At 37.8% G+C, this 1,153,433-nt stretch overlaps 2 protein-coding genes across 2 annotated transcripts; both read right to left on the bottom strand.

Moving 5' to 3' along the window:
• Nucleotides 1-39,009: 39,009 nt before the first annotated feature.
• Nucleotides 39,010-62,548, bottom strand: mnx2a (motor neuron and pancreas homeobox 2a). The gene is made up of 3 exons (XM_039754996.1): nucleotides 61,627-62,548; nucleotides 47,411-47,571; nucleotides 39,010-40,842 (listed from the first exon to the last, which is right to left on the bottom strand). Exons 1-3 carry the CDS (start codon nucleotides 62,039-62,041, stop codon nucleotides 40,531-40,533), a joined length of 888 nt encoding a protein of 295 aa, XP_039610930.1. The 5' UTR covers nucleotides 62,042-62,548; the 3' UTR covers nucleotides 39,010-40,530.
• A 441,538-nt stretch (nucleotides 62,549-504,086) lies between these two features.
• LOC120531259 (contactin-associated protein-like 5) lies at nucleotides 504,087-1,062,467 on the bottom strand. Its single transcript, XM_039756505.1, has 24 exons — nucleotides 1,062,232-1,062,467; nucleotides 879,680-879,790; nucleotides 861,650-861,843; nucleotides 721,178-721,325; nucleotides 706,032-706,235; nucleotides 702,996-703,183; nucleotides 697,165-697,308; nucleotides 654,111-654,375; nucleotides 651,845-651,988; nucleotides 632,801-632,972; nucleotides 628,811-628,917; nucleotides 624,866-624,985; nucleotides 612,386-612,586; nucleotides 608,332-608,488; nucleotides 607,516-607,643; nucleotides 601,247-601,417; nucleotides 590,372-590,590; nucleotides 578,963-579,202; nucleotides 574,786-575,010; nucleotides 535,018-535,151; nucleotides 524,141-524,225; nucleotides 521,210-521,428; nucleotides 519,350-519,424; nucleotides 504,087-504,319 (listed from the first exon to the last, which is right to left on the bottom strand). The coding sequence occupies exons 1-24, from the start codon at nucleotides 1,062,314-1,062,316 to the stop codon at nucleotides 504,129-504,131; spliced, it is 3,927 nt and encodes a 1,308-aa protein (XP_039612439.1). The 5' UTR covers nucleotides 1,062,317-1,062,467; the 3' UTR covers nucleotides 504,087-504,128.
• Between the last annotated feature and the right edge of the window lie 90,966 nt (nucleotides 1,062,468-1,153,433).

The following is a 1,153,433-nucleotide window of genomic DNA, read 5'->3' as shown; positions in this document are numbered from 1 at the left end:
AGAAGGATGCAGTTTTATTAAGTCTTTATTAGGTTAGAAAGTTGAAACTGTTTTAAGAGTAGCAATGTAAACCACAATCTTTCTCTTAAAAAAAATAAATATTAAAAATGTGCTAATTTAATCCTAACTTACTGTCCCTTCTGCATCCAAACTGTGAAAATATACAGTAACTTTTTTAATACTGTATATCAGGAAGTTTTGCTCTAGCCATGAATATATGTGTCAATTCATTTCAAGATTGTGGGAGACAAAATGCTGCAACAGGAGGAGAGAGGTGAGAACCCAGGTTTGTGGAAGGGTTTCCAAATTCTGCAGCTCTTTGCGTTCTTTAGATTTGTCTGAAAGGCTTCACCAGCCATAGCCTTCACTCCTAAAGCCACCAGTTTTCTCTGAGATACAATACTTTATTTATCACTTTTGTTTAACTGAGTTTTCTGTTATGGACTGATACTGACTTTAATTAACTGTATAACAAGTCTTACATTTACTTTTCACCTGCATTCATCCCTTGAGCCATGCATTGTCTGAGGTCATTAGCTTTGACTTTAATGGGCATGCTCACTTCTACTCACTCACTCATACCATGTTTTAAAATTTTAACTTAATTTCCAGAAAGCTGAAGGCATTTTTTAAAATGTATTTCCTGTGAACTATCCTATTTTTTATTGTAGTTTCTTGTTTAGTATTACCTTAATATTTTTTCTTTTGAATGTTTGTTTAACGTCTTCCAATTGATCGCCAGGTGCTTTCAGTTTATTCTCAAACTTGGACACATTTTCCTGAATTTGTTCCTCAATTTTTTCCAGCATGCCTTTAAAGGCTGCCTCAAATCAATTATATACACTTTTCTCCAGGTCTTTTTTATCCTGCTGCAGCTTCTCGTTTGTCTTGAGCATACCATTTATTTACAATACAATACAATACAATTTATTTTTGTATAGCCCAAAATCACACAAGGAGTGCCACAATGGGCTTTAACAGGCCCTGCCTCTTGACAGCCCCCCAGCCTTGACTTTCTAAGAAGACAAGGAAAAACTCCCAAAAAAACCCCAGCAGGGAAAAAATGGAAGAAACCTCGGGAAAGGCAGTTCAAAGAGAGACCCCTTTTCAGGTAGGTTGGGTGTGCAGTGGGTGTTAAAAAGAAGGGGGTCAATACAATACACAGAACAGAACAAAACAAAACCTCAATACAGTATAAAAATAAAAATTTTAGAAGTACATAGCATAATTTAACAATGGATGACACCACATAATATGATTTGGATTTGTTTATAATCCTGGAGACCTCATCCATCAAGCTGCCTCCCCCATTTGGCCATTTCACAGCTGAAACAGTGCTGGGCCAGCCAATCCGATGAAAGGACCTCTCTTTCCCATGATTCCAGCGATCCTCCATCAGGGATGACTTTACCATAAGCAGGCACAACAACTTGGCAGGTGGGCCATGGCACCAAGTGCCACATTTGAGTACTGAGAAGAGAAACAGAATAGGTGAGGGTTAGTATCAAATTATAACTATCATGTTACTTATGTTTTAGTGCTGTCACGCACGAGCGCATCGGGAGCAGCTGCAGGACCCGACGCACACCGCGATAAGCCCGGCCAGGGGACGAAGGCAGCGTACTAACCGCTCTCTCTCTTGTTCCATAGAAAAGACGAAACACTGCGGCTATAAACCAACCCAGAGTAAACAAAGGACTGCACTTCCGGGTTCCTTTCTTCCCTCTGGTCCCCCAATGATGATATCCAACTCCCATACACCACCATGCCTTCCCAGCATCCATCATGTCTGATTTCCAGTCCACCCCTTTAAATTGTCTATCCAAACCCTCCATTTTGTCTTTTGTTTTCATGCTGTTTTTTTGTCTGGAAAAAGAGACCCATTTTTGTTACAGTATACAGGGCTCAAAACCCCAAACCTTTATGCTGTGTTTGTGCTTGTTTCACAGTGGCGTAGTCGGCAGGATTTCGAACACCCGAGAAGATGACTGAAGGGCAGGATTTAAATACGGTGCTGAACACTTTGGCCACCGAACTTCAAGCTCACAAGGTGGATCACGCCCCCACAAAGGCAGGGCTCATGGACGCGAGGAGACGACTTGCCGTATGCAGAGATGGTAAAGCTGGGGCCGACACGCGCACGCTGCCTCTTCCTATTCTTCTGCTCTCAGAGGTGGATGACATAGAGTCATACCTTGCGATATTCGAGAGGACGGCCACTCGGAATCAGTGGCCGCATGTGGAGTGGGCCGCTATTTTAGCCCTGTACCTGAAATCATGATCTTCCCGAGGAGGAAGCCGCCTAGTACACACTCTTGAAGGCCGAGATATTTAAGGGCTATGGCGTAACCTCCGACCAGCATGCGAGGGAGTGGCGACATTGGAAGTTTGACCCCGATGGCTATTTAGGGCGCATGCCTTTGAATTCTGGGGAAAGATCGGGTGCTGGCTTCGGCCAGACGTTCACCAGGCTCGACAGGTGGTCAAGCTGGTGGTCTGTGAGGCCTTTATATACGCCATGCCAGACTATCTCGGCCAACAGGTCCGGAGACACCCATTTAAGAACATGGACGGCCTTCTCGAGGTACTCGAGCGATAGCTGGCGGTAAGCCGACTCGGGGAGGCAGAGAAGCCGGGTCGTGGGGTCCGACAGGGACGAGTGGCCATGCCAGAGGCCACCCGCCGCGGTCTGGAGGCTCCGGCTAAACCGCGCAACAGACCCCCCCCCCTCCACACAGTGCTGTTTCAAGTGTGGTGAGGTGGGGCACATCGTCAGCTACTGTCCCCTGAATCATGAGCCCATACACTGCAGCTGGATCCGGGGTGAGAGGTACTGCGCTCTGTCTAATCCCCTTTCGGTTAAAAATATGGGAGTGGTGTTAATTAATGGGCATTCGGTGGTGGCACTTTTCGACTCCAGGAGTAACATTACCATTGTTGCTCGCCGTTATGTTTTACCGCGACAGTGGACTGCTCTGAACTCAAGGATCACGTGTATACATGGGAAGACCAGGTCATATAGATCCGCCTACTGTTACATAACATGGGAAGGGGAACCTAGAAAGATGTTTGTAGCGGTGTTGCCCGAACCCCTCTTCCCAGTTATATTGGGACACTACTGGTTGGAAGCCAGGTTGGGTCTAATCATGGAAGGACAAGGTCCCCTCCCAGCTGTTCCCACATTGTGCACTTCGGTGACTGTTGATGATGCAGGAGAACCTTCCTCATCGGCGGACCTTGACCCAGAAATGCCACTGGATGAGGCTCCATTGCAAGAGGACGTTTCTCCCGATGTCCCTCACCCCTCGGAATTGATGCTCCACGCGGCCTCACTTAAGAGAGAACAGTGGAATGATGATTCCCTCAAGTTTGCCCGGAATGTGATAGTATCCGCGAACAACATATGGTTAGCTGATTCCAAGCCACCGGGACCCCACTTTGTACTTGATAATGAATTGCTGTATTGAGTTGCGGAACACGAAGGTGAGGTGCGGAAGTTGTTGCTAGTCCCGTGGACCTAACGGCGGCAAGTGTGTGAACTAGCACATGCCCACCTCTTAGGCACCCACCTCGGGGCCAAAAAAACACTGGAAAGGCTGAAACTCCGGTTCTATTGGCCCGGGATCAACGAGGAGGTCCGGCGTTTCTATCACTCCTGCCCAGTCTGCCAGTTACGCCAGATTCCCAGAAGGGACCTTGCTCCTCTCGTCCCGATCCCCCTCATTGACATGCCATTTGAAAGGATCGGGATCGATCTAATGGGACCCCTGGGACCTTCGACATGAGACCACAAGTACATATTAGTAATGGCCGATTACGCAACTCGATACCCAGAAGCAGTTCCCCTGCGAGCTGCCAATTCGAAGAACATCGCACGGGAACTAGTAGCTTCAGCTGAACTGTCGTCCGAGCGAGAGGGTCTACCACGTAAACCTGTTGAAACCCTGGAGGGACAGGGAGGAACCACCCCTCACCGTGCCGGCCCTCTCCCTTTTCTCGGGAAAAGACGACCTTAACCTCTGCCCCAATTTGAGTCTGCACCAGCGACAGGAGCTCATTGGTGCGATCCGGTCAGTCCCGGAAGTGGTCAGTGAAGCACCAGGGCGGACCTCGCTGATTCAGCTTGACATTGTGATAGACCCGGGGGTGATAATCAGGGAACAGCCCTATCGCCTTCTGGAGGCGAAATGTGTGGAGGTGGAGTTAGAGGTATAGCGGATGTTAGATCTGGATGTTATCAAGGAAAGCCATAGCCCCTGGTCCAGTCCGATTGTCCTCGTATCTAAGCCGGACGGCTCCTGGAGATTCTGTAACGATTTCAGATGCCTCAATCAGGTCTCCAAGTTTGACGCCTACCCCATGCCCCGAATAGATGAGTTACTCGAAAGGCTGGGGACGGCCCGTTATCTGACTAACCTTGACATGACCAAAGGGTACTGGCAAATTCCCTTAATGGCATCCGCAAAAGAGAAAACAGCTTTCAGCACCCCTAGTGGACACTGGCAATACAAGGTCCTCCCATTTGGTTTGCACGGGGCACCAGCGACCTTCCAGTGTCTGGTTGACAGAGTGCTACGGCCCCACCAATCCTATTGTGCCGCCTACCTGGATGACGTGGTCATTTTTTCCGGCACCTGGCAGGAGCATGTATTGCAGGTTTATGCTGTCCTCCTGACGCTAGTGAAAGCCGGCCACCGCATCAACCCCCTGAAGTGTTATTTTGGCTTGAACGAGGTCAAGTATTTAGGCTACCTGCTGTTGAAACCACAGTGTACCAAAGTCAAAGACATCCTGGAATGGCCCTGTCTGGTGGTCAAGAAGCAGGTGCAAGCCTTCCTGGGACTAGTGGGGTACTATCGCCGGTTTGTACTTCCAAGAGGGCAGCACCCTTGATGGTATTGACAAAGAAGTGGGCCCCTTTTCAAGTGGTGTGGAATAGTGAGGCGGAACGAGTATTCAGTGACTTAAAAATGGCTCTTAGCTCGGCACCTGTTTTGAAAACACCTGACTTTACTCATACTTTTATCCTCCAGACCGATGCTTCAGACACAGGTCTCTGTGCCGTGTTGAGCCAGAACATCGATGGTGTCGAACACCCCGTCATATACCTAAGCTGGAAACTGCTGGACCGGGAGACCAGATATGCAGCGGTCGAGCGGGAAGCCTTGGCCATTGAGTGGGTGGTAACGTATCTGCGGTATTACCTCTTGGGTCGGGAGTTCACCCTGGTGATGGACCATGCCGCTCTCCAGTGGATGGCTCTGCATCGGGAGTGGGGGGACTTACACCCCTACTAGTTTACTGTCACTTATCGTTGGAGTGTCCTGCAGGCCAATGCTGATGCTCTCTCACGGGTCCATGACCTCTCGGTTCGGTCTGCCCGACCCGATGGGTCTGGGCTGAGGGGGGATCATGTCATGCACGAGCGCATCGGGAGCAGCTGCAAGACCCGACACGCACCGCGATAAGCCCGGTCAGGGGATGAAGGCAGCGTACTAACACCTCTCTCTTTTGTTCCATAGAAAAGATGAAACGCTGCCACCATAAATCAACCCGGAGTAAACAAAGGACTGCACTTCCAGGTTCTTTTCTTCCCTCTGGTCCTCCAATGATGACGTTCAACTCCCATACACCACCATACCTACCCAGCATCCATCACGTCTGATTTCTGGTCCACGCCGTTATATTGTCTGTCCAAACCCTCCATTTTGTCTTTTGTTTTCGTGCTGTTTTTTTGTCTGGAAAAAGAGACCCATTTTTGTTACAGTATACGGGGCTTAAAACCCCAAACCTTTATGCTGTGTTTGTGCTTCTTTCACAGTGCTAATGACTAACAATATAGATGCAGTATGTACAGTAAATCAGCAGCTCTAGTCATGATATGCTAAACTGAAGTAGTGAGTCTTCAGCCGGGATTTAAAAGCTGAGACCGAAGGGGCATCTCTTATGGAAGCAGGAAGACCATTCCACAGTTTAGGGGCCCTGTAACTAAAAGCTCGACCTCCCACTGTTATTTTATTAATCCTTGGAATCATAAGCAGACCGGCATCTTGAGATCTTAATGTGCGCTCTGGTTTGTAAGTCATGATAAGTTCAGACAAGTAAGCCGGACCTTGGCCATTTAATGCTTTATATGTTAAAAGGAGGATTTTGAAATCTGCCCTAAACTTAACCGGGAGCCAGTGTAAGATTTAAGAACTGGAGTTATGTGTTCATATTTTCTTGTTCTTGTAATAATTCTTGCAGCGCATTTTGGATTAACTGAAGGCGGTATAGAAAACAGTTTGAACAGCCAGTGAACACCGCATTGCAGTAGTCAATCCTACTAGAGATAAATGCATGAATTAATTTCTCACAATCCTGTTTATTTAGAAAGCCTTAATTTCCTAACATTTTTAAGATGGAAGAAACATGTTTTGGACAACTTTGTAATATGTGCTTTAAATGACATGCTAGAGTCAAAGATAACTCCTAGATTGCGGGCTGATTCAGTAAAATTAATTGGGATTCCAACTGAGTTAAATGATGACAAAATATTGCTGTGATCAGCGTCATTCCCTCCAACAATTAACATCTCTGTTTTATCTGTATTTAAAGACAAGTAGTTCTCATTCATCCACCCCTTTAATTCACTAACACAACTAATTAAAGACAACATCGGAGAAACTTCATTTGATTTAAATGAAAGGTATAACTGGGTGTCATCTGCATACAGTGAAAATTAACATTATGTTTCCTAATGAGAGATCCCAGTGGAAGCATGTAAAGTGAAAACAGTAAAGGTCCCAGTACTGAGCCCTGCGGGACACCATATTGAACTTCTGTGTATAATGATGGAGTACTGTCAGCACATTTCTGTACATATTGGAATCGATTTGATAAATAAGAACTAAACCAAGCGAGAACAGGGCCTGTAAGCCCAACATCATTTTCTAGCCTGTGCAGTAAAATAGAATGGTCAATGGTGTCAAATGCTGCACTTAAGTCCAACAACATAATTACAGTGGAGTTTCCTTCATCAGAGGATATCAGAATGTCATTTACAACCCGTGTTAGTGCCGTTTCTGTACTATGACCAGTCGAAACCAGACTGGAATTTCTCAAATAAATTGTAATGCGTAAGGTGTGACTGAAGCTGACTGGCGACTACTTTTCTAGTATTTTAGAGAGAAATGGTAAATTTGAAATAGGCCTATAATTATTTAGTATGTGTGGGTCTAGGTCTGACTTTTTAAGTAAAGGTTTAATGACTGACACTTTTAGTGCATCAGGTACTGTGCCATGCAATAATGAACTATTGATAATGTTAGAATAGGCTGCAAGAACATCCATTGCACTTTTACTAGTTTTGTTGGCACTGGATCTAGGGAACAAGTAGTGGGCTTCATTTTAGAAATTAAAGTTAAGACTTCCTGCTCAGTTACAGGATTAAAATTACTAAAGTGCTGAATGCAATGTGAGCAGGGTCTGCTAAGCTAGTATTTGGTTTGTACTGTGATGCTGAGATCTGGGATCTTATATTTTTAATTTTCTCATTGAAGAAGTTCATAAAGTCTGTACTGCTAATATCTGTTGGTATTTTGCACTGTTGATCTGAATTCCCATTTGTTAATTTAGCCACTGTTCTAAAAGTACCCTAGGATTTTTATTATTGCTATCTATTAATGTAGAATAGTATTCTGAGCGAGCTTTAAAGAGGGCTTTTTTATATTTATTAACACTCTCTGTCCATGCAATTTGAAAGACATGTAGCTTTGTTGTTCTCCATCTGCGCTCCAGTTTTCGACACTCTAATTTAAGAGCTCGAGTGTTTTCATTAAACCAGGGAGAGTTTCTATGTGCTTTGATCACTTTTGTTTAAGGGGAGCCACTGTGTCCAGAGCATCTCTCAAGGTCACATTATAATGTGATGTTAGCTGATCTAAATTGTTTTCCACGTTTACATTTGATGTTAACTGATCTAAATGGTTTTCCACAATTACACTCGACTTACTCAAGGTATCTATAAATTTTGAAGCAGAATTACAATCTAGATGTCGCACTGTCTTTGTTTTAATCTGTGAGTGCGTTGGCATGGGCAGAACTAAATCAAATGTAATTAAGAAGTGATCAAATAACTACATTTAATGGAGTAATATTTAAATTTTGAAATTTCAACTTTGTAAGTTATAATTAAATCTAATGTGTGGTTATGATTATGAGTTGGACCTTTGACAATCTGACAAAATCCTACTGAATTTAACAAATAAGTAAAACATTTGCTAAAAGTGTCAGTTTCCACATCAATGTGTACATTAAAATCCCCATCAGAACTACGTGATCATAATTTATAGCCAAATCAGACAGAAGGTTGCTAAATTCAGTCATGAACAATGAATATGGCCCTGGTGGTCTGTAGACTAGCACTATAATTGTGTTGGAATCTGTTTTAATATTTAAAATGAATGCCTCAAAGGATGTAAAGTTGCCTAAATTTTTAGGAGTGATTTGCATTTTGTTACAATGAATTATTCCAAGGCCTCCTCCTCGACCAGAATCTCTAGACTTATGAAGGAACAGTATCCATCTGGTGACGCCTCAGCTAGGGAACAGTGTCACATTTACTAAGCCAGGTTTCAGTAAGAAGACACAGATCAGATTTTGTACTTAATATATATCATTTACCAAAACAGCTTTAGTGCCAAGAGAGCGAATGTTCAATAAACAGCATTTAAAACTGCATGGTTCTTTCTGAACTGCTGATATATTTTTTGTTTTAATTTGTTTTAATTTGAATTAAATTTCTATTACAAATGCCCCTGGTGGAGGGTCTGGTTTTATCCCTTGGTCAAATTATACACCTTATTTTTTGGTTATCAATTAATTTAAGGTTTGTATCAAGACTAAATTTACTGGATGCCCCACAACAGGGATTATGGGTAACAGCTTCAGGAAAATAACAGGTGGGATAAACAACAGCCTGTGATTTAAGATCACATGACTGCGGCCTGGATGGTGCTCTAATCAGTCAACCAGGCAGTTTTGCTGCCATATTTTGGGATAATACATAAGATCCCCTCCAGTTAGGATGAAGACCATCTCTTTTGAAAAATCCAGGCCTTTCCCAAAAATCATCCCAATTGTTTACAAACGCTATGCTTTTATTTGCACACCAGGTTTCTAGCCAGCAGTGAAGAGAATGCAATCTGCTATAAATTACATCCCCTCTATATAATCTTGGTAAGGGACCAGATACAATTAAATTCCGACATTTCTGCACTTTCTGTGTTCAGCTGAATCACTAAGAGACTGTCGGCTTTAAGATTCCACCACCCGCTGAGCGATCAACTTTGATTTCTCACTGCCGGTTATTTCTCCTGGTCAGCTGCTGGCTTTACTGCAGTTGAACTTACTCGGGTGTTTGCAAAGGGCTACGTGCCTGTGGGAGACGCCGCCGCTCTGTGCTGTGCTTCCGCTCACTTCTCTGCTCTGTGCTGTGCTTTCACTCGCTGCTCACAAGAGATGGGGCCACCAATACATCACATATATGGAGTCAAATTCCTTCTTTCTATTCCTATTTCTTACTTTATATCTTTCTTGAGCTCCTTTATGTCTTGAGTGGTGGCAATGGCCATTGCACTGATCATTACCTTCAGTTTGGACAGATCATTTCGGCCTTCGTGCTCCGCGGGTGAAGTGACAAGCCCTGTTACTGCCGATGCTGTCAGCTCACGAGGAATAGATGAAAACGGGTCAGACTCTGTAAGGCCATACCTTGAGGTTGGACTTGGACTTGATGCCTGTCTAGGCTTGGGTGTAGCTCTTTCAACTCATATTTATATATGCTTGCATATACTGTAATAGAACTTCCTTGAGTTGGGTAAATACAGGATACCTCGGGATGATAAAAATAAGAGAAAAATGAACACCGCTGCTAACATAGTTCCGCTTCAAACATCCGTCTCCCGTAATAGATGAGACCAACTCACAACTCGAATTGAAACAGCCAAACATCTGGCATCTACTGTGGACGGAAAAGCAACAGCTGCAGATTCTGAATGCAAAAAAAAACCCGGAGATAGACTTGCTGCACTGGAAGATGGATGCAGAAAGGAATAATATTAGAATTGAAGGTCTCCCAGAGTATCGTGAAAGTCCAAACCCAGTGAAATTCGTAGCTAAATTATTCTCTAAAATAATTGGAGAGGACTTTAAATCAGACACAGTGGCAGCAGCAGCTTACTGTATATGGGGATCAAATACCTCTAAACATAGGAGTTTTTTGGTGCGCTTCAAAAAAATTACAATTTAAATTACATATAATATCACTTCTTAGACAGAAACAAGAGATTTGAGGATAACCACATTCATATTTTCCCAGATTTCTTACCCTCAGCAGCTGCTAAATGTGCAGCTTTTTACAATATTAAACAGCGCTTACGGAAAGCCGAGATCAGATACAGCCTCTTGTACCCTGCCAAACTGAAACTACACATTCAAGACAAGCATTACATCTTTACTACTATGAAGAAAGCAGAAAAAGAGTTAAGAAAACTGATCTCAACACTTTTTTGAAATACGATCATGAGTTGCATCCTGTCATGGCATGGCAAAGAAGGTCTTGCTGTTTGATCCGCTTGCAATGATATTAGTACTGTAATTATACATTCATTTCCCTTCTCGGCCACTTTTTGTTTATGCTTTAATTACAATTATGCATGTGTAGAAAAAATTAATAATTCTTTTTTTCTTCTTCTAATGGAGTTCAATATCATATCCTTGATTTATTGTTATTGTTATTATTGTATTAGGATTTACTATGCTTATCCAGGGTGTGGCATCCGGCCGGGGCTGGAGCCCGCCAGGGCATAGGAGGACCAGAGGAGGGCTTGTGCCTCCTTCAGACCGTGAGGGGGCGACCGACCTGGTTACGTTGGGGGCCACGGGTAGAGGGCTTGGAAGCCCAGCCCTGCAGGGGCCCGTGGCCACCGCCAGGCGGCGCCCTGGTGCCTGTAGAAGTCTGGAGCCCAGCACTTCCACCACACCAGGAAGTGCTGGGGGGAAGAAGACAGGGGACACCCGGAGGGCTTCTGGGTGCGCAGCTGGCACTTCCGCCACACTGGGGCGTGTCTTCGGAGGAATGGCGGGAAGCAGCTGGAGTCCATCCGGGTTCCTATTTAAGGGGCCACCTCCCTTCAGTCGAGAGCAGAAGTTGGGTGGAAGAGAGACGGAGCTGGAGAGAGGACTGGAGGCGGCCAGAAAGGCTAAAGGACTGTGTGTGAGAGGCCCGGACTTTGGGGGAATCGGTGCAGGAAGCACTGGGGTTTGAGTGCACGTAGAACTGTAAATATTGTACATAATAAAGGGTGTTTTGGGTGAACATAAGATGTCCGTCTGTCTGTGTCCGGGTTCAAGTCCACAAGGGCCACTTTTTAACACCATTTCCTGGGTTTACTATTTTACTATCTCAAGATTGCTGAAAATTATGTTTTATGCTTATAGTAATTGGACTGTATTGGTAATAAATATCTCAATTTTATTCGTCATACACTGCTGCTAGGGTGCTTGTTTTGATTTGGACGGGCTCTATCCCTAGGTATGTCAGAGGACTAGGACTTTGGGAAGTGGGGTCCAGCTTCAGGTGTGGAGGCAAAATGGGGGACTAGGGGGGAGAGAAAGAGAGCAAGCTATTTCTAATCTATCCTTTTATTTCTTATAATTATAAGTGCCAACGCAACAATAGGCTTCATGGCAATAACTTGTGGGAAAATTGGAAATTAAGGTCAAAGCTGTCTTATTTTCAGTTAAGACTAAAAAATGACAACACAAGTTCAGAAGCAATGTCTCCAAGACTGGACAGTTAACATTGTGAGCTTTATTGTTAAACACCTGAATCACAAATTAAAGAGAAGGAAAGTATTCTCTCACTTAACATGTCTACACACTAAAATAGTATTTTTACAGGAGATCCACTTATTAAACAAGGATCAGTTTTGGCTGCACAAAGACTGGACTGGCCAAATGTTCCATTCCAGCTATACAGTACAAAGAAAACTAGAGGTGTGGGAATTCTTATAGAACAGTCTCATTTGTAGTATAAGATGTAGTATCTGATGTAGTATCTGATCCAGAAGGGAGCTATATGATTGTCATAGGTAATTTATTTAACTGTAAAGTGATTTTGATAAATATTTATGCACCCAATATCAATGATAGGAAATTCATGCAAAATGTATTTAGATAGATAGATAGATAGATAGATAGATAGATAGATAGATAGATACTTTATTAATCCCAAGGGGAAATTCACAATTTGCATCAATTTCCAATGTGAGCACTGATAAAATTATTATGGCTGGGGACTTTAATCGTATTTTACCACAGGGGTGATGATATCTAACACTGCAAAGACAATTACACAGTTTGTAACTGACCACAACTTATCAGGCTCCTGGAGATTTCTTAACCCAAACTCAAAAGCATATTAAGATGACAGATTATCTCATATGTTTTCCACAGAAATAAATTGGAAACCAAGAAGGTATCAGAGCTAATCAACGAAATTACTAGAATAGATCAAGAACATGCCAGGTGTCCAAGTGAGGCGATTCATAGGAAAAAGCGGGCTCTGCACTCAGAGCTCAACCTCTTAACAACTAAAGAAACTGAACAACTCATACTTAAATCAAGACACCATTATTATGAACATGGAGAGAAAGTTAATAATGTCTTAGATTAACAAATCCACAAGCAAGAAGTTTGCAATGCAATCCCAGCAATCACCAACACAAATGGAGACAAAAACATTGACCATAAAAATATAATGCAGACATTTAGAGACTACTATAAATCCTTATATTCTACTGAGTTTAAAGAAGAGAAGAAACAATCTAATACATTTCTGGATGCTTTACAAATGCCACAAATAGATACTCTTAGTGCAGAGGACCTGGATAAACCTAGGGCACTATCAGAATTAATAGATACTATAAACTCACTGCAGAGTGGTAAAGCAGCAGGCCCTGATGGCCACCCTGCCGAATTTTATAAGAAATTCTCAACTCAGCTAGCCTCCCTTTTATTAGAAACATTTACAGAAGCTAGATAAAATAATAATATACCTCAAACTTTTTGACAGGTATTAATTACTGTATTTCCTAAACTAAATAAGGACTTATTAAAATTTTCCATCATACAGACCAATCTCACTTCTGAATAACGATGTTAATATAATCCCCAAAGTTCCAGCTAAAAGGTAGGAGAAAGTGCTGCCTTCAGTAATATCACAAGACCAAACTGGATTTATTAAAGGCAGACACTTAGCTTCCAATCTTCAATGCCTGTTTAATATAATACCTTCACCAACAAAGTCAAACACCCTGGAAATATTATTATCATTGGAGGCAGAAAAAGCATTTGACATGGTTGAATGGAACTACCTTTTCACTACATTGGAGAAATTTGTGCATGGATCAAACTACTGTATACCAATCCCAAAGCTTCAATTTGTATTAACAACATTAATTCAGACTACTTTAAACTAGAGCATGGTACCAGACAAGGATGCCCCTTGTCACCACTGCTTTTTGCAATCAGCATTGAACCACTGGCAATTCATTGTCGAAATGCTATTGAGATAAAGGGGATTATCAGAGAAGAACTGGAACAGAAAGTTTCTCTATATACAGATGACATGGTACTGTATATATCAGATCCACAAAATACTTTGCCTGCAGTCTTAACAGCACTAACAGAATTTCAAAAGATTTCTGGTCTCAGAATCAATTTGAATACAAGTATGCTCTTCCCAGTGAATTCCCAAGCATACTATATTAGATTGGACACCTTCCCTTTTATCATCGCAGATCAGTTTAAATACCTGAGGGCTGTTCCACGAAGCGAGCTAACCTCAAAATCCAGGTTTATTTCGATAATCCCGGCTTAATTTCTCAAAATTCGGTTCCACGGCATGAGGCTAACCTGAAGCTCCGCTTAATTACTATGCCAACATATGCTCTTGGACAAGCCTGCTCCGTGGCAGGTTAGTTGTGAAGCTTATTTTAGCTTGATGAATATGATTGGACAAGCCATGTGATGTCACAGCACGACATTCTGCGGGGCTGGGATTATTCTGCTGCTGTTCACTCCCTCTTTCGCACACATCGACCCTCCAATATAAAATTATTACAGATTACATGCAGGCGATTCTAATTACTTAGAAAGTATAAAATGACAAGGAGTGCATTGAAGGCTTTTACATGAATAACCATGGCGTGCCCATTTATTCATAATCCAGTTGATGAGGGAGCGAGGCTCATACGTAGAGCTTTAAGGCAACAGGTTCCACAATTACTTCGGCCCAGGATAGATCCGTTGCATTTTGCGGATGATTATTTATCTGGCGCTATAGATTTAGTAGACACAGTATTGCATATTTGTGTCAGTTATTGGAACCTTACATTTCTAAAAACACACGTCGCTCTAAAGCCCTTACGGTTGCACAGTCTTTGTGTATCGCTTTGCGTTATTTTGCCAGTGGTTCATTTCTGTACAGTGTGGGGGATGCTGAACATTTAAGCAAAGCTACAGTGTGCCGTGAAATCAGGAAGGTTTGCGTTGCATTAAAGTCCTTTTTAAATATATTCATTACCTTTCCTGGCCACCAAGGAATTCTTGCCATTAAGGAAACTTTCTTTGGAATTAATGGTGCTTAATCTTTAAACATCTACTCATTTACAGCACATAAATCATTACCTGATAAGTAACTGAATTTAATTTGTCAGGCTTTCCTAACGTCATTGGAGCCATTGACTGTACACACGCGAGGATAAAGGCTCCAGCAGGTCCAACAGAGCCTGATTACATAAACCGCAAATCATATCACAGTATTAATGTACAGGTAAGTACTGATAATATCTCACATTTATATACAAGAGGTGAAAGTGTAGTCGTCCAACATTAGCAATGTATGTCATTACCATTTCCTAAAATGTTTCAGATGGTATGCACTGCTGAACATCTAATTTCAAACATTGTGGCAAAATGGCCAGGATCAGTACATGATGCCAGAATTTTTCGCCAGTCTTCACTGGCTCAAAGCCTCAGACAAGGCAAGTCAACTAAAATTCACAAATATACTATAGTTTATTATACTACAGTCTAATGTGTCTACTTTCCATTATAGGAATTTTTCCTGGTGTGCTGCTTGGTGACAGAGGATACCCATGTCTACCGTTTCTTCTCACACCATATACAGATCCTGCAACACAAGCAGAAAGACATTTCAACCATGCCCATTGTAAGACAAGGGCACGCATTGAAATGACATTTGGACAGTTAAAATCTAGGTTTAACTGCCTGCGGCATCTCGAGTTACACCAGACAGGGCGTGGGACATTGTAGTAGCCTGTGCAGTTTTGCATAATGTGGCAATACTGCAGCAGGAGCGTATGCCAATAATGACGCATTCTTCACTTGCTGCCAGGACCTTTTCGTTCCACTCATGTTGCTCCTGAAACCAAGCATTATTAATAATTATATTAATAATTACAATTATATATCACTTTTTATCCAAGATGAACCCATATAATTAACATGCTGTCCTGTTTATCAATGTGTTAAAATAACCTTAAAGTACCTTACAACTGGTAACAAAATGCATATGTAAAAGGAAATTTTAATGACTATACATTTTGAAGGCTTGAAACTGTTCTCATTTAGTTGTTAAATAGTTTGACATCCTTAACACAAAAGTTACTAAAATCATGTTCTTACGCATTTAACTTGTCAGCTATTTTCTGCCATGCAGCCTCACGAGCTTTGATAATACAGCTTGTGTTCCCCTTTCTAGTTATTATAGCTTTGTAGTCCTCATAGGCTTGTAATAATAATTCTTGCTCCGCCTGCGAAAAAAACGCAGCTCTTTCCTTAGTTTCCATTCTTACTTATCCAGCATCGATTAACAAGGCTGCCTTTTATATCGCATGGACGCGCACGAGCCTCGCTTATCAGGCTTGGCTTGAATTAGCGGAGATTAAATACACCTGAATTTTGTTCGTGGAACTCAATGAGCCTGAAGTGAACTGTTAGGCTAACTCAAGCGAGGCTATTACAAATAATCCTCGATTTTATAAGCTCGCTTCGTGGAACAGCCCTCTGGGGGTAAACATCACAAATAAATATAAAGCTGTTTACCAACAAAATTTTGCTGTCTTTATGGAAAAAATTAAGCAAGACTTGTGTAGATTGTCAACCCTTCATCTCACTTTAGATGGATGAATTAACATTGTTAAGATGAATATCCTTCCTAAGCTTCTCTTTTTATTTCAAAACATTTCAATATATAGTACATCAGTAGATCATTTTTTTTAAGAAATGAGATTCAACCATAACCTCATTTATTTGGAATTGAAAACATCCACGTATCCAAAGGGCGACCCTACAAAGACCTAAGGCGGATGATGGCATCAAACATACAAACTATAAAAAAACATGGACACAAATAGATGAAAATACACAGGCTTGGCCCGCAATGGAAATAAAATCCTGCAGTACTTCTTTATATTCCTTGCTATGCACTCCAATAAATACAAGTTATCGCCAATATACTAACAACCCAATTGTGCTTCACTCACTCAGAATATGGAACCAATGTAGGAAGTATTTTAAGATAGAGAAGCTTTTATATGTGGCACCTCTGCACAACAAGCACCTTTTTCCACCCTCTCAAATATATGCAGTTTTTAATGCCTGGAAAACATTTGAGATTAAATCACTTAGAGATCTGTACATAGACAACGTCTTTCCATCCTACGAACAATTACACTACAAATTTAACTCTCTAGCAACACATTTCTTTCACTACCTTCACATTTGAAACTTTATTAAGCAGAACCTGACCAATTTTCCTCACTTCCCACCTACCTCTCTGTTGTAAAAAATATTGCTCAGTCTCGAGGACTCAGACAGCATTTCCATAATATATAAAACTATTTTACAGTCCTTCCCCTTCAAAGTTTCAAGTGAACAGAGGGAAAAGGATCTCTTACTCAGCATTTCAGAAAAGGAGTGGAAAGTAGCAATGCACAGAATTCACTCGAGTTCCATATGCGCAAAGCATACAATTATTCAACTCAAAATTATATATCGAGCACATCTCTCTCGTTTAAAATTGTCCAAAATGTTTCCAGGGCAAGATCCAACCTGTGAACGCTGCAATCAAGCTCCGGCCTCACTAGGCCACATGTTTTGGGCCTGCACCAAATTAACGTAATTTAGGACCAAAATCTTTAAATGCCAGCCTTGGTGTCACAATCCCTCCTAATCCACTAATAACTGTGTTTGGTGTACTTCCAGATGAGCTTAAAGTGGAGAAGGACAAACAAACTTTAACTGCTTTTACTACACTATTGGCATGCAGACTTATCTTGCTCAATTGGAAGAATCCCAACTCAGCTATTCCAAGTCAGTGGGTAACTATTTGAAACTGGAAAAAATCAAATTCACACTTAGAGAATCTGTACAAAACCTTTTCAAAACCTGGCAGTTTCTAATCAATATCATTTTAGAATAAGCATTTAAATTAAGGAAGCAGGTTCTGTCCCCTCTTTTACTCCGTTTATCTTTATTCGTTTATTAATTTATTTATTCACTTATCTTTACTAGCATAAAGTTTTACACTGCTGACCTAGCTCTCTTTTTCAGGGGTTGGGGTTGATTTGTTTAGAACCTTTTTTTTTTGTAAAACTTGAGTTATGTTTATGAAATGTTATTTGATTTTAATAAAATAATAAAAAAAATATTTGTATTTAACTAAGCATATTGTACTAGTGACCATTTTAAAAACAAATGTGAGAAGGTATTCCCTAATGCAGATGATGTGCTACTTTACATCTTCATTGCTTTTGTATTTACTAAATTAATTTAGCAGATTTTGGAAAAATGTAATAAAAGTCACCAAATTAAATTTCTGCCTTAATTATAGTAGCAGTAAGTCTGAAACCCCTGATCTAAGCTAACTGAAATCTAAGGTGTTCAATAAATGAGGCCTGCTAGTAAGTGGCAACTGATTTGTCATTAAATGATGGTAGATAATGTTGTAAACTGTGTTCTGCAATTTTTTCCAATAAGAAAGACAGAAGTCTTGAGACAAGATAGTTATAGTCACTTTAATATCCTTGGAGATTGGTGACATGTAGCATTTCAAATGGCCTCCTTAGTGCTATGTTTACTCCTAGAAAGAATAAAAAAAAAACAAAAAAGAAAAGATAAAAAATGATATTACGTGTAAAAGAAACACATACATACCAAAATGTCAACATAAATACAGTAGAAAAAGGTATGTCTAAATGACCACGGATGCAAATTTAGTACACATACTTCATGTAATACGTTTTGAGACAGTCACCAACTCACATCCCAGCATTGCAATTGGGACAGATTAAGCATGTTTCTTTGTGCACTTTTCTTATAATATTTTTTCTGTTGCTTGAACATGAGAGGGTAGAATATCAGTGCCTTATTTACCTCAGAGTTCCCATAAAGTGGCAGAATGCATAGAATTACTCATGATTTTTTGCAGCATGATGTTATTTCATTCACTAGATTTTTTTTTGATATACCTTATTAATCCTCAAGGTTAAATTGTCTTTTCACATGACATTTGGGGGTCAGAGCGCAGGTCAGCCATTGTACAGTGCCCTTGAGCAATTTTCAGGTTAAAGGCCTTGCTCAAGTGACCAACAGAGTAGAATTTGAATGGGTAAACTTTTACATAACAATGCAGAGCCTTAGCCACAGAGCCAGCAGTGTCCCAAGAGTTATTCAGTCTTAACGCTAAATTGGATTATTACACATCAACCCGAGTCTAAACTTGGACCATGCCAAGGAGGTTGACATGTACAATTAAGCATTTAATTGCACTGTGTACATGTGAAAATAATGACTGTATGAACTCATAAGCATGTTTTTAAAGTGTTCAGTATTATTTCAGGGTTCACAATTAACTTAAGAATATATTATTTCTTGTAAACAGACTTTAAATTTGTCCTACTACAGCTGAAATACTTAGGAGTCACCTGTACATATTAACAAATAATTCTTTAAGCATCAAGCACTGGACAAAAGATCTGCGATTCTCAGCCAGCATTTCCTGTTTTCCCCTACAGGTTGCTCTTCACTGAACATGCACTTTTACTTTAGTATAAATGGTTACCTTTACATAATTCTGAAGAGACTGATCCAAGCAGCTTTTGCCCTCCTACCATCTTCCAGCTCTGGTAAAAGTAGTAGATTCATCCCAGTGACTCTCAGGCAAAATGCATTATGATTTTTATCATTAAACATTAAACATTCTTGTAGACTTTTCCAAGAATGTATCATCATCTATACATTTTATATTGATTTCTGCATTTAGAAAAACATATGTGAAATTCAATTGCTGTGCGTCCATAAGTGGGGATTATACTCCAGCAGCAGCATACTGATAAAAAAAACAATATTAAATTAAAGAGTGATAAAAATGCAGGTAAAACAAACAATAACTTTGTATAATGTTAACGTTTACCCCCCCGGGTGGAACTGAAGAGTCGCATAGTGTAACAGACATTATTAAACATCATGTCTGCATGTACTGTATATACATCCTAATTGTTAAGCAGTTTTATCTTAATTCATACTTTTTATTACTTAAACGTATTAGACAGTTGCTACTTTTAAACCTATAATTGTAATAATTGTTGTAGGTTATGAATTGTACATCTCATTATATTGAGTAAACTATGTTTGAAGCCTGTTTAGTGACAGCATCCTGTTCAGACTGTTATATTTAAGTATAAAGTGGTATCATATTCATTGTAATCAGTTCTATTAGTTTTTATTGCAGATTGATCTCTGTAGTATTGTCATATATTAGTACATTGTTATTTGTTATTATTTGCTTTATTATTATTATTATTATTATTATTATTCTTGCATGTCTCTGGATCCAGCATCTTGAATTCAATAGAATTTCTGGATTGATGAATAGCTTGCAATTGTAAAATTTTCACTTATCTGACAGATGCTTTTGGATGCCCAGCCCTCTAAAACAACCATTTAGAGATTAATTCCTTATGGAACATGACTGTGTAATTAACAATCGATTGTTGTAACTTACACTCAATTGTTGGCAGCACATCTTATCTTATTCTACTGGAAGAATCCTAATCCATCTGCCATAACACCGAGAAAAGAATGTCCAATTAAAATATGAAAAAAATCACTTTACAAGGAACTAACTTTCTTAAATGACCTTCAAATTTGTGAGACATTTATCAGTACCACCACTAATAAATTGTGATGAATCCTTGCTGAATGTTAGGATCTTACAGTATCTTTGAGTGATCACTTCATATTCAGTGTTCTAACTTTTGCTCACTAGATGAGCAGGGGAGGTCAGATTTGATTTGAATAAAACTTAAATTTAAGAAGACTTAAATCTATTAATGGTAACATAATTTCCTTATTCAATAGAAATTATAATATAAAAACTAATATCAATTATTACATAAAGTAATGCACATTAGGAAATTAAGAGGAGACATGATTCAAGTGCTTAAACATATGAAGGGAATTAGTACAGTGGGTCGAGACTGTTATTTTAAAATGAATTCATCAAAAACACAGGGACACAGTTGGAAACTTGTTAAGGGTAAATTTCATACAAACATTAAGATGTTTTTCTTCACACAGAGAACCACAGACATATGGAATAAGCTGCCAAGTAGTGTGGTAGGCAGTAGACCTTTAGGAACCTTTAAAACTCAACTTGATTTTATCCATCCATTATCCAACCCATTATATCCTAACTACAGGGTCATGGGGGTCTGCTGGAGCCAATCCCAGCCAACACAGGGCACAAGGCAGGAAACAAACCCTGGGCAGGGCGCTAGCCCACCGCAGCGACTTGATGATATTTTGGGGGAATTAAGTGGATAGGACTAGTGAGCTTTATTGGGCTGAATGACCAGTTCTCATCTTGATTGTTCTAATGTTCTAATAATATGTATAAAATAAAGACTGACTTTTGCCTCAGAAAACTTGACAAGATCATTGTAGTCCAATGAAGCAATTCCAGCCCAGCCTTGTAACCCTGAACAGTTTACTTTCCTATCTTTAATCAGTTTGAAAATCTTTTTTCCACCTTTATTCTGTGGTAATTCTGTACAATCCTGATATTTTAGCCTACAAAATTCACCTAATATTAGCACCTAGCAAGACATCCCATTTCCATCCAAAATCTAGTTTTAGGCAGTAATGTTCATCTACTGTATGCCTCTCACATGTACTTTAATGGATGATGGGTTCTTTTCCAGTTGGGAGGCCAGTGTAGTGGAGGGACCTCGGGAGCAGATATACACAGGGCACTGCCTCACCCAGAGTGCTAAATAGCAGCAACCCCTGGGTTGCAGCTGCACCGCAGATCCCCACAGGGCTCTAAGGGAGTTGGAGTCTGGCAAAGCCCTGTTGGATTCTGTAGCAGCTGCCAGAGGGAGCTGCAGAAACTTACTCACCAGGGAGTGATTTCAGATCTCCCTAACGAGCCACTGGGAGCAGTCCTAGGTGTAGCTTAAAAGGAGCTGCCTGCATTCAGTTTTGAGGGAAAGAATGACGCTTGCCTGAGGAGGAGTGGAGAGTGCTGTAACTGAGAGACAAGACAAAGTTCTGTGATTTATTGATGCTTATTCTGCTGTACATAGATGGAAAACCAAAAAGGAAGCGTTTCCCACGCTTTAATAAAGCCTTGTATGTGCTGGACTTGTGCTTGTGTTGGGTCTCAGGGAAAAGGCGTGTCCCCTGGTGGTCACAGTATGTATTTGAATCTCCTTACTCTCTTAAAAATAAGGATGCCAAAGTGGTTCTTCAGAGTAATGCCATAGGGGAACCATTTTTAGTTTCCAAAAGAAAAATCCAGAGAAAAATTCCAAAAAAATAATTAATTTATTCAGATCCTTAACAGGTTCCATAAATAATTATGAATACATGGTAACATATTTTTGAAGTACTAATGAGTTACTCTCACTGCATTAAATCGCACAGGCTAAATTCAGATTTTCTTGTTCTGTTAGGTAGCCTATTATACAGTACATTAAGGTGTCTGCTTTGTCCACATATTAGGGACATTTTCAAAGCTTAAACATCCGATTTCACGTGCAAAGAACCCATGTGCAAGTAACCCTTCACAGAATGAAATCGTTCTTTGTCAAGCAATGCTTCTACCAGAAGAAACCACATAACCCATTAAAGAGACATTTTAGAACTATTATTTTTAAGAATGTTGGAGATTCAAATGTTTGCAATACATACAGATCATTTAAAAGTCTGCTGCCCATGTGGCACTAACAATTGAAGATCTGTTGCATTTTCTGCCCCATGTCTCTGGTAGCTTAGGTTTTTCAATAGAGTGCCTTGAATTATTCCTTCACATATTTTGCATTTCTTCTTTCAGCCTGGCTGCACAGTATACCCACCAGTTAACCTTCTTCTTCTTTTAATTTATGTTTCTGTGCTCTCTGTGTGTTTTGGATGTGCCCAGTTCATTTATATGGATGCAGCATTGTTACCTATCAACTTAGTGTATGTAATTCTAATCCACTACATTAAAAGGTATTCCAAGGGGACTTACAGTAACAACAACAACAACATTTATTTATATAGCACATTTTCATACAAACAGTAGCTCAAAGTGCTTTACATAATAAAGAATAAAAAAATAAAAGACAATAAGAAAACAAAATTAATCAACATTAATTAACATTGAATAAGAGTAAGGTTCAATGGCCAGGGGGGACAGAAAAAACAAAAAAACTCCGGCTGGAGAAAAAATAAAATCTGTAGGGAACAGTACAGTAAAGTACAGTAAGTACTTTTGACAATGTACACTCGACCTTCTTCTTATTCACCTTACTAGATGAACTACGCAACAATACCCAGGGCATTCCTGTTCAACAACTTGCTTTAACCAAGTTGAAAGACTTGGCACAGATTCATGTTTGCATAATTATGCACAACACAATTGCCATAGATCAGTCAACCAGACAGCTACATGCATTAACCAATCTCATTATAATCCCTTGCATCATGTCATCTTTAATTCCTCATATTGAATAGTAATTGGCTAATTGAGTATTTTTGGTGCAAGTAACTCCTAGCGTTTTTAGAGAATGGACTCTCTTTCACTTTATTGATAGTTCTGCTGATTTCAATGTACTATTAGTTAATCGTATTTAATTACCTTAAAGCAACTGTTGGTGACAGGTACATGGGGGTGAAATGGAGGACAGTGCGTCAGTATGGAAATCAGAGACAAGGAGCTGGCAAGTGATCTGGCATGCCGCCTGGAAATCAAAGACTGCAGCATTCTGTATTGGTCATTAGCCATCCATTGTCTGTCTGTCTGTCTATCTATCAGTCATTGGCAGTGCAGATAAAGTTATCAGATTAAAAATGTTGGCGATAAAAATCTCATCTGAAAGGGATAAGGTGAAATAGAGTTACAAGCAATAATTTTCAGAAAATAAATAATAATTAAGCTGATAGAATGGCTTAGATAATAGATCAATACAAAATAAAAAAAACAACTACAGCTGACTTTTTAACTGTTTTCTTACAACAATCCCAGCATTAAATTACCTCTTGACACATTGTTCAACAATTTTTGGTTTTAAAGTTATGCTTCCTAATGAGAAATTGAGCAAAATGAAAGGCAAGATTGCAAGAAAGAAGGGGCCTGTGTTGCCTAGAAAGCTGACATATTGTAATCTTCCTAATTAGCCAATAAAAGGTATCATTTTGCTTAAATTCTCACTACATCCATAATGGCTAACACGGTACAACACCCTAGTACTACAGTTTTTCTTCCTGAAAACTTTTTGATGATAGCTTCAAGCTAGATAGAAAACAAAAATAGTTTCAGATTGACTGTATCACAGGAATTTAGGGAAACATGAATAACTTTTATTGAATTTACCCAATCACTTAATGATACTGACCTGTTACATTAGTCCACCCGTATTTTGACTCAGCATCTGATGCTCTTTGTTTAAGTGTTCAAGAATAGTCTCACAGCACTGATGGATTCTGCTTACCACTTTTCTATCATTGCAATGTCCTGATGAACTCCTTCTCCGTGTTCATCACTGACTGCACTAAGATTAGCAGAGAAAAATCCAAAACGTGAACCCATAAAATTAATTTTCAGTGACATTTTGCACTTCATGGTTTTGTATGCTTGAAGCATGTCATCAATTAGATGGACATAGTTTGATGCTTAATAGTTGCCATGAAAATTTCCAACAACAACCATAAATGCCTTCCATGCAGTTACCTCTGACCTAGCAAACAGATCTTCAAACATTGTCATTGATGATGTATCTGATTTATGGACCAACAGAAATGCCTCCCTTAAACTTGGCATCAGTTATTCATGGAAACATCTGACTCAAATATTGTAATCCTTCACCTTCCTTGTTCATCACTTACACAAAATTTGGCAGATAGCCATTTATTTTGTGCCACATTTTGCTCTTTTCAGTACATCACAGTTCAGTAGTCATTAAAAAGTCATGAATATGAAAAGAAAAGAAAAATAATGCTGACGTCAAATTGAATAAAATCAATTTTGCTTCAAAGATCTGACTTCAATTCCCAGGTCATTCGCTGTTTGTGCACAGTTTGCATGTTCTCTCAGTCAGTGCTTTTACATGCACACACATAATTAGGTTAAGGCCAATAACCCAGGCAGAAACCATGGTTTCTTAAAGATCTGCATTTCTATGCATGTGTAGTCTTCTGGAGTTCTGTTGTCAAAATGCTCTGACTTCATTAAACTATCTAAAAAAGAGTTAAACATGATCATTGGCCACTGGGAATCCAAAAATAAGCATGACACCCTTGAAAAGTTTCTTGTGTTTTATAAATATTTTATTAAAATTGACATTTTATTTATAAGTTTTGGTGACCAGATTGCATGCAACACACTCTTTTCTGCTTGGCTGTGCAATTAAGCCCTACAAAGGACCCAGTAGAGCTGCTGGGGTTACAATAACGCAGGTATTTTTACATCAGTAAGTTAAGTATTGTGTTAGGTTACTCGTCACTTTAAAAAGTAACACATCATTTTTAATATGTTACCCTACTTCTTTTGAGATTGTGTTGCCAAGTGTAACTCTGTATGCTCAGCACATCAACATACATTTCTCATTTCTGAAATATTCAGACACATTATTTCAGCCAGGAGAAGGATCAGTGCAATCATCTGAACATTTGTCTCTGGAAATGTATGTTGTGGAAGATTCTGCCCATGGCTGGGGTATGTATGGGGAAACAAATAGATGCATGGGATGCACAGACAACAAATTCCTTAAGAGTAACCTGTTTAAAGGTCAATTTAACTAATCAGTGATACCAAATTAATTCTTATTTAACTAAGTAAAACCATCTCCGGGACCTCAAATCCAGAATCTAGTGTGCCTTAGCTTAATGCTCTGGGCTCTTTTCACATTACCTAGGATTCTCATTCACTTCTCTGGCATGGGTACTTATCCTAATTTCATTCAGATAAAAGTTTTTTTCAAGTGAAAATTAATTTGGATTAATAATTTTATTTTTTAGCAGGTTGTTCTATTCAGAGCTTCACCACTATAGTCTGTAATTAATACTTTTCATATGCTTTCAAATGTGCTTGGCATAATTCAGTATCAAACAGGAGTGAAAGGTTATAATACAGCAATGACTTGTATGACACTTTGTAACAGGCTGCCTGCAAACATAATCTAACCGTTATACTGGAGAAGTGTAGAAACATCACTTGGCCTGACGAAAAATAAAGAGAATTAAAAAATTTGTAACTGGGGATTTAAATATGTGCTGTTGTCACAAGCAAGGAGAGTGTATTCAGCAGTTGTAAAGAGTACTTTGAGAGGCTTATGAATGAAGAGAATGAGAGAGAGAGAAGAGGTTAGATGATGTGGAGATAGTGAATCAGGATGTGCAATGGATTACCAAGGAGGAAGTAAGGACAGCTATGAAGAGGATAAAGAATGGAAAGGCTGTTGGTCCAGATGACGTATCTGTGGAAGCATGGAGGTGTTTAAGAGAGATGACAGTGGAGTTTTTAACCAGATTGTTTAATGTAATCTTGGAAAGTGAGAAGATGTCTGAGGAGTGGAGTAAAAGTGTACTGGTGCCAATATTTAAGAATAAGGGGAATATGCAGGACTGTAGTAACTACAGGGGGATAAAATTGATAAGCCACAGCATGATGTTATGGGAAAAAGTAGTGGAAGCTAGGTTAAAAAGTGAAGTGGTGATTAGTAAGCAGCAGTATGGTTTCATGCCAAGAAAGAGCACCACAGATGCGATGTTTGCTCTGAGGGTGTTGATGGAGAAGTATAGAGAAGGCCAGAAGGAGTTGCATTGCGTCTTTGTGGACTTGGAGAAAGCATATGACAGTGTGCCTCAAGAGGACTTGTGGTATTGTATGAGGAAGTCGGGAGTGGCAGAGAAGTATGTAAGAATTGTACAGGATATGTACAAGGGAAGTGTGACATTGGTGAGGTCTGCGGTAGGAGTGATGGATGCATTCAAGTTGGAGGTGGGATTACATCAGAACCCTTTCTTATTTGCAATGGTGATGAACAGGTTGACAGACGAGATTAGACAGGAGACCCCGTGGACTATGATGTTTGCTGATGACATTGTGATCTGTAGCGATAGTAAGGAGCAGGTTGAGGAGACCCTGGAGAGGTGGAGATATGCTCAAGAGGGGAGAGAGGAATGAAGGACAGTAGGAACAAGACAGAATACATGTGTGTGAATGAGAGGGAGGTCAGTGGAATGGTGAGGATCCAAGGAGTAGAGTTGATGAAGGTGGATGAGTTTAAATACTTGGGATCAACAGTACAGAGTAATGGGGATTGTGGAAGAGAGTGCAGGCAGGATGGAATGGGTGGAGAAGAATGTCAGCAGTGATTTGTGACAGACGGATATCAAGCAAGAGTGAAAGGGAAGGTCTACAGGATGGTGGTGAGACCAACTATGTTATATGGGTTGGTGATGGTGGCACTGACCAGAAAGCAGGAGACAGAGCTGGAGGTGGCACAGTTAAAGATGCTAAGATTTTCATTGGGTGTGATGAGGATGGATAGGATTAGAAATGAGTACATTAGAGGGTAAGCTCAAGTTGGACGTTTGGGAGACAAAGTCAGAGAGGCAAGTTTGCATTGGTTTGGACATGTGCAGAGGAGAGATGCTGAGTATATTGGGGGAAGGATACTAAGGATAGAGCTGCCAGGGAAGAGAAAAAGAGGATGGCCTAAGAGAAGGTTTATGGATGTGGTGAGAGAGGACATGCAGGTGATGAGTGTAACAGAACAAGATGCAGAGGACAGAAAGATATGGAAGAAGATGATCCACTGTGGCGACCCCTAACAGGAGCAGCCGAAAGAAGAAGAAAAAGAAGAAGAAGTCAAAACAGAAAGCAAATTCCTAAATTGTTTGTTAAAACCCTTTCACAGAAGTCATTTTGCTAGGAACATTAACTAAATAAGTACCCACTACACTCTTTGCCTTTTTCTCCATAAACTTATATGATGATGAGGAGTTTCTCCACCTGTCTTTTATGTCATCATACTGGTGACTTCATAGTCATTTACTTAACAACACAGTAGCAAGAGCTACACAAAATGGCAGTGCCTGCAATAACAAAGATGTCGTCAAAAAACATAAGCATATTTCAACTAATTTAAGCAAATTTCTTATAAGAAAACTATTAAGTAAATCAAAATCTACATATTCCAAACATGAACCCTACAAAGTTCAACAAAACACAGAAGGAGGGCAGAATAAAAATTAAATTGTAAGCATACTGAAAGAGAAACAAGAGATTTCTAACATATTTTGCAGAGCTCTTCTACATCAGGACTGGTGATAATCAGAGCAAGAAATAAAATAAAGCAGAATGAAAGGTTTGTTTTTCATCAGAGAACTCTATCTACAATAGTTTTATTTCCCAAGTGATTCTTACTACTTGATACATATAAGGCTGACAATGTCATGTAAATTTCTGCAATAAGACAAATTTTATGTTGCTGTCCAGATTATAAAAGTTGCTGTCTCAATAGCATCAATTTACAAACTACATATTATATATTAAACTATCTCAGTCTATCTCATCACTTTTCTTCATACTGTAATGTCGAAGCTTGCATTACGAAATGTGATGGCCATTGATGGACTGGCTCATCCACTGAGGTGGAGGGTCTTGCCTTACCCAGTCTGGAAGCCACCATTATGGATGGACAGCTGAAATGGATGGGTGCAGCTCCCCACCTCAGGTGCAAGGGGGTAATAATAGATGGACATAAGGAGACTGCCTCTAAAGAGCATATATTCCTCCTCTGATGTGCCTCCAGTATGGACTCATGCACTGCTGGTAGTGGACTCCCTTGTTTCCTGGCTGTTCCACCTGACCAGGAGGGGCTTCCTGGGTGTGATGATCTAACACCAGAAGTATTTCTGGGTCCACCATAAAAGCTGCCACTCTGCCTCTCTCATGTGAGTTGGTATCATGTGAGGAGGATAGACAAAGTCTGTCTTGGAGAAGTGCAGGAAGAAAAGAGAAAAACAAAATAAATTGTCTTGTACCTGTAAAAGTTAATTTTATCAAATGGAAAATGGTCATTTAATTCAAAGACTGTTGTTATATAGTTGTGTTTGTGGTTTTGGCACTCTATTATAACCCATACAGATCAGAAAGCACTAAAGGTTGTGTATTTATTAAATATTGCATGTTGAAATTCACAAATTTAAATGGTTTTTTTCCTCAGATGACCAAAAATTAAGGAATACATTTTTACTATTAAACTGCTTGGCAAATATTACTAGTCAAACTCACTAGGATTACCACTTTGTTTATTTGGTTTTGTAGGACAGAAATAGTTGGAATTACATAATAAAATATTGTCCAACCCGAATAAATAAATTCGAGTTTGTGGGCAGGCCTGTTTATATCTCAGCAGCACTCGGGCAGGGCATGTAATATTTAATGGGAAGCAGGGCCAAGACTTATAACAAATGAATTTTTTTGGAGTGAATAAGTTTAATTCATATAGTGGTAGCAAAAGAGCCACACATAGGAAGATGCACAGTCCACTGCGTTCTGGAATGGCTCAGTGGTCTAAATAATATCTCTTTACAAAGGATTTATATTATATTTTGCTATTTTGTATTGGGTTGTAACATGAGTTCATTTAGTAATTTAACAAAATGTAAGACGAATGCATAGCACATGAGTTAACAGAGGGACTTTTTCTGTATGACAAATTCTTGATTTTTAATGTAAAGTAGTAGTAGTGTTCTTGTCTGGTGTATAGCATACAGTGAAATTGTTACTTGCATAGACTGCTGCCCACTCTCCAGTGCAGGATTGTCCAGTAATTGGGTTAAAATTGGTGAGATGTCTGACTGGTCATGCTGACTTGAGACTTGATTTTCAGTAGTGCTGACTAATGTAGTCCAAAATAGTGAATGGTGAGATTAACCAATCAATTTAACCATTAGCCATTGTCACAGATTTCTGGGGTTCTTACCTGGCCGGGATGCCTGGAGGGACCGGAAAAAAGCTTCCGGGTCAGGAGGACACAACCATCCAGGAGCAGGAGAGGACCACGGGAGAGGAAGAGAGACTTTCCAACTTGTTGGGACCCGTGGCCACTGCCAGGGGGCGCCTTAAGCCTCCTAGAACCCGGGAGGACATTACTTCCGCCACACTTGGCAAGATGGCAGAGGAACCTGCCAGGGACGCCCAGAGTAAAAGGGAATATAAGGGCCTGCCTCCTAACAGTCGGAGAGCTAGAGTCGGGAGAGGGAGCAGGACGAAGCTCCCAAGAGGAGATTGGCGGCCAAGGACTGAGAGAAAGAAGGAATATTGCGGTGATTATTGATTTGTGCATTGTGTGGTGTTTGTGGACTGTGTTTATTGCTGAATAATAAACGTGTGACTTTTATAAAGATGTGGTCTCCGACTGGTGTTGTCCGGGCAAGTCTCACACCATCTATTTTCTAAACTTGCATTTTCTCAGTTTGAGATTTAGGAAGCTGGAACATATCTAAACAACACAAACTGGCATAAGACACATGCCTTCTCTGGACAGAATGACAGTCCTTCTGAGGGCACACATGTACAAACTCAATCCCATGCCTACTCAAACAAGGCTAACTAGATCAATACCTCATATTAGACTGCAGGTACAACATTTTTTTGTCTGCTTAACTGGTGTCACAAACCCGACTCAGAGTCATAGAAAGGTTTGGGGCAGCCACCCATGTAATTGGTTTCCTACTGCAAAGTTGCAAAAGTATACAGCACTGATGAGTCCAAAACAGAACTGAGGGAACAGGGAAAAGGTGGAGGCTTTTAAAGGGGAAAACAGGAAGTGAGATCAAAGGGGTCGGGCTCATGAACGTCTTCAGCAATAGGTTCGAGCCAGGACGTGACATCACAGGGGCCGGAGCGGCAAGGACTCCTTCCATAGGCTCAGTCCCGTAAGTGATGTCAAGAGGTCCAGATGGAATCTCCCGTGAATGGTCTGCAGGAAAGGGAGAAAAAGAGTCAGTGCACTCTGCCACATCCTTGTATGACTCGGAACTGCCCTTACTCAAGCCCTTTAGCTGCCTCCTATGCGCACGTGTGTGACACTGGATAATCGTTTTATTCTCTTGCTTGATTACACCATTGTGTCTTGTTGTGGGTTGTGTTTAGCTGTTCTGAATTTCCAAAAGACAGTTTTTCTCAAGTTTATTTTTATCAACACCATTTTCTGATAAAATAAATGAGTACAAAAGGTATGTAACAGTGTTGCAAAACCCTTAACGAAAAATTTCCTTTCTTTTAACCCCCACCAAAATTTCTAAAGACACCCTTTTAAGGGGCTTTCACAGTTGCAAAATCACATGCAAAACAAAATTGCACAAAACTGCATATGAAAGGAATCTGGACTGTGCTGCTCATCACTACAAATTATTTTGTGATATTTTGTTATACATAACTAACAGAGTGAGATTCGGGCTGCTAGGGAGCAACAGTGACAAGCCTGCTCCACATTGGTCAAAAGTAGATAAAAAATTTCCTTACTGTGTATACACATGACAATAACTCTGAAATGAATTGATAACACTACATATTTTATCAAAGCAAAAGTTGATGTTCTCGAAAAAGCTAACTATCATACACCAACATATTATTACTAAGTACGATATTGATAAGCCACAATAAAACAGAATGAAATGAGATTTTTAGCACATGTTGAGTCGGTGGTCAGAATATGGTAGAAAGACAATGACTGAGGATGATGCTAGCAACTTTTACTATTTCTTTGATGGCCAACATTTATTCAATTCCACTTTATGATGAGGTACTTTTTACTTTAGGCTTTGATGCCAATACACAGTGACTTATAAATCAATGTTAAATGAATCCTCTCAAACACCTAATAGTAATAATATGATGTCTGTAAACCCTAATCCCCCACCTCCCTTATCATTACTACTGTAGATGCTTTTCGTAGTCAATGGATTAATTTATTCAACAAGCCTTTCTGTTTTTTAATGTGTAATTCAACAGCAATTTATTATAACCATAGTTAACCGGGAAATAAAAAGAAGTAGCGTTCATGGTTGCAACCCAGCAAGGAGTTATGGCAATTGTGGAATCCAATTATACAACAAAACAGCAAATTCTTGACTAATAAGAGCAGAGAAATTGATAAAGGGGTAATATAAATGATGGATTTTAGCCAGCAATGACAAAAAGGTCAACTTTTAAAACACAAATATTTGCTTTACTTTAACCCATTATACAAATATACCCAGGCAGCAGTGGTTACTTTGGCAAGTACATTATGAAAATGAAAGTGGTGGGCATTGTCAGACTCATCTGAACAATAGTGACTTGAAAAATAGTCATGTGCTCAGCCTATACCTCCAAAAATGAGTATTAACTGAAGATAATAGTCACCAGCCATGCTTACCACACTCTAGAAAAGCAAGTTGGTAATGCATATTTGAATGTGCACATACAAGAAGTGGAGCCATGAAAATGCCCAATAAATAATATATCAAAATATTTTTTTTATCAATGTCCAGGGAGCAAAAAAGATATTTAAAAACAGGTGGGAAGTCAGCGCAAGGTTAAGTAAAAAGCATGGATATTTTGTTTTTAAGAGAATTATGTTTGAAATTTGAGTGGCTTTTATGGGATTTAGCAGAAGAATATTCAGTTTGATTGCAAAACGCTAGACGTTAGACCATTAACCAGAATGCAAGTGGCTAGACTAAACTCAAAGTTAAAGAAAAAAATTAAATCAAATCCTGAATTAGAACCTAAAGTCTTAGTTTTCTTACAGACAAGTCTTTTGCTAAGTCAATCCTGTGATTTCATAAAGTTTGTTTGCTCATTATTGATGATCAATGCAAGTGGCCAACCTTTACAACATGATCATCATGATGTTTTTGTGCACATTTAAAAGTGCATGATGATTATTGTCAGCAAAATTATTGCAAGGCTGACGACTTATCCTTAACTGATTCATTGTCATTTCACTAAATTCTAATGGCTGAATTTTTGCTTCTTATTTGTATAAACAAATTGGGATTGTGCATTAGGATTTACTTGCTCTGGTTGTATTAAAACAAATCTTCATTTATAAAGACTCTCCTTTGTGACACTACTTCATATCAAAGATGTTTATTTTGTAGATTTTGGAAAATGAAAGAAATTATTTGTAACTCTGAAAGCTACTTCCTCATTTTGGGCCTGGGTAAACCAAAGCCTCCCTGTTGAACTTTTCAGGTCAGATTCTATGAACAGACAGCTTGTTCTGGCTTGTAGAACTTCTAGAAGGCCTCACACTCTTTTTGCTTTTGAAGTGCAGTCAATATCACAACAGTGACGTCATCTTAATGGCAGTCGTGGCCATGTAATGAAGTAATCTTCCTTCACAAAAACAAAGAAAACCAAAAACTGTTAATGAAAATAAGCATTTTTGTTTCCAGACCAATCTTAAAAATAATATCAGGAATCAATTCTTCACATGTCAAATACCTTAAATAGACAAAAACAAAGAAATTAATCAGACTAATACTACTGACGTCATTCTAAAAATAAAGCACAATTAATGTTTCAATCAACACAGTGTCCAAAGATCCAAAATAGGCAGTGCCCATTAAAATAAATACACAAAACAACAATGAAATGATAGCAGCAAAATAATAATAAATACGTAAACAATCATTAAAATAAATAACATTTTATAGAAATAAAAAAAATGACAAAGTATTAAGATGTTTAAGATAGTGGGTGATGGTGACAAGACATTATACAGGTGAAACTGAAGAAGAATGTCATAAACATTAATCTCTTAATGTAACTATACTAAACACAACACTGAGGAGAGCAACTTCACAATGGTTATGGGCAGATTGCTAGAGCACTGTAAACATCCATTTTGCCCCTGTGTTTATGTGACCTCTACGTACAGTAATACATCCAAATGGGAAGAATTAGAAACAAACAGCATTTGAAAGGAAGGACCAGGGTGAAGCTCATGTGCCTAACTGGAATATTTCATGAGGCAAAAGAGGCTAAGTGCTAATTTACGTAGCAGTAGCATCTCCTTCTCATAACTCTTGTTTTGTCATATCTGGATTTCTTCTAACCACATTATACTGCAGTGAAACAGGTAGCAGGAGTTAGAACTCTTATTATAATTCAATGCAATTTAACTTTGTCATTTTTTGTTGTGTGCAACAAAAAGTACTTTGTGATAAACAAAAAACATCATGATGGCACCAATAATAAAACCAACATTAACATAACATTAATATAAAGATATGAAAGAGAAATTCAATAAATGTCCGGACACTAGGTGCTAGTCAACAGACAGTTCAGAGTTCCAGAGCACAAAAGTTGTTGTTGAGAATTTAATAGTCCTGGGAAAAAAGTTATTTCTGAGTCAAGGGGATCAGTGTGTAGCTGGGGTGTATAGGATCATGAGTGATACGGATTCCTGTACGTAACAAAGCTTTGTGTAGATGTTCTTCACAGCTGGAAGTGGTATGCCAGTGATATGTTCTGCAGTTTTAACAATCCTTTGCAGGGTTGCAATTGTCAAACTGCGCAGCTCTGTAACTGGCTAGGATGCTCTTTACGGTGTATCAGTAAAACTGGCAAGCAATTTAGAGGACAGATGGGCCCCTTTCAACCTCCTTAAGAAATGAAGACATTGCTGAACCTTTCTTCCCAAGGACGATGTATCAGTTGTTGATCCTTAATTCAATGTAAGTGCCAAAAAACTTAAAGTTAGACACCTATTTCATTGATGCGTATATGTTTTTTTTTGATTTTGTGAAATTCAAAATCAGTTACTTAGCCTTTGAGCTGTTTACAAGTAGATTACTGTTTGTGGCCCATGCCACTACCTGCTAAACCTCTTCATTGTGAACAATCTCATTGTTGTTTGAAATCTTATCTATTACAGTGGTGTCATCTGCAAATTTTAAACAGTGACACAGATGTGGTTGAAGAGTAAATGCAGCAGGGAGCTCTCACAGAGCCCTGTGATGCACCTTCCCTCAAAAACAAGATTGAAAATGTGTGTTTACCCATCCTATCATTATGGGACCTATTAGTTAGAATTACAGTGTCCAGTTGCATATTGGAGTATTTAGATCTAAGGAACAGAATTTGTTGACTAGCTTGGGATGATCACATTGTTCTGATATACTATAGCCATTTTGGATGTCCAGGTGAGTGAAAAGCAGAGTGAAGTGTTATAGATATGGCATTCTCTATAGACTCGCTTGAGTGATACTGATCAAGCGTGATATGGATGCTTATTTTGATATGGGACATGACGATCCTGTAATCACAAACTCCGAAAATATAGATTATTTTGGCTCCAAGAAAAAATGAATAAAATACAATAAGAGAAATACAGCACATTTTAAGTATATTAAAATGTATATAGAGCTCATGGTCAGCAATAGAGCTTTGCAGTAATATGTCTGACTCATCCCTGTGTGCTCCATGTCAATGTTTCCCCCGTCTTGTCTACTGTTCATTTTATACTGTGTGATCTGGATTTAAGTGTTATTGCTTTTTATACTGTATTACTACTATTATTACTACTACTACTACTACTAATAATAATAGTTTATTTATATAGCACCTTTCCCATGCTCAAGCTGCTTAACTGTATGTGTTTGTAACCCCATTGAACTCCAATTGTTATCAAATCATATATCAAATTATGTCAATTAACTTCACCACTATGGCAGTTATTTATCATTCCAGTGAATTTCTGGCTAAAAAGTCATTAATTCATTTGAAGGTGCTGGGGAGTACAACCAATAATCTGCTCTTAAGGTAAATGCTTCCAAAAAGATTCCAAAAAATGGCAGAGTCCTACACCAGAAATGTAACTTCTCTTCTCTTTTCTTTTTGAAAAAAGCTTACAAGAAAGAAGCTCTTATAAAGAACTTAAATCTTTTTATTCCATCTCAGACTCAACATACAAGTCCAGGTATAAAAGATGCCTCTGGTGACCAGAAATGTTTTAGTAATAGAGTCCTCAGGGAACTAATCTGATCACAGTTAACATTTTCTACTTTATACATTTATTAATAATCTCTCAAATAATTTATTAATCTGAAGACATATAACCACATAGAGCATATTTAAAGTTATCTTACTTAACCAACTGAATGTAGCTGAGGATCTAGAACAAGGTACCAAAAGTATGTTGCAAGACCTACTTATAGACCTTGTGCTGACTCTACAGGTCAGCAGCAGAATTTATTTAGAAAAAAATTGAGAGAAGAGACGCAACCAAAGCAATAGTTCTAGGTTGTAAATGGGAATTCAAAAAACAAATAACTAAGTCTTAATATATGTGACAAAAATCACATTCAAATAAAGAGGGTAGTAATTTGAAAACCAACAGACAGACACATAACTAAAGCTAAAATATTACTTATAAATCATATTTAAAAAATGGAGCAAGACTTTGTTAAACAGAAATATTTCAAAACAGCAAAGGAATTAAACTTTAAAAGGCTTAAAAAGTTTAGGTTGACTCCAATCAAGGATCATCAAGAAGTGCATAATGAGACCTTCATGCTGTTGACCTGGGTATGATACACGTCCAGTTGACCCTGCCTAGCAAAGACATAGCAACTGTCCATAAATTCTCCTTTATGTGAATTATTATTATAATTCTTATTCTCCTTATTCTCTTTTATGATGGCACTCATAAAAAAACAAAATGGTGTCAGAGGAGACACCAATCATAAAAAACATATCATAAACATCATCAAAAACATATGAACGCAAGATTCCTTGACTTAAGAAGTAAATAATTTTTACTTTTATACAAAATTCAGAAGTATTTATCATTTCACACCCACACTAATTCAATCCAGTATCTCTTATCCTAACATATGTCTTTCTTTGAAATGTGGGAGAAAATTCAGAGTTCCTAGGAAAAGCCACACAGACATAGCCTTCACGCTAACAGAATTAGCAGGCCATGATGAAAGGTTTTTATGCACACCATTCTCCTAATAAGAGTCTTCTTATGTCTATTCCTAAACTTTAAAAGGATTTTTTTTCTCACATTTTTCTCATCTTTATTTAGGCAGTAAGCATTATTAGTCACTATTGCTTTATAAATATGTGTGTCATTAAGAATTCCTTCTTGTATGAGCTTATCCACATTCAACACGTCACCATAATCCAGTGTCAGGATTACACAAAACATCTGTTTACACTTCCAATTGAGTACTAACAATCAATAAGGGACTGAAGGCCTAACATATGTATGCATTTAAAGATTCCATTTGACAAATAAAACTATTTACAAAAAAGGTATAAATGCATTTATGCAAAGTCAGAAATTCAAGGCATTGATTGCTTCACTGTGAATATCTTCTGAGGTTTTGTCAAATTCTTTATGATAAAATTACAAAGATATTTAAAACACACACTCATTACTTCTGACTTGGGCAGCACAGAGGCTTACACTTCTGCCTTATCATTTCAGAGGCCCATGTTTGATTCTGAGCCCAGCCTCAATCTGTTTTACATTTTTTCATTCCCCATTTGTTCATATGGATTTTCATAATATGACAGGACATGTGAAACAGTCTCTCATAGAAGCTTTACTAGTAAGATCTCTGAAGAACTCAATCAAAGTTATCTGAAAGCATAATTGGGATTTCTGTTCTGGTCAATGGTGGAACATGTATTGTGCTTAGACCTCTTAAATTAGGCATCAACATGTGACGCTAAATTAGGTGCAGTTTTTGCATTATTTATGGATGGGTTGATAGTGAGACGTTCAAACATTCTTTTCTGTGAGTGTTTACTGGACTAGTTATGAGACAAACATTCACCTAAGACATCCATTAAATTTGCAACAATGTACTGATGGAGTTTATTTATCAACCATAGCAGTTCAATTTGAATGATTTACCATAATAATTAAAATTAAATAGATTTTACAATACAAATAAATTAAACTATACATTAGTTAAAGAATAAAACTTTTTTAAAATTAATACAATAAAAAATCCTGTACTGCCATCTAGTGTTCAAATTTGAGGAAGATTTCACAGTTAAGCTTTAACAAATACAGCATAATGATGTAACAAAACAACACATTAAGTATTTTCTAGTAAACCACTGGCTTTAATACATTTGCATGACCTGTCCATTTCTAAGCCTTGTTAATCCAAAGTTTAGGGTCATAGAAGGCTGGAGTCTTTTCAAGGCAAGAAGCAACACTGAACAGGACACATAACACACGCACGCTCATGCAAATCAGACCAATTTTGACCATCAGTCTATAACTTGAAACTATTTGGGATACTAGAGGGAAACCTGGAGAAAAACATTTTCATGGACATGATGCATCACATCCTGAAAATTATGCGAGTTAGGTTGATTTATAACTCTAAATTGGCCTTATGTGAGAATCAGAGAAAGTTTAGCCCAACTTTTAGTTCCTGCCATACAATGATGCTAAAACAGGCTCAAACTCCCTACAACCTCATACTGGATTAAGTAGGGTCAGGAAATGATAGAATGAATAAAGTTTGTGTGACTGTTATTTTTATTGTGTTATTGTTTTGGAATTGATCAGCTTGTTAGGAAAAACTGGCTTCTCTCTGGAATTTCAGAAATATCCTAGGAGCACACCAGTTTTGCACCATTCTCAAGGGCCTTCAAATTTTCATTCTGCAATTAATATTGATTGAAAATATTCAGGTCAGGTCAAGAGCATGCACTGGTACAGTGCATTGCCACACCCACCACATGACAAAACAGCTCGGAATCCTGGTTGACAACCCCCCAGGCAAACATGCAGTCCAGTCCCACCCTCCAGAAATGACCATCTATCTGCCACAGCCAGGTGCTATGTGGGCGTCCCCTTGGTCTAAACCAGCCACTCGGGTCTTCAACAATGAGGATCCTATGATCTGGATCACCCCTGGGGAATCGCACCTCATGGCCATAGTGCCGTAAATGACTCTCCCTCACAATGCAGGTAATGTGCCTCATTCGGGACTCCATGAGCAACCGCTCATTCAACACAAAGTCAAACCAGTGGTACCCAAGGAATCTCCGAAGAGACACAGTACCAAAGGAGTCCAGTCTTCGTCTCAGGTCACGGGATAACGTCCATGTCTCGCAACCATATAGCAAGACAGGAGACATCCAGGACTCTAAAGACTGGGACCTTCATCTTTTTGCATATATATTGGGAGCACCACACACCCCTTTCCAGTGATCTCATGACCCGCCATGCTCTCCCAGTCTGTCTTCATAGGACTTTATAGGAAGAATCGCCACAGACATGAATGCCCCTGCCAAGGTAAGTAAACCTCTCAACAAGATCCAGGCCTTTAATGACCTTTTGAGCACAGCCATCAGCAGTGTGTCTGTCTGTGGAGAGAATGTTGACCTTGTTCAGAATTTTACCTTGAAAATATTATTTTTTTAAAAATTAGACATCTCTTGGAAATCGATGAGCCAATTACTCCAAAAACAAATTATGTTAAAAGAAGGGGGAAAAAGTGTGGATTGAACACAAAAGCTGTACATGTAGGGTATTAATGTCAGATTAATGGGACAACTCATTTGCTGAATTGACCACCTCTGCTATCCAAAGTTCCTCAAGTGGCCAACAGTCAGATACCGCTCTGTTGGAGTCAAGTGCAGTTAAATACAAAGCATGCATCTTCAGCTCCAGTGCCACCGCTCAAGACCAGACGTCATCACTTAAACAGCTCCACCTGTTTGCTCAATCATTCAGTTCCTAAATGGCTTTTATAAAGTTATTTTCAATACAAATATTTCATTATTGAATTCCTTGATGGGATATCCCCATGGAGATAACAGTTAGGGACATCCCAAAGTGAAGGATGACACAGAATTCTGTGGGGAGTGATAAACTAAACTTAAAAAAAAGATAAAGTAGCAATGTGAATGGAAAGAGAAAGGTATAACTGAAACAAGATGGTCCAGCGAGAAAGACTGAGTTTGGGGAAAAAAAGTGAAGCTATGAGAAAGATGTAATAGAGAAGAAAGCAGAATGTTGGTATGCTTCTAGTAATAAGGGAAATATAAAGAAAATATATTGGATCAAAGAACCTGACAGATTATTGAAGTTAGGATTTGACAAGAAGATGGAGGAATAAATTGGGTGAAGCACAAGAAGAACGTGGAGATGTGGAGAAGCACGCCATGGTTGCAGAGACAAGAAGCAGTAGGTTTATTACATTAACCTTTTGCTGTAGTTAACCTTGTCATTGAAGGCAACATTGATGAAAATGGATACTATACATGCATTAATGATGAGAAGGTGATGGAAGAGTTAAGTGGACATTTCATTTGGAGGACGTGAAAGCAACCAGAAGGCCTGAGCGGTGAAGGTGTGGCCAGGAAGAACAGTCTTATAATCTACAACATAGCCTAACTATGTCTGCTTTTTGAGGGCAAGACTAACAGTGTAGAATATAACCAGAAGAATTTCACAAACATGCAAACTTCAAGAGGCCATGAAACCATGCTGCTGAATTGCCCCCTACCGAACCCACAGTCTTCTCTTCCAGTTGATCTGCTATCTGCATCGTGTGAACATGCTTATGCAAAATTGTTTATGCTGCTGCAGCAAGTACAATAAAAGTTGTGAAAATATAAGGGCCACAGTGTCCATTACTGTTCATTTCTCCCAACATCCAGAAGGAAAAATGCAGTTCTGCAGCTTGGCCCTTCCCTGCTGTATTTGTTTAAAAACATATTAGTGCTTGCGCCACCAAACGCAGCCTGGTACTTTTGTAGCCCTGGGCCCTAATAATGAACTCACAATGTAACAATGTTCTATACATATGCACCATCCCATAAAAAGCAGTCCAAAGGTTCCACCACAGATCCCCTCTCCATCTTTGCTTCACTCACAATCCAGCTCCTATCTTCCTATCAGCTAAACTGAGCTCATCCTCAGAGCAGGAACTGTGAGCAATGTAGTTTAGATCTGAGGTATGTCGTAGGTAGTCTGTCTGATGCACACGGTCATCATCCTCTTCCTCCTCCTCTTCCTCGTCTTCTTCTTCCTCCTCCTCCATGGCCACATGGCTTTCCTCTGTGAGTAACTTGTCTGATACTTTAACTCCATGCTGCTTCTCATTTTCAGCTTGGGCTGCTTGCTCCTTTGCTTTCCGACTACGTTTCCATTTCATCCTCCTGTTCTGGAACCAGATCTTAACCTGTGAAGATAGAAGACAGCTGATGACAGTTGGCTATGCTGCGGTGGAAGGCAGCACATATAGGGTGGTCCAGACCTAATTATGCAATTTTCATTATGCTATAACTTATTAAGTTTATTACATAAAGAGTTCACAAAAATGCCCTGCAGTGGGCTGGCCCCCTGCCCGGGGTTTGTTTCCTGCCTTGCACCCTGTGTTGGCTGGGATTGGCTCCAGCAGACCCCCGTGACCCTGTGGTTAGAATATATCAGGTTGGATAATGGATGACTGGATGGAATTTACAAAAAATTCTTTTTGTTGCCGATAGATGGCAGCACCTGCCTTGCATTCCAAGATGGTTGTCAGTCAAACAGCGGGTGTGATGTGTTCACCTTTTCATAATTGCATAATTAGATCTGGACCACTCTGTAGACAAAGCTGCACACTACAACATAAGAGGCAGGAAGCTTGTCAAGGCATATTCAGGGTTTGTGATGTCTACACAGAAGCAGAAAGGAATCTGAGGGTGATAATGTAAAAGCAACAGTATCAGTCTAAGGCAATGATGTTCCAGGTAACATGAATTCCAGTGTGACTTGACTATGTGTTGGCAGACCTAAACATGAAGTGTAAATATCTAATACTGATAGGAAAACTGCCTATTACACTCTCAGATGTCATTGAGCCAGTATGTTTTATTTTGATTTGGCAGATAATCTTTATGTTGCAAACAAGGATGACTGAGGATGTTACATATACAGTACCGTTGCCAGGAAGCCTATTTTGCATCTCACGTTCAGTAGAAGGAAATCCAGATTAGCAAATGATGTGCCAAGAGAGAGCATGAATGGCGTATCTTGTGATGTTAAAAAGTCTGAATGCCTCTATGTCACATATTCAAGAGTTTAAAAAGCAGTGTATTTTTACTACATCCTTACAGGTTGTGCATAGAGTTGCAGACGACTATTGCTTCTTACACTAACGAGCCAAACACTCTATACAATTAATGTCATCTCATCTCACTTTCTAAAACCACTTTTCCTGTTGAGGATTGTGGTGGCAGCAGGCCAAGAAGGTCAACTCAGACTTCATTGGCTCAAGCTACAGATTCTAGTTCTTCCTCGGGAATTCCCAAGCTTTACCAAGCCAGCCAACAGATATAATCCCTTCAGCGTGTCCTGGGTTGGCCACAGGGTCTCCCTACAGTCAGATGCACCCAGTGCAGCTCTAGAGGGAGCCACCCCCCAGGGGACATCCTTACGACATGCTCAAACTACCTCAACTGGATCTTCTCTATTTAGAGGAGCAGCAAATCTACTCTAAGGCTCTCCCAAATTGTTGAGTTTCTTGCCTTATTGCTGAATGTCAGTTCAGCCATCCTCCAAAGAAACTTCATTTCTGCCACTTGTACTCACAATCTCATTCTGTTGATCATTACCCACACCTCATGACCGTAGGTGATGACAAGGATATAGATTGACCGGTAAACCGAGTGTTTTATCATTAGACTCAGCTCCCACTTCACCACCATGGACTGGTACAGTGCCTACGTATCATTCCTTGCACTGAAAAGTCAAAAGGTCTACGTGCTGGACACAAAGGTTAAGATTACATGTGCGGCTTAGTGAGGTTGGTTTTAATTAAATTGTTTGTGGATGTGTGAGTGAATTGTGTTTTATTTTTGGGAGGGGTTAACTAAAATGTGGGGTGGCTTTAAGTAACTCTATTTATCTAGGGTGTGGAGGTGTTGTGTGCATGTAGAATTCACTGTTGATGTTTTATTGTTTACTCACAATTGTGAAAGTGATGATATTTATAGTTTACTCTTATTAATGAGTTATGTGTGGATTATTGTATGTTCACTATGTAGTGGATCTGTGGGTTTTTTATGCATTCTTTTTAGAGAGGACCCTGTTGATATAAGGCACCCCAGCTCTTATTAGGCATTTTAAAGGGATTTGTTGTATTTGATTATTAAGGTGCACAGGTTGTTCAGATTCAAACTGGACCCAAAAGCAAAGGTCATGGTAGTGAACGCTATTGTGAGAGAGTGAATATTTGCTCATGTTTTACAATTCTGGGGCCTCATGTATAAATGGTGTGTACGCACAGAAATGTTGCGTAAGAACTTTTCCACATTCAAATCGCGATGTATAAAACCTACACTTGGCGTAAAGCCACGCACTTTTCATACCTTTTCATACCTTGTCGTACGCAAGTTCTCCGCTCGGTTTTGCAGACTGGCGGCACCCAGCGGCAAAGCAGTGCTACTGTTCCTGTGTGGTTACTCTTTATTTTCCTGACACGGATTTATAAATACACTGAAACTAACCGCATATTGTTTATTAGTGTAATGCATCTGATTCTAATTAACTTGTAACAATATAATGGTCCAGGGAATAGCTATAGTATACCAAATACCATAACTGCTTTAGCGTTGTTACTCTAACTACACCTTCTTCTTTCAGCTTGCCCCGTTAGGAGTTGCCACAGCGGATCATCTTTTTCCATATTACTCTCAGTGCAGCACTCGGAGTATTTATATCACTGTATCTTCAAACTGTATGTTTTGAAGAATCAGCGCTCTAAGCTTACAGATGGCTTAACGTCTATTACAGAGCTGATTGTGTGGGGATCGGTTACTTGGAGAAAGAAAAGCAAGGACTGCATGGGCGGCCATGCCAATACTGTATATATTGAATATAAAAAAGAAAGAGAAAATAATGACACAGCTAAAAACGCAGCGGCAAATTTCGACAAAAGTTAAACGCTTGTGTCATGAGCACGAGGCGGCTTAGCAGTGTCCGCAACGGATGTGGCCATCCACCGTGCATAAGATACCATATTGACATTGGACTTTCTCTATTGGACAGAGCCGCCCATGATTACTGCTGCAATAAATAATTTCATTGAAGGTCGCACACAATCAATAACATGCTTTAACTATCATCATGAAAATAATATCACGTATACATCTCAGTATTTTAGTTATTCAGAGAGCTGTAATATCACGAATGTAATGGATTCTGTGCCCAGTTGGAGGAAGAGAGCCAGTTTAAGAAGCAAGAAGTGATTCACACACATACAGTAGAGCACATAGAAGATCAAATACAAAACAAAGCATTTAACGTGCTACTTTAATTGCGATGTGATTTGAGAAACTGGTTAAACGATTTTAAGATGAAGTTTATTATGTTCTATTTTAATGACAAAATAAACTACGTGATTAAAGTGGAAATTTCGAGATTGAAGTTGACATTTCGTGCTTTTTCCCCACTGTTTGCCTTTTTTTCTCTGTACCCTAATAAGCTTTCATATGACACTCAGACAGTGGGCTACAACTCGCCTTTTCACGGCGACTTTGATATGTGGCTTCTTTTTTATTTCCGGCACTGTGTGATTTTGTGAACATGAGCTTTCAAGTTTCTCCAACACGCTATGTCACTTGATCAACTTCCTTTTGTTGATTATACCATGGTTTAATTAAAAAAATAACATGTTTTTGCTTTGCCCCCACTTGATATTCGCTGAAATTCTTATATTTTCCCCCGTGCTTTTCCCATTGTCTTTTCACAGAAGGCTGCGCTTAAGGGCGATTTATATTGATTTCCATATTCAAAGAGGCGTAATATGGGGAGGAGTAGGGGCGTTACATAAAGTGCGTGCACGAGCGTTAGTTTTCACACTGATCGGGATTTATGTAGCGGAAGAACGTGAAAGTTGGAGTACTCACAGATTCCTGCATCTGGATTTTTCTGTGCATAAGCACATTTCGGCTTTTGTGCTTACGCCATGTTATAGTGCGAATTCTACGCACGGCGTTATACATGAGGCCCCTGGTCATTACAATGTGATCTATTAGCAATAAATAACTTTCATTGACAAGAAACACATCAAACTTGAAGTGTAATAAAATAACTAATAATAATTCATTTCCTGACACCCAAAACGTCTGTACAAATAAACCATCACAACAAAAGTGTTAGTATAAATGGCATACACTGGCATGACAGAAAACGTGAAACATGTTGAGGTGGCACAGATTACAGATCTAATATAATAAAGTACTCCAATGGGTCCAACAATACTGCAGGTCTCACAGTGAACTGCCAAAGAGTCTGTATGCCACATACCTGAATGGTAGATAGCCTGATTCTTGTGAATTAAACTGACATACTCATAGCATATGTCATCCAACAATGTGGCTGAGAAGTGACCCAAGCCTGTACAGGTCCTTTGTGAAATTGTGCATGAGTAGCGAAGAGAAAACAACCTCTAAAATGGCAACGACATCTGGCGAGAGTCCAATGTGAATGTGCAAAGCAAAATACTCCATGGACATTTTAATTCGTAATTTCGTTGAATAGGACTCTTACTTGTTGGACTTCGAGTTTGATGCAAGTGATCTGGAGATGGATATCAAAAACGAAAGTGAGGTACCGGCATCATCTGATTGGTCCCCAGCTGATCGTGGTGTTGAACCCTTTAGTGTAGCTAATGGGCCTACAGCAGCATTTACCCGGGAAGACCACCACTTATGATGACAAGAGGTACAAACCATAGTGTGTCACACTGAGACTACTACTGCTACCCTCCTGCTGTGATGCCGAACATGCGTCAACAACAGCCACAGCACAAAGCAACAGACTTTTTATGTTGATTTATGTGTGAAACCATTACCTTGTATGCTTCACAGAAAACTTCAGTTTTTTGGAAAAATAATTAAGCCCTCAAAGAGTTAAAGAAAAAAAAAATAAGAAAACACATTTGGTTTTCTGGTAAGGCTTTTTGGCCATCATGGGAAACGCTATGTTTTTGCACAAACCCAGCACTTCACATCATTCCTAGAGCACCATCCCCACAGTGAAGCACGGTGGTGGCAGCATCATCCTGTAGGGATGTTGTGCATCAGTAGGGACAGGAAAACTGGTCAGGATTGTAGGAAAGATTGGCAGCACTAAATGCAGGGCAATTCTTGTTTCAGTCTGCCAGAGATTTGATACTGGGATGATGATTCGCCTTCCAGCAGGACAATGACCCTAAAAATGATGCTAAAGCTACACTTAAGTAATGTAAATGGAAATATTTAAATGTCTTGGAATGGCCTAGTCAAAGCCCAGACCTCAATCCAATTGAGAATCTGTGGCATGACTTGACGATTGCTATACACCAAGATAGCCCATCTAACTTGAAAGAGTTGGAGCAGTTTTGCCTTGAGGAATTGGTGAAAATCCAACTGGCTACATGAGCTAAGCTAATAGAGACATTCCCCAAGAGACCTGCAACTGTAACTGCAGCAAGAGGTGGCTCTAAAAGGTATTATGCACACTGATAATTTATATTTTCTGTCTTAATTATTGTTTATGTCACAATAAAAAAACATTTTTCACTTTCAAAGTTGTATGCATGTTGTGCAAATCAAATGATGCTAACCCCTCAAAAATCAATTTTAATTCCAGGTTATAATGTGACAAAACAGAAAACACACCGAGGGAGATCAATACTTTTGCAAGCCACTTACAAAACTTTTGACATGACAATGTGAAACATATCTCACATTGTCAAGTGAAGAGGTTTGTAAATTATACTGAAACTGCATGTTTGACAAAAGAATAACAAAAAGCCCTTCATTTTCCACTTTTCCACACTTGGAATCGTATTGAAAGGCTGAGAAGAAGTGCTGCTTTTCATGTCAATCAGTTGTCGTATTTAGCTTTTTATGGTAATAATAAAACTGTATCTCTGGTACAGAAAAGGGCTAAAGCTCAGATGGTGAACGTATAAGAGTGCTTTGTTTGAGACGAGTATAGTAAACAACGTGAAATAATTAATATTATGAACAAAATCTTTAGGTCAGGTTGTGGCTGCTGGTATCTTTTCCAACTAACTTTGTTTTCAGTGGCCAGTACCCATCTTTAAGTTTGTTCCTTGCTATAATTAGTTACCTTATTTATGATAAGTTGCGATGGACCTCTTCTCATCAAAGTTTATCTTATTTTCATATTCTCTTATGGTGTGGAATGAAATTCCATGTGTGATTACCATTTTTTAGAAATTTAGAAATATTAACACTACTATTGTTAATTTTGTTTTTAAATTGTGTCAATCCAGTTTGTAACATGCCCAGTTCAGTTCATGGCCAAAGGAAATTGAAGTATATTTTGGCAGCACGGGGTAAAATACAGGAACTAATCCTGGATGAATCATCAAGTCTATTACAGAATATATTTGGTGGATTTGTCACTAAGTATTTAAACTCTTTATTGCATCTGAGTAGTGTTTATTATTTGAACGGTGATAATAAATAAGGAAGAGATGTGCAAATGGAGTTAAACCAATGTGAACTGGAAGAGCTTCAGGTGCATTCACCCATACATTAATCATGAAACTACCAATAAACACCTACTAAAAATTCATGTAAATTAATCTTTTACATTGTATTTCATATAAATATTAAGGAAAGGAGTTAAAGTTATGATAGGTATAGAAGGAAGAAAAGGAACCAGCTACTGGATCACTCCATGTCCACAATTCAAAAACACACAAGTTGGATCTGTTGTCACACACTTTTTGATTATTTGCCAGGTACCTGAGTCTCAGTGAGCATCAGTGACGTAGCTACTTCAAAACGCTTGGGTCGTGACAGGTACTTGTTGAGCTTGAATTGATTCTCGAGCTCCAGAAGCTGTTGGCTGGTGAAGGCTGTGCGTGGCCGACGACACTTCCCCATCAGACCAGATTGTGGCGAAGCTGTAATTTAATAATGAAACAAAATGTATCAAATTAGTTTTGGCAATTAATTCATTTTTCAAACATTTACTCGTATCATTAAGTATCGTGGGAATCTAAACTTTGGTGCAAGACAAGAATGAACTCTGCATGTGATTCTTTCGCCTTGAACCTGATAGAACATTCTCATTTCATGAAAGTTACTTTCAGTTCATCCATCCATCCATCGTCTTACTCTTATCCGAGGTTGGGTCGCGGGGGCTGCAGCTTGAGCAGAGAGGCCCAGACTTTCTTCTCCCCAGGCACTTCTTCTAGCTCTTCCGGGAGAATCCCAAGGCGTTCCCAGGCCAGCCAGGAGACATAGTCCCTCCAGCGTGCCCTGGGTCTTCCCCGGGGCCTCCTCCAGTTGGACGTGCCCGGAGCACCTCACCAGGGAGGCGTCCAGGAGGCATCCTGATCAGATGCCCGAGCCACCTCATCTGACTCCTCTTGATGCGGAGGAGCAGTGGCTCTACTCTGAGCCCCTCCCAGATGACTGTGCTTCTCACCCTACTTTTAAGGGAAACCCCAGACACCCTGCGGAGGAAACTAATTTCAGCCACTTGTATTCGCGATCTCGTTCTTTCGGTCACTACCCACAGCTCATGACCATAGGTGAGGGTAGGAACGTAGATCGACTGGTAAATTGAGAGCTTTGCCGTTCGGCTCAGCTCCTTTTTCACCACGACAGACCGATGCTGAGCCCGCATCACTGTGGATGCCGCACCGATCCGCCTGTCGATCTCACGCTCCATTCTTCCCGTGAACAAGACCTTGAGATACTTGAACTCCTCCACTTGGGGCAGGAACTCGCCCCCAACCCTGAGAAGGCACTCCACCCTTTTCTGGCTGAGGACCATGGTCTCAGATTTGGAGGTGCTGATTCCCATCCCAGCCGCTTCACACTCAGCTGTGAACCGATTCAGAGAGAGCTGACGTTTCTTTCAGTTCATCAGCTATAAAATTAGTCTCTGACATCAGGACATCATGAAAAGTCTTCCAAAGGAATAAAAATGCCCTGTCTTTGTCATCATGAAAATACAGAAAAACCCTGTAAGCATGGAAGAAAAAATCTGCCATAATTTAAATATTTAAGGTAGGCAGATTTTTTTTTAACTATTAAAGAATGTGAAATCATGAGACTTTGTGCCTATGGTCCCTGATGTATGATTGTACTGGAACAGCAACATTAATGTTGTTCCAGGTAAAGCCAAAACACAGGGCTATCTGTTTAAAATAACAGAATGTCCTTTGATTGTGGGATTAAAATATAGGACCTAAAAAAGTCATGGACGAAACATGCAAACTCATGAGAAGGCAGGAAATCCAATCAATCTGTGAGGCAGCAGCACTATTTACAGCATCAACAGACTCCAACAAAATCTGTCCTTGAAACTGAATAATTGGACTAAAACTGTCATCACATTACACAACCTCTATAGTCAGAGGAGATATTAAACTGGACAATTGCAGTTGCTTATTTAGTTGTCTGAGGATATCAGATTACAGAATCATAGAGGATGACAAACTGCATTACGCTGTGATAACTTTCCAGTACAGTTCCACATTTCAAAATTATCCTGAGGTCGCACCTCTAACAGCCAATAATGTACTGCCTGACTGCACTGGTGCTGTAAGAATGATTTCCACATCAAGACAAGTTCAGCTGCAATCTTCACCTTTTTTCATTTTTCCGTAATGTTACCATATGTAAAACATGAGAAATCAGACAGATGAGCCTTTCTTCTGTTTTGTAAGGTCCAAAAAACACACTTTCCCTGTTTCCTTGTGCCTGCAGTATATACATTGTACTTTCAGGTGAGCACTCATTAGTTGTCAATTCTCACATACGCAAGATCTAAGACAGAATCAAACATGTTGGGGCGAGTAGTCAGACTGAGTCACTGAGGGTGTCTAAACTACTGGAGATCACATGAGTCCATTGTAACGCCCTGACTTGCTACCATTATGTTAGTGAAGTCTGAGACTGAAAATCACTGGAAAACAGTGTAATGTGACAGAACATTGTTATGTACTAGAATTTATTGCTGAATGATATACTATATAAACTATTCTGGAGAATACCATAAGAATCTTTAAAGAAACGTGCAAGTGTATAGACTGTATACAGTGAGTAGCTAACAGTTTTAAAAAGGAGTGCATATCAAGTCCAAATGGATGTACTTCTAGACTTACTGAAAGTATACATCACACAGAACATGCTCAGTTAAAGAACAAAGTAATTGTAACTGCTGAGCTAGCTTGTTTATAGAATAGAATCACATGCAACCAGTGTAGAGATCAGAACCAGCAAAGCTTCCAAAACTCCAAACCTAATGAATGAAATGATGGCATTGACCCCTTTCTACACTAAACTCTTCTGTCGATGAGATCTGTACATCTGCCCTACCCTAAAAACAGACCGATCTGCACAAAAATCCTAGTTGCCCCAGTGCCAATCAGAATAATCTACAGATTTGTCATAATACACACATTTCTTTCGTACAAACAGATCCTTGGAGCAAGCAAGCTAACTAGTGTTTTGTATACTGATGAACAACAATGCAAAGCCCCATCATATGAACCCTCACATCTTGAGACTCATGTCATATGTGAAACAACAAAATGCAGATTGATAAATATAAAGTGTATAACAGATAAGAAAACAGGTAGTGCATCACAAGTGCATTTTATCAAACTCTTTGTCGTACCACAGCATGCAATATAAATCAATTTGGTGTCAGTTAACAAATTGATTAAGTGAACTGTGCTACATTTAACACACTTATTTTTTTGCAGATATGTAAAATGAGAATGTTGCTTCATTTAGGTGTACACATATTTATCGGCCAGGAACATTTCTAAATTGACTTTGAAATAAAACTAGATCTTATTTTGTGAAGATATGGCAGCATCGGCTAACAATACCACATCATAGCTTCTGATGACTGGGCTTAAAACCTGAGACCAACAATTGTCTAGGTAACGCCTGCACAATTCCCTCACATCTTTCTGGGTTTGTCTCTGTATCCTACATGTTTACTGCCACAGCCCATAGACATTCATATTAGTTTAAACTGGGACTGTTTCAGTGATTGCGGATGAGTGCATTGGAGTTTCTCCCTGCAATAGGCTAATGCTTGGTCCAGGGTTGGTTCTTATTTTATGCTATCAAGGTAGACTACAGCTTCCAGAACTTAAGGGGGGTGGGGAGTAGGGGTTGGGGTTGGGATTTTGTTGCATTTTTGTGATCTTTTCTGTGGAGAAAAGTAAGTATGTCATATATTACATACCCATGACAAAAAACTTGATTTAACTTAACATGAATAAGTGAGAATAGAAAACAAATAAGTCTTGAAAAATACAGTGAAAAAATTTAATGTTAGAAAATATTTTTTCTAAAGAAGCTAAAACATCTTTTGAATTGTGTAGTAAGGAGTCTAAAAGTATACTAAGATTGTGCATGTATAAAACACAAGGGAAGAATGAACAAAGTATCAATAAAAACAGGACACAATCAAAATACAGCTGCTGCTCTGGGCATACCTGTACACCATATTGCCATGCCTGCCGAGTAAGTAGCTCCCCAGCTCTCATTGTCATAAACAAAATATTCACATTTTTGTATTTCCAGTTCCAGGAAAGGCTGTAGGGATCTGTGGTATCCGGGGTGAACTTCTCCAGGCAAATGGTAAGGCTGTCCTCCTGGCATTGCAAGCAATCTTTGCTTCCATTTGGGAGACTGGCATCATCCCAACTGACTGGAAAACGGGACTTGTCGTCCCTATCTGGAAAGGGAAGGGTGATCGCCTAGATTGCAGCAACTGCAGGGAGATAACACTGATATCGGAGCTGGGTAAGGTCCTTGCTAGGGTCGTCCTCAATAGGATCCGTGATCACTTGCTTACTTACCAGCGACTGGAACAGGCTGGTTTTACACCTAAGAAGTCTACCATCGACTGTATCCTAGCACTGAGGGTTCTCATGGAGCACAAACGCGAATATCAACAGAGTTTCTTTGCAGCCTTTGTTGATTTTCATAAAGCTTTTAACTCAGTTGATCGAGCTACCCTGTGGGATATCCTGAGGGTTCGCTGGATCCCCTCGAGGTTGCTGGATATCATGGCCAACTGATACACTGGTACTATGAGTGCTGTGCAGAGTGGAGGCAGAACCTCTGTGTTTTTCCAAGTTGAATCTGGGGTTTGTCAGGGGTGTGTTCTTGCTCCTACTCTATTCAATGCTTGTATGGACTGGGTGTTGGGCAAGGTCGTGGGGTAGAACATCTGTTGGTGAAGAAAAATTCATGGATCTTGACTTTGCTGACGATGCTGTGATCTTCGCGGAGTCAATGGAGGCTCTGATCGGGGCGCTCGAGAGACTGAGTGAGGAGTCTGAGTGTCTGGGCTTGCGAGTGTCCTGGATAAAAACCAAGATCCAGGCCTTTAATGACCTCTTGGGCACAGCCATCAGCAGTTTGTCTGTTTGCGCAGAGAGTGTTGACCTTGTCGACAGGTTTACTTACTTTGGCAGTGACATTCATTTCTCTGGTGACTCTTCCCATGAAGTCAGCAGATGGCTTGGGAGAGCATGGGGGGGGGTCATGAGGTTGCTGGAAAGGGGTGCGTGGCACTCTCGATATCTTTGCAGAAGGACATGGTTGTGAGACATGGACGCTATTCAGTGACCTGAGACGAAGACTGGACTCCTTTGGTACTGCATCTCTCCGGAAAATCCATGGGTACCATTGGTTGTGTCGAATGAGCAGTTGCTCATGGAGACCTGAATGAGGCACATTACCTGCATTGTGAAGGAGTGTCAGTTACGGCACTACGGCCTTGTGGAGCATTTCCCAGAGGGTGATCCAGCTCGTAGGATCCTCATTGTTGAGGAGCCAAGTGGCTAGACTAGGCCAAGGGGACGCCCATGGAACACCGGGCTGTGACAGATAGAGGGTTCTTTCTGGAGGGTGGGAATGGACTGCGTGTCTGCCTGGGGGGTTGAAAACTGGGATCCTGAGTTGTTTCGTTCATATAGTGGGTGCAGCAACAGACTGTACCAGTGCATACTCCTTTTCTTGACTTGACTTCACTTGTATTTCCATCTCTTTTTACCTCTAAACGTATAACTGCTCTTTATTACTTCCAGTAAATCTTCATTCCAACACCTCCCAACTCTGGCTGAACTGTTTCTGCCATTAGGTAGCTTTTATACCTATTGTCGGGGATAGCTTCCAGCAAAGCTTGCCGATCACTTCCAGGATTGGGGAAATCCTAAATTTACTACATAGAACTCCGAGCATCTTTTGATAGCCCAGTGCTTATGAAACTTCAATAGCCCTTAAAAGACTGGCTCTCTTAAAAAGCTTCTGAGCAGCCTTTCTCTAAGAGGTAACATGGATCTATTTTGTGTATATATATATATATATATATATATATATATATATATATATATATATATATATATATATATATATATAACTGCTATCCATCCAGTTCCCACCTTTTAAAATACAATAAATTGTATTTTCTTTAACCTGGGAAAACTTGCTGTTCCATGTTACTCAAGTGAATGTTGTCCTCATGCAGCCTTGCATAACCTCTCTCTCTGTCTCTCATTCCATATAGAGGATCAGACATATTTGTTTCCTGCTGGGTCAACTACACTTCAGTTTCTCTTTCTCTGTCATGGAATAGTGTCACTACCTATTGTAATGTCAAGCAACAGACCATATAGTCCCTAATACCCCCTGTCTCCTCATATCAATTTCATATCTTTCTCTGATAGTGTGCATCTTTCTCCCTCCCTCCCTCTCTCTGTTCTAATGGGTTTACCTCTTCACATACTGCCATTGTACTTTCTCCTAGATACTACTTCCCAGCCATCTAATTCTTCACAAATGTGCTTGACAGGTCCAAATAATTGTTTTTTACTAGATTGAAATATTTTCCATAAATCGTTAACTGGATTGCAGTAAAATCCAGCAGTATTAAATTTGTGAGGCATGACATCTGCTAGAAAATTATATACAAACTAGCCACGGTACTCGTCAAAGACAAGTAATTGAATGATTTAAAAATAACTTGATAGCTCTTGCCCTACATGTACCTTTAGTGCCTTTCCATCATATTCAAATGTGCTTGAACATTTCTTCACCTGTGCTCTTTGTGTTGAGCGTGTTCCCATAAAGCCTGCTTCTCAGACTCTGTCATATATACAGTATATAAGGTACATGTAGGGCAAGAGCTATCAAGTTAATTTAAATCATTCAATTACTTGTCTTTTACTAGTATCGTGGCTAGTTTGTATATAATTTTCTAACAGATGCCATGCCTATAAGGAAGGACAATGAGATTTCAGGCTTTAGGAAAAAAACAAATGGGCAGATATTGAAGCCAATTTTCTCCTCATTTGCTTTTTCCTAAAGCTGGAGTCCTCATTGTCTTTCCAGATTGGCCACAGTGGGTATTGTCTTTTGCTCCAATCAATTTCTTAATTTGAACACAATGCTTACTGTTAATGAACTTTTTTATTCAATTATTTGGCTTATTTTGTCTATTCACACTTATTTATTTGCAGTGTTTTATGGAGACTGATCCTTTATGATTTACTTACAGGTGCAAATGAGACCATGTTTATTGATTGTTATGTGTTGGTTCTTCTTATCATTTATGTATTTTTTTCCAGTAATAAGGGGAACGCTACCAGGATTACAAATGTAGTCAGAATCAGAGCAAGAGATCCACCATAGCCAATGACTGAGCATACAACCCAACCCTAGAGTACAGGTTTTATTATGCACTGCCGAAAACTATGAACGATGACTTAAAAGTAAATAAATAAATAACCCTTCATAGTATACAAAAATCTAAAAAGAAAAAGGGTAGTGCTATTAATAACAAGTTCTTGGTCACCAAGAACATTCCCCTTTGACACATCATTTCATTCATCCATGTTCTGAACCTAACAAGGGCAGGAGTCATTACAAAATCATCTAAAAATCTCTTAAATCCTGGCTCTTTAGTGGCATTTTACTGGGTTGTTTGGTTCCTTCTACGCCCATTGCTTGACAAAGAACCATTTCATTTTATGGAGGATTATTTGCCTATTACATTGGGCTTTTGAAAAGGTTCTGGATATGTGAACAAAACAGAAATCTTTAATGTCTAGGCTACTGATAAGATACTAAAAGAACAAAGAAAACCTAAAGTTAGCCTGTGTTATCATGTGCAGCAAGAGTCCTTTAAAATTAACAACCCATTAGCATTTCACAAATCAGTTATTTATTTATTTATGTGGCCTTTTATGGATCTATACAAATTAAAGTTCTTTCTGAAACCTCCATGTGGATAATTCTTTTAGGAACTAAAAATGGTTCCCATGGCAAACAGTATCGCTCTGAAGACCACTTTGGCACTGCTACTTATTAAGAGTGGGGTCTTGATATACTGTAAAGCTCAGTATATCTGTCCTTCTTAAAAATATTTGACTTTAAACAAAATAATTTTTTAAAAACTTTGTTTATTCCAAGTTAAGACATTGTAACTTCGAATAAGTACTAGGGTGTTGTACTGTGTTAGCCATTATGAATGTAGAGAAAAGCCAAGCAAAATGACACCTTTTATTGGCTAACTAAAAAGATTACAATACGCAAGCTTTCGAGGCAACTCAGGACCCTTCTTACATCTTGCCTGAAAAAGGAGCCTGATTTGCTTCGAAAGCTAGCATATTGTAATCTTTTCAGTTAGCCAATAAAAGGTGCCATTTTGCTTGGCTTTTCTCTAACTTCGAATAATAAACTAACTTTTAATCTACCAGGATTTATGTGTGTCTTTATGTTTCTATAATGTGTAGACATTTATGCCCAATTCTGATAACGGAAATTACATTATAACGACAAGCAAAACTGCGGGTGACCCTCGTGATAAACCCTTTATATTTTCAACGCAAATAGTTTTACGGTGCACTTTCAGATAGATTATATGAATCATATCACTTATTATCGTGCAATGAGGTTTTAAACTTTGGTATTTAATGATCAGCAAAACAATGCGTGGTTATCTGTTGTGATGAAAAGATATTCCTACCCGATAAATCGCTAACTTGTGTAAATGCGCCGCTTAGCTGTGCGTTATCTTTACGCTGTAAAATCCAACGTGTCAAAGTCACACAAAGAATGTTTGATAAAGGGACAGTCTAAACTAGACAGATGGCCGTTTTAATCGAAACGCTTTTAGTATTATTCTTTTAAAAGCGGATTTTTTTTCACATGAAGATACCACCAGCCCTGTAGTGTTATAGGACAGCCTACAACTTGAACAGCAATGGATTTTGTAATAAAGAGTGTATTGGACAGCGAGGCAATTCAACTGAAAGAAAAACAAAAACTTAAGTGGTTGCTACGATCGAAATAAAACAGTTTGTCAGTTCATTTAAATATTCTGCTGAATACATGAATGCTATGATACTTTAGCGTCACATCTACTTCTGACGAAATAAAAACCCCTGAACAACCTCCGGCAAACCGCATTTATTAGCGCCCGAACGAGACAAAAAATACTCTGGGAATTAAAAGTAACTTAGTTTCATTTTGATCAAATAGTGTACACGGCCATAAATCAGATAATACGTGTTAAACGTTTACGAGCTACTTGTTCTATTAACGTATTTAGTATAAAATTAGACGCTATATATCTAAAGGTAGGTTTAGACTTTATAAATTATTAATTCACACCGCAGTTTACCTGGCCTGAACCTAAACACCTCTGTATAAGGATAGGTATAGCTGTCTTGTCAAACTTATGGTGAGGATTACTTAAGATACCTTATTGACAATATGAGAAAGGTAGCATACAACGAAAATATTCAGTTAGATGTTTGAAAATGTTGTTTATATACAGTTTTGAAAGCACTTTTTTCCAGTTTGATTTGTCTGGTTTATTTGCTCCTGTTTATAACTACAGTATATACGTGACACTTGAAGGCAGATGTAACAACATTGTAGCTATGGTTAAGACTACAGAAATCTGTATTTGGTTATGCTGTGTATAGCGAAAGTGGTATATTGGATAAAATAAATATTTAATGTGCGTTAGTATAAGAACATATATATAATTGTACGTATGTATTTGATCAATTAAATTAGATTAGGTTGTTTTAATTAATCCCAAAGGGAAATTTAGATGCATACAGAAGCAGAAACATTTAAAGTGAAATAGACTCATAAAACAAATAATACAATAAATGAATGTATATCGTGCAAAAAAATATTGTAGCGACGGATGGCACTGAGTTCACACGATGAAATGATGGTTAGAGCTACATGTATAGTATTCATCAGGCGTGTAATATATGTTGTGACTATAAATATATACATGGCCAGTCATACATGAAATTATATTAAATAGATTAATAAACACAAACCATTACATAAATGCAGCATGTTGATTCATCCATTTCTAAAATGTAGTACTGTTGTATATCAAGGAGAGTAAAGCAGAATGACCCTGAATCAAAGTGTTTAAAAAGTGATGCCAACTCTATTCCAGGTGTGCCTTCTCACAGCCTGCCCACTTCCTGCAGCACACCGGTCACTGTTTCAGTTGCACGGCGCCTTTATTACCTGCACATTGTACAAATCAACTTGTTACTTTACAGTCTCGTTTCGAAGTGTCGCTAGGCCAGCACGTCGTGTGTTCACATTTTCAAATATATATTGTGAAATCACTTCGATTCTGTATGAGCTCTTACAATTCGGGCGCCTTTTTACCTCCAAAAACGAGTAGGAATTTGCACGTTCTCTAACTGCGTGCTCTGGGGTTTCTCTCTGTTCTCTGATAATACTTCCACGGTCCAAAAACTGGAGACGGATTCGGCTGCAACACTAAAAACCAAATGTGTGTGTGTGTGTGTGTGTGTTAGAGAGTGTGTCCTGGAGCCACACTGGTTCATGCTTTGAAGCGCATACTGCAAGAAAACCTCCTGCTTCGTCTCGCTCAGATTTATAATCAGGTTAAGTCGAGATAACTTGTCGTTAGGTCAGGAATATTAAAATAATGATAACGCGTTGCTTGCACATATATTCGTCTTATTCAATGAATATTCTCTTGCAGTTCAACTATCACGTCATTGTTAAGATGAAGATGGTCATTGTCATTGTTATTTTCTAACCTGCTTAATCCAGACCAGGGTTGAAGGGGGTGCTGGAGCCTACCCCAGCTAGGTTAGGGTGCAAGGCAGGAATAAACTATAGGGAAGGTGCTTGTTATTATTATTATTAGTAGCAGTAGCAGTAGTAATAGTAGCAGCGGCAGCAATAGCAGTAGTGCACCGGATGAAACGGAAGAGGACGACATCGAGTTACATTTTCCTTTCTTTACGAAATCAACAAAGTGTTCACCTTTACAGCTAGACTATTATTATTATTATTATTAAACCTAATTGTTGGTGAAAATATATTGTAATTTTTTTTTTTATTATTGTTTTAAATGTAATTTTTCGACCAGTTTTCCAGTTGGGGGTCCTAAATAAATATACATATTCTCCACTCAATATACTCGCTTGTCCCTCCAGAAAAGTAAAAAAACAAACAAAAAAAAAAACAGGTTAATAATAATAATAATAATAATAATAATACGTTTACTTTATGTGGCCTCGATAGTACTGACTCCATCCACCCTGTACCTGCGCTAGCAGCGGAGGCGGATTTCAGCAGTGCCTGGCACAACAAAGATCGGTTCTGGACAGTGCAAGTCCATTAAGAGTTCCAAATAAAGGCCAGTCTCATCCAATTTCAAACTCATGGCCAATCTGGAATGGCCTGTTGCATCTCACACAATTAAGACTGCCGATGGAAATGGAGAAAATGACGAAAACACCGAGAGAACAAATACATTCCACACAGAGGAGACTTGTAATCGAACTGGAATGTGTGGGCTGTCCTGATACTGTAAATCTTATAAATATGTATTGGTTCCTAGTTGCGGTACACATTGCACACATTTCACCTGAGGGTTTTCTAAATTATCTACTAAATTAAGAAAACATATCAAATGCATTTGTTGATATTTTGAAAAGGTTAATTTTCTACAATGCGCAAAAAGGCTTCGATAATGAAAGTTATGACTTCACTTACACGAGTCAATGCTTTTATTGGGAATATCCGAATGTGAGATATCAGGGCTTCCACAATTAGTATAGCAAATCAATTATTTCACATATAGCAACACCCTTTTTTCTTTAATGTTTGCCCTACTGGGATACTGTCAAACAACTCATATGAATCATAAAAGTTAAAAGATTTAAACTCGTATACATATTGCATGTTTATAACATGTAGTGCAAATAAAAAATACAGTTTCACATTCCCCAGAGGCATAACAACTGAGGTTCAGTACTGAGAGGACATCTTAAATATAGCCAGCATGTTCTACGGTATTCATTATAACGAACATAATCGCTTTCGTAAGAAACGCATCAGATAACTGATTTCATAGTTCAAATTCCAAGGAGTAATTGATGTGGCATTGTTCGTTTCTACAGTAATACATATACTGCTGTAACAACATATGAATGTGCCAATATACACCGTAAATAATAGCCTGCAGAGATGACTTTTAGGAAGAGGTCTTTGTGATTTTCTTTTCGTTTTTACTGGCCATTCTGTTTTATCCATCAAGTGTAATACTTAGAAAAGGGCCAGAAATCGCACGGACTTTGGTCCCGTCCGGTGATGGATTCTCGTTGTCGAAGTCCGCTGGCTGTCCTTTCGTACACGCGGACAGAATGGCATTTTCTGGAAGTGAATTACAAATCTTTATAGCGGATGTCAGAAAATAGAAACAAAGGAATCAAAATACATACCATGCATGGCTCAAACCTATTAACAAAAAACGCAATAATGCAAAGTTTTTAAAGATAATCAAGATTTAGAAAGAACACCCTGTATATGAGCAAACACGTTTAGTTTTGATTTTTTTTTTTAAAATCAGTTTTCATGAATTGGTATTTCTAAAGATGGATTGCCGGAGAATACAAATGGCTGTGCATCGTCTAATTCTTTTGTTTCCAAGTTTGCATTTAAAAAACATATATTTTATAATTTCTAACATATAGAACATATAACAAGGTATTTAGTTTTGATTGGTATACTATATGGTAAATTTCAATGACAGTCATATTAAAGATCGTTCAGTTTTCATAAAGATCACCATGTGCCAGTTTACAACTCAAACCTATAGAAAAATACTGGATGTTCATAAACTTGTATGTGTGACTTTAATGTTTATTTTCATCTCGTTTTTCCCCCCTTTTTTGCCATTAATCCACAGAGTCTTTGTGTTTATTCAAAATAATTCAACGTTTTGATGTTTCTGGTCCTCAATGAATGCAGAATTTACAGCCGTTTCTTTTTTGTTTTCCAACGTGCTCACAGTCCTGCCAAGGTACCCCCTCACATCCAGGGATCCTGGACTGGATTAAAAGGGTTTGAGAAAATTTAAGTATGTAAAGAAGACATAATTGCAAAGAAGGACGCTGTTAAGTACTGCATATACCCTACACACCTAGTAACGCAATACTTGGACATTAACCGCTTTCTAAAATTGATTTATTGATTATTTATTGATTGATTTGATTTAGTAAACGATAAGGTAACTAAAATTACAACATACGTTCTGAAATCATCTGCATATCATTATATGCAGTTTCTTATTCTGTTAAGTTTTGATATCCATTGGAAAGTGGAATGTCCCACTTTTTGCATATTTGTAGATTGTATTCCACTGGCTGCCTCTCACGCTGTATCTCTTTTTCATGACTCATAAAAATTTTTGTCTTCATTGGAATTCTTAACTTCGTTCAGTTATAGGGGGCGCTGTACAAATAAACCAATTCTACAAAGGGCACGATTTATTATTATTATTATTATTATTATTCCCAAAAACTAGGAGTACTCAACTGTGGAATATTTTCCTGAGGTTTCGGAAACTGAATAGAAAAGAATTAGAAAATCAATTTACTCGTGTTAATAAATGAACTCCATATATATCGTTTTTTCAGTTTAATTTCATTTTACTAATTTGTTTTGCACGCATTACTCGATGCTTATGGTTATATATATATATATATATATATATATATATATATATATATATATATATATATATATATATATATATATATATATATATACACATTTTGTCTTGACAAGTTTTGAGAAGCCTGGATTACCAATAAGAAGTGTCAAAACATAGTGGCCTCCGCTAGCTGTCCCAAAGTCAAAAATATTGGGATACAATTAAACTAATGCTGATATGATCCTTAGCTTGATCTAATTATATATTATAAGTTGTAGAGAAAATTCATAAATAATTACATATATGTATAAACCTATAAAACCACAAACTGCGAAGAATCCTATTCAGTAGTTAAACACAAGTATGTGGACATATCATTCAAGGACATATATATACGTAAAGCTCTCAGTACTCTCACTTATGAGGCTGTACAATTTGATTGTTTAAAAAAAAAATAACGATTAATAAAATGTATATTGGCTGTTGTTATTTTGCCATTTCTGATTTCAACATTAAGTTACTTTCAACGAAGACAAATAAATTCAAGTACAGCACCTAGCAAAACAGAGTCGTTTTCATAACCGAAAACGTATTTTTGTAACCTTTGGGGAAGAATGGAAATACGAACAAGCTGTTCTTACGTATAAGACTGATCGTGCATGAGTCCTGGTCAATCGGAATAATTGAATTAGACGCCCTGCACAGTGAGTGATTCAGTATACCTATTCCAAATACATCGCGACCCAACTGAGACATATTTCCTGTTTTACTGCATAAATTAACAATTTATTATTTACGTGAAATTAGTTAGGTCTAACACTCCACCGGTAAATGTATCCCTCCACGTTCTTACTGACACAACAATTCTTTATAAGCAAGAATTAAACTAACTTAAAAACGTTTTTAAGCTGTATTCCAACATGATCGGGTACCCCAGGCACGGTTTACGTCTGGTACTCACAGGTGTAGTCGGGCAGTCTGGGCACCATGATTCCTGCACGAATCCAATGCTCGAGGGGAAACGAGCCGGCTGCCGCCTTGAGAGTGTCAGGGTAGGACTGCGCCAAGTGTGGGAAGGCAGAGTAGCTGAAAGCCGGGTGCTGGGCCGCCAAAGCTGGGACAGGGTACATGGGAGCAGGGTAAATGGCGGGTATAGTCCCGAGTCCAGAGTGGGACAAACTGAGCAGTCCAGGTTTAGGAATGATGCCTGTTTGGAATGACATGGCCCGGGGGGAAGGTGTTTCTGTTCGGATCCCAGGCCCAGGACTTTCTTCAGGTCCATCAACACTTAGACCAGGAGATGCCGAACCCGGGGCTGCCCTTGTGGGCTCCTCAGCCAGTAATGCATCAATCCTGAAATTCTTTGATTTTTCCATATTTGCTAAGTGCTTGCGTAAAGAGAGAGAGAGGGAGAGAGAGAGAGGGATGTACACGGTAGAGGGTAAGAAAAAGAACTAGAGAATGAGAGAGAGAGAGAGAGAGAGAGAGAGAGAGAGAGAGAGAGAGAGAGAGAGAGGAGAATTCGGCACTCCTTCCACAAATTAGATATGATCCGAGTGACTTCAGAGTTTCCTGTGCTGAAGTTTTTCGATGTCACAGAAACTGGTCAGTACAACTGCTGTCGCTGTCACATTAGTGCTGCTTGATAACACCTTACGAACTGTGGAAGTTTCTAATGCTCGAAGCGATGATGATGAATATATCTTTGTCAGAAACCAGAAAACCAGCTCTTCTCTTTACTGCTGCTTGGTAAAGTGCACGTGTCTGGTTATATAACACTTTAACTACTAACTGCTTTCACTTTCCATAAGAAACAAGACGCCTTCACATGTCCGTTCAGTGCTCGAATTCTCCCTGAGACACATTTCCTCAGGTCTCTACCCTCCGCTCCCTTTCCAGTCTCCAGCCTCTTTGACAACTCGTCGACCAACATTCAATTCCGAACCTTTAACCCATCCTCCTTTTTTCTTCAACTCTCATTGGCTTTTTCCCGAGCCCCAAAGGACAACTATTTTGACAGTCGACAACTCCTAAACTGACAGCAGTCTAATTAACTAATTACACCTCAATTTAGATCCACCCATTAAATGGATCATTTCCTTTTAGATCACTGTTGTGTTCAGCACTTTTGTTCAACTCTCGCTGCTATAGTGGAGGTGCCCCTCTCGGGCCAGGGACTCGCTTTATTAGGCACATCTGTCGTGCGCTTTCGCACACTGAATGGTCTCACCAGAGATGGCATTGAGAAAAGTAAACCATTTACACAGTAGGAATTGCAACAGATTGTCAAACGCAGTGCTGACAGCTCTGAACTTGACTGGCTGTTTAACGGTGAAATATGAGAACAGAATGATGATCGTATGTTAAGCTAATCGTCGATTTCTTTGTTTTGGTTTGGCATACGTATGTGCGAGTATTCTTTGCGATTTAATAAAATTGGGTACTTATTTAACCCAGCAGGGCTCCTGATAATTGAGCCCCAATATAAAATAACACGACTTTGAAATTCCAACTCTCACGGTCTCTCATAAACGCTCCAGTTCTCCGCGAAATCTGTTCAGAAAAAAACGGGTTCAGAAAAGGAAAGAATTTATTAAGGATCATTTAATTAAAATTAATTAAATTTGGTGTTTTTTTTTACAACAGAAAACCTGTATGTTTCCTGAATGTATCATCGTTCTTTTGACAATATTTATCTTATACATTAACATGAATTTAACTTAAAATAGGGCTGCACAGTGGTGAAGTCGTTTCTTAACTGATATAATACTCTTGTAACAGTTATAACTGCGGTGGGCTGGCGCCCTGCCCAGGGATTTATTCCTGCCTTGCGCCCTGTGCTGACTAGGATTGGCCCCAGCAGACCCTGTGGTAGGATATAGCGGGTTGGAGAATGACTGACTGATTGTATCAGTTATAAAAGGTACATTTTGTTTTGACAATTGTCCATGTGTTTATTTTTCATAAGGTAAGCCAGAATGTTTGCAATGTTAAAGCTTGATATACAGTATATATATATATATATATATATATATATATATATATATATATATATATATATATGTTTTTTAAAGGTCAAATACACAGTTAATTCTACACTTTAAAAAATGAAAAGCATAGATCGTTCATTCTATAGGCTCTTTTATGGTTTAAACAAATAATACAAATATAGCATAAATTCCAATTTCAAAGCGTGGTAATAGCATAATGTTAAACTGCATGCAAATAATGTTTCTCTATGTACTTAAATCCGATCAAGCAGTTCGTAATTTGCATTCGGGACGTGTAATTATATTTCATTACATTTAGAGTCGTATCTGTGGGTTGATGATGTTGTCAGCCCGTAAATTACCTCGTTTGTGATTAACCTCCTCAGGTGTCATCCGTGAATGATGGTGGCATCGCTTGGAGGTCAGACAGTTCTCTCCGACAGTACTGTGCAGATGCTAACGTATGCTAGTTTCACAACTTATTTAAAACCCTGATAGAATTTTGTTGATAAATAGCTTATTGTTGCACCAATAATGAAACTTTCATGTTCTAATTAATAATGTGGATTTCTGTTTATTCCGCCGCGCTTTAAAACCTCGGAAGATTATAATACAGAATTTACTTAATTTATGTGCAGTTGTACCCTCATAAAAAATTAATTAAAAGGTGACACATAGCATAATATTGGTTAAATGCAAGGTAAGTTTCTTCCTTTTTGTGAAGAATCGACGGCTAAAAACAACAAAAGGGAAAAAAGTAAATAAAAGGACCAAACACATGGATACTGTCAATTGCGTCGAAAGGCAAGAATTATAGAAAGGTTATCTAAATATCAACTGATTTACATTTTAATTAGTTGCTTTTAACGACTTACTAATTTTTAAAATATCTATACTACGTTACAATTTACGAGATAAGATTTTACGACTTAGAATTGTACACAAACTGTAAAACAATGCATTACAAGACGATATTTAATTGTGTTTTGCCTGCATTTCATTTTTGTAAAACATAAAAGAACAAGTTTATCTTCTGGACTATTACTGACGGAACTAATTTACATATTTATGGCGATGATGAATTTAAAATCCCACAAATTGAAATACGACGCTGTATTATAAAGGGATATGCTCCATTAAGTAATTGCTTCACATTGACACGGAGTTTATAAAGGCTTATGTATGAGATTCACCTCTCGTAGATGTAGACACTGAAACGATTTAAAAATGAAGTATTTAAGGAAAGTAATATTTGACAGTTGCAGTTATGATACTAATGGCTATTGCTGAATAATTTGTCAGTCTTTTGCAAATTAGTATTCTGGGCTTGACGGCTCAGACAAACTGGAAAGTGGCCTGCAATAATGCTAATTAATACTTTAAAAAGACCAAAGTGAAGAAGCTTCCTGAATAAAATCACTCTTTGTGTTTTTTTATTCTTTTTAATTATTAGTGTACTCTTACGAATAAAGCTGGCCACAGCGGTCCTTCGGAGCGATGCCATAGGGGAACCATCCACACGATTCTTTAATCATTTCGATCATGAATAGATAATAGCAGATTTTCAGAATATTACTGTGTTCCGTATACTTTAAAGGGGCTATTGTTGTACATTCTGTACAACAGCATTACCTAATTTTACGTCTTTTTGATCCCTTGTATCCTGCAATATCGTACATTAAAGATCTATTGTTTTCCCGACCATTAGGACACTTTATAAAGCCCAAAGAACCAACTTCATATGCATAGAACCCTTCATAGAATAAAACGGTTCTTTATAAAGCGATGATTCCACGCAGAGCCACAACACCCATGTAAAGTGCCATTTCAGAATTTTTAAGGTTTTCCAAAGCTCTTATAGTACGATTACACGATCTAATCACACAATTTTCAGGAAAAATGTAATTTAAAAAAGTTTCAAAAAGCGCACTGGACACCTTCATTGATCATTCATTGGATTTCAGGCAGGTAGTGTGGCGCAGTAATTAGGGTTTTGGGCTTCAAACCCCGATGTTGTTGTTCAAATCCCAGATACTGTGTGACCCTGAGCAACTCACTTCACCCGCCTGCACTGTAATTGGAGAAAGAAAATAAATGTAACCAATTGAATGTTAACAGTTGTAAGTCACTTCGGATAAGGGCATCGGCCAAATAAATAAATGTCGATTTCATTAAATAACCGCGGAGATCTTGTATTTCAAATAAAAGATGAAGCAAAATGGTTTCTTGTAGTTAAAATTATGACGAAAATCATTTTCTTTTAAAATATTAATTTCTTAACGAATTCGAACGATTCGTGGCTGGTAACATTTAGTAGTCTAATAAAATAGTTACTAATATGTTAATCACTGAACAATTGAATTTCAAGTTATATTTCCCGATCTCTGCTTTTTAAAATTTTAATGTAAATGTTCGAGGCCATCCACAGTTTTAAATTATTCCCTCTGACATGAAAGCTGGGTGTTGTTGACTTGGTTTGGTAAACATTAGAATAATTAATAGACACTTTCTGACGGGGCTGGCGGTATTTCTTGTAATCGATCATACTGCATAATGAAATTTTTGATTTTCTCGTAACACATTCATCTTCATCAGAAATGAAATCACCTAAGTGACTTTAAGCATTGACTCTCGAGTGTGTCGTCAAGAGCGTTACTTGTGGCCGCTGTCGTTTGCACAAAAAATAAATAAACAAATAAGATCCATCCATCCTTGCACAAATCCCCTTTATCCATTTTTTAGGTTGCGGGAGCCACTGGTCGCAAAGCAGGAACCAGCCCTGGACGGGGTGCCTTCTCATTGCTGGGCTGGTTAACCTGACAAGCGCATCTTGCAGGTGCAGAAAGCAAAAACAAAATGATCGGTGTTCGTTGTTAGTGGTGTCAAATAAATATCTGTCTTCAGCTTTTTGAATTTTTATTGCAATGCAGTTGATTATGACGGCGCAAAAGGGACATTTTGAGAGGGAAAAATGACTTACCGTCCTACAGTTGCCCACTTGCCGTCTTACAGTTTTATCCTGTGTAATCATTGATAATAATCTACAAAGACTGTTTTAGTTTTAATCTTTTAAAAAACGTACTTACGGTCAGTTATCTTTATATCTATTGTATTCTCTGGATCGTATCACTCGGCAGTATCTATCGAATGGAACGGCAGGTTCAGGATGTCTAATAACCTTTCCGCAAACCCATTCCATATACGTTAGTTCCTTTATTATTTTTTAGATACTTCTTAATGTTTATTTCACTACTAATTATTGTGTATTTGAAATAACCTTTAATGCACTCTATTATAAAACATTATGACACGCTCACCTTCCCGCCGTAACCAATTGTTTTGTTGAACGTGTATTTTCACTCCTTTGTAAGCACTTCGTGATAACACGCTTTGCGAAGTAGATGATTTAAATAAAAACATAAATATATAGAACCGTCCAGACAGCTTTGAGAGCTTTTCACAAGAAAAGTTCAGTTAGCCTGGCAAGCTCATCAGGAGAAGCTCTCGGAATCAGGGGGCTGCGGACAGGTTCGAGTTCGTGGAGGAGGTTAACTGACTAGAAGGTCTGAATGCACGCCGGACACCAGCACGTTGACTACGGAGATTCGTGTGTTATCGTTAACTCCACTGTAACTTCGTTTTTGTTCCAGTCGCTAGCCTAATCAATCGCCGCTTTTAATTAGGGCACTTATTTAATTTCAATAAAATTTGTCTAACTAATTCCATTACTGTTTCATTTGTCGATTTAAAAATACCAATAATCTTTTAGAAAACTGCACTGTATATTTTATAGAGTAATAAATCTTTAACAAAATACCATCCAGTCAGGCTAAAATAGGTTTAACATAAGATTATTTCTCCTATATATACTCCAGTCCATAGATTGGATACAAAAATGTATAAATAAATGAGAAAAACGCTTCATAAGCTCATTCTGTTAATACAAAGACATAAACGATTGTATAATTTTCTCTCAAAGAAAATATCAATCTATGAAATTAATTAATACAGGGACTGACCTCTGTTTAAAATAGGATTGGAGAAAAACAATCAGGTTCTACTTTTGCAACTCTTGACCTACATCATTAACGTGCAAGATTTATGATATTTTTTAATAAATTAAGTTCCGTATTATGTAGGCGATTATTGATCAAATATAGAGACACTGGATGAGGTTGCGTATTTGATAATTATTCACGACAATACGGCGTTGTCATCAAATTTTTCTAAACCTTTCAAATTTTATGAAGGTATAGGATTTAAAAAGTTTAAAACATTAGCGTTTTATGTAATCTTAGGTGTCAATATTAAAATTGGGAATACTTCACAGAAGTTCTATATATACAAAAAAAAAAAATAAATAAACATTGGGGCAATACGGCAATTTTTACATAAATTATATGTGACTGTGCAAATTAGACGTTTATTGTACCAAAAAAAGGGACTTGAATTTCCCAGAATGTCCATGCAGAGACACACACACACACTCAGTTCTGTTCCAAAGATGATATGGCTGACAGAGGATTAGAGAGCTTCTATAAGAGCATTTTTTTTCCTGTCAATCAGAAAACTGCAGTTGCTTACCTAATGCCAAAAAATGGTGTTTACTGAAATTATTCATTAAATTATTGACCCACTTTTTATTTTATAAGAAAAATGCAGCACAGTTAGGTTTTTCGATAATAATATGATTATTAAAACAAAAATAAACTGTAGGAGTTTCATACATAATGACAGAGAAACAGCTGAGCAATATTGCACATACTTAAGACATGTTTTATTACTCAACACTACCTAAATGAACCACAAAAAGCAGCTTTTTGGTTTGATATAACTGAAATTAGGAACACACTACCATCAGTAATATTGTAAATTCTGCAAACACACTAAAACTGTTAAAATACACATTCCAAAATATCATAGTCCTAAATATTTGTAAATGAAAACAAGTTTTTTTGTTTTTGAATTTACCATTGTATAGTACGTGCTTCTGTAATTCAGTTAATCGTCTAAAATGGTCTCTCTTTCCTAATAACTTTCTTTCCAGTATGCTGCTTTGAATCAGACTTTTCACTAAATCCACGGAATGAGACATCAGGTTGGTTGATGGTCACAGTCATCAAAGGTGACAGACACAGCACAAGAACATTAACGGCATCTACGATTCCACTTACCGTATTGTAAAATGCCAAAGAAGTGGAAGGGCATTCAGGTGGTGTAGTTTGGACACACTTTGCTTAGTTAACAGGCAAGATTTACTTTCTCAATTTTTTCAAATGCTTTTGTTTTCATTTCCTTTATTTCTGAGAGGTGACATCTTATGTTACATTGATTTAGAATTTGTTTCTATTGGTAACAAAAGCAAAATGGATTGACTTAAAAAAGAGCCTTTTACTAGATATTAATGTATAATGTCTGTTTGTATGGTATAGATTATGTGTGCATGTATGATTTTATTATGTTCATTTTTCTCTAATATCCAGAATTAATTTACATGCATATGGTTTTATGTTTTTGTAATAAACTTTGAGTTACATTGAGTGAATTAAAGTATTACGATTTTGCCAAGAGAGGTACTGGCTTCCTGGCACCCTGAACTGGATAAGCGTGTTGGAAAATAGATGGATCATTTATTTTCACAGCATTCTTTGGATGTCAGGTGCAGAGTAGCATCACTAATGTCACATATCATCCTAGGATGCAGTGAATACATTGATTTATGAAGACTGTCGGCAATACCAAGAATTGCTGTTCATAATAATAGTAATATGCAAATTTAAGATGCATTACATATATTGTTTTAATTGTTTTACTTTATTAGCTCAGTAAGGATTATATAACTGCAACACTCCTAGATATAAATGTTTGCATTAACAGGCTAAACGAATAATAAGCATTACTGAATTTTGTGTGTATCATTAGTGAATAGCCCCTATGTTTGTTACCATCCATCCATCCATTATCCAACCTGCTATATCCTAGCACAGGGTCATCTACCATGTCTGTTTTCTTTTGTTTCCAGATAAAACTTTGATAGATTGTATAGCTACATTGCTGTGATTTCTCATTATTTTTAAAGGAAAGAAGAGCACTCTTCTAATCAGTCAATCAAAAAACAGCTTTTGACATCCTTTGCATTTACATAGTTGAGTGTTCATCTTGCAACTTGAGATTCATTCATTCTTCTAGTCAAAAGCAGAGTACCTTGAGAACTATGAAAACTCCACAAAGATGATATCCAGGGTGAGATTCAAACCCAGCAAATGAAACATATGAGGCAGCCAAGCTGGCACTAAGCCATCGACAGTTGAAGGTGACACCATTGGCAGATGATCTGAGACAATGCATGACGAGGTTTCAATTTGGTTTTATACAAAATTCTTACAAAGGGAGTGAGCCCATTAATGTTTTTACGTTTAACATGGCTTTCAAAAAAGGAACTACAATTAGTTTGGAAAAACACTTGGTGATGCGTTAACAATGGTTTGAATGACAGATGTTAATTCACATTATGTTACTGCTTGGTATTTTGCTCATTACACATTGGCTGCATTATAGGAATATTTAGAAATGAGTGGTCTGATTTAAAATAAAGAGACTAAAAAGGAGCAGACATTTAGATAAGACAGATCTGTGCTGTCAATGAATGATGTACCAGCTTTTAAGATGTTTTGCATTTACAGTGCTGAATGTTCACTTTACCATTCAAGATTCATCCAATCTTCTAGTCAAAAACACCTTGGATAAAATCCATAGCAGCTAATAATGAAACTTATATTACTGAAACATGTAAGCCCGTAGGTTTATTATAAAGTGTAAGTTTGTGTAGAATATTTAGAAATCAGAGTAATTTTACTCATCACCTGGGATTGTGAATTCCCCCTTTCCCCTTGGGATCTATCTATCTATCTATCTATCTATCTATCTATCTATCTATCTATCTATCTATCTATCTATCTATCTATCTATCTATCTATCTATCATCAGGGAGGATGATATGTTTTAGAATTTCATCTGGTAATTTTAGATATACATAAATAGGCACGTATAATTACACAAATAAACACAGATTGATGGAAAATGCAGCCCAGAACAGCATGCAGTCATACATCTATAAATACAACATGTTCATATACAATATAAAATACAATGTGCAGAACAGACCACAAAATTAGGAAACAGTGCCTTTAAGTGTTTAGTGTTCTATTGAGTTCTGATGTATTAGCACTAAATTGAAGAATACAGTAGATTTTCGTAGAAAGTAAAATACAAACTTGAATACACATTGAATTGTAAGTTGAAAGGTTCCTGGTTCACTACCCACCAGAGTAACTTGGTACTCCTTTCTTAACAAATACTATTTATGAAACTGTAGCATTTTATTGTAGTTGTAAAATGTATTAGTATATACTAAAGAATAATTCTATGAAAATGTCTAATTTCATTTCAGTCATATTTTCCATTAATGGGAAAAATTGGTTATAATTAAGGAAGGTAGTAGATACCAGGAATGAGATCAGGAACCACTGGCTTAGTGTCTAATGAGTGTGATTGACAGCCACAAGGTTGCAAATTCATTTCCCACTATTGATTTGCAGGATGACCCCCATCACACCACTTTTCAGAGATTGTTCAACAGGTCCGTTTTGACAACCTTCAAAAAGGCAAACAAGTCAATGATTGTGAATCATAAGTAGGCAAAGCGTCTCACATTGGAGTAAAAACATATGTTCAAGATTAACAAAATAATCGCACAGTAATATGTTGTTATCTGCCACTTTACTGATATTTTCTAAGGTGTCCTCTTAACACAACAAGCTTAATCTTTTACTCCTGGTTCTCTGTTTGCATGTTCAGTGTGCATCCATGTAGGCTCCCTACAGTTAATTATCTTTTCCATAAATTTTTATAATAGAGTAATTACTGTCTTTTAAAATTGGCTCCATTCTTGCATATTGTTCTGGTTTTGTGTTGGTTCTCTCCTATACACTGAAATCAGGTGGGTTAGATTGAATGTTTATTTTAAACTGGTGTGTTGTTGTTGTAAATTATTTGCAATCTGTATGAATATTTTGAATAATGTTACATATAATTATGTTTTTTGATGGTTTGATATTTTTAGAATTATTTAGGTGATGATATCATGATGTCATTTCATCTTCGCCTTTTTCGGATGGTAGCCCCCATCTTGTGACTGTTTCTGCATTGTGGTGGCCATATTGTTTGTGGTTGTTATGTCTGTTGGCGTTCTCATGACATGCTGCATCACCACTCTTCAGCGATATAAGATGGTAATGCAGAAAAATCAGAGTGAAAAACTTAAATTTTTTAGTTAGGAAAAGATTTGTTTAATTATGGATAGAACCCTTTTGCCCTCGTTTTGACAATAACTTTCATCTTATATTTTGGTTCTGTTAATCATTTCTTTTATATTGGAGTTGAACAATACTCTTTTTGGTTATGCCTCAATTTGTGCTGTCATTTTCTGGTCTAAAGCCATTGTATTCATTAAGTGCTAGCCTAAATGTCACCTTAGTAACAAGAAAATCTTCACCAGTAAACTGGAAGACCTCAAGATGAGTTGGTCTCACCTAGAGATATTGAAACAAAATGACACTCCCCTAGAAAGATGAGAGGTATTTAGGGTTATTTCTTAGTAAAAGGAGTAAAAGGAGAAATAGTTGAATTGCCTTTAAAATAACAATAAAATCTTTAACAGAAATGATGAGACAATTTAAAACATTTAAGTAAACAGCCTACAAAGAGCAAAACGCTAGGAAAAGAATGGAGCCTTGGCAAAACCAAGACAGTCGTGAGTATGTTTGTAATTGGCACATCTACTATTCAGGTTTTGCTCAAACTACCAGAAAAAACTCCATCTAGTTGGTTGTGTTACTCAAAAGCTTTATAATGCTAAGTACTTCATTATCTTGCATTTATGACCATTCATTAATTACTGAATGTTTCCTGAAACTCTTCACACTTATAATACATAGACCCATATATTATTTTTATTGTTGTTCTGTATTTGGATTTTTACCTGTGATTCTGTCTCAGAAAAACAGTAGTCGCCTTAGGGAGATCACAAAAAACACTGATGCTTTTATTTGGACAATGTAATAACAAGAAGAACATCAATGATAATAATAATAGGTTGATATTGCAATATAAACATACAATTATAATGTTTAGAAAAAATTGATAGATTGGTAATATAGGCAATATATTAGTGCAGGGGTTCTCAAAGTCGGTACCTGAGGGCCTACTGTGGCTTTAGGCATTTGTTTCAACCAGTTTCATAATCAGTGACAACAACTGATAACAATGATCTTATTTACTTAGATGTTTTTTTCTCTTCTCTTATTCTACTTTCAGAAAAGCACAACAGCATGATTTTTACTGTTATAAGACTTTTAGAAATATCTCTATTTGTTCTATATATAGAAATGCTTACCTTTCTTTTGTTGATTTCATTATATCTTGCAACTTTCTCTGTGCAGTTTGTGCCCTTCGTTGTATCTTAATAATGACAACAACGAGCAGAGCAGACACCCAGGCAAACAGCACTGGATCGTGAAAGGCTGCGACTACTTTAGCATCAGACCAACTAATCAGTAAATAATGGATTAATTAAACAATTAGAACACCTGGAAAAGCAGAATGAAAATGAAAAAAAATATATATATTATTCCCCTATAACTTCTTAGAACATTTTAATATATTGTTTTTTTAACCAAACTTAGTTTTCTAGATTCTATATTGTTCCCAAAACACAGAATCTGGGAACTAACAGTTCACTTAATTAGCCCAAGAGTCCAATTAAAAACAGAAGCTGGTTGGTACAAACGCCTGTAGCCAGAGTGGGTCCCCAGGACTGAGTTTGAGAACCCCTGGATTAATGCAGTAGAGGCTCGGTGTAGCTTTAAAAACTATAGACAATTTGAGTACTTAACGAATTAACCAATCAAACTAGCTATGCAATCAGTCACATCCTTTAAAGTCGGAATGTGAATCACCTCTTAGTACACGCAATGACAATGGCAGCTGTCCTGAGAAGTGTGCAACTCAGCCAACCATGCTGTTTGAGGCAGCACTCTCCAAAAAGTCAAGTCGCAGATCTAAATGTTCTTTAGTGGGTGAACATGATGTAACCCTTTGGACTATATCTCAGTAATCAACAAGTGAAGAAATACAGGCTGCCCTGGGGTGAAATACTAACCTTCCTTGGTCTGGTACAGGATGAATTGCAAAGTTCAACACACCAGAATTGTGCCCAAAGTCCCGCTGTGCACCTGCTGACACCTTTCTCTTTCTATACCGCAAGTCTGCAAACAAGTGATGCACATGGCCTGAGCAAGGCTGCTGTGTCCAAATCTCTGTTTGCAGAGACCAGATTACTCAACAAAACCTGATGCTGTGGGCTCAAATCCCACTCCTGACATTGTGTGACCATGAGCAAGTCACTTTACCTGTCTGTGTTCCAATGGGAAAAACAAAAGGAATGTAACCAATTTTGTATCAAATATTATAAGTCACCCTGGACTTACATCAGCCAAATTAAGATAAAAAAAATAAATAATAACAATAATATTGGTTTTCATGACATTGCAGAAATATCTGGCATTATAGGTGCAGTTGTTAGAGCGCTCATCCCTATTAATGTTCCTGGCCTCTTGAATACTTGTCAATGAATGTTCAAATGATATACAACTGACCATCAGGGACTTTTACTGACCTTGTTCTTGTAGCCAAGTGGCCTGGGAGTACGCACAATGATTAAATTTAGTTTGGCTTTGGAGTTTGTCAGATAGGAAGGGATAGTGCATTTGTTGGTGGCTGATTACAGGGAGACAGTTGATATCCTTTTTCCTATTATCTGCCAACTCCAGTGCTGATTTCCCTAAACCTTGGCTGAGGAGAGTCACTGTGCACACCGTGATTCTGGTGCCTGCACAAGCTCTTGGGGGCTTCCATGAGCCTTGGAAAAAAGCACTTCTTCATTTTTTGCCACCTCCTATGGAAGTGGATTTAACCTCTCTCTTGTGAAACGTTGGCTCCCATCTCCACTCCCCTTGCCTCTGTTTTATTTTTTTTTTGCAAGGAAACCACGTCACATTTTGAGCCCTTTCATAGATGTTCAATTAATTGATTTTTCTATTACATTTTTTTTCTGTTTTACATTTACATATTTCTGGTGTGACAATCTAATATATATTTTACAACATATTAACATTAGAACAATCTAGATAAGGCCATTCAGCCCAACAACAAAAACACTATTTATTTATATAGCACATTTTCATGGCTGGAGATAAAAAAACAGCAAAATCCGGGCCACAAAACCACTCAGCCCCCTCTAAGCATTCTACCTAAAATAAATGGTCTCAAATACTAGCCAATCCTACCCACTTAATTCTTCCAAAATAAAATGTCTAGTTTTGAAAGTCCCTAAAGTCCTACAGTCTACCACACTACATTTGTGACACATTAAAATATGTTGGATCGATGTTCCTGTTATTGAAAGTCTGACTTCCACGATAATGCTGATGAGGTGCCCAGCAAAGAAGTGCTTTAAACTTGTTTTTAAAAAGTTGAATAATAATGGGCTTTGAGACGCACTTGTAAAACTCACTTGTTCTTAACCAACATCATTCACTATCTCGTTTCATATTCATTAAAATCAATTATTTTTTGGAAATGCAGCCCTGTGATAAAAAAATAATTTCAGAAAAAATATGAATAGTGTAGATGGTACAATGGTTAGTATATATTACGTTTTTGACTGTTACTCACCCCAGTTTACATTTTTCTTTATGTTTGCAATGTTTACCTCCTTAGCCTTTCATTGGGTTTCTTTATATTTTATTTATTTGTTTATTTTACCTCTTCTGATCCTATACCCTTTGTTATGTGTTTTGTCTGTTAGTTTTCTCAGGTGCTACAGTCATTTGTGTCACAGATACCCGAGAGCAATTTAAAGACACCTATTAATACAGCTTCCCTCCTATGGCATTAGTCCTTGTAATTCTCCTGTTTTTTTTTCCAATGTTCTGACCAATTAGAAGGGGTGTCAAGCTCATGGACCTGATCCAGCCCTTGGACCTTTTTAATGCGGCCCAAGTCATCAATATTCAAAACATCCCAATATAGCCCATGATGACTGTTAGTTTTCTCAAACCAACCTCCTCCCATTAATGTCTGTTTCATACTGTATATAGATTCTATATGTCTATATAACATATTTATATGTAGCATTAAATGCCTCTCTTGTGTCAGCTCGCATTTATCTGTATGGTACAGATCATCGCAGCAACTAACCTGTAGTTTGAATAGGAAAAGAAGATAACATGGCACACTACAATAAACATCCTTAGTGTTTAACCATGCCTGATATGTCTCATAAATGAAATGCCACTCTACTGCTGCCACTCTACTCAATTTCTAAAAGCTGCACAGGTGTCAGGGCATGACTTACCTGAATGCTGCCACAGCAATACAAAATTTCTTTTGTCTTTTCAGCTGACTTGACTATTGTATGTGAATAGAAAAGTATTCATGTTTGAACTCATATTAAATGTAATTGCTATCCATTTCTGGTTTTCCGTCACCAGTTTTTAAAGCAGTCAGTGACATCCAATTGTGATGCATGTTAATACAGGTGTAAACAGTTATAGTTTGCTTTGCTACAAATTCTCACCTCACTCCACTGTATGCATTGACCAGGGCACCTACACAAGCCCTTTACGTGTGGTCTTCCAAATCTCAGGATGCATAGCACTTGACTTCACAGAGGCCCCCTTTATGATGAACATCCTTGTTTTAATTTTCTTTAGGTCCAGATTCATAGTTTTAGCCTTTGTTTTTTAACTGTTTCTCTCCTAACAAGTCTGAATTTTATCTTATGTCCTATAATTTCTGTATTGATGCAGATTTTGTATTCTTACATATATAAATTCTTTCTGTTGCTTATGTTATTTTGAAAGCAAAGTAAATTGCCTTCACAAGTAGTTTTAGAAGGATCATTTATGTGTCCATTATGAATCCTCATTATATTTAAACACATCAGATCAGGAACAAAAATACTCCAAGATTGGATTTCTGCCTAATTGCTGAAGTGGTCAGCACACACTTTACAATCCTGGTATTTCCTTAATTGTACATTTAATCTGATCATACAACATAGCATTCATGTATTTCCTTTATAATATACGAGGCATCCCCCTTGGCTCCTCCCACATAGTAGTGAACCAAGACAAACTTTGAAAATCAATAAACAAACAGCAGAGGCAAGGTATGCTCCAAAATGTGGGCAGAGTTGGACCGATTTCAACGGAGGTTGGCACGTGAGTGAGGAGTGCCCTGCCCGGCTCACCACTCCTGACGTCACGCTTCTCCCTCCCCTCAGCCTGCAGCCTCTGTCTCAGATTAGCGTGAATATATCACTCCTGCAAGCGAACTATGATAGTTAGCGCGATGAGAGAAGATGCAAAATCAACCAGAATGTTCAAGCAAATTATAGAAAAACACCTGATCTAAATAAGTTAAGTAGTTCTCTCATGAAAAGAAGACAGACAGACAGACAGGTGGACATTGGGTTTTATATATATACAGTATATAGATATACAGGGTATCTTAATGTTTCATATAACTCTGAGCAACCTCATCAGAGGAGAGTGAAACAGTGTAAGCCATGGATTTACAAGATATTGTTTCTAAGTTCACAAAGAGGAAGACAAGAGAAAGCACTTTTTTTTTTTTATATTTGTTGGGAACTTTAATTAAAACACATTATTATTTTTTATCAAAACTGATATTCTGTTTATAAAATAGAACTATCATCATGCAATTAACATATAAATTATTATATTTTTATATATGCGCTGAGGGATGTCCTGTGTTTTTTACCCTGCCAGAATGCCCTCGGAATGGAAGGACCAGGGAAGAGAGTGTACACAGGGCATTATCACCCCTGGAGCGCTAGATGTCAGCCCCCCGGGTTGCAGCAATACCTCAGTTTCCCACAGGGCAGAATGAGACATGGAGTTCTTCAACTCAACCCTGTTGGGTTCCATGGGTGCTGCAGGGACTGGGGTGCCTTGCTTCAAAGGGTTTCCATCTCACCCGGAAGTACTTTCAGATCACGTAAAGGGAAAGTCTCAAGTACTCCCAGGTGGGAGATAAAAGGAGCTGCCTGCCTCACAAGGACAAGCCAGAGTTGGTAGGAAGGTGGACAAAGCTTGCGAGGAGGAGTCAGAGATGAAGAAAGGAAGACAATGAATTGTGTGCTATACAGTGCTTTATTGTACTTGTGGCTGTAGTGAAGGAAAATGCTTGCTGAGAAGAGTTTTCCCATAATAAAAGATGTTTTGCACTTCTAACTTGTGTCCATGCCTGTTTGTGTTGGATGTCTGGGGAGCTGGAGCATTTCCACATTTTTTAAATAAAATATACCTAGTTTCAAAATAATAAATTATTATTTTACTTTGGCATCATTTACTAAAATGGTAACTTTCCCAGCCTGCACCAGTGTCCAAAAAAATTTACACTGATAAAGAGTAAAGATTACATCTTGCCTGAAGAAGGGGCCTGAGTTGCCTCGAAAGCTTGCATATTGTAATCTTTTTAGTTAGCCAATAAAAGGTGTCATTTTGCTTGGCTTTTCTCTACACCGATAAAAAGGAAAGACAATTTCAGAAGAAATGTTAGGCAGTTGTAATTAGCAGAGAGGTACCCATGTGTCTTGTTTGTAAAGCAAAAGTGGACGAATTCTTTGTTGATATATTCCTGATAACTTTGGATATATAAAGTGTTATTTTTGACACCCCTGATCTAGATTGTGGAGTTTGCATGTTCTCCCCGTGTCTGCGTGGGTTTCCTCCGGGCACTCCGGTTTCCTCCCACAGTCCAAAGACATGCAGGTTAGGTGGATTGGCGATTCTAAATTGGCCCTAGTGTGTGCTTGGTGTGTGGGTGTGGGTGTGTTTGTGTGTGTCCTGCGGTGGGTTGGCACCCTGCCCAGGATTGGTTCCTGCCTTGTGCCCTGTGTTGGCTGGGATTGGCTCCAGCAGACCCCCGTGACCCTATTCGGATTCAGCGGGTTAGAAAATGGATGGATGGATGATCTAGATTGTTTTAAATTTTTTTAGGATATTGAATTTTGAATTTGCAAACATTTTGTTTAGCAAATAATTGATTAACGGTTTTACTCTTTTCATTTCTTACTTTTGGATTTGAAAGTAGTATCTTTGCATTTTGTTTTCTTTAAACTCTTCATTTATCCATCCATCCCTTTTCCAGCCCGCTGAATCCGAACACAGGGGTCTGCTGGAGCCAATCCCAGCCAACACAGGACACAAGGCAGGAACCACTCCTGGGCAGGGTGCCAACCCACCGCAGGACAAACACAAACACACCCACACACCAAGCACACACTAGGGCCAATTTAGAATCGCCAATCCACCTACCCTGCATGTCTTTGGATTGTGGGAGGAAACCGGAGCGCCCAGAGGAAACCCACGCAGACAACATGCAAACTCCACGCAGGGAGGACCCGGGAAGCAAACCAGGGTCTCCTAACTGCAACGCAGCAGCGCTACCACTGTGCCACCGTGCCGCACTCTTCATTTAACTTAATCAAAAATAATTTAAAGGATTAAAATATTTACTTGTATAAACTGTTTTGATGGTTTTGGCATTCCTGTTTGGATCAAACCATGTCATTGCAGTTTCTTGGATCCTTGATTTGAATCTGGTACCTGGTCATTCTCAACTGTAGGTGAGTGCGCCCTGAGAAAACACACAAATGCAAACACAATCACAAGCTTAAATCACTCAGCTTGAGAGAAAAATAACACTGCTTGATTTTTTTATGCTGATTTAACTTCTTGCTAAATTATTTATTACATGAAGACAGCATATCATCAGAACAAGAGTCTCCAGCACAGTAAGATCATGGGTAGTTTTTGTGTGTGGCTGAGACTTTGGCTTTTCAGCTGTAGCCAGAAGACCCAGTTTGGAGTTCAAAGGCAAGATGGCTCAACAAATGCCAGCACGACAGTATTTGGAGGTAAACCGTTGTGAATGAACACACTACCAGTATTTTAATAGCAGGGTATGGTGGGTGCTCTTTTCATCCCCTTATTCAAAACTTTATTTATAAATTAATAACAAAATGTTATATACCTTTTCCCTTTCTTCCTCCAAGCAGTTCTTTGTTATATAAAAGACTAGCTGTCCCCTGAGGCTCTGCCCATGTAGTAGTGAAACAGGACAAACTTTAAAAATAAAAAAAAAACGAAAAAGAAATGTAATTCTTGCCAAACGGAAGGTAGGTATGCTCCAGCGTCAATTGTTGGCACTGTATCTGATTGTATTCAGCTCTGAAGGGGCAGCGTTCCCCGCGTGGGGAAAAAAGCACGTGGCCATGAAATCTCTGGCAATCAGAAGCTACCCTTTACAACACACGTAGCGCTGATCTTTCTCTCAAAAATGTTAAATGTTACTACTTATCAATCAGTAGATGATGATGCCTGGTGAACAAACAGGTATCGCTAACAAAGTGGAGGCAAAGTACGCTCCAACTTGTGGCGAGCGGTTGACCGATTCGAACAGAGGCTGGACATTGAGTGAGGATGGCCTCGCCTCCCTCCCTTTGGCCTGCAGCCGTGCTCTCGTATTTGCAGAAAATAAACCGGTACTGCAAGCAAACTATGATACATAGTGCGATGACAGAAGTCACAAAATCAACTGGAATGTTCAACCAAGTTATAGAAAAAAAACAGATCTAAATCCGTTAAGTAGTTCTCTCATGAAAAGCAGACAGACAGACAGACAGACAGACATAGATTGGATTTTATATTGTGGGGTACAGCCCGGACACAGACAGGCAGACATGTTGTTTCACCACACACATTTATTTACAGTCTTATTTATAGTGCACAAACCCAGTGCCTCAGCACCAATCACCCCTTTAAGTCCTGGCCGCACAACAATGCCTTTTCAATCTTCAGACCGCCTCCACTCCTCTCCTCCGAGCTCCGTCCACTTCCACCTGACTCTCGCCATCGAATGAAGGGAGGCGGCCCCTTTTATACACCCCTGGATGGGCTCCAGGTGCTTCCTTAGGAGCCTCCGCTGACACACCCCCGTGTGGCGGAAGTACCAGCTGTGTAGCCGGAAACCCTCTGGGTGTCACTGATCCTCTTCCCCCCAGCACTTCCTGGTGTGGCGGAAGTGCTGAGGTCCAGGGCTCCCAAGGCATTGGGGCTCCCCCAGCAGTGACCACGGGCCCCTACAGGGTTGGCCCCCATCACAACCAGGGCGGTCACCTCCTCGTGGTCTGGAGGAGGCACAAGCCCTCCCCTGGTCCTCCTGGGTGTCCTGGCTGGGTACCTGAAGTTTGTCTGCCAAAAGCATTCCAACAACTGCTAGGTTGGATGTCAGTGAACTTGTTTCAAATTATTTGTAAGTAAGGCGTGACGTGCAAAGGCCACCATCTCATTGGTTTTGCTTCCTAAGGTTGTAATGTCTAGTCTTGCGTGTTGTCAAATGAGATGATCTGGTCTCGATCACTTAGCTCAACCACTAACCCCTCGCCCCTCGGAGGTGCAGTATGCTCCTGCCACATCGCGTCTCTCCCGCTTGCGTTGTGAAGGGGGGGAGCTGAACGCATGCTAAGCAGAAGTGGACGGATCTGATGCTGGCTTTGTGCTGCTTCTGCCAAGATGCTTGTTCTGCTTGTCGCTCTGCGCATCGATCATTTAAAAGCCTGTACGGCAGCTGTCCTTCTGTCTCACTGCCTTGACTTGAGTGACTGTTAAAATGTCTCTCATGGGATGTCAAACTTTTTTTTGAGAAGATCAAGCTTCGTCTCACTGGTCTCCCTGCCAAGATTTTTTTTTTTTATAATAGAGAGATGTTACTCATATCCTTAGCCTGACATCCACATATCATGTGTTTACAAAGTGTGTTTTAATAAGTTTACATGTGTTTAAAGCGTGTGGGAGGGGTATTTTAAGGCTTAAACTGTTTATTTATATGGTCTTTCTATATCACAGGTTTTCACCTATCGCTGAATGGTCTGGAACATAACTTTCTTGATAAGCGGGGGATCACTGTATATACCAGCTGTCCCCCACGGCTCCACCCAAAGAAACAGGTAGTTTCTTTAAAAATCAATAAAAAACTAAAAAGAAGTGTAATTCTGGCCAATCATAATGCAGGTACGCTCCAAAATCAAACGTTGGCACTGTATCTGATGGTGTTCAGTATTGTCAGGAGAGCATCCTCTGCCTGGGGAGAAAAGCACGTGGCTGCGATAGCTTTAGCAATCAGCAGCTATCCTCTAAAGCACACGTAGCTCTGATCTCTCTCTCAAAAGCATCAAACATTACTCCTTAACAATCTGTAAATGGTAATGTCTGTTGAACAAATACTGTAGGTATTGATAGCTAAGCGGAGGCAAGGTATGGTCCAACATGTGGCGAGAGGTAGACCGACATGAACAGAGGCTAGTGCATGAGTATGTAGGGCCCCACCCCCTGCCTCTTTCCCTCAGATTCATGCAAATAAATCAGTGCCGCAACCGAACTATGATACTTAGCGCGATGAGAAAAGTCGTAAAATCTAACCGGAATGTTCAAGCAAATTTTAGAAAAAAACTGATCTGAATCTGTTAAGTAGTTCTCTCGTGGAAAGTGGACAAACATACAGACAGACAGACATTGGATTTTATATATATACCTGTAGATATAGATGTTGTATTTGACCTTTGTATTTAAAAGGGGATATGTTACACAGCTCTCTTAATATCTAATATTCCTAGTAGAAGTTAAATAATTTTATAAGTGTGGTGAAATGCAAGCTAAACCTAAGTGTAAAATATGTAAACATAGCATACAATTGAATACGTCTGAACACCTGTGACCCGATATTTGCGTGGTAGACATATGAGCGCCGACAAAATCGTGCCGATTAAAACGCACCGTCTAAATCGTGCCGACAAAATTGCAAAAGTTTCATTAAATATGAATTACTAGTTTAAAGCATATATAATAATGTTTATTTTAGAAGTCAATATTATGAGACGCGGCATACCATCAGCACGGCACGTAGATAGTCCTTAAGATCACGCCCTGCATATGTAGGAAGAATTGCAGCAAGACGTCTTGATAGTTGAGCGTCTTTAGACTTGCTGGCTGCCTGACTGCTGATAATTCCGCTTTGTATACGACATGTTATGCCAACCCTTGACTGAGTTATTTGTTCGCGGCATGCCATCAGCAGTTATAACAGTTATAACCTAGCACATAATGTGTACATAATGCGCACGTACGCGTCCCACTCTTTTGGCCTCTCTCGCGATTTTGTTGAAAACCAGTTAGAGGGTTTGTCGGCGCTCATTTGTCCGTCGCGGTTTTGTCGGTGAACCCTGAACACCACAGTGATATACTAATAACTGATTACATTATCAGCACACTACAGATCAATGAATTCTTCTGATTTAGACTTTAGCACTTTATCTCTTATTGTATACTACTAAAATGTATTATTAGGCATATTGACAATGATTTTCCATTGTACAGTGATTCTAACATTATCAAAAAACAACACACATTTTAGGAGATTAGATAATTTTGTGACTTGTCAATGAGATATTAAAGATTCAAATATCATGCATTTGTAATGTAATGATTTGGTCCACATATGATGAGAAACAAAAAAATTCAAAAATGAACCTAACAGTGGGCCTCACGGACTGTCAGCTCAACAGCCACATTAGGAAAAGTGGTGGTTGTAAATGGAAAAGAATCCAAATAAACAAAGGGAACCAGAAAAGATTCAGGAGAAAGAAGAAAAGGCTTCTGTTGTAATTGTTCTAAGGTTCTCTGGTTGACCCATGCTGATTAAAAGAGGGCAGTGCTGCGGGTGCCTCCTCTCTGCTCATACAGCTTGCCGCCTGTCCTTCTGATATAAAGCTAATTTGCTCAGGGGAAATCAGTCTTGAATAGCGAGTGCTTGTGCAGATTTACCCTCCACGACTTTAATGATTTAAAAGTAATTTAAATAGTCCAGCCACTGATAAATCAGTCAGCCAGAAGACCTGACAGAAATGCAGAAATTAAATCAAAGAGCTGCCACTTGCTCTGGGTGTCGACTGTTATTCAAATAGTCTAACAGGACTTGTTTCATCTCATTTCCGGCCTAAAGAGCCAGATGAAGTATGTCCTTCTGTTGCAAATAAATTGATGTCAAAATCGTTATTAACAGAGCAATCAAATGGATTGCACTGCGCTCTAATTCAGGAGAGGTGCTGGCCAGACGCAGAGGGAGGGTCCGCTGTTTAGAAAGAATTTTATTAATTTATGTTGTATTGCATTTTTTTGGGATTTTACAGGAATGCATTGCTTTTTTTTAAATTGCAGACACTGCAGTTTGAATTCTCATACTTATTTGTAGACATTTAAGACAAAAAATGTGCACAATACAAGTTAAGGTAGCACAAAGTGTTGCAGTGGTGGTCACATATAAACATATGTGCATGTTCCAGTTTATCTATGGTGAAAAGTAGATGGTAAATTAAGATATTATAGCCTATACCTATTTTCAATAAACAAGGAAGAGTCTCTCTCTTATGTTGACAGTTAATTATCATCTGCCTCATTATTAATTAATTTGTTTCTACATAACAGGTTTGAAAAGTACAGGTATATATCTTGGTTTTCTTTTATGATGCTGTTTCGACACGGTTAAGCTAATCAGTCAATGTCCTAATGTTATGAAACCTTTTTTGTAGATGCCATATGACCTCTGATAATATATATAATGTTTCACGTACAAATATACTTAGAGTAGACTTTGGACTGGTCAGCAACCATTCTAGTCGTTGATCCAAACTGTAGATACTAATGATCTAACTTTGTTTAAAGAACAAGTGTCACGGTTCTCAATAGATATCCATTGCACTTGAAGATGAGTGTGAACACAAGTGACTCAAAGTACATTTCAAATGGGTTATCTTCTGACTGAATCCCTAGACAGAGCTCAGCCTTTGAAAAGCCGTAAGACTGGATTGTAGTCTATTATGTGTTCTGCTAAAGACCAACAGCTTCTGGTCATAATGAATATGCTAACTAGGTAATTTAATATCACTCATTGATCTTTGAACCTTCTTAATCCAATTCAGTGTCACAGAGATAATTTATTATTATGATGATCTAATGTTTCAATACAGTAAGAAGTACAAACATACTAAAAACAAGTCAAATGTCCCTCCTACTTTTTCAAAAATACTGTTTTGTCCCCATTTTGATACAAATACTAACAATATGTAAAATCAAACTCATTATTTCACTGAAATCTTAGTTGAGGCTAAAAAAACTACCAGTCTATCCCCAACAAATTCATCCCCAAAAAGTGACAGTTGCCCTAAGCTACTCTGTAAGCAGCAGCCTTCAAATTGCAAGAAATCACATTTACAGCATCATCTAAGCTTCACTTTAGCTATATTACGTAGTAAACACAACACCCTTTTAAAATCAAGACTGCTAAAGCTGGCCACGTTTGTTCTAAGAAACTTTCACATAGAAACTCCAGCTAGGTTGTCACATGCCTTTTTATGCTATTTATGTATACAGATGTGTGTTTAATTCTTATTCTACATTTTTAAAAGTGGGTTGTCATAGGTTTCAAAAGACATATAGAAAGAATGTATAACAATGTCAAATAACACTGAAATATAAAAAGAGAACTAATGAAAAAAAAACTTTACCAGGCTACCATTAATCGAATTCAGCAAATTGAAACTATTTTTTGATACCAATTTTCATACTCAGAGAAAAAAAATCTAAACTGTTCAAAATGAAAGAGTAAAATACTATTTAAAAAGTTAAAAAAATGCAATAAACTTCATTACAGAATATGAATGTAAACATTACATATACAATATACACATACATATATGCACAAGTAAATATTGCATGTTATAAAGAGGGTGATTCAAAAATCTGGAGCTTTGAAATACCACATGTCCCAGTTGAAAATGAAAAGAAATTGCCAAATGTTAGTCTTTTGTGCTGTATCATGCACATGAAATGCATTCTGGCTTCCTCGTCAACCATTGGCCTTTATATTCTATAAAGGGTCTGCAATGAGTTAAGAGGGCAGCATTGACCTGTGCTCTGTGAAACAGCAGGCGTACATTACACATTTATAAGGTTAAGAGAAAACAGACTTTCTTTCCAGATTTGTTTAGACTATATGTTCGTATGCTACTTAGTTACTGGAAAATTTGAAAGTGTTCAGTTCTTTATCAATAGCCATGTACTGTATATACTGAATATACTATATATATTTATAAATACACACTTCATAGCATCTTTATGCAAAATTGATACAATTTGTTAGGCTCTAATGGTTACAAGCAGTAAACAAGTAGTTAACAAGTAGATGTACACATATTAAGCTAAGATTGCCTGGCAATTAAATAGAAGAAAGATATTTTGTAGTCTACACAGACTCTAAAGAAAATAAACCTTTGGAGCCTAAGGTAATTAGGAAAAAGCAAGTCAAAAATGTATTTCTCCACCCCTCCACTAGCATTCTTCTTTGTAGTGTTTTGAAGACTGGTGTCTGTTTTGTTCAGGATATTCATGAAGGCCCAAAAAATACCATGTATAATAATTTGCTTATATTCCTTTTGCAAACATGGTCCTTTGCTATGGCTACTGTTCACTGTGTGTCTGCTAGTTAACAGTACCGGTCACTATACTGAAAATAATTTAGAAATAAATGATAATAAATGATAAAACACAAAATAAGCTATATTCATATTTGTTTATGTTTTATATTTTTTTGGTTTATTAGTAGGACTGGATTTGCTATCAGAATTTAAAGATCTAACTCTGGCATGGTAATGAACATTAAGTGCATTTTAACAAATACTGTATGTATAAAGAGTAGAGTTTTTCATTTGGTGTCTTCCATCATCCAGCCAGACAAGTTTGATAGCCATCTCCAGCCCATTTTGTCTCAGTCAAGTCAATGTGCATTGATCAGTATGTAATTATAAATGTAATACACCCTCACCAAAAAAAACAAACACAGCCCTTATTTTTATTAGGAACAGCCATTTACACTGTGCTGATGATTACCTAATTTTGGAAAAAAAACTCCATCATTTTACAGTATTTTTTTTAATACTGCACCTTCATGAAATTCCTTTATAGCTCAAAGTTTAATACAGTCATCCCTAGCATACTAAATAATAAGCTATATTACCTACTGTAAAAGAGCAGTTGTATAACCTCCCCCTCCTTCTGCACTTAGATAAACAATTTCCTCACTGATCATCCGCAAACTGTTAGAATTGGCCTCCACAGCTCCTCCACCCTCACACTTAGCACTGGATCCCCTCAGGGCTGTGTACTGAGCCCACTTCTCTATGCCCTGTACACTTAATGACTGTATATCTAATTACTCCAGCAACACTACCATCAAGTTTGGTAATGAGTTCACCATGGTAGGGCTCATAACCAGTGACGATGAGTCAGCATACATGGACAAGGTGCAGAAGCTATCGGTGTGGTGCTCCTGGAAAAATCTCTCTCACTCAACACCGGCAAAAATAAAGAGATAAACTTGATGCACTAGGATTAAAGGTTAAGACGGAAGTAAAAAATTCAGGGGTAACCGTTGACTGTAATCTGAATTTTAAATCGCATATTCATCAGACCACTAGGACAGCATTTTTTCACTTAAGAAACATAGCTAAAGTTAGACCTCTTATATCATTGAAAGATGCGCAGAAATTAATTCACGCTTTTGTTTTCAGTAGACTAGATTACTGTAACGCACTCCTCTCAGGACTACCCAAAAAAGACATAAATCACTTGCAACGAGTGCAGAATGCAGCTGCTAGAATCCTAACTGGGAAAAGAAAATCCAAACACATTTCTCCAGTTTTGATGTCACTACACTGGTTGCCTGTGTCTTTCAGGATTGACTTTAAAATACTGCTTATGGTTTATAAAGCCTTAAATAATCTCGCTCCATCTTATATATCGGAATGCCTGACGCGTTATATTCCAAATCGTAACCTTAGATCTTCAAATGAGTGTCTCCTTATAATTCCAAAAGCTAAACTTAAAAGAAGTGGTGAGGCGGCCTTCTGCTGTTATGCACCTAAAATCTGGAATAGCCTGCCAATAGGAATTCGCCAGGCAAATACAGTAGAGCACTTTAAAACACTGCTGAAAATACATTACTTTAACATGGCCTTTTTATAACTTCACTTTAACTTAATACTGATACTCTGTATGTTCAATTCTTCATAATAACTATTCATGGTGGCTCTAAAATCCGTACTGACCCCTACTCTCTCTTCTGTTTCTTTTTCCGGTTTCTTTGTGGTGGCGGCCTGCGCCACCACCACCTACTCAAAGCATCATGATGCACCAACATTGATGGACTGAAAGCCAGAAGTCTACGTAACCATCATCATCAGGTCCTTCCATGAAAACCCTAAATACAAAGAGGACTGTTTGACTAATGTTAGGTAGATTGCCCAGAGGGGACTGGGCGGTCTGTTGGTCTAGAACCCCTACAGATTTTATTTTTTTCTCCAGCTTTTGGAGTTTTTTTTTTGTTTTTTCTGTCCACCTTGGCCATCGGACCTTACTCTTATTCTATGTTAATTAATGTTGACTTATGTTTATTTTTTATTGTGTCTTCTATTTTTCTATTCATTTTTTAAAGCACTTTGAGCTACATTTTTTTGTATGAATATGTGCTATATAAATAAATGTTGATTGATTGATTGAGATGGTCATTGATTTCAGGAGGTATAGAGCAGAGCCAGCCCCTCTATACATCAATGGGGACCTGGTGGAGTGGGTCACCTCCTTTAAGTTCCTAGCAACTTACATTTCTGATGACCTGTCTTAGACAGCAAAATGTCCCAGTAGTGACTGCACTTCCTGAGACTTCTCCGGAAAGTGGAAATGAAGGAAAAGCTGCTGATGACCTTCTACCAGTCAACCATCGAGAGTGTTTTAACTTACTGTATTTCAACATGGAATGCTGGCTGTACAGCAGCAGACATGAAAGCTCTGCAGAAGGTAATATCTTTGGCAGAGAAAATCATTGGCTGCTCTCTGCTCACCCGTAAAATAAAGTATCTCCAGTGCCCAATGCCTCCACAGAGCCAGTAAAATCATTAAAGACCCTTCCCATCCTGGCCACTCACTGTTTACACGACTGCCCTCAAGTAGGTGGTACAAGGGCATTAAAAGTACAACAAAAAGATTTTCAGATAGTTTTTATCCTTGGGCCATCAGAATTTAAAAATTTAAGAAGTCATCGAACTGTTACTTTTTTTTCCTCCAGTACTTATGATGATTACTTTAGTGAATAATAATTTCCTGTTTCTTGTTTATTTACGTATTGTATTTATTTGTCATAAGATGTGGGTTTTTTTATAATATTTGTTTGTCGTTGTTTGATGTACTTGCATCATTTACAGTTGTAGCTATTACAATGACAATAAAGGCTTCCTTCCTTCTTTCTTCTTTAATGAAATTTAATGTATGTGTTTGCACCAAACTGGCAGCATTCAGTTAGCTGTCTCTGTAAGAAAGCTTTAAAAGATATTCCAGTCCCCTGCAGACTCTCTGCTGTAAGGCAAGGCAATGAATTTTGTTTTTCTAGTATTAAAAAGTTGCTACTAACATACTTCATAAATATTACCTTGTGTTCCATTTAGATAGTGATGATACACAGTTTCACATGACGCTAACACATTAGTCTTGGCCAGTCTCTCTCCTTGTCTTAATTACATCAAAATCTGAATGCCTACTAAATTTCTACAGCTGAACTTCAACTCAATTGCTTCACATCTTTCAAACGAAGAACTTCAGGTTCTACCAATTTATCATTATTTTCTGTTCCCAGCCTTGGAGTCAAACTAGACTGTTCCCTTACCTTTGAACATTACATCTTTTCTGCAGTCAGACATTCACTTTGTCATTGACTCCTTACTGTATATCAACTACTTTAGAATTTCTCTATTCTACTTACTCTGATAGTGACTTTGATCCACCAGTTCTTTTTGAAGTTCATTCAGTTGATGTTTTAAATTTTTTTTTGATGCTGGGATATTTCTAATAGGTCTCTGTGATTTATTTTGCATACATTTTATCTTTAAATTTACTCAACCACAGAATCACATAATGGGAGTCTTACTGCTCCAGAAAACTTGCTTTGATTATCCTACACAGCCATCGTCTCTGCGGAGTCTATGTATTGCTGTTTGTGTTTTTGTATTATCCAATAATCCTAATATGAGGAATTGGCAATATTTAAACATCCTGGAATGAGTGTGACATCCATGTTTAGCTCATTAAGTTCCTGTAATAGAAATGAAAAACTAATCAAATGCCAAAATTGCTTTTATAGAGTTTTTGTTATATTTGAAAATACAAGATTAATTTGTAAATAGCTTTAAACATTCGATCTTTTAATAGCAGCCTGCTTATAATTACAAGAGCCAAGCTTAAATGAAGTGGTGAGGCAGTCTTTTGCTGTTATGCACCAAAAATCTGGCATACTTGACCAGTAGATATATGCCAGGCTAATAGTGTGGAACATTTCAAGAAACGCCTTAAATTTCACTTTTTTCATTTTGCTTTTTCGTAGCTTCAATTTATTTCTTGTCTTAATAGCGTAGATATGCAAAGAATGATCATTCTCTTCAGTGAATCTGCAATCTTCATTAAATCTGAATGAAAGCAGATATCCCAACCTGCCACGAGACGCACTGTGTTGAATTCTCTAAGACAAAGGAAAAATTACTTAAGAAAATTCATGTCAGGCAGAATTCCAAGGGTGGGGCTGACCATTTTTTTGGCTTGTTTTTTTTTTTCTATCCAGCTTAACTGGATTTTTTTTTTCTGTCCACCCTGGTCATCTGACCTTATCATCGGACTGTCATTTAGAAACTTAAAAACAAATTCTATATTTAAGAACTCCACTTCTCTTAATTTCTTATTTATGAATTCATTATTATTCTTGGGCGGCACGGTCGCGCAATGGTAGCACTGCTGCCTCGCAGTAAGGAGACCTTGGTTCCCTTCCCAGGTCCTCCCTGCATGGAGTTCTTCCCATGTCTGCTCCGGTTTCCTCCCACAGTCCAAAGACATGCAGGTTAGGTGCATTGGCGATTCTAAGTTGTGTTTGGTGTGTGTGCCCTGCAGTGGGCTGGCACCCTGCCCTGGGTTTGTTTCTTGCCTTGGCTCCAGCAGACCCCCGTGACCCTGTAGTTAGGATATAGCGTTTTGGATGATGGATGGATTATTATTCTTATCTAACTTTAATTTACTTTTCTTTGCATTAACTGCTTCTTTGGCTTGTTGTAAAGCACTTTGACCTGAATACTTTGAATGAAAATGTGCTATAGATATGTTGTTGTAGTTTTAAAGAACTGTTAGATCAAGATTCCTCCAAAAGACACTATATGTAGTAAAAAAGTAATTAAAATATATAGCCATTGTTTCACTACTTAGTGTGGAGCTTTTCTGATTAATGAAATATATTTATATTACAGAAGAGAACGCAATATGCACTGACTGCCACTTCGGAGGCTGAAATATGAAAACAATTCTACCAACTAACAAAAGTACATTCTGAGCTATAGATGTATTTGACAGACGTCATTGCTGACAGGAGGTTTAACTTACAAGTGTTTAGCAATTTCATTATTCAAGCTGACATTTCGCTGATCACAGGGATGAAATGTAATTATTTTCTTTCTGTACATTCACAGCATTGGCTTGGTGCAAAAGCCATTGTATGGAGAATGAGGTGGAAACTTCAAATAGCCATGGAAATGACTTAATATTTGCTACTTTAGGAAAGCCTTGCCACAAAAGAGCTAGTCATTACACAGATCCACTTTATTACCATGGGGCCTGCAGCTCAAGGCCCCTGGCATGCAGTACCACCTCCTATAACCCAGCCAACTCACATTCTCAGGGTTGCAATACTTTGCTTTTTACACCACATGAAAGATCTTATCTGCAATTATGGGCACATTTTTCAATCATTATCAGTGCGTTAGCATGGTCCTCAAGTTATAAATGACTTACTGTCCCACAGTTTGTGTTTCCACTAATCATTTTGAATGTCAGCAGTTTATTTGCTCAATCCCTAGCTCTAGGTCAGTTCACATGCTAACTGATAACAACTACCAAGCAGAGGTAAACTTCCCCGTTATAAAAAAGAAAAAAATCTTGAGAGTTCAAATGAAAGGGGACCTCTGTTGCTACTAAAAATAAACACACTGTGAAAAGACATGTAGTGTGAAGCAGAAAAAAAACGTGGTCCATAAGTGGTTAACATTTTGCCAGGCTCTGCCTTTCAAAACCGGGCATTCATTGAGAAGTGACACATTTTTTTTATTTATCACCATGTCCAAGAGCATTATATCAAAATAAATATTATAGCACAGATATACGTAGAGAAATGTTCAGCTTACATTAGGAGCTGCACAAGATGTAAAAGATAATGCTGGAAAGACGCTTCATATGGTCACTGTGCTTGTACGTAGTGAATGGAATTGGCCCTGATATACTTTTGACTACCTTTCCATGATAGACGGTTCTTTAAACAATGGTCTTTTTATTAAGTAGAATGCTCACTCCTAGCCCCTGTTAATTAGGCTAATTCCCACACAGTTATAGCTGACAGATAAATCATGCTGTTCCCAGCCGGACCTTGAGACCCCAATTATTGTCAACTCATTAAGGGGATAAAGGTAATTTATTATATAGTTTTTCTTATAGTTCATTAACTAATACACAACCTCATATCATATCCTCATTGCCTTCATTTTCAGGTCTGGGAGGAATTTTTGTCCATGCACTAAATTTGGCTTTCTGAAGTGGTGGGATGGGGAGCCTGGTTATCATCATCTATGCCACTAAAAGGGTAAGGTGAGTGTTTGTTATATACTTGGAAATAACTAAGTTCAGCAAGGTGGGTTTAGTGGTGTCTGTGTAACTACTGTGAAACTACAAATGCACATTTTCTAAAAAAAATAGAAGGAATGACACAGTGTGGTATGTAGTAGTAGGGTGTTGTACCATGTTAGCCATAATGGAGGCAATGAGAAGTCAAGCAAAATGACACCTTTTATTGGCTGACTGAAGAGATTACAACATGCAAACTTTAGGGGCACGTTTTTAATTACAAGTTGCCTGAAGAAAGGGCCTAAGCTGCCTCGAAACCTTGCATATTGTAATCTGTTCAGTTAGCTAATAAAATTTGTCATTTTGCTTGATTTATCATTACAGAGTGGTATCATATCATAGACTTATAAACTTGGTTTGGCTTAAGCACAATGAAACAGTACCGCTCTCCCTTTTCTGCTAAATAAATTATTAGAACACATACATTAGTAAATACATAAATTTGGCCATTATGTTATAAAGGTAAAATAAGGAAGGGATTCATTTCTTATTAAGGATAAGATTAAGCAACACATGGCAGAAACAGGAGTTTTACTGAACAGACACCATGGTTTTAAAAAAGGAGTATGTGTTTTATCAACATGCTGGAATTCTGTGAGGAAGACAACACAAGGATATGATCAAAGTGAAGCATATGATATTATTTATCTTGACTTTCAGAAAGCATTCAATAAGGTGCCACATGAGAGGTTGGGCATCAAACTAAAAGATGTGATAGTTCAGGGTGTGGTGTGTAGAGGGGTGCAGAATTGGCTCAGACACAGGAAGAAGAGGGTGATTGTACAAGGAACCTCATCAGGCTTGGCCAATGTTAAGAGTTCTGTTCCACAGGGGTCAGTGCTAGGGCCGCTGCTATTTCGTACATGCTGGTGAAGTTTGCAGGTGATACCAAGATAGGTGGATTGGCAAATAATCTTGAATCATTTGAATCATTACAGCTGGACTTTGATATCATACTGGCTTTTGCAGATTTGTGGCAGATGCAATTTAATGTAAATAAATGTAAAGTATTACATATAGGAAGTAAAAATGTTAGGCTAGAATACACAAAGAAGGATTTAGGAGTCACAGTGAACTTCCAGACAGTGTTCAGAAGCCATTAAGAAGGCAAACAGAATGCTAAGATAAACAGCACAATGTGTGAAATACAGGTTCAAAGAGGTTATGCTCAAGCTTTATAACGCACGGCTGGGGCCTCATATGGAGTACTGTGAAACGTGTTTGTCTCCAGACTACAAAACAGACACAAAAGATTAGAAAAATTCTAGAGAAGAACAAGCAGGCTAATTCTGGGGCTACAGGGGATGAGTTATGAGGAAAGATTTAAAAGAGCAGAGCCTTTTTAGTTTAAGCTAAAGGAGATTAAAAGGTGACATAAATGAAGTGTCTAAAATTATGAAGGGAAGTAGTAGAGTGGATCAAGTCAGTTACTTTAAAAGGAGGAACAATAGACATATGAGCGCCGACAAAATAGCGCCGATTAAAACGTGGCATCAAAATCGCGCCGACAAAATCGCGTCAACAAAATCGCAAAAGTTTCATTAAATATGAATTACTAGTTTAAAGTATATATAATAATGTTTATTTTAGAAGTCAATATTATGAGACGCGGCATGCCATCAGCACTGCACGCAGATAGTCCTTAAGATCACGCCCTGCATATGTAGGAAGAATTGCAGCAAGACGTCTTGATAGTTGAGCGTATTTAGACTTGCTGGCTGCCTGACTGCTGATAATTCCGCTTTGTATACGACGCATTATGCCAACCCTTGACTGAGTTATTTGTTCACGGCATGCCATCAGCAGTTATAACAGTTATAACCTAGCACATAATGTGTACATAATGCGCATGTACGCGTCCCACTCTCTTGGCCTCTCTCGCGATTTTGTCATGGCAATTTTGTCGGCGCGCATTTGTCGAAAACCAGTTAGTGGGTTTGTCGGCGCTCATTTGTCCGTCGCGGTTTTGTCGGGGCGCATATGTCTATCGCGCTTTTGTCAGTGAACCTGGGAAGGGTCTGACGAAGATCTAAATGACAAGCAGAAAGGTTGATGAGTGCTACAAGGCCATGACTTTAAGAAGATTAATGGAAAAATGTAATTTACTTTTTCTCACAATCAAGTGTTGGAGCAGATTGATGTTACATCAAAGTTGCTATAATCAAAAGATGCAAATCTTCAAAAAGATTACTTGATAGTGCAATTTTTGACCTAACTATATTGTAAGGAAAGTTCCAGGAGACAAAAACAACTGCAGAAGGCCTGACTGAAAAATGGGCAACCACACAAACTCTCATGGATGGCAAAAGGATGACAAAGTGCCATTTTGAAGAAAGCTGAGAGATGTCCATTTGTAAATGTCTTGTACTTCAGATTGAACAAGTTTAGTGCTGGCCTTGACATCATCGATATATGCTGCTGATTTATATCTTCTGGTTTATTCTTAGTGGTACATCCATGCATCCTTGCAACTAAGGGAAATGATGTATTTTCTGAAGGGATGACCTGCTACTGAACTAAAGCAATAAAGATCTCTCCCGATTGTGCTTCTACATCACATTCCATGAAGCTTTTAGCAGTTGACTACCACTGAGAACAATTAAAGTTGAAGTCTGCACTGTGTTGCACCCATCCTGTCACTGTGGTGTCAGCTCAGTAGTCATTTTCAAAGCTGAGTTAAGCTTTTAAAAATTCTTTATGCAGCACCATTTGGTCATTCTAGACTGACCTGAATGAGAACACCCGCAGCAGACAATTAAACAAAAAGAGAATAACTTGTGAGTTGAGATGAGTTTTAAAGGCCCAGCTGTAATGAATGACCATGATGTTTAGCCTATTTACATTTAGGTTTTACTTTGCCAATATTGTAGTTATGAAAATGTCAGTTAGTGGTTGTGTGCTTGTTATTAATAGGCTGCCTTGTATGTTTCTGGTTATACTGGCCTTCTATGCCCGCTCATCTGCACTAACTTGCAGTTAGTTGTTGAGGTGAGCTCCAAAAACTCTCTGAGCACTGACAGTGATATTTCATAAAGGTCTAACCTGTGGTCTGGCTTTGTGTTTAATGAGGCTGCATTGGATGTGATCATATTTGGGTAGCACTTCAAATAACACTAGGAAATGAAACCTCTGCTAATATGGTTAATACATAATCATTCACTCATACATCTTGCAAGCTATGCTGCCGATTAATGGACCCCGCACCTGAATTTTGACTGCAGGTCCAGGGTATATTATTATACCATCACTCTGTCTATTTTCAGAAAACTCTTTTTACCATTAAATGATTGCACAGATTTGAAGCTTATCATGGAAAAATCTGAATCTTCTTGAGGTATGTGGTAAAAATGAAGCAACCACAAGCTCCTTGCTGTTTCAGTTTCCTGGGCCTGACTGAATCCTTTTCAAAGCACCTGTTGTCACCTACCGTTGCAACAAAGGGTTTCTTTCAGACAGTAGGTCTGCTGGGAGATTTACTACTGTTTAATATACTTAACAACCAAACAGTTAACTTTTACAATACTGAACAATGAGATCTGTTGTTTGGAAGCACTGATATTAAGTAAACAGAGCTTATCAAAGAGTAACCAATAATTACTTTCACCTTGCTCACTTACTCATTCTTTTCTTTTATCTTTCTCTTTCTTTCAATTTTATTTTACACACTGACAGATAGGCCCATATCCAAATAACTGCATGAACTGATCTTGCATTAAAAGACTGATTACTAATAACTGTTTGGGGAAAAAAATAAAACTGTATGTATGTGATCCTCACAATATGTCCAGAGGGGTGAAAGTGTATTTCTCCTTCTTATGTGCAGCCAGAAGTGGAAAAAATCATCTTCTCACTAAGGAGTATTGCATGTGGAGCTAAAGGACTAAATAAGGAAAGGAGAGCAGAGAAATGAAAATATCCTTATTGAGTGAAAGGATACAGAGTACAGAAATACAGGCTTTACTGAAGAATACCAAATATAGATATGCTATACAAGTATGCATTCAATATGTGTAATAGAAATGTATCTTAAAGCAGGAACCTCAAAAACACATACTGTAAATAAGCCTGAGGGAAAGAGGTCTTAATTGAGGGTTTTTGTGTAGTGCAACAGTTTCATATTTTAGTGCTTCTAAAAAATTATTAAAATAAATCACTTCTTGGGAGAGACAGAGGGACAGAAACACAGGCAAATGTACAAAGCAGAAGAAAAGGAAATGTCTTTACAAAAGGGTGTGGTAGAAATACAAGTCTACATTTATGTTACATTTTTATAAATAGTTTTATGTTAACATTTTGTTTCTGATAAAATTATAGAGGGTGGCTTTTTGGAACAGGTATCCATAATGAATCCTGCTTCTGCATCAATCATATTGTTTTATTCCTGGCTGGGATGCCTTCTGTGAGCGGCTTACATATTAAGTATGTTTCCTCCTTTAACTTTAGCTTTAATACAGACCAGTGCCACTTACACCTAACATCATGGAGACCTTTGAGATGCTGGTCCTGGACTATACGAGTCCTCTTGTTGGTAGACCATCTGGATTAACTGAATTTTGCCTATTAGTCAAAGGTTGGAGAGGAGGATGCAATTATCTATCTGCTCCACAAGACTTATTTTCACCTGGACAAAGCTGGGAGCACTGTGAGGATGACGTTTTTTGATTTCTACAGTACCAGAGAAATGCAGGTGGATGAGCCTATGGTGTCCTACATAATGGACTATCTGCGTTGTTTCTGATACAGATGTGTGCAACACTGAAGCACCACAAAGAACAATCCCATCTCATTACTCTGTACACCTAAGACTATAAATATGCAGAAATTCTCAGGTGATTCTGCACTTACGGGTTGTATTGATAAAGGGGATGAGACAGAGTATAGGAGTCAGGTGGAGAACTTTGTTTCTTGGTGCAAAGAGAATTGTCTGCAACATAACATCAGTAAAACCAAGGAACTGGTTATTGACTTTTGCTGCACCAAAGAGCCTCTATGTCTGGTCACTATTCTATGACTTAATGTAGAGGCAGTCTACTCCTACAAGTACTTGGAGGTCCACATCATTGACAGGTTCGATTGGTCTCGGAAAACATATAACACTATATAAGAAAAGGCAGAGACTGAATTCCTTTAATGTGGGTAGTGACTTCCTTCACATCTTCTACAACTTTGCAATGACCAGTGTGTTTTTTTTTTTTTTACAATGTGTTGTCGTGGACTGGTAACATCACATTAAGAGAGGCACACCGAAGGCTAATTAAAAGGGCAAGCTTAATTATGGGACAAACTCTGGACTTCCTGGAGGTAGCAGTAAAGGGGAGAATAAAACAAAACTGAGTGTCATTATGAACAATGCTGCATATCCTCTCTCTGAAACACTAACACTGTGGACTTTTAGCAAACAAATTATTCAACAGAAGTGTGTCAAGAAATGTTACTGGGGTTCCTTTAAGCCAAGTGCAATATGTCTGCAGGTACCATACTTCTATCTTCTATCTGTCATCTACCCCAATAGAAGTAGTAATTTCAGCTAATGATTCAATTGCTGAGGTTTATGTGATAGTGTTTGCAACTTACACATGTTGCATTTTTTTTTTCTGTCAACTGCTCCCAGCATCCTACCCTACTCTCTGTATTAACAGACAATAATACTACTGAAATTATTTCATATCATAGACAGATGACTGGCTTCAACCTGTAGGTTCCTTGGCATTAACAGTAGAAAACACTCTTCTGGTCATTTTAATGTCTATGTACGCATTGTTGTTACATCTTTTGGTTCCTGCCCTGCATTGAAACCTGCTGGAAACGGTGCCAACTGCTGCAATCAAGAAAGTTTGATGGATAAATTATATATGAAATATTAGTGTCTAAGAACAAAAAATTTACAAACTTAATACCAGGGACTGACCCGTCTGGCACTAACATTGTGAAGGCATTGTAAGTTAGTACTTAAAGTAGAAAAGGGGGCTTGCCAAGAAAACCAGATATTACGAAATACCTGGTTTAAAAATGTCTAAATTCCCAAGATACTATATCTTTGTTTTATTTTGAACATTGTAGTTTATGCACTCATTTTTAGTCATTTACTGGGAATACCTTTCTACGTAGGTAGAGCTTGGACTAGGTTTTAAATTGTGGCTGGGGTGCCATGTGCATTGACTCTGCATGTTCTTTCATGTTTACATGGTTTTCCTCTTGGAACTAATTTCTTTCACTGACTAAAATGTGGTTCCAATTCATTTGGTATTTCTAAATTGTACACGTGTAAAAATGTTTGTGTGTGTGTCCTCCTTGACATGCAATATTACCCTTTCTGCTCTGTAAAAAATGGATGTTAATTTTGCAGTGTAAAGCTGTTAAATAGTGAAGGTAAACAACTGTAAAAGTAAAACATTAAAGCACTGTTTCAGTAACACTGAAATGAAACATACAGACCCATATAATATTTTTTACATTGTTAACCCATACAAAATATGTTCTTTTTCTTTGAAAAATGGTAACCACTGCACCAAAAACAAGATAATGTCTTCAGAAATGAAATTGTGTTATACCTTTCATTTTACTACACCAAGCTGTTGTGAGATATGCCCGGCCATTCATCTCGGCCAATACCCCCAGGCCGCTAGATGGAGCCCTCCTTACAGCATAGAGGTGCCCCGAATGCCAGCAGGGAATCATGGACAGTAGAGTCATAATACACAGCCCTGCTGGATACCATGGGGGCCACCAGGAGTCGCTGCAGGGAGGCCCAGGGATTTATATTTTCTGTACAGCCCGTACAGAAATGATATACTTCTGGGTGGAAGAAAAAGAGAAGTTTTTACCTGACCCGGAAGTGATAGAAAGTTACACGGACTGAGGGACAAACACTTCCGGGTCAAGGACTATAAAGGACTGTGGGAAATCCCAGACAGACGAGCTGAGTTGGGAGGTAGGGTGGCTAAGCGTCTGGGAGAGAAGGATTGTGTATTGTTTAATTGTTTATTGAGAATTGTGGAGAGGAGCGTGCTTTGTGCACTTTATTATTATAATAAATGCTATTATTGGACTTTTATCTGGTGTCTGACGTGGTGTCTGAGAGTACAAGGGTGCGAGAAAGCCCTTATCTGTCACACTGTTTAAAGAAAAATTATTGTATGCTGATCCCAGAGTCCAATTTTATTTTAATTTTTTTCATTTTTATTACTATTTCATTTAATATTGTTTCTTTGTATCAGTATACTGCTGCTGGATTATGTGAATTTCCCCTTGGGATTAATAAAGTATCTATCTATCTATCTATCTATCTATCTATCTATCTATCTATCTATCTATCTATCTATCTATCTATCTAATTTGCTGTAATACACTGTCACATGGTGACCAAGAATATGTGTTCTGTAAATTTAAACAGTTGCCTTACATTAATTTACCTCAAAATAATCACATGTTCTGCATGTAGCTGATTCTTCAATATTACTTTTAATTAATGTGTACCCAAGGTAAAATACGTTTGTATGGTTGCCTTGTAGAGTAGGATGCAATTTTTCAGAACCTTAAGATTTTCTGGGTTTGTCTTTCATTGTCACTGATTTCTAAATTTGCATACAGTTATGATATTTGCATAAGGAAACACCCCCTTTTACTATATTGTTTCTGGTGACCCGCACACTTTTTCACACTGTGGGGAAAAAAACCTTAGACAGAGGTGGCAAATATTATTTTTCTCCAGTGCTGGAGATTTTTTGAGGTTATGGAAGCTGATTTATGATGATTTGTTTTTGATAAACTGTCAAACCTGTAACTCAGCATACATCACAAAAGCAAACTTTCTTGTCCACCAGACAACATGCCATAACTTTATTAAACATTCAATTCTTTTCAGTGTCTAAAGTAAAAAGGCATTTCATTTTTGTTACTGATTGCTGTTATTTTGCCGATGCAGCTTGTACACTGTTCTGTGTTTCTGACAGCTTTTTTGATGGTTTAACAATTGGCAGTTTCTTTTACGGAGTGAATATCACTTTACGGTAAAACCTTAATTTCTATTGTAATGTGTGCAAACAAGCAACAATTATTTACAGTATAATATATAGCTTCAAAGAGTTATACTGCAGACCTAAAAACATTGTCACTGTATTTTTTACAGTAAAAATTTAGGCAACCACAGCTGCCAGTTTTTTACCATAAATTTTACAGTTTTTTTTACAGTGTGGTCCACTCTCTGTTTTATGTTGGAGGCTAGCGGCATCCTGCATGGAGAGCTCTCATAACAAACGCTCTTTATTTTAGAAAAGTATTTCCAAGTAAGATTCATGGTAAGTTCCAAATCTTGACTGAAAATTTCTTGGCAATCAATGAGTCACTGTGAGGTAACAAAGGCAAGATCATGACAAATTAATTTTTCATTTCCTAAAAAGCTACATTTTAGTCCTCAGCACTGTGAGTTGTGGCCTGTACAGTGTGAATTACACAAAAGCAGTCATTGAAATGCAAATGAGTTTTTCTATGGAACAGGTGCAGAAATATTAAAGTAAGCACTTGGAATAAATTAAGGTGCAAACTGTGGCCAAAAATCCAATAAACTAAAAGTAACTGTATCTGAAATGAATCTGCTTAAAATAAACAAGTACTAAAGTGACAAAGTAATCAGTTTTCATGCATCAGCATAAATATAGCTGCATCTCTGAAGATACTGCAATGAAAGCTTGGATTTAATTAAAGCCTTTAAAAGAAAATTTTTAAATCATGAACATACATATTTTATGTACTGCAAGGAAAGCAATACTTCGATGAAAGGTCACTGAGCCACTTAAAGTGTCCATTGTTTGTCCTGAGATGCTGAACTTGGTCAACAAACTTTGACATACTGTATAAAGAGAAGACTTTCAAAACTCAGGCAGTTTATAAAATTTGATCATATTTGGTATCTAATATAGACTATATTTCATGAACATGCACTGAAATGTGATAAAAAATTTGGGAAAAATGTAAAGGTGTTGTAAAGTGAGTAAGGGGTCTGTGGTAGAGTGCAGGTGTTTTAGTAAAAACAGCACGTTTAAGGCTCTGTGGGTGTGAGCGGCTGTAGAGCTGGGTGACTGTGAAGTGTTTGGTGTGAAGGCGAGTTGATTGCTGTATTAATCAGCACGATCAGCTCAATTGTTGTTCATTGGCACTCTGTGGGTTGTAGTTAGGGCACCACAGCCATATGAGTATAAGGGTGTATTCACACTAGGCACGTTTGTTCTGTACTGTGCTCAAGCGCAATTGGTCCCCTCTCCCTAATCCCCTGCTGGCCTCCTGCACTCACCCTGCACTTAACATTCTGGGCCCGGGCACGCTTTCGTCATGACCATGCAACTTCGTGTAAAGCCAAAACAAGATCCAAACATGAAGTGACAGCAAAACGATTTAACTTATTTTGTGGTTGTTTTGGAGTTGTGTAGGTCAGGATAACATTCTGACCTCTTACAGATTTATTGAGTGTGCAGCACAGCATTTTGTTGTTAATCCTGTTTCACACCCATGAAGATTTGTACGGTGACTAATGATGTTAAAGGAGTAATTTGAAGCTTTTCTTGCCAACGACAATTCACGTTCATGAGTATGGTGAGAATAAAAATCTGTTTTTAATTCAAAAGATATTCAATGAAATGAGAATTGCACTTGTCGCACCATTGATGTCATGTCCGTATTCCATGCAAAGGAAATCTATCATTTACACTGTCCCAGAATGTTACTGAACTGTGCTCGGGTCCACCTCTTCGAAGTGGGCCAAGGTGCGGTACAGTTGGCCCAGCACAGAGCAATCACACTAGTCAAAGAAACTAGACTTTGCAGGGATACATGCAGACAAATGTGCTCGGGCACAGAACAAATTGTTGTGAGTACATCCTAAGTGAGACCCAGAGGAGGATCGGAAGGAAAAGTTCAGAAAGAACAACAACAACAACAACAACAACATTTATTTATATAGCACATTTTCATACAAACAGTAGCTCAAAGTGCTTTACATAATAAAGAATAGAAAAATAAAAGACACAATAAGAAAACAAAATAAATCAACATTAATTAACATCGAATAAGAGTAAAGTTCAATGGCCAGTGGGGACAGAAAAAACAAAAAAACTCTAGACGGCTGAAGAAAAAATAAAATCTGTAGGGATTCCAGACCATGAGACCGCCCAGTCCCCTCAGGACATTCTACCATAATAAATGAAACAGTCCTCTTTGGATTTAGGGTTCTCACGGAAGGGCTTGATGAAGATGGTCACGTAGAGTTCTGAAAGAATAAGAAAGAATAAGGAGGTTGAGTTGGCTTGCAAGGCAGTGTGCGAGCAGGCGGTGCAGAGGACTGGAGGCTTGGTGGTCAGGAGTTGGCCACACAGGACAGAATAGATGGTGCTTATGGGTAGGGTTGTTCCTACTGAGCATTCAGGGGAAAGAGCAACCAACAGGCTCAGGAGATCATCCTGCAGATGCCTGAGAGGAGTGAAGGAACGATGGAGCCAGTCTTGGGACAACTCGGGGACAACTGGAGAAGGTGGCTAGGGTGGAAGCCAGTTTTTAAAGTGTTGACCGTACATGCTGGTATCTCAGCCTTGGCCAAACATACCTGTTGGGTAAGTTCAGGCTGCTAAATTTTAGAAGGACGCTGACTTTATTCTGGTTTTAACACTTGTTTTTAATCTTTTGGATTATGCATTTAATGACTGATTTAAACTTTGCTTTTATTGAAGATTATTTATTAATAAAAAGAAACTGCACCACACTTTGTTTGAACACATTATAGTTGATTAAAATGTACTGAGGGCTTTTGACGCACCTACTCTTATTTTGTGTCCTTATTCAGTCTAATCCATCACAGTCTATGACTATCAATGTCAAGGAGAAAAAGAAGATAATACCAGTTGCAGGCAACCTGGGCATCACAAAAGGACCGTATTGTAAACTCACAGGAGATCTTGCATACTGAAGGAACCGGTCTGTTAATTTTTTGAAACCACACCTAGCAAGTTATGTAGTTTTCTACTTTTTGTGTTTCACGGTTATTTGATAAAGTTTACAAGCTCTTCAGTGGAGTAAGCTCCACTGCAGTAAATAATTAAGCAATTAATTAATTACATCAATAAATCACTTTTCTAACCTACCGAAAGAGCTTTACATAGACAGCGGAGAGTCACTTCAACAACGAAATTCAGCTTCCTCCAAAGTTTAGCATCCACTTGGATGATGCAACAGTAGACATTCTTGCAGCAGTACAATCATCACATCGAAGTAAATTGCAGAAGGTGACAGCTATACCTTCGGCTTTTAAAATGTAATTCCCTAGACAGCAAGCCACACCAAGAACATACAGTAATTCTTTCCTATTTTTAATCAGAGATGCTTGTGTTGTGATTTGTGCATCATGCTATTTCTTCAGGCGGTACTTAGACCAACATCTTCCCCCTAAAGTGAACAAAACTCTCCTTTGTCACCTTTACGTTTTTTTCATTGGCAGAGAATTATAGCTTTGTTTAGGGGTTATGTTGTGTTTGTTCCTTAATATATATATATTTTATTGGGTCCATTGTATGATATTAGACTTTGTTTGAGAGAAGAGGTGTCTTTTGCTCTAAGAAATGCTACTTGGGCTCCTTCATGTCAATGGCAATACACCTGTATAATGCTTCACTGTAGCTGCTCCTTTTATCCCTTGTCAAGTCAGACATTTTCCTTTCTTTTTAGTAATTCTGGTGTGTATTTGAGGGGTTGTTGGGGTTTGTTATATTATTTATTTATTGAGCTTCCATAGAAAGCTGCATTTCTCACTCAGGAATAATAAGGTGCTATCTAATCTAATCTAAGAATCGCCTTAGGGAATTTGGTTAAATAAACTTTGCATTGTTTTCACTAGCGGTGCTTTGTATATTTTGATGATGTGTGAATTGTGGTTTTTGACTGGGGGGGGGGTTACTTGTACTCTTGGGTACAGGCATGTCTTGTGTGGAGTTTGCAAAAAGTTTTGAATTGTGAGAAAAGCATTATATAAATGTAAAGATTTATTATTATTATTATTATTACTTTCTGCAAGTTATGTGCTTTCTTGTGTCTGTGGATTTTTGTTTTCCATGTTGAAGGCTTTACTTTTTGCATTGAAACTGGGAGCTGTTGCCTGTAGTGACTAGGCACATGCGGTCTTGGTTCTAGGGAACAAGGTAGTGGTCATGGCTTATTATGCATGTTGCCAGAATGCTAAACTTTCCATTAGTGCTTGACTCACACAAGTCTACAGTATGTTACCATTTAGTCAAATAGCATATTGTGCTTAGCCACACCCCTACATTATTCTAACTACATCGCATTTTCATTTTGTAGCAGATTTTAAAAAGTCCATCTTCACGGGTTCCCCTTGGTGGTCTCTGATTAAACAGCACAGATGCACACAGTAAAGAGCAACTGGCAACGGGTGGAGAAATACAGTGGTATAAAAATGAGAAAAAGAATCCATCACCTTCTCTGTCTGAAAGAGCCTTTCAGCTGTCGGCTATTGATACACAAATAGACCTGCTGTTGTTGAGGTCTCTTGTCGAAGGTCTTCAGGGAAGTTGCTCTTGTAAGGTTAACACTAGTGTGATTAGTAAGAGAGCCACTTGGGGCCTAATGAAGGCTTGATGATTGCCCCCATGACCTTTGTACAAAGATAAGACATGCAATGAGTTTGTGCACAGGACAGCAGAACAATGCGATTAACATCTTTGGGACACAATGAGGGCTGTGATATAAATGTGCGCAAGCTGAAAACTAATAAACCAGAAGAACCTAAGGGAGGGTCTCTTGACTTAGTGAGGTAGCATGTATTTTAGTGCGTCTGTTTATTTGTGCTTTCAGCACACTTTTGGCACTAAATTGTGTAGAGAATAGAATGACACATACAGTATAGAATTACAAGAGCACACAAAAGTAATGAATATCAACAACAAGCATCCTTACAGAAATGAAATATATTGCTGCATGCCTTAAAAATGTGTAGACTTATCTTTCAATATAATTTAAAATATATTTAGTTCAAATACTAGTATATATTTAAAAAAAAATATATATATAAAACATATATTATGTACAGTTTAATAGATGAACTACAGCTTGTGCCCTGACAAATGTTTTTGACAGATCATTAATTTTTGTTCTTAATTATTTTAATGGAAGAAAATTAAACAGTCTTCCCAATCAATTTAAATTATTCTGGATTCCCTTTAAGGAGGTATCTTTAACAGCATATATGCCACAGTTATTCCACTCTGAAACAATTATGTATGTTTTTTATTGTTTCTTTGCTGGTTATAGGTACCCAAATTAGACAGTAAATTCAAAAGATTAATACCTTAAAGCCGGGGTGTCGAACTCCGGTCCTGGAGGGCCGCAGTGGCTACAGGTTTTCGTTCTAACCATCTTCTTAATTCATGACCAGTTTTTGGTGCTAATTAACTTCTTTTGCCTTAGTTTTAATTTACTTGACTCAGGCCCCTTGGTTGTTTCTTCTTCCTTAATTAGCAGCCAAACAATAATGAAACAGAAAACGAGCCAAAACATTACCAGCTAACTTGAAAATAAAGAAAGGTGAAGGGCTCAGTAAGGTTGATCTCTCAGGGTACCAAAACATTCTGAGGAGGTTCTTTAGGAAAAACAGAAATTCAACAGTTTTTGGAATGTCTTCTGTGGCAGAATGAGAGCAGCAACAAATCATGGAATTAAATAAGGGGCTTAATTAACAGCAAGAATCAGCTTCTCATTAAGAAACTGGTTGGAGTGAAATTGGCTGGAGTTTGAAGCCCTGATTTAGCTGCTCATCTGTTGCCTCGTTTCACATCTCATTTCTGTTTGGCTGTCATTTAATGAAGAAACGAATCAACTGAGAGGACTGAATCCTTAAAAACAGGGCTCCTAAAAGGAAGGGAAAATGAGTTAATTAGCAGTGAAAACTGCTCGCTGATTAGGAAAAGGGTCAGAATGAAAACCTGCAGCCAATGCGGCTCTCCAGGACTGGAGTTTGATACCCCTGCTTTAGAGGGATGCAGGGTTAGCTGCAATGGACTTAACTGCGTTCTATTGGGTGAGCATGCAATTCCTAACAGGATTATTATAAAGGAAGGCTGAACAAAGTATGGTAAGATTTTATCCTACCACATCTGTCGTTGTGTGCAGTGAGAAAGACTATTACTGATGTAAGTCAGGATTCTGTCTTCATGACTGTACCGTCAAGGCTAAATGAATACCAAAGTCTACAGTGATACCAGGGGCTGCCAGGGGAGCTGCTATGGAGACTTTTAAAGGGTGGAATTTGGTCTGAAAGTGCTATTTCAGTGCTGTTCCACAGACAAGGGAAATACTCCTGGGTCAGGCTGTTAAGATCCCCATTGTCTTCTGCTAGGTCTGCACTCCAGATTGAGTAGTGGTCTAGTTGTGTTGGTGTCAGACAGGGGCACATATATTTATAAGTGTTTGGTATGTCTTACTCCTTCTGCTGGATACAACCTTGTGTCTTTCTTTCTGCTGATAACACAGTGTTTTCCTTTATTTTGGACTCTTCTTGTCTTTTTTTAGGACCTGCACTACCCATTCTTATATTTGACTATATCACTTCCGTATATCTGTATATACAAACTTGTTTAAGAATGTTTGTTCAATTTTAATTTCTGGGGATAATTAAATCTACTATCAGACTAACAATTTTAACTTTGTGTAGGTCTGCAATATTACATCACTGCTTTTTAAATTAATGAAAATTGTATATAGAAATGCAAAGCAACAGGTTACAATTAAAATCAATATAAAAGCAAAACATGTTAATTTATTTTAAATTGCCTACTTTTAGTTACAGTTTACAAACTAATTACTATAATGAAGACAGACCATTGCAGGTTGCTAGGTTAATACTGTGTTTATAATTTGTGCTGTGTCACAATACAATGTCACCTAGAATATTTCTCAATATAAAAATCACAATGAGATATTTATTAGGTGATATTTTAAATTCCAGGTTAATATGTCTTTAAAATATACTGCAATAGCCAAAAAGGTTAACTATATACTAAAATATATAGAAATATATATTCTAAAATATTTGTATAGTATAACTAGCATTTACAGTATATTAAAATATATTGTATTTTATAAAATATATCTTACAGTATATTACTCCTAATATTTAAATATTTATTTTGGAAAATATTAGCAATATAAATAGGCAATCAACTACATATTTAAAATACACTTTATTATAGCTCAACACATTGTAATACAGTATATTTATCTATACTTTAATGAAGTATACAATAACACACTTGAAAATATACTCATATTGGTGGTGATATTTATTTAATACATTTGACATGTATTTAATTTTTGTAGGGGCATAAGAGTATTTTCTCAAATGCTTGCAGCCCGATTTAGATTTTTTATAAATAGTCATCATTTTACTCACTGCCTTTATGGAGTACAGTACTCCATTTTATAGTAAGCAGAGGAATTCCATTTATCCACCTAATATAAAACCCATTTAACCTAATTTGAGGTTACTGAGGTCTCAGAGCCGATCCTAACAGCACCAGGATAAGGCAAAAATCAGCCTCGGGTGGAGCGCCAGCCCAATGCAGGGCACACTTTACCACGCATCAACATGCACTCATAACAGGCCAGCATTGAGTTTCCCAACAATCTAACTAGTACAACTTTGGAATGTAGGAAGAAAAGTGAATTATTGAAAGAAAATCCAATGCAGATAAAGGGAGGAGGTTCAAACTCTCACAGAAGATTTAGACTTAATATGTGGGACTGTGTAGAAGCGGCTCTCTGTACTGCACAGTGATGTCACCCACAACAGACTCTACACATACAAGTCGGGGTTAGGCTGACTGCGAACGTATGTCTTATAATTAAGATTATTCCAGTCCTTAGCAGATTATTCTTTTGTTTAATTTTGACTCATGTGAGCAACAAATTATCTGAAAATTGTGCAAGCTGCTCAGTTTGTGGAGCCATGTACTAGAATGTTACATTACACTTTTATTGGGCTCATACACTGCTTTAGTAGTTCTCTGTTCTCCTGTACTCAGGTAGCCCAATTCAAATACTTTAGGGAATCCAACTGTGTAATTAGGGGGAAAAGCAAGTTCATTAAGTATGGACTATTTAGTCAAGGCTTATGTTGGCATAACATTGAGTATCTATCTATCTATCTATCTATCTATCTATCTATCTATCTATCTATCTATCTATCTATCTATCTATCTATCTATCTATCTATCATTGTGTCCATCTTACCTTAGATAGCTGACTACTGTTCTACTGTACTAGAGACATCTCAGTCAGACCTTTGTTGCGCTATCCCATCTTTTTTTTAATTAAGCTGTTGGTCCAGACAGACACAGCAGGCAAGCTGCTGCCATACCAAGTAGGTACAATGATTGTGAAGCTGCCATTTTGAGCAGCTTTCGAACAGCTGTCAGCCCTCCTTCCATTATCTAAACAGGAGGCTTTTAGAGCCATCAGAAAATCAATTGTAGCCAAGTTCTTTGTCATTAAAGTTGTTAAGCAGAAAGCAGAAATTTGTTTTAAAAATGCACTGGATAATGCTTATGAAACCTGCTTAACTGAGCACTCATTATGTAAACCAAAATTTCATTAAATATACCTGTACTTGAACTATGTTGTTGCGTATTTTGGGATAATCGATCAATTTCAAGGTGCTACATAAAATATGAATGATTTTTTTTTTGAATCAGTGAATAATTCTTATAAATATTGTGGAAGACTGCCGGCTTCCCAGGCCGGTCCGCACCCCCAGGCCGACAGGAGGAGCTCTCCCGACAGCACGATCGTGCCCCGAGGTCCAGCAGGGCCTTATGGACTCTGTAGTGTTTATACACAGCCCTGCTGGATACCTTGGGGACCACCAGGAGTCGCTGTGGGGGGACTTGTGGGATCTGTTGTGCCCTATGACCCGGGAGTACGTCACAGTCACGTGACGGGAAGGAATGGCGTGCTCCCGGGGTGATGTGAAAGACTGATTGCCCTGACCCGGAAGGAATAAGGAACTGTGGACTGCTGGGACAGGAACACCTCCGGGTCAGGGGCTATAAAAGGACGGTGCCTCAGTCCAGACACTGAGCTGAGCTGGGAGGTAGAGGAGCAAGTGTCTGGGCGAGGAGGAGTGTTTATTGTGTGTGTTTAAAGAGATTTGTTTGTAGTGTGGAAGGTGCTTGGTGCACTGTGAGAAAAATAAAAAGGTCTTGGACCGTTACCTGGTGTCAGGAGTCGTACCTGAGGGTTCGAGGGTGCACTACTGCCCCCTACTGCCACAATATTAAAACCCATTTTAAGCTGTGAGGCTAGAGGCCTAAAGGTTTTGTACACTGGGTGTTATTAATAATTATAATACAATTTATGTTTAAATGCAAGAGTTTTTGCATTCACTCAAAGGTTTTGAGAATTTAAAAATAAGCTACAGAATAATACAAATGTCATATTTCCCAACTATACCACCTAGAGACCAGTTTCCTGAAAATGTAATTTATTTAGCAATTACTCTAACCAAAAATATGTGTAAAAAAATTGTACTCACATAATGATTCAGATTAATTTTTATAGAAAACATGCTATATAAAATAAATGAAGACTGAAATAAAATCAATAGGCATAGGAAATTTCTTGTCAAGCTACTCCCCTCATGCATTATGCTTTGATTTGTCCTTGGCCCCGCCTCTCATGAGGTTGCCCGGAAACGTTAATTAAGCAGCAACTGAGTGACAAAAGGAGGCTTGTTTACTTATACAGGCTTCTTGTTTAATCGTTTACGACATTTCTTGCCTCAGTTTGTGACTTTTATTCCTGTTTCTTTATTCATTTTTTAACTATCATTTCTGCTTACTTTTGTGGTCCCTGACGACCTTTATTTACAGAACATAATGAGGCTTTTTTGAGCCCTGATTAGTCTTTAGTCACTGATTCCACTGTGCTAAATCAGATGCAATCTGAAGTGGAATTGGATGTAGGTAAACAATTATGATAAAGGTAGAATTCTTCAATAGCCTGACAATGGGTTCACAACATGTTTAATTTAATGAAAGAAATTTCCAGTTAAACAGAGGTTATATAACCGTGTTACAAAGATTAACTAAATTCAAAGCCACAATAAAATGATACTCAAAGCTAACAATTCATTTCTGAAAAATAATTTTTGCTTCCTTTGTTTGTTCGAGTGCTGAATCTTTCACTGAAGCCTTTATTTTATGTGGTTTAAGCTTTGATGTTTTGCAAATTGTGCTGCTTCTTTTGATAGCAGAATCATTCTGGCATCACACACATCACAGCAGCCTCAATTTGCTGGCACCCAGGCTGCCAACAACACAATGGCCCACATGTTAGCCAGATGTTGGTGCTCATAGTAAATGTCAGAAAGTGCAAAAAGTCACAAAAATAATACTGCTACTCTCCAGACAGTCCATTATTGGCAAGGACACATACAATTCAAGGTACAGTAAGAACACAGACAAAAGACAGCTCCTTTCTATAATGTGTACAGGCAAATATATCAATCAATCAATCAATCAACATTTATTTATATAGCACATATTCATACAAAAAAATGTAGCTCAAAGTGCTTTACAAAACGAATACAAAAATAGAAGACACAATAAAAAATAAACATAAGTCAACATTAATTAACATAGAATAAGTAAGGTCCGATGGCCAGGGTGGACAGAAAAAACAAAAAAAAAACTCCAAAAGCTGGAGAAAAAAAATAATATATACTGTATAGAGTTTGTAATTATCTATTAGATAAAAGCACTTAATCCTGCAATAGCTTTATTTACACTTAAAGACCTCCCTCTTGTTATTTTAATGTATGATCTATAACATAGGCATTAAGTAATAAGTTAAGGGAAGGATGAGGTAAGAACTAGAATATCATGTAAAGCACAAGTAATCAAAGCGTAATAGCGTAGCATGCTTTCCGCAGTAATTTTTGTATCATTTAAGGGCATCATGTCTTACATTTGGTGATTATAAGCTACAACTGGTATGTTTGCTTGTGTGTGACGATAGATTGGCTGTATTCTAGTCCCCACTACTGTGTGTGTCAGAAAGATTACAGGTGGCCTGAGCTTAAAGGGATTCGTTGGTTAACTCTAATTAAGCTTCTGATTAAATGCATTATGCTGACATCAATTCAATCACTGGAGGATATGATGTCAGCTCATAGTGGCACTGACTTCTTGTTACAAACCATCAATTTAATCTAGTGTTTGATCGACTAGCATGTTAGCATCTGTGTGTTTAATTTAAATTCTTTTGACTTTACGTTGACTTTAGAACCAAGACCAGGATGAATCTGATTTCACATTGGAAAATCACATTGATTAGTGTCCACCCACAGTAGCACAAGCGTCTACCTTAAGATCTGGCTTGGGTAAAGGGGCTGAAGCAACAAAAATCAAGATTTGCAGGATTATTCTTTGGGAATCAGGGGGAAACACAGAGAGATAATATCAACCATACACAAGTATTGCTGCCCTGAGCTTAGCTTTAGGCACAAGGACTGTGAGTCAATGGAATTGTGCATTGCATCACCTTGTTTCATGATATCAATCTAGGTGGACTACAATTGCAGTAACAAAACCGGTCCAAAATATGAAAGTGTTGTGTGTTTGTGCATCCTGTTCTGATCTGTGGATTTATTTTTAGATGGCTGATTGTTCCAATTTGATGTCTAATTAAACATTAAATTAAATGTTAATTACTGATCACTGCAAATTAGTATTGTGTTTGAAGATCTGACTCTGAATTAGAGGATCTGAAACTATTACCATGATCACAAATGGAATCACATTATGCTTGCAATTTAAACAAAGCATTTTAATGTTGAGTGTAAATGGAGAAAAACTAAACTGATAATCCACTATGAGATATTGAAGGTTAAAATAACAGAATACAACAACATACTCCACCTTGAGAGGCGCTGTTATTTCTCTAGAATTATAAATAACAATGCTAGTAATCCCAGAGTCTTATTCACTACAATTGATCGTCTACTAAACCCAAGTCACTCAATGGAATGCCTCCAAAAAACTTCCATTGAAACTTGTGAAGCTATTGCTGCATTTTTTAATCAAAAAACAAATGATATTAAAAATAATATAGTACATCTCCCCAATACTGATCCTCTTAAACCCTGGTACTCCATTATAAACAAATTAAATTCGTTCACCAGGATAGATTTACCTGATTTATATAAAATAATATCTCAACTGAGACCCTCCACCTGTATCCCTGACCCAATACCTACCAGTTTTTTCAAAGAAGTATCCAGAGTGCTAATTAATAGTATTCTTGACATAGCAAACTCATCATTAGAGACTTCCCTGACTGTCTTAAGACTACTCTAGTTAAACCCCTGCTGAAGAAAAATAATATTGACTCCTCTGCTTTTGAAAATTTTAGATCTATTTCTAACCTGCCTTTCTTAAGTAAAATCCTACAGAAGGCAGTCATTATGCAGCTAAATAACCACCTTAATAAATATGCTATTCTTGATAAGTTTCAGAACAAATCACAATATAGAAACTGCATTTGTTAAAGTAGTAAATGACTTGCAGGTAAATGAAGACAGAGGTTGTGTATCTGTTCTCATCCTCTTAGATCTGAGTGCCGCGTTTGATACCATTGATCACAATATTCTTAGAAATCGCTTTAGTCAATGGGTGGGCCTCTCTGGCAGTGTCTTCAATTGGTTTGAGTCCTACCTGGCAGGTAGAAAATTCTTTGTTAGTTGTGGTAATTATACTTCAAAGACACATGATATTCTATATGGTGTTCCACATGGCTCTATCCTGGGTCCCCTGCTCTTTTCAATCTACATGCTTCCATTAAGTCAGATTATCTCGGGGCATAACATGAGCTACCACAGCTATGCTGATGACACACAACTGTATTTATCAATAGCGCCTGATGATCCCGACACTCTTGATTCACTGTCACAATGTCTAACTTGTGTTTCTGAATGGATGAATAGTAATTTTATCAAACTAAATAAGGAGAAAACAGAAATTTTAGCGATTGGCAAAAATTGATATAATGTTATCTATACTAAATAAGGCAAAGCCCTCACTCACTCACTCACTCACTCACTCACTCACTCACTCACTCATCACTAATTCTCCACCTTCCCATGTAGGTAGAAGGCTGAAATTTGGCAGCCTTATTCCTTACAGCTTACTTACAGAAGTTAAGCAGGTTTCATTTCGAAATTCTACACGTAACGGTCATAAAGGTCGACAACGTACGCCATATTGAACTTTCTTATTTATGGCCTCATCTTCACGAAATTTGGTAGGCGGCTTCCCTGCACCAGCCGAAACCGATGTATGTACTTATTTCGGTGGTATGACGCCACTGACGGCCGCCATATTGAACTTTCCAACCTTACTAATTCTCCAACTTCCCATGTAGGTAGAAGGCTGAAATTTGGCAGGCTCATTCTTTACAGCTTACTTACAAAAGTTAAGCAGGTTTCATTTCGAAATTCTACATGTAACAGTCATAACGGTCAACAACGTCCGCCGTATTGAACTTTCTTATTTATGGCCCCATCTTCACGAAATTTGGTAGGCGGCTTCCCTGCACTAACCAAAACCGATGTACGTACTTATTTTGGTGGTATGATGCCACTGTCAGCTGCCATATTGAACTTTCCAACGTCACTAATTCTCCAACTTCCCGTGTAGTAGAAGGCTGACCCCATCTTCACTAAATTTGGTAGGCGGCTTCCCTGCGCTAACCGAAACCGATGTATGTACGTATTTCGACAACCGCCAATGCCTCTTAAACATCTTATGTTCACAGGTGACGACTTCAGTAGTGGACACTTTGATGTTTATGAATGTTTAAACTCTCAAAAGCTGGATGTGAAGTTATTGATGAAACTGGCTGTATGCTTACAATGCTTGACAGATGCCGAATGTCACTTCAACACAAGTCCTGCAAATGCTGTCATAATTGAAGCAAACCATGAAACTCAAATCAATTATGAGAGCAGCAATCCAAGCTGTGAGATTTGAAACAAGATTACTTTTCACATGGCCAACTGTATGTTGTATGCTCAAGAGTAAGCTCAGCGCACAGCTTGGTCATATTAAACCAGAGGGCCGAACTGACAATGTGGTATACAAAGAGATCCTTAACAAATAATTATTGGTATATTTTCCCTCAGTTTAAAAAGGTTTAATTTTCTTCTTAATAAAAATTTGAAGGCAGTACTTCGCCGCTGCAAAGCGCGGGTATTTTGCTAGTTAGAAATAAACTTGATGCATTAGGATTAAAAGTCAAGACGGAACTAAAGAATTTAGGGGTAACTATTGACTCTGACCTGAATTTGAAATCACATATTAATCAGATTACTAGGACAGAATTTTTTCACTTAAGAAATATAGAAAAGGTTAGACCTCTTATAACATTGCAAGATGCTGAGAAATTAGTTCACGGTTTTGTTTTCAGTCAGCTAGATTACTGTAATGCACTCATCTCAGGACTACCCAAAAATGACATTAATCGATAGCAACTAGTGCAGAATGCAGCTGCTAGAATCTTAACTAGGAAAAGAAAATCTGAGCACATCTCTCCAGTTTTGATGTCACTACATTGGTTACCTGTATTATTTAGAATTGACTTTAAAATACTGCTTTTGGTTTACAAAGCCTTAAATAATCTCGCTCCATCCTATATTTCAGAATGTCTTTCACCTTACACTCCAACTCGTAACCTTAGATCTTCAAATGAATGTCTGCTTATTATTCCAAGAGCTAAACTTAAAAGAAGTGGTGAGGCAGCCTTCTGCTGTTATGCACCTAAAATCTGGAATAGCTTGCCAATAGGAATTCACCAGGCTAAAATGTTGGAGCACTTTACAAAACTGCTAATAACACATTACTTTAACATGGCTATCTCATAGCTTCATTTTAGTTTAATCCTGATGATCTGTATATTCAATTAGTATAATTATCATTATCATTCATGGTGGCTCCGAAATCTGTAGTAACCCCTACTTTCTCTGCTGTTCTTTTTCCGGTTTCCTGTGGTGGCGATCTGTGCCACCACCACCTGATCAAAGAACTGTGATGTCCATGTCCCTACATTGATGGATTAAAGGCCAGAAGTCCACATGACCGTCATTATCAAGTTCTTCCATGTGAACCCTGAATACCATGAAGACTGATTAAGGTCATTTATGTTAGATAGAATGCCTAGAGGGGACTGGGTGGTCTCGTGGCCTTGGAAACCCTGAAGATGTTTTTTTTCTCCATTCGTCTGGAGTTTTTTTTTTTTTCTGTCCTACATCCTAACTACAGGGTCACGGGGGTCTGCTGGAGCCAATCCCAGCCAACACAGGGCGCAAGGCAGGAAACAAACCCTGGGCAGGGCGCCATCCCACCGCAGGGCACACACACACACCCACCACACACTAGGGACAATTTAGAATCGCCAATGCACCTAACCTGCATGTCTTTGGACTGTGGGAGGAAACCGGAGTACCCGGAGGAAACCTGCGCAGACACGGGGAGAACATGCAATTTGTATGAAAATGTGCTATAAAAATAAATGTTGTTGTTGTTGTTGTATTACAGTTGTTGCTGTAATGACATTAGGTTTGCACTGCTCATGCCTCCATCTTGATTTGGTACCCCTTGGGATTCAGTCTTTGTTCTTTCCCTCTCTTCATTGCTCTCATCACATTCAGATAAAGGATTATTCCTGTAGCAGAATGGATGATTTGGGCTTTTGGCTTACGGTGCTTGTTCTGCTTTCTTTAGCTCCATTATGTAATTTTGATGGGTACGGCTGTACTGGTATTCTATCATGATCAATGACACTTGACCAGGATGTAGCTTTCTAGAATGTCTGAGCAAATATTTCATAATCAAAGGATTTGTGTTCTCAAGGGTGCATCCCAAACCTTTAGGGATTAAGAAGACTGCCATTTCAACATTGTTTCAATAAAGCCACTGCTTGTCAAGCGGCTGTCCTTGTAGCTCTGATTAGCCTCATTGAGCAATTCCCATAGGTTCCACTGTCACCCACACTTACAAATAGGTAGTATGCGAATTAATCAAGACATAACACTACAAAGATTAATCATCTGCCCCCTCCACTCACCCCCCCACAAGCCACATCTCAAGCTGCAAAGATTTAATGTTTTTTATTCAGATGACCATGACTTTTGTCCTTGTAGAATTGTCCTTACAGTGATTTAAGATATTTAAAGTCTTTGATTTAATGAATGTTAATTGTGATTAAAACAAAATTATGGCCAGTTAAGTGGTGTGCACTCAACATTTTCTTTCATATGTTTATTGCCACATGGCTTTTATCCTGCTAACTTCTCTGTTGCAAATAAAACCAACCTATACTGTCAGAATACTCTATTCATCTTCCGGGAGGCCTAGTATTTTTCTTCTCTTGAAGCCTGATGAAGTCTAAATCTGCACACCACTTCATTCTTGCAGAAGCCTGATACCATTTGCATTTTATGTCCTCAGCTACACCTGTTTGGTCTCTTGAATTATTTAGAACATCTTCTACACAGAAAGCCTTAGTCTGTTCTCTTCTTAGCATGTCTGATGATTTATATATAATGTTTAGTCATTCCTGTAAAGAATATTGAATGCTGGAGACAGGAAATTCATCTCATTATTCTTGTATCTAAATATGTGTTCCCCAAATTACATGTTATGTTATGCCAGCATGCAGCACCAAGGGAAAACGTCCAGAGAATTCTCCTGTTTTGGAAGGTGTATAATAGTTCTTTTGTACTGAAGAAGAGATTGAAACCTGGCCTAGTGAATCACAGAACTTGTCACACAGATTGGTGTTAATGACTGAAAATGTGAAACCCTCCACTTACAGGATGTGCTGCTCAAGTTTGAAGGCAGGCCGACTGTTTAGCAATTCTTTAATCTGCCTTTCTACCATGCACCTTGATGCGCTAAAAGGCTGTAACTGTCGCCTGTGTATTTATCACATGAAATTTCATTTTCTAATTAGAATCAAGTCCTCACCCCTCCACCTTCCCCATCCCCTTCCCTCTGTCTCCTGTAAACTCACACACCTCTGGCATCAGGAGGCTTGAGCAGGTGATGGAGCTGCATTATGGAAATAAATAGTTCCATTAGGCACGTGAACCACCGTCAAACGGGAACACTAAGTTATTAATGGAGGAGGGTTCCTGTTTGATCAAGATGGATGATTTATTGAGAAATAGGCCAGATTGGATCATGCCTCACAGAAGACATCCTGACGAAGGTCAAACAGGATAAGGTTTTATTCTACTGTTGTTTTCTAAGCTCAGTATATTTACCAAGAGACACCAGCAAGGTGATGTGCTGGAGAGATGATCTGCCTGTCACTAAAACAATCTTTCTATTTTATGAGAACCAGGACTGGAGTTGAAGGGCAACACTACAGTACAGTGGATAGCACTTAAACCTCACAACACTGGAGAACTGGGTCCAAAACACGTATCCAAAAATTGTCCGTATAAAGCTTCTACAGTATGTTCTCTCCAGCAGCTGTCATGTCCTCGCACTTCCCAAAAATGTTGATTTGAAAATCTAAGCTGACTTGTATATTTGAGTGAGCTTTATAATGGAAAACGACTGTGTTGCTAAACTCAGTGTTCACTTTTGGCGAAGGTTAGACAATCACCATTATGAAGCACTACAATGATGACAGGTTTTAAAATCGGTATACATTTGCCCCTATAAATAGGAGTACAAAAAGGTTGTGGAGGACTTTGTCTTGTGACGCAGGGACAACAACCTGCAACTCAACATCAGCAAGACAAAAGAACTGGTGGTGGACATTCGACATGCTAAGAAGCCTCTGTGACCAGTCACCATTCATGGGGAGGACGTGTAAGTGGTGCAGAACTTCAAGTACCTGGAGGTTCACATGAACAACAAACTGGGACTGGTCTGATAACACAGTGGTGCTGTATAAGAAGAGCCAGAGCAGACTGCACTTCCTAAGTAGACTCAGGTCTTATGATATACGCAGCAAGCTGCTGGAAATGTTCTACCAGTCCATAGTAACCAGTGTGGTGTAGTATGCTGCAGTCTTCTGGGGAAGAAACTTGAATTCAAAAAAGCACAATGCCTGAACATGCCTGATTACACTCCATTACAGTAATCCTACGAAGGGTCTGTCGGCTGCTACTTCAGAAAGCAGACCTTGACCTCCAACTGATGCTGCCTACTAAACTCAATACTGCTAGGTACAGTACACAATATTGATCTCATGACAAGACTGGCTACAGATATTGACTGAGCTGTGTACTTAGCATTGAAATCAAGAACTTGCTTTGGGTTGAAGCTATCAGCCAATGAAAACTGACCGATTGACCACATTAGAAAAAAACATGGAGGGTATTTGGAACATTGTTAAAAGGAATGTCAATTATTGTTTTTTTGCAAAAGTCACCATATTTATTCAACAACAAGAATTCCATCCATATATTATCCTAAACCTCATCATTATCATCAGTTTGGCATTTATCTCTGTTCATGGTAAAATTGGCCTGTTGGCTGGCATACATTTTCAGATATTGTGATGCACAGAGTGGCATATTAATGACACTTTGTGCATGTAAGTGTTATAATAATTAATTTTTATAATTGTTTGATCAGCAGTAGAAACCCTCCAAAAAGGACATATACATGTATAACATGTGAATGAACAGCAGAGGCATGTCAGCTCAGAAATGTACTGGCTGAAAGTAAGTGCCATGCCAAACCCCTAGAATAACAGAAATATGGCAATCATAGCTATAAGGCATAATTCACACCTTTGGTTCTGCAGATACATGAGTTAACTCATTACTATTTTCTGTGTGCTTTTTCTGCACAGATGCATGTTTTTAATGTGTATTAACTTAGATTGGTTTATGATTTTTTTAATGTACTAATTATGCTCGTCTCTCTCTGTCATTTTGTGTTTAAATAAATGTCTCTACTGAAACTGGAGTCATGTTACATGCAGAGACTTATGTTATTATGGTAGTACGATGCTCACAAATTATGATGGCAATCATAGAAATTGGAATATTAAAGATGCTTCAAAGATGGATAAATATATGATGAAGGCACTTGGAGCTTACATGTGCTCAGGCTCATTTATAGGAAACAGGAAAAAGCAAAATATATTTGCTGTGGAATGGTAAGAGACACTCAGTCAAACTTCTTCCTTAGATGCTACCAGATTCTTGTAAATTCTCAGATGGAGTGTATTGATAAGGGGGTTAAGCCAGAGTATAGGAGTCAGGGGAAGAACTGTGTTTGTTGGTGCAGAAAGAATTGTAAGCAAATTAACATCAACAAAACCCAGACTTTCACTATACCAAAGAACTTCTACTGTTTGTCCAGCCACTATTCAGAGAGTGGATTTAGAGGCAGTACACTCCTACAAGTACTTGGGGATCAACATCAATGACAGGCTGCACAGGTCTCGTAACACAGAGGGACTACATAAGAAAAGGCAGAGTAGGCTCTTTTTCTAAGGAGACTGTGCTCCTTTAATGACCCAATAGTGCACATCCTCTCCTTGACATACTAACACTGAGCACATTCAGTCAATGAATTATTAGGTAGAAGTGTGTAAGTGTATCAAGAAACGCTAGTGGGTCTCCTTTATACCGACATTAATACAACTATATAATATCTCACTATGACTGACAAGTCAGACATTTTCTTTCTTTTTGATTTTCTTTCTTTTTAGTCATACTGGTATGTGTTCAGAATATAGTGCTTGTATACTGTCTGTCTATCTATCTATCTATCTATCTATCTATCTATCTATCTATCTATCTATCTATCTATCTATCTATCTATCTATCTATCTATCTATCTTTTCTGTAAAAAGCCACATTTCTAGGCTTTCTAGGAACAATAATGTTCAATCTATCTGTAAGTTTTGAACCATTTGGACTTTTCCTGAATAGATGGGTATTAGGTTATGGCGGTCTCAACTTAAAGCAGCTTCGCAGATATGAACAATTCTTTTCAACTAAATTTCAATTAAATTTGCATGTAGTGAGTTCCTTTTTTTACTTTCAAAAGAAGCAAACTTCTTTTGACACAGATGAATACACAGTAGTCATCCCTAACGGTGAGAAATAGTGTAGCACATTACAGTCTATGTCACCATTTTCAATCATTCTGTGCTTTTCTGCACACATGTTGATAAATGTAACGTGTAGCACAATACGCTTAGTCACAGGTCACAACTAGCTGTTTAACTGGAGCAGCAGAACCACCTGCTTGTAATCCCCAGTGTCCCAACTATGCATCACAGAAGTGTCATCTCAGGGAGTATTTGCTGGTGGGAGTGAGTGGTGACAATCCACGGTCCCTCAGGAAAGGATTGCATATGAGGTGCGTCAATTTCATTTTCAGAATAAACCTATAGAAAAAATATATGTGGACCTGTTCACTACCAGCTACTGTAACCTTCAAAACAATTTCATTTCACAGCTATGCATTTAGCCAGATGATTTTGCCATTTCTGGATACATACCTGGAACTCTGTTTCTAAATTACCCTTAGGCTCCTTTGTAACATGACACCGGATGTCAGAAATGTCTGAAAACTCTTTGTCCTTTCATGGCAGGTTTTATTTTTGGGAAGATCCAGAAATCATAAAGAACTCAGAGATTCAGGTGAATAGGCAGGATGATCCAATTTGGTCATTGATTTCTTAGCTAAGAAGTTATGAACACTGAGCTCGTCATGGCTTGGAGTGTTGTCACAATGGATGATCCACTTGTCCATTTTTTTTTCTTATTCTAACAGAGTATGAGTACCATGGTTGACTCTTTGTCCCTGCCCAGTGAATTCATGATGGAATGCCCCCTTTGTGATCAGATTTTTCCCACACAAGTGACACTACATGGCCATTCCAGGAATTAATTTGTCATACCTGGTACGTCACTAGATGTAACTGGCAGCACACTCATCCACATAATGAGTTCTGTCACAGGCAAGCAGCTTGACAGGCAGCTATCCATTTATCTAAGGAGAGGTAGATTAAGCCTGTAAGTCCCAGTGGCCTAAGTAAGTTTTCTTACCATACTGCTGGGGAGGGTAAGTGACACTCTTGGCAGTTATTACATGTTTGCACTGAAGGACAGAGAGCCATTTTGTAGTGGCTTTTATGCCATCATTGTGCCCTTTCCAATTCTATTGAGGTTTTGTATGATTATCAAAAACTCAAAGAAATTTAAGCAAAAGGTCAGCTTACTATACAGAGCTGCAGTTCATTTCAGTTTGAATTATTTGTGCTTTTTGATTTAAAGAACAATAATATTGCTTTACTGTCATCTTACTAACAAGTTCAAATCATTTCTCTATAAAATAACAATTAAACATTATACATTTTTGGATTATGCTTTTCATTAACAAGCATTTTCAATGCAAGTTGTGACTTCCAAACATTGGCAGAAAAAAAACACAATAATATACATGATTGTGTGTTTTTAGGATTCTACGTGCAGAAAATATATAACAATTTATATATTTTATGATATAAAAAATACTCATTTTTTTAAAAACGCACCACACTTCTTTGTGCTAATATGAATGGGAGCGATAGAATATCATTGATTTTACTGGTGTGGTGTTATGTGTCTGCCACATTATGCTCCTTCATCCTGGTTTACATTTATTTTTTATCTCTTTTGTCTAATTTAATTTATGTTTAGATTTCTGTATTATTATGCTTTTTTATATAAATCTATATTCTCTGTGTTTGTGTTTTGTGGGTGGTACCCCAAGAGGTGAGACTACTATGACATTGCTACACCTGAGTCCTCCCTCTGGCTATAGTATATTATAAACTTATTTTTTCATGTACATACAGTAATGCTTATCTCAGAAATACAATTTATTTAACTACAAATATTTAAATTAATTAAAATAATTATTCTAATTAGATAACATCACATCTTTTACAATATTACACAGCAAATATTTCTGTTTTAAGTATTATATGCTTACTGTATGCTATCTTATTTTTCAATACTTATTTGTTAATGACAAAAACACATTCTTGCTTGACTTACCACCCTATTTAATTATGTTTTTGCATTCAAAGCTATTCATCCATTTTCTGCAAGATAAATTCAATAGGGGCGGCACAGTGGCGCAGTGGTAGCGCTGCTGCTGCGCAGTTAGGAGACCCGGGTTTGCTTCTCGGGTCCTCCCTGCGTGGAGTTTGCATGTTCTCCCCATGTCTGCATGGGTTTCCTCCCACAGTCCAAAGACATGCCGGTGAGGTGGATTGGCGATTCTAAATTGGCCCTAGTGTGTGCTTGGTGTGTGGGTGTGTTTGTGTGTGTCCTGCGGTGGGTTGGCACCCTGCCCAAGATTGGGTCCTGCCTTGTGCCCTGGGATTGGCTCCAGCAGACCCCTGTGACCCTGTGTTTGGATTCAGCGGGTTGGAAAATGGATGGATGGATAGTTGTTTCCTCACTTGGGTATAGTTAAACCATTTTATACTGTACATGAATTTACCTTAACAATGTTTTTAATAACTTTCAATTAATTAATTGGCAAATTATCCTCTATAAAGATATGTTTATATTTTAGTTTCTGTTTCTTTACTAGTGTAAACAAGCGCTTTATAGCGCCCGACCCGGCATAGAATACGCAGAGGCACGTGTTCACACTCAAGGTCTTTATTTTTCTTCAGCTGTGTGACACGTCTTCCCCGTGCCACACAGCCCAAACACAGTCCAAAACACAAACACACAAAGAAACCAAACACTTTTCCTGTTCCACCACTCCTCCCAGGCAACCTCGTCCTCTTCCTCCCGATTCTGGCCTCGATTGCTGGGAGGCAGGCCCTTTTATGCCCCACCCGGGAGTGATCCAGGTGCCTGACCAGGGGCTGATAAACCGTCCTTGTGTGGTGGCTGGATCTCTGCAGCACCCCCTAGCGGCCACCCCATCTCCCAACCGGGCTGCTGTGGTGGACTCCATGTCCCATGGAGCCACGGGGGACATTGAGGAGGAATCCACTGCCAGGGAGACTGCCCCCAAGCGCCCCGGGGGAGGTATTGCAAAGTCCTTGATGGCTCCCCTGGGACGTATGCATCAGAGGCGTCCCGGCCGGGCATGGGACCCGGCTGTCCGTCACACTAGTATTTCACAATGCCTGTTTTATTTTTCATATTCTCTGGTTATCCTCCCAATCCAAAAAATGTGCACATTAGATTGACTGGTGACTCTTAAATAGCTTAATGTGAGTATTGACTTACACCTTGCTTTGCCAGAATGGCCACAACAAAAAATATTGGACTAAGTGGATTATTTAAATTGTTAGGCGCATGGAACTTATATGGGAGACTTGCACCTGAAAGGTTTAATACTTTCTAAAGAAAATTAAATGAGTGAAATTCAAGAAGAACAGTCAATTATTGGTTACTTGTATGATTGGTAACACTTCAGGGTAGGTACTGCAAAAATGCATCTATTACACATTTACTAGCATGTAACAAGACCTTAATAAAGGATTATTCTGGTCTTCATGACACTTATAAAATATCAGTAGACAGGTCATTCATCTCTGTGCAGTGTGGCATATTGACATACTGGTAAAATGACTTGTAAATATAAAGGTTTCACAGGTCTTATACTGAATATGTAATATCAAGAGAAATGCGTCTCAATGAAGGCACCTCAGACCACTCTAAAGAGATGTTTTGTTAGTCTGTCACATTGCAGAGATGAATAAACACTTAACTGATGCTTTGTAAGTGATATGAAGACCCAAATAAGTGTTTGTTAAGGTCTTGTTACATGAGAGTACTTGAATAATAGATGGATTTTTTCAGTACCTAAACTATCGTGTTACCATATGATTATAGTCAAAGCAGGGGAGGGAAAAGCTTCAAAACATCTGGCCAAACACAAAATTCGGGTAAATTGTTTTGAAAACTAGAGAGAGGTAAATTCAAATTTCTTAATTCAAAAATACAAAATTCAACATTCAAATAATATTAAATCCAAATTCAAAAATGTATAAATTAATTAATACCAAAATCATTATCTAAAAGCAATCTCAAAAAAGACAAAGCAACTTTCAAAGAAGCTAAAAAGACCTGAATTAAATGATCAACACATCACAAAATATAGAAAGGATACAAAGGACATAAAAAAGAACCGAATGCCTCTGCTCTCAAAAAGTGACTGAGAACTCTTTCTTAACTCTGGGGATTGTTATCTGATTAGGGTCCTCACTTCTCCACCACCAAAGACAATTCAATTCAATTTCTCTAATATTATAAATAACAATGCTAGTAATCCCAGAGTCTTATTTTCAACAATTGACCGTCTGTTAAACCCAGGTAACACAAAGGAATGCCCCCAGAATACTTCCAGTGAAACCTGTGAGAACATTGCTGTATTTTTCACTCAAAAAATTAATGATATTAGAGATAACATAGTATATCACACCAACACTGCAGAACCTCCAAAGCCCCGGTACTCCGTTATAAACAAATTAAATGCTTTCACCAGGATAGATTTACCTGAATTACATAGTATAATCTCTCAACTGAAATCCTCCACCTGCGTCCTTGACCCGATACCAACCAGGTTTTTCAAAGAAATATCAGGCGTTCTAATTGACAATATTCTGGACATAGTAAATTCGTCATTAGATACGGGGGTCTTTCCAGACTGTCTTAAGACTGCTGTAGTTAAACCCCTTCTTAAGAAACATAATCTTGACCCCTCTGCCTTTGAAAATTTTAGACCCATTTCTAACCTACCCTTCTTAAGTAAAATTCTAGAGAAGGCAGTCATTATGCAGTTAAATGACCACCTCAATAAACATGCTATTCTTGATACTTTTCAGTCAGGCTTCAGAACAAATCACAGTACAGAAACTGCACTCGTTAAAGTAGTAAATGACTTGCGGGTAAATGCAGACAGAGGCCATTTATCTGTTCTCATCCTCTTAGATCTGAGTGCTGCATTTGACACCATTGATCATAATATTCTTAGAAATCGCCTTAGTCAATGGGTGGGCCTCTCTGGCAGTGTCTTAAATTGGTTTGAATCCTACCTGGCAGGGAGAAAATTCTTTGTGAGTTGTGGTAATCAAATCTCAAAGACACATGATATCCGATATGGTGTTCCACAAGGCTCTATCCTGGGTCCGCTGTTATTCTCAATCTACATGCTTCCGTTAGGTCAGATTATCTCAGGTTACAACGTGAGCTACCACAGCTATGCTGATGACACACAGCTGTACTTATCAATAGCACCTGATGACACTGACTCTCTCGATTCACTAACACAATGTCTTACTGGTATTTCTGAATGGATGAATAGTAATTTTCTCAAACTAAATAAAGAGAAAACTGAAATTTTGGTAATTGGCAATAATGGATTCAGCGAGGTTATCAGAAATAAACTTAATGCACTAGGATTAAAAGTTAAGACGGAAGTAAAAAATTTAGGGGTAACCGTTGACTGTAATCTGAATTTTAAATCGCATATTCATCAGACCACTAGGACAGCATTTTTCACTTAAGAAACATAGCTAAAGTTAGACCTCTTATATCATTGAAAGATGCTGAGAAATTAATTCACGCTTTTGTTTTCAGTAGACTAGATTACTGTAACGCACTCCTCTCAGGACTACCCAAAAAGACATAAATCATTTGCAACGAGTGCAGAATGCAGCTGCTAGAATCCTAACTGGGAAAAGAAAATCCGAACACATTTCTCCAGTTTTGATGTCACTACACTGGTTGCCTGTGTCATTCAGGATTGACTTTAAAATACTGCTTATGGTTTATAAAGCCTTAAATAATCTCGCCCATCTTATATATCGGAATGCCTGACACGTTATATTCCAAATCGTAACCTTAGATCTTCAAATGAGTGTCTCCTTATAATTCCAAAAGCTAAACTTAAAAGAAGTGGTGAGGCGGCCTTCTGCTGTTATGCACCCAAAATCTGGAATAGCCTGCCAATAGGAATTCGCCAGGCAAATACAGTAGAGCACTTTAAAACACTGCTGAAAACACATTACTTTAACATGGCCTTTTATAACTTCACTTTAACTTAATACTGATACTCTGTATGTTCAATTCATCATAATAACTATTCATGGTGGCTCTAAAATCCGTACTGACCCCTACTCTCTCTTCTGTTTCTTTTCCGGTTTTTTGTGGTGGTGGCCTGCCACCACCACCTACTCAAAGCATCATGATGCACCAACATTGATGGACTGAAAGCCAGAAGTCTACGTGACCATCATCATCAGGTCCTTCCATGAAAACCCTAAATACAAAGAGGACTGTTTGATTTATGTTAGGTAGAATGCCCAGAGGGGACTGGGCGGTCTCTTGGTCTGGAACCCCTACAGATTTTATTTTTTCTCCAGCTTTGGAGTTTTTTGTTTTTCTGTCCACCCTGGCCATCGGACCTTACTCTTATTCTATGTTAATTAATGTTGACTTATGTTTATCTTTTATTGTCTCTTCTATTTCTCTATTCATTTTGTAAAGCACTTTGAGCTACATTTTTTTTGTATGAATATGTGCTATATAAATAAATGTTGATTGATTGATTGATTGATATAAAATTACACAATTAAGGAAATATGGAGAAGACATAATTAAACTAACTCAAGAGATCAACTCATGAACACAAAACAGTTAACCAGTGAAGAAAATCCATCCATCCATTATTCAACCTGCTATATCCTAACTACAGGGTCATGGGGGTCTGCTGGAGCCAATCCCAGTCAACACAGTGGACAAGGCAGGAAACAAATCCTGGGCAGGGCGCCAGCCCACAGCAGAGTGAAGAAAATAAATTGAAAAAATTCAAACCGACACATATTGACTCAGAGAGAAAAGAAAAAATAAATTACAAAAGATACAAAAAATACAAAAGTGATTCATGAACAATAACAATTTATTTCTTTAATAGCCCAAAATCATCCAAGCAATGCCACAATGGATTTTAACATGCCCTGTTTTTTTGAAAGCCGCCCAGCCTTGACTCCCTAAGAAAACAAAAAACACTTTTAGAAGGGTGAAAAAATGGATGAAATCCCGGGAAGAGCAATTCTAAGAAAGACCCCCTTCCAGGTAGCTTGGGCATGCAATGGATATCAAAAAATAGGGTGAATACAATATATAAAACAGAACACAAGTAATCCTCTTCACAGAGCTTGATGGCCAATCTATCTTTGCCACCTCAGAAATGCAACACAATAGTGCAAACTACTATGTTCTTACACAGTGTTCTTCCCAAGTGCAGGTGCAGAGTGCCACAACAACTTTCATATTACAGTACTCTCAATATAACTCTTAATTCATAACAAACTGTGATGTTCTCATTTGGAAATGTGTGCTAAAATTCTAACAATTGTGGCCATTACAGAATGAAGACTGTAGAAGGCAGTGTCCAAAAGCCATGTTTACTTTCCATTTTTTACTGTAAAAACTGTAAACAGCAGGAAGGGCCAGTCCTTGTACAACAGTCACATAGCCAGACTCTATTTTATTTTAAAACATCCATCCATCCATTATCCAACCTGCTATATCCTAACTACAGGGTCACAAGGGTCTGCTGGAGCCAATCCCAGCCAACACAGGGTGCAAGGCAGGAAACAAACCCCAGGCAGGGCGCCAGCCCACTGCAGGGCACACACACACACACCAAGCACACACTAGGGACAATTTAGAATCGCCAATGTACCTATTCTGCATGTCTTTGGACTGTGGGAGGAAACCGGAATACCCAGAGGGTACCCACGCAGACATGGGGAGAACATGCAAACTGCAAGCGAACCCAGGTCTCCTAACTGCGAGGCAGCAGTGCTACCCATTGTGTCACCGTGCCGTCATTTCAAGACATGAATGTGACAATTTTCTCTGTACTATTGCTAACAATGCTAAAGTGGGATATGCAGTCCTGAATGTCTCTCCCAAACATCTGAAAGCAGAATTGCGCTAAAGTGACTACCTTCTGTAAGTAGGCCTGTCTGCTCAGCCTAGTACAAGATTAGACATGAAGAAGGTTCACCCTCAACCGCTTTGGATAACTCTAAGGTTTACATTTAAATGATTTTTCTTTATTCTGTCTGATAAACAGCATGTACAGTGGTGTGAAAAACTATTTGCCCCCTTCCTGATTTCTTATTCTTTTGCATGTTTGTCACACAAAATGTTTCTGATCATCAAACACATTTAACCATTAGTCAAATATAACACAAGTAAACACAAAATGCAGTTTTTAAATGATGGTTTTTATTATTTAGGGAGAAAAAAAACCCAAACCTACATGGCCCTGTGTGAAAAAGTAATTGCCCCCTTGTTAAAAAATAACCTAACTGTGGTGTATCACACCTGAGTTCAATTTCCGTAGCCACCCCCAGGCCTGATTACTGCCACACCTGTTTCAATCAAGAAATCACTTAAATAGGAGCTGCCTGACACAGAGAAGTAGACCAAAAGCACCTCAAAAGCTAGACATCATGCCAAGATCCAAAGAAACTCAGGAACAAATGAGAACAGAAGTAATTGAGATCTATCAGTCTGGTAAAGGTTATAAAGCCTTTTCTAAAGCTTTGGGACTCCAGCGAACCACAGTGAGAGCCATTATCCACAAATGGCAAAAACATGGAACAGTGGTGAACCTTCCCAGGAGTGGCCAGCCGACCAAAATTACCCCAAGAGCACAGAGACGACTCATCCGAGAGGTCACAACCATGGCAATGTCTAAAGAACTGCAGGCCTCACTTGCCTCAATTAAGGTCAGTGTTCACGACTCCACCATAAGAAAGAGACTGGGCAAAAACGCCCTGCATGGCAGATTTCCAAGACGCAAACCACTGTTAAGCAAAAAGAACATTAGGGCTCGTCTCAATTTTGCTAAGAAACATCTCAATGATTGCCAAGACTTGGGAAAATACCTTGTGGACTGATGAGACAAAAGTTGAACTTTTTGGAAGGCAAATGTCCCGTTACATCTGGCGTAAAAGGAACACAGCATTTCAGAAAAAGAACATCATACCAACAGTAAAATATGGTGGTGGTAGTGTGATGGTCTGGGGTTGTTTTGCTGCTTCAGGACCTGGAAGGCTTGCTGTGATAGATGGAACCATGAATTTTACTGTCTACCAAAAAATCCTGAAGGAGAATGTCCGGCCATCTGTTCGACAACTCAAGCTGAAGCGATCTTGGGTGCTGCAACAGGACAATGACCCAAAACATACCAGCAAATCCACCTCTGAATGGCTGAAGAAAAACAAAATGAAGACTTTGGAGTGGCTTAGTCAAAGTCCTGACCTGAATCCAATTGAGATACTATGGCATGACCTTAAAAAGGCGGTTCATGCTAGAAAACCCTCAAATAAAGCTGAATTACAACAATTCTGCAAAGATGAGTGGGCCAAAATTCCTCCAGAGCGCTGTAAAAGACTCATTGCAAGTTATTGCAAACGCTTGATTGCAGTTATTGCTGCTAAGGGTGGCCCAACCAGTTATTAGGTTCAGGGGCAATTACTTTTCACACAGGGCCATGTAGGTTTGGATTTTTTTTTCTCCCTAAATAATAAAAACTATCATTTAAAAACTGCATTTTGTGTTTACTTGTGTTATATTTGACTAATGGTTAAATGTGTTTGATGATCAGAAACATTTTGTGTGACAAACATGCAAAAGAATAAGAAATCAGGAAGGGGGCAAATAGTTTTTCACACCACTGTATGTAACTATAGATAGTTTCAACATGACTTGGTTGCTGTAGTATACTGATCTCACATAGGCACATTTGAAGATTATGAGCGCACAGTTAAAATATTTTACAGGGATATTGTTTTTATTCTTGTCAAATATTGCTGTAGACTTAAGCTGAGCATGCACTCCAACAGCAGACATAAGTGTTTATTTAATTTACCTTCACGGTAACTCCCACCCAGTAATATTCTATAATTATTGACTTTTCAAATACACTAAATCTTTTTATTTGTAAGCAGGGCACTGTAAGGCTGAAGTGAAAGACTAGCAATATTTGCACTGGCATAATTCTTTTTCTCTTCTGTCTTATGGCTTGGCTTCTCTATGGGTGCTGTTTGCACACATACAGAATGTCAAATAGGACAAGACCATTAATCGTCTCCAATCTGTCAGGCATGTGGGACAAGTAGACTCCATCTCTATTTGTCTTCACAATCGTAGTTTCTGTACATATTACAGCTAAGAAGGCAACTGCTAAAAATGCCTGCTAAATATACCTGCTTACCTGAAGTAAGACTAGACCACAAAGAAAGACTCTTTAGCTGGTATTGCACCAATATACTCTCAGTGAACAGGCCTTATTTCTACCATCTTGTATTTGTCACTATAGGAAGGTGTGTATTTCTCTTTCTCTAGAACTTCATGGAGGAGAGCATTTTTTTTTTTCGTTCATTGGAACATAATCCAATTATGACTGTGAAGAATGAAATTATGTTCACTAAAGTAAAGAAAGTTTTGTTTATAATTCCATCAGTTTGCTCAAAAAAATGTGAGGTACACAAATTTTTTCACTGGTGTATTAAATTTTTATTAATTGTCACCTGGCCACTCTTTATCTAGTTTTCATGGTGCCTCTGGTGATATATAAAGATTAATTATAAAGCAGACAGAAAATGGCCAAAAACATTTTATGAGATGTGAAAGGTATACCCACTTATTTCAAAGGGAGCAATGATTAAGTTAAGGATGAAGTCATCTAGACACAGTCACGGTGGCAATTTAGGTAGCCTAGCCTTTTAAAATGGTATAAATTCTACAAACTATAACAATGAAATTGATTTATATTTTAACAGGTCGCCCTCTTGGCAGTGAAGCTGAACCCTTGACACCCTATCTTGACGTTTCTTTACAAAACACCGGGACTTTTAGATGGATCTGACCCTGACTTAACCAAGACGGGGCCTCAAATTCATTTTATTTCTTATATGGAAGGTTCCATTACAGAGAGATGCTGATATGATTAAAGATCAGGGGATATTAAACTAATAACTAAAAGCCCTTTCATATCACCTCTATTGATTGTCCTAGAAATGTGTGTCACAGGGCCCCCCAATTATAGCGATTGAAAGTCTGCAGATATGCAAGTAGCGGGCAATAAAGAGCAGGGAAAAAAACCTCGACCCATAATGTTTAATGTTCAAGAATTCATCTCAGCACATGAGTGATGTCATTTAACGACATCTGTCATACAGCGGCTGCCAATAAACACCAGGCCATTATCGTAATGAGGCAGTGAAGTGACCCTCTTTTCATTTCTTTTCAAAAATTATTTGTTATTCCAAATCGGATATATGTCCTCCTTATATATTTTTTAACAACAAACGGAAAGAAAATGCTTTCAATTGAGCCTAAGGAAAGTAAGATCGAAATAACAGTAAAGGTCATGACTATGGTAGACAAGAAATATATAAATATGAACTTAAGAAGATTAGAGAAGACATTTTCATCACTTCAGTCTTTAGGTTGAGTACCAACTGATCTGCTAACTGTCACATTTTAATAATGTAGTGAAAACATTTTTCATTTGAGAAGTAATGTTCATCTCAGACCATCTTTGTTTATTTGAAAAAGGAGTGTTTGGCAGGAAAGAAGTTGCCGGGTGAGAGGGGACAAATAAGGCGGCAGATGGAAATCCAACTTAAAACCTCCACTACAGAGAGAGAAAGAGAACCAAAGCAGAAAGGAGAAACCATATTACTATGCCAATGTGGGAAGGTAGGGACAGATAGGGAGGAGCAGACTCTTTTGTGTAAGGTGCCCCAGAAATGCAAATGTCTATGAATGACTGATAAGAAGCCACAAGATCCCCTGCCTAGTAGGTGGTGGCAGTCTCCCTGGTAGGAGAAGCTGAGACCAGGTTGCCTATTTAAAAGTAATGTCAAGGGCAACTGGAAGCACACTAGGAGAAACCACATGATTCCTCAGGAGTGTTGAGAGTAGGCCATTGTAGAAGTACTTTGGAGACTTAGCCAATCTGATATTGTAGAGGCTCACAACATTAATGGGTTCTGAGGGCTGGGGTGCACACAACCAATGGCTGCTAGAGGAGGTTCAGTTCTGGTCTAACTGTAGCAAGCAGGAATTCCACCAGTAAACCATGTAGAAATAATTTAGTTTGGTTTCAAAGGTACCTGACCACACAAGCCTTACTGACTTAGAAGGTAAGGAGGAGACGTGGGTGAAGGTTAACTGATGGGAGGAAGAGGACATGGTTGTGTAAAAAGAGAAAAAGAAGGTAAAAAAGCAGTGCTTTGCTGTGGCTTTTTGGGGATGAGCAAGTGGTCAAGCTATTCAAGGTGACAAAAGGGACAATTGCCCGAGTAGAAAGGCCCATAGACACAACAAAATGTACTATGTTGTTGTTCCCTTTCTATTTTGTTCTTTCTCTATTGATGAATTGTCATATTTATTCTTTTTTATAATATGTTGAACTCCTTCTAGTAGTTTTTGGCTTCCTGGTATTTATCTGCGTGTGGTGAATTTATAATACGCAGTTTGTTCTATTTTATTTCATTATTGCCTAGTTATCAGAATGCAATTCTAAAATCTGCTGTTAAAGTTCTTACATTTTAGAAAAAAAAAATAGCACGCTTTTAAAAACTTGTAAAGTTTAAGACATGCAAAACCTAATAAAATTGCCAATAATATTCGATACCACCCTTCTAAATAAAGAATGCTCTTAAGGGTTTCATCCATGCTGTGCACCTGCCATTGTATTTTGAACTGCTGCGAAACAAGCGTGTACAGCTGTATCAATGGCCTTTTAGATGTGCCATGAATTAAACTAAATACATACAAGATAGAAGATATGTCTTCAGATTTTTAAAAAAGTGAGATGATCTTCCTAGCAGCTTTGTACAAACATCCATCCATCCATCCATCCATTTTCCAACCCGCTGAATCCGAACACAGGGTCACGGGGGTCTGCTGGAGCCAATCCCAGCCAACACAGGGCACAAGGCAGGAACCAATCCTGGGCAGGGTGTCAACCCACCGCAGTTGTACAAACATTACATGACATTCAATTAACATAAAGTCAAATCCATTTTATTATCTTGCCAATTTCTACTTGAAGAGCAGACCTCGTTGTTCAGTGCTAAAAAAAAGCTGAGCTGTGTACCAGGCACATTTTTACAAAATGTACAGCAATACTGTCAATTTTAAATTCATTCTTAAAAATGTATTTATGGAAACGCTGTTGGCATATCTAACGAACACTTCCATGACACTGTTTTTGCTATGTTGGTTTTGTCAGCTGAAGCTGTTAAAAGTAGATCCATATGGTCAACATATAATCATTAATAAGCGATATTGACATTAGCACTGAAAACTACATCAAGGACTTTAACAGATTGAAAGCACCTTAAGTATCTGAAATCAAATTTAAATAACCGGCCTCAAGCAAGACAGCATAATTATTTTAAAATATTAGAGATGTTATGTAAAATACAGTAAAATTTACCAGGGTAGCAGTGTTGTACACTTTAATTTCAATTTCAATTCAATTTCAAATAATTTATAATGAAAGGTGAACATGCAAGTTGTTTTAAAATATAAATGTTCCTGAATATATAATTAATTTATCACATAAATTAATTAATTTAATGAATTAATCACATCTAACATTAAAACATTTGATTATGAAATCAATACATAAATCACATATTAATTTGAATGCACTGCTGAATCTCTTAAATGGGTATACATTAAAACTTGTATTAAAACTCTCTCGCTATATATATATAACATCAACAACTTACCCAATTTATACTCTACACAAGTGTTTTTAAACTGGTGCACCATGGAAATAACAGCTTAGTGCCCCTGGGTTCTGACCTGAGAAAGAGTTGATCAAGACCTGTCAAAGAAGATGGGACTACCTGGAAAAGCTGACATAAAAGCAGTTTTGCAATCACTGTTTTGCAGACACAGCACTTAGAGAGCACCTTATCAGCCAAGATACAAATTGGGGGTCCATCTCCCTAGGTGCATGCTCGCCAGTGACTCTTGCAGAGCCAATGGACAGTGAGCATACAAATTGCCTCTGACCTCTGTTCAGTGGAGTAAAGCAGAGAGTGGACTGCCTGTATGAGTGGACAAATGGACAAAGCAGCTGGTAAGTGCTAACAAAGTACTCATTATGGACTGTGCCTGCAATCTCAGAGGTTCTTTTTTTGACGACCACCTCATCCCACCACGTCAGACAGTTTAGCATGTCTTCTTCTTCTTCTTTTTTCGGCTGCTCCCGTTAGGTGACGCCACAGCAGATCATTTACCTCTATATCTTTCTGTCCTCTGCATCTTGTTCTGTTACACCCATCACCTGCATGTCCTCTCTCCCCAAATCCATGAACCTTCTCTTAGCCCTTCTTCTTTTTCTCTTGCCTGGCTGCTCTATCCTTAGCATCCTTCTCCCAATAAACTCGGCATCTCTCCTCTGCACATGTCCAAACCAACACAATCTGGCCTCTCTGACTTTGGCTCCCAACCGTCCAACTTGAGCTGACCCTCTAATGTACTCATTTCTAATCCTATCCATCCTTGTCGCACCCAATGTAAATCTTAGTATCTTTAACTCTGCTACCTCTAACTCTGTCTCCTGCTTTCTGGTCAGTGCCACCGTCTCCAACCCATATAACATAGCTGGTCTCACTACCGCCCTGTAGACCTTCCCTTTCACTCTTGCTGATATCCGTCTGTTACAAATCACTCCTGACACTCTTCTCCACCCATTCCACCCTGTCTGCACTCTCTTTTTCACCTCTCTTCCACTAACCTCCTTACTCTGTACTGCTGATCCCAAGTATTTAAACTCATCCACCTTCGCCAACTCTACTCCTAATATCCTCACCATTCCACTGACCTCCCTCTCATTCACACACATGTATTCTGTCTTGTTCCTACTGACCTTCATTCCTCTCCTCTCTAGAGCATATCTCCACCTCTCCATGGTCTCCTCAACCAGCTTTCTACTATCGCTACAGATCACAATGTCATCAGCAAACATCATAGTCCACAGGAACTCCTGTCTAATCTCATCTGTCAATCTGTCTATCACCATTGCAAATAAGAAAGGGCTCAGAGCCTCACCACAGTCACACTTCCCTCGTACATATCGTGTACAATTCTTACATACTTCTTTGCCACTTCCGACTTCCTCATACAATACCAAAACCCCTCTCGAGGCACTCTGTCATATGCTTTCTCCAGGTCCACAAAGACACAATGCAAATCCTTCTGGCCTTCTCTATACTTCTCCATCAACACCCTCAGAGCAAACATCACATCTGTGGTGCTCTTTCTTGGCATGAAACCATACTGCTGCTATAATCATAACCTCACTTCTTAACCTTGCTTCCACTACTCTTTCCCATAACTTCATGCTGTGGCTCATCAATTTTATCCCCCTGTAGTTACTACAGTCCAGCACATCCCCCTTATTCTTAAATATCGGCAACAGTACACTTCTTCTCCATTCCTCAGGCATCCTATAACTTTCCAAGATTCCATTAAACAATCTGGTTAAAAACTCCACTGCCATCTCTCCTAAACACATCCATGCTTCCACAGGTATGTCATCTGGATCACGACTTTTCTATTCTTCATCCTCTTCATAGCTTTCCTTACTTCCTCCTTGCTATTCCGTTGCACTTCCTGATTCACTATCTCCACATCATCCAACCTCTTCTTTGTCTCGTTCTCTTCATTCATCAGCCTCTCAAAGTACTCTTTCCAAATTCTCAACACACTCTCCTCTCTTGTGAATACGTTTCAATCTTTATCCTTTATTACCCTAACCTGCTGCACATTTTTCACAGCTCGGTCCCTCTGTCTAGCCAATCGGTACAGGTCCAACCTCTCATACAACTCATCGTACATCTTTTCTTTAGCCTTCACCACCTTTCTCATCACCTTGTTGCCTTATGTCCTTGTACGCTTGTCTACTTTCTGCATCTCTCTGACTATCCCACTTCTTCTTTGCGATTTTCTTCCTCTGTATACTCTCCTGTACTTTCCCATTCCACCATCAGGTTTCCTTTTCCTCCTTCCTCTGTCCAGATGTCACGCCAAGTACCCTTCCTGCTGTCACCCTTTCTAAATCTGCTATAGTTTTCTAACTGTCTGGTAATTCTTCACTACCACCCAGTGCCTGTCTCACCTTGTCCCTTAACTCAACCTTGCAGTCTTCCTTTTTCAACTTTCACCATTTGATCCTTGGCTCTGTCCTCACTCTGTTCCTCTTCTTGATCTCCAATTTCATCCTACAGACCACCATCCTATGCTGCTTAACTACACTTTCCCCTGCCACCATTTTGCAGTCTTCAATCTCCTTCAGATTGACTCATCTGCATAGGATATAATCTACCTGTGTGCATTTTCCTCCAGTCTTGTACATAACCCTATGTTCCTCCCTCTTCTTAAAATACAGTGATCCCTCGCTATATTGCGCTCCGACTTTCGCGGCTTCACTCCATTGCGGATTTTAAATGTAAGTATATCTAAATATATATCAATGATTTTTCACTGGTTCCCGGATTTCTGCGGACAATGTGTCCTTTAATTTATGGTACATGCTTACTCAGTTTGTTTGCCCAGTTGATTTCATACAAGGGACGCTATTGGCAGATGGTTTAGAAGCTACCCAATCAGAGCATGTATTACATATTAAATAAAACTCCTCAATGATATATGATGTGCTTCCCGTGCGGTGCTTGATTGTTTGCTTGTCTCTGTCTCTCTCACTCAATCTGACATTCTCTCGCCTGACGGAGGTGGTGTGAGCAGAGGGGCTGTTTGCACAGAGGCTGTTTGCCTAGAAGATACGGACGCTACTCTAAATAATGCTGAAAGACTACCTTCATATTGCTCCCTTCTTTGCATCCGCTTTATCGCGGTACACATGCTTAAAAGCCCAAAAGCACGTATTGATTTTTTGACTGTTTGCTTTTCTCTCACGCTCTTTCTTTCTCTCTCTGACATTCACTGCTCCTGACACGCATTCTTTGAAGAGGAAGATATGTTTGCATTCTTTTAATAGTGAGAAAGAACTGTCATCTCTGTCTTGTCATGGAGCACAGTTTAAACTTTTGACTAAAGGGTGTTATTTCATGTCTAGAGGGCTCTAATAATGTTACAAGTTTGGGAGAGTTTATAAGGGCTTAAAATATATAAAAATAACCATACAAACATATGGTTTCTACTTCGCGGATTTTCATCTATCGCGGGGGGTTCGGGTACACAACCCCCCCGATCGAGGAGGGATTACTGTACATATTCACCACAGCCATGTCCATCCTTTTGGCAAAATCCACTACCCTCTGACCTTCTTGATTTCTCTCCTTGACACCATACCTACCCATCATCTCCTAGTCTCCTCTGTTCCCTTCATCAACATGTCCATTGAAATCTGCTCCAATCACCATTTTCTGTCCCTTGGGTACACTGTTCATCACTTCATCTAACTCACTCCAACAATCTTCTTCCTCATCCATTGCACACCCAACTTGTGGGGCATATGAACTAACAACATTCATCATCATACCTCAAATTTCCAGCTTCATAATCATTACTCTGTCTCTTTTCACCTCCAAAACACTCTTGACATACTGTTCCTTCAGTATAACCCCTACTCCATTTCTCCTCCTATCCACACCATGATAGAACAGTTTAAATCCACCTCCGATCCACCTGGCCTTACTTTCCTTCCATTTAGTCTTTTGCACACACAATATATCAATCTTTCTTCTCTCCATCATATCTGCTAACTCTCTCCCCTTACCAGTCATACTGCCAGCATTCAAAGTTCCTACCCTCAGTTCCATTCTCTTTACCTTCCTCCTCTCCTCCTGCCTCCGGACACATCTCCCCCCCTCTTCTTCTCCTTCTTATTCCTCTTCTTCGGCCAACAGTATCCCAATTTCTGCCAGCTCCCTGTTGGCTAACAGTACTGGTGGCAGTTGTTAACCCGGGGCTTGACTGATCCGGTATGGAAATTTGTTTTTGTTATGTGCATATTGATTTGGCAAAATTTTACAACGGATGCCCTTCCTGATGTAACGCTCCCCATTTATCCCGGCTTGAGACCTGTCAAGATGACCGGCTGAAATTCAAACCGAGCATGAGAATGGGGAAGAAAGGTGATATAAATGACTTTGAATGTGGCATGGTTGTTGGTGCCAGACAGGCTGGTCTGAGTATTTCAGAGATATACTGGGATTTTCATGCACAACCATCTCTAGGGTTTAAAGAGAATGGTCCGAAAAAGAAAAAAACATCCAGTGAGCAGCAATTCCCTGGGCGAAAATGCCTTGTTGATGCCTGAAGTTAGAGGAGAATTAGCAGACTGATTTGAGTTGATAGAATGGCAGCAAATAGTCACTTTTTACAACTGAGGTATGCAGAAGAGCTTCTCTGAATCACATGTTGAACCTTGAAGCAGATGGGCTACAGTAGCAGGAGACCACACTGGGTGTCACTCCTGTCAGCTATCAACAGGCAGCTGATGCTGCAGTTTGCACAGGCTCACCAAAACTGGACAACAAAGGATTGGAAAAATGTTACCTGATCTGATGAGTCTCTATTTCTGCAGAGACATTCGGATGGTAGGATCAGAATTTGGCATGAACATCATGTAAGGATGGATACATCCTGTCTTGTATCAACAGTTCAGGCTGGTGATGGTGGTGTAATGGTGCAGGGATATTTTCTTGGCACATTTTGGGCCCCTTAGTACCAATTGAGCATCATTAAAATGACACACCCTACCTGAGTATTGTTGCTGACCATGTCCATCCCTTTTTAACTGCAATGTATCATCTTCTGATGGCTACTTCCAGCTAGATAACGCACCATGTCACAAAGCTTAGATCATCTCAAACTGGTTTCTAGAACATGACAATGAGTTGACTGCACTCAAATGGCCTCCACAGTCACCAGATCTTAATCCAACAGAGCACCTTTGGGATGTGCTGGAACGGGAGAGTCACATCATGGATGTGCAGCTGACAAATCTGCAGCAACTGCATGATGCTGTGGTGTCAATATCGACCAAAATCCCTGAGGAATGTTTCCAGCACCTTGCTGAATCTTTGCCACATAGAATTACAGCAGTTTTGAAGGCAAAATGGAGTCCAAATCTGTACTAGCAAAATGTACCTAATAAAGTGTCCAGTGCGTGAATATATGTGTATATATGTTTTAATTATATACTACTGGTCAAAATTTTTAGAACACCCCCATTTTTCCAGTTTTAGTTAAATTTATGAAGATTAATGTCTGATTGTATTCTAAAATCAAAGCATAGAAAGTGAGACTTGCTTACTTCAACCATTGTTAACTTGAGATTAAAGCTGTTGTCCTGCAAGGCGTCTGTCACACAAGCTGTTGATTTTCACAAAATTGCCTTCTGATTTCTTGTGCCTTTGGGTCTGCCAGGACTGTTCCTGTCAGCGGTTCCTCCAGTTTCCAACATTATTTTGATGATGTAGGAAACAGTAGTTACTGACACCTTGGTTGTTTTTGTAATTTCTCTAATGAAAGATCTACACTTTAAAGAGCCATAATGGTATGTCTGTCTTTATTTGTTAATTGCCCTTTTCTAACCATGATGATAGAAATATACAGTGTAATACTGTCCAAATAATGTTTAGGAGGGTGTAGCAGCACAGTCTATTCCAACAAAGCTTTCACAAAGACAGAGTTTGCAAGTAATCAACAAAAGTTTGGAAACCTGTAGAAATTGTTTGCATAAACTTTCAAGGGATATTTCACCTCCAGAGCTGCAGAAAAAACTGTAAATTATTAACCTGTTACTTGTTTGGTGAAAAGGGTCCTTTTGCATACCTTTGAAAATGACATTTTTCAAGTTTGGATAGCCTATGTTTTTTAACCCTAACTTTGTACCTTTCAAGTTATTTACCACACTTGGACTGTTTAAATAAAACATTAAAAAAAAAAAACTTTAGGATTAGTAGTGTATTTATATAAATTCTTTCTGTTTTTGAGTGGAAGTGTACTTTGTAAGAAGTTAAGAAATTAGTTACATTGAATTTTGATATGTTTTATAATCTAAGCCTTGGAGGAGTATTAAATCTGTATGTTTTCAATGTCATGTTTTACAAAAAATAGTTTACACTATTTTGGACGCTTGTAAACTTTAAGCATTTGTTCTGAAAGATGAATTAATCAATGAATGATTACAAAAAGAGAAGAGTATAGTACAAAAGATACACGAGAGGAATAATCTTATATGGTTAAAATAAATTTATTGTTTTCTAATCTATGATTTGTAATCTTGTGTTTTGAACTACAATAATGTCTTATCCATCCAGTTAACTTTTTGAAGCCAATTATTTCAATTTAGTATAACTAACTAACTCCAAGTGGTGCATATACTGTAGATGGTTTGTGATACACGGTAGATAATTCATTAGTATGACAATAATCCATCCATCCATTTTACTAATCTGCTTATCCAGGTCACAGATGCAAGAAAGCTGGAGCCTATCCCAGCAATCACAGAGCACAAGGCAGGAACGGTCAAGGGTTATACTGTAATTTCTGTCACTCTCTCCTCTTCTGCAAATTTAACATTCACTTTTCTGGTTCACCCAGCATAGCTGGTTGTCCCACTCAAAGGACGTATTGAATAATAAATTTCTACAGTTGCAGCTTATTTTAATGCCACTCTTATGTAGATAGACAGATAGATAGATAGATAGATAGATAGATAGATAGATAGATAGATAGATAGATAGATAGATAGATAGATAGATAGATAGATAGATAGATACTTTATTAATCCCCAAGGGGAAATTCACATACTCCAGCAGCAGCATACTGATAAAAACAATATTAATTAAATAAAAATGCAGTGCAAGTTCAAAAAAATGCAAGGCAGAGAGTGCAAAGGCAGGTATAACAGTCTGTAATCTTGTATGGTGTTAACGTTTACCACTTGGGTGGAATTGAAGAGTCGCATAGTGTGAGGAAAGAACGATCTCCTCTGTCTGTCAGTGGAGCAGTATGGTCTGGTGATGATACTGTTCAGTGGATTCCCTATGATTGGCAGGAGCCTGCTCAGCGCCCGTCGCTCTGCCACAGATGTATGACATACAAGAGGGATAATTACCTTATTCTAACCCGGGATCACAGGGACATTATGTTACTAACATTAACAAAACAAATCTGACCATCTTGAAGATGTGAGATGTGTCAAAATTCAGTTTCTTCATCTCTAGTTCCACTGAATTCCAGGATGAATTAATGAAAGACTAGGGCCAATATGACAGCCTGAACTTCCATATTAGTCAATTTGATAGTTTAGGCTGTCAGATCACCTAATAATCTTGGAAGAAATTACACTTGGGCAACACAGTGAAACAGTGCGTACCACTGTTGCCTTCTGTTCCTAGCCTACAACACTGCTTTTGTTGGCTTTACATGTTCTTCCTGTGTCTGTGTAGATTGGTTATTCTCTGGATACTCATGTTATCCTCCGACATCTTAAAAACCTTTAATGTTGCATTAACTGGTAACTCCAAGGTGACCCTTTATAAGTGAGTGAATCTGTATGTGTTATGCCCAAGCTCCCTGTCTAGAGTTGGTTCTTTCTTTCAGATTAGTGCTGCCAGGATAGGCTCCAGGTTCCTGTGATCCTAAACAAGCAGGTCAGAAATTTAACTGAGATTGCACTCTCAATGGTTGCTTCTGAATTGCATTTGACGTAGCTAGAGATTGCAATTTCCATATTCAGCAAATATCCTGGTAGTGTGCAGAATGGTACATGCAGCATGGAGGTTTTTTGCCGTTCTGGAATGATTGCAGATGTTTGCTGAAGGGAGTAGTTTAGCTATGTCAGTTTTCGTTCTTAAGGGCATAACTTCTCATTATCTATTAAGACTGATTTAGGCTTATATCGTGTACAAAGTTGCCGGTGAGCTCACAGTCCTGACTTTTACCTCAGTATGAGAGTCTGCACAGATGGGAGAATGTTTGAATCCAGCTGCACACTCCATAGCTTGATGACATCCTATTGACATGCTAATAGGTACAAATTGATGCAGACATCTCACTCAGTCAGTGACACAATACACAAACACTCCACCACCCACAAAGAGTCATTAATCATCCTGACCCTCTGTCTCTTTCTTTCTCACTCTCCTTCTCTTTCCACCAGCCAGCAAGCAAGCTGAGATTTAATCAGCTAATTCATCCCTCTCAAACACAACCCCCCCCCGTCCTTCATCTTTAGTGAGACCAGCTCCCCCCTAACTGAGAGCACAGTAGTGGCTAATCAAACCTATCATGCTTAATCTCCCTTAATGAAGTGCTGATCCACCAATTAGGAACAACTGTGATTTACCCTGACTCACTAGCATGTACACCCACAACAGAATGCTAAGCTGCAGCATGCCGGTGTAAATTAAGTTAGGTATGACAACAATAAAAGATAAAACATTTAGGAAGGAGAATGAACAGACAGAATGACCTTCTATTTAGAATCTTCGAGGTTTGTGTCATGGTACAGTAGTCCCTGTGCCTGGGTTGTTTTAAACTTCCTCTTAATACATCATTATGCAAATATAATTGAGTGTTATTACAGTTTATGATTTATATGCGAAACATAAAATGTTTCCAATTAGGTTAATATTACGAGATAAAGGGTGAGCATTTACTACTGTAGGGGGAAGCATTCTGTACTGTTTAAATCTTACTCTTTTGCCTCTCCTTCCTAACACTGACCTAGAAGTCTTTATTGCCGTCAGACATAAAGATCACATTCTCCTTTAACTAACTCAACAATATTTACTTACACAGCACATTTTTGTGTTGATAATTTAGATCATGAAAACAGAAATTTAATTACAAATCAAAAATAAAAATAAATTCTGTGCAAATAAAAAATGTAAGATTTCTAATGGAAATAAGCCTAAATTAAACTACTTTTGAAGACAGGCAGCTTTTAAATCTCTAATAGTTATAACAGCTAAAGTCAGGGTCCATATTGCTCCATCTGAAGGGATGCTGAAGAAAATGAACCTCCAGGCGTTCCAAGGACAAAAGGCAGCCCAGCCCCATCTGGGCATTCTACAGTATTTAAGTAGGAGAAAATTGTTCATTATGGTTATGATGTATCATCCTAGAAGATTTGATGCAGTGGGTCTTGTCAATAGCTGCAGCACCGATATTTTCCTAACATTTAGGGGGCTGCAGGGAGCATTGAACAGGTGACCGTAGTGCAGAGCACCACCATAAAACACACATCACTTTTTCCACATTTTGTTATGTTACAGCCTTATTCCAAAATGGATTAAATTCATTTTTTTCCTCAGAATTCTACACACAACACCCTATAATGACAGCGTGAAAAAAGTTTACTTGAGGTTTTTGCAAATTTATTAAAAATAAAAAAGCTGAGAAATCACATGTACATAAGTATTCACAGCCTTTGCTCAATACTTTGTCGATGTACCTTTGGCAGCAATTACAGCCTCAAGTCTTTTTGAATCTGATGCCACAAGCTTGGCACACCTATCCTTGGCCAGTTTCGCCCATTCCTCTTTGCAACACCTTTCAAGCTCCATCAGGTTGGATGGGAAGCATCGGTGCACAGCCATTTTAAGATCTCTCCAGAGATGTTCAATCGGATTCAAGTCTGGGCTCTGGCTGGGCAACTCAAGGACATTCACAAAGTTGTCCTGAAGCCACTTCTATGATATCGTGGCTGTGTGCTTAGGGTCGTTGTCATGTTGAAAGATGAACTGTCTCCCCACTCTGAGGTCAAGAGCGCCCTAGAGCACGTTTTCATCCAGGATGTCTCTGTACATTGCTGGAGTCATCTTTCCCTTTATCCTGACTAGTCTCCTAGTTCCTGCCGCTGAAAACCCCCCACAGCATGATGCTGCCACCACTATGCTTCACTGTAGATATGGTATTGGCCAGGTGATGAGCAGTGCCTGGTTTCCTCCAAACGTGACGCCTGGCATTCACACCAAAGAGTTCAATCTTTGTTCATCAGACCAGAGAATTTTGTTTCTCATGGTCTGAGAGTCCTTCAGGTGCCTTTTGGCAAACTCAAGGCGGGCTGCCATGTGCCTTTTACTAAGGAGTGGCTTCTGTCTGGCCAGTCTACCATACAGGCCTGATTGGTGGTTGCTGCAGAGATGGTTGTCCTTCTGGAAAGTTCTCCTCTCTCCACAGAGGACCTCTGAAGCTCTGACAGAGTGACCATCGGGTTCTTGGTCACCTCCCTGACTAAGGCTCTTCTCCCCCGATCGCTCAGTTTAGATGGCCGGCCAGCTCTAGGAAGAGTCCTGGTGGTTTTGAACTTCTTCCACTTACGGATGATGGAGGCCACTGTGCTCATTGGGACCTTCAAAGCAGCAGAAATTTTTCTGTAACCTTCCCCAGATTTGTGCATCGAGACAATTCCTCTGACTTCATGCTTGGTTTGTGCTCTGACATGAACTGCCAACTGTGGGACCTTATATAGACAGGTGTGTGCCTTTCCAAATCATGTCCAATCAACTGAATTTACCACAGGTGGACTCCAATTAAGCTGCAGAAACATCTCAAGGATGATCAGGGGCAACAGGATGCACCTGAGCTCAATTTTGAACTTCATGGCAAAGGCTGTGAATACTTATGTACATGTGCTTTCTCAGTTTTTTTTATTTTTAATAAATTTGCAAAAACTTCAAGTAAACTTTTTTCACGTTGTCATTATGGGGTGTTGTATGAAGAATTCTGAGGAAAAAAATGAATTTAATCCATTTTGGAATAAGGCTGTGACATAACAAAATGTGGAAAAGGTGATGTGCTTTGAATACTTTCCGGATGCACTCTATCTATCTATCTATCTATCTATCTATCTATCTATCTAACAGAGAAAGTACATGGAGGAAAGTATCACTTAATGACTGCTAGAAATCTTTTAAATACTGTATGTAACACAACACTACCTATTATAATCTATCACAAAAGAGAATTATGGAAATGCTAAATTGAAAAGTTGAGTTTTAGGCATTTTTTAAAAATGCTCCACAGTATTAGCGTACCTGTTTCAGTAAAGGGTTCCACGACCAAATTGAAGATGTAGGGCCCTAATTCCCTTTTAAGGCAGGTAGTTGAGCAAAAACTTCTACTATTACTGACGGTTCTGAGGTGTACTGTAGAGACACCAGGAGCTGTTAAGGAGAGTTCAAGAGTTTGTGTTCTTGCAGCCATGGAACTGCCATCTTTATGTTTATCCAGAGCTAATATTTTTTGTCCATGCAATCATCTTTTTTTTTTTTTATATTTATTTATTTATTAATTTTATTACAATCAATACATAGCAATCAAGTTTTTAAAAAAAAAGAATTATGCTAAGAACAGATCGATCCCCACCCTTGAGAGAGAGAGCAAGCCAAACGGTGTAAAATTTAAGGCTTTTAAAAATACCTAAATCAACAAATTCTCTGTGCTTTATTAAATCATTTCAAAATATTACTGATTAGATCCTGCCATGTTTTGAAAAAAGTCTGCACAGATCCTCTAACTGAGTATTTGATTTTTTCCAATTTTAAATAATATAACACATCAGTTTCCCACTGACTTAAAAGAGGAGAGTTTGGGTTCTTCCAGTTTATCAGAATAAGTCTGCGTGCCAACAGTGTAGTGAATGCAATCACAGTTTGTTTGTCTTTCTCCACTTTAAGACCCTCTGGAAGAACCCCAAACACAGCTGTTAATGGGTTAGGAGGGATTGTGAGTCCAAGACTGTCTGAGAGGTAATTAAAAATTTTTGTCCAGAATAATGTTAATTTGGAGCAGGCCCAGAACATGTGACCTAGTGAGGCTGGGGCTTGGTTGCAACGTTCGCAGGTTGGATCATGCCCTGGAAACATTTTGGAGAGTTTTAGTCGAGACAGATGTGCTCGATATATAATTTTGAGTTGTATAATTGTATGCTTTGCGCATATGGAGCTTGAGTGAATTGCAAGATGCAATCATCTTTTAAAGCTGTATCATTTCAGAGGCATTATTGCTTATTGAGCTGGGAGGAGAGTTGGAGTAAGTCAGGGTTGCAAGAGAGAGAGAGAAGAAAGAGATCTGCAGTGAGAGAATAATGCTTTGGTGTTGTATGTGGTGAAGTGAGCAAGTGGGCAAGCTGTCCTTCAAGACAATGAAAGGTTCAAACTTGTTTTATAAGCCGCATAGAGACAGCATGTTTCTTGTTTTGTCTTTCTTTTGTAATTTGTAGTTTGTTTATCTTTACCTATGTCTTGTTATTTTAATAAATACACAGTTTTTATATGTTAGATCATTTGCAATATTCTCTACTACTCTATAGTACAGAATAGTACTATACGACTACAGCACTCTTCAATACTGTGCTATTCTATAGTTGTTGCCAAAAATAATGGCACTGCTGCAGGTAATGCTCCATTTCTTCCACAGAATGTATGACATTACAAAAACGATTGGTGTTAACATGTATTTATTTATTTTTTCCATTGGAAGAGCACAAAAAAACCTGGGCATAATGTCACATTTAATCTAATTTCACACAGAACCTCAAACATTGCATTGAGAAAATTATCAACACTTTTTAGAAGTTGTACAAAATAATTGAATTTCAAGCAGGTAATTCTTCTGTAACTGGTATTCCAAAGAACCTGGGACAAGTTACAGATGCTGGCAATTTAAAGGTCACATAATCGACCAGTTTAAATAGAGGAGAAAGCAGGGTGAAATGACACCTTTTATTGGCTAACTAAACAGTTTAAATAGAGAAAAGGTGATCTGACTTGTGTTCTGCGTGCCTGTGTGTACCACACTGGGCATGAAGAAAAGAAATAAAGGTAAACAATTATCTGAAGAGGTGAGAAATAAAGAACCTCAAACAACTGTCAAACACATCCAAGCTGACCTCCAGGCAGAAGGTACAATAGGGCCACCTCACACTATTCATCTCTGTGAAAGGGGGCTCTATGGTATGAGAGGCAGGAGGACCCCACTTTTGACACAGAGACATAAAGGTAACACTTTAGTTTAGGTACTGCAAAAGTTAATTCAATATTCATTTACTCTTATGTAAAAAGACCTTAACAAAGGCATCTTTTGGTATCCATCCATCCATTATCCAACCCGCTATATCCTAACACAGGGTCACGGGGGTATTCATAACACATATAAAGCATCACGGTCATTCCAAGTCAAATCAACCAATGGCCCATGCATTTCAGACATGGAAAAACCCATGTTAGTCAGGAGACACTGTGTACCTTTTTTTTATTTAAGATCAATACTTTTCAAGATAAATCCAGTTTACCGAGGGGTTGTCGATTTTAATCAGCCTCATTTTTTCATCAAATTTCCCACGTCCATAGCTCAAGAACTAAACCACCGAGCAGGCTCAGACTTTGCAAGCTGTTACATTAATTGGAATAGTTTGTGACAAAATTAAAACATTTTTCCAGATGACCCTGCATGGTCAAAACAACCCCTTGAAACCGACTAAAATTGAATTTGAGTTTTTGGCTTAGCTATGTTTAGGCTTCAGAAACACATATTTACTGTAAAACGAACACAGACTTTAGATTTTTTTTTCCTTATTCAGATAACTAAATAGACTTTCTGAAAAAGCAGTAAACAGAAAAGTAACTTTTATCAGGGTTTGAACAGCCGACCTCTCATATCCAAAAAATAATTTTGTATTTAATTTTCAGAACACCCTAACAGCATGTAGGAATGTGCAGATCATTTTTAAAATATTTTTAATTTATTCTATATTGTCCTGTCTTTCTCAAAACACAAACCTTACTTTTCTTATGCAAATTTTTCTTGTTTATTTTCCATACTAAAAACGCTGAATGTGTCACATGTCAATAATGGAAATCATTGAATTTTCAATCAGTAAGTTATCAAAAATATCAAACTTGTTTTTCCATGTCAAATGACGATGTCCTATCTCATGTTGCTGAACAGAGAATGAGATTCTCCATGGCCAAATGAGTACCTGGTACTCAAAAATACAATTATTACATCTCTACAGAAGATTGCTAACAAACATAAAGTCAGCTGGGCGTCTGGTGAAGATAGTCAATTGACTGTCTGAATATTCACCACTGAAGCAGCAACTGAGATCCTGCCCTCTCACAATCACACTCCTGATGGATCAGACCAGTGTCCTATTGGAGGCTACATTGGGTGCATGTATGATAAAAAATGTTGGATTGGTGTGATTCGTGACAAGAGTGAAGCAGAATCAGACATCTGGATATGTTTCATGCATCCAAATTATCCTGCACAGTCTTTTCATTGGCCACCTAGAAACGATGTTTGTTGGGTGCCATTACAGTGTGTCATTTAACTGCTTAGTACACCTACAGTGGTCAGTGGAAGGCAGTACCATCTTGATCTCAAAGACAAAGATGTCCTACACTTTGGACTTCGATTGAAACCGAATTGAAATGGGTCACATTCCTACTGCTGCAATACCAAGGTGCAACATTTCATTATAACTAGTGTTGTATATAATGATAAATCAAGCAGCCGTTGTTCATGTATTTTGCTTAATGTGCCTTTGGTGATTTATTTTTTTCTATCAATACCCAAGTTAGTGATGAAGAACGTGGTGATTATCATTACTGACAAATGGTGAATTTAACTCTTGTTTAGAATGGAAAATAAAAATGAAAGATGCACATAAGTGAGACTTGTTTTTTGAGAAAGAATGGACCATGTAGGATACTGGAAAAATAATTTAAAGAATGTCTGGACATTCCCATACGGCACTGAGCTGGTCTGAAAATTAGACCCAAAATGATTTTTTCACATTTGAGAGGTCTGCTGGTCAAACCCTGATGCAGTTTCTTGCTTGTTTATAACCTTTTGAAAAACCCCATGTAGGTAGTTAAACATCAAAAAATGTCAGCAGGCAGTATGAGTTAGAAGTAAACATGCCAAAGCCAAAGACACAAAATATGTTTTCATTTTAGAAGGTCTGCTCTTACCAAGTGGTGTCATCTGAACCAAATATTTTGTTTTTGTTACGTAATATACCTATAAATGTACCAGATTGCAAAAACTAGATTAATTCTTGTGAAATTGATGGAAAAAGTAGTGTCAAATTTGACACCCCTCTTCCCTCACAAAATAGTCTGAATCTTGGAAAGTATTGATCTTACATCAAAAGAATTTTACAGGGTGTCTTTCTGCACACCTGGTATTTTTTCAGAATTTTGTGAGCCCGTAGAACGTGGGATTTCTGGATAACTGGCATGGAATTACCCATCAGTGAAGCTGTTATTCATCTCTGTGCGGTGTGGCATTTGATGTGCGGTAAAACTTGTAATGAATACAATGGATTCACAGACTATATACTGAGGTATGCAATATCAAGAGAAATACGTCTCACTGAAGACACTTCTGACTGTTCAAAAGTAACATTATTTTAGTGGGCCACATGGCACAGATGAATAAACACTTTACTGATGGTTTGTAACTGTTATGAAGACAAAAGAAGGTCTTGTTACATAATAGTAAATGAGTAATAGATGCATTTTTGCAGTACTTAAACTAAAGCTTCTTTAATATGTAAAGCACTTTGAGCTACTGTTTGTATGAAAATGTGCTATATAAATAAATGTTGTTGTTGTTGTTGTAAAGCGTTACCAACACAAAAAGCCAAACTGGAGTTTGCCAAAAACATACTTGATCAAACCAAAATCCTTCAGGTAGAATGTACTCTGAACAGATGAGACCAAATTAAAGTTATTTGCTAAAGCACATCCTCTTTATTTTTATGGACAAAAATGAAGCCTTTGTAAAGAGTAGATTTCCCTACTGTCAAGGTAGATCACTAATGTTTTAGGGATACTTTGCTGCCTCTATTATTGGTGTCTTGAACATATGCATGGCATCATGAAATCCGAAAATTACCAAAGAATTTTGAAGCAAAATGTAGGATTCAATGTCATAAAGCTTGATCTCCGTCAAAGGTCATGGGTATTTCAGCACGACAATGACCCAAGGCATGCTTCAAAAAGTACTCAGAAATGGTTTCAAAGCAAGCATTGGACTGTTTTAAAGTGGTCAGCAATAAGTCCTGATTCAAGTTCCAGTGAACACTTGTGGGGAGATCTGAAAACAGCAATTGGGAGAAGGCACCCATCAAATCTGGGAGAGCTGGAGCATTTTGCAAAAGAAGAGAGGCCAAAAATTCCAGTAGAGAGATGCAAGAAACTCATTCATTGTTACAGGAAGCTCTTGATTGCAGATATTCTTTCCAAAAGGAGTGCCACCAAATATTAAGTCAAGAGTGCAAAAATTTTGTCTGTACCCTTTTTGGGGTTCCATGTGAGATATTAGATTTGGCTTTTTCTACAGGTTTTGCTTTGTGTTCTTTCAATGCAAATACATGAAATACATACTGTACAATATGCCATATAAATGCATAGACACACACACACACATATACTTGTGTACATATACTGTAATTATGAATTTGGCATATATAATGTTGAAAAATGATTGTTATGTTCAAAAATGATAAAATTTGTATTACAAATTCTTCTTAAAACATCACAGAAGAAACTAAGGCTGTAGCAGCTGGTAGCTTTAGGCCAACAATGAATTTGTTTTTCCCCCCATAAGCTACCAGTTTTGCTATTCGATTTGTTAGTTCATAATAGTAGTTTGCACTTCTCTCATGATTAAACTTGTTGTAATATATTTTGTCCCTGTGACCACAGTCCACCTTTGCAACAAACTGCGGCACATACATTGGAAATGATGACCACCTTCTATTGTTAGTTTCGCAAGGAATTTAACTCATTGCAAAAATGTTTTCTGATTTTATACACTAAAGCTTACATAGTTTTAGCAGTAAAAGGGATTCAGGTCTCTGGGTTTCATTCAAAAAATTGAGTTTTGGTAAAAATCAGAATAGTAACCGATTTTACTGAGACTCCGCATCTCAATCTTTCTTCTGGACAGGCCACAATGAACAACCTAATTTAAGCATTACAGAGTGTCTGGAGTCCTTGCAGTCACTTCATTCCAGCTTGTCTTTGAGATGCCAAATGGCCTAGAAACAAACCATTTCAGCACCAAGCCTAGAGCACAGTTTCCAGCTCATCGAAAATAAAAGATATTGGTACCCTCAAAATATGATCAAGAAGCAGTTTATATAAATTTGTGGAGAGCTTAAAAAAAAAACCAAAACAGACCACACTGAGCAGTCAAGTCAGTTGGGTGTTAAAAGATCTCAATCTGCTCAATGGCAGGATCGTTTCCAACAGGCTTTATCTCTAAATCAATGCAATCAGCTAACGGCAACATTAACAAACTGGAACACCCTAATTGGAACCTCTCTGTCATTCTGCCTAACGACTCCCAGGGGCCTCGTTGTCAAATTGTGTTTATAAACCTAATTAAATTACAAAGTGCCGGACAGCACAACACTAGAAGAGCATTAATTTGGAATTGCTCCATTTAACAAAAGAACAATCGCAGAAAGAGCAAAGTCGGTAAACAAAGGGCCTCTTTTGCCAAACCATTGGCTTAAGAATTAAAGTGACAGCGTCTTTTATTCTGTAGAAGATAAATGAGAATGGCAACCCATTCTACTCAAATGTTCTACTTAAAATATTGGAGTCATTTACCATGAAGTAAGCATGGCACAGTGCTGAAATCTCTGAATGAAATGTATTCAGTTTGATGCTGTGCGTATAGTGGAGGTGGCAATACATTACCAAAATTCCAAGTATTATGTGCAATGCAAAACATTAACTATTAATTGATTTTTTACCTCTAATACCTTAAAGAACAGGAAGTATAGAAGTACTTTTAGTTTTATTTGGCCCGTGATAGACTGCTGACATGTCTCATTTAAAGTACTAACTTGTTGTCTACAGATCTGGATTTCAGCAGTGGCCCATACTCAATTATATCCAATTTTTACTTATTAATAAGAATAATGTGAAAATGGGAGAGCTTATTAATTTTGTTCTTGGTCGTGTCAAATGTGAGCAAGTAATTTTATGGCATCTAAATTGTTTTTTTTTTCCCCAATATGTCTTCCATATATATATATCTAAAAAGGGTCAAGGTAAACAAAATGTGTACCGGAAGTGTTCACATTTGAGTTTATAAGTGAAGGGATGATAGCTTTTTAAAAACATATGTTGAAATATTTTAGTTTAACTTTAATTTTCAACATCACATGAACAGCAAAGCAACTTTTTCAGTTCATTGGAAAGCACTTTCACTGCTTGTGTGATTAGTCAATCTTATTTAATCCTTCATTTGTGTTTGAACTTTCTTGTCCATCTAAGTCTTAAATCCCACCAATCTACTCTTGCCCAGTTTGTCAGATGTCTTATAAATGTCATTATGGTTCATGAAGGATATACTCCCACAAGGGGAGTCTCTGAGACATTGGACCAGCATGGTTTCATATTCTTGTGTCCAGTACTCCAATGACTTTGCACACATAAAAGGACAATTCCTTCAATTAGCCACTACATTTGCTTCAAAGTCCTGTCCTTCATCCAGCTTTTGACTATAGACAACTTTAAAAACATCTTCAATTTGATCTGCTCCAGGCTAATCTATTTTTGGCCTTCATTAAAGGAAATCTGTGGGCGAGGTTGGGGTAGACCAGAAAATTGTGTTAAGGCACTTTTCATAGCACTATGTATTTAAATTAACAGGCACAGTACTCAACATAAATGAGTATATCCCCTTTGAAAATTAAGATTTTTATTCATCTCTCAGTGAGCAGCAGAACAATTAGTAGAAATCTGACAAACCTTTATTAAAAACATTAAAACTTGGTCACCAACATCATTAGGATAAGAAAATAAGACATTTTATTCAAATGAGGTGTTGCAAAAATGAATACACCTTACAATAACTTCCATCGATTCAATCCGCAAATTGAGCTCAAGCATGTGCAGAAGGAACTCCGAGTCCAGCTCAGGGCGGCTAAGGAGCAGTACAGGAGAAAGCTGGAGCAAAAGTTGCAGAATAACAGCATGAAGGAAGTGTGGGATGAGATGAAGATCATCACTGGCTGCAGCTCGAAGTGAGGTGCCACCATCAAGAGAGATGTGGAGAGAGGAAACTTGATGAACAACTTCTTTAACAGGTTTGACAACCCTAACCCACTCTCACCTCAGAGTACTGCATCCTCCATCCATCCTTCTGCTGATACCAGCATAGGAGATAGTTTCCCCCAACCCACAATTACAGCAACCCAGGTAAACAGAGAGCTGAGGAGACTTTGTGCCAGCAAAGCAGTGGGTCCAGATGGTGTATCGCCACGACTGCTGAAGGCCTGTGCATTGGAGCTGGGGAGTCCTCTGCAGCGCATCTTCAACCTGAGCCTGGAACAGGGGAGAGTCCCGAGGCTTTGGAAAACATCTTGCATCACCCCAGTCCCAAAGGTATCACGTCCTGGTGAGCTGAATGACTTCCGGCCTGTCACTCTGATGTCACATGTGATGAAGACCATGGAGCAGCTGCTGCTTCACCACCTGAGACCACAGGTCCGCCACGCCCTCGACCCTCTGCAGTTCACATACGAAGAGAAGGTGGGAGCGGAGGATGCCATCATCTATATGCTACACCAATCCCTCTCCCACTTCAACAAAGGCAGTGGTGCTGTAAGAATTATGTTTCTGGACTTCTCTATCGCCTTCAACACCATCCAACCTCTGGCAAGCTGACAGAGATGGGAGTAGATTCATACCTGGTGGCATGGATCGTGGACTATCTTACAGACAAACCTCAGTATGTGGGTCTTGGAAACTGCAGGTCTGACATTGTGGTCAGCAACACAGGAGGGCTGCAGGGGACTGTGCTTTCTCTGGTCCTGTTCAGCCTATATACATCAGACTTCCAATACAACTCGGAGTCCTGCCACGTGCAAAAGTTCGCTGACAACACTGCTATCGTGGGCTGCATCAGGAGTGGGCAGGAGGAGGAGTATAGGAACCTAATCAAGGACTTTGTTAAATGGTGTGACTCAAACCACCTACAACTGAACACCAGCAAAACCAAGGAGCTGGTGGTGGATTTTAGGAGGCCCAGGCCCCTCCCGGACCCTGTGATTAGGTGACTGTGTGCAAAGGGTGCAGACCTATAAATACCTGGGAGTGCAGCTAGATGATAAATTGGACTAGACTGTCAATACTGATGCTATGTGCAAGAGAGGATATAGCCAACTGTACTTCCTTAGAAGGCTGGCGTCCTTCAACATCTGCAATAAGATGCTGCAGATGTTCTATCAGATGATTGTGGCGAGTGCCCTCTTCTATGTGGCGGTGCGCTGGGGAGGCAGCATAAAGAAGAGGGACGCCTCACGCCTGGACAAACTGGTGAGAAAGGCAGGCTCTAGGGGTTGGGGGTAAACGTTAACATTATACCAGAATATATGCTGTAACACCTGCCTCGCACTCCCCACCTTTCAATTTTTTACTTGCACTGCATTTTTATCACTGTTTAATTAATATTGTTTTATTGTTTTTATGCTGCTGCTGGAGTATGTGAATTTCCCCTTGGGGATTAATAAAGTATCTATCTATCTATCTATCTATCTATCTATCTATCTATCTATCTATCTATCTATCTATCTATCTATCTATCTATCTATCTATCTATCTAATATATTGTATGGTCTGCATGATTTTTAAGAAAAGTGGTAACTCATCTAGACATGGAATGAAGAAGTTGGCAACATATTGCCAAGTCTATCTTTCCGCATTCTTGAAGAATGAGTTCTTTCAGAGCTGGGATTCTGGACAGAGAATGATGGTTGACCTTTCTTTTCAGAACTCCCCACAGGTGGTCGGTTGGCATGAGGTTGGGTAACATGCTTGGTCACTAAATCATTTTCACTCTGGTCCTTCTCACAAATTCAGCAGTGGCCTTGGATGCATGTCTTGGATCATTATCATGTTAAGAGTGCCCTTTGACCTAGAGAGCAGAGGGATGGTAGCATCTTCTCCTTCAGTGTTGCACAGTACATTTGTGAATTCAGTATGCCATCAATGAAGCGCAATTCCCCAACACATGTAGAACTTACATAACTCTACACTGCCATCACTATGCTTTTAGTCATCTGCATGGCTTAGGGTATATAGCATTCAATCTCAACACCAGTAGATAGATAGATAGATAGATAGATAGATAGATAGATAGATAGATAGATAGATAGATAGATAGATAGATAGATAGATAGATAGATAGATATGTGAATGCTCCTTGTTACATGAGCCTTTTGTGATAAGAAAAGTTGAGGAAAATCATCATTAAAGTTCATCACAGTTTGGTAAAGCAGTAGAAAGTCTAATTAGCCTGTTTCCTGTGACACCATACAACATACGCTGTCTAGGAATGGCATGCAAGAGTGTCGTCCATGAAAGAAGCCACTGCCAAAATCAATGCACAGAAAATCCTGTTTATAATTCTCCAGGGCACATGTTGACAAAAGTGAAGACTACAGGGATTTTATGGTTTGGAGTGCTGAGACAATGGTAAATCTTTTTGGACAGTAGTGTCCAGACAAGGATTTGAACCCACACCTCTGGAGCTGAGTATGAATGGCACTAACCATTGGTCACCATGCTGATAATATGAATAATGTTATAATATAAATAAAACTTGTATTCTAACCAAATGCCATACTTTAAGCATTAAAGTACTGAAAAAAGTGCAGGATTCCAATTCCCACTACATGCCACATCAAGAAGCAACTTTTTTCAGTCTAGAAGATAGCAGAATTAAAAAGAGAGAAAATATGATGAGCATTCAGCTGCAAAATCCACCATTTGTAATAGGGTGTGCTAATTAAACTATAGCCTTAGATTGCTGAATGATTTATGTTGTTTATAGGCAAAGAATTCATTTTCCAGCATAAACTGCATACAGAAGAAATGAAACATGTCTAGAGTTATACTTTATATCTAGAACACTACAGAAAATAATGTTTTTTTTATCCAATAAACACACGTTATCGGCAATACACTAATAACCCAATTGTGCTCCACTCCCTTAGAATCTGGAACCAATGTAGAAAGCATTTTAAGACGGAGAAGCTTCTATCTGTGGCACCTCTGCAAGAGAACCACCTCTTTCAACCTTCACAAACATATGCAGTTTTAATATCTGGAAAAAAATTGGAATTAACTTGCTTAGAGATCTTTATATAGACAACGTCTTTGCATCCTATGAACAATTACATTCCAAATTTAATATTCCAGCTACACATTTCTTTCACTATCTTCAAATCAGGAACTTTGTTAAACAGAACCTTCCAGATTTTCCTCATCTTGCACCCTCATCCACGCTGGAAAAAATATTGCTCAATCTCAAGGAATTAGACTCCATCTCTACAATATATAAAATCATTTTACAATTCCTTCCTTTCAAAGATCCAAGAGGACACTGGGAAAAAGATCTCTCAATTAATTTATCAGAAAAGGAGTGGAAAGTAGCAATGCAGAGAATTCACTCGAGCTCCATATGAGCAAAGCATACAATTATACAACTCAAAATTATATATCGAGCACATCTGTCTCGACTAAAACTCTCCAAAATGTTTCCAGGGCATGATCCAACCTGTGAACGTTGCAACCAAGTCCCAGCCTCACTAGGTCACATGTTCTGGGCCTGCACCGAATTAACATTATTCTGGAAAAAAAATTTTAATTACCTTTCAGACAGTCTTGGACTCACAATCCCTCCTAACCCATTAACAGCTGTGTTTGGGGTTCTTCCAGAGGGGCTTAAAGTGGAGAAAGACAAACAAATTGTGATTGCATTCACTACACTGTTGGCACGCAGACTTATTCTGATAAACTGGAAGAACCCAAACTCTCCTCTTTTAAGTCAGTGGGAAACCGATGTGTTATATTATTTAAAATTGGAAAAAATCAAATACTCAGTTAGAGGATCCGTACAGACTTTTTTCAAAACATGGCAGGATCTAATCAGTAATATTTTAAAATAAGTTTATAAAGCACAGAGAATTTATTAATTTAGGTATGTTTACAAGCCTTAAATTTTACACCGTTTGGCTTGCTCTCTCTCTCAGGGGTGGGGATCGATCTGTGCTTAACATAATTCTTCTTTTTGTAAAAACTTGATTGCTATGTATAGATTGTAATAAAATTAATAAAAAAAAAAAAAGAAAATAATGTTTTAATTTCAGGTGTACGGGCCATTTTTTGCTTCTCGTGGCCACAGCTATTTTTCTTATACCAATGATGTATTACAAAAGCTAACTTTAATGTTTTATGTTTACGTGAGTTCAGTATTTTCACAGAAAGACACACAAACTGGACCTCATGAAGCTAAACGAACTGCAGGAAACCCACAGATATTTTGAGCATGTCATGGCTACACGTGGACATGACAACAAATAAACACGATGCCCTGTATTGTTTTTCTGTGGATATGTGTGTGCAATTAAATCATTGGTCAGTATTGGCACTTCAAATTACGTGGAGTCTCCAAAAAGGAAGACTCTCAAGATATGAGAAAGCTGGAAATGCAATAGACAATTGTATTTCAAAGTTATTTGGCTTTGATGAAATTACTGTTTAAAAATGGTGGAAGAATAATAGAAAGAGAAAAAGATACAGAACATGAGAAAATTAAAAATCAGGTCAGCATTTTCATTGCTTTGTATTGCTTAATGTTTTGGTTTTTTTTATTTTCACCTGTTGATGTGATGCAGGTGGCCAGGATTAAGGCCGCCACCGAAGGCTGCCCTAGTTAGCGACTCTTTTGGCCCCAGTCTGATTACAGGGCATGAAGTTTTTTTCCCTTTGCCTTTGTCCTCCTTCTGAGTGGGTTTCTATGGTCGGCATGTGAGAATTGAGCCACAGTCTTAAGGTTTGGTTTTGGAGTCCCACAGTGATTGTAGGTTTTGGTTGCAACTAACTCCATTCTCATTTTTCTGAGAGTAACATCCAAATTATTTGTGGTCTAAACAAGTTTATTAATTCTGTCATTCATTTTTGGGCTTCACTTTTTACCAAATGTTTTATTAAAATAGACACGTTATGAAGAACACACATTAGTATAAATGGGACAAAGTAAAATGATGAATTGCTGACTCTTGCTGGTAGCTGTAAGAAACGAAAAACAAAAAACAGCAAAGGTGGCTATTTAAGACTCAAAAAAGTAATTAAGGATTGGGAATCTTTAAAGGTAAATTAACTAAATTGAAGCACAAAAATGTTACTTGAAAATAAGTGATTCAACAGCAGGAATTAGCTTCTAATTAAGAAATTGGGTTGTTAACAAAAGCTTGCTGGTACTGCAGTTCTATGGAAGGGAACATGAAGATCCTGATAATGAATACCTTTAGGGTATTGTGGCAGATTAGGGCTTTCTCACACCCTTGTACCCTCAGACCACACGTCAGACATGAGGTAAAAGTCCAATAATAATATTTATTATAATAATAAAGTGCACAAAGCACGCTCCTCTCCACAATTCCCAATAAACCAATAACAACAAACAATCCTCCAATCTCCCAGATGCTTAGCCACCCTGCCTCCCAACTCAGCTCGTCCGTCTGGGATTTCCCACAGTCCTTTATAGCCTTCGACCCGGAAGTGTTTCTGAGCCCTCAGTCCATGTGATTATCCAACACTTCCGGGTCAGATAAAAATCCTTCTTTTCTTCACCCAGAAAGCATATCATTCCCTTCGTCCACGTGACTATGATGTACTTCCTGGACGTAAGGCAAATAGTCCCTGGACTCCTGGAGGCCCCCATGATATCCAGCAGGGCTGTGCATTAAAAGTCCATTGTCCATAATTCCCTGCTGGCATTCGGGGCACCTCTATGCTGCAAGGAGGGCTCCATCTGGTGGCCTGAGGGTATTGGCTGAGATGAACGGCCGGCCATGTACCACAGTATTTATATTGTAGAATGCCAGGGAGAGTTTGGCCAAGGAAATTCCTAGAAGTTTATTTTCCATCAGCATTTCGCCATTGGAGTTTCTGACATCCTGTCCACCATGACCAGCTCACTGTATCATCAGACTTTGACTTTTACCATTTCATCTAGTATGGACTTTAAAACTGTGAGCAACTTCTTTGGTACTTACATTTAGTTATTTGCATATTTGCATTATTTTTTCTTTATGTATATATGCCGGAATTGTTTACTAGTGTTTTTATTCATGATTGTAACTCTTTCTTTTACATCTTGTAGTGACAAGTTAAGGAAAATGATACCTTTTATTCGCTAACTAGAAAGATCACAATATGCAAACTTTCAAGGCAACTCAGGCCCCTTCTTTCTTGCATCCTGCCTCTAGAAGGGTCCCGAGTTGCCTTGAAAACTTGCATATTGTAATCTTTTTAGTTAACCAATTAAAGGTGTCATTTTGCTTAACTTCTCATTATATCCATAATGGCTAACACGGTGAGTTCTTTGTGCCCTATGACCCGGAAGTTTGTCATAGGAAGAGCGACGGGCTTCCGGGTTGAAAAGAAAAGGACTATTTACCCTGACCCGGAAGGAACTTGTGGACTGTTGGGCAGGAACACCTCCGGGTCAGGGAGTATAAAAGGACTGTGGGAGCTCCGAGACGGCGAGCTGAGTTGGGAGGCAGGGTGTCTAAGCGTCTGGGAGTTTGGAGGATTGGTTTATTTGAGAATTGTTGGTTTATTAGAGAATTGTGGAGAGGAGCGTGCTTTGTGCACATAATTATTATAATAAATAATAATTGGACTTGCCTCGCAGTTAGGAGACCCGGGTTCACTTCCCGGGTCCTCCCTGCATGGAGTTTGCATGTTCTTCCTGTGTCTGCGTGGGTTTCCTCCGGGCGCTCCGGTTTCCTCCCACAATCCAAAGACATGCAGGTTAGGTGGATTGGCGATTCTAACTTGGCCCTAGTGTGTGCTTGGTGTGTGGGTGTGTTTGTGTGTGTCCTGCGGTGGGTTGGCACCCTGCCCAGGATTGGTTCCTGCCTTGTGCCCTGTGTTGGCTGGGATTGGCTCCAGCAGACCCCCGTGACCCTGTATTCGGATTCAGCGGGTTAGAAAATGGATGGATGGATAATTGGACTTTTATCTGGTGTCTGACGTGTGGTCTGAGGGTACAAGGGTGCGAGCAAGCCCTTAATCTGTCACACTGTATAATTACACAATTAGAAGCAGATAAAGTTAAAGAGGAAGAGTAGATCAAGAAAGTAACATATTATACTGTACAATAAAGCAGATACAATTTGCAGAACTTATACAACACATTACTATAACATTAATCTAGAAAAAACACTGGAGAAATATAAAAAAAACAGAAAAAAACTAAATGTAATAAAAAAAAAAAAACATAAATTCAAATAATCCTGTGTTAGTTTAACTGCGGGCGGCACGGTGGCGCAGTGGTAGCGCTGCTGCCTCGCAGTTAGGAGACCACGGGTTCGCTTCCCAGATCCTTCCTGCGTGGAGTTTGCATGTTCTCCCTGTGTCTACGTGGGTTTCCTCCGGGTACTTTGGTTTCCTCCCACAGTCCAAAGACATGCAGGTTAGGTGCATTGGCGATTCTAAATTATCCCTAGTGTGTGTGCCCTGCAGTGGGTTGGCACCCTGCCCAGGGTTTGTTTCCTGCCTTGTGTCCCGTATTGGCTGGGATTGGCTCCAGCAGACCCCTGTGAACCTGTAGTAGCAGGTTGGATAATGGATGGATAGTTTAACTGCATGAACACAGGACTAATGAATTATTTGTGTGTTACCTTAGAACTACTCTGCCATTATAATTATAAACTATATACACTGTTTTTCTTTGTAAAACAAGTTGGCAATCTATCCATTATTTTCTGACTCAAGGTCATAGAGTACAGAATCGTATTGTAGCATCAACATTTAGAAGACAGAAACAAGTACTTGGTGGCAATTCAGTCTCCAGAAGAAACACACACAATCACTTGAAGAACAAATAAACACCACACAGAAGGAACCCCAGCTCAGAAATATGAAAATGCCTCATGTGTTGCAATGTGGTAGCTCTTCTACCCTAACTTTTAACCTTTAGCAAGTACTCATGTCGAATGAAAGGCTTGCTTACTGAAATCATGTGACCCGATTCTTTTAAAGCCCTGGATCAAAGTTATTTACAAAAAAAAATTCTTACAACTCACATTTTTAAATAGTCTTCAGGCTTATAAGATGTCTAAATCAGAACATGTTTCAGCTACTCTGCTTTCAATAGGTAATTTACCAGAAGCCAATAAACTGCAAAAAGCTTAGAGGCACAAATATAAATTACACTTTAATTAACACTAATCTAATAAGAGCAAAAGCTGCTTGCAAAGGGATCAGATTCATTAGGAGAGATCAGTGTTTATAAATGTCTGCAAATGCACTGGAATGCAGTTCATTACCTGAGACACATTCATTACTTTATTCTCCAGAGCGCTTTTTAATGTGGCGCAGCTCTTTCAGGCTGAGAGTTTCTTGTCATTTTTATAGTTTGATATCACAATGGCCAGTGGCATTGGGTTTGGTTTTATAAAAAGGTGAAATAAATGTCCTTGTTGCTGAGGAGGGGTAGAAATGCACACCATCTCACTGAGGAGTAATGTGGTATATGATAAATACAACTGGACCAGAAAGAAAATATACAATATTTTAATGGCTAGTGGCTCATGTGATCAGTCGTTAACGAAGCCAATAAACTGTGAAAAGCTTGAAGGCACAGATATAAATTACACTTTAATTACCCCTAAACTAATAAGAGCAAAAGCAAAGGGATCAGATTTACTGGGGGAGATCAGAATTTCTAAATATCCTAGATATGAATCCTGGTTCAAGCACTGCATGTTTGGATTTTGCTTTCCTCGTGTCAGTTTTTTTTTTCTCCCACATTCCAAACACTTCTTCGTTTGAAAAGATGGTAAATCCAAACTAACTTACAGAATTATATGACTGGAAAATTAATTTTTTTTAGGGATGAGCCTAAAGAATAGTCCATGAACAGGCTGAGGCCTTATGCACATATTTTAAGAAGTCCAAAGTACCAAAATCAAGATGCTACCTAAACTCAAAGTCAAAACAGAATACATTTCTATACTGTGTGGTGGATGGTGCTTTGTTCAGGGTTGATTCCCTTCTTCAACCCAGTGCAGCTGGGACATTCACCAGCTCCTTCCTACCCTGAACCAGATAAAGAAGATTGAAAATGTGTGGATATTCTGATTTTTATTTTTAAATAAATTGGAATCTTACTAGAGATTTGAGAGTTTTCACAAGATTACTGTTATTAACAACACCAGTGACATCAGTCCTTCCATTGCACAGCCATATGTTTATAATCAAAAACACATAGCAGGCCCAGATGGTTATCCAGCATAATTTTACAAAATGCTCTCCCCTAAACATGTACAGTTGATACTAATTATGTATGAAGAAGCAAAAAATGTCAATATTCTACCTCACACCCTATAATAGGTTTCAGTACCTGCCATTCCAAAGAAAATAGACCCTTTAGAATGTGCATCTTATAGATCAACCTCATCACTGAATAATAATGTCATGGTAGCGAAAACAATTGAGAAAGGGCTCCCTATGCAAATATTACAAGACCAAACTGCTTTCACTAAAGGCAGGCAGCTATCATCAAAAGTTCAATGTCTATTTAATATATTATAAAATCCTTCAGCAACCAAGCTCCCAGATGTTTTTGTGTGTCTAGATTCAGAAAGAGCTTTCATACGAGAAAAATGGGGATATCTCTCTACTGCTTTCACAAAGTCAGGTTTTGTTCAGATATTGCAGCCTGGATTAAATGACGTTACTCAAGACCAGACGCCTCTGTGCAGGTAAACAATATAAATTCAGAATAAATTTAGATTAGAGCATGGAACCAAGTAAGGCTGTCCTCTGTCTCCAATGCCATTTGCAATTGCTATTAAACCACTGGCCATTTGTCGACAGTAAAACTCAGAAACAAAGGGTATCAAGAGCTATGCAATTGAATGAAAAATGTCTCTATATGCAAACAATATGATTCTGTTCATCACTAACTCAAATGCATCATTGCCAGTCTTAATAATTGTATTAAATAATTTTTGCAGGATTTCCAGATTTTAAATGAATTTGGAAAAAGCCTGCTTATTCCAGTAAACTCATTTGAACATAATACTATATTAGAAGACTATTGGCTTGCAGTTTCATAACACTTTTGGTATCTGGAAGGTACAATTACAAGAAAGCTTAAAGATGTTGGATGGAATGTATAAGACAGCATGTCAATTGATGGTCTGCTTTTTACTTCTCCTTAGCAGACAGAGCTAATATAGTTAAAATAAATATCCCTCACGGGGCGGCACGGTGGTGCAGTGGTAGCGCTGCTGCCTCGCAGTTAGAAGTCCATGCATGTTCTCCCCGTGTCTGTGCGAGTTTCCTCCGGGCGCTCCCACAGTCCAAACACATGCAGGTTAGGTGGATTGGCGATTCTAAATTGGCCCTAGTGTGTGCTTGGTGTGTTTGTGTGTGTCCTGCGGTGGCTTGGCACCCTGCCTGGGATTGTTTCCTGCCCTGTGTTGGTTGGGATTGGCTCCAGCGTGACCCTGTGTTTGGATTCAGCAGGTTGGAAAATGGATGGATGGATAAATATCCTCACTAACTTTTATTCCTATTTCACTTGAAATAGGGAATAGGAAAATATTGTATTCCTATAATTATCAATAAATTCTTGTTTAAAAAGCTCAGTTATATTAACAGCATGCTTATATTGGAGGGGAAAAGACTACTGTATATTAAAAACTTAGTACTGCAAAGATCAAAAGCAAAGGGTATGGAATGGCCAGACTTTCTTCTATATTACTAGAAATACTACTACTGCAAATAATAATTTCAGACAATGGAAAGAGAAAGACAGTGCTGAATTCAAACCAGCCTAATTGGCTCTGAAAAGGAAATCTTGTAAGAAGACCCCTCTGTTGTCATAAGTTACTATTATTCCTTGTGCAGAATAACAGTTGTTCATTATGGAGAATTCATTTTGGAGGCTTTTTTATTATTTGGACAATGTTCAATTTTTATTTTGGCCATTACCATCTCTTGTTTATACAACACACAATATATGTCATGTGAACCTGATTGCAGCACATCACTGCTCTATGCAGACGTTCTGCTATAAATACGGAGGCTTCACAATGTAGCTTTATCATTTGGTTATTAAATTCTTGCAGATAAAACCTTCTAGTGTAGTTTATTTGTCAAGTAGACCTAGCGCTAGGTTTCATTTCAGTTTTGACTTTTTTCTGTCCCTGACTTCTCTTCTGAATTGCCCCTGTGTTTTATTTGGTGGGTATCTCTAACCTTTAATCAGACGGTTCTTCACGCATTCAAAATATGAAACCAATGTAGAAATCACTTTAAGCAAAAGATACTCCTGTCTGTTGCTCTGTTACAGGATAATTTTGCGTTCAAGACCTTCCTTTAACTATACAGCAATTAATTTTCAGGAGACACCAAGCATCTCCACTTTGGGAGATATTTATATTGGTATGTTTGAACCTTTTGATCAGCTTTATTGTAAACATGGAATTCCTTTAACACACCGTTAACACCATTTGTAAAAAATAATTTGTCTATCTTCCTAACCCACCTCCAATGCTCATACTAGAATTCTCGTAACTAGTAAGCAGAAAATATTGGCAGCATTTTCAGACTTTAATCAAATTTTATTACAGAGCTCATCCCTACACCACCTTTGCCAATGCTAGGCAAGAGGCTATTCTATCAATATGTTAGCCAAGAAAAAGAATTTGATTATTTTCAACAGTCATTCTTCAACTTGATCGAAAAATTATGTAATCCACCTGAAATATGTCCACTGCACACACGTTTCCAAATGAAAACTATCTAAAATGTATCAGGGATTGGGCCCTAATTGTGAATGATGCCAGGTAGCTTGCTTAGACACTGAGATATACACCACTAAGGTGGTCAGTTTAGCTCCCATCTGTTTCTCAGTATGAAAGTCTGAAGAAATCAATTAGTCTACCTGTGCTTCAAATGTAACAAATTGTGAGGAAACTAATTTTCTGAATCCTGATCTTGTAAGTATCAGCCAGATACAAAAACATAATAATTTGAACTGTTCACCTTTATTATAAGCCATGTAAAAGACACAAATTACTGTATTATTACAAAATCATGTCCAAAGTCACATGGAAATATATTTTAAATTTTGATATTATCACACACATGCGCTTAGGAGGCAGTCAACAAGCCCAAAGGTGAATGAAACATCGCGAGACAGGGGGTTGATGTGCAGTACTAACGTCTCTCTCTCATCTGACAAAAAGAAGAAAAATAAAACAGTACTTACTTCCGGGTTCCAAGATGGCCGTCGAGACGTCACTTCCGGCACCTCCCGATAACAATACCTCCAGCTCCATCAGATGACATCACTTCCGTCATTACCTCACTCCTGGCACCACTTTGATGACGTTGTATCCGTCCCACAGTTTCGATGTCATCTTCTGTCGACTCGCTTCCGTTCTCCATTTTGTATTCTGTATATAAACACCATCTTTGAATGTTTCAATTGTCAATCGCTATACTTGCTTTTTGATCAGTACAAAATCATTGCACTTTCTTTTGTCCAACGGACATTATACGGGGACAGTCCTCAAACTTTTTTCCTTTGTGGAAGTGCTTTATTTTGGGAAAAACTTATTACTATATATATATAGTAACAGCATATATATATATATATATTATATTTTGAAGCCAAAGCCATGGTAAATATTGGACTGTGAGATTTGTGTATTGCTTTAATGTGACACATTGCCTGTTGGCAGTAGGCTAACACATTTATTCTCTTCTTCCTTGGAAGAAACCAACACTAAGTATTTTTTTCCTAGGTAGAACCTCAACTTGTCCTTTTTAAGTCTTGACTAATTCTTTGCAATATTCTAATTTATCCATCTGTTAACTTCACAACTATGATTACAGAACTAAATTAGTTAGCAGCAGAGAGAAATGTGTTGGTAATATGTAGGAAAATAGTTTACATTGTTAAATGCAGCTCTTAGGCACATGCAGTTTAATATATTAATATTATGTTTGGCCTCTTCTGTGCCATGTCTTTCCTTTTTTCCCAAAGAAAGTTGCTATAGGTACACGCAACTAATGCATTTTGCAATTTGACATTGTCTGAAGTTGAGATCTAGATGCATCCAGTGCTAGACAGCAGTTGAAAAAGTTTGATAAGGAAAAGGTGGTCCACTCTGAAGAACATCTTCAAATGTAAAATTATTAAATAATGATAAAACAGGCTGACCATAGAATCTGTATTCATAGTGACCTGTTGTGTATAGAAGAGGTGAAACAAATCCCTTTGTCGCCAAACCACACCTGAATTGAAAGAAGAAAGGAATATTGTTTTATAAGTGCACATACAGTATGCTGAATAAAAACTAATGCAATTGATAGGATGGATACAATTATTTCTTTTTTCATGTGTATGATTCTGAAATGACATCCTACAGCTCCCTATGAACCTAAACAGAAGAAAGTGGATTTAGAAAAATGTGGCAAGCATTTTTTAATTTACTTTGTGCAACTTTTTAACATTTTTAAAATTTGCCATTGTCATTTTTTCCCTATTCATCACTGTTTTACATATATAAATGCAGAGTGGACTAAGGTGAATCAACCAGATTTTCTGAAAAGATGATCTGATTCATTAGTAAGAAACTACTTATGTGTGTGTGATTCATTCAGCCAAGGACCAGACAGCTAAAAGCAAAAACTTCAGAGAAGGAGAACAGCACAGAGCAAGTATGCAAGCCCACATCCACATGGACGCTCCTTTAGTAAGTTGTTAATAACACAATGAAAGTTCACTAACATGACTAGCTATCCAGTGTATATTGTTAGCATCTTATTTTAATTTCTTGCCATTTCTTTTCTCACTTGTTTACAATGCAGCTCACATTCTTTTACATATTTGTAAGTTTTAGCTCCTTGGAAATGTTACTGATAGCACTGAGAGTTAGAGGGCTATGAACATAAAGAATCCCCAAAAGATCATGGTGTAAGCCAGTGGTTCCCACACACAACACACTTAGCCTAATTAAGTGAGTTATTATTTCCCAGTTTCTGTGTTTTTGAGTCAATGTAGGAATTACAAACCAAATTTGTTAGATTTTTATTAAAATGGAATAAGAAGTTATATGGGAAATATATATTTTTAAGCCGTTAACAACATTTTCAACCTAATTTTCATTCTGTTGTTCCAGGTGTTCTAGTTATTTAATTGATTATTTATAAATTAGCGGGTCTGACACTAAAGTTGCTGCTGCTTTCATCATCCCGAGTATCTGCTGTGTTGGTTGTTAATTGTCACTATTAGGGTTAAATAAAGGGAGCAAACTACACAGGAAAAGGGGAAAATAACAAGAGAACAACATAAGAGGGTTATTTCTAATTATTTATTTATTTATACTTAAATCACATAGAAATATTTTTAAATGTCTTATAAATGTAGAAACCATACTGTAATGTTTTTCTGAATACAGAATAAGAGAAGAGTAAAAAAGACCAGCTAATTAAATGAGATCAGTTGTTATCAATTATTATCACTGATTGTAAATCTTGTTGGAACAAAAACCTGCATCTACAGTGGGTCCCCAGGATCAAGTTTGGGAACCACTGGTGTAAGCTCTCCATTGTATCAGAAAAGGATGTCGATAACAGGAACATGTTGTCTTTCTGCAGGGTTTGACTGCCCTCTTGTGGACAATGCAATAGCTCAGCATCCTTGGATTCCAATAAAAGACAAAATCCTTTCAATATAATGATTATAAACTTGTTTTTATCACTTTGAAAGTAGATATTTTCACATTGTGACCTTTATATGTATTAGTCATACAGGTTTGTCAGTTTGAATATCTGTTTATGTCCAGATAAGCAGCTTAAACTTTTAGAAGAAATGCTTAGAATGGCGTTCAGTGCACAGCATAGTATTAAGTCTATGTATCAAATGAAGCAACATGACTGAAATTACTTTTAGTGAAATCTGAGAACAAGAGAGAACATAAAAATTCTGAAAAACTAAAAGAAAATATTCTGTTAGTTTGTTTAGTTAGCTGAAAGCTAAATCCTTCCAACTTACAAGATTAACACTTAAATAGCATAAATAATACCACCATTTGAATGACATATTTCCTGGTATGTATGGGTTTTGCTATCATTTTTCTTCGGAATCGCAAAGATGTTCTTTAAACAGGCCTGGTGTACAATAAATAAGAGAATAAGTATGAGTGTGAATGTGTGCCCTGACCCTGTTCTGGCCTGATGCTACTAGAATTGGAACTGGGGTTTCATTTTTAAAACTTTGCATGGATTTTTTTTTTTCGTTCTTTATTTTGCTTTATACAATTTCTCGTATTAGGAATTTGTTAGTTTTTGCATACCCCTTGGGGTCAGCCAATGTACAGCTCCCCTGGAGCAACTGAAAGTTAAGGGCCTTATTCAAGGGCCCAGCAGAGTAGGATCTCTTTTGGCAGTGATGGGGATTCGAACTGGCAACCTTTGGGATACCAGAGCAGATCCTTAGCCTCAGAGTCACCACTCCACCTGGATTTGAGCATTAAAGTACACAAACACCAAAAACAGTAAACTGATGTATGTATATTTGTATGTGATAGATCATAGTCTTGTAAATGTGCATAAACAAATGTGCCTCAAACCCTGCCGAATTGTCACCCTGAAACAAACATATATGGACAATGTTAATCACCCTCATACATATGCAATCACAATGCTGTAGACCTTCAATGGCTGGTAGAATAGCCACCCATCTGATGTAGTCAGACTCTGACACCTGTTTTTTTGTTTTTGAGGAATCCTACTGCCTCTTATTTGAATTCTGGGGTCAGGGAAAGGCAGAAGGCACAAGCATTTGAGCAGGTAGCCACAATCACTTGCAACATGTAATGACATAATTGCTGTTACAAGTACAGGCCAAATATTGTGAGTTCAGCCAGTTATCTTGCCAACAAGCCAGCCATCACATACAGCACCTTCAACAAGTAATTTGCTACAATACTTTGCCCCAAAATAAATGAGCCAAGTAGATTTTCAATCTCATCTTAGCATCACAGATGACTTGTATGTTAATGGAATGTAACTGGTTATAGTTAACCAAAGCAGCTTCATTCCTGCTAGGTGTCCTTACTACAATATGAGTGCAGTAAAGTGGACACTGCTGTAAATTGCCATTTTTGCTCATCTGTACATCCATACCATATGGAAATTAAATGTAGCACCTTGTCAGTTGGTTAATGGCTTCCAGCACAGTGGGCATGATGGAGTTGAAGCTTTGCTGAGATATTTCTGACCTATCTGCCAGTTCCCTTTGATATATACCTGTTGCCAGAATGCCACCATGGGCAAAAAAATCCTGTCGTTCTCTAAAAGCTTGTTCCCTTTGCATATAAACATTCACATGGTTTTCAAGCAGTGTCAAACAAGCCATGTTGTGTCAAAACATTAATGAATAGGCTGTAGGACATAAGATTTAGAGATTTCTGTAAAGAAGTAGCGAATAAGACTTGTGTTTTTACTTAATGCAATTACTGGCAACATGTATTTGCATTGTCTTCTAATCCTAAGAAGTGACAACAGGTAATCTATATATACTGAGGAAAAAAACAAAAAAAGCTTTACCAAATACTCAACATATACAACTTTGTTCTAACAGTGTGGAGAATACCCTTTTCTGTTCCAATATGACTGTTCACCTGTGCAACATGGAGGAGCTCAGAGCCCTGAGCTAAATTAGAACACCAATTGCAAGCCAGGTCTTCTCATCTAACATCAGTACCTGACCTCACAAATGTTCTTCTGGATAAATGGGCATGGATTCTTGCAGATCTACAACATTTTGTAGTGTAAGTTATAGTCACTAAGGGGGGAGAGGTAATTCCATATTAATTTCCATAGTTTTTAAATGGAATGATCAAAAAGCTCATAGGTGTACAATGTGCTTTGAACTCATGCTTTTTCTGTGCTGATCTAGTCTTAGTTTATATTTATGGTAACAAGACTAACTTTAGGGATTAGCGCTGTTGCACTGTGCCCCAGAGCTGTGGACTGACAGCAGACCAAGACTAAGACTAAGTAGTGTTGCAGTAAACTTCTTGGAGTTGAAGAAGGGAAACAAAGTCACATACTAACTTAGACCACCTCATGAGCACATTTAATGGACTAATTATGGTGGGTAATGTTACAAAATGAATTCCACATTAATCAGACAGACTGTTACGGACAAAACAAATCACTAACATGCCATTCAAAATATGGAAACAATATTATGACTAAAGCATAGTGTGATACTGAATCAAACATATTTAACTCTTTGTCATAGAAAAAGGCAAGTGATGCATGGAAATATTTATATTGTGTAATATAAGAAATAGAAAATACAGAACAACATACCTTTAAGTATTAATCTTCAGCAAAGAGAAGCAGAGAGTCAGTGTCCATAATTAAGAAAATCACTCGGCTACCAGTCCTGAAATTGCACATTGAAGGATGCTGCCACGTTCCTCCATTCTTTAGAGTGTCGTGGAGATATCTTTGCAAATGCTCTCCAGATTCGATAGACGATATCTCACAATATGTATCATATAAAGCTTGTGCTCTACTGTGAAGTTCTAGATGATTTTATGAATACTGTCCAGCTGTGGACTCTGTATTTTGTTGACTATTTGATTAATTTGTTATTTATGAAAAGCTGAATGCATGATCAATGACATGTATTAGCTTTTCTGTATTACCTATACAACTGGAAAATGAGTTTCAGCAACACCATATTAAGACCTTCACAGATCAAATGGTGTCACATACATATTTAATCCCATTTTTTCACTCCTGTATGTCAAAGATCTAGTGTTATATTACAGAAACTAAATTATAACATTCTGAATCACAACATGAATTTAGGATTGCTATACTGTAATTTCACACCTGCAGAAAATCCAGACCCAAAATGTTGGGTAGAATTTGGTTTATGCAATCTCGAGTAGGCTAATACAAAATCATGCCCTTTATGATGAACTAAGCAATAAGCAGCTGGTCAGTCATGGATTACAAATCTCTGAAACAGATTGCAACAATCTTCAAGGCAACAGAGCAAGAGGTGGTCAGCATTGAGCCCTGTACTGTCCTGTAATTAGATGACAAAAAAGATCAAAGATTAATTACTTTCGCATTCAAATCTGCCACAGCAGACTTGTCACAGTACCCACTCCATGAAGAAAAGTTACCTTTTTCAAAAAGTGTTAATTTTGACAATACATTGTGATTTAATTTTAGTCTTACTCTTCTGACTAAATTGCATTTTAGTTTTAGTCACATTTTAGTAATTTAATTATTGTTAGTTTTAGTTGAGAAAAAGCAAATCGGTTTTAGTTGACTAAAAGTAAAAGTAAACTATTTAAACAGTCAAAATCAGATGTATATCTTGTTTAACATATGAATATGCACATAATATACCATACCTCTAAACTATTATACTAACATGTACACTAATGAGCCAAACCACATGTAGTGATTAATTTTCAATATGTAACATAAAATGAAGAGTACGTGTAGAAAGGATTTACTCCAAAAGATCTTAGTCATACAGTATAATAGTAGTTCTGGTCTGTCATCACAGTTTTTTGGCCTTCAGCATGCCTTAGTTATGCTGCTATAAGATTTTACAAAAAAAAATTTGATATTTAACATAAGTGCTTTTACTATTTCCTCACATTTGAGGAGTTATGCTCATAAACATTAGTCTTTTCTCAAGAATCAAATGAACAACACAAATTTAGTGTTTTCAGATTCTTATTCAGTAATGAAACAATGCTTTCTATTGCCATGACTGTTGTGTCCATATCTGTAAATAGATACTTGTGAGGGGGTTTCATAAGCAACCCTGAACCGTATCCACTAGTTTCAAAATGGATGGATACGTGGACGAACATGTGTAGATGTGCTCATTACAATCAAAAGAAGGACTGTAAAGCTTCAGCTCCTTTATCGGGACTGTGTAGGATTCTGTATTAAAAGCGATTAATCCCCCCAGTCATCTCATCTGCTGTAACAAATGCGTGACACTACAAGCGAAACAGTTACGATTCACATCTGAGGCTGAGCACATCTGATTGTGCTCTCAAAGCTGCAAAATCTGTTTTTTAAGTAACCCGTAAAAGGATAAAACTGCAAATAATAATATTCTGTGTGTTGGCTTTTTTTTATCATTAATAAACATGTTTTCCTCAAGTGCACGCTGACATTCTCGAACACACAGCATTGTCAAACATCATTTCTGCTATTTTTCTTTTCAATGTGTATTGATGCAGTGCTATATCACCACTATTGTAAGCCTTTTTTATATGTCGTTTTTACTCATATTTTTTCACACATTATTGTGCCATTCGAAGTTATTCATATATTTGAGGTCACACAAGAGTGCAGTACTGACCTTGCTATCCATGTGACATCTGTACTAGCAGCACACCTAAAATAAACCAATGCACTTGATGCATTAGTATTAGCAGGTGAATGAGAGCCACAGACAATGGTATTGACGTTGGTCAAGTTGCCACCTAAATAATGTAACATAACTTGACATGAATCTCAGGATGATGCGCCTCTAGATGCCTCTTCAGATGTGTGGTGTTCTTTCCTGAAAACTTCATTCCACATGACTTACCCTGGCTTTTAGTTTCATCAGTGTTGTAATTAAAGTTGGTCCATATGTCTAACTGCTTTTCTCTCCTGGCTGACATAGTGGAGCAGACTGGAGCAGGATTCTGGATGATGTATGAATTTCTGATGGCACCCAAACTATTGCTATCCAATTAAAAGCGTGTATACATGTTTTTAAAACTGCACCACTGTATTCATGCTCGTTAATTGTTAGCTGACCATGTCATGTGTAATAGAGATGTGCAAAGAGCTTCACATCGTTCATTGTCCATTGTCTGCTTGTAACCTTTTATCTATTTTTCATCAACAAAACTTTTAAGAGCATTTATCTTAGTTTTTGGCATTAAATGTGTATTTATATTTAGTTATTGTTCCTTTTTCATCAGAGAAAAAACGTTGACGGGTGTTTTTTCTTTTAGTTTTTATCAACAAACATTGTTTTCAAACCTGTGGTGCAAGGTTAACTCACAGAACACGTAAGTCGTGGCACCAGCATTTGTAATTACTGTATGTTCATGGCATTGTATACTATCTTAAAAACAGAGAAGAGAAATAGTGGATATTTGTAAGGACTATTTGACATATACATTTGGCTTTCATCTGTACTGCTCATTGATACTGTAAAAGGATTTCCTGACCTCATAAATGTAATATTGGAATATTCTGCTTACCAACTGTTGCGATTAGTTAAGCAGTGGAGTATAAATAATACACAAGTAACCAAGTCAGTAAATGTATGTATATTGAATGCACTAGTAATTATTATTACAGATAGTTCATACATTAATGATAAGTGAATGCAATAAAGAAAACCACTTTGACATGGATTTTGTTTGTGTTGTGCTATGTCAAAGAGAAGAACAATGCTTGGTGTTTTCATGCAGACATTTGTTCCTGCTGCTCAGCCAATAACATTGAGATATCATGTAATAAATGTCTTCATCCACCAGACCCTTCCAACCAAAGCAATTTAAAAAGGGTAAAAAATAATGAAGTAACACTGTATTGTCACACAGCACCGGTACCCGAATGAGAAAAGGCAAGAAGGGAAAGGAGAACTAACAGTTGACAGAAGAGCTACTCTTAATAGTGTAAGCAATCAACCTAATTAATTACAATTCAATACAGAAGTAATATTATTGACTTATTCTATTACAGAACCCCAAATCAAATCTGCATTACTAAGTATATAGGTATTCAGGAAAGAGGAAAGTTTTCCTTTAAAAGGTGGGTTAGAGTGAAAAGGGCCAATGGCTGCTGTTCATTGGGCGCCTGTGTCACCCTTGGCTTTGTTTTATATCCTTTGGGGAAGTACCCTTAAATATTTAACTCATTTTGTTGTTATGCAAAGTCTTCCTAGAGTTTTTGAGACTGTTGATGCTTAATTCTATTGATTACATCTAACAAGAGCACAGTTTAATAAAAGCATATTTGTTTCTTTGTTTGTGTGACTTTAAATCCATTTACATTTTTGTGATTAAATTCTGAAAATTTTTCTTACATAACTACTGAAGCAGAATGTCATTAATCTTTTTCCTGTCTTCATACAAAAGGTGGCATGATCTAAGTAGCAGGTGTTCTGTTTTTTATGTGGTCATTAAGCTGATTTTTGTAATTGTAGTCTATTTTGTAAATCTCAGCTATTGGCTGGTTTTGCATATTCATAATCAATTTTAGAGATATCAGTAATTACTGCAATTCTGATGCTATTGGCTTGTATTTTTATTTTTGTGTGAAGGACAGCAGATAATTTGTTCACCTAAGTATGTTCAAGTGTTTCCCAAAGTATTCTTATTTATAAAGAAATATTAGTTTTGACCAAAAAACTCAATGTAAATACAGTCAGTCAGTCAGTCCAACCCGCTTTATCCCAACACAGGGTCACAGGGGTCTGCTGGAGCCAATTCCAGCCAACAATGTAAATACATTTAATGAATTTTTCTTCTTCTATTAATAAAAGGTGGAGTTATTATTAAGTTGGAGTGGCAATATGTAAAATCTTAAGCAGCTTAACAAAGGGGAGCAGGTTAATACTGATAAACGAGCAGCTGGTTGAAAAATATGTGGAATGCCTATAGAAAAGAATGAATACTGTATTAAATTAGGGTAAAGAAACCTCCATGGGTCAGATACACAAGTCCCCCTTCAACAATAATCTATTGAACACTTAGCAATATAGTCAGTCATCATCCAACCCGCTATATCCTAACACAGGGTCACAGGGGTCTGCTTGAGCTAATCCCAGCAAACACAGGGCGCAAGGCAGGAACAAACCCCGGGCAGTGCGCCATCACACCACAGGACACACACACACACTAAGCACACACTAAGCACACACTAGGGACAATTTAGGATCTCCAATGCACCTCACCTGCATGTTTTTGGACTGTGGGAGGAAACTGGAGCACCTGGAGGAAACCCACGCAGACACAGGGAGAGCATACAAACTGCATGCAGGGAGGACCCGGGAAGTGAACCCAGATCCCCTTACTGCAAGGCAGCAGCACTCTCACTGTGCCTCCGTGCCACCCCATGCAGTTTTTAATGTCTGGAAAACATTTGGGATTAAATCACTTAGAGATCTGTACATAGACAACGTATTTGTATCATACAAACAATTACATTCCAAATTTAACTTTCCAGCAGCACATTTATTTCACTATCTTCAAATCAGAAACTTTGTCAAACAGAACCTGCCTGATTTTCCTCACGTCTCACCTCCCTCTAAGCTGGAAAAAATATTGCTCAGTCTCGAGGACTCAGAGAGCCTTTCCATAATATATAAAACCATTTTACAGTCGCTCCCTTTCAAAGAACCAAGAGAACAGTTTGAAAAGGATCTCTCACTCAGCATATCAGAAAAGGAGTGGAAGGTAGCAATGCAGATAATTCACTCGAGCTTCATATAAAAGCATACAATTATTCAACTCAAAATTATATATCGAGCACATCTGTCTCACTTAAAATTGTCCAAAATTTTTCCAGGGCAAGATCAAACCTGCAAACGTTGAAATCAAGTTCCAGCCTCACTGGGCCACATGTTTTGGGATGGCACCATATTAACATCGTTCTGGACCAAAATTTTTAAATGCCTTTCAGACTGCCTTAGTGTCACAATCCCTCCTAATGCACTAACAGCTGTGTTTGGTGTTCTTCCAGATAGCCATAAAGTGGAGAAGGAGAAACAAACTGTGATTGCCTTTACTACACTACTGGCACGTAGACTTATCTTACTCACCTGGAAGAATCCTAACTAACCGATTCTAAGTCAGTGAGTAAGTGAGGTTATATACTATTTGAAATTGGAAAAAAATCTAATTTGTACTTAAAGGATTCTGTGCAGAACTTTTTCAAAACCTGGTTGGATCTAATCAATAACATTTTAGAGTAAGCTTTTAAAGCACTGAGGAGGCAGATTCTCTCCCCTTTTTTTCTTCTCCATTTATCTTTCTTCACTTATTAATTAATCTATTTACTTATTTTTGCTAGCTTTAAGTTTTACTCTGTTCGCCATGCTCTCTTTCTTAGGGGTGGGGGTTGATTTGTTTTGGATCCTAGTTTTGTAAAAATTGATCTATTTGTTTGGAATGTTGTGTGATTTCAATAAAATCAATAAAATAAAAACAAAATGTTACACCCACACCAAAGGACACCTGAGTCTACTTAGGAAATACAATCGACTCTGGCCATTTTTTGTAAATGGCTTCTGTGTGTGCTGCATATTTCAGTTTTTGTCCTAGTTCATCCCTAGGTACTTATTCACATGAACCACTTCTGCTCCCACTACCTGGATGATGATCATAGTTGGGGACACCAAGCCCTTACTAAACTTACAAAATTACATTGTCAAAATTGGAGAAGTAACTGTAGCATTTTGTGCTGCTTTTCTTCATTATTGACACTATTCTGTGTGCCAGTTTCTTTACATGCTGTTTTAGAGATATCAGTAATTACTGCAATTCTGATGCTATTGGCTTGTATTTTATTTTTGTGTGAAGGACAGCAGATAATTTGTTCACCTAAGTATGTTCAAGTGTTTCCCAAAGTATTCTTATTTATAAAGAAATATTAGTTTTGACCAAAAAACTCAATGTAAATACAGTCACTCAGTCAGTCAGTCCAACCCGCTTTATCCCAACACAGGGTCACGGGGGTCTGCTGGAGCCAATTCCAGCCAACAATGTAAATACATTTAATGAATTTTTCTTCTTCTATTAATAAAAGGTGGAGTTATTATTAAGTTGGAGTGGCAATATGTAAAATCTGAATACTGTATTAAATTAGGGTAAAGAAACTTCCATGGGATACACAAGTCCCCCTTCAACAATAATCTATTGAACACTTAGCAATATAGTCAGTCATCATCCAAACCGCTATATCCTAACACAGGGTCACAGGGTTCTGCTTGAGCTAATCCCAGCAAACACAGGGCGCAAGGCAGGAACAAACCCCGGGCAGTGCGCCATCACACCACAGGACACACACACACACTAAGCACACACTAGGGACCATTTAGGATCACCAATGCACCTAACCTGTATGTCTTTGGACTGTGGGAGGAAACCGGAGTACCCAGAGGAAATCCACGCAGACACGGGGAGAATTTGCAAACTCCACGCAGGGAGGACCCGGGAAGCGAACCCATATTTTCTTATTGGATATAGAACCCAGACTTAACAAAATCATTAAAATATATTAGGCATTAAATACATATAATTACCACTGCAACTTACCAATTACATTCAGTAGTCTTAATAAATTGAATATATAAAATAACGTTTAAATATTAATCACACTTGAAACAATAACAACCTAAATTCTATTATTACTAGGACACTGATGCATGAAATTACTATTTTCATGTATCACTATTTTAGAGAAAAAATATATTTTTAATTATTTATAAATGAAACAAATTATAAATTAAACATATAATTGCTTTAAATATAATTATTACTTACAAAAAGTAGCTTTTCGTCTTATAATTCTCTGAAAGTGGTTCATAGTGGAACGACCAATAGATGTCTGCTAACATGGACTCATTCCACTTTCCTGTGTAATGCCTCTCCATTTGAGTGATGGAACTTGTCCCCATGTTTATCAGAGACCACTCCCAATGAGAATTTAGGGTTAGTTAAGACATATTACAATGTGCTGGACAGGAAGAGAGAAGCTTATTGACTAGTTCTTCGTAGTTTTCCGCCCTTGTATTCCCAAGAAAATTGTAGTATTTTTTTTAAATCATGGAAGGCAGTGTCTTCTTTTACCGTTTGCTTACCTGTTACTGGTCAAGACATGAATGGATTATTCTGACCTTGCATATTTCTGTATTAATCATTTAAACAACAGCTTTCTCTATTCTGGATAATTAAAAGGCATCTTTCTGACCTTCAACATATACATTTACTACCAATTTGGAAGGATTAAGAAGAGAATAAAAAACACGGATTGAAAATAAAAAATGTGAGGAAAATGCTTGATTTGGAGTTTTCTTACCTCCGGTAATGTTAAGTATGATGACAAATACCATTTTTCAGCTCAAAATGTACTTCAAATAACAGGGTAAGTATGAAAAATACTAAATATAAAACAAACATATTTTTCAAAAAGAAAATTGAACATTTTTTTTCAGCTTTTTTCACTGAATCTAATATCTCATGGAAATGGTTTGTGGATGAGAAATTTTAATCCATTAATATTAATGGATCCAACACACCTTAATCTATAAAGTACACCTGTTTTTTTCATACAGGATACGTTTGGTGCTGACTTGTGTTATTAAAGTGTTTATTAACAAAAATGATTGAAAAAAGAAAGGAAGACAAGAAAAAGATTCAAAAAAGTTTCCCTACAAATAAAATATAGTAACAGGAAAAATACAAAATAACAAAAATTTAAAGAAGAATATCACTTACAAAATCAGAGATCCAGAATTAGCTGAATAACACAAGCAAAGATAATGAAATGCCTCAGCACTGACTTTAACAAACACAAACAGAAAAATAATTTAATGAATATTAAAATGACTAATGTCAAAGATGAAACACTGGCAATGTCATAACGGTACTAGAGAGTTAATCTGAAAATTTAAATTTAAAAAAGTAAAAGTAGAAAAAAAAAAATGGGGCTACTGTTGGCCAAAGAAGAAGAAAAGGAGAATGGAGTGTCTGGAGGCATGGAGAGGAGATTTGAAAAGGAGTAAGGCCAGGTGGAGTTGGATTCAAATTGTTCTATTATGGTGTGGATGGGAGCCAAGGATCAAATGGTGGAAGTTGAAAAAGGAAGACTGTAAGGTTGGGTTCAGGGAGGAGGTAAGACAAGCACTGGGCCTAATGAAGAGTTACCAGATGGCTGGGCAGATACAGCAGAAGTGGTAAGGGAGACAGGTAGAAGGGTGCTTGTGTGACGTCTGAACAGAGGAAGGAGGGCAAGGAAACTTGGTGGCTGAATGGGGAAATACAGCAGAGTATACAGTGGAAGAGGTTGGCAAAGAGGAAGTGGGCTAGTCAGCAGAGATGCATAAAGTTGACAGGAGTACAAAGAAATAAAGTGTAAGGTGAAGAGAGAGGTGGTGAAGACTAAAAAAAAAGGCGTGTGATGAGTTGGACACTAAGGAAGGAGAAAAGGACATGTACAGATTGGCTTGACAGAGGGACTGAGCTGGGAAAGATGTGCAGTAGGTTAGGGTGATAAAGTATAAAGATGGAAACGTACTCACAAGAGAGGAGAGCGTGTTGAGCAGATGGAAAGACTAACTTGAGAGGCTGATGAATGAGGAGAATGAGAGAGGAGGCTGGATGATGAGGAGATAGTGAATCAGGAAGTGAAATGGATTAGTAAGGGGAAAGTAAGGACAGCTATGAAGAGGAAGATGAATGGAAAGGCTGTTGGCCCAGATGACATACCTGTGAAAGTATGGAGTTGTTTAGGAGAGATGGCAGTGGACTTTTTAACCAAATTGTTTAATGTAATATTTGAAAGTGAAAGGAGTGCCTGAGGAGTGGAGAAGAAGTATACTGGTGCAGATTTTTAAGAATAAGGGGGATGTGCAGGACTGTAGTAACTAAAGAGGGACAAAATTGGTGACCCGCAGCATTATGGGAAAGAGTAGTGGAAGCTAGGTTAAGAAGGGAGGTGATGATTAGTGAGCAGCAGTATGGGTTCATGCTGGGAAAGAGCATTACAGATGCAATGTTTGCTCTGAGGGTGTTGATGGAGAAGTATACAGAAAGACAGGAGTTGCATTGTGTCTTTGTGGACGGAGTTCCGTCAACTATGATATTTGTGGATGACATTGTGATCTGTAGTGTAACTAAGGAGCAGGAGACCCTGGCGAGGTGGAGATATGCTCTAGAGAGGAAAGTAAGGAAGGTCAAGACAAAATACATGTGTGTGAATGAGAGTGGGTCAGAGGAATGGTGAGGATGCAGGAAAGAGTGAGCAAAGGTGGATAAGTTTAAATACTTGGGATCAACCGTATAGAGTAACAGGGAGTATGGAAGAGTGGTGAAGAAGAGAGTGCAGGCAGGGTGGAATGGATGGAGAAGATTGTCAAGAGTGGTTTGTGACAGACAGGTACCAGCAAGAGTGAAAAAGAAGGACTACAAGATGGCAGTGAGACCAGCTATGTTATATGGTTTGGAGATGGTGGCACTGATCAAAAAAAAGAAAAAGGTGGCAGAGTTAAAGCTGTTAAGGTTTGCATTGGAAATGAATAAATTAGAGTGTCAGCTCAGGTTGGTCAGAGGACAAAGGACAAAGTCATAGAGGGGAGATTGTGTTGGTTTGGCATGTGCAGAGAAGAGATCCTGGGTATATCGGGAGAAGGATGTTAAGGATGGAGCTGCCAGGTAAGAAGAAAAAAGGAAGGCCTAAGAGGAGGTTTATGGATGTGGTGACAATGGACATGTAGGTGGTGCGTGAAACACAGCAAGATGCAGAAGACAAGACAATATGGACAAAGGTGATGCTGTGTGGTGACCCCTAATTGGGCAGCCGAAAGAACAAGAAGATAAGCAAATTTGAGAGTAAAATTAAAAAAGTAAAATAAAAACTGTCTGGAGGATGGCCGGACGTGAATCATAGAACTATATCCCCTCCTACATGCACCTCAAACCACTGACCGGCCAGGTATATCCTGTGTCTAGCCCAGTCAGTATTTGCACAACAATCGCTACACTGGTTGCTGTGATAATGTTGGGTGAAAAAATCGAACAGCGAATCAACATCAATTTTCTTGCAAATTTTCTCTTTTTCCATAAAGCAGTTTTTGACTGACAAAAACAGTCCTGTCCTCAATCATCCTCACTACAGCATTTGTCTGATTTAGCTCCCTGTGAATTTTACTTGTTCCCAAAAATCAATTGATGAAGTGAAGACAAAAACAGCAAGCCTGTTGAAGAGCCTCAAGCAAGAAGACTTCCATTACATTTTCAATCGATGGAAGATATGTATGGAGAGGTGTAGAGATCGGGAGGGGGAGTATATAGAAGGTGACCATGTTTAGAATGCTGTAATTCATCGATAAATATTTTTTTTTTACCAATCCGGTTATTTTTGTGTCTCATCTTGTGCATATATATATATATATATATATATACAGTGGTGTGAAAAACTTATTCTTTTGCATGTTTGTCACACAAAATGTTTCTGATCATCAAACACATTTAACCATTAGTCAAATATAACACAAGTAAACACAAAATGCAGTTTTCAAATGATGGTTTTTATTATTTAGAGTGAAAAAAAATCCAAACCTACATGGCCCTGTGTGAAAAAGTAATTGCCCCCTTGTTAAAAATAACCTAACTGTGGTGTATCACACCTGAGTTCAATTTCCGTAGCCACCCCCAGGCCTGATTACTGCCACATCTGTTTCAATCAAGAAATCACTTTAATAGGAGCTGCCTGACACAGAGAAGTAGACCAAAAGCACCTCAAAAGCTAGAGATCATGCCAAGATCCAAAGAAAATCAGGAACAAATGAGAACAGAAGTAATTGAGATCTATCAGTCTGGTAAAGGTTATAAAGCCATTTCTAAAGCTTTGGGACTCCAGTGAACCACAGTGAGAGCCATTATCCACACATGGCAAAAACATGGAACAGTGGTGAACCTTCCCTGGAGTGGCCGGCCGACCAAAATTACCCCAAGAGCGCAGAGACGACTCATCTGAGAGGTCACAAAAGACCCCAGGACAACGTCTAAACAACTGCAGGCCTCACTTGCCTCAATTAAGGTCAGTGTTCACGACTCCACCATAAGAAAGAGACTGGGCAAAAACGGCCTGCATGGCAGATTTCCAAGACGCAAACCATTGTTAAGCAAAAAGAACATTAGGGCACGTCTCAATTTTGCTAAGAAACATCTCAATGATTGCCAAGACTTTTGGGGAAATACCTTGTGGACTGATGAGACAAAAGTTGAACATTTTGGAAGGCAAATGTCCCGTTACATCTGGCGTAAAAGGAACACAGCATTTCAGAAAAAGAACATCATACCAACAGTAAAATATGGTGGTGGTAGTGTGATGGTCTGGGGTTGTTTTGCTGCTTCAGGACCTGGAAGGCTTGCTGTGATAGATGGAACCATGAATTCTACTGTCTACCAAAAAATCCTGAAGGAGAATGTCTGGCCATCTGTTCGTCAACTCAAGCTGAAGCGATCTTGGGTGCTGCAACAGGACAATGACCCAAAACACACCAGCAAATCCACCTCTGAATGGCTGAAGAAAAACGAAATGAAGACTTTGGAGTGGCCTAGTCAAAGTCCTGACCTGAATCCAATTGAGATGGTATGGCATGACCTTAAAAAGGCGTTTCATACTAGAAACCCCTCAAATAAAGCTGAATTACAACAATTCTGCAAAGATGAGTGGGCCAAAATTCCTCCAGAGCGCTGTAAAAGACTCATTGCAAGTTATCGCAAATGCTTGATTGCAGTTATTGCTGCTAAGGGTGGCCCAACCAGTTATTAGGTTCAGGGGCAATAATAGTTTTCACACCACTGTATATATATATATATATATATACATATATATATACATTGTAAGATATGGCCGGCCATGTACCCCCGCCAATACCCCCAAGCCGCCAGGTGGAGCCCTCCTTGCAGCATGGAGGTCCCCAGAAGACCAGCAGGGCATTATGGACCATGTAGTTTTTGTGCACCGCCCTGCTGGATGCCATGGGGCCACGAGAGGGAGCTGCAGGGAGGACCGAAGAATTCTTCATGCCCTATGACCCGGAAGTTCGTCATAGGAAGAGCGGCGGCTTCGGGTGAGAAACATTATTTACCCTGACCGGAAGGAATAAGGACTTGTGGACTGTTGGGAAGGAACACCTCCGGGTCAGGGAATATAAAAGGACTGTGGGGCTCCCAGGCGATGAGCTGAGTTGGGAGGCAGGGTGGCTAAGCGTCTGGGAGTGGAGGATTTGTTATTGTTATTGTTTATTGGAGTATTTGGGAGTAGAGGGTGCTTTGTGCACTTTATTATAAAATAAATATAATTATTGGACTTTTACCTAGTGTCTGGCGTGGTGTCTGAGGGTGCAAGGGTGCGAGAAGCATCTTATTCTGTTACAGTTGGCGTAGCTCGGCAGGATTCTCTGGCCGTCAGTTTGGCAGAGGACCTGGAAAAATTTTACTGTGGACAGAATACCCGGGAAGACAGCGTCACAACACACACAGGAAAATCGCCAGAAACCTCACCTTTTTTCAAGTCTGTAATGGGAAAAAAGAAGACAAAACAGGGCAACAGCACCAGCGGAAGTTCCATGTTCGTCATGGCCGACACTCGGGATGGCGACAGGCGACTACGGATCGGGAGAGGACTCGGACGAAGAAACCTACAACGAGGTATGTGCTGCAAATGTAGATAATCTATTTAAAATTTCTCATTTGTACCATGCACATACCTCGGAAAAGATCATCCGGAGGTTCTGCGGGATGCAGGAGAATCTCCGAAGATAGTGTGGCGCTTTTATGCGGGCAGGCGGACAACGAAAAGGACTTCCGCATTACGGGTGCGGCGAGGGACACGGGAAGTACCACGAAGGATTCCAGAAAGGTGGCGTTCCGTGTCCAGCTGTTTATGACTTCGCCCAAGAAAAGACGGACTTGATTTTTCCGAAGGAGAAAGGGGTGGTGAGCGAAGCACTGCTCAACCCAAAAGAAGGTAAGGAGGGCCGGGAAATGGCTGGGCGATCTGCCGACAAATTAATAAAGGCAGGTCGCAGTCGACCAAAGATGGCGGCCCGGTCCTCGTCTGTAGAGAACTCCAATTCCCAGAAACCCGTGCGGAACCCGTCAGAACACGTGCCGACAGCGGCGAGTTCATTGGCTCCGGCGGACGGTATGGCAAACCAGGAAGTAAGCCAAACCCGGCCGAATTAACTAATTATTTTGGCGTGCGGGAACTCGAAAAATTAATCGAGCCCGTGCGGAGTATTTTGCAGACTTTAGAGGCGATTAAGAAGATCGTTGGAGATCTGGGGCGGCGGCGGCGCCTTTAAGAAGAATGCGTGAGTACCTGCGGCGGTGGACCGAGAGCCTCCGTGTTATGTGATTTGGCGGTACAGACAGGTAATGTCGGTACCGTATATAATGTAATAGGGGCGCAGTGTGATCCGGGCCGCTTTTAATCCATAGCGGGTGCCAAATGGATGTGCCCTACAAGAGAGGTCGAAACGTTTACGGAGCGGCCGGGGGAAGGACCGATCGAGCCAGAGCAGCTGGTTGGTGCTGTCTCTTGGGGCGAGTCGATCCTAAAGACCCGACCCATGTTGTTTATAAATCAAAGGCGTGCAGACAGTAAAAGGGCTCTCTTTCATTAATAGAGACCCAAACTGTGGACAAGCCCCAGAGTAAACTGGAGATCCTTAGAATAAAGAAGGGGTCTCCTGACAAGGTGGAAAAAGGGCGGAGAGCAGCGAGGCGGCCAGAAAACCCTCCTTGGCGGGGGAAAGGGTGGAGCTGACCGAGTTCCCGAGATGTTTCAGGTATCGGGAAAAGAGCCAACCAGGAGGACTGCGTCGGTGCTACAATTGCCAGCGACCGGGTCACGAGTGGCGCCAATGTCCCCGGGGAGACAGGAGGTACACCGTCCCCAAGGTTTGCTCGAGGACAGGGGCAGCGCAGTCAGATCCCGGATGGCGTCCTCTTGGAGGAAGACTTCCCTCTCGGGGCAGGCGCTCCGAATCTTTATAATTCGTCGCTGGGGAGTACTGTAAGATATGGCGGCCATGTACCCGGCCAATACCCCAAGCCGCCAGGTGGAGCCCTCCTTGCAGCATGGAGGTCCCCAGAAGACCAGCAGGGCATTATGGACCATGTAGTTTTTGTGCACCGCCCTGCTGGATGCCATGGGGGCCACGAGAGGGAGCTGCAGGGAGGACCGAAGAATTCTTCATGCCCTATGACCCGGAAGTTCGTCATAGGAAGAGCGGCGGCTTCGGGGTGAGAAACATTATTTACCCTGACCCGGAAGGAATAAGGACTTGTGGACTGTTGGGAAGGAACACCTCCGGGTCAGGGAATATAAAAGGACTGTGGGGGCTCCCAGGCGATGAGCTGAGTTGGGAGGCAGGGTGGCTAAGCGTCTGGGAGTGGAGGATTTGTTATTGATTATTGTTATTGGAGTATTTGGGAGTAGAGGGTGCTTTGTGCACTTTATTATAAAATAAATATAATTATTGGACTTTTACCTAGTGTCTGACGTGGTGTCTGAGGGTGCAAGGGTGCGAGCAAGCATCTTATTCTGTTACAATATATATATATATATATATATATATATATACACCTATAAAAAGGGAGCTCTGGGAAAAATCAATATGCATGTTATTCAAAAGCCTTTACTGCATTTCCAATCCTTTTGTAACCCTGAAATAATGAGGGTTCAATTTAGCTATATAAACAAAATCTTCTATTGTATGCAGCTCTCTTTTAAAATGTATAGGAAAAAATAAATTCAGTTGCTTTTATGCATAAAATGTTCCTTCTTTTTAGCACTATACAATCCTTTTTTTTACTTCAAACTTTTCAAATTTGAAAATGAAGCCTTTAGGTGAACATTTACCAGGTAAATGGTGAGTTTTTTCAATTTGTATGTTTCTTCCAACAGCATCTCTCAGAATTGTGGCCAAGAACTCTGACGAATTAGTGTGAATTACCAGACTCAGGCCACTCTGTGACCCCCAGAAATTCTCAAATTTTTATACTTAGCTAAATCCTATTTATTACTTGATTGTTCCTGGAGTTCCATAACTTTGGTCTGTTGAGTACCAACTTTATTGTTTGTTGTGGTTGGCATCTCTTCCAGATGTTCATTATAGAATAACAGCTTGGATTCATAACACTGAACTCTGAACTGATCTTCAATTTTAGCCCCATCTTTGTAATTTTGCACTTGTTTTGTATACTTAGGTTTATTAACTTCCTGTCCTCCCTCAGTCCATTAAGTAGTCATTCAATTATTTCAGTTCCGAAGCATCATCTATTGTACATTGCATATTCATATACTGTAGATCTCATAGTGTATACCAACCAGTAGTTTCAGACAGAAAAACTATTGACCAAGATGATTGTTCTGTGTCATTACTGTCTCCTGGGGTAGATGTGTGACCAGCTATGGATAGCAAAGTAATTGGTTCTGGTTCTCATCAACTGCCACAGGCATGCCAGAGTCTATAACCACATCCTTTTGAGCCTCTGCTGATACCAGGCTTTGATTATTTTGACAGTGATACTTTTAGGATGCACAGTGTACTCTATTTCACAGGTATTCTCATCAAACATATTAAAGTTTGAAGTATCCAAAAAAAAAGTAGAGGAAATAGAATTTTTGAGTATCTCACTTTTGACAAACAGAGAACACCAATTCCATCATATGCTGCTATTTATTTTCCTATCCTTCAGTCATGGAACCATATCTTTAATAGTTGGATCTTCTGTTAGAATGACTTAATTAAAATGTAAAGAGTTAATAGATGCCTCTTGTTCGCTGCTTCTCTTTATTTGTAAAATTTCTAAGCCTGTTTTCAATGACATGCTCAATGTATTACAGCCCTGGTTTTTATTTTATTTTTTGCTTTTTTTCAGAGCTAGATTGGCACATACATGTGGCCCATCACAATACATATCTGCTATGAAATATGATAAATGTTGCTCAACATTAATATTATTTAAAACAAACAAAGAACAGTACTATTTAGCAGAGCAGCAATACTTCAAAGGTCCAGATGGTATCAGCTCTAAGGTACTCAAGCTGTTGTAAACAATTATGAGTTGCTCTTCACACATTCAGCTCAGATCTTGGCCTGAACACGGTCCCACTGCAGTAAATTACTGTACATCCTACTTCATTCAGATGACAAAGAAAGGCAACCCAAGTAAACTAAATGACTACATAAATGTAGCATCATGTGAACGCAACCTCTGATCTCAGATAAAAACAATATTACACCCTCTGCAGTGTTCCTATTAGGCACACACTGGATTGGATAACACCATCACCTAACTGGTGCATTGGGTCTTCTCCCATGATGACTGCTCTGAGAACTATGTGAGGATCATGTTTTTTGACTTCTCTCATGTGATTAACTCCATGGAGGCCTTATTGCTGGAATATAAGCTAAAATCATTGAAGTGGGCCATTTCATGCTTTGGACTACTGAATATTCAACAGGAAGATCACAATTTCTGGGGCTACAGTACTTTGGATTAGAATGGCTGGATCAGCAATACCAATGATCGCAAGGAACTGTCCCCTCTTTTTCCTTTTAATAGCCAGACTTTAATACAATTCTAAAGCATTCCATTTATATAGTTTTTCAGATGACTCTGCAATCATGGAGTGTAGAAGTGGTTGACAGGAGAAGGAATACATAGGCCTGGTGGATGATTTTGTTGAGTAGTGCAGGTTGAATCATTTGCAACCCTTTGTTAGCAAAAGACGTTTTTATTGTGATTATGAATGATCAAGTTAGAAATGAAACCTGTGCAGCAGGGGTCAAAACTCTAACAAGCGTGTTCAAACGGTACTATAAACTTCCACTTGAACTCAAAGATGATTGCTTGGTCAAAAGATAGATTTTGTGCTTTTCAAAATGATATCTAAAAGAGAGTCTTTATTATGAACAAGATTCAAATGCCCTTCAACATGCTCCTTTCACACCTTAAACAGGTACTGTATGTGCTATGACATCAGATGCCACACGGTGTGCTGCTCTTGTGAAAACAGCATGTAAAGAAACTGGCACACAGAATAGTGTCAATAATGAAGAAAAGCAGCACAAAATGCTACAGTTACTTCTCCAATTTTGACAATGTAATTTTGTAACTTTAGTAAGGGCTTGGTGTCCCCAACTATGATCATCATCCAGGTAGTGGGAGCAGAAGTGGTTCATGTGAATAAGTACCTAGGGATGAACTAGGACAAAAACTGAAATATGCAGCACACACAGAAGCCATTTACAAAAAATGGCCAGAGTCGATTGTATTTCCTAAGTAGACTCAGGTGTCCTTTGGTGTGGGTGTAACATTTTGTTTTTATTTTATTGATTTTATTGAAATCACACAACATTCCAAACAAATAGATCAATTTTTACAAAACTAGGATCCAAAACAAATCAACCCCCACCCCTGAGAAACAGAGCATGGCGAACAGAGTAAAACTTAAAGCTAGCAAAAATAAGTAATTAATTAATAAGTGAATAAAGATAAATGGAGAAGAAAAAAAGGGGAGAGAATCTGCCTCCTCAGTGCTTTAAAAGCTTACTCTAAAATGTTATTGATTAGATCCTGCCAGGTTTTGAAAAAGTTCTGCACAGAATCCTTTAAGTACAAATTTGATTTTTTTCCAATTTCAAATAGTATATAACCACACTTACTCACTGACTTAGAATAGGAGAGTTAGGATTCTTCCAGGTGACCAAGATAAGTCTACGTGCCAGTAGTGTAGTAAAGGCAATCACAGTTTGTTTCTCCTTCTCCACTTTATGGCTATCTGGAAGAACACCAAACACAGCTGTTAGTGCATTAGGAGGGATTGTGAAACCAAGGCTGTCTGAAAGGCATTTAAAAATTTTGGTCCAGAACGATGTTAATTTGGTGCCATCCCAAAACATGTGGCCCAGTGAGGCTGGAACTTGATTTCAACGTTTGCAGATTGGATCTTGCCCTGGAAACATTTTGGACAATTTTAAATGAGACAGATGTGCTCGATATATATAATTTTGAGTTGAATAATTGTATGCTTTTATATGAAGCTCAAGTGAATTATCTGCATTGCTACCTTCCACTCCTTTTCTGATATGCTGAGTGACAGATCCTTTTCCCACTCTTCTCTTGGATCTTTGAAAGGGAGCGACTGTAAAATGGTTTTATATATTATGGAAAGGCTCTCTGAGTCCTCGAGACTGAGCAATATTTTTTCCAGCATAGAGGGAGGTGAGACGTGAGGAAAATCGGGCAGGTTCTGTTTGACAAATTTTCTGATTTGAAGATAGTGAAATAAATGTGCTGCTGGAAAGTTACATTTGGAATGTAATTGTTTGTATGATACAAATACGTTGTCTATGTACAGATCTCTAAGTGATTTAATCCCAAATGTTTTCCAGACATTAAAAACTGCATGGGGTGGCACGGAGGCACAGTGAGAGTGCTGCTGCCTTGCAGTAAGGGGATCTGGGTTCACTTCCCGGGTCCTCCCTGCATGCAGTTTGTATGTTCTCCCTGTGTCTGCGTGGGTTTCCTCCAGGTGCTCCAGTTTCCTCCCACAGTCCAAAAACATGCAGGTGAGGTGCATTGGAGATTCTAAATTGTCCCTAGTGTGTGCTTGGTGTGTGTGTGTGTGTGTGACCTGTGGTGGGCTGGCGCCCTGCCCAGGGCTTCTTCCTGCCTTGCACCCTGTGCTGGCTGGGATTGGCTCCAGCAGAACCCCATGACCCTGTGTTATGATATAGCAGCTGCATATGTTTGTGAGGGTGAAAAAGGGTGGTTCTTGTGCAGATAAAAGTTTCTCTATCTTAAAATACTTTCTACATTGGTTCCATATTCTGTTTGATCGAAACACAATTGGGTTGTTAGTATATTGGCGATAACTTGCATTTGTTGGGGTACAAAGCAAAGAATATGAAGAAGTACTGCAGGATTTTATTTCTATTGCAGACCAAGCCTGTGTATGTTCATCTATTTGTGTCCATGTCCATGTTTTTATAGCTTGTATGTTTGCTGCCCAGTAATAAAATTGAAAGTTAGGCAGAGCCATGCCACCTTCTGCCTTAGGTCTTTGTAGGGTTGCTCTTTGGATATGTGGATATTTTGAATTCTAAATAAATGAGGTCATGGTTGAGTTTAATTTCTTAATAAAACTATTTAATGTATATTGGAATGTTTTGAAATAAAAAGAGAAGCTTCGGAAGGATATTCATCTTAATAATGTTCATTCTTCCAGCTAAAGTGAGATGAAGGGTTGACCATCTATGCAAGTCTTGCTTAATTTTTTCCATACAGACGGCGAAATTTTGTTGATAAAGTGCTTTATGTTTACTTGTGATGTTTACCCCTAGGTATTTAAACTGATCTGCGATGATAAAAAGGAAGGTGTCCAATCAAATATTGTGTGCTTAAGAATTCACTGGAAAGAGCACACTTTTATTCAAATTAATTCTGAGACCAGAGATCTTTTGAAATTCTGTAAGTGCTCTTAAGACTGCAGTCACAGTATTTTGTGGGTCTGATATATACAGTACCATATCATCTGCATATAGAGACATTTTCTGTTCAAGTCCTTCTCTGATAATCCCCTTTATCTCATAAGCATTTTGACAGTGAACTGCTAGTGGCTCAATGGCGATTGCGAAAAGTAGTAGTGAAAAGGGGCATCCTTGTCTGGTACCACGTTCTAGTTTAAAGTAGTCTGAATTAATGTTGTTAATACAAACTGAACTTTCTGGATTGGTATACAGTAGTTTGATCCATGCAAAAAGTTTCGGGCCAAACCCAAATTTCTCTAATGTAGTGAAAAAGTAGTTCCATTCAATCATATCAAATGCTTTTTCTGAATCCAACAATAATAATATCTCTGGGGTGTTTAACTTTACGGGTGAACATATTACATTAAACAGGCGTTGAAGATTGGAAGCTAAGTGTCAGCCTTTAATAAATCCAGTTTGATCTTGTGATATTACCGAAGGAGGAACTTCTCTATCCTTCTAGCTAGGACTTTGGAGAGTATCTTAACATCATTATTCAGAAGTGAAATGTGAATGTAACATTTCTGCTTATCCTGTATTAGGTTGTGGTTCCAAGTGTGCTACTTTACATAGTGTGAGTTTTTGGGGTAGTAGCATAAGAACAGGAGATGCCAACAGACTATTAATATTTAAGATTGGCCCTATTTTGGAGGCAATTGTTCTAATTCACTGAATGCAATAACAAAGTGAAGAATGTTAACCTGGTTGTCTGCTTAACCTGCTTATTATATATTTATGTTTTCACTTTATAATGAGTATATTCTATGTAGATTTTGTGTGTTGCTTCTGTAACTCTGCAGTTTCCCCTTTGGGATCAATAATGTGACAGTCTTTCTCTTTCTAGGGAATTTCACAAAATGGATAGCACTAATGACGGGTTCGATTGGTCAGAGTAAGGCCATACAGTGTGCTGCTACTCTTTCTGGCATCCTTTCATAGTTAGATGAGAATATTACTTGTGTCACTTATAGACCCGAACATACCTTTAAGTACTGAGACAACTTCCTATGCATATAAATCAGTAGGGCATTTCAATGATCCATTATTCAACTGACAATAATACAATTCCTATTAAAGTTTTATCTTCTTCTCTAAAGGTTACTATGATCAAACCAATACCTAATATCTTTCACTATTTCAAAATTGTTTAATAATAGACATGAACCTGTAATTTTACATCTTTGTCACCCTAATTGGAGATTTTAGCATGGATGTATTCAATTGTTTTCACTCTTTCTTAACATTTTCTCCACTTTGTCAGTGGATGGGAGTATTATGAGCTTATTTGTTACATATGTACTGACTGTACAGGGCAGCAGCAGTTTAAAGGGATGGTGGAATCAGCAGCTGGTTCTTAATTTGCAATAACAAGCCAAGGTGATAACTGGGAGAACAAAAGTCAATTAAGCAAAAGGACTGAATGAGAGACAAAATTGTAGATTAGGATACATAGCAGGAGAATCAATAACTAAAGTGTTTCATGTAGCCTAATCTAAAATATAAAACGTAAATCAAAGTCAAGGAATTCAGAACAATTTACATCGACAGAGTTCTTACACAATAAAAACACTAGTTTTTTTTTTTTGTTTGTTTGTTGTGATTTATGCACAAACTTGGACAGCCATTAACTGTACAACACTAACCTTTATACTGTCATGGAAATGATACTGTGCATTACACACTCCCAGAAATCCTATCTAGGAAAAGTCTGGCAATTCTGTATCACAGACGGTAAAATGTGGCAGCACCCATGATAAAAACAAATGGCATGCAGGAAGTAATATTTCAAAAATATCATCTTCAGAAACATCTTTGACCTCTAAACAACTGAACATGATGTCTGCATTATATTCTGAGACCAAGGAAAAGGCTGTTAAAATATAAAGTCCAGAACATGACAACATGATGAAATTCATAACAATCATGTAGACAGATTCTGTGTGGGCGAAAAGCTCTTTACTCTTAGACAAATTGAGAATTTATGCCAATTCACAAACCATACATTGTCCTATGTCTAAATAGGGTTTGCACCTCGGTGAATAAAGGCCATAAACGGTGTTAGTGACTGTGAAAAAGCAGGTATCAGTGAAGTGTTAGATTTTATTTGTCGTCTTTACCTAATTCTTGTGTTCTCCTTTAGAAATACACTTTGGATTCTTACATTCAGAGTTGGTTATTATTCAACTTAGTAATCTGTTCATTATTATCAAAATAGTTCTACTATTTCTCTGGTGGAGAATTGAAATGACATGCCGAAGACATCCTTACTTTTCTATGTCCTTGATACTTTCAACAAGAGTGTTGTTCATGCGTTCTTAGTTTTGATGTTAATATAGCAGGGGGAAAGGGGAACATAAACTATAGACTACAACAAAAATAATAACGATGCATTATAATAACTGCCTAATACCTTTATTCAATAGCCTACCACTGACAAAACTTATTGCTTAAATTTAGAGATTCGGCGTTTATATGGAAAGATTCAGAAGCAGGACAATCCTAGTAATGTCTCTATCATTGCAGTCTACTGGTTTAGGCTAGCAAGTCAAATATAGATCTGCCTTTAAAAGTTGCCTGGTGGACTTGAGCACATCCATATAGTCTTAATCAACTCCATTTTACCAGGGTGACTTTCTTATAGCTTTCCTCTGGATTGGGAGAGTAAGTGACTTAATGCAGGTCCTCGCAAAATTCAAATCATCTTCCACTTATGTGGTTGTTTTATTTGGAAAGAAAACATGTCTCCATTTACACTTCTGTTAAAAAGGTGGTCACTGTCTACTTCTGACCATCATCAAATTTTGGCTGAGTAATCCAGTTACAACTTTATTGACACCTGTTTTTTATTGTGGTCAAGTTACAGGCATCAAAGAGCAGAAATAAAGCAGAAAAAAGTTTTCAAACATGCAAAAGCAAAAAACAGTTAAATGAAGAACTGAAAGTACCTAACCAGAGTATTAATCAGAAGGTAGTCAAAAATAACAACCAGAAATTTGTCCAAATTTAGTGCAAACTTGGACTAAAATAGACACTCGATAGCAGCTTAAATATAGTCGCACTGATGGTGCCACATGGTGTATTTTCCAAAGCCATGCACCCTAATAACAACCTATCGTGTGATGGCAACAGAAAGTTGTGGCACCCACTGAAAAACAAAATAGCATAATGGTAAATTCAAATCACAAAGGAAAAACAAAATAACAAGTTCAAAAACAAAACTGAAAGTTAAAAATGAAAGTGAAAGTGTCTTCTACATTGTTAAAAATGCACAACGAAAAATAAACAGTTCAAAGGAATAATGTAATATTTACTAACATCATAACACTTTTAGCTTCTGAAATGTAGACTCACTTGAAAAGCTGGGTACAAACAATGGTGTAGCTGATTCTGCATAAGTGTTTGCATCATGGATGCTTGTATTTGTCTGAACATTTGTTTTCAATCTTTATGACTTATGGAAATTTTTAGTTTGAGAAGTTCCTTGTGGATGTTTACTGAGAAATTACGTACCTTACATTATATCAGAGAGCTATCGCTGGTTCTGTTCTCCTTGGAGTTTGAAGTGGTTAGATTCATTAAAACTTGATTGGAGATGACATGCTTTGCCTGCTTTTCCAAGGACCCACATGTAGAAATGACTATGCTAAAATACATGCTTGCCTGATTCCTGCAGACCAGCAAAAATTTCTAATAGACTGGTGCCGGTTTAGAAACACTACTGTAGAGTTTGTTGCTCTTGCAGTATCGGGCATTCATGTTAAAAATAAAGATGAGAGTATTGTGTTAAGTAAAAGGATAATGTTGGAGCTGCAGCTCCCTTTAGCTTTTGGTTCTCCAAAGATTATTTTCCAACAATCAGCGAATCTTGAAATCTGACATTGAAATTACCTAAAAGTATGTGCCTATCCACTTTTACCTTGTTGCAGGTGTAGAAATTCTCCTATATTTCAATGTTAGGGTCAAGTGTGATGGCATTTGTTCTGATTAGAATGTTACTCACCGATTCCAATATGGATGAGTCAATATATAATGAAGTTAATTCTTGGCATCAAAACCAATTATATAAAGCTATAATATTTCATTTGATGATGGCATTTTCCCTGAGCTACCGTGCTCTACCACAGTATAGTGGAAGAGCATTGCAATCTTTTAAAGAACTTCATTATAGCTTTTGTAAAATTAACTTCATGTGATGAAGCCTTTCCACATCACAACTCTGCATTGATTACTTTTCAGGGGTGCTTTGTGAGATGAGCTTGTCTTTCTTTCTAAGGTTCATTTCCTTTGAAGGGTGATATGCTGTATGTCGGTTATTCACTGTATTTTCTGTACACTTGACAGTACTACTACTACCACTACTACTACTAAAAAATCAGTTGTTTGGCAAATCGTAACAAGGCCAGTGTGAGTGAAGCTAGGTTTGCCCTGTGGGAACTGAAACCTTATCTACACTACCGGTCAAAAGCTGTAGAACACCTCAGTTTTTGTAATTAGTTGAAATGCAATGAATAACTTAAAATGGTTAGAAGATAAGCAGTAAACTGTCAGAAGTTCAAATTTGAGGTTCAGGTTAGCAAAAACTGAAAAAAGGAAATTTCAGAATATTACAAATGGGCCTTCTTCAGGGAACAACGAATAGGTTACAACCCACACATGTTCTGCAGCAATTAAAGTAAATGAAGCTTTGCAAGCTGAAGCAAACAATTTGCACAGGTATCCTAAGTTTTGTTCATTACTTAAAAGCCCTCTGTTGGTCTTAAAGCAGAGTTGGAACAGACTCCCTCTGAAATAGTACTTGGACAATATTACACCGTAGAAAGCTGTAAATTCCAGTGATAATAGCAAGAAAATGACAATTAAATGAAATGAGACACAGCATTATTACTAGTGATGAGTGAGCACCAAAGTGTTCGGGTGTTCGGTCCGTACACATTGCGATGTTCAGGCGCTCTACCGAGCACCAAAGTATAATGTAAGTCAATGGGAGACAACCAGGCACCCCCTGCTCTGAAGAGGGGAGGGTGTCTGGTCCATTGGAAAAGGTCATAAAATGACAGAAACACCACCCAAATGGACCGGGAACAGCATGGGGACGATGTCTGGATGCATCTTGGACTCCCAAGTTGCTGCTGAGAACCAGTTTGTCCGAGTTGTACGCCACTTTTACAGACTGACAAAAACACGCCCAAAACCCCCCAAAAAAATCAATTTTACAGGAAAAATGACGCTCTAAAACATTATATGCCAGTGCCTGCAGGTGAGCTGACACTCTAAAACATTGTCGGGCAACCAGTGTGCTGCGGAATTTTTTAGGGGCGCCGCAAAAACCTTTGTGAAATATTTAAAATTGCTAGTGGTTTTGAACTTTTGGTTGAATAAAAAGATAATGTTTAAAAAAAAATAATTTATGTTGGAAAAACATAACGCAACACTTACGGAAATGAAGTCTAAGAAACGCGAGAGACTTCAAATGATCGACAAGGAAATGCGCTTCTGTCTTTCGAAAATTGATCCTCGCATCAATCTCATATGTGCTGAAAAACAATCTCAACATTCACATTAATTAGATTTAAGATTTATCCTTTGATTCCTTTATTAATAAAATGTCTTTCAAACTTGTAAAATTAACTGTTTTTATTGGCGATTGTCCATAGATTGTGTTGTCACAATTTTATTTATGGGCAGTCCCACAGGTGCGCCACGAAAGAAAATTTTTGGACTTAGTGTACCGCAACTCGAAAAAGGTTGCCTTTCACTGCTCTAAAACATGATATGGGAGTGCCTGCAGGTGAGCTGACGCTCTAAAACATTATATGCGAGTGCATGCTGTTTAGCACCTGATGACATGTTCCGGCCAGCCAATCACTGTAATGCCAGCACCTGACATGGCTACTGGCATTACAGTGAGGGCAGTACATACCTTCCCCTTGATTGGCTGTCTCTAACCCGCGAAACGTGCGGGGCGGAGACTCGAGCATGGCGCACGAGGACATGCGGTGCTCGTTCGAGTAGCGCCATGCTCCGAGCATAGTGATACTCGAGCCGAACACATGTTCGGCCGAGCATGCTCGCTCATCACTAATTATTACCCTTAAAAGTGTAGGCCTTTGATTTAGAGAAATTGCAAAAACAAAACAAAAAAAATCTAACTGTCAGTAAGTATGGTGTCCTACATGATCCAAAGGCAATTGGGAACTGGAAGAAACTCTTATAGGAAGAGATCTGGTAGATCCCAACCCAATCAGAAGACAGGTTTCTGAGGCTCACCAACTTGCATGATAGGCGCCTCACAGCATAACAGCTTTAAAGAACAGCTTAACAGTGGTCGAAAAAAACAAGTCTGTTTCTACTTTGAATTGGAGACTTTGTGCTGCAGGTTTGGCAGAATGAGTGGCAGTAAGAAAGCCATTCCTTAAAGGACAAATAGGGCATTGAAATACCAGCTGTGGACTACTGCAGAATGGAAGAAAGTCTTGTGGACTGATGAATCTAAGGGTCATCATGCAGGCTGTTTGTACGCTGTCGAGTTGGTGAAAAGATGGTTCCTCAGTTTGTGACAGCAACTATCAAACATGGAGGAGGAAATGTAATGGTTTGGGGTTGTTCTGGTGGAGGCAGAATTGGTGACTTGAATAGAGTGACTGGCATTCTGAATCAAAAGGGTTACCACAGTCTGGCTGTTATATCATCAGAAGGTGGCTATTTTGATGATTCAAAAATTCAAATAACATTTTGTAAACTTAATGATTCCTTGACTTATTTTTGTTTGTCAATGTATGTTTGTTCTGTGCCCTAATTTCATGAAACATTAAGACATTAAACTGCATACATTTCCATAAAAACTGGAAATATTGAGATGTTCTAAAACATTTGACCGACAGTGTAGGGCTCGTTCACACCTTCCTCCTGTTACTGGTGACACAAACCCCTGCACCTAACCTGCACAATCTGGTTAATGAAAAGGATGCGACTATAAGCGTAAGATAATTATGAGGTGCCAGTTATTAGCTATCATTTGGTGTGTGCAAGCCTTGTAGATGATTGCTTTATGTTCATAATGTTTAACAATGAGAGTCATCAGCCTGTGATTTAATTTAAATGCTCTTAGCAACATTCTGAATACAAATGTAGAATAATGTAACCAGACATCACTATAACCTAATCAATAAGAAAAACCAGACACAGTTATGCACAAATTATCCATTATCCAGAACCAAACTTTATTGAGACAAACTGAGTTTCTGAGCCAGGTTGCCATTCTGTATCAATTCATTCTAAAGCAGTCCTTTACTGAAAATTCTGATATCTTCTTGCTACTTTAGCCGGTGTGTGATAATTTCTTATCTGTATGGTCACACACACTTTTCCTTCTGTTGTCCTAAAGATGAGTAATTTAAAGTCAATAAGGTGTGAAAAATAGCTTTTTTTTCCTGCATAAAGATTGTTCAGTGGTGAGGAATATAGTTTCTTGAAACTTGTAGCTTGTTAACTAAAAGTACAATGGCTAGAGGTGATGCTATGTCGCCTTACTTTGTTTTTATTTAGCACCACAGTAAATAGAAATGATAGCTGAATTTGTAAATGTGATGCTGTTTTTACACTTTTACACATTTCTGTGCAGATATAAAATGGATTCTTTTTTGGCTTAAAAAACATCCGTTAATTAATTTCTCTGCTGTAGAAATTTGCCTAAAACAAAACTGCACATAACAATAAATTGAGGTGGCACAACAGTTAGCATTGTTGTCTCATAGCTTCAGACACCAGTGTTCTTTGTGGAGTTTGCATGCTTTCCAGTTATGTCACACTTCCCTAATACGAGTGTCATAAGTTTATTATTAATTCTAAATTGTGTGTGCATGAATACACTCCACTAAAGACATGGATCATCTTTCCATTATTGGCTCTTGCTTTGTGCCCAATGGTCCTAGGAGTTCCCTGTGACACTGTAATAGCAAAATCAGATTCACAAAGTGAATGGATTGATAGATAATAAGAAATTCTACTATAAAGAATAAAACATCACAATGTAAAATATCGTAGCAAGATAAAATGATTATATATTTGAGAAAAACTGCTTGAGCAGGATGGCTGCCACAGCATATTTTTCCAGTGGCATTTCAACAGGTATTGATGGCTCCTTTTCTTCTTGTTCCTGGACATTTTAAGCATAGCTATGCACAACATACACCTCCAGGCTATGTAACCTTGAGTTCACAAAAATGCACATTTTAAAAATTGATATTTTATACAGAGTTATTTTGTTCTTGAGTTTTGTTTTGATTTTAATACTCCCATGTGCTTTGTATAAATGAGACATTTAAATTGGAGTGTATTATTGTAGTGTTTGTTAAGTGATAAGGAGATTCATTTTAATTTTCATTAATGACTGCCTAGGGGACTGCCAGTGCTAACTAATCTGCTAGCTGAATTGAAAATATAAGGTATTTTGAGACATGCAAGTGACAATTCTGAATTAATTATATTGGTCTTCAACCGTGTAACACACAAATGAAAGGTTTTCTAAATATGTCATCATTGTAAAAAAAAAATCAGAACAGTAGATGGTATTAGTGTTGGAGTTTCAGGAAGAGACCCCCGTCAACTGTTATGTTACATGGGAGGAAGTGGGGACACACACAGGCAGCAGACAGCAGCTATTTCAATTTGAGGGTACAAGATGGAACACAGTGTTGCTTCCACCCAAGTTGGAGAAACCCTTGTTAGCAGTCAGTGCAGCCTTCACAAATGCTGGACCACTGGGTAAGTGTCTTGCAGGTCAACAACTTTTGGACTATGGGTTAACAGACAGATATGTCACTCTGCCATCTTTAGCCACAACTCCTTCTTGTATCTCCATTTAATGGGTCCTCATAAACCAAGCAGAATAATAACATTCCTGACAATATTAATTCAGAAAAGATTTGACTATCCATCCATCCATCCATTATCCAACCTGCTAAATCCTAACTACAGGGTCATAGGGGCTAATCAGAGATAATTAAAGTGCACAATTTAACACTTCCAACCTCTGTGTTTAAAAGAAACCTTACATAAATGGTCTGTTTGCATTTTTATGGGGCAGCAAGGAGTCAGCTTGGCTCAATACAACATTTTCATATCTAACATTACGTTCTTTTAAAACAAACCAATCCATCTATTAATGAACTTGCTTAATTTAGGTCAGGGGTTTGGGATGGATTTTAAAGATATTTGTTTAAAATAACAGTTGACAGCACTGCTATGATGGTTCAGAGGGGCATCATTTATTTACAGATATGACATCTGAACACCTCAGTTCTTTGTGACAAATGGCAAACAAATGTGGGAATGCCGAACTGTTACAGACTGAGAGTAATGTGCACGCTTAAAAATAAAGGTGCTAGCGAGGTTCTTCAGAGAGATGATATAGGGAACCATATATTTTCCACAGGAGAGGAGTATCTCAGAATAGTCAGTCAATTGTTCTCACCACCATTATTGGGTACAAATAGTCTTGAGGAATTAACCATGCTTAACCATGGGGTTAAGAGAGAACCAGACATGAAAATAGAGCTTAATCAGTTATAAGGAAGGAAGGATTTTTAGACAGGACAATGAAGATTAAGCATCTGAGGTCTTTTTTCCCATTTACTACTACAGCTGTTTCTAGCAGATCAAAATGTTGTCTGCACAACAGTATTTGAGTCTATTTGCTTTTTGTGCTTTTCTAAGCTTGTCATATGGTTGTACTATCAAAGAAAAATACTTCAGCAGATGATGGGCTTATCATCAAAACATCAGCCTAAAGTGTCAAGCCAGTTGAGCTGTGAAACTTTTCGTTTAGTTATGAAAGCACTGTTTACAATAAAGCAACTTGTGTCTGAATCAAACAATTCAGAACTAAAGTTGGCATAACACTGAAGTGATGAGGCTGGGGAACCTCATGGAGGAATGCAAAGCATGAGTGAAATTAGATTCTTGAAAAAAAAAAATACAATGGAAGTAACAGCTCAATTGTTCCATTTCCAAAAGCCCAGGTGCAATTCTATGAATAGCCACATGGTGGTAGAAAAGCTACATGAACAATCTGAATGACATAAAAGCAGAATTAGGAAGATAAGAATACTTAAGTCTTTTAAGGTTTTTTTTTTTCTTTTCAGTGAGTCATATAATTATGTTGCATTTTGCCAACTTCGGCCTATTATTTTTAAACATATTAAACAAGACCCAGGTCAGAACTCTGCAATATCATATAAGCAATGAGTAATTAAAACTGCAATAACAACAAAATCAATTTATGCTTTGCCTGTAGCCACATTTGGCCAATAAATATGAAACCAGCATTTTAGATAGCCCAGTTCCATATTGTTGGAGTAGCACGTAACTTTGTGAGGTCAAATGAGACTTTAATAAGTGTGTTGCATGTTTGGGGAGGTGTGGATGTGGATATTGAAAACGTGGAGACAGATTTTACAAGGTAGACATAGAAAAGAGACTCCCACTTACATTTCTCAAAGCTCTTTATCTTCTACCTTTTACTTTGTCTGTTTCAGCTGAGACAAAAAGAGCAAAAGGAGGGAAAATGGATAGTCTCCTTTGCAAGGGGGTCCCAAGTTTCATTAATTGTTATTATTTTCTTTTTATTGCTCTAGTACATTTCTTAATTTGGTTTATCTGATGTGTGCACACAAGGAAAGGAAAGGTACATCAACCTTAAAAAAAACATCCTGTTCTAGGACAATCAAAAGCATGCATATCTCAACTCCAGTCCCAGAGGTCCACAATGGGTGCAGGTTTTCATTCCAACCAGTTTTGTAATTAGTAGCCAGGTCTAGCAGATAATGAAACTCAGTATTTAATTGTATGACTTGTTCGTGCTTTCATTCTTTCAAGACAGATATTTATCACATTTTTCATTTTCTAAAAATGTTATACAGTATGTATGTTTCATGGTCCTGAACAGATTTGTACCTCTTTGTTCTTTCCTTCTCTCAAATTTATTAGAGAAAAGCCAAGCAAAATGACACCTTTTATTGGCTAACTAAAAAGATTACAATATGCAAGCTTTCGAGGCAACTCAGGCCCCTTCTTCAGGCAAGATGTAATCTTAAAACATTTTAATAACACAGATACATCATGATGCATACACCCAGGTTTAAATGGAAAATTGGTGGTTCTTTTGTCATATGCACCTCATTATTAACCGATGGCTGATTAAGAATACAGGCAACAATTGAAACCTAAATGCAGCTTTTGAAAACTAAAATTGGCAATTAAGGGCTCTGGATTGTAAAAAATGAATTAACCAAAACTAAGCCCCAAAACAGACTGCTTTAGTAGTAAATACATGGGTTTTCATTAAAAATCTGGGTAAAGCAAAAACATGCAGCTATTCTGGACCTCCAGGACTAGACCAGAGTACTCCCGATCTAAAGTATCATTAGGCAGCTGGGTTGCTAGTGGGCATACAGTAGGTACATGCGAGTGATGCCACAGTGGTCGTGTAATAGAAGGCTAAATGTTGAATCAGTTAGTGTCAGTGCTTTCAAAGCAAATACTCATTGCATGCGGAAGACTATCCTGTGAAGCAATACCTTTTGAATATTAGTCATTCTTATTTTCAGTTTTTTAAAGGTTTATCACTATGATTTCTGCTCATTTTCCTTGGTTTTGGTTGCTTAGTGCTTTAGTATGTAGTGACTTAGCCTATCCATATTCTTTCCAACATGACTTTTTACCACTTTGTTTTTATTCAGTTGTTGTCTGCATTACCACTCTTTTCAGATGATCCTACAAGCATGACACACCGTAAGTGAGACAGGCCATCCGTGGACCTTCACATCTACAGTAAATTCACATATGTTTAAATAGAGACACATATTCTTTACCAGTGGCATAATTAGGAATAGGTGATATGGCAGCCTCCCAGAGTGGCATCTTGCCAAGGAAAGCACAGGGCACCTGCACCAAAAAATTTGTAATGATTATTATTGAGTTGTTCAATACATTAGGGGTGGCATTTATTGAAGTTAGGAGGTGCGTGTTCCAGACATCAAGAGACGTGTGCTCTATAAAGTCCACATTATGTACATAGAGGGACAACAATTATGTGAATGAAGGGATGCTCACTCTGGACACCTAGAGGAACTCTCCCGCAGGTCGCTGAAGTCTAGTAATACTGTACTGTTTGCATGCAGTTTATTAAAGCAAAGGGGCATGCGCTCTGTAATTTCCATGGTATATACTGTAAAGGACAGCCAGCAGCCCAGCCCTGCTGGGATGCCCATGAGTGGGAAGGATGGGAGAAGACAGCTTCTTTAGGGCACTGCCTTTCCCTGGAATGGTAGATGGCAGTTATGCTACATTGCAGCAGAGCCCTGGATTTCCACAGGGTATCATGGGACTTGGAGTTCTTTACCTCAGCCCTGTTGAGTACCTTGGGTGCTGCCTTGTGTGGATGAGGATCATTGCAAAGACTGAGGAGATATATGGAATGGGGTTTTTCCCTTCCCAGAAGTGCATACAGACCACGTGGACGAAAGAGCAGAAGTACTTCCAGGTTGGCCAATATAAGAGGACTTGCCGGCCTCACAGAGGTGAGCCAGACTCGGGTGGAAGGTGGACAGCCTTGCTAGGAGGAGCGGAGGAGGCAGAGACTAAGAGACAGAGAGGGAGAAGAATAAAGACATAATTGTGCTGTATTGTACTTGTGGCTGTGGAGGTGGGAACCACTTTGGAGTTTCCCACACAATAAATGGATCTTTGTGATTTTAACTTGTGCCCTTTGTCTGTCTGTGTTGGGTTTTGTGGAGCTGGAGCACCCCCTGATGACCAAAATACATAGAGGGGCATTGTTTATATAACTGAATGGGCACACACATTACTGAAATGTAATACTATGGACACCATGGTGCAATTGTCAGACTAGTGGTTCAAATGGACGTTGACTAGCAGGGAAAAATACAAAAAATACGCTCTAGGTAGCCATGTGTCACAACCAGCTGTCATGTAAAAATAAAAATAAAAAATCCAAAAAAATATTACAGTGCATATTAAACTTCGATTTTTTACCCATTATATGAGAATGGTAGACACTGCTTAACACTCAAGACCCCCACCATTAGTTGTTATCCTTCTAAAAGCCTATCCTTGAGCCAATGGCTCCATGATCTAATATGCTCTTTTCAGTCTTTGGCAAGCACTGGTATTTCCCATCCACCTTGCAGTCTTAAAAATGTCTCTTTACCATCTTACACCACTTACTTGTGGTAGATTTCTCTACACTTAAATGACTGAAATAAATAATCTCTAATTAACTTCATACCTGACATATACATATTTTAAAAGAAAGGCCATGCTGTGAGGCAATAGTGGTGTTTCAGTCTACATTCTCGGAGAACTCAGCAAAATGCCTTAATCAGTACACTAAACTGCCATATTTTCACATCTCCTAGGCTTTTTATTTCCATCAGTGATAATGGTTCAGGTAGAATGAAAGTCAGCAGACAAACAAGTCACCAAGAATTGGAGCGGGAAATGGTACTGCTTATGGACTGAACAAATAAGCCCTCTTGACACAATTAGAAAATATGAGCTGTCAACATAAGTATTTAACAAATGGAACTCAGCTTGTGTTCAGTAAATAAAAACAGCAGGACTAAATCTTCTTTTTTTCCTCTGCTGTTGGGAAGGGTACAATATGCTTTATTGATATTTTCAGTGTTGATCAGAGACCCTCTTTAAAATGTCAAGAAAATACTAGGAGGCCAAGGAAAAAAAACATACACACACACAACTACAATGCCAAATGTCTCCTTTTTTAAAATTAGTTTAAATGGTTGCAGCTTTTCACATCGTGTGAATTCAACTGGAAAGATTCATAAGAGCTCAAGGAATGCACAACACATCCAGCAAGTGTAATTGACTGGCCATTTATCATACAGTATGTTCAAGAAGCTCCTGTTTATCACTGACCTTGAAGTAAAGCAGCAATTACAAATTCTACCCATCATGCTGTTCTGCTGCCGCTCCATTCAAACATCTTTGCTGTACACATATCACCAAAGCTGCAAATTTAAGTGATGTGACCATTTTTCATGCAGCAACACAGAGAAGAAGCAGACTAATTACATTTCTGTGACTTTAACCAGCAGTCCAAAATTAAATGTATGGCTACAGTGGCTATGAGAAGTACTGGCTTCAAGGTTTGTGAGATCAAACCCTATGCTAATGCATTTGTGTAATGAATCACAAGTCTCTTTGAATTAAATGGATGATGTGAAAGGCACAAACTTTTGGTCAAATGAAATTCCAAAACTACAGAATAGCACTTTCACATTGATTATCTAATACTTGAGTATACTGCAGAAATGTGAGTATTTGTAAGAGAAGAAATCAATCAGCAGTGCAAAATCTATAATTAATAACATACCATAACCTTTACATGACAGGAAATGATGTCAGATTACGTGGCACCTTTCTGAATCTGTACGTTTAGTATATTTAAGAAGAGGGTGATTGGGCAGATCCAAGCAACTATAGGCCAGTAAGCTAATTGTGCATCACGGGTAAATTAATGGAAGGAATTATTTAGGAAAAGACTGAGCAGCACATGGCAAGAACAGGAGTTTTACTGGTTGAGATGAGGGAGGTCATGTTTTACCAACATGCTGGAATTCTATGATGAAACAACAAACGATATGATCAAAGTGAAGCATATGATATTATACTGTATATCTGGACTTTCACAAAGCATTTGACAAGGTGTCACATGAGAGGTTGGACATCAAGCTAAAAGAAAGTTTAGAGTTCAGGGTTTTGTTAGTACAGGGTGGGCCATTTATATGGATAGACCTTAATAAAATGGGAATGGTTGGTGATATTAACTTCCTGTTTGTGGCACATTAGTATATGTGAGGGGGAAACTTTTCAAGATGGGTGGTGACCATGGTGGCCATTTTGATGTCGGCCATTTTGGATCCAACTTTTGTTTTTTTCAATAGGAAGAGGGTCATGTGACACATCAAACTTATTGGGAATTTCACAAGAAAAACAATGGTGTGCTTGGTTTTAACGTAACTTTATTCTTTCATGAGTTATTTACAAGTTTCTGACCACTTATAAAATATGTTCAATGTGCTACCCATTGTGTTGGATTGTCAATGCAACCCTCTTCTCCCACTCTTCACACACAGATAGCAACACCACAGGAGAAATGCTAGCACAGGCTTCCAGTACCCGTAGTTTCAGGTGCTGCACATCTCGTATCTTCACAGCATAGACAATTGCCTTCAGATGACCCCAAAGATAAAAGTCTAAGGGGTCAGATCGGAGACCTTGGGGCCATTCAACTGGCCCGACGACCAATCCACTTTCCAGGAAACTGTTCATCTAGGAATGCTCGGACCTGACACCCATAATGTGGTGGTGCACCATCTTGCTGGAAAAACTCAGGGAACGTGCCAGCTTCAGTGCATAAAGAGGGAAACACATCATCATGTAGCAATTTCGCATATTCAGTGGCCTTGAGGTTTCCATTGATGAAGAATGGCCCCACTATCTTTGTACCCCATATACCACACCATACCATCAATTTTTTTGGTCCAACAGTCTTGGAGGGATCTATCCAATGTGGGTTAGTGTCAGACCAATAGCGGTGGTTTTGTTTGTTAACTTCACCATTCACATAAAAGTTTGCCTCATCACTGAAAAAAATCTTTTGCGTAAACTGAGGGTCCTGTTCCAATTTTTGTTTTGCCCATTCTGCAAATTCAGTGCGCCGATCTGGGTCATCCTCGTTGAGATGCTGCAGTAGCTGGAATTTGTAAGGGTGCCATTTGTGAGTAGCTAATATCTGCCGAAGGGATGTTCGACTAATGCCACTCTCCAGTGACATGCGGCGAGTGCTACGCTGTGGGCTCTTGCTGAATGAAGCTAGGACAGCCACTGATGTTTCTTCATTAGTGACAGTTTTCATGCGTCCACATTTTGGCAAATCCAACACTGAACCAGTTTCACAAAACTTAGCAAGCAGTTTGCTAACTGTAGCATCATGGGAGATAGGTGGTCTCATAGAGTGTCTTGCGTTGAAATCTGTTGCAATGACCCGATTACTGCGTTCACCAGACATCAACACAATTTCTATCCGCTCCTCACGTGTTAACCTCTGCGACATGTCAATGGCTGTAAACAAAGAGATAAATAATTCATGCAAGAATAAAGTTACGTTAAAACCAAGCACACCATTGTTTTTCTTGTGAAATTCCCAATAAGTTTGATGTGTCACATGACCCTCTTCCTATTGAAAAAACAAAAGTTGGATCCAAAATGGCCGACTTCAAAATGGCCACCATGGTCACCACCCATCTTGAAAAGTTTTCCCCCTCACATATACTAATGTGCCACAAACAGGAAGTTAATATCACCAACCATTCCCATTTTATTAAGGTGTATCCATATAAATGGCCCACCCTTTGGAAGAAAATTTTGAATCGGTTGAATTATTATAGAGAGATTTGGACAGCATACATGCCTGAGCTTGTTGCAGATGAAATTTAATGTCAGTAAATGTAAAGTATTACATGTAGCAAGTAAAAATCTTAGGTTTGAATAAACATTGGGGTGTCTGAAAATCAGAAGTAACGAGAAGAATTTAGAAGACATAGTGGACCTGTCACTTTCAAGTTCCTGACAGTGTTAAGAAACCATTAAGAAGGCTATCAGAATGTTAAGTTATATAGCATGATGTGTGGATGGGACTGGCGAGCTTTGTTGGGCTGAATGACCTGGTCTCTTCTCGATTGTTCTAATGTTCTAATGTGTAGAGTACAAGTCCAAGGAGGTTCTGCTCAAGCTTAATAACACACTGGTGGGGCCTCATCTGGAGTAGTGTGTGCAGTTTTGGTCTCCAGGCTACAAAAAGGACATAGCAGCACTGGAAAAAGTCCAGAGAAGATCGACTTGGCTGATTCCAAGGCTACAGGAAATGAATTATGAAGAAAGATTGAAAGAGTGGAGCCTTTTCAGTTTAAGCAAAAGATGATTAAGAGGTGACGTGACTAAAGTGTTTAAAATTATGAAAAGAATTAGTACAATTGATTGAGACTGTTACTTTAAAATGAGTTCAACAAGAACGGGGGACACATTTTGAAATTTGGGAAAATTTCACACAAATATAGGAAGTTTTTCTTTACATATAGAACCATGGGAGTAGTGTAGGAAGTAGGACTTTAGGAACTTTCAAAACTAGACTTGATGTTATTTTGGAAGAGGTAAGTTTGTTGGGCTGAATTGCCTGTTCTCATCTAGATTGTTCATATTTTAACTTGGATCTTTCTGATAGCTGGGTACTCAGCAGCAGTTCTTAAATTGTAATTATGCACTGACCATTCAGACAAGTCTTAATCAGTTTATTAAATTCCTTTAGATGAGCACACTGCTAGTACAGGGTGTGCCAAAATGAAGTGCCACATTTGTCAAGGTCAAGGTAGTGTTGCGTGAGGTAGTGGAGTGGGGGTCCTTTGATAGGTGATCTCTTGTAGTTTTCTGTCGGCAACATGTCTTGGTCTGGTGCTTTGCTGTCGAAGCATTCTTCAAAAACAACAAATCCATCATCACTCCGCAACATGCCTTCCGAATGCACTTCAAAATTCCTCCTAACAGTGATATACAAATCAGAAAACAATGCTTCAGTGGGTGGTTAAATTTAGACAGACGGGTACAACATTGAACAGAAAATCTTCAGGCCGTCATTGGACTGTACGAATGCCTGAAGACATCTAAGATGTAAGGGCATCAATTTTTCAGTCTCCTAGACGTTCAGCATGCAAACATGCTTCTACTTCAAGCATTTCCAAAACGTCTTTGATAAGGATTTTTCATGAGGACCTTAATTTCCATTCATACAAAATGATGGTAGTGCAGAAACTCACTGAGAGAGACTGGGAGGACCGCAGAGAGTTGTGCGCCCATCTCTAACCTGCCTTTCATAAGTAAAATTCTAGAGAAGGCAGTCATTATGCAGCTAAATGACCACCTCAATAAAAATGCTATTCTTGATAAGTTTCAGTCGGGTTTTAGAACAAATCACAGTACAGAAACTGCACACGTTAAAGTAGTAAATGACTTGTGGGTAAATGCAGACAGAGGCCATTTATCTGTTCTCATCCTCTTAGATCTGAGTGCTGCATTTGACACCATTGATCACAATATTCTTAGAAATCGCCTTAGTCAATGGTAGTGTCTTAAATTGGTTTGAATCCTACCTGGCAGGTAGAAAATTCTTTGTTAGTTGTGGTAATTATAACTCAAAGACACATGATATTCTATATGGTATTCCACAAGGCTCTATCCTGGGTCCGCTGCTCTTTTCGATCTACATGCATTGGTTAGGTCAGATTATCTCAGGGCGCAACATGAATTACCATAGTTATGCTGATGACACGCAGCTGTATTTATCAATAGCACCTGATGACCCCGACTCTGTTGTTTCACTAACACAATGTCTTACTTGTGTTTCTAAATGGATGAATAGTAATTTTCTCAAGCTAAAAAAAGAGAAAACAGAAATTTTAGTAATTAGCAATAATGGTTATAATGAAGTTATTAGAAATAAACTTGATGCATTAGGATTAAAAGTCAAGACGGAGGTAATGAATTTAGGGGTAACTGTTGACTGTAACCTGAATTTTAAATCGCCTATCAATCAGATAACTAGGACAGAATTTTTTCACTTAAGAAACATAGCAAAAGTTAGACCTCTTATATCACTGAAAGATGCTGAGAAATTAGTTCACGCTTTTGTTTTCAGTCGACTAGATTACTGTAACACACTCCTCTCAGGACTACCTAAACAAGACATAAATGGTTTGCAACGAGTGCAGAATGCAGCTGCTAGAATCCTAACTAGGAAAAGGAAATCAGAGCACATTTCTCCAGTTTTGATGTCACTACACTGGTTACCTGTGTCATTCAGAATTGACTTTAAAATACTGCTTATGGTTTACAAAGCCTTAAATAATCTGGCTCCATCTTATACTGTATATCGGAATGTCTGACACCTTATATTCCAAATCGTAACCTTAGATCCTGAAATGAGTGTCTGCTTAGAATTCCAAGAGCTAAACTTAAAAGAAGTGGTGAGGCAGCCTTCTGCTGTTATGCACCTAAAATCTGGAATAGCCTCCCAATAGGAATTCACCAGGCCAATACAGTGGACCACTTTAAAAAAAATGCTAAATACTCATTACTTTAACATGGGGCCTTCTCATAACTTCATTTTAATTTAATCCTCTCTGTATTTTCAATTAATTTAAACTATTCATGGTGGCTCTAAAATCCGTACGAACCCCTACTCTCTCTTCTGTTTCTTTCCCAGTTTTCTGTGGTGGCGACCTGCGCCACCACCACCTTATCAAAGCACCATGATGTTCCTACATTGATGGATTAAAAGCTAGAAGTCTACATGACCATCATCATGAAGTCCTTCCATGAGAACCCTAATTACAAAGAGGACTGTTTCATTTATGTTAGGTAAAATGCCCAGAGGGGGCTGGGCGGTCTCATGGTCTGGAACCCCTACAGATTTTGTTTTTTCTCTCCAGCCGTCTGGAGATTTTTTTTTTCTGTCCTCCCTGACCATCGGACCTTACTCTTATTCTATGTTAATTAATGTTGTCTGATTTTAATTCTTACTTTGTCTTTTTTTCTCTTTTCTTCATCATGTAAAGCACTTTGAGCTACATTTATGTATGAAAATGTGCTATAGAAATAAATGTTGTTGTTGCTGATGCGCGAACATTCTTCAGACTGTTCATTAAGGTGCCTTCATCATGTGCAGCAATGAGGCACGTTTCCATTTGAATGGTTGCTTAAATTAGCAAAACTGAGGGCTGAAATTATCCCTCTTGAAATTCATCACAGACACCTGCACAGTGAGCATGGTACAGTTTAGTTTGCCGTTACAGAATTTGGCATTGTAGGCCCTTACTTTTTTGAGGAGGGGGGAGCAATGGTCACTGTCACTTCAGAACATTACACTGAAATGTTAGAGAACTTTTTTTGCCCAAACTGGAAGAAATGGATGTGGTGGATGCCTGGTTTCAACAGAATGGAGCAACAGCTCATACAGTGTGGAGATCCAAGTTTTGCGGGAGATATTTCAAGGGAAGCTGATCTCCCTGTGCAGTAGTATTAGTAGTAATACTGAAATTCTTACTAGTGTGTCTGAACTTGAGTTCATTGATGTAATCAGTGATTATTTCTTAACTTAGTCAAAGTGCCAGTGAGAAAGCTGATACAAACTTATTATTCAATAGTAATAAAGACAGAACTTGGAATATGGAGATCATATAGGATCATAACATACTAAGTTTCACACTGTTTGTAGTAACAGCAGTAGCAAAGGCATTGTCACATGATTGGCTCTAGTCACACTGATAATTTCAGAAAAATTACTGTATTTATTAATTCTTCAGACTTGCTTATTCTTGTACTTGGATTGGTCAAGGCTGAAGCCAGTCCTGCAGCATCAAGTAAAAGCCATGAACTAACCCTTGACTAGGTTCAAGGTGAATAATGTGTACACTCATACACACACCCACTGTCATTTGTATTGGAGTAAATTACTATTATGGTGTGGAGGGGAGTCCCAAGTGAATCTGTCAGCCTAGGCCTTTGGAGTTTTGAAACAGTAGTGCTAATCACTGTGCCATCTGTAAGAGCTAGCCTGGCCACAGACAGACATGACACTATAATGTCCACCACACACACATTTATTATACTATTTACAAATACTATCTATCTAATTTTGCACCCAGTCCGTGGTCCTTCAGGCCGCCTCCACTCCTGCCTTGCAAGCTCCGTCCTCTTCCACCCGACTCTGGCTCTCCGAATGGAGTGAGGCGGCCCCTTGTATAATACCCCAGATGTGCTCCAGGTGACTGATGATGAACTTCTGGCAGCACTCCCCAGTGTGGCAGAAGTGCTGCCCTTGCACCCGGAAGCACTTTGGGCGTACATCATCCCTGGTCTGTCAGCACTTCCTGGTGTCCCGGAAGCGCTGTCCCCCAGGGATTAAGGTCCATCCAGGTGCCAAGGGAAGAGAAGTACCTCTCTCCAGGTCCCTCCTCTCTCCAAGTGTCCCTGCGGAGCAGGGTTCCTTGTCGTTTATCACACACCATCACAATATAGACAGTATATTTATACTTTAATTAGTAAAGCAGCAAAGCACAAACATAATGGCTATGAATTCACAGGCTATTCCGTCTGTTTTTTTGTTAGCAGAATGGTACATCTGAGTGACCTTAGACTAGGTCTTGACAAGGGAAAAGGTTAATTGACTGACACAGCATAAGAACACAGGAAATTGCACATATATTCATTTGTTTGCTAAAAACAAAACAGTTCAGCAGCTTAGAAACAGAATTCTAAGATAAAGTAGCAAATCTAGGGAGGATTTAAATGTATGCAGCTAAGGGTTCCAGCTCCTACAGTAGATTTATGTATTCTTGTAAATTTTAGAAGACTGGCATATTGTGATCACAATGAAAGCTCAGGAGTATACACTTTGAGAAGGTATGTCACATAAAGAGAGGAAAAGTCCTTTAAAACTTCATAATTAAAAAAGAAATCAGCCCTGAATCTATCTAGAAGGGAATAAAATAGCCTTAAGAACACAGCAATTTGGATGTTCTTTTTCTTAATGCTAGCTAGACATACACTGCTAAAAATAAATTAAAGGAACACTTAATCATCACAGTCTAACACCAAGTCAACTAATCTTCAGGCATATCAATCTGTCCAGCTAGGAAGTATAAGCAATTGTGAATCAACCATCTGCTTTGGTGCAAATGAAAGTGACAACAGATGCACTGCAGTGGCAACAGCAAGACAAACCCCAAAAAGGGAATGGTTTTGCAGGTGATGGCCAAAGACAATTGCTCTCTCCTTATCCTTCCTGACTGATTCTTCTGTAGTTTCCCATTTTGCTACTGTCTTTGTCACTACTGGTAGTATGAGGTAGTACCTGCAGTCGAATCAAGTTACACAGGTAGTCCACTGCCTCCATGACTGCACATCCATATTTGTCATTGCAAGGAGACATATGTGTCTTCCAGCACATTCTCAAGAGCATTGAGGAGATACCAGGAGACGAACCGTTACATGAGGAAAGCGGAACAGGGTCATATAAGGGTATCAACCCAGCAATAGGATCGGAATCTGATCCTTTGTGTTGGGAGGAACAAGATGAGCACTGATAAAGCCCTACAAAATAACCTTCAGCTGGCTACTGTTGTACATGTTTCTGACTAAACAGTCAGAAATAGACTCATTGAGGGTGGTATAAGGGCCTGACATCCTCCAGTGGGACCTATGCTCACAGCCTGTCACTGTGCAGCTCAATTGGCATTCACCAGGAAATACCACCATTGGCAGCTCTGTCATTAGCACCCTAAACAGATAAACACCTAAACAGATGAAACCAGGTTCACAATGAGCACATGTGACAGATGTGAAAGAGTCTGGAGATGCCATGGTAAACGTTATGCAGCTTGCAACATCATCCAACCTGATCGGTTTGGTGGTGGGACAGTGATGGACTGGGGAGGCATATCTTTGGAGGGTCACACAGACCTCCACGTGCTAGGCAACAGTACCCTGACTGCTGTTACCAGGATGAAATCCTCAGAGCCACTTTCAGACCTTATGCTGGTTCAGTGCCCCCTGGGTTCTTCCTCTGTGGCCAGAGTGTGTAGGCAGTGTGTAGACAACACATTATGAGTTGTCAAGATGAAATTCAAACAAGTTGGAACAGCCTGTGATTTCAATTTTTGACTTTAATTTTTGTTGTGATGTTGAATCCAGCTCTTAACGTGTTGGTAACTTTGGTTTCCATTGACTGTTGCTACATCAGTTTGTTCTCAATGAATTACACAGTATTACTCAGTAAAGATTTTCCATCTGAATATTTCATTCATCGATATCCAATTTAAATGTTCCCCTAATTTTTCTGTGCTGAACATGTACCCTATCCAGGACTGGATATTGCCTTGTGACCAGTGCTGCTGGGACAGGCTCTGGCCATGCAACTCTGAATTGGATTCAGTGGGTTTTATAAATGGTATTGTATGGTGTATCATATTTCCTAAACATAGCATATGGAGAAGAAATAAATGTTGAAATTACTGAGCTTGAAGAGATTCCATTACCGCATTTCTGTACATATAGTACTTGTATATACAGTATAAGTCAAGGAAGAGGTAAAGACTTTAGGGGTAATTACTGACCTAAACTTTAAAATAACATATTAACCAGATTACTAGGACTGCATTTTTCAGTTAAGGAATATGGCAAAAATTATAACTTAACAAGACACTGAAAAATTAGTTTACGCTTTTGTTTTTATTCGGCTAGATTACTGTTATGCACTGTTAACAGGACTACCTAAGAAAGACATCAATTGGCTGCAAACAGTGCAGAATACAGCAGCCAGAATCTTAACTAAAAAAAGAATTTTGAGCATGTCACCAGTTTTAGCATTGTTATATTGGTTACCCATGTTGATCAGAATTGACTTTAAAATACATGTAATGGTTTATAAAGCCTTAAGCAATCTTGCTCCGTCCTATAATTTGGAATGCCTATATCTCTACACTCCAAGTCATAACCTTAGATCTTCGAATGAAAGTCTGCTTATAATTCCAAGAGCCAAGCAAAAAAGAAGTGGTGAGGTGGCCTTATGCCCATTTTGCACCTAAAATCTGGAATAGTCAACCAATAGAAATTTGCCAGGCTAACACTGTGAAACATTAAAAAAATCAAACTGCCAAAAAAAACATTATTTTAATATGGCTTTTTCATAGCTACATTTTAGTTGTGTTTCTAATAGACTGTATGGGCATATTTTTTATGGATCTGCTATCTGCACTAATCTATACTGTTATCTATGGCCTTTTCTGGTTTCTTCTGTGGTGGTGATTTGGGCCAACACCACCTGATCAAGGTACCATGCAGCCCCCTGAGATGATGGAATAAAGGAGGATGTCTCAGCTGTGCACAAGACCATCATCATTAAATCCTATCATGTGAAACCTGAAAACAAAGAGCACTGATTTAAGAACATTTTTTTCAACATGTTTTACAGTATACTGAAGTGAAAATTAAGTAAAAGTGCATAAATAAAGGTATGTCAGTAGTACGCATGAATGCAAATATCGCAACAATACACAACTGATTAGAATCGTGCAGAGAAACCTCTCTAAAGAAAGGCTGTTTTCCCTACATTCTGACAAATTTAGGTCAAGGGTATATACAGAAATCCTGAAGTCTCCCTCAAAATATTCCAGGTTTTAAATTGTTTTCTTTTTTTACTTTTTTTTGACAAATAATACTTCCACCTGAGCAAGAACTATGACAAGCCAGAGTCATTAAACCTTGAAATTAAGTTTGGACATCCAAGATGAAACTGCAGTCCATGGTAGTCACACCAACACAGATGTAGATTTCTAAATCTAATGCTTTTAATTGTTTTAAAGTGCCATCAAATTGTCAAATATTTGTAGTGAAAATCTTACAATTATTGAATCCATCCAATCATTATAAGTTTAGTTTTGGACAATTTTTAGTTTTTCTGTATTGCAACTGAGTTATTTTAAAATAGTGGAGTTCACTATCAATTTCAATCATTATGTCCTTTATGGTTTTGCAACATCATTTTGATTACATTTTTCATTCATGGTCATTACTATTTTGTGGCGTTTGCTGTTGGTAATGACATCCATTGAGGATCACAGGGTTTGAAATTAGCATTGCACATGCTGTCATTGGCATTTTCTGATTTGCAGAAAAACAACTTTATATGCAATTACTTAAACCAATTCATTGTCACATTAAATTGCCAGAGCAAATATCTGACTGCTGTGCAATGGTTTTCATCAGTTTGCTTTTCTTTGCATCTATGGCATTTCTGGACAGTCCTGGGGGCCTCATGCATAATTCCATGCGTAGAATTTGCACTATAACATGACATAAGCATAAAAGCGGAAATTTACTTGCCCACAAAAAAATCCAGATGCATAAATTTGTGTGTTCGTCAACTTCCATGTTCTTCCGCTACATAAATCCCGGTCAGCGTGGAAATTAATGCACGTGCACGTGCCTGCTGTCCTGCCCCGTCTCCTCCCAGAATTCGCCTCTTTGAATATGCAAATCAATATAAATAGCCCTTAAGCTCAGTGTTCGGTGAAAAGACAATGGCAAAACCACGAGGAAAAATAGAACAATTTCAGCGAATACCAAGTGGAGGCAATGAAAAACGTACTATTTGTTGGTTTAAGCTATGGTATAAACAAGAAAAGGAAGTTGATCGAGTGATATAGCGCTCAAGTTCACAAAGTTGCACAGGGCCCGAAATAAAAAAAGAAGTCAAGAAATCAAATTCGCCCTAAAAAGCCGAGTCTTAGCCCACCATCTGAGTTTCATATGAAAGCTTATTAGGGTACAGAGAAAAAAAATAGGCACACAGTGGGAAAAAAAGCATGAAATGTCAACTTTAATCTAGAAATTTCCACTTTAACCAAATAGTTTATTTTGTCATTAAAGTAGAACATCATAAACTACATCTTAAATTCGTTTAATTTACTAGTTTCTCAAATCCCATCGTAACTAAAGTAACACGTTAAATGCTTTATTTGGTATTTGATCTTCTATGTGCTCTAAGTGTGTGAATCACTACGTGCTTCCGTGCTTTGTCTTCCTCCAACAGGACACAGAATCCATTACATTCATAATATTACAGCTCTCTGAATAATTAAAATACTGAGATGTATACTTCATATAATTTTCATGATGATAGGAGTTAAAGCATGTTATTAAACATGGGAACACGGTGGCGCAGTGATTGTGCGTGGCCTTCGATTAAATTATTTATTGCAGCAGTACTGTCTCTTTCAAACGTACTAACCTCTAATTCCTGTCCTTCCTTTTCTTTCTCCAAGTAACCAATCACCACACAATCAGCTCTGTAATAGGCATTAAGCCATCTGTAAGCTTATAACGCCGATTCTTCAAAACTTTTAAGGAACATTGAAATATCTTTGTAGTACATGTTTAATTATTCTATCCTGCTCCCCCTGAATATAGTGTGCAGGGGCGTCCCAGCTGGGTAAGGACGCCAAGCCCCTGTCACATTGCCCCCCTCTTTGCTGAGCCCCGTCCGGATCAGCGACTCGTCCTGCAAGGGCTGGTCTTCTCCAAGACGGGGAGCCAACGTCATCCGATTTGTGGACCTGCCCTGTGGAGGAAAAATGAAACTTGGGAGGAGTTGTCCTGATGTTCACGTCTTTTTGACATCCTCCAGGGACAACCCCTCCATCCATGTCCACAGCGGCCGCATTCGTAGCAGCGTTGTTCCCCTGTACTCCAAACCCTGCAGGAGTGAAAACAGGACGGGAATTCCTGCCTTGTCGTTTGCTCAGCCCCTTTGCAGCGCATCCCTCTATTACCTTTGAGCAAATAGGACCGCGCTGTGCACTGTTAGGTGTCCCCGCCTTTTCCCGGGTTCTCCTCCTACTTTGAGGCACACCGACCTGTCTTTTTTTATTTATTGATATTTATTAATGTTATTTTAACGTAGATTTTAACTGTGCTGACAGCAGGCTTTATGGAAACGAAGGACTCAGCAGTAGGGATTGAAAAGCAGCACTATCCAATACAGTGGATAGGTGATCAAAGAAAGTGTAGTATCCTGGACAGGAAAAAAGGGAAATGATCACATTTAGTATCTACTTTCAGTTATGAAATGGAGAGAGAAAGCTTCCAAAGCTCAAAGTTTAGCAAACAGTTATTAAGCTCCAGTGAGGGTGCTGTGGCTGTGAGCATTGGTGTTACTTCAAAAGCAAAAAGGGAAGGAGGGAGAAGTAGAGGCAGAAGTGGCACTCTTTGATCCAACCCAAGCCTTATTTATGTTTAAGCATAATGGGTCCCCCACAAGCTACTCCTTTGTAATATATATTCTCATCTATGGGCTTTAGATGAGACCCCAACCCCACCTTCCGAATTGTTCACATGTACATGCATGTCTGCTTAGTTTGAACAGGGATGCCCCCTCCCCAACCCGTGGTTCTCCAATATTCTAAATATACATTCACTGCGAACTTTAAAGTGGGACTCCCACTGTATATATGTGTAGCCTGTAAATGTCATTGCAGTTTGCAATGAGTTAAAGTACAACACGATTCAGTGGTAGCATTTCATTGTCTGCCTATAGCTATGGCAAAAAATAAAAAACGTATTCATACAATTGGTGAAAAAAACAAATACTCAAGTTAATGATATAAACAAGTGAAACATCTAATGATGATAATATATATCCATACCTGGGGGGCAAGCCCCCCTGGTGCCTTTGGCACCCAACCCCCAGTTGCAGCGAGAATATTAGTAAAATCTGTAAATGTACAAAAGAAAAATTATTATTTATTGGAGTCAAAATCACAAAATTCTATAAATATGCAAAATTAAAAATAATTATTATTTAACAGAGTAAAAATCATTAAACGAGAATAAAATATTTACCGATTGGAGTCTTTCCGTTAAACTGAGCTCCACTATGCTCGATGAGTATTTATAAGAGATCAAATAAATGATCTATTCATTTTAACTGACATTCTTATGGATAAAAAACTTTTTTAAAATAATGACTCATTTAAATAACTGGAAAAATCACGTGAAGACTAAAGTGGTATGCAATGGGTCATCATAACGACCTTTAGCTAACTAAATCACCTAAATACTGTACAAATATTGGTGTTATGAACAGATAATTTTTTTAATAATTTGTTCCTGTGAAAGAAAGTTTACTCGATCAAAAATTAAAACCATGACTTTCTTGATATTTTAGTTTATAATTTAAAAACAGAATAAGAATCTGAAAATCTAACAACATCACATTAAAGTTTGATAAACTCTGAAAAGATTGATACCAAACATATATATGTAGGTTTTAAAATATGCCTGATTTAAAGTGTGACAAAAACGTGACATAAAATCGTTGCACTTTTAGGCTTAGAATTATATATATACAGTGGTACCTTGGTATACGTCCTTAATCCATTCCAGATCCTTGGACTTATACCAAACAGGACTTATACCAAACACATTTTTCCCATAAGAAATAATGGGAAAATGATTAATTCGTTCCCATGAAAAAAAAAATCCTATTGTTATTGGCATATTATGCATTGATGGGGTTGTATAAAATAATTTAAACACTGCTTAATACTAAAATACATAAATACAAAAGCAATTAGATGAAATAAATGAAAATGACTTGTCCGATAACAATGAGTTTAATTTTACTGCACAACAAAGGAGAGCGTTACAGCTATTCCAAAGGAGCCTCTTCAGGCAAATGTGAAGCACTGCCGTTGTTCTTTTTCTGGCGGTCTTCAATCCAAATCCCTAAAGCAGATTCCATCCAGACTACTGCCTTATTACATTCACTTACAACTCGTTTTGCACCCTGGTTAAAAGGACACTGCGGCTGTAGATCTTATATTCCTTTCCTACTTTTTAAATAAAAAGAATCGTAGCCTTCAACAAATCCAAAACGTTTACCTTTTCGGCAATCATTAACATCTTCCGTATGCACTTGGGCACGGCACCTGAAGCAGTAGCAGATCGTTTTGGAGCCATAATGAAGAGCTTGACTATGCACAAAGATAAACACAAAAGAGCACAAAAGTTAACTCTTTACACAGCGAAACACGTTGATGCTGAATGAGTGAGACGAGACTTCCTGGTTAACACTGCATTCAGCACGCAGAAACTTAACTGTGTGCTCTGATTGGTTAGTTTCTCAATCAGGAGAACTTAACTGCGTGCTCTGATTGGTTAGCTTCTCAGTCAGGAGAACTTAACTGCGTGCTCTGAATGGTTAGCTTCTCAGTCATCCGCCAATAGCGTCCCTTGTATGAAATCAACTGGGCAAACCAACTGAGGAAGCATGTACAAGAAGTAAAAAGACACATTGTCCACAAAACCCGCGAAGCAGCGAAAAATCTGCGTTATATATTTAGTTATGCTTTCATATAAAATCCATGATAGAGTGAAGCTGCGAAAGTCGAAGCACGATATAGTGAGGGATTACTGTACAGGTTAAAACTTTTTTTTTGAAGGCGCGCGCCCGGTATACCACACGTGTTGTTTTAGCACACGAGTCGTATTCCAAAAAAAGGTCGTATACCAAGCAAAATATTTTGCCTCTAAACAGGACGTATATCAAGTTGGACTTATTCCAAAGCAGACGTATACCGAGGTACCACTGTATATATATATATTGTCACGCACATGCGAGTAGGGGGCCGCGGACGGACCTAAATGAAATCGTAAAGTCATATGCCAGGAGGGAGTGGCAGGGTACTAACCTTTCTCTCTTTGTCTCCTACAGAAAGAAAGACGCACCGCCGCCATGAGTCTACCTTCACCAGTTCCCGCACTACGTTACTTCCGCCCTTCCTCTGTCTGCTACCTATGACGTCATCAATCCCATCATCCATCTTGGTTCCTACCCAGCATACCTCTACTTCCAGCCCCTCCTACATAAATATTCCTCCGCCGCCATCTTTGGACTGTCAAATGTTACATTGATTTCATGTACTTGACCGTGGTAATAATTTGCTATTTTTCTTTGATTTTCTATAGTATACGGGGCCGGAAACCCCAAACCTTTATGAATTTTTGTCTATTTCTTTACAATATATATATATACTAGCAAAATACCCGCGCTTCGCAGCGGAGAAGTAGTGTGTTAAAGAAGTAATGAAAAATTAAAGGAAACATTTTGAAAATAACGTAACATGATTGTCAATGTAATTGTTTTGTCACTGTTATGAGTGTTGCTGTCATATATATATATATATATATATATACACATACATACATACACACACACACATTATATATACAGTATATATATCTATATCTATATATATATCTAATATCTATATATATCTATTTATATAGATAAAGATATATGTGTGTGTGTGTGTGTGTATATATATATAATATATATATATATATATATATAGATATATATATATTTATATATATATACACACACATACACACACATTATATCTTTATCTATATATATATATATATGGCGGACATTGTCGACCGTTATGACCGTTACGCGTAGAATTTCAAAATAAAACGTGCTTAACTTTTGTAAGTAAGCTGTAAGGAATAAGTCTGCCAAATTTCAGCCTTCTACCTACACTATTTTGTAAAGCACTTTGAGCTACTTTTTGTATGAATATGTGCTATATAAATAAATGTTGATTGATTGATTGATTGATACATGGGAAGTTGGAGAATTAGTGATAAGTCAGTGAGTGAGTCAGTCAGTCAGTCAGTCAGTCAGTGAGGGCTTTGCCTTTTATTAGTATATATATATATATATATATATAGAGAGAGAGAGAGAGAGAGAGAGAGTAGATTTCACAGTTTCTTGTAAAATTGTGTCTTCCAATGACCACCAACAAAAGCCAGGAAAAACAGGAACTGATCTAATGCAGTAATGTTTTACTCATGAATAATTATATTGTTGAAGATTAAGAAGCTCCAGTGACCTAATAATGTTATTTCTTATTTGGCTGACACCTTTATCTAGTGTGACTTACATTTAAGATATAATTAGTTAAATTTCTATTGTTTTTCCAATTGGAGCACAGACAGGTGAAGTGACTTACTCATGGTCACACAGTGCCAGTAGAACTCCCATCCTCATGGTTTGAAGTCCTAGGTCCAAAGCCTTAACTCTACCACACTGCATGTCAACAATACTAGCCCTTGGTATAATAAACTACAAATATCCATCCATCCATCCATTTTCCAACCCGCTGAATCCGAATACAGGGTCACGGGGGTCTGCCGGAGCAAATATTCTTTTCATTAGTTGCATAGTACTTCTGATGAACCTGATTAACCAACAGCATTATAACGAAGGCCCACTGTCTTATGAAACTTCCCCGGCAAAGCTGGGTAGCACAGCTAGGAATTAAATAAAACTCTAGATGTTTCTAAGATATCCTATCCCATAGGAAAATCTTGCTGTTCAAAGGTTGAACTTTGATAGCTCATGAGACTTCATAGAGCTTCTCATTTATATTTCATTCAAGAAATACATTTTGTCACCGATATATCTATTAAAGTTCCTTAGGAGAAAAAGCTTCAGACAAAAAGGAGACATGAGACATGACTGATGTAAAAGGAGTCAACATTGAGAACTTGGTCTTACAAAGCATGTTATATTTTGCGAGGTCTCTTTCTAATCAATGATAAATTGGACTGGACTGCCAATACTGATGCTCTGTGCAAGAGAGAACAGAGCCGACTATACTTCCTTAGAAGGCTGGCGTCCTTCAACATCTGCAGTAAGATGCCGCAGATATTTTATCAGACGGTTGTGGTGAGTGCCCTCTTCTATGCAGTGGTGTGCTGGGGAGGCAGCATAAAGAAGAGGGTTGCCTCACGCCTGGACAAACTGGGAGGCATTCTCTAGAAGCTGCACTCTTTATGTCATTTTGAGTCATGGCAGATATTCTCAATGCACCAGTGCTGCTTAAATATCATGAGGGCATGCACAATCATGGATTGCCTGAGCTAATCTTCACTAATATCTTTCATTTGAGCAACTCATTGAACCCTAATTGCAAGACGAGCCTTATTCAAGTAAGATTTTCCCAGTTTTTTCTCAGTTAGCCACAATAAGCGTGCTTCATGATATGCCTCTCTGGTCTTTTCTGTTATTTAAATTGTCATTTGGACAAGCCAGAATTTACACCTTGGCTATAATTGTATCCAACCACCCATCCATTTTTTAAACTACATCCACCTTTAGGGCTATGAGCAGACTATCCTCGCATTTGGCACAATCCAGGAGGCAACTCTAAATGGAGCATAAGTTTATAGTAGGGCATAAAATGGAACAGCTTGCTGAAAAACAGTTTAAAGTGGCTCAAGTACTTGCAAAATCTGTAGTAAGGCTGGTAAAATTCATTTCTGTTATTTAATGAGACACATGTAAACAGAGACACTTTTCTTTTAAATGTGATCTTTGGGGTGCTAAGAAATGTGTATAAATGTCACAACCTGATGTGCTGAAATTTTCAATGTTAATTGTCAGCTTCATCAACCTAATTTTTCAAAGTGTGGCAAACGCATTTTAATTTGGTAGTTTTGATAAGCCTTGATTGTACTGCTCTTTATTTATCAGGTAATGTCTGTCTTCTTTAAAAAAAAGTGATTGTGGAAATGTGCAATTTTCGCAGATCCCTTAGAAAGCAGGCATTTGCAGCTGCTTCAGTTACTGATATCCACATATTTCTAAAACGCTTCAGTGGTTTATTTGTTTTTCTCAACTCTGCAGACTTCCTTTGTGCCGATTTACATTATTCAATATACAAAGGCAAAAATGCTGATCAGGTGGTGAGGCACTGAAGCTTAAACCACAAGATTGTTAGTTCAATCCCCACCATGGACTCAGTGTGTGAACCTCAGCAAGCACTTAATCTGCCAAGACAGTAAACCACTTGGCAAAAGGCAAATGTGTTGTAACACTTGCTTTTACACTCAGTTTTCTTACTTCTAAAAATCGGCACCACCCCCGACATCTTATTTCTAATATTTGCACCACATCCAACCCATTTTGTTTGTTTCTTTCTCTCTTTTTTTGTAATCAGGGGAGTTAAAAAAATAAATTGACTAGAAACTGTATCAAGTCACTCTGACCCCATCTTGAGCAAAGCAATACAGCTCAATTATTACAGTCAGATATTGCACCAACTTCAATTCAATTCATTTAAAAAGGCGCACACAGTCTGGGCAGGAACACATCATGGCAACAAAAACAAAAGACTTTATCAGCATGCAGTCAGCTTGATACAGAAAGACTGCTGCCTGTCAGTAATGTCTCATAAATTTCCCACTCCTAAATGCTTCCATTTGCCTGTGTGCTTCCACTCATGCAGAAAAGGCAGCAGTGCTAAAAATTAAGTAATGAACATTTTGAATAAAAAAGATAAAAAGCTTACTTTCGGGATGCTCCTCAATCCTTGTGGTAGGCCTTTTCTTATGAAATGCCCAATACTTTATGAAGGGAAGTGCATTTCTCAGAATTGTAAACGAGGTTAAACAAAATACACTCTATTCTAGAGAAAATAGCTCTGCAAAGTGAAATCAGTATGTGAATAATAAAATACAGACAATCCTGTAAATCTGCTCTTTATTTATGTAGCCTTTTGTTGATTATGCAAGGGACATTCAAAATATTACCGTATTTTTTTTAATTCGATTTATCAAGAATTTCAAAAACAAATTACATCACCTTTCTACATAGTCACCTTCATTTGTGTTGAAATGTTCCCAGCGTTGCACCTACTTTTTAATGCTCAATTACTACTTCTCCCCCCTTCACCATTTCTAACGAAAATATAAAAGTGCGGAAACGTTTTGAATGTCCCTTGTGCAAATAATAAAATAACCCCCTGGAAGTTTTCATATCTTATCATTATATATTATTGAATCCCAGTGGATTTAATTTGACTTTATTGACACTGATCAACAGAAAAAGATTTTAATTAAAAATAGACCTTTGCAAAGTAAATTAGTTCTGAATATAAAACACAAAATAATTGATCGTATAAGTATTTGCGCCTTTCAAGTCAGTATTTAGTAGCACCTTTGGCAACCATGATGGCCTTGAGTCTGTGTGTGCCGGTCTTTCTCTATCAGTTTTGCACATCCAGTTGCCTTTTTTTCCTCCATTCCTCTTTTTAAATCTGGTCAGGCTCTATCAGTCAGCATGGAGGATCACAAGTGAACAACATTTTCCAGTTGGATTCAGATCTCAAGTCTGACTCAGCCACTTCAAGACATTAACATTGTTGTTTAAAAGCCTTACCTGTATAGCTGTCATCTTGCTGGAAAACAAATCTTCTTCCAAGGCGCAGGTATCTTTTAGGCTGCATTAGCTTTTCTTTCAGGATTTCCCAGTATTTTGCTGCATCCATTTTACCCTTCACCCAAATCCTTCCCCCACAGTATGATGCCTCAGGGATGGAGTATTTTTGACAATATGCTGTGTGTGGCCTTTGCCAAACATGTCACTTAGTCTGATCCACAGAGCGCTCACTTTTGGTTTCATCAGACATGGAACCTTCTTCCATCTGACTTCTCAGAGTCTTCTCATATGCCTTCTGAAAAGCTCTAGCCGAGATGTCACGTGCATTTTTTCTCTTTGCCACTCTCCCATAAAGATGTGACTGGTGAAGCATCTGGGCAACATTTATTGTATGCTCCATCTCTCCAGTCTCATCCACTGTTGCTTGTAACTTGTTCAGAGTTCTCATAGGCCTCTTGGTGGCCTCCCTCATTTGTCTTCTTGCACAATCACTCAGGTTTTGTTGAAGGCCTGCCCTAGGCCATACAATTTCCACCTATTAATGAACAATTTAACTGTAGTACAAGTGGTATTCAGTGACTTGGATATTTTCTTGTCTCCATCTCCTGATTTGTGCTTTTCAATCACCTTCTCATAGAGATGCTTGGATTGTTCTTTTGCCTTTATTGTGTAGTTTAGGTCATGATGCTGACTCAATATAAGTTAGTTCCTCTAGATAAGGGGTATTTAGACCACAATCACCTTAAACCTAAGATAGGTCATCTCCATTGAGTTAATCATGTGACTTCTAAAACCAATTGACTACACAATTATCTAGGCATGTCATATTTAAGAGGGTAAATACTTACGTGATCAATTTCTGTTTTCACTTTGATGTTAAAATTATTTTTGTATTGTACGAAAAAAGCTACATTAGATCCACAATGATTGAATGTTGTATAAGCAGGGGAATACTTTTTATATTGTATATTGAGAATAATTGGTTAATGGTTGATCTGAAGTTTTTGGTTTTTCACATATCATACAACTGCACTCATAATTAACTAGGTATAGTAGAAGCAGAATATGATTGTGCATATTGTATTGGTGATATTCATAATTCTATTTAACATAAATTCTCAAATCTGCTTATTTCAGTTAAGGATCTCAAAAGACAGCAGCAGATCCCATCAGCATCGGGCACAAGGCATGAACAAATGCTGGACACAGGGCCTATTCACATACACACTCAAACTCACAACTTAGAGGAAGAAAAAAAATAAAACAATCAGCCTAACAACATTTGGAGTACCGACAGAAAATAAGAAAACAGACATGGGGGAGAATGTGCAAATTCCATACAGACAAGGACCACGTGTGGGAAATTTCTGAATATATGCTCCATTATGGTGTGAGGCATAATGGTTCATTCTGCTACCACTGTATCTTACTTCTTCATTTCCTGCCCCATTAACTTATGGAGCTTGCATATTCTCCCTTTTCCTGTCAAATGTATGAATATAAACATGGCTCTTGGTTATAAATGCCCTTTTGTAAACTGGCACTCCACCCAGGATGGTCTTTGCTTTGTATTTGATACTACAGAGATAAACTCTAATTCTGTGAAACCCTAAAATAGAAATGTCAGAACTAAAAATAGATGGATGCTGTTTAGCGCACAGATAACATTTATATAATCAATTATCCATTTAGGTTAATTTATAGTTTGTTACCCAAAAAAAGGAACTTCAGATGGAAAATTTGCTTTCATAAAATGAAAAAAAAATCAGTCATTAATTAAACAAGGATTGGTGCCTTTAGAGTGACAGAAGAAAAATGGAGATATTGTTGGGAGCCTAGTAAACATATCTGAAACAAGAAAACCCCACACCGCAGGTATCTCAATGCTGAACTGCACTCTACAAGATTAAATATCACGTCACCGTGCTGCCACCTTTATTAATTAAAATTTCCTAAATGCAGTCAAAAGTTGATGGCAATGCAATTTATTCACAAGTAAAGGGATATTCAGTAAGTTAATGAGCTCTATCAATCAATTCTTATTTTATTTGAAGTAAAATTGTTTTGTAGCGAAACATGAAATATGAAGTTCCTTCCAATTTCTGAACCTGCTTTTGAAGCAGAGAGTTACCAACTATTGGAGTTTAATCTGGCTGGCTCCCAAGTCCTTCACACGTCATGTTCACTCATATGGCCAATTTTATGTCACTTTAGGTCTACTGGCTGCAAAAGGAAATCAGAGGCTGAGTAAGAGATCCACATCAGGCCAGGGAAAAGAAGAAATCTCCACATAAAGGAACCTCAGCCTGGAATTAAACCAGAGTCAAAGTGTTAGGTCCTGTAGGACTAGGAGGCTTGTAGCTGTTTAGTATATATGAGTTTAAGATTTATAACTAAGGCAGACGTTTAAGATTATCTCTCTATTATAATAAAAAATCTTGGGAGGGAGACTAGGGAGATGAGACGTGATCTTCTTGGAAGACAATTTGATGTCCTGCGAGACAAGGCAGTGAGACAACACTTAAAATAAGTTCACGGACATCTAACCTAGCAGTTGTTGGAATGCTTTTACCAGTCACACTTTATGTTCTCCCAGCTCTTAAAACAACAACAAGCAACAAGCAGAACATGCAGCTCGCCAGCAGATGATCCGACCTTTATCACCCTTCACAACGCGATCAGCAGAAACGTGAAGTGGGAAAAGGACAGCTGCTGTACAGGCTTTTAAATGATCGATGTGCAGCGCGACAAGCAGAACACACAGCTCACTGGCAGCAGCAGCAGAAAGACAGCACCTGATCCAATGGTATGTCCTTCGCGTGCATTCAGTTGCCCCCTCTTCACAACACGAGCAGCGTTATACATCCTGCGAGAAAGAGATTTAACCACGCCCGAGGTAGGAAATAAAGGACAAGTATTTTTTTTACAAAAGTTTTAAAGTAAAAGTGAAAATAATGCATATGTAACAATTCCCATGAATTTGTATATCCGGTAAACCAAACCCGGGGGTGGCCAAGCGAAGCGAGCTGGGGGCGAAGCCTCCTAGTATTGAAAAAATAAATGTTGTCTCAAGTTTTTTCAGTAACTTAAAGAGATAACCTGCATGGAAACCACATCTCTGGCATCCAATAGTCTGTATGCCATATTCAGAACCTACTGTTGATGTATATGAAAAATAAAAGTGAGACCACTTTCTGTGGAGGAAGTGTGTAATGACACAGGTTGCCGACAGCTTTGTACACTACAGAACAAAAGTAAGACTGCATGATCGACTTCTATAATGTACCCTGTATGCTGGCAATAACAACTCCTTTGGCCACGCCAAGGAAACTGGACAACTATCAATGGGAAGTGATATTCCCAAAAATGATATGGGTGCTTGCAGATATAGGGGAAAAAGTGTGTTCTGGTGGGAGACGTATTGCTTTTCCCCAAAAATGTCAATAAACAGTCTTTCCAGCAATTGACATAGTTGGATGACAATCAAGTATGAGGATGCCAGTAAAGAGCAACTGAAACTCACCAAGACACAGGGGACAACAAGCAAAATCCACACCAACAATAATCCAGCTGGAATTCCATACCATTTTCCAGGGGCTGTGAGCAAGAAATGCTACATCACCAGGATGCCTTATTTGTTAAATCTTTAAAATTACAATTATCATCATCATCTGCTTAATGACCATTATCTGGGTTTACCCAGGTTAGCCACTTGCCCCCAGATCTTTCATGTCCTATGTCTAACGTCTGGTACATCTTTTGTGGTGACACTAATTCTTTCATTTCATCTGCCAAAACCATCACTAAGTACACCTGCATTGGCCTCTCCCTTTACCTCATTCCCACTACCTCCACTACAGTACACCTCTTTACCAATCACCTTCAAATTTTCACACCATATGCTTGAACCACCATGGTCTGCTTCACCTTAGTGCATTTCCTTAGCATAACCTATCATCTTCACACCAATTCATTCTTTCCATCTGGCATACATCTTCTCTGTTCTCATCTCAAATGTTTCCAACTTTGTTTCATGCTATGCCTTCATCGGACATGTCTTATTCCAATATATCACGCTCTTCCTCATACAGCTTTTATAAACCTTTCACTTAATTGCCAGAGAGTCCCTGTAAAAAGTCAGAACATGGGACAGATCCCAGAATTTCTTCCATGCAACTATCATCCTCACTTTCTTTGCTGTGCCTACACCTCCATCTTTACTCAGAATGTTCCCTAAGTAGCAGCACTTTTTTACCTTCCCCAAAACAACTTTATTGATCATATCCAAATGTCTTCTTGCTCTTCTTGTACACAATCTCTACACCAAGGTGGCACTTTCCAACTTTAGAATATTCTTCAATGCACTACATCTCTTAAAACAACTAGTGCACTGGATTAAATTTGTCCGAGCACCTCTACTGCACACAGCCTTGCCTCGGCAGTGACATTTGTATCTCTGGTGAATCTTCCTAATGAAGTCAGTACGCGAATTGGGATAGCATGAGGTTGTGGGTCATGAGGTCCAAGTCTTAAGAGTCCTGGTGCTTCCTGTCTTGCTATATTGTTGCTTGCTATTCAGTGACCTGAGACAAAGACTGGACTCCTTCGGTACTGTGTCTCTTCAGAGAATCCTTGTGTACCGCTGGTTTGACTTTGTGTCGGATAAGCGATTGCTCATGGAGTTCCAAATGAGGCACATTACCTGTATTGTGAGGGAGCATCAGTTATGGCACTATGGCCTTGTGGCGCGACTCCCCTAGGGTGATCTGGCTCACAGGATCCTCATTGTTGAGAAACTGAGTGGTTGGACCAGGCCAAGGGGACGCCGACATAACACCTGGCTGTGGCAGATAGAGGGTCATTTTTGGAGAGTGTCTGCCTGGAGGAGTTACCAACCAGGATCCCAAGCTGTTTCATCATGTGGTGGGTGTGGCAACATGCTGTACCAGTTCATGCTCCCCAACCTGTCCTGACCTGAGGGATTCTCCCATCACACATAACCATGTTGAACAGATCTATTAGTCATACCACGATCTTCCACTGCCTGTAACATTCTTGCCACCATTTAAGTTGGAGCTTTTATGATATCTCTGTTTTGAAAATTTACAGCTTGGTCCTTCTGATTTCTCACAACAAACATCTTTGTCTCATTTGCTCAAAAACATCTCCATATATTTTTTTCAGTTATACTTAATCTCATTTTTATAATGTACCCTTCAGCATTTTTAAAGCAGTTCACACTTTCTTGATACTGAATACATTCATCTTTTCTTTCTCCTTCTAAAAACTCTTGTCGCTTGGTTTCCAGCACTCTCCAGACTTTTTCTTTCCAGCATTTCTCATTGCTTCGATATAGATTACCCTGTCACACTGCACCTTTCTTTTCTGTCACTCCTTATGCTATATTTTCCTCTCCTTAATTACCTTCACTAGCATTCCACCACCACATTTTCTTATGTGCCATTTTGTCCAACTGAGTACCTTCTCTGTTGTTTTCAACCATAAATTCTTTTGGTACTGTATGAATGGCTAGGGATAATCAATAATATTTCTGAAACATCACTCACTCTTGCTACTTTTCCCTCATCTAATTGACTTCTCACATTTTTTCTGTCAATGTCCATATCTTCAGTCCACAGTACAAACTATCTCTTTGTTTTCTATATGCAATATCTCTGACTTAAAGGTCTCCACAACAACTAACCAATATTGAAAGACACATTCTTCTCTAGGATTCAGCTTCACATTTTCACCATGCCCAGATGGCATTTTTTAACCAACAAATATTCTACTGTGCTCCTTAACTGTCCAGATTCAAATGTCACCAGTGTATTTTCCTCATTACTGAACATAATTCTGCACTCGGCCATTTTCATCCCATACCCAAACGCCAGAATCCTAACACCTTCAACATTCCTTATCCCAAAGTGAATGTTCCCCTTCACAACATCAGCACCGGTTCCAACATACCTATATTCACCATGCAGTACAACTGGCAACCAGATGTTATTCCCATCAACCTGTCCCAAAACTCAGCTTTCGCTTAGTCATGTCAACCAACCAATTCTTTTCCATGTTGTCTCTAGTTTGCAGCACACATTTACTCTCCCTTTGGTTAATACCTCCTCTACTTCACTTGATTTCCCCATTATACTGCCAATTATCAAAGCTGTAATCCTTACATTCTCTCATTTAGTTGCTCTTCTTCATGTACCTTGCCACCAAGATGTCCAAAATAATTTAGGTTTCCCCAGACAGTGGTTCAGCTGGATATACCAATGCATGTGTAGATGGTACAGGATACTATTGATTGTGAACCAACTTATCCAATGTATGTCTTTTCAAAGGGGGTAATGGAGCAGAAATGTTTAAGATCAGGTACCCTTTTTGATGCCAAAATCCTTTTGTCTCCTTTTACAACAAACAAAAGGGATGGTGACCTTATCCTGACAGACATCAGAGAGTTGTGTTATGAATTTAAAACAAAAAAAAGAAGAATCAGGCAAGATAATGGTTAAAGAAAAAGAAGACATAGATAGTGCAACACTATACATTTATACATGCCTCATATTTGCTCTCCTTTATTTTTCTATAAAACGAATCCTTCACTTCTCACGAAGTTTCATACAAGCATGACAAGCCTTGACAACATTTTTAAGATACACTAGCCGAGCCCCAAATGGTTTCAGCTAATTTTGCAGAATGTTTCACTGTGATCATTTGCAATTGCTTTTGGCGAGATAAAGCTGACAAAGATATTGATAGCAGTACACGAAAAATGAAAATGAAAATGCTGACCCGTCTGCAAATAGAAACAAAGCAAACTTGCAAAGGCTTCCCTGCAGCCTTTCAGCCTGACAAATAGGCAATTATCTCAGCTTTTTTTTGTCAAGTGTGTACTTGAGTTCTTTTGTTAACACAGATTTATTATGGTGTGGTGCCTTTTGGCAACAAAGTAGCAGATAGTAAATAAAATAAGCAACATAGATGGTAGTCGATTTGATATTTTAGATAACAAAAATAAAATGAGCAACCAATCTAATATGGTGCTTACCTATACAACTATTGTATCATTTAACTAAAGTTAACACACAGTATGTAGTCAGGTAGGGGTATGGCAAAGCAGAACCCAATGTAATATTCTGAGCTACCAGTTATTTACAAAAAAAAATGATAAAAGAGTTTTGTCAAGCAGTTGCCTAACCATCAGTTTACTGAATTGATCCTTACACCCATTTACTGAACAAGCTTAAACCAGTTTCAGGATTTTGGTAAGGTGGGACAATCAGTGCTAAATTCTATGGGGCTCCATGGGTGATTAGTGACAGCATTACTGAATTATAGTTACAAATCAGCAACCATCCATTATCCAATTCCTTTAATTCATCTAAGGGTAAAAGCACTTGAGGCACAGAACAGAAGCCCAATGCAAGGCTTACAACTCATACAAGGTGAATGTGGAGTTCTCTTACACACAAATCTTTCATACATGGAAAGAAAATTGGATTGCAAAAAGGAAAATCCAGAGAGATGTCAAAGTCTTGAGTTTGAACCCAGTCTCTTGAAGCTATGTAGCAGTTAACCACTGCACCACTAGGCAACATCACCTCAGTTTCAGGTAATGTAATGTAACAGATTCCTATGCCATTGACAGCATGACGTTACAGTTAACCACAACCACGTTGCTCCTCTATTCCATAAACCTAGATGAACTTCAAGATAAAGCTATTTGTGGTTAATATGACCCTCACAGCTAACAAATAGGTAACATTGATTTCACCAATTAACAGTGAAAAATGTAAAATTCACTTCCTTACTTCTTAACGTCATAAGACATTTCAAAACTAAAATGTCAGAAGATGGCTCCAGCTCTTCAGTAATGTAAGTTTTTGTCATGAATTAGCATCAATGGCTTGGTGGTGCATTGGTTATTGCTCCTGGTCACAGGTGTGGTAGCCTGGAATTGAAGTCCATGCAAGGTAGTTGTTGGTGTAGAGCATTGTTGTATAAACAACTGAACAGCCATGCTTGAGTAAAAGTAGAGATACCTGTCTGAAAAGTTACTCAAGTTAAAGCTAAATTGCCCATAAGCAAACTACTCAAGTAGAAGTTTTAAAACATTTGAAATGTATATACGTTGGACCTCTCCATCCATTCATTTTTAAAACCTGCTTATCCTGAGCAAGAACAGTGGGAAGCTGGAGCCTATACCACAAGTACTGGGCACAAGGCAGGGTGGATGCACACAAAGGCACATCGGGGCCAGTTTAGTATTGTGAATCCGCATGTCATGGAATATATGAGGAAATAACAGGACACAGCAAAATTCCATGTGAGGATGGAGAGAACATTCAAACTCTGCATATGGTGCCCCCAGGACATAAACCCCAGTCTCCTTTTTGCAAGGCAAGAGAAATGCCACTGCATCACTCTGCCACTTCCCCCACCTCCACTCATTTTATTTATAATCAAATTTCAGTTCTTACAATTTTAAAATAATTTAAACTACCTTTTATGCGTGTGATTTGTATTAGAATCACTAAACTACAGTATGAACTAAGTGACTGCAGCTTGAATGCAGTAGGGTAGGTGCTAATAGAAGAAGCTACAGGGCTTTGTCCCCTTTAAAAAGGAGCTAATCCATTCCAGCAAGCCTCTTCAGGAAGTGAATTACAATAAATGTAAAGGAAAAAACGTTTAAGTGTTTTCTGGCTTCAAAAATATCACTCCACTTTTGTTATAATATAATATTGAGTTATGTGGCACAGCAGTACAATGATAGTGCTGCTGCCCCGCAGTTAGGTGACCAGAGTTTGCATCCTAAGTTCTCCCTGTGTCTGTGTGGATTTCCTCCCACAGTCCAAAGACATGCAGGTTAGGTGGATTGGTGATACTAAATTGGCCCTAGGGTGAAGTTGGTGTGTGTGTGTGACTGTGTGTCCACCCTGTGATGGACTGACACCCCTATTCTAGATGAGAAAGGCTCCAGCATCCAGCATGACCCTGTTCAAGACTAAGCAGGTTAGGAAGGGACTGAATGACTAAACTAAAATAGAGCTATATTAAAATTGACAGAATTAGTTTAATAATAATATTAGTGTCATGTTTCAGCCAGCATTTTCCCCCGGCTACTGGTCACAATTGTGTTTCTTGTCTATTGTGTTCAGTTTTGTACAACTTATTTGTATTAATGTTTCTTTCATTTATAATGTACAATTTTTTATGCGTGTGTTGGGAAAGGGGTGCGGTCTAGGTTTTGACCCTTCTGTTTAGTGGGTGGTGCCCCAAGGGGTGGGGTCACCTGGCCATCACTGCCAGGAAAGGCCTTCCACCCTATTTAAGGGAGGGCCTAACCATAATTCTTGGAGGTTCATTGCAAATGCACTAGGGAGTGGAGTGTTTCTTGGGTTTACTGTGTCATTTGCCTTGCTTTACGATTTCCTGGATTTTCAACTATGTCTTTGATTTTCATATTTGCGACTGTGTTTATTGAATTTTTGAGCCTCTGCTCTGTTTAATGACCATGATTTTTGGATACTGTATTGGGACTTTGTTCACCATGGTTCACTTTGCCTATTAAGGCAATTCCTTGTGCTCTACGGAGCTTTGTGTATTGAAGAGACTTTTGAAAATACACCTTTTATTTTTATAAAAATTTGTTTTTGGATTTTGGGTTTCTAGTTGGAGTTTTTAATGGTGTTTCCCCCCAACTAGTGGGGAGCTTTTGAAAGTATTTTGTACCTGTGCTTTTGGAACTCCCCAGTATCGTGACAATTAATAACCAAAACAAACCCTAGACTTTATCACTTTAGTTTCAAATTCAAAGGATTCAGTTTTCTTTAGCTTATCCAATGAGTTTACAATCTGTTTTGGAGCCATGATTCACAGAACAATGTGAGAAGACAGTTGAGCAACATACATGAAAAAGTGACTGAATGAAAGCACACAAATGCACAAGTACACCCCGTAGCAGCCTGCAGATCAAGCCCCACCCCTTCAACAGGCTGCTGTATCTGAAAACACAGCAGCAGCAGCAGCTGTGGAAGTAACTGAAAACCAACCTTTAGCCCCTCCCCAAACATCCAGAACCACCCCATTTTACTTACTGGGATGAGATGTACTTGAAAAGACTGCATAGTTGATTGAGTGTCACCTCAGATTCTTCATATGAAGAACCCCTCGGGATTAATAAAGTATCTATCTATCTATCTTCTTAAAGTGGTGGAAAGTCATATTTTCTGTAATTAACTTAGTAAAACATTGTTCATACTGTACTGGCATAACCCTTTTGTTTTCTGGTTTAATATTGCTGTAATGAATGTTTCCAACAGAATATACTGCATTAAAAGGCATTAAAAGTAAGCATTTGATTAGTGAGGTAAACTTTAGTCAGAAAATTAATACTCAAGTAAGCAGAAATATTCTGTAAACATACTTAAATACAGTAATGAAGTTTTTCTGCTTTGTTACTGTACAACACTGGTGTCGAGTTTGCATGCTCTGCACAGGTCCGTGTGTATGTTTTTTATACATTCAACAGAGAAGCATACAGGTGTAGGTGTATATAGGTGTATTCATGATTGAAAACTGGATGTGTGCATGCATGGGCCTTGCAAAAGACTAGCATACCTTCTGGGTCGTGTCTGATTCTGCCCAAATAGGCTCTGACCACCACATTAAGCAGATTGGAGACTGTTTTATCAGGGAATAACTTAGCTCCTTCCTGATGTGAACAAACATCTTGCTATTGACTTCATAGCAAACTTTTCAGAAATGTCTACTTACTTAAAGAAACATGTAATATGATCTACTGTGCTTCCAAAAACTAGATGTTATTTATGACTGTACTGGCACCCACACACCAATAGATAATAACTTTCAAGTAGCAAGTTGGTTTCCCATTTGGTATTAGGACAGTCTGAATTTGTTTGGCTATTGACTAAATAAGAGATTATATGTCTGGCAAATGTCAGGTTATCCGATAGTAGAATTCATCACTGCGCTACTTGCCTACCTTGCACCTCTTTGAACTGTAAGTGCTTGAAGTTAGGGCGTTAATAGACTAAAATAAGAAAATGGTCTCCATTGCTCTTTTACTGTCTTCACTGCTGTCAATAAAAGGATTCATCACTTTCCAACAACTTCAGAGGCAGTGTCTGAGTATACTAGCAGTTATTTTTATTCCAAAACTCAATGTCTGATTCCTATACTGATTATTAAAGTTGTGAAGAGTTATTAAATACATACAATAAGGTGTTATTCCAATGCCACAGGGCATAACCAGAGATTTCAAATGCTGCACGCTAAGTGTTAATTAGGTAAAGTTATGGGAAACAAATGCATTTTTATTTAGGCATTACTACAGTAGGTTTACAAATTAAAGATGCCATGCATAATTTCTCTACACTATTGCCATAGAAGTAATTAATTAAGAAACTATTACATAATTATGCAGCAATTGGTGAATTGAAAAATATATTACTTCTAAAACTCCTTTGTGGGTCTAATGAAAGAAAACTGGTGTCTATGTTTCAAATACTGAGCACTGCCATTAACTAACACTTACCTGTGAGAGCTGCTGAAATAAGTTTCTTTCATCTTCACTGCTTTCACTGCATAACTTCACAGGCAGGAGGTGTCGCTTGAGAAATAGCACTATCCATAATCATGTAAAGTTTCATAAAAAAAGATCAAGACAAAGTGCTACTAATACAGAAAACAGCTGTTTCAAACCCACTTAATACAATTCAGAGTCATGGGGGCCTGAATTTATCCCACTAGCACTGGGTGAAAGCCAAGAACATGGACGGGGTGCTATTCCATTAGGCTAACTTAGAGCTGACAACCTAACCGACACGTTTTTGGAAATGTGGATGTAAAAAGGGAGGAAAATCCATGCAGACAGGAGGAAAATATTAAAGCTCTACATAGTCAATGGGTGAATGCAGGACTGAAACCCAGAACAATGAATCTGTGAAGCATCAGTGGTTACCATGGCACTGCTTTGCTGTCAAAGGTACGACAAATATTTCTGAAAGAAAAGCAAGGATTAACTTTTGTCCAAAAGCTTAGCAAATTATAGTTCTACAAGACATGCCAAGGCTCAAAGTATTGGTGATAGCAGTAAATAGAAAAGCATGAACGCGAGCAGTTTGTGAGTACTGCCAACCACAAACCAAATCTTCTGAGCCCACAGTTATCAAAATAAGTGAAATGTTTGACAGCTCTGAGTCAGAAGTTCACCTATCTCTTCCAAAAGGTTAAACCAAAAGTTAAAGTGGCTTCTGGGAACACTAACGTAACAGTAAGTCTAACAGACGTAACTTTGATGATAAAGAGGATGAATGAAAATACATCAGCCACCATTATAACATCAGCAACTGTATGAGCAGCAAGCAATGTGTAATAATCAAAAGCTGACAGTAAAGACTTACCTTTGGCTACCTTCAGAATTATAATGCACCCTGCTGCATACATATTAAGTTCAGTGAAGTAAGGAAATCTAAATTTATAAGTAAAAGGTTCTTGATACATAACACCTAGTCAAAGAAGTGACCAGAGCATTATGACCAGACTTCCTTCCTAGCTCCAGAATTTTATTATTTAGAAGTATCAATCCACATCAATATCCTGTTCGGGTTGTGGATTATGCCATAATGAGCTTTAACCCATCACAACATGGTGTGCAGTTGTCCAGCTCATTTGAATAGAAACAGGAGCAAAGTATGTCAGCTACAAATAAGAAGCCTTTAAGGAAAATCTTTGGGAAAAGAAGAAAAGCCTTGCAAGGATTTAATATTGAAAGCACAAATTTATCTGTGATAGGACCTTATTTTGGTTTCAGCACAAGAGATACTCAGGAAATCCACGCATTGATCAGACCATTGTGGCAACTGAAGTGATATTATATAATGTGAACCGCAAACTAGAATTTAAGTCAAAAACTGATCTCAGGCTCAGTCTCTTCTTAAAGAAGAATTTTATATTCTTACATAAAAGACATGCATACAACTAAAAAGCATTAATTAATGCTATAAACCTCTGTATCTCAAAGGACATCTTGCCGATGTTCAGTGTAACTTAATTAACCTTAAAATAATTTACCAACACTGTGCATATGGTCCCTGCCATATGTACTCAACAATTTGCAACATTCTCTCCACATCCCCACACACATGGACTGCTCAGCTTTCACAATTACCATATAATAAACAAAACCACCAGTTTTGTACTAAAGAACTAAATACCAAGTGAAAGAGAAATGAAGACTCAAAACTCAAAACAGGTTCAATGTTATGACACTGCTTTAAGTTATTGTTGCACTTACAAAAGGTTGCTTTAAACAATCCTTATTTGTCTTATCTAACTAAACATTACAATATTTCCACTTATTTTCTTTCTCTTTAGTATGTGGAGAAGTTCTAACTTTGATTTGTTGTTTTGCTTTTTTAACATTTATAAACTCTGCTATAATGATTTTGGCTAAAGGTGCTGCATAGAAACTAATAGGCGGTGTGTAACTTTGTTTTTTCATTTTATCAGATCACCTCTGACATGCACCTAACACAAAATGTACCAATATCATTTCTTAGAGTCATTCCTTAATAGAGGATAAGAAGAAATTCAAAAACTCAGCTATGTAATTAATCTCTTACCTGTCTCACTGTCCTTACTGTAACCCACATATTCAACCCTAAGCACCCCTAATGGCAGGCATGCTCACTGACCGAGACTGACTTTTATTTTCACTCTTTTACTTCAACCCAGCTTAACGAATAGAGGATTCCACAAAATATTCTTTATGCCCTTAAGGGACTGCAGCTAGACAAGGAATAAACAACTGTAGCACTCGTAACAACCTAACCTGACCTTAAAATACATTTTATTTTCATATTAACCAATGGCAGCAAATATAGGAAACACACATAGTTATACAAGTGGGGGGGATCATGCAGTCTTCATTTAGTCACAGATGACATTTTTCAGATGACCCTGTGCCTTAGTTATTGATCAAAAAGAGAAGGAAAAAAAAAAAGATTTCATACCAGAAACGGAGCTCCTTAGAAAGTATCTGGCAGCTAAGCAGATAGGAAACTCCGTTTAAATATCTGGGGCTCCTTTCAAAATGTTAGAAAGGCAGCAACCAAACACTTCATTTCGCAACAAAGCACCAGCTGAACTAAAACTAAACTAAAAACCTGAACTGAAAACTGAACTGAGACTTTTTTTAAAATTCTAATAAAACACTGCCACTCTCTCCACTTCACGCTCAAATTAAGTGCAGTATTATAGTTTCTCATTAGAATCAAAACCTGCAAGAAAGTCTGGCTGAACAGAATATTCTAAGGTACTGCTTTCCTTTTCATTTTTCCCAGAATACACTTTACTTCTGTCCACCTTAACCAGTCTTTCAAGACATCAGCTCAAAGCCATACACTATAAAGAGGTTAGGACGTTGGATGTGTATGAGTTATACCTTTTTACATTATTGACTTTTTATTTATTTATTCTAATCTTTCTGTCTTTAGGTATTTTATTGGTTTAGGCTTTACAATTTTTTAAGCAATAATAAAGTTATTTGCCATAAGGAAGACTTTGAAATATGGTCACTTTTTTGATTACACCATCATGTTATTGAATAAGTAATACCACACCTTAGAATTCCATTCTAGAAGCAAATGTATTACTAGTTCATGATGAAAAGCACAAAATGATGAGTGCTAGTAAAGAATGAAAGTCTTAATACAAAATGATAAGGTTCTTGAAGGAAGCTACCTCATTCACAGTAAGCATTAATCAACAACCTGGAAGCTAAACTTGTGAGATTTAAAAATGCAAACTTATCTTTGCCATGCTCAGGAACAAAAATGATAAAGGGCAGCTTGTCGTTCTTATATGAGGATGTGCAAATATTTCATTCAAGTGAGATCAAACAAATGGATTTTTTTTTATAAAAAACACTGCTGGGACACAAACAAAGCCAGAGGACACCGTCGTCCGACTGGTACACTCATCAGCTCTGTTCTGGTGATTTTTTATTTATTTTTCTGTTATTAACATTACATTGTTAATAATATTTATTCAGTGCCTCAGAAAAAAAGTTAACAGTGCTTCCTTTGAACTAAAAATAAAATAGATTTACTTGCACAAAGGACTCCTAATGAAACAAAATGCTTTGAAGGTTAAAACTAAAGAACACATTTTAAAAGTACAAAGTGCAATCAAAGCCCCACAGAAGAGGCAAATTTTCATGAATAAATCAAGCATTTTTTCTGTCCATTTGACCAATTAAAGGATATGTTCTGCTACAAAAGGAGATTGTGTTTGTTTCTCTGCAACATTTCACTTGGAAAGCATTTGTATTTTTACAATGAGGTGATCATTTACATCAGTGATTCTCAGGCACTGCGTCTGGGTCATGGGCATGACGCCAGTGGCTTGTAAGTTGCCATTGTTTATAATGGTAGTGGGTTGCGATGGGTCATGAAGTGGGTCGCTGCTCAGAACATTGATTCACCAATGGGGATACCCCAAAGATGGCATTCAATTCATCAAGAGGGACCCCCTTTCTCATAGTGGGTCGCAAAGGCACAACAATACAAAAAATTGGCAGTGGTCTCCCCTAGACTTTCTCATATACTCAGATATGGGGATGGATGTTTGAGGAGTAAACTGCAAGACAATGATAATATGTTTATGTTATTTACATTAAAGAACCATCAACAACAAATCAAATCAAATTAATAATATATTGAACAATTATTGTAAAAGTAAAGTTGAATAAATAGGACTCTGCAGCTGCATGAATAATAAAGTGCCACTTCCTGTTAGCAGAAAAAGCTCAAAAGTTGATAGAAATGTACAATTTATACCTAATACTTGTATGCAAAATTTGGTTGACCTAAGTGAAAGCGTACTCAAGTTATCATGTTTTCATACATATACACACACATGCAGACACAGACATAATTCCTCCTCAGGGAGATCTAAAACATCGAGATTCATCAAAATCTCAAAATGAAATTTTTGGATGATTACAATGCTTTCTCTATGAGAAAGAAAAGTGGACTCAGGGAGGTCTAAAATGTTGAGATTCATCAATATCTCGAGGATGAAGTTTTGCACGATTACAATACCTTCCCTATACTTTGTATACGAGAAAATAAAAATCCATCACAGACACCAGAAACACTTATTTGCACTATTTCTTTTCAAATAAACGTTGGATTAATCTGAGCACCTTTTTTTGTAAAGAGAACATTAAAACCTTATAGGAATTTAAGTATTAATGAATTGGAGTGTCTTAGTGTTCAGTACTGCTGCCTGAGGGGTCCAGCATCCTAGATTCAAATCAATTCTCCTCATGACTGTATGAAGTTTCCCACCATATCCATAAAGTCCTTATCCTCAAATACAGATTGTTATGAATTTAAACTTTATTTTAGTCATGTTATCATTATTATTAAAATCATCATTATTTATTGTTTATCTGCAACACTATTTTATGGCATCGTTTTATGGCTGCGGTTCCAGTTGTCAAGTATGTTACTTGACATTGCATTGCATGTGACATTAACATGTCAATCATATATAATATGGCAACCTGCATTATCCTCTATCCATGCTTTTGGATTAAAATTTCTGTACAAAGATTTTTTTTGTAGTAACAGAAGGGATATATACATTATTTGCAGTTACAACTTGTTTTTTCTTTCTTTTTGACCTTCAATTTTTGTCCGACATATTGGCTTTGTTCTCTGGCATGCCTGGCTCTTTTTGACTCTTACCCTCACCTATGACTTAATGATTTTTTTGTTTTGCTCCTAAACTCCTTCTCTTCCAGTTTTAATTTTTTTGCCCAGTTTATAGACAGACCTTTTACAAATCAGGTCACTTTACAGGTTAGGTGAATTAACAATTCTAAATCAGCCAAATGTGTGTGGTAACATGAGATTGTTTATGAGTGTGCCCTCAACTGGAAAGCTGTCAGCCTTGACAACCCTGAATTGAATTAAGAAGGTCTGAGAACACTGTGTTATGATCTATACTAATAAAAGGCAAAGCCCTCACTGACCGACTGACTGACTCACTGACTGACTGACTGACTCACTGACTCATCACTAATTCTTCAACTTCCCGTGTAGGTAGAAGGCTGAAATTTGGCAGGCTCATTCCTTACAGCTTCCTTACAAAAGTTGGGCAGGTTTCATTTCGAAATTCTACACATAATGGTCATAACTATAAGCTATTTTTCTCCATTTACTGTAATGGAGTTGAGCTTGAAAGCCGTCGGGGGCGGAGTTTCGTGTGACATCATCACGCCTCTCACGTAATCACGCAGTACGTAGAAAACCAGGAAGAGCTACAAAAAGCACTGAAGAAAACATGCATTATATAATTAAGAAGGGAGCGAAACAATTAGAAGCGAGCGAGTGACATATAAAACCATATTCAGTGGCTCACGTGAACTGACACAGTGCGCAGACAAAAAGCAACAGTTCCAAAAAGTGCTGAACAAAAAACGAATTACACTGCTACGCTCAAATAGATAAACCGCACGCCGTGGCGCAATAGTAGAAGCTTCGCCTCTAGCGCTGACTTCCGAGGTTCGATTCTGAGAGGGGATGCACTAAGTATGTACGTGCGCTTCTTGATTCATTTTCGCCTTGCATCCCCTTGGTTTGAGACGTATGAAAAAATATGCGGTTAACGCAGAAAGACAGATCAGCAATTGAAGCTTTATGAATAATGGATACTTTATTCGCGATCAATGATTGTTTTGGTAAAGCCATACTCAGTGTATTCATTAGATGAGCAGTAAAAAAGTAAGAGCGAGGGGAGGGTAGCTTATTGAGGCACACAGGCAAAACCACAATAGCACGCAGGCTCGATGTACTGTAGTGCGCGTCAACTCAATCTGAATTGCGCGATCACATTCGAAAAAATATTTCTTTTCAAGTTCTATTTAGTCCATATGTGTCAAACTCAAGGCCCGCAGGCCACATCCGGCCCGGCGTGTAATTATATCCAGCCCACGAGATCATTTTATATACTGTATTATTATTATTAATGGCCCGGGGATATGAAGGTGCTGGTAACACAATAAACTACAGATCCCATAATGCAGCGCTTCAGCTGCCTTGCCGAACACTTACGTTAATCAAGTCTAGCTTATGATGCTGCAAGTTATTGCGAAGCTAGCCCACACGATGCCGAAGAGAAAAGGTGATTCTGAACATAGAGCCTTTAAAAACCGATGGGAGGCTGAGTATATGTTTACTGACATTGCCGGTAAACCCGTGTGTCTCATTTGTGGAGCTAATGTGGCTGTAATTACAGAATTTAATCTAAGACGGCACTATGAGACAAAACATCAAGATAACCTGAAAGACCTGAATGCAATGCACAAGATACAGAAAGCAGAAGAGTTAAAGAAGAATCTGACACTTCAGCAGACGTTTTTACCGTGCAAAATCACAAAGTGATTTCAAGTGAAGCTACTTTTATGGGAGACACAAATGCACCAGTGCAACTTGCCCCACTTTCCCTTTTGCCAAGTAATCTTGAACCAAATCGGCACAACGGTGTTCCCAAATACACACTTTGCTGATAAACTGAGCGCACTGAGTTCGCACGGCACTTTGGTGACTTTGAAGAACAAAAAAAGAATTTTGAGTTGTTTCGTAACCCATTTGCCGTCGATGTGGAAACTGCGCCTGTGCAGATTCAGATGGAGGTGATTGAGCTGCAGTGTAATGGCACACTGAAGGCAAAGTACGATACTGCACGGCCCGCACAGTTTATTCACTCCATTCCCGCACAAATGCTCCAGCTCCGTCTACATGCGGCTCGAACCTTGTGCATGTTTGGTAGCACATATCTGTGTGAGAAGCTCTTCTCAGTCATGAAGACTAACAAAACAGCACACAGGAGTCGCCTCACTGATGAGCACCTGCAGTCCATCCTGAGAATCTCCACAACACAGAACCTCACACCAAACATAAACGAACTTCTTGCCAAAAAAAGATGCCACGCGTCCAAATCTGATAAAATGACTTAAGAGCAAAGACAACTGAATGATTTGATTTGTTATCGCTGAAAAGAATAAATTTTACTTATATTTCCAGGTTTTGTTATGCACCATGTTCATATTTGAATTTGTATAATTTTGACAGGATATATTTTTATGGAGAGCAAAATATTATAAGTTATTTAAGGTTTGAGTTGATTTATTCCGGAATAATATTCTGTCGACTAAATAAAAATTCCTTCTATTTAAAATTTAAATAGAACTTGAACAGATACGATAGTTCATAATATCCATGCAGACTTGCACGTAAGAGCGGGAGTCATCCGTTTTAACAAGCAGCGTATTGCACTGATACAAAATAGCCTGCCCATTTAATTATTTAGGAATGGATAAATAAATTATGATTTTGTACAAATAATGTTTTTCATTTTTCTTCCTTCATGGATTCTGGCACCCCCAGCAACAGTTGCTCACACCCCAAGGACTGTATATATGTGTATATATACACTGTGAGTGGAAAAAAAAAAACCACCAAAATGTTTTTCATCACATCTTCAACAATAGTCGGCCGATTTTGATAAAATTTGGAACATTGTATAAACTTGTGTCAAAGCCTGGTCAAAGCAGTATAAGATTTTACTTATTTATAAACAACATATTACATACACTTTGTATCAAACATTAAGTAAATCAGCCGACTATTGTTGAAGATGTGATGAAAAACATTTTGATGTGTTTTTTTTCCACTCACAGTGTGTATATATATATATATATATATATATATATATACTGTATATATATTCACACACACACACACATATAAACATATATATATATATACATACACACACATATATAAACATATATATACATACATATCTACATACACACACACACACACACACATATATATATATACTATATATATATATATACAGTGGTGTGAAAAACTATTTGCCCCCTTCCTGATTTCTTATTCTTTTGCATGTTTGTCACACAAAATGTTTCTGATCATCAAACACATTTAACCATTAGTCAAATATAACACAAGTAAACACAAAATGCAGTTTTTAAATGATGGTTTTATTATTTAGGGAGAAAAAATCCAAACATACATGGCCCTGTGTGAAAAAGTAATTGCCCCCTTGTTATAAAATCACCTAACTGTGGTGTATCACACCTGAGTTCAATTTCCATAGCCACCCCCAGGCCTGATTACTGCCACACCTGTTTCAATCAAGAAATCACTTCAGTAGGAGCTGCCTGACACAGAGAAGTAGACCAAAAGCACCTCAAAAGCTAGACATCATGCCAAGATCCAAAGAAATTCAGGAACAAATGAGAACAGAAGTAATTGAGATCTATCAGTCTGGTAAAGGTTATAAAGCATTTCTAAAGCTTTGGGACTCCAGCGAACCACAGTGAGAGCCATTATCCACAAATGGAAAAAACATGGAACAGTGGTGAACCTTCCCAGGAGTGGCCGCCAACCAAAATTACCCCAAAGCGCAGAGACGACTCATCCGAGAGGTCACAAAAGACCCCAGGACAACGTCTAAAGAACTGCAGGCCTCACTTGCCTCAATTAAGGTCAGTGTTCACGACTCCACCATAAGAAAGAGACTGGGCAAAACGGCCTGCATGGCAGATTTCCAAGACGCAAACCACTGTTAAGCAAAAGAACATTAGGGCTCATCTCAATTTTGCTAAGAAACATCTCAATGATTGCCAAGACTTTTGGGAAAATACCTTGTGGACTGATGAGACAAAAGTTGAACTTTTGGAAGGCAAATGTCCGTTACATCTGGCGTAAAAGGAACACAGCATTTCAGAAAAGAACATCATACCAACAGTAAAATATGGCGGTGGTAGTGTGATGGTCTGGGGTTGTTTTGCTGCTTCAGGACCTGGAAGGCTTGCTGTGATAGATGGAACCATGAATTCTACTGTCTACCAAAAATCCTGAAGGAGAATGTCCGCCATCTGTTCGTCAACTCAAGCTGAAGCGATCTTGGGTGCTGCAACAGGACAATGACCCAAAACACACCAGCAAATCCACCTCTGAATGGCTGAAGAAAAACAAAATGAAGACTTTGGAGTGGCCTAGTCAAAGTCCTGACCTGAATCCAATTGAGATGCTATGGCATGACCTTAAAAAGGCAGTTCATGCTAGAAAACCCTCAAATAAAGCTGAATTACAAAAATTCTGCAAAGATGAGTGGGCCAAAATTCCTCCAGAGCGCTGTAAAGACTCATTGCAAGTTATCGCAAACGCTTGATTGCAGTTATTGCTGCTAAGGGTGGCCCAACCAGTTATTAGGTTCAGGGGCAATTACTTTTTCACACAGGGCCATGTAGGTTTGGATTTTTTCTCCATAAATAATAAAACCATCATTTAAAACTGCATTTTGTGTTTACTTGTGTTATATTTGCCTAATGGTTAAATGTGTTTGATGATCAGAAACATTTTGTGTGACAAAAATGCAAAAGAATAAGAAATCAGGAAGCGGGCAAATAGTTTTTCACACCACTGTATATATATATATATATATATATATATATATATATATATATATATATATATATATATATATGACAGCAACACTCATCACTCACAACAGTGACAAAACAATTACATTGACAATCATGTTATGTTATTTTCAAAATGTTTCCTTTTCTTTTTCATTACTTCTTTAACACACTACTTCTCCGCTGCGAAGCACGGGTATTTTGCTAGTATGTTGATAAATGTAATGGCTAAATTGACACAAAGCATTTTAAAAATTGTTAGAACAAAGAATTTTATAAGCTTGTAATCTGGCAGTTAAAACACATTCAATAGAATAGACTTTGTTGGGCAAAGTCAGTCCTGGTGGGCGACAGTGGCTGCACATTTTTGTTCCAACTCAATTGCTTAATTAGAAAACAGTTCTTGCCCCTAATTTAAATTCATGGCTTCTTAGTGCTTTAACTCTGCCATGTCAGGTCCTTTTCATAACATATTTTTGTGTCCTTACTAGAGATATCATCCAAATGATTTGACGTCTAAAACGGATGAGTAATTCTCAGTCCTTCACTTTTTTCTCTTCACTTCCCTTCCAAGTATTTAATTAAACCAAATAGCGCATGATAAATACACAGGTGTAAATGATAACCAGCTAAATGGAGAAAGGCTGGTTTCTTTTGTCATTTAGATCATATTGCTAATAAGGAGCAATTAAAAACTGAGACTACAGCTGTTTAAGACTAAAATAAGCAATATGGGTTCAAAATCTTAAAGAGCGAGACAACTAAAATGAAGCAGAAGTGTTACTTGAGCAGTAAGTGCTTCTTATAAAGCAACTGGTTTGTAACAAAAACCTGCAGCCACTGTGGTCCCCCAGCAATGACTTTACCCACCCCTGAACTAGAAAGTGGTATCATGATTAAAGACACAAGTTTTGATTAAGGAGACCGCATAATCCTGAGGCATTTTGTTTAGTTCCAAAGTGCTAGGAATAAATAAAGAAGAACAGAAGAATTGACTTCTTATTTGAATATGATATTTAAAGGCACTAGGAATTTAGTATTAGAGTGAGTTGTCCAAAAGCCAATTTTATGTAAAGATGGAAAGTAAAGTCTTTAATAAACTACAACTCTAACTGTAAGATACAGAAAAAAAAAGTACCAACATAGAACTGAGGCACACTTACGTGCCCCATGGCACGAAAAGTGAACTAAAGAATTCCCCAGTATAATATATATATAGTGTTTTGTTTCATCATATTTCATTTAAATTACATTTTGGATTAATACTAGAGGTTGCCCAATATTTAAAGTATCATGTATTAATTTTACCATCTTTTGATTTTTAACTGCTTGATGATAAATTAAAACATACAAGATATATACAGTAAGAGCAAAACAATCTATTGTACTAAAGTGATCATTGATGCCCCTATAATACTGTCCATCTATTCTCTTCCAGCATGGTGCCAGCACAATTCTGTGATTCTCTCTTGACAAAATAGCATTGCTTTACTAACTTGTGTACATTCTGAAGGAAAACACTTTAGTACGCTGTGCTTGCCTTTGGCTACGGTGTTTTATGTGGAGAAGTCACACTTATTTCTAGCACAGAAATATGTCTAAATGCAAACCCTAGGATTCACTGCAGTGCAAAGCACAGTTGAGAAAAATAACAGAGCCTCTAACTGAGAATGAAAAATATCTGAAGTCTGTGTCAATCATCAGAAAATTGTTTCTGTTATGAGTCCAATATGAGCAGTAAAGTTGCTGTGCATTGCATTTTTATGGTACCAGCCAAATCCTTATGATGAACTATTTTAAACCAACCTCCCAAAGCACAAAAAGTCGGCAGACAAAGAACCACTATGAGCCACTGTCTCTAAAGTAAACTTATGTCTGTCTCATAGCTGATTTCATTTTTCAAAGTCAACATTGACAAATGGTCACTCAAAACAACTAACAACCTGGCTGGACTGCTTGTAATTTTAATTAAATCCAACCAAATAGATCAATAAAAATAATAAATGGAGAAATATGCCATGCTCATTGGGAGAATGAAGCCTCTCTGTCTAGAGCTGGTGTCACATATCACATGACTTCTAGTCAAAGGTAATGTCAAACATGACAAATGAAGTTGCTGATCTTGTTACCTGAGGGTGTCACATTAAATGAATAGCAATTGCAGAGGATGACACATTATGCATCTCTTTGACTACTTTCCAGCACAGTTTCACATCTCCAAAATGTTGTGAGCTTGACTTTTTAACTGAGAGTGAACAACATGCTGCCTGACAGAGCCGGTGCTGTATGACTTTCCAAGTAGTTCAGTTCAGTTGCAGTCTTAGGCCTTTTTTTTCTTTTTTTCATTCTGTTGTGGTACATAAAACATGAGACAACAGACACATGAGTTCTTCTCCCTCTTGTGAGGTCTAAAACATTCTTGTTTCTGGTCCTTATCGCTCGTAGCTGCACTGTATGCACTGTACTGACAGGTGAGTGTTCATTTTGTGCTAGCTCTAAACCTTTAACACAAGCCCACCCCTATGACTTAAGACAAGATCAAACAAATGAGTCTCAGTCTGGTAGGGCTGAATCAGTAGTCACAGGAGTGCGCCGTAACTGCTCCCGACTTACTGAGATAATATAAACGACTTCGGCGACTAAAAAAAGCTGTAGAAGTGCAATGTGACAGGGCCTTAAATTTTCCTACAAAACAGTTTCTTGCTCTAATCACATTTCTGATGTGTTCTATGTGATCAATACACATATTACATACTGAAAAATAAATAAGGTAGGGGTATGAATTATCAAATTAGAATGTCATAGTTTATCATATTTACAATGTTTTATATGTGAAACCATGCAAGTCTGAAGAGGAGCTGATGTTAATGCACCATTCACTTATAAGAGTTCCAGATTGTACGCTGACAAGTGATTTGCAGATACAAAGTGAAAAAGAACAATGCTTTAATTTCAAAATGGGTCCGACCCAGAATCGGATAAAGCAAGTTTGACTGACAATGTTACCTCATCTCTTTTCAAATATGGCTTTCTTCTCCGTTGTAGGTTAGATCATGTTATTTGTATGTCATCTAACTAGAACATCACTCTCAGCCTTCACCCAGAAGAAAACACCATTTTATAGCACACCTGTCCACATTTTGTAGTCTTTCACACTCTCTTGCTTATTGTCTCGTTGACATACAATATATTCACATGTTCAGTACAGACAATGAATTAGAACTATAAATAACAGGACATTATAACCATTTTAGCAAAGAAGCCCTTAGCTTAAGTTATTTTTCATTGATTGTCCAGCCCAACGGTCTGATTTCATTGCAATGCATACTGGGCACACTATATATGATATTCATTAAGATTTAGTATGTGTGAAGCTGTTAAGCTGCAGTTATGGTTAATAATGGTAAGCAGCCACAATAGCAAAGTCAGCAGTGTGCACAACTTCAAGAAATTTCTCATTATAATTGTTATTAACATTTTCATTATGGTCTATGTCATCACATTCATTTACAGTAAAAGTTCATTTTATTTTCAAGGGAAATGATAAGAATAGTTGTGAGATTGCAGTTTTTTAGATACATATCTCTTCTTTAATAATTTATGACTGCCCTGCTATATCTGCCTAATAATTAAATCCACATTATTTACAACAGAGTCACTGTATGTATTTTTGGCCCTTGAACAAAGCAGCTTTTCTTTCAACTCAGTTTCTTCAGTGTGGTTAATTAATACTCTCATTTCATTAAAAGACAAGCCTCATTCTGCAATCTCACAAATTACCAATAGTTAGAATTTCTTTTTTTTTTTTGTTTTATGAAATTTAGAAAGAGTTTTCTCTGTGGACATCGATCTATTTATTTTCCCCATTTGTCACTTCATTTTAGCTCATTCTCTTGTTAAGATTCAGACTTTTTAATTGGTTCTAGATCTCTTAACTAGTAACCAATTAACAATCAGATGCAAATTTAAAAAGTTGTCAGAAGGAGCTGAACTTGGAATCATTTGCACTTCTAAGCGTTACTCATGAAGAAGCTATTTTAAGGAATGGTGTAGAAAGACATTTTGGGAATAAGATTGAGTGAAATTAATCCACATTGACTCACTCAATATTTTGTTTATTTTCTTAAGGCAACAAAATGATAAAGTAAATGAATAAAGCAGTTAATTAGACAGCATGCAACAGTTATATGAAGAACATGCCCAGGCTGCCTACGGTTTTTAGCTTATTTTGTTTGGAATAATCAATGTGGCTTACACCAGTGGGTTTGAAAGATTTTGATATATACAGTATAATTTTATGAAAGCTATTGTTTTATGGGTATGCGACCAGGGCCAGATTAAGACCTTTAGAGTACCTAAGCACTTAAAAGATTTTGGTGCCCCCCCAACCTCTATTATTAGTATTTTTTTTATTATTGTATGTATATGTATGTAAGTTTTAAAATTTAATGGATGAGCCCCTTTTATGGGACCTGATTCAGCTGCACCATTTAAAATTTTGAACCATATGGTCCATGATAAATCTGGCAATAGAAAATTTCTGTGGTGCCACCCCCTTCGCTTGATGTCCTAAGCACATGCTTATTTGGCTTAATGGTTATTCCAACCATGTATGTGACAAATGATGGATTCCAAACATCTACATGAGCTTACTGAAATTTCAACTTGTGTTGACATAAAGGCTAAAATCAACACAAATCATATCAGCCCTGTTCACTTTAGTTAGATCTTGTAACTAACAATAATTAAGTGAAAGATGAATGAATTATTTTTAGGAAAATAATGTAAAATACATTTTCAATACTGTGCTGGCATAAATATTCATAACCTTAAATTAAGCCTCAATGGAATTACCTTTTGATATCCACTGTAAACGTACTTAAAATACTTCCTACCTGTGTCATACCTCTATGCCATACTTTCTTCTTCTTCTTTCGGCTGCTTCTGTTAGGGGTTGCCACAGCGGATCATCTTCTTTCATATTGTCCTGTCTACTGTATCGTGCTCTGTTACGCCCATCACCTGCATGTCCTCTCTACCACATCCATAAAGCTTCTCTTAGGCCTTCCTCTTTTTCTCTTACATGGGAGCTCTATCCTTAGCATCCTTCTCCCAATATACTCAGCATCTCCCCTCTTCATATGTCCAAACCAACGCAATCTCGCCTCTCTGACTTTGTCTTCCAACCGTCCAACTTGAGCTGACCCTCTAATGTACTCATTTCTAATCCTATCCACCCTCGTCACACCCAATGCAAACCTTAACATCTTTAACTCTGCCACCTCCAGCTCTGTCTCCTGCTTTCTGGTCAGTGCCACCATCTCCATCCCATATAACATAGCTGGTCTCACTACTGTCCTGTAGACCTTCCCTTTCACTCTTGCTGATACATGTCTGTCACAAATTACTCCTGACACTCTTCTCAACCCATTCCACCCTGTCTGTACTCTCTTTTTCACCTCTCTTCCACAATCCCAGTTACTCTGAATTGTTGATCCTCTATGCCATACTTTAAAGTCTTCAATCATCTAGGCTTCTTCAAATCCTGAAAATGTATGTAAATAGCTTTCAGTTGCACTGGCCACAGGTAAAAAGCAAACTTGATAATAATTACTAATGCAACATGGATAGGGGGCGGCATGGTGGCGCAGTGGTAGTGCTGCTGCCTCGCAGTTAGGAGACCCAGGTTCGCTTCCCGGGTCCTCCCTGCGTGGAGCTTGCATGTTCTCCCCGTGTCTGCGTGGGCTTCCTCCGGGTGCTCCGGTTTCCTCCCACAATCCAAAGACATGCAGGTTAGGTGGATTGGCGATTCTAAATTGGCCCTAGTGTGTGCTTGGTGTGTTTGTGTGTGTCCTGCGGTGGGTTGGCACCCTGCCCAGGATTGGTTCCTGCCTTGTGCCCTGTGTTGGCTGGGATTGGCTCCAGCAGACCCCCATGACCCTGTATTTGGATTCAGCGGGTTAGAAAATGGATGGATGGATGGACATGGATAGGCTCCCTGTAGCTATTATGAATCTAGACCTAAGTACCGAATTTGATGCAACTGACAATTCTTTTTCAAGTTGCAGTAAATAAATATTTTAGTTAATGGAAAAATAGTCTTATGTGGCGTCTTACCTAATAAAAATGCTTTTACACTGTTGTCCTGAAAAGGGGTAATTCAGTTATATGCAGCACATAATCTCTGTACATCATTTCAAAGCATCAGACGATGCACAAATATTAATTTTATGTCATAAACTGACCATAGTCTCCTTATTTTTGAAAACTAATATTTGAAGTGTAACATTTTTAGTTTGTTGATCTGTAGCAGAACTAAATCTTTATCTCCAAGTAATGGAGGTCTTCAAAGATCCTTGTGTTTTTTTATTAGTTGCACCTCCTTTAATTTGGTAAAGTCTGATCTTTCACCAATAAATAAGATGTCAGCAGCCAGTGGCAGGAGAGAATCAACTGAGAAACAAACAAAACATAGTGATGAGGACAGGCAGTTGTCAGTGGAAAATAAGAGCATGTGAGTCATTTAGCCAAGCAAGGAAGTTGAAACATCCATCCATCCATCCATTTTCTAACCCACTGAATCCGAATACAGGGTCACGGGGAAGTTGAAACATATTAAAATTAAATAAACACGTAAAATATCAATAGGACTTCACCCTTGCTTAAAGACTGAATTTATTAGAATCAATTCAAAGGCATGCTGTGAAATTATTCCTTGCGAAGAGACAATGCTGCTAGAGAAAAAGGGACATGGCCAGTTGAAAATGAAAGCAAATACCACTTGACAAAATCTTTTCCGTCAGATAAACCAGTTTGTGAAAACCATCAAACTCAGAGAAAGCACAAGTTCACTTAGTAGATAGAGCTCATGTAATTAGTAATCAGATTCTGTTAGCTCGAAATATTAAATGGTTACATGTCATATCATTTTCTAACCTGCTTAATCCAGACCAAGGATCTAAGGGTGGGCGCTGGATCCTATCCTTGCTAGAACAGGGCACAAACCCTGGACAGTGTGCCAGTCCATCATAAGTCAAACACAACCCCCCACACCCAGAGGAAACAGAGGCAGACATCGGGAGAAGATGTAAACTCCACGCAGGGATGATATGGGACGTGAAACCCAGTCTCCTTATTTTTTCTATAATTTGCTTGAACATCCCGGTTGATTTTGCGACTTCTCTCATTGCGCTATATATCATAATGTGTTTGCAGTACCAATTTATTGTGGGAATCCGAGAGACATGCAGCGGGCTGAGGGGAAGGGGGCATTCCTTACCTCTGCTTAGATAGCGAACGAGAGAACTATTTTACGGATTTAGATCGTGTTTTTTTTATATAATTTGCTTGAACATTCCGGTTGATTTTCCCACTTTTCTCATCGTGCTAAGAATCATAGTTCGCTTGCAGAAGTGATATATTCTCGCTAATCTGAGACACAGGCTGGGGGCCGAAGGCAGAAGGAAGCATAATGTCAGGAGTAGCTGGGCGGGGCCCTCCTCACTGTCCTGTTTCACTAGTATGTGGATGGAGCCACATGTATAATTGTATAGCTTTGCAATAAAAATATATTGCAATTGGCACTCATAGAAAGACTTGTGCGTCATTTTTTTTTTCTCATTGCTTTGTACCTCTTTGAGTCAGGTGTCATGGATAAATCATTTAATGTCTGTAAATGACAAGGTGCCCATGTCAATCTTAACTGCTCAGCTACTGTTTTATACTGAACAAGGTGATTAACTGGTCTGTAAACCATTTTATACTTTAAGTCATTGTGATTATTTGTTTAATAAATTAATATAAGATTTCTATGCTCTTTCTCATAACATCTTTTTTTTTATAAGAGGCATATTGTAATGACTCAGCAGTCAATAATGGAAAACTTGTAATAGCCACATGCATGCGGTCGATTGGACCCAGAAGAGGAGAGAGGGTCTGTATGGAATATGAAGCAGATGTGGCAGGTTAAGCCTCGCAGAAATAGACTGTCCAGTCAGATTCCTGAACTTGATTAGGGCAGGGCTGCTTTATGCAAATCTGTTCTTGAGATGTTTAAGGGTAGGACCCTTATTAGAGAAAATAAAAAAGATTAGATCAGAGTAGGTAATGCTGTGATTGTGAATACTGAAGACACAGGAACATTTGTGAGTGAAAACCCTGAAAAAGAGGTATCAGAACCCATGACTGGGGCCAGTCAGCTGAGAGAAGCTGGGGTGTTAACAGCAGCAACTGAGTGCCAGAGTGGCAGTTGGTGTAATCCAGGGCTGTTTGCACAAGAGCCAAGATAGCCAAAGCACAAGAGCAGGGGTGTCAAACTCCAGTCCTGGAGGGCCGCAGTGGCTGCAGGTTTTCATTCTAACCATCTTCTTAATTAGTAACCAGTTTTTGCTACTAATATAACTTCTTTTAATTAACTTAACTCAGGTCCCTCAGTTGTTTCTTTTTCCTCAATTAGCAGCCAAACAATAATGAAACACAAAACAAGCTGCCACATCACACAATATCTGAAAATAAAGAAAGGTGAATGTCTCAGTAAGGTTGATCTCTCAACTCACCAAAACACTTTGACGATGTTCTTATGAAAAACAGAAAATCAACAGTTTTAGAAATGTCAAGTGTGGCAGAACAAGAGCAACAACAAGCTGTGGAAGTAAATAACAAGTTTAATTAACAGCAAGAATTGGCTTCTCATTAAGAAACTGATTTATAGTTTGAAGCCTCAGTTTAGCTGATCATCTGTTGGCTCATTTCACATCTCATTTTTGTTTGGCTGTATTTTAATGAGGAAACAAATCAATTCAGAGGACTGAATCCTTCTAACATGGCTATTAAAATGTGAATTAGCAGTGAAAACATGTCACTGATTAGGAAAAGGGTTAGAATGAAAACCTGCAGCCACTGAGGCCCTCCAGGCCTGGAGTTCGACACCCGTGCACTTTTGATGCCAGAACACCAGAGTAGCTAATAAGGTAATTATGTGCTGTAGGGGTACAACACTAGAGAAAAATCTACATCATCTTCCATGGCCACACCGCCAGGAAAGTGTACTACTTGTTAGGTAAATAGTTTGATCTGCAACATAAATGACCAAGTGGCCTTCAGACTTCGATGAGCGAGAGTGTGTTTTTCTTTCCACTACACATTCCTGTGGGTAACCACAATATGATGCTTATTCTGTGTTGCCAGTAAAAAAAATGGCTTTATGAGGTCCAAATAATGGGAACACTTATGTTTGCAGTCTCAGATTTTATTTCAAATTCAAAACATGGATAGGAAAAAGTTTTCATTCACACCAACACAGTAAACGTGAGTGTGACTCTTTGGAAACTGGGAGTGTTCCCGCTCCGACTTCCAGGACTTATAACTCAAAGACATTCAGATGAAAACTCAGCTGGTTTCCTGTAAGGTTTTAAAAGACATAGGCCTGTCTTCTAAGCATAAACAAAGGGGCAAGCCTAAATAGAACTAACAGTTAAGCACTTTGAGCTACTGTTTGTATGAAAATGTGCTATATAAATAAATGTTATTGTTGTTGTTGTTGTTGTTTCTTAAAGGTTTTATTTTTCATGATAGCCAAAAGGTGCATTTCAAGTCATAATTAGAAGCTTTTGGCTTTGCATAAAGATGGGAGCAGCAGAACTAAGTAGGCAGAAATTGGAGTTGCTTTTAATGAGGTTGCTTTATCAGACACATTAAATGTTTTTGCAATTGTTGCATTCCAAAAAGCATGTGGCTGCCTGGTGGGATGCTGTTTGTTGAGCTGCTCAGCCTCTCCAGGAGATTCAGACACTATTCATCCTTTCGATCACAATATTCACAATAATCCAATTATAAAACATCACGTTCACAGCAGGAGACAATTTGTGTTAAAGAGTGACATGCGTTGAAATAAGTGTGATGCAGTGCCTGAGGGAGTGGTCTTCGTCTGTTCAGCTTTTGTCAATTTTTTTCTTGTTCACTTTACCTGCCTGTGCTCAGGCTGTTAAAAATGTCTGTAACCAGTTACAATTCACCCTAATCTTGTATGTTATCTTGGATAAAGGCATCAGCAAGTACATAACAGTAATAATCTGATTTCAACAGCTTTTGCTATTTGCATTTATAGTTATTTATAGATAGATTTCACTTAATTCAGACTTCTGCATTGACCTCTTGTAAAGAACAACAAGTATTCCTTTTGGCTAACTACACTAGCAGTATTTTTAGTAGGAGGCTGGGGATTTCTGTCTCTGGACTTATTCTGTACTGTATTGAAGCTGCATAAGAGTTCATCTGCAAACTAAACACAGAATCCTCCCTTGTATTGAGCTTTGTGTTGCCAACTGTTGACCCCCTAAGCCAACACTTTCTCAGCTCAGTACCCCTGTCCTAAACAGACCTTGTTCCTTTGTGACTTCTTACATCTAATGGAGCTTTTTGTTCTTAACTGGCTCACCCATGAAGCATTCCAATTACAGTAAGCTTCTTTCTCTCAGTGTACAGCTCCATCACAATAATTCATAGCTTTTTTCTTTTGCAAGCTGTTCATTGATTTTGTTAATGCCCTCAGGTATTACTCTTGTTTTTCCTTTTCAAATGCCTAAAAGTGAAAGAGAGAGAGAGATTTCCAATATTATATCTCATTACATTGCTCTATAAGACACTTTGCAGAAAGTTGTCTTCAGTTAGGTATATGCGCAGGCTGTTCTTTAAATCTCCAGTCTCAAGTTGTCTTTTTGCAAGCAGCACACAAACTGTTAAATCCTGCCTTCCTTCCACCTGCTGCTGTTATGAATGCACAATTTCCAGACATGCTTTTTCAGTTTGTTTCCAAAGAGGTCACATTCGTTCTTATTCAGCTCTGATTTCACTCGTCACCTTGTCATTTCAGGAAAACAATCAATGCATAATAACAGGCATCCATCTCACTCTGACTGAAGCGTTTCAGAAACTCTACATACACAGCAGAGGAGTCCAAATGTTAAAGCCTGGCAGCGAAAACAAATCAGGGAATGCTTTGAAAGGAATGAAGAACAGCTAAAAAATGATAATGTCTTCAGCAAGTTTCACCTTTGTGCATTCACTGAAGTGACAGATGGAAAATCAAACTGCTATAAAAGTGAGGTGAATGGGTGTCCTCTTCAGAAAAAAAAATGAGGAGAGATAATTTGGTATGAAGAACGTTTTATTAAAAAGAAAATGTAAAAAAATATACATATCAGTTTGTATGTTGTGAAACATATTCATTGATTGTAATCTTTGCAGTCCAGGTTTGCCATTCCCACTTCTTTTATTTTCAGCTTGGGCCTGTACTTAAAACATCTTGAATTTCTTCTCCTGCAGCTACTTTACACTTTTGCAGTTTCCTTACTCCTTGAATCCAAACCTGTAGCCTTCTCTTGAATTCTTGTTGCACAAAGCCTTCTCTAAAATCGTTGCTTTCCACTATTTGGTCTCACAATCTCCCTTTTGATACAACAGTATGTTGGAATTTTGTGGAATGTTAATCTAAAAAATCCAAACACCAGCACGCCCAGTTGAAATTAAACATAGATTATGTCGAAGCCCCATTTAATGGGTTTGACTCCAGACCCACTTTGTCATCTCTGTTCCTTAAACACCCCAATGCCTCCTTCCACATGCTCTGGCAGTGTTCCCCAGAGGCTTTCCTTTGATGCTACAAAATCTTTCTGTTCAATTCTTTCTGCACATGTTCCCCAGTCACCGCAGGTGTCCTTCTTTTGGATATTCTCTATACTCCAGCAAAGGATAATCGTTCAAAATTATTACGGGACTCCAGCTGGACATTCCCTGACTCTGCTTCTATTGCTCTTCTTTCTTTACCCTAAACCTATTGGAACTTCCCACATTGAGGATCAACATTTCATCAATTTCTATCTTTCAAAGATGGTTCAAAGCAGTTCAGACAATCAGGAGCTGGGAAAGGTAGCTTCTTTAATGTTATTTGATCACTTTTTCACTGCTTTTTAACTCCTCCATTTTGTGAATATTGGACTGCTGTCTCCCTTCTGCTTTCTGTTTTACTTTAATTAATATTTACCATTTGTCAAGGCTAGAAAGATTTTGTCATTTCTTCTCTTTACCTTTTGTTAATAACAACAACAACAAAAAAAAGAATTTAGGCTTGATAAAAATGTGATTGTTAAAATGAAAAACAGATTTATTTTATAATTAGCTGCAGTCACTCCATCAGCAATCGTTTCTTTTCTGAAATCTCCAAATAAGTATTTTCTATTAACCTTAAAGGCATCACATTGTTTGAATGCTCCCTGTTGAATTAACTCCTAATTTCAAGTACAATCAATTACTAGCACTAAAGCTTCAATATGAATGTGCATCAAAGGGTAAGTATGCTATTTTAAGAAAAATCCAATCATCCAATTCACTTTAGGGTCATGGAGGTTACAGTCTATCTCTGCAATATCAGGGATTAACCCTGAATGGGATGCCAGCCCCATGCAGAAAATATGCACAAATACATCTACTAAGTCATTGAGCAGAGAGTAGAGTTGCCCATTTACATGACCTTCTCATGTTTAAGATGTGGGAAGAAAAACTTTATTGAGAAAGAATATAAAAACTTCACAGAGATGATGATATTTTAAGAAAAGGCACAAATTAATTATGTACAGTACATACCGTAGAGGGGTGGTATAGCAGTTGGTGATGATGCCGTTGTGGAAGAAAACCACTGAGGAAGACAGGAATAGTTCAATCAATTAGATTTTTATTCTGTCACAGATGAGTACATGGATTCTACTGTGCAAGGCAGAAGAGCAAAATTTCCTTTTTCAATTGACTTTTTTACATTTTTTTCTCTCCCCCTTCCCTTTACATAGTCAAAAAGCATAATATCGTTTTATTTTATTGCGCTAATGGGCCATCAGTACTAACTTTTTTTTAACTTGTCAGATAGACCGTAAAGAAGGAAAGGATATCTTTCCTGTGTCAAACAGATGCGTTCCTAAAGAAACTGGAAATTGTCATCGGTCAGCTTACTGCACCTTGTCTTATGACAGACGCCTATATGAATAACCTGCCATTATAGCAAAATGGCTTTGTCAGCTGTTAATTCGAAGTAGCTTGCAAGCAGTTAATTTTTCTTTCACACCTTGTAATTATAAGTGTCTTAGATTGAATTAGATCCTAATGTAATGTGGGAAACCTTCCATGACAAGGTTGTTGAGGGTTGTGCTGGTGTTACCGGTGTTCCCAGAAGGAGGTGTTTCATCTCACAGGGCACCCTGCATATCATCGAGAGGAGTTGCAGCACATGGCTCAATGGCAACTCTGGGCTGTACCAGGAACTGAGAAGGAAGACTGTGAGGGCTCTGAGGGCAGATAAAGAAGCGTTTGGTAGAGAAATCTGTGAGCAAGTGACACACCATCTGTGGTCTAGTGACCCACGTCCTGCTTATAAAGGAATCGAAGCATTACGCACATCTAAATCTGTTCCTCGGAGAGTCACAGTCAGGGCAGCTGATGGAACGGTCCTTACGGATGACACTGCAGTTGTGACCCACTGGGCTGGCTACTTTGAGCAGTTGTTCAAAGCTGATCGACGTTCGATATCTCTGGGTTCACTGTTCTTGAGGCTGATCCTCCAATTAGCTGTGAACCACCCAATCTCACTGAGATTGCACAGGTGGTGAACCAGCTGAGGGGGGGAAAGGCTGCAGGGATCTGTGGTATCCAGGGTGAACTTCTCCAGGCTGGTGGTAAGGCTGTCCTCCTTGCATTACAAGCAATCTTTGTATCCATTTGGGAGACTGGCATCATTCCAACTGACTGGAAAATGGGACTTGTTGTCCCTATCTGGAAAAGGAAGGATGATTGCCTGGATTGCAGTAACTACAGGGGAATAACACTGCTCTCGGTGCAGGCTAAGGTCCTTGCTAGGGTCGTCCTCAACAGGTTTCATGATCACTTGCTAACCTACCAGCGACCGGAACAGTCTGGTTTTACACCTAAGAAGTCTACCATAAACCGCATCCTGGCACTGAGGGTTCTCATGGAGAGCAAATGCGAATATCAGCAGAGTTTCTTTGCAGCCTTTTTCGATTTTCACAAAGCGTTCAACTCAGTTGATCGAGCTGCCCTGTGGGACTTCCTGAGGGTTCGTGGGATCCCCTCGAGGTTGCCGGATATCATGGCTGGTCTTTACACTGGTACTGTGAGTGCTGTACAGAGTGGAGGCAGAACCTCTGTGTTTTTCCCAGTTGATTCTGGGGTTCGTCAGGAGTGTGTTCTTGCTCCTACTCTGTTCAGTGCTTGTATGGATTAGGTGTTGGGCAAGGTCATGGGGTACAGCGGCTGTGGGGCATCAGTTGGAGAAAAAAGATTCACAAATCTTGACTTTTCCGATGATGCTGTGATCTTTGCGGAGTCAATGGAGGCTCTGATCGGAGTGCTCGAGAGACTGAGCGAGGAGTCTGAGCGTCTGGGCTCGCTAATGTCCTGGATAAAAACCAAGATCCAGGCCTTAAATGACCTCTTGGGCACAGCCATCAGCAGTGTGTCTTTTTGCGGAGAGAGTATCAACCTTGTCAAGAGGTTTACCTACCTTGGCAATGACATTCATGTCTCTGGTGACTCTTCCTATGAAGTCAGTAGACGGATTGGGAGAGCATGGGGTGGTCATGAGGTTGCTGGAAAGGGGTGTGTGGTGCTCCCGATATCTATGCAAAAGGACGAAGGTCCAAGTCTTTAGAGTCCTAGTGCTTCCTGTCTTGCTACATTATATGGTTGCGAGACATGGACGCTATACAGTGACCTGAGACAAAGACTGGACTTCTTTGGTACTGTGTCTCTCCGGAAAATCTTGGGGTACCATTGGTTTGACTTTGTTTCGAATGAGCGGTTGCTCATGGAGTCCCAAATGAGGCACATTACCTGTATTGTGAGGGAGCATCAGTTACGGCACTACGGCCATGTGGCGCGTTTCCCCGAGGGTGATGCAGCTCGTAAGATCCTCATTGTTAGGGACCGGAGGGTGGGACTGGACCGTGTGTCTGTCTGGGAGGTTGCAAACCGGGATCCTGAGTTGTTTTGTCGTGTAGTGGGTGCGGCAATGCACTGTACCAGTGCATGCTCCCCAACTTGACTTGACTTTACTTGACTTAGATTTGAATCTGGGGCCAGTTCTTGTCGGTGTGGTGTTTGTATGTTTTCCTCATGTTTCCTCCTCATCCTAAAGATATCAAGATTAGATTCATTGACAACTCCGTGAGCGAATCTTGTGCTGGATTGACATATTGAATAAGGCTTGTTCCTAACTCACTGCTGGGATACGCTCAGGGCACTCCACAGTTTTATATGGGAATAAGCAGGTTTGAAAACTGAATGAATGAATACAGCTACAAGAAGACTGAAGAACTAAAATTAAAACTGTAATTTTATGGGGGGATTATGTTAACTTTCATCATTTTTGATTTGTGACTTACAAAAATCTTTAAACTGTTAAATTAAAAATAACCATGCCTTTTCCATGAATGTATGTATATGCAGACTGCTGTTTTCAAGTTCAGCTTGATCAAAAAATAGCTGACAGTCTGCCATCTGTTAGAAGGTGAATGGTTTAACAATCCTCACCATGTATAAATGCAAGACTGCAAAGCTATTACATTTTTTTAAATAATGTATGATAAATCTTACCTCTTAAAAGTGGAGGAGGGACACTCCTGTATAACTGTAACTTAAGGGGCAGCAAATGTCATAAGCCAGGCACCATTCTAAAAAGAAAGCTGTTTTTCTTAGTATTTATCCTGCAGTGTTGTGGGCAGCTGGTTGCTATATTACCTTATAATATAAGATGATAATGATCTTTTCTGTTGTTTCTTTTGGACCTAATACATTTGCAATAAACCAATAAGTCTTATATGCAGTAACTCCTTTGCACCATTTTTTATAGTTTAATGCCCTTTGCGAAACCCCAAATGGTACACGTGTGCCTTATGAAGACCCCTAGTTTTATCATGGGAATCCTTTTCTGTACCAGAGAGTAAAATACACTTCAAACATGAACCAGGAATTTCTTATGCATTACTGTTGGCAAGTCTGTATACTGAATATTTTGACTATATTCTCCTTTTTTCTATGTCCAGTTTGGATATTGCATTCAGAAACGTCTTATAGTATATTCATACAAGCTTTAACTTTACCATCACACTGACGCAGCAGCCAGCATTACTGCTTTTGAACTGCAGGGACATGAATACATTTATAATATGCAAGTTAAATTTACATTTTCTCCCCATGTCCATGTGAGGTTTCTCAAGGTTCACTAGTTACATCTCAAAAAAACCTATATGTCAGGATAACTACCAAAGTGTCCTGTGGTGTCTTGGTCTTATGTCTGGGTCCTTTATTGCATTTTTCTTGGTGCTACTATTATACCTTGTAATACAAACTAATTTAATACATAGGGATTATGTTGCCAAAAGCACTACACTGCTATATTGCTCAGTTTGTCGATGATCTTTGGTAGCTTTTCTCTCTCATCAAATCCCTGAAATTCACCTAATAATGCTTCTTACAGCAAGGCTGCCCCTTGGATTCTGCAACCTGCACACTTACATCTGCATGGGGTTTCCTCTTTCAGTGACACTAAATTGTCTAGTCTGTGGATTTCATGTAATTGTAATTTTATTGGAATATGTACACATGACAATAAACATAAATTTGAACCTGTCACATAGTGGTTTAAAGTTCATCTCTCCTTGCCACTACACCACAATGCATTGCATTGTAGAGTTTTTTTCTCTTGTAGTGTCACTAAAGAAGAAGAATGTCTGGCATGGAAAAAAACATAGCAGCTATTAAAAGCTGACAGAGTGCCTGAGGCAAGAACATGCCTCACAGCACCTCAAAAGATAACCTTTATAACGCAAATGTTACCATGTTGATCATAAAAAATTTGATGCATGTTCTAGGAGAGAAAGTATCTGTACTGTATATGTATGTATATATATATATATATATATATATATATATATATATATATAATTTATGTTGCATTTGAAATAGAAGCGAGGCAGGTTAGCTATGTGTGTAAGTCAAATTTACAGCAGCAAACAGGCACTTTTGATCATTCGAATGAACAAGATAATACAGGAACTAAATTTAAGTCTTTACTAGTATAAGGCAGCCCCGAATACATTTTTTAACATTCTGCTAGAATTGTGGGAAGAATCTGTTACATGTTGGATTACAATAAAAATATCTCCACTTGAAAAACATAGAGAATTCACAAGCATTATTTATTCATCCATCCCATGTAACCCATGAAGATGTAAATTTGTTCTCTTTAGTTTATTGCCCTCTTGCCACTCCATGAATACACCCCTGGCTATCTATAATGTCAGTTGTTAAAGTGAGAAAAGAACATTCCTTTATGTTTTCATGTGTCAGCCTTGTGAGAGATCTCTGAACAACAGTTAGAAATTACATCAGCCACTGTGGCAGTAATGGCACTATTGGACTGTACATATTCTTGGATTACAAGATGCTAAAGTTCTTGTAAATGCCTCACTTTACGCACATGGCCTTCTTAGTACTTTTTATTTTGTAACCATATTTGATTTCTAAAGCTCCTTTTGATGACACTTGCTGCTGACTTGTCAGCTAAAATTCCCTGATCCTCCTGGTATCTTCATTAATACTTAATTTTTCATTTTTACTAGCTGTGTTGCATGGCTTTACTCTGAAAATTGCCTTAGTTATAGTGCCATTAATTAACTGGGTGTATCTGAAGTATTATGTACTTTAACTATTTAAGTGCTTTTCTATACACAATATTTCTAGATTTTTCTTTTTTTTTTTGCTTTTTAAACAATAACTAATATTTTTGACAAGTAGTGTGATGTAGTGGTTAAAGCTTTGGACTTTAAACCCTGATGTTATGGGTTCAAATCTTGCTACTGACACTGTGTGACTATGAGCAAATCACTTCACCTGCCTGTTTCCCATCTGGAAAAAGAAATGAAACGTAACAAAATGTTGTATAACACTTTCAATAAACGCATCACTCAAGTAATAATAATAATAATAATATCAGGTCACAGAAGCTGCTTATTCTTGAACATGCTATGCACAATTGCCCATGAGTGAAACATTCCTGTATTAGATCAATTCCTGCTTTTCCTACTGACTTGGAGTTTGCTGATGGTTATTGCAAAACACTACTCTTGAGGAAAGTATATTCTTTTGAATTGAAACAGGTAATCAACTTTGTTCCCTCTGTGCTGCATAGGTGTGCAGCTGTGCATTTTTTTCTGGGAACTGTGCAGCTGTTATTGTGTCTTTCACATTTTAGGTAATGCATCTATGGCTCACAAAACTCCACGGGTCAATCCAAACCCTGGCCATCGTTAACTTGGCCAGGATGCGCGCTGCACCTTTAGACACGTTGTGGTGATAAGGGAGTGAGTGCCAGGTGGGGGTTCTGATTCAAGTCAATTATTTGCTGAGTTTTTTGGCGTCTTCTGTGTAGGCTTCGATTAATTAATGTTTTTGAGTATCCGTTTGAAGTGAAAAGATGGAAGAGATAGCGTCTCTCATTCATTTTTGTTTCCTTTGTATTACAATGGGTGTGGACTCTTCTGAATAGAGTTTTAACACAGCTCCGTTTATGAGATACTGGGTGGTTGCTGGTAAAGTGTAATATCTTGTCTGCATAGCATTCTTTACGGTAAACACTAGTGGTCCGGGTGGCGTTATTATTTCTTTCAATGTAAATGTCCAGGAAGCTGATATGTCAGTTCATTTCTTTTTCCATTGTGAATTCTTGTAGAATTCATTCAGCTGATCATTTTTTAGTATGACGAATGTGTCATCTACGTAGCATATCCAAATTTTACGTGTGAACTGGGATATAGCCACGTTTTCAAATCGCTGCATTACCAGTTTCGCGAGTAGTCCTGATAACTGCGATCCCATTGGCATGCCTTATTTCTGAGTGTAGTATTTGCCGTTGAAGTGAAAGTGAGTTTCTCTTTAATATATATGTAAAGTAAATGGATGCTTGAGGGCGCTGTGGCCCCGTGAAACCCAACAGATAAACGCTCTGAACACAGGTTTAAAAGCACCAAGAAGTAATTTAATTTTCTTTTTAAACAGTGCCTCTAAAGCACCACAGCCACAATAAACACGCAATGAATAATCACAATAAATTTCCTCCTCTCCTCTCAGCTGCTCAGTCACACTTCCTCCCTACTCAGGCTTACTTGCTGGGTCTCCACTAGTCCTTCATATAGTCCTTGACCCAGAAGTGCTTCTGTCCTTCCATCCATGTTGTTCACCAGCACTTCCGGGTCAGATGGAGAGTTGTATTTGTATTGTAACATGTTGAGTGTTGTATGTTGTATTGTCCGGGCTATATTGGAAACGGAAATCCCTGTGTCTTGCCGCAGTGTCACCTGACGGCACCCTGGTAGCCAGCATGGCTGTGAAGCCGAACTCCATCTCCCATAGTGCCCTGTGGGAGCCTCGGGCACCGCTAAGCTGCTGGGAAGTCGCCATCTAGCGTCCCAGGGGTTTCGTCTAGGTTGAGCTGCCGGCTGTCCCTCACAATATATATATATATATCTATACTAATAAAAGGCAAAGCCCTCACTCACTCACTCACTCACTCACTCACTCACTCACTCATCACTAATTCTCCAACTTCCCGTGTAGGTAGAAGGCTGAAATTTGGCAGGCTCATTCCTTACAGCTTACTTACAAAAGTTGGGCAGGTTTCATTTCGAAATTCTACGCCTAATGGTCATAACTGGAAGGTATTTTTCTCCATTAACTGTAATGGAGTTGAGCTGGAAGGGCGGAGTTTCGTGTGACATCATCACGCCTCCCACGTAATCACGTGAACTGATTGTCAACGCAGTGCGTAGAAAACCAGGAAGACCTCCAAAATGCACTTAAGAAAACATGCATTATATAATTGAGAAGGCAGCGAAAAACAATAAGAAGCGAGCGAGTGACATATACTACCATATTCATGAGTGTTGCTGCCTCGGAAAGAAAGCAAGGTGTAAACCTAAACTTTAAATTAAGTTCATAGACAGGCTGCCGCTGGCGTTTCACATGCCCACAGGTAATGCGGGATACAAGTTTAATGAGAGGACGCAGGATATAAACGAGAGTTTTGATCACTTTGTAACTAAGTTAAAATTGTAGGTGAAGGGGTGTGCTTATGCAAATTCCGAGACTGTGTTTGTGGGGATTGACAGTTAAGGCGGGTGGGGGAGTCACGTCATCATCTCCCCTCCCATTCATCTAATTTCGGTCTGAGCTGAGCTCCGCGGCTAATGCCGTCTTTCCGAAGCAACTTTGTCAGACTGCCACCAAATACTCACAGAAAAATCCACAAGTTAATACACACGCTGTCTCTATAGAGTTTCTCCACACTGAATCCTCCAGGCACTACTTACAAAAGGTCACATTGACAATCGTGTTACGTTATTTTTAAAATCTTTCCTTTTCTTAGCACAAGCACAGCTGAGAAGCTTCGATGCATGTGCTCCATAACGCGTTAAAAATAATGCATTTAATCACACTTTGCATTACAAGCAAAGGGAGCTTTTGTCAATGCATGATTTCCTGGTACTGTACACGATTACATTGATCAGCGCATCCCGATTCATTTTACCCTCGCACCACCTTAGTTTGAGAAGAAGTCTGAAAAAATATGAGGTTAACACAGAAAAACAGATCACCAATTCAAGCTTTATGAATAATCGATTCGCCATCAATAATTGTTTTGGTAAAGCCATCCTCCTTCCATTTTATAATTTTTCCGCCAATAGCCATGATTAAATGAACGGTAAATAAAGTAAGAGCAAAGCGAGGGTGACTTATTTAGGCAGGCATATATATGACAGCAACACTCATGACAATGTCAATCATGTTACGTTATTATTAAAATGTTTCCTTTTCTTTTCATTACTTCTTTAACACACTACTTCTCCGCTGTAGCGCGGGATTTTGCTATATATATAATATATGAATGACCTCCAAAGAGCTGAGACTTTTGATATCATGAACGTGTCTGCAAAAACTGTGGTCTCCTGCCCAGCAAAAGTCGAGCAGCCAGCGCGCGCGCATAGCTGTGCCGGCCTTTGAGACGCTGACTGCGCTTCTGCCTTAAGTCAAAGTGAGCACTTTTAATTTTTTTCATCCTCCCCCTGCGCTATAGCCCAGACAAGTGCAAACACGGGACCCCTTTTCTACACCACGGCAAAATAATATTAAGGCGATTCACACTTTCTTTTGCACGTATACGATTATGAGGTCCTCAGCTCGGATTATGAATACACGCACACGAGTGCAGGACTGACAGTGCCATCACAGCCGATTAATGGCGGGACGCCTCACCAGTCTACACAAGACCCACCACGACTGTCCCCAAAAGCCGATCATACCATCAGCGAACACATCTCTCTATACTATATAAAAGAAAAAGGCAACTTTCCTTTCTTTACACCTTTTTTCCTTTTATCCCAAACCAAAGCCTTTCTCTCTTAACACTGCAGAGGACACAAAACTAATTTTCTTTAAATGCCGGTAAGGCACATTACCACAGGCACAAATTTGAACGTTCACATAGAAAATGTAATTTCTATACCACAGCCGTCGTGTAGCGCCTTTCAAAAGGGATCTACTACCGAGAGATGATCCATATACATTTTAGCTGCTGTTAGTTACTTACCTGTTGTGTTACACAGTCTTTAAAATGTAGTTTACCCAAACCACTCCAGTAGTGCTCAATGTACCTGTACTTCTTAAAACGTTAATGTTTTACTGTTTAATAACTTATAGACTATATTTTATTATTTTTCCCTTGCACTCAGTGACCAAAGCTATACACACACATATAGACACATACAAACATACACACAATTATATCTATGTGTATATATATATATATACACACACATACATACATACATACATACATACACACATATATATAATTTGTGTGTGTATGTATGTATGTATGTATGTGTATATATGATGTAGATAGGTATGTATATATATATATATATATATATATAGATATGTAGATATGAAGATATGTATATGTATATATGTGTATATATATGTATGTATGTATGTATGTATGTATGTATGTGTGTGTGTGTGTGTGTGTGTGTGTGTGTGTATATATATGACAGCAGCAATCCAAGCTGTGAGAAAACACTAAAAAGGAGGCGTGTCAGACGTCGTGGTACATTTTCTGATGCAGCTAGACGAAAAAAACTTTGTGACGCTGCCGCCAAATACACAAAACAATTACTTTGACAATCATGTTACATTATTTTTAAAATGTTTCCTTTTCTTTTCATAACTTCTTTAACACATGACATCGCTGCTAAGCTGGTATTTTGCTATATATATATATATATATATATCACAGCGACACTCATAACAGTGACAAAACAATTACATTGACAATCATGTTACGTTATTTTCAAAATGTTTCCTTTTCTTTCTCTTTCCTTCTTTAACACACTACTTCTCCGCTGCCAAGCGGGTATATATATATATATATATATATATATATATATATATATATATATAGATAGATAGATAGATAGATAGAGATATATATATATAGATAGATATGAAAACAACATATATATATATATATAGATAGATAGATAGATAGATATGAGAACAACACTCATATCAATGACAAAACAATTACATTAACAATCAAGTTACGTTGTTTTTCAAATTTTTCCTTTTCTTTTTCGTACCTTCTTTAACACACTACTTCTCCGCTGCGAAGCGCGGGTATTCTGCTATATATATATATATGCCAGCAACACTCATGACAATGACAAAACAATTACATTGTCAATCATGTTACGTTATTATTAAAATGTTTCCTTTTCTTTTTACTTCTCCGCTGCCAATCGCAGGTATTTTGCTATATATATATATAATATAAATAGATAGATATGACAACAACACTCATATCAATGACAAAACAATTACATTAACAATCCTCTTACGTTATTTTTAAAATGTTTGCTTTTCTTTTTCATAACTTCTTTAACACACTACTTCTCGCTGAAGCGTGGGTATTCTGCTAGTATATATATATATATATATATATATATATATATATATATATATATATATATATATATATACTCACATACTAGCTGTGTAAGCCTGTGCTGTAAAAAGCACAGGGTCCTACAAATTATTGAAATTGTCATTAAAAAGATTTCATTTTGCTGATGTGCTCGCCTCGCTTGTGTATTAGCGGCAGGAGAAAAGTTAAAGGGATACTGTTTTGGCAATGTGCTTGTCTTGCTTGCGTAAGAGATTCTCTATTTTCTTGTCAGATTTACTTTGGCAACAGAGTCACTTTCTTATTCTGACTCGTTAACTTGGGGCCACCTTGTCGGCTCTCTGAGCTTCAAGCTGTAGTAGCCTCACACTACTGGGCCGGACAGAAAGACACACATACTTCCACGTTTAGTTTTCTGTTTCTTTGGAGGCGTAGCCATATATATGAGTACTAATTTTTGTAGTACTTAAACTAACGTGTTACTCACCTATTGATGGGCCAAGGATCATGAAAAGGGGTGGGAGCTTAGATGTGTTAGTTTACCTGTGCAACAGATGCCAACTGAAGCTCCCATTCTGTATTTCCTATATTTTAGAATATCTCAGGCTCATATGGCTTTAGATGTTGTTTTTGTTTTCACAGATAAGAAATTTTATCTTGTGTTTTTGTTCTTGTTCTGATCACCACTGTTATAATATTTTTATCTGTTTTGATATTTGTCTCTACAAATTTTCTTTATTAACCACTAGCAAAATACCCACGCTCCGCAGCGGAGAAGTAGTGTGTTAAAGAAGTTATGAAAAAGAAAAGGAAACATTTTAAAAATAATGTAACATGATTGTCAATGTAATTTCAGTAAACTTAATGTGTAAATATTTATATGAACACTAAAAGAGTCAACACCATAAGACATAAACTAAAAATGTTTCACAATGTGTCCCTGAATGAAGGGAGGCTCAAAATCAAAAGTACCAGTTAGTATCTGGTGTGGCCACCAGCTGCTTGAAGTACTTCAGTGCATCTCCTCCTCATGGACTGGACCAGATTTGTCAGTTCTTGCTGTGAGATGTTACCCCACTCTTCCACAAAGTCACCTGCAAGTTCCTGGACATTTCTGGGGGGAATGGCCCTAGCCCTCACCCTGCGATCCAACAGGTCCCAGACGTGCTCAATGGGATTGAGATCCGGGCTCTTCCATTGCGAGGATGATCACCTGTCCTTCCTGTCTCCCTGTAGCGCTGTCTTAGGCATCTCACAGTGCGGACATGGCAATTTATTGCCCTAGCCACATCAGCAGTCCTCATGCTTCCCTGCAGCATGCCTAATGCACGTTCACACAGATGAGCAGGGACCCTGGGCATCTTTCTTTGGGTGTTTTTCACAGTCGGTAGTCAAGTCTCTTTAGTGTCCTGCGTTTTTAGAACTGTGACCTTAAATGCCTACTTTCTGTAAGCTGTTAAGTTCTTAACGACCATTCCAGAGGTGCATGTTAATTAATTGATTATGGTTAATTGAACATTCATGGAAAACATTGTTTAAACCCTTTACAATGAAGATCTGTAAAGTTATTTGGATTTTTAAAACATTATTGTTGAAATACACAGTCCTGGAAAAAGGAACGTTTCTTTTTTTGCTGAGTATATATATATACTGCTCAAAAGAATTAAAGGAACACTTTTTAATCAGAGTATAGCATAAAGTCAATGAAACTTATGGGATATTAATCTGGTCAGTTAAGTAGCAGAGGGGGTTGTTAATCAGTTTCAGCTTCTGTGGTGTTAATGAAATTAACAACAGATGCACTAGAGGGGCAACAATGAGATGACCCCCAAAACAGGAATGGTTTAACAGGTGGAGGCCACTAACATTTTTCCCTCCTCATCTTTTCTGACTGTTTCTTCACTAGTTTTGCATTTGGCTACAGTCAGTGTCACTATTGGTAGCATGAGGCGATACCTGGACCCTACAGAGGTTGCACAGGTAGTCCAACTTCTCCAGGATGGCACATCAATACGTGTCATTGCCAGAAGGTTTGCTGTGTCTCCCTGCACAGTCTCAAGGGCATGGAGGAGATTCTAGGAGACAAGCAGTTACTCTAGGAGAGCTGGAGAGGGCTATATAATCTCCATAACCCATCAGCAGGACCAGTATCTGCTCCTTTGGGCAAGGTGGAACAGGATGAGCACTGCCAGAGCACTACAAAATGACCTCCAGCAGGCCACTGGTGTGAATGTCTCTGACCAAATAACCAGAAAGACTTCATGAGGGTTGCCTGAGGGCCCAAATGTCTACTGCGCCCTGCGCTCACTGCACAGCACCGGGGAGCTCAATTGGCATTTGCCATAGAATACCAGAATTGGCAGGTCCACCACTGGCGTCCTGTGCTTTTAACAGATGAGAGCAGGTTCACCCTGAGTATATGTGAAAGACGTGAAAGGGTCAGGAGAAGCCGTGGAGAATATTATGCTGCCTGTAACATCGTTTAGCATGACTGGTTTGGTGGTGGGTCAGTGATGATCTTGGAGGCATATCCATGGAGCGACGTTTTTAAAATTCAATATGGCGGCCGACAGTGACGTCTTACCACCGAAATAAGTACGTACATCGGTTTTGGTTAGCGCAGGGAAGCTACCTACCAAATTTCGTGAAGATGGGGTCAGCCTTCTACCTACACGGGAAGTCGGAAAATTGGTGACGTTGGAAAGTTCAATATTGCGGCTGACAGTGGCGTCATACCATCGAAATAAGTAAGTACATCAGTTTCGGTTAGCGCAGGGAAGCCGCCTACCAAATTTCGTGAAGATGGGGCCATAAATAAGAAAGTTCAACATGGCGGACGTGGTCGACCGTTATGATCGTTACGTGTAGAATTTCTACAATGAAACCTGCTTAACTTTTGTAAGTAAGCTGTAAGGAATAAGCCTGCCAAATTTCAGCTTTCTACCTACATGGGAAGTTGGAGAATTAGTGATGAGTCAGTGAGTCAGTCAGTCAGTGAGGGCTTTGCCTTTTATTAGTATAGATGCCACCAATTCAGGTATATTCTTCTGTCTGTTTATGATCAAGTTTAGTTTAGCTTTAGTAAAGCTTGTTTCAATGTCAGCTCAACCTGATCTGCACACCAATTTGTTTTAACACTGTGTGAGTGGCACCACACATCTCCAGTACAGGAACTCAGCTTTTCCTCTTATTTTGTTGGCATGTCTGGCTGGAGTGAACCTGAGACTTGTCCTTCATCAAGTTAATACATTCTTCTTTGTACTTTTTACATTATTGCACTAGTAAAATGGATGCCTTATATCCACTTGTACACTCAAAGGTACCACCCATTGCCCTAAACTTGTGGGCATTCTTAAAATATTCCACAAATATGATATTGCTTCAGTCTGACACGTGACACAATATTTAATGAATGATACCAATGTCTCACGCATTACAGCTCAACAGTGCTATAGATATGCAGGCACTAAAAATGTAAACTTTGATTCTAATACATTTCCAACAGATGTCCTCATACTAAACTAGTGGAACTCTTAATGTGCTTCATTTTTGAACATTTCCACAGTTTGACATAAAAATGGATGCCATGGTGACTTAGTCAAGGGCTTATCAGTTATTACTAATTTTATCACTGGCAAATGTTCTAACAGAGGAATTGACAGCTTAATGCCTATCACAGATTAATTAATTATTCTGAGACATTTTAAAGCCTAATCCTTGTTATTTCATAATTTGTATATCTTTAATTCAACAAGTCTCTTTAACAGATACAGATACTTCAAATAAGCTTTGTTAAAATAAAAAATGAAACTTTGTTTTTGTACAAATTGTCTTTGTGTGCATAATTGGGAATTCTATAACATATGAATATGTATTACATAAGTTTTATTTTGCAGATACTAAATTGCACATGGCGATTCTGAATTATCCCTAGTGTGTGCTTGGTGTGTGTGTGTGTGTGCGTGCCCTGCGGTGGGCTGGCGCCATGCCCGGGGTTTGTTTCCTGCCTTGCGCCCTGTGTTGGCTGAGATTGGCTCCAGCAGATCCCCGTGACTCTGTAGTTAGGATATAGCGGGTTGGATAATGGATGGATGGATGGATAAATTGCACGTGAGAACAGAGTTCAAAGCCTGGAAAAAGGAAATGAGAAATAAATTGAACTGAGATATAATATATTGTATTTGCATGATGGTTTTCAATGTGAATAATGTGTATAATGATTTATTATGTTGACTCACAAAGCTTCACTTGTATTCAAATTCAAATAAAAGAGCAGAAGTAACATTGCTTTATTGAGCTATCTTTAAAAATTTCCACAATGTCTAAATAGTAGAATATCATCTAAAGGTATATTAAAGTATGTAATAAGTATCTATCTATCTATCTATCTATCTATCTATCTATCTATCTATCTATCTATCTATCTATCTATCTATCTATCTATCTATCTATCTAATAACCTTTCTCAACTTGGATAGAAGAATGTTAGTAAATGTGCCAATGCAAACACCAAAGTATCTTTTCACAACACATGGTTGTTTTATGAAATTATCAAAATGTGTGTTTATTTCTATGAATTTGAGCTCTCAGGATGTGTGCTAATGTGTGCTAACCCTAACCCTAACCCTAATTCAAAGAAGAAGGTTAATTAACAGTTTTGTTACAACTAGATGCTCAAACAAGGTAAAACAATTATTGTTTGTTCACCTAAATAGGGATAAGCATAAAAAAGTGTTATAGGGGTTCGTGTCTGTTGTGGTTCTGCCTGTCAGTGCTGCCAGAAAATGTTTTGACTTACTGTAAGAATGTTAAAGATAAGGGGTTTCAATGAAAAGTCTACAAGGCATGAAATAAAAGAATGATTTACTAAATCTGCTACTGTGTGGGTGTTTGTATCATGAACTCAGCCATAGATTAAGTGACCTTGGTGTTCCCTTTATTAATAAACCCAGCGATTGATGCCTTCTGAATGAAAGTGTTTGGCCATCTTGTAGAAAAAGTTACAGGGGTACTGATTAATAAGGATGAAAAGAACATATGTTTTAACATTTCTTCATTTCAAATTGAATGAATTAGGCTTGTCACCTTGGCAGTACTGTTTAAAATTCCAATTACATTGTGATAGAAGTCTTTTTGTTTTTGCGCACCACTCAGTAATCACATTAGATTACTGTATATGTGTGAATTATGATGCATGGGACATTAGGATAATACAGTTGTGGGTTTGATAAGGGAAGCCTAGGAAGTATTTTGTAAGAATTTTAGAGATATATATGTTTTCAATTTGGGCAGAACATTTGTCTCTGAAAAGATCTGCAGCTTCATGTATTCACATAAACAACAACAACAATTTATTTATACAGTGGTGTGAAAAACTATTTGCCCCCTTCCTGATTTCTTATTCTTTTGCATGTTTGTCACACAAAATGTTTCTGATCATCAAACACATTTAACCATTAGTCAAATATAACACAAGTAAACAAAAAATGCAGTTTTTAAATGATGGTTTTTATTATTTAGGAAGAAAAAAAAATCCAAGCCTACATGGCGCTGTGTGAAAAAGTAATTGCTCCCTGAACCTAATAACTGGTTAGGCCACCCTTAGCAGCAATAACTGCAATCAAGCATTTGCGATAACTTGCAATGAGTCTTTTACAGCGCTCTGGAGGAATTTTGGCCCACTCATCTTTGCAGAATTGTTGTAATTCAGCTTTATTTGAGGGTTTTCTAGCATGAACCGCCTTTTTAAGGTCATGCCATAGCATCTCAATTGGATTCAGGTCAGGACTTTGACTAGGCCACTCCAAAGTCTTCATTTTGCTTTTCTTCAGCCATTCAGAGGTGGATTTGCTGGTGTGTTTTGGGTCATTGTCCTGTTGCAGCACCCAAGATCGCTTCAGCTTGAGTTGACGAACAGATGGCCGGACATTCTCCTTCAGGATTTTTTGGTAGACAGTAGAATTCATGGTTCCATCTATCACAGCAAGCCTTCCAGGTCCTGAAGCAGCAAAACAACCCCAGACCATCACACTACCACCACCATATTTTACTGTTGGTATGATGTTCTTTTCTGAAATGCTGTGTTCCTTTTACGCCAGATGTAACGGGACATTTGCTTTCCAAAAAGTTCAACTTTTGTCTCATCAGTCCACAAGGTATTTTCCCAAAAGTCTTGGCAATCATTGAGATGTTTCTTAGCAAAATTGAGACGAGCCCTAATGTTCTTTTTGCTTAACAGTGGTTTGCGTCTTGGAAATCTGCCATGCAGGCCGTTTTTGCCCAGTCTCTTTCTTATGGTGGAGTCGTGAACACTGACCTTAATTGAGGCAAGTGAGGCCTGCAGTTCTTAGACGTTGTCCTGGGGTCTTTTGTGACCTCTCGGATGAGTCGTCTCTGCGCTCTTGGGGTAATTTTGGTCGGCTGGCCACTCCTGGGAAGGTTCACCACTGTTCCATGTTTTTGCCATTTGTGGATAATAGCTCTCACTGTGGTTCGCTGGAGTCCCAAAGCTTTAGAAATGGCTTTATAACCTTTACCAGACTGATAGATCTCAATTACTTCTGTTCTCAGTTGTTCCTGAATTTCTTTGGATCTTGGCATGATGTCTAGCTTTTGAGGTGCTTTTGGTCTACTTCTCTGTGTCAGGCAGCTCCTATTTAAGTGATTTCTTGATTGAAACAGGTGTGGCAGTAATCAGGTCTGGGGGTGGCTACGGAAATTGAACTCAGGTGTGATACACCACAGTTAGGTTATTTTTTAACAAGGGGGCAATTACTTTTTCACACAGAGCCATGTAGGTTTGGATTTTTTTTCTCCCTAAATAATAAAAACCATCATTTAAAAACTGCATTTTGTGTTTACTTTAGTTATATTTGACTAATGGTTAAATGTGTTTGATGATCAGAAACATTTTGTGTGACAAACATGCAAAAGAATAAGAAATCAGAAAGGGGGCAAATAGTTTTTCACACCACTGTATAGCACATTTTCATACAAATAATGTAGCTCAAAGTGCTTTAAATGATGAAGAAAGAGAAAAAAAGACAAAGTAAGAATTAAAATAAGAGAAAACTAATTAAATAGAATAAAAGTAAGGTCCAATGGCCAGGGAGGACAGAAAACAAACAGAACTCCAGACAGTTGGAGAAAAAATAAAATCTGCAGGGGTTTCAGGCCATGAGACCGCCCAACCCCCTTCTAGGCATTCTACCTCACATAAATGATCAGTCCTCATTGTATTCAGGGTTCTCATGGAAGGACTTGATGAGGACGGTCACGTGGACTTCTGGCCTTTAATCCTTCAATGTAGGGACATCACGGTGCTTTGATTAGGTAGAAAAAGAACAGAACAGAAAAAGAACAGAAGAGAGAGTAGGGGTTAGTACGGATTTTGGAGCCACCATGAATAGTAATGATAATTAATTGAATATACAAAGCATCAGGATTAAACTAAAATGAAGTTATGAGAAAGCCATGCTAAAGTAATGTGTTTTTAGCAGTTTTTTTTGCACATAAAAGTTGAGATCCTATTTTGTTGTTCTTTAGAAAATCATCAACCAGGTTGCTCCCAAGATTAGAAATTTATTATTTTACTCTCAGAGGGTTTACGTATCTTACCATTAGTCACTTTTGAGAACAACTTGTGCTCTTTTGCATTAAAGTCAAAAGTATGAGATGTAGAATGTTCTCCATTGTCACCAGGTAGGTGAAAGGGCTCACAATCATGTGTACTGGAACGGTGTTGGTCCAGAATATCGTTTCTGGGTTTCCACTATTGGTCTGTATGACCCAGATTTATTACAAAGATTTCATTGGTTTTTCTGAAATAACTTAATCGTCATTCTCCAAGTTCACAATTTGCAGTGAGGATAGGAGGTTCTAACTTCTTTTTTTAAATATAAGCTGCAACACAGCTTCACTTCTGCTTGTTCACTTTTCATCTCAATAATTAGAGGAAATAAAAAAACGGAAGAAAAAAGAAATGGCTCCTGTGGTTCAGGAAAGACATGTTTAATGATTTAATCTCCTCTACCTTTCTACATATCTTATGGGTACCAATCTCCACCTTTCCAGTCTGCTCACATCATATTTCATTTATTGTAATCGGTTCTTAAAAGTGACATGTATTATCTAAATGCTTTCAATATACTGTAGGAAAACAAGATATGTCCAAGAATTATTGTAAGAATGGAAAAAGAACCAAGAGACGGTTTAAAAGGACAGGCAAAGGTCAAAAACAGGAGATCAAAAAATGGACTCGGTAGCCAAGAACAAAAGGGCCAACCGAAAATCAGAAGTCAGGAGGAAAGTCGTAACCATAAACACAAATCTAGCATTAGGACCTTCTTGAAATAGAAATTAGCTACACTAAAGGAAAGTTGTTTTCTTCAATGTGTATCTACTGAGAGATAATGTATACTGTGACTGTCAGATATATTTACCCTCACATTAGCGCAACCAAAACAAGAGCAAAAGTAAACAGTGCAAAATTATATCAAAATAAAAAAATAAATCACATAATCAGAATAAAAATATACAAAATATATGAATATATACTGTACATAAAGGAAATCACAAAGTAAATGCCAAATATGTACTGCAAATTATAGAATCAAAATGAAAAAGTAGGCCATAAACACAGCAAAATGTAATATGACTTGATCTGTGTAAGCATCAAAATATAAGTTAAAACTTCAATATTTATCTTAAAGTAATATGGTTCTGTATTGGCATACATCATTTGAGTTGGAATCTAATATCTGTGAAAACGCATTCAACCACCACGAGTCTTTTTGTACTTGGACTTTAATTACATGATTCTGTAAAAGGATATTAAATAATACACAGTTTATGTGCTCTGCTAATATGCGTAATTACATTCTATCATACCTGCTATTTTGGAATATGACTCACTGTTTTAAAACCATTTACTAAATAAAAATATGATGCGTCTTGGATTAAATAAATACAAAAAATTCAAAATCCTATGTCTTTATAACTAGTTAACTAAGTCCCTAAATGTGCCTGAAGGTCATGTCATTTTCTTATTTGTTACCATTCTGTTTCTAATTTGCTTTTTGATGTAAACAGCGTTTAGATTTTTGGTGTTTCATATTTTTGAATTATGCAATACAGTACCAGCCACTTTATATATAAACAAGCACTAAAATAAATTCTTTAAATTACTAAACCAACTATGAAGGATACAGTAGAACAGTGTGAAGTAGTTCATCAGACTGCAAACTTCATTAGTGAAGCATGAATCAGTTTACATAACATGTAAATTTCTGGTTATTTTTAACAGTGATTCAATTCATTCAGAATTTCTGTTAAAAATATATTAATATTCCATACTGCAATACCAAAAATAACTAAGCAGAGTACAAGAGTTCTGCTCTTTCATAATAGATCTTCTAAATTACTTTTGTGAAGAATAAGCTGTTTTCCAAATCTGAGTCATCCCCCGCCCATCTTCACACTGACACAGATGTCATGGATGTTTTGTGTTACTTTTCCTCAGATGGCTCCTCATGAGTCAGATTCAGGTGTGTGGTGATGCTAATGAGTTCTTCTTCTGCTTCTTCTTCTTCTCATTATTATTACTCCCTTTCATGAGTTCATGAAAGAAAAGCATTCTCCTGATTTCTGTGACTGCCAGCATGAGAACAAAGCTATACCAAATTTAATATAAAATGAAAATACATTTAGCAAAGAATTATGTGCATTCAGCACCTGGGGTCAAGAAACACAAATGTGTTTTTGTCTGGATGAATGAAATGGAGAGACTGATGCGATGAACCAGTTATGTCTTAATCACTGTTCTATCATCACCCAAAATTTTCTTCAGCTGTACAATGCCATAAAAATAAGATCTTCTAAATTGCCAAAGGATTTTACCAGCTTACCAAATGCCTGGAGTACTAGCCTGGTCACCGTTTTTATTGACAGGTTGGACCCTTGAGCAAGGCCCTTAGCCTGCAATTGCTCCATCCTGGGTATGACGTTAATCTGCATCCAGCCCTACAAGCATGTCCTTCAACTTGCAAGGGAAAACCTGGGGGTTGGTGGCAAGACAGGCACTCCAGCCACTGGAAAAACATCTGTTGAGGTGTCACTTGTTGCATAGCTGCACTCGGATCTCAATCGGGGAGGTTCATTGTGTGGGGGGTCGGCAACGTGCTATAATCAACGCATGCTCCCAACCTCCTCCCCCTGCTCTATTTATAGTAATCAAGAATTCTAAATATCTCTCTATTATAAAAAGAAATCCTGTACTGGGGCCTCATGTATAATGTGTGCGTAGAACTCGCACTATAACATGGCGTAAGCGCAAAAGCTGAAATGTGCTTACGCACAGAAAAAATCCAGATGCAGGAATCTGTGTGTACTCGAACTTCCACGTTCTTCTGCTACATAAATCCTGATCAGCGTGAAAACTAACGCTCGTGCACGCGCTTTATGTAACGCCCCAACTCCTCCCAGAATTACGCCTCTTAGAATATGCAAATGAATATGAATCGCCCTTAAGCTCAGCCTTCTGTGAAAAGACAATGGGAAAAGCACAGGGGAAAATATAAGAATTTCAGCGAATACCGAGTGGAGGCAAAGGAAAAACATACTATTTGTTCAAATAAACCGTGGTATAATCAACAAAAGGAAGTTGATCAAGTGACATAGCGTGTTGGAGAAACTTGAAAGCTCACGTTCACAAAATCGCACGGTGCCGGAAATAAAAAAGAAGTCACATATCAAAGTTGGCATGAAAAGGCAAGTTGTAGCCCACTGTCTGAGTGTCATATGAAAGCTTATTAGGGTGCAGAGAAAAAAAGGCACAAAAAATGTCAACTTCAATCTCGACATTTCCACTTTAATCACGTAGTTTATTTTGTCATTAAAGTAGAACATCATAAACTTCATCTTAAAATCATTTAATTAACCAGTTTCTCAAATCACATCGTAATTAAAGTAGCATGTTAAATGCTTTGTTTTGTATTTGATCTTCTATGTGCTCTATGTGTGTGAATCACTACTTGCTTCTTAAACCGACTCTCTTCCTCCAACTGGACACAGAATCCATTACATTCTTGATATTACAGTTCTCTGAATAACTAAAATACTGAGATGTATACGTGATATCATTTTTATGATGATAGGAGTTAAAGCACGTTATTAAACATGAGTTTCACGGCACAGTGATTGTGTGCGACCTTCGATGAAATAATTTATTGCAGCAGTACTCAGGGGCTGCGCTAGGCTTGTGGTGGCACTGGGCAGAGGAAGAATCGGTAGCTCATGACACAAGCATTTAATTTTTGCCAAAATTTGTCGCTGTGTTTTTAGCTGTGTTGTTATTTTCTCTTTCTGTTTTATATACAATATATATTGGCGTAGCCGCCACTGCAGTCCTTGCTTTTCTTTCCCCAAATACCCAATCACCACACAATCAGCTCTGTAATAGAAGTTAAGCCATCTATAAGCTTAGAGCGCCGATTCTTCAAAATGTTTAAGGAACATTGAAATATCTTCGTAGTACATATTTAATTATTCTATCCTTCACGACACTCCCAGTGAAGAATATAGATTATTTAAATGAAGTTAAAGTTTTATCTGTATAATATAATAAACATATTTTGCTGCATTTCACCTTAAAAATGATATCGTCATCATATGTAAATACGCGCTTTATAAAGTGGCTCAGGTTGTGCAATATTATAACTGTAGTGCAAGTTTACAGTGGGGTGATTGTACTTATAAGTACAAACAGTTCTACAAGGTGCAATTGATTAAGTGCATTTAAAGTTCTTGGGATGAAACTGTTTCTGAACCACGAGGTCCGAACAGGAAAGGCTTTGCCGTGGCTGAGACAGCATGTCCTTGAAGCCGTATACCGATAATTCTCTTTCCGATCAGCTGCTGCTGTGATTCACACTCAGATACAGTGATATAAATACTCCGAGTGGTGCAGTGAGAGTAATATGGAAAAAGATGATCCGCTGTGGCAACTCCTAACGGGAGGAGCTGAAAGAAGAAGAAGAAGAAGGTGCAGTGAAAGTAAAAACGCTAAAGCAGTTATGGTATTTGGAACACTATGGCTATTCCCTGGACCATTATATTGTTATAAGTTAATTACAATCAGATGCGTTACACTAATAAACAATATGCGGTTAGTTTCAGTGTATTTGTAAAGCCGTGTCAGGAAAATAAGGTGTAACCACACAGGAACAGTAGCACTGCTTTGATGCTGGGTAACGCCTGTCTGCAAAACCGAACGTAGAACTTGCATACGACAAGGTATGAGGTACCGTGGAAAAGTGCGTGGCTTTACGCCAAGTGTAGGTTTTATACATCGCGATTTGAATGTGGAAAAGTTCTTACGCAACATTTCTGTGCGTACGCACCGTTTATACACAAGGCCCCTGGAAAGCAAAAGCAAGGCTACGATACATGATCTTCTCGGAAGACATTTAAAAGACCCGCGAGACGAAAAAGACTACGCAAGCTGCAGAGACACAAAGTAGAAAAAAGGATAGCGGCTGTAAAGGCTTTAAAAAGATCGAAGGGCAGTGTGACAGCAGCCCCACGCCCCGACCCCCCGCACGAGCGAGCGAGCGAGCAAGCGAGCAGCGTTATATGTCCTGCAAGAAAGAGTTTAACCACACCTGGGGCCATAAATAAAGGGACAATTATTGTTTTGTGAACGTCACGCGAGACCAGCCAGTGAGCCATCATTTAAAACTAGTCCACAGACATCCAACCATAGCAGTTGTTGGATTGCATCTGTCAGACAAGCATCATGTGCCCTCAGCTCTTAAAACAATGACAAGAGACAAGCAAAACGTGCAGCTCGCTAACAACAGGAAGACAGCAGATGATGCGACGGCATATTCTTAGCGTATGCCTCCCCTTCCTTCACAACACGAGCAGCGTTATACGTCTGGCGAGGAAGAGATGTAACCACGCACGGGGCCGAAAATAAAGGACAAGTATTGTTTTTACAAAAAATTTTAAGGTAAAAGTGAAAATAATGCATATGTAACAATTCCCAAGAAAATAACAGTCTCTTTAAATTGTATATTGCCTGCCTAAGGTAAAGTCATCCGTGATGGAGGATCGCAGGAATCGTGGGAAAGAGGTGTCCTTTCATCGGATTAGCGCTATTTCAGCTGTGGAATGGCCAAATTGGGGAGGCAGCTTGATGAATGAGGTCTCCAGGACTTAAAACAAATCCAAATCATATTATGTGATATCATCTAATGTGAAATTCTAATTCGTACTTATAGAATTTTTATTTTTATACTGTATTGAGTATACACCAAATGCACGCCCAACCTACTTGAAAAGGGGTCTCTCTTTGAACTGCCTTTTCCAAGATTTCTTTGATTTTTTCCCTACAAGGGTTTTTTTTGGGAGTTTTTTCTGGTCTTCTTAGAGGGTCGAGGCTGGGGGGCTGTCAGGAGGCAGGACCTGTTAAAGCCCATTGTAGCACTTCTTGTGTGATTTGGGGCTATACAAAAAATAAATTGTATTGTACTGTATATCCGGTAAACCAAACACGGGGTGGGCGAGCAAAGCGAGCAGGGGGTGGGGCCCTCTAGTTTACAATAATAAAAATCTTGACCATCATCCATTCTGCTATTTTCAAGGAGCCAATCTCTGATATTGATACATTTGAGGATTTTGCATTAGGCCACTCAATCCAAGCCTTTGCAGCACCCATTACCTTAGAATTGCTACTGAAACTCCTCTCACGCAAGTGTTCCTTTAGATTTAGGAATGAATAGTAATTCCAACTGAGGAGAATATGGTGGGTGACCAACCAGTTGAAACTTTGTATTTTGGACAGCAGCCCCTGCATCTGGGGATGTGTGACCAGGAGCTCTACCATGGTTGAAAAAGATCCTGCAGATCAGCTTTTAGTACCTTTTAGTTTTTAACAAAGCCAAAAAAATGTAATATTCCTGTTTGGGTTTGACAATGCAGAAGAAGTATATCAGGGCAGAGCATTAAAGTCAACCCGTGCACATTTGGCCTTGTGAATGATAATGTTTGAATTGTATTGACATTTTAAAATCAGTAAAATAAAGGGGGAATATAGCATCTGGTCTGGCATTGGAACTCAAAGGCAGTCTGGGTCACCACTTCAATTGCATAGCTCTGTTAGCTAGTGGTAGTTTGTATAAACATGTTCCTTCTGGCTTCTTTCTTAAATGTACTTCCACCTAAGCTTCTAGAAGCTTGTTACTTTCATCAAGTCAATGGGCATCAGTTATAGTTATAGGGCTAATATTATTAATTCACTTGAGCTGCTTACTGTTGAACATGCTACATAAAGTCCTTGGTGGTGTTGGTGTGAAAGAGACTGCAGAACTCCATATTACAGAATACACTAATTTGATGTTCTTTAATGTTACAAAGTTGATTTAAAATAAATTAATGCAAAGCTAAAACCTGTTAAAAATTTTAACTCTCCATTAGCATGAAAACTTTAAATCACTGCCTCAGCATACACTGAATTTGAATAAATGTTGACCAACAAAAAAAAAGAAGTTACTAATTATTTTTACTCACTCAAAAGCACTGTCCTACCTTTGGTGACATTCTGCATTTGTCAATGCTCTTATTTAAACCTTATAAGCACTGATGAAATTTTCTGGAGAAGCACACTGGCTGATCAGAATTGTAGTCCCCATGTTTACATTTTTAAAAATGTTGCAGACAAGGCAGGGGGGTAATATGTACTTAAGACCTTCCTTAAATGATTGTTTGCACAGAATTGACAGTTCCACCTTCACCAAACTTTGCTCCTTTTACTTCGCTTCTGCAAACAATTAGGTCATTCGACTTGCAACAGCTTTAAAGACAAATATCAAGAAATCAAAACGCATGTTAGCTAATCTTTTTTCTATAACATTGCAATTTTAAATCATCTTCACTTGCTCTGGTGCATGTTAAAAGTAAACCTGCTCTCATCTGTGAAGAGAATGGGTTGCCAATGGTGAAGCTGCCAACTATGGTATTCTCTGGTGAATACCAATTGAGCTGCAAGGTTATAGGCTTTGTGTACAGGTCCTACTAGAAGACTTTGGGCCATCAAATCACCCTCATGGAGTCATTTCTGACAGCATACCAGTAACAAGCTGGAGGGCATTTTGTGGGGCTATGGCAAATATATATATACTAGCTGTGTAAGCCTGTGCTGTAAAAAGCCTGAGGTTCTATAAACTATTGAAATTGTCAGAAATAAAATTAAAATGTAGAGAAGTTAGGTAATTGAAAGGAACTACTCTGTGTATCTCTCTCCTAGGAGTATTCGTTTTTGCCGAAGTGCTTGCATCGCTTGTGCATTAGCGGCGGTAGGAAAAGTAAATGGGATACCGTTTTGCCAATGTTAGTGGCTAAATGACTTTGTCTTTCTTCAGAGGTTTCATTTCTGCAGATGTGCTGGCCTCACTTGTGCTATTAGCAGCTAAGTGAGTTTCCTCGGAGGTGGAGCCCTTACCCCAACATCACCTCTCACTTCTGGGCCAGACAGACACGTACACTTCCACACGTAGATGTTTATATATAAGATATATATATATATTCTCCATATATATAAAATCCTAAGCCTAAAAGTGCAACGATTTTATGTGACGTTTTTATGTCACTTTTTTGTCACGCTTTAAATCTGGCTTATTTTAAAACCTACATATATATGTTTGGTATCATTCTTTTCAGAATTTTTAAATTATAAACTAAAAAATATCAAGTACTTGCATCCCGCGAGATGAGACTTTGTGCCAAGAGAGCTACCACGCCCGGGGCCAGAAATAAAAGGCAAAAAGTAAGATAGCTGCTGTACAGGCTTTTAAATGTTCAAAGAGCCACATGAGATGCAAATCATGCGGAATGGCAGCAGCAGCAATCCAGCAGCTGAGCAAAGAGGAGGTAAAAAAAAACTGTATTTGTTTTACCATTGTATCACCGTTTAAGACGGGGTTTCAGAGGAGCAACCGCATCTCCTTGGGTTGCATTCAGCCCCTCTCCTCACAACGTGAGCGGCAGAGACGCAAAGCGGCTTGTGTGCAGCACAGGCTTTTAGTGAGCAGGGGGCGAACCCCCTAGTATATATAAATATATATATATATATATATATATACTGTGAACTTGAACCCGGACATCTTATGTTCACCCAACACACCCTTTATTTACAATATCTACAGTTCTTTATGTTACGTGCACCCCCAGTGTCTCCAGCACTAATCCCCCAAAGTCTAGGCCACACAGTCCTTCGTGCCTTTTTCCTGGCTGCCTCCAGTCCTCTCTCCAGCTCTGTCCACTTCCACCCGACCTGCGCTCTCGACAGAAGGGAGGCGGTCCCTTAAATAGGAACCCGGATGGGCTCCAGCTGCTTCCCGGCACTCCTCCGCAGACACGCCCCAGTGTGGCGGAAGTGTCTGTGTTGTTCAGGCACCGGGAGGCACCTGGCGGTGGCTACGGGTCCCTACAGGGCTGGGCTTCCAAGCCCTTTACCCGTGGCCCCCAAAATAACCAGGGTGGTCGCCCCCTCGTGGTCTGGAGGAGGTACAAGCCCTCCTCCGGTCCTCCTGGGCGTCCACAACACATACATAGAGAGAGAGAGAAAAAAGTTTAGGAAGCTTAGAATCCTAAAAAGAAAAAGTAAAAAAGTACAGCTTTCAAGTTAACTCAATAATATGGGATACTAAGGAACCAAATCTCATTTTTTATTTTTGTTGAACTAGATTTATTAATGCCAATATGCAAATCCTTTTGAAAGTTGCAAAGGTACGTTTGGCAGAAGCCGATACATAATACAAAACATAATATTATATTTTCAAACCACTTCAGAGATGTATGAGTGGGAATTGTTTCTGCATCAGTGAGTACAAGGCAGAAACCAACACTGGATAGTCAAATACGCACTTTCACTAAGGGCCAATTTGGAATTGCCATTCAGTCTACTGCACGTGTTTGGGAATTTAAGAGGAAACCCCAGAATATCTAGAGTTCAAGCCATGCAGACATAAGAACATTCAAAATCCTCACAGACAATGATTGGGTATGGCATTCAAATGTAGAACATTGGATCTATGAGATAGCAATGCTAACCATGGTGTCATTCAAATATAAAACCCGCACAGATGCAATACAAATCAAGTTTAATTTTTATGACAGCAGATTAACACATGTTTACACAGATCCATGCTTTTGCCTAAAACAAGTTAGGCTCCTGGATTTTTCTAATGAGTTTATCATTAACTAAAATTGCAATTTGTGTTTTGGAGGGCTTAAGGCTGAAAGGCTGCAACACAAACAGAATACAAGGACAGATCCACTGCTTCCTTTTTACAACAATACAGACCCACAAAAGATGTTTATGGACAAAATATAGCCCCCAACTTAAGGTTCTGAAAACCATAGGGAAGTTTTTGTGAAAATGGTAATTTTATAAGCATTGTGATAGCAGTTGGTGTTCATGGTCATTTCTCAGTGTAATAAAGAACAAAGAGATGAATAGTACTAATAATAAAAGGCTGTGATCGAATCAAGTCATGATTCTGGCCAGGATCTTAGCTGGAGGTATTGTCAAAGCTCTGCACCAAACCTAATCAGACCAAATCAAAATCATAAACACGGATAACACACACATTAGAATAAATTGGTAAGTAATTACTTGCTTTGCTTTAAATTAGAAAAAAAGACAATAAAATTGATCAATTAAGGAGGCAGACCAACAACAGCGTAGGAGCAGATCTTCCTACACATGAACTTGTGGGGGTGAAATGCGCTTCCCCTTTTTGCTATTAGAGAACTGCACAAGTGTCACAACATTGGATAACAGAATGGGATGTTGTGACAGTTCACATATGAAGGACGAGACAAGTTGACAACCTCGGATGTATGTAAGGAGTATGATGAAATGGAAACTAGAATCAAGTATCTGAACTGTTTTAAGATTTCAGATTCCCAGGAAAGAAGATATTTAAAGTACAAAGGGAGTGACATTTGCATAGTCATAAAATGAAAGTATGTCTGCTGCTTCGTATGCTGACTGTACATTTGATTGCTTTTAGTAATCAGTCCTTCTTTAGTATGAATTGCAAAGAGGCATCTTATATATAAAATGTCCACTCATTCAACTGATTCTGATGCTTTCTCTTCACTCGCCTAGCAAATTTAGTATGTTAAAAAAGGTGCTGCTTCACAACACTTTGTCAATGTTTGTATCTTTTTTGTCTGCATCATTGATTTAGAAAAAGAAATGTTTTTCTTAAGAGGTTAATTAGTTGAGGCAGATTTGCTGACCTTCTGGCAGTGTTTACACCAGACAATGACAACTCTACCTGAAAGGTACTTATTACAGGCCTATGAGCTAATCTGTAAATTTCAACTGACTGCACATATCATTTCCCCACAGCTTCATCACAAGCTCCTGGATGCATCTTACGTGCCTGGCTTATGTGAAACATAATTTTAAGTAATTTGTATTCTATTAAAAGATTTGTTGCGCCTTTTCCACTGCAGACATTATATTTGCAGGTTTCCTCCAAAATATATAAGTAACCTCTGGAAAGTGTCACATTCTAATGATTTCATAGCATATTAATTTTGACACTCTGTGGTACAGTGTCTGTCTCTTGAAGGGAGATGGCACTTATCTGGTAGCAATGACATTTTTAAGTAATTAGCTATGTTAATTAACGCCCCACACCTTAAAAGTTCAAAAAGTTGCAATGTTGACAGAATTTGTCTGAAATGAAAGGGTTATGGTTCAGATTAGTAGAAGAAAAAGGAAAATGATTTGGAAGTTTAACCCTTAATTAGTACATTATTCTAGTTTGGCATACGCCAAAAAGCAAAAAAATGCGTATGCCAAAAAAAATTTGAATTATAAATCCTGACGTATGCCCATTTCTATTCAATTTACCATTTATAAATCATAATCATCTTGTAGATGTGCTTGCAGGAGTGCTTCCCAAACCCCTCCTGGTTGCCACCCTTAAACAACCATATATGGACAATGCTAATCAACCTCCTACATATGCAATCATTATGCTGCAGAGTTTCAATGGCTGGTAGAACAGCATCATCCTTACACATCAAGACATCGCCAAATGCATTTGAAGAATCCTATGCTATGGCTGGCATCAGAACAAACATATAGCTCCACTCCTCAATATTCTGTGTGTTATGGGAAGGAGTAAGGTGACAGTATCTGTAGCCACTTAGGTTTCTACTAAGACATTCTATAGCTTTTTAAAATACTTTTGGTGTCCTTGATGTTTACTAACACATGACAACCAAGCACACCATCAAGGCTGTGAATAAAAATCATGGGCAATTCATGTTAAGTATAATTTTGGTAAGGAGATACGATCTCAGTGTTATTGAAAGGGTTCAAAGGCTGAGACCCTAATTTGCCAAATTTTCACTATCGATGAAACTGTTAGAAAAGATCATCTGAATTCAGTAGTGCATACGCTTGTATTGTAATTTTTGATTTTAAGATTAAAAACCATGCGGGCAAAGTAGTCTTTAAAACTGATTATCTTTGAGTAGGCAGGTTCCTCAAAATATAAACTGATATTTCTGCAAAATAAATCAAGTGGCAGCACAAAATAAGTACATTAAAATTGGCAATACAAGTGCAGTGATACAAAGAGTAAAGCCACAAATCAGCAGACAAAAGCAATTTGTTCAGCTAAATCATCTTTTTCATGTTGTGCTTTACAGATGTCTAAAATGCAAGACATTAAGGTTTGATCTATTTAGAAAGTAAGGCCATTGAGCTAAATTGAGGCTGTCAATATATGTTCATTTAATCATTTATTTTTCTTTATGTCTATCCTAGTGAGAGTCAAGGGAACAGTATGCAACCCTAGACTGACTAGGCCACATTAACCCTGGCAACTGTTTCCAGTTTCTCCTGGAGAATTCTCAAATACCTCTATCTCTTTTGAAATATATTTTCTCTCCAACATGTATCCTCAGAGTTTGCCTTGCATGATACCTACCCATAGAAGGGCAGCAACCAAGTTACATGCCCAAACCACCTGAGGAGTGGTCCTCTAGAATTGTGATAGTCAGCCTCACAGCCAAGCCAAGAGACTTCAATTTAGTTACTTGCACTTGTGATCTCATTCTTTAAGTCACTGTCCCGAGCTCATGGCTATAGGGGTGGATGGAGATGTATAGACATATATGCATGTATACAACAAAAATATATGGTTATTACATAAATGTGCATTATTCATAAACTAATGCATGTGCTAATTTGGCTATAAAATAAATTTGGTATTTTTCATGTTAAAGTTATTTCTTCATAATCATGGTATATATATATATATGTGTATTTTGCCCCTTAAAATTGAGTTCTAAAGTAAAGCATTTTTATAGGTTTTAAAAATACTTTGTCTGTGCTTGCAGTTTACAATGGAGCTATAGGTTACAAGGGACCAAAAGTAAATAAAATGGTTTAAGATTTACCAAACACATTTGTTTTGAAGTTGCAGAAATTTTGATTTAAGAAACTATGCCTTCTGTGTTAATTAGACATTCTTGTGATAATAGAAAGAAACCAGAACTAAATATTGTATTTCATCACAGATTTTTTGTCATGTTTTCTCGAGGTAGGGGTATGTTGCTTGTTTGTTTGTTTGCGTGCTGCAGCCATCATGGGTGGGATTATAATAACCCATTGCCAAAATCAAAGCCCTTTACATCCTGTGTGGTTATTTAATATAGCCTACAGAGTGAGATGAACGGCAAGTGGCAGCATGGTGAAAAGCGTGCATATGAGTTTTATTGTACTTTATACACGTAACAAAACATCTGAACTGAGCTGATTATACTGAATTGCATTTTCTAATAAAAGCATTAGTCAGTCAGTCATTTTCCAACTCGCTATATCCTAACACAGGGTCACGGGGGTCTGCTGGAGCCAATCCCAGCCAGCACAGGACGCAAGGCAGGAACAAGCCCCGGGCAGGGCGCCAGCCCACCTCAGATAAAAGCATTATAATTTTGAAAATGTCAAGCCCCCTTCTGCATGGCCTATCTTGTGCAATCAGAATAATAAAAAAAATAGTACTCCAAATGAAAAAGCAAAGTATGCAATGCAAAGCACACTGAAGTGCCACCAATCAATTACTGAATTTTTCAATGCATATAATAGTCATTCTTTCTGAAAATATGATAAGAAAAGCAATAAGTAGAATGGTTTTAAATTAGTAACTTCACTGACAGTGAACACTGACATGAAACTCAATCCATAAATACACAGGGAGAACATACAGACTCCATGTAGAGAAGTGTGAGGCAGGAATGGCAGTCCATTCCGTCTATATTTAAACATCTGAATTTACTAAACTTCAGCCTGATTTAACTTTGGTGAACTGGTAATGCTAAATTGTCCCTAGTGTGTGTGTTGGTCACGTGATAGACTGGTGCCATATCCCAGTTTTGTTCCTGTCCTGTGTTTGATGCTTGCTGGGATAGCCTCCTGCTGTTCTGCAACCTTGCCCTGAATAAGCGAGTTAGGAAGATGAATGGATTATTATTATTATTATGTCTATAGTGGAAAAATACATGAAAAGAGTATGGAATTAAGATATTGAGAATAATAATACTATCATTATCATAATTGTTATTATTACAACATTAAAACATTACTATTGTCAATGTTTTGCTCCTGCCTTGCACCCTATGCTGGGAAAGGCTCCAGCTGTCCCATAACCCTTTCCTAAATAAGCTGGTTAGTAAGATGGATAAATAGATGGATGGATAGATTATTATTATTATTTTGTCTATAACAGAGAAAAACATATCAATAGATTCATGGATGGAAGATATTGAGGACAGCAATAATAATGATTATTATTATTTGTAAGAGCCAAATCATTTAAGTTAATGTTCATGGTAAAATTTATTTAATTTACTTAGTTTTGAACTTGAATATAACATAGATAACAAAGAAAACAGACAATGGAAGATTCAGTTTAACCCCTTCTAGAAGTTAAAGATAATGAAGTGTCCGTAATGTTAGTTCTGTGTGACAATAAAATAGCCCTTAGATTGAACATAGACAGCTAGGGAGAAATATGTTAGACAAACAAGCTTTAAGGGCATACAGTTTTCCGATCATTATGCATGTTATGTACTATATGTACCTTGATGTACTGAATGAAAATCTGTAAGAAATGCTACTTAACTACCTACTTAACTATTACTTAATCTTCAAGCAGAATGCCATAAGTTTCGTTTTTCCCCCATTTCTGTGTGTATTATGAACCTTTTTCCCTTATTTTTTGTATGAACTGTTTTCTTTGAATTTCACTAAAATTTTTAAAAAGCATATACTTGGACTGAATTTTTTTTTTTTTTATGTATGGCATGTCAAACTTGTGCTTGAATGCTTTTCTGGTACCTGCATTTGAACAATTTTGAACTATTTGGAAACCCTTGACAAACAGAGCCACATTATTACTACTATTGGGAGGCAAAGTGGTAGTGCTACTGTCTTGCAGTAAAGAAGAATGGGTGTTGCGTTCCGGATATTCCCTGTATGGAGTTTGTTTCTCTCGAGGTGGTCTGGTTTCATCCCACAACCCACAGTCCAAACACATACAAGTTAAGTAGATTGCCATAGCTAATGTGGCCCTATAGTGTGTGTGTGTTCATCCGGTGGTGGACCAGCACCCTGTCTAGGGATTACTCCTGTCTTCCTATTATTATTATTATAGTATTATTATTATTATTCCTGTTATTCCTATTGCTGGGATACGCTCCTGCTATATCCCAGGCCTGCCCTGAATAAGCGGGATGGATGCCTATAATGTAAGTTAATTTCTTGTCACTTGATTATATACAACATGCAGTGATCACAGTGAGAACAAATAATTACTGGCACTCCCTGTTTCTGTAGGCTGCTTGCTCTTCCTTGCGATGTGTCAAAATTTTGCACAATTTCTTAATCATGTTGGTGGGGAGTGTTGATGTGCTATTAGAAGTATATTATATCGAGGGGTGGGGGTTCTCCTTTAGAGTTTCAAGTGGGCTAATATACATATTTTCCTTCACACTTGGGGGGTCAAATGTGCATTCACTCTGCTTTAACACAGACAGGGACCTTATGTAATCAACAGAAGTTGGGACACCCATGCAAATTGTTTGCTTCAACTTGCAAGGCTTAATTTACTTTAATAGATACACAACATCTGTCGGTTGTAACCTATTAGTTGCTCCCTGAAGAGTGGGCTAGTTATTTTTTCACATTTATAAAACATTAACCATGTTGCCTGACAAAAGTAACAGAATAAATTTTAAAATATTTGATACTTGATATTTCTTTAACATTTCTCATATGCCTTTTCCTTGGTATGCTCATATGTTAAATACGTCTAATGCCTAGTACATTATCTCTCATTTTTGTAAAGTCTTCTTCAGTCATTTTGAGGTGCCTTGTTCGATCCCTGTCTGGTTTCTGACTACAGTGATCCCTCGCCTATCGCTGAAGTTACGTTTCAGACCCATCAGCGCTAGGTGAAAATCCGTGATATAGAAAAACCATATAAATAAACATTTTTTTTATAGTTTAAGCCTTAAAACACACTTTGTAAACACATATGATATGTGGATGTCGGGCTAAAGATATGAGTAACATCTCTCTATTATAAAAAAAAATCTTGGCAGGGAGACCAGGGAGATAAGACATGATCTTCTTGGAAGACAATTTGACGTCCAACGAGAGACATTTTAACATCATGTGAGACAGAAGGACAGCTGCTGTGCAGGCTTTTAAACGATCGACGCGCAGAGTGACAAGCAGAACACGCACCTTGGCAGAAGCAGCACAAAGCCAGTAGCTAATCCGTCTGTTTCTCCTTAGCATGTGTTCAGCCACCCGCTTCACAACGAGAGACGCGAAGTGGCAGGAACGTAGCGCACCTCCGGGAGGGTTGAGCGAAGCGATCGAGACCAGATCATCTTGGAGAGACACTTTGACGACATGCGAGACTAGACATTACAACCTTAGGAAGCAAAACCCGTGAGACGGTGACTTTTGCACGTCACGACCTACTCACAAACAATTTAAAACAAGTTCACGGACATCTAACCTAGCAGTTGTTAGAATGCTTTTGGCAGACACACTTCAGGTGCTCCCAACTCTTAAAACAACAAGCAGAACACGCAGCTTGCCAGCAGCAGCTGCAGCAAGCCGGCAGATGATCCTAGTGCATCTCCTTAACATGCATTCAGCCCTCACCCCGTCCCCCCCTTTAGAATGCTTGCGGCAGCGACGCGAAGTAGCAATAGGACAGATGCTGTACAGGCTTTTAAATGACTGACGCAAAGCACAATAAGCAGAACACACAACTGGACAGCAGCTGAACCGATCGCATCTCTTTAGCGTGCGTTCAGACCCCCCTTCACAACGCAAGCAGCATATAAGTCCCACAAGAAAAAGACTTAACCATTCCTGGGGCAGGAAATAAAGGAAAACTATTGTTTTTACAAAAGTTTTAAAGTAAACATGAAAATAATGCATATGTAACAATTCCCATGAAAATAACAATCTCTTTCAATTGTTTATCCGGTAAATCATACCTGGGGTGGGCAAGTGAAGTGAGCAGGGGGCAGAGCCCCCTAGTAATAATAATAATAATAATAAATCTGTGATATACTGGGGGGTGCAATAGCTGAACCGCGATATAGTGAGGGATCACTGTACCACCAAAAGCCATATACCAAAAGCAGATATATCATCACTTGTATTCTTGCAAATGCTTACCATCTTTGAAAGTGACTCTCAGCATGACTCCTACCCCTTCTTCTTCTTCCTCAGGTGTCTCAACCTCTCTTTCCCGGCACTTATTCTTTTTATCGTGTCACCATGGCTAAACCGATCAATCAGATTGTTCAGAAAGGCCCAACACACACACGCCCCACACCCACACACTTGGAGAATGGAGTTTTATTAAACAGTAGATTCTTCACTTTAGGACACAATTACATGGGGCAAGCTAATATATACCACCAGTAATAGCACACTGCACGATAACGTGCAATGAATAAATTTGACTTGAGCATTCATAGATTTCATCCTCTTTCTCTGTAGTTTTAGCATTCGTTTGCTCAGAGGTTGACGTGCTTGCTGCTTCCTGAGCAGCTCTTCTTTTCTCCACCCTAGCGGCCCGCTTCTTCTCTTCTTTCGTTAGCATCTTTTCGCGTTAAAACTGATTAAGTCAGTGTTTATGTTGCAATTACTTGGTACGTTTTCCTTAATTTTTCACTTAAGCTGGCACTTAAGTCTTCAATCTGCCTCAAGAATGATTTAAGATATGAAGAGGTAGAGGAAGTGACGGCGAAGGTGGTAGGAATGAGAACAGCGCCCATACACATGCACCACATGGCCCCCCTGCTGGCTGCTGCAGAGAGTTGATTCTACAATAAAATAAAATAAAACTAAAATCAGGAATAACCTTGGAGGTCAATCATCACCCTGAAAGCGATAGTAGACATCACGTTGTATATGTGTACCAAATTTCAGGTCAATAGGTCAAATGGTGATTTAAAATTCTGGACAGACAAACAGACAGCCACGGTAGCATATTATATAAGAAGATGATTGTGAAGAAATAACTTTGATTTGAAAAATACCAAAAACTTAATCCTTTTACTACATCAAGCTGCATAATTAATCACTTAGACCTGGCAAACATAATTGTAACTATTTACTTTCTATTCAAAATTGCTATTTCTACACAATTTTAACTCTGTCTTCTCTAGCTAATCATATTTGTTATTTAACATCTGAGATGGCTTTCACCTCATGTTGAAGCTTTTCATCCATACTGAAAGGATTATCTTCAAAGATTGCAATGCAAATATCCATAATGCATGTGGTCACTTCACAGTTTGGTAAGCATTAATTTAGGATAAATAGAGAACAGATAAAACCCTAACTGAGCATTCATGGATGACTGTAGAACAACATCTAACACAGATTTGCCCACTTACATCTTCAAGACTACATGTTTAGTACGGCTGATGACACAGTGTAAAAAACAGGCTTTTTAATGCATAAAATGTGCAGAGTGCTCTTTTAATCCAGACACGGTGATTAGGTGATCAGACCCTGAAGTTAATACACTCAGCAAAGAGGAAACTGGCTTAGATTAATTAAAAGCTTAGAAAGCAATAATTAAAGCGCCAAATTTAGAAACTGCTTCCAATTGTCTTTTTTCCAATTTCCAGCAGTTTCTCAATTGTTATTTTTTAAACCCTTGAACAGTAATAGTCAAAACAAATTAAAGAATTTGTAGCTCTTAGTGTCTACCTCCCCCCCAAAAATGGGATACTAATTAAGAGCGGTACTGTAATATGCATGTTTATCTTTTTCACATGCAGTCTTGCCAAACTAATAATAGTCTAGTCATGTTAAAAATGCTTGCATTAAAATCTTTAAAATAAGCAAAAGATTCTGAAAAACTGGGCAAACAAACATAACCTTGCTGTACGAATACATTACTGGAATCAATAGCTTTGTAAATGTACACTGACTTTTGCATGGTACATATATGTGCATATAAAATATAATGCAATATGAGAGGAGGGGGGGGCAACATTTTGATTAATATATCTTCATAATATTCAGCATAGTTCACTACATCCAAAGGTCATGAATGTATTAGTAGGTTTGCTTTAAATTCATCACAGGCGTTTCACTTCAGTATTTACAATGTAGTAAAGGCATTACATGCACCTCAAAAAGGTTTTCTTTATATGCTCTAATATTCCAATCAATGCCAAGTATGTGATAGGCATCAGATTTAATTGTATATTGACCTATTTTATTCACTTTTTAGGAAACATTTGCCTCAAGGGTTTTTCAAACTCTAATTTCTTATGAATGAACCAGGCTCAGTTCACTCACACTTTTACATTATGAAAGAATGCAGCTCTCTAGATGAGAACATTTTTTTTAAACTGATCCACTTAAGCATTTCTGTAAACTAACTTCCATCTGGCTTACTGATAGTGAAGTAATTACCATTTACAGCACATATTGTCATAGGTATCAAACATTCACACAAAATATTGAGAGATTCTTTTAAATTCACATAAAAGAAATATTATTGATTAAATTGTGATATAATCTCATTGTCATTTCGATGACATGTCCTCTTTCATAATGTAAAACTTATCACTGTCTCTTTGAAACCATAAAATGTTATCTTCTACTGCAAGACTGTCTATGTCATTTCTTTAGATCTTTCTGTGTGACTTGCTTTTATGAATTCTGGATAATAGGGTTTCTCCATGTACAACATGTAAACATTACACTACATTTACATTTTTAGAGTTTTTGTATTTTTTATGTTAAAAATTGAAAGAGCATACAAATAATTGAATTAGTCTCTATTCAATCATTAATTTATTCATTGAATTAATCGGAGCTTGGCACTGATTGAATGGACTGATGTATTTTGTTATTATAATATTTATGGATGTGAGCACAGCAAAGTTGTCATTCTAGGACCATAGTTTCCTGGACCATTCAATTTCAACCAGCATTAAAGTCAGCCTTTGACATCATAAAGTAGGAACTGCAAAAAAAAAGACATGCAAAATACCATTAATTAAATAACTTCTCATTAACATTCACAGAAAAGTCTTCAAAATTCCATGAACTTGGTGGAAAATAATCTGTCATCATTTAAATTCCAAGATGAGGAGATTTTCATTAGCCATTATTAAGGCATGTGACATTTTGCACTTTCACACGTAGAGTTCCAGCTGTGTAATGTCAGAGACTAATGTTGAAACAGATAAGTTGTTGGTGAATGGATATCCATGAACAACAAACTTGCTACGCTTCTTGGAAAAGACACCAAACAAACTGACATCCACCTAATCAGAGCCAACATTATTGCCCATGATCAAGCCCTGTTACATATTTTTAGGACAAGGGCAGGGATTTAAAGCAGAATTGACTAGTGGTGTGTACAATATCATGCCTACAATCTTGCAAAGTAAATGACCCACATATGATTTTTAGTAAAATTTGTAAGTTTTGTGAGTACCAAATTTAACTTGAATTATGTACAGTACAGTTTTCCTTTTCACTTACATTTTTTATATATGTAGAATGTACTACATACAGTAATGTGAGCTTCAAGGCTCACAAATTAAACTTGGGTGATTATTCACTCTGCAGCCCTGAGAATGACCTAATTATCTATCCATATGTTTCTGAGTAATCTACACATTTATTGGCTGGCCACCACCATGTAACTCTGAGGAATAACCAATGAAGTAATAAATGATTAAAACTCTAGAACAGAGTCCACAAAAATTAACATCATTATTCAGTCTTCAAATATGTGTATTTTCAGAATTTTAAAAGAAGCTGTCAGCCTTGATTCATCACGGTTTCTTCTTAATTTGAAAAAATTGCTCCTTTAGATTATCGTCATCTTGCTTCCATCTGTATCTGCAGCTTCAGCTGAATTGTACTGCAGCTTAAATACGGAGGGCAAAAAAGAGAATTTTTAATAAAAGAGAAAAGCATTTCTGAGGCAAAATGAAAAATTTACAATGTATTAAAATCTCCTTCAATTTAAGAATAAATCTTAACACTGGACGGATTTTTCTGCTTACAGGAAGATTGATAGGTGGTACACAGAGCAGTATGTTGATCTCCAATTTGTTCCTTTTAAATAAAATGATGAGAGTTTTTAAAACATTGCATCTAAAATGGAAGCATTGGTGCTCATACTATTTTCTCTTTCTCTTTATTCCTCAAACAGCTGTGGCAGGATAGCATTTGTCTGACTGTAAGTGATCAGAAGCCCATGAGTGCTTTTTGTGCTAAGTAATCTCTTCTTTTATAGAATAACATGAATCTGTACTGCACTTAATGTGATTGCATTTAAAACTTCAGCATTCTTCTTACTTACTTAAGGCTTTAGTATTATATTTCGGGTAGCAGTTTAGGAAAAGTATATGAAGTGACTCATTTTGTTTCATAGGTTTGGTTTAGCATCCTGTGTTTCCAAAGGGTTCCCCTTGTTTATTGTTCCTCAGCTTTTGTGTAAAGTATTTATTTTTTATGCCATTATGTGTTTTTGTTCCCATATTAAATAAGCACATTTTGCATTTGGGGTCTGAGCATTCTTTCTCTCTCTGGACTAGTATTTGAGTGAAAATATTTGTTAACATCACCCATGCTGACACTTTCATGATTAGAGTTGAATTTTGGGGTCCTTATAATGTTAGATGTCCTGCGTTTCTTGGGATGTGATCTCCAGGTTTGTGACCTCAAATTCAGCAGCAGAGGGGAGAAAAAGTCAACGTTTCCAATGAGCTTTATCCAATCCTTCTAAACCTTTACTGTATTCTCTTTGTGGTTTATTTTCATGTCTTGCCTGGTTTTCTACTTCTTGCCTGAATTTTGACTGTGATTTTTACCCCTGGGTTATCTGAGGTATCTAATTTAATGAAATTTATCTCAAACCCCTGGTGAAATTCCTTTTTACTTTATTCCCTTTTGTAATGAGTTGAAAGGAGGCATAAGTGTCATAAATAAACAAACTGAAAGAATTTGAAAGGAGTCACTACCCAACACTTTATGTTTTCAGTGCTATTGCCTTCTGACATGAAGTGAGTAAGCAGAGAGAGAGAAAGCCTACCTAATAACAAAGAGCAGAACACATTCTGCACATTTGAAACCCTACCTCCCACAGTTTAAATATCAACCAGGTACGTAAGCATAGAAAATTAAATAATTGGTAAACCCTTCCACTATTCAGCATAATATGTAAAAGCAACTTGAGAGTTAAATCTGAAAATTCTGAGCTGCTGTAATTTGACATAAAGTTCAGAATTCTGTGTAAACATGTACACTTTTTTATTCCTTACACTACAGTATAGATATGCCAAATCTCTTGGATTTTAACATCCCTAGTACATACAAGAAATACGCTTATTGAAAAAAGTAGTTTCTCTGTTCTTATCTAGGTTGGTGAGATGTATATTTAGTGCACAGGAAACATCCCATCATTTTATATACCCAGCTTCTTTAGTACGGGGTCTCATGGAATGATGTCAGTTCTCCCTGTAATAAAGGGACTGGGTATTCTTGATGTAAACAGTATCTTTGAAAGACTAGGGTCAGATAATTGAAATACCACAGCACTGCTTAATAAAAGAGTAGGAACAGAGTCAGATTTGGGGAAATGGTAACAGCAGACACTAGTAGCTCTTATGGAGAATATACAAGCTTGAATGAAACAAATGGACTGAGAAAGAGTTTAAAAGGAAGATATGATGGGATTTATTGCTGAAAAAATGTGATTTATTTAATTAGTCAAATGGCGAGACTAGTTAAGAAAAACAATACTGCAGGATCTAATTTATCTAATTTAATCAGTTTTGCTCATTTTCTTTCTATACTGAACGCTATTCCAAAGTACTTTATGTGTGAAAATGAATTTTCATTGGCTACCAATGAAAATTCTTTGGCTAATTTGCAATGTTATCATGTTTATGGTGATGCGAAAAACAATTAAATGTATGTATGTGTTGCGACCTTAAAGTATCTGATGTGCAGGCTATAATAAGCAGTGAACATTAGATGGTATGTGGTGGGCACAAGTTAGTACCCCTGAAAAAATAAATAACAACATCCCCATATTATTTTGGTAAAAAATAAAATGTTGTTCGGTGGAACATTGTCTGACTTTCAAATAAAGCTGCTTTGATCAAAGATTATACTAAGCACAGTATCTGATCTCTATTTTCTTACTGAGATTTAACTTAGCAAACAATAGTATTCCTTTAACTGAGACAGAAGCAAATGGTTTTAAATTCCTTCATAAATCAAAAGATACCACTTGAGGAGTTGGCCCAGGAATAATTTGGTGTGAATAACTGCATACTGTTTCATACAAATGACTGCTTTAAAATATGATCATGAAGTACTGATTGGGAATTTAAATATTCACACAATTTAAATGTGGAAGCTGACATCTTTTACGAATGATTTACTTACTTGGTAAACACCTTAGAGTTTTGCAAGACTGTTAAAGGTCCAACTCATTGTCATAATCAAGCACTAGATTTAAATAGTAGGTACTGAATTGAGATCTATAATTTAACAATTATTTCAGCAGATGAAATCTTCTGATACAATGTAATTAACTGTGATTAGTTCCTGTTTGTATTAAGTACAATCTTAGATTGAAACAAGGACAGTATGACATTTAGATTGCAACTGTACAGCAATATTTGTAAATATTTTGAGAAGTTCAAAATAGTGGAGAATAATATAGATCAGCTGACATATAACTGTAATGTAAACAGCTCCCCTTAAAACAAATGTGACTAGAGTATGTACAGTAGAAACTCACCTTAGTTTAATAAGGAAAATTAGAATACAAGATGGACAGGAGCAGAGGTATAGGTCATCCAAAACGCAGGGCAGAACTAAAAGGTGCTCTTTCTTATATCAAGTTTATTGTTATGTTAACATAGTACAATGAAATTCTTACTTGCATATAATCCCAGAGCAGTTGACAAAAATACAAAATAAATAAAAGGTATACATAGCATTCAACACGTATATAGAGTCACTAGTGAGCCATTATCACAAGTGTCAAAATGTGTTCCATTCCTTTTATTTCATCAGTAATGGTCACTACAGGAAGCTTAAACCTGCCAAACCTTTCAAAAACATCCCACCAAGTATAAATTGAATTGTTTTCTTTCTCCTGCTTTCTAATGTCTATATTCAAAACCATTGTTTTGCTTATACTGTATTAAGACATAGATTATTGTCCTGGCATAACTGAGTCAGCAGGTAGATTTCTTCCCTATAAGCTGTCTCATCCCCCGTTGGTGATCAGGCCTATGATGGTGGTGTCATCAGCAAATTTAATGATGGAGTTGAAGTTTAGTCTGTCACACAGTCAAAAGGTAAACAAAGAGTACAAAAGGGGTCTCAGGACACTACCTTGTTGATGGACTTCTGTAAAGGGTCATCATGGAAGATGTGATGCTGCCAGTCCATTTCCAAGGTGAGATCTTTGGTTAGGACAGGACTCTTACATAACAGTTTTTATTATCCAGATGTGCCAGGATGGTATGAAGTGTGAGGGATATGGCATGATCTGTGGACTGGTTGTGATAATTTGCTGAAGGTGAATATTCTATTTAATGTTTTCCAGCACCAGTGTCTCAAAGTACTTCAATGTGATAGGAGTGAATGCCAATAGTCTGTGGTCTTTCAGACAGTACAGTTTTGTTGTTCTTAGGCACATCAACAGTTGTTGCCCTTTTGAACAGGCGGGGTCTACAGATGCTTTCAGTTAAATATTAAAGATATCACTGATGACACAAGCTAATTGGTTGCTACCGGCTTTTAAAACATGCCCTAAAATTTTATCTGGACCAGATTTCTTGTGGATATTAAATCATTTAAAATTACTCCTTAAATCATATACAGAAACAAAGAAGGGGGAATAAATAATATGGTGCAGCAGTTAATCAAATGGCAGGGTGCTTGTTGTTACAATCATATTGGGCAAGAATAATGTTATGTTGATCTGTAAAGTAATATGAAGATATTTTATTAGGTTTTACTTTGTAGTCTGTAAGCATCCATAATCCCTGCCAACGTTTATACAAATTGTCATAGATGCTAAATTACATCTGTAGTTTACTCACATACTAACGTTTACCCATTTTGTTTTCTATTCTGGATTGGTGTCTTTATTTCTTGTATATTGCCATATCACAAGTTTAAAATGAATTGCTGAATATACCTTCAGAAAATTCCTGATACCAGAGGTGATCTACAATTTCTTATTAGGAAATATACAGATTGGATAGGATATTGGATAGAAACACAATTATTCACACATTTTTGATTAATCTTTAGTTCAGCACTGAAGTACTTTTCTTGCTTGCTTTTCAGGTTTCATTCTTTGCTTGTAAGCTGGTAGTAGGAGTACTAACAGGTGATCTGACTGTCTATGGTGGGGACATGATAGCAAGAGGTAAAAGTATTTTATTGGGATATAGCAGTGATGTAGAATATTAGAACCCCCTCATAGGTTCTGTAGTGACATGTAAATTCTTTAAATGTGCTTTGATGAAGTTCCCAGGAGCAATAAATAATCCCTTGGGATGTAAAAGTGCATATTCTGTAATCACGTTGCACAAATTATTCAGCACGTTATTCATCTTATATAGGAATATAAACAGCAGCTAGGAAAAAAATACTATGTAAATATTAAAGATCAGGGGTCTCATGTATAATGCCATGCGTAGAACTCGCACTATAACATGCGTAAGCACAAAAGCCGAAATGTGCTTACACATAGAAAAATCCAGATGCAGGAATCTGTGTGTACTCCAACTTCCATGTTCTTCTGCTACATAAATCCCGATCAGCATGAAAAGTAACGCTTGTGCACGCGCTTTATGTAACGCCCCAACTCCTCCCAGAATTACGCCTCTTTGAATATGCAAATCAATATAAATCGCCCTTACGCTCAGCCTTCTGTGAAAAGACAATAGGAAAAGCACGGGGGGGAAATATAAGAATTTCAGCGAATACCAAGTGGAGGCAAAGGAAAAACATACTATTTGTTCAAATAAACCGTGGTATAATCAACAAAAGGAAGCTGATCGAGTGACATAGCATGTTGGAGAAACTTGAAAGCTCACGTTCACAAAATCACACAGTGCCGGAAATAAAAAAGAAGTCACATATCAAAGTCGCCGTGAAAAGCCGAGTTGTAGTCCACTGTCTGAGTGTCATATGAAAGCTTATTAGGGTACAGAGAAAAAAAGGCACACAGTGGGGAAAAAGCACGAAATGTCAACTTCAATCTCAACATTTCCACTTTAATCACGTAGTTTATTTTGTCATTAAAGTAGAACATCATAAACTTCATCTTAAAATCATTTAATTAACCAGTTTCTCAAATCACATCGTAATTAAAGTAGCACGTTAAATGCTTTTTTTTTTGTATTTGATCTTCTATGTGCTCTATGTGTGTGAATCATTACTTGCTTCTTAAACCGGCTCTCTTCCTACAACTGGACACAGAGTCCATTACATTCGTGATATTACAGCTCTCTGAATAACTAAAATACTGAGATGTATACGTGATATCATTTTCATGATGATAGGAGTTAAAGCACATTATTAAACATGAGTTTCACGGTGCAGTGATTGTGTGCGACCTTCGATGAAATAATTTATTGCAGCAGTACTCAGGGGCGGCTCTAGGCTTGTGGTGGCACTGGGCAGAGGAAGGATCGGTGGCTCCTTCGCCTGCCAATGTCAATATGGTATCTTATGCACGGTGGATGGCCACGTCTGATGCAGACACTGCATAGCCGCCTCGTGCTCATGACACAAGCATTTAACTTTTGCCGAAATTTGTCGCTGCGTTTTTAGCTGTGTTGTTATTTTCTCTTTCTGTTTTATATACAATATATATTGACGTAGCCGCCACTGCAGTCCTTGCTTTTCTTTCCCCAAATACCCAATCACCACACAATCAGCTCTGTAATAGAAAGGAAAGGCTTTGAAACGTTTTGCCGTGGCTGAGGTAGCGTGTGCTTGAAGCTGTGTACCGATAATTCTCTTTCTGATCAGCTGCTGCTGTGATTCACACTCAGATACAGTGATATAAATACTCCGAGTGGTGCAGTGAGAGTGATATGGAAAAAGATGATCCGCTGTGGCAACTCCTAACGGGAGGAGCTGAAAGAAGAAGAAGAAGAAGAAGGTGCATTGAGAGTAACAACGCTATAGCAGTTATAGTATTTGGAATACTATGGTTATTCCCTGGACCATTATATTGTTACAAGTTAATTACAATCAGATGCGTTACAATAATAAACAATATGCGGTTAGTTTCGGTGTATTTATAAAGCCGCGTCAGGAAAATAAGGTGTAACCACACAGGAACAGTAGCACTGCTTTGACGCTGGGTGCCGCCAGTCTGCAAAACCGAGTGGAGAACTTACGTACGATAAGGCATGAGGTACCGTGGAAAAGTGCGTGACTTTACGCCAAGTGTAGGTTTTATGCATCGTGATTTGAACGTGGAAAAGTTCTTACGCAACATTTCTGTGCATACGCACCGTTTATACATGAGGCCCCAGGTTAGCAAATTTCAAGACAATTTTAACATTTGTATTGATCACCATAAAACATTTGCCTCTTCCTTTACTTTTATCTGACAGTTCAGCTCAATCCCCTCGAAAGATAATAAATCAATCTAGTTGTATTACTCTGTCTGGTGTCTCAGCAGTTAGCCTAATTTTCTAAGAAACAAAAGACTAAAGCTTTTTCTGATATCTCTCCATGTAGTCAGTCTTGCCTTTAGGCCGACAAGTTTATTATCCTTGGATTGCATGTTTTTCCAGAAAAATGCTATGCAGAGAAGGTTGTTTGCCACAGTGCTTTGCTCTTAAATGGATGCCTTTTCTCCTTTGTCTCCTTTCCTAGCTGTCTTTGTCTGGTTATTTTGAGAATGGTTGATGGCAGCCTTGTATCTTTTAGACTAAAAGACAGAATTCTGAACACTATGATTAAAAGGGTTTGTTGATTATACTTAACAAACATTGTAGCTAACTCTGCAAACAACAAAAATAAAAGCAAAATCACACAAAAAGACACAAACATTGCTAGTTTCTGGATTACTCCTATTAACATTCCAGATTAATAGATTAAAACAGAAGTAATCCTTGTGCAACTGTTCAGAACAGATGCTAACAAATGGGAATTCTGAACTGTCATGGAAAATATGTACAAAAATTATCATCTCAGCCTTTTTAGTTACTTTAATAATAAAATTGTTAAGATCCCAGATTTTAATATCCTGTTGCAAACTAAACATGTCAAAACCCTGTCTCTCCACCTTAACAATTTTAACTTGATAACAGTACATGAAATACTGTTTCATTTCTAAAATGAAATCAAATACCTCTCCCTTTAACCCTGTTCCAAAAAGTATTGCAGTATTAATTTGTTTTGTACAGAACATTGTAATACAACTGTAGTTTTGTTGTTAGACTTAAGCTCAGCCATCAACAGCACTGACCACTTTGTTCTATATGCTGAAAAGTTATTTTGGGCCCTCAGTCACCGTCTTTGTGTGGTTTAGGTCATATTAATCGAATCAATTTCACTATATATAGAAATTTGTTGACAGTACTCTATTATTATATGCAGAAGTGAAATATGGCATCCCATACTGACCGTCACCATGTACATGTTACTTACTTCCCCAGGAAAATATTAAACGACGTCACTTTCAGTTTTACGTGGCTGTAACTTTCTTTCAGGCCAAAGTAGGATTCTACTTTAGTGGCCTTATTTAATTCTGTCAATGAATTAAAAGAGTGAACAGATGATGACTACATGTCTTTGAATATAGAAAAAAATACATTTTGTTAAATCAGGGGAATAATGAAGACTTCAGCAGTATTCTGTCACTGTTTAATTTAATAAGGCTAAATATTAGTTTTACTGAATTGACATGAAACTTGAATGATATCGGGGTGTTATCTGACACCAGTCTTCCTTTCAGAGCAGACTTACAGCACTGTCTAAAACCAAGTTTTCCCAGCTAAAAAATATTAGTAACTTAAGATGGTGTTGTGATGTGAAATTTTGTATACATGCTGATAAATATTTTGTATGTCTTTATTTGTAACTAAGACAAAGCAATGTAATATTAGTGTTACATTATAGATAATAACAACAATGGTTTGATGGTTTAAGAACCCCTTCCCCCCTTTAGGATGGAGTCTCTTTGAATTTTATGACAGAGTTCGGGGAAGTGCCTTAAACAAGTTTGGTAAGTGTTTCTCTGAAGTCTTTCAGTCAACCCCCATAGGAAAGTCAGGTTACCTAACTGTCAAACTTTAGCACAACAAATGGTTTTGGGGGCAGGTGTGAAGGTGTTCTATTCCCCCATTGATCTGAAGTATGGCTGTTTGGAACTGGCTTGTATCAGAAGCTTTTAAGTACCATGACATCGTATTGTCTCTATGGGTTAGGGTTAGGATTAACCTAACAGAAGGACAGAAAACCTATAAATTTGCTCACTCCCTCACTTTCTCTCTCTTTCTCACCAAACTGATGCATGAACTGAAAAGGACAACACAATGAAGAGCACAGCTCGGCAGCCATATTTTGACAGGCAACGCGGCCTGTTCTGAAGAAAGCTGACTACAAATGATACCTTAACTAGACACATTTTAAGTAACTAACAAGTCTGTGTGCTGCCTAAAACTACACATCACCATTTATCAGGTTGTGTGGTTGCCAATATTCAAATGTACTTTGCATATCTATATATATAATTCACTAAGGGCACACAAGACAGTGAATGCAAGCAAGACACAGAGCCCTGCCCACCAACTCACAGAGCCCCATCCGCCAACTGTAAGACCATGGGATATCATGGGATAAACACGACAGGGCCACGCCCACCAACTCACAGAGCCCCGTCCACCAACTCTAAGACCATGGGATATGCTCGACAGAGCCCCGCCCGCCAACTCTAACCCTCCTTCTGCGTCATGGGATACACACAACAGAGCCCCGCCTGCCAACTGTAACCCTCCTCTTGCGTCCACCGTCGCTCTCGAGGCATGTGCACTGCCTGGTCATGTGCCCGCACACAACAACTCACCAAACACAGCCTCAGTCGGTTTCGTCTGTGCTACAGTCCACATGAGAGACACACACACAGACGCGCGAAAGAGAGACATAAAAACAGACACACACAGGTGAACGAGACAGACACACACACACACAGGTGCACGAGAGAGACACACACACACACAGGCGCGCGAGAGAGAGACACACACACAGGCACACGAGAGAGAGACACACACACAGGCGCGCGAGAGAGAGACACACACACACACAGGCACGCGAGATAGATACACACACATACAGGCGTGCGAGAGAGACACACACACACACAGGCGCGCGAGAGAGACACACACACACAGGCCCGTGAGTGAATTGTTGCAATGTTACTTTTCTTGGTTGTTTATTAAATTACGGATTTTTCAAATGTTTATTTTTTTCCCTGTGCTTAAAACTCATTAAAAAAAGTGTTTTTAGTGAGTGGTTCGTAGCGTTATAGTGCAAACTCTTGCAGTGTTAGTTTTCTCTGTTGTTCAAGGTTTTCTCAGTGTTATTCAATGTTTTTACATTTAGTTTACTATTACGCTGTGCATTCTATGGTATAATTAACTATATTTGTGCTTAAAAAATTAAAAAAATATATATTTACATACACTTTCTACTGTGTGGAACGGATTAATTGTATTTACGTACAATCCTATGGGGGAAATAACTTCAGTTCACGACCAAATCAGTTTACGACCAGAGTTTTGGAATGCATTATGGTCATTCACCGAGGTTCCAGTGTATACATAATCGACCAAGTCGCCCGACCATGGGGTACGCACGACAGAGCCCCGACCGCCCAGTCTAACCCTCATTCTGCGTTATGGGGAACGCACGACAGAGTCCCGCCCGCCATTTCTAATCCTACTTCTGTGTCCACCATTGCTCTCGATCAAACAGCAATAATTAGCAAACAAACAAAGATAACTGGCAGTAAAATTGCAAAATTCACAATTAGTATGCCAGCTTGAAAATATAAGTTTTGAGGGTAGTTTTAAAATGTGTTATTGAATCGAGCTGATATATATAAGAGAGAAGAGAATTCCCGAGTTGAGGAGCACTATGAGAGACGCTCGAGCTCCCATAGCACAGAGTTTGATGTGTGGTACAGAAAGTACTGCTGTAGATGAGAATCAGAGTGAGTGAGACGAGTGTCAGTCTGTAGGAGATCAGTGAGGTTGTGGGGAGGTTTAAATGTTAAGTGCGTTATTTAGTATTGTATTCTGTAGTTAACAGGGAGCCAGTGAAGTTGAGAGAGAATAGGTGTAGTATGTTCAGTGGATTTAGAACAGCAGGTTATTATCCTGGCAGCAAAATTTTGAATAAATTTTAACCGATAGATACGTTTTTGTGGGATGACAGATAGAATACCATTATAGTAATCTATACGTGAGGTGACTCAGGCATTAACCAATACTTTAGTACTGTGTTGCGTAAGAACAGAACGAAGTCTAGAAATGTTTCAAAAATGGAAGAAAGCAGTCCGAGAAACGTTACTTATATGGGAGGAATTATTTAATAATAATAATTATTATTATTATTTAATAATTGCCATTATTAGTGTATAAATGTATATAAATAATTGCATGCAAACGATTCGCCAAAATCTGTTGTATGTAAACGATACTGTTTAAAACGTGCGAACGTTACCCGGGCACAGACAGGCAGACATGTTGTTTTCCACCACCACACGTTTATTTACAGCTATTTACAATGTTCAATAGTGCACACACAAACCCCCAAAGTCCTGGCCACACACAATGCCTTTCTTCGGGCCGCCGCCACACTCTCTTCCCCTGCTTAGTCCTTTTTCCACCCGACTCCAGTTTCGAATGAAGGGAGGCGGCCCCTTTTATCCTCACCCGGATATGCTCCAGGTGCTCCCCAGCAATAACCAGCCAACACGCCCCTGTGTGGCAGAAGTGCCGGATGTACTCCCGGAAGTCCTCCGGGTGTCCCTGCTTTTCTTCCCCCCAGCACTTCCTGGTATGGCAAAAGTACTGAGGTCCAGGGTTCCCAAGGCATTGGAGCACCCCCTGGCGGTGACCGCGGGCCCCTACAGGGTTGGGCTTCCATGCCTTTCAACCTGTGGCCCCCAAAGCAACCAGGGTGGTGGCCCCCAAGTGATCCAAGGTGGACGCACGCCCTCTTCCGGTCCCTCAAGGCGTCCTGGCCGGGTCGTTGCCCCTGGCATCCCTGACAAACATTATTGTTTTTTCATCAGAAAACCCGGTTTCCACGTTTACCTGTATTATATTATTATTTAATAATTGCCATTATTAGTGTCTAAATGGATATAAATAATTGCATGTAAACAATTCGCCAAAATCTGTTGTATGTAAACGATACTGTTTAAAATGTTATTGTTTTTTCATCAGAAAACCCGGTTTCCACGTCTACTTGTATTAGTTTAAATGGCACTTTTACCACTCGCAATAGGGTGGACACTGACTTATCGTGTCGACTGGGCAACACAGTGAATGCTGCGTCTATCTATATATGTCTATGTTTTCCATAGCCTGCTACAGTAAGGTACTCTCTCGACCATTGGCATTGGTTTTGCTCCTTGCTATTTTCTTTATACTGCGATGGTGCTTTCTGAATTCCTTTCTCACCGTTTTCCATTCCTATTCGTACACCGCCGTATGCTACAGCGGGTTTCGCTAATTATAATTACACCCCTATATGAACAATGCATTAAAACTATACAAACAGATTATAGATTAAATAAAAAATATGCACAGAGCGGCGCTAATAAAAATAACTTAATTTCCATCTCAAATACCCATAACGCACATACAATTCAGTTCTGCTCTTCCGAAACATTAAATATGGCTCTCTTAAATGTCAGAGTATTAACCAACAAGACGTTTTCCATCAACAATCTTATTAGTGATAGGAAAATTTATTTTATTGCACTAAAGTGAAACGTGGCTTAGCTCAGATGGTGCGGCTCTTTCAATCGACTCTGCGCCTCCGAATTACAGATTCATGCGGATTGCCAAGGTAAGAAATGCGGCGGTTTAGCAACCATTTACTCGAGCCAGTTAAAGTGTAAAGATGTCGGCTTTGGCAAATTCAAGTTCTTTGAGTATCTTGCTGTTGTTATTCATGGAGTTTTTCAGTTTCTAGTATTATCCGTGTATAGACCTCCTAAATACAATGCGTCTTTCTTTGAGGAATAATTACGAACTATGACACGTTCCTAATAGTCAGTGACTTTAACTTTCATAACAATAATCAGTGTGATCCAAAAGTAAAATAATTCATGAACCTCTTGGACTCTTGATTTGAGCCAGCACATTATTCAGTCTACACATAAAGCAGTTCATATGTTAGACTTAGTAATTACTAAAGGACTAAAAGTTAATGTGAAGCAGATCATTGATATTGGTCTATCAGACCATTTTCTGTTACTATTTAATACAGAAATAATGATAGAAAATATTCACGAGAAGCATATTGTTAAAAAACGCTTCTTTAATTCATCAGTAGCTTCAAAATTTACAAACATTCTAAGCAACCAGTCCGTTTGTAGTGCTTATTACAGTAGTGAGAATAATGTAAATAGTAAGGTCGAAAATTTTAATATTAAGGTGAGACTGAGAGCTGCTGCTGACATAGTCACACCTGAAAAGATAGTTAAAAAATCTTCTAGTACTGTTATACCGTGGAAGACCCAAAGAGTGTCTGATCTTAAGAGAACATGCCGGAGAACTGAGCGTAAATAGAGAAAAACTAAACTGACTGTCCATTATGAAATATTGAAGGTTAAAATAACAGAATACAACAACATAGTCCATCTTGAGAGGCACTGTTATTTCTCTAGAATTATAAATAACAATGCTAGTAATCCCAGAGTCTTTTTCTCTATGATTGATCGTCTGCTAAATCCAGGTCACTCAATGGAATGTCTCCAAAAAACTTCCAGTGAAACTTGTGAGGCTTTTGCTGTATTTTATAATCAAAAAATTAATGATATTAGAAATAATATAGTACATCTCTTCAATATTGAACCACTTAAACCCCGGTACTCCATTTTAAACAAATTAAATTCTTTCACCAGGATAGATTTACCTGATGTATATAAAATAATTTCTCAACTGAGACCCTCCACCTGCGTCCTCGACCCAATACCAGCAAGTTTTTTCAAAAAAGTATCGGGTGTACTAATTGATAGTATTCTTGACATAGTAAACTCATCATTAGATACAGGGGTCTTCCCAGACTGTTTTAAGAATGCTGTAGTTAAAACCCTGCTCAAGAAAAATGATCTTGATTCATCTGCTTTTGAAAATTTTAGACCTATTCCTAACCTGTGTTTCTTAAGTAAAATTCTAGAGAAGGCAGGCATTATGCAGCTTAATGACCACCTCAATAAACATGCTATTCCTGATAAGTTTCAGTCAGGTTTCACAACAAATCACAGTGCAGAAACTGCACTCGTTAAAGTAGTAAATGACATGCGGGTAAATGTAGACAGAGGCTATTTATCTGTTCTCATCCTCTTAGATCTGGGTGCCGCATTCGATACCATTGATCACAATATTCTTAGAAATCGCCTTAGTCAATGGGTGGGCCTCTCTGGCAGTGTCTTAAATTGGTTTGAATCCTACCTGGCAGGTAGAAATTCTTTGTAAGTTGTGGTAATTATACTTCAAAGACCCATGATATTCTATATGGTGTTCCATAAGGCTGTATCCTTGGTCCACTGCTCTTTTCAATTTACATGCTTCCGTTAGGTCAGATTATGTCGGGGCATAACGTGAGCTACCATAACTATGCTGATGACACACAACTGTACTTATCAATAGCGTCTGATGACCCCGACTCTCTTGATTCACTGACACAATGTCTTACTTGTGTTTCTAAATGGATGAGTAGTAATTTTCTTAAACTAAATAAAGAGAAAATAGAAATTTTAGTGATTTGCAATAATTGATATACTTAGGTTATTAGAAATAAACTTGATGCATTAGGATTAAAAGTCGAGACGGAGGTAAAGAATTTAGGGGTAACTATTGACTCTGACCTGAATTTGAAATTACATATTAATCAGATTACTAGGACAGCATTTTTCCTCTAAAGAAATATAGCAAAAGTTAGACCCCTTATTGCAAGAGGCTGAGATATTAATCCACGCTTTTGTTTTCTACTCGACTAGATTACTGTAATGCTCTCCTCTCAGGACTACCTAAAAAAGACATAAATCGATTGCAACTAGTGCAGAATGCAGCTGCTAGAATCTTAACTAGGAAAAGAAAATCCGAGCACATCTCTCCAGTTTTGATGTCACTACATTGGTTACCTGTATCATTTAGAATTGACTTTAAAATCCGGTTTATAGTTTACAAAGCCTTAAATAATCTCACTCCATCTTATATTTCAGAATGTCTTACATCTTATAATCCAGATTGTAACCTTAGCTCTTGAAATGAGTGTCTGCTGAGAATTCCAAGAGCTAAACTTAAAAGAAGTGGTAAGGCGGCTTTCTGCTGTTATGCACCTAAAATCTGGAATAGCTTGCTGATAGGAATTCGACAGGCTAATACGGTGGAGCACTTTAAAACACTGCTGAAAACACATTACTTTAACATGTTTTTCTCATAGCTTCATCTTAGTTTAATCCTAATGCTCTGTATATTCAATTAATTATCATTATTATTCATGGTATTCATGTTCATAATCTGTACTAACCCCTACTTTCTCTTTTGTTCTTTTTCCGGTTTTCTGGGGTGGTGACCTACGCCACCACCACCTGATCAAAGTACAGAAGTCCACATAACCGTCATCATCAAGTTCTTCCATGAGAACCCTGATTACCATGAGGACTGATTGATGTCATTTATGTTAGGTAGAATGCTTAGAGGGGGCTGGGTGGTCTCGTGGCCTGGAACCCCTGCAGATTTTTTTTTTTCTCCAGCTGTCTGGAGTTTTTTTGTTTTTTCTGTCCTCCCTGGCCATCGGACCTTACTTTTATTCTATATTAATTAGTGTTCCTTTATTTTAATTCTTATTTATTTTGTCTTTTTTTCTCTTTCTTCATCATGTAAAGCACTTTGAGCTGAATTATTTGTATGAAAATGTGCTATATAAATAAATGTTGTTGTAAAGTGTATTCTGCTTCGATATGTATATTAATTTGTTATGTATTGGAATCAAAGGTGAATACTTCTGTTATTTGGCAGCATGTTTTTCTAGATTTTCATTCTAAATTAATAGCTAAGAAGAATACTTGGATTACTGTGATGGGTAACTTTTAATCAACACAGAAAATGAGGTATGAAGATAAAGATTGCTCTAATGAAGCCTAATATACAAAGAAAAAGAACAACGTCCGATTAGTAATCTCAAATAAATGATGGGGTTGTTAGAGCAGAGGCAAGGGTTGGGCCTGATCAGGAAAAAGGATGGACACTAACAGTGAGTCATGGAATACAATTTTCCATGGAAAAGGCTGATATCAATCTATGAAATATTTTAGCGAACAGGCTGTGGGAGAAAGTTCCAATGCCCTCTTTGACTTTAGCATGGCATATGATTTTAAAGGTACATTTAACATCATGTCATCATTGAAAATGTGCATTAGATAAAATAAGCCATCACCTAAAATGTACATTTGATAAAATACATTAATTACTTAATTAATTAATACACAGTCTTGAAAAGGAAAAGGATGATAAGGCAAAATTTGTGGCCAAAATTAATCACAGTCCCTAAACCAAAACAAGTATGAGAAGAGATTCATTTCAAGTGTTTTAAAACTAGAATGCAGACATGATTGCACCAAACTCTTTTATAGGAGGTAGGGCTGATGTAGTATGACGCGCCATTCCACCAACCCCCTGACCACAAGGCAACGGCAACTATAGGCAATATGTCAACCCCACATCCAAACCACACAAAATGACAGTACCTGCAAAAAAACAAAATGGCAATGTGATTAAATTACATCTTCAGACAAAAGTAAAATTATTTAGGCAAATAAAATATGACTTTAGGCAGTAGAGGACACCCTGTAATGTCATTTGGCTAAAGGAAAGTGAGGCACTAAATTAAGAGAGAGACCACCTGTAAAAGTATGTGTTAGCTCATTAAAGTTAAGGAGAAATGGGACTGGTTTGTTCAAAAAGGCTAAATTTTAATAAATTGGCTGGATATTTCTAAACAAAATGGTCAAAGAAAACATGCCGGGTCTTAAACAGAAAGTAACATTAAAAATCACCAAAACCAAAGGCGATATGATAAGAATCAGGAGTCAAGAAAATAAAGCAAAAGCATTGACTACTTTATGACCATTTCCTTAATAAGTTAAGTACTTTAAGAGGCTTATTCAAATACTTGGATGACAGCAATTCCATGTCACCAACTTAAGAAGTAAGTTCTGCAATTATGACAAGACATGCAATGCTGCCATTGAAACAGGTGACTGGCAGTGAGTGCTGTTGCTATAAACAACATGGCTGATGTGGCAGCAATTTCTGAAAAAAGGATCTGTAAATGTGCTAGTGAACAAATAGTAAAATAAACAACAATGTGTAATAAAAACAGCATGTAAACAATAATTAAAGTCATTATGCCTAACAGAATAGTGCTCAGACAGCCAAAGCAAAAGTTAACAGATACTTACCCAGAACAAAAATAATTTATGCTAGCAAAAGAGAGTGTTGCTGTATGAAACCTCACATAGACTGTACCTGTAGCTCTAGTGCACATGGACATTGCAAGCCTGAAAGATACAACTAAATTGAGAGACCCTGACAAATGAACACACAGCAATCTCTATCTCAAGACTCTTGGAGATCTCAGTATAAAGCATCACCTCTACCCATTGATGACCATTTACTATTTATGATGTTAAGTTGTTCTGTCACTCACGGCATCCAAGAAAATCTGTTGGACCACAGCAGAAATGGCCAACCAACCCACGGGGACATTGCACACTAACACACTCAGTGGCTAAATCTGGGAGAAGGAGGTCCCATCTACATTCAAAGTTCACAGACACTGAGAAACTTGCAAATTATAAAAGATTTGCCCATTGGTGTACCCAAGTGGTTAAGAGACTAAACAATTTTGAAAATGAATTTTAAATTGGGAAAACAATAAATAAGGTTCCTTAGAATAATTATTTGAGCAAGAGTTAGAAGTCAACATATAATTCACCCTGTTTATGGAAAAAAGAGTGAAAAAGTCCAGTTAGTTTACATTTATGGTTTCTGGTTGTTTGTTTTTTTTTGTATTGTGCGATGTCTGTGCAATACATAAGGAAAACTTCTCAGGCTGAGCCTGAAAGTGGTATTTTTTTGTTCAAACTTTCTATGTGACTGACAATTGGGCGCTTTGTAGTAAAATTTTAGAATTACAGGTTTCTAGTAATGTGCCTTTCTTGCTAAAGAAGCAAAACAACATAGGAAGACAAAAGGTACAAAATCAAGTATTCTGCTTCCATTAGGTTTCTAAAGATAAAGAATAATAGGCCTTAGCAAATTCATTGTCACCTAATTGAAGTGTAACATGAGAAATTACCTTCATATTCTGCACTTAATAGAGAGGTTGCAAAATCCTATAATGGCAGGAAGGATCTCAAAGATGACCCAAGGTTTGGCCATTGACAGCAACAACAGAAAATGTTGACATCATGGAGTGAGTAACAGTGTATGAGGTGGCAGATGCTATATGGATTAGTCACTGGTCAGTTGAATCCATTCTTCATGATCATATTGGGGGCCCAGAATGATGAATCCTGATTAATTCTGACTACCACAACTTTAAAAAGCATTTCAAAACTGAGGGTAAATCTCAGACACCCTACTATAATCCAGGGCCCAAACAGCAATCACAACAATAGAAGAATACTGATTCTCCATCACTAAAGATCTAAAGCTCCAAGACAGTGAAAGCAAGATAAAGTACATACTTTTTTATGCTACTGTGAATGTAGTCCATATTAATTAAGATGTCACAAAAGGGTCAAAGAACTGGTTAGTATTATGGTGGTTAACATTGGTGTCTGCAGCAATCAGTCATTGATGAACTAGAGGGAATGCTGTTGGCCATCCTCTTCTGATTCATAGTTGTGCTCCTGTTCTTACTTCATGGGTTACAATGGCTTTCCTAACAAAATTGAATTCAATGAAATGACTTACTCACCTTTTCTCCACATCTGACCCTGTGTGATTACCACCTATTTTCTCAGTGCCAATGATAAAGACATCAAAGCAGGTATTGAAGAGTGACTGCACAAATTCTTCTGAATATTACAAGTGTATTACTGTTCATGGTGATTATGTTGAAAAATACAATTTCTTCTTTGGTGAATTCAAAACTTTCTGATTGTCCCCTTGGACTGTATGTGATTATATCTGTGTTCTGTGTATTATAAGATGTTCACTTTAAAATGTATTTTTCTAAGAAATAAAAAATATGGATTTCTTTATTTCATTTCTGTGAAGTTACTTCTGTATTATAATATTTCCTGATCAGCGTGATTATCTCACAGTGCCGTAATGTTATTTTGTTTTGTGTATGGGCACTGACTTGATGCAAAGGAACATGGTATTGGATAGTGCCTCATCTTACGTTAAAGTGTGACCCCTTTAATCACTGATGGTTCATTTGTATCCGTGATATGAGTTATATACAGATTCAAATGTAATGTAAATTTCATGTCATGCCATTTTCTTTATCCATCTCAGGGTTACGGGGGGCACTGGAGGGACCAATAGGATGCAAAGCAGGAATAAACCCTAGACAGGGCACCAGTCCATCGCAGGGCAAACACACACACACACTCAAACAGGCAAAACACACTGTACACTAAGGCCAATTTAATGTTGCCAATTCACCTAACTTGTGTGTCTTTAAACATTAGGAGGAAACTGGAGCACCTGGAGCAAACCCACACAAACACAAGGAGAACATGCATGCTCCACCCAAGCAGGACCAGGGACATGAACCCTGCTCTCCTTACTGCGATGGAGCAGCACTACCACTGCACCACCATGTCATCCACTAGTGCAAATTTCTGATTACTGATTAGCAATTAGACTTAGGTGCAAAAGGTTTTATTTTGTTTCTGGTTTCATCTTCTGCTCCTCATCCAGCCTTCAGGAAAAATACTGCAGTTTTGTGTTATGAATAAATTGTGTTATTTTATTAGTTAATGCAAGCATGTCTGCTGAAAAAAATTCTTATCACCATTCTGGCTCATAAGACAAAGAAATAGAAAGTTTATATGACACTTTGAACTTTGCTCATATATCGAAATTAATCTCATTTTCCACAATGCTACTTGTCTGTCCAGGATTTTAAATCACCTGTAGCTTGGAAACCGTTTGATCTATTGACCTGAAATTTGGTACACATATATTACGTGACCTCTACTGTCTGCTTTCGGGGTGATGATTTTTATTACTCTTTTTACTTTTATTTTATTTTATTGTAGAATCAACTCTCGGCAACGTGCAGTAGGGCGGCCGTCTGGCACATGTGTATGGGTGCCGTTCTCATCCTTACCACCTTCGCCGTCACTTCCTCTACCTCTTCATATGTTAAATCATTCTTGAGGCAGATTTAACACTTAAGTGACGGCTAAAGTGAAAAATAAAGAAAAACGTGCCAAGTAATTGCAACACGAAAACTGACTTAATTAGTTTTAACGTGAAAAGATGCCGATGGAAGAAGAGAAGAAGCAGACTGCTAGGGTGGAGAAAAGAAGAGCTGCTCAGGAAGCAGCAAGCGCATCAACCTCTAAGCAAATGAATGCTAAATGTACAGAGAAAGAGTATGAAAACTATAAGTCTAGTGTATTCACGGCACGTTATCATGCAGTATGCCGTTACTGGTATATCTATATATCTATATATATATATCTATACTAATAAAAGGCAAAGCCCTCACTCACTGACTCACTCACTGACTCATCACTAATTCTCCAACTTCCCGTGTAGGTAGAAGGCTGAAATTTGGCAGGCTTATTCCTTACAGCTTACTTACAAAAGTTGGGCAGGTTTCATTTCGAAATTCTACGCATAAGGGTCATAACTGGAAGCTATTTTTCCCCATATAATGTAATGGAGTCTTGAGTTGGAGATGGCCGCGGGGGGGGGAGTTTCGTGTGACATCATCACGCCTCCTACGTAAGTACGTAGAGCACAAGGAAGAACTCCAAACAGCGATCAGCACAAAACGCCATTTCACAATTGAGAAGGCAGAAAAACATTATGAAGCAAATGATGCATACAAGCATATTCATAAGTACAGCTACTGCGGAAACAAAGCACGGCGTGAACCGTAAGTTTATATTAAATTAAGTTCATAGGCTACCACTAGCGTTTGTAATTTAGTGCCTGCCCATATAAGGCCGTCCATCAGCGGCAATCCAATACAAACACTGCCGGTAAATATTCACGTGTGAAGGACTGTGCTTATGCAGAGGAAGATGAGATGGTCAGGGTGGTGTTTGGCACAAACTCATTGAAACTGCGAGAGAAAGTTTTAAGTGCGGGTCTTAGCTGACATTACGAGATGGCACCAGTACAGCTGGGAACCTTCGATGCAAGAACACCAAGCGGCTCACGTGAACTGACGCAGTGCACAGACAAAAAGCAACAGTTCCAAAGAGTGCTGAACAAAAACCGAATTACACAATTGAGAAGGCAGCAAAAAAATATGAAGCGTCTTATACATAGAATCATATTCATAAGTGCAGCTACTGCGGAAACAAAGCACACGGTGGAAAAAGTGAATGTCCTGCTAAAGGAAGACAGTGTAAAAAAACCGTGCATGCAGTTTGTCACATCACAGATAAAAGGAAGACGAGCTGTTTATTGATGCAGTAAGGAACTAATCGATGAATGAAACCTCTTATCTTTACAACGATTGACAAACACGGAATGTAACTTGAACACATCCTACAAATACGAGCCTGATTGAAAGAAATAATGATAATCAAATCCTTGATGACAGCAACATTCAATAACACTCACAAAACAATTACTGTATATTGACAATCATGTTACGTTATTTTTAAAATGTTCCCTTTTCTTTTTCATAACTTCTACTTCTCCACTGCGATACACGGGTATATATATAAATGTATATATATACCCCGATCTACAATATATACTTTAGCATAGACAAGCCACACGCTGTGGGCAATTGTAGAGTCTTAAGCCTCTAACGCCGACATTCGAGGTTCGATTCCCGAGAGGGTATGTACGTGTGCTACCCGATTCATTTTACCTTCGCATCTCCTTGGTTTGGGACGTATGAAAAATATTAGGTTAACGCAGAATCATGTTACGTTATTTTTAAAATTTTCCCTTTCTTAGCACAAGCACAGCTGAGAAGCTTCGATGCATGTACTCCATAACGCGTTAAAAATAACGCATTTAATCACACTTTCAATTCCAAGCAAGCGGGAACTTTTGTCAATGCATGATTTCCTGGTACATCCATTACACTGATGCACACATCACAGCTACAAAAATGTTAGAGTCGGAATAAAGCGCGTTCCTACGACTGATCATTTCGACTTCCGCGAAGCCTTGATAAAAGCATGGTTTTGTGCACACTGAAAAGCAAGCAAAATTAGATGCATTACAGAAAGCGGACTTTGTGGCTCTTACTGGGGATCATTGGACTTCCGTGACCGTTAGTAATTCTAAATACATCTAATTACAAAATGTTCAATGATCACACTGTTTTAGCCTAATGTACAAAATAATTTTGGCTAATGTTACTCAGAGTTTAAAGAGTAAGCTGGTCAAATTACCTTTTATGTTTCTGACTTATTTTTTAAGAAGAAAACTGCACTTTATGGTGAAATTTTGGTTATTATTATTTAAAGACAATACTATTCTGAAAATGTACTTAAAGTACTTAAACTACCACTTTATTTTTAAGTCTGCCCAATTTTAACCAGGGATGATATTTTTGTTTCTGTTTTGAATTCAAATGCAGTTTAAAGGCTTTTTTTCAGAAATTAAAACAGCTTCAGTTTACAATATTCATGTCCATGTCTATTATTTGATTCTGTAAGCCCACTAAAACCGTTTTAAATAAAAAAAAACATTTGCGATTTGGGGCAAATTTACGTGTCGATTACATACGATTAATCAAGATTAATTCTTACACAGCCTCTAATTAATTGGATTAATTTTTTAATCGAGTCCCACCTAATATATATATATATGTAGATATATATATGTAGATTTGTATATATATGTGTATATACAGTATATATGTAGATATGTATATGTTGTATATACAGTATGTATATATATGTGTATAGATGTGTATATATATATATATATATATATATTTATATATATGTTTATATGTATATATATGTTTATATATGCCAGCAACACTCATATCAATGACAAAACAATTACATTAACAATCATCTTACGTTATTTTTAAAATGTTTGCTTTTCTTTTTCATAACTTCTTTAACACACTACTTCTCCGCTGCGAAGCGCGGGTATTCTGCTAGTATACTAATAAAAGGCAAAGCCCTCACTGACTGACTCACTCACTCACTGACTCATCACTAATTCTCCAACTTCCCATGTAGGTAGAAAGCTGAAATTTGGCAGGCTTATTCCTTACAGCTTACTTACAAAAGTTAAGCAGGTTTCATTTCGAAATTCTACGTAACGGTCATAACGGTCGATAACGGTCGACAACGTCCGCCATGTTGAACTTTCTTATTTATGGCCCCATCTTCACGAAATTTGGTAGGCGGCTTCCCTGCACTAACCGAAACCGATGTACTTACTTATTTCGATGGTATGACGCCACTGTTGGCCGCCATATTGAATTTTCCAAACATCACTAATTCTACAACTTCCCGTGAAGGTAGAAGGCTGAAATTTGGCAGGCCCATTCCTTACAGCTTACTTACAAAAGTTAAGCAGGTTTCATTTCGAAATTCTACGCGTAATGGTCATAACAGTCAACAACGTCCGCCATATTGAACTTTCTTATTCATGGCCCCATCTTCACGAAATTTGGTAGGCGTCTTCTCTGCGCTAACCGAAACCAATGTACATACTTATTTCGGTGGTATGACGCCACTGTCAGCTGCCATATTGAACTTTCCAACGTCATAAATTCTCCAACTTCTTGTTTAGATAGAAGATGAAATTTGGTACTTATATCGGTGGTATGATGCCACTGTCGGCCGCCATATTGAACTTTCCAACGTCACCAATTTTCCAACTTCACGTGTAGGTAGAAGGCTGACCCCATCTTCACGAAATTTGGTAGGTGGCTTCCCTGCGCTAACCAAAACCGATGTACATACTTATTTCAGTGGTATGACGCCACTGTTGGCCGCCATATTGAATTTTCCAAACGTCACTAATTCTACAACTTCCCGTGAAGGTAGAAGGCTGAAATTTGGCAGGCTCATTCCTTACAGCTTACTTACAAAAGTTAAGCAGGTTTCATTTCGAAATTCTACGCGTAATGGTCATAACGGTTAACAACGTCCGCCATATTGAACTTTCTTATTCATGGCCCCATCTTCACGAAATTTGGTAGGCAGCTTCTCTGCGGTAACCGAAACCAATGTACATACTTATTTCGGTGGTATGACGTCACTGTCAGCTGCCATATTGAACTTTCCAACGTCATTAATTCTCCAACTTCTTGTTTAGATAGAAGATGAAATTTGGTACTTATATCTGTGGTATGATGCCACTGTCGGCCGCCATATTGAACTTTTAACGGAAACCAATGTACGTACTTATTTCGTTGGTATGACACCACTGTTGGCCGCCATATTGAACTTTCCAATGTCACTAATTCTCCAACTTCCCGTGTAGGTAGAAGGCTGAAATTTGGCAGGCTCATTCCTTACAGGTTACTTACAAAAGTTAAGCAGGTTTCATTTCGAAATTCCATGCGTAATGGTCATAACGGTCAACAACGTCCACCATGTTGAACTTTCTTATTTATGGCCAGATCTTCTCGAAATTTGGTAGGCGGCTTCCCTGCACTAACTGAAACCAATGTACGTACTTATTTCGGTGGTATGATGCCACTGTCAACCAGCATATCGAACTTTTCAACAGTCTTTGTTACTTATGGGCCCATCTTCAAGAAATTTGGTACACGGGTTCCCAACGCTAACTGAATCCTACTTACGTACATATATACGTCCATAGCCTGCAGCTCGGTCACTGTGTGAGGATGTTTTAGGTTCCCCATCCAAACGCCTCCCACGTTGTTGGCTGCCTGCCTATATAAGACCGTCCGTCGCTCTGGTCTCTACATTCCCTTCCTTGCTTTGCCTCGGGATTCACGTCTCCCTACTGATAACTACAGCCTTTTTGTTTTATCTACGGCTTCTCCGCTGTTTTATTGTTTGTTTATTACAATTATAGTTATTGTATAGGTATTTTAGAGTTACTTTACATTGCTCAGGTACCCATTTCCTTTATCATTCCAACCCCCAAAAAGGTGATCACTATCGATCAAGGAACTGTCACTTACCGAGTGGTTTCCATGCCCGGAGATGGCACCTACCTTTTCCATTCTCTTTGTTACATATTGCACGGCCATATCAGGCTCACTCTTGATATCCGGAGGAACATTGTGTCTTATGTATTGAATGACTGGGATAGGTTGCCGCTGAATTGTTCGGTTGTCGCTTTCAAGTGTACCGAAATGGCCAAATATTTTACACCTTTCGACAACTGCCAATGCCTCTTAAACATCTTAGATTCAAAGGTGACGATTTCAGTAGTGGACACTTTGATGTTTATGAATGTTTAAAATCTCAAAAGCTGGATATGATTCAGTCGATGAAACCGGTTGTGTGCTTACAACGCTTGACAGATGCCGAATGTCACTTCAACACAACAAATCCTGCAAATACTGTCATAATTGAAACAAACCATGAAACTCAAACCGATTATGACAGCAGCAATCTAAGCTGTGAGATTTGAGACAAGATTACTGTTCACATGGCCAACTGTAAATTGCATGCTCAAGAGTAAGCTCAGCGCACAGCTTGGTCATGTTACAACCGGAGGGCCGAACTAACAACATGGTATACAAAGAGATCCTTAACAAATAATTATTGGCATATTTTCCCTCAGTTTAAAAAGGTTTAATTTTCTTCTTAATAAAAATTTTAATGCAGTACTTTGCCGCTGCGAAGCGCGGGTATTTTGCTAGTATATATATATATATATACAGTATATATTATACTTTTGATACAGTAGACAAGTTTTTTCTTTAATGTTTTATTCTGAAACCTATAACTGTCTTTCAAAAATTTGTAACCATCCACCCATGTTGCTTTATCACTCAGATCTGGGATTTTTTAATTTTTTCATCCCAACACTAAATTAGGTTACTGTTTCTCTTAAAAGTACATTTTATGAAGTCATACTGATTCATGATAGTAAAGTAATAATAACCAATTGCACAGCCTCCAAAAAACACATATGTCAAGAGAATACATGCCTGATGTGCTTTATAAATTCATTCATTCATTCATTTTCCACCAATTATCTGAAGGCAGGTTGCCATCACAATAGTCTTAGCAGTGAGGCCCAGTAGTCCTTTTCCACTGCCAGCTCATACTGTGGGATCTCAAGATGTTCCCTGGCCAACTGGGAGATATAATCCTCCCAGTGAGCCCTGGGTCTCCCCCCCAGCTGGTTGTACCCATAAAACCTCCACAGAGAGACGTCCAGGAAGCATCCATATCAGATGCCCAGACCACCTTAATTTGCTCCTCTCGATGTGGAGGTTCAGCGGCTCTACTTTGAGCCTCTCCTGGATGTCTCTCTAAGGGAACACTCAACAACCCTGCAGAGAAAACTCATTTTGGCTGCTTAAAACAATTAGGGAAGGGCAGTGCTCCAGTTTATTAAAAAAAAAAGGTTTTCAGGGTCCATTGTAGTCCCCACCATAACATTGAAGTGGAATAAGTGGGCTCGATAATGGATTAAAGGATTCTGCATAGGAACACCAAGGTAACACTCAATCTGTTTAATGTGTTTGACCAATCTCATGTGACTTTGCAATATTAGTTTTTCCCACAGCCACACTGTGTATAACAGGCAGAAAGAACCACATAGTACAGAGTACATGCTCATTGTTGATCTTCAGAGAAAAATGGAAAATGTCTCACAATGAAATACAAATAAGCACTGAAGTCTGTCTATCAGTAGGAGTTTAGATATTGTGGGAACATCAAACTGAAAGTGGAGTACTCTGCATTTGAACAGGATAAAAGTACTCTTTGTCATTGAGTAAATGATTTCACATTGCACTGTTAAAAGTGTCTTGTCAAAAGTGACCTTTTAATAGAAGTGACGTACAAATAAATACACAATGTCAGTATCTACATTTCTAGAATAATATTTAGGAATATCTGAAGTTAAGCTATGCTGATTGGAGGCAACATTTAGAATCTTAGATTTTAATATTTAAATTATAACATATATTTAAATGCATTTAAAGTTTCAGTTATAATAGAATAACCCTGTCTGGTTCTGCCTTCTTCCACCCCAGTTAGGCAAATTTAGAAAGTTTTTTATTTTATCATAATAAATAAACTATAGTACATGTCTGAAGACGTGATTTTGTGTGTTAGTTAATATCTTAAAATCTGCACCTCCCACCTCTTCACCTTACTTGCTATTAACTTTAAAATCTTTAACTTTTTTTAAATTAGAAAAGGAAGTACAAAGTTAAATGCATATTCATTTCTTTTAAGAACACATTCCTGATCTCTCACCTTTAATATTAAGCATTGTCTAGCTTAATTGACAGAAAGAAATTGGTGCCACATTGATAAACAGGCACATTTAAATGACAAATGAGAAGTGGAAAGAATAGATGAAGGTTATTTTTATAGCTGGACTGTTCAGCCTTTGCCGTGTCCTGCTATAATTGGTTTTCCTGAACCAATGTTTTATATGAATAATAATCAGGATAAAAGTTATGCTTTTCCACATTTTAATCTTCATTTCTTAGTAACCCTTTGGGTATATTCATCAGCTTGAAGGAGACTTGTATGCAAAAGGTACAGGGTACAATTCTCAATCTGCTATATAAAGTCTTCATTTCAATCAAAATTTTTGTTTTACACTTAATTGAAATGAGAAAACGTCTTGTTACAGTTTGTTGAACACCACCATTCAGGTGAACCAAGGTATTAGACAAGAAATTGATGTACTTAGAAATATAAAGTATGTGGTTCTCAGCCCAGATAAAAATGTATAAGAGAAATCATAAATGCCGCTATCTGCACTGTAATTGTGACAAGGGAAGATACGCAAGGCACATTTATTCATCTTGTCTTTGTGCTTTTGTCTTCTAACTTTCTTCACAAGTAAATCTGGCACAGTAAAGAAACTAGAAGTCCCAAGAATAAACTGTTAATTAATGTGTTCTTAAAAGAAATTAATATGCATTTATGTTTGTTCATCCTTTTCTAATTTAAAAAAGTTAAACATGTTTATTTAATTAGGAAGTTAGGCTAATAAGTTGATATTGCAGATTTTCTGTTTTGTTTCGCACAAAACCACACTTTCAGACACTAACAGGCAGAGCCCGCACTTTTGTTTTGTATATTGTAGCAGTGGAAATTTTGATGTCGCAGATGTACATTACTACCAGCTAGTCATGACGTTTAGTTATGCCATTGAACATTTAATGTTTTAAGCTTTTTCTGTAATAGTTGTGTAATTTATTATAATTTGGTTCAACTTTTTGTAAACTTGTGCACAATCAATATAAAAATACACATTTAACATTGTGTCAGTATCAATGCTCCATATTGTACAATAGCCATGTTAAGATAAACTCATTTACCTTTGCCTATTCAGCATTGTTTAAATTGCACATGAAAATGATAGCATGCCTGTGAATTGTCCATGTATTTTGATTTCATTCATTTAATTATGTCTGTGATGCATAGGTTGGTATTTTGACAGATACGCTGTGTGTGTTATTTTTTCCAGTGTTTTCCCAGGTTCAGTAGCATTCAGGCTTTCAATTTCATTATAAAACTGACAGCCAACCCTATAATGTGCATGTGGGTTTACAGGATATAACTATAACACAAGCATAACCATCCATCCATCCATCCATCCTCTTCCGCTTATCCAGGATCAGGTCGCGGGGGCAGCAGCTTGAGCAGAGAGGCCCAGACTTCCCTCTCCCCAGCTACTTCTTCCAGCTCTTCCGGGAGAATCCCAAGGCATTCTCAGGCCAGCCGGGAGACATAGTCCCTCCAGCGTGTCCTGGGTCTTCCCCGGGGCCTCCTCCCGGTTCGACGTGCCCGGAACACCTCACCAGGGAGACGTCCAGGAGGCATCCTGATCAGATGCCCGAGCCACCTCATCTGACTCCTCTCGATGCGGAGGAGTAGCGGCTCTACTCTGAGCCCCTCCCGGATTACTGAGCTTCTCACCCTATCTTTAAGGGAAAAGCATAACCAAGCATAACCTTTCTAAGTAAGTCCAGAGAGGGGCTGGGGGATGACCACCATAAATGCTTGTGTGCTGGGTCCTCACAAGTACAGTACATGATTCTTCCTGGTCATGAGGAAAATGTACATAATAGCATCACAAAAGGTGAGGTTGGGAGTATGCACTGATAATTCGTTGCTGCACCCACCACATGACAGACCACTTGGACTGGGACCCGAGTGCAGCGGATGACACCTCAGCACCACAATGGAATAGTGAGGTTTTTTTTGGTAGCTGAAGTGCTAATCATCGAGTTTTCCCTTGGAAGTTGGAGGACCTACTTGCATGGTTGGATGGATTTAATGTCATACCCAGGACAAAGCAATTGCAGCTTAAAGGCCCTACAGAGTAGAGTCACTTCAGTCGTTTATGGGATTCGAATCAGCTGTCGCAGATCCCTAGCTTCAGAGCCACCACTCCACCCATACAAAAGCAAAGGCTATAATGATTAATATAAGTAACATGCAACACCCTATTTTATTTTAACTATTAACATTTCTGCCATTTATGTTAATTATCATGTGAGCTGTGTTGTTGTATCACCACTTTTTGTACTGCACTATTTTTCACCTTAATGACAGTTAGTATCAAGGCTTAATATGTCTTTTATTTATTTTTTACTCTTTATTTGTTCTCTTGTCCCCTTCTTTTATAATAAGAGTAAATATACAGTATCTAAATTTTTATGATGAAAGTGCATGTTTAGTTCAGCTCCAAATAAGCCATTCAGTTCCTTTTTGCCTTTTTTCCCTTTTCTATTTATTTTATTCTTAATGTTTTCTTTGATTATTTTATTTTTATCATTTGACCATCTTACTGAGAGTACTCGTGGTAATTAGTATGTGTCATTATTTTTGGCAACTTACTAGTCAGTACTGTCAGGGGGAAAGTGTGTTTTTCAGGCATACCATGTTTCCAGGCATGTCAGGGGACAAGGACTCCGAAGTGTTTGATCTTAGACTCCTTTGGGAAGGGGGCTTAGCAAGTTATACACATCTTATTCTACACTCCCTTTGTCAATGTGTATTTATGCTAAACGCATTATTTGTGGCAGTGCTCGGCAGTGGAAAATGCAGAATTTTGTTGAAAGTAAAATAAAAAAAATTAAGAGGTGTACCTTTTTCGATCTTGAAAGAGAAATTCTGAAATGCAAAAGTCATATAATGCTTAATATGCAATAAAGTTTATAATCTGGAACATAAAAGTCCTGATCATGAAATCAAGAGGAAAAATTATTTTCATGTCTTAACTCCCAGTGGTCAGGTATAATAATATTTTTCTGATGACCTATTTAAATAGTAAAGATTAATTTCTATTCAAAAGAGATTGGATTGTTGAAGTGTTTCATTTCAGTAAGAAAAAAAGAGGAATGGGAATTCTGACTCACAATGCAATCCTTCTTGTAGCTACTGAGATAATATCAAACCCTGAAGGACACTATATTATAGTGGTGAGGAAACTAGACAAAATTTAAATAATTCTGGTTAATATATTTGTGCCAAATTTGAATAATAAAGAATTCATAACTAAGGCTTTTTTGTTATTTCTCAATTTGATTTCTCATAAAGTAATAATGGAAAGAGATTTTAAATGTTTATTGTATTTCTATTGAGATAGGTCAACAACAGCCTAGACTGCAGCATCTAAAACTGCTGCAATAATCTCATATTTTATTAAGGATCATTACCTTTCAGTCCCATTGAGATTTCTCTGCTTATATTCAAAACATTATTCATGTTTTGTTTTTTTGCCAGTACAACACAGCTATTTACAAATTGATTTTTTGTATTGTATTTCTGCTTAAATCTCATAAATATAATGCAATCTTGATCTTGAACTATACTCCTTCTATTGTGGAACTTAAGCCATGAGCTCTGCTATTACTGTAATGCCTGATGCAGAGCTGGTAAGCCACCAGGGCAATTGGGAGTGAAAATGGATAAAATTGGACTTTGTGGAAATTGTAGTCAAGAAACAGGCAGGGGACTAAACAAGGAGAAAAACAAACAAAGCTAAGGTCCTGAGCCTTATCTTCAGTTCCGACCACTAATTATCTACAAAACCAAAGATGCTTTTTATTGTTATCATACCCAGAGATCTGCACGTGTGGCAATGAGCGGTGCAGGCTTAAATAATGATGGCAAAATAATGTCATATGCCGTGTCAGCATGACGGCAATAGGTGTCTTCTTACCTAAAACTGTGTGGCTTTGATTACATAATTGACACTTGAGTTCATCAAACATGTACTAAATTTGCTTTGTTTTTGTAATTATCTCATATTCTGACCCATAGCTTATGAGCATGACTTTAAGAGATGGGACTCTTGACCAACAAATGAGTGGTAGAGGTGGGTTCAATTCAAGAGTCAGTTCCATGAATGTTTTGGTTTCCTATTTATGTGTTTGCTGATAATCTGGGGTGTAACTAATGTTACAAGCATGCACAATGCAGGCAGCTTAAAGGATCAGATAATAGTAATATCTTACCTGAACAACACAGGGCACTGTTAATTGACACCTTTTCTCTTCCTCTCTCTGCAGACCAGAAGATTGACAACCTTAACACCTCTGACACCACTTCAGGTGTCTGCCTGCCTGGACCCGCCTCTTCCTACCAGGAGTCCTTAATTCCAGAAGCTCTGCTGATATCTCCCTGATATTTTCTTTTCCTTTTAACATGTTGATAAACCCGCATTTTGTTTACATTATATGGGGTTTGCCTTCAGGTGCCCCAATTCTTTATATAGTATTTGTCTGTGTCTGTTTTACACTATATAACAATATTTTAGCACAATAGCATGTGTTTTGCAAGTTTTAAAGATAATGATTGGATAACGGACACATGGAACATGTGCAACATAAGAAATCTGAGATTTTTTTTTTTTTTTTTCATGGACATTTTTCTTTTCATTTCCCATTGTACAACACTGATTACTGTTGCCTTCTAGTATGTCATGTAGTTCTGCCTATTTTTCATGTAATCATGAGATTAAAACATTTTCCCACCAGCACTACAAGGTACATAAGGTAAGTAACATATTAAAAAAATATAATTTTTGCATGTGTCAGAGGGGGACATTTTTTGTACACTGGGTGGTTTTGTTTCTCTCTTAGGCAAAGGAACATGCAAATTTTACATTTAAAACACAGTAGATGAAGAGGCAATAGGCATCCATTGTTGAGACTAGGGTGAGAAGTTAAAAGCCAAATTTCCTGGGTAATCCTGTTATTGATTATTGTGATGGCTGTCTAAAGAATATAGGTATTTGTTGTCTTGCAAAAGAATCACCGCTTTGAAGTTTTAACTGCTTAAATATGCAAACAATACAACATTGTGATAAAAGAACTGCTCCTTATTTGGAAAATGTTTGTATTTACCTGACTTAGAAATTAACATGTCTAAGAATATTGGTTTCTAATCAGCATATGTGTACTCATTGATAGTTGGTAACAATACATTTTGTTAACCTGTGCTTACATTATTTGTTAAACCCAGGAAATCTGGTATGTGCTATTGTCTAATCCATCGTCCTGTTGATCTAGGCAGGCACTGTAGCAGATTTAAACTTGTGGGCAGGAGAAGGCAGAGGTGAGGGACAGTCCACTGAGAACACTGCCAAGACACTCGCACAGAGTACAGGGGCTTGCAGGCAGTCAAGGGTACGTGGTTGGTACGACGTGAGGTACAAGGACGACAACAATTACCTCCAGGAGGTAAGAAGATGCTGGTTGTGGGTCCAGCGAGAGAGGGAAGCCACATGAAAGGACCGAACAAGGCTGGCGGACAAGAAGTGAGGCGTGCGTAGGTCGCAGCAACACAAGGAGCCCAGAGTGGAAAAAAGCACAACAAAGAGACATTGACAGGGATTCAATGATTTGACAAAACGTCTGTTGCGAAATGAGTGTCCGGTGAACTATGTGCATCCATGAACAGTTGGACAATTAATTGTTGGGGTAACACAGTGCGCAAACTGGACTCTGCACTACTAAAGGTTGTGTCGTCCAGTTCATGTTTTTAATGGACTTTTAGAGTGTGGACTGTGTGCTTTCCTTTTAAAAAAAAGGAATTTTATTCCTGATATTGTTAGATTTTTTTAGGTTCGTTTATCTTTTAACGTACTTTATATTGTCATGGGTAATAGAAGTTACTGTTGCTTTTCCTGAAAGTACTTTTGTCTTTCATTGTGTGTTTACTCACCACCCAATTTAAAGAATCCTGTATGCTATTTTCTTTAAATCTCAAGAGTTCCCAGTCTCTTAATAAAACTGGGTGGCATAGTCGGATATATTAACAGTGTCTAGGTTAGTATACCTGTATGTGTGACCAGACACCTGTTACACATGTAATATTCCTTTTAGAAAATAAACAAAATGGCAACTCAGCAGTGATGCCACATTAAAATAATAATAGTTGCAATTAAAAATGGCACAAAATTATAACTTCAGTATAAGCTATTCTCAGACATGCAGTCCCAACAAATACAACTTAACGTGGATATATAAACACATTAATATTAACAGCTGAAGATGTTATTTGATTTAATTTTACAGTGCTTTTAGAACAAATGAACAAACTTCCGAATCTCATCAAAATCAAAGATACTATATATTTTTCAACTTCAGCTGGGCATCCTGAAGAATGCTAGTTAGGTTTGAGGGGACTATAGATCATAATATGTTATGCAAAACTCTACACCAAGAAGGTTATGGTTGTCTAGAAAGAAAGAAGACTGAAAAGAGAAAGCTACGTATCGAGACAGACAGAACTAAGGGAGAGCTTAGTACAGATAGATACTGTCTGCAGGCATCTTAAAAGTGTGTAGGAAGCAGTGGAAAGAAGACATGCAAAAGTATTTTAACAGAAAAGATACTAATAGAAATTGAACAGGCAATTAAACAACTACTTTAATTCCTTTACATTTATATTTCAAAACTTATATTTAACTCATATTCACATTTTAAGAGGTTAGCAGTCACAAAAAAATTTACGAGATATTAGGCCAATACAATGCATGTCTTCTGTGATGTCAGAATTTTCAAAAGCTTGCTTCAACAAGGCCTAATTTCAAGAACAAAACACATGCATGGGATGCCAGCTAATTTACCACGAGCTCAGGATTACTGAACTTGAAGTGCACACTGTCCAGAGGCATCAACGCAGAGTCTGAGGTTTCCAACAATTTTTAGGAGCTTAGAGAGATTGCTGGTGACTCTTGATAACTCTGAAGTGGTAGGAAGGGATGCAACCCTATGTATCACCTCAAAACCGGTTCACAAAAGGAGTTATGAGATGGGGGAACTCAGTTATTAAGGGGAATGAGACTCAGGCTTGTTCAAGGGACAGAGAGTCTTGTACGGGACAGGACACATGGGAGACTTTGAAGTCAGCTGGAGGAAGGTTATAAGGTCTGATAAGACCTACATTAAAATTTTGGCTATCAGAGTAAAAATTATAGTTAATATAAGTCAAACATTACAGATTCAAAAACACCCTATTCTCACCATGAAGCTTGGTGGTAGCAACATCATGACATGGGGATGCTTCTCTGCAGCAGGCACTGGATGGCTTGTGAGGGTAGAGTGTATTAGGAAGAGATCAGATATAGGGAAATCATAGAGGAAAACCTACTGCAGTCTGCAAGAAACCTGCAACTTGGAAGTTTTGTTCTCCTTTAAGAAAATGACCCATGCATAAAGCCAAACCTACACAGGCACTGCTTAAAAACAACAATGTTATTGTCCTGGAGTAGCCAAGCTAGAGGGCAGATATCAGTCCATCTGAGAATTTTTGGATGGAAAAAGGCTGTTCACTCACAATCCTTATGCATCCTAGCAGAGCTTGAGCAGTTGGCAAAGACAAATGGGGAGAAATTGCAGTGTCTACTGTAGATGTTGATAGAGACCCGAGCACATAAACAACAAGGCTGTCATGGCTGCCAAAGGTGCATCTACTAAATACTGACTTGAAGGGGGTGAACACTTATGTGATCAATTATTTTGTGTTTTATATTTGTAATTAATTAGATTATTCACTTTGCAGAGATCTGTTTTCACTTTGACATTAAAGGGTCTTTTTCTGTTGATCACTGTGAAAAAAAAAACTTAAACCCACTGTAATTTAACGTTGCATAATAATAACATGTAAAAACTTGAAAGGGGATGAATATTTTATATCGGCATTGTACAAGTAGTAGAATGCTCTGTGTTTTTTATTTTTCTGAAGTATTCACATGAGAAGAAGCTAAGAACCTTCCAGCAGTTACAGCTACTTTAGAATTCTGCACTGATTCATTAATGTCCTAAAATAAGCCTGGCAGGACTCGGCTTTGGTTATATTTTTTTAAGATATTTTAATATAAATGAGAAATTATTTTATAATGGGTCTTTCATTCACATAGCTCCCCAAACTGATTAGGAGTGGATCTTTTACAATGTAATGCATTTCATGTTTAATTGCATTGTATTTTACATATTATATTGTGGTCTTTAAGCTCAATAAAATAAAATCTTTAACTGAAATGATCAAATAGCATATAAGAAACTTCCCAAGCTAGAAAAGAACTGCTAGTCCATGTTTCATGAATAGTTTGTTCACCATTTAACTTCAATCTCTCTCTCTCTCTGTGGGTATCTGGCTGGTCAAGCAGCCAGCTGTATCTTGGTGAGAGAGAAGAAACATTAGCAATACAGAATGTCTCAGGTCTGTCCTGGCAAAGCTCTAATAGGAAGCAAAAGCATCCGCTTTGGAACAATGCCAGTCAGTTCGGAATGGGTGAAATTAATTAAATTATCCAGGCCTTCAAAAGCACATATGGGAGACGGCTTTCAAGTCTGATTAAATGCGGGAAAACATGTGCTGGCCTTCATGAATAATGTATTTAGATTTATGTGATTCTCCACAAATGGACTGCTTGACAGTTTTACAGTAAGGTCTAGCGGAGGTTAAAGCCTTTGAAATGATTGTTTCAGGCGACGCGGCTGCTGCTGCACGTGAATAGTGGAAACAAAACTAAGTTCATACTACTGATTGAATAGTAAGAGATGTAAAGGTGATGGATTGGTTACAGTTGAACCTTGGCTTGCTTTCTTGCCTATATCAGCATGTAAATTGATTTTTTGCATTTCTCAACCTTGATTGTTGGCTTCACAAAGCCGGAGGTTGTAAAAGTATGTCTGTCTTTGCACCTTTTATATATGTTCTTGTGAGCCTGTATACTTAAGTCAGTCTATATAAATGAAGTTTAATCTAAATGCAACAATTTGTCTTAAAACGCAAGATTTTAATATTGTGAATATGTCTATTGTATTAGACAGTATTATAAAAAAATCTAGAGCTAAATTCAAATTTCCATGATGCTTATTTACATTGCACATTTTGAGATGGTGTAATATTAGCAAGGTTTTAATTTGCAGTCATTTCATCAGGTAAAATGGTGGGTTTTTATCTACCTTCTTCACCTTATTTGAACATTTTCATTTGTAAGTCATGAAATGCGTAGGTTTTTATATCAACGTCTATTTGACATCATTAGATATTCATAACAATTACATATAAAACAAAAAAATGAGAGTTCAATATTGAAACTATTTCATATCCCCAAGTGGCTCAAAAACACTACATACAAATAAAACATTCCATTTGAAAGTTTTATTAAATCTATCTGAAGTACAAGAACTATTTATTATCACACTGAAATATCCTTGTGGCTGTTTATTTTCTGTCCTGGAGGTCCATTTTTCAAATCAATAGAATGACTTCTTGGTTTTGCCTTGAAAAGTAATGAAAATGGTAAAGTTTAACTGAAAGCGCACCATCGCAATAAAGGTTGATGTAATCAGCATTCCCTGTGTTATGATGATTTCAATGAGAGAGAAAGACAGAGTGAGAGTATTATAACTAAACACAGGCAGATCCCGGGTCAGAATATAAAACCAGGGCTCTGGAGCTCTGCAGAGACAATGCTAATTACTGCGCTAACACAACACCATATCAAAAGTCCTTAAAACACAGTTTTGTGTAATATAACCTGAAGTCTTGAGACAAACCTAATCTATGCTGCCATGGTCTTTGGTGAAACTGGCCTTTCTCTTGGTCAGCCTTCTACTTGTTTCATTTTTTTCTGATGAGCCTTTCATTGTAACACTGACCTTGATGACTGAGGTCTTAAGGAACCTTGATAAACTTTTGAGTTCTTTGTTATTTCTTGGAGCATTCATAGTTATAAAATTTCTTAATCTCTTTGTAGTTAACCCTGAGCATGACTTGGCATTTGAATTCTAAGTAAAAACTTGTTTTGATGACATATTCAGCATTGACATTCCATTTTGTGAATGAAATAACAGTCCATCCATCCATCCATACTCTTCCGCTTATCCGGGGTCGGGTCGCGAGGGCAGCAGCTTGAGCAGAGAGGCCCAGACTTCCCTCTCCCCGGCCACTTCTTCCAGCTCTTCCAGGAGAATCCTAAGGCGTTCCCAGGCCAGCCGGGAGACATAGTCTCTCCAGCGTGTCCTGGGTCTTCCCTGGGGCCTCCTCCCAGTTGGACGTACCCAGAACACCTCACCAGGGAGGCGTCCAGGAGGCATCCAAATCAGATCAGATCCCCTCTTTGAACCATCACCTTATCATGGTGGAGGGGTTTGCGTGTCCCAATGATCCTAGGAGCTATGTTGTCCGGGTCTTTATGCCCCTGGTAGGGCCACCCAAGGCAAACTGGTCCTAGGTGAGGGATGAGACAAAGAGCGGTTCAACAAACCTCCAATGATGAGCGAAACCTTTGGACGACGCTTTCCCTTGCCCGGACGCGGGTCACTGGGGCCCCCCTCTGGAACCAGGCCTGGAGGTGGGGCTCGATGGCGAGCGCCTGGTGGCCGGGCCTGCACCCATGGGGCTCGGCCGGGCACAGCCCGAAGAGGTAACATGGGTCCTCCTTCCTATGGGCTCACCACCTATAGGAGGGGCCAAGGAGGTTGGGTGCAGTGTGAGTTGGGAGGTGGCTGAAGGCGGGGACCTTGGCGGTCTGATCCTCGGCTACAGAAACTGAAATTACAGTATGCTGCAAAAAAAAAAAATCAATAATTTTTCTATGCATTCTCCCACTCTAAGACAACTCATCAATATTTATGAATCGGGTGGAGCCTTCTACCTAAAAACACAATGACATGTAAATGGAAAGCTGTAAAGCCAGTTTTAGTACAAACAGAAACCAAACCATTAGCTGAATCATGTGACAGTGATGACAATATGTATTGGTTTAAAAGATCTTGACATGGATAGTGAAACAGATGCATATGGCACAGTGTCACCATGCCATCGTAATATGCCTGATGCTTTCTTGCATGAAGATTAAGTGTGGTGCAAGAAGGTGTGTGGCAAAAAGGCTAAATGATTGTGATTAAGTGGAAGGACACATTAGCCCTGTAAGCACTGTTCACAATGCAGCAACTGTCAATGTTTGTGTACACAGAAATGTGGAGGTCACTTAGCCTTGAGCTGTGGTAACATACAATAGCATAATGGGCATATTCATCATGCGGCTGAGGTGGTGACGTTCTACCTCATGCTGAAGCAACACGAAAAAAAAAGTGTGCAAAGAAAAATATGTTTCAAATGTCCTGACAGCGACAATGGTCTGTGTGTTGATGACTGTTTCAAAACAATATCACATGAAGGACGTGTACTAAATCTGCATTAGCACAGCAGTGGACACTCGAGATACATTTCCTTCTGTAATTATGTTGACATTTTTGTATTTACACATTTATGTTACATATAACAATGTTTTTACTTGTTGAAATTAGCTCAATATTACTCTCTAATTATTCTGATTGTAAATATAGCATCATTACTTACATGAAAAAATGCTGTCATGGAAACAGCCTTGATATGAGACTGGAATTTGAGATGAGTATTAATGATAAATCCAAGATTTCTGATGGACGAACTTTCAGAAATAAACCAGCCATCAATATTAGCATTCAAGTTCTCGCACAATTGTCCATATTTGGATGGCCTAACAATCAATAAGACAGTTTTATCAACATTTAAGTATTGATACTCATCCATTTTTTAATTTCTGACAGGCACGCTTATAAATTTAGGAGTTGGGAAAGGTCACTTGGCTTTACAGGTGTATATATAGCTGTGTATCATCAGCATAACAGTGAAAAGTAACACCATATTTACAAATTATGTCACCAAGCAGAAACATATATATAGAAATAAAGCATAAGGCCAAGGAGTGATCCCTGGGGTATACCAATCTTTACTTCAGAAAATTCTGAGATTGTATTGTTGTAGCTTACACGTTGAGTTCTGTTTGATAAATGAGAGTGAAACCATGACAGTACCATCCGCTGGATGCCAATATGCTTCTCCAAGTGGCTTAAAATTATGCTGTGGTCTACAATGTCAAAAGCTGCACTTAAGTCAAGATGTAGCATCACTGACATCAAATTAGAATCAATAGAGATTAGTAGATCATTACTTACACTGGTCAAAGCAGAGTCTGCTGAATGTCAGACCTGAAAGCAGGACTGAAATTTGTCAAAAAAGTATTGTCAGACAAAAAGGCATTAAGTTGATCAAAGACAGCCCTTTCAAGTAATTTCAATATAAAAGAAATATTGGGAACGGGTTGATAATTTTCCAGAATTTGTGGATGCAGGATTTTTAAAGAAATTACTTAATAATGGCAGTTTTAAAAGCTGATGGCACAGAGCCAATGGAAAGTCACTTATTGATAATATTAAGAGTAGGACTATTTCAAAGAGAAGATAATTCCTTAAAAAGATAAGACGGTAGAGGGTCTAATATGCAAGTTGTAAGTTTGGAAGCCATTATATCAGGCTGGAGAAAGCCTCAGGGGAAACTATTTCAAATTGTGAAAAATTGTAAAAGGTCTGAGCCTCTGTGTCTGTATCCATGAAAGTACTTGGGAGTTCATAGCCATCTGAGAGGAATGTAGAACATTGATTTTATCTCTAATCAAGTGAATCTTATTTATGAAAAATCTCTAAAATTCATCAGCATTGAATGAAGAGTTATTGGCAGGAGCATTCTCTGAAAGCTTGATAACAGTATCAAACAAAAATCGCAGATTATTTCTAGTAGTGTTAACCAAATTAAAGAACTACTCTGTGCTCACAGCTGAAAGTGCATGTTTATAATTTTTAAAACTTTCTACCCAGGCAAGATGAAAATCTTTATTTTATCATTCACCACCTGCGCTCAAGTTTTCTATATGTCTGTTTGAGTACATGGATGTCATCTGAAAAACATGGTGCGATTTCATCTGCGTAAGTTTTCTTGTTATTCATGGAACAACAGAATCAAATTTAAGCAGTATACTATTCAGATCATCTGTGAGATTATTAAGGGAATCACGATTTGTATTACATGCATCACAAATATCAGGTAGATGGTCATTCAGTACTGACTTAGCACTGTTTTCAATACAGAGATAAGCATATGTACAAGGCTTGGGACAATTAATTGGAGTACAGAGAGGTGCACTGATAAAGACATAGAAATAATCAGAAACTGGAATCTGTAAAACTGGTAAAACATCAATGTTAATACTCTTTGTGAAGATTAGGTCCAGTGTAATTGCACGGCTGTGAGTAGCGTCCTTCGCATGTCAGGTAATTGAACTTTAAGTTCTAAATTTGTTTATCTTGAATCCAATGAGTAGATAATAAACTACTGAGTTCTGTCATGTTATATAGGTAGATTGTCTTGACATAGTGCATCACAAGATGGTTGCATCCATGAATCTGCCCCACAGAAAAGCAGAGTCATAATAAGAAAATACTCACAAAATGGTATCATGCTGATGTCACTATCATAAGGAAAGTAAAAATAAATAACAGAAAAAATGTTGAAGTAGTAAAGAAAAAACAATCCAATATGTGTCCAAACCAAAGATTTACAACACCCAGACTTCAATGAGCTGCAACGGATAAGCTTACAAAATTTAAATCTTAACCCCGTAAAATAACAATATGTTTTAAAGAAATTAATCTATTTTCTATACTAGTCTTTCCTGGTAATAAAAATGAAATATTTCAGAAACTAATGCAAATATTAAAAGTCAAAATTAATCACATTGAACCAACTTAGAGCTACCTAATAACATGTAGAAAAAAGGTGGAGTAATCACAGAAAATTCATGTGGAGGCAGATGAACAAACTGCAAATTGAACCCTGCAAAAGCTCTAACCATTACACTACCCTCAGATCTTTCTTTTATATACAGTGGACCCTTGACTTACGAACTCAATTCGGGCTGGTTGTAACTCAAGTTGGTTGTAAGTCAAGACTATTTTTCCCATAAGAAATAATGGAAATACCCATAATGCGCTCCGAACCTCCCACAGCAACACTTACTTAAAGTAAAAAAGGGTTGTATAATGTGCATAATTTACCAAAACACCAATAATGTTTCTAATGTACTAACCAATAAGTTATAAAAAGTGCCTAGCCTACCAGAAACAACAATTTCATACTGTACTCACCATTTAATTTGACATCTTTGGGCTGCAGGAAGGGAGGAGGAGGAGAATGAAATGGAAGGTGGTTATTGTTTAGAAGGAGCCTCCTTATGCAAATCTTTTCTTTGTAAAATTGTCGAGATGGTGGATTTCGACACGCTGTACAAATTAGCGAGATCGGTCACAGACTGCAATCTCATATTTCCGCACAATTTCCTTCTTCATTTTGATTGTGATCGCTGTTTCTCAAGTTAATAATGACAGTAGTCGAGCACTCAGTTCAAAGCTGGTCGCGTTGTGAACTGCTGTAATAATACACTCCAAAGCAAGCCGGTGCTGACATCATCATGTGCTGCGCCAGCCCGCTAGCTAACATCCCTTAACAATCGCTTTCTTTACCTTTGTTACCTTCTCTTCCTTCCTTAGCAATTATGCGTCTTGCTTGCCATGGTCTTAGGGAACTATATATTGTGGAGGACTGCCGGCTTCCCATGCCGGTCCGCACTCCCAGGCCGCCAGGAGGAGCTCTCCCGACAGCAGGATCATGCCCCGAGTTCCAGCAGGGCCTTATGGACTATGTAGTGTTTTTACACAGCCCTGCTGGATACCTTGGGGACCACCAGGAGTCGCTGTAGGGGGGCTCATGGGCTCTTGTGTGCCCTATAACCCGGGAGTACGTTACGGTCATGTGACAGGAAAGAACGACGTGCTCCCGGGTTGAAGAAAAGGACTGTTTGCCCTGACCCGGAAGGAATAAGGAACTGTGGACTGTTGGGACAGGAACACCTCCGGGTCAGAGACTATAAAAGGACGGTGCCTCACTCCAGACACTGAGCTGCGCTGGGTGGGAGAGGAGCAAAGTGTCTGGGCGAGGAGGAGAGTTTATTGTGGTTGTTATAGTTAATGAGTAGTGTGGAAGGTGCTTGGTGCACTCTGTGGATAAAAATAAACAATCGTGGACTTTTACCTGGTGTCTGGAATTGTTCCTGAGGGTTCCAGGGTGCACTACTGCCCCCTACTGCCACAATATATAGATAAATCATGCACTGACCAAAATTACGTCCACAAACACATGTATCTGGGCTCCGACTGACGCTTACGAATGCTCTTGGCTGTTTGTTTACAATAGCACAAGCGGATACACGTGACCGCATTCGGGTTGTAACGCAAGATGCTGGCGGTAAATCAAAACAAAAATTTTGGTCGTAAATCAAGTTGTTCGCATGTCAGGCTGATTGTATATCAAGGGTCAACTGTATATAGAAAATATATTCACAAAATTCTTTGTTGTTAAAATGAAACTGTCAATGAAAACATAGGTTGATTCCTGTTATTTTTATAATTAAATGAATACAGACAGCAGCTGTTTGCTAAAGGGAAAAAATGTAAGTTTGGAAGTAAAACATTCTATCTCATTAGTTTACTTTAGTTGAAAAATAATACATCAAATATAATTATTCATCTTATAGTCAAATTGTAAAGTCCCAGTGTTTGGATTAAGATTTAAACTGTATAAATTCAATTCTCTTCATTATATGTTTAAAGAACTATTAAAAAAGGTTTTATCATTTAATAGCATTCATTAACACATGGAGCAGATACCAGAGCTTACGTGCATTGCCTGAAATTAAACTTCACTGTTAATTACTTTTGGTTTCTGTAAATTCCCTGTTCAAGCTAAACATTTTCATCAAAGTCATTATGGTGTTTTGCCTATATGAAAGAGCTTATGAGTATCTCTGGAAAACAAAATGAACACATCTGAACTGCAGTGTGCTGTGTTTGATGGGAACCTAATTGTGAAGATGACCCCAGAAACTTTTGAAGTATGAAATAATAATTCATTTACTGTTACATTTGTATTATGTCATAATTCACTGATTAATATTAATAGGTAGGTTGAGTGAAGATTAGCAGAGATTAGTTTTTAAGATAGATGTCCTTTCTCTACCCCCAAACTGTTTCACTTCCTTTTAGGGTGATCATTTTTGTGTTAATTACGTATTCTGTACTTCTCCGAATAATGAACAGACAGACTTCCTGGTTAAAGTCCACATCAACTTATTTAGCTAATAACGAGAATATCAGGAAAGAACAACTCAATGCACATTTTCACGTATCAAGGCAGAGTCTGATATATTATTTAAAATTAAAATGCAGTTTTCAATATAATTATATTATTTTGAGAGACGCAATATCTCTTCTAGGCTCCATATATGTTGTTGTACTGCATAAGATAATAGTGTTTAAAATTTAGTCCTTTACACCCAGTAATATGAAATCACAAAATATTCAAGCACATTACCAAAAAATTCTCCTAATGATTTGTCATTGGTCTTTCCAGTATATTGAACGCTAGCAAAATACCCACACTTCGCATCGGAGTAGTGTGTTAAAGAAGTTAAAGAAGTTATGAAAAAGAAAAGGAAAGGGAACATTTTAAAGATAAAGTAACATGATTGTCAATGTAATTGGCGTAGGCTTATTTTAGTATTAAGAGTGAATTTGATGATTGTAAAGAGTTTAATTTATGATTGTAAATGTTGTGTATGAGAAATGCACATTTTTAGGATGTAAGGATCTCTTTGTAAATGGGGTTTGTAGTTCTGCCCTCAGGCTGTAAACTGAACAAGCTGTCTGCTGAGCTTACTCTTGTGCATGCAACGTACAGTTGGCCATATGAGAAGCAATCTTGTGTCAAGTCAATGCCGACCTTTTTTAGAGTTTGGCCCTGTGATTTATTTATTGTCATAGTGAAGCAGACCCTTACTGGAAATTGGAGGCGTTTGAATTGGAATGGGAGGTCAGATGGTATGAGAGGGATCTAAGAATAAATGCAGTCTTCCCCTGAGTCAGTTCCAGTGAAGACAGCTGCATCAATGAGGTTCTTGTGCAGAGACTTGATCTGAAGCCTGGTGCCGTTACAAAGTTTTGGTGATTGTAAGTTTCGTAGTAACATAATTGGTGCACCGACCTTCAAAAGTAGAGTATGCGGAAGCATGCCCGGAGGATTAAGAGATTGTGCACCACATCTTCTAGATCTACATCAGAGTTGACAGACTTATATGTTCTTGTTTTGGAAGTTAGTTGGTTTGGGGTAAATATTTTCAATAAGGGTTTGTAAGGTATTCACCAGGAGACAGATTGTTAGGAACATTGATTTTACAGTTCTATTCAATTAAATTGCCATCACCTATTTTGATGAGGAGAGCAGCGAACTCTCCGGCTTTTTTTGTCGCAGTTCAAGTAAACTCTCATGTTTATTCTTAAGGTAAGAACATTGGTCTTAGGCCATATGTATGAAGACTTCAGACATGCTTTAATTTCGTTGGCGCCTGTTCCTCTTGGGACAACTGGTAAGGTCTGCCGGAAGTCCCCTGCCAGCAAAACTGTCAAGCCGCCCATCATTTTTGTTGTGTTTCTGTAGTCTTGTAGTGTCCTGTCTAAAGCCTCAACACCTGGTCTGTGTGCCATAGTGCATTAATCCCATATAATGAGCTTACAATCATGCAGCACATGCGCGATGGTGCTCTGCTCAGATATGTTACACATGGAGGAATCATTATGGGTGAGGTTTAGAGGTAGCCTGAAAGAAGAATGAGCAGCCCTTCCACCCTTGAAGCAATGGAGTAAAGAAGAAGGGAGCTGTGAGCATGATGAACAACTAAGGAAAGTAAGGAAGCAAGTGAGGAGGCAAATGAGCGCGTGACATTTTTAATGTATATAGGCAGGGAGCCAACCATGTAGTAGGTGTGGAAAAAGGAAGGGGGACCGGGGGAGGCCCTTGTGTGTCTCTGCCGTGAAATAAATCCTCTGTTAACAGAAATAAGGAATGAAATCACCAAAAGTAGAGGTCAGTTTCGAAACTTCCTTACAGCATAATGGTGAGAACCACCAAAAAGAAGACGTTATTTTTGAAAGTTCGTTACAGGGCATGGTGCAAAATGAAACTTAACGTTTATAAGTACATGTAAAGGATGAGAATGGGAAATTTGGGCTTCCTACATATATTGGAATGATCTGCCTGCTTATGTAGAAAACATCTGAAGCTCTGTTAGAGTGAGTAGTGGGTTCCTGGACACTTCACTGACAAAGGCCCTTCTTGCCGGTTACTCAGTTTAGGAAGAGACCAGGTGGGTCAAGTCTTCTTCAATTTCACATTTATTGAGGTCACTGTGTTCCTGGGGACATTCAACGCTTTAGAAATGGTTTTATACACTTGTACTAATCTGTACCTAACCACATTTTAATCAGTAAGGTCTATAGAGAGCTTATGACGGTGCGTGTCCTGCTCTACACTCCCTCCTTCCAGATTTGGGAGCCCTCAAAACCAACACTTTTACTAGAAATACACAAACAAACAGTGTCCAAAAAGTGCAGTGCTCAAGAAATCCATCAATAAATAATCCATAAAAGCAGGGTGAATAAAAGTGGAGGTTAAAATAATCCAAATAAGTAAATCCATTAAAATTAGGTTAAAATCAACACGCTGGTACCTTCATCCTTCTACTTTGCAGATCCTCTGATTCTCCCATTGGGCTTTGCAACAGGGGAGTCACCCTACCTGCAGCTGCAGCTGACCTTTACCTCCTCTGGTAGCCTTCCATCCCCTGGCTATGTAGAGCTATCGTGACCAGGACACTCACACTGGGGCTCACTCTCCCAAGCCTCCTTGACTCCCGCGGTAACCCAACCTCTTTCTGGGACACTCTAGCTCCTGAGCTCACTCAGCTGGAGCAACCACTTAATACAGCCCTCACCGAGTGTCGGCCTAACACTCCTCCTGAGGAGCTCTCCTCCCAGCTGCCTGCATTTATCAGCAAGCTTGCTCGCTCCCACACCGGTTCTTCACTTCTCCAGCCTTCTCCCTTAACCTCTGTCCTTCTCTCCTTTTTTTTCTTCTCCCTCTGCACTCATGCTCCTCCTACTTATAATAGGGATGTGGCAATCAGCAGCTCCCAGCATCAATTACGGACACAGTCGATCCCACACCTGTGCACTTCAGTGTGGAAACACCCACGGCCATATTGTACTGTATTGTATTGTATTGGAACTGCTCTGCCACATTACCACTCCCCCTCTTTAAGACGTGAGTGCTGCGATTATTAATTTAAAAACTGTCCATTCTTTCTGAGCCACGGACCAGTTATATCACAGAGCTTATTCCAATTCATGGCTTGGTTTTTGTTCTGGCATTTAGTGTGTATTGTGGGACCTTATATCTTTCTAAACTATGTCCAATCAATTCAGTTTGCCACAGGTAGGCTCCAGTCAAGTTCAGGTAAAATTAAATCAATAAGGATACACCTGACCGCAATTTGAAATCCCACAGCAGAGTCTTAATACTTATTTGAATGAGATATTTCAGTATTAGAATTTATATTAAAATGATCTTTGATCTATCTAGAAACATTCAAAAGAGTTATTTACTGTATGTGTGTTCGGAAATGATTAATTTACATTACAAAGAGTCATTGCAAATGCAAAGATTGCTATAACATCTTGTTTCCAAATTATAATCTGACAATTAGTAGTTATTACCATCAGTATGACCACCATGGGTGGAGTGGTGGCTCTGAGGCTAAGGATCAGTGCTGGTATCCAGGAGGTTGCTGGTTCGCATCCCCGTCACTGCCAAAAAGAGATCCTACTCTTCTGGGCTTTAGAGCAAGACCCCTGACCTGTAATTGCTCCAGGGGTGCTGTACAGTGGCTGACCCTGCGCTGTGACCCCAAGGGGTATGCGAAAACTATCAAATTCCTTATACAAGAAATTGTATAAGGTGAAATAAAGAACAAAAAAAAAAAAAACACAGAGCAGGTTATGTAAGGTATTTTTTTACAAGCTCTGAAAACCTAGTCTTTATCAGACAATAATAAAAATGAATGAATGAATTTAAAAAATATGCTATAGTGAGACTTCATGACTTTTCAAATCACAGTGCACTGCAATGTGCTTTATTGCTTATACAAATAAACAGCAGTACAAGAATACAGAAATAAATACATCAATCTGTAATAACAGGAAAAAGATTTTAATTTCTAAGCTAAGCAGGAGCCAAACTTTTTAAATGCATGACTTTTGTAAATGTTTTTTTTTAAATCACTTGGCATTCAGAGCTGGCAGTTTTCCATCATGTTAGTAGCTTTTAGTATGGCATGAAAAGGGTAATAATGAAAGTTCAGTTTATCATGCTGCTGACAATGTAATTTGGATAGCATCACCTGGCACTTCTCCACATTTGGACAAAAGCCAGTAGAGTCATAAAAAGTTTGAAAGTAGCATGTCTAGAGGTTCAAAACACACAACAAGTGCATGCGTGATGTTAAGGAAGCAATCTTATTTAACAGTAATCCACATGCAACACAATACATTACAATTCCAACGCTTGTCACCTACAGAAATTTTCAGATTACTCCTCTAACATAGGCTGCATCAATAATGCAGATGAATCAGGGTACAGGAAGATTTAGTAGACTTCGTCTTGTGGTGCAGGGACAACAAAATGCTACTCAACATCAGCAACACAAAAAAACTTGTGGTGCACTTCTGACATGCCAAGAAGCCTCTGAGACCAGTCACAATTCCAAAGGAGAATGTGGAAGTGGTGCAGAGCTACAAGTACCCAGGGGTTCACATAAACAGCAAACTGGACTGGACAAGAAGAGTCAGAGCAGACTGTACTACCTAACGAGATTCTGCTGAAAATGATCTATTAGTACATAGTAGCCAGTGTGGTATTCTGTGTTGTGGTCTTCTGGGGAAGCAACTTGAACTCAAAAGATGTACAATGCCCAAACAAACTTATCAGGAAAGCCTGCTCCATTACAGGGCTAACCCTGGACACACTGGGAACTGTTTTGGAAAAGCAGATGGTGGCAAAATTGGATGCCATCATGAAAAATCCCCTCCATCTTCTTCTGGAAGCACTGTGTTGGAGTTAGCCACTGGCTAATTCCACCACTGTGTGCTAAGAATTGGTTCTGGGTTTTTTTTCTGCCTGCTGCTATCATGAAATTCAATCCTGCCTCCCAATTCCCCAAACAAAATACTTATTCTCTAAGTTAATTTTGCAATATAGGCACAATATATTTTATTTATTGATTGTTTTTTTTTTTATTGTATTACAGCATTTCTCAACCTTTAAGTATTTGCGACCCGAGTTTTCATAACAGTTTTAATCGCCCCCCCCCAACATTTTTTTGAAATGTAGATACATATTTTATTATACCTACTTAACTTTTATCGACATTTATCTAACTCTATATTTATTGTTCTAGTATCAGAATGTAGTTTAAGTCAATTTGTTTTGGTTTCAACAGATGTTTTTTTTTCATATTTTTGATTCTTGTTTTCTTTTTTTCAAATCTTCAAGCCCCCCTTTTTGTTTCTTCGCACCCCCCTAGGGGGGCCCGCCCCACAGGTTGAGAACCACTCTTGTATTATTTGTCCTATGAATCTGTACCCACTTTTATATTTCTGCTTAATAAAGGTTATCTAATCTGATGTAATGCTCAGTAATTATCTGAACTCTGTTTCATTAAACTGGTTTCACTAGCAAATTTTTCATACAATTTGTTTCGACTTAAGGGTACTGATCAAGGCTTTTTGTTTATTTATTGTATTTAATTTGATTACTGATTCCTTTGACTTTTTATTTTGAGGCTTGCCTTGTCTAGACTACAGAATTTGTTTTTGCCCATAAAATACCTCTGTCTCACTCTATTAATGACATCAACCATTTTAGTCTGCTTCTTATGAAAGGATAAATGCTGTTAAAACAATGTTTTACTTAAATCAGTTGGACTGAAAATACAAAAATCCTAAAAGAACAGAAAAACATTTTTGGGAAAGTATTCATCCATCTATATATTTTCTGAATGAAATAGATAAATAAATAAATGAAAGGAGCTAAAGTCTATTCCAGCAGCAACAGGGATGTGCACTAAGTTATTTCTCTGAGTACTTATAGTCATTATTTTAATATATGCATTTTTAGAATATGGAATGATGGAAAAATACTAACAAATAACATGATTCAGAAACTGAAAGAATCTGGAAATTTCACTTGAATGTTGAACACAGTGGAAATGAAATCCTGAAACTGATGTAACAGCATTAACCACTATGCCTCTGTGGTTATTAAGACAAGTTAGCCAAAAAAAAAAACAAAGAAATCTACACAGGATTTGTGCCTTAATTCTAAAACAATAAACATATTTTTCATACTTATCGTGAAACCTTTGTTTTCACTGTAACTTTCTAACCTTTCAATATTTTCGTTCTAAAATGCGTTGAGTACTTAAATGCCTAAAACCAGGGGCCTCATGTATAAACTATGCGTACGCCCGTTTCCACGCTCACATTACAATGTATAAAAACTAAAATTTTGCAAACGTTTTCATTTACAAGTTTAATTCACTTGATTGTAATCATCCTGTAACAAAATAATGGTGCACAGAATGATCAAACCTTTACCTTTGTTACTGTCAGTGCACTACTCTATTATTTTGACCCATTGTATGTGTGTACGGAAAGCTGTTTGGCGGATTGTGTTGAGAGAGCAGTGGATTATCAGGATACAGCTTCCATGCCTGGAGGACATTTATAGCACGTGCTGCCTAAGGACAGCCACCGCAATCTGCATGGATTCCACTCAGGCAGGCCACAGTCTATTTGAACTTCTTCAATTTGGCAAATGAGTCAGACTTTTCCTGCACAGACCTCGAGCGTCAGAAACAGTTTTATCCCAAGAGCACTCAATCAGTCCATCAAGTGCTCCTGGTAGAATTGCTTGTACTTATATTTACCTCACTGTAAACTTGCACTACACCTGTAATATTGCACAACCTGATCTACATTATCAACCATTTTCACTATCTGCACAATATGTACATGTATATTGTACTTATTCTTTCATATTGTATATTTTTAATTATTTTTTATCATATATTTGTTATGTTCTTTACTTTGGCCACTAGGTGGATATAGTGAAGAGGGATAAAGGGAGTGTTACGAAAACGAGAGATTTCGTAGGACTAATTGTTTTTCCTGTTGTTGCTTCCAGTTCTTGAATTAAAGCTTTAACTTTTGGCACTCTGTCTCTTCATTTTATCCTCTGACAACTTAACAAATTGGTGATGAGATACTTAGTTGCTTCTACTGGTCTACAAAGGCAGTTGCTGCTACACATTTCCTCTGCCATTTCTGCCATGTGAACCTGCTATACCGTTCGAAATTTGGCTGAAAATCTTCAGTAACTACATGCTGGTTCTTGGTGGATCAGGAGATGAATGTCCGGAAGCATGCAAGAAGGCACTTCTCTTTCATTGCCTGAGAACAGAAAGCCAGAGATTGTTTTACACGCTTCCAAATCAAGGAATGTCAATAGAGGACGCCATTACAGCTTTACGTGCTCACTTTGCTCCACAGAGAAATGTTGTTGCTGAGCTGCATGATTTTAGAAAACGCGCTCAGGCTACTAATGAAACTATTTCACAGTATGTAGCCGCACTACATGACTTGGCAGTTAAATGTGAGTTTGGCACTAAACTGAATGAAATGTTATGAGATCAGTTGGTGGAACATGTGATTAGTCATCGCATACGCAAACGCTTACTTTTAGAACCTGACTTGACTTTGGATAAAGCTATTACGATTGCTACGCAAATTGAAGCTGCTGGTGAGCAGGCAAAGTTTATTTTGGGAGACGGACCAGTGCCGGTACAAACTTTACACACTAAACCTGCGTCTGCTGCTGGCCACCACTGCAATAGACGTTTCAAGCCACTGCGAGTTTCACAACCTAAAGCTGCTGCTCCTCCTGCAGTCTCTGTTCGTACTTGCTATCGCTGTAAATTTGAAAAGCATCTTGCAAATGATAAAAACTGTTCTGCTGCTTCTGCTAAATGTAAAAACTGTCAAAAGACTGGTCATTTTTGCACAGGTTTGCTGTTCTCCGCAAACATGCTCTGTGCAAGAAGTTGCCTTACCTGAGCTTCAGATCCTTTACTTTGGTGACCATTCAGCAGCCGATAGACTCCGTTGCAGTGTCACATTGAATACTTCAACTGCTACTGCTCTCCTGGATCTAACTGTGGATTCTGGTATCCATTTTGCCTAAATGTATATATGATACAAACTTTCAAGGAGAACCTTTGCTGCCACCTTCAGTTAAGCTAGTAACTTAATCACGTTCTCCACTCCCTGTGCTTTGTTGCTTACCTGTTACTATGTCCAAAGGTGATGTTACATGCTCTACATCAGTCTTCATAGTGGAGTCTGGGACTGCTTTGTTGGGAATGGATTTAATAAAGGGTCTACATTTGTGCTTTAATGGCAGTACTGTCTTACCATGTGCTACCACAAACTCTATTCCTGTCATGTGTCTTTCTACAGCTCCATCACCTCCGTTTGCCCTTGGTTGTGCAAAAGGCTTCATACACAAAGTTAAAGTATTAGACTCTGTTACTCCAGTATGACAAAAATTACTTTGTTTACCACTGTCAGTTCGGCATGATGTCAGTGCAGAGCTAAATCGCCTTCTTCAATGGATTGTTGAAAGCATTGATGCCTCTCCCTGGGTCTCGCCCATTGTGGTGGTCCAAAAGAGGACTGGAGGTATCCGTATGTGTGTTGACTTGTGAGAACCAAATAAAGCTATTATTACAGACAGCTTTCCTCTTCCTCACATTGATGAAATGCTCTCATTGCTGAGAGGAGCAACAGTGTTCTCCACTATTGATTTAGAAAATGCATACTTTCAGCTTTTGCTTCACGAAGACAGCCGTGATCTGACTGCCTTTATTACTCATGAAGGACTGTTCAGGTTCTGCTGGGTCCCATATGGGTTAACATCTGCTCCATCTGCTTTTCAAAAGATGCTCGCTACAATCTTGCAGGGGTTGCCAAATGTTGCAGACTACTTAGATGATATAATTTTGTGGGGACAAACACAAGCCAATCATGATCAGACACTTCAAGCAGTTCTTGAACGCATAAAAGATGCAGGATTGCAGTTAAACAAGTCAAAATGTAATTTTAATCAGTCCAGTCTGCGTTTTCTGGGTCATACTGTTACAGCAAAAGGGATAAAAACTGATCAAGAGCATCTTGCTGCGCTTCTGCATGCTCCAACTCCAACTGATGTTACGTTCATTCCTTGGATTTGCATCTTGGTATAATAAGTTTATCCCAAATTTTGCCACTATTGTAGAACCCTTGTGCGCCTGCCTCCACCAAGATACGCAGTTTTCCTGGTCTGAGGAAGCTCAACACAGCTTTCTGTCAGTGAAACAGTTGCTAATTGACAGTTCAGCTCTGGTCTTATTTGACCCTGATTTGCCAACTATAGTTTCTACTGACTCGTCTCATTATGGGGTCTAAGCTGTCCTAGCTGAAGTCCAACCTGACCATACGGACCGGACTGTTGCCTTTGCGTCTAGGACTCTTACTGCTGCTGAAAGGAAATATTCTACAGTTGAAAAAGAAACTCTTGGATGTGTGTGGGCTGTTGAAAAATGGAGGACTTACTTGTGGGGTCGTAAATTTATCCTCTGTACTCATCAAGCGTTGACCACTCTACTGTCCTCAAAAGGGTCTGATCATGCAGGCATGCGGATTGCACGCTGGGCAGCACGACTGTTGTGTTTCAACTATACTGTTCCTTACCGTCCTGGGTCACAGAATTACATTACTGATTGTCTCTCTCGCTTGCCCTCACCTGCTGCTGCTGAGGACATTTCTGCAACTGAACCTGAGTTTGTGGCAATGTTGTCTCCTGCTCTGACTGCCCTTTCACCTGGTGAGTTTTCTTCTGCCTCTGCCTCTTGCAGGGAGTTGTCTGCTCTGCGAAATCAAATTACCTGTGGACGGTCTTCTTCTCTTAATGCAGTTGACACTGTTCTGTGTCCATATTTCAGAGTGTTCCGTGGTGCCCGTCTCATTGCTCCTGTTTCTCTGCGCCATACCTTGGTAGTTCTTGCTCATGAAGGTCACCAAGGCATTGTGAGAACTAAGCAGAGTCTGCGTGAGCTATACTGGTGGGCAGGTGTAGATGATATGGTCGCTGCTCAAGTTAAAAATTGTCAACTGTGTCAGTCATCTGACAAGACAGCTAATCCTTCTCCAGCACCTTTACAACCTGTTCCATTTCCATTTGAACCCTGGCAAAAATTGGCCATAGATATAGTGCGTCCATTTGAAACAGCTGTCTGGAATTGTCATTATGCTATAATCCTTATTGATTATCATAGCAAGTGGCCAGAAGTCGCCTTCACTGCTTCTGCCACTGCTCAGAATGTTATAGATTTCCTCACTTGGAAATCCACATTCCATAGTGTCAGATAATGGATGTCAATTCACATCAACAGACTTTGCAGCATTTCTGAAAGAAAGAAATATACAACACATACGCACTTCAGTATACCAACCAGCTGCAAATGGTGCCATTGAAAGATTTCAACATGTTCTCAAAGGCTGCATCCAATCTGCTATCTTACAAACCAAACCCTGGAAACCTGTCATCTCAGAATTCCTTCAGGTATATCATGCAACACCACATGCTACTACTGGAGTTTCTGCTTTTGAATTGCTTCATGGCCGTAAAATGCGAACACGCCTCACTGTCCTTCCTCCTTCTATTGCTTGTAAGGCCGATAATGACACTGTTGGTAAGAGAGTTTCTTCCCTTCAACAGAAAATGAAAAACTATATAGATACCAGACATGGTGCATGGATTCCTGTTTTTCAAAAAGGGGACAAGGTGCGTATTTGGAATCCAATACATGTTCCAAAAGCACACCCAAGATTTTCACAGCCTGTGGAAATTAAAAAAGAAATTGGTCCATGTACTTACCTGTTGGCATATGGGAAAAATGGCATTCTTCCCATTTATCTAAGTCAAATACATCTGTGCCAAGTGATGTTTCAGGGAATGCTACAGTGGAATTACCACCCTAGTCTACATCAACATCAATACCTGTGGTTTCTGACATTCCTCCAGCTCGTATGAGAATATCCCCTCGTTGGCTTGAGGGCTTTGTTACATAATTTGAATGTTTGATGTAACTCAGTGATCATTAGAATGCTAGTGATGTTTACCTACTGTAATTGTACTATTTTTAAGTAAAGGGGGAATATATTGTGCTCTTTACTTTGGCCACTAGGTGGAGATAGTGAAGAGGGATAAAGGGAGTGTTACAAAAACGAGAGAGTTCGGAGGACTAATTGTTTTTCGTGTTGCTGCTTCCAGTTCTTGAATTAAAGCTTTAACTTTTGGCACTGAGTCTCTTCATTTTATCCTCTGAAAACTTAACAATATTATTGTTATTTTAGCAATAATATTATTTTTTATATGAAAATAAGTTTATGGAGGATATGCATATTGAATCTATTTATACCATACAATGACAATTAAGGAATTCAGTTCAATTCAACAGATGAGAGCGCATATTTACAGATGAGGATGACTGGCTTCTAAGTTGATTAGATTTCCAAGAGCTATCCTCTTGGAGTTGTGTGCTGTTAGAATACGAGGATATATACTTGATATCATTTTTATGATGAAATCCATTAAAGTATGCATATTACATTTTACAAATAAATCGTTAAAATCATTTAAATAATGTAAACTGTTAATAATTAAACTGATCAGGGCGCGGTGGTGTAGCGTTAGCTATGAGCTGGCACCCCATCCAAGGATTGTTCCTGCCTCGTGCTTGATGTTTCCTGTGATTGGTGTGACCCTGGATAGAAGGAATAATTAAATATGTATAACGAAGATTTTTCAATGTTCCATAAAAGTTTTGAAGAATTGGCTTTTTAAGCTTACAGCTGGTTTTACATTTATTACAGATCTCATTTGGTAATTGGTTACATGGAGAAAGAAAATGTGCCCCCACATATTTAATATATGCTTTAATACATTTCATCATGAAAATGATATCAAGTATACATCTTACTATTCTAAAATGTTGTGAGAGTTGTAATATCATTAATGTAATGTATTTTGTGTGACAATCAGCTCCTGTGTGCTCCTGTCTGCGAAAGAGAAAGCCTGTCTAACAAGTACGTAGTGATTCACACACATTGAACACAAAGCTTTTAATGTGCTACTTTAGTTACAATGAGATTTGAGAAACTAATAAATTAAGCATTGATTTTAAGATAAAGTTTACAATGTTCTATTTTAATAACAAAATAAACTGAAAGATTAATGTGGAAATATCGAGATTAAAGCCAATATTTTGACCTTTTTGTTCTTCACTGTGTCCCTATTTTTTTTTCTGTGTCCTAAAACACATCCATATGACATTCAGACAAAGGGCTATGACTCACATTTTCATGTAGACTTTGACATCTGACCACTTTTTTTTATTTCGGGCACTGTGAGACTTTCTGAACATGAACTTTTAAGTGTCCATCAAGTTCCTTCTGATCCTCTTACTACTGCCTAAGCCACCAAGTATCTTGCCTCCACTTCACTGAGTAGGACCTCCACTTCATATTTGAAGTTCTTTTTAATACTTGCTTTTGCCATTGCCTTTTAACAAAATAGGCAACTAAAAGGACTATATATATATATATATTTAAATATGCAAAATTCTGGGAGGAGTCAGAGTGGGGCAGCAGGTGCGTACATGTGCATTACATTTCATGCTGATGGGGATTTATGGAGTGGAAATGAGTGGAACTTGGCTTACGCACAGTTCTGCACACCTGATTTTTTTTGCGTACGTACATTTACACCTTTGTCCGTACACCATGTTTTAGTGTGAATTCTACACATGGCATTATACATAAGGTCCCAGGTCTGCACAACTATGTGCATCCAAGTTTAGCAGGGTAAACACATGTGACTAAAATTTACTTTGTATATAAAGTTTGTTTGAGAATCTAGCCATGAATTGTTTTAGTTTGCTGTGGTATGAATTATCAGGCAGCTCTGAAGGGGCAGAAACGAAGACAGCAACAAAGGGATAGTTAGGAGAAATCAGACTTGTGAAAATCGATCCTAAACAGGGCATGTCCACACTACAGAGGGACTTGTAGACTGGATCCTTAGCCACCTAAGGACATACAAAGTGAGATGTTCAGCACTCTGGCTTTAAACAAATCATCATAAGAGAGAGAAGAATGCTCAACAGAAAGATTTGGCAGTAAAGAAACATGAATGAAGAATGAAGCTGCATGTGGAAAACTGAAAATAATTCAACTCAATTTGCTGAATTAAATAGGTCACAAATACATATAAGTGGGGCAAAAAGTAAACTGAGTAAAAGGAACGCAGTTTTGAAGAAATAGAAGTGAGGACTGCAACAGCCTGAAGGGCTTGAGAATACGAAAGAGGTTTTGAATGTTGAAGGAACAATTATTGTTGTGAAGACACAGCTGTGCCCAAAACAGTTTGTGGACTTGTATTTTAACATTAAAATAAAATTTGTATTAAATAAAGTTGGGGGGAGTTGGGGCTTGAGGCTTTACACTAGAGTTCTCCTGAAAGCCTGATAATGCTTGCAGCCTTGAACAGATATTGAGAATGGTTTCACTAGATTCCTTTTATTTAGGCACTAAGAAAAGAGGATTTGGCAGCACACCGATACTATGAAGCATACGTGTATGTTGGAAATGAAGACCATTGACTAATCCTCTCCCTTTTGAAAATCAAACCATTTTATTATTTATTAAAATATTTCAGTTTCACTACTGTCAGGATAATGAAAGTCATTGATTTCACTCTACTCAGGAGACTGCTCCTGACTCTGTAATAATTGCCCTCTAAAAATAACTTTTAAACATTCACGTTATGCTTAAATGACATTTTTTAAGTTTTCTTAGAAAAACAAAAGCATGATGCATTCAGCCTAAATAATTCTAGCTGAATAAATACCTGCATGTTATCTTTGTATTCTCCAACGTAAGGCAACATTTTGCTCACAAAAGAAACATTCTGTCACATCTTTGCCCAGAATAAAACACAACATCACTCTGCTCACTTGCTAAATCCTTTAAAAAAGGTCAGATGCATACATTTTTCTTTCAGAAAAAGGAATAACATTTTTGAAAGCTCACTTCATTGATTCTTGATAATTGTTTCTGTGACAAACTCCAATTATCTTGAATTCATTCTCAAGTAGTCTTAAGCCTGCTTGTCAAGTGTTTGACAGCTTTAAGGTCAGATGTAAAATCGATCTTGTCTCACACAGGGTGAGCTGACACCTCAGGAGTCAGCTGAACAATTGACTCTGTTATTGCTGAGGAAGCCAAGGAAAGGATCATGCTGACAAAAGCGTTGTATATGTACAAGCTGCTTGTGGGCAAAACTCTAATTATAAATAAGGCATAGCCATTATCAAGGTGTATTAAAAATAATACACTTAAAGGAGCGACACGGTGGCGCAGTAGGTAGCGTTGCTGCCTCACAGTTAGGAGACCCGGGTTCGCTTCCCTTGTCCTCCCTGCGTGGAGTTTGCATGTTCTCCCTGTGTTGGCGTGGGTTTCCTCCCACAGACCAAAGACATGCAGGTTAGGTGCTTTGGCGATTCTAAATTGTCCCGTGTGTGTGTGTGCCCTGCAGTGGGCTGGCACCCTGCCCAGGGTTTATTTCCTGCCTTGCACCCTGTGTTGGCTGGGATTGGCTCCAGCAGACCCCCGTGACCCTGTAGTTAGGATATAGCAGGATAGATAATGGATGGATACATTTAAAATGTCATGTAGATTCTAAGCAAACAGGACTATCAATTAAATTGTGGTCATCTAAAGTATCAACATGTGCCATATTCTACTAGCAACTAGGTGTAACAAATCATTTAAAAAGTTTTCTGATTATGTAATGAATTTCTTTTTTGAGCAGTGACCTAATCAATGAATAGTATAAATATAGCGCAGATGACACTTTTTTCTTTGCAAAAACACTAGCAAGTTTTTGAGATATAGATAAAGAATAATGATTGACACTTTCTCCTCCCTGTGTTTTATTACTTAAATCGGGGCATTCCAGTGGGGTTGGGTTTCTGTATTAATAATTTTCTTCCACAGTGTATTTTTAGACAGATGTTTTTCTGTCATAACATCTGTCTATAACTATGCATATTATTTAAGTGTCAGGGGTAAAGTTGTGGGTCTTATGCCATACAATGTGTCAACCGGTTTCCTCCCTCTTTGTATTTCTAATAACAAATGGAAAAGATGTTAACTGTTTTGAAGATTTTATAGCTACACATTGTCCCATTTGGATGGGATTTGATTTCTGACTAACTTTAGGTTCTCAATGTATAGGAAGCATATGTTTGGTTGTGTAAAGGGAAGATAAGTAATTCTGCCTTCCTGAATGCATGCTCTTGCATTACTAGTATTTTTTATTTCACCATTTTTCTAACTTTGTTCTATTCTGTTTTTGTATGTAATTTTGAGTTTGCCATAATTAAATTGTGAGTTGTTGTACGGATTATTTGCCTGTTACCATTGTGATAAATACTAGAAAGTTCTAGCCCTTTATCTTTGTACCCAAACTGGAACTAAGCCCCTGAGGTTTACAGTCTGAGTATTTTTTAATTGTTACATTGTGAATTACATGTAACACATTTTAAGTTAAGCTGTCTAGCCTCTGAGGTTTGATTCGAACACACATGCTAAGAAATGGAACTTAGCCATGCATATGAATTATTTTATTTATGTAACACACGTTAAACAAAAGTTACTAAGCCCCAGAGGTTTTATTACACACACTAGTTAAACAGCACTTAACTTCTTTTTTTGGATATATCCCAAAGCTTTAAAAGTTAGATTAACTCAGATATTTTAGTAAGTTATAACTAATTCATCTCACAAAGACAAAATTGGTCTTTTAGACTAAAAGCAACAATTTGGACTCTGATTAATGGTCCACATTCCTATGATATGGTTGTGTAGGAGTTTAAACTTAACGTCTGTCTAAACTCATGACCAGGTAAAAATGCCTGCAAAAATGCCCATTCCATGCAATTTAGGAATATTTTCAAATAATATCAAGATATTATAAATTATTAAGAGATATCTTTATAAGGTTTAAAGTGGTAAATGATATGCAGAGCATTATAATATTATTATTAAAATATCTTAAAATTATATACTTATATCATAACTGCATGGAGACATCTGTAAATGATTTAGATATACAGCTAAATATTTCAAGAAGGTTTTTAAATCTGTGTACAGATACGATATCCCTAAATGATAATGTTGCTTAGCATAGTTATGATCCAGGCCTACAAACTTTAATAAAACTATAACAACTATACTTTTAGAGGTCAGCTGTTCAGACTATATTTGTTTTTTTCCTGTGCTGCCGTCACAATATATCATCCAGGAACAGAACATTAATTTGTACTTCTTACAGATGGTATTATATTAAAAAAAAAAAAAAGATTGATAATGTTTTTCTGATTGAGGCTTTAATTGATTTCTTCTAGGTGTAGGACAAAGTGTGTCCAAAGATTATTGTGAGAGAGCAAAAATGACCAGGAAACGGTTGGCCAAAAAATATAATGTAGTCAGGCAAAGCAGGAGGTAAAAGGTACGAAATTAGGAAAAGACAGGAACCAAAAAAAAGGGCTAGACATTAATCATTAGTCAAGAGCACAGCAAAAGTCTAAACCAAAGAAACAAATCTAATCGCTAGAGTCTTCTAACTACAATAAGGAGGCATTAACAGTGAATGGTTAAACACCAACACTTCAAAGTCAGATAGCCATACCCACCCATACCATACCATTCTTCAATACAACACGAGTATTTTAGAGAAACTGAACCTCTAAGGAGACTCCTAACCATCCGCTCCCCTCTGTTATAGATGTATAACTATTGTCGAGGATGCCAGGGGCCACGACCCGGCCGGGATGCCTTGGAGGACCGGAAGTGGGCGTGTACCCATCTAGGATCACGTGGGGGCCACCTTCATGGTTGCTTTGGGGGCCACGGGTTCAGGGCATGGAAGCCCCACCCTGTAGGGGCCCGTGGTCACTGCCAGGAGGTGCCCCAATGCCTTGGGGACCCAGGACCTCAACACTTCCGCCACACCAGGAAGTGCTGGGGGGAAGAGAAGCAGGGACACCCGGAGAGCTTCCGGGAGAACAACCAGCACTTCCGCCACACTGGGGCGTGTCAGCGGGAGATTGCCAGGGAGCACCTGGAGCTCATCCGGGTGCAGATAAAAGGGGCCACCTCCCTTCATTCAGGGCGAGAGTCGGGAGCGCAGAGGACTGAGCTGGAGAAGGCAAGGAGGCGGCCTGTGTGGCCAGGACTTTGGGGGTTTGTGGTGCACTTTTTACTGTAAATATTGTAAATAAACGTGTTTGTGGGTGACATGAACGTGTCTGCCTGTCTGTGTCCGGGTCAACTTCCACACTACGTGCTTAAAAATCCACATTGCAAGGAGAACGCAGAAACAACAAAAACAGAGTGAAACTTATAAGGTGTCCTCTTTTATGTTTTTGCTAATTGCTGTGTCTTCCCTTGGCTACTCAAGTATCTGGAAACCATATGTGAGGATGCCCTCCTACACTGGCCATGATTTTTATCCTCCTGCATGTTTGTTACAGTGTTGACAAATATTCTTGTTTTTTAACTTACATTTATTAACAAAAGATAACTCGCTAGTGATGGATTTTAAAGAAAAGTAGAAAATTAATAGGCCATTAGAAACAATCAGCTTGTATTTTTTTTAATTAAATAAATGTTGTTTTTACTGTGGTCTGAATTCCTTAATTGTAACATAACATCAGTAGGTATTTTTAGGTATCTATACTAATAAAAGGCAAAGCCCTCACTGACTCACTCACTCACTCACTGAGTCATCACTAATTCTCCCACTTCCCATGTAGGTAGAAGGCTGAAATTTGGCAGGCTTATTCCTTACAGCTTATTTACAAAACTTAAGCAGGTTTAATTTCGAAATTCTACATGTAACGGTTATAACGGTCGATAACGTCCGCCATGTTGAACTTTCTTATTTATGGCCCCATCTTCACGGAAATTGGTAGGCGGCTTCCCTGCGCTAACCGAAACCGATGTACGTACTTATTTCGATGGTATGACGCCACTGTCGGCCGCCATATTGAACTTTCCAACGTCACTAATGTCACTTTCCAACCTACCGTGTAGGTAGAAGGCTGAAATTTGGCAGGCTCATTCTTTACAGTTTACTTACAAAACTTAAGCAGGTTTAATTTCGAAATTCTACATGTAACGGTTATAACGGTCGATAACGTCCGCCATGTTGAACTTTCTTATTCATGGCCCCATCTTCACGAAATTTGGTAGGCGGTTTCCCTGCGCTAACCGAAACCGATGTACGTACTTATTTCGGTGGTGTGATGCCACTGTCAACCACCATATTGAACTTTCCAACGTCACTAATTCTCCAACTTCCCGTGTAGGTAGAAGGCTGAAATTAGGTACTTATTTCGGTGGTATGATGCCACTGTCAGCCGCCATATTGAACTTTTCAACGGTCTTTGTTACTTATGGGCCCATCTTCAAGAAATTTGGTACGCGGGTTCCCAACACTAACTGAATCCTACTTACGTACATATATACATCCATAGCCTGCAGCTCGGTCACCGTGTGAGGCGGCGTTGGGTCCCCCATCCCAACGCTTCCCATGTTATTGGCTGCCTGCCTATATATGGCCGTCTGTCGCTCCAGTCTCTACATTCCCTTCCTTGCTTCGCCACGGGATTCACGTCTCCCTGCTGATAACTACAGGCTTTTTATTTAATCCACAGCTTCTCTGCTGTTTTATTGTTCATTTATTACGATTATAGTTATTGTGTTGGTATTTTAGACTTACTTTACATTGTTCAGATACCCATTTCCTTTATCATTCCAACCGTATCGATCAAAGAACTGTCATTTACCGAGTGGTTTCCATGCCCGGAGATGGCACCTGCCTTTTCCATTCTCTTTGTTACATATTGCACGGCCATATCAGGCTCACTCTTGATATCTGGAGAAACATTGTGTCTTATGTATTGTATGACTGGGACAGGTTCAAGGTGTGGACTGATGACGATACAGGAGATAATTATACTACACAGGAGCACTATAAGAGTGAAATGTTTAAGCCCTTCACCTATGGTTCTGCATGTGAGTTGATGGCTGCCGCTGAATTGTTCGGTTGTCGCTTTCAAGTGTACCGAAATGGCCAATTTTACACCTTTGGACAACCGCCAATGCCTCTTAAACATCTTAGATTCACAAGTGACGATTTCAGTAGTGGACACTTTGATGTTTATAAATGTTTAAACTCTCAAAAACTGGATGTGAAGTTATCAATGAAACTGGTTGTATACTTACAACGCTTGACAGATGCCGAATGTCTCTTCAACACAAGTCCTACAAATACTGTCATAATTGAAACAAACCATGGAACTCAAACCGATTATGACAGCAGCAATCCAAGCTGTGAGATTTGAAACAAGATTACTGTTCACATGGCCAACTGTACGTTGCATGCTTAAGAGTAAGCTCAGCGCACAGCTTGGTCAAATTACAACTGGAGGGCCGAACTCACAATGTGGTTTACAAAGAGATCCTTAACAAATAATTATTGGTATATTTTCCCTCAGTTTAAAAAGGTTTAATTTTCTTCTTAATAAAAATTTTAAGGCAGTACTTCGCCGCTGCGAAGTGCAGGTATTTTGCTAGTAAGTAATAATTGGTAATTACCAAAATTAAGAATTTTTCATTGGAGATATTTTATGATCAGAAAAGCTTCCCACTAGTCATGTGATTTATGCACTGCTTTTTATATTAAGCATGATAGGATTACATATTTCTGAAAATGAAAAAAAAATAAAGTGCAAAATTAGTTGGGGCAGGCATTTTTTTAAATAAATTTAAACAGAGGCTACTTGTTATCCTGTGGACGCAGCACTTGAGCATTTCCATCAGCTACAGCCACAGTTAACAGGAGTGGAAATGCAAACAAATTTTCTGTCCACACAAAATTCAGTTGAAAGAATAAAAGAATCAATTGGGGCTGTTGCAGATGTTAGGTAACCCACAGAAGAGTGGCCCGCATTGATGCCTACGCAACTTTAAAAGGCTGAGCAGGGTAGCTGAAATGGTGTGCGAATCTATGAAAAGTCTGTCAGATATTTGCCATCGTGTTAAACAGTAAAATTCTTCATGGCAATGTGGTTTGTCACTTTCTTTTCAGTTTTTCTTGCTGGGTCATTATGAGCCGTCCCTTCCCATACTAATTTAGTAGCTTTAATGCACTGTGTTCTGCAAATCAACATGAGTGACCACTAAATCCAGAATTACTGTGTGTATGCAGGATGTCTCTGTGATCTCTATATGGACTGAAGATGCATTTTAATGCCAAAGCACACCATTTCTTCTGTACTTTTCTTGGACTCAGACACACCATTTACTCTCACTTTGTATTTTAGTTCGTGGTGAAGCAACACCTGTGCTCACAGCTGTTGCAGCTGGCACTTGCTCTCAACCACTGTATAGCACTCTTGTTTACCACCATCTTCCTTTGGATTCTGCATCCTTTCCTCTTTCCACTCCACAGCTTATTGCCCTGCCACACATGGTCCCCCTATTTTTTCTGCTCTGGAGGCCACCTCAGTTCACTTGTCCATCCACCCTATTGGTTAATGCCAAGCTTGTATTCTCCTGCTGGCAGTCTATAGTTAAATCACCAGCAAAACCCAAGCTAAGCACCATCACAGCACAACACTCTGTTATGGGGACAGTGTACGCAGCGCACAGTAGAATCACCAAAACACTACAATTTAATAAAATCTTTGAGATAACTGACAGACATTGCATAATGTATGTTACTTTTGAATATTAGTAAAACCATCCACTTTAAAAAGTATGGAACCCCTGCTGTAGCTGGATACTTAGTAATTTAAGCTGTTTGCTGTTTTAATTATTTTATTATTATAATTATTTTCAGATATCCTGTGGTAAGTTTGTTGTGGCCCCCAGTTAAGAAGCACTGTATTAAAGTATATCTTAATTTTTTAGAATGCTCCTTGCCCATGTGCAAGGTATGCCTGCACAGTATGAAATGGTTTATGTGTAGAAACCACACAAGTACTGTTTATTTGTGTATTTTAAGATGAGGTAGTTTTCTTATTGTGTATATAGCCCTGTTATTTGCAGTTAATTTAATGTCCGGTATGAACTGCGCTTATCAGAGTATATATTCTGCTTATGGTGTGTTCTGCTCTCCATTTATGCCTAACAGTTTATGAATCTGCAGATGTTTGCGTGTTTTGTTCTATGACAGTTCTGATTGCAATTTGATTTGATTTATATTTTAGTTTAGGTTAAATAATACTGTGATGGACTGGTGCCCTGTGCAGAGAATTGTTCTTGCTTTGCACCCTGTGCTTGCAGAGATAGGGTCCAGGGGGATCCTGCTCAGGATTAATCAGGCTTTGAAAATGGTATGGTAATGTATGGTTACTTTATACTCCTACTTTTTGTATTTTAGCGTTTAGTCCATTTTCCAACTACACTTTTTACTTACTCCTAAAATCTGTGACATTTCTCCATTGATATTGCTATTTGTTCAAGTCCTATTGGACCTATCATCATTCCAATCAAACTTCACTATTGTAATGTTTTATTTAGTGGTTGTTTACATTATTTTACTTCCAGCCTGCAGTTGATCCATAATTGTTGTAAATGCAATTTGGATGCATTCTCTTTATTGTATGTTTTTTTTGTGTCTAGTTTGCTTGGACTACACGCCTTGTCACCACTGGCTACAACAGGCTCCCTTTATCTTCTTGTTATCTTATTATGGCACATAGCGTAACTTCTACTTCAATTAAGTTGCCGGCAAAATGTTTGACACAGTACTAGATCATCATATTATTATTTTATAGTTATGGACCAGAGTATGTGCCATACAATCTTGTATTGATGGCTGTTGGAAGGAGTATGATCAATTAAACTACCTCAATCAGACTGAGGATATGCTTTATTCGAAGGGACTATTATCCAGGAGTTCATTGTTTCCAGGAGGCTTTATTCTCCTTGCTTCTATTGTCATGTGGCCAACTCTCCTGTTAGCATGATTTCTGTTGCATGTATTGAACAGAATATCAGTCAAAGCAACAAAGATGGATTTACATATAAAAGTCTGCCATGTGTCATGTTGAGATCCGATGCAGTTTTAATGTTTAGTTCTTTAAAGTATATAGCAGCGTGTGCTTTTCTTCATGATTTTTCTGAGACAGTTGCCAGCTCATAGTACTTTGATACACCCCTTAGGTGCTTTATATGAGGAGCTTACTTGCTCTTCCTCTGCTCATATAGGCTTCCTCTGGGGTCTACTTGTTCCTCTTTTTGACATGATGCTTTGCGTCATTATATAATGGCGTGGCTGGATGTTGGCTTGTGCTGATTATTGTTAAGATATGCTACAGCCCCTAATGTCTTTAGTCAAGAAATACAAGTAGAAAAAACATTATACATGGATTTGTGAGTTTTTTCAGTAAATAAAGTGCAAACAGTTCACCAGATGATTGTGTGCTAATGCATGCCAAATAAATGAACATATTTTTTATTCTACAGTATATAACTCTTTTCTACAGAGAGACCCATGTACAAAACTTACTTTGTTACATACAGTTATTCCATTAATAATGCAACATGTAAGCTAGACAAGTACAAAGAAGTTGTATCACAGCACAGGCTCTTCAACCCAGCAACTTCAAATGGCGTCAGCATGTGAATACAATTCTCAGTAGGATGCATGGTGTTGTGCAGGTAGTGTGCAGGGATGAGGAAGAAGACCAGTAGGTTTAGACAGAATGTTACAAGAGTGCAGAGACAATCTGTAAGTTATGGGCAAGAACAGGCTGAAGCAAGAGTATATGTTATGATTGGGACATTGTTTTATATTTTTACAGCCTTTTCCGTGGCATGTACAAATAACGACAATATCATTTTGGGGATTTTACTGGTCAAGGAATTGAATGAACAGATCGGCTCTTTTTTTCAATCAAATGCTGAAACAATGAGAGCTGGAGAGAGACTAAATATCTGTGAAATGGTGGGAGGCTACAGCAGGGTATGCCCACACATTAGATTAGATTAAATCAATTTTATTAATCCCTTGGGGAAATTCAGGTGCATACTAAATTTCAGAGCAGAAAATGACCATCTATTATCCATTCTGATTATACTTGGAAAAGCGGATGTTGCTCTAAATTCCGCTTTGATGTTTGCCTGTTCAACCATAGTGTCAGGAAATCTTAGAGTATATCTGGATGACAAGTGGATAATACCATCCCATAAAGCTGATATGGCACGACTCAGTGACGACTGAGAAATATCCGATCGTTCAGCCAGTTCACATTGAAAAGCTTCTATGGCGAACAAAATGTATAAAGGAGCAGGAAAATCACAATTCCTCAAAGTCTGCCTTTGTAAAGCTGGCCCCAGTTCAGCACATACTTTCAAGAGGATAGTTCTTGGAAATCTAAATTGACTTAGAAGCCAGTCATTATCATGGGACAGAAAATCAGTATACTCTGTAAATACGCTCTCTCTTCTGCAATACATATTGTGGACTATGACCCGGACACAGACAGGCAGACATCATGTTGTCACCCAACACACGTTTATTTTCCCTAATATTTACACAGTTCAGTGCTCACAAACCCTTAGAGTCCCCAAAGTCCTGGCTAACACCACACAATGCCTTCACTCTTCAAGCTGCCTCCACATCTCCTTCCCTCCCGACTCCAACCCCGAATGAAGGGAGACGGACCCTTTTATTCACACCCAGATGTGCTGCAGGTGCTTCCCAGCAATCCCGTGGGGCAGAAGTGCCGGCTGTATCCCAGGAAGCACTCTGGGTGTCTCTGCTCCTCTTCCCCCCAGCACTTCCTATACTGGGCCTCTGTGGAAAAACAAAGTAACAAACAAACACAAATTGTGAATTAAAGAAACAGAAATGTGCAATTGATGCATAGGCAACTTGCTAAGGATGACATATGCAAAAGTGGAAATTGAATTGCTAGCTTAGTGGTTTAAAGTTTAATATCTTAGTCACTAGACGACAATAATCCAGATGATCTCCACTTTTGACTAAAAACCTATAAAATAGTAACGGTGTACTACATTAATGCCACACATGAATCATCCATATTCTAAATTCCACCAAATATTAAACATACATAATAGTACATTCTGCATAAAAAATAGAGTAAGGAACAGACTTTCAAGTTTACAGCCTTTGGATATTCATAAATATCTCCCACATAAACATAATTACTAGTCAATATTGATTAATACAGATAATAAAAAATGATGATTGTTCATTTTAAATATGAATGTAATACTGTATCTGGCGGGTATTTCATTAGCTTTCACCCATCAATGCAAGCACTTTACGCTGAGGCAAATTAAATTGATTTGTGAAATGATCATTTTTCTTTATCAAAAATAATATTGTGGTAAAAAAAAAAATACAACAATTCTGTAGACATCTGAATTTCTGGAAGAATTAATCAAATCAGAAGCATAAATGGCATTAACTTACTTAGCTGGTAAAAATTCTGATAAAATGTATATGCTACTAATACAAAAGCAGAGTCTTTCAAATGTTGCATTCACTAAATTCATACTTGGTCTGTGTCAAGGAATATTACTGTTTTGAGGATCTGAAAAGTGATAAATTAGAAAAGATGCAGGCCATTACACTTGCGTTTTTAAAACACATTTCACAAAATGCTTACTCCAGCTGTAAGTGCACATATCATTCTTCTCAAAAACATGGATCATGCTTTTGATACAATTTCTCATTTATCTCTCTGTCCAGATGAAGGTTTCTTTCAATGATGCATGTCATTTTTAATGCAGTCATCCCTTCACTTAGCAGACCTTATCCAATCCAAGTTGTGTCCTAATTTCAGGCAAAAACTACGGCTTCTGCTTGAACAATGAAGAGCTGACATTTTAGAAATGACAGCAGTGCAGCACACAGCTTAGTGTTCAATGCACCCTAACTGCAGGTAAATGCAAAACACAGGTTTTAGCTGCTACCTGATACACTCTTTGATTTGGTAAGAGAGAAATGCTGAGAAAGTATTGTAATGCAAAAGCTACATAAAACAATTGTTATTGGACATATCGTTTTTGTGTCTCTTTGCAGTAATGCAACAATTACCAAATATTTATTTAAAACATGTACTCGTAACCTGAAAGATCATATTAAGGATCATCAAATATAGGGACAAGAAAAAGTACAAAAGGATACCAAATAATGCATAGTAAAGCCTGCTATTCCCATGTTTCCTTCTTCATAGATCCTAATCTACTGGATCAACCAGCTTTCTAAATTTGAAGCATGCAAGACAGCTTCTGGACTCCAAAAATGGAGGCAGACGGATTACATTTAACACAGCTGGTGAATCTTTATTACTCCTGACCAATCTGGAGGATCTGTGCTTCTGCTTCTAGTAGAACATTAGCTTCTCTGTGTATTTGGCTTCTGAGCATACATTGCATTTTCTTTTCAAGAGTAATTTGAAGAAATGTCTTACAAGCTTTCTCCCAGGGCAGCACCTTCTTCTTCCCTTCTCTATCTATGGGATATATGAGGTGAGATACAAAAATAACAGGATTGGTAAAAAAAAAATATATTTATTGATGAATTACAGCATTCTAAACATTGTCACCTTCTATATACTCCCCCTCCTGCTCTCTACACCGCTTTATATATATCTTCCATTGACTGAAACAGTGCTGGCCGTCTTCTTGCTTGAGGCTCTTCAACAGGCTTGCTGTTTTTGTGTTCACTTCATCTATTGAAGAAAAATGTGTTCCCTTCAGGTCACTTTTGGTTTTTGGGAACAAGTAAAAATCACAGGAAGCTAAATCGGGCGAATAGGGAGGATGATCAAGGAGAGGAATGTTTTTGTTAGCCAAAAACTGCTTTAAGAAAAAAAAAATTCACGAGAAATTTGATGTTGATTCGCTGTTCAATTTTTTCACCTGACATTATCACGGCAACTCGTGCAGCGATTGTTGTGCAAATATTGATTGGGTTATTCAATTATAAAAACAACAGAGAAGTGAAAATGTCCTTTGTCCAACATGAAAAATAACTTGCTCTCTTTCTCTCTCTCCCTCCCAGGCATCTCCAATTTTACTTCCCCAAGTGAGTCCCAGTTCACTGACATGCAAACATCTCAGGCATCCATCTCTCCTTACTTTCTTTTATAACTCTGTTTAGCTGTTAATATTTATTAAGCACTTTGGGTTACTTTCATGTATGAAAATGTATTATAAAAAAATTGCTGTTGGTAGAGATGAAATTGAGAAAGAAATTGTGTTGCAGAATAGAGCTAGTTATTGGATTCTTTATATGATCGTATACATTATTTGTATTCATTTAACTAAAATATTTTTAAGTATATGTGGCACTGCTCCATTTCAGAATCTTGACAAATTTCTGGTACACTAAGTATAATAAATAAAACTTACTGTACTTTTTATGTAACACAAGTTGTAAAAATAAAATAATGTCTAAAGAGCATTATCATGATTAGACTGCAAATCATGAAAGACAGTGGACAATAAACAGATAAATGAATGAGTGTCTCACTGCCAGAAGTAAATAAGAGAGTTGAAACCTGGCAGCATTACTAGAACAGAAAGAGAAAGACCTTAAACAAAGCGTTACAGAGATCCTACAAACAAACAAAAAAATAATAATTAAATAAAAAGCATGCGATTTTGCTTGCAATTCAAAGTAATTACTTGGGTTCTGGCTTCCTCCCACAATCCAAAGAAATTATATCAGGTTTCTCAGGTGTATGTAGATATTTAAATGTGTTTTTGTGGAGACCTATGCAGAAGGAGTCTATGTTATTGCCAGACAATGCTCTGGTCTAGGCAAACCTTAAAAAGGTTTATGAAAATCATTTTATGAACAGTTACAGGGTCCAACATAGTCGACAGACAGCGCTGAAGAAGGTGAGGTGTGTGAATAACAGGATGATTCTGGTACTAGGACAGACAGAACCAATATAATTAGAGCAAAGGCAAACGGAAACATCATGTATTAACAAAGGATAACAGCTTGATTAACACTAAGAATTTATGTATAAAACAAGTGTAGCTGTGTGAACAACTAGCAAGGAAAGAAAAAAAGCACAATTATATTTCTGGTAGCACAACAAAGAGTGATGCTTTGCCCATTGGATTCAGGAGGTAGTAAGTTTTATGAAAAGTAAGAAGCCATTTACTGCATTAAGTGATACTTTAAGAACAGTGCTAAACGAACTGGACAACTTTTAAAAATGGGGAGAGACTTTCAAGACTGCTGAAGCTGGCACGAGTGTTGATCAGTGAATTTTGCCAAAGCATTATTCACAGCAAATTTGTTGCATTCTAATTTGTCCTTGTTCGGCCAATTATTTACTGATAATTTGGCCGGCTTAGGAGAACTTTTTAACCCCAGTGACCAATAATCATTTGCGAGGCAGGAGTGATACCCCCGGAGCTGTAACAGCCATTAGATGGGGCTGCCCCTGGTTATATGATCATTTGCATTACAGACTCTATGGAACTTAGTTAGTAGTAGAACAGTAAGTAAAGGATACAGGTTCTCAAAATTTTACTTTTATGAAACATATAAAGTATAGGAGACTCTTTGAAATAATAGTAATAATGAAAGATTTATTACTATTTACAAGATGTTTCTATCAGCGTGCAGCTTCAATCATGACACCCCACTTTGAATTTTCTGTTTTTAGAAGACAAACACATTTTTTTCTGAGTTTTCACTACAATCTTGGCATTTCTGCTTTGTTTTGACAAATATATGATTGTCCGTCTCTGACTGCGTTCTTTCTTCTTTGCTCTCATGGAGGCACGGTGATGCAGTAGTTGGGATCTTTTTGGCCACAAAAATCGTCCAGAATAGACTGCAGACATTTCCCTATCCCTCAGGGATACTTTAAAGTACAACCCTGCATTGTGCCAACCTCACCCCCGCGTCTCGTAGGAGCGACGCCGCTGATGACCTCGGTGGATTTCAGCTATGCAGGCAGGGGTTCAAGGCCAGAGCACCTCCATCGGCACAGGTGAGCATCCTATCTCAGAACCGGTTTGACCCTCTCCGCGTCCCCATTTCGCCTTCAGCCCCTGGTGATGTAATAGTGGTAGGTGATTCTATCGTTAGAAACCTTAATGTCGCATGCCCTAATGCAAAATCGTTTGTTTCTTGTTTTCCCGGTGCTCGTGTCCGAGATGTGATGAGACGTGCGCCAGCAGTCTACGAGAAACACAAGGAGAGGTTAGTTGGAGCAATCGTTTTGCATGCCGGCGTAAACGATATAAGGCACAGACAATCAGAAATCCTGAAGGCTGACTTCGCAGCTTTGACTAAAGACATGAAGGAGAGGACCCAATCGGCAAAGATCTTCGTTTTGGGTCCACTACCTCTCGTCAGACGATCTACAGTCAAACGAGTACTACAGTCGTCTGCTAGGATTGAACAACTGGCTACAGGGTTTCTGCAAGAAGAAGGATGTCGATTTCATCAACAATTGGAATCTCTTTTTGGAAAGGCTGTGTTTCTTCAAGTGTGATGGCCTGCATCCGAACAGTTTCGGTGCCCGGGTCCTCTCTGAAAACATATTGAAGGTAATTCGTTTATCTTGACTATCTGTCTCTGCTCTTAACCCCTTCCGAAATAATACTGTTGTGCTAGGACATGATAAGTGTTTAATAGAATCTTCCGTTAAAGTGCACAACATTAATACTGTAATAAGCAATCTCAATGCACGTAGAAAATCTAGGCAATACGGCATAAACTCCAATAATCTAATTAAAATTACTATTTTTGAGGAACAATGTATTAAAACTATAAAAACAGTTCACAGATTAAACAAAAAATACACACAGAGTGGCGCTAATAAAAATAATTTAGTTCCTATTCCAAATATCAATAACGTACATAGTATTCATCTCTGCACCTCCGAAACATTAAATATGGCACTATTGAATGTTAGAGCTTTAACTAACAAAACATTTTTTATCAACTATCTTATTAGTGATAAAAAAATAGATTTTATTGCACTAAGTGAAACGTGGCTTAACTCAGATTTAATCGAATCTGCGACTCCGGATTACAGTTTTACTCGTGCAGACCACCAGGGAAAAAGGGGAGGCGGTTTGGCAAACATTTACTCGAGCCGTTTAAAATGTAAAGATGTCAGTTTTGGTAAGTTCAAGTCCTTTGAGTATTGTTATCCATGGAGATTCTCAAGTTCTAGTATTATCCGTGTATAGACCTCCAAAATTCAACGCGTCTTTTTTTGAGGAATTGTCTGACTTAATGTCAATTTTAATTACTAACTATGACACACTCCTAATAGTTGGCGACTTTAATTTTCATATATATAATCAGTGTGATCTAAAAGTAAAAGAATTTATAAACCTCCTGGATTCTTTTGATTTGAGGCAGTTCGTAAGTCAGCCTACGTACACATAAAGCAGGTCATATGTTAGACTTAGTGATTACTAAAAGACTGAAAGTTGATATAAAGCAGATCACTGATATTGGTCTATCAGACCATTTTCTTCTACTTTTTAATATAGAAATAATGATAAAAAACACCCATGAGAAGCATATTGTTAAAAAACGCTTTTTTGACTCAGCAGCAGCTTTAAAACTTACAAACATTCTAAGCAATCAGTCCCTTTATAGTGCCAACTATAAGAGCGAGGATAATGTAAATAGTAAGGTGGAAAGATTTAATACTAAAGTGAGAGCTGCTGTTCACAGAGTTGCACCTGAAAAGACAGTGAAAAAATCTTCTAGCATTGTTATACCATGGAAGACCCAAAGAGTGTCGGATTTAAAGAGAACATGCCGTAGAGCTGAGCGTAAATGGAGGAAGACTAAACTTACTATCCACTATGAAATATTAAAAGTTAAAATAACAGAATACAATAACATTGTCCGTCGCTGTATTTTTCAATCAAAAAATTAATGATATTAGAAATAACATAATATATCCCTCCAACACTAAGGATCCTCCTAAACCCCAGCATCTTGTTATAAACAAATTAAACTCTTTCACTAGGATAGATTTGTCTGATTTACAAAAAATAATATCTCAATTAAAATCCTCCACCTGCGTCCTTGACCCAATACCAACAAGGTTTTTCAAAGAAGTATCAGGCGTGCTAATTGATAATGTTCTGGACATAGTAAATTCGTCATTAGATACGGGGGTCTTCCCAGACTGTCTTAAGACTACTGTAGTTAAACCCCTTCTTAAGAAACATAATCTTGACCCCTCGGCTCTTGAAAATTTTAGACCCATCTCTAACCTGCCTTTCTTAAGTAAAGTTCTGGAGAAGGCAGCCATTATGCAGTTAAATGACCACCTAAATAAACATGCTATTCTTGATAAATTTCAGTCGGACTTTAGAACAAATCACAGCACAGAAACTGCACTCGTTAAAGTAGTAAATGATTTGCGAGTGAACGCAGACAGAGGCCATTTATCTGTTCTCATCCTCTTAGATCTGAGTGCTGCATTTGACACCATTGATCATAACATTGTTAGAAATCGCCTTAGTCAATGGGTGGGCATCTCTGGCACAGTCTTAAATTGGTTTGAATCCTACCTGACAGGGCGAAAATATTTTGTTAGTTGTGGTAATTACAACTCGAAGACACATGATATCCGATATGGTGTTCCACAAGGCTCTATCCTGGGTCCGCTGTTATTCTCAATCTACATGCTTCCGTTAGGTCAGATTATCTCAGGGCACAACGTGAGATACCACAGCTATGCTGATGACACACAGCTGTACTTATCAATAGCACCTGATGACTCCGACTCTCTTGATTCACTAACGCGATGTCTGACTTGTATCTCATGTATGAATAGTAACTTTCTCAAGTTAAATAAAGAGAAAACTGAAATCTTAGTGATTAGCAATAATGGATACAATGAGGCTATTAGAAATAAACTGAATACATTAGGATTAAAAGTCGACGGAGGTAAAAAGCTTAGGGGTGATTGTTGACTGTAATCTGAATTTTAAATCACATATTAATCAGATCATTAGGACAGCATTTTTTCACTTAAGAAACATAAGTAAAGTTAGACCGCTTATATCACTGAAAGATGCTGAGAAATTAGTTCACGCGTTTGTTTTCAGTCGACTAGATTACTGTAACGCACTCCTCTCAGGACTACCCAAGAAAGATATAAATCGTTTGCAACGAGTGCAGAATGCAGCTGCTAGAATCCTAACTAGGAAAAGAAAATCTGAACACATTACTCCAGTTTTGATGTGTCATTCAGGATTGACTTTAAAATTCTGCTTATGGTTTATAAAGCCTTAAGTAATCTCGCCCCATCTTACATATCGGAATGTCTGACACCTTATATTCCAAATCGTAACCTTAGATCCTCAAATGAGTGTCTCCTTAGAATTCCAAGAACAAAACTTAAAAGAAGTGGTGAGGCGGCCTTCTGCTGTTATGCACCTAAAATCTGGAATAGCCTGCCAATAGGAATTTGCCAAGCTAGTACAGTAGAGCAGTTTAAAACACTGCTGAAAACACATTACTTTAACATGGCCTTTTTATAACTTCAATTTAACTTAATTTAACTTAATCCTGATACTCTGTATGTTCAATTTCCTCATAATATTTACTAATGGTGGCTCTAAAATCTGTACTGACCCCTACTCTCTTTTTTTGTTTCTTTTTCCGGTTTCTTTGTGGTGGTGGCCTGCGCCACCTCCACCTACTCAAAGTTTCATGATGCTCCAACAATGATGGATGGATTAAAAGGCAGAAGTCTACGTGACAATCATCATCAAGTCCTTCCATGAGAACCCTAAATCCAAAGAGGACTGTTTCATTTATGTTAGGTAGAATGCCCAGAGGGGACTGGGTGGTCTCATGGTCTGGAATCCCTACAGATTTTATTTTTTTCTCCAGCCGTCTGGAGATTTGTTTTGTTTTTTCTGTCCCCCCTGGCCATTGGACCTTACTCGTATTCGATGTTAATGTTGATTTATTTTGTTTTTCTTATTGTATCTTTTATTTTTCTATTCTTTTATTATGTAAAGCACTTTGAACTACTGTTTGTATGAAAATGTGCTATATAAATAAATGTTTGTTGTTGTTAAAGATGATTGCACTATTATAATCTAGTCAAATCAAGTTCAGCTAGTGTGACAGTTAGGTTCAGCTCCTGGCTCCCTCTTCTATTATGGGAGCCTCTCGTGCCGTTCAAGAGGCTCTCCTTCTCAGCTGCCTGCCTTCTCTTCCTTGAGCCTTGCTCACACTGGCTCCTTTGGCCTCCTGTTCTCTCTCTTTCTTTCTCACTTTAATCTATGTCCTTATTTTTCTCAATTAAAGATTCTCCTCTCTTGCACTCATGCCTCACTTTCATAACAGGGATGTGGTATAGCTGGGCAATCAGCAGCTCGCAGCGTCAATTAGGGTCATGGGTAATCCTACACTTGTTCACTAAGTGCAAGGCCGTCCACTCTCGTATTGCACCCTGGAACCGCTTGCCATGCTACCACTCCCCCAAACAGCATCAGACCCCACTTTGCCACACACCTCCTCCCTAAAAGTCACTAATTGCACAGGAAGGCCCCATGCCACAACCAACCTGGTAAAGTTAGTGGCACAGGTCCATGACTTGGGCCCACATTGCACTAAAGCCATATCAATAAATAATAGAAATACTAAAACAAACCCTTCTTAAAACAACCCAAGCACCTTTGTAATACCAGGACATTAAAAAAATAAAAACATTTAAAATGACAATAAAACAATGATTCAATAAATGTCTATTGAAAAAGTTCAATTCTTAAAAGTCCTCCTACAGCTCGAGTTCATGTTTTTTTTTTAAACAGTCCAACACCTATCCCACTTGCCGTTCAGTCTCCAATTCTTCGGTCCCCATCGCTGTCACCATTTGTGACGGTACAGTTCCTGGCTCCCTCTTCTATCATGGAAGCCTCTTAGAAGATGGTAAGTTTGTGATGCTGATACCAGCCTACTGCCTGTTATAATAATAATAAAAAAAGAATCTCTCTTGTTAAAGTTCTTGCATGCAAACTTTACAATCGATCATGACAAACACAAATTACTCACTTTAATATTTCCAACCATACTTAATGCCTCGAAAGTCACACAGATGCTATTAAAGAAATGGCAGTCGCCTGCTCAATGTCTGTCTCAACAATTTAACTGCAGCGTTTAACATTAACACCTGAAAAAGTAAAATGCCTCTCAATGCTGATTGTGCACAGTCAGTGTTAAAAAAAGTTAGTACTGTGATTGTAACACTGCCATTTTTAATATGTAGCTGATCCAAAAACCTGTACATCACCATCATTATTGAGAGGTTGCTACCTCAAACAGCAAGTCTAGCAGTGAACGGGAGCAGCTGGAGAGAGACTCAGGAACACCTCCAGAAGCACCAGCAGCACCAGATGAGAGCTCCTCAACATTATCTTGGCGAGACCGGTCCAGTTTTGTTTGCCAAAGATTGTGCAGGTTTCACCATCTCGACCTACTTTGCTAGTCCATAATGCATTAAAAATGTCTCAACAGTTAATATGAAAACTGGGACTGTCTATATTATCTTTTTAAGTAAAATGTTTGAAAGTAAAAGGAAATAAAATACATTTTAAATGGTTGATCATGGTTGAGTTTAATGTGGTGTGGGATGGAAGCTGTATGAGAGCATTTCATGGTTCAGATCACCCATTTAACCAAATGCATTATTTCAGAATTAGCACTGGAATCTTGATTTTTCCCAATAAACCTAAGGACAAAAAGGACTGCAACAAAATTCTTTCATATGGAAGCTCTGCTGATTCAATCTATACTTTTCAAAAGTGTTTTCCTGCAGCAGAACTGACTTGCTCTATCTGTCCTCAACAAAGATTTGAAAAACTGAGAACTCTGATCATGGAAGACCGTTTGCATTAGAGAAAAATTAGCACTTGTAAAAATATTGTAGCTATGCACACAGACATCTTGTGTGTGTATGTCTGAATAAGAGAGTCATGGAGCTGCAATTTTAAGAACTAGACATTAGATGGCAGCAGAGCGGCTGATCAGGACAGGAATAGAATACAGGGGGGGAACTCTGTTTTTGGGGGTGGCGGAGACGGACGGAAAACGGACTTGGAGAGTGAGGGGGCGGAGGAAATAGACTTTTGCGGAGAGGGATAGACTTTTGCGGAGAGGAATAGACTTTTGCGGAGGAGAGAGAGAATCGACCTGGAGGAACCGGTGAGTGGAGTGATTTTATCGAAGCTTCGAGGGGGCCGTTGGGGATTATTGGATCCCTGAGGAGCGTCTGCAGCCCGCGTCTTCCAGAACCCAGGAGTGGTGAGCTGTATATCGCACAATTATCCCTATCTTTACTTTACTCTATTGTGGCCACCTATTTGGAGAGTCCAGTTGGAGGACAGATATCTTTTCGGTGGATTACAAATGCTCCATTTGGAGATAGAGCGCTCCAACGATAGAAACAAAGGGCCCCAACGCCGTTTTCTTTTTGTTTGTTTTCCTGGTATCACTGGCCAGTGAGGTGGGAGGGGAAGGTGGTTTCCTGAGGGACTGGGAGCATAAAGGGAGCTTTTATTAAATACTGCTTGCTTAGAGGCACAGGTTAAAAGATTGTATATATTATATTTGCATAAGATACTTATTACTGTTTATTAAGTTTCACTGCACTATTGTTAAACTTTTATTCTATTTTCTTTGTTTGGGACACCATTCAATTGAGGGTGGCTCCTTTGAATAAAATTGTTGTTGTTGAAACTTTCCCTGTTGGTGTGTTGGACTGGGGACCTGGTGGAGTGTGCCACTGAGACGGAAGGAGAAGACCTGAGAAATTATAATATATCAGCAGCACCCTAGGGTGTCATTGCTACATTTGGGGGCTCGTCCGGGATTCTTTTTCTCTCAGTCAGAGGTGGTAAAAAGAAAAAAAAAGGGGAATGACATCGCCCGGGAATCCCAGTCAAGTTGAGGTGATGGACCTGACCAGTGCCGTCCAGTGGTGCCGGAATCAAAATGGCCGACCAGAGCAGAGCGTGGTGATAGATATTCCTCAGCTGGAGTGGTCAGAGGATAGAATAAGACAGACCATCTCCACCCTAGTAACAGATCAACGTGTAATCGTGCTTGACATCCAGGTTGACCAAAACACCTCTCACACCTATGCATTAGTTGAATGGAGAAGAGATCTCCCTGGTGGGTTCGGGGTCAGACTGTAATGTTGACGACTGAGATAGAGGCTAGACTGATACAGTTAGGCTCGCAGAGCCTTTTAACGGGAGGACTTACCCAGGCGGGGCAGAACTCTAACACTCTCTCTCCTGAACCCAGTACAGCCATACCAGGGTATCCTCCTGCATCGTTCTTCACTGATATAGGAAGACTGGTAGAGACCTTTGTGCGCAGTTCTTCTTCACCTATTAATTATGGATACCAAAAACTGCGATTTTTCAGTGGAAGCCTACCTGTGCCGAGTGGATAAGAAGCATTTGAGACCTGGATTGATCAAGCCACACAAGCTCTGGGTGAGTGGGAAGCTCCTGATCCCATAAAGAGACAGAGAATTGTGGAAAGTCTTCGGGCCCCTGCGTCTGATATTATCCGAAACTTGAAACGAGACAAGCCTGATTGCACGCGCAGAATACCTAGAAGCTTTGAGGGAGATTTATGGGTGTGTCGAGAGCAGTGAGGAGTTGAAGTATTTGTTTGAACATACTTACCAAAAGGAAGGGAAAAGCTATCCACATTTGTCACCCGTTTAGACAAGATCTTACACCAAGTGATCCTGAAAGATGGACTGACACCTGAAACCGCCAGCCAAACGCTGTTACGCCAGATCCTCAGAGGAGCTCTACCTCTGGACCCTATCTTGCTGAAGCTGAGAGTGAGGGGCCAAGATGAACCATTGACCTACTCTAGGTTGATGAAAACTATTTGGGAGGAAGAAGTTTCGGTAGTAGCCAAGTGTCAGCCTGCCACCACTTTGAATTCACTGAACATTGGGACCTCTGCATATTCTGCATTGACCACTCTGAACGTGTCAGCCGATGACGAGCAGCAGCAGATAAAACCCCCGACTCAGGGTCCCCTTGGCTCAACGGGTGAAGTATCGACTCTTGACATTTTGATGCAGGCAGTGACTCAAGTGGCCAAATCCCACTCTACCTTGCAGCAAGCATTCAACGATTCACAGAGATCGGTTACACAGGTCATACAGACTCAAGAGGAATTACGACAGTCTATTGGAGATATCCAGAAAGCTGTAGTATCCCTGGCCTTTGAGAAGACAGCATCGGGGGCTCAACACGCGAACAAGAAGCCCTTAGATCGGAGACGATGTTTTCACTGCGGGAAAACTGGACATTTACAGGCACAGTGTACAGAGGATAGAGTTACTTTCGACCCACTAGAAGAGATATTGAGTGCTCTCCAAGAGAGACTACAAAGTCAAAAGTCGTCGGAAAAACTCCAAAGGGCCCCGGTGAAGGAGCCAACTGGGTGCCTAAAGACTTCGGCTAGCTCCAATTTAGTTCCTCCAAAAAGAAAAGAAGAGGCCCAGAGGGCAGAATGGCAATGTCTCCGTAACAATTTCCGGACCATCAGGGCCACATTCTCCGACTTTCAAGCCTGAGTCTGTCTCCTTACTACAGGAGAGACACGCACATAAGTCTTCTACCTATTCTCAAGGGAGAGAGAGGGCCACTGTCCAGAACTCAAGGGCTGCTAGTTTCGAAAGTTCTTTAAAAGTTCCCAAGGACTTAATTGGGCCTTCTCCAGTGGTCCCTATTCAAGTCGAGGGGATCTACACCAGAGCTGTCCTGGATTCTGGGGCTCAGGTCACTCTGCTATGTCGGGACTTCTATGATAAGCACCTTAAACACCTACCTTTACGCAAGATAGAGAATTTGGAGATTCGAGGTGTCGGCGATCAGAATCTCCCATATGATGGTTATGTGGAAGTTAGACTGACTGCAGGTCCCCAGTTGGCTGCATCCGAAGGTACTTATGACACCCTTGCGATCGTGTGTTCCCGTCCCTCTGGGTTCACCGGAAGCTCATTGATCATAGGAACAAACTCCAACCTGGTGAGAAGGATGCTCACTCCAATAGTGGAACAAAGAGGCTGTTCGGAAGAGAACATACATCCATCTTTGAGAGCTGTGTACCAGAGTATTGTCGAAGAGGAGGACGTCCGTCAGAAGGAGTGGGAAAACTCTGGTTTCTGAGCAAAAGAGAAAGAGTCTTGCAACCAGGGGAGGTTGTCTCTTTAAAAGCCGAAGTACGACTGACCTGGAAGCAACTGGGACCCTATGTGATGCTGGAAGGTGCCTCCGCTGGAGACTCAGTATCCATGGTGGACCTGATACCAGAGGCCATATCCACTCGGGCCTTACAGCGCAATGGAGGGAAAGTTACTGTAAGTGTCAGGAATACCACTGACTTTCCGGTGAGACTTAAAACCCGGATGTTATTGGGCGAAGCGAAACCAGTCACCCTGGTCGCACCTCTTTTCTCAGTGGGGGAAGCAGCCACTGAACTTTGTGAGGAACGGTTTTATCCAGAGAACTCTCCAGCTCCAACTGAGTGGAAGAAAAGGAATCAGGCGATATTGTTGGAAAGAAAGGATATGTTTTCCCGAGATGAGTTTGATGTGGGCTGTGCGAAAAGTGTCCAACACCGCATCCAACTCATGGATAACAGACCATTCCGGGAGAGGTCTCGGAGAATTCCTCTGGCCGACTTTGACGACCTCCGGGAACATATTGGCGAGCTGAAGCGGACTGGGGTAATCAGTGACTCAAGAGCCCCTACGCTTCTCCAATTGTGGTGGTCCGGAAGAAGAATGGGTCTCTCCGTCTGTGCATCGACTACCGCACTTTGAATAGGAGGACTATACCTGATCAATATACCACTCCCAGAATTGAAGACGCTCTCCAGTGTCTCGCAGGGGCTAAGTGGTTCAGTGTGCTGGATTTGAGGAGCGGGTATCATCAGATTCCCATGCATTCAGATGACCAAGAGAAGACGGCTTTTATTTGTCCTGTTGGCTTCTATCAGTTCAATAGGATGCCCCAGGGTCTTACTGGAGCTCCAGCGACTTTCCAGCGATTGATGGAAAAGACAGTAGGGGACATGCATCTTCTAGAAGTACTGGTATACCTAGATGATCTAATCGTCTTCGGGAGGACACTTGAAGAGCACGAGCAATGTCTGATTAAGGTGCTGGACCATCTGAAAGGCGAGGGTTTGAAGCTGTCTCTAGACAAGTGCCAATTCTGTCTGCCGTCAGTCACTTACCTGGGACATGTGGTCCCAGCAGAGGGAGTTGCTACTGACCCAGCAAAATTGGAAGCTGTGACCTCTTGGCCACCTCCTCACACTGTGGAAGAGCTCAGATCGTTCCTCGGGTTCTGCTCTTATTATAGAAGATTTGTGGAAGGGTTTGCCAAGATTGCTAGGCCTTTGAATGAGCTCTTAAAGAATGAGATGGGAGAAGGTGACCTTTTTTCTGATGTTTCAAAGAACTCTATGAAAGGGCCTCGGGGGTCGAAAGAGAATATTCAGAGCGAATGGACCTCTGCTTGTGAGCAGGCTTTCAACCAATTGAAGTGGAGTCTTACTCATGCCCCAGTGCTGGCCTATGCGGATCCAACAAAACCATATGAGTTGCATGTTGATGCTTGTCGAGAAGGAATTGGCGGAGTACTGTATCAGAAGTTTGATGGGAAGTTGAGACCTGTCGCTTATGTGAGCAGGAGTCTGTTGCCGACTGAAACGAATTACCCTACTCACAAATTGGAGTTTCTTGCCTTGAAGTGGTCGGTGGTGGACAAGTTGCAGGACTACCTCTATGGCGCAAGCTTTGAGGTAAAGACAGACAATAATCCGCTCACTTACATCCTCACTACAGGTAAGTTGGATGCCACAGGACACCGATGGTTGGCTGCATTATCTGAATTTAACTTCAGTCTGAAGTATCGGCCAGGAACAGTTAATCGCGATGCAGATGCCCTATCCCGCAGACCCTACGCCACAGATGGCCGGTGGGCTCAATTAGGCCCGGAGGAAGTTCAGACCATATACCAAGGAGTGGATTGGCAGGCAAAGGGCACAGTGGGAGCTCAAGTAGTCGGAGTCATGGCTGCCGGGGTCCCAGAATTTTATTGTGATTTGGTGCAATTGAGGAAGGACAGTCTACCCACTTTAAATCGTCAGGACTTGAAGAAGGACCAACAGGAAGATCCTCTTTGTCGGTTGGTCTCACAAGCATTGGAGTCTGACAACCAAGAATTGCTGTGGATGGATAAAGTTGAAAAGGCAAAACTGGTGCATAAAGAATGGCCCAGATTGCAGTTAAATGAGGGTCTGGTCTATAGTAGAGCCCCCTCTGGGGACTCTCAAGAGAAATTACAGTTGTTTCTGCCTGAGAAGCACCGTCACATTGCTCTGACAGCTTTGCATGATGATCATGGTCACATGGGAACAGAGAGAACTTTCCAACTAGTTTGAGATCGGTTTTACTGGCCCTGCATGCATGCTGAAGTAGAGAACTATTGCCGTTCCTGTTTGAGATGTATTCAACGGAAGGTTCTACCTTTAAGGGCCGCCACAATGGGCCATCTGCAGAGTCAAAGCCCAATGGAATTGGTGTGCATGGATTTTTTGTGCTTGGAACCAGATACTAGTGGTCAGGGAAACATCCTTGTCATCACAGATCACTTCACTCGTTATGCCCAGGCATTTCCCACAAAAGACCAAAAGGCCTCCACCGTTGCCAAAGTTCTAGTCGAGAAGTACTTTGTCCATTATGGTTTGCCCCAGAGGATCCACTCAGATCAGGGAAGAGACTTTGAAAGCAAGTTCATTAAAGAGCTGATGAGAACGTTGGGGTGTCGAAGTCCAGGACCACTCCATATCACCCCCAAGGTGACCCTCAGCCAGAGAGGTTCAATCGAACATTGTTGGATATGTTGGGAACATTAACTTCAGAGAATAAACAGCATTGGAGTCGGTTTGTGTCTGCTTTAGTGCATGCTTATAACAGTATCAGACATGACTCCACTGGGTATTCACCTTAACGTTTGATGTTTGGACGGGAAGCTAGACTGCCTATCGATCTGGCTTTTGGCATCTCATTGGATGGGACATCTGCTACCACTCATCAGAATTATATCAAGAGATTGCGGAAGAACCTCAAAGTGGCTTATGAAAAGGCGCGAGAAGCTTCGGAGAATAGAGGGTCCCAAAATAAAAAACGTTATGACTTGAGGGTCCGGATTCATGATTTAAAACCCGGAGATCGAGTACTGTTGTGAAATTTAAATCAGCGGGGTCTCCAAAAACTTGCGGATCGATGGAGTTCTCAACCATACATCATCTGCTCTCAGCTACCAGGCCTCCCGGTATTCCGGATTCGTCCTGAGGGACAGACTGGTCCCCTAAAGACTTGGCACCGAAATCACCTGCTACCATTAAGTGAAGCCGTACGAGTACCACCTACTGAGGAGCCAAAGCCTCAGAGACGACGCCCTATCACCCGATCTCAGTTGAGTGTTCAGACTAATCAGTCCAGTGAGATCGCAGTGGAAGATGATGATTCTGATGAAGAGTTCGCTTCTGACTGGTTATGGTTTCAGGCGCCCAGGAATGACCATCCCTCTGAGTTCGAATTTCCCTCTGGTACACTAAGGGCAGAAGCTCCTGAGTTTGTACCTCAAGCTGTCATTGAATCTGAGGATTTAGAAACTTTCATCAGGCCACCTGAAGAACCCTGGGTCGAACCTTCTTCGCTGGTGACAGGACCTTCCGTAGAGCCCTCAGAAGCACTTACTAAACATACCTCGATTCCACAGTCAGAACCTGCAGAAGCAAGGGAAAAACGCACCATTCGGCCTCCTAAAAGACTGACCTATGACTCTTCTGGAAACAGCACAGAGGAGGTCGTCACCACTGTGCACCGTCGAGCAGAAGCTAAGGAGAAGCCTGTGAGGGACAACAAAGTCTACTCTTCTGGTTCCTGGTCTGACACACCATGGTGGGCAGTCCCTTTGCGAGACGATTTTCTTATTCCTTGTAGGGGTTAAATTGTGATTTACTCCCTTTGGGGACAAAGGGTTCCTCAGTGGGGGAAGAGTGTAGCTTTTTAAGAACTAGACATTAGATGGCAGCAGAGCGGCTGATCAGGACAGGAATAGAATACAGGGGGGGAACTCTGTTTTTGGGGGTGGCGGAGACGGACGGAAAACAGACTTGGAGAGTGAGGGGGCGGAGGAGATAGACTTTTGCGGAGACGGATAGACTTTTGCGGAGACGGATAGACTTTTGCGGAGAGGAATAGACTTTTGCGGAGGAGAGAGAGAATCGACCTGGAGGAACCGGTGAGAGGAGTGATTTTATCGAAGCTTCGAGGGGGCCGTTGGGGATTATCGGATCCCTGAGGAGCGTCTGCAGCCCGCGTCTTCCAGAACCCAGGAGTGGTGAGCTGTATATCGCACAATTATCCCTATCTTTACTTTACTCTATTGTGGCCACCTATTTGGAGAGTCCAGTTGGAGATATCCAGATATCTTTTCGGTGGATTACAAATGCTCCATTTGGAGATAGAGCGCTCCAATGATAGAAACAAAGGGCCCCAACGCCGTTTTCTTTTTGTTTGTTTTCCTGGTATCACTGGCCAGTGAGGTGGGAGGGGAAGGTGGTTTCCTGAGGGTCTGGGAGCATAAAGGGAGCTTTTATTAAATACTGCTTGCTTAGAGGCACAGGTTATAGGATTGTATATATTATATTTGCATAAGAGCGCACTGTTGTTAAGCTTTTATTCTATTTTCTTTGTTTGGGACACCATTCAATTGAGGGTGGCTCCTTTGAATAAAATTGTTGTTGTTGAAACTTTCCCTGTTGGTGTGTTGGACTGGGGACCTGGTGGAGTGTGCCACTGAGATGGAAGGAGAAGACCTGAGTAATTATAATATATCAGCAGCACCCTAGGGTGTCATTGCTACAATATTCATGGACACGAGAGGTGAAGCTTGTAGCAGGATCAGCATAGGTGAAGTTTCAGCGGCAAAGATAATTTAAAAACAGTTTTAAAGGTGTACTGTAAATGTGTTTTCTTGCTGCAACAACATCCCACAAAAATGTGTAGTGTTTTATTTTACTGTACTTTACTGCTGCTATAATAATAAAATAATTTATTTCAAATTGCCATTTGCTTGAATTTGATTTTGTAAAGCTAATACAAAAAGTTGCTAGGAAATTACATGTTAAGGAAAGAGCAGTATTCCCCAATCAATTCAACATAACTAACATGTATATTTGACCAAATTATCATATTAATGTACAATAAATTCATTATAAAAACATGCAAAGTTGAAAATGAACTCATACTAGCAATAGTCTCCAAATATTGATTTAATAGTCCATGCTGTGCTCACCTTTGTATTTTGCCTATGTTTTGCAAATGGCAAACACTACAACTGTGCTTTTGATGGAGAGGCTGCATATTTGCCAGAAAGTTTCATTTAATGGCTTCCACTTTATCAACGGGTGTATGCATTTTGTTTTATGTAGTGTTTTTTTCCCATATGCACATTACAAGGTGCTTCATAAAGCAAAAAAGATTACTGAATAATACATGTGAAGCAATTCCCAGCTCTGCCTTTTCGGCAGCCATGATTAAAATACAGTTCAGCGTTCATGACTAATCTCTGTTTAACAGAGAGGCCCTGCTGAGGATTCACTGATGTCTGAAAGAGAAAGGAGAGAGCAACATAATGACTCTAGCCACATATGAGAACATGAGCAACATAAAGTAGGAAATGTACAGTAGACATAGTGAGGAACACGGAGCTGGCAAACTGAGAAAATTACATGGTAGCAGATAAGTCTTAGAAATGCTGAAAGTCATACACATCTCATAACGGTATAAACTAGAAATGACACACTCACACAAAAAGTAAAAGCTACAAAGACTCAGAAGATATTGTGACATAAGCGATGAGCCTGTTTATATACACATATGAAAACATGACAAAACTACAGTAACCTGGATTTAAGATTTCCAATCAACTCTTAAGTGAAGGGCAAGAAGCAGGAGGACTTTGGACAAATGTATAAAGCACAACGTGAAATGGACATGACTGATGGTGGGCTATGACAAATGTGGAAGAATGTATAAGGTTACTGAGGAGGATAATCTAAAAAACATATTAAATGAGTAGAAATTTCAAAAAATATTACTAGAGACAGCAAATGTCTTGGCATGTATTTAGAATACACAACAATGTGCACAATTCAAGAACAACTCTTTTTATAAAGAAAGCTTTGCCCAGTCCTGTGTTATTATTAAAAGACATCAATATAAATAAACCTTTCAAAATAGTTGAAAACACTCAAAATCCATCATATGCAACATTTCAGCAGTGGTGTATATTTTCCATTACAAATAATCATCAGTTCACCAAGGCTGCAATATGTTAGTCTACATGGGAAGATTTAACAAGGTGACAAACACCAAGATTCAAAACAGTTATATTGTGTTTATAAAAATTACTTTTGTATTCATAACAATTACTTTTAAATGAACGCTTTGAAGTCACTTCAGTTTTTTTTGTCCATCGCATTCTGACTCACCGGTGCAAGAAAACCACCACATCTAATATTCCATTCAACTTGTCTTGATGTCTGGTTATGCAAGATGTTGAGCATTTTTGAGTTCACCCTTATTTTTCTCTCAACCTGAAAAGCCCATATTTTAGGCCATTTTTGGATAATATCTTGGGCAGGAAATTACACCCTTATGGTGAAAGTTAAATCAATAGTTGTGTTAAGCAAAAATGATCAGGGGCCTCATGTATAAATGGTGCCTACGCACAGAAATGTTGCGTAAGAACTTTTCCACGTTCAAATCGCGATGTATAAAACCTACACTTGGCGTAAAGCCACACACTTCTCCACAGTACCTCATACCTTGTTGTACACAAGTTCTCCGCTCGGTTCTGCAGACTGGCGGCACCCAGCGTTAAAGCATTGCTACTGTTCCTGTGTGGTTACTCTTTAATTTTCCTGGCGCAGCTTTATAAATACACTGAAACTAACTGCATATTGTTTATTAGTGTAATGCATCTGATTGTAATTAACTTGTAACAATATAATGTTCCAGGGAATAGCCATAGTATTCCAAATACCATAACTGCTTTAACGTTGTTACTCTCACTGCACCTTCTTCTTCTTCTTTCAGCTGCTTCCGTTAGGAGTTGCCACAGCAGATCAACTTTTTCCATATTACTCTCACTGCACCACTCGGAGTATTTATATCGCTGTATCTAAGTGGAGAATCACAGCAGCAGCTGATCAGAAAGAGAATTATCGGTATACAGCTTCAAGCACACGCTACCTCAGCCATGGCAAAACGTGTCAAAGCCTTTTCTGTACTGACCTTGCGGTTCAGAAACAGTTTCATCCCAAGAACTTTAAACGCACTCAATCAATTGCTCCTTATAGAACTATCTGTACTTATAAGTAGAATTAACTTGCTGCAGACTTGCACTACAGTTAGAATATTGCACAACCTGAGCCACTTTATAAAGCACGTATTTACATATGATGACGATATCATTTTTAAGATGAAAGGCAGCAAAATATGTTTATTATATTATACAGGTAAAACTTTAACTTCATTTAAATAATCTATATTCTTCACTGGGACTGGCGTGAAGGATAGAATAATTAAACATGTACTACGAAGATTGTTCAATGTTCCTTAAACGTTTTGAAGAATCGGCGCTCTAAGCTTACAGACGGCTTAACATCTATTACAGAGCTGATTGTGTGGCGATCGGTTACTTGGAGAAAGAAAAGCAAGGGCCACGCCAATATATATTGAATATAAAACAGAAAGAGAAAATAACGACACAGCTAAAAATGCAGCGGAAAATTTCGACAAAAGTTAAACGCTTGTGTCATGAGCATGAGGCGGCTATGCAGTGTCCGCAACGGACGTGGCCATCCACCGTGCATAAGATACCATATTGACATTGGCGGGAGAAGGAGCCACCAATTCTTTCTCTGCCCAGGGCCTCCACAAGCCTAGAGACGCCCCTGAGTACTGCTGCAATAAATAATTTCATCGAAGGTCGCGCACAATCACTGCGTTGTGAAACCCATGTTTAATAACGTGCTTTAACTCCTATCATCATGGAAATTATATCACGTATACATCTCAGTACAGTATTTTAGTTATTCAGAGAGCTGTAATATCACGAATGTAATGGCTTCTGTGTCCAGTTGGAGGAAGAGAGCCGGTTTAAGAAGCAAGTAGTGATTCACACACATAGAGCATGTAGAAGATCACATACAAAACAAAGCATTTAATGTGCTACTTTAATTACGATGTGATTTGAGAAACTGGTTAATTAAACGATTTTAAGATGAAGTTTATGATGTTCTACTTTAATGACAAAATAAACTACATGATTAAAGTGGAAATTTTGAGATTGAAGTTGACAGTTTGTGTTTTTCCCCACTGTGTGCCTTTTTTTTCTCTGTATTCAAATAAGCTTTCATATGACACTCAGACGGTGGGCTGCAACTCGCCTTTTCACGGCGACTGATATCTGAGCTATCAAGTTTCTTCAACACGCTATGTCACTTGGTCAACTTCATTTTGTTGATTATACTACGGTTTAATTAAACAAATAGTATGTTTTTCCTTTGCCTCCACTTGGTATTCTCTGAAATTCTTATATTTTCCCCCATGCTTTTCCCATTGTCTTTTCACAGAAGGCTGAGCTTAAGGCTGATTTATATTGATTTGTATATTCAAAGAGGCATAATTCTGGGAGGAGTTGGGGCGGGACATAAGGCGCGTGCATGAGCGTTACTTTTCACGCTGACCAGGATTTATGTAGTGGAAGAACGCGGAAGTTGGAGTACGCACAGATTCCTGCATCTGGATTTTTCTGTGCGTAAGCACATTTCGGTTTTTGTGCTTATGCCATGTTATAGTGCAAATTCTACGCATAGCGTTATACATGAGGCCCCAGGACTTGAAGTTATACATGCCACATAATGAAGGGTCAAAGTTAATTCCTTTCACAAAACATTATAAAAATGGGGATTAGAAATATAGGCACAAGGAGTGTCATTTTATGCTATTTCAAGGTTGCTGATTTCAAATATGATATAAATTTTCATATTTGATTCTTTGCTAGAGGTCTTGCCCACAAAACACCTTGAGCATGGGAAAGCTGCTATATAAATGTGTTATTATTATTATTAATAATAAGTGCCACTCCCAGAAGGTTAAAATAAGAAATTTCAAACATAAGCATGTAAGGTACCGTTTTACACTATTGCAGTGTCAGTAATTGAGCATAGAATGTTATTTTTGATCCTTTACTAGGTGTTATGGGGTACAAAATCTGTAAATTTTGTTCTGTAATTTCATTATATTTTGCTCAGAACAACAACAGATGAACTAAATTCAGGGCACATCAAAGCATGTCCTCTTCCCAGGTTTACCTCGCTTTTAAAACAGCTGTTCCAAGAAAGAAAGGAAGAAATTGTGCCTAAGGCTATTGATTAGATTATAAACTGGGCATCTGGAACAACAAGTTGCTAAATTGGTTTACAGCCTGGGAAAGGAATACATGACGATACCTCAGGCAAATTTTAAAAAGTTTTATTGTTTGGGAAAACGGACGAGTAAATTCATTCATAATATTGACAGCCAGCCAATAAGAATATATAACAATCACATCTTGCAACCACAGGTAGAATTTTACAATATATATGTCTGGTCTAAAGAGCGACATAGGAGGGAGGAAGAAGAAGGGACGAAGGCGTCAGGAGATGGGAACAGAGTAACATCAGAAGAGGGCGCCAGCAACATGTGGCCGTTTCCATCTGATCATCAGAAAAGCATATAATGAACAACTACGAGTGCTAGATCACAAGCTGCCTGCTACATTCATCCTTGTCATCTTTACTTTTTTGTAAACTTTTTCTAAAGACTTTATATATCCACACTTTACTATCAGTCTTATCTTCTGTTATTCTTTGTTCTACTGGTATTATTATTTTTGTAATAAATACCACACTGCCCTGCAGTGGGCTGGTGCCGTGCCCAGTGTTTATTTCCTGCCTTATTCCCAGTGTTGGCTGGGATTGGCTCTGGCAGACCCCTGTGACCCTGTAGTTAGGATATAGCGGGATGATTAATGGATTAATAAATACCACACTGCTTTTAACTTTCTATGTTTTCTCTTCAAGTCTAGAGTGATTGAAGTAATAAGGTAGATTTCTTTGAGCACCTGGTGCAGCTGGAGGTTTGCCATAAACTCTGTGCTACGAGGTTTAGTAAGGCTGAGGGTGAGAGCTACACCCAAAAGTAGGGGACAGTGCATAAAGTAAGGCATTCTTGGATAATACAGTGGATCCGGAAAGTATTCACAGCGCATCACTTTTTCCACATTTTGTTATGTTACAGCCTTATTCCAAAATTGATTAAATTCATTTTTTTCCTCAGAATTCTACACACAACACCCCATAATGACAACGTGAAAAAAGTTTGCTTGAGGTTTTTGCAAATTTATTAAAAATAAAAAAATTGAGAAATCACATGTACGTAAGTATTCACAGCCTTTGCCATGAAGCTCAAAATTAAGCTGAGGTGCATCCTGTTTTCCCTGATCATCTTTGAGATGTTTCTGCAGCTTAATTGGAGTCCACCTGTGGTAAATTCAGTTGATTGGACATGATTTGGAGAGGCACACACCTGTCTATATTTGGTCCCACAGTTAACAGTTCATGTTAGAGCACAAACCAAGCATGAAGTCAAAGGAATTATCTGTAGACCTCCGAGACAGGATTGTCTCGAGGCACAAATCTGGGGAAGGTTACAGAAAAATTTCGGTCGATTTGAAGATCCCAGTGAGCACAGTGGCCTCCATCATCTGTAAGCGGAAGAAGTTCTAAACCACCAGGACACTTCCTAGAGCTGGCAGGCCATCTAAACTGAGCTATCGGGGGAGAAGGGCCTTAGTCAGGGAGGTGACCAAGAACCCGATGGTCACTCTGTCAGAGTTCCAGAGGTCCTCTGTGGAGAGAGGAGAACCTTCCAGAAGGACAACCATCTCTACAGCAATCCACCAATCAGGCCTGTATGGCAGAGTGGCCAGACAGAAGACACTCCTTAGTAAAAGGAACATTGCAGACCACCAGGAGTTTGCCAAAAGGTACCTGAAGGACTCTCAGACCATGAGAAAGAAAATTCTCTTGGCTGATGAGACAAAGATTGAACTCTTTGGTGTGAATGCCAGGCATCACGTTTGGAGGAAACCAGGCACCGCTCATCACCAGGCCAATACCATCCCTACAGTGAAGCATGGTGGTGGCAGCAACATGCTGTGGGGATGTTTTTCAGCGGCAGGAACTGGAAGACTAGTCAGGATAAAGGGAAAGATGACTGCAGCAATGTACAGAGACATCCTGGATGAAAACCTGCTCCAGAGCGCTCTTGACCTCAGACTGGGGCGATGGTTTATCTTACAGCAGGACAACAACCCTAAGCACACAGCCAAGATATCAAAGGAGTGGCTTCAGGACAACTCTGTGAATGTCCTTGAGTGGCCCAGCCAGAGCCCAGACTTGAATCCGATTGAACATCTCTGGAGAGATCTTAAAATGGCTGCGCACCAACGCTTCCCATCCAACCTGATGGAGCGTGAGAGGTGCTGCAAAAAGGAATGGGTGAAACTAGCCAAGGATAGGTGTGCCAAGCTTGTGTCATCATATTCAAAAAGACTTGAGACTGTAATTGCTGCCAAAGGTGCATCGACAAAGTATTGAGCAAAGGCTGTGAATACTTATGTACATGTGATTTCTCAGTTTTTTTATTTTAATAAATTTGCAAAAACCTCAAGTAAACTTTTTTCACATTGTCATTATGGGATGTTGTGTGTAGAATTCTGAGGAAAAAATGAATTTAATCCATTTTGGAATAAGGCTGTAACATACCAAAATGTGGAAAAAGTGATGCGCTGTGAATACTTTCCGGATGCCCTGTAAATGGCCTATAGTCAAGGATGCTGAGCCTTTGTATGTTTAAATGTATTCTTGGAGACCAAAAGTAATATTTAGGTCTGAGATATCTTTAAAATATTGTATGTTGTTTGTGCCAATAATAAGTAAGTCTCTTGAAGTGCTGAGAGTGTGACAGGTTGTGTTATTTCTAGGGCACTTGTGTGGTTTAAAGTGCTAGAGATTAACTAGCTGTTTGTTTGTCATTCATAGGGCACTGTTTAGTTTTTGTGTGTATGTGTATATACAGTATATGTATGCATATGTTAATCTTAAGGTCCAACAGTAGACCAACCGGTAATGAATATGATGAGTACAATTACCCCTAGGTAAATTGTACGTAGAGGGAAATACCACGATAATACACTAAGGATCTATCACTCTGTTATTTCTCACCTTCTGATAGAAGTCCATAAAGTTCTGTTACAATTAAGAACATTTAGACATTTAAACATTTAAATTAAAGGACACATTTTCAAATATCTGATGCAACTCTTCTTGTCTAATCTATATCTTTACCTCATAAAGTACATCAGTATATTTCTTATGAACACAGTGAATTAGGGTGGCTTATGCACATTCAGATATTTCCAGGTCATATCATCAATCGAAAAGTTAAGTATTATCAATCTAGCATATTCTTGCATTCACTTTTCAGGGGGAATCTTTTTCGGTCTGCCAGAGTATTAGATATGTACCCTTGTCTCTGTGACCAAGTAGCCACTTATCTCTTCAAATGCTAAGCAGGAGGTTCTTGTCAACAATTGCTCTGGTAAAAATTTACTATGAGAAACCCTTTTTGCCACTTTCAGTAAAATACGGTCTCCCATCAGCAACCAGCCAGTCTACAATAATAGTTGGAAGAAAAACTCCCTATTATCCCTTATTCCAATGCTGATGAAATGCTAATTATCTAAGCCCTTCATTCATTCCGAAAGGCAAAGAAAAAAATGTAATTTAGCTGATAACAATTAAAATCAGACTCATTCTTGCCTTTAAAGTGAAGTTGACTACAGACTTAATCTTACTGCAATGTAATTGCTAAAGGGAAAGTTTGAAAACAGTGCAAGGCTTCTAGCTAGAAAAGGTCTGCTTTAGCTGAAATCTTTTTTTTTTTAGTAGCTAATTTTATATTATTTTACAGAAAGCTATGAAAAACTAATAAAGGAAAGAGAAAGATTAGGCTAGAAGCCAACGCTTTCATAGATCAATGATGCTTCAAGAAAATGTAGAAGCACAGGACCCGAGGTGGATGATCAGCTATGTGGTGCCTTCTCTCTGACTGTGGCAGTAACTCAAATTTAAACAACACTACTATAGCAATATTTTTATGACTTTTGCCTTATCTAATTTACTCATAGTTTATTCTGACAATGTACATGGCGGCCCAGCATAGAATACTAATAAAACTCAACTTTGCCTTCATTTTCAATACATTGGCATGCATGCATATTGTATACTCAGATGACATTCACAAACAACCCAATGCCTTCCTTGATTTATTTTTTATGACCCTGAGCCAAGATTTGTTATCCTCAATGTGATGTGACTCTTACTCTTCCTGTATCTCAGCACTCACATTTCATGCAGCCCATTTCTCAGCAGTGCGGCATTTTTGTTTTCTTCATTTGACAGAATTATTAACAGAAATTAAGAAACTTTCTCTGTCCTTATTAACAAAACATTGGAGTTGAACTTCAAGTGAAAACACTTTAACAACAAGTCAGCTTTAATTAATGGTGCCTGAATTAATTTTGAAAGTTTAATTTGTGGTTACTGAATGAAAAATGGAAACATTAGGCCAAGAAATTTGTTTCCTCTCAGTGCTGAAGTTTGCTGTCAAAAACAAGATGCATTTTTTTTTGGTTTGTTTGTTTGTGTGATGTGAACCTTAAACATAAAACTTTATTGGGCTTAGTTGTGTTGGAAATCATGTTTGACAGTGTTTGAAATTCAGTCTCTTATTTGTCAGGGTTTCCTACAGGATGATATTAGATTAGATTGGATTAATTGTATTAATCCCAAGTGGAATACAGTGGCAGAAACATAAAAACAAGGACAAATAATAGTCAATCAATCAAGTAAACAATATGTAAATAATAAATACATAAATAAATAAATACATATTGTTCGGTTATGTCAAAATGGTATTTCAAAATAAACCTAATGATTGCCCCGGAAGGAAGCACTGAAATGTCAGAGAGCAGTGAGCAAAAAAGACTTCAACAAGCACTTCTTAGCACAACGTGGTGGAATGAGCCTGTGGCTAAAAGTGCTTCAAGAGAGGGTCTCCTTGAGGGAATGGAGGGATTTTTCATGATGGCACCCAATTTTGCCATCATTTTCTTTTCCACAATAGTTCAGGCATTGTGCTTCTTTTGAGCCCAAGTTGCTGCCCCAGGAGGCCACAGCACAGAACACCACACTGGCTACTATGGACTGATAGAACATTTACAGTTGTTTTCTGCCCATATCAAAAGACTTGAGTTAATGCCAGGACATAGGATGCTAGTAATAAGGCAGATAGCACTAAACAGATTTTAAGAAGGCTTTTCATAGAGAAAGAGAGAGGGAGATAAAAACACTTGTCATCAGAGAGCACCTCAATGAGGGAAGGCCAGGCCCACTGATAAAGGTGTCTTGGAGCTGGTCAGTATTAACACCATGACAAAACTAAAACTTGTGAAGATGGCACAATGGGATAAAGATCTTGGTAGTCGTGGAGTGAAACTGAAGAGATTGCAACTAAAAGGCAGTCTGGACAGAAGCCTATACAAGAGCATTGACCAAACATATGCTCACACTGCCACCCTATCAGATTGGGACAAGAGGTTCTTTGATGGTTGGCTGTAGGTCACCACAAATCTGGATCGGTAGGTGAAGGAATAGACATTTTGGCCAAAATTAAATACCCTCATAAATAGCTCCTACAAATACTAATCCAGTCTCAGTGAGTGGTGCAGTAATACCAGGGCTACGAGAAATACTGTAGCTCCAGTCAAGTGTCCATATTGTTAAGCAAGCACTTTCATCAACCCCAGAAGTGATCCAAGTGCTGGAAATGCGATTGACCCCTGAATGTTTTATGATTCCTTTAGCATGCATGAATTTGATACATGTTCATACACCGATGGCATTAAAATGCTTAACACCATGACGGGAACTAAATGCCTTTCTTTTTGTATGTGTTATGATTTAGGTTTTTTTTTTTCCCTGTCTTATGCTGATTGTTTTTTTTTATTTCTTTTCTGTTTATTTTCAAGTATTTCTAATGTGTTTATACAATTGTTATTAATATTGTTATTTTTTTTTGGTATAAAAAAAAATTTGGTAATGTTGTCTCGTGTTCCTTGCGCTTTGTGGATGGAACTCCTTATGCTACTGCTCAGTGAATACCCTCAGACTTCATATTCAAGCTGATGAGAGAGTTCCGAGGCAATTCATTAAGTTTAAGGGTCTTCCTTATTAATTTAGATTTTTAAGTACTACTTTTCTGGTTACATAATTTTTGCTGCTATTCTCTTTTTTTTTTAATTTTATTAATTTTATTGCAATCATTCCATACAAATCAATCAGTTTTTACAAAAAGTAGATTGAGAACAAGTCGACCCCCACCCTCGAGAGAGAGAGCAAGGCCAACGGAGTAAAATTTAAGGCTTGTCAACATACCTAAATTGATAAGTTTGATAAGCCAATAGAGATGAATGGAGAAGAAAAAGAAATACAGAAATAATTTCTTCCTCTGTGCTTTAAGAGCCTATTCTAAGATATTACTGATTAGATCCTGCCATGTTTTGAAAAAAATCTGTACAGATCCTCTAACTGAGTATTTGATTTTTCCAATTTCAAATAGTATAAAACATCGGTTTCCCACTGACTTAAAAGAGGAGAGTTTGGATTCTTCCAGTTTAGCAAAATAAGTCTGCGTGCCAAAAGTGTAGTGAATGCAATCACAGTTTGTCCTTCTCCACTTTAAACCCATCTGGAAGAACCCCAAACACAGCTGTTAATGGGTTAGGAGGGATTGTGAGACCAAGGCTGTCTGAAAGGTAATTAAAAATTTTGGTCCAGAATGATGTTAATTTGGTGCAGGCCCAGAACATGTGACCCAGTGAGGCTGGGACTTGATTGCAAAGTTTGCAGGTTGGATCTTGCCCTGGAAACATTTTGGAGAGTTTTAGATGAGACAGATGTGCTCGATATATAATTTTGAGTTGAATAATTGTATGCTTTGCATATGGAGCTCGAGTGAATTCTCTGCATTGCTACTTTCCACTCCTTTTCTGATATATTAATTGAGAGATCTTTTTCCCAGTGTCCTCTTGGATCTTTGAAAGGGAGGGACTGTAAAATGATTTTATATATTGCAGAGATGGTGTCTGAGTCCTTGAAATTGAGCAATATTTTTCCAGCATGGATGAGGGTGCAAGATGAGGAAAATCGGAAGGTTCTGTTTAACAAAGTTCCTAATTTGAAGATAGTGAAAGAAATGTGTAGCTGGAATGTTAAATTTGGAATGTAATTGTTCATAGGATGCAAAGACGTTGTCTATATAAAGATCTCTAAGCAAGTTAATCCCAAATTTTTCCAGATATTAAAACTGCATATGTTTGTGAAGGTTGAAAGAGGTGGTTCTCTTGCAGAGGTGCCACAGATAAAAGCTTCTCCATCTTAAAATGCTTTCTACATTGGTTCCATATTCTAAGTGAGTGAAGCACAATTGGGTTATTAGTATATTGCCGATAACTTTCATTTATTGGGCACAGAGCAGGAATATAAAGAAGTACTGCAGGATTTTACTTCTATTGTGGTCCAGCCTGTGTATGTTCTTCTATTTGTGTCCAGGTTTTATAGCTTGTATGTTTGCTGCCCAGTAATAAAACTGGAAGTTAGGTAGAGCCATGCCACCTTCTGCCTTTTGTCTTTGTAGGGTCGCTCTTTGGATCCGTGGATGTTTTGAGTTCCAAATAAATGAGGTTATTGTTGAATCTAATTGCTTAAAAAATTATTTATTGATGTATATTGGATGTTTTGAAATAAAAAGGGAGCTTAGGAAGAATATTCATCTTAACAGTGTTAATTCTTCCAGCTAGAGTGAGATGAAGGGTTGACCATCTATGCAAGTCTTGCTTAATTTTTCCATGCAGGTGAAATTTTGTTGATAAAGAGCTTTATGTTTACTTGTGATGTTTACCCTAGGTATTTAAACTGTTCTGCAATGATAAAAGGTAGGGTGTCTAATCTAATATTATATGCTTGAGAATTCACTGGAAAGAGTACACTTTTATTCAGATTAATTCTGAGACCAGAGATCTTTTGAAATTCTGTGAGTGCTGTTAAGACTGCAGGCACAGAATTTTGTGGGTCTGATATATACAGTACCATATCATCTGCATATAGAGAAATTTTCTGTTCCAGTCCTTCTCTGATAATCCCCTTTATCTGATCAGTATTTCGACAGTGTATTGCCAGTGGTTCAATGGCAATTGCAAACAGTAGCGTGACAAGGGCATCCTTGTCTGGTACCACGTTCTAGTTTAAAGTAGTCTGAACAAATGTTGATACAAACTGAAGCTTCTGGATTGGTATACAGTAATTTGAGCCAAGCACAAATGTTGGGCCAAACCCAAATTTCTCCAATGTAGTAAAAGGTATTTCCATTCAATCATGTCAAATGCTTTTCTGCATCCAATGATAATAATATTTCTGGGGTGTTTGATTTAGTTGGTGAGTATATTACATTAAACAGGCGTCGAAGATTTGAAGATAAGTGTACCCTGATAAATCCAGTTTGATCTTGTGATATTACCGAGGGAGCACTTTCTCCATCCTTCTAGCTATGATTTTGAGAGTATTTTAACGTCATTATTCAAAGTGAAATTGGTCTGTATGATGCACATTGTAATAAGTCCTTATTTTGTTTTGGAAAACGTGATTAATGCTTGGCGAAAAGTTTGAGGAAGAGTTTGATTGTCTCTGGCTTCTGTAAATGTTGCTAATAGGAGGGGAGCTAGCTGAGCGGAGAATTTCTTATAAAATTCTGCAGGGTAGCCATCAGGGCCTGCTGCTTTCCCACCTTGAAGTGACTTTATAGAATCTAGTAATTCTGATAACGCCAGAGGTTTATCAGTTCCTCCACACTAAAAGTCTATTTGTGGTATCTGTAATGTATCCAGAAATGCATTAGATTGTGTATTGTCTTCTTTAAACTCAGTAGAATATAAGGATTTATAGTAGTCTCTAAATGTGTGCATTATATTTTTGTGGTCGATGATTTTGTCTCCGTTCGTGTTGGTGATTACTGGGATTGCGTTGCGGACTTCTTGCTTGTGAATTTGTTGAGCTAAAAGCTTATTAGCTTTCTCTCCATGTTCATAGTAATGATGTCTGGATTTATAAATTAGTTGTTCAGTTTCTTTAGTTGTCAAGAGGTTTAGTTCTGAATGCAGAGCCTGCCTTTTCCTATGTAGAGTCTGCTTGGTAGTCTGGCATGTTCTTCATCTATTCTAGTAATTTGCTTTTTAGCTCTGCTACTTTCTTGGTTTCTAATTTATTTCTGTGGGAAAGATATGAGATAATCTGTCCTCTTAAGAAGGCCTTAAGAGTTTCCCAGAGTATTCCTGCAGAAATCTCTGAGGATGTATTTGTCTCTAGGAAGAACTGATTTGTTTGGATATAAATTCTGTACAATTCTCGTCTGCTAATAGAAGCGGGTTGAGGCGCCATCTGCGGGGTGAATGTGTGGGGCATAGTAACTTTAGCTCCAAGATCAGAGGTGCATGGTCAGAAATAACAATAGCATCGTATTTGAAAGATTTAATCAGGCAAGAAATTATTATCTATAAAGAAATAATCAATTCTTGAGTAGCAATGATGTACTGGTGAGTAGAAAGAATATGTTCTTGAGTTTGGGTTTAAAACCTCCAGGGGTCTGATAAGTTGTGATCAGTTATAAAAATTATCTTTGCATTGTTTGTTGTCATTCCCCCTGTGATAGAAGTCCTATCCAAGAGTGGATTTAAAACACAATTAAAGTCCCCAGCCATTATAATTTTATGAGTGTTCAGATTGGGAATGGATGCAAATAAATTTTGTATAAATTCCTTATCATCAACATTAGGTGCATAAACATTTATCAAAATCATTTTACAGTTAGATAAGTCTCCCATGACCATCACATATCTCCCTTCAGGATCCAATACTACATCTGATGCTACAAATGAGACTGTTCTATGTATGAGAATTCCCACACCTCTAGTTTTCTTTGTAAAGCTAGAATGGAACATTTGGCCAGTCCAGTCCTTTTGCAGCTGGAACTGATCCTTGCTTAGTAAGTGGGTCTCCTGTAAAAATACTATTTTAGCATTTAAACCTGTTAGGTGAGAGAGTACTTTCTTTCTCTTTAATTCGTGATTCAGGCCTTTAACATTCCAGCTCACGAAGTTAACTGTCCCATCATGGAGACATTGATTCTGAATTTTTGATGTCATTTTATAGTCTTAACTGGAAGTGAGACAGCTTTAACCTTAATTTCCTATTTTCCCAAGAGTTATTGCCATGCAGCCTATTGTTACATTGGTAGTTATAATTATAAAGATTAAATGGATAGATTAGGTATACAGTAGATATAGCCTGCTCTCTTTCTCTCCCCCCCTTAACCCCCCACTCTCCCATTTTGCCTCCACATGTGAGGCTAGACCCCACTTCACACAGTCTTGGTCCTCTGACATACCCAGAGACAGAGCACGTCCAAAGCAAAACAAGTCCTCACGCAGCAGCGTTTTAGGAATGAAAAATAGAGATATCTATTACCAATATAGTCTAAGTACTATATGCTATTCTCTTTTTTTCTCTAGGTTGCCTTTTTAGGCAATTCCTTTTTCTTTTTGCCTTTGACTTATTTCTTTTCTTTTTTATTTAATTAATTTATTATTGACTAGCAAAATACCCGCGCTACGCAGCAGAGAAGTAGTGTGTTAAAGAAGTTATGAAAAAGAAAAGGAAACATTTAAAAAATAACGTAACATGATTGTCAATGTAATATATATATATACACACACACACATACATATAAACATATATACATATACATATATACATATCTATATATATATACATATACACATCTACATATATACACATACATATACACACATACATACACACACATATACATACATATATATACAGATCTACATATATACACATATATATATATATATATATATATATATATATATATATATATATATATATACATATCCACATATATATACACATATACACTGCTCACAAAAATTAAAGAAACACATTAGATACATCAGATCTCAATATGAAGTTGGATATCTATACAAATAACGACAGGGCAATGTCTTAGGAACAAAAGGATGCCAAGTCTTTTAATGGAAATAAAAGTTTTCTGCCTACAGAGGGCTCGATTGTGTAGACACCCTAAAATCAGAGTGAAATGAAGATGTGGCAGGCTAGTCCATTTTTTCAAAAACTTAATTTCTGCTACTCAAAATACTTTTCAGTATCTTGTGTGGCCCCCACGAGCTTGTATGCATGCTTGACAACGTCGGGCAATGCTCCTAATGAGACGACGGATGGTGTCTTGTGGCATTTCCTCCCAGATCTGTATGAGGGCATCCCTGAGCTGTTGTACAGTCTGAGGAGCAACCTGGCGGCGCCTTATGGACCGAAACATAATGTCCCACAGATGTTCTATTGGGTTTAAGTCAGGGGATCGTGAAGGCCATTCAAGTGTTTCAATTCCTTCATCCTCCAGGTACTGCCTGCATACTCTTGCCACATGAGGCCGGGCATTGTCATGCATTAGGAGGAAACCAGAACCTACTGCACCAGCGTAGGGTCTGACAATGGGTCCAAGGATTTCATCCTGATACCTAATGGCAGTCAAGGTGTCTTTGTCTAGCTTGTAGAAGTCTGTGCGTCCCTCCATGGATATGCCTCCCCAGACCATCACTGACCCACCACCAAAGTGGTCATGTCGAATGATGTTACAGACAGCATAACATTCTCCATGGCTTCTGCAGACCCTTTAACGTCGGTCACATGTGTTTAGGGTGAACCTGCTCTCATCTGTGAAAAACACAGGGTGCCATTGGTGGACCTGACAATTCTTGTATTCTATGGTAAATGCCGATCGAGCTCCACTGCGCTGGGTTGTGAGCACAAGGCCCACTAGAGGATGTTGGGCCCTCAGATCACCCTCAAGAAGTCTGTTTCTGATTGTTTGGTCAGAGACATTCACACCAGTGGCCTGCTGGAGGTCATTTTGTAGAGCTCTGGAAATGCTCATCCTGTTTGTCCTTGTCCAAAGGAGTAGATACCAGTCCTGCTGATGGGTTAAGGACCTTCTATGGTCCTGTCCAGCTCCCCTAAACTAACTGCCTGTCTCCTGGAATCTCCTCCATGCCCTTGAGACAGTGCTGGGAGACACTGCAAACCTTCTGGCAATGACACACATTGATGTGCCATCCTGGAGAAGTTGGATTTCCTGTGCAACCTCTGTAGGGTCCAGGTTTCGCCTCATGCTACCAGTAGTTACACTGACCATAGCGAAATGCAAAACTAGTGAAAAAAACAGTCAGAAAAGATGAGGAGGGAAAAATGTCAGTGGCTTCCACCTGTTAAACCATTCCTGTTTTGGGGGACATCTCATTGTTGCCCCTCTAGTGCACCTGTTGTTAATTTCATTAACAGCAAAGCAGCTGAAACTGATTAACAACCCCCTGTGCTACTTAACTGACCAAATCAATATCCTAGAAGTTTCATTGACTTGATGCTATACTCTGATTAAAAAGTGCTCCTTTAATTTTTTTGAGCAGTATATATACATATCTACATATACATATACTGTATATAGCAAAATACCTGCGCTTTGCAGCGACAAATTACTGCTTTTAAATTTTTATTAAGAAGAAAAGAAAACCTTTTTAAACTAAGGGAAAATATACAAATAACTATCTGTTAAGGATCTCTTTGTATACCACGTTGTCAGTTCAGCACTCCGGTTGTAATATGACCAAGTTGCGCACTGAGCTTGCTTTTGAGAATGCAACGTATAGTTGTCCAGGAGAAAAGCAATGTTGCCTCAAGTCAATGGCAACCTTTTGTAGGGTCTGTCCCTGAGAAATTTGAGGCATTTGAAATGAAATGGGAGATCAGAGGGTATAACGGTGATGCGAGAGATGCATGCGCGAGCGAGAGAGATAAGGAGAGAGAGACGCGCACAAGAGAGAAGAACCATCAGCTCAGTTATGATCACATGACGCTCAGCAGACAAAGTGTATCCATACTACTCGTATTGCAAGACATCGCTCATTTTATCAAGTCAAAATTAATTAAAAAATTTAGCTTGTCTTGCAAAACACTCGTAAATCAAGTTACTCGCAAACTGAGGTTCCACTTGTATATATTATTTATCAGTGTTATTTGTTAGGAAAATTGATTTTTATGTTGATATTTTTGGGGGTGCGGAATGGATTAACTGGATTTCCATTACTTTCAATGGGGAAGTTTGTTCTAGATATGAGAAATTCGCTATACAAGCTCAGTGCTGGAACGAATTAAACTCATATCTTGAGGTTCCACTGTATACTGTAAATCTAAGGATTCTATAAATGTGCAGAGAGTTGGAATATCATAAATTTAATGTGTTCTGTATGTTGATCTATTGATGTTTGCCGCTTCTGTCCGATCAGGAGGAAGACCCAGAAAAAAAAGACAGCACAAAAGATGGTATGTGAGACTTTTAAAATGTATAGGGTTATTATGATAGGGAATATGCGACGCTTGAATATAAAAGCACCACGAATGCATCTGTATGTTGGCATTTTGCTTCACTACATCGAACCATTCATTAAATATCGAAGCACGCACATCGATCTAGTAGGACTCGCGTAGTGGCTTTCTGTCACATGTAGATAGTAAACAGAGACTGTGACATCACATTCCAACTTTTATCACACTGCGCCCCCCGACTTTTTGCTGGTACTGCAACGCACACACACGTCGCGTTAATTTCTGAGGACCTGCTCAGAGGACGTGTCAAATGCTGGGAATGTGTGGCAGCCATGATGCATGCGCATACACGTTCTGTGCATGAAGTATAAATGAGCCCTAAGAAGACCTTTTCACTGTTTGAGTTTTCTTTGTGATCCAAGTATATGGGGTGCTGGGTTGGACCACAAATCTTTTTCAGTGTCTTGTCATTCTCTTAAACCATATCCAGATGTAGTAGTAGTAGTAGTGAGTTTAAGATAACCACAATAATAGTCATCCAGGAGCAACATTTTTGTCCACCGATATGTCTTAAAGGGACAGTGGAACCTGAGACAGGGCAATCCTATCTATATCCACCAGTTATCTATTTGGTGATAATACATTTATTGCTGGATGCATAAATGCACAATCCCCTGTATCCCATCATACTTGGGGGGTACTAGTCTAAAAACAAAACAATCTTATGCATTCCTCACCTGAGTAGATGTCATTGCGTCTACTTATGACATATCTATGGATGCATTGGAAGAGACATCACAGCCAATAACTCTACCATGGGATGTCATGTTGGATCCTCTCTCTGACCTGCATTTTCAATTTCGCCATTTACTGGCATCATTTAAAATGAAGCTGTGGAACGAAGATTCCCTGAAATTTGCAAAGAATACAATCATTATGATAGATGAACAATGAACCGCACATCCCTTGTCACAGCAGTCACATTTTTCAATTAATAATGACTTACTTTATTGAGTTTCGGACATTGCTACTAGTAAGGAAAGACTACTGCCAGCAGGTTTGTGAACTAGCACACACTCATGTTCCAGGAGCCCATCTCAGCTCCGAAAAAATGCAGAAGAAGATAAAGATCCATTTCTATTGTCCGATAATAAATTGGAAGGTCTGCCAGTTTTATAGTTCCTGCCCTGAATTTTAACTGTGGCAGATTACTTGCAAGGTCCCTGCTCCTCTCATTCCCTTGTTCTGGTTGGCTTTCCATTTGAACAGACTGGAGTATATATAGTTGGGCCACTCAAACCTACGACATTAGGACATAAATATATGCTGGTTCTTGTGGATTATGCAACTCAATGTCCCAAGGCTATTCCCAAGAGAGGCATACCCTTGACAGTCCTGGCAAAAAGGCGAGCTGCCAAGATGGTGGTAAGGGATATTAAAGCAGAAGCTGCATTATGTGACCTTAAATAGGCATAAGGAGGGAGGGTTGGTGGAATAGGGTGGTTGGGGGATTAATGAGTTGGGGCTCAGAGGGTGTTCTGTAATAAAATCTTATTTATTTTGAGCATGTTCTTTTCAAGCCTGTATATGCCAAATGTCTGTTAATGCCATTTTCATTGGAGAGCAACGTTTCAGCCAGTTCTCTGGCACTTTTAGAATTAGCTTTGAATTTTACTTGCACTAAGTCTCATTTAAATGTGTGTCCAGTCAAATCTGCATGTGTGCAAATCAGGGTCCTTTCTTCTGATGTGATGTTCCTGTATACGTGTTGCTAGTGTTTTTTGATATTCGTCCCACATATACATTTGGGCATGAATGACATGGTATGCTGTAAACTGCATTCCATGTCTCTGCTGCTGATTTATGACCAACACCATGCGAACCCCATCTAATCAACCCCCCCATCCCCACATCCAGCTACTCTCCCCTCCTTATTTGCTATATATTGCCTTGGATTCCTGTAAGTCTAATCGTTTTTCTCTGGTAATGATTCCTGGTAGGAGTCAAAACCTTAGGAATACAAAAAGTATTTTAAGATGCCACTGTCTCCCTTTGCGTATTTCCAGCTACATAGAGCACTATATATGTCCCCCTCCTTCAGGAGAATAAAATTTGATTTTCCTCCCACTTTCCAAAGATTTGCCATTTATTGTTTCTGCCTTGGAAATTAAGATAGGGGTGCCCACACTTTTTCGACTTGCGAGCTACTTTTAAAATGACCAGGTTGAAATGATCTAGATAAAATAAAAATTATATATATAAATACATATATATATACATATATATATATATATATATATATATATATATATATATATATATATATACACTGAGTATACTTTATACATAAAATATGTTGTTGTACCTTGCATAACTGAATAACCTTTATGGCACAATAACAATTCAATACATTTATGGTCACTACAATATTTGGATTTAATAATCTTCATGTGGGAAAAGGCTGACTCGCATAAATAAGTAGAGCCGAATAATACAGTCAAGGAGCTTTTGAATTCAGCCGAGTGAAAAATGACGGCTGTCTGATTAACTGCGATTTTAGTTCCCTCTCCTTTCTCTTTCTCAGATCGCTTTTCTGAAGGAAGTTTCATAGTTTTTATGAACAGTTCAAAAGCGCCTTTCCACATTTTCCTTCTTTGGAATAGCAATGATAGATTGACAGATCAGACAAACGCACTTCGATTGTGACATTGTGAGAAAAAAAATCCTCTTCCAATTCCACATCCAGCCCATACCCTCCCCAAACAATTTTTTTTAAAATCCCTTCTTTAGTCGATATAAATTGGAAGGCTAACTAGATCACAGCCGGAGTTTTGCAGTAGCTTGCGCATTTGATCGTGCGTGTGGGATGACCAGTGTCTTAGAAGAAAAATGATCTCAGACTGGCCGCCCTGTATGTCAATCAAGTGTCAAATTCCATAGGGAGGATATATAGACTAACGTTTTAAAAAATTTTTTGGAATGGAATGCAACGCGATCTACCTGCACTACCTTTGTGATCTTGGTTGATCGCAATCGATGCATTGGGCACCCCTGACTTAAGGTGTAAGGACTGAAGCACCCACAGAAACAGCCCAGTAACAGGCTACACTATACTCTAAGAGCCCAATTAGACTGACTTTTTAGTTTTCTTGTTGTTAATGGTAATAGGAAACAATCCCAAATAACAAATACAAACTAGTAGTAAGATGTGGATAGTTTTATACTGTTCCTCTGCAATGTGATCTTTGCTGGTATTATGGTATCAGCGATCATTTTTACACAGTTCAGCATCACTGAGACCAAAGCAAGCACTAATGCCTGCATAGGGCTTTTATTTATTACTTTACCATTGCCATTCCCAAGTCTCTATTTTCTTCATGAATCTTTCACAGGCTTGTTGAAAGATGCACTTCCTCTTCCTTTCTGGACAGACTAATGTCACTCAATCATCTACTCCCACCCAGACAGTGCAATACTCGCAGAGCAGAGAGCTGCCTTCCTGCCCAGACTGTAAAAAGCTGTCTGCCAGCTGCAGTCCCAATAATAGGCACTAAATGATTTAGAATGTCATTATTATGCTGATAAATTTTTGATTTTCAGGAATTCAAGTGCTCCAAAGGGTTAATTATGGGCCAGAGGACTCTCTTGTATTTTGCACCCTATTAATAGGATATAGGATTATTACATAAACTCTTAATATAGATTTCACCCTTAAAATAAATAATTATTACAATTGAAAAATGGGCACTGAAAGATGTTTTTCTTTTTTTCTCTCTAAAATTCTTAATTTATGGGTTCTAAAAATGTTCTGGAACATTAACATCAGCCCAACTTGAGCTGACAAGGGGATGAATGTTTTGTGAAAATGTGTCTCATTAACCAGTTCCTACATTCATAACAGCAAGTTTGGCAAGAACAGGACATTCAGCCTTACCTCTCAATTTTGTGCTGTAGTGCAGTAAGATTCTGTCAGTCTAGTAAACATGTTTTCCAATGTGCTAACACTCTCTGTGGATCTGCTCAGAAGCCTACCAAAGCAAAACAGAAAACAAATAAAATGTAGCTTCAAGTCCTTGTTATTCTGCAGATTGATCCCCAAGGTAGATGTCAAAGACAAAGAAACTCAAAAGCTTTACCCTGCTGATTTCAATTGTTTTGTGGCTTTTGAACAAATTGTTTTAAATAAAAATACTTCTAAGTCTTTTGTCTGAGATTTTTCCTTTTCCAGTCTTTTTATGTAATTTTTTTTAAAACTCAGCTTGGTCAACATTTTCTCTGTGATATTCATTGTTTTTGGGCCTCAGTGAATGGTAAATTACAGTCTTATTTTGTTTTAATCATCTTAGTTCTGTACCTGTTCCAGTATTTCAGTTGTGTCGACAAGATTGATCTTTTGCTGACTAAAACACAGCAAGTAGTTTAAAAAGTTTGCCACTTTTTTTTGCTTATGCAACTCAGTATGAAACAATGAGCAGGTCTATCATTGAAAATCAAAGTGCTTAGTGTTAATTCTGAGACTATTTCTGGGGTGGTGGAGGGAGATCTGGTGATAATCTAAAATACATTAATGTGTATTCACTCTCAAAGTTTACTATTATTTGTCAAAATTAACAAAATTACAGAATGTAGTGAGAAGTCAAGCAAAATGACACCTTTTATTGGCTAACTAAAAAGATTACAATATGCAAGCTTTCATTTCTTGCAGTTCTGGATAAGATATAACAAAAAGATGCATAATGTTATTAATCAAAACAGAAATGTACAAATTAGTCATCCAACATCTTGCTTGAAGAAAGGGCCTGAGTTGCTTCGAAAGCTTGAATATTGTAATCTTTTTAGTTACCCAATAAAAGGTGTCGTTTAGCTTGACTTCTCACTACATTCATAATGTCTAACACGGTACAACACCCTAGTACTACAAAATTACAGAAGCAAATTTAACAAATTCATAAGCAATTCACTACTACCTTGAGATTCCTTTTGCAGACTGTAGAAGAATGCCTTATCAAGACCAGAAGTGCAATGCAAAGGGACTGCCACAAGACCTTATGAGTAGGACTTGGTGATTGATGTTTTATACCTTCAGGGGCCCATATAATATGTGCAAATACCCAGACAGGAGTTATTCCATGGGAATGACAGTGGAGGACAATTTATAATTTAATAGAAGTCATCGAGATAGCTGGAGGGCAACAAGGGGGTCCTTTGAATTATATCTGGAACTCCGCTGTATTTCAGAGATTAGATTATTTTTAACTGAGAGCTGGAGCTCAGGTTTGCAGTAGTGCCTGGTGCAGCTACCAACACAGTTAAATTAGAAATTATTTAAGGGATTCGCCCTGGAGGTGCTCCACGACTGGGACTTTAAAGCCATTTTTGGCCAGACATCCAGTGTGTTTAGAGTAAGGTATATCAGGGCAGTGGCTTGACTGGCAGCAGTGAGAGAGGCCAGGATTTTGTACAGTGGGGAGAGTGGAGTGTTACTCTAGGCACCTAAAAAGGTTCACAAATTTTTCCCTTGTGTTCATTTCTTGACATGTTTGCTTCTTGTATTCTTTCATCCCCCTTATTATTTCCTCTAACACATCTTTTATTTTGATATTTTAGCCTTGTTGGCACAGTATTAGGTTTGGGGCTGCTGAAGAGGGTATTTTACCTTTCACAAAATGAACAAATGACAGTTGAGATGAAAAGGGAGGGAAAGATTTGGTTATGCAAAGCATTTTAAGATTACTAAGTATAGTAACTCCTTCACATTCACAAGAAGTTGGGGCAGAGAGAATATTGTATAATTAGGTAAGTGGACCAATTTAAACAAGTTGAGCTTTAACACAGTTTTAATTTATTGTACTGGAAATAACATTCACAGTTATTAATATTGTGATGGCATTGCATCGAGCAAGAAAGAATCACTCATTGTATGAGCCTATACAAACAACAAGCCTCCAACAGCAAGTGGTCATTTAAGGATAGTGAGCCTCCTAACAGAGCCACAAGAGAATTCATTCTGGCACTACATGTTAGGAGTGGGAAAACCTAAGTTCCAAATTAGCAAAGCACCAAGTGCCATGAATCCCTATAATAGACTTATCTGGCTCTACCGTGAAGTTGCTCAAGGGTGCTGAAGCTGAGTTCTGGGATCTTTAGTGCCATTTGCAGCATTATTATGGCACGGTCGAAGGTATGGAGTGGGTGGTATGAGAGACCAACAGCAAAGCTTCAGGTTCATGGAGCTTGGAAAAGTGTAGCAGATTGAGTTGCCACCAACTTGAAATAAGCCTTGCGAAGCAAGCAAAGGATTAAGGCACATCAGGGGCACTATGGAGCAGCCATGGAGAGAGAATTTCAAAACTGAGATCCACTTCTGGAGCAGCAATTGCAGCATTCAGTTAAGGAAAACAGCTGATAAACAGGTACATTTGCAGCTCATAAAAAGGCTGCTCACCTGCTAATTTAGAACTGACTCACTTAAAATCTTTGCTGCACCACCTTAGAATTCTTCATTGATTTTTCATCAAAAATAACTTTAATATTAAACATATAATATGCACTTACACTCACAAATATAAAATAACTTTTATATCTTTTATGATTGTCGTGTGGTGGGTGCAGCAATGCGCTAAAGCCACATGCTCCTAACCTAACCTATGTGATTTGATTCATTTCCAGCATTGTTTATATTTTTGGGCTCTTTCAGCAAGCTCCAAGAATGTTCTCACTTAGTGGTTGTTGACCAACTCACAAATTACCAAAAACCACAAATGGCACCTTATTGTACTTTTATCCAGTTTGATTCATGGTATCGACTTAAATAAATTGTCTAAATAATTTGTTGCCACACCTCTGTTTCTAAAAAACATCCATTTTCATTTTAATCCAGAATACTTTTTGTCTCATTTTCTACCGATATTCATCAGTATGTGTTATCTGGCCAGCACATGTATGTTATGAATTTTGGGGATGTCAACTCTTATCAAGTTGATTCACAGCGATTTTCTTCATTTACTTTATGGGCACCGCCAATTCTGTGTTTCTTTTTAAATGGACACCACAATTTTGAAGTTTTGTCTTGCTATATTACTGCATTTTACCAGACATGTGATGCATAGTAAGAACTAGTTACTTTGTCATACAGCCTGAAATCAAAAACCATGCTCAAAAGAATTTTTACCAGCTTTATTTACAAATGTTGCCTTGCAACATCAAACTACCGAAATAATAGTGACCAGCTCAGAAAATTATTTTACTGTAATTACAGCCATCAGTCTTTTTGGATATGTCTCTACTAGCTTTGCACATCTAGATTGGGGAATGTTGGCCCATTCTTCCTTGCAGAATTGTTCAAGTTCAGTCAAATTTTATGGAGGGTGGCAATGGACAGCTCTCTTCAAGTCCATCCACAGACTTGGCCACTCAAGGACTTTCACCTTCCTATCCTTAAGCCACTGTGTTCTTCTTTTGGTGGTATGTTTAGGATCGTTGCCATGTTGGAAGGTGAATGACCTACCCATCTTTAACAGTCTAGCATATGGATGTAGGTGTTCCTCAAGAGTTTGGATGTACTTCGCAGTATCCATTTTCTGACCAATTGTCCAGTCTCTGCTGAAAAGAAACACCCCCTCATCCACCCCCATGCTCCACAGTGGTTATGGTGTGTTTTAGATGGTGTGCTGTGTTTGCTTTTCGTCAAACATTGTGCTTGGAGTTCAATCCGAAAAAGTCAATTTTTGACTCATCTGACCATAGCACCTTTTTCCACATGGCAGCAGAATCTCCAAGGTGTGGTTTTGCATACAGTAAATGAGATTGAATGCAACATCTTTTCAGAAATGGTGTCTTTGTTGCCACCATGCCATACAGACCAGTTTTGTGTAAATCTTGAGAGACTGTTGTTACATGCAGTAATCGATCAGTCCCAGTCATGAAACCTTGTAAGTCCTTCAAAGTTGCCTTTGGCCTCATGGTAGCCTCTGATCAATGCCCTTCTAGCTTGGTCATCCGGTTTGGACAAACGGCCTGATCTAGGCAACGTTTTGCTGATGCCATACACGTTCCACTTCTTAATGATGCTCTGAACAGTACTAAGAGGGATAGATAAAGCTTTTGAAATCTTTTTTTAGTCTTCTCCTAACTTGTGCCTTTCTACAACTTTGTCTGGGACCCCTTTGTGAGCACTTTCCCAACCATGTTGGTTTCTTTTCCAGAACCTTGCACTATTTTGTGAATTTCCCCTTGGGATTAATAAAGTATCTATCTATCTATCTATCTATCTATCTATCTATCTATCTATCTATCTATCTATCTATCTATCTATCTATCTATCTATCTATCTATCTATCTATCTATCTATCTACTAGTAGTGAAAACTTCAAGAGACAGCTAGTTTTATTGGGAGATCAACAACAGAGATACAACTAATGTCAGGTGGGGTTTGATCTGGCAGCTGATTGTTTGCAACTGATTAAGTTAAGAATGGTACATTCTAAGGGTATAATCACTTCACCAAGCCAGGTATTTCACTAACTAAGTTTTAATAATTGCCCAAAATGTTTTAGAATGTTATTTTCACATTGACAGAGGGTTATAATGTGTACATACAGCTAAAAAAAGTGGACTTTATTTTCCAGGGTGTAATCTGAGAAAAGGTATAGATTTTTACAAGGTATGATGACTTTCTGTAGGCAAAATCATGTAAATGCTATCATGTGAATGCCATTATTAAAGAATAACTGCACAATATTAAATGTTTACGAAAAATAAAGATAAAAAGCTAGGATCTCATGACAAAGAAAAAAGTGAATGCCAATTGTGCTGTCATTGTATCATAGCTTTTTTGAAGCGTAAGATCTGTGCAGAAATCTCACTTTACACAGTTTTATGATAACCAATGAATACAGAAGACTGTACATTTAAAAAAATATATAGGTCTTTCCTAAAATTATTTTCTATATTAACTTTATCGACTGTTTTTCATTGTCTGTCTTTTCAGCACAGAGTCTCAATGAGCCAAAGGGCACTCTAGAAGGTATAAGGCAAGTGTTTGTTTCAAATTGGCATCCATGAAAGCAAGGCACTGTAGAAAGGCTTGACTATAGAGCTCATGTCCCCTTGGAGAAAAAGACTGCTGCATTTTTAGTACTTCTTTTCTGTTTAATGTTTTCATCAAATAATTTATGTGCAAACTATGCTTGCATCAACGCGTTAGAAATAGTCTACTGAGATAAAATGTTGTACTTTTATTTCTTATTAGATGCATAAGTCATAAATGAGTAAATCTCACAGAGATACAGATGACCCATGAAATGGAATCAGACACAGACTTGCTCATAACCAAAGCTGACTCAATGACAGCCCAATTATTCAGTCAACTAGTTCCTTCATGTTTGTGTTCTTAAAAGGTATCATGGGAGCTCCAGGATTATTTACATTTTGATGGCATCTGCTTGACTTAAATAATTTACTTTGTGTCAAGAATTGAAGCAAGAAGCCTGAACGAACGACAGTCTTCAAAGCACTAGTGCATAATTTTTCTTCTGAATAAATAAACTAGGGTCGCACAGTGGTTTTTGCTTCTGTCACAGTGCTACAAGGTTCAGTTGTTGGCCCAGCCATTTTCAATGGCATTTGCATATTCTTTCCATGTACATGTCACTATTCTAAAGATCTACAGGTCTCTTTCTTCATCCCAAAGACATGCACATTATTTTACTTTAACAGGAAACTGTAATATTTTATTAGTCGTATAATGTGTCCTCAGTAGACTGGCACATTTCTTTTCTTGTGTTTCATAATTCTGGGAAAGGCTTTGGGCCTAAAAATTACCACCCTGGAAAACCAAGCTAAAGTTTTTCTGCAGTATTGCAATCTTTGTGCTAAAAGATTCGGACTGGAACGCAGTGCTAAAACTATTAATTATTTTGTACTTTCAACTTTTCTGTTATTCTAAAAATGTTCCAAGCTCCGTGTGTTCATACACAAGTTACATTGCAGGCTTTTACTACTATTTTTACTACAGGCTTCAACTGAACACCAATCTTTTAATGTTTGTAATGCCTTTATCTGAAAACTTGTCATTATGACCATTGAAAGTGTTTATCCAAAATTCATTAGATAATATTTTGAATCTGCATCATGAAAAATTTCAGAGCAAAGGTATTTAAATTACCCACCAGTACAGGGAAAAGGATGGAGAATTTGCCACAGCCATTTTTCATTTGTTGGAATGTATTCTGTCTTTTCCCTGTTTAAAAAGGGTTGCTATTATTTTTGCCTTATTATTTAGTAGAAAATCTGTACAAGAGAGCAAATAATATAACAGCATATTGATTAAAAAAAACCTATTTATCCCGTAAATAAATGTACTAAATGTAATATGACCATTTGAAGTAAAGAAGAATTTTTTAGGGTTAGGACTGCTGTTAGATTAAAAAATGTAATCACGATTAATCAAACCATTAAAATTTTCAATTGCAATTAACTGTACATTAATCACAATTTATCATATTTCCTTCAAGCACATTCATTTTTCTATATATCAGAAATAACTCTGTGATTAATTTCTAATAAAAACAGTTTTATTAATCACTTGCCTATGCATATTAAATTATTTCAATTAGTTTATTGAACAGTTTTGTGTAACAGAAACAACGCCCATTGCCCAGCAACCACCAAACATCCCCATACCCCCACCCTACCATGGTTGCTATAATATTTGGGAAAACCAAAACATATGCTTTTGACTGGTTTATTACAAGACAGCATACCAAAAGCACTAACAATTAAACAAAAAATGTAATATTATAAACAGAAACATAAAACCGAGGTTTAGATTTTGTGCACAATCAGAAGAGCTAGAGCTCAGGTTGTGATTACCACTGTAATCCACATTAGTCAACTCCGCAGCTGTTACCTGGAGAAAAGCAGTCATTAATTAGACTGAAAAATAACTTATAAATATATACTGTCATAGAATTTGTCATTTATGCATAACTAGCATGGCTTCGCCAGCGTAGTAGTGAAACAGGACAAACTTTAAAAAATCAATAAAATTTGTTTTTAAATGTAATTTGTATTGAGAACAATTTATACTGATAGGTTTCCTATCCGAGGGCCTCTTGATATACAATATTTTTGGTTTGGCTATCGGTGGGGAGGGGGACATAGATTTTTTGGGGAACTAACCTGGGAGAAAGCGACATAAAGCTGACCATGCAAAAAGCATAGTGAGCTAAGATCGACCCCTGTCAACTTGAGTGTCTGTCCCTGGGCCTTGTTAAATGACATTGCTATACAATGCTTCACCAGGAACATTAATCTCTTGAAATGAAAGGGCATGTCTGTCACAATTAGAGGAATGCAAGGGATTAAAATCCTCTCATCAATGCCAAATTCTGCAATGATTATCACCTCTATGATGTTTTTCTGAAGCTGACAGACCTGCAGACGGGTACCATTACAAAATTTGGGTGGGCTCAGGTTTTTGAAATGGATAATTTGTGCTCTTACATTCAGTGCTATGTTGTGGGACAGCATGCCAGGAGGATTAATGGAATTTAAAAATTCTCTAGGATAATGCACTGAATGGTTGTCTTCTAAAACAGTATTTATTGAAGTGTGTGTCCGAGACAGCGTGTCAAAATATTTGAGCACCAATTGATCAATTTTATGTCCTCCCTCTCCCCTCGGCCTACAGCCTCTCTCTTCACTTCGCTCTTATAAATCGCTGCCACAAGCAAACTATGATATTTTGGGTGATGAGAGAAGTCGCAAAATCAACCGGAATGTTCAAGCAAATTATAGAAAAAAACCCAATCTAAATCTGTTAAGTAGTTATCTCGTGAAAAGTCGACAGATATAAAGACCCGACTCGAAAAGATGCTGGCGAGTGAGTGAGGATGGCCCCACCCAGCTCCCTACTCCTGATGTCCTGCCTCCCCCTCCCCTCAGCCCGCAGCCTCTCTCTTCTATTAAAGCCTATTAATCGCTGCCACAAGTGAACTATGATACCTAGCATGATGACATAAGTTTAAAATCAACTGGAATGTTCAAGCAAAGTATAGAAAAAAACCTGATCTAAATTCATTCTCATGAAAAAAGGACAGACATACAGATGTTAGATTTTATATATACAGTATACTAGCAAAATACCCGCGCTTCGCAGCAGCGAAGTACTGCCTTAAAATTTTTATTAAGAAGAAAATTAAACCTTTTTAAACTGAGGGAAAATATACCAATAATTATTTGTTAAGGAACTCTTTGTATACCACATTGTCAGTTTGGCCCTCCGGTTGTAATATGACCAAGCTGTGCGCTGAGCTTTCTCTTGAGCATGCAATGTACAGTTGGCCATGTGAACAGTAATCTTGTCTCAAATCTCACAGCTTGGATTGCTGCTGTCATAATCGGTTTTGAGTCTGTCAAACATTGTAAGCATACAACCGGTTTCATCGATAACTTCACATCCAGCTTTTGAGAGTTTAAACATTCATTAACATCAAAATGTCCACTACTGAAATCGTCACCTGTGAATCTAAGATGTTTAAGAGGCATTGGCGGTTGTCGAAAGGTGTAAAATATTTGGCCATTTCGGTACACTTGAAAGCAACAACCGAACAATTCAGCAGAAGCCATCAACTCACATGCAGAACCATAGGTGAAGGGCTTAAGCATTTCACTCTTATAGTCCTCCTGTGTAGTATAATTATCTCCTGTACTGTCATCAGTCCACACCTTGAACCTTTCCCAGTCATTCAATACATAAGACAGAATGTTCCTCCGGATATCAAGAGTGAGCCTGATATGGCCGTGCAATATGTAACAAAGAGAATGAAAAAGGCAGGTGCCATCTCCGGGCATGGAAACCACTCGGTAACTGACAGTTCTTTGATCGATGGTGATCGCCTCGATAGACATGTTAATGCGGGTACGGTTGGAATGATAAAGGAAATGGGTACCTGAACAATGTAAAGTAAGTCTAAAATACCTACACAATAACTATAATCGTAATAAACGAACAATAAAACAGCAGAGAAGCCATGGATTAAATAAAAAGGCTGTAGTTATCAGCAGGGAGACGTAAATCCCGTGGCAAAGCAAGGAAGGGAATGTAGAGACCGGAGCGACGGACAGCCTTATATAGGCAGGGAGCCAACAACGTGGGAGGCGTTGGGATGGGGGGCCCAACTCTGCCTCACACGTTGACCAAGCTGCAGGCTATGGACGTATATATGTACGTAAGTAGGATTCAGTTAGCGTTGGGAACCCGCGTACCAAATTTCTTGAAGATGGGCCCATAAGTAAAAAAAAAACATTGAAAAATTAAATATGGCGGCCGACAGTGGCATCATATCACTAAAATAAGTACGTACATTGGTTTCGGTTAGCGCAGGGAAGCCGCCTACCAAATTTCGTGAAGATGGGGCCATAAATAAGAAAGTTCAACATGGCAAACGTTGTCAACCATTATGACCATTCGAAATGAAACCTGCTTAACTTTTGTAAGTAAGCTGTAAGGAATGAACCTGCCAAATTTCAGCCTTCTACCTACACGGGAAGTTGGAGAATTAGTGATGAGTGAGTCAGTCAGTGAGGGCTTTGCCCTTTATTAGTGTGTATATATATATTTATATATATATATATATATATATAGATAGATATATAGATAGATAGATAGATAAAACAAGTCTAACTATCTTAACCTTCAGCCCAAATGCATGGAAATATTTGAGTAATCAAGTTGCACTGAATATTCTGCAGTTTTATTGGTTCTAGTACAATGCAGGCTAATTAGTAATTAAGTAAGCAAAACCCTCCAACATTCTGTCTCAAACTTGGACGTATACCATCACAGCTTCTCACAATTGACAGGCAGACTTGTATTACCAGACATCACTGCGTGTAGCATCTTGTTTTGGATGTTCTGCTATACTGTGTAATTGTTTTTTTACTATAAATATGTGAATGCAGGATAATGCCAAGCATGATGCAAATGCTCAACCTCACTCAGCACGCATTGCATGTCTCTCTGCAACATTAGCACAACACAAAAATGATACTCATTTATTCTGCTTGTATATCTGATTTGATTTTAGTTGTTTTCATAGTATTCTCTGTACTTTGAAGAGTTAGTGTATATGTGAAATGATGTGTATGAAAGTATGGGTCAAATCGTGCCCCTTATCTGATTTAATATGGTACTCTACATTTTATGTTCCAATACGAGACAATCCCATTTTACAAAGGGATTATTATTTATTATTTATCTGGCTTCTACAATGCTACATACTGTATACCCTGCCATTCTTTCTTATATTCTATAAGTGCATTGAGCATGGGAAAGGCACTATATAAATAAAATGTATTATTATTAAAGGGACAAGTTGTGACTCTACTGGTGTGTGTAGATAAAAAACATTGTCAAGAAACACAGGAAATGATCAAAGGCTATTAATAGACATGGATTAATTTGGCGGTGTTTCATTAAACGTGAAGCTCTGTCAAATTTGCCAGATTAAATTAACGGATATAAGTTGTGTTAAAAAATGTATATGCAGAAATTTTTAACACATTGATCGCACAGGTTAACAACAATTAATGAGAAGATCTAGTTAGGATGTGTCTTAGTTTAATAGCTTGTTTATTCAAATAGTCTCTTTCACAATATTAGAAGCGTGGAAGCAATATAATTCTATCTATTTTATGTAGAAATGTGGATAAAAACATGTTTATCTGGTCAAATAGTTTCTTTGCATTATAAATGTCCCACCTTTTGGAAAAGGTTTTTTTGATTAAGGTAGGACAATGCACTAGGGTACAGTGTTGCCTGCTCACAGAATATACTGATTAAAATATAAAGTTAGTCCAAGTGAGTGTCATAGTTACTTCCTTTAAATAACCTCAAGATCCCCAATTTACTTGGATTCCACACAGAGAAGAGTACGTATAATTGCCCCTCAAAAATCCCCCCTCTCAACACCCAAACAAAGTTCAGCTTTTCAAATCAGTAGACACCCATTCTTTTAAATTAGCCATGTCAGTCAGGTAACTGATGTTTTAAATGTTTCATATTATGCAGAAAATTGGATAGTTATACTTGAGAATGTCTGTATGATATTTGGAAAAACTGTTTCAACAATCTTTGGATATAATGGGAATTCATTTTTTTTCCCAAATGAAAATAGTGGAAAAAAGGCCTGTGGAAAATTGTTATCAGACCTGTTTTCAGCAAATATTAGGAACAGATAGCTTCATGAAGGTGGTGTGAAATCACCTGACTTTGAAAGCAGGTCAGTTGGTAAATCTTTGTGCTTTTTGTTTTACTGAGCATTGTAATCCAACATTGCTCCTTCTGTTTAAGCATTTAGGAATTCTGTGCCAATCAAGGTACTGTCACAGAAGCTTGCGTCAGAAGTTTGACTATTATCATTCTAAGAATAACATTGACCGCCATTCCACTATCACTACTGGACTGTCTCCTGCTGTGAATTTTGAGAACTTGAAAAGTCATTAAAGCGTCAAATACCAGAATCTTCTAGCTATATGCAAAATGATAAAATTTCCCTATTCAATGTTCGTTCTCTAAATAGCAAATCAGTCTTTATTGCAGACTTCATTGTGGAGCATAATATTGATGTTTTGTGTTTGACAGAAACCTGACAACAACCTAATGACTATTTTGAACTAAATATGTCTGTCACCTCACTATTGTTATCTTGAAAAGCCATGTACAACTGGCCATAGGGGTGATGTGGCAGTTATATATACTTCTAAGTTTAGAATTGAGCCAGTTTCTTCTCACAATGTTCCATCATTTGAGCATGTAGCATTACTGCTGTCTGGTGCACAGCCTCTTGATATTGCTTCTTTATTGTCCTCCTGTCTCCTTGGCAGAACTCACTAAGTTGTTCACTTCTCTGTGTTCTTTGTATCCTGCTGTGTTATTGCTTTGGCAATTTAAATTTACATATAGACTCTGTAAATTGTCTACAAGTGGCTGATTTTCTTAATGTACTTTGGTGCTTTGATTTTACTCGAACATGTCAATTTTCCTACTCATGCTCAATGACACACACACTTGATCTTGTATGTACCTTTGGTATTCCTCCTGCTAATTTGTATGGTGTTGATTTATCTATCTCTGACCATGAGGTTATATTGTTTGATATGCTTATCTTTGGTCAGTTGCATTGACAACTTTCACCTCATAATATCACCTTTTGGAAACACAAAAAAATATCAGTGCCACTGCGCTTATGGGTACATTGAAGCAGTTTCCTCCGCCAGCTGGTTCCTTTATCACTTGCTAACTTAGATCATTATTATGACTATATACTTTCAACTAGTCTGGATCATCTTGCTCTACTTAAAACATGTATTGTGACATTTAAGCACTCTGCTCCTTGGTTTTCTCCAGAGCTGCTTAACATGAAAGCTTGTGGGCAAAGGATTGAATGCGTTAGTAGAAAATCAAGTTTGGTTACCCATGCAACTGGATGCAAGGAATATGTTGCCCTCTATAAGCAGGCACTACAGAAAGCTACAGTATGACTGCTTACTATACTAATAGCATTCTTTGTGGTAGTCAGCATAATACCCAAACACTTTTTGTTACTGTGAATAAAGATATTTAAACCTGCAAAAATCTTTCAATTGGGTACTTTTTCTGACCTTTGCGAGAAATTTATGGCCATTTTTTAATAAGACTGATCCGATTTATTCTGAATTTCAAAAAAGTCCACGTTTTCAGTCAAAACTGTGTCCATCCCCTATCTTAACTGGCAGCTGTTTATCTAGCTTCCCACTGTTGGACGATCCTGTGGTCCATAAGCTTGTCATTCTTGATATAATATATATTAATAATATTATATAATATATATTAATAATATTACTAAGGTTGCCTTTTTCTACCTTAAGCAGATTTCAAGGCTGCCAACATTGCTCTCTGATACTGCAACTAAGACACTTATTCATGCTTTTGTAACCTTGCAACTGGATTATTGTAATACAGTGTTGTTTGACATCCCTGCTTGCAGTATAAATAAATTACAATATGTAAAAAATTCAGTGGCAAGAGTGGTTACCCTGTTAAAACCTTGGGTGCACATTACTCCTACACTTCTAAAATTGCATTGGCGACCCATTTCCTTCTGTATTCAACAAAAACTTCTTTCAGCTTTTAAGGTGCTTCCTGGTCTAGCCTCACCTTACTTGTCTTCTTTAATTTGTCCATATACTCCATCATGTCAATGTCAACTTTATTTAGATAGCACATTTAAAACAACACCAGCCGAAGCTAGTGTAAGAATAGGAACGGAAACGTCAAAAAATTCAGTATAACAAAGGCTTAGGAAACCACTGTCGCAGTATAACGAAAATAGCAAAGAGCGAAACCAATGCCAATGGTCGAGAGAGTACCTTCCTGTAGCAGGCCAAGGAAAACATAGACATATATAGATAGACGCCGCATTCACTGTGTTGCCCATCGACACGATAAGCCAGCGCATCCGCCATATTGTGAGTGGTAAAAGTGCCATTTAAACTAATACAGGTAGATGTGGAAACCAGGTTTTCTGATGAAAAATCAATAATATTTTAAACTGTATCGTTTACATACAACAGATTTTGGCGAATCATTTACATGCAATTATTTATATCCATTTATACACTAATAATGGCAATTATTAAATAATAAAAATAATAATTATTATTATTAAATAATTCCTCCTGTATAAGTAACATTTCTTGAACTGCTTTCTTCCATCTCCAAAACATTTCTAGACTTTGTCCTGTTCTTACGCAACACAGTACTAAAGTATTGGTTAATGCCCGAGTCACCTCACGAATAGATTACTGTAATGCTATTCTATCTGTCATCCCACAAAAACGTATCCATCGCTTACAATTTATTCAAAATAAATAATAACCTGCTATTCTAAATTCACTGAACATATTATACCTATTCTCTCTCAACTTCACTGGCTCCCTGTTAACTACAGAATACAATACTAAATACCACTCTTAACATTTAAAGCTCTCCACAACCTCACTGATCTCCTACAGGCTGACACTCCTCTCGCTCACTCAGATTCTCATCTGCAGCTGTACTTTCTGTACCACACATCAAACTCTGTGCTATGGGAGCTCGAGCGTCTCTCATAGTGCTCCTCAACTCGGGAATTCTCTTCTCTCTTATATATATCAGCTCGATTCAATAACACATTTTAAAACTACCCTCAAAACTTATCTTTTCAAGCTGGCATACTAATTGTCAATTTTGCAATTTTACTGCCAGTTATCTTTGTTTGTTTGCTAATTATTGCTGTTTGATCGAGAGCGACGGTGGACGCGGAAGAAGGATTAAAAATGGAGGGCGGGGCTCTGTCGTGCATATCCCATGGTCTTAGAGTCGGTGGGCAGGGCTCTGTGAGTTTGCGGGCGTGGCTCTCCGTCTTGCGTGCGCTCTCTGTCTTGTGTGCACTCTCTGTCTTGCTTGCCCTTAGTTAGAGTTGGGGGGCGGGGGTCTGTCGAGCATATCTCATGGTCTTAGAGTTGGTGGACGGGGCTCTGTGAGATGCCGGGCGTGGCTCTCTGTCTTGTGTGCGCTCTCTGTCTGGCGCTCACTGTCTTGCGTGCCCTTAGTGAATTATATATATATATAGAGAGAGGAATGCTGTGGCCAAAGTGCTTTACAATAATAGAATTAAAGAAAAACATACAATTAACATGAATAACATAAATAGAAATAAAATAAATAAATGAACATAAATAAAAGAAATAATAAATAGAAGTAATGTTACATAATCACAATGAGGAAAACCATCAGTAATACTTAAGGTCACAGAATGCAAGTGAATAAAAATGAGTCTTTAATCTTGTTTTGAACAGTTCAATTGTAGACGACTCCTTTATGTAATGAGGTAAAGAGTTCCACAGGCGAGGGGCAGCAGCTGCAAAAGCCCTCTCCCCCTTAGTTTTGAACTTGGTATGAGGGCCAATAAGAGACAACTGACCAGAAGATCTAAGCACTCTGGATGGCTGGTGTAAAAGACACAATTCGGATAAATAGGCAGGAGCAAGCCCATGTAAAGATTTAAAAACTAGCAACAAGATTTTAAAATCAATTCAAAAACTGACAGGCAGCCAGTGTAAAGAAGCTAATATTGGAGAAACAGAGTCATATATTCTTGCCCCAACCAGAAAGCAAGCGGCAGTATTCTGGACCAACTGTAACCTGTGTATCAGGTATTTGCTAATCCCAGAATACAGTGAGTTGCAGTAATCAAGGCAAGAAAAGATAAAAGCATGAGTAACTTTCTCAAGATCCCTAGAAGATAAAAAAGGCTTGATCTTACCTAATAGACGAAGCTGGAAAAAGCAACTCTTGATTACAGAATTAACCTGTTTCTCAAAAGAGAGGTTACTGTCAAAGATAACACCAAGATTGCAGACTTGAGGTTTGCAAAAGACAGAGAAAGAGTCGAGAAGTCCAAGACCAATTCGGGCTTTAGCTGATGGACCCACTATAAGCACCTCTGTTTTATTTTGAATCAGATCAGGAAAATCATCACTTTGTTCTTCTGACTCCTTGCTACTAACCATTCCACTATGCAGAATGCATACTATGGGTGACTGGGCTTTTAGTGTATCAGGACCACAGCTATGGAATGACCCGCCTTTGGAGCTCTGTGCATATATCTTATTATCTGTTTTGAAATCTAGACTTAAAATCTATTTTTGTAATATTGCCTTTTGTTGTTCTCATTAATTTTGTTTGTATATTGGACTGTCTGATTTTGTGTGTATTGTTGTACAGTGGCCTTGGGTAGCTTGAAAGGCACTTTTAAATAAAATGTATCCTCATTATTATTATTATTATTATCATCATCTTCATCTTGTCATCTCAGATTATGTCAGTCAGATTCTAAGACTAGGAGTTTCAGGGAATGCTGGATTACAGCAGTCCCTTATGACTTTTCAGCACAGTTTCAAATAGACTTTTGTTACAATGGAAACGGCAGCCAAAAGCAGTGTATTATAACTTCATGTTTTTGCTACAGTGGCACACCATGCAGTTTTTTACATCACTTAACTTTGCCTAAACCTAGCCAGGCTGATGTGGTCAGATTTGTAGAGCAGGAGTTTAAAGACAAATTGCTCTAAGTTTTTATTTGAATAAGTTATTTTAACTAGTGGTAAGAAAAATGCAATTGTCAGTTCATACATCCAACATGCATCATTGCAATGTTAGCAAGTGTGTGTTAAGTTTTAAACACTGTAAGTGCCTGGCGATTTAGTTAAATTAGTGAGATGGTTAACATTTCTGCTTGCAAAGCCCCATTCAGAAATGCAAGTTTATTTACAAATAATTTACTTGTAAGAACTATAATTATACAGGTCTATGAGTCAAAATGTTGATTAAGTTATTCTGATGCTGCCATTGGACAGCAAATATGAAAGGGTGAATTTGCCAGAAATGCTGGAAAATGTATTTTGATAATGTTTCGATATTTATATGTGGAAGAGGCTTTCTTAGAAACCATGTGCAGGGACATTTTATTAGCCCAATCCATAACTAACTTCTAAATTAATCTAGGTAAAAATACATAGAATGGTTACAGTATTCAATTGTTTTTGACATTGTAAATGTCAGAATGAATTTGCCAAAGTAAATGGAGCTTTTTCATGCTATTCAACAAGCCACTTTTACTAATCTAACATTACCTGTAAAAGCTTGAGGAATGGAAAAATCATTTGGCACAATAAGAAATGTGAAAACCTGGCGGAGGAAAATTATTTGGGATGCATGTTTATCTGAAGAGTGAATAATGAGTGTTCACCAAATTGAGATTCTTGAGCATAAAAATTAATTAAGTTACAGTTATTAACAAGTTCAGTCAACTACAACTCCTGCCCAGGCAACAAAAATGTAACTCATAGTTTTCTCTATTCAACCTCACAATCTTGGACTCTTATCAGTATGTTGGTGAATGATGCTACTAATTGACATGCATATTATAAAAAATGCATTTAGGTTCAAGAAATTAGATATTAGTTAAATTTAAATCATTTTCCTATTAGTACTATTGGTGTCTACAAATGTTGCTTAAGTGCATAGTTCACAGAAAACGTCTTATGTATACCCATGACTGTAATGCATGAGCTATGAACAAATACTAAATAAGATGAATCTTTTCAGTTCAAGCAAGCCAAGATTAAACAGGTGATGTGATAGAAATGTTTAAATGTATGAAGGAAATAGGTGTGGTAGATGCCAGGCTGTTACTTTATAAGAAATTCTTCAACAAGAGCTTAAAGTCATCGAAGGATACTGGTTGAGTGTGTCACACAAGTGTGCATATGGGGCAGCTGAAGGGCTCAAGTGACTGTACTTGCACCCTCAAACCAGGGATTGATGCTGTGGCCTAATGTCTGTCTCTCTTCTTCTTTTTCAGAAGACCAAATGATTGACAGTTATAATACCTTTGATGTCACATTTGGTCCTGAGAAGACTTAATACTAGAAGCTCCGCCATCTTTGTCATTTCTATCCTGAACTTGCAACTGTCTCCACAATTACTGAGTGTTTGCAATCTAATTATACGGGGTTACCAGGCTGGTACAGCAACACTTTAATATTGTCCTCTTGTATATATAACAAGGATAAATTTATTAGAATCATTTTCAGATGGAAACAATAGATAAATGGAATAGGTTAAAAGTGTACAAGTTTCACCCAAAGAATCACAGATACGAGGAATTAACTACCAAGCATTACTTCTAAAAATGTGGATAAGAGTACAACTTTCGGGATGTTCAGATCTAGACTTAATGTTATTTTGGACAAGCTTGGTGATTAGGGACTACAAGTACAATGGGAATGTTAACACCTCAACTAGAAAAATATGAACTGACAAGATTATATTGGGCTGAATGACTGTTCATTCACAGTAGAAGTGTTAATTTACTCTTACATTCTAAGTGGAAGGATGAAAAGGATGAAAGTTAAAAGTTTAGGGAAAGAAAATTATATAACCTGATGAGTCCTGACTTTGTTATTTATGGCGGAATTTTTGTTAAGCCCAAAGCACTACGAAGCATAGCAACTGAGTTAAAGTAACAGATAGCAAAATGAAAAACTATGCTCAACAAACATTATAAATAGTCAACAAAGCAGGATAATATAAAAGAAAAAAAGACAGAGCAAAAGATGGTGCAAATAAAAGAAAAGCAAGCCTTACATTTTATTAAAATCCTTAACCACTATATTGAATAATTGTGATTTAAGTAACTTCTTAAAGCAATCATAGGTTGGGGCATTTCACTTGGCTACTGGAAGGGCATTCTAATACTACAGGAAAAAGCTCTGTCCTCCATGGACCTGACTTTGCAGAATTGCTACTGAAAGGTCAAAGAGCCAGAAAAGATGCAGAAAACTCAAAGGAACATAGGGACTGAGAAGGTTATGGCAATGGCAATGAGGGGTTGTGCCATAAACCATTTTATATTTGAGCATAAGAGATTTGAATGTATTACATGCATGGGCAGGGAGCCAGTTTGGCTGTGAGAGTATAGGGGTGATATGTAAAGATATTTGGGTAAGAATCTGAACAGCACAGTTTTGCACATATTGGAACTTCTTAAAGGAATTGGCAAATAAACCAAAGAAGAGCATTATAGTAACAGTTTTCTAAGGCAAAATCCTGCCATGCAGAGAAAAAAAAATCAATGTACTTTATGCAGTTTGGTATGGTGAATCCTTTTCTAAAATTGTAATTTTTCTACCATGAACTGTTTCTGCAAGAAATGTGATTCAGTGAAAAATTGTTGACTGTATTAAAAATGGCACTTGGGTGCAACAGGTCTTTAAAAATCCATTTCTTACACTCTTATTTTGACTTTTTTCCTGAGCGGTCTCTGATGAAGATAGGGAGTGGTTCCAACGGGAAATTGCTTAAAAAAGGAAACATTATAGTGGAAAGTGGAGCGACTTTGTTAGCAGACTACTGTGGGTGATTCCGCCATGAAACACATTAGGAGGGTTATAAGAGGAACTACTGGATGACTACATTTTGTAAGTAACAATTATATGTAGTACAGTATTTAATATAGTAATCCATCCACCCATTATCCAATGGCTATATCCTAACTACTCACAGGGGTCTGCTGGAGCCAATCCCAGCCAACACAGGGTGCAAGGCAGGAAACAAACTCCACACAGGGAGGACCCAGGAAGTGAACCCTGGTCTCCTTACTGCGAAGCAGCAGCACTACCCACTGCGCCACCGTGCCGCCCTTTTATAGTAACATATAATACGTTTTTCGATTTATATGATTATGTTAAAAAAATGTATTACATATTTTCTCTAAAATACAGTTATGTCTTTTTAAATCTTCATTTTTGAAAAACTTTGCATGATAGAGTAAATCTGTTGCCAGAATCTAAAAGGAACATCTAAGGTTTTTGCAAACCGCAGTAATCTAATGAAGAGGTGTTAAAGACATGAATAAGCCTTTCAGATGTAGTTTGTGACAGAAATGGTCATAGTCTGGGCTTAAGTGGTATGTGATCCCTGAATACTATCAATAGATAAACTAAAATGATTAATTTTATACATTTAATAGCAGCAGATAAACTAAAATTAGAACATTAGAACAATCTAGACGAGAACAGGTCATTCAGCCCAAAGTCCACCAGTCATATCCTTTTAATTCTTCTAAAATAACATTAAGTCTAGTTTTGAAAGCCCTAAAGTCCTACTGTCTACCACACTACTTGGTATTTTACTCCATATATCTATGATTCTCTCATAATTCATTCCCTGAAATCAGCCAAGTTGCTCTTCTCTGGACTCTTTCCAATGCTGCCATGTCCTTTTTGTAGCCTGGAGACCAAAACTGTACACAATACTAGGGATGAGGCCTTAGTTTGATGCCCAACCTCTCATGCAATATCTTATCAAATCCTTTCTGAAATTCCAGATAAATAATGTTACATGCTCCACTTTGATAATATGCTTTTATTGATTCCTCATAGAATTCCAGCATATTGGACTATTACAGACTATTCAGTAAAACTCCTGTTCTTGCCATGTGTTCCTCAATCTTACCCTTAATAATTCCTTCCAGTAAGAAGATGCATGTTAAGGTTACTGGCCTTTAGTTGCTTGGATCTGCCCAGTCACCCATTTTATGTAAGAGGGTAATATTTGCCATTTTCCAGTCCTTCAGAATTTCGCCAGTGCACAGTGACTTCCTAAAAATGTGTGAAAGGTTTACGTATGTACTCGGTAACCTTCTTAAGAACTTGAGGATAAATATTATTCAGTCTTGGTGATTTGTTTGATTTCAGCCTATTTAATCTGAGCAGCACTTCTCTCTCTACAATTTTCTAACCGCTCAGTACCTCCTTAATAGTTCCTTTTACCGCTGGGAGGTTATCTACTTCCTCACATGCGAAGACCTCAGAAAAATGCAAGTTTAGAGCATTCACTATTTCACTGTCTGTATTTTTTACTTCCCCTTTACTATTTCTGATGCACTGCACCTCCTCCTTTACTGTTCTTTTATTAATAAAATGCTGAACAGATTTCTTTGGGTCATCTTTCGCCTTATCTGCTATATTCCTCTCTAACTTTTATCCTACCTAATATCCTTCTTAATGGCTGTACTCATGTTCTAATATGCCCTACAATTCACAGTTATTAATCGTATAAACCTTATGTAGCTGTTTTTTTTTCCTATGCAGCTACTTTTTCAACTCTTTATTAACTGACTGCTGAGATTTTTTTTATTTCTAAGTAATTCCAAATTTAGGTATGTACCTCTCTTTCATTACATCTAAAACATTTTTAAACCTGTGTCACTGCTCCTCGCCTGTCTCCACACTTAAAAGCTTATCCCAGACCATCCTCCTTAGACTTTTCCACATCTCCTGAAAATTTGCCCTACCAAAGTTAAACAAAGTCATAGCTTCTCCACTCTTCTAAAACTCTGAGAACTGTATTATATTATGGTCACTTGACCCTAATGATTCAATCATCTCTACAATCTCAATTTTATCCTGATTATTACAAAATCTAGACAGGCTTCAAACTGCTTGGTGCTTTAACATACTGTGCTAAAAAATGGTCATTGATTACTTCTAAAAATGTACTTACTGCTCTTCTTCCAGTTAATATTTGGGTTGTTAAAGTCCCCCATGACTATAATATCCTGTAAATCCATCCAACCATCCATCCATTACCCAACGCGCTACATCCTAACTACAGGGTCACAGGGGTCTGCTGGAGCTAATCCCAGCCAACACAGGGCGCAAGGCAGGAAACAAACCCTGTGCAGGGTGCCAGCCCACCGCAGGGTGCACACACACACATACTCACACACCAAGCACATACTAGGGACAATTTAGGATCGCCAATGCACCTAACCTGCATGTCTTTGGACTGTGGGAGGAAACCGGAGTACCCAGAGGAAACCCACGTTCCTGTAAATCTGCGTTCCAAATATTACTAAAAAGATGAGCATTTAAATCACTGTCTTCGTTGACCAGTGAAAATTAATTTTATACTTGTATATTTAATAGGAATACCTATTAAATACCTCAGTCTTTTAACAGTTTAGTTGAAGAAAATAACGTTGCATCCATGACAATTGGCAACGAGAGTAGAAGTATAAATACATGTAGGTTTTACACTAATATAGGTTCAAGTGTCATCTATATAAAAATGATAATCCACACCATATTTTCTTATCATTTGTGCTAGGGGTAATATATACAGTAATGCTAAACAGAATAGGCCCCAGAACTGAACCCTGGAAAACAGCATGACATAATGGAGTAACATGAAATTTACTACTACCCATGAGGACAAACTGAGAACTCGATAAATAGGAAACAAACCATACAAGCACCAGATAGCCTGAGCCACTTCCCATTGCAGTCAAATAAAGGGGTGTGGCCAAACATGTTATAGGCAGCACTGAGGACGGTTGCAATGCTGTGTTCAGTTCTAAAGTTCAATTGAAATGGGTTCATTAAATTGTGAAATAGTTGAGCAGAAAGAATACTTTCAATTATTTTAGCAAAAAATGCAATGTTAGAACTTGGATTACATCACCTGCATCATATTCTTGCTTCTTGGAATAAAGGAAAAAAAAAATGTGTTAATGATACAATCAACTATATCATTTTTAAACCAAGCATTTATCTCTTACCTCATCCAAAACTAATTCTGAACGATCTCTTAACCAGGTGTGGCCTTTAAACTTCTCCACAGAGTCTCTTCTGTACCTGTCCTTGGAATCACGTCTTCTGTCAGAGTGATCCTCTCTTTATAGAATGAAATGAATAGTGGCCACATGATCTCTATTGTAACCAGGGTTTAATTTCTTTAACACTTGGTGAATAATTTTTAGTGTTAAACTGTGTGATGAAAGCACACATAAGGGTTTGAACAAAAGGGTAATCAATGATACAGGTGTTGATCATATCAACAATGTCAAAAATCCACAACAAAAACCAAAATGACAGACAGAAAACATAAAATCATGAAAGCGAGAGACCTTTAACTTAAGTAAGAAGCTTTTCCCCAACTATAATAGGCACAGCTCTTCACAAACCATTATTTTTTATCCAATGGGTAGACACAGAAAGCAGCATGCCTCCATTTTGTATAGGCAGGGAACTATGCCTGACCAGGAATAGGCATATTGACTGCAAACATGAGGCACAGAGGTCACATGACATATTGAGTCATTACTCCCCACTCATTCAAGATGGCAGAATACTATATTTGGTACCAAACATTAGTTCAGATTACAAAAAGACAAACCATGAATGTTAGTGATAGTTAGAAGAAACAAATACTGATTAGCTTTAAGACATTTTGCTACAAACTTTGTAACTAATTTGGTTTAGATAGGTGGTTCTCAATCTTGATCCTGGGAGCCCAAGTGGCTGCAGGTTTTTATTCCAACCAGCTTCTGTTTTTAATTGGACTGCTAGCTTAATGAAGTAATCTGTTATTAAACAATTTCTGTGTTTTGGAGTCTATGTAAAATTACGAAACTTGTGAATTTCCCCTTGGGATTAATAAAGTATCTATCTATCTATCTATCTATCTATCTATCTATCTATCTATCTATCTATCTATCTATCTATCTATCTATCTATCTATCTATCTAGTGCAAGGGAGCAGTGACAAGATGTTCATCCTTCATTAACCTGGAAGAAATAATTAAGTATGCTTGTCAAGGAGAAGCAGGGGTTAACCAACAAGTCTTATATCTTCTTGGTAATACTGTTTTCTTTTTCTTTTCTTTCTTTCTGACTTCAAATAGTTCCATAGGTTAACTTTGAGGTGCACAAGAAATGAAAAACGATTCCTGTGAAATGATGAATAGACATCCAGTTAGTAAGAGTATAAAATCATAAAGACGAGGAGAACACAGATGAGTTATTTTCTTACAGTATGTGTTTATTTAAAAGTCTTATGTTTGTTTTAACATCAGTTTCACTAAATTTGCACCTTTTATTTGTCAGGACAATGGGAAATTGCACATTTCTTTGTATGCCGTAAGCCTTGACATTCAATACTTTGGACTTGTTTTTTTTTTTTCTAAAGTAGTTTTATTTTTTTGTCCAGGGGTTGTGGCACTAAAGATGGCCAAAGTGACCTTATCAGCGTGGCATCCATTCTTAAAAAATGTATATTCTTCAAACCATTCTCAGCAGCATGTGGTATGCCCCACGTTGGAGGCTTAGCAAACTCAAAATTTTGAGACACTTTTAATGTTCTAAGGCTTTCAATGAATACTTGATATCCTTAATCGAGCAAGTCGAGAGCTGTGAAACAAAAACAGAGTGGAAATGCCATATGTTTATGGGGTTAAATGAAATCTCAGTATTTGGAATCTTATTTCTTTATTTAATATACAGTACTTGTGCACCATGAGAAGTGATGTTTAATTATCCACTGCACACAAGCAAGCTAACACAAGCAGTATACATTGTCCAGGTCTTGATTGGTCCTTATAATAAATTTCAGACAACAGCAAAATGTCTTACACAGAACAGGCCAATAATAAACACAAAATATAAATAAAATAAAATAAAAATGCTTACATCAGTGTATTTCAATTAAAACAAAAACAATATATTTTGGTAAATCAGTATGCTAAAAGTAAATGCATGTATTCAATGAACAACACTGATGTTCATAGTTTAGGGTTAGTTTTAGAGTTGTATATGAATCAAAACCAAATACTGTTTGAAAGCTACTATTATGATACCCAGCCATACTTGTCTTATTATACCAATCCAATGGCAGGTGTAAATTGAGATAATGTATGTAAAGACAGGTGTGAAGATGCGAATAACTTGTGAGGTCCCTGCTGAATCAAGAAATATTTTATTAGCTTACCGTCCTGAGGATATCAAAAGTGAAACCACAGATCATCAAAATGACAAATTAAAAGCCTCACACATTATAACAGATCTTATTATTATTTACTGTATGTCTGAATTAATGATGGAATTAAACCTTTAAAACAAGTCATTTTAAAATTTGTAAGGAATAGAGGGGACAAAAAAACAGTCAATAGAATTCAGAGTTGTCCTCAGTAACAACAAAATGGAATACTTGTCATTTTCAGTTCCAAAAATAGGCAGGAAAACAGAGAAGAGCACATTCTTTGTAAAATTAACTTCTTTTGGAGGAAAAGAAAGAAACTTTTTTTTCTAAATATGCGTATTTCTCTTTGTTGGAAAACCATTTAGACAAAGAGGAAGTGTTTAAGCCCTAAAAGATACTCTGAGTTACGTACAATGGCATGAACTGGGACAATAAATAAATGCTGAACAACCACCAGACAAATTCCTCTAGTAAGTCTATATCATTTTAGTTACTGTAGCCCTGATGGATCATTCTAAAAAACTTTGAAAAGACAAGACACTAAATATCTGTCACAACATTTGATATTTATCCCTGCCATATTGTAATATACACACACTTCTTTGTTTGTGTTCCTGTGCTATTTAAGCTTTTTTACATATATAATCTTATTTTAATGTCAGCTTTGTGTTTTGAATTTAAAAAGTTACTGTTACTGTCTTGATTTTCATTATTTACATGACACTATGAGGCTCATGTTATGTTAGTGATAACATAACTTCACTATTGAGCTTCTGACATCAAGAAACATGGCATATAAACTTTACACCAGTGGTTCTCAAACTGTAGGGCGGGCCCCCCCAGGGGGGCGCGAAGTAACAAAAAGGGGGGTGTGAAGATGTAAAATAAAAGAAAACAGGAATCAAAAATATGAAAAATATATCTATTGAAACCAAAACAAATTAACTTAAACTACATTCTGATACTAGAAAAATAAATACAGAGTTAGATAAATGTCGATAAAAGTTAAGTAGGTATAATAAAATACTGATATATCATTAATTAAAAAAGAACAAGTTGGTATTAGTGGGCTCCTTTCAAAAAAACATTAGGGGGGGCGTGATTAAAACTGTTAAGAAAACTCGGGTCGCAAATACTTAAAGATTGAGAAACGTTGCTTTACACGATTTGTATTTTCAGGTGATCCTGGGGTGGATGAAAGAACTTTCTGCTTTCTGCTAGTTAGCTTCATTTTCACATAGGCCCTAGTGTTACATTTTGGTATTCTGGTTTTGACCTCCTTTCAGTATTTTTGGAATATACATATGGAATATAAAATGTAGCAAATACATTGTTGTTCTGATTGGCACACTGTAGATCCGATCAGGAAGGAATACTGTATATGTGCATTTTCCCGCAAATTCTCTTGGTCAATGCTATCACTTTTAATTTTTAAAATGTACAATGCAAAAGCACACTTCTCCTGTATTTAATTTAACATAAATTCTCCGCTTACAGGGAAAAAATTAATTTCAGTCTATGAACAAAGTTCTTAAACTGGCAAAGAAGCACATAAATACCATCACTTGCTTTTTTTTAGTTGGATATCGCCGTGATAGATTACTTTTCAATAAATAATCCAAACATGCTTGCATTAACAAAAATGTGTTCATACCTCAAGGATTGCAGAAATAGGATATGTACATGTACAGTAAATACAGATATGGGACAATAAATATGCAACACAAAGCATAAATCAAAGCCGACTTGCTCTCTTTTTCATATAAAGACAAAAAGTTGTGAATTATATTTTGCTGTTTTAATTCATCTGTCCATGAAGGTGTATGTGTACATCTGGAATCACACACAGTTTGCAATTGCTACATACCTGGGCTTGAGCAGCTGCATCTGTAATAGAAGCCACCAAGTGTTTAGCTTTTCTATTAAGTACAACTGCACACATACATATTTTGATATATTTGCTGCTTTATTCTATAGAGTTAGCCCTGGTAGCAAACATACAATGGTGTTTTGCTACTTAGGCTTTGCTTGGTTTCTGTTGTTTTAAGGTCTGAAAGTAATGACTAGTCTTCAGGGTCCACAGAATTTAATGGCACACATGGTGGAAGAGTCCACTTTGTGTTTCCTTGGCCAGGTGTTTGTCTGTTCATTTAGCTGCACCTTGAAATGGCTTGCAGTGTAGCAGTTGCAGTCATCAAAATTTCATATGGTCATTCTCTCTTGCTAGAATCAAATACCTCTGCATTGTGGCTAGGTAACATTTTTTAATGAGAAAAATGCATATGCTTTTACACATGGTCTCTTTTTCTTATGTACCTTGCTAGATTCTGTACAGTAGTGTTTCTTACACTATGGGCCACAACCCGAATTGGGTCACAGACAGATTTATGATGGGTCACCATTTGATTCTATTTAGTGTATTTTTTTATTTCTTTAGTCTGCCATCTGAAATGTAGCCTATAAACAATACTGTTGATTCACCACAAGAATTTTTCTTTTCTATGGTACCTTAATATAATTAATATTCCCCATAAATATTATACACACACAAACTCAAAGCCCCCAAAAAACCACACACGTACAATTGTTCATTGCTGTCATAATATTGGAGTTTATCCCAAGGTGAAAATGTATGAGGCCTCCAAAAAAAGCTTGCAAGCAGGCCAGAATCTTAGGTAGGTCAGCCCACCAAAGGCTCACCAGACTTCAGCCAGGCTTCTAGCTGGAGCAGGCCCCAAAATAAGGAGCTGGCAAAACAACAGCTAAGCCTTGCCAGGTTTGCTGATGCAGAAATATAGCAGGAAGCAATTACTGACATTTGATTATAAAGGAAGTGGATATTTCACCCACTGGCTTCTTGGGATGATAGCACTGGTTTGTACAATCTTTATTCTCCCAGATTGAAACTTTTAAGTGTTCCTTTTAGATTTGATTGTGCTGAATAAAAATCTGGCAGTGCAATAAATTACTGTTATAATTATTTTAACCACAGTATAATCATTAGATAGAAAAAGTATTCACTTGGTAATTTTTTTTTCTCTGACAATCCTCTGAAGGTGTGCCATGGTGGAGTATGCAAGAGACCTCTGCTAACACAGTCAGTCCACTTTCCACTATTATGTTTCTCTATTTAAACATTGTCCTTGTGGAATTTCTCCCCATGTGCTCTATAACCGTTTGCTTACTTGTTACCTGGTCAAGACAATAGATCAACCCAATCTTACATCCATCCATCCATTTTCCAACCCACTGAATCCGAACACTGGGTCATGGGGGTCTGCTGGAGCCAATCCCAGCCAACACAAGGCACAAGGCAGGAAACAATCCTGGGCAGGGTGCAACCCACTGCAGGACACACACAAACACCAAGCACACACTAGGGCCAATTTAGAATCGCCAGTCCACCTAACTTGCATGTCTTTGGACTGTGAGAGGAAACCCACGCAGACACAGGGAGAACATGCAAACTCCACGCAGGGAGGACCCGGGAAGCGAACCCAGGTCTCTTAACTATGAGGCAGCAGTGCTACCACTGCACCACTGTGCCACCCCCAATCTTACATATTTCTGTTGTCACAGATGACCGGGGACACTGCCCGCACAGGACACCTGGATAGTCCCCGACTTGGACAATGCTACTCCTCGGCCACGAGAGGGCAGCCGCCCGGGCCTATTTGGGGGCCACAGGGACGGAGCTGGGACGCTCTTTATGAGAGGACGTGGCCACCGCCAGGGGGCGTCCGGACAGTTAGAGAAGCCTGGATGGCAGCACTTCCACCACAACAGGAAGTGCTGCCGGAAGTAATTCCGAGGACACCCAGAGTGCTTCCAGGTGCTTTCCTGACACTTCCACCACACCAGGAAGTGACGTCAAGGGGAGCACCTGGGACTCATCCGGGTCATAATAAAAGGGGAAGCCTCCCTCCAGTAGACGAGCCAGAGTTGGAAGGAAGGAGACGATGCTTGTGAGGAGGAGAGAGGAGGTCAAAAGAGAAAAAGAGAGGAAGAAGAAGAAGAAGACGACAGTGGAGAGAGTTGGTGATTAAAGGCATTGTGGTGCAGAAAAATATAAATAAAGAAGTGTGTTTTGGACATTCTGGTGTCGGTCTGTCTGTGTCTGGGTGTACGCTTTCCACACTGTAAAAACTGTTTAAACAACAACACTCTTTCTTCTGGACAATAAAAGGGCATCTTTACAACCTTCTAAATATAAATTCCTGGCTACTTCAAATGAATAAGAAGAGAGAAAAAAACTGTTAGACAACATAAAATGCATAGCAAATAGTTGATTTTGGGTTATATCAACATCAAGAAAGATGAAGACTGCAATTTGTCAACTCAAAATATACTTCATATAATATTCTGGCATGAAAAATACTTAGGTCATAAAGTAATTTTGTAATTACTTTGTAATTTTTTTCCTAAGTCAACCATTTTTTTTAGATAAACACTGTATTTTTCAGTGAATGGGATATCTCACAGAAATTATTTGCATTAGTCAGGCAGTCATTGTACAACCCACTATATCCTAACACATAGTCACGGGGGTCTGATGGAGCCAATCACAGCACGCAAGGCAGGAACAAACCCCGGGCAGGGTGCCAGCCCACACACTAGGGACAAATTACGTGCATGTCTTTAGACTGTGGGAGGAAACCGGAGCAAATCCACACAGACATGGGGAGAACTTGCAAACTCCACACAGGGAGGACCCAGGAAATGAACCCAGGTCTCCTTGCTGCCAGGCAGCAGCACTACCACTGCACCACCATGCCGCCTTGTTTGCATTAGGGATTTAATAAATCAGCACACCTAAATCTATTACAAAAATCAGATTTTTGTTTTGAGCCGGAGGTGCAAACCAGTGTAATCAGTGCATATGTTTGTCCATGAAAGTTTACAGTGGTGAGCTCTGGTCAATCTCCTCAATGCCCACTGATGCTTTATAGAGTGTCATTTGACTGTTCTGAATCCTACTTTATCTGACCCAGAGACGTGTGATAGATGTAGATACCAAGGAATTTAGTTTTACTTGAGGAGGGATTTTGGTGCAAATGTGCAGTCAGGTCTGGAGGTGCAGTGCAATTCTGATGCACTTTTCCCAAAGTAAAAGAGGGCATGTCATTTATTCATACACTGTTTTGGAAGAGAACTGCTCCTTTACAGCTGAAGTGAAGTTTCCTTGGGCTCTGTGCAGTCAAAAGGCATTCAGTCAATAACTGGAATTTAATTCCGATTTGAAGTTTGTTGGTTTTCTTGGGCTCCTGCCTTTTATCCTCTTTTTTTTAGCTGAATATTGCCCCTAGCACCTTTTATCAGTGTTTTGTCTTGTATAACTTTAATCTAGTGGCAGAAACATGATGGAAGGGTCAGGGGAAATGTAAGAGGGAGCATAAATGAAGCTCTTCACTCAAACAATCTGTGTCTTGCCTCAATGAAAGCCTCTTGTCATGCTTCTTCAGTATTTTATTTTTTAGTCTGGGGGATTCTTGTGGTTTTTGATCTTTTTACTTTACCTTCATTTGTTCCTGCCTAACATGTTTATGCATGATTATCTACCTCTGACCACTTTTATGGATAACTAATAGTACTAAGGTGTTGTACCATGTTAGCCATTATGGATGTAGTGAAAAGTCAGGCAAGTTAACACCTTTTATTGGCTAACTAAAAAGATTACAATATCGAGGCAACTCAGGCCCCTTCTTTAGGCAAGATGTTGGATAACTAATTTATACATTTCCATCTATCATCCAACCTGCTATATCCTAACTACGGGGTCTGCTGGAGCCAATCCCGGCCAACACAGGGCACAAGGCATGAAACAAACCCGGGCAGGGTGCCAGCCCAGCACAGGGCACACAAACTCACACACCAGGGACAATTTAGGATCGGCAGTCCACCTAACCTGCATGTCCTTGGACTGTGGGAGGAAACCGGAGCACCCAGAGGAAACCCACACAGACACGGGGAGAACATGCAAACTCCACGCAGGGAGGACCCGGGAAGCGAACCCAGGTCTCCTAACTGCGAGGCAGCAAGCTACCCACTGTGCCACCATTTCGCCGCTTTATACATTTCTGTTTTGATTAATAATGTTATACATCTTTTTGTTATATCTTATCCAGAACTGCAAAACAAGAAATGTGCATCTGGGCAGCTTCTTTGGTGCAATTGGGAAGTGTGCACATATCAGTAAGCTCTTGCAATGTTCAAATCCCTATTAGGTCAACTTGCTCTTCCTGTAGAATTCACACTGAGCACAAAAAGAAAATGAATACTATTAGTCTTTCTCAATTAATCTGAATAATAGCAAAGATTAAAACTCCAAAGCTCTCACAAGGATTTGATCTGTCTCTAACAGCTCTTAATTAAAGGGAGAAAGCAAGTGGTGGGCCATTCTTTTCTGACACTGCTTTCGTTCCAGTTCTTAAATAATTTCTAGGCACCTCACACACTCAAGACATCGTTTACACACTAATTTGGGAACTCATTTCAATGAAGCTTTTAGCATTCATTAATGAATATAATAAATGGCGTATGGCAACTGAGAGGAAATACTGTGTTGCGAGTCATTTTTATCCCCCCCAAGAAGTTGAGTGCATCAGGGAATATGCATTAGAAGCTGTAGGAGTGAAATGGAGTTTTTAGTTTCCCAAAATACCCTCATGACGGATAAAAAGTTGAAGAAATAATTGAATGTGCCACATTTCATTAGGTGGTATATTTTTGAGTTAGCTTGTCCACAGACTCACATCCTAACACACTGGCATGCATTACTCAAAAGTGTGGTCACATTCTGTTTAAAGACAATAATAAAAGACAATAATTTCCCTGTGTTTTATATATGTTTGTTTCAGGTGGATTTAACCTTCCTGTTTGGGAATTGTTCATTAACAACATTAAGGTAAAACATCTGCCTTATTAACTTCCTATAACTTTGATGAATTTTAAGTAGGGTATTAAACAACAGAGAGTATGTTTCGTTTCGCATGTCTGGTATTGTGCATATAATATAGTGTTCACTCAGTTTGTGGAAAGTGGGATATGTACATAACAACAACAACAACAACGTTTATTTATATAGCACATTTTCGGAGTGAAGCCTTATGAAGCATCAAAACGTTTGAAGCAATTGTGTCAGAAATCGTATCGAAGCTTCGAAGCATTTGACACTCACCTCTCTTGTGACCCCTCCTGGCCATTTTCATTAACATTACACAAACTCATGATCCACTTCAATGACGTCTGTTATAACTCTTACTGCTTTTATTTTTTCGCTGCTACAGACTGACAACGAAGAGAAGGGTTCGTCCGCAACTTGTAGTGTCTGATGTCTAAAAAATATAAATATAACTAACGCCGACAAGCTGAATGCACTATACGATAGCAAGAGTTAAACAAAATAAGATGCCTCACTCATGGATTCCCGACTCTTTCAATTAGTATTTACTTTTGCACTGTATCATTATAATCGGTCCTGTTATTAGTATTATAATTAACCTTCATCTTTTCTTGAGATCACATTTAATAGCCTTAAATGTTTTCTTTGGTTTGACTTAATTAAAATGGAGTAGACGGAAAATAAAGGTTTATCCCTGTACTTTGCCATGATATAGGTAAGCACATTTGAGAAAGAAAAGGTGAAATCCTTAAATCAGTTGTTATTATTCGATCAAGTATTGAAATATTTCATTTATTAATACTTTAAAATATTTTGTGGAACATGAAAGTAACGAATTAGCTACAAAGAAATGACGCCGTCAATGGCTCAACTAACTAAGGTGGTTGCTTTTCAAATTCTGAGCGTAGTGCTAGCCCGAGTTCGATCCGACTTAAAGACTCATCAAAATTAACAATAATAAAAAAATGATCAGAATTGAAATCTTTATAACCAATTTGAACTAAATAATTTTGAGAGATACTGTGGAAGGATCGCATAAGAGATCTGTTCGGGAATCACCAAAATCGCATCAAAATGCGATGTCTAATTGCGGATGGCAGCTCACGTATTTACATTAATCCATTTCTATTCATTGCCATTTGACGTCCATGAACCCCTCCATTGAATAAGGCAGTGGTTCTCAACCTGTGGGGCACGAAGTAACAAAAAGGGGGGCGCAAAGATGTGAAAAAAAGAAAACATCTGTTGGAACCAAAACAAATTAACTTAAACTACATTCTGATAATAGAACAATAAATACTGTATAGAGTTAGATAAATGTCGATAAAAGTTAAGTAGGTATAATCAAATATGCATCTACATTTCAAAAAATGTTAGGGGGGGCGCGATTAAAACTGTTATGAAAACTCGGTCGCAAATACTTAAAGGTTGAGAAAAGCTGGAATAAGGTGATAACAAACCCACTGTGGTAGATCAGGTTGAATTTGCTCTGCTGCACCAAACATTCAAAGGTGTCAATCCGGAGCACATCAGAGAGGCTGAGAGACACGGCGCAGATCAGTCACCGACACACAGGGGACACTCCAATGTGAGCAGTGCACATATCAAGGTCGGCATTAAAGATTGAGTGCTAAGGCAACAAAAGCAGCGGGATAAACACATCTGGACCTGCTGTTGAAAAAACATTTGCTTTTAACAACAGCATCCCTCCCTCGTGAACACATCTTCAAGGTCCGGACAGGTGATCAGTAAAAAGTTTTTTAGTCACAGCACAGTGCAATAATAAAACATTTCCTAAAACATATAGTTGTCCAGTCTGTATCATTCCTAAGCAATCTTCCAGTAATAGAGGCGCAATCCCAGTTACTAACACATTAACACTCAAAGTAAGAACACATTCCACCTTATCAATTTAATATTTAAAAATTTAAACCGCTAAACCCGCCATCAACAACTACAAAAACAGTTGAAATCGTTACTCAAATATTTTTTTGTTATAGACATAAAACAAGATGCACATTTCCATTTGATATATCTTTACTAGTGATCTCGCCTACTCGCTCCCGGTCCACGTTGGAATTTGCTGTTTAATAAAAAAAAAAAGAAAATCAGACTCTTTTGGGTCATAATTCACAAGGGTGGACGTGGGACCCGAACCCACGTATGCTTTATTATGAAGCGGTAACGCTACCGCTGCACCACTACTATTTTCAGGAAGGTGGTATATAATGTATGTTTTTTAATGTATGCATGTATGTATGTACTGAAGACGAAAACAATTATATATAGATGTATACTATATGACATACCTTCAGTGTTGCATGAAAACGTTGCATGAGGCGAAGAATGGATATTTATGAGAGTATTATAGTGAGAGATGTGTCGTCACCCGTATTGCTAAAGCTCTTCTTTGCAGCATTATGCATTCAACAAGTTGGCGTTTGTATGATGTATAATTTATAATTTTATTTTTTGCCACAACGTATTATCGGGCACAATCATTTAACATGTATTGATCATCTACAAACTTTCATTTCAATGGGAATTCTGTTGAGTTTTTTAACTCTGTTGATGCCATATGTACTTCAAACGGGAGCTCTATGAATAAATAATGAGTCGAAGCTTTGCGCAGAGTACTGAGATTGCATCATGATGGGCTTTGAACGGGGCTCCGAAGCCTCAGACATGCGTACTACTGAGATCATGACGGGGCTACTGAAGCCTCAGACATGCGTACTACTGAGATCGTGACGGGGCTACTGAAGCCTCAGAAATGCGTAGTACTGAGATCATGACGAGGCTATTGAAGCCTCAGACATGAGTAGTACTGAGATTGCGTCATGACGGGCTTCGAACGGGGCGCCGAAGCCTCAGACATGCGTACTACTGAGATCATGACAGGGCTCCGAAGCCTCAGACATGCGTAGTACTGAGATTGGATCATGACAGGGCTTCGAGCAGACATGGTCACTGGTTACTGAATCTTTGTGAAGCCTCAGCACACTGAAAGGCATTGACCTCTATATTTTGAGAGTCTATCTGACACTTAACACTCTAGTTATATTTTGTAATTCGTATTGACATTACACATTTCAGTTGATATGGTTAAGCTACAATTCAGGTAGTTGCCGAGAATTAATTATTGTTCTTGTGGATTGCTGTGATTTCCTTTGTCTGATACATAGTGTCAAAGATATATTGTCATATATCAACTTAATACAGTATATATATGAAAAGATAAGGTAAATCATTCAACCTTTTTATGGAACACTTAACTTTGTTCAAAACCATACGTCATATAGTATACATCTATAAATATAATTTTTTCGTCTTCATTAGGAGAATACAACAATAATACTCTCGTATCAATTAAACCATTTTAACGTGCATATGTCAAACAACATATTTCATCTGCCGCAGTAAGAACAGTAGTAGTAGTAGTTCTGTGGTGCAGAGCTCGTTAATTATCCGGATTAGGTGGCTCAGTGGTGTTGTCGCTCAGGTTCATGTCACTGATCCTCCTCTTGTGAAAGTTTTTTTTTCTATTCCTCCATTTAACAAGCTTGGACGGATAGCGAGCGAATCGAGCTATCGAGGGAAGGTTGGGCCACCGTAGTCGGGCGGGGGCACACGCCCCTAATTATATTGTGTATGTAAAGAGTTTCACTGTAAAACGTAATAAACTTCATATTTGTGTGTTTGGAGACCCTGGTGTTGCACTGAATTTGTATTGTAGAAAAACAAACTACTGTCCAGTATCTCTAAATGTGTCTTTTCGTGTCTGATCGCTATACGGCACTTCCAACTTTGGACAATTCGCTATAAACAGTTTCAGCCAACCAGCGCCTTCTAAACATGCAGAATGACAGTGTGAACCTTAATTGTTGCGGCGCAGCATCTTCATTTCAGTCAGTCATTGTCCTGTTAGATTATTTACTGTTAAGTGCTGCTTCAGCTACCGTTTATAGTACAATAGGTGGCCTACGTAGTTCTTAAATTGATTTTGAAATGCACACACAAGTCTCCTAAATAATTTATTGAAATACCTACACTTACAGTGTCCGTTTAAGGAAGTCGTAGTTTTTACTTCCCGTTATTAGGAATTATAATTTGTCAGTGTCACATATTATTCGTTACTACTCGCGAGTCCCGTATCATTGAGATTCTGTTTTATATTCTGTATAAGTAAACTTTTTAAAAAGAGTGTTGATTATACTTACTATAGCAGACTTGTCATCTTCTTAAAATGACTTTATTGATTTGATATTGACAATTAATCATAAGGTCAAACATCAAGGAGGATTTGAGTTTGCATGGACTGAGCTGTTTCTTTTTTTTCGTGACATCGTGTCAGTAGAGAGTGCATCACGTTAACAATGCATTCTGTCCTAAATGACAGCGCACACGCTTTTTTATATTTCCTAAAGGCCAATCTGTCTTAATTTGCTCATTAATATATTTTGACAGTGTATTTTAGTGAGAATGATTATAAACATATTACCCATGTTCATTTCGTAGATATGTAATGTTTGGTGAGTATAAATAAAAAGTAGCAACACATATAATAGTTATGTTGCATTGTTTGTGATTAACAAAATTTATCGTTTATCGGAAATGTTCTACTTATACAGTCGATTTATTCCACTTCTGAAGGTGTACATTGTCGGTATTCTCATTTGCATTTGTCCCCGAGTGTAACGTGTGCCAGTGTAACCGAGGCATGGCAGATGAGCTCACGTAATGGGTGACAAGGAACATTCTCATCCTGATGCCCAGGCTCTTGTCATAAATATTCCCATCTTGTGCTTTTTCTCGTTCCTGCAAGTTTACTATTATTATTGGACATGTAGAGGAAATGTGTTTTATTTTATGTCTATGAAAGGAAGGACAGTAAAGCCTTGAATGAAACTGAGTGTTGATGCTTTGGGTAACAAGACAGGTTAAGGAGCAGGGAACATTGAATGTGACATTGACTGCGGGGGATTGTGTAACTGGAAGATGGTTTAAGAATACAGAAACGACAAAAGCTTAGTGTTTCAGTTATTCTATTTACGTCAATTATTTACTCTGTTGTGCTGCACAGGGTGGTCCAGATCTAATTATGGAAGATTACTTATTTACCCCCCCAAGTGCAGCCTTTGATAAGATGAATTCACAAGTAAAGGATGTTGCTGACAAAGTCAGATGCTTTTTTGAAAGTTTGGCTCCAGATGTGCTTAACCAGCTGCTCCTTCTTCTCAGTAATTGAGCGATCTTTTCGTTCACCTCTGGATGAATTTGCAAAGTTTCTTTACAACTTTTTTGTCTCATTAACGCAGAAATCCCGAGGCTTTCATAAAACTGCGGAAGACACTGTTGATGGCGCTGATTCTGTTTAAAAGACAGTTGTGATTAGTTATGCAGAACACGCTTTTACTCACATTGCTTTTTGGAAATCAATAATACAAATAAGCAACAGATCTGGGAATCACTGAATAGTAAAAACGTTTAATGAGGAATGTCTTGCACATATACTGGTTTAATGACCACTTTAGTGAAGCATTTCTTAGCCTCTGTGATATGATCGACATGGGGTAGAATAGATTCTGGAATGTTATGATACGTGCTACCTTACGCAAAATATACTCATCAATTTGTTACAAATTCTTGGTGGACACGATTCCACACCAAGGAAAAAGGTGCCCCATGTAAATCGTTCATAATGTCTCCAAAATATATTTGTTAACTTTCAGACAAGAACTACTTAACTGTTTTATACAAAATCCTTATTTCAACATATGTGAGCCCCAACTAGGATTTGAACTCGGGTTAGCGTATTTTATCAATATAGTACAGACAACTGCTTTTACGATTTGAGCCAAAGCACTTCAGCAGACTAGTTACTGACCAAATCGACTGCTGACTGCGCAGATATCAATGACGTCATTACACTAGCGTGCTCAAAATCACGTGACGGGCACATTTGAAGCAAACCTCGAAGCGGTGCTTCGATCTCCAGTGCTTCGATAGCTCGACACAGTGTTGAAACCTGAGTATCGAGTGGTCCATCACTAGTTTAAACTGTCAGTTTCAACTGTAAGGAATGTAATCAGGAAATGGAAGGGCACAGGCACAGTTGCTATTAAACCCAGGTCTGCCAGGCCAAGAAAAATACAGGAGCGGCATATGTGCAGGATTGTGAGAATGGTTACAGACAACCCGCAGATCACCTCCAAAGACTTGCAAGAACATCTTTCTGCAGATGGTGTATCTGTACATCGTTCTACAATTCAGCACAATTTGCACAAAGAACATCTGTAAGGCAGGGTAATGAGAAAGAAGCCCTCTCTGTACTCAAGCCACAAACAGAGTCGCTTGGTGTATGCAAATGCTCATTTAGACAAGCCAGATTCATGTTGGAGAAAAGTGCTTTGGACTGATGAAACAAAAAATGAGTTATATGGTCATAACAAAAAGCGCTTTGCATAGCAGAAGAACACCACATTCCAAGAAAAACACCTGCTACCTACTGTCAAATTTGGTGGAGGTTCAATCATGCTGCCGGGCTGTGTGGCTAGTTCAGGGATTGGGACCCTTGTTAAAGTTGAGGGTCGGATGAATTCAACCCAATATCAACAAATTCTTTAGGATAATGTTCAAGCATCAGTCACAAAGTTGAAGTTACGCAGGGGTTGGATATTCCAACAAGACAATGACCCAAAACACAGTTCAAAATCTACAAAGTCATTCATATGCAGGATGTTCTGGAATGGCTGTCACAATCTCCTGACTTGAATATCATCGAAAATCTATGGGATGATTTGAAACAGGCTGTCCATGCTTGGCAGCCATCAAATTTAACTGAACTGGAGAGATTTTGTATGGAAGAATGGTCAAAAATACCTCCATCCAGAATCCAGACACTCATCAAAGGCTATAGCAGGCGTCTAGAGGCTGTTATATTTGCAAAAGGAGGCTCAACTACCTGTAAGTATTGATGTAATATCTCTGTTGGGGTGCCCAAATTTATGCACCTGTCTAATTTTGTTATGATGCATATTGCATATTTTCTGTTAATCCAATAAATTTAATGTCACTGCTGAAATACTACTGTTTCCATAAGGCATGTAATATATTAAAAGGAAGTTGCTATTTTGAAAGCTCAGCCAATGATGAACAAAAATCCAAAGAATTAAGAGAATATATAATTAAGAATTAATTATATGACTGCATAAAGAGCAGAGGATCCATTATACCCTTGGTGCTGACGCAAATTTTTTTTTTCTACTTTGTTTTATGCTGTGTGTGATCACTTATACAAGACAGTAATTTTTTAATAAACTACTCATCCATGTACAAGTTTTGAACTAGCCTATTCAAACAGGTTTTTAGGGAGGCTGATCTTAGGGTCATGGCAGGTCGGGAGGAACCAACTATGGATGGAACAGTAGTCTGTCCAAGTCATATTTACAGCCACCCATAATTTAATCCAAATTATTGTGTTCAAGTCACAAAGAGCAGTAAATGTATAAATACAGTGGAACCTCGGTTAACGAATGCACTACTTAACGAACAAATTGGTTACAAACTTTTATTTTGAACAATTTTTGTCTTGGTTAACGACAATAATTTGGATAACGAACGCAAGCACAGACCGTTTTTTGTGCGTTCGTGCTCATTTATGCTTTGACGAGCTTGCTGTAAACATTGCTTTTCTGAATGTTGCGTTCACTAACATTACTTTTTTTGTTATTTGTTCAGTTTCAGCGTTATTTTTTATTTACATATTTATTCGTTATGACACCAAAGAAAGAGAAACGTGTTAGTGATAGTGGCAGTAGTAAACGTGTTAGTGTAGCAGTAAAGAAAGAAATTATAGCAAAACACAAGAACGGCATTTGTGTTTCTGACATCGCAAAGGAATATAATAGAGCGAAATCGACTGTCAGTACAATTCTAAAGAACAAAGAGGCATTTAAGGCGGCTGAAGTGGCAAAAGGAATGACTGTGTTAACAAAACCAAGGTCTAAAGTGCTAGATGAAGTGGAAATACTGCTGTTAATTTGGATAAATGAAAAGCAGCTGGCTGGAGATAGTGTTAGCGAAGCAATAATTTGTGAAGAGGCTAAGCAGTTACATAGTAATTTATTGACCAAAACAACCAGTGCAAGTGCAGACGAGCGAGACTTTAAAGGTAGTAAAGCGAGTAAAGGGTGGTTCGATCATTTTCGCCGGCGAAGTGGAATTCATAATGTTATAAGGCACGGGGAGGCTGCAAGTTCAAATGAAACAGCAGCAAAAGCATTTGTGGATAAATTTGTGGAGTTTTTTGAAAGTGAAGGCTACGTCTCGCATCAAGTGTTAAATTGCGACGAGACAGGGTTATTCTGGAAAAAAATACCCAGAAGAACCTACATCACCCAAGAGGAGAAGGCACTACCCGGACACAAGCCTATGAAAGACAGGCTTACAGTTTTATTTTGCGCTAATGCAAGTAGCGACTTTAAGGTTTTGATGTGCAGGATTTTATTGAGAAGCACCACCCTAACAAAGTTAATTGAATGACAATGCAATATTGCATTTTAGAAAAATTCTGCAGCAAAGAAAAATACAAATCTTATTAGATTGCTTTTTTGTGCCCAAAGAAAGGAATCGCGACATGAAAAAAACCCTGAATCAGTGTTACCCAATGTTTTTATGGAGGGAGATTCCCCTTCAAAACAGTAGCTTCCTTCTCCTCTTCCTCTGCCATCCACCTATGCCACCAACTACAACAAACAAGGTAAATACAGTGCTGTTTTATGATATACATTGTTTTCTATATTTTTCATCACAGAAAAACCATTAAAAAAATAAAATTACAAAATTTCTGAGGCTGGAATGGATTAATTGTATTTACATTAATTTCAACGGGAAAAATTGTTTTGGTTAGCGAACAGAGTCGCAGAACGGATTGAGTTCGTTAACCAAGGTTCCACTGTAGAACCTTTCTCAGAGGTCCTCTCCATACTTCGTTACATTCCAAAATGAAAAGAATCATGGTAGCACCATTTGAATGAAAAATTTAAATGTACTACTATAAAGGGAACCTATGAATGGACCACAGATGAAAAAACAAATTAAAAAATTTCAGATGCAATTGTTATCTTTTTGAAAATGAAAGCTAGACATTAATTTACTAGATAGCCTAGCCATAGCATATGGCGGTGTAAGAATAGGAACGAAAAACAGTGCATTGCCTTTGTCAACCGTTTGTGTCAAAAAATAACCCATTGATATGAGCAGGCAGTTGCCGGATCCCGGATGATGTTGTACAAAAACCCGTTGACAGAAAAGATACTGTTGTTCATTTTATAACAAAGGCTTAGGAAACAACCGTTGCAGCGTAACGAAAATAGCAAGGTGTATGGGAGACCGCAGGCAGCGTGGGGAAGGGTTTGGAAGAGGATGAATAGGAATCGAGAAATGCTGTGTCGCCTGCTTGTGGGCGGGATCGGTTTTGAAGTGGAAGCAGGACGAACCAGAAGAGAAATATATATATAAGAGATGGCCTTTAATGTACTGGACAACGGCAACTAAAATTATGTAAATCGCCAGATCTATAGCTATTTGTAAAACTGTTTTTTATGTCTTTGAGCAGTTCTGACCTGCCACAAAAGCCAAAATAGTTCATACAGAAGGTCAATGCCGTTGGGCAATAACCTATCTCTCTATTATATAAAAAATCTTGGGATGACTTTTTCAGAGAGACAAGACATTTTCAGAGAGATCATTTCAAGTCACACGAGACAAGACTTCGTGCCAAGAGATGAATTGAAAACCTAACTGGTCCCAGCGGGGGCAGACATAAAAGAGAAACAGTAGAAGAAGAAAAGACAAAGAGTAGAAGACAAAGTAGTATGTCGTAAAGAGGTTCAAAAACATTGCTGCGATACACATGCAGAGCAGGTTAGAGTTGATGAAAGTACTAAAATTCAAAAGTCTCAAAAAACTGATTGTAAAGACTGCATTAGCGTTAACAAACGAAAATTATTACTCGGTGAAATAACAGAACAGCAAAAAGAGATTGAATAGATGGACATAGGTGATATGACAAAAATATGAATATTGTTCGGCTTTAAAGTTTAAGTCGGAGACTTGTAGATTGTCAAATTTATGTTGCCATTAGGGAAAAGTAGTGTTTCTTCCCAATGAAGAGGTGTACCCGCGAGAAATAAAAGATTTGTTATTTGGTGAAAGTGAAATCCACAAACACTACAGGCAAAATATCCGAATCTACAATAATCTTTTCGCGTTTGCATCATTCAATACTAAAAACATAGATTTACATGATTCGGGACCATACGCAATGAGAATCTGTGGTCCCACAACAATTAAAGCTACTACAAGTTTAATTTCAAAGAAACCACAATTTGGTCAGGTTTATATTAATGATCACGAAGAAGCAATGCAACACAGAATCGAAAGAGTTAAACGATCAGACGTATTAGAAATTTTACAGCCAATAATGGATACAAATCCATACGTCCAAAAGTATCACACAAAATTTATCTGAAAAACACAGACAAAGAAGTTTTCTTGGATTTCTATAAGAATCCGAAAGATCATGCTCGCATATATAATAAACCAACATTAGACAAATTGTTAGCGATAATAGTTTCGAAAGGCAGAGATATCAAAGACAGAGTTGATATTCATGTTTATCCAAACGCACATCATGATTCGTCGCAGGAAATGACTAGCATGTAGGGCCTGCACGGGGGTTTGCAAGTGAAGTGAGCAGGGGGCAGAGACCCCTAGTAATTTATAAAAAAAAAGTCGTAGGTCAAATTGGGAAGAATATCCCACAGAACAATTTATATCGATGCTACATTACTCATTGCATTCTTTGTGGCTTCGAGGCCCTTCACTGGGCATGGTACTTCAAGAGTTTGCTTAACTCACTTATGCCAGGAAATGTTTTTCCAAAGAAGAAATAAAATGACAACTATTTTGTTGCTGATATTTGAACTGCATTTATAGTAATGAAAATAACTGAAAATAATCATGCAGACTGTGCAACGATCAAGTTAAAGATACTATGTTATTTGAAAACCTTACCATCTGAAATCATGCAGAAAAGCGTTGGGACTTAAAAATAATACACTGCAAACAATACTTTAACACCCACATCCACACTGTAAAAAATAAAATTATGACCGCGAAGGAAGGTCCACTCCAGAACAAATTTAGTGGGAGGCACTGAATTCACATGTTGGTGTGGGGTATGGGGCTGATGCATGATTACAATACAAAAATACAAAAATGAAACCCACATTGCTTTTGATTCACAACAAATATATCTATGAGTTCATAAGCACTCATTGTACTATAGCAAGACAAACAGTGGTTGTATCGATCAAACCCTTGTAAAGTGGCACCAGTAGTTTTTGCTTTTCAGTTGTTTTTTTCATATTTTTTGCAATTTTATTTTTAAAATTTCATTTCCTCTATTGAAACAAACACAAACTTTAACAAATACTTTCCTGTGTTTCATTTTGAGCTGCCTTTTTTGACAATATTTTTTATATTGTTGGGCAAACTTGACCGCAGGTATTATGATACTGAAGAGATTGTTGAAGCAAGAAACTCTCACTGGGTTCACACTAGTATTTTGAAATAATCTAGTGCTATGTCCTTTCTTCTAACATTTTGGAAGAAGTTGGTAAAAAAAGAAAAAAATCTTCAGTTATACTGTTTTGCATTAACAGTTAAATGTGTGTGTCAGTATGTAAACAATCCACTAAATAATAAAATGCTAAAGTCTGTGTACTTGTCCAGTTCCTCAAAGAAATCTGATTGGTCAGTTTGGATTTGATGATGAAATCAAACAAAGAGTGCAAGTGTGACACAAATGAGGAGGAGTAAAGGCATAGGAAACACACTGAGACTTAGCTTCAAAGATGAAGAGTATAAAAGCAGAGAGGAGGCAAACAAGATTCTCCAAAATGACAGGGATGGGCTCGAGTGGAGTGGCAGACAAGATAGGTTCAGATACTTGACAATACAGCAGAAAGCTATTTAATGTACTTGTAGAGCAAGAGATATGAGTTTTTTAAAATGTATACTATTACCTGTCTTCAACATGTAACATGGCTAATATAATATAACTTCCATCAAAAATCCAGTTTTCCACAATTCCCTCTGTGGATAAGGATAATGAGCAAAAGATGATATAAGTTTTGCAGCAGAGATAGAAGGGAGAGTCTGGAAAGTAAAGGTGCACCCGAATTGAAGTCAATTGCAGGGGATTTGTTGCCAGGTCCATGATGGGGCTACTGAAGGAGGTTGGAATCACAAGGCAGGTCCTCTGAAAGGCAGCTAAATCACTCTGACACAGATAAAAAGACCAGCCATTGGTTGTGGTTAAAAAGAAAGGATACCATCTGGGCTCATAAATGACCTCTAACATAAATCAAACAAGGCTCTAAGGTTAGAGTTAAGGCTGTAGGACACACACCCAGGTCTGATCAGCCTGCGGTGGGCCTGCCTCAGCAGAGAGCGTATTGTATTTAAAAGGAACACCCAATGACATCTAGGTACAAAAATGAAGATGTGTCATAAACCAAGCAAACTTCTTAAAGAAAGTGAACCAAACTGTATGGTCAGTGCAGTGTTGAAACCTTAGGGATGGTAAAACCTAGTTCTAAATCAATTTTTTCATTTATTAATTCATCCATTTTCCATTCCCTTCATTGTATGAAAGTTAAATAGAATTTTTGAGGGAAATGTTGAAAAATTAGTTTACCTATTTCTACAGATCTATTGAATTTACAGGGTTTCATTAAGATGTGTAAATTGTTGATAAGACGTACAGAAGTACATCTTATTCAAATCACATATCCTTTCCCCTACTCTTTTGAGCAGCAGAGAAAGATGGACATTTAATATACAGCAATTCCGATAGCAGCAGATACCGAAATAGTCAAAAGGTTAATGATAGCACAGGATGCTTAATTTACAGCAATATTAATAAATGCCAGTCAGATTCTAAAGAACGTTTGACGTGTACCTCATGTCAGTTTCCCATTACGTTATAATAGGTAAGTTAAGCAAAATAAGAAAACGTGCTACCAGTGCTGTGTAAGTTAAAACAATAGATTGTTCATTAAACAGTAACGCCCCATATCTGATCTGATAACACTACTCATACTTTGGATCTTTAACTAAATGTATTTTGGATAGTCTGAGTAGATCCCTCTTATTCATATTAGTGCATATTTGCCATAAATTTACAGTGTATTTTATTAAGGGATGACTTTTACTCATCTCTCTATTATAAAAAAAAATCTTGAAGGGAGACTAGGGAGACGTAATCTTCTCGGAAGACAATTTGACGCCCCGCAAGGGACACTTTAACGTCACGTGAGACAACATTTAAAACAAGTTCACAGACATCTAACCTAGCAGTTGTTGGAATGCTCCCAGCTCGTAAAACAACGGCATATGGCAAGCAGAACACGCACCTCGCCAGCAGATGATCCGACCGCTTCTCCTTAGCGTGTGTTTAGCCGCGCCCCCTTCACAATGCGCATAGCGTTATACGTCCTGCAAGAAAGAGATTTAACCACGCCCAGGGTTGGAAATAAAGGACAAGTATTGTTTTTACAAAACTTTTAAAGTAAAGGTGAAAATAATGCACATGTAACAATTCCCATGAAAATACCAATATCTTTAAATTGCATATCCGGTAAACCAAAGCTGGGGGTGGGAGAGTGAAGCAACCAGGGGGCAGTGCCCCTTACTTATCTAAAAATATAACTGAAAGCTCTTGTTCACAATTCGGTCCAATATTATCCACCAGTGTATGTTCTGAAGGCACTGGTACCCTGCGTTTTTCCCAGTTGATTCTGAAGTTTGTCAGTAGTGTGTTCTTGGTCCTTCTCTGTTCAGTGCTTACATGAACTGGGTGTTGGGCAGGGTCGTGGGGTCCAGCGTCTGTGGGGCATCTGTTGGCAAAGAAAGGTTCACTAATGTTGAATTTGCTAGTGATGCTTTGATCTTTGCGGAGTCAATGGAGGCTCTGATTGAGACTCTTGAGAGACTAACCGAGGAGTCTGAGTGTCTGAGCTGGTAAAAAAAAAAAAAACAAGATTCAGGCCTTTAATGACCTCTTGGACACAACTTACCTTAGCAGCAACATTCATGCCTCTGGTGACTCTCCTATGAAGTTAGTAGATGGATTGGGAGACCATGGGGGATCATGTGGTCGCTAGAAAAGGGTGTGTGGCACTACTGATATGTTTGCAAAAGAACAAAGGTCCAAGTCTTTACAGTCCAGGTGCTTCCTGTTTTGCTATAGTTTCATATACTACTTTTATCTTTTTTGCAGGTAGACAGTGGAACAGGAAATTCAACAGGTAGTTTGCAAAATGTTTCTTACTTTCATGTAAATAAATGTTTTGATAAAAGTTATATTGTATGTACAACTGTTGTATTCTATAACTTTTCAAATAATCCAAAAATAAACATTAAAAAATGCCAAAAGATTACACTTTGAGTGAATTCCAAATATTAAATATTTTGCATTTAAGCTATGGGAAATGTATGATTATAAAGAAGCAGTTAGCAACAATGCCTTTACCTTCTAGTGTCTCCTGCACTGAGGCCATAATTAAAGTGTGTGTGGAACCAGTGGATATCTACTTAGTTTCTATTAATTAATGGCAAATGGTGTGCAGAGCAAAGAATACATAGAGGAATTTGTGTAGGATTACCCATTCATGGATGACCAAACTGGTACAAGTTTATTTCTTTCTGATTCCTTGTATATTCTCATAAAGCAAATGTTTGCACCCCAGTAGTAGAAATATAAGTTAGGCAGTGCTTTGCTCTGATCTGCAATCATTTGTTCATCTATGGCTTATTTCTTTTATTTCAAATGAAAGAGGCCACAATTGAGTTTAGTTTCTTGAAAATGGTTAACTTCATCAGTGTTAAAATAAGTTTGAATACATTTTTGTACTGTTGTGTAATTACAATTGCTAGTTGTGTTAACTGCTAGATTAGATAATTTAACTAACATGCAGAGCTATTCACACAAAAAATATACAGTACTTGCATTCAGATGAGTCAACCCTGCATATCTGTAGAACTCTTCCAATGAATGTAGTACATAGGGAAAAGATGAATAAGGGTCAGTAACATAAATTATTTCAGATGTCCTCTCCATCTTATAATTACTTAAATCTCCCTAAATGGAAGGGGAAGGGTTCTATAATAATTCAGAAAAAAGTGACAAAGGACATCTTCTCATTAACCCCTGCAAGTTTGATAACACATGATATCATAATGATTATCTTGGCTTAAAAATACAAATTCTATGATTATATTGGTTTGAAAAATGCAAATTCTTAGGGTTGTTACATTTTTCAGTTCAGCCAAACAAGGTAGCACATTTTTCCGTGTTGCATTTTGGTACAGTTCACTTTATCTTATAATTTAAACCTATAAGTGTTCAGAAATCTCAGCTGCGTACAAATTCCATATAAAACAACTGTGAATGGTCTTTGCTGATCTTGTCAAATCATACTTTTTTTAGTAATCTTGTCCTATAAGCATCTTGTTCCATTGCAACAAAAATCGACTTTGGCTTCCTTCAGACTACACCCAGATGATTTAAAACTCTTCTTTTTGTATAAATGGACTAACCTTTCTTTGTGCCATTGTTGGCATTTTTAGCTCACCATACCCTGCTAGGCTGTGATTCTCTCTGCCCACAATCAATGGGCACCATCTGTTTCTGAAGCATCTAGTAGTTCATGAACTGTGATGAACCAGTGGCAAGTGAAGAGACAGACAGTTGCTTAGTATCCAAACCATGACATTTTTATTAAAGTGCAGAAGTATAGTGCAAATGAATAAGTCATTTTAAAGTCAAATAAACTCCCATTAGAGGATTTAGAGTACAAGGACAGCATCATAGGGAGTCACCACTACAAAGTTTTATTGTTCAAGTTAGTACATCTGAAAGAGCTTTTTTCCCTCAACAAGCACCATGTAACAGACTTGCACACAGCATTGTTACAACACTTCTATCATCCAGGTTCTATGCAAGATAATGGGCAAAGGCCCCAACAATTTTCATATACAACTTCTGTTCCCGCACTGCCTCCAACGCATATCCTTTCCTGGACTAATTCTTGCTCCTTCAAGCCATACCTTCAATCTTTCACTGATCCCCCATTGGCAGATACACAGGTCTGTATCTTCACTATAAGCACGGCTCCTCTGCTCCAGGACACCAACTCCATTCCTTGCACTCACACACCATCTGTCCATGCTCTCCTCCTGTTTACTGCTCTACCTGTTCCTCTCCTCTGACACCTCTCAGCCTACCTTTTAAATGATACTGCTAATTAGAGTTTGCTCCTCCATCAACTACTCAGACATGCTGGGTTTTGCATGAATTGGCCCTACGTAAATAACTGCAGCTGTCTTACATTGTTTAGTCTGAGGTCATGGGTAACATAGACCCTGGAAACAAATCCATACTTTAAGCTCAACCAACAATGCATATAGGCTGCTTTAAATAGAAAAGCAAAATACACAGGGCTAAACTGCAGATTTTCTGACTGTTATCCCATCTACTATATCTTTTAGGCTCAATCATGTACAAATATCCTGTCTGTGTTTAAGTATAACTGGCCATCCCAAAACAAAAATACTGAATACTAGAACATTCTCTCTAAAGATCTGTGGGTGGTAACTAGAAGCACTGAAAACAAGTGCTACAATCTGTATGCCTGTGACACAAGTTAAAAACAAAGCTATCAAGCTCAAACGATATGTTGTCATTATTAGAACTGTAATTAAGGGTGAAAATTAAATTAACTTACAAACCATAAGGATATCATAAAAAAGTCTGTCCCTGAAAACAAAAATGTATCTGTCTATGCCATGTTTAAAGAAGGAATGTTTGAACTGGCCAGCATAGAGCATAGAGAATTTCTGCCAGTGTTACATGCAAAATACTGAATACTAAATTTAATTATTTTATTAACTTTAGTAGAAAATTAAAATTCAGTTAAATAAATAGATGCTTTAGAGGATAAAAATAACGAAATGTTTACAAATAAGGACTTTGTACACTGCTTGCCTGTCACCAATTTATCTCTGTATCTCCTGTGAAAGGGATTAAGCCATCCATGTCATACTGAATATTAATGGAACTTTCATACTCTATAAAATAAAAAGTTAGTCTGAAAAGGATATTACTCTAATGCAGCCATTAAATAGGACTTTAGAAAGATTTTTGTTGCCTTTTGGTATTTGTGTGGTAATGTACGACTCCGTGCATTACCAATTTAAGTTAAAAGTAACACTAAACCGAACATTACTTTTTACAAGTGTAAAAGTACGCCCGCTTAAAGGAACGGCACTTACCATTTATATATTATAAGTGCTGCCGCGGGAACGCGGAGCCGTCTCAGTGGATGCGCACTATGAGGCAATGCGGGTCAGGGCACATGAGAAGCCGGTATCATGGCCAGTACACCACAGGTGTTCAGTTTTACACTCCGGTGTCCTTGCAACTTGCCCATCGCAGGTGGTTTATGGTGCATCGCGCTGGGTGGGGGTAACAGCATTTGCGTATGTAACCGAGGCTGAGTCAGAGATGGGGACCCGTATGCTAAATAAATGAGGTTTACTTACTGGCGAGTCAGCAGATGGTGTGCTTTGAGATCAGAATAGCCATTGGCCATCTGAGGGGCAAGGCTTATTCACGTGTGAATAGCAAGGGTTCAGTTTTAAATAGAAACTTGCTCTGGGTGTGTCATGGAGAGTGGCATGAGCATGCCAGCGTTTACCTGGATAGATGCATGGGGCAGACGGGAGAGGCAGATTTCCTGGATAATCTTACCGGTTAAATTTAAGGAGAAACAGGCAAACAAGGGTCGGCAGTGGACCAAAACCTGAGGTAGTATTAAACACTGCTGAGCTATTGAAGGAGCAGTTATGTTACTTGAGATATATATAATCTATAATCTATCTATCTGTAACTCTGAGTGATAATAATTATAATCGATCTATATTTCTGAGTGTAGAGGTGTGTGTGATATATATATCTATACTAATAAAAGGCAAAGCCCTCACTGACTCACTCACTCACTCACTCACTCACTCACTCATCACTAATTCTCCAACTTCCCGTGTTGGTAGAAGGCTGAAATTTGGCAGGCTAATTCCTTACAGCTTACTTACAAAAGTTGGGCAGGTTTCATTTCGAAATTTTACGCATAATGGTCATAACTGGAACCTATTTTTCTCCATATACTGTAATGGACGTTAGCTCGATGGCCGTGGGGGGCGGAGCTGCGTGTGACATCATCACGCCTCCTACGTAATCACGTGAACTGACTGTGACCGCGATGCGTAGAAAGAAGGAAGAGCTTCGCGATGAGAAGTAATAAGTCTCAGGGACTGACCCTACAAAAGGTTGCCATTAATTTCAGGCAGGATTGCTTTTCTCCTGGACAACTATACGTTGCATTCTCAAGAGTGAGCTTGCGCAGCTTCGTCATATTACAACCAGAGTGCTGAACTGACAACGTTATATATAAAGAGAACTATAATAATTGTAATAAACGAACAATAAAACAGCGGCGAACCCATGGATTAAATAAAAAGGCAGCATCCTTGGTAAAGCAAGGAAAAAGGATGGTTTCATATGTCGTTTGTTTATAAAACAGCGGAGAAGCTGTGTAAAAACTGCTTCACAAAAAACCAGCGGAGCGCCTTATATGGGCAGGCAGTCAGCTAAAGAAGGGAATCGATAAATATCTATAATCGTGAAAAACGAACAAAAATAGCGTACAAGCCGCAGATTAAATAAAGGAGATGGGTACCTGAACAGTAAAGTAAGTCTCGAATAGCTACACAATAACTATAACAATCGTAATAAACGAATAATAAAACAGTACAGAACCGCGAATCAAGGAGAAACAATGGCCTTATATGGCGTTCGTTTATAAAGCAGCGGAGAAGCTGTGTGAAGGCAGCTACACAAAAACCAGCAGAGCGCCACACTCTGAATGTATTCCTCGCATCACCGTTATACCCTCTGATCTCCCATTTCAATTCAAATGCCTCAAATTTCCAGTAAGGCTCTGCTTCGCGATGACAATTTTCTGGCAGCCCCAGCAACAGCTGCTCTCATCCCAAGGGATATATATATATATATATATATATATATATATATATATATATATATATATATATAGATATATATATATATATATATAGATATAGATATATATATATATATATATATAGATAGATATAGATATATATTTATATATATCTATAGATATAGATATAGGTTGTTTGTCGCTGCGAAAGGCTGGGATTTTGCTATATACAGCATTATATATATATGTATATATGTAGATATGTATATATGTGTATATATATGGATATGTATATATATGTGTGTATATATGTAGATCTGTATATATATATATGTATATATATGTGTCTGGCTGTATATATATATATATATATATATGTATGTATATGTGTGCGTGTATGTATGTATGTATATGTATGTGTATATATACAGTATATGTTGATATGCGTATATATGTATATATGTTTATATGTGTGTGTGTCTGTGTGTGTGTATATATAAATATATATATAACAGCAACACTCATAACAGTGACAAAACAATTACATTGACAATCATCTTACGTTATTTTTAAAATGTTTTCTTTTTTAATAACTTCTTTAACACACTACTTCTCTGCTGCGAAGCGCGGGTATTTTGCTAGTATATATATATACAGAGTGAGAGGGAGAGAGAGAGAGAGAGATACAGTGGTACCTCGGTATACGTCCTTAATCCATTCCAGATCCTTTGACTTATACCAAACAGGACGTATACCAAACTAATTTTTCCCATAAGAAATAATGGGAAAATGATTAATCCGTTCCCACAACAAAAAATCCTATTGTTATTGGCATATTATACATTGATGGGGTTGTATAAAATAATTTAAAACACTGCTTAATACTAAAATACATAAATATAAAAGCAATTAGATGAAATAAATAAAAATTTTACCTCACTTTACTTTTTAATAACATCTTTGTTTTTCACAATCGTAGATACCGTCGTTCTCGGCAAACGGTATGCAACAGCCATGTCCTGGATATGCATGCCACCTTCATACTTTTCAACAATCAATTCAAATTTATGTGAAAAAACACAAAATCACGTTGTGACGATGCGAGTTTGCTGTATGCTCCCATCTGTTGTTGGGGAGCCCTTGAACCCTACACCGTCGGTAATATGCCTCACTGCTAAGCTCATTGGTAACAACAAAGCAAGGGGATGGTGAAAAAGTGCAAAGTGCTTTTATTAAAACAATCAACAAAACAAGGTGTTCAAATTAAAGTGCAGTCTCCAAAGTTCCAATAAATAATCTGTAAAATCATAAGTAAAACTTGGAGGTTAAAAACAATAGAATAAAAGTCTTCTTAAAAACAACAAGGTTAAAATAGAGCAGGAAGCATTCTTTAAAAAAAAAAAAAACAAGAAGAAGCCCAGTGCCTTTTTACCTGGCGGCCCCCCTGCTTCCCAACAGGGGAGTCGCCCTACTTGCAGCTGACCTTCACTCTGCCTACTTCAGCTACTTCATGCGTGCGATCTCGCGTGCAACCTCCCATCCGTTCTATATATATATATAAACACTGGGGGCTCCGCCTCCTGCTCGCTTCGCTTGCCCACCCCCGGGCTTGGTTTACCGGATAATTTAAAGAGATTGCTATTTTCATGGGAATTGTTACATATGCATTATTTTCACTTTTATTTAAAAACTTTTGTAAAAACAATACTTCTCCTTTATTTCTGGCCCCAGGCGTGGTTAAATCTCTTTCTCGCAGGACATATAACGCTGCTCACGTTGTGAAGGGGGGGCGGCTGAACGCATGCTAAGGAGAAGCGGTCGGATCATCTGCTGGCTTGTTGCTGCTGCTGCTGGCACGTTGCGTGTTCTGCTTCTCGCACTGCACGTCGATCATTTAAAGGCCTGTATAGCAGTTGTCCTTTTGCCACTTCGTGTCTCTGTTGCTGGCGTTGTGAAGGGAGGGTTGGTGTGACTGAACACACGCTAAGGAGAAGCGGTCGGATCATTTGCTGGCTTGCTGCTGCTGGCAAGCTGCATGTTCTGCTTGTCGTTTGTTGTTGTTTTATGGGAGCATATGAAGCGTGTCTGCCAAAAGCATTCCAACAATTGCTAGGTTAGATGTATGTGAACTTGTTTTAAATGTTGCCTCACTGCCTTGTCTCGCGTGACGTTAATGTGTCTCTCGCGTCTTCCGAGAAGATCACGTCTCGTCTCACTAGTCTCCCTCAATAGAGAGATATATGATTTTGAGAGTATTACGATTTTTTTTCTTTTTGTATATACACATTTTCTTGTACATTATTTTTCCCCCTTTTGAGTTTTCCTGAGCTAGAGATAAAAGAGGGAGACTGCCTTGATTTTTGGAGGGGAGGGGGACATGTAGTTTTTGTATAGAGAACTGTGGAAGTGTACTGGACAAATTGTAAATAGACAATTTTTTTTCTTCTTTCTTTTTTGGTTTTATATTACTTTTGATGGAGTGTCAATGTTTAAGGACTGTGAAATAAATCCCACCAGACACTGCTGAGTTTTTCTTGTACAGCACTTTGTGTAAATAAAATCGCACATTTCACAGTTTTGGACTGTGTCTGTTCTCTTCGCTGATCCTGTTCGGGTCATGATCTAATCATATGTTCAGAATGTAGATTGGGGTAACTTTCCCTATACACAACGGTTGTTGTTCTCTGGTCCTGGAGGGCCGCAGTGGCTGCAGGTTTTCATTTTAATCATCTTAATTAATGACCAGTTTTTGCTGCTAATTAACTTCTTTTGCCTTAATTTGAATTAACTTGACTCAGGCCCCTTTGTTGTTTCTTTTTCCTTAATTTTCAGCCCAATAATAGTGAGACACAAAACAAGCCTCCACATGAGGCCACCACAGCTCACCTGTGCCCATCACACAAAGTATGAAAATAAAGAAAGGTGAAGGTCTCAGTAAGGTTGATCTCTCAGGTCACCAAAACATTTTGACGGTGTTTTTAGAAAAAAACAGAAAAGCAACAGTTTTGGAAATGTCTGCTGTGGCAGAATGAGAGCAGCAACAAGCCATGGAATTAAATAATGAGTTTAATTAAGAGCAAGAATCACCTTCTCATTAAGAAAGTGGTTGGAGTGAAACTGTTTGGAGTTTGAAGCCCCAATTTAGCTGGCCATCTGTTGGCTTGTTTCATGTCTCATTTCTGTTTGGAAGTCATTTAATGAAGAAAAGAAAAGAATCGATTCAGAGCACTGAATCCTTAAAAACAGGGCTAATAAAATGAACGGCAAACTTAATTAGCAGTGAAAACTGGTCACTGGTTAGGAAAAGGGTTAGAATGAAAACCTGCAGCCACTGTAGCCCTCCAGGCCCAGAGTTTGACACCCCTGCCCTACGCAGTATATCACAGCTTGTAATCACAAGGGGCTCACTAGAGTACTGCTTTAGACTTCTCAAATGTTATTGGTTTAAACCAGCTTTAAGTTAAGTGGCCTTTACTAGCGTCTCCTCATATAACGGGAATACCACGTTCTCGGTGTTAATTTCCAAAGAGGTACAACTACTGTGCTTAACTGTTCAGCTCAGTACAGTATTGGCTTAGCAGCTGTTCAGTAATGGCAGCAGTTAGACATTCCAAAGCTGGAGTCAAAGTACTTGCTGCTTAAAATTAAAAATGGCTTCTAAAAAAGTTATAATTATCTTTTCACGGAAACCTCAAAACGTGTTATCATGAATATGGATGCCCAGATCCTGCTATTAGGCGGAAAATCAGTCAAAGAAATGAGCAGAGAACAATTTATTGAAATGAATTTGTGTTAATAATGGAAACTGTTAAATGCTGATGCATCATCACAACAGACGCTTGAAAGGGCTTCAGTACTAAAAGAGTTCATAAAAGCTGGCAGCAAAAGCATTGTTAGGATTTATTAGGCAGAAATTGCTTTTAATAGGCCACAAAAAGATACACTGCTCTTTCTATGCCTAATATATTCTTGTAAAACTCTATTTAACTTAAACCACTGTAATCTCAGCTCCTCAACTTCTTAACATCTTGACAAATTTAATTTGAGCACCAATCTCAAAGGGCTGGGAACTGCAGTGTCTCTTTGCTGCTCCACTACAGAAGTGCTGATTGCATTTTAATGAGATTTACAGTTACATTATTCATCAAACAATACGTGCAAAGAAGACAGAACAGATCGACATCCACTCCAGTGGATCTGGCAAGTGCTACCATCTGTTAAGAAATTCTGGAGCAGAAGTGACCGCCGGTGCGTAATTGGAAATTGTTGACAGGCAGATTATTAATTAGGATAATTAGTCTTGGAATGTATTCTTGTAATTAGAATTGTATTAGTTTTAAATATTTAAATTTTAAGTACTTAATTAAAACTGCCCCTTTAATGAGGTTCAATTGTGTGTATAAACAAAAAAATATCAAGTGGCTTTATTCAGTTTGGATTACTCACAGGATGGGGATTACCTTGTAGCAAATGAGCAGATGCTATTTCAAGAAGCTGCAATAATGTGCAGCTGTGCAACATCGGAAAAAGCCTTTGACATCATCAGTTCATATGTAAGGATGATTGACAGATGGGAGTTACATTTTATAACCCACCCACTAGTACACTGAGGTTCCGGCCTTCATTCAGAACAGTTTATTCTTTCAATAACCCAAAAGGGAAATGTGTTGTTTGAGATAACCCTTTGCATGACAACATAATCTGCTCAGGAAACTTTGATTTATTTTGAGACAACTGTTTTTTTGAGGCTCTGTGAATACCACTATTGTTTAAATTGTTGTACACATGTTAGTCATTTGTTGTATTAGGCTGCTGTACTCAGATGTTTGTCTTTTCGTTAAGATAGCATTACAATAATTCTCAAAGACTCCATTTGAATCCATTGTAAATAATAAGTTGACCTGGGGTCTCATGTATAAAACCTTGTGTAGAATTAACACTGAAACATTGTGTATAGATAACTAGAAATGTGTATATTCACAAACAAATTCACATGCATAAAACTGTGCACAAGCAGTTCTATGCACTTTTCCTTTATACATCCCAATCAACATGAATTTTAATGCACATGCATGTGGCTACAGCCCCACCCAAACTCCTTCCAGAATTGCCCATTTGAATATGTAAATCAATATATAAATAGCCCTATCTGTTCAATATTTGGTTAAAAGACAATGACAGGAGCACATGTAAAAATGAAGAATTTCAGTGAATGCAAAATGGAGGTCCTGCTCAGTGAAATGGAGGCAACAAAAAACATACTATTTGGTAGCATTAGCAGTGACATAAGCAACAAAAGGAAGTTTAAGGAGTGGCACAGCAAGGCGGAGGCAATAGAAAGTTCAAGCACAGAAAGTCGCACAGTGCCCAAATAAAAATAGAAGTAGTTGGATATTAAGGTCGATGTGAAATGTCACAGCCCACCGTCTTTGTGTCAGCACTGTTGGAAGAGGTACCAGAATTCCGGGGCTCATAGCATTTGAGCAGCAAGCCGTTGCAGTTATTGGTGGTGAGGGTGAGTTTTAATAGTTTTTTTCCCACTTACTATTATCAATATTCATATAAATAATTTGCATGTTTAATAAGACAAACAAGCAGGCAGCAGATGCAATATTACTGTTTATTCTGTTTCAAACAATATTAAAAAAGATGATCCCAGGTGGTGATGGTGCTGCTGTTCCAAGAACATCTTCAGGCACCAGCTATACACACACCCCTGCCTCAGAAACCGCTGAGCGACCATTTGGGCAACCAAAAGCACACATATATAAAGTGCTTAGTACTACACTTTGTAGTTATGGTCCATGAATAATTCAATAAACAAAGAGCGTTTTACATCCCATTATCAACTGCATTATTGGACATAAATATGGTAATTGCATTAATCCCCTTACAAATGTTACAATACCCTTGACTTACTCTCCTTATAAATGTTACGATACCCTGGACTTGCCAGAAACATTTCCCAATCTGAGTTCCTGGACAACAGCAGTGTAATCGCAGTTAGTAAACCTACAGTATACAAGCTTAAATTGTATTGTTTAGCCTTCGTCTCTTCTCCAGTTCTTATACTTATTAAGAATTTAAACTTAATTTGATGTTGGCCAATTACACCAAATCACGAAGGATAGCAAATACTAAAAATATAAGAAAAATATTCCTAGAATATTTAGGGCAATACTCATTAAGTACAGTTCAATGTAGGTAAATGTAAAGTCCTATACTGAGGAATAAAAAAATATATATAAATTAGCGACTGGAAGCCAGATTGAATCGACTACAAATTCTACGTTTGTGAAATCCATACTTTCTCTGCAAAGAATTATTTGTTTTTTTAACTCCTTGAAATGATTTTGTTATAATGGCACTGATTTGTGCTTAAAATAGACCTTTTCGGCAGATGTAATGAAGAGCTTCCTGTTTAAACTAGGCTGCGAGACGTGAACTCAGCTCTGCACCCCATTTGATTTTTTCCGGCAAACAAATTTTGAAAAACAAACCGTATTTTACGACTCTAATCATAGTCGGAGTAATAATTATGTTGGCGTAGTCATTTTAGATCTGAGATCGGCTAAAATTTAAACAATGACCGTTGTTAATACCCAGTCGTCATTACTCATTTTGCCAATAGATGTCAGAAGGACGGATACCAAAACCGAACTGCCCAAAGGTAGATTTTGACATACCAAGCAAATGGTGATACGTTCTAAATTACTTACGGTTCCAGAGCTGTCGAATGGTTTAAGTCAGTCGACGATGTTAGTCTTGGAAAATACGCCCCACCAAACCAACGTTCCAAAAACCAACCAAACCTATAGTTATCTGCTTGAACCAACAGTGACTTACTATACTAGGCCGTCCAGCGGCGTCACTGAAGCATTCAAACATTCTTAGCCAATCATGCAATACTGCATCCGTGTTTGCCACGTTATGTTCTAACTACAGAGGCAGAGTCCCATTGCATGATTCTAACTTGTATTGAGTCGAGGTATTGACGCAAAAACCATACATACGGGGTACCGATGCGAACACCATACATACAGATAGTATCAAATTATATATAAGGATATTCTGAACTCTCTTTACAGGATGGTCAGGATACAACACTTATTACTTTCAGACTGAGCATAAGGTATAAAGTTCTCTGGATAGGATGCCAGACGAGCACAGGCTACACACAAACACCATGCCAATTAACATTTGAAAATCAGATTAACTTTCGGAAGAAGGAAACCCCAAACATCTGGAAAAAATACACCTGTACATGGGTAAAATGTGTAAATTTTACACTGACCATCACCCAGCTTTCCTTCTGAAGGCAAGAAGGTAAACTTTTAAATAACAAAAAGAAAAAAGCTGAAGAAGCTAGCCTTACTGTTCCATTGATTATTTTTGTTTGAGATATCACTTGCATGTTGGTCTTTCAAACATGAACACCATGACATTGTACTGTATGTATGGACACTGATACCGCACATGTATAATCCATCACAGCAATGTGTGGTGCTGCAACAGAAAAAGCATAAAATTTGTGACATCACCAATCATGCAATTTCTAAAAACATTAAAAATCAAAGTAGCAAAATTACATCTTTCCTGACATAGTGTGGTTAATATATGTGGGACATATGGCATACTCAGTTGGGCACTCCTGCTATTACTCCTGTTTTGGTCATATGGCCACAAAGTTCAGGGCTTCTTTCCAAAGACACTTTACATTAGGCACTAAGAACAATAATCTCAACAGAGGCATCTTGGGATGGCCTGTAGGACTTATTGTTGCCCTTTCCCTACAATTCTCAAGCAAGTTTCTCTCTTAACTGAGTTTTGAAAACAACACCTGCAGTCCAATGACTTGTCCAATGTAATAATATGAATTGTACTTCAAAATTGCACCAAATGAATGAGCAGGGTATGTTGATGATATTATATGATATGTCCCTCCTACTTTCACAGCTGTTCAAAAAAATCAAAATACAAGAAAATGATTCATTCTTGATGTCATGAAAATTACAGTTGCAAATATATTTCAGCATTGACATTGTCATTTTGGGACGGTTCACTTCCACAACATTCTGCACATCTTGGTCCATAACTTTCACGTCCTTACTAGGAGTCCAAAGAAAACAGGTCTGCTAGATGCATATTAAGAGCTTGGTGATAAAAGATTTAGAATTTTGTGAAGATAGATGTATAGCAAATCCTGACACTGTCAGGCAATTACTAGGAGCTTGCTGATAACAAAATGTAGAGACATTAATTTATATCAGAGGGCTTGTTGTGAGCAGAGGGCAGATTTATTGATACAGTCATGCAGCTGGGTTTCAGATTACAACAGCAGAGACAAGCTGCTGTGTCTTTTCCTGTCACTAGTCAAAACGAGCCAAGATGACTGAAAACAGGCCACAAATATCTATCTAAAGTATCCATGTAATGAAGAATATCCACATTGCATTTCACAGGGTTTATACTTGTATGAATAAAGGAGAATCAAACTCATGCCCTTAGCCAGGGAGTGCCCACACTTTTTTGGCTTGCGAGCTACTTTTAAAATGACCAGGTCAAAATGATCTACCTACATTAAAAATGCTATATTATATATATAAACTGCTCAAAAAAATTAAAGGAACACTTTGAAAACACATCAGATCTCAATGGGAAAAAGAAATCCTCCTGGATATCTATACTGATATACACTGGGTAATGTGTTAGGAACGAAAGGATGCCACATTGTTTGATGGAAATGAAAATGATCAACCTATAGAGCCCTGAATTCAAAGATGCCCCAAAAATCTGAGTGAAAAAATTATGTGGCAGGCTAGTCCATTTTGCCAAAATTTAATTGCAGCAACTCAAAATTGTACGCAGCACTTTGTATGGCCCCTGTGTTCTTGTATACATGCCTGACAATATCGGTGCATGCTTCTAATGAGATGACAGATGGTGTTGTGGGGGATTTCCTCCCAGATCTGGACCAGGGCATCACTGAGCTCCTGGACAGTCTGAGGTGCAACCTGGTGGCATTGGATGGACCAAAACATAATGTCCCAGAGGTGTTCTATTGGATTTAGGTCAGGAAAGTGTGGTGGCCAGTCAATGGTATCAATTCCTTCATCCTCCAGGAACTGCCTGCATACTCTCACCACATGAGGCCAGGAATTGTCGTGCACCAGGAGCCACTGTACCAGCATAGGGTCTGACAATGGGTCCAAGGATTTCATCCTGATACCTAATGGCAGCCAAGGTGCCTTTGTCAAGCCTGTAGCGGTCTGTGTGACCCTCCATGGATATGCCTCCCCAGACAATCATTAACCCACCACCAAACTGCTCATGCTGAATGATGTTACAGGCAGCATAATGTTCTCCATGGCTTCTCCAGACCCTTTCACTTCTGTCACGTGCTCAGGGTGAACCTGCTCTCATCTGTAAAAAGCACAGGGCACCAGTGGTGCATCTGCCAATTCTGGTATTCTATGGCGAATGCCAATCAAGCTGCATGCTGCTGGGCAGTGAGCTCAGGGCCCATTAGAGGACATGGGGCCCTTGGGTCACCCTCATGAAGTCTTTCTGGTTGTTTGGTCAGAGACATTCACACTAGTGGCCTGCTGGAGGTCAGTTTTTATGGGGTTTGGCAGTGCTCATCCTGCTCCTCCTTGCCCAAAGGAGCAGATACTGGTTATGGACCTTCTATGGCCCTCTCCAGCTCTTCTAGAGTAACTGCTTGTCTCCTAGAATCTCCTCCATGCCCTTGAGACTGTGCAGGGAGACACAGTAAACCTTCTGGCAATGACACGTATTGATGTACCATCCTGGAGAAGCCTGTGCAACCTCTGTAGGGTCCAGGTATCCAATACTATAATATACCCCTGTAAACTTGCCTTTTTGATATTACTAAAAAGATGTGCATTGAAATTACTGTCTACATTGGACAGTGTACAGTATAACGCACTCCTAAAAAAGACCTGTTTCCCTAATGCTTTCCAGACAAAGTCAAGCCAGATGTCCTCACTAAGATGGGGCTCATCGTCCAACTGAAGAGGACTTTTTTTTTTCAATTCTGTTTGACATAAACTGCATACCCTCCACATTTCTGTTCTGGCTATTCTTCCTAAAAAATATGTATCGCTCTGTTATAATTGTTGACATCTTTGTAATTTAGCCAGGTTTCTGATATTGCTATAACATCATAATTTTGCTCCTCTACACAACTCCTAACTCACATGTTTTATATTTGAGACTTCTAGCATAAAGGCAACCTATTTTTAATGTGTTAATCATTTTAATTTACATATGCTGTATTAGAATTTACATTACTATGCATTTTTATTTTTACACTACTGTTTGTTCCTTCATGTACAATTCTAAACCTGGCTTGTCCTAAACTCCCTACCCTAATTACAATGATTTCAGACAAATAATCAGTAAAATCTTACAATAATTGATTAATATCAAATTCTAATTTTTGCACAGTAGCATTCAATGAATAAAAGTTATATGAAATGTTTAAGAATACTAGAAATTAGGGATGATACAAGAATTTTTGTATTCGAATTACAATACGGGGCGGCACGGTGGCGCAGTGGTAGTGCTGCTGCCTTGCAGTTAGGAGACCCGGGTTCGCTTCCCAGGTCCTCCCTGCGTGGAGTTTGCATGTTCTCTCCGTGTCTGCGTGGGTTTCCTCCTACAGTCCAAAGACATGCAGGTTAGGTGGATTGGTGATTCTAAATTGGCCCTAGTGTGTGCTTGGTGTGTTTGTGTGTGTCCTGTGGTGGGTTGGCACCCTGCCCAGGATTGGTTCCTGCCATGTGCCCTGTGTTGGCTGGGATTGGCTCCGGCAGACCCCTGTGACCCTATTCGGATTCAGCGGGTTAGACAATGGATGGATGGATGAATTACAATACCAGTGAAATTTCATGATACTCAAAACCTATTCAGTACTACTGCAAAAACAGAAATCCTTTTCTCTGGATTTTTAATTTAAAGAACCTCCATTATTCAGATTTACAATATTGTGTCTTTTTCAGTAAAAGAGTACAAAATATACTGTATAAATTAATAGTAACAGCAGATTTAAAATAACAGTAAATCAATCAAGTCTTTATCCAGCTTTAAGTAAACTATTATTGGCATTCAAAAATCTCAAATTAAGACTTAAATTTTAATGTGAGATGGACTTTGGGATTTTTCCATGTGTAACAGCAAATTGTTACAATTGGGGTTATTTCTAAATAGGGCTTATAAAGAATGATCTCATCATGGACTCCCTGATTTCTCTTACAACAGGCACATTCTAATTTTATTCTCTGACATTTTCTCTCCTGTAATTGTATGATAATGCATAAAATACTAAAAATGAAAATACAAATATTTTTGAATTTGTGAAATTCAAGATATATCAGGGCATTCATTTAAAAATATTCTTTAAAGCTGTTTTTATAACAACATACTTTTTTAAAATCTGTTTTTTATCACCTAATGATGCAAATATAAATTTACAATAACAAATTTTCCAAACCTACAAATTGATTCAAATGTCACTAACACCTGAAACAGTCAGTCAGTCATTATCCAACCTGCTATATCCTAACACAGGGTCACGGGTGTCTGCTGGAGCCAATCCTAGCCAGCACAGGGCGCAAGGCAGAAACAATTTCCGGGCAGGGCACCAGCCCACCGCAGGGCACACACACACACACACACACCAAGCGCACACTAGGGACAATTTAGGATCCCCAATGTGCCTAACCTGCATATCTTTGGACTGTGGGAGGAAACCGGATCACCCAGAGGAAACCCACACAGACACGGGGAGAACATGCAAACTCCAGAAGTGAACCCAGGTCTCCTTACTGCGAGGCAGCAGCGCCATCATGCCGCCCTCACCTGAAACATTAGTTGTTTAGTTGTCTAAATCTGTCCCTTTCTTACATTTGCCCAAACATTGAGGCTTCCTGAATTAAATCAGACTTGTCAGTTTTACATTAATCCATTATTTCAGAACTTTTGTACCAACAGCCTTTGTTTTTCTGTGTTTAAAGTATCTTTCATGAGTGATCAGACTTTGTTATTCTCCAGCATGTGTACAAATCCAGAATTCGAAAATGAATGCACTGATGTTACTTGTGATCCATTAATTGTAACTGAGAGAAGGCATTACGTTTGTCAAATCTACCATTCAAATACATGACATACTGTATACAGTATGTTTTCACTATATTTATCACGTGTTAGGTTATACTCATGAATATTAGTTTGACTTTAAAATCCAAAGTAACTGACACAAATTTAGCATTTGTAGATTCACATTCATTATGAAGTTTTGCCTACATTGCTGTAATTGCGTGTCAATGTGATGCATTTCTGTTAACTGAGGGTTGTATTACCAGAGAGATGTGCTTTGAAGCATCAAAACATTAAATACATTTTATTTTGTTATTAATAAATGGGACAACATATTCCTCGGTGGTGTGCAAAAAGCTACTTAACTTGAAACTTCTCGATATTTACTTGCAACAACTGTTGTGAACACTTGACGCAGGTCAAGTTTCCTTGCACATTTCACAGTCCTATATAAGTGTGTGATTCTGGATATGTGGGACAGTTATAAAATGGGTAGTTGTCTTGAACAGACATTGGTAGCTGTCCAATCAGAGAATAAATGCAAAGCCTCCATTTCTTTTTCCGGACTGTGGACATGGTGTTGAAAAGTAATTAATCTCAGCATCTGCAAGTTGAGCAATTAAAATTCACTTGTCCATAATGGGATAAAAGTGGCAAAGCCAAAAGACTACGTGTGGGTGGTTTGCCTATTTTTTTTTTTTATTAATGATTAGCACAAATCCAGCAACCATGCTCTGAAGTTCTCCTGTCTTGAGCATAAAGCTTTTTTCAAACATGACTTTTGCTGGTTTTCTTTTTAAAATGTGGTGCAGTAGCACTGTGACCCATTTTCATATGTTGTTTTTGCTCACACTTGTCACATGCATTATATTGCTTTCCAAAGTAATACGTCCAATTCCATTCATGCAATAGTGCTGATACTACTCATGCTGTGCAAAGCATGTACAGTTACATTTTCACCATTTTGGTACAGACATGCCATCCAAGTATCGTTTCCTGTGATATCCCAACTAAAAATGCACAGACGTGACTTGCTGAATACTTCAGCACAGTCAAACATATTCCTTTGATATAGTATGAGGGCTTGAAACCAATACTTTAAATCAAAAATCAAAACTCCAGTTTGTTCAGTGTGGCTGTATAAAATTTTGAGAGAGAGCACCATGTCAGATTGGTACCAAGAAACGTGCTGACAAAGGTACTTTGTAGATCTTGAAACTCCCTTCACCCCAAGAACACGTACAGTACCTACATGGTATGGTCTGCTTCTTTTATATGCACATTTGGAGAATTTATAACAAATACATAACCTTTTTAAAATACAGTAACTGTAAAATATTCACTAGAGCATAAGCATTAATTTAACACCAAACTTGCCTTTGAAAATATTACAAATGTCGAAGAAACTGTTAATTGAACACAAATATTCAGAAGACATAAAAGTAGGGGGCTGTCCATTTGAGTCGAGGTGACCATATGGCAGCTGTGTTGTTATCAGATCCCTTTTTCCATGTTTAAATAGAAATTTGTACCTGAGGCAAATGTAATATCTTTATCTCATGTGGCTCTATTTTCCTACAGGCCCTTAAAAGCATCTTCACACTTAAAAAGAAATTCTCCATTTTACCACAGTACAAGCACAACAACTGATATAAACAAAACTACACAAAAACACAAAAAGTGCAGCCCAGCCATGCAGACAGCTTCTTTTTCAATGAAGGTTAAATGCCACTATAACATATATTAATCAACCAAAGTTATTTGTTAAATTGTTCACTGTTGCTTTGCTCTGCCTCAGCCATGGATGTCTAATATAAACAGCATCAGATGTTCATATTCGTCTTTTTCAAAACAGGGCAGCTTTCCACTTTGTGTGGCTCCTTGACTTGTTAACTGATGCCATCACTAAAAAACAGACATTCAACCTTCTCTTAGCCTTTTCGTTTTTTTTTTTTCTCCTTAAATCCTGTATGCCTGTATGGCATCTTGGTGACTACATAATGTAAGTTTAATGAATGCTTACTTGCAGAGAGAATTAGATTGGTGATAAGGCTACTTGAGTTTTGGTTCCATGCATGGAATGAGGCATAATGCAGCCTTTTAATCCCCAGCAGCTGCATGCTGTTTGAAATAACTACAACTCTGAGCAAGAAGCGGAAATAAAACATATTAGAGCAGCTCTGAACTCATTATTGAAGCTACATTTATTAACCTGCTGTGATAGGATGACGTCTGGTAGTCACACTGACCCAGAGATAATGTGGCTTAAAAAGAGGAAAATTGATGCTTTTATTTTCAACAAATGAGGCACAAACATCAAAAGGGAGAAATCACAATAACAATAAACAAAAAAAGAAAAAAATTACAGTCCCACCAGGACCTAATTATGCAGGGTTAATTTTCCTGTCTATACTGGTGAAAGATCTTGGGCACATTTACACTTTAATAGTTGAAAAACCAAGTGCGGCAGTGTTCCTTCTCTCTGTTACTGTATCTTTGTGTCACCAAATCAGTAGCTCACCTCCACACTTCACACAATAGTTGTTGTTGTGGGTGGCCATTTAAGCTCTGTGGTGCAATTGCTCTACAAAAACCCTCATTCCTATATTCAGACCCAATCACTATCTGTACACTTTATTGTGCTGTAGATTTAATAATAAACTGAAAAATTTGCCATTTTTGCCCACCAATCCACAATCAATAACCTGTCACAAAACTGAAAACATGTTTTCAGAAAGGTTTGCAGATTTATTTAAAATTAAAAAAAAATTGAATTAATACAGGTAGTCAGACTCTTATTTCAGTACTTTGTCGAAGCTCTTTTGGGAGCAATTACAGCCTAAAGTATTTCTGTGTAAATATCTGCAAGCTTTGCACACCTGTGGCCTCATAACATTGTGAGTAGAATTCACACTAAAACATGGCGTATGGACAAAAATAGAAATGTGCGTATGCACAAAAAAAATCCAGTTGCATAAATCTGTGTGTATATCAACTTACACATTACACAACTTCAGCATGAAATGTAACGCATGTGCACGCACCTGCTGCCCAACCCTGACTCCTCCCAGAATTACACCTCTTTGAATATGTAAGTCAATATAAATAGCCCCTTAAGTTCAGCATTCTGTGAAAAGACAATGGCAAAAGCACAGGGAAAAAAAGAAGAATTTCAGCAAATACCAAGTGGAAGTAAGTGTGAAGGATGGCCGGCCATTTATCCTGGCCAATACCCCCAAGCCGCCAGGTGGAGCCCTCCTTGCAGCATGGAGGTCCCCAGAAGACTAGCAGGGCATCATAGACAATGGAGTTTTTATGCAAAGCCCTGCTGGATGCCGTGGGGGCCACAGGAGGGAGCTGCAGGGAGGACCGAGGGCTTCTTCGTGCCCTTTGACCCGAAGGTTCGTCATAGGAAGAGCGACGGACTTCCGGGTTGAAGAAAAGGACTATTTACCTTGACCCAGAAGGAATAAGGACTTGTGGACTGTTGGGCAGAAACACCTCCGGGTCAGGGAGTATAAAAGGACTATGGGAACTCCCAGACAATGAGCTGAGCTGGGTGGAAGGGTGGCAATGCGTCTGGGAGCTGGAGGATTGGTTTATTGATAATTATTGTGATTTATATGAGTATTGTGGAGGAGAGTGTGCTTTGTACACTGTGGCGACAAAATAAAGTCAACGAGGACTTTTACCTGGTGTCTGGAGTCGTGGACAGGGGTTCAAGGGAGCGAGAGCGCCCCCTATCGTTCACAGTGGCATAGTCGACAGGAAACTCTAGCATCAGTTGCAGAGGACCTGAAAAAAAAAATTTCTGTGGGAAACGAACCCTGAACAGACGACGGAGTCACAGCATCGCCTGAACCCGAAAATTCCAAGTCCAAAATGGGGAAGAAGAAGGGCAAGCAGAGCAATATCGCCAGCGGGAGTGACCTGTATGTAATGGCCGACGCTCGGGAGTAGTTAAGGAGCGGCCTTTCAAGTCCGGAGAAACCTCCAGGAAGCAACAATCACTCTAAGGTACGTGCCGGGAACGACATTACAAATCCTTTTATTGTTACTCACTTTGTCCCGTGCATGTATCTTGGAGATGATCACTTGGAGGCTCTGAGAGAAAAAGGAGACTACCTTGGAGACGACGGCACGCTCCTGTCGGAACCTGAGCACAGGGGAAAAGACTTCCGCATGATGGCAGCCGACGAGGGACACGGCAGCAAACCCGGTGCATTCTGGGAAGGAGGAGCTCCGTGTCCTGCTGTGTGCGCCTTCGAGCCCGAGCGAACGGACTTGGCCTTTGAGCCAAGTGAGCTGGGTGGAAGGGTGGCAACGCGTCTGGAAGCTGGAGGATTGGTTTATTGATAATTATTGTGATTTATATGAGTATTGTGGAGGAGAGTGTGCTTTGTACACTGTGGCGACAAAATAAAGTCAACTTGAGGACTTTTATCTGGTGTCTGGAGTTGTGGACAGGGGTTCAAGGGAGCGAGAGCGCCCCCTATCGTTCACACAAGGAAAATGTACTATTTGTTGGTTTAAGTAGTGGTATAAACAACACAAGGAAGCTGCTCAAGTGACATAAGAATGGCGGATAAACTCAAAAATTCAAGTTCAGAAAGTCACACAGTGGCTGAAATAAAAAAGAAGTGGTCAGATATCAAAGTCACAGTGAAAAGGCGAGTTGTAGCACACCGTCTGAGTGTCATATGAAAGCGTAAGGGTACAGAGAAAAGAAAACAAAATAGGGACACAGTGGAAAAAAAAGTTCAAAAGGTCAACTGTAATCTTGAAATTTCCACTTTAATCACATAGTTTATTTTGTCATTAAAGCAGAACGTCATAAACTTCATCTTACTATCGTTTAATTTACTAGTTTATCAGATCCCATTAAAACTAAAGTAGCACATGAAATGCTTCATATTCTATGTGTTCTTCTATGTACTCTATGTGTGTGAATCAGAAGGTGCTTCTTAAACAGGCTTTCTCTTACAGGACACATAATACATTACATTCATGATATTACAGCTCTCTGAACACTTTAAATACTAAGATGTATACTTGATATCATTTTAATGATGATAGGAATTAAAGCATGTATTAAACATGGGGGAACAGTGGTGCAGTGGTAGCAATGAGCTGCTGCCCCGTCTACAGATTGTTTCTGCAAGATGCTTGATGCACCATGCGTGACCCTTGATGATATTATTTACTACAGCAGTACCGTCTCTTTCAAAACATACTAACCCCCAATTCATGTCCTTCCTATAACCAATCGCCACACAATAAGCTCTGTAATAAATGTCAAGCCATCTGTAAGCTTAGAACCAAGATTCTTCAAAATTTTAACGAACATTAAAATATCTTCGTAGTACATGTTTAATTATTCCATCCATCTATCCACCAGTCCCAGTAGGCATACAGCGTGAGAAAGGAACAATCCCTGAACGGGGCGCCAGCTCATTCCTACAGCTGTGCCACTGTGCCCACACGTTTAATTATTAACAGTATACATTATTTAAATGAAGTTAAAAATTAATCTTTATAATGTAATATACATTACTGCATTTCAGCTTAAAAATAATATCAAGAGCTCCAAGAAGATGGCGCTTTGAAATCTAAATTGACTTAGAAGCCAGTCATCATCATATGTAAATACGTGCTTTCTTCTATTGAATTGAATTTTTTTCAACATGCAAATCCTTCATAACCTTATTTTCCCATAAAATGATCAAATAAATAATAATAAGATTAAAAAATGAAACATACAATATGAAAGCACAAGTACAATGTACATGTACATATAGTGCAAATAGTCCATAAAGTGGCTCATGTTGTACAATATTACAACTGTAGTGCAAGTTTACAGTAAGGTAATTGTACTTTTAACCAGGAGCACTTGATGGATTGATTGAGTGTGTTTATAGCTCTTCGGATGAAACTGTTTATGAACTGTGAGGTCTCTAAGGATAGGCTCTGAAATGTTTGCCATTTGGGAACAGTTCAAATAGACTGTGCGCATGGCTGAGGCAGCGTGTGCTAGATGCTGTATCCCAATAACAATCCTCTTTTTGATCAGTTGCTGTAGAGCTGTGATTCCACACTCAGATACAATGGGTTAAAATACTCTGTGTGGTGCACTGAGAGTAACAACACTAAAGCAGCTATGGTATTTGGAATAGTTTGGCCATTCCGTGGACCATTATTTTGTTACAGGTTGATTACAATCAGATGCCTTAAACTAATAAACGATATGCGGTTAATTTCAGTGTATTTGATAAAGCCGTGTCAGGGATGTGAATCTAAAAAATAAAGAGAAAACACATAAGAATGGTAGCTCAGCTTTGACGCTGGGTGCTGCCAGTTTACAAAACCGACCTGAAAACTTACATGCACAATGGATTGAGCTGGCGTGAGAATGTGCATGGCTTTACACAAAGTTTAGTTATAATACATTGCGATGTGAGCATGGAATCGGGCGTCCACAAAATTATTGTGTATACACACTATTTATACATGAGGCCTCTGGATTTGAGCAGTTTATCCCATTGTTAATGGCAGATCCCAAAGCTCTTCAAGAACTTCTCTGTATTTGGCTACATTCTCCCTTCCCTTAGTTCTATCCATTTTGGAGACCTTTAAATTGTTATAAGCCTTTTTCCCAAGAGTGTTTTCTGTCTAGCTACTCAACCATATACACCTGATTGATGTAGTGCTGCTGAGATGGTCATTCTTCTGACAGAAGACTTCTCAAGTTCTAATAGTGTGACCACTGGGTTCTTGGTCACCTCCCTGACCAAGGAACTTCCTTCCCAGTTATTCAGTTTGGCCAGGCAGTGAACTCTAGGAAGAGTCCTGGTTTGGGTTGGAATGGTACTAAAATTTTGACTTTGGTATTGATACCAGGTTGCAGACCTCAGTTTCAGTGCCAAAATGGTACATAAATAACAGATAATTCCAAAACCCAGAGTCTCCCTGGTACATCGCATTAAACACCACTTCTCTTGATAGCTATGAAGTCCAAATTGTGTTGAAGAAAAGAAATAAAGGGGTCCCCTTGTGAAGTCCAGATCATATCGAAGAAATAACGGGGAGGGGGACTGCAAATCTCATCAAGGCCTGTAGACCTCCTGTGGTAGGGAGGTATAAAGAGTGGAAGGACACAGAGTAACAAAAAGAGTTCCCTTCAGCCAGTGCTCCTTTGAATCAAACTATCACTATAACATATTCAGAAAACAATAGAGACTTCTACCCATAGTGCTCTTTAAATAAAAACAAAATATATATTTTTATAAATCATAAATATTACAATATTATATATGAATTATTAATTTTGATAAAATATAGTAAAGTGTGTATTTTAACATTTTATGGCTTTCAGACATTCATTTGTATATTATTAGTGTGTTAAGGGTGGTGGAGCACGAGTAAAGTATTCTGGTCACCTGGATTTCAACTTCTCTGCTGCTTATCCTAGCAGATTCCTCAGTTCTTGGTCGAAATGAAATCCAAGTATTTAAGGGGTTAATGATCAAGCATGTAATTGATCGATCACATAATGGATGAAGGTGCATTCATGGTGAAATACCCGGGGAAGCCCTGAGATGATGCGATTGCAAGCTGGGGACAAATAATGTAATAATCTGCCTCAGCCGTTCTTTCTTCATGTAAATTGCCTTTTTTGAACCGGCGATCTTCTCTGTCTAGAATGTGAACATCCTTATCTTCAAAGGAATGGCTTACTGCCTTTATGTGAGTGAAGACTACAGAATACTGTCATGATATATCTGCTTGCTGATGTTGTGCCATACGTTAAGCCGGTGGCTGCAGGCGTTCCTTTGAAGAGAAGGACGTTCACACTCTATGCAGAGAAGATCACTGGTTCAAAAGAGTTGTAAAAGAGGCAATTTATGCAAAGAAGATGGATTTAGACACCATCAGTCCTCAGCTTACAGTAGTGTCATCTTGGGGCTTCCCAGTTATTTCACCACAAATGAGTTTCATCCATGATTTGATTCATCAATTACGAGCTTGATCATGGACTTGATTAATCATTAACACCTTAAATACTCTGGAGATATGCAATTTCAAAAAAGAACTGTGGAACCTCCTTAGATAAGCAGATTTTTTTTTTAAAAGAGAAATTGATGTTGAGGTTACCAGAATAAATTTAACTCTTGATGTTGTACCACCCTGAAGAACTAAGCATCTTCACAGACATATAAAGGGTGGCGCACCATGGCACAGTGCTAGGGTCTAAAGTGGTTAGTGCTACCACTTCACACCTCTGGTGATCTGGGTTCACTTCCAGCTCTGGTCAGTGCGGGGACCACCCCTTCTTCAGGTGTTCTGATTTCCTCCCACATATATAATACTGGCCTATCATAAATGACAATGGGCATATAGAGTATGCCCCTACCCTCCCAGGGTTGGTTCCTGACTTGTTTCTGATGCTGCCACCTTGGAATTTAAGGCAGCAAGTTCAGATAATTGATAGATACAGTATCTGAGTTTCTGTTTTCTATGCCTAACACATTTTTAATATTTTATTAATAACTGACACCAGCTAACCCAGGATTCTTAATAGAAAAAACAGGTTTGAAAATGGATGGATATGTAATATTGCAATAGAGAACTTTTCAAACACACGAGTCTAGTGTACATCATTAAAAAAAAAAAAAAACTCAAGTTAATTAAACCTTTCTTGAGTGATCAACCTACATTGACTCTATCATAATGAGTCCTTCGGAATAAATGAACAGTGCATGGAGTGCACATCACCGTCTCCCAGGCAGTTGCTCTGTGGAGCGTTAGTGAGTAAGCAGTTCATCAAGTTGGCAGTTTTCCTTTTTTTATTAATGTACACATTTTTACTTTAATTATATCTCGGAGCGGAGCACAACCTGAATGACAAGTGGAGCTATCTCTCAGTGGTTAGCACCTCAAGGCACACACACAGTTTAGTTTCAGTTTCTAAATATTAATTAAAATGAAATTATTTACTGACAATTTCCCATCAGGAAAGCTTTTATTATCTTTTTCATTTTCTTTTTTGTAGACAGAGGGTAGTGCAATTATGATGTCTTACTGAAACCAGGCCATTGCTCCTTGTTTAGCACCAGAAATACCTGGACAAAAGTTGGTATTACAGAAACAGTGTAAATTGTGCTGGATATAGATGGAATGGCTTAAAGATAAAATAAAAAAATGCTTTTTGTAATTGGTACTTATAAAGCATTAGGTTGAGAACAAAGCTACAGTATAAATAGCTCACTACCTACCTCTAGGCCACTCTCTTCTCCACCAGCTGACATTTGCACTTGTTTCCCAGCAAAGACCTGGCCATAGATGCCCCATAATGGATCAAATGTCACCCTAAATACTATTCATCACCAGCAACATTTTCCCCTGGTAGTTCTAGATACACTACACTGTAGATCAGGAGTCATGAAATTCAGTTCTTGCTATCTGTAGTGACTGTCGGATTTCCTTCCAGCAAGGTTTTATCAATAAAAGCCAGTTATTACTGGTAAAGCACTAATTTCAACATTTTCTGCTACATGTTAGTTAACTTGCTCTTTAAGGCCCCTAACCTTTAATTGCCGCTTTTAGTCTTAAACAGCTTCATTCTCTGCTTTTAATTGCCTCTCATTTTCTTAACCAGCTGCCAACTAACAATGAGGTGCAAACAACAAAGGAGCCAGCACCTCATTTGGTTCCATTTACACCTGTGTGTTTGTCATGTAGTTTTTCTTAAAACACTTGGAATGAAATGAATGGAAAAATGTGAAAGACTAAGAATTACTTATATGTTCCTGTCCACAAGTAATTTGGATGGGAAAAATCTACAACAAAAGATCTACAAGAATGATCTGATGTGGTGTCATGAAAACCATAGAATTAAATGGCATGTTCTGCTATCAGCAATTATTAAGAAATTGGACTGGAACAAAAATCTGCAGCCAGTGCGGCCCTCCAATTCTAAAATTGAGGACCCCTGACCTAGATCATCTAACTACACCTCCCTTCCCAGTTAGGGTATTATTACCTAGGTGATTCACTTTTCTGGGATACTGGCTATAGATAATGAGGCTTATATCTCCTAGTGCAGTGGTTCCCAAACTCAGTCCTGGGAATCTCCTTGGGCTGCAAATTTTCAATATGAGCTCAGTGCCAACAGGGGTTTTGGTCATGTCATCTGTACAGATACGTTCAGCCATATTTACTCTTCTTCTTCTATTTCCTCTTTGTCTTTTTCCACTTCTGTGGGGAAAATGTGCTTGTTCAACCTTCTCCTAATTCCACAATCATACACCTCCTTACCAGTCAAGTCATTTTTCCTCAGATCTTCTTTTATTTTATCCATCCACCTCCACTTTGGCCTCCCTCACTTTTTCTTCCCCTATACTTTCATTCCCATCACTCTTTTGCCAACATTGCCATCTGAACATTCTTATTTCTGCCATATGTAACTTCTCCTGCACTCCCTTCACTTCCCATGTCTCAGTGCCATACATCATTGCTGGTATTATGACTGTGTTAAAAACCGTACCTTTAACTTTCACCTTAATTCTTTGATCACATAATACTCCTGATACTTTCTTCTAATTGTTTCATCCACACTGTAATCATGGCTTATCTATGCATCTAGTTTTCCATCTTCGGCTACCACTGATCGTAGATATTTAAATTTATCTACTCTTTTCAATAGCTCTCCATGTAGGCTAACTTATGAATCCTGATCATCATTAAACCTCAGATATTCTGTCTTCTTCCTATTTATTTTCAACCCTCTATCTCCCAAAGTCTATCTAAATTCTTCCAACTTCCTCTTTTCTGATGTTACACAACACAATGTCATCAGCAAAAAGCATGTACCAAGGGGATTGATTGCTCTTTCATCCCATGAATCAGCACATCCATAATCTGACCATTTAGTTTTCATTTTTCTTTTTTTTTACTTTGTAATTACAGATAATAATTTTGGAATGTGAATTTTGGCTTAGTCTCTTGGATATTTATGTCAATTTTTAAATGTCTTTAGTTATAGATCCTTTGATTTTTGGATTTTATTCTTGTATGTATTTGTATGTTGTATTTTGAATTGAGTATTTTGAATGTTGCTATATATTTTCATTTTTCTTAATTCATTATTTTTTATTTTCAAATATTGTTTTCTTTCAAAATTGAATTACGTTTTATTAAATTTAATTATGGCCAGAGCTTTTCATGTCTTCACTCCCTTTTTGGCATTAATTTAGGCAATATGCACAACAGTCATTCCCACTGTTGAGTACAGTCCACTAGCATATAGGACTTTACACCACATAGAAGGTTTGTAAGAGACTCTTGGCCTGTAATGCCAGCTTTAGAGAATGCCATCACTTTTAGGCTGGGGTGCTGTTGGACCATTCTTTAATGTCACCAAACCTTCAAAATAGAGTTGACAAAGTGAGGCCTTTCAGGAAGGTACACTTGGCAAAGTCCATCTCTGTGAAAAAGGAAAAATGAAAATAAGTACCGGGAACTAAACCTCAGCAGTTAGAACTCCAAAACTGTCTGCTGAACTCCACATTATTACATTCAGCTATGGCAGCCTTCCCATCGCTGACTCATTCCACCCACTGCATCATTTATCCATCTTTTCTGCAAGGTGTTGTAGTGGGAAATACTGCCTGTGTGACAAAGCAAAAGGGCTGTGATCAGCTTTCAAAAACTGGAGTCTAATGGTAGAAGGAGATTTACAAGAGGCAAAATTACCCATAACCAGCCTGTAAGAAGATGGGGAGATTAAACATTGAAGTAATTAAGCAGTAGAAGACAGTATGTAACCCACAACAGCTGACTCAGTATGATCTGGAACTAAATTAACTTGATTCATCACACTTGCTGTACTGAAGTATGCCTTGAGAGGGAAATGAATGATGGGTAAGGAAACTTGTTTGGCATACTATAGACTTGTACCAACAGGCAGCATAGGTTTAAATGAGAGACTTTTTTCTTTTTTCCAAAAACTTCAAATTCTAATATAAAACTTAACAGTTCCTCAGTTTCACTGTTGGTTGTTTCACTTCAGAGTTTTTACATAAAACTACTAAAAAACTGTTTGTCTCCTTTTTTGATTTATTGAAAGTAATACAACTAAAGGCTCAGGGGTACAGGAAGCCACTACAATGAGTTCTAGCCTTGTGTCTCTGAAGCAATTGCAGGGCTGCCTGTGATGTCGAAAATGATTCCATTGCTTGACTGAAAGTAAACTCAGCATGCATTTTACAGGCAATCCACAATCAGAAACTCACTGAGAAAAAGAAGCAATACTCATATTCAAGAGAGAGAGTGAAAAATGGAGGAGGAAGAGGAGGAAGGGAATATGTTGTCTGGCATTTTGTGGTGAGCAACTGAAAAAGCTACTGCACTAGATTGACCCGGGTTGAAGACATTTGCTGAGGCAGGCCCGTAGAGCCAGCAGAGTTTTGTTTGTTCTTCTCTTTATCCATCAGTGGTGAGGTGTCATAAGCATTACGGGGTGAAAAAATGATTTCTATAACATTTTTTCTACAACATCCAGCAACAAAAACAACAACGAGAATACTAATAATCCTTAAAGTGGCATAGCATAGGAAACACGTGCTTTAAAATAAACTTAAACAATCAAGATGGCAACAGAACAGCAACTCTTGACATTGAACCAAAGAGCTGTGAAAGCAGTGTGATACAGTGGGTCTGTAGTTAAGAAAGAAAGGCCCGTTTTTAAATAAATATTCCCCGCACTAGCAGCTTAAAGAGGAGACGTGGTATTGTGGCCGGAGCAGTTCCCAGCAACATGGACTTGGGCGTTTCCGCACTGAAGTGCACAGGTTTGGGGTTGCCAATGTCCATAATTGATGCCAGGAGCTGCTAATCGTCACACCTGTGCCACGTCCCCATTACATATAGTAGGAGCACAAGTGTGGAGGAGGAGGAAGAGTGGAGAAAACACGAAAGAAAAGAATGGAGGTTAAGGGAGAAGAAAGCAGGAGGCGAAGGCGCCGGTGCATACAGGAGTGAGTGATTAAAAGTAGGCTTGCTGTAAGGAGAGGCAGCTGGGAAGTGAGCCCTAGCATGGTGTTTGGCCAGCAACCGGGGGGCAGATGGATTTGGTCACTCTTGCTGAGTTTTGCTGAGGAGCAGGAGTGACCACGATCGAGGACAGCTTGTCGCATATGGCCAAGGAAGGCAGCCGGCGTCGGATGCTTAGGAAGTGGAAGCCCCAGTGTGAGTGCCCTGGTTGCTGGGAAACCCGAGTCTCAGTCTGGCAAGAGCCCTACGGAGCCTGGGACTGAAAGGCGACCAGACCAGAAGGAAAAGATCAGCTGCAGGTATGGTGACTCCCCTGATGCAGGGCCTGAATGGGAAAAACATGGGAGCCACCAGTTAAAGAAGAAAACACTGGGTCTTTAAAGAGATTGCTTCCCTTCAGTGTTTTTAACCTTGTTTTAAAGGAATTATTTATTTGAATTTTAACAGCCATATTTTACAATGGTTTTATGGATTATTTATTTATTGAAACATTTGTGGAGCACTGCACTTTATTTGGACACTGTTTTGATTTGGACTGTTTTAAATAAAAGCACTTCTGCACTTTGCGCCTTCCTCTTGCTTCATTTGCTGTTGTCATTGTCCAGCGCATCTGATTACATTACCGACAGTGTCGGGTTCAAGGGATTCCAAAAGTAAAGTGGGAGCGTGAAGCAGAACCTGCCTCATCACAAGCAACACATCTACAGCATCAAACAAGACGCTCCAGAACAACGAGAATCCAAAGCCTTCTGTCTCTTTATCTGTGGCTAAGTGGATTGTTCCAGAGATATGGTGCAAGGGTTAGATGGCTCAACATATTCCAACAAGACGGTGCTCAAAGTGATAGACCACCAGTATGCAACAGGGTATGTTAGCTGCTCTTTTCATCATCATATCTGAATATTATGTAATAAATTTAGTGCAATAAATGATACATCACCAGGCAATAAAGTCCTGACTATGCAACCCAGTGGACTTTTGGGCAACCCAAGAGACTACATTTCTTTGTTATCATTTGTAATGTTTTGGTTTTATTGACACAATTGTCCCCTTTCTTATTCTTCATCTGGGAAACAGAAACAGACACACGCAATGACTCAAAGAGCAGACTTAACAAGCCCCTTTACCATCAAATTTATTTAAAACATTAAAATCTTTAAAGCACTTCCCATGTAATGTTTACAGTCCATAAATAACAGTAAACATCCTCACAGTTTTTAATCGCTCGTTCAGCTGGCAAAGAGTCCAACTCGAGTTGGGAGGAGGATCAGTTTTCCAGGTATACTTTTAAGCCATCTGTCATCCACCTAATAGCTGCATATGTGGAGGAGTGGAGGCTGTGAGAAACAACAAGACTATAAAGGAAGAAAGTTTAAATAACAATGTGCCACAGTGGATAGATTCTGTGCTCTTTACATGGCTCTTTGAGGTGTCTTGCTATCCTTAAAAGGACTGCTTTTGTCACACTCTTTGGAAAAAAGCACCTGTTACTGTGTGAAGTTGCCATTTTTTACAAGCTCTCCTGGTATAGATGATGCAATGCCAGCTCATTCTTTTGGTGATTCATCCTAACTGATGTAACTAGTCCAGCATCATTGCAATAGCTATGTAGGTGAAGTTGACTCCTCTGATGACATTTGGAAAACTTGATGTTTTCTAGTTCAACCACAGTGTAAGGAAATCTTATATATTTGGATGACAATCGGATAATACCGTCCCATATATCTGGCAAGGTACGAGTCAGTGATGATTGTGAAATACCTGATTGGTCAGCAAGTTCACATTAAAAAGCTTCTGTGGCTAAAACCTGAGGGTGGACAGGAACAAGAACTTGCAAAGGAACAGGTAAAGCACAATTCTACAGTCTGTCTTTATATTTGTTTGTAGTTGTTTTGTTGTATTAGCACGGTTAACTCTAACAATTTAATTGTACCGGTACAATGACAATAAAGGCTTTCTAATTTCTAATAAATGCAATGTAGAAATATGCAAATATAAAAAAAAACAAACAAAAAAAAAACCATATATCTGCATAACCATTTAAAGCATAAATCACAGTAATGAACTAATTAACGATGATGTCTGTTGGGTGCTACAATCCCTGTATTCAACCCTCGCTTGAGATTGTTTTTTAATACAGGCACCATTTTTAATTTCTTTTTTCCTTCTTGTTATTGTTTCTGGGTGCTGAGGGTTACCACAGGGGCCCTTTTCTCTCGCTTAGCATATTAGATTACAGTTTTCAGTTTAATTGCATTGTGTTTTGTGTTTTAACTATATTGTACGTAAATGTGCACAGTGCCTGGTCTTGTGGATGGGAAATGTGCTAAATAAAAATGAATTGAGCATTTATAGACAGCCGTAACCCATCTGGAGGTCATTTTCATTAAAAACAATTCTGCACACCTGATTTACATCCACTGTAGCAATTTTTCCTTAATGAAAGATTTACAAACTTTCTTTGTGATATTGAGAAACTTTTAATTAGCAAATAAGCTCCAAAAGCACTTAAGAAGTTCAGCAGTTCCAATATATTTTTTACTTTTGCAGAGGCAAGCTGACTGACTTGGTCAAGGTCTGAAGTTGAATTGGAGGTGGGATGTGAATCAGCGGCCTTGTCGTTTTCAGCCCAACAGCTTACTCACACCAATTTGTCTTTTAAATGACTGATGTCTCGTCAGTTGAAGAAGTGGTAACCATGGCCCTCCACTATATCTTCTAGAATTTTGACTCTCCAGGTACTTATGCCAGGATCTTATTTGTGGATTTTAGTTTTTCATTTAACACCATCATACCAGAGCTTCTCCATGGCAAACCTCTCAATATGAGCCTGGACTGTGCCACATGTTTCTGGATCTCTGACTTTCTCATAAACAGATATTACACAGTGAAGCTGGGCAAATAACAGTCAGGGTCCCTGACTCTGAGCACAGGATCCCCTCATAGGGTTATTCTGTTTCTTCTTCTTTTCTCTCTCTCTGTAGCAATGACTGCACTTCTAGTGACAAATCAGTAAAAGAGCTGAAGTTTACCAATGACCATAAAAGAGATAAGGTGGCATGTTAAAGGAAGCTGCCAGTTTTTGCATCCTCAACAATCTTAGCCTGAATACTCTAAAACTGGTGGAAATGTTTGTGGTATTTAGGAGACACTCCAAAACCCTGGTTATAAATGGTTTCACTATCTACGGGGTGGAATTGTTTAAATCCATTGACACCATAATCACTTGAAGTTTAAAGTGGGATGAAAGAGCTCCAAGGAGAAATGAGAATCTTTCTTTCCCTAAGCTTAAAAAGTTTAATCTGTCCCAATCAACACAAGTTCAGTTTTGTAGAGAGGTATCATTTTCTTCATAACTGTTTGGTATGGCAGTGAGTGTGCTTATTCAGAACACAAACTGTAGTGTAGTATTTATTTTTTATCTATGGATGTATTCCAGTGGAAAATTCCTAACAGCCACATTGCCTATCTGTTTAAGTTTTTCATGAATGTTTCTAGGGCTGCACATGTTCTATTTGGCTCTCCAGTTGTTTCATAAACTGTCCACATGAAAGGCTGACACAGTTTATGTTCTCTGTGACTGTTAAACTCACTCTGTTTCAAACACAAGATCATTCAAACACTTTCTTCTGGGTTTTAAGAAGATTTAGATTTTAGATTTAAAATTAACATGTAATTACAGGAGCTGACTCAAATGTGGTGTGGTGGAACTTGTAGCTACTGGCATCACCTGAAAGATTAATTTGAACAGACACTGACATGGAAAATTAACTTATGGTCATTGTTTTGTCATTTCCCCTTTCATAGCCATAATGTTTAACCCAAAGATAACATCTTCAAACTTCTCAAAGTGAAGTTTTGCTAACTCCATAACAATTTTTGTCTTAAAGTATTGTTAAGTTAAGAAGATGATTTTCAACTAGGTCATACTATTTTTTAAGCATTTTATTGATTTTATTAAAATCAAATAATATTCCATACAAGCAAGTCAGGTTTAACAAAACTTGGTTTGAAACAAATCAACTCCCACCCATGAGAAAGAGAGAGAGGCCAACAGAGTAAAACTTTAAACTAATACAAATAAGTAAATAGATAAATTAATAAATGAATAAAAATAAAAAAGAGGGGAGAGAATCCACTTTCTCAATTTAAATGCTTATTCTAAAATGCAATTGATTATATCCTGACAAGTTTTGAAAGAGTTTTGTACAGATCCTATAAGTGACAGTTTGATTTTTTCCAATTTCAGATAACATCAGTTACCTACAGGAAGCTAATCAAAGACTTTGTTAAATGGTGCGACTCAAACCACTTACATCTTAACACCAGCAAAACCAAGGAGCTGGTGGTGGATTTTAGGAGGCCCAGGCCCCTCATGGACCCTGTGATCATCAGAGGTGACTGTGTGCAGAGGGTGCAGACCTATAAATATCTGGGAGTGCAGCTGGATGACAAATTGGACTGGACTGCCAATACTGATGCTCTATGTAAGAAAGGTCAGAGCAGACTATACTTTCTGAGAAGGTTGGCATCCTTCAACATCTGCAGTAAGATGCTGCAGATGTTCTACCAGACGGTTGTGGCGAGTGCCCTCTTCTACGCGGTGGTGTGCTGGGGAGGCAGCATAAAGTTGAAAGACGCCTCACATCTGAACAAACTTGTTAAGAAGGCAGGCTCTATTGTAGGAGTAAAGTTGGACAGTTTAACATCTGTGGCAGAGCGACGGGCACTAAGCAAACTCCTGTCAATTATGAATAATCCACTGCATCTACTGAACAGTGTCATCTCCAGGCAGAGGAGTAGCTTCAGTGACAGACTTTTGTCACTGTCCTGCTCCACTGACAGACTGAGGAGATCGTTCCTCCCCCACAGTATGCGACTCTTCAATTCCACCCGGGGGAGTAAATGCTAACATTACTCAGTTATTGTCTGCTTTTTTTATTTTTATTTTTTTCATTATTTCATTTTTATTACTATTTGATTTAATATTGTTTCTTTGTATCAGTATACTGCTGCTGAATTATGTGAATTTCCCCTTGGGATTAATAAAGTATCTATCTATCTATCTATCTATCTATCTATCTATCTATCTATCTATCTATCTACTGACTTAAAAGAACTAAGTCAGGATTTTTTCAGTTGAACAAGATAAGTCTACGTGCCAATAGTGTAGTAAAGGCAATTAGTTTGTTTGTCCTTCTCCACTTTAAGCCCATCTGGGAGTACACCAAACACAGTTGTTAATGGGTAAGGAGAGATTGTGATACCAAGGCTGTCTGAAAGGCATTTACATGATTTTGGTCCAAAATTATGTTAATTTGGTGCACCCCCAAAACATGTGACCCAATAAGGCTAGAGCTTCATTAAAGCATTCACAAGTTGGATCTTGCCCTAGAAACATTTTGGACAATTTTAAATGAGACAGATGTGCTCGATATATGATTTTTAAGTTGAATGATTGTGTGCTTTGCACATATGGAGCTCGAGTCAATTCTATGCATTGCTACTTTCCTTTTCTTTTCTGAAATGTTAAGTAGATATCTTTTTCCCACTGTACTCTGGGATCTTTGAAAGGGAGGGACTTCAAAATGTTTTTATATATTACAGAGATGCTTAAGACTAATCAATATTTTTTCCGGAATAAAGATAGGTGGGAGGTGAGGAATATTGGGCATGATTTGTTTAACAAAGTTTGTAATTTGAAGGTAGTGAAAGAAATGTGTTGCTGGAAAGTAAAATTTGGAGTGTAGTTCGTAAGATGTGAAGATGTTGTCTATGTACAGATATTTAAGGGATTTAATCCCGAATGTTTTCCAGATATTAAAAATTGTGTATATTTCAGAGTGTGGAAAAAGGTGGTTCTCGTGCAGAGGTGCCACAGATAAAAGCTTGTCTACCTTAAAATTCTTCCTACATTGGTTCCATAATCAGAGCGACTGAAGCACAATTGGGTTGTTAGCATATTGGCAATGACTTGTACTTATTGGGGTATCTAATTTCTTAAAAAATTATGTATTGATGTATATTGGAATGTTTTGAAATAGAAAAGAAAGCTTAGGAAGGATATTCATCTTGACAATGTTAATTCTTCCAGCTAACATGAGATGAAGGGTAGACTATCTATGCAAGTCTTGCTTAATGCTTTCCATGCAGACAGCAAGAATTTGTTCATAAAGAGCTTTATGTTTACGTGTGATGTTTACCCCTAGGTATTTAAACTGATCTGCGATGATAAAAGGGAAGGTGTCCAATATAATATTGTGTGCTTGAGAATTCACTAGAAAGAGCACACTTTTATTCAGATGAATTCTGAGACCAGAAATCTTTTGAAATTCTGTTAGTGTTGTTAGGACTGCAGGCACAGTATTTTGTGGATCTGATATATACAGTACCATATCAGACGCAGAGAAAATTTCTTTTCAAGTCCTTCTCTGATAATTCCCTTTTATCTCATAAGCATTTCAACATTGAACTGTCAGTGGCTCAATGGTGATTGCAAAAAGCAGTGGTGGCAAGGGGCATTCTTGTCTACTACCACGATCTACTTTTAAGTAGTCTGAATTAATGTTGCTAATAGAAATTGAAGCTTCTGGACTGGTATACAGTACAGTAGTTTGATCCATGGGCAAATGTTTGGGCCAAACCCAAATTTCTCCAATGTAGTGAAAAGGTAGTTCCATTCAGTCATATCATTTCTTTTTCTGCATCCAACGATATCTTAGACTTTGTGGGTACATAAATTACATTAAACAGGTGTTGAAGATTGGAAGCTAAGTGTCTGCCTTTAATAAATTCAGTTTGGTCTTGTGATATTACCAAAGAAAGCACTGTCTGAGTCCTTCTAGCTAGGACTTTAGAGAGTATCTTAACATCATTAGGCAGAAGTGAAATTGGTCTGTATGGTGCATATTGTAATAAGTCTTTATTTTGCATAGGAAAAACGATAATTAATGCTTAGTGAAGAGTTTGAGGTATAATTTTACTGTCTCTAACTTCTGTAAATGTTGCTAATAAAAAGGGAACTAGCTTAATTGAGATTTGTTTATAAAATTAGGCAGGGTAGCCATCCGGGCCTGCTGCTTTCCCACTCTAAAGTGAGTTTATAGTATCTAGTAATTCTGATACTGCCAGAGGTTTATCCAATTCCTGTACACTGAGAGTATCTAGTTGTGGTATCTGTAATACAAAAATGATGTCATACTAAGCAGAACTGGATCACCAAGCTTGAGGTTCATTGACTCTTGATTTAGTAAATGGGTGCCAGGACTGTAGATGATTTATGGTTTTCCTTGTTTTTCTTTCATTTTCCTTTGCTACTTTACTATTATCTAATTCATGCCTTGTATTGTGTTTATAATTTGTTCCCAATCCCTCGTGTTCATTACTGTTTTGACTTTGTAGGAGTGGTGTCACCACCAGAATCGGTCCTCTCAGGTGCAACAAGACAACAGTTGCCACAATCTCCTTGCCATGGTGTTAACTAGCCTGCTTAAAGCTGTGCTTTCAGCCTCCTTTACTCTTTTTCATCTTGCTAAATATTTTGATCAACTGTTGTAATTTTGGAGACTTTGTATAAAAATTAAAGCACTCTTGTTTGTAAGTTTTATAATACTGTTTTAGGGATTATGCATTAGCTTTATAGTATTTGGATGTAAAATTTTGGATAAACTTTATTTTCCTTTCCATACTGTTGCATTATATTTATGAATTGTATTTTTTAGATTACTGTGCACTTATGGGGTCTTGAAGGTCCTATTCGGGAATAATGGATTTGAGAGTGATGGGAAATTATTGTTGACAGCCCTAATTTCCCTTTTCACCTTTAGAGCAGAGAAAGAAAAATATGATATGACTTCTACCACAACACCAGTGAACTGTCTCAGAAGAAACAGTTAAAGAAAAATGAAAATGACCAGGAGGTTTGTAATAAGTCAAAGAAAACTAGGAATCAAAGAGATCTTTTGTCAAAACCAATATGTGTTCAAATCTGAAAACCAGAAAGGACAAAATAAAAACTCTTATTAATGTAATGAAACAATTGTTATTTTAGAAGCTTAGATATTCTGGAAATGTCTGAGTTGATCTTAATATTGTTGCTAAAATGACATCATAAACAAGTGTACCCTGAGGGCTACTGGGAAGTTATCAACAATGAAATGACTGAAACCATTGGCTAAAATGTCAGTGCCCATATGGAAAACAAAATAGCGTTATGAAGAGACCTTATTAAATATTAAACTTTGTCAAGGTGTATTCTACAAAAAATGAAACATCAGAATCCATTCCTTTTGTCTCAAAACTTTACAAAACATATACAGTTTGTCAGAAACCCAACAGGAATTTGCACAAAAAATGTATGAAAGTTGTGATTATAACATCTGGGAGCCCAGCTCCTTCCAATTCCTGTGCTATTTAAGAAGGATGCCTTGAAGTTCAGTATGGAACCATTGTCCAAGAAAGATAGAGCCGAGTCCTCTGAAGCACCAAATCAAGGCTAATTAGGCCACTGCTTAGGCCTTGCAGCCATTTTGTTTTGTTTTTTCTTATGAGAGAACTCCACCGTGGACTCCAGAACCTCATCTGTGTAACCTTGTTTTATTTTACATTTGTTTATTAGTTTTCAAACTTAATTAGCAATATAATTATTCATTTATGTGTATATATTAATATATTAATAATAATATTAATTCATTATTTTATAAATTTGCTTTCATTATTGTTTTCAATGTAATTAGTTTGTCAATTAATTCTTAATTATTTGCTTACAATTAATTATCTGCTACTGGAGCTCTTAATTTGGTGTAATAAACTAATTATAAGTTTATCTTTATTTGTTTTGTTAGGGTATTCCAAGGCCAGTCTCCTTGTTAAAATACTGGTCTTAGTTTAACAATAAAATTTTGAAATTTGAAAGGACAGCCAATGTGTGTAGCAGATTTTGCTATACAAATGAAAAATTTCAATGTGTGAAGTGACTAAAATATAATGTTCTACCTGCAGAGTAGATCATGAGTAGTTTAAACTGATTCCCTTCAGACTAATTCATTTGGGTGTAAAGATAATGACAGCAAACTACTTCCCTTTTATTAAAAAGTAAAAGAAAACCTGGCAACATCACCTTAGCTTAAGTAAATGCCATGAAGATTACCATTAGTTCCCAAATCAATTGAAAAGTCTGTCTTCTCCCTTCATCAATAAAGCTGTCTGTACATTCTTGCAGCCAAGAAACATGTTTTAATAAAACTGAGGTATAGGCTTCCCCCATGGACTGTACAGACTCGTCTCTGTGTTGTTGTAAGATGTTTTATATGAGCAGGTGCTTGCTTGGCCTAATAGAGAAAAATAGTTCACAGATGTCTCCTCCACTTCCATTACCCAAGTGGGCAGGCAGAATCAATTTAAAAATCCAAATGTGGAGAAAATGTCATTAAGAAAAGTGACAGATATGTCCACTACTCCATTCAAGGAGTCATTTGACTCATTACTGTAATTAAAATCACATTCTATGAACAAAGCGTTTATTAAATGAAAGATAAAATATGTTTATGGACTTTTGCATTGTAAGCTGATTGACAAAATGTCTGCGCAAGACATACTTAAAAATAGATTTACAAGTGATACTGTATGTTGATGGGCTTGGCTGCCATCTGCTCTTTTTATTGATGGAGCTGTGTGTATTTCTAATTTATCAATGCCTGTCATAAATTGAGCGGATACATTATTTGAATCAGGCAGTACTCACTAATGCAGCAGCACATTGCCTTCCTTGTATTTACTAAGTATTTGACTAAGACTAGCAGTAGGGTTATGGTTCTGGGAGAAACAGCAATCCCTTTGAGATCCCCCAGAGGGAATTTGATTGGTAGAGCCAGTTCCAGAGGTTTTGAAAGGCAATTTTAGACTCTCTGTGCTCCTGGTCTCCTTCCTTGGCCATGTCATGGACGGTGCTCTTCCAGGACCTTCCAGCTGAGTTGATCATCCATCAGCTGTAAGTACCCAACTTGAAAGGCAGTGAATTTAATATCGGGAAAAAACACAACTGTTGGATGGCGAATGTATTGCAAATCTTCAACCAATTTGTCATCTCAAGAGGGGTTTGATACTGCATTTGACATCTGCAAGTGAAGTGTTTCACCTTTGTCATGCACTTCTGTTCTGGAGAATCACTTGCTGGTGTGTTGACTGCAATGAATGTATCTCACAACTGCCACCAAGAATTGTGATACTTTATCATAAGGTTCCTACAATTTTCTATCAACATTCTGCAAACAATATAAAACATTCAAAAAGATGACAATAACAAATTCATTTTTTATTTATTTAAGTTTTTTGCAAACGTATCTTCCCTAATAATATCTTACAAAAATAATACAATTATAAACATTATTAAATAATAATTGATGTGATATTTTTGTATAAAACTCCTCATATGAAAAAGTTATCTCATTCTGATGCTCTGGCAACACATCAGTACACCGGAAACTGTAAACCTATACAGTTCATTAGAAACACCTGTGACTTACATAAGTTACACATTCAAAGAATATTCTAGATAAAACATTTCCTTCATTAATTCACTTTAAATCTGTGGGTTTGTCAAAAAGAATGCCATATTGAAGGATGATTTCAAACCATTATAATTAATAATTGGCTTGTGGACACTGTTGCCAAACAGAAAAAGTGAAGATTTCATCAGGTGGTTGCATTCAATGCATTTAACAAAGATCCATATCTGAAAGTGTAGCCTCTAGGCTTAAGCTTTGCCACTAATAGAGGTTTTTTCGGTTATGCTTTAGGATTATTACACATGAGCTCTTCATTATGATCAAAATGCTGTCTTGTTGTGGTTTATGCCAAATTTTAGAAAGAAATTTCAGTATGTGGAGGTTAACATCTCAGCTTAAAATGCAGCATTCCACAGCACTCTGGCATTGACCAGTGGATGAAGATGATAACCATCATTCATACACTGAGCATTTTAATTATTATGCCAATCAATTCTGCTGTACCTAAACATGTCAGTGCATTTCCATAATACAGGGGCAAGGATGCTCAAAAACAAAACAGAATCACATAACACCAGTGCTAACATCCTTGCATTGGTTACTGGATATTTTCAGTTTTTCCATGGTAGTTAATTATAAATATAGTACATGGTCCTGCTACAGCCTTCATAAAAGAGTGGTTCACTTATTAGGAGACTAAGTTAGATATTTAGGATTGAAAAGGTTGGTTACAAGATAATGCATTATGGAATAAAGACACAAACATTACAGTACTGTCCTAGGATAATATGTTAAGAGAAAACAATTTACAGTTATGGGTGAAAATATATCTAGCATTTTGACAAAACAAAAAATGTTTAATACTAGCAAAATGAAAATGCCAATTTATTAACAGCAAATAATAAAAAAAAAAAGCCAGTTCATAATTTGGTAACGCATTTCAGGATTAGGTAGGAATACAAGTCACGCCAAGGTAAAAGAACAATCAGAAATGCAGAAGCTGCATTCTAGTGGCACTAAATGCCTTTATAACTAGGTATATGACACAGGGATGTGTATTGTATTGCATTATAATGGTAATTTAATCCCATGTTTGAAGCCACTAATTTAAATAATATAGGCCGCTACATTGTTGTGTATGTTTTGGACCAGATTAACCTGCTTGTACACATCTGGCTATTCTAACTTGTCCTTAGTATCACAGTCATATTATGAAGGGATCATTTCCATCTCAGCAGTGCAAACTCTACTGCCCCATGACTTATGCAGTGAGGTTCACAGACTCTAACATGAAGAGCTTGTAGACGCTTTCATGAGAGATTTGATACCTTATAGCAGCACAGACATATAAATGCTTTTTACAGGTCAACGCATTGTTCACAAAATTAAAAGCAAATCAAGCCATTGAGGCTTTGAGGTATGAATTGTACATCACATACTGTAATTAGTCAATTTAGTGGCATGTTGAATCTTTATTCAGAGGCAATTTCTGTCTCATCCTTCTACCTGTCATGTTTATCCCCTATGGAACTGAAATACAGTATAGCTGCGTAGAATGTAAAACATCTTAATGCCTTTAAATGGTATTTTAAAATGAGTAGTTTTACACCATCTGAGAATTAGTGTTAGCATTCCTAATACTTTTGTTTCTCTAATTTCTTCCAAATCGCACTGCCGACATGATCCCCAGCAGTTCAACTTCTATTCTTCTAGCCATCTGTTTTCCAATCCTATCTAATATGGAGTTGCATGAAGCCATACACTATTAAAGTAGAACTAAACAAAGGACTTGACTCCATTACAAACTATGCATGAATGTTCACATCTACATTCAAAGGAAAAAAATTCAGGTCAGGAATGAACCCGACAACATAAACCTGTCAGAGGAAACCCATAGTAAAGAAAATATGATTGCATGATTTTATTTCTTTTCAGTGTATAGAAGAGCTATAATGATAGATTTACTGATCTTCTTATGATTTGTGTATAATTACTCTCTTCAAACTACACAAAAATTTACTTCAGCAACACAAGATAAGTAACAGAGTGCCAGTATTTTGAAACATGAACATCTTAAAAGTAAAAATGACAATCAATTGGGCGATATCAGCAAGAACAGAGATTGGTTGTGTTATCTCTCCTGGTATTCTAATTTTCTTCTCAAACCCAATAGATATGCAGAATAAATTAACTTGGACTTTAAGTTATTTCACTGTGACAGAATGAATACTGTATAATTGTGCTCTGATAGAATCTGGTATTCCATACAAGATAGTTTATTAATTTGTCTTGCCATGAACCTGCAATTGAATTAAACATGATCTGAAAATGTGAGGAAGGATGTATGTATGTATTTATTTATTTGTGTGAAAAATGTACCATGACTAATTAATTACAGTTATACACACACCTACAGTATTATGACCTGAGGTGAAAATGGTCAGACCAAGATTTATTAAAACAAACAGAAATGAAGACATTTTTAAGGGGCTTAGAAAAAGAAAAGCTAGGAACCAGGCAGGGCTCAGAGCTAAGAGTTTCGGAATATCAAGCAAACAAAACCAAAATGCAGAGCAAAATCAAAAGAGAGAAAAACGCATCCTAGGAGTAATAAAAAATCATTTCCCCTAAGTGATATAATAATGCAATTATTAGTGAAGAGTTTTTGTTATCCAAAATTTTACAAACAAAAGTATGCATTTTAGCCTTTTTTATATGACTTATCACTGTGTTGCCATATGCAATGCAATGGTGGTCACCTGCTGAGCTGTCCTCAAATTCAAAATGGCTGCAACCATAGAAAGACAGCACAAAATGGCATTGCAGTAAAAAAGAAATACAGCATTAAAGAACAATTAAAAACATGATAAATAGTAACAAAATTATATTATTATAGCCAAAATTCATAACTACACTAAAATATATGTGTAGTATATATTTGAACAGTATGAGTCTGTCTTAAATTTACCTATTTCCTTTCACAGAGATATAAGAGCAATACGCATTTATAAAAAAGAACACTAATTTGCAAAATATTAGCACTCAAACAGTCAAGGTCAACTCCTGAAATAAAAGAAGTTTCACTGTAAAACATAAACTGCTAAAATTGGAAATTTTAACCATATATATACAAAATTAAAAGTAAATTGAGGGGAGCAATTATAAAAAATATTGAAATGTAGCTATCCTCAAGATGTGCATTACAAGATACTGTATTAAGCACAGGCTCAGACAGATAACTCATATGATGATTATCTATGATAGAAAAAACAGTTTAGTTTTGTAATAATATCATCTTTAAAGCTAGCTAGCCTAGCTCTGACTTCCAAAAATGTTAATCAGGTACCCAAAGTGAGACTGATCATTAAACAGAAAGCTGTAGAAATTCAAACTGAAGGGTGAAGTACTGGCCTAAATAAAGACAAAAACTGATTACATGCAAAGACTTTTTTGTAACAGGTTAGAATGGTACTAGGGAGGCTGCTCTTTTGAATTTATATAAATGACTTGGAAAAGTTGTAATAATTTGGTTTCATTGAGAGAGGACAGAATTTAGGTGATTTTGTACAGATCATAAGAATGTACATCGTGTATGGTGTATTTATAAAATGTTGGGGCCTGCACTAATGATTACCGAACCCTGCAGAGTTTGCTTCACCATGAGTTAGGTGAAATCATGAAATTTTCATTTTGGTATTTTTAAGAAAGACAATGAGTTTTGACTTTTTCAAAGGCTGTAGGGTGTGACCTATGAGAAAAGATTAAGAAACTGAAACCTTTCAGTCTGAATAGACACAAAAAGACAAGCTAGAAGTTAGTTCAGGTTATGATGAAAAGAAATGAGGGTTGATGACAACTGTTAAAATTTTGTGAAGTACACCAGGGATAGGTGAAAGCTGGTACAATGCTTATATCAAGGAAGTGTTAAATAAAAATTAAAAAACACAGAAAAATGTAAATAAGAAAGAATAAGAATAAGTGGCAATACACTGGAGACCCATGAAATCTAACTTAGCACTAGGATTAGTCTAAATCATTACTCCTTTTTTTCTCTTAACTGGGGTCTGCTTTCTTTTTATTTGGTTGACTAATTATTTGTGTGATGAATATTTATATAAATAGTTTGTCCACAAAGTAGTAGCAATGTAAACTATGCTTATAGACCAAAGTATAAGGTTTTGTTAAATAAATTTAACAGGGAGACGCATGGCATCTGTGTGATGCCAGGGTTTTTCTTTTATTGTTTTATAAGAATTCATCTAGCAGATCTCAATTCGCTTTTCATGTTATTAACCATTTAACCCAATGTAAGGAATGGGTGAATACTTTGGCAACAGATACAATTTTATCATCTTTCATTTAGGAAAAAATAGATATATAATCTTATTTAACAAAAGCAAATTTTAATCTACTCTTTAAGTGTGCTTTTTGGCAAAGCTGTTGTAGATAATCTGTTTTACTTGGTTATTTCTCATTAAACTAATTTCATTACCATGATGCTATTTGAAAAAGTCAGAGCAAACTAATGAACGCACAACAATGACTAAAAATAATGAAACACTCTAACTCTAAAACACTGTCTGTGTAATGAACACTTTAAGTCTAGGCAGAGTGGCATAGGACTAATGGCGGACACTGCATGTAATTTGGTAGGGGTTTGATGTAGCTGTTTTGTACATTTCTCTTTTTGTGCAGGCTTTTCTCTTTATTTACTTAATTATTCACATTATTATGTGTTTTTTTCATCTACATTTCTGTTTTCCACCAAAAAGGAGTGCAGTGAAAATATGTTGTGTAGGCTTTTGTAGTTTATTTCAACATTTGTCTCAGCTAAGTCATATAGAATGCTTATGTGACCACTATATGTTTTTGTCTTTTCTTTAAAGATATATCCACATAATTTGGATTATATGCTCCATAGAATGTGCTGGAAAAGATGACAGGACAGTTATGTTGAGAAACAAAAAAAAGTAAAGAAATGGGGCAATGAATCTAAATTGCAAAGTCCTAATGTACAGCAAAAGTTCCAAAAGAGAGAAAGTTGGAGCAAGTACATTATTGTCAAAGTTGTAAATAGCATTTTCTTTGCATAATGGAAATAAGCTTTTCATTAAAAAAAAATAATTTGATATTAAAAAAATATATTGTCACACTTATCATGGCTTGCTTAAAATACCAATGACTTAAAAGAATGGTGATACAAATGAGTATTGCTAAGGAAAACAGTATGGGTGAAGAATAGCACACGGCCCTTGCATTAAAAATATGTTTGTGATGTTAGAAATAAATTCATTATAAAGTTTTTCCCTAATTTTAGACATATGCTCTAAGCTTTTTATTTAACAGTCACATAGTATTAAGAAATCTTAATTATGAATTACATTAATATAGTGTTATGAACTGTCCAGAAGACTGCATTTTGAAACTAGTCACACAGCTACAACAATAAAAGCAACACCTGGTTGAAATATGATGATTGATAAAATTAAAGATTGTACTTCTCTTTCTTAATCATGTATTCTGAAGCAATATTCTCACATTTATTGTGAACGTTAGAATCAGTAACACAGCTTTTATAATTTTTATCATTTTTTTTATTACACTGAATGTGCTCTGTCTGCTGAATGGTACAAAGTAAGAGCACTTGATCATCTAAGCAGCTTCAATTTCTAGTCTGCAAAAAATAAGCTCGGCAGCTCAATTTTAATACTATCTAAGCAAGTAAATGTTTTTGCTATTTAAAAATGGAGTATATATTGTAGTAAGCACATGTGAACAAAAAAGAAGGCTAAAATGAGAGTTTTCTTCTGAAAATAAATACAGGTATTGAATTGGAGAAAAGTGTACAAAGCAAGATAAATTCATGTACTAAGCTGACGAGTTTCTGTATGGGTTATTGGCTTAATCCATGATTTGTGCAGCATATATTCTGGCTTTCAGGAAGCACTAAATCCTTCTAGTATATTTATTTGCTTTTTCAGTAAAAGAATTAAATGCTTAAGTGCACCGGAAGAAATCAAATACTGGCCCACAGGCATTGCAGTCATCAATGCTGCCACTTGCCACAGGCAATTCTCTTATAGGAAGGGCCATGTTATATGCTGACTCAGAACATTCCATCCATATTTATTTGTTTTCATGATATTTCATACCATCCACAATACATTCTACATTTTTCTTCTATTTTTGTGGCTTACTGAATGCCAAGATATGTCCCGCAAGGCCATGAAATGAATGTGTGTGGTGGCAAAAATCGAAAACAATCTCAAGTTACAAAACTATAAAGAGAAAAATTGATGCCTTCATCTTTTGTGTTAATATTAATCATAATACAATATTTGATTAACCAAGAAGAAACCAACATGCATGTGCACCAGTACTGCTCAAATGTGCACAGTGCTCTTAGCTTGTCAATGGGAAGTGAGGAAATGCACGTAACGATAAAAATAAACTTTATAAAGAAAAAATAATCAACAGCCAATGTAATGTATTGCATTGCTAAATCACTGGTAGACACTAACTTATTTTCAAATAATTAAAACACTTTCACTCGTAATAAGAATTCCAGTGTCTGTGAAGGTCTCACTACACTAAGCAATTATAATGAAGCCCATAGTCAGTAGAAGCAAGCAAAAATAGGCCATACACCACAACTAAAGGATATAAAAACAATTCATTATCAAACAGCAGAAAATAACCTGCCAGCTAAAGGTATTCCTAGCCACCTCTACACTGTGAATCCAAGATTTTATTAACTGCTACTTATGTGCTAAACTGTAAAACATCTGACCCTGGAATGCCCAGTTTACTCAATGGCAGAAGGTTTTCAACCAATTTAACTAATGGTCGTTTTTCAATTATTTTGCATAGTTGGACATTTTATTCCTTTGCACCGAGTCTCTAACTTCAGAAGTCACCTATAAAATGAAACTTTGGCTGCATTCAAGTTCTTTGTGATTTAATAGTAGAAGTAACTATTTTGTTTCTAAACTGCAGGGGAATCTGCACTGAACCAGAAACAGTGAATGATTGATGTCTATGCAGACCTTGCACAAGTCAAATTCAACACATCCACTATAAAACTGCATTCTCTAAATACAAATTGTTAGCTGGAACTCAGATTTACCAAATATGAATGAAAAGGTACGTGCAAGATGGTGAGAGAATGAAGGCAGAGAGGGAAAAAATGGAAATAGGTGTGAGATCTGTTTAACATTTAAAAGGCCACTGTTAATGTTTAGTGCAGACACATGGGCAATAGGAAGTATGCAGAAAAGAAAGCTGGAAGTACTGAAATTAGAATGCTGTAGTAGGCCCTGGGAATCTTATGGATTGAGGAACAGGAAGGATAAGAGATAGGTGGAACAGTAATGATTAGTGAGAAATATGTGGTTAGAAGAAATAGTTTTCTATGAGGGAGTCTAGAGAAGACCTGTCAAAGGGAGAAAGTTGGCTCAAGTGAGGAACTGTGTGGGGAAGTGTTATAAGGTAAAAAGTGTGGAGGGATGAGGACGTGAAAGATAGGCATGGATACAGTAGATGGAGATTCATCAAGGCAGCCAAATCCCAACAAAGGGAATGTGGTAGGGAAGAAAAATTACAGGATCATTTTGTGTCCTCTGTCTGCACCAAACATTATTTTTTTTACAACACTTCTCCAAAGTGAACACCATTCCAGGGTGCTGTACAGACATAAAATATTTGTTTTTGTATTTTTATACTCGAAGCATGAGACAGTTACAATAACTTGCTTAAAGTTACTCAGGTTTTTTCCTACTGTTGCATCAAACCAGTTGTAAATCACATTGCTACTTTTAACTGCCTCTACTTGTAAATCTCAGCTGGAGAAAAAGTCTGCTGTCTATGCTCGACATTAAAACCAAGACCAGTACAGTAAATGATAGCCATGGGAAATGAGGCAACAGTCCACTCTGCACTATTTACTGTACATAGAAATAGTGGAGAAACTGCCTATTGCTCTGCGCCTTATGTAGAAATATCAACACATCAAAGCTTCTAAAAAATTATCCACTTTTACCATTTATGTATATTATCTTTGATTTTTTTGTTTTATGCTGTTTTATGCACAGTACATTACTGTTTGTGACCAGTGACATCTACCTTGATGACTGTACTGTTGTACGTATTTATGTTGTTTTGTATACTGTCGTTCATAGAATTAAACATATTTGCAGCATGTTGACAATAAATACAAATGAATCAATTATTTACTATGCTAAACTGACTACACTTCTTAAATTCCACAACCTTCCTTACTGTGGCATCTCCAAAGACAGCAGATTCACCTGCAAGTACCAATTCTGAATGAGCTCAAGACATGCACTATGCATTGGGTTTCCTCTCAGATTGTGAATATATTGCTGTGTATTATAAGCGGTCCTCCATCAGTGCATTTACACAATCGCCACTTTGTCCATGTTAAGTTTTTTGCCATTCATATCACTCATTATTGATGTATCTGTGCCGCACATGCAAAGGGTCAGATGAAGTGTTACCTGTAACTATCAGGCTCTCATACAAAAAACTAAGTCTTAAAGGATGCCAAGTTTTATAGCAAAGAGGGGATATGGAGACCTCTTTTATCAAAGAATATTTTGAACATAATAAATATGCAAATAAATAAATTATGAAATATGACAATAAATATAATAAGAGTATACATGTTTAATGTGTAATGAAATTTTGTTGTTTATTTCTTTAAAAACTTATTTATTCCATCATTTATTTCAGTGACATGAAAATACACCTTGAAATGAAAACTATCATTTTCACCCATCATATTTTTGTCTGGTGAATCTCCGATGACAGATGGTTTATGTTCAAGTGCCACCTTTACAGCAGACACTTCATATTCTCACTTCTTGTAGCCAGTTTGTGAAGCAATTCACAGAAACTTCTTCTTGTTCTCATGTCTACCACTTAGGCTCACAGTCACAACCTTGAGCATGCACTTTGCTTGGGCAGACTCATAGCTCAACTGCTTTAAACTGCGGCCCCTTACAGATGGATCTCTTAGAACAGCTCAACCAACCACCAAGACCAAGAATGTTGATGGGTAAAAATTAGTTTTCTTTTCAGGGCTTATGTCATGCTACCTTCACTGTCACTGGAATAATTAAATAATCACATGCATGAACAAATAATCAACAAAATACAGATATTTCATACAACATTTAATTATTTGTACACAAATAATTTTGCTGTTATTAATATATTGTCACATTTAACAATACATTTATTTGCATATTTATTTATTTTATTTTGGCCAAAATATCCCTCCATATCCTTTGTCAGAATTTTAATTAAGTAAAAGAAAAACCATATTTTGAATACAGTACATATTTCATATTACCTCAACCACAATTCTTATCTTACCCATTTTAATGTTCATAATATCCTGACCTTATCTTCTCTTTTGGTTTTTAACCTCCTTCCTAAACAAATAGAAACTAATTGCCAATTAAATAATACAATTTTCTCATAAATATTCTCTCAAATCACAGTAACAATGCTGGGACAAGAAGTACCTAACAAAGCAGCAAGGCCTAGATTTTCAGGTTGGCCTTACTATCACAAGGTTGTTAGATAAGTTGTCAATGTATCATTCTGAGCAAACCACCTAATCTGCCTGTCCTCAAACTGTAAGTAATCGTACTTTGATAGTGTACTTGCTAAACACCTTATTATAGCATTCACTATGGAAAGGCACTATAGAAAATAAATGATGTTTGTTCATTGCCTAGAACAGGAGCTGGCAACCTTTCAGCGGTGTCGTGCCGAACCTATGTTGCAATGTTTTTCCGATGACATAATTCTACTAATTTTGTTATATGTAGTATCAAAATTGGTGCAGTTATAATAGGCTTTTATATACTTTTGAAGCCCATTATAACTGGATCTTATATTATTGGTTATTCAGTATTTTAAAATACATAGGATCATATGTGAAAACAATGTTTTGTCAAATTTTAATTTTCAACACATTTATTAAAAATTACAAGTTTTTTCAATATAAAATATATGGCTTGAATAAGAAAAAATGATCAAGAATTCTAATATGATTAATCATTCTTAATTATTAATCAGAGCTATTAATCAATTAATTTGACGCAATTGTATAACTACATTCGGTGACTTTATTTTTGGTTACAATTATTTGACTAAAATAAGTAGTTTGTTTCTTAAAGCCAGAAACAGCCCTTTTTATAGCTTTACTTTTCTCAACGTTAATGAGAACGTTTTTAAACATGGACTGATGTTTAGTTTGATAATGTCTTTGACACTTGAGGTACGATGCACAACACTTTTACAGCAGAATGCACACATAGCACGATCCTTTTGTTGTACAAATACATATTCATTCGTCCAAGTGTCTTGAAAAGAGTGAACATCAAGTTTTTGTCTTTTATGAGTAATTTTAGGGCCATATATTACTTAATAATAACAAGAGGTTTGTTTTAACATACCACAGCCTGCACTGAACACATGGTTTCCTTTTACATTTGAGTCATATGCGCAAAACGTAGGTGGGGACATGGAATGCGAACACATGAGCTGTAATTAAAATATAATAACAAGAGGTTTGTTTTAATGTACCATGGCCTGCACTGAACACATGGTTTCCATTTACATGTGAATCGCATACACAAAACGTAGGTGAGGGCGTGAACACATGCGCTGTAATTAAAATCATTTTTTTACTATATTTAAATTCAATCAGAGTGCCACTGAAAATCGTGCTGTAGGTTGCCGACCCCTGGCCTAGAAGAAAGTAATAAGTATAGGTCAGCTTAATAGTCAAGTGAGTCAGTGGTGGGGACTGACCTATAAGTCTTGGAATTTATAGTCCAGCAGCTTCAACCACTTGGTCACACTACCCATAAGGTTCAGCTAAACAAAGAGTCAAATTTCAAACTCAAATAAGCATTTGAATAAGGGATTGATTATAATATCAATGTGCAATAACCCTGACCCCATAAGCTCTGAGCTTTGTAGCCCCTAAATATCGCCCAGGAGCTTGAATCGTATACATCCATCCATCCATTATCGAACCCGCTATATCCTAACTACAGGGTCACGGGGATCTGCTGGAGCCAATCCCAGCCAACACAGGGCGCAAGGCAGGAAACAATCCCCAGGCAGGGTGCCAACCCACCGCAGATTGTATGCATTACTTATATATTACTTTGTTCTGTTTCTTTCTATAACAGTATATTTGCAAATTAATTGACTAGGTTTCCTCAGTTTTATACTTATTCTAGTCAGCCTTTTATACCTTGCCTTACTTTCGGAGACTTGTGGTTACATAAATATAAAATAATTAAAAGAAAAGAATATATAGAAAATATATCCAAACCAATTACCTTTTAAAGATGACTACAGAATGATGTGATGGTGACTAATGAATGGACATTACTGAGACTGGTTCTCATTTTTCTTCCTCATAACTCCACATAAAAAAAAATGATAAAACGCTGTTAAGCCTGTCAAATTCAATTACAGAGAACTGTGGATGACTTGCCTTCGCGCTACTGTTTTATTGCAGGAAAATGAAAATATTCATGTCTTTTAGACATAGTTCTTTTCTGCAATTATTGTAGAATGCACTGGACTCCTAAGTGTAACCCTGCTTAATAAGAATAAATTGAATTGAAGTTCGGTGGTTAAGAAGCAAGACAGAGGCAGACATCTTTTTCGCCAAGCCATGAAACTCTGAAGCCTACCTTCTTGCCTTACATTACTGTTAGTGACAGAGTAATTAAAAACATTCAATCACAACAGGCTCACAAAAATCAAGAAATACATTTGAAAAACAAACAAATTCATGTCCTCCATGTTTAGATTCATGCCAAGAGCTTTGTCAGTAAAGTTGGCTTTGGTTTGGTGAAGCTGTAGCACACCATATGATAAAAGAAACCTTGCATATCATCTGCTGTGATGCTTGCGCATACATTTCCCAATCCAGGGGTTAAAGCAGGTTTAAAATGGGGTGAAGGGGCCATTCTTGTGGAAGCACAGAAACGGATAACACTGTTGGTTACCAATGGCAAAACAGACTTCCTCCATTGTCTGCATCATACATTTTACCTTTTTTCCTCATTTAAGCATACCAAATTGAGACTGGGTTCTCATAAAGACCACTATTTGTGCCAATTTGATGCACTCATTTGTATGTGAACCATCGAATAAATGTGAAGGCTTTGTAGCCCCAAGCTGAGATTCACTTTACTTTTATTTACTCTGACTTCTCCAGCCTGTTTTTCCTCTGTCCACCTCTAATAACAGAATTAACCCAGTGGACATGTGGTATGCTCCGCCACTCTTTAAATATACCCTCCAAAAGAAAATAAACAGGGGTAATCCCTGAATATCTTGTTTGGGTGAAAAGCTGAGACTTTTCTCCCTGGACTTTGCTTGTTACGAGGGGCAGACAGACACACAGAAAATTAATAAAGAAACAAGGATCAGATGAAGTACTCCATTTTTCTGTCACTGACAGCACTCTGGAGGTCAATGTTGTTGCCCATGCAGTGATTAAATCCACTATCATGACGTTCCTTCACATTTGTAGACTGGTGACTTCTATACTGATGGATGAAGCAAGCTGTTGTTGCCATGACACAGACAACGATGATAATCACCAAAATAATAATGCCTGCAACAAGAGAAAACAAAGTAAGTAATTTTAAAGGAAGAAAGAACTGCAGATGATGGATATCCATGGTAATGATGGGCATGATAGAAAAATATGCCCACATTATGTATAAAGCTTATAGTCTTAAATATACTAATACCCAAATTAAAAACAAGTTCAAACCTAACCACAGAGGGAAAGCTACATACTTTCTAGTCTAGAACTAAACACCTGATTTATGATTCAGTAGTAGTATTTTGAACATGAAAACATTATTCATCCACCCATTCTCTGTATCCACATTCCCAGGTTTTATCCTACCAAGAATGGCTGCAAAGGGACAAAAAGGCTTTCCAATGGATTTGAATCAATTTAAGGGCACATTTGTACCCAAGTACATGTACACATTTAGCTATCAGAATCATGTCTTTTGAATGCAAGCTCATATATTGGTCACAGTCAGTATTAATATGAGGAGAACATGCAATCTCCACACAGAGGACAGACCAGCTTGTGTTAGCTAACCCTAACTTTATCCACTGTTCAAATGTACAATATGGAGGGAAACCAGATGCTTAAAATAACACTTTTACACTCAAATACAATGGAATTTATTAAGATTAATTATTAATAAATGTAAAACAAGTATAGCAAAATCAAAAAGATTAGAATTACTAAAACAGAACCAAATTAATACCACCAAGCTATGTGTGTTCACATAATTTACCTTGCACTTTATTAAAAAATAGTCATGTAAGCCCATGCTGTAAAAAGCCTGGGGTCCTAGAAACCATCGTCAGAAGAAAAACTAAAATGTAGAGATGTCATGTAATTGAAAGTAACTACTCTGGGCATCTCTCTCCTAGAAGGATTTGTTTTGCCAATGTGCTTACATCACTTGTGCATTAGCGGTAGGAGGAAAAGTAAAAGGGATACCATTTTGCCGATGTTAGCGGCTAAGCGACTTTGTCTTCGGAGGTTTCATATTTACTGACGTGCTGGCCCCGCTTGTGTTATTAGCGGCTAAGCAAGTTTTCTGTTTCCTCGGAGGTGGAGCCCTTACCCCGACTCGACCTCTCACTTCCAGGCTAGACTGGCAGACACACACACTTTCACGCATAGACGTTTATATATAATGTCACACACGTGAATAGGGGGTAGCTGAAGGGCTTGGAAAATGACTGTAACACATCTGCCCAGGGTGTGGTGGGGTGCATTAATGCTCATTCTAAGTTCCCTGCAGACTTTTCCCAGGAAATCCCACCAGGAGCCACTGCCTCGACTTGGGACACGCCACTTCTGTCCCCGGCCCCGAGGAAAACATTATTTCCAGTCCCGGCCCCGAGGATGACATCACTTCCCCCAGACTTCCTATAAAGTCTCACTCCCTTCCTCTGGAATTCAGTTCTGTTTTGGACTCTGTCTTGTAAACATTACTCGCTACCAAACCTTTTACTTTTGCAGCCAGGAACACATTATACGGGTGGCTGCCCTAAACCATTGCAATGTCTGGTGTACTTCCTTGTCACAATAAGGCAATGAAATTATTTTGGCTTATACTAATGTATAGGGGACACTTTAAACTTTTCAGATGTCAGGTGATAGGCCTTTTTGCCTGAGTTTGTTCAATTTGATGAGGAGTACAGTGTATGCTTGGAGATCTGGAATACAGAGAGGAATTTTGGAATGCTCTGCATACTAAGGTTGTATATGAGCTTTGTGTTGCAGGGAGCTAATCTTGAGCTAGGTGTGGGATGAGTTTGGTGCTTATGAGGATGAGAGATAATGATGTTTTGAAACATTTCCTTCATTTTGTTTTTGAAAAAACATTCAATTTACCTGCAAAATGCCAGCATACCCGGCTAGCAGAGATGAGAACACAATGCCAAGTAAGCCATATTTCTTGTGTCTTGCTGTTGCTAATGAGACTGCATGAAGTTTTAACCCACCAAGGTTGTAAGATTCTATATATCACTTTATAGTTGCTTTCATTGGTTTTAATGCAAATAAATATAGTCTGGGAATTAAACCTTAAAGCCAGTTTCTCTCTATGTAAATGCTACTACAGTGCCAGAAAGTTAATTTGCTAATTCCTTGTCTAAATGTGCTCCATTAAGGGTCTATTAAGGAGATGCCTTTATGAAGTCATCCAAAGGTGGTAAACTGGGCTGAAATAAAGGTTTGAAAGTAAAGACACCCCCAATCACTAAGCAGCCTGCCTCTGGGGTTGCAGCACTGACAGTGTTACAGTTAAGCAAGTAACAGCTATACAGCTGGTTTTGACACTTATTTCATTCCCAATTTAAAAAAAAACCTAAGATGTTAGTTGTTACATTTTATGTTAGCTGTATGCCATAGGTGATCTGATAGCACAATTAAACAAGGAAGAAAAACAATTTGCTTAATGCACATTGAACAGGGATAATCTTTAATCTATAAACAAGTCTGTTTCAAATGTAAAAAACAAGACAGAGCTGAAATTTACATACAAGACCTTCTATAAAACCAAGATCTCTTTGGGTTATTCTAGTTACTGAGAGAAAGAAAGGGAAAAGGGGGTATCTAGGGCAACTTTCTCAATCCTGGGGCTGCTTGTTTTCTCTCATATCTGAATAATGTGATAAAAGAGTCTCTTCTGCACCCTGTTGCTCATTGACTGTTTGCCTTGATTTTTTAACATTGGACTGCTATTGTAAAAATTCCATCTAGACTTTGGATTTCTGTTCCTCAGATCAAGCCAACTGGGCTTTGCCCCTTTTGATAGGCTTTCAGTGTACAAAAAGCTTTAGTGGCTAAAAGAACACACATTACTGTAAATGGAGGTCCAACTTGAGCTTAGTGCTGCAAAGTTCATAGGCACCTTTTCCTAATGACAACAGACTGGTTAAAATGGTAAGACAGTTAATGGATGGACTATAATACAATTATTCATAGTGTGGCTGTGGTCTACTGGTTTAACGCATGTGGCCAGAAAAACACTGAAACATTTGATATTTTCTTTTCGTAATGTATTCTTTCAATATTTATTTAATCAACTCTCTGAATCTTCTATAATAGATTGCATTTTTACTCAGTGCCCTCTTTGGAAGATGTTTTAAACTACGTAGTTGAAATGTACTCCAACACTGATTGAAAAAGAATCATGAAAATGACTTAGTGAACAGTCCATCAGTCTCTTAACATAAAGAGTGCACCTGAAACAGCAGCAATTGGGTTTAAATTAGAAAGAAGCTTATGTGCATATGTGTTTACGCTAATTTTCTATCTAACAGAGCCTTCTAATCAGTATTTGAAGGCCATTAGTATGAACAATTCTAGCAAAGAGGGAAGTATGATGATCACCTTGAGACTTTTAAATGTAGTCCTACTTTTTTAATAAAATATACTAATCTGCCAAGGCTGATTTGGTCAAACATGAGTTTTTCTAAGAATGGCAGGGCTAAAATGATATATTTATAGTTTTTACCAACAAGGACCAAATGCAAGGTGAAGGGAAATGGGGCTCATTGAAGTCTAATAGTGCAGAGATGTGTGTTATTAGTGGGTGGGCATTAAAGAGGGTAGCAAAACACCTGAGGGTCAAGATAGAAAATACCCTGCTATCAGAATGTCAGAGAAGAGGGAGACATTAGGAGTTGTTCTCTGTGTTGGCATGGCTTACGCTAGTGTGGAAGAGGACAGTAATATCACTGTAAGTAGCATGATGTCATTTTGCTGGACTGAACCTGGACAATTTACCACTTTTTTCTATGCATAAGCATAGTTGGAGGTTCTTAGCAATTACATTAGCTGTTGACCTGGAAATTTACTCAACACGCTAGACTGCATCATTATTCATAATCTGGGGACATCCTGCATATGTGAAAAGTGAAATAGTACTCAGTCTGAAGGAAACCAAAACACAAGTGACTCTTTAAAGGAGTGTATATGTAATATGCATTTCTGAGTAGAGATGCTTTTAATACCTGATTATCATCTTTCTGTTTTCTGAACATGCTTATTCTAATTTAGGGTAATGTGGAACCAGCAGCAGAAGGCATTGACACCAATGTTAATGGTACAGTGCTTATTTAGAACAGTAAACAGAGTAATAAGTATAATACGCTTTGGGCCCCAAAATATTTGAGGAAATAGTGGGGAGAATTAAAAGAATAATTAAGGACATAGACAAAGATGCAAAATCTGAAAAGAACAAAATCTACCAAAAATCATACCTTAAAAAGCAAGCAAAAACATCCTTAAATAATCGGTATTCTAAAGCTTGTAATTCATTTTGGAATATCTATATACTTGGATGAAGAGTATACTTTTCTGTACACCACATAGCCATGGTAATAAAAATTAAGCACAAAATGGCAGCAATCACAACAAATATTGATGTAATGACATCAAAATCATAATGATAATATTGAATGAGAGTTGAAAAATGCTGGCACAAAAAAATTATTCAGTAACAACTAAATGTGAGAAAAAAGAGAAAATCATTCAAGATAAGGGAGAAAACCCCAGCAGAAAAGTCTTGTGGGAGCAAGGAAAACATATAGATTGCACACATTAAAATGTGAAGGTAGCCTAACCAGGATCTACAGAGATTGATGAACCCCAAGTGAGACCACCCTCAGTCACTACATTTTTAAACAAATTCTGATCAAAATGAAGATTACAATTGAGTGCTTTTTAGATTTACCTTTCTGTTATAACAAATACGCTCTGAGATTTCTCAGATATGAAATAAATTCATTTCAAAGTAAAATAGTTATACTCACTAAAAACAGTGCCAGTGAACGGCAACATGTTGTATGTTGATTAGTCCATGTAATTAAGAATTTCACTATACCATGTACATGTTACAATAATGACCCTATAAAACTATAATCAGTTAAAATTAATATATTTAACCTACCAGATACAGTAAGTTCCCTTTTCATTTTATATTATATTCTCACAACTTACTTAAACTCTCATATTGGAAGACGAATGTGGAATCAGGGAGAAGATAATAAATTTGTTATTGTAATATTTCCTCAGCTTAAAAGTGAGCACATTTTGTGGTAAAAAAGTACATCAACCATGATCATAAACAAAAGAACTATCTTTCATTTCTCTAACCCATTTTCAAAAATCACACTATCCTTGTCAGTGTAGAAATGCAGCCAGGGCCTATCCTACACTGAGTTTGTTTTAATGAAGCTTAAACTAAAACCATTTCTCCTTTGTCTCCTGTGACCACTGAATCCATCTTTTTTTTCTCACCTTTCTCCAATAGTTTGGCTACCTTGGCTTTTTTGCTTCCCTGGTGTAGACATTCATCCAATTCATATCCTGCTCTGCTATCTCTAACCATCTTTTTATAATCCATTTGTGCAATATTTTGCCTGCTGGCTTCAGCTTAAGGATCTGCTTTCTGATGTGATCCTTTGCTTGCCTGAGGACACTTCTAAACCCTAATAGTCTATAGTCGGCCTTTCCTAAAATTCCTAGGCTCTTCCATATCATTTTACAGTATTTTCTATCTAGAATATATCGAGTATCTCCACTGACAGACTGAGGAGATTGTTCCTCCCCCACACTATGCGACTCTTCAATTCCACCCGGGAGAGTAAATGCTAACATTAATTTTATTTTTATTTTTTTCATTTTTATTACTATTTAATTTAATATTGTTTCTTTGTATCAGTATACTGCTGCTGGATTATGTGAATTTCCCCTTGGGATTAATAAAGTATCTATCTATCTATCTATCTATCTATCTATCTATCTATCTATCTATCTATCTATCTATTTCAGTTTCGCACAGCCAATGTTCCTGCCTTTTACTGAGGGGTCAGTTTTTGCTTCCATACAACAGAACTGCATGTATCATTAATTTTAATCTTGAGTAAGTTAGTCGTTATGTGCTTATCAACTACTTCTTCAGATTTTTTTCCACTTCACACTTGCTGCTGCAATTCTAGTTTTTATGTTCATGTTTAAAGAAGATGCTTTTTCCACAATTGAAATCGTGTACTTGAAAACATCCATTCTAATGATGTTTAAGTTTTATTCATTCAGTTTTTCTTTGTTCCTGACCTGACAGTCAAGTTAAAAAATCTGAAATAATTCAACTGATTTTGCTTCTTTTTGAAATAAAAAATTAAGTGAATGACCTTTTCATTTTTCAGTTTCCCTATCCATTCTTTATAAAATGATCTTGATTGCATTTTTAGTTGCTGCATGTTCAATGACTGTTAACAGCAAACTGTTCCTAACAATCAACTTAGAAAACCAAATGTCCACATACACAACGACAAGAAGATAAATAGAGGCAAAATTCAAAAAACATTAATATCTTCTTAGTAGAAATTACAAATACACATCCAACAGAATACTATAAATGAGCAAAGTCACATAAATGTGATTTTGATTCTTTATTATTTTACATGCATTCATAAATAAATGTTGCTTTTTGGCCAAATCTTCCAAAAAACATTTATACTATACTGTATGAGTGTCCCTATTAGGTAAGAAAGTGAGTAAAATAAACCTTGATTAAACAGGATGTTTCAAGAAAAAATACTTTCTTTTCCATTTTTCTTGCTACAAGAGGATATTTCTCACATATAACTGTAAAAAATATTATTTGGATCCATTACCTTGGTCCTATCTGTAATATGTCTGATGTCACTTATGACAACATTCATCTTAATGATGCAATATCAAATATTTTATCAAACAGGATATTACAGTATTTTATCATCCAACCTTTAATGCAAGTGACATTTTTTCAGTTCAACAAATCATAAAACACTGTGACATTTAGTTATTCACTGGCAAGCAAAATGAATTGGTTGTTTTTTTGCGGAGAAAAAAAGACAAAGCCGTTCTGGTAGCATGCTACTTTGCATCTATGAGTTTTTGTGCTTATCTGAAAATATTATATTCTATATATCAAATGTGTCTGAGCACAAATTTACTGTTTCAAGATTCAAACATATACTACTTTATTAAAACCCAAAGTTGTTTATATGTAAGATTAAACAACATAGATAAAATAACAGTTTAATAGAAAGGATTTGATGTGTTTTATGTTACCATCAGTTATTTTTATTATAATTATTTACTACATAAGCTCATATGAAGTTAAGTAAAAGTCTGCTTATTTAGTCACTAACACAAAATTCAAGTATAAACATTCAGCATTACTACACGAGCCTACATTCATTTTTGACTAATATAGTGACTGATGCCATCTGCTTTTTAAAGTGTTATCTGTAGGGAATCATTTGGTCATCATTCCAGAAACAACTAATTATAAAAATAGGGGTTTAAGGATCTAAGGGAAAATAATTGTTACAGCCAAAATTTCAAGGCACATACTGCACAGCATCCACTAGAACAATAGTACATCACATGGTGATAGACTAATTTTGTAAAAATTAACCTAATATATCAATGGATCCATCTTAGGTTAATTTTCCTGAAATGGCCAAGTTTTCATAAATAGTTATCATTTATGAAAAGACAGCAAAGTATCTGACTATTTTAATTATAATTAAGGAAAAAATGTGAATTAGTGTAAGTTGCTCTAATTCGGGATGTTCATAAGAATTGTAATGATTACTTGTTGAGTACATAAAACAAGAGCGGCTGCATCATATATATGAAATATTAAAATGTGGGCTTCAACTTAAATGTTTACAGTCCAAAAATCCTTAATTGTAACAGAAATTTGTAATTTTCCAGCCTCTGACAAAGATCCACAGAGGGCTAGAAAATTAGTAAAGAATCAAAAATAACATTATATTCATGATAGCTGACCTTGAAATAGGCTAACACACCACAAAAACTCCACATACTTATGCTTGAAATTTACCAGTTTTAACCTTCAGGGATACTTGAGAGGTCTAGGACCTCCAGTATAGTATCAACTATCAAAAATATAATCATACATCATCAGCAACCTTGAAATAGCATAAAATGACACTCCAAATGCTCAAATTACCAATCCCAATTTTTCCAAAGTTTTGTGAAAAGGAGAAATTTTGACCTCATGTATCCCATTAAGGGAGAACCCCAAGGATCAGTTCATGTGGTATACACAATTTTAAATCCATCAGATAATTTCTGCTGAAGACACCGATTGATTTAGTCTTTATCATAAGGGTATAATTTTCTGCATAAAACATGATCAAAAAATGGCCTAAAATGGGGATTTTCATGTCTAGGGGGTGAAGATTCTTAATGTCTTGCTTAACTAGACATCGAACAGGTCAAAAGGTCTCCTTCTATGTCTTACCCCCGAGTACTGCTGTCTTTGAATGTGGAGAAGACATTTGTCAGAATGATCTTGCCACTTCTCTACAGGATGTTAGAAATAATGGACTTTGGCCCTTGTTTTATTAATATGACTAAAACCATGTATTCTTCTCTGTCTTTATTCCTAATTATACCCCCCACTTTCGTACTAGCAAAGAAACCAGAAAGGGATGCACCCTATTCCCACTTTTATTCAACCTCTCTCTTGAACCTCTTGCTGTTGCTATTCACTCCTCCAAAAAACATTTCCCCAATTTATATTAATAATTCTTCTCATAAGATCTCCTTGCATGTATATGATATACAGTGGTGTGAAAAACTATTTGCCCCCTTCCTGATTTCTTATTCTTTTGCATGTTTGTCACACAAAATGTTTCTGATCATCAAACACATTTAACCATTAGTCAAATATAACACAAGTAAACACAAAATGCAGTTTTTAAATGATGGTTTTTATTATTTAGGGAGAAAAAAAACCCCAAACCTACATGGCCCTGTGTGAAAAAGTAATTACCCCCTAAACCTAATAACTGGTTGGGCCACCCTTAGCAGCAATAACTGCAATCAAGCATTTGCGATAACTTGCAATGAGTCTTTTACAGCGCTCTGGAGGAATTTTGGCCCACTCATCTTTGCAGAATTGTTGTAATTCAGCTTTATTTGAGGGTTTTCTAGCATGAACCGCCTTTTTAAGGTCATGTCATAGCATCTCAATTGGATTCAGGTCAGGACTTTGACTAGGCCACTCCAAAGTCTTCATTTTGTTCTTCTTCAGCCATTCAGAGGTGGATTTGCTGGTGTGTTTTGGGTCATTGTCCTGTTGCAGCACCCAAGATCGCTTCAGCTTGAGTTGACGAACAGATGGCCAGACATTCTCCTTCAGGATTTTTTGGTAGACAGTAGAATTCATGGTTCCATCTATCACAGCAAGCCTTCCAGGTCCTGAAGCAGCAAAACAACCCCAGACCATCACACTACCACCACCATATTTTACTGTTGGTATGATGTTCTTTTTCTGAAATGCTGTGTTCCTTTTACGCCAGATGTAACGGGACATTTGCCTTCCAAAAGTTCAACTTTTGTCTCATCAGTCCACAAGGTATTTTCCCAAAAGTCTTGGCAATCATTGAGATGTTTCTTAGCAAAATTGAGACGAGCCCTAATGTTCTTTTGCTTAACAGTGGTTTGCGTCTTGGAAATCTGCCATGCAGGCCGTTTTTGCCCAGTCTCTTTCTTATGGTGGAGTCGTGAACACTGACCTTAATTGAGGCAAGTGAGGCCTGCAGTTCTTTAGACGTTGTCCTGGGGTCTTTGTGACCTCTCGGATGAGTCGTCTCTGCGCTCTTGGGGTAATTTTGGTCGGCCGGCCACTCCTGGGAAGGTTCACCACTGTTCCATGTTTTTGCCATTTGTGGATAATGGCTCTCACTGTGGTTCACTGGAGTCCCAAAGCTTTAGAAATGGCTTTATAACCTTTACCAGACTGATAGATCTCAATTACTTCTGTTCTCATTTGTTCCTGAATTTCTTTGGATCTTGGCATGATGTCTAGCTTTTGAGGTGCTTTTGGTCTACTTCTCTGTGTCAGGCAGCTCCTATTTAAGTGATTTCTTGATTGAAACAGGCAGGTGTGGCAGTAATCAGGCCTGCAGGTGGCTACGGAAATTGAATTCAGGTGTGATACACCACAGTTAGGTTATTTTTTAACAAGGGGGCAATTACTTTTTCACACAGGGCCATGTAAGTTTGGATTTTTTTTCTCCCTAAATAATAAAAACCATCATTTAAAAACTGCATTTTGTGTTTACTTGTGTTATATTTGACTAATGGTTAAATGTGTTTGATGATCAGAAACATTTTGTGTGACAAACATGCAAAAGAATAAGAAATCAGGAAGGGGGCAAATAGTTTTTCACACCACTGTATTATTCTTTTTAGTTAATGCTACCTAAGGCATGTCCTTAATAGTTCTAACAATTTTGAAACCCTGTCTGGTTATAAAATTAATTAGAGTAAATCTTCTCTTCCCCTCATAATCCTCTACATCATCCCTTTGCCATCTTTGTCTCGATTCCTTGGACTTATTTGTTTCAATAACTGGGCTTAGATGTATCTGCCGCTCTCCAAGACCTAACCCCTCAAAACTTTTGCATGTCTTTAGGGATGGTAAAGATTATATTTCCCTTGGTCACACCTTCCTTTACCCTTTTAAGCCAGGCTTTCAATTATAAAGATGATTGTCCTTCCCTGTTTTAATTTTGATTCCCCTGCCTCTCCCACCCAGATTTTGGACTGAGGTCTATGTTATCCCCATTTTTGTGGAATGGAAAACATCCCTCAGTCATACACACTACACTGATTCATTCAAGGTCAGATGTAGGGGTCTCTCTCCTGCAGACCTAGAATTGTATTACTTGGCATTCACCCACAGACAAATCTGAAATTGGATTAATTTACCCACATATCCTCCAATGTGGGGTGGCACGGTGGCGCAGTGGGTAGCTCTGCTGCCTTGCAGTTAGGAGACCTGGGTTCGCTTCCCGGGTCCTCCCTGCGTGGAGTTTGCATGTTCTCCTCGTGTCTGTGTGGGTTTCCTCCGGGCGCTCTGGTTTCCTCCCACACTCCAAAGACATGCAGGTTAGGTGGATTGGTGATTCTACATTGGCCCTAGTGTGTGCTTGATGTTTGTGTGTGTCCTGCGGTGGGTTGGCACCCTGCCCAGGATTGGTTCCTGCCTTGTGCCCTGTGTTGGCTGGGATTGGCTCCAGCAGACCCCGTGACCCTGTAGTTGGGATTCAGCGGGTTGGAAAATGGATGGATGGATGGATCCTCCAATGTGGCCTCCATTAGAAATCGATTACACTGTTTTCTAGTCCCTTTCCAGTGTCTAATTTACTTCTTATAAGATTAAAGCATTGCCCACCACATTTGGTCCCATTGTATCTTATGCCCTTCATGTGTGGCACTGAGTTAAAAAAACTTTTAGGCATAGTCTCACTTAGTTATTTTAAAACATTAATAATATTGGAGGTTGTCCTATCTACTTTCCCCAATAGGCTGCATAGGGTATTTGCATACTGCATGATATCTTTAGTGATGGAGGAATCTAGACATTCCACTCTCTTAGGCTCAGATATTCAATTCCTCCTAATTCATTCTTCTTATTTCAGCTACAGTTAGTATTTAGGACATGTGAAGTGCCATTAAGTTCCCCCATATCTACCCATGCCCTTTTCACTTTTGACCTCCTTCCTCTCATCTAAATCCAAACTGATATGCCTTGTACATGCACTGTTTATTATCTCTGAAATCACTCCCAAATGTTTTAATTGTCTCCATGATCTCCCTAAAAGCCAACCATTGTACATTAAAAAATATTGATAAAATCCTGATCACCACCACACACAGTTTAAAATTGTACATTGTTTATATACTATTCCACAAATCAATCACCTAATAGGCCTAGCCCCTGATTCTCTATGCTACCTGTGCTCCCACTCTGTTTTTGGAACCTTTCTCCACATGTTCTGGGACTGTCACCCCATGGCTTCTTGTTGTGGTGTGAAATTTGGCATATAAGTTGATAAATATTTTGTATGTCTTTATTTGTATGGTTAAGTACCTCTTCCCCCTTTTAGGACTGTCTTTTTTTAATTTTACAACTGGTTTGGGGGAAGTGCCTCAGACAAGTTTGGCAAGTGATTTTCTGCAGGACTCTCTGTTAACCCCCGCATGGAGGTCAACTAACTAGCTGGCAAGCTTCTCCTTAATAAATGGTTTTGGGGGCAGGTGTAAAGGTATTCTGTGTCCCATTGGTCTGAAGTATGGCTGTTTGGAATTGGCTAGTATCAGAAGCCTTTAAGTACTATGACGCCCTATTGGCTGTAGAGTTTGGACAGAGAATTTATAAATTTGCTTGCTTTAAACCCCCATCCCCCAACCCCTTTCTCTTACCAACTGATGTAGGAGCATCTCACACTGAACTGAAAAGGACAACACAATGAAAAGTATAGCTCGGTCGCCATATTGAGACAGGCATGTGGCCTGTTCTGAAGAAAGCTGACCAAAAATGAAGACTTAACTACATTTTAAGTAACTAACTAGTTTGTGTGCTGCCTGAAACTACACATCAGCATTTATCAAGTTGTTTGGTTGCCAATATTCAAATGTACTTTGCACATTGTTATTATTTATAAATATTATCAATAATAGATTATTTAAGTTGTAACTTAACTCCTGCTTGTCTTTTACTACACCTAAGTGCTTGAGGTTATAAATGTAGAAGGGAAGGTGGGGAGAAGTTATATGGTACAATACCTTATAAACAGTGGTAAGTAAGTCTGGGAGATTTGAGGCATTTTGACAAAGGCTACATATTAATAATACAATAGGGGAAAGTAGAGCAATACTGTATATTACTCTACTAAGACAAAACACTTCGCTTTGGTCTTATGTTGATCACTCCCTCTCTTTAATTCTTTCATACTATATCCCCCTGTCTCCTCATGTGTTGTTGCTACTGCATTTTTCCTCCTTATCTTTCTTTTCTCTCCAGCAATGAATTATAATATTGACTCTGTTGAAAGGAACAATAGCTTCATGCTGGAAACATACTGAACTGTGCCGTCCCCTCATCTGGGAATCTTTTTCCATAATCTGTTACATTTAGAACTTTAAGCTGCCTGGATGAACCACTTGCCCAGCTCCACTACTCAGACTTGGACTATTGAAACTCAGTTAGTTAAGGAGTGGGTAGTGGTTGGTCCACAAATCATGCTTATTTCACTTTCCTTTTCTGCCTCTGTTCTTGTTTTTGTTTATATTGCTAAAAGGTACCACATGTTACCTAGGTCTCCATTTCCTATGTGACTCCTGATTTGAGAAACATACTTTCAGTTTGTCACTTTTCAGAGCAGATGGGAGGGTGCAGTTTCACTGGTGGATGGGTGCTTTAATTATTATTGTTTCTGCTTATTATATTATTATGTTCTATTGTTTTCTTTCTTGGGCAAATGCTTTATGTGCATTTAAATGTATATTATATTATCTTGTCTTATTCTGGACAAAAAAAATGTAATAATAATAAAAAAAAGAGATAGATAGATAGATAGATAGATAGATAGATAGATAGATAGATAGATAGATAGATAGATAGATACTTTATTAATCCCAAGGGGAAATTCACATAATCCAGCAGCGTATACTGATACAAAGAAACAATATTAAATTAAATAGTAATAAAAATGAAAAAAAATTAAAATAAAATTAATGTTCGCATTTACTCCCCCGGGTGGAATTGAAGAGTCGCATAGTGTGGGGAGGAACGATCTCCTCAGTCTGTCATTGGAGCAGGACAGTGACAAAAGTCTGTCACTGAAGCTACTCCTCTGCCTGGAGATGACACTGTTAAGTGGATGTAGTGGATATATCAGATGTGGGAGTTTTTTTTGCTCTGGTGAAACAGGAAGCACTGAACAAAAAATCTTTCAATGCTTTCACAAGAAATTCTTATGAACACAGTATCATACACTAGACTTTTTAATGAATTATCTTTATTACTGTTTCTCCATTACTTATTAGAACCATATGGGTGTAAAATGTTTATTAACTAGGCTTAGAAATGCTATTTTAGGTTTTCAAAAAGAATATTTTCTTCCTATGTTTTATAACACACAATCACCATCAATGGGGAGAAACCTTGTAATAAGTATTCCAAGGTGTTTGACTGAGTAGCTGAGGACTAGAGGCAACTAAATAAGTAATATTTTGAGTTTAGTTGTATACAGACTTTAGTGCCTATAACCCCCAGCACAGTATAAAATTCAAAGATTTGTAATAATCAGAGTCCCTAGTACATTTGAGGGATGTGTAGAGCAGTAAAGACATAAATCTAAAGAGTATAAAAAAAATGCTGTGAGAAGTCAAATTATGGTGTCAGTAGTTTACAACAAAGACTCTATTCTTTCTTAAGTCTGTAGTCAAAATATAAATTACTCCCTAGCTATTAATACAAAACACTCTTCTTTGAAACAGCCTTTATGCTGTCAGGTGGGAATTATACTAAGAAAGAAAGTATTCCTCTCTCCAATAGTATCTACAACACACACGATATTAATATGTACTCTTTGAGTTTTTGTTTCCATCTACTTGTTAGTGTTTGTTGAGGAACATGTAAACTAATTTCTTCCAATCCCTTTAGGATCTCCATAGAAATTGTAATATTCTGAGGGAATTCACATTGGTATGAAAGATTAAAGTTTATTAGACTAAAGAATATCATTATGTTATCCTCAACATTTATAAATTACTTTATAACCTTCTAGCACAAATTTCTTAACATACCAACACTTTAAAAGCATTTCAAACATGCATTTTTTGCACCTTACTCATACTCAGTATAACTTATTGCATGTTATGGAGTGACACTGTGCTTATTTTAACATTCAGCTATTGATTCTCTGGGAAAAAAACTACCAAACCAAACATTTTGCCATTATTTTGCAAGTAATATTTTAATAACCCTTTTATCCATCCATCCATCATCCAACCCGTTACATCCTAACACAGGGTCACGGGGGTTTGCTGAAGTCAATCCCAGCCAGCACAGGGCGCAAGGCAGGAACAAATCTCGGGCAGGGTGCCAGGCCACCAAAAATACTATTTTATACACTTCATAAATGTTCTCAAAGCTTAATTCTTTATTCCATAATTGTTCTGATAATGCAGACACAAGGGGTTCATATGCTGTACACTTACCTCCAATGAGAAATGGGTCACTGTCTACTGCATTAGCAAGTGGCTTCTTTCCATTATCAACTTTTCCTGCATGATCTAAAATTTCAAAAAGAAATGATGAGTCTCTTTTCCAGAAATGCTGTTTAAGCACATTATTTTTCTCTATTTCTGTGTGATTAAAATAACAAGAGCTGTTTTCTCTTTTCTACTATTATTTTACACTGCAGCTTGACAAGTTGCTTGAGATGATGAGCAAAGACAACAAATAAATTAAAGTCAGCACTTTTAATCAGTGTATACTAGTCAGTGTATACTGACTCATGACACAATGCAAATTCCCCAAAAAACATTAAACCATGTGAAGAATAAGAGCTACAGATTAAAGAATCCCCTGCCATTGCAGAGTATGAAATAAGCACAATCTCATTAAAATGTAATTAAAAATACAGACATCTCTATTATTATGGTCACACTGGTACTAATTCTTTTTCTTTAAGTGCTTTTATTTTGCTTATTATGTGAGTTGATATTAATAAATAAATACCCCTTAAATTAAGTGTTTAAATATGACATCATTTAAAAAATTATCATTTCTGTAGGCTGTGAGACTGAAAACAATGAGGGTGCAGAAGTAATACAACTAAATAAAATTTGGAACAGATGTTCAAAGCAACTTTTGAAATCGGTGGAAAATTAAAATATTTCATGTAGTGCCTTTCACATGGAATATCATGCTATTTGCATTAGTAGAAAAATTAAATTTTTTTGAGATAAAAAATCTATGGAAGATTAAATGGAAAATAGAAGCATAAGTGGCCTCCCTTAGGATAATGTTTCAAAAATGTCACAATTGGCATTAATACAGTGTTACAATCAACATTTTAAGGTACTAGAGCTTTAGAAATACAAGAGCCATTCTGAACGTTATATACTATTCCAGCAAAGAAATAACAGGCAAGTCAAACTATGCCTTTAAAATAAATATTTAAGGGATATGGAACTGCTAGATGGTATAAATGCCAATCAAATATTTTAATATTATTACTTACTTTTGATATATAATGGGCTTTAAAAATAAAAGATCTATTGATTATCCTTTGATTTAATATCTGACACTGTCTGACCTGTATAGAATCTTGGGAAGCTAGAGTCTGTCTTTAATGCAAGGGACACAAGGTAACCGCTGGCAGAATGTCAGGGCTCCATAGGAGACTGCATTCTGCACTGCCTGATTAGATAAATAACTCACAAAAAAGCTCAGAATGAAATAAGTTATTTTAAAAGCATGTAAGGATTATGCACTGAGTAATTTCTTAAAAGGAGGTTTAGATGCTTAGTCTTTAAGTAATGGTGAGACTCTGGGACTAGGAAGTCTTCCCTATGAAACACTACGGATAACAGAACCTTAAATTCTAAAGTGCTTAACTTTTGGATTACATTCAGTAGTTCTGCAAACTTGTTATTGTATCATGATCTTATTTGTGGTGTAAAACTAACTCTGATGATAAATGTTATCACATAAACCAAAGACTGATTGATTGACAATTTTTTTATATTTATACAGTGGATAGGTCTATTGCCTTACAGTTTCCAAAGACTAGAAGGGAGTTCTTTGCCTGGGTTGTTTCCTGTTTCAAATCCAAAGATATACTTGTTAGGTAGCTATGATAAGCTTAAGTCCCTGCATCCATGAACCAGACTAAGAGGGTACAAATAATGAATGGAGAGATGACTGACTAATTTTCAAATTGCTTGTTTTCTCATAAAAAAAAATATTGAAAAGTTTTTGGAGCAAGTTATTAATAAGGTAAACACAATAGCTAAAATAAATTCTTAAGTTATAATTATGAGTGAGACGGCAGACATGCATAGGAATATTACCTGATACAGAGTGGACTGTTGAAATCGTTTTCAGATCATCCAGACTGGTAGAAGCACAGCTTGACTGGCGCAATCGGCCTGACACTGAAACCCGTGTGCTGCCACTTTGATAAAGAACTTCCTTTAATGGTGTCATTTGATTAATCTGGACTGAAGATAGGCATCCACTAAAACCCCGTGCTCCTGCAGTCATGACCTGAGAATCCAGACCTGGTCTATCTGAGAATATAATAGAAAGAAAGACTTTTTTATCACCATATCATTCGTGCTTTACATCATAGAGATGGCCTTGTTTTAAATGTTGAAGCAAAGCTTTTCCAATGTCAACTTTTTTCAGACTTTTTCATAAGTACAGTAGTGACAACCTGTGAGCTTCTTCATCTATTTGGTGTGTGAGTGTATGTGTTTTTGGTGTTAGGGTTATATTGATTCTGAGAAGAAATAAAACTTCTATTTTTTGTACATGTTTCACATATTTACTTACTTGATCATATGTTCCAAAGTTATTGTTATATTTCTATATACTATATTCACTGTAATACTGCAGAGATGTGACCTGAAATTGTTGAGCTAAAAATTCTAAAACTACATTTCAGTCTAGCTGATGAACTTCATGTTGTATACATTCATCCATTTGCCTCAGCCTGCTTGTACAAATATAGGGGTGACTTCACCCACAGTCTGTCCCAGAAAATGTCAATATACGATTGAAAATTAGTTCTACACAAGACATATTCTCACCAAGCCAATTTAGATTGATTAATTAACAGATAAAAAATATACATCTTGAGCATCTGTAGAAAATTCACCTGGATATTCATATTAATTTGTAAGCTGAGATCAACCTTGTCTAGACTCCAAACTGAACTTTGAGTCAGTGAGGTTGCAGCACTCAATGGTGTGTCTCTGTTGTTATATAACAAGGACATGAACATTCATAGTTGCAACTTACAATCACAGCAAATTTTCATTTGGGAGTAAAAATTGATGATGAACCTGCTCCTCTGGGAAAAGCCAACATGGCATTTTTTTTTACCAAATTAGACCTATAAAAACAGTTCATTTTTAAATTGGTAGGTCTCAATCATTATCATGACAGTGTCTGGTGTACACTTCTTAAACTAGTGGTAGATTTCATATTATGATTTTTCATCTGTCAGATGTCACAATCCACTGAATGACCTTTCTGTCAAGCGTATTTGTGTTATCATAACAAAACATGATGCTGCCCTTTTTAAAGCAGGGTGATATAAATTTCAGCATATCCTTTTGGTGCCAGAGAAAGTAATGCATTCCAACATAACCACCTCATACTGTCAGGTTTTAGTTATCAATATTTTCCCTTTATTTGTATTATCTATCCATCCATTATCCAACCCGCTATATCCTAACTACAGGGTCACGGGGGTCTGCCGGAGCCAAACCCAGCCAACACAGGGCACAAGGCAGGAAACAACTCTGGGCAGGGCACCAACCCACCGCAGTATTTGTATTATTTGTCCATATTACCAGTTTTATTTTGTTCACTGATGATGTAAGTGAAGGAAACAAGCGAACATTCTGACAAAACGTAATTTAGTATCTCCTGTGTATTGGTCTCAGGAATGTATGCCCATTCTTATTCATTTGCTCTTTGATGATGTGCCATTATTAACAAAACAGTACCAGATAATTATCACAAGAATGTCTGGGCATCTTTCTAAGAGCTGAAGGTAAAGTTGAGGCGGGTCATCCAGAAAGATAATATTCCAAAACACACAAACAATGCTGCATCACAATGGTTAATTATAAAGTAAATTAGAGTATTAAAATGGCTTAGTTAAGGCCCAAACACCAGTGAGATAATGCAACAGAACTTGAAACAAACACTTCATGCCTGGAAATCCATGAATCAAACAAAGTATACTAGTAAAAATAGGCCAAAATTCCTCCACAGCATTGATTCAGTCAGGATCTTAGAAAATGTCTAATTTTCACTATGTGCTGCTTTAAAGGTGGGACTAGACTAAAAGGAAAATGTATTTTCAAACAGGGCATTGGCTGTTACATAACTTTAAATAAAGTTAGTGTCAAAATGATGCATTGCTCGTTTGCATATTTTCTGTTTTATCTAATATTGGACTTTGAGGCATATTTAATAACAGTTATGTAGAAATAATGTAGAAAACCATCCTCCATCAATTATTAGCCCTGCTCAATACAGTTTAGGACTGCAGAATTCCCCGCATTCTTTTGAAAGGTCTCTATACCACATGGCACAATTACTCACTCACCCACACTGGTCTAACTTAGAAACACCAATTAACCGAAGGATGGAGACAAAAACTGGAATGCCAGATGAAAAACTTAGACAGACACAAGGATGACATTTAGATTTGACACAGACAGTACCAAGTCCAAATAACAGAGTATATGTTTCACAAATAAGCACTACTTTATGACCTCTAAAATGGAAAATTGATGAATATAATCATTATTGATTAATTATTATTAATTTTGTTGTTAATTATTATTGATTAATTTTTAATGTAAATTAACTTTTTTAACTTCAAAACAATTTTAACTTATCAGTAATATGTGCTATAAAATATTGTTTCTGTTAAAGAACATGTTCTATTCTATTGTCACAACTGCTGGAATAATGGCATATAACCTTCTAGCACTTAGTGGCTAAAGAAATATTTGAAACAGGTTAATCTTACTTTCATTCAACAATACACATAAAATATACTTTTGATAATATTATAAGCTCTGCTATAATTTCAGCTTTGAAGATAACACATATTGAATCAAGAATCTTGAGTTTGAGGTATTGGGAAACATCAAGGGTTATATTTGCTGCAGTAAAAAATAAGTCAAGGGAACATGTTTCTGATGAAAGTAAAAGGTCCTTATTCAAGTAAATTGGACAAACAGAAGCAGATCGATCACCTGCGAGTCTTCCAAGTGTGAGAGTTTTCATTGTGCTGAACTCTTCAGAGGCAAGGGTGTAATTTTGACTTGCGTTGTCATCAATCTGATAAAGTCAAAGGATACAGACAAAAAAAAAACAATGAAGAAATATCTTATTTTTGGCATGTGTACAGTATTTAATTCTCAATTAATACATTTTACATTATAATTAAATGTCTTTCAAAACTGCATACAATGTTAATACAGGTCCTTTGCAAAGAAAATAAAAATAGTGAAAAAAATTTAAGTACAGTCCTTAAAATTACTGTTTTCAAAACGTTTAGAAAACTGTGCTCAACTTTAGCAAGCAGTGAAAATTTATTATACATAGCACTTAATATCTGCAACATTAAAGTGCAATTGCAAGGATGCAAGATTATTCCATTTAAAAAGTATAAATATTGGAAACTACACATTGTACAACCTACTGTAGTAAAAAACAGTGAACGAAGAGACTAACATACCAAGTAGCTGCCACTTAAGACACATCTACATAATAACAAGATGACAGACCTTTGTCTCTTAAAGGAGTCTGAATTTACAAGGTACCAAAGGAGTTGGCAGGTCAGCTTGTCGCTTCTCTTGACTGAGATTGGACCTGTGAATTCTTTGCTTTAACATTAATTTCTTTCTCATGAATCACTCCAAGGCTTTTCAACATTTTTTTATAATTATAAGGAAAAGACCCATTTTAGCATGGTAGCCATATAGAAGATAAGCTAATCAAAAATGAAGTATTAGGTTAAACAGAAACACCAAGCACTGTGAGGTTCTAAAAGTCAGAACGACAAAAGATGTGTGTGTGTCAAACGCAAAACAAGTGTGAAAATCAGTGGTCAAAAATATTGAAAACAAACAGGACCTAGCTGTTACTAATAGTTCAAAGTATTTAACAAACTCAAAATCGTCAAATGCATAAGATGTATTATTTGATTTTTATAAAAAAAAACTTTGACACCCATTAACAACATATGCTACTCTCTTTAACGACTTTGTCTTATAAAACAATATATCTGTGCCAAGATAAATAACTGTAAATAACCAGAAAAAGGCCAGCCTATTCCATATTATATGTTTGTCTGTCTGCATCCTTTCTTATATATCAATATATATATACTGCATATATGTATATATGCATATATAACTGCATAACTGTATATGCAGTTATCATATTTTTATAAAGCTTGTTCATCCATCCATCCATTGTCCACTGCTTATCCGAGGTCGGGTCGCAGGGGCAGCAGCCTAAGCAGGGAAGCCCAGACCTCCCTCTCCCCAGCCAACTCCTCCAGCTCCTCTGGGGGGACCCCGAGGCATTTTCCAGGCCAGCCGGGAGATATAATCCCTCCAGCTTGTCCTGGGTCTGCCCCATGGCCTTCTCCCAGTGGGACATGCCTGGAACACCCTCCTCCCAGGGAGGCGTCCAGGAACCACCTCAACTGACTCCTCTCAATTCGTAGGAGCAGTGACTCTACTCCGAGTCTCTCCTGGATAACTGAACTCCTCACCCTATCTCTAAGTGAAAGTCTAGCCACCCTGCGGAGAAAACAAATTTTGGCTGATTGTATCTGCGATCTTTCTCTTTTGGTCACTACCCAAAGCTCGTGGCCATAAGTGAGGGTAGGAACATAGATCGACTTGTAAATCGACAGCCTCACCTTTTGCCCAGGGTGTAGAGCTGGTCCAGTGTTCCACGGCCGGGACAGAATCTGCATTATTCCTCTTGAATCTAAGATTCAATCATTGACCAAACTCTCTTCTCCAGCACCCCTGAATAGACCATACCGGGGAGGCTGAGGAGTGTGATCCCCCTATAGTTGGAGGACATCCTCCGGTCACCCTTCTTGAAAAGGGGGACCACTACCCCGGTTTTCCAATCCAGAGGTACTGCCCCCGATGACCATGCAATGTTGCAGAGACGTGTCAACCAGGACAGCCCCACAACATTCAGAGCCTTGAGGAATCCAGGGTGAACCTTGTCCACCCCAGGGGCCCTGCCATCTCGGAGCTTTTTAACTACCTCGGTGACCTCGGCCCCTGATACGGATGGGCCCACCAGGAGTTCTCCTGCTTTGCTTCCTCTAAGGAAGATATGCTGGTGGGATTGAGAAGATCCTCAAAGTATTCCTTCCACCGATCAATAACATCTGCAGTTGAAGTCAGCTGGGCCCTAGCTCCACTGTATACAGTGTTGGTGGAGCACCAGTTTCCCATCCTGATGCGCTTCGGTGCTGACCGAAAGTCGTTTTCCATGGCTTCCCCAAACTCCTCCCATGCCCGAGTTTTTGCCTCTGGAACAACCGATGCCACCACACGCTTGGCCTGCCATTACCCCTCAGCTGCCTCTGGAGTCCCACTGGTCAACCAGACCTGACAGGACTCTTTCTTCAACTTGACAGCCTCTCAAACCTTAGATGTCCACCACCGGGTTCGTGGATTGCCTTGTGGCCACAGCTCCGTTTTGCTGCTTTGACAATGGAGGCTCGGAACATGGCCCATTCAGACTCGATGTCCTTTGCCTCTCTCAGAAGGAGGTTGAAGTTCTACCGGAGGTGGCAGTTAAAGATCTTTCTGACCGGTTCCTCTCCCAGATGTTCCCAGCAGACCCTCATTATATGTTTGGGTCTGCCTGATCTGTCCGGCAGCATCTCCCACCATCTGATCCAACTTACCACCGGGTGGTAATCAGTTGACAGCTCAGCCCCTCTTTTCACCTGAGTGTCCAAGACATAAGGTCGCAGATCCGATGACACAACTACAAAGTCGATCATCAAGCTGCGACCTCGGGCATCCTGTCACCAAGAGCACTTATGGACACCCTTATGCTCGAACATGGTGTTCGTTATGGACAATCCATGGCCAGCACAGAAGTCCAACAACTGAACACCACTCGAGTTTAGATCATGGAGGCCGATCCTCTCCAGGTTTCATTGTTATTGCCGACATGAGCGCTTAAGTCTCCCAGCAGGACGATAGAGTACCCAGGAGCCGAGCCTCGCAGCACTTCTTCCAGGGACTCCAAAAAGGCTGGGTACTCTGAACTCCCATTCGGCGCATAAGCGCAAACAACAGTCAGCGTCCTTCCCCCAACTCGAAGGCGCAGGGAAGCAACCCTCTCGTCTAAAGGGGAGAACCCCAACGTGCAGGCCTTCAGTCGGGGGGCCATAAGCAAGCCTACCCCTGCCTGACGCCTTTCAACCACAGCAACTCCAGAGTGGAACAAAGTCCAGCCTCTCTCAAGAGGAATGGTTCCAGAGTCCAGACCGTGCGTAGAGGTGAGCCCGACTATATCTAGCTGGTACCTCTCAACCTCTCGCACCAGTTCAGGCTCCTTCCCCGCCAGAGAGGTAACATTCAATGTTCCAGGAGCCAGTTTCGGCAACCGAGGATCGGAACGCCAGAGTTCCTGCCTTTGGCCACCACCAATATCACATTGCACCCAACCCCTATGGCCTCTCTTGCAGGTAGTGGGCCCACAAGAGAGCGGAACCCCTTTGCTCCTTCAGGCTGAGCCCAGCTGGGCCCCATGGTGAAAGGTCCAGCCATCAGGTGCTCGCCAGCAAGGCCCTCCCCCAGGCCTGGCTCCAGGGTGGGGCCCCGGGTACCCTTTCCTGGGCAAGGGAAATGCAATCCTTGGTTTAAATCCAATATGGGGTCTCAGGATTGAGTTAGTCTGGATGTTCACCTCAGATATGTTTGCCTTGGGAAGGAAGCCCTACCAGGAGCACGTAGCTCCCGACAACATAGCTCCGAGGATCACTAGACCGCGCAAGCCCTTCTGCCATGGCAAGGGCTGGATCCAAGAAGGGGGCAAGGCCTCGATCCAAGAAGGGTATATAAAGCTTGTGTTTATCAACACATTGCATTACTCTGTTTGTTAAAATGAGTATACTTCAATTAACTTGATATAAGTCTACAGGTCTACAACATAGAAATGTAAGGAAAGTAAAGCAGAAGCCCTACTAAATTATGTAATTAATTACTGGTAATTGATGGAGTGAAATCTCTCCTCACTTCCTACACTAAACCAAAATAACAGGCAAAATGGCATCTCATGGTGACAGTAAAAAAAATCATAATATAATAAAGAAAATAATGTAATAATACAAAAAAAGGTTTTAAAAGCAGTTTTCTTGATATTTGGAAAACTGACTAGAAAGCAGTAATCGCTTGATGCAAGGTTATTATAGTTTTGCCTTTTTAAATTAGTTTTTATTTCTATATTTGTTCTGACCTTACTTGGAAATTTAGTTTAGTTTTAGTTTTCCTTCATCATGTATTTTTAGTTTTAGTTTAGTTTTTATTTTACAAAGACATTTCTATTTCATTTTTATATATATTAGTTTCAGTTTTAGTTTTAGTAATTATAGTATGGTTAAAAAGCTACAGTACTATGGAGTTTAGTTTTTGTGTCACAATAAAGCAGAACTGTACACTTACCAGGTTTGGATATAATATTAGTTTATTGTTAGTGGACGCTTACTACGCTACATGACACAGTTTATTATTTGGTTTTGTTTTTGTCTGATAAAAAGCATAATCAAAACCAGGTACTGAATATAAACAATTTTACACAATTTTATAATTTTTAACGTATTTTCGATGTCATTTGTGCTGAACAAATCTGCACTGACTGTTGGAACTTTTTTTCTTTTCCCTTTATTGCCAGGAATGGGCCAGTATGTAATGAACTTTAGGTGAATTTTAAGATGTGAGGGTTTTTTACTCTAAATGTCTACAGCACACCACATATCCTGCTCCAATGGCAATGTGCTTATGATGAATGCCTTCAATATTTCATTCAAAAATCTCCAACACAGGACTTTGTTATTTTCTATCAGCCATATTGGTTTCAGATTCCATCTCAGGCACACACAATTTAAAGACAGAATTTTGCACCTGCAGGTCTGGAAAGATATCAAAAAATAAGAAAAGAGATTCTACTGTGTTCTGTCAGATGTGACCTTAAAAATTGCGGGGGTTAAGGAAGAACAAGGCTCTTAGGCTTGAATAAGTGTGCAGAACCCACTTAGCTGTATTGAGGGAAACAAAGAAAAACAAGCATGTAGTGTGAAGGTTAGGGGCAGTGAAACTTGAATAGCCCACCATAAGAAAATTAAACCCTTAATGAGCAAAGCAAGAGTAGGTGATAGGTATATGGAGGGGCACAAAATGACAGAGACAGCATCTGAGATTAAGAACAATATACTGTATACATTATCTAAACCTGTTTATCCAGAGAAGGATCACAGGAACCTGGAGCCTACCCAAGCAGTTTTGGATGCAAGGCAGGAAAAGTCCCTGGTATACCTGTACAATATGTATGATATGGCTGATGTTAAGAACAAAAAGAATATGATATTTCAACTATCTGATTTGAGAGCGAGAGAAACATTGAAAAAATGGGGACAGATATTTTAAAACATAATTCTGCTACTGGATTATTTTCACAATATCAGGTATTGTGAGCTGTGAATATGAACTAAATAAGATAAATTAATAAATATAGAATAAATTCAAAAACACATTAGTATGTTTAGCTTTTCATCACTTGGCAGACTCTCTTCGCCTACCTACCTGTAGTTCAGTAGAGACATTGCCAACTCAGGAATTTTACAAAGTTTGTATTGCTTCATTTTTAAAGCAAAAGTGATTGGTCAGCAACAATATGCTGATCTTGTATGTTGACATTGTCAGTCTCTCGATCAGTGCTGTTTTATTTTCAAAAATCGGGAGTGGTCTCCCCTAGACTTTCTCGTGTACTCAGATATGGAGATGGATATTTGAAGAGTAAACCACAAGATGAGGATTATATTATGTATATTAAAGAACCATCAACAACAAATCAAATGAAATTAATAATATATTGAACAATTATTATAAAGGTAAACTTGAATAAATTGGACTCTGCAGCTGCATGAATAAAAAAAAATCGAGTATGTGTTCAGGTAAAGTACCACTTAATACAGATCTACAATTGTGGTGTAACAACCACATGCCGAATTTCATCCATCTACCTAGTTGCATTTTTGAGGTATCGTGTTTATACACGCACACACACCCGCACACACACACACACAGACATAATTCAAAATAATTGTATTTTTGGACTCAAGGAGTTCTAAAACATCAAGATTCATCAAAATGTCGAGGTCAAATTTTTTTGATGATTAGTATACTTTCTCTATACTTTGTGTACTTTGAGACTTACGCCTCCTCCAGACCACAAGGGGGCGACTGCCCTGGTTGCACTGGGGACCACGGGTGCAGAGCTTGGAAGCTCAACCCTGTAGGGGCCCTGAACCTCAGCACTTGCGCCACACCAGGAAGTGCTGGGGGGAAGAAGACTGGGGACACCCGGAGGGCTTCCGGGTGCGCAGCTGGCACTTCCGCCACACAGGGGAGTGTCCGCGGAGGAGTGTCGGGAAGCACCTGGACCCCATCCGGGCTTGTATAAAAGGGGCATTCGATGAATGGAGTCGAACAAGCAGAGGACAAAGTCTTGCGAGAGAGGAGTGGAGGCGGCCTGAAGAAAGGCACTGGAGAAAGAGGCCTGGGCTTTGGGGAATCGATGCTGGAGCACTGGGTTGTGTACCCTTGTAAATATAGTAACTGCAAATATGTGTGTGTTGGGTGAGAAAACGTTGTTCGTCTGGCTGTGTCCAGGGCTCGTTCCACAATACCTTTAAGCATTACTAGTATACTTACACACTTGTAACTTGATAATGGAAGAGGTAGGCTGTGAGGTTCTCTAAGGAGACATTAAAAATAGCCAGAGAGAGAAGAAAAGCCAAGAGCTCTATTAAAGAGCACTATAAATATTTTCAATTAAATGTTATCACAAAATGATAAAGTTAAAGATATATTGTACTGACAAAAATATTTATATATATATATATATAGTTTTCAGTGCAATGCAGTTTTTATGCATTAATGTGTATATATATATATAAATATATACTATATATATATATACAGTATATATATATATATATATATATATATATATATATATATATATAGTCTTCTCTGCAGTGCAGTTACTTTTTATGCATTAATGTAAGTCTGGTTATACAAGATATGTTGTATTGTTAATATTAATTTTTAACCATTTTAAGTATAATCCTGTTGCATTGCTGGACCCGAGGTTCTATTTGGGTCACATATTCAGACTATGTAATAGTCCAGCATGGCTTTTGGGCAACACCTAGTGGTAATGAATGTTAAAAACACATTTTTTGTGTCTGTTTTTAATTGTAAACCATTTATTTCCCTTTCATGAGTATATAAACAGCCTTTGTCTAATTATATTCTGAATTTAAAAGGCACACAAGAAGAAAACAAGATGTTATCTAAACCAGAACCAGAAAACAGAGGTGAGGATTTTTTTAAGAAAGCATCATGGTTAAGGTAACTTCAAAGAAATGTCCTTTGAAAGATAAAGAAGATGAAGGAAAAACAATGCAGGAACAAAACAATGTTCCATTAAAAAGTAGACAGAAAGAGTCTAAAAGATAAATAACAGTTTTAATCAAAAGCACAACTGACCAACAGCCAATAAAATTTAACAAGTGAAAAAAATCAACCTAAAATACACCTAGGGCTTAAAAAGCATGGAATCTGAAAACTAGACAAAGATATATAATGAAAAGAATTTCAGCTACTGAAAAAATGGAAAAGAATTTCAGCTACTGAAAAAATTGTGACACTTTTTGAAAATAGACATTAGCTCAGGTAATAATTGTTGTTGCCTTGGATCTAAAAGTGGGATGCTGATGCAAACTGAAAAACAATAAATATAAGACTGGCTGAGATCACATGACATGTGTTGCTAATGGCTGCTTAGTTCTGCTTTTGCTCGTATCCTCCCAATATTTATCTTGATACTAATCGCTCTTGCCACTTAACTGTGTTAACAGCACATGAGCTATGACTTACTCTGCTTCTTCAGAATATGACTACTTAATAATGAAGATACCTTTTCTCTGTATGTAGTCCCTGTAAGAAGTCTCACCTTATAGCTCATTTTCTTCAGTAGATGAAAAATTTTGCTATAGAGGTTTGTGAATGCCATGGCATCATCCATAAGATTCACAACAAGCACTTGGCTGATATGAACGCAATGATGTCTGACCTCAAGATGTTGCAAAAGATGTCTCACAGGGATGCGACTGTCATTTAGCTGGAAGATTAGCTGACAAGGAGACAATATGCTGGGCTTTCTCCATTATTACTGGATGGTTATCTATCCAAGTCTCACAACTTTTCATCTATCTATTCAGAGAACACTATAGTGGTATGGCAGGTGGGGTATGTGTCTTCTTAAATTGTGATGCATGTAATTCTAATACAGCTCCTTTGAAAGATATAATATTTATTTTAGTACAACGTTACTGTTAAAATGACCACTGCCAAATTAGGAGAGGAAAACATGCAAGATTATCAAAAACATATAATTATGTGGAGAAGTTGGGTATGCAGAAGGATAGAAAAGGACTGTGTATTAGTGAGTAACAATGCATGATGGAGTGATGCATGTATTGGAAGAGAGAACTCATAATGGATACTCCAGTGAGAATGAATGACAGTGTTAGGTAGAACTGATTATGAGGGAATGTTGTTGGGAATTTATCATTTTATGTTTTGTTTAAGTCATGAAGTGGTTTGCTTTTCATTTGTCAGAAGGATTGTGACTGTGCAGGTCATCCCCACGTTACTGGTTCCTTACAGGAGCCTCTTGAACCCATCACTGTCGATAGTGCAACTAAGGGAATAGTCAGGCAAATGAAGACACCTGCACATAGCAAGGGGTAGATGCAAAGGTGAAATAGTGCTTTAAATAAAACAATCCAGACAATCAGTGTCCAAACAAATATTGCAGTACTCCATTCATAAATAAATAATCCATAAAAATAAACGGTGTCCTTGGGAGGTTAAAAACAAATCCAATAAATAACTCCTTAAAATCAAGGTTAAAAGCCTGGGCCGGAGTCTGTCCTTTAAAATCAAGTCCCCAGTGCTTCCTTTTAAAATGGTTGTCTCCCTGGCTTACCCAGATTGGGTCTCACATCCTAGAGAGTTGTCAAACCAACAGGCGCAGGGAGTTTCTTCCATGGGTCCAGTTCGCTACTGTCCCATTGCTCCCAGCAGAACAACCGATCCAAACCCATGCTTGGGTCTCTACTGTCCATAGCTCCAGCTGCATTCCTGGACTTACATTGAGAGTCGGACCATCCAGCAGTGCATCCCTCCAGCTCCCTCAAAAGCTCAGCCAGAGTGATTCACTTCAGAAGCACCTGAGCGTCAGCCACATGCTCCCCCGAGGGCTCTCCTCATAGCTACATGCTTCCTCTCTCTCTCTCTCTCTCTCCTGTATACTTCACTCCACTTTTTAACCTCCATTCTTTCTTTCTTACTTCTTCCTTTTGTCTTTTTATTCCCCTTTCTGTCCCATGCAGGCTCCATTTATTCAGCTGTGTAATTAGGCCCGAGTGCAAGGAGCTGCACCCTCCTCTTCATCATTGAGGTGCCTGACTGATCTGTCCACCTCTGCATGTTTACGCGGTGCGGTCAGCCAGTACCTCAATTTATTGTGGAGTGAATTGCACTCATACACACCTGCGCCCAAATGGCACCTGCACTTTTCTGGGATGCAATCATTTATTTATAAATGTACTTCTAATTTCCTAGCCGTGGATATGCTATACCACAGGGACCACTAATCCTGAGCCATTATTAAGTTAATATTACAGTTAAGTACATTTCACCTATATTTATATACAGTAATCCCTCGCTATATCGCGCTTCGACTTTCGCGGCTTCACTCTATCGCGGATTTTAAATGTAAGCACATCTAAATATATATCACAGATTTTTTGCTGGTTCGCCGCTTTCTGCGGACAATAGGTCTTTTAATTTAGGTTACATGCTTCCTCAGTTTGATTGCCCAGTTGATTTCATACAAGGGACGCTATTGGCGGATGGCTTAGAAGCTACCCAATCAGAGCATGTATTACATATTAACTAAAACTCCTCAATGCTATAAGATATGCTTCCCGCGCTGTGCTTGTTTGCTTCTCTCTATCTTTCTCGCTCTCTCTGCCTGACGGAGGGGGTGTGAGCAGAGGGGCTGTTTGCACAGAGGACACGGACGCTCTTCTACAAAATGCCGCTTTATCGCGGTGCTTCTGTATACTTAAAAGCATGTATTGATTTTTTGATTGTTTGCTTTTCTTTTGAGCCTCTCTGACATTCTCTGCTCCTGACGCGCTCGTTTATGACGGCGCTCCTTTGAAGATAAGATATGTTTGCTTTCTTTTAATTGTGAGAAAGAACTGTCATCTCTGTCTTGTCATGGAGCACAGTTTAAACGTTTGACTAAAGGGTGTTATTTCATGTCTAGAGGGCTCTAATAATGTTAACAGGGTGGGAGAGTTTATAAGGGCTTAAAATATATAAAAATAACCACACAAACATATGGTTTCTACTTCGGATTTTTCACCTATCGCGGGGGGGTCTGGAACGCAACCCCCGCGATCGAGGAGGGATTACTGTATACTGTATATATATATATATATATATACATATACAATATGTGCGTATATCTAAGTTTCATTACTCACAGGCCTGTACATTTGATGAAGATGGTGTAATATGGCAAATACAGAAAATAAAAAAGGACTACAACCTAACTGGGGACCAATGTAACTAAATACAGCTATAAAACAATTACATTATGGCTTATAGTCTATAATTCATATGTACATTAGATCTCTTGACAGTATTAAAGATCAATCACCTCGGCAATCTTAGAAGATACTTTAGATGGAAAACAAAGGGTTATCTGCATTATTTACCTGAACATACAGATGCTTGCCTTTCACCTTTATTTTGATTCGGTGAAGCTGCCCGTTAGCTAAATTGATTGAGCCAGCTGAAAGGACACCTGTCTCTTTCTGCTTCTTTAGTCGATACCAGATTTGCAGATAACCTGTTGTGAAAAAGAAAGAAGTTCACGTCAGCGTTTTTCTTTTAATTTCAGCAAGACTGGTGGTCTATCAGAAGTTCGACGTAGTGATACATTTCATTTCCTGACCTTCAAAAACTGAAGATGTGATCAATTGGGACTGTTGTAAATCATGTCTTGCAAAAACATTTGTAATAATGTGAAAACTTTGTTTTTTTTCCTTTCAATTGCGTTTAGGTTTTCTTATTTGCTTAGTTACTTAACACTTATGCAAATTAACAATCTTGAACACATCCAAAGGCATTATTATATGGGAATACTATTAGATTTTTTGCATTACATCTATTGTCAGAATACAGTAATCATTACTTCACTTCTTCATTAATGTAATTTCAAAAAATTTGGATATAGTAAGTATAGTAAATATTCTTGACTGGTTGTGTTTCTCTTTGTCACAGATTCTTCATGCAATGATATCATGCAATATAGCAATAATATACAGATCATCATTTATTTGGAGAATAAATGCACTTAAAAAATACTCAGTACTGAATAAAAGTGATTTGAATGGTAATGTTCCAAATACTGCTATCTAATTTTAGATGAGATAATGTAAATGTATACAGCCTCAGAAACATAAAAAAACAAGAATAGAGACTCACAGAACAGATAATACAGCCAATCAATCAATTAATAAATAAATAACAAGTACTTCAGGTGAAAGCATTGAATTGTGTGATACCATGGAGGAATGAGATTGTGGCTAAAAGTGCTCCAAGAGAGCGCCTCCTGAAGGAGGGGATTTTTCATGATGGCATCCAATTTTGCCACCATCTTCTTTTCCACAATAGCTTCCACTGTTTCCAGGGTTCACCCAATGATAGAGCTGCTTTCCTGATATGTTTGTTCAGGCATTGCGCTTTTGTGCTCAGTTCGCTTCCCCAGGAGACCACAGTGTAGAACACCACACTGGCTACTATGAACATTTCCAGCAGCTTGCTGCAAACATCAAAGATCTGAGTCTCTTTAGCAAGTACAGTCTGCTCTGGCCCTTTAAGAAAATGCTAAAGTACTTTATAATTTAGTGTGTAAAGCAGTTCTGCTCCTGTTGCAAAAATCTGATTAAAATTAAGATCTTCAGTTATTCTGTAACATTTTAAATAAATTAAGATTTTGACAGGAGAGCTGGCCAATGTTCATTTTACTATTTATGAAACCGTGACAGGTTGGTTATTTGGTTAAACTCTTCAATCAATATAATTTACTGCTAATTCTGTGTCTCACTGGATACGTTGGAAGTATAGCATCCTTACTCTGTGAAGATTACAAATGACAGGTTAGAATTTTTCAGGCAGGGGATTTTTTTAGGTGTGTGATTTACTGCATTAATCCAAAAATAAGAAGTAGTAGGGTAAGTAATGCATCTTCACAATGAAGGAACAAGACATTATGGAGAAACACATTAGAGAAAAGGAAACTATATAATATTAAAAGTAATGGCAGCATTTCTAGCTGCAGGTGTTATTAATTATTGAGATCACAATAAAATCAACAATGACAAAGGGAATTGCGGGAAAATATTAATAATGAAAAACAAAACCATAAGGAAATGTTTCGTCTTCAATATCAACGGGTAGTTAAAGATCATTGGAAGAGAATCAAAACTGAATGGGAGAAAAAAATAGTGCAAAGACAATAAATAGCAGAAAAATAAAATTAATTTTAAAATATTTTGCCGGCTTATTTCACCATTGAAGATGTCATAAATATGCCAGTCATGTGCAATCACTACATAGCTTTTCATCATATTACATCAGTTTGACAATACCATATACAACAAAGGTTAAGGATCCAATCCATCAATATGGCCAAAGAACATTTATCTTAGAGTCCTGGCAAGACAATATGAATTATATTTAAAGCCATTTAATCTATATTTTTTCAGATGAAAGAAAGGGCACATTGCTGAAAATAGGTGCCTAGATAACAAATTTTCTTCAAGTAATTTTTAAGAATTTTGGACTACAAAGTTCACTGAGTAGCACAGAGTTTATAATGAATGTTTATTCTAAGGAAATGTGAGTAACTTTGAGAGTTGATGCATTGAGATAAAATTGGAAGGAACATTTTAAAACAATTTTCATATTCATTACTATTTCTAATATTGCAAATTCAGAAATCACTGCCCTAACTATGCCTCTGGTAATGAACAAGGAAATTACCATTAAGTTAGTCATACGTTTAAGGCAGCAAACACAGAAATACATGCATCCAGTTCATGTGTGGTAAATGTTAAGCAAGCTGCAGACTTTGCCGAGTGTGCTTGCTCATTTACACACTAATTCATTGTAGCATTTAAGATTGCAGGAATACACAACAAAGATATTACTCTGACACAGACAGCAGGAAAAAAGAGATGGATCAGGATATTACATATAATCGAAAACAATGCTTGGTTTCTGTGGTGGGCTGGTTCCCTGCCCGGAATTTGTTTCCTGCCTTGCGCCCTGTGTTAGCTGGGATTGGCTCCAGCAGACCCCCGTGACCCTGTAGTTAGGATATGGCGGGTTGGGTGGTGGATGAATGGATGGATGCTTGGTTTCATTATGAGAATGGATTAACAATTGTGCATATAAGTGAGAACAAACTTCACACAGTACTAAGCAAAATACTCAATGTTTATTCATAGCAAAGAGTTCTTAAAATGGCAGTGACTACTTAAAGTAAAATGGTGTCACTGCTATATTCAGGAGTTTATTGGGTCAACTATTTCTAGCTTGCACATTCTTCAATTGTCCCTTAGACATGCAGGTAAGATTAACTTGTCTGGTACAGAGGAGATTTGGCATGTATGAGTGATCATGTCCTGCAATGGACAGGCAACCCATTCAGGGATAGGTCCTGTTTTGCACTCAGGAGTAGGCTTAGGCTCCTGTAACCTTAAATTATATTGGAATGACTTTGAAAACAGAGGGGATAAATACATAATTAGATCATCCATGCTTTTCTAACTAAAGTGTTACCTATTAGCTTATATGTGTCATCAGCTTTTACTACTTTCTTTGTATTTCTGTGTTTTGTATAGCAATGAATGTTGCTGTTATATATAAACTGTATACAAGCAGCTATGTCTATCAATAATTTCATAGTACTCCAAGAACATCTTGCCTGAAGAAGAGGCCTGAGTTGCCTCGAAAGCTTGCATATTGTAATCTTTTTAGTCATTTTTTTAGTCATTGGCTCTTCTCTATAGTACTCCAAGTGAATTTATTTTAGTAAACGATTGATTCCTTTCATAACTGCTGTGTCATTTATATTTCTATTCTTCACACCAAGAAAGCAGACAAATTCCACTCATTTCTGCCTATGGAATCACCAGAATTCCATTCTGGTCTGATAAAAGTTATAGTAAATACCTGCTGATCTTTTGTGTATAAAATGGAGCATGTAAGTAAGCCTTTCATTGCACAATTTTTTAGATAACAATATGCTAAATGTTAAACTTGTAAGAATACACCAAATTAAACTCTTAGTTTTACACAAAAACTTTTTTCTGGATTACGAAGGTTAGGAAAACCAGAAAATATTAAAGTTTACATTTATCAAAGTACCTCACAAGTAGAAATAATGTACTAAATAATAGAATTTGTTTTAAATTATAATGTTTTAGTATATGGGCGGCACGGTGGCGCAGTGTAGTGCTGCTGCCTCGCAGTTAGGAGACCTGGGTTCGCTTCCTGTGTCCTCCCTGCGTGGAGTTTGCATGCTCTCCCCGTGTCTGCATGGGTTTCCTCTGGGCACTCTGGTTTCCTTCCACAGTCCAAAGACATGTGGGTAAGGTGGATTGGCGATTCAAAATTGGCCCTAGTGTGTGTTTGTGTGTGTCCTGTGGTGGGTTGGCACCCTGCCCAGGATTGGTCCCTGCCTTGTGCCCTGTGTTGGCTGGGATTGGCTCCAGCAGACCCCCGTGACCCTGTGTTTGGATTCAGCGGGTTGGAAAATGGATGGATGGATGGTTTAGTATATACAACAAAAAATTAAGAATTCCATTAGATATTAAATAACAAAAATTTTTTATTTTTTTCTTCAATTTCATTCTCATCATATCACTATCAATTGCTATATGACGGTCTGCAGCAATGTACAGTAAGAGAGATCAGTGTCTAAAGGACAGAATGTGAATGAACACTAAAAAATGAAATCAAATGCAACTTTACAAATGGTGAGACACCACCCAAGGATGACAGCACTTCTGGACTGGGTGATTTGTCTAATGTGGGAAGGTTCTGTGTCTAAGAAAATGCAGGCCTCCTAGTAACAAAAAGAAATCTACAAGTAAAGGATGACAAACCCAGAAAGGGAGCTGCTTGCTTTTGATTAGAATGAACACAAGCTGTGTCAAGATGACTTCCAGTAAACAAGATAATTTATATGGCTGAACCTTGCCATCCACGTGAAACTGCATTGCGAGAGACTAAAGTAGGATATGGTAAAAATGGTATTTTAGAATTTTTGCACAGTATATATATTTTTGAACATGGTTAAAAAAAGAAACAGAAGGGTTTTTTGTTATAGTAAACTTAAGTTTTCATCATTGAAATAACAGTAAACAAATGAGAATAACAGGAAGATAAAATGGCACAATGTCAAAGACAATTATAAATACAGTATTAACAACAGTCATCTTGTAGCCTTTCAGTACCATGTGTGGCCACCTCTTTCAGCTGCAACTCTTAAACACCTCTGTAGCAAGGAGCCAATTAACTTTAAATATACAATTCTGGGATGATATCCCATTCTTGCAGAAGGGCCTTAAAAACGCTGCTGAGCAGGATATCCTAAAGATGCTCTATGTGATTTGGGTCAGAGGGAAGGCATGCCAAGGCAGCATTTGACCACAGCAGCTTTGTGTGGCCTGGCAATGTCCTACTATAGGGAAAAGTCGTGTAGGAAGGTGTAAGCAGACGGTTGCAACCTATGGTTAACAGAAAAGAACATATCCCTTTACTTTCCTGTCACTGATATAGCCATTGTATCTCTCAGCAGTTTCTGCAGCAGCATAGGTGGCAGATCTCACACAATTTCTCAGATGGAACAGTCTGGTGTGGGTCAAGTTCTGGTTTGGTCCCTTGAGAGAGGCCAGATCTTGCTATCTTTCTTGGTTCTAGTGTCATTCTAGGCATTGTGGAATGCACAAAAACTGACTAGGTGGGCTTTTGTGTGTTTGTTAAATTGGAATGCCATAGCCGGTTTGATGGCTTTTTTGTCAAAATAAGTTTTCTCTTTCCTGGAAATTATATGTTTATTTAAATTTTTCCATCAAAAAAATAAATATATATAATAGGGTTGATATAGGGTTAAAACCGCCATGTTCACAAACCTCAGGCAGTTTATGTCTGGACTCCAACAAAGACACTTCTGTCTTCAAAACCAAACCCATTGCAGCCAGGAATAATATACGGGTGGCTGCCCCAAACCTTTTTAAGTGTTTCGAGTCTGATCATTTTACTATATATATATATATATGGGAGGCAGCTAAAGGCCTTGAGTAAGGGCAATTCCGAATCAGGCCGGGATGTGGCAGAGTGCACTGATTCTTTTTCTCCTTGGCCTGTAGACCAGTGGTTCTCAAAGTGTGGGGCGGGCCCCCCTAGATGGGTGCGAAGAAACAAAAAGGGGGGCGCAAAGATGTGAAAAAAAGAAAACATGAATCAAAAATATGAAAAAAACATCTGTTGAAACCAAAACAAATTAACTTAAACTACATTCTGATACTAGAACAATAAATATAGAGTTAGATAAATGTCAATAAAAGTTAAGTAGGTATAATAAAATATGCATCTACATTTCAAAAAAATGTTAGGGGGGGTGCGAAACTGTTCTGAAAACTCGGGTCACAAATACTTAAAGGTTGAGAAACGCTGCTGTAGACAATCCACGGGATATTCCACCTGGCCATTTTGATGGAGGAAGACCTTGTCGGCTCTGGCCCCTTTGATGTCACATCCGGGCTCGAGCCTATGGCTGAAGACCCTTATGAGCTCGACCCCTTTGACTTCACTTCCTGTCTTCCTCTTTAAAAACATCCACCTTTACCTTATTCCCTCAGTTCTGTTTTGGACTCGGTTTTGTGCATGTTAGTGCTGTATAATATTTTTGCGATTTTGCAGCCAGGATACCAAATATACGGGTGGCTGCCAAAAATCTTGCTATGGCTCTGTGTTGTGTTTCTGAAAAAAAGTTATGTGAGAGAGAGAACAACACTATTACTTTAGTTTCTATGATAAAGCTTGGTTACAGAGTACATTAAAGGACAGGTTTTCCCCCAAATTAATCACTAAAAGTTAATTTCTGAATACTGATAGAGATTTACCAGTTCTATAAGCATATCTGCCTGTGCCATCCTGAATACAGGCTGTTGAAATACTTAGTCAGCTGTTTATATGAAAGGAATGCAGACTAGATTTTCAAATCCCTTACTGTATTTCAAATAGATCTGTTACTCCACTACTGCAACAAAAGTATTTTAAAATCTGTTAACCATTAATATTTAAAACTAGCTAATGATATATTAATGAAACTATTTACAGAAAATGAAAACACATTTTAAAAATGACACAACATGACAGGATAATTTATTTTTTATTAAGTGGAATTACTACATGAGTGTTTTCAAATGCTGAGCTAGTGAGTGGTGCTTTTAGACAAACATGTAGTAGTTAATATCCAAACCAAGCAAATGTACAAAGCTCAGTGATAAAATGATTGCTTTATAGCTAAACGACTGCTTTATGAAAGGAGTATTGTCAAAATAGCCAGGTGTTAATTTGCTTGAAATTTCAGCTAGGGGAATAGTAGTTTTCAATAACAACATTTTTATATAATGGCTTGTAGATAGTCATATTATAGGAAGGTTTTTGTGTCACCTAAAAACTTTTAAAATCTTAGTAATGTTATGATTTCTCAATATATTATATTGGTCTCCTGAATGAGAAAAACTGCATTTAAATGGAATGACAAAGAGGCTCTGAAGGATCCACAACGAATCCACAAGAAACACCTGTGTGAAGGAAAGGAAGCTTACAAAGCTAAACTGAAAACAAACTCATTTAGAATAGCATGAAGGATGTCTGGAATGGGCTTGGCATAATTACTGGACTTAAGCAATCCAGGGTTTAGGTGTGAGAATGGAATATGGACAAAGATAATGCCCCGAACAAATTTTTAATAGATTTTCCCACCAACTGCATCCTTCTTCCAATGACCAGTCTCCCCACACTATGCCTACAACGTCAATTGGAATGGCTAGTGATCAGTCCACCTCAGACCATCAGCATAGGCTGTCCATAACTGAAGACGCAAGTAAGGAAGCTACACACAGGAAAAGTTCCTCGAGTTCCTAAGGCCTGTGCTGACCAAATTTCATCTATTTAGTTTGCCCCTGCAGAACTGTTCATAATGTCATTCAGTTTTGGTTTAATTCTCTCCTTCACTACTACCTGAATTGTGTCCTGAGTACGTCTTATAACTGCAATAATATGCAATATTGTTATTACAGTGTCAGATCAGCTGTAAATACATGGTGTTTCTAAAAGTTAGCTTTGTTTTCAGTTTTATTGTCTCAGTCACGTTCACGCTCTCCCTCGCCCCCTCCCTTCTGATCTGACTCTAACTAACGGCGCCAGTATAAATTCACACCCGATCTGATGCTGGTCATTTTCAAATAATATTGGATTAGTGCAGCGATATTTTCTGATTGGTACTATTGAGGTCATAAAATTATTTCTTCAAAATGTCACATATATTTGTCTCTTTCTTTTATGCCAGGTGCTGCATTGACATCGTGCACCAAAAGGCGTGAGCTTATTCAGTACAAGCAGAAGCATGCGGGTGGCCAGCTGCTGTGCGCTATAACACGCTTGCCTTGACGGTGATCAATGCACATGTACTGTACAACACATGCGCGGGGACCACTGAGAAAAGAAGAGTGTTCTTTGCTCACCTTACAGAAGAACTTCGTCATCGCTTCTTACAAGCAAAGGCGATGGCTAAAGCAAAAGAAGATGCTACATTGACAAGCTTCTGTTTTAAGACAGCCGTTTTCCCCAGCCCCTTCAGTGTAATAGGAACCACAGCACAGAGAGAAGTGTGTACATTGCAACAGGTACACATGTCATAAATGTAGAAAGGACGGTCCTTGGGTGTGTGGGAACTGCTAACATTTGAATCTGATGATTGTATATAGCGCAAAACTGACCTCTCTGTACTATTCTTTCCTCTGCATGTCCTGGAGTACAAAAGAAACAGCACCATGCACCCAAAAGTGGACACTGGCAAGATTGAAAAAAAAAATGCGGTCACTGGATTACAAGAGCAAGAAGGCATGCAAATTAATATGAATAATATGAATAATGTTGCATCAGTGCCACAGTGTTTTCGGAAATGTACTATACAGGTCATAAAATGAGTTATTCCAAATATCATATATACCTATGTCTCTTTTTTTGTCAGTGTGGCTTTGACATTATGGACCATAAGGTGCATACTAATTCAGCATGAGCAGAAACACTCGAGAATAAAACCGAATAAAAAAAAATTCAAGTGATGGTGAGATACGAAGAAGGCAGATTCACCAGCGTTTGTGTGTCCAGATCAGAGAATTTTCAGTTCCATTGTCTCAAAACACCACTCACATCTACAGTTATTCCCAGTTTCAGATAAAAAGTAACCACGTCAGATCTCCTGGTTGTTGTATCATGATTGTGACTGAGATAATAAAAGTGAAAAAAAAAATGCTAACTTTTACAAGTGCTATAAATTTACACCGGCTTTTACAGACACAAATCAAATGTATGTTTTATTGTATAATATTAACAATAAGAGTAGCTCATTACTCAAAACGGTAAATTTGCCAGGGAGATGGTTTCAAACTCACGACCTCTTGATTATAAGTCGACAGTTCTAACCATTGCACCACGGAAGCTGTTGTATTGTCTGTGTACCTTTTGTGAAAGCATTTATTTGATATATGGCCATTAGCGTTCACATATTATACAGTTTATGTCTACAATTTGTCATCTATACTAATAAAAGGCAAAGCCCTCACTGACTGACTGACTGACTGACTCACTCACTCACTGACTGACTGACTGACTCATCACTAATTCTCCAACTTCCCGTGTAGGTAGAAGGCTGAAATTTGGCAAGCTCATTCCTTACAGCTTACTTACAAAAGTTAGGCATTTCAAAATTCTGCGTGTAACGGTCATAACTGGAACCTACTTATGTACATATATACCGAACATAGCCTGCAGCTCGGTCACTGTGTGAGGCGGAGTTTCGTCCCTCATTGTCACGCCTTCCACGTAATTGAGTACCTGCCCATATAAGGCCGTCCGTCAGCGGCAATCCAATAGAAACACTCTGCCGCTAAATATTCGCAGGTGAAGGACTGCGCTTATGCAGACGAAGATGAGATAGTCTGGGTGGTGTTTGGCACAAACTCAGCAAAACTGCGAGAGAAACTTTTAAGTGCCGGGTCTTGTTGAACCTTCTTATTTATGACCCCATCTTCACGAAATTTGGTAGGCGGCTTCCCTGCGCTAACCGAAGCCAATGTACGTACTTATTTTGGTGGTATGACACTACTGTCAGCCGCCACATTGAACTTTCCAATTCTCCAACTTCCCATGTAGGTAGAAGGCTGAAATTTGGCAGGCTCATTCCTTACAGCTTACTTACAAAAGTTAAGCAGGTTTCATTTTGAAATTCTACGCGTAACGGTCAAAACGGTCAACAACGTCTGCCATGTTGAACTTTCTTATTTATGGCCCCATCTTCATGAAATTTGGTAGGCGGCTTCCCTGCACTAACCGAAACTGATGTACGTACTTATTTCAGTGGTATGACGCCATTGTCGGTCGCCATATTGAACTTTCCAATGGTCTTTGTTAGTTATGGGCCCATCTTCAAGAAATTTGGTATGTGAATTCCCAACGCTAACTGAATCCTACTTATGTACATATATACGTCCATAGCCTGCAGCTCGGTCGCCGTGTGAGGCGGTGTTGGGTCCCCCATCCCAACGCCTCCCACGTTGTTGGCTGCCTGCCTATATGAGTCCGTCCGTTGCTCCGGTCTCTTCATTCCCTTCCTTGCTTTGCCACGGGATTCACGTCTCCCTGCTAAAAACTGCTGCCTTTTTATTTAATCCATGGCTTCTCCACTGTTTTATTGTTCGTTTATTACGATTATAGTTATTGTGTAGGTATTTTAGACTTACTTTACATTGTTCAGGTACCCATTTCCTTTATCGTTCCAACCGTACCCCCATTAACATGTCTATCGAGGTGGTCACCATCGATCAAAGAACTGTCACTTACAGAGTGGTTTCCATGCCCAGAGATGCCGCCTACCTTTTCCATTCTCTTTGTTACATATTGCATGGCCATATCAGGCTCACTCTTGATATCCGGAGGAACATTGTGTCTTATGCATTGAATGACTGGGCCAGGTTCAAGGTCTGATGACGGTACAGGAGATACTTATACTACACAGGAGCAATGCTTAAGCCCTTCTCCTATGGTTCTGCATGTGAGTTGATGGCTGCCGCTGAATTGTTCGGTTGTCACTTTCAAGTGTACCAAAATGGCCAAATATTTTACACCTTTGGAGAACCGCCAATGCCTCTTAAACATCTTAGATTCACAGGTGACAATTTCAGTAGTGGACACTTTGATGTTTATGAATGTTTAAACTCTCAAAAGCTGGATGCAAAGTTATATATATGTGGATGTATATGTATATATATATATATATATTGTCAGGGATGACAGGGGCAATGACACGTCCGGGATGCCTTGAAGGACCGGAAGAGGGCGTGCGCCCATCTGGGATCACGTGGGGGCTGCCACCATGGTTGCTTTGGGGGCCACGGGTTGAGGGCTTGGAAGCCCAACCCTGTAGGGGCCCGTGGTCACCACCAGGGGTTGCCCCGGTGCCTTGGGAGCCCTGGACCTCAGCACTTCCGCCACACCAGGAAGTGTTTGGGTAGAAGAGAAGCAGGGACACCTGGAATGCTTCCGGGAGTACAGCCGGCACTTCCACCACACAGGGGCGTGTCGATGGGTAATTGCCGGGGAGCACCTGGAGCATATCCGGGTGAGGATAAAAGGGGCCGCCTCCCTCCAGTCGATGGCAAGAGTAGGGTGGAAGTGGATGGAGCTCGAAGGAGAGGAGTGGAGGCGGTCTTAGGACTGAGCAAGGTATTGTGTTGGCCAGGACTTGAAGGGGTGATTGGTGCTGTGGCACAGGGTTGTGCACTGTACATAGTATTGTAAATAAACGTGTGTGGTGAACCAACATGTTTACCTGTGTCCGGGCTGTACCCCACAATATGTATATATGTATGTGTATATATATATATATATGTGTATATGTATATATGTAGATATATGTATATATGTATATGTTTATGTGTATATGTATATATGTTTATATGTGTGTGTGTGTGTATATATATATATATATATATATATGACAGTAACACTCTTAACAGTGACAAAACAATTACATTGACAATCATGTAACGTTATTTTTAAAATGTTTCCTTTTCTTTTTCATTACTTCTTTAACACACTACTTCTCCGCTGCGAAGCACGGGTATTTTGCTAGTTTATTACTAAAACATGAAAAACGTTTCTGTTTTAACGATGTGTTTACATAGTTTGTTATTGTTGTAGACACAGAACACACATCAAATTATTTGCCCTTACAATTCTGGGTAGCACACTCTCAGATAATCAATCAAGGCAGGAACTGGGAGTACTTCTTGCCCGTTCTGAGGTGGTGGGGGGATGGTATAGCAGGCTGCATGCTGCATGCTGCTTGGGCTTATCAACACATTTAGAAGACACTGACGGAGAGGTGCGAAGGTATTTAAGATGGGCCGGATTTACGAGTTTTTTCGTTGGTTCTGGTAATTCTAGTGTTAAAAGGCAACATCCTGTTCTTTTTGTATCACATTCTGAAAAACAGTATCTCAATCAGCTATAGAAAAAAAAAACACACTTCACTCTATCCCATTGTGACTTGGCTCCAGTGGTTATTATTATTTTTTTTATTTCCTCTTTGTTTTTTATTGTTGATTGGTATTGCAGACTTAATGATAATATACATGTGTACAACAGTGCTGTAGTTTTCAAAAAAACAACCATTGATTAAAAACAAATGTGGTGCAATCTGTTCATTTCAGATTTATTGCTACGTGTCGTGTATAAATTAAAATTAACGGTATGCTTGGCATTATGCTGCATCTGTCCAGATGTAAGAATCTCATTTTGTTTTTTGTGTTCCTAATTTGTTTTTGTACTTTCTAATTCGGTTTTACTTATTAATTTGTTTTTGTGTTTTCTGATTTGTTTTTTAATGATTTTGGTTGTTTTTACGCATTACACTTCAGGACCACCATAGTAGAGTGAATGAAAGAGACTAATTCAAACTAAAAGAAGTGTCAAGTTGAGGTTTTTTTTTTTGAAGTTTTATTAATTTTATTGCAATCCATACAAATCAATCAATTTTTACAAAAAGTAAAATTGAGTTAAGAACAAATCGATCCCCACCCCTGAGAGAGAGAGTAAGGCAAACGGCGTGAAATTTAAGGCTTGTAAACATACCTAAATTAATATATTTGATAAGCCAATAGAGATGAATGCAGAAGACAAAGAAATACGGAAATAATTGCTTCCTCTGTGCTTTAAGAGCTTATTTTAAAATATTACTGATTAGATCCTGCCATGTTTTGAAAAAAGTCTGTACGGATCCTCTAACTGAGTATTTGATTTTTTCCAATTTCAAATAGTATAACACATCAGTTTCCCACTGACTTAAAAGAGGAGAGTTTGGATTCTTCCAGTTTAGCAGAATAAGTCTGCGTGCCAAAAGTGTACCAGTATGGATGAGGGTGCAAGATGAGGAAAATCGGAAAGGTTCTGTTTAACAAAGTACCTGATTTGAAGATAGTGAAAGAAATGTGTAGCTGGAATGTTAAATTTGGAATGTAATTTTTCATAGGATGCAAAGACGTTGTCTATATATAGATCTCTAAGCAAGTTAATTCCAAATTTTTTCCAGATATTAAAAACTGCATATGTTCGCGAAGGTTGAAAGAGGTGGTTCTCAAGTTGAGGTTTAACGGTTTTATGAAACTTTTTCAGAGCATACTGTTTTATTTGCTATGTTATTTTTATTTGCTTCATTGCATGGCATTCTGCCACTGTCTTATTTCCTAAAAAAAGGAATGAAAACACTTTTTCCTGTTTCAATACCTTAAATTCATTCTTCAAACCAAGTTCTGTTAAATAGAATATATATATATATATATATATATAGAGAGAGAGAGAGAGAGAGAGAGAGAGAGAGAGAGAGAGAGCGAGAGAAAGAGAATTATTGTTTGTTTTCATTAGATTCATGAGAAAAAACTAAAATAGAATGAACAATATACAAACAAAACAATAGAGGATGCACCTTGTGTGACTCTGTAATTAGTCATTATAAATAAGTAGAATCATTCTGCTTCATAATATAAATATAAGGTTTCTATAAACCTGCATATTTCTTTATAGTGTATTGTGGTGCTTCATGTTACCAATTAGCACACAAAACGTTAAATTAGACCTAAAGCATCAAGAATTCAAAATCTTTTTCACAAGGTAATTTTTTATGTTGTCGAATAAGTCGATATGCAGCATGATACATTTACAGTACTTTTACTTTTGCTCAAAAGTCGTTTTAGCATTATGATGACATGGTAAGAGACACTTAAAAAGTGACTTTCATCTGCTGAGCAAGTGTTTTGCAGGGTCAAAATTCAGAGTTTGAATTAAAGGAAAAGAACCACGTAAAATACAAAAAGACAATTGTTCCTCTTTTTATTGATAATGCCAGCTTAATGTGAGCAAGTCTGTATTTATTGTCAGCACAACTCATTTATTAAATGCCCTTACAAGACATATGCCAAACAGAATTAGAATTACTTCACAGCAACACATCTTGAATGATTGAAGCAAAGGGAATTGAAAACGTAATGAAAGCAATGAATTAAAATTGATGAAGGGCGCACCCAGCCTAGAGACTGTATGGGTTCACACTGAGAAGCAGCGGAGTATATGAGCTTATTGGTTCTAAGCTGAAAGCCCTCAGGAAATGAGCCCTTCACGTTTTATGCAATATGATCTTCTTAACCTATACAAATTACAGGCACCTGGTTATAATTACAGTAAGAACTTTACTGAAAATGCATCAGCTTCCCAACGGAGTAAGCTGTAATTATAAATTAAAGATACAGACGGTATAATTTGCTCAAAAGCTTACATTATTGATTGCTTTGAATATGAACAGAGTGCATAAATGAGTTATTTTCTAGTACCAAATGCTTAGGAGACCAATTATCAGACTTATGCTATTTTCAACAATTGCCTTACAAATTGTTCGGTAAAGTTTGCTAAACAATTTTCACCAGGACCGAAATGGACAAATTATGATTCAGCGATAAGTTCATTATTATGGAGGCACATACACTTGCGTTTGCTTTTTGCAAAGGCTAAACTATAAGCTGTCTCTCATCTGCCACAGATACAATTGTCAATGTGGAAATTGTCATTTGAACATGAATGCTACAGTTTTGATCCTACACAGTGAAGGTTGCATCTGAGTGTAACATCTTAGAAAACTTTATTTTCAATTGTTAATGCCACTCTACTGATTTTGATATGCAAATCAAGGGATAATAACGAAACATATACAGTACACATCATAAGGGACTACTGTAGATCCTAAATATGTAGTTACTTTGTCAGGCTGTTCTTACAGCATGGTTAGTAATCTATAATCTGTTATTCCAATAGACTATAACTACAAATCATGCAAAACTGACCTTCAATAAGTAATGCATTCGGACACATATTGTATATGAAAACATAAACAACAGTCACACAATAAATCACTGTCCCCTGCTCAATATACACATGACAAGAACATACTTTATAGTGTTATGTGTATAATAATTTGAATTATTGCATTTTCACAGTCCTATTTGTCAGATCATTCTGCAGGTTGTGTGTAGAAATATATCTGGGGAAAAAAACAAAAACATACAAAAAACTTTGGTGCCACAGGTATGAAAATATTATTACCCACACACTAAACGCAGCCCAAATATATAGTAAATAGCCCATCACTAAATAAATATAATCAAATTTGTCCTTTGAGAAAATAATTAAATTATTCAAAACCTTGAAAAGAAGTTGACATCTCTAAGTCTGGAAAATATTGTAAAATGTACCGAGGAGTACTAAGACATACTAACAAAATCTCTTCAAAAGTAAAGACTTGCAAAGAAAACTAAATCATCCAGGGACTGGCTAGCCTTTATCACCTTGGTAAGTTAGTGCCCCTGTCAATATTAAGATCGATTGTAGATTAGAAAAGAAGAATATCCTGCTCACTAACACAAACACAAGTGCTCACCACTGGTTTACAACTGGATGATCCACAAATAACAGTGTTGTATGGACAGATGAATGGACCTTTTTGACTGAAATGAGCCCAACTGTCTCTGAAGGAAATTGAATATTACATTCCATATGAGGACTTCTTAATAAAGATTAATCATCCTGTTAGTGTTGATTACGGTTTGCATATATTTTGTTGTATTTGAACCTGAACAATTTGTTATCCATGAATGAACTATAGTCTATATATATATATATATATATATATATATATATATATATATATATATATATATATATATATATATATATAAGCCAATGCATGTGTTTGTGTACTTATGTATGTTCCACTAAAAATACTGTAGGGTGAAATCAACTCTAACCCACCCCCTTCTGGGTAGGGTAGGGGTTGATCTTGCGGCCTTGTATGCATGTTATCATCCAGTTGACACTTGGAACGACCACCAGAGGGTAAAATGGAGGTGACTGCCAGCATTCTTTATGTTTGACCACCACCGCGCCACTGTTGCTTTTGAAATTAAATAGAGTTCTTTTGCAAGTGCGTGTGTCTGTCTGGCCCAGAAGTGAGACGCAGAGTCGGGGTGAGGTCTCCAGCTCCGAGGATACATAAGCGAGGCCAGAACACTGGCAAAAGGAAACCTCCTAAGAAAGACAGTTGCTTAGCTGCTAATGCACAAATAATGCGAGCACGTCGGCAACACAAATCCTCATAGCAGAGAGATGCCCAGACTAGTTCTTATGATTTCAATCCTTTCTAGGATCCTTAAACAGTTAGTATATAGCAGGCGACTGCCAGCATTCTTTATGTTTAAGCAGCACCGCGCCCCTGTTGCTTTTGAAATTAAATAGATTTGGCTGGTTCCGGGAGTCAACTGGATGATAGCATACATACAAGACTGTAAGCCAAACACATTAGTGAGTCTTCATTGTTTGTTAATTTATTTTTATTTTTAATGTTGCGTTTTATTATAAATTATATTTTTCTCAAATAATAAAAAAAAAAACGCTTATTTTCCTCCTGGGCGACACCGGGTATTTCAGCTATGTTAGCTAATTTAGTTATAGTTTTATAATGTAATTATTGTCATATGTGCCAAATAAAGTGAATATCTTACTTGCATGCGCTTATCAACATACAACATGTTGTTGCTCTCCAGCGCCATTAATGAGGATAATTACCTTACTTCAAACTACTATCGGTAGGTGTGGTCTTTATTAGAGTGTTAGGTCATTGACCAAAAGGCGTCTGCAGCATATTACAGATTTGAAACAGGCAAGACAAGTGAGTCAAATTGTGTTTATTTTTCTTAGTTTCACTTTCATTGTTCATTCACTGCATATTTTATGAACTTGATGAAAGCTGCTGTAGAATAATCCAGCAACCTCACACTCTATTGAAGAAGGCTATTTAAAGTCTTTGTAATTTCAATTGCCAGCTATAGTGCATAGTAGGAATAGTACACTATGCTGAATGTTACCTCTTTCCTCAAAACCCATCTTCCTTTTAACTTTTCTTTTATCTTAACTCAGTAATTTCGCTTAGAAAATGTGGATTTTTCAATATGCCTTGGCTGTATTTTGCAGCTTGGAATTCATTGTCCCAAAGAAATTAATTAAATGGCACTGTACTTTATAACTTTTTCAATAAAATAATTTTTTTTCGTGTTTCATATTCTTGCAGTAAACTTGAAACAATACACACTTTCTTTGACTTGCATTGGAAATTAATTGTTTTCTTAGGCTCGCCTCATAACTCTACCCTGAGATCAAGCAAAGAGCATTTCTAAACAGATGTTAGTTTGCTGTTTTCAGTCCCCAACTGAAAATACATAATTTTAAAAAGTAGATGCACTGCATTTGATATGGTAATTAAAAATTATTTAAAATAAAGCATCCTTTGCAATATTTTATATTTCTAGAATCACTAATTTTTGTAGGGAGAGTCATGTGCCAGACATATCAGATATTTTCTTTTACATACACACAACAGTGGTTGTATGTACAGTATGAAAAACATAAATAATAATTTCTTAAAATGTTATGTCCTGCTGAGATTAGCTATAACCACTAAATAAGGCAGCAAAATAAGTGCTGCATCGTCAGCACCATGAATTACCACTTTTTGACTTATCAACTTGTCATGAGAACAGACATTAAGAGGATATGAAATTATACAAATCATCAGTTTCGTATTCTCGGGTCATCAGATGGTATATATTATTTTTAAGTTCTTAATACAGTATACAGTGAAGTGTCTATAAGAAGTAGTCACCCCCCTGGAAGCTCTCACATTTAATTATTATATAACATAGGCCTTTTAGACAATAATCAATAGAAAAAGACTCTTTAATGTCAAAGTGAGAACAAACCTCTGTGAAATGGTGTAAACATTATTTACAAATATAAAACACAAAATAATGGATCACATAAGCATTCATTCCCTTCATGTCAGTATGTAGTAGTACTAGGGTGTTGTACCGTGTTAGCCATTATGAATGTAGAAAAAAGCCAAGCAAAATGACACCTTTTATTGGCTAACTAAAAAGATTACAATATGCAAGCTTTCCAGGCAACTGAGGCCCCTTCTTCAGGCAAGATGTTGCCTGAAGAAGGGGCCTGAGTTACCTTGAAAGCTTGCATACAAAAACATCCTAGTATGGAACCTTCTCAGTTTAGGATTATGAAGCACTGCAGAGGGTGGTGAAGGCGGCACAGAATATTACCAGCACTAAACTGCATTCTCTTGAGGACATTTACAACACATAGTATGCCTCTAATGCATGTTCTTGTTAAAAACAGGTATACCTGTAGATGATATCTTTTGAACATATTAGTTTTATATACAACTAGCAAAATACCCGCGCTTTGCAGCAGAGAAGTAGTGTGTTAAAGTAGTTATGAAAAATAAAAGGAAACATTTTAAAAATAACGTAACATGATTGTCAGTGTAATTGTTTTGTCACTGTTATGAGTGTTGCTGTCATCAAGGATTTGATTATCATTATTTCTTTCAATCAGGTTCGTATGTGGAGGATGTGTTGTGTTCAAGTTACATTCCGTGTTTGTCGACCGTTGTAAATATAACAGGTTTCATTCATTGAAGTGTTCACTACCCAAATCGCTACTCATGAATCTAAGATGTTTAACAGGCATTCCCGGTATTAACTTATGAATTTGCCTGTGAATATTTAGCGGCAGCGTATCTATGAACTTGTGGAATTGCCTGTGAGTATTTAGCGGCAGCGTCTCTATTAACTTGTGGATTTGCCTGCGAGTATTTAGCAACAGCGTCTCTATGAACTTGTGGATTTTTCTGCGAGTATTTAGCGACAGCATCTCTATGAACTTGTGGATTTGCCTGCGAGTATTTAGCAGCAGCATCTCTAAGTTGTGGATTTGCCTGCGAGTATTTAGCGACAGCGTGTCTATTAACTTGTGGATTTTTCTGCGAGTATTTAGCGACAGCATGTCTATGAACTTGTGGATTTGCCTGCGAGGATTTAGCGACAGCGTGTCTATTAACTTGTGGATTTTTCTGCGAGTATTTAGCGGGAGCATAACAAAGTTGTTTCCATCTAGCTGCATCAGAAAATGTACCACGACATCTGACACACCTCCTTTTTACTGTTTTCTCACAGCTTGGATTGCTGCTGTCATAATCGGTTTGAGTTTCATGGTTTGTTTCAATTACGTTAATATTTGCAGGACTTGTGTGGAAGTGATATTCGGCATCTGTCAAGCATTGTAAGCATACAACTGGCTTCATCGATAACTTCGCATCCAGCTTTTGAGAGTTGAAACATTCATAAACATCAAAGTGTCCACTACTCAAATCATCACCAACAAGATGTTGCCTGAAGAGACCTGAGTTGCCTCGAAAGCTTGCATATTGTAATCTTTTTAGTTAGCCAATAAAAGGTGTAATTTTGCTTGGCTTGTCAGTATGTAGTAAATGCACCATGACAGCCTGTGGTCTGTGTGCACAGCTCTCTATCAGCTTTGCACATCTGGGCACTGTAATTTTTCCCATTGTTCTTTGCAAACTGCTCCACCTCTGTCAGGCTGCACAATAATAATGTTTGAATGACATTTTCAAGTCTACCCACAAATGTTTAATTGTATTGAGATCTGGATGATGATTTGGCCACTCCAGTGCATTAGCATTGCTGTTTTTACGTCATTCCAGTACAGCTTTGGCTTTTTGCTTGGGGTCATTGTCTTGCTGAAAAACAAATCTTCATCAGTGGTACCTGTTTCTTGAAAGCTGCTTTTATATTTTTTTTAAAGAATCAGCTAACTTGAGCTAAAGCCTGCATGTGCCCCCTCTTGTGAATGCACCCGTAGCACAACTTGTATGCGAGCATACATCATAACAGAACAGGAATGCTACATGTCCCAGAACACCACTGCTACCCTTTCACCTAAGAGAGCCTGACTTGTGGATCTTGTTGTGGATCTTCTTACCAGCTGACACATCCACTGTCACACACGCGTGAGTAGGGAGCAGCCAACTGGCTCAACGGAACAAGATAATTCACAGGAAATGGGTTTGGAACAGAGTACTAACACCTCTCTCTTTTATTCAGCAGGAAAACACACGAACAAACAAACCTGTCAGAAGACACGCACTCGAGTTCCCTTTCGTGTTTACAACAACCACACCCCCATCCCATTGTGATGACATCACTTCCAGTTCCAAGTTTCCACATCACCCTGACGTTTCCGAGATCTTCCCATCATACCCGTTGTATATAATTTCCTGTCCATCCCTTATATAAATCCGCCTGTTTCACTAGTACAGTGTCCTGGCTGTAATTCATTTGTATGAATGCAAGAGTCTATACAAGATGAGTGGACCTTTCTGTATACGGGGAAGGCAAAACCCCAAACCTTCGCAAGAGTGTTGTCTCTTTTTTGTGTTTTCACACAACCTTTGACAAAGACAGACCAGCATATTACCAGCCCTACACCATCCACACCTGTATGTCCAAGTTGTAGGCCTCCAAACTGAATGAAGACTCAGCCACTGATCTTTTCCAAAGATGTGTATCCATCCAGTTGCTATGTCTCTGTCATTCCAACAGATGGCACATCACAAACATTTGTAATAATAAAATGCTTTACTACAAATGTTTGTGATGAAAAACCTGTTGGAATAACAAATGCAATGCATTTTATTACACCATACATTACAAAACACATACCAATAGATGATGCTTTGCAAACATTAATGCTGATGTCTACGTTGATTACTTAGATTTTAGCCTGTGCATAGTTAGCAGAATTGCATTTGGGAACAATGATTCGTGCTATTAAAGAGACATGGATAAGGTGGAGTTAAAAGAAATAAACTAACAAAGCTAGAAGGGCAAGGACTAAAAGGGCAACTTTAGATCAGTACAGCAAGCAAACTTTTCAATTAAAAAGCCAACCATATGCTTGAGTTAAGTGCTAATTTTAAAGACAATAGATCAAATGCCCTAATGTAGGTAAAAATTGTGGAAGAAATCATTTCTGATGTTAATTTTTTTCAAATTTTGAAAAAATGAGTCCTGATAATATAGTATGCCCTAGAAATATGGGATTCTTTGTTAGGAATACAAAGAAAAATATTTTAATGTTCGTATGCTTTGAAAATCTTTTTTTTTTTGTATTGCAGAGAAATCCCAGCAATAAATGCACTTAATAAACATTGTTTTTCACATTAGACTAAGCTGCTCTTTTTAAGCAATGCATTATTCATCTATATTTGCTACCTACTGTTTACCATTAAGACAAATTATTTTCAGATTTGTATTTTCAGAGACAACTGTATGAGAGCCTTGAGGCTTTTTTGTGAGATAATGCACTAATTATATTTAACAATAACATGCTTTTGTTTATTTATAAACGTATCTTAAAAGCATTTTGATAACTCACATTCTGTTTCAGAATAAAAAACAAAAGGAAAAATATTATTAAAAAAATATATTAAATTACACTTTACAGTATCTCTACCTGTTTCTCTATCTGTTGTCAAGAACCCCTAAAGATGCATGGGGAGTCCTTCCTTAATGACTGCATCATATCCTAGTATGGAACCTTCTCAGTTTAGGATTATGAAGCACTGCAGACGGTGGTGAAGGCGGCACAGAATATTATCAGCACTAAACTGCATTCTCTTGAGGACATTTACAACACATAGTATGCCTTTAATGCATGTTCTTGTTAAAAACAGGTATAGATGATATCTTTTGAACATATTAGTTTTATATACAACTAGCAAAATACCTGCGCTTCGCAGCGGAGAAGGAGTGTGTTAAAGAAGTTATGAAAAAGATAAGGAAACATTTTAAAAATAATGTAACATGATTGTCAATGTAATTGTTTTGTGACTGTTATGAGTGTTGCTGTCATCAAGGATTTGATTATCATTATTTCTTTCAATCAGGTTCGTATTTGGAGGATGTGTTTTGTTCAAGTTACATTCTGTGTTTGTCAACCATTGTAAAGATAACAGGATTCATTCATCAAAGTGTTCACTACCCAAATCGCTACTCATGAATCTAAGATGTTTAACAGGCATTCCCGGTATTAACTTGTGGATTTGCCTGTGAATATTTAGCAGCAGCGTGTCTATGAACTTGTGGAATTGCCTGTGAGTATTTAGCGACAGCGTCTCTATTAACTTGTGGATTTGCCTGCGAGTATTTAGCGATAGCGTGTCTATTAACTTGTGGATTTTTCTGCGAGTATTTAGCGACAGAGTCTCTATGAACTTGTGGATTTGCCTGCGAGTATTTAGCAACAGTATGTCTATTAATGTGTGCATTTTTCTGCAAGTATTTTGCGGCAGCGTCACAAAAGTTGTTTCCGTCTAGCTGCATCAGAAAATGTACCACGACATCTGACACGCCTCCTTTTGACTGTTTTCTCACAGCTTGGATTGCTGCTGTCATAATCAGTTTGAGTTTCATGGTTTGTTTCAATTGCGTTAGTATTTGCAGGACTTGTGTGGAATTGATATTCGGCATCTGTCAAGCGTTGTAAGCATACAACCGGTTTCATCGATGACTTCGTATCCAGCTTTTGAGAGTTGAAACATTCATAAACATCAAAGTGTCCACTACTGAAATCGTCACCTGTGAATTTAAGATGTTTAAGAGGCACTGGCGGTTCTCCAAAGGTGTAAAATATTTGGCCATTTCGGTACACTTGAAAGCAACAACCCGAACAATTCAGTGGCAGCCATCAACTCACATGCAGATCCATAGGTGAAGGGCTTAAGCATTTCACTCTTCTAGTGCTCCTGTGTAGTATAATTATCACCTGTACCGTCATCAGTCCACTCCTTGAACCTGTCCCAGTCATTCAATACATAAGACACAATGTTCCTCCGGATATCAAGAGTGAGCCTGATATGGCCGTGCAATATGTAACACAGAGAATGTAAAAGGTAGGCGTCATCTCTGGGTTATGGAAACCATTTGGTAAGTGACAGTTCTTTGATCGATGGTGATCACCTCGATAGACATGTTAATGGGGGTACAATTGGAATGGTAAAAGAAATGGGTACCTGAACTATGTAAACTAAGTCTAAAATACATACACAATAACTATAAGCGTAATAAACGAACAATAAAACAGCGGAGAAGCCATGGATTAAATAAACAGGCTGCTGTTATCAGCACAATAAAGCAGCGGAGAAGCCGTGGATTAAATAAAAAGACTGCAGTTATTAGCAAGGAGACATTAATACCGTGGCGAAGTAAGGAAGGGAATGAACAGACCATAGCGACGGACGGCCTTATATGGGCAGGCAGCCAAATACGTGGGAGGTGTGGGGATGGGGGATGCAACGCCGCCTCACATGGCGACCAAGCTGCAGGTTATGGACATATATATGTACGTAAGTAGGATTCAGTTATGACCGTTACGCATAGAATTTCGAAATGAAACCTGCTTAACTTTTGTAAGTAACCTGTAAGGAATGAGCCTGCCAAAGTTCAGCCTTCTACAATACAATAATACAATACAGTTTATTTTTGTATAGCCCAAAATCACACAGGAAGTGCCGCAATGGGCTTTAACAGGCCCTGCCTTTTGACAGCCCCCCAGCCTTGACTCTCTGAGAAGACAAGGAAAAACTCCCAATAAAAACCTTGTAGGGAAAAATGGAAGAAACCTCGGGAAAGGCAGTTCAAAGAGACCCCTTTCCAGGTAGGTTGGGCGTGCAGTGGGTGTCAAAAGTAGGGGGTCAATACAATACAATATACAGAACAGAACAATTCCTTAAGACAGCATAATAATAAAAATTTTAGAAGTACGGTTTAACAGTAGCTGATATGACATATTTAGGTTTGGATATTTTTTGAGTCCTGGAGACCTCATCCATCTAGCTGCCTCCCCATTTGGCCATGCCACGGCTGAAACGTTGCTCCGATGAAAGGACCCCTCTTTCCCATGATTCCTGTGATCCTCTATCAGGGATGACTTTACCATAGGCAGGCAAACAACTTGGCAGGTGGGCCGTGGCACCAATTGCCACATTTGGGTACCGAGAAAAGAAACAGAATAGGTGAGGGTTAGTATTCAAATATAATTATCATGTTACTTATGTTATAGTGCTAATGACTAACAACAGAGATGCAGTCTGTACAGTTAATTAGCAGCTCTAGTCAGGATATGCTAAACTGAAGTAGTGAGTCTTCAGCCGGGATTTAAAGGCTGAGACTGAAGGAGCATCTCTTATGGAAGCAGGAAGACCATTCCACAGTTTAGGGGCCCTGTAACTAAAAGCTCGACCTCCCACTGTTATTTTATTAATCCTTGGAATCCTAAGCAGACCAGCATCTTGAGATCTTAATGTGCGCTCAGGTTTGTAAGTCATGATAAGTTCAGACAAGTAAGCCGGACCTTGGCCATTTAATGCTTTATATGTTAAAAGGAGGATTTTGAAATCTGCCCTGAACTTAACTGGGAGCCAGTGTAAAGATTTAAGAACTGGGGTTATGTGTTCATATTTTCTTGTTCTTGTAATAATTCTTGCAGCGGCATTTTGGATTAACTGGAGGCTGTATAGAGAACAGTTTGAACAGCCAGTGAACACCGCATTGCAGTAGTCAATCCTACTAGAGATAAATGCATGAATTAATTTCTCACAATCCTGTTTATTTAGAAAGCGCCTTAATTTCCTAACATTTTTAAGATGGAAAAAACATGTTTTGGACGACTTTGTAATATGCGCTTTAAATGACATGCTAGAGTCAAAGATAACCCTTAGATTGCGGGCTGATTCAGTAAAATTAATTGGGATTCCAACTGAGTTAAATGACGACAAAATATTGCTGTGATCAGCGTCATTCCCTCCAACAATTAACATCTCTGTTTTATCTGTATTTAAAGACAAGTAGTTCTCATTCATCCATTCCTTAAATTCACTAACACAACTAATTAAAGACAACATCGGAGAAACTTCATTTGATTTAAATGAAAGGTATAACTGGGTGTCATCTGCATACGAGTGAAAATTAACATTATGTTTCCTAATGAGAGATCCCAGTGGAAGCATGTAAAGTGAAAACAGTACCTACATGGGAAGTTGAAGAATTAGTGATGGGTGAGTCAGTGAGGGCTTTGCCTTTTATTAGTATAGATATACAGGAGGGACTATAGTGTAAACAAGCTAGGATACTATGTTATTGCAAACAAAAATATCCATGTCCAGACTAACATGGAATGGCATTCATTAAAAGAGGCTCTGCACTTTCAATAGAAATACTCTGTAAATACTGTAATTATCCCATGGCCACTAAGTTGACAGAAATAAGTCAGGAGTACAAGAACATCCAGTGCTACCAATGACAGCTCTGGAAGTAGGGTCACAGGACATTCTGTAGGGCATTCCTGACCACTGTAATGCAGGGCGCTGAGGTGCAGGTATCCAAAAAATATTGTAAAAACTCTACTTAAATTAATTAAGTAATGAGAAATAATCATGAAATAGATTTGTTTATTTGTATAGGATGCCTGGTGTCAACCCATGTCAAGATAAATTGAAAACTGGTTCTGACTTGTATTTGTTTAGTTTCTGTGTGAATAAATACCTATATTTCCAGAGTGAAGTACACTGGCCAAATGACAGTCTATGTAAGTCCTTGATATTTTGGGAAGCAGGTGACCTGAGGCTCCCCTTTAATTGGTTGCTTTCAGATTTTTCTGAGGATGCAGAAACATTTTTGTTCCTCAAACACTCTCACAAAATCTGATCTGTGTCTTCTTACTGAAACCTGGCTTAGTAAATATGGCACTGTTTCCCTAGCAGAGGCGTCACCAGATGGATACTCGTTCCTTCAAAAGTCTAGAGATTCTGGTCGAGGAGGCGGCCTTGGAATAATTCATTGTAACAAATTGCAAATCACTCCTAAAAATTTAGGCAACTTTACATCCTTTGAAGCATTAATTTTATATATTAAAACAGACTGCAATACAATTATAGTGCTAGTCTACAGACCACCAGGGCCATATTCATTGTTCATGACTGAATTTAGCAACCTTCTGTCTGATTTGGCTATAAATTATGATCACGTAGTTCTGATGGGGGATTTTAATGTACACATTGATGTGGAAACTGACACTTTTAGCAAATGTTTTACTTATTTTTTAAATTTAGTAGGATTTTGTCAGATTGTCAAAGGTCCAACTCATAATCATAACCATACATTAGATTTAATTATAACTTACAAAGTTGAAATTCAAAATTTAAATATTACTCCATTAAATGTAGTTATTTCCGATCACTTCTTAATTACATTTGATTTAGTTCTGCCCATGCCAGCGCACTCGCAGATTAAAACAAAGACAGTGCGACATCTAGATTGTAAATTTGCTTCAAAATTTATAGATACCTCGAGTAAGTTGAGTGTAATTGTGGAAAACCATTTAGATCAGTTAACATCAAATGTAAACATGGAAAACAATTTAGATCAGCTGATATCACATTATAATGTGACCTTGAGAGATGCTCTGGACACAGTGGCTCCCCTAAAAACAAAAGTGATCAAAGCACATAGAAACTCTCCCTGGTTTAATGAAAATACTCGAGCTCTTAAATTAGAGTGTCAAAAACTGGAGCAGATGGAGAACAACAAAGCTACATGTCTTTCAAATTGCATGGACAGAGAGTGTAATAAATATAAAAAGCCCTCTTTAAAGCTCGCTCAGAATACTATTCTACATTAATAGATAGCAATAATAAAAATCCTAGGGTACTTTTTAGAGCAGTGGCTAAATTAACAAATGGGAATTCAGATCAACAGTGCAAAATACCAACAGATATTAGCAGTACAGACTTTATGAACTTCTTCAATGAGAAAATTAAAAATATAAGATCCCAGATCTCAGCATCACAGTACAAACCAAATACTAGCTTAGCAGACCCTGTCACATTGCATTCAGCACTTTAATAATTTTAATCCTGTAACTCACCAGGAAGTCTTAACTTTAATTACTAAAATGAAGCCCACTACTTGTTCCCTAGATCCAGTGCCAACAAAACTAGTAAAAGTGCAATGGATGTTCTTGCAGCCTATTCTAACCATTATCAATAGTTCATTACTGCATGGCACAGTACCTGATGCACTAAAAGTGTCAGTCATTAAACCTTTACTTAAAAAGTCAGACCTAGACCCACACATACTAAATAACTATAGGCCTATTTCAAATTTACCATTTCTCTCTAAAATACTAGAGAAAGTAGTCGCCAGTCAGCTTCAGTCACACCTTACGCATTACAATTTATTTGAGAAATTCCAGTCTGGCTTTCGACTGGTCATAGTACAGAAACGGCACTAACACGGGTTGTAAATGACATTCTGATATCCTCTGATGAAGGAAATTCCACTGTAATTATGTTGTTGGACTTAAGTGCAGCATTTGACACCATTGACCATTCTATTTTACTGCACAGGCTAGAAAACGATATTGGGCTTACAGGCCCGTGCTCGCTTGGTTCAGTTCTTATTTATCAAATCGATTCCAGTATGTACAGAAATGTGCAGACAGTACTCCATCATTATACACAGAAGTTCAATATGGTGTCCCAGGGCTCAGTACTGGGACCTTTACTGTTTTCACTTTACATGCTTCCACTGGGATCTCTCATTAGGAAACATAATGTTAATTTTCACTGTATGCAGATGACACCCAGTTATACCTTTCATTTAAATCAAATGAAGTTTCTCCGATGTTGTCTTTAATTAGTTGTGTTAGTGAATTAAAGGAATGGATGAATGAGAACTACTTGTCTTTAAATACAGATAAAACAGAGATGTTAATTGTTGGAGGGAATGACGCTGATCACAGCAATATTTTGTCGTCATTTAACTCAGTTGGAATCCCAATTAATTTTACTGAATCAGCCCGCAATCTAGGAGTTATCTTTGACTCTAGCATGTCATTTAAAGCATATTACAAAGTCGTCCAAAACATGTTTTTCCATCTTAAAAATGTTAGGAAATTAAGGCGCTTTCTAAATAAACAGGATTGTGAGAAATTAATTCATGCATTTATCTCTAGTAGGATTGACTACTGCAATGCGGTGTTCACTGGCTGTTCAAACTGTTCTCTATACAGCCTCCAGTTAATCCAAAATGCGCTGCAAGAATTATTACAAGAACAAGAAAATATGAACACATAACCCCAGTTCTTAAATCTTTACACTGGCTCCCAGTTAAGTTTAGGGCAGATTTCAAAATCCTCCTTTTAACATATAAAGCATTAAATGGCCAAGGTCCGCTTACTTGTCTGAACTTATCATGACTTACAAACCTGAGCACATTAAGATCTCAAGATGCCGGTCTGCTTAGGATTCCAAGGATTAATAAAATAACAGTGGGAGGTCGAGCTTTTAGTTACAGGGCCCCTAAACTGTGGAATGGTCTTCCTGCTTCCATAAGAGATGCCCCTTCAGTCTCAGCCTTTAAATCCCGGCTGAAGACTCACTACTTCAGTTTAGCATATCCTGACTAGAGCTGCTGATTAACTGTACATACTGCATCTCTGTTGTTAGTCATTAGCACTATAACATAAGTAACATGATAATTATATTTGAATACTAACCCTCACCTATTCTGTTTCTTTTCTCGGTACCCAAATGTGGCAATTGGTGCCACGGCCCACCTGTCAAGTTGTTTGCCTGCCTATGGTAAAGTCATAACCTGATGGAGGATCACAGGAATCATGGGAAAGAGGGGTCTTTTCATCGGAGCAACGTTTCAGCCGTGGCATGGCCAAATGGGGAGGCAGCTAGATGGATGAGGTCTCCAGGACTCTAAAAATATCCAAACCTAATTATGTCATATCATCTACTGTTAAACCGTACTTCTAAAATTTTTATTATTATGCTGTCTTAAGGAATTGTTCTGTTCTGTATATTGTATTGTATTGACCCCCTACTTTTGACACCCACTGCACGCCCAACCTACCTGGAAAGGGGTCTCTTTGAACTGCCTTTCCCGAGGTTTCTTCCATTTTTCCCTACAAGGTTTTTATTGGGAGTTTTTCCTTGTCTTCTCAGAGAGTCAAGGCTGGGGGGCTGTCAAAAGGCAGGGCCTGTTAAAGCCCATTGCGGCACTTCCTGTGTGATTTTGGGCTATACAAAAATAAACTGTATTGTATTGTATTGTATTTATTAGCAGTGAATTAGTATTGTTTTAGGTTTTTTTAATCTAATGTGATTGGACAATTGTTGACACACTATTTCATGTTCAAGTCCATGGTTCACAGTTCACATCCACAATTAAGATAACTACAGATGAGTGAGTGTGATTTTAGAGAGATGGCAACTTCAAGTTGAACTTTAGAAATCAAAGATTTCTGTTATTTAAATTCAATTATTTTTTTTAATTAAACACTGTGGTATAGTGGGTCCACGGCTCTGAATGAATGGCCATGCTGCTGCCACCATTGGTGACAGTGTGGGTCCTGCTCCATGTTCCCACCACTCTTCTGGGAGCCTCTGAACCAAACACCGTCGGTAGTGTAACCAGATGTGCTTGGCAAATTGGAACAATTCACACTCAGAGAAAAGGGATGGAGGAAAAGGTGCAAGTGATTTTAATAAATAAAAATCAAACAAAACAGTGTCCAACTAAACTGCAGCACTCACAAATGTCCATAAATAAATAATCCATAAAAAGGTAAAAAATGTTTAAAACAAGGCTAAAACAAGAATTAAAACCTGCAGCTGTTATTGGGACCACACCAGCCAAGCACAGCTCCTGCCCAGTATCTCCAGGTCACCCAAGGCTTGCTCAGCTGGAGCCGCTATGGTCCTCATGCTATTGACCACTCAGGGTCAGTTGTCCTCCCGTCTTCCTTCTTGCACATGCAATCGTTCCTCAGATCCCTAGGGAGGACTCTGTTTCGATCAAACCCACTCCTCTGAATAATCAATGGGCGCGATCCATCCTTTGAGCGCTAACCCTTCGCTCTGATCCGGGACCCCTGACTGCGATGACCTCTCTTCCAGCTGGCTGACTCGTCCACTTTCTTTCACCCTGATACTGCTCTCGCTCTCTGAGCCTCTTTCGTTCTCTCTTTTTCTTCTTTTTTTCCGTTTGTTTTTTTTTCTCTTACTTTTGTTTTCCTTTCTTCTGTCCCCATTGCCAGCTCATCCCACTGCTGCCACCATTTGTGATGGTGCGGGTCCTACTCCAAGCGCCCTCCTTACTTCTGGGAGCCTCTCAACCCAGCACCATTGGTAATGCAATGGGCAAGGGGATGGTGCAAAAAGTGAACAAGTGCTTTTATTAAAAATACTCAAACAGTGTCCAAAAAGTGCAGTACTTCAAAAACAGTACATAAATAAATAATCCATAAAAACAGGTTGAATAAAAGCCGAGGTTAAAATAATCCAAATAAATAGATTCAATTAAAACAAGGTTAAAAACAACAGACTGGAAACAGTCCTTTAAAAGTACAGTGCCTTCTTTTAGCTGCCGGCTCCCCTGCTTCTCCCATATGGGCCCTGAAACAGGGGAGTCGCCCAACCTGCAGGTACAGCTGCCATATAAACTGGTCCGGTAGCTTTCCAACCCCTTGCCCCGTACAGCTCCCACTGGCCTGAGACTCGGTTCCCCAACGGCCAGGGCACTCACGTTGGGGTTGTCCCTTTCAAGCCTCCCTGACTCCCTCTGCCTTCTCGGACTTACGTGGTGAGTCATCCATACTGTCGGTCATTCCAGCTACTCTGAAGCGCTCAGCTGGGGCAACCGCTTCCTACTACCCCAACTGAGTGTCAGCCAAACACTCCTGCAGAGGGGCTCTCCTCCCAGTTGCCTACTTTTTCTCAAAAGAGCCTGCTTTTGCTCACTCACACCGGCTCTCCTTCTCTAGCCTTAACCTCTGTCCTTCTTTTTTTTCTTATTTCTTCTCCCCTCCACACTTGCACTATTTATAATGGGGACATGGCACAGGTGTGGCGATCAGCAGCTCCCAACATCAACTGTGGACACAAGCGATCCCGCACCTATGCACTTTAGTGTGGAAAAGCACACACAAATGTCACACCTGGGAACCGCTCCACCCATACTACCACATCCCTCCTTAAGCCGCAAATTCGGCGATTATTCATTTAAAAAACTGGCCATTCATTCAGAGCCGCGGACCTGCTATACCACAAACACCCCTACATAAATAGTTCATTTGAAGTAAAAAAGAAGACAAGCTTACACATGGACTTTTTCTTGGTCTTGTTATGACAAATGAAGTTGGCTACATGGATGTGCTCTAAGTAATATCTTTTTCTTTTCCCTGTTTGCTGCTTCAAAGTGTTGGTACCAAAGCGATGTGGACAATGACAGAAGGATGAGACCTAAAACATCTTAATGAAAAATACAAGTGGCATGAAAGAAGCGGCAGTCATCTATAGCAGTGTTCTTCAACCAGTGTGCCATGGAACAGTGGTGCACTTTGAGAGTTACCCAGGTGTGCCATACTGTGGAAATAATAGTGTAGCTTACCTGGGTCTGAATTTGCGAGAGACAAGCTCCGTAGGTGGTTGAGACCTGTCTGAGGAAGATATGATGTTATGACTAAATGGAGAAGCAGGCCTAAAAGCAGCTTCATGATCACCATATTAGAGCACCTCAGATGTGTCTCCTGGCTGCTAGAATCCATCTACTTTGGGTGTGTGGTTGTCAGTGAGTCTCACAGGGCTGGTGGATAATGGGCATATGGGTTACCTCTGAGGCAGGCAGGGGTGGGCAAAGCAGCTTGGAGATACCACCAAAGTGCTCTCTAAGTGCTGTGTATGCGAACACTGAGCTTGGAGCTCCTTTCTTTACTGGTTTCTGGGGTGGTCCCGCCCCTTTGGGCTGTTGAGCAGTGTATGAGATATACTGTATATGTGTTTGTGTTTAGTAAGATAGTAGAGGGAAAATTTTGGTTACAAAAGGTGTGCCACTGCAGGAGAAAAAGGTTTGGAAACACTGAGTTAGACAATAGCATACGGCTATTATAGTCAGGCTTAGTGAAATGACTCAATTTAGGCAGAAAGAAACTGAGAAATTTTCAGGCCTGAAGGAAAGGAGGCTAAAATTTATGTTCAAGGAAATATATGTATACTGTCCATAAAGGAAGAATAAGATTTAGGTTGGACTTGTCCTGTGGGTGAAGTACAAGACAGGTCTGGGGTGAGTTATGTTTTAACATGTGGGTGTTTGTGGATCTTAAAATGTGAATTTGTGCCCAGGTGAGGTAAGCCAGGCTACCTTGCATTGGACTGTGCAGACTGGCAGCAAGTAGAATAAAATTAAGATAATAATGACTCTGTGGGTATGCTAAATGATAAACTGGGATGTAAGATTTGAGAAAAATCAGAGAACTACTGATTGTAAGCTGTGGATTTCAAGTTCAAGTTCCAGCACATTACTGTCATTGTGTAACACAATGAAATTACTTTTTGTGACAGCCCCAAGGTGCATTTAAAGAAAAGTCAAATAATTCCAAATATGTCGTATACAGTGGTAAGTGATCAAGTAACCAGAGCAAATTATTATTGCTCAAAGTACAGCAGCATAAATTGTTATTGCACCTGTTAATGAATAGTACATTACATATTATATATTGTATTACATTAGTATATTGCACATTACCAATATAGCTTATTGCACATGTTCAATTAAAAATGATCCCAGACTGAGGAGATTCAGAGTTCAGAAAGATTATGGCAGATGGGAAAAAGCTCTTTTTTAGTTTGTTTGTGCGTACATGGATTGACCTAAAGCGTCTTTCTGATGGGAGGAGCTCAAACAAAGAATTTCCAGGATGAGTTTTGTCCTTGAGAATGTTTTTGGCCCTTCTCACACAGCGAGTCTTATTCAAGAGTTCAAGTGATGGCAGTTTAGTCCCAATAATGCCCTCTGCTGTTTTTATGACCCACTGCAGGGCTTCTTTATCAGCCTTGATGCAGCTGTTATACCAGGCCATCATGCAGTTAGTTAAGATGCTCTCTATAGTGCAGCTTTAGAAATTAACAAGCAGCTTCTGGGGGAGGTCAGCTCTCCTTAGATTCCATTGTCACAGGAGGCTAGGGGACAGACCCAGCCAGGATGCCTGGAAGGACCAATAGGTGGCTTATACGTCCCCCAGGCCACGAGGGGTAACCGCCCTGGATGAGGAGGGGACCACGGGAAAAGAGCAAGGAGCCTCAAGCCCATTGGGGCCTGTGGCCATCACCAGGGGGTGCCCCAAGCCTCGTCGAGCCCTGGTAACATGCCCTTCCGCCACACCTGGGAAGGTGGAGGATGATCCTTCCAGCAACGCCCAGAGAACTTCCGGGTGCAAGGGCAGCACTTCTGCTACACCAGGAAGTGCTAGATGCTAGAAGCTGTTGTGGTATATGGCCGGCCGTTCATCCCGGCCAATACCCCCAGGCCACCAGATGGAGCCCTCCCTGCAGCATGGAGGTGCCCCGAATTCCAGCAGAGAATCATGGACAATGGAGTCTTTATTTACAGCCCTGCTGGATACCATGGGTGCCACCAGAGGACTCCGCAGGGAGGCTCAAGGATTATTTTCCATACAACCCGGAAGTACGTCCCAGTCATGAAGACAGAAGAAATAACGTACTTCCGGTTGAAGAAAAAGGAGTTTTCATCTGACTCAGAAGTGTTGCCAGTCACATGGACAGAGAGAGAGAAACACTTCCGGGTCAGGGACTATAAAAGGACTGTGGGAGATCCCAGCAGTGAGCCGAGTTGGGAGGAAGGGTGACTGAGCTGCTGGGAGTGGAGGATTATTGTATTTGTGATAATTATGGTGATTTATTTGAATATAGTGGAGGTGGAGGTGCTTGTGCACATTATTATAATTAATGTCAACATTTGGACTTTTATCTGGCCTCTGGTCCGAGGGTTGAAGGGGACGACAGTGCCCCCTATCTGTCACACTGTGTAATGTGATCTATACTAATAAAAGGCAAAGCCCTCACTGACTCACTCACTCACTCATCACTAATTCTCCAACTTCCCGTGTAGGTAGAAGGCTGAAATTTGGCAGGCTCATTCCTTACAGCTTACTTACAAAAGTTGGGCAGGTTTCATTTCGAATTTCTCACGCAATGGTCATAACTGGAACTTATTTTTCTCCATATACTGTAATGGACGTTAGCGCGATGGCCGTGGGGGGCGGAGCTGCGTGTCACATCATCACGCCTCCCACGTAATCACGTGAACTGACTGTGACCGCAGTACATAGAAAAGAAGGAAGAGCTCCCAAAGAGCGCTAAAGAAAAACGCAGAATACTTTATTTGTGAGATACAAGTTTAATGAGAAGACACGAGGTATAAACGAGACTTTGGATCACTTTGTAAAGGAGTTAAAATTGCTGTAGCGAGAAACTTTTAAGTGCCGGGTCTTAGCTAACATTAAATAAAGCTGTGGACATCACAACATCACACAAGAGAGCAGCTCACATGAACTGACTGAACGCAGTACGAGTGATCACTTCCATGCATCAAACCTGTTCAAAAAACGCATTACACAATTGACAAGGTAGGAAAAGAATATGCTCCGAGTTGAGCTCCACAGCTAACGCGGTCTTGCGGAAGCAACTTTGTCATGCTGCCACCAAATACTCACAGAAAAATCCACAAGTTAATACACATGCTGTCTCTAGAGTTTCTCCACACTCAATGTATTCCTTGAATCCCCTTTATACCCTCTGATCTCCCATTTCAATTCAGATGCCTCCAATTTCCAGTAAGGCTCTGCTGCACGATGACAAGTAATAAGTCTCATTAACAGACCCTACAAAAGGATGCCATTGATTTCAGGCAAGATTGCTTTTCTACTGGACAACTATACGTTGCTTTCTCAAGAGTGAGCTCGCACAGCTTCGTCATATTACAACCGGAGTGCAGCCAGAAACTTTTAAGTGCCGGGTCTTAGCTAACATTAAATAAAGCCATGGACATCGCAACATCACACAAGAGAGCAGCTCACGTGAACTGACTGAAAACAGTACGAGTGATCACTTCCATGCATCAGACCTGTTCAAACAACGCATTACACAATTGACAAGGTGATGGCTTTATATGTCGTTTGTTTATAAAACAGCGGAGAAGCAGTGTAAAGGCTGTTTCACAAAAAAACAGCGGAGCGTCTTATATGAGCAGGCAGTCAGCTAAAGAAGGGAATCGATAAATATCTATAATCATAATAAACGAACAAAAAATAGCGTACAAGCCGCGGATTAAATAAAGGAAATGGGTACCTGAACAGTACAGTAAGTCTCAAATAGCTACACAATAACTATAAGAATCGTAATAAACGAACAATAAAACAGTACAGAACCGCAAAGCAAGGAGAAACAATGGCCTTATATGGCGCTTGTTTATAAAGCAGCGGAGAAGCTGTGTGAAGGCAGCTACACAAAAAAACAGCAGAGCGCCACACTCTGAATGTATTCCTCACATCACCGTTATACCCTCTGATCTCCCATTTTAATTCAAATGTCTCAAATTTCCAGTAAGGCTCTGCTTCGCGATGACAATTAATAAGTCTCAGGGACACACCCCACAAAAGGTTGCCATTGATTTGCATTCTCAAACGTAATTTCAGTGCACAGCTTGGTCATATTACAACCGGACTGCTGAACTGACAACGTGGTATACAAAGAGATCCTTAACAGATAGTTATTGGTATATTTTCCCTCAGTTTAAAAAAGTTTTCTTTTCTTCTTAATAAAAATTTAAAAGCAGTTCTTCATCTGCAAGCTGGGATTTTGCTATATACAGTATATATATATGTAGATATATATGTATGTATGTATGTATGTGTATATATATATGCATGTGTATGTGTGTATATATATGTTTATTTATCTGTATGTATGTATGTATGTATGTATATATGTGTGTGTGTATGTATGTATGTCTATGTATGTCTGCATATATGTTGATATGTCTATATATATGTATATATATGTAGATGTGTATATGTATATATATATATATATAGATATGTGTATGTGTACATATGTGTATGTGTAAATATGTGTATATGTACATATGTTTATATGTACAGTGGTGTGAAAAACTATTTGCCCCCTTCCTGATTTCTTATTCTTTTGCATGTTTGTCACACAAAATGTTTCTGATCATCAAACACATTTAACCATTAGTCAAATATAACACAAGTAAACACAAAATGCAGTTTTAAATGATGGTTTTTATTATTTAGGGAGAAAAAAAATCCAAACCTACATGGCCCTGTGTGAAAAAGTAATTGCCCCCTTGTTAAAAAATAACCTAACTGTGGTGTATCACACCTGAGTTCAATTTCCGTAGCCACCCCCAGGCCTGATTACTGCCACACCTGTTTCAATCAAAAAATCACTTAAATAGGAGTTGCCTGACACAGAGAAGTAGACCAAAAGCACCTCAAAAGCTAGACATCATGCCAAGATCCAAAGAAATTCAGGAACAAATGAGAACAGAAGTAATTGAGATCTATCCGTCTGGTAAAGGTTATAAAGCCATTTCTAAAGCTTTGGGACTCCAGCAAACCACAGTGAGAGCCATTATCCACAAATGGCAAAAACATGGAACAGTGGTGAACCTTCCCAGAAGTGGCCGGCCGACCAATATTACCCCAAGAGCGCAGAGACGACTCATCCGAGAGGTCACAAAAGACCCCAGGACAATGTCTAAAGAACTGCAGGCCTCACTTGCCTCAATTAAGGTCAGTGTTCACGACTCCACCATAAGAAAGAGACTGGGCAAAAACGGCCTGCATGACAGATTTCCAAGACGCAAACCACTGTTAAGCAAAGGAACATTAGGGCTCGTCTCAATTTTGCTAAGAAACATCTCAATGATTGCCAAGACTTTTGGGAAAATACCTTGTGGACTGATGAGACAAAAGTTGAACTTTTTGGAAGGCAAATGTCCCGTTACATCTGGCGTAAAAGGAACACAGCATTTCAGAAAAAGAACATCATACCAACAGTAAAATATGGTGGTGGTAGTGTGATGGTCTGGGGTTGTTTTGCTGCTTCAGGACCTGGAAGGCTTGCTGTGATAGATGGAACCATGAATTCTACTGTCTACCAAAAAATCCTGAAGGAGAATGTCCGCCATCTGTTCGTCAACTCAAGCTGAAGCGATCTTGGGTGCTGCAACAGGACAATGACCCAAAACACACCAGCAAATCCACCTCTGAATGGCTGAAGAAAAACAAAATGAAGACTTTGGAGTGGCCTAGTCAAAGTCCTGACCTGAATCCAATTGAGATGCTATGGCATGACCTTAAAAAGGCGGTTCATGCTAGAAAACCCTCAAATAAAGCTGAATTACAACAATTCTGCAAAGATGAGTGGGCCAAAATTCCTCCAGAGCTGTAAAGACTCATTGCAAGTTATCGCAAACGCTTGATTGCAGTTATTGCTGCTAAGGGTGGCCCAACCAGTTATTAGGTTCAGGGGGCAATTACTTTTTCACACAGGGCCATGTAGGTTTGGATTTTTTTCTCCCTAAATAATAAAACCATCATTTAAAAACTGCATTTTGTGTTTACTTGTGTTATATTTGACTAATGGTTAAATGTGTTTGATGATCAGAAACATTTTGTGTGACAAACATGCAAAAGAATAAGAAATCAGGAAGGGGGCAAATAGTTTTTCACACCACTGTATATGTATATATGTTTATATGTGTGTGTGTGTGTGTATATATACATATATATATATGACAGCAACACTCATAACAGTGACAAAACAATTACATTGACAATCATGTTACGTTATTTTTAAAATGTTTCCTTTTCTTTTTCATAATTTCTTTAACACACTACTTCTCCGCTGCGAAACACGGGTATTTTGCTAGTCTTAAATAAATGGAATGAAATGATATCTGTGTTGTGTTATTAGCAACAGTAAAAACATGACTGTGGCAAAAATAGTGGAATTCATAACTAGAGACCACACAGAATGGTCCTTGTGGTGATTTTACTGTCAAAACAATAAAAATAAAAAACAGGGAGAAAAACAAGTCCAAATTTTTAAAAAAATGCATTATAGAGGGACAAATACCACAGCAATTACTCGTTTCTTCCAAAACAATCATGCTCATATGCTCTTCAAGTTTAATTAGTTTACTCAGAGTTCTTTGCAAAGCTGCATAAAGCAAAATTTTTCAAATGTTTGAATTGAGTATTACATGTATATTTTGCCTGATAGTCATTACCAAAAATTAGTAATCATTTAAAATTTCCAGCTAACTCAAAAAGAATGATAGTACAATGTAAACAAAACAATAGCAACTAAGTAGTAAATAAGCATTGCATAAGTATTTGCAAAGTCTTTTAACTCAAGCAGTTTGAAATTAAGATGAAGAAGGGAGGATGTTACAGAAATCACATAATTTTACCTTTCTGTGATTTATTGTATTTCTACCTATAGTATATGGCTCATTGTTTGAAAAGCTCACCACTTTATTTTTTATATTTTATCAGTTCAGGCCAATTTAAGTATTACGACAATTGGCTGCCAGGCAGATGTTTTTATTGGGACTGAATAGGAAAAGATGAAGGAACTGTGACTATGTAGTGTTAGACTTAACCTTTGAATATCAAGTCAGTAGCTCTAAACCAAAATGTGGATTTGTTTGTGAAAGAAAAGCAAAATGGATGATGAAAGAAAAAGAAATTCTTTGAGAAATATAGCACAGAAACAAAGCATGGCAAAATCAATAATCTGAAATATCTTGAGAAAGAAAGGCCTCATTTGTGTACTAAGCAATGGTCAACTTATCCGAGGAAGGCATTAGCAGATGATGATTTTAGAAATGATCAAGGCACTCTGAAAAAATATTTTAAAGCAATCATCACCAAATACACCTACAAAAGACAAGCCACACCACAAAACTAAAATCTCTCATCAGAAACAAAAAAGGCCAGATTAAACTTTGCAGTTAAAGAAAACCCCAAACCTTCAAGTTTCTGAAATATAGTATTAGTAAAGAAATGGTAAATTGAAAGGAATAAATGTCATGTGGTCAAAATCAAACCAATCCATCTTCGAAGCATAATATAGGTAGCTTCTTGCTTTGGTGTGCATGGCTACCTCAGGAACAGGTACACTCATCTTTATTGATGCCGTAAATTGTTATTTTAGCTGTTGAGGACTTCAGACATATAGAGCAAAAAAAAAACCCTTCTTATGTTCAAGAAATGCTTCCAGATTTATTCAATTGTGATACATCACTCAGTAAAACATCATACTATTGCAAGGTAGTAATAAATCAGTGTGAAAAAGTGGAAAGTCTTTTATGTGGACAAATCGGTCTCCTAATTAAAATCAGTATGATCAAGATACACAACAATAAACACAATCATTATTTTAAATAACACTGTTAATACCAAGCATCATAACAGGAAACTTTACAGAGCAAATGTCATTATAATAGATTATCATTATTAGAGTCAGACCTGAAGTGAACTAAATAAAATAAGCTTAAAAGGTTGTCTTAATAGCTTCCACAAGCTTCTTTCAAGCTTATTTATTTCTGTTTGCTGGGCTTTTCTAATGGATCCTTTGAATGAAAACTAATGAATCATCAGCTTTATATCTGTAAGAGAGTACTCACCACTCTTTGAGAGAATAATGGCCATGTACTCTTGAAGGTCCATAGTCGCAAAAAACAACATTGCTGGTGTGTGTGTTGTGAGAAAACTGAAGGTGATGTTATTTCTTGGCTTGTTTTTTTCAGTAAAAATTGCAGAAAACTGTTCACTTTCATTCTGACTGCTTAACAACGACTCCTGAAAAGTATAGGTCATTGAAGATCCAGCTTCAAAAATTACTGAGACTTCTGCAATCAATAAAAACATTAAATGCATAACATGTTGAAAATATTTCAGAAATTGGCTTGTAATTAGACACATTTTCAGACAGTTAAAAAACTTAAGCCCTATTTGATAGGTAAGGTCTTAATTCATTGTATTCTCAAGAAAAAAATGCCAGTTCAAAAAAAGAATTAAGACAGATTTAAGACTCATTCAGTTAGTCATTTCAGCTATCTTCTGATATGCTCAGTCATTAATATGCATCAAAACTCTGGAACTCTTTAACACAGTATAAATCCAAGACATTTAACAATGATAAAAAATCTCCCCAACATGATATTGTCACCTTTTAAGATAAATGATGATGTATTCAAGATACAAATGTTGAATGGAGACATCCTCACAAAAGATCAAAAAGTAATGGTCAAATGATATTAGGCCACGGCTTAATGAAAATTAAAAAGCAACTGAATGTCATATTCAACCTATAAACAAGGTCATTATCAAGTTCCATTTCTTTCTGAAATACACACGTAATGAACAATTATTACACAACTGCTTGCAGAAATTCTGGTGGATATTTGAAAGCACTTCAGAAATGTTCCCTTTAATGAACCCCTCATGTTTACTAAATGTGTTTTGCAAAATGAATGATTGTATGATTAATTTGATTGATTTATTTGCTAATTATTATTATAAACATATTTTCTCTGTACAAAATATGTTTTTTTCTGATCTCATTCAATTTTAGTAGGCATAATTCTCAAACTTGGTCCTATAGTTACATTGGAGCTGCTGGGTTTTGCTCCAGATAATTCTTTAATGTGGTAACGATTCCTGTCTGTAACTGGTCTTCCAGCTTACTTTGATCAATGTTTTATACAGTGAATGTGATTTAGAGCTCTACACTAGATTGTGGTCAAATCCAGGACTATGTCTGATGCTGCCTCCACAAGTCTGAACTGAAGTAAAGGGTTTGAAAATGTACATATGTCATGTCATTTTCTAACCTACCTAATGTAGACTAGGGTGCCGGGAATACATGTGCGTATGCAAATATAACTTTATATTATGTCATGTGACTCATGTTCTCTACTATGTGTTTTCCTTATTTTTCAAAGAAAACTAGCCAACCCGCGGCGTACCATACGCTGCATAATCAGGCCGGTTTTTTAATAATTTTTAAGCACAGGGAGAAAATGTAACATTTGCAAAATCGGTAATGTAATAAATCAGCAAGAAAAGCAACATTGTAACAATGCACGGAACGAACCAACACACAATCGTTCGTGCGGTGTAGCGAGGTAGGAGGGGTGTGTGTACAAAGTGCAGGAGCATCTAAGAAGACGCATGTTTGTCGCGGATGCGAATTGCTGTATGTAGCGTGTACAACACTTTGCTATGCTGCACGCGGTCGTGCGTCAAAACCGAAAACTCGTTTTTTAAAGACTGCTCACTTCATTGTTTTTTTAACCTCAGTTGTAAAGGAATGTTTTAATGATCCCATGGGATACCCCTCGCAAACAGTTTTACACGCTGCATATGGCGATTCACCTCCGCGAGAAACATGTCTCTATTAACAGTCAACGTGTGGGAGGGGGGTGTGTACAAAGGGTAGGGACAAAAACAGTGGGAGCGTATGAGACGCACTTAATGGCAATTCCACGGTTTGCAGCCCGAATGGGGTTCAACGGCTTACCCACGCCTAGACACACGCTCAATCTCATGCATAAATATTTATTGAATGGTAAACACATCTGAAAAGACACGGTTGTCTAAAACAGGTTAGTGTGAGAATACAACAGTAAGTGAATGAAAAGATGGAACTCTGGAGAGAGCAAAATACAACACATTAGTGAACCCGCGGCATAACAAACGCCGCATAATTATTTATTGATGGTTGAACACTTCTGGAAAGACACCCCTCGCAAACTGTTCTACACGCCGCATACAGCGATTCACATCTGCGACAAACAAACTGTTTTACACACAGCATACAGCGAATCACATCCGCGACATGATTTTTCTTAGATGATCCTGTCGCGTCCACCCTCGCACTCGAAGCATACACACTGCCTGCTCATGTGCCCGGTCGCAAGCCGCGTCCAGCCTTGTTCTCGAAGCATACACACCGCCTGGTCATGTGTCCGCTTGCAAGAGAAACTCACGGAGAGCCACCCACCAGCTGCCTGTGCCTCTGTCTGTCTCTGGCGCGGCTTTCTCTTGCGCTGCCTCTGTGTGAACCAGTGAGGCACAGAGAAGGTCAGCTGCTGACAGAGCGTCTCGACTGTTGCAGGGCCTGCATTGGTGAAGCAGGTGAGACGGTAATGAAACAGAGGCACAGGGCTTATTGGTTTTTAAAGACTGATTCCTTCATTGTGCTTTAACCTCAGTTTTAAAGGATTGTTTTAAGGATCCTATGGGATACCCCTCGCAAACCGTTTCACATGCTGCATATGGCGATTCACCTCCGCGAGAAACATGCCTCTATGAACAGTCAATGTAGCTCGGAGGTACATGACATTAACCTGACCTGCACTGCATGTGGCCTCTACGACAGACGCACATGAATGATGCCATTTTTTCTGTGTCGTCACATCCGAGTTGGTGGGCGTGGCCCTGCAAGTTGTCGTCGTATCCAATGGTCTGGGAGTTGGTGGGCGTGGCTCCTTCCTGTTTGCGCCATAGGTGTCTCACTTGTCGGCGGCTTAGTGAATCCACACCCCTTCCGGCGTGCTTTAGTGAATTATATATATAGATTTTGAAGATTGAGTTTTTGCCTCTTTCCTTATTAATGCATTGTAATAGTCCATTTTAAATACCCCCTGGTGACAAAACTAAATTTACTCTTGGAATAATGCACATTTCAACGGAAATGAATATCTGTTAATATTTTACTCTCTTGTTTCTCTTACTCTCTCAGTATCTTCTGTTGAAAGTAGCGATCTACTAATGAGCACCGTAATGTGAATTACTGTGAATGAAAAGCATAAATGGAGACAGCTTCTATTTTGAAATGCCCTGTGGATTAAACTAGTATTTTGAAATTTTCTGAGATGGGTGAGTAGTGTGTTACTTTGGGTGAAAAACAGTGTGTCTGTTTAGTTATCTTGGTAGTCTTGCTACTCTGTGAGTGATACAATAAACTTTGACCTCCTTTTCCATCCTCCATTACTTAACTAAATTACTGATTAACCTTTAGTATCGCTCTCTTCTTAAAATGTTATGACACCAAAATGCATAATTTGTGATATGCAGGGATTTCCAGATTCATTCCTGGAATATCACTAAGGCTGCTGGATTTTTTATATATGGGCAGATACAGATAAAGAATTGATTGATAAACTGTTCTTAACTTGCATTGCATAATGAAAAGACTTCCATTATGTATTTTATTCATTTTGAGTTATTTTTTCATGTTAACAGGTATCCTTTTTTAATTTAATTACATATTTTCTTTTCCCATGAAAGTAACACTGTGTCCTAAAGAGGATCTGTTCATTCATATTCTTCCACATCTGTCTACTCATCATGTGGCTATTTGAAATGAGAGTAAAGTATTAGTAAAATAAATTAGAAAACATAAAAACCTGCTGTGAATAAAACACAAATTAATGTAGTACATTGTGTATACCGTGCAATAGATACACCATCCAACTCAGGTCTCAAGAAGGATTTAGACATTTCTAGCAAGCATCTGCTTAAAAAAACAGACATTCTACAACAAGTAACATGGAACATCATTTTTCTATTCTCTATGGTAAGCTCCTTTTTTAACCACTAAATGACAGGCATATTTAATGAAACATGAGACATTGCTCAGTTGGATTTTTTTTTTTAGAAATTACCATTTTCCATTATTTATCCATCTTGTAGAATGGAGTAGCAGACTCTGGTCTTGAGCATAGTAAATTCTTGAATGTTACAGAAAAAAGTCCAACTTTTTGTCTATGTTAACCACATGCCTTTAATAACTACCTTTTGTGCAGAAGGGACCCATGTAAGCAGAGTTGCTGCAATCACAAGTATAGCCATTATACTTCTCAGTACATTTTCCTCCATTGTGGCACAGGCTGCCATAACTGCTGCAGTGACCAGGGCAGCCAGGCTGAACACCAGATGTTAATTTTGCCTGCTCTTCCAAGTCAAGGGTAACACCATTCAGTGTTAGAGAGCGAATGCAACCCAGAAACCCCTTTTTTCTTGATGCAGTACCTCCTGTAGGAAAGTAATAATACATTTTATATCTTTCATTCAGGATAATTACAATTTTCTGATACAAAAAAGATAGATTTTTGTGTGTCTTGTAAGCATGCTATGTTTTCTTTATTAAATATAGAAATAAGGTGGTGTAAATGACAAAATGTTTTGGAATTTCATTCATAGCAAAGCACTGGACTGTAAAAATTCATATTGGTTTAACCTTAAGCACATCTTACCATTTCATCATACACCAAGTCTTAATTTGAGTTCAGGTTGTGGAAAGTTGTAAATATTTACACTTTTGCTATGCTTTCACAGTGTCCTAGAATAGTGTATGTGCAAGAAAGGTGTTACATAAAAAGAAAAGTACAAATAAAATACAGTGCTTGTTTCTATACAAATTCATTCTGCCATTTTAATGTTAATATTAGAAAAACTGTAAATACAATCAAAGAAGTATTGATTATGGCAGTTGCAGAAACAGATAACATTTCCTTTTGGGGATCAAAATGAGCATTTTCATTACTAGGGTTTGACACAGAGAATAGTAATGTCTGCCCCCCCAACAAAAGATCACAATTAAAAACTGTAAGTTAAAGCCAGAAGTGTTTCCCTAAATGTATTTCAATTTTTGTAGTTGCTAGCATCACATTGTTTATTTTCTTAGAGGTTTTTAAAGTTCTAAAAACTTTTACTTTGCACTGCTATTTTTTTTTATAACTGAGGAGTCATGACGTCGCACATTAAGCTGCAATAGTTGTACATTCTGTAACTGCAAAGGAGTATCTTAACAACAATATAGGAGTGGCCATGAAAAACAACGATGGCAACCTAGTAATATAATATTTCGTATATGAAAACAAAAATCAATAATGCTCAGGAAACAATAACAATAAAAACAGACTTCCACCTGGTATAAAACAATCATAAAACCAATTAAATAAGCCAACCTACTTTATTTATGTTCAGCAGCACTCTGCACAAGACACAAACCAACTCTGAACGGAGCACCAGTTCATCACATTTCCAGGCTAATACAAGGACTGCTAATTAGAAACTAGTAACATGTCAAAATTTGCAGTCCTTAAAACTGCCATACTTTACATAGAAGCCTCATTATTGACTTTCATTTTGGCACAATGGTAGCGTTGCTGCCTCGCAGTGAGGAGACCATGGGTTCGCAACCTAGGTCCTCCCTGCATGGAGCGCAAAGAGCTTTGAGTAATGAAAAAAGTGCAATATAACCTAAATGTAAATAATTCTTCTTCTTATTAATTGTTATTACTTTGATGGAAAAACTTTCAAGCAACCAAAAAAAAAAAAATTACACAGGGTCAGTCCAAGAATATTAGTGATAGTGCTTCACAAGACTTAATATGAATCCTGAACTGTTAGGTTATGTTTGCATTTTCGCCCTTTATAAGCTTTTCTGTAGGGACAGAGACAGACTATTATTATTATACAATATATTATCACCTAAAAAATGTATGTAAATAGTCACCATGAAAAATCTTGGATCTCTACTTTAACTTTCAAACTCGAGCATTAGTTAAAAAGAAGCATTAATGCTATAGTAGTAATAGTACTAGGATGTTTTACCATGTTAGCCATTATGGATGTAGTGAGAAGTCAAGCAAAATTACACCTTTTATTGGCTAACTGGAAAGAATACAATATGCCAGCTTTTGAGGCAACTCAAGCCTCTTCTTCAGGCTAGATGTAAATGATTAAAAACGTAGTTAACAAAATGTGCATTTATTTTTTGAACAAAAGACTAAGGTGCTTTACTGTATAAAGCTGCTGATTTTAGCTCCACCTGTAACTAACTGTGTGACCCTTCATGCGTCACTTGTATTCGCAGATATCTTATAGCAGGGATACGTACACAACTGAACTTTTCATTTGTAATTTGTAATTCATATTTGGATTAAAAAATACAGTTAAATGACCAAATGCACGAATATATAATTCAAGTTTCTTCAGTGATGGAATGACACTTTCTCCTTTGGTGTTTCCCACCTTGCTTGCAGTGCTGCAGAGATGGACTATAATTACAATTATAAAGTGAAAACATAAATAGAGAAATGCCATGCTGTAGGTTGTGAAGCATTTTATATGAATATTTTTATTCTATAATTAGTCTTTTGAGTCAGAAATTGCATTATTTATGTTTTTTTTACTGTAACTTATTTTTGTAACGTTAAAATTTAACAATGTCTTTTTTTAATTTTATTTATTGTTCTGAATTAAATCACGTTATCCCTTAGTGCAGGGGTCCTCAATCCCAGTCCTGGAGAGCCGCAGTGGCTGCAGGTTTTTGTTCTGACCTGGTTGCTTAATTAGAAAGCAATTCTTGCCAACAAGCTATGAAATTAAATTAACTTTGCTATGTCAGGTCATTCTCATATCCTAGATTTTCTTTCCCTTTCTATCATGCAAATGATTTGAAGGCTAAAATGGACGAGTAATTCTCAGTCCTTCACTTTTTTCTCTTCATTTTTCTTCCAAGTATTTAATTAAACCCAATAGTGCAGATAAATACACACAGGTGTAAATGTAAATAAGCTAAATGGAGAAATGCTGCTCTCTCTTGTCATTTGCATGTTATTGATAATAAGGAGCAATTAAAATAGCTGTTTAAAGACAAAATTAATCAATAAGAGCTCAAAATCACTAAAGTGAAGCAGAAGTGTTACTTTAGCAATAAGTGCTTTTTATTAAGCAACTGGGTTGGAGCAAAAACCTGCAGCCACTGCGGCTCTCCAGGACCGTGATTGAGGACCCCTGCCTTAGTGGATACTGCTTGAAAAAACTCTCAAGACTCATAGTGTTGGTTGGCTTTTTTACAAGTAGGCCCTAGCAGAAGGTTTTTGAACTCCAAAATTAATCTTTGACTCTACTTTGGCTTTACTCTGTGGTTTTGGTTGTGCTTTCATTAGTCTTCAGGGTTAGGACCTCTGTATACTTTTCTGACTTTGTGTTTTCTCATGCTTTCATCTTCCAGTCAATTCTTATTTTCAAAGACTATGTGTCTTCTAACACAAGCAATATCTATAAAAATACACACACTTATCTATATTGTATATACACATATATACATAAATATTCAGTGTTCTCTGTACATGCGACAATACTACCACTACTACTACTACATATACAGTACATAATGGATAGCTTTTAAATCCAAATTATAACTCCTTGTTTAAGCAAAATCTGAGAAGGATTCTGCAACTAAATATTAACAGCTTCTTTCAGACAGGAGATGTCTCAAAACAGGTCCATCATATGTTTGTAAATAAATAACTAAACAGTAACATATTAATACTTAATTTCAAGGGAATGTCTAAATCTGCCACTGTAGAAACATCACTTAGTCCTGCATGTATAATGTACAGTCTTTTAGGTATATGTCAGTGCCAATTCACTGTAGTTTGAATAGTTTACTTTTTATCATTTATTTGCTTTCCATTTAGGTATTATTTGTCCTTGCATTGTATTAAAGATTCAAAATGGCCACTATGTAATGATGTCATGCGTATATTGTCACATATGTAACATGCACAAGAACCAAGTCAGTGTGCTTCACAGCCATTTTTCCCCTTATAAGTGCATGCATGCTCAATGGCAAGAATGTCAATTCTTAATTTCTTTTTTTAACTTCTGCTCTTTTTTTAAACTCTTTTTTAAGTTTCATTTTGTCATTTTGGTATGTCACCTGCTATATTTACATGTTAACAGATTTGTCTTTTATGAGGTTTTTGGTACTTCTGGCCATTTATTCTTTGCTTAAATTTGTTTTGCCCCCAAAACCCCCCAGTTCTCCTCCCACCCAGTTCTTCGGTGTATTTTCATGGATGTTTAGCTAGTTAATGTTAGTTAGGTAATCACATTAGAGCATGGAGTGATAAGTGGATGACATGTTTCAATCATGTGGTTATTTGTAATTAAGCTCAATCTTCAGACTTGTCAGTGTCAGTAACATTATGTGGTGTTATTATTTTTTTTCTCCTGTTGGTGCAAAAATTACTGCTGAAACAATGAAACATTTCATACACATTATCTTTTAATTTGATATGGTAGATGAGCTATATTTTAGTGAAGATATACAATATCAATCCTCTAATAAATCCAAGTTACAATGTTGAACATTTGATGTGATAACAAGGACAGACTTTGTGATTTCAATATCCACAAAAAAAAAATAAACTGTTGGAATCTTCCTTATCTTGAATAAAACAGACATGATAAATAGTAGCTTGTAAAAACGAATATAGGAAAGAATCCCTGTAGAAAAGAGTTTTTGATCACAGCAATTACCAGAAGAAACATCACCAGACTTGAATAGCTAGTTACTATTAGACAGAGACAGAAAGGCTATTTTGCAAAAGCCAGGATCATTTTGATTGTATTAGTATGCTAATATTAAGGGATATCAATGACTTGACACCCATGTTCCTACAGTGAAGCAAAGGATGCTTTTGAAAGTGCAGTATTTGCACTAAATCATTTTGAGGGTATATGCTAGTGCCTTTGAAGATATGAATATGTTTAGACTAAAGTACCAAAGCAATAAAGGGCTAATAAAATGGCCTTGGATTTGTGTCAGACTGCAAATATACTAATGCTTTCTTCAAAAAACATCAGCATCAGTTTTCATTTTTCTTTCTCACCTGCATTTGTTTAATAAAGTAGGTTACCTTTTCAAAACAGCTTAATTAACATCACAATGATGTAATTAACATATAGCCATCTTTTGTACCCAAAATAAAATGTTGCTGAACAATTCCACACTAATTACTCTGTTTTTGCTTACAAGGCCTATATACTGTAATTCTTATTAAGCCAGCAAATTGCACTGCTGACTTTGATTTACCAAAAATCAATTTGCTACTAACTGATTTCTTTATCAGAGGCACATTACCAGGACTTGGTTTACATGCAATAGGAAAGTTATATTGCTTACAATAATAACTTAAAGATGAAATATTTAAAGGAAAGTTTCTATCTATACTAACAGCTGCAGAGAATCTGACAGCAATTTTTCAGTTGTTAAGTTTGTGGATGACACAGCATTGATTGACACCTCTAACAATATGGTGTCACACACGAGTGCATTGAACTTAACTAAACTAATATGCCAGAGCAGGGTTTGACAAAGTGTTCTAACATCTGTTCTCCCTCTTCTACAGATCAATCAAAGGAAGGCCTACTTAAAGCCAACACCCAATCAGACCATACATCCAGTTCAGATCCTGACCTCACTTCCTATTATAATCCTCTGGACACCCCTATTCCTCACCTCTCTACCTATAAAACAAACACATTCCCTTTCTCAGTCAGTCATGTTTGAACTCAGTCTTTGATGATTACTCTTTTCATTCAGTTTTTAAGTCAAAACTTTGTGATTATATGGGGTGGATCCTCAAAAATTTCTTTTGTCTATTTTGATATTTTACAATGGCACATTTTGAGAAAGTGGCCAAGAGGATGCAGAGCTAGTGCCAGGATCAGAACCTCCAATTAAATATGAAGAAGGCAAAAGATCTGCTACTGTGTTTCCCCGAAAATAAGACCGGGTCTTATATTAATTTTTGCTCCAAAAGATGCAATAGGGCTTATTTTCAGGGGATATCTTACATTTATTCATGTACAACAATATACATTTATCCAAATACAGTCATGTCATCTTCTTCTGGAATATCGTCATAACTGTCCACATTCAAACCCTGAATTCCAGCCTGAATTTCTTATTACTCCAGCTGCTTTTAGGATCCTCCAGGATCGATGTGCCTGCTTTGATGTTTGATGAATAGTTCGATGTGGTGAAGCAAAATGCCGATATACAAATGCATTCGTGGTGCTTTGATATTCAAGCGTTGCATATTCCCCAAAGTAATGGCACAATATATTTTAAAAGTCTCACATACCATCTTCTGTGCCATCTTTATTTTTTGAACCTTCACAATACCATCAGAATGTACAGCGGCGTACTTGAGCCACAGAGAAAAAAAATAAGGACATAATGAAAATGTCTATTTTGTTATTACAGTAAAAATTTCGGCTTTAAACTCGAAATGTCCACTTTAACCTCGTAGTTTACTTCATCATTAAAGCAGACTGTTGTAAATGTCACCTTAAAAAAAACCCAGCTGTTAATCGCTACGGGCTTCTGGGGCTTCCTCCTGACCTGACAGCAGCGGCAAGCAGCATCGCCACACAGAACACATTAAATTTATAATATTCCAGCTCTCTGCACATTTAGAATTCTTAGATTTATACTTGATATCACTTTCATGACGAAATGCATTAAAATATTTATGTTACATTTTACAGGTAAATCTTTAACTTTGTTTAAATAATGAATACTATTAATAGTTACACATATAGGGTGGCATGGTGACAGAGCAGTTGTACTGCTGTCTCGCAGGGAGTCATGTCCCTTGTGATCCCTGCCTGGAGTTAGCATGTTTCCTGTTGGGTTTCCACAGTGTTCTTAGTTTTTCATCCAAAGACACAAAGGTTTGGGGATTTGGTAAAGCTACAATGACGCCAGTGTATGTGTGTGCTTGTGTTCACCTTGCGATGAGCTGATGCCCCATCCAGGGATTTTGTTTCTATCTTGCGCTGATGCTTCCTGGAATGGGAGCATACCCGAAATGATGGATGTAATCATTAAACATCCTTTTCAGAGATATTGTGGCAAGGTGTCCTCAGAATTTAATGGATGTTTCGGGCACATGCGTCACATCCCGTGAAGTATAAACCTGATCTTATTTTGAGAGAAACACAGTAATTGATTTTAAGAAGAATGCTGAAACAGTAAAACCACTGGTCCTCAAAGGAGAAAATGTTGAGAGAGTTAGTAGCTTTAAGTATTTTGGAACCATGTTATATCACAGCTTGAACTTTAACAATAGCACTCAATACATCTACAACCAGAATTTTCTCAACTAGAATCATACGGATCTACTGTACATGTTATATTGTGAGCCTACTGACCTCTTCATTTCTGGCATGGGGGACTGTCTGTGACTAACAAAAATAAACTTCTGAAAATAACCCAGCTACTCTCTTGGCAGCAATCACAACCAGGGCTTCAAGAATTATATGACAAAAGAGGAAAAAAAGTAAAATGAAAAAGAATGTAAGGAATTAGACAAACTGATTAAATAATTTTCTTCCAAATTTTTGACACTAGCTACCAAAATCTAAACACATAGAAGTAGAAATAGTTTTCTGCTGATGGTACTAAAACTTTCACATGTATACTAAATTCAATTCTAGAATTTATTTTTTAAATTTAATTTGTATTTTATTGCATTTCTTGTATGTTGCTGAATAGATCACAGCAAATTTCTACTTGTGGACAATAAATGTAAAGTGAGTAACAGTAGTTTTAAAAATCTGTTTTTCTTGAACAGAGTAAAATGGGTAAAAACAAGATAATACTCAAAAGCTGTCCATGTTATGTATGTTCATCTGTGTATGATGAGTGCATAGAGGATTAAATTACACAACTGATTACAAAAACAAAGACTTATAATTGCAAATAGGATTTCTGGTAAATTTCTCTTAACCAACAAAAATAATACACATAAGATACTGTTCTGCAATATTTGTCTGGACTGTTTTAACCCTCCATATTTACTATCGGGTGTGTCTTTACCAGCCCATTACAACTCTTCTTGTGCTCTTCTTCTTCAATGACATTGATGCCTCTATAAAAAGGCAATTTTCTGATAATGCTAATGTTTGGCTTAATTATTTGTGGAGTTTTCATGTCTTTATTTTGATTTTATTTCTTTTCCTAATAAAAAATAATTTTCCTGTTAGCTTTTCATAGTGTTGTCCCTGACTGCTTAATTACACTTTTGAAAGCCATTCTTAGATCCGCCCTACAGTACCTTTACAGAGGAAATCAGAAGGTTTCTCACATGCACTTTAGTACAGAGGGTTATACAATACTATCCTTAAATGCCCTTTTGAATTTGCCTTGCCTTTGAATAGGGAACTTTAAAGATAATGGAAAAATAACAGCCATCAAAAGATGATTAGAACAGGACTCCCAAAAAGGCAAGTATGGCATTCACATCACTCACACAAAGTGTTATCTGCTGCATCAGTTTAATCTATTTTATGCATTAGCTGCTTGCAGTAAATGGGATGCTCTAAAGAAGCATTTGGTTTAAACAGAAAATAATACTTTTAATTAATTTCTAAGATTACAGTGGGAATTATATATAATTAATTCATCAAAGAAGTATGATAAAATTTTAAAAATAGATATTAAATATTGCCTTAGATGAAGAACAAATGCCTTTATTATTCTCCTTGTATAACGGAATAGAAAAAAAATCCTTAAGCATTTTTCTTAATTAACAAATCCTGTTTTTAGGACTGCAAACATAACTAAAGACAGAAAGTCTTGTCTATTAAAATAACAATTCTGTATTTAATTTCACATTCTGCTGCATTGTAATGGTAATATTGCCATTATTTTTGATTTTGAACTACTTAAAATATGCAGTTTTGTTTTTTCAAATTAAGCAAAAATACAAAGGAAAAATCAAGTATGTAACATATCATCATTAGTAAATATTTCTAGGGGGAGCAGGTTTGCAATCATAGTTTTTTTTTCCTGTGATGTGAATTAACATAGTGAAGACATTAGCATATCTTATCATGCTTAACTTCATCCATTATTTCGTTGCTATACTGTACACAGTAAATAAAAAAAAAGTATGTGAAAAATAACAGAATTGTGTACTATAGTAGCACCAGCTAATTACATGCCAGATGAACTGATATTTCTTATTAAAATATGTATTAATTTTTGAAGTCATCCTGAGAAATGGTTTCAAATAACATAAAGTTGCCTTATGCTTCAAGAAATGCATATGTAACGCTTTTTTGAGTAAATGAGTAAACATTTTTCTTAATGGAAGATGCAAACGAGCAGGTGTTACATGTAAAGACATAAGATTATTTGTTAAAACCAAAAGACTAACTAGAATTTGAAAGCAAAAACAAAAAAATTAATGAAAACATTTTATTTTTATAGTCACAAATCATCAGGAAAAGTGGTCTTAAAGTTTAGACCCTTGCTTAATGTGAGCAGCCATTTTTATATCATGGTGGCCATGTCCTTACAGGTCACATGGTACATGCATCACATGCCTAGCAACAACACCAAACAGTGGTGTCCATAAAGTCTAGGCATACAATATGGTAGCACCCAATAAAAGCCAAATACAATGTAACAACCAAAATTAAGATTAAAAATATAAAAAATGAAACAGTGCAGAGAAACAAAAACAAAGGACATAAACAAATCACTGATACATTCCTGGCAGTCTGGCCATGGCAGTTACTTTCACAAAGAAGAAGTGCAATGTTATTTAAATAAAAATGACTGAAGGTGCTTTTGGATCATTTATGTAATGCATTTCAAGGATTTGTGTCCATATTTATCAAGCATCTCAGAGTAGGAAAATAGTCCTACGACTGGTTTGTCTTACTCTTAGAAATAGAAGTAAAAGCATTTTATTTTTGTTCCGAATTTAGGAAACTAGTCCTAACTTCACCAGGATTTAGGAGAACTTGAGAGCTGTCCTAACTTACTAGGAGATATTAGAAGATAGTGCCCAGGCAGAGATCATCATGCACATCCTGGGAAAGGCAGAATGTTTTGCAAATGCTGGACAACAATGAACTCATTGCTGTCTATGACCCCAGGAAGGGGTATATCTGGGTTTTTGCATGTGACCCCAGGAGGGTGTGCCTTCAATTTATGTCCAAGAACTTCAGAGACACTCGAAGTGAGTATAAAGAATAAAACCTCACCTCTTAGTTTATATGCTTTAATCCTGTTATTTCTGCCGGAAGGTGCCCAGATGTCACTTTTGCACAGTTGTCCCTGACTAAAGGTGGACAGTTCTCTGCTGTCCAGGTGGATTACCAAGTGGTGGTCTCATCTGTCTTGCAGAAACAACCAGGAGGTGGTCTGCCTATCTTGTCTGTCCTGCAGAAACTGCCTGTAGGTGGTCTACCTTCCTCATCTGTCCTACTAAGACCCCATGCCTTTCTTATCTGTCTTGTGGTTGTCTGACATTAGGTGATTCACCAAGCTAGTCTGCTGTGCCAGGCTCAAGTCTCTTTTCCTGGTTCCCATGGAGGATGGTGTCATTTTTCAACATTATGTAGAGGGTTTGGGTGTCTGGAAGCAACCTCTTGGCAGTTTATGTTGCATTTAAGTCAGGGTTCCTGTTTTACGTATTTTTTGTTGATTGTTGAATCTTTGGTTAATGTTATTTTTGTTTATTATTTCCTTTATTCATTATGCTTGTATTATGTTCCTTAAGTTTTGTAGGTAGCTACCCAATAGGTAGAGCTACCTGCCTATCACTGTAAAGGTGGGAGCAACCTATACTTCCTTGCAGTTCATTTAAATCCACTTGGGAGGTGAATCCAAGCTGGCTGCAAAATTGTGATTTTTATTTCAATTGAGCATGGCTTAAAGATACAGTGGGGGTGGCTACTTGAGTTTGTATGATTTCACAGCTAACCTGGATGCATAGTAACATTCATTAATGGCTCTTCTGATTCATTTGGAAAAGCCATGATTATATTTGATTGATGCAACCTTTTAGGTTTTGTTGTACCTTGTGTGATTAGGAACACTGTACATTGACATCTTTTAGCACTTTACTTTGAGCTTCATTTTTGTCTCTTTTACAATACTTTAGTTTATACCTTTTTGTCTCCCTTTCACTTAATCTACCCAGTCACACACAGGAATATTTTATGCTTCCCCAAAAAATAAAAAAAAATTGTGCCAGCCGAGTAATGTCTTTCACTCTGATTCACTGCTTGGCAGCTACATACTGGAACTTTTATTATTATAACACCTTTTATTTAATTGTTATGTTTGTACTGTTTCAGGAATTGATATTTTAAAAACAGGATGGATTATTATCCCTTTCATAGAAATAATTCACCCTCATGTAAATTTCTTTTTCTAGCTCATTAAAGGTTGGTATACTTTCATTTGCCATTACATTCATGGTAAGGGATTCTGCTCAGGATATAAGTACCATAGAGTAACTAAAGAGATTATGTAGTAATTGCTGTATTAATAATACATTCTTAGAGTGGTTAATATAAACCCCCGTCATAAGCCCCTACCTACAAACAGTTGGCTGTTGAGCTGTAGGCGGATGTGTCCCTCTCCTGAGGCATCCTGGAAAACTATAGGCAGCTTGTCAACTTGCAAAGAAGCCTGTTTAACATTGCGCTCGACTTTCACAAAGTGCCACTGCTTGTCATTGAAAGGGACTGGAGACTTCACTGACAGATTGACAGGTCCATTTCCCACATCAAAAGAGAACATCACTTCTTGGGATGCTGAAATTAAAGAATGATTGAGAAGAAAGCAACAAAACATGAATCTTAATAGTTTTAAAAAGCACAACCATTGAAATCAAAGACAATTAATACCAATTTTAGAGTCTGTTTTACTGCAATATACCATGTGTTCAAGATCTTCATAATGAACACCCAGTACACTTTAATTTAGATTTCTTTCTAGATTCTTTATTAATAATAAAATGTCTGCTCTATTTATATGAACATGACTTGTAGGTTTTTCCTTGCCAGGTATTCATTGATGGTGCAATATCATCCAGATCACTGCTACCCTGAAATTGGATGGGAGGCTCAGAAAATAGACAGATGGATGTCAGCATGATGTCCCTTTATCACTCCCATGAACTCCCAGAATGCAAAAATATTATATGTTAAAGGATTTTGATTTAGTGCTTGCCCTGAAAAGTAATAATATTCCTTTAAAGGAACAATCCTATTTTTTTACCTGTTTCTTCCACTAAATTAATTTTCAATTGCTATGCTTCGGTCTGTGAATCTTTTATCAGGCAGTGTTCTGGAATTGACTGGTTTTGTCTAAGAAATGGACAATAAAACTATTACAGTTACTTGTATTTAAATTTATTATTCTTGAAATATCTACTGTTCTTTCAAAATATTAAATCCATTATTAATAATAAATATGTGTGTTTATGTTTGCAGATGTTGTACATTTTAGCTATTCCTTGTCATTCTGAGCCTGTAGACATTGAAAAGTGCTATACAAATATAAACTGACATTGATTACTGAATACATTTTTTATAACTTTCTTTTTCAGGTCATTATTATGAGAACCTCAACCTAATCTAACAACAGCTAGCTACTGCAAGGCATAAACTACTCTTGGGTTTTTCTCCATTGCAATACAGGGTACACTTAGGCACACTCTTACACACTACCTAACACTGTGCCATTTAAAAATGGACAATGAATTAGAAAACATATGTTTGATTTATAACAGAACGAAAATGAACACTACAGAAGAGCATAGGAGACAGTATTTGAATCACTGTGTTGTCTATTAGATAATACTGTGAGCATAAGGCAATTATTACATTAAACTCAGATGTATAAGTCATAAAAACAAATGATACCAGTGGGCTTTGTCTGTTCACACTTATTATCCAAGATTTAATACAATTCATTAAAAATTAAAGGTCAAGTAAAGTTATATGTTACTACTCTAAGGCATTATAAGTTTAGGAAACTGTAAGTAAATATTAATTAAACTGATTTCTTGTAATATAAAAATTGGCCCATTCATCTAATAGCCACTAAATCACAGACCACCACCAATCCCAGGAAACCCAAGAAATGAATCTAAGTATGAGGATTTCCCCGATTAAGGATTAAAAAAAGTATATATATATATCTTCTTCTTCTTCTTTCGGCTACTCCCGTTAGGGGTTGCCACAGCGAATCATCTTTTTCTATATCTTTCTTAAAAAATACTTAAATCAAAATCATTATCCAAGAAATACAAAGAAAGAAAACAAGAACCTACTTAAATTTTAATACGGTAAAAATGAATAAAAAAAAAAATCCTCAATTAAATTCAAAATCCAAATAGTTAATAGAATGCTAAAATAAGCAGCTAATGATAATAATGATGATGATGAAGGCTATACATCTGTCTTTAACCATTTATCCTTTTCAGCATGGAAATAACCTTTAACTTTTTTTCCTTTGCAACTTCTGTAAATAACTGAAGATATGGATAACATAATTTAATTAAAAAGAACCCATAAAAGATTCTTTCTTTCTTCTTTTTTTTGGCTGCTCCCATTAGGGGTTGCCACAACGGATCATCTTCTTCCATATCTTTCTGTTCTCTGCATCTTGCTCTGTTACACCCACCAACTGCATGTCCTCTCTCACCACATCCATAAACCTCCTCTTAAGCCTTCCACTTTTCCTCTTACCTGGCAGCTCTATCCTTAACATCTTTCTCCCAATATACTCAGCATCTCTTCTCTGCACATGTCCAAACCAGCGCAATCTTGCCTCTCTGACTTTGTCTCTCAACCATCAAACCTGAGCTGACCCTCTAATGTACTCATCTCTAATCCTGTCCATCCTGTTTACTGCTCAAACTTACAGATTTACTGATCAATATGTGCCATTGCCAGAAGGTTTGCTGTGTATCCTAGCACACTCAAGGGCATGGAAATATTTCAAGAGACAGGCAGTTACTCTAGGACAGCTGGACAGGGCCGTAGAAGGTCCTTAACCCATCAGCAGAACCAGTATCTGTTCCTTTGGGCAAGGCGGAACAGGATGAGCATTGCCAGAGCCCTACAAAATGACCTTCAGCAGCCCACTGGTGTGAATGTCTTTAACCAAACAATCAGAAACAGACTTCATGAGGGTGGCCTGAGGGTCTGACTTTCTCTTGTGGGCCCTGTGCTCACTGCCCAAACCACGGAACTTGATTGCTGTTTGCCATAGAACACCAGAATTGGCAGATCCACCACTGGCGCTCTGTGCTTTTCACAGATGAGAGCAGGATCACCCTAAGCGCATGTGACAGACGTGAAAGGGTCAGGAGAAGCCGTTGAGAATGTTATACTTCCTGTAACATCATTCAGCATGACCGGTTTGGTGGTGAGTCAGTGATGGTCTGGGGAGGCATATCCTTGGAGGGACACACAGGCCTCTACAGGCTAGACAATGGCACCTTGACTGCCATTAGGTATCAGGATGAAATCCTTGGACCCATTGTCAGACCCTATACTAGTTCAATGGGTCCTGGGTTCCTCCTGGTGCAGGACAATGCCCAGCATCATGTGGCAAGAGTATGCAGGCAGTTCCTTGAGAATGAAGGAATTGATACCGTCGATTGGCTTCCACGCTTGCCTGACCTAAATCCAATAAAACACCTCTGGGACATTATGTTTCAGTCCACCCGACGCCACAAGGTTGCACCTCAGATTGTCCAGGAGATTAGTGATGCCCTTGTCCAAATCTGGGAGGAGATCCCCAGGACAACATCCATCATCTCATTAGCAGCAGGTTCCCCAGACGTTGTCAGGCATGCATACAAGCACATGGGGGCCATACAAACTACTGAGTACGATTTTAAATTGCTGCAATGAAATTTCAGACAAAATGGACTAGCCTGCCGCATCATTTTTTTACTTTGATTTTCAGGGTGTCTTTAAATTTAGCTCTCTGTAGGTTGATAATTTTCATTCCCATCAAACGATGAGGCATCCTTTTTTTATTAATAACACATTACCCAGACCATATCAGTATAGATATCAAGCAGGATTTTTTTTCCCACTGACATCTGATGTGTTTTTAAAGTGTTTCTTTAATTTTTTTTGAGCAGTTTTTATATGTTTATATGTATATGTGTGTATATATATACACACACACACATAGATACAAAGATTTATATTTAACAAAACTACTTGGGTGTATTGCAGCAAGGAAAGCTTAAATTTAGATAATCATGGACAGGGTTAAAAATTTTGTTTTTGATTTTTCATCATCCAAATCAATTAACAAATTAATAATCTTAGACCAATGAAAAATGGTAGAAACCATTATTGTTATTTTTCATTTTTTAAAATATTGCTTAATACTCTTCACTGTAACTAACATTTACTTTCAGAAAGCATTGAATATTGGACCATTATTTTAAATGCTAAGTTTTATGTAAATAAATAATGCATCTGCTTGTGGCTGAATATTTTTCACTTAAAAAAACTAGTTCTATTTTCTTTCAGGGCTGCATAATATCTCAAGAATAAATGCCTCCTGCATATCCTCAAGGGTCTTGGCTGTTAAACTTGCAACTTTAATTTAATGTGGTATACAAGTTATTTAAGCAAGGCTCTTTTTATACAGAACATGTTCAGTAATCTTGCTTTTGGAAAAATGCAATGGAAAATGAAGGACAAATGTGTGTAAAAAAAAAAAAGATAAAAACAGTTTAAGTATATTACGATAGATATACATGATCCTTTTTCTAATTGTGTTGTCTGTTGTGGTGTCTAGCTTCGAAAGTGTGAGGCTAAACATTATAATAGGAGGTTATGTGGATACAGAAAATCAATTATTGAGTGCACCAATTATTAAACCAGAAGAGATTTTTCCATCTTTGTATCTTGTGGAGGATGGCCAGTTGTTTATCCCGGCCAATACCCCCAAGCCGCCAGGTGGAGCCCTCCTTGCAGTATGGAGGTCCCCAGAAGACCAGCAGGGCATCATGGACAATGTAGTTTTTATTCACAGCCCTGCTGGATGCCATGGGGGCCACTAGGGGACACTGCAGGGAGGAATAATGGATATTTTCCCTACGCCCCGGAAGCACACGTGGATGGGGTGAAGAAAAGAACTTGTACCTGACCCGGAAGTGATTGAGAGTCACATGGACTGGGGATTAGGAACACTTCCGGGTCAGGAGATATAAAAGGACTGTGGGAGCTCCCAGACGGCGAGTTGAGCTGGTTTGGAAGGGTGGCAACGCGTCTGGGAGCTGGAGGATTGTTTATTATTGTATTTAGTGATTTGTTTATGAGTATTGTGGAGGAGAGGGTGCTTTGTGCACTGTGGAAGTTTAATAAAGTCAATCTGAGGACTTTTACCTGGTGTTTGGAGTCGTGGACAGGGGTTCAAGGGAGCGAGAGTGCTCCCTATCTACCACAATCTTATCTGTGGGTTTAATAATTCAAAATGTAACACAGATTAAACCTGTATGAGAAGAAACTTTAAAATATACCATCTAGTAGTATGCGTTGCATGAAGTGATCAGCATCATTTGCTTTTATGTTCAGTGGCAAGCTGGTGAAAATAACAACTAGGACCTGTGTGTGTAAACTTTACTACTATTATCTCCTTTCTTATTATTGCACATGTTAGTCTAAGCCATAGTAGTGGACCATGGAAGTAGAACATTACAATTGCCGTCATTCACTACTACGAAGTAGACATTCATCATCTTGCACTGAATGCCTACGAGGTAGGTACAAAAAGCCTTACTGTCCATTTGAGATACTGTAAACCTTAGAGTCACAGTTCTACAATGAGTAGACTACATGCTGGAGATTCTCTTGCTTCTGAAAGAATACCTGTTAATGCCCGATTTGACTGAATAATATAAAAGCTAGTTAGGCATGGACACTGGGTTACATTTCATACTGGTTCTGAAATAACTGATAACAAGAACAGCTGTCAAAATGTTAGTTTCCCATAATATTTTTGGTGAGATGATGCAAGATCTATGGTGTAGGCTGATAAGGACATAAAAGAGTACAGGATGAACTAATGTCATTAATGAAGCACTTTGTTCACCTGGGATGTTGGAAATTGGAAAACCAAAACTCCTGTGAAATTGGATAGGGTTGATTGGTCAGATATTACTGTTAAAAAGGTACATATCCAGGGGCACCTGACAAAATATCATGCTGTTTTTCCAGAACACAAAATCAGAACAAGTCATGCACAACATTGGGAACACTTGCAGTCACCCAAGCTATTTGTGATTTCCCATGTATGCAACATCAAAGTGCTATTGTGACAGCCTGGAGATTTCTGTTGACGTCCAGACATAACCGGATTTGTTAACAAAGTCAATGAGATTTTAGGAACATAATAAAATAATGAGTCTAAAATTGTAACATTAAAGGCCAATAGATCAGTTGTCAAGTTCTGAGTAAGAATATTAAGTTCAAAGTCACTAACAAAGCCAGTTTTCATAGCCAAAACACTGTATACCAGAAGCTGTGCTCAGAAGCAAAGTTGCCTATAATTAGAATGGAACAGACCAAGAATGATAATGTCTAAGGCCAAAATTTTTCTGAGGATGGGGCTTCTGAGGGTACAAAGCATGGCTGTCACATTATTGCATGCTAAGCGCTACCCAAAATATTTTAAGTGACTCTACAACACTCATCAGCAAATGCATTAGAAGAAAAATCCATAATAATGGAAGAATGACTGTCAATCACTAAAGAATAAATTTATATTAATAATATTGGGAAGCAAAGAATGATGAGACCTGGAGAAAATTAAAAAGGTCAAAAATTACCAGACAGGCAGGGCTGTAAGTTTAAATATAGACCAAAAACCATTTAAAAGGGAAGGTGCAAAAACAATGACATTTAAAGTATATTGTAGTATACTAAATGCACATGAAATACACAAGAAAATGAAAATGCAGTCACTAAACGCAAATCTTAACAGCATCAAAAAAAAACATTTTATGTAATTGAATTGTTGATGGCAATAGTGGGTAAAAATTGCAGATTAGTCATTGTGGCAGAATACTTAATTTGTATTAGAGAAAAAAATGGACCAACTATGGCAGTGCCGTTACATTTTCTCTAAGAATGTTGTATATTTTCAAATTAAGGGAAGTAAATCAAGGCATTCATTTTCTAAACCCCAGAACGGGGTCATGGGGAAACTGATGTCTAACTCAAGAAACATTTGGCACAAGGCAGAAACCGTCGGTGAGCATGAAGGAAGTCCTGTTTTAAATGCATAGAATCATGTTTAGTCAGTGAGCGATTCAATGCCAGTTTGTGTGTCGTCAATCAGACCAATCATACGATACTTAAAAACCCATAGTACAATTTCTAGTGTTAAAGTAACTGTTGAGTTAAAAGATATTTGCAATTAAAATGTTTATTTAACATTTTCTGCTGTGCATGAAAACCTTTTTTGACGGAGGGTCATGTTATAAAGTACTATAAAAAGCTGAATTTGCTTGATACAGGTTAGAGGGACAGATGCAAGCAGAAGGTACCCTCAGCAGTTTATTACTGCATCTGCACATTTGCCTTACCGCCCCAAAATTCTCTTTTTCATTTTCGATCTCCCCATTTTTCCTGCATCCCTCACACAGCATTTGTCACGATATAGAAAGGGCCACAGTTTAAGATAAATGTAGCTGCAACCTAAACACACAAAGAACAGTTTATCTGTAAAATATGATCTTACTCTATGGTGCCTCAGCTGGCAGGGCATTGCAAAGGCTGGTGAGTGAGTAACATATTGAGAAAGTATTAATTCCTAGTGTATCTCTCATAATATTGAGAAAAGAACAGGACAGGACTCACTGCCCTCTGGTTTACCTTTTGGCAGAAGGATAGAATATAAAAGTATTATTTTTAAAAAAAAATCAGTTTACTATTTCTTTTTTACTACTTTGAAAATATATTTTATTACTCCTTTGCCTTTCATATGCTTCTGTAGTGTGTTTCTGTCTCTGTTGAGGAATATTATCGTGTCCTAATCTACCGGCGAGGATTAAAATAGCAGTTTTCTGTTTGCCAACACAATAAGAAGCATGTTGTGGGTGTGTGTGCCCTGTGGTGGGCTGATGCCCTGCCCGGGGTTTGTTTCCTGCCTTGCGCCCTGTGTTGGCTGGGATTGGCTCCAGCAGACCCCCGTGAGCCTGTAGTTAGGATATAGCGGGTTGGATAATGGATGGATGAATTCAACCATTCAAAAGCTTTTCAACATCTCCTCAGCCTGTGACAGCTCACGCTGATTGCTACACATGTTTGCTAGTGTCACCCATTTCAAGAAAGCAACGGAGAGTCTCACACACTCTTTTCACCAGGTTAAGTCCCTTCTCACTGGTGAAAGGCAATTGAGAAACCTGCCCTAATTCCTTTAGTATAGCATTTATTGTTTGTAAAGTGTAGGGTGTTCTTTAGGCTAATTGCTCATTATTTACATTAAAAATAGCTCCAAAGCAGATGTAACAAGTTTACAATTAAGTACAAAATGGAAAATGGTTCATAAAGGGCCTATTATAATACAGCCCTGTTATAGTACCTAAATACCTATGTCAATTTAATACGTTTTCATGCCCAGAAGGGAAGCTTCTGTAAGATGGGCACATGTGATAGGGGGCTGCCAAGCATGCATGGGCTTTGAATTGAGAACTGGTCCTCAGGAGTGCTGAAGTACCTGCCAAACCGGGAAGGAGGTGTGGGGGGACAACCTCAATAATTCAGAGGACTTTAATGACCCCAGAGGTATTTCCTACAGTGACACCGGAAAAAGTCCTGGGCTTTGTATTAAAAGGAGCTCAGCACCACTACCCAGTTGTTTGTAAAGGCGTGGATTGATGGCGAACAACTAACTGGCAGGAGAAAGAGAGACTAGAAAGGAAGGCAAGTGGGAGGTGAAATATGGAATAAGGGTGTTTTGGTGTGATACTTTAAGGTTGGGGTAAGTCGGGAGCCATTCCCTACAAAGACTTGTACAGTCATGCCAGGAAGAGCAGTAGGCTTATTGTATTCAATGAATCATTTTTCTGCGTTGTTGTCCTCCCATTCTTCATCCATCCCTTTTTGTTTACTTCGAATTAATAAATGTACCCTTTTAAAATATTTTAGATTCCTTTGAATTTATTCTGGGTTCATTGCCACTTCATGAGCTGCACCCAATTTTACTTTCTGTTTGAAAGGTTTATTTCAAATTACACATTTGTCTTTCTCTGTTTACATAACAAACATGTAATGTGCACATTATGCTTTTTCAGTACTACTTAAATTTGTTCTGTTTTAAATGGAGTGCCATTTTTTCATTTTTATTAACATTTACCCAGAAGCACTGTGTAACAATTTGGCTTCGTTTCAGCAAATGTCATTAAAGTTTTTGATGTTTTTGGCTTTTACTTCAGCAGAAAGAAAATAATGTAATTTTAAAAACTTCTAGTTTTAAACCCATTTAAACATGTACAAATATAAAATTACATCATTTGTGAAATGCAAGTCACCTGTAGACTACAAGAATGTTATACACATAGTTAAGTGGCCTCCTCTATGTGTTATTAAATGTTTAAACGAACATCCTGTCTACTTACTTATATTGCAGATTGTGTAACGTACTTTTTAATGCACTTGGAAAACTGGTATTTTTTTGCAATGCCTTACTTTCGCCTGGCCTGTTTTGTCAAAACAAGTGTATTTCAATGAAACGTCATTGCATGCTCTCATTCACAACATGTTAATGTCATAAATTAAATATCATGTACATTGCTTTCACTTACCAACAAAAAGTGCATTCTTCCATTATTTAGCATGCAACTTTAGGGTATGATTTATTTTTTTCTCTTGAGCAAGGCCCTTAACCTGCAATTGCTCCATCCTGGGTATGACGTTAATCTGCATCCATCCCTGCATGTAGGCCCTCCAACCTGCAGGGGAAAACTTGGGGGTTGGTGGCAGAATTGGCACTCCAGCCACCAAAAAAAACCTCACACTGTTCCACTCCATCTGAACCAGTGTGGTGCTGAGGTGTCAACCATTGCATGACTGCACTCGGGTCCTAATCTGGGATCCTGTGTTGGTTTGCCATGTGGTGGGTGAGGCAATGCGCTGTAGCGCAGCACTTGCTCCTAACCTCTATCTATCTTTCTCTCTATTAATTCTATAAAATATTTTATTTTCCAAATTCTGTTTAAAACTTACAGTAGCAGAAAATATTTCCTCTGAAAAATGTAAGGATCTTCTCTATTAAAAGAAGTAGGCTAATCTGGGCAAGTACTGTAGTCAGGGTGCCTACTATATAGAGGTGTTTCTATGATTTGCAGGTATCAGGGTCATAGCCACTCTGTGATTGTCGTACGCAGACTTACACATAAAATCAAAGAGCAGCATGCTGTGCCCCCAGGTGTTGTGCAGGTGTCTTACATATTTATCAAGACGAAGAGATTCTGGGAGCGGAGTCTCTCTTTGGGTTGTGCACATGTTCATTTAGTGATATGGCAATCATTGATTAGGTGCTAACTAGATTGTATATGACGGACAAAAAGATCAGGGGCTTACCACTATTGAGGATGTATATTATAGACTAAAAGATCAGTTATTGGCACAATAGATCAGGGGCTTAAACCTCTGAACCCCCCGAAAAATTCACTGATTCTGGGCACGCCTTTATATACATTTAATCATTTGCAACTCCACTGGAAGAAATCCCAGAACACACTGTACGGCTTATATTTCTAGACTGCTCTGGAGTGTCTGGGAAATGTGCAGCAGCTGAGAACTGCTGTTGTGGAAGGATGGCCTAGCCTGTCCTGTTTGCTACCATGACCCTCACTTGATTCAACCTGAAAATCCCCTGTCAGTTACACTTTATTTTCATTTGATCAGTTTTGAGGAAAAATTATGTTTATTATTTGAACCTGGCCAGGTTCAAATATGCAGGCAATCAGTGGCAACCCCTAACAGAAACAGCCAAAAGAAGAAGAAGAAGAAGAAGAAGAAGAAAACCAGTTATTCTGGGGTTTATCAATAACTGGCAAATTATTTTTTATACCAATTAGAATACCAGTATTGCTGCTCTTCACATAATGTTTGCAAGTTTAGGAGCATAGTGTCTAGTGCTGTATTGTTCAGTATTTAACTGCACCTTTGGGACAGGCCCTGCTTCCTCATAGTGTACATTTCTAAATCTTGTACCGCAGTTTTCTATTTTTAATTAACAAGCCTTTTTGTTTCAATCTACACATGTGTATCCTTATTTCAAAAATTGCTAGTATACAATTTAAATTCAAAAGTCTTACGAAATAAAAAGGAAATTGATTTTTCCTAATATTTAAAAATTAAAAACACAAGATGTGAAAACAAGAATTAAGTTTCAGTACTTTACTATTGCTAGATGGTACTCACAAATCAGTTCAATCCTAATAAAATCTTTAACTCCAAGGTTTTCCAAGAAGACTCCAGATCCCACTGTGGTTTTAAAGTAGAAGGAAATGTGGGCACTTAGCTCTGCTTGGAAGGTCGAGAAGTGAAGATACGTTGTGTCTTTGTTAAATGAAGCTGCATTCCAGAAGTTTCCTGAAAAATCAAACCCATATATAAGCATTACCATAAAATGTTTAGACAGTATAGAAAACAGCTGATCATAATAAAGTATTTTAAATTTGTCTTTGAGTCCCACAAAGTAGTGTACCTTGTTTAATAGACACATTTTTCTGTCTTTAAGCCCTTCTCATTGCGCTTCTATGATATTTGACAATTTTTTTACTAAAAATCCTTTTTGAAAGTGTGTTTTGACTTTGTGTTTTCCGCCAGAATAAAATCACGGATAGTGGGCTCCTAATATCCACAAGATACAGTGACTACAGACTTAATGTTGCTTATTCATTTGAAATATGAATTTCTGCAGCATGTGCATTCATGGCCTCTGAGGGCTATATTGTGCATTCAGTAGCACAGCTAATTTGAATAAAAAACACTTCGTTGGAATTTATTTGATGTTATTTGATAAAAGCAACATGTTAGTAAAGCTACAGTAATTAATCATCAGATCCCCTTGAAGTCTGTGTAATGAGATTTGTTGTAAAATTGTACCTGTATATCAAATTTGCTACAAAGCTGAATATTATAGTAAAGCACCTCCCATCAACTCACTTTCCCATAAAAAACAAAATCTGCTTTGCTGTATTTATATTGCAAAAATACTCCATCTGCAAAATCTCTGAAGATCTTGATTTTGGTCATTTATATGATAACACACAACAATTCTTAAAAATGGTAAAAGGGATTCTTAGCTTAGTGGTAAAATGATTCATCACTTCCCTACTAATAATCCAATATTGATTAATTATAGATTTTTTATACATTATTTATTGTATAAATCATACATTATAATACTGGAAGGATAAAATACTATACTTACGTATTGTGAAATAACTGTGACGTATATAATATACCATCTATCAACACAGCTCTATACTTGCCTGATGAATTCTGAGTCATGACTGGTTACAGTACAAGGCAAGGCAAACACCAGCATCAAATGGGAGTGCCAGTCATTTTCAGGGCACAGTTTAAAGTCACCAGTACATTCCACATAGGTGGCTTTAAATTGTGGGAGAAAAAACATACACAGACACTAAGGGAAAGTGCAAACTCCACAGTTAGTGACCTGGCCAGGATTCAAACCTAATCTCCTGGGCAGCAGGACTAATTATCACAGTCCCATGCTGGGAATTATGTTATATTAAATATTATTTATAATAGGAGACATGAATTTGAAAATAAGTAATCCCTTTGGAGTTTTCTTCAGGACATATTGCATTTGTTACTTTTCTAATGGATTGTGTTGGGTGATTCTGTTTTACTCTTTAAATAAATAAATATAGCATATAAATAAAACAAACAACCCCTCAGTTTTGTATTCCAATGAAAGCAAATTCAAGGCTTAGGGAGCTGGGGATTAAAATTTTAAAAAATGAAGCAAACTGTACATCATTCTTGATGATATGAACAATGACTAATAACAACCTAATGGATTTATTTAGGATGGTTGGTCTGTTGTGGGCCTTGACCTGTTATTTATTTACTCGTTTTGTATGCCGTTTTATTTTAGTCTTGTTGTAAATTTTTTTGTAATTATTAATTATTATTATTGCCGAAGGTAGATGAGTTTAAATACTTGGGATCAACAGTACAGAGTAATGGGGATTGTGGAAGAAAGGTGAAAATGAGAGTGCAGGCAGGGTATAATGGGTGGAGATGAGTGTTAGGAGTAATTTGTGACAGACGGGTATTAGCAAGAGTAAAAGGGAAGGTCTACAAGACGGTAGTGAGACCAGCTATGTTATATGGGTTGCAAATGGTGGCACTGACCAGAAAGCAGGAGACAGAGCTGGAGGTGGCAGAGTTAAAGATGCTAAGATTTGCATTGGGCATCACATCCTCGTCACGAGGATGAACAGGATTAGAAATGAGAGGGTCAGCTCAAGTTGGATGGTTGGGAGACAAAGAGAGAGAGGCGAGATTCTGTTGGTTTGGACATGTGCAGAGAAGAGATGCTGAGTATATTGGGAGAAGGATAGAGCTGCCAGGGAAGAAAAAAAGAGGAAGGCCTAAGAGGAGGTTTATGGATGTGGTGAGAAATGACATTCAGGTCATGGGTGTAACAGAACAAGATGCAGAGGACAGAAAGATATGGAAGAAGATGATCCGTTGTGGCAACCCCTAATGGGAGCATCCAAAAAAAGAAGAAAGAAAGAATCTTTTATGGGTTCTTTTTAATTAAATTATGTTATCCATATCTTCAGTTAATTACAGAATTTGCAAAGGAAAAAACGTTAAAGGTTATTTCCATGCTGAAAAGGATAAATGGTTAAGGGCAGCTGTATACCCCTCATCATCATCATTATTATCATTAGCTGCTTATTTTAGCATTCTATTAACTATTTGGATTTTGAATTTAATTGAGGATTTTTGTTTTTTTTTGGTTCATTTTTACCGTATTAAAATTTAAGTAGGTTCTTGTTTTCTTTCTTTGTATTTCTTGGATTATGATTTTGATTTAAGTATTTTGGTTTGTGTGTTAAAATTTTGGAATTTTCTAAAACCCCAGTTCCAATGAAGTTGGGACGTTGTGTAAAACGTAAATAAAAACAGAATACAGTAATCCCTCCTCAATCGCAGGGGTTGCGTTCCAGAACCCCCCGCGATAGATGAAAATCCGCGAAGTAGAAACCATATGTTTGTATGGTTATTTTTATATATTTTAAGCCCTTGTAAACTCCCTCACACTGCTAACATTATTAGAGCCCTCTAGACATGAAATAACACCCTTTAGTCAAAAGTTTAAACTGCTCCATGACAAGACAGAGATGACAGTTCTTTCTTACAATTTAAAGAATGCAAACATATCTTCCTCTCCAAAGAATGTGTGTCAGGAGCAGAGAATGTCAGAGAGAGAGAGAGAGAAAAGCAAACAATCAAAGAATCAATACGTGCTTTTGGGCTTTTAAGTATGCCGAAGCACCGCGATAAAGCGGCATTTTTTAGAGGTGCGTCCACATCCTCTAGGCAAACAGCTTCTGTGCAAACAGCCCCTCTGCTCACACCCCCTCTGTCAGGCGCAGAGAATGTCAGAAAGAGTGAGAGAGACAGAGAAAAGCAAACAATCAAGCACCGCGCGGGAAGCATATCGTATATCATTGAGGAGTTTTATTTAATACGTAATACATGCTCTGACTGGGTAGCTTCTAAGCCATCCGCCAATAGCGTCACTTGTATGAAATCAACTGGGCAAACAAACTGAGGAAGCATGTACCATAAATTAAAAGACCCATTGTCCGCAGAAATCCACAAACCAGCGAATAATCTATGATATATATTTAGATATGCTTACATTTAAAATCCACGATGGAGTGAAGCTGCGAAAGTCGAAGCGCGATATAGCGAGGGATCATTGTACAATGATTTGCAAATCCATTTCAACCTATATTTAATTGAATACACTACAAAGACAAGATATTGAATGTTCAAACTGATAAACTTTATTGTTTTGCAAATCTTCACTCATTTTGAATTTTTGAAAAAAATATGGATTTTTTTTTAATTTAAGCAGAATCGGATGCTATTTTCTTTATGTGTTGTGGGTGGGTTTGTCTATTTGTTTTGGTCTGTTTTGTCTTTTTATTCCTGTTCCCTTAGTCTAACCTTTGTTATTTAGAGCTCATTGTTGTTGTCCTGTACTGACAGATTTGTTGAACTGGCAAGCCACAAGGGTAAGCACCACATACAAGAAAACAAAGAAACTGGTGAGGACCAAAACCAGGAATTCAGATCAATAAAGTAACCTAGCCCAAAAGTTACTAGCCAAGAAGCCATTAACCAAAAAAAAATCTTAAAGAAGAGCACATGCAAAATGGTTTAGAATGTATCCATAATCAGGGATAAATATCTCCATATGGTGTTGGCTTAAACAGTGTTGCATCAATGACTTCATGTACTGCAGCCTCTATAAGCATAGCTATAGCAATGGACCCTATTATTATAGCAGCTGTTGTCGGAAATGGCAGGGCGCCCACTAAAATGAAAATGGCGCTGAGATAGTAAACAAATAATGACCTTAAAATTAAATAACAAATCCCAAATCAAATCAGAAAAATTAGGTGAAAGTGAAATTAAACTGAACATATATACAGCACTTTGGTCCTGTGCTGGTTGTTTTAAAGTGCTTTATAAAAAAAATTGGATTGGAAAAATAACAGAGCTAAAAAAAAAAAATCTTTCTTAGGAAAGAAATGAACAAAACCGAACACATTTATGACACTTTCCATGCCAAACATTGGCTTTCTAACTCATGTGCATTGGCACTGGCAAATGTAAGAGAGGTCTACAGTTCCGCAACTGCTACCATATGGATTTTGAGAACTTCTGGACCTGCTTACAGTATCTGCTTCACTCTTACAGTGAATGTTGTTGAATGACTACTCCAGAGTAAAGCAGTAAAGGCACTAAGCTCTTTCTAAAAAAATATCTGCCTGACCATGGAATTATGAACATGACAGTCATTAAAATAGTTCTGTAACCTTTTACAACCCCATGTACATTGACAACTTTCTATATTATGTCTTGACATATTTTATCTGCTTAACAATAACTGCTAAACATTATTTTATCTTTGCATTCTAAAAGCAGAAACACTTTTGCCAACCTGTCAACAAGTAATTACAATGCTTGTGTGATAAGCTAGCACAATAGACTGAGAATGTTTCAGTTCTAGTAGGCTCAATAGGACTAAGGTCTGTGCAAACCCAGTGCATTAAGGCAAAGCAAAGGTTAATAGGTGTAGGAAGACAAATTACACAGTGGGTTCATTTGTCACATTTGAAAATTGAAGCAACTTGAAAGACATTTTGAAATTGTTGAGAAAAGTCTGTATAAGCTTGGGGCTGTACTTTAAATTTCAGACCAAGACTGACTCATGAAAGCTTAAGTTTGCCTGTTAGAATCCACTGTTCTAATGCATATAGTCAGCCTATTAAATAAAATTAATAGATTAACTTTCGGCCTTTCAGAGCATTTTTATATTTACAGTGAAATGTACATCATGTCCCTACAATGGACCGGTGCCCTGTCTAGGGATTGTTCTTGCATTCCACCCTGTGCTTGCTGGGCTAGGCTCCAGCCCCCCAGTTATTCTGCTCAGGATTAAGCAGGCTTTGGCAATGATACAGTGTTTTTATATTTTTTTTTTTTAAGAGAGGAAAAATCAAACTCATAATTGACTACTGTTATACCATTATGTTAAATATAACAATGTAGATAGTAAATTATTTTGATCTATTGTTAGTAATTAAAATCAGGTAATGTTATAGGTCTAATAAATTCAGTAATACAAATAATTCACATGTGCTCACAGAGTTTTTCACGCAATACTGAACACCTGTGAGGCAACTGATACATTGTGAAGCCAGCTGTCTCAGAATTTTCAATTCTTGCTGAATATTTCTTAGTAAACCCTGATTAACAGATACACATTCACAGATTCAATAGAATAGGCTAGATAGAATAGCCTTGTGAAAGGATATTCATACATTAAAGCAAGGAAGCTGTCTTTTCCTTTTCGGTAATACTGTATTGCTAATTCTGTTTTGTAATGCGGGCAGCACGGTTGCGCAGTGGTAGCGCTGCTGCCTCGCAGTTAGGAGACCAGGGTTCGCTTCCCAGGTCCTCCCTGCGTGGAGCTTGCATGTTCTCCCCGTGTCTGCGTGGGTTTCCTCCGGGTGCTCCAGTTTCCTCCCACAGTCCAAAGACATGGTGGATTGGTGATTCTAAATTGTCCCTAATGTGTGCTTGGTGTGTGTGTGTGTGCCCTGCAGTGGGCTGGTGCCCTGCCTGGGATAGGTTCCTGCCTTCCACCCTGTGTTGACTGGGATTGGCTCCAGCAGACCCCCGTGACTCTGTGTTCAGATTCAACGGTTTGGAAAATGGATGGATGTTTTGTAATGTAAACTGTACATGGAGTCTGTTATTTCTTTATATGATAAAATTGCTTTACGACATCTGAAATGACATGTTTCATTAATTATCATTTTTTTCATTACTTATCAGCAAACTTGACAAAATTCAGTCACCAAAACAATTGTTTATTTAGTGAAACAGAATGTTCTTCCACTTACTGTCTCCATGGCACTTTAAAGGACCAACTCTATAAACTGCTTCTGAATTGGTTCGGTTTGTGTCTCCAATTATAATTTGATTTACAGGCAGGTGATCCTTGTAAGACAGAAGACCAGTGTCATTAACCCTGCAAACAGAGCAGAATCATTTGCTAAGACCTAGAAGATACAGTGTGCATTTGTTAACTTTATAGCTTCTGTAGGTACTGAAAAACTGAACACTGTTACATTTTGAAAGAAGACTTACATTAATTTGGCCTACCTAGTCAACATGTTTTCCCTGACTTCCTTAAGTAACTGATGTTTTTCTGTCCTAAATCAACCCTATAATTATATTCAAGGTTTTCATTACTTTGGTTTGGTGCCATGATGCCCAACTGAAATGCCTTTTAATCGACTAAAAAACAGAACAAATGAGACAATGGCATACATTTTATATACTTTGGAATCAGATTCAAATATCTGTTACTTAAAGCCTTTGCAAAACGGTAATCTAGACTACAATTTCTTAAAAACTTTGGTAGAAAAGTGATCCCAGAAGAAACAAAGACTAAAATATTATGACTGATTTACTTTTTTAATTTGAAAGTAACTGTTTTTATAGTAATTTTGTTTTGTTTTTTTCTTTAACATGCTCTAAAAAGATGTTTAGCCTCACTCTAACTAGCTCCTCTTCATGATGGTCATTACATATGATTATTCATGACTTATGCGTGCTTATTAAGTATGGAACCCAAAGTATTTCCAAATAAATCAAGTTGAAGACTGGAATCCTAATCAGTCAAAATTCAGTGTGCACTGTCAGCTGAATATTACCATTGCTCTTTGTCTGCATCACAGTTGCAGAAGTAATTCATATCAATGCAGTTTTCATCAAGGCCACATGCACATTGCAACACTCCTGGTAATGAACCACTCCAGTAGGTCTGTCTCTCTCCAGTCCTGCCTATCCACCATGAAAAGGGTGTCCCATCTGGAAGACAGCAGGGGGAGTAGTTAGTGCAACAAGTGGCCTTTCACCTGTACACACCAATAAAAGTATAGGAAGCTGAAAACAAAAAGATACACCCTGTTATTTCATTGATCCACGAAAGAGAGATTAATCACAACACTAATGTCTGTAAACAGACTAGTACATTTTTATTACAGAGTTGTTACCCATTTGATTAAATTGTTTAGAAATATGACTTTCCTAACAAGATTGTTTTAGACTTTTGTAGTCTAAATAGATTTAAGGTACTGAATGGTGGAAATTATTTAAAGGAAAATTGCAAAAGGATAGTGAAATGTTGCAGAGAGATCATACATTGAAATGGAAAAGGCCAAAATGAACTTGCAACCTGAGCAGGGTATTTATTTATGAAATACATTTCAGACAATCACTAAAGATAGATCTCAACTTTAAATACAATGGATATTGATGTGATGTGATGTGACATTATATAACTAAGTGCATCTCAATGACATGTGCCATCTTCAATTCCAAAGTTAATGATGTCAACATTTAAGAAATCATAATTCATAACACAAGAGAGTGGAAAATAAGCCAAAAATATAAAACAATAAAATTTCTTTATGAAATCTGAAATCTTCTACATAAAAATGGTTTTGCTTTTCTTATCTTAGAATGAGCTAAAGAATTTACTACAGGCTAAGCAAGCACCACTGGGCACAGGGACCTTACAAAACTGAAACAAAAGAGAAAGTGTATGTGCAAAGACTGGAGACATGGCACAAAGTATAGAAGTATAAAGTATTGAGAGATGATTATGTTCATATTTCCTTTGAAACTGGATTATTATTGTCTTACATCATTGAAGAGTTTTATTTTTTTCAGATAGTATGATGTAGTCACTGAACAAGGCTGCAAGCGCAGTTCTTTACTCTATCTTACTCTAAACAAGTCGGTTAACCTACCTGTACTTCGATTATAAAAGTTATTTGTAATCATTTGTAATGTATTCGGAACTTGTAAGTTGCCTTTGCTGAAAAAATTAGTCAAATGTGGAATCAAAATTTCTTGATAATGTTCTGTAAATTAGTATGTATCTGAAGACTGTGTAAATTAGTATGTACCCGAGTATCTGAGTAATAGCCATGTCAGAACATTGCTAGATAGAACCATTCTTGGCTTTGTCACACACGTTACCTCTGTTAAGATGACAGAAAAAATCCATGAGCTCATCAGAGATAAATGACCAATGACAGCCTGTCCAAATAGCAGTGCATTACTTTTTACACAAATTAATTCCATGCAATGTGTCTCTCAAACTTGAAGAATGGTTACAAAAATATATTATTGAGCATAGGGATTTTGTAGAGAAATAAACAAAGATACATTGGTTAAATGTAGTGATTTCCTACAGAAATCTTATTTGATCGAACAATTAACATTTTCAGTACTTTGGGTATCCCTCTCATTTAAAAGTTCAATGGATAATTTACTACTGATTTTATGAAACATCACTGAGTGTGTTGGGCAGGCCCATCTATTTCCTCTAAACCATTATGTGGCAACAAGAGAAAGAAAGAATCTACTGGGAATCTACTTCCTCCTAACAAGGACACATTTCCCAAGTTCATTCCTGAATGTGTGGACTTTTAAAATAATAAGAGCATATTATGACATTGTGGTCCTATGGCCTAGAAGAGTTATCCTTGACCATTAAAGTGTTTCCAGGGAGAGAGTCATATTTGAAGTCTGAACTGGCCAAAATATGCAAGGGCTAGTTGATCACAGAAATGGAAAAAAGAGGACAGCAGCTCTGAAGCAGAAAAGTGGGAAAGGGTACACCTTGGAACATGAAAGAGGAAAAGTTGAGTTGATTAGAAAAGTACCTGGGATATGAGGAATTAAATCTGGGAGAACAAAAGGAAATGGACTCCATGCACCAGTTTGGGTAGGTCCATACAAAGCATATTAGAATTGGTTTTGGTTTTTTTCAGTTATTTCCCAAATTTCCCTTATTCTGTTTTGCCTAATAAAAAAGCACAAAGCTTCAAAAAGTAATTTAGTCATTTTCCAGTTCATAGATTTAACACATGTATAATATACAAAATCTTGGAAAGGCAGTATTTAAAGGCATATGTTTGAAAACTGTTCTAATTATTTGATTTGTTTTTTTCAGCTGTTCTTAAGAGCCTAATCATGCACAGCTTCTTACTAGCATGTATGTGCTAATTTGCAAACTGAACACATAAAGGTAAAAAAATGTGAGACCGTATCAGAAAACAGCTGTCTTTCACTCAAAGTGTGTTCTAGGACTCACAAGCACAATATTAAAAGATGTGTGCTGCCAGCGTCAGTTAAGGTGCTGTTTGCATCATAGATTATACCGTTTGCTGTTATTGAGTTTCTGATATGGGAAAAGTGGATGAATGTATGGGTAATATAAAGACTAAGTAAAAGCACTGCAAATGATACAGTTTAGGTAAAAGATTCCAAAGAACAACAAACATATTTCACAGAAAAGTTGACATTAATGATTTTTCATAAACGGTGATATATGTTTAAATTGTATATAACAGTTAAGGTGTCAGCGACCAGAATCTGTTAGCTAGGCAGCCACACACTGGAGGTTAAATGGGCAATGAAAACCAATTAAGGGAAATATGTATAAGATTAAATATGTTGCTTTGTATATAATAATATTCTATTTTATCAGATTGCTGGAGTTGGTTTATTTTAAATATTTCCATTATTTTTCTGTAGAAATGTAATTGTAATTATAAAAATATGTGTGTGCTTTTGAGTTTTCATGGTCACTTTAAAAAAAAAAAAGTAACGAGAAAATAATTTTAAGTAGCTAGCCTTTGATATTCAAATGGATATAGATATTTGCATTTTCTGCTTCATATTTGTATTATTCATTAAAACTGAATATATTTCCATATATACATTTTAGCCTGATTCTGGTCAATTTAAGAGTAATTTAAGGGTATTGTGATATATTGCCTTCTATTTGCTGGACTTTGGGTATCAAGGAAAAGAAGATGGTTTACTTGTGGGCTCAGGCGAGGACAATATTGTCCTTTTGTAGGATGTACAACCTCGTTGGATTATGTGTAACCTGGAGGAAGATGTAAAGAAGAGATCTGGGGGTCTTGCAAGGGTCATGGGTGATATGAGTCTTTAGACAGTGAGAGAGAGAGTAAGTCAGGACAAGGCAAAATTACAAGAAGAAGCAGGTTCAGGGATGGAGAGGAAGACAGACTGATGTAGGTGAGAGAAGTCACGTTGAAATTGGTTATCATATTTTTGAAGGTGTGCTGTATATTCCATGTGAAGATGTGAAGGACTTGTGGTAGGGAGATGCTTGTCACAAGAAGGCTGAATAATTAATGTGTGACAACATTTGGCATGTTACTGCAATACTTCAAAAAATTGTCAGAGAAAAGATTCATCCTCTTTCTACATTTTATAACCCTCCTAACTGTGCTTTATCTGTGTTTTTTTAAATCGCCTGTGGTTTGAGTTTTTATAAAGTCATTAGTGCATATGCTGCCATTTGGGATCTTCCAAAGAAAAAAAAATAGCTGTGAGTCTCAGCGGCTCCTGATTTGAACAACAATAAAGAATTGGACAACAGAGGAAGTTACTTTTCTTATTTTCTTTTCATGTTTGTTTTCTTCATTCTGTTTATTTGTTTCTAATGACATTTGAATCCTGATTATGCATCTCTGGGGTATTTCACATATAAAAACTTGAAACAAATAACATTAAAAGTTAGAGTTCCTTGTAGAATACACCAGCTGCAAAGATCAGAAAAGTCTGTGTCAGCTCTATTGGGATGAAACCACTTTTTGAAGTTAATAAAAACAGTCTTAGGTTACCTTCAAAATGGACACCCATACCTCAGTGATTTGTTACCTCGTGCATTGAGTAATCGAGACCTCCAGCATCGATAGATGATTTCTTGTTCACAATGCTCCGCTCTGGCCACCAGGGCCTGCAGCTGCTCTTGAGACAAACTATAGCTGAACTGCATGGAATATGGATTTTCCAGACTTGAGCCCTGAACCCAAGTCATCTCTGTGTTATTGTGGTTCAGTATGGTCCATACTTTGTCTTCTGTAAATTAAACAGTAAAAAGAAATTAGAAAGAAAAATAAGACACACAAAATCGTTAAAAGAAAGCTCAGATGTGTGATAAATATGTAAGTGGTCCACCACCAAATCTTAGGGTTCACACAAATTTGCAATATGTACACTGAGGTAATTTGGAGATGTCAACTGACCCGATGGAATGGCAGTTATGTGTGTGAGTACTGTAAGTTTGTTTTCATTAAAACAAAACATAATCCAACCTCTACAGACAGGACATTACTAGCAGTGCTGGCCAGCCAGATTCACTCAAAAAAGACAGGAACAAAAACAATATCAGAGGAACAAGGATGAGTGATTTGAAAGAAGAGCATTTTATTTTAACACACAGATAAACATACTCCTTGCATAAGTTCTCTGCTTCAGCCTCTCTCTGTTTTCACTATTGGCGCTTTTCAACTGCATATTACAGCACGACACGGTTCAGTTCAGCTCACTTTTGGGGGGTTTTCCACTGGGAACAGTACCTGGTACCTGGTCCTTTTTTTAGTACCACCTCAGCCGAGGTTCCAAGCGCGCCGAACCGTTACCAAAACGTGACGTGTAAACTCTGCTGGTCACTGATTGGCCGGAGAAAATCGTCATTACTGCGTCACTGGCTACTCTTTTCTTTAAAGGTACACACACGCGGAAGTTTGTGTCCCGTCTCTCCATCGCTGGACGCAGTTTGTTGCATAAGTGGATGAATGTTTCTTCAGACATTCGAAAGTTCTCCAGCCACTGAGTGTTTGTAAAACCGGGAACAATCACATCCCACCACTCTGAGGCACGGTTAAATGTCCAAACAGATGGTCTGTTGCGGCGACTTTTTTGCAAAATGTGGAAGATCTGTAATATACAGAATCAGCATTTTAATGTTACACTGGCAGTTAAGTTCATTTTATGCTTTGCAACAGTGATAAAAGTTAGCTAGTGATGTGCTTTTTTTAGATGCTTACCCTTGCGCGTCGTCGAGCTAAAGTGTTGTCGTTGTCTGCGTGTTGTTGTAAAAGTTCCACGGTGTCACGGCAGTAGAGGCGGCGCAACTATAACGACACATGAATAATCCCGCCCACTCTAAAGCGGTACTAAACTGCAGTCAAACGCAAACCGAGCCGAACTGAGCCGAACCAAGGTGAGCTGTACTGAACCGTGCTGTGCCGTACTATGCAGTGGAAAAGCGCCTATTGTCTCTTTAAACTGAGCAACTATTTTTGCACCACATGTCCTAAGTAATTGCAAAAAAGGCAACATTGTCCTAACTTTTACTCTGATACATTCATATATACATATATTCAATACCAACAGGAAAAAAATGAATAATAATCACATCTTATTTACAATTAGCATAAAGCCAGAGCTATTTCTTCTAAAAATTGTTTAAGTGGACAATATCCTATCCAAATTCACCAATATCTACAGAAAAGGTATTTTAATAAAAAACAGTCCTAACCCATACACCCTGCTCCTCAGTGTCATAGAATAAATTGTGTAGTGTTTTAAAAATATTTCTACTGGAAGTCACAGTGATATTAGGGACAGAATCCCATTAGCAGGGACTGCAAATATAGTTTACAATATCAACAAGTTGAAAATTCAGCTGCCTCAAGTGTTGGGATATGCTTGTAATATTTGTTCTATTTTTGGCCAAGAAGTCTGAACCCACATCCATTTCTGTTTAATTAAAATCTCTACTTTATCTACATCTGGCAAATGAAAGAGAAGCTGCATCCAGTCACAGTACAAGATATAGGGTATATTTAGTGTCCCTCTAAAATAAGATTGAATCTGTGGTAACATTGTTGATGAGAGTGAAAATAGATGCCAAGAACAATTCTCTGTATTGGATTAAATGGGGTATGAAATTGCTAACTTGGTTTGCTAGTTTATAGAACTGTAAGCATTACCACAGCTATATATGGAATCATAAGACTGCTTTAATTAAGAAATCTTCATCAGAACAAATTCTCATTCTTGGGAATAAAAATAAATTGATTTCTGGGCAATAAGTGATAAAATTAATAAATTCAGAAAATAGACTCATGACTTCAAAACCATGGGAACATTTTTATCACTGACTGCAGGATTTTCAATAAATGAGACAAATTATGGATTTTTTTTCAAGCTTTACTTGCAATACAATTATATGGTTTTGTGTAGTTTTGTTCATTAGATCCTCCCATATTATTTACAAACTAGAAAAAAGTACACTTCTCTAAAGAAATGCAGCCATCAACCAAGTAAAATGGATAAAATTAAAAAGTATAACACATTCCCTTGAGGGTTTATATGTTCCCAGATACCTCCCCTGGAAACTGCAAACACATAATCTACCAGTATAAGAAAGATATTGAGTTGACACTCTTGAAAGAATAATGGGAAACAAAATGCTTATCAATTGATAAATATCAATCCCCTCAGAAAAAAATACATGACAAAACTGAGGCCAGAAAAAAGAGACATTGTTGTCATGTAAAAAACAACAGCAAAAGGATCATGGTTAAGGTATCAGCCCTCACATACTACTCATTTATAATGTGTACTAAGAGAGAGAGAAAGAAGTTAGGAGTACGCGCTGATACAGTGCATTGCCGCACCCACCACATGACACACCAACTCAGGACCCCAGTGTAGCCATGCAATCAATCAATCAATCAACATTTATTTATATAGCACATATTCATACAAAAAAATGTAGCTCAAAGTGCTTTACAAAATGAATAGAGAAATAGAAGACACAATAAAAGATAAACATAAGTCAACATTAATTAACATAGAATAAGAGTAAGGTCCGATGGCCAGGGTGGACAGAAAAACAAAAAAACTCCAAAGGCTGGAGAAAAAATAAAATCTGTAGGGTTCCAGACCAAGAGACCGCCCAGTCCCCTCTGGGCAATCTACCTAACATAAGTCAAACAGTCCTCTTTGTATTTAGGGTTTTCATGGAAGGACCTGATGATGATGGTCACGTAGACTTCTGGCTTTCAGTCCATCAATGTTGGTGCATCATGATGCTTTGAGTAGGTGGTGGTGGCGCAGGCCGCCACCACAAAGAAACCGGAAAACGGGTGACACCTCAGCACCACACTATTTCAGATGGAATGGAACCAGTGTGAGGATTGTTATGGTGGCTGGAGTGCTAATTAGGGTTAGGGTTAGGGCCACCACCCCCCACTTTTTTTCTTGCAGGTTGGAGGGCCTACCTACAAGGCTAGATGCAGATTAATGTCATACCCAGGACGGAATGTGTACTGCGACAAAAAAAAAAAAATAGCAAAAGATTCAATCTTAGTATTTTTGTTAAGTCATATGTTGAACAAATCAAAACAAATTTTTCTCGAGTGTTATTGTATCCACAGGAATTATTAAGAGAAACTTGCAAGTCCATCTGGCCATCCTGCTACTGTAGTTACCATCACTCCTGAAGAAATTACTGGAAACAACGCAGGTCCTATGGAGATTCTTTAAATCAAATTTTTAAGAAAACAGAAGAAACAACAATAAAACCTCAAGTTAGGTTCATTCCTGTTAATACAGCATACAAACAAATCCATATAAGGGAATGAATGTTGAAAGAAAGAAAGAAAGAAAGAAAGAAAGAAAGAAAGAAAGAAAGAAAGAAAGAACACAAAGTGGCTGACTTGTGGGAGGTATGAGGACCTAAAAATGGACTGGGAATGAAAAACATGACAGATACACATAAAGAGAGCCACAGTCTACATAGGATCATTGAACACAGAACTTGTAGGATGGGGCAAAGAAACAGGCAATTATGTCAAAAAGCTTTCTGAGAATTTAATTATATATGTGTGCAGTGATTGTAAATGTGGGGGTTGTAGTTGCACGACAGATGTCAGTGGTAATTACTCTCAAACTTCTACTCATATACTGTACAGCCTATCATACTCCATTGAAGCCATGACAATGGCACGGTTTCACCAAGGGCACCTAAAGCAGAGAGACAGCAGCACTAGTCACTGTGCTGCCTCTGGAGTGTTCTTTGAGACAACTTAAACATAACATTGTAAGGTTTTCTGGTTTCATGCCTGTTTAAAGATGAGGAATAGACTGTCTATTAAGGAAAAGAAGTCAACTTCTTTCAACTTACTGTGTCAAGAAATGTGTTAGCAACAACACCACATCTGTAACCAGTATCAACTCCATTCCGAGTGTAGTAATCTAATATTAAAGTTCTCGTAAGTCATTTATATTTTACCATGTGAGCACCTTGTCCTTAATGACAGATAAATGCAGAAATAAAAATATAAAATCAAAGTGAGAAGACACAGACAATATTTGTCAGGATTGAGATCATCAGCTGCAGGCTTGTTTGCTAGACATGTGATTCCATTTCTAGCTGTGCTCTGCAGACATATAGAAGTTCCAGCAAAGCAGCAGAAGGCTAGCAGCCAGCTATGTGAGACTCAGATACTATAACATATAGTCAAATGCTTAAAAAAAATAAAAGCATCCAAAACTTCATACATTCTGAATCTGGGTATCCACACTCTAAAATCCAATAAAATATTTATGGAAGCAAAGATTTCAAAAAATCTATTTAAAACGTTGTTTGGAATGGGAGCACAAAAAACAGAAAATTACATTCAGCCAATTTACCATTCTGTGTTAGCTGCATTATGCTTTCCTGAAATTTTAAAGCTTAGACAAATTTCATACTAAAGGTTTTCATTTCCAGGCTTTAAAATGAGGCCATGCTATCTGTGTTGGCCAATCTGTAATATCAAAATAAGTAATATGGTGGTGACAGCCCTACTAAGCCTTTGCATTCAATTCTAATTATCTGCATTTTCTCTGCCTTTCTTTATGCTGAAATATACAAGCTCATTTGCTGAATATTAGCCTGGGGGTCTGCTAAGTACAGTACATATGAATTTGCTAACTGCTTACACCCAGGCAATGTTCTAAATAGGATAATAGTTTAGCTTTATTTGACATTTTCCCAGGTGACCTGAAATTCACCCTATTTTAATATTTTACAGTATATTTAATTTATAGTACTTCCTACTGCTATGGCAGTATATGATGAGGGAATTTAAAATATAAACACTGAATTCTATTTATTGGTAATTAATTCAAAAGTTTTTAAACTTTATTTATCTTGTCCCTTTTTAAACTGTTATTCTAAATACCAAAACTCACTAGCAAAATATAAAAAAATAGTCTTTTCCTGTTTTTTTTTTCTTTTGGGGATTAATAAAGTGTTATCTATCCATCTAGTTAGGCAGTTTACATGGAGCCTGCCAGCCCATTTACCACACAATTGTGTGAAAAGCACAGTCCTCTGAGGAATTCCTTATAAGCAAATGTAGATCTGAATCTGTTTTTCTTTTTTTTGTTATAGGGCCACAGGAGTCTATAATTGCTACACACCAAACATTCTTGGACAGGAAGTCTGTCTTTTGCAGTAGAAAATATACACATATGTAAACCCATGTGTACTGGGTCAATTCAGAGTTCATCTAACCTGCGGGTCAAAACTTGAATACCTGGAGAAAAATACAAGGAGAATATGCAGGGTAACACAGACAGTGGCATCCCAGGGTCTGTGAGCATGCAGTCCTAACCACTGTGTCATCTCATTTAAAAACATCAAGGTGATATTCACAACCATAGGAACAGTTTTGCTGTCATAGTCATTTACAAAAATAAAGGTCCCTGCGCTTTTGGTAATTCATTCTGCCACTTTACCTCAATGCAGACATTATTTGGAAAGTTTATATACATAGTAACTAAAGTATGGCTCGTAATGGACTGCTGAATTCACCATTTGTTCCGCAGTTTTATTATGTAATCTAAGAATTTGTTACATTATTAAAATAAACTTAGTCAGCAGTTTCTTTTGTTCTGTTTCCATCATAGGTTATGAGTATTTACAGCATATTGTGGCACAGGGGTCTCCAACTCTGGCCCTGGAGTGCTGCTGTGGTTGTAGATTATCATTCTAACCATTTTCTTAATTCGTGACTAGTTTTGCTGCTAATTAACTGCTTTGCCATAATTTTAATTGACTTACTATTTAAGACCACTTATTTATTTTTTCCTTAATTCGCAGCCAACAAATAATGAGATCCAAAATGAATCAACACTTGGCCAGTAACCTTTCAAACAATATCTAAAAATAAAGAAAGCTGAATGGCTCAGTAATATTGATCTGCTCAGGCCCACAACATAGGTTGGTGCTGTTCTTAGAAAAACATTTTTGGAAATGTCTACCGTGGCAGATTGAGAGCATCAACAAGCCATGGAATTAAATAACAATTTTAATTAACAACTAAAATTAGATTCCAATTAAGAAACTTGTTGGAGTTTGAGGCCCTGACTTAGCTGGTCTTCTGTTCGCTCACTTCACGTCTCATTTCTGTTTGGGTGCCATTTTAGGAAAAAAAAATTAAGCAATTCAGGGGAATGAATCTTAACTAGTGAGTCAATTACAATGAAGGGAAAATAAGTTAATAAGCACCAAAAACTGGTCATTAACTAAGAAAAAGGTTGAATGGAAGCCTGCAACCACAGTAGCACTCCAGGACTAGAGTTGGAGACCCCTACTGTACTAGATTGTATTAGTCATTTATCTAGATGTTTTTACCTTATTGAAGAGTGCAGAGTATTAACATAACAGAGAAAGAAATTCCATTTGAAATGACCTGAAACATTTTTCCACCCTGGAGGGGGTGATAGTCTATAGCAGAGGGAGAATAATGCTCTACTTTATTTCAATAAGATGTTTTTCCTTTTTATTTTATCTTCTCCAACTCAAAAGAAGTTAATGTAAATGTGATACCAAACATATATCCTTGAAGAGTTGTATTATAAACAGTTCATTTGTTTTCATAGTGTAGGCTGTTGGAGGTGCTCTGTTTTTCTCCCACCTCCTAAAATCATGAATAATTGGGTTGCTAATGCTAAATTAGCAATACATGTGTGAGTTTAGGTGTGTGTTTGAATCCGCCCTGTGAAAGTCTGGTTCCTCATTTCTGGTTAACATCTGCCTTGCACTCAATGCTTCTGGGATAGGTTTAACGCTCTGTATCCTATATTGGAATAAACTGGTTTAGAAAATGGATGTATGGACATTTATGGTTTACGTCAGAAGCCAAGGACTGGCATTAATATGTTTAATATCCATGTATACTTGCTTATGTATACTACCAGCCTTCCCTCATGTCTTGCCCCACGTAGTAATGAAACAGGACAGCTAGGAGGGACCTGCAAAGCTCCCTACTCCTGACGTCATGCTTCCTCCTCCCCTTGGTCCGCAGTCTCTGTCTCGGATTAGCACGAATATATCACTCCTACAAGCGAACTATGATTCTTAGCGAAATCAACCGGAATGTTCAAACAAATTCTAGAAAGAAAACAATGTAAATCCATTAAGTAGTTATCTCGTTCACTAGCTAAGTGGCGGTAAGGAACACCCCAAGGCTGGTGTGTGAGTGAGGCAGTCCTCGCCCCCCTCTCCCCTCGGCCCGCTGCATTTCTCTCAGATTCACGCTAATAAATCGGTACTGCAAGTTAACTATGATACATAGCACAATGAGAGAAGTCACAAAATCAACCAGAATGTTCAAGCAAATAATAGAAAAAAACCTGATCTAAATCCATTTTCTCGTGAAAAGCAGACAGACATACTGACAGACAAACATTGGATTTTATAATAGAGAAATGTATAGTTGCTTTTCCTTTCCAGGAGAACAATCTGTAATCAGAATAAGCCTGGAACCAAGACATCCAGTCCATTACAGAAAAACATTCATGCATACTGACACAATTTTGACTTACCAATGAGAATATGCAAATTCAACAAACAAGAAAAGAAACAGGTAATAAACCCAAGTCCATGTTTTATGTTGCAGCAATAAGACCTACTGCAGCATATGCTTCAGGTCTTCAAACTTACCTACAATGAACTTATGACATAGCATTTTTCTAAAGTATATAATTCTATAGAATATTCTGCTTCTGAATATTAATGTATCTTGTTCTTCAGTCACATTATTTGCCTTGTAAAGTCCATTATGATAGGGCATACTTTGAGATGTCATATTAAAATTTCATTCCTTGACTGATGGGAAACAACATTGATTTTTGAGTATGCCACAAGTAAAAATTCACGTTTATATCATTAGCATTGATTTTCTTTAGCTAGCTGTGTAAAACTCTACACTAAAATCATTTTCAATCAAGTGGTTCTGATATTTTCCAAATCCCAACAAGCCTAAAGTGATGCAGAATATTTAGTATGTAGTCTTGTAATGTGTACAGAGGTATCATAGGATCTGGGGAGTTTTTTCAAATCTACACAGAATATCTTACAGGCAGTGGGGCCGACAACAAATGGGCTTTAAGACACCATTGTTTATTTTTGATACAAACTGATTGATTGTTAGTTATATAAGCCTATGAACTGAAGTCTGGGAAAAATTATCAGCAAGCTGGATAATGCCTCAGATACAGTATTCATACAAACATGCTGATTCTAAGCAAATGTTCGAGTTTGTATTATTAATACAAATAATGTTTCCACATATGTAAAAGATATAAATGAAGGAGAATACCCAAAAGTAAATGACAGTCTCCTTTGCTGTGTTTAGCTATCATGTTTTTATTTTTAATGACCTAAGTTTTATTATTAACTAGCAGAATACCCGCGCTTCGCAGCGGAGTAGTGTGTTAAAGAAGTTATGAAAAAGAAAAGCAAACATTTTAAAAATAACGTAAGATGATTGTTAATGTAATTGTTTTGTCATTGATATGAGTGTTGCTGGCATATATATATATATATATACACACACACACAGACACATATATAAACATATATATAAATATATATATATACACATCTATACACATATATATATACAGTTATATATATATACACATATACACATATACATATACATATATATACACATACTGTATATATACACACACATATATATACATACTGTATATACAACATATACATATCTACATATAAACTGTATATACACATATATATACAAATCTACATATATATATCTACATATATATATATATATTAGGGGTGGGACTCGATTAAAAAAATTAATCCAATTAATTAGAGGCTGTGTAAGAATTAATCTTGATTAATGTATGTAATCGCACGTAAATTTGCCCCAAATCGCAAATGTTTTTTTTTTATTTAAAACGGTTTTAGTGGGCTTACAGAATCAAATAATAGACATGGACATGAATATTGTAAACTGAAGCTGTTTTAATTTCTGAAAAAAAGCCTTTAAACTGCATTTGAATTCAAAACAGAAACAAAAATATCATCCCTGGTTAAAATTGGGCAGACTTAAAAATAAAGTGGTAGTTTAAGTACTTTAAGTACATTTGCAGAATAGTATTGTCTTTAAATAATAATAACCAAAATTTCACCATAAAGTGCAGTTTTTCTTCTTAAAAAAATAAGTCAGAAACATAAAAGGTAATTTGACCAGCTTACTCTTTAAACTCTGAGTAACATTAGCCAAAATTATTTTGTACATTAGGCTAAAACAGTGTGATCATTGAACATTTTGTAATTAGATGTATTTAGAATTACTAACGGTCACGGAAGTCCAATGATCCCCAGTAAGAGCCACAAAGTCCGCTTTCTGTAATGCATCTAATTTTGCTTGCTTTTCAGTGTGCACAAAACCATGCTTTTATCAAGGCTTCGCTCGGAAGTCGAAATGATCAGTCGTAGGAACGCGCTTTATTCCGACTCTAACATTTTTGTAGCTGTGATGTGTGCATCAGTGTAATGGATGTACCAGGAAATCATGCATTGACAAAAGTTCCCGCTTGCTTGGAATTGAAAGTGTGATTAAATGCGTTATTTTTAACGCGTTATGGAGTACATGCATCGAAGCTTCTCAGCTGTGCTTGTGCTAAGAAAGGAAATTTTAAAAATAACGTAACATGATTCTGCGTTAACCTAATATTTTTTCATACGTCCCAAACCAAGGAGATGCGAAGGTAAAATGAATCAGGTAGCGCGCGTACATAATCAGTACATCCCCTCTCGGGAATCGAACCTCGGCGTTAGAGGCGAAGACTCTACAATTGAGCCACAGCATGTGGCTTGTCTATGCTAAAGTATGTATTGTAGATCAGGGTATATATATACATTTATATATATACCCGTGTATCGCAGTGGAGAAGTAGAAGTTATGAAAAGAAAAGGGAACATTTTAAAAATAACGTAACATGATTGTCAATATACAGTAATTGTTTTGTGAGTGTTATTGAATGTTGCTGTCATCAAGGATTTGATTATCATTATTTCTTTCAATCAGGCTCGTATTTGTAGGATGTGTTCAAGTTACATTCCGTGTTTGTCAATCGTTGTAAAGATAAGAGGTTTCATTCATCGATTAGTTCCTTACTGCATCAATAAACAGCTCGTCTTCCTCTTTATCTGAGATGTGACAAACTGCATGCACGGGTTTTTTTTACACTGTCTTCCTTTAGCAGGACATTCACTTTTTCCACCGTGTGCTTTGTTTCCGCAGTAGCTGCACTTATGAATATGATTCTATGTATAAGACGCTTCATATTTTTTTGCTGCCTTCTCAATTGTGTAATTCGGTTTTTGTTCAGCACTCTTTGGAACTGTTGCTTTTTGTCTGCGCATTGCGTCAGTTCACGTGAGCCGCTTGGTGTTCTTGCATCGAAGGTTCCCAGCTGTACTGGTGCCATCTCGTAATGTCAGCTAAGACCCGGCACTTAAAACTTTCTCTCGCAGTTTCAATGAGTTTGTGCCAAACACCACCCTGACCATCTCATCTTCCTCTGCATAAGCACAGTCCTTCACACGTGAATATTTACCGGCAGTGTTTGTATTGGATTGCCGCTGATGGACGGCCTTATATGGGCAGGCACTAAATTACAAACGCTAGTGGTAGCCTATGAACTTAATTTAATATAAACTTACGGTTCACGCCGTGCTTTGTTTCCGCAGTAGCTGTACTTATGAATATGCTTATATGCATCATTTGCTTCATAATGGTTTTCTGCCTTCTCAATTGTGAAATGGCGTTTTGTGCTGATCGCTGTTTGGAGTTCTTCCTTGTGCTCTACGTACTTACGTAGGAGGCGTGATGATGTCACACGAAACTCCGCCCCCCGCGGCCATCTCCAACTCAAGACTCCATTACATTATATGGGGAAAAATAGCTTCCAGTTATGACCCTTATGCGTAGAATTTCGAAATGAAACCTGCCCAACTTTTGTAAGTAAGCTGTAAGGAATAAGCCTGCCAAATTTCAGCCTTCTACCTACACGGGAAGTTGGAGAATTAGTGATGAGTCAGTCAGTGAGTGAGTGAGGGCTTTGCCTTTTATTAGTATAGATGAGTAGTAGAGTTAACCCTTAAGATATTTATTTTATGTTCATGTTGTGCAAACTACCTGACATTTGCTAGATGGTGGTACTAAAGTAAGCTCACTGCATGGGGTTTTGTGAAATAATCCCTAATGCTTTTGACTTAATCAGAGACTGATGCCAGGAGAAGGAGTATGTGAAGAAGTATTTTTCTAATTTGATGTGGCTAACAACAACAGAACACCACTGCTGAAATATTCATCTTTTTGAATCCATCAATGCTATCTAAATATGCTGTGGTGGTTGTAGTTCTACTATGTAAACCTTCTACATTTAGTCAGATTACATTTGTATCCTCTGGCAAGTCAAGTGAGTAGTGCTTGCTATTAAAATAAAGGTGATCAATCCATTCATCCATACTTACCACTAAATCCATTTCTATCTCAACAGTACCAGGCACAAAGCAGGAACCAAACATTGATAAATCTTTGAACTTTTGTCACGTGTTAGCAAGAGGGGCACATGGAGAAATTTTATTTGTTGGAAGATATGGTTAGGAGCAACACATTGCCCCTACTGCAATACCCATCTTTTGGAGTGTGGCAGCTCCATTTAAACATGTAGTTTTACCACCTCAACCTTCAGCTTCACGGACTAAGCTTTTGGTTTAACATAAATTAAAATAATATACCTTGAATTGAAAGATGGATACAAATTGATTATAAATATCATACTTCCATCTATCCATATATATTTTTAAACCTACTAATTTCTGTACATGGTCACAGGGGGCCAAAGCCTATCTCAACAATAACATTTGATGCTAGTCAAGAACCTGCATTGGAAGGGGTGCCCGTCCATCACAGGGCATCCCAAATAAATGCAATATTAATCCACTACAGTACACTTTATCCTTACCTGTCATATCGCAATAAACCAAGGTGGGTCCCAGTGGTCCACTTCCGTCTGAATCAATTAAAAAGTGACCTGATGTGGTCTCTGAATGGCTATAGGCTTCACAGGATGGCTCATAAACAGCTATGGGTAAAAAAGAAAATAAAATAGTGAAGGTTCAATAGGGAAAAAGCATCCAATTAAATTGAGAATGTTTTTATTTAGAATTTATGAAAGGCTATCTATCAAATGGAAATGCCCATGGAATATTTCTGGGCTGGGATCCAGATTATAAAGCAACCCAACAATATTTTTTACCAAGCTTTCTATGACAAGGTACTTTATTAAACAAATCTCAAACCAGTAAATGGAGATGTTTAAATAGGTTTAGCGTGACTAATAAAAGAAGGAAGTGTGTGCTGTAAGACACTAGGAAAAAAAATATTTTTTTTCATCTCTTGGGAATAAGCAGGTTCCAATTTAAGATTTAGGACAGGGTTGCCAGAGTTATCCAGTCATAAATCATTTTTGTATTACAGCTTTTAATTATGTCGTTCAAAAGCTGGTTTTCTATTAGGCATTTGAAACAGGAATAAAAGTTTTAAAGCAGATTTAAAAATGATCAAAGTTATGGTTGAGAATTCATTTTTAATGTGTTATTCTAATTTCATTTACACCCTCTAGGAAATCAATTTTTCTAAATTAAATATCCATCAATTTACTTCTAAATCCATTTAATCCACTTTCAGTGTCCAGTGGACAGCATGATTTGCGAGACAGGAACCAACCCTGTTATTTGCAGGGTATACTTATCTCGAGCACTCGCATTTGCTCATACCAGATCATTTAAGAATACCCAATTAACCTAACATGTTACATACAAGAAACAGTGATAGTATTTAGTGTTTAGTACTTACATGAACCAAAAAAGTACAGATAATACTCATTTGGAATGGAAGTATTTTAAAAATAAATTAATACAATTTTTTGAGTCACTTTGAGGTTAACATCTATATATATATAATTCACTAAGGCAAGACACCCATGGAAAGCACGCCGGAAGGGGCGTGGATTCACTAAGCCGCAGACAAGTAAGACACCCATGGCGCACACAGGAAGGAGCCACGCCCACCAACTCTAAGACCATTGGATACGACGACAACTCACAGAACCACCCCCACCAACTCGGACGTGATGACACAGGAAAAACGGTGTCATTTATGTTCGTCTGTCTTAGAGTCCACATGCACCTCTGTGCCACGTTGACTGTTCATAGAGGCATGTTTCTCGCGGAAGTGAATTGCTATATGCAGCATGTAAAACAGTTTGCGAGGGGTAACCCATGGGATCCTTAAAACAATCCTTTAAAACTGAGGTTAAAACACAATGAAGGAAGCAGTCTTTAAAAACCAATAAGCCCTGTGCCTCTGTTTCATTACCGTCTGACCTGCTTCACCAATGCAGGCCCTGCAACAGTCGAGACACTCTCTCAGCAGCTGACCTTCTCTGTGCCTGACCGGTTCACACAGAGGCAGCGCGAGACAGAGCCGCGCACACACACAGGCAGTGCCAGAGACAGACAGAGGCACACACACAGGCAGTTGGTGGGCGGTCTCCGTGAGTTTCTCTTGCAAGCGGGCATATGACCAGGCGGTGTGTATGCTTCTAGAACGAGGGTGGACATGGCAGGACTGTCTAAGAACAGGCATGTTTGTCACTGATGTAAATCGCTGTATGCGGCGTGTTAAACAGTTTGTCGCGAATGTGAATTGCTGTATGCAGCGTATAAAACAGTTTCCGAGGGGTTTCCCATGGTCTGTCTTACAGTTGGTGGGCGGGTCTCTGTCAGTTGCTCTTGTGACCGGGCACATGACCAGGCAGTGTGTATGCTTCGAGTGTGAGGGTGGACGCGACAGGGCCATCTAGGAAAAATCATGTCGCGGATGTGAATCACTGTATGCAGTGTGTAAAACAGTTTGTTTGTTGCAGATGTGAATCGCTGTATGCGGCGTGTAGAACAGTTTGCGAGGGGTGTCCCATGGTCTTATAGTTGGTGGGCGGGTCTCTGTTGGTTGCTCTTGCGAATGGGAACATGACCAGGAGGTGTGTATGCCTCAAGAGCGTGGGTGGACGCGACAGCACCATCTAAGAAGAATCATATTTGTCGCGGATGTGAATCGCTGTATGTGGCGTGTAAAACAGTTTGTCGCGAATGTGAATCGCTGTGTTGAGCGTGTAAAACACTGTATTGTATGTTGCCCTCTCCAGAGTTACATCCATTCATTCACCTACAGTCGTATCCTCAACACCAACCCCATTTGGACAACTGTGTCTTTCAGGAAGTATTCACCCATCAATACATAATTATGCGGCGTATGCTACGCCGCGGGTTGGCTAGTTTATATTAATGCATTAAATACAAAATGGTTGCTACAACAGGATGGATCAAGCAGTGGAACGCTGACTCAAAATGTAAGAATCAGACCATTATTGAAGGGAACAATTGTATTTTTTTAGGTCTGTGCCAATTTTCTTTTAATCTTCTTTTGTTCTAAATTATCATTATCTGCTCTTGCTCATTAAACTGTTACTCGGATTTATTTGTTATGAAGCATTTTAATCAACTTCTAGTTGTTTATATGTGCTAAATAAATAAACAACTTGATTTGTATTAGGCATTGTGGGGTTATCTGGTACAGGTAGCCCTTTTGAAAACAGTGCCTTATGTAGTTCAATTTAAGCATACAGTAACTCCTTTGCTTTTCCTATATTCATCCTGCTTAATGTGATTTTATAGCTGGAGTAGCTGAACCCTAATACAGAAGCATTTTGAACAAGTCAGTATCCAACCTGAGATGAAATGCCAGCCCATTATTGGTGACATACACATTCACACTCACTCATTAAGGGACAGTACAGAGTGAATCATCAATCTGAGCTTTATATACTTAGTTAGATTAAAGATTAGTACGTAGATAAAAATACACTCAAACGGCAGAAAATCCACACAGGCATGGGGAGCTTGAACCCTGTTTAATCCAACTGAAGGGTTACAAGCTAGTGAGTGCCTATTCTGAAAACATTTGGTAGAAGGCAGGAATCAGTACATAATTGTTGATTTTGCATTAATAGTGTTACTATGCTATATACTGTATTGATTTAAGACCTGTTAAGAAAAATTATCTTTTTTGTTTTTTTGGAGAATGCTAGCAAAATAAACTTTTACGAGTTTATTAAAACTATATTGAAACATTTTATATTTTTAAAATAATTTGATAAAATATTATTTTTCAGAAAACAGTTACTTTTCCAAAGTTTTTTGCAAGACGAAATATATCCATTGAACAGGGTAGGCAAAAGCAGGTTTACAGTTGTTCGTATAGTAAAAGACATGGAGGTTATGATTATTATAATAGCTTAATGAAATTTATTAACTCAATAGCCTGTCGCAATGGTACAGTGCACTTAAGTACGTAAGTGCACAAATTGCTAGACTTGCATACTCACAATTATATATATTTGTAGCTGTATAAATGCTAAATATTACATAAGCAATGAAATTAAAAAATAATTTAATAAAACACATTAAAATATAAACAAGTAATAATAAAAAAACTAATAGGGATGATTTTAAAAATTCAAATATGGCATTTACGTCAATCATTAATTTAGCATTTTTACATAACTTCTAAATAAAAACAAAATACAATTGTTGCCTGTTGTTATAACTTAATTTGCAATGACCAAAATAATATCAGGTGCAAAATCACATACCTTTAGTTTAATCAATTAAAGAAAGGACTCAGTTTCAGTTTGAGAAATTATTGAAATAAAAAATAGGTTCTAATTGGGGTCTGCAAGTGGCTGAAGTTGTTGAAATTCTGAAGGAAGTTAATCTTTAGTTTTATAATTTTTGGTTCACTTGCTAATTTCACCAAAAGAGAATATTTAAGAGTCAAAGCTACTTACAGTTGTGACAGGTAACTCCTGTGTAACCAGTACCAGAACAATCACAGTAAAAGGTGTTCCAAGACTGAGAACACTGGCCTCCATGTTCACAGAAGTTTGGTTGGCATCTAATGGAGAGGGACAGATATTATAAACACTGCTTGGTAACTTTCTCTATATATTTAGGTCTCTCTGTAACAGCTTCCAATGTGTATTCTTTCTGGTTAATTCTTTTTAAAGGAACTACTGGTATTCTCCTTATTTCCCCTTCATAATTTTTGATTTTTTTAATCAACTTTTACTTATAAGCTTCTTCAATCTTCCCTCATAGCCTGCAATGTTTAAATAATTTTTGGAATAGTTCTCTAAAATTTGTATAGTGTGGTTATTTATTTTTTGTAATCTGGAGACCCCAGAGACAAAGTCCATTGTGTGTATTAAGAATAATCTTCCTTGAATTTTTATCTCTGTACAGCATGCTATTTAACCTAACATCCTATTAGTCCTCTTAATTGCTTCAGCACACTCTCTAATTTAGAACAGACATCAGTTCACTAAGAAACTTAAATTCTTCTACTAAGAATTTTCAAGTATCAGACCCAAGTTAAGGCATCTATTAGTTAAGAAAGATTCACTGATCTTGATGATGCAGTGATCTTCGCAGAGTCAATGGAGGCTCTGATAAGGGTGGTCGAGAGACTGAGCGAGGAGTCTGTGTTTGGGCTTGTGAGTGTCCTGGATAAAAACTAAGATCTACGCTTTTAATGACCTCTTGGGCACAGCCATCAGCAGTGCTTCTGTCTGCAGAGAGAGTGTTGACCTTTTTGAGAAGTTTACTTATCTCGGCAGTGACATTCGTGTCTCTGGTGACTCTTCTTATGAAGTCAGTAGATGGACTGGGAGAGCATCTGGGGGTCATGAGGTTGCTGGAAAAGAGTGTGTGGGGCTCCTGATATCTATGAAAAAGGAAGAAGGTCCAAGTCTTTAGAGTCCTGGTGCTTCTTGTCTTGCTGTATGGAAGCGAGACATGGACGCTATCCAGTCACCTGAGATGAAGACTGGACTCCTTCGGTACTGTGTCTCTTAGGAGAATCCTTGGGAAACGCTGGTTTAACTTTGTGTCGAATTTGTGGTTGCTCATGGAATTCCGAATGAGGCACATTACCAGCATTGTGAGGGAGCGTCAGTTACGGCTCTACAGTCACATGGTACAATTTCCCAAGGGTGATCTGTCTTGCAAGTTCCTCCTTGTTGAGGATCCGAGTGGCTGAACAAGGCCAATGGGACACTCACATAATACCTGGGTGTGGCAAATAGATGGTCATTTCCAAATGGTGGGACTGCACTGCGTGTCTCCCTGGGGGGTTGCAAGCCAGGATCCCTAGCTGTTTCGTCACACTGTACCAGTCCATGCTCCTTAACCTGACCTGACCTGTGACCCCAAATTATGTATCATGTATATTACTTTTTACTTCCTTGTGTTAATTCTTCACATTTATGTTTCTACTCATGTCTAGCTTATTCAGACCACTTCACTTTTTTCACAGTTTGTCATGTTTGTCAGGCAGCCGTTTGCTAAAATCATTTTTTCCCACATTAACATTCTATACCCCATAATGACAAAGTGAAAACAGGATATTAGAAATTTTTGCACATTTATTAAAAATAAAAAAAAAACTGAAATATAATATTGACACATATAATCAAACCCTTTACTCAGTACATAGTTGAAGCACCTTTGGTAGTGATTACAGCCTGGAGTATTCTTCGGTTTGACGTGACAAGCTTTGCATAGCTATATTTGGGAATTTTCTTAATTTTTTTTTTCTGCAGAAGTTCTATAAGACTGAATACAGACCATCAGTGGACAGCTATCAGCTACAGTATGTTAAGGTCTCTTCAATGATGTTTAATTGAGTTTAAGTTCCGCTTCTGGCTGGGCCACTCAGAGTTGTCCCTAAACTACTGCTAGGTTATCTTTACTTTATACTTAAAGTCACTGTCATGTTGGAAGATGAATCTGTGACCCAGTATTGAGGTCACACTCTGGATCTGGTTTTTATTAAGAATCTCTTTGTACCTTCCCTCGCTCAGCTTGCCCTCAACCATGTCTAGTTTCCTAGACCCTGCCAACGAAAAACATCCCCACAGCATAACACTGCCACCACCATACTTCAGTGTTGGAATGGTATTTTACAGGTGATGAACAGTTTTTTCTCAGTCTATGAGTCCTTTAGATTTTTTTTTCAAGCTCGAAGTGGGCTCCCATGTGTTTTTTTAACCTAGGAAAGGCTTCTGCCTGGCCTCTCTGTGATAAAGTCCAGATTGGTAGAGTGTTATATTGATCTCTGTCCTTATGGAACTTTTTCCATTCTCTATACAGGTTCTCTGGAGTGGCCATCAGGATCTTGGTCACATCTGTTATCATGACCCTTTTCCCTCTATTCTTTAAGTTTGGCAAGGTGACCACCTCTAGGAAGAGTTGTGGTTGTTCCAAATGTCTTCCTTTTAAGAATTATGGAGCCCACTGTAATCTTTGGAACCTTGAAAACTGCAGAATTTTTTTGCAGTCTTCCTCAGACAAAATTATGTCTGTATGCTCTGCAGGCAATTCCTTTTAACCCATGGCATGGTTTTTGCTCTGATAGACATTTCCAATTAATTAAATCTCAATGATAAACATCTCAATGATAGTCAATAGAATGGAGTGAACCGTAGCCAAATTTGAACTTTCAAAGCAAAGGGTCAGAATACTTTTGACATTGGGACATTTCAGGTTTTTTATTTTTAATTAATTTGTAAAAAAAAAAAAATCAGAAATCATGGTGTTCACAGCATGGATCCCTGAGGGACACCACTTTTAAAATCACTTACTTCTGAGAAAATGTCTTGCACGATCCTCCAATGCTTACTGCATTTGAGCTGTTGTTACACTCATAGGCAGGCAGCATCTTAAACTTCCAGTTTCTTTAATTTTTTTTCAATAACCTTTTATAATGTATTTTGAAGAGCTTTTCAAAAGTCAAATTGAAGAAAAGCCATTTGCCTCTTTGTTTAAATGCTTTTGTTCTTTCCTAATAGTACTGTTAGTATGTGGGAGAAACAGTTTCCCCCACATACCCTGTGAAACTCTCTCATGAAAATAATTACATTTCTATTCTAAATTACCCACAATTATTCTACACATATTATTTGTTACTGATATTTTCAATTTATACTTTGCTATTTCTGAAAGGCATTTTATAAACTGAATAATTATCATGACTAATCTTCAACAATCAATCAATCATTATTGCACATTGTTATGTATTAACATAACATACAATCACAAGGCACTTTACAAAGCACAAAATAATACAAATACAATACCAGATTATTTACACTTTGGATAAATAAATGGAAATAACAAAAGCAAGGGAACATTCCTGAAATAAAAAAGGGAGTTGATTACCTGGGGTTTGCATCACAGTTCCAAATTTAATTGCTAGGCCATTTTTTGGCTGTGTGGAGTTGAAAAATACTTTCTATATCCCTGTGAATTTTCGGTGGATATTTACTTTCCTATATTTACTTTTATTACTTTATTAATGCAAGAAACATAATGAGAATATTTAAAATTGCCCTATTGAAGGACTGTGAATGTTTGGATGAGATAATTAACAGTAAATGAAACGTAACATTGTATGTATTTTAGTATCCTAACATTTTGTTATCACAGGCTCTTTGTCATTTAGATGGCAACTCTTAACAGAAATACTATTTTTGTGAACAAGGTTAATTTGTGCCTGCATATTAAATCAGCTACTTTCTCAGTTAACACTCTTGGTTTCTTGATACATTAAAGCCAATGAAATGTATAAACACACTCTGAGTACTCTTCAAAATAATAGGAGGCCTAAGTTTAAGCCTGTGTTAGGAGCTTTTGAAAGACAACAGTCTTCATCTGTTCTGTGTATTCAAGCTTTTTCGTTGGTTAAAACAATAGTTGTAATGAACAAAGAAGGAGATTACCTATCTTGGATGGCACACAGGTCAATTTGTAAATCACTGAAATTGCCGATAAGACCTTGCTGCACAAGGATTAGATTCACTGGTTGGTTGACAATGAATATCAGTCGCATGCAACCTTGAAAAGCAAGAGTTGGATTTTTGCATTTGAGGTCTTTTATATTGGAGGGACACCCTAGAAGGAAAGGAAGAGAAAAGACACTATGACACACAGAAACTAAGACCTCACAGTAGTAAGCAAACTGCATTCTGAAGAGCAGCCTGAAAATAGAGAGCAATTCCACCCTATGGGCTTTCATTAACAATTAAAAATTAATGCTTTTCTGTAAAATCTGTTCATTTTGTTTGATAATCTGTTTAACTTCTACTTGTGAGACAGAAGGAGATACTTACTGCTGTGTTTCCATCTGTATAGTAAAACACTTCCAAACTGTAATAGGTTATTATTAAATTTTCCGGTAGCATAGTTTAGAGAGTGGAGGTGGAGGGGGGAGAATTGGCAATGTTGAGAAATGAGGCAGCATGGCAAATAATTTGTTTTCCATGGAACAGTAAAATACCCTTGCTCTAAATGCTTCTTGGCATTGCTAATAATAAGAAGTTTTTGGAAAAAAAATGTGCATAAAAACTATGGAGAGAAAAGAAACAAAATCTTGGTATTGAAGATATTATAGTGATGGGAAAATAGAGCATTGCTAAACATCTAAAGATAAATCATCCCAAAATAAATGAAAAAGCTTAATAAATGCCCTACAAAGTGGCATGTGGGTTCAAATTACCAGTTTATCTTCAGTCTTTGCTCTTAGGACTTCACCAGCGTGCACTGGCGTAGCAATGGATTGTGCAGATTGTGCAAAGCACAAGGGCCTATGAGCTTGGGGGGGCCCACTCAGGGCTATATAGATTTAAAAAAATGTTTGAATAACTTAACTAAAACAGAGGTTTCACAGCCTTGATGCAGTGGCTTCAACATTCAATGTCTTGTTACCATCAACTCTGACCTCGATAGATGACGACGAATTGTATGCTGCTGCCTATCTTCTCTTTGGATGCAATAGCACTGACATTTCATTGCCGTTTTGCACTCAACTGTTGTCATTTCGTGTATGTTTTCAATCCATCCTGTCAAACAAGTCGACTGTTTTCGAAGTAGCTGAACTATTGCTGATTGATTACTGTGCATCGTCGTTTACTTTCAATGACGTTTGCACGACTTTCATGTTACTGCTGACTATGCCAGTGACTGTTGCGGCATGTGAAAGATTGTTCTTCAAGTTAAAACCAATCAAAAATTACCTCAGAGGCACCACGTCACAAGACAGATTTAATGGCTTAGCTATGCTGTCAATTGAAGATGAGTGTGCCAGACAACCTGACGTGTCAAACATTGTTAAGACTTTTGTGCAAAAGAAGGCATGCAAGTGAGTATTTTAAGGTACTAGTGATATTAGAAGTAATATGATTTGTGACTTATCAGTCAGTTCCACTTTTGTAAGCTTTAACGCTTGATTGTGTAGTAATATCCTGTCAGCCGGTGTTGTTGTTTTAATTTGTTACAACTTGAAATTGCTTCATTTTATAGCACAGAGCAGTTTCTACTTTGTAGCTTACGTTATATTTTAATCATCTTCTTTCACAAAGTTGTTTTGGAAAAGTAAACAGGTCCACATTTTAAATATATGGTTGTACTAGTACTACTACCCACACCTCCCACATTCCATTCCCACAATTTAATTTTATTTTTGCTAACTTACAGTGACTGTAAAGAAGCAATTGAAAAAAATTATTACAAATTTCATTCAGAGAGCTGGATTGTTTGTCACCGTGTGTGATAGTGACGCGGTCGCAGACGCCACTGCACAGCTGGCCCCTAGGATCTAGCTGCGAATAAATTACTAAGAGTTATGCTAGACAGGAGGTGCTCACCTCAGGGCGCTGAATAGAGGCCTTCAGCAAGCTGGCTACGCCTGCCAGTGCAAAGTGTTACTTAACATAAATCTGCTTTAAGAGACTGGCAAAATTACTGTGGATAGCTAAAAGTCCCATCTCCAAATTAACAGAAACACATTGCATCAATGACCTTTAATATTGGCAATTCAGGATTTATTATATTTTACATCAATTTATTTTATGAACCTACAGATCTGTCAAATGCAGATTTCAACCACATGTATGCATTTCAGACCAGTTCAAAGCTGCCAATTTACTTCCATGAACATTTTTCAAGTAAAAATATAACAGTATTAACGTTTTGTTAAGAATAGGCCATCCTGCTCAAATTTGCTATCCACTTAATCATTTCCTAAAACTATCGAACAAGATTTAAAAATCTGCAAACTACTGCTATCTACTCCATTACTTGCTAACTTGTATCATTTATCTATTGTTATTTGTGTAAAGAAATAAATTCTAATGTTAAAGCAAAATTTTGGGAAATGAAGTCACACTACCCCAAAAATACATAAACAAATATAGTGAGTAAGCCATCTTAAAAGTAAAAGCAGGGAACTAACACACTTATCTTGTAGCATGTTCAAAAGTTAAAGTTAAAGCTGTTCTATTAATAGTACCACTATCTCGGGGTCCTAGCTAACTGGAGCCTGTTCTAGTAAAGAGGAATGATGCATTTGACACAAAGACAACTGGTCTCTTGCCATTTGTCCACATTGGGAAAGTTTACAGTTGGCAAACTGCTAACACCTCACACACGCATGTTTATCATATGTCAGATAAAAATTCCAAAAGATATTGGTTGAGATCCAGTAACCTGTGTGTAAAAGATGCCAGCAATTGTCATCTAAGCTAGAGGAAGGTTCCTTCATCTTAGTAAGCAGTTACAATGGCCTGGTGGATTCACCCACAAGCAGATTACATAATCTGAATTTAAGATTGTGCTTGTACATTGCTCTAGTATTAACAAGCTGATTTGCTCTAATAAAAAATAACTCTTTAAGGAATGTGAACATTGTTTGTTGCAAAGATTTTTCAAAAAGTATTTCCCAATGGCAATCAAACATGTTAGTAGTTGTAGTTCTGGTATCAGTAATAGAAATAGTTGTACCATCACATGTACAGAATAAAGTACAGTAAAATATAATTCCTATAATAAGTCTCCTCAGAGCTGGTCATATCCGTTCCTCCTGGATATGAAGTTCCACGATGGGGTGGCATCTCCTTTATAATATCCTGGCATATCACAGGAAGGCTGAGAAGTGCAATTTCCACTGGGACATGTCTGGAAGGCATCCATATCAGATGCCCAAATCACCTCAATTGGCTCTTCTTGATGTGGAGAGTCAGCAGTTCTACTAGCCTCTCTTGGATGTCTGTGCTTATCATTCAAGAAAGACGGTTAATTTTGGCTGCTTGTACCCATGATGTTATCCTTTTAGTCATTACCCAAACCTTATGATGATAGGTGAGTGAGTGATGCAGACTGACTGGTAAATCAAGAGCTTTGCCTTCTGGCTCAGCTCCTTCTTCACCACTAGATACTGATATAGTTGGTGCATAACTGCACTTACCGCTTTGATCCATCTCATCATCCCTTTTCCCATCACTCATTAGCAAGCCCCTGAGGTACTTAAACTTGTCCATTTGAAGCAGTAGCTCACCTCCCATTTGGAGAGGACAGTCCATGTCCCAGTACACACTGCAGTGCACAACCCAAAGAAGCCAACAGGACCACGAAAAAAGTAGTGACGCAATTCTAAGGCTGCCGAACTGAACATCCTACCCTCACCAGCTGCACCTTGAAATTCTGTTCTTGAAAATCAAAAATAGAATAGGAGATGAAGCACTGCCCTGACAGAGTCTCATACCCACTGAGAATGTTGCTGATGTTTTCCAGTTCTGTGGACACAAATCTTACTGTGGCTATATAGGGACTGAATAGCCCTTATTAACCATGTGCTCTCCCAGCACCCTCCACAGAATCCCTTGAGGGACATGATCACACACTTTCTCTAAGTCCTTAAAACACATGTAGACTAATTGGGTGTACTCCGATGATCCCTCCAGGATCCTTATGAAAGCTGGTCTACTGTTCAATGACCTGGACAAAATCCACTTTGTTCCTCCTGGATTTGAAGTTCCACGATCAGGTGGCATCTACTTTCCAGTACCTTGGCATAAGCTATCTCAGGAAGGCTGAGGACTGTGTGATCCCTCTGTAGTTGGAACACACTCTCCAGTCCCCCTTCTTAAAGAGGGGGACCACCACCCCGGTCTGCCAATCCAGAGGTACTGTCCCCAATGTCCATGCAATGTTGCAGAGACGTGTCAACAAAGACAGTCCTACAACATCCAGAGCCTTGAGGAACTCCAGGCGTATTTCATCCACCCCCAGGGCCCTGCCACCATCAATGATCCTAGGAGCTCTGTTATCTGGGGCTTTATGTCCCTGGTAGGGTTACCCAAAGCAAACTGGTCCTAGGTGAGGGATGAGACAAAGAGCGGTTCAACCGAACCTCCTATGAAGAACAAAAACCTTGGACGACGTTTTCCATTACCCCGGACGTGGGTCACCGGGGCCCCCCTCTGGAGCCAGGCCTAGAGTCGGGGCTCGATGGTGAGCACTTGGTGGCTGGGCCTGCACCCATGGGGCTTGGCCGGGCACAGCCAGAAGAGGCAACGTAGGTCCCCCTTCCCATGGGCTCACCACCTGTAGGAGGGGCCAAGGAGGTCGGTTGCAATGTGAGTTGGGTGGTGGCCATAGGTGGGGACCTTGGCGGTCCGATCCTTGGCTACAGAAGCTGGCTCTTGGGATGTGGAATGTCACCTTTCTGAAGGGGAAGGAGCCTGAGCTGGTGCGCGAGGTCGAGAGGTTCTAGTTAGATATAGTTGGGCTCACCTCGACACACAGCTTGGATTCTAGAACCAATCTCCTTGAAAGGGGCTAGACTCACTACCTCTCTGGAGTTGCCCCTGGTGAGAGGCACTGAGCGGGTGTGGGCATACTTATTGCCCCCCAACTTGGAGCCTGTACATTGGGGTTTACCCTGGTGGACAAGAGGGTGGCCTCCCTCTGCCTTCGGGTGGGGGGACGGTTCCTAACTGTTGTTTGTGTGTATGCGCCGAACAGCAGTTTGGAGTACCCACCCTTTTTGGAGTCCCTAAAGGGGTGCTAGAGGGCATACCTTCTGGGGACTCCCTCGTACTGCTGGGAGACTTCAATGCTCACATGGGCAATGACAGTTTAACCTGGAAGGGTGTGATTGGGAGGAATGGCCCCCCCATCTGAACCCGAGCGATGTTTTGTTATTGGACTTCTGTGCTTGTCACATTCATATGTGCACTTGGCACCAGGACCCCCTAGGCCTCAGTTCGATGATCGACTTTGTTGTTGTGTCGTCGGACTTGCAGCCACATGTCTTGGACACTCGGGTGAAGAGAGGGGCAGAGCTGTCAACTGATCACCACATGGTGGTGAAAAGGCTTCGATGGTGGGGGAGGATGCCAGTCAGGCCTGGTAGGCCCAAACGTGTTGTGAGGGTCTGCTGGGAACGTCTGGAAGAGTCCTCTGTCAGAAGTACTGTAGCTTCAACTCACACCTCCGGCAGAACTTTGACCACATCCTGAGGGAGGTAGGAGACATCGAGTCTGAATGGGCCACGTTCCATGCCTCTATTGTTGAGGTGGCTGACTGGAGCTGTGGCCATAAGGTGGTCAGTGCTTGTCGTGGCGGCAATCCCTGAACCCGCTGGAGAACACCGGCAGTGAGGGATTCCGTCAAGCTAAAGAAGGTGTCCCACTGAACCTTTTTGTCCTGTGAGACTCTACAGACAGTTAATAGGTACCGGCCGGCCAAGCAGAATGTGGCTTTGGTGGTTGCTGAGGCAAAAACTCGGTGAGTGGGAGGAGTTTGGGGAGGCCATGGAGAACGACTTTCGGATGGCTTCGAGGAGATTCTGGTCCACTGTCCTGCGTCTCAGAAGGGGGAAGCAGTGCAGTGTCAACGCTGTATATGATGGGGACGGTACACTACTGACCTCAACTCGGGATGTTGTGAGTCGGTGGGGGGAGTACGTCGAAGACCTCCTCAATTCCACTAACAATGTGTGTTCCATTTCTACAATAATCTGTGTAAACACATTGTTAAAACAGAAATGTTTTTCATATTTTAGTAATAAATGACAAAATGTAGGCATAAACTATATAATGTCTTAAGCCTGAAGTCCAAAGATCAAATACACACTCACAAAAGGTACAAGGACAATATATCAACTACCGTGGCATAGCAGTAAGATTTGCTGACTTGTAAGTAAGAATCCCCGGTTCGATCCTGGCTGCCTCGTATATTTACTGTGTTCAGTAGTGCGTTGCTCTTATTGTTAATATTATACAATACGCACATACATTTGGTTTGCGTTTGTTACAGCCGATTTACATTTATAGTACTTGGTAAAACTTACCGATTTTTTTCACTTTTATTCACTGAGTCACAATCACGATACATACAGTACTACCGCCGCCCCCCCCACCTAGGGATCTGACGCTGTTATGTTTTATCTGAGGGAATGGGCAGCACGGTGGCACAGTGGGTAGCACTACTGCCTCGTAGTTAGGAGACCCGGGTTCGCCTTCTTGGGTCCTCCCTGCTTGGAGTGTGCATGTTCCCCCCGTGTCTGCGTGGGTTTCCTCCCACAGTCCAAAGACATGCAGGTTAGGTGCATTGGCGATTCTAAATTATCCCTAGTGCGTGCTTGGTGTGTGTGCCTGTGTGTGCACGCCCTGCGGTGGGCTGGTGCCTTGCCCACCGTTTGTTTGCTGCCTTGCGCCCTGTGTTGGCTGGGATTGGCTCCAGCAGACCCCCATGACCCAGTAGTTAGGATATAGCGGGTTGGATAATGGATGAATAACTGTAGATGTGTGTGGTGTTTTAAGGCAATGGAACAGGACATTCTCTGATCTGGATGGATGAAAGCTGACACACAAACACTGGTGAATCTGCCTTCTTTGTATCTCACCATCACTTGATTTTTTTATTCAGTTTTATTGAGTGTTCCTGCTCACGCTGAATTAGTATGCACCTTATTGTCTATGATGTCAAAGCTGCACTGACAAAAAAAAAACAGAGAGACATAGGTATATATGATATTTGGAATTATTCATTTTATGACCTGTATAATACATTTTGGAAAATATTGTGGTACAGATGCAACATTATTCATATTATTCATTCTCATAACATCTTGCAGTTGTAATCAGTGACTGCGTGTTTTTTTTTTTTCCCTCCGATCTTGCCAGTCCCCACATGTTGCTATATGGTAGTGTTTCTTTTGTACTCCAGGACATCCAGAGGAAAGGATAGTACAGAGAGGTCAGTTCAGCGCTATATGCTATCATCAAATTCAAATGTTAACAGTTCCCACACACCCAAGGACCGTCCTTTCTACATTTACAACATGTGTACCTGTACAAAAGCTTTAAATGAGCTCATGCCAGACTACATCAGTGACCTTATGCATCACCATGCTGATTAAAAACACACACAAATCTTGTTGTGCCCCACACTAACCTGCACTCTACGGGTGACAGGACTTTCAGCTGTATAGCACCCAGACTTTGGAATGACCTACCTAAATTAATTAGATCAGCTGACTCCATGACTTCATACTCATCTGTTCAGGAAGGATTTTAACTTAACTTGACATTCTGCCCATTCTTTCACTTAACCTCTTTGTCCAGATTCACAGGATAATTTGTGTGTGTGTATTATATCACAAATGATGTTATTTGTTCAGGTTTTTCTTTTAGTATTGAATGTAATATTTTACTCTGGTTTATTGTCTTTCATTCTATTTACTGCTTTGTATATCTTGTATTCATCTGTTTAGTGTTCTATGCAGAAATATTTGTACCCAATGTTACATACAGTATACTCTGCTGTTTAAATAAGCACCAAGAGCATGGGAAATGTGCTATATAAATAAAATGTATTATTATTATTATTATAATTATTATGTGTTTTACTAGTACCACCGTAACCTGATTTACTATAGTTTTGGTTTGCTTCTGTAATGTGTAAGCAGTGGATGCCTATAAAATCCAATTTTAGGTTGAATAGCAAATTTAAATAAATCATTCTTTAAATTGTCTATTGTCCAGCCTGGAAAATTATGATTTGGATCAATAATATTCAGATGTAACAGTATGAATTTCACTCTACTCTAAATAAGTGACACTACTACCCAGAAAAATAGAATATGGCTTCAAATGGAACAAACAACCCCTTCTTCTTCAAAATAATTTGTCTCACAATTTTTAGTCTAATCTTCAATTGCTCCATGATCAAATTATTGCATTTTTATTGATTTCTGAATGTATATGATTTTTATAGAAACGTTTCACTAATTTTCCCTCTCCCTCCTTTTTCTTTAAGTCTGTTTTGCTTAAAAAAAAAATTAAGGTTATCACTTTAGTTGGCACTACTTCTCACTCCATATTCAGTGCCACATGTTTATATTTATCTAAAAGACAAGTAAAATCTTCATGTCATAGTTCTTTGCTTTAAAAAAATGTGTTTTTTTTTTTTCCTTTCTAACATATGGTCACATGACCTTCCGCCTCCTCCTTTCTGTGTTCTGTGCTCTTACATCAGAATTACATATAAATAAATCTCTTGTACATATGCTGAACATTAAAATTCAACTAGCTTCCAAAAGGTGTTGTCAAATCTGGCATATCCTCACAATTGACTTTGCTATCGATTAATTCACTAGAAGCTCTCTTGAGAAAATATCAACAAAGTCTCCAGCAACACTATCCAACTCTTCATGAAAGCTGCACACCAGACGATATTTGACTCAATCTCCATGTTGAGGTTAGAGTAATATTTATGCAAGGCATTCAGTTTCTAATTTAATTCTTCCCACTGTTAAATTACTACTCCACCTTTTCTAAATAAAATGCAGCACTTTCAATATCCTCCAAACAGACAATTCTTGTCCATGCCCTGTTTCCTCTCCTTCTATCTGATAAAATGCTGAGGTCAATCAAGGCAGGACTACCAGTTTAAAAAAAAAATCTTTCTCAAGCTGTACACTTAATGAATTTAAATTGATGAGTTTTCAACATTACTGTACTTTGAATAACATTTCTATGTGTGTTTGTGCTAAATTAATTGTTTTTGGGCTGTTGGGAAATTAATATTTCTATCACCCTTATTTTGCTCATTTGTATTGATATTTAATTTGTATTATCTTTACCACACAATTGGTATTGTTATGACAGTTAGTTATGTATTTACATTCCCTCCCATTTAACACTAGAATTACCAAAGCCTACGAAAAAACTCGTAAATCCAGCCCACCTTAAATCTGTTCGCACCGCTCCATCAGCGTCTTTTGTCCTGTAAATGTGCCAATAAAGAAAAGCAGCAAGCAACCTGCTATTCCATCCCCGACTACCGCAGAACATGCACAAAGTTCTCCCAGCTCATGCCTTGGTTATCTGAGAGTGAAGTGCAGGAGTTTTAGAGTGGAAATAATAGATCATTATTTGGAACACATGCCTTTCATGTGTGTTCCATTTCTACAATAATCTATGTAAACACATTGTTGAAACAGACATTTTCAAACAGACAGATTTTAGTAATAAATGACAAAATGTAGGCATAAACTATATAATGTGTGAAGCCTGAAGACCAAAGATCAAATAAACACTTTCACAAAAGGTTCAAGGACAATACAACAGCTTCCATAGTGTAGCAGTAAGATTGGCTGTTCGATCCTGACTGCCTTGTATATTTACATCATTTCATTTTTCACAATTTGTGAAAACACGACATTGTGTCAGAATAGAGGACAGTCATGGATTTTGTTGGAGTTCCCTCACCACAAATTGACTGGGATTCTCTTAACCTGCCGGGAGAATGGAAAAAGTTCCAACAGCACGTGGAGCTGATGTTTTCTGGCCTGCTAAAAGGCAAAGACGAGAATGAGAAATGCAGCTACCTGCTCCTGTGGACTGGGGAAAAAAGAAGAGACATTTTTAACACATGGACTCTCACCCAGGAGGAAGCCAAGGTACTGAAAACTTATTATTAACCATTTTGAGGCATTTGTCATGCCTAAGATGAATACGATATTCGCGAGATACAAGTTTAATGAGAAGACGCGGGGTATAAACGAGACTTTTGATTACTTTGTAATGAAGTTAAAATTGCTGGTGAAGGACTGTGCTTATGCAAATGAAGATGAAATGGTCAGGGATAGACTAGTGTTTGGCACAAACTCAGCGAAAGTGCAAGAAAAACGTTTAAGTGTCGGGTCTTAGCAAAAAAATGCATTACACAATTGAGAAGGCAGCAAAAGAATATTAGGCAAGTGACGCATACAAGCATATTCAAAAGTGCAGCTACTGTGGAAACAAAGCACACGGTGGAAAAAGTCAGTGTCCAGCTAAAGGAAGACAATGTAAAAAATATGGTAAATTGAACCACTTCGCTAAAGTTTGCAGGACTGGGAAAGGTAAACCTGTGCATGCAGTGTGTGATGTCTCAGATAAAGAGGAAGATGAGCTGTTTATTGATGCAGTAAGAAAGGAACAACCCTCTGAATCTGAACAGGCCTTTGTAGACATATCAATAGGAAAGCAAGGTGTAAAGCTTAAGTTTAAATTAAGTTCTTAGACACGCTGCCGCTAAATATTCACAGGGAAATCCACAACTTAATACCGGGAATGCCTGTTAAACATCTTAGATTCACGAGTACCGATTTGGGTAGTGAACACTTTGATGAATGAAACCTGTTATCTTTACAATGGTTGACAAACACAGAATGTAACTTGAACACAACACATCCTCCAAATACGAACCTGATTGAAAGAAATAATGATAATCAAATCCTTGATGACAGCAACACTCATAACAGTCACAAAACAATTACATTGACAATCATGTACGTTATTTTTAAAATGTTTCCTTTTCTTTTTCATAAATTCTTTAACACACTACTTCTCTGCTGCGAAGCGCGGGTATTTTGCTAGTTATTTAAATAAAGAACAAATAAACTTACTGAAAAAAACTGCTTTGAAAACACCTGCTAAATAAAACTCATAATGAAGACTAACCATGTACAAAGCATTACAATGTAACATTTAGTGCATTCAGTTACTTCATTTGGGAGACTTAAACACAGACATCATATTATTCAATTGAGTCACAGAGAGAGACCATCTTCTGCCCTCAAGGAGGAAAAAGGCACTTAGCTGGGGAAAAATAATATAATGATAGCATTTAACTTTAGGTAAGCAATCCTAGGTGATTTATTTTGAGCTTCATATGTGGATTATAGTCAGTAATGCACATATGCATATTTATTTTTGATTTTGTTACTGAGTAGACACAGGCGTTTTCAAGCTTCTCTTACATTTGAAGGTTGCAGTATCCCCCAGAACAGTGTCATAAGCACTTCATGCTTTGCAGATGTACCCCAAGTTAAAAAAAGGTCAGATTATGAGTAATAGTGCAGGGATGTGCAGTGCCAGTGCGTATGACTCATAAGGATTTAGGTTCCTGTTTTTGGCTGATTTTATGGCTTACTATCCTAAAAAAGTTCTTGTTCACCCAGCCATCAGTTCAAGACTGAAGATAATATGGCTATGAATTCCTAATCCAGAAATATAGACTATTAATTGCAAAATAGAAAAGAAACATAATATGAATTATATATAAAATATTTAATATAATTTTTACAAAGGCTGAAGCAAAAGGAATGCCTTGGGCAGAAACAAAAACATATTTAAGAATTTTAATATTGAACTCAGCTTCAGGCACAAGAGACATTCAAAAACATGTACTAGACATGATGGAATTCTGCAAATACTGCTAAAGGAAATTAAAAACTTTATTTCTGAGATAGTAATAAATCATTGTAATCAATTTTTTCAGACTGGAAGAAGTACCAATTACTAGAAAGAAGCAAACGTGCTTGAAGTCCACAAACAGAGAAATATAACTGAACCTCTGTTGTGTAAAATTTCTTATGGTCATATAGGTTGCATTTTGGGAAGATTTTCTAATCACTCATGCTCTCTGATTCTTGGAATATTTTTTTGTCAACTGAGTAATTCCTAAAGTACAACTTATTCCAGCAATTTGTTGATAATCTAAACTCTGTTTACCATATCGGAAAACAACCATTTGTTTTAATATTATAGTATAATATTAATGGGTAAAATATGTAAACCATTTATACTAAAACAAGAATAGTGAAAGTCGTGGGATATGTTCAAGCTAAAAGCTATAAGAAATCAGTCTGTGTTATCTGTCAGTTTTTTTCTTTTTAATTTTCTTTAAATCAAATTATAATATATATAGTGTTTAAAATGTGACAGCTTACATCTTTTTGGAGGTGAAAATGGAAATGGAATAAAAAAGCACTGGAAAGAATAAGAAAAAAGAATATTGTATTGTAAAACACTGAAAAAAATGCTATAAGATAGACATGGTAAATGTATACAAATTACATTGCATTTTTAGTGTGTTTAAGAGGTCGAGACTTAGCTTAGAATGCCCTGGTTGAATAAACCGATCGTTGATGAACTTGTGTTTCTTGTTAACTCAAGGCTCGATTCAGCAATACATGATTATGCGCACACTTGTGAGATTTAAGCAGCCCAGAGATCGTTTGTGACATCTATCTAGGTTCAAAAAGCACAGAGTGGGGTGCAATATCGGCAGATTCCACCAGAGTGTAATTGTGGACTGCAGTATCTATGAGGTCAAGCGTGAAACTGTTAGAATATATGATGTATTACTGAAAAGTAAATTTCATTTAGTTGTCATTAAATAGAAGAACATGTAACATGAGACAATGTCGGTTATTTCAGCAGTTGATCTAGAAATAATAGTTGATCAATAAAAACACAAAATAGAAATGTGTCTGCTATTAAGAAAGACTAAGCCTAAGTACATTATGGTAATGAATTTGTGCATTGCATAATTAAATATAACTTGTATTATTCACATTCAAAAAAAGTAAACATATTTTTTGTGAACTTCATACCTGAAACAAACAAGTATTTAGTAGCTATATCAGGTAGATTTGGTAGTAATTGAAAATTATATACAAGAACATACTTAAGAAGTCCAAGAATACATTATATGCAAATATAATTTGCACATTTAACAATCAAAGAAAGTTGCAACTTCTGCCAATGATACAATGTCCCAATGTCCCTCTTGCTGAAGGTGTTTTCCCTCATTATAATTTCAGATTGGACAATACGACTGTGCATACATGTCATTGTGGTTTAAAACGACTGACATGTGCATTAATCTATGGAATACTTTGTATTTTACATATTCAGTCTCTAATTAGATTGGCAGCACAGTTATTTGCACAAGTGCATTGCTCTTACATTTTAGAAGCTTAAATAACATTATCTAGTGTCACTTATATATCTTTGGATAAATATTGTAACACCAGAACTCTGAGGAAACCAGATTGAGTTCTGTGCAGCAGAAGAGGAAGGGGGCGGAGCTGTGACCGATGAGTGACATAAAAAAAGGACCAGGACAGCTACCTAGAGACCACCTTGAAGAGCGTCTGGAAAGAGAAAATACATGATTGGTACTGCACTGCTGGACAGCGACTGATGCCTGAAACCTTTTGATCACTAGCAGCGGCATCACTTGTGGTCGTACAACAGGAGTTTGCGACGGTGAAAAAGCATTTAATAATCACTGGTGTGTGTTCAGCAATCTTCCTTGCCATTGGGCCATTACTATATTTTTTGCACAGACTCACCAACTAGCATTTTCTCCTGTGAGTTGCCTTTGCAATTTCTGGCTCCAACTAATTGCATATAAATAGTCATCAGGAAATGCCAAGGGGGGTGTGATGTGCTGTCCTTTTAACTATTTGTTACAGACAGTCCAGATTTCTGCTTCATTCACCAGATTTTCAAGGAAAAGACAATGCCATGCCTGATCCCACAGGGTTTTAAAATGCATTATGTAACTACAAACATCTGTATTAAAATCATAATCGTGAGTACCACATAGACTTGACAAATTTTGTAATGAATTTTTACTGGAATATCCTCAACGACTGTACATAACATTTTATAAACTGCTCAAAAAAAATTAATGGAACACTTTGAAAACATATCAGACAGATCAGATAGCAAAGTCATCAAAGACACCTGAAAAATCAAAGGGAAAAAATGATGTGGCAGGCTAGTCTATTTTGCCAAAATTTCATTGCAGCAACTCAAAATCGTACTCTGTAGTTTGTATGGCCCCCACGTTCTTGTATGTATGCCTGACAACGTTGGGTGGGGCATGCTCCTAATGAGATGACGGACAATGTCCTAGGGGATCTCCTCCCAGATCTGGACCAGGGCATCACTGAGCTCCTGGACAGTCTGAGATGCAACTTGGTGGCATCGGATGGACCGAAACATAATGTCCTAGAGGTGTTCTATTGGATTGGCATGGCGTAGGGACCAGTCAATTCCTTCATCCCCCAGGAACTGCCTGCATACTCTCACCATGTGAGGCCGGGCATTGTCGTGCACCAGGAGGAACCCAGGACAAACTGAATCAGCATAGGATCTGAAAATGGGTCCAAGGATTTTATCCCGATACCTAGTGATAGTCAAGGTGCCATTGTCTTGCCTATAGAGGTCTGTGTGTCCCTGCATGGATATGCCTCCCCATACCATCACTGACCCACCACCAAACCAGTCATGCTGAATGATGTTACAGGCAGCATAATGTTCTCCATGGCTTCTCCAGACACTTTCACTTCTGTCACGTGCTCAGGGTGAACCTGCTCTCATCTGTGACAAGCACAAGGCACCAGTGGTGGACTTGCCAATTCTGGTATTCTATGGCAAATGCCAATAAAGCTCCATGGTGCCGGGCAGTGAGCACAGTGCTCACTAGAGGACGTCGGACCCTCAGGCCGCCCTCATGAAGTCTGTTTCTGATTGTTTGGTCAGAGAAATTCACACCAGTGGCCTGCTGGAGGTCATTTTGTAAGGCTCTGGCAGTGCTAATCCTGTTCTTACTTGCCCAAAGGCGCAGATACTGGTCCTGCTGATGGGTTAAGGACCTTCTTCAGCCCTATCCAGCTCTCTTAGAGTAACTACCTTTCTCCTGGAATCTCCTCCATGCCCTTGAGACTGTGCTGGGAGACACAGCAAACGTTCTGTGGAGAAGTTGGGCTACCTGTGCAACCTCTGTAGGGTCCAGGTATCATCTCATACTACTAGTAGTGACGCTTACCATAGCCAAATGCACAACTATTGAAAAAACAGTCAGAAAAGATTTAGAGGGAAAATGGCCTCCACCTGTTAAACCATTCCTGTTTTTTGGGGTTGTCTCATTGTTGCCCCTCTAGTGCACCTGTTGTTAATTTTATTAACACTAAAGAAGCTGAAACTGATTAACAACCCCCTCTGCTACTTAACTGACTCAATCAATATCCCAGAAATGTAGTTGACCTGATGCTATACTCTGATTAAAAAATGTTCCTTACATTTTTTGAGCAGTATATTTTTAACATATTACTAATGGAAAAAACACAATATGTATCAGAAAAGGACAAATGAATTTAATTATTGAGGTATGCAAGAAAATCTATTAATATATGTCACTCTATTATTTTACAATGTACATGCAAATATTATAAAGACTTGTATCCAGAATGACAGTGGGCTTTCTTTCTAATCCTGATTTGTGCTGGTGGTTTAAAAGCTGTAATACATGATGGCAGGAGCACACCATGATTGATCCTGGAAGGTTTTTAAGTGAGGCATTTTTCGTTGCACATTACATATCACTGGAGTACTTTAGTGTTTAGTTTATTGCCTTAAAATTGATATTTTTTATAACTGATAAATTTAATATGAAACACGCCTTTTTTATTATTACTATATCATTTGGTGCTTAGTTGCCATGTATAACTAGCCCAAATTTACTTTGTTGGAACTGAAACTGGCCCAGCATCTCTGTTTAAGCAAGGATAATGTCCTATGCATGCTTCATGTAATACCCCTACCCATACCCCAGGAATGCTAATCTTTTGCTTCAATAAAGAGTAAAAAACTAAAACTTCTTGAAAATAATTACCAAATTAAATGTATAACTACAATACACTAAAATCACTAAACCTAATACATTAATACACTAAAATCATGCACTGCAAACTTACCATTAGTTCCTTTCAATATAGAAATCCAACAAAGACCTACAAGGAACCTAAACAAATATTTTAACACTTCCTGCATTCATGTTTTTAAAACTTTGCTTATTGTATTGGGAGGCATACCTCCTATAGTAGAAAGTGTTTTTTAAACTAAACATTATCAGTCAATGAGGCAGAAGTTCCATTCATATATACAATAACATTTCTGTTCACAAGGCAGAACCTGAACAAATCCTTGACACTTCAGTGTACACTTAAGTGTTCTTTGTGCAGAACCTACCCATTTGTGAGCTCAAGGAATTATTTGCAAATTGTCAATCCTATAGGGATATAGGAACGGAAACTTTTTCCACTATACCAGGTTTCACCTGCCTTTGCCAGGACTTAAATACTGCTGCTGCTGACCTTTAACAGAGATTTTTGTTCTCCATCTTTTGCTTTTCAATATTTTAGTATTCCTTTTTTACTTTATAGCCTAAAAAATATTAAGCTCCATATTCCCACCCTGACATTCATCTAGTCATTTGGCACCTTATGGTTTAATAACTTAAAATTTCTATATAGATAGATATATATTTCTTAAAATTTACAGTGTGGATATAAAAGTACAGAATGATTTTCACCCTCGGCAATTAATTATAAAAATCTCCTGCATATATCAATGGACACCTGGTATTCACAATTGTCTGAAAAATGTAATGAACAAAATAAGATCTGACAGCTAATCAAAAGATTACTTATTATAAGTCAGTCAAAATGGATGGTGGAGTCCCAGAATTTGTTTATCTTCCCCATTACATACAGTCGATTTTCTTTATTTGAACATAAAATGAATGCATCTTGAGTCAAAAAAGATAAGGAAAAATGCGCCTTTAAAGGAGCTTTCATTAAAAGTGTCAGGATTTACATAACTGATGTAATCAGACATCTGCTCTGAGATATGCAAATTAAATACTTTCTCTATTCCAGAAATAAGAAATAGACTTTGGAAATAACAAATTTTTGCTCAACATAGACCACTGTTCAGTCATTTAGAAAATAACAAAAATATCCATCAATTTACAAACGCTCTTAATCTAATTCAAGTTCTGTATTATCAAAAATGAACTGTGACCCCAGCTAAGGGGCTCCAACTTTCTCGGAATGCCTTGTATTGATAAAAATAAAAAAAAATATTTCTGCTATACCATCAGTAGTTAGTTAGTGCAGAGATTCTAGCCCAGCCACTTACAGTACGAAGTGTGCATATTATGCCTGTGTCTGTTCAGAGTTTTCACAAGGTACTCTGGTTTTCTGTCTCATCCCAAAGACAGGCATAGCAGGTTAATAAGCTCTTGGTGAGTGAGAATGAGAATAAATGCACCTGATCAGATAACAATGACAGTATTTTTTTTCATTTTAATTAAAGGTATGCATACATCCAGAGTGAATACCTAGAAGCATATTCACACATATACTGGCCACACGGACATGGCGTGACATATAATGTTCTTAAAAAAATCCTCAGAAACATTTCTTGTAAAAGGTTCTTCTACTTACCACATACTAAGTCAGACAGTTAACTATTGTTAACTATTATAAGATCTTGATAGGAGGTCAGCTAGATTAACATCTTGTTAACCATTAAATAGTCTTGAGAATGACCTGTTCTAGTATGTGTGTCTGTTTTACTCAAAGGGTACCAGATCTGAACCAAACTAAAACTGCAGGGAGAAGAGTAGATTTTACCCAGGCCACATTTTTAAAAGTTTTCAAGGCGTAATGCCATGTTTGAATAGGATTGGTCAAACAACATGAGGCCTGAATCAGGGAATGTCGGCCCTACATTGCAATGTACCATTGGTACTTCAGAGAAGCACAGGACTGGCATAAATTCAGTCTAATAGAGAAACTTTGAGTCTCTGCCATTCCATCTATCCAGAGGCTATGCTGGATCAGAGACCTGAAGTCTCCGTTATTCCATTCGTCCAGAGACCATGCCAGATCAGAAATCTATCAGCTCACTAACATCAAGAGCCCCTGGCAGTGTAGGCATATTGGATGCCCAAACTCCTAGTAAGATGATCATGTGCTGTTTGTCCAGGTTGTATTGGTATAATATTGTTACACCCATTTTACTTTGTTTCTATTAGGAATCTTTAGTAAACTGTAATGTGTGAATAAAAGTGTTAAACCTTCTCTCCTGCTTGTTTTGGTTTGTAAGTGCTACATACGGGAAATTCTGTTTAGGTCTATGTAATAAAGAGTCTGAAAGTGAGAACAGGGTCCTAGCATGATAAAACACACACACAAAAACACAATTTCAAGTCTGTAGCAGTATTTTGGAATAATTTTGGTCAGTGTCGTTATGCTTAATTTGTGATAGTGTAAAACACGTCATAATATTATTCTCCCTGTTCTTTTTAAAATAACCCTTGGATAAATATTAATAAGTAGTGTAAGGAATGCTTAATTTTTAAAATTATATAAAATCTGCTGCTTTAGATTTCATCAGTTGGCATGCAAGCTGTTTATTTTGAAAAAACATTCTTTCTGTTTTTGAATTATAAAAGACAATGCACTGTAAAAATATTCGTATTGGTTATGCTGATTTGTAAATATCTATTTTCGTAGGACTACTTTTGTTGTCTCTGTAACAAAGTGCCTTGTGATGGGATGCTTTATAAAGGTCACTAGATATTGATAACAACTTCAAATACTACAGAGAATAGTAACACTTCCAAATAGGAAATATTTAAATTGCATTTCATTCTCATATGTTATCAAACAAATATGTTAAAATGTGGTTATCCCGAGAAGTATTTTGTCATTTTTGAAGAACACTGCACACTGTTTTCATTGCACCTCTTGATATTGATATATATTTAAATTTCAGAATAACTTTTACCTCCAAAATAGCAGCTGTCCACAGAGATGAGCTGAGTCTTTGTCACCATGGTGGAGGGCACATCATTATTCAGCTGCAAAGTGACCTGAAGGCCTTGTGTGCTGAGGCTTACTGTGTGCCACAACCCATCATTGAGATTAGAACCTAAAATAAAAATAATGGCAGCTGTTTATGTGATTTGACATGCATAGGGAAGGAAAGCCACATGCTTCTATGAGTTAAGGTATGTCAAATGAATTAGGAAAGGTGTTCATAAACCAGCAGATATAAGAAAGGAAAACACTCAAGGGCAAAGAAAAGACAGCAACTTCAAATTGCCAAAATAACACTAAAGATTAATTCAGATAAAAAAGGAGCTTTGTACATAGAAGAATGCGTTAAGGCAAAATAATCATGTTTTTCTATCTTTTAACATTGAATAATACTTTTATTTTGTTACTTTGAGAATATCGTGGTGTAAAAATAGCATACTATTTACATCACTGGTTTAGTATTGACAAGGGGGAAGAACTTAAACACCCAACACAGAGGTGTGGGCTATGCCATGCAAGGCCAGCTTGTCCCCTAACTGCCACAGTGATTTTTGGGATTTGAGTTTTTCCACAAGCTCAATACTACAGGTTTGATGTGACTGGTTCACTCTTATCGGCTCCAGCAGCTTATTTGAATCTCTGTAATGTCACCTAAGTTGTCCCGCTGTTTGAAGTCATACCAGGTTAGTTAATAAATAGTCTTCATAATAAAATAGGTTATAAATACAATGAAGGAAAATTAAGAATCACTTAACTTATGTAGATGTTACACTGATAATCATTCCCACTAAGCTTTTTACAATATGTCAGTATTCTGCAAATGCACTGATTTTAGACAGAACTTTTATTAAAGTAGAAGGGCCATTCTACTGAAAAAAAATGTGGTTTTATACAATGCATTTGCTGCCTGGAACAAACACCAATATTCTGCAGGATTTACCACACCATTTATTAGCTTATTTTTCAAAGAGTGAAACAGTCCAAAAGATTTTAAGCTTTAGTTTTCATCCATTATATAATGATGAACAGGGAAGTTACTTTGCCTGCATACTCTCGCCACATGAGGCCAGGCATTGTCATGCACCAGGAGGAACGCAGGACCCACTGCACCAGCATAGGGTCTGAAAATGGGTCCAAGGATTTAATCCCGATACCTAATGGCAGTCAAGGTGCCGTTGTCTAACCTGTAGATGTCTGTGCGTTACTCCTCACCAGACCATCACTGACCCACCACCAAACCGGTCATGTTGAACAATGTTACAGGAAGCATAACGTTCCTCACGGCTTCTCCAGACCCTTTCACATCTGTCACATGTGTTCAGGGTGAACCTGCTCTCATCTGTGAAAAGGACAGGGTACTAGTGGTGGACCTGCCAATTTTGGTATTCTATGGCAAATACCAGTCAAGCTCCATGGTGCTATGCAGCCACCTAGAGGATTTCGGGCCCTCGGACCACCCTAATGAAGTCTGCTTCTGATTGTTTGGTCAGAGACATTTACACCAGTGGCCTGCTGGAGGTCATTTTGTTGGGCTCTGGCAGTGCTCATCCTGTTCCTCCTTGCCCAAAGGAGCAGATACTGGTCCTGCTGATGGGTTAAGGACCTTCCACAGCCCTGATCAGCTCTCCTAGAGTAACTTTCTGTCTCCTAGAATCTCCTCCATGCCCTTGAGACTGTGCTGGGAGACACAGCAAACCTTCTGGCAATGGCACGTATTGATGTGCCATCCTGGAGAAGTTGGACTACCTGTGCAACCTCTGTAGGGTCCAGGTATTGCCTCATGCTACCAGTAGTAACACTGACCGTGGCCAAATGCAACACTGGAGAAAAAACAGTCAGAAAAGATGAAGAGGGAAAAATGTCAGTGGCCTCCATCTGTTTTTGGGGTCATCTCATTGTTGCCCCACTAGTGCACCTGTTATTAATTTTATTAACAGCAAAGCAGCTGAAACTGATTAATAGCCCCCTCTGCTACTTACCTGACCAGATCAATATCCCAGAAGTTTAATTGACTTGATGCTTTACTCTGATTAAAAAGTGTTTCTTTAATTTTTTTGAGTAGTATATACAGTATATATATATACACTAAAAAAATCTATATATAAGATTGCTATATTGTAACTAGCAGGTAATGATGTGAGTATTAATCATGTGTTTGTTAAAACACATGATTACATTCTGATTTTTATTTTTCTAAACAGTTTTGCAAGAAAATGTTACTTATTGCTACTCACCTGTTGTCATTTCTGTTTTCTCAAATAGTGACTTCTGGTAAGTCAGCTTTAATTTCCCATGGCTGAGGAAAAGTAATAAATGTTCTGATTCTTTGTATAGCTGTGTGTAAAACAAAAATCCGTCCCGGTTCCAGGTGCGAATTTGGAAACGAATTGAGAAGCCATCTGCCTGAGACTCGATGGGTAATAACAGATAGCTGCTAGTGGAGCTGGTGAAAGTTACAGGTGTAATCTGTGGGTCTGTGCAGGAAAATGTGACATTACCCTACAGAAATAATAAAAAAACAAACAATGAGGTTAATAGTAGTCTTATTTATTCTTATTTCTAGGTTATTCATCTCTTTTTTTTTTAGTAACATTTTCCTACACCTACAACCCTGAGAAAGAAAAAGCATGGTTACGTTGAACACACATTAACTAATGGATGGTGCCCACTATCCACCCCTCTTGAACTTCACATAATTGACATTTGAGATAATGTTACCAATCTGCTGCATTTACCCAGATGCTATCAACTGCAAGCTGTGTTTTTCGTTAGTGATCATTTCTAGTGTAGTTCTATGCTTCTCCTGCTCTACCTTAGATTGTACTCTAATTTTCCTTGTAATATTGCACTTTTTTCTGTGACCCATTGAAGTTTATTACGTAAGTAACCATTTTTGAAAGACACCTAAGGTAAGCACATCTGACAAATAAAGAAAAATCATTAATTGTAAACCCACGTTAGAAGTTCAGGGTCAAGGCTGGCTGCAGCCTTTAAAGGTAGCCTAATGAACAAGGTAGAAAGCAACCCTGCAGGTTATGCAGATCCATCATGTAGCACATATTAACCACTACATCACCCAGGAAAAATGGCAATCATTAACCAATACTCCAGTAATCAAAGTGTAATTTTTATCATTCTCGTATTAAAAAGTGCCACTGTATATTTTCCCCCTGAAATATTTAAAATAAAAGTAACGCTTTAATAGACACTAAGTGCACATCATGAAAATTAATAAAAATAGGACTTTCTAATTTTATGATAGCCACCTTTGGTACATGTTTTTATATGTTTAGTACAATGATGCTGTATGGTATTAATTCAAAAAAGGATTCTTAATAATACAGATCTAAACATTCCTCATAAACAAGCGAAACATTTGCAGTGATAAGGCATATATTCTAAAATGTACAAAAAGAGCATTCTTCTATTCTTTTTGTAACTCAGCATTATAATATTCAGCAAAAAAATTACTGCAATGCACTCTATTTTTAGCAGAAGGGTTTTTTCAATATTTAAGTCACAGGCTCGAATAACTCCGGTTTATTATTTCTGATCAGTATTTTATTTATATTGTTAATTCTGAGTAGATCAAGCATGAAAGGATCAGAGATTGTATGAGGAGATTGGTAGAACTGTTCATTGTGGCCATGGGATAATTTATTTCAGTCTTAACAAAAATTTTCAGTCCATTTTTAAATTATTCTTCTAGCATATCCTTTATGGAACAATCATTTACCTGAAATAGACAACTGATATTTACAGCATTTACAATTGGACCATACTGTGCATCAATTTGGATGTGCATACCTAATAATAATAATACATTTTATTTATGAAGCACCTTTCAAAGGGCCACAACTGTACATTACAAATTAACTACAACATTCATACATAAAATGAAACCCAGACATTAGGTCATATATTGATAAATATCTAATACATGACTTTTTCTAGATGCACATTGTAGGGATGTCGTCACTATAAAATGTAATGAGCAACCCTCAAAAAAGTCTTAATGAAGAGAGATCTTGGTAATACTCTCAAAAAACAAGAATAACACAGAACTAGACAAATATTTCAATACCTTTCTGAGAAGTTTTAGAGCTGTTACATAGCTTAAGAATTCAAGAGAAGCTCTAAATAATATACAATGTTCTCATTACATCTGGGATATGAGGCTCTAAGCCTACTTTCTGCATTACAACTTGAGTAGCATGCAGTGGGACTGCATAATTTGACACACCAACAGTTGAGACAACTAGGCACTGCATAACTTTGCAGAGAAGCCTTTTAGTTAAATAGTGTGAGTGATAACACCTTGGTTAAATTATTCTGCTGTTTTAACCTCACTTGTGCATGACTTGGATTCCTTCCCATTGCTTGTAACTACTAGAATCATTATGGGTGCTGAAAGTGTTCACCTCAGTCATGTGGCAGATAGATTTTAATTTCCCTAATTAAATCTTAGTTAACAATTGTCCAGTATTTAAAAAAAAATGGAACTTAAACTAAGAACCTCCATATTTACATATTTACATTATATAAAAAAATTTGTTGTGCCTATATGAAAATACAAATTAAAAAGTTTTCACAAAGGCAATATTACAGATGCCCACAGCTATTCATTTAAAGTACAGCTATACTTTAAACAACAGAACTATTTCAAGATCTCATATATATGCAAGCTCAAATACTGAGCAATGTTAGACTGCTTAGTAAATATCTGCTAATGAAGGATAGTAAAATTAAAAAATACTAGTCATAGCCGCATAATTAGGTATTAATGGGTGAACACTTCCTGAAAGACACAGTTGTCCAAATGGGGTGGGTTTGAGGATACAACTGTAAGTGAATGAAAAGATGGAAGTTTGGAGAGAGCAACATACAATTGTCCGTGACTGAAAACTGGAGGACCGCCACCACGCCCCCACCTCCCAGAGCGAGGGACGGGGCTGGATGGCAGCCCTCTAAGAAGTTGGATGCCGACCGTTCGGGGGGTCACGTAACTATTTCGCTGGAGGGAGTCTTGCTCGTTATCGGAATTAATCAGACAAATCGCTCCACCAACTAAGAACGGCCATGCACCACCACCCACAGAATTGAGATAAAGCTATCAATCGGTCAATCCTCTCCGTGTCCGGCCCGGGTGAGGTTTCCTGTGCTGAGTCAAATTAAGCTGCAGGCTCCTCTCCTGGTGGTGCCCTTCCGTCAGTTCCTTTAAGTTTCAGCTTTGCAACTATACTCCCCCCGGAACCCACAGACTTTGGTTTCCCAGTTGGCTGCCCGGCGGGTCATGGGAATAACGCCTCCGGATCGCCAGTCGGCATCGTTTATGGTCGGAACCATAACGGTATCTGATTGTCTTCGAACCTCCGACTTTTGTTTTTGATTAATGAAAACATTCTTGGCAAATGCTTTTGCTCTCGCTCGAATTGTTGGTGGGCGGGGCTCTGTCGTGCATATCCCATGGTCTGTCTTGCATGCCATGGTCAACTGCTTAGTGAATTGTTGGTGGGTGGGGCTCTGTCATCCGTATCACATGGTCTGCCTTGCGTGCTGCTTCTTGCGTGCCCTGGTCGGCCGCTTAGTGAATTATATATTCTTGATTAATGAAAACATTCTTGGCAAATGCTTTTGCTCTCGCTTGAATTGTTGGTCGGCGGGGCTCTGTCGTGCATATCCCATGGTCTGTCTTGCATGCCATGGTTGGCCGCTTAGTGAATTGTTGGCGGGCGTGGCTCTGTCTTGCGTGTGTCTTGCTTGCCATAGAATACCAAGGCTTCAGCGGAGAAGTAGTGTGTTAAAGAAGTTATGAAAAGAAAAGCAAACATTTTAAAAATAACGTAAGATGATTGTTAATGTAATTGTTTTGTCATTGATATGAGTGTTGCTGGCATATATATATATATATATATATATATATATATATATATATATATATATATATATATATATAAACATATATATACATATATATACATATATATATATATATATACTGTATATATACACACACATATATATACATACTGTATATACAACATATACATATCTACATATATACTGTATATACACATATATATACAAATCTACATATATATATCTACATATATATATATATTAGGTGGGACTCGATTAAAAAATTAATCCAATTAATTAGAGGCTGTGTAAGAATTAATCTTGATTAATCGTATGTAATCGACACGAATTTGCCCCAAATCGCAAATGTTTTTTTTTATTTAAAACGGTTTTAGTGGGCTTACAGAATCAAATAATAGACATGGACATGAATATTGTAAACTGAAGCTGTTTTAATTTCTGAAAAAAAGCCTTTAAACTGCATTTGAATTCAAAACAAAAACAAAAATATCATCCCTGGTTAAAATTGGGCAGACTTAAAAATAAAGTGGTAGTTTAAGTACTTTAAGTACATTTTCAGAATAGTATTGTCTTTAAATAATAATAACCAAAATTTCACCATAAAGTGCAGTTTTTCTTCTTAAAAAATAAGTCAGAAACATAAAAGGTAATTTGACCAGCTTACTCTTTAAACTCTGAGTAACATTAGCCAAAATTATTTTGTACATTAGGCTAAAACAGTGTGATCATTGAACATTTTGTAATTAGATGTATTTAGAATTACTAACGGTCACGGAAGTCCAATGATCCCCAGTAAGAGCCACAAAGTCCGCTTTCTGTAATGCATCTAATTTTGCTTGCTTTTCAGTGTGCACAAAACCATGCTTTTATCAAGGCTTCGCCGGAAGTCGAAATGATCAGTCGAGGAACGCGCTTTATTCCGACTCTAACATTTTTGTAGCTGTGATGTGTGCATCAGTGTAATGGATGTACCAGGAAATCATGCATTGACAAAAGTTCCCGCTTGCTTGGAATTGAAAGTGTGATTAAATGCTATTTTTAACGCTATGGAGTACATGCATCAAGCTTCTCAGCTGTGCTTGTGCTAAGAAAGGGAAAATTTTAAAATAACGTAACATGATTCTGCTAACCTAATATTTTTTCATACGCCCCAAACCAAGGAGATGCTAAGGTAAAATGAATCGGTAGCGCTGCACATAGTCAGTACATCCCTCTCGAATCAACCTCAATGTCGGCGTTAGAGGCTTAAGACTCTACAATTAGCCACAGCGTGGCTTGTCTATGCTAAAGTATGTATTGTAGATCGGGTATATATATACATTTATATATATACCCGTATCGCAGTGGAGAAGTAGAAGTTATGAAAAGAAAAGGGAACATTTTAAAAATAACGTAACATGATTGTCAATATACAGTAATTGTTTTGTGAGTGTTATTGAATGTTGCTGTCATCAAGGATTTGATTATCATTATTTCTTTCAATCAGGCTCGTATTTGTAGGATGTGTTCGTTACATTCCGTGTTTGTCAATCGCTGTAAAGATAAGAGGTTTCATTCATCGATTAGTTCCTTACTGCATCAATAAACAGCTCGCCTTCCTTTTATCTGTGATGTGACAAACTGCATGCACGGGTTTTTTTTACACTGTCTTCCTTTAGCAGGACATTCACTTTTTCCACCGTGTGCTTTGTTTCCGCAGTAGCTGCACTTATGAATATGATTCTATGTATAAGACGCTTCATATTTTTTTGCTGCCTTCTCAATTGTGTAATTCGGTTTTGTTCAGCACTCTTTGGAACTGTTGCTTTTGTCTGTGCACGCGCCAGTTCACGGAGCCGCTTGGTGTTCTTGCATCGAAGGTTCCCAGCTGTACTGGTGCCATCTCGTAATGTCAGCTAAGACCCGCACTTAAAACTTTCTCTCGCAGTTTCAATGAGTTTGTGCCAAACACCACCCTGACCATCTCATCTTCCTCTGCATAAGCACAGTCCTTCACACGTGAATATTTACCGCAGTGTTTGTATTGGATTGCCGCTGATGGACGGCCTTATATGGGCAGGCACTAAATTACAAACGCTAGTGGTAGCCTATGAACTTAATTTAATATAAACTTACGGTTCACGCCTGCTTTGTTTCCGCAGTAGCTGTACTTATGAATATGCTTGTATGCATCATTTGCTTCATAATGTTTTTCTGCCTTCTCAATTGTGAAATGGCGCTTTGTGCTGATCGCTGTTTGGAGTTCTTCCTTGTGCTCTACGCACTTACGTAGGAGGCGTGATGATGTCACACTAAACTCCCCCCGCCATCTCCAACTCAAGACTCCATTACATTATATGGGGAAAAATAGCTTCCAGTTATGACCCTTATGCGTAGAATTTCGAAATGAAACCTGCCCAACTTTTGTAAGTAAGCTGTAAGGAATAAGCCTGCCAAATTTCAGCCTTCTACCTACACGGAAGTTGGAGAATTAGTGATGAGTCAGTCAGTGAGTGAGTGAGGGCTTTGCCTTTTATTAGTATAGATATATAGATATAGTTCTCTTCTACCAATGTTTCTCAGTGTATAATCCTTTGGTTTGTTTTGTTGCTTTAATTTTGAATTGTTCTAATTAACTTTGACATCTTGTGTAATGCCCTGGACCTGGGCAGTCTAACTGCTGAATCTCTTTATCAATTTGATCCAAAGTGCCTTAGTTCTTTAGTGACTAGTAGTCTTAAAATACATTTGGGGAATAGTTCCACCATGGAGAGCTAAATTCAAAATCCGAATTTGTCCAATTGGTGACGAACAAACACAAAAAAATGTGTGTAAAGGAAATTACATTAATCCATGCAAGTGATAAATGAGGAAAAATTATTTAGTTTGTTTCGAAATTTTTTTTCACAATGTTTTGCCCTAGAAATCCTTTGTTAGTTGAATGATATTTTGTCACTATAGCAAAACAATTCTCACAATTCAGAATGCATTTCTTTGCAGCATTTCCTGAAGGTTTCTGTTAAACATCTGTTCAGAAACCATTAGGGACATGCCCTGTGCGAGAGCAATATAAGCAGACTGTCTGACTTAATGTAGTTAGGAAAACCATTTGTTAGGATGTGTCATTGTTTTGCTTACTTAAAACGTGTCTTTCTTTATTGTAAACACTTCCTTTCTGAAAGTGATTTTTAATTTTTTTTTCACTGATGAACTTGACACCAGGGTGCAAAATACCTTGTGGTAATCTGGGAGTGCTTTTAATGCTCCAGTATTGGGTGCACACTGAAATATCACTTTGGTACTATATCTAAATTAAATTCATTTTAGATATGTCCATCTTAAGTAGGCAAATCAAATCGTATATAGACATACACCCTGCAAATATGCTGTTGTGAGTTTGTGGTTTATCTATCTATTGTATTTGTTCTATACAGTAGATTTTCTTTGCTGATTGTTCTCTATGATTGTTTTTTAGCTATGTATAATTATTTTTTACTATTTTTTTTTCAGTTTTGGAATAATTTAGACAATTTGAATTTTCGTGATTTTTTTTTATAACAATGCCATTATTTCTTTTGTATTTCTAACCTCACCATGTGATCGTGAACCCAGAAAAAAAATCCTGCACTCCTCTGACAATTCTTTTTTTGAGTCCTTTTGGTTTTCATCTCCCAATCCTTCTATTAAAGCTCACAAATATCCTTGTGCTCTTCTTATTTGCCCATAACATATCAAAAGATCTTGAGTGAGGCCAAGATGATTCAATTTTGTCACTGAGATGACTCATCTTAAAGAAGAATCTAAGGTCATTTTTGGCCCTTAATAGAAAAAAAAGTTGATGAAAACCAAAATGACTAAAAAAAGAATCATCAAAGAGGAGTCTGGTCTTTTTCATAGCTACCTAAATGTCTTAAAATGGAATGGCAAAAGAGGTGTAAGAAGATGAGAGCAAAGGGAAGACCAATACCTAAATAAAAACTACAAATAGTCTTAGAAGCTAACTTTGCCAGAAAACATTTTAAAAAGAGTTGTATGCACCAAGGGACAAAGAATCAGGTCAATTGCCACCATACTTATATTAGAAGGGTACTGACGGCTGTTGGCCTTCCCCTCTTTCTCATGGGATGGGATTGATTTGAATTTAGTTTTAAGCTTTGACTTGATTGTATGAAATGTTATATGTTTTAATAAATTCAATAAAAGATAAAAAAAATTAGAAGGGTACTGACATTACTGACAGCAGCGATCACAATCATATGGTAAGGTCAGAAATGCAAAGAAAATAGCAATAAATAAAATGGTGTGATGATTAAAAAAGAGAGACAATAAAAAAAGAAACACATTGTCTAAATGGATCGAAAGTCTAAAGCCAATAGAAAAAGTGAATTCTACATATTTAAAATGGGGAAACATCAACAAAATGAATCTATAACTACAAAAAAAGAACCCACAAAACCACAACGCATGCCATCATATGCTTCAGACCAGCATCAGGAAAAACAGCAAGTTTTCCCAAAAGATTATGCACTTGGAGGCTGTGTGTGTGATAGACTGCCAAAACTCTGCTCTGACTCCCTTTAAAGTGCATAGCAATCTTGACCATCTCCTGTTAGCCACTGCACACTCCTGCTGACTGCCGAGAACTGAAGTCTTCTTGGTTGCACTTCCACAGGTTCAGCTGCTAATGTGCTTGTTTATTGAGAAACAATAAACAGCAACACCATAACCTAAGATCCTAATAATGAAGATTTTACTATTCCATTTTTATAACAAATACCAAATGGGAGCATTTTAATTATCATTATCACTAAGATGATACACTAAACATGTAAACACTAATGTCTGTGTGGAGCTTGAATTTATTAATTCCCTAGGAGGATCTGGCTACAACTCTAGATAACAGAATATTTTAGTATGAAAGCTTGCAGCATCACATAGGAAGCACATCCCTTACAAAGATGCCCCTCTCTTTCCTTAAACTGGTTCTTCATCATGCCAGAGAAGTGGGCTTTTCTCTGAACAACTTAGTAGATCAGGTTACAGATCAGGCCCTGAGACAACCATGGATTACTAGAAGGTTAGAAGATAAGACTGTATTCTGCTGACTGTTCTTCTAACCTAAGGGGCCACTGTGAGCAAATGATCTGACTATTTGGGCTTGTACTTGGTTATAACCTTGAAATTGCTGGTCTAGATATTGAATTTGCCAAAGAATATTTCTTTCCTCCTCACTCATTTCATTTTGAATTTAAAAATAACCTCAAAACGTAACAAGTGAATGCCTCTCACTCAGAGGTGTTGTTAAGCAACACATAGTCCATTCTAGTTACACCTTTAAAAGGTTGAAGTGTGTTTTCTACAGTGAGCTAGATCACAGAAAATGGCTAAGCGATTAAGAAGAATGTGATGGTGAGAAGCTGTCACTAACTACGTAGGGATCAAGAACACCAATACATATTATAAGGAACACAAGCCTGGCGTCACTGTTGTCAAAGCAGGTCAACACCCAGCCTACGAATTCACCTTCTGAAGGAGGGTGAGTGATTATGTTGTGTCTAAAGCTCATTGGATGGAGAAGGAAGCCATGATCAAGGTTGAGAAAAATACAGAAAAAAGGGGGGTGACAGGTGGCAAGTGGGTCATTCACTTCACTGGACAAAATGGCAATTACTTTGAAAGGCAGACCATGTTTTCATTTGTATTTGATTTAAGTTATACTTTGAATTCTCCATATGGGTGACCCAACTTTGACATGCTTAAAGCAAATTGAATGAACAGCGTTTTGAAATATTTACTATGATTTCTACAGTAGTGAAGCTCCAGGAGGGCACTTTCAATCTATAAGTTCACTTACAGACATATGCTTAAATGCAACTTGTTTTTTTTTTTTTATACCACAGCAGATTTGTTTTAAACTTAGTAACTTAGCAACAGCACAAAGATGTCTACAGATGTAGACCTTAATGTGTCAGAATTACAGAAGAGATGTCTGGCATAGTAAAGTATCATTGGACACACACAAGCTTACAGAAGCAGGACATAATTGTAGTTACCTTAAATGAGGAAAAAAAATCCAAAGAAAATTTTAGATTTAGATCTAGAGTTCATTTAAGCCAGTGTTTCCTAACCTCAGTCCTGGGGGCACACGGTGGCTGCAGGTTTTTGTTCCAACCAGCTTCCTAATAAGTGACAACACCTGATAGCACTGATCTCATTTAATTAGCTGGTATTATTTTTCTTTTATTCTGCATTCAGAAAAGCACAGCAAGATGATTTTTACATTTATAAGACATTTACAAATGTTTTTGCTTTTGCTATAGATTTAAATTGTTAAATCTCTTTTGTTGATTTCATTATATTTTGCCCTTTCTCTGTGCAGTTTTCCTCCTTTGTTGTATCTTCCATCCATCCATCCATTTTCTAACCCGCTGAATCCGAATACAGGGTCACGGGGGTCTGCTGGAGCCAATCCCAGCCAACACAGGGCACAAGGCAGGAACCAATCCTGGGCAGGGTGCCAACCCACCACAGTTGTTGTATCTTATTAATGACAATTAAAAATGAGCAGAGCAGACACACTGGGAAACAACACTGAATAATCAAAGGCTGCAAGTACTTTAGCATCAGACCCACTAATTAGTAAATAATGGATTGATTAAACAATTAGTACACCTAGAAAAGCAGAATGAAAATCAAGATGAAAATATTGTTAAAAAAAATACATTATTCCCATATAACTGCTTGGTACATTTTAATATATATATTGTTCCCAAAACACAGAACTTGGGAAACAACACATCACTTAATTAGCTCAGGAGTCCAATTAAAAATAGAAGTTGGTTGGAACAAAAACCTGCAGCCACAGTGTGCCCCCAGGACCGAGGCTGGGAAACACTGGTTTAAGCTACATGGGATTTTTTAATTACTCCAGTTTTCATCTGAAAACCTTGTGTTAATTTCACTTTTGCTAATGTTAAATAAACATACAGTTGTATATTTTTTTGTGTAACAAATTGCTATCTATCAGTCTCATCTAAGAAAAATAATTTAACTTTGCATACATTACCTTCTCTTTCCACAAAGAAAAAGAAACTGTGCTTTTGACCATATAAGAGTAGAGGTGTTATATTAAAAATAATGCTGCAAATATGGAGAATAGCTGAGAGGCCCATAACTATGTCAGATTTTCTTCAAAACAAAGCAAGTGATGCTCTGTGATACACTGTCTAAATCAGGGGTCCTCAATCACAGTCCTGGAGGGCCGCAGTGGCTGCAGGTTTTTGTTATTACCCGATTCCTTAATTAGAAAGCAATTCTTGCCAATAATTTCATTTCATAGCTTGTTAGTGCTTTAATTCTGCTATGTCAGGCCATTCTCATATCCTAGATTTTCTTCTCCTTTCTAAGGATATCTTCCAAATGATTCGAAGGCTAAAATGGACAAGTAATTCTCAGTCCTTCACTTTTTTCTCTTCATTTTCCTTCCAAGTATTTAATTAAACCAATAGTGTATGATAAATACACACAGGTGGAAATGGTAACAAGCTAAATTGAGAAATGCTGGTCTCTTTTATCATTTGCATGTTATTGCTAATTAGGAGCAATTAAAAAACAGGAATACAGCTGTTTAAGACTAAAATAAGCAATAATGGTTCAAAATCTTAATGAGTGAGACAACTGAAGTGAAGCAGAAGTGTTACTTGAGCAATAAGTGCTTCTTATTAAGCAATTGGGTTGGAGTAAAAACCAGCAGCCACAGCAGCCGTCCAGGACCGTGATTGAGGACCCCTGGCCTAACTACTTGCTTAGGGACAAAGACCATAACTCAATGATGGATAACTTTGATGGATAAAACTTTGCACCAAATGTAAACCAAAAGGTTGGCCTTATGTGCAGTTCAGAAACCAATGGAAAAATATATACCCATACCTTTAAAAATTTTTGCAAGCACTATGTCTTTGCTTTCTCTACTGTATATGCTCACTGTGGCCATAACAAAGTCCAGAGTGATCCATTTTACTCCATAGGGCAACTTGGTCATGGATGTTAGGAGTGAAAGAATTGTCTGTTTTGGAGTTAGACAAGAGTGCCATTAGTCCAAACCTTGCTAAGGAATATCAAGTGCATAAGCAAGGGAGAGACCTACATAAAAGCCACACATTCATCTTGCTAAGGACAGTGGTTAACCACCCAGCAAGCATAACTTTGCTTGCAATTGAGGACACTGTATGTAAAAACTTTCATAAGAAAGCTGCAGTACTGTCCCCAGCCAGAAGGTGTAAACAAGGTTATAAAGAAGAAGGGCTCCTGAACAAAAAAGAAAAAGTACACTTAACTTCCTTTCACATTATCTGGAGAAAGACCACACAGATGAAACAAAGCATTGCATACACTAAACCGTAAGTACACCTACTTTGATTCCGAGTACCATTAATTAGAACATGGTAGTTAGGATAAAGCCAGTTAAGCCATCTTTAAAACTGAAAAGTAATAACCGTTGTGAAAGAAAAATTTTTAGCTGTTTACAAGTTCTCTAACTAAATCCAGTAGGACATTCAGAACAGCATGTGGAAAGAAGTACAGACAAGCTGTGAACAAATCAATGCTGCCTTCACAGTGTTGGCAACTAGGAACTTTTTAATTAGGTAAAGAACTTATCTATCAAGACCACATGAATCAAAGAATTCATAAATTATGTGCATTTTCTATAGCAACACTGTCATAAGTATATGTTTTGTATTGTTTGTTACTGTCTGTTTTCTCATATCTATATATATTTATAAGTGTATTTGCATATATCCATATTTTATTATCCTTGTGTTATGAATAAACTGTATTATTTGGTTTATTGCAGCAAATGTGTTTGGGTTATTTGTTAAAAATTATTCTAGACCACAACTGAAAAAATGAAAGTTATTTAATGTAGACTTTAGCTGAATTACAAATTTTGTTCATAAATTGTTCACATCTCTTTTTTTTATGATTTCTGGTGTCCTGGCTAGAAGGTGAAATACAGATCCTTGGGTGGTCAGATGTAAGGATCCTCCACACGCTACATTTATTTGGTATCCCTGGGTGGGCATCTTACTTTTTTTTTAAAATGAATTACTGGAATTGCCAAAGACAACACTAATAATCTGTCAATTATTTTCACACAATCCACAAAACAGCAGTTCCTCTGTAAGAGTGTCTGGGCATAACTTATAGGTGCTATAGAAAAAAAAATCATTTATGAAGTTCAAAGTGAATGTATAACAGCTTAGCAAAAAGAGAACCCCCCACTCCCTATAGCCATTGTAGACGTCTGGTGATGGACACCTCTACAGTGTCAAAAGGTTGCTGAAAGAAGTTGTGAGGAGCGTTTCAGGAGGTGAACTGAACCCATAATGGATTAAATGTACTCTTGATAAATACAGTAATTCAGTATTGGTACAATAGTTATTAACTACATTCTTTCTTAATTATTAGAAAGTGGTGAGAAATCATAGAACATATATTCTGAATGACTACCTGACAAAAAAATTCTGCTGAGTGGGTAATGTATTCAGGTTTCTTGTCATTTTAGTGGAAAAATCGGAGTTTCAGATTCAATGATAGTTAATAAAATTCTAAGAAATTTGGTGGTCTCCAGACATCTTATGCAGCTACTGACTCCAAATCATGCCACTCACTCACTAAATCACTAGCACGTCTAGAGTCTAGAGGTGATCCGGGGAAAGTAATCAATGACAAGTTATTGTGTGGCCTAGAGGGATGGAAGATATTTATAGGTGTAAAGTTGATTAACTGATGCACGACTAGACAAGGCTTGCAGAGCTAAACAGACATTTGACCTGTTTCAGAAGGCAGAGAAAGCAATTCGTTTTTTTATCTGTTTTCTTTTCTGAGGGAGCTGACGTGGCACAGTGATTAAAGCTCCTGCTTCAGGAAATTTAATTCAGAGTCCAGCCTAATTACTGTCTGGTTGGCACTGGCATGTTCTCTTGATGTCTGCATGGGGTTTTCTCCCTGTACTCAGGTTTTCCTTCCCATCTTAAAGTCTGATTGGAAATTCTAAATTTTTATGGGGCGTGTGATTTTATGAATATGCCCTGCCATGACAACCTTGAAAAATGTGAATTCAGCAAATGTGCCTAATTTATCTACTTATTGGTTAACATTACAATTAAATAAACCTGTACACTAAGACAGACTAATGTGATAGATAGATAGATAGATAGATAGATAGATAGATAGATAGATAGATAGATAGATAGATAGATACTTTATTAATCCCAAGGGGAAATTCACATACTCCAGCAGCAGCATACTGATAAAAAAATATTAAAAATGTAATTTAATTTAATTTGTTTTGAAGATTGCCACAGCTTTGGCTCCTTCCATGTGACACCATGCACTCTTGTCAGCCTCATGCACTACCTGTCTGCATGTTCTTGTTACCTGTTCCCACTCACACCTTTGTTTTTGGGTCAAGTGTAACACCATCTGCGTTCACTTTCTCCATCTAATCCAAGTCAGGATCCTTTTGGAGGCTCAATGGCAGCCATGTATCCAGGCCAATTGATGTTAGTAGTGCATGCAGTTAAGTGCTTTCTAATTTGGCTCCCTCTTTCCTCACTCTGCATCAGAATAAACCAGGTACCATGCTTTTCACATGGAGGAAAGGGTTGAGATGAGACGTGCTAATGGTGTGAATGTTACTTGTGATAGACAAATTGGTTTTTTTTCACAAAATTAATTTTATGTGAAATATTTTGCTCATTACTTCTTATGAGCATTTCTGCCACTGTATAGTAGGTTTACCTCTGTTGACTGGCATACTTAACTTACTCCATTTCACTTGTTCAAAAAATAAAATAAAGCTGCTTGAATACAAAATAATTTACTACAGGTCATCTATTGGTAGTAAAACATATACGAGTATTATACAAATGTTAGTATTATTCTATTCAATTGAGTACTGTCTGTGATCAGATTCTTTAGAGGTAACCCACACAAACTTTATGCCAAAGTTCAATATACAGTGGCATGAATAGCTAAAAATTATAATGTTTTGCAAATGCTGTAACATTTAAACAAGGTAGATATTTTTCAAAATATTTCTGCTGATCCCTATACTGTATTAGTAAAGCTTTTTGGAAATGATAAAGTGATTTTTACTAAATACAAATGTTACTTTATATAGCACAGTTTCTCTATTAAAACATGAAGGTTAAGATGACAAAAACAACAAAAACTAAATTGGCCTTTTATGTGAGTGGTGGCTGAAGTCCCATGTCTGATTTGTTTAAATCAGACTAATTCTAATGGAACAACCTCTTTTGCATCACACAACTAAAATATGTTTAAAAAATGAGTACATTGTGAAAAGTATTAGTGTGCAATGGTGTCAGAAATTGGCTGAAAAAGAAGCTGACCACTAATGTTGAATGAGAATTTTTCCTTTCCTCTTCACTGTTGTCAGCTGGCCAAATCCCAAGTACACGGTGACACAGGAAGTAGAAATCCCTGTACACAATGCTTTATTGTTATTTTTGTTATCGGTGTGTGCCCAAGATAATATAATCATCATGTAACTGCATGTTTCTACAGGTCCCTTCAGTTGGACACGTGAGAGATTCTTTGAACAATATCCCATTGCGAATGTTTATGTGAAATTCACAATTTAGCAACTGCCGAAAAGTGGCATACAACTGGTTATGAGAATGAATTGAAACCATGGAACCCTCCAGAAGGTGCTACTGACATTGCAATTCATATGGAAAGAAGTCCTTATAGGTCGACAGCAGATCAGCAAAGGTCATATTAGCATGAACATGGTATGGAATGCTAAACATTGCACCTGTCCTAGTGGAGACCATATTCAGCTTTTATAATAGTAACATTCTTTAAAGACTTTTTTTTAATAAAAATAAAATAAAGTAACAACTTTGCAAGTTTAATATGACATTTATGAAAACCAGACCCTGCAATAAATTGCTTTTTTATGTTGGCAACAACAGGTCATGTCAAATGTAAGTGCACCCATGTCACACAAAAACCAGTATAAACAACACTCAGGCAGAGAAGGTAGACAGTTTCAGATACCATCATGTCCATATCACAGAGGATCTGACTTGTTCCATTCACATTCATACCTTGGTGAAGATGGCACAGCAATGTCTAAATCACCTCAGGGATTTCAGGCTGCCATTCTAGATACTAAAGAACTTCTATATATTCACCATCAAAATGAATTCTGACAGGAAGTATCATTGCCTCATTTGGGAACAGCATGCAGCAATACCGCAAGGTTCTACAGAGAATGCTACAGTCAACTGAATGCATCACAAAGTGTGCAGTCACTAACTTCCTCCAGAACATCTACACCAAGCAATGTCAAACCAGGTCAAAGAAAATAATCTGTGACACCAGCCATCTTAACAATGGCCTCTTTTCTGTGCTGCGGTCAGGTAAACACTATCGCTGCCTAAACACCAGTTCCTAGAGACTGAGGAGGAGTTTTTTCCCCACTGTCTACCTGCATGTTAAACAAGAAACGTGTTTAGAAATGCGTGATGCCCTATTGTGAACTCTATCACATTTAAGTCATCTATTATTTTTATTATTATTATTATTATTAATTTATTACATACTGTGAAATTAAGAGACTCAATACACTTAAAAAGGTTTGGGGCAGCCCCCCGTATAATCACCCTGGCTGCAAAAGGGCTTGAAAAATAGCACTAATGTGCATTGGTTGAAGTCTGAAACTGAACTGACTTAGTTAAGTAAAGATGGTGGCTTTAAAGGTCTTTGCAGGAAGTGACATCATTTAGGTCGTAACAGGAGTGATGTCTTTTTTGGTGCCGGAACAGGAAGTGACATCTTTCTTGGCACCAGAACAGGAAGTGATGTCATCAAGGCTGAATCAGGCAGACTTTTCCATATTTGGTCTACATAAATAACAGAGGAAGGTTTACTGCACCCCAACACCCCCTGGCCTGGTGTGGAATTACCTTCATTAGGTCCATTCAGGTTCCTCCTAAGCTTATGTGTGTGACAATACTAATAATTAATGATTTTTTAATATATAAAGTTATGTATTGTAGTTGTCCCTTTATATTCATCTTAAGGTACAGTCATTGGAGTTGAGCAACTAAGTATTTCACTGCAAATTGTGCTGTATGTATAATTCTTTTGTGACCAATACAATTTTGTTTGATTTGATTGTTTTCTTTACAAGTTAAGAACAAAGGCTTGACGTTTTCCAGCTCTGCTTTTCAACATATCAAAAGTTTATAATTATGTTGACCTTTTTACAGTGTATCACTGTGAGAAACCGATGCTAGTTTTATTATGAAATGCAGGATTCCAAAGTTAAGCATGCTTATAAAAAAGCATATTGAAGTAATTATGTTTGAGGTGACATGTAATTGCTCATTGTTTTATAATACAGCATTTCATTGCAGTGAAATGCTTTTTAGTTTTTGGGATACCACTCCTGAAAACATAAGCCTCTTTTCAAATGCACAGATTCTTTTCTGTGTGGACCCATAGTCTAATGTTTAATTCTCTGTCACTGTTTTAATTTGCCTACACTTATCAACCTTTGGGAATATACACTTCACAGCTACAATGCACCTGCACTCAGTACTACAGTGCACTGTTTTACTGTAAGTAGTCTCTTCAGATTTCACCCACTGTAACTTTTCTATTCAAGTGTTCTCTCTCTCACCCCTGATTGGTTCTCATTCCCTGAAAGTGAAATAGAGCACATTGGAAGCAGGAAGGCAGCCTTTAATAATTTTTAATATTTAAGCATTATTTAAATAGGTAGTACCATAAACGAAAGCAAAATAAAGTGTGGCAATACACACCATACAACCTCGTAGTGCTTGATATTAGGTCTTTCCAGGTGGCTATATTATTGGGTTGTTTGAAGTTTTGGCAATGTCAAAAAGCAGTTTCAGTCTGACTACCCCGTTTCCTCCTCTTGTCTTCTTTCCTGACTCTTTTTATTAGCTCATCTTACATAGTTATACTTTTCTGAAATCATCAGAGAAAATTAATATACTTTTTCTAAAATCATCTGCTTTAGCTTATGCTTCTAATATCATAAATGGCAGCCAACAGCACACCTTGCATATATAACTTTAAAGTAGAGTGGCATTGTGGTATGACTTATAAACACCTTATAAAAAACATGCATGCATTTTAGCAACAGTTCTGCATTACACACCTGACTTAGTCGTATCTGTTTTTAACACATGCATAGTCAAGTAACATTCTACAGCAGCATTCCTAATACTTTAGACATACAATGTGGAAGAGATTGTTGCACTTTCTACCTAAATTAATTATCAAATAACAAGTTGTTTTAAACATTAAAACAACCTGCACTTCCTCCTGCACTCATTATGTCAGAATGTTACCTGGAAACTTGAAGAGCGAACAATAATCTGTGCTTTGCTTATGTGTTCTCTCTTTGTTCAAGTTATTTTCACGTAAGTAATTTGATTTAGGCCCATATCTCAAAGATTCTCCTTAATTAATAATTCTTAGTTAATCTACATTAAATCAATATGAATAACATGTTTATCTATTATTGCTAGAATAAGATTTGCCACCCACACCCCTGCATAGAAAAAGGGGATCCAGAAAACTGAAGACTGAATACATGCAGCTGAGTCCCATCACTCACAATTTCCTTCCTATTTCACCCTAATTATAGATTTGTATGGTGCAAATTCCTTTGACTACAGGTGTGAAGCAGCCCATCATGAATTTAATCTTGTATGCAATTCTTATTTATTTTCACCCTTAATATAAAACTTAAACAAACATGCTGGGCCTTTTTGATCAATGCTTGTGAAGATTTTAAATATTTCAATCTGATTTTCTTTTTTGTGCATTTTAGTGGCTTAGCATCCTCGGCCTACTTGAGTGGAACTGTGATATGAGGTTCTTGGCTCAGTGCAGGTTTTAAATAAATAATCAAATAAAAAATAAGAGTGCACAGTTTCAGAACAGTTGCTGATGTTCACATTACGGTGCCACTCCTGTGTTGATTGCAGTGCTTGGCTGATCACGCACTCACGTGAAAATGCGAGCAGATCAGTCAGGTGCCTCATTCACACCTGAGTGGGCTGAAGGTCACATCTGCACCCAATCAGGCTATATATAGGAGCGTGCATGACAGCAGGAAGGGAGGAAAATAAAGGAGAAAGAGAAAAAGAACAGAGCCAAAAAGAAGGAATTTGAGGTTAAAACGAAAGAAAGAAACAGAGAGCAAAAGGCAGGATTGGGAGAGCATATGATACAAAGGAATGGAGGCAGGTGGTTGGGAACAAGCCTCAGGGAGTGGAGCCTGGAGCTGAAGAAAGGGCCCTTGTATTGAGTGATATCAGGGAGTAGGAGCAGCCAATTATGTGGTGTTTCCCACAGACACCAAAGAACTAGAGACTGGAGACATGTTATGTGCCTGGGTGTGGCGCTCCAGGAATGCCAAAGGAACGGCAATGGGGATCTGAGCCTGCTATTTAGTGTTGACTACACCTGTTGGAAGTACGTCTCCTCTGGCCACAGGATCCTGTACGGGGTAGGCAGGGGAAACGTGTTGGGTGTATGTGCTTTTAAGGGACTTCCTCCTGCCTGTGATTTTAACCTTGATTTTATGGATTATTTATTGGACTTATTAACCTTCACTTCAGCCCTTGTTTTATAGATTTATTTATTGGTCTGAACCACTGCACTATTTTCACTTTGTTCTGGATTAATTTTAAAAAAAGCATTGACACTTTTTGCACCAACCACTTGCTGTATATATGCATCCTCATTTGCCTAGCTCATCTCGGTCTATGACTATGGATTGTTTTGGGGTTGAAGAGGCTCCAGGAAGAGAGACAAAGGAGCATGAAACTAATGCGGACCATCACAGGAACTAGCTCATTATTCAAGAGAAGCACCTCCTTACTGTTCCCTATTACGACATTACATCTTTGAATGTTGGTGACTAGTAGGGTACATGGTACTTCTAATGCATTTTGAACACAATGTTAATTGATTCTTGGATTCAACAGTTTTGCATTTTATTAGCGTTTGTAATTCTTTCTGCAGAATGCCTGGAGGTTGAGAATGCTGTGTTAACATAAACTCACAAGAAAGTGAATTTCAAACAAAAAAAATCAATTTCTGCCAAATAAATTTCACATGTACCCCTTTATGCAGGTCAGGCTCTTAATGCCTAGAGAGTTGGAGTGATATTCTTTCAACATTGTTGCTCATTAGAATTGACCTTTATCAACTTCCGCAGCTCTTCTAGCAATCACAATGTTTTTGTACATATATTCTATCCTCCCAAGATAATGGACACTTTTTCTGAGGCTTTCCAATTTAACAAAGGTCTTTGATGTCAAATTAAATTTTCCTTTGCTATCAATATTACAAATACATAGGCATAAAATACTGCCTCATTATTTTAATCACTCAAATGATAAACATTAATTTATATTTCACCCAAAAAAAAATTTATCAGCTTGACTTTTAGAAAAAATTTGAATTCAATAATACATATTGTGGCCCAAAAAATGTCAGAGCTTGAATGCATTATTAACCATTTCTAAACAAAGCTAAAGTAATTAAAACCTGCACACATTTTATCTTTATATTCATTTGTTTCTTGAAATATGTACCTTTTTATGATGATTTACAGGCAGGCATCAACCATTTGATATCAGCTAGCTTGCAGAAATATCATGGACAGAAATGTCAGACTTCTTAAAATAAATATTCTTGCTTTTAAAGACATTATCAAAAAAGAAGTGATCATATATAATTAATTGTAGCAAATTGGCCATCTCTAAGTTTATGCTACATGCTTTCCAGAATATTGTGGTTTTGTGTTATTAAAAAGCATACAAGTGAAGTAATCACATTCTACTAAAATGATTTTGCTCAAGATAGGATAAAATATAAGACATAGTAAAAAGTATGTAACTTTGTGCTGCACCCTACAGGCTCTATGCCGGATTCTGAATAATAAAAGAAATAACCATTGCTTTTTAGTATTTTCTCTTTAATTCTAAGGTTTGAGTGTTTAAGATACACCGATGCTCAAAACAATACCATTCCTTTTTTCTTATTCCTGATTTTCCAATACAGCTTTATTAGGAGAAGATGCCTCTTCCAGAAAACTCAACTGCCCGGCAGGAGTGAACCCTAGATTCACTCACACAGGACAAGTTCAGAGACATTATTTCACCTAGTATGAAATCATGTGGTATATGGCAGGAAACCACAGTATTTGGTTGAGGTGCAATAGTGAGAAAATGGGATTACCTGAAGAAAACCCAAGTGAAAAATAAAACAAACTGCATGTAGACAATGGCTGGGATAGAAGAACAGGTTCCTGAAGTTTTGAATCAGAAGTGCTAACCCATGGTGCCATTAAGTAGCATGAACTCAAAAAATAAATACATTCTGTATTTCAGCCTGGGTGACAACTGTTATACAGCTAGTACTAGGTACAAATCCCAAAGAAGGCATGGCCTGGGTGAAGTATATACATTATGTCTGTATTAACATGATCTTCCTCCTAGTACTTCAATTGCTTTCCTAAAACAATAGGTTAATGGTCAAATGGTGTGAGTAAGTGTTTTCTCTCTGTGATACACTGTTATTCCATCCAAACAAACATTTAAATTTTATATAGCACTCTTCTATAGCAAACACTATCTCAAGGCTTTTTAAATGTACATATCAACAACAAAACAGTTTTCACTGTATACTTTACTCCCTTCAACCTTTATATGCACAAATGAACGGAGTGTTTTGCAGCTGGAGAAGAGAATATATATGTGATAAAATACAAGTAGTGGAAAACTAATGGAAGCCAAATGAAAAACAACAGTAAAAAGCCAGTTGGAATTAAAGCTGACACCCAACTAGAAAAAGAATCGAGCAAACCAAAACTGATCATCTAGCCAGCAGTGAAAGCCTGAACATGAGTATCTTACAGCCAACCAGCCAATTTCTCTGGCAAGAGTGGCATTTCTGAAGGCATTGTAGTTACTGACTACACAAAGATAAAGATGAGCTCAGCAGTAAACATGAGTTTTCTTGTTTCTGCCTGTAAAGGGCACATTTACAGTGTATATTGTGGATTCTGCAGTATATACAGCTTATGTTTTCCAGCTTCTCTACCAAAAATGCACAGTTAATTTAGAGTTAGTTGAAAAATAAGCACTTTGGAGGACCACATTTGGAACTGGATAGCAAATAGGCAAACCAAAAATTCTTTGAATTGAATGGAACAGTTGTTCCTTAAACTCTTAAACTTAAGTCACGGACATGTCTGCAATGGATCACCATACAATTGTGTAGTAAAATTAGTTGAGTTCATCCAATGGAAAATTTTGTGCTGAGTTACAGTGGGTATGGAAAGTATTCAGACCCCCTTCAATTTTTCACTCTTTGTTATATTGCAGCCATTTGCTAAAATCATTTAAATTAATTTTTTTCCTCATTAATGTACACACAGCACCCCATATTGACAGACAAAAAAATAATTTTTGAAATTGTTGCAGATTTATTAAAAAAGAAAAACTGAAATATCACATGGTCCTAAGTATTCAGACCCTTTGCTCAGTATTTAATAGAAGCACCCTTTTGAGCTAATACAGCCATGAGTCTTCTTGGGAAAGATGCAACAAGTTTTTCACACCTGGATTTGGGGATCCTCTGCCATTCCTCATTGCAGATCCTCTCCAGTTCTGTCAGTTTGGATGGTAAACGTTGGTGGACAGCCATTTTTAGGTCTCTCCAGAAATGCTCAATTGGGTTTAAGTCAGGGCTCTGGCTGGGCCATTCAAGAACAGTCACAGAGTTGTTGTGAAGCCACTTCTTCGTTATTTTAGCTGTGTGCTTAGGGTCATTGTCTTGTTGGAAGGTAAACCTTCGGCCCAGTCTGAGGTCCTTAGCACTCTGGAGAAGGTTTTTGTCCAGGATATCCCTGTACTTGGCCGCATTCATCTTTCCCTCGATTGCAACCAGTCGTCCTGTCCCTGCAGCTGAAAAACACCACCACAGCATGATACTGCCACCGCCATGCTTCACTGTGGGGACTGTATTGGACAAGTGATGAGCAGTGCCTGGTTGTCTATTTTCTGTTTTATATTCAATATATATTGGCGCAGCCGCCCCTGCAGTCCTTGCTTTTCTTTTTCCAAGTAACAGATCGCCACACAATCAGCTCTGTAATAGATGTTAAGCCATCTGTAAGCTTAGAGCGCCGATTCTTCAAAACGTTTAAGGAACATTGAAATATCTTCGTAGTACATGTTTAATTATTCTATCCTTCACTCCAGTCCCAGTGAAGAATATAGATTATTTAAATGAAGTTAAAGTTTTATCTGTATAATATAATAAAAATATTTTGCTGCATTTCATCTTAAAAATGATATCGTCATCATATGTAAATACGCGCTTTATAAAGTGGCGCAGGTTGTGCAATATTATAACTGTAGTGCAAGTTTACAGTGGGGTAATTGTAATTATAAGTACAAACAGTTCTACAAGGAGCACTTGATGAACTGATTGACCATTTAAAGTCCTTGGGATGAAACTGTTTCTGAACCGCGAGGTCCGTACAGGAAAGGCTTTAAAACGTTTTGCAGTGGCTGAGGCAGGGTGGCCTTGATGCTGTATACTGATATTTCTCTTTCCGATCAGCTGCTGCTCTAATTCCCCACTCAGATACAGTGATATAAATACTCTGAGTGGTGCAGTCAGAGTAATATGAAAAAAGATGAACCGCTGTGGCAACCCTTAACGGAAGCAGCTGAAATAAGAAAAAAGAGGTGCAGTGAGAGTAAGAACGCTAAAGCAGTTATGGTATTTGGAATACTATGACTATTCCCTGGACCATTATATTGTTACAGGTTAATTACAATCAGATGCATTATACTAATAAACAATATGTGACTAATTTCAGTGTATTTATAAAGCCGCATCAGGAAAATAAAGGATAACCACACAGGAACAGTAGCACTGCTTTGACGCTGGGTGCTGCCAGTCTGCAAAACTGAGCGGAGAACTTGCGTACGACATGGTATGAGGTACCATGGAAAAGTGCGTAGCTTTACGCCAAGTGTAGGTTTTATACATCGCGATTTGAATGTGGAACCGTTCTTATGCAACATTTCTGTGCGTATGTACTGTTTATGCATGAGGCCCCAGGTCACCAATTCAGATCCAGAACAGACAGTCAGCACTCAGCGGCACATCTATCGAGAATAAGCACAAAAAAGTGCCCATAATTGGCAACTTCATATTACAGAATGTTACAATTTGAAGCTATAACCCAGCAGTTAAAGTAAAAGGCCTCCGGGGGCAAATGTAACAAAACTGAGGTTAAATTGGACTTCGTGGCTATTTTCTGCAGAGGCATTAGCTCTCTTGGAAATGTGTTCTTTTAATATTGTGGCTTATTAAATAATTAAACAATATCATAATATACCAGAAAAGGCGATATCCCTCCCATAGTGATTACGGCGGTACAAGAATCACATGAGACAAAATATCTTTTAGCTTACATTTACTGACGTTTTACGCAGTTACAGACGGGGAGGCATATGGACAGACTTTATCCAGGTGGGAATCTGGATCAACACAGTCAGCCATTTTCTCCGTCCCTACGCTGGGAGGTTTTTCGACAACTCTTTGTGTCGACGCAGCCTCGAAGGGTCTGGCCACTGTCCAGACCTTTTATATGGTTCTTGCTTCATTTGCTGGTCTTCTCCGTCTCCAAACAAGGGCTGAATTCCTCTCCCACAAAATACAGAAATATCATAGTGCTTACATGTCGATTCTCATTCTCCCAAGAAGGAAAGAAGGTTTGTGCTGATAGAGGACAGAAATACCCTAACCTGTGTTTAAGCTGACTATACAAGCCTCCAGTTGTCTTTGGCTATCTAATCCAATGCTTGGTCAGCAATTCTAACTGCTGAGCCCGTGTGTGCCACAGTTAACATGCACATGTGAATAAAACTCATAACAGTACTGTCCAGATACAGTGACATAAAGAAAAATGTAGTATTACAGTGGCCAACAATGAAGTGTCCATCTTATTGCTATATTAAAGAGGACCTTCATTTTATTATGCACCAAAGCAATAAGAAAATCTTGGAACTTAATTGTGTCTGGCCCTTTACCAAGATTATAAACAGAGGAAGTAATCTATAGCAGAATGCACTGCCTTAACTGCTGGTTAGAAAAATAGTGTGTACAAAATAAAAGCATGGCATTTGTTAATAATAGAGGTAATCTTTGGAAAAAGCTTTCTTTTTGAGAAAGAAGGTCTTCGACCTAACTGAGGAGGATCTTTTATTTTATCATAAAATCTGGCAGGAAAATGGTCTGACTGACTATTCAGAGCATCATTCATGCTGCAGCCTTCTTATCTTAAATCACCGGATGTTGTTTATCACACCTTTTATTATCCTATACCTGCTACCTAGAATCACTATAGGGGGATTCTTTTAAATGTATTCCTGTGTCCAAATTTAATTCAATTGATAACCAGAGGACAGAAAGCATAATTAGACCAAAGATTAAAATCAGATCCTCCACTGCAGGAGCTGTATTAGTAACTTTATTCAAAATAAAACAAAAACTATAATACCAGCTCAGCAACATCTTTGCATTTTTTGCAAAAAATGGATTTGTTTCTTCTTACTGAAATTTGGCTTAGTAAATCTGACACTATTGCTTCATCTGAGACAGCACTAAATGATTTTAAATTTCTTCATACACCATACATCTAAAGATACTGATTGAAGAGGTGGACTACAGATAATTCTGTATGATGAACTGCAAACCATTTCTAAACATTTAACTGAATTTACATCCTTTGAAGCTCTCATATTATTTTAGCACAGTTGTGGTACTAGTCCATAGACCACCAGAACCATATGCATTGTTCATGACTGAATCTGGTAGCCTTTCTTCTGATTTAGCTATCAATTTTGATCATGTAGCATTGATGATCATTTTAATATACACATAGATATGTAAAATGACATGTTTTACTAATCTGTTACACACGTTATGAGGTTTACTTCTGGCTTGATTGTGGGCCCTTCCACAATATGTGAAAGGTATACTCTATCAATTAAGAAAATAATTCTAAGGACTTTATTATAAAAGTTAGCCTCATCACAGCAGGGTGGCAGAATCTAAGGAACTGTAAAAGAAGTAGAGTTTTTAGCATGCCAGGAATTGAAGTATCTGTAGAGAAGGTAAATGTATGAGTCATCTGGCTTGAGACAGACAGAAGTATTAAGTCCTGGAAAACTGATTGAAAGACTTATCTAAAAATAGTAGAAATATGGTGGAAACTGTAAACCTCAGAGATGGATGGAAACTAGTAAAAGCATTAATGAATGCCTGTAGTTTGCTTCTGAAGAAAAAGGTAGCACCAATACAATCAACCTTTTGTTCAGGTTCAGTACAAAGCCTAGGTAGGAAGAAAAAAAACGCTTTTCTACTTGGCCGACAAAGATGTTGGCATAGCTGGCTCCCATTCTAGTACCCATTGCAACTCCACTGATGTGATGAAAAAAGTTATTATTAAAAGAGAAAGCATTGAGAGTAGGAACCAGTTCTGAAAGTCTGATGAGGGTGTTTGTGGGATGATCCTAGTCTGGATGTCTGTTGAATGCCTGTTTGAGAGACCTTCACTGTGAGGAATGACCATCTACAGAGAGGTGATGTCCACAGTAAAAATAAAGTGTTCAGGAAAGTGAAACCTGAAGCTGTCAAACAACTGGATAACGTGATTAGTATCTTTTAAGAATAAAGGAAGACCTTCAACCAGTGGTCTCATAAGACTATCAAAGAAAGCTGAAATATAAGCAATGAGACAGTTACATGCACAAACAATAGGGTGTCCAGGATTATTCAGTAAATTTGTGGTAGAATGTGAAAACTGTGATACCTGTGGGTTTTCAGCAATGAGGAAGTTAGCATTGGGAAGGAATTCCTTTCTACTGATAGGAAAAGAAATGGTAGAACTTACCTCTTGTTAGTAATCGTCTGTAGGATCTTGTTTGAGAAGAAAATTTTCTTACAGTTGGATTACTCTGTATATTTTTTAGAATTCACACAGTTTGTTAGAACAGAGGTAGATTAAGTGGCTTACCCAGGGCCAAACATTGATCCAGAGGCAGGTATTGACCAGCAATCTTTAGGTTTAGAGTTCAGTTCCCTGACCATTAGACTACATTTTTGCCACTAGGCACTGACTTTCTCAAATCCTGTACTAGCAAAGCAGGTTAGAAAATGGATTGGGGCAAACACACCTTACTATAAGCTTCTGCGGCCTCTCTTGTAGCTAAAATTAACCAAGGTGTTCATGTTAATATAAACCAGTCATAAAGGTCAACCTTTATACCATCTTCAGCACAGTAACTACACTACTACAAATATACTCCTTGACTTCAGTGAACTCAGCTTTCAAGATTTCAAACTCCATGTTAATTCTAATTCTGAGAAGATTTGTCACAAAGTGCTGTACCCATTTTAGCAGAGTATCCTTGTAAATACATTTTTCCTATCTTTACTTGTCATGGCTGACTCTAATGATCTAACTATATAAATGGTCAAAATAGTTATCATTTTAAAAACCTTTCCTATTGTACTTGATCCCGATTTTTCCTTATTAAAACTACTCATGATGTTAGGCCAGATCAGCTATATTTATCATATTGACAAACATACATACAATTATTTAAAACACTTATAATATAAAAAAGCATCATCTCAATCAATACACAAGATAGTCCTTAGCCTTGTGAGTGACAGTCAGCCTATGTTTCGAAATCAAACTATTTTGTTATAAAAAGGTCTTATGGAAATTTTTATGGAACATACAAATGGAAAGTGAGAGCTCATCCGAGGTCTGTCACTTTCTAAGGCTTACCTTGCAATGCAAAGGGCCCCGCAACGCTTTCCCCTGCCAGTCAGATGGCGGAACATGCCTTCCAGCTGCGACCTTCTAAACCATTTTCCTCTAGAATTTTTCTCTTGGATTCCACATTTCTTTCCCTTCAGCAGGTCCTAGATGTGGCCATTAAATCCCTTAGGATGACTGCTCGATCACTCTCATCCTCTTTTTGGTCTTTCTTTTCAGAGGTTGAATTTTACATATTTCAGAAGTCTCTTTAGCTACTCTATGGTGGCCTTCTCCAACCAAATTAAGGGTCCTCTGCCATAAGGGACTGGACTTTCTTTTGCAGTGTCCAAAATGAATACCAGTACTCACAGAAAATAATAGGAAAAGGGACTACTCTATACAATAAACATACTACAAACCCCAATTCCAGAAAGGTTGGGGTATAAACTCACTTGAATTAACATATTTTTGTTTTTATTGCATTTTGGAAAATATCACAAGTTTCTGGAAATGTGATATATATAGTACACAGTATATACACACCCCCATATATTGCCCCTTTTCCCATACTTATGTAGCTTGGTTACATCTTTAAATCTTATTTAAAGGGTGTTGCACAATGATCTCTAATGTCACCCAAAAGCAAGTAAAATGTGTATCTTTCTCTGTCCTCTGGTACTTGTGTGGAAATATGACTTATACATTATGATGTCTCAGGATTTTCCCCGAAAACTACAAAGTCTCAATTTAAAAACTTGCTTCATATTCTGGTTGGGTCACATTATTGTAACATGTTAGCACAATCATTGTCACCAAATACTATAAAATATGATTGTTTTAATGTTAATTGTAAATGTTCAGTTACTTTTAGTTACATAAAACCTATTGATAATAGTTGATGGTCCCTGACAGTGCACATTTTCACCTAAATTTATTGTAGTCTATGCCATATGAAAATAATGCAAGTAAACATTTAAGGCCTATTTAAATAGCAAGGAATATTTAGATTGAGAAATCCTAGTACATCATCCAGCCCTCATTTAATCACAATCTTGGGAGATTCAATAAAATAACAGATATCTTTACAAAACAAAAAAGATCAAGGCTCAAGAGAAAATCTGTCAGTATATAGAGTGCAGCCAAAAATTCCTTAGAGAATTTTTTTTGGTTGTTGTTGTTGATCCATTCACCCTCAAAATCTAGTTTTGTACAAATGACTGCACAGAGTTTAGTAAAAAATTCAACAGTATGAGCATAGATGGTTACTGAATTATTCAGAAATAATAAATAAAAAACACCAACATGCACCAGCATGCCCAAGATATGAACTAGTGTGTCTGTTCTACTTACACATTCGGTTTAAAAAAATAAAAAGTAAAAATGTTTCTTGTAAATCTTATTAAAAAGACACCCGTTATGTATCTTGCCAAATCACTCACTGCAATTATAATTTGCATATTGTGTGAAATAAATACTCTCTTTTAATAACAGAAAAAAAATGTCATTTCAGATTTAAAATTAAAGGACTGTTTGAGAAAATGAACACAACTTATATAGAGGGTAATATAATAAAAGGGTGCACTCTCAACGTGTCCCTAAAAACACAATGACTGTATATATAAAAAATGGGGGGGTGGGGGGGGACTTGATTATAAATGAAACTTGAAAGTGAAGGGGGAACAGTCAGAGTGACAGTAATAAACAAATAGATATAAGAAATATATCTTGAAACCTGGGTTAGCCTATGTAATATTGTTGCCCCATCTATCTAATGTGGAGTTTGGTCACCACAACAATATTTACCAAAGCACTCCTTTTTCTCTCTCTTGCTTTCATTCACCTCCCAACTCCACGTTCAATGACCAGAAAGATTACTTCCAGTGTAAATCTCCTAAACGTTTCCTAGGACTGGCCTGCTGGCTCCTGGTATTTCTACAGTGCGGAACCCTGTTTAAACTTTAAAAGGTTACCCCTTTCACAGCGGACTACTACTGTTCTACTTACCTGAAATACATATTTCACCATAATACTTTTGTTCCCATACAACACAACTGTGGCCAATACAGTTTTTAAAACAGCACTTTGCTACTACCTCATGAACTTCAATTCTCCTGATCTGGCTCCCCTTGAGTAATTATTTATGAGGTTTTCTTATAAAATATAGCACCTCCATGACTGTGGTGGCATTTGTAACTTCTACCAGAGCTGAATTTGTCCCTTTGCAACTATACTACATGTCTTATAATGTTCCCTTTAGGCCAAAATCTCGTTCCCTGCTGGACATCCTTCTACAGCACCGTCAGCTATTTTGAATACAATATTAATATATTCTGCAATGGTAAGGTTACCTTTATCTGCACTCCCAGCACGTTTTTTAATTTTTTATGCTCTCGCCATTTTGAAATCACAAACTGGATGCTCTCTTCAAGCATTCCAGTTACCACTGTTTTTTTATCTGTAATTGCTTGCTGCGATTGTACAGCCACTTCCCTCTCCTACTGACTCTATTCATCTTCCTTTGAATCCCGGATGTGACTCACTGCTGAACTTAAAATACTATATAGTAAAATAAATCACTTTTCATGCTGCTTTAGGAAAAAATAAAAAAGGGCTTGAAAAGAAAAATGGTCTTAAGAAATCTTTTTTTTTTTAACACAATAATGAAATGAAATATAAAAAAGAGTCCCCTGTGTGCTCAAATGGTTCAACCAGCTGCTTCACTTCACTGTTAAACTTCACTTCTACCATAAGAAAGAGCTATAAAGACATCAGACATGCCACTGGAGTGAAATAAAACATTATGGATTTTATGAAACAAATGCATGTGTAACGAGTAATGTATCTAGCATGTCTTAATCATGGTTAAAATGAGTGTTACTCAGCAGCTTACCTGATTATTGCCCCAGTGTTAAAGATCATACACATTTAACCCACTGCTTATATTTGCAGTCAAGCCATAACTCAGAACCCTTCTCCTTAGAAATTTGTTCTGCAGCAAGGGGGGACTACACTTGACACTTTTTCATTTAACTTTGTTCATTCATTTCCTCTACCTACTTTTTTCATTGTACTCTCCTGGGATGCTAAGGGCCTGTTCCTGAAGAATCAGGAGCAAATCTGTAAACTAATCCTGGACAGCCAATCACAGGACATCCTCACAGAGACACTAATACTTATACCAGGTCAGTTTCAAGTTGACAATTAACAAAACACGGAGAGATTCGGGATATGAATGAAAACCAACAGATTTTGTGAAAAAGCTTGAAAACATCATAGGAATTTTCAAACTTCACAGAGAAGGTTGATTGTGTTGGAAATATAACATAAAGAAACTTAAGAAAGTTGGTTTAGAAACAGTATTCAATTCCTATATACAAGTAAATCTTATTAATTTTCTAAGTAGAATGAGGAACATTTGATCAATGTCAAAGCACAGTTAATGACAATATGGTTCATTTTGATCAAACTGGTTGGATGGAAAGTGCAGAGATGCACTATGACTCAAATTGAAAAGTACAAAAGCCAATTCTGTTTGTCTAGTATCTCACATCCAAAATTGTGAAATCAAATCCTGACATGGTCATCCACGTGCAGAGATTGATTGCTTGCTCCTGTCTGTGCAAGTATTTCTCAGGGTAGTCTTATTTTTCTCCCACATCATGCTCTCACGTGACCCTGTGTGAATGTTCATACCAGTGCACCTAGTGATGGACTGGCCAGTTTTCCAAGACAGTGAACTGCACTAGGTAGATCTGAATGGATGGATATGTGGATTGATGGCAGATGGAGGTCCTTTTGCAATACAGTCTTTAGCCTCAGAATTTGTTGCGAATAAGCATACCTTAGAGACTAACATCATATGAAACATCTTCTCTTTTCAAGGTTTCTGCCAGTATAACGTACTGGTAACAAAGAATTCAATAATCAGTTTCCTTAACTCCTAAGTACTCCCGTAAACTACCGTATATACTTGCATATAAGTCGGGTCTTGAAACCTGAAAAATCGATCATAAAATGAAACCCCGACTTGTATGCCCATTCAAAAATACACACACACACACATATATATATTTTTGTTTATATCTTCTTGCTTCTTCCAATCTCGCACCAGTTTCTCAGACACATCAAATTTGTTGCAGCAGCACAGTTACCAATTTCTTTCGCCACTTCAATGACTTTTGATTTAAAACCAGCTTCACATTTTCTTCCAATCAAGCACTCTAATGATAAGGGTGTATGAGGGTGTGAGACACACAAAACAGTGTAAACGTCACTTCGGAATAGTTTGGGTATTACCATGTGGTCACGTAGGCACAATAGATAGGAAAAAAAGGCAATGTGCTCCGTGGTTACTCTCTCAGTTGGGAGTTAGCATATAATAATCTCTTGGACCAATAGTGCGAGTTTTCCACATTCAACTTATACGACCGGTATTATGAAATACCAGAAATTATACGGTAAAATCAAGCCAAGACTTATCTGCAGGAGAACTTAAACATGAGTATATACGATACAACATTGAATCACTTTCATAACTCCAAAGCATTGTGATTTAGTAGCCCAGTCAAGAGCCAATTGGACTGCATGGATATGTCACATGATTTAAACAGCGAAAACTGTAAGAAGAGCCTGGCTGTGGTTAACATACCTACTCAACAATATTATTACTCCTGAGCAAGACAACCTTGGCCAACCCTAATCTTAACCACAGAATACAGATGTTTTATGAAAGTGGCGTGCAAGGTACATCTTGAAATGGTGATGTAGAAAAAGACACAGATGACTGGGTATGTCACACAACAAGATTGACATTTAATGTAAAATCAGCTAAATGTGACTAGATGTGCAATTTGATTAGCCCGAAAATGGATTCTGGATTCTCTATAAAATTATTTCTTTGGTGAATGCATTGCCCTTTAATCTCTAAATTTTGGATAATCAAGCAGAAATGGATATATCCCTCCATGATTACAGCCCAGTTAAGTCAGTCACTAGAGCTCTATTTTTCTTCTCTGTCTAGAGACCCATTGGCACAGAGTTATCCACCTGGTTTGACCCCCTTAGTTTTACACTATTATAGCTTATTCTTATAAGTTATTCTTATTATAAGAACTAGCAAAATCTCTGCGCTTTGCAGCGGCGAAGTACTGCCTTCAAATTTTTATTAAGAAGAAAATTAAACCTTTTTAAACTGAGGGAAAATATACCAATAATTATTTGTTAAGGATCTCTTTGTATACCACATTGTGAGTTCGGCCCTCCGGTTATAATATGACCAAGTTTTGCACTGAGCTTACTCTTGAGCATGCAACATACAGTTGGCCATGTGAACAGTAATCTTGTTTCAAATCTCACAGCTTGGATTGCTGCTGTCATAATCGGTTTGAGTTTGATGGTTTGTTTCAATTACGACAGTATTTGTAGGACTTGTATTGAAGAGACATTCGGCATCTGTCAAGCGTTGTAAGCATACAACTGGCTTCATCAATAACTTCGCATCCAGCTTTTGAGAGTTGAAACATTCATAAACATCAAAGTGTCCACTACTGAAATCGTCACCTGTAAATCTAAGACATCTACAATGTTCCTCCGGATATCAAGAGTGAGCCTGATATGGCCGTGCAAAATGTAACAAAGAGAATGGAAAAGGCAGGTGCCATCTCTGGGCATGGAAACCACTCAGTAAGTGACAGTTCTTTGATCGATGGTGATCACCTTGATAGACATGTTAATGGGGGTACGGTTGGAATGATAAAGGAAATGGGTACCTGAACAATGTAAAGTAAGTCTAAAATACCTAAACAATAACTATAATCGTAATAAATGAATAATAAAACAGCAGAGAAGCCGTGGATTAAATAAAAAGGCTGTAGTTATCAGCAGGGAGACGTGAATCTTGTGGCGAAGCAAGGAAGGGAATGTAGAGACTGGAGCGACAGACGGCCTTATATAGGCAGGCAGCCAACAACGTGGGAGGTGTTGGGATGGGGGACCCAACGCCGCCTCACACAGTGACCGAGCTACAAGCTATGGACGTATTTATGTACGTAAGTAGGATTCAGTTAGCGTTGGGAACCCGCGTACCAAATTTCTTGAAGATGGGCCAATAAGTAACAAAGAAAAGAAGAAAAGTTCATCATGTGGCATCATACCACCGAAATAAGTACAAAATTTAAGCCTTCTACCTACACGGGCAGTTGGAGAATTAGTGACATTGGAAACTTTAAAATGGCGGCCGACAGTGGCATCATACCACTGAAATAAGTACGTACATCGGTTTTGGTTAGCGCAGGGAAGCCACCAACCAAATTTCGTGAAGATGGGGCCATAAATAAGAAAGTTCAACATGGCGAACGTTGTCAACTGTTATGACCATTATGCGTAGAATTTCAAAATGAAACCTGCTTAAAATTTGTAAGTAAGCTGTAAGGAATAAGCCTGCCAAATTTCAGCCTTCTACCTACACGGGAAGTTGGAGAATTAGTGATGAGTGAGTGAGTAAGTGAGTGAGGGCTTTGCCTTTTATTAGTATAGACTAGCAAAATACCCACGCTTCGCAGCGGAGAAGTAGTGTGTTAAAGAAGTAATGAAAAAGAAAAGGAAACATTTTAATGACGTAACATGATTGACATTGTCATTGTCATGAGTGTTGCTGTCATATACAGTATATATATATATATATTCTGATCATCAAACACATTTAACCATTAGTCAAATATAACACAAGTAAACACAAAATGCAGTTTTTAAATGATGGTTTTTATTATTTAGGGAGAAAAAATCCAAACCTACATGGCCCTGTGTGAAAAAGTAATTGCCCCTTGTTAAAAATAACCTCTGTGGTGTATCACACCGAGTTCAATTTCCGTAGCCACCCCCAGGCCTGATTACTGCCACACCTGTTTCAATCAAGAAATCACTTAAATAGGAGCTGCCTGACACAGAGAAGTAGACCAAAAGCACCTCAAAAGCTAGACATCATGCCAAGATCCAAAGATATTCAGGAACAAATGAGAACAGAAGTAATTGAGATCTATCAGTCTGGTAAAGGTTATAAAGCCATTTCTAAAGCTTTGGGACTCCAGCGAACCACAGTGAGAGCCATTATCCACAAATGGCAAAAACAAGGAACAGTGGTGAACCTTCCCAGGAGTGGCCGGCCGACCAAAATTACCCCAAGAGCGCAGAGACGACTCATCCGAGAGGTCACAAAAGACCCCAGGACAACGTCTAAAGAACTGCAGGTCTCACTTGCCTCAATTAAGGTCAGTGTTCACGACTCCACCATAAAAAAGAGACTGGGCAAAAACGCCCTGCATGGCAGATTTCCAAGACGCAAACCACTGCTAAGCAAAAAGAACATTAGGGCTCGTCTCAATTTTGCTAAGAAACATCTCAATGATTGCCAAGACCTTTGGGAAAATACCTTGTGGACTGATGAGACAAAAGTTGAACTTTTTGGAAGGCAAATGTCCCGTTACATCTGGCATAAAAGGAACACAGCATTTCAGAAAAAGAACATCATACCAACAGTAAAACATGGTGATGGTAGTGTGATGGTCTGGGGTTGTTTTGCTGCTTCAGGACCTGGAAGGCTTGCTGTGATAGATGGAACCATGAATTCTACTGTCTACCAAAAAATCCTGAAGGAGAATGTCCGGCCATCTGTTCGTCAACTCAAGCTGAAGCGATTTTGGGTGCTGCAACTGGACAATGACCCAAAACACACCAGCAAATCCACCTCTGAATGGCTGAAGAAAAACAAAATGAAGACTTTGGAGTGGCCTAGTCAAAGTCCTGACCTGAATCCAATTGAGATGCTATGGCATGACCTTAAAAAGGCGGTTCATGCTAGAAAACCCTGAAATAAAGCTGAATTACAACAATTCTGCAAAGATGAGTGGGCCAAAATTCCTCTAGAGTGCTGTAGAAGACTCATTGCAAGTTATCGCAAACGCTTGTTTGCAGTTATTGCTGATAAGGGTGGCCAAACCAGTTATTAGGTTCAGGGGGCAATTACTTTTTCACACAGGGCCATGTAGATTTGAATTTTTTTTTCTCCCTAAATAATAAAAAACATCATTTAAAAACTGCATTTTGTGTTTACTTGTGTTATATTTGACTAATGGTTAAATGTGTTTGATGATCAGAAACATTTTGTGTGACAAACATGCAAAAGAATAAGAAATCAGGAAGGGGGCAAATAGTTTTTCACAACACTGTATATACATATATATACAGTATACACACACATAAACATATATATATACATATACACACATATATACAGTATATACACATATACATCCACATATATATACATATATATATATATATATGTGCACAAAACCACGCTTTTATCAAGGCTTCCGTCGGATAGTCTTTTGAAATGAAATCAGTCGTAGCAATGCGCTTTCTTCCGACTGTTACATTTTTGTAGCTCTGATGTGTGCATGAATGTAATCGGTGTACCAGGAAATCATGCATTGACAGAAGTTCCCCTTTGCTTGGAATGCAAAGTGTGATTAAATGCGTTATTTTTTAACGCGTTATGGAGCACATGCATCGAAGCTTCTCAGTTGTGCTTGTGCTAAGAAAAGGAAACATTTTAAAAATAATGTAAAACGATTGTCAATGTAACCTTTTGTAAGTAGTGCCTGGAGGAGTTAGAGTGTGGAGAAACTCGAGAGACAGCGTGTGTATTAACTTGTGGATTTTTCTGTGAGTATTTGGTGGCAGTGTCACAAAGTTGGTTCCGCAAGACTGCGTTAGCTGAGGAGCTCAGCTCAGAGCGAAATGAGGTGAATGGGAGGGGAGATGATGACGTGACTCCCCACCCTTAACTGTCAATCCCTCCACAAAGACAGTCTCTCGGAATTTGCATAAGCACAGCCCTTCAATAGCAATTTGAACTTAGTTACAAAGTGATCAAAACTCTCGTTTATATCCTGCGTCCTCTCATTAAACTTGTATCCCGCATTAGCCGTGGGCATGACAAACGCCAGCGGCAGCCTGTCTGTGAACTTAATTTAAACTTTAGGTTTACACCGTGCTTTGTTTCCAAAGTAGCTGCACTCATGAATGGGTTGTATGTGTCACTCGCTCGCTTCTTATTGTTTTTCTGCCTTCTCAATTGTATAATGCATGTTTTCTTCAGTGCTTTTTGGAGCTCCTCCTGGTTTTCTACGCACTGCGTTTACAGTCAGTTCACGTAATTACATGGGAGGTGTGATGATGTCACACGAAACTCCGCCCCCCCACGGCCATCGAGCTCAACTCCATTACAGTATATGGAGAAAAATAGCTTCCAGTTATGACCATTACGCGTAGAATTTCGAAATGAAACCTGCCCAACTTTTGTAAGTAAACTGTAAGGAATGAGCCTGCCAAATTTCAGCCTTCCACCTACACGGGAAGTTGGAGAATTAGTGATGAGTGAGTGAGTCAGTGAGTGAGTCAGTGAGGGCTTTGCCTTTTATTAGTATAGATAGGGGGATGTGCAGGACTGTAGTAACTACAGGGGGATAAAATTGATGAGCCACAGTATGAAGTTATGCTATAGGAAGCTAAGTTAAGAATTGAGGTGATGATTAGTCAGCAGCAGTATGGTTTCATGCTAAGAAAGAGCACCACAGATGCAATGTTTGCTCATAGGGTGTTGATGGAGAAGTATAGAGAAGGCCAGAAAGAGTTGCATTGCGTCTTTGTGTACCTGGAGAAAGCATATGACAGGGTGCCTTCAGAGGAGTTGTGGTATTGTATGAGGAAGTCCGGAATGGCAGAGAAGTACATAAGAGTTGTACAGGATATGTACGAGGGAAGTGTGACCGTGGTGAGGTCTGCGATGGGAGTGATGGATGCATTCAACGTGGAGGTGGGATTACATCAGGAATTGGCTCTGAGCCCATTCTTATTTCCAATGGTGATGGGCAGTTTGACAGAGGAGATTAGACAGGAGTCCTCGTGGACTATGATATTTGCTGATGATATTGTGATCTGTAGCGATTGTAGGGAGCAGGTTGAGAAGACCCTGGAGAGGTGGAGATATGCTCTAGAGAGGAGAGGAATTAAGGTCAGTAGGAACAAGACAGATTACATGTGTGTAAAAGATGGAGGTCAGTGGAATGGTTAGGATGCAAGGAGTTGAGTTGGCAAAGGTGGATTAATTTAAATACTTGGGATCAACAGTACAGAGTAATGGGGATTGTGGAAGAGAGGTGAAAAAGAGTGCAGGCAGGGTGGAATGGGTGGAGAAGAGTGTCAAAAGTGATTTGTGACAGATGAATATGAGCAAGAGTGAAAAGGGAAGGTCTACAGGACGGTAGCGAGACCAGCTATGTTATATGGGCTGGAGACGGTGGCACTGACCAGAAAGCAGGAGACATAGCTGGAGGTAGCAGAGTTAAAAATACAAAGATTTGCATTGGATGTGATGAGGATGGATAGGATTAGAAATGAGTACATTAGAGGTTCAGCTCAAGTTGGACACTTGAAAGACAAAGTCAGGGAGGCAAGATTGCGCTGGCTTGGACATGTGCAGAGGAGAGATGCTGAGTATATTGGAAGAAAGATGCTAAGGATAGAGCTGCCAGACAAGAGAAAAAGAGGAAAGCCTAAGAGAAGGTTTATGGATGTGGTGAGAGAGCACATGCAGGTGATGGGTGTAACAGATAAAATACAGAGGACAGAAAGATATGGGAGAAGATGATCCACTGTGGTGAACCCTAGCGGGTCCAGCCGAAAGAAGAAAAAAGAGTTTCACACTATTATAACACTGCCCCCACTTCTGGACTGAAACTTCATCTCATGATTAAAATCAGGGTTATACCTCTTGACAAGAAATAACTTGTTTCAATGAGTCTTCTTGTCTTGTTGGCTAATGCTGTACGTGCTACAACATCTCATATCTAAACATATCTTCATCCTCGATTCTAAATTCAACTGAAAACCCATAGTTACTTATGTAGCTTTAATTTCAGATAGAATGGGCCACAACTATTCCTATGATAAAACTAGCACATCTACAGTATAAAACTCTTAAACACCCTTCTTTAGAGTGCCTGCCTTAAGATAAACACATACTTTGAAAATGGACCCTAATTGGACAATAAACATTTATTTTACTGAGGCAGTGACTGAGCAGCCAGTGCTCGGTTTCAGTTGTTTGTTTTTTTTTTGCTTTTCATACAATATCAGCAATCTGTTTATAAGTGGAAAATCAGCTCATAAGTATGCTCAGGAGCCTACTCGCTTGGTTTTAATGGTTAGTACTTTTAAAAGAGCAGAGCACTTGAGGAAGGACTTGATAGCTGTGCATTATTTTACCCTTATAATACAGAAAGCTGTAGTCTTTTCGTGGTAGCTTATTGTGCTGCTGTGTTCTTTTTAGATATTGTTATTACATTAACTTTTAATGACCTAGTTAGAGATTAGCATGGATGCACATCTAAAAACATAAATGTGGACAGCATAACTAAATAACATAACTAAATAACATATCATAAAATCATTATTTATTAAAACAAGGTTTATTAACATTTACTTGTACCTTTGTATTTTATGAAATATTGTATGCTAAACAGAGTGCATTGCTTCATTATAAAGGGATTATGTAAAAGTTTCACATATCCAGTTTTCCAGAATGTAATAATCACAACGCATTTTTTTTACTTCCCATTCCCTTTCACCCTGTGACACATGTATCAGCCACACAAATACGGGACCACAGTTGAATGAATTGGTGTAAGCAGCTAATTTTGTATGTTGCAGTTTGTTTTCAGGTGAACTATACTCAGTTACAATAGTGTTCATCTCCTAATGATTACTTGATACCTTGTAAACAGCAACCCAAAGTAGTTTGTAGTATACTGTTCATTTTTTTAGTTTCAGTTTACCTTTAGTCTTTGTGTGGTCTTTATGAAGAAGAAATTAAGAAAATGAAATTAGAATTCTGAACAATGTGGAGTACACTACTTAAAACCTGAAATCACATGCTCTTTACTACTTAATGCTAGGATGTTACACAAAGGTTACACTTGCATGAGCAAGAAAAACTTTGGTTAGAAAACAGCCAATGTAAAAGACAACAATAAAAACTCAAAGCTGCAAGCACAGCAGGATTCAAATCCATGTAATTGGGTGTGAAAGTTCCCTGACGTGCTAAGGGAGGTGGTCTGCTGTGGCCTTTTCAGCTTGCCATTTGAAGTGAAAAAGCCAGCTTCTAACAACGGCTGGAGGCAAATTAAAGAAAGTGAACATCTCAACCTTGCATTAGAGAAAGTGGAAATGAAGTAATAAATGATGGCTTGTGTTTATAAAATGAACTTAAATCTAAATGAACAATGCATCTGTGACCCATCTTGATATAGGATTTTTGCAAATGTCCCTTGATTTGTGCTAATGTTACCAAAATTCTTTCTGTCACACTGAGACCATAGATTGGACTAAGCAGGCAAGAAAATGAATAGAAGGAAAACTACAGTTTACAGTTTGGCACTTTTGGAATGGTGTGGCATGATGGTGCACACTGTTGCCTAGCAGTAAGGAGACCTGGGTTCGCATTCCAGGTCCTAACTGTGTGGAGTTTACTTGTTCTCTCCTTGTGTGGGTTTCCTTCCACTATCCCAAGACATGCAGATTAGGTGAACTGGCAATGCTAAATTGGTGTTCAGGTGTGTGTGTTTGGTGCCTTGTCTGGTGTTTTTGTTTTGTACCCTATGCTAGTTGGAATAGCTCCCTCCACATCCCTGGTCTGGATTAAGTGGGTTAGAATATTATATGACTTTGGAACTGCATATAGCTTTTAATGTTTTAAATATTGCCTAAAATGACCACTTTTGTGTAGCTTTATAACTCCAAATCATCCGTATGAGACCTGCAGACGGTATAGTGCCAAAAAATCAGAGTTAAAAATCACAGTTATCACCACTAATTACTCTCTAGTGGGTCATAATTATTTTTTGGCTTATGATTGTTCCTGAAAAGAGGTTCTCAGATTAAGTCCTGGAGGGCTTCAATGGCCAAAGGCTTTTGTTCTACCATTGTTTCTTAATCAGAAGTCATTAATTGCTGGTGAAGCAACATTTTTGTGCTTCATTTTAATTAACTTGCTTGTTATGATTCCTGAACCATAATTGCTTCTTTAATCTTAAACAGCTATCTTCAATGTTTCAAATGGTTTTTGTTTTCTTAGACATTTGGCAGTTAACAATGAGGTAAAAATGAATGAAGAACCAGTAGTCCACCATGTAAATGTGTCTCATGTACACCTGTGTGTGTTAAAGTACCTGTTTCAATAAAACATTTGGAAAGAAATGGAAGCCCAACAAATAAAAGGACAGTGTTATGATGCCAAAGCACAAAAATGACAAAAGGGTGAGCAGCCCTTGAAATAAAAAAAATCCAGACTGGGACTGTGCTAGGTCTGAGCCACAGAAACAGGCCTCATCTCAGGCAGCCTGGACCCTAACTCAAATAGAAGGCTTTCCAGCCAGCACAGGCCCAACATGAGGTTCAGGCTCTGAAAGCACAAAAACCTCAAAAGAGGATCAAATGACCAACCTCTGGCCTTTTAGATAAAATGAAATAATATACTTTACTATTAACAGTATTAAAAAAAGCAAAAACAAAAACCGTTTCACCAACCGATCCTGGGAAAAGAAACCACAAATGACTCAAAATAAATTACTTATTGTCAAAATAAACAACCCAAAGCAAATAAGTCTGGTCTCAAACTCAAAAAAGAAAAAAAGAAATCCAAACAATAAACTCACAATAAAGATCCTTATTCCTCAACAATTAATGACACTCTGCCAGACCTCTCTGCCTTCAGCTAGAATAAACAGGCTGAGGGATGTACTTCAACAATGACATCACTTTAACCCACCATTCATTAAAACCAACAGGAGAGCAATATCTAAGAAATATATTATACAATACATACATATTAAATAATAAAAAAAAATTAAATGCAAAAACACATGTAAAATGATAATTCAAAAAACAATGGAAACGGCAAATAAACAAAAACCGTATTTAAGGCAGATCTGACCCTGTTTGCAGTACAATAGACACAGAACTACTAAATTGCTCTGGGCAGCAACTTAGATGATATCCTTATGAAGGAAATTCTGAAATATGAGAATGATCTGATATGGCATGAAAATACTAGCAAGCGATAAAATTAAATACATTCTGTTATTGGTAAGGATTGGCTTATAATTAAGCAATTAGGTTTGAATAAAAAGATGAGCTTCTGTGATTATCCAGGACCAAAAGTGAAATTAGAAAAACGGGAGTGACTTCATCTTTATAAAATAATGACATCTTATCACACATGGTTGTTCTCTTTCAAATCACATTTGCTTCTTACCTGGCTTCATTAAAATAAGCTGTTTTCCATAAATTGATATACTGATTTGCGTAATTCATTTGCTTTTCACTTATATAAAATAATGAAAGTTTGCAAAGCATAGATGCAGCAACTGCTTTTCCATTACAGAGGAGTAAGAACTCAGAGTATACCTCACTAGTAACAATAACCAATGCCTGCACATTTCAGGGACCACTTAATTAAGTTGAGACATTTTAGAGTTTCCAATGAATATAACCGCACATCCTTGAGGTGTGAGTGGAAACCAGATAACCACAAAATCCATACAGATGTGAATAACGTGTGTAAAACAGGTGATCTAAAACAAAAACTGGGAAAAAAAGTGCAGTGCTAAAAACTATGCTTCCATTGATAAATTATAAAAATATTATAGCATTTCATATTGATTGTCATGTATTGCAAACAAAGGGACTGATAGTAGTAGAATTAGGAGAGTCAGTTAATTGGAATATATGCAGTTCAATGTGCATTTAGATCCTAAAGTCTTATATAATGTTGCCCCCTGCCAACCAGTGTATAAAACATAAAAAATTGGGTTGACAACCACCTTGGCAGAGCCTGAAGAGATTTAATTATCACAGTGCATACTAGCACATACTAGCTGAGACAACATGGCAAGATACAGTTGAGGTGTTCTGTGTTGCATATTTGAAAACCTAGGGAACAATCTGACAAGAAGAACACATAATGTGTTATTCTCTGGATTATTCTTAGAGCATGTGCAATTACAAGGAAACATACTTGCTGAGAGTTTAGATATAATCACTTTGAACACTTGAAAGGCTCAAATAGATTTTAACATAGACGAGGAATCCTAGAGAAATCATTCATAAGTAAAAAGGACTTTTTAACAATAGTCAGTCAGTCAGTTTCATACCCACTATATCCTAACACAGGGTCACGGGGGTCTGCTGGAGCCAATCCCAGCCAGTACAGGGTGCATGGCAGGAAGAAATCCTGTGCAGGGCACCAGACCACCACATTGTTTTAACAGTATGTTTTAGAAAATGATTTAGTATACTGTTGACCTTCATAGAATTAAACAAACAATAAGGACATGTTTTTTGGATACTAAAAGCACTAAACAAAATGACAGATATCTTACCACTGTGTAGATCTGTGGCTTGCGTCGTTTTGCCAGGTCAATGATGTTCACACCATTGTAGTAGAGATTTTCAATACATCCATGAAAGTTTTTTCTCAAGAAAGTTCCTGGTTTGCCTGGTAAAGGGATTCCTCCAAAGCTTAGCTTAAAAAAACAAATAAATACATATTTTGGATAGTAATAAAGGAAAAAAAATGTCATTAAAACAAGCTCATTTTATCATAAAATCTGTAATGCATGTGTATGGTCAAAAATACGGTAATTATGAACTTCCATATCCACCTTCAAAGGTTGCAGTTAAAAACATTGTTTTGTCCACCTCAAAAGTGGCCATTTTACCCATTATTTCACTAAAGAAAACATTTTGATTGTTGCCTTATTCATTTGATTGTTGCCATGTCTGTCTCTTCTATGTTACAGTTTTGATTTAAAACAACATAACAGGTGTGTCAGGATTCGTCCACCTTATAAAGAAAAGGTATTGCTAATGGTGGTCTTGTGGCCAGAAAAATCCCACTGATGAAGCTGACTGAAAGAGAGTGGCCAGATTCATTAAAAAAACAAGGTGCAGTGTAGTGATCACAACACAAACAGTGAATGCAGTAGTATTGAAAAAGCAGGATCTTGTCTTTTGTTCCTAAATTCCATTGATTCATGCAGAAACAGAATATAAAATAGAACTATAGGTTCATCATCCTCATTGTCAACAATGCAAGATGGTGATGTTGGATTGGTAGTGGTGTGTTTTTACAGTATTTTCTGAATATCATAGGATATCTGAAACTTTAGTCAACTGGGCACATATTATAAACTTATTGAGTCCAGAAGCAGTTACAGTATATAATTGTTACAGTGAACACAGCTTAATGCATTAGCATCGGCAGTTAGCAGATATCATTCAAACGGAGTATGTGAGTGCAAAAAAATATCTTTTACATTTGATTGAATTTAGAAAATTACAGATATGGATAGTCAATTTAGCCACCGGGGCAAACCAGCCCAGCTCAGTGCCAGTCCCAAGACCAGATAAATACAGAGGGGTAGTGTCAGGAAGGGCATAAACTTGTAAAAGCTTAGCCATAATCTTAATGGTAGAATAAATCCAATCAGCTTCAGAAAATGCTACGGCTTATCCTGTAGGCGATGTGCAGGGGCCCTGCCTGACCCTTGTAGGAAGTGAGCAAGGTTTACTGTGCCAAGAGCAGGCTCAACTAAAGAAGTTAGTCCAGAAGAAGTAGAAAAAGAAGAAGACAGTGGAGGGGAAAGAAGTTAAAGGTAAGAGTGGAGACACTGAATATTGGGATACTAGATGGAAGTGCAATGTGGCAACAGAATTGGAAGGAGGCTTTAAGTTTTCATACAGTGGAGCAAATGAGAAAGACAGAATTGATGCTGGTATAGTAGTATTAAAAGAGCTAAAAGATAGTCTTGTCACTGTAAATAGGAGGAGTGCTAGGGTGATGAGTATCAATTTGCGCCTTGGTGAGACTGCAGTAATGTCATTTGGGCATATGTTTCTCCTTCTTGTGAGGAAGAGCAGAAGGACATTTTTTAGGCACAAATAGATGAAGAGTTTATACCAGAACAATAGGGAGACAAAGTGATTGTTGGTGGTGATATAAATGGGTATGTGGAAAAGAGTACAGAGATGATGGAAAGGATACATGGAGGTTGGAGTTAAGGGAGAGGATAGTAGATTTTTGCATGGCATCTGATTTGGTAATAGTCAATACATTTTTTGAAATTAAAGTAAATCAGCTGGTGATGTACAGTAACGGGGGAAAGAGAACCCAAGAAACTTTCTAATGTATAGGAAATCTAATTTGAAGAGAAAGAATTGGTCATAAATGAGGAAACTTTGACCATGCAGCATAAAATGGTAGCAATTGACCGGGAGATCAGAATCAGCAGGAGAATAAAACTAGGGCAAGCAGCAGCAAGGATAAAGTAAAGTGCAAGAATTTGAGAGTGTGGAGGAATAGTTTGAGAAAAATAGTAAAGTTTTATTAAGAGCAGGTGAATAGGTGTAGGGAAGGACAACAGGTAGGAACCCACCTGGGGACAAGGAGACGTGGTGGTGGAACAGTGAGGTGCAGGATGTGATAAAGAGTAAGAAGGAGGTAAAGAAAAAATGGTATCAATCAGGGAGTGAAGAACACAGAGAAATGTATAGACAGACAAACAAAGAGGCAAAGAGGGCAGTGGCATGAGGCCGAGGCACAAGCTTTGACAGAGATGCATGAACAATTGGAGACAAAAGAGGGAGAGAGAATAATTTTTAAAATAGTGAAGGCTAGGAACAAAGCTGGAAATGATTTTAGTCAAATAAAGTGTGGTCTTAAAAAAGCATGATAGGATCAAGAAATAGATGGAAGAGGTACTCTGAAAAGCTGTTAAATGAAGAAAATTCAAGTGGGATGGTACTTGGGGATGGAGTCACAAAAGAAGGGCTAGTACCAAGAATAAGGATGGATGAAGTAAAGGAGGCACAGAAAAGAATGTAAAATTGGATATAAGCAAAAGTGTGGAAGAGAGTATTAGAAGAGGGAATAGATGTATTGTGAGATCTAAGGAAGAATATCTATGAACAGGACAGAATGGCAGAGGTGTGGAGGAACAATGTGATTATACCCATTTAAAAGGAGAAGGGGGATATTCAGAACTTTAGAAATTATAGAGGGATAAAGTTGATATCTCACACAATGGAAATTTGGGAAAGGGTTATAAAGAAAAGGCTTAGGAAAGAGACCGCTATAGGGGAGGAGCAGTTTGGTTTTATACCAGGGAGAGGAACAACTGATGCAGACTTTTTATCAAGACAGCTCATTAGGGAATCATTTAGAAAAACAAAAGGGTTTGCATATAGTGTTTATTGATTTGAAGAAGGTTTTTGATAGTGTATCACATAAAGAGGGCTGAAATTACATGAAAGAGAAAGGAGTACCTGAGAAGTATGTGAAGATTGTCCATGATATGTACGAGGGAGTGAGGACTTGGGTTAAAAGCAGTGTCAGGTTAACAGTCAAGATCCTAGTTAGATTAAATCTGCACCAGGGATCTTCTTTAAGTTCTTACCTGTTTAATCTAGTTATGGATGTGTTGAGTCATGGGATAAAAGACAAATCCTCTTGGAGCATGCTTTTTGCTGATGACATTGTGTTGTGTAGCAACAGAAAAGGGGATATTTAGAGTAAGATGGAAAAATGAAGAAGATACAAGGCTGAAGGTAAATAGAAAGAAGAAAGAATATATGAAGTGTGATGATGATCAGGATTCAGAAGTTAGTCTGTAGGAACAGCTACTGAAAAGAGTGTGTACATTTAAATATCTACGATTAGTGGTAGCAACAAAAGTGAGAGAGAAATCCAAGAAAGTACAGGAAAGTAGATTGAAGTGGTATGGACATATGATGAGGAGGGACAATAAATATGAGGGCAAAAGAGTAATGGGAATGAAAGTACAAGGAAAGAGAAAGCAAGGGAAGCCAAAGCAGAGGTGGATGGATAAAGTAAAAGAAGATCTGAAACAAAAGAGTCTAACTGGGGAGGAGGTGCAAGACAGAGCTGAGAAAGTTGATCAAGCACATCAACTCCACATAGAAGTGGGAAAATATAAAAGGAAAGAAGAAGAAGAGCAAATACTGATAGCTAAAAAGTGCACTAAAAAGATTAAAATAAATGAAATATGACATTTTAAATGATATTCACTGAAAAAATATAATATTAGATTAAAACAATTTAGGATGTTTTTTGCAATAGCACTGGTTATTTTGACTAAAAGATGACAGGTCACATTTCAAAAGTTGTTTGAAGCTACAAATAAATACATGTTGGGGTATAGAATCATTCATCTGACTTTCCAGACGCATTTCTCATATGGTAATTATAGTAAATTAGGAGGGAACATCTTCTACGTTGTCCTGATAAAATAGTCAAGAGATACTGAAGTTACTGTATATTGACTTACAGCTTGTTACCTTTCTGCATAATTTGGATATGTTTTGAAAAAAGTATACCCTCACTGATGATTCTGGAACTTAATGAATGAGTGAGGCCACCCTTGAATGTCAGTAACTTTCCTAAAGTACTCTTCTTTGTGAACTTTCGTTCCCATTTGTATTCCATGCCCTCAGCTCTGTATGTCACCATTGATTTGTCTGTGCAAATGCCTCCTCTTCAGACAGACTAAATATGACCTCAAGGTTATTCTAATGCTTCCTGCTTGATTCATTTTCTTTAAAGCTCATGTATTGTCAAATATAGTATGTGCCATCACTGCTTGCGTGTGGTAGATGTTCTGCTAAGACTGTGCAGTTAATCAGTTTGTTGTTGACAGGCTAAAAATTTAAGAATTAAATTTTTTTTTTTCTGTCGTCTGTGTTTCATTTTCTTAAATTGCTGGTATAGTTTCTCGCAGCAAAAACATGTAACATTTCTATTTCACATGTGCACATAGGCTTTTGCATAATCAACTCTACAGGGCAATGTGGAAATGTAACTACAGTACATCCAGCTAAATGAATAATTATGTCAACAAGTGAATGAAATGGGAGTTAATTTGGCGGTTGAACAATTGCCCTGAGAGCCAAAGTGTGTATTCAGGATACCGTGGACACAGTAGGAGAATATGAAAAAATGAAGCTGTAATAAAGATCACAGTAAAGAGCTGCAAATCCTTGTTGGTTAATTAAATTTTGTCTTTGATTAACCATTGTGTAAGATGAAATGTCAAATATAGCATTTGGAAATAACTAATATTAAGATGATAACGTATTGGCCTGCAAATGGTATAAATGCATACAAATTGTGCTGGGGTATTCTCTGTTCTGCAGAATACATAACATGCTTGCCACAACCAAGGTGAGCTATATTTGGATTAGAGTTGATTTCCATTTTTTACATAAAGAAAGAAATAATGTGGCCATTCGTCCATTGTAAATATCAAACATAGCTTCACTAATTATATTGGCAATTGAAATGCAGTTACTGTAAATCTTGGTGTAGTGTCCTGGTGGTTATAATCTGAACTCTTGCTTTGTGTTTTTTTTTTTTGTGTGTTGTTAGTTCTGTATTGTTATACAATATGTTGGTCATATGTGGAATTGTAGTTCATTTAAAGATATTAATGATCCTTTAATTACCATTGGATGATGCAAATAAGCAACTTTTATGAAGAAGCATGGTTGTGTTTATCTACTTAATCCTCTTCCATATGTTTACTGTTCAAGCCCATTAATTTATCTTTGGTACATTTAATACTCTTTACATCTGTGTTTATTGTAAGGTGTAATATTTCTTATAAAATAGTAGTATAGGTTATATAATTACAGTTGTAATTTTAGCATGACTCTGACATGTACTATATGATACCTAACAGTAAAAGATTCTGTCAATAGTAATATTCATCTATTTTAGGATTATCTTTATTTTCATTGGATTAATACTTAAATATTATTTTCTCCAGTGTGGTAAAAGGGTAATGAGTTTAAGCTTAATGTCAAATCATACACAGAGCATAACCAGGACAGAACAATCACCTCTGACTTTTTCAGTGACACATACAAAGAAAATTGATCAGCTTGAGCTTCCATGGTGAAGTCATCTTCAGTACTTTGTATTGATGTTTACCGTGACAAATGACACACACTGTAAGGTAATAGTGGATGTGTTACAACAGTACAAGAGTATGTTACAGAATTGTATATGAAAACATGACAAACAAATAGAAATAGTAAATAATAAAACAACAATTTGATATACAATTTACTTGATTCATCAAACAAAATCGTATGTCAAAGTTCAAGCAGCAATGTCCCTAGCAGAAGAACCCACCTCATAATCAACATCCAGCGAGTCACAGTCTCCCTTGATTCGAAAGTGTTGGGTATATTTGTCTATGGTGAAGTTCACCTGCTTGTTGAAACGTTCAATCAGAACAGAGTGCCAGTGCTGGTCATCTAGAAGGCTGCCTAATGTTACCAGTGTATGACTACTGGCACTGGACTGGAGCTTGGAATCATCTGTAGGAGGAAACAGATCCAAATAAAACACATATATTTTCTTTTGTCAGTGGAAGTAGTTAGGAACAAAACTAGAGACCTTGCATCAACATTTACCTTCTACAAATAATTCAATGGAATAAATGTACTACATTAATATAAAATTAAAAAGCCCCTCCAGATGAAATTGTGGAGGTAAACCATACCATGGTGGCATGATTAAAAAGAAAAAATGTTATTTTGCATTGGCCAGAATATAAATCAGGTGATCTTGGGAGTTATGTATGAGTACAAGATTGTGATGCAATGCAATGCTGCATAATAATATCTGAAGTCAATATCTGATTACTGGAGACATTCAAAAGGAGAACAACATCTGCATCACATAACAATGGATACTACAACTGAAGGCCTGAAACATTCACATGAAGTTGGGAAGTTGGATCAACCACATGTACATGCATGAGGACAGAGTCAGGCAGTTATAAAAATAATACAGAGTACATCCATTTGTTTTCTACACCCTTAGTGTTCATACATAAGCTATGTGAGTAAAGACCATACTGTATATAATCTGTTACCAAAAGATACCTGATCATAAACTCCAGATTCCAGCTGTAAAAAATGTAGCTGTTTATTTCTACAGAATTTGTTTACTTAATATCTTACTTGTTTTCAACTAAACTATGGTGCTACAAATTAATATACTGTATTTAGTATGTTATTAAATTATTAAAAATAGTAACCATTGAACTTTAATAAGTCCTTGTGGCATTTAGAGTACATAAAAAAAACTGCAAATAATAAAGCAACCCTAAATAGGATTAGTAAATTCAAAATGGATGGGTGGATACACTTTAAAATATGTACATTGAAATGACAGTTAAAAATGCAATTTTAGATTTTAAAACCAATAATTATTATTTCAAAAATAAAAAATAATGTGAAACAAAAAAGAAACAATCATGTAAATGAAACTAAACAAATAAAACATAATCAGTGTTAAATTTGAATGGTAGAGAATGTCAAACAATAACATTTTCTCTAGATGTAAGATTTGGGCTGCAAATGCAGTGCAGTGGTTAATGAAGAAAGCAAACTAGATTTCTCATTATATTACAGATCAGTGCACATTAAACTGGAAGATGGTGTCACATGATGTGAAAGTCATGTTACAGGAACCCCACGAGTGGTTACTAGAACTAGTAAGTAGGACGACATAATTCCTGTTCTGAAGACTTTGCACTTGTTTCCAGTTGAGTTTAGAGTTGATTATTTTTTCTTCTTACTTATAAGGCCATTAATGGCCTAGGCCCTACTCTGAACTTATGAATACATACAAACCGGCATTTTATTAATCACTATATGGTAACATATCATAGATACAGAGCTCCAATGCCTTGGAATGTTCTGGCTGCTTGTATTCGAGTTGCTCTGTCAACCTGAAGACCCATTATTTTAGTCAAGCATGTTCTGACTGTAACAGCTATTCATATTGAAATTCTATTTGTCACTCGTATGTACAAAAATACAAACGTGGGAGTGGCCATACACTTTACTGGACCACCTCTTCTGGGTAACCTTGGGTGGCATATTATGCCATTGCTACATTGCAAGTTATGACCCTTACCCATGTGAATTGACACCAGAGGTATTGTATATAATCCAAAGATGAATGGAATTAATTCTCTTTTATGATGATCCATCACATAGCTATAATATTGTGTAATGCTCAGGGGTAGTGGACAATCGTGTAGCCTAGGTCATTGTCTGTGACTTTGTCTGAAATGAACTCTATGAAATCAATTTTGGACCCCCAGAGGTTTATTTTCTCCAGGAATACTGTTGCTTTGTTTTCCTCTCTTCATTGTCTACTGACTACATCTTGCCAATGTACTTATATTGTCATGATTTGTGTATGTTAATCAAATTGAAATTGCTTTGTTTAAGGCTTAACGTTTGTGTACATACAATATGTGTAAATGATGTATGTTTTAAGAATTTCTATCACTGCTTTATAGCTGCAGTATAAACTTGTACAAGTGCTCAGAGCCTGTGCTTATACAAAAATAAATTGAAACTGAGCTGAAAAATTAATATCACAGTGGCAATTTTCCCTTATAAAAGCAGGCCTGGGAGCATGGTAGGATCATGAGCTCTTTTCATCTTTTTGGAATTGCCTGACTCCTTCTTTTTGCACATTCAATTGCTTACATTTTAAAGCATTTTTTTTTCTATTTGATCCAGTTTGCATATACGTTTCCTTCTTGTTTTTGAGCATGTTTTTTTTTTAGTAGACATTAAGCAAAACAAAATTCTATATAAATCCGAATGCTGGAGAGAGAAAACTCTTATTTGCATGGTGTGCATAACAATTGCAGACAGTATGTAAAGTTTTACTGAGTTGGTACCACATTTGTCATTTGAAAAAAATAACTGCTCACTACATGAAGAATGCCTTGAAAAAGTCCACCAAAACCTAAGTGCTACCCTTTTTTTGGCATTAGTATATTTTAATTGTATTCTGCAGCAACTTATCAAAAAGAAACATAGAGAAATTTTAGACTTGATTGACTTCATGCATCCTACAGTAATTTGAGACCAAATTTCATTTCTGTAGTCTTACAAATGTAGAAGTGCTTATCTAACATCCTCTAAGCAACAGAGCCCCCGCCTAAACACTTTTAGTCCAATTAAAAAGACAGCTGTGCTAGAAATAGCATTATACTGTACATGATGCAGCCTTCAGGATAATAGGATTAGTTTTTCCCTTCTGGGGATTTTTTTTTTTTCATTTTACAGTTTGTCACCATTTACTCTCTTTTCAACACTGCAAAAACATAGAGACACAAGGAATTACTTCACAGACCAAGGTTAATATGAAGGGCAAGTGTGCCTTGATTCAGCTCCAAGGTGATGTAGTCGCCTCGTTGACCCTCTCCATGCACCAAAACACCGTCACTGTGTAAACTCTTAAACTTCAGGGAGATGACATCCTTTACAGTGCTCATGGACTTCTGGTTAAAGCGATAGAGCAGAGAACTCCTTCCATCAAAATCGGCAACATCTGACTCTGGGGAAAGAAAGGCAAAAATCATTGGAGAAAGGCTGGATTAGGAACATTAATTGATCACTGCTGAAAGAAAACTAGAATAGAAACTAATTTAAATCTGTTCAATGCATTAACTTATGGTGGTGAGATTTTAGAAATAATTATAATTTACACAAAGTTATTAATGAGCATAAAACCTCATCGAGACAGCTCATAAGAAAAGACAGTGAGAACAAATTTATATAATTTAAAGACCTATAAAAATATCACAAATAGTGTATAAATTACTGAAGTAATAACAAAAATAATAAAGGGTGGAGCAAGAACAAGTCCTTCACGTGGGATGGAGTCTCATCCTAGTTTAAACAGCAGCAAACACAGTCAGGCGATGAGTACAGAAAGTCCCTGTGCAAGTTTTGCTCTGTTCTGTTATCTGTTTGTCTGCTGGAGAGAAGACATGCTATATTAATGGGAATAATGTATTTTATTGTGTTTATGCAGGCTACATTGAGAGGTTTGTGGAACAATATCCCTTTATAAGTGCTCCTAGGAAATACACAATTTAGCAATTTGTGAAAAATGGTGTACTACTGGCTCTATAAGAACAGTACTCAAACCATTCTGCCTGTAATCTAGAGGTTGTTGCCAACTTTGTCAGTGACAGAAAGAGGTCCTTGAAAATCAACATGGCAATTATCACAACAGATAATTGTGTGATGAAGGTAATTTCAGCATGTACTTTTGGCTGCTCCCATTTAGCGGTCGCCAAAGCAGATTATCTGTCTCTATCTATCCCTGTCTTTTACATCTTTTTCTGCTACACTGACTGCCTTCATGCTCCCTCTCACCACATTCATAAACCTCCTCTTTTCCTCTTGTCTGGTGATTTCATCCTCAAAATTCTTTTCCCAATGTACCCCTCATCTCTCCTCTGCACCATTTCAATCTAGCCCCTCTCACTTGGTCACCAAACTATTGTGCCTGTGTTTCCCTGTGATATACTCATCTCTAATCCTGCCTACTATTGTTACTCTGAGCGAAAATTGTAGCATCTTCAACTCTGACACCTCCAGTTCTGCCTCCTGTCTTTTTGTCAGTGTCACCATCTCCAAACCATGCAACATAGCTGGTCTCAATACCGTTTTATAGACCTTCGCTTTCACTCTTGCAGTTACTCTACTGTCACAAATCACTCCTATCACCCTACTCTACCCAGTCCACCCTGCCTACACCCTTTTCTTCACCCTTTTCATTGCTTTGGACTGTTGAACCCAAGTCCTCCATCTTATTCCTACTGACTCTCATTCTCCTTGTCTCCAGTGCATACCTTTACCTCTCCAGGTTCACCTCAACCTGCTGTCTATTCTCACTACAGATCACAATGTAATTTGTGAACATCAGAGTGCACGGAGACACCTGTCTAGCCTCATCTGTCAACCTGTCCATCACCACGCTAAACTAGAAAGGGCTCAGAGCAAATCCTTGATGAAATCCCATTCTCACCTTGAGCCAGGCTGTCATTCCAACCAAATACCTCATACTGTCATACACACTGTCCTCATACATATCCTGTACTACCATCACATACTTTTCTGCTACTCCTGACCATAACTCCTCCGTTGACAGTCTGATACACTTTCTCTAAATCCACAAACACGTAATGCAATTCCTTCTGATCTTTTCCATCAAAACTCCTAAAGCAAACATAGCATCTGCAGCACTCTTTCCTGGCATGAAACCATACTACTGCTCATAGATCGCTACCTCTTCTCTCAGCCTAGTATCCATCACTCTTTTCCAATATTTTCATGGTGTAGCTAATCAACTTTATACCCTTTTTGTTACTGAAGCTCTGCACATCTCCCTTATTCTTGAAAATTGGTATTAATATACTTCTTCTCCACCCCTCTGACATCTTCTCACTCTTCAAGATTTTGTTAAACAATCTAATGAGAAACTCTTTTGCCATCTCACCTAAATATCTCCATGCCTGCACTGGTATATATCATGGCCAACTGCTTTTCCATTTTTCATTCTCTTCATAGCTTCCCTCACTTCAGCTTTATTGATCTCCAGTACTTTGTGATTTGTTATCCACTTCATCCAACCTACACTCTCTCTCATTTTCCATATTCATAAGTCCTTCAAAGTACTCCTCCACCATTTCAACACACTCTCCCCGCTTGTCAGCAAATTTCCATTTGCATTCTTTTTTCACACTGACATGTAATCGTGTCCTTCCCTCCTCGGTCCCTCTGTCTGGCCAATCGATACGAGTACTTTTCTCCTTCCTTTTTGTCCAGCTTCTCATATAGCTCAGCATACTCCTTTTCCTTAGACTTCACCACCTCTCTCTTCACCTTGTGCTGCACCTCTTTTTGTACATGTCTGCTTTCATCATCTCTCTTGTTATACCAACTCGCAGCATGTATTACTTTGCCTTTTCCACATGGCTTCAGTGTGGTAAAATGGGATCAATAGGCTTATTGTGCTCAAGGGTAACTTCAGGGAGTTCAGACAGTTTGAATCCATGTTAGAATTTATGCTAAAAAGCTTTTATTTTTGTGACTGTCATAACAGACCTGAAGCCCACATGTTATGTCAACGCAGGGCCTTTATGGTCAAAAGCCTATCCCATGAAAAATGCCTGATGGCTAATAACAGAAAACTAATAATGATGAAGATGATGTTGAGGATGTTAAATGCAGTACCGTGTACCATTTGTATAATGTACTCTGTATAACCAATACACTGAGTACAATATATGAAGAATGAGCCACTTTGTTGCCAGGTTCTGTTTTCAAAGCCATTTCCTTCTGTTTACCCCTATCTTTGTACAATTTGCTGCTTCAGAAATTTTAACATTGATAAAATGCAGCATGTGGAGTACAGGTCAAAGTAAAATGTGTATCCTTCTGCATAACGTTCATCCTCTTACACACAAGGAGAATAATCAAACACAAATAGTTCAACTAGCTCTATGGGGCTAGGACGCTGAGTCAACCCCTTCTTGGGCATTCTTATTACGTTTTACAATACATCATTTTACAAAAGACTGTATGTTAGGGCAAGGGTAGTAATAAATCTCTTTTTTGAATTCAATAAATTATTTAATGTTATAGAGCTATAAATTTTATAATGCACAGCAGATGTAGTCAGTTATTACTAATAATTATCACTAACATACCGTAGAAGAATCTGATATGCAAGCTGTACACAGTTCAGTACCCTGGCATGGTGCCACTGCTGACCTTGGAAGACCCTTAAACATATTCTCACAAATTATCAAAGGGAAGGAAGATAAGCTTTCCGTGTATGTGTCAGTCTATTTTTAAAGCAAGGTTTATGCATTCACAATGTGAACTGACACAAGAAAATTAAGTTTAAGCATGCAAAAAGAAATACCTCCCACAAGGTCAAAAATATCTTTGAAAATATATATAGATCATACTGAAGTGTCTGTTTAGAGTAATTAAATAGCATGTTGTAGAAATAATAATAATAATAATATTTCAGTTAAATTAGTTGTCACCTTTGTCTTCATGATAGAAGTTTCAAGGAAAACTGAGTTGTTCCTAAAGCTCACTTCACCTTAAAGTGTACTCCCTAGAACTGTACTTTAAAAATGACTGATTAACTTCTGTAGAGTACAGTTAATAGATAGATATAGCAGAAACAAGAAATAAGTTGAAGCCCATACAAATGACAGAGCTAAATGGCATCAAGGATGGTGGTTATTCTAGGTATTTCTGAGACACTCAGTGGCCACTTTATTAAGTCCATCTGATTGTTAAATTGAATAGCCTGCTCCTCCAAACAGGCAACCATATTTGACACAATTCCATTTATATAGCATGCAGACAATTATGCCCATTTCTTAGTATTCTCAGTGGCTAACCTGGACAGCGGCATGGAGAAGCTCCACCTTCCTTTTTGGTCCAGTTGACCTCATTGAATTGCCAGCTGGCGACAGGGTTAGTAAGCAACTGTGTGGATGGTGTTAAATGGAACAGTAGTTGTGTGAGTATTCAAGAAAATGTGATGAAAGTCATCATCTAAAAATATGAAACGCCACTGTACCATCTTGCCTCTGGGAGCCCTTGAACCCGTCACCGTCGGTAATGTTACCTATGAGCTAAGCAGTGAGGCAACAGCATAGCAAGGGGATGGTGAAAAGTGCAAAGAGCTTTTATTAAAACAACAAAAAAAACAATGTTTAAATTAAATAGAGTGCAGTGTCCAAAGTTCCAATAAATAATCCATAAAAACAATGGTGCAACATGGAGGTTAAAAAACAAAAGATAAAAAGTCTTCTTAAAAACAACGAGGTTAAAATAGCAAGAAGCATTCTTTTACAATAACGACAACAAGCCCGGTGCCTTTTTACTTGGCAGCTCTCCTTTTTCCTCCATCTGGGCTTCTCAACAGGGGAGTCGCCCTTCCTGCAGCTGGCCTTCTCTTCACGCTGCTGTTGTTCGTTCACCTCTCCGATCCCTGGCTCCAATAGGCATCACCAAACAGCGACCTGGGATTCCCCAACGACCAGGGCTCTCATGCTGGGGACACCATGTCCCAAGTCCCAACTCCCGCAGCCTTCTCGGCCATACGCGGCCAGTCACCCACCTTCCGGTCATTCCCGCCCTTCATAATTAACTCTGCAGGAGTGACCACTACTGCTACTCCTCGGGTGTCGGCCTAACACCCAAGCTCCCTACTCAGCTGCCATGAGCCCGCACTCGCTCGCTCATTCTCCTGCACCGACTTTCTCTCACTCTCTCTCTCCACTGCTTCCTGTCTTCTCCTCCTGCAACATCCCGTTCGTTCTTTCTTTTTCTTTTTTCCCCTTAACCGCCTCGGGCTTCTCTTTGTAATGGATGTGGCAGTTGTGGCAATCAGCAGCTCCCGGGAACAATTATGGAGCGGTCCGTCTGCCACCTGTGTACTTAGGCGAGAAACGTCCACAGCACGAATCCAACCGGGAACCGCTTCGGCCACACACCACCATGTCCCCTCGCCAAACCACGGGCACGGTGATTATTTATTTAAAAGTGGCCCTTTTGTCGTGTGCTATGGACCCACTACACCACATTCCACCCCCCATAAGCCACCAGTTGCATTGGAAGGCTCCATGCCACTGCCAATCCTGTGCAACTGGCAGCCCAGGTCCACAGCTCTGCCGCTCTATAAACCACACTGCACTTAAAACAATAAAAGCACTAAAAATAACCCCATAATAAAACCAACCCAAGCCCCACTTCATAAAAATAGGACATTAAAAGAATAACAACTTTTAAAAGACAAATAGAACAATCAATAAATAAATGTCCATAAAAAAGCTCTGTCTATTAAAATGTCCTCCTCCGGCTTGGGTCTGTGGGTTCTTTAAACAGCTTTCACCAATCCCACTTGCTGCACTGTCTCCTCTTCTGTCCCCACTGCCAGCTCATCCCACCGCTGCCACCAAATGTGATGATGCGGGTTCGTTGCATGCTCCCATCTTCTGTCTGAGAGCCCTTGAACCCGTCACCGTCGGTAATGTCACCAATGAGCTTAGCATTGAGGCAACAACATAGCAAGGGGATGGTGCAAAAGTGTCAAGTGCTTTTATTAAAACAACAACAAAAACAAAGTGTTCAAAATTCCAATAAATAAATAATCAATAAAAACAGATGTGAAACGTGGAGGTTAAAACCAATAAATTGAAAAACAATCCTTTAAAAACGACGAGGTTAAAATACTGTAGGCAGCAGACTTTTAAAAACAACAATAAGCCTGGTTATTTATTTATTGGAACTTTGGACACTGCGCTTATTTTGAACACTTTGTTTTTGTTGTTGTTTTAATAAAAGCACTTGACACTTTTGCACCATCCACTTGCTATGTTGTTGCCTCACTGCAATGGCTCCTAGACAGAAGATGGGAGCATGCAACGAACCCGAATCGTCACAGTTTACCACAGGAACCCAGAACTAAGAAGCTGAAACTGTAAACCAAGCTGCAAATTGGAATGCTGTGAGTCTTTAACCAGAAAGCTTTAAACACTGCAGGCAAGATTATTTGAGGTTATTAGACACTGTACTTAGCTCTATCCTGGGTTTATGAAGCAGAGCATTGTAATACTGCACTAGTGCCATTTGGGAGACAGTCCCTAGCAGCATTGCCATACATCCTAGCAACCAGTCACAAACTGCTGAAGATACAAAATGGCATACTTTAAAATTAAATTGCAAAAATATTTATCCAAAACTAAATAATTAAAAAAACACAAATGTAGAGCCATTACTTTGGTGAAAACTCTCAAATTGATCTATAAAAGGGGAATGTAAGGATTAGTAACACATCTAGTGAAGCACATCTGGACACATCTTCAGTGATGTTCTTGTAATCATTGGGTGTTTTGGGTCTTTCGGTATTATACACCCTCCTCTAGATGACCCAAATGGGGCTGATCAGACCCTAGCTTGTGTGCAGCTGGCCAGTTAGCTACTTTGCCTCACATGCATCTCATCCCATTCTTTTCTGGTCTAATCTAGCACTGATGGTTTCTGCGATTACCTTCAGTATTTGATCATGTCACCAGCAGTATCTCCCCTCCCCTATGGTCTTGGAGCAGCAACTGAGTACATGCTCTAGAGTTTCATGTTTTGAACATACAGTAACTGCTGGTCTTTCTGCTTTACCCCAGAGACAGAGGTTTGTAGAGATTTATTGGACTGGGTAAAACATTGTAGACTGCTAGAACAAAAAACTGCATCCGGGCTGACTCAGCTTTCCAAAACTCTTCCCATGTCGCCATCTTCTACAGTATAGAGCCCCACCTTATTCAGGCTCCCTATTGTTTCATTGTTACCATCCTGAAAATCCTCACCTCTTCTAAAGCCTTTTCACCTCCCTTTGTACAGGCCATGCCATTTGAAATGATGCCCATTGCACTCTGCCTCGTGTAATCACTTCCCACAGGGTACTGTGGTGCAGTCTTGATTCTGCTCACTATACTGCCTTATCTGCACGCCAAACCTGGAAGTGCTGAGGGGAAGAGGACTGGGGACACCCGGAGTGCTTCCGGGTACGCAGCCGGCACTTCCGCCACACTGGGGAGTGCTGGTGGAAGGTTGCCAGAGCATACCTGGAGCACATCCAGGTGCTGATAAAAGGGGCCGCCTCCCTTCAGACAATGGCTGGAGTCGGGAGTGCGGAGGACAAGGTCTCTGGAGGAGGCAAGGAGGCGGCCTGAAGAGTGAAGGCTTTGTGTTGTGCGGCCAGGACTTTGGGGACTGGGGAACTGTTGAACACTATTTTAAATATGCACTTTGTAAATAAACGTGTGTGGGGTGATTTGGACGTGTCTTCCTGTCTGTGTCCGGGTCATGTTCCACAGCTCATAACTAGCTTCTCTGATGTAGTTGGTTCATTTTCACCTGTTGAAACTGTAGGAGTAGGAGTCTTACCTTCCCTCTCCACATAACCAATGTGTGTAATTTGGCTGATTAGAAGCTCATCCAAGCCCACTCCACCAGTCTCTTGAGTCTCTTCAAAATTCACTGTTTAAGATTCTGTGGTAACTATAAGGTCATCCATGAATGTCCTATCGGGAGGATGGTGTGTGGCGTACTTTGTCTTGGGCCCCCGACAATCTGTCTCTGAAGCCTTTATAATCATGTTCATCAACAACAAAAACATGGTTACAGAGATGGTACACCCTGTCATTATTCATCATCTCTATCTTGTGCCAACCGGACACCACTGCCCCAGAGGTGACTCTCATCCTGAAGATGATGCAGTAATCAGCAATGAATCCTTGTGTTCTGAACATGATGTTTGGTTAGCATGAGATCTACATCATTATGTGGTATGTAACCATACGCATTAGCTAGGTTAACCACAATACTGACAGATTACCTTTATTCTGCCTGACTGCTATAATGAGCTGGGTTACCATCTTCGTATGATTGACGCAGCCTGAATTATGATATGTCACCTTCCTGGACTGAGATATCTAAGTAGTTGTTTATTCTAAGGAAGCTGGAAAGCTGGTTAGAGACTATGCTGAAAAGACCTTTTCTTAAACACTCAGTAGGAAAATTGTGCAGAATGCTAAATGTTTCAGACACAAAAAATTGTAGCATGGCATCCCAATTCTTAATACAGACATTTTCAAGAGGTTTAGTTGTTACTGGATGCAAAATTAGAATAAGTAGAATGTATGATGTAAGTGTTTTTGATCATGGTTTGATGGTTGATGCTGGACATGGTGGTTCCTGCAGTTTGAAAACACCTCTGTTGCTGGCATTTTCATTCACTCTGATCTTACAGTCTACAGAAAATAGGGCTACAAACAAGAAGCATCCAGTGAGAGGCATTTCTGTGGATGAAAACAACTTGTCCTTGAGAAAAGATGGGTAACAGTGACCAGACTCATTCAAGCTACTAGAAATGCCACAAATACTCTTTAGCTTAGCTTTTTAGAACCGAAGGCCATCTCTGAGTGCAAGATCTTAAAATGGGAGGACAACAGCAGCAAAAAAAATAATCACACTGGGTTTCAGTCACTAAAAATAAAAAATTGCAATGTGCAAGTGACCATAAAAAGGGAAAGATTATAAAAAAGTTTCTCTTTCTTGTTGTCAGTGTTATAGGATGTTGGTGGTATTGTATTATATGTGTGGGTAATGTTTTTTTGGCAAATATTAGGCTTCTTAATATCAATTGAGCATCATTTGAATTCCACAACACAGCTAAGCCTTGTTGTTGACCATGTCCATCCCTTCCTGGTCACAGATTATCCTTTTTTTCAAATTGATTCTTCCAGCATGATGATGCTTCATATCTCAAAAAAGTGTAATCTCAGGCTGGTTTCAACAGCTTCTTATTGATGTCAGTTTGCTCCAGTGTTCTCCCCAGTCCTTAGTTCTCAATCTAATAGAGCATATAGAGTGATGATAAATGCAAGGTTTGCAGTATTAATATATGGCCAATAAATCGGTAGGAACTTTGGGATACTATTGAATTAGCAGGAATCAAAGTCATTAAAGAGTGGTTTCAACAATTAAATACATGTCTCAAACCATTTACACTGTTCTGGAGTTAAAACAAGATTTTACCAAATATTAAATTGGCATGCCTAATAAAGTGGCCACTACTGGGTGCATACTCACAACACAAATTTATTCTGTACTAGTAAAAAGTTAGTATCTACCTGATCTATAGTAGCTGCAAAATCTGTCCATCCATTTTATCAATTTTTAGTCCACTCTATGGACATAGAAAACATACAGAGACTGGCATAAGGCAGGAGATTACCCTAGATGGGATGGCAGTCCTTTACAGAGCACATTCATATACATACAAATGGCATAACAATTGAGACACAGATTAGCCTAAAATGTACTTCTTTGAGATGTAAAAGGAAAAAGTGACACCTAATTTCTTTAAGTGTAAAAAATATTGGCATTTCTTTATGTGTAATACATGTGACAAAAGCACAAGACAAGTACCTTTTATTTAAAGAGTCAAGAAACCACTGCTGTCACAGCACTTACAAATAATGGTGAAGTGAAGTAGAATTAAGTGTTTTGCATTGTAATACCTGAAGGGGTCACCCAAGGGCAGCAATACACCATGGGCCATATTTTTTATGGTTACTGTATATTGCAAAAAGTTTAATCATATTTCTCACAGAAAAACAAAGACCATCATGCCCCTGAAAAGGCATAGGGACTTCTCAAACTTCAAAATCCTGTGGCTGTGCAGACACATTTTGTATGAATGTTCTCTTTCTTACTGAAAGTCCTGACCTTCGTTTTCCAATCCCTCACATTCCCTTTACTGTCCAATATACATATTATATTGCTATTGCAACCAATTCAGGAAAGAACTTCCTCTCTGGCCCTTGACACACTCGAAAGGGAAGTGTGAGCTTCATTCAACTCCAACTGCTTTAGATTATTGATCTCTGTTTCCTCGTCTGCAATGTCTTTGGTTTTTTTTCAATGCTAGAATTAAAGAAACCGTAACCCTAACCCTAATTTTTTTTATAGTTTTTCTAACCTGTCTATTGCTTACTCTGTATTATTTCATCTGAATACATTGTGGTAAACAGATTTAGATTTAGTACAATTATACACATTAGCCTAAATACTGTAAGTTGGAAAAATTCCGAAAACACAGTTTTACTAATGTACAGGACTAATTTTCAACAACAGAACCAGTCTGCATTTGTTTTATAAAAAATGATCTAATGCTCTCAGGCGACACTTTTCCTTGCCATAGTATTTTAAAAATAAATAGGTAATACAAGCACTAACCCACGCACTGGCACAAATCTCACTTACCATTTCCTGACAAAAAAAAATAAAATTTGTTGATGTTACTAATCTATATGTACAGTATAAATTATTGTTAGCTTTCTCCATCATAGCTTTTGGATTCTAAGACCATAATTACCATTTTTTGGTAAGCACGTTGCATTATGGGTATACACACGATTAACAGATTTAGTTTTTTGGCTGTTTAATTATGAGAATAAAAAATTGAAACATCTACGCTAATAATTGCGTTTTGGTTATAAGAACATGCTGAGGAATAAAATGCAGTGCTTCTTAAACTTAACAGACCTTAAGTGCTTGAAGGCAAGCTAAGCATACAAAGTAATATCATTTTTAAGTCTCAGGGAGTGAAAACTGTTCTGGCAAAGCTACATTCTTTTCTTTCTCAGCCTGCAGAGTGCATACAATTTTAAACAAGCAGACCACAAATGGCAGAGGAGGTGTATTGGTGTATTTCATTTTTAATTATTTTTATTTATTTAAAATGTATTTTTTATTTATCAATAAATTTATCTCACAGCAATTCACATTAGGTGAAATATGCATGTTCTCCAGAGACAATAGGGTTCTCCGTTCAATACAGTCATAAAGAAAGCGATTTTATTCAAGGAGTTCCAGCATAAAGGTTATGCTTTACTCCTGCTTTATGCATCAAAGATTCACACCATTTATAAGATGTTAAATAATTTTTGTTGTTTTTTTATTATTAAAGGCACATATACGTATGGGGATAGTAAACCATAAGTACCTAACACACAAAACAGCTCTACATATAAAACCTTTGCTGGTAAGTGAGAATGTTCCTCCTCAAGTTCCATCTTCAAGCTTACAGGCTAGGATGTAGAAGAGACCTTTAACTCCAACCCTTGGCATATTTTTAAAGCAAACCATAAACCATCTTCTTGCCTTATGTTGTTTATTTGGGGTTTTTTTGCAATTGTATGTCATAACATAGCCACTGTTAACTTGAAAAGACCTTCTACTTCAGGTTAGACTAACTGTACATGAAAAATGATACTTCAAAGAAACTAACTTTAATGTCTACAATAATATGCTCTACTTATTCTTTGTGAGCATATAACTAAGAATTAAAGAAGCAACAGAAATATTAAGGTAATATGTGAGACAGGCTGCTATTTAAAGAAACTGCTGGGAATACATTTATTATATGAAATAAATTACAACGGGTATATTTATAAAGAAAATGTTGGCAATATTTAGCAGTAAATTAAAAGAATTCATATAACTGGTGCTAATTAATTAGGAAATTTTTCGATCATAATTTAATTATATATGAAACAGACTGTAGAAAATGTTAGCATGAACACATCTATTTTAGAGATGAAATGTCTCCAGAGATCTCTAGTATTAATTATTTTTTATAATAATGCTGAAGAATAGTTACTCTCATTGACCGTGAAGTTTGTTTCAGAAGAATGTTATAAATAGATGAGTAAATAATACTTTCCAGAAAACTAGGTGAGGAAATAATCATAATTACAGTAATGTTTAAATATTACTTTCATACCTTTGAGTGAGTGTTAAATGATATAGGGTTTTTAAGTAATTTTTTACAATAACGTGATATAATTAATGGTAGGTCTTGGGAATATTCTTTAATATTCAAGTTTTTCCAGTTATATAAACCATTAAGATCAGGTTCATCCTCATGACTTGCTGTGACTCTTGTAACTAGTGAGGCTAACATCACTATTGTCTGCAAGGAAGTGCAGTAACTGTAAGAGGCATGTTACAGAATTAATTTTAGACAACTAGGGTATTGATTAATCTATAAAATCACTTATTCTGCTTTTTCTTAACCTTTCACCATGTAATAATGATATTGTACAATGACTGGAGAGGCTTCCCAATTGGGGTAGATCATGAGAAGCATGACGTCTATGGTCTTTGATGAAAGTACTCAGCAGCTGCCTGTGATGTTGGAAGGAATGAGAACCCTTCAACTTTCAATCTTTTAGTACATGAGCACAATAATCACCTAATTTAGTACACTTATTTTTTAGTAGAATTGCTAGTGGGAGCTGGAACCACTACAAGTTTTTTTTCTTGAGCATCAACCTGGCTAGAGTTTTTACTTTCCGGACCATCTAACCATAGCATTAAAATAATCATTAGAGACCTATAAAATGAGTTTATCAATATAATCAGTACCTGCTATTCTACTGTTATTATTACTGACTTGTTTATTTTATTACTTTATTTATTAAATATTTTTGTACCTCATTTATTTTTTTGGTTATTTATTATTTGTAATTTTTTTTACTTCTTATAAAGTACATTTTTTTATGAAAATATAGAATAAAATGTTGTGGTTGTTATAATTTTCTATAAGGATACTGTTAGCTGAAGTATTTGTGTTCCTCTCATCCTTTGTCAATGACCATTATATTGACATATTGCTTTGTTAATCATTTAGATTACTTCTGTTTTACTGTGTTTAACATAATGTATGTTTTTAACTATACAAATATTGTGTGGATTAATATCTTACTGTTAATGCATTATAGCTGCAAAAATGTATAAGCACTCTGAGCCTGTACTCAGTGTGAAGCACTAAACAAAAATGATGTGAACTGAACTGAATTTGAAGCAATACACTATATCACATGCAGAGGAAAAAGGACTGCTGAGAATTCCCATGTTGGTATTATTAAGAATTAATTCAAGATATAAGATTTTTACTGTCTTTTTGTCAGGAATGTGTGGTTTTTACCTTTTTATGTTAAATCCAATTTTTTACTTATTGGCTTTCGTAATCTTTTCAGTGAAACTATTGTCAGAAGCTCATTAATACTTAATTGCTAATGTTTTTGTTTTGTTCTTATATATTATTCATTTTACATCTTGTTGCTTTGATATTTTTTTACCATTTTCAATCAGAGCTACCAGTTTGTGGCTATTGATTTGATGCATTGCCAGGCAACATAGTATTGTTACAACCAGATTAAATAATACAATAAGGAAAGATGCACAGTTAGTTCCAGAGACTTTGACTAATCAATGGAAAGTCACTGTTATAGACTATTGCTTAAACAATAGCAAGAAAAAATCATTTATGAAAAGAAAAATCTTGCTTTGATTTGTGTTTTCTTTCATAATGTTGAATTGGTTTCAGTCCTAATAAGTTGAAGACAGATAGAGTAAAAAAAGTATTTGCTCCCTTCCTGATTTTGATTTTTCCCAATCTTAATTATGATATCAGGCCTTCTACCAAAATCTAATATTAGATAAATTACATCTGAGTTAACAAATCATACTTTTTTGTTGCTTATGTCATTAAATGAAAGAACAGTGTGCTTTTTATTTTAAGTAATCGTTGAAAATTTAAATGTCTGCCTCTGACAAATCCATTTGATCTTAAGATTATATAGTGGAGCTCTTTTTCGATAAAGTTAACACCAGGATATTAACTGCATTACTTAGAACAAGGATTTGGTCTGTAGAATGAGGTTTTTATTTTTCGGTGGACATAGTATTTTACATCATTTAAGATAGAATGTTATGTTCTATCTTAATGGCTTGGTCATATTTGTGTAGCTTCCACAAACATGACCAAGCCATTGCTAATTCTTAGCCATTTTTTCTCTTCCCAGCATCAACTGAAGTAGTCATTATGTATATATGTAAGTAATTGTTTGATTTGTGTACATTGCCTAGTGCTTCTCCATTTACTTTTTAAAAATGTTTTTTTTAATGTTTTTTATGTTTACAATTAAGATTGACAACAAATACACTTACATGTGTCTTGAATTTTATAGGGACATACAGCCTCTCTCAATTCTCCTCTTAATGCCCAAATAGAATTTTTACATTTTTGCAAAAACCAGTGAGATATCATCAGTTATTTCTTAATTAGCAGCTGCTTAAAACATCTTTATGTGTTGCTGTACTATACTATTGTTCTAAAAGACATTTGCAAGTAAAGATACATTATTAGAAATAAAGATGTATTATTAATGCAAAAAGCTAATATGATACAAGCTCAAAGACAGAAGCTGTACTGCTGCCAAAGGCTTCTGATTATGCAGAAGATAAGAAATCGTTCACTTATCAATGTAATATTAAGTATTGTTTTAGCCCAGATGTCAGAGTAATGTAGTTTTTTGGATTATGATCTATTCATTTTGTCAGGCCAAGTTTATTTTGGGCAATGAGTGAGGTTATGTGAACATTTTAACATCATTTCAGAGAATGAAAACCAAATGAGTAATCTTTTTTATCAGAGAGTTCAATGCACAATGAAACAGAACAGTAATCCATACATACATCATATACCAAAATTACTTTTTTTCCCATACACTCATAGATATGAATCTGTGCCAGCCACAATGAATCATTTATAAGCAGTATATTCTAAATAAAAAGCTACCATTACATAAGAAAACTAAGAAAGCTGTAAATGATTAAATGTGAGAAAACTAGCACTTCCCTATTCTGCAAGTTGCCCCAAACTGGGTTTCTGTCACTAGCATTTTTATTTCAGATATCTCAGATTTATTTATAACAGAAATGCACTTTTAAATAATCTTATTTAAAAGCAGTATTTATATTAGCATTTACATCATTCAAAAATGCATTTTGTTCTATATCCAAAAGCCATCACTCCAAGACACTCACTGTATGTGCAGCCGTAGACTTCTACTCTCATTCCAATTCGCCCCTCAGAATTCCAGTCAATGGGCACAAATCTTAGGAATCTTGTCCTGATGGTGTGCAGCAGCTTATAGTGTACAATATTGTCTGCATTGCTGTTTCCTGGGATAGTCTATAAAGAAAACCAACAAACTTGTTAAACATTGATTGAGATCAAGTAAAAATAAGCCCATGTTCATAAAAACAGTACAAGACTAAAATTATGCTAATACAATACATGGCCTAAAATCAATTTATTTTACAGAGAAGATACTTTTAAATATTAACTAACTGCACAATTTTACATTTTCATATAAGTACCTTTAGCAGGAATAAAAACACTCAATATTTTAAACTTTTCAGTAAAGAACATTTTAAAATATTTAACCTGTTAAAAATTTTTCAATAATGGTACACACACAAAATCACTAGAATATTCTGATTGGTTGGATCGATCAGGGATCTAAAAGCATGGCCTTCTAGGTGGAACACCTTCAAGAAGTATAAGGATTGATGCATACCATGTAATTTTAGCCCAACATCAGTAGATTTTCAAATCAGCACAAAGTTGCAAGAAAATCCATCCATCCATCCATTATCCAGCCCACTATATCCTAACTACAGGGTCACGGGGGTCTGCCGGAGCCAATCCCAGCCAACACAGGATGCAAGACAGGAAACAAACCCTGGGCAGTGCACCAGCCCACCACAGGGCACTGCAAGAAAATCATTGAAAGTCATACGATTATTACTGAAAGGTTTTTAAATTGTTCCAACACAATTCAAGGGCCTTATGGACTCTACAATAGCTTTTTGACGTGTCAAAAAATTCAAGAACTGTCGGCTTAATTTTGTCAGGTGTGTGAGCATATAGGAAGGAGGATATATTGATCAATTTGTGTCAAGAGAACTACTAACTTTATGATATTTCTTTAGAGAAGTACCATGATCATATCTTCAAAAATAGTCCTGGTGGACATTATCCAGCATGTAAACATCTGTGGCAGCGATGCATGATTGTAGTATTTTACACTTCTTTTTCTTCTTTCAGCTGCTCCCTTTTGTGGTTGCTGCAGCGGATCATCTTCTTCCATATCTTTCTGTCCTCTGCATCTTGTTATGTTATACTCATCACCTGCATGACCTCTCTCATCACATCCATAAACCTTTGCTTAGGTCTTCTTCTTTTCCTCTTCCCTGGCAGCTCTATCCTTAGCATCCTTCTCCCAATATACTCAGCATCTCTCCTCTGCACATGTCCAAACCAGCGCAATCTCACCTCTCTGACTTAGTCTCCCAACCTTCCAACCTGAGCTGACCCTCTAATATACTCATTTCTAATCCTGTCCATCCTTGCCACATCCAATGTAAATCTTAGCATCTTTAACTCTGCTATCTCCAGCTCTGTCTCCTGCTTTCTGGTCAGTACCACCGTCTCCAGCCCATATAACATAATCGGTCTCACTACTGTCCTGTAGACCTTCCCTCTTACTCTTGCTGATACCCGTCTGTCACAAATTACTCCTGACACTCTTCTCCACCCATTCCATCCTGCCTGCACTCTCTTTTTCACTTCTGTTCCACAATCCCCATTACTCTGTACTGTTGATCCCAAGTATTTAAACTCATCCATCTTCGCCAACTCTACTCCCTGCATCCTCACCATTCCACTGACCTCCCTCTCATTCACACAATTATTCTGTCTTGTTCCTACTGACCTTCATTCCTCACCTGTCCACAGTATATCTCCACCTCTCCAGGGTTTCCTCAACCTATTCCCTACTATTGCTACAGATCACAATGTCATCAGCAGCTATCAGTACCTGATATCCAATTATTGAAAGAGTGAAAAAAAAAAATCACAATAATGTATCGTTCCCCCTAAGAGTAAAAAGTGATTAAGGATGTCCTTCTTCTTCCTCTTAGTCTGTTCCTGCTTCTAAGTGGGGTCAATGTTGTTGATCAACCTTCTCCATACAGCTCGGTCCTGTACCTCCTTCCCGGTCAGATCCTTTTCCTTCAAATCTTCTTTTATTTTACCCATATACTCCACTTTGGCTTTCCTTGGTTTCTCTTCCACTGTACTTTCATTCCCATCACTCTTTTGCCCACATATGCATGGTCTCTCCTCATCACCATTTAAACCTAATTTCCTGTACTTTCTTAGATATTACTCCCACCTTTCTTGCACTTATGATTGTCTCTGATTTCTTCTTCTGTCATTTTTGTAACTCCACACATTCATCTTAAACTTTTCATTTCTGTCACATCTAACTTCTCCTGTGCTCCATTTACTGTCTATTTCTCAGCTTCATACATCATTCCTGGTCTTACAACTGTCTTAAAAACCTTACCTTCAACCTTCAGCTTCATTTTTTGTTCACACAATACTCCTGATACCTTCTTCCAACTGTTTCATCCACATTTCACTCAATGACTTATCTCTGCATTTAATTTTCCATCTTGGGCTACTACTACTGATACTAGACATTTAAATTTATTCACTCTTTTCAATAGCTCAATTTTTACTTATCTTTAAATACAATATTACAATTATACATATCAGGACAGTGATTTAATTTTTAAAACCTTTGCATTGGCACTCTTTCAGAGACTTGTTCCTGCTTTACATCCATTGCTATCTTCCAATCTGTTGTTTCTTTGTATGGCCTTTCTAAATTATTTGCAATTATGACATAATATTCTCAGCCCTGCTTACTCCAATTTTGGGCCATGGGATGCTGGAGTTCCACTGTTTTTCTCAATCTACATACATCTTCCATTAGGTCAGATTATCTCGGGGCACAACGTGAGCTACCACAGCTATGCTGATGACACACAACTGTGCTTATCAATAGCACCTGATGACCCCAATTCTCTTGATTCACTAACACAATGTCTGACTTGTATCTCAGAATGGATGAATAGTAACTTTCTCAAGTTAAATAAAGAGAAAACTGAAATCTTAGTGATTCGCAATAATGGATACAATGAGGCTATTAGAAATAAACTGGATACATTAGGATTAAAAGTCAAGACGGAGGTAAAAAGCTTAGGGGTAAATGTTGACTGTAATCTGAATTTTAAATCACATATTAATCAGATCACTAGGACAGGATTTTTTCACCTAAGAAACATAGCAAAAGTTAGACCTCTTATATCTTTGAAAGATGCTGAGAAATTAGTTCACGCGTTTGTTTTCAGTCGACTAGATTACTGTAACGCACTCCTCTCGGGACTACCCAAAAAACACATAAATCGTTTGCAACTAGTGCAGAATGCAGCTGCTAGAATCCTAACTAGGAAAAGAAAATCCGAACACATTTCTCCAGTTTTAATGTCACTACACTGGTTACCTGTGTCATTCAGGATTGACTTTAAAATTCTGCTTATGGTTTATAAAGCCTTAAATAATCTCGTCCCACCTTATATATCGGAATGTCTGACACCTTACATTCCAAATCGTAACCTTAGATCCTCAAATGAGTGTCTCCTTAGAATTCCAAGAACAAAGCTTAAAAGAAGTGGTGAGGCGGCCTTCTGCTGCTATGCACAAAAATCTGGAATAGCCTGCCAATAGGAATTCGCGAGCACTTTAAACACTGCTGAAAACATATTACTTTAACATGGACTTTTTATAACTTCAATTTAACTTAATTTAACTTAATCCTGATACTCTGTATGTTCAATTCTTCATAATAACTATTCATGGTGGCTCTAAAATCCGTACTGACCCCTACTCTCTCTTCTGTTTGTTTTTCCAGTTTCTTTGTGGTGGTGGCTTGCGCCACCTCCACCTACTCAAAGCTTCATGATGCTCCAACAATGATGGATGGATTAAAAGGCAGAAGTCTACATGACCATCATCATCAAGTCTTTCCGTGTGAACCCTAAATCCAAAGAGGACTGTTTCATTTATGTTAAGTAGAATGCCCAGAGGGGACTGGGCAGTCTAATGGTCTGGAATCCCTACAGATTTTATTTTTTTCTCCAGCTGTCTGGAGTTTTTTTCTGTCCCCCTGGCCATTGGACCTTACTCTTATTCTATGTTAATTAATGTTGACTTATTTTGTTTTCTTAGTGTGTCTTTTAGTGTGTCTTTTTGTTTTCTTAGTGTGTGTTTTTCTATTCTTTATTATGTAAAGCACTTTGAGCTACTGTTTGTATGAAAATGTGCTATATAAATAAATGTTGTTGTTGTTATATCCTGGTAGTAGTCGGCACAAAACATGAAGAAGCCTTGCATATGGTTGAGTGAAAAGATAAACATGTAAATAGTGTAATACAAAAACATGTTCATGATTTTTATGTTTCTCGTTTCCTTGTGAAGTAATACCATCTATTTGATCTTTCATTTTTTTAAGCACTGAAGAGGGAAAGGTGAACACCAAAAATGAGAAACATTTAAAATTCCTGGCTCCAATAATAGTGCTTTTGGATGTCACTAGCAAAAATACTCATATTCATCCTCAACTGAACTAGCCATCAAATTCTGCCATCTAAAAACAACCTACCTCATGGGATGTGTGAAGCTGGTGCTAAACTGGATGAACAGGACTACAAGAATCCCTACTGAAAGTACTAATCTCGAGGGGAATACATAGAATAAATAATGACACTTGGTAACACCTCCCTGAAGGCCAGATCTGCCAACAATAATTACTGAAGAAAATGAGAGGTGAAAATGACTCTGGTCACAGCCCTAACAAGGTGATGGAAAAGAGTAAATAGTGCTTTTCAGTATTAATGAAGTGTATTCCCAAGATTTTCTTTCACTTATATCTTTAGGAAGGAAACCTTGATATCTATTATATGTGAAACAAGCAGATGATCTATTTTCAGAATGCTCAGCCACTTGAGAAGTGGGAGAGGTTTAACAGATGGAAGAAGAGTCAATAAGACAGCAGTTTGCAGACAGCAATGTAAGGCTATCAGAAAAGTTTGTTTCATCTCACATACATATTTCTGAACTCTGTTGTTCACAGTGTTTATGCTAATTAGATAAATGATTTTTTGCCTAGACTAAGTTTCAGTTTCAAAAGGCACCCTGTTGCTAGGATATTATCTGAAACTATACCAAAGAAACAAGTGGCAGAGCTCTGAAGTTGTTAAAACCAAAATCAAAAACATAAAATAGATTGGCATCAAAGAGACATTGTGAATTTTAATGAAGAGAACTACTCTCAGTAAAAGTCAGTCTTGCAGAATCTCCTTTAAAATCCTTCATGGACCTTCATTTTAGGTTTGTAGCCTCTAACTCAGGGGTGCCCAATGCGTTGATCGTGATCGACTGGTAGATCGCAAAGGTAGTGCAGGTAGATCGCGTTGCATTCAAAAAAAAATTTTTTTAATCGTTAGTTTATCATATATCCTCCCTATGCCATTTGCCACTTGATTGACATACAGCAGGCCCGCTGCCAGAAATATTTGGGCCCCAGAAAACTCTGCCTTACCCCGGGTCCCCACATGCCAAAACCTTCAAATACGTATACAAAATGATCGAAATGTAGTTTATCCAACAGCGACAGTGCTGCATTTATGAATACCATACTTGATGAGTCAAGACTTCTTGTACATCAAAGTTTGATTGTGAGAAGGAAAGCCAGTGCTAATGGAAGCTCATAGCAGAATTGAAACAATACATTAATGAGATAGGCCTATGTATTATCTAACGTGTAGTGGTACAATTATACCAATGCAATGAATAGGAGTAACATCTGAACATTTTAATATATACTAACAGTTAGGGTTATCTACATGGTCTACAATCAGTATGGTAACTTGCTGTATCAAACTTCAAAGTTTTCAAAAAATTCAGGTGATCCAGAATCTTTAGTGATACACACAAAACCAACGCACACCCGTCACTGCTTTAAAAGCAACAATAAACACCCAAGCGAATGAATTATCAAACTGAGACGGACTTCTGCTACACCATACACGTCAACATCCACGATAGTGCACAACAATATCACTGTTGTCTGAGACAGAACAGCGCCTGTGTGTGTGAAACGGAAGTATTCAATTACAGTGGCGAAGTCAATGCATTATCCATGTACCCTGTACGACAAACATACTACTCAACGTCAAGCTCAAGGACGTCGGCATCGGCTCTCCTATGTCTTTGAGAAGCAGGCCGCTGCTGGCCCCCTTTGACAAGCGTGCTTCACACGACATGAGCACGATATCTACTTGCGTGGAGCATGCGGCTATTAAAACACTCACTTGTATTGTTGTAAGCTAAATGATTTAACTTTTCTATTACACGTAATTTGAATAATTGTCTGAATATATATATATAGCAAAATACCCGCGCTTCGCAGCGGAGAAGTAGTGTGTTAAAGAAGCAATGAAAAGAAAAGGAAACATTTTGAAAATAACGTAACATGATTGTCAATGTAATTGTTTTGTCACTGTTGTGAGTGACGAGTATTGCTGTCATATATATTTACACACACACACAAACATATATATATACATATCTATACATATACACATATATATACACACACACACATATACATACATATCTACATATATACATATACATACACACATACACACACATATATACACACACAGCTATTTCGTATCAGTGCAATACGCTGCTTGTTAAAACGGATAACTCCCGCTCTTACGTGCAAGTCTGCGTGGATATTATGAACTATCGTATTTGTTCAAGTTCTATTTAAATTTTAAATAGAAGGAATTTTTATTTAGTCGACAGAAATATCTTTGGTAGGAATGGTAAAAACAGACAGGAATATTATTCGTGAATAAATCAACTCAAACCTTAAACAACTTATAATATTTTGCTCTCCATAAAAATATATCCTGTCTAAATTATACAAGTTAGAAATACAGTAAACGTTAAAAGAACAAACATTCAAATTTCTTTACTCTTATGTAATTTTATATAAAAAATAAACTTAGATTTTAAATATCCCAAAAGATTTTGCTCTCCATAAAAATATATCCTGTCAAAATTATACAAATTCAAATATGAACATGCTGCATAACAAAACCTGGAAATATAAATAAAATGTGTTCCTTTCAGCAATAACAAATCAAATCATTCAGTTGTCTTTGCTCATATGTCATTTTAGAGCTGGACGCCTGGCATCTTTTTGGCAACAAGTTCGTTTCTGTTTGGTGTGAGGTTCTGTGTTGTGGAGATTCTCAGGATGGATTGCAGGTGCTCATCAGTGAGGCGACTCCTGTATGCTGTTTTGTTAGTCTTTATCACTGAGAAGAGCTTCTCACACAGATATGTGCTACCAAACATGCACAAGGTTTGAGCGCATGTAGACGGACTTTTTTTGTTCTTCAAAGTCACCAAAGCGCCGTGCAAACTCAGTGCACTCAGTTTATCAGCAAAGTGCGTATTTGGGAACACCGTAGTGACGACTTGGTTTAACATTACTTGGCAACAGGGAAAGTGGGGCAAGTTGCACTGGTGCATTTGTGTCTCCCATAAAAGCAGCTTCACTTGAAATCACTTTGTGATTGTGCACGGGTAAAGCGTCCGCTGAAGTGTCAGATTCTTATTTAATTCTTCTGCTTTCTGTATCTTCTGCATTGCATTCAGGTCTTTCAGGTTACCCTGATGTTTTGTGTCATAGTGCCGTCTTAGATTAAATTCTGTAATTACAGCCACATTAGCTCCACAAATGAGACACACGGGTTCAGTAAACATATACTCAGCCTCCCATCGGTTTTTAAAGGCTCTATTTTCAGAATCAACTTTTCTCTTCAGCATCGTGTGAGCTAGCCGCAATAACTTGCAGCATCATAAGCTAGACTTGATTAACGCGGTAAGTGTTCGCAAGGCAGCTGAAGCGCTGCATTATGGGATCTGTAGTTTATTGTGTTACCAGCGCTTCATATACCGGGCATTAATAACAATAATACAGTATATAAAATGATCTCGGGCGGATATAATTACGCCGGGCGGATGTGGCCCGCGCCCTTGAGTTTGACACATATGGACTAAATAGAACTTGAAAATATATATTTTTTAAATGTGATCGCAATTCAGATAGAGTTGACGCACTACAGCCTGCATGCCTCAATAAGTCATCCTCCCTCGCTCTTACTTTTTACCGTTCATCTAATGAATACACTGAGTATGGCTTTACCAAAACAATCATTGATGGCGAATAAAGCATCCATTATTCGAGTATGTAGATGGGATATATATATACATATATATATATACCCGTGTATCGCATAGAGAAGTAGTGTGTTAAAAAGCTAGAAAAAGAAAAGGGAACATTTTAAAAATAACGTAACATGACTGTCAATATACAGTATTTGTTTTGTGAGTGTTACTGAGTGTTGCTGTCATCAAGGATTTGATTATCATTATTTCTTTCAATCAGGTTCGTATTTGTAGGATGTGTTGTGTTCAAGTTACATTCCGTGTTTGTCAATCGTTGTAAAGATGACAGGTTTCATTCATCGATTCGTTTCTTACTGCATCAATAAACAGCTCGTCTTCTTCTTTATCTGAGACCTGACACACTGCATGCACGGGTTTTTTTTACACTGTCTTCCTTTAGCGGGTCATTGACTTTTTCCACCGTGTGCTTTGTTTCCGCAGTAGCTGGATTTATGAATATGCTTGTATGTATCAGGCGCTTCATATTTTTGCTGCCTTTTCAATTGTGTAATTCGGTTTTGTTCAGCTCTTTGGAACTGTTGCTTTTATCTGTGCACTGCGTCAGTTCACGTGAGCCTTCGGTGTACATGCATCGAAGGTTCCCAGCTGTGCTGGTGCCATCTCGTGCTATGTCCATGGCTGTATTTAATGTTACCTTAGTCCTGGCACTTAAAACTTTCTCTCGCAGTTTCGCTGAGTTTGTACCAAACACCACCCTGACCATCTCATCTTCCTCTGCATAAGCACAGTCCTTCACCCGTGAATATTTAGTGGAGTTTGCTATTGGATTGCGCTGACGGACGGCCTTATATGGGCAGGCACTAAATTACAAACGCCAGCGCAGCCTGTCTATGAACTTAATTTAAAGTGTAGGTTTACATCGTGCTTTGTTTCCGAAGTAGCAGAAGTCATGAACATGGTTGTATATGTCACTTCGCTCGCTTCTTATTGTTTCGCTGCCTTCTCAATTATATAATGCATGTTTTCTTCAACGCTTTTTGGAGGTCTTCCTGGTTTTCTATGTACTGCGTGATTACGTGAAGGCGTGATGATGTCACACGAAACTCCGCCCCCACGGCGTTCAAGCTCATCTCCATTACAGTAAATGGAGAAAAACAGCTTCCAGTTATGACCATTACGCGTAGAATTTCGATATAAAACCTGCCCAACTTTTGTAAGGAAGCTGTAAGGAATGAACCTGCCAAATTTCAGCCTTCCACCCACACGGGAAGTTGGAGAATTAGTGATGAGTCAGTGAGTGAGTGAGTGAGGGCTTTGCCTTTTATTAGTATAGATATCTACAACATCAGCATAAAAAAAATCAAGCGTGAAGGGTCCCCCTTCCGTTAGGGCCCCGGACCAGAGTTCCGTTTGTCCCCCCCCGGCAGCGGGCCTGCTTACAAGCCAGTCTGAGATCTCTCTTCTTCTCACACACTGGTCATCCCACACGCACGATCAAATGCGCAAGCTACTGCAAAACTCCAGCTGTGATCTAGTTAGCCTTCCAATTTATATCGACTAAAGAAGGGATTTAAAAAAAAATTGTTTAGGGAGGATATGGGCTGGATGTGGAATTGGAAGAGGATTTTTTTTTCTCACAATGTCACAATCGAAGTGCGTTTGCCTGACATCTGAGGATCGATTCCTGATGAGGGGTGCAGTGGAGTGTGTACGCCTGATGAGCCCAAAATAGGGCGAAACACGTGTTTCGTGTACTCTTTGCATTATTTGACAGTTAACTATGTAACATTCTATGATCTGCTTCTGCTTCTTTCTATGATCTGCTGATTTGCAGACCAATCACACGCGTTACCTGGTAGATAACCACCCATACAATCAGATTGTGATTCAGACTTTATTAATAAAGCACAGTACAAAAAGTATTCTCCTCCCCACTATATTCATAAATCACAATACAAATCACTAATTAACAATAATCCTCCACACCCAGACGCGTTGCCATCCTTCCACCCTGCTCAGCTCAACGTCTGGGGATTTCCCACAGTCCTTTATAGTCCTCAACCTGAAAGTGTTTCGCCCTCTCTGTTCACGTGACTAGGAACACTTCCGGGTCAGATAAAAATTCTTTTTCTTCACCCCGGAAGCATGTCATTCCCCTTGTCCATGTGACTCGGATATACTTCCGAGTCAAATAATATATATACTTTTTTTTTTTTTTTTTTAATGTAGGTAGATCATTTTGAACTGGTCATTTTAAAAGTAGCTTGCAAGCTGAAAAGGTGTGGGCACCCCTGCTCTAACTGAACTCTGGCTGGATGTGAACGACAAAATAAGGTACCTATAAGCAGGCATTGGACTTTAATAGGGCATTCATCCAATCACCAGGGATTGCACCATCCTTCAAAACTAACTGCATTCATATCTTCTATTCTCTTTGGGGGAGCTGAAAGCTTACAAACCATTCTCTTCGGTGTGAGAAGCCACAACTATCTGCTGACCGAAAAGCTCACAAAATTTCTTTGGTGTTGAAGCTACTTTCCATAGCTCTTTGGAGCTGGGTGCCCTGAACTAGCTCTAACAGCCACCCTGATAGGCCAAGCTCTGTACCTGTGACTAAGCCCAGTCTGAGAAGACTGAAAAGCAGCCATTACATCAAGAATTTGCCAGAAATAGTAATACTTTTCCCTATGAAGTACAGAGGACACAGCAGAGAGCCTATCACACCACACTATAGACCAAGGACCATTTAGCAAAAACTGAGAGTACACTACAATGCAAGAGGAGTTCTCTACTTGTATCTGGAACAACATCACTCAACTCCTCAATTCATTGGACATCATTCTTAAAGACTTAGTATCGTAAAACTGTTTAGATAAACTTCATTTAGAACTGTCAAGATACATTAGAACTCTAAATAGCCAGTAAACAGCCTTCTGTGTTATATTTTTGTCTCGTTTGTTTGCTTCGTGTAAATATGTTGATATATTTGAAATTATCATATCTCATCATATTTCTGTAATCCTTGTGTTAATCAATAAATTGCATTTTTCTGTTTTTTATTTTTAAACAAGTGTGCTTAAGATATAAATCTAATGGCCAGAAACTCCACCTGAAGAGTTAAGCAAAGAAAGTAAACTGTTTAATTAATTGTTGTCATTGCCAAAGTCAAAACAAATTAATTGATTGACTAATACCAATTAAGAAATTATATCTTACATCATAGACAATTTCCTACATTTATTTGGTATCCTTGGGTTAGACAATTGAAAAAGAAAACCCTCACTCAATTTACTACACCCTGCTGTTACTTTAAAATAAATTCTTCAACAATAACATGAGGCCACAGTTGAAAACTTTCTAAGGGATAATTTCACATAAATATTAAAAAGTTTTTCTTCGCCCAAAGAACCTCAGACACTTGGAATAAATATGAGTAGGGCTTTAGGGGCCTTGAAATCTTGACTCGATGTTATTTTGGATAATTTAGGTGAATAGGATGGTCAAGTAGGAGTTGAGAGACCTTCAAATATTGACTCAATGTTATTTTAGAAAACCTGGGAGAATATGATTGGCGTGTTTGTGGGGCTCAAAGGCCTATCCTTGTCAAAATTGTTGTAATGTTCTAAAATTATAAAGTTCAGGTGGGATTTTGGCCTGCTATCAATCCTAACATAACATACTGCTTATGAAGGTACAAATTCACAAAAGGTTCACAGCCCCAGTGCAATGGAAGGATACTTCCAGCAACCTGAGTTACCTCACAGTGAAATGTGATATCATACATTTGAAAGAAAACAGGGAGAATAAAAAAATATAAAAAAATTTAAATTTCAAAGAAACAGAACAGTGGAAATATTTTAAACAATACACCAAGAAGGCAAACAGAATCTGGTATTTCTTCATGTTTCTCTGTAAAATTACTTCTGTTACTGTTCAGTAATTATTTTTGGAAATAATAAAACTAAAGAAAGACTTTCATATCATTTTCTTTATAAGAAAATGACATTTTTCAGAAGAAGACGTTTGTTATGCTCCTTATCATATTTTAGAATTTTTGGACCAATTAAGAAGGGTCAAAAAGAAAATTCAGAAAACATTGCCCAGGTCACCTGTATTTAACATGGCACACTCATGTCCGCACCCATAACAGAACAACTCAGAATTACTGACTATCTTAACATGTATGTATATGGAATGTTTAAGGAATCTTGAATACCAAAAGAAAACCCAAGGAGGCAATGTGGAAAGACTGCACAGACGCGGCTTGCACAGAAAAGACTGCAGATTGGCATTTGTAAATGTTATGATGGAACAGTGGAAAAATATCAAGTTTAATGTTCTGTAAGTGTCTTGGAAGAGAGACATGCATCCCAGATGGACAAGAGAACAATTTCTTACCCAGCCAAAAGGATATAATAGACGGACCAGCAGAAGCCGGAGGCCAGAATCAGTTCCATCCCTCTCATGACAGATGGCCGGTGGTCCTCTTGAGTCATCCCAGTTTGGATAACCACAGGCATGAATTGGAGCTGTAGTCCAGAAGTGCAGTCTTGTTGGTGTCCATGGGTGCCATTAGAGGGCACTGTTTTGGGTGGAGGGGGGCACTGGTTCTCGCATGACCAGGGGCCTCATGCATAATGCTGTGCGTAGAATTCGCACTATAACATGACGTAAGCACAAAAGCCGAAATGTGCTTACGTACAGAAAAATCTAGATGCAGGAATCCCGGTCAGTGTGAAAAGTAACACTAGTGCACGTGCCTTCTGTCCCGCCCCAACTCCTCCCAGAATTACGCCTCTTTGAATATGCAAATCAATATAAATAGCCCTTAAGCTCAGCCTTCTGTGAAAAGACAATGGGAAAAACAAGATGGAAAATGGAAGAATTTCAGCGAATACCAAGTGAAGGCAAAGAAAAACGTACTATTTGTTGGTTTAAACAGTGGTATAAACAACAAAAGGAAGCTGATCACCTGACATAGCCGCAAAGTGCCCAAAATAAAAAAGAAGTTGTCACATATCAAAGTCGCCGTGAAAAGGCGAGTTGTAGCCCACCGACTGAGTGTCATATGAAAGCATATTAGGGTACAGAGGAAAAAAAAGGCACACAGTAGGAAAAAAGCACGAAATGTCAACTTCAATCTCGAAATTTCCACTTTAATTATGTAGTTTATTTTGTCATTAAAGTAGAACATCATAAACTTAATCTTGAAATCGTTTAATTAACCAGTTTCTCAAATCACATTGTAATTAAAGTAGCACGTTAAATGCTTTGTTTTGTATTTGATCTTCTATGTGCCTATGTGTGAGAATCACTACGTGCTTCCACTTTCTCATTCTCCGACTGGACACAGAATTCTTTACATTTGTGATATTACATCTCTCTGAATAATTAAAATACTGAGATGTATACGTGATATCTTTTTCATGATGATAGGAGTTAAAGTATGCTATTAAACAGGGGAATACGGTGCGTGACAGTGCACAACCTTTGATGAAATTATTGTAGCAGTACTGTCTCTTTCAAATGTATTAACCTCCATTTCCCGTGCTTACTTTTCATTCTCCAAATACCCAATCGCCACACAATCAGCTCTGTAATAGCCGTTAAGCCATATGTAAACTTACAACGACGATTCTTCAAAACTTTTAAGGAATATTGAAATATCTTTGTAGTACATGTTTAATTATTCTATCCATCTACCCTTCCAGTGTCAAATCAGCCCCAGAAAGAATACAGCACAAGGTAGGATCAATCACATATTTAATTATTAACAATACAAATTATTTAAATACAGTAAAAGTTTATCTATATAATATATTCAACATATTTTGCTGCATTTCATCTTAAAAATGATATCATCATCATATGTAAATAAACACTTTATAAAGTGGCGCAGATTGTGCAATATTATAACTGTAGTGCAAGTTTACAGTGGGTAGTTGTACTTATATAAGTACAAACAGTTCTACAAGGAGAACGTAATGGACTGATTGACTGTTTAAAGTTCTTGGGATGAAACTGTTTCTGAACCACTAGGTTCGTACAGGAAAGGCTTTGAAACGTTTTGCCGTGGCTGAGGCTGGGTGTGCTTGATACTGTATACCGATAATTCTCTTTCCATTCAGCTGCTGCTGTGATTCCCCACTCAGATACAATGATATAAATACTCCGAGTGGTGCAGTGAGAGTAATATGGAAAAAGATGATCCGCTGTGGCAGCCCTTAACGGGAGCAGCTGAAAGAAGAAAAAAAGGTGCAGTGAGAGTAACAACGCTAAAGCAGATACGGTATTTGGCATACTATGGTCATTCCCTGGACCATTATATTGTTATAAGTTAATTACAATCAGATGCATTACATTAATAAACAATATACGGTTAGTTTCAGTGCATTTATAAAGCCACGGCATGAATGTGGTTCTAAGAAATAAAGCGTAACCACACAGGAACAGTAGCACTGCTTTGACGCTGGGCGCTGCCAGTCTGCAAAACTGAGTGGAGAACTTGTGTACGACAGGGTATGAGGTACCGTGGAAAAGTACGTGGCTTTACGCCAAGTGTAAGCTTTATACATCGTGATTTGAACGTGGAAATGTTCTTACGCAACTTTTCTGTGCATACACACCGCTTATGCATGAGGCCCCAGGAGATGTTCATGGACACACCATAGTACAAGAATCATTCCTGGTTTCTGCTAAAAAGTGGCACATCTACTCACCTTGAGGAATCAGAGTTGGGAAGCAGCAGGCAGCACTCACCAAGAGGGCGAAAGGAGATTAAAGAATCAACGTATCTTCTAATTTTATGTATGTGGCTGTGTTCATTTTGGAAAAGTATTGGTAATCAATAAAGATCATCTATTTGAACACAAGACATTGCTGTGTCTGGGATTTGGGTGTCAGTGAAGCCACCCCTACTAGTTACAGTTCCATTATTTTTAGTTTGTATGTTAAGAGAACAAAAAAGTTGCAACTCTTCGTCCATAATCTGTATTCTAATTCAGACCAGAAAAAAGGACAAACGACAGTGTTTTTCTATGATTCAATATTTTGTTTGAAAATGAAAATCAAATGACTAAAACATACACAACAATCTGAACAAATAACATCTTATATTTCCCAAGTACAACCATGAACTTGTGTAGCATTGTAATGGATGCTGAAGAATTCAGGATTACTATTTTATGACAGAAATGTATAAATGCACATTACCTAAAAAAGAAATATATTAGACAGTAGAAACTAAATTAATTAGAAGAATTGTTATGTAGCAGATACCATACTAAATTCTTTTAAAAATTAAGTTTATGCAATTTGAACATTTTAAGTGAGTTGTAATGCTTAATATGCTAACATTGGTAAGGTTTATCTTTATAGCCTATTTGTTGTTAATTACCAGCATTATAATGTTACTAGAAAGATGATGTGACTCTGTGTAGTGTGTTAGAATTAAATGTGATGTTGAGTAGTCTATGAAAATGGCATTTCAGTTTAGCTTAATCCCACTTTTACTTCAGTGTAGCATAGCAGCCTTCATGAGGATGTGAGCTATTATTATGTTTTTCAGGGAGTGTCAAGTGTAAGTGAAAAGACACACATTAAATAATAATATGGCATAATTTGATCCTACATTGTTTTGAGCGAGAGAGAGCGCGAGCCAGAGAGAGAGAGAGCGCGAGCGAGTGAGCCCAAGCAGAAGAAGTAAACATTACAGAATTACATTTCCTTGTGTATGACGTGCACCTGATTTTCTAATGCAAGTTTTCGGGAAAAAATATGCGTGTGGTACACAAACATAAATACAGTATATAAAAATAGAATGTCTGTCTATCTATATGTTACCTTTACAATCTTACACCCTTTGACCCATCCAGACCAGATTTTGTATAGTTGCACTTAGGACCATATGGACAAGACAGGCTACTTTGAAGCCCAAAATTTTAATCCTGGTGGTCCCAGTGTTTTTGTTTTTCCTTGTGTGCTGCAGTTTGCACACCAGTTGGTCCAGAGCAAGTGAAATATTCGAACAGACTAAGCCAGTCTGGCAGACAAAATGACCAGAGGTTTAACACTACTTTCCCAGGTAAAATCTGCATGCTGCTTCTATCTACGGAAATATAAAAAGGAGTATTATGTGCTTTTGTAGGGAGATACTGAGTGAGGCATGATCAAGGGTGGAATTGCAGCACAACACTAAGGGGAGTCAAAGGGTTGTTGTTTCATTCGTGCTTTGTCATCTTCTCTTCATAATTTAAGCAAAACAAATGATCCACCTTAAACTAAGAGGATGAGTCAGACATGACAGCATTAATTGTTACAACCCAAGCAAGGAGTTACCTCAGTTCTGGAATCCAATCAAACCCAAAAAGAACAAAAAAGAATAAATTGTCGATTCACAAGAGATTTTGAAAAAGAGGCAGTGTGGATAACAGACGAGACAGCTAGCAATAACAACAGGGTCAACATTTAAACACATAAACATTTGGTTTCTTTCTGTAACCCATTCTAAAAATATACCTGGGCAAGGCTGGATACTTTAGTCTTGCTATTATTTGGACTCGGTCTTGACAACAGCACTGCCCCTTTATGAATACGTGTTGTTGGGAGTGTATAGACACTGCATGGCAGTGGGATGCCATTTAGGTTTGGTTCCAGGTGAAATGAGAAAAAATCCTTCTTAGCTGTAGCCCTGTGTTGGAATATGTGGGTTTTAAAATGGAATGGTTGGTTGTGAAATTTAAGTTTTCTGAGTAGTCCAATTACTTATGGAAAATTTATTTTGAACTATAAAATTTTTGATTCCTGATCAAGTTTCTGTAAACTTCACCCAGACAAAAATAGTATGGTCTTTCCATTGTTTTTGCTGCCTTTGTATTGTACTGCTCACTCTGTTTATTTGTATTGCTCTGTAAAGTACCGTGTAATAATGCATGCTATACAAATAAATATGAATTGATTAATACAAAGTAAATAGTAGAGTTAAAGTGTCAGAGTTTACCTATGAATATTTTGATATTGTTATTAGTTTGCATTTTTTCACATTTTTTTAATTAGTTTGTTTTTTATTGAGGTTATTGTGCTTTCAAGGACATCCCTGTATTATTTACTGTTCATTCAGATTCAGTTGCTAATCATGTACTGCTCGTTGTGTTATTCATGGCATTGACATGCTGATTGTATAAAGATGACAGGGTTTAGCCCACTGAATTTCAGTTTGCGAAGAACTATTTAAAATATAGGTTTTCTTTCATGCAAGAGGGAAAATTTAAAAAAATACTGGTGTGAACAGCTATAGCTTTGACTTCTTGACTACCTCTTTCACCTTTTGTTTCTAGCGATTTTACTTGGAGCTCTCTGAATTACATTATCGACTTTTCCCTATTCACTTTTTTGCCCCATGCACCTCTTCATTTTCAGTCCATTTTATTTATTCCCTTGGGATGTGCCAGTCTTTTAATCCTGGAATGATGGAAGAAGCTTTTGTTCTTCTGTGAAAGTTGCTTAGAAAGCTCATATAAATAGCAAAATTGTAATTGGTAATATAAAGAAAAGAGGATATGATACTGAATTAGAATACAAATGGTCAAAGGTCTGTCTATTAATAATATCTTTAAAGAATTAAAATGCATATCTTTAAGTGAAATATGTGCAAATAAAGTTGAATGCACAAAAATGTAAACAGTTTTGGGAACAAAAATATCAAGCTCTTCAAATACATATAATTATATATATATATATATATATATATATATATATATATATATATATATATATATATATATATATATATATATATATACTACAAAATACCAGCTTACTGACAACGTACTACCTTAAAATTTTTATTATGAAGAAAATTAAACCTTTTTAAACTGAGGGAAAATATACCAATAATTATTTGTTAAGGATCTCTTTGTATGCCACATTGTCAGTTCAGCCCTCCGGTTGTAATATGACCAAGCTGTGTGCTGAGCTTACTCTTGAGCATGCAACGTACAGTTGACCATGTGAAAAGTAATCTTATCTGAAATCTCACAGCTTGGATTGCTGCTGTCATAATCGGTTTGAGTTTCATGGTTTGCTTCAATTACGACAGAATTTGGAGGACGTGTGTTGAAGTGACATTTGGCATCTGTCAAGCGTTGTAAGAATACAACTGGTTTCATCGATAACTTCGCATTCAGCTTTTGAGAGTTTAAACATTCATAAACATCAAAGCGTCCACTACTGAAATCGTCACCTGTAAATCTAAGATGTTTAAGAGGCATTGGCAGTTGTTGAAAGGTGTAAAATATTTGGCCATTTCGGTACACTTGAAATTGACAGCTGAACAATTCAGCGGCAGCCATCAACTCACATGCAGAACCATAGGTGAAGGGCTTAAGCATTTCACTCTTATAGTGCTTCTGTGTAGTATAATTATCTCCTGTACCATCATCAGTCCACACCTTGAAACTGTCCCAGTCATTCAATACATAAGACACAATGCCATCCATCCATTCTCTAACCCGCCGAATCCGAATACAGGGTCACGGGGGTCTGCTGGAGCCAATCCCAGCCAACACAGGGCACAAGGCAGGAACCAATCCTGGGCAGGGTGCCAACCCACCGCAGGACACACACAAACACACCCACACACCAAGCACACACTAGGGCCAATTTAGAATCGCCAATCCACCTAACCTGCATGTCTTTGGATTGTGGGAGGAAACCGGAGTGCCCGGAGGAAACCCACGCAGACACAGGGAGAACATGCAAACTCCATGCAGGGAGGACCTAAGACACAATGTTCCTCCGGATATCAAGAGTGAGCCTGATATGGCCGTGCAATATGTAACAAAGGCAGGTGCCATCTCCGGGCATGGAAACCACTCGGTAAGTGACAGTTCTTTGATCGATGGTGATCACCTCGATAGACATGTTAATGGGGGTATGGTTGGAACGATAAAGGAAATGGATACCTGAACAATGTAAAGTAAGTCTACAATACCTACACAATAACTATAATTGTAATAAACGAACAATAAAACAGTGGAGAAGCCGTGGATTAAATAAAAGGCTGTAGTTATCAGCAGGGAGACGTGAATCCCGTGGCGAAGCAAGGAAGGGAATGTAGAGACTGGAGCGACGGATGGTCTTATATAGGCAGGCAGCCAACAACGTGGTAGGCATTGGGATGGGGGAACCCAGCGCCGTCTCACACGGTGACCGAGCTGCAGACTATGGACATATATATGTACGTAAGTAGGATTCAGTTAGCGTTGGGAACCCGCGTACCAAATTTCTTGAAGATGGGCCCATAAGTAACAAAGACAGTTGAAAAGTTCAATATGGTGGCCAACAGTGACATCATACCACCGAAATAAGTACGTACATTGGTCTTGGTTAGTGCAGGGAAGCCGCCTACCAAATTTTGTGAAGATGGGGCCATAAATAAGAAAGTTCAACATGGCGGACGTTGTCAATCGTTAAGACCGTTATGCATAGAATTTTGAAATGAAACCTGCTTAACTTTTGTAAGTAAGTTGTAAGGAATGAGCCTGCCAAATTACAGCCTACTACCTACACGGGAAGTTGGAGAATTAGTGACGTTGGAAAGTTCAATATAGCGGCCGACAGTGGCGTCATACCACTGAAATAAGTATGTACATCGGTTTCGGTTAGTGCAGGCAAGCCGCCTACCAAATTTCATGAAGATGGGGCCATAAATAAGAAAGTTCAACATGGCGGACATTGTCGACCGTTATGACTGTTACACATAGAATTTCAAAATGAAACCTGCTTAACTGTTGTAAGTAAGCTGTAAGGAATGAGTCTGTCAAATTTCAGCCTTCTACCTACACGGGAAGTTGGAGAATTAGTGACATTGGAAAGTTCAATATGGCGGCCGACAGTGGCATCATACCACCGAAATAAGTATGTATATTGGTTTCGGTTAGCGCAGGGAAGCCTCCTACCAAATTTCGTGAAGATGGGTCCATAAATAAGAAAGTTCAACATGGTGGACGTTGTCGACCGTTATGACCATTACGTGTAGAATTTTGAAATGAAACCTGCTTAACGTTTGTAAGTAAGCTGTAAGGAATGAGCGTGACAAATTTCAGCCTTCTACCTACAGGGGAAGTTGGAGAATTAGTGATGAGTGAGTGAGTCAGTCAGTCAGTCAGAATGACTGCACGCATACGGCATTCAGACCCATTGATTGGATAGAAGCCGCAGGTTCAACTTTCAGCATTAGCTTCGATGGTGATAGAAAGGGACTTTTTGATGGAACTGAGGCGCACGGATAATCCGTACGACAGAGTGATTGAACTGTTTTTGAGGAAAGAGAGGAGGATGGATTTTGTTTACAAATAATCCGAATTTTTGGTGAGTAAAATGTTGCGATTTTTTCCTAAATAATATTGAAAGTTTATGAGTTATTATTGATGTTTTTTGTGTGTGTCGCGGCTGTGGCTGCAGTAGAAAGGAACTTGTTCACCCCTGGTTTGTCTATTCAATAAAGGCATTTATTGATGCTACAAGAGTTATCTATCTGCAATGCATCGGCTCTTTATACTGTATTTCTGCATATTAAGCTGGTTTTTATAACCATAAATTAGTTTTTGAGGGGAAGGTTGATTCAGACGGAGCAGTACTGAAGGCCTAGGTGTGAGATGCACGGTCCGCCAATCTACCAGATGATACGTAAATTTAATGAACATTACAACCCGAAAATAAACAAAACTGTAGAGAGGCCCATGATTAAATGAACGGTAAAAAAGTAAGAGCGAAGCGACAGTGACTTATTGAGGCAGGCAGCCAAGACCACAATAGCACGGAGCTCGATGTAGTGCATGTTAAGTCGATCTAAAATGCTCAGATCCTCAGATTTGAAAAAATATATCTTTTCAAGTTCTGTTTGGATATAAGTAGGTTCTATTTAGTCGACAGAAATATCTTTGGTAGGAATATAAGTTGAATTTAGTCTTTACATTTCTATGGTGAAGAAAAATTTATACAATGATGACTAAATTTAATTTATATTCCTACCAAAGATATTTCTGTCGACTAAATAAAAATTACTTATATTTAAAATTTAAAAAGAACTTGAACAGATACGATAGTTCATAATTCCCACGCAGCACTACGTGCATGTAAGAGCGGAAATCATCCGTTTTAACAAGCACCATATTGCACTGATACGAAATAGCCTGCCCATTTAATTATTTAGGAATGGATAGATAAATTAAGAATTTGTACAAATAATGTTTTTCATTTTTCTTCCTCGATGGATTCTGGCACCCCCAGCAACAGCTGCTCGCACCCCAAAGGAGATATATATATATATATATATATATACAGTAATCCCTCGCTATATCAAGCGCTTTGACTTTCGCGGTTTCACTCTATCTGGATTTTAAATGTAAGCACATCTAAATATATATCACAGATTTTTCGCTGGACCGTGGATTTCTGCAGACAGTGCGTCTTTTAATTTATGCTACACGCTTCCTCAGTTTGTTTGCCCTGTTGATTTCATACAAGGGACGCTATTGGCAGATGGCTTAGAAGCTACCCAATCAGAGCATGTAATACATATTAACTAAAACTCCTCAATGCTATAAGATATGCATCCCGCGTGGAGCTTGATTGTTTGCTTGTCTCTGCCTCTCTCTCACCCTCTCTGACATTCTCTGCGCCTGACGGAGGGGGTGTGAGCAGAGGTGCTGTTTGTTTAAAAGATACTGACACTCCTCTAAAAAAATGCTGCTTTATTGCGGTGCTCGGCATATTTAAAAGCACAAAAGCACACGTATTGATTTTTGATTGTTGCTTTAATCTCGCTCTCTCTCTCTGACGTTCTCTGCGCCTGACGGAGGAGATGTGAGCAGAGAGGCTGTTTGCACAGAGGCTGTTTGCTTAGAAGATACTGACGCTCCTCTAAAAAATGCCGTGGCAAACTTAAAAGCACACGTATTGATTTTTTGATTGTTTGCTTTTCTTTGCGAGCTCTCTCTCTCCCTCTGAAATTCTCTGCTCCTGAAGAGAAGATCTATTTGCATTCTTTTAATTGTGAGAAAGAACTGTCATCTCTGTCTTGTCATAGAGGACAGTTTAAACTTTTGACTAAAGGGTGTTATTTCATGTCTAGAGGGCTCTAATAATGTTAACAGTGTGGGAGAGTTTATAAGGGCTTAAAATATATAAAAATAACTACACAAACATATGGTTTCTACTTCGCGGATTTTTGTCTATCGCGGGGGGTTCTGGAAAGCAACCCCCGCGATCGAGGAGGGATTACTGTATATACAGTGGTGTGAAAAACTATTTGCCCCCTTCCTGATTTCTTATTCTTTTGCATGTTTGTCACACAAAATGTTTCTGATCATCAAACACATTTAACCATTAGTCAAATATAACATAAGTAAACACAAAATGCAGTTTTTAAATGATGGTTTTTATTATTTAGGGAGAAAAAAAATCCAAACCTACATGGCCCTGTGTGAAAAAGTAATTGCCCCCTTGTTAAAAAATAACGTAACTGTGGTGTATCACACTTGAGTTCAATTTCCGTAGCCACCCCCAGGCCTGATTACTGCCACACCTGTTTCAATCAAGAAATCACTTAAATAGGAGCTGCCTGACACAGAGAAGTAGACCAAAAGCACCTCAAAAGCTAGACATCATGCCAAGATCCAAAGAAATTCAGGAACAAATGAGAACAGAAGTAATTGAGATCTATCCGTCTGGTAAAGGTTATAAAGCCATTTCTAAAGCTTTGGGACTCCAGTGAACCACAGTGAGAGCCATTATCCACAAATGGCAAAAACATGGAACAGTGGTGAACCTTCCCAGGAGTGGCTGGCCGACCAAAATTACCCCAAGAGCGCAGAGCGACTCATCCGAGAGGTCACAAAAGACCCCAGGACAATGTCTAAAGAACTGCAGGCCTCACTTGCCTCAATTAAGGTCAGTGTTCACGACTCGACCATAAAAAGGAGACTGGGCAAAAACGGCCAGCATGGCAGATTTCCAAGACGCAAACCACTGTTAAGCAAAAAGAACATTAGGGCTCGTCTCAATTTTGCTAAGAAACATCTCAATGATTGCCAAGACTTTTGAGAAAATACCTTGTGGACTGATGAGACAAAAGTTGAACTTTTTGGAAGGCAAATGTCCAGTTACATCTGGCGTAAAAGGAATACAGCATTTCAGAAAAAGAATATCATAGCAACAGTAAAATATGGTGGTGGTAGTGTGATGGTCTGGGGTTGTTTTGCTGCTTCAGGACCTGGAAGGCTTGCTGTGATAGATGGAACCATGAATTCTACTGTCTACCAAAAAATCCTGAAGGAGAATGTCCGGCCATCTGTTCGTCAACTCAAGCTGAAGCGATCTTGGGTGCTGCAACAGGACAATGACAATAACACACCAGCAAATCCACCTCTGAATGGCTGAAGAAAAACAAAATGAAGACTTTGGAGTGGCCTAGTCAAAGTCCTGACCTGAATCCAATTGAGATGCTCTGGCATGACCTTAAAAAGGTGGTTCATGCTAGAAAACCCTCAAATAAAGCTGAATTACAACAATTCTGCAAAGATGAGTGGGCCAAAATTCCTCCAGAGCTGTAAAGACTCATTGCAAGTCATCATGGCAGCTTGATTGCAGTTATTGCTGCTAAGGGTTGCCCAACCAGTTATTAGGTTCAGGGGGCAATTACTTTTTCACACAGGGTCATGTAGGTTTGGATTTTTTTTTCTCCCTAAATAATAAAAACCATTATTTAAAAACTGCATTTTGTGTTTACTTGTGTTATATTTGACTAATGGTTAAATGTGTTTGATGATCAGAAACATTTTGTGTGACAAACATGCAAAAGAATAAGAAATCAGGAAGGGGGCAAATAATTTTTCACACCACTGTAGATATAGATATAGATATATAGATAGATAGATATAGATATATAGATTATATAGATATATACATATAGATAGATATATAGATATAGATAGATATATATATATAGATAGATATATATATGTGTATGTATATGTGTGTGTGTATATATGTAGATATGTATGTATATATATATACAGCAATCCCTCCTCGATCGCGGGGGTTGCATTCCAGACCCACCCGCGATAAGTGAAAATCCGCGAAATAGAAACCATATGTTTGTATGGTTATTTTTATATATTTTAAGCCCTTATAAACTCTCCCACACTGTTTATAAATATTCCCCACAGAGTTATACAGCATAATCCCTTTGTATTCTCTTAGATATTAGGTAAGATTCATTGAAATTATGTATATAAACACACTGTTTATATACAGTAAAACCTAAATATTATTTTAAAGATATTGAGTGTCTCCGATATCACATATGTTACAGCCATTACGATAGACAGGCCACCAGCAATAAATACGTACAATGCAAGAAAAATAGTATACAGTAAATGTGTGTACAGTGACACTAAACATATATACATGTACTAAGTACTGTAAGTAGAAAATTAATTATGGTTACTCACCAACAATGACACGATGACTTGTCCGATAACAATGAGTTTAATTTTACTGCACAACAAAGGAGAGCATTACAGCTCTTCCAAAGGAGCCAATTCAGGCAATTGTGTAGCACTGCCGTTCTTCTTCAGGCAGTCTTCAATCCAAATCCCTAAAGCAGATTCCATCCAGACTACTGCCTTATTACATCCACTTACAACTCGTTTTGCACCCTGGTTAAAAGGACACTGCGGCCGTAGATCTTATATCCCTTTCCTACTTTTTAAATAAAAAGAATCGTAGCCTTCAACAAATCCAAAACGTTTACCTTTTCGGCAATCGTTAACATCTTCCGTTTGCGCTTGGGCACGGCCCCTGAAGCAGTAGCAGATCATTTTGGAGCCATAATGAAGGGCTTGACTATGCACAAAGATAAACACAAAAGAGCACAACTCTTTACACAGCGAAACACGTTGATGCTGAATGAGCGAGACGAGACTTCCTGGTTAACACTGCATTCTGCACGCAGGAACTTAACTGCATGCTCTGATTGGTTAGCTTCTCAGTCAGGAGAACTTAACTGCATGCTCTGATTGGTTAGCGTCTCAGTCATCCGCCAATAGCGTCCCTTGTATGAAATCAACTGGGCAAACCAACTGAGGAAGCATGTACAGGAAGTAAAAAGACATTGTCCGCAGAAACCGCGAAGCAGCGAAAAATCCGCGTTATATATTTAATTATGCTTTCATATAAAATCTGCGATAGAGTGAAGCCGCGAAAGTCGAAGCGCGATATAGCGAGGGATTACTGTACATATATATATATGCCAGCAACACTCATGACAATGACAAAACAATTACATTGTCAATCATTTTATGTTATTATTAAAATGTTTCCTTTTCTTTTTCATTACTTCTTTAACACACTACTTCTCCGCTGCAAAGCGTGGGTATTTTGCTATATATGTATATGTGTATATGTATATATGTGTATATGTATATATATATGTATATGTACAGTATATATATGCATATATATGTATATGTATATATATGTGTGTATGTATATGTATATATATATATGTTTATATGCGTGTGTGTGTGTGTGTGAATATATATATATATATATTGTCACACATGTGCGATTAGGAGGCAGTCAAAGAGCCTAAAGGTGAGTGAAACATCGCGAGATAGAGGGTTATCACGTGGTACTTACCCAAATCTCTTTTGGTCAACAGAACACCTGAAGAAAAATAGTTCCTCCACTTCCAGGTTCCAAAATGGCCGCGACAGCGTCACTTTCGGCCAACCATGATGACGTCACTTCCGGCTCCATCAATCCACCTCACTTCCGTCCAATCATGATGACGTTGTTTCCGGTTCCTGTTTCCAACGTCAGTTCCTGCCAACCATTTCCTGTACCATAATCCTGTTCTGTATAAAGCCGGCATTTTTGTCAAAGAAAGTTGTTCACTGTTTTACTTTTGGAAACTCTGAATCATTTACATTCTTTATTGTCTGGACGACAATATATGGGGACGGTCCCCAAAACTTTGTTTTGTTTGTGCTGTCTTCTTTGGGAAGAATAAACACCACTATATATATATATATATATATATATATATATATATATATATATATATATATATATATATATATATATATATATATACGTATATTGTCAGGGATGCGAGGGGCAACGACCGGCTGGGATGCCATGAGGGACCGGATGTGGGTCTGCGCCCACCCTGGATCACGTGGGGATCGCCATCCTGGTTGCTTTGGGGGCCACTGGTTGGAAGTGCTGGGGGGAAGAATTAAAAGGGCGCCCGGAGAGCTGCCAGGAGAACAGCCGGCACTTCCGCCACGCTGGGGCGTGGCCAACGGGGGAGTGTCGGGAATCACCTGGAGCTCATCCGGGAGCATATAAAAGGGGCCGTCTCCCTTTATTCAAGGCTGGAGTCGGGTGGAAGAAGGACAAGGCACGAAAGGTGTGTGGAGGCGGCCCGAAAAAAGGCATTGTGAGGCCAGGACTGTGTGTTTGGGGTTTGTGCACTTTATTCTGTGTCTGAGTGACACTGGACTTTTGTAAATATTGTAAATAATAAATGTGTGGTGGTGATTAAGAACATGTCCGCCTGTCTGTGTCCGGGTCGGCTCCACAATATATATGCCAGCAACATTAATGATAATGACAAAACAATTACATTGTCAATCATGTTACGTTATTATTTAAATGTTTCCTTTTCTTTTTCATTACTTCTTTAACACACTACTTATCCGCTGCGAAGCTCGGGTATTTTGCTAGGTGGAAAAGTAGTGTGTTAAAGAAGTAATGAAAAAGAAAAGGAAAATTTTCAAAAATAACGTAACATGAGTGTTAATGTAATTGTTTTGTCATTGATATGAGTGTTGTTGTCATACCTATACAGTATATATCTATATATATATATATATATATATATATATTATCACGCTTGGGTCACAGATTTGCACAGAGACACAGGAGGTCGTAGAAACAAGAAGGATTTTTATTCAAACACCGCAAACACATGAGCTTAAACGTGCTCCATGACAAGTCAGAGATGACAGTTCCGCTAGGAGCAGAGAGAGATAAAAGCAAACAATCAATTCCAAAACTGACAGGCGCTGCGCAAGGCTTATAAGTCGGCAGAGTACCGCGCAAGGCTTGTATTACGCGTTATAGTGCAAGGATAAGGAGCAATGTGAGGGTAGTCAGTGTTTCAGGGTTTGTGGTTTTCCCAGGGGCGTCTGTATCTATTTAAGGGTGCGATCAGCCCTCCAGCTCACACCCTCCCCATCAGCTTTATTCACATTCCTGTGAATCAAGCGACTCTCTGTACTAGGTTCATTTAGTCGTGATAACACGTCTGCGTTGACGTGTTCACAACCTGGTTGGTGCTTTACTGTGAAACTGTAAGGTTGTAAACCCAGAAACCATCTCATTAGGCGAGTTTGTATCTTTCTGTCGGTACAACCACTGAAGTGGAGCATGATCAGTTACCAAAGTGAAGTTTCGTCCCCACAAGTAATAGCGAAGCGCTTCCACAGCCCACCTAACTGCAAGCATTCTTTCTCAATTGTAGAATAATTACGTTCCCTAGGAAGTAATTTCCTACTCAAATATGTAATTGGATGTTCTTCTCCATGAAAAATTTGTGACAGGACTGCGCCCACACCAAATACACTTGCGTCTGTTTGCAAGATAAAATCTTTTGTGAAATCCGGGTTCCTTAGAACTGGGTAAGAAGACAATGCTTTTTTTAAATCGTTGAAAAACGTTGCAATTTTCTGTCCACAAGATAGGTCGGTTTTTCTGCCTCTAGTAAGTTCTGTAAGAGGAGCAGCTCTATGTGCTAAATTTGGAATGAATTTTCTGTAGTAACCAGCGAGCTCAGAAAAGTGCATACTTGTTTCTGTGTTTCAGGTCTTGGGTAAACAAGCATTTCTTCTATTTTCTTTAACTGTGGTCTAAGTAAACCCTTACCCATAGAATAGCCTAAGTAATGAGTCTCGGACATGCCCAGTTTACATTTCTTAGGGTTAGCAGTAAGGCCAGCCTGTCTCAAGCTTTCAAGAACGGCTTGAAGCAGCTCTAAGTGTGTTTTCCAATCATTGCTAAAAATCACGACATCGTCAAGGTATGCCCCGGAATATTCAGAATGAGGACGTAGGATCTGATCCATCATACGCTGAAAAGTTAGAGGTGCCCGTGAAGACCAAAGGGAGTCTTGTAAATTCATAGAGTCCGTCAGGAGTCGCAAATGCCGTTTTCTCACAACTGCTAGCCTCTAAAGGCACGTGCCAATAGCCTTTCGTGAGATCTAGCATGGAGATATAGCTCGCCTGACCCAGTTTTTCCAACAGCATCGACAAGGGGCAGGGGATAAGCATCGAATTTAGAGACCTTATTCAAGCGTCTGAAATCGATACAGAACCGAACTGAACCATCTTACTTTGGGACTAATACGACTGGGCTGCACCAGTCGCTTCTACTTTCACGAATTACACCCAGTGTCAGCATCTTTTTTACCTCTACCTCCGCACAATATTCTTTCTATGTGCTTCGGGTATCCGGAACGGCTGCATCTGTACGCGAACATCAGGTTCAGTGGTAATTTTATGTTTTGTAATGTTAGTCTTGCCTGGTAAATCTGAAAAGACATCAGTGTTCCATTCTATCAAAGATAACAGTTCTGTCTTTTGAGTGTCAGTAAGATCGTTACCAATGGTAACATCGGTCTGAGAAACAGCAGCCAAGGAAGTGTTAACCTCTTGTCGGTCGTGCCATTCCTTCAAGAGGTTAATGTGTAAAATCTGGAATGGTCTCGCCGCCTGGTATTCTAACCTTGTAATTTACGGACTCATACGCTCCTCAATAATGGTGGGGCCCTGCCATTTAGCTAAGAATTTGTGCGGATCTGAGGGAACCAGTACCAAAACACGATCACCAGGTTTGAACTCACGGAGCTAGCTGTGCCTGTCGTAAAGACGTTTCTGAGTTTCCTGTTCTCGTTGTTTGTGTTCCACAGCAATAGAGGAAAGCATAGAAATTCTGTCTTGCAACGAAATTAGTCGATCTGCAAAGCTTCGACCTTGAGCTGCTCTCTCGTTTCCTAACCATTCCTCACGTACCACATACAGGATGCCTCGCGGCCGCCTGCCGAATAACAACTCGAAGGGACTCAAGCCAGTGGATGCCTGTGGTGATTCTCGCACCGCGTACAAAACAAAAGGTAGGACAGTGTTCCATGTTGTAGGATCATTATGAGCAACTCGCCTGATCATCTGTTTCAATGTTTTGTTAAATTGCTCGGTTAAACCATTCGTTTGAGGATGGTAAACAGTAGTACCCAGTTTCTTAATAGCAAAGATGTCACACAATTGGTGGTATTGGTACCCATCCTTAGTCTTAGGTAAAGGTCCCACAATATCTAAACAATATCTATTTAAACAGTTAGAGCATTGAAAACCTGTTTACGACCTTCTAAATACATTTTTTAACATTATTAGAGTCCTCTAGACATGAAATATCACCCTTTAGTAAAAACTTTAAACTGTTCTCCATGACAAGACAGATGACAGTTCTTTCTCACAATTAAAAGAATGTAAAGATATCTTCCTCTTCAAAGAAGTGCGCGTAGCAGAGAATGTCAGAGAGAGAGAGAAAAATAAACAATCAAAAATCAATAGGGCTGTTGCACTTTTAAGTATGCAAGCACCGTGATAAAGCGGCTGCAATGAAGGGATCAATGTGAAGGTAGTCTTTTAGAATTTTTTAGTGGAGCGTCCGTATCTTCTAAGCAAACAGTCTCTGTGCAAACAGCCCCTCTGCTCACACTCCCTCCGTCAGGAGCAGAGAATGTCAGAGAGAGTGAGAAAGGCAGAGAAAAGCAAACAATCAAAAATCAATATGGGCTGTTAGAGCTTTGAAGTGTGCGAAGCACCACGTGGGAAGTATATCGTATATCATTGAGGAGCTTTATTTAATACGTAATATGTGCTCTGATTGGGTAGCTTCTCAGCCATCGGCCAATAGCATCCCTTGTATAAAATCAACTGGGCAAACAAACTGAGGAAGCATGTACCATAAATTAAAAGACCCATTGTCTGCAGAAATCCGCAAACCAGTGAAAAATCCGTGATATATATTTAGATATGCTTACATTTAAAATCTGCGATGGAGTGAAGCCTCGAAAGCCGAAGCGCGATATAGCGAGGGATCACTACATATATACACATACATATATATACACACACACACACATACATCCACATATATATACATATATATACATACATATCTACACACATATGTATGCACACACATACATATATATATATATATGTGTTTATATGTGTGTATGTATATATATATATATATGTATGTGTGTGCATACATATGTGTGTAGATATGTATGTATATATATGTATATATATGTGGATGTGTGTGTGTGTGTGTGTATATATATATATATGTGTATATGTATATATGTATGTATATGTGTAAATGTATATGTGTATATGTTGTGGTCCCCGGCCGGGGCTGGAGCCCAGCCGGGACGCCCAGGAGGACCGGAGGAGGGCGTGTGCCTCCTCCAGACCGCGAGGAGGCGTCTGTCCTGGTTATGTTGGGAGCCTCAGGTAAAGGGCTTGGAAGCCCAGCCCTGTAGGGATATATATCCATCCATCCATTACCCAACCCACTATATCCTAACTACAGTGTCACACAGGTCGCAAGGCAGGAAATAAACCCCGGGCAGGGCGCCAGCGCCCTGCAGGGCACACGGACACACACACACACACCAAGCACACACTAGGGACAATATAGAATCACCAATGCACCTAACCTGCATGTCTTTGGACTGTGGGAAGGACCCGGAGTACCTGGGAGAAATCCACACAGACACGGGGAGGACATGCAAACTTCATGCAGGGAGGACTGCCCTATACTGCATATATATGCCCCGGCATATACAGGCAGATAGGCATCCCGGGCAGGAAGGAAAAGGAGATCAGACCTGGAAGGAAAGACCAGAAAAGATGGAAGGACAGTCCACTGAAAAGGGAAGATGTCATTTGGGGCTTTTTACGCCCCCAGCAAGCTAGGTGGCAGCAGCCCCAGATATCAGTGCCCAGTAGGAAATCAGCAGGGCATACCGGGAGATGTAGTCTGACAGAGCAGCCCTGCTGGGGTCACTGGGTGCCACAAGAGGGTGCTGCAGGGAGACAAGGTCCCTGTTATAATGGACTTTCACATGATTCAGAAGTACTTCCATTGGGAAGTGGCCCTGACACTGAAAGTACTCCCAGGTCCTTAATAAAAGGGGCTGCACTCCCTTACCCATGTGAGTTGGAGCTGGGAGGGCAGTGCGGTGGTGGTGAGAAGTATTGGTGGGAGAGAGAAACAGAGAATCTTGGGCTTATGTTAACTTTGTGTTACATTTTGTTAATTTTCATAAGAGTGTGTGTAATATATGCAGTTATTTGAATCTGGGACTCTTAGTGTGTTCGTGTAGGGGTTTAGGGCTTGCTGACAATCTGCTTTGTATATTAATATACAGCATAAGCTATGTAAAAGATAAATTTGGGCAACAAGCATATTGTAAGGAAGGAACTGTTTTTTTATGATAAAACAACTGGGTAATAAGATTTTAATATTGACAGACATCAGAGTTTAGGAGAACAGACAGGGTGAGAGAAGCTAAGCAAAAATGCCTACAAGTAATGCCACAGCACTGCTATTTACAGCACTTTTAGAAAACAGGATAATGATAGTTATGAAATTCTGAAAGGACTGTTTTGCTTCTATTTGTACTTAATACACATTGCAATTTTGCTATTTAAATGAATCACAAAGTTGAATTTGTGGTTTCCATTGCCATAGACATAAAACTGAATGACTAACATAAAGAACGACATTCTGCAGTCCTTTTTACAGATCTTTACAGTAGGTACAGTAGAACATTTAAAAGACAGGATGAGTGAACTTGCTATAGTGTCTCTGCTCAAGCCCTAAATCCCATTTCTTCTGCTGCTTTCTTAAGAAGGATAAGTGCATAAGAAGAGTGTGTCAGACTGAATATATGGACTGCTGATAATTATGAACTTTTAATTTTAAAACTTCAGGTCTGTCTTAATCTCTACTAGATGAAAATGCTTAAAAATGTAGATAATCTAAGAATGACTAATGAAAGGACATTAACAGTGCCCTGAATTGCTGACATACCTGACACATTCAGGTTACTAAAGACAATCTTGGGCAATTATTTAATTCATAATGAAAAAATACTTAGTGTTTGTGACACTAAAAATTCTTTTCAAAAGCTCAACTAAAAAAATTACAGTATGCCTGATGATACACTAATTGGAGAGTGAAAATTTAACATGTACTACAATGAACACCCCATATGTCTTCTCAGGAACCTATTTTCACTCGCTCTCTCTCTCAGTGTAACTCCATTGTCATATTCTTCCCTATCCCCATCCCATCAATAATAAAATATTGATCTTTTCCATCCAAATATGTCAAATAAATATTGCTGTTGGTCTTGTGGCGCACCTCACCCTAGATGCCTGCCCCCTTAATTAGACAGAAATGAAGGAGTAAGGCGACCTTGGCTCATCATAAATTTAAAATATATGTGGCCTTTCACCTCACATCAAATCATGAGGGCATTTTGTTGGCACAGATAATGTAAGACTTCAATTAAAAACAAAAAGATATGTCATGACTGACACTAGTGTACCCATTGATTTTGGAGTGGGCCTTAATGGCCTGAGGAGCAAAGGATAAAATGAATTACATATTTCAGGTTTTTTTTCCCTCAAAAACATATAGGTTAAGAAATAGTGCTGAACAATGTATATCTATAAAGATCACATTGTTACTAAAATGTCTTAACTAACGTTTCTAGGAGTATTAGTCATACATTTCTTAATGTCATTCTTATTTTGACATCTACTACACGATATAACGCTAGTAAATATTGTGCCTTATAACTGTTTATATTTAGTGCCAATTGTTTTGCCAACTCCACTTTTTGTTTACACTCACAAGACACAGTATATTTAAACTTGCCATTTTATCCACTGATTAATCTTTAAAATAATCCACAGTTTGTCTTTTATTATTGTCCTCTAATTTCTTATGAATAATGAAACGTTTAGTAACAGTTTTTCACTTTGACCAATCTTTAAAAGAATCCACAGTTTGTCTTTTTTCATTGTCCTCTAATTTCTTTTGAATAATGAAATGTTTAGTAACAATTTTTCACTTTGCCCTGTTATTACTGGCTTCCAGTCAATTATTACGAAATCTTCTTGTACCGTAAACAGCGCAATAACTGAGTTTTGCTACCTTGCACATTCATCAAACATCCACAAAATTGTATTGGCAATGGTATTGGAAAGCTGTTCCTGATGGAAGAGTTGATGTACAGAAGAGATCAGCCTAACACAGAATATATGATAGCTTACAAACCCTTTGAGTGTAATAATGGAAACTATTAGAGGCTTTCATAATGCAACAGCTACAAGAGAGGCCATACTTGGCAATTACATGACACAAAGACCTTCAGTTCGGGCTTCCTTTTCTGAACTTTAATAAGCTTAAAATGTCCCTCATTTACTATGCCGGTCTTCTAATCACCACTTATATCAGCATTCAAGCTGTTATTAGAACACATTCTTCAAAAGACACCTCAGAATATAGGCTGGTCATCTGGGAAACGAGCCTCTGCTATGAAAACTAAAGTGCTATAACCCATCTTGGGAGATGTTATTGCATTTTATTGTGAAGTGACAGAGCCAAAGTGATAAACACATAAAATCACACAGTTTTACACTGTCTTTGTCCTTTAATGTCCCTCTGAAAAGGTACTTAATACCATATCTTAAAAATAGGACCATTTTAGTATCTCTCTCTCTCCCTTAAACTAGCTGTAGTCTGAATAGTGTATTATTTTAGTTAATAAAATCAACGTATTAGTAAAGTGCAAAGCATGTATTGTCACTTACTACTTTCTTTTAGAACTATTTAAAAGCAAATGTGTCTGCTTGTCTGTGTGGGATCACTTCTACATAAGCCACATCATTATATTCTGGAAAAGCTGGTTTCTTCAGGGTCAGTCCAACTTTGTTAGTTGAGTGTCACCTCTACTTTAAAGAATTAAATGTTACTTTTGATGTACTGTATGAACAGTCCCAAAAGGGATTACTGTGCATAAAAAAAGAGTTTATCTGCTAAGAGATATTCCACATGCTCTTTTTTTTTAATTTTGTATTGTGATTTCGGCATTAATTGAGATTTAGCCTGTGAGAATTATTTGTGACTGGAAATACTGAGGGCACGGTTCCCTGAGGATATGTATCTGAGCATTGCTGAAATGCTTGGCTCTTCTTAAGCATCCACATATTGGGTGTACGGACATGTTTTTCAGTGGTGCTATCCAGAATTAATATACAGTTATGCTCCATGCACAATTACATTTCATGCTTGTCAAAAGCCATTTTCTAAGGCTACATACTACAGGCTGGAATGTACCAGCAGCATTAACTCTGAACCAGACATTATGAAGCTCTTTTTCATACTTGCTTTATAAAATTTGTCAGTTATACTTACAAACTCCCTCAAGTATAAATAAGGACCAGAGTTATTGTTTTTCTGTTCACAGTATTTATTTTTGTCCTGAGCAGTTTGTGTATTAGGTAATATTATTGTAATCTAGTTTGCCGTGCAAGGTGCCTTTGATGGTACAGGCTATGTATAAAATAAAAATGAAGGGTCTGAATAATAGCATACAAACCTAAGCCTGCTGGTCAATTTAAATTTATTTTTTTGAAAAACATATAGTATCGTAAGATCTTTTGATGCATACGAGCTGCTTGTGCTTGTATGGTGAAGGTGAGCTATTGCATTAACTAACTTTGTAAATGAATGGTGTGCTTCTGTACTACACGGCAGATATTCACAAATGTTTTTCACCTTTTGTTACCCAAAAAAGATAAAAATATTTGAGCTGAAAAACAATCAATCTAATGAATAGTCTTTAATGATATTAAAGTTTAATGAACTTACTGCATATAAATCTCTCATAGGAAACACCACTGTAAATATGTACCGAAAGTGTTCTGTTCTCTGAACAGTTTCATTTTAAAATGTAATAACTCAAGATAGTTTTTATCCCAAAATATATAATTAGATTTTACTTTTTTTATCCCCAAAGGAAAATTAATATTTTACAGTTGCTCCTAAAAATTCATAAATACAATAAAAACAACCAACAACCAACCCCATCTGCAACAAACAACCGCCCCTGGCCCTCCAACACAAATAAAAACGTCTGATTTTGATAATAGATAGCTGCTGCTTTCAATAACAGGATTGATGATGGCAATAAAATTAGGTCAGGCCTCCTCAGAGTGTACCCCAGGTTTATATTTAAAGTCGATGAATTGACCCATGGTGGTAGGAGTTATGGACACCTGTTTCCATAGGAAGGTAATTTACATTAAACAATTCCCACTATTTTTAAGAAATCATCACAATGTTATATTTTCATGTCCCCATATTTCCCCCACATGGCCTTGATTTCCACCCCCTGACGCTATAGTCCTGGACTCAAGTCCTCATCTTCCAAGTGCCCTTTTGTCCCATAATGAATATGTGCCTTTTCCATCGTAAGAAAGAGAGAAAGTGCAGCAATAAGCAATATTTCTTTTTAAAATCTATGTAGGCTGTTTTTCAATATCCCATATGAAAACAAAGTGTGGTCTTTAACGAGGGCATCAATACAGTGCTGCACTTTTTTTTGTAACAAGCACACCACCAGTCGAACTCGTGGCATAGAAAAGAAGCTGGAACTTGCTTATCTGCTATAGTCAGACACAGCCAGAGAAGCATGGAGACCTCAACTTAAAAGTTATTTGTATGGAGAAAATTGTCCATGGTTTACTTAATACAACTAGATTGCCACCATTCATTGGTTTCAGTAATGTTATGATGCATATGTATGTGTTATATCTTTGATTTCGTTTTTATTTTTTAGATGCCACACTAATATATACATTATATTAATAAAATATGTTACGTCTGTTTCGATTCGACATAACTGTTTATTTGCAAATAAGAATACATTTATACAACTATTATCCTCAAAAAAAAAAAAATGTCAGCAGTTTACAATGTACTGGTGGCCCATCCAGGGTTAGTTTTAGCTTTGCTAACAGGAGAATACCGACATCCCTTAACCATAAAATGAATCAGTAATGGCAGCTCGATCTACTGTATGTGAAAGAAGCAGATGATGGGCCTTCAAAGTCAACATTGTATCATGGAATAGTAGGTTTTCTCCAAGGGTTTCTGGGATTTCTCAGTCTTATATGTTCTGGTTGTGTGAAGGTATGTTATTAGTTCTCTTTCCAGCAAAAAATCTCTACTATTTGGGTATTTAAAGCACACTATTCTCTAGGGTCTCATTGGCAAATTTTGATACAACCAGTTTTAGATGCCAATTCCTGCTGTTAGCCATGTGTTTTATTCAATATAACTACTCTCATTTACTTTTTTTTGTACTTTTTTCTATTTATTTATTTGTTTGTTATCCTTGTTTTTATTTTCTATTTTAGGTGCCTGACTTTCGTTGAGTGCATGAATAAAGTATTTATATATTGATTATTGTCTATCTGTCTTTAAAAATTGTATGTTTTGCATTTATATAAACATCACATGTAGACTGAAAAAGATTATCATTTTTCAAAATATTTCTTAAAATAGATACTATATGAGGAACACACATGTGTAAATGGAACCAAACTAGCTGGAGTGTTGTCAGATGGCTAATAAATCAAAAATAAATTCAAAATTGTAATGAAATATGTACTTTATAATTGTTATTAGTATTAATGAAACAATTAAGTGTTCCGAATCTAACAAAACAACTAACATGCAGAAAAATGTTGCATTTCCGTTACTAAACTTGGACCAAACTTGAAGATTTCAATGAAGGAATTACAATTTGACAACAGAATGTGGTGACAACGTTGGTGAATGTGATATTGTCAGGTTCTGAGTGATTGATGCTCAGAAAGAGACAATTTCTCATTTTTTATTAATGAATTAAAAAAGTCTTAGTTAATTTGTAATAGAATTTTTACATGTAAGCTTTGGAGATTTTTGTATATATTTTTCTGCATGAGAAAAGAAGGATATTTTCTTAATTCTAATAGGAATTTGCCTGTGTTTTGTGCAAAAAAACCTGATTGGTTTAGATAAATTAATGTCATTCTGACTAAGATTCAACTTGGAATAAGCATACAGTACATACTATATACAAAGGTCTATGGTGATGTAAAGCTGAGCGAAATTTGTAAATAGTCAATTTGCTTTTATGGTATAAATTGGTTGGCCATCCTAAATGACAGACATAGCATGCGTTGGTGTAATTAAGAAATAAATTCTCTTTTTAGTATATTGAAGAAAATTCTATGCATGGTCTTTTCACCCCAGCAATGTAAACTATGAGCATAAAAGAAGACTTGGCTTTTAGTAATACTTTGCAAAATGGTCGTTTTCAAAGAAAATTATTTGGTTGTGAAAAGATCAGGAAAAGATCTCATCATTTAATAAGGACAGTATGTGCAGGTATGTTAACTCACTATGTTAGGTACAGGGCACAACAGAAACATGTTTTTAATTGAAAAATGCATTTGTGTCCAATTGATTCAGACCACTTTTAACTCTGCTTCATGGATTGCAATGCAAGAATCTTTGTAGAACAATTTACAGTCACAAATCCCAGTGGGCAGCAAAGCTTATGTATTTGTAGGGCATTCCACCGAAAACCCCTTGCTTTGCAAAAACATATGTGCACATGCACGGTTTTTCCCTTGGGTTTTCCAAGTTTAAATAATAGTTTGCTCTTGAATTTAGTACATATTGGCAGAAATGTTGAACATAAATAATGAAAGCGCTAGATGGAGCCACAAGCCTGTGAATGTCACTTCATATACCACTACTTGGTAAGAAGAGTAGTGTTTTTAACACAAGTAAAAAGTCTAAATGTTTCTGGGGGAAAAAAACATGCAGTTTCATTTTTTCATTTAGATAAACGTACCTCTGATGATATACAGTAAGCAGTGTTGCTTAGTCGCTGTACTACAGAACCAAAAATTTGACACAAAAATAAATTGATGACGAGTTTTTCTTGGTGATTACACTCACAATTAAAGAATGTAACGTGAGAGATGGATGGGGTGGCAACCCGGCCGGGACTCCCAAGAGGACCTTCCCCAGACTATGTGGGGGCGACTGCCCTGGTATCTTTGGGGGCCACGGGTACAGAGCTTTGAAGCTCCACCCTATAGGGGCTCGTGGTCACCGCCAGGGGGCGCCCCTATGCCTTTGGAGCCCTGGACGTCAGCACTTCCACCACATTGGGGCGTGTCGGTGGAAGATTGCCGGGAAACACCAGGAGCATATCCGGGTGATTATAAAAGGGGCCACCCCCCTCCATTCGATAGCTGGAGTCGGGGGAGGAGAAGGACAGAGCTCGGGTGGAGAGGGAAAGAGGCGGTCTGAAGAGAAGAGAAAGGCATTCATGTTGGTCAGGACTTTGGGGGAGTATTTGGGGTTGTTGTGGTGCACTTTATGACTTGTAAATAATAGAAATGTATACTAATAAAAGGCAAAGCCCTCACTCACTCACTCACTCACTCACTGACTCATCACTAATTCTCCAACTTCCCGTGTGGGTGGAAGGCTGAAATTTGGCAGGTTCATTCCTTACAGCTTCCTTACAAAAGTTGGGCAGGTTTCATTTCGAAATTCTATGCGTAATGGTCATAACTGGAAGCTGTTTTCTCCATTTACTGTAATGGAGATGAGCTTGAACGCCGTGGGGACGGAGTTTCATGTGACATCATCACGCCTCCCCGTAATCACGCAGTACATAGAAAACCAGGAAGACCTCCAAAAAGCGCTGAAGAAAACATGCATTATATAATTGAGAAGGCAGCGAAACAATAAGAAGCGAGCGAGTGACATATACAACCATATTCATGAGTTCTGCTACTTCGGAAACAAAGCACGATGTAAACCTACACTTTAAATTAAGTTCATAGACAGGCTGCCGCTGGCGTTTGTAATTTAGTGCCTGCCCATATAAGGCCGTCCGTCAGCGGCAATCAATAGCAAACTCCACTAAATATTCACGGGTGAAGGACTGTGCTTATGCAGAGGAAGATGAGATGGTCAGGGTGGTGTTTGACACAAACTCAGCGAAACTGCGAGAGAAAGTTTTAAGTGCCAGGACTAAGGTAACATTAAATACAGCCATGGACATAACACAAGATGGCACCAGCACAGCTGGGAACCTTCGATGCATGTACACGGCGGCTCACGTGAACTGGCGCAGTGCACAGATAAAGAGCAAAAGTTCCAAAAGCGCGCTGAACAAAACCGAATTACACAATTGAAAAGGCAGCAAAAAATATGAAGCGTCTGATACATACAAGCATATTCATAAATCCAGCTACTGCGGAAACAAAGCACACGGTGGAAAAAGTCAATGTCCGCTAAAGGAAGACAGTGTAAAAAAACCGTGCATGCAGTGTGTCAGGTCTCAGATAAAGAAGAAGGCGAGCTGTTTATTGATGCAGTAAGAAACGAATCGATGAATGAAACCTGTCATCTTTACAGCGATTGACAAACACGGAATGTAACTTGAACACAACACATCCTACAAATACGAACCTGATTGAAAGAAATAATGATAATCAAATCCTTGATGACAGCAACACTCAGTAACACTCACAAAACAAATACTGTATATTGACAGTCATGTTACGTTATTTTTAAAATGTTCCCTTTTCTTTTCTAGCTTTTTAACACACTACTTCTCGCTGCGATGCGGGTATATATATATGTATATATATATCCCGATCTACATACTCGAATAATGGATACTTTATTAGCCATCAATGATTGTTTTGGTAAAGCCATACTCAGTGTATTCATTAGATGGTAAAAAGTAAGAGCGAGGGAGGATGACTTATTGAGGCATGCAGGCTGTAGTCGCGTCAACTCTATCTGAATTGCGATCACATTTGAAAAATATATCTTTTCAAGTTCTATTTAGTCCATATGTGTCAAACTCAAGGGGCGGGCCACATCCGCCCGGCGTGTAATTATATCCGCCCCGAGATCATTTTATATACTGTATTATTGTTATTAATGGCCGGGTATATGAAGCGCTGGTAACACAATAAACTACAGATCCCATAATGCAGCGCTTCAGCTGCCTTGCAACACTTACGCGTTAATCAAGTCTAGCTTATGATGCTGCAAGTTATTGCGAAGCTAGCTCACACGATGCTGAAGAGAAAAGTTGATTCTGAAAATAGAGCCTTTAAAACCGATGGGAGGCTGAGAATATGTTTACTGAACCCGTGTGTCTCATTTGTGGAGCTAATGTGGCTGTAATTACAGAATTTAATCTAAGGCGGCACTATGAGACAAAACATCAGGGTAACCTGAAAGACCTGAATGCAATGCAGAAGATACAGAAAGCAGAAGAATTAAATAAGAATCTGACACTTCAGCGGACGTTTTTACCGTGCACAATCACAAAGTGATTTCAAGTGAAGCTGCTTTTATGGGAGACACAAATGCACCAGTGCAACTTGCCCCACTTTCCCTGTTGCCAAGTAATGTTAAACCAAGTCGTCACTACGGTGTTCCCAAATCGCACTTTGCTGATAAACTGGCGCACTGAGTTTGCACGGCGCTTTGGTGACTTTGAAGAACAAAAAGTCCGTCTACATGCGGCTCGAACCTTGTGCATGTTTGGTAGCACATATCTGTGTGAGAAGCTCTTCTCAGTGATAAAGACTAACAAAACAGCACACAGGAGTCGCCTCACTGATGAGCACCTGCAATCCATCCTGAGAATCTCCACAACACAGAACCTCACACCAAACATAAACGAACTTGTTGCCAAAAAAAGATGCCAGGCGTCCAGCTCTAAAATGACATATGAGCAAAGACAACTGAATGATTTGATTTGTTATTGCTGAAAGGAACACATTTTATTTATATTTCCAGGTTTTGTTATGCAGCATGTTCATATTTGAATTTGTATAATTTTGACAGGATATATTTTTATGGAGAGCAAAATCTTTTGGGATATTTAAAATCTAAGTTTATTTTTATATAAAATTACATAAGAGTAAAGAAATTTGAATGTTTGTTCTTTTAACGTTTACTTTATTTCTAACTTGTATAATTTAGACAGGATATATTTTTATGGAGAGCAAAATATTATAAGTTGTTTAAGGTTTGAGTTGATTTATTCAGGAATAATATTCCTGTCTGTTTTACCATTCCTACCAAAGATATTTCTGTCGACTAAATAAAAATTCCTTCTATTTAAAATTTAAATAGAACTTGAACAAATCGATAGTTCATAATATCCACGCAGACTTGCGTAAGAGCGGGAGTTATCCGTTTTAACAAGCAGCGTATTGCACTGATCTGAAATAGCTGTGTGTGTATATATGTAGATATGTATGTATATGTATATATATGTTTATATATGTGTGTGTGTATATATATATATATATATATATGTATTTGTGTGTATATATGTATGTGTATGTATGTATGTGTGTATGTATATGTATGTGTATATATGTAGATATATATATATGTATATATATGTGTGTGTGTATATATATGTGTATATGTATAGATATGTATATATATATATGACAGCAACACTCATCACTCACAACAGTGACAAAACAGTTACATTGACAATCATGTTATGTTATTTTCAAAATGTTTCCTTTTCTTTTTCATTGCTCCTTTAACACACTACTTCTCCGCTGCGAAGCGCGGGTATTTTGCTATTATGTATAATAAACGTATTGTGGGTGACGTCAACGTGTCTGCCTGTCTGTGTCCGGGCTGGCTTCCACACTGGCATCCTAGATGGGACTCTGCACCTGTTTCAAGGCGGGGACCCTTCACAAATAATTTTGTGGACAGTCCAGCGCAGCAGGGGCACCCACACACGTGTCACGGGGGCGGCGTGCACCCAGCCCCGTTGGAGAGACTTAACCCACGGAACGCCACCGGTACACAGAATGCTTGGTTTTCCTTGGTGCAGGAGAACAACGACGGGCAATACCGGAGTGCAGCAGGCTCCTACAAGACTAGAAAGGCCATGCCGAGGCAGCTGCCTTGAACAGACGGGACTTGGGAGGTTAAGTTCCCTGCTTGCCAGCAGCCGACCCTGGGAGGCTGAGCGTGTTTTGTGTTTTGCAGGCAGGGGCTGCCCGGGTCCGTGTCGATGGCAGGCAGCGTGTGTTGTTGACGGACAGGTAAGCTCACCGTCGGCTAACTTCCTGTTCTTGCCAGCTGCTCTGTGTGCGCTGGAGGCCTGCCTTCAGCCCACAGACCAGCAGCTTTTGCAGGTGCTGTGTGTCCTCTGTGCAGAGTTGCAGAAGCTGGAGGGGATGGTGGTCACGTCACTACAGATGCTGCATACATCGGCAGAATGGCGCAACGCTGGATCCTTCGGCTGGAGAGGTACCGCGGGGACGGTAAGTATGGCCAACCCCATAAAGCATAAGGGAAATCCCACCAAAAAGGCCTGTGATATTTGTAAACAGAATCAAGTAGGGGGCTCTCCGACAGTGGACGCGGTGGTGAGTGCTGTGCGCGAGGTGAGGGGAGGAAGGCCGAAGGGGCTGGCAGGACGAGAGCTGATGAGTGCCCTGGGTCCTAGCGCCCTACACCCCGAGCCCGCGGCGCTCTCCCATCGCTCTGTATGGATGCAGACGGGATTGGATCTGAGCTTTTCCCATGCTCAGACCCAGACCGTCATTGCGTCCAAGAGGAAAAGGAGGAATCGAGGGGAGAATGCCGGTTCCTCCAATAAGGGAGGATGGGAAGCAGGGTGCTCACATCCGGTTGCTGGCCGCCCTCTGCAGGGACAGAGAGAACCTGTAAAGTCAGCGGAGAGAACAAGAATGCAGGCGGTCGCGTCTGTTGAAGCAGCAGGAGGGACACAGAACCCGCACAGGGGGTGCCGAAAAGGAAAGTTCCGGGGTGCATGTCAGAGGGGGGCGCGCTGCTAGTGCGTGGCACGATGGGACTTCAGGAAAGGGTGTCCAGGCAGTGGCTCTGCCCTCTTTTTTCTATGTGTTGCAGGAGCGGACCCTGGACGAGCAATAGGACCCACTTCGCTGGGGACCTGCCCTCATCGGATGGACCGTCTGGCCAGAGGACTCTTCGCTGGCAAGGGGGTGCTGCCACAGCTGGCAGAGGCTACAAGGTGCGAGTGGCTCCAACCAAAGGGGCACGACAACCTCGGAGGGGGTGCCGAAAGAGTAGGCCCCGGGGTGCCGAAATAGACCTTTGCGCCTCAGGAGTAGGACCCAGTTTGGGGGTAAGCTGCCCTCGCGAGACATGCCGCTCCACCCGATGGGTATTTGCTGGTGGTGGGGCACTGTCAGAGATGGCTGGGGTGGCGACCCGGCCGGGACGCCCAGGAGGACCAGAGGAGGGCTTGCGCCTTCCCCAGACTATGTCGGGGCGACCGCCCTGGTACCTTTGGGGGCCATGGGTACAGAGCTTTGAAGTTCCACCCTGTAGGGGCACGTGGTTACCGCCAGGGGTCGTCCCTATGCCGTTGGAGCCCTGGACCTCAGTACTTCCGTCACACCCGGAAGTGCTGGGGGGAAGAGGAGCAGGGACACCCGGAGTGCTTCCAGGGATGTAGCCGGCACTTCCGCCACACTGGGGTGTGTCGGTGGAAGATTGCTGGGAAACACCTGGAGCACATCCAGGTGATTATAAAAGGGGCCGCCTCCCTCCATTCGATAGTTGGAGTCTGGTGAGGAGAAGGACAGAGCTCGGGTGGAAAGGGAAAGAGGCGGCCTGAAGAGAAGAGAAGAGAAAGGCATTCGTGTTGGCCAGGACTTTGGGGGAGTATTTGGGGTTGTTGTGGTGCACTTATTGACTTGTAAATAATAGAACTATGTATAATAAACGTGTTGTGGGTGACATTAATGTGTCCGCCTGTCTGTGTCCAGGCCGGCTTCCACAGTAGTTAACTGGGTTTCTGTTTACCAAAAACATAGCAAGAACCATGTTGGTTCTTTTATGGAATTGCCATTTATATGAATGGTTTAACAAGTGAAAGTAATATCGCCTTGTGTTTCATTTGCAAGTAACAGTCCTCCTTACAGTAACAAATTAGAAACGTCTAAAAAATAATTTGAACATTTTTATATACTTCAGTACATACTTATTATTAATTTGACTAAAAATCTAAACTTGTAGAACAATACCTTCTAGTTGCATTTAATATATACTCATATTTTCAGCATTTATAGTTAATTGAATGTTTATCTTGCTATTTTATTCATGGACACTGTTAATGACATGCAATTAATTATTATATATATTGTCAAATGTGTGCATCACAGGCTGAACTTCAAAGCTCAGAGGTGGTATATAATACTACTTCAGGGCAAGAGTTGGGTGTATCACTAATGGTGTCATCTCTTTTTTCATCCATAGCACCAAAAAGAGGGCAACCAAAACACCCCTTCTGGTCGGAGTCATATAAAAATTGGAAATCCCCAGAACAAAGTATCTCATTTGGACCTGAGCTGGCTGCATTTGTTTGTGTTGTTTTTGCATCATTATGTGTTTTCTTTATTATTACTTGAATAGGATTAAATGGGGCAACCCATCTGGCACCCCAGCAATTCTTTGTATCTTCCCTCAACCACTATATATATATATATATATATATATATGTGTGTGTATATATATATATATATATATATATATATATATATATATATGTATATATATGTTATTAATTAAATTTTGCTATATTTGCTATAATAGATAATCTGAGTGAGAATTTGATGTTTTCCAATTTCAAATATTATAGGATGTAAGTTACCCCCTGACTTAAAAGTGGTGGGGTGGGATTCTTCCAGTTGAGCAAGATAAGTCTGCCAGTGAGGCTGGAGCTAAATTACAACATTAACGGGTTGAATCTTGCCCTTGAAACACTTTAGATAGTTTTATTAGAGATAAATGCGCTCAATAGAAGATTTTAAGCTGGATAATTGAGTTCTTTGCACATATGGAGCTAGAGTGTATTCTATGCATGGCTGCCTTTCACTCATTTTCTGAAATATTAAGTGAAAGATACTTTCCCCATTGTACCCTGGGTTCTTTGAAAGGAAGGGACTTTAAAATATTTTAATAAATTGTACTATAGAGATGCTATCTGACTCTTCAAGATTGATCAATATTTCTTCTGGAACAGAAATAGGTGTAAGGTGAGGAAAATTGGGGAGGTTCCATTTAGCAAAGTTTCTAGCTTGAAAGAAGTGGAATACGTGTGTTGATGAGAAGTTAAATTTGAAGCCTAATTGCTCGTAGGATGCAAAACCATTATTGATTTACAAGTCTCCAAATGTTTTAATCTCAGCTGCAATGTAATAAAATTGAAAGTAAGGTAGTGCCATGGACCCTTCTTCTGAAGGGCATTGTAGATTTGCCCTTTGGATGTGTGGATGTTTTAAATTCCAAATAAATGAGATCATGATTGAATCTAATTTCTTTTAGAAAGATTTGTTAATGTATACAGGGATGGTTTGAAATAGAAAAAATAGCTTGGGAAGGATGTTCATCTTAACAGTGTTGATTCTCCCTGCTAATGTGAGATGGAGGGTGGACCATCTATTCACATCTTGTTTAATTTTTTTAACACAGAGCGCAAAATTTTGTGATATTTACCTTTAGATATTTAAACTGATCTGCTAAGATAAACAGGAAGGTAGTCAGTCTTATATTGTGTGCTACTAGAGATCATTGGAAAAAGCACACTTTTATTCAAATTAATTTTGAGCCCAGATATAATTTTTGAAAATCTGCTACTACATTTAGGACTGTCGGCACGAAATTTATTCTACATGTAGGTATAACAATGAACATGGTCTTTTTAAATAACTGAATTTTAACTTTGATAATGATTGGCCCTGCAGTCAGGGTTTGTTTTGGTTAGATTCAGGAGCGTTTAACCGGCTTGGATTTATCTACCACATGCACTTATCCATAGTGTCAAATTACACTTTCAGCAAAGGTCTGCTCATATGGACACCTCAGATGTTTCCTTGTTTAATTTATCAAGTGATCTTACAATGCATTTAAAATTTGTGAAATGCACAGAAAGTCAAACTTCAGTGGGTTGTTAATCCAGCTCATAATGAGATTAATTTATCTGCTTTCTCAGCACATTCAAAACTTTAGACATCTTTATGGATAAGTTGGTTTAGAAAATGGATGGGTGGATGCATGTTTCTCATTTGTTTTACAAATAAGATATCGGAGAATCTGCTTAAACTTTAAGAGAAGTGTAGCCTTTACTTAAAGAATGAAGGAAAGCAGTTTTTGTAGAATTGTTCTGTGTCATTGAATCCTTCAATGCTCCTTTTTGAATGTAATACTTTATTTCATTAAAATGTGAAAATACATAAAATGTTAGTGCTGACAGAAACAACCTAAGGGTACAATTTCAGCCCTAGGGGTCACTGTGCTACAGTTATACAGTATGCGGCCTTCTCTGCCTGACTTTCCCCATAGCAATGACTTATGATGAGTCATTCTTGGAGCTTAACTAAAGAGAACACTCTTATATGTCATGTCAAAAGCTAATACTATATAAGCAAAAAGATGTTTTTGGATTGAAATTCTCTCTCTGAAACATTCTGATGAATTTCCATCAACACTGGATTAACTTCCCACGCTCTACATGACTTGGTAATTAAGCATCCATAAAATTATCTTAATGCAATGTGAATCATTTTATATAATTAACTTGTTGACTACTCAACCCTTATATTTGAATTAGTGACAATAGTTGTACATAGCAGTGGGCACATTGAAAAATATAACCATATGGTAGCAGAGTGGTGAGCATTAACCTCACAGCTCTAAGGACTAGGCTTCAACTGCTGAGACAGTCATTGTCCATGTGTTGTTAAATATTCGGCCTGTGCACAAGTGGCTTTTCTCAAAGCACTTTAGTATCCCACATACATCTGACAAGCAAATGTATGTCACTCAGTGGAAGGGGGCAAGATGAGTATGTACTACAATGAAATGGCTTCTTGTCATTGGTAGGTTCTTGCTTTGCAGCAATTGCTAAATAAATTGCTTCAACTCCAGTAAACTGATGGATAAAGCAAACACACACAAATAATGGTATTCCTGCAAAATGATTTCATTACCAAAATATCCAATTTTGGTAGTAAGCTGTGACATAACGTGAAATGTATTGTCGTAAATGACAGGAAGAAGATCATAGAAAGTGAAAAAGAAAACAAGAGACAAGGCTATAGAGGGGAGAAAAGGGAAACACTGAGGGGCTACAAGTGAAAAACAGATGTGTGCATAGGTATCAAATAAATTGAATGAAATTTCAGGGTCTATATTTCTTAGCTAAATTATTCTTTGTTTTTATTTTGTAAATTATTTATTGTCAAGTTATGAATTTGTTGCCTTCATGAAACATCACCACCCTGTTCTAAATTATCTTTGTTAGGAAAGCCTTTGATTTTTTTTTTCATTTTACTTTGCAAGTCTTATAGTTGTATATTGAGTTTCTTGTTTTATATAAAGTATATTACATCTTTTTTTATTTGACATTCATAGACATTAGAACAACTAACTGAATTATTAATAACATGTCGTAAAATTCAGTGTATGTTTTAAGCTCTGAACAGGGAGATAACCTTTAAACATGGCCTTCTGCAGTTACCACTGAGCAGTATTTTGTGTGGGTGTGACAGCACAATTCATCACATTCCTGCCAGACACTTGCCGAGCTGCAACTCAGAATTAATCCTAATTTTCTTTATTTTCATACACACTTGGGCAAGCAGAGCAAATATAGGAAAATCATACTGTGTGTGGACATTAAATATTTTTACACTGCTTTAAAATGAAGAGAATCTCTGGATTTTCAAATCATATACCATACATGACAAGTCACAGAAAGAAAGAAAGAAAGAAAGAAAGAAAGAAAGAAAGAAAGAAAGAAAGAAATCGGTCAACCAATCAATTAAAAGCAAGTGCATTTAGATTACTAATTTATATTTGCTACTGGAATTTATTTCCACATATTTCCATAGCGTTTCAAGTTAATGAGAGCATAGTAACAGGAGAAAGGATTATGTTAGGTATTTTCTGTATTTTCTATTAATTAATTAATTATGTTTTATTCCATTTTTTTATCATGACGATGGAGAGTGGTGAAATGATGCATGCTGGTTGGACATGCAAATAGGAATTTCATAGTACTTTATACACATCACAATATTACTACAACTACTAATTCCTTATTAATAGATGTATGAAACTCTGTTAATTTACACAAAAATCCATATGATTAGCAAGGGAAATCATAACAGCTGTTTTGTTTTTTGAGTGCTTCAGTCCACTATTTGATTCCTCCCTCTGTTAAGGACTTTATGAAGTACAATGCAGTGAAAGTCATAGTAAAGGTACTGATTAATTGCATTACCACCTCATAGCAATTTTGAGCTGAAAGTTTGACTCCAGGCTCAGCCTGCCATCTGTGCTAAATATTTTCTTCCCTGTGGGTTCACCTGGTTGTCTTTCAAGAACTTTTATTCTCCACATTCCAAATACATATTAACTACTGTAATCTATTACTTTTGTTTTGTTTTGTGTATCCCATTTAGGTCAGGTCTGTCTTGAGCATTGAGCTCTGCCAAATCACACTAACCAAATGAAGTACATTTTGTACATGGAAACGTTTAAAAATTGACTGGTAATATTTTCTTTGCAAACAGAGGACATATTATTAATTAGCTATGTTACCTATTTAAGAAAGGCAATAGAATACATTTTAAAATATTAAATATCTCCTTCTTTACATGCACCCTCAGCATTCATTTTTCATCTTTCTGTGGTATCATAATGTGTCTCAAGCTGTGTTGGCTAGTGCTTGCTCTTTCAGTTACATTCCCATAAAGCCTGCTTCTCAGACTCATCTTTTGTTTGCTTTTTGACAACCAACAACAGTAGACAGGCCCCCATTACCTGCTGTGAACATATCATTAGTATTCTTAAGAATGCTTCCATTGTTTGAAAGCAACTCTCAGTGATCGTCCTGTCGTCCCTTGTCATGAATTTCCTGTCTTGATTGCATTTCACTGAGAAACCACAGTGAAACTGACCAATGAGATTGCACTGAGCGACCGGACACACACACACACACACACACACACATTAGCGTTTTATTATATCAATAGATTATTTGGAATAAAGAGACGTCCTCCTAATTGCCAGTTGCACATGGTCCCAACATGTGAGAAAGGGGACTATATTGCAATTTTAAACATCACAACTAGCAAGGAGGTAGTTTTCTCTACAAAGTTCATTGAAGACAGCATGCAAAAGAACTGCAGCTTCTTACCATTTTGAAAAATGACATTAAGAGACTTCCATCCATCCATTATCCAACCCGCTGAATCTGAACACAGGGGTCTGCTGGAGCCAATCCCAGCCAACACAGGGCAGGAACCAATCCTGGGCAGGGTGCCAACCCACCGCAGGACACACACTAACACACCCAGCACACACTAGGGCCAATTTAGAATCACCAATCCACCTAACCAGCATGTCTTTGGACAGTGGGAGGAAACCCACGCAGACACAGGAAGAACATGCAAACTCCACGCAGGGAGAACCCAGGAAGCGAACCCGGGTCTCTTAACTGCGAGGCAACAGCGCTACCACTGCACCACCGTGCTGCCCGTACATTAAGAGATTTGGCCCTTTCAATATTAAGAAATACAAACTCATAAAGTTTGCTTACAGACCATTAGAAGGCACTGTGGTCGCAATGGTCATAAGATTTTAGGGTCTTTTCCTTAATCTTGGAACTAAATCTAGGTATGACCAAAACTGTCCCAATAAAGGGATTGTAAATCTCATTAAACCAAGAGTTAAGAGGTGAGCTGTGTAGGAAGAAGAAAGATCAACATAAAGAAAGGGATATGGGCAATAAAGAAAGTGATTGGTGTGGCACATTGTGGTGGGGAAGGAGGCAAGTCACTCCACTTGACTGTCTTTCAAACACATATGATAGATAAAAAGCTAAGAGAGGAAGCAGATTTTATTTGTATTTTCTGTATTTGTACTTGTATTCTTCCTTTGATAGTCTCTGTCTTATATCATTTATTTGTGAAACAAACACACCTCATTGCATATTTTCACCCATTTGGAATTATTCAGGCTATGCAAGAGCCCATATAAAAATGTTACAAAGAACAGATTGCAAAAAGATGAAGAAATGTTAGCTCTCAACAAAGTCAAACACCAAAACCTGACTGTGGCTTAACTGAATTTAAAAATGTCATTTTCAGAATCCGTGTCAAGAATCTCCAAAAATTAGTTCCAACAATAATCCACTGTATCCTGAAAGAGAAAAGCCTGGAAAGATGAATACTGCTTGTTAGAGCAACAGAAAGAGAGATAGAGTCCGGAATATGTGGAAACGTCTCTTAAGGCAGTGTTTCCTAAAGTGGGGGCCTTGGACCCCTGGGTTTCTGTGATACCTGGCAAGAGGGTCTGCAAAATAACTGGTAAAACTGGTAAGTAATTCATACATACTTAGTGTACCAACAGTATATTCTGTTCTTCTTAATGCTCCATTTCACCTATTTTAAACAATGGTCATGAGTCTTCTGATTAGGAAGTAAAAAAATAATGTACTTTATTAAACAAAACAAAGAAATATTAAACAACGTACAAACTTTCCAGAAAGTGTGTCCACATATCTCACAAACACTGTTTTCTAATAGCCAATCAAAATGCGACTGGCTTTCACCCTGCGCTGCTTTAACTTGCATGTCAGATTTAATGAAGAATACAGTAGAACCCTAGAAGCCTGACCTTTGTAGCACATGCTGAGTGAGACCCCTTGCATCAAGCATGAGCATATGAACACAAGCTTCCATTTGTGTTACTTACTTCTATAATGTTCTGAGCCTTGGGAAGCCTTGCATCACTCATTTTATATATACTGATGTCAATCATGAGTGTCAATCACTTATTACTCTGCTTTCCTCCCTCACTCTGAAGCTAGTTAGCTATTTTGGGGAAAAAATCAAATGAGTAGATTCTTTTGTCAAATGTCTATATCATGAAGTAAAAATAAGCCAACTTCATTTAAAAAAGTAAAATATATTAACAATTATATAGAGTTTGGCTGTGCGAGTCTTCATTCTCAGCAATGACTACTATCAAGACAAATACAGGGCATGTTTGCATGTGTGAGGATGATATCAGAGTCTGCCTATCATCCATCACTCCCAGAACTGAAAAACTATGCAGTCAGAGACAAGCAGGCCCATCTCACTAATTTACGAGGTACATGATCATTGAAAATTTGTGCAAAAATGTGATATAGTCATGTCACATTATTTCTAACCCAGTCCAGAGTCGTGGAAGGGCTGGAGCCTATCCCTGCCAGCATAGTGCAAGGCAGGAACAAACAATATGATGTAATTCAGTTCTAAATCTAAACAATCTGAAAAGGTTTACTTTAAAGAGTTCTATGCATTTTGTGATAATAAATGATTTGTTTGGCATTTCCTTATAGTGGGGGTCTTCTAAAGGAACACTGGTCTGAAAAGGTTTTAGAAGCCCTGTCTTATATAAGGGTTTACCTATCATTGTCAGGATGGTAGTCCAGAACTTTGACTTTGAAGAAACTAAGTGCAGGGCTATGTTAACAGAAGCTGTAGCTGCTTTAATAGAAATTGCATTGGCACATGTGCTTTTCTTTCTGTCAAGGGGCTATAGGTTGCAATGCTTGACACATGTTTGCCATTTCAGTCAAAATATAGCAAAACCAACCCACCTATCAAAAACATGACAATTACTATTAAAATAAAAGTAATCATTAGCACAACCTCAGCATACAGTATGCAATTTCATGAGCTTTCAAAAGACTGGACTGACAAGCCATGCAAAATATTTTACTTATGGGCTGAAAGTTTTCACAATATCAATTTTCTGAATTCAGGTCATTTTTACATAATAGTCTTCTCCAAAGATAGGCTTGGAGCACATCAGTTAAGAGCTTAACTGATGGGATTCACAATGAACAGCTTTGCATCCTGCATGTGTGGGTTATACAGGCGTCAACCATGAAGCACATGTTTGGACACTTGAGCAGAGGATGACTAGAAAAATGCAAAAGTAATGTTCTTAATCAGCTACTTGCTTGTCTGGGTGGGGTATAAAACCAGTATACTGTGGATAATTTCAAATGAACAGTTAGCATTCATTTGAAAAATCACCATAAGCCTGTAAGGCTTTTGACATAATGTATAGTAACTATAAATGCAAGGTAACTTCAGTCATCGCCTTTCCTTCCTGTCAGGATGGGCCCGCTTTATCATTCCACTAAGAATCCACTGTGCTTTAACCAAGTTCCAGGTGCTAATTCTAATTATCCATTTGTCCATTTTCTGAATCTGTTTTGTCCTGTGAGGGACAAACCGGCATCTCATTTGGGATGGACCCTGCTCTGTTGACTGACCAGGAGACCATTATAATGGAAGGTTAGCGAGGGAGCTGTGATATTCCCCTTTAGCACCCATGGATGCTGCAGCAGCAATCACAGCCCTGGAGGGACACCCTGGTTGGGCCTGTGAGGCTCGTAGGACAGAACAGTGGATGACTTCCCTCTATGAGCAGAGCATCCCACAGTACACTCAGTGCCAACATTCCATCTGGCAAGCCCAAGGCCTGCCGGACAGCATTGGAGTTGTGATCCCATGGGGCTGGTTTGTCAGGTTCTCAAGGGGGAGCTATCGGAAATTGACTGAACAAGGACCAGTTTGGTCCTGGCAAGCCCAGAACTGCTTCCTGAAGGCAATTGATTGAGCACCAAATGTATTTCTGGGAAGAGGGTTAAAAGAAAGCCCTCTACTTGGACCAGGGAGTTGGAGTTGGAGGAGGAGTTGGATAAAAATCACCTGTGAGAAGTAGAGGAGAGACAAAGAGAAGGATTAGGTTGAATGATGTTCTACTGAGGAAAAGAAGCCAGTCAGAGGTTCTGTTTGAAAATAATAATAACCTTTAGTTGAACCTGGGATTGTCCTTGTATAGTTGTGTCTGAGCTTTGGGGCTCAGTTGTGCCCCCTACTGGTCATAGTCCACTATACAGTTCTTGAGAGCTAAAGCCTATCTGGTCTTTAAGGCAGAAAAATAAGCACTGGACAAGACTTTAGAAAAAATTAATGGAGAATGTGCAGACTTCACACAGACAGTGAACAGGTCAAAAATGAAACAAAATTCCTGGAACTCTGAAGCAGAAGTCCCATGCATCCTGCTACTTGCCCATAAAGTAAAACAACTGCACAAAGTTAAACATTTTGTCCATCCCCACTCTGTGAGCTTTTCTTCTTGCAATCAGAAACCTGTACACTGCATTTACAAGGCACACAACAGCATCTGAAAAATGTAAGGTCACTTTAAACACTAAGTGTTTGTGACTTGACTGAGGTGGGAGTGATGCTGACCTCATTCTTATGAAATTATTATGGGATGGCGGTGCAATTTTGCTTGTTTGGGTGTCAAGGAGAGGATAGTGATTGGTTGTTTACTTCTCTGCTATAATACCAGTATTAAAACACATCTCTGTATATCTTTCACTAATTTTAACACTGCACATGCAACAACTCCAGAAAAGTAGAGCACAATGCCATACAAATCATTTAAGCTATGTTTTTAAAGCATGGTAGATGCTCACCTCTCTGAATTTGTCTCCAAACCGTCCTACCTGAGCTGATCCTCTAATGTACTCGTTTCGATTCAGTTGCAGCACTTTCATTCAAAATGACCTGAGCAAATTTGCCAAAAAGTCTTCTTGTTGCACGATAAAGCCAGACCGCACATTTACAAACCCTGTTAGTGACTTGTTACAGTGCTTTTCATGAGACATGCTGAACCTCTAATCTCACGGTCTAGATCTCACCATCTCTTTGGAACTGATTGTGACATACCGAAAGCTATAATCTCCTGGCTATAGTTCCTTGACAGCAGTTTCTTTCAGGCTGGGATGAAAACCTTAGTGTTACTATGGAATCAAAGCTTGGGAAATTTTAGAGATGACTCAGAAACTAATACTTAATCACATTTTGTTTTGTTTATAAATGCATGAGCATTCAAATAAACATATAAGCATTCAAGTTTGTGTTACTTTTTTTTTTCCTAATTCATCACTATGACATCAGTGCCCCCAGCTCATTGTGCTCTCAAAGCTATGAGGCCGTGTCATAATGAACACCTTTTGTCTCACTCAAAATGTACTTTCATACCCTATGTCAGACATGTGTAATTGGGAGAAAACTTGAGGGCTCATCCAGTTGTAATTCCACCTTGAGTTGAGGGTTTGGCAGTGTTACCTAATGCCTCTCCTCCTTTTCTCACTACAACAACAACAACAACAACATTTATTTATATAGCACATTTTCAACAGATCGGACAACTGCCAGTCCTCGTGACGCCACTTCTGGCTTGTCTTCTCCTGGTCCCACCCTTTCCTGTCTGTCTTCCTCTTAAGTAGCAGGGCCGCTGTCTTTGCCTCAGTCAACAATCTGACTCCCATCTGAAAAGACTTTTTTGTGTCTCCTTTCCTTGATTTTTGCCATCAAATATACAAGGTTTGCCTTCAAGGGGCCCTAATTCTTTCTAACTGTCCTTTGTTTTTGTTTTTTAAACCTAATATGTGATATATTTTATCTAACATATTTCATTAGTATTGTGACTAAGAAGCAGTGTCCTTTGACCAGGCTGAGCATTAATTATGGTGTTTGCCTTGTGCAGGGAGGTCACTGTGTTGAACAATCTTTTATTATTTCCTTTACTGGACTCACTGTAGGCATGCAGTATGATAATAAAATGGTGGATGCACAGCATTGGAAATTCTTAATGTTGTTAGCAAGTGCCTTTGGCTGCAAAAAAAAAAAATAACAATTTGCAGTTGATGGCAAATTCATCCCTTCAATTTGGTTACAATATATAGAACCTTTCCTAGTGTACAATTTTGCCCATTTCCTTATATAAGAGCAAGAACACACTTGGATACATTTTTGCTCAGCTACATTTTGAGTTTAAATTTATGGTCGTTTCATTTTTTACTCAAGGATGCGGAGTTGCTGCAATGCACAAAATCAACATTCACTCATAAACCAGCAAATATACATTTTACTTAATTAACAATAAAAAAAATAGTGAACCTTACCCATAGTCCACAAATACAGTAACAATTCTTATCCCTTGTGAAGGGTAGGAGTTTTTTACACATAAGCATCTATGTGTGGAAGTATGTGTGTCTGTCTGTTCGGCCCGGAAGTGAAAGGTGGAGTCAGGGTAAGGGCTCCACCTCTGAGGTTACACAAGCGAGGCCAGCACGTTGGCAAAACGAAACCTCTGAAGAAAGAGTCACTCAATTAGTAGCTAATACAGAAGCGAGGCGAGCACATCGGCAAAACGGTATCCCTTTTACTTTTCCTCCCACTGCTAATACACAAGTAAGGGGAGCACATCAGCAAAACGAAAACTTTGAAGACAGACAGTCGCTTAGCCGCTAATGCACAAATGATGCGAGCATGTTGGCAAAACAAAACCACCTAAGAGAGAGATGCCCAGAGTAGTTCCTTTCAATTACCTGACATCTCTACATTTCAATTTTTTTTCTGACAATTTCAATTTTTTCTGGAACCCCGGGCTTACACAGCAAGTTATGTATAAAGTAAATAGGCGCTTGATGGCGCTGGAATAAACAAAAATGGCTATTGCAGTTAATGCAGTCAAAACATTTGTGGAGCTCTGTCTTTCTCAGATATTCAGGTCCAAATGAGATGCTGACATTTAGGGGTATTGCATATCTAGGTTGAGTCTTTGAAGTATCCCTCAGATGCAAATGCGCAACAAATGAAAAACCAACGTTGCACTTCCACTGATTACATACCAATATTAGTAGAAAAACACCACAATATTTATAGACTCTATTAACAACCATATTGCTCCACATTTGAATGTTCAAGATAGTGTTCATTCACAGTTTTAGTTAAGCTTTTCCCTAGGGCCAGGAAAAAAACATACAGGACAGAAGATTAGACCCTCTAAATAGTACCACTTTTCTCTTCCCTTGTGATTGGCTCCAATTTGTGTAGGCCTGAAAATTGTTCCATTTTATACTTGACAATTTAAGATACAAGGTCTCAAATGCCTAAATCCAGAGCAGGCTGGTGTTACTTGACGATGTACTGTATAAACATACAGGCAGTCTATCTGACATTATAGTGATGCTTCCTCCGTTTATCTTTGATGGCAGAAGTGGGCAAACACAACATCAGTAGCACTGATAATTAAATAAAGAGATTTTCACTTAAGTTGTCCAGCTGCCCATTTGGCCATCTCAACCAGGTAACATGATATAACAATGTTCCAGTTGCAGTCTTTTGATAGTGCATTGAAGGCAGTGTCTCCTAAAGTGACAATGAAGCTGGCTGCTCAGGTTTCCAAATTATCCTGGTCACTTTGGGGCTGTGAGCATATGCCCAAGACACCCATAATGGTGATCGTTATCCTGGTTTTACTAATTTAAAAGTCTTTAACAATGGTTGATAAAATTAAGTATTACCACTTCCTGAGTTTTATCTTTAGTATGCCTCAAGGTTGGCATGTGATTCTGCAAAACATGCTGACAAAACTTCAAGGTTTGAAATAAAGTCCCTGTCTATGTAGCGATTCTGTCAATCTGAGCAAAAGTCATGTGAAGTCATGCACATCTACAACAGCCCAATGTGACATAGTAAGCAAAAAATAAATAAATAGTGGATTTAAAAGTTAAAGGCATGTGACTGTGACTGTGATCCTCAGCATATATTGTGACAACTGAAGTAGGTGGCAGAATCTCTTTTGGCCCACAGATTCCTTCCCTCATTTAAATTGCAAAGGCAAAAGTCTTTAAAGTAAAAACACCCCCAGGCTGCATATGGTATAGTGAAGAAAGCAACTCTGCAAAAATGTAATCTCCTTTAAAGGCAGTGAAAGATAAAGAATGTGATGAACTGTTTTCTTTACTGATTTTTTTATTTTATTTATTTTTTCCTAGGGGCATTTTTAGATGAAATACCTTAAGATTATGCATTATAATTCAAGTTACAGCCAAATACAAAAAAAAAATCCTTGTTTTGTCAAAAACTCATTTAAGAAAGGGAAAGAATTGAAGGTTAAAGAGGAAAGAAGAAAAAAGAAAGAAAAATGTGCTGCAGATATTCTCCAGGCTGCAGTTTGAAATTCTTCTTCCACCCTTATCACATGGAAGAAATTACTGCAATTTGCTTGGCTCATTGTGTGGTGGAAGGTCATAGCAACTGAAATCTGCCTGTCAGCCATAAAATAGAAGCGATATAAGTTAAGGATAAAGGTCATCTATACTTTTTATAATATTTCTGGACTTTTTCAATACTTCTACAGCAGTCACTTGACAATGGACACCTAGTTCAAGTTGGGAAATTGACTTTCATGTCATTTGGGCATTCATCCATGACTGTTATGAGAAAGGTATACTGTGGACGGATGTTGTTGTTGCACAGTCTTTTAACTGTTTCTTTTTTCCATTTACTCTGTGGAGAAAGCAAAACCAGAAGATCACTCATGACTGGGTTTCTAGCTCCATTTCTAAAGCTACAATGACTGCAAAAAGCCCATCCAGAAAGCTGTCATTTAAGACCAGAGAGCACAAGAGGCAAATCAAAGGCTGGCAGACAGTCTCTCTCTTCATGTCTCAAAAAGGAATTAATTTTCTTTTAGCCTGTTTGTTCAGAAACAGAGTGAGACTGTGTGGTGCACTAATCCTGATTTTCTTTCATTAACTTTATATTGGCATATTGCATTCATCAAAGCACTCTAGTTATCCTATCAAACAGGTACACATGTTTTTCAGTACCTCTATTATTGACAACTAACCTAAGCTTAATGTACTTTATGTTAGCATTTATTAAAATACAAATTAAAAGAAAAAAATATACACAATACATGTTTAAGAACATATATTGTGATGTGTGGGTGACAGACTTGCACAAGACAAAATGAGTTGAGTCCATGTTTCTGAAAAATATCAGCCTTATTGTTGTGAATCTTAAGCATTTAACCAAACAGGAGCTGTCACATCAGCACTCGAACACATAGCAGGCAAGCAGTGACAATGAGAGTTGTTCTGCATTAGCTCCCTTCTTCAGATTAAAAGAACAGTTAGCCTCCTTCATCACACAGGTTCATTATGGAGGAGAAACTACAGAAAGTGAGCACACGCCCAATTTAGTAGCCGGTTTTAAATGTTCACTGTATAAACCATTAGGCGACAGACACATTACGTGGTGAGCCTGCAAACTTACAGTTGAATCGTCATGGAAAAAACAAATTCCTGCTGTTGGAGAGTGCTGGAGGTGGCGAAGTCTATCAATATACAAATTGCTGAGAACAATTGATGTCCCAAAGCACATTCCACTCTCTTTTCAGTGCATTATAAGGGACATGCCCTGGGAAAATGGCAGAAACTTCATGCCAAGGAAAAAGAAACTACCCTTTCTCATCATGTGATTACTGGAGACCTACAGTATAAAGGTAATGGCAGTTCTGTAAATACCTCAGTGAAGTTAAGAAGTCTGCCTGTGATGGGTGCCCAGGCAACTTCAATTGGAAAATGTAAGGACTCTTCTCTCCTGACTAGGGCCACAAACACTAAACCACATAATGTTAAGGGTCTTTTGGACTGGTGTTTAAGTAAGGTCTACCCTGATAACTTAAAATAATAACAATAATAAAGCAGTGATTATAATGTTCCTTTGTAAAGAAGAATATTTCATTATAAAAAAGAGGTCAATGGACTTGAAAATATTACTAACTAGCAAAATTACCCGCGCTTCGCAGTGGAGAAGTAGTGTGTTAAAGAAAGTAATGAAAAAGAAAAGGAAACATTTTGAAAATAACATAACATGATTGTCAATGTAATTGTGTTGTCATTGTCATGAGTGTTACTGGCATATATATATATATATATATATATATATATATATATATATATATATATATATATATATATATATATATACAAATTTAGACATATATATATATATACACACATACATATACACACACACACACACACACATATATATATACATATACATATCTACATATACAGTAATCCCTCCTCGATCGCGGGGGTTATTTATAAATCTAATATTTTCGCAGTTAGAGCATTGAAAACCTGTTTACGACCTTCTAAATACGTTTTTTAACATTATTAGAGCCCTCTAGACATGAAGTAACACCCTTTTCCTCTTCAAGGTGCGCCTTCTTGAACAGAGAATGTCAGAGAGAGTAAAGTAAACAATCAAAAATCAATAGGGCTGGTGCACTTTTAAGTATGCATGGTATTGCATGATGGATAAGTATCTGCCTGTATTTCTCAGAGAGAGTGAGACACAGAGAAAAGCTGTTAGAGCTTTTAAGTGTGCGAAGCAGCACGCTGGAAGCATATCGTATATCATTGAGGAGTTTTATTTAATACGTAATATGTGCTCTGATTGGGTAGCTTCTCAGCCATCTGCCAATAGCGTCCCTTGTATGAAATCAACTGGGCAAACAAACTGAGGAAGCATGTACCATAAATTAAAAGATGCATTGTCCGCAGAAATCCGCGAACCAGCGAAAAATCTGTGATATATATTTAGATATGCTTACATTTAAAATCCGCGATGGAGTGAAGCCGCGAAAGTCGAAGCGCGATATAGCGAGGGATTACTGTATACTGTATATACACATATATACAAATCTACACATATATATATCTACATATATATATTAGGGGTGGGACTCGATTAAAAAAAATTATCTAATTAATTAGAGGCTGTGTAATAATTAATCTTGATTAATCGTATGTAATCACACATGAAAATTTGCCCCAAATCGCAATTTTTTTTTTAATTTAAAAGGGTTTTAGTGGGTGACAGAATCAAATAATAGACATGGACATGAATATTGTAAACTCAAGCTCTTTTAATTTCTGAAAAAAAATGCTTTTAAACTGCATTTCAATTCAAAACAGAAACAAAAATATCATCCCTGGCTAAAATTGGGCAGACTTAAAAATAAAGTGGTATTTTAATTACTTTAAGTACATTTTCAGAATGGTATTGTCTTTAAATAATAATAACCAAAATTTCAACATAAAGTGCAGTTTTTCTTCTTAAAAAATAATTCAGAAATATAAAAGGTAATATGACCAGCTTAATCTTTAAACTCTGATTAACCTTAGCCAAAATTATTTTGTACATTAGGCTAAAACAGTGTGATCATTAAACATTTTGTAATTAGATGTAATTAGAATTACTAATGGTCACGGAAGTCCAATGATCCCCAGTAAGAGCCACAAAGTCCGCTTTCTGTAATGCATCTAATTTTGCTTGCTTTTCAGTGTGCACAAAACCATGCTTTTATCAAGGCTTACGTCGGGTAGTCTTTTGAAATGAAATTTTCCTCTGATCAGTCATAGGAACACGCTTTATTCCGACTCTAACATTTTTGTAGCTCTAATGTGTGCATCAATGTAATCGATGTACCAGGAAATCATGCATTGACAAAAGTTCCCCTTTGCTTGGAATTAAAAGTGTGATTAAATGCGTTATTTTTTTTAGCGTGTTATGGAGTACATGCATCGAAGCTTCTCAGCTGTGCTTGTGCTAAGAAAAGGAAACATTTTAAAAATAACGTAACATGATTCTGCGTTAACCGCATATTTTTTCATACGTCTCAACCCAAGGGGATGCGAGGGTAAAAGGAATCGAGAAGCGCGCGTACATACTCAGTGCACCCGCTGTCGGGAATCAAACCTCGGATGTTGGCGCCAGAGGCGAAGCCTCTACAATTGCACCACAGCATGTGGCTTGTCTATTTGAGAGTATGTAGATCGGGGTATATATATACTAATATATATATACCCGCGTATCGCAGCAGAGAAGTAGTGTGTTAAAGAAGTTATGAAAAAGAAAAGGGAACATTTTAAAAATAACGTAACATGACTGTCAATATACAGTATTTGTTTTGTGAGTGTTACTGAGTGTTGCTGTCATCAAGGATTTGATTATCATTATTTCTTTCAATCAGGTTTGTATTTGTAGGATGTGTTGTGTTCAAGTTACATTCCGTGTTTGTCAATCGTTGTAAAGATGACAGGTTTCATTCATCGATTCGTTTCTTACTGCATCAATAAACAGCTCGTCTTCTTCTTTATCTGAGACCTGACACACTGCATGCACGGGTTTTTTTTACACTGTCTTCTTTTAGCGGGACATTGACTTTTTCCACCGTGTGCTTTGTTTCCGCAGTAGCTGCACTTATGAATATGCTTGTATGTATCAGACGCTTCATATTTTGATGCGAGGGTAAAATGAATCGAGAAGCACACGTATATACTCAGTGCATCCCCTCTCGGTAATCGAACCTCGGATGCGCTAGAGGCGAAGCTTCTACAAGTGCGCCACGGCGTGTGGCTTGTCTATTTGAGAGTATGTAGATCGGGTATATATATACATATATATACATATACCCGCGTATTGCAGTGTAGAAGTAGTGTGTTAAAGAAGTTATGAAAAAGAAAAGGGAACATTTTAAAAATAACGTAACATGATTGTCAATATACAGTAATTGTTTTGTGAGTGTTATTGAGTGTTGCTGTCATCAAGGATTTGATTATCATTATTTCTTTCAATCAGGTTCGTATTTGTACGATGTGTTGTGTTCAAGTTACATTCCATGTTTGTCAATCGTTGTAAAGATAACAGGTTTCATTCATCGATTCGTTTCTTACTGCATCAATAAACAGCTCATCTTCCTCTTTATCTGAGATGTGACACACTGCATGCACGGGGTTTTGTTTACACTGTCTTACTTTAGCGGGACATTGACTTTTTCCACCGTGTGCTTTGTTTCCGCAGTAGCTGCACTTATGAATATGCTTGTATGTATCAGACGCTTCATATTTTTTTGCTGCCTTCTCAATTGTGTAATTCGTTTTTTGTTCAGCACTCTTTGGAACTGTTGCTTTTTGTCTGTGCACTGCGTCAGTTCACGTGAGCCGCTTGGTGTTCATACATCGAAGGTTCCCAGCTGTGCTGGTGCCATCTCATGTGATGTCCACGGCTGTAAGATGTCCACGACTGTATGTAATGTTAACTAACACCCGGCACTTAAAAGTTTTTCTCACAGTTTCGCTGAGTTATGTGCCAAACACCACCCTGACCATCTCATCTTCCTCTGCATAAGCACAGTCCTTCACCGGTGAATATTTAGCGGCAGTGTTTCTATTGGATTGCCACTGACGGACGGCCTTATATGGGCAGGCACTAAATTACAAACGCCAGTGGCAGCCTGTCTATGAACTTAATTTAAACTTTAGATTTACACCGTGCTTTGTTTCCGAAGTAGCAGCACTCATGAATATGGCTGTATATGTCAGTCACTCGCTTATTATTGTTTCGCTGCCTTCTCAATTATACTGTATAATGCATGTTTTCTTCAGCGCTTTTTTTAGCTCTTCCTGGTTTTCTACGTACTGCGTTGATAGTCAGTTCACGTGATTACGTGGGCGGCGTGATGATGTCACACGAAACTCCGCCCCCCACAGCCATGCAGCTCAACTCCATTACAGTATATGGAGATAAATAGGCTTCCAGTTATGACCATTACACATAGAATTTCGAAATGAAACCTTCCCAACTTTTGTAAGTAAGCTGTAAGGAATGAGCCTGCCAAATTTCAGCCTTCTACCTACACGGGAACTTGGAGAATTAGTGATGAGTGAGTGAATGAGTGAGTCAGTCAGTCAGTGAGTGAGTGAGTCAGTGAGGGCTTTGCCTTTTATTAGTATAGATGAAAGGTTCTAAGGAGGCACAGGAGTGAGCAGTGTTTCAGATAAGAATGGTGTTGTATTTGTATGCCATTTCTACAGAACCAACTCCCTTTTGTTACATAAACTAATTTTTTTCTTTTCACTTCTGTATTTCTTTTTGTATTTTTTTGGTTTATTTTGTGTGGAAGAGGATCTCTTTACAGGCTAAGATGCGAGGGCCACAATCATTAAGAAGACTATCGTCTTCTTCTGTCTCTCCTCAGTGCTGAGAAACTGCCCAGTAAGGGCAACTGACTCTGCCCCTTCTGGTTCACACTCAATGAAAGCCAGACCATCCCAGAAGGAGGTGTAATTTTTTGCAAGAACAAGACAGAAAGCTATCATAGCAGACAGAGATACTCTTCTCAAAAATGTGGAGCACAGTACCTCTGCTGGTTTATGTTTACGTGTGTCTGTCTGTCTCTGCTGTTGCAGTACTTATTACAATGTGCAAATTAATTATTAAGCTGAATGGATAGCAGAGATTTTAGCTTTCCATTTACTCTAAGCATCAAGTGTTTTGTTAAGTACCTTTTGCTCTCTCCCTGAAACCTCGGCAGCAGCTTAAAATGCATGGACTGGAGAATTTGGGGGCAGGTATTTTGGGAAGCAACCCTGTGGGTGTAGCCTTTGCAGCACAGGATTCACTACACACTATTTAAGAGGCTGTCTCTAAATGTGTTTTCTTGTTTCAGAATGGCATCTGGCATTTCTCCAAAGGTTGAATGCAAAACCTCCAGTCATTTAACAGGGCACTGTAGGAGATACAGTAAATCTGGACATCCCTTCAACCCCATTATTCAAATATGTGATATTACAGGTTAAAACTACTGCAAAAAGTAGTTAATTGGTCATTTCAACATGCAAGCACAAATCAGGTATTCTTTTTATTTCAGAACAATTTCTATAAAACAGATTTTTTTTTGCCATGAAGACAGTACAATTTTTATGCTTCTTGAGGTGTACCTGCAACTTGAACAGATTTGCTCTCCATCACCCTTACCTCTTCAGCTTATTTATTTGTGTGTTTGTATGTTACTATGTGAATCTTGGCTTACCTCCAGTGGTACGTGTAACACAGGATAAAAAACACCGGTCTAATGTATTTTGCAGTGTTGTAAGGCTCTCCTGTACTTCATTGTTCTGACTGTAGTAGTTTTCCCAACTTTTCCTTCCTTGCAATTTCTCAGGCCATTGCTTCTCAAAATGAGTTTTCACCTGCGCACAACATCCAGCAAGTGGTATGCACAGTATACATCTACTGGATGTGCCTTCTGTATTGACTGCTGTTATTTGTCTTTCATTTTAATGTTATTTTTGTATTCACTAAAACATTTTTGGTTTTTAATTCAACCATATTATATTTGTAGGAGTTGATAGTACCCTAGTCAATGGGAAAAGCATTTTTGTACATTGTGCACTGAAATACTGTATCTGTTAAATGCTTATTTTTATGAACTGTACAAATCCTGGTTATAGTACATGTTTATATTAATTTAATTGCTATTAGAGGCAGGCACTGGCAGCTAATTTTTGTGACAGTTTAGATTGTTTAAAATAACTGAAGAAGCAATTTTAATCAAAGCACTAATACAGAATGGAGAAGCCAGAGCCAAATGACACCACACAAAAAATATAAGCATAATACAAACTAAAAAAAATATTTTCTTGGTAGCAAATTAATAGAAAACATTCACATTCTAGAAATATTTCATAAAATTTCAATAACCACCATAATAGCTGGAGAGAAACATAAAGATATACTGCAGCAGTGTATCTTGTTAAAGATAGTGTGGCCGCTAAGGGTTGCTATTGCCCTGTGAAACCCACTAGACAGATGTCCAAGACACACTTGTAAAAAGCACTAAGAAGAATTTTAATGTTTTTCTTCAAATACAGTGCACAAAGCACCACACTCGCCACAATTCTCCACTAATTATACAATAAACAATAATCAATAATCACAATCCTCAACTCCTCCCAGCAGTACCGTCACTCTAAAACCCAACTCTGGCTCTCCCTGCTGAGTTTTCACCAGTCCTTTAAATAGTCCATGACCTGGAAGTGTTCCTTCTCTTCTTCCGGGTCAAACGCCACATCATCCTTCCTCAGTTATCCCAGAAGTACTCCACAGTTCCATCCTCATGACTCAGAAGTCCTTCCGGGTTGTTGTAACAATACAAGTCCCCAGGTTCTTTGCGAGCTCCCCTGGCGGCACCCACGGCACCCAACAGGGCTGAGGAAACAAACTTCCATGTCCCATGATGCCCTGAGGGAATCCGGGAAACCGTTGCCATCCAGGGGAGCTGCCACCTAGAGTCCCTGGGGAGGCAGTGTCCTGAAAAGGCTACCTTCTTCCATTTTTTTTTTCAGGAACGTCCCGGCTGCAGTGAACCACTGGCCGTCCCTCACAATAGATAGATAGATAGATAGATAGATAGATAGATAGATAGATAGATAGATAGATAGATAGATAGATAGATAACTTATGCATAGTGTTCTGGCTTTGAACTGAACAGATGGAGAATATATAAATAACATCTGCTAACTTCCTTACACTGTGTGAAGGAGAATACTTTATAAGTCTACTTTAAATTCAGGCACTGCAATAGTTGTTCAAATTATCCGGTACTGTACTTTCTACAACCCTCCAAACATGTCCTGTATATTTATTTTTTGTCTGATTCTTTCCAGTGCAAAGTAAACACTTCACTTTCATGTTTACAGCTTTCACTTGCCCTTGGTGCTTTTATAATCCTCATGTTTTAGTGGTTATGATGTTTCTTCCAAAATTCTTGCAAACCACACATTGATGCTCAGTAGTTTTCAGTGAGCAAATTGCACTGTGTTATATTTCACATTAGTATTGCATACAAAGCATTTTATATCTTATTTCTATTTCCATTTGCTAAACAAGGTAATGCTTAACTTTTAAATAGCCTGAATTTCCAAATAGCAATGTTCATTATCATACAGCATGCTAGAAAACAGTATGTCTATTTGAAAGTCAGACTCAAACTATCTTACCAGAAGACTAATCCATCAGCATCATAAGCACCTGTGGGGTAAATGTTAAAACACTATAGCAAGCTGGGTCCTCTGAGCTTTGCACCACAAAAAATAAAATTAGAATCTTATTCAAGAACCAAAGCATTAAGTACTTTTTGCGTTAAGATCTCGCTTAACACTTTGACGTTAGTCTATCCAGGATATGCCATACATTTTCCTTTCAGCTGCTCCTTTTGAGATCTCACTCTATACCTCGATCTTATCACATTTTTCATCTTTTGAGCCTCACATTATATATTTTACATATTTATATTCATCTGTGTTCTCACTTCCAATTTATTTTTGCACCTTGTAAAAATCGCCTTCACTACTTTTCAACCAACACTGAGTTTTGTGTGGCTTGTTTTTATCATACATGATCATTTTTCAAGTTTTTGTTTACAGATCATTAGAAATATCAACCAAAATATACCAAATTGGTATATTTCGTCTGGGCCTGGGCTCTTTTATTGAATTTGGTGGTTTGAAGAGTAATTCTCGTATATCAGTGCCAAATACAATTTGATTGGAGCAAATGCAAATAATGTATACTTACTGTAACTGTTCAGATCTGTCCTTTGTTAAGGGTACCACCTTCATGACTGAATACTTTTAAATTTAATTTAGTATGAAATACAACTTGCAGCAAAATGGTGCAGTAGTTAGCGCTGCTGTATCACAGATCAATAAAATAAAACTTGTCACTGTGGGAGTGATCATGTTCTGTTTAAATCTTGTTAAATTATAAATTAGGATTAAAATATTGTTTTTAGCACATTAGATGGTAATATTACTTTCAACCTAGTGGTGACTAGACATCAATAGAACAATCGTTCCTACCAATGACTGAAAAACTTTGATGACAACTTTCTCTTGCTAAGCCATTACATCTTGCCTGAAGAAGGGGCCTGAGTTCCCTGGAAAGCTTGCATATTGTAATCTTTTTAGTTAGCCAATAAAAGGTGTCATTTTGCTTGACTTCTCACAGCACCCTAGTACTAAGCCATTACATCAAGTCTGCAGAATGAAAAAGCAAACAACACACACAATGTACTGTAGGACAATGAATTAACTTTATCAGATTGTAAACTGAAACAATTGTTATCAGTTGTTCTTTAAATTTCTTTAAATAAGGCTCTTTTAAATAGTATTGAAATGGAACAAAGCAGAAGTTGAGGTAAGCACTAGTTTCTTAAAAAGGTAGACGACCATAGAGCTACAGATTTCTTTCAGCTTTTTACAACTATTTCAAATGTCACTCATGAAAGGTGGCAAAGTTTGAGAGAAATCTTTTATAAAAAAAACATTCTCATTTCTATCTCTGTTCCTCAGCCACTGTGTATCAACAACATATGGTGACTCTATACTTTGAAAGAAATGTTTGTATTTGTATTGTAAGCCTGTAAGAGTAGAACAGGAATGAAAAAATGGTAACTGTACATGTTTATACTGGCAACAGCCACACCTGTCACCATAGCACCTGCTGTTACAGTAAATGTCTTCAAAGACACTAATTATTCTGACAAAATGCCAAGTATTAATGGTACTTTGGCAATCAGAGCTCCAGTGGGTGAACTACATTTTAGCAGGTTTACGAAATGTTTAAATTGGACAAGACTACTAAGTACACAGGCCTAATAGAACACATACCTAAGAATAACCTCAGGGTGTTTAGGTTCCTAGGATCCTGTGAGATACCAGTTGACCTAATAAGAAAAGAAGAAGGCACACAAACCAGCATTATTTATACACCAGGAGAGAGTACTGCATGCTTATTACAAGCTATTCTGCATGCTCCTCTCTTGCCGTGGTACTTTGGGCTTAGTTTCTAAGATACACTTTTCTTAAAGAAAAAATAAAAAGATGCCGCATTGTATGCACCTTCTACAACTACTCAAAGAGGATGTTTACTGTGCTCCTACGACACAAAGCCCAATATGTCTGGTCTGTTCCAACTAATCTATAATAATTTTTAGACACCTCTGTTCTCAGAGATAAAAAGGGATTGCAGTCCTGCTGAATTTCTGTAAGAAGGTAGCATCACAGAGATTGCTAATAATGCAATGCACCAGAAAGAGACAGTACAAAGAGATGAGGCCACCAAATGAAGACTGCCAAGCAGAGTTCAATACAGATCTTTTATATTTCTCTCTCTAAAGTTACAAAATATGGAAAAATCACCAAATATCTAGAAATGGACATACACTTTTTTACATATGAGCACATGCTTACATGCATTTCTCAAACGTGCTTAATCTGAGTAAAAGCTATTGCCAGCCAGTGCCTGTTCTGGTGAGAACTGGACATACTATGTGAAAAAAACCCACAAATCTAGTACATTGTGGGACACACACCCACAATCATTTACACTGTTGCCATATTAGAGTCATCAAATAGCCTACCCTGCACATGTTTGGGGAAGTTGGAGAAAACCCACACAGACAAAGGAAAAACATGCAAAGTCTACACAGACAATGATGGATTCAAACCCAGGGCACTGGATCCATGAAGCAGCAGCATTCTCACAGTGCAGCTTAGTAAAGGTTTACATTGCTTCTCACCATAAATCTGTTCTTATATCCATTGTTTCTATAAAATACACATTTTTTAATATCAAAACGTTTTAATGTTTAAAAACATTCAACTCTTTCCTTCTTTCAACTCTATTGTTTCCCTTCAGATCTTCTTTTACTTTATCCATCCACCTCCACTTTAGTGTCCATCACTTTCTCTTCTCCTGTACTTCCATTCCTATCACGCTCTATCCCAAGTATTCATTGCTTCTCCTCATCACGTCCATACCACTTCAAACTACTTTCCTGTACTTTCTTAAATACAAATGATGGCAAAACACTCTGACAATACATTAAAAATTAATTATCATCAACAGCTGCCGTGAATCTGAAAACAAGCATAAAACCTGAGATTGTACATTTGGCTCATCAACATAAATGTAGCGATTTCTAAAATATTGAGAAAGATTATTTCAGGTAGGAAAAGGAATGATGCAATTGCCCAAGCACTGGTCTCAGGAAATGCATCTTTGTGGATGCTTCTGCAGTTTTTACCCTTTTGCTGCTGGGCGAATGTGTGAAGTAAAGATGCGTGGGCTAACAGAGTGCAATGGACATGTGCAGACTACGAACTCCTTAAACTGCAACCTAGATAAGAGTTTACATAGCACATAACTGGGTTACTTATGGAGAAATCTACGAGAGACCCATGTACTCAATAATAATCATATAAACCTTTAAACCTATAAAAACAGAAAACAAATGGGAATAGAGTAAGTGGAATTCTGTTTGTTTAAATATTTTTATTATTTTTCTGCCTTGAAGATAAATAGTAAAAGACACTGTTTCCTGTCAGCATTAAAGATGATAACTAAAGAACATCAAGCAAACTGGCAATACATAGTGTGGAAAACCAGGGTGCGTACAGCTGTCCTAACCCCAACACAGACAGGCAGAGACACAGATGCAACACACAACACTCTTTATTTTGAGCTGGAAAGCACTTTTCTTCAATCCCCAGAGCACAGCACAATACAGCCCCAAAATAAACTAAGACAGTTCTTTTCTTTCTTTCCTTTTGTCAGTTGTTCCACCTCCACTCCTCCTCGCAAGCTTCGTCCTTCTTCCTCCTGACTCTGACCTCTGAGTAGTAGTAGCTGTTCCCTTTTACAGGAAACCCGGAAGGACTCCAGGTGTCCAACAACCTTCTTCTGGCAGCTCTTCCGGGTGTGGCGGGAAGTGCTGCAAAATGAGGCTCAGTAATCACCCAGGCGCCCCCTCGAGGTGGCCACAAGTACCAGCAGGGTTGAGAATCCATGCTCCAAACCCGTGGCCCCCGGCCCTTCCATTGTCGAGATGTCCTGGCCAGGTAAGGGCCCCGTCATCCGTCACAAGAGTTAATTGTTTGTTTTACTAAATGTGATTTTAGCATTGAATACACTGATCCGTTGATAAATTTTCAGGCAATTTCAAACATGAATATTTTACAGGAAAAATACAAATGATTAAAAAAATACAAACAAATCCAAGACCTACTGGCTGAATCCCTGGTACGCATTAAATCAACAAGAGTGAACTTCTCTTTGCAACAGTTTAAGCACGGAAGCTGATCACCAAGTATAAAGTTACACATCCCTGAACAACTCACTGACTGACTTAAGAGAAATTCTTGGTAATTTGCTGACAACCTTAGAAAAAATAGTTTTGTTATTAACAGATCAAGGTCATAGCCCTGAGACCCACAAAGATCTAGTCTCTTCAAAAAGTTAAATACCTCGGGGTAAACATCACAAGTAAACATAAAGTTCTATATCAACAAAATTTCGTCGTCTGCATGGAAAAAATGAAACAAGACTTGCATAGATGGTCAACCCTTCATCTCACACTAGCTGGAAGAATTAACACTGTTAAGATGAATATTCTTCCTAAGCTTATTTTTTTATTTCAAAACATACCAATATACATTAATAAATCGTTCTTTAAGCAATTAGATTCAACAATAACCTCATTTATTTGGAATTCTAAACATCCACGCATCAAAAGAGCGACCCTACAAAGACAAAAGGCAGAAGGCGGCATGGCTCTACCTAACTTCCAGTTTTATTACTGGGCGGCAAATATACAGGCGATAAGAACCTGGACACAAATAGAAGAACATATACAGGCATGGACCGCAATAGAAGTAAAATCCTGCAGTACTTCTTTGTATTCCTTGCTTTGTGCTCCAATAAACACACGTTATCGGCAATACACTAATAACCCAATTGTGCTCCACTCACTTAGAATCTGGAACCAATGTAGAAAGCATTTTAAGACGGAGAAGCTTCTTTCTGTGGCACCCCTGCAAAAGAACCACCTCTTTCAACCCTCACAAACATATGCAGTTTTAATATCTGGAAAAATTTGGAATTAACTTGCTTAGAGATCTTTATATAGACAACGTCTTTGCATCCTATGAACAATTACATTCCAAATTTAACATTCCAACTACAAATTTCTTTCACTATCTTCAAATCAGGAACTTTGTTAAACAGAACCTTCCAGATTTTCCTCATCTTGCACCCTCATCCACGCTGGAAAAATTATTGCTCAATTTCAAGGAGTTAGACTCCATCTCTACAATATATAAAATCCTTTTACAATCCCTTCCTTTCAAAGATCCAAGAGGACACTGGGAAAATGACCTCTCAATTAATATATCAGAAAAGGAGTGGAAAGTAGCAATGCAGAGAATTCACTCAAGCTCCATATGCGCAAAGCATACAATTATACAACTCAAAATTATATATCGAGCACATCTGTCTCGACTAAAACTCTCCAAAATGTTTCCAGGGCATGATCCAACCTGCGAACGTTGCAACCAAGCCCCAGCCTCACTAGGTCACATGTTCTGGGCCTGCTCCAAATTAACATTATTCTGGACAAAAATTTTTAATTACCTCTCAGACAGTCTTGGACTCACAATCCCTCCTAACCCATTAACAGCTGTGTTTGGGGTTTTTCCAGAGGGTCTTAAGGTGGAGAAAGACAAACAAATTGTGATTGCATTCACTACACTGTTGGCACACAGACTTATTCTGATAAACTGGAAGAACCCAAACTCTCCTCTTTTAAGTCAGTGGGAAACTGATGTGTTATATTATTTAAAATTGGAAAAAATCAAATACTCAGTTAGAGGATCTGTACAGACTTTTTTCAAAACATGGCAGGATCTAATCAGTAATATTTTGAAATGATTTTATAAAGCACAGAGAATTTGTTGATTTAGGTATTTTTACAAGCCTTAAATTTTACACCGTTTGGCTTGCTCTCTCTCTCGGGTGGGGATCGATCTGTTCTTAGCATAATTCTTTTTTTTTGTAAAAACTTGATTGCTATGTATTGATTGTAATAAAATTAATAAATAAAAAAAAAAAAAAAAAGTTAATTTAACTGTGAATAAAAAGGGAAAACAGATGACACTTTGCATTTGATAGCTTTCAATCCTTATAATGATAAGTGCCAATGTAACAATAGGCTTCATGGCAATAACTCCTGGGAAAACTGGAAATTTAGGTCAAAGCTTTCTCATTTTCGAGTTAGCAGTTAAGATACCTGGGTTGACTTCCTGGGTCCTCCCTGCGTGGAGTTTGCATATTCTCCCTGTGTTTGCGTGGATTTCCTCCGAGTGCTCCGGTTTCCTTCCACAGTCCAAAGACCTGCAGGTTAGGTGCATTGGCGATCCAAAGTTGTCCCTGGTGTGTGCTTGGTGTGTGTGTGTGTGTGCCCTGCGGTGGGCTGGCACCCTGCCTGGAGGTTTTTTCCTGCCTTGCGCCCTGTGTTGGCTGGGATTGGCTCCAGCAGACCCCCGTGACCTTGTAGTTAGGATATAGTGGGTTGGATAATGGATGGATGTCTCATTTTCAGTTAAGACTACAAAACAACATCAAAAATTCAGAATCAATGTCTCCATGACCAGGCAGTTAACTTTGTAAGCTGGAATGTTAAAGGCCTGAATCACGAATTAAAGAGAAAAAAAGTATTCTCTCACCAGGGGCCTCATGCATAATGCTGTGTGTAGAATTCACACTATAACATGACGTAAGCACAAAAGCCGAAATGTGCTTATGCAGAGAAAAATCTAGATGCAGGAATCTGTGCGTACTCCAACTTCCACGTTCTTCCGCTCCATAAATCCCAGTCAGCGTGAAAAGTAACACTCGTGCACGCGCCTTCTGTCCTGCCCCCAACTCCTCCCAAAATTACACCTTTATGAATATGTAAATCAATATAAATCGCCTTTAAGCTCAGCCTTCTGTGAAAAGGCCATGGAAAAAGCAAGAGGGAAAATGGAAGAATTTCAGCAAATACCAAATGGAGACAAGGAAAAACGTACTATTTGTTGGTTTAAACAGTGGTATAAACAACAAAAGGAAGCTGATCACCTGACATAGTGGCACAGTGCCCAAAATAAAAAAGAAGTTGTCACATATCAAAGTAGCCATGAAAAGGCGAGTTCTAGCCCACCGTCTGAGTGTTATATGAAAGCTTATTAGGGTACAGAGAAAAAAAAAGGCACACAGTAGGAAAAAAGCATGAAATGTCAACTTCAATCTTGAAATTTCCACTTTAATTACGTAGTTTATTTTGTCACTAAAGTAGAACATCGTAAACTTCATCTTAAAATCGTTTAATTAACCAGTTTCTCAAATCATATCGTAATTAAAGTAGCACGTTAAATGCTTTGTTTTGTTTTTGATCTTTTGCTCTATGTGTGTGAATCACTACGCACTTCCGCTTTCTCTTTCTCCGACAGGACACAGAATCCATTACATTGATGATATTACAGCTCTCTGAATAATTAAAATACTGAGATGTATACATGATATCTTTGTCATGATGATAGGAGTTAAAGCATGTTATTAAACAGGGGAATACGGTGCGTGATTGTGCGCGACCTTCGATGAAATTATTGTAGCAGTACTGTCTTTTCAAACGTACTAATCTCCAATTCCTGTCCTTACTTTTCTTTCTCCACATACCCAATTGCCACACAATCACCTCTGTAATAGACGTTAAGCCATCTGTAAGCTTACAACGACGATTCTTGAAAAATTTTAAGGAACATTGAAATGTCTTTGTAGTAAAAGTTTAATTATTCTGTCCATTTATCCTTCCAGTGTCGCGTCAGCCCCAGAAAGAATACAGCACAAGGTAGGATCAATCCGTGAACTAGCTAGCACTGCAGAACCGTGTCCTCACATGTTTAATTATTAACAATACAGATTATTTAAATTAAGTTAAAGTTTTATCTATATAATATAATCAACATATTTTGCTGCATTTCATCTTAAAAATAATATTGTTATCATATGTAAATACGCGCTTTATAAAGTGGTGCAGGTTGTGCAATATTATAACTGTAGTGTAAGTTTACAGTGGGTAGTTGTACTTATAAGTACAAACAGTTCTACAAGGAGCACTTGATGAACTGATTGACTGTTTAAAATTCTTGGGATGAAACTGTTTCTGAACCGCGAGGTCCGTACAGGAAATGCTTTGAAACGTTTTGCCGTGGCTGTGGCAGGGTGGGCTTGATGCTGAACACCAATATTTCTCTTTCCGATCAGCTGCTGCTGTGATTCCCCACTCAGATACAGTGATATAAATACTCCGAGTGGTGCAGTGAGAGTAATATGGAAAAAGATGATCCGCTGTGGCAACACTTAACAGAAGCCGCTGAAAGAAGAAAAAAGGAGCAGTGAGAGTAACAACGCTAAAGCAGTTATGGTATTTGGAATACTATGGCTATTCCCTGGACCATTATATTGTTACAAGTTAATTACAATCAGATGCATTATACTAATAAACAATATGCGGTCAGTTTTTAGTGTATTTATAAAGCTGCGGCAGGAATGTGGCTCTAAGAAATAAAGGGTAACCACACTGGAACAGTAGCACTGCTTTCATGCTGGGTGCCGCCAGTCTGCAAAACCGAGTGGAGAACTTGCGTATGACATGGTATGAGGTACCATGGAAAAGTGCGTGGCTTTACGCCAAGTTTAGGTTTTATACATCGCGATTTGAACATGGAAACGTTCTTACGCAACATTTCTGTGCATTCGCACCTTTTATGCATGAGGCCCCAGGTCTAAACGCTAAAATAGTATTTTTACAGGAGACCCATTTATTAAGCAAGGATCAGTTCTGGCCACAAAAAAACTGGACTAGACAAATATTCCATTCCAGCTTTACAAAGAAAACTAGAGGTGTGGGAATTCTTATACATAGAACAGTCTCATTTGTAGTGTCAGATGCAATATCTAATTCTGAAGGGATATGTGATTGTCATGGGTAATTTATTTAACTGTAAAGTGATTTTGATAAATGTTTATACACCCCATGTGAATGATAGGGAATTCGTGCAAAATGTATTTTCATCCATTCCCAATTTGAACACTCATAAAATTATAATGGCTGGGGACTTTAATTGTGCTTTAAATCCAGACCTAGATAGGTCTCCTGTCACAGAGGTGAGGATATCTAACACTGCAATTACACAGTTTGTAGCAGACCACAACTTATCAGACACCTGGAGATTTCTAAACCCAAACTCAAGAGCATATTCCTTCTACTCACCAGTGCATCATTGCTACTCAAGAATTGATTATTTCTTTGTAGATAACAATTTCTTGCCTACGATTAAATCTTGCAAGTTCAACACTATTGTTATTTCCGACCATGCCCCTTTGATCTTGGAGCTAAAATCATTATGCCCCCCATACTCATCTTGCAGATGGTGTCTTAACCCACTTTTATTAGCAGAAGAAAACTATACAGAATTTATATCCAAACAAATCAGCTTTTTTCTAGAGAGAAATACATCCTCAGAGAAAAGTACTGACAGATTTCCAAATGCTACTTATCAGCATCTTGATTCAAATCCTGCTTTGATCCCTTTTTTATCTTATTTATGTATTACAGTGGAACCTCAGTTCACGAACATCTTGGTACACGTACAACTCGGTTTACGACCAAAAAGTTTGCCAAACTTTTGCCTTCGGTTCACGACCACACAGTCGGTATACGAACAAGCCAGTTTCCCTTTCGGTTTGTGCGTGCTGATGATTTCCGCACATGTTGCATTGTTCTTGGTCAGATGTGCGTGCATGCTTTCGCTGTGAACTATTTCATTTCCCTTCTGGTTCGTACATGCCAATTACTGTATTTAAGCACATGTTGAGCCGCTCCCTGTTCATTGCTCTCAGTCAGACGTGCATGTTTTATCTGTGATCTCTTTGTGATCTACAGTATTTCGTGTGCTTTTGCAGTTGGAAGAGTGGTGAGAAGAAAGTTTTGCAGAAAATTGAAATCGAAGTAAAGAAAGAAATTATTGAAAAGTATTGAGCATGGCATTCGTGTTACTGATCTTGCCGCCGAGTACAAGAAGTCAAAACCTACGATTTTGACTATTTCAAAGCAGAAAGAATCTATTAAAGCAGCTGATGTTGCAAAAGGAGTTACAACGTTAACCAGCCAGAGACCTCAAGTGTTGGAAGAGGTAGAAAAACTGTTTACCAGTTTACTCATTTACCAATTTGAGAACCCTCATGCTTTCAAGCAGCACAATGTAAACAAAGCCAGACTGACAGTGATGTGGAGGGCAAACACGAAGGGTTGGGTCACAAGGACTTTGTTTTTGGAATGGCTGCATGAGGCTTTCGCTCCCACCAGCTAAACAGCTAAAAACACCAGAAACCCAAGAAATCACACAAGAGAAAACACCTTAAGGAAAACATCCCTCCATTGCGGAGCCAGACTCTCCCTCAAAACTGTAACCTCCTCTCCACCCAGTTCCTCCTCACTTCATGCCAGAACTCAACTCATGCAAGGTTAGTTTTCTTGGTGATTTATGATTAGTTTTTGTATTATGTATTTTTCAAATATTCATTTTTAGGTTCGTAGTGTGAATTTTTGCAGTGTTACTTTTCACTTTTTCAAATGTTCATTTTTTCCCCCCGTGCTTAAAACTCATTAAAAAAAGTGTTTATACAGCGATCGGTTCCAAGGCTATAGCGCGAACTCCTGTAATTTTATTTTCTTGGTTGCTTGTGGTTGGTTTTTAAATAAAGTTCAGATTTGTTCAAATGTTCCTTCCCACTCCCATGTGCTTAAAATTAATTAAAATAAGGTGTTTATACAGCGATCAGCTTGCAAGGCTATAGCACGAACTGCTGTAATGGTACAGAGAGCGAGAGAGCGTGTGCTGCTGAGAGAGAGAGAGAGAGAGAGTGCGTGCTGCTGAGAGAGAGAGAGAGAGAGTGCGTGCTGCTGAGAGAGAGAGAGAGAGAGAGAGAGAGAGCGCCTGCTGCTGAGAGAGAGAGGGCGCCTGCTGCTGAGAGAGAGCGAGCCTGTGCGTGCAGCTGAGCAGGGAGCCGGGGTGTTTTGTGTATGTGTTATTCAATGTTTTTACATTAGTTTACTATTACACTGTGCATTCTATGGTGTAATTAACTATATTTGTGCTTAAAAAATATATATATCAACATACAGTTCGTATGGTCTGGAACGGATTAATTGTATTTACATACAATCCTATGGGGGAAATTGATTCGGTTCACAACCAAATCGGTTTACGACCAGAGGTTTGGAACAAATTATGTTCGTGAACCGAGGTTCCACTGTATATGTAAAAATACTGTAAATGCAGAAGATTATCAACACTACATAAATGATATCAAAATTAAAAATTACTTATTACTATAATATCTCATCATAAGCCATTTCCACTATTTAGCCTTTACTTCTTCTGTTTCTTATGTATTAAGACAAGCACTTATTTTAGCTTCCTTTGCTATTCCTATGTTTTGTAATTTAAATTGATTACGTTACTAATGTCCTTTAAATTTTGGAACCATCACTGTCAATATCTGTCCAACATCGTCTTTTATTATCTATATAACTTTCTGTAGTCCTATATGTACTATCATGGTAACTGAGTTGTCCTTTCCACAAGAAAATGGCGGCTATTACAGTAGCAGTATAAACTATAAACTGAAACCAAGTAAATTGTGCGCCCATAACCAGAAATATCTATAATTTTCTATCCATAATTCTGTGTTTGCTTTTATTTTGAGGATTAAATATTTGAAAGTTCCTTCTAACCTAGCTCTATATGAAGGTCAAAATGTTTAAAATTAGGACTCAGCTCTGCATATGCTTATTCAGTTTGAAATCATTCTCTTTCTTATCCTTCACTTAGGTTAATGCTCACATCAGGTGACAACGACTTTGCCTTAGGTGTTGTTCTAATAGAAATTTACAGACGAGTCAAAAATGGTATTTTTGTACCTATTTTTATTTGTACATTGCAGATAAAAATCCTAAGCTTCACAAATGTCTATGGCAACAACAGTTTTTTTTTTCCACTGATGATGTAAAGTACTCTCTTATATTTTTCATAAATTAAGTGAATGCAAACACAAGAACATTTCTTGGTTATTTCTTTTTTTAAGAACCTAAGTGCATTCAGCACCCTCAAAAAAATCTGTTTATTGAACTGATATATGACGTACTACAGTCATTTCCTTGTGGTATATTAATATCTAAGATCAGTAAAAGGTCGAAGCAGAATGGCTTTCTTAGCTTACCTGCTACACAATACATTAAAATAATCCCAATGAGTTTGAAAATGGAAAGGACTTTATTCAGTTCCTTCAGGACTCTTTACTTATACACTAGTTAATATAATATCACTTTATTTGGCCAATTATTTTGCTCAGTTAACTGCAATATGTGGGTTTAAAAATAACTTCATAAATTTTGTGATATAATACAAATTAGATAAAATTTATATTTCATAAATGGTTCACTGTACACAAAGAATAGAGGTGAGTTACAAAGCAAATTACAACAAACAGAAGGTACCATTGTCACATTGCCCTTCTCACAGGATAAGTGGCTCACCCACTTCAAAGCCATTCTCATTTTATCCCTGATCTTGCCTCCAACTCACCTTTTTCCCTTTTAACTGATTCACCCTATTTCCTCCATGCCAGGAGCTGTCATTATGTTTTTCCTAGCAAGAAGAGGTTATCAACCTTTTGGCTTTTGAAATCTTTAACGGCACCCTGCGGGATTAAATTAATTAGTCACATGCAACATGTGATTTGGGAGAGGGCTTATACTAAAAGGTATGTGGTGACCTTTGCAGTCCTAGTTATCACTTATTGCTGACAATGGCACTTATTTAATAGGACAGGTACAGGAATATAACAGCAGCACTGACTATTTTGTTCTTTTATGGGATATTATTTAATGATTTAGAATTGCTGATGACCAAACAATTAAAGAGTGCAAAATTAAATAATAAAAATAGTAGTGCAAACATGTAATTTTCTAACCTGCTTGTGTCATTCATTTGCAGCAACGTGGTGCTCCACATTTAAAAAGTGAACCAATATAAAAATATTTAAAGTCAATAAATTTCAAAATTATATAATGGTAAAACACATAAATAATGCATTGGGGCACAATGGTTAACACTATTGATTCATGGCTTCAGAAAACTGAGTTCAAATACAAGGTTACTGTTTCTCCGTTAGCTTCCACATTCCACACATAGATAGATAGATAGATAGATAGATAGATAGATAGATAGATAGATAGATAGATAGGTTTTCCTTTTAATTTGCTAAGATGGGTAGGTTAGGTTATTTGGAGAATTCATACTAGCTTGGTATCAGTGATGGACTAAGATTAAATCTTGCTGTGTGCCCACTAATGCCAGGATAGACACCAGCTTGTTGTCATATTGAATTTAGTAAGTTAAGTCACCTACGGCATAATTCCCTTTATCTTCACTTGTGTAGAGGACCTCAAGGTTTGTAAACCCTTCCACAAAATACTAAGAGATCTTTGCCTGGAGCAGAGATTCCAGGACTTAACCCTGTAGCTTGTTCTGTTTACTGTTCAATGGTGAGAGACTAGTCACAAAGTAATCCAGGCTGCTTAGTTGGTTTGAGGTTGAAGAAGTTGTATAAAAACACTATACAGTATGTGTGAACCACCGTAAAGCAAGTGCAACATGAGCCAGCTGACAAATTCTGACAATACTTTTAGGACTTGAGTGAAAATCTAAAGATGATGTTTTAGGTCATATTTATGCAGAAATATGGAAAATTCTTAAGGGTTCACAAACTTTCAAGCACAACTGTATGTTAAATTCTCATAATAAAGGTCTTCATCATATTGATTGCAGCAGATTAAATGCCTAAAGAGCAGCAACTCCAAAATTTCTTTGCACATTTCATATTTGAAACGTGAAAGTGCTGACCTCTCAGGCTGTGAGGTGATGGGATTTTTCTTACCATTTAGGTAATGAATCTTAATGTTCTAGAGAATAAACTTGCATGGCCTAGTTACATGTATAACCTTTAAGTTTTGAATATCTATTATGTGACATTTATTCATTATAAATTAATTGGTCTATAATGTTATGATTAAAATGGAATAGAAGGCCTTTGTGACTGCTACCTGAATTTTTCATCACTGCTGGGTATGGCTCTGCATATACTTTGCATTATCTGCGCAATGAATGCAGCATAGTTATGAAAGCAATTTATCTAAAATTCGCAATCTTTAGCTGATATGTCTGAATCAATAAATAATACATGGGAATTTGTGAAAAAAGGCAGTGGTATTACTTTACTTAATGTGGCATTTAATATATCTTTTTTATAGCTGCAGTATATGTATGACCTCCAGAAGTAGGAAATATGGCTTATTTTCTCAGTGTTAGCTAGCAGGCGTCAAACAAGCTCCTATCAGTCAATATTTCAGAAGTCAGAAGGATTAAAAAAATGCTGAGAGTTCACAGTAAGCAAAATTTGTACTTCACATGTCTCCATGAACTCAAAGCAAAGAACATCTTAGCATTTTTCCTACCTTGCAGCAAGTTCTGCTTCTGCTGAATGCTGCTGAATTCTGAGCTTTGCCTCATAATTCATAAGGTGACTGTATATTTTGGTTCAGTTCATCTCTCTCTCCTGTCCGTGTAATCTGTTTATCTGTATCAGTCAGACACATGCATACATGGCAGTGCCTGTGTTTGTGTGTTTCTGGGCTTATAAAGCTATAGCTCAGATTTATTTTCACCTGTGTTAACTCTGGAATTTAGTTTTAAAAGTGGCAGTGTTGCTTTAAATGTTGGAAAGGCAAGTAACCTTCTACCTAAAAAACATGTTCCTACTCTCTCTGGACAAAATCCCACTATCATATGATATTTCATACAATAAGAGAATTTGGTCCCTGCAGAATCTTCCAGGCTGCATTGTACACTGGTGATGATTCCTGCTCTGCACAGAAACAGAAATTTGAATCCTTTAAATCCATCAGTACTTTCAGGTACATGTTTTTACATCCTACCCATTGACTATATATCCTTCATTATACTCAAGGCCTATTTGGTGACTATTAACCCTGAATGCCCATACTATCTGAATTTTAAAACATTGCATTTCAGTTTATTTTTTTGAGCATAATTTTCTTACTGCAGTATTTAGGATGTTCTCTCTGGTATATAAGGATTTAAACAATGGTCATAAAGAAACCAGACATTTATGGTATACTGGGCTTGCTTTTGCATGACCTAGTTCTTCAGCTCCAAATTAAAAGGCCACAACAGCATACACTTTAATGGAAAATATTTCGCTCAGTAAGATAATAACTTTCCTTTCTTTTGGTTAAGTTAACTACTTTAGGATAATTTTTTATATTTTTTTAACCTGTCTTCAATGATAGTTCCTAAGGTTAGGTTTGGCATCAGGAGTGTCCCTTTAATACCCCAAGTATGTGTGTCAACAGTGTAATTATACTTAAATAAAGAACATTTGTGATAACATGAGCCAGCAGGTAAAGCTCACCATGACTTTACTGCCTATTAGCAAGCTCATTTAAACTTGCGTTTTAACATGCTGACATACAGTATCATTTACTATAGAACTCTACCACACTTTTTTGGACAGAGCATCTTTTCAAATCCCATTATTGGCTAATGGCAAATATAAAAAAAAATATTATATATATTTTTATTTAATATTAGTGCAATTTTGCCTTGTAAGACTTCTTGGGGTAAATTAGTTTTGAGAAGGGCAGGGTTTCAAGAATGATGGGTTCAGTTGTTTTGAAATTGTCAGTGTCAGGAATTGGACACCATCTCTACAATATATAAAATCATTTTACAATCCCTCCCTTTCAAAGATCCAAGAGGTCATTGGGAAAAAGATCTCTCAATTAATATGTCAGAAAAGGAGTGGAAAGTAGCAATGCAGAGAATTCACTCGAGCTCCATATACAATACAATACAAAAGCATACAATTATACAACTCAAAATTATATATCAAGCACATCTGTCTCATCTAAAACTCTCCAAAATGTTTCCAGGGCATGATCCAACCTGCGAACGCTGCAATCAAATCCCAGCCTCACTGGGTCACATGTTCTGGGCCTGCACCAAATTAACATCATTCTGGACAAACATTTTTAATTACCTTTCAGACAGCCTTGGACTCACAATCCCTCCTAACCCATTAACTGCTGTGTTTGGGGTTCTTCCAGATGGGTTTAAGGTGGAGAAAGACAAACAAATTGTGATTGCATTCACTACACTTTTGGCACGCAGACTTATTCTGATAAACTGGAAGAACCCATACTCTCCTCTTTTAAGTCAGTGGGAAACCAATGTGTTATACTATTTGAAATTGGAAAAAATCAAATATTCAGAGGATCCGTACAGACTTTTTTCAAAACATGGCAGGATCTAATCAGTAATATTTTAAAATAATCTCATAAAGCACAGTGAATTTATTAATTTAGGTATGTTTACAGGTCTTAAATTTCATGCCGTTTGGCTTGCTCTCTCTCTCTCAGGGGTGGGGATCAATCTGTTCTTAACTCAATTTTTCTTTTTGTAAAAACTTGATTGATTTGTATGGAATGCAATAAAATTAATAAAAAGGAAAAAAAAAAAAAGAAATTGTCAGTGTCATTAACACCATGGATATATTTGAAAGTAATGTGTGAAATGTATCTGAGTCCTGCTGCGTTGCCAGTTCCTCTGCTGTGTTTTTAGATGTGTTGATGTCTACAGCAAGATCTAACTTTCATAATGTGTGTTATGGAGTCTGTCTTGCTCTCATCAATCACGTTTTTTGATTGATGTGGAGGTTCTGTCCAGCCTTAATTCTTCTGATCTTTCCACAAAGGTAGCTGTAGTCCCATTATGATCTTTAATTTCATCACATCAAAGACACTGACAAATTTTTACCTATGAATGATTAGGCAGAGCTTAGGTAAAGAAAAAGGAAATGATTAGACAAATTTCCTCTAGGTTATTTCTAAAATTCATTTTCACAGGATGTTAAGTGGTATATTTACCATGATGCTTCACATGAGACAGCCTGGCTTCATTGACAACTATCATTGACACATTTGGCGGAATGCGCTAGGAACTAAATTCCAGTCACTACCATTTTTTATACCTTTGTTCTTGCTGGGTCTTGAGTTCTGATGTTGAGTCTCGTGGTAGTGTAAGGCTCTGTTTGAGTCATGTGGAAAACTTTAGATGGATCAATGAAACTTTACTCATGTGGCATAACTGTTGGGTTGGTTCTAATTTCCATGCAGAGCTTGATCACAATGGTCTAAATCTTGAAATGCCCAAAAATAATGTTCATTTCTGTAAACCTAAAAATTGTCATTTTCAAACTTTGACAGAAGCCCCATTACTCTAAATCCACCTGTCATTTTTGTTTGACTCATCAGAATAGAAATGTAATGAAATCAAGGTTAATATTTTAACTACAGCTGAATACTAAACATTTTTGTGGAAATGGATGAAGGCTGTATTTTTTCTGCTTAGCTTTAAGATTTAAACATTTTATGGAAACACACAAAAAGTGAATAATAAACTTTGCATATTTTATTTTGCTCTGTATTGTCTCAAAATGTACAGTAAGAGTTTTGATTGGACATAATTACTTATTCAGGAGGCTTCCAAATAAATGCCAAAAACAGTAAGAAGTTGTTTATGGGGATGAACATTTGTATCACAAGCAAGCAGCATCAAGATGTATAGCTACTATATCTACAGCAGAATACAACAACATAGCAAAATATGTATTAAGTGCTTATTATTTAGTTTCACACACATGCACTTGGGGAACAAACTAAAGGCTTGTGTGATTGTAATTTATCGCCGAGAAATGAGGGTGCACTATCTAACAATGTTCTCTCTTCTCCTTCCCCTTCCACAGAAAGACAGATTGACACTTTACCAGCCATGATGTTATTTTCGGGGTAATGAAAGGTAATGGTGGGGCTGCTCAGTACATAATGTTTTCTTTCACTACAGCATATTTTTAAGTGCTATTTGTTTATAGTCATGGGATAGCACACATTATGCCATTTTGTTTTCCTTTAACACTAGAATTACCAAAGCCTACAAAAAAACTTGCAGATCCGTCCCACCTTAAATCGCTTCTCACCTCTTTGCCAGCGTCTTTTGTCCTTTATTTATTTATTAATTTTATTACAATCAATACATAGCAATCAAGTTTTTACAAAAAAAGAATTATGCTAAGAACAGATCGATCCCCACCCTTGAGAGAGAGAGCAAGCCAAACGGTGTAAAATTTAAGGCTTGTAAAAATACCTAAATCAACAAATTCTCTGTGCTTTATAAACTCATTTCAAAATATTACTGATTAGATCCTGCCATGTTTTGAAAAAAGTCTGTACAGATCCTCTAACTGAGTATTTGATTTTTTCCAATTTTAAATAATATAACACATCAGTTTCCCACTGACTTAAAGAGGAGAGTTTGGGTTCTTCCAGTTTATCAGAATAAGTCTGCGTGCCAACAGTGTAGTGAATGCAATCACAATTTGTTTGTCCTTCTCCACTTTAAGACCCTCTGGAAGAACCCCAAACACAGCTGTTAATGGGTTAGGAGGGATTGTGAGTCCAAGGCTGTCTGAGAGGTAATTAAAACTTTTGTCCAGAATAATGTTAATTTGGTGCAGGCCCAGAACATGTGACCTAGTGAGGCTGGGCCTTGGTTGCAACGTCGCAGGTTGGATCATGCCCTGGAAACATTTTGGAGAGTTTTAGTCGAGACAGATGTGCTCGATATATAATTTTGAGTTGTATAATTGTATGCTTTGCGCATATGGAGCTTGAGTGAATTCTCTGCATTGCTACTTTCCACTCCTTTTCTGATATATTAATTGAGAGGTCATTTTCCCAGTGTCCTCTTGGATCTTTGAAAGGAAGGGATTGTAAAATGATTTTATATATTGTAGAGATGGAGTCTAATTCCTCAAAATTGAGCAATATTTTTTCCAGCGTGGATGAGGGTGCAAGATGAGGAAAATCTGGAAGGTTCTGTTTAACAAAGTTCCTGATTTGAAGATAGTGAAAGAAATTTGTAGCTGGAATGTTAAATTTGGAATGTAATTGTTCATAGGATGCAAAGACGTTGTCTATATAAAGATCTCTAAGCAAGTTAATTCCAAATTTTTTCCAGATATTAAAAACTGCATATGTTTGTGAAGGTTAAAAAAGATGGTTCTTTTGCAGGGGTGCCACAGAAAGAAGCTTCTCTGTCTTAAAATGCTTTCTACATTGGTTCCAGATTCTAAGTGAGTGGAGCACAATTGGGTTATTAGTGTATTGCCGATAACGTGTGTTTATTGGAGCGCAGAGCAGGGAATACAAAGAAGTACTGCAGGATTTTACTTCTATTGCGGTCCATGCCTGTATACAGTATGTTCTTCTATTTGTGTCCAGGTTCTTATCGACTGTAATAAAACTGGAAGTTAGGTAGAGCCATGCCGTCTTTTGTCCTTTAAATGTGTTGATAAGCAGAAAGCGGCAAGCAGTCTGCTATCTCATCCCCCCAGCCCGCACAGTTTTCTCAGCTCAAGTCTGCTTACCTGCTTGTCAGTTGCTTGGAGTTGAATAGAGTGAGAAGTCAAGCAAAATCACACCTTTTATAAATACTATATCGTTATTTGGAACACATGCATTTCATGTGTGTTCCGTGTGCACAACGATCTATGTAAACAAAATTGTTAAAAAAGAAACATTTTTCATGTTTTAATAATAATTGACAAAATGTAGACATGAACATTATAATGGGTGAAGCCTTAAGTCCAAATATCAAAGAAACACTTTCACAAAAGGTACAAATATAACAAAACAAGTGCACTGTTATTCAAAAAAAGAACCCGCGTTAGGGTGCGACATTAACACACATTTACTATGACTGCTTTGGTGGCACAACGGTATCAGCTGTTGACTGGTAATCAAAACTTCAGGGGTTCAATCCCTGATGACTCTGTTTTGAGAAATGAGCTGCTTTTATTCTTACTATTTCAGAATAAAAACAATCATTTGATTTCAGTCTGTAACAGCCGGTGTAAATTTATGATACTAGTAAAGGTTAGCTTTGTTTTTTTTTTTTATTCAGTTTCATTCTCTTAGTCGCATCCACGATCCTACCCAACCCCCATCTGACACTGCTGTTTTCACAAAAAGACGCGCTATAGCTCTGCACTCTAATAAATAACATTCGATCTGGCTTAAATGTAAGTAACATATAAATGTTGATGTACAAGTATAACAAAACAAGTGCATTTTTATTAAGACTATAACTGAAGGAAAAAAGTCACAAGTACATTGCAGAGCTTCCTGTGTTTGAGCGACACTGGCATGCCCAAAAAATACACGTGTAATGCCACGAAAAGTTCGTGCAGACACTTCAGTTCTACGAGTTTTTTCATAGGCTCTGGTAATTCTAGTGTTAATTACATTTCGAAATTGATAAAATGAAAAGAAAATGATGTTGGATATACGAGAGGAATGGCGTATATGCTGGTTTGTAATATACAACGTGAAATACAATAAAGTTCAACATCTTTTCATTCATTTCCTAAACCCACTTGTTCCATTAGTTTCCCAGTGGGTATAAAGCAGGACGTAATCACTACTGAAAATGTGTCTTAAGAGAATATGTTCTCAACATCGTAAAGTCCAAAGGATGTTATTTAAAAAGGGTAAAAAGGCATGCACCCAGGACACAAAAATAACAGCTCTATTGCCACTCTGGGCTTTCCTTCATGGGCCTTGAGCCCCTAAATACCAATAATGTTGTATATCTATTTGCCTACTCCAATACTATTGTCCAAAGATACTGATAATTTTACCCACCTAATCACTTTCATGCTCCTCTGCCCTTTTTTCCTCTCACCAGTCAAGTCCTTGTTTAGGAGACACTTACTCCATACTGTGTTCATTATATGAAACATATGAAAAGCTGTGTTTTAAGGTCACAAATCAGAATTCTTGAGCCAGTATTTTCAGACATTTTGCCATATGGTAAATTACTTTAAGGAACACAATTATTTTAACTTAACCTTGAGTTTGTGCAAAGTATAACAAGCTTTAAAATCTCCACAACTAGCTGTTGGACTGGTTTACAGATTAAGCATTGTAAACTGTAAATGAAATGGTTTCTGGGATTTCTTTGTAGAGATGGTTTTTAGTGGAGACTGAAACACAGATTATTAATTTTGAGCATACCTGAAAATGATGAGATTATCTTAATTCTTATGTCCTGAGGTTAGAACCAACCATATTGATGTCAAGATAACAATAACAAAATCCTTGCTCTTGTGTAACTGCATAATCTGATCATTAATAAAGTGTAAGTCAGTTTCAAATCCTAATGATTAATGTTAGCTTTAGCTCACTTAATATTAGATCTTTGCCCAGCAACATACTTATTACCCTGAGATTCTTATTTAATTCCTTACATAGCAAACAAAAGACCACAATAGTCACTTGTTGAAGAAGTTCCCTCTTTTATGTTTTCCTAGAGTAAACTCCCACAGAAAATGGTAATAGTCACTGACAAATTAGTAGCCCACAAAAATACACTTTAAATGCACTCCTATGCTCTTTGGCAATTTTTCAATGTTTGACACATTGGCATTTGTCTTGCACAGAGATTTGCCAATTTTAAATGTATCTTTCTATCACTCCGAAATGAGTTAATGGTTTTATCTTGGAACTCTATGATATTCTGCCAGCATTTGTCAGCTCCAACGGATTCACTCCATCCTCTGACCCTGTAAAGCAGATAATTAACTTTAATAGCTTATGCCATTCAGCACTAGTTGATGTTGCTCTATTTTAAAATTAGTAAGTAACCAGGTGTTAAAAATTCCAGTAGCTGGATGATAACAATATAAAGACTGAATGAATATAGTCTAAAAAAACGTGCATGGAGACTAAGCTAGCAGCTTATGTTAAATTTGCAGCAATCAAACTGGAGATGCTTCATTCAATGATAATAATCCATATTTGTACAGAATACTACTCATAACAATGTGAACCCTCTTAAAATGTTATTTCTGAATTGTGTGTTGCTGAATATGATAGTTACCTGCTTTTAACAACATTGTCCTAATTATGCCTTTCAGGATCTTAAATAATGTCAATGTCAATTTATTTATATAACACATTTAAAAAAACATAGTAATGCTGCAGCCAAAGTGCTTTACAATAATAGAATAAAAGAAAAAACAAAAACAATAAACAATAAAACATAAATAGTAATAAAATATATGAACATAAACTAAGATAGATAATAAATAGAAATAATGTTATATGATCACAAAGAGGAAACCATCAGTATTACTGAAGGTCACTGAATGCAAGTGAAAAGAAGTGAGTTTTTAATCTTGCTTTGAACAGTTCAATTGTAGACGACTCCTTAATATGATGAGATAGAGAGTTCCACAGGTGAGGGGCAGCAGCTGCAAAGGTCCTATCCCCCTTGGTTTTACATTTGGTACGAGGGACAACAAGAGACAACTGACCAGAAGATCTAAGCACTCTGGATGGCTGGTGTAAAACACACAGTTCAGATAAATAGGCAGGAGCAAGCCCATGTAAAGATTTAAAAACTAGCAGCAAGATTTTAAAATCAATTCGAAAACTGACAGGCAGCCAGTGTAAAGAAGCTAAAATAGGAGAAACAGAGTCATACTTCCTTGCCCCAACCAGAAAGCGAGTGGCAGCATTTTGGACCAGCTGTAACCTGTGTATCAGAGATTTGCTAATCCCATAATACAGTGAACTGCAATAATCGAGGCGATAAAAAATAAAAGCATGAGTAGCTTTCTCAACATCTTTAGAAGATAAAAAGGCTTTATCTTACCTAATAGACAAAGTTGGAAAAAGCAACTCTTGACTACAGAATTTACTTGTTTCTCAAAAGAGAGGTTACTATCAAAGGTAACATCAAGATTGTGGACTTGAGGTTTGGAAAAGACAGAGAAAGAGCCGAGAAGTCCAAGACCAATTTGGGCTTTAGCTGGTGGACCCACTATAAGCACCTCCGTTTTATTTTGATTTAGATCAAGAAAATATTAGCCAGCCAGGATCTTAGTTCAGAAAGACAGTTGTGCAGTTGATTTATTGCAGAGTTGCAGATGGGAATATAAACCTGAGTATCATCAGCATAGCAGTGAAAAGAAATGTTAAATTTCCTAAAAATCGCTCCAATAGGGTAAAGGTATATAGAGAATAAAATAGGACCCAAAATGGATCCCTGAGGAACACAATATTTAAGAGGAGCAGTAGATGAAATGGAGGAATTTAAAGTCACTGAAAAGTGTCTACCAGTTAAATATGACCTGAACCATTTAAGAGCAGCCCCTTTAATCCCAACAAGATGTTCGAGCCGCATCAGCAATATTTCATGGTCAATGGTGTCAAAGGCAGTGGACAGGTCAAGGAGGGCAAGGACTGCTGCATCACCTGAGTCAGTAATAAGAGAGATGTCGTTGAACACTTTCAGGAGTGCCGTTTCAACACCTTGATAACGACTAAAACCAGATTGGTAGGTCTCAAATAAATTATTGGAGTTAAGGTGATTGACCAATTGATTATAAATAATTTTTTCTAGAATTTTAGCCAGAAATGGCAGCTGGGAAATTGGACGAAAGTTGGTTTAATCCTGCCTTTCTTAGATGGGGACAGATTGCAGCATGTTTAAAAAAGGAGGGCACAACCCCCAAACTAATAGAATCATTTATAATGGCTAGTAAAGATGGGCCGAACACATCAAAGGCTTCCACTAAGAGACGTGGTGGTACAATATCTTTTGGAGCTGGTTTAAGGGTGTCAATAGTTCTTTTTAGCATTGAAAGTGAGACTTGATCAAAGGAATCTAGAACAATGTCATGATTAACAGTAGGAAGTTCATAGACTGAACAATGCTACGGCGGATAGTATCAATTTTGCTGACAAAGAATGATAGAAACTGCTCACATGAATGAACAGTGCTATTTAATCCCATCATAGAATGAGGGTGAATGGCCGCATTAATTGAATTAAATAAAACCCTAGGATTGTTTGAATGGTGGGATACTAAATCGGCAAAGAAGTCATGTTTCAATTTCTTAACTTCAGCCTGGAAATTTAAAAGAGAAGTCCTGAAAATCTGTTTAGAGATAGTCAGTCCATCTTTTTTCCAACGCCGTTCAGCAATTCGACATGCGCGGCTCAGTGACCGCGTAGTTTCATTTAGCCAGGGAGCAGGTCTTACCTTATTACTGCATATCTTGGGCGGAGCAATTGCGTCTAAAAACATTTCACAGGAGGAATTAAATTTTACAACAGAGTCATCGATATCATTATTTTGGTCATGCATATACAGACTAGAGAAAATGGTTTTAAAATCAGATATAATGGAAGAATTTAAAAGGCGCGAGCAGTGTGGTGGACAGCTATTAGTCGGGAGTTTAACAGTAATATGCAGATCCATCATTACAGAAAAGTGATCAGTGAAAGAAACATCACATAAATCAAAACTATTCACTGAAATATCACAAGTAAGAACAAGATCAAGGGTGTGACCGAGAGAGTGAGTTGGCGTATTAATATGCTGTATAAAATCTAATGAGTCCAATAGTGATAAAAAGTCTTTGACCAAAGGTTTCGATTGACAACAAACGTAAATGTTGAAATTACCAACAATAAAAATTTTGTCATGGGAGAGGGTGATATCAGCCAGGAGATCAGAGAATTCAGAAATGAAAGTATCATTAATTACAGGAGGTCTATAAACCACGGCAAACAACAAAGAAGGGGAGCTGCACACTTCGAAAAGTTGAAGTTCAAAGCTGCTAAACGGACCCCTTGTAAGGCTCTGACACAAGAACATACTTTTAAAAACAGTGGCAAAGCCCCCCCCCACTAGGAGTCAAACGATGAGAGTTTAAAAATGAATAACCTGATGAAACCAAGTCAGTAAAACATAAAGAGTCACCATTTAAAATCCAAGTCTCAGTGATGAAGAAGAAATCCAGATTTTTTGATGTAATAAAGTCGTGCAGAATAGAAGTTTTATTAGACACTGATCTCACGTTCCGGAGAGCAGCCTTGATAGAAGTAGAAGAGCTCGTTGCAGGATGAGCACGGGTGAGTGTGCGAAGATTAGCAGCGTTTACTGGCCGATTGCACACCAAGGAAAAGTGATGCTGTCTTGAAATGGACAAATTGAATCCGGTGTCCAGCGCCCATAAATCAGTGATGGATTCCTTATATTGCACATTCCTCTCATTTCCCATCGTTTGGAAGGTGATTTTAAATCGGTGCTTGTAAACTAGGCTAGTATAAGTGAATGTGTTTCAATATGTCTAACAATGAACTTACACCCTTCTCTAGGTTGGTGCCTGCTCCACGCTCAAAGCTGTCAGGATAAGCTTTGACTTTACAATAGAAAATGTAGCTTCAAAAGATGGATGGACAAATGGCACTGAAAAGTGCAACATAAATGAATTTACAAACGTTGCATGCTACGTTAACTCACCAGAAAAATTTCAACAGCAATGACCAATGTTCATTAAAAAATCTTTTTTTAATAGCACTCCAAAGTATGGAATATTCATCGAAACATTTTTGTTGCCTAAAAATGCTATTTGAGATATGAGCAATATTTAGATTACATGAAATGCATAGGCTATACCAAATCACCCTAATAACAGTGCAAAGTAAAAAGATTAATTAAATGTGTTATTTAGCTGTCAATTGCAGAAAGAAGGCTTAACAGTAACAAGCTCTTTTTATAGTACATTTACATTTAGACTTGTTAGCACCCTTTATGTGTTCAGTATTTGCTCGCACTACCATTTTAATACTTTAATACTTTTATGGTTCTTTCGCAAGACTGAAGTGTGGATGGAAAGGGACAAAAGTGTTGGAAGAAAGTTTCTTTTATCAAAAAAGTAATTTTCTAAGGCATAGCGAGGAAAACAGAAGCATTTGTCAAGTTGTTGTTTTGTTGTATATGTGCAATGATAATAAAGACATATGACTATTATGACTAAATCAAATTCTGATTAATGTTGTGGATATAAGTGAAGTATTTAACCCTTAGGACTTTTTTTTTAAATTTTGTGTTACATTATATAATCACAATATATTGGGATTTTTACTTGTTCAAAAATGTCAAATGTGAAAACAAAATTCTGTATAATGTATTACTGCAAATGAATTATACACAAACAAACAAACAAACAAACTGAACCCATTGCTTCTGGGATTGGGACCACTCTCCACTCTAAAGTGGTTTATTTAAATATGGGTGGTTGCTCTGTTGCCTCCCTGTATTTGAAGTCATAAATTATTCATAATCAGTAAAAATAAAAATAATATATAACATAACAGCTATTTTTGCCATCTTTGAGCCTAATTAAATCTGGTCTTCGGGTGTATACACATGTAGATGGGTGCTTTAAAAAATCTGAAAAATGTTTCTTTGTTGCAGAATCCTTAAAGGCAACGGACACTGTGCACTCAGGGATGACAGGCTGTACACTTGGGATGAACTAATACATTAGACTACACTGTGTAAAGTAAATTTACCATAATATGTTGGATACATATCCAAAGTAAATGTAGAATGGTTTGTTGTAAAATTAAATTTTGTGTGTGTGTACATAGGAACAAACAAAATACTTAAGAACTGGAATAATAATTTTAAAGTGCCTTCCAAATAATTGTGCAGGAGCAAGACAGACATGTAAAATTATAAGAAACATTACACTGAGAAAGCGACTGCTCTGATTTCTTAAGGGAAATTCATAAAGTAATAAATTTAAATTACAGAATATAAGAGATAACAATCAAAAATTAAAAAGAACATCTTTTGATTTCCTTTTAATTTTATTATGGTTTAAAGCATTAGAATAATGACAAAAACAAATACATAAGAATAAATAAAATGAATACATAAGAAATGGAGAGAACTGGGTGAATATCTTACCTTTTTACAACAATATACAACAATTTTTGTTCTGTGATAACAGATAATTTAATAGTACTATTAGTTGGTTATTCTTCTGCATATGTTTTCATATATTAAACATAAATAAGACTTGAAACACAACACTACTGACTTGTACTCTGACATGTTACCATTTGCACTGTTCTGTAACCACTGCAGACCACATGTAAGATTATTTTTCCAGATTATTTAAATGGAAATATCACCATGGTTTTAACTAACGCTTTCACGTGTCACATGTGTGCAGATGGTAATTCTCCCCCACTCCAGTGGATGGCGTTGTGTGATAACCTCCCTCTGAAGACCAAAAGATTGATAGTTTTTCGACCACCGACACCATTTTAGGTGTCCTTCCAACTGGACCCACCAAGTCCACATAACCAGAACCTCTGCCATCTTCTGATTAGTCAGAACCAGACTCGCTTCTGAAAAGATGTCCTCATTTAATGCTATTAATCACATTGTGTTTTCTTTCTTGAAAATCAATTATATGGGTGCCCCAACACTCCTTATTGTGTCTTCTTGCTCTTGCACATAATTAAATTAACTTTTCAGTAAGGATGATTTTTTCTGGGTATAAAGGCCATGAGAATCATTCCTCAACACAAACTGTTTTCACTTAGTTTGTCTGCAAATAGCCAAGAATTCCTTGTCAGTTAGTCAGTCACTGAGTCAAGCAGAGATTTTTATTTCGATACAAAATGTACAGATATTCAGACTACAAATTTAAAATGTGTAATTTCACAGCTATATCTTTGTGGCACATAGTGGTAAAAAAGCAAACTTTAAAAAGTAAGGGAGAGTAAAAATTACAGAAAATTTACAAAGAGATATTGTCCACAAGCAACACTAATAGGTATAATGTTACTGATTTTTTCAATAACAAATGCACATAATATAAGGCTGCATATGTGGTCATTTAGCTTACAAATATGGCACCAAAAATTCTCAGTAGATTTCCTCTTGCAGGAAATCTTCAACTGATTAATGAACGGGAAACTTTAACTTTCCATTAAAAACCAACAATTTGTCCCTTTGGTATCATTCCAAGGAAATTAAATAAACAAAACTTAGGCGATGTTTACTGTTTTCAGCAGAAATGTGTCACGAAAGGTTACTGGGGCTCCTTTAAACCAATGGCAATACACCTTTATAATGTCTCACTGTGACTACGACTGTTTTTCTTATCTTTAGCCAAGTTTTCTTTCTTTTGTAGAAGAGAAAAATTTTTATATTAGCATAAAATAGCAGATTAACATAAATAGCCATAAAAAGTAATTAAAAGCTTCTAAAACATTAGTTTAAGCATAAATTAGAATATTAAGCAAATAATATAGGTTAAGCAAATAGTTCACTAAAAAATCAGTCATATTGCATTATTTTTTAAGCTTAAAGCAGAATTGCTAGTGTGAGAAAAGGAACAGAACAAGAACAAGAAATGATGTACAGAAACCAGCTTAGGATAGGAAAAAGAGAAGAACACCAATGTTCAAGGCTGGGAAGCTAAGGAAATGATACCACAGGGAGAAAATGGCTCTGGTAGGCATGTAAGAGACCAGCTGGATTGGCAAATCAGCAAAAATGTAACAAAAGGCTTTTTCTGCAAGCAAGGTCACAATGATGTAATGCATGAAAGAAACATTAGTAAATTCAGGCATTAGCAATAAATATAGAAGAATGTATTAGAAATTAACTTTAGCGTAGAAATTAAGGCAAGTCAGGACTGCCACGCAATGATTAAATAAAAGCACATACCATATTTCTTTTTAGTTAAAAGCTTAGCTTTGAGCATCAGACAAACCAGCTTAAAAGTTCGAGAAAGAGGAAGTGATGAGAGGAAAGCCCATATAAGGAAGATGAATGTCTGTACTGGCCTTGGCCAGTCAAAGAAATAAGAAAAAACAGAAACTAGAAATGAACAATAGACAGTGAAATACCAGGGGCCCAGCTGCAGGGAGATGAGAAATTGGGCAGACAGGAGTAGAAGGGAGTCAGAAAAAAAACAGCAAATGAGCTAAATGAACTAGGTCGGAGTGATAAGAAATTGTTATATAAACTTTGATTGCTGAACTGTTCGGGGCTCAGCTCAATTTGGCTGTATTGGGTTGAGTCTGTGTTGTTATTTGTGTTGTTTTATTGCAGTAAAGTTTTAAAACTCTGTCTGTCTATCTTGAGTCCTAATAGCCGTCATTTTCAGGTAAAAAGCCTTCTGGTGATTACTTTTTCGCCACAACACTTTTTAGTCATTCATGGTGTGCATTTGAAAGGGGGAGTGCTGTCTGTTTTATATAACAGTATTCATTTATTTAAAGAACCTCAGTACAATGCAGAATTTCCTCATAGGGACAAATAAAGTGGCATCTATTTATGTATTTACTGTACCTATATGAGCCTATTATTAACTCACCTCATTAGCAGTAATGCACTTCACCGATTCTCCAAAGACAGCAGTAGTTAAACCCCTGCTCAAGAAAAATCATCTTGATGCCCTTTGTCTTTGACAACTGTAGATCTACTTCTAACCTGCATTTTTAAGTAAAATTCTAGAAAAAGCAGTTTTTAACTAGTTAAATAATTACTTGAATAGGCATGCCATTCTTGATAAGTTTTATTTAGGTTTTAGACCAAATCACAGCACAGAAACAGAACTGGTTAAAGTAGTTAATGACCTGCGGGTTAATGCTGATGCAGGTAGTATATCTGTTCTCATTCTTTTAAGCCTGAGTGCAGCATTCAACGCTATAGACCACAGCATTGCTATTAATAGGCAGATCTCTCCAGTAATGTCCTAAGTTGGTTTCAGTCTTATTTGAAACACAGGAAAATGTTTGTTAGTTATGGTGATAGTAGCTTTTATATAGAATACCTCATGGATCTATTCTGGGCCCACTATTATTTTCAATTTACTTGCTCCTGTTAGACCAGATTATCTCAAAACACAAAATGAGCTGCCACAGTTATGCAGACAACACACAGATTTACTTATCTATAGCAGCCAATGACCCTGTCTCTCTGTGCCCTTTGATCCAAAGTCTGTCTTGCATTACTAAATGGATGAATAGTAATTTTATCAAGCTAAATAAGGAAAAAAACTGAAATTTTAGTTGCTGGGGAAAAATGGAAATAGTGAAGATCTTGGAAACAAACTTGACCACTTGACACTCAAAGTCAAGGTAGAAGTTAAGAACTGAGGTGTGATCACAGACTCTGATCTAATACACATATTAACTATATTATTAGGAATGCATTTTTCACTTACGAAATATTGCAAAAGGTAGACCTCTCATAACATTGCATTAGTCAACTAGATTACTGTAATGCTCTCCTAACAGGACTACCTAAGAAAGACATCAACCAGTTGCAGTTAATTCAAAATGCAGCAGCCAGGATCTTAACCAACAAAAGAAAATCTGAGCACATCTCACCACTAATCATAATCTCAAATACTGGTTTGTTTATTATACTGATAACTAAGTATAAAAGAGAGGTCACCTTTTGCTGTTATGCACCAAAAATGTGAAACACTTTACCGATAGAGATTCACCAGGTTAATACCAGGAATCAATTTTAAAAACTATTTATAAAAAAAAAAAAAAACACTTTTCCAATTTGGCCTTTTCTTAATTCACTTCTGTCCTGCTTCGTAGTGGTGGATCTGAGGCTAGGGATCTGCAGTGGCAATTGGAAGGTTGCTGGTTTGAATCCTATAAATGCCAGAAGTGATTCCATTCCGTTGGGCCCTTGAACAAGGTCCCTGAACCTGATCCTGCAGTTGCTCCATTCCAGATATGACATTAACCTGCATCCAGCTCTGCAAGCATGTCCTCCAAGTTGGTGGGAGGACTTGGGGGTTGGTAGCAGGACTGGCACTCCAGCCACTTAAAAAAAAGAACCTCACACTTTTCCATTCAAACTAGTGTGGTGCTGAGGTGTCACCCATTGCGCTCGAGTCCTAATTTGGGATCCTGTGGTAGATATGGCAATGCGCTGTATCAGTGCATGCTCCAAGTGTCTCTCTTTCCTACTTCTAATAGATTATATATGCATTGTGATGTCGATACTTCAAGGATATGCTATCATTATTAATCCCTACTTTTCTTGGTTTTTGTTTCCAGTTTCTCTGTGGTGGCGTTTTATGCTACCACCACCTGATCACAGTACTATGCAGCCACTTGTGATGATGGAATGAAAGTAGATGTTCGAACTGTTTACAAGACCAACTGCATTGAATTGACTAATATGAAGATTAAAAAATAAGAAGACTGGTTTTAGCACCTTAATGTTAAGTACAGTAGAATGCCCAGTGGGGGTTGGGTGGTCAATTGGTCTGGAACCCCCTGCAGAATTTTTTTTTTCTCTCCACCCTGGCCATCTGACTGTAGGATCGGACTTATCTTAATGGACTTAAAAAAACTAATCTTTAAATTAGGATTCTACTGCTATATGCGTGATATGCAAGTAAATAAATGTAAGTAATATATATCTATTTCTAACTTGCTGTTTTTTCTCTTGTATGTCTTTTCATATTGTGTAAAGCACTTTGAGTTACATTCCTTGAATTAAAATGTGCTATAGAAATAAAAATGTTGCTGTTGTAATATTAGTCATGCCTTACTTTTCCTCAGGTCACAGCACAGGAAACAGCATTAAACATAGTTGTTTATACAGGGCTATTCAAAATGAAGGAGCAGATTTTAAAAATTTATTTCAAACAAACTGTATAAGACAGAAACACATTACGCACATCACTGGACAGAGGAAAGTTCAAAGCTTAAAAGCCTACCTAAAAGTACCAGTGAATGCCACCAAGCTCAAGACTTCATTTTCTTGCAAGATGGTGCCTCGCCTCATTTCCACTTGGAGGTCCAGCATTACCTGAACGACACCATTCCAGGACGATGGATTGAAAGAGGTGGACAACAAGATCATCTATGGTCTCCCAGGTCTCCAGACCTTACCCCCTGAGATTTTTATCTATGGGGGTACATTAAAGAAACAGTGTTTGTTCCACCTATGCCCGTTACTCTTTAAGATTTGCAATATCAAAATGAGGAATCTGTGAATTCAATAACTAGGAACCAGTTAAGTTATGTGTGACAAGAAATGGTCTACCATTTTGATGTTTTTTCACGCTACACATGGTGCTTATGTTGAGTGCATGCAACCTCAAGGACCACAGGACCAAACTTTGAACTTTCCTCTATCCAGTGATGTGCAGAATGTTTTTCTGTCTTATACAGTGTGGTCCCCGGCCGGGGCTGGAGCCCGGCCGGGACGCCCAGGAGGAGGAGAGGAGGGCTTGTGCCTCCTCCAGACCGTCCGTCTTGGTTGTGTAGGGGACCCGTCTTGGCTGTGTAGCCCTGTAGGGACCCGTGGACACCGCTGGGCGGCGCCCCGATGCCGGTTTACCCTGTGTGGTCTTTGGCCGGGGATGGAGCCTGGCCGGGACGCCTTGGAAGACCGGAGGAGGGCGTGTAGGGACCCGTGGCCACCGCCAGGCGGCACCCGGTGCCTAATTATCCCGGGAGCCCGGCACTTCCGCCACACCAGGAAGTGCCGGGGGGAAGACTTTGTGTGGCGCCCGGAGAGCCGCCAGGAAAGCAGCCGACACTTCCGCCATGCTGGGGCGTGGCTAAAGAGAAGAGGCCGGAAACACCTGGGGCTCATCCGGGGCATTATTTAAGGGGCCGCCTCCATCCAGTCAGTTGGTGGAAGTCGGGAGGAAGCAGACGGAGCAGGAGAGAGGACAGGAGGCGGCCAGAGGAAAGGCACAGTGACTGTGGGCCCTGGACTTTTGGGCATTCGGTGCTGAAGGCACTGGGGTATCGTGAGTGCACGTAACTTGAGAACTTGTATATATATTGTAAATAAACAGTGTGTGGAGCAAAATATGTCGTCCGTCTGTCTGTGCTGGGGCCAGCGTTCACAACAGTTTGTTTGAAATACATTTTTGAAATCTGCTCTTTCATTTTGAATAACCCTGTATTTTATTGTTATCAATTTATTATAAACATAAATTTAAGCTCTTAGTGTGGTGTAATTGATCATTTCCTTTTTAGACTATAAAAATAAGAACTTTTTGACAATTAAGTTACTGCCCTTAGGTAGTGTTAATTCTTATCAGTTATTTCAGATATATGCAAAAGCCTGTTGACAGTGGGGTTTCATTTGAATCTTCAGGTTAAATAAACTAGATACTGTAATACATGTTCCATTACATCACCCGTTATTTTGTTTAATAAGATACCGAAAAACATTAGAAGAATTTAAAGTAAAAGAAAACAGATGTTGTTTCAAAGAGAGGAAAAAAAAACTATACAGGAAGTAAGCACTTCTGTCATGAAGTTACAGGTCTCAGATGTTACTTTTCGTAGAAATTCAAGTGTCACATCTTTCATTACCCAAATGAACAATTTATTTTCTTCTGTCTTGTTTCAAAACTAAGTCAATTCCTTGCTGTGCTGGAATGAGAAAAGATAATTGATGCATTCAAATCTGGCTGAAATGATTGCTGTCGTGTGCTACTTTCTGGCAGTGCACATTGTTCTCTATCAGATCTACAATGCCTATGTTCATAACAAGAATTAGGAAATGTGACCGTATCGCTTCTACTCTTAAATCTCTTCAATTGAATTCTGTATAGAATTCAGGACTGAATTGAAAACATTGTTTCCAATATAATTACTGTGAATGGTTAAGCAAACCCACACAAGAATGTACTATAGTATAAAATGCAGAAGTGAACCTAACAATTTACAAATACATTTTAAATGGCAGTACAACACCTTCAGCACAAAATCTATGGAAAAACAAATTTATGAGTATAAATATCAATCAAATGTTTCATCACATTTATGGTCAGCTCAACACTATTATTGGCATTGTGGGTAGACTTGTGGACATCAAATTTTTCCATTCACAAAGATCTTTACTATATAAAATGAGAGAAAAAAGTAAATATTCATACAGTCATCCCTCAGTATCCACAGGCTATTGGTTCCAGGACCCCCAGTGAATACTAAAATCTGCAGATGCTCAAGTCTTTTATTTGAAATGGCGTAGTATTTGTACATAACCTATACACATCCTCCTGTATACTTTAAATCATCTCCAGATTACTTACATTAGCACTGGCAGCACTTACACTTCCAAGAATTTCAGCTTCTGTCTGCTTTATTGTGCGAATGCTCGATTTGTACTTACCAACCTGACAGCCCAAATCAGTAAGTTGACATGAAACCTTATAAAAGATGTAAGCGTCTTACTTTCTCATTAAGAAATAGCAATTTATGCTCCATCTTAGAGCCCGTTTATACTCGGGCAGAGGCAGCTGCAGACACAGTCGTGCACAGAGGATGTGCACACTAGTGTTTCTATAGTTCAGTGTGTGGCCCTGTGCAACACTGCATGACACTACACAGTCAGAGCTTTTCACCCCAAACTTTTCTCTTTGCTTTTACATATTAATCTCACAGATATTTCTGCCTGCATAAACTTTCATCTTTGCTCTGAGTCTGGGTGATTTCTTGTTATAGGCATTTGTGTGCTTTTAATGTTGGAATTGTGTTGGTGTGGATAGCAAAATTTCAGACAACTGTTTCTTCAATGTTTTCCCCCAGTGCATGTGCAGTCAACATGCACAGGACTGCATGGTTATAAAATTCTGGAAGTACATGGTCGTAGATGCATGGCTCCATGTACCAGAACTGATGACAAAATTTATGTCATGCATACTTTAGTGGATCCTCAAAGCTACACCAATGCACCAAGTATAAATGGGCCTTTAGTCTTTGAGTTTGCACTGAATAAGACTGCAGTTTGTACACATCACTCATCAATACTTCCGATTGCATGGTTCAGTGAAGTCCTCAAACTGACCCTGCCACAATCACTTATGGCCTCTAGGGGAGTGCTTAGACGACAATCAAACGTAACTATAGAGGAAGTAAAAATCACAAGGTTTATGTGGGTGAAACAGTGGAAAGAACATTACTGAGCCTCTATGGGTGAGAGCGGAGGTCCTTCAACCCTGTCTCCTCTCGACAGTTCTCTCCTTGAGCCCACAGGTTATACCTACACAACACTTCATTTGTGTGGATTCAGTATAGGGCCCAGGTATAGAAACTTCAAGTTTTGCTTTTTGGAACTTTCTGAATTTTTGTTTTTTGAATATTTTCAATATATGGTTGGTTAAATCTATGGATGCAGAACCTGTAGATACAGAGATTTGATTGGAATAACTACTTACTAATCCAATTTGCCAGGCCATAGTGAATGAATGAGTGTCATTCCTTTATTTTAAAGTATTTTTGTTCATCTTTAGTCTTTTTCTAGTCTTCTTTAGGAATTTGATCTACTATACCAACAATGCACTGTATTTTGACTAAATTATATAAACTTGTTTACCAATATAAAAAGAACCTTAAAGTTGAAAGTACTTGTACTTATACTACAAAGTCAATCAGTTTGATTTGAAAAAATACCTGAGAAAAAGGAGAAAATAGAACAATGATAGGAAACATATTTATGATGCAATGTTCATACAATAATGCGTGCTAAATCAAGTACATAGTGGTTTAAGTATAAGTATGCTGCTCAGCAAAATTCTCCAAAGCTTTTTTCACAGTGAATATGCTGTGTTCACTGGTGATCTTGTTTGCTGAATATTTGCCTAGAAATTCACAGTGTAGTTGGCTTAGGCAAACATTTTTTTTTCCAAGCACTCTATGATGCTTTGTAAGGCCAGTGTAACATCACAGAGCTGTAGTACCCATGCACAAAACTTTCATGCATGCCTACTATAAGATTGTTGCCAACATGGCTACAGCTGGGCTGCAATCAGACAAATAAAAAGCCACTTTAGCTAGTGAGATGTACTAACCCATTCTTCCCGATGTACTAACCTTCTCAACCAGTGAAGCACTTAACAGTTTTGTGTGATTTTTTTTGAGGTCTCTAACCATACTAACCTTTCCACTTGTGGTCATTTCATCCCCAGGACTCTTTGAATACTGTGAACTTAAAGTAAAATTGGGTCTCAAAACCCCAAAGGTTGAGAAACACTGACAGAGCTGCAAATTACCCATGTGCTATGCAAAACCCTCCCTGTATCAGAAAACATAGGACACACTGTGAAATACCTTTTTACAAGATGTTCTTTCTTCTTGTGGAATAACAAAGTGTGAAGCATCTGCACAGGTGCATGGGAAACAGAAAAAACTTTCCTGCTGTGCCCAGAGCCGTAACTTCAAACAATGGAACTAATCAGTCTCTACCGGCCACTTTACGGCATAGTCAATGTGTGCCCCAAGATTGGAACTTTCTGAGTGTAATGATCTATACCTTATTTACTTACTGCTAGCTTGTGGTCCTTGTTCTGTCTGCATCCTTTGATGTTTCAGGCACAGTGATGTAGTGTCTCACAGCTCAGATGACATATTTGGATGTAATAATCGGTCCAGCATAGTTGGCAAACTTTTCATTAACCCTCAAGGCCAATTAAAAGACCATTGCACCATTATAATCCACTCAAAAGTAGTTCAGTTCCTCCTTCCCAATTAACTAAGAGGAATTTGGTGAAGTTCGATAACATTTCCATGATTTTGCCAAACTTGAGGTGAAGTGAATTCAAAGTCTCTATTCATGAAATGTGTCGTACAAATGCATACCTCATTCTCGGCATTTTCTTTCTTGTGAAAAAGTTTCTAAGTGTTCATAAAAAAGAAATCATGCTGACTATTGATAAATTAATTGCACCTGCAGTGTTATCTAATAAAAAAGACAACTTCTCTATTAACAATAATACTGTAACTACATTATTTTTCCACAGACTTATACATTTGGAGAATTTTTACACTTACCAACACAGGAAAAAAAGTAGCCGAACAAACACCTTGTTGATGTTATGGTAACCAAGAAAAGTAGAGGTCATTAATACAACTACACCATGAGAGTATTTTAGAGGGTGTTAACACATATGAGTTAAAAAAAAATGACACTTTACCTGTGTAGCATATGGCCGGGGCCCTTGCCCATCCGGGACGACTCCACGCTGGGAGGACTGGGGGAGCAAGTGTGGCCAGAGCGTTATCTCCCCCGGGACACTAGATGGCAACCCCCCTGGGTTGCAGCGGTACCTCGGACTCCCGCAGGGCTTCATGGGAGTTGGAGTGTGGTGAAGCCCTGTTGGGACCCACAGGTGCTGCCAGAGGGTGCTGCAGCAGGAGTTGCTGAGCCCTTAAGGGCAGTTCTTCTGCTACACCCAGAAGTGCTGCCAGAAATGAGCAATCAAGCACCTAGAGCACTTCCGGGTGCTTTATAAATGGAGCCAGAAGCCACTTCTTGGTGAGCCAGAGTCAGGAGGAGGAGCAACAAAGCTTGACCCAAGGAGTGAAGGAGGAGAAGGAAAAGAGTGAAGAAAGAGACTTTTTGTATTGTGCTGTGCTTGTGCTGGGACTGTGTTATACTTTTGGGGAATAGGGAAGGCATTTCCCACAAGGGAAAAAGAAAATAAAAATCAGAGTGTACCTTGAACTTGTGTCCCATGCTTGTCTGTGTCGGGTTAAGCTGGTAGTGCCAGCCTGGTGGGCCACAACCTGTAAGAGTTCCCTATTCATTTTAGAGATAGAGAAAAAAGGAAAGAAAACTGGACCTTTTACGGTGTTGTAACTTTTTTTCTCCCCCTCAGCATACAGTACAGAGCTTGTTAGAAATGATGACAGGCTTTTTTCTCTCTCTGTCTGATCCACTCACCACGTAGAGTATGATTCCGGTTTGTAACCCAGAATATGATTTCAATCAGTGTCACTGACTTAGCATGGCTGTCCATGGTCCTGTTTGCACTACACAGCTGCTACCCACATGGACTGTGCAATTTATTCTCAGAAAAGAGCAGTTATTTTTCAGGTTTATAATGAAAAGCAGCAACCTCTTCATCTTAATTATGAGAAAAATTATCACAAGCAATTATGTTACTAAGGCACAATGAATGTATTGATTGCTTTACATGGCTAGTAAAAGTAAATTGAACTGACAGAACCATTTTTCATAATGGTCATAGATGATGGGAACCATTAACATGTGCGTAAAATATGCATGCTGAGATTTAGCATGTTTTTTTTTTCTTTGTGCAGGCTACAAGCAATAAGAACACATTAAAGAAAGCAACACAATTTGTACATTGTTGAAAACATTATCATCTCCTGCTGGAGCTCTTCAGGGGTAAGGTAAAAGAATGGCATCAGTGCTTCTTAGAATATCTTAAGAAAAAGGAAGAGGTAGGCAAAGAAGGACTCGTGCTGTGAGAAGAATTTATCAGACCATTGTGTTCTTCTTCATTCAGCCAAATATATATACTGTATATATGGAGCAGAGATAATAGCTTCACATACTGTATGTGTGCAATACAGTAAGGCAGCATGGACTATAATGTGGGTTTAATTAGGCTATAGTGTTAGTTTTTATAAAACAGAAGCACCTTTTATCAATATAAAACAATAACATAAATGTAACATTATAACAATGTCTTTTTTACTCAACAAAAACAGTAATATATCATTAAATGTGCAGAAAAAATATTTAAGAAAGGAATACTAAAATGTAAATGAAATTTGGGCTTGAATTATTTTTAATATATGTTTAGAGAGCTACAGTTATAATATGCTTTACATTTTTCCAGCGTAGTGTTTTCCAAAAGGCTACTCTCATAAACATACAGTAGATAGCTATATGAAATGCATACACATACATAGGAAAGTAATAGTAAAATGCAGAACTAAAAATAAACTACATCACTTTAACCCATTGAATCTGAACTAATAATTAAGGCATTCTAACCACAGCTGGTGGTATTCATTTTACTTAAAATATATATTAAAATATTTCCCTTAGTTGTCTAATGTCTTCTTAATGTTTTGGCCAAATACTTCCTTACAAACACCCTTCCTCTGTGACCTCTAATGCTGTGGGACTGGACTGTGAAGAGCTGAGAGCATAAGACTGCTGTCATTGATTATATGACACAATCTTAAGTCAGTGTGTCAGAACAACCTGAGAATTACAGACCCCTGTCACTCAGTGTGTAATTTCTCAAAATAGATATGTTCCTTTCACAAACTGAAAATGTGAGGAAATATTCAAAAGCAATAGGGGCACCTTTGACAATAATCAAGAAAATGCAGAATTGCTGCCTGTGTGTACTTCTTTCATTGTGACAATGAAACAGAGTCAGGATGTGGTCCAGATTTGCCAAGGAAAAAAAAAAAAACAATTCAAAGTAAAACATAAGAGCAATAAAATTGAACTCAGAATCAATGCAAATCACTGAGAAATATGAATGGGAAGAGCAAACAAATTAATAGTGAATGTATATATGAGCTGTCACACACGTGCACATGGGAAGCAGCTAAAGAGCTCAAAAGAAGTTAAGTCCATGCTGGGCCAGGGGGTGGCAGAGTGCACCAATCCTTTTTCTTTTATCCCTGTAGACCAAACACTGGAAATTCTGCCTGGACCCAATTATGCCCCTTCCGATTCTGATGATGTCATTTTCAACTCTGAGAACATCACTTCCCCTCAACAACCTTAAAAACTGCCATATTCCTTCTGTTTGTCTGTTTATGTATTGGACTCTTGTCTGTAAAGACCTATTACTCATATTTGTGCCTATTTTTAGACTAAACTTCAAGTATTTAGGAAGGCTGCCCAAATCTTTTTGTGGTGTCCAGGGGCCTCATGTATAAACAGTGCGTACGCACAGAAATGTTGCATAAGAACGTTTCCACATTCAAATTGCGATGTATAAAACCTGAACTTGCCGTAAAGCCACGCACATTTTCATGGTACCTCATACCCTGTTGTACGCAAGTTCTCCGCTCGGTTTTGCAGACTGGCGGCACCCAGCGTCAAAGCAGTGCTACTGTTCCTGTGTGATTATCCTTTCTTTTCCTGACGCGGCTTTATAAATACATTGAAATTAACCGCATATTGATTATTAGTTTAATGCATCTGATTGTCATTAACCAACAACAATATAATGGTCCACGGAATGGTCAAACTATTCTAAATACCATAGCTGCTTTAACGTTGTTACTCTCACTGTACTTTCTTTTTATTCTTTCAGCTGCTCCCGTTAGGGGTTGCCACAGCGGATCATCTTTTTCCATATTACTCTCATTGCACCACTCGGAGCAGCTGATCGGAAAGAGAATTATCGGTATACAGCATCAAGCACATGCTGCCGCAGCCATGCCTTTCCTGTACGCACCTCATGGTTCAGAAACAGTTTCATCCCAAGAACTATAAACGCACTCAATCAACTGCTCCTTGTAGAACTGTTTGTACTTATAAGTACAATCACCTCACTGTAAACTTGCACTACAGTTATAATATTGCACAACCTGAGCCACTTTATAAAGCGTGTATTTACATATGATGACAATATCATTTTTAAGATGAAATTCAGCAAATATGTTTATTATATTATACAGATAAAACTTTAACTTCATTTAAATAATCTATATTGTTAACAATTAAAGGACACGATGTTGCTACGCTAGCAAGGATCTGGCGCTCCGCTCACGTTCCTGCATGCCTTGCACTGTATGCTTCACTGGGACTGGCATGAAGGATAGAATAATTAAACATGTACTACGAAGATATTTCAATGTTCCTTAAAAGTTTTGAAGAATCTGCGTTATAAGCTTACAGATGGCTTAACGTCCATTACAGAGCTGATTGTGTGGCGATCGGTTACATGGAGAAAGAAAAGGAAGGACAGGAATTGGAGGTTAGTATGTTTGAAAGAGACAGTACTGCAGGGGTGGCCTTAGGCATGTGCAAATTGTGCACCTGCACAGGGCCGTCAAATCCCAGGGACCGCCACACCAATATATATTGAATAAAAAACAGAAAGAGAAAATAACGACACAGCTAAAAATGCAGCGGCAAATTTTGGCAAAAGTTAAAGGTTTGTGACATGAGCACGAGGCGGCTATGCAGTGTCCGCAACAGATGTGGCCATCCACAGTGCATAAGATACCATATTGACATTGGCGGGTGAAGGAGCCACCGATTCTTCCTCTGCCCAGGGCCGCCACGAGCCTAGAGCTGCCCCTGAGTACTGCTGCAATAAATTATTTCATCGAAGGTCACGCACAATCACTGGGCCACCGTGTTCCCATGTTTAATAACGTGCTTTAACTCCCATCATCATGAAAATGATATCACGTATACATTTCAGTAATTTAGTTATTCAGAGAGCTGTAATATCAGAAATGTAATGGATTCTGTGTCCTGTCGGAGGTAGAAAAAAACGGTTTAAGAAGCACTAGTGATTCACACACATAGAGCACATAGAAGAATGTGACGATGTGATTTGAGAAACTAGTTAATTACATGATTTTAAGGTGAAGTTTATGATGTTCTACTTTAATGACAAAATAAACTACGTGATTAAAGTGGAAATTTCGAGATTGAAGTTGACATTTCGTGCTTTTTCCCCTGTACCCTAATAAGCTTTCACATGACACTCAGACAGTGGGCTACGACTCGCCTTTTCACGGCGACTTTGATATCTGACAACTTCTTTTTTATTTTGGGCACTTTGTGACTTTGTGAACTTGAGCTTTCGAGTTTCTCTGACACGTTATGTCACCTGATCAGCTTCCTTTTGTTGTTTATACCACTGTTTAAACCAACAATGAGTATGTTTTTCCTTGCCTCCACTTGGTATTTGCTGAAATTCTTCCATTTTCCCACTTGCATTTGTCATTGTCATTTCACAGAACGCTGAGCTTAAGGGCTATTTATATTGATTTGCATATTCAGAGAGACGTAATTTTGGGAGGGATTGGGGCGGGACAGCAGGCACGTGCACGAGCATTACATTTCACGCTGACTGGGATTTATAAAGAGGAAGAACACGGAAGTTGGCAAATGCACAGATTCCTGCGTCTGGATTTTTTCTGTGCATAAGCACATTTTGACTTTTGTGCTTACGTCATGTTATAGTGTGAGTTCTACGCACGGCATGATGCCCCAGGTGTTTCATTTCACAGAGTAGATTAACAGTAAACAGTAAATATCACAAGGTCGTAAGAATTATTAGATTAGGCATAGATGCTTTAGTTAAAAATTGAAAATGAAAACTGTAATAGCTAAAAAAGAGAGGACAGAGATGTTTTCAGGTGTATTCTGAATGTTAACATTGATACAAGTCTCACTGATAGATTTAAGGAGACAACTTAGTTTAGAAATCTAAATAAATGCCCATCAAGTGAAGCTTTGGAAAAAGTAAGAAGGTTGGTGTCAAATTATCCCATTTGTCTGACTGGTTGATATGGGAAAAGAAGTGACAGGTAATCTGAAGTGTAGCAATCTGTAGTTTTTACAGGAGATTAAAGAAATACAAGTGTTGTGCTGAGGCTTGCTTTAAAAAAGAGCATTTAATTTCTGTTCCTTTTATAAATATGTCTGCATTTAGATTTTCAAATTTCATATCTAAACTGAACAGGATCCTGGTTTATAAAAGTTTGCTTGATTTTGAGCATGAAAATGCACATACACCAAAAATCAGGAAAATACATATGCCAAAAAAAAAATCAGATGTATAAAACTTGGCATACGCACGGTTTTATGCAATTTACCCTTTGTAAATCACAATCATCCTGTAAATGTGTGTTTGTGAATGCGCCTCCATCCTGGTTACACCCTGCAGCAACCATATATAGACTATGCTAATCAACCCCTTATGGAATCATGATGCTGAAGACCTTCATTAGCTGCTAGAACATGATGGATCCAGTAGCACAAGACAAAAGTTCTCATCTCCTTTATTTGTTGCCCTAAGCGAGGGTGTCAGCAACAAGCACAAATATGTTGAATGGCAAAATGTTACTGCCGCTGTAAATTCTGTGAGGTCTAGCTGCACCATGACTGAATTAAACAAAAAAAAAAGTTGATCATTGGTAACAAAGCATATTGTTGATCACCAGCAGGGTGTGTATGTAATGGGAGGAGATAAAAACACACTAACATCTGTAATTAGAGATGCCTTTTTACGTGTCATTAAACCAGAACAGTCTCATCTTGGCATCACAGATGACTTGTGACGGCGCAGGTCAGCCCCACACTGCCAGGTACTTCCGGGAAGCCTGTTGAACCCGCTACCGCCAATAATGTACCCAAGGGATGAGCCTAGCAAATGAAGACACTTACTTAAAGCAAGGTGTGGTTGCAAAAGTGAACATAGTGCTTTTATTGAAACCAGCAAAAACAAACAGTGTCTAAAAAGTACAGTGTTCTCTTCAATAAATAAATAATCCTTAAAAAACAGGTGGCAGTGTAAGATTAAAAATCAGAAATAAAAAAGGGAGCAAACCACCAGTCATTGGGTCCTTCATGCACTGTCAGACAAGCCCAGCACAACTCTTCCATAGTCGCCCAAGCACACCCATTGCTCACTCAGCTGGTGGGGATGCTAGCAGCCGTGGTCCACACCTTCCGACCCCTGTCTTAGCTGCCTCGAGTGGCTGCTAAGGGGGTTGGTTGTCCTCCTGTCTTATCCTTCTCAAACCCTCTCCTCACCAATATTCAGTGGGGACAATCCACTGCTACAGCGCCAATCCGTCACTGCTTTGAGGAGCTGAAGCCCACACTGTCCCCTCTTACTGTCTGACTCGTCCCATCTCCCCCCAGGTTGCTGTTCTCATGGCTATGTTATTTCTTTCCTTTCTCATTCTTTTCTTTTTTGCGCAAGCATGCACAACCATGGAGACTGAGGCGACCATTCAATTATTTATTTAAAAACGAGTGACACTGAGGATCTGCTATACCAGACTTGCATGTTTATAGAATGTAACTGATTTCCGTTAACAAAACCAGCGTCATTCTTGCTAGGTGCTCTTACTGCAATATGAGTGCATTAAAGTGCTCTAGATATCTTAAAAAACTGGACACTGCTGCATATTGCCTTATGATGTTGGTAAGAACATGTTATGATATACGTATGTACAATTTGTGCAACCACACCATACAAAAAACTGTCAGCTGGTTAAAGGCCTCCAGCAGAAGCAGGCATGACGAAGTAAAGCTTGGCTAAGATATTCCGGACCTGTAAGTCAATTTCCTGAGAAGGGAAAGCATGGAGCTTATAAAAACTGATGAAAAGCCGAAAAGCTTCTTCAGTGCATATATGTATCATTGGTCCTCATAAAAAGGAACTAATATAAAGTCTGTACTAATATGTTGTCACAACTGTTGAAAAGGCAATATAGTATTTATGTGTTGTTTCCCTTTAATTAGTTGTCGTCCACCTTGAATTACTAGTTATTGTGATTGGAACCTGGCCAATCACAGGGCTTCACTTTGAACCTTATAGATTAGTTTGGTGGCGTCTTAACAGTAGAGTAGGAGCTTCATTTGTTAAATGTGAAGGTTTGCGTAATTATGTATAAAGTAAGTGGAATTTAATACTTTGTCCTTAAAGTATATTGTTTATGTGTTTAAGCTTGTAATTCGTATATATATAATATTTAGTACAGTTTCTAAAATATAGACATTTTGAGGAATCTAAAGCATAGTTGAACAGATGCTATTTGGAGTTTCACACATATTTTTTTTTTATAGAATTAGAGTATTACAGTTTCCTCAAGTATAATATGTATACATGTTAAGAATAATTTACTTATTAAAGTTGAGTAAATACTTTATGGTTTAACGTTCTAGCAATTTCCTGATATCGATGTTATCTTGAGTGTAGTACACCATCTAATGGATAAATAAAGTACCTGTTAATAGCTAATGCTATCATCGACAAATTTAAGAGAAAGGAACTGTGATAGGTAATTTATATTTATTATTTTATTTAGACCATACCTTCACATTTATATAACTTTGAAAGAAATTAATAAATAGAATTTGGACATCTTCATCCATCCCTGACTGGATGTGTGTAGTGGTTGTAATTTAATCCTGAGCCAACTTAATGCTTCGCTACAACAACAATACACATTGTAATAATGGCTCCATGATACGTATTATTATATGTATGAATCATCATTTAGCTGGTTTGGCTGCATTTTCCTACTTGACCAAGGGCCTCATCACTTCCCATTTTCTCTGAAAGGTTGTGTACACATGTGTTGAAATTACTGTTAAAAAATACACACATTTCATCCAACACTTTTTCTTTTATAAATCCTAACATTCACATTGGAAGTTGCACACACACATTTTGAGCCTGTTTTTCTGCATAGGCAAGTTGCATAAATGAGGCCCGTGGATTGAACTATTGTCATTTTGTGAATATGGGTGTTATTCAGCAATTACTCCTGTATCATACTACATTGGTATGAATTACTGCACACCACTCCATTCGAAAATTTAACTCCTGTTCTAGCTATTGTTTCTGAGAAAACCTGACATTTTAAAATCATGTGCCGGTTTGTAATATACAGAACACATAACAGTTTGATTTTCTTTAACTACTTTTCAGTTTAACATCTGTGGCAGAGCGACAGGCACTAAGCAAACTCCTGTCAATCATGAAGAATCCACTGCATCCACTTAACAGGATCATCTCCAGGCAGAGGAGTAGCTTCAGTGACAGACTTTTGTCACTGTCCTGCTCCACTGACAGACTGAGGAGATCATTCCTCCACAACACTATGCGACTCTTCAATTCCACCCGGGGGAGTAAATGCGAACATTAATTTTATTTTAATTCTTTTCGTTTTTATTACTATTTAATTTAATATTGTTTCTTTGTATCAGTATACTGCTGCTGGATTATGTGAATTTCCCCTTGGGATTAATAAAGTATCTATCTATCTATCTATCTATCTATCTATCTATCTATCTATCTATCTATCTATCTATCTATCTATCTATCTATCTATCTATCTATCTATCTATCTATCTATCTATCTATCTATCTATCTAAATTTGTAAGAAAAATGCATGGCAGCAGTTGGCTTTTTAAAAAAAACAGCGCCATCATTATAAACCTCCAATAGTTCTGACAAGTTCTTTGAATTACTCTATATTAACAAGGCATACAGTGAAAATATATCTAATGTAGGAATTTACACTGGCATGAAAAATATTTTGTCTTTCTTTTTTTCTACATAGTATACTGATCAAATGAATGCTATAAGATCTTCAGCCGAAAAGTAACATTAAATATACAGTACAGGCCAAAAGTTTGGACACACCTCCTCATTCAATGTGTTTTCTTTATTTTCATGACCATTTACATTGGTAGATTCTCACTAAAGGCATCAAAACTATGAATGAACACATGTGGAGTTATGTACTTAACAAAAAAAGGTGAAATAACTGAAAACATGTTTTATATTCTAGTTTCTTCAAAATATCCACACTTTGCTCTGATTACTGCTTTGCACACTCTTGGCATTCTCTCGATGAGCTTCAACAGGTAGTCACCTGAAATGGTTTTATTTCAGGTGACTACCTGTTGAAGCTCATTTGATGCCTTCAGTGAGAATCTACCAATGTAAATGGTCATGAAAATAAAGAAAACACATTGAATGAGGAGGTGTGTCCAAACTTTTGGCCTGTACTGTATGGAACATGAGTGAACCATTGCTTTGTAATAACTGCATCCAGATGTTTTCTGTAGTTATGGACAGCTGTGGAAAAAATTGTTCCCAATTCACATCATGTATAGTCAGTCAGGAAACAAAAATGTTTCATAGGCATGAGACAGCTTCTTATTGTTTATTAAATAACAACTTTTTAGTGTCTAGAATCCAGACAAACTAAATTCCAAAACAAAGTCAGTGCAACAGCAAAAATAATTTACTATACATGGGAGGAAACAAAAAGGTCAGAGCAGATGAAACTTTCTAGAGCAAGGAATCTGTGAGCAGGAGAATCAAATCTTGGCATGCCAGGATCCAGGCTAAACAATCAACCCCAAGTGCAATTTTTGTTTTGCTCAACTGATTTTTAACAAATACTTATAAATAAAAATTTCAGTCCTTCTCCCTCATCTTCCCACACCTTATCTTAACATTAGAGATATTTTGACAAGAATATGCCTTTTCTGCCTCACTCTGTGCTGTCTGTGCAACATGACCACAGAGAATTTAAACAACTCGGCACATCCACATAAAAATGACAAGGGGTGAGCTTTCTTGAAGGCTTTAACTGGACGTACCTCGTTGTAAACTGAAATATATACAAAAGAAACATACAGGTATATACAGGTGTACAACCAAAGACAATAAAGAATGATTTACAAAGCAATACATAGAAAACAGTGTATATTAAACAATACAGCTTTAGACACCTACAAGGTGAGTGATTTCCACAGTTGGATCAAGACAAAGAGAAGCGTGTAGACAGAGGTTCAAATTGCTGTGTACCACAACTAACCAGACCCAGGGGTTTATATACCCTAAAGATATGTTTCAGATGTGACTGAAACAAGAGATAATGGGGTGCCTACGTGAAATACATGGGGTGTATTGTATTCAAATGTTTATTATGGGACCTATGTGCTTTATGTGAGTTTCATAGACTTTTATAGCACCACTGTGAGTGTGGGGCGTGACTGACTGGTGTGTTAATAAATAACAAGATGAAGGGGGAGCACAGCTCAACAAATAATAGCTAACAGCTAACAACATGTGAGGCAGAACAATGCCATTCAACCCAATAAAGCTCACCTACTTTTCTCCATAATGTAAGCATTACAATTCTGTGCAATTATTGCACAACTTTTCATGAAATTGTTGCAGCGGTAATTACAAATAAAAAGACCAGAAGTGTATGACACATACCAAAGCTATAAAGATTAAATTAACACCAGCTTCTTTGTTCTTGTTGTAATCTGTACTAGTATCATAATTATCATAAATATCATAATATTATCACTTGTACTGTTATTATAATTAGTCATTGATGTCTTGGCAAACTGTATGGTTCTTCCTTTTTTCTTTTTACTAGAATTTCCAATTTTCTTGGGTTGATTGTTCTTTCCTTATCTCTTCTAAATTCATCATATTAACCAGTTTTTACTGTGTTTATATAGCATATAATTGCACAACATATACTGCATACTTTTTGTGCTAGGCTTCCTTGGTGCTTAACATTCCCTAGTTTTTGTAACACACTCCCTATGATATGATTCTGTACATCTCAGACGTGAGTGTCTCTAAGGTTAACACACTCAAGTTTACCAGTGCTTTACAGTTTTTGACTGTTTTACTCACTTAAGTCTCCTATTGCCACACAATTCTTGTTTTCCTTTTTAATCACGGGCTACTTGTCATTCCTGTGTTTTTTCAGGATGCAGTGGCACTGGCAAACCATTTTTGTCTATGTCCTGCTTAATATCAGTCTATTCTGCCATAAAGAAACCATTTTTGTTATTATCTCCTTGAGATCAAAGAAAGTAGTGCCATCAGGAGATGACAACATGTGGGACAAAAAATAATTAGCCTCAAAGAGGCAGGTAGGAGGCAGCAGGCAGGGGAATATGAGCTGATTATTCAGAAAAATGTACTTAAGTCGTAGTTATTTTGCCAATGGATAGAAACATGACAGGCAGCAAGGACAAGCAAATAAGGGACTTTTGATGAAAAAGTCACCAAAAATAACAGATAAAGGGGTCTGAACCGGGAGATCAAATAAACAAAGGATCACGGCCAAACCTAAATTATTGCCAAAAATGCTTAGAGCAATTTTCTAGGCTAGAAAAATCAAGCATGACCATACACAAGAAGGTTATAAGAAGTATCTACTGTTACATAAAGTCAGAAACATGACAAAAGTGGGCTAGAGATCTCCAACATAACCATGAAACGAACCAGGACTTTCACATGGCCAGCCCAGAAGATTCTCAAATCATTTGTCCCGGATAACTACCTGCAGACTTCAAGTCCAGCAGGCTCCAAAATGGGAAGCTGACTTTAAAAATTGAAAGAAACTATTAAAGTCCTAGAATATAAAAAATGGCTTACAAGGGAGATAAAACCAAGAAATGTTTAGCTTGAAAGACAACCCTAAACTATAATTGTTATAAACTAAGAGATTTATTAACAGACATAGAAAAACAGAGTGAAAACTAATCTAAAAAGGCATTCCGAGGCAAACATGTCCCAATATGCATCACATTAGTAAAAAACTAAAGACAGAGCAGAAAATAATCAGAAAAGCTAGTAAATAAACACAAAAACAGTACATAGTATAAATTCCTTCAAAGTTCCACTGCTGACTCCTTTTCTCTTGGCTACTTAAAAAACCTGAAGGATGACCCAGTAGCAGTGTTGTTAGGGTGGCCCTGCCTCCTAGGGGCTCAAACGACAAAGAATGAGAAGTGGATGCACATTTTAAAAGGCAGTGCATAACAACAAACTTTATAGACAAAAACAACAAAAGCACCAATGAAACAACAAATAAATATTCACACACTTCTGGTCATCAACGTATAATATCAAGATGGAAACTGTAAATAATTTAACCACAGAATGTCTTGCAGTATAACAAAAAAAATATGAAAAATATTTAACAGACTTAAAACAAAAGTGCATAATTCATATCCCCCAAAGGGAAATAGGACACCTGCTAACAAACAAGAAAAGAAGCAAAAACAGAACTACAGCCTGCTATTCGATCCAAGAGGCGTGGACTGCTGTCTCAAGGAGTCCCTTTGCTGCAAGACAATGCCCGCCCACACACTGCTAAAGACACCAATGCTTCTATGGAGAAACTGAAGTTTGAGGTATTGCCATATTCTCCTTATTCACCAGATGTGGCACCACGTGATTTTCAGACAGCTAAAAAAGTGGTCATCAATTCAAGACAGATAACAATGTGAAGAAAGCGATGCATGAGTCGTTGCGAGGACAAGACAAAACTTTTTATTCTGCTGGAATCCAGGCAATTCCGGGCAGGTTGTGCAAGTGCACTGAGAAGGGTGGAGACTACATTGAGAAATGACATTAATAGTTTAGTTGAGGTTCGTTCCGTCCCATTTTCTAACTTTAGCTTGACTCCCCCTTGTATGTTGTATATACTGTATATATACAGTATATATATGTAATAACTGTACTATTAATGAAACATGATAGTGAGAAGGCCCTGCCCAGCTTCCCACTCCTTACATCACGCTTCCCCCTCCCCTCGGCCCACAGCCGCTGTCTCAGATTAGTGTGAATATATTGCTCCTGCAAGCAAACTATGATACTTAGCACAATGAGAGACGTCACAAAATCAACTGGAATGTTCAAGCAAATTATAGAAAAAACTCAATCTAAATCAGTTAAGTAGTTCTCTCGTGAAAAGTCAACAGACATACATACATACAGACAGACAGACAGACATTGGATTTTTCTATATATATATATATGTGTGTGTGTATATACACACATATACATACATATATATATATATACAGTATATATCTCCATTATGGAAAAAAATCTTGGGGAGGCAGACTAGGGAGATGAGACGTAATCTTCTCAGAAGACAATTTGAAGTCCCACAAGAGACACTTTAACTTGCTCCAAGCTCTCAAAACAATGACAAGCGACAAGCAAAACACGCAGCTCTCAGCAGATGATCTGACCATTTCTCTTTGCATGCGTTCAGCCACCCTAACCCCACCTCTTCACAAAAAGGACAGCGCCTGTACAGGCTTTAAAATGATCAATGGGCAGCATGACAGCAGCTAAACCCCCACACCTTCACAATGTGAGCAGCGTTATACGTCTGGAGAGAAAGAGATTTAACCACGCCCGGGGCCGGAAATAAAGGACAAGTGTTGTTTTTACAACGTCACACGAGACAAGGCAGTAAGTCATCATTTAAAACAAGTCCACGGACATCTAACCTAGCAGTTGTGGATTGCTTTTGGCAGACACGCATCATGTGCTCCCAGCTCTTAAAACAACGACATGCGGCAAGCAGAACAGGCGGCTCACCAGCAGGAGAAAGACAGCAGATTATCCGATGGCATCTCCTTAGAGTGCGTTTAGCTGCCCCCCCTTCACAACGCGAGCAGCGTTATACGTCCTGTGAAAAAGAGATGTAACCATGCCCGGGGCTGGAAATAAAGAACAAGTATTGTTTTTACAAACGTTTTTAAAGTAAAAGTGAAAATAATGCATATGTAATAATTCCCATGAAAATAACAATCTCTTTAAATTGTATATCCGGTAAACCAAACACGGGGGTGGGCGAGCGAAGCGAGCAGGGAGCAGAGCCCCCTATATATATACTGTATATATATATCCCTCATGCCACCAAAACAGCTCTGACCCATTGAGGCATGGACTCCACAAGATACAGTATCTTAAGGTGTCGTGTGATATCTGGACCCAAGATGTTAGCAGAATATCCTTTAAGTCCTGTAGGTTGTGAGTTGGGTTTTCATCACATCCCTCAGATGTTTGGTGGCCAACACAATACCTTGAATTCTTTGTCATGTTCTCCAAACTATTCCTAAACACTTTTTGCAGTGTGGCAGGGTGGATTATTATGCCGAAACAGGCCAGTGCCATCAGGGACTATGGTTGCCACAAAGAGGTGTACACATTCTACAACAATGTTTTGGTATTGGGTACGTGTCATAGATAAACATCCACATAAATGCCAGGGCCCTGGGGTTTCCAACAGAACATTGCCCAGAGTATGACATTGTCTACATCCCATAGTGCACCCTTCTGCCATTTCTTCCCCAGGTAAACAATGCACACACACTCAGCTGCCCATATGATCTAAAATAAAACATGACTCATCAGACCTGGCCACCTTCTTCCATTCTTCCATGGTCCAGTCCTAGTGCTCAGGTGCTTTTGGCAATTGACAGGGGTTGGCATGGTCACGACATGACTTTGTGTCATGTAAATGTGCATTATTTATTTATCTCTTTTATTGTTTATTTGTTATTATTCTTATCTAAATTCAATTTGTGTTTCTTTGCATGCAACTACTGCTTTGCAATGTTGTAAAGCACGTTGAACTACATCCTTTGTATAAAAATTTGCTATAGAAATAAATGTTGTTGTCTGTGGCTATGCACCAAGCTGTGATGCACTGTGTGTACTGAAACCTTTCTCTCATGACCAGCATTAAGTTTTTCAGAAATTTGTGCTATAGTAGCTCTTCTGTGGGAAAGGACCAGATGATCATAATGATAAAATGTCATGAGGGGTACATAAATAATTCATAAATTTGGAGCAATTGCAAACATTAGAACCAGGGATACCAAATTTCAATTTACAACAATTGACTAACAAACATCTTGGAAAGCATAAGGTAAATTGTTGGGGTCTTCCGTTCAGCACACTAAAGTTGAAATGATCATTAACAGGGGCCAATTATTTTTTCAAATTAGTAAAGGGGTACCCAGGATGAAGATTTATACACTGAAAAGGAAAAACTCTGCTCACCAACTCTTGCTTCATTACTGTACCCCAAAATCTAAATTTTGCCAGTGACTTTCAAGAATGCATCATATAATCAAACCCCAGTTTTTAACTTCATTCACTCTAAGGGTTATTAAGGTGAGATTTGACACCATAAGATTTTTCAAAAAGACTCTTTTCACACATCTTTTTCAGCTGTCAGTTCTCTACCCCATTGGATCCTTGTATCATGACTTGAATCAGGCTTTTTTAAAACAGAACAGAGCAGATGTGATTTGATCTGCAACACAGGAAAATTGTAAGAGCGATAAAAAAAAAAAAAATTAAAAAATATCAAAAGCACACCTGTTCAATACTATGCAGAGAAGAAGCAGATGCAGTCTTTCTAAAAAAAAGAAAGAAGGAGGGAATCATATAAACAGGGGGTGTGCTTATAATGGAGCACCTTACGAACTCTTCCTTATTGCTCTCATTTTTTTTTGCAACTGCCCTTGTTTCAGACTCCCTGTGTGGCACAAATGAAACCAGAGTTTGCTCTCTAATGTTGTCTCAGTTCACTGCTCCTTTGGCCTTTCATATATTTAATTTGGTCATTAGTATGGCAAATGCGATGATCTCTGTGGCCTCATGACAGCCTGCACTTTCATTAGGCTTCTGCTGGTGTGTTTTACTCAGAGAATATTAACATTTGCAAATGATTCAACTCTAAAATAGACTGCATCTTGTCCTTAATTAGTTTTGCTCACGATGGAGTTTGTACTGGAGTGCTTTATGAGCTTGCTGAGGATATATCAATGTATTCTGCCTTAAAAAAAGCAAGATATTTATATTGAGCATCCCCCTGGAGAATAATGTAATATAAATAACAATAAAAAATCTTGGCCTTGTCACAAAAGAAATGTATTTCTACTTCTGCCGAAGACAAAAAGCAAACACGTCTCTTTTTGTATTAAAATGTAGAAAACTGCCAGAGAACACAATGTAAAACCACACAACTAAAAAGAAGATAAAACATCTTTTGTTTAAGTCATTAATAATGTTGATAGGACCCAATTCCTTACCCTAGGAAAACCTCCCAAGAGAAGCAGCATGACAAGGAAGCATTTTAAGCCACTTTAAAACAGAGCATTGATGTATCTGAGTGGGAGAGCCTTCTATTCTACCTGACTATTACTTTCATTTCACACTCATTCACTCTTCCACATATTTCATTATGCTACACTAAGGCTGATAAGCTTTTCCTCTTAGCATCTGGGAGATTTATTCTTTTAAAATGGTAGGTCTGTAACACTGAAAGGTAGGCACATACAAGATTTTGATAGCAGCAAATGTTTATTTTTCTTACTGAATTTCAGATAATGTTCTTAATGTAGTCCTGAGCCTACCCAAATACTTGCGCAATCCAAATAACCCCCATTCTTTACACCAATCATTGTAACATAAATAAAAATAGTTAACTTGTCACTTTTTTAAACCATTTATTTTTTGAATGTGCTTAATTAACAGGTTACTCATAGCCAGATACTATCCTAGCAGCATTGGGTGCAAGATATGAACTGACCTGGATGGGGCACCATTTAGTAGCAAGCCCCAGTCACAGATTCCTGGCCAATTTGTATATTCCAATCAATCTAAAACTTGTGAATTAGGGGTTTATGAGGAAAATCTTCACAGAAACGATGACAATGTGTAAGCTCCAGGTACAAAGTGACTTGGCTAGGATTCAAGTTCAAACTTCTGGAACTGTGAAACACCAACATTAAGCACTGTGTCACATTTCTGCCAAATTTTCTCATTATTTATGGCTACTGTTTATCAAACAGAATTTATAAATCACAATTGTTACAATTTGTTTACAACTGGATAACACCAATGATTACTGATGGTATTTTGACATAAACACACACATAAGTACTTTGGTGACTTTCATTTACCTGAAACCATGTGTTCTGTTTTGTCATAATTTTGTATCTAAATCCTTGCATGTGTTCTTCCATATTTCTTATATATTGTGAGTGGAACTCCATGGGTGGATCACTGCTAAGGGAGTGCCTTATTCTATACAGACAGGCTGGGAAGCGAGTCACTTAGTGGTTCATAGAGTGAGTTTTCAGTCTTTTCTGAGTATTGACAATTCTTTGATTTTCTGTTTTTTTAATTATTGTTCAATTTCTAGACAGTGTTTTGGGACTTAGGATTGCCTTTCAGACAACTCCTTTTTGCTCCTTTGAACATTTTCTTGTACTTTCCTTTTATAAAACAAATCCTAATTTTTTTATAAAGTTTCTTTTGGGACATGTCTCTATCTATACTAATAAAACGCAAAGCCCTCACTGACTCACTCACTCACTCACTCACTCACTGACTCACTGACTCATCACTAATTCTCCAACTTCCCGTGTAGGTAGAAGGCTGAAATTTGGCAGGCTCATTCCTTACAGCTTACTTACAAAAGTTAAGCAGGTTTCATTTTGAAATTCTACACATAACGGTCATAACGGTCGACAACGTCTGCCATGTTGAACTTTCTTATTTATGGCCCCATCTTCACGAAATTTGGTAGGCGGCTTCCCTGCGCTAACCGAAACCGATGTATGTACTTATTTCGATGGTATGACGCCACTGTCGGCCACCATATTGAACTTTCCAACGTCACTAATTCTCCAACTTCCTGTGGAGGTAGAAGGCTGAAATTTGGCAGGCTCATTCCTTACAGCTTACTTACAAAAGTTAAGCAGGTTTCATTTAGAAATTCTACGCATAACGGTCAACAACGTCCGCCATGTTGAACTTTCTTATTCATGGCCCCATCCTCACGAAATTTGGTAGGCGGCTTCCCTGCGTTAACCGAAACCAATGTACGTACTTATTTCGGTGGTATGACGCCACTGTCAGCCGCCATATTGAACTTTCCAACGTCACTAATTCTCCAAATTCCCATGTAGGTAGAAGGCTGAAATTTGGTACTTATTTCGGTGCCACTGTCGGTCACCATATTGAACTTTTCAAAGGTCTTTGTTACTTATGGGCCCATCTTCAAGAAATTTGGTACGCGGGTTCCCAATGCTAACTGAATCCTACTTACGTACATATAAACGTCCATAGCCTGCAGCTCAGTCACCGTGTGAAGCGGCATTGTGTCCCCCATCCCAACGCCTCCCACGTTGTTGGCTGCCTGCCTATATAAGGCCGTCCGTCGCTTTAGTCTCTACATTCCCTTCCTTGCTTCGCCACAAGATTCACGTCTCCCTGCTGATAACTACAGCCTTTTTATTTAATCCACGGCTTCTCCGCTGTTTTATTGTTCATTTATTATAATTATAGTTATTGTGTAGGTATTTTAGACTTACTTTACATTGTTCAGGTACCCATTTCCTTTATCATTCCAACCGTACCCGCATTAACATGTCTATCGAGGTGATCACCATTGATCAAAGAACTGTCACTTACCGAGTGGCTTCCATGCCCCGAGATGGCACCTATCTTTTCCATTCTCTTTGTTACATATTGCACGGCCATATCAGGCTCACTCTTGATATCTGGAGAAACATTGTGTCTTATGTATTGAATGACTGGGACAGGTTCAAGAAGTGAACTGATGACGGTACAGGAGATAATTATACTACATAGGAGCACTATAAGAGTGAAATGCTTAAGTCCTTCACCTATACATCTGCATGTGAATTGATGGCTGGCGCTGAATTGTTCGGTTGTCACTTTCAAGTGTACCGAAATGGCCAAATATTTTACACCTTTGGACAACCGCCAATGCCTCTTAAACATCTTAAATTCACAGGTCACGATTTCAGTAGTGGACACTTTGATGTTTATGAATGTTTAAACTCTCAAAAGCTGGATGTGAAGTTATCGATGAAACTGGTTGTATACTTAAAACGCTTGACAGATGCTGAATGTCACTTCAACACAAGTCCTACAAATACTGTCGTAATTGAAACAAACCATGAAACTCAAACCGATTATGACAGCAGCAATCCAAGCTGTGAGATTTGAAACAAGATTACTGTTCACATGGCCAACTGTACTTGCATGCTTAAGAGTAAGCTCAGCGCACAGCTTGGTCATATTACAACCGGAGGGCCAAACTCACAATGTGGTATACAAAGAGATCCTTAACAAATAATTATTGGTATATTTTCCCTCAGTTTAAAAAGGTTTAGTTTTCTTCTTAATAAAACTTTTAAGGTAGTACTTTTGCTCAAGCTTAGGTATTTTGCTATATATATATATATATATATATAGATAGATATAGATACAGATATAATGTGTGTGTGTATGTGTGTATATATATTTATATATATATAGATTGTGACAGATTAGGGTTTGCTCGCACCCTTGCGCCCTCAGACACCACGTCAGACACCAGGTAAAAGTCCAATAGTGATATTTATTATAACAATAATGTGCACAAAGTACTCTCCACTCCCAAATACTCCAATAACAATACAATAAACCAATAATAATCCTCCACTCTCCCAGACACTTAGCCACCCTGCCTCCCAACTCAGCTCGCCGTCTGGGAGCTCCCACAGTCCTTTTATATTCCCCGACCCGGAAGTGTTCCCAATCCAACAGTCCACAAGTCCTCATTCCTTCCGGGTCAGGGTAAACAATACTTTTTCTCACCCCGGAAGCCCGTCGCTCTTCCTTCGGTCCTCCCTGCAGCTCCCTCTCGTGGCCCCCATGGCATCCAGCAGAGCGGTGCATAAAAATTCCATTGTCCATGATGCCCTGCTGGTCTTCTGGGGACCTCCATGCTGCAAAGAGGGCTCCACCTGGCAGCTTGGGGGTATTGGCCGGGGTACATGGCCGGCCATATCTTACAAGATATAGATATATATATACTGTATATATATATAATGTGTGTGTATATATATATAGAGAGAGGGATATAGATATAGATATATATATAGATATATATAGATATTAGATATATATATAGATATAGATATATATACTGTATATATAATGTGTGTGTATGTATGTATGTGTATATATATATATATATATATATATATATATATATATATATATATATATGACAGCAACACTCATAACAGTGACAAAACAATTACATTGACGATCATGTTACGTTATTTTCAAGATGTTTCCTTTTCTTTTTCATTACTTCTTTAACACACTACTTCTCCGCTGCGAAGCACGGGTATTTTGCTAGTATATCATAAGCCACAAGTTTACAGTTATCTCTCTTTTGATCTATTTGAGACTGTTATTCTTGAACATCAAAAGTCAGTTTGTCATTTTGGGACCAGGACAGGCCAGAAGCCTCTGATTTGCTTAGGGTCTGGTTAGCCTGGGTGAGACCTATATTGAAGCAGGCCAGGTGGATTTCCAACTTGTTTATGTAGGTCTTTTTGAAGGCCTTATCGGTTTTGCTATTTTTTGGTGCTAGAATCAGGAGCAATGTGTGGGATATGTGAGTGTGTTCAATTATTAAGAGGACAGCCTTTTGTATAATATTATTAATAGCAACGAAAGTGACAATAATATTAATAAAATGTTGGATAATGGATGGATGGATGAATATCACATATTCATTTAATGTACCGGTGAGGAGGTGGAGCCTAGGGGCACTGCAGGTACTGCATGATATGAGTACAACACAATATGTGCCACACTCAGGCACTCACCTGTTATCACATCTGGACAGTTTTGAGTTGTCCTTTAATGTAACCAGTATATATTTGAGATATGGCTGGTGCACACTGAGAAAATTCACTTGGTCAGGAAAAGAACATGCATAGTACACTCTACATAGACAGTTGCAAGGCTGAGAGCTGAACTCCTTCTTATTGAGATATGAGGCAGTTTCTCTATAAACTGTGCTGTCCATGATTTACTCATTTTCTGGTGTCTAAAACTGAATTATAAATACTGGTATGCATGCCTTGCATTATAGTGACTGTCAAAACCGACAACTGAGAGTGCAATGTTTAACTGAATACCTGTCAGTCCTTGGACTAGATGACAAACTAGTGTAATACCCAAAAAACAGAATACTTTGAAAAGCATTCAGATAGGCATGAGAACACTTGGAGGCTCAGTTCATACCTTTAAGAAAGCAATTATTTTATTGCTATAGCAACATCACTTACATAGAATACGATTTGGTGAATAATAAACTATTATTACAAACACAACATAAGGAAAACATATATAATCATCTAATTTCATGCTAAATAGCTAATGCAATACAAACATGTATGCTTATTCATTAAATTACTGTAGCTGGCTCTTAACGTCAAGATGTTAAGAAAGACACGAGGAACAACATGAGGGTTGCCACAGCAGAGACTTCTTGGTGAATCTTTTGGAAACATGAAATATTGAAAGGACAAATGTTTTCACCTGACTCTTACCAACAATGATGAAGACTTTGCAGAGAATAAAGTAGAGTGGTATGAATGAACCAAAAGGAAAGAAAGCAACAGTCAGGCAGCAGCATTCTAGGTGAGATTTTGAATTTAAATAGCAGTTAAGTTTCAAGGGTTGGACATTATGGATGCAGAGACCAAGGCCTGTATCAAAAGCCTCTTCAGATAAAAAGTGAGATGTGAGATTCTGCTCAAAACAGGATGTTAAATTTGATTAAGGGGTATAGAAAACAGGTAAAGCTGTGACTGAAAAAGACCAAGCAGTAATGTCAAATCAATACTTATCATCTACCAGAAATTGTTTGCAGCCAATTTAAAAGGCAAACTGAATGTCAGGACACGCATCATTGATCAAATTGGAGATGAGCAGTCATATTAAACTTGTGGTAAAACAAACAGTGCTCAAAATAGTGTCTTCAGTTTTCACCCTCAAACCACAAAGGAAGGAGGGGGCAGCCTGTGACAATGCAGGGAAAACTTTGCCACCAGAGAGCACTAATGTGCTATTTAAAGAACATATAGTTTGATTAATCATTATTGAGGTTTTGATTCTAAAATTATTTCTTTGCTTCACTTGAAATAACTGATCAAAGAATAACATGATACCAAAATATTAAAAAAGAAATAAGGGATTGGCTTGAAGTACACCTTAGTACTTTAATTGCTAGTTTTGGATCACTTTATTAATTTGTTTGTTTGTTTTACTCATCCAGCATAGCTAGTATACTTGCTGAGATGGCTACTGCACTAGTAAATTAAATGTAATGACTGATTTGTCAAGTCAGTAATTTGATTGCGTGTTTTTGCTTGCATGAGGCTTACTACTCACTTAACCTCAAGCTCTGGTCTTTGCTGCCTAGCTATTAGCATCTGGAATGCTGGTATCCCTGAGACACTGATCTTAATGCAGGACCATTTAAATTTAAGATAGAGTGCAACTGTCTTCTGCCTAATTGCAACAAGGTTAAGTCCCAATTTCAGCATAGTTAAGCTATGGTCTGGCTCCATTAGTTATTGCCTGAAATTCCTCATTTGTGTTGCCCTCATTTTGTCAGGTGAAGTTGCACCCCTGCCAGACAATAAATGCACATATTCCTTGGACTCATTGAGCTCTCGTTCCTCTCCAATCACAAAGTACAACCTGCAGAGTTAGCGGGAGTGGAATGGGCTGCCTTCCAATTTTATGTAGAGAAGATCAATGTAACTTTATGCTAATTTTATGTTGACTGAAGCTTTGTGTCACTTTCTAGGTACTTATTTCATGCCATAAACTAGGCATCCTGCTGTTAACTGGCAGTGCAAATAGCTGGGTTCTCACCAAAGGGCAGCCATAAGCTGGCACAGAAATCTTTCACTGAGTCATTACATTTTTCTGCTTAGTTCCTTCTTAGTGTCTAGTTATTGTTTTGTTATCTCTGCTTCTTTTTGTTTTACACTTTTCAGTTATATTTTGTCAGATTTATTTTTTTATCTGTTTATGGAAAAACTATGCTTTCTGATGGTATCTCCTATATGCACTTCATCAATAGATTGCTTTTTACATCTGAATGTGGTGTTATATCTTTCAGATTTGTACTTTGAAATTTCAAATCCATACTTAGATAATGTAACTATGATCTGCTTATAGTCAGTAACAGTGGCACCTCTCCATTAAGGGCAGGTGTGACATTGCCCTCCCCTCTAGAAGATGGCACTATTGTGCAAAAATTAAGTAAATAGTGAATTCCCCTCAAAGCATATTGTTAAAATTTTTATTTTAAACTCATAATTACATTTTTCAATTTTACTATGAGATGCTGATTGCAATTTCTTAAATAGAAAACATTACTTTTTGGAGGATTTAAAATTTTCTTTGCGTGGTTCCAGTAACCTGTTTCCAGTTTGCTTGGGTAAGCCTTTTGACCTTGCAATTTGCTAGGTACCTATAAAAAGTGTTCTTCTCCTTAGAAGTTTTCACATTTTATTGTTTTACAATGTGGAATCACAATGGATTTAATTTGGCTTTTTAAACATTTATTAACAGAAAAAATCTCTTTAATGCCAAATTGAAAGCAGACCACTGCAAAGTGGTCTAAATTATTTACAAATACAAACAAATGGACACATAAATCTTCACACCATACAAGTCAGTATTTAGTAGATGCACCATTGGTAGAAATTCCAGCCATAAGTCCTCTTTGCAAAACTGAAAAAGTTCTGTTAGCCTGCATCAGGATTCGGAGTAAAAAGCCTTTTTGGAAACCAGACGCAAATTCTGAATTGGATTGACAGCAGGACTTTGATTTGGCCACTCCAGTACATTAGATTTAGTTTTATGCTTGGAGTGGTTGTTTAACTGGAAAACAAAACTTCTTCCAATGCAAGGGACTCTTGCGGACTACATCATGATGGTATATTTTTGATAATGGTGTTTATTCTGATGCCTTAAAGCTCAATTTTGATCTCATTAGACCATTATACATTCTTCCAGCTGACTGTAAATTTTCCCATGTGCCTTCTGCCTGAGAGGTGTTGTGCATTTGTTTAAAAGGTAGCTTTCTCTTTGCCACTATCCCACAAAGTTGTGACAGTTGTTCTATGCACAGTTTCTCCAATCTCATCTACAGTAGCTTGCATTTCATTTAGAGTTATCATTTGCCTCTTGTTGTCTTCCCTGACTAATTTTCTTCTTGCATGATTACTCAGTCCTTATGGACGGCTGGTTATAGGAATATTTGCTGCTGTGTCATGCTGTTTATGTTTCTTAACGATTGATATAACTAGTGATGTTTTTTCACTTTGACATTTGAGTCTTTTCTATTGATCAATTAAGCCAAATTAAATTCACTGTTATTCAATGTTTAACACTACAATGTGACAACTTTCATGCAGATACCTTTTTATAGACACTGTACCTTTGGCGATGTGTGTGCACATGTACAGTGAGCATTTCAACTCCACCTTGCAGTTGAAGGATGGAATTCTTTAAAGGCACCCATTGATTGATTGTTTTGTGATGCAATTTATCTCTCTGTTATGGGGTAGTTGCTATCATTATCATTAATCAGATCAATTACTTATGTACAATACGATTTAGGACTTTGAACAAAACCTGGAAATACTGTATGTGAGTATCATTTCAATTTCTGCTTTTGGTGGTGAGTTTTTGATGTTGATATATCATATAAATACTGCAATTTGGAGGTTGTACTGTACAGGAAAATAAAATGTTAATAGATGTTCATTTTGTCGGATTTTAATATGCCATTATTTAACTTACATTTTATTGTTGCTGGTGCTGGCAGTCTAATACATTGTAATACTCAGTATCTGTTCTTCCAGGGGCCTTTTCTTGGCTGTGTCCACTGCCAGAAAATGAATACCACCATCTTCACTCACTCTGCTCACTCAGGGTCAGAAGGAACACTTTTTCAATTCACTTAACTAAGCTCTGTGAGATGCTACAAGCTAGGATCTTCCCCAAGACTCACCATTGGCCAAGTTTTAAGTAGAAGAGAATGTGTCGTAAATCCTGCTCTTTAGGTGGTCTCTCTGTCTCTCTCTCACACACATACACACTCTGCCACATTAGAATTTTTATTCCAAAAAAGCTACCCGATCCTCAGGAAGTTAACTTCAGGTGATCAAGCAAAGGGGAAGAATGGACGTGGAATGACCTCAGTGTGTAAAAGCTTGACCACTTAGTGACTAAGAGTTTTGTGTATCTTTGAAATAAAATTGAGAGTGAGGACTTCTACATGTTTAACAATTATTTCTGTCACACTTTGCTTTATCTCCTTTAATGGAATCCAACCTTAAACATGTAACCTATACCTTACTGTATAGAATTTCATAACATTTGGGTCCAAACATTCAGACTGTTACCTTTTATTGTTCAGTTTTTAATATACTTTTTTAAAGCCATTTAGTGTTTACACTTTTACATGTTAAATACTGCATTTGAGGTTATGCATTTTCTTTTTTCCTCTCTTCAGATTTAGTGGGTGTGAAAAATTATAGTAATTACATTATTTTTGATGTGTTTATTAAATCTTGGATTGTTGTACTAGGTGACAGATGAAAAAGTAGCCTGAAAATCATGGAGTATACGCTTACATGACCTTCATGACAACTTCATGTGTTTAACTGCCAGTACTTCTTTACTTATGATCTGCAATGTCCCAGATAACCTCTGGTGTATGGAAGAAAAGGTCTCTTAGTTGTGGTGCATTGATCTCAGCAATAGAACACCGATTTTTCACCATTTTCTAAATTGTGCATTTTCCAGGAGCACTTACAATAGTCTATTTTATAGCATAAATCCCTTACATCTGAACATGAACATGAACATACAGCTCTAGAATCAAAATATACTGTTACAATGAATAAAGTGTGTCTTCTCACCAGTATGCACACAGAAAACAAAATGTGCAAGGGAGTGTCATGCTAGGTTCTCGTGACTAAGCTTTCTGCTGCTGCTGCTAAATCCAGGATGGGAATCCTTATCGCGTGTGGGGCTACTTTTTCCTTTCACTTCCCTGTATTTTGTTATCTTAGGTAAATAAAAAGTGGGTGCGGCACGGTGGCACAGTGGTTAGAGCTGCTGCCTCGCAGTTAGGAGACCCTGGTTCGCTTCCTGGGTCCACCCTGCGTGGAGTTTGCATGTTCTCCCTGTGTCTGCGTGGGTTTCCTCTGGGTGTTCTGGTTTCCTCCCACAGTCCAAAGACATGCAGGTTAGGTGCACTGGCGATTCTAAATTGTCCCTAGTATGTGCTGCGTGTGTGTGCGCCCTGCGATGGGTTGGCACGCCATCTGGGGTTTGTTTCCTGCCTTGCACCCTATATTGGCTGGGATTGGCTCCAGCAGACCCCTGTGACCCTGTAGTTAGGATAAAGCAGGTTGGATAATGGATGGATGAATAAAAAGTGAGTGAGATAGTGGCACCAGAATTAAAAATATTACCATGCTGAGTATGTGTCCTAATTCTAAATCTTGAATCTGATTGTAGCTTTTTAATTTTCTCCACCGTTTCAAATAGGTGTGTGTTAGGTTAAATGATGATTATAAATTTTTCCTACATGAGTGTAAGTGAAAGTGCCTATCTGAGCTGACCCCATTCAGGGCTGGGACAGGCTGTGGCCCTTTACTATGCAAAGTCAAATTTAAGAATACTATGTTAATCAGAAAATCTGCATCCATCCATTCATTTTCTTAACTTGCTTTTTCTAATAAAGAATCCAAGGATGGCAGAATCTACTGTAGCAGTACTGGGTGCAAGTGCAAGACAGAATATAGTCCCGAAATAGATGTCAATATACTGCAGATGAAGTAAAGAAGCAAGGTTTGATTATTTTTCCTTGCTATTTTACTAATATAAGAGTTGTATTTGATCCATACTTTCAAAAAAAAAAGAGAAAAAGCCGGAAGAAAGTCTAGACAAATCATGGGGAAGCATACAAGTGCTAAAATGTTAGACATCTGGCACACTGTAGCATGTAATCAGAGCACTTTTTTATCTACTTGTACTCCTCTTATTTTGCAGCTGACATATTATGGGCATCAAAATGTTAACCAGTCCAGCCTAATATTATGTCATTTAAGTCCAAGACAAAAGACATAAAAAATAGCAGCTGTTAATCCAGAACAACGTAATAATCCTAAAAAAGGTGTATTTTGCTAGAAGTGTCTAAATTACAGATGCCAGTTAAAAAGTTCAAATCCCAGTGAGACATAAAGCATTTCAGAAAAAAAACACACACAAAATTCAAAAGTTACAAATGAAGAAGTTTGTCTGTCATTACTGGTATACCTTTAGTGACTACACAAATGCAGGTACCTTCTTTAGAGATGTTTCTTTTCCAGTTTCCTATACCACTGTTGTTGAGCTATACCAGTATACTCCTTAAACATCAAATTAAAGTAATTGTTCTGTGGGTGATTCTACTCTGTTGATTTCCACTCCATTAGATTTGATTTGTTTAAAAGCTGTTAATGCATTTGTTTATTATGCACTATTTGAATCAGAAATGTAGGACTCAGTTTTAAAGACCAGTCCAGGAAAGTCCAGACATTACGTAGTCTGGCTAGCAAAGAAACACAAAAAACAAAGATAGTGAGACGAGAACGAATATAAGGAGTCTGCTTCTTTACAAGTCTTGCATAAGAAGAAAATTAAGTTTTTCACATTACTTACAAATAGTTCACAAAAAAAGGTGACCTAAGACATATAGTTTTAATTATTACATCAAAAGCTATTTGGAGAAGAAAGTTCAGCTTAATAGGTGATGCTCCTTACTGACAACATGCACTTTTCCTCAGATATTGCCTTTTTATATAGTGCATGCATTCTGCCTCATCTGACTCTTCAAAGATCTGGCTCACATTAGTTTATTTTGAGAGCCCACATTTCAAAAATGAGATTTTCTTGACACCTGGAAGCTTTCTGTAGCCAACCACCCTTTTAAAAGTAAACATTGTCTATACAGTGTTTTAAGCGTTTGCTAGTGGACCAGAGTGGCTTGGTCTTACAACATCTATGAGATAGTGACTTTAACAATACCTTTCCTTCTAAAAAAAAAAAAGACAATTTAATTTGCAAGTCCAACAGCTGCTGTCCATCATGTTTGAAAAGCTAAATGACCCTGGAAAGTAAACTTTAAATGTAATGGAGCTCGATCACCTTTTTGTGGTCCTAAATATCTAGTCATATCTTTGCAGCACAACATAGTGCTACAAATTTCTTTGTTTCTGGTACTGTTTTCTTTGTTTCTGGTGTTGTTTACTGCAGTTCTTTATTGATCTAATGCTCATACATGTAGTATAATATTAATTCGAGTCTGCATTGTTTTCTGCAGATATCCTATTGTTTAAAATTAAAGTTCATTTTTATTGAACTGGTTAGCTGTTGGATACATTTCGTCTTTTGTTATGTTTTATTTTTTCTGCGCTAATCTGCTTCGACAATTGCAGAAAAAGTTTTCTTGAAATGCATCATTATTTTGATTAAATCAATTATGTGATAGCAACACCTGGGGGTCACATCTTTTCTTCATTTGTCTGCTTATTTTTCCATTGTGGAAGAAGTGCTCAACCAGTGGTCACATCCCAACATCTTTTCTCTACTCATTTTTACATTTTAGAGTAATCACTTCATGTACTCTAGTTTACAAATCGGAACAATACCCCACACCAGAAAGGGTTTTCTATATTGTGAACAAATGGCCAGGACAGCTACCTATGTAAACATTTAGTTCAGGTTGTTCATACCATTTATGAGTAGTATCAGTGTGATATAATAGGCCATATTAGTTTTAATTTTACATAGACATTATTTCAAAAACATTCCTATTATGTATGCCTGCTATTATGGTTAGTTGCACTTTTATGCAATTTCTGTTTAATGGTATTGCATTTTCATTTTGGTATGTAGTATTTGGTACACTGTGCAGTTATTATGTGCATTTCGACTTTACCCAGGAAATCCTTTTCTTATTAATTAACTTTGTGTTTTGTTTATTTTTACACTTTATTAGATATAAATAAAGATTGATATTTATATGTAAATATCAATATTTATTTATATCTAAAATATTTTTAATATTATTTTACACATTTTTTTCTGATTCTGGCATATGCCTTCCATTGTATTACTTTAACAACAAGCGGAGTCTACAAAGCTATCCATGAGGTGAAAGCATAAAAAATAACTTGGAAAAGGAACGGAACTCATTTGGATGGCACCAAATTATTTTATCTATTGGACCATTTATCTCAATGCTGCAACATTTAGTCTTCGTCACTTTAATGACTTTTTGAAATGAGCACAGGGTAATAGAGAGGTCACTTGGCTGTCAAGATTGAGAAGATGAAATGTCTTCCTTTAAATTTCTCATAGAGTGCTTATGTTTGAACTTCATTGATGCCGACTTGTGCTCATCAAGAGAACTAAAGCAGCAAAATTAAAGAGCTGATTGAGTGTGCCTAAAACAAATAGATCAATGTGCGGAAATGTCAATGGTCAGGGGAGGGGTGAAGGTAATTCGAAAGTTAATCAAACAAAGCAGAACAAGCAAAACGGCACTGAATTAATGTTCCGGAAACATGAGTATATTTATATTGGAGTGGAATTAGATAAATGATAAGGTATTTGTCTACAAGGCTGTAGATTTCTCCTCTAGCTGCATAACAGTTGTTAATTCCCTGGTCTGGCCAATGATTAAAGATGACCATGTCAGACTTCTCTCCACTGCTATTTTGTATGATGATTATAATTCAAGATCAGTGTGACTAAGAATTACAATAGCCATACAAAATTGCAAGCTCATTCAGCATTACATCATGCCCTGAAGTGTAGTAATTCTTCAACATTTACATTGTTATGGTAGCATTTGCATCTATTAGTATACTGTATATTACTTAAAAATGTTGATTTTTTTCACAAATTAAAAGCTAAGTTAAAAAAAAAACTTAACAAAGGCAGAATAATGTAATACATCAGTGAAGAAGCAAGTCATACTGTCATTTTATACAAAAAAATGGAAACAGATTGCACATTATGCATGTTTTGTTTCAAAAGAAATAATTAACATGAGTTGCACTTGCCGAGGAACACAAAATCTGCCACATATGTCCGTTTTCAAAAAGAAGCACAGAGGTCTGTTAGAGAATCAAACTTTTATAGCTCTAATGTTAGAGGAACAGACTGTGACACACACAAAACACTAAACTAAACCTCTAAATCCATTTCCCAGAAGTTTACTTAACAAGAAGAGACAACATATCTACAAATGCATTTGTAGAACCCTTAAAACAGGGAACACTGCACCTAAAACATCTCATTAATATTTAACAGAAAGTATGTAAGGATAAAATAAAATGAAACACTAAATTTAAAACTCACGTAGAAAGTAAGAAAGTGCAAACATATAAAAGGATAGGTCTGTGCTAATTCGGTAAGCCGCAGTGACTTCAGTTTTTTATTTATACAACGTTACCACGAAAACCTAAATTATGCTGCTAGATGAATTCATGTCTCTAATGGGACTTGCAAAGATGCAAAGAGTTTAGACTTAAAAGTCTAGTCTTGAAAAGGACAGGATTAGTTTCTGCCTTATATTTGCTATCCTCAGGACATGCTCCGGCTCCTCTTATGTTCTGAAAATGAAAGGAAGTATAGATTTAAAAGTCAGGTCATCAGTATCATGTCAAGGGTTCAACAGAGTAGGAGAAACAAATCTGAAGCAATGTCTAGTGGAGTGATAGATTGGGACTGAGGCTGCAAGTAACAGGGAGCACCTACAGGAAAATGACAAGAAGGTTAAAAAAATGGTTGAAGGGAGTAGTGTTCATCTTTATTCCAGTAAAATGGAAGCACTACTCCTCCTTGGTGGTGGAATGTATATTATTTAGAGAAGTATGAAAGAACAAGACATTATTGGCCATTACCTAATGGGTTAGAACTCCCCCAGTTTGTTAGGTGGCAGTAAGGATATCCTGTGTATTATTCCTGGTTCACTGGTGTAGGCTTTTATGAACAGCCTAAATGGTGGTTGCCTAGCCTTATATGGGTAAGCTGGGGCTCAAAGTAGTAAGAAGATCTAAGGTTGGCAGTTGAAGCTCTTTAGGGGTTTATGAGGGTAACCCTTACTTAATAATTAGAGCATTTCTTTGACTTGGACTTTGAAAACCCTCACAGTTAGTGCTTCATTGGACTTAGATAGGAAGATAGGAGTTGGCATGAACTCAAATAGGCAGAAAAAATGTGCTAGACTACCATTGAGAGAGGTATGGGAGAAAAGGGAATGAGGACTGCTTGGCATTGGTAATGAGACTGAGAATTCACACCACTACCTATATTGGGATTGAACTAAAGTACAGAAAGTCTCCAACATGAATTTTGTAATATTGTCCCATTTTATACCTATGTTCTTCTCTAATTTGGGATTTTTAACATGGAGATTTAATTTTTGACTTAAATGTTCACTCTGGTATATATTTTAAAGGCATTGATTTTGGTTTCAATTGTTATTTCATTATTTACTAGACACCATTTTGTCATCAGGCTCCCATTCTTGCTATCGTGAAACTCAGATTTGTGTCATTGCTAGCACTTCTGATATAAATGAGAAGGCACACAGCGTGCCTGCCATTCCTCAGTGGATATTCCTTACAAATAATTATGCAGTGTTAGCCTATTTTGCAAGTATGCCCTAGCGTAAATTTTCACTTTTGCTTTAATTTCTGTTTTGTTCTATTGTACTTCGTTCTTGATATTTTCCCTTTGGTTTTGTTTGTTATTGACTCCTCCATTATGACCTATGACTAATTCTTGACGTATACACTAAACTCATTGATCTTCTCCCAGTTCTACTTTATAGAAGGTAACTTATTTTTTTCCACAAACAGCAAACATATTAATGATTAATTGTATACACATCCATGCCTTTTATGCTTCAAAATACTTGTTACTTAAACAAAATTCTTGTTACTTCAATGGATTTGACAGCAAGTATTCACAGTCCCCGCTTGAACCGATTAAAGAGCAGATTCTGTCTCATTCACTCACTTAACTCACGCCACTGCTAAGTAAACAAAGGACAAGGCACAGCTTTTCCTGTCCTTGCTTTCTGTTTCAAACTATCACATTTAACTATCCATACATTGTCAAAATTGTTTAGTCCAATGCAGAGTCACTGTTGAGGGCACAAGCCAACATTGACTCACCAATCAAACTGAACAACATATCACTTTGGGCAACATTTCTAAAGGAGTAGGTTCACATATTACATAGAGTTCACATACAAGTCCATACACATCTTAAAACTTTACCTTTAAGGCACTAATGTACAATAAAAACACATTTATTGTATCTTTCTTTATGCACAGATTTGCATGTTTTGAGATAGGACCTGTTTTAAGTTTAAATGTGTTCACAAGTATTCCATTAATCTTTACCATTCCAAACATTTTTTTCAAAATCCATACTACAAAAAGAATTTCATCCAGAATACTGGATCAACCAGTATATCACCCACTCCTAATTCAAATATCAATTACAAAACTAGACCAAGGATGACACAATCATTTTAAGGAAGAATTAAAATCAGCACAAAAATGCATATCCTCCATTGGGACTCACCCACCAACAGATCCAGCCATGTTAGCATAAACCTACATAATTGTCCTTATGGTTTGTGATTTTCTGAGCTATTCACAAAAAGGGGACCCTCCACATGCAGGCTCAGCAAGAGAGAAATAAAGGAAAACTTTAAAAAAAAAAGGATCAAATGTTAAGAGCAAGTTCAAAGCAGAGAGTAACAGGCCATCTAATCATGAAAAAGCTTGACCACTAACATCAACCTTTAAAAATTAGGACTAGCTGCTGCAGAAAGTTCAAGTAAAAGTAAATTGTACAAGGAGTAATTCTGTTAATTATTAGGAGACTCAGAGGATTTTTTCAAAGAGAAGCCATCCCTGTTTTTGCATCAATTGTACCTAAAGAAAATAACCACTACTGGATAGCAGTAAAAGGGTGAGAAGACAGACCTAACAGAAGAAATATTTAAGGCACTACAAGTCCTGTACAGTAATAGAAAGAATGGAGGACAGAAAATTATCAATTATTTTGTAATGGTGTTTCTTCTTGTGTTATATTCTGTCTTTGTGTTTCTTATTAATATATATATATATATATATATATATATATATATATATATATATATATATATATATATATATATATATATATATAAATTTAGCCTCCCTGGAAGTAATTTTGGGTTATGGGGTGCTTCAAGAGTGTCCCTATCTTGTACAAATAAATTAGGATTTTTAGTAGCTTAATAGTCAACAAGGACTAGACACATTAAGAAACACACACTAGGTCCATAGACTGAATGGACACTGACTTATAAAAAGCTTCAACATAGGTATTGTGGTGTAAAAACATGCACACTGATAAATAGTAAAGTGAAAGAAAGAAAGAAAGAAAGAGTGTGCTTATTTAGTTGTGCGAGAGGACAATATGAATGTGATTTGAAACTGTTATTAGAATTTATTTTAAAAAAAGATTTACAAATGCATAGAGTCAAGCAGCAGAGCCAAGGCCATTAATTTCATCTCATCTACTGGCTGTCAGCAGGCCTACCTACATACTGTGCATTTAAGCATTTTCTCAGCAGCTCTCTTTCTAGGTGTTAAAGCACTCTGCTTGTCAGTAGTTCTAGGCAGTTTCTTCAAATCAACACAGAAGGAATTTTTTTTACACAGCATTGACAATACATAGACTGTTCTTTTTATGATTTGAGCATTATACATCCCCAGCCATTTGCCCATTATATCTGGAAATTAAATTTAAGCACTGTGTATCCCTGGCTTTTCATACTAGTGGCTTTTCATTTGAAATCTTCTGTGTTTTTTTGATTCTATGCAACATTCTGAAATCACCCAATATTACCTTTTCAATAACACAAAGTAATGAGTTGAACCAACTAAACCTAATTAAGCATTTTTTTTTGTTGTTGAGCCTTAAGTGAAATTTTAAGGTTCTGTTAGTTGCTTTTCTTATTGTGAAACTAATGGGCTAACATTGGAATAAATGACCGAGTCCTCCACATGCTTTCATGCAGCTGACAAGACTATATTCAAAGTACTGTTGGTTTATGAGACATAATAAGCACTCATTTAAGTTGCATAAGTTAGTTCTGTGCAAAATAGAGTCACATATGAAGTGTAAGCAGTGCAAGTTAGAAAATACAAAGTATAAAGACAAGTATAAGTCAGTAACAAAGAACAGTTGTACAACAATGGTACCGCATAGCTTCCAAGCAGGCAAGAATACAAATATGCATCACATCTTAAATAATCAATGTAAAAGTGTTCATGATGGTAGTGGAAAAAATCTGGACCCAGGCTATCAGGGAAATTCTGGTTCCTGATGTAACTGTAAAAGTAACATAAATTGAACATCTGGAAAACTTAGTCCAGTTCTGGACAAAAAGTCACCTAAGGAAAATCAGAATTATTTGGTCTAAATCCATCAGTGTTTTAAGTTATTTTTTTGCTGTTGTCTGTATTTATCTTTGAACAGAGCTGAAAAGAAATTTTATGTCAGCATTTCTGGCATACTAAAGCTTCTAGTGAATGGATATGGATAAATTGATAATCATTATTTAAATACTTATGAATCAATAACCTTCCAATAAATAATGTAATTTTGTTAAGTAATTAATTTTAAAGAAATAGTGAATATGTTGATGTAATGGTTAGAGACGCTGCCTCACTACAGAAGGATCACTCTATGCATTTTGTTTGTGCTTGCTATGTCTAATTCTATGGATATTTTGATTTCCTACAAAATCCTATAGGAGTACCTTTAAGGTGACTGGTAAATCTTAAATGGTACGGTGAGCACAAGCATGGATTAAAGAATAACAGCATGCCTTATGGTTGACTATGGCACATTTTATCCCTGGCTTGCACCCAATGCAGTGCCTCTAGATTAAGGACCGGCTTCCCATAAGTCTTCTACTGGAGTAAGCAAGTCTGCCCAGCAGGGGCACATGCTCCCTGGGAATGTGTTCTTTTAAAATTGTAGTCAAACTCAAGAGAATATACTCCTCCCTGTAACTGACAAGGACATTATGAAGGGATATACTTAACTTGCTTTCAAATGCTGTATTTATTCCCAGAAAGAAAACAACAGAGGCTACAGGACGGTACAATTGTCCTACAATGTTTCAGTGGGGTCTTTTCCGTTAGACACATTTTTGTAGGTATGGACAGGAGGGAATGTCTTCCATCTATCAATCGTGAATGTTTTAAAATATGGGACTGAACTAAGCTACTGTATACACTATATGTTCAAAATTGCCCAATCACATATGATTACCTACTGACATTACATCATTTTCAGGCATTGTCTCTTACAAATAGCTCTTACTATTCAATAATAGACTTTTTTTTTAACAATTAATATATTATTATTAGCAATCTCCATTAGGTATACTGACCATTAGCTTTCGCACTGCTTTCTATACAAAGAGATATTTAGGTATTAACAGAAAAAAATCAGACTAAAATTAAATGATTATTGGTGCAGTTGGTTGCAATTTCATAAGCAATTGTTGAGGAAAAAAACCCCAATAATTTTACAAAGTTTCCAAAATGCTTGATTACTTAATGCCTGCGCCTTCAGTTCAGTTGAATGTGATATCTTGCATGCATGAATAGCAATGAAAACAGCCGATTGTTACATTGCCTTGAAACTTGAAAAGTTTAATCGAACTATGCCTGAAAAATCTTTAATAGAATTTTGACTTGTAACTGCCAGTAAATATAGCCAGCAGCCTTGGAGTTGTTTCCATTACCATGCTTAAAGAGTACTGAAAAAAATATAAAATAAGAATCATTCAGTGCATCACTATACTTGTACATGTATATAAATTTCAGCTCAATAAAATTGAACTGTTTTTTCAATGACCATTCCTGTAATTAAACTTCTGTAACTGCAAACACAATGACTGATGAGTCCTATAGGACAATCTGTTAATTAAGGGTAGCAGAGATCAGTTAAGGTATTTCTTTATGGGCTGTTTCAAATTCAGTTGAGGACATTCAAGGTTGATACAAAAGTCATCAAAGTTCAAGCAAAAGTCAAAATGAAACTCTTTTTTTAATAAAATATTTGCATGAGGAAGCAAGTAAATAATTCAAGTCAGTTCTTTGATTTTTTAAAGTTCATGAAATAGCCAAATGAACATTTTTGCCATGTGCCTAAATGGGGCCATTTTGTATATAAACAGGTAAACAACATGATTTAAAATTTCTGTTCAATATTTTCTGATTTTAATTGTAGGAGAAAAACAAAGATAAACATTTTTAAAATAAAATTTATCATTCATCCGTTTATTTGATTACATTTCAGGCTTTTGTGAATTGCAGGAGTCTATTCCAGCAGAACAGGACATCAAGCAGAAGCCAGTCCTGCAAAGGGTGCCTGTCCATTATAGACTATACCTATATTCACATATGAGATGATGGAATACAAAATGCAACCCATATGTGCAGATCAGATACAAAAATCGTGTGCCACCTGCCTGAAATGTAACTTCAAAAAAATGGTATGTGGTAATGCCAACCAGTCCCATGATGATTATTGCTACTTTGTGGCCATTTGATGGATGCAGTACCAGTACAGGAGGGAAGACATCAGTGACAGACTGCTACCTCTGCAGCTCCACCACTGCTATTATGCAGAGTTTACCATTCTACGGCTGGCAGTGATCCTGCAAGTACAAGATAACAAAACGGTGTACAACCTCTAGTGGCTGGTTTTGGCAGTTTCTAGAACCATATTACCCTATTGTTTTTGTATTGCCCTCAGCTATAACTATGAATGGCATTAACTCAGTCAGCTGTAAATCAGTGCAGAACTGTTTAAAGGTGGAAGTGTGCCTCATAAAAAATAACTGAATACTTAAGTCTTACCGAAATACCATCTTCTTGGTGATATTGTTTCCATCCACTGCCTGTGTCACTGAACATCAAGAGGTAGTTGGTGACCCAGTCTGGACTACCATGAATTCCCTGTGTGGCAATCCCAGATATTTCCATCCTGTCTCGCAGATCAATCTGTAGCCACTGGTGCTGGTCAGAGTTTAGAGGTGACCAGCCACCTTCTCCTAAATAAAAGATCACAGAGAACAGAAAGATTGAGTTCATATCACATATTAGCATTCAATATCTATCTATTTTCTGACTTCTTCAATTGCAGGCTCACAGGGATTTCAATCCTAAGCCAGCAGTATCAGCAACAAGACAGGAATTAACCCTGGACTAGATGGCAAACCATCAGAGGACACATTCACTTTCATGTCTTTGAAATGTGGGTGGTAACTGCACACAGAGACTGGTAATCAAACCAGCCTCTATTATTAATGTTTTCATTTTGTAAGATTTTTTTTCATGTGTTTCTCTTGACAAGTCATCAATCTAAATGGTCACTCATGCATAACAAAAGATACATTTAAATAGAGAAATTCCTAATTCTGCATGCATACTTATATAAAGGATAACACCTGCAGCTCTGTTCTGTCAAAAAATTATGAAGTGAATAGGAAACTGACAAGCAGTGACTGGACTGAATGACCTGCTGTCATCATCTAATATTCTTGTGAAACATGACAGGAGAGAGAAAGACACCTTGAATGCAATGTGCTTACTAAAAGCTGTTTATCCTTTCAATTTCACTATAAAAGTCACATTCATCTCTGCTATGCCATCAATTAGGCAATTGCTGTTTCTTCCCTGGGCAAAGAGCACACATTTTAGAACATGGCATACAAGAAGTCAGATCAATTGAGCAACTAAGCGTTTTATTTTGTTCTTTCCCAGTAGCAGTTTATTTCTTCAAGTAAAAATTCTATATTCACTAAGAAAATGTGGATTACTTGAGCATCATTTTTTTTTCATTCTTGTGTGCTACATTGCCTCATGGATGGAGTATCCAGAGTTCAAATCCGATGTGCAGCCATTGTCTGTGTGTTTTGGTGAAGTGGGTTAAGGGTGTCTGCCCTATGTGAGTCTGAGTATATACCGTATGTGTAAGTGAGTGGGTCCAGTGACAGACTGGCTTCCCATTCAGGGTTGTTTCCAGTCATGAGCATAGTGCCGGTGGGGAAAAGTTGGTTCCTGTTAGAAAATCGCTGTTGAGATCATGTCTTTACTGAATCACTACATACATGACTAAGCATACTGTACTGCACTGTCTAGTGGATCTGCAGCCTGTACATGAAGGTTTGTTATATTTCAATTTTTATCAAAGCCCTGTACTAAATTAGAAAAATGTTTAATGAGTATGATTTATATTATGTTAATGCTGTACTTTTTAGACTAAATTAAGGAGGTAGCAAATTGGTTAGCAAAAAAGCTGGGTTCATTTGTGATTCTGTCACTTTGTTCATATTCTGTGTCTACATGTGTTTTCTCTAGTTTTTTTTCCCAGTACATGAGTTATTTTATTTAGCCGTGTAGGAGAGAGAAGGTGTGAGGATGTCAGGCATCTCACACAGAATTGACTTTTCCCTTGGACCCAGTGCTCATGAGATTAGCTCCAGCTTCTTGAAACATTGTAATGAGTAAAGCAGGCTGGGAATATGGTTATATAGATGGTATGCAGTGCTTTTCTCAAGATGCTCAAAAGGCTTGTGTTATTGTGTGGGGTTTCTGGGGATTTTCAGTTATTACAGCCTGGACCAATGGTTCTTAACCAGTGGTGTGCATAGGAGTTACAGGGTGGGTATGGAAGGGAGAATAGAAAAGAAAAGTAAGAAGCACTAAGTGCAAGTGAAGGCAAAGAGGTGGTAGATAAAGAGATTGAGAGAGATACACATGCAAGCAGAAGCTTTTGCAGTTGCAGTTACACATTATGAAGCATAAAACCTGCTGCATTTTCAGGGCAAAAAAATAACAATTACTGTATTAACACTTTTATCAGTTTGTGGAATTGTTTTAGATTTAAAAAACTACCTGATTCATGTCTGATAGCATTATAATGGGACTAAGCAGTTGTAAGTTGCAGTCATTTTAACTAGTAGTGTTGTATATTTGAATGTGGGAGTTGAAATGATGGCTAGATTATTTGCAGTTTAATGCAGCATCATACATACCTTAGATAAACGAAAGGACGCTCAGGAAAGGTGCTATATAAATTTATTATTATTATTATTATTATAGGCTATTCATTCATTCTCTGATTGTAAAGAACATGGCTACAGTTGTGCGTCCAACCACTCATCCATTTTATAACCAACTACATTAAATACATACTTTTTAACACTGCTTTGTAATGTCTTGCAGTTGAAAATGGAGCACAAATCTTGTGGTGTCTCATTAGCTTTCATACACAGTATATTTCAATTCAAGTGTTGTAAAAATAGCAACAATTCTTGTCCTATTGTTAATTGGTGATTGTGAGGGATTTGTGACTAATTGTAGCTCAAATTACTTAAACATAATATTTTTAAAAGAAGTACCTGATGGACAGTTATGTTTGAAATGTCAGAGTACAATTATTGAACCATGATGAAGAGCAGTCTGGATATTGAATCATTTTAATATGTAGATAATGCTACCTAGAGAAGAGAACTTTTTTTGCTGTTAAAAACAACTGTCAGATGAGTAAAATGCAAAGATATACAAAATATACAAATTGAAGTAGACTCTCTCTAGTTAAGTTTAAAACTGTAATCTGTAATTAAATATTCACTGAGTGTTTCTCTCTTTTAAGATAGTGTAGCGAAGGATGGCACTGACTTCCCAGGAGGCTCTGCGGCGCTGCAGCTAAATTAAATAGTTAATTATAATTTAATATATGCCGTATTTTAAAATAGTTCTTGTGTTTAATGTTGGGTTATTGCTTTTGGTAACGGGAGTGTTTTATTAAAGTTTAAAAGGGAGGTTGGAGTTTGCCTACCACTACTAACCGATGCTGCCTGGTGTATGAGTCCAGGACTAGAGAGGTGTGCTGAAGTTGAGTATTGCCATTTTGTAGAGATTGCGTTACTTGAATGTACAACTCTACCAGTATTAAAAGAAAAAGTGTTATTTTATACATTGAGTGTGTCTATTTGTCACAATAGAGAAGTTTAGAAATTCACTAATACTCTTCAATTGGAGGATTTGAAATTTAATAACTATGCATGATGTCTCCATTAAAATGTAAGATATCTAACAACTTTTTTTTAAAGAATAAATATGTCCAGTTTTAACAAAATGATTCACTGGAAGCAGACATGGAGAAAAGTGGTAGGTGATTGTCACAAACAAAAGAAGAATGCAAATTAATACCACAAATATATCAAAGCATAAGACATAACACTGAATAGATTAGGGCTCAGCTGCATCTTAATTTTCACTCTTCATTGAGGAGCATGATGGCCCAATATCACTAACTTTGAAAAAGCCAGCAAGGAAGCCTTATGTGTGCTTCTTCCACTTTGTGGGGTAGAATCCAGCAGTATGATACTCCTGTATCAAACAAACTTTAAATCCTTAAGCAGAAAGAAGAGTTATGCATGTAGAAAATCATATTTTCAATTGCTTTCCAGCCTCTCACTGTCCTGTAAACAGCACAGTACTTAGCACTGCTACCAGACGTCACTAGAAACTTGTGTCAGTGTCTTTCAGTGTGTATATTCATTCATGTTATTGCAGATTGTCCTCTTCTAATAATACCCTCTTGAATCTAAACTTCAGGTGGTGCTCGTTCAGTTTAGTCATTCCACAGACTTGCAGGAGATGTTTTGGGAAGTCAAATTTAAATCTATACTGCTGTATGTCAGAGGGTGTCACGATAATCTAATGCCAATTGAGACATCAGCATTCTATCGTTTTATAAATTTTTGTGTGACATGAATGACGCATAAATTTGCATGACTCACTAGACATTGGCAAATGACCGACGAATATTGCTAGCTAGATTAATTAATGTTAACATTAGAGAAGTCAGCACATATAAATGAAAATTCTGGTATGGAACCAGAAGAGAGAGAGAATTAGTGAGTGACTGAAAAACAAAAAAATCACTCAGGGCAGGGGGAACTATTGTTGCTACCAGGTGTGTGCCAGCACAATTTCTTGCTTGTGATTGGACAACAGTATAAACAGGGATGCAGTTCATAACCCAAAACATATTTTTTGATTTCCTTAGAATGGAAAGCTTCAGCCTGCAAGACTGATCTGAAGTGGCAAAAGAACTTGCTTAACCTTTTGAGGTTCCATCTATCTATCTGTCTAGCACTTTGAACTACATTATTTGTTTGAAAATGTGCTAAATAAATAAATGTTGTTGTTATTGTATCCATTCTTCATAACAGATCTTTCTGCTCATGGTCACTCTTAAGATGTCAAGAGCTGTAAGGCATAAATCTGATCTAAACAGGATATTTATCTATCTCATGGTAATCTCAAGTACAGGACCACAAAGGTCCAGTTTCCTGTCAACTAAAACTGCATGCATTTGTACCAGGAGAAGGCAAACTCATGAAACTGACTCATATGATAGAAAAATGTAAAATCACTCCTATGGCGTCTGATGGAGCATTAGGCTGGCAATCATTTATCAATTGTTTCATGACTGAATTATTCTAAATTCTCTTTTGCAAAATAATAAATCCTGTTTGCATTTCATAATGCTTCAGAATATTCCAAAAATTTGCAGATATATATGACATAGTTTATACACCATACATACTCGCGGATAAGTCCTCCTGTGGACGGGACTTGATTTTACTCTATAATTTCTGGTATTTTATAATGTCGGTAGTATAAGTCGAATGCGGAAAATTCACGCTATTGGTCCAAGAGATTATGATATGCTAACGCCCACCTGAGGGAGTAACCATGCAGCACACTGCCTTTTTATTCTATGTGGGTGCGGCAATGCATTGTATCAGCGCGTACTCCTAACTTCTCTCTCTCTCTCTTTCTATTGCGCCTGCATGACCACATGGTAATACCCAAACTATTCCGAAGCAACGTTTGCACTGTTTTGTGTTTTTAGTATCACCCTCATACACCTTTATCGTAACAGCATCCCTTATCTATGATGGAGTGTTCTATCAGGAGAAAATCTGAAGCTAGTTTTAAATTAAACGTCGTTGAAGTAGCAAAATAAATTGGTAATTGCGCTGCTGCAACAAAATTCGAAGTGTCTGAGAAACTTATGTGAGATCGGAGGAGGCAAGTAGATGTAAAAAAAAATAATTTAAGTGTTGCATTTTTGGACAGGCGTATAAGTCAGGGTCTGATTTTATGATCAATTTTTTGGGTTTCAAGACCTGACTTATACATGTGTATATACGGTATTCACACTGACTTGTGTACTTCAAAAAGTAACTGTTTTGCAGACAGAAGGGTTAGTATTATAATTATCAGTTTTCACCTCATTAGCACTCCAGAACATGACTAAACATGCATGACTTAGAATAAACAAGCAACTAAACTTCAGAAAGCATTTAGTGTCAATGACACTGTGTTGCTTTTGACTCAGTGATTTCAAATAAATTATGAAGTTGAATCCATAGCAAACTTGTCTCTTTTTTCAATGCATTACTTTCTGTATACATCTAGAGTGATTAAACTGCACAACAGTGTTAATATACAGAAAATCTGGTTACTTCCAACATTGTATAAAAAAGTTACCTTTGGGTCCAGAGATTTTTAAGTGTTTGAAACTTCAAAGATAAGAGAATAATAAACAACGCAATTAAATGACTAGAAATAGTAGCTTAAGTATGATAGGCATGAATTTCTTTTTTTTTTTTTTGGAACGAATTTTAACTTTTTTAAACAAAAATAATTAAAAGATGCAACAAGGCAAAATGTAAACTGGCAGCCAGACAGAGAGATCCATCTGTCTAATTCTGGTATTGACTGTTCAGCCTACTGTTCACTATGCTGTTACAAGTCAAACAGTCAATAATAATTTTGACTCAGGTGCTTTTATAACATGACTCATAACCTACTTGAGCAGCAGAAAACATATAACTGTTTGCTAGACCATATTCATCACTCTCCATTCCTGCTATTCATTTGCAAAGAATATGAAAAACTTAAAAGTCATTCAGTCTGTTCTTTATTTCCCTGAAGCCACATATCATTCACTCAAATGAAACTTTCAGAGAGATCCACTCATTTTCTGAAACCTCATTATGTTTGAGGGATGTGGAAAGGTGAAGTTTATCTGACCTGAATTTAGTGTAAGAGAGAAATCATCCTGAAATTTTGTAATTTATATTTTAGCAGTAAACTTGTTAGGGTGATACAAGCCTGTACTAAGTGAATAGCGCTATAAAAAATATATTGACTTGACACCAGTTTATCTCAGGGCACACACCCAAACTCATTCAAGATGCGCCAATGCAGAGTTACCAACAGATGCATGAAAAGATGTTTTAAGAAGATAGTAAGATAGCGCTGCCAGAAATAAGCAGATGTGTGTTATCATTACATGTGTTGCAGAAATAAACTACTAATTACTGTATGTCTATATAAATGATTTATGGAGTTTTATATGTACTTTTATACTTACATACTATACATGAGGAGAAAGAATTCACTAAAATGTCAGCTTCACAACTAGATTATACAAATATTTGCAAAAAAGTCAAACTACCAAATCTTCGAACTTCATGTTGGCTTAGAAATTATCCCAAAACATTGGAAAAATAATTTGGAGAACTTACAGATGAATGTGTTGGCTACACTCTTCATAAATAAACATTTTGAGGCTTAACTATGGAAAAATGTTCTGCATGGCAGTGAACAAATTAAAAATAAGTGAAATATAATTTAAAATACGCACAGATGTGCCAGCAGTACTCCTGAATTACATCATTTGCAGATGATCGGTTCCACATTGGCTTTGGCCAATTTACCGTAGTTTTTTGTGGTCTTCCGATAGTGTTGTGTTCAGAGTATATTCCAGCATTGTGTCTGATGTGTCAAGAGAGACTGAGGCGCCTACCACTCTAAAAAGGATAGAGTGAATTCAATAATGAACATATAAATGGATATTTATAAAGCAATTGGTGATACATTTCTGGCCTGTTACCATTATTTCACTTCTATGTAAGTGATGTAACTCCCGGTCATGAAAAAAAGACCTGATAACTTCTCAAATATATCCAATTTGAACCAGAAAAAAATTCAGATTTAAAAAAACATCCATTCCATGTTTCTAATGCTTATGACAACAAAAGGGAATCGGAAGTAATACATTTTATCTTTGATTCTTGGCTCTATTTTTCCTGAGCTAAGCGTGCATTCCTGTTCACAGCAACTGTCATGGGTACAACATCATGCATGCATCTTAAGTTATTTAGTGCAACATTGCCTTCCTACCAAAATGCTTCAAAAATATATGTTTCCAGGATGTGAAAATTAAATAATGCAAATTGACAAGGGAGTTTTGTGGAATAGTATAAGCAATGGCACCAATGGAGGATTCATGAAATCATTCATGCTAATGTCTAAAATTTTTTCAAAATCTTTAAAGTGTAGTTTGATTAGTCAGTGATGCCCAGTATCATAACTAAAAAGAGTTGTGACCATACCTGCAATATAAAGCTATTTTTTTTACGATTGACCCTGGCAAGAAGATAGCAGAATCTGTCTCAGTAATCTGAATCCAAAGCAATGGTTTTAAACTGCAAGTTTCGAGGCAAATGAATGATTACACCACTTGGGTAAGATGTACTGTACTGTTGGGGCACATCTTTACTTAGCATTCAAGAATTTTATAAAAAAAAGCAATGTCTATTTTATTATGCCAAGGAAAATCCAGCCCTTGATTTTGTATTCATTTTGTCAATTTGATCTTCTATTATCTTATCTGGTAATAGCATCTTTAGGAATATCATTCTGTATACTAGGAAACCCAATCATCAGCATACTCAGTTTTATTTCACCCACTGCTAATATATTAACCTCATAAGCATTTTTCATTGGGTTTATCAATTGACCACCTTTTCACTTCTTCTTCTTAAATGTTCCCTGAACTTTCATTCACATATTTTGGGAATGTTCCTCTTGTCAAACATACATGCTTAGAAGGCATCTTAAGGACTCCTGTGAGGAAAGCAATAACACTCTGTAGTGTGAGGTGGTACTCGGGTTAATTTCTTCTCCTTTTCAACTTATAGAACACAAAGGGGTCAACTGGACGACTTCTGTTGTCATTTCCTCCCCTAGTTCGGAAGTATGGCCTCTTTCTCCTGGGTAATATTTAAGACCTTGTGGAGCCAGAAATCAATATTTGGTCTTGAAACTGTATCTGACAGTGACACAGCTATGCTACAGAAGCTCCATCTCATTGATGAAGATTGTTCTCATTGTTTTATTTTGATTTATGTTAGGCCTTTTGATTTCATTATTAAATGTGGTTTACTGTTTATACAACCTTTTATCCTGTTTTTCTTGGTTATGTTACACTCTGTCACACCCTATTAGATTTTTGTCCCAAATTTTCTCTCATTGATCCTCTCTGTCGAAACTCCTCTTTCACTCTACAATTTCCTTCTCCTGGACCTTTCCACACTTTTTCTCTTAATCTAGTCCATCTTAAGCCATTTTTCTGGGTACCACTGCTGCCAAGCTGGTACTGGCCTCTTACCGGAAATCCCTTGTTTTTCTCTAAAGACTCAGAAATCTTTTTTCTAAAATTTATATCTTCTGAAGCTCTCAGTGTTGAGAATCAATAGATTTCCTGGTCCCAATATCTGGAAAAGGCCTTTTAGTCACTAGTGGGTGGCTCGATTTCTGGTGGTCAGTGATGAGAGAAGGCTAGCTTCTTCATTGCCTTTCTTGTTTGCTCTGTGGACTATTAACCTTTTTGATTTGTCACTGAGGGTCCATGCAATCATTTCTTCTGCTTATGTATATTGTTCCTCACAGGGTATTGGTTAGGGTAGGCAAAAATGTGTTTGTGTGTTTAAATGCATATTTCCTGTTTCTGTTTTTAATTTATTTTCTTCAGTAAAAAAATACTATGTACAAGAGACAATATTAGTACTACGTTATACAAAGATTCATGCAAAGTTTCAAAAACTGTGGGATGCAAACTATATAAATCATCTTCAGAATCATCACAATTTAAAAATTAATTAATTAGTTAATCAATATCAAATTACACAAATAAGAATGCAATAAAAAATTCCAGTAGTCACACAAATTTTCTAAAAAAGATGTGGGTCATAATTCAGTCTGTTTTATTCAAACATTTCACTAATTAAAATTAATACTTTAAGTGAATAATTTAAATTAGTTGATTCAAAGATAACCTAAATAAAATTAGTTGATCCAATTCAACGCCCATCATTATTAGCTGCAAAAATGCAGCTTAGAAAGGATGACCACTAATTAGGTGGTTTAATGTGAATTAAATAATAGATAAAATTTTTATCACAGACAAAACACTCAGCATGGAGAACAAGGAACTAAAAAGGAAAAAAAAAACACTGTATAGATATGAGAGTTTTGCTTGGCTGACAAAAGTTTGTTGGGAATACGTGTACCACCAGAATGGCATGGGGCAGGAGTTCTTCCAACTGATAACCTCCATGGGAAAAATCCCCACTCTTACAACAACAGAATACTGACGTTTCACAGTAAATAGAACTCTTTATATGTTTATTTTGTGTTCCATAATGGCAATAGACAGGGGTAGCATACAGTTGTGCTTGAAAGTTTGTGAACCCTTTAGAATTTTCTATATTTCTGTATAAATATGACCTAAAATATCATCAGATTTTCACTCACAAATATGTAATATTCGATCATTTTCCTCAATAAATAAATGACCAAGTATAATATTTTTGTCTCATTTGCTTGACTGGTTTCTCTTTATCTACTTTTAGTACTTGAGTGAAAATCTGATGATATTTTAGGTCATATTTATGCAGAAATATAGAAAATTCTAAAGGGTTCACAAACTTTATGTAAAATAGATGTTCTGCTAGGACACAGGTAATCTATCAGTGGACAAGCATGGTTGGCTCTGGATGGAACGAGTACATGAAGACTAGGTTGGGAAAACCCACCCTGGCAATACCCACTCACTGCTAGAAGCCACACCAACTTACAAGGAAATATATAGCCCTGTGCTTTCTCCACAGCAATGAAGGCAAGTTAATGGGTTTATCTAGGCTGTAGGTATAACAGAAACTGCAAGAGAAATTGTAGCCTGTAGTCCTCTGAACAAAATTGGAAGAATATCTGGTCTGTTACATAAATATAGGAGAAATATTAAATCCCTATACACTCCTGATGATGCAGTCGTGAGGTCCTTTTTAGGGTAATGGAAATAATGAAAACGCATTTAGTCACTGAAGCATAAACTGTCATTGAGTCATCTTTCATTCATTAGTGCATAAGTTAAGCTGCTGGACATTTTTTAATTTTTCAGACATGAATATCATGTCACTTACCCACACTGACTTCATGGAGCAAAAGAAGTTAGCTGCTGCAACTATGAGACTTGTGCAAGACACAGCTACACAGCCACAGAGACGAGTACAGGATGATGTAGAGACAGAAGCCAGACTCTGAGCTATAAAGAGACTCACCCCAGCATCCCCAGCATAAAGGGATGGTACTTACTTGGTACTATGCTGAACACATTAAGTATATCAATAATAGTTAAAATGCATATCTAATGTTACACTTTTCTAATGTGGTATTACTCAGTCATCCAACCCTACCCCATCTTGTGCCCTGCAGTAATGTGTACTTGCTTCAGTACATGAGTACAGGTGTTTCACTGTTTCACTGACAGGCGCAGCTATTGAATAAATAAAAGAAAAAACAAATACTCAAGCTGAAGTAACAACTGTCAAGGTAAAATTGAATAGTAAACTAATTCATTGTTAAAGTCCAAAAATGTTTCTCTGTTTTAAGATATGAGTGCTTTTCCATAGGAGATTTTGAAATATTACAAATGTGTACAGCATGCTACAGTCAAGATATCTCATGGAAAATTGAAAAATCCCAAATTTCCTATAAGAATGATTGTGAACAATTTCAACAAAATCGGTCCACTGGGAGCTGAGTTGTTTCATGTGAACAGACATAGATGGTTAGAACAGTAGGTGCCTTTCATATTACATGCAATGCACATAATAAAATGGTCTGCATGCTACACCCTTTCCCTTTATTATAATACAGTATTTGGCTGTGTCTTTTCAAATTAAATGTGGCCTCAGTATATTGAGTCCCAGGTACAAAGTCATTCCAAAAGGTGCATCTAAAGTGTAAGAAAAAATGAAATTATAAATTATAATAAGTATGGTGGGTGTACTGCAGGCAAATCATAATCAATTTACAGTGTGCAAGGCATGGTTCATCTCTTGGCCTAAGCCAGACTGCTTGCTTGCACACCCTGCTGCTGCTATCGTGATAGGCCAACTGAGCTGACGAATGCCCTTTCATCTACAACATAACATGATTACAACTCGTTTTGTATTTTCAAGTATGCACAGATATGGAGACCATAATCACTCCTGTGGGATGTCAGAGCTAGTGACAGCACAAGGGATGACACTACCAAAGTAACTTCCGAACCCCTTGGCAAGGTAGATGTTAGATGGGCTCTTGCACATAGGCAGCTCCAGTTTTAGTTTTTCCTCTTTATGGAATAACTATCAACACAAGAACAAGAAATACAACAGTGAATTGCCTCAAAAGCTTGCATATTGTAATCTTTTTAGTGAGCCAGTGAAAGGTGTAATTTTGCTTGACTTCTGTTTAAATAAAAACATAATACAGCTCACCTTTTAAATCAAATTTTTTTTATCCTTTCCATGGAAAATAAAGATTAACTGGGATTGGACACAAGGTTGCCTGTTCACGGTATTATATGAAGTTGTCCTAGTATATAGAGTATATGATTATCTCTTGGTTAAGAGATGTTCCTACCTCTGTACCTAATTAAAGCACACAGCAGCATTTCATTTGTGCAACCACAGCATCTTGCTAATCCAGAAAGGGGCCATACAGAATTATCCCCCCAAAACACAGTTTCCTTCCTGTCATACCCAGTGCTATAAGTTATTGGATACAATAAAACTAAATGAACATGATTTTTGTCCCAGAATTTATGCAATATATGAGTGTGACTTTAGTGCTATTAGAAAACTGGAAAATTTTGTTCATATTCCGTTATGTTATTTTTGGACAGGAAAAACAACATTCTAATATGTACAGTATATTTAGGAGGTACTGCATACTGTATATGCCAGTACACCATGATTTTGAACCAGGCTAGCAAGTCAGTACTTTTTGAAAGGAACAACAGACGCCACTCCTGAAGAGGAGTTCCTTAGTAAGATATTCCAAATTAAATATTTTTTTTGTTTTAATTTGTGCAATTTTAAAAGAAATCAAATAATTTTTCACATAAATCACACTCATGACTCTGATTCAGGCTAAACTGTAGACTCTTGACAATCTGATTTTTTCAAGTGCATGAATGCTGGGAAAATGTTGTGAAAAGATCTCAAAGAGTCTTGACAAGTTAGCATCTGCTTTAAGCAAAGCCTTTAATGTCAAGTTTTTCATTTAGAATAAAAAATGCTAATTACATTCATTTCTTTTTAGCTTTTTATTGTGCAAGAGTATTTTCTTCATATTTGTGGAAATTCAGACTGCACTGAACACTGCCTACAAAACATTCAATGTTTGATTTAAAATATCTCAAATATTACAAGCCTTTATGGTTAAGGTATTTCTGCTATAAAACACAAAGACAATAGATCAATATCCTCCACAGAATCTTTGTTGAGGCTCTGAGTGAAGTACTTCATCAACCAGTGTTTACTGAATAGGAGTATGGAAAATAGCTATATGGAATCAGTAAAACACCTTGTTGGTGACATTCACTATAAAAATAATTTGTTATACAGGCAGTATGGTTTAATGGCAAGGGGTTTGGACTATAAAACATAATAATTATATAAATAATAATTAATTCATTACATTTATATAGCACTTTTCTCACTACTCAAACTTTTTTACATAGAGAGTGGGCAGCCACTTCAACCACAACCAATGTGTAGCACCTACCTAGATGATGCGAAGGCAACCATTTTGCAGCAGTTTCCTCACCACATATCAGCTCTTAAGTGGTGAAGGGGTGACAGAGATAGCTGATTAGGGACAGGGGATGATTAGGGAGCCAGAACGACTAGGCCATGATGTGCAATTTATCAGTGTAGACAGAATTCTTTACAAAGAATGAAGAGGGATCCTTTTTGACCACTGAGAGTTTTACGTCTTTCCTGAAGAGTAAGTACAAGGTTAAATCCCCAGTTCTTACTTGCTCCAGAAACATGACCAAGCCTGTCAACTTACCCATGCCTCAGTCATAAAATATTGTGTACCCTTGGATGAAGTAATACATAAATAAATAAAAAATTAGCCAATAAAATGCCATCCATCTCTCCACATCTGGGAAAGCTTCAAAACACATTGTGCAGATTCCACAAAGAAGACACATCAGTCCAGAATCAAATTAGATTCTACATGATATGAGGTAACAACAATAAGTAACTCGTCTCTTTTGTAGTACCAATACATATAACTAATAGAAACAAGAAAAGCAAGCTTATTTTGCCATCAGTTTACTACTTGTTATGTAACACTTTTTAGGATTTTAAAAATGGTTTGGATCCCAAAGTTGAAGTGTTTCTGAAACCTCAAATGGAAGAAGACATTCAAGGGACACAGAGGTCAGTAAACTCGTCATACAGAAGCATATTACAACGAGCAGGAATGAGGATGCATTATTAACTTGGAGGGCTATGTCTTATGATGCTATGCCAGTTATGAAAACAGAAAATAGCCCAGCAGCTCCACAGCTCAGGCTTTTCGCCAAATCAACACATTGACAGTGATTGTTTAAGAGTAACTGCTATGAGATTTAAAGCAGCTAATCAGGAGATGCTCATTTCTTATGAGAATAAAATCAAAAAGAAAGACAGATAATACAAGAGAAAATGGAAAGAACATTTTTCTAAGGGTTGTGATTTCTTTTTAAAAGCCAGAAGGTTTAACCACAATAATAGTATGACAAGAAATGCAAACAGTCGTTCAGCAAAATCATAAAATGATGTTATATTAGGAGAGCCAAAACACTAAGACAAAAACTGAGCCAAGACAAAAGAGCTACATGTCGACATCGGATGCAAGATCCCCTAGCAACCCATTTCCCAACATCAGCTTCTAAATTTATGATGTGATGCACTTACATGAAAAAATATTAAAATCCTTCTCAAAGAAACTCAAACTCTCATATAAAAACAAAGCTTGAAAATTAAGCTTTTGCAATATAAAAAAAAATTGTGGATCAAAAAAAATGTCTTATCTGCAAAACGGGTTTCCCTGTTTGTAAACTGAATTTACATTAAAACAGCCCATAGTCTCTCTACATCTCTCAGGAAAAGTTATCCAAAATGTATTTACTTGCATCGACTAGATCTACATTTGTGGTGGGAAAAGTTTTATCACTCCTTCAAAGAAGCAAAGTGGATGAGTGACTAAACGTTTCACAAAAAAAAAAATGCTGACCTGAAGAAAGAAATGTTTGATTAGTCCTCAGTGTTTCAAATCAAAGGGACTAACTAAGCAGGTGCAGAGATCCTTTGCTTATAATTGTGCTTTGAACATGCATATACCTGATGTATTCTACCTCTCAAGTTTCCTATAATCTATTAGGTGCCAAAAAGGAAGGAGGCCTCAATGGAAGGATCGGGTGAACGGACTCACCAGGAACAGTTCATTCCCTGTATGGAAGGTGGCAGTGTTCCTCAAGGCTGGACCAGTTTAAGGAACCCGCAGGGTAGCATGGGAGTTGGAGTCCAGAAATGTAGCCCTGAAGGGGTCTTTCGGATCTGCCTTAGGGCGCTGCTGGGGAAAGACTGCCCTGGTTTTTCAAATGATCCAGGGGTGCTTCAAAGGACTTGGACAGCAGACCGAAAGCTGTTCCCAGGTATAGCTTAAAAGAAAGCCTGCTTTCTCACTTAAATTGAATTAGAGATGAGAGGCAGTTGGCAACATTCTTTGGAAGGAGTAAGGAAGAATTGTGAAATGTTTACTTTGCTGTTAATTGGACTTTGTCAAATAAAAATCCTTTATTTAAGCCTGGGATTGTGTTGGGTATTGATGTGTCTGTGGTTTGGGACTTAGTGGTACTCCCTAGTGGTTACACTATGTATCTCATTTAAAATGCTGCCTTCAGAATACTGTTGCTCCTGCTTGTTGCTTATTCTCCAAAAATTAAACCAAAAAGCCCAATACACCTTGGCAACAAAAAAAAACCTGAATAATTCTTTTAAATCTATTTAATAATTCAAGATCAGAAAACCAAAGCACAAAATTCAGAATCCTCAAAAGATACTTTCGATATCATGTCATGTTTCAGCCCAGGGTTTCCTCCTGGCTGGGTTTCACATTCTTCTTTAATGTTTTTTTTTTTTGTAATTTTTTGATTTTTCTTTATGTTAATATTGATGATCATTTAGTTTCTGCCTGAATTACTACCTCTCTAAGATGGGTTGAATTCTAAGTAATTAAAGTGTCACTATCATATGCCATTTGGTTTTGAATTCGTAAAACAATTGTTCATGTTTCTGATGCTGCATCTTTTGGAATGACAAATGCAATGAATTTTATTACTATAAATGTTTGTGATGTCCCATATTTTGGAATGACAGAGACATAGCAACTGGATGGGCACACAGTCAGACACACAGACACTTATTATTTTATTAAGATGGTGTAGCTATGTATCTTCTACAACGTTCCATGTATTTTGTGGGTGGTTCCTCAGAATGTGTGGCCACCTGCCAATCACCATTAAGGGGGTGCTCTCAGTCCTATATAGGTTGTGGAAAAACTCACATCTCTTTGTGGTACATTGTATGCACTGGCTTTGGAGAGTTCTTGTGATTAATGTTATTGCTTTGCTAGTACATTTAATGGATTGTTTACATACTTCCTCTGTTTTTCGACCTTTCATTGGATTTGTGAATTGGGACTTGTTTGCCACTGGTCTGCCTATTTTTACAAAGGCATCTCCGTCTTTGCTTCTTGAGCTTTTTAAAGTTTTTGTGCAAAAGACATCTTTTTTATTTTTATAAAGACTCTTCATCTGTGCTTTATGTTTTTACAAGCCAAAGACTGATAGATCCTTCTCTTTGTAGGGTGTTTAGATACTGACTTCAGGATGTTATACTCAGATACTCCCAAGTTCATGAAATTTAATTTTTTAAAAAGGAAGTTATTTGTTCATAATTGGGGTATGTATGAATTTGTCAAATGAACTTTCCACCACCAGTGAATGACAAATTATAGCCCATCCTGCTACTGATTTCCAAGTCGAGGATCATACCATAGTACAAGTGACTATAAGGGAGGCTACTGTCCCATTTCCCTACGATATTGTGCATCTTTGGCAAATTCAGAGAAAGTTCCAGGGCTCTCTGTCTTCCAATCTGTCCAGTAAGACATAAATATTTTAGTTGGAATCCAATAGTGAAGGTGGGAAGCAGACTTCTTAAAAGTAAATGAAAGTAAAGATATACTCCATGCAATACCTCTGTTTTTACCTCTGTTCCTCTAAATGTCAGCACTCTCTGAAGGCTCCATGTGTCCTGCAGCTGAAGTACATCATTATAATATGAACTTGAGGTTGATTTCAGACTGTAAACTGAATGTGTTATGGTTCAGCCTAGTTTATTTCTTTTTATTTGGTTATAAATATTATTTTGTAAAAAAAACAAACTGTCAATGATTGGGTTTTATTCTTCCTTATTATGCATTTTTTAATATGTATTTTGTTTAAGGTATTGTATGCAGCTGGGTAACAGCCACAGGATTATTTAAGAAGAAGCTGCCATTTTGATTTTTTTGGTGTTTGTGTTTGATCTCCTAGTTTTTTGACTTCTGGCTTAAGTAGTGTTTTTGGCTTTTGGATTGGTTTCTGATTAATCCTGCCTTTGCTTTCTTTAAATATTAAAAGTACTTTATTTTTTGTGTTTAAAGTTTTATATTTTTTCTGTTTCCCTGATTTTTGCAAATCTTTTTCATTTTAAAGGCTTTGCCCTATATTTGAGGCTGTATAGCCTGTAAGCCACCATCTAGAAGCTGGGGCTAGGCTGCCTTAGTAGGTATGGCCTACTGTTTTGGTTCAGAGCTGTATGGCAGTGCAAGGCTGGGTTTTGTGTTTGAGGCCTGCACCTTTTTTGTGATTTGCAATTGGCAGATCACAATAATGTTGCCATACACTGTAATTGACTGGCATCCCATTTTGTGTTGGTTCCTATGTAACAGCCAGTAGAAAAGTCGGTAGTTATTGATATGGAAAAATCTTGATCCTGATTCTACTGACATAAAATGGTTCTTCAGACATTAGCAATATGTAACTATTGGAAATTTATTTAAAAAAAAAGACGGTTCTGGAGTACACTATACTAAGTATCACATTTGCATTGCAATAACGGTTGTGTTGACAATCCTTTGATAGACAAAGGCTTTATAGAGCATGAATATACAAGAGACAATTTAGCAAATAACTGATACAATGTTAATCTAGTATAAATAGGTCCATATATGTTCCATAATAAATCATCCTGTATTAGGTTAAATAGAAAGATACATGATATTACATTTCAAGTCTGGAGTGAACTTTCAGGAGAGCAGAGTAGAATGAACTCATCCAACTTAGAGCAGTTGGGCAAAAAGTAATATAACTGAAAACCTTAACGAATTAAACAATTTACCTAAAGGTTTTCGGCTGCACTATCATGGACACAAGACTAGGATTAAGGAGCTGTAGTACCCTATATTGAGGATAAGAAAACATAAATGGATGAATGTTCTTAGCATATTAACTAGCCTCTTATGGCCTCAGAAAGCAGCAGTTAATTTTTTAATGATATAATTCTTAGTAAATGTGTGGCTTACCTTCCCTTTTGTTCAACCTTGCAAATTTTGCTGAATGTCTGTTAGAGAATTCAGAAGAGCTTTCAAATGATGTTGTGGGCAACAGAGACAACAGAGGATCATCACAATTATCTGTATGAATAAGATAATGAAGAAAAAGAAAAAAACAAATATCATCAATTGCATATATTGCATATTGCTCAAAGTATGTGACTCCATACTGCCAGGTCCCAAGGTACCATTATAGATATTTTGTAGAATAACAATTTTATGTAGCATTATTGAAATAGTACATTTATAAAAATTCAGATACATGACACAGGATGTAAAGTGTGTTTATCCAACCCCTCTATATAAATTATAAAAATGATACCAAAATGACATTTCTAATTAATATTGTCCATACAGTTGGTGGAGGTAAACATTACTGTAATCTCCTAACATTTCATTCATAAACCTTCAACACTGCTTTCAGATTTTTACCCTTGGCAGTACTGATGACTGAAAATTGAAAATCTGCACTTTGTCCCCCAGAACTGACAGATAATTGCATGAAAACCAGTTGTGGAGAATGTCATTGCCAGATATGCAAAGTATTACATTTTGGAATCTTTTCTCATTTACTTGTAACCAATTCTAAATGTCCATTTTTCATGTAACTTGGTCACCTCCTTCTATGTTTAGCCATATTTGGTCATATAGTGTCACATTATTTCATGAAGAAACAAGAAAGCATGTATGTATTCAAAAGGCCTTAATAACCAAAATCAGAAAGAGGGTAAATGCCAAAAACACAAAACATTAAGTACCTAGTAATTCAATAGTTGTATGACGTGTAAAGTATTGTGCATATTTGTGAAAACAAAAAAGTGCACGTTAGATGATTTGACGTTTAAAACTAAATGTGTTTAAGGAAACAAGCATAACTGTAATCTTTCAGTTAAGGGTATAGGATCCAGTTCTTGTCTTGAGCTATATTTTGCTGAACCATTCTACTACTCAATATCTCCAGTTCTTGGTTCTCTGGAGTTTTTTTGTTTTTTCTGTCCCCCCTGGCCATTGAACCTTACTCTTATTCGATGTTAATGTTGATTTATTTTTTATAATTATGTCTTTCATTTTTCTATTCTTTAATATGTAAAGCACTTTGAGCTACTGTTTGTATGAAAATGTGCTATATAAATAAATGTTGTTGTTGTTGTTGTTGTTGGTCTATCCTTATGTCCTTTAAAGAAGTTTTTGATCTGTCACTGTCTGTCTGCTGACCATCCCTCCTCTTGTTAGTCATGCCAAGACTGGACAATGCTTCTCAGTTCTTGCTCCAAGGCTGTGGGTGATCTCTCATAAGTATTTGGATAGTGACACAATTAACATCATTTTGGCTCTGTATGCCACCACAGCGGATTTGAAATTAAGAAACAATTACATGACTGAAGTGTAGGCTTTCAGCAGTAATTCAAAAGGGTTTAACAGATATATTGTACAAGCCATTTAGGAGTGACAGCAATTTCTATACACGGTCCCCTCATTTTCAAGAGCTCTAAAGTATTTGGACAATTGATTGACAATCTGTTTTAGCCAGGTGTGAGCATGTCCCTCATTAATTCATTATCTATTAAGCAGGTAGAAGGTCTAGAGTTGATTCCAAGTGTGGAATTTGCATTTGGAAGCTGTCACTTTGAATTCTCAAAATGAGGTTCAATGAGTTGCCTACACAAGTAAAAATAGGCTATCATTAGGCAGAGAAAACATAATAAACCCATCTAAGAAACAGCAGAAACACCAGGGGCCTCATGTATAAACGGTGCATACGCACAGCAGGTGATCAGAAAGCTCTTTCACTGATTGTGTCAAGAGCAGAGAGAATTATTGGGGTACAGCTTTTAGCACATGCTGTCTCAGCCATGGGCACAGTCTGTTTGAACTTCTTCAATTCGACAAACACTTTAGAGCCTTTCCTGCACAAACCTTGCAGTTCAAAAACATTTTCATCCCAAGAGATATAAACACACTCAATCAGTCTACCAAGTGCTCCCGGTATGAACTGCTTGTACTTATAAGTACAATTACCTCACTGTAAACTTGCATTACAGTTGTATTATTGCACAAACTGAGCCACTTATGCTTTCATATTCTATATTTTTCATTTTATTTTATCACATTATTATTATTAGTAGTAGTAGTATTGTTTTTGTTATTTTACCATTTTATAGGAAAATAAGTTTATAGAGGATTTGCATAATGAATCTTATTGTTCCATACAATAACAATAAAGGAATTTAATTCAATTCAATAGAAGAGAGTGCGTATTTACAGATGATGACGACTGGCTTCTAAGTTGATTTAGATTTCCAGGCACTATCTTCTTGGAGCTCTTAATATCATTTTTCAGATGAAATATATATATACAGATACATTTTTAAATTTAAATAATGTATACTGTTATTAAACATGTGGACATGGTGGACAGCGGTAGCAATGAACTGATGCCCAGTTCAGGGATTGTTCCTGCCTCGCGCCATGTGCTTGCTGGAACTGATACGACCCTGGATGGACAGATGGATGGAATAATTAAACATGTACTATGAAGATATTTCAATGTTCCTTACATGTTTTGAAGAATCTGTATTCTAGGCTTACAGATGGCTTGACATTTATTAAAGAGCTGATTGTGTGGCAATTGGTTACTTGGAGAAAGTAAAGGAAGGACAGGAAATGGGGGTTAGTACGTTTGAAAGAGACAGTACTGATGCAATAAATTATTTCATCGAGGGTCGCGCAGCAAGCATCTTGTGGGAGGCCAGCTCATTGCTACCATTTTAATACCATATTTAATAAATGCTTTCATTCATTTCATCATGAAAATGATATCAAGTATACATCTTAGTATTAAATTGTTCAGAGAGCTGTAGTATCATGAATATAATATATTCTGTGTCCTGTCGGCATAAGAGAAAGCTCAGTTAAGAAGCAAATAGTGATTCATACACATAGAGTACATAGAAGAACACACAGAATATTCAGCATTTAATATGCTACTTTAGTTAGATGGTATTTGAGAAACTACTAAACTAAAAGATTTTAAGATTAAGTTTATGACGTTCTACTTTATTGTCAATAATAACTAAGTGATTAAAGTGCAAATTTCAAAATTAAAGTTTCCAAATTTCCAGTGTCCCTATTTTTTTTATTTTCTCTGTACCCTAATAAGCTTGCAAATGACACTCAGACGGTGGGCTGAGACTCTCCTTCTCATGGCAACTTTGATATCTGACAACTTCTTTTTACACTGTGGGACTTTCTGAACTTGAACTTTGATCAACTTCCTTTTGTTGTTTATACAACTGCTTAAACCAACAAATAGTAAATTTTTCCTTGCCTCCACTTGGCATTCGCTGATATACTTCTTTTTTCCTCATGCTTTTGCCATTGTCTTTTCATAGAATGCTGAACTTAAGGGAATATTTATATTGATTGTATATTTGAAGAGGCGTAATTCTGGGAGGAATCCGGGAGGGGCGGCAGGTGCGTGCACGGGCGTTACATTTCATCCAGACTTACGTAGATTTTTGTAGCGGAAGTGCGTGGAAGTTGGCTTACGTACAGTTTTCTGCATCTGAATATTTTTGTGCATATTCACATTTCAACTTTTGTCTGTACACCAAGTTTTAGTGTGAATTCCACCCAATCCGTTATGCATGAGGCCCCAGGAGTGGTCAAATCAACCATCTGGCACATTCTAAAAGAGAAGGAACACACTGGTGAGATCAGCAGCACCAGAAGAGCTGGAAGACAACTGTGCTAAATTATCGCAGAATTCTTTCCTTGGTGAAGAAAAACCAATTCACAACATTTAGCCAAACCAACTCTCTGGGAGGTAGGCCTATCATTGCCAAAGTCTACAAATAGGAGAAGGTATAAAAGTTAATACAGAGGGTTTACCCGAAAGTGCAAACCATTGCTAATCCTCAAGCATAGGAAGGACAGGTTAGACTTTGCCAGAAAATATTTAAAATAACAGTCCAGTTTTGGAACAGTTTTCTTTGGACAAATGGAATTAAGATTAATATATACCAGAATGATGGATAGAGTATGGAGAAGAGAAGGAATGGCTCATGATCCAATGAATACCACATCATCTGAGGAAAATGGTGGAGTCAGTGTTTTGGCATAGGCATGCTTGACTGCCAATGGAAGTGGGTCAGTGGTGTTTATTGATGAAAAGAAGTAGCAAGATGAATTCTGAAGTGTTCAGGGCTATACTGTCTGTTCAGATTCAGATAAATGCTACAAAACCGACAGGACAACGGTTCAGAGTACAGATGGACAATGAGCCAAAACATACTGTGAAAGCAAACCAAATGTTTCTCAATGCAAGAAGTAAACTATTCTTCAGTGACCTGAACCCAATTTGACATATATTTCATTTAAAAACAAAACTGATGGCAGAAAGTTAAACAAACAAACAGTACTTGAAGACAGTTGTAGTAAAGGCCTGGCAAAGCCTCAGTAGGGTGGAAACCCAGCACTTGGAGAAGGCCATGGGTTAAAGACTTCAGGCAGACAATGACCGCAAAGGATTTTCAACCAAGTATTGAAAACAATTGTTTTATTCATGATTATGTTAGTTTGTCCAAAACTTGTGAGGCCCTGAAAATGGGGCAACCATCTATAAAAATGTCTTTCTTTTCTAAATGTCTCAATGTTTTTGTTTTAAATTAGAAGTACTTCAATCATATCTTGATTGCTTCATTTCAAATCCATTGTGGTGGCTCACAGAGCCAAAATTATGAAAATTGTATCTCTGTCTAAATACTTACCTAAAGACCTAACTGTAAAAGTTCTGTTCCCCTGTGCTTGCTTTTTTATCTTGTATTCTGTTGTTTTTCATGCTTGCACCTTCATGCTTGTGAGTATTATAACTTGCACTATAAGTTGGCTTTGATTACAGTAACGCATCTGCTAAATAACAACATCAATAATAATAATAATAATAATAATAATAATAATAATAATAATAATAATAATAATAATAATAATAATAAATGAAAATAAGTCATAAACAATACCAAAAAAAAAAGTTTGAAGATTGAAAGTGGTTTGTTTTGAATTATTCAAACCCTTGGATGCTTGCATTAACATTGTGATGTTTTACACTGATTACACAATTATGTCATGTTTTACTATTTAAGAATGGTTGCAGTCATCTAAAAAAAACATGAAATGGCAGAGCACCAGTAACAATCCTTATAATAACAATAAAAATAACAAACAGAAAATAAAATAATAGTTTTGTCTAAAAAAATGACAAAAATGAATCCTAGAACTCTAAAATTTAAAATCTTAACACAAAGCTTTTAAACTGTAGTCCAGTAAAACTTCCACCACTTCTTAATCATACTTTGGAACATGTTACCTTGCATTTTATTATGTATTGCTGTCATGGCTTTACTCAGTGCTGAAACAGGAAGCAAATTCCTGGCTGTGTTTATGGCCATACAGTGACTTTTGATCAAACATTTGAGTAGCACTTTCCCTTGTGAAGATTCATAAAGAGGTACTCACAGGTAATGTAAAAAAATGTATCATTAAAGTGAAATTTATATCGTTGCATCATTACAATATAGCGTAATGACAGTCAATTGAAGAGCAGATGGGTGGTCCCTGTGAAGATTTCTGAAGAGGTGCCTATTCTCACCGGTACACCAAGAAAAGGTGCTCTATTTTGAAATTGGAAGAGGTGAATTCTGGCCCATTTCAAGCACTGTTTAGCTACAATTATAGTGACAGTAAATTTTTTAAATTGTAGTACAGTATGTTATTTAATTAAAAAAACTTAAAATTGTTTAAGATTAGCAAATATGGTTTTCCAACTACCATAGCATCTGATCATGGTCTCCATTTTACTGTATTTCACACATCAGTTGAAGGTTTTGTTCAAAATTTGGAATTTGACATCCAAGTGCAATTGGGACTCTAAAAGTGAAACAAAGGGAGTGAATTATAAATTACAGAAATATTTATGATGTAATGCTGACAGTTTCCAATTCAACTAGAAAGATAATTTTTCCAGTAATTGATAACACACAAGTCACAGTCAACAGGAATTTCACTTTTAAAGTGTCTATATTGGTACAAACACTCTATTCTCTCTGTAGCTTTCTTCAGCATAAGGACAAATAATTTTGAAACAAAAGATGTGCAAGGTATTGATCTATCTATCTAGGTGTGAAAGGTATCTAGTATCAAATAAATTATATCGGACTGTTGACTTATTTTAAAGCTGTGTCTGATCCATTCAAAATTCCAATTCCATTTCCCTGTTTCTCATTTAAAACCTTATTTTTTTCATGGTTATAGTTGACAAAGTAATGAAGCACAAAATCTAAAAAATTATTGGTTCTTGTCACCTGGGTATTAGTGTTCAGTGCACTCTTTTGGATACAGGCCTAGGGAACATTCAGTTAGTTGCTCTGTCAATGATAGATAGATAGATAGATAGATAGATAGATAGATAGATAGATAGATAGATAGATAGATAGATAGATAGATAGATAGATAGATAGATAGCCAAGAACTGATTATACCAGGTGTGAAAGCTAAGTCAGCCCCAATCCCCAAACACAAAACCCACATTACAGGAAGTACATCTCCCTGCAGCGCCCTCTTGCAGCACCTACGGATGCCAGCAGGGCTATGCTGCCACACTACAATTCCCGGCATTTCCTGGGATGAGACATAAGGTCTTCCACAGTGTGAAGACCATTCCCAGACACAGTTTCAGGTTGCAAATGTGATGAAAGGTTTTTTTAAGTTCAGCAGCACAGACCCTTAGAAGTCCTGGACACATCTTATCTGGCCAGCTGCCTTCCTAGGGCACAGTCTCCTCAGTTCTACTCTAACCTGGTCAGCAGTGATGGTGTGAGAAACAGGGGGCAGAGAATCAGGGGGGTTGTTAGCACCTTCTGATGTGCAGCTATGATGGTAGGCGAAGAGGGTTACATGATCTGTGCTGGTGGTTTGGGAGTGGGGTGGAAGAGCAGCTGTGAAGGAGGGGGTAGTGGAAAGTGAGTCTGTGACAGGTAAAGCAGGAGCTAGACAGTCAAAATGGTTGCAAAAGATATTGAACTCATTCAATCTCTCCACGTGTTACTCTGCTGTACAGCTATTCCTTTGCTTATAGCTTCCCTGATGTTATTTGCTGCAATTTATATTCTGCGTTCTTCCTGTAGGACTTTCTAGCCTCTCTTAGTCTTTCTGTACACTCCTCAGCTCTGCCTGGTCCTTGTTTTCGAAGCCTCGCTTTTTCTTGTTAAGAAGGTCCTTAACATCACTAGTAATTTAGGGCTTATTAATTGCCAAACATCAGACAGTTTTGACAGGGACAACAGTGCCCAATCAGAAGTTCAGGTAGTCTGTCACACAGTTTGTAATTCCCTTAATATCCTGTCCATGCAGTTCCTGCAGTACACTTTTGTCAGTAGACTCAAATCAGTCTCTAAGGGCATTCCCAGCTTCAGGAGACCATTTCCTGAAGGATTGTATAGTTGTGGGTTGTCTTTGAGCTACAGGCATGTACTGAGGCTGTAGGTAAACTAGATTATGGTTAGATTTACCTGTATAAGTACAGTGTAACTACGAGTTATTACTCCATGCTTACTGTGTAATACAAAGTAATGCTATAGTTAATTACTCAGTTGTCATTGTTATTCCACAGTTTATATAATTACAATGTAACAATTTAACACTGATTCAGAAACAGATGTACTTACATAGTTACATTGTATCTGTACTTTCAAGATGTAATAAAAACATACAGGTGATTACATAGTAGTTACAGTGTAATTATGGACACAATGTAAAGTGTTACCGAAGGAAGTCAGAGTCGAGTCCAGTGTAGTATTATTGAAATTGCCAGAGATTGCAATGAAAGCCTCTGGGTGTTGCGTCTCGCAATGGTACCAAGTACAATGTCACACAACTTCTCTGCATCCACATGTGGAGGAACATAAACAACAATTACAATGGCATGAGAAAACTCCTTGGGCATGTAATATGGACATACACCCACTGCTAATAGTTCAATTTCCTGACAACAGATTGTTTCCTTAATCTTAACTGCATGACATTACATAGTTTGTTGTCACAAATACAGAATGATTGAACAACAGGAGGAGTGTGTTACAGTCTAACATACCTTCTAGGTAATAAGATCATGATGTCCTAATGTCATGTTTTGGCAACAAGATCACATTGCTGTGCACAAAATGACAACTGATGCCAAAACACAATAAAATTACGATCACAAATTATTACAATAACTATCAGCAAGTACAAAATCGGAAAAAATGCAAAAAAAAAAGGTGAAAAATCATTACAGTGAACTGTGGTTGCCAATCTTTCTTCCTAGTGTCTTGATTTCTTCTTCACCTGTTTTTCCCACTGATACACTCTTAAAACGCAGACCACACAATCCCTGCCACATTCCTTAAAAGTCGACTGTGAAGACTATTAAGGAAAAACAGGCAATTAAGAGTAGGCTTCATGGGAACCTAACCCTGCTCTTTAAAATTCTTAAAGGCATTGATAAAGCAGATGCAGCAGAATTCTTTCAGGAACTGCATTCAGTAATTAGTTCTTCATAAAAAGGTCATGAGTAGTGATGAGCTAGTAATTTGCACAAAATTGAATTACAGTAGCAATGAAACAGGGGTTTGCTTAACAAAAATTTTTCAAAACTATACAGTTTAATGACTAGTGAGATTTGTGCCATTGACACCTATTAGCACTGCACAAAACATAAAACTGACTAACAATAACACTAGAACTTTTCTGTTAGCCATGTCACATTTCTAAAGCACACCAAAACCCACTTGTATGCTAAATATTAGTATAAAAAACTTCCAAGAACATTTACACATGAAACATGTTCTATTACAAAATACGAAAAAAGAAAGGAAATGTGATTTTATGTTAGTGTATTAGTGTCTTAAAGGTAACATCTTTGAATATGGACTGTGAACCATGTGTAATAAGTGAGCCTACACCTTTAAGAATATTACCCAGAGGGACGTGCAGTTCTGTCTGACTGATAAATCAATGCTGGCTTCAGCCCCTTGTGACTGCATTGAATTGGGTGGGTTTTACAGTTTATGAATGTTTAAAGCAAGTGTATTTAAAATGGGGAAAGAATATGAAGAAAACATGTTTCAAACTGTGATTACTTGGTGGTGCCATGCTAGGAAGAAGCTGCATTTTTGCGCACTGTTTCTTGTCTTCCAAAAAAATACCCAAAACATTTTTCAGTGAATTTTGTGCTTCGCTATTACAAAATCAGATGCAAAACAAAACTCATCTGTTTCACTCATTACTGGTAATGTGAATTTAGAACAAACTTTCAATTCATGTGTTTCATTCTTAAAAAATATGTAGATGGGATAACAGGTTAACTTAGATACCAAGTTAACCAAGGAACTTTATGGATTGCATAATGCCCCCTAGTTTGTCAAACTTCTTATATTCTTGTGACAAAGAAGTACTGGCAATGTCCTAGAAAAGGTATAGAAACACTAAAGACTCTGGCATTGTCTATGAAGTAGAACCCTGTCTGCAGTTATAGAAAAGATGTGGGCACCTTTCCCAACATATAGGGCCTTTAAAATGTCCAGTCACACTATGTGGACCCCTACAAAGGTTCCAAACACTTTTCTGTTACATGTACAATTGGTGTTATTCTTATGTACATAAAGGGTCTGCAGTGTCTAAAATATAATGAATACATTTCATTACATTTAATTAAAGCAATGGCATAATTAAAATATTGTAAATGAGATTTATTCTAAACTTACAGCTGTTGACAGTGTATCAATGTTCAGATACTCATGATTTCTTTAGAGATACCAGGTTTGGCCCACATGATGAATCCAGCAAGTGAAAGATATAAGAGAAAGTGAATTTTAATCAGTCATGCTTATCCTTTACAATCTTCTCTTTTGTAATCAATCAATAGTATGTTATAATCTTTTCCATTATAAAGATGAAAAAATCACTTTTGAAAAATCTAACATTAAAGTCTTACTCATATTCATTCAACTAAGAGTCTCTCTTAAGTTTCCTGTAGTTTTAATTAAACTATATTTAATTTGTTTTTCTATCCGGGAGTTGGCTTTTTCATTAGAATATACTGTAGCTGCTTTGGGTCCAAGACAGACTTTTTGCAGGACATGATCACACACTCTGGGTCAAGTTCTAGATTTCAATTAAAAATAAAAACAAAACAACATTCCAGCAGAGGGAGAACATTCATAACTCACAGAGATAGTGTCCAGGCTAGAAATAAAGTATTTGCAAACATCTTCTGGTGACATGTAAAGTATAAAGTGAAGATATGGTTTGGTTTTCTTACATTTTTGTTTGATCTAGTTATAAATGCAGACTTAATCTTTTTTATTTAATATACAAAAATCACTTGCCTTTCATTTGACTGCTTTCTCGCATATGAAATATTTATTGTACTACTTAAATTTTGTTCATGTATTTTTTCTTCATTTGAATGTTGATAAATGCATACTCAAGATTTAATTATATTATATAAATGTATAATTTATAGTTATGGTTGAGTATCTTTAATTCATGACTAAATAAATAGTTTAATTTCTGTTGCTTGGATTAAATAATGTATAGAATACTGCCCTTTCAGACATATGCAAGGAAACACTTTAAAAGTCTAATTTAGCTGCAGGGTTGACTCATAACACATGATTACTGAATTGATAATATACTGTACAATCACAGAAATGAATGACAAATAAATTAATTCATGAATAAACATAAATAAACACACACTGAATGTTTAATTGCTTAAAAGAAAAAGAAAACTTCTGCAGTGGACTGGCACCCTGCCCAGGGTTTGTTTCCTGCCTTGCGCCCTGTGTTGGCTGGGATTGGCTCCAGCAGACCCTCGAGGCCCTGTAGTTAGGATATAGTGGGTTGGATAATGGATGGATGAAAAAGAAATCTTTGCTAAAAGAAGACATTGCAGTTAAAAATAAATATTTTTAGCAACTTACCATTACCTGAAAATGCTGCTATACTTCTGATAAAAGTGTAACTAAAATGGCTTAGGCTAAGGAAAAGTGGGTGTCAATATTTTTTTTTCCAAAATTAAACTTTGCCAGAAACATGACTGACATATGTAGCAAAAGTACTTCATAGCTGAGAAAAACTGAATGTAAAATGTTTTGCTGAAATAAGAATGCCCTGCAAAAGAATTTATCTACATTTATTTTATACATCATTTATTTTCATGATGTAAAAATATTTAACTGATTAGTAAAGTACTGTATTTTACTGATACTAAAAACATTATAATGTCAAAGTGAATCCAAAATACTTTATCCAAACATCTACCTATTCAATATTTAAAGATTTCAAGGAACAATGTAATGGTTACTGCTGCTGCATCAACATTTTCTGGAAGATTAAATCCTGGCCTGTTCACTTTCTGTATGAAGTCTGCAGATTGTTTTCCCTTTCATCTAAGTATGTTTTCTTATGCTATTCTTTATGTTAAGTATAAATTAGCTCATATAGCCCACAGTCTTGTTCCTCCTAGTTTTAAAGTCTCTTACATGCCTTCTAGCAAGAATGTATGTCCATTTGTCACTCCTTATGAAGTAAATTACCCACACCAATTAGAGCAACCACAGTCTTTGTCAAGCCCAGCTCTGTAACTATTGACTAGTTCCCTTTTCACCTTGATAGTCAGTTTTGGGGACACTCCATGAGTTTTTTTGTCTTTTATAATGGATTTTAATTTGTTGTGGGGAATTTTCTATACTTTCAATCCCCTAATTGGTGCTGTTTAATAATCTCACTCTGGAAATGGATTAAATGTTAACTGAACATTCACTGAATTCTGTGACCTTTTTATCATATACAATTTCTAGAGAATAATTGTACAGAATTTTGTTCTACTTTTATACTTTCTGATTTTAATGTTGTTGATCAGTTGCACATATTCTGACTGAATAAATAAAAGTTCAATAATATAAAAGAGTAAAGGTGAAAAAAAACATTTTGTAGGCATGGTATATGTAGCAAGTGCTTTCAAATCTATATATACATTACTGAAAGCTGAATTCAATCCAGTAAAATGTGAAAAAGATAATAGCTGCTATACTGCATGTGCCAGTGCTTCAAAGAGATGGAACAATGATTAATGCTGATGCCTCATAGTCAGTGGGAGGAGGATGAGAGAGGGAAGTTGGGAGCATGCACTGATTATAGTGCGTTGCCGCGGCCACCACACAACAAACTATCTGGATTGGGATCCAAGGGCAACCGTGCAACAGGTGACATCTCAGCACCGCACTGAACAGTGTGAGAGTTTTCACAGTGGTTGGAGTGCTAATCCTGCCATCAACCCCCAGGTTTTCCTTGAAGTCATACCCTGGATGGAACAATTGCAGGTTAAGGGCCTTGTTCAATGGCATAGTCAGTGGGACCAAGGATTAATTCCTTTCCTTGTCAACATCTCTGTGGATTTTGCATATTTTGCAGTGCTCTCTTCCCAGCTCGGTGACTAACTGGCTCTCCATTACCCTCACATGGAGCTAAATTTGCAATACGACAGAATGGTCTCCCATCTATATTTGATTGCAACATTAATTCTGGGCTCCAAGTTCTTAATACTCTAATATGTAAATGACCAGTTCAAAATAATAAACAAAATTCTTTGTGTCCTTAAAATATGATAGCAATAATTAAACAATTATTTCCACATTCTTGATTAAAAGAGATTCTTGGCAAGGTTGTTCATTATCACCTTTTTTATTTGTGCCATCACTAGAGCCTCTGGCTATTGGAGTCATAGTTCAGATCTTTCTCCCTTATCATTTTTCATTGTATGTGTGGGATTATTGATCAGGCAGTTAAGCAGGCAGAGCAGACTGCAAGGGACCTGGGGCCTCATGTATAACGGCATGCGTAGAATTTGCACTATAACATGGCGTAAGCACAAAAGCAGAAATGTGCTTACGCACAGAAAAATCCAGATGCAGGAATCTGTGCGTACTCTAACTTCTACGTTCTTCCGCTACATAAATCCCGGTCAGCGTGAAAAGTAACGCTCGTGCACACGCTTCATGTAACGCCCCAACTCCTCCCAGAATTACGCCTCTTTGAATATGCAAATAAATATAAATTGCCCTCAAGCTCAGCCTTCTGTGAAAAGACAATGGGAAAAGCACGGGGGAAAATATAAGAATTTCAGCAAATACCAAGTGGAGGCAAAGGAAAAACATACTATTTGTTTAATTAAACCATGGTATAATCAACAAAAGGAAGATGATCGAGTGACATAGCGTGTTGGAGAAACTTGAAAGCTCACGTTCACAAAGTCGCACAGTGCTGGAAATAAAAAAGAAGTCACATATCAAAGTCGCCGTGAAAAGGCGAGTTGTAGTCCACTATCTGAGTGTCATATGAAAGCTTATTAGGGTACAGAGAAAAAAAAAGGCACACAGTGGGGAAAAAGCACGAAATGTCAACTTCAATCTCAAAATTTCCACTTTAATCACGTAGTTTTTACTTTGTCATCAAAGTAGAACATCATAAACTTCATCTTAAAATCATTTAACTAACCAGTTTCTCAAATCACATCGTAATTAAAGTATAGCACGTTAAATGCTTTGTTTTGTATGTGATCTTCTATGTGCTCTATGTGTGTGAATCACTACTTGCTTCTTAAACCGACTCTCTTCCTCCAACTGGACACAGAATCCATTACATTCATGATATTACAGCTCTCTGAATAACTAAAATACAGAGATGTATACGTAATAGAGTTAAAGCACATTATTAAACATGGGTTTCACGACGCAGTGATTGTGAGCGACCTTCGATGAAATGATTTATTGCAGCAGTACTCACGGGAGGCTCTAGGCTTGTGGCGGCCCTGGGCAGAGAAAGAATCGGTGGCCCTTTCGCCTGCCAATGTCAATATGGTATCTTATGCACGGTGGATGGCCACGTCCGTTGCGGACACTGCATAGCCGCCTCGTGCTCATGACACAAGCGTTTAACTTTTATCGAAATTTCCCGCTATTTGGAATACTATGGCTATTCCCTGGACCATTATATTGTTACAAGTCAATTACAATCAGATGCATTACACTAATAAACAATATGCGGTTAGTTTCAGTGTATTTATAAAGCCGCGTCAGTAAAATAAGGAGTAACCACATAGGAACAGTAGCATTGCTTTGACGCTGGGTGCTGCCAGTCTGCAAAACCTAGCGGAGAACTTGTGTATGACAAGGTATGAGGTACCGTGGAAAAATGCGCGGCTTTACGCCAAGTGTAGGTTTTATACATCGCGATTTGAACGTGGAAAACTTCTTATGCAACATTTCTGTGCATAGGCACCGTTTATACATGAGGCCCCTGGTGGTTAGGTGCAGGAAAGTTCCCGGGGTCGACTCAGGAGTTGCAGGAGTAGCTATATGTAAGACTTGTTTCAAATAGGTTTGAAATAAATTCACAACTTAGAAATTATTCCGACTGGTTATTGGAATACTACAGCATGCTCCCAATATTCCCTTATATATGGGTAAAGTTAATTTAGATCTTCCTGGTATCTTGAAACTTTTTGCTGAATTTGAAGAGGTGTTTAGAGATGAAATTAATTGGGCCAATTCATTGCTTTTGACTTTAAATCTTCCTTGTAAAAAACACAATTTTATAGAAAAAAAGCTACATTTTACAGTATTTTCATGTTATTTCAAATAACTGATGTCTTCACAGATACATGTATTCTCAAGGTAAATGTATGTTAAAAATGGTTTTCGCATATTAAAGGGTTTTAAATATTATAAATCAGTATTAAAACTCTGACAGAATGCAGATATATCGTACTAATATCACTTAAATGATCTCATCGTCACTAAATTAATCACTTTTGCCAGACTAGAGGGAGTATAAAAGGCTTGGTTTTACTAGTGACTTTGTGTGTACAGAATTTTCATATTAAATTCGTCCTCACCTCCACTAATTCTCAACCAGTTCTACAAGATTCCAAATCAATGATTAGAATGCATTTTATATACCAAACGCTCCAGCAATGGAAAATGTAAGACTTGCACATCTTACAAATCTGTGCGTCACTATAATTGTTAAAAAAAAAGTTTTAAATAAACACGTATCATTTTTAATTAAGAATATATAGAATTTGGCTTGGAAAAATAATAAAAAATAATATTTATATCGTTAAAACTTGTTTGTTCTTCTTCTTTAACAAAAAACATACGTATTTCAAAAATGAAAAAAATGCAACATGGAGACTAGGGTTTGTGTCCCATGAGCTCCCTGCACAGAGTTTGGGGTTCCTCCAAATGGTCTCCCTTGTTGGGATAGGCTCCAGGTTTCCTGCCCAGAGTGACTAGGTCTGGAAAATGGAAGGACAGAAAGAATAAGGAGCATTCTAGAATAATGTTTTACAATTTTTGATAATAATGTTACATGTTTAAAACCTCTTTGTATCTAATAAATACACACAATCATAAACAGGCTCTCTAAATATAAATTTATTTTAATATATTTACATAAATGTATTATAAATTTATATTAGTAGATTGACATTCCTCAGTACTTTTTAATATGTGAAAAAGTGTTTTTTAACAAACATTTAACTTGTGAAAAAAGGAGTATCTGTGAAAATAGTGTTTTGCAACTTTATGACGCAAAAGAAATTACTATAATTTTAGGGGTCTATTTTTTTTTAAATACGGCAAATAAATATCATTTTAAGGTTTTTGGTTGGCACCCAATATTGATGTATTTTTTACCATATGTTTACATTTTTTTAAAGTGTACTAACAAATTTTGACATCTCAGCACTGAATTAGTTTATTCTCTCACTTGATTACTGTTGTGAATCTCACTATTACATAAAGTTTTATTTTTTTTTTTAAAAATTCCAGACATAAATCAATTCATATATTTTATTATTTTCCCATACTGCCTTATGTTCCTTACACCATCACGTCTTTATTATTAAAATCATAAATAAATAAATCTTCCTAAAAATTCATTTTATCCTATTTATCTCCATGTGGTGGAGAAGCACAATTATGAACCTTTCAGCTTACACATTCATTTAATCCCTCTGAGAAGATCATTTCCTATTCTTGCATCCATTTCTTTATCGTCCTTCTCCTTTCTAAGTCTAATCAAAATATTTTTTCTTTTTCTTCTTGTTAGTTGGCATTCCCATTTTAAATAGCATAATCAGTGCTGCAAAATATTTTTTGCAATTTTATTTAACCAGTGTATCCTCTCACTCCCAACTTTAAAATCCATTAAATTTAACTTTGGGATTGATCTACAGCTATCTTTAAAAACAGAATTAATATATTGTAATATTTCTTTCTGTTCATCATCCAAGCCAGACTGAAATTGATTTATAGAAAAATGATGTCTGCTCTTGGGAATGTTCTTTTTGAACTTCTATATATTGCCTGGAGATCTTTCTTTATTGTATTTTTCAGTCTGCATGTCTCTATTATTGAGGCCTATAATGCTATATAAAAAGAGGTAAGTGTGGTTTGGTTTGAACTACACACCAGTAAATGACTAATAGATGAACTATAGTGTGACATTAATACTCCTATTCAAATATATTACTTTATTAGGAAAACATATTTTTTTGCATATCATCATAGTATACTTTACACTTTGATCTAGATTTTTATATTCAGTACATATATAGTACTCAAAACATTTGTTGAATCTATATCTCATTGTTTTATAATTTAGGTCTAATTTTTTTTGCAATATGCAAAATCAACACAATGCTATTTTTTTATTGATTCATAATTATGATATGAAGAAAATGAAGCAACAACACATAATTCAATTTATTTAATTGCCTATTGCTTTCATTTGCCTCTTAAAACAACTGGGAAAGTTAATTAATGTGTACATGCATAATAAACTGTATGCTTGTTCTTCAACTTATCCTAAAACACATTTCTGTCAATATCAGCATTTTGCATTTATTTTGCAATTCTTCATTCTTTACGAATTTTAGCAGTATGATGAATTCTTATTCAGATACTGTGTGCCATTGCTCATTGCAATCAATGTTTATGACTTCCTGTTGAACCTAAGCTTTAATTTAGTACAGTTCTTTTAGATGTGAATCGCTTTCTTAAGAACTTCAGATGATTATCTCAAGGCATACCGTGAGCTATCACAGCTATGCTGACGACACACATTTGTATTTATCAGTATCACCTGATGACCCTGACTCTCTTGGTTCACTGACCTAATGTCTTACTTGTGTTTCTCAGTGGATGAGTAGTTATTTTCTCAAACTAAATAAAAAGAAAACAGAAATCTTAGTGATTGGCAAAAATGGATATAAAGAGGATATTAGAAATAAATGTGATCCATTAGGCTTAAAAGTCAAGACAGAGGTAAAGAATTTAGGGGTGACTATTGATTCTGACCTAAATTTTAAATCACATACCTGTATTAATCAGCTCAATAGGACAGCATTTTTTCAATTAGGAAATATAGCAAGAATCAGAACCCTTATAACTTTGCAAGATGCTGAAAAGTTAGCTCACGCTTTTTGTTTTTAGTTGACTAGATTACTGTAACACACTCCTGTCAGGACTACTCAAAAAAGACATCAATCGATTGCAACTAGCACATAATGCAGCTACCAGAATCTTAACTAGGAAAAGGAAATCCAAGCACATCTCTCCAGTTTTGATGTCACTACATTGGTTACCTATGCCATTTAGAATTGACTTTAAAATACTGCTTAGGGTTTACAAAGCCTTAAATAAGCTCGCTCCATCCTATATTTCAGAATACCTTTGCCACCTCACACTACAAATCACACCCTTAGATTTTCAAATAAGTGTCTACTTATAATTCCAAGAGCTAAACTTAAAAGAATTGGGGAGGCAGCCTTCTGCTGTTATGCACTTAAAATCTGGAATAGCTTACCGACAGAAATTCTCCAGGCTAACAGTGGAGCACTTTAAAAAACTGCTAAAAAACATTTTAATATGGCTTTCTTATAGCTTCATTTTAGCATAACCCTGATATTCTGAATAAGCACTGAATTATTGTTTTCAACATGGCTCTGCAACCCGTACTAATCCCTGCTTCCTCTGTCGTTCTTTTTTCGGCTTTCTGTGGTGGCGATCTGAGCCACCACCACCTGATCAAGGCACCCTGCAGTCCCTACACTGATGGATTGAAGGCCAAAGGTCCACATGACCATTATCATTTAATTCTTCCATGTGAAACCTGAAAACCATGAGGAGTGTTTAGATCATTTATGTTAGGTAGAATGCCCCGTAGGGGTTGGGTGGTCTCGTGGCCTCCTGCAGATTTTTTTTTCCTCCATCCCTTTGGAGCTTTTTTCTTTTTTTGCTTGTTTTTTCTGTCCTCCTGGCCATCAGACCTTATTTTATTTTTTTTTTACTTAGTATTACCTAATCTTACTTTTTTATTTTTCTTTCTTCATCTTGTAAAGCACTTTGAGCTACATCATTTGTATGAAAACGTGCTATATAAATAAATGTTGTTGTTGTTTAAAAAGTAAAGTCACTAACCACTTACAATTATTAACACTGTTTGTTGTACAAATGTCAAGGAGGATGAATGAATATTGTAGTGTCTCCCTCAAAACACACACCCGATAGTGACTGTTATATGTAAACAATAACAAGTGTTTAGCTACTTATGTCTCAGGGAATTAACTTTTTTTTTTCAATCAAAGAAGACTGAACTCCTTTGGTACTAGTTCTCTTCGGAGAATCCTTGGGTAATGCTGGTTTGACTTTATGTCGAATGAGTGGTTGCTCATGGAGTCCCGAATGAGGCACATTACCTGCATTGTGAGGCAGTGTCAGTTACAGCACGATGGCCACGTTTTGCGACTCCCCGAGGATAATCCAGCTCACAGGATCCTCATTGTTGAAGACCCGAGTGGCTAGACCAGGCCAAGGGGACGCTCACGTAACACCTGGCTGCGGCAGATAGAGGGTCATTTCCAGATTGTGGGACTGGACTGCATGTCTGCCTGGGGGTTGCCAACCAGGATCTCAAGCTGTTTTGTTGTGTGGTGGATGCGGCAGCACTCCGCACCAGTGCATGCTCCCCAACCTGACGTGACCTGAACTGATATAAATCTTCCTAAGCTGTAGGTCGGCAACTTTCAATGTAAACTGGTATATGTACAGTAAATGAACCTTAAGAAAACTGAGATTAAATATGCCTTGGCACCATTTATTGTTATTCAATAGACCTATAATGAAATATTCAGGCTGTTACTGGCTCTAGTGTCCTGTGATTAGTTTAAGTTAACTAAGATACGAATGAATGAAAATGTTGCTATTGCCAGGAATTTGTCATTTTACCTTTTTTTGGTTTATTCTTTGACACTTTGATGGTTTCCTTTAGTAAAACCTTCACCGTGCCATTTTGTGTATTTGATGCTCAAAAGGTTGAATGTTGCTAGAGAATCTTTGTGTGGTTGCGTGTTTCATCTCTACATCTTTTTTCAAAAGACTAGACCAATCGTTTAGTGTCTGCACTTTGAAATTCAAAAACAAGATTTATCAGCCCAAGAAGACACGCTTTTTGAGCAATTGATTTGTTTTTAAGGTTTTGTTTCCTCATTTTTAAACCTTTGATTTCTTTGTTTGTGAGGCAAGTATTGATTACAATATGTTAGGTAGAATGCCCAGTGGGGGCTGTGTGGTCTTTCGACCTTGGAACCCCTGCAGATTTTATATTTTTCTCTAGCATCTTGTCCCTGAAGTTCTTTTTCCTTTCCTCTTTAACCATCAGACTATAACATCAGACATATCATCAGAGACTTAAAAAACAAACCTATAAATAAGAACTCTGCTTTGTTTTTGACTTATGTAACAGCAAATTGATTTATTCCCCCCTACTATTTTTAATATGTCATGTCATTCTTATTCTTGTCTATTTGTATTTATTTTTCTTTACTTGCAATGTTTTCTTTGACATCTTGTATAGTACTTTCAGCTACGTTCTTTGTATGAAAATGTGCAATAGAAATAAGTGTTGTTGTTATTGTTTTTCCAATTTGCAAGTACAACAGCCATGCTTTCTCTATTAGAAATTCAGTGAGTGAAGACAACCCCAAAAAAGCTTACCTATAAATAGGCAGTAAATGATCAATGGAAAACAATATTTGAACGTTAACAGCATCGTTTGTCATTCTTAGTTTCTAAGTCAACCATGCAAGACAAGGCAGTATTTAACAAACCTTATGCATCTCTTTAAAAAAATAACATTCTGAAACCACTTAATCCAGTTCAGAGTTGGCAGACGACACTGGAACACCTTGTTGAAAAAATATTTCTTCCAATTTAAAAATTTCATTAGGATTATTCTTACATTCTAAACAATCTTCTGCATTTTTTATCCATGAAAGGGTTTTTTAAACATGCTGCATATGACATTTAACTATTATTTCTAATACAGTATAATGTGCTTCCACAAAACTGTATTTGATCTCCCGGCCCAGAGCTCTGCCTGTGTGAAGTTTGCATATTATCACCATTCCTGCACAGGTATTGCTCTTATATAACAAAGATTTCAGAATTATGTTCACTGTCAGCTCTATACCAGCCCCATTAAAGCATGCAAATGTGTGAGTGAGTTTGCTCTATGATGAATTGTAGTGTCATCCTGGGTTGATTTTGTCCCTAAAACAAATGGTTCCGTGACCCCGAACTATACAATATACAGTACCTAATGGATAAACTTTAACTGTGCTGTACAATTATCAACATGAATTTTAAAATTAATATTATTAAAAATCATGGATTCCAAAAGGAGCACAACTCATCTAGTTCTATTTCATTAGTGAAGTATAAATGCTGCTATACTCTCTTGCAGTTAAATTACATAAAATTACAAAATGATTAGCAATAGCAATAAAGATTGATTTCAGTTGTGTCTGGTGTAAGTTATTTAAATTCTGTTAGCATGGTTAAGCAGTACATTTACTTTGATTCATTGTATGTGGTCAGTCAACTCAGGAAGGTCTACTTACACTCCGACATTACCTCTTCTGTCTCTGTGGTTCTCTTGATTCCTGGACACAAAACAACAGAGTGTGTGGGGAGAGTCTCTATCTACTTTAAACCTTGACAATGCTTGAAAAATGATAAATATTCCTCATATAAAAGGTCTGTTTGTGAATAAGGCATTGAAACAAGCTCCTTTACACTTAAATATGTCATACTTAAAACTGTTCTTACATTTGACTTAGAAATCATTAGTTCAATTCTAGTTATAATAATAAAGCAAAAAAGAAATTAAAATAATGGTAAAAATGTTAACTATAAACATAATATGATTATATCCTTTTGTTTTTTATTTGACACTCTGCTCAGCATTATCTCTTAAATATTTATTTCTGCAGGCCCACAGCTAACAGTGATGTACAGTATATGTCAGTTATTTTTGAGGAAATCTGTCATGGAGAAATCATGTCTGGAAATGGATGGATGGATAGTTTATTGTGTTCATATGACAGGCTACAAGCTAGTATTCTAATAGTTGGTATTGAATTTTCTGCTTTGTTTTTGACAATGCCAAATCCCCGAATATAAACCTAAAAGGGGAAATTTAAGTACAAAGCTTAGAAAACTATATTGACATTGTTTAAATGTATATAAATGGTCTTGCTTGGATTATAGAGTTCAGCATTTTATAATACGTTTACTTAAACTGAAATGTAATAGTGCATTAAAAAACTAAATCTGTAAATCATTACTCTACACACAGGCAGGCACAATGAGTACTTGAATAAGTTGTTTTAAAAACCAAATATAAATACAACAAACCAGATCGCTGTTGTTTAGGATAATGGTGTGAACCCATTCTGTTTCCATTGCTTCTAAAATTATAATTTAAATAATATTTTTTGTGGTGTGGTTCAGTCAGTTGGATCTTTTGGAAATGTAGGCATACTCCGCCTAAAATAAAGTCCCATTGTGCAGGCTGAAGGATTTGCCCACATCTACAGCCACCTCCATTCCCCTCCAAGTCCTGCAGCGATGGGAAAGGGGCAAAAACAGCAGGTGGAAGACACCACTGGGAGCCACAGCTCCTAACCTATATGTCACTGGGTCAGAGCATTGGTAGTCTGGTGTCAACTTTGGAAAACAGCAACATCATTCGGAAAGCACCTTGATCGACCAAGCAGCCTTTTTTTAGGGATAGCACTGCTTGCTCCATATGGAGTGGGGCCTTTAAAAGGTGGCTTAACCAAAGCTTGTTTCCATCCAAAGTTGACTAGCTTCAGTCAATGAGCATCTTTTGACACAGTCAAAAAATAACAAAGAAGAAAAGGTATGCACTGCCCCTACAATGAGTCAAGCTTACATGCTAGAATATCAGAACTACGCATACAATAGCAGAGAGTGCTGGCTCTCTGCTCTCTGCTAGTCAGGCAAACAAGAGACTGAGAGATGTCTCTTTGGTGTAGGCTTCATGGTCAGAAACTCTATTGCCTCTAACTTTGAAAACCTGGGAATGGGGCACTCAGATCGAATCATCTCTATACACCTCCTACTTCGCAACAAGCAGCATGCCACATTTATCACATTTATGTGTATGATCCAACTCTCCAAGCAGATCCTGCTGAAAAGAACAATCTTGTACAGAACATCCCTGTAGACGATAAGGTCTTTATCCTAGGCGACATCAACACCAAAGCTGGCCAAGATTCAGTAGCCTAGAGGTGAGCACTTGGCTAACATGGTGTTGGGAATTGCAATGTCAACGGGTGCCTCCTGTTAGAGTTTTCCATGACGCAGCATTTAACCATCACAAACACCATTTTCCAACAGAAAGACTGTCCTCTGAAAACAGCCTGAATGCATCCTTGGTCAAAACACTGGCACCTCTTTGATTGCATTTTGGTGAACCTGAGAGATCTTTGTGTCTTACACACTTGAATGATGCCCAATAAAGTTTGTCATACTGATCATTGCCTTGTTCGCTACAAACTTAGTCTTGAACTTCCACTTCAAACCTAAGCCAAAGGGTGAGGCACCCCTAGGAAAAACTACTGTGTCAGCAACTTTCAGTTGGCCAAAGTGAAAGCTGACTTCCAGGCAAACCTCCAGTTGCATTATGAGGACCCTAGTTGTTGTATGGATCCTTCTCCTGCCTTATAACTGCCATTCTACAGACCTCAGATGAAGTCCTTGGGTTTTCTACAAACAAGCCCCACCATCTTGTCCAGAAAAGAAAGCAGCCTTCAGCCTCATACGCAGCAACCTTCAGAGTAAGCTTTGAGAGAATCAAAATGAGTGGTAGAACAGCCTTGCAGGGAGAACTCAGCTCTGAGCTGACACAGGTGACTACAGAGGGTTTTGTAAAGACCTAAATGTGGTTTACAGCCCTACTTATCGGGTACAGAGTCTTCTGCATAGTCTTATCTCACTGATAAGACATTCATCCTAAAACAGTGACCCAAGCATTTTCAGTTTCTCTTTAGTGCCAACCGGTTGGGCTATGACTCTGGAATTCTCCACATCCCACAACAGCCGCCAGAGAAAACTAAGCTGAACGATATCCTTACATTCAGTAAGATTATCAAAGCCATCAAGTAGATAAAAAGTGGGAAGGCAGTGAAAGTAGATGGAATACCACCAGAAATCTGGAAACACTGTGGCCCAGTGTTGCATGCCAGATTGCACAAGCTTTTTATCTGCTGCTGGGAACATGGAATATTACAAGACCGCCATGTCATCATCACCTTGCACAAGAATGAAGGAGAAATGTCTGACAAGAATTCTTCTAAACAGGCTGATACCAACCATTGCAGAATCATACCTCCCAGAGAGTCAATGCGGATTTAGAGCCAACAGGAGTATAACTGACCAGGGTTTTTGTTCTCAGGGAGCACCAGGAGAAATGTCAGAAACAAAACAAGGGACTATACGTGACATTTGTAGACCTTACTATGGCCTTCGACACTGAGAGCAGGAAAGGTCTGTGGCAAGTCATGCAGCATCAAGGGTGTCTCTCAAAGTTCCTTAGCATGATCATCCAGCTTCATGAAGAACAGTGCGGACAAGTCAGACGTAACAGAGCCCTTTTTAATTGAGAACGGAGTGATGCAAGGCTGCATCCTTATACCTACTTTTTTTACCATCTTCTTTAGCATCATGCTCCAACAAGCCACTTAAAACCTTGACAACGATGATGGCGTCTACATTCATTACCGCACTGATGGATGCTTGTTCAATATGACATGTCTGAAGGCTCACACTAAAACCTTGCAGCAATTCATCTGAGAGCTTCTCCTTGCTGATGATGTAGCCCTGCAGTATATAATCACAGAGGCTTTGCAAATTTTTGTACTTGAGGTTAGACTGAAGAAGACCACGATCTTCCATCTGTCCATGCCTCATGAGGATACCAGCATAGGAGAGACATCCCTACCCACAATTACAGCAGCACAGGTGAGCAGAGAGCTGAGCCAGCATATGGAGTATCGCCACCCACGACTGCTGAAGGCCTGTGCGTTGAAACTATGGGAGTCCTTTGCAGCATATCTTCAACCTGAGCCTGGAACAGGGGAGGGTCCCGAGGCTTTGGAAAACATCTTGTATCACTCCAGTCCCAAAGGTATCACGTCCTAGTGAGCTGAATGACTTCCAGTCTGTTGCTCTGATGTCACATGTGATGAAGACCATGGAGCGGCTGCTGCTTCACCACCTGAGGCCACAGGTCTGCCATGCCCTCGACCCTATGCAGTTCGCATACCAGGAGAAGGTGGGAGCGGAGGATGCTATCATCTATATGCTACACTGATCCCTCTCCCACTTGGACAGAGGCAGTGATGCAGTAAAAATTATGTTTTTGGACTTCTCTAACGCCTTCAACACCATCCAACCTCTGCTCCTTAGGGACAAGCTGACAGAGATGGGAGTAGATTCACACCTGGTGGCATGAATCGTGGACACTCTTACAGACAGACCTCAGTAAGTGCGTCTCGGGAACTGCAGGTCTGACATTGTGGTCAGCAACCCAGGAGTGCCGCAGGGGACTGTATTTTCTCCAGTCCTGTTCAGCCTATATATATTAGACTTCCAATACGAGTCCTGACACGTGCAAAAGTTTGCTGCTGACACTGCTATTGTGGGCTGCATCAGGAGTGGGCAGGAGGAGTATAGGAAGCTGATCAAAGACTTTGTTAAATGGTGCGACTCAAACCACTTGCACCTGAACACCAGCAAGACCAAGGAACTGGTGGTGGATTTCAGGAGGCCCAGGCCCCTCATAGACCCTGTGATCAACAGAGGAGACTGTGTGCAGAGGGTACAGACCTATAAATACCTGGGAGTGCAGCTGGATGATAAATTCGACTGGACTGCCAATACTGATGCTCTGTGTAAGAAAGGTCATAGCTGACTATACTTCTTTATAAAGTTGGCGTCCTTCAACATCTGCAATAAGATGCTGCAGATGTTCTACCAGACGGTTGTGGCAAGTGCCCTCTTCTACGTGGTGGTGCGCTGGGGAGGCAGCATAAAGAAGAAGGATGCCTCACACCTGGACAAACTTGTTAGGAAGGCAGGCTCTATTGTAGGAATGAAGCTGGACAGTTTAACATCTGTGGCAGAGCGACGGGCGCTAAGCAAGCTACTGTCAATCATGGAGAATCTACTGCATCCACTGAACAGTATTATCTCCAGACAGAGGAGCAGCTTCAGCGACAGACTGCTGTCACTGTCCTGCTCCACTGATAGACTGAGGAGATCGTTCCTCCCACACACTATGCGACTCTTCAGTTCCACCCGGGGTGGGGTGAATGCTAACATTATTCAAAGTTATTGTCTATTTTTACCTGCATTTTTATTACTCTTTAATTTAATATTGATAAGTAGATCGATATTCGACAAGCAAAGGCAAACAACACCTTCGGTTAACTGTACAAAAGAGTCTGGAACAACAAGCACTTGAAGAAAGGCACCATAATTAGTGTGTACAGTGCCAATGTGCTTACCATGCTGTTATACGGCTGTGAGTCATGGGTCTTTTACCGTCACCATTTGCATCTCAATACTGTCATACTTCTCAACTTCCTTTGGAGTGACCTCATTGCCAATGTTGACTTCCTTGAGTAGGCAAAAGTTACCAGTATTGAGACCATGCTGTTGAAAATGCAGTTACTCTGGGCAGGGCATGTCTCCAGGATGAAGGATCACCACAGGCTCAAGATTGTGCTGTATGGCAAACTGTTCACTGGGCACCAGGACAGAGGAGCACAGAAGAAAACATTTAAAGACTCTGTGAATAAATCTCTTGGAGCCTGTCACATTGACCCAGTGGTCCATATTAGCTGCTAATAGTAAAGTCTGGTGACATACTGTTCACCAGGAGGTCTTCTCCATTGAGATTGTCCGCCGGAACAGCCTTGAAGTGAAAAGGAATAGCAGGAAAAACCGCAATACTGCAGTATCTAATCCAGGGCAGACATTTCCCTGTACCTGCTGTGGCTAGGCCTATCTATCTCGAATTTGCCTCTTCAGCCATCAGCAAGCCTGCAGTAGATGTGGACAGCACCCTTCATAGATTTTTGTATGCAAAGCCTTGCTATGATGATGATTCTTTAACCCACTTTATTCAATTCAGCAACATGGGTGACTGAAGACTATCCTGGCAGAACAGGGCATTGAGCAGGGACCAGATCTTGGCAGGGTGCTGATCCATTGTAATGTTCAGTTACACACAGACACATTTAAAATTGCCAATTAACCTTACAGGGGCATAAAGGAAAAACAAATATCCTGATAAAAACCCACACAGGCTATGGGAGGAGATGCAATCTTCTTAGAAAAATAGTAATATTTGAAGAATTACTAGTGTGGGCTAATGCATGATTGCATAAGAGGACATTTTTTGTTCATTAAATAAATTCCATACATTTGTCGTAACAATTTGTTTTCCCCTAAGCTGGTGATATTAAGAAAAAAGGACCCTGTGATTTTTCCAAAAAGACAAAACATCTAATTTCAGACTGCCAAATCACCATGCTCAGCAAATCATCTTTATGCTATTCCTCGTCCTTGTATTTAACACTGGCATAAATATGAGAGCAACAAATTAACATTACCAATATATTCTTTGACTTTCAAAATCCAAATAACTAAACGTAAATAATTTTTAATGGCCAAGGAACAGTTGAAATAAATAAATAAATCATAAGCCTAATCATGGTAGGCCCGAAATGGGGATATAGTAAAAAAAAAGTAAAAAAATATTATTTTAATGTCTCAAATACACAAAAATGTTTTTCAGGTTAGAGGAAATGGTAAAGGACTAACAAACAATCTTTATGAATTAAAATTGAATTTATTATAAAAATGAAAATCAAACAAAGGCAAGAGGCAAAAAGGTATGGCTAACGAGGATGCCCAAGGCAAACACGTTGCAATCCACAAAAAAGGGCAAAATCCAATAAAAATAAACAAAAACCTACAATAATTCTAAAATCTAATACAGTACTCACTGCAGCAACTCACAATGAACCACTGACAGACCTACAACCTAACTTGAAATATTAAGGCTGTAGGTGGACCCTCAGCAGTGAAATAATAGTGGCACTGATTCTTAGTTCCACCCACAGAAATACAATAAATGTAAACAATGTATAAAAGTAAACAAGTAAACCTAACAATATTAACAAAATGTACAAAAAAAACACATGAAAAATAATAATTCAAAAACAATAGAAATGACCAAAAATGTAAAAGAAGATCCTGACTGAAACCAAACATGACTTCACTTACTGTCCTGAAATAGGACGATTAATGAACTTCATGTTAGTTTACAGATCACAAGTTCTCATACTGTATATTTCACATCACACAGGTCCGTCGAGCAACTGATTAAAAACCAGATTGCTGTTTTCACTTAAGAAATAAAATGTCACTGTTTTAACTGGAATTACTTATTTTCCTATGCTCTGTTTGACTCTTTGAAATTCACATAATTACTTCATATAACCTCAGTATTTAAACAGCATTTTATGTTGTTAGGAGGAATGAATTATAGTCAGCATGAAATGCAGTTCATTGATGATTCAGCCTTTGGTGTTAGTTGACAACTGAGATTTTTAATATCTTTTTCAATATGAAGAAAACCACTTTAGCATAACAAAAATAAAAATAGCTTTGCTTCTCCACTGAAGCAAGAGTAGGAATACACAATGGATAACTGCCAGTCTGCTTCTATAAATACATTTAATGATGTTTTAAATATAGAGGAGTTTTTGCACTTTCCGAAACATTAAAGCAATATTGACTAAGAGGGATAAAAATAAAATAGTCCATCATATAACTAGTTTTCCATATAATTATTTAATAGAAGTAATTTACAATAAATTGGAATCTTGTAGATATTAAAAAAATGCTCCATAAACAGTTAGAGCATTAATAATTTATAATCAAACCAGTAATGAATATGCTTAAAATTCAAATCTCATACAAATGTTTTGTACAGCTGCACATATCTTCTTTTTGAAACTTAAGCTTCATAAAGGAGATATATAACAATACATGTAAAGAAATAAACACATGAAAAGTTATTAATATAATATGACTAAACATTGTACTGGGGTGCTATGTGACAGAACATAGCTTAGAAATAGGGCATCAGATTTAGCAATGCTAGAAGACAAGCTGCAATATTGTCAGGTGCTGGCATGGTTGATGGAAATAGAAAGCAAGAGCTCCAGAAGAACAGAGAAGGGATCAAGGCAATAGGGATATTTGTTAATTTTGCAGTTTTCCATTCTGCCATGTAACAGCAGAGCGACACATTATAGTATATGTAGAGGCCTGCTAAGAGTTCTAGAATAGGTGACTTGAAGATTACCTAATCCTTTACGTAAGAGCAAGGAAGAATTGTAGGGACACCGGGCACCATTCTTCTAGACCTCCTTCCAGAGGACACCCAGACCTCTTTCAATCAGTCTTTCAATGAACTAGGAATCATCAGGATTGTTGGTGGCATCCACTCAACTAGAAGAGGGTAGAGGTATTGTTAGAATGCCACAGGTGGCGAGAAAAAGGGTGGAGTGGTACCTTTGGGTGAGCAAGTACACTAGACAATCCTGTTAGACCTGAGTGAAAATCATGTTTAGATAGACCCAGAGGGACAGCAGGATATTTGTTTACCTTTATTTTGTACGCTGTGGCTCTGTCATGACCTGCACATTTTTTTCAAAACCTATGTTTCACACCATTTTGAAATTTCTTTACAATATTATTATTATGTATTTATGCATACAATTGGTGCCATTTCCTGATGATCCTGTATTGCTGCAGCTATTTTGTTTACTTTTGCTATGAATGTTGTGTGTCACATGACACAGCATCACCACACCACCTATTTAAAAATAGTTGTGCACATTACTCAGTGTCCAAGCTTTGGACCCGTTTCGTTAAAAACAAAAGATTGTAATGAATTACCCAGAAAATCTACATGTTCACATGAGGGATATGAGACTTTTTTTTAACCAATCAATGAAAAAGTGCACACGGTCTGATAAAACTAAATCATGACATAAGAATGGATCAGAGGACCTGGAAGTCAAAAAGCACAAGCTAGAAAAATTAACCAAGGAAATCAAAAAGAAAGATAAAAAGTACACAGCAAAAGGTATGAGCCAAACTAGAGCAAACTGCATAAACTAAAGATTTTTTAAACAAAAGCTACTGCAAAAGATCTTTTTAGAAATATCGCAAATCTTGGATGCCAGAAGTTGCGCTCTGCTATCTTATGTAGTAGTCGTAAACAACAGCACCTATATAAGAAAACTAATAAAATGGTGACCACAGAGACTGATGGAAAAACAAAATGGAAGTGTGAAAAATTAAATAAAAATATACTGAAGCACAGTACAAGCACAGAACAATTCTGTTTTCCTTGTACATACCTGGCCCAGAAGGTGGCACCTCGTGCAGCCACAATGCTCTCGACTATGGGACTGGCTTTACCCAGAACACAATAACTGTGCTTCACTGTCCCTATTGGAGGACGTCTCCTCTTGTTCTCTGTACCCCAGACAGCAAGACAGCAACAAGCCAAGCGGTGGAAAGGTACAGATATTTTATTTAGTCATTATAGTCTATAACATTTTTATACCCCTAATGTGCCAAAAGCAGAGGCAAAATGCAAATAGATGTGACAAATCACCATACAACTTGGAGGTTACCACCACAGAAGATGCTGGCTGACACATATCACGGCATGGACTGTCTGGTCCTCTTTATTTCCTCTTCCTGCTTCTCTTTTTTCCTGCTTGAAACTGCTAACTTTTAAAGCTTGTCATGGCCAAGGTGAACATCCCTAGCCCTTCTCTGTCAGCACATGTAACAGTTAAGCGTCTCACTTTTATGCACGTGGAAATTCTAACAAAAATGACCATTTTGCTATGTTTAAAATTTTGACCTTTCTCTAAATCCTACTTGTTTACAAAAGTCATTGCTAGCCTGTCATTGGCTAGCCAGAGGTCAGAAGTTCAAGTGAAAAGTAATCTAAAAAGAGAAGAACTGACAGTTTAACATTATGAAATACTGTATAATCTATAATGGTTTTATCTACTTCTACTTTAATATTCTTGACCAAGTACCATTACATTCCCCAACAGCTTTTGACTTTGAATTTTGGTTCATATGTCTGGTTTTGGCCATTCATTTCTTGTTTGTTGCCCCAGCTATTCAGACCCTGTACTTTAAACAATTACAATTTAGCAAGCTGAGGTAAAGGGTAAAGGTAAGGTTTTTAAGACAGATGCAAGACCAGCAACGATTCATTTAGCTGAGACATGTGCAGAAAATGGAGCACAGGAGAAGAAGTTAGATGTGGCAGAAAAGGAAAATGTTGAGATATATCTGTGGAATTACAAAAAAAGGACAAAATAAAAAATGAGACAATCAGATGTACAGCAAAAATGGGAGAGATATCTAAGAAAGTACATAAAGTAGACTGAAGTGGTATGGACATGTGATGAGGAGATACAATGAATATGTGGGCAAAAGAGTGATGGGAGCAGAAGTACAGGGGAAGACGAAGTGAAGGTAGATGAATAAAGTAAAAGAAGAAGGAAAAGGTCTTGATTGGCAAGGAGATGCAGGACCAAGCTATTTGGAGAAAGCTGATCAAGCACATCGACTCCACACAGATGTGGGAAAAGACGTTTGAGGAGGAGGAAGAAGAAGTGCCCCTTTGCCAATTTCCTGGTGTTTAATCCCATACTGTCTTCTGGGACTTGCTCTCTTTCCTTTGTAAGTCAGTCTTTTTGTTGTTCCCTCCCTTCGGTAAAATTAAAATTTATAAACATTTTTAGGATCTTTGGTGCTGTTTGGGTTTCAGGATGGCTTGAAAGCACACTCTACCTTCCACAACATGCAAATAAGCAAATCATTTTTTTTTTATTTAACTAGGAGGCTCTGCCCCTTATTCGATTCATTCACCAATCGCTTGGGTTGGGCGCTAGGCACCTGCTATCTTGAGGCTGAGCCGCACAAAGTGCATCAGGGCATTTCTCTGTTAGAGAAAGCAATTGTATCTAAAGAGATGATATATAGAAGAATATGCGGACAGCGGGAGCAAGACGGTTTTGTGCTTAGTTATAAATAGAAAATCAGTTACTTGAGTATTTCACTACAGTTGTCTATTTTAAATAGTAAGGAATAATAAAAAGTTGTAAAAGGTAAAAGTAAAAAAGTAAAATATAATAAGACATAATAAAAAGTAAATAAAATTAGTTTAACTCCTCCTCAAAAACATTATTAATTATTTTATCCTCTAACTTAGATTCTATAAACATTGCGTTTTTGCATTTATTTCCATATTGTTCTGGTTTTTTTTTCTTTTTTTAATTTATTGGACAATTCTCTTCATTCTTGATTTTTATTATATGCAGCTGGTTTTGTTCATTTTATTTTTTTCAATGTTCTTTGTCAGTTCTTGCCACTATTTTTCTATCGCAATTGAAAATTTGATGTTCATGAGCAGATAATTTTCTTTCTGCCTTGCCATTATAACCAGCTGTGTTGCTGGGTGAGTCAGCAGCACTAAGAGTGTCAAAGAGAGAGGATGTGCGGAGTAAGAGTAATGACTTGGTGAGCACTTTGGAGGGGAGTGGTCAAGGCTGAATATCGCAGAAATTACTGAAAAACTTATTTAATATTATAGAACGACAATATACAGCAAACTTAAACACATGCACAAAAATTTGGTAATATGGGTAAGACTTTCAGAATAAATACTCTAAAACAAATAAAACTGCTAAACAACAACTTTTATTTCTATAGAATATTTTCATGCAAAGGATATAGCTCAACATGACAAAGAAAAAGTAACAAGAACAGAAAAACAAATTAGAACTAGATAAAGAAAAATAACTACAATATTACATACTGAAAATATAGGATAAAGAATAAATTAGCATATATATACCTAACATAGATATGCAAGTAATAGAAATTTTTTTATATTTTTTTCATTTTTAAATCTGTAAAGATTCATTTTAAGTTTCTAAGGATAAGTCCAATGGTATGGTCAGATGGCCATAGAAGACAGAACAAAAAAAAATCTAGAATTAAACTAGATATAAACATTCTGCATTAGCGTAAGTCACCCTAATTTAGGATGTTCATAAGAAATAATGATTTAGATAAGAAATTAGATTTACTTCTTGTAGAAAAAGTACATAATAAACAATAATAGTTGTGTCATGTATTTGAAATATTAAAAGGAGTGATTTTGTTTGAATGTTTAAAGTCTAAATATTCTCAATTATAATATAAATTTGTCATTTTTCACCTTCTGATAGAGTTGCATTAAGGGCTAGATCACTGGCAAAGGAGCAAAAATAAAAAATAATATCATATTTGTAAACTTGTAAATCCTTTGAAATAGTTCAAATGATACTGCACATGCTTACATTTGAAATTTGTCATTTTTAACATTCAGGGAGTGGCTCTTAGAGGGCTTGGCCTACCAGTACAGAATTACATTTTCAAAAATGATAATCATATTTGTGATCTGCAACCTTGAAATAGCATAGAAGGACACACCACATACCTGTATTACTGCCCTCCATTTTTTTTTGAAGTTTTGTGAAAAGGAGTACTTTTTACCCCTGGTATCCCATTAGAGGGTGTACTCCTGGAGTTGGCTGACGTGCCCTTCACCACCTCTAGTCCATCTGATCATTTTTGCTGAAGACAATAATTGGTTTATTCTTTAACAGAAGGGTATAATTTCCAGCACAATATATGATCTAAAAATGGCCTAAAATGTAGGTTTATGGGTCAAAAATAAGGGGGAACCCCAATACGCTTGATGTCTCAAATACAGTAACTAGACATCATGGCGAGTTGAACACTGTATCATATGTGGGAGTTTTCTTGTACCGGTGAGTCAGGTGAGGAGGTGCTGGCTAAAAAAAAAAACTAAAGTGATTTTGAAGTGTTCATACATAATTCTTATGAAAACATAGAACAAACAAAAAAAGACATTTCAGAAAGAAGAATTATTTGGATAGCTAAAAGGATGTAGGCCTAAGAGTACAGTTATTGCAGAACTGGTATACAACTGAGGTAAGGAAATGAGCCAGTAACAGAATCTAAGGATACACTTACCCTAGTAATCTTCGCTCTCAGTTATTACCATCTTTATATTGGTACAGTTCACTCAAAGCAAGACCAACTCAGCATGTGTTTCTTTCCAGCTAAAGTCCATCCAGCCAAACCTTCTTATCTAGAGCAGGGTCAAAGCTGGAGCCTAGTCCAGCATACATCGGGCACAAGGCAGGAACAATCCCTGCACAGGGCATCAGTCCATTGCAAGGTGGACACACACACACAGATACACATAAGCAAACACCCACCAGGGCCAAGTTAGCCAGTTAACCTGACCTGCATGTCATTGAACTGTGAGTGGAAACTGGAGCATTTGGAGGAAACCCACTGCAGCTAAAGTAACTTTGTTTCATCATAAATGTGCTAATGTCTACCCCAAATCCTCAATCAGCTCCATCCCACCTATATTAAATTTCCTTTTTTGTAGAATATGGGATATAAGTTTAATTCTATGCCCAGTTGTACTTAAATTTCAAATTTACTGTGTAATGTGCACTATGATATCACTTTCTGGTGTTACATAAAATCTTACGGTGATGTCACATATTCCACATTGTTCTGTCCATTGTATGATACATTTATGGCTGTGAAACCAGGATAGATTATTAGAAAAATGCATTACCAGTCAGTTAAGCTTTATTTAGTTATTATGAAGCAAACTACCTTCTCACTAAAACAAAAATGGAATTGGGGAATTTAGCATTCAGAAGAAAAGTTATCATTAATGAATAAGTATGGGTAATATTTCTGCTAGATACACAATCTGACATTTTTTCAGTATATAGGGTATTTTACCTCTCCCCTGTTTAAAGAGCATAAATCTTTCTTATTTTAAACTAACAAACAAATGTGTTACATTAACTGAAGTGGATGCATGCATTCATGGACTGGAAAGGTCTGTTCTTGTAATTCATTTTCAACAGGCTCATTAGTTTGATATGTCTACTATTATAACTGAATGAAATAAAGGAAATAATTTGGGATAGTCCTATAAATCAAACTGTACTCAGAATATGCAATACTGTGGGCACAAAAATCATAGAATACTAATAGTATGCAGGATTATTACTTGTTATTATGATATCAGGACTTTTTTTTAATACAGTCTTTCTTTCCGAGATCCCAACTAAGAAGCACAAAGCAATGGAAAGTGAAATCATGTCAGGAAGGACAATACTTTATTATACATAAGGCTTAATTATTCATAGCATACCTTTTATTGCATTAAGGATTAATTGATTGCATAAGAACTCTCTAATCCACTGAAAATTTGCTCAGTTAATTGATGCAGCATGTTCAAATTGTGTGGCACAGAAAATGAGGATTTGTAGGCATCTAAATGCTGCTTGCTAAATTGAAAAACACTGAACTACATCTACAGAATAATTAAAATGTGCTGTTTAAGGTATTTTAAATCGCTATTAATGTATTAAAAGCTCTTTGTTACTTGTTGTCCTATTGTCCATACAAGATTGTTTATTGCTTTGAACCAATGTATTCATTTCTTAGATTTTTGTGGCTGACTTTTATAAATTATAACCTTCAGGAATTGACAGAAGCTTTCTAGTTTTATAAGCAAATGAACAGAAATCCACACTTTTTTTGACCTGGAACTGAAAATATAGAGCAAAGCATATCTGGTAGTGCATTGAAGAGGATCCAGAGAGTGGTATTAAGGGCAACATCTGCGTTTTGTTGCCTTTGGCTTATGATAGTAGTGATTGGGAGTCTCTCCAAAGAAGTTAGAGCCCGAAAAGCTTGCTGGAAGTTCCTCAGGGTTTGTGTTGTGTGAATTTCATTTTTGAAAAACCACTCTAAGCTGTTCATAGTAAATTATTAGTCTGGGAATAAAACTGAACATTAAAAAATACTATATGTACTGTGATAGGAGAGTCTGAAGAAGGATTATGAAGTAAGAAGTTGATGGTGTTGCACCCCTTAATAGTAGAATTGGTTTTGGGGTCAAGAGTGCATGTCCTCAAATTTTTTAACAAGAAAACTTATATTTTTTTTTGTTTTCATCTTGACAAATGTGGACTAATGATGAAATGTCTGCAGGCATATGTCTGTCTTACTGCAGAATAACAGAGAATTCCACTGTTATATCCTAATATCAAGGGAAAGATTCATATGCCACAATGATGACATTTTAATCAACACATTCACATTTGAGGAAACATAGTAAAGAAGTACACCCTTTAACCACATAATCATTACTGTTTCTGAAGCCAATATTGTTCTGAATATTGTCACTGGGTAACTTTTTGCACTACACTCTCAAGCACCCATGTTATGTAGACGTATTTGTGTGGTTATTGTTATTTTGCACTTGATAATCCAGGTATCCAGTACATGAATAGTTTATGACTTTAAATTCAGTTAGCCATTTGAGTCATGACAAAAGATTTTAAGTTCAAATGTTCTGGTTCCCGGTTCATTTTAAGCTGTGAATATAACAAAGAGAAACAATAAATAAACATCTCACCAGTTTTAGCACCATTACATTGGTTACCTGTATCCTTTGGAATTAATTTTATACTAATAATAGTATATAAAGCTTTAAACAATCTTACTCCTTCCTAAAATTTGAGTTGCCTGTCCATCTGCATTCCAAATCATAACCTTAGGTCTTCTAATGGTGGTATGTTTATTATTCCAAGAGCTAAGCATAAAAGAAGTGGTGACACAGCCTTTTGCTGCAAGACACCAAAGTCTGGAATACTATTGGTAAACACCGTAGAACATTTAAAAAAAACCTTTAAATTCCACTTCTTAATTTGGCGTTTTAGTAGCTACATTTTAGTTATACTCCTAATAGATTATACTTGCAAAGAATTACTTTTTCGTTGATTTGTAGTCATTATTAGTCTTTACTTTTCTCTACCTTCTTTTCTGTTTTTTCTGTGGTGACATTTTGTGCCACCATTGCCTGATCAAAGGACAGTGCCTATGATGCATGAAGGAAGGAGGATACTCACTGCCCATGGGTCGCACTGCAACAAATCCTCTCAGGCAAAGCCTAAAAAACAGTAAGGGACTTCTTAAGAACATTCACATTAGGTAGAATGCCCAGTGAGGGGCTGAAGGGTCTTTAGGCCTTGCAACTCCTGCAATTCATTGTTTGTCATACATGGTTTCTAAGATGACCAAGCAGGACAATGTAGTATTTAACTAGCCTTATAACCTTAGTATACAATACTATATATAAGGACTCTTACCTTTCTGCTAATTATATGTCCTTTTTATGTACTGTAAGTCTGTATTGGTTTCTTTTTTGTTATTTAATCATTATTATTCTCACCTAATTGGATTTGCTTTTTTTTTTTTCTTACTTTTATTCCTTTGACATTTTATAAAACACAGTGAGCTTGTCATAGGTGGCCTGTGGCGCAAGGCACTTCTTAAATAAATAATCAGGTCCCAGGTAGCGTGCAGGCACAGAATCGGGTATGAGTGTGCACAAGCGCATTTCATGCGGTAGTTAAGTGGGTGTTTGTCCGCAACGCATGCACGTCTCGAGGCAGGCGAAATGCTGGGGCACCTCAGTTGCGACTCAGTGTAGTGGTTTGTCATGCCTGAGCCCAATTGGAGAGGATAGATAAAAAAAAAACCTACATGGCAGAGAGTGGGAACAGACGAACAAAGAGGTACAAGAGAGAACGGAGGTTAAAGAATAGAAAAAACACCAAGAGTATGAGAGAGCCAGTGCAAAAGGAAAGGAAGCAGGCAGATGGGAATGTAAGCCCCGGAAGAGAAGCATGTGGCCGGCGCTTGAGGAAGCTGAGGGTTGTCCTGCTAAGCATGGGAGCAGGAGCAACATTACTCTGGAGGAAAAGCCCCACAAGGCCAAGGAATAGCAACAGGAGTCCTAAGGGGATGAGATTAGGCAGCGCCTTATAAAACGCCATGGGATGGGCAGTGGAGACATGAGCAGATCAAAAGGTTGCCTGCACCTGTTGGTTGACGTCACTCCATGCTGCAAGAGTTGAGCAGGATAAGCCAGAAAGACGTCAGTTTTAAAGGGAATCACCAGGGACTGTGATTTTAAAGAGAAGATTTCTGCCATGTTTTAACCTCGTTTTATGGATTGATTTATTGTATTGTAACCTCCTCATTCACTTTGACTTTTTATGGATTTTTTATTGATGAAGAGAGCATTGCATTATCTATTTGAACACTTTCATCTGTGTTTGTTTGACTTTGTTTTAAATAAAAATCATTGTGTCATTTATGCACCTACCCCTTGTCTGGATGCATGTGTCCTCATCTGCCCAGCTCATCTCAGTAACACTAAAGATGGTGGGGAGTTCAGGAGGTGACCAGAAGAACTCGTATAATTGAGCTAGCCCACACTGTCACAGAGCTACATCTTGTGTATGAAATTGTGCTGTAGAAATAAATGTTGCTGTTGTTCTAAACCACACATAAACACTACTTAGACAGACATTGTGATCCTTTACTGACTGATCAATCCTAAATCTCTCTATGCCACTGACTCCATGTTTTCTTTCTAAATTCCCATTTTTATTTCACAAGAATGGAGAGCAGCAAGAAGTAAATTCAGTCTTTATTATATTTGTTCTGGTTTTGTCCCTATCAATTAGTTGAGGTACAGTTTTAACAATACTAAAACAGTCAGAGAAAATCTATTCACTCTATATTGAAATGACTTCAATTCTAGATATTAATCAAGAAATTTTGAAAACATTCTGTTATTTCTTGGTACATTTTATATTGTCAGTTTTTCAACTTGTTGGAGAAATTTTAAATTAAACTTCAATAGGTTAATTAAAAAATAAAGTCATTCTTAATAACTATGTATGAAAGAAGTCAGTATGAGACAAGATTGACTGGTAGCAGAGGGAACAAAGAAAGAGTAAGAAATGCCTGGTGAAAAACACCAATGGAAATACAAACACATTAACCAGATGTTTTGCTTTACAAATTTAATTTGTGAATTTAACCCTATAATTCACACTATGCTGTCTTTCTATTAACGGTCTGCTACAAACTCTGTTAAAGAATTTATTTTGTAACTCTTCTCAGATGTTGCAGGAGCATGAAAACCTTTGTCAGATGCACTCATGCATTAAAGACATGAAACAATAACCCAGTAACAAAAATAAATCATTGTTCTTTCACTTTGCCTAATTACTATATCTGCTAGTCTAATGACCCAGAATTTAATCTAAACTGATTTGCCAGCTTCATCTTAGAAGTTGTTGTGCGTCAGGTTCAACACAAGTGAGTTGAGCAAAGTAAAGCAAACTCTCATGGACTTTATAAGGAAAGCTCTGAAATGGGTTCTTTCTTTTAATCCAGTGTTAGGGAATGCTGTGGGTTCTGCACAATAGAATGTTTTCTTTTTGACTTTCCTTCTTGCTGCTAAAGTAACCAAGGTCAGTGCTTCGATCTTATGCTTCATAATGGTATATGTGTATTTTAATTTAGACTCTCTTATAATCAAACCACCATTTTGCCCCATATTTATTTCATGTTTTGCAATCTGCTTAAAGTTTTTGTTATAACAAACTTAATTAGTTCCAAAAAAACAAAAATGGAGAAGAAAAACTTGTGATCTAAGTAATTTACTCTTTTATTGTAAAATGTTGATGATGCCTTGTTACTTCATCTGAAACAACTTCCCAAGTAAATACATATAAATGGATTTCTATCATTTGTCTTAAAGTATGTAGTTCAAAATGAATATCAGCCTTAATTCAGATAAATAAATCATCAGCAAAACGATATTCCTAAAACTTGACAAAAACATAATTGTTCCACCATTTTGCACAGTATTATTGTTCTTTTCCAGTATATATATACAGTGGAACCTCAGTTTACGAGTAACTTGGTTTATGAGTGTTTTGCAAGACGAGCAAAATTTTTTAATACATTTTGACTTGAAAAACGAGCCATGTCTTGCAATATGAGTAGTATGGATACACTTTTTCTGCTGAGCGTCATGTGATCACAAATGAGCTGATGGTTCTCTCTCTTGCGCGTGCGTCTCTCTCTCTCTCTCTCTCTCGCGCGCAGCGCGTCTCTCTCTCTCTCTTTATCTCTCTCGCTCGCGCGCGAGTGTCTCTCTCTCTCTCTCTCTCTCCCTCTCTCTCTCCTTATCTTTCTCACTCGTGCGCAGCGTGTCTCTCTCTCTCTCTCCTTATCTCTCTCGCTTGCCCGCATCTCTCTCTCCTTATCTCGCTCGCGCGTGTGTCTCTCTCTCTCTTTTCTTGAGGGCAATCGTCTCCTATTCTCTGCCTGAGTCTGTGTGCCTCCCTCATATAGTCAACATCCGTATGAGCGTATACTGTTTACTACAGCAATGTGACTGTGTGTGTGTGTGCGCGCGCGCACGTGTGTGCTGTGAAGTGCGAGTCCCCATCTTGCGCCCCAAAACACGAAGCTGAGTCTCAGTACTTTAACAACACCAGCTTTATTCAGCTTGAAACAGCAACAGCACTGTTATTTATTGTAGCAAGATCTTTAGAATGTTCCTTGTATCACCCATTGACGGCAGGCACTTACAGCATGTCTGCGATCTTTTTGGATGCGCTTATATGGCGAACTGCTACAGCGCTGAGTGTCGTGCCGTTGGATGGAATCCCACATGAGTTTAAAAATTCACTTACACCAGCCGTGATTCTTTTTAAAGGTAAAGTGCAGGTTAATTTGTTTTATGTATTTTTACTTTATATTGTGTATTAATCATTTTTATATGAATAGTTTCGCTTTGATATACGAGTGCTTTGGATTGCAAGCACATTTCCGAAACGAATTATGCCCGCAAATAAAAGGCAAAGCCCTCACTGACTCACTCACTCACTCCATCACTAATTCTCCAACTTCCCATGTAGGTGGCAGGCTGAAATTAGGCAGGCTCATTCGTGACAGCTTACTTACAAAAGTTGGGCAGGTTTCATTTCTGCTGTTTCAAATTCTACACATCACGGTGTAACCTATTTTTTCTCCATATACTGTAATAGACTGCAGCGTGATGGTCGTGGGAGGCAGAGTTGTGTGTCGCGTCATCACACCTCCCACGTAATCACGTGAACTGACTGTGAAGGCAGTACGTTGAAAACAAGGAGGAGCTCCAAAGAGCGCTGAAGAAAACATGCATTATACAATTGAGAAGGCAGCGAAACAATAAGAAGCGAGCGAGTGACACATACAAGCATATGCAGCTACTGTGGAAACAAAGCACGGTGTAAACCGTAAGTTTAAATTAAGTTTATAGACAGGCTGCCGCTGGCGTTTGCCATGCCCACTACTAATATGATATTTGCGAGATACAAGTTTAATGAGAGGACACAGGGTATAAACGAGAGTTTTGATCACTTTGTAACTAAGTTAAAATTGCTGGTGAAGGACTGTGCTTATGCATCTCCCCTCCCATTCACCTCATTTCATTCACTTCATTTCGCTCTGAGCTGAGCTCCGCAGCTAACGCGGTCTTGCGGAAGCAACTTTGTGATGCTGCCACCGAATACTCACAGAAAAATCCACAAATTAAAACACACGCTGTCTCTAGGGTTTCTCTACACTGCAAGCTTGCATATTGTAATCTTTTTAGTTAGCCAATAAAATGTGTCATTTTGCTTGGCTTTTCTCTACATTCATAATGGCTAACACGGTACAACACCCTAGTACTCCTCTTGAGGGCAATCGTCTCCTATTCTCCGTCTGCATGTCCGCAATATTTTTGGATACGCTTATACGGTGAACTGCTACAGTGAAACAATGAAATCACAAGCGCACAAACTCGTAGATCCTCACGCTACGGGAGAACAAGGAACACTAAGTGAGCTGACGGGCTGGCAGCGTCAGCTTGGGTGAATCCCCGAGTCGAGGCGAATTGGGAAACGCATCACGCATAACACAGCCTGGCTCGTGGCTCGTTACGCGAGCCAATGCTCGTATTTAGATCCAAATGTTTCGCTCATACTTTCCTCTTATCTTGAATTTCATATCTAGAGGTTTCACTGTATATATATATATATATATATATAACCATATATTTTCACATATATTTGCATTTTCATTAATGCCAGCTGACTTTACTGATGTTAAGTATGAATAAGACGTATACTGAGATATGTGATGGAAAAAATCAATTAAACACAGTACATAAAAATAAAGAGAAACTACCAGGCATCTCTATTGTCATTAACATCTGTATTTTTCCATAAAATAATGACAGGCTAGCTTTAATTAAAACAAGTAACAGATTTTTGCAATTTCATAGAAGGATTTTCAAATGCTGCCTTCATCTAATAGCAAAAGTCAATACTGATTGTCAAGTTTTAAGGGAGTTCAATAAATTTATGGTCAGTAACAAAATTAGAAAATTCTACACCAGAATATCATGTCTCAGAAACAGACATTTCCTTCAAAGCCTTTCCTGTATTTTCCAACAAGTTTGGAAACTAATTTAACTGTGTAATCATTTTATACATTAATACTGTTATGTCATGAATTACATGGCATGTTCATCACATTCCTAGAACCAAATTGCCAATGCAACCATACACACAAAATGGCTGTGCCAATGAAACCAGACACTAAAAATGATAGTACACATAAAAAGAAGAATACAAATTGATGACTGTGACACGCTATTACACAAAATGACAACATGGTATCACAAAAATAACAGTAATAAATATAAATAAATTAAAGAAAAGTGGAACATTATTTACTTAATCCTGACAATCTATGTTAGACTGGGGTTACATATACAAATACAGTATATGAAAAATAGAATGTCTGTTTTTTGTTCATTTAAATAAATTTAGTTTACTTTTATCATTGTAAGTCCATAATAGCCTTTACCTTGAATACTCCGTTTCTACCTTTCTGTCCCCTTGTTTCTTTACCTTTAGTACTGTAAGTGAATTAGTCTAAGCTTCGCTGTGGCCATTTTTCATGGGAAGCAGACATTGTCCCTGATAAGAAATGCCTAAGCATGATGAGCCTGTCTTTCTGTCAGCTTCAGCGCTGCTGGATGCACATAGATTCCCATTTGCTTTGTTTCATTATTATCTTGTAAGCTTCTATGTGTCTTCTAAATTTCTCTCACTAGGTTGAAGTAGATTACCTGCAGGCACTGCTGCAGGCATACTTGTTTGTCTGAGCTACATTTTTTCTGCATTCACCAGCCGTTTCTGGTAGGAAGAGAAATGAAAACTATTCTGCCATACATCATGTAATTAATAGTATTGGCTTCCAGTCACCATGACAGTGGGGCACACTGGCCATCACTGTAGTACAAGAACAGACTCCTGCAGCAAAAATGATCTGACCTAAAATATCTGTGCAAAACTCCAGGAGGCCAGAAAACAGCAAGAATTAATGTGATGGCCTTGTTTCTTTCAGTGTGCAAATACACCACCATGTGCTTCTTTTAAAGGCATTTTATTTCTTTTCCGTCCAGGGCCCCCAAAGCTTCTATAGCACTTCTCTTCCGCTAAACAGATTATCTAGCCAATTAACCTTTACAAAGCAGAGCAAAAGATCCTGACATCAAAAGCATCCGCTTTGTGCTACTTTTAGAAGTGATTTTTTAAAATTAAATACAGGGCAGAAGTCAACACATGAGTAAGATGAGGACAGCTTTCAAACAAAGTTCACAAAATAGTGTTTTTATCTGTTTATGTTAACCAATAATTAGTTAAGGATGAAATTAAAAAAAGCTATGTCATTGATAAAAATTATATGAGGTATCAGAAACAAAAGGAAGCGACATTGAATTTTCTATGAGAATATCTTTTTTATGATGTGTAAACATACAAACACAATCACTAATTTCTGATGGGAAGGAAAAGCTTTCAAAAACAACTGCCGTCAATATGTAACTCAGCTCAAAAATGCTCCATTCAGAAGGTGTGAGTTCACAGATCACATGCAGATAGTTCAGTCTACAGTATTTATATATATAGAATGGAACCCTTATCAAGAAGGAGAACATTACAGTTAAGTGAATGATAAGGAAGGTGGTCCATTATCCATCCATACATCAATTTTTCTAATCCACTTACCACAGCCTGGTTTACGAGGCAGTGATCATTGACCACATGCTCCACCTGGTGAACACCTGGGACACAAACCATAGTCTGCTTGTTGCGAGACAGCAGCACTACCACTGTTCTACCGTGCTGCAAAGTACTTCATATAATATACAAGGGTGAGAAAAAAAAGGAGCAAAATACAACAAAAGGGAACCATAATAACAACTGTTATATCCCTTTTGGCCTTTCTAAACTCTTAAGAGATAATGTGAAGAATGTACTGCTCCTTCCTACTGTACTGACTCCAAGGAGATACTAGAATAATTGAATGAAAAGTACTGGGAGATAAGAAATAGTAAAGATATCAGCCAAGGTCAAAATACCAAAAGTTAAGAATAACTTTTGCCAACTTTAATCAAAACCCTTAAATTGAACTTCTTAAGCCAGGAAGTCTTTTTCAAAAAGGATTCAGAAATAAATGCATAGAATATCCACAATTTCAGTTAGAGATGAGATGCTAGTGCTGATCTTTCATCACGTTGCACTGGTAACGTCATGCACCCTGCATCTCCACTGCATTTTCTAGGTGATGCTACAACAAACATTTCTAAAATGTGGGAACGTATAAAAAATCACCTGTTCCCTCAGCTTTCATCTTACTCCATATACTGGCTTCCTCTTCCATCTTGCCAGGGCTCTGTAGAGGCCTTTATAAGGCTGCTCTCGGGAGAACTTCTGGTGTTGGTCCCAACTACCCTAAAGCACTTCTAGGTCATATCTGCTCCTACAGAGACTGCTGCAATCCTATTCCAATGAGTCTCTGGGTAAACCTTAACCTTTGTAGTAGAGTAATACTGCTTCCAACTATTGGCCTGAGGAGCTATTGTTCCGATAGAATTCAACTCCAGCTAGGAAGCTGTTGGCATGGCTTTCCAGTTGGGTAAGGCCACTTTGTCCAAGGTGTGTATTGCCTTGCTGTACCCTCTATTCTCCTTCTCTGTGTTGCCATCTACTGGCCAGCTCAGGAACTACTAGCCTTCTCCCAGTTTTCCCCTAACCTCAATATCTTCTTACTTTGGGACATCTGCAGGCACCAATGTGCCTTTGATATCTATCTGGCGTCCTGCAAAGCCTCCATAGTTTTACTCTATTCTGCACTTTTAGTATGAAGAAAGTACTGTTTAGGTTCTACTGCTATACTGCAATAACAAAATGGAAAACACAAGAACACTCAGCTGGAGTTGCATCACAGGGCAGCAATCAATCAGCAGCAAGGAGAAATGAATAACGCTCTCAGATTGTCTACTTTCATCATCCCAAACCACGTTTCCCTCAGCGGTTGCTTCCTGTTCTCTTTACAGCGCAGTATTGCCATGAGAAAAGCCATAAAAAACTGCAGGGGATATTTGCGCTTTCCACTAACAATTAATAGTTAAGTTCTAAGGAAAAATAAACAAAGGACTAAGTCCGCAAACCCTGAACCGTGACTTCATGGGGGTCTACTTTATTAGAAAAAATGACCAATACTAGAATAAAATTAGGATCAATATTACACTGTGAAAAGAGAAAATGATTTGAAATAAGTTCCCCAGTTATTGTATAACTGGAATATGAATATTACACAATAGGAAAGAAAATCAGAGGCCTGCAGTGACTGTTCATTTTTATCTGGAACTGAAAGATTAGGGACTAAACTCCAGAGATCAGGGACTTAAGCCACTTAGGCCTCCCACCTCCCAATGCTAATGTTCATTTTTATGCACATTCTATGTTTATATCAGTTAGGACAGCTGCACCTTTCCCATGTTATTAAGTAGTTCAAACACAATTTAGCTGCATGTCAATAACATTGGTTCTTTACAATAATAATCTACAGATAATATTGTTCAATCAATTCAGTCTTACATATGCTTACATAATTATTTTCCATCCCCTTCCATCAATTTCCAGAGAAGTATTTTTTTGCACTCTATTAGTTATCTTACCTAAAGCAGCAGGAGCTGCTGTATGAGCTGTTTGCTGGCATTTAGCTCACCTGCACTTGGCATCCATGTGGCTGTTAGACAAGTATAAGAAGAAAACATACAAAATAGAGAAGTTCAAGCAACAGGTCACAAGTTAAAACTGAAACAGTAAACTAATTCCTAGTTGAAGTCACACAGAACGTTTCATTTTAAGATGGACAAGTTCACAAATTTTCCAGTGCTTTTCAATAGGAAATTTTGAAATTTCGTACATGCAATCTGAGATACCTGAATGAAAATTAAAATGACTGTGAAGTATAAGTATGCCACATCTCAACAAAACTGGTCTATAGGGAGCAGACATGGGCTTTCACAGTAAGTGCTTTGTGCACTATATGCAAACACACCTAAAAACAGTTTTGTCTGGTAAACACGTCTGGAAAACAAGTACAGATTAACCTTGTAGTTAGTACAAAATGCTTGGAATTCCATAAGTAAATATTGTACCATAATAGAATACCTCTTATGTCTCTATTTTGACATTTTTGTGAGGCCTTGTAATTACTCAGATATACTTCATAAGACACATAAAATAATAAATTACTGCATGCCTGGTAAATCTCTATATAGAGAAGTATCGTATATACTCATGTATAACTCGAAAAATCAATCATAAAATCAGACCCCGACTTATACGCTCGTTCATAAATGCGACACTTATATATATATATATTTTTTTACATCTTCTTGCCTACTCCAAACTCGCATCAGTTTCTTAGATGCATCAAAATTTGTTACCAATTTCTTTTGCTACTTCAACAACGTTTCATTTAAAACCAGCTTCATATTTTCTTCTGATCGAATGGACCATCATAGGTAAGGGATGCTCTTACGATAAAGGTGAGATTGTAAGATACAAAAAACACAAATCAATGCAAACATTGCTTAGGAATAGTTGGGGTGTTATCGTGTGGTCACGCAGGCACAATAGAGAGAGAGAGAGAGAGAGAGGTTGGGAGCACGCGCTGATACAGCTCATTGCCGCACACACATAGAAATAAACGTTAGTGTACTCCGTGGATACTCTCTAAGACAAGCATTAGCATATTATAATCTGTTGGACCAATAACATGAGTTTTACGCATTCGACTTATATGACTGACATTATAAAATACCAGAAATTATACTGTAACATCAAGTTTCGACTTATCTGTGGGAGAACTTATATATACAAGTATATACGTTAAACAAGACTTTCTTCTTTGAACAAGCTTGACTATTCTGAGGGCAGTATAAACTGCCTTAACTAGCACAAACAAATGAATGCTTATAGACATGAGCAAAGACTGAGCACCCATAATATTCAGTCAGCACAGTGGAGTTAAAATCACTACTGTAAGCAGATTCATGAACTGGCAGGAAAATGTCACCTGACTTTTAGCCATTAATTAGCTGTTTAAACTGTCAATTTAGCATATTCAATGAATTCATAAATGTTTTTAGCTTTATATGACAAACTGTTACTCAAGAACTTTACATACTAGTTTACGCAAGTAAAGGAAGTTTTTATATGTTTAAAAAGTGAGTTATGGCTTATGGAATGCCAAATAAGCATACATGGCAGTTGTTCTTGTATATCTTTACAATTTTTGTTATAAAACACATTTTCATATGTAAGTGTATAAATGATGCCTCTGTTACCCTCATGGGGTTGTTTCTCAATGCTGTGAGGGGAAAAAGGAGACAAGACTGTCCACAACAGTGCCCCCCACTCATCCCGGAATGGTACTTTGGGTGAGCCCAGAAGGCAATCCTCTGGCGTGCACATGACAGTATATCTTCAGTATGTACAAATATATTTGCATTATGTTCAGTGGTGTTTCCAAATTGGTTCTTTAATAGTGTGACTGTGGGTATATGCTTGAGTAGGACAGAGTTGAGTATGGATTAAGCAGCTTTCAGAATGTTACATTGTTTGTTAAAAGGCAGGTACGTTATGGTAAGTAACTTTTCAAAAGAATAAGACATTAGGAAACCTTTACACTAAATGAATTTTACTCAAAGTTGATAGAATAATGCTAGGTCAAAAGCAAGAAAACCAAAAACAACCAAGGCCTCAAAACAGAAGAAGGATTAGAGTTAATAAGTATTAGACAGAAATCATGCAGGCTAAACACACAGTTTCTATGTTCTGGAAGCCAAATTAATCTTCCTTTGGCTATTAACTCCCTATCTAATTGGGAGCCCAAACTAATCTGCAGCTGAGCAAGGACAGTTGGAAATCAGACTTAAAAACACCCTGTATGTACTTTATGCATATATTGTATGATGTTCTCTGTTTATGGATCATTTGTTTCATACTGTATTTGTAATTATTGTGTAGTATATTGCACTCAGAAATAGAACTGTGCTTAATGCAAATTAAATATTCTAAGTAATATATTTCTTCCAGCTGCCTTGACTTTTTTCTAAGAATTAGACAAACTAAATGAAAGATAAGGAAAATTTATTTTACCTTAGGACATTTTTTGATCCAGCAGAGGAAATATATTGACCTACAGGAGCACCACATCACAAAGTACAGTTAATTGGAAAACAGATGGACTTTTGTCACAGAGCAGGGCTTCAGTAATCTACTGCCATTGGCTTCAACACAATTCAGTAGGTGCAAATAAAAGAAAAAAAATACTTTCATCTTGAAAAGCTTTTCAAAAATTACAGCATTAGCATTTCTCTCTTTTTTTAAACAAAAGAAAGGAAGTAGCAGCATATGGCTCAAATGTCACAATCACAGCAATGAATATCAGGGTTTCATTCTGAAATGTTCTTGCACAAATTCAGTACTTTTAAAAGAGTTTGTACTGAGAAAACGAAATGCATTAGTTTCTTAGGAAAGCCATTACCTCGAAAGCAATCATGAACTGTTGAACTTCAATTCAGATATCAGAACATTGAGTTTCACTTTTAATCACTCTGGGATTATTAGTATATTCTGCATGTCCTGTATGTGTGCTGAAACAAGTCTCTAGCTAAAGTATTTTTAAAGTTAATAGATTACCAGTATATACGCTAAAGGTATATGAAATAAAAACATCTTTGCATAGCTATATTGTTTATTATATGGTGTACTGTATTGAATTTTTTGTGCCAGATCTCTCGGTTGCATATTAAGTTGCTTCAAGACTTCAGTAAGTATAACTCTTATAAGACGGATAATCAAGTGTTATTAAATCTGTTTTTTCCAAATTGAAGTGGTAACTATTTGTGAATTTACAAATTTAATAATTTTATGAGGTATCTTTTTGCTTAACTGCAAACCATTGTCTGAGTGAACTCAATGGGGAAGAAGTCCCCTCCTTCTGACTTTTACTTTATCATCCATCCAGACGGATAACTGTAAGAAGATCCCTAAAGAACTTACCTCTTAAAATGAAATACAAAAATTCAAAGAAGATATTGCAGTACTATTAGAATTAATATCTGCCTAAATTAATTAATTAGCTTGCAGAATGGTCAGCAAGATTTTAGAGGTGACATTCCAGCAGAATAGAAAATGACACAATTAATTCTAAGCTAGAAGATGTAAGCAATTTAGAAGCAAAGAGTTATAGACTTGCAGGTTTTAAATATACTTTTGCTAAAAATGACACTGAAAAACCATTTGTTCAATTAAAACATAAGAGACAATAGCCTTCCTGAACTCTTTGAGGCATTATTCAGATTATATGACTGTCTCTTTGTAACTCAGTCTCTATAAAAACTAGTCACCCCTTGCAATTTTTCACATTAGATTATTATACAACAATCACTTTGAATCATACTGGATTTTTTGGCACTGATCAACAGAAAAATAGTCTTTAATGTCAATGTGAAAGTAGATCTCTGCAAAGTGATCTAAATTAATTACAAATATGAAACACAAAATAATTGATTGCGTAACAGAAATAGTAGATGCGCTGTTGGCAGCCATGACAACCTTGAGTGCACGGGTGTCCATCAGCTTTGCACAAGTGAATACTGCATTTTTCCCCATTCCTCTTTGCAAACCTGATAAAGCTGTGTCATATTGTATGGGCACACTATTGCAAGTCCAACCACAAATTCTCAATTGGACTGAGGTCTGGATGTTAACATTGTTTTTCAGCCATTCCTGTGTGACTTTATCTTTATGCTTGGGGTTGTTGTCTTACTGGAAAATAACAGGATATCCTCCAGGATTTTCTTGTACTTTGCTGCATTCATTTTAATCCCTCTACCCTCACAAGCCTGGAGAGGACCATGCCAACAGCATGATGATGCCACCACCATGCCTTAAGGTAGGGATGGTGTGTTTTTGATAATGTCCAGTGTTTTGTTAATGCTACACATGGCATTTAGTCTAATAGCAAAAGAGCTAAATTTTGGTGTCATAGTACCACAGAAACCTCTTCTTCTTTTTCTCTTTTTCTTCTTTTTCTTCTTCGTCTAGATTGTTGTAATGCACTCCTCTCAGGACTACCCAAAAAAGACATAAATCGTTTGCAACGAGTGCAGAATGCAGCGGCTAGAATCCTAACTAGGAAAAGAAAATCCGAACACAATTCTCCAGTTTTGATGTCACTACACTGGTTACCTGTGTCTTTCAGAATTGACTTTAAAATTCTGCTTATGGTTTATAAAGCATTAAATAATCTCACTCCATCTTATATATTGGAATTGGAATAGGCTGCCAATAGGAATTCGCCAGGCTAATACAGTGGAGCACTTTAAAACACTGCTGAAAACACATTACTTTAACATGGCCTTTTTATAACTTCACTTTAACTTAATCCTGATACTCTGTATGTTCAATTCATCATAATAACTATTCATGGTGGCTCTAAAATCCGTACTGACCACTACTCTCTCTTCTGTTTCTTTTCCCGGTTTCTTTGTGGTGGCGGCCTGCACCACCACCACCTACTCAAAGCATCATGATGCTCCAACATTGATGGACTAAAAGCCAGAAGTCTACGTGACCATCATCATCAGGTCCTTCCGTGAGAATCCTAAATACAAAGAGGACTGTTTCATTTATATTAGGTAGAATGCCCAGAGAGGACTGGGCGGTCTCATTGTCTGGAATCCCTGCAGATTTTATTTTTTTCTCCAGCCGTCTGGAGTTTTTTTTTGTTGTTGTTTTTTCTGTCCTCCCTGGCCATCGGACCTTACTCTTATTCTATGTTAACTAATGTTGCCTTATTTTATTTTCTTACTGTGTCTTTTATTTTTCTATTCTTCATCATGTAAAGCACTTTGAGCTAAATTTTTTGTATGAAAATGTGCTATATAAATAAATGTTGTTGCTGTTGTTCTAGTTGACTTCAGTGTCTCCAAAGTGCTTTCTGCAGACTCTATCCGACATGTCATGTATGTTTTTTCCTCTTTGACACTCCTATAAAGCTGCAGCTGGTGAAGCACCCAGGCAACTGTTGTAGTATGTACAGTCTCTCCAGTCTTAGCTATCACAACTCCTTCAGAGTTCTCACTGGTCTCTTGGTGGCCTCCCTCACTATTCTTCATTTTGAACAATCACTCAGCTTTCATGGAAGGGTCAACTCTAGCCAGATTTATGCCTGTGCCATATTCTTTACATTTCTTACTGACTGATTCAACTGAACTCCAAGGAGTATTCAGTGACTTAAATATTTTTCTGTATCCAATCCCTGACTTGTGCTTTTCAATCACCTTTTCACAGAGCTGCTTGGAGCGTTGTTTTGTTTTCTTTGGGCAGGTTGGGCCACCATAGTGGCTCACCATAAGTTGGTCCTTCTAGATAAGTTTCATTTATACTATAATCAATTGACACTCCATACAGGCAATCTCCATTTAACTAATTATGTAACTTCTGGAACCAATCAGCTGCACCAGTGATGATTTAGTTGTGTCAGATTAAAGTGGTAATTACTTATGTGAACAATATTGTTTTAAATTTCTAATTAATTTAGACAAGTTTGCAAAGATTTGTTAACTTTTTCTGTTGATCAGGGTCAAAAAATGCAAATTAAATCCATTGTGATTCAACAGTATTTAATATTAAAATGTAATCTTTACAAATGTGAATACTTTTTATTGACATTGTATAGTGTGAGCAAATGGGTTGTGCTTTCACTTCTTAGAGCTGATTCAATTACAAAGAAAACACACTTTCAGACAGATAGCATATTAGGAAATGCGGGTGCGGCTACAGCTTTGCACAGGTCTCATATTTCATGGTAACAAAAACCTTTAAAGTTAGCTAGTTCCCTACATGAGTTCACTACATGCCTGAGTTCTCCCTCTTTTCAGCTCTGGGTGGTGCTTATGGCTCCGCCCCTTTGTAGTTTGATAGTGCTAATGGAGACACCTTTGAATTCTTTTAATTTTGAGGAACAGACGGCAGATGTCAAATGAATGAAGAAGTTTATCATATTTTCTTTGTGCCTTTAAAAGACTACATTATTGTTCCTTCAGGTTCAAGAAAAAAGCAAGTTTAAAAGGACATTCTTGAGTGTTGTTGGTATAGCTCTGGACCCAATACATGACAATCCTTATATTATTTTGCTTATGTCCATCTGTGGTCAATGTAAACACAACTAATATCCATCCACAACAATAATGAGGAATCCGTGTTCCTGGCAGAGTTTTGGTCTTAGGCTTATCTTCAAGTCTTCAGCTCTTCAATGTGACTAATTATCGACTGTGGTATTTGACTTTTTATTCAGTGTATACTTTGTTACTCACTGAAACTGCATTATGACGCACCATTTTGCACCTCCTTTTTCCATCACTTCAATGTAAGCCTCTCTCGATAAAGTGAAAAGGCACATACAGTCTACCTGCAACAAACCGGCAGCCTACATACTTACACCAACGCACAGAAGCAGAAACATCTACATCATGCCAGACCAACCATCACAGGCAAGATGCCTTAGAACAGGCCTTTTTATAACTTCACTTTAACTTAATACTGATACTCTGTATGTTCAATTCTTCATAATAACTATTCACAGTGGCTCCAAAATCCGTTCTGACCCCTACTCTCTCTTCTGTTTCTTTTTCCGGTTTCTTTGTGGTGGCGGCCTGCACCACCACCACCTACTCAAAGTATCATGATGCACCAACATTGATGGACTGAAAACCAGAAGTCTACGTGACCATCATCATCAGGTCCTTCCATGAAAACCCTAAATACAAAGAGGACTGTTTGATTTATGTTAGGTAGATTGCCCAGAGGGGACTGGGCGGTCTCTTGGTCTGGAACCCCTACAGATTTTATTTTTTTTCTCCAGCCTTTGGAGTTTTTTTTTTGTTTTTTCTGTCCACCCTGGCCATAAGACCTTACTTATTCTATGTTAATTAATGTTGACTTATGTTTATTTTTTATTGTGTCTTCTATTTTTCTATTCATTTTGTAATGAACTTTGAGCTACATTTTTTTTGTATGAAAATGTGCTATATAAATAAATGTTGATTGATTGATTGATTGAACAAAGACAACATATGACAAACCACAGAGCGATGTTATCCGAAGATCAGTGGCAGCAAGTCTTGCACCTAGACAGTGAACGAAAAATGAATTACACACACAACCTTTCTGAAGGGCAGCGGCATATTTCCAGACAACAAGATACATTACAACAAAAAAACTACAGAGATTCCCTAATACTGAAAACTCAAAACAAGGTATTCCCTTTATATTACGGCGTAGACAGTTCCCCATTCATTTAGCATATTGTATGACTATCACCAAGTCACAATGACAAACATTTAATAATGTTGGAGTTTATTTGCCAGGCCCTGTTTTTACCCATGGCCAGTTTTACAGTAAATTTTCCAGAGTTACAAATTACAGGTACTTGTGGATTACACAGAGGAGAATATTTTCACTGACAATAATGTTTATGCAACAAATTGCATTTTCCGACAATTATTATAGACGTCGGTATACTACATTACCTGCCAGCCACACTTCACACATAGTGACTTACATGAGCCCTGCATTTCCCTTCTTATCCAATGTGTTCTTTTAACCTGTTCATGTTACACTTTGTATTGTAAATATTCATGCTGTTGTAAGTGACTATAATAACATCCCATACTATTCATATGACTATTCTAATAGTCCTCTCACAGGTCACTACTCATTAAAATAATCTCCTTTCTTATGGTAACGTGTGATAATCTATTTATATATAAATACATATATGCATATCATCACATTCTAAAATTCAATTCAAGCTTGTAAGGGAACTGGAACCGATCAAGGAGCACTGGGTACAAGGCTGGAAGCAGCTCCGGACAGGACAAACTTAGAAACACCTCCACATAGGGGCCAATTTGGAGTCATAAGTTAATCCAGCCTGTATGCCCTTGAGATGTGGAAGGAAAATTACACTACCTTGAAGAAAACTTCCTGTCACAAGGGGAGAACATGCATGTTCCACATGCAGGATAATGTCCAGACACGGGATTCAAACCCAGAACTCTGTAACTGAAACAGCAGCTTCACCCACTTTACCAGTGAAACACCCATATGTACAGTATTTAGTATTATTTGAAAATCAGTACCATTCCAATAGTTCCCATTGTCACCATGAGCTGATATTCAGCCGTATATGAACATATATATATATATATATACTAGCTGAAATACCTTGGTGTTGCCCAGGAGGAAAATAAAGTTTTTTTTTTTTAATTCCATCCATCCATCCATTATCCAACCCGCTATATCCTAACTACGGGGTCACGGAGGTCTGCTGGAGCCAGTCCCAGCTTAAATTGTTTGAGAAAAATATAATTAAAAAAACACAACTCTAAAAATAAAAATAAATGAACAATGAAGACTCACTATTGTGCTTGTATTGTTTACTGAAGTGCCTTGTTATATACAATGTTTTTAGTTTTTCCATCTTTAGCCAATATATAAAATTTCTTAGGACTTTGTACCCTTGAACATACCATATAAAGTTGTCCATGTGAGAAACAGGCTGTGTCCAAATTGATTCCAGCAATTTGCAATGATTGTCCTTGAGATTTATTTATCAATACCGAGCACAAAATATGTGTTCTCTACCTTCGATTTTGATAACTTAATTAAATTAGTTTTTTGATTATAAACGTATTAAAGAAAAACTTCCAATTACTTTTTTACGAAAATTGTTAGCTACGATGCTGCAAAACAAATGACATTTCATTAATGAATAAAAGAAAGCCACTGAATCCACAAAATAAATATATGATGTTTATGGTAGATAAAAAATAAAATTGCTTACTTCTTTTATATATAATAGATAGCCTATATTCATCAAAATATAATCGCAGAATACGTTCAAGGTAATGTAAAAACGACGGGAAAAGTGACGCCTTTTTTAAGGTTTTTTGGCAGATTATTTTTTGTATTGTGGTGTAGTAATACGTTTTTACATACAGAATTTCTGACGACAAAAAAAACATCAATTAAATTAATATTATTATTAGGTTGATTTACAGTAATCCCTCACTTTATCGCACCTCGACTTTTGCGGCTTCACTCTATTGCGGATTTTATATGTAAGCATATCTAAATATGTAACGCAGATTTTTCGCTGCTTTGTGGGTTCTGCGGACAATGGGTCTTTTTACTTCCGGTACATGCTTCCTCAATTGGTTTACCCAGTTGATTTCATACAAGGGATGCTATTGGCAGATGGCTGAGAAGCTAACCAATAAGAGCATGCAGTTAAGTTCCTGTGTGCTGACTGGCTCAGCGACGGAGCGCCAAATTCGATTCCGCGGCATTAACCAGGAAGTCTCGTCTCGCTCATTCAGCATCAACGTGTTTCGCTGTGTAAAGAGTTAACTTTTGTGCTATTCTGTGTTTATCTTTGTGCGTAGTCAAGCCCTTCGTTATGGCTCCAAAACGATATGCTCCTGCTACTGCTTCAGTGGCTGTGCCCAAGCGCCAACGGAAAATACTAGCGATTGCCGAAAAGGTAAAAGTTTTGGATATGTTGAAGGAAGGGAAAAGCTACGGCATCAATGAGTCCACAATTCTTTTTATTTAAAAAGGAGGAAAAGAATATAAGATCTACGGCCGCAGTGTCCTTTTAACCAGGGCAAAATGAGTTGTAAGTGGATGTAATAAGGCAGTAGTCCGGATGGAATCTGCTTTAGGGATTTGGATTGAAGACTGCCGGAAGAAGAACAATGGCGGTGCTGCACAGTCGCCTGAAGAGGCTCCTTTAGAAGGGCTGTAACACTCTCCTTTATTGTGCTTCCATCCATCCATCCATTTTCCAACCCGCTGAATCCAAACACAGGGTCACGGGGGTGCAGTAAAATTAAACATCGTTATCGGACAAGTCGTCGTGTCATTTTTGGTGAGTAACCATAATTAATTTTCTACTTACAGTACTTTGTACATGTACATATTTTTAGTGTCACTGTACACACATTTACTGTATACAATTTTTCTTGCATTGTACATATATATTGCTGGTGGCCTGTTTATCGTAATGTCTATAACATATGTGATATCGGAGACGCTTGATATCTTTAAAATATTATTAAGGTTTTACTGTATATAAACAGTGTGTTTACATACATAATTTCAATGAATCTTACCTAATATCTAAGAGAATACAAAGGGTTTATGCTGTATAACTGTGCTGGGAATATTTATAAACAGTGTGGCAGAGTTTATAAGGGCTTAAAATATATAAAAATAACCATACATGTTTTCTACTTCGCGGATTTTTACCTATATGGGGGTTTGAGCTGAAACTGTCGGTTGCTTTTGCGGAGCACACCAGAAACATTCCACGCGTCAACTGGATGATAATATCCAGTTGACGGGCTCCTCCCTCTCCTTGCTTCGCTCGCCCACCCCTGGGTTTGTTTTACCAGATATACAATTTAAAGAGATTGTTATTTTCTTGGGAATTGTTACATATGCATTATTTTCACTTTTACTTTAAATCTTTTGTAAAAACAATACTTGTACTTTATTTCCAGCCCTGGGCGTGGCTAAGGTTAATTCTCTTTCTCACAGGACATATAACGCTGCTCGCGTTGTGAAGGGGGGGCGGAGGCTGAATGCATGCTAAGGAGATGCCGTCAGATCATGTTGTCTTGTTGCTGGTGAGCTGCGTGTTCCGTTTGTCACATTGTGTGTCTATCATTTAAAAGCCTGTACAGCAGCTTTCCCTTTGCCACTTCGTGTCCCTGCCGCTCATGTTGTGGAGGGCTGGGGGCTAAATGCACACTAAGGAGAAGCAGGCGGATCATCTGCTGGCTTGCAGCTGCTGCTGGTGAGCTCTGTGTTCTGTTTGTCATGCTGTGCATCTATCATTTAAAAGCCTGTACAGCAGCTGTCCTTTTGCCAATTCGCTTCTCTGCCAATCGCGTTGTGAAAGGCTTGGGGGAGGTGGGGGGGAATTGAACACACGCTAAGGAGAAGCGGTCAGAAGGAGATGATGCCATCGGATCATGTTGTCTTGGTGCTGCTGCTGGTGAGCTGTGTGTTGCTTGTCGTTGTTTCAAGAACTAGGAGCGCATGAAGTGTGTCTGCCAAACGCATTCCAACAACTGCTAGGTTAGATGTCCCTGAACTTGTTTTAAAAGTTGTCTCACTGCCTTGTCTTGTAGGACGCTTAAAGTGTCTCTTGAGGGACGTCAAATTGTCTTTTGAGAAGATCACGTCTCGTCTCCCTCCCAAGATTTTAGAGAGACAAGGTAGGACAATGAGGAGAACAGGCACGCACCATCACCGCTCATCCACACCCCGCGGTGAGGGACCATTACTTCATCAATATAAATCCTTTCTTCCTCGGTCATAGTTTTACAGGTTTATTTAAAGAAGTATAAATTTAATAGAAGAATTCATGAAGAAAGTATGAAAAAGAGTAAAATAAAAAAAAGTATGAAAATCAAAATCCTCAAAAAAAAATTTGCGTTAATATACCTTGGAATAACCTAACTAAATTATTTTAAAAAGATAAGTAAATGGCAAATTATAAACGCTTTCTGGAAACTTGAAGATATCAAAACAAAACTTGTACTCTTCAGAAAAATGAAAGTGTTTTTAAATTACTTTAAAGAAATTTATTTTAGACAGAAATGGAGTGAATGGGTCTAAAAAACTATAAGAAATTTCGCGCTTGGAACAAAATTTTTAAAACCATTTCTTAGTGGGCACCGACGGGCCAAGGGTAACCTACACTCCAAGTCCTCGTGGTTTGGAAGATTTCGTGATGAGTGAGTCAGAGGTATTTGGCTTTTTTATATATATATATATATATATATATATATATATATATATATATATATATATATATATATATATATATATATATATATACACTCACCTAAAGGATTATTAGGAACACCATACTAATACGGTGTTTGACCCCCTTTCTCCTTCAGAACTGCCTTAATTCTACGTGGCATTGATTCAACAAGGTGCTGAAAGCATTCTTTACAAATGTTGGCCCATATTGATAGGATAGCATTTTGCAGTTGATGGAGATTTGTGGGATGCACATCCAGGGCACGAAGCTCCGTTCCACCACATCCCAAAGATGCTCTATTGGGTTGAGATCTGGTGACTGTGGGGGCCATTTTAGTACAGTGAACTCATTGTCATGTTCAAGAAACCAATTTGAAATGATTCGAGCTTTGTGACATGGTGCATTATCCTGCTGGAAGTAGCCATCAGAGGATGGGTACATGGTGGTCATGAAGGGATGGACATGGTCAGAAACAATGCTCAGGTAGCCCGTGGCATTTAAACGATGCCCAATTGCCACAAAGGGGCCTAAAGTGTGCCAAGAAAACATCCCCCACACCTTTTACACCACCACCACCAGCCTGAACAGTGGCAACAAGGCATGATGGATCCATGTTCTCATTCTGTTTACGCCAAATTCTGACTCTACCATTTGAATGTCTGAACAGAAATCGAGACTCATCAGACCAGGCAACATTTTTCCAGTCTTCAACTGTCCAATTTTGGTGAGCTCGTGCAAATTGTAGCCTCTTTTTCCTATTTGTAGTGGAGATGAGTGGTACCCGGTGGGGTCTCCTGCTGTTGTAGCCCATCCGCCTCAAGGTTGTGCGTGTTGTGGCTTCACAAATGCTTTGCTGCATACCTCGGTTGTAACGAGTGGTTATTTCAGTCAAAGTTGCTCTTCTATCAGCTTGAATCAGTTGGCCCATTCTCCTCTGACCTCTAGCATCAACAAGGCATTTTCGCCCACAGGACTGCCGCATACTGGATGTTTTTCCCTTTTCACACCATTCTTTGTAAACCCTAGAAATTGTTGTGCGTGAAAATCCCAGTAACTGAGCAGATTGTGAAATACACAGACTGGCCCGTCTGGCACCAACAACCATGCCACGCTCAGAATTGCTTAAATCACCTTTCTTTCCCATTCTGACATTCTGTTTGGAGTTCAGGAGATTGTCTTGACCAGGACCACACCTCTAAATGCATTGAAGCAACTGCCATGTGATTGGTTGATTAGGTAATTGCATTAATGAGAAATTGAACAGGTGTTCCTAATAATCCTTTAGGTGAGTGTATATATATATATATATATATATATATATATATATATATATATATATATATATATATATATATATATATATATATATATATATATATATATATATATATTTTTAGATGGTAACTGTTTGCATGAGAATTTGTTCCAGACTGTGACAACTGTGTCTTTAAAGGTTTTCCACCAGTTAGCTTAAGAGTTTCAGTAATTCAGTAAGAGTCTTTTTAATAGGAAAGTTAACATTCAATATGTTGCCCAAGCAGAAATGTGATATGCACAATGTCATGCATTGTGAGTTTAATCCTCCTAAATGATGATTTTTTGAGAAATAACACTTTTGGTGGTAGACTTTCCACTATACGTTCTGCCAAATTCAATACAGAGTTCTCTCACTTAAAGTCATTGAACGTGCTGGTTTATCCTGTGAAAGAACTTGTAATTTTTAAGAAGTTCCCTTTCACTAAACATCTGTTTTGATCATTATCTTCATAAAGTTAAGTGTGAAACAGCTACTGTGATCAAGAGTTTCCTTCAAAAGTAAAATAAGTAAATCTTCAATCACATAGATTCTTTATGCTATCATCTCACAAAGCTAGACACTAGTTTCTAATTCCATCAAATTGAGTTCTGAGCATGAAAGTAATAAAAAACCTTTTAATAGAAATTGTATTAATTTGAGTCTTTGTACAGATAAATATAATCTCTTTGTATCTGATTGAAAAACACACAGAGGATATGCCTGCTTTCAACTGCAAATTACTTTAGACTAGTGAAGTCCACAATTTTCTTGTCTGAATACTTTACAGTACGTCCATTGTTGCAAGCATCACTTGAATGCAGACCTCCTTTCAAGAATTCACAGTGTTCAGGAGTGATTGCAACAGAGACTTCAAAGGAAGAAGGAAGAAGAGGCTCGTTTAAAAGGCAGTCCAGATAGGGACACCACATGTTAAAGGGATATTTTACTCAGTTCCATTCCAAGTTTCTAATGAATGTGCGACTTGAGTGCAAATGATAAATGGTCTCATCCTGCTTCTAAGTACTATTATTACTTTTACTGTAATAATTAAAATGTTTCCCCTGCTATGGGTCTTTAAATAAATACATTAATTTTTATTTTAATTTAAGAACAATTAGACAATAATAGGTTTGTTAATTTCTGAATTACAAAAGAAAAAGATTAGGATGCCCCTTCATAGTAGGTATCATTAATGACCATCCTTATTCTTGGTGGCTTACTGCTGTATCTTAACACATCTGCATTGCATGCAAGGCACTTGCTAAATAGCCCTAAACCAGTTCTTTAACAAAAGGTAATTACACAGCAGGGTATTACACATTTCAAGGACTTTCTAAGCACTTATTTGTTCAAATCTAAAAATAAACATACTGTAAGTGATAAGACATGGTCATTTTGTTCCAGTCAGAAAATACATCATTCCTCACAAAATAAAAGTAGCTTTTATATAAGAGATGTGCCTTTGTAGAACAATAAATTAGCCCAACATGTGTCTCACTGACATTTTTTTAATGTCAGACTGCAAGGGTACAAAGCAAAGATCCAGCTTTTAGCTTTTTTATTTTTCTTACATTGTTTTTATAGCAATGCACACAATGAATTTTTCTCAAAGAACAAAATATTTAAATTATTCTGAATATATCATTATCTTCACTACATGTCTGTGCATAATGGTACTTCAGTAAGAATAATTTTGTTTCTTTAAAGTGGTGTGTGCTGTTTCCTTACAATGTGACTAAATAAATCATAACTAGAATTTTCACATTTGCCTCACTTTAATTATGCACTCTGTATGTAGCAAGTGCAAATCGCCAACTTAATGCAATCTTTAATAATCATCACCCTCTATAAACTTGCGAGAACGTACAATTACATATGATCACAGTCTGTTGTTAAGAAAACAATGTATATTTACAGCTCTAAACAAAATGTTGCAAGTAGTATAAGCTTTAGACTGGTATTTTCAAAATGTAAACTACACATATAATTGTCCTACTCTAACATCTCAAATATGGGGAATTGTAGCTTAACATAAAAGAAGTGACTAATGGACAACATTAATTTTATTTCCCATTGGTATAAGACCATGACGGCAGCACGTATGCATTATGACACCCTGTGTCTTCCCAGTTTTTGTGAATTAGTAGTATCATAGTTACTATTTTTGTTTATTTTTTTGCCCTATACAGTTGCATGAATACATCGTATAGCTGACCAGAACTTTTGAATATTGACTCCCTTTGCAAAGATGCAGCACTAGACAAGTTCTACTGCCTCTAAAGATAGCCAGGACTCCGCGGTTTAGTGAATCAGCTCTACCGATAAGAGGAGCCCAGCAGCAGCGTCAAGATCATAAACAAATGAGAGGGAAGTATGGAGGAATTCTGGTGAGACTTCAGTAAAACCCCCTCCATCTAAATCTGCCGAACATTTTTTTCACCAATGTTCGGTCTCTGGCCAGCAAGCTAAAGAAACAAGAACTCTGTATCACCTCCCATACTGCAACATCATGATTTTCACAGAAATTTAGTTAAATCCTGGACATCACTATTGAGCTGGAGGGGCATACCATCTTCAGAGCTGACAGAACAGCAGAGAATACCGGTAAGATCAAAGACAGAGGTCTGTGTATTTATATGAACAATGCTTTGTGTGCGGCACGAAAAGTCATCGCTCTGTTGAGCTGATGATTAAGTGTAGACCTTTTTACTTCTAATCACTGCCGTGTATGTAGCATTAATGAAATCACAATGCACAAACAGATCAAGACCTTCCCTAACCAGAAGGCTTGGTTAAATACAGAGGTCAGATTCCTTCTAAAATCTCATAATGCCATTTTCAGATCTGGTGACGCTAAGAGCTACAGTACATCCACGGCCAACTTGAAAAAGAGCATCAGGAGAGCCAAACAGAAATAACAGCAACAAATTGAGGATCATTTCAAAAACTCTGACCCCAGACATATGTGGCAAGGCATTGAGACCATCACAGAATACAGGAAGACAATTACAACTTCAACATCAAGTAGTGTGTCCCCTTCCTGACAAACTAAACAACTTTTATGCTCATTTTGATTGGGGCAATAAAACACTTGTAACCAAAACTGCCCAACAAGTAATCCCCCCAAGACCAGCCCCTCAGACTTACTACCTCCACTATACAATCTGCACTAAGCAAAGTGAATGCATGCAAGGCCGCTGGTTCTGATGGCCATACCTGGATGGACGCTTAAGGTCTTTGCTAGGCAACTGTTTTTGGCCCAGGCTTTTGTTCCTGCATGACTTAAGTCCACAACAATTGTCCCATTGCCTTTCCTCTCCAGGGATCTTGAAAGACTTTCGCCCTGTTGTACTCATGCCTATCATCACCAAGTGTTCTTAGAGACTGGTTCTGGCCCCTCTCAAATCCAGTCTACCTTCCACAGTAGATCCATACTTGTTTGTCTGTTGTCCCAATAGGTCAACGGAGGATGCCATATCCTTAGCTCTTCAGTCTACCCTGAATCACTTGGATAACAACAACTCCAATGTCAAGATGTTATTTGTTCATTTTAACTCCGCAATTTAATACAATCACCCCTCCAATCTGGCAAATAAAATTAGCTACATCTACATCTGCCTCAGCAACACTCTATTTAATTAGACAATGGACTTTGTAACTAAAAGAGGTCAGTCTGTCAGGCTAAAGAATCAGATATCCTCCACCCTGATCCTGAAAACTGGCATTCCACAGGGCTGTATACTCAGCACACTCCTCTACTCTGTCTTCACCCATGACTGTGTCCCTTTATATGGCTCTAACTCCATCATAAAGTTTGGGGATGACACCACGGTAAGACGACTGATCAGTGAAAATGACAAACCAGCCTACAGTGAAGAGATTCAGCACCTGGCAACATGGTGTGCTGACAATAACCTCGCCCTCAACACCAATAAAACTAAAGAGCTCATTGTGCATTACCAGAAAACTAAAGTCAGCTGACACACCCCCATCCATATAAATGGTGCTGAGATGGAGTTTGTTTCCAGCTCCAAATTCCTGGGTGTCCACAGCTCCGAGGACCTTTCTTGGGCAAAAAAACACTTCCAGTCTGTTCAAAAAAGTGCAATAGCAACTTTCCATTCTGATGAGGCTAAAGAAAGCCTGCCTGTCTCCTCAGATTCTATTAAACTTTTACCACTACACTGTTGATAGCATTTAGTCAAACTGCTTTACAGTGTAGTATGGCAACTGCTCTGTAGCTGACAGGAAGGCCCTGCAACAGGTGGTGAAAATTGCCTAGCACATCATTGGCATCCTGCTGCCAACTGTTGCTGACCTGTAGCATAAACAGGTGTCTGCGAAGGGCTTGCAGCATTATCAAGGATGCCTCACACCCCAAACATGGACTGTTTACCCTCCTCCCATCAGGAAGGCACTATAGGAGCCTTTAGTTCCACACCAGCAGGCTCAGGAACAGTTTCTTTCATAACACCATCATGATTCTGGACTCTCAACCCTTAGCACTCAATAGCTGACCTTTCTAAATATCAATAATGTCCAACTGTACATTAGGGGTTGCCACAGCGGATCATCTTCTTCCATATCTTTCTGTCCTCTGCATCTTGTTCTGTTACACCCATCACCTGCATGTACTCTCTCACCAGATCCATAAACCTTCTCTTAGGCCTTCCTCTTTTCCTCTTGCCTGGCAGCTCTATCTATCTTTAACATCCTTCTCCCAATATACTCAGCATCTCTCCTCTGCACATGTCCAAACCAATGCAATCTCGCCTCTCAATCTAATTTAATCTAATCTAGGTGCCTCACTCTTTGGGCCCTTATGGACGTCAGGATGTTTTATTGTTTCTTTTCTCAGACCTTTTATTCACCTTTTGATAATTTTTTTAAACACTGGATGGGTTTCATTTGATCTTTTTTTTTTTGGAATCACTCCTTCCTACTTGCCTACCAAACACACCAAATTACCCCTTTGTTCTTCTTTCTAAAAGCAGCAACGTTTTTCTTATTTTTTGTTTCTCTAAACACTTCTTATAACCTCCACAGGCAATAGCAAATGTGCCATTGAAGTAAAGGCTATGTCAACCTCTTTCAGCTCCCAAACTAGTGAGAAGACCATCCTTAAACTTTTTTTTTTTTTACCAAACTAAACAAATTCTGTTTTTTTTTTTTTTCTAAACTAATTGATTACTCTGATAGGCAGTTTTCCTCTAGAAGTTGAAATGTTCTGAAGACTATACTTTCTTTAGTACAAGCTTAAAATAAAATGGTATTTGCAATGTCCCTTATCAGTACATAAGAATGCCAATGTCATAGCAAAATACTGTTATTAACATTATGATGTCACCATTAACCTCTTATCGTTATTTACCCTAGAAAAACAAGTCATAAACACTGATTTTTTTTTCAACAATCAAAAATGTTATTACATGTATCAGAAACATTTTAATACCAAAACATCAACACAAATACAGTAGGAAAGGTATGTATGTCTTGTGTGCTGGATTGACGCATATTTAGTACACGTCCTTCATGTGACAGGTTTTGAAAGAGTCATCAATGCATATCAACACTTTTCTTATAATATTTATTCTGATGCTTGAACATGAGAGGGTAGGATGTCAGTGCCTGATCCTCATGATTGTTGCCCCCCTTCCCTGTAGTGTGTTATTGTAGGCTAACACAACATAAGGCTTATTGACTTCAACATTTCCTTTGACATGAACAACAGTTGCTGCACCATACTGAACCTTCAGGTAATTGAATTCACTAGACATGTCATGGCGATTTGGCCACACAATGCATCAGTTTCACTATCCATGTCAATATCTGATGACCTGTTCACATTGTCATCACTATCGCTTGATTCAACTAATGGTTCTGTTTCAGTTTCCTATTTATACACCCTTGTGTTTTAGTTGAAGGCTACCTCTCACTCGTGAATATTGAGATGCTGCTTTAGAGTGGCAAATCTCACTGAAAATTGTCATGATTTTTTGAAGCATGATGTTATTTCATCCACTAGTTTGTAGCAGAATAGTTATTCGGGACTAACAATGTAAAGTGGATCATTAAATGTCACCCCGAGATTTACTTGGGAATTGCCATATTTGAATAGAACTACAAGTTTAATGCATGCATGAGATTAACACCAAGGAGGTAAATGTAAAGTTAATCCAAAACACAAAAATGGCAAAATAATTAAACAGCAAGAAAACATTTCCAAGTATCTTTAGATCCTGATACATAGCAGATTAGCAGTAACTTGTAGTTTAATTAAAAATATATATAAAGCCTGTCATTAGTGAGTTTATTAAATAAACACTTGGTAATGTATGTGATGCATTTATGATTGGTTAGATTAGATTAGATAAACTTTAATAATCCCAAGTGGAAATTTGCCTGCATATACAGTAGCTACAGAAACACAAAAACAAAGATTCAGACTCAAAGCACAAGTAATACAATCAATCAATAGATAGATAAATAAATGTATATTGTGAAGGTATAGCACAATAGCACAAGCTTAAAGAGTATAAATATTTAGTCTCGGACATCAGGAGGAAGCATTTAATTACCTAATAGCAATGAACAGAAAAGACCCCCAGTTGTGCTTAGCACCTTGTGGAGGAATAAGCCTGTGGTTAAAAGTGTTCCAAGAGAGCACCTCCTGGAGGGGATGGAGTGGATTTTACATGACAGCATTTTATTTTGCCACCATTCTCTTTTCCACAGCAGCTTCCAGTGTGTCCCAGTTTAGCCATGTGATGGAGCAGGCTTTCTAATACGTTTCTGGCTACTACAAACTGGTAAAACTTTTACAGCAGCTTGTTGCATAAATCAAAAGATGCGAGCATCCTCTGTCTGCTCTGGCTCTTCTTCTACTGCACCACTGAACAGTGCCATTGTATGGTTATTTGCAGTTGTGCACCACTTCCATTTTAACATTGTACTGGTAGTTGATACTGCTACATGCTAACAACAACAGAAACATACAAAATAGGAGCACCTGCAAAAAACAAAATGAAAACAAATTCAAATAATGGTAATAATTTGTTACAAATAGAAAAAGCACAAAAAGACAAAAAATAGTGCAGCACTGAATTCAAGCAAGCTTAAAACTTTAAAATTCATAACACATACACAAAGGAACATTAAAAACTCCACACAAGAAGGGACCGAGCTAGCAATGATACCTTATGAGCCACCATCCTCAAATATATATATGGGGTTTTAAAGTCATATTGTGGACTGCAATGATTTAACAATTTAATTATGTATTCTGAAAAAGGTTGATGTGGTCTCACACAGTGTAAAAATCTCCAGGAAGAGATAACGTGACTCCTGATGTGATGTTCCAAATATGTTAGATGGCCCAGTAATATTGGCATCTGTTCAGTTAAAATATTCTTCCAGACCTTGTTTGCGTTCTACAAAGTTCTACAAAGTTCTACAAACTGATTTCACCTAAAGCCAGCTTTTTCAATTTTTCAAGCATTACAAAACTACTCATGGAAAAAACAGTCATTATGGTTTTCAATACTCATCTTTTTGGAACTCTTTGTCAATGACTGTCCATGAAGTTTTTTAAGTTTAGTATCTTAAAACGTTTCTTTTCTTTGCCTTGAAAATTCTGTCATCCTTACTTCAAAATTCTTTCTGTCTAAAATTATTACCTTTTTTTGAAATTGGAATTGGACTTTCTTTCTGTGTCTCGAAGATGTGCAGGTTACATTGAATGTCACCTCAAAAGTGTCCTAATATCAGTGTCAATAATGCAACTGACACAAAGGATTTAAACTGCCTCATGCAATTGCTGGAAAATCTTATTTACTGTATAGTCATACTAACTCTTATAAGGCCAATTGCTATAGATTTATAGCTTTATTGGGTAATTATTGCCATGTGCAGCATTCAAAAACTCCACTTGTGGCTGCCTGTTGACTAGGATTGTGTTGGATGTTCAAGGCCGGGTTGCATGTTGATGATGTGCAATCTCCTGTCTTAGTTATTAACTATGCGGTAATTTCAGCAGTCATTTAAACTGACATCCTAACACTGAACTGACTTTGTGTCCTAAATCTGCACTGACATCATGCCACTACAGCTCTGTAAATATATAATTATTAGGGCAATGTGAGGACAGAGGGTAGATACACAGACTGCAGTGAGGTGTGCTTGTGTGTTCATGTGCTATGTGTCACTCATCTTGTCACGAGTGTTGCACACGTGTCTTCTCGCAATATCCTGTGCATTACGGCTCCCAAACATTCCATGAACTAGTTTAAAAAGCCCAAAAAAACCCAAATGTAATTCCTTTGAATGTAAAACTAGATATGATAAAGTCTAGGTAAAGAGCTTTATTAAATAAAGGAGAATGTCTTGTTAGGGTTTGTTTTAAATGTTAATGTTATTATTAAAGTAATTACTGATATTTCCCTGTAGCTCTGGGTGTTATTCAAAAATTTTCCTCTTTGACTTAATCATAATTAGTTTTTCATGCTATGAAAATTCACTTTAAGAAGGGTTTTAGCTTCCTCCCAACTGAGTTAGGATACAGTGATTAAAATGGCTGCTCATGCTGGATGTTACTGTTTCAAGCTGCATGTACCTTTGTTATTGCTTTATGGAAAGTAGTACAATTTATAAAGCAAGAAAAAGTTAGCCTGGATTTTTTTAGTTTGCAATAACTTTTTTCACTATATATAAAACAGAAAGAAATCCTAAATTTACTTGTAGTTTTGATACTTAAAGAACAATTAATATCAGATATTTTAAATTTCCTAATGGAATAGTGGGTTCATTGTCAAATTTAACTTTTACTCAACTATGACCATTGGAAAATTTATAGAAAACCGTTCACATTTTAGTCAATTAAACTGCACTGCCTCACTAAAACATCTTTTCAAATCTGTTACAAAGGTCTACATTTCACTTGTACGTTTATATTTACTATATATATATATATACATATATATATATATATACACACTCACCCAAAGGATTATTAGGAACACCATACTAATACGGTGTTTGACCCCCTTTCGCCTTCAGAACTGCCTTAATTCTACATGGCATTGATTCAACAAGATGCTGAAAGCATTCTTTAGAAATGTTGGCCCATATTGATAGGATAGCATCTTGCAGTTGATGGAGATTTGTGGGATGCACATCCAGGGCACGAAGCTCCCGTTCCACCACATCCCAAAGATGCTCTATTGGGTTGAGATCTGGTGACTGTGGGGGCCATTTTAGTACAGTGAACTCATTGTCATGTTCAAGAAACCAAATTGAAATTATTCAAGCTTTGTGACTTGGTGCATTATCCTGCGGAAGTAGTCATCAGAGGATGGGTACATGGTGGTCATGAAGGGATGGACATGGTCAGAAACAATGCTCAGGTAGCCCGTGGCATTTAAATGATGCCCAATTGGCACTAAGGGGCCTAAAGTGTGCCAAGAAAACATCCCCCACACCATTACACCACCACCAGCCTGCACAGTGGTAACAAGGCATAATGGATCCATGTTCTCATTCTGTTTACGCCAAATTTTGACTCTACCATTTGAATGTCTCAACAGAAATCGAGACTCATCAGACCAGGCAACATTTTTCCAGTCTTCAACGGTCCAATTTTGGTGAGCTCGTGCAAATCGTAGCCTCTTTTTCCTATTTGTATTGGAGATGAGTGGTACCCGGTAGGGTCTGCTGTTGTAGCCCATCCGCCTCAAGGTTGTTCGTGTTGTAGCTTCACAAATGCTTTGCTGCATACCTCGGTTGTAACGAGTGGTTATTTCAGTCAAAGTTGCTCTTCTATCAGCTTGAATCAGTCGGCCCATTCTCCTCTGACCTCTAGCATCAACAAGGCATTTTCGCCCACAGGACTGCCGCATACTGGATGTTTTTCCCTTTTCACACCATTCTTTCTAAACCCTAGAAATGGTTGTGCGTGAAAATCCCAGTAACTGAGCAGATTGTGAAATACTCAGACCGGCCCGTCTGGCACCAACAACCATGCCACGGTCAAAATTGCTTAAATCACCTTTCTTTCCCATTCTGACATTCAGTTTGGAGTTCAGGAGATTGTCTTGACCAGGACCACACCCCTAAATGCATTGAAGCAACTGCCATCTGATTGGTTGATTAGATAATTGCATTAATGAGAAATTGAACAGGTTTTCCTAATAATCCTTTAGGTGAGTGTATATATATATATATAAACTTTGGAATAGGGCAGGAGAAATGGAGCACCTAGAAAAAAATCCACAAACAAAATGAAGCAAAACTGAAAACTCTACATAGACAGTGACCAGGTTGGTATTCAAACCCAATTTCCTAGAGCTGTGATGCAGGCGTATTAAACACTGCAATATCATGCCAATTGAAGATTGATTGATTGATTGCTTGATTGATTAAATGACTGAGTTGTTTGCCACACCTCCAATATGTGTGTGTTAGATAACTGGCCAAGAGAGAGAGAGAATGGTTGTGGGTGTGTGCAGTAAAGTGCTCTGCAATGGACTGACCATCTCTTCAGCTATCGCCCTCTTTCCCAGTGCTGACGGTGTAACATTGGGATAAGCACTTTAAAAAATAAATAAGCAGCTGGATGAATGAACTAACAGCCAGATGGAAGAAGAGTGCTTATAATATGTGAAAGGAACAGAGCAATAAACAGTAATTTTATATATCTTAAGAGTACAAAATAATAGAAGACCACTATAGGGAGAAATAAGGGAAATGTTTTAAGTATTGAATTATTAATAAAATAAAAAAAAGTTTAGTACCTAAATGTATCTTCTGGTTTATATAAGTGATGACAAGGTATAAACTGACAATAAAAGTAGAAATGAAGTGTTGATTCAGCTGAAAAAAACACACATTGTGACAGAAGCGGTTTAGAAAAAGATATCTATCATTGTAGTATATATAATTTATTGACTTTTTTAACAACAAACAAAATTACAGATACATGACAACATAAGGGATTTTCTTAATGAAATGTAACTTAAAGTTTATGGATTTTGCCACTTTCTTGAAGCATTACTTCAGATTGATGTTAAACTTATAAAGTGTTCACAGCTAAATTCCAGTGAATGGAATCTATTAGAAATAGTTTTGGACTTGTTTAATCTATATTAGCAAATGCCTGTAAGAACTGACAATAAATGAAATATAGCCAGACCAATCTGCATGTTAAAGAAAGATCGCTGATAATGCAGATTAAGAACACATTTTTAAGAAGATTCAAAAACTGAGTAATGCTATATAAACTATAAAGGCATTTACAATTACATGCACAAGATATTTGAGGTCCATAATAGACAAGTCTCTAGAACGGGGTTCCCAAACTTTTACCCTGTGGCCAGGGCCATCTTAACAGCATTATAGGCCCCTGGGCAAAGCAGTGCACTGGGGCCCCTATCGACACAACCACTCAGCAAGTCACAACATACATAAATTAGACAACTGCCCAGTGGGCCCATGCTTTAAGACGGCCTTACCCATGGCAGATTTTCGAAAGTAAATTTCACCCCACCCTGTTTTGTTCAGTAATTTGAGTTTATTCTTCTACCATAGTAAAGCAATCGACAAAGGGGGAATTTTAAGATACTATCTTTAACATTATTTTGTTATATTTTTATTTTAAGTTACATTTTTATTTTACATTTACATAATAATAACAATATCACCTAATAATGCTATTTAACTTTATTTTCTGTAGCTAACAAAGCATTTATTTTAAACGATTTCTTCACCTCACGAGATGTGACTGAAACTTGCTTAACTGTTAGTGAGTTAATGCTTTTAATAAATTGATCCCCTCAGTTGTAAGTTTTTTTTTTTAGTTTATCAAGCTCTGCTAGTCAGGGTGATATAATTGTGACAAAAAATATAAGCCATTATTACCCTCTGCAACTGACAACTGACAATTACTTCACCTTTGAATTATAGCTGTTTAAAATGGACCATTCCCATCTTGTGTTCTGTGCAGTGATGTAACAACCACCAAAATTTAACAAGGATTTTATTCATGCATTCTCAGAATTTCTGGCAGGAATTACACCGAATTATGACAGACTTTTAATACTTGAGGATTCGAATATTTATGTGTGGTATCCGAGTAAATCTTTGGTTTAAGTCTTTTTAAGTCAGATTTATTGTTTTAATCTTGCTCAGTTTGTGAGAGGCTCAACACATAAGTATGGGCAACAATTTGATCTTGTTTTGTCATATGGTTTACCTGTCTGTAACAGTGAAATTGATGATGCTTGCCTTCTGATCACATGCATGTTATAACTCAGGCTTCCTTACCCTGCCAAACTGTCAATATTTGTAGTCAGACTCACTGCTCTCGCAAAATAAACTCTAACACTACTAGAAAGTTCTCTTTAGTTTTTAAGGATGCTATACGATTCCTTCCACCTCAGCTGAGCTCTGATGGTCTAATCACTTTGTTGAATGATACTTGTTCTATCATTTTAAACTCTCTTGCTCCATTTAAGTTCAAGCATTCAAAACTTAAACCTAAGCCATGGTTAAATGATCCCACTTACAGTATACCCTCAGGCAGACATGTAGACAAGCAGAGTGTAAGTGGAGAAAAGACAAGCTGCATGTGGCTTTTCATATTTTAAGGTAGTTTGTCTAATTACCAGAAAGTTGTGAAATCTGCTACAATAAAGTAGTTTTCAGATATTATTGTGAATAACTGTCATAGACCAAGAGTTTTATTTAACACTATAAATACTACTCTTAACCTGCTTGTTCAGACATGACATTAACAGTTTGCAAGGATTTTCTCTCTTTTTATTCAAAAAATTGCTGAAATGAGATCCCATGTTTTCACTGTCTGTTGATGGCCCATCTGTCCCTGCTACATCTGCAACTGTTTTTCACCACTTTGAGCCTGTATCTCTAGTATTTTTTGGCAGAAGTGATTAGTTACCTTAAACCCCCAACTTGTCAGCTAGAAATTGTTCCCTCTCATTTTCTTAAAGATGGTTTTGAAGTGTTCAGGCCTAGCATTTTAGACATAATAAATAGGTATCTTGAGACTGGTTCAGTCCCAGCCTGTTTTAAGCAGGTGTAGCCTTTAATGAAAAATATAAAATAAAATCGTGTTTTTAAACTTCATTGCCATTTCTAAGTTGCATTTTCTTTCTAAAATTCTGGAGAAGGTTGTTTTTCTACAACTGAAAATGTTTTTTAAATGAAAATGACATTATGGAAGTGCAGTGTTTCAGTCTGGTTGCAAGGCACACCACTGCGCAGAGTCTGCTCTTTTAAGGGCTCTAAAAGATATTTTATTAATAAGTGACTCTGGAAATACTGCTGTTACTTTAAGATCTACAGTAACTGCAGCATTTGATTCAGATGACCATGACATCCTTAATCGCTCATCTCGAGCAGTATGTGGGTATTCAAGGAACTGCTTTGGAAAGGTCCATGTCATACCTAACAGACAGAAGCTTGTCAGTCAGCCTTGGACAATTTCTGCTCTTCCTCAGCCCTTCTCACCTGTGGGGTACCCTAAGCTTTGGAATAGTCTACCCTTTTAAATTAGGTCAGCACCAACTTTGGGCACTTATAAAGCCAGTCTGAAAACCCATCTATTTCTCTTAGCTTTTTAAACTTGCTTCAGTACACCATTTTTTTTTTTTATTTACTAGGAGGCTCAGCCGCTCGCGTATGGGTAAGTGGATGTACAATTTAAACATATTGTTATTTTCATGGGAACTGTTATATATGCATAATAGAACTATCGATGCAATGTTTTTGCATAAGTATTTGCAATAATGGACTAAACACTTATACAGAAATGTTTTACCTGTGCTGCCAGGTCCATCTGTCATGAAGAATAACCACTGATGAATTTCACAGAGAATACAGTTTTGAATTGTGTCAAAAACTGCTCTTTGGTCATCATTTAATTGTGAGTACATTTCCGATATAATTTTCTATGGCCTTCCACAGTTAAATCTTCGTCTGCTGTTATCTCTTTCTTTACCTCAGATTCGTCTATTTCTTCAGGAAGACCAAATTGCTGCATCGTTAAATCTTCTGCTTCTAACAATTTGTTCATTAGACTTTTCGGATAATGGTCCTTTGAATGCTTCCCATAATTTTAAAGCATCAACTTCATCCGTCATAATTAAGTACACAAAGAAGTGTCTTAATTTGTCAGGCATCATTACAGAAGCAGCATCAGACATCATTTCGAACATATAGTCATCCAATTTACATAATTCAGCTACTTGTGCTGCTTCTTGAAAAGTACCGTATGTAGTTCCATCTATAGTTAGAACCTCTTTATGATGTTCTACTTTGTCTTCTACTCTTTGTCTTTTATTTCTGACCCCGCTTGGACCTGCTAGATTTTAAATTCCACTTGGTCTGGGCTGATTATTACTTTCCTTATATCATTGTTCTTTTTGAATTTTTTTCTCTAAAATACTTATGGGCCTCTTTTCGACACGGTTCCCTTTCTTCTTCGCTTAGTCGTTGACGTGTCATCTAGAATGTATAAAATTATTGTCCAGAAAAGAACTACAGTGTAGGAAACAAATAGATTGTATGTATAAAAGTACTGTACAGAAAAGCTTCTTTAAAGGATGAAACTGAGGACTTTACATAAACGACTTAAAATGAGGAAAACATAAAAAATAGGAACTCAGAGCGAAGGAAGTGTGTCTGAAAAAAGCATTTACACAAATTTGAGGTGACAAAATCATTCACACAAATGAGAGGTGAGAGCGCAGAAAGTGTGTCTGACAAAATCATTCACATGAATGAGAGGTAAGAGGACTGTGGCCATCAACTGGAAATGGTTGAGACCAGCTTGAAAAAATCTCTTGGCAATAGTCTTAAAATGCTTAAGACCAAATTGAAAAAATCTATTGGCAATAATCTTGCCCATCTAAAGATTTTCTTTTATAATAGAGAGATTTATATAGTTTGGTGTATTTGCTTACTGTATCTATATATTAACTGGTGTATTTGTGAAACTGTACAGCATCAGGGTCAACTACTGTTGCTTAAAATGTGCTCTACAAACAAAATTAACTTTACTTATTTAAAAACAACTAATGGTGAGCAGATACCAGTATGCCAGAAAGAAACACACTGATGAAAGCACATTTATCAGTAAGACGCTTTTAAATATTCTTGGCACAGTTGTTAAAAGAACAAATCTTATGTCCTCTTTGGAAACTATTTGAGATCTTCGCAACTTCAGCTTTTTTAAGCCAATTTACAACTCCACATACCCTCCATAAAAGCTCATTATTCCAGTAAAAAAGTGGGCAATAAAAGGACTGCAATAGACATAATGAACAAACCTAGTAATTGGTGCCAAGCTTTGTGTTTAAATAACTTGGAATTCTATATCTGAAAAATCTTTGCACTGCCTTCATATCTAAATACAGCTTAGGGTATTAATTGTGAATGAAAAAATTATTATAACCTGGATGAATATACAAATGAAGAAAACACCCCATTGGACATTATGCAGTTAAACAGAGGAGAGGTGAAAATGAAAGTGCGTGAAAGGAACTGTGTCACATTGCTAGTGAAGAAAAAGAAACTTAATGAAATGTTACACTTGCAAAATTAGAATCAGAATGCCATTCACAAGGTAGCTGTCATTATCAACCTAAATTCTGAATAAGAGCAAATCAGCATTTAAAATAGATACTGGTTGTACTGTGACTGAAGCAGCATATGCTAAAGTGCTACAACTACAAACATGTGACCAGAAAGATAAAACTGTTCCAGGCAGCAGTAAGTGCAAGGCAAGAAACAAGCCTAGCTAGTGTAAAAGCACATAGACATCCACACACACTCGGTCGCACTGAGTCTACATAGCTTGTACGTCTTCTTCCTGTAGGAGGAAAGTACTCATTGAAAACCCATGCAGGGAATTTGATGGCACATCACTGACATAATTGCCTGAGTAAACAGAAACGAATCTACCAGTTGAACATTGCACAAAAGACATTAAAAGGAAGAGGTTACCCTTATACGAAATGATGTTAAAGAGGATATATTATTAGGTGTGTCTTGTCCATCCAAATGAAAGAAGTATCTATAAAAGAGCTAGGTAAAGAAAAATTAATACCCTAAGCTGCATTTAGATATGAAGTTAGTGCAAAGATTTTTCAGGTATAGAAAAAGTTATTTAAACACAAAGCTTGGCACCGATGAGCTTAAGAATCATAGAACCTACAAAAATCTTGAGTAAGTCATTCTTGTAGTACCAATGTTAAAAAAATGATCATTTAAACTATTCGGAGACCATTCATAGGGTGTAATTTGTAAAGCTATGCTATTACTATGCTATGTTCCTGAAACAGTGGCTTTCTTTGCAAGTTCATCAGTAATGCAAAGAATCAGGTACAGCATAATTCATACATTAGACTGGGTTGCTTTCTGCAAGAAGACTATGACATATGACTGCAAATATCTATTAAATGTTAGAACCCTTTCAATTTTTGCTAGTCCTAAAATTTTTCAGAGAGTAACAAAGGTATGACTTCTCATATCATTTCCTCACACATCTTCAGTACTGAGGTAGTTTTGAAGAATGCCTGGAATGTCCATAATTGAAAGAGTGAATCACATACTCTGGAAGATGACTAGAAATTAAGCTAAAATGCATTTAAAACTGAAGCCGGGAAGCACTACTTTACGCAAACAGTTATGGGACTCTAGTACAAACTACCAAGCATTTAGTTGAAGCAGAAACTTTGACAACCTTTAAGAAGAATCTGGACGAGATATTGGGACAGCTTAGCTATTATCTAAACAAATGGGCTTGATGGTCTCTTCTTGTTTATTAAATTTCTTGCTTTCTTAAGTATAGACAAATGGGCATCTTTATATCTACAAAGGTCTGTCCTGTTTTATTATAAGCTGGTTCCACAACATGTTTGTTTACTCCAATGACTAAGTGGGTTCAAAAAAATAAGTGGATAGTTGGTCTTAAGACACTGGATATTTGTAATATTAGTATATGTTAATTTAATTAATGCCAGATGGCAATTGTTTTTTTTTTTTACTTAGCCTAATGCTTCTTAGCATTTGCTTCCTGGGGAATTTCCTATATGTTTGTCTGTGCTACCTCTTATTGATGCCATATTTTCCATACACTAACTTAATAGTGTATGTCAATAAATAAGAGCTTGCTGAATATATATTTTATCTTGGCATCCCTTTGCTAGCGTGGGTACCCATTGAAATACAGTACATATTCATGAATATTTGTTAAAGCAATGTGGAATTATTTATAATACATTTGAATGTATAATTCAGAAATGTATGCATTCTTACATGTATATATTTATATCAGTTCTTTTTAAGGCAGATTCTGAATGGCATGATATGATAGAGATTTACATATTTTTCCATAGGGCTAAGAAATAATTATATGACAGTTTCAGATAAGTAAGAACATTTCTTTCTATATGTGAATACTGAGTGGAAAAATAATTTCCCAGTTCAATCAAGAAAGTAACTTTTTGGTAGGGACATTCAGAATTTACTCCATTTAGGGTTTGCAAATGAGACACAAGACACATAGCGAGAATGGAAGAAAACTTTTTTTTTTCTTATTCTCCTAAGTAATTTTCAGTTCAAGGAATTCTTAAAGTGTTTTTTAAGATTTTAGAAAAAACTACAAAAAATAAGTCTGGATTAGAAGAATGATTCATTTTAGTATCATCACTTTGTTCTCAGACAAGTTCAGTAAGAGTTGTATAATTTGGTAGATGACTTGTAATCTGAAGCAAAGCTTTTAAAAGTTAATCATATGTTTCCAGTAAAATCCCTGGGTTTTTTAGACTGTTAACTTTTTAGCCATACCTTTATAGCACCTTCCCAATAACAAATGCATGCACACACAGAGTTTTCCAGACACTTTGCAGTAAGCTCAAAATGAAACCCTTCAAAGTTCTCTTATTGCATTTGGTAAAGGAACTTGGAAATTGAAAAACTATAGGTATAATACATTCAGCCTTAATGTCTTTGGCTCAATATATATGAAATCTGGTATCACTGAACCAGTAAAAAGCTAATAGCTACTGTGCAGTTACAGTAATTAAAAAAAGTTGCTTGGTTAGTTCAAACAAGGTCAGATCTCTGCAGAGAAGAGAAAAGATGTAATGTCCAGGTTTTAACTAGAAGTTGAAGATATGCTCATTTCATACAATGCCAAAAATAAAAATATTGAAAAATACATGTCCATCCATGTATTTGCCTCATCTCCTTGTTAGGTTCCCTAAGAATGCTCATTTATGATGTGATTTCCCTTTATAATATCTGTTTTTTCCACTTGACAGTATCCTTTTTCCCTTGGGCCCTTCTGCTCTCTCTTTACCCTTTTCTGGCCTATGCATTGAACTTATCTGACATCAGTATGAGGAATTAGTCCAATTTTAGCTTTGATGTACTGTAATTCAAGAGAACCGCAGTATAAGTTGAATTATATTCCAAACATCTGTCCAATAAAAATTCAAATCTTCACTATATTTGGAAAAAACCTAATCCTTACCTTAGCCCATCTCTGTGTGTACCTCTGCCACCAAAGCTAAGTCTAAGGATAATTAACCTTACTTTTTTACTTCAGATTTCAGGTTTCTTGTAGTTTAGAAATTAATATTTTTTGTTGTTTTGCTTAAATTTTGCTCTTCAAATTTAATGTTTTTAAACTCCTTGGCCTTAGCCCCGAGCATGATTCAGATTCAGATTTCCATGTAATTCGGGCTCTCGATGATGTGTAATGATCCACTTTACAGTATTAAGCCCAAATAACTCTTGAGACAATATTCTTTTGCCATCGTGTGGATGAATTAAAGTCATGCTGCAAAAAATCATGAATATTTCAATGTGTTCTGACACTTCATGGCAACTGTATGTTAACTCATCAATATTCATGAGTGAGGAGGAGCCTTCAATAAAAAACACATAGGAAAACAAAAAGCTGTAAAGCTAGTTTTAGAACAGAACTGAAATTAGACCATTGCTTGAATCAAGTGATAGTGATGATGATGTGAATTGGTCATCAGATTTTGACAGTGTCACCTATTCAGTAGATGATCTGCCAAGTTTCAGTAATATTCATGTTTGCTGTCAGCTTCATACTGCTGCTGACAATCCTGTACCTCTTCATTGCCTATTTATGACTAACCTAGGTCTAACAGATGATATGCACATGCTATGATTTATTGATGATTGTTTGGTGGACAAAATAGTTGTTGAAATGGACAGCTGTGCTGGTTAGTATTGAAAAGACACAGTAAACCATTTTCTCATTGCAGTCTCCGGCAGCCTGTAGCTTCATTGAACATGTGTGTATTTTTCAGTCTCATGATACTGCAGGACGTGGTCGGTAAACCAGTCCAAAGATAGTACTTGTCCACAACCCAGTTGTTTCAGACACCCACTTCCAGCAAAGTTATTAGTGAGTTTCAATGTTTACTCATTATGAAATATCTGCATTTCGCTAAAAATGAAGAATCTGATGAAGCCAATTACCCAGCACTGATATAGTACAAAGAATGGGATGTGCATCAGGCAATCATCAAAAATATGCAAAAGGCAGAAGTTGTATGTTCCTGATCGTGGCAAGTGTATTGACAAAAGTCTTATGGGTTACAAGGGAAAGCTGTCAAAGATACAGTACATCACATCCAAATGGCACAATTCAGAATGAAGTTCTACATGCTGCATGAAGCAAGCTAATAATCTAAAACCCGATATCTTACACCAGCACAGGGACCATGTCAGATGGCAAGTACAGTCAATAAGGCATGGCTGCATCATCTGTGCTGTCACTGCTGGGCCCTTTGCTCCACCAAGATTACTGTGTAATGACGGACAGTTTCTATACCTCACCTGAACTAATTGAGATTTTACAAGCGGGAGATGTTTAAATAAAACTGACACATGTGGCACTATATGACCAAACTGCTGTGATATGCCTCATGACCCCGACTGCATGAATGTACTAAGCTACAGTGTGCAGAAGGTACATGGCAAAATGGCAAAATAACTGTGATCAAGTGGAAGGACAAGAAGATGTCTGCCTCTTAAGCACCATTCACAATGCAAAACTTTAAATTTTCATATCAAGTGAAATGTGAAACTCAATAAGCATTACTCTGTGATACCATAACACAACAGGCAGTGTTGATAGTGCAGGTCAAGCACTGACATTCTATCCTGCCATATGCAAGTAACAGAAAAAAATACAACAAAAACCATTCAGCATCTGATGGAACAGTGCCTATACGTGTTGGTGACTGTTTCAAAACATATCACATGAAGAACGTACTGCATACTAAATCTGCAATAGTGCAGCAGTGGACACTAAACATACCCTTCCTACTGTGGTTACGCTGACATTTCAGCATTGATATGTTTTACATGTTACACAGTGGCAGCACTGCTGTTTTGCATTGAGAGGATGTAGGTTTGTGTCCCTGGTCCCCCCTGCGTGGCGTTTGCATGTTTTTTCCATGTCTGAGCGGGTTTCATTTGTGTGCTCTGGTTTTCCACAGTCCAAAGATGTGCAGGTTAGGTGGATTGGCATTACTAAATTGGCCTTATTATGTAGCTGGGGTATGTATGTGTGTTTGCCATGCTATAGACTGGTGCCTTTTCCAGGGTTTGTTCCTGTCTTGTGCCCTTGCTAGGCTCCAGCACCCACTGTGACTTTGTTCAGGACTGAGTGGGTTAGAAAATGACTAACTGTCAGTCAGACTGACTGAGAAGTTGTACATAATAACATTTTTTCTTGTTGAAAAAAAATCCAACAATTTTGGCTTGTTATTTTGATGTAGATAGATAGATAGATAGATAGATAGATAGATAGATAAATAGATAGATAGATAGATAGATAGATAGATAGATAGATAGATAGATAGATAGATAGATAGATACTTTATTAATCCCAAGGGGAAATTCACATACTCCAGCAGCAGCATACTGATACAAAAAAATACAAAAACAATATTAAATTAAAGAGTGATAAAAAAGCAGGTAAAACATACAATAACTTTGTATAATGTTAACGTGAACCCCCGGGTGGAATTGAACAGTCACATAGTGTGGGGGAGGAATGATCTCCACAGTCTGCCCGTGGAGCAGGACAGTGACAGCAGTCTGTCGCTGAAGCTGCTCCCTGTCTGGAGATGACACTGTTCAGTGGATGCAGTGGATTCTCCATGATTGACAGGAGCCTTCTCAGTGCCCGTCGCTCTGCCACAGATGTCAAACTGTCCAGCTCCCTGCCTACAATAGAGCCTGCCTTCCTCACCAGTTTGTCCAGGCATGAGGCGTCCTTCTTCTTTATGCTGCCTCCCCATTTTGTAAACAAAATGCTAAAGAAGCTGCTGAGGGCTTACTTTTGCTGCAGCTGTAAGTTATTCAACCATTGTTGCTGGGTGCATGACTGAGCATCTGTTTCATATTTTGGCAGCCATATTATTTTAAGTGCTAGATTTGCTGTAGAAGCTTGCCAGAGCTTATTTTTTTTTTCAAAAGGTAGGTTAAAAATTGGTAGGAATTTCCTTCAAAAATATATATAAGTTTCAGTAAATCAAAAAAAAATATATCATCTTGCTGATCTACTGCGGTGGGTTGGCACCCTGCCCAGGATTGGTTCCTGCCTTGTGCCCTGTGTTGGCTGGGATTGGCTCCAGCAGACCCCCGTGACCCTGTATTCGGATTCAGCGGGTTAGAAAATGGATGGATGGATCTTGCTGATCCATTGTTTTGGGTTTACCCGTTTTTTTCCTGTGTGCTGTTTGCATGTTTTTGCCTTTGTCTGAGTGGGGTACTCTGGATTTCCTTCCATAAACCAAACGCTAATGTCTTTAAATTGGTCCCAAACTGAGTAAGTGTCAGCATGTTCTGCAACAGATTGGCATTACACCCAGGGTTACCAGGTCAGGCTTTGACTCCCCACAATGATAAACCCTAATAAAGTGAGTTTTAGTATTCATATTCTCTATGTAAGTATACTGTAAATCAAAATAAACATTGTAGTACTGTTAGTTTTATTTTTCTTACTATGCTGATGAATAATATACAGTAATGTGCTTAACAACCCTTGCTTACTTTCTGTCATCTTTACCTAGTGTCTTAAACATCATCTCTGCAGCTTGGTATAAATAATAGACACTGCTATATTCCTTTCATATCATGAAAATATCTACACAGTCGTGTCAGGTAGAAGGGACAGGTCCCACAGATGAACAGAAAAAGAGAAAGAGAGTGAAAACTCTGCTGCTCTTTCATTTATTTATGGAAAAAGGTAAAAGTTTATATTGTCTTATAACCTGAACTTACTAATAAACTGGGACATTGGCATAGACAGTATATAAACTGCTGAGACCCTGAATCTTAAAACCACAAGGTTAACACTCACCTCAGACTAGCTGTGTGACTCCGAGCAAATCGCTTAACCTGCCCTTGTTGTAATAGTAAAAGGCATATGCTGCAAGTAAACAATAGTATTATGAGTCAATACTAGCAAAATGCCTTAAGATATTCTGTACCGTAGAAAGGCACTATATCAAACAAATACTCATTTATCTTTTTATTTTCCATTTTTTTCTCATCTTTCCATCACTGTTACACGGAAGGCAGTCTCTTATTCTTACAATTCAGAAAAGACAAATCACAGCTCATTGATGAGAACACTCATTTGCAGAAAAAAAACATTTTGTACTGACTAAAGACACATTACTATATCAAATCCATATTGCTAATCAAAGAAAGACCTAGTGTTTTTTTCCACACATTTGTCAGTTCTTCTTACTAACAACAATGTTTCCGGTTAGCCTTAGTCTACAAAAATCTTAGTGGTGCCTGAGGCCTGTGTGGCACAGTTAGGAGTACCAGTAGCTTACACCTATAATACACTTCTTCTAACCTGATGTCAAATCTCCAAAACAAAAGAAAATCCCTCTGTTCTCAATAATTGGGAATAACAGTCTCAGTAAATGTGACAGAAATTAAATGTGAAGTTAAAGCAAACACAGTCATAAAACAGACTCCATGCTTTTCATATGTAACAATATCAAGCACTGACTATTTCGTAAGGAGCCAAGAAAGAGATGGAGTCTAGCTTTATCATATAAACACCTTTATATAAGTGGTTTCCTTTTAAGATCACTTAACCCTACCATAAAATCAATCTTAAAATAGCTCTGTGCTGATCAAGTTTCTGTAACACTATTCCATTTTCCATTCAGCTTTGGTGCTACTTCAAGTGACACAACATAATGAAAATGTGTGCAACCAACTGGTTGGTTCGGAAGTGCCTAGTTCTTGTGATTGCTTTATTATTTATTGGGAAATGTCTTTTACCAACCATAATATGCAAAACAAAACAAAAAAGCAAGCATTAATTAATACATTCACATATGGATTTGTTCCTTTGGTTGAATGGTACACTTATGAGAAACTTTGTTTTCCAGTCCAATACAATTATGTTCTAATTACTCACAATTTAGGTTAATTTTGATATACTATCTAAGATTAATATTTCATTGAATAAATACTACAAATACTCATTGTCACATGTGTGGGAGACGGTTCGTTTGCAGGCTCAAAAGTGCTTCTCCTGCTGAACTAGGGGTTGGTGTTGTCCTCTAATGTTTCTCATTTTTCTCCCTCTACAGACCATCAGAAGAACCAACAACACAACAATGAAATTTCAATCTCCGAAGAAGTCACAGCCCGATGATGTAATTTCCAGTCCTGGTCCCAAGACCCCTCCTCTCTCTGTTTCTTTACTATAAATCCACCATGTTTGCTGACCTACTCAATTCTGTTTTGGCATTCCAGCCTTTAAAGACCATTATCAATCTCTCACAATTCCTCAAGTATAGGGGATGGTGTCCCCAAACCTTAATTCTTGTTTTTGTCTCTTATTACACCATACGCATAACATACAGACACTCAGACATTTCACTGAAAGCAAAAAAGTGGCATTCTTTTGAGAATACATAAATAATATTAACTGCACCTTACTCCAGGTAAATATCCAATATAAAAGATAATGAAAACTGAGCATTTTATTACTTGTATCATTGTATGAACCCACCCAAGAGACCAAGTAATATTTGAAACGAGCTCTCCAATTAAGAAGAGATGGGAATATGAGAATTGAGCAAAATGCAGGATAAGGAGAAAAATGTATTGCAGCTACTAATATACTTTAACGAGGTGCAGGGTAGCATAGCCAAATAATGGCTATAGTTTTATGGCTTCTTTCTTATAATAATGTCTGCAAAGACACTCACTAATAAATTGCCATTTCTTTTCGTCTTTCTATCTGTCAGGCAACTATCTCACTCACCAACTCGTTTCTACAGGCTGTACAAAACACACCAAGTATCACACCAAATACCCATTTCTTGCAACGCCTCAAGGTGTGCTTTCTCCTGTCAATAACAGTAATAGACACCTTCTTTGGAACATCTACTACATAAATAAAATATTCACAGGGCACATTTTACACAGATTTGGACTTTAGGTTGCATTTTGAATTAAAAACACAGGGATAAGGTTTATTACAACAAAAGGTGAGTGGGGTTATTCTAATTTTAAAATGAAAAAACTGAAATATAGGTGTAAACATGATGAATAGATAGATTTTCTAATCCCAAGAAGATTTAAGTCAAACAATGCTTCTGCCTAAAGATACAAATGTATATCAAAGACTGTGAAAAACAATGTCATGTGGCAGAGGGCCAACACCCTGAGCCAGCCAGAATGACAGAACACAATAAAAGATAGCTCTAAACAATGTCTTTCTTTCAAAATCTAGTTAAATGATAAGAAAGGATCTACTTCAAAACATAGAAGTCCAACATATAGTATATGTTCTGGAATAGATCATTATCCAAGGAATAATCTCTTAAACGACAGATGAGAAAACAGCAGCATTAGACTATATGCAACATCTGACTGGACACTTTTAGGGATACAATATTAATAGGACACTGAACAACAACAACAACATTTATTTATATAGCACATTTTCATACAAACAATGTAGCTCAAAGTGCTTTACATGATGAAAAAAGACAAAATAAATAATTAAATTAGGATAATTTTGAAGGATAATGTCTGAGGAGCCACCAAAAAACATGTATATTTTTCTTCAAGCAGTCAATCCAAATAAAGATCTAAGACGATAGCTAAATTGTGCCCATCATTCTGCCTGTTTCATTCCAAGAGCTCTAAACGCACTCAATCAGTCCATAAACTGCTCCTTGTAGAACTGTTTGTACTTATAAGTGCAATCACCTCCCTGTAAACTTGCACCACAGTTATAATATTGCACAACCTGAGCCACTTTATAAAGCGCGTATTTACATATGATAACAATATAATTTTTAAGATGAAATTCAGCAAATATGTTTATTATATTATACAGATAAAACTATAACTTCATTTAAATAATCTATATTGTTAACAATTAATGGACACGGTGTTGCTACGCTAGCAAGGATCTGGCGCTCCGCTCACAATTGTCCCTGCATGCCTCGCACTGTATGCTTTATTGGGACTGCCATGAAGGATAGAATAATTAATGTACTATGAAGATATTTCAATGTTCCTTAAAAGTTTTGAAGATTCGGTGTTATAAGCTTACAGATGGCTTAATGTCCATTACAGAGCTGATTGTATGGCGATCAGTTACTTGGAGAAAGAAGAGGAAGGACAGGAATTGGAGGTTAGTACGTTTGAAAGAGACAGTACTGCAGAGGCGGCCTTAGGCATGTGCAAACTGTGCACCTGCACAGGGCCGCCAAATCCCAGGGACCGCCACACCAATATATATTGAATAATAAAGCTAAAAATGCAGCGGCAAATTTCGGCAAAAGTTAAATGCTTGTGTCATGAGCACAAGGCAGCTATGCAGTGTCCGCAACGGACGTGGCCATCCGCCGTGCATAAGATACCTTATTGATGTTGGCGGGTGAAGGGGCCACCGATTCTTTCTCTGCCCAGGGCCAAGAGCCTAGAGCCGCCCCTGAGTACTACTGCAATAAATTATTTCATTGAATGTCGCGCACAATCACTGCGCGACCATGAAAACCATGTTTAATAACATGCTTTAACTCCTATCATCATGAAAATGACATCACATATACATCTCAGTATTTTAGTTATTCAGAGAGCTGTAATATCACGAGTGTAATGGATTCTGTGTCCTGTCGGAGGAAGAGAGACGGTTTAAGAAGCACGTAGTGATTCACACACATAGAGCACATAGAAGAACACATACAAAACAAAGCATTTAACGTGCTACTTTACTTACGATATTTGAGAAACTAGTTAATTAAACGATTTTAAGATGAAATTTATGATGTTCTACTTTAATGACAAAATAAACTACGTGATTAAAGTGGAAATTTCGAGATTGAAGTTGACATTTCGTGCTTTTTCCCCACTGTGTGTCTTTTTTTTTCTCTGTAGGCCTACCCTAATAAGCTTTCATATGACACTCACGGCGACTCACCTTTTCACGGCGACTTTGATATCTGACAGCTTCTTTTTTATTTCAGACACTGTGCGACTTTGTGAACTTGAGCTTTCACGTTTCTCCAACACGCTATGTCACTCGATCAACTTCCTTTTGTAGATTATACCACGGTTTAATTAAACAAATAGTATGTTTTTCCTTTGCCTCCACTTGGTATTCGCTGAAATTCTTATATTTTCCCCCGTGCTTTTCCCATTGTCTTTTCACAGAAGGCTGAGCTTAAGGGCTATTTATATTGATTTGCATATTCAAAGAGGCGTAATTCTGGAAAGGAGTTGGGGCGTTACATAAAGCGCGTGCACGAGCGTTACTTTTCACGCTGATTAGCAGAACAACATGGAAGTTGGAATACGCACAGATTCCTGAATCTGGATTTTTCTGTGTGTAAGCACATTCCGGCTGTTGTGCTTACGTCATGTCATAGTGCGAATTCTATGCACGGTGTTATGCATGAGGCCCCAGGACCCCAAATTGGCTTAGTCAAAAGTAACCCCGCTATGGCCTAAAGCTAGTGGAGTGTGCCATCTGGTGGGTGGAAGATAAACTAAAGTCTTTAAACGGAGAAAAAAAAAGGCAAAGGGATTATTTGGTACTAGAGGCACGGTTCTTTGAGTTGTTCAAGTGAATGAGCTAAACTGCTGGGAACCCCCTGGGGTCACATGTGTTTGTTGTTTTATTTGTGTTTGCTCTGTATCTTGTCCCTTGTTGATTCTTTCTTTATACTCTCTTACAGTACATAACTGACTGTAGGCTTTTATTTTTGATACAGCTCCTTTAGCCTACTTCACTTTTTGTAGATTAGATGCTATTTTGATGAAGTAATGCCAACTAAAAACTAAGTTCTAAAATGATTACTCTTATATGAAACTGTTATCTATGCATTTGGAATACAAATCAAATTTAACTAATCTTACTGATTACCCTTAACTTTATACATTTCATTTTCTAAAACAGCATAACAATGCACTTCATTTAATGTAGCAAAAACTTGCATTTAAACACAGCAGCATCAAGACATGATAATAAACTGTTTTAAGCTTTCCTGCATTTTAAAATGTTCCATAGGTGTACAGGCAACATTCTTATTTCTTTTTTTTTTTGAATTTCAGAAAACACACCCAAGTAAGAGTCCATTGCATATTCCCTGTACATGGATTAAACTATCCATTAAATAATTCAAAAGCAGCACATTACATGAAATGAAAGATTTATGATGTTCAAATGGAATCATACTTTAGGTTAGTCATCATCTTCCTCCCTCTGACTCACTGCACATTCCCCTGCTGCACAGTGAAGCTAAAGGTCTCAGTCTTTTCATGGCTTTCATCTAAACAGCTGCTTCTTTTACGAGATTTCCTCTCATCAGATTTACAGTGTGCTGCTCCCTGGATATGTTAAGCACCTGCAAAAATTATGAATTTAATTTTGCTTGCTGTACCAATATGGCATTGTTCTGTATTTTCCTTTATCTTGTCCATTTTTCTATTCACTTTTCATTTGTGCTGGATTATAACTTAATTATCATGAATGCTGCTCTCTGTTATGATTGCATTTAATTATTACTTACTGCATCTTAAGGGGTTACTTATACTGGTTCACAACACTTCAAGAAATATTTTGGTGAAACACTCACAAAGTGTTAATAAATCCAAAAAGCGTCTCTGCATGTAAGTTCAGACATGTCAGCTTTCCTCCGACAATATTGCACATAAAAAGTCCTATAAATTATAATAGAGTAACACTAATTTTGACAGAACAGCTCTGAACTGGGATTCCACTCCCACGCCCAAACACTGCAGTACTTCTCTGAAGCCAATGTCTAACTAAACTAATGAATCTTACCATACATGTTTTTATGATGTAGCTATTTTTTGGTTGGCAATAGCCATAAATTGCTTTTTACCCCACTAAAAATTGATTGACTGATAGAATGGCTCTGAATCTACAAGCTAGGCGTTAGCAGCACATATACGCAATTATACTGTCTCGCTATATAAGTGAATTACCTTCCAGATCACTAAATCACACAAGCAAAATGCAGTTTGTGTCATTTTTCATCCTGCTGCCCTCAGCCAAAAATAAATAAAAATATATCACCCCTATATACATCATTATTGAAACTCTGAAGGCAAACTGACTATTGGACACTCTGCCAAATTAGAAAATGACACCTTAACATATAATACCATATACCACAGATTTCAAACACTTTCCTAGATTGAATTTTTCCAAGTGCTAATGTCAAAAGATGTGGATAAAATGCACATCTTATTCTCCCTAGTGAGTACTTCTGCTATTTCCCTTTCAAAAAAAGTCTAAAATTGTTCTTTTCCAGAGAGACACATTCCCATCTGTTCATGAGATTAGATGCCCGGTTGGATAATGCAGATACTCAGTGTTTGATGGAAAAAACAGCTTAAGTCACATGGCAGTGACCTCAAATATAAGAAAGCAGTGGATTTTGTTTTTAATAATCACTCAAAAGACAGTGTGCCAGATCTTCCATTTATTAAATAACGGCTGCTCTGCTTTTTCATATCCTCTGATTTCAGCATTTTACCCAGCAAAGAACGGCAGCTCACTCTCTGGTTCAAACCCTGCTACTTGCTTTATGCACTATGATGTAATTTGGTGTCCTAAGATACTAACCTAATCCTTCCTAAAAACAAGTCTGACTTCACATGTTTTATGTGAAAACAATTCAGCTGTTCTACTCCTTAATAATGCAATTTTAAGCCAGCTTCACAGATGGCAACCCAGCCAAGAAGTATACCAGGGAATCCACATGCAACTTTCAGCATTAAAATGAAGAGATAGGGTAGCTCAGTGGAACTTCCTCTGAAACTCAGCTTCAGTGCACATTTTTTCAAAATAAACACTGCAACTGTTTTTGTCGGTATGATAGCTGGATAGAATGAACTGAAAACAAAAGTGTTATCTTTTTGAATAAATTTGAACATCTTTGTCTTGTGCCCAATTTTGCTGAGAAAGACTCTGTACTCCCACAAACATGAATTTCAATTAATTGAGATAGAAGATGGATGGATTTTAATGCAGAAGATCGATCAACAGCAAGTCAACTCTAAAGCATTGTATTAACAGTAATTCATTCAGATTGAAAATAAAAATATATATATATATACATGCATAGTGTACATAAACAAATAGAAGACGTGTAAGGAGCAGGGCACTAATAAATTCCCCTTTGTATTGTGTTAAAAAACAGTATTATGTTACTTCAGAAATAAAAAGTATGCGTATTCAGGAGAAATGGTCCTGGGAATGGCATAAGAAAACACAATTGACATAGTGGTCACTGCAGATACTAAAGTTGTTTCATGCTAAAAAATAGGACTGCTGATAATAAAAGAGAACTAAAGCCATATTTATCCCCAGATTTAAAAACTGAATTTAAATTTCATGCAAAGCTGGAACAAACTGTAAATGTAATTAGTTCAAAATGTAAATCTGCTGCTTGAGGATTATGAATATAATCAACTACAATTACTTTGCATAAGGTACCAATCTTTCTCTCACACGCATATGCGCTATCCATCCATCTTTTAATCTCAGGAGTTCAATGCTGAAGGGAGCAAATCCCAATGCTGAGCGCACTTGAGGTAGAAGTAGATTTGGAAATAATGCCAAGTTATCAGAGGGCACACTCAATCAGACACAAATATTACTTAAACTCAGGGAAAACCATGGGATAAGGATGAAACAATTCAGATATCTCAAAGCCTTATCTCTCTCAGGGGTAGTCCTGAACCATCATATAAAGATGGACATGACCAAAGAGTAAGGAACTGGAAGACAGTAGAAGACAAACATAATACAGGACTAGCATAAATCGGGGACTCTCTGAGAGGTGACTGCAGTCTATTTCCAGCACAAAAAGTGGCTCATAGTTCACCAGAGATGAGCTCAGGGCTTGATACTGACCAAAAAGAGGAGCCCTATTCTGATAACTGATGCTTGCTTTAAAAGGTGAAGCAATATTAAGGACCAGAGTATACATTTCTTTGCCTGACTAGAGTCTAGCTCTGATAACAAGAGAAGACTAGAGATGTGGAATAATTTATTTATTGTTTAATATGTTTTTAATAATGATGGCTTTTGGATAGGGAAATACTGTATACTATGAGATCTCCTATTCTGGTGGCTTCAGCACCTTTCAACGGTCACTGCATATATATATATATATATATATATATATATATATATATATATATATATTGTGAAGGATGGCTGGCCATTTATCGCCAATACCCCAAGCGCCAGGTGGAGCCCTCCTTGCAGCATGGAGGTCCCCAGAAGACCAGCAGGGCATCATGGACAATGGAGTTTTTATGCAAAGCCCTGCTGGATGCCGTGGGGGCCACAGGAGGGAGCTGCAGGGAGGACCGAGGGCTTCTTCGTGCCCTGTGACCCGGAGGTTCGTCATAGGAAGAGCGACGGACTTCCGGGTTGAAGAAAAGGACTATTTACCCTGACCCGGGAGGAATAAGGACTTGTGGACTGTTGGGCAGAAAACCTCCGGGTCAGGGAGTATAAAAGGTCTATGGGAACTCCCAGACAATGAGCTGAGCTGGGTGGAAGGGTGGCAACACGTCTGGGAGCTGGAGGATTGATTTATTGGTGATTTAATGAGTATTGTGGAGGAGAGTGTGCTTTGTACACTGTGGCATAAAAATAAAGTCAACTTGAGGACTTTTACCTGGTGTCTGGAGTCGTGGACAGGGGTTCAAGGGAGCGAGAGCACCCCCTATCGTTATATATATTAGGGTAGGGGTCGGCAAGCTACGGCCCACGGGCCACATTCGGCCCATTGGGCTTTTTAATCCGGCCCGCTGAAGATTGGTACAAAATTGCCCAAATCAAATCATATCATAATTATGACTGCATTCATTTGACCTTGTCCTGTAATGCCTGCCGTTCCACCAGGTGGCACATTAGGCGCAGTGATACATTGACTTGATTTTGCAGAGCCTGGGTTACTCTCTGTTACTACTCTGCTACTGCTCTGAACCCATTTGCAACAATGAGTGGGCCAAAGAAAAGAAAAGTCGACAGTGAGTGCCGAGTGTTTAATAAGGAATGGACAACTAAAAACTTTTTCACTGAAATCCGGTCAAAGGCTGTATGTCTTATTTGCCATGAAACCGTTGTGGCTTTAAAGGAATACAACATCAGCCGTCATTTTTCCACCAAGCATGCGAATTACGCTAACAACCAGCCAACGCAAGAATGGACGGCTACTGCTCAGAGATTGGCAGCTAGTTTGCAGGCTCAGCAAAACACCTTTATCCAACAAACTGCCATCCAAGAATCAAGCACGAAGGCAAGTTATGAGCTGGCATTCAAATTAGCAAAGACCAGCAAGCCTTTCTCTGAAGGGGAGTTTCTCAAAGAGTGCATGGTAAAGACAGGAGGTATCTTGTGCCCTGAGAGCAAGAACAAATTTGAAAAATGAGCTTATCATGCAGGACAGTGACTCGTCATGTTGAGCTAATTGACAAAGACAGCGGAGTCATTTACATTATATTCCTTGGCACGGACGAAAGTAATGACATAAAGGACACCACTCAGCTTTTAATTTTTATCCGAGGGATTAATGACAATTTTGAGATAATGAGGAGTTTTTGGCCATGGAATTCCTAAAGGAGAAAATGCGGGGAGATGACTTGTATGGCAGCGTGTCGGGGGTCATCAATAGGCACACAAGCTACCTTGGAGTACGCTCTCCAACGTTACCACAGATCACCAAATCTGACTGGAAAAAACATCGGGTTGCTCAAAAGAATCCAGGAGAGGGTGAAGGAGGACAACCCTGAGCAGGAGATAATTTTCTTACACTGCCTAATCCACCAGGAAGTACTGTATAAATCCGTATTGCAGCTTGACTACATAGTTAAGTCAGTTGTAAAACTCATTAACTTTATTCGAGTGATGGGACTTCAGCATCGTCAGTTTATTAAGTTTCTTGAAGAAATTGACGCTGATCACCAGGACTTGCTTTACCATTCCAACGTCGGCTGGTTAAGTTTGGGGAAAGTATGTCAACGAGTGTAGGAGCTCATACAGGAGATTATCTCGTTTTTGGAGCTACTTGAAAAGCTGATTTTCCTGAGTTAAGTGACACAGATTGGTGATTTAGCTTTCGCTGTGGACATACTGACACACATGAATGAGCTGAACGTGAAGCTACAAAGGAAAGACCAGTTTGGGCATGAAATGTACAAAAACGTCAAAGCCTTCAAAACCAAGCTAGCTTTATTCTCAAAGCAAATGTGAAACAACTCATTCGTTCATTTTCCCACACTGGCTACGCTGAAAGGGGCCCTCGACTTGTGAAAAAATACAGGAAATCACAAACCTGCATGGAGAATTCTGCCGTCGGTTCTCTGATTTTGGAAAAATTTACAAGTCACTTCAGCTAGTGTCATGTTCCCTCACACAAGACCCTGAAACGGTGCCACAGGAGTTACAGTTGGAACTGATTGATCTCCAATGTGACACTGTCTTAAAGGAGATGTTCAACTCTGGATGAGTTTTATGCTTCATTAAACGTAGCCAAATTTCCAAACATCCAGAAGATGGCACAGAGGATGCTGGTGTTGTTTGGCTCTACGTATGTGTGTGAACAGACTTTTAGTGTGATGAACACCAACAAAGCACCCCACAGATCCCAGCTGAGCGATGAACACCTCAGATCTGTTCTGAGAATTGCCACAACAAAACTAACACCAGACTTCGATGCACTGGCAAAAAAGGGTGATCAACAACACTGTTCCCACTAAAAGTGAATGTAAATATTAACACTGTAATGCCTTTTTTATGTTTATGTTTGATATGTATGGATGTAGTGCTGACCCGGCCCGTCTGTCAAATTTTAAAAGTCAATGTGGCCCCTGTGCCAAAAGATTTGCTCACCCCTGTACTAGGGGGCTCTGCCGCTTGCTCGCGTCGCTTGCCAACCCCCAGGCAGGCACTACATGTTACCCATTTTGCAGCTCTGCCACTCGCATATGGGGAAGCGGATGTACAATTTAAACAGATTGTTATTTTCATGGGTATTGTTACATGTGTATAATAAATACACCAAACTATTTTACACTACAGTGAGTAATGAACCATTGTAAAAAATAGTAAAACATAATAAATTGAAAGAAAATTATGTTTCATGTTGCGTTAGAGCAAAGGTGCCCACACTTTTTCGGCTTGTGAGCTACTTTTAAAATGAACAGGTCGAAATGATCTACAGAAATCCCTTGCTATATCGCACTTCGACTTTCGTGGCTTCACTCTATCGCAGATTTTAAATGTAAGCATATCTAAATATATATCACAGATTTTTTGCTGGTTCGCGGAGTTCTGTGGACAATGGGTCTTTTAATTTATTGTACATGCTTCCTCAGTTTATTTGCCTAGTTGATTTCATACAAGGGACGCTGTTGGTGGATGGCTTAGAAGCTACCCAATCAGAGCATGTATTACATATTAACTAAAACTCCTCAATGATATAAGATATGCTTCCTGTGCGGTGCTTGATTGTTTGCTTTTCTCTCTCTCTCACCCTCTCTGACATTCTCTGCACCTGACAGAGGGGGTGTGAACAGAGGGGCTGTTTGCACAGAGGCTGTTTGCCTAGAGGAAGGGTGTTATTTCATGTCTAGAGGGTTCTAATAATGTTAACAGTGTGGGAGAGTTTATAAGGGCTTAAAATATATAAAAATAACCATACAAACATATGGTTTCAATTTCGCGGATTTTCATCTATCGCGGAGGGTTCTGGAATGCAACCCCCGCGATCGAGGGGGGATTACTGTACCTACATTAAAAATTATATATATATACAGTAATCCCTCCTCGATCGCGAGGTTGCTTCAGAACCCACCGCGATAGACAAAAATCGCGCAAGTAGAAACCATATGTTTTGTAGTTATTTTATATATTTTAAGCCCTTATAAACTCTCCCACACTGTTAACATTAAAGCCCCTAGACATGAAATAACACCCTTTAGTCAAAAGTTTAAACTGTCCTCCATGACAAGACAGAGATGACAGTTCTTTCTCACAATTAAAAGAATGCAAATAGATCTTCTTCTCTTCAGGAGCAGAGAATTTCAGAGGGAGAGAGAGAGAGAGAGAGCGCTCACAAAGAAAAGCAAACAATCAAAAAATCAATACTTGTGCTTTTAAGTTTGCCGCGGCATTTTTAGAGGAGCATTAGTATCTATCTTCTAAGCAAACAGCCCCTCTGCTCACATCTCCTCCGTCAGGCGCAGAGAACGTCAGAGAGAGAGAGCGAGATTAAAGCAACAATCAAAAATCAATACGTGTGCTTTTGTGCTTTTAAATATGCCGAGCACCGCAATAAAGCGGCATTTTTTTAGAGGAGCGTCAGTATCTTTTAAGCACACAGCCCCTCCGTCAGGCGCACAGAATGTCAGAGAGGGTGAGAGAGAGGCAGAGACAAGAGAACAATCAAGCTCGCGGGATGCATATCTTATAGCATTGAGGAGTTTTAGTTAATATGTAATACATGCTCTGATTGGGTAGCTTCTAAGCCATCCGCCAATAGCGTCCCTTGTATGAAATCAACAGGGCAAACAAACTGAGGAAGCGTGTAGCATAAATTAAAAGACCCACTGTCTGCAGAAATCCGCAAACCAGCGAAAAATCTGTGATATATATTTAGATGTGCTTACATTTAAAATCATGATAGAGTGAAACCTGAAAGTCAAAGCGATATAGCGAGGATTACTGTACTGTATATATATATATATATATATATATATATATATATACAGATATACATACAAACTGAGTATACTTTATACATAAAATATATGTTGTTGTACCTTGCATAACTGAATAACGATTAAGGCACAATAACAATTCAATACATTTATGGTCACTACAGTATTTGGACTGAATATTCTTCATGTGGGAATAGGCTGACTCGCATAAATAAGCAGAGCCGAATAATGCAGTAAAGGAGCTTTTGAATTCAGCCGAGTGAAAAATGACGGCTGTTCGATTAACTGCGATTTTGCACGTTTGATCGTGTGTGCGGGGTGACCAGTGTTTTAGAAGAAAAGAGATCTCAGACTGGCCTCCCTGTATGTCAATCAAGTGGCAAATGCCATAGGGAGGATAAATTTTTTTTTTAATGCAACACGATCTATCTGCACTACCTTTGTGATCAACCAGTCGATTGTGATCGATGCATTGGGCACCCCTGCGTTAGAGGTATTTGTTGCGTTATACGTTTTCGTTCTGTTTGGCTTTGAAATTAACAGGCAAATACTTTTTAAATTTACACTTTTACTGTAAAACTTCAGTAAAAACAATATTTGGAATTAACTTTTCATCAATATTGCTTTGAATTTTGATTGCATGTTTGGAGTTACATTGTGATAATACAACATATAACTTTTCTTTCTCTCTAATAAATAAACCAACTTTTTCGAATGTTTGTCCCTGTGATTTTTAAATTGTCATAGCAAAAGTTATTCTAACGGGAAACTGTAAATGTTTTAATATAAATGGCATATCAACATCTCCTTTGGTGTCTAATGTTTTCCGTGGAAGATGTACTACATTACCTTTTTTGTCGCCTGTTAAAATTTGACAGAATTGTTCATCCAATTTTGAATACAACTAATTTTGTCCTACTGCATAGCCCATCACTCGTACATAAACTACGCAATAATATTACGATACATACTTCTTTCAACAGTAATTCGACTGGTGGAAGACTGGACGGTGCTAACGGTTGTAGATATTCCAAGAGACATTGTAAGTTGAAGTTTTCATCTTCCGCACAATTACTACCAACTGTTTCAGCATAGTCTATTGATATGCATTTAATCAATTTGCCGTCTAACCGATCAACAATTTTCATGTACATTTTTTTGACATTGTTTCTTGGTGCTAGGATTGCCCATGTACTCATTTCTCATTACTCATTTGGGATTAAATTCTTCATTAAGATTTAGACATAATAAGTCTTGTTTTATTGGGAACTTAAAGTGAGGAAAACGTAAAAATTTATAAGAGCTGAGAGCGCAGGAACTGTGTCTGACAAAAGCATTCACACGAATGGGAGGTGAGAGGACCTTGGGTGTGGCCTGTTAACCGTAAATGGTTGAGAGGAGGGCGAGACTTGATAAAATTTCTTGGCAGTAGTCTCGTCTTGCTGGACTTGAAAAAATGTCTTAGAAATAGTCTCGTTTCGCGGGACTTGAAAAAATCTCTTGGAAAGTCTCATCTGATGATTTTTTTTTAATAATATATATATATTGTGAGACTAGCCCGGACACCACCAGTCGGAAACCACATCTTTATAAAAATGCACACGTTTATTAAATAAAAAAAGCACAGTCCCAACAACACACAGTGCACTCTTAGACTTCTCTTTCTCAGTCCTTGGCCGGCTTTTGTCTCCTCCTGGGAGCTTTGTCCTGCTCCATCTCCCGACTCAAGCTCCCAGACTGTGGAAGGTGGCCCCTTTTATTCCCGCCCGGATGTGCTCCAGGTGTTCAATGATGTCCTTCCGGCAGCATTTCCTAGTGTGGCGGAAGTGCTGCCCTTTGCACCGGAAGCACTCCGGCATCCCTGGCAGGCTCTTCCGCCATCTTGCCAAGTGTGGCAGAAGTAACTATTTCAGGGTCCATCAAGGCTTAAGGCACCCCCACTGGCGGTGGCCACGGGTCCCAATGGGTTAAAATCTCTTTACTCCTCTCCTGTGGTCCTCTCCTGATCCAGGGCGGTTGCCCCCTAGTGGCCCAGAGGATAAAAGAGCACCATCCCGGTCCTTCCAGACGTCCCAGCTGGGTAAGGGCCCCATATACTTATATATATACTTTGTATATATATTGTGGTCCCCGGCCGGGACGCCCAGGAGGACGTGAGGAGGGCTTGTGCCTCCTCCAGACCGTGAGGGGGCGTCCGTCCTGGTTCTGTTGGGGGCCGCGGGTAGAGGGCTTGGAAGCCCAGCCCTGTAGGGACCCGTGGCCACTGCCAGGCAGCGCCCCGATGCCGGTTTATCCCGTGTGGTCGCCGGCCGGGGCTGGAGCCCAGCCGGGACGCCTTGGAGGACCAGAGGAGGCGTGCCTCCTCCAGACCGAGAGGCGTCCGTCCTGGTTATGCAAGAGGCCTCGGGTAGGGGGCTTAGAAGCCCAGCCCTGTGGGGACCCGTGGCCACCGCCAGGCGGCGCCCCAGTGCCTAATTATCCCGGGAGCCCGGCACTTCCGCCACACCAGGAAGTGCCGGGGGCGACAGGGGACACCGGGCGGCTTCTGGGTGCGCCGGCACTTCTGCCACACAGGGTGTGGCTAGTGCTAATTGCCGGGGAGCAGCTGGAGCCCATCCGGGTTCCCATAAAAGGGGCCGCCTCCCTCCAGTCATTGGTGGATGTCGGGAGGTAGCAGGACTGAGCTGGAGAGAGAGGACGGGAGGCGGCCAGGAAGGCACAAAGACTGTGGGCCCTGGACTTTGGGGAATCGGTGCTGGAAGCACTGGGGTTGTGAGTGCACTTTGAAACTGTGTAAATATTGTAAATAAACGGTGTGTTGGGAACAAATTATGTTGTCCGTCTGTCTGTGCCGGGGCCAGCCTTCACAATATATATATATTTTTTTTTCATAGGTCTGAATCTCAATCTCATCAGTTGGATAGTTAATTACCAGGTAACACTTGTAGTTGGTAGGCCAGTCGGCAAACATCAGCCACGTCTTCTCAGTTGTGAGAAGCAGGTCCTAGATATGCACTACAGTACCTGCCAAATAATACAAAGAGTACACAACACGCATTTTGTCCTAATTGTGGCTTATCAGGTGTACGCACCTTTGCTTTTGCTTGGGATCAAACCGTGGCTTCATACAACTGAGAGGACGTGGCAGATTTTACCCTGTTGGAACTTGGGGAAGGGTGAGATAAAGGACTACAGGGAGTTTTTTCCTAATACCCCCAGAGTCCCAAGATTCATATCTGTCTACCAGCATCCATTTTCATTTGATTTTAGTTAGTTTTCAAGTATGCAATTTTAATGTTAGTTTGGTTTTCATTTTCAACTTCCCTTTAATTTTATTTTTATTTTTAATGCCTGTGCGTTCCTTACCAACGTCCCCAGATATGTGTGGAAGTTAGATTTGTTGGTGTATTTAAATTGGCTCAGTATGTGACAGTCAGCTAGTGTAGAAGCTGTGATGGACTGATGCCTGTAAAGGGATCGTTTCTCTATTGCCATAATAGACTCCGTCTTCCAGTGACTCTTAACTACATTTAATAGGTTGTAGATGTAGTGATGCTTGTTAGGCAGTGTGAGAGTTTTGAGTATACAAAACAGTGCAACAACTCAGATTTGTGGGTGTGGGAGCAGTCTGCTGAGAGGTGATGGTGTTTTGTGATGTTCAATGAGGAGGCAAGTTGATTGCTTGTTAAGTACAGGTGTGGTCACCTGCAACCACAGGTTTCATAAAGGAGCCTGAGGGGGAAAAAAGGCAAGAATGAAAAGAGGAAGTAATGGTAAGAAAACAAGGGAAAACAGAATTGATTGAAAAGCCAGTGCTGAGAGAAAGTGGTTAAGTGGTCAGGGGAAACCCCACAGTGAAGTGGCATGAGGGGCATTCCCGGGGTGGACTGAATTATTCCTGCTCTTCTGTGGAGAGTAGGAGTGATCACAGTTGCTACAGATCCCGTGGATGCCAACATAGGTATAAGGAAGATGAAGCCTGAGGCTCCTAGGGATCTAATAAATGCCATGGCATAGGGAAGATAGAGTTGGGATCAGTGCATCCTGGCAAATGCCGAGGGGTGGTAGACAGGATGGGATTTGGAGGACTTTGTCCAGGGTCTTAGCCCCACTGAGCAAACCTGAAAGAAGAGTGAGTAGGGTAAGACAACAATGAGAAAGACAACTTTATACTGATTTTAAAGACAATTCTGACTTTTGATTATTGCAGGTTATTTATTGACCCTTTTAACTTCCTCACAGAACACTGTTTTGTGGATTATTTATGTATTTCATGGATTTTGCACTGAACGTTTTTTACACTTTGTTGATTAATAAAATACAGTGAGCATCTGTGGATGCACCTACTCTTGCTGTGATGTATTCCCATTCTCCCCAATCCATCTCGGTATATGACTGTCAATGTGCTGGGTTCAAGGAGGAGTATGCCAGCTGTAGGCATCACAGTAAAATGTTATGTTAAGATGTCTGGGTGCCACAACAACTACATTTCAGGCCTTAAGACAGTATGATTGCTGACCATTGCAAATTCAATGATGTCTTAGAGATTAATTTTCTTTTTGCTTAGTGTTTACTCTGCCCTACAAAAATAATGTGCCCTTTAACCTTTTTTTCCCCATCAAAATAATGTAATAGGAAATGAATGCAATGACAAATGAAATAAAAAGCAGCTGGAATTATAAAGTATACATGTATGTAAGAAAATTCTTGAAGTTGAACATGTTTAAATTGTGACCTCTTGCAAAATTTATTAAAATTCCCAATAAAACACTTTCTGATCCATCAAAAAAAAAAAAACATCTTTTCCTTCCTTCAGATCTGCTTTTTCTTGGATTTTCAAGGAAATAGCCTGTCACTAATCAGGTCCAAATCCATTTAATCCCCCCAGAGGAGAGCATATGTTTCAGTTCACTCTGAAAGGCTCAAAAAAAAGAGTGCTTATATCATGTAAAATATGCAGCAACACCTGGTCTTAAGTATTGGCAGTGACATGAAAATATATTCTCACATCATAGTGTTAAATTTAAAAGTGTCATTTCACGGAATGGCTGTTTGTCTGTCCAATGATGGCTAAGGTGCAATGTAAACCACAAAGATGTCAGGTTTGTTTATACCTGTTATTCACGGTATGGGCTCTGGGGAGTCACTGAAACTTCCTTTACTGTAATTATATAAAAATTCAGAAAAACTTTTCCAATATGCCATGGAAAATATGTTGAGGAAAACATCAGCTAAATAAATATTAAGTGTGTGCCTTCTTCATTTACATAAAGCCAGTTTCCTCAACTCCAATCTCTTTGATGAAGACCTGTCAATGAACATTTCATCCTGTTTGGTATCTGCTCCTATCTCCTTTGTGCTCTGCATTCAAATACAAATTCAAGACATATGTCTCTCTTTTTTTAGTTCTTACTCGATTATTTCCACCTATGTGATTTACATTGTCTTTGCTTCTTTTTATGGATACTATGCTGGCTGTGTTTGCATTTACTGTATATTTTACATGTATTGAAATATTCATTTGAAACATATTATAAATGCACCCATTATCCTGAGCTGCATTAATCCAGTTTGAGAATGTTATAATTTGTTATAATTTACCTAATCTAATTTGGGATCATGCCGGGGCTAGCAGGAACCAATCCTGAACATACATTGTGAAAGTGCATCTGGGGTCCACTCATGCCCACACCTATATACACTGGGACATTTCTGAGATGCCCATTAATCTAACATGCCAATCCTTTTGAATGTGGAAAAAAAGTGAAATGTGAAGAATCTGCAGATGCTACATGGGCAATGACTAGTTGCAGGATTCATATCCAAGATACTGTGTCCATGAAGCAGCAGTGCCAGTCACTGCTCTAACATGCTACCTGATATTGTGTTACATTATGTGATAGATGCTATATACTATAAGTTAAAGATCAAGTGAACAGTTCTAATCATCCAGCTTCAAAGATTTGAAAATTTAGAAGAAATGCTGGGATAGTTTTATCAAACAGCACATATAATTTGAACACCACTCAATCACTACATAAATAGAAAAGTGTAGCTTAAATGCATTCAGTGAAATGAAGAAGACAGTACAAAAAAAGGATCTTATTCAGTGAAAAAAAATAAGCAATACGTTTTATCTTAAAGAAGACTGACTTTACAGTGTAACAAACAGTGTGTTACTGAGTAATAGAGGATAACTATTTGTGAAGAGAATCAATCGAAAACAGCAGGAAGAAAAATTAATAAGGAAAAGGGTATTATTGGTTTGGTCAATTTACATAAGAGGACAGGCTGTTTCTGAGGTGCTTTGCATAGAATATGATTATGAAACACTTGAAAATATAATATTGATTACACTGGCATTACAAATTGAATATGTTTAACTGTACTTATTTCTTTAGTGTGAAGAACTTTGGAAAGACAATTTCAGTAAATTAACCACAAAGTGATCAAGACTAGCCAAGCATTTACTGTGTGTTTCAGACCGACTCTGAAGATGTTATACGTATGATAAATTAGAGTTGTAAATGAACCCGAGATGTAACAATTGTACCATAGAATCACACTCACGGATGTCAATGCAACATCCACATTCCAAAGCAAAAAAGACAAGATTCATCCATTTAAGGATATTCAGTTATAACAAATATTTACTAGTGCTGATGTCCATTAAAACTGTCCAGATGCCACTTGGACTTCTACCTTTTCTTATTAATAGAAATGGAAAGGTTAAAGGGAATAATAATCAACAATTTGCAGAATGCAGAGATCTCAAAAGTATTCTACATCAGTCATCTCTTCAACAATAACCATAATGAAATATGTAATCCATATTTCTACAGCTTAAGCTTCTGCAACAGCATATTCAAATAATTCCATGCTGTAGGCACTTGAAAATCTAATAGTGAAATTCATGTTTGACAGAAATAGAAAGAAAATGTAAAGACATTAAGACAAGATGCTCAAATTATATTCAAATTTATTTAACCTTTGAAGACCATTTCATAACTAAAGTGAGAGATCATTGAGGCTCCCTTCCAGAAGAGCTCTTCCCACAAGTCAATGACAAACACATCCCACACAGCTCTGTTTTGGGAGCTGAATGGGGGCAGAGCATAAGAGCACTGAAATTGTTTTTGCCTCTAATGGTTACTAGGAAACATGAATATTTTAATAAACTTTTTAACATAATGCGCTTTTCCAGTTAAAATGTTTTTATCGTGCACTTTTAAAAGTCTCATAAACAATGAGATGAGTAACACAAATTTTGCAACCCCTCCCTCCCCTATCAGCCATCATAACCAATATGCTTTCACAAAGACAATTTTGTCCATCTATATTTATTTATTGCTGACTCACATCAGTTCACATTCATCTTTTGTTTTCCTCTAGAGCATCGTAATGACCTATGACCTGTGTGTGTTTATATATAATACTATTTAAATAAATAAGCACAGTACATAAGTATATATGCAAATAATATATATGTATATTTTATATATCTATAAAATGGTAAAAGTAAACTTTAAATATTTACATTAAAATTATATTTAAGTGAATAATATTTATATTTATCAATTTTCCAGACACAATTATTGCAGTGCGAGGGCACTGAGGGCTGAAACTATCTCAGTAACATTAGAAGAAAGACAAGAACCAGCTGTGGGGAGATGACTCCTTATTTAGGGACAAATTATAGTAGCCAGATAAGCTGACATGTAACTCTTTGGGATATGGAAGAAAACTAGTGAATCCAGATAAAATCTAGGTAAACTAGGAAACAGGGAAAACTCCACAGGAGTCTGGCAAGTCAGTTCTCCGTAAGTGATTTCTTTTACACATAAGGGTTTCAACAAGCATCAGCTAATCTCTGTATATAATACTTGGTAGTTCCACAGTGGATTTACCAAATCTAATTCAAACCATTCTTTGCACCTTCCAACTTTTGCTACTTATATAAGGCAACTCTGTATTCCTCTTTATTATTTACTGTATATAAACAATATGAACGGCTAATTAATCTAGGCAATGTAGACAACAAGCATTTATGAGGAAATGCTGAAGAATTAAACAGTAACCTCCTCTGTTTATAGGAAGCAAAGCTGTAAAAGGAGTTGTAAATCACTTATCTCGGTAAGTTAATGTCAGGTGGAAAAAGAGCATAAATCACAGTTCAAATTAAAATTTCAAATCCTGTCTTAGTTGGGTTCGATGTTTTAGACTATGTTTCAATCTTAAGGTTTACTCAGGATGTTTTTTTTTACCTTTATAACAAGGCAAATTGTGTGGGCGAGTGGGGTTGGTATAGTATTTTTAAGGCTATTACTATCTTTAAAATTTCTCTTTTGAGTGTTTTTTATGAGAAACCTGTTGGAAATTATTTCTATTTGTCATTAATGTTACTTATACTTTAATAAATATTTGATTGCAAACATAAAATATATAATGTTAGTTACATTTTTGTTGAGTCTAGTTTTGTGGTAAAGTAAGGTTCGCAGCTGATCAGCATCTTTTTAAATAAATAATCGCCACACTCGTGTCTTGTTAGTAGGAGGTGTGGTAGCTTGGCAAGAGCAGGAACACATGGCCCTACACTAAGTGCACAGGTGTAGGATCATCAGTGACCCTAAGTGCCACGAGAACCTGCTAATCATCACAGCTGTGCCACGCCCCCTCTTTAAAGGAAGCGCAAGTGCGAGGAGGAAGGTTGAGAAAGGAAAATGAGAGAATGAACAGAGGTTAAAAAAGAAGAAGACACAAGGCGGAAGGAGCCACTGCAGGAGTGAGCGAGCTGAGAAGAGCAGGCTCTTTGGTGAGAAAGTAAGCAGCTGGGAAGTGAGCCCCAAAGAAGAGTGTGAGGCTGGCACTCGGGGGGAGGTTGGAATGGGTCACTCCAGCTGAGCTACAATGAGGAGCAGGAGTGACCAGCAATTTAGACAGCTCGCTGCGGAAGACCGGAAAGGCAGCAAGGGTCGAGGAGGCTTGTGGAGAAGATCCCCCGTATGAGTGCCCTGGCCACTGGGGGCCTAAGCCAATGTCCAGAGAGCCTTTTCTGTAGTCATGGAACAGCAGGGACCCAGACCTGCCAAAGGTCAACTGCGTCTGCTGTTAATGCGACTCCTCTGCTACAAGGCCCGCACAGGATAAGCAGAGGAGCCACAAATTAAAAGGCACTGGTATTTTATAAAGGATAGTTTCCAGCTTGTTGGTTTTAACCTCGTTTTAATGGACATATTTATTCTGGTTTTAACCTCCACCTCATCTTTGTTTTTATGGATTATGTATTTATTGATCGCTTAGTGTGGGCGCCACCACAAGTGTCAGCCTTTCCAGCAGCTCCATGTACAACTTTATCTTTTTACCTGTTTCTCTATCTCTCTGATCACTCCTACCACTTTTTTATGTGGACTCATTTCCTGGAGACTTTTTACTACTTTGACATGGATTTTTACATGCAGAGACTCATCTATTCAGGTAGCCAACTTCTAGCACTGAGAACAAAGGCCTGTGCCGATGTGGTTCCCTATTTACCTGATGAGGTAAGAAGGCCGTATCATGGTAGCAGAGCCGGCACTAAACTAAAGGCTAAGCGGCTAGCGAGGAAGTGGCGATATAAACCTTTGGTGCCTTCTGTGATCATGGGAAATGTGAACTCACTACCAAATAAGATCGACGAACTGGCTGCACTGGTGAAAAATGTCATGACTACAGGGAATGCAGTTTGTTGTGTTTTTTGTGAAACAGGGCTAACGAATAGCATCCCAGATACTAAAATGGAGCTACCCAAGTTTAGCACAGTTAGAGTGGACAAAGATGCAAATACCTGCTGGAAGCGGAAAGGCAGAAGCCTCACTCTCTATGTGAACACAAGGTGGTGCAACATTGCACATGTAAACGTCAAAATCTCCATCTGCTTCAGGGACATCAAACTGTTGGCTGTAAGTCTGCGTCCCTATTACTTGCCCAGAGAGTTTGGATACACCATTGTTGTTATTGTTTACATCCCTCCTCGCACAGACATGGAGATAGCGTGTGACATCATCCGCTCCACTGTTGCTAAACTATGAACACATCACCCCCAAGGCACTTGTGCTAATCTCTGTAGATTTTAACCATGTGACTCTGGACAAAACATTACCTGCCTTCTCCCAGTATGTGGATTGTAACATCCAGGGAAATAGGATTATTGACCTACTATATGCAAAAGTTAAAGATGCATACAGCGCCACCCCGCTGCCTGCGATTGGGAAAGCAGATTATAACCTGGTTCTGCTTCAGCCTCACTACAAACCAAGAGTGAGGGAGCTACCTACAACCACGTGTGTTCCGTGTCTGCAATGATCTGTGTAAGTGTAGGATGACAGGAAATGTTGAACACATACCTAAAAGAGCTTTGGAGTAATACCTTCTATTACCCTAGTCCCAAAGGTATCACGTCTTGGTGAGGCCACAGGTCCGCCACATCTTCGACCCTCTGCAATTTGCATACCAGGAGAAGGTGGAAATGGAGGATACGATCATCTATATGCTATACCGATCCCTCACCCACTTGATCAGAGGCAGTGGTGCTGTAAGAATTATGTTTCTGGACTTCTCTAGTGCCTTCAACACCATCCAAACTTGGCTCCTTAGTGACAAGCTGAAAGAGATGGGAGTAGATCCATACATGGTGGCATGGATCGTGGACTAGCTTATGGACAGACCTCAGTATGTGCATCTTGGGAACTGCAGGTCTGACATTGTGGTCAGCAGCACAGGAGTGCCGCAGGGGACTGTGCTTTCTCTGGTCCTGTTCAGCCTATATACATCAGACTTCCAATACAACTCGGAGTCCTGCCATGTGAAAAAGTTTGCTGACGACACTGCTATTGTGGGCTGCATCAGGAGTGGGCAGGAGGAGTATAGGAACCTAATCAAGGACTTTATTAAATGGTGCGACTCAAACCTCATACACCTGAACACCAGCAAAACCAAAGAGCTGGTGGTGGATTTTAGGAGGCCCAGGCCCCTCACGGACCCTGTGATCATCAGAGGTGACTGTGTACAGAGGTTGTAGACCTATAAATACCTGGGAGTGCAGCTGGATGAGAAATTGGACTGGACTGCCGATACTGATGTTCTGTGCAAGAGAGGGCAGAGCCAACTATACTTCCTTAAATGGCTGGCGTCCTTCAACATCTGCAATAAGATGCTACAGATATTCTATCAGACAGTTGTGGCGAGAGCACTCTTCTACATGTTGGTGTGCTGGCGAGGCAGCATAAAGAAGAGGGATGCCTCCCACCCGGACAAACTGGTGAGGAAGGCAAGCTCTATTGTAGGCACGGAGCTGGACAGTTTGACATCTCTGGCGGAATGACAGGTGTTGAGCAGGCTCCTGTCAACCATAGAGAATCCACTGCATCCACTGAACCGTATCATCACCAGATAGAGGAGCAGACTGCTGTCACTGTCCAGCTCCACTGACAGACTGAGGAGATTGTTCCTCCCCCACACTATGCGACTCTTCAATTCTACCCGGAGTGGGGTGGGGAGGGGGTAAACGTTAACACTATACAAGATTATTGTCTATTATACCTGCCTCTCACTCTCCATCTTGCAATTTTTAACTTGCACTGCACTTTTATTGCTCTTTAATTAATACTGTTTTTATCAGTATGCTGCTTCTGGAGTTTGTGAATTTCCCCTTGGGGATTAATAAAGTATCTATCTATCAATATCTATCCATCTATTGAATTTTGGACTACTGCTCTTTTTTGTTGCTTGGTTTTTAATAAAAGTACTGAACTTTTTTGTGCCTCCCACTTGCTTCATGTGGTGTCCTCATTTGTACAGCTCATCCCAGTCATGACTATTGATGGTGTCAGGTTCAAGATGCTCCCTAAATGAGAAGAGGGAGAATAGAGCTGGACCCGCACCGTCACAAGTTTTTAATGTATTTTCTATGTTGTATTGTCCTATCACCAACATCAAGATAAAGAATAGCCTCCCAGAATCTACACAGACACAAAAATGGTAATGCATAGCAGAAAATCAATCCTAATATATTCTTCAGTACCAAAAATGTATAAAAAGAGAAAGAAAATTGTGAAAATCTCAACTTTTTAAAAACAAAAGATGAAAAGATTTAATAAATATAAAAACAGAAATATATAAATATAAAAAGGAGTATGTCTAAAAGGCAACTGAAAATCAAACAAAAATCCAGTCAGCTATCCAGTAATCAAGAAGCCACAAAACCAGAAGTAAAAAAACAAAACAAAAAACAGGAGACTCAATAAATAAAAAAGGTTTACCAAACAATAACCATTGCTGGAAAATATAGGCCAAGGACTGATTAGCAGCTGTATGTCATTGGTGACCCCACCCCTTGAAACTCTTTCTTAAGGGGGCAAGACACTTAACTAATCACATTACCTCAGAACTGAAAATACGCAAACAACAAATAATTAATAAGAAAAACAATACCCAGAAGAACAGAAAATATAATATGCATAATGAATAAATAGTAACAGATAATATAAAATAAATTAAACAATATTTAAGGCAGGATTCACACCCTGGCTAAAACATAACACCTGTATATTACTTGATGTCGCAGCCAGAAGACCACTCTCGGGGGTATTTAAGAAGAAGCTACAGATGAAATGACATCTTTGGCATTATGTTTTCCCGTCTCCTGTAACTTCTGATGTGTGTTTTTGTTATTGGATCCCAGTGTTTTCAATGTCTTGCTTTTGTATAAGGTACTGTTTTTAGTGGCTGCTTTTGGATTTGTTTGCTCTTGCATTTTGCCTTTTTATTTTCCTTTTTGTTGCGTTTGTATTTTTTGATCACTTAAGTAAATCTTTAAAAATACTAAAGGAACTTTGTTTGTTTTTGTTGGGTTAGAGATTTTATAGTTTTTCCTCTTTCTTTTTTGTGGACTTTCAGAATGTTAAAAGCCTTAACGCTACACAGCCTGTGCAATCCAGAAGTCTGCCATTTGAGTTTGGGGCTGGTGAGGATTATTCTATACAACAAGCCATGGGTGAAAAACTTATCGTTTTTTGAGGTCTGCATCATTTTTGTTGATTATTAAGTGGTATTATCACAACATGAACAAGGTTTACTTAATCTCATTCCCCACCTTCTTGTCTTCGTTTTGGTTGACAAGATTATGTGAACACTGGTAAAAGTGAAATCTGGAAGCAATACCATTAATATGTGCCAACATTGTTTTCTTTGCCTGCATTTCAATGCAATTCTTTGAATACATGTTTGTTTAATGATTTGCTTGTATTTTAGTTTTGCTATGTATTTTATCTGCATTTTATGGCTTATGTCTCTTTCGTTCCTGTATTTAATTACTTTTACTAATAAGCTGCTGGTATTTTTCTGCTTAAGTTACACGTCCAGATTATCTGGAAACGTTTATATTATTGTAAGCAGCTTTAAATTGTTTGATCAGTGCCTCTGTGCTGACAAAATGTCCCTCTCTGAATGGTGTTTCTTAATCCATTAATGCTAACAAATGAGGATCTAAAAGAAAAAATCTCCACACAAATTTATATCTTCTTAGAGATAACTGTAGGAATATTTGTATTTTCAGACACAAATAAACTGAAATATAGATGGACCTCATTGACAAAATTTATGTAACTAATAAAGAATATACCAGATAACGAAATGAGGCATTCTGTAGGAAAAGGATGGATCTACAATCTGAATTTATACCATAACAAACACACAAGTAAGGAGTTCAGTAAATCATATTCCTTGCAGTGTAAAGAAGACAATGATCAAACGAAGGATTTCCTTGATTAAATACAAATACCACAGTTGGAAACCCTGTATGAGGAAGAGATGGATAAATCCAAACTGACTCCCAGCTCTTTTTCCAAACCAAACACTCTACCTTTTCTACTGGTATAGTTGTTTAACAAGCTCAAAAGGAGAAGAGTGTATTATTTCAGAAAGAAAACAAAAAATTTGCGGCATAAGTGTTTTGAGCTTTTAGTGGTTCTGTAGTAATAAGGAATTATGGGTATTGGGAAGTTAATAAGCAATTAATGAAAAGACAATGTAACATGATGTTACAGGCACTCATTAATGACCTCAATGAAAAAAGAAACCTGTAGCCTACAGTTATCACTAAAAACCTGCGTCTATTTTTCTCTTTTTTGTGAGCACAGTATTATTGCCTTTATATAACAAAACTAGCAACATGGAAGCGACAGACTTACTGTGCACCTCTATTGCTTAAACACAACTTTTTTTTTTTTTTGGGAAAGTGACTTCACCATTCAGTAAAGTTAAACAGAAGAGACAAAATGGCAATGATAATGGGACATTTTGGGCCATTTCATGATACAGTTGAGCAATGGGGCGCATATATGGAACGATTTGAGTTTTTTTGGGATAGCAAATGCCATTGACGATGACCTGAAAGTGCCAACATTTCTTAGTGTTATCAGGGCAAAGACATTTAGTCTGGTGACGAGTTTGGTACAGCCAGAAAAACCTGTTGACAAGTCATTTAATGATATTTTAAAGATTCTGGAATTGCATTCTTCACCAAAACTATTAATAATTGCTGAAAGATTTAGGTTTCACAAACACAACCAGGAAAAAGGTGAGTCTATTGCTCAAAACATAGCTGTGCTCAAGAAACTTAAAGAACATTGTGAATTTTGTGCTAATTTCAATGATGCCTTATGTGACAGGCTAGTGTGTAGATTAAGAAGTGAGGACATTCAGAAGCAGTTACTAACTGAGGTCATCCTCACATTGCAGAAAGCTATTGAGATAGAAGTGTCTATGGATCTGACTGCTAAAGAAGCAGAGCAGTTAGGGGCAGCTGCTAGAGTACACACAGTGCAAGCTGACCCAAGCAAACAAAAAAGGGGCACCAAACAGTGTTACACATGTGGAAATATTGATCAATATACAGAGGAGTGCTGGACAAAAGAACTCATATGTTATAGCTGTAAGAAAAAAGGACAGGTGGAGCGTGCATGTAAACCAAAGAAAAGCAAAGGTGCAAACAAGTGGGAAACAAGGAAAGATAAAAAAAAGCATCCTGGCCTTGTAAAAAGAAACATTTTCATGTGTTACAGGAACAAAATAAAACTGACAGTAAAACTGATTTGGAGGCTGACATACTAATTAAAACACTAAATAAAAAAGACATTCAGCAGCATATAATATTACTGCCAGGCTGGAAGGGCACCTGGAGAAAACAGAGGCAGATGTTGGATCAACTGTCTCCCTAATATCAGAGAGACTGCTGAGGGAAAAACTAAACCACCTCTCACTGAAATACCCTAAAATTGTACCTGCACTGGGGATTTTGTACCCATGTTAGCTAAAACAAAGGTTCATGTTGAACTAAATGGACAAAGAACTCACTTGTCCATATGTATGTGTATATATATATATATATATATATATATATATATATATATATATATATATATATATATAGTAAAATTCATTTATTCAGCTCTGATGGGAAAGTTGAAAAAGTACAGCTAGATTGGACCAAGGTGAATGCTGTGTCTGTTGGAGAGTCTTGGTGTTGACAAAGTACCAAGCTGTCCTCCGAGAGGACCCGGGGAGTATGAAAGGGATTTAAGTGACACTCAGAGTACAACCAAATTGTCAACCAATGTTTTTGAAGGCAAGGAATGTTCCCTGCGCTTTAAGACCTATGGTGGAAACAGACATTGACTGGCTTGTAAAACAAGGAGTCCTAGAACCTGTTTTCTCATTCTGAGTGGCCCACGCCTGTGGTTCCAGTGGTCAAACATGATGTGTCTGTACAATTAAGTAGGGATTTCAACCCTAAAAACATAGCTGAGCAAGACCCCCTTCCTGTGATTAAAGAGCCTTTTGCTGGTTTACCTGGGAGGAAAACCTTTAGTAAAATAGACTTTAGCCAAGAACATTTGAAAATGCATGGGGATGAGGGCTCACAAAAGTGCTTCACCATGACAACAAATAAAAGGCTATATCGTAATCGTTGCTTACCTTTTGGAATTATTTCAGTGCTGACTTTATTCCAGCATGCCATGGACCAGATCCTTAGTGGATTACCAGGTGTACAGTGTTACCTGGATGACATCCTGGTTACAGACCTAGATAATAAGGATCACATGGCCAATTTGGGTTGTACATGCATGCAAGGACAAATGTGACATTTTCGAAACACCTAGGGCATGTAACTTATGTGGATGGTTTGCTCATAGCTCCTTCAAAAGTGAATGCAAAAGTGAATGCCCCTGCTCAAGGCAAAATCAACAAATTGAGTTCATTCTTGGGTCTCCTGAACTATTATAGGTGTTTCATGCTACAGTTGGCATCACTGCTGAAAACACTGCATGAGTTACTGTGTGAGAGTTGACTCTGGACATGGTCACAGGAGTGTGAAATGTCATTCAGCAAAGCCAGGGCTACACTGGCCGATAAGATAGTTTTAATACATTTTAACCCACCCTTACCAATTCAGCTAGTTTGTGATGTCTCCCCTTATGGTGTTGGGTCTGTTGTATCGTATATTATATCTTCACGTGAGGAGCCACCAATTACATTTGCCTTAAGAACATTGAGTAAAATTGAAACAAAATATCCTCTGATTGAAAATGCGGTTTTAAGATTCAGTTTTGAAATAAAAAAATTCCACACTTACCTCTTTGGATGAAAATTTACCTTGCTAACAGACCACCGACCACCAACATCTATTTTTGGCTCATATATTCATGTGCCATCGATGGCAACAAGCATACTTCAGCACTAGCTGTTGCTCCTTGTGACTCACAATTATGAGATCAAATACAGGTGTGGAAATGCAGATGGCCTGTCAAGACTCCCTCTACCAGAACAACTCAGGAAACAAGGGCCAAAGATTTTCTACTTTCAGATGGTGGACAATACACGTCTAACTGCCAGCTAGATCAGGCAGGAAACTAAGGGCAATTTAACTTTCAAAAGTACTAGATTATATTGTCAGAGGGCAGGACCATAGCATCCGTCATGCACTGCCTGATGTACAGTCTTACCTTTCATGGGGGAAGCAGCTATCCATGACATGAGGGTATCTCATGCGGGCATACATTTAATTATACCACCAAGGCTGAGGAAACCATTCTGGATGAGTCGCACCTCGAACACTGTGGCATAGTCTGAATGAAAAAGCTAACCCAGGGTTGCTTTTGGTGTTCGTGATATTGAGGAAGGGCAACTTCATCTGCATCATGCCAAGGCCTCAGAAATATGCCAAGTTCCGTACCATTACATCTATAGGAATGGCCAACCAGTCCTAAACAACATGTTCATTTAGATTTAGCAGGACTTGTAGAAGATGTTATGCTTCTGTAATGGTGGGCATTATCATGCCCACCATTACTTCAGAAAAGACGATCCAAACCTTTAAAAAGATACTGTATTTGCAAGTTTTGGACATCCAGGGAGATTGTTACAGATAATTGGCCTTCTTTTGTGTCCAAAGAAATGGAAGTATTCCTAAAAAGTAATGGTATTAAACATCTCCTATCCAGCCCTTATACATCTATCTACTAATGGCCTGGCTGAAAGAATGGTGCAAACCTTTAAACATGCTCCTAAAGCATCCAAAAGTGAAGCACCTTTCAGCCATTTCTTCTTAAATATCGTAACACACCATGTGAAACAACAGGCATGCCACCAGCTGATGTGCTTCTAAAAAGGGGGCTTAGAGCAATTCTTGATTTGTTGAGACAAGCTACCACTCAGGTGCCAGATTACGATAAGCAGCTAGATGGAAATAAATTAATGTGCCTACTGGGCTAAAAATTGTGTGTTTTCCAATGGAGATGCTTTCCTTGCTTGTACCTACTCCACCACTGAGAAATGGATACCAGCAACCATTCTTCAAAAGAGTGGACCTGTCTCTTATAAGGAAAGAACACAAGACTGCCAGACATGGAGGCGACATGTTGAACAGTTGCTACCCAGTATACCTGCAGCACAGAAACATCTGAGGATCCAAGTTCTATTGAGCGTATCCAAAGCCAGATGGGTATACCAACTGTCTCTCCTTTTTCAATTCCTGCTGTTGCTGTTATGTCAGAGCTACGTGAGGCTGCTTTAGAGGATGAGCACACACCAGTTGTATGACGTAACCCTCTCAGAAGTAGGAAGCCTCTTGACCACCTTAACTTATAGTTAACCAGTATATATAAATATACTGTCACGCACTAGTGCATCAGGAGCAGTCGAAGGACCTGACACACAGCGCGATGAGACCAGTCAGGGGACGAAGACTAACCTCTCTCTCCCTTTTTCCTCAAAAAAGACGACGCGACGCCGCCATAACGCCACCCGGAGTAAACGACAATCTCCACTTCTGGGTTCCTTTCTTTCCTCTGGTCCCCCAAAGATGACATCACACTCCCATCCATCATCACGCCTTTCCAGCAGCCTTCACGTTTGATTTCCGGTCCACCCTTTATATTGTCCCTCCAAATCCGCCATCTTTGTCTTTCTTTGAGTTTACACAAGTGTTTGTTTGAGCAGAAGACCTGTTTTTGCTATTTTGTTACAGTATACGGGGCATAAAAACCCCAAACCGTGACACGATTCTGTCTCTTATTTTACTATATATATATACTGTATATATATTGTGGTCCCGGCCGGGACGCCCAGGAGGACCAGAGGAGGGCTTGCCTCCTCCAGACGCATGGCGTCCGTCCTGGTTAGGATGGGGGCCCCTACAGGGTTGGGCTTCCAAGCCCTCTACCCGTGGCCCCCAACATAACCAGGACGGATGCCCTCATGTCTGGAGGAGGCACAAGCCTCCTCTGGTCTCCCTGCCCCGCCGGCTCCTGCCCCAGCCAGGGACCACAATATATATATATATATATATATATATATATATATATATATATATATATATATATGTGAAGAGCAGGTGCACACCTGCAGCCCCAATGTGACACAAACAAGCAACAACACCAGTTCAGTCCAACACAAAGCCCATTATTCAGGGAAAGGCACCCAACCGGGAGCAGTCTCCAAGGACTGATATCAGCAGTCACAAGCACAGTAGACACTATCCCTTTCCTCCAGAGCCTTGCAGCCTCCTTCCTTCTCCACAGGCAAGCTACACAAGCATTGCCCTCCGACTCTAGCTTACCTCTGTGAGGAAGCTGACACCTTTTTAAGCCTCACCCAGGAGCACACCAGGTGGTTCATTAGGGAGGTCTGGAATTTCTCCCAGGTGTAGCTGAAGTCCAAAACAGGGCTCTGCAGCTCCCACAGTTCCCACAGCTCACCCTGGCAGCATCCACGGTACCCAACAGGGCTGTGCCAGCAAATAGTAATTCCCATACAGCCCTGTGGGAATCCGAAGAGCTGTTGCAACCCAGGGGGGCTGCCAAGTAACAGTCGGGGAAGATATAAGGAAATAATAAGGGGAAGAACAATTCCTTTTGTTAGTGGGGTGTAGAGGTAGTTTAGTTTACCCTTTTTCCTTTTTTAGAATGTAAGCTGCACTGCCAACAATGTGTGTTCTGTCTCATTTTCATTTTCCTGTTTTCAGATAGCAGATACTGTTTGTTTATTGTTAACCACATCCACAATTTAAGGTGGGGAGAGAATATGTAGTATACTGTAAGCATTTTGAAATATTGGGGGTTCCACAGTAATAAGGAATTACAGGTATTGGTAGCTAATAGGAAATAGATTGTAATAAAAAGAAGACGTAACATGATATAACATGCACTCAGCAATCACCTCAGTAAAAAAAACAGCTATAGTCAAAACCAAAATACTAAGCATTCTATGAGTGCTAGTTCACCAGCTGAATCTGTAGCTTGGACAAAGCAGCAGATTCTGCAGCATTGTAATTTATCAGCTTGTATCATAATTTTTCAGCTAGCAACCACACAAGGTCCCATAGCAACATGTTGCTTGCTTGCAAAGCCTTTAAATTGAGGATGTGACGCAGTTAGAAATAAAACAAAAGAGTTAAACTTTTTCAGACATCCATCCATCCATCCATCCATCCATTTTCCAACCCACTATATCCTAACTACAGGGTCACGGGGGTCTGCTGGAGCCAATCCCAGCCAACACAGGGCACAAGGCAGGAAAAAAACCCCGGGCAGGACGCCAGCAGCAAACATAGAACATGGAAATATAAAACTCTCTTAAACAAAAAAAATATGGAGTGAAAAAAATATTTAAGCAGGCAGTAAAAGGTTTCCCAGTCCTTACAATTGAGCAAAATTATAGTACATTTTCCCTATGTAATATGGCAAGATCAAACCAGATTAAAGACTGATGCATAATATCCAATCTTTGGCACATGTTTACTGCAATATATCCTACATCTGGCCATAAAAATCATGCCAAAACATTTATTGAAGAAGTCTTGTCAGAAAAAACAATGTTCCGCTATAAAAATGGGAATAGTTACAGAAGAAGAAGTAGAATCAGAATTTCTAGACATTTTTACGTTTTTAAATGCTGAAAAAAAAGATGATACAGTTGAATAGGAACATCTATGGGCTTTGCCTCAGTATATTTCCAGAACTAAACTGCTTAAAATTGGTCAAAGAATCTCAGTCTGTATAAATAAAATAAAGGACATAGAACCAGGCAGGGATGTCCATTATCATTGATGTTTTTTGTGTTTGCTATTGAACCTATATCAATCCATTTTTTAAAGTAGTCAGATTTAAAATGAATAATAAGGGAAGAACATGAACATAAAATAGCTTCCTGTTCTGATGATATGTTGCTGTGTATCTCAGACCCATAATACCTTTGGTCTTAATAATACAGTATATTTGTTAAACAATTTCTTAAGGTCTCCAGATTCAAATTGGATTTAAATAAAAGGGTGCTCCAGTGAAAACTATGTGTCATCAATTTATAAGCAATATAGTGGTTCACCATTTGTTAAAGATTTGGAACAAATGCAGGACACGTTTTAAAGAAGAAAGTTTGTTATCTGTTGCTCCAATATATGGTATTTAACTATTTTAGCATTCTGTAACCTATGCAGCATTTAACCTATGGAACTCACTACTGATTGCGACATTCAAAGATCTCTGTGTTGCAAAAGTGTAGGCATGTTTGAGCTATTATTCTCTGAATATAATCTTGCAGTGACACAATTTTTATATATACAATATAGTAACTTTGTGAAAAGTGACATACTCAGCTACCCTTATCTTTCCCCTATATCCATCCATGAAGCAATATTAATGAGTTTGAATGAAGACTCATACAGCGTTATTCAGCAGAGTACACCATAAAGTTTCAAGGAACACAACCCTTGATGATCTTAGAGAACAACGTGAAATGGATCTTTAAAATAAAATTTCAGTAAAGGATCCAAGTTTAGCCACTCCTAAAACATGTGCTAGTTCAATATGCTATAAGCACACCACAGTTCAAATGAGAAATTATCTTTGTTCACATTTTTTCAGTCTAAAAATGTGCCCAGAGCAAAAATGGGAATGCCCAGAACTTGCACAAAAGTTTTTGCCCAAATTGTTTATCTCTCAGACAGCCTTGGATAAAATATCACTTCTAACACCTTAGCAGAAATATTTCTAGAAATGCCAGATGGGATAAAAGTGTGCTAAGGACAACTGAGTGTTGTAAAGACTGATTTTGCTCAACTGTTGAATCCACCTTCCATAACTCAGCGAGAAAGTGATGTTTTATTATGACCTCAAATTGGAAAAAACTCTCATTGCAAAAATTGTTTAGAATTTTTTTTTTTAATTTAGCAAAAACTCATTAATGTAATCCTAAAGTACATGCAAGGCTTGTGGTATGAGAAACATTTTTTTTTTATTTTATTTGCTGTTTCATCCTTTATGAAGAGCCATTTCAGATGGGACTCTCTTGTCATAAACCTCTCATTCAGTTTGAGCTGAGTGCCGAGTTTAATAGATTGTCTTTGAAACATAATGTTGTACCTACCCTGATATTCTGTTTTAATTTGATTTGACTGTGATTTGTTTTTATGTTAAGTAAATAATGTGTGTTTCATGACTTATGACTACAATCATAAGGGAGTCAAGAGTTGATACAGACATTATTTGGATGAGTTAGTGGCACTGGGCCTAGCAGGCAGCAAGAAAGGGGCTATGAAAGTATTGTTCTCTGTATGTATTTTTGTTTCAATGACGTTATGTATTTGTGGATGATCTAAACATCAGGAATTGTCTCTGTGTGACCAGTTTCATTATGATTGTCCACTGAAACTAGATAAACATTATTATTAGTAATTTTTTTGCTTGCTGCAGCAGCATTTTGATTTTATTGTGGTCACTGCTATCCTCTGGAGCCGTCAAAGCAACATGTTGCTAGGGGCATAGTTTCCAAAGGTCAAAGCGGGCAACATACTCCACGGGACTGTTTAAAAGCTAGTACCGCAAGCTTCACAACATCCATTATTAAGGATTGCTTTTTGAAAGTGTACAGTATAGTAGTTCAAGATATAAATCTTAGTCAGTATATACTGTACAACAATTATACAACAATATACTGTGCAACAATTCATAGGTTATAAACAAACTGTGACCTATTTTGACTTATAAACCGTATAGCATTTTTGCTTTGCTTCTGAGTTTCTAATCTTCTGATAACAAGTTTTGTTACTGATAAAATACACATTCCATCATTTGAAATAATATTCCTTCCCTTATTACAAGCAAATCTGGTAGTAACACTAACCACTGTAAAGAGTTTTTTATGTCCCTTGTGCCTTTCGTGCACTCAGGCTATTATCCTTCAACAATTCAGATTTTAAATACTTTAGATCCTTTTTCACTCCTGAAGTCAAACTATATGGATAAATAGATAAAGTAAAAACACCACCAATTTAATAAGACATATACACAAATCAGGATGTACTATTGCCGGTGGCAATCACAGTCCTCAACAGGAAGACAATCTAACAGCAAAGATGGTATGAGTGTGGATTAAGAGGGACTTTTTCCCAAAGCAGTGGAGCCAATGATTGTAAGAAAACAGAATGTCTCAATCAAGCAAGAGATGTTTAAAAGACCCAAGCAGCAAAGCCAGCACACAGGTTGCAAAAGAAACCAACTGCAGGTTTAAAAAAAAGCTAATTCTGGAAAATTGGAAGAGTCATCCATCCATCCATTTTCCAACCCACTGAATCCGAACACAGGGTCATGGGGGTCTGCTGGAGTCAATCCCAGCCAACACAGGGCACAAGGCAGGAACCAATCCTGGGCAGGGTGCCAACCCACCGCAGGACACACACAAACACACCCAGCACACACTAGGGCCAATTTAGAATCAACAATCCACCTAACCGGCATGTCTTTGGACTGTGGGAGGAAACCCACGCAGACACAGGGAGAACATGCAAACTCCACGCAGGGAGGACCCGGGAAGCGAACCCAGGTCTCCTAACTGCGAGGCAGCAGTGCTACCACTGCGCCACCGTGCCACCCCCTTGGAAGAGTCATTTAGTTTCAATTTCAAACAAAACTCCAAATACATTGTGTGTAAACTATAACACTCTGTCACAGAACAATTTCATGATAATCAGGAACTAAACACATACAATGCACTCAAAGATTGACAAAATAGGACTTTAAACTTGAATGAAGAATTGGAAATCCAAATGTGCCAGCAAAATGTCATTCAAAGTTACAAAAGTCAATATAGTAAGCACAGTTTTCAGTGCTATAAAGGAAAACTGCTAAATCCAGCTTTAAGTAATTGATCAAAATGTTGGTAAGAAGACGTTGCTATAGTTCTGCTAGTTGTATGAGAACTATAATGCTGAATATGGCAACAAAAGTTTTTACCACATTTGTACAGCTACCATAGAGACAGCTATGCACATAACACAGCTTGTAGGTACCTTACATACATTTACCTGTCCATATTGCTATGCCACATCTCTTTCTCTCTTTTGTTCTGGAATATGTTATTGCCATACTGTACTGTATATCCTGCATCACAAAAGCAACCTGATTTACTGACTTGGATAACTGATTCTATTTTATTGTTAGATTAAACGTTGGCATCCCATAAAAATACCTTCTGGTACAAGAAGACGGGCATTAAGATAGCCTTTGATACTGCTCTGGCCCTGATGTCTCTTCATGCCAAGCTTAGCTGTACAAAATTCAGGATTTCTTTGTTGAATGTACAAAGAACAGGCAGAACAGATGGGCAGACTATCACAGATAAACTAGAGCTCCTTTCAGCATAAAACGAGAATCATTTCCAGAGAGAACAAACTAGATATTCATGCAGACTTTGGCTGCACAAGACTTCAGATTGCTTTATATAAGTTAAAACAATACACAGAAGTTGTGTGGATAACAATAGTTTTCTGGGCTCACAAAACAGCATAACACTATAGATTGTGTATGTATTCCCACAGCACCAGCACCCACCTTGATGCAGTGGTCTATGCTTAAACTCAGTTACTGGATAGGGACTGAGAATTGCTACATTGCCTGAAAGATTACTCCTACACAGCCATTAAATGCGCACAAAAGACTCTGAAATAAATGGATGAATGCCCCCATAGTTTTAAATTAAAACTTTAAAAATCCTTCTTTTTAATCCTTCACATGCGTTTTCTAATGTCTAAACTACTTGATTTTCATTATACATAAGAACGGGTTGAGTGTGACATTTCTGCATGAAGGGCCAGTGGGGTACAGTCCCACCAGGTGTTGTGCAAAATAAGAAATAAGCTTCCCTCACTAATTAACTTAACATGTTTAAAACAAACCCTCAGCTTTGTGTTCTTAAGCAATTTTCCAATTATTCATCATATGCTCAATGTAATTTCTTAGCTCGAAAGATATTGCTTCTTGCAGTATGTGAAATAATTTTTGTGCAGGGGCTATGAGCATCTCTCTGGCTGAGAGGCTGGACCTAATTCCAGATTTTCCTAGTTAAGGATATGCAGTACACATAAGTGGAGAGGTACAAAAAGTTCAGGATCATTTGCTCCTTTATAGGTAGTCACCGTAATTTGGAAAAAAGAAAGAAGATCAATATCAGGAATGTATCTTCATAAGAATAGTGCACTCCATCTTTTAGGCCACACTAAATTTGAAAAAGCCACCAAGGATGCCTAGATGTGCTCCTTCCACTTCATGAAGTGCAGACCCCTGATGCAAATAGAACAAGTGCAAGTATGTATGTATTGTAATTTTTTAAGTTGTTTGCTGGCCTTGAGATACCCAGCAAAAGTCTGGGCACATAGTAGTTAGCACTGCTACGAGACGTACAGTATTTTGCGGTCTGCATATTTTTTAGATGTTAGTGTGGCTTGCTGTTTTCTTCCTCAAAGACGTTCAAGTCTAAACTTGAGGTGTTACCATTTCAGTTAACGCTGTTGAAAGCCAATAGATTTTGCTAAACAGTGACTGGCTGCGAGGCTCTCTTTATGTAATCGTTACGTCAACATGGATTTTTTTTGTCAGATGCTGCCAATATTATAGGGTTTCACAATAATCAAATGCCAACTGAGACAAACCGTTCACCGGTATTGCTTTTCTTAATTTCTTTTTTTTGTCACGTTAGTAATGTTTACCTTAGAAAAATCGACATAAATATCAGAAAAGTATTGGTATTGCCCCACAGACCACAAAATGGCTTCACCAGAATAACAATACAATAATTTAGAATTTTCATGCCAGTGATGTGACTCCTATTTCAAGGTGTGCCTTACACAATTATATCCACAGTGGAGAATGTGAATGCAAAATCTTAAAAATATACTTGTTTGAGATTTTCCTGCCCTTATACTTTCTAATGAGGCATATTACAATAATGCATTATCTCATTTAAAATCCTTTCATCCTGTTCTTGTGTCTGGAACATGTTTAACAATCTTTTCACCAACAGCAGTCTCAATTTCCTCCTGAGGAAATTCCATACCAGCTTTGAGATATAATTCCTCCAATGTGTAATTCATTGGCTATAAATGCTTCCTACCTGTTTGTCATGTCTGATAACAACTGAAGAAAATTCCAGAGAAAAACTTTTATAAGTGATCAATGCATCTCAACTAGTTTCTCTCAGTCCAGAGCAGGAGTGGCTGTAATCTGCCATACAATGTGGGCCCCACAAACCTGCACTGCAGCTCCATTTCCAGTGTTTTACCTGAAATCTTATTTTTTTGGCCACCACACATAGTTTGTGACCATAGGAGAGTATACAGAGGTAAAATAGTTAATCAATAGGAAACAAATCAGATTGTTAGCAGGCAGTGGAGAAGGCAACAACCAAGAAATGGGCAGAAAAAGGATATGCAGGGACAAAGTCAAAAGACAGACGGATCAGAAACCAGGAAAGTGAACAAGAGCCAACTCTTGTTTTATTAAACAGAAGTTACAGTCAAAGAAGTATTAAGCATCCTATCCTAATGGTAAACATCTTTTAGCTTCCACTAAAACTAAGGAGAAAATATCTGAAAAATGTAAGGCTGAAGATCCAGTACACAAATGCCAGAAGCTGTGCACCATAACCTTATATAGATTTGGGACATGTTGACACCAAATGCCATGTGACCTCTGTGTCATGTCATTGGCAATGAACATTGTGACTGCAAATATTGTCCGTAAATGGCAGTGAGCATTAAATAACAGAACACAAAATGGCTTCACCGGAATAACAATATAATAATTCAGCAAGTGCCAAAGCAATGTACATGTACACAAAAGATATCAAAATTAGCATCTGAGATTTCCATAATTTTGCAATAGAATAGCTCTCCAACTACATACAGTAACTACTTTTATATAAATGCCCACTGTACAGATCCATTAGTTACTTTCATGATTTCACCAACCTCCTAGGTGTTCAAATTGGATTTTTCCAGGAAGCAAACTATACAACTCCAGGCAACACCAATAATCTGATTTGACAGTGACAATTCTTACTTCTGAACCACTCCAGTACCTGGCAAAAATCAAAACCAGTGGAGCCCAAAATTACAAAATTTGCATTAGAAAGTCGAGACAAAACCATCCGGTCTCCTAGATGACTACACACCAAACTTCAGTGATGATTTTATGTCAGAGGAATCTGGAATAAAATACTGAGTCATGAAGTTAAAGTATGAATCTTGACATCTTTAATAAAAGTATCTGATTGAGATAATGGGGCGACTTAATTCAACCTTAACTACTTGCATGGGTGTATTTTGTGCACCAATCTCAGTTATTTTTGTCCAACATACTTTTACTTGAATCTGCCGGCAGCATCTGCCATCTATCCTCAGTATGAATCACTTCAAGCACAGTGTTGCAATGGTTTCCTTCCAGTGTGCCCCCAGCCGGTTTTATGTCACAAGTTCCATATGGTGCATTTGGTACACTGTGCGGGTACTTACATACAGTATATATGACAACGATGAGATATTCTTCTTGCAATGACTTTGTCTACAAAGAACCATCAACAACTGAAGTGAAATGCAATACATGTGCAAATCATACAGTGGATAAAAGTGTGACTTGTGACAAATGAGCATTGGAGAAGTGGATAAGGTTTATTTTCTGAAAGTTCTAGACTTTGTCATACTATTTAGCAATATGGTATTAAATTACATTAAAAACAAGTACAATTTAAAATGATTGCAATATTTTACATTACAACCTCACACCATGCATATAAATAGCCAATTTAACACTGGTGCATAAAGTATACCGCGTGAGTACTTATAAGATGAGAAATAGTGTGAGTAGTGAAGGGTTAATCAAATGAGCCTGATGGGCTGATTAGTCACCACTCTACTCGTGATTGTCAGATTCTTCGTGTTCTTATCACACGTCCCATTTTAAATTTATTTAAATTTACACTAAGAATGGAAGTAAAATTTCCCAAATGCAGAGATTTAATGAAATGTAACAGCAACCTCAAAATTGCATACTTTTCAAGTAATCCCTATAATTTATGTCAGAGTATGTGTCATTCATGAGTCTTTTTGGCATGCTATGGAAAGGAATTGTAAATTCTCACAGACCCTCAGACAGCTGTGCAGAAAGGTCCACATTGCTGTTTTTGAACCTGAAATCTGATTTGGCTGAAGTCTTTTTTTTTGGAACCTTGGCATTGGTATATATGGAAGGGCAAATGTGTCCTGTGAAATGTTTACATTTTTTTGCAGCTATAGCTAAAAAGCACACTTTTTGGCCATTCCTGAAAACTGTGACTAGCACTAGATAAACAAATTGCATTTAGCTCGACTTCTTATGCTGGTTAAACTTTACTGCAAACAGTTCTAGAAAGAACAGAAATCAATTTTCTTCATGGCAAAAAAATATAAAGTAATCCTATTTATAAATAGGAACTACTCACATATATAAAATGGAACTACTCTGGTATATGCTCCTCATGCATTTTACCTAACCACTTTCAGTTAACCAAATTAGAATATTTTACTCTTTGCCATGTTGGAGAAAAAAAAAAAAAAAAAGTGGAGAAAGTTCAGACTCCACACAGGCATGAGAGCAATGAGGCAACAGTAATAACATACTGCCTTGAAAAGTTACTCAGTAAGTTACAGTCACATGGGGGGTTGCAGGGGGCAAAGAGTATCCTGCCAGCTCTTGACAGTGTGCCAATCCATCCCACTCATGTATATACCTACAAAGATTAATTTGGAACTAGCAATTCAACTAACCTGCATGTCTTTGGAAATGTCGGATCAAACACCTTGGGGAAAACGAACAGACGTGGGATACAAACCTAGGATGACAGGTCTCTGAGATGGCAGTGCTGCCAAATGCACTACTGTGATGTTCTACTATAAAGCTATTTCACCAATTTGCCAGAACATTTTTAGAGACTACTGTAATTATTTCAGTTCCTGTCATAATTACATTTTTTTATATTAGGTGTTTTATTATCTGGAATCAGTTAATTTACTTTTTATTTCTTGTTTTCACTCATCCTTCATCCACTATTTTTCTAAACAAAATGTTTAACAAAAACAGAAATACTTTTCTTCCCAGAAAAATAATTTTAATTTATGTAGCTTTTTTTGTAAAGAGATCTGAAGTACATAAAAAGCAACCATTTTCAAAGTCACACATCTGTTACATATCTCTGTTCCAGGTATGAACATAGTGAAATGAAAGGCTGCATTGTAAGAACTGAAAAAAGAGAGAGAAAAAAAATGAAATACATACAGTAATAGTAGTACTGAGCATTGGATTGAAATTAACTCTGCAAGCTTATTTCTTTTCTCTCTTGGATAGCTGAATGATAATTTAACTTTTCCATGGATTTTAGAGTAGTGCAAAGCCAGGAAAACAGGATACAAATACCAAACAATTAATCAAATCTGTGTTTATCACTAACAAAACAATTTTTGACAGCTCTGTGAAATCCCATGCAAAGAAAGGATTCCCTCTTGTCTATGCCATTAAATGGCATTCCACTCAAGCAGATAGGGTTGGATATCCTTGGTGACCTCAATACCTCTGCTCGGGGACACAAGTAGATTTGGGCGCCCATTGATTATACTACCTTCTATCCAGTGGTCATTACCATTAGAATTTCTAAGAATATTGCCCAGGAGCTTGTTGGGATCCCTAAATAAGTCTTAACAGAGTAAAGGACTGTGTTTACTTTGGACACAGTCAGTAATAAAAAACGATCTAACTGTTTTTGTCTTATGTACTTGTGTTCAATCTTTTTCTCTACACATTAACAAAGAGATGATTCTATTGTTTAGAGAGTTCAAGTCACAAGGGCCCAAAGACTACCCTGGCAGCGCTAGACAGAGTGCCATTCCATCCCACTCATGTACATACCCACAAACATTCCATTACTTTCCATTCAAAAGCTAACTGGGGCGGATATCCTAGGTCTTCTTGATGCCTCTGCTTGGGGACATAGGTACATTGTGGCACTCATTGATTATGCTAACCACAATCCAGAGCTGTTCCCATGAGACAGGCTAATTCTAAAAATGTTTCCCAGGTAATTTTGGGAGCCGTTGCTAAGGTTTGGATCTCTAAAGAAGTCTTAACAGACCAAGAGGCTCTGATACATTCGGTGAGGCTGCTAAATAGCTTAGAAATAAACACTTAAAAACGTCTGTTGATCACCCAGAAACTTATGGGTTGGTGGAGTGTATCAATCAATGATAAAAAAAGATGTAGAGAAAGTCATGTGACAGGAGAAATTGGGACCAGCTAATTCCCCCTGTTTTGCAAGCATACTGGGAGGTCCCAAAAGCACACCTGGGATTTCCTCCTTTCAAATGGCTTTATAGGAGCTAGCCACGTGGACTCCTCTATATATTAAAAGAAGGTTGGGAATCCAAGTTCCTTCCTTCAGTTAATTTAACTGAGTGTATATCATACAATTGTGAGAAAGATTCTCAAATATATGAACCTTTATGAAAGAAGATACTGGACATGCGCAAAGAGAGCAAGCTAAAGTATATATCAGGGGGTGCGGCTTTACTACAAAAATTTCAGCCAGGAGAAAAAGTGTAAAAAACTGGAGGGAACCTCTGGTAGACTCCAGTATGGGTACATCCCTCTTTGCAAGTTCAATATGACTAAATTTGGGACATAATCTAATTCCCTCACAAAAATGAAAAATGTTGTTAATAGTAAACCTTGTCTAACCTTCGCTCATTGTGCATGACTTTGTGTTAGAGCTAAGGGTAATGGTTTGCCTAATAGAGGCAAAGAAGGCAGATCTCAGGTTGGAAATCTAAAGAAATGCTAGAGTTCTGAGTTATTCAAGAGAGTTTGAGCCTCTGATTAAGCCCTGTTATATTAGTGTCAAACCCAACAGTAGCTGGCACTTTTGTAATGATTTTTGCCAATCAAAATGCCTCACATGGGTGACCTCCTCAAGCAGTTAGGTAAGGCTCAATGCTTGACTACTCTAGATATGACTAGAGGTTATTGGAAAATTCCATTAATGGAATCAACAAAGGAAAAGACTGTGTTCAGTACTCCTAGTGGACATTGACTTTATCATGTCCTTCCATTTAGGCTGCACAGAGTTCTGGCTACATTCTATTATCTGGAGGACAAACTGTTAAGGGCCTATAGCGCTGTATACCTTGATGATGTAATTATCTATTCCAGCACTTGGAAGTAACTTGTGTGCCTCGTTTTGGCTGTGCTCAAGACCATCCAACAGTGCCAGCCTTCACATTAATCCTTCAAAATGTTACTTTTGCTTGATGGAGGCCAAATATTTTGGCTATGTGGTGGGTAGGGACAATATTAAAATACAGTTTTCTAGGGTTGTAGCCATTCAGGATTTGCCACAAACACAAGGGCAGATGTAGGTCGAGTGGTGGCTCTGAGGCTAGGGATCTGCACTGGCAATTGGAAGGTTGCCGATTCGAATTCCGTAAATGCCAAAAGGGACTCTGTTCTGTTGGGCCCTTGAGCAAGGCCCTTAACCTGCAATTGCTGAGCGCTTTGAGTAGTGAGAAAAGTGTTATATAAATGCAAAGAATTATTATTATTATAAGCCTTCCATGAGTTTCCAGGTTACTATTGACACTTTGTGCCTTATTTCTCCAAATTGGCTACACCTTTAACTTAACTGACTCGGATACAGGCTATGAATCTGGTGATATGGAATCACAGTGCTGAAACAGCTTTCCATGACCTAAAAGCAGACCCTCATGTTTGCACCTATTCTTTCTATTCCCATTTTTCTCCTGATCACCTCATCTGACACCGATGATCATCAGATGGTCAATGATCACCCAGTGTTTTTGGACCTCCAATACTACAAGCTTGATATTCTTCACTTACTGTACATGGTGCACTCCACGCTAATGTGAATGTCCTTACTTGTATCCATTACCACTCGATAAGGCCCACTTGTCCAACTATGGACAAGCAGAAGGGGAGGCATGTCACACAAGCGCATGTAGGGAACATATTCAGGGCTCTATAAAGGTAAGCAATGGCACCCCAAGCTGAGACGGGGAGCTCTCACTAACTTCATCACCTGTTTCATCCAGGGTTCAGACTCTCACCAACCCAAGAACTTATGACCCAACTTCCATCTATGCCACAAAGCCCATTGTTGTGTATTTGTGTGTATTTAATGCATGGAGGTTTCTATTCAGCAATGTGTTTTTGTGTTTTGCTGCATGTGTGGGTGTACATTCTCCCATATCTGTGAAGGCTTTTTCTGGTATGGCAGTTTTCCTTCTACATTTCAAAGTGTATTAGGTAGATTAAAGTCAGTAATTAAGTCAACTGTATTTTTCTTTGTTACATCAATAGTGAGTGGTAAGAATATGAGCAGCAGTAAACCTGTCAAGTGAATCTATTAGCCAGCAGTGCTATATGCATTTTTTAAATGCAAATAATGAAGAAATAAAAACTCAAGTTCTTTATAAAACCACCTCAACTTTAACCATAAAATTAATTATTCATTCATCGTCTTATGCATATGTTCAACTCACTGGACACTCCAGAATAGGATAGATGGTGTTGACATGGGTTTTTGAATGAATGGTTGGGTTATAATATCTAGAACAGTGTTCTCAACCCCTAGGTTGTCACTCAACTTTGGATCACATGCTCTAAATGGGTACTCAGCTTAAGCAAAAAATCAATCAATCAACCAATTATCATTTTATTGTTTTAGGGGGCTACTAATTACAACTTAAATGTTTTACCCTGTTAAAAAGAATTTAGAATGCATACTCAGCAATTGAAATGACTGGCATAAGTCCAGTCATGAGTAGATGAAAACCTATTATACACTAAACACTTCAGTTAAGATAGCAAATGAACATGGACAACTTCCTCAAAAGTCCTACAGCATCACCTACTCCAGTCTCTTTCTATTTCATACCAACCTCAGTAGAGTTATCCCAAAAACTTGAACCAACCAGAAGAGTAAAAAGAATATAAGACACACATTTTCTGAGGTATGGATTTACTATTACTTGGAAGCAGGGTGAGCAAATGTTGTGTTTTGTCTGCAGTGTGGTAATACAAATCAAAAGCAGAAAGACTTTCAAATTATTAAGGTACTAGCATAATGGACTTATTGGCACAATGGGAAGCTCATCTGTTTTAAACGCACTATGCATTTCAGAAACCTTTATTTACTGGCTATGCCTTATATGCCTCTTTCTTTGTGCTTCTTAATTCCTTTCTTCATTTTACATTCCAGCCCTGCTGTGGACACCTGATGATGTGACACAAGGATTTATGCTGCATGGTTTACTATCTTACGCAGGCAACTTGCCTTGTTCAACAGACATTCCCGTCCTTTTATGGACAACAAACAACATTGCACTCGGACACAGATGCTGGAGAAACAGACATCTTATTGCTTTATATACAGTATTTAGATTTACAGATATACAGATTTGGAAACAAAGCACACTATTTACATGATTTACAAGTAAAACACTGGAATTTTTTAAATGAAACAATTGAATTTTTTAGGCTTCACAAAACATTTAAGCATGCTTGAACAACAAACCAGGAGACACTGTTTTGGTATGACTTCAGAGTAGTCAGTATTTGAGAGTGACAAGTAGAGGAATCAGGCACAGAGTCAAAAACAGAAAGATCAGAAAAAGCTGTGTGATAAGCCAAAATAAAAGATTAACCCAGAGGCAAAAAGTGATAGCAAAGGTCGGTACTCTGGAGATTTAACATACACAAAGAATTTTCTGTAGCATGATTCAAAAAGGGTTTTTTCCACAACTTGGATGGTGAAGGATCGCCACAGAAGACCTTTTATGCTGTAACAGTAAAATCAGGGTCATGACCTTTAAGGACACGCCCATTACAACTACATGTGCCCTAACGATGGGTGCCAAGAATGACAGCTAATATATGTGACACTAAGCAATGGTAAAAAATAAGAAATTATTCCAAATATTGACATAAAATATCTTTAAAATTACCAGAAGTAAGAATGCACCTAACGTATGCACGGTATCTTATTTCACTTTGAATAGTCAAAAATAAAAAAACTCACACAATTGTAGAACAGCACATCTTGCCATGTGAAATACTCATGTGCACCAAAATTCTATGTCAGTCAGCTACCAAAAAACAAAAAAAACAAAAAAAATACTGCTCTCTACACTCTCTTTACCAGAGGCTCTTTACTAAGACTACAAGGGAAGCTCTGTCACCTTTAAAGTGTCATGAAAAAAATTGTCAAATATTTACTGTTGTATTTGCATTGTTATTACAAAGTTTGTAATTAAACATGTTCATCTTCAGGGATTTCTTGCAGGTCATCTAACATGATTTGTTTTCTCATACATTACCGTGGCAGCATGATCCATTAAAACCCATTGAAATGAAGCTTCACCGGACTTCAATGCCACTTCAGAATATACTTTATTTTCAGTTCAGCAAAGCTCGATGTTGATTGGAGAAATCCTTCAAAACGTCATTTTTAGGGAAGCTCATCATCTCTGAGAGTAAATGAAGCAGAGGGATGGCCAGGATACTGGGCTGTTGAATGATGACTGGAGGAACTTTCAAAGTGGCTGGACCTTTTTTTGATTGACAGTATTTTGGGATCAGAGCATTTCAAGCACCATGCAGATTTTCTCAAGTGCAGACAGTGGGCCCTCGGCACCATGGAGTTCGATTGGCATTTGCCACAGAATACCAGAATTGGCAGGTCCACCACTGGCGCCCTGTGCTTTTCACAGATGAGAGCAGGTTCACCCTGAGCACATGTAACAGACGTGAAAGGGTCTGGAGAATTCATGGAGAACATTATGCTGTCTGTAACATTGTTCAGCATGACCGGTTTGGTGGTGGGTGATGGTCTGGGGAGGCATATCCATGTAGGGACACACAGACCTCTACAGGCTCCTTGACTGCCGTTAGGTATCGGGTTGAAATCCTTGGACCCATTGATGATGAAGGAATTTATAAAATTGACTGGCCCCCACGCTCGCCTGACCTAAATCCTTGTTTTAGTTTAGTAAAGTTTGTTTATTTCAAACTTGGTGATGGGGAGGGGGATGTTGGAGTGGGTGGATAGCTAGTTATCTGTGCATAATTGCAAACAGAGCTAATATTGTTAGCCTCATTTTGGTGAATCCATTTGATAGTCTTCCTTATGAGGAGAGGATCAGAATTAAACACCAGGCCAGATCAATGCCTAACACTGATTTCATTCAAGAGTCAGGGAAAAATAGACATTCTTTTCAACTCTCCTGTTATGACAAGGTGAACTGGCTGACTGGAACTGTTGTGACAAAGAGAATATACTATTGGCTATACCTCTTAATGAAACCGTCTCAGATTGTTTAGCCAAAACTTTTTTTGGGGAACTTTTACAGAACATACAAAAGACATTAGAAAAGCAATGAACAGGTGAGCTCATGTGCATGATTAATTTGTCTTGGCAGGGTCAGAGTAGAACAGGTTATTAATGATGTTGTTCATATTCAAAATACAATGATGCAGTGAAAAAAAACAGGGCCTTTCTTAAGAGCATAATTGACGTCACTTCACTTCTTGGCTGTCAAGAGCTGCCATTCAGAGGGCATGATGAGGATAGTGAATCTGCTAACAAGAGGAATAGCAGAGAATTCACTGAAACATTATCCAAATATGATTCTATCTTGGCCACATACTTTCAGTCATCTTCTGTGATTTCTGGCATGTCCCATTCCATTCAAAATGATTTGATTTCTGCTATTGGAGCCACTGTTGTTGATGAAATCAAAGGTCAAGTTCAAACTGCTCCCTTTTAGTATGGCAACTAAATGAGACAATTGACATTTCATGTCATGCACAACTGTCTGTCATAGTTCAATATGTCGATACTGCAGGTCAAATTCAGAAGCGATTTGTTGGATTGTTGTATTTATTTATGTTCGGGGGGTGAGATGCCCAGTCTGTCTTTAATGTTTTACATGAAAACATGCAGGGTTACAATTACAAAGAAAAACTTGTGGCTCAAACTTATGGTGGAGTTGCTGTCATAGCATCCTCTCTGAATGGACTTCAGGCTAAAATTAAAGTAATAGCCACCAATGCAGTATCTGTACACTGCTATGCACACAGACGGAACGTGGTGGTGTCTCAGGAGGCAAAATGTTGGTCTGAATTCAGAACGTTTTTGCAACTTTCTTTGTGTTTGCTACATTTTTCTAAATCGACCAAAAGGATGTATTTTGTCAAGTCTGCAGGGTGTTCAAAGTTGCCCAGAAACACTCCTACTCAGTGGAAGTTTACATCATGAATAGTGAGCACTGTGGCAAACAACTATGATGGGATCCTGTATACTTTTGAAAAGATTATTGAGGATGAGACCATAGTAGATAAGGAAACACTCAGTACTGCCAATTGGTTCTTAAGGACACTGAAGTATTTTGAGTTTGCTTTCATGTTGAACACAAAAACTGATGTGGTCTTTGACATTATGCAGCAGAGAGCAATGGATGCTCTTATCTGCAAACAAAGAATTGAGAGTCTCCTCATTTTTGCAAAGGAGAACAGGTCAAGGCTTTCAAAGCCTTGTATGCAAAAGCGGCAAGTCTCATGTCGGACTCTCAAAATCAGCCTAGGCAAAAGCATTGCAGAATTGCAGAATCATGAGGTGTGTTACAGAAATCCGTACATGGCTATCGTAGACAATCTTATGGACCAGTTTTCTCAGTGTTTTTTAAATTTGGAAAGTATGCACTTCCTAGAATTAATCAATCCAAGAAAATTTGATGAAATGAGACAGGTGTTTCCTGTTTTTCTTCCAAAGTATCCTGAAAACCTGGCCATTTCTTCAATTTCTTGGTGTTTTTTAAAGACATGAAATTGGATGCAATGCCTCAGCTCTATGTTATTGACTTTAGTGGAAACAATTGGTGTTACATCAGCAGGTGTAAAGAGGTGCTTCTCCTGGTTCAAACAAGTCAAGTTGTACAGCCCCAACACAATGGGACAAAGCTGTTTATGCAATTTTGTTTTGCTGGCCATTGAGTGGAAACTGGTCAAGTCTGTGAGAAAGACTCTCAGTTTGAATGACAGGGTCACAGACCATTTTCTGTAAAATGAAAGTGGGACAGAATTTACATATAAATAAAATAATGCAGTAATTGACTAATGTTATGATGTAGGCCTAAAATGTGCTTCCCATTTGAAAGACCACCAGCCGCCACTACTCATTACGTACCCCTGATTTCTTCAAACATATGAAAACCAGACAATCCAGGTTTCCAATTAAAGACACAAATGGACACAATTTAATCCAGTATTAAAATGTCTGTGCTGAGTTATTTCTGGGAGGAGTACCATGTATACTTCTTCCATTATGTGCAGTGTATTTAAATGTTGAATTTGTAGTTGTAATGTGTGCCAATTTGGTGGAAAATGCTGGGTAGTGTATTATAAAAGAAACACTAATAAAAGGTCATTACTGAACAAAAATAGATAAAAATGTGCATAAAGAGCTACCGAGTGAGTAAATATGGCTGAAGGCTGGACTTGGAGTGTGGATTCGATGAAGGGTATATATGACTTGCTAGTAATGTTTCCTTGTTTTGTTTGCTATTATGAAAATAAATAAACACAACAAAAGCATGAGATTAGTTCTAAAACAAAGAACACATCAAAAAAGAACATCACAATAAATCAAATCAGGTTTAGGCAGCTTTAAAACATTATTGCCTTATAAAGTTTCCTTTTATTTTTTGGTCCCAATTATATCCTCCTCATTTTTACAGGGTTGCCAGATTAGGAAGAATTATTTTGTTTTGGGAGGAGTTAAAACATTTGGAGGAAAAGAAAAGAAAAATGTCCCACTAAATATATGTATTTTTTTGAATGTAGATGTTCAGTATTCAATGGTAAAATGAATACATAGAAAAACACATTACAGCTTTAAATCACAGCACTCAAACTTCATTTAATGATCACTTCAATCATAACGACAGTGCCTTTGTTTTCCTTTTAGCCTCTTTTCCCTTTGTAAATTGTTGCATTCTGGCTCATCAATATGTGAAATTTGATCTCAAGGACTATGCAGTTTACCATATGCCACAATTTCACTCACAATTGTGAAAAGACGGATATGCCGTTTGCACAGCTTTAAATAAAAGAGTACTGTGGAGGATGCCATTTTGTACAGTAAAACAGTGCACTTGATTCTGCTTCATCAATATTTTGTCCAAATGCATTATTATTCTACGCAAACATTGTTTGTTCCCCAACAGGGAAACGATTCACCTGTCATCACTATTACATTTTATCCCCTCTCAAGGATTACTACAGAATCACCTTCAAGCACAGTTAGGCTCTCTCTCTCCCAAGGTAAAGTGACTTTTTTGTCAGCAGTCTCAATTCTCTCTGACAGTCGATGCATTTTCCCCCCACAACAAACACATTAAGTTCCTCTCATTTTGTTTGTGCTGTGATCTAAAACCTAGAAAATCTCCATCAGCCATAACATTACTTGTATATTTATTTTTCTGTTTGTTTCTTTGCTGTTCTACCAGTCGGTAACTGGCCTGCGTCATTTAGCATAGTGGTTAATGAAACAGTGTACATGAGTCAAGGCAAAACTATACAAATATCAGCTCAATTATTTCACACATTAAAAGAGTTCATAAAAAGAGCAAAGTTATTTTAAAATGTTAGAATATTTTTGTGATAAAAACCATAAGTGGAATAAACTACAGTTTTAATGTCCTTTGGTGTGGGCTAGAATTCACTTTATAGTCAGTCAGGGTTTCCCCACTGCATGAAAGTAAATTATTCACTTTGGTTGTCCAATACTTATCAACAATCAAATAAAATTATAATATTACATATACTGTATATAAAAGAATATACATTATAAAGCATATATCAAATGTATACTTTAGCATTATATGTACATACATAATAAAAATTATAATAATTCTTCATATATCATGGCCGGCACGGAGACACTGTGTTTAGAACTACTGCTTCACTGGACCTGCTTTAAGCTTTCGGTTATGGCCACTGTCTCTCCCTTGTTCCCTCCGCCACTCTAAAGATGTACATGTTAGTTTTATTGGTAGCAATTATTTGGTCAGATATGAGTGACTGTTCTCTGGGAACGCTTTTCTGATTTGGACTGGAGGTATTATGGGCCTCATGGTGACCCTATATTGAAAAAATCTGATTTAGAAAATGGATGAATTCATCCATTCAAGTAGTACCTGCATATTCTCATAGGGCAAATTTAAAACGTAATCAAATGGATTTCAGCATGCAAACAATTGAATGGGACTAGAATCCAGCTTAATACTAAAGCATTGCAGGCATTGACAGAGCTGCTTACTGAATGTCTCGCTGCTTTGGGGTTCAATGTTGATGACACCTGCATATTTAAAGAAACTGATGAGATCCGAGTGCTTTCTCTGTTTGCTTTGTACAAACAAAACATGAATTATTGGAAATCTGTGTCTGTCTCCCTCTGCTCTTAAACAAGCCCTGGATCAATTCACCATGCCCAAGAAAAAAAATGAATGCACTGTAAACCTTCAAAATGTCAACACAAATAAAACAAATTAGCCTGCATGTATAGAAACATATTTTACATCTCTGCATTATCATGTCTTTAAAGAACTGTCAGTGACATACTATGCACTTTACTGGTTGAAAAGTGGAAAGTAATGACGTGATGATGCATTCTCTACCTGCTTTTCAAGGTCACTGAACTAAAGATTTGTAAGTAAAGAAGAAGGGCATTCATTTACTCCCTAAATGATTACAGATATTTATCTGTAAATACTGTGCATTGGAGGGCCATAGCTGTTAGACACTTCTAAAGCACCTTTAGTGATTGTGTATAAATAAAACTAATTTTAACATCTTGTCTTATTATTGAAGGCCCCAGGAACATTAGGTTTAAGAAATCACAAGTAAAATGTGCAGAATGACGACTCGGAGACCTCATAGTTACAGAATCCTGCATGGTTCAGTATCAAATACCAGTGCCCTTAACCAATCCAGGAGCAGATTTCTCAAAATCAACCCAAAAATCAACATGACAAATGAAATCTGCAACCCAGTTGTCCTGAATTTCCAATGACCATCTAACGTAAAAGTCTTTTATGATGTGCTCTACATAAAAAGATGCCACCTTGCCAATTCTGTTGTAAGAGCAGCCCCTATATCACTTGTAAATGTCTCGCCAATAATACCATTATATTCTCTGAAAAATGTTATATTAAATAATAGGCCTCTTGTCAGTCCAACTACATTTCTTGTAGATAGCGTCCAGCCATCAACATAAGTAAAACAGGAAGAGAACTTGCAGATGGTTTCAGGGAGCATATTCAAGCAGTTAAGATCAAACAACTTACAAATCCTACTGTAGAATATTTCACATCCCCTGATCACAGCCATACTGGTCTGCCTGTTTGTTTTCTTTTATAAGGATTCAAAGACAGCTTTCAAAGAAAATAAAAGAAGCTAAACTCATTGTCAGTCTGGATTTACACATTTCTCAGGAATTAAATGACCAACTAACTTTGTAATCTCTTCTTTCATCTTCTCTCTTGGCTGCTTTCACTTCTTTCATCTCCCATATACATGTAACCCATTTTCTTTTTCCTTTTCTGTCACATACCAGATGAAGGCTACACAGCCAAAACCTGTCTCTCTAACCTTCTTTCCTTTTGCAGCTCAATGATAATCTTTTCCTCATTTTGCAGTTTTATGATGATACCGCCCTTCATTAATTTCATCCTGTTGATTTTACACAACCTGCTGTTCAGACACAGAAAGAATTGAAGCAGATGTTTAATGAGAATGAAACAGGTGATGAAACATGCCTTGCAAAGTTCGTAACCATAAATGTCTGAACTGATCTGCTGTCAATAATACTACAAATCAAAGGCAAAAGAAAACAACACCCAAGTCATAACCAGAAAAACAATTTAAAAAATGCACTCCCACAGTCCAAAGACATGCAGGTTAGGTGCATTGGTGATTCTAAATTGTCCCTAGTGTGTGCTTGGTATGTGTGTGCCCTGCGGTGGGCTGGCGCCCTGCTTGGGGTTTGTTTCCTGCCATGCGCCTTGTGTTGGCTGGGATTGGCTCCAGCAGAGCCCCGTGACCCTGTGTTAGAATATAACGGGTTGGATAATGGATGGATGGATGGATGCACTCACCGCAAAAGATTTTAATCCAGAACCATGAAGTCTTTGAGTTGAGGGCTTATACACTCTAACCCATGATAGGACAGGTTGTGATCTGTACAGTAGTATGGCCAGCAACAGTACACAAAATGGTGGCACCCATGGAAAACAAAAGAGTGCCATGGAAAAAGTGTTAAAAAAATTATAATGGAATCAAAATCATAACATCTGAAAAATGTCCCATGGTAATCAGGTTGTCCTGTTTGTTGTCCAGTGTTTGCTAAACACTGAAATTAGCAATACATTGCTTTGTCATTAGCGTATGGATATCTTAGGTAGAAGAATAGTGTTATAGACAGACAGGCCATATGCAAATAAAATCTACATTTCCTTGTGTTTATGACCAGCAACATAAAAAGAAGCCACATTTCATGACATGTACCCCTCTTAGACACTGTGTCTACAATGGTAAAATGGCTATTCCCTAAAGCAGATTACAGTAATTGAATGAACTGTGCTGCAGTCTAGCACTATAGCTTTTATTTGTTAAGAGCACAGAAGGCACAGAAGCACCATATCGAGGGTAAAGCAGTGGGAGCATGACAACTGTTAGAACTGCAATATCTGCAATCACCATCACACACTTTAACATTATTGGTTGTGTGGGGCTCCGATTACTACTTTTTATTTTTATAGTCTCCACCCTCTTTCTCGAGTCTCAACCAGGCTTGTCAGGGGATGTACTTCCTTTCCTAACTGGAAAGACAGCGGCCCCTGAAACCTCCAGCCCCACCCAGCCTGTAAAATGCTCACAGACAAAGAAACGGCTGCTACAATACATTCTTGAAAACCCAGTAATGTGCACTGAGGCATTTGTTACGCCATATCATGCTTGTAAAATTTATTTTCATGCACCCTAACCCACCCCTTTTTTGATTTTCAGGTTTTTCATGGTATTCAAAACATTCATTCGGGGGTCACATCTTCCTTCTGCTCCATCCCCTGCAAATCTATATTGGAATAAGGGTTTTGGAAAATGAATGAATGAGTGAATGAAACAACATATTGATTTTTCCAACAGCCCAAGAATCTTGCTGTGTGACAGACGCCTATCAGCTTGCAGCATGTCCATAGTGTAAATAAAGGTCAAACTGTAACACTTAGAGAATGTAAGTGTAAAAAGCAAGGTTTTATGATTAAAACTTACTATATACATTTTAATAAGAATGCAGGATATGTTGTTAAAGGGCTTATACAATAGATTGAAAAAATAGACAGCTGGTATTTGTTTGACATGTAGTGAATTCTACATTAATGAATAAATGAATAAACAAAATATGTAAAGGGATATATGTTATTCATTTCAGCATTTAATATTAAAATATTCAGTAAATATAATGCAGGCCTTTGCATAACAGTCACCTATGGGGGTAGGGTTGTAAGAGATGACCTTACAGTTTAGTTTGTGTTCAGTTGTATTTGTGTTGTGTTTGCTTCAGGATGGCCTCTTGCTCTACCAGAGGAGTCGGACAGTGGTCTAATAATTTTTGGTCCTTTTCAGAACATAGTCTTGCGTTTTTGTCCAAACAATCACATTCAATCTTATCAAACTATGGCATTTATTTTTGAAAAGGATTTTTTTGCTATATAACAAATGGCTATGTAGCCCAAGCAGGAAATCAATAGGGCATGAATTGAATGAGACAGCTTTTTCAGACAGGTTTTTCGCTGGAGTGCCTTGTCGCACTTCACCAGCTCAACCGCGTAAATTCACATTTGCCAATAATCACTTTCAGGCTTACATGAGGTGAAAACTGAAAAGCAATTACAACATTCTGATCATCCAGATTCTGAGGTCAGTTGTGTTTTACAAAGCAAAATTGGAATTTTCAGGAATTCAGGGGTTGGGTTGTTTTAAAATTAAATAGAATTGTGTTTAATTCAATATAAGCCATTGCAGATCTTTGTAATTGAAGTTTTTAAAAATTATAAAAGGTGAAATATCTTGGAATAGCTAAGAATGTTTTGTTCAGCAAACAATTGCTAAACAAGTCAAAGCATCATTCTAATATACCTTATGTATTTCATTAAGACAATGTGATTATGTTTAGTAAATACTTCAGTTAGTCAATATAGTATTCAGAAAATACTTTGTCAGCATAGAATATAGAAGAAGTGTCTATACTTTGTGTTTTGGGTGAGAAACCTTTATGTTTGCACCCTAGTTGTTTAGCTGAAGACTTAAAAATGCATGACCAAGACTTACTCTGACCTGGAGGCTTCCTGAAGCTTTACCAATTACCTCAATCTAGAAGGCCACACAAGCTGAAGCTGCATGGAGCTCAGTGATGGTTAATCCTTAAAATACAGGGGTGAGGAAAATTAGGCTTACAATTGTGCATATGGAAAAAGACATGCAGGTTATGATTACTACAATAGCTTTATTAACTGTATTAACTCAAAAGAAGGTCACAATAGCACAGTGCACTTAGGTTCAATCTCCAAAAGTGCTTAAATTGCCAGCCTCAAGTACTCACCACTGCAAACCTACCTTTGCCCAATTTTCAGTATTTTTGCAAGGATGCACTTTAATGTGACCCCTTATTATTCATTGTTGGTATTTTAATGTTTTAATCTTTTTGGAAAAAGAGAAGGTATATAGTCATCAGGACATTCCACTTACTAGCAGGAAGGGATCTTGGTGATGCAGAAGACAAAAACTACTCAACAGAAGTATAAAACTGCTCTAATTATTAATTATTACCTTGATAATCTGCATTTACTTTTTACATTTTTTTTATAATCCTTCAATTTTTATTTGTGCTCATTTCAATACTTTGAATACTGTAAGTGAGGATACATACAGTTAATTGTGAATATTCTGAGCAAATTGAGTGTGTGTTGTGATGGACTGGCTTCAGGCCCTGGGTTGGTTCCTGCCTGCTGTGTCTTATGGGTGTGATGGGTGCATCACACCCATCTCAATAAAGTGGATCTGATACTGGATGGTTGGTTGGATTAAAGTCACATTGACAAATTACTCTATAATCATCACTAACATAAACTGTCCTCTTTGTCATTGTATGTTTCCATTAAGATAATCTGCCTAGGATTATTTATTAATTAAAAAAGCAAATGTGTGATGTGAACAGTTGTGGACATTAGCCTGAAAGGTTTGCCATTTAATGCCTACACGTACTGTACATGTGAGATAGTCCTCCTATAGTAACTACTCATGATCGGCATGCATGATCCAATACAGGCTGCACTCGCGTTTCCATTTAGAAGCTTTAATTATTCTATCTGACACTTTATGCCTGCAGCAAATTTGTGCAGAATCGGAATGCAGGTCAAGTGACAGCACAGTTAAAATGAAATATTAATTAATGAAGGTCAGTGCAATGTTTTGTTTACAGGGTTTATTTTTTAAGTTGAATTGGGTAAAAAAAAAAGCTTATTTATTATCGTGATGGGAAGACAGGCTGTCAATCCAATGCATTTTTGTATAGCACTTTTTAATGAGAAAAGGTATAGTACTTTAACAAATTTGCAGGTAAATTGCACATTTTAGAAAATACATAATGTACACACATAGAAATATAGGTTTGGTTAAATGCACAGTAAATTAGTGCAATTTCAAACTGATTACCATAAATTGATCCTACAATACAGAGCCATTCATGTTTCTATTGTGATATGGATAACAGGGGAGAGAAAAAGAAAACCTCCAGTAACATGTTAGTTTAGGTGTTGCAAAAATGCATCTGTTGCTCATATACTGTTATGAACTTAAAGGCTTCTTTTGCTTTTAACAACACTTACAAAGCATCAGTAAAGAGGTTATTCATCTCTGCAATGTGGCCTACTTAAATAAATTAACTTTGGAATTGTCAGAGGTGGCTTAGGTGAGACATATTTCTCTTGATATTGCATGCTTCAGTATAAGAGCTGTGAATCCTTCATATTCACAAGTAATTTTACCAGCGTGACAAAGGCCATACTACATGAAGATGAATAACCACTCTACTGATGCTTTTTAAGTGTTATTAAGATTAAAAGAAGCCTTTGTTAAGGCCTTGTTACATGAAAGTATATAAGTAATAGATTAATTTTTACAGTACATAACCTAAACCATCACCAAAACTCCAACCAGCAGCATTTCTGTGGAAAATAAACCTCTGATGGAGGCCCACAGTTGGTTATAATGCAGCAGATTTCCTAAAGCAAGCACACCCACTATGTTGGCATGTGACTAATATCCCTAAGTAGATTTCCAAAGAAGAGATCATGCAGATGTCAGTGTGAAGGTATAGGGTCTTCTTGGGATGGGTAAACACACTATATATGTTTAGGGTGCCCTATATGAGAGAAAGTTAACAGTTAGAGTCAGTGACAATGGGAAAGAAAGGCAGAGATTTTTAGCCTGGTTGGAAATATCTAATGTTTTCTAGGGAAACCAGTGAACAAGCTACACAATAAAGCCAGCAGGGGAAGACAAAACTATCTGGAAGCTGGAGGATCATGGTCTGAGTTAGGAACTTATGAGTCCATGCCATCCTGTTAACAGAGAAGATGGCACACAAGCTGTCTGAGAAACTGGACCACTTTATAGGAAACAAAAAGTTGAAATGTGGAAAAACACCAGATACTTCTAAACTGACTATTAGCCTGATGTCTCTGAAGCAAAAATAGGATGCCAGCCACTGAAAGCAGAAGCAATTCTGGTGAATGACCAAAAGTGACATTGGCTGAAAATTTAAAATGGCCTCAAGGTTGTAGAAAGAATGGTTCAAAAGTTAGGAGGTAAAATAGAAGTCAAAGGAGTAAAGGAGAAACTGGAGTTGAGGACGTGTGTACCTGTTGGGACTTTTTTGAGGAAATTGGTGTGCTTCAGCATGTAGACAGAGAACAGCAAGTAGAAGCAGACTCAGAGAGACAGTAAGATTGTTATTTTGCTCCCTTTGATTTAATACTTTGGCTTTCTGCCTTTAATCATATTTCCCTTGTGTTAAATTTGGCAATTAAAATTGCTATTTTTGTTTACTTTTGGCCTTCTTAGACTTTTGGGAGCAAAGAACTACAACTGCCCCCAAATCACAAAATGATGCAAAGTTTTACTGCAAGAGAAATTCCTTTGATCATCTATGACTGCTTTTGTGTTTACAAGGCAGAGCATAATGTGGGCTGTGTGTATGCAAATGGTTTCTCTTCAAGGAACAAAATCTGCTTAAATGTGTTAAAACATTTTTAGATTCATCTTTGATAATATGTTGAGCATATAATGATTATCTGTGTGAAGCTGAGATTAAGATTAATATGTTAAAATGCTATGATATATTTTAACATGCAAATCAGATCCATTCAAAACTTGACAGTTTGCTTGAGAACATTTGAAGCTTAAATTTTACCTTTCACTAAGAACGGTAAACAGAAATAAGTATATTTGAAAAGACAGTAAAGGCCTGTGTTGTAAACATAGCCTGCTATTATTGAAAAGAAGGACACCTCTTTCTGTATTAATCTAGTAAATACCTTCTCGAGTCAATACTTGACGGGTCAGAGAGATTGTTCCTTCCCAACACTATTTAATCAATACAGCATATGCTCAAGCATATCTTCTGTTGTTGTATTTTTAACCATTTGAGGCATAGTTTCAGAATTCTCATCACTCAATATCATTCATTCATTTTCTAAACCTAGTTATTCTGTAATAGAGTCTTAAATAGGTGAGCGTCTAACTTAGGAGCATTAATTTCAATGAAGTACCAAGGCCTTAATGGATTGAAAGTTACAAGGACAAACTCTGACATACACCCACATACGCTCATATCAAACCAACATATAGTCGACAATTACCCAAAAAACCCATGCAGAAACAGAGAAAGTGCATGACCTAGATATGCTCAACCCTGTAGTGTTCCAGCAGCTTTAAGTAAGCTTTACGTATAACCTGTACGTAGAAGGTAGCAGTAATGGTGCCAAGGCAAGGCAAGGCAACACACCTTAAAGAAATTCATACAGTTCAGAGATGATGGATTACTTAAAATATGTTTGCAGGGAACTTGTGAGTGCAGTAAACTTAGGAACCACCAGAAGATAGTATTTTAGGGAAAGGGCGGTACTTTGGATATTACCCCACTGGTACTTGGTGATGAGAAACAGAAAAAAACAAAATACTTTTGTTAGGACTACATTTAAATGACTTTGTTTTAAAGCAAGACTGTTTTTTGGATTAACAGAAGAATATAAGAGGTGGTAGTGGCTGAAGGGTAATTAGAATACTCCACCCTAGCAGTAAGAGATCTTTTGTTATGAATTCCAGGCCCATTCAATTCACAAAAAGCCTGAATTCTAACTATAGACCTCAAAGTTCTAGACACGCGTCAGAAACTCCAAATATGCCCCAAAACACTATGTAGGTCAGGCATGGAGCCTTAAAGCAGATCTTAAATGCAACCACAAAGGGCCAAGCTTATTAATCTCAAAAAAGTGACATAAAACCATGAAACCCTGACAAGAAGAAAAAAAAACATAGTTACTTGATATAATAGTAAAATGTATTCAAAAGTGTTTAAACAACAAGTGAAATAAATCAATGTAAATAACATTCAAATCTGGCTTTTATATGATTACAAAACACAGAACGAGATGTTGCTATCCTTGTGCAAGCACGTACAATAGGTTCAGTTACGCTTGTCAGTGAATGGTGAATGGTGGACTTAGATAAGTTTTCCAGAATATTGGGACGCATCATCAGTAGTGTTCCTCTGGCTCATGGGGTGATTCAGCCTTTCACAATAATATTGGGATGCATCATCAGGAGTGTTCCTCTGGCTCATGGGGTGTTTCAGCCTTTCACACTATACACCCTCACCAGAGTGATCAGCCCTAAGCTTGCGTCCCACTCTCAATTAGTCATGACAGTCGCTTTGGTGCCAAATGACTGACATCTCATGAACCTATGTATGGCAGCCTAAGTTTGTTAATTGGGGGCCCAATAGGGGATATTCCTCTTCATCCAAAGCCACTGACTACTTCTCTCCACTGCCTCTGATGCACCTTTGATGGCTGCGCGCTGTCTCTGGCCCCTAATTCCCAGGTCTCTAAGCAGTTTGACGGTAGATGTTGCCACAAACCCTCTGCATTCAACTTCCACTAGGTGAACCTCCATGGTCCAGCCGCGATGTTGCGCTTCAGCAGCCAACTCAGCATAGTGTAGATATTTCCACTCATATGCCTCATCCACGAAATCCTCCCAGGGTACGGTGAGCTCGATAATGTAACCCTTCCTTAAGGAAGGGGACCAGAGCACCATGTCAGGTCTCAAAGTAGTAGAGGCAATCTCCAGAGGAAACACCAACTGTATTTATGTGTTTATATAAAGACCATCACAAAACATAATCACAAACTGTGCTTTGCACGATACCTTGGCGTGCTCTGTAAGCCGTGCTTTTTGTCTTTGAAGGACAGGTGTGGGGGAGACCGACTGGGAGGATGATGCCAGACCTCATTCTTCATCCAAACGGTGCCATCTTTTGCCTTTACACCTGGTGCAGGTGCGTTGTTTTTATATGTGAGTGGATGTTTCTTGTGGGGAGGGCTTCTGTTCTCTTTCTCCAATGTAGGACCCTCATCCTCATCTGAGTTCACCTCTGTTATAGTACGTCATTATTTGAAAACAGCAGTGTCAGAACGGGGCGAGCATGAACGCAATTGAGAGAATAAAACTGAATAAAAAAAACGCTAATCTTTACAAGTACCATACATTTACACCGGCTGTTACAGACTCAAATCAAATGTATGTTTTCATTGTATAATAGTAATAAAAAGAGCAGCTCACTACTCAAAATGTTTATTTGGGATATGGGAAGGCTCGAACCCACGACCTTTATGCTGTACTACCAAAGAAGCTGTGATGACAACCCACACTAACCCGATTTCTTTTACTTCGGTTATAGTATTGAATAAAAGCGCACTTGATCTATTATACTTGTACCTTTTGTGAAAGTGCTTATTTGATATTTGGACTTCAGTCTTCACACATTATACACTTCTTGTAAAAATTTTGTCATTAGTACTAAAACATGAAAAAAGTTTGCATTTCTTGTCATCCTACACTTACATAGATCTTTGTAGACACGGGCACACATGAAATACATGTGTTACAAATAACGATATATTATTTACCCTATACACCTCCATTTACCTCACTCCCTGATAAACAAGACTTGAGCTGGGAGAGGTTTTTGCTGTTTCTGCGGCAGTGGGAGGATGGGATAGCAGGCTGCTTGGGCTTATTGATACATTTACAACACAAAAGACGCTGACGGAGAGGTGTGAATGGATTTAAGGTGGGCCGGGTTTACAACTTTTTTCGTAAGCTTTGGTAATTCTAGTGTTAAGCAGTGAAGTTGGCCATTTAATTCTTACAGCAAGTGTATAGATATTGTAATATAGGCAAGTATGGTAGGTTTTTTACAGGTTTCATAGTAAAGGCACAAAATGGGAGAACAAAGAGAAAAAGACACAGTCATTAACAAACCTCCCATTTTCATTCTTAGAATGGATAACAACGCATCAGAGTAAGAAGTGTAACATCACATCCACCTTGCCACAAGTCCCACCCCTCAGAGGCTCAGCATAAAAAAACAGCACTGACCAGAAATGATTCATCTTTTTTTAGTCTTTTTGATGAAAAGAACCCATCACTGTGGAGTAAGGCAACAAACCTGACTTTAGAATTTAACCTGTTATTTTTTTCCCTTGCCAATTAAACAACTAGGACCTCAACTCTCAAATTTGTTAAACAGTGCTTTACAAGTCTTGTTAAACCTAAACACGTTCTTTAAGGTCTTGTTAAACAAAAGTAACTGACTAGATGAAAACAGGTAGCCCTTAAAATGTTACCAAAAAGATTTTAGGCACAACAATAAATTTTTTTCTTAAAAATGTACTTCAAAAAAATTCAAGACTCAGCTGTAAACGTTAAACTAATTTTAAGAGACAAACATCATATGAGCCAAAGTCAGTTGAAAAGAACGAGCATTTTATGCTTAAAAAAACAGCAAACAAACCTGAAAAAATGAATATGGCCTCAGTAATTACAATTTTATTTCCAAGAGTTAGGCAGATAAGGAGGAAATAATATTTTGGCTTATGAAGCAGGCCACATTGTGCAAGTACTTTCGTTATAGTAGTTACAGAAATAGAAGAAGAAAGAAGTAAATTATACATTAAAGGTTAATGAGAGTTATTTAGAGTGTCTGTATAAAAGCAGCAGGTTCAGTCAGCTTAGTAAAACTAAGTGAACAATGAGGCGTTGAAGGCATATTTAGCACCATGATGACTTTTTAAATAATAAAGCATTTCATTTATTTTGAAATTGTTCTCCTGTGAATTTTAAATGAAACCAAAGAAACAAAGAAAATCAAACCTATTAGTTTAGCAACACCATTTGCAGAGAGCTGCATCTTTCAGAACAAAGTGAGTAAGTGCTGGTTTCAAATTAAAGGCAAATAACATGAATTTGATTGCAAATAAGTATAAAAACTTGTTAATTTTATTCTGTTAGTTCAGTACACCCCAACTCATAAAGGGGTCGGTGTCATCAGGGTATGTGCTCTGTTAAAAATGTTAGATACAATTCTGTATAATTTACTATATGGAAAATAATAAATAATTGAAAAAAAAAAAGTTTTAGAATTACATAACGATGAAATGGGTCCGTTCCCTACAATTAAGCTCATCAACTCCTGTTCAAAACAGTACTGAGTCAAGATGTGCAAGTCTTTGAAGTGACATTTTCAAAATAATTAAAAGGCTGATTTGTTCCATTTTTTTTGCAAAGAATTGATTTCTAACACTCATTCCTTTAAACTCTTCTACTCTAATTCAGGATCATAGAATGTTTTCAAATACTTAAACAACATTTACTTACCAACAAACTTAATCTGCATCCCTGTATCATTGTTAAAGTAGCGGTTAGCAGAACTGTGACCGGAAGCATCATCCTTTCTGACAAGTCATTTTTTAATATTCATTTGCCTAAATGGATTGAAGGCATCAATGTCTCTTCAAATCATACACTCTATGGTCTTGTAAGTCCAGGTGCAGTAATAGGGGTGAGCTCTTTACCCCTGAGCCAATACAATATGGAAGGGTGGAGCAAGGGAGGTGACAATGTGTGTAAGCTCAGTTTATGCCATCGACTTACTGGATGTCTTAAAAATAAGTCATTCATCTTTTTTCTTATGTTCAAATTATTTTATATAACTTTAGTATTTTAACACACACCTATTACCAACTAGCAAAATACCCGCACTTCGCAGCGGCGAAGTACTGCCTTACAATTTTATTAAGAAGAAAATTAAACCTTTTTAAACTGAGGGAAAATATACCAATAATTATTTGTTAAGGATCTCTTTGTATACCACATTGTCAGTTCGGCCCTCCGGTTGTAATATGACCAAGCTGTGCGCTGAGCTTACTCTTGAGCATGCAACGTACAGTTGGCCATGTGAAAAGTAATCTTGTCTCAAATCTCACAGCTTGGATTGCTGCTGTCATAATCGGTTTGAGTTTCATGGTTTGTTTCAATTACGACAGTATTTGCAGGACTTGTGTTGAAGTGACATTCGGCATCTGTCAAGCATTCTAAGCACACAACCGGTTTCATCGATAACTTCACATCCAGCTTTTGAGAGTTTAAACATTCATAAATATCAAAGTGTCCACTACTGAAATCGTCACCTGTGAATCTAAGATGTTTAAGAGGCATTGGCAGTTGTCAAAAGGTGTAAAATATTTAGCTATTTCGGTACACTTGAAAGCGACAACCGAACAATTCATCGGCAGCAATCAACTCACATGCAGAACCATAGATGAAGGGCTTAAGCATTTCACTCTTATAGTGCTCCTGTGTAGTATAATTATCTCCTGTACCGTCATCAGTCCACACCTTGAACCTGTCCCAGTCATTCAATACATAAGACACAATGTTCATCCGGATATCAAGAGTGAGTCTGACATGCAATATGCAACAAAGAGAATGGAAAAGGTAAGTGCCATCTCCGCGCATGGAAACCACTCAGTAAGTGACAGTTCTTTGATCGACGGTGATCGACTTGATAGACATGTTAATGGGGGTATGGTTGGAACGATAAAGGAAATGGGTACCTAAACAATGTAAAGTAAGTCTAAAATACCTACACAATAACTACAATCATAATAAACGAACAATAAAACAGCGGAGAATCCGTGGATTAAATAAAAAGGCTGTAGTTATCAGCTGGGAGACGTGAATCCCGTGGCGAAGCAAGGAAGGGAATGTAGAGACTGGAGTGACAGATGGCCTTATATAGGCAGGCAGCCAACAACGTCGGAGGCGTTGGGATAGGGGACCCAACGCCGCCTCACACGATGACTGAGCTGCAGGCTATGGACATATATATAAACGTAAGTAGGATTCAGTTAGCGTTGGGAACCCGCGTACCAAATTTCTTGAAGATGGGCCCATAAGTAACAAAGACCATTGGAAAGTTCAATATGGCGGCCAACAGTGGCGTCATACCACCAAAATAAGTATGTACATCGGTTTCGGTTAGCGCAGGGAAGCCGCCTACCAAATTTCATGAAGATGGGGCCATAAATAAGAAAGTTCAACATGGCGGACGTTGTCAATTGTTATGACCGTTACGTGTAGAATTTCGAAATGAAACCTGCTTAACTTTTCTAAGTAAGCTGTAAGGAATGAGCCTGCCAAATTTCAGCCTTCCACCTACATGGGAAGTTGGAGAATTAGTGATGAGTGAGTGAGTGAGTGAGTCAGTCAGTCAGTAAGGGCTTTGCGTTTTATTAGTATAGATTTTAATACATACGATGATGCTGGAGAACTATAAGGAGACCCTACACGGTGTAAGGGTGATCAGAGAAGCAGACAACTGGATGAGTCAAAGAAAGGCTGGGGTACCACCCTGGTAATCCTTTATAAGACAGCCAACAATGGCTCAAACAAAAAAGAAACCATACAAGGTTTTAGCACATGAATAGGGGTGCAGGAGCTCTGTCCTTTGCTAGAGTCAGTTTGGTATCTGACCCCACCTTCCAGAAACAGCCCATCTTTATAAGGCAGAGCCCAGAAGGTCAGGGTTTTCTCTGGGCAGTGGGGTCGGGTTAGTTGTCCTTCGTGGTTACGGAGGAGAAAGCAGAAGACATTTTTAGTGTTAGTGCCCCCCTCTCGTCCTGGGGTGGAACTTTTTACCTTACCAGTGCCAGGAAAGTGGTCCCTAGGCACGCATGCATGACAATGGTCATACTGATTATATAGGATATGTTAATTAGTGTATTATGGACAAGATATAAAGCATAAAAAAAGAGACCACCCCATGGTACATGAACTACCATTCATAAACTCTGACTTCACTATACTCTGTATACAGTATGTGACAATATACACTTATAGAAATTACTGACAGCTGCACAACAATTTCCAAAAACAGTATTAAAAGTTGTCTTTCTTAGTTGGAGGTGCTGGGCTATTGACCTTCTATTGGAAGGCCGTCTGAACATCACAAATGGTCATGGTATACTGGTGGTCACATACCATAGTGATATATGCCTAGTAAGACTTCATTGAGCCTGGGTTAATGAACAAAGTGTCGGGAAGCCTTGGGAGGTTAAGATGTTGGGGAGTTAGCCTGTAGGGTGCCAGCTGAATAGCCATTTACTGATCACATGACTTGAATCAGTTTGATTTCTAGCACCCTCAACCTCCTCTTCCAAATTCAACTAAACTATACTGAAGTTTCTGCCTGGTTTTGTTAACTCAGTGCATAACTAAACATTACATTAGTTGATCTGTGGTTTTATTCAATAAAATGAAGTTTATTATGGCACCAAAGAGTGGGGATGTGTTGCATGATGAATTTCATTGTACCCTATACACTTAACAATACTACCACCTCCACTACTACTACTACTACTACTACTACAATCGTAGTAAATTGCTCTTTAAGTCTGTTTATTGTCAGATTTACATTGCAATGATGTGATTGGTGCACCAGTTTACAGCTAACAATGTGCTGTATGAAATGCCTGCGTAAGATACTGCACTGAGAAATTAGTCAAGGCTAAAACAAGGGAGAAATGACATTATTGTGTTGTTTAATATTAGGCGGGGCTGACACATGGAGCTGTCCTGGCAAATATCAGATGATGGGTCACCCTATAGAGATATACCTTGCAATTTTAATATATGGATTATGTTTATCTTTTGTTTACTTTCATACAGCGAGATATATAACTTAGCACAACATTTCTCAACCTTTAAGTATTTGTGACCCGAGTTTTCATAACAGTTTTAATGGGGCCCCCCCTAACATTTTTTTGAAATGTAGATGCATATTTTATTATACTTTAATCGAAATTTATCTATATTTATTGCTCTAGTATCAGAATGTAGTTTAAGTTAATTTGTTTTGGTTTCAACAGATGGCTTTTTTCATATTTTTGATACTTGTTTTCTTTTTTCACATCTTCGCGCCCCCCCTTTTTGTTGCTTCATGCCCCCCTAGGGGGGCCCGCCCCACAGGTTGAGAACCACTGACTTAGCATGCTATTAGCTATTGGAAGTAAGCCAATCAGAAGGCTTAGGTAGTTCTAAGCTCAGTTTCTCATTATTGAATTTTTAAAGGTGCTGGTATGCACATTTATGCAATTATTTTTATATTACCAAAACACAATAAAAATGCATCATCATAGATCATTTCAGGGACTACAAAAAAATAAATAAATAAATAAATTGAAATTATGGCTACCATACGAGTTTCACCACAATTCACTTTTTTGCTGTTTTTTTTTTTTTTACTTTTTTTCCCTGACTTGTAATTTTCTTTCCTTATTTTAATTTTCACGGTGTAATTTGTTTTTGCGAAGTGAATGAAGCCCGCTACTTGTGCGAAGAGGATTCAGATATTCATTTTTCTGTATAATTTTTTTTTTTTTTTTGCCACACAGCAAGGCTAGATTCATCAATCACTTTGCTATTTAATTACTTCTCATCTGTCTTCTAGATGGGGGTGAATGTCATCAGACTTGTTTTGCTTGCAAATTTTAGTCTCTCTTCTTTTGTCTCGATGACCCCTCAGACACAAAGGGCTCCTGTTTAATTCAATTTGTGTCCTTAATGAGCCTTACTAAACTTAAACTTGCACTTCCCAACGTTAATCAGGTTTTATAGATGAGGTAATCTGAGAAAGAAAAAAAAACCTCTTATGAGCTGTTAATCGCATGCATGAATAAAACAACCTAATATTAAAATACTATTGTGTGCTGCATGATGAAGGAGATATCATTGATCTTAATTTTCACTTCGTCTTTTATTGCTGTCCAAAGATAAGGTGTATGATTGTGTGCATTTTCTGAAGGTAAACTAGGAAACATTTGACAATAGAGTTCTGGTTCAGGCACAATATTAGCTTGATGGTGTTATCTCTGGTTTTTATAAATCCTGTGACGTAGATTAGTTATCCATCCATCCATTATCCAACCCGCTATATCCTAACTACAGGGTCACGGGGGTCTGCTGGAGCCAATCCCAGCCAACACAGGGCGCAAGGCAGGAAACAAACCCCGGGCAGGGCGCACACACACACATACACACACAGGCCAAGCACACACTAGGGACAATTTAAGATCACCAATGCACCTAACCTGCATGTCTTTGGACTGTGGGAGGAAAGCGGAGCACATGAAGGAAACCCACATATACACGGGGAGAAAATGCAAACTCCACACAGGGAGGACCTGGGAAGCGAACCCAGGTCGCCTAGCTGCGAGGCAGCAGCGCTACCCACTGCGCCACCGTGCCATCCTTGATTTGTTATGTCATATTATAAAATTGCCTTTAGCTTCAATCTTTATTACTTAATTTCAGACACTTACAATAAAGCTGAAGGCTCCGTGCTTAACCTCAACTACTTCTTTTACAGCTACCTGTGAGGCAGTCCATTTATCATTATTGCTTATAACATTTTTATGTTTAGTTTATCATTATGATATTTAATAGCTCTTAACTATTGCTTAACTATTTAATTACTCTCTCTTGTGGGCAAAATTTGACCAAACAGATTTTCTTAGCTGTATCTTAAGGTGTTCACAGCAGGTAACTGGAACAAGATGGTTACAGATTAATTCTATAATTAAATTTTACTTCATTACTTCCTAAATAACTACTATAGTTTTGAACAAATAGGTTTGTTAATTTATTTACTCATTCCCACTTATTTAAAATGCAGTATTGCAGGAGCCAGGGCTTATCCAAGTAGCAATGGAACTGAGGCAGGAACCAAGCCCAGACAGAAAACTCCATTCAACTAATGTAATGGGATGTGCACTCCTGCAGCCACACTTACTTATTAATAGCCAGATCAGAGACACCCATTAAAGTTAAGTGAAAGGGTTTAGGATATGGCAAGAAACCAGAGTGAGCAGAGTGTGATCATCTGTAATGTTCACACAGGCCAGGACTTTGGTGCTATGAGGAGGCAGCACTAACTCATGACACCAACATGCCACTCCAATTCTGTGTGTGTTTGCAAGCATAGAGAAAAAGTCCCTGAAACATGGCTGCCCTTGTCCTAAATGGTTTTCACTTCTTTTAACAACAATGGAATTGTTTTTGTTCATGATTCAGATCAGGGTGGACTGTTTCTCTCAATTTTTGCCATTCTCATTAAACTTTGGGTCTTCAGCATTGATGCATGCTTATAATTTTCTACTGTGGAATTAACAGATGGCCTTTACAAAACTCTGTGGCAGACATTTTTGAACAGTGATCTATTAAAGATTTAAAACTGTTGATAAATACCTAAAACGTCTGAAAAATTCAATTCATTATTTCTGTATTTTTAAAATTAATAGCTATATGAAACAGCATAATTGCTCACTTTGTTAGCCAAGGTAGCTTACACGATCAAGATCTATTACAGTATTTACAGCAGATTCAGAAAGTATTCAGACCTGTTTACTTTCTGCACACTTAACTGGGTTATGGTCTCTATGTCTCTGCCACTGAGAAGCACCCCATAGCATGAGGCTGCCACTACCATGCTTTTAATGAGCACTGCCAGACATAGTGCTTGGAGTTCTGACAAAAGAGTTCAATTTTTGTCTCATTACACCAGATAAGCTTTTTCCTCATGTTCTAAGAGTCATTTAAAGGCTCCCTGGAAAATTCCAAGCTTGCTGTCATATGCCTTCTACTCAAGAGTGGGCTCTATCCAGCCAGTCAGGTCAGATTGGGGAGTATGCACTGGTACAGCACATTGCTGCACCCATCACATGACAAAACAGCTTGTTTTGCCGCAGATAGATGTTACGTGGACATCCCCTTGGCCTAGTCCAGCCACTTGGGTCTTCAACAATGAGGATCCTGTGAGATGGATCTTCCTCTGGGAATCGTGCTACATGGTCGTAGTGCCATATCTGAAGCCCCTCACAATGCAGGTAATGTGACCTCTTTGGGACTCCATGAGCAACCGTTCATTCGACACAAAGTGATACCAGCAGTACCTGAGGATTCTCCGAAGAGACCCAGTACCAAAGGAGTCCTTTCTTCATCTCAGGTCACTGGATAGCATCCATGTCTCACAAGTATATAGCAAGACAGGAAGCACCAGGACTCTAAAGACTTGGACCTTTATCCTTTTGCATAGATATTGAGAATGCCAAACACCCCTTTCCAGTGAACTCATGACCCACCATGCTCTCCTTATCCATCTACTGACTTCATAGGAAGAATCACCAGAGACATGAATGTCACTGCCAAGGTAAGTAAACCTCTTGGCAAGGTCAGCACTCTCTCTGTAGACAGACACACTGTTGATGGCTGTGCCTAAGTGGTCATTAAAGGCCTGGATCTTGGTTTTTATCCAGGACACTCACAAGCCCAGACACTCAGACTCCTCGATGTGAGCCTCTGTTGACTCCACAAAAATCACAGCATCATTGGCAAAGTCAAGATTAGTGAATGTTGGCAAGGTCGTGGGGTCTGTCTAGCCACTCTACCATAAATGCCTGATTGATGAAGTGCTGCTGAGAAGGTCTTCCTCCCAAAAGATTTTCCCATTTCAACAGAAACTCTTTTTGTGTGACCTTACAGTTCGTGGTCACCTTCCTAATCAAGGCCCTTTTTGCCCTGCCAACTCTGGGAAGAATCTTGGTAATTATAAATCCATTTCACTATTATTTAGGCCATTGTACTTCTGGGATTTTATGCCCTGATCTATGCCTCACTACAGTTTTTGATTTCTAATACATTTTCAAACATTTCTGTGAATATGTTTTCACTTTGTCATTATGGGTTATTGAATGCAGATTGATGGCCAAAAGTGGGAAATGTATCCATTTTAACATTAAATCTACAGTACCACGCAATAATGTGTGCAAAAAAGTGAAGGTTCTGAATTCCTTGTATTTTTTTGTAATTGGACCACAGGCAGTTTAAGGGACCTGCTCAGGGTTGCAAAGTCAAGACTGAACCAACAACTTTTTCATTAAAGACCAGTACACAACACTTTCTGCAAAGTTTCTCACAAGAAACATCTGAAAATAAAAAGAAATTAATGTATGTGTCAATTAGAATGAATATTTGATTGCATTAATTATTATTGTTTAATGACCTTTAACAGCTCCTGAAAGCTGGATTTGAACCTGGGCATGGACTCTATCAGGGCAGAGTTTCAAACAGATTCCACCATGTCTGGATGAGTTTTTCTGTGAGTACTCCCACAACTCAAAGACATACATGTTAGTTTAATTAATGATTGTATATGAGTGTATATTTGTGTGTTGGCGCGAGTGTGAATATGCCCTGTGATGGACTGGAACCCTGTCCAAGATTGGTTCCTACCTTGCATCATGATAATGCTGGACAAGTGGGTTAAGGGATGGTTGGATGCATTATATGAACACATTATAAATAAAATATTCATTTTAAACTAGTAAGCTATTAGAATTGTTTGTAGAATAAAATTATACATACTTCTAATATGATTTTCATATTTTTTAATAAATCTGATGACATTTTAAAATGGACAAAATTTCTAACTGTTTTGTGTTTACTTGGACTACTGATAAAGAAATGTCACCTATTATGTATTTACCATGTTAAGGATCTAACAGCCATTAAAAAATGAAAGAAGCCAAGTGACCTGAACCTGAATTACTGATCAAAATGCCAAATGGCTTCATGTGAGTTTACCATGTAAACAGCACGCTTCTGAAATTGTTGAGTCCATCTGTAATCATTTGTTATTTGTCATTCTTTAATTGCTTATTTTACGTTAGTTAGTATTTGTATCCTCCTGAGGAGTAACAAAAATAGTAACACTGGAGCAATGGTTAAATACACTAATTCAAAATCAAGTCAAAATTCAGAAACTTTCAGAAAAGAGTGTGAACTATTTCATTAGAGGTAGTTGCATTTAGAGGTAGTTGCAAAGAGCACTTCAAGCTTTCTTGGTATATAAGTAATGTCAGATCTATATTGTCTAGCTTCAGATACATTAGTGAAGTGTTGAATGATATTCATTAAAAATAATATAATGCATTGACCCATTTTAGTTGGGGTTAGTTAGGTGTTGCGCAATTATTCTGCTATAAGTGTTTTGTCTTAATAATAAAAACTTTTTTCTCTAAATGGATTGGGTAAAAAATGGAAACTATAAAGGACATTATACATCCTGCCACATTACAATGAACCTAATATGATGTCTAAAAAGAAACATGTACTTGATTTACTTGAAGCAAACACATATAAACACAAAATTTAAACCATGACACCAGAATGGGTTTTTTTAAGTACGTTTTTTTATCATCCTAATTATGGTATTGTAATAAGTTTTGAACGTGAGGAAAATTGAAATAATAAAAGAAGTAGTTGTTTCAGTTAGACAAAATATAACTACTTGACATTTACTGGATAGAATGCCAGCGGAATTAAATCTGCATGATCATTACATCATAATAAATTATTGTCTTGTTACCACAAAAGTCATTGGGATGCACAAAATAAGCTTTGGAATACTCATCCAAAACGTAGCTAAAATCTCTAAACAGCAGGCCATTGCACAGAGCTCTTGTCAGCATCAAAGAAGGATAACACATAGATTTAAAACATAAAAAGGATGTTTTAGAACAAGAGCTTGAAACTTAATAGAAAATCACAGATACCCAGTGGTAAGTGCTACTGCCTTAAAGATCCAGAAGACCAGGTTTGACCTGAAATACAGTTACTGTTTGTCTGAAGTTGACCATCCTCCATTTGCATATGTGGTTATTCTAGTTTTTCTCCTGCAGTCCAAAGGAACTGAGTATATAAGTCTGTATATGCTATGCAATGAAATGTCATACTTCAGGGTAGATTTACTATATAAATATAGTGGCCAACAGGGGGCGTTCCAGCTCCCCAAACACCTAACACAGACAGGCTCTGACACAGGTCACAGCAAACATTAGGATTCTTATTGCATTTTCTATGGGAAACTCTTTCCCAAGAGTTTCCCACAGAACCAACACAGGTACAGCAATAAGCAGAGCAAAGCAACTCTTTCTTTACTTCTTTACTCTTTGTCTCTCTCTCTGCCTCCCTCCTCCTGGCTGTGGCTCCTGGAGCAGTGGCAAGCAGCTCCTTTTATGTGAAACCCGGGAGTACTTTCTGTGTTCCAAAGGCTTGGCCCAAGAGCACTTCCAGGTAATGCTGGAACCCCAAGTAATAGGACACCCCAGTCCATACAGCACCCACTAGTGGCACCCACTTTACCCAACAAGACTGAGTCATAGAACTCCAGTTCCCAAGATGCCCTGTGGGGGGTGCCACCTGCAGTTTGGGCAGGGGGGGGTGATGTCCTGTACACGCTGTGTACCCTTGCCCTGTGAAGCTGAGGAGGACATCCCAGCCGTCGCTTACTATATATATATATATATACAGTATATATACAGTATATATATATATATATTGTCACACACGTGCGCTTAGGAGATCGGTAAGCTCAAAGGTGAGTGAAACAAATGTGAGACAAGGGGTGGATATACAGTAACAATGCCCTTCTCTTTCTTCCCGTCAGAAAAAAAGTAGAGAAGTAAACACACGGATGGACTGTAAAGATGGCCGCCTAAAGCATCACATACGTCCAACCCAGATGACGTATCTTCTGGCTCCTCCTGATGACATCACTTCCTCCCCAAAAACTTATTATTTTGATACATTACAATGTGTTTTTGTCTTTCTTTGTCCTTTGGACGGTCCCCAAACCAAACCTTTATGCTTTGTGAAGACTCTTAACACTAGAATTACCAGAGCTTCCCAGTAAGCAGCTAATTCTATTACGCCATGAAGGCGGTCTCAATAAACAATTGTCAATGTCGCATGTTAAGGCAGCTTTTTTTTGTGAAAGTGATCCTTTGATATTTGGACTTCAGGTTTCATACATTATATAGTTTATGCCTACATTTTGTCATCTACTACTAGAATATAAAAAACGTTTCTGTTTTAACAATGTGTTTACACAGATTACTGTAGAAACGGAACACACAAGAAATGCGTGTGTTCCAAATAATGATCTGTTATTTCCACTCCATAACTCCACTTCACTCCCAGATAATCAATCAAGGCATGAGCTTGGAGAAGTTCATGCATGTTCTGCAGCTGTTGGGGGATGGAACAGCCGGCTACATGCTGCTTGTCTTTATCAGCACATTTAGATGAGACAAAAGACCCTGGCAGAGAGGTGTGAACAGATTTAAGAAGCGATTTAAGGTGGGATGGATCTACGAGTTTTTTCGTAGGCTCTGGTAATTCTAGTGTTAAGATTTATATATATATATATTTATATAAGATATATATATGAAATGGTCTTTTTAGCAGTGTTGGTAGGACTGTTGTAGCATCCAGTAAAGACTTCCACTATGAAAACTAAGCTTTGACTTTCACGGCTTCACTCCATCGTGGGTTTTAAATGTAAGCATATCTAAATATATATCAGGGATTTTTCGCTGGTTCGCGGATTTCTGTGGACAATGGGTCTTTTAATTTATGGTACATGCTTCCTCAGTTTGTTTGCCCAGTTGATTTCATACAAGGGACACTATTGGCCGATGGCTGAGAAGCTACCCAATCAGAGCCTGTATTACGTATTAAATAAAACTCCTCAATGATATACGATATGCTTCCCGCGTAGTGCTTCACACACTTAAAAGCTCTAACAGCCCGTATTGATTTTTGATTGTTTGCTTTTCTCTGTCTCTCTCACTCGCTCTGACATTCTCTGCTCCTGACGGAGGGGGTGTGAGCAGAGGGGCTGTTTGCACAGTGTCTGTTTGCGTAGAAGATACGGACACTCCTCTAAAAATGCTGAAAAGACTACCTTCACATTGATCCCTTCATTGCAGCTGATTTATTGCGGTGCTTCGCATACATAAAAGCCCAATAGCCCTATTGATTTTTGATTGTTTACTTTTCTCTCTCTCTCTGACATTCTCTGCTCCTGACGCGCACACTAATAATGTTAAAAAACGTATTTAGAAGGTTGTAAATAGATTTTCAATGCTCTAACTGCGAAAATATTAGATTTATAAATAAAGAATCCTGCCTCGTGGAAATTCATTTATCTGTCTGGAGCGGATTAACCGCGATAAACAAGGGTTTACTGTATAACTGTGCAGAGAATATTTATAAACAGTGTGGGAGAGTTTCTAAGGGCTTAAAATATATAAAAATAGCAATACAAACATATGGTTTTTACTTCGTGGATTTTCACCTATCGCAGGGGGTTCTGCAACGCAACCCTCGCGATCGAGGAGGGATTACTGTATAGTAGTTCTATCCAGTTGCTGCCAGTACTGACCCAATGAATTATTGCTCATTTTACTGCTGTTTTAGTTAGCTTGTTACTGTGGCACACTCACCCTTTTTGTAAGCTCTCCTGTGGATGACACTGAAGCTGCTCATTTGAAAAATAGTGTACAATTCTCACACTGCTTTCTGTTGGTGACTCTGTGGTGATGTCATTCTTTTTCTTGCCTTTCCTGTCTGATGCAGATATACAGTAAGTATAAGTGCTGTAATAATGTAAATAAACCGTGGATTTCAAAAGTATTCAGATCCTTGACTTTTTTCACACTTTGCTATGTTACAGTCTTGTACTAAAATCTTTTAAATTAGTTTTTTCCTTAACAAGCAACTCAACCCAGAATGACAAAGTAAAACCAGGAGGCCAAAGTAATAAAGGAACCAGGGGAGAAACAGTTTGGCAAGACTACATTCGCCCTTGATACACTAGATGCCAGCATCCCTGGGCTTCGGTATCCATATGGACACCCACAGGACATGCTGGGAAGTGTAGTGCCATTGAGTAGCCCTGTTGGGTTCCATGGGTTCCACCAGAGAGTGCTCCAAGGAATCATGCTCCATACTTTTCAGGACTTCTGCTTGACTTGGAAATGCTAACAATGGGCTATGCTCTGGCGCCAAAAGTACTACCATGTAGTATGTTGACAAAATTAATTTCTTTATATTTATAATTTTCTAAATGGCTAATTTCAAAAGGAGGGAAATGCTTAAGGTAGCTAGTTTAACTTGTATCCTTTACTGTGCCTATATTGCAAATTATAACCGAGGAGAGATTTTTTTTTTTTTTTTTAATTTTATTTTAATCATTCCATACAAATAGATCAATTTTTTACAAAAAATAGGATTGAAAATTAATCGAACCCCACCCCTGAGAAAGAGAGCATGGCCAACGGAGTAATACTTAAAGCTTGTAAAAATACCTATATTGATGAGTTTAATAGTAATAATAATTAATGAATGGAGAAGAAAAAGAAATGCAGAGAGAATTACTCCTTATTTTAAAATGTTATTGATTAGATCCTGCCAGGTTTTGAAAAAGTTCTGTACAGGTCCTCTAACTGAGAATTCGATTTTTTCCAGTTTCAAATAGTATAAAACATTGGTTTCCCACTGACTTAAAAGAGGAGAGTTAGGATGCTTTGAATTTAGCAAAATATTTAGCAAAAAATTTAGGAAAATTTAGAAAAATAAGTCTGCTTGCCAAAAGTGTAGTGAATGCAGTCACAGTTTGTTTTTCCTTCTCCATTTTAAACCCATCTGGAAGAACACCAAACACAGCGGTTAATGGGTTAGCAGGGATTGTGACACAGTACATTTTTATTCAAATTAATTGTGAGACCAGAGATCTTTTGAAATTCTGTAAGTGTTGTTAAGACTGCAGGCACAGAATTTTGTGGGCCTGATATGTACAGTACCATATCATCTTTATATAGAGAAATGTTCTGTTCTAGTCCTTCTCTGATTCTTCATTATGTAAAGCACTTTACGCTACATTTTTTGTATGAAAATGTGCTTTATAAATAAATGTTGTTGTTGTTGTTACCAGGTCTGCTTTTAAAGGAGCCACTCTGCTTTACTTAGGCGAGTTGGGTGGAAGAGGACAAAGCTTGACTGGAAGGAGTAGCGGAAGAGAGAGAGACAAAGACTTTACTGAATTAATTGTTTATCAAGAAGTCTGTTTTGTAATGTTTTTAGGCTCATGTATAAACAGTTGCATACGCCTGTTTCTACACTCACTTCAAGATGTATAAAAGCTAGACTTGGCGTAAAGCCACACATATTTTCATAGCAGCCTCACACCTTATGCACGTTTCTGCTTGGTTTTGCAAACTGGCGGCGCACAGAGTCAAAACAGTGACACTATTTCTGTGTTGTTTTCCTTCTTTTTTATATTTGTATGCATGATGCGAGATTTATCAGATACACCAAAATTAATTGCATATTGTTACAAATTTAATTCACTTGATTGATAATCATTCTATAACAAAATAATGGTGTACAGAATGGCCAAACTATTCCAACTACCATAGATGCTTTAGCATTGTTAGATGAAATTGCAGATGGAAGAATTAGAAGAGAGCACAAATTTCTAGAAAATGATGACTGGCTTTTAAGTCGATTTTGAATTCCAAGAGGTGTCCTCTTGGAACTCTGTGCTGAACTGGCATTGACTTTACAATGTCAGACTTTGAGGAATGGTGCTCTACCTACTCCTTTGCAAGTTCTTGTTTGAAAGTAATTAACAGAATGTAAAAACAGGTAATCAGAAACAGTATTTATTTTTAACCAATTCATTTAATTTGTGGCCAGTATCACATAGTATAGCCCTTATATTCCCTAGTTCATTGGGGACATCTCTTACAACATCCACTATTGTATTTTGTTACCCAAGAACAGCACACAGTCAGAAGGTCACCAGCAGTTTCCAAGGCAGAGGTGTGTGTGCACCAGTGCCCGAAGATGTCACCTCCTTGGCACGGGGGTCAACATTTATAATATTGTCTGAAACAGAATAAACAGATGGTGTGGTGCAACTTGCCTTTTCAGAGCAACTTTGATATTTGACCAGTTTTTTTATTTCAGGCACTGTGCGACTTTCTGAACTTGAACTTTTGAGTGTTTCCACCAAGCTGTATCACTCTATCAACTTGCTTTTGTTGTTTATACCACCGCTTAAGCCAAGAAATAGTACATTTTTCGCTGCCTCCACTTTGCATTTGCCAAAATTCTTTTTTCCCCAGGTGCTTTTGTCATTGTCTTTTAACATAAAGCTGAATGGAAGGGGCTATTTATATTGATTTGCTTATTCAAATATGCAAAATTCTGGGAGGAGCTGGGGTGGGGCTGTAGGCATGTGTATATACATTAAATTTCATGTTCACTGGCATTTATAAAGGGGAAGTGCATGGAAATTAACATACGCACTGTTTTATGCATCTGTATTTTTCTGTGTGTTCACACGTTTTCAGTTTTGACTGTATGCCATGTTTTAGTGTGAATTCTACACACTGCATTATACATGAGGCCCCTTGTGTTAATAAAACTATTATTTGAACCTGGGACTTGTGTCTGTGAAGTTGTGTCTGTGGTTTAGAGTTCTGAAACGCCCCCTACAGGTCACAACATGTACATGCACATCCACACACACACACAGACACAGGCATGTTTACATATTTATTACACATATACATATGTGAATAAATTATATGTGTATGAGCAATCATTAATGTTAGATATTAATATTACATTTTAAATGTCCTCACTAGTAATAAAATAAGTACATCTAAATATCTGAATGTATGTAAAGATAAGGTTAAAGCTAAAACTTTTGATATTTGCACATTTTTGCCACAATTTCAATTGAATTAGTAAAACTCAAAAAATAATGCCTTGTGAACTACAACAGTATCGGGAGGGTTGTGAATAAATATGTAATTTTATATTTTTATAATAAAGTTCTTATTTAATCAAATCTAGTCATTCATTTTTAACGGAAGGCTTATTCTCGATATCTGTGTTATATTTACTGTTCAGAAAAACTGACACTCACAGTGAAAAATCACATATAAAGCTACATGAACCACAACAATTATTTTCTCAGTCAACGAGGTAAATAAACCAAATCATAAATTAATTGGACAACAGGTTAACCAATCTAGGAGCCTTTCATTTAAGAAAGTCTGTCAAATCCTATACTATATATTTGTAAGAAATTTGTTCTTATCTATACTGTCTAATGTAATATATACACTAAGTTACAATGTTAAGAGACCTCAGATGAATGTTGTAATTGATTCTCATTCTGGCCAAAGTTAGTGTTCTGAAGCTCATTTCTCTAAGATAACCAGTCAACCAATGGAGAAAATAAGACCTCATGGACTGTTCCTAAATGCTTTGGGAAAGTATTAAATGACCCCAGAAAGAAAGGCAGAGGATTATACCTGAGCAGTGCAGCCAAGTGTAAACCTTTGCAGTAGCTTTTGTGCTAACTTTTCAAAATAGAAACAAAGTAAAAAACACCTTTTCTCTAATATTGAGTGATCATTCTGCAGGTTTTTTTTTTGGTCTCTGTGAAGTCAAGTCTAAAATTGATCTTTTTGACCACAAAATAAACTTTACATTTTTGCCTTCCTAGGATGGAAGCAGTCCGGCATCTTTGAAAGGTCACCTACATATATGATGATATAATGTATTAGTTTGGACTTTTTTTAATTACAGACAGTAATTATAGTAGAGTTGTAAAAATAACCAACACAGAGCCTGTGACACAAATGCATTAGGAGCTGTTTATGAAGTAAGGCTTGACCTTTGTACTATAAACCCACAAGAGAGCCTTGTCAGGGATGAGGAATTGTGGTAGAAAGCCAGAAAGTGACTGCCAAGTTGGAAAGCTGCCAGCCTTCTGTGAGATGTTGGGGAAGAAAAAACTGTCTTTTTATGCTACATACAATGCCATAGCACAGTACTTTATGCCCTGGAGGTTACAAATAAATTATCAGTCTTGGTTTGTCAACAATTCTTTGCAGTTTGGTTCCCTCCCGTCAAATTAATCAGTTTAGCTGAGTTCAATTTGCCAGGATAAGTAAAAAGTTTGGCAGTATGCAAGCTGATGAAAGTTAGCCTTTTGCAGTAATATTTATATATTCTAATGAGACCATTTGAATTTCAAACGTTTTCTGCAGAATAAAACATAACAAGCCTGAAGCATTCCCTATCCTAGTCCTAATTAATAGGGTTTCAAAAATATATTTTGGGTGGTCTGATGTCACAGTGGTTAGCGCTGCTGCCTCACAGCTTCAGAGGCCTGGGTTATAATTACAACTGGGGTACACTCTCTGTTTAGTTCTCTTTACCCCTGCTTTGCATTTGTTACGTTTTTCCTCACTTTCATTCAGTTTTCACTTTATCATTAATTTAGATAATTGCAAGACATTTAGTGAATTAAGAATAAAGCTAGTCCACTAAGTGCCTATCAGAATAGAATTTTACAGTGAATTTCATTTGCAGACTTCATTTACATAATTTTGGGGAGTTGAAGACAGTTGAAGTGCACTCCTGTGATTATCATCCATGTAGTCTGACATATCGAGTAACTCCATTTAAACAGTCTGCATTTAACCTAACAAAATCAAACAGGTTTGATGTGAGAGCTGACAAATAATGAGCACATACCTGGACCTTAACTTCATATTATACAGCTTCAAAGAAAAAAGAACGTTAGTGTTTGGGACCTCACAGACGCAAAAGAGGATTGTCTGTCTGATGTTGTTTGTTTTACATAACACAACAGAAACAAATTAAAGATGGCTGATATTACAGCCAAACTCTCTGTATCTGCAAAGTATCCAAATAGCAATGGCAATGTCAAGCAGGATATTATTGGCTGTAAGAAAAAGGTGCAAGATCATGATACTTGTGAAACTGTGCTGGAAAGTTGTCATAGAGTCACATAATTTGTCATGCCCTTTAAACATCATAACATAATCAGATGTACTCGGGCAACGAGATTAGCAACTTCAGTTGTCCGACTAGAAGTCAGGTAATGCAATACCAATATCAGACAATCAACCTCCAGGTACAACCACTAATTATAGTGCAGTCACCCAAAAGCATTTAAGAAAATAAAAGGCAGAGTGCTGCATTTAGTCAGCTCACTTTTTACCACCTCCACCACAGTTTCATGAAACAGAATGTCTGTACATTACATAGGATGTGTGAAAGTGGCTTTTATTGCTGCTTCAAATCATGACAGTCAGATGTTTTGCATTGTGTTGGTTTACAATGATTTATCAATGATTAAAAAAAACAATAAAAATTCCAAGTTTTCTATTTTATTTATTTACCTTCAAGAAAAGATGTTTTTACTCAAACTTAAACTCTAAATCTATCTATAAACCCCAGCTCCTTTCCTTGGCCTAGTCCAGCAATAGATCAGTTTTGGTGATCCATATGTATTCAGTTCCAAAGGTCTTAGATGGGCCCATTTAACCCTGTTCTCTTACAGCTAGCTTTGGTGTTCCTCAAATGTCTATTTGATCTAGTACTCAGTTAAACATCCTGGCTTTTGTCACTTTGTTGGCAAGACTCTTCATTCTGATGCACTGAAAGCAACCTGTTGCTCCTGCTTTTTTAACAGGGTGAGAGATGTGATGTATTTCCTTTTCAGACCACAGGAACTGATTTAACAAGAACAGGCCTTCAGTCTAACATAACTCATCTTTACCAATGTTAATAGTGGCTCCAAAATATTCACATGTTAGGATTTGAAATTTTGCAAGGAACAATTGCCAGCTACACTGCAGAGGAAATTGTTTAATGTTTATAGTTCTGTCATTGAAGAAATTCTTTACCTTTGTAATAAGGACTAGTTGAATAATTCAGTCAATATAAAAACAAACAAATTATATCAATATTATATATTGAGAGTTGGACTCCGTCAGGGCTGCCCTTTGTCACTGATTCTGTTCATAACTTTTATGGACAGAATTTCTAGGCGCAGCCAGGGTGTTGAAGGGGTCCGGTTTGGTGGACTCAGGATTAGGTCACTGCTTTTTGCAGATGATGTTGTCCTGTTTGCTTCATCAGGCTGTGATCTTCAGCTCTCTCTGGATCGGTTCGCAGCTGAGTGTGAAGCGGCTGGGATGAGAATCAGCACCTCCAAATCCGAGAGCATGGTCCTCAGCCAGAAAAGGGTGGAGTGCCCTCTCAGGGTTGGGGGAGAGATCCTGCCCCAAGTGGAGGAGTTCAAGTATCTCGGGGTCTTGTTCACGAGTGAGGGAAGAATGGAGCGTGAGATCGATAGGCGGATCAGTGCGGCATCCGCAGTGATGCGAGCTCTGCATCGGTCTGTCGTGGTGAAAAAGGAGCTGAGCAGTAAGGCAAAGCTCTCAATTTACCAGTCGATCTACGCTCCTACCCTCACCTATGGTCATGAGCTATGGGTAGTGACCGAAAGAACGAGATCGCGAATACAAGCGGCTGAAATGAGTTTCCTCCGCAGGGTGTCTGGGCTTTCCCTTAAAGATCGGGTGAGAAGCTCAGTCATCCGGGAGGGGCTCAGAGTAGAGCCGCTGCTCCTCCGCATCGAGAGGAGTCAGATGAGGTGGCTCGGGCATCTGATCAGGATGCCTCCTGGACGCCTCCCTGGTGAGGTGTTCCGGGCACGTCCAACCGGGAGGAGGCCCCGGGGAAGACCCAGGACACGCTGGAGGGACTATGTCTCTCGGCTGGCCTGGGAACGCCTTGGGATTCTCCCGGAAGAGCTGGAAGAAGTGGCGGGAGAGGGAAGTCTGGGCCTCTCTGCTTAAGCTGCTGCCCCCGCGACCCGACCTCGGATAAGCGGAAGAGGATGGATGGATGGATGGACAAATTATATCAAAGACAGGTTATAGATTAACAATACCTTAAATGTAAGCAGGGAGTGGGAAAAAAATGGCACTATAAAAATAAGGGCTTAGATCTGGGCTTTGAACCCCCTGATGAAACCTGAGGAAATGTTTTTGGTCAAATATAACCCTCATCTAGATGTGTCATGCTGGGCACAATACAATTTAAAATAGTCCACCTGCAGTCCACCACCCCACCACCATTTTGGCTAAAATCTTTCAAGTCATTAATCTCAAATGTGATAAGTGCATGCAAACCTTGTCTACTCTCCTTCACATGTATTTGTCCTGTCTAACAATAGCTCAATTTTGGAGATCAATACTGAAATGAGTATCAATGGTCCTAGATGTGTCCCTTTCACTCTGTCCTTTTATATCTATCTTTGATGTTCCTCAGCTTTATATTTTATCGAATCAAATTGGCTTTTGTCACCTTGTTGGCAAGACAACCTTTTTTCATGGGTTGAGAGATATGATGCATTTTCTACATTATTGTTTTCCATCATTGGTTGAACTGCATTGTTTTACTCTATCTGGTAGCCCTTTCCAAACTTCTTTAAAAGTTTACAGATTGATCCTATTACTTGATAGACTGTGGAGACAGTGGCTCACTTTGCCTTTCTTTTGGTAGTCATCTGCCCTCCTTCTCTTTCCATTCCCTTTTCTCACATCTTTTTACTTTTGCTCCTCTTCCTTCTGTTTAACAGTCAGATCTTTTGGGCACAAGTCTAGGTACACTATTATGAATGTGTACATGTCAGTATTATTGTATATGTGTATTTGGAACCACTTAATATTCTTGTTTTGTTTTGATTTCCAAAATAAAAATCAATAAACAAATTTAACCTAAAAGAATTAAAGGCTTATTATTTGGAAGTGCAGAGAAAAGTATATGATATGTTCCTGGAATATAATGAGCCAGAGCTAATCAAACCAGGGTTCTTTATACCCTCGGCCTGATTTATCCACCAGTCACAAAAAGGTGAACCATATTATTAACATAATCCACCCATCCATTTTCTAACCCGCTGAATCCGAATACAGGGTCACGGGGGTCCGCTGGAGCCAATCCCAGCCAACACAGGGCACAAGGCAGGAACCAATCCTGGGCAGGGTGCCAACCCTCCGCAGGACACACACAAACACACCCACACACCAAGCACACACTAGGGCCAATTTAGAATCACCAACCCACCTAACCTGCATGTCTTTGGATTGTGGGAGGAAACCGGAGCGCCTTATTAACATAATGTAAATGTTAATTAACTATATATTTCTGAAGAAACAAAAAAGTATGAGTTAAACCACAAATGAACATATTTCATCTATATACTTGTATATATTTCTTTTAGCCTAATTCAAATGACATGATACTCACCTTTAGAATTCCATGCATTAAACCTGACTGATTATTCTGAATGAATACTATTACTGCTACTCTTCTGTTAATGTACCACAAAGTGGCATAGTTATGGCATGCATTATGGTATCTTAACATTTTAAGGTGTTAAAGTTTGCTTACTTTTATTCTCACATTAGTTTTTTTTAATGTGCTGCCAACTTGCCCTTGAGGGTGTTCTTTTCTAAATTTGTTATTTCTGAAGATTGTAATATAGTTTGCTGCAGCTTGCTTTTAAATAACGAACAGAATAGCTGTTCTAATCCTGCCACTCAAAAGTAACAAAAAAAAAAAATGAGATGCAGGCTCCAAAATAGAACAAAATGTCAGACAACAGGTCTGAAACCACTGAGTAGGCCTCACCACCACATGCAGCCTCAACCCAAACTCAAAAGGCAGGCTTACAGCCCATGCAGACCCACTATGGAGCCAAAATATCCACAAAAAGAGGAGAGGATGTCCTGAAGGACAGGACAATCATTATCTTTCAGCTCATCACGTGCCATCTTACAATCAGTTTACAAAATGTGACTGCATGGTCCTTTCAATTAAAGCAGACTTTAAGCTGCCTAACAGGCTTGGCTCTGCATGGGCTTCAGAAGTCTGCCAGAGGGTACTGAGGTTTTCTGGTCCTGAGACTTTATAAACCAGTCCTGGACCTTAGAACTGATTTTCAGCCTGACTAAACATGGCCCAGGGAGGAAAATTAAAGACTTCTCAGGACAGTGGCCTTTGAAACTTAAAGTCCTATGGTGAGACTCACTGACAGAAAGGAGAGCAGCAGAAAGAGAGTGAAAGATAGTAATAAAATGGGTACTCTGTGGCAGATAGGTTTTGATGGTCATTCTTTTATTAACTTTGCAATTCAGTGTACTGCCTGTGTTCATCCCTCCTATATGTTTAATTCCATAATAATCAAGCTAGTTTTGTGCATGTTAGTTCCTTATGAAGAGCTGTAAGTGCTAGTAGTTGTGCTTAAAAGCTGCCAAACATACCTTATGTGATTCTGGAATGGTACTACACTTTCTAAGAGCCTCTGGAGGAATCTAAATGATTTAAGCAGAACAACGAGCGTACATCTCCTGCTGATAGGTAATAATATTCTGTCCAGGATGTGTTCTGACTTGCTATGGTCTCCATCCTGCTGCTCTCCATTACACCTACTAACAGCATAACTGTGCAATATTAGTGAATTATGTTCGTCGGACAGGCAAAATTTTCAGTGTACTCTGTACACGTCAGTATTATTATTACTACTACTATTAGTGCATTTCCAGGTAAAGTAATATACATTTTTGAAACATGAGGAACCTGAAAATTAAAATTTACTTAAGATTTAATGGACAAATTGACTTATTCCATTAGGCAGTCAGTGGAAGTGCTAATCTGTTTCTTCATTATAAAATATAATGTATTCACTCCTAAAATAGACAGAAACCAAAAATCACAGGGCAAAGGACAAGACTCAATGAGGGACAATCAAATAGCCATGTAAATTGAAAGAGAATGATAACGACAAGGTCAAAGCATTATCAGCTTGACGGGAGGGAGCGCATAGATATTTTTTCACTGATTGTCCTTAGGGATTTACTTCTCTCTCAGTACGAGTTGATTTTCCTCAAATTTACATATGCTGTAGCAATTTTGTATAGGATTCTAAATTAGCTACTGAGTGCTTCTGGCAAACTCCTAGTAGGTACAAGTGCATGGCTGTTTATAGAGTCATAATTAATTGTCTGATGATGCTGTTACTGAGGAGAGTAAATCTCCACTGCACGGCCATGGTCCTGTAGTGATGGAAAAGCCTCTCGATCTCATTTACAACTACAGATTGTATAGTGTTCAAGAAAGACTCTTTTGTTACTTATGCCTTCTTTATTCCAGCATCATTGGACACTTACTAAAGACAGCAAAATCTTTCAATAAAACCTCCATATTACAATGGACAATTAAAAGCTGTACTAGCTAAGATGATCCACCTACCAGTAAAGTTTTGAGTACCCAAAAGTTTTTCTGTTTTCTTATATTACACAGTATAAATATTGCCACGCATCTTTTTTTCTATAGCATTGAGTTAAATATATTTGATACAGTATCGCTCTATACTTCAAATATAAATGCAAAATACAGTTTTCAATATTTTTTTAATAGCATACATTGCTTGTTCATGTCTGCAGCAGCTTGTCTGATGCGTGCAAAATTTATTTTGCAACATTAACTAAACCTGCTCACAAGGTGGTCTAAGTTCCTGAACAACTTTGGCTTCCATCTCCACCAAGAAACTCACTGCAATTAAACATAGTCTTGGTTTTAATGTTCTGCTATTCCACAGCACTGAGGCACACTGCAACGACGCAGGTTCCCAAAGGTGGTCTTGTAAGTATGCATTAAGATAAGATGAGCACTGTGTCATCAGAGCACACTGCAAATGACTCTCACAGTTCAGAAAGAAATACATCCTCTCAAAAACATCATGAAAAATTGATTTATAAACAAGTAAATGAAAAATCTTTGATGAACACAATATATTTCACCACTAGTTATTTACAAATGTCTGAAAATCTTGGTGTCCGGATATCAACTTGGGATTTCTGACACTATCCCAGTGGTGGACTCCTTTTTTCATTTATTTTTTTATTTTATTCATTTTATTGTAATCATTCCATACAGAACAATTTTAACAAAAAATAGGATTGAAAACAAAACCCCCACACCTGAGAAAGAGAGCATGGCCAACGGAGTAAAACTTAAATCTTGCAAAAATACATAAACTGATGAGTTTCCTTTAAATGTACTGTAACAGTGTTGACAGGAATTTCTTATACTTGTCCACAATATAAGTCACAGCTGTCACATCATTTGAACTGTGTTTTACCCATAGTTTTAAATAACTTGTAAAATACGGTACTGTACACTGTTGTCCAGCACTTATGATATAGTAAAAACTAATATAGCATTCAATTGGCTCAACACTTTCTTGCATATTAATTTGTATTTCTTTGATTTTCACAGAGCACTATACAGCTGCCAGTTCTTTGACATGTTCTCCTTTTGTCTGTGCATTTTTGTTTTTGAAGAATTACCCATTTTCCTTCCTTAAACACCCACAGACATACCTCTTATGTGACTCTAAATGTGGCCAACTTCATGAGCATACCCTGTAGTACACTGACACCCTTGTCCAAGATTGGCTCCCTCTTTGTCCCTGATACTGTCAGGAAAAGCCCAGACCCCTGTGACCCTCAGCTGGATTACACAGGTTCAATAATGCATCAATGATCATTTGTGAAGATTCTGAATAAAGCTCTCATCTAAATAATTGTAAATGCAATCATTTTCTCAGCAGGATTGCTTTCAAATTACAAACGCAACTAAATCTTTTAGTAGAAAATAAGGAGGCAGCTCTGACCGGTGAGTCCTGGCAGGCTTAAAATCTCTTCATGTTCCAAATACTTCTTTGAAAAATGAAGATCTTGCACTTGGTGTAGTTTTAATAATTCACAATTTTAATGAACAAAGAAATCTAAATGTTGCTTTGTCGATTATCTGAGAATGTGTCATGAATCTGTTTCAAGACACCACAGAGAGACAAAAAATAGAATTATTCCTCATGGGAGGCAAAGGAATGGAGCTCAGCACATTTTAAAGCTGAGTTCTTTTTTATTGAAGAATAAAAAAAAATTGGATCAGAATTGATGATTAAAGTCTCTCTATGAGATAACCTAAAATTAGCAAGGCTCAGTTACCACATTTTTGAAAAACCACTTGTTTTCTTAAAAAAAAAAAAATCTCCTGATTATTGTTTTGTCCATATTGCTTCAGAACTTTCAAACAAAATCAATCCCTAACAAGTTCTTATTCATACCTCAGGAAGAAAAAAAATCCAACTTCTCAACCCCTTGGGCCGAGAAAAGGAAAGCTAATGTAGTCCCCAATAGGCTGACTATTTCTAGTACCAAAGTTATAAAATATACAGCTCAACTTTTACCTTTCTTTATATAATTCCCAAGCTTTTATTTTACTTTTTTCAATCACTTCACAAGTAGCAACATTACTCCATTATTTATAAGGGTTTTAATTGCTTACTGCAATTAGGCCGTGAGATTAAGTGCTCCCACATTTAATAAGTCCGTATTATTGAAATATATTGATTTTATTATCGTTTTAGCTTTGGGGGAAAAAAAACTCTTTCTGAATATTGTTTAACTGCTTTTCAATGCATGCATTGTTTACACAATATATTGATGAAAAATAAAAGCATTATGTCCTGTTAATAAGTGCAGAGTGCACATTATGATAATTCAAGTTGAAAACCTGAAATTGCTGTATTCAATTATGCCAATGTAAAACCCTGATCATTTCAGTTTTTCCATTTTTGTCTGCTTGCAATATACTTGACACATGGCATTTTATTTATTTAAATATCTTTGCTTTAAATGCAAAGTTTAAGGAAATTGTCTGCATTGGTATTCACTGTCAGCCATGAAAACACATTTACTGCTCAAGGTGAGATAGTATAAGTATATAGTTTGTGGCTCATTTCAAATACATACTGACACAAAAATGGTAGTCAAGAGATGTAAACACAAGAGAAAAGAGATACAAAATAAAGTAAACTCATTTTGCCTTGCAGTATGTTTAAGACAGCCATTAACACAACATTCATGTCTTTAGAGTATACCTTAGATATGACATAACCTACCTGACAATTGGGAGAACGTACAAACTCTACAGAGACAGTGACTGATCTGGGAACTGAAATGATGTGTTTTGATGATGTAACGGAATATTAGCCACTGGACGACTGTGTTTCCATCTTGTGAGCTATATTGGAGCGAAAAATAAAAGACTCATAATATGAAAATGTATGGTGAGTTAATAAGGGATTATTTAGACAAGATACAGTTTTTAAATAAAATGTAAGACAAGAATGCAGAGCTATTAAGGTAAAGCTAATAATACTGCGTTGCACCGACAAATGGCATCCGCCCGGGGATGAAAAGCTAACAGAATGAGCGGGCATTCCATTATACAAATGATCAGCTTTAGAGCCATCAGTAGGGGCGCCTATAAAAAAAAAAACTGCAAGCCTGCAATGTTACAAACAGAATTCCATCCAGTGCAAGCTACCCAAAAGAGCAATTTAAAGAGCAAGAGTCCATTGACACTTGGCGCCAGTGAGTGCTGCATTGGCACAGCACAGCACTACAATATTTAATTGTGCATTTAAGAGTTTATCAAGACTGGGCAAGTGTTTTTAAGCAGAAATGATTAGGCAGTAAGCAATGAGAATATAAAGAATAAACTGAGAGCTGATGGGAGATATAAAATTGTCATGAATATCAGAATAATATCATAATATCAGTATAGCTTTACACTCAGCTAAAATAACTAGAGTGTGCATGTGTGTACTTTTAAGAAAATGTCAAATAAGTGATTAGAACTTTAATAGTTTGCATGACTATAATCTTTATTGTACTTAGCTATATGGTAATGTTCAGAGTGACCTCTGGACCATATAGTATGAGTAACAAGATCAGTGACATGGTATCAGCTGCCTGCTTTTAGTTGAAGCCTCGTGACACGTCGTATCCTACGATTTATCACTAATTTTAAAATAGAATTACCTCACAATGGTACTGTATAAAAGAAAAGGATATGACGGTACTCAGTGATATTGTTTTGGAGAAAAGAGAGGGGGGACAGTGTTGGATATGCAATGGAGACAGGATAAAAGACAGGGAGAGACAGCGTTTAGTAGGCTTGGAAACTGTGTTTAATTAAACTTGTCACCTACAAAATACACATCAACAGACACGAATATTAGGAAGAAAAACACTGCGCAGTTTACAGGAATGACTTAAAAAGAAAACACTGGGCAGATAATGGCACACAAAGCTTGTAATCAACACAAGTATTTCAACCAGCTTATGATTTACCACTTGTGAACTAACTGAGATGAACCCTGTTGGGTACATTCTTTTGAATCATTCAAGTTGTATTGTTAGCATTTATTAACTCCTAGTGTTTGAGATGTCCGATTTCTATATTTTTAATTTTAATAAAGTCTGTTAATTATCTCACTGAAATGACCATATCTTAACTGACATTATCAATAATTGAAGGTGTTGGGGGTCTTTTTCCTGTGTTATCGAGGTCCAGTAGGGACTCAGAGAGGTGCTTTGGTGCCTTCCACTCAGTGGTGGAAAACTGGGTTAAGATGAAGGAAAGTCCCAGAAGCATAAAGTCTCACTGCTGTGGTTTCCAGGGTTCACTGACACAAGGTTAATAGACTAAGGTATTGTTTAGGGGCATTACTTGTCCACCAATTGCAAAAGAACATAAGAGGCTTACATAGGGCCTTTCATGAAAAAGTAACACACACACCAACAGCGTTAAAGTATTTCATGATAAAACTGGGGAAACGGTTGCATCTACCAAGACGAAAAATATTTGTTCAAAATCACAATTACAGTAATCCCTCCTCGATTGCGGGGGTTGCGTTCCAGAACCCCAACGCAATAGGTGAAAATCCGCGAAGTAGAAACCACATGTTTGTATGGTTATTTTTATATATTTTAAGCTCTTAGAAACTCTCCCACACTGTTTATAAATATTCTCTGCACAGTTATACAGTAAACCCTCATTTATAGCGGTTGATCCGCTCCAGACAGATAAATGACTTTCCAAGAAGTAGGATTCTTTATTTATAAATCTAATATTTTCGCAGTTAGAGCATTGAAACCCTGTTTACGACCTTCTAAATAAGATTTTTTTAACATTATTAGAGCCCTCTAGACATGAAATAACACCCTTTAGTCAAAAGTTTAAACTGTGCTCCATGACAAGACAGAGATGACAGTTCTTTCTCACAATTAAAATAATCCAAACATATCTTCCTCTTCAAGGTGCGTGTCAGGAGCGGAGAATGTCAGAGAGAGAGTAAAGTAAACAATCAAAAATCAATAGGGCTGTTGCACTTTTAAGTATGCAAGCACCGCGATATAGCGGCGCAATGAAAGGATCAATGTGAAGGTAGCCTTTCAGCATATTTTTACAAGCGCGTCTGTATCTTCTAAGCAAACAGCCACTGTGCAAACAGCCTCTCTGCTCACACCCCCTCCGTCAGGAGCAGATAATGGGGCCAATCATACGCCTCCCTGATGGTATTGCATGATGGATAAGTATCTGCCTGTATTTCTCAGAGAGAGTGAGTGACAGAGAAAAGCAAACAATGAAAAATCAATACGGGCTGTTAGAGCTTTTACGTGTGCGAAGCAGCGCGTGGGAAGCATATCGTATATCACTGAGGAGTTTTATTTAATATGTAATACATGCTCTGATTGGGTAGCTTGTCAGCCATCCGCCAATAGGATCCCTTGTATGAAATCAACTGGGCAAACAAACTGAGGAAGCATGTAACATAAATTGAAAGACCCATTGTCCGCAGAAATCTGCGAACCAGCGAAAAATCTGTGATATATATTTAGATATGCTTACATTTAAAATCCGCGATGGAGTGAAGCCACGAAAGTCGAAGTGCGATATAGCGAGGGATCACTGTATTTGGATTGTAGATAGTCTAATATTGTTTAATGGTTGAGTTACTTTTGGGGGAAAGCAATAATGTGGTCACTGAAAGAGCAAAGACTGAATAACAGAGGAGAAAAAACAGAAAAATCAAGTCAAAATGACAGGAGCATAAATTGAATATACAGTGGTACCTCGGTATACGTCCTTAATCCATTCCAGATCCTTTGAATTATACCAAACACCCAACATTTTTCCCATAAGAAATAAAGGGAAAATGATTAATCCATTCTCATGAAAAAAAATCCTATTGTTATTGGCATATTATACATTGATGGGGTTGTATAAAATAATTTAAACACTGCTTAATACTAAAATACATACAGTAAATACAAAAGCAATTAGGTGAAATAAATGAAAATTTAACCTCACTTTACTTTTTAATAACGTTTTTGTTTTTCACAATCATAGATACCATCGTTCTCGGCATACGGTATGCAGCAGCCAAGATATGCATGCAACCTTCATACTTTTCAACAATCAATTCAAATTTACGCAAAAAAACACAAAATCACGTGAAAATTCACAGAGAGTTATAGCACGTACTGACGCTCATGGGCAGTTGTGGCTTTGTTTCGAGGTAAACAAGGGTAGCGTGCAGTGTTCTAGCATGCGAGTTGTATTCCAAACAAAGGTCGCATACCAAGCAAAATTTTTCACATCCAAACAGGACGTATACCAATTTGGACTTATTCCAAAGCAGACGTATACCAAGGTACCACTGTATTTGTTATTCTTTTTTTGCCTTTATTTTCACAAAGAAGCCATCTTGAAATGTCCTCCTGCCTTTAGGCAGCAGTGACACAGGCTATCAACATATTTAAAAGAACTCCTCAAAATAATCCTCAGAAACCAAAATAAATTTGGAAATACATTATGCAACCAGAACAAATGGTAAAAAATATGAACACTATTATTAAAGTTAAAAATTGCATCGCATGTCACCCTGCTTGTGTGATTGAATGCTGCTAATGTACTGTAAGGGTCCCTCCACTTCTTAGTTTGTGTGCACCCTGCATCTCACTGAAGGTTAATTCATGTATTGGTCTCATTCTAGTTAGTCTCTGGCTCCCTGTAACGCTTAACAGACTTAACAGTGGATCAGTGTTATGTCTTGAGTGGCTGCTTACTGATTCAGTCACTATGTGCTCTCAGAACCTCTCATTAAACATCAACAGCACTGAAGAAACAAACAAATAAGTTCAACTTACCCATACAAGTATGCTTTTATAAGATGACCCGCAATAGACCTTGTCATGCTTTAAATTGAACCCATAATATCTGTTTTCAGGTAAATTATTGAGTAATTGATCAGTTTTCATTACACTATACCTGTTTGTTGCAATGTGTAATAGTCAGAGTGAGAACTAAATAAAAACATTCAGAATTCCAAATAAATCTACTTTGGCAAAAAAACAACATCAGAAGAATTCAACATTACTCAATTTACAAAATGTCCTACTTTTAGAAAATAACTTGGCAACCAAATTACTGAAATAAATTTCCAAGTACACGTTCACTGTTTGTTACTTTTTTAATTAAGGATTTAAAAAGTTTCTTCATACAGAATGACTTCTGGTCACACTATCTATGCCTGAGTTTTTGTCTGTGCAGTCTTTAGAAACTTCTCTATGAATTAGGAAAAAAGGCACACACACTGAGTAAATAAGAAAGGTTCACACATATTGCTTAAGCTATATCTTAATTAATCTTTTATACAGAGACAGATGCCAATGACAGGTGTTTTTTAAACCTCAAGGCATTCATTTCCTACATTCCTTAAGAGTAATGATAACATGCAAAAAAATCCATCCACCATCTACACCCCCCAAAAAAAAGCTTTAACTGACATGGAACCCATGGTATATTTTATCTGCTGAGATGTAACAGTTGTCTCCTCACTTGTCCAGGCTATCAGTTATTTCTAGACCTTGTACACATGAGCTGCCATTACTGACAGGATGGAAAAGGCACTCTTACTCAGCTGGGAGGCCAGTACAATGGAAAGACTGGGGGAGGAACAATGGCACTTGAATACTTTCTCCCCCAATAACACAGATGGCAAGGTCCCTGTGATACCCACAGGGCCTGCTGGGAACTGGAGTGCAGGAATACAGCCCAGTTGGGTTCTGTGGATGCTGTCAGGAGGTGCTATAGGGATGGACAATCCTTACTATATGAGACTTCCACCTGACCAGGAAATGTTATCCTCGGAGCCTGTCCTAGTATTGGAAGTAATGCCAGGTCTGATATAAAAGGAGTCTCTCTGCCTCATCCAGGAGAGTTGGAGGCAGATAGAAGAACAAAGTTCATCCAGGAGAAGTGGTGAAGAAAAAGAAGAGAATGATGCTTCTATGTGGATTATTGTTACAATGAAGCATTTGTTAATGTATTTTATTGTAATAAACCTTTTATGTAAACCTTGGATTTGTGTCACAGTGGTCGAGGCTGGAATTTGGAGTGCTGGAAAGTTCCCTAAAGTAAACAACCTTTAGGGTTATTCCTGATGGGCTGCTATTGGACTTCAACTTAGTAAACACAGATTAAGAGATTCTATTATTGAAATTTGTATAAATATGAAATGAAATACAGTAGTACTATGGATCACATGTTAAGGGTAAATTTTACACATTAGAATCTCTTCTCACAGAGAGAACCATAGACACTTGGAATGAATTACCAAGTAGTGCAGTAGGCAGTATGATTTTTGGAACTATCAAATCTCAACTTGATGTTATTTTGGAGCACGAATGAGTGCTTGGTTCAGTTGAGTTCTCTTGAAAATTGTTCTGTCCTAATATTCTAAAGTGGGTGGCATACTGGGGTTTGCATCTCACGTATTCCATTTTTGAAGTTTGCATGCTTTCTTCATGTCCATGTGGGTTTTCTCTGGGTACTCTGGCTTCCTCCCACAGTCCAAAAACATACAGGTTAGGTGAACTGGTGTTGCAAAATTGGCCCTAATGTGTGTGTGTCTGTGTGTTTATGCATGTGTAATTACCCTACGATGGGCTGACACCCAGTCCAGGTTTTGTTCCTACCTGGCTGCCCTTCACCATTGTACAAGGATAAGGGGTATGTACATTTACACACAGGCTGTGTGGAGGCTTATGCTGATAAATCAAATGCAGCAGACATAAAAGCAAGCGTAAGAAACTTAAAAATGAAATATTAAAATTATACTTTCATTCTAAATACAAATAATATTTAATAAAAAAAAATTTTAGTAATACTTTTTATATAATATGGGTTGCTAGAAATAGTTCAAGGGTTAATAAAATTCAAGAGGAGAAGGGCGAGCACCATATAATGCTTTTTCAGTGTTGTTAGGTTACTTTCTTGACCTTGTTTGTTTTATTTTAATTGAAATTTGGTAGATAATTCATCACACAAAGAACTATAATCAAAAATAGAATATAAAAAACTCTCAGAATCAACTTGATTATCTTTACTTAGTAAATACTATCTTAAAAGGTTTTAGCACATATTTCTCATACTGTCTTAATATTTTACACATAATTTCTCCAGTTAAGTAAACTGATTTGGTCAAGATTATGCAGTGCGTCTGTGATGGACACTGAACTCACAGTTTTAAGGTTTATCATTCAATTTTCTAACTAAAGGCCACACTGCTTGCCAAGACTGCTTTCAAATGTACAGTAATTGCAGCATTTCCAGCGATTTAGACCTGACTTATTCATCCCAAGAGATGCATTCACTGCTTCTTTCACATAGCCTTTAGTTTACATAATATGTTATATCTACAATCACTTCAGAATAATTAGAGTCCTGCATGTTTGTGTGATGCCCTAACACTTCTTAAAAAGGTGAGATAAGCAATAGGTAGAAAATAAGCATGCAGAAAGGGAAGGCCAATTTCCTTTTAAATTAGGGTTAGAGCTTTAGGCATTTACTTTAACTTTTCTTTCTACATTGCTGATGCAGAGCCAAATACTAAATGCATTTTTACGTTTTAATGGACCAGTTTGAAAATATGATGCGACTTCTCAAAAATGAAGTGTACTAAATAAGTGAATATACATGGGAACAGAAGAGAGTGCAGAGTACAAACAAGATTAAAAAGGTTATTACTGCTAGATTTACTGTTAGTCCAACCATCTAAGATTAAAAGGTTGATACATGTATGGCAAACTTTTTTACATTTTTTTAGTGTTGCTTATTTCCTAGGTGTAAAAGAATTGCTTCTGCTTAGCATTTTTTATGTTAGGAGTCATTTCTAGGCTTATCCATAATTTATTGCCAGATGGTGGCATGGCAACAGAATCGGCCTAATTGATGGTCTGTGTGCAACCCAGCATATCTGTAACAGTGTCTTGTGTTTGTGTTGTCTCCCTATAAAGGTATGGCACCCAAACAAAATCTAATGTGGTGATTTCAAAGTAATAATGACTGTTGTCATATTGTATACTGTAATCAGTCAATCCATATTTATTTTATAGAGTGCTGCTCACAGTGTGCGCAATCACAAATTGCTTTGCAAATAAGATTAAAATATAGCATGAAACTGACACAGATCATTTTTACTAAAGGAAATAATTAAAACAATAGCACAAGTCAAATTGATGATAGGTACTTTGATAGAACAATTTGGGGACGGACTTTGTATAAAGAAAATGAAATATTGGACTGTGAAAAGAGGGGGATTTAAATGATCATGGAATCGAAGGTGTGTTTCAGTAAAAAATGGTAGACACTCTGTTAGAGAGTTTATAAACCGACAGAAGAATGCTCTTAGAAAAAAAGTGGGCTAAAGTCATTGGATCTGATTTTAATTTTATAGCTCATATAGTCTGGTCAACAGGCTTCAGTAGAGAGTTGTACAAGCAAAAACTGCCAATGTTCAGCAAGATTTTTAATAGTGTGGCTTTCAGAGAATTTGGAGAGCAATGTCAGTAATCGTTGTTGTTTCACAGGTTAAAATGGGATAAGCAGCTCAAAGCGGTCCCCCAGAGTATTGATACTAACACTTTCTAAGGTCACAGTACGGTTTCATAAACAGTTGTCTAACAGTAGGGAAGTTTAGTTTAAACATCAAGTAAACATGACTTCAGCACAGATGTGGTTACAAAAAAAACTTTCAGTAACACTTTAGTTTAAGTAACGTGAAAATGCATGTATTACTCATTTATTCTTATACAACAAAACCTGTACAGTATCCGTACAGTGGTTATTCATCTCTGTGCAGTGTGCCATTTGATATGCTGTTGGAATTACTCATGAATATGAAGGGCTCACGGGGCTTATAATGAAGTATTCAAAATCAAGAAAATATGTCTCACTTAAGACACTCTAGACCCTTCAAAAGTGATGTTATTTTAGTAGGTCATACTGCACAAATGAATAAGCACTTTATTGATGCTTTGAAAGTGTTATTATTACCAAAAGCAGCCTTTGTAAAGGTCTTGTTACATTAAAGTATATAAGTAATAGAGGTACTGTTGCAGTACCTAAACTAGAGAGTTACCAAACTTTCAAAGATGAAAATGATTGTGAAATAACACAAAAATGTCGGGGAGAAGGGTATTCCCTTATTTTAAAGTGAATGCTAAATTGAAAATTTGCCAGTCTTCAGTTCATTGCATTCTGGCTTCAGTATTCAAATTAGAGGTCTGCAGTATGTATATAAGCATGGCTGAACTGATTACTGCAACATCCATTCATCCCTCATCCAAACCGATTACTTAGAAACAACCATCCATCATCCAAATCTGCTTAATTGTGAGCAGGGTTGTTTGAAAGCCGGAGTCTATCCCAGCAAGCACTGAGCACAAGGCAGGAACAACCTATGAGCAGCGGGGCTGAATTACTACATTTTATGATTTATTATTGAATGTTTTCCTGACATCATTCTTAAAGTCTTGGATTATTTGAAACTCTAAGTGGTTTTACCTGAAATAAACAGCCTTCTCACCATCAATAATCAAACTATTTAACATTCATAACATTTCATTCAAAAATGTTTGTAGCTCCTCTTAAAAAGTTCTTACGCCTACATAATGCAGCAGTTATCTTTAAAACTAAAGCCAGTTTTACTACACAGACGGGTGCAACATAAAATCACAGTTAAGTATAACTTCGGGGGAGTTGTCATTCTACAATTTCAACAAACCTAGAACAAACCAAAAAAACACAGAATATCAAAACCCTACATCAATCAAGACAAAATTCTACAAAACAAATATCTCTATATGAGCAATACCTGACTGCTACAGTGACCTGGATTTCCTTACTGTATATATGGAGCGAGAGGTTTATATTGTTGTTCCCCATAATAGGTAATTTTCATTTGTTGGGTATTTAAACTGGAATGGTCTGAGTTTGATTGTTGGCTTCATCTGTGTGCCAATCTGGAATGAACAAAACTGGTTGAGCAAATGGATTATATACTTTACATGTAAAATATACATACACACACACATACATACACACATACACATTGTGTATATATATATATATATATATATATATATTTATTATATATAGGATACCTCCAATGCCTGCCTCTAATGGGAAATACATTGTTCTCACCTACCAAATGATGTAGCTATTTTATTTGACTTGGAAAATGAATAACAGAATATGTTTGATGATTTTTCATTCCCTATTCTCAGCTACAGTATAATCAGTTATACAGTCTTATTTTCAACAAATGACTTTACAGACATGCATAAAGAATGTAAATGGAATATAACATATTCTCATACAATTTAAGGTATGTAGTGTAGGCATACTTGCTATTGTGATTACTGATTTAACCTTGCAAAATAAAAATTAATTAATTATGCTTGTTCAGTACTTGTCATTGGTGCTTTTAAGTACAAGCAGTTAGCAACACAAATGGTAAGGCAAGTTTCAGGGTTGACATGTTATGTTGTAAACTCTAATAAATGTCTTAGATGAAAATGTATTAATGACAACATATGAGAAGAAAGCCAGTCACTGTCATAGGCTTAGACATTTTAAGGCAACTTTTTTTTCTTCCCATTACATAGGAATAATATAATTCTGTATGAATAATTTACATGTTAAGACGATATGTGATGATCGGGCATGATGTGTGACACTAACTATGCTGCAACTGCACACTTTTCCGTCTAAATATTGAGAACTAAATTAAGCTTTATACATATTAATGCGCTTGCTTGATAATGCACATTTTCTATTTGAGGTTTATGCATGGCTTAGTTTTGCTTGTAGACTGAAGGTCCTGCAGAAATCTCATTGCATATCGTCCCTCATTCTGTCCTGACGGTCTCTAAAATATACAGCAGTTCCTTAAACAAGAGGTGTCTCTCAAAAATTTCATTCCAACAATGAATAAAATAATGTCATATATAGCAAAAGACCGACCTCTAGTGACAATGATATCATGACTAGCTGAGTGTTTCGGCATTTCTATGTCGTGGCCATTTCATTGTGAAAATCTGAAACAGTGGACGCGAATTCAAGTTTAACTAATTTAAGGGTTTTGCGTTATATATTATTTTGTATTCTGACTAGGGAACCTGTACACTCACAAAAAATAATTCATATCTGTATGAGGCCATCGTGATTGTATTTTTTTATATACTGTAAATACTATATGTACTCCTTATAAAAGACTCTTTTTTAAATCGCATAATTGTGTCTTAATCATTATAATAAAGCAGAAGCTTTTCTTGACCATCGATCGCGACTATCAAAAATGAGCACTTCAGTAAAATAGCCTGTTTTGTATTAAAAAGAAAGTCTTTTCACCTTCCGGATTAACATTTGCCAGCCGATTTTCGAGGACTGGCAGCTCTCTGCTCATTTGCCATTTTACTATCAGCCTAGAATGCTTTAATAATTCTGAAAGGAATACCAGCTTAAATACAGATTCATATCGCGGAACTGCACAAGGCTGAAGCTTTCAGAAAAGTCGCAAAACGCTTCCTGTAAATCTGTTGCATTTTACTCTCTCCATTCCTCATGTAGATTTAACACTTCATAGCGCATAGTGAAAGTGTACGTTTAAAAGGAGCTTGCAAAACTCCGTGCAGCTCAGAACTAGATTGACTGAATACTCCATGTCTCACGCGTGAATTTCTGTACCATAAAAAAACAGGTTGAAATTTTAAATACCAAATGCTACACAACTTTACATTTAGTCGATTAAGCATACCATATTATAAAGGGTCACTGTATGTGTTTAGCCAATCACAACAGTGACATCAAAACTTATTATCCAACAGATATGAGTATTGAAATTAAAAATCAGACGGCTGGTATATAACACATATGTAGTAACATACGGCTCGGGGGTTTCTAAAGCTTGCTCAGGAAACGATGTCAAAACAACCAGCAGTCGGCAATGTCCAATGCAATTTTCGATGCTGTATTAATTGAAAAAAAGAAGGAAAACTATTGAAAGAACCGTCTAATCTAATGCAATACTTGCATGAGAATGCACTTGTATGTACTGTCCTGGCGGCTTTAAAAAGTTAGGCAATATGGTGATGTTACCCATTACCCCAGTGTTATATTGAGGTAGAAATACAGTAGCAAAACTTCATTGAATGTCACAGACACAGTGCGCCCCGTTTTCGTGTATAGCTCAGTTCTACTTACAGTTATTGGCTGCCAGAACAAGTCTGCAAGCCATCACCACGACTAAGCCGAATACATCAGACCGAGGAGAGCGTTGGCATCCCATCTTCGAAGCCGGAGGGTCAGGGTATGTTGGCTTGTTTAATCCTTGGTCTGTGAAGAAATAGTTCCACTCTGTTTGCTGTTTGATTCGTTAACACCCAGGGAATCTCTGTTTTAATTTCGTCTCCCCGAAAGCTACTGGTGAAACGGTAAAGACTCACCGCCACCTCGCGCAGCCCCCCTTCCTGCACCACCAGCGCAGAGCTTCTTAAAGAGGCAGCCCCTCCCAAATTCCGCGCCGGCGGCTGCCACTGGTAGCCGAGGGTTGTTTTCAGCACCACGCTTGTAGACAGCTCCAGCCAGCCATACGCCGCTACACCAGGCAGTGCAGGTGAGGCGTTTAACTGCACGTAGGCATGTGAAATGTTATTTTTACTAACATCAACACTTTTCAACAAAACACATTCTTTCCACAGGACTCGCTGCAGCACGTATGAAACTGTGGTTGGAGGTTTGCATACGAGTGTGTCTTTCACAAATGTATATTCATCTTCAACACAGCATTTTCTCTTTTTAAATTTTCGGCATATACAAAAGCATCTGTTAAACACGAAATATATACAAAAGCATCTGTTAAACACGAAATATTTCCACTTACACCTGTGTGTGTGTTTTCTATACAATAGTTCATATATCCCCTTAAAAGTTATGCATTTCTGTTAATTAACACTACCATTGAAATATATGGAGTAAAAGCATACTTTTAAGCTGTTTTTTTATTAACTACATGAAATGTTATATTTTTTCATAATCTTATATTAACTAACTTAAAAGCCTTTTCAACTTAACACGCTGTTTTCTCCATTTGAAATACTTAAATATTAATATTAATATAATGCTGATTATGTAAAAGGAATGTGGACATACAGTGTGTGCAACTGATGTACTTTAAAAGAGATGGCTACTAAGATATTTATATTCTTGTCTTTCTTCTGGACTGCCAGTGAGTAGGACCTCCTCCATTTTCATAATGAATTTAATTCTTTCCACCTCAACATAAAACTGAAACTGAATTTCTCAAAAACAGAAGTCAGCTTCCTTGACACTACCGTTCAACTGAAAGATAACTTCCTTGTAACCTCTGTTTTTCACAAACCAACAGACAGACAGACGGACCTTCCTGAGAAGTGATAGCTTCCACCCCAAGCATATAAGGCACTCCATTATTTTCAGCCAAGCAATGCATTACAACTGTATTTGCTCAGACCCGACAGACGAGGATAAACAACTGCAGGAGCTTAGGCAAGATTTCATCAGACAAGATTATACCCCCAAAACAACAGACACTCAAATAAGAAGAGCTACTGCCATACCCAGAGACAACCTTCCGGTATATAAAAACAAAGACAAGAACCACATCCCCCTTGTTGTCTCCTATAACACACATCTTGAAGCATTTCAAAAAATTATAAAAGAACTTCAGCCAATGCTACATAATGATGAAACGCTGAAAAATGTATTTCCAGAACCTCCCCTCCTGACATACTGACAACCATCAAACCTGCAGCAACTAATTGTCCAAAACTTTCTAAGTGGACCAATAGAAAATGGCAAATTTCCCTGCCTGCAGAAAAGATGTAAAACATGTTCTCACATTTATAATACAGAACATGTAATTATATCACACTGCCGACTAGAACATCAAATAAAGGGATAATTTTCCTGCAGATCATCTAATGTGTCTACCTCATTCTCTGTATGAAATGTCCTGACACTGCACTCTATATGGGAGAAACTGGAGAAACACTCTGCCAAAGAATGAATTTACACAGGTTCCACATTAAACATGGCAACAGAGATGTTTCTGTTGCAGCTCACTTCAACATCCATGGACACTGTGAGAGGGACTTTAACCTCACAGTGCTTATGGGCAACTTCAGAACACAGCATGAGAGAAAAGAAAGGGAACTGAAGCTCATACTAAAATGTAATACATTACAACATGGTTTGAATAGAGACAAGAGTTTTATGGCCAGATATAAAGACTGTTTGCATTTCTCAGACTGACACAGACAAACTGTCTATAAACCCACATTGTTTTAAAAAACTCATCTTAAACTTCAAAAGACTTTGTTGGACAGTTATCTTATCAAATGATCTTGACTACACATTGTTCTGCTGTCTTGCTAAATGAATCTTAGCCTGAAGAGGTCTACTAATTTTTTACATTTAAGATGACCCACTTAAAGGTTCTCCAAAGTTGTTATTTGTCCTAGTGTGTATATAAACACAGGGAACTCCAGTTTCTGTATTTTATCTTGCCTGAGGAAGGGGCCTGAGTTGAATCAAAAGCCTGCAAATTGTAATCTTTTTAGTTAGCCAATAAAAGGTGTCATTTTGCTTGACTTCTCACTATATTCATAATGGCTAACACAGCACAACAACCTAGTACTTCAAGCTGCACAAAAATCTCAAATTTTATTATCCATTAATTCAATCAGTTTCTCTGGCGGAAGCCTCTCTTACCAGCAGTGGACTTAAGACAGGAAGGTGAAGATTATCATGATGATTATAACATTTTAACTCCTGCCTATTTGTATTCAAAGTGATATAGATCCTATCCTGGCAGCATTGGCTGTAAGGCAGAAAACATCCATGGACAAGACATCATTCTATTCCACCTTCAAAAATAACTGCTGTTTAATAGCACATTACTGGGTTGTGTGGTTTCTTATAGAATCACTGCCTGAGAAAGAACCTTTTCATTCTAGGAACAGTTCTTTGCATATAAAATTGGTTCTTTGGGCTTTGAAAAGCTTCCTAATATGTGGAAAAAAACATAAATCTTTAATGTCTAGTAGGCACAAGATTCAGCCAGGGTTATTATATGCAGCAAAAGTCCTGTTAAAATCACAAATCCATTGTTATTTGACAAATGTGTTACCAGATACTCAGGGCTATTTTTGGAGCCTGGCAATGATCTAAACAAATAAAGGTTCTTTCTGGAACTATGATGTGGGTAGTTCTTTTGGAAACCTAAAATGGTTTCCTTATGGTATTGCTTTGAATAACCATTCTGGCACCTTTATTTTTAAGAGTGGCCGACACACAACACCATTGCAGAATGGTGAATTCACCTGTGGTTTATGTCTTTCGCCATGTGGAAGAAACGTCTGGAGGAAAATCCATACAGACATGCAGAGAATATGTACACTCCACACAGACAATAACCAGAAGTGGGACTCAAACCCAGGATACTGGATCTGTTATGAGACACATTGTTGTTGTTATATAATTTAACTTCACTGGGAGAAGGTTTGCAGTGTAAGTTCAACACTTTCTTACAATAAAATAAAATGTCTACAGATGAACACATATAATGATTGCTTTTTTCAGATCTCTCGGTGTTGCCTGGGAGAAAAATAAAGTGTTTTTTTTTTAATTGTTTGAGAAAAATGCAATTAAAAAACAACTTTAAAAATAAAAATAAATTAACAAACAATGAAGACTCACTAATGTGCTTGTCTTGCGGTCTTGTATGTACGTTATCATCCAGTTGACACCCTGAACTGGCTAATACTATTTAATTTCGAAAGCAGCAGGAGTGCGGTTGTGCTCAAACATAAAGAATGCTGCAGTCACTTCCATTTCGCCCTCTGGTGGTCACTCCGAGTATCAACTGGATGATAACATGCACAAGACCGCAGAATCATCTCCCAACCGTGGGTTAGGGCTGATTTCACCCTACAGTAATTTTTAGTCGACCAATGAGAAACGTGTACCAAGTTTCCTGAAAATCGTTTCAGCTGTTCGAAAGTGATGCTGGAACATATATACTCATACACACAAACATACACTGACTTATATATATATATATACATATATATATATATACATATATATATATATACATATATATATATGTATATATATATATATATATATATATATATATATATATATATATATATATATATATATATATATATATATATATATATATATATATATATATATATATATAAATTAATCCTCTCAGTCACTGCTTGACTTTTAATAATGCTAGCTGTATTATTTATAATGTAAAGTTCCCAATATGCCAAAGTTTTTTTCACACATTACATGTACATTGCCCACACTCTGATACATTGCACTTCAACCTACAAGAGTCTTCTGTGGTGGAAGTAGCTCTCTTACCATTAGCCAAGCTAGAACTTTCTCTGTGTATTTATGGGTTATTATTTTTTATGAGTTTCTCTAAAGCCTTAATATATCATTGGGGACAAATGAAGTACTATCTACCCATTTAGAACTCATTCCCAATGGCTTTCTGTAAAGCTGCTTGAGACAATACATTGGCTGAACTTGTGGTGTGGCATGTATTTATACCTGTCTCTGCTCAGTGTTAGTCATCACTATTAGGAAAAAAATTAGTCACAAAAACGAGTGTATAGTCCGGAATTAATTTTGCTGGGGGTGAGGGTAGGGAAAAGAAAGCAAATGAATCCTAATTCCATTTTTGAGCAATTGGTCAAAAGCGTCATAAAATATATTTCAGGGAGAGTTCAAACCCAAACCTTCAGCCTCAATCACATTCACTAGCTATGCTTATGGAGGAGACTGCAGGAAAAGTTCTTTTGAAAATAAAATCAAATATTTTCACTTTTATCAAAAGCAGTGACAGAAAAAACACATTATTCTTACAAAGGTAAATCACGCTATATGGAGACTTTCTGACATCAGACTGCAAGGTGAACAGGGTCAACTGATTAGACAATGAATACTTTTAAAAGTAGATAGTGATCAATGATTATTAAATTGGCTGTGATGAAAACTGTTGTTACAGCAGTGCCCCAAGACCACATTTAAGAATATGAAGATGAACCCCTTATCAACTCCCATATACAAAGTCATTTTTCTGTCTTTTGTTTGCATTTTGATGACACCTCTTTTTTACTTTCTGTGCATATTTTAATTTTCTTTACAAATATTATGCTGCTAAAGGTTAATATAACTCCAGCAGTTTCAAACTTTGTTCTCTTAGCCTTTAAAATTACAGTCAAACTACTTGAAACCTGATTGATTTCATTGCACCATTCCTTAAACATGTTTATTTACATAACATAATATTCTTAAATCTGCTTCATTCAATTTAGGGTCACCACCAGTCAATCACTGGGCCCACTTACCATTCACAAGGTCAAGATGTAAGAGGAAAACTGAGGAAATAGGAGAAAAGCTGTGCAGACATGTGGAAAAACATGAAATGTGCAAATCCCACATTGACAGTAATTTGAACCCAGAAGGCTGGGTCCTTGAGGCAGCATCACTAACCAATGCCACCCCTTGTCTATTTACCTCTGTTGAAAATAGTGCTGTACAGATCATGAATAGTAACAGCATCCTCCAATACGTGATTACAATCTGCAAATAAGATAAGGCGCACATGTCAAATACTTAGGGGAAAAAGTATTAAAAATGCATCAACAGTTCTTGTATGAAGTAAACAGCCAAAAGAAAAAAAAAATGCCATCTGGCTACTAAGTACCTCCTTTGTCATTCTAACATTACACAGATAAAACTGCACAAGATTATGGCACTGACATGTGAAATGACAGAGCAGGTCCTGCTATGTGATCAGAAAGTGATAACAGTGAATCTCCCATCTCCTGGTAATGAAAGCCCCGTAGTAAGGAGAAGACCCTTGACAGAAATTTACAGTGGTGCCCAGGAGATCAAGAAAAGAATGAAAAATGTTTTTTTTTAAAAAAAGTGTTCATGCTATACTATGACAAAGTAATACCTGCAATAACTAAGCATACACAAATCTATGTTAAGTTTTCATTTACATTCAGTCCAATTCAGTTTACTCTTTTTAAATACACTTAACCTTGACAGATCAGCATGCTGAATAATAATTACAAATAAAGTATGAAAAGAGTGCAGTATAAACACAAAGCATAATGTTGAAGCATATATTGTACATACATACAACAACAACAACAACATTTATTTATATAGCACATTTTCATACGAACAGTAGCTCAAAGTGCTTTACATATTAAAGAATAGAAAAATGAAAGACACAATTATAAAACAAAATAAATCAACATTAATTAACATCGAATAAGAGTAAGGTTCAATGGCCAGGGGGGACAGAAAAAACAAAAAAAACTCCAGACGGCTGGAGAAAAATAAAATCTGTAGGGATTCCAGACCATGAGACCGCCCAGTCCCCTCTGGGCATTCTACCTAACATAAATGAAACAGTCCTCTTTGGATTTAGGGTTCTCACGGAAGGGCTTGATGATGATGATGGTCACGTAGACCTGCCTTTTAATCTGTCCATCATTGTTAGAGCATCATGAAGCTTTGAGTAGGTGGTGGGGGCGCAGGCCACCACCACAAAGAAACCGGAAAAAGAAACAGAAAAGAGAGTAGGGGTCAGTACCGATTTTAGAGCCACCATGAATAGTTATTTTGAGGAGATTGAACATACAGAGTATCAGGATTAAGTTAAATTACGATTAAAATGAAGTTATGAAAAGGCCACGTTAAAGTAATGTGTTTTCAGCAGTGTTTTAAAGTGCTCTACTGTATCAGCCTGGCGAATTCCTATTGGCAGGCTATTCCAGATTTTAGGTGCATAGCAGCAGAAGGCCGCCTCACCACTTCTTTTAAGTTTTGTTCTTGGAATTCTAAGGAGACACTCATTTGAGGATCTGAGGTTACGATTTGGAATATAAGGTGTCAGACATTCCGATATATAAGATGGGGCGAGATTATTTAAGGCTTTATAAACCATAAGCAGAATTTTAAAGTCAATTCTGAATGACACAGGTAACCAGTGTAGTGACATCAAAACTGGAGAAATGTGTTCAGATTTTCTTTTCCTAGTTAGGATTCTAGCAGCTGCATTCTGCACTAGTTGCAAACGATCTATATCTTTTTTGGGTAGTCCTGAGAGGAGTGCGTTACAGTAATCTAGTCGACTGAAAACAAACGCGTGAACTAATTTCTCAGCATCTTTCAGTGATATAAGCGGTCTAACTTTACTTATGTTTCTTAAGTGAAAAAATGCTGTCCTAATGATCTGATTAATATGTGATTTAAAATTCAGATTACAGTCAACAATCACCCCTAAGCTTTTTACCTCCGTCTTGACTTTTAATCCTAATGTATCCAGTTTATTTCTAATAGCCTCATTGTATCCATTATTGCTGATCACTAAAATTTCAGTTTTCTCTTTATTTAACTTGAGAAAATTACTATTCATCCATTCTGAGATACAAGTCAGACATTGTGTTAGTGAATCAAGAGAATCAGGGTCATCAGGAGCTATTGATAAGTACAGCTGTGTGTCATCAGCATAGCTGTGGTAGCTCACGTTGTGCCCTGAGATAATCTGACCTAACGGAAGCATGTAGATTGAGAATAGCAGGGGACCCAGGATAGAGCCTTGTGGAACACCATATTGGATATCATGGGTCTTCGAGTTGTAATTCCCACAACTAACAAAATATTTTCTCCCTGTCAGGTAGGATTCAAACCAATTTAGGACCGTGCCAGAGAGGCCCACCCATTGACTAAGGCGATTTCTAAGAATGTTGTGATCAATGGTGTCAAATGCAGCACTCAGATCTAAGAGGATGAGAACAGATAAATGGCCTCTGTCTGCATTTACCCGCAAGTCATTTACATATATATATATATATAAAATTTGTTTTAGGTCAGCTGCATTCTGGAAAATATCCTATCAGAGACAAATAATTTCATTTGGACAAACATGTCTAAAACAACTGCATTATATGTGATGATACATCCACACCACATCACATGAATGTCACCATGGACACACCGAAAGACAAAAAATGACAATAACTACAATCAAAACTCACAAAAGAGAGAAACAATCTCAGTAGCAGTTCCCACAGGTCTATGCCATGTTAAACTCTGTCACTTTGATTTAAATTTTGAGTCCAAGGAGGCTATTAATATTGGTAGGCAGATCATTCCAGAAAGTGGGTATGCTAAAGCTAAAGGTTCTGCCACCTACACTCATTTATATACACTTGGAATTTAAGGAAGACTGGAGCACTGAAAATATTACAGTACGTTTAGGGAGGTAAAGGAAGACTAAACCATTTATGACTTTATAATTGAGAAGAAGGATTTTAAAAATCTCTTCTAAACTTCATTAAAAGCATATACAATCACTTCACATCTGGTATTAAATAGTCATATTTTCTAGTTCCAGTTATGGTCCACAATAACATATAATGATTATTTTCAAGTGTTTAAACAATATAAGAAAAAACTTTAGGAACTTTATAACATTTTTAATCATAGAGTATACTGTATGATGAAATCACTAAGTCTTTGTTCTGGAGGGCAACTGATGACTTACTCAAATGATTTAAAATCCAATTAAATGCTTGCTAAGTAACTTTTCTTTTTAAATTTTCTTTTTACCTATTTATGTACTGAAATAAATATAATACTTTGATTTAATCATTTTGAAATGTATTTTATTGTCTGGTATATTAAACAATCAAATTCAATTAAATCAGTTTAATGTGAGCATCTGTCTGATGGTAATGCTAGCAAAATGAGGAAATAATAACAGAAAAGTTATCTCATAACTGAATATAAAGTGATTAGTCAGGAATCAAAGTGGCTAAATAAAATTCTGCAATTGAAGATACTAAGAATTAATAAACCTACTCAATAAAATTAACCCTGTTGCAAAGCTGACCTTGCTCCCTAAAATATTATGACTAGCACTAAGTGAACTTTCGGCGACTTTATTAAGGTTAAAAGTAAATAAAATCAAAATGTGGCACTCAGATGGCGATTCTAAATTGTCCCTAGTGTGTGGGTGTGTTGGTGTGTGTCCAGCAGTGGGTTGGCACCCTGACCAGGATTGTTTCCTGCCTTGTGCCCTGTGTTGGCTGGGATTGGCTCCCGTGACCCTGTGTTCGGATTCAGCGGGTTGGAAAATGGATGGATGGCACTCAGAAGGTTGACACTGTAACTCCAGTCTGACTATTGCAAAAGATGAAGAGTAGAAAATCCTGGGTGTTAGTTTAGAAAATTATTAAAATGGGAAATGTTCAACAAGGAACATTTGTGGATTATTAAAGTAGGCATTATGGGTCACATAATGTGCTTCTCCTTAGTAGGATGTTTTAAGTTTAATCCTTTTTTATCAGAGACAGAATTCTTACCACAAATGATGTTAATGCACAACAGCCTCATTAGGTCATACTGCATACTCTGGGAACTTCCCACAGTATAATTATTTTGGGGAAAATATTTAGTTATTTGTCAGATACTGGTGAACTCACAATTGCTCCCAAATCCCTAATTACATTATCTGGAGCAACATTAGATGGAAAAAGACTGTGCATAAATAAATATAATGTGATCTTAATTCCTTATTGTAGGTGCCGCTTCTAATTTTCTATCAACACTCCAATTGAGTCAAAAGCTGCTGCAAGAGTCCTTATTGAACCAGCAACTGCAAGCACATAACACCCATCATGTTTTACCTTCACTGGCTCCAAATTGTCTAACAGGGTTGCAAATAAAATTCTGTTAATAACCTACCAAGCTTTAAATGGCTTTGCACCGGACTACATCAGTGAACTTCTGCATCACTGTGCTCCTGTTTGCTTACTAAGGTCCTCTGATTCTGGTAATCCTCTTGTGCCTCACACTAACCTGCACTCTATCATCAAGCCCTTCCGTGAGAACCCTAAATCCAAAGAGGACTGTTTCATTTATGTTAGGTAGAATGCCCAGAGGGGACTGGGCGGTCTCATGGTCTGGAATCCCTACAGATTTTATTTTTTCTCCAGCCGTCTGGAGTTTTTGTTTTTTCTGTCCCCCCTGGCCATTGAACCTTACTCTTATTCGATGTTAATTAATGTTGATTTATTTTGTTTTATAATTGTGTCTTTCATTTTTCTATTCTTTAATATGTAAAGCACTTTGAGCTACTGTTTGTATGAAAATGTGCTATATAAATAAATGTTGTTGTTGTTGTTGTTGTATGGGTGACTGGACTTTCAGCTGTATAGCAACCAGACTTTGGAATGACTTCCCTAAATGAATTAGATCAGCTGACTCCATTCATTCTTTTAAAAAACAAATGAAAACTCATCTGTACAAGAAGGCATTTAACTTAACCTAAAATTCTGACCCTTCTTTCAGTTAACCTCTTTGATCAGATGCTCAGGATAATTTTTGTGGGTTTGTTATGTCACGAATTTTGTTATTTGCTCAGGCTTTTCTTCTGGTATTGAATTTAGTATTTCACTTTGATTTATTGTCTATACCCTGCTGTTCTTTCTGAGACTTTGTGAAGCACCTTGAGCATGGGAAAGGTGCTATATAAATAAAATGTATTATTATCTTTAATACTACACTGCTCACATGAATACTTATCTTGATTAATTGAAAGAATTATAACGTATCCCATATAACTCAACAGGAAAGCAATGGTTTACATTATTTAAAACTAGAAAAAGAAATGAAAGGCACACAGCTTCTTTAGAATTTGGCCAGAACTTTTTTTAATGCAGGACTGAAATAGCCTGTCTCTATTTCATGACCTTTTGATGTCTTAATATACAGAACACTCTCATGCTGTAATGGGTTTCTGGTTTCTGTGGCTCTCTGAACTGGATAGGGTGTTAAATGTGGACTAGACTTTCAGAGTGTGTTCATTTTTTGGAATGCTGTACTTTGTACTCTGGATTAAATTGGGGCTTACTTGTTGTGGTGTAATTGTATACCTTAAAAATGAATTCTAATTTTAATTAATCTATAATTGAACATTGTTGTTACCGTAGTTCAGTCACAGTTTGACGTAACTGTTCTTGACTTAGGAACTGTCTGGATTACATCTAACTGAAAAGACCCGTAAGCTGTTCTTTTTAAGGTCATTTTTCATTGCCTGCCCTTTTTATATGGAGTCTTTAACAAATATAACTTGAAACAACACAAATCATGCAACAGTACCCCAGGAGGATGGTTTTCAGAAGATGGTCTGTCATTTGTCATGGTGATGTGCAAAGATCTCTATTTGAGATTTAATGTATTATTGTTATGAACTATAACCCTAAGATTTCCAGTTTAATGTTTGTCTCTGACTTACTGTGTGGCTCTGAGCATGTCACTTAACCTTTCCGGGCTCCATTTTTTAAACAAAAATAAATGAATTTTATAAAGCCTTTGGAGAATGTGCATCTCTGTTGAAATAAAATAAAGGTTGCTGGTGTGTTTGCTGTCATGTTTTAAATTTATTTTAGATTAGTAACTTGATCATTTTGATAAAACTGTTCATAAAGCATTAAAACAGTCATTTTTGCATGAGTCAAATGAATGAACCAGATTTTCAGAATCCTTGTTGTGCCATTTCCAAACTGGAGAAAGCAGGTTATACAAAACAGAGGTAATGTGTCAGTTGAAGTTCAAATCTGTGCTAACAGCTGATTTGGTTGATACAAAAACTGAACATGCCTTCTGCAATTTTCAGATTCAAACAAAATGAGTAAGTGGATCTCGATCATTGAACACCTGAACTTTGTCATTCCAGCCATAAAGCACGGGACTATTGTGTAAACTAGGAGGATCTAATCTAAACAAATCTAACAAAGTTACTGCCAATTGAATAATTGATGTCTCCCGTGTCCCTGCCAACAAAAAATACACAATAAGCACAATAAAAGTGCCAGAGGATCTCAAAGCTTGATCTCCACCCACATCAGAATATTCTTTCAACTTTTCAATAGAAGAGCTGAATAAGGCCTTGAAAGCAGCCAAAAACGAAAAAGAGTAAGGTTTTGATGGAGTCCACCCAGAGTTCCTTACTAATAGTGGTGTAAAAAATGGCAGTGCTTTGACTTTTTTAATGGTATCCATACAGCTGGAACTTTTCCAGCAGAATTTAAAAAAATAAAAATAATAGCTATATATATTAAAACATAAGAAAGCAATATACCTGAAAATTATCGTCCCATTCCACTCCTTAATTTGTGTGGTGATCCAGTTATTTCTCATACAACTTATATCAAAGCTGGTTTTGAAGAGAGACAAAAAACAGCAGTCATATTCATACACCTCAGTTATATGACACCATATGGACAGAAGGATTAATGTATAAATTATTTAAATGTAATTCCTTGTCTCATAACATAGCAATAAATTAACAACCTTCTAACAAACAGACTATACAAAGTATATATCAATGATGATAAAAGCAGTGTTTGGAAATGAAATAATAGCCTATACCGCAGAGATCAGTACTTGACCCCCATACAGTTTAACATTTTTATTGCTTGGATATCCATCTGAAACAGGTTTCAAAATTTGCTTCTGCAGATGACTTGGCGATTGCTTACCAAATAAACTAAAAACATCCACAAAATACAAATGGCCACTGTTACTAATAATCTAATAATAGTATTGGTCTAGAGCAATTTATAGATTTTCCTACTCACTTGTTGCTCTGGTGTTACTCCTTATTATTATACAGCATCTAACCTGTTGATACCTGATCTCAAACTGGTGCCTTTAATGTCAACTTAATATTATCTAAATCAAATCTTTTTCATTCTATCTTATTTCACAACGTTAAGAATATTAATTTAATTGCTTTCTTCAATGGAGCTGAAAGACTGCCCAGTAGTGACAATTTATTTACTCCAGATGAACTAGTTTCTTGCTATAATGATGAACTACGTAGCCTTTTAGATAATCTTGCTCCTCTGGAAGCCCACAATGCTGCCAACTTAAAGCTAAAGGCCGACGCTTGGAACACGTTTATAAAAAGATGGGCTTTGTTGTCCATAAGAATATGTATAATGTACACATGTGTGACTATAGGATGATTTGTCTGCACAACACAACACTATTTGGATCTGCTGAAGGGAATACTAGGGCTTTAATTTCAACTGTAAACAACATCCTATGGCCACCCGACAATCTTCCACCTCAATGTTACTGCACTGATTAATGTAACTCTTTTATGACCTAATATAAAGAGTGGAAATACCCACCAGCAGTTGACTTCTTTTGGAAATTCCTTGCATGGAACATTTTATGATCCCCCTTCTTCTTTTCTTACTAGTTTTAAACTCCCAACTCTGGAGGAAATATTTGGTATTATTAGAAAATCCAAGCCCTCTACCTGTCAGCTTGATCCAGTTCCTACTTATTTGGTTAAAATTCTGTTTATCTTCTCTTTTCTCTTTAATAACTGACTTAAATAAATTATTCCCTTATCTCTGGTCTTGTTCCTTTATCTTTCAAAATGGTTGTAATAACTCCAATTCTCAAAAAATATGGTGCGGATCCCTATACCCTAAATAATTATCGTCCAATCTCAAATTTACCTTTCCTTTCAAAAACACGAGAAAAAACAGTTGCTGTGCAGGTTCACTCTTAACTTACTGACAATCATTTGTTTGAACAACTTCAGTCTGGCTTTCATTTATTTCACAGTACAGAGAGAGCCCAGGTCAAAATCACTAGTGATTTGCTAATGCCAGCTGACTCTGGGCTGCTAAACATACTTATGCTCCTTGATCTGAACTCTGCCTTGGACACAATCTCTCACAATATTCCCCTTGAGAGATTAAAATCAATTAGTATTATTGGCACTCCACATGCCTGGTTTAAATCATATCTCTTGGATTGTACACAGTTTGTACAACTAAAAAATTTCAGATCACAAATTTGCCCAGATGTTAGTGGTGTTCCTCAGGGCCCCCTTCTATTTATTATTTTCTTCTGCCTCTTGGTCATATCTTTAGGAAATTTGATATTCATTTTCACTGTTATGCTGACGACACCCAGCTCTATCTGTCTATTAAGCCAGATTCAACTCTTCCACATTCTTCCCTCTCTGACTGTCTGCAGAAAGTAAAAGAATGGCTGTCTGCTAATTTTCTTAAATTAAATAGCGATAAAACAGAGGTTCTTCTAGTAGGAACTAAATCTGTTTTGGAAAAAATGTGATAATATTTCATAAACTATTGATAATTCTCTAATCACTTCTTCCTCCTAGGTTAAGAGCTTAGGTGTTATTCTTGATAGTAACTTAAAATTTGAGGTGCATATTAATAGTATTACTCAGTCTGCATATTTACATCTACATAATATCAGCCATTTACGTCCATCTTCTTCAGCTACCTGCACTGCTATTCTTGTTCATGCTCTGGTTACATCTCGTATTGATTATTGTAATTCTATACTTTCTGGTCTTCCTCACAAATTCCTTTACAAACTTCAGTTAGTTCAGAATGCTGTATTATTACCAGAACTGCTTCCATTGAACACATTACTCCTGTCTTTCAGCAGCTTCACTGGCTTCCTATTAAATATTGCATTGATTTTAAGATTCTGCTTATTACATACAAGACCCTCCATAATCTGGCATCTCCTTACCTTTCTGATCTTCTTCATATCTCCATTCCTTCCAATGTCCTTTGATTTTCTTCCTCTGTTAATCTTATTATACCTCCTATTTGCTTGACTTCCATGGGGTTTAGAGCTTTCAGTCAAGTAGCCCCTCACCTCTGGAACGCTCACCCACAAGATATTCGTAATATTGACTCTCTTCCTACGTTTAAGTCTCAACTTAAAACACTTCTTTTTAAGCGGGCTTATTCTGTTTTTTTATAAATTTTAGTTGATACATTTAAATCCAATTTTATTCTTGCATTTATTCTGGTTTTATTGTACTGTAAAATTCTATTAATTTAAATTAAAATAAATTATTACTACATTTTACAGCGCATGCTCTAAATACAAATCTTGTTGTACATAGCAAATATTTTACGAAGTGGAGATGATGTCCTAAGATCACTAAAACTAAGATCTACTGGTTTCATCTGTCACAAACTATGCCCTTGAAGTAACACTCAATGGCAAGGGTCTAAAATAAAATAATAATCCCAAGTACCTAGGTGTGATACTTCATAGATCTTTAACTTTTAAATAACATCTTACAAACTTGGGTGGGAAATTCAGAGCATGCAACAATATCACAATGAAACTTAACAAGACATCATGGGGTGTGAAAGCAGCAACTCTCCAAGCCACAGCACTGGCCTTGGCTTACTCAAATGTTTGGACAAATAAGCACACATTAGGCAGACTGATGTTAAGTCTCACCCAACCATGAGACTAATAACAGAAACTTTACAAAAAAACACCAATCTCATTGCTTCCAGAATATCATTTACAATATGGGTTAAAGGTGTTTCTGTGCTGTGACCTGAGTAAAATCCAAAACTATAATTTTTCATAAAAATGGCATATCTAAAAATAAAACCCCAGTATGTACATACACTGCATGTTTATACTTTTTATTAAACTTTAGAGGAAAAAGGTAAATTGGAAATTGCTATATAACTCTAAGAAATATTCAAATCTGAATATAATTTCTATATTCCAGATGTAACAATGGCTAGTTAGATAGATAGATAGATAGTTAAAGAGAATTAGGTGCAATGCTTACTGTTTGTAAGATGTAAGACCTCTTGTTCTGTTATCAGTTAACTTAATAAGATGTTTGCTGGGAGGGGGAACATGATATGATACAATTTCACTTGATTTGGAAGATAACTGCTCAGACTGTATGTAACCTTGTGTTATCTGGTTTATTGCTTTTATTCATAAAGAAATTCATTAAGTCATAGCAACTGATATTACAAGAAATTATGTCCATTATTTCAGATTTTTTTATTTGTTAAACAATATTCTCATTAAGCTGAATGTTAATTTTCATTGATTCATCTGAATGAATAGTACTTGAGTAGTGCTTTCTTATAAACGTTAATGGTTTCTGCCATGTGTTTTCTTTTATTTTAATATGATTTGTGTTCTTACTAAAACAAGATCAGATTTTTTTAACACTGATTGCCTTTGTCTTAAGATGTGCCATTGTATCAGACACTTCATTCCTAGGTGAGAAGCAGTTTTTTGACAGGTCACTTACTGTATTATTTTTCAAGCTCACGTGTGAAATTATAACAATGTCAATAAATCTTACAAAACTGTAATTGTTTGAATACCTCATACTTTTGGTTCTAAGAATAGAGCATTTATTAGCATAAGAAGAATCAAATCAAAGATCTTCAAATAATGATCTTAAAAGTGTTTATTAACATTAAATGTCACTTTGAATAATAACATTGTCCCATTAAGGTTGGTTAACTCTAAACAAACACATGGGCTTTAAACATGGATTTTACAGCACAAATATGACCTTAACTGAAAGGAGAGTGAAAAGGGCAGGCTTTGCTCATATCAAAAGTTTATCAAAATAAACTGACAAGCAAAACTAAAAGAGAAGATATAAATAAGTTAAAATGGCTTCATGAACTTGGGAATAAAGTTGCAAAAGGCTTTTTGTTTCCTACAAGTGGAAAGATCAGTCAACCTTTGGTTTGTAAATATTACGGGCAGACAAAGATTCCTTTTAAATAAAATATTTGTTACAAAAATTCTCTTTTTAACAAAAAGCTCCAAGGGGCACAAAATGGATAGCAGGAGAGGCATGAAAGGAATTCCAAAAGCAAGAAAAAAACAAAAATACAAATCAAACAAGAAACAAAGCATGGGGTCCAAAAATCCAGGATTCACAAAAAAGAAAATAGCAATAATCGACAGAACTCACCAAAACCGTCAAGTTCATTTGAATGATCCGCATTAAACCACTGGGTCTTCTCAACATTTATTGTCCTGGGGTTGCTCCACAAAGAAACAGACAGAAGAACCTGCCCACAAAGCACAAGGAAAGTAACAGAACCTGTGACCACACAAAGTAACTAAAATACAAAACAATGAAGTATTATAAAAAAAAAGCATAAATGAAAAATATAAATATAAGAGGCCATAAATATAAGATGTGACAGTAGGGTGCGCTGTCGCTCCTCCAAACCCACAGACAACACGTTCAGACACCAGGTAAAAGTCCCAGAAATGATTTTAATCTCTTCAATAATGTGCACAAAGCACCTTCACCTCAACAATACACAACAATTATCAATAATAAATACAATAATAAATCCTCCTCTCCACCCAGCAGCTCTGTCACACTCCCTCCCAACTCCGGCTCAGTCTGCTAGGTTTCCCACAGTCCTTTAAATAGTCCTTGACCCGGAAGTGCTTCTGTCCCTCAGTCCATGTGATTCCATAGCACTTCCAGGTCAGATGAAAACTCTTTTTTTTCTTCAGCCTGGAAGTACTTAATTTCTTCTGTCCCCATGACTAGGGAATACTTCCAGGCTATAAGGAAAATATAAATCCCTGCGCTTCCCTGCAGCATCCCCTGGCGATCCCCACGGTATCCAGCAGGGCTGTGAAGCCGAACTCCATTGTCAATGATGCCCTGTGGGAATTCGGGGCACCTCTATGTTTCAGGGAGGACTCCATCTAGTGGCCTGTGGGTGTTGGCCGGGATAAACTGCCGGCCATCTCTCACAAAGAGAACTTTAATGGAGAACAAAGGACAAAATCAGACAGAACCCTGACAAACAAAAGCAAAAAGTTCCTAAATGAAACTAAACAATCCTTTCCTTAACCAAAAGAAACTGCACTTCACCATCAGATAACTTTTTTCTATACCCAAAAGTAGCTGGTGGGGGACATCCATCATGCAAAGAAGCCTCTGAGATCAGTCACTATTCAGGATGAGGACGGGAAGTGGTGCAAAGCTACAGGTACCTGGGCGTTCATATAAACAACAAACTAGACTAGTCTGTCAACATAGTAGCACCATACAAGAAGGGGCCAGAACAGACTGTACTTGTTAAGGAGACTTAGGTCATTTGATGTATGCAGCAAGCTGATGGAAATGTTCTACAAGTCCATAATAGCCACTGTGGTGTTCACCACTCAAGTCTCTTAAAGAACCATCCATTGATTCAGCACCTTAACTAAAAGGAGTGATTTGCATGATTAACAATCCCCTGAACGATACCGTCGTGAGTCATGTACTCCTGGTAGGGCCACCCATGGCGGTAAGGCCAGAGGTGAGGTCCTGACTAAAACTGACTCAACCACCCACATCCCATGCCACCAAGGGTTCATCCAAAGTGGTGTAACTTCCTGTCATACCTCATCGTCTTGCACATGGCTTGTCACGTGGATTCCTGACAAGAAGTGAAGTGGTGTGATCGAGGATTGTGCACCCACTATTATCAACAACTCCTTTGCGCAGGTACTTCCTTCCATCTAGCTTCCTCTTCCTCCTGGAGAAGCAACCTGACCTCAAAAGAAGCACAATGCCTGAAGAAACATCAGGAAAACCTGCTCTATCACAGAGTGAACTCTGGACACACTGGAAGCTGTCATGACAATGAGGATGGGGGCAAAACTGGATGCTATCCTGAAAATTCCCCAGCATTTCCTAAAAAAGGCAAGCTTTTGGATCAATTTTAGCCACAGGCTCATTCCACCACAGTGTGTTAAGAAGCACCTCTGGGGGTCTTTTCTGCCCATTTCTATCAGGTAAGTCAATGCTTCTACCCGATGTACTTGTTAAGTTTATTACTGTTTATTTATAGATTGATTGACTGGTTGTATTATCTATCCTGTTAGTCTCTATCCTTGTTGTTTATGTTTCTGATGCTGAATGCATCTAAATTTCCCCGTGGGATTAATAAAGTTTATCTAATCTACAAGTTTAGATACCATGTGCTGCATCTTACACAGCAGTGATGATGTCACACAGTGCAGCCTCTACTTTCATGGGGTAACAATAACTGCATGGCCATTTATTAGAAATAGTCAAAATCAAAGTAATATTAAAAGTAAATAATTTTATGGAATATTACACAAAAATATTCCTACTGATTGCAAACGAATTATAATTGTTAAAATTATGAGTGATAATTAAATGTAAAAAATCATGATGAACCTGTTTGAGGACAATTCATAGTTTGGACAAAACCCACAGGGTTTTAATCAGGGAGAGAAACCCTTTACCAATGCTGTTGGTTATTCAATATTCAAATTATGAAATGAGATTACTTAAACTAAGCAACGAAAACTTAAGAATGTGGAATAAAGACCAGAAGGTTTGTACAATAAACTTAGTTACACTTAAATTAAGATTTAATGTATAACATTAAGACCTTAAAGGATTTAATATTACGTAGACGTTTTGATGATACACAAAATACTTCAATAGAAATGACTATAGGTCATCCTCCTCCGCATGATTTACAGGGATTTACAGAGACGGGTAAAACAAGATTCTGACGAGTGCGTTCCTTAAACGTTTGAGAATGTAATTTAAAAAATAACGGCCTCTATCTTTAAAGATTCCTTAACATTAAAATATATAAATTTTATATTTATATATTTATAAAATATATATACTGTATATTTATATATACAGTATATATGCGCCCATGTAGCATACAGTAAATGTATACTGTTTGTACTATTAAATATCTGGTGTTTCTAAAATCCAAACTATTTTAAGGACTTTGATCTTACCACTTTTTTAAAGCTTTTTTGTGGTATGGTTTCATATTGTTGCATGTCACAGTTCTGCTTATAAATATGAACATTGGCTTTTAAAATGATTTGTATTGGAAATAAAAAGTGCAATAAATCATCAGTCATACCGTTTTCTTCCTGATATCATACCCTGACCTTCACTTTCTCATTCTATTGGAGCACACCTGCTTTTTTATTGATCTTTATGCACAGAGCATGTGTTTAATGGCGCAGATCTTGCTACCCTGGAAAGTCTGCATTTCTATTCATTTGTAATGTAAAACAAAATGCTTGGAAGGTTGCAAATAGCCTCAATAAATGATTTCAATTTTGCTATTGAAAGAAAGAAAGAAAGAAAGAAAGAAAGAAAGAAAGTTTTTTTTGCTTATCCTAATAGAGGGAAAGACAAAAAATAATAAAGATGCATTCATGATGCTTTCTTAATTTGCACTATTTGTTATCAGGCAGGAAGGGAAATTTGCAAAAGCACCCTATGGATAATAAAATAATTTCCTTTTTCCAGTTTTTCACTATTTAATTAGAGCCTGTGGTGACCTACAAAAGTTATAAATGTCATGATTTAGCCAGCCAAAAAATAATTATTCTTTTCCTCCTTCAGCACTGTGTCTCTTCTAAGAATCCTTGGGTACCGTTGCTTTGACTTTGTGTCGAATGAGCGGTTCCTCAAGGAAGTCCCGAATGAGGCACATTACCTGCATTGTGAGGGTGCATTAGTTACAGCACTATGGCCATGTGACGCAATTCCCCAAGGGTGAACTGGCTCAAAAGATCCTCATTGGTGAGAATCTGAGAGGCTGGAACAGGCCAAAGAGACGCCCACGTAACTCCTGGCCGCGGCAGATAGATGGTCATTTCCAGAGGGAGGGACTGGACCGTGTGTCTGCCTGAGCAGATGCCAACCAGGGTCCCGAGCTGTTTCATCATGTGGTGGCTGCGGCAATGCGCTATACCAGTGCATGCTCCCCAACCTGACCTGACCTTAACTAAGTCCACTGGGTCACTAATACTTTATGCAAGTGCCAGATGTCAAGACACTCAACAGGATTATACTCAGAATGCATAACTATGAGTTGTAACAAGAAAATCCATCAAAATTCTAACTGTTATACGAGGAGTAACCAGGACTACAGCACTGTAAATCCAATAAATATAAATACAAGTTAGAATTTTTACTATGGGGTGGTTAGAATCTCAGATAAGGAACTTATCAAACCCAAAACATGAAATTAAAGTATTATTCCTTGTAGCCACAGGAATACAGTACTAGTTCAGGACTACTCTGATTGATAATCTTCACTCAAAAGAAGAAACAGTAAGAGGGAAAAAATAGCTGCCAGTAGACCAGGGTTAGCAGGGAAAAAAAAACTCTTGCCATATGAATAAGCAGACAAACTGGCAGCTGAAAATAGGCAGAATTGACCAGCTGCAAAGATAAAAAGGAATGGGACAGGGGTCAGTTAGCTAGCAGCACAGCCAAATGTACAGACAAGACAAAAACAAACAGTGCAACTCATTGCACACTTAGAACAAAGCAGTAGCTGATAGGATGACGGATGGCAGAGGGTGCAGACAGACAGTGAAGAGGGAGCAGGTACCTGGTGGATGCAACAGCCCTTTCAGACAATTGAGGTAAAAGTATTTGGTGGTCATGCTGCTCACAAGCAAATGTACAAATATTTAAAAAAACAAAAAAACTGTTCAGTTAACTTAATGAATTGCACAACCACGGCATTAAAAATATAAATGGATCAACACATATTAGATAGTAGCTAATCATTGAGGTAGAATTATCTCTAGAAACAGGCTATCCTCTTATGATTTTTTTAAAACCATAAACCACCATCTCAAGGTGACAGCTATTTGAAAAAAATACCAACCATAAGATAAACATAGTCAAACAATGTCAGGCAATGTTCTAAACCATAAACTGTATCCAATCTAAACTCAATACGTTATCCAAAATCGTAAGCTATGTTCACATTACCAAGCTGAAGTGACTCAAATCCAATTTTTTGCCTTAATGTGCAACAAATCTGATGTCTTCAGTGCTTGTTGGGCACAGAAATTAGAAGTTTTAGAATCAGGTGCCAGTCACTTTTATATATGGCCCTAGATTGGATACATATCCTATTTATACCCATGTGGCATGAATAACAATGGTCAGATTGGAATTCATGTGTTTTTTTTTATCTGTACTGCATTCATGTTATCAGCCAGCAAATGGCAGCGTGTCAAAACAACAATTGGAGGAGAGCTACAGCTGTGACAACAGTCACAGTCCCACCACTGCTGGCTCCTTTCTCATACCCACACATCTCTTGATGCAGCAATGCCAGCAACAGCTAGCCATCTGGGTTTTTGTCTCCTTCTTGATTTAATCATGTACAGATAACAAATACTTTGCTATCCTCCACAGCAAAATGTGATGCATACACTAGCTAATAGTGTATTTATTATGTTGGTTTTAATACCATTGAGTTGTCTCTCAAATATGACATTTTTTGTTGTTGGTGACGCAGATGGCTTGTATACAAACATATTAATGTGTGCTGTTTAGGAGGACAGAGGAGTTCACATTACAGTTAGATACAGGTCAGTTGTACTTATGAATGTGAACACACACAAATAAGATTTAGTTTAGTTGTTATCTTGGATACATGCATATAGAGAAAATGTGAATGTTATAAGCTTAAAAGGTGACATCACTTCTGTGTAGAAAAACAATGGCAATCATAAACAAACATAGTGACAGCCGAAATTAAAAAATAACGGCATCACAATTTAAACATTCATAAAAAGACTTTGGATGAATGTACAGTATAAACAAAAGACATTCATTCTTCATAAATAAGAACCCATAAAGGGAGGACTTACAGTCAAGGAATACAAAAAAGGTCAGAAAAAATTAAAAATAATCAGATCATAACAACAACATTAAGGGAAAACACCAAGGGGTTATTTTCCATATGTCGCTTAAATCATCCGAGATCAGATGCCTCATCTTGGATGAGTTAATGCCAGTGAAACTGATCCGTGATAACTCAGTTTTTGAAACGCAGCGGTGTAGTAAATTAGTTTAGCTGGATGTAACCATCCGAGATGATTGCACGTGCTAGCTCTGATTGAAAAGCCCATATACTGTATATTGAGTCTAGAAAACATGATCAGCAAGTCTTTGACAACTGTAACAAAATAACGAAAGAACGGGAGCATTTTTTTTTCACACAAGCGGAGCAAGACCTTTTATTCGAAGGACATTAAAAGAATTTCAAGATTTAATATGCACAAGGGGTAACACTGCAAAAGCAGCCCAAACCAGAAAAGACGGCTGGCAAAAAGTTGCTGACAAATTAAACGCTAAGTAGTGTGCATTGTACTTACTGAATGCAGCGTTTCATTTCCTATGTGTCAGATTAATTATTATTTAATATTTCATAATTCCAGATCAAACGTGAGCACAAGGAGAACATGGGAACAGGTTAAAGTGAAGTACAAGAATATACTTCAAACTGGTATATATTGGTATATAAGTATTTAAAGAATTGTTGACATAAAGAATCATATATAATATTAAAAAAAACATTAATTCTAAAGCTAATAAGAAGGCAGACAACCAAAAAACATGTGGAGGTCCACGCGGTCCAGACCTAACCCCTGCAGAAGAGTTGGCTCTCCAGCAAAATGCTCATTGCCCTGTTTCCGAGGGCATTCCAGGGGGAAGGTCCTCCTCAGAACCAGTGGCAGGATGCAGTGGTCACTTCATTTCAGGTAAAGGATGATAATTGCATATATTTGTCCTCAATGTGTGCCATAGGTATATTCCATATAGCCCTCTTTTTTGTTGGGTCAGTTGCAGGGAATGTCATATCCCTAAAAACTGTGTCTGACCAACGAGATATTGACAAAGGTCAAATATTTGATGAAGACACTGCGTCTGATTATTTGGATTTGCGTACAATCCAGTGCCCCAATCACATTTGGAAAACCTAGGTAATGAGAATGTTAGGCTGATTGTGAGATTCTTTATGGAACTGTGGGTGTTTTTGCCTGTGTATTACCTACCTGCAATGGCATTAAATGCCTCTTTTATTGTCTGCACACGCAGGTGTCCAGGAAACACTATGAAAACCCGAAGGAAATATTTCAGAGCTAAACAGACTTTACGAATTGCCTGGCAAACTGCACTTTTAGATAGATTTACCGCATCGCCTACAGTATATAAAAAAGTGCCACTTGCAAAAAACCTCAAAGCAATGCATACTGTCTGTGTGGTTGTAAGAGCCCGACTTCGCCTAGTTTGACTTCGAATATAAGGTGCGAATAAATCTTTGAGGTACAATATTCCCACCCGGCTAAAGCGGTATCTTTCGAAAAGAATTTCCTCCGGGAGCAATAAAGGATCTTGCTGATCGTGCAAAACCCTCTCTATATGAAATTATCTTCTTATAAGTTGCACACCGATATCAATTGGTCGCTCATTCATGAACGGTGTAGCCATGACTGAATGAATTCCAAGCACGGACACTGATTAAGTGTGTAAGCTAATCCTTGTTTACATCGAACAAACCTACTCCGAGCAGGTTTGCGGATTTGGATGTGCTGCTATGACAACACATCCAGCAAGAGTTTCGAAAAACCAACAGATCCAGGATCATGCCAAATCGTCAACAATTACATCCGGCTAAACGAGTAATCCACGTACAAAAAATACCCCCCTGTTCTACTGCCAGTGTTTGTCAATAGAGATTGCATGGCTACAGCATGTGCTTGACTTCATGCATCTGTTAACAATGGGTGCATCTGAAAGACCTGAACTCAATTTCCAGGGATGTCCATGTAGTGTTATCTAGTGTAGTGTATCTCTATAGTATTGGACTCTTGCCTAGACAGCTTTGTATTGACAATATGCCCACACTGAGGTAGCCAGCAGTCTGTCTGATTTTTATGTTAGGAACTGTGGGTCCACAGGATTTTATTGATGTATAGTCTAAGCCAGGCGTCCCCAACTCCAGTCATGGAGGACCCCAGTGGCTGCAGGTTTCCATTCAAATCCTTTTTTTAATTAGTGACTTGTTTTTGCTGCTAATTATCTTCTTTTGAATTAATTTTAATTGACTTATTTTTTAAGATATGTTTCTCTGAATTGCTTCATTTCTTTCTTTAAATGGCACCCAAACTGAAATGAAATATGAAGCAAGTGAGCCAACAGAAGAACAACTAAGTCAGGACCTCAAATTCCAAACAATTTCACTCCAACCAGTTGTCGAATTAGGTACCAATTGTTGTTAATTAAACCAGTTCTTTAATTCCATGGCTTGTCCTACTCTCATTGTGCAATAGCAAAAAATTCTGAAATTGTTGATTTTCGCTTTTCTAAGAGCACTGTTAAAATGTTGTGGGGACCTGAGCGGATCAGCATTCCTGAGACCTTCATCTTTCTTTATTTTCAGATATTGTATAATCGACAATGTTGTTCATGTTTTCGTTAATTTTATATCTCACTATTGTTTGGCTGCTATTTAAGGAAAAAGAAACAATTAAGGTGTCTGAGTCTTCAAGAGCAAGTCAAATAAAATTAATTCGAAAGAAGTTAATTAAGAGCAAAAACAGGTCACTAATTAATAAAGGATTAGAATGAGATCCTGCAGCCACTGCGACCCTCTAGGACTGGAGTTGGGGACCCCTGATCTAAGTGTTTGGTGTTCGGAAAATGTATTGAAAGATTTGCATACAGAATCCCTCTTTTACAAAAATCCTTGGCCAATTGTGAGATGACGATGATCATCATTTTCACTCCATTTACCCTAATGAGTATCACAGTAGCAACAAGTTGAGCTGGGCATTTCAGACCACTCTAAAGAGGTTAATTAATAAATGCTTTGCAGTTTTCTTGATATATTCTATTTATGTGTATTTTGTATTGCATGCCCTATTTTTGTAAAGCACAATTTTATTTTTTAAGAAAAACATCATTTTTTTCTGTAGATTGGAACACAACCCAGTGTTGTCTGAATATTTTGTGTGAGTGTACACAAGTATGGGTAGAGGGAGTTGCTGTTGTTGTTATATTTCTGTATTTCTTGAGCTTCTATAAAAGCTTTATTTTTTCTTGAGATAAATAAAATTCTGTCTGCCTCTCTTGTCTACCAGGCAGCTTGCATTTTGTGCACATTTTTTACAGAGTTTTATAAAGTACTATTTGGAAACTACTTATTCCAAAAGTTCCTATTAGGTCAATTTTTTAAAATAATCAAAAAAGAGTCAGAATGGCTTACTTGGTATGGCAGCCACTTTGAAATATGTCAAAATTGACTAAGCAATGTACCTTGTTGGATGATTAGCTCAGCAAATTTGTCACTTTGCTGCCATTGGAATGTATTGCATTTAACTTGCTTTTTTCAAAGCTGTACTTTATGTGACACTAGTTTATATTCACTAAGAAAGAAACATGCTCAATCTATAATATAAGGTAAAAGTGGCAAGGTTAAAAAAAATCATTTTCATTTTTTAGAGCTTTCTAGATGTGAAATCTTGAATTTGTATTTGGGTGGGGCGAAATTTATTTTGTATATCGAAGACAATAATGAATGTAATTAGTGGTACCTAGGGATGGCACGGTGCAATAATCACTTGCTGATTCACAGAATCTTCCATCCAACAAAATGTGGTCATGCTATGAGGAGCCATTCAGGAAAAAAAGATTGGTTCGTAAATATATAAATTGGTTCAGATACGCACATTGGTTCAGATACATTGGTTTGAATATGTACTTTGGTTTTAATAAATCCGTTCAGATATATATTTCTATTCAGATATATACATTAGTTTAGATATACATGTACATATTGGTTGAAATACATTGGGTTAGATATATATATATTGGCTTAAATAGATTAGATACATACAACAGTTCAGATACATCTGTGAAGATATATACATATTGGTTAAGAGACAGCTCTTTGGATATATATGTTGGTTCAGATATATACATCGGTTTGAAAAGAACAGTTGGGATTTAAAGACAGGCATAGTATGGCCTAAGTTTAGCATTGCCATTTCGCTTCATCACTGCTTCAATATTGTTGTCATTATTGTACATATCTTATACAAGAAGCATATGCATGTCGGTCGCATGTCTTGGTTGGGGGTTGTCGATTATAAAACTTTTTTTCTTTCATTATGTAAAACACTTGCACAGATACCCACTCTATCCTGTCCTGGCTTGGTGTGCCAGCCTCACTTGCTCCTTCTTGTTCTTTCCATGACAGATTCTTCTCAAAAGTCAAGTTATTATAAAGCATTGATCGCAGCCTCAGTACACCCCATTTGTGCACTTCATGAAACATTTGTTTATCAATGACTGAAAGCCACACGGTGATTCTGGTATTTCTTATTGGTAGTGTTTCATTAAAGGGCGACCTACATTGGGAAGGATATGAGTCCCATCTGCGGAAAGGATGAGCCTCTTTATGAAGAAAAACACTGGAGTTGTGCTGTTTCTTCTTAATATTGATCAGTGATCAGAATGATCAGAAATGTCTTGCTTCACAAATAGCTGATGTTTAACTTTTTTTTACAATTAAACTGCCCCCAAAAACACACACAATTAGACGCACACACTATTGATTAAGCGTGCAATCTCCTTAGCTTTAAAAAGGACTAATACATACCCAGGGTTTTTACTGTTGTTTACTTGCAAGACATGAAATTGCAAGAGAATTCAGTCTCAGGAGAAAGTTAGCCTTAGTCCTTGGATTTTACATACAGGAAAATACATCTTTCCTTAAGAACAAATTTGATAAGAAAAAATATAAAAGGTATTACCCTTTTTGAGCGTGCCATACAATGGATGCATGAGACAAATTTTATTAATTTCAGTTTACAGTTGAAAACTCCTTAATGACCTGGTTTATTCTTAAATGAAATGCTGCCCATAAGGAATAACAGCAATCACTGTGCTGCTTTTCTATCGATGATGAACAAACGTTTTATGGGGTAGAAAAATGATCATCCCTGACAGATACGCTTGGTCAGTAGTGAGTGCCTCTGATGATGTGTAAATTTGAGTGTGTGTGGTTTTTGTCAGTTTTATTATAAAAAGAATTAAACATCAATTATTTGTGAAGCAGAAATATTTTGATCATTGTGTATTTCTTATCACTGATTATCATTCAGAAACAACCACGTAACTCCAGTTTTCCCTACCATTCCTTATCTGTATTGTTCTTAACTGAAAAACTACCAATTAGGAATAACAGAAATAATTGTTAGATGATCTGAATGCACCAGTTCAGCAGCTGACCTTCCAAATGTCATGATAGCAGTCTCATTTTTTTCTTTCTTCCAACGTTCTGTATTTTTCCTGTGATATTTGTTTCATTGACAATAACCCGAACAATGATTTCTGTTACTCCTTATAAGCAGTGTTTCATTTAAGAGTAATCCATATCATGAAGGAGTGTAGGATAGACCCTCCAGTGTTTTCCTCAATAAAGAGGCTAATCCTTTCAGCAGATGGGACTCATATCCTTCCTGATGTAGATCACCAAATAAAGAATACCAGAATCATATGAATGAATATATTAAAACCAATGTATATAATCAAACCAATGGTTCTGGACCAATATATACATATCTGAACCAATTCATATATTTACGAGCTGTTTCCCACGGCTACACCAGCGTAGTAGTGAACCAGTACAAACTTTAAAATCATTAAACAAACAGGTATCACTAGCTAAGCAGAGGCAAGGTACACTCCAACACGTGATGACAGGTAGACCGATTCAAATGGAGGTTGGCGCATGAGTAAGGAGGGCCCTTCCTGGCTCCCCACTCCTGATGTCATGCTTCCCCCTCCCTGGACCTGAGGACTCTGTGTCAGATTAGCATGCATATATCACTGATGCAAGCAAACTATGATTCTTAGTGTGATGAAAGAAGTCTCAAAATCAACCGGAATATTCAAGCAAATTATAGAAAATACCCAATTTAAATCCGTTAAGTAGTTCTATCAATTTGCTAGCAAAGTTGAGGTAAGGTACACGCCCCACTCCCCTCATCCCACCACGTGTCTCTTGGATGCGCACAAATAAATTGGTACCTCAAGTGAACTATGATACTTAGCACGATGAGGGGAGTTGCAAAATCAACCAGAATGTTCAAGTAAATTATAGAAAAACACACAATCTAAAGCTGTTCACTAGAATTACCAGAGCCTAAGAAAAAACTCGTAGATCCGGCCCACCTTAAATTCGTTTGCACCTCTCTACCAGCATCTTTTGTCCTGTAAATATGTCGATAAAGACAAGCAGCAAGCAGCCTGCTATTCCATCCCCCCACCGCTGCAGAACGTATACAAAGTTCTCCCAGGCCTAGAGTGGAAATAATAGATTGTTATTTGGAACACATGCATTTCATGTGTGTTCCGTTTCTACAATAATCTGTGTAATCACATTTTTAAAACAGAAATGTTTTTCATATTTTAGTAGTAAAAGACAAAACGAAGGCATAAACTATATAATATATGAAGCCTGAAGTCCAAAGATCAAATAAACACTTTCACAAAAGGTTCAAGGAAAAGACAACAGTTTGTTTTACTGACTTGTAATCAAGAGTCCCTGGTTCGATCCCGACTGCCTCCTATATTTGCCATTTCAGCAGTGAGCTGCTCTTATTGTTAATATTATACAGTACACACATACATTTGGTTTGCATCTGTAACAGACGGTGTACATTTATAGGACTTATATAGAACTTTTATTCTCTCAGTCACGATCACAATACATATTACCGCCCTAGGGATCTGACGCTGTTAGTTTTTATTTGAAACTGGGAATAACTGTACATGTGAGTGGTGTTTTGAGGCAATGGAACTGGACATTCTCTGATCTGGAAGGATAAAAGCTGGCACACAAACGCTGGTGAATCTGCCTTCTTCGTATCTCACCGTCACTTGATTTTTTTTATTCAGTTTTATTGAGTGTTCCTGCTCACGCTGAATTAGTATGCACCTTATGGTCCATGATGTCAAAAAAACAGACATTTTATCACCTGTATAGTACATTTCGGAAAACATTGTGGCAAAGATGCAACATTATTCATATTCATTCACATAACATCTTGCAGTTTGTTTAGCGTTTGTGTGTCAGCTTTTATCCCTCCAGATCAGAGAATGTTGAAGTTAACCACACCTTATAAACACCTACTATTTTATTTAGTATATGCAGTAAATTAACTTGCCATTCTCAAACCCACATTTACTAATTCAGGCTTATGATGTGCCAAATCCTATCCTGGCAGCTTTTGACCCAAGGCACCCTAGAGCTGGCTGCCTGACCATCACAGGGTTCATCCTCACTCACTCCTACTCTCACAAATCAATTATTAAATCACTGATATGATCGAATGGACAAATAAAAGGAGTCTGTGAAATCTATTATCAAAACAACAAACATTCAAAAATTATGAAACCACCATCTGTAAAATTAAAATCTTCAAGATGCATTCATTTTGTATAAATATAAACTTTCATTAAAATATCATTTACAGTATCATGAAAATTATAATAGAGAATTCCCAAGCTACAAAGTTGTGAGACGAATCTAATTTAGGAAAAAATAAAATCACAACAGCTTTTATATCTATTCTTTCTATCTGTAATCTTTATGCTTGACAAACATATTTTATAGTGCTTCTGTTCAGATGCCAACATGAAAGGCGTCAACAGTCTGAATCAGCCATTTTTACAATTCCACAACCTTGACTTTCACAGAACATATTCATTTATTGAGGACAATAGCGCTAATGCAGTTTCTTTCACCTCACTAGCTTCTCAAATGTGTGTACAAAACTTGCTACCAAATGCACTCAATCTAATATAATTTAAGTCACAATTATGAATCACTTTCATTTTTTTTATATATCTTTAGTCCAATACAGGTTTTTGTTTGACATGTAATGCAAAAGCCACACTTTGAAAAACTGCTTGGAATTTATCCGAGGCAATATATGTATTTAAGGGCAGTGGTTACTACAGCTACCTCAAAGATCCATGACCCGAAATCAAATCTTAAGTCTATTATTGTCAGTATGTCATGCTTCCGACATTTGTGAGGTTCCATCGTGTGGAACAGATGTTTTTTGGGAATGCCATAACGGAGGGACTGGCATCCCCAAAGTGATGGATGGTGATTCCTTGCCTGGAGAGGATTCCAAGTTGGAAAGACGTGGAAGGGCAGGAATCCCAGCTGGGTTGATTGCTGGTACTATTCCTGGCTGGCAGTCCTGAATGGAAGGAGGGAGACTGCTTCCTGAGGCCATATATTACCCCTATGCACAGGATGGCAGCATTCTGGTGGAACTCTCATTTGTACACCCACAGGACATATCGGGAGCCATAGACTTGAGGGGCAACCCTGTTGTGTTACTTGTGTGTCACCAGAGGAAACTGCAGGGGAACACTACCAGAACTTTATGGGATTTTTGCCTAGCCTGGAAGTATTCCCAACATCTAGTGCTGTGGCACAGAAAGAACTCCTGGGGAGTCAGAGCCGGAAGGCAGCTGACAACACTAGAGGAGAAAGAAGAGGAAAGTGAACAATTGTGTGTTATTATTGTGCTGGACTGATTGAACCTGGTTAAGAAAGCATTGTACATTAAACTATGTTTTCTTATTCCAAAAATTATTTATTGGGTCTGAACTGATTGCATTTATTCATCAGGGAAATTACCTTTTCCTATAGTACAAGTCTGAATCTGAATGCTCAAGTAACTTTCTTAATAATGCTGCATTTCTCTTCCTGACACATTGTTCATTAGAATAGGTAAACAGTTATCTTTTTCATTATTTATTGTAGCAATCTTTCACATTTTGAGGTGTTAATTTTTCTTTTTAATACTTCACACTAATGATGTCTCAACATAGATATCAACATGCAAGCACCATTCCTGCAGAGCAAAGTATAAAAAAATTTTAAAAAATCACTTGCATGAAGATTTTTAATTTGCTTAAAATATTCCCAAAATGCTTCATCATTTCTCCTTTTTAAAAAATGTAACTGAAATTTTTAATATACATATTTGTTCACCAATCAGTCTATACAACTCATCACACTTCACTATAGGCAATTACTTGGGCTTGGGCTATACAGATGCAGGAGTAGCCTGTAGCATTCGCTGGCTATAAAATCACATCCATCTTCTTAGTGAACTCTGAAGGTGGGAGTTCCCCAGCAGGAGCTCTTAAACCTGAGGTCAGGTCTTAGCATATGGAGAGAGTCACCTACGATGACAGTTATGCTTGGGCTGACTCTGGGCTTAAATTAGTGCATACACTAAATCTGTCCAGCCTTCTGTCACATTCTGTTTCTTAAAATCTTACTGAGAGAAATGTTAAATGGAGAAATGCAATTTTTTTAAACAACTTCAAAACAATAATGGTCTTTTTACTGTTCCCAGAAATAGACACATTTTTATTTATCTGGTCTTTAGCATAAGCTTAAGTATAGCTGGGTTATTGAAGACAGCAGCTATGCACACTTGCGAATGAAAAGTGTCTCTGTGTGACTGGATAGAAAGCACCTTGGTTAGAGAATGTCTCAGTAGTACACACGGTGCATCAGCTTTTTATATTAGGGCTCTTTTCTGATGGAGTGCACTGACCTGTAGTGGTTCATAGCCATTGCTTGTGCGTCTGTGTCGTTAGGTACAACAGTATATCTTTTTTAGTCATTGTCCCATTCTCTTGCAACTTTTTTTTATACAATGTATGATGCATTTCAATGGCAAATGCTTGAGGTCTCCAAGTACACTTTTACAGATGTTCAACAGAGAGGAGACAAAAGTGTTCTATGATGTTTTTAATTATTATGGTTTAGTTTTTAGCATTTATACTGTTTTTAAAAAATCTTAGGGTGGAATGGCAAAATTGACTGATCCTGTTTAAATTCTGTATAGAGCAAAATTTGATTTACCATTTCAAGAACATAACATAAGTTTCATATACAAAATAGTTTCTATATACACTGAAAAACATGTGTAAGGTGCTGGAGCACCAGCCAAACTCAGTCTCAAATGAAGTGGAAACAAAAAGATTTTTCGATGCACCTTAAAGTGACTTAATCTCTTGGTGAGGTTTTAAGCAATCAAGAGTTCTCTTGTGAGGTGTTCACAGGTCCAAATGATGATCCACTGCCAGCAGGTTGTCTGTTTATATAGAACAGAGACGGGAAGGGGCAAGGCTTGATGCATGCATCAGGGGCTGGGCCAGGCATTATCCCCAGGGAAACATTCAAAGCTATGGAGGAAAAAGGAACTATTGTTAGCATCAGTGCCCCTCCTGCCCCAAGGTGGTATTGTTTGTTTTACCTGAGTCCTTCAGGTGGTCCCATACCCCCATACCATACCATTTTTATTTGTTGAGCGCTTAAAAACACAGCATTACAACTGACCGAAGCACTGTACAGTTAAAAAGAAGCAAGACTAAAAACAAAATATTAAACACAAACATTAAGAGAGAAATTAAAACAGAGATACTAAAAACAGGCCAGAGGACCCAATAAAATAGGGAAATAGGAAGAAACAAGTGGAAATGAGACAGGTTAAGAAGTAAAAGCCAATGTGAAGAAGTGTGTTTTTAGGCGTGATTTAAATGAGGTGACTGAGGTGGCTTTTCTAACCACTAAAGGTAGGGAGTTCCAGAGCCTGGGTGCACAGACGGAAAAAGCCCTTTCACCACGAGCTTTAAAACGTGCCTTGGGAACAGTTAGGAGCAACTGATCTGCGGATCTAAAAACACGAAGAGGATTGTGAGGATGGAGCAAGACACCCAAATATGCGGGGGCTAGACTGTTTAGTGCCTTATAGGTTAAGAGGAGTATCTTAAAATAAATTCTGAATCTAATCGGCAGCCAGTGTAGGGTTTTTAAAATTGGTGTAATGTGTTGGCTTCTGCTGCTTCCAGTTAGAAGCCTTGCAGCCGCATTTTGAGCCAGTTGGAGTCTAGAAAGAGTGGCCTTATTGATACCATATAGGCAGGAATTTGAGTAGTCGAGCCGGGATGTAATGAATGCATGAATTACTGATTCCAGGAGATGGTTAGACAGAAGAGGCTTGAGTTTGGCGATTCGCCTAAGATGGAAAAAGCCGGATTTTACTGTGCTATTGACTTGAGCATCCATTTTCAGGACTGTATCCATTTTGATTCCAAGATTGGAGACAGAAGAAGTTACTGGAATGGGAAGAGAGTCGAGGCCAAGGGGTGGAGTCTGTTTGCAGTCGGGACTAAAAACAATGACCTCGGTTTTTGAATCGTTCAGGTGAAGAAAGTTTACAGCCAACCAGTCCTTAATGTCAGATAGACAGTCGAGGAGAGGTTTGGTGGAGTCAGTTGGCTTGAGGGAAAAATAAATTTGGCAGTCGTCAGCATATAGGTGATATGAAATTGCATGTTTTCTAAAAATTGCACCTAAAGGCAGGATATAAATTGAAAAAAGTAGTGGCCCTAAAATGGAACCCTGAGGGACCCCACATGGGAGTGGGACTGATTCAGATGAAAAATCGTCTAGCATGACGATTCGAGGGCTAAGCCAGATACACCAGCCCAGGATCCGAGTCGGGAGATCATGATGTCGTGGTCGATTGTGTCGAAAGCAGGTGGTCTGTATACACACATGTGACAACACATGGTAAATATTTCTTGTGACTACTCTCTTAAAGATAATTTTATTGACCTCTAGCTTGTTAACTTTTTCTTACTCGAATCACTGTGATTACATTAGCAAACTCTTCTCTAGAACTCTAAATAAAAATATTATTCGCTCACCCTTAAATGTTCAGGTAATGTATGCCTGAATTATAATCTCTTCTTTCCCTACAACCTTTTAATCTGTGAAAGTCCTGTGCCTCATTCTTACTTATCATTAAATTGGGCCTAGTTCATATCCTATATTCTTACTATTCTGTCAAGAAAGAAGTTGACAGAATTTTTTTTAAATTAGGAACCTGAGAAAGACATGTGAGCCAAAGACAAACAAGCTTGCTCAGTAAAATATACACCTATCATCAAACCAAAAAATGAAACCCAAAATCATTGTTAAAAATACATACAGCAGAGGTTATTTTACCAGAACAAAATAAACACATGCTAATTAATTTGTTATATTTCTGCAAGACATATCATGATCATTCTTATAACCCCATGATGTCACTGTTAGCCTTACACAGGAAAGGCTAGGGATGATCAAGAGAGGAAACAGAAAGTTGAAAAACAAAAATCCGAAATCTTAATAGCACAACTAATCCCCATGTAAGGATAGTTTTTTGTTGATATTCACAATCTCTGATAGTGTACCATCCAATTCTCTGTTTCTTGTAGCAACACATTGTTGACATCCACCATGTTACTACAGGGACCATATACTATAAAAACTGCCATTACATCATCATGACAACTGCAACACATCAAATAGAAAGCCAAGATAAAACAAAATGGCAATGAAACCAATTAAATTTTATATACAGTAAATGCTAATAATTTCTATAATAAAAATAAATGTAAAAATTAAATTAATTGTCTCATTGCAGGGTAGTGAGCATTAATAAAAAAAAGGATTAGGCACACATACAAAAATATGTCAACCAATCATAATAATCTCCATTCATTACTTATTTACATTACTTAAAAGAAGGTAATTAAATTCAGCTTTTAAAAACACTTTTTAGATGGAAAACAAAGTCAAATTCAGAATCCTTGGGTCAAAAAAAGCTATACAGAAAAATATTAAGAATATACCTCAGGAAAGGCATACAATGTAAAGAAAAATGCAAATCATGAAATATACAGGCTAATTCTCCAGCCACAATTCAAGTATTCTAAATGCCATACTCAATGACATTGAATCTCTTTTCATGATTAGCACACAACTCCTTATAGCATATTCCTGTCTCCGGTCTCTAAGTCTTATTTTTCCTGCAAATTCAATTTCCATTTGCACAGCCAATGATTCTGAGAAGTGCCACCTTTCACTTCCAACTCATTATTCTTCCTGGGATTGGGCAAGTCAGTGGAGCAGGGCTTGTCTATCCTTCGACATGCAAGACTGACCAGTATGCAGCAAAAAGCAATTTTTCTTTAAGAACAACAAAAAAAAAATCTGCTGTTTGTAGATGTTAGGTAAAAACTCTGCAAAACCCCATTGTGTTTGGCCTTCTTTCTCATTAGTTGTAAATGGTAGTTCCAGTACATAATCAATTTCTCTCTCATCTATATTTCAGGTCCTTCTCATTAAGTTCCAATATGTTTTAAGATGTCAGTTTTTAGACATATTTTCACAGCCTCCTCTATCTCTTTTCCAACTGTGTTTTTAGAGCATCTTTCATGGTCTTCTTCTGACTTGACACATTGATGTCACCAATATGTAGATCATAACAAACCTCCAGGTCTCTGAATAGCAGATCATTTCAAAGGCCGTGGCTTTGTAATTTAAACAATCTGAGGTTCATAGTGTCATTACTGTCAGATACTCAGAACTGTAATACACTTACCTCAAAACTTTGTCTTGGTTACTTTGAATCTTCTGTCTTTCTTATCAGCACATACACACTCGTTTCGGCTTTGACATGCAATAGAAATAGTAAAACAATGCATACCACTCTACTAAAATAGCCATACCATACTCCTTGATATTGATTTTATCTCAACTTGTAGTACCCAATTTTGAAATTTAGACTAGAACCATTCAGTATCTAAGTGACCAGAAAGGGCAGTTAAAAGGACTGATGGCACACTGAACAATTCCTACTTGCAGTGGCTCTTCTACTGTCTCCCATATTTCTTCATGTTCCTCTAATAATGTTTAAAATTCACATACAGTGGTGTGAAAAACTATTTGCCCCCTTCCTGATTTCTTATTCTTTTGCATGTTTGTCACACAAAATGTTTCTGATCATCAAACACATTTAACCATTAGTCAAATATAACACAAGTAAACACAAAATGCAGTTTTTAAATGATGGTTTTTTATTATTTAGGGAGAAAAAAAAATCCAAACCTACATGGCCCTGTGTGAAAAAGTAATTGCCCCTTGTTAAAAATAACCTAACTGTGGTGTATCACACCTGAGTTCAATTTCCGTAGCCACCCCCAGGCCTGATTACTGCCGCACCTGTTTCAATCAAGAAATCACTTAAATAGGAGCTGCCTGACACAGAGAAGTAGACCAAAAGCACCTCAAAAGCTAGACATCATGCCAAGATCCAAAGAAATTCAGGAACAAATGAGAACAGAAGTAATTGAGATCTATCCGTCTGGTAAAGGTTATAAAGCCATTTCTAAAGCTTTGGGACTCCAGCAAACCACAGTGAGAGCCATTATCCACAAATGGCAAAACATGGAACAGTGGTGAACCTTCCCAGAAGTGGCCGGCCGACCAATATTACCCCAAGAGCGCAGAGACGACTCATCCGAGAGGTCACAAAAGACCCCAGGACAATGTCTAAAGAACTGCAGGCCTCACTTGCCTCAATTAAGGTCAGTGTTCACGACTCCACCATAAGAAAGAGACTGGGCAAAAACGGCCTGCATGACAGATTTCCAAGACGCAAACCACTGTTAAGCAAAGGGCTCGTCTCAATTTTGCTAAGAAACATCTCAATGATTGCCAAGACTTTTGGGAAAATACCTTGTGGACTGATGAACTTTTTGGAAGGCAAATGTCCCGTTACATCTGGCGTAAAAGGAACACAGCATTTCAGAAAAAGAACATCATACCAACAGTAAAATATGGTGGTGGTAGTGTGATGGTCTGGGGTTGTTTTGCTGCTTCAGGACCTGGAAGGCTTGCTGTGATAGATGGAACCATGAATTCTACTGTCTACCAAAAAATCCTGAAGGAGAATGTCCGGCCATCTGTTCGTCAACTCAAGCTGAAGCGATCTTGGGTGCTGCAACAGGACAATGACCCAAAACACACCAGCAAATCCACCTCTGAATGGCTGAAGAAAAACAAAATGAAGACTTTGGAGTGGCCTAGTCAAAGTCCTGACCTGAATCCAATTGAGATGCTATGGCATGACCTTAAAAAGGCGGTTCATGCTAGAAAACCCTCAAATAAAGCTGAATTACAACAATTCTGCAAAGATGAGTGGGCCAAAATTCCTCCAGAGCGCTGTAAAAGACTCATTGCAAGTTATCAACGCTTGATTGCAGTTATTGCTGCTAAGGGTGGCCCAACCAGTTATTAGGTTCAGGGGCAATTACTTTTCACACAGGGCCATGTAGGTTTGGATTTTTTCTCCTAAATAATAAAACCATCATTTAAAAACTGCATTTTGTGTTTACTTGTGTTATATTTGACTAATGGTTAAATGTGTTTGATGATCAGAAACATTTTGTGTGACAAACATGCAAAAGAATAAGAAATCAGGAAGGGGGCAAATAGTTTTTCACACCACTGTATGTGTTACAGTATATGCCACACTCACTAAAAGTGCCCATTTAATGTCTGCTAGCACTATTTTACTACTGTACACTTTACATATTACAATCTATAAACTCTGAAACCATCTCTAAAATGGTGTAGCTTTGCTACCACTGTGCCTTGTAGTAACTTTAACTGCAATATCCAATATTCCATCATTATTCACAGTTACTAAAGCTCTGTAAAACTTTCCAAACTCCTACATTTTCTTTCTTTCCTCCCAAAGGCACGGCCTCCTGCAAGAATAGCCCACAGTACCACGCTAGTAATAGACCTGCCACTCCGTCCATCTACATTTTCCTAATCTGAGCATAATATGTTCTTTGAACTAGATAGATAGATAGATAGATAGATAGATAGATAGATAGATAGATAGATAGATAGATAGATAGATAGATAGATAGATAGATAGATAGATACTTTAGACTGCTACTGTACTTCGTCTCAGCAATTTTATCTCCATTTAATTTCTTTGTTGGTTTCCCCTGCTTTTAGGAGCATACTGAATGCTGTACTTTTATTTTCTTCTTTTCAATTGCTCTTACTCTTACTCTCTTTTACACTATGCTTATTGATGAGGCAGTTTACAACACTCATAATTTTATTGCCTGCTAACACCAAAATCAAAGATCCTTTTAAATCATTTCAATGCAGGGATGATCCATCAATACAGTATGCCAATCACCATCAGGACCTGTAAACATTCTGCCTTGTTAAGCATTATAAATAGATGCCTGCATTCCCATTTCTGTCACCTGTTGGATCACTTCAGCTGTAGTATGGCACATTTATCAAGTGAAGTTTATTGTCAGGTGTTCATAGTATAATGAAATGAACATTTGTGCTTGCATATCTCCTCAGTACAGTTGACAAAATACCAATATCAAAATATAAATAAATACATAAATAAAAGTAGCTAATTAAATAAAAAATATTCATATACAGTGTATATATGTATTTACAAGTATACACATTACAGATGTGGACAGATTTGTTGGTACCTTTACATCTCAATGTAAAGCGATTTAATGAAAGCTATTGTCCCATGTATTCCTGCATGCATTTGATATGCAATCAAGTATTTGCTTATTCTACAAAGATATTCTAAAATGGCCTGGGCACATTTGCTAATACTCTTAGAAAATATTATAAATAATTAGATTTGAGAGATTGTTCAAAGTAGATGTTTTCTGTAAGTAGTATCACATGGGACTACAATTGTGCATAATTAAATGGAGACAAGTAGTCACTCTGCTGTTTGGTATCATCGTGTGTCTCATACTAAACTAGAACACAGAAAGAAAATTATAGACAATCATGTTAAAGGCAAAGACCATCTCCATGAAGCTTGAGGTTCCTGTGACAACAGCTGCAAATAATATTGAGGTTTAAGACCCATGGGACTGCAGACAGCTTCCCTGGACTGGGCCGCAAAAGGAAAATCGGCTCCAGAATGTGCAGAAGAATAGTGAGAATGGTTGACAAAAACCCAATGACAGCTTCCAACAAGATACAAGGTACGAAAAGATATGTCAAATATCCACTGCTGTACTGATATAGATTTAGTGTATGTCCTTTGAGCGATATGTTTAGAAACAGTCACCAAAACACAACCGAGTGTTGCAATTGAGGCAGCAGACTGCTGTTTCTTTCCACACTTTTCTTATGATATTTTTTCTGTTACTCAAGTATGACAGGGTGAAATGTCAATACCTGATCTGTGAGATCGACAAGCAAATTGTGTAACTACCACAGCGCAAGGCTTAGTGACTTCCACATTTCATTTGCCTTAAACACTGACATTTGCTGCATTGTGAACGGTGCTTACGAGGCTAATGTCTTCCTTTCATCACAATCATTTTGACTTTTTGTCATGCAGCTACTTGCACCATGTTAAGGCTTCACGTGAACAAAGTTGCCTGGCGTATCATAGCAGTTCAGTCATACAGTGCTGTATGTATCACCATCTGTATCTGATGACCAATTCATATTGTTATCACTGTCACTTGATTTAACTAATTTGTTCAGTTTCAGTTTTGTTCTGTAACTGGCTTTAGAACTTCTTCTTTAACTGCTTTTATGTTTTTTTATTTGAAAGCTCCATCCCACTCCTGAATACTGAATGTATAGAAATATTAATGATTTTTTGCAGTATGATATTTTATCCACTAGAAGTCAGCAGAATGCTGTCCTGAGTGTTATTTGGGCTTAACACTGATATATCAGATCATAACACTTTCCCCTAAGACATACTCTCAGTTAACCATTTTTACATAGAATTCTGAGCCTGAGAGTCGTTTAGGGTTAATGCCAAGGAGATTACTACTGTTGCAGTAGCAAAGCTGACCAAGAAACTCCTCAGTTTAGGTTTTGACACCACTCTCTATAACTGGATTTTGGACTTCCTCAACAAAACACCTCATTAGAACAATCTAGACGAGAACAGGCTATTCAGCCCAGCGGAGCTTGGCACTCCTTTCCACTTAATTCTTTAAAAAAAACCCATCAAGTCTAGTTTAGAAAGTCCATGAAGTCCTACTGGCTACCGCACTACTTGGTAGCTTATTCTAAGTGGCTGTTTCTCTATGTAAAGAAAAACTTCCTAATGTTTGTGCAAAATGTACCCTTAACAAGTTTCCAACTGGGTCCCTGTGTTCTTGATGAAATCATTTTCAAATAACAGTCTCAGTCCACTGTACTAATTCCCTTCATGATTTTAAAAACTTCAATCATGTCATATCTTAATCTTCTTTTGCTTAAACAGAAAGGACTCAACTCTTTTAATTTTTCTTCATAATTCATCCCCTGTAGCCCTGGAATGAGCCTAGTCGCTCTTCTCTGGACTTTTTCTAGTGCTGCTATGTCCTTTTTGTAGCCTGGAGGCCAAAACTGTACACAGTACTCTATAAATGAAACCTCACCAGTACATTAAAAAGACTGAGCATAACCTCCTTGGACTTATACTCTACACATCATGCTATATAACCTAACATTCTGTTTGCCTTCTTAATGGCTTCTGAACACTGTCGGGAAGGTGATAGCATAGAGTCCATTACGACTCTTAAATCCTTCTCATAAGGTGTACTCCCGATTTTCAGATCTCCCATTGTGTATTCAGACCTACCATTTTTACTTCCTATTTGTAATAATTTACATTAACTTACATTAAAACTTCATATGCCTCTGTAATGATTTAACAGATTCCAGATTATCTGACAATCTACCTATCTTGGGATCATCTGCAAACTAAACCAGCTTGTTACTTATATTCAAATCATTTATATATATTAAAAATAACAGCAACCCTAGCACTGACCGCAGCCTCTCATGTGGCACTTTATTAAATGCCTTCTGAAAGTCCAGATAAATAATATCATAAGCTCCACATTGATCAAACCGATTTGTTGTTTCCTCATAGAATTCTAGCAAGTCAGTAAAACATGACCTCCCTCTTCTAAACCCATGCTGACTGTTCAGAAAAACTCCTGTACTTGCCATGTGCTGCTCAATTCTATCCTTAATAATTCCTTACATTAATTTTCATGTGATGTACGTTAAGCTTACTGGACTATAGTTGCTTGGATCTGCACAGTCACCCTTTTTATATAACAGGGTAATATCTGCCATTTTCCAGTCCTTTGGAATTTCCCCAGTGTGCAGTGACTTCCTAAAAATATGTGTTAAGGGTTTATATATGTGCTCAGTAACCTCCTTAAGAACTTGAGGGTAAATATTATTTGGTCCTGGAGATTTGTTTGGTTTCAGCCTATTTAATCTGAACAGCACTTCTCCCTCTACAATTTCCAAATCAATCAGTACCTACTTAGTAGTCCCATTTACTGCTGGGAGGTTATCTATTTCCTCACTTGTGAAGACTTCAAAAAATGCTTATTTAGAGAATCCGCTATATCACTGTCTGTATTTTTTAATTCCCCTTTACTATTACTGATGCACTTCACTTCCACCTTGACTGATCTTTTACTACTAAAATACTGAAAGAATCTCTTTGGGTCATCTTTCACCTTACCTATTATGTTCCTCTTAAACTTTTAGCCTCCTTAATATCCTTTTTAAAGGTTGTTCTCATATGCCCTACAATTCGCATTGGCGTTATTAGTCTTACACACCTTATACAGCTGTTTTTTCCTGTGTAGCTTCTTTTTTAACTCTTTATTAAGCCACTCCAGAGTTTTTAAAATTTTCTATCAATTCCAAATTTAGTTATGTACCTGTCCTGCATTACATGTCCTACATGCATGTAAGAACTGGCAGTATCACATTTTTCATGCTGATCCCCAACAAAGGCACAATGCAGGGTAGTATGCCGAGCCCTGCTACTGTGCTCATTCTTTCACATCTGACTGTGTAGCCAGACACAACTACAACTTCATCATTAAATTTCCTGAAGATGGCAATTTGGATCACCAACAATGATACAATGGCTCATAGAGAAGAGGTCTACCTGCCAACTAGCTGGGCTATTCTTTTCCCTGTAATGTTTACCCATTTCTGTTAATTCAACTTTAGTGCAGTGCAGTTTCATATTATGCTATTCACCCCATCTCTGCCTTTACTTTGAATGATGTGTCCAGCTTTCACAGTTGCAACAATGAAGCTGCTCATAAATCTCCCTCCTTGCTGGCAATCAAGCTCCATCCCTCTAACCAGTTACCCAATTCATTTGTGAGGTATAACTCACAATTCCACATTTCAAAATGCAATCAATTTATTACTTTTGCACACGCACTTTAAATTAATCAAGGTGCTTTTTTTTCCATTATCTGTAGCTTTGTGTCTGATAAACTACGAACACTGTGCATTTGCCTTCTAATTCACTTCTTTTCGATCTTACATTTTCAACACACTCATACAAAAGCACACATTTATCCTTTAATTCTTTGATCGCTTTTTTCAATTCTTTGTTTTCTTTACTCATTTCTTGGAATCTGGTGTCTGTTTCACACAATATTTTTGAATAAACCCACCAAGCTCTCCTGCAGATCTTTCTTCTTGTTTACTTATATTTTCTAAACCTAGTTCTAGTTTTGCCATGTTGGCAATATACTATAACATCTCCTGTCAGTTTTGGCCATCAGCATTATTATTATCTATACTAATAAAAGGCAAAGCCCTCACTGACTGACTCACTCACTCATCACTAATTCTCCAACTTCCCTTGTAGGTAGAAGGCTGAAATTGGGCAGGCTCATTCCTTTTAGCTTACTTACAAAAGTTAAGCAGGTTTCATTTTGAAATTTTACGCGTAACGGTCATAACGGTCGACAACGTCCGCCATGTTGAACTTTCTTATTTATGGCCCCATCTTCACAAAATTTGGTAGGCGGCTTCCCTGTGGTAACCGAAACCGATGTACGTACTTATTTCGGTGGTATGACGCCACTGTCGGCTGCCATATTGAACTTTCCAACGGTCTTTGTTACTTATGGGCCCATCTTCAAGAAATTTGGTATACAGGTTCCTAACGCTAACTGAATCCTACTTATGTACATATATATGTCCATAGCCTGCAGCTCGGTCGCCGTGTGAGGCGGCGTTGGGTCCCCCATCCACACATCCCACGTTGTTGGCTGCCTGCCTATATAAGGCCATCCGTCACTCCGGCCTCTTCATTCCCTTCCTTGCTTCACCACGGGATTCATGTCTCCCTGCTGATAACTGCAGCCATTTTATTTAATCCATGGCTTGTCCTCTGTTTTATTGTTCGTTTATTACAATTATAGTTATTGTGTAGATATTTTAGACTTACTTTACATTGTTCAGGTACCCATTTCCTTTATCGTTCCAACCGTACCCCTATTAACATGTCTATCGAGGTGATCACCATCGATCAAAGAACTATCACTTACTGAGTGGTTTCCATGCCCGGAGATGGCACCTGCCTTTTCCATTCTCTGTGTTACATATTGCACGGCCATATTGGGCTCACTCTTGATATCTAGAGGAACATTGTGTCTTATGTATTGAATGACTGGGACAGGTTCAAGGTGTGGACTGAAGACCGACACCAGAATGTCCAAAACACACTTCTTTATTAACTGTTTGAGCACCACAATGTCTGCAAGCACCAACTCTCTTCCTTTGTCTTCTTCCTCCTCTTTCTCTTTCTCTTTCTTTGACCTCCTGTCCTCCTCACAAGCTTTGTCTTCTTCCTCCCAACTCTGGCTCGTCTACTGGAGGGAGGCTTCCCCTTTTATTATGACCCGGATGAGCCCCAGGTGCTCCCCTTGACGTCACTTCCTGATGTGGCGGAAGTGCCAGGAAAGCACCTGGAAGCACTCCGGGTGTCCTCGTAATTACTTCCGGCAGCACTTCCTGGTGTGGCGGAAGTGCTGCCATCCAGGCTTCTCTAATTGTCCGGGCGCTCCCTGGCACTGGCCACATCCTCTCATACAGGCCCCCAAATAGCCCTGGGCGGCTGCCCTCTTGTGGCCGAGGAGAAGTATCGTCCAACTCGGGGACTATCCAGGCGTCCTGGCCAGGCAGTGTCCCAGGTCATCTGTGAAAGAGTGAAATGCTTAAGCCCTTCACCTATGGTTCTGCATGTGAGTTGATGGCTGCCTCTGAATTATTCAGTTGTCGCTTTCAAGTGTACTGAAATATCCAAATATTTTACACCTTTGGACAACCGCCAATGCCTCTTAAACATCTTAGATTCACAGGTCACGATTTCAGTAGTGGACACTTTGATGTTTATGAATGTTTAAACACTCAAAAGCTGGGTGCGAAGTTATCGATGAAGCCAGTTGTATGCTTACAACGCTTGACAAGATGCCGAATGTCACTTCAACACAACAAGTCCTGCAAATACTGTCATAATTGAAACAAACCATGAAACTCAAACCGATTATGACAGCAGCAATCCAAGCTGTGAGATCTGAGGCAAGATTGCTTTTCACATGGCCAACTGTATGTTACATGCTCAAGAGTAAGCTCAGCACATAGCTTGGTCATATTACAACCGGAGGGCCGAACTGACGTGGTATACAAAGAGATCCTTAACAAATAATTATTGGTATATTTTCCCTCAGTTTAAAAAGGTTTACTTTTCTTCTTAATAAAAATTTTAAGGCAGTACTTCGCTGCTGCAAAGCGCGGGTATTTTGCTAGTTATTTATAAAATACATTGAGAAACAGTAGCCACTATACTATAACTTTCCCATCTTTGAAGTGTATTTTCCCAACATCAACCATTGGTAACCTTTTTTAACCTCCTTATTTTTATTGAAAACAAAACGTAAAAAGCATTGCATTTTTTTAGCATTAAAAAATAAATTTTCATTAAATCTCAAAGTATGATAATGATACAAATAATATGTCATGAAAAAATAATTTTTCATTATATCTGAAAGTATGATAATGATACAAATAATAATAGTAATGAACAATAATAACAAAAATAATAATAACTGTAATAATACTACTACTAATGATGCCAAAACAATATATAATCTCAAAATGAGTCCTTTGTGTGGTAAATTGTAATGCACGGTGAAAGACACAACCAATGCCACAGTCGGGACAATAATAGCATTCTTTTTTTGATTTTCTTTCCAGATTTTTCAGTTTTTGAACAGCCTACTGAGTTGGATTCTGTTTTTTTTTCTGTTGGAGGTATATAATCAATAAAATGTTTACCAATAAGACTCTCTGGATTGATCCATGATGTGCTGGGTCAACCGTGTCTCTTTAGCAGTAGTCTTGCAATGATTTGTTCTACAAGCTGGCATGTAAAGTTTGTATGAGATACAGTTTTGCCAGCTTTTTATTTGTATAAAACTAATGCATGCCAGATGTACTGTTCCACCAGATCACAAAATATCTTTTTGTAGTATTTCTTTTGTTGCCTCTGCATAATGGAATAGAATGTCAATTCTTGATCCACAAGATTGTAGTTAACTACAGCACAAGACTTCATAACCTGCTTGTTACCTTTAACCTGTACAATGACTGTAACTGCATTATGTACAGTGCTAAGAAGACAAACATCTTTCTTAGCCTTCCATTTCAGTGCACGCAATTTACCCTTTTGCCAAGCTACTAGCATACCTCGCTGTCATTTAGCTCTGCCAAAGTCTTTAATTTTTTATAATTTAATTGTAATCATTCCATACTAATAGATCAATTTTTACAAAAAAAAATAGGATTGAAAACAAATCCAGCCCCAATCCTGAGAAAGAGAGCATGGCCAACGGACTAAACCTTAAAAATAGTAAAAATGAATAAATTGATGAGTTTATTACGCAGATACAGATACATGGAGAAGAAAAAGCAATGGGACGAGAATCTACTTCCTCAGTGCTTTAAGAGCTTATTCTCTAAGTAAGAATTAGATTTTTTCCAATTTCAAATAATATAAAACATCAGTTACCCACTGACTGAAAAGAGGAGATTTAGGATTCTTCTAGTTTAGCAAAATACGTCTGCGTGTCAATAGTGCAGTGAAGGCAATCACAGTTTGTTTGTCCTTCTCCACTTTAAGCCCATCTGGAAGAACACCAAACACAACTGTTAGTGGATTAGGAGGGATTGTGAAACCAAGGCTGTTTGAAAGGCACTTAAAAAATTTTCTCCAGAATGATTTTAATTTGGTGCAGGCCCAAAACATGTGACCCAGTGAGGCTGGAGCTTGATTTCCAGCGTTCACAAGTAGGATCTTGCTCTGGAAACATTTTGGATAATTTTAAGCGAGACAGATGTGCTCGATATATAATTTTGAGTTGAATAATTGTATGCTTTGCGCTTATGGAGCTTGAATGAATTATCTGCATTGCTACCTTCCATTCCTTTTCTGATATGGTGAGTGAGAGATCCTTTTCCCATTGTCCTCTTGGATCTTTGAAAGGGAGGGACTGTAAAATATTTTTATATATTGAAGAAATGCTGTCTGAGTCCTCGAGACTGATCAATATTTTTTTCCAGCATAGAGGAAGGTGGGAGATGGAGAAAATCAGGCAGGTTCTGTTTGACAAAGTTTCTGATTTGAAGATAGTGAAAGAAATGTGCTGCTGGAAAATTAAATTTGGAATGTAATTGTTTATAGGATGCAAAGATGTTGTCTATATAAAGATCTCTAACAATTTAATCCCAAATGTTTTCTAAAATGCTTTCTACATTGGTTTCATTTTCTGAGTGAGAGAAACACAATTGGATTATTAGTATATTGCTGATAACTTGCATTTATTGGGGCACAAAGCAGGGAATATAGAGAAGTACTGCAGGATTTTATTTCTATTGTGGACCAAGCCTGTGTATGTTCATCTATTTCTGTCCAGGTTTTCATAGCTTGTATGTTTGCTGCCCAGTAATAAAACAGAAAGTTAGGTAGAGCCATGCCACCTTCTGTCTTAGGTCTTTGTAGAGTCGCTCTTTGGATATGTGGATGTTTTAGGTTCCAAATAAATCAGGTTATGGTTGAATCTAATTTCTTAAAGAATGATTTATTGATGTAAATTGGAATGTTTTGAAACAAAAAAAAAACTTAGGAAGGATATTCATCTTAACAACGTTAATTCTTCCGGCTAGAGTGAGATGGAGGGTTGACCATCTATGCAAGTCTTGCTTAAATTTTTCCATACAGATGGCAAAATTTTGTTGATAAAGGAGCTTTATGTTTACTTGTGATATTTACCCCTAGGTATTTAAACTGATCTGCAATAATAAAAGGGAAGGTGTCCAATCAAATATTGTATGCTTGAGAATTCACTGGAAAAAGCACACTTTTATTCAGATTAATTCTAAGGCCAGAGATCTTTTAAAATTCTGTAAGTGCTGTTAAGACTGCAAGCACAGTATTTTGTGGGTCTGATATATACAAAACAAAATCATCTGCATATATAGAAAATTTCTGTTCCACTGATAATCCCCTTTATCTGATAAGCATTTTGACAGTGGACTGCCAGTGGTTCAACAGCGATTGCAAATAGCAGTGGTGACAAAGGGCATCCTTTGTCTGGTACCACTTTCCAGCTAGGACTTTGGAGAGTATCTTAACATCATTATTCAGAAGTGAAATTGGTCTGTATGATGCATTGTAATAAGTCCCTGTTTTGTTTAGGAAAGATGGTGATTAATGCTTGGCGAAGAGTTTGAGGTAGAATTTGATTGTCTCCATCTTCTATAAATGTTGCTAATAAGAGGGGAGCTAGTTGAGTGGAAAATTTCTTATAAAATTCGACAGGGTAGCCATCAGGGCCTGCTGCTTTCCTGCTCTCAAGTGACTTTACAGCATCTAGTAATTCTGATGGCACCAGAGATTTATCCAATTCCTCTGTAATATAAGAATCTATTTGTGGTATCTGTAATGTATCCAGAAATGCATTAGATTGTGTTTTGTCTTCTTTGAACTCAGTAGGATATAAGGATTTATAGTAGTCTCCAAATGTGTGCATTATATTTTTATGGTCAATGATTTTATCTCTGTTCGTGTTGGTGATTGCTGGGATTGTATTACTAACTTCTTGCTTGTGGATTTGTTGAGCTAAGAGCTTATTAGCTTTCTCTCATAGTAATGATGTCTTGATTTAATTAAAAAGGAGTTGTTCAGTTTATTTGGTTGTTAAGAGGTTGAGCTGTGAATGCAGAGCCTGCCTTTTCTTGTGAAGAGCTTCACTTGGATACCTGGAATGTTCTTGATCTATTCTTGTAATTTCGCTGGTTAGCTCTGATACCTTCTTGGTTTCTAATTTATTTCTGTGGGAAAGATATGAAATAATCTGTCCACTTAAGAAGGCCTTTAGAGTTTCCAGAGTATTCCTGCAGGGACCTCTGAGGATGTATTTGTCTCTAGGAAGAAACTAATTTGTTTTGATATAAATTCTGTACAGTTCTCATCTGCTAATAGAAGTGGGTTAAGGCGCCATCTGCAAAATGAGTATGTGGGGCATAATGATTTCAGCTCCAAGGTCAGATGGGCATGGTCAGAAATAACAATAGCATCGTACTTGCAAGATTTAATTGCAGGCAGAAAATTATCTATAAAGAAAAAATTAATTCTTGAGTAACAATAATACACTGGTGAGTAGAAGGAATATATTCTTGAGATTGGTTTTAGAAACCTCCAGAGGTCTGCGATGTTGTGGTCAGTTAAAAACTGTGTAATTGTCTTTGTAGTGTTAGATGTTGGATGTTAGATCCCCCTTGTGACAGAAGACCTATCTAAGAGTGGCTTTAAAACACAATTAAAGTCCCTAGCCATTATAATTTTATATGAGTGTTCACATTGGGAATAGATGCAAATACATTTTGCATGAATTGCCTAACATCGACATTGGGTACATAAACATTTATCAAAATCACTTTACAGTTAAGTACGTTGCCCATGACAATCAATTATCTCTCTCCAGGATCAGATACTACATCTGATGCTACAAATGAGACTGTTCTATGTATAAGAATTCCCAAACCTCTAGTTTTCTTTGTAAAGCTGGAATGGAATATTTGGCCAGTCCAGTCTTTTTGCAGCCGGAACTGATCTTTGCTTAATAAGTGGGTCTCCTGTAAAAATACTATTTTAGCGTTTAGACCTATTAGGTGAGGGAATACTTTCTTTCTCTTTAATTCGTGATTCAGGCCTTTAACATTCCAGCTCACAAAGTTAACTGTCCCATCATGGAGACATTGATTCTGAATTTTTTATGTCATTTTGTAGTCTTAACTGGAAGTGAGACAGCTTTAACCTTAATTTCCAATTTTCCCACGAGTTATTGCCATGCAGCCTATTGTTACGTTGGAAGTTATAATTACAAAGATTAAAAGGATAGATTATATATAGCTTGCTGTCTTTCTCTCCCCTTATCCCCTATCCCCCATTTTGCCTCCCCACGTGAGGCTAGACCCCACTTCACAGTCCCGGTCCTCTGACATACCTAGGGACAGAGCACGTCCAAAACAAAACAAGCCCCCCAGCAGCAGCATTTGAGGATTAAAAAGTAGAGATATCTATTACCGATAAAATCTAAATATTATAAGCATAAAATATAATTATCAACAGACTATAAACATAAAATATCATCAACAGTCTTGAAATATCAAGACTGTAAACCACAGGGAATGGTGTTAAAAAGTGGCCCTGAATAAGCATAGTAAATCCTAATGCAATAATAACAATAACAATAAACCAAGGGTATGATGTTAAACAGTGTCATTTAGAATACATAAAAACCAAAATAAAAAAAGAAAGAACTTCTTTAATTTCTTCCACACATAAGCATGTAATTATAATTAAAACATAAACAAAAACTGGCCAAGAAGAAAAAAGGATGTATAATTATGGTACCCGTATTATTGCAAGCAGATCAGACAGCAGGTAATATCTTCTTGCCATACCGTGACAAGATGCGGCTCACTTTCAAATTTCAAAAAAGCCATGGGATCAGCTTTCTTAACTCCTTTTCTGCTTCCTCCTTGGAGGAGAAGATGTGATATTTGTCTTGAATATCCACTTTCAATTTGGCAGGATACAAGAGGATGTATCTGATATTGGATTTCTACAACCGCTGTTTAATGTTGTAAAAAGCTGCACGTTCTGCAGCTGTCGAGGGTGAGAAATTAGGGAAAATACGAATGTGGCTATTTTCAAATATAATCTCTTGTTTGTGTCTGAGAAGTGCCATTACATTAAGCTTAAATTGTAATCACTCAAAGCGGACAATTAAAGACCTAGGTTTAGAAGTATTTGATCCATGTATGTGATAAGCTGCCGCTATCTCGGTATCTGATTTAAAGTCCTCTCCAATTATATTTGAGAATAATTCAGCCACGAAATTCACTGGGTTTGGACTTTCACGGTTCTCAGGTAGACCTTCGACTGTAATATTATTCCTTCTGCATCCATCTTTCAGAGCTGCAAGTCTGTCTCCGATTTTTTTGCATTTGGAATTCGCAGCTGTAGCTTTTCCATTGGCGTTAGAAGCCAATTGTTCTGCTTTTTCAATTCGAGCCGTGAATGTCTGCTTCTCTCAGTTTAGACGTATTTTCCTGAATGTGTTCCTCAATTTTTCTCAACATACAGTATCTTTAAAGACTGTCAAAACGATTATATATACGTTTTTCCAGGTCTTTATATTCCTGCTGCATCTCTTGCAGCTCCAGCTGCAGCTTCTCGTTTGTCTTCTCGATTGTCTTGAGCAAGCCATTTATTTCTTTCTTCATATTTTTCTGAATGTCTTTCTTGAGCTCACTTATGGCCGTGGCTGTGACCAATGTTGTGATCATTTCCTTCAGTTCAGATAAATCGTTTCAGCTTTTGTGCTTTGTGGGTGAAGTGGCAAGTCCAGTTACAGCTGTTTCAAGTGATCTTCTGGAATCGGCGAGCTATCGTGACCTGCATCGTTTGTACCTTTGCTCCCATTTTCGCTCTCGACTGGAGATGTTGCAGTGGAGCGGGGTCCTGGGAAGTCTGTGCTTTCGCCTGCCAGTTCCAGGTCAGTCTCTGAAAGGCCGTCCCCTGCACTTCGGCCTGATGTCTGTCTAGACTTGGGTGTAGTTTTAGGCTTATTTTCTGTTTGTTTCTGAACCCCTTTCTTGTTACTCATGTTTATATACTGTAGTTGAAACTCCCTAGGTTAGGTAAATACCGGATATCTCGGGATAATAAGAAATAAGAGAAAAAATAAAGCCACTGCAATGGAACTCCGCTTCAGACGTCCATCTCCTGTAACGGACGGCACCAAAATTTGCATCAGTCTTTGTTTGGAGCAAGATGTCAAATAACTCTGGCGAAGTATAAAAATTGCCCATGGTTACACAGTAAACTTGATCCAGCAGAGCACCTATCAAAGTCGGCACAGATGATGTAGCAACGTCATACTAATTGTATTTCAGATCAAACATTGTCCCTTTCCCTGTGAACAGAACCAAATTCCAAATGTATCCCGTTTTAGATTCACAAAGCTTGTAAAACTTTATGCCAAATCTTGCTCTTTTTGGTGCGATGTACTGTATCCATGACAGTCTGCACTTATAAACCACAAGACTTTCATTGATGATGACAATGTGGTTCATAATGTAAATGCTCCGAAATTTTACTACAATCGCCTGGTATATCTCCCAAATTTTCTTCATTTTGGGTGTTGGATAGTTATTCTCATCAAAGTCTTCATTGTTGGTAAAGTGCAGATATTTCATAATTAGTGAAAACCTAAACTCACACATAATTTCTCAAACGAATGGCAGCATTGACCACATGTTTACAGCCGAAATGATTCTTGGTTCTAATGCTTACGCAAGACACATCTGTATAGTTCCCTGAGTGACTCCTGGGACTAATGCTTTTAGCATGGCTTTCACAGCCCAAGCAAGGAGGCTACATAAACAATTTACAGTGGACTTAGGAAGTGTTCAGACCCCTTCACTTACTGCACACTTTATTGTTTTGTAGATTTTATTTTTTATATACTATATATATATATATATATATATTGTAAGATATGGGCCATTCATCCCAGCCAATACCCCCAAGCCGCCAGGTGGAGCCCTCCTTGCAGCATGGAGGTCCCCAGAAGACCAGCAGGGCATCATGGACAATGTGGTTTTTATGCACAGCCCTGCTGGATGCCATGGGGGCCACAGGAGGGAGCTGCAGGGAGGACCGAGGGCTTCTTCGTGCCCTGTGACCCGGAGGTTCGTCATAGGAAGAGCGACGGACTTCCGGGTTGAAGAAAAGGACTATTTACCTTGACCCAGAAGGAATAAAGACTTGTGGACTGTTGGGCAGAAACACCTCCGGGTCAGGGAGTATAAAAGGATCATGGGAACTCCCAGACAATGAGCTGAGTTGGGAGGTAGGGTGGCTGAGCATCTGGGAGTGGAGGATTGGTTTATTGTTTGTTATTGAGTATTGTGGAGAGGAGCATGCTTTGTGCACATTGTTATAAATAATAAATAATAATTGGACTTTTACCTGGTGTCTGACGTGTGGTCTGAGGGTACAAGGGTGCGAGGAATGGATATCACTGATGGGCTGGCATCCCACCCAGGCAAAACATTTAGAAATACCGTATACACAAAGAAATAAAACGTAAAATTACAGCCAAAACACACAGAATGACTACAGTATGACATAAAAAACAGTGTAATACTCTAAGTTATTCTGTACTAAATACACACGTACGAGCGTTTAGGGAGCAGCTTAAAGACCCAAAGAGCAGTGCGAAATCGCACATCAAGTGATGACGGCAATGTACTAACCGCTCTCTCTTTGTTCTGACAGGAAAGACGAGAAAATGCAGCCCTGAATTCACCCAAAAACCCTAGCCAGCAGAAAAATCCACTTCCGGGTTCCTTCCTTCCCTCTGGTCCCCCATTGATGATGTCACCACATCCCATCTACCTCAGCGGTTCATTTCCTAGTACTCCCTTTCTATTTCCATCCCCACTGCATAAAATGTCCTCCGATCATCATGTATTTGTCTGTTGTTGTATTTCATGAATGACCAGATTCCAAATCAAAACCGGTTCTTACAGTATATGGGGACGGATTCCCCAACACTTAAAGACCGTGTTTTGTGTTTCTTTTACAACATGTATGTATTCTTTGTAAATCAGATTTTTAAAAACCCACATATTAACACATATATAGGAAAATATCAATGCATCAAAGCAAAGATGAAGAAAGAAAAATCAAAATCTCTATCATAGAATTTCCTATTCTGCCATTAGCTTCAATTCACTAAAGAGGTAAAGGAGTGTTTTAAAATATGTTAATCTAACAATTTGTAATAGTACTTGAAGTGGATCATGTAGACGTCTTTCTTGTACTGTTTAATATACTCAGTCCGTGCAGACCAACTAACTTGATATATGGTTGGCCCTGCTGCCTCATGAATTCACCAACTTTAGTTTAAATCCTTTGCCCAATTGTTACCTGTGAGGAAATGGTACATTCTTCCACAGTGATCCCTGGTAGTCCAGTTTTCCTCCCAAATCCCTAAGACCTACATGTTAGTTTGATTGGCCCCATGTCGGTGTGTGCATCAGTGGGACATATAATGGATGGTTGCCCTGTCCAAGTGTTGCTCATGCCTTGAACCCCAATACCATCAGAATAAGCTATGGTAGCCTGTGGACCTGAACTGAATTAAGAACGCTACACTATGTGGCATCATTAATTTCTTTAGTTCAAATACTTCTGTATTTTATTCAAATACAAGCTGTAGGTGTTTATTTCTTGGTCTTTAGTAGCTAAAAAGTTTAAGTTGGAGGATGTCAGAGTATCGGTAAGTCTCCAGGTATTTTTACTACTTATGCATTCTTTAGTTATGGTTCTCACCTGCTTAGTTATTAATTTAAAATGTTTCAGTTAACCCGAGCCATATTTACATTTTCAGTGTTAATACTGTGAATGATAATTAGGGCTGATTATGTTCATTCCATTTCACCATTTGGCAAAACACTACAGAATCAACTAGAGATGGAAAACCTTTTCTGACTGCTATTATTTCTTTGTGAATGCTACAGGAACTTATCACAATAAAAATGGCCAATTTTGACAGAAGGCTGATAAAGGAGGAATATAGTCAATCAATCTTTAAATTATTATTCAAACATTATTAAATTTGCTCTAGCATTTGCAATGGATGTAATGTCACCTAAAGATTGGATAAATATTAGAAACTAGCATAGCAAATAGCCTGTTTATTAAAACGTGCTTAATAGTACAATAGTAAGTGTGTCTGTTTTGATTGCATTCTGCATTTATAAACACCTGTTCAATGGATATGCCAACAGTTACATCCCTCTTTCTTTATGCTTTTTATTGCCTTTCTTTGTCAGACATTGCAGCCCCGTTGTGGACGGCATGATGCCATGACACACAAATGTATACCGTACGGTTCGCTGTGTTACACCAGGTACTTGCCTTTGTTCAATGGACATTCCTGCCCTCTTGTGGATGTCACATAACATTATTGCCAGCAAGGGACTGGATGCCAACTGGCCGGACAGATGTCTCATTGGTTTATATACATGAGAGTGAGAGGTATTTTAAACCCAGAATTGAAAATCAATACAAGTTACACTATGAAATAGTTTTTCTCATGCAGTTAGCTTGTTTCTAAAGGCTTTTGTTCTCTTGCTTGTCATTTGTATTTGTGTCCCTAAAGTGTTTTCATCGAGGCACAATAGTACAGAATTAGCTGTTTAAGAAAATATGTTAAAATCTTCCACCGTGATGAAGTCATTTCTGAAATGCTTTTGGAAGCTCTATTGTAATGTAAAAGTAAATGCCTGCTTATGTTAAATCAAAAACACCAACCCTCTTTCTTTGTGAATAATAATTTATCTGCTCAGAATTTCCACTAGAAAATTGCATTTTTCAACATATGGCAGGTTTTTTTTCTTCAGCTCCCTTTAGTAGTGCTACACTCATAATTCATTTGGTCTAGACATTCAAAGGTCTGCTGCCCAAGTCTGTTAAGGATGGTGACAGGTGCAGGTTTGTATAAAATGTAAAGTATAAAAAAAAAAGAGTACAATGTCTGCTCACAACCTCTTCAAATGTCTTATGAATGTAGATATCTTTTTCTTGAGATACATTATAACAAAGTCTCTGGATTATGTATCTGTGGCTAAAATAGAGTATTTTTGCTGTTTTTCATTCATTCTTGTTTGCCAGCCTTGCTTTAACATATATGGAGAATCACAGTGTTTTAAGACTACATTATACCTTACATTGCTTGAATCTGTAGCAATACACTTCCCAGGTAGTATGTACTCTACCGAAGAAAAACAAAAAGGATAATAAAAAGTAACAACAAAGGAGAACAACAAAACATGTCTTTGATTTTTCTATGTTAATGTGTTCAACATTAACCAGAAAATTCAAAACTAATTAAATAAAACTGTAATAAAATGTTCTGAACTGCATTTTTCAGCAATCCATCTAATATCTATCCATCTTAATCCAGCGAACTGCATTAAGCATATCTAATTATGGATGGATTAATGTAAAATGCAGTCCAGAATATTTATTTAATCAGCTTCTTAATAATAAATATTTTAGGATTGCGGAGTTCTTAAAATTTATACAAATTCAATAACTAGTAAAAAGAGCTTAGAAAATAGATTCTCTTACCGGCATCAGATGATCGTTGGCTTTGAATTACTGACTGGAGAGTAATAAAGAAAACTCTGTCTTACTGACAAGAAAAAGTGAGATACAGAGGGAAAACAAGCCAGCCACGGTTAAGGGAGACATTACAGCTGTTAAAAAAAAGCTTAATTCACTTTAATGTCCTTAATTTTTATAACATTCGAGTCAGCTCATGATTATAAAAACGCTCTTTCAATTTGTAAACTCTTTACTCTGTAGTCTGAGTCGTAGGGAACCAAACCCAGCAGCTTTAAGAACAAGATAACAGCGATCCCTGAACAGGCTGCCAGTGAATGCTTACACACCAACGACTCTCAGGCCGAGATAATTTAGGGATTCAAACCAAAGTAACTTGCAGATGTTTGAGTTGTGTGAATGACCCTGGTTATTGATTAATTCATTTTACATGAACATTCAATATTTATATCTTCACTATATGCATTGTTGTCGCAGCTGCATTGGGCACCAGCCAGGAAACAGCCTTCAGCAGGGTACAAGTCCACCACAGGGAACCCTTACTCATACACTCATTCCTCTTAAGTGGTTAATTAAACTAATATACAGTATGTCTGTGGGATGGAGAGAAGGTCAACATACCCATAGAAAAACTACAAGTATTGCTGAAAGTCCAATTAGGTCCCTAGGAGCTGTGAGGTGGCAGCACTAATGACTGTCTTGCTATGTTGCACAACATTTTTTTTTTTTCATTGCTAAACTAAACCTATGTCGAAACTACTTTGAGTCTACTACTGGGTCATGTACAAATTTCAACCTCTTGTTATTTTATAACAGTAAAGAAAATAAAAAATGCAACAGTTACACTATAAACCTATGAGACCTCCAGTAAATATCTTACATCACAATACATTTTCTTACATATTTAATCTATGTTTTGTTTCCTAATAATTCCTGAAAGGTACAGTTTTACTAAAACTGCAGGAACATCATAAAACAGAAAAAAACACCACAAACAACATAATTGTACCTTGTGTAGATTCTGAAAGTGCCTGGAACCATTATTGGAGTGAACCACTTTCACATGAGAAATTCCATCATTTGGTATTTTGATGGTGGGAAGAAACACCATCTTATGTGTTACTTCAGAATTTCCCCAAAGTTGAAATGTAGGGACTATGGCTATAATCTTTCATTCACTTGCTCTTCTACCATTTAGAGGATTACAGTACAATCAGGGTAGAACTGTTTAAAAGAGGAAGCCCTTGATCCTTCAGAACTGCTTTATATTTGTTGTCATGTATAGAGTCTTCTAAAGAAATATGTGGACTTCAGCTTTCATATAAAAAAACATTAGAGACGCAAGAAAGCGTCTCAGTGAGAATCAAGCATTTGGGCATTTATTCTTCTTCTTTTCTACCACACCTCGTAGGTGATATGACAGTAGTGTGCTGTGCGAGATGCAGATCATACAGCATGGCAGCAGCAAACCAGCAGCTGATCGAGCAAAGAGGGAGTAAAAAAAAAACTGTATTCGCTTCCCATTGTATCACCGTTTAAGAGGGTTTCAGAGGAACAACCATGTCTCCTTGGGGTGTGTTTAGCCCCCCTCTTAACAATGTGAGCGGCAGCGATGCAAAATGGCTGGTGCGTAGTGTAGGCCAGGATTGGGTTAGCGAATGAAGCGAGTAGGGGGCAAAGCCCCCTAGTATCCTTTAAAATAAACCAAAACAAAGAGCACACCTTTTATAGATTCAGACTGTCAGTGAGATACATAATAAAGTCTGTCCATCTGTGCTCTACATTTAATCAAAGTATAGCAGCTTTATTTAAATGAATGGCATTTAAATGAAACAATGGTAATTACATCATCAATAAAACAAGGTGTTTTTATACATTTTTTTTTCTAGCTCATTCAACTCAGAACTCAATTATGTAAAAAAAACAAGTTTGCTTTAAGTTTGTTTAAAATAAGTTAAATAGACTGTTTTTCACCCTCTTGGTCTCCTTTCAAAATTCAAATATTAGAAGTCACAGAAATTTGCTTTCCTGTATTCACTTTTACAGTTTATTTTTGACTATATTCTAACTTCTTGTACACAAAATAAAGGTAATATATTTTCATTACACTTTTTGTGGATTAAATATACATTTGTAACTTCTCTGCCATCAGGTGCAGTACCTCTGCCATTCAGTTTGCCTTCTGCAAGAGCTTTGCTAATGGCTTTGAGATAACATCCTTCATTTCAGTAAGCATTTCACATAAAATCCCATCAGGGTTTGTTTTTTCTTTAATGCTCCCAGAGCCTTATAATTTTCTTCTGCTGAAAATAAGGAAAAAAACATGCTTTTCCACTTCACTGCATCCCTCAGTGTGGAGAGACTATTTCTAATTCTCTGTTGTCGTTCATGAAAAGAGAGTGTTGTACAAAAGAAAAAGAGAAGGACTACATTTTTAAATCCTAATCTTCCTTCTGTTAGGAGGGTTGTATTTTTTCTTCTCTGTCCATTTCATAAGGAATCCTGTATTTCCATTTTGTAACCCTCATTAGGAAGGCTTGTGCTTCTACCCCTCAATGAGAACCCCACTAATTCCATTCTGTGTTGCTCCGTGGGATGGCATGGATTTCTGTTCCTCTATACTTCTTGAGTAGCCCTGTATTTCTGCCTTCGAATAGCATATTGCTAATAGCATTTAATTCTGTATAAAGTATCGGTGACATCATTATGTAGAGCCACCACCAATCACATGGTAGCAACAGAGCTATTTCTATTATAGATACAGCTTCTGCTACAAATTACAACACAAAGTTGTGGCACCTGTGATACAAGTAATAAAGAAAAATAATAACTAACTTGGTGTCACTGCCAAAAAGACAAACAAGAAATAAATAAATAAAACATTAGAACATAACAATAAACACACATCCAAAACTCTGACACTATGTTGAGTAGCTTGAATACAACATTACCCCTCTCACTTTTGTTAAATGATCTCACTTTTAAGCTTGGAACAAATCACAGTAATTTAAGACTTTTGTAAGCCTGCTGTGCCTTTAATGTTGATGTCTCACTCTCACAGATGAAAAGATCCACAGGATCTATCACAGAAACTCTATTGAGATACTTCATGACTGTATCATTAACAATATACTTTTCAATAAAAATGACACATGCCAAAGATATACATTTAGGGTACACACTGTATCTAGTATTAAAACTCCAAATGTTTTTTTTCTGAAAACTATCATGAAAAGAAAATGTGTCTCTTCACTTTCAGAATTATAAGAAAACATAGTATATATCGAAATGGTGCATTTTTATTTTTGCAAATAAACAGTAAGATTGAAACATAATCAGGCTACATATCTGGACCTTCATTGTAGAGATTCTAAGTGTGATGCTCCTTAACCAGCACCTTTATCTTGCTTTCTACAGTTTGTGACTGTTTCTCCCAACTCTCCTTCTTGCTCAAGAGTCAGTTTAAGTCTGGGTAGTCATCAGGGCTCAAGACAAGTGTATATATATATATATATATATATATATATACACACACATATATACAGTATATATATATACACATATACTGTATATATCTATACATACATATATACGTATACATATACATATACATATACATAAATATACATATATATACACATATACATATATACATATACAGTACATGTATATACTTATATATACAGTAAACCCTCGTTTATTAGAGTTGATCCATTCCAGACTCTACTGTGATAAATGAATTTCCAAGAAGTAGGATTCTTTATTTATAAATCTAATATTTTCGCAGTTAGAGCATATCAAACCTATTTACGACCTTCTAGATACTTTTTTTAACATTATTAGAGCCCTCTAGACATGAAATTACACCCTTTAGTCAAAAGTTTAAACTGTGCTCCATGACAAGACAGAGATGGCAGTTCTTTCTCACAATTAAAAGGATGTAAGCATATCTTCCTCTTCAAAGAAGTGCGTGTCAGGAGCAGAGAATGTCAGAGAGAGAGAGAAACGTAAACAATCAAAAATCAATAGGGCTGTTGGGCTTTTAAGGGGAAGCATCGCGATAAAGCGGCTGCAAGGAAGGGATCAATGTGAAGGTAGCCTTTCAGCATTTTTTAGAGGAGCGTCTGTATCTTCTAAGTAAACAGCCTCTGTGCAAACAGCCCCTCTGATTACACCCCCTCTGTCAGGAGCAGAGAATGTAAGAGAGAGTGAGAGAGGCAGAGAAAAGCAAACAATCAAAAATCAATATGTGCTGCTAGAGCTTTTAAGTGTGCAAAACGCAGCAAGGGAAGCATATCGTATATCATTGAGGAGTTTTATTTAATACTCCTGATTGAGTAGCTTCTCAGCCATCCGCCAATAGCGTCCCTTGTATGAAATCAACTGGGCAAACAAACTGAGGAAGCATGTACCATAAATTAAAAGACCCATTGTCCGCAGAAATCCGCGCACCAGCGAAAAATCTGTGATATATATTTAGATATGCTTACATTAAAAATTCGCGATGGAGTGAAGCGCGATATAGCGAGGGATCACCGTATATACATATATATATATATATATATACACTAGCAGAATACCTGCACTTCGCAGCGGAGAAGTAGTGTGTTAAAGAAGTTATGAAAAAGAAAAGGAAAAATTTTTAAAATAATGTAACATGATTGTTAATGTAATTGTTTTGTCTTTGATATGAGTGTTGTTGTCATATCTATCTATTTATATATATATATATATATATATATATCTATACTAATAAAAGGCAAAGCCCTCACTCACTCACTCACTCACTCACTCACTGACTCATCACTAATTCTCCAACTTCCGTGTGGGTGGAAGGCTGAAATTTGCCAGGTTCATTCCTTACAGCTTCCTTACAAAAGTTGGGCAGGTTTTATATCGAAATTCTACGCGTAATGGTCATAACTGGAAGCAGTTTTTCTCCATTTACATGCATTATATAATTGAGAAGGCAGCGAAACAATAAGAAGCGAGCGAGTGACATATACAACCATATTCATGAGTTCTGCTACTTCGGAAACAAAGCACGATGTAAACCTACACTTTAAATTAAGTTCATAGACAGGCTGCTGCTGGCGTTTGTAATTTAGTGCCTGCCCATATAAGGCCGTCCGTCAGCGGCAATCCAATAGCAAACTGCCACGGGTAAATATTCACGGGTGAAGGACTGTGCTTATGGAGAGGAAGATGAGATGGTCAGGGTGGTGTTTGACACAAACTCAGCGAAACTGCGAGAGAAAGTTTTAAGTGCCAGGACTAAGGTAACATTAAATACAGCCATGGACATAGCACGAGATGGCACCAGCACAGCTGGGAACCTTCGATGCATGTACACCGAGGCTCACGTGAACTGGCGCAGTGCACAGATAAAAGCAACAGTTCCAAAGAGCTGAACAAAACCGAATTACACAATTGAAAAGGCAGCAAAAAATATGAAGCGTCTGATACATACAAGCATATTCATAAATCCAACTACTGCGGAAACAAAGCACACGTTGGAAAAAGTCAATGTCCGCTAAAGGAAGACAGTGTAAAAAACCCGTGCATGCAGTGTGTCAGGTCTCAGATAAAGAAGAAGACGAGCTGTTTATTGATGCAGTAAGAAACGAATCGATGAATGAAACCTGTCATCTTTACAGCGATTGACAAACACGGAATGTAACTTGAACACAACACATCCTACAAATACGAACCTGATTGAAAGAAATAATGATAATCAAATCCTTGATGACAGCAACACTCAGTAACACTCACAAAACAAATACTGTATATTGACAGTCATGTTACGTTATTTTTAAAATGTTCCCTTTTCTTTTCTAGCTTTTTAACACACTACTTCTCCGCTGCGATGGTATATATATATATGTATATATATATATCCCGATCTACATACTCGAATAATGGATACTTTATTCGCCATCAATGATTGTTTTGGTAAAGCCATACTCAGTGTATTCATTAGATGAGCGGTAAAAAGTAAGAGCGAGGGAGGATGACTTATTGAGGCATGCAGGCTGTAGTGCGTCAACTCTATCTGAATTGCGCGATCACATTTGAAAAAATATATCTTTTCAAGTTCTATTTAGTCCATATGTGTCAAACTCAAGGGCGGGCCACATCCGCCCGGTGTAATTATATCCGCCCGAGATCATTTTATATACTGTATTATTGTTATTAAAGCCGGGTATATGAAGCGCTGGTAACACAATAAACTACAGATCCCATAATGCAGCGCTTCAGCTGCCTTGCCAACACTTACCGCGTTAATCAAGTCTACCTTATGATGCTGCAAGTTATTGCGAAGCTAGCTCACACGATGCTGAAGAGAAAAGTTGATTCTGAAAATAGAGCCTTTAAAACCGATGGGAGGCTGAGTATATGTTTACTGAACCCGTGTGTCTCATTTGTGGAGCTAATGTGGCTGTAATCACAGAATTTAATCTAAGACGGCACTATGAGACAAAACATCAGGGGAACCTGAATGCAATGCAGAAGATACAGAAAGCAGAATAATTAAATAAGAATCTGACACTTCAGCGGACGTTTTACCCGTGCACAATCACAAAGTGATTTCAAGTGAAGCTGCTTTTATGGGAGACACAAATGCACCAGTGCACCTTGCCCCACTTTCCCTGTTGCCAAGTAATGTTAAACCAAGTCGTCACTACGGTGTTCCCAAATCGCACTTTGCTGATAAACTGGCGCACTGCGCACTGAGTTTGCACGGCGCTTTGGTGACTTTGAAGAACAAAAAGTCCGTCTACATGCGGCTCGAACCTTGTGCATGTTTGGTAGCACATATCTGTGTGAGAAGCTCTTCTCAGTGATAAAGACTAACAAAACAGCACACAGGAGTCGCCTCACTGATGAGCACCTGCAATCCATCCTGAGAATCTCCACAACACAGAACCTCACACCAAACAGAAACGAACCTGTGGCCAAAAAAAGATGCCAGGCGTCCAGCTCTAAAATGACATATGAGCAAAGACAACTGAATGATTTGATTTGTTATTGCTGAAAGGAACACATTTTATTTATTTTTCCAGGTTTTGTTATGCAGCATGTTCATATTTGAATTTGTATAATTTTGACAGGATATATTTTTATGGAGAGCAAAATCTTTTGGGATATTTAAAATCTAAGTTTATTTTTATATAAAATTACATAAGAGTAAAGAAATTTGAATGTTTGTTCTTTTAACATTTACTTTATTTCTAACTTGTATAATTTAGACAGGATATATTTTTATGGAGAGCAAAATATTATAAGTTATTTAAGGTTTGAGTTGATTTATTCCGGAATAATATTCTGTCGACTAAATAAAAATTCCTTCTATTTAAAATTTAAATAGAACTTGAACAGAAACGATAGTTCATAATATCCACGCAAACTTGCACGTAAGAGCGAGACTCATCCGTTTTAACAAGCAGCGTATTGCACTGATACGATATAGCCTGCCCATTTCATTATTTAGGAATGGACAAATAAATTAAGATTTTGTACAAATAATGTTTTTCATTTTTCTTCCTTCATGGATTCTGGCACACCCAGCAACAGTTGCTTGCACCCCAAAGACTGTATATATGTGTGTGTGTGTGTGTGTATATGTATATATGTAGATATGTATGTATATATGTTTATATATATATATGTGTGTGTGTATGTACTGTATATGTATGTGTGTATATGTAGATATGTATATATATATATGTATGTATATATGTGTGTCTGTATATATAGGTGTATATATGTATAGATATGTATACAGTATATATATGTTTATATGTGTGTGTGTGTATATATACTGTATGTATATATATAATATATATATATGACAGCAACACTCATCACTCACAACAATGACAAAACAATTACGTTGACAATCATGTAACGTTATTTTCAAAATGTTTCCTTTTCTTTTTCATTACTTCTTTAACACACTACTTCCCTGCTGCAAAGCGCGGGTATTTTGCTAGTATATATATATATATACATCTATATCTATATATATATATATATTGTGGTCCTTGGCCGGGACGCCCAGGAGGACGAGAGGAGGGCTTGTGCCTCCTCCAGACCGCGAGGGGCGTCCGTCCTGGTTATGTTGGGGGCCTCGGGTAAAGGGCTTGGAAGCCCAGCCCTGTAGGGACCCGTGGCGACCACCAGGTGGCGCCCCGATGCCGGTATATCCCGTGTGGTCCCCGGCCGGGACGCCCAGGAGAACTAGAGGATTGCTTGTGCCTCCTCCAGACCAAGAGGGGGCGTCCGTCCTGGTTATGCTGGAGGCCTCGGGTAGAGGGCTTGGAAGCCCAGCCCTGTAGGGGCCCGTGGCGACCACCAGGTGGCACCCCGATGCCGGTATATCCCGTGTGGTCCCCGGCCGAGACGCCCAGGAGAACTAGAGGATTGCTTGTGCCTCCTCCAGACCAAGAGGGGGCGTCCGTCCTGGTTATGCTGGAGGCCTCGGGTAGAGGGCTTGGAAGCCCAGCCCTGTAGGGGCCCATGGCCACCGCCAGGCGGCACCCCAGTGCCTTATTATCCCGGGAGTCCTGGTGTGGCGGAAGTGCCGGGGTGCTTCCGGGTGCGCAGCCAGCACTTCCGCCACACGGGGGTGTGTCCGCGGGAGATTGCCGGGAAGCAGCTGGAGCCCATTCGGGTTACTATAAAAGGGGCCGCCTTCCTCCAGTCATGAGTGGATGTCGGGTGGAAGTGGACAGAGCTGGAGAGAGGACTGGAGGCGGCCAGGAAAGAAAGGCACAGGAACTGTGAGCCCTGGACTTTGGGGAATCGGTGCAGAAGGCACTGGGGTTTGTGGTGCACGTGATCCTTGTATATATTGTAAATAAACGGTGTGTTGGGTGAAACAAAGATGTCCGTCTGTCTGTGTCCGGGTCCAAGTTCACAATATATATATAGCAAAATACCCGCGCTTGGCAGCGGAGAAGTAAAAAGAAAAGGAAACATTTTAATAATAACGTAACATGATTGACAATGTAATTGTTTTGTGATTGTTATGAGTGTTGCTGGCATCTATACTAATAAAAGGCAAAGCCCTCACTGACTCACTCACTCACTCACTGACTCACTTATCACTAATTCTCCAAGTTCCCGTGTAGGTAAAAGGCTGAAATTTGGCAGGCTCATTCCTTACAACTTACTTACAAAAGTTAAGCAGGTTTCATTTCGAAATTCTACACGTAACGGTCATAACGGTCGATAACGGTCAACAACGTCCGCCATGTTGAACTTTCGTAGTTATGGCCCCATCTTCACGAAATTTGGTAGGCGGCTTCCCTGCGCTAACCAAAACCGATGTACGTACTTATAGGTGGTATGACGCCTTGTCGGCCGCCATATTGAATTTTCCAACGTCAGCAATTTTCAAACTTCCCGTGTAGGTAGAAGGCTAACCCCATCTTCACGAAATGGGGTAGGTGGCTTCCCGGCGCTAGCCAAAACCGATGTTATGCACTTATTTGTGGTATGGCGCCATTGTCGGCTGCCATATTGAATTTTCCACACATCACTAATTCTCCAACTTCCCGTGTAGGTAGATGGCTGAAATTTGGCAGGCCCATTCCTTACATCTTACTTAAAAAAGTTAAGCAGGTTTCATTTCGAAATTCTACGCGTAACGGTCATAACGGTCGACAACGTCCGCCATATTGAACTTTCTTATTCATGGCCCTATCTTCACGAAATTTGGTAGGCGCTTCCCTGCGCTAACCAAAACCAATGTTCATACTTATTTCGGTGGTATGACGCCACTGTCAGCCGCCATATTGAACTTTCCAACATCACTAATTCTCCAACTTCCCGTGTAGGTAGAAGGCTGACATTTGGCAGGCTCATTCTTTACAGCTTACTTACAACAATTAAGCAGGTTTCATTTCGAAAATGTCCGCGTAACGGTCATAACGGTCGACAACGTCCGCCATATTGAACTTTCTTATTCATGGCCCTATCTTCACGAAATTTGGTAGGCGGCTTCCCTGCGCTAACTAAAACCAATGTACATACTTATTTCGGTGGTATGACGCCACTGTCAGCCGCCATATTGAACTTTCCAACATCACTAATTCTCCAACTTCCCGTGTAGGTAGAAAGCTGAAATTTGGCAGGCTCATTCTTTACAGCTTACTTACAACAATTAAGCAGGTTTCATTTCGAAATTGTCCGCGTAACGGTCATAACGGTCAACAATGTCCGCCATGTTGAACTTTCTTATTTACGGGCCCATCTTCACGAAATTTGGTAGGTGGCTTCCCTTAGCTAACCGAAACCAATGTACGTGCTTATTTCGGTGGTATGACGCCACTGTCAGCCGCCATATTGAATTTTCCAACATCACTAATTCTCCAATTTCCCGTATAGGTAGAAGGCTGAAATTTGCAAGGCTCATTCCTTACAGCTTACTTACAAAAGTTAAGCAGGTTTCATTTTGAAATTCTACGCGTAATGGTCATAACGGTCAACAACGTCCGCCCTGTTGAACTTTCTTATTTATGGCCCCATCTTCTCGAAATTTGGTAGGCGGCTTCCCTCCACTAACTGAAACCAATGTACGTACTTATTTCGGTAGTATGATGCCACTGTCGGCCACCATATTGAACTTTTCAACAGTCTTTGTTACTTATGGGCCCATCTTCAAGAAATTCTATCGATCAAAGAACTGTCACTTTCCGAGTGGTTTCCATGCCCGGAGATACCACCTACCTTTTCCATTCACTTTGTTACATATTGCACGGCCATATCAGGCTCACTCTTGATATCCGGAGGAACATTCTGTCTTATGTATTGAATGACTGAAGCAGGTTCAAGGTGTGGACTGATGACAGTACAGGAGATAATTATACTACACAGGAGCACTAGAAGAGTGAAATGCTTAAGCCCTTCACCTATGGTTCTGCATGTGAGTTGATGGCTGCCGCTGAATTGTTCGGTTGTCGCTTTCAAGTGTACCGAAATTGCCAAATATTTTACACCTTTCGACAGCCGCCAATGCCTCTTAAACATCTTAGATTCACAGGTGACGATTTCAGTAGTGGACACTTTGATGTTTATGAATGTTTAAACTCTCAAAAGCTGGATGTGATTTTATCGATGAAACCGTTTGTGTGCTTACAACGCTTGACAGATGTCAAATGTCACTTCAACAAAACAAATCCTCCAAATACTGTCGTAATTGAAACAAACCATGAAACTCAAACCGATTATGACAGCAGCAATCCAAGCTGTGAAATTTGAGACAAGATTACTGTTCACATGGCCAACTGTAAGTTACATGCTCAAGAGTAAGCTCAGCGCACAGCTTGGTCATGTTACAACCGGAGGGCAGAACTGACAACATGGTATACAAAGAGATCCTTAACAAATAATTATTGGCATATTGTCCCACAGTTTAAAACGGTTTAATTTTCTTCTTAATAAAAATTTGAATGCAGTACTTCACCGCTGCGAAGCGCGGGTATTTTGCTAGTATATATATATATATACATATATACACACACACATATACTATGGGGTGCCAAACAGGCAAATAAATTGATTTTGTGAATATATAAAGTCGGCCTCAGAATATATAAAGTCAAAACTTGAATATATAAAGTCACTGTTGGAATATATAAAGTCAAAACTTGAATATATAAAGTCAGCGTCGGTATACATAAAGTCATTCCTGATTATATAAAGTCAACATCGGAGTATATAAACTCACTCCTGAATATATAAAGTGAAAGTCAAAATCTATTGATTGAAATGACTCTGAACTGAACTAAGTTAACAAAAACGTATTCAGAAAAATACATTTAAAAAACACTGTTCGGTTAATGTTTTGAAAATGATGCATGTGCCCTGCCCAGGATTGGTTCCTGCCCTTCGCCCAGTGTTGGCTGGGATTATCTCCAGCAGACCCCCATGACCCTGTGGTCAGATTCAATGTGTTGGAAAATGGATGGATATTCCAGCGCTGACTTTGTATATTCCGACGCTGACTTTATATATTGAAGTTTTGACTTTATATATCGCAGCGCTTACTTTATAGCCTGTATTCCGACGCTGACTTTATATATTCAGGATTTGAGTTTATAGATTCCAGCGCTGACTTTATATATTTTACGACGCTGACTTTATATATTCCGAAATATTCCAACGCCGTCTTTATATACTCAGGTTTTGACTTTATATATTTGGGAATGACTTTAGGTTATATATTCAAGTTTTGACTTTATATATTCCAGCAGTGACTTTATATAATCAAGTTTTGACTTTATATATTCGCGAATGACTTTATATATACAAGTTTTGACTTTATATAGTTAAATGTAGTCATCATTGCATAACTTTTTCTTTACCATAGAAATTTAAAGACTTAATTCAACTTCCATTCCTAACAAAGATATTTCTGGTGACTAAATAGAAGCTACTTATATCCAAATTCGAGCTATTGAGCTGTCGCCTGCCTGCCTGAATAAATCACCCTCGCTTTGCTCTTACTTTTTTACCGTTCATTTAATCATGTCTAGTGGCGGAAAAATTATAAAATGGAAGGAGGATTACACTGAGTATGGCTTTACCAAAACAATTATTGATGGCGAATCGATTATTCATAAAGCTTCAATTGGTGATCTGTTTTTCTGTGTTAACCTCATATTTTTTCATACTTCTTCTCAAACCAAGGGGGTGCGAGGCTAAAATGAATCGGGAAGCGCTGATCAATGTAATCGGTGTACCAGGAAATCATGCATTGACAGAAGTTCCCCTTTGCTTGTGATTAAATGCGTGATTTTTTAACGCGTTATGGAGCACATGCATCGAAGCTTCTCAGCTGTGCTTGTGCTAATAAAAGGAAACATTTTAAAAATAACACAATTGTCAATGTAACCTTTTGGAAGTAGTGCCTGGAGGATTCAGTGTGGAGAAACTCTAGACACAGCGTGTGTATTAACTTGTGGATTTTTCTCTGAGTATTTGGTGGCAGCGTCACAAAGTCGTAACACTGCGTTAGCTGCGGAGTACAGCTCTGAGCGAAATGAGGTGAATGGGAGGGGAGATGATGACGTGACTCCCCCACCCGCCTTAACTGTCAATCCCCCACAAACACAGTCATTAGTAATTTTAACTTAGTTACAAAGTGATCAAAACTCTCGTTTATATCCTGCGTCCTCTCATTAAACTTGTATCCCGCATTACCCGCGGGCATGACAAACGCCAGCGCCAGCCTGTCTATGAACTTAATTTAAAGTTTAGGTTTACACCGTGCTTTTTTTCCGAAGTAGCAGCACTCATGAATATGGTAGTATATGTCACTCGCTCGCTTCTTATTGTTTCACTGCCTTCTGAATTATATAATGCATGTTTTCTTCAGCGCTTTTTGGAGCTCTTCCTGGTTTTCTACGTACTGCGTTGACAGTCAGTTCACGTGATTACGTGGGAGGCATGATGATGTCACACAAAACTCCGCCCCCCCACGGCTTTCGAGCTCAACTCCTTTACAGTATATGTAGAAAAATAGCTTCCAGTTATGACCATTATGCGTAGAATTTCGAAATGAAACCTGCCCAACTTTTGTAAGAAAGCTGTAAGCTGTAAGGAATGAGCCTGCCAAATTTCAGCCTTCTATCTACACGGGAAGTTGGAGAATTAGTGATGAGTCAGTCGGTCAGTGAGGGCTTTGCCTTTTATTAGTATAGATTTATTATAACAAAAGTGAGAATCTACGAAATGCTATTAAAACTGAAGGCACGCAAATGACCCTGTGATTTCAAAATGCAGTATGACACGTGGTGCTGGGGAAGAACACTACCTGCTAGCACAAGGGAAAGTTGTTCCAGTGTGCAGAGCTTGCAGCGTAGTAGTAGTACAGTAATAGTTGGGCGTTGGCATGAGCAATTTATTTTTTTGGTCCCGAAGGTTAACGGAGGCAAACGGTTAATTAAATGACAGATAATCAAGGTTTTACTGTGTATGTATATATATAATTTGGTACTATCCGTATGTATGGTGTTCGCGTCAATACCCCATATGTATGGTGTTCGCATCAATACCTGTATGAATGGTGTTTGCATCAATACCTTGACTCAGTACAAGTTAGAACCATGCAATGGGACTCTGCCTCTGTAGTTAGAACATAACGTGGCAAACGCGGACGCAGTATTGCATGATTGGCTAAGAATGTTTGAATGCTTCAGTGACGCTGCTGGACGGCCGAGTATAGTAAGTCGGTGTTGGTTCAAGCAGATAACAGTACGTTCGGTTGGTTTTTGGAATGTTGGTTTGGTGGGGCATACATTTCAGGACTAACATCGTCGACTGACTTAAACCCTTCGACAGCTCCAGAACCATAAGTAATTTAAAAACGTATCGCTATTTGCTAAGTACGTCGAAATCTATCTTTGGGCAGTTCGGTTTAGGCATCCATCCTTCTGACATCTATTGGGAAACTGAGTAATGATGGCTGGGTATTAACAACGGTCATTGTTTAAATTTTTGCTGACCTCAGACCTAAAATGACCATGCCAACATAATTATTACTTTGACTGTGATTAGAGTCGTAAAATGCGGATTGTTTTGAAAATTTGTTTGCCAGAAAAAATCAAATGAGGTGCGCCGAAGAGCTGAGTTCACATCTAGCAACCCTGTTTAAACAGGCAGCTCAACTTGTAGGAAGACAAGTAAATAAATCAAGATAAGTAACATTCGATCTGGTTTTTATATAAGTAACATATAAATGCTTCTTATGTAAAGACCATCACAAAACATAATCACAAACAGGAGTTTGCACGATATGTTGGCAAGCTCTGTAAACCGTGCTGTTTCTTTGAAGGACAGGTGATTGGCAGGATGACACTGGACCTCGTCCTGTATCCAAATGTTGCCATCTTTCGCCTTTATGCCTGGTGCAACTGTGTTGTTCTTATATGTGAGTGGACATTTCTTGCGCGGAGGGCTTCTGTTCTCTTTATTCGATCTGAGTTCACCTCTGTTATAGCTCACCTTTATTTGAAAACAGCAGTGTCAGATCATGGCGAGCGTGAACGTGATTGAGAGCATAACACTGAATTAAAAAAATGCTAACCTTTACAAGTACCATACATTTACAGCAGTGGTTACAGACTCAAATCAGATGTATGTTTTTATTGTGTAGTGGTAACAATAAGAACAGCTCACTACTCAAACCGTTTAATTTGGGACACGTTAAGACTCGAAACCAGGACCTGATTATCTGATTTCTTTTTCTTCGGTTATAGTCTGGGTGTTGGGGAGGGGTTGCATTTTTTCTGTTATACTGTATCTTTTGTGAAAGTGCTTATTTGATATTTGGACTTCAGTCTTTGCACATTATACACTTCATGTGTACATTTTGTTGTTGGTACTAAACCATGGAAAAAGTTTGTCTTTTAGGTATGTGTTCAACATTTCCCGTCATTCTACACTTTCACACATTTTTGTAGACACGGAACACACGTGAAATGCATGTTTTCCGAATAACAATATTTTTTTTAGCCTAGGTACCTGACTCCCTGACAAACAAGGCTTCAGTTGGGATAGGTTTTTTCAGCTTCTCTGGTGGTTGGGGGAATGGTATAGCAGGCTGCTTGCTGCTTGGGATTATTGACACATTTACATGACAAAAGACGCTGACAGAGAGGTGCGAGTGGATTTAAGGTGGGCCAGATTTACGAGTTTTCTCGTAAGATTTGGTAATTCTTGTGTAAAAAAAAAGTTGTCCTGGGTGTGTTGCATTTATATGCTTCTAAATCACTCACTGTGGCAAGAGTGACTGTATCTTCTATTTATTAGAGTTCTGTGGCACATCTCATACTCAGACATTTATTTCTTTGCAGATATTCATTAAAATCACTTTTTACTTCATCATGTGAACTATTAAACCTTGCCTGTCCTAAGCTACTGTATATACCTCGCTACCCTATAGTTTAAATTGTCCTGTGATAACCATTCATACTAAATCAGTATAACTGTTGTTTTAATACAAAACATCCTAGTAGTATATGTCCCTTTTATTTAGATACTCTGCAACCCCAATGACCCCCTTTCCTATAATAAAAACCATGCATTTACAGTAACAGGCCTATCCCATAAGTGTTTTCTAGGCTTGCACATGTTAGCTGTTAGTTAGAAAAGGCAGAATTTCTGACAAAACCACCATACTAGGTCTTACTCTAAGAATAAACAACCTAAATTCATGTATGTCTCTTGTTTAAGTTAGGCCAATGACAGTTAGATTCATTCTAACTCTGGCCAAAAGCCTATCTACTCTCCTAGAGAGGGTCCCTGCCTGTGCAAATTATATATCTTATGAGACCATAGTTACTAGGCTAACTCTTCATAACAGTTAAACTGAGAAATCAATGTAGATGGCTTCTCCTGGGAGTTCTCTGTCCTACTTAGAATACTAACACAGACACATAAATCTTGCTGTCCATATCCAAAAGGATGAAGTAATGGTTTAATACAAATTAACTTGTGATATTATTGTGCACCTCCTGCCCTTTCTTAAAGCTCAGCAGTGAGGCACTTACTTTTACCTGTCTCTGGCCTTTTCTCTTCTTGGTGTGTATTTGTGTGGTGGAAAAAAAAAAATAGAAAATATTATTATAAATATTATTATAAAACAGTTCCTTCATTCTACTCCATAAATATGAAAAAAGAATTCCACCAATAGTTCTTATTTAAAAAAATAATGCAAACTAAGCATAACATTACACACATGAATGTCCTTTTGAGAAATATTCATTTTATGTGCTAAAATCACTGCTAAGGGCTGACAGGCCAAAGATCATTGTCTTTTATGTGTTCCTGGAATTTAATTTGAGCTTCACAAAAAAGCTGGTGCTAATATCATACAAGCAGAACCTTGAAATCTTCTTAAAGTTAAAAAAAAAAAAGTTATATATTCACTTGAGACTATATCAAGGTAGGCAGATACAGAGAGACGATGGACAGGATTACATTACCAAATAAATGGAGAAATTACATGTGGTATAAAAATGTTAATGAAAATCAGCTTATCTTTAATTGGCTGAACATTTTTTAAGAAGCGGTATCAGCAGTAGTATTATCTCATGTACAGAATACAGTGAACTTCTAACCTGCACGTCTGACCAAAATGTCACACTACCTCTGTCTCCATGGCAAAATCTGTAGTAATGGAGGAAAGGTTTAATTGGTAGTTGGAAAATATAGTGTCTTTTTACAGGCGAACCCTGAGAAAACTGTCCAGAAGTGACAAACACATAACCAAAGTGGTAATAATTGAATTAAATATAATGAACATTTATCATAAGATGGGTTTTTACCAAACATAAAGAGGGATATACATTTTTATAAATAAAACTGAATTTAATACAAAAATGAGAGAAAGACCCACAAGCTCTCCTTTTGACACTCAAAGGGACACGTTTTTAAATATTGTTTATAATTATAGAAAAAAGGCTACAGTTGTTAAAGTCTAATCTAAATTATTTTACCATTTGTTTCATAATGTATACCATTCATATAAAAAAACAGTGCATTTGTACATATGCAATAATCACTTGGGAGATATTTGAAAAAAATGAAGTGCTGAATATTTAAGTAAGAGTATTTTTAAGAATTAAGACTGGTAATGTTGAATATTTTGGGAGTTTCAACTGAGGACAGGTGCTGGAGGTAATGAGCTGAGGAAAGTTCAATTCACACTAGGGATTTTTACAGGGTATCAGAGGCTGACAAGAGCCAGTCCTGGTTTATCTCTCCCATAAGTACAATTTCTGATTCATTGAGCTTCACCAATTTATACAATAATAGGAAAGAAGATTTATCATTAGTGGAGAGAATTTTGTAAGATCCATTTATTACAATGTTTGTTTATCAGAGAAATTGCGCTTAACTTCTGCAAACACATACAGCCTTTCAGAGCAATTTCTTCACCTGAATTTATATTAAGCATAGACAACGACTATACAGCCTGTGCTGAGCTGCAAAGCAAGTCAAATCAAGCTTTTGTAAATTAAACATTTCAACTAAGTTTCACACAAAACATTAACCACAGAATCAGAGATTAATATTTTTACTCAAATCAGGTAAATTTTCTAAAATAATTTTCCTATGTTAATTCAAAAAGTGTAAAAAAAAAAAGAATTGTTATGGTGTGTCTAAAAGTTATTACCATCTAACACCAAAGTCTTTAAGTTGCACAAATACCTGTTAAACATTTAAGGTCCAGCCCTGTAAAGTCTAATAGATGGCTCCATGAAGCTGGTAGAAGGAAATATGGGAGAAAACTTAATCTAAAATTTCCACGTTAATAGATAATCAGATGACACACATTAGAAAATCAACTCATACAAAATTCAAAATTAGTATAGGACATATTGTATTGTGATACTTCAAAAAGAAAGTAGAAGGGAGGTGTACCCATGTTATTAGCTAAATATGTGAATATATTATAAATATTACTTTCTTTTTACCCAAAGTTTAAAAGTTTAAATATGCTCAGCGCATTCAGACCTGAATATCCTGTGTTGGTTTGGGTCCAAGACACATATATTATGAACTCTCAGTGTTAAAAATTGGGTACTACTGTATATGGTCACTTTATTAGGTGCATCTAGCAAATTGCAAGCTGGACCCCAAAGCTGGAAAGTGCAGTCCAGAGATGCCAGCTTATGTTAACTTCAATTTTGTATATATCTGTTGCAAATTAGCTGTTAGATCTTTACTTATTTCATCTCATTCCCACACATGCAACATTGCATAGAGATCTAGTAACCGGAAAGATTATAGCTTGGTTCACAGTTACATTTCATGATTTACCGTAGGATCTCAATAGTGCTTTCTCATGAACAAAGATCAGTTAGATCACTTCAAACAGACATAAATCGAATTAGGTAAATGTTTTCCAGTGCTCTGTGTTTGTGTTGCTTAGCTCATCCTAGAGCTGGCACTTGGGTTGCAGTGACTAGACACAAGCCTCAATCAGCATTTTAGCAATTTTCATACAAGAATATTTTCCATACTATGAAATAATAATATAAAAATAAAAGATACATACTTAATTTATATAATGCCTTTAAAAATTGTAAGAAATATCTTCATTTCAAAGTTTCTCAGAACTAAATTTGCGAGGGTTGCATAAGGAAGGGCATCCAGCATAAAACCTGTGCCAAATCAAATATGCAGATGAGAAACAGAATGGGGATTGATGATCTGCTTTGGTGACCACTAAATGGGAGCAGCTGAAAGAAGAAGTGGAAGCAAAATATGCCTTGCCTCAGGTAGCATTATTTAATGCACTTGCCATTGTTTACTCTATTATGTTTCACTGAAAAGAGTGGCACTTAGTTGGATAATTGACTACCATACCCAGTTCTTAAAAAGGATACAATGAACTGTGCATTCTGAAATGCCTGTGCTCCGTGGTGAGCTAACTGACTGTAGCTCTTTTGTTCCTCTGTGTAACTCAGGCTAGTTTCCCTCAGTACCTTTCACTGATCGTCTGAATTACTGGATGCTTTTAGAAAGGTGACCCATTCTAAATTATCTTTGACATAGTAGTGTATGAAAATCCCAGCAGGGTTGCTTTCCTGATACAATCATGCTATCATGCTTGGTACCCACGACCAAACTGTGTTAAAAGCCATTTAACCTTACATCCCCAGCAACTTTTAAGAGCACTGTCTACACATTAGATACTTTATTATTTTATTTATTTATTTATTTTTTTATTTTAATTTTTTTTTTTTATTACTATTTAATTTAATATTGTTTCTTTGTATCAGTATACTGCTGCTGTATTATGTGAATTTCCCCTTGGGATTAATAAAGTATCTTTCTATCTATCTATCTATCTATCTATCTATCTATCTATCTATCTATCTATCTATCTATCTATCTATCTACTTTTTCTTATGTCATGGGCCAGTATATTTAATAAACTGGCCAGTTACTGCATGTTTTGCCATAATTATTCCATGATACTTTCACATTTTACAACTATCATATGTGCCTCTTTGGCATTATTAAAAATCCACCTTATTAGCACTTGACTACAAAATAAGCCTTTAATTCCATTAACACTACAGTATTCATGTGCTGATATCGTGTTGCTGCAGTTGCAACATGGCAAACCACCTGGATTGGGACCCGAGTGTAGCAGGTGACACTTCTATTTATTTGTATTTATTTCTATTATTCCTGGATCAGAAAATATAGAACATTTCACAATTCAAAATGTCCCTGGACTACTGTTAAACAAGGTTTTGGCATATAATAAACTGTGGTAAATTAAAAAATGTAAAGCATCCTATGTCTAGAATAACCCCTCATGTTAAATGATGTCCTTTATTTTAACAGATTGTGTTAAATAATGTAAAGTTTGCTCAATAGATTAGTACTATTAAAATACTCTAGAGAAAAACACACTATAAAATATTTTACAAGCATCACAACATTATATACAAGTAAGACTGACAATTAGTATTTTTATCTGAACTTGAATTCCAGATATATTCAATGTTACATTATGAGAAGTGTCACTCATGTGTGTGATCTCCTCACGGGCTTGATCAAGGTATGTGATAACCACCTGGCCGGGGCAAGAGGGAGCTTTGTCACTAATATTCTCCTTCTCTCCTTGCAGCACCGAGACACCACCCAAAAAGGCACTTAGTCCTGCCCTCTCTGGTTTGTACGATAAATAGAGCACTGGCTTCCCTGAAAGAGGCATATTTTCTAAACACAGCAACTTCCTGGACAGAGCTCCTTTAGTTGACTCTTGTTTCCTCTGCAAAGAGCCAAATACCTTTTGTTAAGGTATTTGCCCAAGGAGTTTGCTTTATAGAAACCAACAGTGTATTTTTGTTGGACTTCCTTTAATTAAATGGGAAAAATAGGTGTAAATAACATACATGCTTCCCTGACCATGCATTAGCAAAATTATGATTCGCAATTATGACAGCCAAATATATATTATATGTTAATGCACAGTGCTGCAAATTTTGAACATCTAATAAAATCTGTTTGTTCATCCCATTTTCTTGAACTAGGGTTATAGAGAGACGGGTCCTATTCTGACAGCACTGGGCAGAAAGCAGGAAAACCCCAGAAGACACCTAAAGACCTTACTCGCTCAAGTGATTTACCCTTTCACTGGTTTAGTTCTATTCTTACCCACACCATGTCAGATAAATTGACAGACTGCTAGGTTTTCTGACTTGTATATTAATTCAACAAAAAATAATTACTCTTAAGTAGAGAGAAAGGGACCAGAGAAATTACTGTTAGTGTAAATGTGGTCATATATGTGACATTTGGGAGCATTTTGTGTGATTTACCCAGGTAAGAACATCAAAGGATGGATGACAGGTTAACACAGTCAGTAACTGCAGATCTTGATTTAATTTAAACTGGAGGAGGAGGCCACCAAAGACCATTGACTATCATGTTACCAAAAACTGCATTCACTAAGCTAAGTTAGTAGAAAAAACAGTATGCACTTTAGAACTACTGCAATCTAAACATCAAAGCTTCCTAAGAAGCACTGAGTTCCTACAAAGGCACTACAACCTTATTTATCATACAACATTCTCTTTGTGGTTCATTTTGTTTTTCAAAAGCAGGAAAGTGGAACAGTGTCAGTTAAAATGGATAAACCAGTAAAACTCAGTGTCCAAAATACTACCATTTGTTGATGCTACATTATTGCTAATATTACCTTCCACACCATAAAAAATTTAGACCATACTGTATATCAAATAGAAGAATTTGAAATTGCACATATATATTTAAACACTAATAATAAACCCTCTGGATGATATAAAATTATTTTTAAAAAGGCAAAATGAATTACCCTTGCTTTGTTGGAATTTGTGGTCCACATGTCATAGCAGGAGTAAAGATACATGAATGTGCTCATAATTGCTTAAAGGGAGAAAACAAGGGAGCTCTAGTCAGGAGAAAAAAACAATTAGAGAGATTAGATGGTCTTAAAAGTCATAACTTTGATGTTACAAAGTTAAGCGGGGCCATATGGAGTAATGGAGTAATAAACTGTGTGTTAGCATAAGCCACAATAATAAGTGGCTGTTCTTATACATTTACTTCCATGCTGTATCGTCAGCAAATATATACTTTTCCATTCATTTGCACTACTGAACATGCTATGACACTCTTACCACAAGAAATAACCAAGTATAGAAATTACTCACAAATTTAGCGAGGTTTGGGAATGTGGTGTTTTTAAATTATTTGTGTTATGTATGCTTTTAAATCAGCATTACACATATATCCTTAAATTGTTTTGTCATTATTGGATGTTGGTGATTGGTGCTGATAGTTTATGTTCTTTTTGCATGTTGTGCAGTTGTTTAATTTTTCCAAAGTATAATTGTTCCACTTTTAGTTACTGATTTTGAATTTTCATTCAGGCAGCTGTGATTCGTGCTCAAGTTGTTAAACATGTTTTTAGATTCCCCCATCTTACTTGTTTGCAAATTATGCTTGCCTGATTTTCTGCTCCATTTTCCTTCTCTGACCCTATCCTCAACTTACAGTATATGTCATAAGATGTATGCTAATATTCTACCTTGCATTCCTTTAAAATGTCTAATTCACATTTTCAGTTTAAGGTGGAAATTTGTGGTGCCATAAAAGTAAATCCTGCAGAAACTTTAACGTGAAGGCTCAGATCAGTAATAAGAATTGATTCTATAGGAAAGTGCATGCTTCACAAAACTGCAGTACAGAAGAGACAATGGATCAACAATAGCAGTTAATGTCAAGTGCAACTTTTTTAATTTTATAATTTCATTTTTTATGTTTATATATATATATATATATATATATATATATATATATATATATATATTGTCGCAAGTGGCTGGGGGTGGTCAGCCACCTACTTAAGGAGCCGCCGCCCTGCAATCAAGGCTGGAGTCGGGTGAGGAGGAGGACGAGGTCAAGGCAGAGGAGGCGAGGTGATGGCTAAATCGGTGTCCGCCTGTGTGTGTCCAGGCTGCTTGGTTTCACAATATATATATATATATTGTGACAGATGGGGGGCGCTGTCGTCCCCTTGAACCCTCGGACCAGAGGCAAGACACCAGATAAAAGTCCATCCATCCATCCATCCATTCTCTTCCGCTTATCCGAGGTCGGTCGGGGCAGCAGCAAGCAGAGAGGCCCAGACTTCCCTCTCCCCGGCCACTTCTTCCAGCTCTTCCGGGAGAATCCCAAGGCGTTCCCAGGCCAGCCGGGAGACATAGTCCCTCCAGCGTGTCCTGGGTCTTCCCCGGGGCCTCCTCCCGGTTGGGCGTGCCGAACACCTCACCAGGAGGCGTCCAGGAGGCATCCTGATCAGATGCCGAGCCACCTCATCTGACTCCTCTCGATGCGGAGGAGCATCGGCTCTACTCTGAGCCCCTCCCGGATGACTGAGCTTCTCACCCTATCTTTAAGGGAAAGCCCAGACACCCTGCGGAGGAAACTCATTTCAGCCGCTTGTATTCGCGATCTCGTTCTTTCGGTCACTACCCATAGCTCATGACCATAGGTGAGGGTAGGAGCTTTACGGCTCAGCTCCTTTTTCACCACGACAGACCGATGCAGAGCCTGCATCACTGCGGATGCCGCACCGATCCGCCTGTCGATCTCACGCTCCATTCTTTCCTCACTCGTGAACAAGACCCCGAGATACTTGAACTCCTCCAATTGGGGCAGGATCTCTCCCCCAACCCTGAGAGGGCACTCCACCCTTTTCCGGCTGAGGACCATGCTCTCGGATTTGGAGGTGCTGATTCTCATCCCAGCCGCTTCACACTCAGCTGCGAACCGATCCAGAGAGAGCTGAAGATCACGGCCTGATGAAGCAAACAGGACAACATCATCTGCAAAAAGCAGTGACCCAATCCTGAGTCCACCAAACCGGACCCCTTCAACACCCTGGCTGCGCCTAGAAATTCTGTCCATAAAAGTTATGAACAGAATCGGTGACAAAGGGCAGCCCTGGCGGAGTCCAACTCTCACTGGAAACGGGCTCGACTTACTGCCGGCAATGCGGACCAAGCTCTGACACCGGTTGTACAGAGACCGAACAGCTCTTATCAGGGGTCCGTACCCCATACTCGAGCACCCCCACAGGATTCCCCGAGGGACACGGTCGAATGCCTTTTCCAAGTCCACAAAACACATGTAGACTGGTCGGGCAAACTCCCATGCACCCTCCAGAACTCTGCTAAGGGTGAAGAGCTGGTCCACTGTTCCGCGACCAGGACGAAAACCACACTGTTTCTCCTGAATCCGAGGTTCGACTATCGGACGGACCCTCCTCTCCAGAACCCCCGAATAGACTTTTCCAGGGAGGCTGAGGAGTGTGATCCCTCTATAGTTGGAACACACCCTCCGGTCCCCCTTTTTAAAGAGGGGATAAAAGTCCAAATAATTAATTTATTTGTACAATACAGTGCACAAAGCACCCTCCACTCCACAATACTCATAAACACTACAATAATCAAATCCTCCACTCCCAGACGCATTGTCAGCCTTCCTCACAACTCAGCTCGACGCTCTGGGTTTACCACAATCCTTTATAGTCCTTGACCCGGAAGTGTTTCTCTTCTCACTGTCCATGTGACTGGCAACACTTCCGGGTTGGATGAAAACTCCTTTTTTCTTCAACCCAGACATACGTCATTTCTTCTGTCCATGTGAATGTGACATACTTCCGGGCTGTAGGGAAAATAGTCCTTGATCCTCCCTGCAGCGTCCTCTGGCGGCCCTCATGGTATCCAGCACGGCTATGAATATACACTCCATTGTCCATGACAAGGCATTCAGGGCACCTCCATGCTGCAGGGAGGGCACCATCTAGCGGCCTGGGAGTATTGGCCAGGATGAATGGCCGGCCATATACTACGATATATATATATAGTGACAGATAGGGGGTGCTATCGCTCCCTTGAACCCCTGTCCACAACTCCAAACACGAGGTAAAAGTCCAGTAAGTGACTTTGTTAATCTTCCACAGTGCACAAAGCACCCTCTCCTCCACTATACTCATACAATAAGAATAATACAAACAATCCTCCAACTCCCAGACGCGTTGCCACCCTTCCACCCAGCTCAGCTCACTGTCTGGGAGCTCCCACAATCCTTTTATATCCCCTGACCTGGAAGTGTTCCTAATCCCCAGTCCATGTGATCCTGTATCACTTCCGGGTCAGGTAAAAAGTTGTTTTCTTCACCCCGGAAGCCCGTCGCTCTTCCTTTGACGAACTTCCAGGTTAAAGGGCACAAATAAGTCTTCGGTCCTCCCTGCAGCTCCCTCTTGCGGCCCCTGTGGTATCCAGCAGGGTCTTGTATAAAAACTACATGTTCCATGACTCCCTGCTGGTCTTCGGGGCACCTCCATACTGCAGGGAGGGCTCCATCTGGCGGCCTGGGGGTATAGGCCGGGATGACAAGCCGGCCATATATCACAATATATACACACATTCATACATACATATATACATATAAATATAGTGTGTCGTCCTCTGTGGTATTATATTGTTGCTATTTTTGATTTCTGTATAGTTCCATTCCTAACTTACAGCATAAAATCTGTTAGGAATATCTGCAAATGCCTCCTGGCATCTGTAATTCAGAAATGTTGTGTTTGCTCTGGTGGTTTTTGTACAACTTCTTCTGTTTACCCTACTGCTACTTGGAGAGAACAAAGTTACTGTTCCGCTGATCTATAGTAAGGCAACTGGCCACCCTCTTTAATTCAGGCATTCTACAATATTATGTATCACACTCTATATTGAAAACTAAATTTCTACCAGATTTCTAATCAACTTGACCGCTTATGCTTAAGGCTCCTAATCACTTTAATGTCTTATTTCATAGCCAAAAATAGTAGAATGGTTAAAGTACAACTAACACAAAGTAAAAGAGCGGTATACTGGGTAGGAAAATATAACGGAAGAGTGTCAGTAATAGCTACCAATAATTGCCAAGGCTTTTTTTTTAATAATCACTAACAGACATAATTGCAATGTGAATAGCATAATCAGACGCTCTAACAGAGGCACAGTCATCTAAATTACTGAGTCTACACCGAGGATTTAAATGTTGAGTCCAATGGGATTTCCCTTATAATAGCAGGCTGCTATTATTATTGGGGAGCGTTAGCTAAAAGCTCAGCTTTCTGCAAAATTCTAGAATATCCTTGGAATATTTGGAAGACCAGCATCTTGCAGTTTTAAAGCTCTGAGATGAATGTGTTAATATGTTTTGCTATGGTATTGGGGTGATTTATCCTTTTCTCATCTTTTTTATCTATTTATTTTATTTTATTTGTTTTGTTTCTTGTGCCATAGGGCTTTAGATTTCCTCTCTCCATTTGTTGACATTTTGATTTTAAAGCTTTTGTGTCAGTATCGGGCTTATGTAGGTCATGAGCATGCATTCTGAGTTTGGTGCTCGTCTGCTCCAGAGTACTGCATTCTGCTTTTTTGGGAGTTTACGTCTTGCTTTAATTTTTTGAGGTCTTCACCTTTTTCAGATTTTGGAGAACAGGCAAATCATAAGATGTTCCATTACCTCAAGAAGCAAAAGCCATTTACAGCTTTATCCAGTATATTATTAAGGGGATTTGGAAATTACTTTTAAAACCTACTAGTAGGCCTGTGTAGAGAAATAGGTTGTACTTCATTTAACTGACTTTAGGAGGGTTACAGAATGATTTGAAAAAATGAAAAACAAAGTTTTATAACTTTGGCTTAAGTAAATACAAAAATGCCCTTAATTTATGTTTTTTTTTTCTAAATTTCTTAAATGAAAAAAAGATAGTAGCACAATAACAAAAATATATAGTTGTGATGATTAAGCAAAATTAATATTCATCTCCTACAAGTAAAATATTTTGTCAGGATAATTTCATCAACTTATTATAATTCTGTACATGTTGAAAGATAAGTAGGTATTGTGACTTTAATGTTTTAACTCATTGAAAAAATTAAATATATACACAACTGGAAAAACATGGTTATGTTTGACTATAAACAACAACAACAACATTTATTTATATAGCACATTTTCATACAAAAAATGTAGCTCAAAGTGCTTTACATAATGAAGAATAGAAAAATTAAAGACACAGTAAGAAAATAAAATAAATCAACATTAATTAACATAGAATAAGAGTAAAGTCCAATGGCCAGGGAGGACAGAAAAAAAAAACTCCAGATGGCTGGAGAAAAAAATAAAATCTGCAGGGATTCCAGACCATTAGACTGCCCAGTCCCCTCTGGGCATTCTACCTCACATAAATGAAACAGTCCTCTTTGGATTTAGGGTTCTCATGGAAGGACTTAATGATGATGGTCATGTAGACTTCTAGCTTTTAGTCTATCAATGTTGGAGCATCATGTTGCTTTGAGTAGGTGGTGCTGGCGCAATCCGCCACCTCAAAGAAACCGGAAAAAGAAACAGAACAGAGAGTAGGTGTCAGTACGGAATTTAGAGCCACCATGAATAGTTATTATAATGAATTGAACATACAGAGTATCAGCATTAAGTTAAAGTGAGGTTATGAGAAGGCCATGTTAAAGTAATGTGTTTTCAGCAGTGTTTTAAAGTGCTCTACTGTATTAGCCTGGCGAATTCCTATTGGCAGGCTATTCCAGATTTTAGGTGCATAACAGCAGAAGGCCGTCTCACCACTTCTTTTAAGTTTTGCTTTTGGAATTCTAAGGAGACACTCATTTGAAGATCTAAGGTTACGATTTAGAATATAGGGTATCAGACATTCTGATATATAAGATGGAGCGAGATTATTTAAGGCTTTATAAACCATAAGCAGAATTTTAAAGTCAATTCTAAATGACACAGGTAACCAGTGTAGTGACATCAAAACTGGAGAAATGTGTTCGGATTTTCTTTTCCTAGTTAGGATTCTAGCAACTGCATTCTGCACTTGTTACAAACGGTTTATGTCTTTTTTGGGTAGTTCTGAGAGGAGTGCATTCTAGTAATCTAGTCGACTGAAAAAAAAAGCGTGAATTAATTTCTCAGCATCTGTCAATATGATATAAGAGGTCTAACTTTTGCTATGTTTCTTAAGAGAAAAAATGCTGTCCTAGTGTCTGATGAATATACAATTTAAAATTCTGTTTACAGTCAACAGTTACCCCTAAGTTTTTTACTTCCGTCTTGACTTTTAATCCTAATGCATCAAGGTTATTTCTGACAACCTCATTGAATCCATTATTGCCAGTTTTCTCTTTATTTAGCTTGAGAAAATTACTATTCATCCATTCAGAAATACAAGTAAGACATTGTGTTAGTGAATCGAGAGAGTCGGTGTCATCAGATACTATTAATAAGTACAACTGTGTATCATCAGCATAGCTGTGGTAGCTCACGTTGTGCCCTGAGAGTATCTGACCTAACAGAAGCATATAGGTTGAGAAGAGCAGCGGACACAGGATAGAGCCTTGTGGAACACTGTATAAAATATAATGCGTCTTTGAGTTATAATTACCACAACTAACAACGATTTTTCTACCTGCCAGGTAGGATTCAAACCAATTAAGGACCCTGCCAGAGAGGCCCACCCATTGACCAAGGCAATTTATAAGAATATTGTGATCAATGGTGTCAAATGTGGCACTCAGATCTAGGAGGATGAGAACAGATAAATGGTCTCTGTCTGCATTTACCCGCAAGTCATTTACTTCTTTAATGAGTACAGTTTTAGTGCTGTGCTTTGTTCTAAAACCTGACTGAAATTTATCAAGAATAGCATGTTTATTTAGGTGGTCATTTAACTGCATAATGACTGCCTTCTCTAGAATTTTACTTAAGAAAGACAGAGGGGTCAAAATTATTTTTCTTGAGTAGGGGTTTAACTACAGCAGTCTTAAGACAGTCTGGGAAGACCCCCGTATCTAATGACGAGTTTACAATGTCAAGAATATTATCAATTAGCACGCCTGATACTTCCTTGAAAAAACCTGTTGGTATTGGGTCAAGGACGCAGACGGAGGGTTTCAGTTGAGAGATTATTTTATATTAATCAGGTAAATCTATCCTGTTGAAAGAATTTAATTTGTTTATAACGGAGTACTGGGGCTTAGGAGGATCTGCAGTGTTGGAGAGCTATACTATGTTATTTCTAATATCATTAATTTTTTGATTGAAAAATACAGCAATGTTCTTACAGGATTCACTGGAAGTATTTTAGAGGCATTCCTTTGTGTTACCTGGGTTTAACAGATGATCAATTGTAGAAAATAAGACTCTGGGATTATTAACATTGTTATTTATAATCTTAGAGAAATAGCAGCGCCTCTCAAGATGGACTATGTTATTGTATTCTGTTATTTTAGCCTTCAATATCTCATAGTGGACAATCAGTTTAGTTTTTCTACATTTACGCACAGCTCTACGACACGTTCTTTTTAAATCAGACACTCTTTGGGTCTTCCATAGTATAACAGTGCTAGAAGATTTTTTAGATTCTTTTCAGGTGCAACTATGTCAACAGCAGCTCTCACTTTAGAATTAAAATTTTCCACCTTTACATTATCCTCGCTATTAAAGTTGGCACTATAAACAGACTGATTGCTTAGAATGTTTGTCATTTGTAAAGCTGCTGATGAGTCAAAGAAGCATTTTTTTAACAATATGCTTCTCATGAATGTTTTCTTTCATTATTTCTATATTAAATAGTAGAAGAAAATGGTCTGATAGACCACTATCAATGATCTGCTTCACATCAACTTTTAGTCCTTTGGTAATTACCAAGTCTAATGTATGACCTGCTTTATGTGTAGGCTGATTAACGAGCTGTCTCAAATCAAAAGAGTCCAGGAGGTTCATAAATTCCTTTACTTTTAGGTCACACTGATTATCAATATGAAAGTTAAAGTCGCCAACTATAAAGAGTGTGTCATAGTTCGTAATTAAAATTAGCATTAGGTCTGAGAATTCCTCAAAGAAAGATGTGTTAAATTTAGGAGGTCTATACATGGATAATACTAGAACGAGAACACCTAGGTATCATCCAGATACTGTAAAAATTGAAATATTATGTTATTGAATGATATCCCTAGAATAACAGTGTCAGGTTTTACAGATATAAAACAGTGTTTTCATGTGGTTATGATTACTTTCCATCCATTATCCAACCCACTATATCCTAACGATAGGGTCATAGAGGTCTGCTGGAGCCAATCCCAGCCAACACAGGGCACAAGGCAGGAAACAAACCCTGAGCAGGGCGCCAGCCCACCGCAATGATTACTTTCCATTTGATATTTATTAGAAAATTAAATGCTTCACTTCCATCTTTCTAGAGCTGCCGTGGTTCCATGAGATGTGGTGGCCATTAGCAGAGGTACATTCATGGATTTACTAGCATGTGATCTTATCATGGCCATTTTATAAAATTGTGAGGTTTAAATACACAGGTAATCGGAACTTGGTTAAAATAATATACTTTTTTTTTGCTCATTTAAGAGAGACATTTTAATCTAACCTAAGGAAAAAAAAATTAAAAGACATAACACAAGAAGATGCTCACAAAGCAGTCAAAGAAATATATATTCCTTCACATTGAACATTAATACCCAGAGAAACTTGCCTGCAGCAGAAATACATGTACCACACAACAAGCATATTAGGCCTCAGTAGAATATTAGATGAAAGAGACCAGAAGATGAAACCTACTCAGAATAAAAAAGTTCATACCAAAAAGTCAATCCTATCTTTTAGCAAAGCCCTAACAGTAAATAGAATCATAGACAACAGTTCATAGCAAAAATAAAGATAAGACAAAACTAACAAGCAAAGCACAAACTAGCGAGAAGTTTTGTTCATACTTGCACAACTTGGGTAACGACATGGGGCTTTATGCTGTAACACAACTGACAGTACACGTCACACACTCCCAGCTAAGACAGCAGTCAACACCTTGACAAACCACAAACAAAATGCATAGATACAAAATGCATATGCTACATGCATAAATAAACGATAATGGCAACACAGTAAGACGTTAATAATTTTTAACTTTATGTGTAAAACTGAATTTATAAACGAATGCTAGATTTGTGTTCTTTAATGTACAGAGCCCAAAAGTAACAATAAAAAAATCACAGAAAACCTTGAAAGATTAAACCAATTCACATTAATGTCCTTTCTTACTTTTGAGTGCACATTGAAGTTGTCTGAAATAAGATGACAGCCACAGGGCAAGGCAAGAGAACAGTCAGAGGAAAAGTAAGGGTCAAAGCCAGGAAGATCAACACATTGAAATGTTATAGAATACAAGTGATAAAAAAGGCAAACACTCGTGTACAAAAGAAAAGAAAACAGAAAGAAACATGGCTTTAAACTTTATATTATAGATACTGTCAGTAGCACTGACTACCACGAGGAGTTTTACCCATAGTGAGATGCCAAACATGACAAGCACTGCCATATTTATACCAGAATCTACAGTAACATATTTAACCATGTTGCAGAAGATAAAATAAACAAAATGATAAAACAAATCAAACTAATCAGAAACAACTCAAAATGCAAAATGAATTTAAATCTGAAATGTCTCCAACTCCGGGAAAATTATGCACCCACCAGAAAATAAAAATGTTAAAAAAAAATACAAACATTGGGTCATAACACTTATCTCTTGTCTCTCACAGTCTTCCTCTCACCAAGAAGTATATGATCAAGCTCAGCCCTCATCTCCAGACTCATTGGGCTTTATATTCAAGGCTAGGATCATATTCAGCCAAACCCCAGAATCACTTCTAGATTTAATGACAGACTTAGTTTAAGTAAAGGTGTAACAGGTTTTAACTCTTCCTTAGTACCACTTGGTGTTCCTGCTTGTCTGAACCTTCATTTGCTCATAAAGAGATGGTTTTGTCAGGCAGCCTTTATGCTCTCAAAAAAGAGCAACACAGTTCTGTTCCTCCTAGCCAAGGACCACTTGCTCCTTCCTGTTTTGACAGATGATATTTTGTAAATTATTCGTGATTATACATTTTTCATTACAGACTCATAATTTTTATTTTGCTTTTTTAATCACAGAACTTTCCAATATACTTTCACTTTCTGATTATATTTTTACTTGAGCTTTGTTAAAACTATTTACTATTATATTTTGAAATCTTTATCCACTGCACAGGAAGTGCAGAATGAAACAAGAATGTCATAGTAATGAAACATAAGTCTAAATACCAGGCAAAGGAGGAAACAGGGGATCGAAATACACAATACCAAGGGATAATCAAAACAGTAGTGACAATGAGTTTTTCTTGCCAGTACTTCACCAATAAACACACAGAACTTTCTCACAGAGTATTTACAACCTTGTATAGCGTAACATGTGCAATGCAGCCTTAAATATTGCAACGTTCACATCACAAGACTCATTGCTCAAATTGGATTAGCCTCTTTTTACTGTTCACGTTCATAGGTACTGTACATGTGACCTGTATCTAACTGTAATGTGAATGCATCTGTCCTCTGAAACGGCATGTATTTGCACATTGACATGCTTGTGTACAAGTCATCTGCGTCACCAACAACAAAAAAGTCATATTTATGAGAAAACTCATAGTATTAAAACCAACGAAATGGATGCGCTAGTAGCTAACATATGCATCACATTTTGTTCTAGATGACAGCAAACAGTTCAGCTGTTCATGATTAGGTTGAAAAGGCAAAAACAAATACCAGATACCAGATAGCTTTTGCTGTTTATTCAGCTATTGCAGGCGTTTGCTGTACCAAAAAAAATGTGGATATGGGAAAGGAGCCAGCAATGGTGGGACCATGACTGTTCTCACAACTTATAGCCCTCATCCTTTGTCATTCTGCCATACTTCCAGTGCTGTTTAATGATGACAGCATTCAACCCATTATTATAAGCACAAAACACATGAATTCCGATCTGACTGTTGTAATTCATGTTCTACGGCCATGAATCAGATTATGTGTTCGATCTACGACCACATATGAAAGTCTCTTAAATCTGATCTGAAAAGAGTAGATTCCTGTGTCCACAAAGCCCTGAAATCATCAGATTTGTGTCACATTAAGGCAAAAAAACAGATATGAATCACTTAGGCCTGGTAATATGTATGTAATCTCAGCAGCTTATCCAGACAAGTATCTTGAGAAAGGCAACTCACAATGGTGATATCTATTATATAAAATGCCTTTACTGAATGAATAAAAAAAGCAAAATGGTAAAAAATACAACCTTTAAAAAGACAACTTTGTAAGAAATAATTACAGATTCTGATTCCTGGCATATATAAGCAGCAACATTGAGCTCCAGATATGTTAATATAAAATATAAATTCATTTATTTAAATATATACAGTATTTATTTAAACGTATTATAGCTTCAACAAAATAGTACAAAAAAATGCAATACTATTTCATATGGAAGACACTAAACCACTGTGAAACAAAAAAAAAAAAGTTAAATTAATCAAAATTTAACACACCTACATGTGTCATGTCATCCTAATTCTTAATTCCACTTGGTTGAAAGTGCTTTTCTTTTTGATTCTTCACAGGAAAAGCACATATGAGATTTCATAATACAAGTGAATGAAAATATTAATGAAGTGTTGAAAGTTATAAACACCAATAAACGTAATATTTTGAACTCTGATGCTTGATTTGCATGTATGGAAATAATATTATTACAGGATGTCAGCGTGTAGGTGATATGTTATGATAAAAAAATGATTACCAGGCTTTCTCAATAATACTAGTCAATACAAGCAACATCACACTATTGTTTTTCCATCACAACCACAGACATGCTGTTCTTTTTATAAACTCTTTTGGTTTTTGTGCAGAAGTATCTAGAACCGAATTTTCTGTTTTTATCTTTGTGATGAGTTTTTTTTATAATTCTGCTCTTGTAAATTATGCTAGTTAACATCAACAGTATTACTCAATTATATATGCAGTATAAAAAACTGATAAACATTTGTGGAATTAGCTTTGTTGCTTTAAAATATGTCTAAACTGCTTCTCATATTTAATTGTGTCAAATGCTGAAAATGTGAGCACATTATCATATTTTAATTGTACCAATTACCCATGCTTATTCAGTGTTACAAGAATGTGTTCTGGGAAAGATGAATCTTTGCCAAAAGAATGATGGATTTCTCCAATAGTATTATTTACAGACGGAAATTAATTTCATTTTTTTTTTATTTTCCTAAATGTGCAGATGTCAAATGAACCACTTATCACTGGTAATTGGTTGGCTTTGTTGCATATTCCTTTTGAGTTATCCAAATTATTGCACCTATTTTTAGGTTAATCAATAGATTTATTAGGCATTTTTGTCAGATGTGTGTATGCATTTTCTCCCTCAAGCACAAGGTAATTTGCGCATCTGGCCCTGCTGCCTTATCTATTCAGGATGCTCCCAGTTCATTAAGAGTCTAATGTGTGTTGAAGTGCATATTAGTCAAGAGTGGATTATAATATGCACTTTAAACACCTGCATTTTTACTGTCTCTGAAATGTCCTTTATCTCTTTAAATGTATTCATTATTTTTGTCAGCTTATGTTCAAAACAAACACCAAACATACACATTTTGCAGCTAATTTCTGAAAATTGTCTCAGCTAGTCAGTACGCCCCCTGACTAGACATAGTCTATTTTAAAATTCTATATTTAATTTACTCAAAAGAGCTCCCTTATGTTGTCTTTAAGAGCATTATATCTTAAGTTCACTATTATAGCAGCAAATTGTTTCAGCTGAGCTGCAGTAGATCTTCATTATTATCAGCACATTCTTCAGATTAATATTTTACCACAGAAAGTGGTATTATAAAAGCAAAACACACAGATTATTTCATACATTTAGATGACATACTTAGTACTTTAAGAATACACATATTCTTTTTTATGCAGTAAGAAACTAAATTTCTTGACCTACAGTACAAATACTGTATTCTTTTTAAAACCATTGTAAATCAGCTGTCTACGTCCTTCTAACATTTGTCTTTCCAAAGAGGAGCCAAACTATG

Source organism: Polypterus senegalus, chromosome 6 (genome assembly GCF_016835505.1).
Source record: "Polypterus senegalus isolate Bchr_013 chromosome 6, ASM1683550v1, whole genome shotgun sequence".
Lineage (NCBI taxonomy): Eukaryota > Metazoa > Chordata > Cladistia > Polypteriformes > Polypteridae > Polypterus > Polypterus senegalus.
Note: the sequence above shows the minus strand (reverse complement) of the source record. Positions and strands in the feature narration are given on the sequence as shown.

Coding starts and splice junctions, on each gene's coding strand:
- LOC120531259 (XM_039756505.1), bottom strand. CDS start 1,062,316: ATGGGATGCCAACGCTCTCCTCGGTCTGATGTATTCGGCTTAGTCGTG. Junction 624,986..628,810: donor AGGAGTTACCTGTCACAACT/GTAAGTAGCTTT, acceptor TTTTACCCATAG/CTGTTTATGAGCCATCCTGT. Junction 519,425..521,209: donor AACAGTCCACTCTGTATCAG/GTAATATTCCTA, acceptor TTGAAATTTTAG/ATCATGCAGGAAAAGTTGAT.
- mnx2a (XM_039754996.1), bottom strand. CDS start 62,041: ATGGAAAAATCAAAGAATTTCAGGATTGATGCATTACTGGCTGAGGAG. Junction 47,572..61,626: donor CAGACTGCCCGACTACACCT/GTGAGTACCAGA, acceptor ATTAAATTACAG/CTTCGCCACAATCTGGTCTG. Junction 40,843..47,410: donor TGATGCTCACTGAGACTCAG/GTACCTGGCAAA, acceptor CTATCTTCACAG/GTTAAGATCTGGTTCCAGAA.